Source organism: Ranitomeya variabilis, chromosome 2, assembly GCF_051348905.1.
Source record: "Ranitomeya variabilis isolate aRanVar5 chromosome 2, aRanVar5.hap1, whole genome shotgun sequence".
NCBI lineage: Eukaryota > Metazoa > Chordata > Amphibia > Anura > Dendrobatidae > Ranitomeya > Ranitomeya variabilis.
In genome coordinates this window covers 543,829,930-544,983,362 of record NC_135233.1, presented here as the reverse complement: position 1 = coordinate 544,983,362, position 1,153,433 = coordinate 543,829,930, and the positions used below count along the sequence as shown (strand labels likewise).

General features: G+C 46.1%; 2 protein-coding genes and 1 long non-coding RNA gene across 8 annotated transcripts; 2 read left to right on the top strand and 1 right to left on the bottom strand.

The window, feature by feature from the left end:
• The first annotated feature begins 219,950 nt into the window (after positions 1-219,950).
• SMPD3 (sphingomyelin phosphodiesterase 3) lies at positions 219,951-787,324 on the top strand. Of its 6 annotated transcripts, none has more exons than XM_077288167.1 (10): positions 219,978-220,112; positions 549,588-549,685; positions 551,766-552,320; positions 580,308-581,863; positions 720,123-720,198; positions 722,630-722,785; positions 727,009-727,098; positions 778,766-778,829; positions 785,435-785,597; positions 786,504-787,199. In XM_077288167.1, the coding sequence occupies exons 4-10, from the start codon at positions 580,547-580,549 to the stop codon at positions 786,603-786,605; spliced, it is 1,968 nt and encodes a 655-aa protein (XP_077144282.1). In that variant the 5' UTR covers positions 219,978-220,112; positions 549,588-549,685; positions 551,766-552,320; positions 580,308-580,546; the 3' UTR covers positions 786,606-787,199. The 6 variants fall into 6 exon arrangements, with proteins under 6 accessions (XP_077144283.1, XP_077144282.1, XP_077144285.1 ...); XM_077288172.1 differs by lacking the exon at positions 551,766-552,320 and adding an exon at positions 479,291-479,436 and having other exon boundaries at positions 220,003-220,112; XM_077288166.1 differs by lacking the exon at positions 551,766-552,320 and adding an exon at positions 354,427-354,495 and having other exon boundaries at positions 220,034-220,112.
• On the top strand, positions 281,320-292,317 carry LOC143809698 (uncharacterized). The gene is made up of 2 exons (XM_077292742.1): positions 281,320-286,205; positions 291,898-292,317. The coding sequence occupies exon 1, from the start codon at positions 281,464-281,466 to the stop codon at positions 284,308-284,310; it is 2,847 nt and encodes a 948-aa protein (XP_077148857.1). The 5' UTR covers positions 281,320-281,463; the 3' UTR covers positions 284,311-286,205; positions 291,898-292,317.
• LOC143809697 (uncharacterized) lies at positions 396,498-402,278 on the bottom strand. Its single transcript, XR_013222404.1, has 3 exons — positions 400,509-402,278; positions 399,135-399,350; positions 396,498-397,567 (listed from the first exon to the last, which is right to left on the bottom strand). It is a non-coding gene; the product is annotated as an uncharacterized LOC143809697 (long non-coding RNA).
• Positions 787,325-1,153,433: the final 366,109 nt, after the last annotated feature.

The following is a 1,153,433-nucleotide window of genomic DNA, read 5'->3' as shown; positions in this document are numbered from 1 at the left end:
AGGAGCTCAAGGTGTATGGAGCACTGACTCACGAATCCGCGACATTGCTTACTGTCACCAGCAAACTTGTCAGGAAGCGGGAGATGGGATAAAGTCGGGGCAGGGGTGGCAGCGGACAAACTGGCTGCGGCTACACTTGCAGCCTGAACAGCGACAGCAGTGACATCCACAGCCGAAGTTGAACACTCTAGAGCGGCCAACCTTCCCTCCAGCTGCTGGATGTACCGCTGCAAACGCTGATCGTCCGCCATTTACTAGCCAGACCCTGGCGTGTTATGACCCCAATGGCGAGGGTCTCAGAGGAACGTGGAAGTAACTGTTATGACCCCAATGGCGAGGGTCTCAGAGGAACGTGGAAGTCTGCAGAATACAAAAATCCAGCTCATAGGGCAGTGGTAACTGGGTTGACCATATATCTACTCCTAACGCCAACACTAGAAGTAGCCGGGGATCATTCCTACGTTGATTCTAGATGACACGCGCCAGCCGGAGAATCTAGCTACCCCTAGTAGAGGAAAACAAAGACCTTTCTTGCCTCCAGAGAAGGGGACCCCAAAGCTGGATAGAAGCCCCCCACAAATAATGACGGTGAGGTAAGAGGAAATGACAAACACAGAAATGAATCAGGTTTAGCACAGAGAGGCCCGCTTACTGATAGCAGAATAAAGAAAGGTAACTTATATGGTCAACAAAAACCCTATCAAAATCCACACTGGAAATTCAAGAACCCCCGAACCGTCTAACGGTCCGGGGGGACAACACCAGCTCCCTAGAGCTTCCAGCAAAGGTCAGGATATAGATTTGGAACAAGCTGGACAAAAATACAAAACCAAAACAAATAGCAAAAAGCAAAAGGCAGACTTAGCTGATATAACTGGAACCAGGATCAGTAGACAAGAGCACAGCAGACTAGCTCTGATAACTACGTTGCCAGGCATTGAACTGAAGGTCCAGGGAGCTTATATAGCAACACCCCTAACTAACGACCCAGGTGCGGATAAAAGGAATGACAGAAAAACCAGAGTCAAAAAACTAGTAACCACTAGAGGGAGCAAAAAGCAAATTCACAACAGTACCCCCCCTTAGTGAGGGGTCACCGAACCCTCACCACGACCACCAGGGCGATCAGGATGAGCGGCATGAAAGGCACGAACTAAATCGGCCGCATGAACATCAGAGGCGACCACCCAGGAATTATCCTCCTGACCATAGCCCTTCCACTTGACCAGGTACTGAAGCCTCCGCCTGGAGAGGCGAGAATCCAAGATCTTCTCCACCACGTACTCCAACTCGCCCTCAACCAACACCGGAGCAGGAGGCTCAGCAGAAGGAACTACAGGCACAATGTACCGCCGCAACAAGGACCTATGAAATACATTGTGAATAGCAAACGACACAGGAAGATCCAGACGAAAAGATACAGGATTAAGGATTTCCAATATCTTGTAAGGCCCAATAAAACGAGGTTTAAATTTGGGAGAGGAGACCTTCATAGGAACAAAGCGGGAAGAAAGCCATACCAAATCCCCAACGCGTAGTCGGGGACCCACACCGCGGCGGCGGTTGGCAAAGCGCTGAGCCTTCTCCTGTGACAACTTCAAGTTGTCCACCACATGATTCCAGATCTGCTGCAACCTATCCACCACAGAATCCACCCCAGGACAGTCAGAAGGCTCCACATGACCCGAAGAAAAGCGAGGATGGAAACCAGAGTTGCAGAAAAAAGGCGAAACCAAGGTGGCGGAACTAGCCCGATTATTAAGGGCAAACTCAGCCAACGGCAAGAATGTCACCCAATCGTCCTGATCAGCAGAGACAAAACACCTCAAATAAGCCTCCAAAGTCTGATTGGTTCGCTCCGTCTGTCCATTAGTCTGAGGATGGAAAGCAGACGAAAACGACAAATCAATGTCCATCCTACTACAAAAGGATCGCCAGAACCTGGAAACGAACTGGGATCCTCTGTCTGACACAATATTCTCAGGGATGCCGTGCAAACGAACCACGTTCTGGAAAAACACAGGAACCAGATCGGAAGAGGAAGGCAGCTTAGGCAAAGGAACCAAATGGACCATCTTGGAGAAGCGATCACATATCACCCAGATAACGGACATGCCCTGAGATAGCGGAAGATCAGAAATGAAATCCATGGAGATATGTGTCCAAGGTCTCTTCGGGACAGGCAAGGGCAAGAGCAAACCGCTGGCACGAGAACAGCAAGGCTTAGCTCGAGCACAAGTCCCACAGGACTGCACAAATGACCGCACATCTCTTGACAAGGAAGGCCACCAAAAGGACCTGGCCACCAGATCTCTGGTGCCAAAAATTCCCGGGTGACCTGCCAACACCGAGGAATGAACCTCGGAAATGACTCTGCTGGTCCACTTATCCGGGACAAACAGTCTGTCAGGTGGACAAGACTCAGGCCTATCAGCCTGAAATCTCTGCAACACACGTCGCAGATCCGGAGAAATAGCTGACAAGATAACTCCATCTTTAAGAATACCAACAGGATCAGCGACTCCAGGAGCATCAGGCACAAAGCTCCTAGAAAGAGCATCGGCCTTCACATTCTTTGAACCTGGTAAATACGAGACAACAAAATCAAAGCGGGAGAAAAACAATGACCAGCGGGCCTGTCTCGGATTAAGGCGTTTAGCAGACTCGAGATACATCAGATTTTTGTGATCAGTCAAGACCACCACACGATGCTTAGCACCCTCGAGCCAATGACGCCACTCCTCAAATGCCCATTTCATGGCCAACAACTCCCGATTGCCCACATCATAATTTCGCTCGGCAGGCGAAAACTTCCTAGAGAAAAAGGCACAAGGTTTCATAACAGAGCAACCAGGGCCTCTCTGCGACAAAACGGCCCCTGCCCCAATCTCCGAAGCATCCACCTCAACCTGAAAGGGAAGTGAGACGTCAGGCTGGCACAAAACAGGCGCCGAAGTAAACCGGCGTTTCAACTCCTGGAAAGCCTCCACGGCAGCAGGAGCCCAGTTAGCTACATCGGAGCCCTTCTTGGTCATATCCGTCAAAGGTTTCACAATGCTAGAAAAATTAGCAATAAAACGACGGTAGAAGTTAGCGAAGCCCAAGAACTTCTGAAGACTCTTAACTGACGAGGGCTGAGTCCAATCAAGAATAGCTCGGACCTTGACTGGGTCCATCTCCACAGCAGAAGGAGAAAAAATGAACCCCAAAAAGGGAACCTTCTGTACACCAAAGAGACACTTTGAGCCCTTGACAAACAAAGAATTTTCACGCAAAATTTTAAAGACCAACCTGACCTGCTCCACATGCGAATCCCAATTATCAGAAAAAACCAAAATATCATCCAGATAAACAATCAAAAATTTATCCAGATACTTCCGGAAAATGTCATGCATAAAGGACTGAAAAACTGAAGGCGCATTGGAGAGCCCAAAAGGCATCACCAAGTACTCAAAATGACCTTCGGGCGTATTGAATGCGGTTTTCCATTCATCACCTTGCTTAATGCGCACAAGGTTGTACGCACCACGAAGGTCTATCTTGGTGAACCACTTGGCACCCTTAATCCGGGCAAACAAGTCAGACAACAGCGGTAAAGGATACTGAAATTTGACAGTGATCTTATTTAAAAGCCGATAATCAATACAAGGTCTCAAAGATCCGTCCTTTTTTGCCACAAAAAAGAATCCCGCACCAAGAGGGGAAGAAGACGGACGAATATGTCCTTTCTCCAGAGACTCCTTGATATATGAACGCATAGCGGTATGTTCAGGTACCGACAGATTAAACAGTCTTCCCTTAGGAAACTTACTGCCTGGGATCAAATCTATAGCACAGTCACAGTCCCTATGAGGAGGCAGTGCACTGGACTCAGACTCACTGAAGATATCCTGATAATCAGACAAATACTCCGGAACTTCCGAAGGCGTAGAAGAAGCAATAGACACAGGCAGGGAATCCCCATGAATACCACGACAGCCCCAACTTGAGACTGACATAGCCTTCCAGTCCAGGACTGGATTATGGGTCTGTAACCATGGCAGCCCTAAAACAACCAAATCATGCATTTTATGTAAAACCAGGAAACGTATCACCTCGCGGTGTTCAGGAGTCATGCACATGGTAACCTGTGTCCAATACTGCGGTTTATTTGCTGCCAATGGTGTAGCATCAATACCCCTAAGAGGAATAGGATTTTCTAATGGTTCAAGAGTAAAACCACAGCGCTTAGCAAATGAGAGATCCATGAGACTCAGGGCAGCACCTGAATCTACAAACGCCATGACAGGATAAGATGACAGTGAGCAAATCAAAGTTACAGACAGAATAAATTTAGGTTGCAAATTACCAACGGTGACAGGACTAACAACCTTAGCTATACGTTTAGAGCATGCTGAGATAACATGTGTAGAATCACCACAGTAGTAGCACAAGCCATTCCGGCGTCTATGAATTTTCCGCTCATTTCTAGTCAGGATTCTATCACATTGCATTAAATCAGGTGTCTGTTCAGACAACACCATGAGGGAATTTGCGGTTTTTCTATCACATTGCACCGAATTAGGTGTCTGTTCAGACAACACCATGAGGGAATTTGCGGTTTTGCGCTCCCGCAACCGCCGGTCAATTTGAATAGCCAGTGCCATAGTATCATTCAGACCTGTGGGAATGGGAAAACCCACCATAACATTCTTAATGGCTTCAGAAAAGCCATTTCTAAAATTAGCGGCCAGTGCACACTCGTTCCAATGTGTCAGCATGGACCATTTCCGAAATTTTTGGCAATACACTTCAGCCTCGTCCTGCCCCTGAGACATAGCCAGCAAGGCCTTTTCTGCCTGAATCTCAAGATTGGGTTCCTCATAAAGTAAACCGAGCGCCAGAAAAAACGCATCAAGATCAGCCAATGCCGGATCTCCTGGCGCCAGCGAAAAAGCCCAATCCTGAGGGTCGCCCCATAAGAACGAAATAACAATTTTTACTTGCTGAGCAGAATCTCCAGATGAACAGGGTCTCAGGGACAAAAACAATTTACAATTATTCACGAAATTCCTAAACTTAAACCTGTCTCCGGAAAATAGTTCAGGAATCGGTATTTTAGGTTCTGACCTAGGATTTCTGATAACATAGTCTTGTATGCCCTGCACACGAGTAGCCAGCTGGTCCACACTTGTAATCAAGGTCTGGACATTCATGTCTGCAGCAAGCATAGCCACTCTGAGGTAAAGGGGAAGAAGAAAAAAAAAAAAAAAAAAAAACTCAGAATCTTCTTTCTTATAATCCCTCTTCTGCAATGCATTAAACATTTAATACTGGCCTGGCAAACTGTTATGACCCCAATGGCGAGGGTCTCAGAGGAACGTGGAAGTAACTGTTATGACCCCAATGGCGAGGGTCTCAGAGGAACGTGGAAGTCTGCAGAATACAAAAATCCAGCTCATAGGGCAGTGGTAACTGGGTTGACCATATATCTACTCCTAACGCCAACACTAGAAGTAGCCGGGGATCATTCCTACGTTGATTCTAGATGACACGCGCCAGCCGGAGAATCTAGCTACCCCTAGTAGAGGAAAACAAAGACCTTTCTTGCCTCCAGAGAAGGGGACCCCAAAGCTGGATAGAAGCCCCCCACAAATAATGACGGTGAGGTAAGAGGAAATGACAAACACAGAAATGAATCAGGTTTAGCACAGAGAGGCCCGCTTACTGATAGCAGAATAAAGAAAGGTAACTTATATGGTCAACAAAAACCCTATCAAAATCCACACTGGAAATTCAAGAACCCCCGAACCGTCTAACGGTCCGGGGGGAGAACACCAGCTCCCTAGAGCTTCCAGCAAAGGTCAGGATATAGATTTGGAACAAGCTGGACAAAAATACAAAACCAAAACAAATAGCAAAAAGCAAAAGGCAGACTTAGCTGATATAACTGGAACCAGGATCAGTAGACAAGAGCACAGCAGACTAGCTCTGATAACTACGTTGCCAGGCATTGAACTGAAGGTCCAGGGAGCTTATATAGCAACACCCCTAACTAACGACCCAGGTGCGGATAAAAGGAATGACAGAAAAACCAGAGTCAAAAAACTAGTAACCACTAGAGGGAGCAAAAAGCAAATTCACAACACTGGCGCTAGTGTTCTGTTAGGACTGGCAGAACGCACCAAGTAAAAGATGTAATAATATTGGTGTGTTCGCAGTCCGGGGTCCACCGTGCAGGTGAAAACCTGCTGCTAGTAAATGGCAGCGCTATATGGCAGTGGAAGCGAACCCTGTTAAGCCACAGGTCCGCAATACCACACAATATGAGTGCAAGCAAGGAGTCGGCGAACTCAATCCCAAGACTCAGGGTAGAAGTCCGTGCAGACTACTTGCGCTCTACACCACAACTGGGTGTGTTAGGTATAGTAAGAGCACCGAAGTGCGAACTGTGCCGTGCTGGCAGACACCACTGGTACCCGGACGTGGGTTAAGAAGCGCACAACTGGCGCGTGGCACCGCACTGGCGGTCACAGCGATAGACGCTGACTCGTGTGTAACACGTTGAGTGATTAGTCGGGCGCTAGGTAGCAGCCATACACCTTACACGAACAATCATGCAATAGGGTAGGGGTATTCAATGAACGACTTGCACTCACAACAAACACACGTATACAAATGTACACTAGCACATGGCCGTGCGGCCATGCGAGCCTTATATAGCTGCAGCAAGTAAAAGACCTTCCTAGAAGGACCAATGAGAGACAGCCATGCCTGAGCATGTGACCCTAAAACTCCACTGAGAGATCTTGCCCTGGGCATGCTCAGTGTGTGCAAAGCAAGACTTAGCCTTAGCACTTAAAGGACCTTCCTGAAAGGACCAATGGGCTTAGCTGCAGTGTCTGACCATGTGACCCTCGATCTCCAGTGAGAGATCTCACTCAGGGCATGCTCAGAACGAGAAAAGCAGGACTTAGTCCCAGAAGCGTCTGCTCGCCGCTGCCCAGCACTGACTTCAATGGCAGAAGCCGGAAAAGCAGCAGTAACTCTTTGTACAGAGTGGGACTGAGCAAGACGCTGGGACCGACGTCTCCACTGAGCAGGCTCCACTGCGGCAGGAGAAGAATGGGAGACTGCAGCAGAAACGGCCCGAGATTCCCCCTGTGCAGAAGCGGGAACTCGACCCCTAACACCGCCGTTCACACTTACGCTCAGGTCACACTCACCAGCAATCCACCTTGCTGTTCAATACACTTCCAAAAAAAAAGTTTGGGAAGGTTGGTGGGATGGGATGGGGTCAAGTGCACAAGTGGTGAGGTGTGATTTGGAGAGAAGATGAGCAAGCTCCCCTTCAGAGATTTTGGAGAGTGAAGTTATGGGGTTTTGGCTTTGGTCTCTCATACAAAGGGGTTGTGGTGGTTGGACAACAAAGACTTGCCTTGTTTGGTCTATCTTATTTTTGAAGTGCTTGGCAACGATTAGGGAACTCAGAGGGGGCAGTGGTGGGCGGAGGAGGGAGTTAAGTGTTGAACAACTGTTTGGGGTTGTGGGATAAGGAAGATATGAGGGCTGTGAAGTAGGCCTGTTTAGCAGGGGTGAGAGCTGATTTGAATGCCAGTGTTGCTTGTTTGAGTGCAGTGAAATCATCTTGTGAATGCGTTTTCTTCCAACGCCGTTCTGCAATTCTGGATACTTGCCGAAACTTTTTAGTGATGTTATTGTGCCAGGGTTGTCGATTGGTTCGTCGCACTCTGCTATGCATGACAGAGGCAACCGTGTCATTAGCTGATGCAAGAGTGGCATTGTAGAAAGCAGTGGCAGTGTCTGTGTCATGGAGTGAGGATATAGAGGACAGTGGTAGGATAGAGTCAGAGAGTGTGTTGGTGTCTAGGTGTGCGAGGTTCCTGCGTGGGTGCGCATGGTGCTGGACATGGGTGACAGGTGAGGAGGACAGGGATGAGAAAGTGAGTAGATGGTGGTCAGATAGAGGGAGAGGGGAGGTTGTGAAGTTAGATAGGGAGCATAAACGGGTGAAGACCAGGTCTAATGTGTGTCCGTCTGTGTGGGTGGCTGAGGAGGACCACTGAGTAAGTCCAAAGGATGAAGTAAGGGACAGGAGTTTGGAGGCTGCTGACTGGTGGGTGTCAATGGGGATGTTGAAGTCACCCATGATGATGGTGGGAATGTCAGCAGACAGAAAGTGAAGGAGCCAGGAGGATAATTGGTCAATAAAGGCAGTGGTCAGGCCCGGAGGTCGGTATATGAGGGCCATTTGGAGGTTGTAGGGGGAGTAGATGCGGACAGAGTGGACTTCAAAAGAGGGGAGGATAAGGGAGGGTAGAGGTGGGATTGGGTTAAAGGTACAGTTGGAAGAAAGGAGAAGGCCCACTCCTCCACCATGTTTATTGCCAGGGCGAGGAGTGTGGGTGAAGTAGAGGCCACCGTAACATAGTGCAGCAGGGGAGGCTGTGTCAGAGGGTGTCAGTCATGTTTCGGTGATGCCCAGAAAGAAAAGATTATGAGAGGTAAAGAGGTTGTGAATCACGTGGAGTTTATTGCAGATGGAGCGCGCATTCCATAGTGATCCAGAGAGGGTGCAGGGGGGTGGGCGTCATGGGCATGGATTTGAGGTGGGCAAGATTTCGGGTGTTTATATTGGGTTGGGAGCGATAGGAGGGGGTAGTAATAGGAGGTATGAGCTGTGCGGGCCCAGCGTTGGGAGATATGTCGCCAGCAGTGAGGAGAAGCAGAGAAAGACAAAGCAGGTGGGAAAAGGAGAGTGGGCGGCTTGTTTTGTGTTTTATTAGGAGAGATCTGAGGTTGAGGAGCAGGTCAGCAGAGGAGGTCAGGTGGAGAGGTGAGAGGCAAGAGGGAAGGAGAGATTATTACTTGGTTAGGGGGAGCTGGGGTTTGAGGATAGTGAAGGAGAGTGAGGAGTAATGGAGCCAAAACTGTTAGAGCGTATGTCAGCATGATGAGAATAAGTGTGGTGGAAAGGGAAAGAAATGTAGTACATTTATTAACAGTGGTTAGTCTTACCTTCTGTTCACTTCTGGCTCATTGCTGGCATATTTCTCCTATAATATTTGCTGTTATCCTTTTAGAGACATCCTTCTAGAGACAGACCAAGGTCCAGACAGACCTGTGTCTCTGAATTTATAATAGGCTAAGAGCTCAGGAAATAGGCCAGGTGTGATCAGGAGGGAGGGGCAGCAGGGAGACTGGTCACAGACACAGGAGGGGATTAATTAGAAGTCAGAAGGGAAAATGCAAGGGGAAATAGATCCATATGGAAAGATGTGTATTGGCATCAAGGAATTAAAATGAGAAAACATGCAGGGGAAGGGGAGAAAAAAAAACAGTCATAGCAGCCAGCGGACATACCAGGAAGGAATAGCATGGTGAGGAAGAACAGGAAAGTTGGGTGATGGTGATGGGATTGGGGTAGCAGCCAGCGGACATACCAGGAAGGAATAGCATGGTGAGGAAGATCAGGAAAGTTGGGTGATGGTGATGGGATTGGGGTAGCAGTCAGCGGACATACCAGGAAGGAATAGCACGGTGAGGAAGATCAGGAAAGTTGGGTGATGGTGATGGGATTGGGGTAGCAGCCAGCGGACATATCAGGAAGGAATAGCACGGTGAGGAAGATCAGGAAAGTGGGGTGATGGTGATGGGATTGGGGTAGCAGCCAGCGGACATACCAGGAAGGAATAGCACGGTGAGGAAGATCAGGAAAGTGGGGTGATGGTGATGGGATTGGGGTAGCAGCCAGCGGACATACCAGGAAGGAATAGCACGGTGAGGAAGATCAGGAAAGTGGGGTGATGGTGATGGGATTGGGGTAGCAGCCAGCGGACATACCAGGAAGGAATAGCATGGTGAGGAATATCAGGAAAGTTGGGTGATGGTGATGGGATTGGGGTAGCAGCCAGTGGACATACCAGGAAGGAATAGCACGGTGAGGAAAATCAGGAAAGTTGGGTGATGGTGATGGGATTGGGGTAGCAGCCAGCGGACATACCTGAGGATGAAGCAGATAAGTTGTCAGATTGATAGCAATAACAAAGCATAGCAAAAATAAAAATGAAGCATCTATAGCAGGGGGTTATTTTTCCGGCATATTTCTGCTATCATATTTGCTGTTATCCTTTTAGAGACATCCTTCTAGAGAAAGACCAATGTCCAGACAGTATACTACTCTTTCTGTAAATGCACTTTTTGCTTTTTGCTTAGTTACAGCAGGGTTTGCAGAGGATGGAGGCCTTTCATATGAAAGGTTGGAAAAGTTAGGCTTGTTTAGCTTAGAAAAAAGACGCCTCAGAGGGGATCTCATTTACATGTATAAATATATGTGTGGCCAGTACAAATCACTGGCACATGACTTATTCCTTCCAAAGATCGTACTGAGGACTAGGGGGCACCCATTACAGGTGGAAGAAAGGCGATTCTGACTGCTAAACAACAAAGGGTTCTTTACAGTTAAAGCAGTCAGACTGTGGAATGCCCTACCACAAGAAATAGTAATGGCAGACACTATAACAGCTTTTAAAAAAGGGCTGGACGATTTCCTCTATACACATAACATTGCTGGTTATAGATTAATTAGTGACAAAATGTACAGTTGGTGTTAAAAGGTTGAACTTGATGGACCTAGGTCTTTATTCAACCTGCGTAACAATGTAACTATGTGGGAACCTGATGTATAATTTTCCTACAGTACCATCACTGGTGAAATGAAGGAGTACAACATTTCTATTAAAATTGATTTATTGCCTTCATAGTGCATAGACATGTCAGGTCCTCCAGAACTAAAGAAGCTCTGTGTAGCTATTCTCACCTGTTGAAATGTAAGAAAATATAGAAGAATTGGTAAGGTATACTGCAAATGTATATATCTCAATTATAAGACTAAATGCTTAGATTTTAGGATCCAAAGTAGGTTAAATTGTGTGTTTCTAAACTTTTTTTGCAAAAAAAAAAATTAACAAGTGAATGAGACATGAAAGGAAATCTTAAAAATTAGTAACTGTAAGGAAGTATCTATAATCTCTTACAAAATAGGGTTAACTTGTGTAGCAGTGATGTTTTTGCCCATTTAAACATAAGAAGCTATGGTATAATATATTAAAGACGGCATTTATGTGAGTGGAAATATTCTAGTAGTCACAGCCTCTAGACTGTAATAAACAGAGGACCTCAGTGCTCCATGTTCAGAAGAGGTTTTGTAAAGCCGACCTACACTCACAATGTCTAAATTTAACTAGAGAAAATAGGAACATTCAGCAAATGTGTACTTAGCAACTCCACAGCTCAACTAAAACTTGGTCCACAATTAGGGGCGGGCAAAATACACGTGCTTACAAATTAAAATAACTTATTACCCACAAGTTGGAATGAAGGTTTTTATTCCAAACTATAAGGTAGAGGTTGCCTTTTGAAATGATAAACCCCTATTTACCAACCACAAAACTTCGAATTTCAACATACTAATGGTGCTATGTAAGGATCAGGTGGGCAAGTATAATTAGTTTCTTTTCTGACTTTTCTGTCAGCATTTAGTTATAATATTATAGATAAAATTTAAATATTACAGATAATCTTTGTAAGGATGTAACTATGAAACTAAACATTTGATATCTTCACACATGTTGCCTCCATGACTAACAAAGGAACTTTTTTTCAGAAGGCTATGAAATTCTAATTCTGATTCAACAACTGTATTAAGATCTACTTCACATGACTGAAGACTAGAAAGATGTCGTTTTTGAAGGATATTACTATTTGTATTATTATTATTTATTATTATAGCGCCATTTATTCCATGGCGCTTTACATGTGAGGAGGGGTATACATAATAAAAACAGGTACAATAATCTTGAACAATACAAGTCACAACTGGTACAGGAGGAGAGAGGACCCTGCCCGCGAGGGCTCACAATCTACAAGGGATGGGCGAGGATACAGTAGGTGAGGATAGAGCTGGTCGTGTAGTGGTTTGGTTGATCGGTGGTTACTGCAGGTTGTAGGCTTGCCGGAAGAGGTAGGTCTTCAGGTTCTTTTTGAAGGTTTCGATGGTAGGTGAGAGTCAGATATGTTGTGGTAGAGAGTTCCAGAGTAGGGGTGATGCACGAGAGAAATCTTGTATGCGATTGTGGGAAGAGGAGATAAGAGGGGACTAGAGAAGGAGATCTTGTGAGGATCGAAGGTTGCATGCAGGAAAGTACCAGGAGACGAGGTCACAGATGTATGGAGGGGACAGGTTGTGGATGTGACGCTTAAGCGTGGAAAAAGTGGACCCTCTGGACCGCGGCCACGAACCCCTCACGGACGAGCTGACCAGATGGACCACCCCCTATACAGGGAGTGTTAGGGGCAGGCCCGTGAGGGACTATCGTCACGGGACCAGGACGGAAAAGAAGGAACACTAGGCTGACGGGAGTGACAGTGGCTAGGGAAGTGGCAAGGACCCAATAGGAAACACAGGAGATGCAAGGACACAGAGACTGGCAGGAGTACCGCAGAGACACAGGAGCTGACAGGTACACCACAGGGATTCAGGACTCAGCAGGATACTGCAGACGTAGGGGCTGGCAGGAACGAGGCAGGAACACAGGAACGGTGGGGTACAGGAGAGACGGAGAAACTGGCAGGAACAAGGCAGGAATACAGGAACGGACGGGGTACAGGAGAGACGGAGAGACTGGCAGGAACGAGGCAGGAACACAGGAACGGACAGGGCGCTGGAGAGATGGAGAAAGAAACCAAAAGTCAGGGAGCACGAAAAATGCACAGCGACCATGGGAAGCCTAGGGCAATAGAATACACAAACGACCATAGGCACAGGAGAGAGGAAGAGGCGGGTATATATAGCAGCGCTGTGCATTACCTCAAGGTGAGCATCCTCCAGGATGATAGAGAGGACTGAGCAGGAAGCGCAGGAGGGAAGCTAGAAGTGTGCACGCACAGAACTGAACCTGGCGTGCGCGCGCACTCGACGAGCAGCAGGGGGCGGGAGCGGATGCCGAAAGGAAGATGCTGCAGCGGAGGAGCTGCGCCAGGACGCCGAGGACAGGTAAGTATGAGAGGATGCGGCGAGCGGCGGCGGCACCAGCAGCGTGACAGTGGATGGCTTTGTATGTCATGGTTAGGCTTTTGTACTGGAGTCTCTGGGTAATGGGGAGCCAGTGAAGGGGAGAGGGGAGAGGCCAGGTAATAGCGGGGGGACAGGTGGATTAGTCGGGCAGCAGAGTTTAGAATAGATTGGATGGGTGTGAGAGTGTTAGAGGGGAGGCCACAGAGCAGGAGGTTACAGTAGTCGAGGCGGGAGATGATGAGGGCATGGACTAGGGTTTTTGCAGATTCTTGGTTTAGGAATGTACGGATCCGTGAAATATTTTTGAGTTGAAGGCAGCAGGAAGTGGAAAGGGCTTGGATATGCGGTTTGAAGGAGAGATCAGTGTCGAGGATTACCCCGAGACAGCGAGCTTTTGGGACTGGGGAGAGTGGCCAGCCGTTTACTGTAATAGATAGGTTCTTTCGGGGGGTCGCGTGAGATGGGGGAAAGACAATGAATTCTGTTTTGTCCATGTTAAGTTTTAGAAATCTAGTGGAGAAGAAGGATGAAATAGCGGATAGACATTGAGGGATTCTGGTTAGTAGGGTGGTGATATCTGGTCCAGAGATGTAGATCTGTGTGTCATCAGCATAGAGATGATACTGAAAACCGTGAGATTCTATGAGCTGTTCCAGGCCAAAAGTGTAAAAAGAGCAGGGGCCCTAGAACTGAACCTTGCGGGACTCCGACAGATAGGAGGCGAGGTGAGGAAGTGGTGTGTGAATGGGAGATGCTGAATGTTCGGTCAGTTAGGTATGACGAGATCCAGGATAGGGCCAAGTCTGTGATGCCAAGGAATGAGAGGGTCTGTAGTAATAGAGAATGGTCCACTGTGTCAAAGGCAGAGGACAGGTCCAGGAGGAGGAGGATAGAGAAATGTCGCTTGTTCTTGGCGGTTAATAGGTCATTGGTGACCTTAGTTAGGGCAGTTTCAGTGGAGTGGTGTGACCGGAAGCCTGATTGTAAGCGGTCGAAAAGGGAGCAGGAAGATAGATGGGAGGACAGTTCAAGATGGACGTATTGTTCCAGTAGTTTTGAGGCATAGGGGAGAAGTGATATAGGGCGATAGCTAGATACAGAGGATGGGTCAAGGGAGGGCTTTTTGAGGCTGGGTGTGATTGAGGCATGTTTAAAGCTTGAGGGGAAAACACCAGTTGTTAGTGATAGGTTGAAGAGATGGCTTAGAGTTTGGATGAAGACTGTGGTGAGGTTTGGGATGAAGTGGGAAGGAATCGGGTCAAGTGCACAGGTGGTGAGATGCGATCTTGAGAGTAGAGTGGAGAGTCGATCTTCTCTAATGGTGGAGAAGATGGTTTTTGAGTTGGAGGGCTGGGTAGTTGGGAGGAAGGGCTCTAGGGATTGTCGATTAAAACTGTCTCTGCCTCATTTTTCAAGCAGAAGATTGAGAACATCAAAGTCTTCAGCTGAGATGAGTGGGGAGGGAGGAGGTGCTGGGGGACGGAGGAGAGAGTTGAAGGTGTTGAATAACTGTTTAGGGTTGTGAGACAGGGAGGATATGAGAGACGAGAAGTAGGTTTGTTTAGCTGTGGCGAGTGTGGTCTTGAAAGTAGTGAGGGACTGTTTGAATGCGATAAAGTGCTCGTTGGAGTGGGATCTTTTCCATCTCCGCTCTGCAGCCCTGGAAGCTCGCCTCAGTTCTTTGGTCATGCTGGTGTGCCAGGGCTGTCTGTTGATTTTGTGAGCTTTGGTATGTGTGAGAGGGGCAAGAGATTCCAAAGCTGCAGCTATTGTGGTGTTATATAGAGCGGCAGCGTCATCCGCATTGTGTAGGGAACTTATGTCTGTGAGAGGGAGCAGGGTTGCGGAGAATGAATGTAGATCAAGGTGTTTAAGATTTCTGCGAGGGTGTGCAAGTTTGTGGGGTGGGGATTGTAGACAAGGAGTGGAGAGGGAAGAGAATGTGAGTAGATTGTAATCAGAAGGAGGAAGATGTGAGTTAGAGAGGTTAGATAGGGAGCAGAGGCAGGTAAAGATGAGGTCCAATGTGTGACCATCTTTGTGAGTTGCGGCAGAAGACCATTGAGTGAGGCCGAAAGAGGAAGTGAGAGATAGAAGTTTGGCAGCTGAGAGGGAAGTGTCAATGGGTATGTTGAAGTCGCCCATGATGATAGTGGGGATGTCCGCAGAAAGAAAATGAAATAGCCAGGTGGTGAAGTGGTCAAAGAAGGTGGTGGCTGGCCCCGGGGGGCGGTAAATGACAGCCAGTTGGAGGTTGGTGGGGGGCATAGATGTGCACCTCAAAGGAAGGGAGGGTAACAGAGGGTGGCAGTGGGATTGGAGTGAAGGAGCAGTTATCTGACAGGAGAAAACCAACTCTTCCGCCATGCTTGCTGCTGGGGCGGAGTGTGTGAGAAAGGTGGAAGCCACCATAGGAAAGTGCAGCAGGAGAGGCTGTGTCAGAAGGAGTGAGCCAGGTTTCAGTGATGACGAGGAAGGAAAGTTTGTAATAACTAGTGTTGAGCATTCCGATACCGCAAGTATCGGGTATCGGCCGATATTTGCTGTATCGGAATTCCGATACCGAGATCCGATACTTTTGTGGTATCGGGAATCGGTATCGGGATCGATATTAATGTGTAAAATAAAGAATAAAAATAAAAAATATTGATATACTCACCCTCTGACGCGCCCTGGTTGTAACCGCCAGCCTCCGTTCATAAGAATGAGCGCTTGAAAAACCTTAGATGATGTCGCGGCTTGTGATTGGTCGCGTGGCGGTCACGTGACCGTTCCGCGACCAATCACAGGCCGCGATGTGATTAGTGATAAGTAGAGCCCCGTATACTGTATATAAGATTTTACACTTGCAGCATAAAGAACTTGTGCAGATTTGATATTTTCCATACAGTAATAACTTTCTCGCTTTTTGATGCAGTTGTGCTTTACAACCCATGAGCTTGGATTTGTTACTTCTGTTCCTATAAGTAGGTTATTGTCCATAGTCCGTCAGCAGGACGGCGGCAGTAATAACATATTGGAGCCAAGTGATAATATTTCGGTGTGGATACATTGCATTTTGCGCACATCTCGCTCTGTTTTCTCTAACATTCAACATGTTTTGTTCCGATGCGGTCAGATTGTAGCAAGCAGCCTGTGTCCTTCCCCCGGGATTCATGCTGATGTATAACACGGTTTCTCTTGGCTCTCACTCTTCACTATTAGCTCACCACAACCTTCATAGATAAACTGGTGCTGAAATGTAAGATGAAAGGGTGCAAGAGAGGACGATGGCACAGACCTCCATATGTTTCCTTTCTATGTCAGCTGCGGACACTTTGAAGCTACGCACCGAGTGAGGTCAATCATCATCATAAATGGGACAACAAGATGGAAAATTTGGAATAACATATTAACACAGACTGAGGCTTTGATGGCTGTTTATTCATGGCGTCTGGATGTAATATACACATAATGGACAATGACAGGTTAATAAATATGGCCATTTACAACTTTGGAAATGTGGCTTTGAAGGGTTTCACTGGGAGAACGTCAATAAAGCTCAATTACAGGGATTATCCGGGCGAAAATAAGTTTTCACATATACACAAAATGGGATTGTAATTTGTTGATCATGGGGGTCCACAATGGAGCCGCAGTGCACATGTTCTATTCATTCCCTTTCAAGCGCTTGAAAGACCTTAGATGACGTCACGGCTTGTGATTGGTCGCGTTGCGGTCACGTGACCGCTCCGCGACCAATCACAGGCCGCGACGCCATCTAAGGACTTTCAAGCGCTCATTCTTATGAACGGAGGCTGGCGGTTACAACCAGGGCGCGTCAGAGGGTGAGTATATCAATATTTTTTATTTTTTTTCTTTATTTTACACATTAATATGGATCCCAGGGCCTGAAGGGGAGTTTCCTCTCCTTCAGACCCTGGGAACCATCAGGATACCTTCCGATACTTGGTGTCCCATTGACTTGTATTGGTATCGGGTATCGGTATCGGCGATATCCGATACTTTTCAGGTATCGGCCGATACTATCCGATACCGATACTTTCAAGTATCGGACGGTATCGCTCAACACTAGTAGTAACAAAAAGATCGTGGATGTAGGAAAGCTTGTTGCAGACAGAGCGAGCGTATCACACCTATGCATAAAATAAGAAATTTCCAAATTAATTTGTATGCTGTTATGTAACTGTTCATTGCATTTGCCCTAAAGCGATCATGTGGGCCCAACAGCTTTTAAAAGAAAACTGTGATCTAAGACTTTTAACACTTGATACCACTAGCACAATAGCACAAGAAAGGACCCCAGAGCTCTCCTATAAAATCCCTTATCAGTACATACCTAATTTCATGGCAAGAATACTATGAAATACATTCAAATATTAAACCATTCACTCTCCAGCCAGTTTTCACCTTCCAGACCAGGCCAATTTTTAAAATTCTGACGAGTGTCACTTTATGAGGTAACAACTTTGGAACGCTTCAATGTGTCCAAGCGATTCTGAGACTGTTATTTCAAAACATGTTGGACTTCGTGTTAGTGGTAAATCTTGGTTAATATAATATGCGTTTAATTATGAAAATATCGAAAATGTGGAAAAAATAGAAAATTTTTCAATTTTCAAACTTTGAATTGTTATGCCCCTAAACCAGATAGTTACTGTTATGTTAGGGCTAGCGGAACGCACCTAATGAATGTATATATTTTATTAGGATAGATGCGTTCGCAGCCCGGGGTCCACCGTGCAGGAGAACCTGCTGCTAGCAAATAGCGGAACTAAATGGCAGTGTAAGCTAACTCTGTTACTTCACAGAGCAGCTGTGAACTCAAAGCACTGCGCCCTGTTAGACACCACAGAGGCACAGGCTAACTGTCTAAACAAGAACAGTCAGTGGTCTTGCATGCACACGAAACTCCTCGCCGGAGGTGCCAGCATTTTAGGGGCTTATTTTGGCCAGGTCCCTGAACACACAAGCATACAAACTCCTCTCCGGAGGTGCCAGCATTCTAGGGGCTTATTTCAGCCGGGTCCCTGAACACACTCATAAAAGACCACACTGGCGCAAAGTACAAAAATGAAAGCAATACTAGCGCATGGCCGTGCGGCCATGCGAGCCTTAAATAGTTGCAGCATGTACAGGACCTACCAAGAAGGACCAATGAGAGGTTGCCACAGAGCGTGAGCACCTACAGGACCTTAGCTGCAGTGTCTGATCAATGTGACCCTCGATCTCCGCTGAGAGATCTTACTCTGGGCATGATCAGAACGAGAAAAGCAGGACTTAGTCCCAGAAGCGTCTGCTCGCTGCTGCCCAGCACTGACTTCAATGGCAGAAGCAGGAAAAGCAGCAACTCTCTATACAGAGTCAGACTGAGCAAGACGCTGGGACCGACGTCTCCGCTGAGCAGACCACTGCAGCAGGAGAAGAATGGGAGACCGCAGCGGAGATGGCCCGAGATTCCCCCTGTGCAGAGATGGGAACTCGACCCCTAACAGTTACACCACATAAAATAGTTAATAAATAAGATTTACCACATGTCTACTTTACATCAGCATCATTTCAAAAGTTCATCAGCAATTTCTCATTTTTCTGTCATTTACAAAACCAATTGTTTTAGGGACCACATCTCATTTGAAGTCACTTTGAGGTGCCTACGTGACAGAAAATGCCCAAAAGTGACACCATTTTAAAAACTGCACCCCTCGAAGGGCTCAAAACCACATTCAAGAAGTTTGTTGACCCTTTAGAAGATCCACCGGAATTGAAGCAATGTTGATGGCAAAAATGAAAGTCTTACTTTTTTTACACAAAAATATTGTTTTAGTCCCACATTTTGCATTTTCTGAAGGGTAACAGGAGAAAATGGATATAAAATAATTTGTTGTGCATTTTATACTGAGTTCACTGATACCCTACATGTTGTGGAAAATTACTGACTGGGTGCACGGCAGTGCTTAGAAGAAGCAGGAGCAACATTCAATTTTTGGAGTACAAAATTGACCATGTCACGTTTGCAAAGCCCCTGATGAGCAGTGGAAACCCCACAAGTGACCCCATTTTAGAAACTACACCACTCAAGGAATTTATCTAGAGGTGTAGTGAGCACCTTAAACTTTTAGCCCTGAATTTTTCCTTTTCACAATGGTAAAAGAGAAAATAGACCTAAAAATCTGTTGTGCGATGGAAAGCTACTGTTTGACCACACGGCAGGGCAAGGAAAGGAATGTCAATTGGATTCTGGAGCTCAATTTTGGCTAAAATAGATTGTGGATGCCATGTCACAATTGAAAAGCCCCTAAAATGCCAAAACAGCAGAAATGTCCATAAGTGACTTCATTTTGGAAGCTACACCACTTGAGGAATTCATCGAGCGGTGTAGTGAGCATTTTGTATCCTCAGGCGATTCACAGAATTGTATAAAATTGGGCAAAGCCAATGGAAAATCACCAATTTTTCTACCAAAATGCTGGCTTGACGCCAACTTTTTGGTTTCAAAAAGTGGTAATAGGAGAAATTGCATAACAAATTGGTCCTTTTTCTCCTGAGTGCGCCAATACCCCATATACGGGCAAAAACTACTTCTGAGGCACAGTGCAAAGCTCAGAAGGAAAGAAGCACCATATCATACTGCATATTTTTCTGTTACGGTTTCCAGGTGGAACGACTCACTGGAGGAGCCCCTGAAGTGCCAGAACAGCAGAACCCCCAATAAGTGGCTGCATTTTATTAACTATACTTCTCAATGAATTCATCTAGGGGTGCAGTGAGCATATTGACACCACATCTGCCTCACAGAATTTTATACCATAGGGCGGTGAAGAACAGACAATTACATTTTTACCAGAAAAATATATTTTTCCTCCCCAGATTTTACATTTTGACATGGGGAAATGGATAAAAATGGCACACAAATTTGTCACACAATTTCTGCTGAATGTGGCAATACCCCATATGTGGCTGTACAGTACTATTTAGCCACACGGCAAGACTCGTAAGGGAATAAGCGCTATCTGACTCTCGGTAAACAAATTATTGTAGAGTAGTTTGCGGACTCCAAATAGAGCCACTAAGTGCCAGAAGACAAAAATTTCCCCCTCAAGTGATCCCATTTTGCAAATAACACTTCTCTGGGAATTTATCCAAAGGTCTACAAAGGATTTTCTGGTTGTTTTCCAGAAACAAGCAGCAACCGATGTTGTTAAGTGAAAATGGCAAATTTGCCATTGTAGAACCCGTTCATTGTAGTACCCAGTAGTACATTGTAGTTCCCCGTACATTGTACCCAGCCCATGCTTCTGGAGACATGGACACAGTAAATAAAGTGGGCTCCCATCGCTTAAAAAAATGCCAAAATATGAATGCTAAATGTGGTTTAGTCACACTCTGGGGCTCAGAAGCAATGGCATATGGATTTGGGAACTTAAAATTCACTGGATTTTTTTTTGGGTGGGCGAGGTGTCATCGTGCCTTTTCAGAAACTTTGTGCTATCAGTAATGTGGAAACCCTCTATATTTCCATTGACAGATGACAGACCTGAGTGAGGAATTGCTTTTTTGTGGATTGAGTTGAAGCTTTTATTGGGAACATTTTACATGACATTTAGGATCACATGTATCTGGCACTCTACGTTGAGCACTTACATAGGGGTTTCCATCTAAATCTCCGAGTGTTGTGACAGATGAAACCCCCGATGGATCCCTTCACAATAATGAGGCTGCAGAATTACTCTGGACTCCATCTGGTCTTTCTTCAGCGGTGTCCTTCTCTTCAGAGGTGCACAAAACTGTGGTAGACCGTGATTTTATTCACGATTAAAAAGACCAACAGCATCGGATCACAGGCCAGACGACGTCCGCAATGTCTTACCTTATATAATGGTTTTTGATCATCGGTTGTTGTTTGTGTCAACTTCCAGGCATGGATTGGGACACGCGTGAGGCATCTTGGCGGGCGCAATCATCTAGTATTTTTCTACCATCAGAAAATAATACTCCAAATTCTGATTTTTCACGTGTTACCTCTGAGTTAACCACAGCACATAAACAAGGCATCAAACTATGGTGGAATATCAGGACGCTGGAAGTGTACTTTAAATCTAATATTATACCATGTGGTCTTAAGGTCTCTATTTCCCTATTATTTATGTTTGTGTGTGTAGCCCATTCACTACTTCCATCTATCCCCCACCCCCTGAAGATAGATGGGCCATCATTGTAAATACATCATTGTAAATACACACCTGTACTTTGTATCTCCCCCACCTCAATGTAGATTGTAAGCTCTCAACAGCAGGGTCGTCTTATTTTGCTTTAATTATTGTATTGTTAACATTGTTAATTATGACTGTTGTTTGAAACTGTTAAACTGTAAAGCGCTGTGGAATATGTTGGCGCTATATAAATAAAGATTATTATTATTATTACCCAGCATGGGAACCGACGCCTAGTTTTCGGTCAACATTGAAGAAAGGCCTTTTTAAATGCTCTACTATTCTCATTACCATGCTTCTTGAGCATGACAGAGAATTACTTGCTGATATTAAATCTAACAACAAATCTTTGGAATCCAAGATTTCCAAATTTGATGAGACCAAATTGTTACAACCATTTAAGACTAAACTGAAGGATACACTTGATAAATATGAGAATGATGTCATTTCGTGCAAGAAATCAAAATTTCAAAGAGACAAAAAGGACTTTGATAGTAAGCAGGCATTTGCTTGGAAACATCATGGCAACCAACGTGGTGCATCACGGATACAGTCAACGCATATGGATGTGCAGGCCCAGACACGGGAGGATAACCAGACCTCGAGTGATTTTTTTTTATCCTCAGCAGAGAGCGACCCCGATACAGAACTAGAAGAGGGGGCAAGCAATCGGGATTTTTTCACAAGATACACAAGAAACAGAGGACGGAGACCAACACATCATCGGTACCAGAAACAACATCACAAATAAGTCTGGGTTACATTTGTACATCTTCTACCATGGACCCACAGGTACCAACTGATGATTTACAAATTATAAATCTATCTGACCACCATCTTTCACCTGATGAGGCTCAGGTACACAATAAAGCGTTGACTTTTTCTCCAATGCAGCCCTTGGACAAATTTACAATTGTTAAAGATCCGTTTCTTTTTTGTAGGAAACTGGTTCTCCAGGTCCTGCACAGAAAACCAAATATCATCGACAACATGGATGAGACAGATAGATAGGTGTTCCGGGCTGGCCATCGGGCAGTTCTGGCAAATGCCAGAAGGGCTGGTGCAAGTAGTGAGCCGCAGCGCGCCAACTCACCCTTCCCCCCCAGCGCCGCCGCATTCAACTATACCGGCATCTATGACGATGGTACAGTTGAATACAGCGATGGAGGAGAGAGCATCACCTGACGCTCCCTCTCCCATCATTCCCCGCTGTGCCTCTGACACTGCGGGTGCGCGTGCACTCACTGTGTCCCAGGCAGTGCAGCCGCAGCTGCTAAGACAGGAGCAGGGAGCAACGCGGGCACGAGGTGATGAGTGTGGGGTTTTTTTCACTGGACTGTGGGGCCATTCTAGGGGGGAGGAGAGATGTGGGCTCTGCTGTATACTATGTGGGCTGTGCTATATACTACTGTGTGGGCTCTGCTGTATACTACTGTGTGGGCTGTGCTATATACTACAATGTGGGTTTTGCTTTATACTACTGTGTGGGCTGTGCTATATACTACTATGTGGGCTCTGCTGTATACTACTGTGTGGGCTGTGCTATATACTACTATGTGGGCTCTGCTGTATACTACTGTGTGGGCAGTGCTGTATACTACTGTGTGGGCAGTGCTGTATACTACTGTGTGGGCTGTGCTATATACTACTATGTGGGCTGTGCTGAATACTACGTGGGCTGTGCTGTATATTATGTGGGCTGTGCTGTATACTGCTACGTGGGCTGTGCTGTATACTGCTACGTGGGCTGTGTTATCTGCTATGCGGGTTGTGCTATATACTATGGGAGGTATATTGGAGCGGCCCCCAGATGCAGGGCAGCGGGGTACTCGGTACCGGGTCTCTCGGTTCTGAGGATGTCACGGTGGCCCGACCCGGTCCGTGGCCCTGCTAAGGGGCGCCCAATTAAAGATGTAGGTGGTGGTGTAGGTTGCAGTAAATGACAAGGCTTCGGCATCCACAATCCAGAGCACTGCTAACGGGGCTCGCTGAGACCGGCCGGTCCGAAGGCACATCCAGAGTTCCCTTTGCAGGTGGAAATCAGTAGCCTACCTACTAGCGCCTGGGTGTTGTAGTACTTCCCTGCTGAGCACCACGGGATAGTCCTCACAACTGTTGTGTATGTTTCTGTTCTCTCTCTCCGTCCCCCAGATGATATGGATAGGACGCACCCGTATGACGGGGTAGGCCTGGAGTTATTTTATAGGGACCCTAGAGACGCCCCTCTCCCACAATTGCCTCCGTTGTCTTCATTAGGTGAAAAAGGTGAGACAGCCAACCTAAAGTTAACTGCCCTGCCGTAGTTTAAAGTAATGCGTGGAGTCTATTACTTCCTCGGCGTTCCGGCCGCCGGCTACGCGCCTCAGAAGGATGTTGCCGATCTCGGGGCACGACTCCTTCTGGTTCTATCGCCTTTGTGCTGTGATCTCGTTTCTCACTTCTCCACAATATCCTTCGCTTCATGTCCTTTCTTAGGATGCTGCCGCAATGAGGTGCAGGCATGGCTCCGTAACGATCTGTCTTTTTGCTAGGCCACTGTCAGGATCCCACCCCTGACAGGGACCCCCCTGAATCTTCCCAAGTAACGCTCTCCTCTCACTAGATGTTACCTGGGCAAAACTCAGTCAGCTTCTCTCTAACTCCCTATCCAACCCCCAGTTTTACCAGAGTGTGAGGAGTGGCCTAATACGTAGAACCTTTTGCTCCCTCTGGTGGCCAGAGTGTGAAGTGTAATGTGTGACTGTGATACCTGGTCAGGTGAACTCTTTTAGTGCAATCAGACGTACCATCACTCCCCTTAGCGGCAGAGCGACGTTACTGCAACGACCAGGTCTCTGGGGCGCTGCATATATTATATTCTATGGGGGAGGCCGTGTTGCATACTATGTGGCTGTGTTATATACTATTGTGGGTGTAATATATTCTATGGGGGACGCTGTGTTATATACTATGGGGGCTGTATTATATCCTATGGGGTGGCTGCATTATACTCTGGGGTGGTTGCACTATACTCTGGGGTGGCTGCATTATATTCTGTAGGGTGGTGGCTGCATTATACTATATGTGGGCTGCATTATACTGTATTGAGGACTATGGGGAATACGTTATACTATATGAAGAACTATGGGGTGCATTATACTTTGGGAAGTGAATTGTACCACCTGGATGACTATGGCGGTGCATTATACTATATGGAGCACTATGAGGAGTGTATTATGCTATATGGAGGACTGAGCAGTGTATTTTAATATATGGAGGACTATAGGGAGTGTATTATACTATATGGAGGACTGTGGTGCACATTATAATATATGGAGGACTATGGGGTGTATTTTACTAAACAAGTAAAATGCTGCATATTCAGATTGCTTTTGCTGGAACAAAAATAATTGTTCTCAGCAGCAAATCGCCGTTGTAAACTGTAGATGTGCTGCTGATAACATGATACTGTATTGTGATCTATTAGTGATCGTTCTGTTCCATCATTATTCCTCAGCTGGTGGAAAGAGGCCGGGAAACAAGTGTTGAGCAACTTCAGTATTGTCTATCAAACTCATTTAGCAGCCTGAACTCAGCGCATGTAAATACAACCGAAATGCTTCTGTGTGATGTGCAATATGTTAGCATTTGGGGCCCCATTTTAAACTTTGCCAAGGCGTAGGGCCCCACTTTGCCTAAAACCGGCCCTGCCTACAAGTGTACAAAGATATTATACAGTCACCATGTGACAAGTGGGCCTGTGTGACTTCAAATGCCAGGGCTGAATTTTAGTCCCGGCCCTGGTTCCAGGACTTGGTTGAGCTATTACAAGAGAACAAAGTTGATTCAGGTAAGTAATGATTCCCACATTCCAAAAAATCAACTGCAGTCCCCCCTTTATCCTTAGTTCCAGCCATAAATTTTTTTTTAGCTGGTTAAGCAAGACATATAAAGACTAGTGTTGAGCGATACTGTCCGATACTTGAAAGTATCGGTATCGGATAGTATCGGCCGATACCCGAAAAGTATCGGATATCGCCGATACCGATACCCGATACCAATACAAGTCAATGTGACACCAAGTATCGGAAGGTATCCTGATGGTTCCCAGGGTCTGAAGGAGAGGAAACTCCCCTTCAGGCCCTGGGATCCATATTAATGTGTAAAATAAAGAATAAAAATAAAAAATATTGATATACTCACCCTCTGACGCGCCCTGGTTGTAACCGCCAGCCTCCGTTCATAAGAATGAGCGCTTGAAAGTCCTTAGATGACGTCGCGGCCTGTGATTGGTCGCGGAGCGGTCACGTGACCGCCACGCGACCAATCACAAGCCGCGACGTCATCTAAGGTCTTTCAAGCGCTTGAAAGACCTTAGATGACGTCACGGCTTGTGATTGGTCGCGTTGCGGTCACGTGACAGTTTCGACCCATTCCACACTTGTAAGGGTGTTACAACAAGTCAATTTCTCAGGATCAGGAGAAATTGTATGCTTAATGGGGATTTTCAAGATAGAGCACACAAACTCACTACCAGGTTCCAGAAACATGGATATCCAAAGAAAATTACTTTAGTAGCTTTTCAGAGAGTTAACAAGAAGACCAAGGTCTCCCTTCTGATGACTCGTCCAAAAACCAAAGATAGTCAGGTGCGGTTCATCACTGACTACAATGGGCAGTGGGCACAGGTCTATGGGATTTTGCAAAAACATTGGGATGTTCTTACCTTGGACTCACAGACTAATGACATCATGAGTGGTAGACCGTTCCTCATGGTAAGGAGGGCCCCTAACCTTAGGGATACCCTTATGAAAAGTCATTACCAGAGACCCACTATTAAACTGAAGCGAGGCATTATTTTGTGGTCTTTTCCATGTGGGGAATGCAGTATATGCCCACATATGCATCCTACAAGTGATGTTTTCATTAATCCCATGGATGCCAAGACCTTTCGGCTTATCTACATGGGTATCCTTACACATCTGACCACTCTTCTTTGCTGGGGTGTCTTTGTATATGGAATGGATTCTAAATAAATGTATATTGTAGCTAATTGTGTGGTTCCCTTTTTTTCTTTGATCTCATTGTAATATTTTTTTTTCTCATTTTGTATCCTTTTTTATATTTATTATTTATTTTTATTTTTTTCAAAAAACTTTTTTTTTTCCATTTTTTTCATTTCATTTCCCTTTTCAGTCCTTCATATTATATTATTTTTGTGTTGGTCTGAATTCCATTCATCCTGTCTTCATTTCTTTTGTACTATCTATCATTTTTTCATACTCACGTTTTCTGCTGTCTGCCCGGGTGGGCGGGCACTGGCACACAGCTAGTTAAACGCTTTACTTTGAGCTCACGGGAGCCACGCCTATGCTATTAACATACATTCTTCAATAGCCCCATGTATGGTTTCATACATGCGCACTGGTTATCCATCGGCCGGTGACATCTGCCCCGCCCCTCTTGCTTCATGTCATCTCATTCCCTTTACATGATTTTTATTTCCTTCCTATTTGCATACCGCATCAGTGAGTAATTAAATGCATTACATAAGACAGACGCCGCCACACAAGCAACACTTCTCTGACGAAGCTGCGCCAGACTCAGCGAGTGGTTCACTCACCACTCTGTGTATGTTGAACACTGGCTGTAACCTCGCCCCTGGCAGTGACTGACAACAGATCAGCCTCAGAGCCTGTACTATCATGTCCTCTCTCTGTCTAAAACTGAATAGGTCAAAAACTGGACTCCTTGTGTTTCCGCCTTTTACTAACCCTCCCAGACCCAATATTGCCATTTTCGTGTGTGGTGCTACCATAACTCCCCAGTAGCAAGTCCGCTGTCTTAGAGTTATATTTGACCCAGAATTTTCCTTCACTCCCTACATCCTCACATATGTCACCTACACATCAAAACATCTCTTGAACTTCAATTTTTCCTACATTTGACTCTGTAAAAACTCTTACTGTTCCTCTTATTCATTCTCATCTGGATTATTGCAGTTTTCTACTAATAGGTCTCCCTCTTACTAAACCCTCCCTTCTTCAATCCATCCTACCTGTGCCCTCTGTTCCCCTAACACCTAAGACTAATTGACTCAATAATCCAAACCTGTCACCGGTACATGTAGCATTATGTGAATACCCTATTTATTATATTGATTGCTGGACCAAACAATACAACAACTTTTAATGATTTACCTTTCGTGTATCCCCTATTTATTCAAAGATTGTAAGCTTGCGAGCAGGGCCCTCACTCGTCTTGGTATCTATTGATATTATGTGTTACTCTGTAATGTCTTTATAGCCCGTTCATACACACTCTGAAATGTAAAGCTCTGCGTAATATGTTGGCGCTATAGAAATAAAAATTATTATTATTTTGCCCCAGCATAGTAAATTCAGTAATATTACAGTACAACAATAATACACGATTACGCAATTTTTTTTAAAATTTGCTTAGAATTCCTCATTATGACTACTGAGGAGCCAGTATGTTCGAAAAAGGATTGCCAAACATAAATTCAGTACGAATATGGCATATTTGGATTCATGATCGGAAACACAAGCAAAATTTTATAAAATTGGAAAAATAAGTGCAGGAAAATATTTGCGTTGCCACTAAAGTATTCTCAGCGCTTTGGCAACGAAAATGGTGGTGTATCATGAGCGTGGAGCACATGTTTAATTAGGGTAGGGGGTTTGCAGAGCTCAGGGTCATGGCGTGCTTATAAACTGTAATTTTTTTTTCTAACTTTATGTGTGCTCATTGCGGCTAGCCAATCAGGGTGCAGGAGGAAACATTCACAATGTCCTGACACAACGGCTTGTGCCATTGGCTGCTGAAATAACATGTCCCTCTCTATATAAAGAGCGGACATCTTGTTTTAGTGCTGTTTTAGTGCAATTTTGACACTGCAGCAGTGCAGAGAGGCTGCTCCTGATGCTGGCAGTGTTAGCAGCTAGATTTTAGGTAGTTAGCTAGTCGCTTGCTTCTTAGTCAGATAGTTTAGCTAGGCAGTGCCCTGTGTGGCTGTGAAATCGACCTTCCAGTATTTTTTTTTGCCATTTCTGAGTTCAATAGACAATGACGGCAGGGCACATGTTATACAAGTGTGTTGTGCACTGCTTCTATTGTGCTCCATGCACTAGTATACTAATCTAAGTCTTATTTTTTCACTTGCTAAATGTGAGACAGCATGTCATATCCCACCTTGTCATTTAGTGGTGTGGTGACATTGTTCTGTGATTTGAGCTGTGGTGCATGAAAAAATATTTTTTGGGCAGTTGCTACCGTGACTCACAATGCTATATCTCACCTTATTACTTCGTGGCAGTGAAATTCCACAGTCTGCATAGATCATGCACATGAAAAAAAATATTTATTTCTGTTGGTAAACATGACAAAGCCAGCCGTACCCCACGTTGTATTTTTGTGGCGGTGATATGAAGCTGACTGCAGACCTCACGCACTTTTAAAAAAAATAAATAAAAAATGTCTGCAGCTAAATGTGATATAGCCCACCATATCCTACATTGTAATTTTGAAGCGGTGAAAATGTGTGTACAGAGCTGTTGCACATAAAAGAAAAACAATTTTGGATTTTGCAAACGTGATACATAGTAACATAGTTATTAAGGTTGAAGGAAGACTTTAAGTCCATCTAGTTCAGCCCATAGCCTAACCTAACATGCCCTAACATGTTGATCCAGAGGAAGGCAAAAAAAAACCATGTGGCAAAGAGTAACTCCACCATGGGGAAAAAAAATCCTTCCCGACTCCACATACGGCAATCAGACTAGTTCCCTGGATCAACGCCCTATCAAGGAATCTAGTATATATACCCTGTAACATTATACTTTTCAAGAAAGGCATCCAGTCCCCTCTTAAATTTAAGTAATGAATCACTCATTACAACATCATACGGCAGGCCAAATCCGATTTTGAAACTGTTTGGAGCATATATTCTAGCTTATACAGGCGTCACCCACACTAAAATAAAATGTGTTGAGTTACCAACATTGTACAGTAGGGGACATCTCACTGTTCATAATCCAAACCGAACGTTGAAATAGTTGCTCATCTCTAGCTATGACCTTTCAGTAAATATTTGTCAATGTGGTCATTACCATGACTGTTGTGTCTGAGTATACATAATGACTGTGCTTGAAATGTGTTGGGGGTGGTCACCAACACAGTCTAATATTTATTAGGGTGTCCACATGCCAGCCAACATTTATTTAATGCTCATAGGTAGCTATCTGATAGGAAGATTAGCTGATTAGTAAGTAGAATGTTGTCACTAACAGATAAAGAGATTATTTGTAAGATAAATTGACTCTAGATAGCAGAGGTAATCAGGTCTCTTGCAAATCGACCATTATATTAACATAAACCAGCACTTGCTTTTTCTTGGCACCCGATCCATATATTCTTTGGCAGAAAGTCTCACATGGCCTCTTTCGCGAACAGTTTCAGAAAAATTCTTCCCGCTATCCCAGAGCTATATATTTTAGAGAAAGCACTGCTGGCAGGCACAGCAGAAACATCATTATTAAACTTGGAACCTGTCCTATAGAGCAGCTCCTGTCTAACAGGGCATTCAGTGTCTAGTTCAGCAATCACTTCCCAACCCACAGGCACACATTCCAGCCAAGGAAACAGAAACTTGAGAGACTACTACAAACCTCACACAAGCAGTGTTCTGTGAACCTTGTGCCCCAGCCTTATTAACTAAATATGCTTGTAGAACTCTGACCATTCCAGTATGTTATTCTCCTATACATTAGCCCAATATACAGTATATGTGTGTGGGCTAGTCCACAAAAATTGTGCATCAATGTATGTATTACTCTGGATATATGAGACCTATAGAGCTGGTTTCACTTCACCTCTTATCCTCTTCATTAATGCTTTTATGTCCTGTTTTTCTTTACGTGTGACACCCAAGAAAACATCTGCACTAGCATTAATGAAACTCATTTTGTATAATCAAGAGGTAAACTCTAAATCATAAATGAAGCCTTAACATGCACATTTTTATCTATATCATCTTTAGTTTATCACTGATTTATAAACCCATCTACGCGGTAATTTTCTGTAATTACAGGTACTAGCATAGCTGTTATTTTATCATTTATAATGTACAACCCCCTTACAGGTCAATAAATTAAAAACCCAGAAATGTTAAGTGACAAAACTGACCCGAGAAAATAGCACAAAATTGACATGACCCAATCATCTGTGATATATTATTGTAGATAAACACCATGCACACTTCATATGAACAAAGCCTTATAGGTATTTAATAGTCACTTCGAGACTTCTAAACTGATTGGAGAATCTGCAATTTATTCTGGATGGACAGTGTGTACAATTCTTGGTCTTTGTCATTGTATCTACATTCTTATGCTGCCCGGTGCAAACTAAAGCACTTTTCGCATAGCCACAAGGGAATAAAGATGTTAGTCCCAAGGTTGATGACATGGTTATCTCACAGAATGATAAACTGAGTTAGGAATGCTTCTTCCAATTATCGAAAACCAGCAAATGCGCTCTTCTTCTTATCTCAAGGAACAAGTGGAAGGGACATGCATGGCCTTGTAACCGTGCACAAAAGCTGTGCAAATAATTTATACCACATTCAGCAAATATTACAGATAAACTCCAGAAAGAAAAAAACCCTCTTTTTATTCACATAACAGTGGCTGCAATGAGTTAAATTCCTTTACTACTTGGTGCTTAGCAATATAGATTTGAAATAATTGGACTGGCTCTACTGTGGAGTAGAACCACTAATAGTGCTTGTTTTCCACTGTATATCTTCTTTTGAAGTTGGATAATCTGTCAATAAATCAATGTTCATATCACATAGGTTCTTGGCATGTGTATTATTCCCCATTGCTGTACTTCTATCTTGTACTCCTGTCTACAGAACATAGCGTATGAAAAATTTGAGCAGACATGCAGAATACATGTCTTCTTGACCGTCTTGCAAAACTGGGGCAGTAAGTTTCATACATATTCTGGTATTGTAAAATTTGGCCATACATTGTCGAGGAGGGGAGTCTGTAAAACAGGGAAATAAAATAATCTCAATTGAAATAAAAGAAGGAACTCATTTCTGCAGACTCGATGATCATTGGCTGAATATGTTATCCTCCCTGTTGAATTTACCAATTTTTCAAAGTGGTAGGATAAGGAAAATACTTGGCTGGGTTTGGAAAATACCAGGAGTCAACCAATCATCTAGTAATAGTGCATCAGGAAGTACTGTACGAAGAAAAAAAATAGAGGCATACAGATTGAGACTCTATGTCTAAGTGGCAAATAATACATAATCCAATAACTGAATGGAACGAAAAGTCATTAGTTCATTATGATTGGTGTTCTCTGGAGAGTCAAGAATGACTTTTACTAGACATATGTGAAAGTCCTCTTGTGACATTTTATGACCACCTGGGTCTTGCGGTTTGGGGAGAAGGATTGCAAATTTCCTCTCATTTCCCAGTATTGTGTGTTAGGTTTCGAGTTCCCGCCTCTGCACAGGGGGAATCTCAAGCCATCTCCACTGCAGTCTCCCATCCTTCTCCAGCCGCAGTGGAGCCTGCTCAGCGGAGACGTCGGTCCCAGCATCTGACTCAGGCAGATACTCTGCGCCTGGTTACTGCTGTTCTTCCAGGTTCTGCCATTAAGACCAGTGCTGGGCAGCGGCGAGCAGACGCTTTTGGGACTAAGTCCTGCTTTTCACCTTCTGAGCATGCCCAGGGTGAGATCTCTTATTGGAGGTCGAGGGTCACATGCTTTGATACTGCAGCAAAACCCATTGGTCCTCCAGGAAGGTCCTGAAGGTGCTCAGGCTCTGTGGTAGCCTCTCATTGGTCCTTCTTGGAAGGGCATGTACCTGCTGCAGCTATAAAGGGTTCGCATGGCCGCACGGCCATGCGCTAGTATCAAATCTGTTATGTGCATGCGCCAGTGTGGTCACATTTATGTGTGTTCAGGGACTCGGCTAAAATAAGCCCCTAGAATGCCGGCACCTCCGGCGAGGAGATTGTGTGCGTGGATTTAGGGCCCTGGCTGAAATAAGCCCCTAGAATACCGGCTCCTCCGGTGAGGAGATTGTATGTTTGCGTGACCACAGACTGCCTTCAGCTCGGCAGTTAGCTGTGAACTCCTGTGGGGTTAACAGGGCACAGCGTCTTGTTTCCGTGCGACTCTGTGAAGTAACAGAGTTCGCTTAAACCGCCATATAGTGCCGTCATTTGCTAGCAGCAGGTTCCTCCTGCACGGTGGACCCCGGGCTGCAAACGCACCAATAATGACATCTATATTTACTCGGTGCGTTCCGCTAGCCCTAACATAATACTAGCGCCAGGGTCTGGCTAGCAATGTCGGACAAACAGCAATCTTTGCGGTACATCCAGCAGCTGGAGGGTAGGTTGGCGGCTCTCGAGTGCACAACCTCAGCTGTGGATATTACCGCAGTAGCTGTTCAGGCTGCTAGCGTGGCTGCAGCAGCTTTGTCCACTGCCACTCCTGTTCTGACCCTATCTCGCCTCCCGCTGCCAGAAAAATTCTTTGGAGATGGCAAATCATGTAGGGGTTTCGTGAGCCAGTGCTCTATACACCTCGAGCTCCTGGCTGCATGTTTCCCTACAGAGAGGGTAAAGGTGGGATTCATTATGTCTCTTCTGTCGGACAGGGCGTTGGAGTGGGCTACGCCGCTGTGGGAGCGTGGCGATCATGTGGTGCAGAGTGCTCCGCTGTTTCTGAGCACTCTGAAACAGGTCTTTTTAGGACCTCGAGTCACCCATGATACGGCGCTCCAACTGTTGGCATTGACTCAGGGCTCGTCCTTGGTCAGCCATTTTGCCGTCCACTTCCACACCTTAGCATCTGAGCTGGAGTGGTCGGATAAAGCCCTCATCCCTATATTTTGGAGGGGGCTGGCTGACCATGTTAAGGACGCTCTGGCCACTAGGGAGATTCCCGCCACACTGGAGGAGTTAATAGCTGTATCTACTCATATTGACCTCCGTTTTAACGCGCGGAGGTTAGAGCGAGGCCAGTGTAGGCAGAGGTTTTGGCTGGCTCCCACCTTCGCCAAACCTTTGGAATCTCTGGTCCAGGCACCCGAGTCACATGAGGCCATGGAGGTGCTACGAGCAGGACCTAAGTCCCGGACCACTCGTGCACTTAGGGTGTCATGTCGGACGCTATTCACACTAGGGCGTCCGACAGACAGCGGTAATTCCACATTTGGCCACTATACGCTCAGTGGCGCCGGCTAGACTTTATCCAGGTTGTCCGGGGTTAATCTAGCTGGTAATCGGGTTGGAGGCTGGGCCACGCCCATGGCCTTTAAATAGTAATTCTGGACTTTGGGCGTCACCGATTATAGCTTGTGTCTTGTGCCTGGTGATCTCGGTCTGGAGTGGTGGTCTAGGAGAAGAAATATCGTATCTGGTGGTGTATTATCCTGTGTCATATTTGTCCTTCCTATATTTGGATTTGTTTTGCCCTGTGCACATTATAGTATTTTCCTGTGTGTCTGCGGCGTGGTGCGTTTTTAGTTTTCCCTGTCTGTGCTTTCTGTAGGGGTTGGTTTGTGGTCTAATCACTGGGTGGCGGGTGGAGGTTTCAGCATAGGACTGAAACAGGAGTCAGGGTCAGGCCGGGTGGCCCAGACAAGCACACCATCAGTGTAAATTCTGGGAGAGGGACAGATAGGGTTTTCCCTAGTCTGAGGGATATCGCAGGGGCCCGGGTAATCAGCTGTAGTCTACCCAGTACCCGCATGACATAGGGTCTGTCATGTTTGCCGGCAGTCAGGACATTTTGCCACCAGATGTCCTCACTCAGCGGTCAGGGAAACGTCAGCGTCTAGTGGTAGTAGGTGGAGGTTCACTAGACACGGCGACGTTTGCCTCCAAATTGTCCTTTAAGGGGACAATTACCATTGGCCCATCCACTCATTCGGTAGAGCTTTGCGTGGACTCTGGGGCGGAGGGCAATTTTATGTCTTCTGCCTTCGCCAAACGACACGCAATACCTCTGGTGATGCTCGCCCAACCAGTGACCGTACGAGTGGTGAATGGGTTGACACTGCCCTAAGGCTAGGGTCACATTGCGTTAGGGCAATCCGTTAAGCGCATAGCGCTAGAGGATTGCGCTAATGCAGCGCCCCAGAGTCCTGGTCGTTGCAGTAACGTCGCTCTGCCGCTAAGGGGAGTGATGTTACGTCTGATTGCACTAAAGGAGTTCACCTGATCAGGTAACACTCACATTACACTTCACACTCCGGCCACCAGGGGGAGTGGTTCTATCTAGTAGGCCACTCCTCACACTCTGGTAAAACTGTGGGTTGGACAGGAAGACAGGGAGAAGTAACTGGGAAGAGCTAGTGAGAGGACCTGTCAGGGATGGGATCCTGGCAGACTCCTAAGAATAGCACAAACCAGTGAGCAACGGAGACACAGCAAAGAAGTGATAGAACCAGAAGGAGTCGTGCTGTAAGATCGAGGCAACATCCTTCTGAGGGGCAACAGTCGGTGGCCGGAACGCCGAGCAAGTAAGAGACTACAAGTATTACTTCAAACCACGGCCGGACAGCCAATTATAGGTTGGCTGTCTCACTAAAACACCTAAGCAGACAACGGAGGCAGCTGTGGGAGAGGGGCAACTCTAGAGTCCCGGAAGAACTCCAGGCCTACCCCGTCATACGGGTGCGTCCTAGCCATATCATCTGGGGGACGGAGAGAACGAGCATCAGAGACAGACAGAAGCAGTTGTGAGGACTATCCCAGGGTGCTCAGCAGGGAAGGACTACAACACACAGGCGCTAGAAGGTAGACGCTGATTCCCACCTGTGAAGGGGACTCCTGATGTGCCTTCGGACCGGCCGGTCTCAGACAGCCCGGTTAACAGTGCCCTGGATTGGACACCTGAAGCCTTCAGTAAAGAGGTAAAGACACTGCAACCTGGTGTCCTCGTTATTAACTGCGACCGGCACTACACCGCACCATAACATCATCTTATACCATCCACATCTATTACTGTACGCCCCTCAGCAGGGTCACGGACCGGGTCTAGCCACCGTGACAACCCCAGAGCAGAGACTCAGAGGCCCGGTACCGGGTACCCCTCGGCCCTGCGGCAGTGGGGGCGCTACACTAACGCAATGCTTCTCTAGGGTCCGCGTTCGGCGTCCCCGCTAGCGCAGATCCCCGATCTGCACTAGCGAGGAACGGACCTCGGGCGCGCCGCGGACGCTGCAAGCAGCGTCCGAGGTCCGTCAATCAAATGACGGCACATCGCTAGAGCACGCCCAATGTGGGCGGGCGCTATCGACGCGTTCACCATTACAGGCTATGGCGGCGTTAACGGACTACGTTAACACCGCGTTATGCCGCGGTGTAACGTAGTCCGTTAAACGCGGTCACATAACGCAATGTGACCCTAGCCTAACAGATTACACACCAGACCATCCCATTTACTCTATCCATGTCGCCATCTCATCAGGAGATAATATCTCTGCTTGTCATTCCTGAGGGAATTGATGAGGTCCTCTTAGGGATACCTTGGCTACAGTACCACTCTCCTTATATTGAGTGGTCCACAGGCAGGATTTTGGGATGGAGTGAAACTTGTGGAGGGAGATGTCAGAGGGAATGCGTTCAGGTTGCTACTACAGAGGTACCCGCAGATCTCTCCTCTCTCCCCAAGCAATATTGGCCCTATGCGAACGTGTTCTCCAAAAGGGCTGCGGAGACTCTTCCGCCTCACCGCCCCTATAACTGTCCTATTGACCTCTTGACTGGTGCTGAGCCTCCCCGGGGACGAGTCTACCCATTGTCTCTCCCAGAGACGGAGGCAATGTCTCAGTACATTCAGGAGAATCTGGCAAGGGGATTCATTAGGAAGTTTATGTCACCTGCAGGGGCTGGTTTCTTCTTCGTGCAGAAGAACGGAGAATTACGTCCATGCATAGATTACAGGGGTCTTAACGCCATCACAGTTAAGAACAAGTACCGTATTTTCCGGCGTATAAGACGACTGGGCGTATAAGACGACCCCCCAACTTTACCAGTTAAAATATAAAATCTTCTTAAAAGTCGGGGGTCTTCTTATACACCCTATGTCGTCTTATAGGGCCGGTGAATATGTGCCTTTTGGGGGGGGGGGGAGTGATCCTGATGACGAGGGGGCGTCTCACAGGAAAGTGAGTATCCCCCATTACCTTATCGTAGCGGTGCAGCGTGGGGGTCTCAGTGCTGGGAGTGGCGGCGGCGGCTGCTGTGCTCTGGTGCGGCGGCTGCTGTGCTCTGGTGCGGCGGCTCCTCTTCTGTGTGGGGCCTCTGTGCTGTGCGGTGGCGGTGGCGGTGGCGGCGGCATATCTTTATCCAGTTGGGGCTCCTCCGGCATCTCCTTAGCCCTGGAGGCCCCGCCGCAACTCCATGAGTGCAATGCAGCGGCCATTTTCCCGGAGGCAGCTCAATAGGTGCGATGCGGTGGCCTCCGGGAAAATGGCCGCTGCTCAGATTCAGATCTCGTCCCGAAATCTCGGGACACGAGATCTGAATCTGAGCAGCGGCCATTTTCCCGGAGGCCACCACATTGCACCGATGGAGTTGCGGCGGGGCCTCCAGGGCTAAGGAGATGCCGGAGGAGCCCCAACTGGATAAAGATACGCCGCTGCCGCCGCCACCTCACAGCACAGAGGCCCCACACAGAAGAGGAGCCGCCGCACCAGAACACAGCAGCTGCCGCCGCTCCCAGCACTGACACCCCCACGCTGCACCGCTAGGATAAGGTAATGGGGATTACTCACTTTCCTGTGAGACGCCCCCTCGTCATCAGGATCACTCCCCCTCCCCACCCACCATATACACCGGCGTACAAGTCGATTCCCGGCGTATAAGACGACCCCCGACTTTTAAGAAGATTTTCGGGGGTTAAAAAGTCGTCTTATACGCCGGAAAATACGGTACCCTCTGTCCCTGATATCTGAGCTTTTTGACAGGCTTCGGGGAGCAAGACTGTTTACTAAACTAGATCTGCGGGGTGTTTACAACCTGATTCGCATCCGTGAGGGGGACAAATGGAAGACGGCTTTTAGCCCCAGGGATGGGCACTATGAATATCTGGTGATGCCCTTTGGGCTTTGTAATGCCCCCGCCGTTTTCCAAGACTTTGTAAACGATATCTTCCGGGATATGCTCTCCACCTCGGTTGTAGTCTACCTGGATGATATTCTCATCTACTCTCCAGATATAGACTCCCACTGGAGAGATGTGTGCAAAATCTTCAACCGCCTACGGGCAAATTCTCTCTATGCCAAGTTGGAGAAGTGTGTGTTTGAGCAGGAGTCTTTGCCTTTCCTGGGCTATATCATCTTGGCCCAAGTATTGGCTATGGATCCTGCCAAGCTACAGGCTGTGATAGACTGGCAAGAACCCCAGTCTCTCAAAGCGGTGCAGCGCTTTATGGGGTTCATTAATTACTATTGCCAGTTCATTCCCCACTTCTCAACTTTGGTAGCTCCTTTGGTTGCCTTCACCAAAAAGGGAGCAAATCCCAAGTTGAGGTCGGAAGAGGTCTCCAAGGCCTTCCTCTCTATTAAGTCCCACTTTGCTAGGGCTCCCATTCTACATCGCCCCGATGTAGATAAACCTTTCATAATGGAGGTGCATGCCTCATCTGTCGGTGCTGGAGCAGTCCTATTCCAAAAGGATGCTCAAGGTCGGAAACATCCCTGCTTCTTTTTCTCTTAGACCTTCACACCGGCAGAGAGGAATTATTCCATCGGGGACAGGGAGTTGCTAGCTATGAAGTTGGCCTTCTTGGAGTGGAGACATCTCTTGGAGGGGGCTCCTTTTCCCTTCCAAGTTTTCACCGACCACAAGAACTTGGTCTATATTCAGACTGCCCAGCGGCTAAATTCTCGCCAGGCCAGATGGTCCCGGTTCTTCTCCCGGTTCCATTTCACCCTCCATTTTCTCTCCGGGGAGAAGAAAATTTGTGCCGATGCTCTCTCCCGCTCCGTAGTGTCATCAGCGGAGGAGGAGGAACTTCGGCTTATTGTCCCTTCTGAGTCTGAGGACCGTGGCTCCGGTTTCGCTAGAGTCTGTGCCCCCAGTTAAGACTTTCGTGCCAGCAAATTTGCAACCGGAGGTTCTCTCTTGGGCTCACTCGTCCAGGGTGGGTGGACACTTTGGGACCAAAAGGACATCTGAGCTTCTGGCGAGGACGTACTGGTGGCCGCATATGGCCCGTGACGTCAGAGACTATATTCGGGCGTGTGTCTCCTGCGCCAAAAATAAGTCTCCTCGACAATGGCCAGCTGGCTTACTTTATCCCATGCCGGTGGCAGACAGGCCCTGGGAGATGGTCGGGATGGACTTTGTGGTGGGCTTACCCAAGTCCCGTGGCTGCACCATTATTTGGGTGATCACCGACCATTTTTCCAAAATGGTGAATTTTTTGGTGCCTCTTCCACGGTTACCTTCTGCACAGGCTCTGGCAGCGTTGTTTATTAAACATGTCTTTCGCCTACACGGTATGCCGGACAAAATTGTCAGTGAGTTGAATCTCTCTTCAGCATATCATCCCGAGACGAATGGGTTGGTAGAGAGGGCCAACCAGACTGGTCACATATCTGTGACATTTTGTTTCTGCTAGGCAGGATGACTGGGCATACTTGCTACCATGGGCGGAGTTTGCGCTTAACAACGCCGTAGCCGACTCCACTAGTCAGACTCCATTCCTCCTTAATTACGGTCAGCATCCGCGAGTTCCTGTGCCTATGCCCGTGTCTTCTGCCGACTCAAGGGTGGCAGACTGGGCTGTGGAGGCACGGGACATTTGGGACCGCACTCAGGATGCCATCCGGGCCTCCAAGGAGAGAATGAGGTCCTCCGCCGATGCACATCGGTGCCCCGCTCCGATCTTTGCTCCTGGCGACTTAGTGTGGCTCTCCGCCCGTAACATCAGGTTGCGAGTTGAGTCCACTAACTTTGCACCTCGCTACTTGGGTCCCTTCAAGGTCCTCGAACAGGTTAACCCTGTGGTCTACCATCTGGCCCTTCCTCCACGCCTGGGTATCATGACACCTTTCATGTGTACCTCTTAAAGCCCGTATACATGTCCCAGTTTTCTGAGTCATCTGCCGGGACATCAGGTTCATCTTCGGATGATTACGAGGTGAACGCTATCTTGGGGTGCAAGGTGGTACGTGGGGTTATGGCCCAGAGGACAGGTCCTGGGAGCCTGCTGAGCATATTCGAGCTCGTAGCTCATTGCTGCATTCGAACGTAGCGAGGTCCAAGGAGGGGGCCCTAGAAGGGGGGGTAATGTTAGGTGTCAAGTTCCCGCCTCTGCACAGGGGGAATCTTGATCCATCTCCACTGTGGTCTCCCGTCCTTCTCCAGCCGCAGTGGAGCCTGCTCAGTGGAGACGTCGGTCTCAGCATCTGACTCAGGCAGATACTCTGCGCCTGGTTACTGCTGTTCTTCCAGCCCTAACATTGTGTAGGAACGTTTTTAAATCCAGCAGTGGCCCTTAAATAGTGTATGGAACCATGGTGTTCAACTCTGTTCACTGGTTTTATCTGACCAGTCATGAGACTCATGACATAAGATTTGTGTGGTGGCTGGATGCTGGGTTTCAGACTCCTACTGATCTTTATCTGATATTGATGACTTACCCTATCATCTTTTTGCTCATAATGCCAAGTGAAGCCAAAGGACTACTATTTGTTTGCATGGAACAGAGAAGATAGTCAGCTTATTAAACAGTTTTCCTAAACTGAAATAGCTTGAGTTCTGGAACATGGGCATTCTATTGTTGATGAAGAGGAGAAATTATCTAGCAAACCTGTGCCTCCAATATCCATTAAAGGAGAAGGATTCAGAGAGTTCACTTTTCTTGAGGCTTGGTGTTTCTAGTTGGTAATTAAGGCTCTGAAATAACCATCCCTACAATGAAGGAGCAGGGTTCTACTAGTTGTCCTGAGGGTCTTATTATGGCACCAGATGAAGCATGTGGCAATGAGGTTGGCACCTACCCCCTCTCTGGATTTTAGGTATACAGTACCATTTATACTGTTCCATTGGCTTAAGTATTTCTGGTGCCTGAACATGCTGGCTGAATGAGAGAAGTGAAGAGAAGACCTATGTCAGAGGTGGGTTCCTTGGTTCTGCAAATTAGGCTACATTAAATCATCAATGTCTTTATATTTTGTCTAGGTTCATGTCCATAATGCTCGTGAAAGGTTGAACTGGATTTAGGATATTTACCTATCCAAGTAAAAAAAATGCAAAAATATGTTTGTTCATTATAAAACAATAGCTAATGTAGTGTTCATATGCGCTCCTTGCCTTCATGTTATAGTTTGTATGGACACCGTGAGTAGAGAGCCAGTGTCAAATCAAGTCTGTCCATTTGACAGAGAGACAGGCATGAAAAATTATATTCCCTGAATCCTCAGGAAATGATGCTGTTGTCAGCAAAAATAAACTGGTATAATTATAATAGAGATAGATGACCCTTCCATATTCTTAGTAGGCATATTAGACACCTGTCTGGTAGCTTCACTGCCCCACACTGTTGACAACAGTAAGGCTACGTTCACACGATCAGGATTTCCATCCTTTTTTTTTCCTGCCCGTTTTTGGAAAACGGCAGCTAAATTCCGCAGTGAATTTGAGCTGCGTTTTCTGATCCTTTTTCTTCGGCGTTTTCCACTGCGGGTTTCCAATAGCAGTTTCCTATTGGAGCTGCTGGAAAACCGGTGCGGAATACGCTGAAAGAATTGACATGCTACTTCTTTTTTCCGCTGGAAAATCCGCGCGGATTTTCCAGCGGAAAAACGGATCGTTAGCACAGCGGTTTTGGTTTTCCATTGGGTTACATTGTACTGTAACCAACATGGAAAACTGATCCGGATCCGCAGCTGAAAATCCGCTACGGATCCGGATCAAAATCCGGATCGTGTGAACGTAGCCTTAAACATTTCTTGCAATCTTCTGTTTCCGATAGCATAGCAGGTAAATAATGAAATGCAATTCCTCGTCTCCTAAGATCAGTGTCATTATGATTGTGTGCACTGTCTTTAAATGATCTACTTTCCTCCACGAGCTAATGAGGAAATTGGAGTTTTCTGTCTGTTGTAAATCATGCATAATGAATTTTCAGTAGCTGAATAAGAGATTAATTTAAGCCTGCAAATGTTGATCGTGACTATTTTCTCCTGGCGTTACCAGACTCGTTTAACAATTTGGAGGCAGGTGGCCAGTGTGGTCACAGTCCATTAACTTATCATCCTCTAAAATGTCACATAATCAATTACTGGAGAACATACAGGATGTCTTAAAGACAAGTGGAGCCTAGTGATAAATACAAATTCTTTATCTTTTACAACTACATGAATATGATAATTTCTAAACACTTACTGTAAATATCATCACAAAGTAATACCAAATCATATCTGGTATTATTATACCAGTGAAAGATATTAAAGGGAATCTGTCAGAAGTATCAACCCTCTTAAACCATCTATATGGGCATGCACATCATAGCAACCTGAAAAAATGTTAACTTGATAACTGCGATCTGAAGTTTTATTTCCGAGAAATCCATCTTTTATTTCATATGTAAATGAGCTGTTAAGATTTATGGGCAGGACACATCTCTCTGAGAATCTGCCTCCAGCTCTTCTAATAAATGAAATATGGTGTTACCAGTGTGAGACATGTAATGACTGTCAGTCTGCTCTCCTGATCTACATGTCTCACACTGGTAATGCCCACTTTTTATTTAAAATAAGCTACAGTAGGAGGCATATTTTCTAAGAGATCTATGTTCTGCCCATATATCTGAATAACTCATTTACATATTAAAGGGAACCTGTCACCTGAATTTGGCGGGAACAGTTTTGGGTCATATGGGTGGGGTTTTTGGGTGTTTGATTCACCCTTTCCTTACCCGCTGGCTGCATGCTGGCCGCAATATTGGATTGAAGTTCATTCTCTGTCCTCCGGAGTACACGCCTGCGCAAGGCAATATTGGAAAGGGTGAATCAAACACCCAAAAACCCCGCCCATATGACCCCAAACTGGTCCCGCCAAATTCAGGTGACAGGTTCCCTTTAAGAAAAATGTGTGTATTTCTCTGGAATAAGACATCGGATGGAAGATATCAAGGTATAATTTTACTTAGCTTTCGGCTTCGGCAGATTGATCCTACTGACAGATTTCCGTTAATACTCATAATGTGTCTAGGACAGCTGTTAATCCATGTAAAATGTAGGAGTTACATCATAGGCACTATCATTATCTAATAGGCCATAGGTAGTTCATAGTGTATCACAATGTTCTTAACAGGCTAAGAGGGATTCAGTTGTTGAATTATTCCTTTGACAACAACAGCTCGTTCCCGTATGCAAATAGACTCATGACTGCTTGCGACTTGGGTAAAATGGCCACAGCAGCCTTTTCTTAAATTATAATATAACAAAACCCAAAGGGGCCACAACATTGGCGACTCCACAACAATAAACATTTTTAAATACCTAAAGGCTAATAAGCCTAGGCCAGAGGCAAACACCACATCCTAGATAACATTCCCTGGATGCACAACACCAGCCCAGGGAGTAAGGTATTAACACCACATGGTTAATACCTCTAACTATTCAGGCCCTATGCCACCAGTTATATTGAGATATAACCAAAGTCATTATCCCCTCAATAGTCCCTTCATGCAAAAAGACACGACACTTAACGAATCTCTGACCCAGACCTTTTCTCCACCACTGACCCGACCGTGTGACATCCTACACAGGCTGGTCCCACCACACGTCAGAAGCTTGTTTACTGCTGTCCCAGAATCCCTATATCCATATGTCCATGCCAAGTGCATCAAGATGGATATCATCAAGCCTCAAATACTCTCTTGACAAAGTCTGCAAGTCTCCATTTTTGGTCACCAAATGAGCCAAAACCTTGTTCAATTTAAGTACTGACTTTTTTAGACTATACACTGGTCTCGTATACCTCCAAGAAGTCAGTGCTACAATATCAGTTGACACTACTATTATTCCCGGATAAGATGACTACAATTGCCACAAATTTTTATGTTGCATATTCATTTTTTGAAGGATCTGACACCAATTTTTTTTTACCATAATGACAAAGCCATTTTTTTTTTATTTGGACCAGCATCATTTTATGTGGTTATAAGCCTGGAACACTTCAATGGATCCCACTGATTCTGAGATTGTTTTCTCATGACTTATTGTACTTCATGAGAGTGGTAACATTTCTTCGATATGACTTGGTGCTAGGGCTAGCGGAACGCACCGAGTAAATAGAGATGTTTTTATTGATATTGGTGTGTTAGCAGCCCGGGGTCCACCATGCAGGAGTACCTGCTGCTAGCAAACGGCGGCACTATATGGTGGTATGGACTAACTCAGTTAATTCACCGAGTAGCTGTGAAAGCAAAGCACTGTGCCCTGTTAGCCTGTGCCTCTGTGATGTCTAACTGCCCAAACAGAGAGCAGTCAGTGGTCACGCATGCACACAAAACTCCTCGCCGGGGGTGCCAGCATTCTAGGGGCTTATTTCAGCCAGGTCCCTGAATACATACAAACACAAACTCCTCGCCGGAGGTGCCAGCGTTCTAGGGGCTTATTTCAGCCGGGTCCCTGAACACACTGTCACGTGACGACACTGGCGCAAAGCACATAACAAAGAACAATACTAGCGAGCCTTAAATAGTTGCAGCACGTACAGGACCTTCCTAGAAGGACCAATGAGAGGCTGCCACAGAGCATGAGCACCTACAGGACCTTCCTGAAGGACCAATGGCCTAGCTGCAGTATCTGATCATGTGACCCTCGATCTCCACTGAGAGATCTTACTCTGGGCATGCTCAGAACGAGAAAAGCAGGACTTAGTCCCAGAAGCATCTGCTCCCCACTGCCCAGCACTGACTTCAATGGCAGAAGCAGGAAAAGCAGCAGTAACTCTTTGTACAGAGTCAGACTGAGAGAGACACTGGGACTGATGTCTCCGCTGAGCAGGCTCCACAGCGGCAGGAGAAGAATGGGAGACCGCAGCAGAGGTGGCCTGAGATTCCCCCTGTGCAGAGGCGGGAACTTGACCCCTAACACTTGGTTTGTTTATGAAAATATTGAAAATTTGGCGAAAAATTGAAAATGTTGCCAATTTCAAACTTTAATTCTTATGTCCTTAAATCAGAGAGGTATGTCACACAAAATAGTCAATAAATAACATTTCCCACATGTCAACTTAACAGCACAAATTTTTTTTTAGTTAGGAAGTTATGAGGGTTAAAATTCAACCAGCGACTTCTCATTTTTACAACAAAATTTACAAAACCATTTTTTTAGGGACCACATCACATTTAAAGTGACCTTGGGGGGCCTATATGGCAGAAAATACCCATAAGTGACACCATTCTAAAATCTGCACCCCGAAGATACTCTAAACCACATTCAAGAAGTTTATTAACCCTTATGATGCTTCACAGGAGCTAAACCAATGTGGAAAGAAAAAATTAACATTTAACTTTTTTTCACAAAAATTTTACTTTAGCTCCAAGTTTGTTATTTTCCCAAATGTAACAGGAGAAAATGGACACTAAAATTTGTTGTGCAATATCCCCTTAGTATGCTGATACCCCATATGTGGGGAAAATACACTGTTTGGGCGCACGGCAGGGCTCGGAAGGGAAGGAGCGCCGTTTGACTTTTTGAACGCAAAAGAGAGTGGATGCCATGTCACATTTGGAGAGCAGCTGATGTGCCTAAACAGTGGAAAACCCTCACAAGTGACCCCATTTTGGAAACTAGACCCCTTAGGGAACTTATCTAGATGTGACATGAGCATAGGTGCTTCACAGAAGTTTATATCGTAGAGCTGTGAAAATAAAAGAATCACATTCTGCCAACAAATATGTACTTTTAGCCCATTTGTTTTATTTTCACAAAGGTAACAGGACAAAATGAACTCCAAAATTTGTTGTAAATTTTCTACTGCGTATGCCACTACCCAAAATGTGGAGGAATACTACTATTTGAGCGTACGGCAAGGCTCGGAAGGAAGGAGTGATGTTTTGGAACGCAGACTTTGATGGAATGGTCTGCGGTGTCATTTCATGTTTGGAGAGCCCCTGATGTGCCTAAACAGTGAAAAAATCCCACAAGTGACCCCATTTTGGAATCCTCAAGGATTTTATCCAGAGGTACAGTAAGCATTTTGAATCCACAGGCGCTACACAGAAGTCTATAACATTATGTTTAGTGATAAGCGAATTTGTTCAGAAAACGATAGCAAAACATAAATTCAGCACATTCGGACACATGATCAGAAACACGAGCAAAATGTAATAAAATCGGAAAAAAATTGGTAACATTTGGTAAAAAGTGCGGGAAAATATTTCCGTTGCTACAAAAGTAGTTTTTGCACTTTAGCAAAGATAATGGTGGTGTATCATGAGCGCTTGGGAAGTGTTTGATGAAGGGAGGGGGTTTGCAGAGCTCAGAGTATTTTTTTTACCTAACTTTATGTGTGCACATTGAGGCTAGCCAATCAGGGCACAGAAAACCACAATGTCCTGACACAACAGCTTGTGTCGTTGGCTGCTGAAATCACATGTCCCTCTCCATATAAATAGTGAACATCTTGTTTTAGCACCATTTTGACACTGTAACAGCACAGAGACTGCACCTGATGCTGGCATTTTTAGCAGCAAGATTTTAGCTAGTTAGCTAGGCGGTTGCATATTAGTCAGATAGTGTAGCTAGTTAGTGTCCAGTGTGGCTGTTAAATTTACATTCCAGCACTTTTTTTGCCTTTACTGAGGTCCACAGACAAAAGCCAGCAGGGCACATGTCCTACAAGTGTGTTGTGCACTGCTTCTTTTGTGCTCCATGCACGAGTATAGCATTCTAAATAATATTTTTTCACTAGCTAAATGTGAAACAGCCTTCTGTATCCCACCTGGCTAGTTTGTGCTGTGGTGATATGAAACTGTCTGCAGACCTAAGGCACAATAAAAAAATTATAATTTTTCAATTGCAAAAAGTTAGATAACCCACCGTATCACACATTGTCATTTTGTTGGGTTGACATTAAGCTGAAGAGGCCTGATCCAGAAGCCACAAGAAATTCTTCTGTTCCTAGTGACATACAGTAGGAGACCTGACTTTCAACCAGTTTGTAGCATGTAGTGTGTTATAGAGGCCTTGTCCAGAGGCCACCAAAAATTCTTGTGTTCCTAGTGTCATACAGTAGGGGACCTGACTTTCCAATAGTTTGTAGCATCCAGTGTGTTATAGAGGCCTGATACAGAGGCCACCAAAAATTGTTTTGTTCCTAGTGTCATACAGTAAGGGACTTCTCACATTAAAATAGTTTGCAGCATCTAGTGGTTTATAGAGGCCTGATCCAGAGGCCACAAAAAATTCTTTAGTTCCTAACATCATATCGTAGGAGACATCTGACTTTCAAATTGCTTGTAGCATATCTTCTTTGTTACACAGGCCTCATCCACACTCAAACAATTCTTTTTTCTGTGAATAACACAATACAGCAAGCTATATTTCACCTTGGAATTTACTGTTGCTGAAATTCAGCTGTTTGCAGAGGTGGTGCAGAATATAAAATCTAATTTTTTGAACTAAAACTGTACTCCTACCACACTATCTGAGCAACATGCCTGGGAAAAAGCAAGGCCATGGTGGAAGGGGAATTAGGCTTGGTGTTCAAGGGGTACATGGGGTAGGTGGTAATGTTTGTGAAAGCACTAGTGAACCAACATCACATCCTATGCAAAGACAATTGACAACTTCTGTTACTGGACGGGCTACTCCACTACCTTTCTTTGGCAGACGCACAGTGGTATGCCTTGTTGATGAGGCCCAGAAAGAGCATGTGCCTGAGTTGTTGGCAAGCGCAGCTTCAAGTGGCCTCTGGGGGGAGGTGATCCTGATGAGACTCAGATATCTGAGGCTCACGCGGACTGTACTGTGCTGTCAGGGCAGGAAGAGAAGTGTAGTGACTCCAAGGGCGAGGAATGTGATAACACAGAGGATGATCATAATGAGGTGTTAGATCCCAGTTGGCATGAACATAGGAGGTACACAGTTGAGTAGGTTATCTGAGGAAGACGAGGAGATTATGTTGTGCCGTACGTTGCAGACATGTAGTGATGCAGCCAACAAGGAGCAATGCATCCTCAGTCACAACTGTGGCTGTGACCAGCAGAGTCTGCGGGTCTGCGGCTCACAGGGGTGGCAAGGGTTGCCTAACCTGGGCCTTTTTTCACACTGCAAAGGATGAGCCAACTCAATTAATCTGCCAACTTTGTAAAAAAACAAGGTTAAAAGGTGCAATAATTTGACTACTACATGTGTGAACCTTCACATACGCAATCAACATGTTTTCCTGTGGGCAAAAGTGAGAACCAGGGGACCTCAACAACCATCAGCCGCCCCATCAATCGCATCTGCTGCTTCTTCCTCCGCTATTACCGTGCCAACTATTGAGACGCAGGTCTTCAACCGCAGAACCTCGAGTTCTTTACCCGCTCCAGTCATGCTGACTGAGAGCCCACCGTCAGCTGTAAAGGAAGTGGACATGTCTACTGTTTTTTTCCAATCATCGAGAACCAGCACACCCCAACTTTCTCAATCCACCATAACGTCTCCACCTGCACCACTCTCATTGTCCAGCAAATTGTCCAGTTCACCATACCACACCCTCTCTCTCAGCGCTGTAGCCAGCCCACGGTTCTGCAGTTGTGGTCATGTAAAAGATTGTTTCCTCCTACGCATGACAAAGTTAGATGGTTGAACTCTACCATCTCCAATCTGTTGGCCACAGAAATGCAGCCTTTCCGTTTGGTAAATACAGACGGTTTCCGAAAGCTGATGGCCATCGAAGTCCCCCAGTACCAATTGCCCAGTCGCCATTACTTTTCCTAAAAAAGCTGTGCCTGCACTACACCAGCATATCGCACACAACATCACGTGTCCTGCATGGCTCACGTCCTCAACCTGGTGTTACAGCATTTTCTCTGCCACTATCCTGGCCTGGGCGGCTGCTCCATAAAGCACATAAGCTGTGTGCTCATTTCTACAGTTCACACCCCTCATATCATCGACTTGCATTGATACAAAAGTCTTTGTCCATGCCAATTAACAGGTTGATATGCGATGTGCCGACGCTGTGGAATTCCACTCTGCACATGTTGCAGTGACTGTGGCAGCAGCAGCAAGCCCTGATGCAGTATGTCATGTTGTATAGCCTGGGTCAACGCAGTATGGATGTGGCACATATCACGTTTACAGAGTGGACACAGATTAAGGACCTCTGCACCCTTCTGCACAGTTTTTAAATGGCTACTAAGATGGTTAGCACTGATGATGTCATCATCAGCCAAACTATTCAAGTCATCTATATGCTGGAGCAGACTTTGAATAGCCTTCGTGAGGAGATGGTGGTCCCAGAAGAAGAGGAGGAAGCAGAGGAGGATGCCGAAAGGATAACATTGTCTCTAAGTTCAAGACTGTCGTCACACAGGCGTGACAAGGGAGGGTAGATTACTGTGATCGAAGCTGGCTGGTGATAACAGACACTGTTATTGAAGGTGCAAGATCTGAGGAACAAATTGAGGAAGAAGAGGTGATGGGCGAGCAACTGTCAGATGAAGAGAATAATCCTTCCCTCTCTGTTGTTCATGGTTGGCGGGAGGTGACAGAGGAAACAAGCCTCATTATTACCCAGCCACCCTGGTTATAAAACCAAATTTTGCCAGATGCTTCCCACCCTGGGAAGGGACCCACGAATGCTGGAGTATCGAAACACGCTTTTACACAACCTTAAGAGAGCTTTTCCCCAAGACAGCAGTGAAGCACACAGTTTGCATCGCAGCTCTAGACTTCCAACCTCCGGCAAGTCAATTCGTCAAGCTAAAACATTAGCAGCAGCAGCAGTGTAAGTGGAAGAAGCTATTTCTGTGAGTCCTTTGACACTTTTTTTTAGACTAGCTCATGCACCAGCACAACAGAGTCCAAGTCTGACATGTGGTGAACGAATGACAAGAATGGTGAAGAAGTATCTAGAACTGAATATCAATACACTCAGGGAGGGTTTGGACCCTTTCACATTTTGGTCTTCAAAAATAGATGAGTGGCTTGAGCTCGCATCACACACCTTGGAGGTTTTATTGAGCCCGGTAGCCAGCGTTCTCTCAGAACCTGTCTTTAGGGCTGCTGGTGGTGTCCTGACGGATAATCGCACCTGGGTGTCCCCTGAAAGTGTAGACCTCCTAACTTTCCTCAAGATGAACAAGTCATGGATCTCCAAGGACTTTTGCACCCCCATCGCAGACTGTACAGACTAGGTGATATTGCATTTTATAGGGTGATGCATTAATATCACGTAACTGCACTCTGTGATATCTTTAGTGTCGCTTCTGTGCCTGCTGTGGCTGCTGCTGTTGTTAACACAAATTTGTGGAAATGTGAACAGTCATGGTTGGTCTACATCTGCTGGGTTAAAGGGAACCTGTCACCTGAATTTGGCGGGACCAGTTTTGGGTTATATGGGCGGGGTTTTTGGGTGTTTGATTCACCCTTTCCTTACCCGCTGGCTGCATGCTGGCCGCAATATTGGATTGAAGTTCATGCTGTGTCCTCCGTAGTACACGCCTGCGCAAGGCAATATTGCCTTGCGCAGGCGTGTACTCCGGAGGACAGAGAATGAACTTCAATCCAATATTGCGTCCAGCATGCAGCCAGAGGGTAAGGAAAGGGTAAATCAAACACCCGAAAACCCCGCCCATATGACCCAAAACTGGTCCCGCCAGTATATAGCAGCCAGGCAGTATATAACACAGCCCACATAGTATATAACACAGGCCATGCAGTGTATAACACAGCCCACGTAGTATATAGCAGTGTGGGCACCATATCCCTGTTAAAAAAAAATTACAGTCAAAAATAGTTATATACTCCCCCACCGGCGTCCAACCAACCTGTCACGATGTGCGCGATGCTGCCGCCAGCTTCCATTCCCAGTGATGCATTGCGAAATTACCCAGATGACTTAGCGGTCTCGCGAGACCGCTAAGTCATCTGGGTAATTTTGCAATGCATCACTGGGAACGGAAGCTGGCGGCAGCATCGCACGCATCGGTGGACATCGGAAGGTGAGAATAGCACAATTTTTTTTTTTTATTATTTTTAACATTATATATTTTTACTATTCATGCTGCATAGGCAGCATCAATAGTAACAAGTTGGTCCGGGATGGGGCGACACACTGGCACTGACTGGAAGGGAGTAGGGAGGGGGGCACTGACTGCAGGTGAGTAGGGAGGGGCCAATTCGCAGCCTGACAAAGCCTGTAGCTGATTGGTCGTAGCCATTGGCTTATATGGGTGCGAGTGAGCAGAGACTCGGCCGAGTGTCGGTGACAATCGCAGCATGCTGCGATTTCATTTGCACACTGAAAACGGCCGAGAAAAAAATACAGTGATGTGAGCTGCCCCATAGATGAATACTGGTCCGAGTGCTATGTGATGTTTTATCACATAGCACTCGTCCGTATTCTACGGTAGTGTGACTCCGGCCTTAAACAGAGACTCACACATAGATAACAAAATCTATGTAGTGACTTGCAGAAGCGGGCTGCAATACGTGGGATGAACTTCCAAGGAATTGAGCACCCGGATGAACAATCACCGCTATAATGCAAAGAACGGGCAGATTAAGCACAGTCTGTGCCGTCATCTTCTGCTGAAGCACAAAAAATGCTTCTGCATCACAGTCACACCGCTGGAACATATACCAAAAGGGGCTAACAATAGGAACAAATTATTAAATCGTAAGGAGTCCTATTGGATATACAGGTTACAAAGCCTCTGTCCAAATGGACTTAATGACGTCGTAGAGAATGTGTAAGGGTTTGTCACGGACAAGACAGTCGTTTGCGCATGTTATAATATATATAACTAGATGGTGGCCCGATTCTAACGCATCGGGTATTCTAGAATATGTATGTAGTTTATTTATGAAGATTTCAGAATAATGCAATGAATACACAGGATTTTCTGGGTAAAATATATTTATTATCATTAATTTTTATTGCTCATAGAACTTCGATGTACTTCTTTTGTTTGATGATTTATTTAAATTCAGTTAGATATTGATGTAATGGCTTATGTATTTTGATGATCTGTTTCATAATTTCATTCATTTGTATTTATTGCTCATAGAACTTAATACAATTGAATGAAATTATGAAACAGATCATCAAAATACATAAGCCATTACATGAATATCTAACTGAATTTAAATAAATCATCGAACAAAAGAAGTACATCGACACCAATATATATGTTAACAATATCAACCCAAAATATTTTTGAACACCACATTTTTAGTGAATACCTTTTGACTACCTATAAGCAACTTTCCTTGTAACGGGGTAGGAAGAACTTGAACCTTGACATTGGATCTCATTTTAACTCTTGAAAATGCAACGTAGAGTTGTCCATGACCAAAAACAGGCTCCGGTAGATATATGCCAACACGGTGTAGAGTTTGACCTTGTGACTTATTTATTGTCATGGCAAAAGCTAGCTTAACAGGAAACTGTCGACGCCGAAGCCTAAATGGAAGACCCGTGTCTGAAGGACATAAATCAATGCGTGGAATGAACACTTCATCTCCTTTTCCTGATCCAGTGATCACTCTTGCTTGAATGACGTTAGAATGGAGTCCAGTAACAATAAGGTGAGTTCCATTACATAGACCATTTTTTCTATTTAGATTCCGCAGCAACATTATGATTGTTCCAACTTTGAGTTGTAGTCTGTGGGATGGCATTCCTGATGGAGTAAGACTATTTAAACATTCAACTGGATAATGCTCTCGTTCATCTTCATCATCTACATCTACTGAATCATCACTTTTGTACAACTTATACTCTCCAGGCATTCTATCCATCACACGGGAATTTAGCAGAGCCACGTCATCGTTCTTGGGACAGAGAATTGCATGAGAAGAGGCCCTCTCAACACTACTTTGGTCGTTCACATCAATTTCTATGCATTGTCCAAAAACATCACTTACGATGCAGTCAGTGCACAACATGTCTTCTGGTATTTCAATAATGTCTTCTCCAAGGTTGTATTCGTTGCTAAGTTCACCATTACCAAGTTTAAGAAGCCAGTTGCTATACTCTGGGTCAGAAGATCGCATGTTGGTAATTAGTTGGAGTTTATTAAACTGTTTCCAAAGGTCAGCCATTTTTAAGCTGGACTCGATAACATCTGTTATTGTTCCATTTGGTATGACTGGAAGGCATTGCCTAAAATCTCCGCCAATGACAAAAACTTTACCCCCGAATGGAATTCATTTTTTTCAGCAACATTTGTAGTCATTAGTGTTGAGCATTCCGATACCGCAAGTATCGGGCATCGGCCGATACTTGCCGGTATCGGAATTCCGATACCGAGATCCGATACTTTTGTTGTATCGGGAATCGGTATCGGGATTAATATCAATGTGTAAAAGAAAGAATTAAAATAAAAAATAGGGATATACTCACCTCTCCGGCGGCGCCTGGACTTTAACGCCGTAACCGGGAGCCTTGTACCTAAGAATGCGCGCTTGAAGGGCCTTAGATGAGGTCACTGCGCTCTGATTGGTCCGTAGCGGTCACATGGGCCGTCGCGACCAATCACAAAGCCGTGACGTCATCTTAAGGTCCTTCACGCGCTGATTCTTAGGAAGGAAGGCTGCCGGAAAGAAGCCGAGGGTGAGTATATACCTAATAGGAACATACTCACCCTCGGACGCGCCCTGCTTGTTTCCGGCAGCCTTCCTTCCTAAGAATCAGCGTGTGAAGGACCTTAAGATGACGTCATGGCTTTGTGATTGGTCGCGACGGCCCATGTGACCGCCACGCGACCAATCACAAAGCCGTGACGTCACCTAAGGTCTTTCAAGCGCTTGAAATTTCTTAGGTGACGTCACGGCTTTGTGATTGGTCGCGTAGCGGTCACGCGACCGCTAGGTCGACCAATCAGAAGCTGCGGACGTCTTCTAAGGTATTTCAAGCGCTTGAAAGACCTTAGGTGACGTCACGGCTTTGTGATTGGTCGCGTAGCGGTCACGCGACCGCTACGGACCAATCAGCGCAGTGACCTCATCTAAGGCCCTTCAAGCGCGCATTTTTAGGTACAACGGCTCCCGGTTACGGCGGTATAGTCCAGGGCGCGTCAGAGAGGTGAGTATATCCCTATTTTTAATTTTAATTCTTTCTTTTACACATTGATATGGATCCCAGGGCCTGAAGGAGAGCTTCCTCTCCTTCAGACCCTGGGAACCATCAGGGATACCGTCCGATACTTGAGTCCCATTGACTTGTATTGGTATCGGGTATCGGTATCGGATTGGATCCGATACTTTGCCGGTATCGGCCGATACTTTCCGGTATCGCTCAACACTAGTAGTCATTACTTCACGCAGAAGTCTGTCATTTAAGCTCAAAGCGTATTTTGGTGCCATGGTGCACTCGTCAAGTATGAAAAGATTTGCATTCTTTAACAGTCTTCCTGCAAATGTGTCTTGTTTTATTCTGGAAACAGAGATTTTGTTGACTGGAACTGGTATCCCAAAGAGTGAGTGGATAGTGTGACCTCCTCGTAAAAGGTTTGCTGCAATACCTGTTGTAGCCGATGACAATACGACTTTTCCCATCCCTCTAACGTGATGCATTAAAACTTCATAGAGGTATGTTTTACAGCTCCCTCCTGGACCGTCAATAAAGAGACATTTTGGCCTTGCATCTGCTTGGTTTTCTATAGAGTTCACAATAGTGTCATATGCATTCCGTTGTTGTTCATTTAAGGAGTTTCTTTTCTCTGTTGCCAACAATAATTCATAAGCTTCATCATACTCTGGAACATGTGGAACTTGAATTGCAGGCTGTGAGAAATTAAAGTCTGAAAATGTTTTTCCATGCAGTAGTAACACATTTTGGACATCTTGCATGGCATAAGATTCGCAATTTTGACAATTTCCACTTCTGTTGTGAAAATGTAAGCAGTAATCCTCAATTATATGTTCTTTAAAATTTGCCCAAAGTTGAGCCGGATTTGTAGGTGGTCCAAATACACAGATGTAGGCAAACAATTCACGAAGTTGCTTAGGCATATGTAGGGTAACTGCTTCTTCTAAAGTAAGTCTCCACATAGTATCATCCAATAGAAGTCCTAAAGCCAAAGCTGCAGCTTTAAATGTATCCTGCAATACTCCGTTAACTGTTTTCAAATCCTCATAACTTGTAGCTCCTTTGACATGCAGTAGTAACAGCCGAAGGCAATATCTTTCTCGATCCTTGACACAAACAGTATACATGCGTCCAATTATTCTGCTAACTCCTCGTTGTCTAGGATTCCAAGTTTTATTCCAAACGTAATGCTCTGGAATCTCTCGATACAAATACTGCCTTGCGTTTTCATCAGGTTGGTTCAGCAAAAACCATTCCATTAATGTTGACGTTGTGCTTAAAGTTTTTGAGACATCTTTGACTTCAGCATCTTCAAAGAAATAAAGCTGCTGTTGATTTGGTAAATGAATAGCTAAAGGTATAATGGCATGGGACTGTGAATGCATTGAAAACGCAAATATCCTCCAAGCAGGTTCTGGAGCACTGACGTATCTTGAGTCAACAAGTTGATGATTCATCGTGATTGACAGTTTTCTGTTGTATTTTGATGTTAGCTTTGTCATGCCCCTTGTAGATGTACTTGAAAAGATATTTTACACTTTTTATTGAAGCACAGATTTCTACGTTGATGTGACAGTTGTAGCGTTTTGATAAGTACGGGTTGTATGGGACTATCCATGAGTTATTTATAATTTTTTTATTGCAAACAATCTTATCAATGTGTTGTCGCCGGTAGGATGGATAGCCATCCAAGTCTTTAATAGTGTGCTGTTTCAACTCCTTTGGAAACCCTTTTGTTCACTTTCCGGTTTCCATGCATGGACTTTTTGGATTTGCTACACCACATGGGCCATGAACCATGTGAGAGACTACAATATTATACAGTTCAGGATACTTTTCTTGGTTAGGAATTTCAGCCCACACTATGTTGTTAATTTCTTCCTCCGTACGAAACTTGAAATCTGCGTCTAAGATAATTAGTATATGCGCATGTGGGAGACCTCTTTCTGAAACTCTATAATGTGTACCATTGCTACGACTGTTCCAAAAAGCCCATTTTTGATGTCTTTCAAAAGGCTGCTGAGTTTCAGTTGAAATACGCGTGCGACTAAGTCCGGTCTGTGTTCAACTTTTTGACAGGGTTCTAGATTTTCGGTAATTTCCGGCCATTTAGGATTACAGGTCATTGTCACAAAAATGTCAGGTCTTCCATACTTTGTTACTATTGCTATTGCATCTTGATAACGCTGTTGCATGTTGTGGGGGCTACCTTCAAACGATGACGGGAGAATTACTGTTTTTCCAATTCGAATTCCTTTTTCAATTGATTATTTTTGCAAATGTTCTTGCAGAACACAGTAGTCTTCAACTTTAAGTTGTTTTTGGTTCATTCTTATGAAATTTAGACGATTAGCTTCAATTTTAACATATGCGTCAACTAAGTACTGTTGTGTCAGTTTCCCACCGTTTAAAATAGGATTGAAGTAATTTCGGACAGACAGAAGAAAACTGTAGTATTGCAGCTGTGTAATTCTTCTTGAAGTTTCTTGCTGGTTTAGGTTTTCATGCCACCCTTGATCATCACCTCTTGGAAAGAATAGCAGATACAGAAGAGCATCAAGGTTGCTGTGCAAAATGCTAATTCGTTGTGTCTTAGGAACCAAAGGATTGTTTTGGTCTGGCTTAAGATGGACTAATATATCCCTTTGAAAAGGAGGCTCTCCATCATCGTTTTGAAAAACAACTACGACCTCACTTACATGTGGTTTGTTGTAAAGTCGGGGATCCTGTTTACGTTCTTGTTTAATGGCCATGACAATAGAAGGCATTTCAGTACCATTTTGTATAGCCCTCTGTTCCTCCTCAGCTTCGACGTCTTTTATCATGCGATATGCGGCAGCAAATGGGCTTATTTTTTGTAAATATACAGCAATTTGGTTCATCAGTTCAGCATCACACTTTTCGTTTTCTTTCAGGTTCATCCTTTGTTCTGTAGCCTCATTTGTATCAATGATGTATAATTGTGCAAATTTTGGAAGTTGTCCTATTTCTGGGTGAAGTGTTCCAGTGCGGTGGTAGATCTGGCCATGAATTTTAAAACAATATGGTCCGAATCCAGGGGAACTATTGATGCTTCTGATATTTTCCATAAAATTTCTACTGTGTTGATGCGTTCCTTTCATCGACTGCTTAAACAGATCTGAGTAGTAAGGTTTTGGTAGCATAACTTTTCCTTTTTGGCAGCATTGAGTAAACTGATTTCCAGATGGTTTTTCATTAATGAAATTCTGAGAGTTGCATTTAGAGCAAACTGCATTCATATTCCCACAGTAGTGTTCAATAATTGTACTTTCATTGTCTGTTACGTAATGTGCAAGATGTTGAATATTGTCCTGAGCTTGCCTTAGTTGGTAGAGCATTCGTTTTTTATGAATTTGGCGATCATGTTGTTCCTGTCGTACGACAGTTTGTTGTGGTGTCTCCTGTCGCTGATTGGTTGCGGCCAGCCGGGCACAACCAATCAGTGAAGCGGTGTTTAAATCCCACACCAATCAGTGACAGGCGCAGTCCGGACGCGAATTGGTGCGGAATTTAAACACCGCTTCATTGATTGGTTGCGCTCTGTCGTTAAATACTGCACCAATGTCGTTGATCTATGTGGCATTGTTACTGACAGAAAATGTTCATTAAACGTGACAGAACTATGACTCACTGTGACTGACAGAAAGTGTTCATTAAACGTGACTGAGCTACGTTGCGCTATGACTGACAGAAAATGTTCATTAAACGTGAATGAACTATATGGCACTATGACTGACAGAAAATGTTAATTAAACGGGACTGAACTACGTGGCACTATCACTGACAGAAAATGTTAATTAAACGTGACTGAACTACATGGCACTATGACTGACAGAAAATGTTAATTAAACATGACTAAAATACGTGGCACTGTGACTGACAGAAAGTGTTAATTAAACGTGACTGAAATATGTGGCACTATGACTGACAGAAAATGTTAATTAAACATGACTGAACTACATGGCACTATGACTGACAGAAAGTGTTCATTAAGGCTGTGTGCACACGATACGGATTTAGTGCGGATCTGCAGCATTTTTTTCCGCGCAGAAATGCTGCAGATCCGCACTGTGATGTACAGTATAATGTTAGTCTATGGGAAAAAAAAAAAAGCTGTGCACATGGTGCAGAAAAATCAGTGCGGAACTGCTGCGGATTTCAAAGAAGTGCATATCACTTCTTTTGTGCGGATCTGCAGCGTTTCTGCACCCCTCCATAATAGAAATATTCATTGGGAAAAACTGCAGAAAATCCGCACAAAATCCGCATCAGTTCCGCACAAAAAATGCATAAAAACCGCGGCAAATCTGCAGCTGCGGATTCTGCCAGGAGATGCGGATTTTGTGCAGAAAAATCTGCACCTCTTTTCTTACGTGTGCACATAGCCTAAATGTGACTGAAATATGTGGCACTATGACTGACAGAAAATGTTAATTAAACGTGACTGAACTTCGTGGCACTATGACTGACAAAAAGTGTACACTTTCTGTCAGTCATAGTGCCACATAGTTTAGTCATGTTTAATTAACATTTTCTGTCAGTGACAGAAAATGTTCATTAAATTTGACTGAACTATGTGGCACCGTGACTGACCTGACAGAACTTATTCAGTAAACTACGTCACACTGTGAGTGGGGGTTAAATTGCGTGCCAATAACGCTGATTGGTTGCAGCCAGCGGGCGCGACCAATCAACAAAGCTTGTTTCAAATCCCGCGCCAATTCGCGGCCGGACTGGGCCTGTCCCACCCCCGGCCGCGAATTGGTGCGTGATTTGAATCATGCTTCGCTGATTGGTCGCCGCCGGCGTGCAGCAACATTGGCGCGGGATTTAAATCCCGCTTCCCTGATTGGTCGCGCCCAGCCAGCGCGACCAATCAGCGACATTGCCGAGGGATTTAAATCCTGCTTCGCTAATTGCTCGTGCCGAGCTGGCGCGCGCGACCAATCAGTGACATTGGCGCGGGATTTAAATCGCGCATTCCTGATTGCTCGCGCCCAGCCGGCACGACCAATCAGCGACATTGGCACGGGATTTAAATCCCGCTTCCCAGATTGCTCGCGTCCAGCCGGCGCGACCAATCAGCGACATTGCCACGGGATTTAAATCGCGCTTTCCTGATTGCTCGCACCCAGCCGGCGCGACCAATCAGCGACATTGGCGTGGGATTAAAATCCCGCTTCCCTGATTGGTCACGCCCAGCCGGCGCGACCAATCAGCGACATTGCCGCGGGATTTATGTCCCGCTTCCCTGATTACTCGTGTCCAGCCGGCGCGACCAATCAGCGACATTGCCGCGGGATTTAAATTGCGCTTTCCTGACTGGTCGCGCCCAGCCGGCGCGACCAATCAGCGACATTGGCGCGGAATCCAAATCCCGCTTCCCTGATTGCTCGCGCCCAGCCGGCGCGAGCAATCAGCGACATTGGCGCGGGATTTAAATCCCAACATTGCCGCGGGATTTAAATCCTGCTTTGCTGATTGCTCGCGATCAATCAGCGACATTGGCGCGGGATTTAAATTCCGCTTCCCTAATTGGTCGTGCCCAGCTGGCGCAACCAATCAGCGACATTGCCGCGGGATTTAATTCGCGCTTTCCTGATTGCTCATGCCCAGCCGGCGCAACCAATCAGCGAAGCGGGATTTAAATCCCGCGCCGATGTCGCTGATTGGTCGCGCGGTGCATGCGGTTTAGCGAGATGATGACGTAGTGGTCTCGCGAGACCGCAATGCATGGACCCGAGCATCGTGAGGAGCGGGAAAGGCCAGGGCTGGATCCGGGGGCCGACAGAAGATGAGTATATAATGATTTTTTTTTTATTATTTTTAACATTAGATCTTTTTACTATTGATGCAGCACAGGCCACATCAACAGTAAAAAGTTGGTCACTCAGGGTTAATAGTAGCGTGATTTAAATCCCGCTTCGCTGATTGGTCGCACCCAGCTGGGCGCGAGCGATCAGTGAAGCGGGATTTAAATCCGGCGGCAATGTCGCTGATTGGTCGCGCCGGCTGGGTGCGACCAATCAGGGAAGAGGGATTTAAATCCCGCGCCAATGTCGCTGATTGGTCACGCCGGCTGGGCGCGACCAATCAGGAAAGCGCAATTTAAATCCCGCGGCAATGTCGCTGATTGGTCGCGCCGGCTGGACACGAGCAATCAGGGAAGCGGGATATAAATCCCGCAGCAATGTCGCTGATTGGTCGCGCCGGCTGGGCGCGAGCAATCAGCGAAGCGGGATTTAAATCTCGCAGCAATGTCGCTGATTGGTCGCGCCGGCTAGGTGCGGCTAATCAGGGAAGGGGGATTTAAATCCCGCGCCAATGTCGCGGATTGGTCGCGCCGGCTGGGCGCGAGCAATCAGCAAAGCAGGATTTAAATCCCGCGGCAATGTCGCTGATTGGTCGTGCCGGCTGGGTGCGAGCAATCAGCGAAGCGGGATTTAAATCCCGCAGCAATGTCGCTAATTGGTCGCGCCGGCTAGGTGCGGAAGCGGGATTTAAATCCCGCGCCAATGTCGCTGATTGGTCGCGCCGGCTGGGCGCGAGCAATCAGCAAAGCGGGATTTAAATCCCGCGGCAATGTCGCTGATTGGTCGTGCTGACTGGGTGTGACCAATCAGGGAAGCGGGATTTAAATCCCGCGCCAATGTCGCTGATTGGTCTCGCGCGCCGGCTGGGCGCGAGCCATCAGCGAAGCAGGATTTAAATCCCACAGCAATGTCACTGATTGGTCGCGCGGTGCATTGCGGTCTCAGTGATGATGACGTAGTGGTCTCGTGAGATCGCCCCGTCATCTTCTCGCGAGACGGCAATGCATGGACCCGAGCGTTGTGAGGAGCGGGAAAGGCATGGGCTGCATCCGGGGGGCCGACAGAAGGTGAGTATATAATGATTTTTTATTTTTTTTATTATTTTTAACATTAGATCTTTTTACTATTGATGCAGCATAGGCCGCATCAATAGTAAAAAGTTGGTCACACAGGGTTAATTAATAGCGGCGTTAACAGAGTGTGTTACACCGCAGCATAACGCGGTCTGTTAACGCTGCCATTAACGCTGTGTGAGCGCTGACTGGAGGGGATTATGGAGCGGGCACTGACTGCGGGGAGGAAGGAGCGGCCATTTTGCCGCCGGACTGTGCCCGTCGCTGATTGGTCGTGGCTGTTTTACCACGACCAATCAGCGTCTTGGGATTTATGTGACAGACAGACAGACAGAAAGACAGACAGACAGACAGAAAGACAGAAAGACGGAAGTGACCCTTAGACAATTATATAGTAGATAACAAAAGTTTAATTTCACTTTTTTAGTGACAATTTTTTTGGGGGGATTTTTGGGGAATTCTTTAGAAAATTGTTTTTTTTCTTTTGTTTTTTAATGGGATGAATTGATTCATGTAGAGATGATAGTAGTATTTTTGATAAAGTGTTAGAGTGAATTATATTTATACTTATACCTATACTTATACTTTCAAATATTTTTATGTTTGTTCGCAACAATGTAATACCATGTATTTATAAGCTCATTTTGGCTAGAATACAGTACTATACAAGTAACAAGTATACAAGTAACAAACTGGAGCAAGTTCAGAGAAGAGCGACCAGAATGGTGACCGGTCTGCAAACCATGTCCTATGAGGAATATTTACAGGATTTGGGAATGTTTAGTTTGCAAAAAAGAAGACTGAGAGAAGACTTACATTTACAGTACATGGCAAGTAGGACACCATAACATTCTGTTGCTTCTGGGGATGGGGAACCAATGCTAGTGAAAATGATAGTGCCTATGATAGTCAGTAATTACCAGGGTTAGAAGACTATGATCTGATCCTGTTAACTGCATTGCGCTGCATCAGTTTTGACATGGTGCGGATCAGATAGACAGATTGCTGGGTGGGGCTGGGGAAAACCCAACAGTCATTGCACACATCAGTACCAATGACAAAGTTAGAGGGAGGTGGAAGGTCCTTAAGAATGATTTTAGGGAACTATGAGAGAAGCTGAAGGCCAGGACCTCCAAGGTGTTTTTTTCAGAAATACTGCCAGTGCCACGAGCATCACTAGATAGGCAGCGGGAGCTAAGGGAGATAAATAAGTGGCTCAGAAATTGGTGCAGGAAAGAAGGGTTTGAGTCCTGGAGAACTGGGCTGACTTCTCAGTCAGCTACAGGCTCTACGGTAGGGACAGGCTGCACCTCAATGGGGAGGGAGCAGCTGTGCTTGGGAAAAAATGGTAAGACGGATGGAGGAGCTTTTAAACTAGGATCTGGGGAGGGAGAGTAGTTGTTCTAATAAGGGGATAAAGTAGACAGAGAGAGGGAGGCAGTATGGGTAAATTAGGGTTTAGGGAGGGCTGGGATATGTAAGGAAAGCAGGGAGCTGAATAGGAGTAACAAATGTGCTAAGAGTATTAAATGCCTGCTGGCAAATGCAAGAAGTCTAGCAAACAAAATGGATGAATTGGAGACTCTTATTACATTAACAGAATATGATGTGGTGGGCATTACGGAAACCTGGCTTGACGAGAGCCATGACTGGGTAACAAGCAGAGGGTTACACTACATTTAGAAAGGACAAGAAACATAATGGTGTAGGGGTGTGCATCTTCGTAAATCCACATTAAAACCTGTGCTCAATGAAGACATTGGGGGGAGTTACAGCAATGTAGAGTCACTATGGGTAAATATACATGGTGGATCATGTCAAGGGTTAACTTTGCTCTGCCTCATTCTGGGTTCATTTTTGCTATTTAACTCCAATGCATCCTGTTGGCGGTGTCAGCTATAGTTCTGCCTTCAGCGTGTGAACCTGACTCGGGTAGCTCTTGGTTTGTCCTACTGTGATCCCTGACTTGCCCCATGTCTGTTTACTCCCTCTGTCTGTCCTTTTCCCAGTGTTTCCCTGTTTTTCGGTTTTGATTCTCTGGTTTCTGATTTGGCTAGTATTTGGACTCACTTCTGCCTTCTCACTTTGTCTTATCAGCTTCTGACCGTTGCTGAACCTCCTGGCTTGTTCCTGACCACGTGTACTGCTGATCCTTTTAGTACTTCTGCCTATTGTTGCTTTTTGACTCTGCTTGTTTGACCACTCTCTCGCCACTTGGTGGCACCTATGCTGCTGCTCTGTGATGCTTCCCTGTGTACGCAGTCTCACTTCCCTATCAAGCTCCCTCTGGTGGAGGTTGCGTTATACTGCACTGCACCAGCATGATATTCAGCTTGGATTGTTTACAAAGGAAGCCAACATGTTACAGTAAGCTCATAGATCATTTCTATTTTGCTCTGTTCTTATCCATTTACAGTAGACTTGGTCATGGTTAGCATATGTTTATGGTAGACATGAGCAAAATTGCTACTAGACAAATCGAATTCACCATTTTATCATCACCAAAAAAATTGGATTTGCCAAAACCCATTTTTTTGTGTTTTTATTAAAAATTAATTCTCATCTCCCTCCTGCACTCGCCTTGTCTGTGCAGTCCTCTACTTGGTTTTTTGAGTCCAAACTTTATTCACAGGCCACCTACCTTTTTCATGCCATGGTCCTTTGAACTATGCTTGTGACATGATGTAGGTTACCAACACATATCATGACTAGGGTTGAGCGACTTTGACTTTTTTAGGGTCGAGTCGGGTTTCGCGGAACTCGACTATCTCAAAAGTCGGGTCGAGTGAAATTGGCCGATTTTCTCGTAAAGTCGAGATCGGCCGAAACACGAAACCCAATGCAAGTCAATGGGGCAGCATAGTCGGCAGTGAGTGGGGGCCAGGAAAACACCTAGAGTGGCCATTTTAATGCCAAAAACATCCATTCTTGTTAATGAAGCTTGTCAATCTTAATTTGCCTTATAATAATAGTTAGGCATTGGAAATTGGGGGCCATTTGGCTAAAGTTTTTGGGGGTAGGGCTGGTTCAAGTATTTTGTGGGCCCAGGAAATCTGGACCACGTCACGGCAGTGGCGCAGGGAGAGGTAAGTATTTCAACTTTGCAAGTGCTGTGATCCTGAGCAAGCAGGGGGGGCCCACTCTTTGGCATTGGCACTGGCACAGGGCCCCTCAAAGTACGGCGGTGTGTTTGCACGGCGGGGGCGCCTCCCACCGGCAGCGACACTTTTGCGTACTATGAGGGGCCCTATGCCAGTGATGTCGCCAACGAGTATTCCCCCCCCCACCTGATGAAGGAACCAGCACTTTCATCTGCACCTTCCTCTTTGTCCCCGTGTAAGGTGGTATAGTATGCGGGAAGGGGAACCTGACTTTCAGTAGGGACACATTCTGGCTGTGTAGCATGCAAGGGGAATGTAGTGGTCTGGGTCAATGTACCAGCAGACTCATCTAGCAGTGGCTGGGCAATGGGCAGGATGAGGAGGAAACACAGATATAGGGCCAAAGAATAAAGTAGGCTACATGCAGTTCAAAATTGGTAACAGGACTAAACAGGCGGCATTGCTTTGTTCAGTGGAGGAGCAAACCCAGGAGCAGCAGACACCGTTTTAAGGGCCCAACCACACTAGTAGGCCAAATGCAGTTTAATATCTGCTACTATAGGCCGAAAGCCTAAAGACTGAAGCTCAGCTTTATACAGTGGAGGACAACACCAGGGAGCGGCACACACCGTTAGTAGGGCCCAACCAAAGTTGAAGGCCAAATGCAGTTTAATATCTGATACTATAGGCCGAAAGCCTAAAGACTGAAGCTCAGCTTTATATAGTGGAGGACAACACCAGGGAGCGGCACACACCGTTACTAGGCCCCAACCAAAGTAGTAGGGCAACTGCAGTGTTACATTTAAAAATACTTAATGAGAGCCTGAAGGTTGAAGCTCAGACAAGGAAACCTGGAGGAGAACACCAAGGAGGAGGAGAACACCAAGGAGCGGCAGACCGTTACTAGGCCCCAACCCAGGTAGCAGGGCAACTGCAGTGTTACATTTAAAAATACTTAATGAGAGCCTGAAGGTTGAAGCTCAGACAAGGAAACCTGGAGGAGAACACCAAGGAGGAGGAGAACACCCAGGAGGACAAGAACACCCAGGAGCGGCAGACATCACTAGTAGGCCCCAACCAAACTAGTAGCCCAAATGCAGTTTCCTATTTTTTTAAAAAAGCACGAAAACCTGAATTGAGGACAATTTGAATTAGGGACTGCAGACAGACTTAGTAGGCTGTCCCCTGTGGACCATGCATCCACCACATTAACCCATTGCACCGTAATGGACACGTAACCTTCCGTGGCCATGCCTACAGGTCCATGCGTCTGTTGTCAGGTGCACCTTTGTTCTCACAGATTGCCAGAGTGCATGGACAATGCGGTCTTTTACATGCTGGTGGAGGGTTGGGATGGCTGGGTAGCTCGTAGCGTGGTACAGCGTAGTCCATCATGGCTTTATTAAAATTAAATAAAATAAAAAAATAGGCTCTATGCTCTTTAAAATAGGTTCCAGGGGTACACGGGCAGCATTGGTGTGGTCAGCGTAGGACGATTGCAAGGAGGGACCGCAGACAGACTTACTAGGCCTAAAATATATAAAAATAGGCTCAAGGCATTTAGAGTTATCTCGCAGGGGTACACAGGCATCATTGGTGTGGTCAGCAGAGGACGATTGCAAGGAGGGACCGCAGACAGACTTACTAGGCCTAAAATATATAAAATAGGCTCAAGGCACTTAGAGTTATTTCGCAGGGGTACACAGGCAGCATTGGTGTGGTCAGCGGAGGACGATTGCAAGGAGGGACCGCAGACAGACTTACTAGGCCTAAAATAAATAAAAATAGGCTCAAGGCACTTAGAGTTATCTCGCAGAGGTACACAGGCAGCATTGGTGTAGTCAGCGGAGGACGATTGCAAGGAGGGACCACAGACAGACTTACTAGGCCTAAAATAAATAAAAATAGGCTCAAGGCACTTAGAGTTATCTCGCAGGGGTACACAGGTAGCATTGGTGTGGTCAGCGGAGGACGATTGCAAGGAGGGACCGCAGACAGACTTACTATGCCTAAAATATATAAAAATAGGCTCAAGGCACTTAGTGTTATCTCGCAGAGGTACACAGGCAGCATTGGTGTAGTCAGCGGAGGACGATTGCAAGGAGGGACCGCAGACAGACTTACTAGGCCTAAAATAAATAAAAATAAGCTCAAGGCACTTAGAGTTATCTCGCAGGGGTACACAGGCAGCATTGGTGTGGTCAGAGGAGGACGATTGCAAGGAGGGACCGCAGACAGACTTACTAGGCCTAAAATATATAAAAATAGGCTCAAGGCACTTAGTGTTATCTTACAGGGGTACACAGGCAGCATTGGTGTGGTCAGCGGAGGACGATTGCAAGGAGGGACCGCAGACAGACTTACTAGGCCTAAAATAAATAAAAATAGGCTCAAGGCACTTAGAGTTATCTCGCAGGGGTACACAGGCAGCATTGGTGTGGTCAGCGGAGGACGATTGCAAGGAGGGACCGCAGACAGACTTACTAGGCCTAAAATAAATAAAAATAGGCTCAAGGCACTTAGAGTTATCTTGCAGGGGTACACAGGCAGCATTGGTGTGGTCAGCGGAGGACGATTGCAAGGAGGGACCGCAGACAGACTTACTAGGCCTAAAATAAAAAAGCAGGCTCTATGCAGTTTTAAATAGGTTACATGGGTACACAGGCAGCATTGGTGTGGTCAGCGGAGGACGATTGGAAGGAGTGTCTGACACAGTACTCCCAAAAAATAAATAGATGTTAATGTCTCGCAAAACAACAAAACAAAAAACAAAAGTGTGGCATACTTAGGTACAGGGGTGGGCTCCTCTGCTGAGTTTCAGACATAGTAATTTGGCACTAAGTATTTACTGGTGTCATATAGGACACTGACTATTTTAACTAGCATCATACATGTCAACAAATTGGTATTGTCAGTGCCAGGCAGTGAAGGATGTCAGCGCATAGACTAAACATTGTTGGAGCTGTGAGATAATTTTGCACGTGGTAGAGCACAGTTTGAGCTGGGGGGGGGGACTCTCTTGTGGCCGGCGGTACAGGCCCAGGGCCCCTCATGTTACAACGGTGTGTCTGACGTTGGTTGCACGCCACCACCGCCAGAGACACTTTATTGTACTATGAGGGACCCAATGGCAGTGCCGTCGACCAAAAGCGGGCACACCCACCTCTTCAGACAAATGGCACTCTAATGGGTGCTTGCGCCAAGTGGCGAGACCACGGCCCCGTGGGGGGAGTTTTCCCATTTAGGGAGGTGTAAACATGTCGTATGCAGGACAAACAGTTGCTGCAAATTAAGAGATTGGAACACTCAGTAAGACCAGTCCACAAGCAAGACCTTTTTATAGGAAAGCTAGGTGTCAGCCGGGAAAGGTGGGGCAAAATAATTCGAAATCCAGGAGTGGTTCATTTTAATGAAGGTTAGATCATCAACATTTTGGGTAGCCAGAAGAGTCCTTTTTTCGGTTAATATTGAACCAGCAGCACTGAATACTCTTTCAGATAGCACACTAACTGCTGGGCAAGCAAGCTCCTGCAATGCATATTCTGCCAATTCAGGCCAGGTGTCTAATTTGGATGCCCAGTAATCAAATGGGAATGACGGTTGAGGGAGAACATCGATACGGGATGAAAAATAGTTAGTAACCATACTGGACAAATGTTGTCTCCTGTCACTTTGAATAGATGCTGCAGTACCTGTCCTGTTTGCGGTCATTGCGAAATCACTCCACAACCTGGTCAGAAAACCCCTCTGTCCAACGCCACTTCTGATTTGTGCACCTCTAACACCTCTGCCCTGCTGCCCCCTGCAGCTCATGTGAGAACCATCACCGGCGGTGTGTGCTGGGAATGCCTGAATCAAACGTTCTACAAGAGTTGCTTGTTTGGTTGCTAATATTTGTTCAAGGTTCTCATGTGGCATGATATTTTGCAATTTGCCTTTATAGCGAGGGTCAAGGATGCAGGCCAACCAGTAATCGTCATTGGTCATCATTTTATAATGCGTGGGACCCTTTTGAGGATACGTAAGGCATAATCCGCCATGTGGGCCAAAGTTCCAGTTGTCAAATCTGCGGTTGTGCTGGGTTGAGGGGCAGTTACAGGCAAATCTACGTCACTTGTCTCCCTCAAAAAAACAGAACCCGGCCTTGCAACGCCACTAATTTCTATTGGCCCAGGAGAAGCTTCCTCATTAAAAAAATACTCATCCCCATCATCCTCCTCGTCCTTCTCCTCCTCTTCGCCCGCTACCGCGTCCTCTACACGGCCCTGACCAGACAATGGCTGACTATCATCAAGGCTTTCCTCTTCCTCGGCTGCAGATGCCTGCTCCTTTATGTGCGTCAAACTTTGCATCAGCAGACGCATTAGGGGGATGCTCATGCTTATTATGGCGTTGTCTGCACTAACCAGCCGTGTGCATTCCTCAAAACACTGAAGGACTTGACACACGTCTTGTACCTTCGACCACTGCACACCTGACAACTCCATGTCTGCCATCCAACTGCCTGCCCGTGTATGTGTATCCTCCCACAAATACATAACAGCACGCCTCTGTTCGCACAGTCTCTGAAGCATGTGCAGTGTGGAGTTCCACCTTGTTGCAACATTGATGATTAAGCGATGCTGGGGAAGGTTCAAAGACCGCTGATAGTTCTGCATACGGCTGGAGTGTACGGGCAAACGGCGGATATGCGAGCAAAGTCTGCGCACTTTGAGGAGCAGGTCGAGTAACCCCGGATAACTTTTCAGGAAGCACTGCACCACCAGGTTTAAGGTGTGAGCCAGGCAAGGAATGTGTTTCAGTTGTGAAAGGGCTATGGCAGCCATGAAATTCCTTCCGTTATCACTCACTACCTTGCCTGCCTCAAGATGTACAGTGCCCAGCCATGACTGAGTTTCTTTCTGCAAGAACTCGGACAGAACTTCCGCGGTTGGTCTGTTGTCGCCCAAACACTTCATTGCCAATACAGCCTGCTGACGCTTGCCACTAGCTGTCCCATAATGGGACACCTGGTGTGCAACAGTGGCAGCTGCGGATGGAGTGGTTGTGCGACTGCGGTCTGTGGACGAGCTCTCGCTTCTGCAGGAGGAGGAGGAGGGGGGGCGAACGCCTACAGCCAACTGTTTCCTAGACCGTGGGCTAGGCAGAACTGTCCCAATATTACTGTCCCCTGTGGACCTTGCATCCACCACATTCACCCAGTGTACCATGATGGACACGTAACGTCCCTGGCCATGCCTACTGGTCCATGCATCTGTTGTCAGGTGCACCTTTGTAGTCACAGATTGCCTGAGTGCATGGACGATGCGCTCTTTAACATGGTGGTGGAGGGCTGGGATGGCTTTTCTCGAAAAGAAGTGTTGACTGGGTAGCTCGTAGCGTGGTACAGCGTAGTCCATCAGCGCTTTGAAAGCTTCGCTTTCAACTAACCGGTAGGGCATCATCTCTAATGAGATTAGTCTAGCAATGTGGGCGTTCAAACCCTGTGTACGCGGATGCGAGGATGAGTACTTCCTTTTCCTAACAAGAGTCTCATGTAGGGTGAGCTGGACTGGAGAGCTGGAGATCGTGGAACTAGCGGTGGTGCCGGTGGACATGGGTGAGTGAGAGAGGGTTGGAGATGGTATTCTTGCCGGTGCCCTACATGCAGTGTTTCCTACTACGAACCTGGTGATTCCCTGACTGCTTTGGCCTGGCGACGAAAGCTGCACAGATACTGCAGGTGGTGCGGGAAATGGTGGGCTTACAGTGAGGGAAGGGATGTAGCGTTGCTGACTAGCTTCATTGGCCGAGGGTGCTGCAACCTTTAGGGACGTTTGGTAGTTAGTCCAGGCTTGCAAATGCATGGTGGTTAAATGTCTATGCATGCAACTTGTATTTAGACTTTTAAGATTCTGACCTCTGCTTAAGGTAGTTGAACATTTTTGACAGATGACGTTGCGCTGATCATTTAGATGTTGTTTAAAAAAAATGCCAGACTGTACTCTTTCTACTATCGGATATCTTTTCAGGCATTGCAGACTGAGCTGCTTTAACCGGATGGCCACGCTGTCCTCCAACTGGTTTTGGTTTTGCCACGCGTTTTTGGCCAGATACGGGCCCGGCAGATGGAACCTGTTGTGATGTTGATGCCTGCTGCGGCTCCTCCTCCTCCGCTTCAGAACTACTGCCGCCTACACCCTGTTCCCCCAATGGCTGCCAATCGGTGTCAACAACTGGGTCATCTATGACCTCCTCTTCCATCTCGTGTGCAACTTCGTCTGCTTCACCGTGTAAGCCGGTGGTATAGCGGTCGTGACGGGGCACCATAGTCTCAGCTGGGTTTGATTCTGGCTCAGTACACTGCGAGGGCAATGTTCTGGTCGGAGTCAAAGGAACAGCATAGTAATCTGGCTGTGGCTGTGCATCTGTGCACTCCATGTCCGATTCAACTTCTAATGGGCATGGCCTGTTAACTGTTTCACTGTCTAACCCAGGAATGGTATGTGTAAAGAGCTCCATGGAGTAACCCGTTGTGTTGCCTGACGCATCCTTCTCTCTTGTTCTGGGTGAAGAAGACAAGGAAGCGACTTGTCCCTGACCGTGAACATCCACTAACGACGCGCTGCTTTTACATTTAGCACTTTCAGAAGAGGAGGCAAAAGAGCTAGAGGCTGAGTCAGCAAGGAAAGCCAAAACTTGTTCTTGCTGCTCCGGCTTTAAAAGCGGTTTTCCTACTTCCAGAAAAGGGAGCGTTCGAGGCCTTGTGTAGCCAGACGACGAACCTGGCTCAACAACTCGAGACTTAGGTGCTGTATTGCTTTTACCAAGACCACCTGATACTCCACCACCACTACCATCATTACCAGCTGACAATGACCGCCCACGGCCACGACCTCTTCCACCAGACTTCCTCATTGTTTGCAAAACGTAACCAAAGTAACGGTATTTGTTACTGTAAAACAACTTATAAGGTGAACTCAAACTTCTGTAGGATTTATATATACCTTTATAGGTGGCTGACACTGAAAGGAAAATCAGGCCCAATGTTACACACTAGGTTTTCTGTGCCCCAATAATTTGAGACAGATGGCACACACAGGACCGGCACTCAAGCAGAAATGTCAATCTTAATCTCCCACAATTTTTTTTGTTTTCAGGGAGAATTTAAAAAAAAAAAAAAAATTCCCAGTATGACACACTAGGTTTTCTGTGCCCCAATAATCTGAGACAGATGGCACACACAGGACCGGCACTCAAGCAGAAATGCCAATCTTAATCTCTCACAATTTTTTTTTTTTCAGGGAGAATTAAAAAAAAAAAAAAAAATCCCAGTATGACACACTAGGTTTTCTGTGCCCCAATAATTTGAGACAGATGGCACACACAGGACCGGCACTCAAGCAGAAATACCAATCTTAATCTCCCACAATTTTTTTTTTTTCAGGGAGAATTTAAAAAAAAAAAAAAAAAAATCCCAGTATGACACACTAGGTTTTCTGTGCCCCAATAATTTGAGACAGATGGCACACACAGGACCGGCACTCAAGCAGAAATGCCAATCTTAATCTCCCACAATTTTTTTTTTTTTCAGGGAGAATTTAAAAAAAAAAAAAAAATCCCAGTATGACACACTAGGTTTTCTGTGCCCCAATAATTTGAGACAGATGGCACACACAGGATCGACACTCAAGCAGAAATGCCAATCTTAATCTCCCACTATTTTTTTTGTTTTCAGGGAGAATTTAAAAAAAAAAAAAAAAAAAAAAAAATCCCAGTATGACACACTAGGTTTTCTGTGCCCCAATAATTTGAGACAGATGGCACACACAGCACACTCAAGCAGAAATGCCAATCTTAATCTCCCACTATTTTTTTTGTTTTCAGGGAGAATTTGAAAAAAAAAAAAAAATCCCAGTATGACACATTAGGTTTTCTGTGCCCCAATAATTTGAGACAGATGGCACACACAGGACCGGCACTCAAGCAGAAATGCCAATCTTAATCTCCCACTATTTTTTTTTTTTTCAGGGAGAATTAAAAAAAAAAAAAAAAAGGGACTGTCCTACAATTACTATCTCCCTGCAGTAATCTCAGCAAGGTATGGCAGGCAGCAATAACAAGCAGTGGACAGCTGCACAAAAAAAAACAAAAGTGTGGACAAACAAACAAGATAGCTGTGCAGAAAGGAAGGAACAACAGGATTTGTGCTTTGAAAAAAGCATTTGGTTTGCACAGCGGCATACACACACAGAAACGCAGCTATCAGGGAGCCTTCTAGGGCAGCCCAATGAGCTACAGCGCTGAGGAAAAAAAATGTAGCTTCCACTGTCCCTGCAAACAAAAGGTGGTGTTGGACAGTGAAAATCGCTACAGCACAAGCGGTTTGGGGGTGAATGTACCCTGCCTAACATAGCTCCCAACTGTCTCTCATTGTGCGGGATTGTCCCGGATTTCATGCTGTGCCCCGCTGTCCAGCGCAGGACGCTGTGGTCCCGGACACAGAGCAGGAGAAACTCTGCCACGCCCCCTTTTGTTAGGCCATGCCCCTTCCCCTGTATGTTCCTGAGTCTCCCAGCGTCACCGTTCAGAGAGGGGGAGAGAGAGGGGACACTTGTAGTTTGAGGTATGTAACAGCAGAGCCTGGGTGCAATGTAAGCAGCTGCCAGCAGACCAGTGTGGACTGCTGACAATGCCTGCTAGTATAAATCGTGCGTGGAATGAGTCTGGGGCTGAGCAGGGAGGGATGGACACTCACAGCCTCCCTGTTTGCCTCGGCTGCTCAGTGCTCACAGATCGATGACTCACTGACACTCCAGTCAGTGCATTTCAGAGGAGGAGAAGGTGACGACGCTATTGTGGCTGCTTTTTTCCCCACGCAAAAAAGGGCAAAGCCAAAGCCCCTGTGACAGTCTGACACTATCATCATGTGCTATAATGAGACAGCAAATCATGGCACAATTAAGGTGTGTGTGCGAGGTGTATTTAGCGGAGCCGTGTGTGTGAGGTGTACAGAATGGAGCCGTGTGTGTACGAGGTGTACGGAGCGGAGCCGTGTGTGTACGAGGTGTATGGAGCGGAGCCGTGTGTGTGCGAGGTGTACGGAGCGGAGCCGTGTGTGTACGAGGTGTACGGAGCTGAGCCGTGTGTGTGCGAGGTGTACGGAGCGGAGCCGTGTGTGTACGAGGTGTACGGAGAGGAGCCGTGTGTGTATGAGGTGTATGGAGCGGAGCCGTGTGTCTACGATGTGTACGGAGTGGAGCCGTGTGTGTATGAGGTGTATGGAGTGGAGCCCTGTGTGTACGAGGTGTACGGTGTGGAGCCGTGTGTGTACGAGGTGTACGATGTGGAGCCGTGTGTGTACGAGATGTATGGAGCGGAGCCGTGTGTGTACGAGGTGTACGGAGCGGAGCCGCGTGTGTACGAGGTGTACGGAGCGGAGCCGTGTGTTTACTAGGTGTATGGAGCGGAGCCGTGTGTGCGAGGTGTATGGAGCGGAGCCGTGTGTGTGCGAGGTGTATTTAGCGGAGCCATGTGTGTGCGAGGTGTATGGAGAGGAGCCGTGTGTGTGCGAGGTGTATGGAGAGGAGCCGTGTGTGCAATGTGTAAGGAGCGCAGCCGCGTGTGTAGGAGTAGCTATGTGTGGCCATTATATGGTACGAAGTATCATGTGCAGCCAATATACAGTATGGAGCATCATGTGCAGCCAATATACAGTATGGAGCATCATGTGCGGTCATTTTACAGTATGGAGCATCATGTGCAGTCATTATACAGTATGGAGCATCAAGTGCGGTCATTATACAGTATGGAGCATCATGTGCGGTCATTATACAGTATGGAGCATCATGTGCGGTCATTATACAGTATGGAGCATCATGTGCGGTCATTATACAGTATGGAGCATCATGTGCGGTCATTATACAGTATGGAGCATCATGTGCAGCCAATATACAGTATGGAGCATCATGTGCGGTCATTTTACAGTATGGAGCATCATGTGCAGTCATTATACAGTATGGAGCATCATGTGCAGCCAATATACAGTATGGAGCATCATGTGCGGTCATTTTACAGTATGGAGCATCATGTGCAGTCATTATACAGTATGGAGCATCATGTGCGGTCATTATACAGTATGGAGCATCATGTGCGGTCATTATACAGTATGGAGCATCATGTGCGGTCATTATACAGTATGGAGCATTATGTGCGGTCATTTTACAGTATGGAGCATCATTTGGGGTCATTATACAGTATGGAGCATCATGTGCGGTCATTATACAGTATGGAGCATCATGTGTGGCCATTATACAGTATGGAGCACTGTGTGGCCATATTTTTTTGTTTATAATTATTGTATATGAAACAGTGTGATCAGCAGTGCTAAATGGGTGTGGTTGGGATGTGGATATGGGTGTGACTAGTTATGAATGGGTGTGGTCAGAGGCGTGGCCTAAAATTTGCCGCGACGCGCGTTGCGCGCCGCTAACTTTGTCCCTCTTTCCCATCTTAAAAAGTTGGGAGGTATGCCTAACACTATCCCTGCTTCTGACGAAGCAGCACCTCTCCCTACGCTCAGATCAGCAGCAGTAAGATGGCGGTCGGCGGGAACGCCCCTTTATAGCCCCTGTGACGCCGCAGAAAGCAAGCCAATCACTGCAATGCCCTTCTCTAAGATGGTGGGGATTGAGATCTATGTCATCACGCTGCCCACACTCTGCGTCCACCTTCATTGGCTGAGAAATGGCGCTTTTAGCGTCATTGAAACGCGACTTTGGCGCGAAAGTCGCGTACCGCGTGGCCGACCCCACACAGGGATCGGGTCGGGTTTCATGAAACCCGACTTTTCAAAAAGTCGGCGACTTATGAAAATGACCGATCCGTTTCGCTCAACCCTAATCATGACATCACGTGAGCTCTAGACTGAGGTCATGATTTTATGGTAGAGAGTGAAGACACCTGTGATATGAAAAAGATTGGACGCCTGTGAATCAAAACCAGACCTGAAAGACCAAGTGGTTAGATGAACGCACACACAAAGTGTTAGTTTTTTAATTTTAAACTCTACATTTATTATTCTCCGGGTCTTGAGAAATCCAGGGCACATTAAGGCTATGTGCACACGATGCAGATTTGGTGCAGAATTTTCTGCACAAAATCTGCACAAAATCTGCATCTTCTGGCAGAAAACGCAGCTGACAATTCCTGCATTTTTTTATGCGTTTTTAATGTGTTTTTTATGCATTGTTCATGCGTTTTTAGTGTGTTTTTTGCAGTGCAGTTTTGGTGCAGTTTTGTAGTGCGTTTTTAGTGCATTTTTTGTGCGTTTTTACTACCAGCCCGCAGCCGCTCCAGAAATGGCGCATCTCCAAGATGTGCCAAATCTGGCGCTTAGCCTCTCTCTTCCCACTCCCGTGTAGCGGTGGGATATGGGGTAATAAGGGGTTAATGTCACCTTGACATTGTAAGGTGACGTTAACCCCAGTTAATAATGGAGAGGCGTCTATAAGACGCCTATCCATTATTAACCCCAAATTACTGAACACAAAAAAAAAGACACAGGAAAAAGTATTTTAATATTCTAAATTTTACCAGACTTACAAATCCCTTGATGATCTGTAGTCTTTTCCGACGTAGTCCATTAATATCGAGTGTCCCACGACGATCTGCCATGGAAAACAGCCACACCAGGAGATGTGACTGCTCTCCATGGCTGCCAAAACACACTGACAGGAGCTAAAGCTCATGCAGTGTGCCTGCGCATGCGCGCGAGTTTACCGGAGTTCAATGAACTCCGGGAGTCTCGCTTTACGACACTGCTGCGTGAGAAATTTCACGGCAGTTCAATTGCCGTAAAGTGAGCTCCCGGAGTTCATTTAACTCCAGGAAACGAACGGGCAGCTCCGATACACTGCAGGAGCGATTAACTCCTGCAGTGTATCACCGGAGGACGTCGTGGGGCAACCTATACTATGGATTACGACGGAAAATATATACAGTATATATATATTTTTTTATTTTGGGACAAGGATGATCGTGGATGGTGGCCTTCGGGGACGTATGTGGTGAGTATGTACTACATGTTATATGTGTGTTTGTGTTTTTAACCCATTGCAGTCAGTTGCCTGACGATGGGACAACTCTCCCATCATCACATTTCGATGGGAGAAGTAGTCCCACCCGACGAATGACTACAATGAGTCACTACTGACAGACAGACACACACACACACAGACACTATACATACCATTTCTACCATACGACTCCATTTTTGCTACACTCCGCCCACACACTTCCTCCACATCACTGACGTCACTTCCTTCTGCTGCGGTTTTGACACCCAAATCCACATAAAATCTGCAGATGGTATTTACATCTATAGTTTTTATGCGGATTTGACCCACAAAATGGGAGTCAATGGGTGCAGAAATGCTGCAGAACTGCACAAAAGAAGTGACATGCACTTCTTTGAAATCTGCAGCGTTACTACACAGATTTTTCTGCACCATGTGCACAGCTTTGACTTGTTTGGCTATGTAGAGATTATGTAGGAGAACTGTGCACTCCTGTATTAGTTTGTCAAAGACCCAGATTTATATTACTGAAACATTGCTGTTGATTCTGTATTCATTGTGACATAATAAAGTCACCTTCTGTTATTTGAGATTGATTGGGAAAAGGGATCATTTCATTTTTGCCATTATGCAACCACATGGTATTGAAGTGTGATACTGTCTCAACATTACTACTATTCCCACAAGACACCATAGACTTTTCTCTGACACTGAAGCCCATTCTTACTACAATTCAGTTAAATCTCCCCCATTATCTGTTTCGTCTACAGCAGACATGTCACTATTATAGCTCAAATCCTTGTAAAGTAACAATGTTTTGCTGCCCTCAAATTAAAATGGATCGAAATGCACAACTGACATTTATTGCTAGCATGGATAACATTGATGATATCAATTTAATAAAAGAGTGCTTGTCATGTCCCACGACTTGGGAATCATTCAGTATTGTGTTATCATTGTATTGTTCCTGTTATACTGCTATGCAATCAGGTTTTCCCCTTTTTGTGCATTTCTATGCACCTGTATCCTACAGTAGAGGGAATATAAAAGTCAGATTTTTTTTCCTTTAAAATTAGTACAAAACAATGAAAATCAATTGCAAAAATTACATTTTCTCTTCTTGAGATTTGGTCTCCCCAGGAATGGAACCCAAAATCTCTCTCATTGCAGTCAGAATCTAAAATAGGCTGGTGAGATAGTGAGAATTTTGTATGCTTGAAGTAGTATTGCAAACTCTAATTTAACAAGCAGATTATACTGGTACATAGCAATAAATCTGTATATAGAAGTGCATTTCTACGTACTTGTATTCAGTAGGGTAAATAAAAGATTTTTTTTTCATTTTCATCCTATAAAAATTACTTAAACATAATGAAAAGCAATTACCATAATGATCTCTTTACTCATTTAAAAAAAAAATAATATCGCATATCAAATACCAGACAAATTTGATGTTCCTGTAATCGTATAGAGCTACACGACACAGCAAACAGGTTTATGGTGATCGGTAAATGGTGTAAAATAATGTCTCGATTGTTGGTTTTTCTCCTTTAAAGCCATAAAAAATGTAATAAAAATGTAATGCTGAGGCCGTGTTCACATTTAGATTAAATGGTGATTTTTTTCTACACATCTTCTGCAGGTGTCCGCACCACATGACACAATAATAATCCTCTCAGTTTCTTGCATGTTTGCTGCTCGTCTTTAATGTATTTTCCCCCTATTTGATGTGTTTTTGTTGCAGATGTGAAGCAGCATTTTTAATAGTACAGAAAAGCTTTGATTCTACACTCAAAAGTTCAACAATGTTTTTCTTTTTATGCATTTTTTCGGCCTCCCATGAAAGCCTATAGAGAAAAAAAACACCAAAAATGCACAGTTCAAAAGCATCTTTAGATGCACCGAAGGCATGAGTTTTCATTTCATTTCATTGCTTGGACATGTCAACATGTAGCTTAAATGTTGTGTTTTTGGCACAGAAATTCTGCTGCTTTTACGGTAACTTTCCAAGAACAGTGGATGTGCTTTCAGGAAAACTTCACCAACTGTGTATCTAAAAATGGTGCTAAACTGTACAGTATTAGTGATTTTTTTCTCAGGAGCAGGGGTGAACAACATTTTTTTGTTCCAAAATCCATATTGTCATACTGAGCCAATCCCAATGTACACAAAAAATTGAAATGAGTACTTACATGAATAGATTACCATAACCACCACTGATACATGACTATATCACCAGAATCAAGTTTGGAGTATTTGCCGAGGATTTGGAGAGCGTCTGCTCCACAAAATAAGTGTGAACATATGCTAATTTACACTGAGTTTTGGAAGTAGAATTCTGCCAAATCTTGCCAGATTTAACATAGGCATAAAGTATGTTTTGGGTTGCTACATGTGTACAAAATCAGAACCACCATCAGCGTATGAATGAAGTACGATAACCCCATCAGTACATGAATGCAGCCCCAGAACCACCATCAAGACATGAATAAATCACCAAGCTTGTAAGTTTAGTACAGCGATCAACTGCAATGTCAGGTCAGCCCCAAGTACAATTGTATCGCATCAACCTTCAACTCCCAGTATGTCTTTAACAATGGTAAGGAGATAGTGGGGATTGTTGTTAACCGTTATCATCAGACTGCAGACCATAGAGTTCTGATGAGACACAGGCAGTATCACAAATAAATATTTACATCCAGGTACCTTATAGGTGACATCTTCTCTGACTTGAGTAATTCCCATCCTTTTTTGTCTCCATGTAGGAAAGACACCATGAGGAGAAATCATGCCTAGAGCTCGTCTCATCAGATTTCCCTCTTCTCTGTCTTCAGCAGCACATCCCAACATGGCATCCTTAAAAATAAAAGTTCTGTACCCCTGAATAAATAATTGCTGTACTTCCTGCACAAAATATTATTATTATTATTTATTATTTATTATTATTATAGCGCCATTTATTCTATGGCACTTTACATGTGAGGAGGGGTATACATAATAAAAACAAGTGCAATAATCTTAAACAATACAGGTCACAAATGGTACAGGAGAAATATCCCCCAACCCTGCCCCTCTCCAAAATGTCACCCCACACACACACACACACAGTGCCCCTCTGAATAAGGTTCTGCCCCTTACAAAACTGTGCAACTTTTTACTATTCCTCCCCCGGCTGTACTTGGCGTGAAGAATCTCTAAGAACTTCCACAGCTTTCTAGGCCCGACAAACACCGCTGTTCCTGCTCACTAGCTGCACATTTTCCTATCAAAGTCTATCAGTTCCCTCTGGGCTGCTCTAGCGTCAGCCAGACCCCGTCTGGTCTGCAGCCCTCCCTCTGCCCATGCCCGCGGCACCGTGATTCACTGCTGAAAGTGATGGCCTGTTGCACACATCTTTGATCACCGACCCAGGCACTGGTCTCTGGCCGGATATGCTCAAGGCTTCTTCAGTACTTGACTGTCGATGGGTGTCTCCTTGATCCGTATCAATGGGTGCTGGTCCTCGGCTGTTGACCAGCGTTGTTCAGGTCAGGAGCCTTGACCAGCATCATTCAGGTCTTCGGTGCTTGACTGTTGACTGGTGAAGTCTGAGCCATGACTAGCTCTGGTCTTCTGTTCATGACCATCATCATCTGAGTCTGGGCCTTGCTGGTACACGCAGCTCTAGTAAACTGTCTCAGATGCTGGAGCTGCAGCAGGACCAACTGTCACTTCCCTTGGCACCCAATCCTCTCCTGTTTTGGCGCTCTGGCCTTTTGCATCCAAAGCTGGCTTCGTCGCCATCACCTGATTTGGAGCACTGGCTAATTCCATCCCTCCTGCAACTTCTCTCCTCCAGATCAGTCCCGCAGGGTATTGTTCAGGCCTGGAAGCCACACAGCATGCAGCGTTTTATCCCCTGTGCTCCGTTCTCCTACAGCTACATGGATTAAAACCAGCATACAGTACATGAAAAAGAATGGCAGACTGCTCCTTTACATGCTGCAGTAGTCTCCCTACCATGCACACAGCCGGCTTATCTCCACATTGGGGCCCATTTGTCATGAAAAGCTGCATGATTACACCCAGACACTATGGAGCTATACTGTTTGGAATGCCTTGATGGTGGCCCAGTCCCCCACAAACATACACAGTCCACCGCTGGCAACAACTTAAAGGAGAAACAAATTCTGCTCTGAACACTGCAACGTGTCCTTAGTGATTGAGTGGAGATGGCGCTAAAAGCCTTTGGTGAGTGACTGAATGAGACAATGGTAGCTTCAGCCCACTCAGAATGTTGTGATGCTTAGAGCATGAAGAAACCTGTTTGATTAGCACCTCCTGAGAGGCATCTTGAAATACCTGAAGCGTGATGCTTATATCTCATTATGGCAGATGCAGCACTGATGGGTAAAGCACAATTCAAATGAATGTTCATAATCCTCCACTTTTGGCTGTGGCGATTGTGCCAGAATTAAGGAGGTGCTGCTGAAGAGATGGCCAGCAGATTTTGTCAAGATTTTGGAAATGCAGTATGTTGCCTGTTTTATATGTACACCTGCATTCTTACTGCCATTCCTATGTGGGGAACCATTTTACAACCAAGAGCAGCAACATACTTTATTTTATCTATATACAGTGACTTGCGAAAGTATTCGGCTCCTTGGAACTTTTCAACCTTTTCCCACATATCATGCTTCAAACATAAAGACACCAAATGTAAAATTTGGTGAACAATCAACAATGGTTATTTTGAATTTTTGGGGAAATTCAAAAACTGAAAAGTGGGGTGGGCAATATTATTCGGCCCCCTTACTTTCAGTGCAGCAAACTCACTCCAGAAGTTCATTGTGGATCTCTGAATGATCCAATATTGTCCTAAATGCCTAATGATGATAATTATAATCCACCTGTGTGTAATCAAGTCTCCGTAAAAATGCACCTGCTCTGTGATAGTCTCAGGGTTCTGTTTGAAGCACAGAGAGCATTATGAAGACCAAGGAACACAACAGGCAGGTCCGTGATACTGTTGTGGAGAAGTTTAAAGCCAGATTTGGATACAAAATGAATTCCAAAACTTTAAACATCCCAAGGAGCACTGTGCAAGCGATCATATTGAAGTGGAAGGAGTATCATACCACTGCAAATCTACCAAGACCCAGCCGTCCCTCTACACTTTCATCTCAAACAAGGAGAAGACTGATCAGAGATGCAGTCAAGAGGCCCATGATCACTCTGGATGAACTGCAGAGATCTACAGTCTGTCCATAGGACAACAATCAGTCGCACACTGCACAAATCTGGCCTTTATGGAAGAGTGGCAAGAAGAAAGCCATTTCTCCAAGATATCCATAAAAAGTGTTGTTTAAAGTTTGCAACAAGCCACCTGGGAGACATACCAAACATGTGGAAGAAGGTGCTCTGGTCAGATGAAACCAAAATCGAACTTTTTGGCAACAATGCCAAACGATATGTTTGGCGTAAAGGCAACACAGCTCATCTCCTTGAGCACACCATCCCCACTGTCAAACATGGTGGTGGCAGCATCATGGTTTGCGCCTGCTTTTTCTTCAGCAGGGACAGGGAAGATGGTTAAAATGATTGGAAGATGGATGGAGCCAAATACAGGACCATTCTTGAAGAAAACCTGTTTGAGTCTGCAAAAAACCTGAGACTGGGACGGAGATTTGTCTTCCAACAAGACAATGATCCCAAACATAAAGCAAAATCTACAATGCAATGGTTCACAAATAAATGTATCCTGGTGTTAGAATGGCCAAGTCAAAGTCAAGACCTCAATCCAATCGAGAATCTGTGGAAAAAGCTGAAAACTGCTGTTCAGAAACGATCTCCATCAAACCTCACTGAGCTCGAGCTGTTTGCCAAGGAAGAATGGGCAAGAAATTCAGTCTCTCGATGTACAAAACTGATAGAGACATACCCCAAGCGACTTGCAACTGTAATCACAGCAAAAGGTGGCACAACAAAGAATTAAGCTTAAGGGGCCAAATAATATTGCACGCCCCACTTTTCAGTTTTTGAATTTCCAAAAAATGTAAAATAACCAATACATTTTGTTCAACTTCACAATTGTGTTCCACTGGTAAAAAAAATTTACAATTGGGATCTTTATGTTTGAAGCATGATATGTGGGAAAAAGTTGAAAAGTTCCAGGGAGCCGAATACTTTCGCAAGGCACTGTACACCCAATGAAAGTTATCATTAGAGGCAAGTGAACCTCTCTAGGCTTGGTTCAGTTCATGTTTGCCGAACTAACTGCCGACAACATGAAAAATTACATTTATTGACCCAGAGTGGAAATTTGAAAGTGGCACAGCTGAAGTCAGCCATGGGCCATGCATGAGGTATCACGGTCTGGCCCAGCATATACAGCTTGGAATTGAAGTTTCAATGAGGACCTGGTGGTTAAGGGAGCGGTGTAAGCCTTCTTAGCTGGGAGACCTTATACGTCATGCAATACCTCCATTTTTTTTTCATTCCAGCCACACTCAGATGGCACAAATATCAATTTCATAGACTACTATTGATAGAAAAATATAACAATAGTAACACAGGTAGGTGACTGATAAATGGACCCACCTGTTATAATGGCACAGCAGCAGTCAGCCATGGGCCATGCATGAGGTATCATGGTCTGACCCAGCATTTACAGCTTGGAATTGAAGTTTTAATGAGGACCTGGTGGTTGAGGGGGCGATGTAAGCCTTCATAGCTGGGAGACCTCAAACCTCATGCAACACTTGCAAATTTTTTTTTTTACTCCAGACACACTCAGTTGGCATAAACATCAGTTTCATAGACTACTACTGATGGTAGTTGACTAAAAAGTAAGTGTAGGACTGCCTATCTGGGAGACCTCCTTACACAGACAACTCACCAGATGGAGACCCAACTTGGAGTTTCCACATTTCAAAAAATATTTGTCCCACAGCAATAAAGTGTCATTAATTTCGACAGAGAAGAAACAGTATAATTGGCCTCTGACACACCTACCACCACAGGCAACACACCAGATGGAGACCCAACATTGAGTCTCCACATTTCGAAAAATAATTATCACACAGAACTAAAGTGGCATTAGTTTCTACAGAGTAGAAATAGTATAATAGGCCTTTGACACACCCTCTACTACTAGCCACCCATCAGATGGAGACTCAACATGAAGTCTCCACATTTCAAAAAATTGTTGGTAACATTAGCTGCAGTAGCAACAGCAGGAACAGGAGACACCACAAAGATGGCACAGACTGCAATAATGCAAGATCAATACATGACACTAAAAAAAACACCATCGACTAGTCTGCATAATCTGCGACTGGGGTGCAAAAGTTATTGAAGAGCCATGACTTGTTCATTTTGATGAAAGTTAGGTGATCTACACTTTGAGGGGACAGCCGGATGTGCTTATCCATCAGGACACCATCAGCAGTGCTGAAGACTTGTTCTGAGAGGTTTGCACCGTTATCACACATGACCTTCCCTGGCTCCAGGTTTAGTGGAGACAGCCATTTTTCTCTAACACGGCCTGGATACCTGTCCTCAACTCTTGAGCTTTGTGACTGCAATCTCCAAATCATATTAACTTAAACACTGCCTGATTGCAGTGAGACATGGCTGCGCAGTACGGAGGTGAGGGAGATTCAGTCTGCACTGTTGGAACGCGCATCTTTTTAAGGGAGAGATTGAAGGCACAGGTGGAGGTCCTAGAGGAGGTAGAGGAGGAGGAAGCAGTGGAGGACCTTTTAAATACAGAGGTTTGGCCCACAAGCCTTGGGGATTCAAAAACTTGTGGAGCAGTCCCTTGACAGCCTGCACTCACAGCCACCAGTGTCACCCAGTGCCCAGTCAGCAAGATGTAACGCCCCTGCCCATGTTTGCTCGCCCAGTTAACCTCATCTTCCTCCTCCTCCACCTCCTCTGCTGAGCTACTCAGCTGTATACTTCTGGGTTCACATCAAGTAAGAACTACAACCTCATTTTTATTCTCTCTGTTCTTATGCTCCTCACTCTGAGAGTCACCCTCCTCCTCTTCCTGCCCTGACAGTGGCCTCTGGTATCTGAGTTTCATCAGGATCACCTCCACCCTTGATTGGTAACGTCTGGTGATGAGGGTCTGGATTCTGCTTCAACTGTACTTCTTCCGGCCCTGGATTCAACATGAAAAGATTTTGGACATCCGTGCAGATGCTTTCCTCTTCTGAACTCTGTGATTCTTCGGAGCAGACCTCTGATGCCCATGGAATAGAATGTGTGAACAGCTCTTCAGAATGGCCCATCTGAGGTTCCCCACAGTCAGTTGGACATTTAGACATTTTTGACATGGGGAGAAACAAGACTAATTGGGGCGCCACCTCTGAGGATTGTACTGTGTGTGATATTATGGTGGAGGAAGAGGAGGAGAGGCTACTTGATGCAGTGCTTGCCATCCACTTGAACACATATTCTTTCTGAGCTTCATCTACAAGGCACATCGCTGTGCGACTGCCAAAGAAAGAAAATCGACTAGGCTGGCCAGTAACAGATGTTGTACAAAAGAAAAAAAAGAGATTCCATCTACACAATCCAATCCGGTAACAAAAATATTCTTTATTGGAGCAGTTTAAAAAAGTTTAAAAAGGCCTTGAAAATAAAGAATAGTTTTATTACTGGATTTAATTGTGCCGATGGAATTTCTTTTTTTCTTTTGAATATGGTTGCTATTACCAGCGGATACAGCACCCTCCGGCTGAAATCTTGCTTAGAACTGAGGTCTTCAACGTGGTGGGCTCCACCCACCCCCTCCCCTTCTTCAATCCTTGCACACTAAAAGATGTTGTCAGTGGTCTTTGGATAGGACAAGACGGTGTTTGTTCAGTTGAGCTTTCATTCACATTAACACCTAACCCACGTACACCTTGAACACCAAGCCTATTCACCCTTCCACAACGATCTCACTTTTTCCCCACTCATGTTGTAAGTAGCCTTCCCCTCTTGTACCCTGCTGTTTCACAACCATAGGCCCGCAGCTGTCAGTCACCTGTCACTAAATGAACAATCACAATGTATTTTCTTAGATAATGTGCCTGAACAACACTGTTATGCCTAACAACTTTTTAAGTGGGAATCTAGCCTTCAGATTTGCCATTTAAACACAGTTTTAGCACAAACTATTTGGCGTAGCTAATGGGGCTTCTAAAGACTGCCACACAGTTTTTGCGCAATCTACTTTGATGCTGGAAGATTGATTTCACATAGCACAAGTTCACTTTCAACAGCACCAGCTCTAGCGCATGTGCAAACTGTCTGCACTGTGACACTGAGCAAATGGCGCTAGCAAAACAAGATGTCTGCTTTTTATATGGCCAGGGATATTTGACTTTGGCAACTAATCACAGAAGACCTTTTGTCATGATGTTGTGGATGGTTTCGGCGCCATGATTGGTTGCCAGAATCAACGCACTTAAAGTTAAGGGGGAACAAAAAGCATGTGTCACTCCTGTAATCTCTTCAAATGCTCCTTTAACCTGTCCACACCCCCTCCCCTCATCAGACACGTCCCCCTGTCACCCCCTCAACATACAGCACTAATATTTTAGGCAAAGTCATACAAAAGCATCAGTGGAAACACAATGATATACTGAACTGTTACCAACTTTTGCCGACATTTTAGATTGGCAAATGTTTTTCGAACATGTTCGCTCATCTCCAGTTATCATCTAACAACTACAAACAAATTTTGAAAAAAAAATTAATGTATAAATAAAGTATATTAAAATATTTTGCATCATTTATCTAAGCTTTCTATTTTGAAGCTAGGATAGCATTTCAGGTATTTTTCCTCCATGAACTGTATTTTCCTGGATACCATCGCATTGAAGCCTCCGGTTGTAGCTACATATAAATCATTCTGTGTTTAGGTTTGTGGATTGTTAATGTACAGAGGTTGGATTTATGGCTGCTGTGTTTTACAGACTGGTGGAAAGTAATAAAGATCATACATTACACTGCTTGAGCCTTCTGTACACAATTCACAGGCTGAGTGCAGTCTGTATTTTACTGCCTAATTCACATTGAAAAGCTGATCCATCTACTTGAATGAAACATCAACTAGTAAATCAAGACAAAAAATCACTATACTTCAGGCGGCATTTATGTCACTGAAATATTTCTGTGAAAGTAAAACGCAGATAATATAGATATAGGTAGCATTTTATGGACAATAGAAAATACATCAACTTATGAGTAGTGTTGAGCATTCCGATACCGCAAGTATCGGGTATCGGCCGATACTTGCGGGTATCGGAATTCCGATACCGAGATCCGATACTTTTGTGATATCGGGAATCAATATCGGGATTAATAGCAATGTGTAAAATAAATAATTAAAATAAAAAATATTGCTATACTCACCTCTCCGACGCAGCCTGCACCTCACCGAGTGAACCGGCAGCCTTCTTTGCTTAAAATGCGCGCGTTTACTGCCTTCCGTGACGTCACAGCTTCTGATTGGTCGCGTGCCGCCCATGGGACGGCGACGCGACCAATCACAACAAGCCGTGACGTAATTTCAGGTCCTGAATGCCTAATTCTAGGCATTCAGGATTTGAAAATTACGTCATGGCTTGTGATTGGTCGCGTGCCGCCCATGTGACCGCGACGCGACCAATCACAAGCCGTGACGTAATTTTCAAATCCTGAATGCCTAGAATTAGGCATTCAGGACCTGAAAATTACGTCACGGCTTGTTGTGATTGGTCGCGTCGCCGTCACATGGGCGGCACGCAACCAATCAGAAGCCGAGACGTAATTTTCAAATCCTGAATGCCTAGAATTAGGCATTCAGGACCTGAAATTACGTCACGGCTTGTTGTGATTGGTCGCGTCGTGGTCACATGGGCGGCACGCGATTAATCAGAAGCCGTGACGTCACGGAAGGCAGTAAACGCGCGCATTTTAAGCAAAGAAGGCTGCCGGTTCCCTCGGTAAGGTCCAGGCTGCGTCGGAGAGGTGAGTATAGCAATATTTTTTATTTTAATTCTTTATTTTACACAGTAATATGGATCCCAGGGCCTGAAGGAGAGTTTCCTCTCCTTCAGACCCTGGGAACCATCAGGGATACGGTCCGATACTTGAGTCCCATTGACTTGTATTGGTATCGGGTATCGGTATCGGATTAGATCCGATACTTTGCCAGTATCGGCCGATACTTTCCGATACCGATACTTTCAAGTATCGGACGGTATCGCTCAACACTACTTATGAGTGTTAAAAGGCAATAAATGGATGTTAGCAATATACAGTACATTGGCATACAGCTGATGTATGTAAATGATCAGATCTGCAGAATGCTTTGTAAGAATTTTAGGCTTATGTTAAAGGGGACCTGTTATTTGATTTTAAAAAAATTGAGTTAAATACCTTGTAAATTTCCCTGAGCTTTCCTGTTTCTGCTACTCTTTTCAGTTTTGTGCTACATTGTTTCAATCCAGAGATAATCACATTTGTTTCTTCTGGAGCATAGTATGTGAAATCTCTTCTAGTAGTTCAACTGGGTGTTTTTTTAGAATCCTCTCTGGAGACACACACTTTCATCCCTACCAGATGCTGCCCCTCACAGCTCTGCAGCTGAACTAGCAGTCTATCATTTTCAGACACTGCTGAGATGTAACTGGCAGCATCAGGTAGGCAGGCATGAAAGCACATACCCCCAGAGAAGACTTCGAATAAACACTTAGTAAGACTGCAAGCAGAGATTTCACATACTGCACTACTAAAAACAACCATGAATATTTCTGCAATGCAATGACACAGCGCAAAACAGAAAAGAGTGTCAGAATCAGGGGTGAATTAGCTGTGCTGTGGGATTTTTATGAGGTATTTAACTCAAGTTTTTCAGTAAGTAACATTGGCTCTTTAAACTTTGGTGTTGGGGATGGATGAGTATGTAATATCACTGGAAATTTTCCATGAAAACATGCATATTAGATCTTTCTTGGAACATAAAAAACTACAGAGGTAGTTCAACTGCCAGGGTATATATCTATAGATTTTGTTACACAAATTTCTTCAATTGCATATAATTTCCATTTATTTGAATGGGGTTGTTTCAGATGAATGGAACAGTTGCAGAACTTCCTGCAACAATATCTGCAGAAAAATGCAACAAGTGATTTCACCTTTAAAGGGGTTGCATGGTCACAACAAATAGTTGACCTATTCATAGCACAGTGCACGAAAATTAGATCAGTAGCAGTCTAATACCCACCACCCCCACTAATCAGTAATTATAAGCTATTGATGGGCATGAAAACTCCACAGCTAACAATTGCTGTGCAGGAAATCTGTACAGGTTATAAATTGTAGGTAATCTGAGCAGCCAATGATTGCTAAGAAGAAATAAACAATTAGATATTGCTAAGCAGTAGTGATTAGTGAGTATGCTCGTTACTCGAGTTTCTCCGAGCATGCTTGGGTGGTCTCCGTGTTCTGCCCATTTATGAGCAGCAGAGATATATATTCATAGTGTAGTACCAGTTACGACCCTTAGAGGTCATTAGTTACCCATTTATTCTGTTTTCTGCATACATGAGTATTTCTCCTTTAAAGAAGCAGTGTATTCTGGTTAGAAACGCCCCTTTAGCTTCCCGGGGAAAACAAGATATGCATGCAGACATTTTTCTCGGGCCTTTAGAGTGATGCACACATGTTCCAGGCTCTCACTCCCTACAATCACTCCTCCTGTCCAGCAGATCCCGTTGAGAGTTGTAATGCAGTCATGTGTGTGTATGAGCATTATGGAGCCTCCGTATAGCTTATTGTGAAGTGAGGTATATTGTGCTCTGTATCCTGCAGTTTAACCCCTTTCTACCATTGGACGTACTATTCCGTCCATGTGGGGTGGGCCCTACTTCCCAAGGATAGAATAGTACGTACAGAGCGATCAGTCATGCTCGCGGGGCTATCGCAGCTGACATCCGGCACTATGTGCCAGGAGCTGTCACGGACCTCCCCCGGCACATTAACCCCCGGCACACTGCGATCAAACATGATTGCAGTGTTCCGGTGGTATAGGGAAGCATCGCGCAGGGAGGGGGCTCCCTGCGTGCTTCCCCGAGACCCTCGGAGCAACGCGATGTGATCGCGTTGCTGCGAGGGTCTCTTACCTCTTCCTCCCTGCAGGCCCGGATCCAAAATGGTCACGGGGCTGCATCCGGGCCCTGCAGGGAGGTGGCTTACCAGTGCCTGCTCAGAGCAGGCGCCGGGAAGCCTCCTTGCTGTGCATGTCAGATCGCTGCTCTGACACAGTGCACAGCAAAGTGTCAGATCAGCGATCTGTCACTTTACTGTAATAATGTCCCTCCCTGGGGCAAAGTAAAAAAGTAGAAAAAAAACCATTACATGTGTGAAAAAAAAAGATTTCCTAAATAAATAATAATAAAAAAAAATATTGTTCCAATAAATACATTCCTTTATCTAAATAAAAAAAAACAATAAAAGTACACATATTTAGTATTGCCACGTCCGTAACGACACGACCTATAAAACTGTCCCACTAGTTAACACCTTCAGTGAACACCGTAAAAAAAAAAACAAGGCAAAAAACAACGCTTTATTATCATACCGCCGAACAAAAAGTGGAATAACACGCGATCAAAAAGACGGATATAAATAACCATGGTACCGCGGAAACGTCATCTTGTCCCGCAAAAAACGAGCCACCACACAGCATCATCAGCGAAAAAATAAAAAAGTTATAGTCCTTAGAATAAAGCAATGCAAAAATAATTATTTTTTCTATAAAATAGTTTTTATCGTATAAAAGCGTCAAAACGCAACATGGCGTCCCATTTCAATTCCTGTCAATTTTGCATTGAAAAGTCAAACGGCGATCCTTCCCTTCCGAGCTCTCCCTTGCACCCAAACAGTGGTTTACCCCCACATATGGGGTATGAGCTTACTCAGGACAAAGTGTGCAATGACTTTTGGGGTCCAATTTCTTCTCTTACCCTTGGGAAAATAAAAATTGGGGTGAGAAAAGATAATTTTTGTGAAAAAATATGATTTTTTATTTTTGCGTCTCTGCATTATAAACTTCTGTGAAGCACTTGGTGGGTCAAAGTGCTCACCACACATCTAGATAAGTTCCTTAGGGGTCTACTTTCCAAAATGGTGTCACTTGTGGGGGGTTTTAATGTTTAGGCACATCAGTGGCTCTCCAAACGCAACATGGCGTCCCATTTCAATTCCTGTCAATTTTGCATTGAAAAGTCAAACGGCGCTCCTTCCCTTCTGAGCTCTCCCTTGCACCCAAACAGTGGTTTACCCCCACATATGGGGTATCAGCGTACTCAGGACAAATTGTACAACAACGTTTGGGGTCCAATTTCTTCTCTTACCCTTGGGAAAATAAAAAAATTGGGGGCTAATAGATCATTTTTGTGAAAAAATATGATTTTTTATTTTTACGGCTCTGCATTCTAAACTTCTGTGAATCACTTAATGGGTCAAAGTGCTCGCCACACATATACATAAGTTTCTTAGGGGGTCTACTTTCCAAAATGGTGTCACTTGTGGGGGGTTTCAATGTTTAGGCACATCAGGGGCTCTCCAAACGCAACATGGCATCCCATCTCAATTCCAGTCAATTTTGCATTGAAAAGTCAAATGGCGCTCCTTCGCTTCCGAGCTCTGCCATGCACCCCCACGTATGGGGTATCGGCGTACTCACGACAAATTGTACAACAACTTTTGGGGTCCATTTTCTCCTATTACCCTTGGTAAAATAAAACAAATTGGAGCTGAAGTAAATATTTTGTGAAAAAAAGTTAAATGTTCATTTTTATTTAAACATTCCAAAAATTCCTGTGAAACACCTGAAGGGTTAATAAACTTCTTGAATGTGGTTTTATGGGTAAATATATTTTTATTAAAGAGAAGAGAATTTTACAAGAAAAACAGTAGTTGAAAACTACGACAATGATCAAAGTACTTTTTCTTATAATATACAATTCGAGAAGAGTAACACAAAAAACACTCGTTCACAAACCTTGCATATATCTTACATAAAAGAAAGAAAAAAAAAAAATGGTAACTTTAACATATAAGCAATAACTCCTTGCCCCCGCAACAGGCGAGGACTTTCATTACCGTGAATAAAAGAAAGCATACCTAAAATCAGTTCACCCATGTCCCCTAGAGCGAGACATGCATGCAAATAGTAACATTATAAAAGTAACTGGTAAATCATGGTACAGACCTATCATACCGAGCTGGTGGAAGGTGAACAGCTCACCCAGGGGGGAGATAGAAAGAGGAGGAAATAGAGGGGGGAGACCACGTAGGTGGGGCTCAAGAAAAGAAATATAAAATGAGAACACGAAAAGAAAAGTAGAGTAGCTTAGTAATCGACTGTAGAATAGACAGGTGTATTCAGGTAAACAGGTCAGGGAAACGAGCAGAATCTTTAAATAGAATCCATTCAGTCCAGATACCTAAAAAGGAGACCCTTGTCTGTGAAAGGTCTGCATCAATTTCCTCCATCCTAAAGATGGTTTCAAATTCTGAAAACCACTCCACAACATCGGGGGGAACCGGGTCTCGCCATCGGCGGGGGATCACCGTCCTAGCAGCTGCTAATTTAAGGATGTCCTTTTTTGGGGATCCCACCGAACCGGGAATCATGGAGAGCAATGCCATCTCCGGAGTACCGGTGATGTGCTTGCCTGTGATCAAACCATAATTTCGGAACACTTGGTCCCAGAATGTTCTAATCAAGGGGCAGCCCCACCAGATATGCAAAAGGGAGCCAATGCCATTTCCACACCTCCATCAGCAGTTTGAAATTGAGGGAGAAAATTTGTGTAACCTGTCAGGTGTGAGGTATATTGCAGTTTATACCCCTTCTCCGAGGCCTCACTGGAACTCGGGAGTTTATGGTTCATCAGGAAGCAATGCTCCCATTCCTCATCCGACAAAGTCCGCCCTAAATGCTTCTCGCAAGCAGACTGGAAATAGAGCCTTGCGTCAGAGTCAGGTGTTGAAAAAATTGAGTAGAGGGAAGAGATTCCCCTGCTTGGGGCGTCTCCACCATCAAACAACAGTTCCAAGGTAGAGAGTCTACAGTTCGAACCCCTTGGCAAATTCAAAGAGGCCAGGAAGGACCGGACCTGCAAGTACTCCCACCAAAGAAGTTTAGTGGAGGGAGATTGGGTTTGGAGGGAACAGAGGGTGGGAATCTCGCCACGCTGTAAGATATCACCAACCCGTATGTCATCCTCGTATTTCCATCCCATGAAGGCTTTCCTGTGAATGCCCGGAGGAAATGCCGGGTTGCAAAAAATACGTGTAAGAAGGCTGGCCCCAAGAGGAGCGGACCCCTTCACACCACTGCAGTGCCATGCCCTCATAGCCTCTGAGGTTAGGAAGGAAAATCTCCCCCGTTGAAGAGCATATTGCTTTGGGATCCACTGAAGATAATGAAGAGGCAAATCGGACCATTCTTGTTCCAACTCTACCCATTTTTTAAATTTAATTTTATATTTCCAGTCCAAGAGGCGAACTAATATGGCCGCCCTGCAATAGTTTCGGAGGTTGGGTAGACCCACCCCACCAAACTGGCGTGGCCTAGATAAAACCTTGTAACTCACCCTCGGTGTTTTCCCCTTCCAGATAAAACGGGAAATCAAGGACTGTATTTTAATAAAAAACGATTTATGTGGCCAAATGGGAATCGCCTGAAAGATATAAAGAAATCTCAACAGGATATCCATCTTAACCACCTGAATCCTACCGAGCCACGACAGCCTCAATGGGCCATAAGACTCCAGAAGGGATCCCACCCTGTTCAAAATGACCTGATGGTTCAAAGAAAATAATTGAAGAGGATCCGAGGTGAGGTTCACCCCGAGATATGAAATCTGATCCTGTTGCCATCTAAAGGGGAAGGCCCGCTTCAAGGAAGCCACCACGGAAGAACATAGAGAAATGTTTAGGACCTCAGTTTTGTAGTAATTAATCTTGAAGTTACTTAAATCCCCGAAGGATTCGAACTCCTTCATAAGCACTGGAAAAGAGATGACTGGGTTAGAGACGAAGAGGAGGATGTCATCGGCAAATAGGGCCGTTTTATGGTTAGAGTTTCCAACCTGAATCCCTGAGATTCTGTCATTAACTCGGATAGCCTTAGCCAAATGCTCAATAACTAAAACATATAATAGGGGCGACAACGGGCAACCTTGTCTAGTACCGTTCTGAATATAAAAACGATCGGACAAAGATCCATTGACTCTAACACGAGCTGAGGGTTTTGAATATAATGACATAATTTTCCCCAGGAAATTGGATTGTAAGCCAATATGGGTCAGGGTCTCCCGTAGAAAGTCCCAATGGACTCTATCAAAGGCCTTTTCCGCGTCAATCGACAGAAGACAAAGAGGGGACTTTTGCATCTTGGTCCTCTCAATAAGGAGAAGAGACCTGATAATGCTGTCCCGCGCCTCCCGGCCCTTGACAAAGCCCACCTGATCAAGGTCGATAATAGATGGGAGAAGTCCCGACAATCTGTCAGCCAATACCTTGGCAAATAATTTTACATCGACGTTGATCAGGGAGATTGGCCTATAACTCCCGGCCAGCAGGGGATCTTTATTAGGCTTTGGCAGAACAGAAATATGAGCCTCTAGGGACTGGGGGGTAAAGCTATTCTCCTCAGAAATCGCATTAAAGGTGAGGACCATTTGGGGAAGCAAGTCAGATAGAAGGGATTTATAGAATAAGGGAGTGAACCCATCCGGCCCAGGACATTTAGAGGTGGACGTGGATTTAACAGCTTCTGACAGCTCCTCAGGGGTTACGTCCTTTTCCAGGACCGCCAAATCCGCCTCAGGGAGGGACGGGACCTTGATCCTATTCATATAAGATTTAATTTTATTTTTCAACGTGGTGGGATCCAAGTCAGCATACCTGCCCCTAATGTTGTACAGGGATTTATAGAACTTTTGAAAGACCTCTAGGATCTCCTCATTACTATGGACCAGCTGGCCCTTATCATTTTTGAGTGATGAGATAAGGGTGGGACCCGATCTGGGATGTAGCAGTCGTGCTAGAGGGCGCCCACAAACATTAGCTCTTTTGTAGAAAAACCCTTTAGTTATTTCCTTGTCACCCATAAACCGTCTATCCAGCAGGCCTTTAAGTTCAAGCCTTTTTGTAGTGAGTAGGGTTGAGCGAAACGGGTCGATCATTTTCAAAAGTCGCCGACTTTTGGCTAAGTCGGCGTCTCATGAAACCCGATCCGACCCCTGTGCTTGTCGGCCATGCGGTACGCGACTTTCGCACCAAAGTCGCGTTTCAATGACGCGAAAAGCGCCATTTCTCAGCCAATGAAGGTGAACGCAGAGTGTGGGCAGCGTGATGACATAGATCCTGGTCCCCACCATCTTAGAGAAGGGCATTGCAGTGATTGGCTTGCTGTCTGCGGCGTCACAGGGGCTATAAAGGGGCGTTCCCGCCGACCGCCATCTTACTGCTGCTGATCTGAGCTTAGGGACAGGTTGCTGCCGCTTCGTCAGAAGCAGGGAGAGCGTTAGGCAGGGTCCACTAACCACCAAACCGCTTGTGCTGCAGCGATTTCCACTGTCCAACACCACCTTCGGTGTGCAGGGACTGTGGAAGCTATTTTTTTTTTTTTTTCCCCTCAGCGCTGTAGCTCATTGGGCTGCCCTAGAAGGCTCCGTGATAGCTGTATTGCTGTGTGTACGCCACTGTGGAAACCAACTGCTTTTTTCAAAGCACATATCCTCTTGTTCCTTCCTTTCTGCACAGCTATCTTTTTTGTTTGTCCACACTTTTTATTTAATTTGTGCATCAGTCCACTCCTATTGCTGCCTGCCATACCTGGCTTACATTACATTTGTTTTTGTTTTTTTTTGTGGGAGATTAAGATTGGCATTTCTGCTACAGTGCCATCCCTGTGTGTGCCATCTCTCACTGAGTGGGCCATAGAAAGCCTATTTATTTTTTCCGTGATTTGTGTTCTAAAATCTACCTCAACACAAAAACACTACATCAATCAGTGGGAGAAAAATATTGGCCTCAGTCAGGGCTTGTGTGCCACTGCTGTGTGTGCTATCTCTCATTCAGTGGGCTATAGCAAGCCTATTTTTTTTTTTTTTTTTTAATATTATTTGGTTTCTAAAGTCTCCCTGAAAAAAAAAAAAAACCTAAAAAAAACAGTGGGAGAGTAATATTGCCCTTTCAGCTTGTGTGCCAGTCTTGACTCCTGGGTGTGCCACCTCTCTCCCTCTCATTCAGTGGGCCATAGAAAGCCTATTTATTTTTTTTTTTAAATATTATTGGGTTTCTAAAGTCTCCCTTAAAAAACAAAAAATACATAAAAAAACAGTGGGAGAGTAATATTGCCCTTTCAGCTTGTGTGCCAGTCCAGTCTTGACTCCTGGGTGTGCCACCTCTCTCTCTCATTCAGTGGGCCATAGAAAGGCTATTTTTTTTTTGTTTTTTTTAATATTATTTGGTTTCTAAAGTCTCCCTGAAAAAAAAAAAAAAACATACAAAAAACAGTGGGAGAGTAATATTGCCCTTTCAGCTTGTGTGCCAGTCTTGACTCCTGGGTGTGCCACCTCTCTCCCTTTCATTCAGTGGGCCATAGAAAGCCTATTTATTTTTTTTTTTAAATATTATTGGGTTTCTAAAGTCTCCCTTAAAAAACAAAAAATACATAAAAAAACAGTGGGAGAGTAATATTGCCCTTTCAGCTTGTGTGCCAGTCTTGACTCCTGGGTGTGCCACCTCTCTCTCTCATTCAGTGGGCCATAGAAAGGCTATTTTTTTTTTTGGTTTTTTTAATATTATTTGGTTTCTAAAGTCTCCCTGAAAAAAAAAAAAAAACATACAAAAAACAGTGGGAGAGTAATATTGCCCTTTCAGCTTGTGTGCCAGTCTTGACTCCTGGGTGTGCCACCTCTCTCCCTTTCATTCAGTGGGCCATAGAAAGCCTATTTATTTTTTTTTTTAAATATTATTGGGTTTCTAAAGTCTCCCTTAAAAAACAAAAAATACATAAAAAAACAGTGGGAGAGTAATATTGCCCTTTCAGGTTGTGTGCCAGTCTTGACTCCTGGGTGTGCCACCTCTCTCTCTCATTCAGTGGGCCATAGAAAGGCTATTTTTTTTTTTGGTTTTTTTAATATTATTTGGTTTCTAAAGTCTCCCTGAAAAAAAAAAAACATACAAAAAACAGTGGGAGAGTAATATTGCCCTTTCAGCTTGTGTGCCAGTCTTGACTCCTGGGTGTGCCACCTCTCTCCCTTTCATTCAGTGGGCCATAGAAAGCCTATTTATTTTTTTTTTTAAATATTATTGGGTTTCTAAAGTCTCCCTTAAAAAACAAAAAATACATAAAAAAACAGTGGGAGAGTAATATTGCCCTTTCAGCTTGTGTGCCAGTCTTGACTCCTGGGTGTGCCACCTCTCTCTCTCATTCAGTGGGCCATAGAAAGGCTATTTTTTTTTTGGTTTTTTTAATATTATTTGGTTTCTAAAGTCTCCCTGAAAAAAAAAAAAAACATACAAAAAACAGTGGGAGAGTAATATTGCCCTTTCAGCTTGTGTGCCAGTCTTGACTCCTGGGTGTGCCACCTCTCTCCCTTTCATTCAGTGGGCCATAGAAAGCCTATTTATTTTTTTTTTTAAATATTATTGGGTTTCTAAAGTCTCCCTTAAAAAACAAAAAATACATAAAAAAACAGTGGGAGAGTAATATTGCCCTTTCAGCTTGTGTGCCAGTCTTGACTCCTGGGTGTGCCACCTCTCTCTCTCATTCAGTGGGCCATAGAAAGGCTATTTTTTTTTTGGTTTTTTTAATATTATTTGGTTTCTAAAGTCTCCCTGAAAAAAAAAAAAAACATACAAAAAACAGTGGGAGAGTAATATTGCCCTTTCAGCTTGTGTGCCAGTCTTGACTCCTGGGTGTGCCACCTCTCTCCCTTTCATTCAGTGGGCCATAGAAAGCCTATTTATTTTTTTTTTTAAATATTATTGGGTTTCTAAAGTCTCCCTTAAAAAACAAAAAATACATAAAAAAACAGTGGGAGAGTAATATTGCCCTTTCAGCTTGTGTGCCAGTCTTGACTCCTGGGTGTGCCACCTCTCTCTCTCATTCAGTGGGCCATAGAAAGGCTATTTTTTTTTTGTTTTTTTAATATTATTTGGTTTCTAAAGTCTCCCTGAAAAAAAAAAAAAACATACAAAAAACAGTGGGAGAGTAATATTGCCCTTTCAGCTTGTGTGCCAGTCTTGACTCCTGGGTGTGCCACCTCTCTCCCTTTCATTCAGTGGGCCATAGAAAGCCTATTTATTTTTTCCGTGATTTGTGTTCTAAATTCTACCTCAACACAAAAACACTACATCAATCAGTGGGAGAAAAATATTGGCCTCAGTCAGGGCTTGTGTGCCACTGCTGTGTGTGCTATCTCTCATTCAGTGGGCTATAGCAAGCCTATTTTTTTTTTTTTTTTTTTTTTTTAATATTATTTGGTTTCTAAAGTCTCCCGGAAAAAACAAAAAAAACCTAAAAAAACAGTGGGAGAGTAATATTGCCCTTTCAGCTTGTGTGCCAGTCTTGACTCCTGGGTGTGCCACCTCTCTCCCTCTCATTCAGTGGGCCATAGAAAGCCTATTTATTTTTTTTTTAAAATATTATTGGGTTTCTAAAGTCTCCCTTAAAAAACAAAAAATACATAAAAAAACAGTGGGAGAGTAATATTGCCCTTTCAACTTGTGTGCCAGTCTTGACTCCTGGGTGTGCCACCTCTCTCTCTCATTCAGTGGGCCATAGAAAGGCTATTTTTTTTTTTGGTTTTTTTAATATTATTTGGTTTCTAAAGTCTCCCTGAAAAAAAAAAAAAAACATAAAAAAACAGTGGGAGAGTAATATTGCCCTTTCAGCTTGTGTGCCAGTCTTGACTCCTGGGTGTGCCACCTCTCTCCCTTTCATTCAGTGGGCCATAGAAAGCCTATTTATTTTTTCCGTGATTTGTGTTCTAAATTCTACCTCAACACAAAAACACTACATCAATCAGTGGGAGAAAAATATTGGCCTCAGTCAGGGCTTGTGTGCCACTGCTGTGTGTGCTATCTCTCATTCAGTGGGCTATAGCAAGCCTATTTTTTTTTTTTTTTTTTTTTAATATTATTTGGTTTCTAAAGTCTCCCTGAAAAAAAAAAAAAAACCTAAAAAAACAGTGGGAGAGTAATATTGCCCTTTCAGCTTGTGTGCCAGTCTTGACTCCTGGGTGTGCCACCTCTCTCCCTCTCATTCAGTGGGCCATAGAAAGCCTATTTATTTATTTTTTTAAATATTATTGGGTTTCTAAAGTCTCCCTTAAAAAACAAAAAATACATAAAAAAAACAGTGGGAGAGTAATATTGCCCTTTCAGCTTGTGTGCCAGTCTTGACTCCTGGGTGTGCCACCTCTCTCTCTCATTCAGTGGGCCATAGAAAGGCTATTTTTTTTTTGGTTTTTTTAATATTATTTGGTTTCTAAAGTCTCCCTGAAAAAAAAAAAAAAACATACAAAAAACAGTGGGAGAGTAATATTGCCCTTTCAGCTTGTGTGCCAGTCTTGACTCCTGGGTGTGCCACCTCTCTCCCTTTCATTCAGTGGGCCATAGAAAGCCTATTTATTTATTTTTTTAAATATTATTGGGTTTCTAAAGTCTCCCTTAAAAAACAAAAAATACATAAAAAAACAGTGGGAGAGTAATATTGCCCTTTCAGCTTGTGTGCCAGTCCAGTCTTGACTCCTGGGTGTGCCACCTCTCTCTCTCATTCAGTGGGCCATAGAAAGGCTATTTTTTTTTTGGTTTTTTTAATATTATTTGGTTTCTAAAGTCTCCCTGAAAAAAAAAAAAAAACATACAAAAAACAGTGGGAGAGTAATATTGCCCTTTCAGCTTGTGTGCCAGTCTTGACTCCTGGGTGTGCCACCTCTCTCCCTTTCATTCAGTGGGCCATAGAAAGCCTATTTTTTTTTTTTTTTAAATATTATTGGGTTTCTAAAGTCTCCCTTAAAAAACAAAAAATACATAAAAAAACAGTGGGAGAGTAATATTGCCCTTTCAGCTTGTGTGCCAGTCTTGACTCCTGGGTGTGCCACCTCTCTCTCTCATTCAGTGGGCCATAGAAAGGCTATTTTTTTTTTGGTTTTTTTAATATTATTTGGTTTCTAAAGTCTCCCTGAAAAAAAAAAAAAACATACAAAAAACAGTGGGAGAGTAATATTGCCCTTTCAGCTTGTGTGCCAGTCTTGACTCCTGGGTGTGCCACCTCTCTCCCTTTCATTCAGTGGGCCATAGAAAGCCTATTTATTTTTTTTTTTAAATATTATTGGGTTTCTAAAGTCTCCCTTAAAAAACAAAAAATACATAAAAAAACAGTGGGAGAGTAATATTGCCCTTTCAGGTTGTGTGCCAGTCTTGACTCCTGGGTGTGCCACCTCTCTCTCTCATTCAGTGGGCCATAGAAAGGCTATTTTTTTTTTTGGTTTTTTTAATATTATTTGGTTTCTAAAGTCTCCCTGAAAAAAAAAAAACATACAAAAAACAGTGGGAGAGTAATATTGCCCTTTCAGCTTGTGTGCCAGTCTTGACTCCTGGGTGTGCCACCTCTCTCCCTTTCATTCAGTGGGCCATAGAAAGCCTATTTATTTTTTTTTTTAAATATTATTGGGTTTCTAAAGTCTCCCTTAAAAAACAAAAAATACATAAAAAAACAGTGGGAGAGTAATATTGCCCTTTCAGCTTGTGTGCCAGTCTTGACTCCTGGGTGTGCCACCTCTCTCTCTCATTCAGTGGGCCATAGAAAGGCTATTTTTTTTTTGGTTTTTTTAATATTATTTGGTTTCTAAAGTCTCCCTGAAAAAAAAAAAAAACATACAAAAAACAGTGGGAGAGTAATATTGCCCTTTCAGCTTGTGTGCCAGTCTTGACTCCTGGGTGTGCCACCTCTCTCCCTTTCATTCAGTGGGCCATAGAAAGCCTATTTATTTTTTTTTTTAAATATTATTGGGTTTCTAAAGTCTCCCTTAAAAAACAAAAAATACATAAAAAAACAGTGGGAGAGTAATATTGCCCTTTCAGCTTGTGTGCCAGTCTTGACTCCTGGGTGTGCCACCTCTCTCTCTCATTCAGTGGGCCATAGAAAGGCTATTTTTTTTTTGGTTTTTTTAATATTATTTGGTTTCTAAAGTCTCCCTGAAAAAAAAAAAAAACATACAAAAAACAGTGGGAGAGTAATATTGCCCTTTCAGCTTGTGTGCCAGTCTTGACTCCTGGGTGTGCCACCTCTCTCCCTTTCATTCAGTGGGCCATAGAAAGCCTATTTATTTTTTTTTTTAAATATTATTGGGTTTCTAAAGTCTCCCTTAAAAAACAAAAAATACATAAAAAAACAGTGGGAGAGTAATATTGCCCTTTCAGCTTGTGTGCCAGTCTTGACTCCTGGGTGTGCCACCTCTCTCTCTCATTCAGTGGGCCATAGAAAGGCTATTTTTTTTTTTGTTTTTTTAATATTATTTGGTTTCTAAAGTCTCCCTGAAAAAAAAAAAAAACATACAAAAAACAGTGGGAGAGTAATATTGCCCTTTCAGCTTGTGTGCCAGTCTTGACTCCTGGGTGTGCCACCTCTCTCATTCAGTGGGCCATAGAAAGCTTTTTTTTTTTTTTTCCTTGATTTGTGTTCTAAAATCTACCTCAACACAAAAACACTACATCAATCAGTGGGAGAAAAATATTGGCCTCAGTCAGGGCTTGTGTGCCACTGCTGTGTGTGCTATCTCTCATTCAGTGGGCTATAGAAAGCCTATTTATTTATTTATTTTTTTTCTTATTATTTGGTTTCTAAAGTCTCCCTGAAAAAAAAAATACATAAATTAGGTGGGAGATTAATATTGACATTAGTGCTTGAGTGACAGTCCTGCGTGTGTGTCATCTCTGTGATTTTGTGCCACAGAAAACAGAGTGTGTAACATTGTGCCTGATTTTCCTTGTGGTCTCACCAACCTGTTAAGGGATATTGAAATCATACTGAAGTTATAGCTCACCGTGTAAGTTGTTTGACAGCAACAAATAAAGTTACTTTGGTTAAGATTTTAAAACAATGAGGAAGTCTGGTGCAAGAGGTCGTCGTGGGCGTTCATTGTCAGCTGGTAATGATGGTAGTGGTAGTGGAGCATCAGGTGGTCGTGGGGATAAAAATATTCCACCTAAGTCTGGAGCTGTGGAGCCAGTTTCGTCGTCAGGCTACACAAGGCCTCGAACGCTCTCTTTTCTGGGAGTAGGAAAACCGCTTTTAAAGGCGGAGCAGCAACAGCAAGTTTTGGCTTACATTGCAGACTCAGCCTCTAGCTCTTTTGCCTCCTCTTCCGAAACTGGTAAATGTAAAAGCAGCGCGTCGCTTGTGGATGTTCACGGTCAGGGACAAGTCGCTTCCTTGTCCTCCTCAGCAAAAACTACAACAAGAGAGAAGGATGCAGCAGGCGACACAACGGGTCACTCCATGGAGCTCTTTACACATACCGTCCCTGGCTTAGAAAGTGAAACATTTAACAGGCCATGCCCATTACAAGTATATTCTGACATGGAGTGCACTGATGCACAGCCACAGCCAGAGTACTATGCTGCTCCTTTGACTCAGACCACCACATTGCCCTCTCAGGGTACAGATCCACAATCAGACCCTGATGAGACTATGTTGCCCCGCCACGAACGCTATACCACCGACCGACACAGTGACACAGACGAAGTTGCACACGAGCTCGAAGAGGAGGTAATAGGTGACCCAGTTATTGACCCCGATTGGCAGCCATTGGGGGAACAGGGTGCAGGCGGCAGTAGTTCAGAAGCGGAGGTGGAGGAGGGGCCGCAGCAGGCATCAACATCACAACAGGTTCCATCTGCCGGGCCCGTATCTGGCCCAAAACGCGTGTCAAAGCCAAAACCTGTTGGAGCACAGCGTTGCCATCCGGTTAAAGCTCAGTCTGCAATCCCTGAAAAGGGATCCGAGTCTAGGAAGAGTGCAGTCTGGCATTTTTTTAAACAACATCCAACTGATCAGCGCAAAGTCATCTGTCAAAAATGTTCAACTAGCTTAAGCAGAGGTCAGAATCTGAAAAGTCTAAATACTAGTTGCATGCATAGACACTTAACCACCATGCATTTTCAAGCCTGGACTAACTACCAAACGTCCCTCAAGGTTGTAGCACCCTCGGCCAATGAAGCTAGTCAGCAACGCAACATCCCTTCCGTCACTGTAAGGCCACCATTTTCCGCACCACCGGCAGTATCTGTGCAGGTTTCTTTGCCAGCCAAAAGCAGTCAGGGTCAGGGAATCACCAGTTTTGTAGGAGGAAATATTGCATCTAGGGCACCGGCGGAAACAATACCGTCTCCAACCGTCTCTCAGTCTGCCATGTACACCGGCACACCCGAAAGTTCCACGATCTCCAGCTCTCCAGTCCAGCTCACCCTACATGAGACTCTGGTTAGAAAAAGGAAGTACTTATCCTCGCATCCGCGTACACAGGGTTTTAACGCCCACATAGCTAGACTAATCTCGTTAGAGATGATGCCCTACCGGTTAGTTGAAAGTGAAGCTTTCAAAGCCCTGATGGAGTACGCTGAACCACGATACGAGCTACCCAGTCGACACTTTTTTTCCAGAAAAGCCATCCCAGCCCTGCACCAGCATGTTAAACAGCGCATCGTCCATGCACTCAGGCAATCTGTGAGTACAAAGGTGCACCTGACTACAGATGCATGGACCAGTAGGCATGGCCAGGGACGTTATGTGTCCATCACGGCACACTGGGTGAATGTGGTGGATGCAGGGTCCACAGGCGACATCAATTTAGGGACAGTTGTGCCTAGCCCACGGTCTAGGAAACAGTTGGCTGTAGGCGTTCGCACCCCCTCCTCCTCCTCCTCCTCGTCCTCCTGCAGAAGCTACAGCTCTTCCACAGAACGCAGTCTGCCAACCACTCCATCGGCAGATGACACTGTTGCACACCAGTTGTCCCATTATGGGCCAGCTACTGCCAAGCGTCAGCAGGCTGTATTGGCTATGAAGTGCTTGGGCGACAACAGACACACCGCGGAAGTTCTGTCCGAGTTCTTGCAACAAGAAACGCAGTCGTGGCTGGGCACAGTAGATCTTGAGGCAGGCAAGGTAGTGAGTGATAACGGAAGGAATTTCATGGCTGCCATCTCCCTTTCCCAACTGAAACACATTCCTTGCCTGGCTCACACCTTAAACCTGGTGGTGCAGTGCTTATTGAAAACTTATCCTGGGTTCTCCGACCTGCTCCTCAAAGTGCGTGCACTTTGCGCACATATCCGACGTTCGCCTGTACACGCCAGCCGTATGCAGACCTATCAGCGGTCTTTGAACCTTCCCCAGCATCGCCTAATCATAGACGTTGCAACAAGGTGGAACTCAACACTGCACATGCTTCAGAGACTGTGCGAACAGAGGCGTGCTGTTATTTATTTGTGGGAGGATACACGGGCAGGCAGTAGGATGGCAGACATGGAGTTGTCAGGTGTGCAGTGGTCTAAGATACAAGACATGTGTCAAGTCCTTCAGTGTTTTGAGGAATGCACACGGCTGGTTAGTGCAGACAACGCCGTAATAAGCATGAGCATCCCCCTAATGCGTCTGCTGATGCAAAGTTTGACGCACATAAAGGAGCAGGCGTCTGCACCAGAGGAAGAGGAAAGCCTTGATGACAGTCAGCCATTGTCTGGTCAGGGCAGTGTACAGGACGAGGTAGCGGGCGAAGAGGAGGTGGAGGACGAGGAGGATGATGGGGATGAGTATATTTTTAATGCCGAACCTTTCCCAGGGGCACAGGAAATTGGTTGCATGTCACGGCCGGGTTCTGGTTTTTTGAGGGACACAAGTGACGTAGATTTGCCTGCAACTGCCCCTCAACCAATCACAACCGGAGATTTGACAACTGGAACTTTGGCCCACATGGCGGATTATGCCTTACGTATCCTAAAAAGGGACACACGCATTACGAAAATGATGAACGATGACGATTACTGGTTGGCCTGCCTCCTTGATCCACGCTATAAAGGCAAATTGCAAAATATTATGCCACATGAGAACTTGGAACTAATATTAGCAACCAAACAATCAACTCTTGTTGACCGTTTGCTTCAGGCATTCCCAGCACACAGCGCACGTGATCGTTCTCACACGAGCTCCAGGGGGCAGCAGACTAGGAGTGTTAGGGGTGCACACATCAGAAGTGGCGTTGGACAGAGGGGTTTTCTGACCAGGTTGTGGAGTGATTTTGCTATGACCGCAGACAGGACAGGTACTGCTGCATCAATTGAAAGTGACAGGAGACAACATTTGTCCAGTATGGTTACTAACTATTTTTCATCCCTTATCGATGTTCTCCCTCAACCGTCATTCCAATTTGATTACTGGGCCTCCAAATTAGACACCTGGCCAGAATTGGCAGAATATGCATTGCAGGAGCTTGCTTGCCCGGCAGCAAGTGTCCTATCAGAAAGAGTATTCAGTGCTGCAGGTTCAATATTAACCGAAAAAAGGACTCGTCTGGCTACCCAAAATGTTGACGATCTAACATTCATTAAAATGAACCACAACTGGATTTCGAAATCTTTTGCCCCACCTTGCCCGGCCGACACCTAGCTTTCCTATGAAAAGCTCTTGCCTGTGAATTACTTTTCTAATGTCTAATTTGCTGCAGCTGATTGTACAGCATACGACATGTTTACACCTCCCTAAATGGCAAAACTCCCCACACGGGGCCGTGGTATCGCGACTTGGCGCAAGCACCCGTGAGACTGCTGTTTGTCTGAAGAGGTGGGTGTGCTCGCTTTTGGTTGACGGCATTGCTACTGGGTCCCTCATAGTACAATGTAGTGTCTCTGGCGGTGGTGGTGCGCACCCAACGTCAGACACACCGTTGTAACATGAGGGGCCCTGGGGCGGTCCCGCCGGCCTCAAGAGAGTTCCCCCCTACCCCAGCTCAAAATGTGCTCTACCACGTCCAAAATTATGTCGCACAGCTCCACCAATCTTTAGTCTATTCGCTGACATCATTCAATGTCTGGCACTGACAATACAAATTTGTAGACATCTATGATGCAACTTAAAGTAGTCTGTGTCTGTGTCCTATATTGGCACCATTAAATAGTTACTGCCAAATTACTATGTCAGAAACTCAGTAGATGAGCCCACCCCTGTACCTAAGTATGCCACCTTTTTTTTTGTTGTGGTTGTTTTGCGAGACATTAACATCTATTTATATTTTGGGAGTACTGGGACAGACACTCCTTGCACTACTCCTCCACTCACCACCAAGCTGCCTGTGTATCCATGTAACCGCTGTAAAGCTGCCATGAGCCTATTGTTTGTTATTTTAGGCCTTTGATAGCCTGTCTGCGGTCCCTACTTTAAATACTCCTCCACTCACCACCACCAAGCTGCCTGCCCGTGTATCCATGTAACCGCTGTAAAACTGCCATGAGCCTATTGTTTGTTATTTTAGGCCTTTGATAGCCTGTCTGCGGTCCCTACTTTAAATACTCCTCCACTCACCACCACCAAGTTGCCTGCCCGTGTATCCATGTAACCGCTGTAAAACTGCCATGAGCCTATTGTTTGTTATTTTAGGCCTTTGAAGCCTGTCTGCGGTCCCTCCTTCCACTAGTCCTCCACTGACCAGACCACTGCTGCCCGTGTACCCCTGAAACCAATTATAAAGTGCCTACAGCCAGCCCATTTTCTTATGTTAGGCCTTTGAAGCCTGTCTGCGGTCCCTACTTTAAATACTCCTCCACTGACCACCAAGCTGCCTGCCCGTGTATCCATGTAACCGCTGTAAAACTGCCATGAGCCTATTGTTTGTTATGTTAGGCCTTTGATAGCCTGTCTGCGGTCCCTACTTTAAATACTCCTCCACTCACCACCAAGCTGCCTGCCCGTCTATCCATGTAACCGCTGTAAAACTGCAATGAGCCTATTGTTTGTTATTTTAGGCCTTTGATAGCCTGTCTGCGGCCCCTACTTGCAATACTCCTCCACTGACCACAATGCTGCCTGGAGTGCCTGCCTGTGTATCCATGTAACCGCTGTAAAACTGCCATGAGCCTATTGTTTGTTATTTTAGGCCTTTGAAGCCTGTCTGCGGTCCCTCCTTCCACTAGTCCTCCACTGACCAGACCACTGCTGCCCGTGTACCCCTGGAACCAATTATAAAGTGCCTACAGCCAGCCCATTTTCTTATGTTAGGCCTTTGAAGCCTGTCTGCGGTCCCTACTTTAAATACTCCTCCACTGACCACCAAGCTGCCCGCCCGTGTATCCATGTAACCGCTGTAAAACTGCCATGAGCCTATTGTTTGTTATTTTAGGCCTTTGATAGCCTGTCTGCGGTCCCTACTTTAAATACTCCTCCACTCACCACCAAGCTGCCTGCCCGTGTATCCATGTAACCGCTGTAAAACTGCCATGAGCCTATTGTTTGTTATGTTAGGCCTTTGATAGCCTGTCTGCGGTCCCTACTTTAAATACTCCTCCACTGACCACCAAGCTGCCTGCCCGTGTATCCATGTAACCGCTGTAAAACTGCCATGAGCCTATTGTTTGTTATTTTAGGCCTTTGATAGCCTGTCTGCGGTCCCTACTTTAAATACTCCTCCACTCACCACCAAGCTGCCTGCCCGTGTATCCATGTAACCGCTGTAAAACTGCCACGAGCCTATTGTTTGTTATGTTAGGCCTTTGATAGCCTGTCTGCGGTCCCTACTTTAAATACTCCTCCACTCACCACCACCAAGTTGCCTGCCCGTGTATCCATGTAACCGCTGTAAAACTGCCATGAGCCTATTGTTTGTTATTTTAGGCCTTTGAAGCCTGTCTGCGGTCCCTCCTTCCACTAGTCCTCCACTGACCAGACCACTGCTGCCCGTGTACCCCTGGAACCAATTATAAAGTGCCTACAGCCAGCCCATTTTCTTATGTTAGGCCTTTGAAGCCTGTCTGCGGTCCCTACTTTAAATACTCCTCCACTGACCACCAAGCTGCCTGCCCGTGTATCCATGTAACCGCTGTAAAACTGCCATGAGCCTATTGTTTGTTATGTTAGGCCTTTGATAGCCTGTCTGCGGTCCCTACTTTAAATACTCCTCCACTCACCACCACCAAGTTGCCTGCTCGTGTATCCATGTAACCGCTGTAAAACTGCCATGAGCCTATTGTTTGTTATTTTAGGCCTTTGAAGCCTGTCTGCGGTCCCTCCTTCCACTAGTCCTCCACTGACCAGACCACTGCTGCCCGTGTACCCCTGGAACCAATTATAAAGTGCCTACAGCCAGCCCATTTTCTTATGTTAGGCCTTTGAAGCCTGTCTGCGGTCCCTACTTTAAATACTCCTCCACTGACCACCAAGCTGCCTGCCCGTGTATCCATGTAACCGCTGTAAAACTGCCATGAGCCTATTGTTTGTTATGTTAGGCCTTTGATAGCCTGTCTGCGGTCCCTACTTTAAATACTCCTCCACTCACCACCAAGCTGCCTGCCCGTCTATCCATGTAACCGCTGTAAAACTGCAATGAGCCTATTGTTTGTTATTTTAGGCCTTTGATAGCCTGTCTGCGGCCCCTACTTGCAATACTCCTCCACTGACCACAATGCTGCCTGGAGTGCCTGCCTGTGTATCCATGTAACCGCTGTAAAACTGCCATGAGCCTATTGTTTGTTATTTTAGGCCTTTGAAGCCTGTCTGCGGTCCCTCCTTCCACTAGTCCTCCACTGACCAGACCACTGCTGCCCGTGTACCCCTGGAACCAATTATAAAGTGCCTACAGCCAGCCCATTTTCTTATGTTAGGCCTTTGAAGCCTGTCTGCGGTCCCTACTTTAAATACTCCTCCACTGACCACCAAGCTGCCCGCCCGTGTATCCATGTAACCGCTGTAAAACTGCCATGAGCCTATTGTTTGTTATTTTAGGCCTTTGATAGCCTGTCTGCGGTCCCTACTTTAAATACTCCTCCACTCACCACCAAGCTGCCTGCCCGTGTATCCATGTAACCGCTGTAAAACTGCCATGAGCCTATTGTTTGTTATGTTAGGCCTTTGATAGCCTGTCTGCGGTCCCTACTTTAAATACTCCTCCACTGACCACCAAGCTGCCTGCCCGTGTATCCATGTAACCGCTGTAAAACTGCCATGAGCCTATTGTTTGTTATGTTAGGCCTTTGATAGCCTGTCTGCGGTCCCTACTTTAAATACTCCTCCACTCACCACCAAGCTGCCTGCCCGTCTATCCATGTAACCGCTGTAAAACTGCAATGAGCCTATTGTTTGTTATTTTAGGCCTTTGATAGCCTGTCTGCGGCCCCTACTTGCAATACTCCTCCACTGACCACAATGCTGCCTGGAGTGCCTGCCTGTGTATCCATGTAACCGATGTAAAACTGCCATGACTGCCTACTGTTTGTTATTTTAGGCCTTTGATAGCCTGTCTGCAGCCCCTACTTGCAATACTCCTCCACTGACCACAATGCTGCCTGGAGTGCCTGCCTGTGTATCCATGTAACCGATGTAAAACTGCCATGACTGCCTACTGTTTGTTATTTTAGGCCTTTGATAGCCTGTCTGCAGCCCCTACTTGCAATACTCCTCCACTGACCACACCAATGCTGCCCGTGTACCCCTGGAACCTATTTAAAAGTTCATAGAGCCTAGTTATATATTTTATTTACTATTAATAAGGCCATGATGGACTACGCTGTACCACGCTACAAGCTAACCAGTCGACACTTCTTTTGCGAGAAAAGCCATCCCAACCCTCCACCAGCATGTAGAAAACCGCATTGTCCATGCACTCTGGCAATCTGTGAGTACAAAGGTGCACCTGACAACAGACGCATGGACCTGTAGGCATGGCCACGGAAGATTACGTGTCCATTACGGCGCAATGGGTTAATGTGGTGGATGCATGGTCCACAGGGGACAGCCTACTAAGTCTGTCTGCAGTCCCTAATTCAAATTGTCCTCCACTGTCTAAATCGGAGATTCCACCTTCTGGCTTTCGGCCTATAGTATCAGAAATTAAACTGCATTTGGCCTTCAACTTTGGTTAGGGCCTACTAACGGCTTCTGCCCCTCCCTGGTGTTGCCCTCAACTAAATAAAGCTGAGCTTCAACCTTCTGCTCCAAATTACCATTTTGAAAAATGCAATAGGCTTTTCCGGCCTACTAAAGGTGTCTGTCTGTGTGCCCCTGCCTGGTGTTGTCCTCAACTAAATAAAGCTGAGCTTCAACCTTCCGGCTCTCATTAAGTGGTTTTAAAAAAAAAAATGGTGGTTAGGGCCTACTAACGGCTTCTGCCCCTCCCTGGTGTTGCCCTCAACTAAATAAAGCTGAGCTTCAACCTTCTGCTCCAAATTACCATTTTGAAAAATGCAATAGGCTTTTCCGGCCTACTAAAGGTGTCTGTCTGTGTGCCCCTGCCTGGTGTTGTCCTCAACTAAATAAAGCTGAGCTTCAACCTTCCGGCTCTCATTAAGTGGTTTTAAAAAAAAAAATGGTGGTTAGGGCCTACTAACGGCTTCTGCCCCTCCCTGGTGTTGTCCTCAACTAAATAAAGCTGAGCTTCAACCTTCCGGCTCTCATTAAGTGGTTTTAAAAAAAAAAATGGTGGTTAGGGCCTACTAACGGCTTCTGCCCCTCCCTGGTGTTGCCCTCAACTAAATAAAGCTGAGCTTCAACCTTCTGCTCCAAATTACCATTTTGAAAAATGCAATAGGCTTTTCCGGCCTACTAAAGGTGTCTGTCTGTGTGCCCCTGCCTGGTGTTGTCCTCAACTAAATAAAGCTGAGCTTCAACCTTCCGGCTCTCATTAAGTGGTTTTAAAAAAAAAAATGGTGGTTAGGGCCTACTAACGGCTTCTGCCCCTCCCTGGTGTTGCCCTCAACTAAATAAAGCTGAGCTTCAACCTTCTGCTCCAAATTACCATTTTGAAAAATGCAATAGGCTTTTCCGGCCTACTAAAGGTGTCTGTCTGTGTGCCCCTGCCTGGTGTTGTCCTCAACTAAATAAAGCTGAGCTTCAACCTTCCGGCTCTCATTAAGTGGTTTTAAAAAAAAAAATGGTGGTTAGGGCCTACTAACGGCTTCTGCCCCTCCCTGGTGTTGCCCTCAACTAAATAAAGCTGAGCTTCAACCTTCTGCTCCAAATTACCATTTTGAAAAATGCAATAGGCTTTTCCGGCCTACTAAAGGTGTCTGTCTGTGTGCCCCTGCCTGGTGTTGTCCTCAACTAAATAAAGCTGAGCTTCAACCTTCTGCTCCAAATTACCATTTTAAAAAATGCAATAGGCTTTTCCGGCCTACTAAAGGTGTCTGTCTGTGTGCCCCTGCCTGGTGTTGCCCTCAACTAAATAAAGCTGAGCTTCAACCTTCTGCTCCAAATTACCATTTTGAAAAATGCAATAGGCTTTTCCGGCCTACTAAAGGTGTCTGTCTGTGTGCCCCTGCCTGGTGTTGTCCTCAACTAAATAAAGCTGAGCTTCAACCTTCCGGCTCTCATTAAGTGGTTTTAAAAAAAAAAATGGTGGTTAGGGCCTACTAACGGCTTCTGCCCCTCCCTGGTGTTGCCCTCAACTAAATAAAGCTGAGCTTCAACCTTCTGCTCCAAATTACCATTTTAAAAAATGCAATAGGCTTTTCCGGCCTACTAAAGGTGTCTGCCCCTCCCTGGTGTTGTCCTCAACTGAACAAAGCTGAGCTTCCACATTCTGGCTTTCGCCCTATACTATCAGATATTAAACTGCATTTGGCCTACTAGTGTGGTTAGGCCCTTGAAACAGTGTCTGCTGCTCTTGGGTTTGCTACTCCACTGAACAAAGCAATGCCGCCTGTTTAGTCCTGTTACCAATTTTGAACTGCATGTAGCCTACTTTATTCTTTGGCCCTATATCTGTTTCCTCCTCATCCTGCCCATTGCCCAGCCACTGCTAAATGAGTCTGCTGGTACATTGACCTAGACCACTACATTCCCCTTGTACTCTACACAGCCAGAATCTGTCCCTGCTGAAAGTAAGGTTCCCCTTCCCGCATGTTATACCACCTTACACAGGGACAAAGAGGAAGGTGCAGATGAAAGTGCAGGTTCCTTCATCAGGTGGGGGGGCATACTCGTTGGCGACGTCACTGGCACAGGGCCCCTCAGAGTACGCAAAAGTGTCGCTGCTGGTGGGAGGCGCCCCCGCCATGCAAACACACCGCCGTACTTTGAGGGGCCCTGTGCCAGTGGCAATGCGAACGAGTGGGCCCCCCCTGCTTGCTCAGGATCACAGCACTTGCAACTTTTAAATACTTACCTTTCCCTGCAACACCGCCGTGACGTAGTCCGCATTTCCTGGGCCCACGAAAAACTTGAGCCAGCCCTACTCCCCCCACAACGTTCCCCCAATTCCCTATGCCTAACTATTATTATACAGTTAATTAAGATTGGCAAGCTTCAGAAACAAGAATGGATGTTTTTGGCATTAAAATGGGCACTGTAGGTGTTTTCCTGGCCTCCACTCACTGCCGACTATGCTTCCCCATTGACTTGCATTGGGTTTCGTGTTTCGGTCGATCCCCGACTTTAAGCGATAATCGGCCGACTGCACTCGACTCGACTCTGGACAAAATCGGGTTTCCCAAAACCCTACTCGATCTTAAAAAAATGAAAGTCGCTCAACCCTAGTAGTGAGCTCAACGAAAGTCTCAGAGGACCTCGAATTCTTATGCCTGCTTTCCAGGGTCTGAATTTGTGACAGCAAAGCATCTATTTCCTCAGTCTGAAGTTTTTTGATTCTAGCCCCATGTTTGATTAAGGTGCCTCTCATGATGCACTTCAGTGCTTCCCAATTAATTGCCTGAGGTGTGGGATCTGACGCATGAGTATGGGCGAATGCTGCAATGTCAGATTTCAAATCACTCAAACAGGTGGTGTCTCGTAAAAGGTTGCCATTCAATTTCCATGAGAATTTTTTCATAGCCAGCCCGGGTATCTCCAAGGATAGAAAAATAGGGCAATGATCCGATTGAACCATATTACCAATCTTGGCATCAGGCCTCCAAGATAAGACCCCCCTGCTGACCAGAAAAAGGTCAATTCTGCTGTAGGAGTTATGTGGAGTAGAATAGAAAGTATAATCCTTACCTCTAGGATTGAGGATTCTCCAAACATCTATCAGATGTAGTTTAAGTAAGAATTTTTGTAGGGCTCTCACCTTTCTCGATGGGACCGCCCCCCGACCAGAGGAGGTATCTAGTTTGGGATCAAAGACAAAGTTAAAATCACCACCTATCACAACCTGGCCCTCCGCAAATGAAGAAAGTTTCAACAATAGAGACTTGCAGACCTTAGGCTGTTCCCGGTTCGGGAGATACCAGTTAACAAGGGTCAGGATCCGTTCAGCAACTTTAACTTTCATAAAAATATAGCGTCCCCCTTCATCTATGACCTTGTCTATCAATATGATATTTAAATTCTTACAAAAGGCTATTGAGACACCTTTTGTCCTCGATTCGGGGTTGGAACTATGGGACCATCTATCATAAAGTTTACCCCCGACAACTGGTATCCGGTCAGCTCTAAAATGAGTTTCTTGAAGAAAAAGTATCTGAACCCCTAGCTTGTGCATATCTGAAAGTACGTGGCTTCGTTTTTGGGGAGTATTGAATCCCCGTACATTTAGGGAACCAAATTTTAAGGAACCCATTTTTCAATAGAACGTCGAGTACCCAACCGTTAGGCCCCAAAAAAGGGTTATCCTGCCACCTGAGATATGAGAGCTGAAAACAAGACGCAGCAAATTTGAAGAAAAAGAAGAGAAAAAGAGTAGGCAAATATAGAAGAAAAAAGGAATGTAGCAGTAAGTAGCAGGGAAGGGGTAATCAAAGGAGAGGAGAGGGAGGGTGAAGAATAAGAAGGGGGAAGGAAGAGAATGGAATAGTGGAGAGGGAAGGGAAAATGACCAAGGGAAAAGAGCAAAGCATATATCATCAACACGGCCATTACTGCCTAAAGCTAGACCAAAGACCTAAGGGTCTGCAACCGACTGAACCAAAAATACTGGACGCTTGCATATCAGCCGTCTTCAGATACATCATTACAGTTCTGTCCTCTACCACGAGATCTAGTGTGGCCTCTTCCACGGTTGCGACGCGCCCTCTTTCGGCGCTGTGGCATAGGGCCCATATCCTGACCAACGGGATAAGGCCAGTCAAGGAATTGTAGGCCCGGATCCTCGAGGTTCAGAAGGGAGAGAAATGAACGATGCTCCCTGGGGTGAGATAAGGACACCATCTGGGTTCCCCGCCGAACCTGAAGGCGGAACGGATATCCCCAAGAATAGGGGATCTGGCTCTGGCGAAGGAGGTTAAGTAGAGGTCGCAGAGCTCTCCTCTTTTGGAGGGTTCTCCGTGACAGATCCGAGAGGAACTGTAATTGGCAATCTTGGAAATGGATCTCCTGGGTCTTTCTGGAACAGTTGAGGATTTCTTCCTTCACTTGGTACCTATGAAAACGACAAATCACGTCTCTAGGCAGACCTCCATCCTCAGGGGGAGGACCCAGCGACCTATGAGCTCTGTCAAATTCAATACCCAACTCTGGGGCAGTGTTCCTAACGGAGTTGAACAACGCTTGAAGAGTCACAGTTAGGTCACTGGCTTGGACTGATTCCGGTAGACCCCTCACTCTCAGATTTTGCCTTCTCTCCCGATTCTCCAAGTCCTCCATATGGTCTAGAAAGCTCTCAAAGGTGGACGTCTGGGCTGACAGTTTATCCTCAAGGGCTAGGATCTTGCTGGAGAGATTTTCCACAGTAGTGTCAGTAAGTGTGACTCTGCCCGCTAGAGCTGAGACGTCCCCTCTCAGGGCCATTGTTTCAGCTTTAAAGGAATTCTCCACCCTGGAGATAAAGCCCTCAAGTTCCTCTTTAGTTGGAACGTTGCTAATACGGGCCTTAAAAGCTTCCCACATGTCTGGGTCAGGGCTATCTTGTGGCCGCATATTTGGTAAAATAGGGGAACCACTGGGGCCTCCACTGATGGTCGGCTCCACTCGTCGCTCACCCCCTGTGGCTTCTGTGGGGTGATTTATTAGAGGGGGGAGATAACCTGCTCCACAGCCCGGTTTCTGAATAGAGAGTTGTTGAAGCACCCCCTCTGCAGGTGTAAGTGGCCGAGGTGACAGGCTAGGAGGCAGCCGAGTCTCCTGCAGCACAGGCCACTCAGTTTGGGAGGGGTAGAGATCAGCTCTCTGTGTCCAGGACCACACCTCTTCTCCCTCTGTTTGTACAGTCTCATGATCCGAGCCCCCACCATCCTCCCTCTCCCCTGCGGTACCTTCATCTGAGACCCCCTGCAAGGGGGCCTCCAGGGGCCTCTCCTGAGTAAACAGTCTGGTGACAGACACTCTGGAAACCTCAGTGCAGGCCTGCAGTGTCTCCTTCTCTCTCTGTTTGTTTTTTGCCTCATGTGTAGTGCTGCAGGGCTTGGGGGAGGGATCAGCCATCTTAGGATCAGTGCAGCTCCAAGGCCCCTTCCCAGAGCTTCTTAAAAAGCGAGATATACTTGCAGACAACTCCACAGGGGGTCCAGAAGGGGTGTTCGGGCGTGCAGGCTTCCGTTTAGCAGGCATAGACTCCGGTAAAGTCAGTTTCTGGGCTGTTGCAGGGCTTTATTCGGCTGGGGAAGCAGGAGCTCAGGGATTAGCAGCCTTCCTCCATTATGGCCAGGACACGCCCCCCCTTGAAAGTGGTTTTGAGCACCTTGAGGGGTGCAGTTTTTAGAATGGTGTCACACTTGGTTATTTTCTATTATATAGACCCCTAAAAATAACTTCAAATGAGATGTGGTCCCTAAAAAAAAATGGTGTTGTAAAAATGAGAAATTGCTGGCAACTTTTAACCCTTATAACTCCCTAACGAAAAAAAATTTTGATTCCAAAATTGTGCTGATGTAAAGTAGACATGTGGAAAATGTTACTTATTAAGTATTTTGTGTGACATATCTCTGTGGAACGCTGTGGTCGCTGTGGAACACCTCCCACCAGGACAGTCATCTGTAAGTTCACTATTGTTTCTCTACAATGGCGTGCCATATGCTAACACACTGCATTGTCTATCAGACATATATCTATCAGATTTAGCATTAGAGCACTTTATATTTGGCAAGTTATGGGTGACTATTGAGGCTAATTATACTTGGTACTATAGGAATTGTTGTTTCCTGCCCATTTGATTGTATGTAATATACCTCTTTTAGTATTTGCTTGCTCTTGTAGTGCATTGATTATTTTTTTATTTCCTGGTGTGGTTATTGCTCCCACCCATTTTTTATGAGCTTTACCCTGCTTTTTTCTACATATTCTGTATTTTATTATGTTCATTAAAATTGGTTTTTAAATTTATAGCCTATGCCTCTTTTTCCCTTCATATGTTTTGGGGAAATTCTTTTCTTATGTCTATATTGGTGATAGTAACATTAGAGCTTTGACAAAGATCACCACAGTGATCGAAACGTGTCGCTCCTTTGGACTGTCTGATATTCTGTGTCCCGGAATCTATGGAATTTTAACGTTTTTCAAATAAAGGAATTTTCAAATTTTATCAAGGAGATGGAAGAAAATTTTTACTTGTTTTACAAGTTTATTATGCTTTAGGTTCTGGAGACACCTCACATCATAATTAGGCACATTAGTTTCTTGGGGAAAAAATGCGAACAGGGGAATTTTAATTTTAGCTGATCCTCTCATCTGTAATAAGAATTCCTTCACAGAAAGTGGTAAAAATTATCACATGGACAAGGTTGAACCTGCTCCATCAGTCTGCTGTATTGTGCTCCAACAATACTGTATTACTGAACAAGTCAAGGACAAGCAGTCCAGGAGCATGTGACGCACCGCCTTGTGAGATGCAGGGCCTAGTATCTCGGAGGATGGTTCAGTAGCGGTGACTCCAATGGCTCTAGCAATCCCAAGGTTCGGTGGCAATTATAAAGGGGGAGACGATGGATATATGAGACTGTGAGTTATGTTGATGCACGCAAGGTATGAGGCCACAGATGAAAGAAGCATACATCGGGGTCCTGTGCAAACTTGAAAGATGAACTTTACTGAAGACTTGTAACAATTCTTATATTTTCTCAATATAACAGTCATAGGTAGCCAATAACATTTTTCTTACACATTGCAACGGTCAAATCCTTTTCTTGGACCCGGCCTTGGGAGGATGGTGGTAACTTTCCATTTGACTAACTGTGCTGCATGAAGGGGGAGGATCAGCCGACCTTAATCAGATCGGAGTTTCCGGAGAATCTGCTGCGCAGTTCTGCAGTTCCTTCTCTTGTCTCAGCACTCTGTTGCTGTAAACGCAGGGCACTCTGAATAGGGTGCTATTTGTACTCCAAAACCATCCGTAGAGTGACCTTTTTCGTCCCCCACGCACCACCTCCAACTGCCACTTATTTTCCAATCCGAAAAACAAGTTGCAATGCCAAACTAAGGCAGAAGAGGGCAGCATAGTACTACTAGCTGTAATACCAAAACAAGGCAGGAGAGGGCACCATAGTATTAAATAATTTACCTCCTCCCAAGGCAAGATGAGGAGCCAGTGTCACAAGTGTAATCATGTAAGGAATAGAGAACACACTTACCATATGACATATAAAATGCATTATTAACCCCTTTCTGACCTCGGACGGGATAGTACGTCCGAGGTCAGAAGCCCCGCTTTGATGCGGGCTCCGGCGGTGAGCCCGCATCAAAGCCGGGACATGTCAGTTGTTTTGAACAGCTGACATGTGCCCGTAATAGGCACGGGCAGAATCGCGATCTGTCCGCGCCTATTAACTAGTTAAATGGCGCTGTCAAACGCAGACAGCGGCATTTAACTACCGCATCTGGCCAGGCGGCTGGAAATGATGGCATCGCTGACCCCCGTCACATGATCAGAGATCGGCGATGCTTCAGAATAGTAACCATAGAGGTCCTTGAGACCTCTATGGTTACTGATCACCGGCAGCTGTGAGCGCCGCCCTGTGGTCGGCGCTCACAGCACACCTGATTTTCTGCTACATAGCAGCGAACATCAGATCGCTGCTATGTAGCAGAGGCGATCGCGCTGTGCCTGCTTCTAGCCTCCCATGGAGGCTATTGAAGCATGGCAAAAGTTTAAAAAAAGTTTAAAAAAATTTGAAAAAAATAAAAAAAATATAAAAGTTTAAATCACCCCCTTTCGCCCCAATCAAAATAAATCAATAAAAAAAAAATCAAACCTACACATATTTGGTATCGCCGCGTTCAGAATCGCCCAATCTATCAATAAAAAAAATGCATTAACCTGATCGCTAAACGGCGTAACGAGAAAAAATTTCGAAACACCAGAATTACGTTTTTTTGGTCACCACGACATTGCATTAAAATGCAATAACGGGCGATCAAAAGAACGTATCTGCACCAAAATGCTATCATTAAAAACATCAGCTCGGCACACAAAAAATAAGCCCTCAACCGACCCCAGATCATGAAAAATGGAGACACTACGAGTATCGGAAAATGGCGTGATTTTTTTTTTTTTTGTTTAGCAAAGTTTGGAATTTTTTTTCACCACTTAGGTAAAAAATAACCTAGTCATGTTAGGTGTCTATGAACTCGTACTGACCTGGAGAATCATAATGGCAGGTCAGTTTTAGCATTTAGTGAACCTAGCAAAAAAGCCAACCAAAAAACAAGTGTGGGACTGCACTTTTTTTGCAATTTCACTGCACTTGGAATTTTTTTCCCGTTTTCTAGTACACGACATGCTAAACCCAATGATGTCGTTCAAAAGTACAACTCGTCCCGCAAAAAATAAGCTCTCATATGGCCAAATTGACAGAAAAATAAAAAAGTTATGGCTTTGGGAAGGAGGGGAGTGATAAATGAACACGGAAAACGGAAAATCCCAAGTTCATGAAGGGGTTAATGCATTAGTTTTTCTGATCACTACATATACCCCCCTAGTTTAAACAGAGCCATCCCCAGCATTTGCGACCATATATATTTTATAAAATAATACAGGTCAACTTCTAGTTTGAACCAAAGTGCTTTTATAGTGACAATTCCCAAACAGCGGGGTGTAACACTAGCGTCTTCACCTCCCTGCTCCGGGGTGTAGACTGGTAACTGAGCAACATGTGAGTTGCAGTGGGATGCTAAGTGACGGCAGAACCCAATGTCTATAGCAAATCTGTGGGGTCCATACAATACTTCTCCCCATAGGTCACATCGGAACTCTGAGATAGAGTTCCGTCAAAGGTAAGTTAGCAGACCTGTAGATATATAGGTGGAAACCCGAATGACTGCAAATTACAGTGGGGCAAAAAAGTATTTAGTCAGTCAGCAATAGTGCAAGTTCCACCACTTAAAAAGATGAGAGGCGTCTGTAATTTACATCATAGGTAGACCTCAACTATGGGAGACAAACTGAGACAAAAAAATCCAGAAAATCACATTGTCTGTTTTTTTATCATTTTATTTGCATATTATGGTGGAAAATAAGTATTTGGTCAGAAACAAACAATCAAGATTTCTGGCTCTCACAGACCTGTAACTTCTTCTTTAAGAGTCTCCTCTTTCCTCCACTCATTACCTGTAGTAATGGCACCTGTTTAAACTTGTTATCAGTATAAAAAGACACCTGTGCACACCCTCAAACAGTCTGACTCCAAACTCCACTATGGTGAAGACCAAAGAGCTGTCAAAGGACACCAGAAACAAAATTGTAGCCCTGCACCAGGCTGGGAAGACTGAATCTGCAATAGCCAACCAGCTTGGAGTGAAGAAATCAACAGTGGGAGCAATAATTAGAAAATGGAAGACATTCAAGACCTCTGATAATCTCCCTCGATCTGGGGCTCCACGCAAAATCCCACCCCGTGGGGTCAGAATGATCACAAGAACGGTGAGCAAAAATCCCAGAACCACGCGGGGGGACCTAGTGAATGAACTGCAGAGAGCTGGGACCAATGTAACAAGGCCTACCATAAGTAACACACTACGCCACCATGGACTCAGATCCTGCAGTGCCAGACGTGTCCCACTGCTTAAGCCAGTACATGTCCGGGCCTGTCTGAAGCTTGCTAGAGAGCATTTGGATGATCCAGAGGAGTTTTGGGAGAATGTCCTATGGTCTGATGAAACCAAACTGGAACTGTTTGGTAGAAACACAACTTGTCGTGTTTGGAGGAAAAAGAATACAGAGTTGCATCCATCAAACACCATACCTACTGTAAAGCATGGGGGTGGAAACATCATGCTTTGGGGCTGTTTCTCTGCAAAGGGGCCAGGACGACTGATCCGGGTACATGAAAGAATGAATGGGGCCATGTATCGTGAGATTTTGAGTGCAAACCTCCTTCCATCAGCAAGGGCATTGAAGATGAAACGTGGCTGGGTCTTTCAACATGACAATGATCCAAAGCACACCGCCAGGGCAACGAAGGAGTGGCTTCGTAAGAAGCATTTCAAGGTCCTGGAGTGGCCTAGCCAGTCTCCAGATCTCAACCCTATAGAAAACCTTTGGAGGGAGTTGAAAGTCCATGTTGCCAAGCGAAAAGCCAAAAACATCACTGCTCTAGAGGAGATCTGCATGGAGGAATGGGCCAACATACCAACAACAGTGTGTGGCAATCTTGTGAAGACTTACAGAAAACGTTTGAACTCTGTCATTGCCAACAAAGGATATATTACAAAGTATTGAGATGAAATTTTGTTTCTGACCAAATACTTATTTTCCACCATAATATGCAAATAAAATGATAAAAAAACAGACAATGTGATTTTCTGGATTTTTTTGTCTCAGTTTGTCTCCCATAGTTGAGGTCTACCTATGATGTAAATTACAGACACCTCTCATCTTTTTATGTGGTGGAACTTGCACTATTGCTGACTGACTAAATACTTTTTTGCCCCACTGTATGTACTGAGGTAGATGTTGAGGTACCAGAAATGGAGTAATATTCTCTCTACTTCCTGTACAAACTTGGGGGGCACTAAATAATCATGAAAGTAGCGTAACATCCAATAAACATGTATTTTAATGCAACAATAAACTTTATAACTCAAACTTTAGTTTCACGATAATAGGAAGACTTAACATTACTTCATAACTCAAAGAAAAAAAGAAAAAAAATATCACAAATACTGGAGTCTCTCCAGAGGTAGAGTATCTTGTAGCAAATCTTCCTGCTCGTAGACGTAAGTAACAGTCTTAAAGTAATGCATAAAATGTGTAAGTGTTTTGGTCCCCGGGTGCAGGGTTGGGGCACACAGTCCATCAACCTGGCTGCACCGTTTTTGTTTGTTTTTTAAGCAAAAAGTTAGTGTTCCAAAAAGAAGGGACATGACATGTGTTAGAACCAACAAAAATTAACCAAAAATTCTCTAACAAACTGAGGGAAAGTCACAGGTAATGTCTCTGTGCTTAACAAGGGATAAAAGCAGGGGCGTAACTACCGCGGTCGCAGGGGGTCGCAATTGCGACGGGGCCCGCAGTGCTTAGGGGCCCACCCAGTCCAGCAGACTGGGCGGGCCCCTAAGAACTCTGAGCTACAAAATGGGCCCCCGGCCCTTTAAATACATCTTCTACATCTTCTTTACAGGCCCTGGTGCGCGTGCACTCTCTCAGTGCATGCGCGATCACGGGTGGGACTGCACTTGTCCCGCAGCAGAGCCCCTCCACCGCAGAGAGCCGCACACCGTCCACAACTATGGCTGCAGCTGCTCTGTGCGCACAGGACCTGTGATGAGGTCACAGGAGGGGAGGAGTTGGAGTCACATGACCAAGGGCTTCCGTGTAGGACTGTAGTGCAGTGCTGGTCGTCATCGTGCTGGAGGAGGGTAAGCTTTTGTGTGAGGTCATTATGGGTTTGTGTGGATGTAGCAGAGCAGTGTGTGTATGAGGTGTACAGAGCGGAGCCGCGTGTGTATGAGGTGTACAGAGCGGAGCCATGTGTGCAAGGTGTACGGAGCGTAGCCGCGTGTGTACGAGGTGTACGGAGCGTAGCCGCGTGTGTACGAGGTGTACGGAGCGTAGCCGCGTGTGTACGAGGTGTACGGAGCGTAGCCGCGTGTGTACGAGGTGTACGGAGCGTAGCCGCGTGTGTAAGAGGTGTACGGAGCGTAGCCGCGTGTGTACGAGGTGTACGGAGCGTAGCCATGTGTGTACGAGGTATACGGAGCGGAGCCATGTGTGCAAGGTGTACGGAGCGGAGCCGGGTGTGTACGACGTGTACGGAGCGGAGCCGCATGTGCAATGTGTACGGAGCTCAGCCGCGTGTGTAGGAGTAACTATGTGTGGCCATTATACTGTATAGGCAATATCATGTGTGGCCATTGTACAGTATGGAGCATCATGTGTGGCCATTGTACAGTATAGAGCACTATGTGTGGCCATTGTACAGTATGGAGCACTATGTGTGGCCATTGTACAGTATGGACAGGGGCGTAACTACCGCGGTTGCAGCGGTCGCCGTTGCGACCGGGCCCGGCAGGTCAGGGCGCCGGCAGGTCAGAGCAGGGCCGGACTGGCCATCGGGCACTTCTGGCAAATGCCAGAAGAGCCGGTGCCAGTCATGGGCCGCTCGATCCGCCTCCCACCGCCGCCGCCGACTCACCCCCCCTGCCGTCGCATTCAACTATACCGGCATCTGTGACGCTGGTACAGTTGAATGCAATGACGGAGGAGAGAGCTTTTTTTTAAGGTAAGGAGAGTGTTTTTATTTTTTTTACTGGACTGTGGGGGCATTCTCGGGGGGGGGGGGGCGAGAGATGCGGGCTGTGCTGGATAGACCACTGTGCGCGGGCTGTGCTGGATAGACCACTGTGCGCGGGCTGTGCTGCATAGACCACTGTGCGCGGGCTGTGCTGCATAGACCACTGTGCGCGGGCTGTGCTGGATAGACCACTGTGCGCGGGCTGTGCTGGATAGACCACTGTGCGCGGGCTGTGCTGGATAGACCACTGTGCGAGGGCTGTGCTGGATAGACCACTGTGCGCGGGCTGTGCTGGATAGACCACTGTGCGCGGGCTGTGCTGGATAGACCACTGTGCGCGGGCTGTGCTGCATAGACCACTGTGCGCGGGCTGTGCTGGATAGACCACTGTGCGCGGGCTGTGCTGGATAGACCACTGTGCGCGGGCTGTGCTGGATAGACCACTGTGCGCGGGCTGTGCTGGATAGACCACTGTGCGCGGGCTGTGCTGGATAGACCACTGTGCGCGAGCTGTGCTGGATAGACCACTGTGCGCGGGCTGTGCTGGATAGACCACTGTGCGGGCTGTGCTGGATAGACCACTATGCGCGGGCTGTGCTGGATAGACCACTGTGCGCGGGCTGTGCTGGATAGACCACTGTGCGCGGGCTGTGCTGGATAGACCACTGTGCGCGGGCTGTGCTGGATAGACCACTGTGCGCGGGCTGTGCTGGATAGACCACTGTGTGCGGGCTGTGCTGGATAGACCACTGTGCGCGGGCTGTGCTGGATAGACCACTGTGTGCGGGCTGTGCTGGATAGACCACTGTGCGGGCTGTGCTGGATAGACCACTGTGCGCGGGCTGTGCTGGATAGACCACTGTGCGCGGGCTGTGCTGGATAGACCACTGTGCGCGGGCTGTGCTGGATAGACCACTGTGCGCGGGCTGTGCTGCATAGACCACTGTGCGCGGGCTGTGCTGGATAGACCACTGTGCGCGGGCTGTGCTGGATAGACCACTGTGCGCGGGCTGTGCTGGATAGACCACTGTGCGCGGGCTGTGCTGGATAGACCACTGTGCGCGGGCTGTGCTGGATAGACCACTGTGCGCGGGCTGTGCTGGATAGACCACTGTGTGCGGGCTGTGCTGGATAGACCACTGTGCGGGCTGTGCTGGATAGACCACTGTGCGCGGGCTGTGCTGGATAGACCACTGTGCGCGGGCTGTGCTGGATAGACCACTGTGCGCGGGCTGTGCTGGATAGACCACTGTGCGCGGGCTGTGCTGCATAGACCACTGTGCGCGGGCTGTGCTGGATAGACCACTGTGCGCGGGCTGTGCTGGATAGACCACTGTGCGCGGGCTGTGCTGGATAGACCACTGTGCGCGGGCTGTGCTGGATAGACCACTGTGCGCGGGCTGTGCTGGATAGACCCCTGTGCGGGCTGTGCTGGATAGACCACTGTGCGGGCTGTGCTGGATAGACCACTGTGCGGGCTGTGCTGGCACCCAACACCATGTTGCAGTGCAGGAGATTCCTCCTGCACGGCAACAGTCCGAGGCGTATCTAGGGGAAAGGGGCAGCCGGGGCACGTGAGAGACAGGAAGCAGCTCCAGTCATCACGATGAGACAGCTTCTCAGTCTGTATTTTGCCCCCTCATACATCTCATGTACATCTGAATGAGATCGTATTTAAGAGAAAGCCAAAATAACCCCGGGACAGAAGGCGAGAGCAGGGGGGAGGTGCGGGACAGAGCCGCTTTAGTCAGGAGAAGCTGAGGAGCTGCAGCCGGTTTACATCAGCCACCCCTGTACCAGAGAGGAGATTGTGAGTTGTGTATATGAGCTGGTATCTCTGGTGTGTGTCTGTGTGTGTGTGTGATATCTGTAGTATGTGTGTGTGTGTGTGTGTGTGTGTGTGATATCTGTAGTGTGTGTGTGTGTGATATCTGTAGTAGGATGTGTGTGTGTGTGATATCTGTAGTATGTGTGTGTGTGAGGCAGTGGCGTAACTACCACAGTCGCAGCTGCAAGCGGCTCTGGCAGGTCAGGGGGTCGTGTGTCCCCTTGAGCCTGTCTCCCTTATGCTTGTGTCCCCATGTGCCAGTCTCCCTTGCCCATTAGTCCCTGCGTGTCCCCATGTGCCTGTCTCCTATGTCCCCTTGTGCTTGTGTCAGTCTCCTTTGTCCCCTTGTGCTTTGTCAGTCTCCTTTGCCCACTAGTTCCTGTGTGTCAGTCTCCCTTTCCCACTTGTCCCTGTGTGTCCCCTTGTGCTTGTATCCCTTATCCCCTTGTGTCAGTCTCTTGCCCACTAGTCCCTGTGTGTCCCCTTGTGCCTGTCTCCCTTGTCCCCTTGTGCTTGTCCCTTGTCCCCGTGTATCAGTCTCCCTTGCCCACTATTCCCCGTGTGTCAGTCTCCCTTGCCCACTAGTCCCTGTGTCCCCGTGTGCCAGTCTCCTTGTCCACTAGTCCCCGTGTGCCCTTTGTGTCAGCCTCCCTTGCCCATTTGTCCCCGTGTGCCCCTTGTGTCAGTCTCCATTGTCCCCTTGTGTCAGTCTCCCTTGCCCACTAGTCCCCTTGTAACCTTCTCCCCTGCCTCCTAGCCCCCATGTGTCCCCTTGTGCCTGTCTTCCTTGCCCCCTTGTGCCCTCTCCCCTGCCCCTTCGTCACCATTTGCTCGTGTCTTTCTCACTGCCCCTGTATGGAGGGGCTGCATTATACTATGAGGGGGGCTGCATTGTATTCTATGGGGGTTACATTGAATTTTATGGCGGGGGGGGGGGGGGGGGGCCATTTGGAAGTTTGCACCGGGGCCCATAACTTTGTAGTTACACCACTGGATAAAAGCAGTCTTTTCCAGAAGAAAAACCGTGGGAAAAAACGTACAGCTCATTCTATAAGTTTTAGTCCAGATATCTAGCTGGTAACTGAACCTTTGTTGCTCCTTTGAGAGCATCAAACCAGATTGAATTCCTCCATAGGGCCAGGATATATCTCTGCAGGGTCGGTCCTGAAATTAGTTGTTTTTTCAAGGGGCAACTCTTGATTAGGAGTCCAATCAAGGACCAAAACACCAAGATAACGGGTCATTGATGTTGAGTTCTGTACATAGACTTTGTAATCTTTGTTATACCTTGATTAAAATATACAAAAGTAGTACCGAAAATCATGTGTCTTTATCATAAAACATTAGGAGTAATTTTCATCAAAAATTGAAAATATCTCGAAATCCTGATGTGATAGCCAAAAGCGGAGTTCATATTCGTAATCAGCAGCCAAAATTGACTTAAAATATGTTTTAAAACCTTTTGCCAGAAAAATTGCGTTGACAAGTGTAATGTGTGTAAAGCGCTGCGGAATATGTTAGTGCTATATAAAAAGTAAAGATTATTATTAGTGATGTAAATCATTCAGCTGAGGCGATGAAAACTAAATCTCCGAACACTAAAAAATACTCGGAGGACACCCGAGCGTGCTTGAGAAATCTCGAGTAACGAGTATACTCGCTCATCACTAATCATTATTATTATTAACGTATATTTTACTCTGAAATACTGCAGCATTTCAGAGAAAAACATGCTTTAAAAACCTCCTCGCCCACTGCCCTGGATTGACAAGTCTCTGCCTATACACATGTAAGAAGTAGGACCGTGCAGCGGATACCTGTTCTGTATCAGTTCCAGAACTTTTAAAATGCGCGCGTGTCCAGCCTCCCGTGACGTCACGGCTTGTGATTGGGTGCGTCGCCCATGTGACCGCGACGCGTCCAATCATAAGCCAGAACGTAATTATAAAATGCTGAAGGACCTAAAATTACGTCACGGCTTGCTGTGATTGGTCGCGTCGCCGCCACATGGGCGGCACGCGACCAATCACAAGCCGTGACGTCACGGAATGAAGAAAACGCGCGCATTTGAAGCAAAGAAGGCTCCCGGTTACGGCGGTAAAGTCCAGGGCGCGTCAGAGGGTGAGTATATCCCTATTTTTTTATTTTAATTCTTTATTTTACACATTTATATGGATCCCAGGGCCTGAAGGAGAGTTTCCTCTCCTTCAGACCCTGGGAACCATCAGGGATACCGTCCGATACATGAGTCCCATTGACTTGTATTGGTATCGGGTATCGGTATCGGATTGGATCCGATATTTTGCCGGTATCGGCCGATACTTTCCGATACCGATACTTTCAAGTATCGGACGGTATCGCTCAACACTAGAAGTGAGCACTCCGGCCTGCGTGTATCGGTACAGCACAGGCCCACGCCCGAGCATCTCCGTCACCGCTGACCGTAATTGTGAGGTGAGGCATGCAGTGTGCCCATTGCCCACCACAAAGCTAGGTGCCAAATGCTTCAGGCCTGTGAATACTATGCGCACGCAGCCTAAGAGAGCCTGGGTGCAGGACCACCATCTTGCGCCCCAATTCCTCAGTGTATATTTGCTGGACCACAGTAAGCTCAGACAGTGCAGTGGCCCACACTTCCCCGGCCACAGCAGTTTAACCCCTTCATGACCTTGCGATTTTTCCGTGTTCGTTTTTCGCTCCCCTCCTTCCCAGAGCCATAACTTTTTTATTTTTCTGCCAATATGGCCATGTGAGGGCTTATTTTTTGCGGGATGAGTTGTAATTGTGAACGACATCATTGGTTTTACCATGTCATGTACTAGATAACAAGAAAAAAATTCCAAGTGCGGTGAAATTGCAAAAAAAATGCAATCCCACACTTGTTTTTTGTTTGGCTTTTTTGCTAGGTTCACTAAATGCTAAAACTGACCTGCCATTATGATTTTCCAGGTCAGTACGAGTTCATACAACCTAACATGACTAGGTTATTTTTTATCTAAGTGGTGAAAAAAAATCCAAACTTTGCTAAAAAAAAAAAAAAAAAAAAAAAAAAATTGCGCCATTTTCCGATACTCGTAGCGGCATTTAACTAGTTAATAGCGGCGGGTGAATCGCAATTTCACCTGCCGCTATTGCGGGCACATGTCAGCTGTTCAAAACAGCTGACATGTCCCGGCTTTGATGCGGGCTCACCGCGGAGCCCTGCATCAAAGCAGGGGATCTGACCTCGGACGTACTATCCCGTCCGAGGTCAGAAAGGGGATATGGACTAGGGGCAGGGGCTCAGCAGAAGGTACCAGAGGCCAACCGCTGCCGCCAGAAGATGGATCATCGTTGCCTTCAGGACTTCATCGGACAAGGGCCGTAGTGTGTGCCAACACCTGCTCTGTGGTCCACCACATTTTAGGAAACGACTGACAAGATAAGTTGACCCAACAAGAACTGTTAATACCTTTTCCACTGTTATTAAACCCTGCATACTATTCACGATTTGAACTGTCTACTCCCCATTAACCGTTTATCTCCCTGCGAGGAGTAATCCAGTGTTAATTAAAATTGTTAACCCTTGCTCTGCCTCCTGTCCGTCACTGCATCTTGCAACCTGCTCACACTTGCATGCGCCGGGCCAGTATACATCAACATTTGTTGGAATGTTCATAAGAAAACCATTTGGTTGGGTCAAAACATCTGAGGTATTTTAGGTCTAGCATGGTTTTTCAGTTCTTCCTAGTATTGAGAAGCTCATTCCTTGTAACTTGGGAATGATTACATTTGTGATGAATTTCTAAAGTATAAAATATGGATCTTATTTAACAAAGGAAACCAGAAGTATTTTTTCTCTCTTTAGACATGATTCATGTTTAATAAACCCCTGTTGGAGGAAGTGCTTTAAAAGGAATATGTCAACAGGTTTTTGCCACCTTATCAGAGAGTAGCATAATGTAGGAGCAGAGACCCTGATTTCAACAGTGTGCCACTTTCAGGGCTTCTTGCTGTAGTTTTGATAAAATCAGTGTTTCAATAACAGAAGACTATCACTGGAGGACTAGTAAACCTGCTGATAGGTAGACCTCTATATTCATTAGCTCTATATAACCCCGCCCCCATTACTGATTGTCGGTTTTAGGACTATGCACAGTGTATTCTGTCAATCACTGTTGTGGGCTGGGTTCTACAGAACTCAGCATTCAAAGAACTGCGAGATGATCTGCAGCAGAAAAAAATGTGATTTTATCAAAACTACAGGAAGGAGTCCAAGGAATGACAATTGCTACAATAAGAGATTTTGCCTCTACGTCATGCTGCTTTCAGATGGAAAAGCAAAGACCTGGTGGCAGATTCCTTTTACAATTCGATTGGGAGGGGACTAGTGTCAGAGGCATCGGTATTATGAAAGTCCCTAATTGAAGACTCAATGTCTGTGGAGCACTCAAGTCTTTGACAAAATAGTGGTCAGGCATAATCTGCCCAAAAAGGAGAAATTATAGTGGCTGATGACTTCCATCCATACTAGGAACATATAAATGCATGGTAGGTCCTCTATAAAGAATAACTAAACTGTTGTTTTTATTAATTATTATCAGTCTTTCTTTGTAAAGTTGGGAATCTTTGAAATCTACTTTATGACCTTATTTTGCCCACTTATATCTATAACACCATGCTGAAAGTGCTGGCTTGTCTATCTAATATCCTTACTCGGGGAATATCTTTCTCAGCTCTTCGACCCCTTCCTCAGACACTATTCTCTATGTAAGAGTGGGGGATGTTAGAACAAAAAGTCACTTTCCGAGTGAGGATATTATCTAGGCCTGCAGTTCAAATCAGCCACCAAGACAGAATGAATTAGACAAACAAGCCAGACATTCTAGCATGGTGTTAAAGATAGAAGGAAGCAAAATTAGGTAATTACATCAAGGTTATGGAACAACATATGCTCTCATCCAGACATTGCCATTTCAGGGAAGACCTTGTATATTTCAGCCGGACAATGCTAAACCCCATTATTGCCCCCGGCCACAGCAGCATGGCTCCACAGGAGAGTTTTGGTGATGGAGAGGCTGCCCGCAGTCCAGATCTTTCACCAATAGAAAACATTTGGTGCATTACGAAACAAAAATCCAGCAGAAACCCCGAACTGTGAGCAACGCGAATCCTACAAGAACAGGACAGCATTCCTCTCCAAAAACACCAGCAATTGTCTCATTAGACGTTTACAGACTGTAGATAAAAAAAAGGGGGATTTTGCACAATGGTAGATTTCACAACTTTTTGGAGATTTATAGTTGCCATCATTTTCAAAATGAAGTAATTTTTTTCAGATGAAATAGAAAAAGACCTAAAGTTCAACTTTATAACTGTGTTATGTTTTGTTGTCAAAGAAAACATTTCTATGAGAGATTTTCAAATAATTGCATTCTTGTTTTCTTTACATTTTACACAGCGTCCTAACCTGTGGAATCGGGGTTATATATTACAAAGATTCATACATTTACATATGCAAATAACCAATAATTAGCTAAAATTATTTTCAGCATTATTTTAGTGTTTCATTGCTAAAATAAAGGTGGAGAAAAACAAGAGCAAGATGGTTAAGCATAAATTGGATGGAGGTGTTTGTTCTGCAGGACATATGTGATCAGGGTCGGACTAGCCTAGCGGGGTATCATGGAAATCCCCGGTGGGCCCTTGTCTCTGGGGGCAGGAGAGGAGGAGAAGAAGGAAAGAAAAAAAAAGTGTCTGCGGTTTTTAGGGGCGCGGGCTCTTTAAAAGCGCAAGCAGAGTATTGCAGGGACGTGCACACCCAGCGTTCATTACCTGAACGGCCGCGGCGTGAGTCCCGATCAATATAGCAGAGTGTACGCCCGTCATCACCGGCGTATGACATCAGTGTCATGCGCCGCATGTGACGTGTGCACACATTCACCGCCAACCTCTGCTATGTCTGAGGCCAGTTTTCTATGTGCGCGCTGACCTGCAGAGGAGGAGGACGCCGCACGGCGCTGGGAGCGCATGAAGGTAAGAGCAATCTTTTTTTTTTTCCTCTTGTTCTCTCTATTTCTCTCTATCTCCAAGGGGCCAGGATGGAGACACATGGGGGACCAGGATGGAGACACACAGGGGGCCAGGGTGGATATATGGAGGGCAGGACATGTGGCCAGGATGGATACATATGGTAGATACATATATATGGGGGCCCACTAATCATGGGCGGACATACTGCCGGTTTAACCGGAGAGGCTGCATCGGGGCCCGAAAGGCTCTGGGGGGCCCCTGCAGAGTGGCTAATAATGAGGGCAATCTGGCCAGGGGCCCCTCTGGGCCGGATAAACTCATGTGCGGCGGGCCGGGAGCAATTCTTGCAGCTCCGCTGCCTGACATCATTATGTGCTGTGCAAGACAGGAAGCTGCCGGCTATGATGTGGCTTCAGGATACCGTGTGCAGAGGTGAGGTGTGTGTGTGTGTGTGTGTGTGCAGTGAGGTGAATGGTGCTGTGTGTGTCTGTGTGTGTGCAGAGAGGTACATGGTGCTGTCTGTGTGTGCAGAATGGTGAATGGTGCTGTGTGTCTGTGTGTGTGTGCAGAGAGGTAAATGGTGCTGTGTGTTTCTGTGTGTGTGTGTGCAGAGAGGTGAATGGTGTTGTTTGTGTCTATGTGTGTATGTATGCAGAGAGGTGAATGGTGCTGTTTGTGTGTGTGTGTGTGTATGCAGAGCGGTGAATGGTGCGGTGTGTGTCTGTATGTATGTAGAGAGGTGAAAGGTGCTGTGTGTGTCTGTGTGTGTAGATGGAGGAGAGGGCAATGATGGGGCAATGGGGCAGAAGGCAATGATTGTGTTGATAGAGAGGGCAATGATGGGGTTATGGGGCAGAAGGCAATGATTGGGTTGACGGAGAGGGCAATAATTGGGGTGATGGGGCAGAAAGCAATGATTGGGTTGACGGAGAGGGCAATGATAGGGGTGGTGGGGGAGAAAGCAATGATGGTGATGGTGGAAAGGGCAATAATGGGGGTGGTAGGGGAGGAGGAAATGATGGAGGTAGTGAATGGGCAATAATGTGGGTGGTGGGGAGGAGGAAATGATGGAGGTGGTGTAATGGGCAATGATGGGAAAAGACAGAGGAAATGATGGAGGTCGTGGAATGGGTAATGATAGGGGAGAAGATGATGGCAGTGGAAAGGACAATGATGGGGTGGTGGGGAGGAGGCAATGATGGAGGTGGTGAAAAGGTTAATGATGGGGGTGGTGGGGAGGAGGAAATGATGGAGGTCATGAAATGGGTAATGATGGGGGTGGGGGAGAAGACAATGATGATGGCGGTGGAAAGGACAATGATGGGATGGTGGGGGAGGAGAAAATGATGGAGGTCATGGAATGGGTAATGATGGGGTTGTGGGGGAGAAGGCAATGATGGTGGCAGTAGAAAGGACAATGATGAGGGTGGTGGGGAGGATGCAATGATGGAGATGGTGAAGAAGGCAATCATGGGGGTGGGGGAGAGGACAATAATGGGATGCGGGGGAGGAGGACAATGAGGGGTGTGGGGGATTGGGATGGGTGGAAGGGGGATTTATAATGGATTAAGGAACAGGGGGAGGTGGAGGAAGACTTTGTTATCGATTATTATGTCTACCACAGTCCCTTAGTATTAAGTGTATGTACTCACTTATTATGTATAGCACAGTCCCTTAGTGTAAAAACCAATCACCAGAACTATGGAGTAGAGCCCAAGAAAGCACTAGCAAGGATATAGAATTGAACACATTTTATTTGCAACAGTTAAAATACAACACACATAGTGTGCACATATATTAGGACAAAAAATAAAAAGCAAGTATGCATAAAATCATTGATATACTGTATTAAAATATTTAGTTATTCACAGCGCCATCTTTTATTACATAGCCCCTTCTCTTGTTAGATATAAAATGACTGCTGGTGGAGGAGCCGGTGATGAGACTACCAGTCCATCAGCTCCTCCTTTAGAAAAGAAGCTTTCCCATGCTCCATCAGCCTTCATGGCATTATACAGCTAACAAGACAGGACGGTATGTAATAAAGGCTATATAATATTCAATATACAGTATAAGAACGGCAATATACATAATAAAGGAGACTATGTAATATATACATGTATGTGTGTGGCTCTATATATATATATATATATATACTAACACAAGTGGACTTACTAAACCAGTAGTCCAAAGAAGAGAACCGTGATATAAAAAAACAAGTTTTTATTAGAAATTCTAAAATATACATGCCAAAAAATAAAGAAACAGGAATGTCCAATAGGGGGGCTTTAAAATGACATCAATGGCTATACATATCCAAGATAGTAAATATACAGCTCCAATGTATCACTGGAGAGGATTTCTTACTTTGTATTCTTACTTTACATACAGTATATATATACACACATGTGTGTGAGGAGTCAAGTTCCCACCGCTGCACAGGGGGAATCTTGAACCATGTCCGCTGCGGTCTCCTATTCTCCTCCTTCCGCAGTGGAGCCTGTTCAGCGGAGACGTCGGTCCCATCGTCTGACTCAAGCTGATACTGTGCACTTGGTTAATTCTGCCTTTCCAAGCTCTGCCTTTGTAGCCAGTGCTGACCAGCTGCGAGCAGGCGTTTCAGGGACTAAGTCCTGCTTTTCCCATACTGAGCATGCCCAAGGGACGACCTCCCATTGGGGGTCGGGGGTCACATGCTCAGGTCCTGTAGAGGCTACTATTGGACCATTAGGAAGGTCCTTGAGAGCTACAGCTATAAAAGGTTTGCATGTCCGCACGGCCATGCGCTAGTATAAACTTGATTACGTGTGTGTGTAGATGAATGTCTATTGATGGATGAAAGCTCCTTAATCATTCCCATTCCTAGTGATGATGACTGCTCGCGAATGGTGGAAGCTACCTAGCGCCCGACAGTGCTACCTGCACACTTAGCACACGTTACAGCATCTATTCGCAGTGCCCGCTTGTACTGCACTGTGCGCAATCAGTGCGCTTTCCTGACAGCCGGTCAGTGTAGGGTGGGAACTCCCGCTTGGACTCTGCATCTGGCTCAGGGCGTCCTCAGGTGCGGGCTCAAAAGCCACCGAGGGTCAGAGCGAGTCCAATCACCAGTTTAGTGGGGATGATTCATAGGGATCCCACTAGTGTCTTTCAGCTGCACCCTGTGACTGCTAACAGGGTGCAGTGTATTAACGGCGACTCTGTGAAGCAACAGAGTTCGCTTCCATTCACACTGGGTGAGGTCACACCCATGTGTGAGCAAGCGTCCATCCGCCATTACTCAGCTGCAGGTGTCATCTCTGCACGGTGGACCCCGGACTGCGAACGCACCTCATATTCTCTATTATTATTATTTGGTGCGTTCCGCCAGTCCTAACATATATGTATATATATATATATATATATATATATATATATATATATATATATATATATATATATATATATATATACTATTTTTTTGCATCCCTCATTATTTATATGCACAGGGTAAACTTACAGTGTATATACTGGGAGTGTATTACATTTGTGTACAGCGGTCAGTACTAGTGTTTTATCAGTTCCAGGTTATTTTTCAGAAGTTATTTGGTATATGTTTTTCAGTATACTGCCTGTTTTAGAATGGATTAACATCCACTGGAAATTGGGAATTATTTATCTGATACATTGAAGCTGTATATTTACTATCTTGGAAATGTGTAGCCATTGATGCCGTTTTAGAGCCCCCATCCTCCCATTGGACATTCCTGTTTCTTTACTTTTTGTTGTGTGTATTTTATGATTTCTAATCAAAACTTGTTTTGTTTATATTATGGTTCACTTCTTTGGACTACTGGTTTAGTAAGTCCACTTGTGTTAGTATATATATATATATGGGGACCAGCATGGATATATGGGGAGCCAGGATGGATACATGGGGGGAGGGGGTTCAGGATGGATTTATATGGGGAGGAGCCAGGATGGATATACTGTATATGTGGGGGCAGGTTGCATATATGGGGGAGCCAGGACAAGGAACCAGGAAGGATATATGGGGGACAGGAAAAGGGACATATGAGGGCCAGTATGTATAGCTGTGGGGGCAGGATGGATATCTGAGGGCCAGGCTGGATAAGGGACATAGGGGACCAGGCTGGAACATATTATAAAATAAAGGGGGCAGGCTGGGCAAGATTATTAAATAAAGGAGGCCAGGATGACTGACTAAATTACTGTTTGAGGGCCAGAATGGGAAACATGTTTATGGTGTCAAGTGGGGAACATAATTTCTTTAGGATCCAATTAGGGACATTATTACTACTGTAATATAATTTACTTTTTAGGAAACTGTTTTCCATGGAGGAAGAAAAATGGGTGTCCTGTTACTGTGCAAGGCAGCACTACATCGTTTTTTTTCTTCATCTGACGTACTGTAGAAGTCAGAAAAAAAGTGGGGAATGTGCTCTGGAAGCGATCAGCTTTTGCAGAGACGAGTCCTGGCTGGAAGAAGTGATGGCAGTCTGTGCTGGTTGAAGAAGAAAAGCGAAGATGAAAGACTTCAACTACAGACGTCACTGGTGAGTCAGTGTGTTACATGTACATACATACACTATACACTGTGTACAGAGCTCCTGTGTACACAATACACTATATACAAAGCTCCTGTGTATAATGTCACTGGTGATCATTGTATTACCTGTACACTGACAATATAAACAGAGCTCCTGTGTATAATGTCACTGGTGATCACTGTATTATTACCTGTACACTGACACTATATACAGAGCTCCTGCGTATAATGTCACTGGTAATCACTGTATTACCTGTACACTGACACTATATACAGAGCTCCTTTGTATAATGTCACCGGTGATCACTGTATCACTATGTGGTCTAGTCATGTTGTGGTGGTATTTCTTCCCTGTATGTGGTAGTATTGGTCTTGTTATAGGGTATTGTGTTGAGTATGGCGGTCATTTCTTCTCTCTGATAATAATTAGGAGAAGATTCTTTATTTCCATTAGAGATTAAGTAGTTTGTACACAGCGGCGGAGATGCACTTACAGGGGGTTTCCTGTGAAAATGTAATCACCTCACAGGATAAGTAATCACAGGATAAGTGATAACGTACTGATTGGTGGGGTCTAACTACTTGGACCCAATCAGCAGAATGCGGAACAATGTACAACTTAATCACTGATCCATTCATTCCCTCAGTGTCTCTACTTGTTTTTTTCTGGAAGCAACAAAGAAAATGAATTGAGCTGCAGTTAGACATCTCACCTGCAGCTCCATTTTAAAATGGGGATAAGTGTCGTATCAACGATAAAACCTCCCCATTCTTCTGATTGGTGCAGTTTCTAATGGTCGGACCAAAGTGATCAACTATCCTGTGGAGCCCATGGATCGGTGATAACTTGTTTTAACTAAAGAACCCTATTAATGCAAACTACCGTAATTATACATCCCAGTTATGGGGGTGCACAGTAGATGTGCAGGAGCCACCTGTGTTTTACAGTCGATGCTCCACTATAATGGGAATAACGACTGACAGATATTTGCATATAGCTATAGGGTGGGCCCCTAGAGTCCATTAAAATGGAAAAATCTAAAAATAATTGTTAGGCCAAAAATAGGCAGGGCCTTAAGTGTTAAAGGTGATTATACCTAGAAACAACATTGAAATTGTAAACTAGTTCCTGATTTGTTATTTAGTGTAGTAAACGCCACATACGCACATCTAAAGGAACTCCAAAAGTGACAACCTTCATCACATACAGCCTTTCATTATGGCATCGCCAAGTCTCTGAGCCAGGAGTTATTTCTGCTCTGTACTTCTCAGATGGAGGAGCGAATACACCCAACTTGTCTGTGAAGAATTTTTAGCAGTGTAATTACACAGTACACGGCCTGGAGCTGCCTGATTACAGAGCAGCTTGTGTGGGACCACTGATTTGGGTCAGCGACCTGTGGAAAAAGCGTTCTCATTATATCCATAATAACAGGGGTGTGTTTTAATACCAGATGTAAAATGATAGAACGTCGTATAGGCCAGATACGGAATAACAGTGCTACCGACCACTCGCCACACAGAATGACAGGCTACGTAGAAGCCCTTGAGACAGGGTCAGACAGTGAAACGTGATCACTGTGGTAACTTGGACGTCCCTGGTACATGCATATACATATTATCAGCTTTCTTCATACAATGCAAGAAGGGGAAACAATCTCTGCTGCCGAGACCGTTGAAGTACGTGCTTGATATAAGTAGATTAGAATTTTGCCTGGAATAAGGTAAATGACAGAAAATTCAATTTCCTTGTATAATATGTAATGCAACAGTAAAAGTTCTCATGGGAAAAAGTAGATATTTAAAAGGCAATATAGGCCATGTTCTGATGAAATAGAGCAGATCGCATTGGTAAAATATGAGCCGCCACATTGCAAGGCTTTGCAGAATGCTCACGTACTTATGGCTCTGCCCAGATACGTTTGTGGAGCATATGAATATGACCGCAACCCTTATGCTTGAGGTATCTACATGATTAAGGCCGGGGTCACACCACCATATTCCTCTCATCAAAGAGAATCGGGCTGATTATGCTAATCATAGTTTGATCATAGTATTATCCAATTTCTCAGATGTGGAGAAGATAGGAAGAAAATGTCTCTATCTTCTCCATTCTATTGCATCCCATATATTACCAAGGAAGTCAAATGCCAAAGTATAAAAAATTATGCAAACTTTTATTTCAATACTAATAATAAACATAACATTTAAAATACATATAGAGGGGGACACAAACACAGAGTAAACTGCAACACATTCGTATGTACCACAAAGTATCTCAGCACCTATTTTTTACTAAGTAAACAAATTTGTACCAATGTGGAATATTATATAATAGCCCACTCTATGATACCTGAATCCCCACCATCAGTAAAATATAAAAATAATGCTGTCAGCTCCAATTAGTGTTATTGATGAACTGCTCAATATATATATATATATATAAAAGAAGCAAGTGCTACATCACTATGAGCTAGTTCAAATGTAATCCTTCATATAGGGGGTGGGTAGATTCAGTCCCATAGTGTGCTTAATCTAGGCCAAATACTCATTCAAGCATATATATCCACGTTCCACTGCTTTTCAATAAGCACTCTACAGTCAGTAGAGTGGAAGTAGAGTGGAAGAAGCTGTCGCGAAACGCGCGTCGGGGCTTAACTGCTCACACAGGTTATGTATCACTTGGCATTTATAGCCCTGTCCGTATCTGCACCTTATGCATAAACTATGTTTGTTTCTGCTAATATTGAGCACGTAACACCATAATATTGGAGGTCATTCATGCATTAAGCACTTTGCACTTTATGCACTATTGATGCAATTAGCACTTTATATATGGCATATTTAATGTGGCATGACTGACTGTAGAGTGCTTATTGAAAAGCAGTGGAACGTGGATATATATGCTTGAATGAGTATTTGGCCTAGATTAAGCACACTATGGGACTGAATCTACCCACCCCCTATATGAAGGATTAAATTTGAACTAGCTCATAGTGATGTAGCACTTGCTTCTTTTATATATATATTGAACAGTTCATCAATAACACTAATTTGAGCTGACAGCTTTATTTTTATATTTTACTGATGGTGGGGATTCAGGTATCATAGAGTGGGCTATTATATAATATTCCACATTGGTACAAATTTGTTTACTTAGTAAAAAATAGGTGCTGAGATACTTTGTGGTACATACGAATGTGTTGCAGTTTACTCTGTGTTTGTGTTCCCCTCTATATGTATTTTAAATGTTATGTTTATTAGTAGTATTGAAATAAAAGTTTGCATAATTTTTTATACTTTGGCATTTGACTTCCTTGGTAATATATGGGATGCAATTAGAGTGGAAGTGCCACTTGTCTAGGACTGGAGTCTTTCTGATTTCTCCATTCTATTGGTCCATGACATTCGCATCACACTTGGATGACATCCAAGTGCGGTCTGATGTTTTTCACAAACTCGTTGACTTTCATAACCGAGTGCAATCCGAATATCGGATGTAAATCATGCATGCTGTGATTTTTTTTCTTGGACAGTGCAATCCGATGTTTTGTTGGATCGTGCTCGGGCTGAAAATATTTAGAATGATTGCACTAAACACTGGCATCTTTGACTGGCACCCCTATTTGGCAATTGTTCCAGATTTCCTGGGACTTCTTTGGCTCAAAGGGAGAGAGACTTAGGTAAACCCCCAAAAGTGTCCATTCTGTGTGAACCCAGAACATTTTTGTAGGAAGTCAGGTTGTCCTGGTATGAACTGGTATAGAATTTGGGGCTTAAAGGGAATCTGTCATCAGATTTCTTCTACTCCATCGGTAAGCAGGATAATGTAGGGACAGAGACCCTGATTCCAGCGACATATCATTTACTGAGTTGCTTGCTGTCATTTTGATGAAATCACTGCTTTATCTGATGCAGATCTAGCCATTCTCTGAATATTGAGCTCTGCATAACCCCGCCCACATCACCGAATGGCAGCTTTCTGCCTATGTACAATGTGCACAGGTTTACTAGTTCTGCTGATAAAACAGTGTTTTTTTTTTTATCAAAACTATACTAAGTAGCCCAGGAAGTGACATATCACTGGAATCAGAGTCTCTGTCTCTACATTATATTCTTCTCAGATTAGGCCTCAAACACCTGGTGACAGACTCCCTTTAAGTGTCCACAGAAATGTCTGCTGTTTGATATACAACCCATATTAAATACCTGGTACATATGATTCAGATATGATCCACATAGCAGTGTTTTATTTTAATATCTTACAAACAGACGACCAGCATAGGATGCACATTGCTGCTTTTAGTGTGTTCTTGAAAGAAGAATTCCTCAACAAATCTTTGCATGCCAATTCTAAAATTTCTTTTAGTTAAAGTCACAGGCATTCCTCAGGTGTGATTTTGTCCCATTCTTCCACAGAAATGCTCTTCAAATCCTGAAGGTTCCGAGGGATTCTTTTATGAACTCTGAGCTTTAGCTCCTTTCATACATTTTCTATTGGATTCAGATCAGGTGATTGGCTGGACCATTCTAGCAGCTTTACTTTATTTCTCTGAAACCAATTGAGAGTTTCCTTGGCTGAGTGTTTGGGATCATTGTCTACCCTTCGTTTCATCTTCATCATCCTGGTAGATGGCCGCCGATTTTTATCAAGCACGTCTTGGTACATTTGTTCATTCTTCCCTACTTCACTGCCAGTGCCATATGCTGAAAAACAGCCCCACACCATGATCTTACTTCCAAACTTCACTGTAGTTATGGTATTTTTAGGGTGATATGCCTTTTGGACTCGAAACAGGGTTTGTATTATGACATCCAAAGAATTCAATTTTGGTCTCATCTGACCCGACTAGTGATGAGCGAGCATGCTCGCCACTACTCGGTGCTCGCGATGCTCAGAGCTCGCCGAGTATTTCTGGGTTTGCTCGATGGAACTTGGATCACCGCCCTGCATGTTTGGCGCACTTTAGAGAGCCAGTGAACATGCAGGAATTGTGTGCCCCACACTGTAATGCTGCAGCCATGTTGGTTGCAGCATTACAGTGATTGCCTGGCCGCACAGCGTCATCAGGTCTATATCAGACCTGGCGCTGCCCTGCTTTTCACAGTCTGCTTCTGAATTTGGTAGTGTAGGGAGAGTTGCTGCTGAGCTAGGGAGAGATTTGCTTGCTTCATACTTAGTGTTGGTGTACCAAATCTAATACATATATCCATCTCAACTAACTGTCCTTCTGAGGACTAATAAAGCAGCATAGATATCAGTGCTAAGCAGGCAGGCAGTGTATGTGGCAGACTGCAGTGCATATGGAACGCCCGCCAGGGCCTATGGGTTACTCGGTATTGGGTCCGGTCATCATTAAAGGGGTGGTCACGGTGGCAGCAACCTGGTTCGTGGCCCTAGGTGTCTAAATCAAAGGAAATGTCTTTAAAGGGGTTAGTAGAAATAAGAATGTTCGTGACTCCACCTGTGGTATTTCGTCAGGGGTGACCAACACTGCTTAAAGGTGTCCACTGGGTTGATGTTATGGCAGCAGGGATGGTATGGCTTCCCACAGGTGAAGCTAGGTCCCCAGGGCTCCCGGTGTATTTGGCAGGGATGGTGTAGTGCCAGAAATAATCAGAGGACACAAGGTTGCAGTCTCTTTACCTGTTTACTGGTGATTCACGGCCACAGTCGAGGGCATCGGTAACTGGTGTTGGTAAGGTCCGGTCGGCATGGAAGCGACTATGGATCCCTTTCTCAGGTGAGGTTAGAAAGCCTTCCTTCTCGTGCTTTGAGGTGAGAACCTTGCTGCCTATGGTTCCACACAAGGTCCTCTCTTTCCCTGTCCTAAGACATTACCTGCATGGTAGGCAACGCAAGCCTTTTTACAGGGGTCTCTCAGATGACTCCGGGCTCTGTATGTTGCTGTACCTTCGGGTATGGGTGTGGACAGTCGACCTAAAATCTTCTGCCCTCCGGTTCTGCTGTGTGACATACAGTTCCACACAGCCCCGGGCTCTTGGTGCCTGATTCCTGCGCTCCAGCGAGGATGGAGCTCAGTCGCAGCTCTCTTCCAGCTCCTTAATACTCCTGTACTTCTTTCCTCTGGCACATTCTACAAATGCAATGCTGTCTGCTTCTCTTCTCTGGCCTGGAGCTGCAGCACTCGTAGCTGCACGGCCCCAGCTTTTCTGCTCACTCTCCTGACTAGTGTTGAGCGATACCTTCCGATATCCAAAAGTATCGGTATCGGATTGGATCGGCTGATATTCAAAAAATATCCGATATCGCCGATACCGATACTTAATACCAATGCAAGTCAATGGGACCAAAATATCGGAATTAAAATAAACCCTTTCTTTCCTTGTAGGTTCATTCTACATGGAGGAAAACAACTAAGAATAATGTAGCATGTATTGGGGGAAGTGGCGGAGACATTAAAGGCATAGAGATTTAGCCCAATCAAATGGAATAGCAGGAATTTCAATTTTTTTTTAAGACGTTCGGAGTTACAAAGATATTGACTATGTTAAGATTTTTTATATTTTGTCAGATATTGATGTTTCACTACTTCCATGCTCTTCACCTTCTTTTTTACTTTTTTCTTTTTTACTCCGACACTTTCTTCTTCATCATCCTCAGCAGCAGCATCTTTTACATCAACTTCTTCTTCACCTTATTCATCTTCTTCTTCATCTTCTACCTATTATTCTTTTTTGTTACATTCTTCATATTCTTTCTATTCACCTATTATTCTTCATATTCTACTTCTTCATCATATTCTTATTTGTGACAGGCATTCCTGTAGTTGTTATCTATAAAAGTTTGAAGATTACACCTTCCGTTCTGCAAGTCACAAAAGAGTAACAACAGGATTTGTCCGCGTTCACCACGAGGAGGAACGGACTCACCCCCATACACTGCTTAGTCTTCTTCTGCTTATAATTTCGATAATATCTTTTGCTCTGATGTTTAGTCTTATGCTTTATGTTCTTCTGCTGTTTGTTCTGCAGCTTCTTGTTCTTCTGCTTCTCGGTCTCCAGGGTCGTCGTCTCCAGAGTCGTCATCTCCGGGGTCATCGTCGTCTTCGGGGTGGTCTTCAGGGTCGTCGTCTCCAGGGTCGTCGTCTCAGGGGTCGTCGTCTCTGGGGTCGTCGTCATCTTAGGGGTGGTCTTCAAGGTCATTGTCTTTAGGGTCTTGAACTTGGAAATGTAGCAGAAGGCACAAGAAGGCTGAGGAAATGCCGAGAACCAGCTGACGGTACTGGAACCCGGATGGCTACCCAAAGGTCCAAGAGCCAATGGAACTACCGAGGACCAGCTGATGGTACCCAGTTACAAAGCAGGAGGTACCCATGCCAGAAAGCACTACCAAGGACCACCTGACGTTGGTGGAACTCGAAAACCCAGAAGGAGGCACCTAAGCCAAAGGCTCTGCCTGGAACCAGCTGATGGTACTGGAACCAGGATGGGGAGCAGAAGGTACAAGAGCAAAAGACACTGCCAAGAACCAGCTGATGGAACTGGAACCCGGATGGGTAGCCGAAGGTTCAAGAGCCAATGGAACTACCGAGGACCAGCTGATGTTGCTGGAACCCTGTTACTAAGCAGGAGGTACCCGTGCCAGAAAGCACTACCAAGGACCACCTGATGTTGGTGGAACTCGGATACCCAGAAGGAGGCACCTAAGCCAAAGGCTCTGCCCGGAACCAGCTGACGGTACTGGAACCAGGATGGGGAGCAGAAGGTACAAGAGCAAAAGACACTGCCGAGAAACAGCTGACGGTACTGGAACCTGGATGGGTAGCAGAAGGTAAAAGAGCCAATGGAACAACCGAGGACCAGCTGACGGTACTGGAACCCGGTTACTAAGCAGGAGGTACCCGTGCCAGAAAGCACTACCAAGGACCACCTGACGTTAGTGGAACTCGGATACCCAGAAGGAGGCACCTAAGCCAAAGGCTCTGCCCAGAACCAGCTGACGGTACTGGAACCAGAGGGACCTATTCAAGATTGTCTTCCTAAGAACCAGCTAATGGTGCTGGAATTCTGATAGGCAGGAGAAGGTCCACAGGAAAAACAAAAGTAGCTGGACCGCGAGTTGGCCATGGTTACCGAAAATCCACAGTCCTACAGGGGGAGCTTGTCCTATTGGCACTACCGAACCAGCCTTGATTGCCAGTTCCTGCAGCCCACATAGGAAGCACCTAAACTGCAGGCTCCATGGAGTCGGCTAACCCGACCTCAACCCGACAGGACAACGTATTGGAGGCCAAGTGACCTTGACACTACCTGGAAACAGCTGGCGTGCTGTAACCGGGCTGGGCAGGAGGGAGTACCTGTGCCAAAGACACTTCTGAGCAGCAACTAGCAGTGTTGGAGCCCAAGGACAGCAGGAGGAGCAGGGTAGAGTTATTGCCGCAACACAGCAGGGGCGCAGCTGGCATTACTGAACCCCACTAACACAGGAGCGAGTGTTTTTTTCTGTGCAGACAGCACTTCCCAGCACCAACTGGTGGTGTTAGAGCCCAGGGTCAGCAGGAGGAGCAGAGTGTAGGCCGAAGCCTGCACTCGAGGCAGTTTAACATCTGATGGAGTGTCAGCGTGGCGGTCGCAGGACTCATTGCCGGATAGACAGCAGGGGAACAGCTGACGTTACTGAACCCCACTAGCACATGAGGGAGTGTTTTTCTCTGTGCAAACAGCACTTCCGAGCACCAACTGGCGGTGTTAGAGCCCAGGGTCAGCAGGAGGAGCAGAGTGTAGGCCGAAGCCTGCACTCGAAGCAGTTTAACATCTGATGGAGTGTCAGAGTGGCGGTCACAGGACACATTGCCGGATACACAGCAGGGGAACAGCTGACGTTACTGAACCCCACTAACACAGGAGCGAGTGTTATTTTTTCTGTGCAGACAGCACTTCCGAGCACCAACTGGCAGTGTTGGAGCCCAGAGTCAGCAGGAGGAGCAGAGTGTAGGCTGAGGCCTAATTGGAGCAAATTGAAAGTGAACCTTTAACCCCCCCCAGGCGTTAGTAACTAGAAGAGCCACCTTGTGCAGCAGTAATGCTACACAAGGAAAAGGTGGCTCTTTTAATTATGCTCCTTGCACACGCTGAACAAAACACTTATAAAATTGTGCCACTCATACTGTGAAACCGTCACGGAGGCGGGACTTTTCTTCTTAATGAGACGCAGCACAGCTGTCAAAAATACCCCCTTGGCGCTGGGCGCAGCCTCCTGAGCGTTGCTTTTTTGTGTACCGAAGTCTGCGCTGTTATGTTATCCCTTGGCCATGCGCTGTTAGCGCTGCCCGTCTTCTGACATCATTTGATGTCAGCCTGTGCGGTGGCGCTGCCCATGAATCCCAGCCCCACAGTGTCTTCTGATTTATTCACACTGTGGGGCTGGGATTCATGGCCTTGTGCAGTAAATATCTTCGCCTCTCACTCATGTCCTTACACCTGCTTCAGACTACGGCGTCTGCTGATCCCTACTCACATGCCACGGCCGTGAAGCCGCACAGTCTAAAGAAGGCGGAAAGAGATGAGTGAGAGGCGAAGATATGCACCGTGCATGCCCATGAATCCCAGCCCCGAAGTGTCTTCTGATTTATTCACACTGCGAGGCTGGGATTCATGGCCTTGCGCAGTAAATATCTTCGCCTCTCACTCATGTCCTTACGCCTGCTTCAGACTGTGCGGCGTCAGCTGATCCCTACTCACATGCCACGGCCATGAAGCCACACAGTCTGAAGAAGGCGGAAGGAGAAGAGTGAGAGGCGAAGATATGCACTGCGCATGCCCATGAATCCCAGCCCCGCAGTTAGAATAAATAAGACACTGCGGGGCGTTATCTCGGGCAGGGCGGCCGCGCAGGTGCAGCCAGCCTGACAACAAATGATGTCAGAAGACGGGCAGCGCTAACTGCGCATGGCCAAGGGATAACATAACACCGCAGGCTCTGGGACAGATTCAAACAACGCTAAGGAGGCGGCGCATAGCGCCAAGGGGGTTGCTGCATGTCATTACGAAGGAAAGTCACACCTCAGGGACGGTTTAACGGTATCAGGGGACACATTTTATACGTGATTAGTTCTGCGTGTGCAAGAATAACTAAATGAGCCACCTTGTAAAAATGCAGCATTAGTGCTGCACAAGGTGGCTCTTCTAGTTAAAAAACGCCTGGGGGGGACAGTTTCCCTTTAATTTGTGTTGTAGTGTCAGCGTAGCGTTCGCAGGACACATTGCCGGATACACAGCTGGAGATCAGCTGATGTTACCGAAACCCAATAACAGAGGAGCAACTGTTGACTGTGCAAACAGCACTTCCGCGCAGCAACTAGCGGTGTTGGAGCCCACGGTCAGCAAGAGGAGCAGAGTGTAGGCTGAAGCATGCACTTGAGGCAGTTTAATATCTGCTGGAGTGTCAGCGTGACGGTCGCAGGACACATTGCCGGATACACAGCAGGGGAACAGCTCACGTTCCTGAACCCCACTAACACAGGAGCGAGTGTTTTTCTCTGTGCAAACAGCACTTCCGAGCAGCAACTAGCGGTGTTGGAGCACAGGGTCAGCAGGAGGAGCAGAGTGTAGGCCGAAGCCTGCAATCGAGGCAGTTTAATATCTGATGGAGTGTCAGCGTGACGGTCGCAGGACACATTGCCGGATACACAGCTTGGGATCAGCTGACGTTACTGAAACCTAATAACAGAGGAGAAACTGTTGACTGTGCAAACAGCACTTCCGGGCAGCAACTAGCGGTGTTGGAGCCCAGGGTAAGCAGGAGGAGCAGAGTGTAGGCCGAAACCTGCACTCGAGGGAGTTTAATATCTGATGGAGTGTCAGCGTGACATTAGCAGGACACATTGCCGGATACACAGCTGGGGATCAGCTGACGTTACTGAAACCCAATAACACTGGGTCATGTGTTTTGACTGCATACGGCACTTCTGAGCATCAACTGGTGGTGTTGAAGCCCAGGGAAAGTAGGAGGAGCAGACTTTACTTATTGCCGCAACAAAGCAGGGGAGCAGCTGGCGTTACTGAACCCCAATAACAGAGGAGCAACTGTTAACTGTGCAGACAGCACTTCCGAGTACCAACTGGTGGTATTAGAGCCCAAGGATAGCAGGAGGAGCAGGCTAGAGTTATTGCCGCAACACAGCTGGGGAGCAGCTGGCGTTACTGAACCCCAATAACACAGGAGCGAGTGTTTTTCTCTGTGCAAACAGCACTTCCGGGCAGCGACTAGCGGTGTTGGAGCCCAGGGTCAGCAGGAGGAGCAGAGTGTAGGCCGAAGCCTGCACTGGAGGCAGTTTAATAGCTGATGGAGTGTCAGCGTGACCGTCGCAAGACACATTGCCGGATACACAGCTAGGGATCAGCTGACGTTACTGAAACCCAATAACAGAGGAGCAACTGTTGACTGTGCAAACAGCACTTCTGGGCATCAACTAGCGGTGTTGGAGCCGAGGGTCAGCAGGAGGAGCAGAGTGTAGGTCTAAACCTGCACTCGAGGCAGTTTAATATCTGATGGAGTGTCAGCGTGACATTCGCAGGACACATTGCCGGATACACAGCTGGGGATCAGCTGACATTACTGAAACCCAATAACATTGGGTCATGTGTTTTGACTGTGCAGACAGCACTTCTGAGCATCAACTGGGGGTGTTGAAGCCCTGGGAAAGCAGGAGGAGCAGACCTTAGTTATTGCCACAACACAGCAGGGGAGCAGCTGGCATTACTGAACCCCAATAACAGAGGAGCAATTGTTAACTGTGCAGACAGCACTTCCGATCACCAACTGGCGGTGTTAGAGCCCAGGGATAGCAGGAGGAGCAGGCTAGAGTTATTGCCGCAACACAGCTGGGGACCAGCTGGCGTTACTGAACCCCAATAACACAGGAGCAGTGTTTTTCTCTGTGCAAACAGCACTTCCGAGCAGCAACTAGCGGTGTTGGAGCCCAGGGTCAGCAGGAGGAGCAGAGTGTAGGCCAAAGCCTGCACTCGAGGCAGTTTAATATCTGATGGAGTGTCAGCGTGACGGTCGCCGGACACATTGCCGCAACACAGCTGGGGAACAGCTGACGTTACTGAACCCCACTAACACAGGAGCAAGTGTTGACTGTGCAGACAGCACTTCCGGGCAGCAACTGGCAGTGTTGAAGCCCAGGGCTAGCAGGAGGAGCAGGCTATAGTTATTGCCGCAACACAGCTGGGGAGCAGCTGGCGTTATTGAACCCCAATAACACGGCAGCAAGTGTTGACTGTGGAGACAGCACTTCCGGGCAGCAACTGGCGGTGTTGAAGCCCAGGGAAAGCAGGAGGAGCAGAGTGTAGGCTGAGGCCTAATTGGAGCAAGTTGAAAGGTAACCTTTAACCCCCCCAGGCGTTTGTAGCTGAAAGAGCCAACTTGTGCAGCACTAATGCTGCAAAAGGAAAAGGTGGCTCTTTTAGTTATGCTCCTTGCAAACGCAGAACTAAACACTAATAAAATGTTTCCCCTGATACAGTGAAACCGTCCCGGAGGTGGGACTTTCCTTCGTAATGGGACGCAGCACAGCCATTATTCCTACCCCCTTGGCGCCGTGCGCTACCTCCTCAGCGTTGTTTGAATCTGTCCCGGAGCCTGCGCTGTTATGTTCAACCTTGGCCATGCGCAGTTAGCGCTGCCCGTCTTCTGAAATCATTTGTTGTCAGGCTGGCTGCGCCTGTGTGGCCGCGCTGCCCGAGATCCCACCTCGCAGTGTCGTCTAATGTAATCACACTGCGGGCCTGGGATCCATGGGCATGCGCAGTGCATATCTTCGACTCTCACTCACCTCCTTTCAGCTTCTTCAAACTGTGCGGTGTCACGGCCGTGGCATGCTAGTAGGGATCAGCTGACGGTGCACAGTCTGAAGAAGGTGGAGGGAGATGAGTGAGAGCCTGAGGTGAAGATATGCACTGCACATGCCCATGGATCCCAGGCCCGCAGTATGATTAAATCAAAAGACACTGCGAGGCGGGATCTCGGGCAGCGCGGCCGCACAGGCCCAGTCCGCCTGACACCAAATGATGTCAGAAGACGGGCAGCGCTAACTGCGCATGGCCAAGGTTGAACATTACAGTGCAGGCTACGGAACAGATTCAAACAACGCTAAGGAGGCAGCGCACGTCGCCAAGGGGGTAGGGATGACGGCTGTGCTGCGTCCCATTACGAAGGAAAGTCCCACCTCCAGGACGGTTTTACAGTACCAGGGAACAAATTTTATAAGTGTTAAGTTCAGCATGTGCAAGGAGCAAAATTAAAACAGCTACCTTTTTCTTACATTACTGCTGCACAAGGTGGCTCTTTCAGTAACAAATGCCTAGGGGAGGGGGACAGGTTCCCTTAAATTTCAGTTGTTGTATCAGCGTGGCGGTCGCAGGACACATTGCCACATACACAGCTGGGGATCAGCTGACGTTACTGAAACCCAATAACAACGGTTCATGTGTTTTGACTGTGCAGACGGCACTTCTGAGCATCAACTGGCGGTGTTGAAGCCCAGGGAAAGCAGGAGGAGCAGACTTTACTTATTGCCGCAACACAGCAGGGGAGCATCTGGCGTTACTGAACCCCAATAACAGAGAATCAACTGTTAATTGTGCAGACAGCACTTCCGAGCACCAACTGGCGGTATTAGAGCCCAGGGATAGCAGGAGGAGCAGGCTAGAGTTATTGCCGCAACACAGCTGGGGACCAGCTGGCATTACTGAACCCCAATAACACAGGAGCAGTGTTTTTCTCTGTGCAAACAGCACTTCCGAGCAGCAACTAGCGGTGTTGGAGCCCAGGGTCAGCAGGAGGAGCAGAGTGTAGGCCGAAGCCTGCACTTGAGGCAGTTTAATATCTGATGGAGTGTCAGCGTGACGGTCGCCGGACACATTGCCGGATACACAGCTGGGGATCAGCTGACGTTACTGATACCCAATAACAGAGGAGCAAGTGTTGACTGTGCAGACAGCACTTCCGAGCACTAACTGGCAGTGTTAGAGCCCAGGGATAGCAGGAGGAGCAGGCTAGAGTTATTGCCGCAACACAGCTGGGGAGCAGCTGGGGTTACTGAACCCCAATAACAGAGGAGCAACTGTTAACTGTGCAGACAGCACTTCTGAGCACCAACTGGCGGTGTTGGAGCCCAGGGATAGCAGGAGGAGCAGGCTAGATTTATTGCCGCAACACAGTTGGGGAACAGCTGACGTTACTGAACCCCACTAACACAGGAGCAAGTGTTTTTCTCTGTGCAGACAGCACTTCCGAGCACCAACTGGCGGTGTTAGAGCCCAGGGATAGCAGGAGGAGCAGGCTAGAGTTATTGCCGCAACACAGAAGGGGAGCATCTGGCATTACTGAACCCCAATAACACGGCAGCAAGTGTTGACTGTGGAGACAGCACTTCCTGGCAGCAACTGGCGGTGTTGAAGCCCAGGGAAAGCAGGAGGAGCAGAGTGTAGGCTGAGGCCTAATTGGAGCAAGTTGAAAGGTAACCTTTAACCCCCCCAGGCGTTTGTAGCTGAAAGAGCCAACTTGTGCAGCACTAATGCTGCAAAAGGAAAAGGTGGCTCTTTTAATTATGCTCCTTGCAAATGCAGAACTAAACACTTATAAAATGTGTCCCCTGATACAGTGAAACCGTCCCGGAGGTGGGACTTTCCTTCGTAATGGGACGCAGCACAGCCGTTATTCCTACCCCCTTGGCACCTTGCGCCGCCTCCTAAGCGTTGTTTGAATCTGTCCCGGAGCCTGCGCTGTTATGTTCAACCTTGGCCATGCGCAGTTAGCGCTGCCCATCTTCTGACATCATTTGTTGTCAGGCTGGCTGCGCCTGTGCGGCCGTGCTGCCCGAGATCCCGCCTCGCAGTGTCGTCTAATGTAATCACACTGCGGGCCTGGGATCCATGGGCATGCGCAGTGCATATCTTCGCCTCTCACTCATGTCCTTTCAGCTTCTTCAGACTGTGCGGCGTCACGGCCGTGGCATGCTAGTAGGGATCAGCTGACGGTGCACATTCTGAAGAAGGTGGAGGGAGATGAGTGAGAGCCTGAGGTGAAGATATGCACTGCACATGCCCATGGATCCCAGGACCGCAGTATGATTAAATCAGAAGAGACTGCGAGGCGGGATCTCGAACAGCGCGGCCGCACAGGCCCAGTCTGCCTGACACCAAATAATGTCAGAAGACGGGCAGCGCTAGCTGTGCATGGCCAAGGTTGAACATTACAGCGCAGGCTACGGGACAGATTCAAACAACGCTAAGGAGGCAGCGCACAGCGCCAAGGGGGTAGGGATGACGGCTGTGCTGTGTCCCATTACGAAGGAAAGTCCCACCTCCGGGACGATTTTACGGTACCTGGGGACACATTTTATAAGTGTTAAGTTCAGCGTGTGCAAGGAGCAAAACTAAAAGAGCTACATTTTCCTTGTGCAGCATTACTGCTGCACAAGATGGCTCTTTCAGTAACAAACGCCTGGGGGGGCAGGTTCCCTTAAATTTCAGTTGTTGTGTCAGCATGGCGGTCACAGGACACATTGCCAGATACACAGCTGGGGATCAGCTGACGTTACTGAAACCCTATAACACTGGGTCATGTGTTTTGACTGTGCAGACGGCACTTCTGAGCATCAACTGGCGGTGTTGGAGCCCAGGAATTACAGTTCAGGTGGTAGAAACATGAACGCAACAGGAGACCTGGATACTGTAGCCAACCAATTATTTAATCTGGAAGAGGAGTGGCAAATTCCTGCAAGATCCAGGCCTTGTTCATTTTCAGAAAAGTAAGCCGGTCAACGTTATCGGAGGATAGTCGCATGCGACGGTCTGTTAGTAAACCACCTGCAGAACTAAAGACGCGTTCCGATAATACACTAGCAGCAGGGCAAGCCAGCACCTCCAATGCATACTGGCTTAGCTCTGGCCATGTATCCAGCTTAGAGACTCAAAACTTGAAGGGGGAAGAGCCGTCTGGGAGTACAGTAAGAGGGCAAGACATGTAGTCTGTCACCATCTGATGGAAACATTGCCACCTGCTGACTGGAGCTGCCTGTGATGGTGTAGACATTTGTGGTGGGCACACAAAATTGTGCCACAGTTGGGCCATACTGGTCTTGCCTTTTGCTGAGGCACTGCTTCTGCTCCCTCTTTGTGCAGAGCTTCCTCCACTGCCTCGACGCACTGAGCTGCTTTGTAATGCACTAGCAGCACTGCTCTCAGTTGGACTGGAGAAGATGATGGAATTCACCAGTGTGTCTTGGTACTCCCGCATTTTACGCTCCTGGTTCAATGGTGTTATGAGGCTTTGTAAGTTGTCCCGGTAGCGAGGATCTAGGAGGGTGTACACCCAATAATCAGCCGTGTTGAGAATGTGGTCGATGCGGCGTTCGTTTCTCAGGCACTACAGCATGTAATCAACCATGTACTGCAGACTGCCAACTGGCCAAGAAACGCTGTCCCCTGCTGGAGGCGTGATCTCTGCCCGCTCGTCATCACCCCACCCTCGCTGTACACACTGAATACTGGACAATTGTGTAACTCCCTCCTCTGGACGGATGTCTTCCTCCTCCATTGACTCCTCCTCATCCTCCTCACAAAGTGTCCCCTGCCTACGCGTTTGTGAGGAACCATGTGGCGCTAACTGTCCAGAAGATGATGGAAATGGTGAATCCTCATCCTCCACCTCTTCCACAACATCATCCCTTAGCGCTTGCAGTGATTTTTCAAGCAGGCAGATAAGGGGGACAGTAATGCTGACTAGTGCATCATCTGCACTCGCCATCCGCGTGGAATCATCGAAGGAACGCAAAACCTGGCAGACGTCCTTCATAGTGGCCCACTCTGTGGTTGTGAAGTCTGAACAGCGTGCAGTGCGACTTCTTTGCGCATGATGCAGCTGGTACTCCATTACTGCTTGCTGCTGCTCACACAACCGCTCCAACATATGTAACGTGGAATTCCACCTGGTGAGTAGGTCACATATGATGCCATGTTCCGGAAGGCCGAATCGGAGCTGCAGAGCTGCAATGCGTGATCTTACCATGCTGGAACGCCGCAAGTGAGCACCCTCTAGGCGGACCTTGTGCAGCAGTGCATCAAGATCCGGATAGTCCCTCACAAAACTCTGCACGACCAAGTTGAGCACATGTGCCAGACATGGGATGTGAGTGAGGTTGCCTAGGCCCAGAGCTGCCACCAGATTTCTGCCATTGTCACACACTACCATGTCTGGCTGGAGATCCGCTGGCACAAACCACACGTCGCTCTCCTGCTTCATGGCATTCCAGAGCTCCTGCGCTGTGTGGCTTCAATTCCCCAAAGAAATTAATTTCAAGACGGCCTGTTGACGTTTGGCCAAAGCTGTGCTCATATCGGTCGTAACAGGTAAACGTTCACGGGTCCATGTGGCGGTGGACTGTGACGGCTCCTGCAGCGATGATTCTGAGGAACTCGTGTATGTGGAGGAGTCAATGTGTACAGACTGGATTCCTGCAATCCTTGGAGTTGGCAGAACACGTCCTGCGCCACTCGCACGATCTGTACCCAGCTCAACAACACTAACCCAATGGGCAGTGAGGGAAAGGTATCGCCCCTGTCCATGGTGACTGGTCCACGCATCGGTGGTGAGGTGGACCTTGCTACTGACGGCATTCAGTAGCGCGTGTTTTATGTGTCCCTCCACATGCTTGTGCAGGGCAGGGACGGCTTGCCTGCTGAAATAAAAGCGGCTGGGCACATTGTATTGTGGGACTGCCAATGCCATCAAATTACAGAAGCTGTCAGTCTCCACCAGCCTGAATGACAGCATTTCAAGGGACAGTAGTTTTGCAATGCCAGCATTCAGAGCCTGTGCTCGGGGGTGGTTTGCCGAGAATGGCCGCCTTTTCTCCCATGCCTGTCCTACCGATGGCTGTAGACTGGGCTGGGAGTTTGAGGATGACTGGGAACGTGGTGCTGTGGGTGGAATTACACTGGGTCTGTGGACAACAGTGCCAGAGGTTCTTCCATGGCGATCCTGTGAGGAAGCCGAACCAGCTGTGTGCGAGCTGGAGGAAGAGGCAACAACACGAGCTGAAGAGGTGGTAGGTGCCGCTGTAGGTTGGCCTAGGTCTTCAGTGTGTTTTTGTAACTCCACCACGTGCTTGATCCGCACATGTTTCCACATATTTGTGGTATTGAGGTTGCTGACATTTTTCCCTCTTTTGACTTTTTGATGACACACCTTGCATTTGACAAAGCAAATGTCATCTGCAACTGTGTCAAAAAAGGACCAGGCACGGCAAGTCTTGGGAGCACCCATTTTGGCTTTTGGAAGAGGCATGTTCCTAACGGGTGCCGAAGTGGGGGCTACAGGCTCCGCAGTCTTCCCCCTCCCTCTCCCTCTTTGGGCCATTCGGGAAATCTCTTCCTCAGAGCTGCTCCCACCACCTTCCTGTACCTCACGCCATGATGGGTCAAGGACCTCATCATCTACACTACACTCTTCCACCAACTGCTTCTCCTGGGTAGTCTCGGCAGCACAGTTCGCACCTGAAAGTGGCACCTGAGTCTCATCATCAGATGCGTACTGAGGTGTGCTGACCGGAGGCACTGGCCCACCCATCTCTTCAGAATCAGAGAGACAAAGCTGTTGGGCATCACTGCATACTGCCTCTTCTTCCATTTCTCCAATGCTGCTTGGCTGGCCCCCTGTTTCCAAGCCAAGAGATTCAGAGAACAGAAGTAGAGATGGCTCCTGTCCTGGGCTCTCTGACTGCCTGGGCAATTTGGCAGGTGGTGAAGAGACAGATGGGTGCTCTCCGGTGCTCTGTGCCTGAGAGGATGTGGCACTAATTGAAGTCGATGCGTTAGCTGCCATCCATCCGACAACGGCTTCAATTTGTTCGTCCCGCAGCAGCGGGGCATGGCGAGCTCCTACAAAGCTGCGCATGAAGGACTGTTCCCTGCTAAAACTGGGGGATGATGATTCACCGGTGCCCGCAGCAGGCACAGAATCCCCACGTCCTCTCCCTGCTCCACGCCCACGTGCCTTACTCCCTGCCTTCTTCATCTTGGTAGACTGATAAAGATAGGCAGAAAAGTACTAAGGGCTTAGTGTGCTTATTCCTGAAAAGCTGCTAACAGTTATAAGGAACACTAATTTTATCAAGTGTGGACTAGACTTTAATATGAGCTAATGTGGCCTACACAACTCTAAAGTGGAGTGTTTGGTGAACTTTATAAACTTTTTGTTTTTTCCACAGAACAGACTACAGAGCGAGCTGCACTCACACACAGACCGTGCAGACTGCCGTAAATGACACTACAAGGCCACAAAAAGCTCCTCTACGTAATCCTACGGATGGAAAGCCACTAATAGGATAAATTTGAAAAAATGTGCAGCAGGCTGCACTAATTGCAAAAAAGGTCAATGGAACGGTATGAGGCAGTGACGCACTCTGAGCTGACTACAACTGGCTGTGGCGGCAGAACAGACTACAGAGCGATCTGCACTCACACACAGACCGTGCAGACAGCTGTAAACGGCGCTGCAAGGCCAAAAAAAGCTCCTCTATGTAATTCTATATAGTGTTTTTCTACAATCTAGCAGGATATGGATGGAAAGCCACTAAAAGGATAAATTTGAAAAAATGTGCAGCAGGCTGCACTAATTGCAAAAAAGGACAATGGAACGGTATGAGGCAGTGACGCACACTGAGCTGACTACAATTGGCTGTGGCTGCAGAACAGACTACAGATCGAGCTGCACTCACACACAGACCGTGCAGACAGCCGTAAACGGCGCTGCAAGGCCAAGAAAAGCTCCTCTACGTAATCCTATATAGTGTTTTTCCACAATCTAGCAGGATACGGATGGAAAGCCACTAATAGGAAATATTTGGAAAAATGTGCAGCAGGCTGCACTAATTGCAAAAAAGGACAATGGAACGGCATGAGGCAGTGACACACCCTGAGCTGACAACAACCGTCTGTGGCTGCGGACAGACTACAGAGCGATGCGCACTCACACAGAGACCGTGCAGACAGCCGTAAATAGCACTGCAAGGCCAAAAACAGCTCCTCTATGTAATCCTATATAGTGTTTTTCCACAATCTAGCTGGATACGGATGAAAAGCCACTAATAGGAAATATTTGAAAAAATGTGCAGCAAGCTGCACTAATTGCAAAAAAGGACAATGGATTGAACAGTATGAGGCAGTGACGCACCCTGAGCTGACTACAACCGGCTGTGGCTGCGGACAGACTACAGAGTGAGCTGCACTCACACACACAGAGACCTTGCAGACGGCTGTGAACAGCGCTGCAAGGCAAAAGCAAGGTTCTCACACAGCGGTTGCTAAATTAGCCTGGGTAAAGCAAAATGAAGCAAATCGCTATCTCTAAACTGGCCCTCAGTCAGAACACAGCGTCCTGTCCCTAACTGAATTCACAGCAGAGTGAGCCCAAAATGGCGGTGGCGACTTTTATAGTGCATCATGACATCATTTCAGCAGCCAATCACAACCATGCCAGTAATTACATGCCTACCATGCAGAACAGGATGTGCTCACACTTCTAAACATTCCTCATTGACTGAATTCTGGCTCTGAATTATGGGAGATTCCGATTCCGGTATCCGATATACTGAAAATATCGGAACTCGGTATCGGAATTCCGATACCGCAAATATCGGCTGATACCCAATACTTGCAGTATCGAAATGCTCAACACTACTCCTGACTCCTCTCCCAGGTTGTCCTCTCTGTCTGTCTGCCTGACACCAACTCCTCCTCCAAGCCAGAATACATATATCTCTCTAGGGAATCTCCCCTGAAACCGGGTATAGAGCTCCCACTTCTGGCCTGGAATCAGAACATGATGTGTTAAACTCTATTGCCGTGCCAGGCAGTATCATGGGGCAGGATGGAGACAGATGGGGCAGGATCATGGGGCAGGATGGAGACAGATGGGACAGGATTATTGGGCAGGATGGAGACACATGGGGCAGGATGGAGACATGGAGCAGGATGGAGAAACATGCTGCAGGATGGATACAATGGAGACAGATGGGGCAGGATCATAAGACTTTGCAACACCGCCAAATGATAGCAGCGTAACAAACTGAATTCCAGTGTCTTTTTTTTGCACCTCTTCACACCCACACATGGGTATACTCTTCCTGATTTGGGCTATTTGCTGTTGTCCTCATCCTCATCATCCACCACCACTATATCACCAGGGTGACCGTAGTCCGTGATGCAACACTCACATAATTTTTTTAAAGGGTGTTTATGATGCCAGTAACAACATTTTTTATACAGTATGTTCATGTATACCCCCAGGGGTAAATGTTTTCGGCTCATAAACTTAGTGCATGAGCATTACAAGTATAGGAGACCCCCTCCTTTCTAATGGGAACATTTTGTTATGAGGCCCTCCTCCACGTCTCTACCAGGGGCATTGTAGTGCCTCCAAATTTTTGACAGCTCTTGCATTCACTGCATAGGCAGACAGTATGGGAGTACCAACTTCCGAATAATGGGAACATTGCTTTTAGTTGGCCCTCCTGTACATCTCTTCAAAAGGAGTATTGGGGTGCATCTAAATTTGGGACAGGCCTTGCATTCAATGCATAGGCAAACAGTATGAGAGTACCAAATTCCTAATAATGGGAACATTGCTTTCAGGAGGCCCTCCTGTACATCTGTTCAAAGGGTTATTGGGGTGCGTCAAAAATTGGGGCAGGTTTTGCATTCACTGCATAGGCAAAAAGTATGGGAGTACCAACTTCCGAATAATGGGAACATTGTGTTCTGGTGGTCCTCCTGTATGTCTCTACAAAGGGGTATTGGGATGTATCTAAATTTTGTCCAGGCCTTGCATTAACTGCATAGGCAAACAGCATGGGAGGACCAATTTCATAATAATGGTAACAATGCTTTCAAGTGGCCCTCCTGTACTGTATGTCTCTTCAAAGGGGTATTTGGGTGTGTCTAAATTTTGGCCAGGCCTTGCATTCACTGCATACGCAAACAGTATGGGTGTACCAAATTCCTAATAAAGGGAAGATTGCTTTCAGAGGGGCCTCCTATATGTCTGTTCAAAGGGGTATTGGGGTGCATAAAAAATTGGGGCAGGTCTTGCATTCACTGCATAGGCAAACAGTATGGGAGTACCAAATTCCTAATAATGGGAACATTGCTTTCAGGAGGCCCTCCTGTACGTCTCTTCAAAGGGGTATTGGGGTGCATCCAAATTTGGGGCTGTTTAATAATGGAAACAACAAAGCATAGCTGGCTGATGGATCTCTAAGAATAGTGAGGGCTGACTGCTGGCCCTTTAAGAATAGTAAAGGCCACCTTATGGCGCTATAAAGAATAGGCTTTGTGACTTTCAGAGTCCCTCCTTCATAAATTAAACAGGATGTGTCTGATGATGTGTCACACACCACATGGCCAGCTAAGGTTGTAAAATGTTAAAACTACATTTCCCAGTGAATGCATTTGACTTGGATGAAAGCAATGCTAAAGTTCAAAAACGCATCAAAAACACTACGTGTGTACATAGCCCAAGGTGTGGAGGAGCATTTTTGTTTTTGGTTATTTATTTTGCCCTATATACAAGTCTTTACCCTGAAAAGGATGTTCCTTAAAGGGACTCTGTCACCTGAATTTGGAGGGAACAATTTTCAGTCATATGGGCGGGGTTTTTGGGTGTTTGATTCACCCTTTCCTTACCCGCTGGCTGCATGCTGGCTGCAATATTGGATTGAAGTTCATTCTCTGTGTTAGGGCTAGCGGAACGCACCTAATGAATGTATATATTTTATTAGGATAGATGCGTTCGCAGCCCGGGGTCCACAGTGCAGGAGAACCTGCTGCTAGCAAATAGCGGAACTAAATGGCGGTGTAAGCTAACTCTGTTACTTCACAGAGCAGCCGTGAACTCAAAGCTCTGCGCCCTGTTAGACACCACAGAGGCACAGGCTAACTGTCTAAACAAGAACAGTCAGTGGTCTTGCATGCACACGAAACTCCTCGCCGGAGGTGCCAGCATTCTAGGGGCTTATTTCGGCCAGGTCCCTGGACACACAAGCATACAAACTCCTCGCCGGAGGTGCCAGCATTCTAGGGGCTTATTTCAGCCGGGTCCCTGAACACACTCATAAAAGACCACACTGGCGCAAAGTACATAAATGAAAGCAATACTAGCGCATGGCCGTGCGGCCATGCAAGCCTTAAATAGTTGCAGCATGTACAGGACCTACCAAGAAGGACCAATGAGAGGCTGCCACAGAGCGTGAGCACCTACAGGACCTTAGCTGCAGTGTCTGATCATGTGACCCTCGATCTCCACTGAGAGATCTTACTCTGGGCATGCTCAGAACGAGAAAAGCAGGACTTAGTCCCAGAAGCGTCTGCTCGCTGCTGCCCAGCACTGAATTCAATGGCAGAAGCAGGAAAAGCAGCAGCAACTCTCTGTACAGAGTCAGACTGAGCAAGATGCTGGGACCGACGTCTCCACTGAGCCGACTCCACTGCGGCAGGAGAAGAATGGGAGACCGCAGCGGAGATGGCCCGAGATTCCCCCTGTGCAGAGACGGGAACTCGACCCCTAACATTACCCCCCCTCCTAGGGCCCCCCCTCCTTGGGCCTCGCTACGCTCAAAGGCAGCAATGAGCTGCGGAGCCTGAATGCGCTCAGAAGGCTCTCAGGACCGTAACCCTTCCAGTCCACCAAATAACATTTTTTGCCACAAACCACCTTGTACCCCAAAATAGCGTTCACCTCGTAATCGTCCGTAGACGAACCCGATGTCCCGGCAGATGACTCAGAAAACCGGGACATGTATACAGGTTTCAAGAGGGACACATGAAAGGTGTCGGTGATACCCATGCGTGGCGGAAGGGCTAAACGATAGACCACAGGGTTAACCTGTTCGAGGACCTTGAAAGGACCCAAGTAGTGCAAACTTAGTGGACTCAACTCGCAGCCTGATGTTATGGGCGGAGAGCCACACTAAGTCACCAGGAGCAAAGGTTAGAGCGGGGCGCCGATGTGCATTGGCGGAGGACCTCATTCTCTCCTTGGAGGCCTGAATGGCATCCTGAGTGCGGTCCCAAATATCCTGTGCTTCCACAGCCCAGTCTGACACCCTGGAGTCGGCAGAAGACCCGACCCCCCGCTGATGCTGACTGTTATGATCCGGTGACTTTGGAGCCGCATGAAACTTTGAAACCTGAACTAACACCGCAACTAGAAGTAGCCGTGGGGTGTGCCTAACAAACCCTAGACACCTCGACACAGCCGGAGGACTAAATACCCCTATAGATGGAAATAGGAATACTACCTTGCCTCAGAGCAGAACCCCAAAGGATAGGCAGCCCCCCACGAATAATGACTGTAAGTAGGATAAGAAAGACACACGCAGGCAGAAAACAGAATTCAGCAAAAGAGGCCACTCTAGCTAAATAGGGAAAGATAGGACAGAATACTAAGCGGTCAGTATTAAAACCCTTCAAAAATATCCACAGCAGATAATACAAAAAGTTCCACAATCTAACTAAAGACATGGAATGTAAAACAAAAACAAAACCAGACACTTATCTTTGCTGATTTTGCAGCAAGGCAGAAGGAACCAAACAAGGACCAACACCTCCAAAACCATGGACAACTGGCAAGGACTAATGAATCCTGCAAGCCTAAATACCCCAGTCAGAACTGCAATCAGCAGATACACCTGACCAGGACTGCAACTCAGGGACAACTGCATTACCACCTACAACCACCGGAGGGAGCCCAAAAGCAGAATTCACAACAGTACCCCCCCTTGAGGAGGGGTCACCGAACCCTCACCAGAGCCCCCAGGCCGATCAGGACGAGCCAGATGAAAAGCATGAACCAAATCAGCAGCATGGACATCAGAGGCAAAAACCCAAGAATTATCCTCCTGGCCATAACCCTTCCATTTGACAAGATACTGAAGCCTCCGCCTCGAAAAACGAGAATCCAAAATCTTCTCAACCACATACTCCAACTCCCCATCAACCAACACAGGGGCCGGAGGATCAACAGAGGGAACAACGGGTACCACATATTTCCGCAATAAAGATCTATGGAAGACATTATGGATAGCAAAAGAGGCCGGAAGCACCAATCGAAAAGACACCGGATTAATAATCCCAGAAATCCTATAAGGACCAATAAACCGAGGCTTAAACTTAGGAGAAGAAACCTTCATAGGAACATGACGGGAAGACAACCAGACCAGGTCCCCAACCCGAAGCCGGGAACCAACACACCGACGACGGTTAGCAAAACGTTGAGCCTCCTCCTGAGACAACACCAAATTGTCCACCACCTGAGCCCAAGTCTGCTGCAACCTGTCAACCACAGAATCCACACCAGGACAGTCAGAAGGCTCAACCTGCCCAGAAGAAAAACGAGGATGAAAACCAAGATTACAAAAAAAAGGCGAAACCAAAGTAGCCGAACTAGCCTGATTATTAAGGGCAAACTCGGCCAACGGCAAAAAGGCCACCAAATCATCCTGATCAGCAGACACAAAGCATCTCAAATAAGTCTCCAAGGTCTGATTAGTTCGCTCGGTTTGGCCATTTGTCTGAGAATGAAATGCAGAGGAAAAAGATAAATCAATGCCCAGCCTAGCACAAAAGGCCCGCCAAAACCTAGAAACAAACTGGGAACCTCTGTCAGACACAATATTCCCCGGAATACCATGCAAACGAACCACATGCTGAAAAAACAACGAAACCAAATCTGAAGAGGAAGGCAATTTAGGCAAAGGCACCAAATGAACCATCTTAGAGAACCGGTCACAGACAACCCAGATAACCGTCATCCTCTGGGAAACCGGAAGATCAGAAATAAAATCCATAGAAATATGCGTCCAGGGCCTCTCAGGGACCGGCAATGGCAAAAGCAACCCACTAGCATGGGAACAACAAGGCTTGGCCCACGCACAAGTCCCACAGGACTGCACAAAGGAACGCACATCACGTGATAAAGAATGCCACCAAAAGGACCTACCAACCAAGTCTCTGGTACCAAAAATACCAGGATGACCAGCCAGCACAGAACAGTGAACCTCGGAAATCACTCTACTAGTCCATCTGTCAGGAACAAACAGTTTCCCCACTGGACAGCGGTCAGGTCTGTCAGCCTGAAATTCCTGAAGAACCCGTCGTAAATCAGGGGAAATGGCAGAAAGGACCACCCCTTCTTTCAGAATGCCGACCGGTTCAAGAACCTCAGGAGAATCAGTCGAAAAACTCCTAGAAAGGGCATCAGCCTTAATATTCTTAGAACCCGGAAGATACGAGACCACAAAATCAAAATGGGAAAAAAACAAGGACCATCGAGCCTGTCTAGGATTCAACCGTTTGGCAGACTCGAGGTAAATCAGATTCTTATGATCAGTCAAGACCACAATACGGTGCTTAGCTCCCTCAAGCCAATGTCGCCACTCCTCAAACGCCCACTTCATAGCCAACAACTCCCGATTGCCGACATCATAATTGCGTTCAGCCGGTGAAAATTTACGGGAAAAGAAGGCACACGGCTTCATCAAGGAACCAACAGGATCCCTCTGAGACAAAACAGCCCCTGCCCCAATCTCAGAAGCGTCAATCTCAACCTGAAACGGAAGAGAAACATCCGGTTGGCGCAACACCGGAGCGGAAGTAAATCGACGTTTAAGCTCCTGAAAAGCAGAAACAGCCACAGAGGACCAATTCGCCACATCAGCTCCTTTCTTTGTCAAATCGGTCAAGGGTTTAACCACGCTGGAAAAGTTAGCAATGAAACGGCGATAAAAATTTGCAAAACCCAAAAATTTCTGAAGGCTCTTTACGGACGTGGGTTGAATCCAATCATGAATGGCCTGAACCTTAACCGGATCCATCTCAATAGATGAAGGAGAAAAAATAAAACCCAAAAAAGAAACCTTCTGCACCCCAAAGAGACACTTAGACCCCTTCACAAACAAAGCATTGTCACGAAGAATCTTAAATACCCTCCTGACCTGTTCCACATGAGACTCCCAATCATCAGAAAAAATAAAAATATCGTCCAGATATACAATCAAGAATTTATCAATATAAGTCCGGAAGATATCATGCATGAAAGATTGAAAAACAGATGGAGCATTAGTGAGCCCGAACGGCATCACAAGGTATTCAAAATGGCCTTCGGGCGTATTGAACGCAGTTTTCCATTCATCACCCTGCTTAATACGAACATGATTATACGCCCCCCGAAGGTCAATCTTCGTAAACCAACTAGCCCCCTTAATCCTAGCAAACAAATCGGAAAGCAAAGGTAAAGGGTATTGAAACGTGACCGTGATCTTATTCAAGAGGCGATAATCAATACCGGGTCTCAAGGAGCCATCCTTCTTAGCAACAAAAAAAAATCCCGCTCCCATCGGTGAAGAAGATGGCCAAATATGCCCTTTCTCCAAAGACTCCTTAACATAACTCCGCATAGCGGTATGTTCAGGCACAGACAGGTTGAAGAGTCGGCCCTTAGGAAACTTACAGCCTGGAATAAAATCAATCGCACAATCACAGTCCCTGTGCGGTGGAAGAGAACTGGACTTGGGCTCATCGAATACATCCTGAAAATCAGACAAAAACTCTGGAATTTCGGAAGAGGAAGAAGAGGAGATGGACATTAAAGGAACATCATTATGAACCCCCTGACAACCCCAACTAGTCACAGACATAGACTTCCAGTCCAACACAGGATTATGTACCTGCAACCACGGAAAACCTAGCACGATAGCATCATGTAAATTATGCAACACCAGAAATCGACAATCTTCCTGATGGGCTGGCGCCATACGCATGGTCACCTGTGTCCAAAACTGGGGTTCATTTTTAGCCAAAGGTGTAGCATCAATGCCCCTTAGAGGAATAAGGTTCTGCAAAGGCTGCAAGGGAAAACCACAATGCCTGGCAAACTCAAAGTCCATTAAGTTCAAAGCGGCGCCTGAATCCACAAACGCCATGACAGAAAATGATGACAATGAACAGATCAAGGACACAGATAACAGAAATTTAGGTTGTACAGTACTGATGGTAAATGAACTAGCGATCCTCTTTGTCCGCTTAGGGCAGGCTGAAATGACATGAGAGCATCGCCACAATAATAACACAACCTATTCTGACATCTGAATCCTTGTCGTTCTGTTCTAGACAGAATCCTATCACACTGCATTGGCTTAGGACTCTGCTCTGAGGACAACGCCACAGCGCAAACAGTTCTGCGCTCCCGCAAGCGCCGATCAATCTGAATGGCCAGAGACATATAATCACTCAGACCGACAGGCGTGGGAAACCCCACCATAACATCTTTAATGGATTCAGAAAGACCCTTTCTGAAAATTGCCGCCAAAGCATCATCATTCCATTTAGTCAACACAGACCATTTTCTAAATTTCTGACAATATAATTCTGCCGCCTCTTGACCCTGAGACAGGGCCAACAAGGTCTTCTCCGATTGATCCACAGAATTAGGTTCATCATATAATAGTCCTAAAGCCTGAAAAAAGGAATCTACATTAAGCAAAGCCGGATTCCCAGATTCCAGGGAAAATGCCCAATCCTGTGGATCGCCACGCAGCAGGGAAATAACGATTTTAACCTGCTGAATGGAATCACCAGAGGATCGAGGTCTCAAAGCAAAAAACAGTTTACAGTTGTTTTTGAAACTCAAAATTTGGACCTGTCACCAAAAAACAAATCAGGAGTAGGAATCTTTGGCTCTAAAACAGGAGTCTGAACAATATAATCAGAAATTCCCTGTACCCTAGCAGCAAGCTGGTCTACACGAGAAGCTAATTCCTGAACATTCATGCTAACACAAGACTCCTCAGCCACCCAGAGAAAAAGAGGGAAGAAAAGGCCAAGCAAACTGCAGAAAAAAAAATGACTCGACACCTTTCTTCCCTTCTTCTGAGATGCATTTAACTCTTTATTGGCCAGTTGTACTGTTATGATCCGGTGACTTTGGAGCCACATTAAACTTTCTCTGGAGTAGGTGGAAACTGTACTGACCGCAAAACCTGAACTAACACCGCAACTAGAAGTAGCCGTGGGGTGTGCCTAACAAACCCTAGACACCTCGACACAGCCGGAGGACTAAATACCCCTATAGATGGAAATAGGAATACTACCTTGCCTCAGAGCAGAACCCCAAAGGATAGGCAGCCCCCCACGAATAATGACTGTGAGTAGGAGAAGAAAGACACACGCAGGCAGAAAACAGAATTCAGCAAAAGAGGCCACTCTAGCTAAATAGGGAAAGATAGGACAGAATACTAAGCGGTCAGTATTAAAACCCTTCAAAAATATCCACAGCAGATAATACAAAAAGTTCCACAATCTAACTAAAGACATGGAATGTAAATCTGCAGCTCCTGAGAATCCAACAAGACTGAGAAAATACTGACACAATCAAGCTGGACAAAAAAACAATGAATAGCACGGAATTATTAAGCACACAGCATGTGTGCCACAAAAACAAAACCAGACACTTATCTTTGTTGATTTGGCAGCAAGGCAGAAGGAACCAAACAAGGACCAACACCTCCAAAACCATGGACAACTGGCAAGGACTAATGAATCCTGCAAGCCTAAATACCCCAGTCAGAACTGCAATCAGCAGATACACCTGACCAGGACCGCAACTCAGGGACAACTGCATTACCACCTACAACCACCGGAGGGAGCGCAAAAGCAGAATTCACAACAGCTGACCATAGTTGAGGAGGAATGGGGTTTGTCCAGTGGAGTCGGCAACCGCATTGTTCAGCGCAAACTCTGCCCACGGTAGCAAGGATGCCCAGTCATCCTGCCTGGCTGAGACAAAATGTCGCAGATATGTGACCAAGGTCTGATTGGCCCTCTCTACCAATCCATTCGTCTCGGGATGATATGCGGAAGAGAGATTTAACTCAATGCTGAGAAGACGAGAAAGCTCTCTCCAGAACCGAGATGCAAACTGGGGACCCCGGTCACTGACAATCTTGTCTGGCATACCGTGTAAGGCTACGTTCACATTAGCGTTAAGCTAATGTGCGTCGGGTTTGCGTCGGCGACGCAGCGGCGACGCATGCGTCATGCGCCCCCTATACTTAACATGGGGGACGCATGCGTTTTTTTTTGTTGCGTTGTGCCACACATGCGTCTTTTTTGCCGCAAGCGTCGGACCAAAAAAACGCAGCAAGTTGCATTTTTCTTGCGTCCGATTTTCGGCAAAAACCGACGCATGCGTCGCAAAACGCAGCGTTTTTGCGTGCGTTTTGCCGCGTTTTTGCGTGCGTTGTGCGTTGCGTCGCCGACGCAGCGGCGCACAACGCTAGTGTGAACTTAGCCTAAGCGAAAGATGTGCTTTATGAACAACGCTGCCAAGGCCCGTGCCAAAGGTAACCGCGGAAGAAGCACCAAATGCACCATTTTGGAGAAGTGATCGGTGATAACCCAAATGATGGTACAGCCCCGAGACTTGGGCAAACCCACCACAAAATCCATCCCGACCATCTCCCAGGGCCTGTCTGCCACCGGCAATGGATAGAGTAACCCAGCTGGCCGTTGTCGAGGAGACTTATTTTTGGCGCAGGAGACACACGCCTGAATATAATCCCTGACATCACGGACCATATGGGGCCACCAATACGTCCTCACCAACAGCTCAGATGTCCTTTTTGTCCCAAAATGTCCACCCACCCTAGACGAATGAGCCCACGAGAGAACCTCCGGTCACAAATTGGATGGTACAAAAGTCTTGCCCGGAGGCACAGACTCTAGCAAAACCAGAGCTACGGTTCTCAGGCTCTCAGTGGGGACAATAAGCCGAGGCTCCTCTTCCTGCTCCACAGATGACACAACGGAGCGAGAGAGGGCGTCGGCACGAATGTTCTTCTCCCCAGAAAGAAAATGGAGGGTGAAATGGAACCGGGAGAAGAACAAGGACCATCTAGCCTGGCGAGAATTTAACCGCTGGGCTGTCTGTAGGTACACCAAATTTTTATGATCTGTGAAGACTTGGAAAGGAAAACGAGCTCCCTCCAAGAGATGTCTCCACTCCGAGAAGGCCAACTTCATGGCCAGCAACTCCCTGTCCCCGATGGAATGATTCCTCTCTGCTGGCGAGAAGGTCTTTGAAAAGAAGAAGCAAGGATGCTTCCGACCTTGAGCATCCTTTTGGAAGAGGACTGCTCCAGAACCAACAGATGAGGCATCCACCTCCATGATAAATGGTTTGTCTACATCGGGGCGATGTAGGATGGGAGCACTGGCGAAGTGTGACTTTATGGAATTAAAGGCCTTGGAGACCTCCTCAGACCACAATTTGGGATTTGCTCCCTTCTTGGTAAGGGCAACCAAGGGAGCTACCAACGTTGAGAAGTGTGGAATGAACTGTCGATAGTAGGGTTGAGCGACTTTTATTTTTATAGGATCGGGTCGGGTTTCACGAAACCCGACTTTCTCAAAAGTCGGGTCGAGTGAAATCGGCTGATCCTATAAAAAAGTCGGGGTCGGGGTCGGCCGAAACGCGAAACCCAATGCAGTGCAATGGGATACTATGGTTCCCAGGGTCTGAAGGAGAGGAAACTCTCCTTCAGGCCCTGGGATCCATATTTAAGTGTAAAATAAAGAATTAAAATAAAAAATATTGATATACTCACCCTCTGACGAGCCCTGGTAGTAATCGGCGTCTTCCGTTCCTAAGAATGAGCGCGTTCAGGGCCTTAGATTACGTCACGGCTTTGTGATTGGTCGCGGCGGCCCACGTGACCGCTCAGCGACCAATCACAAGCCGTGATGTAATTCTCTCAGGTCCTAAATTCCTCATTCTAGGAATTTAGGCCATGAGAATTACGTCACGGCTTGTGATTGGTCGCTGAGCGGTCACGTGGGCCGCCGCGACCAATCACAAAGCAGTGACGTCATCTAAGGCCCTGGACACGCTCATTCTTAAGAAGGAAGGCTGCCGGAAAGAAACAGGGCACGTACGAGGGTGAGTATATACCTAATAGGAATATACTCACCCTCGGCTTCTTTCCGGCAGCCTTTCTTCTTAAGAATGAGCGCGTTCAGGGCCTTAGATGACGTCACGGCTTTGTGATTGGTCGCGGCTCGTCGGAGAGGTGAGTATATCAATATTTTTTATTTTAATTCTTTATTTTACACTTAAATGTGGATTCCGATACCGAGTTCCGATATCGCAAACATATCTGACTTCCTGATGAACCCTCTTGCCAGATTTTCTTGGATGTATTGAGACATAGCCTCCGTCTCCGGGAGAGATAACGGATAAACTCGACCCCGGGGAGGCTCAGCACCAGGCAAGAGATCAATAGGACAGTCATAAGGGCGGTGAGGCGGAAGGGTCTCCGCCGCCTTTTTGGAGAACACGTCCGCATGAGACCAGTATTGCTTGGGGAGAGAGGATAGATCTGCGGGTACCTCTGTAGTAGCAACCTGAACGCACTCCCTTTGACATCTACCCTCACAAGACTCACCCCATCCCAAAATTCTGCCTGAAGACCACTCGATATATGGAGTGTGGTACCGTAACCAAGGTATCCCCAACAGGACCTCATCAATACCCTCAGGTATGACGAGCAGAGATATTGTCTCCTGATGGGATGGCGACATGGACAGAGAAAAAGGAATGGTCTGGTGAGTTATCTGTGAAGGCAGTGTCGACCCATTCACCACTCGTACCGTAACTGGTTTCGCTAGCATAACCAGGGGTATTGCGTGACGTTGGGCAAAGGCGGAAGACATGAAATTGCCCTCTGCCCCAGAATCCACGCAGAGCTCTACTGTGTGGGAAGATGAGCCAATAATAATTGTCCCCTTAATGGACAATTTTGAGGCAAACGTCGCCGTATCTAGAGTACCTCCACCGACTACCACTAGAGGCTGACGTCTCCTCGACCGCTGGGAACATCTGGTGGCAAGATGTCCAGACTGCTGGAAAACATGACAGACCTTGGATGCCCAAGCGGTCCGGGACTTAGAATCCGCTCGTGACACCTCCCTGGCCTCAAGTGACTCAGGAACCAGGACCGGAGATTCCAGAGGTCTGACGAAGGTAGGAGCCAGCCGAAACCTCTGCCTACACTGGGCTCGCTCTAACCTCCGCTCGTAAAAACAGAGGTCAATACGGGTAGAGACAGTTATTAACTCCTCCAGTGTGGCTGGAATCTCCCTAGTGGCCAGAGCGTCCTTAACGTGATCAGCCAGCCCCCTCCAAAATATGGGGATAAGGGCTTTATCCGACCACTCCAGCTCTGAAGCTAAAGTTCGGAAATGGATGGCAAATTGGCTGACCAAGGACTCACCCTGAGTTAATGCCAGCAGTTGGAGCGCCGTATCATGGGTGACTTGAGGTCATAGGAAGACCTGTTTCAGAGTGCTCAGAAACAACGGAGCACTCTGCACCACATGATCGCCACGCTCCCACAGCGGCGTAGCCCATTCCAACGCCCTGTCCGACAAGAGGGACCCAATAAATCCCACCTTAGCCCGCTCTGTGGGAAAACGTGCAGCCAGAAGCTCAAGGTGAATAGAGCACTGACTCATGAATCCCCTACAAGATCTGCTTTCTCCAGAAAATTTTTCTGGGAGCGGGAGGCGCGAAAATGTCGGAACAGGGGTGGTAGTGGACAAGGTTGCTGCAGCCACGCTAGCAGCCTGTACAGCAACTGCGGAAATATCCACAGCTGAGGTTGAGCTCTCGAGAGCCGCCAACCTACCTTCCAGCTGCTGGATATACCGCAAAGATTGCTGTATGTCCGCCATTTACTAGCCAGACCCTGGCGCTAGTATTATGTTAGGGCTAGCGGAACGCACCTAATGAATGTTTATATTTTATTAGGATAGATGCGTTCGCAGCCCGGGGTCCACCGTGCAGGAGAACCTGCTGCTAGCAAATAGCAGAACTAAATGGCGGTGTAAGCTAACTCTGTTACTTCACAGAGCAGCCGTGAACTCAAAGCTCTGCGCCCTGTTAGACACCACAGAGGCACAGGCTAACTGTCTAAACAAGAACAGTCAGTGGTCTTGCATGCACACGAAACTCCTCGCTGGAGGTGCCAGCATTCTAGGGGCTTATTTCAGCCGGGTCCCTGAACACACTCATAAAAGACCACACTGGCGCAAAGTACATAAATGAAAGCAATACTAGCGCATGGCCGTGCGGCCATGCGAACCTTAAATAGTTGCAGCACGTACAGGACCTACCAAGAAGGACCAATGAAAGGCTGCCACAGAGCGTGAGCACCTACAGGACCTTAGCTGCAGTGTCTGATCATGTGACCCTCGATCTCCACTGAGAGATCTTACTCTGGGCATGCTCAGAACGAGAAAAGCAGGACTTAGTCCCAGAAGCGTCTGCTCGCTGCTGCCCAGTACTGACTTCAATGGCAGAAGCAGGAAAAGCAGCAGCAACTCTCTGTACAGAGTCAGACTGAGCAAGACGCTGGGACCGACGTCTCCGCTGAGCAGACTCCACTGCGGCAGGAGAAGAATGGGAGACTGTAGCGGAGATGGCCTGAGATTCCCTCTGTGCAAAGATGGGAACTCGACCCCTAACACTCTGTCCTCCATAGTACATGCCTGCACAAGGCAATCTTGCCTTATGCAGACGTGTACTATAGAGGACAGAGAATGAACTTCAATCCAATATTGCAGCCAGCGGGTAAGGAAAGGGTGAATCAAAAACCCCGCCCTTATGACTGAAAATTGTTCCCTTCAAATTCAGGTGACAGAGTCCCTTTAACATATTTCCCAGGAATATCCATTTTGGTTTAGTTTTTGTATGTTTTATTGTGAGTCTGTAAAAGGGGCGTAAGACTCTGACAACATTGTTCACAGCAGTGACCTGGGAGTCAGAAATGCTTCCAGGGGTCATCCCAATGCTGTTTCCCATGTAATTAGAGCACTGTTCCCCAAAATTTCCCCAATTTGTAGTCCCTCTGCAGCAGGGGGGCGCGGTAAAAATGCTCGAGTTTCCCATAGACTTACATTGGGCTCGTTGCTCGGGTCGATTCCAATTTGCTCAATCCGAGCAAGGAGCACGTGAGCATTTTAGTGCTCGCCCATCACTAAACCAGACTATATTCTCCCAGTATTTCACAATCTTGTCTAAATGTTGTTGAGCAAATTTTAACCCCTTTCCGACGTTGGGCGTAATAATACTCCCACGTTGGACTCCCTCCCTTTGATATGGGCTCCGGCGCTGTGCCCACATCTGTTTTGAACAGCTGACATGTGCCTCTGACAGCCGCGGGTGGAATCGCGATCCAACTAAAGCTTATAGTCTTCCATGGAGACTATTGAAGCATGCAGAAGTAAAAAAAAAAAATTGTTTTTAAAAATATTTAAAAAATTTAAAAAATATAAAAGTTCAAATCACCCCCCTTTCACCCCATTTAAAATAGTCAAAATGCCAGATTTCCATTTTTTTGGTCGCTGCTACATTGCAATAAAATGCAATAACAGGCAATCAAAAGATCGCATCTACACCAAAATGGTATCAATAAAACCGACATTTTGGCATGCAATAAACAAGCCCTCACCCAGCCCCAAATCATAAAAAATGGATCTACAGGTCTCGGAAAATGGCTCCATTTTTTTTTTACCAAAGTTTGGATTTTTTTTCATCACTTAAATAAAAAGGAACATATAATAGTTGGTGTCTATGAACTCGTAATGACCTGGAGAATGACCTGGAGCATTTAGTGAACATGGTAAAAAAAAGACCAAAAAAAACAGTGGCATTGCACTTTTTTTGCAATTTCACCACAGTTGGAATTTTCTCCCATTTTCCTGTACATGATATGTTAAAAACAATAGTGTTGTTCAAACGTACTTGTCCCACAAAAAAACAAGCCCTCACATGGCCATATTACCATAAAAATAAAAAACTATGGGTCTGGGAAGAAGGGGAGCAAAAAACGAAAACACAAAAATGGAAAATGGCCTGGGGGTTAAGGGGATAAATGAGTTTGAATATGCTATTTGTTCAGCAATGGAGTCTTGCTTGCTGAGCGTGCATACAGGCCATGGAGGTTGAGTGCATTACTTACAGTTTTCTTTGAAACAATTGTACTTGCTGATTCTAGGTCTTTCTGTAGCTTGACACAGTGTCATGCCGTTCTGTCTGTTTCTAGTTTTCGGCATGACAATGCATATGTTTGCTTTAACCCTTTACTCTTTTCCCCCTAAATTGAGCTGGGATACTGTTGGCTGTTACCTGGAGGGAGCCTTCTCAGTTCCCTGCTCTGCTGCGCAGCCGTACATGGTGGTTAGGTCATTTCTGCTGTAGGACCATCTGCATGTGCTGTCCCTGGTTGCTGCTGTGAAAGCTGTCCGCGGGTTGTGAGGTCATTTGCAGCTGGTGCATGACTTTCCACATAGGTCAGTGCATGCAGTTTCAGCCAGGTGCCCTGAGCCTTAGATCCTGCACTGATGGTGCTGTAATGGTTTCTGTTTGTGCTTAGGGCGTGTGCGGCCACACCTCCCCTGCTTTTATCAGGGTGAGGGTGTGTACTTCAAATGCTGTCTCCAGCCAATTGCTGAGGGGCAGCTCTTATATAAAGTTCCCCTGCCCTATGGGCAGGGCCTGAGCTACTCACAATGCTCTTGAACATGTCTATGTGTGTTTGTGTTCCTGCACTACTCCTGTCTATGTTTTGGTACCAAAGTCCTTGCCTTGATTCCTGCTTTGTCCTGTTCTGGCGCCTGTCCTGGAGGCGGTATATCCAGGCCTGAATCCTTGATCCTGTACCTGTCCTGAACCTGTCTGAACTGTGTCTGCTGTGATTATGTTCCTGGAATCCATCTGCATCTGGAGCCTCGCTCCCAGTGACTTTGAGTCTCTTGAAACCGGTGTTTCTGCTGAGCATCTACTACTTTGTGCTCTGACTACCATGCGGTGTTAACCCTGTCTGGCTCACGTCCAGTACGGTGGTGCTTGCACATCACACTTGAGTTCCTTCCTAGGTCTGATGCCCGGAGCCTGACGACCGCAGTCTGGAACCTGATGACAGCTGCCTGGAGCTTGGAGCCTGATGACTGGTGGTGCCTGTAGGTCGTGTCGGATGTCTGGAACTGAACGACTCCTGTCTGATGTCTGCCGGTGACCCTGGGTCCAGATGCCCTGATGTCCTGTCTGTGCCCTGATGTCCTGTCTGTGCCCTGATGTCCTGTCTGTGCCCTGATGTCCTGACGTTCTCATGTGTCCTGATGTCTTACCTGCATCCTGATGACCTTGTGTTCCCTGATGTCCTGATGTCCTTCCTGTGTTTGATGTCCTGATGTAATTGATGACCTGGGCTGCCACGCCAGTGTCCCAGATGTCTATCCAGTATTCCTGTGTCCTGATGCCCTGCCTGTGTCCTGAGGTCTTTCCTGAGTCCAGATGTCCTGATGTCCTGTCTGTATCCTGATGTCTTGCCTGTGTCCTGATGTCCCGCCTATGTGTGCCTCGGTGATCCGTTGGTGCCTTGGGGTCCACTGGGTGGTACCCTTCTGGAGGTGTGGAATTGGGAACCTGACTTCGTCATGTTTTGTTTATGTACTGTGTGACTTTACTTTAGTTAACTTTACTTTCTCTATACCTGAAGTTGTGTGGTGTAATCAAGTCCTATGTGTCTCTTTCCTTGTCCACATGCTCAGCTGCCACAGAACCCCGGTCTCTGCCCTCCCCTAGTGCGGGTAGGCCAGGGTCCCGCTCTGCGGTTTAAAGGGTCCGTATTTTGTCCATGGGGGACGCGCGCCCCATGCCTTCTGAGGTTGGTCAGCTTGGGGGCGTCTATGGGCTAGGCCGCATCTGCGGCTGCAGCTGACCATGACACACAGGTGGTCATTGGCTCTTGGACTCTTCTGATAATTCTTTTCACTCCTTTGTCTGAAATCTTGGGGGAGGGACCCCAGTCATAGCTAGCTTATGGTGAAATGATGTTCTTTCCACTTCCAGATTATGGCCCCGACAATGCTTACTGGAACCTCAGTAGTTTGGAAATTCTTCTATACTAATGCCATCATTATGTTTTGCAACAATAAGGTTGCAAAGGTCTGAGACAGCTCACTGGTTTTACCTATCATGAGTTTTTCTTGTGTGACACCATGGTAATGAGACATTTTTTTTTTTTATATAAGCCATCAATTGAACCAGCTGATATTATTTTTCACTAAGTGGCAGGATTGCTTTCTAATTATTGGTAGATTTTAGGTGGTGTTATGACTTTCTATACATTTTTTGCACCGCTCTTTCTTAATGTGTTCAATACTTTTTCCCTGTGTCATTTCTCATTGACACACAACTTCTTTTATGCACATCTATTGTTTGATTTATTTGCCTGTGTGGATTGGGTGGGTCGTTACCGACGTGGTGAGAATTTCACATCAATTGCACCTTTAGAAATATATTTACTTAGAAAATTGGTAACATGTTCAATACTTATTTCACCCTCTGTATATATAAATTCTGTTTTTAGATGCATTAGAATTTTGTTAATAATTATTTTAGACAAATTTCATAATGCACTGCACCAAAAAAACCTGATGTTTCTACCGCTTGACACTCTACAAAAGTGTATAAAAAAGGAGTGTGGTTTAATTGAATAACAAAATGAGGCAAACTTTTTACTAATGTACAACTTTTCATGTACAAAATACTGAAATAAAGCCTGCCCAAAGCGGAGGTGTAAAAGGAGTCTAACATGCGCCAAAGATGCATGCTATATATTAAGCAGGGAAAGAACACTGATTTGGCACATCCTCTGACTTCCTTGTTCACATTAATAATTAAATACCTGAAAACAATGTATGTAGATGCGTGTAAGGTAACAATAGACATGCAGACACAACTCTGCTCACTAATGGTGGCCAATGCCACGTAATTTTGTTTCATAATCACGAAGCCATAAGCCACTGAGAGTGACCATGTCTGGTCTTACAGTAATTCCCAGTAAATTACGTAGTGAGAATGTGCTGACTTCTTTCAAAGAGGGTTAAAACTGGGAAGTGGTGAAGAACATGATGGATAGATCTTTACTTTACTTAGTGTTTTTGACTTATATTTGAGAGCAGTTAAAAAATATTGTGCGAAATCCCCATCAATAAAGTTCCATTAAATGGTGTACTCCAGTTTTCTAAAATGATCACTTATCCAGTAAATTGTTAAATTGCAGTTGATTTCACTGCCAGGAGAAGTCAAAAATAGAACATGCTACCAGCCTCTGCATTCAAAGTCTATAGCATTGACGAAGATGGATAAGTGGTGAGTGGTTATCATTATCATTCCCATATAAAATTAATTGAGCAGCATGTTGCGGTACTGGCCATTCCAATCAGTTCCTCCTAGCTAGAGTCTTGCTTTAGCAAAATTTAATTTTTTTTTTTTACATTTGTGAATATATTTCTAGTTTCCAACAGTGTTAACACATTTTGATGGACACGCCCCCGGAAGAAGCTGAATTGCGAAACGTGCGTCGGGCTGAGGGTGGAAAGTCTGGTCGGTCCTGCATGTGATACCTCCTTGCTTTATATTAAGGTAACAGATTTTCTGGCTCCTTGCTATCAGTTACTTATCCATAATTGTGTAAAAAATACTATTCTGCCTATAGCCCTTTGCAGTGCACAGCTCAATACACATGTGTTTTCATCCTGACAGCTTTTGAATGGCAGTAATACACTATACTCTTATTGATACTTTGAATTTAGTCTGTTCAAAGCCGCTCAGGAGGAAATCTCTGTACCTTGGTCACATCTTTTCCATGTGTGGTTATCACTGATGTATACAGCACAATTTATTTACTTGACATTCTTGGTCATTATATATTAACCCCTTTACCCCCAAGGGTGGTTTGCACGTTAATGACCGGGCCAATTTTTACAATTCTGACCACTGTCCCATTATGAGGTTATAACTCTAGAACGCTTCAACGGATCCTGATGATTCTGACATTCTTTTCTTGAGACATATTGTACTTCATGATAGTGGTAAAATTTCTTTGATATTACCTGCGTTTATTTGTGAAAAAAAATGGAAATTTGGTGAAAATTTTGAAAATTTCGCAATTTTCCAACTTTTAATTTTTATGCCCTTAAATCACAGAGATATGTCACACAAAATACTTCATAAGTAACATTTCCCACATGTCTACTTTACATCAGTACAACTTTGGAACCAATTTTTTTTTTGTTACGGAGTTATAAGGGTTAAAAGTTGACCAGCAATTTCTCATTTTTAGAACACTATTTGTTTTTAGAGACTACATCACATTTGAAGTCACTTTGAGGGGTCTATATGATAGAAAATAACCAAGTGTGACAGCATTCTAAAAACTGCAACCCTCATGGTGCTCAAAACCACATTCAAAAAGTTTATTAACCCTTCAGGTGTTTCGCAGGAATTTTTGGAATGTTTTTTTAAAAAAAGAACATTTAACTTTTTTTCACAGAAAATGTACTTTAGCTCCAATTTGTTTTATTTTACCAAGAGTAACAGGAGAAATTGGACCCCAAACGTTATTGTACAATTTGTCCTGAGCACGCTGATACCCCATATGTGGGGGTAAACCACTGTTTGGGTGCATGGCAGAGCTCAGAAGGGAAGGAGCGCCATTTGACTTTTTGATGCAAAATTGACTGGAATTGAGATAGGACACCATGTCGCGTTTGGAGAGCCCCTGATGTGCCTAAACATGGAAACCCCCCACAAGTGACACCATTTTGGAAAGTAAACCCCGCTAAGGAATGTATCTAGATATGTGGTGAGCACTTTGACCCACCAAGTGCTTCACAGAAGTTGATAATGTAGAGCTGTAAAAATAAAAAATCATATTTTTTCACAAAAATGATCTTTTCACCCCAATGTTTTTTTCCCAAGGATAACAGAAGAAAGTGGACCCCAAAAGTTGTTGTGCAATTTGCCCTGAGTACGCTGATACCCCATATGTGGGGGTAAACTACTGTTTGGGTGCATAGCAGAGCTCGGAAGGGAAGGAGCGCCGTTTGACTTTCCAATGCAAAATTGACTGGAATTGAGATGGGAAGCCATGTCGCGTTTGGACAGTTTGGAGAACATGACATTTTTGATCGCTTTTTATTCTGATTTTTGTGAGGCAGAATGAACAAAACCCAGCTATTCATGAATTTCTTTTGGGGGGGCGCTAATACCATTCCGCATTTGGTAAAATTGATAAAGCAGTTTTATTCTTCGAGTCAGTACGATTACAGCGATACCTCATTTATATCATTTTTTATGTTTTGGCGCTTTTAGGCTATGTGCACACGTAGGAAATGTGGTGCAGAATTTTCTGCACTAAATCTGCATCTCCTGGCAGAATCCGCAGGTGCATTTTTTGTGCGGATTTTATTTCTATAATGGAGGGGTGCAGAAATGCTGCATAACTGCACAAAAGAAGTGACATGCACTTCTTTGAAATCTGCAGCGTTTCTGCGCAGATTTTTCTGCACCATGTTCACAGCTTTTTTTTCACATTGATTTACATTGTACTGTAAATCACAGTGCAGTTCTGCAGTGTTTCTGCTGCAGAAAATTCTGCTGCAGATCTGCACCAATTCTGCACTAAATCTGCATCGTGTGCACATACCCATATACGATAAAATCTATTTTATATAAAAAATAATTTTTGCATCGCTTTATTCTGAGGACTATAACTTTTTATATTTTTTCGTTGATGACTATGTGTGGCAGCTTGTTTTTTGCAGGACAAGATGACATTTTTAGCGGTACCATGGTTATTTATATCGGTCTTTTTGATCTCGTGTTATTCCACTTTTTGTTTGGTGGTATGATAATAAAGCGTTTTTTGCCTCGGTTTTTTTTTACGTTGATCACTGAAGGGGTTAACTAGTGGGATAGTTTTATAGGTTGGGTCGTTACGGACGCGTCTATACTAAATATGTGCACTTTTATTGCTTTTTTTTTATTTAGACAAAAATGTATTTATTGGAACAACGTATTTTTTTTTTTTTTCTTTATTTAGGATTTTTTTTCCAAGCCACCTCCCTGCAGGACCCGGAAGGCCCCCTGCAGCCATTGTGGATCTGGGGCCTGCTGGGAGGAGGAGGTAGGAGACCCTCGGAGCAGAGCGATCACATCGCGTTGCTCCGAGGGTCTCAGGGAAGCATGCAGGGAGCCCCCTCCCTGCACGATGCTTCCCTGTGCCGCCGGAACGCAGCCATCATCTTTGATCGCAGTGTGCCGGGGGTTAATGTTCCGGGAGCGGTCCGTGACCACTCCTGGCACATAGTGCCGGATGTTAGCTGTAATAATCAGCTGATACCCGGCCCCAATCGGCCGCGCTCCCCCCGTGAGCGCGGCCGATCACCTATGACATTCTATTACGTCCATGGGAAGTAGGGCCCACCCTACATGGACGGAATAGTACGTCTAATGGCAGAAAGGGGTTAAATACATATACTACATCATTTCCTCAGGAAGTGCTAGTTACACCTCCTACTGGGCACTCTGCTACTATATTCACTCTGTATTTATCTTTGATTTTAATATTGCTTTTATCTCATACTTAATAAAGATTTGTGTTATTAATGGTCCTCTTCGTTCGGCTGTGATTTCCTGCTAGTCCGAAATTGGGTTGACTCATTTGTTTGAAGCACCATTTTTTATTTTTTTTATATTCTAGACATTATTGTATTAATTACATTCTGATGTACACAGACTTTTTGGATTTTTTTGTTGCACAACTCAAAATTAAAGAGTGTTTCAGTTTAAGCATATCAAGTTTATTTATTTCTGTAATTTCTCCATGGTTTTAAAGATTTCCACTTGCTCTTTTTGAATGGCCAGCCTAATTCTTTACCGCTGAAAATTGAACTAGTCATGGCTAAAGAAGATCAAGCACTAACATGCTTGAGCACCCCAGCTCATTACTCGAACTAAGCAGTTCTTAATATTTGCATGCTCGTTTCAAATAACGAGTATGGGAGTCAATGGTAAAACCGAGCTTTTTCTGACAAACCCTACAAAGATCTGAGGGGCAATGAGATTGTTCAAATGGATGAAAAAAGTACTCAATGGGGAAGACCCTCGAAGCATCTGACTCCCAGACCGCTGATGAGAACAATGGCGTCACACTTTTTCTGCACTTTAATCTCTTAACGACCACCGATACGCCTTTTAACGGCGGAAGACAAGGATATTTATGCCTCAGTGCTGCTTTTTAACGGTGCTGAAAAATAAGTGTATAGCCCCCCCAGAGTCGGAATTTCTCTGGGGTCTTGGCTACCGGGGGTAGCTGAGACCTCAGAGAACATGATTCGGGTCTGTTTTTACTTGAAAAAGTCAACTTCCCATTTAATTTCTCTCTCCTCTACACACACACTCGCACATCAGAGGAGAGAGAAATGGGTTCCCCCAATTTCCCCCAGGTACCTCCAGTGTCCCTGCAACCCCTCGTGAAGTCCCCAGGGCCGTCAGCATCTTCGTCCAGTAAGAAAATGGTGGATGCATGCTCAGAGCGCCCGCCGAGATCTGCAGGCCGGCACCCAGCAACAATAAGAAATTTTTCCTATTGGTTCATTTTGATCACTGTGATAGACCCTATCACAGTGATCAAAATATAAAAAATAGTAAATCAAACCCCCTTTATCACCTCCTTAGTTAGGCAAAAATAAAATATAAAAAGTATTTCCATTTGGGTTGGGGTTAGAGTTATGATTAGGGTTGGGGTTAGGGGTGTGGGGTTAGGGTTGGCATTAGAATTGGGGGGTTCTACTCTTTAGGTACATCAGGGGGTCTCCAAACGCAACATAGCACCACCATTGATTCCAGCTAATTTTGAGTTAAAAAAGTCAAACGGTGCTCCCTCCCTTCTGAGCCCTGCCATGCGCCAAAACAGTGGCTTTCCTCCACATACGGGGCATACTCAAGAGAAATTGCACAACATATTTTGTGGTCCATTTTCTCCTGATACTCTTGAGAAAATAAAAAAAAATTGGTTCCAAATTAATTTTTTTGTGAAAAAGTAAAATGTTCATTTGTTCCTTCCACATTGCTTTACTTCTTGTGAAGCACCTGAAGGGTTAATAAACTTCTTAATTATCCTTTTGCTCACTTTGAGGGGTGCAGTTTTTGGAATGGTATCACTTTTGGGTATTTTCTGTTATATTGACCCCCCAAAGTCACTTCAAATGTGAGGTGGTCCCTAAAAAAAATTATTTTGTAAATTTTGCTGGAAAAATGAGAAATCGCTGGTCAACTTTTAACAGTTGTTACGTCCTAACAAAATAAAATTGTTTACAAAATTGTGCTGATATGTGGGAAAATGTAAAAGTTGCAAAATTGTTTGTCAAATTTCATTTTTTGTCATAAATAAATGCAAGTTATATCGAAGAAATTTTACCACTGTCATGAAGTAACAAAAAGCATTCTTAGAATCAGTGGGATACGTTGAAGCGTTCCAGAGCTATAACTTCATAAAGTGACAGTGGTCAGAATTGTAAAAATTGGCTTCGTCATTAAGTACCAAATTGGCACTTGTACTAAGGGGTTAATGAGTCACAATAAAACATTCCAAACCTATGAGAAATTGCATTTTACAGGAAAAAATTTAAGAATCATTTTTTCCTGTATAATGATTTGTAAGGCAACTTTTAAAAAGTATTTAAAAGAAACAGAGTTTAAATAAACCAAATTTGATTGTTTTTATTAAAAAATAGGAAATGTCGGTGTAATTTATGACGGAAGTAAAACTGCCAACAATTAGGGACTCAGATACACCATGTATTAGATAAAAAGGAGAGCCTCATATACATTCTGTTCAAATTGTCATATATATTGGTACTACTGGACTCATAAAGGCTATGCACTTTTGAGGGTTATATAGCAAAGAAATAGTCTATGTTGAGCTCTTCCTTCAGGTTAACGGATCCAACTTCTTCCGGATCAGGGTAAGTCTCATTCCCATTTTCAATGCTGAGAGATTACTGGTACCACAGCATTGTTTTCTCTCTCAGGTTACACGGTTGCTCGGGGAGAACCACCTTGCGCAATGTGCCTCTTTTCTCTTCTGATGCGGACCTAGTGATCAATCCTGCGGTAACCGGGAATTATCTTCCTCCTTGAACTCGCTAGTTCATTTGCCAGTCTCTCAATGTCAGGACACACTTATTGTACCGTCTCTCAACCAGGTATGAGTCTCTCTCCACACTAAGGCCTCTTTCACATTTCCGTCTTTTCAGATCCGTTGCAATGCGTCGTTTTGGGAAAAAAATATCCGTTTTTTTTTTGCCATATTAGCGACGGATGGCCACACGTCGCATCCGTCGTGTTTTGGCGGACCGTCGTCTGGAAAAAACGTTCAATGTAACGTTTTTTGTCTGCGTCGGAAAAAGTGTCGCGACGGATCCTGCGGCATACGTCGTTGACTAGAATGGAAGCCTATGGTCGCTGACCGTCACACACTGGAATCCAGCGACGGATCCAGTTTTTCCCCTCTGAGCATGCACGGAAGGATTTTCAAGTGCGGGAAAAAGTCTCTCTCGTCATTGCACTTTATGCTTCGCACACGTTTTTCACTATTTTCATGACGTCCGTCGATCCGTCATTTTGCTGCAATACGACTGACACAAAAAAAGGAAGTGTGAAAGAGGCCTTATGCATCCAAGAAAATTGAAGTAGCACACACCAGATATGCAATTCAAGAGTCCTTTGCTTCAAGTACACTGGACCAGAATCTGACTTAACGGAGGGCAGGGAGTGTACAGGGGAAAGAAGGAGAACGGTCGTTTTGCACAGCTGCAATTCAACAGGTTCAACAGGTTGAAGAGCAGCTGCACGAAATGGCCATTGTTCTCCTTCTTTCCCCTGCACACTCACTGTCCTCTGCTCAGTCAGATCCTGGAAATTATAGGCCTGTAAGTCTAACCTCTATTGTTGGTAAAATATTTGAAGGGTTTCTAAAGGGATGTTATTCTGGATTATCTCAATGAGAATAACTGTTTAACTCCATATTAGCATGGGTTTATGAGGAATCACTCCTGTCAAACCAATCTAATCAGTTTTTATGAAGAGGTAAGCTATAGACTGGACCAAGGTCAGTCATTGGGCATGGAATATCTTGATTTTTCCAAAGTGCTTGATACCGTGCCATACAAGAGGTTGGTACACAAAATGTGAATGGTGGGTCTGGGGGAAAATGTGTGTAAATGGGTAAGTAACTGGCTTAGTGATACCAGTGGGGTGCCGCAGGGGTCAGTGTTGGGGCCTATTCTCTTCAAAATATTTATTAACAATCTGTTAGAAGGTTTACACAGTAAAATATCAATATTTGCAGATGATACAAAACTATGTAAAGCAGATGGATCTGGATAAGTTGGAATCTTGGGCCGAAAGGTGGCAGATGCGGTTTAACAATGATAAATGTAAGGTTATACACATGGGAAGAAGAAATCAATATCACCATTCCACACTGAACAGGAAAGCACTGGGTAAATCTGACATGGAGAAGGACTTGGGGATCCTAGTTAATTATAAACTTACCTGGAGCAGCCAGTGCCAGGCAGCGGCTGCCAAGGCAAACAGGATCATGGGGTGCATTAAAAGAGGTCTGAATACACATCATGAGAGCATTATACTGCCTCTGGCCAAATCTCTGGTTAGACCGCACATGGAGTACTGTGTACAGTTTTGGGCACTGGTGCTCAGGAAGGATATAATGGAACTAGAGTGAGTACAAAGGAGGGCAACAAAATTAATAATGGGGATGGGGGAACTACAATACCCAGAGAGATTATCAAAATTAGTATTATTTAGTCTAGAAAAAAGACTGCTGAGGGGCGATCTAATAACCATGTATAAGTATGTAAGGGGACAATACAAATATCTCTCTGAGAGTCAGTTTATACCAAGGAATGTGACGGTCACAAGGGGGCATTCTGTGTGTCTAGAGAAGAGAAGGTTTTTCCACCAACATAGAAGAGGAATCTTTACTGTTAGGGCAGTGATAATCTGAAATTCCTGGCCTGAGGAGGTGTTGATGGCGAACTCAGTCGAGGGGTTCAAGAGAGGCCTGAATGCCTTCCTGGAGTGTAACAATATTGTATCTTACAGTTATTAGGTTCTTTAGAAGGACGTAGATCTGTGGATTTATGCTGACAGAATATAGGCTGAACTGGATGGACAAGTGTCTTTTTTCGGCCTTGCTAACTATGTTACTATGTAAAGTTGGGACTGGTGTCTAATAAGCTTCCTTAGCCGTTTCTCTCTCTACACTTCCTGAACAGACTTTTCATGTTTCTTGCTCAAACCTACACACAGCAAGCTTTAGGGGAATAAAGTACTAGTCCAAGTTCACAAAAACCAGACGGGAGCATCGTCTCTCAAAGTCACAATGTAATTCAGTTCTTTACAGGGGCTGACCCCCTACATTAACATGTTTATCTATCCAATGATTTCCATAATTCTATACCTTTTCCTCCCTGGTGTTGCAATATCAATGTTGAGAAGTTTACCACATTTTAACTGCAGACATTCTTCTAATTTGCCAACAGACAACTGGACATTCTGCCTGAAATAAAATTCAGTGGTGGTCCATGTGGCCATATAATCAAGTCTCAAAGAAATAGACTATAGCTCAGAAAGAAAATCTGTTCCACCAAGCAGTAAGATGTTTAACTTTACTGTACAATTGCGCTTCAACAGTTAATAGAAAGGAACTTACCGTATATTGGAAACACATTTTCATTATTATCTCATTTCTTTCTGAAATATGTCTAGGCAGACAGCATGAAGTAGACTCGACTTGATGCTATCAAGGCTTCTTACTCTCCATTGTTGGGTGCTGTAAAACATCAAACATCACTGCTATTATAACAGAATGTAATGTCACTAACAAAAGAAAAATGATGGCAAAGTGTTCCACTACACACAATGTGAAGAATAAATGAGGTGAAGTGATATAATGCACAGAAAATGTAAATAAAGAAAACATTCAGGACATTTTTTTTGCACTGCACCAATCCTTTTGCTGGGTACATGAGAGTATATTAATAGTATATTAAACCAAAAGCTAAACCTAGAGCTTTAGCCCCTAAACTTAGGAAACTATGGGTAAAAATACAAGCCAAATTATATTATTGATCAAATATAAGGACTCTCAAAAAAAGTTTAAACTAAACTTCCAGATGTAAAACAACTGCCCAAGCGCACTGCTAGCTAAACAACTACATAAACAATCTGTCATACATAAAATTGCAAAATGGAAATAAAATATCTACAAAAAAAGTGTTGCTTTAATAATAGCTCTTAATCATTCCTTTTGAAACTGGAATAAGGTAATAATGTGCCAATGTGCTAGCAGATGGCCAGTTGACAAGGCATCATGTTTATCTCTTAGTTTGCCTGATATATTCTTGGCACATTCTTGTCATTCATTTTAGAAATATTTTCCCACAAAGAGAACAGTTGCTTGTTTTATAGATGCTCCTATCTAGAAACATGCTGTATAAAGACTTGATATTGTTTGATTACCTTACAGTAACATTTTGGATCCAAGAAAAATGTTATAAAATTGGCTTAAAGTTGAGCACAAAATCTGGGTTTTTTGTCATGTTCACGCCAATCCCGACCAGTTCCCTCAAGTTTTCTAAAAGTTAGCAGAGTATAGCTGGAGAGGGTATGGTCTTTGGGCCAACAAATGTACCATAATAACTTTTTTAATAAAATGATGATGCTTCTTATAATCCATGCGTCTTATTGCTTACTGGGGGGTGGTGGCTGCAGTGAAGCGGGGGTTCCAGGGTTGCCGCTGGAGGAGGCAAGAGTGGAGCATTGCTGCAAGCCACAGGCTAGGATGAGGGGGTGTTCGGATGTGCGGTGCGGCACGCCGCTGTGGGTGTTTAGTGCTGCTGGTGTTCGGAGCTGCAGGGGCTCTACCAACATCCTTATCCATAAACATGATATAGGTGCTTTCAGTGACAATCACCAAACACATGCAAGAAAGATGGACGTCTGAATGAGGACTGAGGTTATGCGCACACGTTGCAGAAAGGTGTGAGATATTTCTGCACTGATTTTGGTAAATCCGCACTGCGGATTTACTGCGGAATTACCGCGGATTTACCTATTTTTTTTGCGTTTTTTGTGCGGATTCCACCTGCGGTTTTACACCTGTGGATTCCTATTATGGAGCAGGTGTAAACCGCTGCGGAATCCGCACAAAGAATTGACATACTGCTGAATAAACAACGCAGCGTTTCCGGGCGTTTTTTTCCGTAGCATGTGCACTGCGGATTTTGTTTTCCATAGGTTTACATGGTACTGTAAACTCAGGGAAAACTGCTGCGAATCTGCAGCGGCCAATCTGCTGCAGATTCTAAGCAAAATCCGCAACGTGTGCACATACCATTAATGTTGGCATTTTTTGCCTCCAGGAGAAAATGTATTTTACATTCTGTGGAAAAACAGACAAGAGTTTCAGCCACCAAAGGAGAAGTATTAGAAAAGTAAATTTGTTCCATTTTTTTTACAAAGCAGCTGAAGAGAGAGGGAAGGGGTAACAAGGCCTTTATCTTAAAACTAGCTCCTTCAATGAGCGCCAATAGATGTCCATAGTGTTCACCCTTCATCTCTCTACAATCTGGACTTGCTGTGGAGGCTCTCAGGTTGCATACACTAAGTAGTCACTGACTGCCAGAGTGAGCTGAGGGAGCATATACATATATACAGTGCAATGCATATGAAGTTTTAATATTTCAATAAAAACTTGTATATTTTGCTCTCGTTGAGCAGGAATTTATTGGATAATATTACATTTTAGGTAAGACAAACTGTTTGGGTAGGAATAAAAGGAGAGAAGAACGGAAAGGACACAATTGTTGGGGTTTACTATAGGTTACATGGACAGACTGAAGATACGGATGAACTCTTTGTAGATCAGATGTCTTTGTTCTCAGAAAAGTATGACAATGATCATGGGAGATTTTAACTATCCAGATAATTATTGAGAATCTCTCCCAGGCAAAGGTAACGGCTCCAGAAAATTCTTATCTTCTATTGCTGACAACTTTATCTTTCAAATAGTAGAATTGAGAACAAGAGGATCTGCAATATTAGCATTATATGGTTGAGGAAGTAAAGGTGGCTGGGAATTTAGGAGGCTGCGATCATGTTATACTTGAATTTTGGATTACAAAAGGAGGAAGACGTGTGAGGACTCAGACTTAAGATTGGACTTCAGAAGACAGATTTTAATGGACTCAGAAAGAGGATAGGAAAGGTCCAATGGCCGGATGTACTAAAGGACAGAAATGTCCAAGAAGGATGATAGATTTTGTGAAATGAAATTCTCCACAATCCTGAAAAGAAGGAAGAATTGTAAGCATTTAAAGTGACCAGGATGGATGAACACAGAACTTAAACAATTGGTGAAAAAGAAAAAAGAAATGTATGCTAAATGGAAAAAGGGGGGCATATCTAAAGAATATAATGTTGTCAGCAGGGCAAGCGTTAAAAGAGCTAAAGCCAGTAAGTAAAGCTTGAAGGGAGACCAAAAGCAGCTAAAAAGGATTTGGGGGGTATGTCAAAAGCAAAAGAATAGTTAAAGATGCTATAGGATTTTTACATGATGAAAAGGGTGAAATGGCCAAACTTTTAAATTCCTATTTTGCATCTGTGTTCTCTAAGGGTATGTGTCCACGGTCCGCAATCACGGCGCTTTGGACGGAGTGGAAAACTCGCTCCACCCAAAGCGCCGCTCCCTTCTGTACGCACGGAGATTCCGGATGTGTTCATTGAATACATCCGGAATCAACGCACCCATACATAGGGCCCTGTGATTTACCTTGCGGCGACGGAACGTTGCCGCAAGGTAAACAGACATGCTGCGTTCTAAAAAGACGCGCTGCATGTCCGTTAATGAAGGGCCGCCAGATGCGTGTTCTCACGCATAGTGGAGACGGGATTTCATAAACTCCCCTCCACTATGCTGTAACACTGGATGCTGCGGATTGAATGCTGTGGCTGTACGCAGCGTTCAATCCGTAGCTAATCCGGATGTAATACTGAACGTGGACACATACCCTAAGGGTGTGTGTCCACGATCAGGAATGGCTTAGTATTTGCTAAGGCTTTGACGCAGGTAAAATCTGCACCAAATCTGCATCTGAGGTCACTGTCAGGTCACCTGTGGTTTTGGATGCGTTTTATTATGCGTTTTTCATGCGTTTTTTTCGTGTGAATTTGTGTGTGTTTTTGTAAGCTAAATAAAGATATGCAAAAAAAAAGAATTGTGATGTCATTTCTTGTCCAACCTCTTCTTTTACATACTCCATTGAAGAATAATGTTTACATACACACAGATAGATAGATAGATAGATAGATAGATCAATAGATAGATCGATAATAGATAGACGATAGAAAGATAGATAATAATAGATAGATAATAGATAGATATAGCTATAAATAGATAGATAGATCGATAGATAGATAATAGATAGATAGATCTATCGTATCTATCTATCGTTTCTATCTATCTATCAATATATCTGTCTATTATCTATCTATTGATATATCTATCTATCTATCGATAGATATATCGATAGATAGCTAGATAGATATATCAATAGATAGATAATAGATAGATTGATAGATAATAGATAGATCAATAGATAGATAATAGATAGATAGATAAATAGATAGATAGATATATCGATAGATATATGGATAGACAGAAAGATAGATCTATAGATAGATAGATAGATAGATAGATCTATGAATAGAGAACAAGACCAGCACATCCAAGTGTGAACAGGCGCCAACCAAAAAGACATATAAGTTGAAAAACGATAAAGGTTGCACCACTATTTACCAAGAATGATTACTCTAGAACATTGAAAATGCATTCTATTAGAAAATAGGAAAAAAACGCTATATAATATACACATGAAATATTTATCTGCAAAAATTGCTATGAAAAAAGGAAAGTACTTCGCGCATAAATTGGCCAATGTATATGAGCCCAATTGCCATGTCAAGGCATACTTCATAATTGGGTCCCTGTCCTGTTTTGTCACCGCTCCTGTTTTGTCCCCTATGTAGCAGAATTACTGCATTGTTATGAGCGCCGACCACAGGGTGGCGCTCATAGCAATCCGGCATCAACAACCATAGATGTCTCATGCTGCTGCACCACTGACCCCCGATTACGTGATTGCAATTCCACCCGTGCAATTGCGGGCACATGTCAGCTGTTGAAAACAGTTTACATGTCGTGGCTTTGAGGTGGGCTCACCGCTGGAGCTCACCTCAAAGCGGGGCTTCTGACGTTGGACGTACTATCCCGTCCAACATCAGAAAGGTGTTAAATCTCCTGATAAAGATGAATTACATCCTAGGGTACTAAAAGAAATAGCAGAGGAAATTGCAGAACCACTAGCCAGAATCTTTGAAAATTCATGGAGGACAAGAGAAGTCTCAGAAAATTGGAGAAGGGCAAATGTTGTCACTACCTTCAAAAAAGGAATGAATATGGAGCCAGGAAATTACAGGTCAGTGAGCCTTACTTATATACTAGGAAAGATCTTTGAACAAATTATTAAACATATATGCAAGTAATTGGAAAATAATTCAGTAATTAACCAGAGCCAGCATAGGTTTGTAGTAAACAAGTCATGTCAGACTAATCTAATATCCTTCTTTGCTGTAATCACTGACTGGGTGGATTAGGGAAATGCAGTAGCAATATTATAACTCGACTTTATCAAAGCATTTGATAAAGTGTCTCTTACTATCATGATTGAAAAAATGACCAAGTATGGAATTGACAAGGCTTTGGTTAGGTGGATTCATAAATGGCAAAGTGATCGCACTCAAAGAGTGGTAATAAATGGTTGCACATCCAATGCATACAGTTTTTCAAGAGGGGTACCACAATGCTCTGTCCTAGCCCCAATGTTGTTCAACATTTTTATAAATCTAGATAAGGGAACTGTAGGTAAACTAGTCAAATTTGCAGACGGTAGTAGGAGGGACAGCTAACATTTGAGAAGACAGAGATAGGATTCAGAGATAGTTGACCAATGGGCAGCAACTCATAGAAGGGTATTTACCAGGAAGAAATGAAAGATTCTACATCTGGGCAAGAAAAACAAAATGACATCTACACAATGGGAGGAATAGAACTAAGCAACAACACGTGTGAAAAAGACTTGCATAAGCTAATAGTTTACAGACTGCACATGAGTCAATACTGTGATGCAGAAGTAAAAAAGCGACACCATTATAGGATGCATTAACAGAAGCAAAGAGTCTAGATCACATGAAGTAATTACCCCCTTTACTCCTCCTTTTGCAGACTTCATCTGCAATACTGTGTCCAGCTCTTCCCCATATTTTAAAAAAAGTAATTAAAAAACTGGAGCAAGTTCAGAGAAGAGCTACTAGGATGGTAAGTGTACTGCAAAGTATGTCCTATGAGGAACGGTTAAAGGATCTGGGAATATTTAGCTTGAAAAAAAAAAGACTGAGATGAGACTTAATAGCTGTCTACAAATATCTGAAGGTATGTCACATTGTAGAAGGATCATCTATATTCTCATTTACATATAGAAACACGAGAAGCAATGGAATAAAACTGAAAGAGAGAAGATACAGATTAGATGACAGCAAATACATTTTGACAGTGAGTGTGATCAATGAGTGGAACAGGCTGCCACAAGAGGTGGTGAGTTCTCCTTCAATGGAAGTCTTCAAATAGAGGCTGGACAGACATTTGTCTGAGATGGTTTATTGAATCCTGCATTGAGCAAGGGGTTGGACACGATGACCCTGGAGGTCCCTTCCAACTCTATCATTCTATGATTCTATGAACGAAGAATGATTGAAACTTTATAGCATTTGTGAATACAAAATAAAAAAATAAAAATAAAAAGGTCTTTAACCGCTTTCTGACATTGGACGTAATAATCCATCCATGTAACCTGGGTGTATCTGACCAGGGATGGATTATTACGTCTGCGCGATCGCACACACACACAGGTGGTGTGCAGGCAATGGTCGCCGGGTGTCAGCTGATTCTGACAGCTGACATCCGGGACTAAGTGCCAGGAGCAGTCAAGTCCCGGCACCTTAACTCCTGAAATGCTGCGATCGAACGAGATTGCAGTATTCCGGGAGCCAGCAGAGGGCTGACAGCCCATCTGCCTTTAGATCGTAGACCCCACGGCGTACTGCGGGGTCCCGATCGTTGCCATAGTGATCTGATGTTGTCATAATGACATCTGAGTCACCAGAGCTAGAAAACTTGCTGATCATGTGCAGTGCATGATCAGCAAGTTTCTCTGTCAGTGCAGAGCTGAAAGGTTCTAGTGCTGCATCCGCATGCTGTAGAAGCGATCAGCCGGCAAAAAATGATGGTCCCATAGTGGGACTAAGTAAGAAAGTTTAAAAACATTATTTTTTTAATAATTGAAAAAATATTTAAAAAAATCAAGATACTGTTTCTATAAATAAATATTGGAATGAAAAAAAATATAAACAATAAAAGTACACACATTTGGTATCGCCACATCCGCAATGACCCGACCTATAAAACTGTCCCACTAGTTAACCCCTTTAGTGAACATCATAAAAAAAATACATAAAAAACAAGGCAAAAAACAGAAAGTGGAATAAAACGTGATAAAAAAAGACGGATATAAATAAACATGATACCAGTGAAAACGTCATCTTGTCCCACAAAAAACAAGTCATGAAACAGTTCCATCATCGAAAAAATAAAAAAGTTATAGCTCTCAGAATAAAGCAATGCAAAAACAATTATTTTGTCTATAAAATAGTTTTCATTGTGTAAAAACATAAAAACGATATACGGTAAGTGGGGTATCACTGTAATCGTACTAACCCAAATAAAACTGCCTTATCAATTTTACCACACGCGGAACAGCATAAAACCCGCTCACCAAAAAATTAAAAAAATCCTGAATTGCTGGTTTTTGTTCATTCTGCTTCCCAAAAATCAAAATAGAAAGTGATCAAAAAATGTCATGTGCCCGAAAATGGTACCAATAAAAACGTCAACTCGTTTCGCAAAAAACAAGATTTCAAATGAGTTTATGGGCCAAACTATGGAAAAATTATAGCTCTCAAAATATTGTGATGCAAAAACTCTTTTAGCGTGTGACAGCAGCCAAACATAAAAGCCAGATGTGTGTGTAATCACACTGACCCGAAGAATAAAGTTGCCTAATCACTTTATACCGTATGAGGAACGGCATAAACAATAAATAAAACCAATTCTTCACATTTGGTTGATTTTTTCATTCTGCCTCCCAAAGATCGCAGTAAGGCTCGACACAAATGTATCCAGTGCACTGCGCTGAGCACTTGCATTGGGGTTTCCGTGTAAATCTCTGAAATACGTGATTCAGATGGAAGTTTCCCTATAATGAGGCAGATGGAGGTACTGTGGACGCCGTCTTACCTGTGATCCGTCTTTTTAGGATTGCATAAAAGTGCCATTGGTCACAGTTTTGTGCAGTTCTGAAAAGAAGGACACTGCTGAACAGAGGCCAGAAGGAGTCCAGAGTAACTTTCCTGCCTCATTAAAGTGAATGGGTCCCTCAGGGGTTTCATCTGAATCACATCACTCAGAGATTTAGATGGAAGCCCTAAAGTAAGTAGTCAGTGTAGAGCGCCAGATAACAGTGATCCAAAACGTTATGTAAAATGTTCCCAATAAAAGCTTCAACTCAATCCACAAAAAAGCAAGTCCCTACTCAGATCTGTCATCTGTTAACGGAAATATAGGGGGCTTCCACGTTATTGGTAATACAAAGACTCTGGAAAAGCGAAATGGCTCCTCACTGCCAAAAGAAATTCAGCAAATTCTGCGCTCTCAAATCCAAATGCCCCCTCACTGCTGAGCCCCACAGTGTACCTAAACCATATATTGCATCCACGTTTGGCATTTCAGAAGTTATGACAGCCCGCCTAACTTACGGGTGCATGCTTCCAGAAGCAAGGGCTGGGCATAACATGAGGTGACTGCAACGTACTGGTCACTATTGCGTACTGGTCACTACACCGGCAGTTTGCAATTTTCACTCATCCACATTCATTGCTGCTTGTGTCTGGAAAATACCCACGGAGTCCAAATAGTCACTACACCTGTAGATAAATTCCCCAAGGGGTATAGTTTCCAAAATGGGGTCATATGAGAGGGGATTCTGCTCTTCTAGCAATCAGGGGCTCTGTAAATGGAATCCACAAACTGTTCAAGGAAAATCTGAGCTCCAGTAGGCAACTAGCGCTCCATTCCTCCGAGTCTCTCTGTACGGCTAAGTAGTACTGTACAGCCTTATATGGGGTATTGCCACATTCAGTAGAAATTGTGGGACAAATTTTGGTCCCATTTTTACACACTTCTTGCGTGAAAATGTAAAATCTGGGGCTAAAACTATATTTGGGTGGTAAAAATGTAGTTATTTTGTCTTCACTGCCCAATGGTATAAAATTTTGTGGCACACCTATGGTATCAATATGATCACTGCATCCCTAGATGAATTCATTGAGAGGTGAAGTTTGAAAAATGGGGTCACTTATGGGGAGGTTCTGCTGTTCTAGCACCTCATGGGCTCTCCCAGTGGGTCATGGCACCTGCAAACCATAACAGTAAAATCTGGTGCTCCTTGCCTTCTAAACTTTCCACTGGGCCTGAAAAATATTTCCAGATTACATGTAGGGTATTGTCGCACTCAGGAAAGAAAAAAATCCCTATTAGCCCTTAAAAAAAATAAACTTGGGGCTAAAACAACATTTTAGTGGTAAAAATGTAATTTATTTCTTCACCGCTCTGTGGTATAAAAGTCTGTGAGGCACAAGTGGTGTCAATATGATCACTGCACAACTAGATGAATTCATTGGGGAGTGTAGTTTGTAAAATGAGTTCACATATAGGGGTTTTCGTTGTTCTGGCACCTCAGGGGCTCTACCAACCATTCCAGCAAAGTCTTATCTCCAATATGGAGCTTTGCACTGTGCCTCAAAAGTAGTATTCCCCCACATACTCAGGAGAAATTGCATAACAAATTATATGATACAATCTCTCCTGTTACCCTTATGAAAATGCAATATTTTATGCCAAAAACATAACACATTTTTTTTTTCGTGGCTCAATGTTATAAACTTTTGTGAAGCACCTGGGGGTTCAAGGTGCTCATCACACATCAAAATACTTTCCTTGAGGGATCTAGTTTCCAAAATGGTGTCACTTGTGGGGGGGTTTCCATTGTTTAGGCATATCAGGGTCTCTCCAAATGTGAAATGGCATCTGCCAATTGTTCCAGCAAATTTTGCATTCAAAAAGTCAAATGGCGCTCCTTCCCTTCCGAGCTCTGCCAGGCGCCCAAACAGTGGTTTTCGCCCCCATATGCAAACAGTGGATTTCTCACTCATATGATATGATAATTCAGGAGAAATGGCACAAAACATTTTGGGGTTCATTTTTCCTGTTACTCTTGTCAGAATAAAAAAAAATTGGATGTGAAATCCTGAGAAGCACCTAGAAGGTTAATAAACTTTTTGAATGTGGTTTTGAGCACCTTGAGGGGTGCAGTTTTTATAATGGTGTCACTTTGGGGTAACTTCTATCATATAGACCCCTCAAAGTAACTTCAAATGTGAGATGGTCCCTAAAAAACTGGTTTTGTAAATTTTGCTGGAAAAATGAAAAATCGCTGGTCAACTTTTAACCCTTGTAACTTCCTAACAAAAAAAATTGTGCTGATGTAAAGTAGACATGTGAGAAATGTTACTTACTAAGTATTTTGTGTGACATATCTCTGTGATTTAAGGGCATGAAAATTCAAAGCTGGAAAATTGCAAAATGTTAGCAAATTTTCTCCAAATGTCCATTTTTTTCCCAAATAGACGCAAGTCATACCGAAGAAATTTTACCACTTTCATGAAGTACAATATACCATGAAAAAACTAACTCAGAATCAACTGGATCTGTTGAAGCATTCCAGAGATATTACCTTATAAAATGACAGTGGTCAGAATTGTAAAAATCGGTCCGGTCATTAACGTGCAAACCATCATTGGGGTAAAGGGGTTACATTGTTTACCTCTATGGGATCTATTTGTCCTATTAAATTTCATGGTAGTAATGTCCTGCTGGAGATATGGTGGAACTGCTGCTGGGTCTTCACTGGCTTCAACAAGAAGCTTCGGCATGTTGGCTTTCCAGTGATGGACACTGTTGCTTTTCACATTGTGCAAGCTCTTACTCAAAAGTTTTATCACATTGCCCTTCACTGCTCTAACAGCTGTAAAGTGGTTGCCTTTAAATTTGATGCCAATGAGTATCCAAATGCTGTGACGTTGGTTAGGTGAGTACTATAGCAGGCCAAAAGCATACATGCTACTTAAAGAAGAACTCCCATCAAAGTTTTTATTATCTTAATATATTGCAGTCATATTATACATCACTGTGTACTTACAATTGCTCATTTTTAGTGCTGGGTGAATATATTCGGCACTATTCGTTACTCGCACAAATTTTATTCTATTCGGGCTATTCGTTAATCGGCGAGTAATTAGCTATCTGCCTCGATATATCCAAGTGACCCGCCCAGCATGTTTGGTGCTTTATTTTCAGCCAATGAACATGCTGGGTTGGCTTACCAATCACAGTAATGCCGGCACCATCTTTGTTGTGGCATTACTGTGATTGGCTGGCCTTTCAGCGTCATAGGGGATATTTAAAGGCTGGCGGTGCCATCATGACACATTGCAGCTGGAAACAGCATAGTGAGAATGTATTGTGATTAGGGTTGAGCGAAACGGGTCGATCATTTTCAAAAGTCGCCGACTTTTGGCTAAGTCGGCGTCTCATGAAACCCGATCCGACCCCTGTGCTTGTCGGCCATGCGGTACGCGACTTTCGCGCCAAAGTCGCGTTTCAATGACGCGAAAAGCGCCATTTCTCAGCCAATGAAGGTGAACGCAGAGTGTGGGCAGCGTGATGACATAGATCCTGGTCCCCACCATCTTAGAGAAGGGCATTGCAGTGATTGGCTTGCTGTCTGCGGCGTCACAGGGGCTATAAAGGGGCGTTCCCGCCGACCGCCATCTTACTGCTGCTGATCTGAGCTTAGGGACAGGTTGCTGCCGCTTCGTCAGAAGCAGGGAGAGCGTTAGGCAGGGTCCACTAACCACCAAACCGCTTGTGCTGCAGCGATTTCCACTGTCCAACACCACCTTCGGTGTGCAGGGACTGTGGAAGCTATTTTTTTTTTTTTTCCCCTCAGCGCTGTAGCTCATTGGGCTGCCCTAGAAGGCTCCGTGATAGCTGTATTGCTGTGTGTACGCCACTGTGGAAACCAACTGCTTTTTTCAAAGCACATATCCTCTTGTTCCTTCCTTTCTGCACAGCTATCTTTTTTGTTTGTCCACACTTTTTATTTAATTTGTGCATCAGTCCACTCCTATTGCTGCCTGCCATACCTGGCTTACATTACTGCAGGGAGATAGTAATTGTAGGACAGTTTTTTGTTTTTTTTTGTTTTTTTTGTGGGAGATTAAGATTGGCATTTCTGCTACAGTGCCATCCCTGTGTGTGCCATCTCTCACTGAGTGGGCCATAGAAAGCCTATTTATTTTTTCCGTGATTTGTGTTCTAAATTCTACCTCAACACAAAAACACTACATCAATCAGTGGGAGAAAAATATTGGCCTCAGTCAGGGCTTGTGTGCCACTGCTGTGTGTGCTATCTCTCATTCAGTGGGCTATAGCAAGCCTATTTTTTTTTTTTTTTTTTTAATATTATTTGGTTTCTAAAGTCTCCCGGAAAAAACAAAAAAAACCTAAAAAAACAGTGGGAGAGTAATATTGCCCTTTCAGCTTGTGTGCCAGTCTTGACTCCTGGGTGTGCCACCTCTCTCCCTCTCATTCAGTGGGCCATAGAAAGCCTATTTATTTTTTTTTTAAATATTATTGGGTTTCTAAAGTCTCCCTTAAAAAACAAAAAATACATAAAAAAACAGTGGGAGAGTAATATTGCCCTTTCAGCTTGTGTGCCAGTCTTGACTCCTGGGTGTGCCACCTCTCTCTCTCATTCAGTGGGCCATAGAAAGGCTATTTTTTTTTTGTTTTTTTTTAATATTATTTGGTTTCTAAAGTCTCCCTGAAAAAAAAAAAAAACATACAAAAAACAGTGGGAGAGTAATATTGCCCTTTCAGCTTGTGTGCCAGTCTTGACTCCTGGGTGTGCCACCTCTCTCCCTTTCATTCAGTGGGCCATAGAAAGCCTATTTATTTTTTCCGTGATTTGTGTTCTAAATTCTACCTCAACACAAAAACACTACATCAATCAGTGGGAGAAAAATATTGGCCTCAGTCAGGGCTTGTGTGCCACTGCTGTGTGTGCTATCTCTCATTCAGTGGGCTATAGCAAGCCTATTTTTTTTTTTTTTTTTTAATATTATTTGGTTTCTAAAGTCTCCCTGAAAAAAAAAACAAAACCTAAAAAAACAGTGGGAGAGTAATATTGCCCTTTCAGCTTGTGTGCCAGTCTTGACTCCTGGGTGTGCCACCTCTCTCTCTCATTCAGTGGGCCATAGAAAGGCTATTTTTTTTTTGGTTTTTTTAATATTATTTGGTTTCTAAAGTCTCCCTGAAAAAAAAAAAAAAAACATACAAAAAACAGTGGGAGAGTAATATTGCCCTTTCAGCTTGTGTGCCAGTCTTGACTCCTGGGTGTGCCACCTCTCTCCCTTTCATTCAGTGGGCCATAGAAAGCCTATTTATTTTTTCCGTGATTTGTGTTCTAAATTCTACCTCAACACAAAAACACTACATCAATCAGTGGGAGAAAAATATTGGCCTCAGTCAGGGCTTGTGTGCCACTGCTGTGTGTGCTATCTCTCATTCAGTGGGCTATAGCAAGCCTATTTTTTTTTTTTTTTTTAATATTATTTGGTTTCTAAAGTCTCCCTGAAAAAAAAAACAAAACCTAAAAAAACAGTGGGAGAGTAATATTGCCCTTTCAGCTTTTGTGCCAGTCTTGACTCCTGGGTGTGCCACCTCTCTCCCTCTCATTCAGTGGGCCATAGAAAGCCTATTTATTTATTTTTTTAAATATTATTGGGTTTCTAAAGTCTCCCTTAAAAAACAAAAAATACATAAAAAAACAGTGGGAGAGTAATATTGCCCTTTCAGCTTGTGTGCCAGTCTTGACTCCTGGGTGTGCCACCTCTCTCTCTCATTCAGTGGGCCATAGAAAGGCTATTTTTTTTTTGGTTTTTTTAATATTATTTGGTTTCTAAAGTCTCCCTGAAAAAAAAAAAAACATACAAAAAACAGTGGGAGAGTAATATTGCCCTTTCAGCTTGTGTGCCAGTCTTGACTCCTGGGTGTGCCACCTCTCTCATTCAGTGGGCCATAGAAAGCTTTTTTTTTTTTTTCCTTGATTTGTGTTCTAAAATCTACCTCAACACAAAAACACTACATCAATCAGTGGGAGAAAAATATTGGCCTCAGTCAGGGCTTGTGTGCCACTGCTGTGTGTGCTATCTCTCATTCAGTGGGCTATAGAAAGCCTATTTATTTATTTATTTTTTTTCTTATTATTTGGTTTCTAAAGTCTCCCTGAAAAAAAAAAATACATAAATTAGGTGGGAGATTAATATTGACATTAGTGCTTGAGTGACAGTCCTGCGTGTGTGTCATCTCTGTGATTTTGTGCCACAGAAAACAGAGTGTGTAACATTGTGCCTGATTTTCCTTGTGGTCTCACCAACCTGTTAAGGGATATTGAAATCATACTGAAGTTATAGCTCACCGTGTAAGTTGTTTGACAGCAACAAATAAAGTTACTTTGGTTAAGATTTTAAAACAATGAGGAAGTCTGGTGCAAGAGGTCGTCGTGGGCGTTCATTGTCAGCTGGTAATGATGGTAGTGGTAGTGGAGCATCAGGTGGTCGTGGGGATAAAAATATTCCACCTAAGTCTGGAGCTGTGGAGCCAGTTTCGTCGTCAGGCTACACAAGGCCTCGAACGCTCTCTTTTCTGGGAGTAGGAAAACCGCTTTTAAAGGCGGAGCAGCAACAGCAAGTTTTGGCTTACATTGCAGACTCAGCCTCTAGCTCTTTTGCCTCCTCTTCCGAAACTGGTAAATGTAAAAGCAGCGCGTCGCTTGTGGATGTTCACGGTCAGGGACAAGTCGCTTCCTTGTCCTCCTCAGCAAAAACTACAACAAGAGAGAAGGATGCAGCAGGCGACACAACGGGTCACTCCATGGAGCTCTTTACACATACCGTCCCTGGCTTAGAAAGTGAAACATTTAACAGGCCATGCCCATTACAAGTATATTCTGACATGGAGTGCACTGATGCACAGCCACAGCCAGAGTACTATGCTGCTCCTTTGACTCAGACCACCACATTGCCCTCTCAGGGTACAGATCCACAATCAGACCCTGATGAGACTATGTTGCCCCGCCACGAACGCTATACCACCGACCGACACAGTGACACAGACGAAGTTGCACACGAGCTCGAAGAGGAGGTAATAGATGACCCAGTTATTGACCCCGATTGGCAGCCATTGGGGGAACAGGGTGCAGGCGGCAGTAGTTCAGAAGCGGAGGTGGAGGAGGGGCCGCAGCAGGCATCAACATCGCAACAGGTTCCATCTGCCGGGCCCGTATCTGGCCCAAAACGCGTGTCAAAGCCAAAACCTGTTGGAGCACAGCGTTGCCATCCGGTTAAAGCTCAGTCTGCAATCCCTGAAAAGGGATCCGAGTCTAGGAAGAGTGCAGTCTGGCATTTTTTTAAACAACATCCAACTGATCAGCGCAAAGTCATCTGTCAAAAATGTTCAACTAGCTTAAGCAGAGGTCAGAATCTGAAAAGTCTAAATACTAGTTGCATGCATAGACACTTAACCACCATGCATTTTCAAGCCTGGACTAACTACCAAACGTCCCTCAAGGTTGTAGCACCCTCGGCCAATGAAGCTAGTCAGCAACGCAACAATCCCTTCCGTCACTGTAAGGCCACCATTTTCCGCACCACCGGCAGTATCTGTGCAGGTTTCTTTGCCAGCCAAAAGCAGTCAGGGTCAGGGAATCACCAGTTTTGTAGGAGGAAATATTGCATCTAGGGCACCGGCGGAAACAATACTGTCTCCAACCGTCTCTCAGTCTGCCATGTACACCGGCACACCCGAAAGTTCCACGATCTCCAGCTCTCCAGTCCAGCTCACCCTACATGAGACTCTGGTTAGAAAAAGGAAGTACTTATCCTCGCATCCGCGTACACAGGGTTTTAACGCCCACATAGCTAGACTAATCTCGTTAGAGATGATGCCCTACCGGTTAGTTGAAAGCGAAGCTTTCAAAGCCCTGATGGAGTACGCTGAACCACGATACGAGCTACCCAGTCGACACTTTTTTTCCAGAAAAGCCATCCCAGCCCTGCACCAGCATGTTAAACAGCGCATCGTCCATGCACTCAGGCAATCTGTGAGTACAAAGGTGCACCTGACTACAGATGCATGGACCAGTAGGCATGGCCAGGGACGTTATGTGTCCATCACGGCACACTGGGTGAATGTGGTGGATGCAGGGTCCACAGGCGACATCAATTTAGGGACAGTTGTGCCTAGCCCACGGTCTAGGAAACAGTTGGCTGTAGGCGTTCGCACCCCCTCCTCCTCCTCCTCCTCGTCCTCCTGCAGAAGCTACAGCTCTTCCACAGAACGCAGTCTGCCAACCACTCCATCGGCAGATGACACTGTTGCACACCAGTTGTCCCATTATGGGCCAGCTACTGCCAAGCGTCAGCAGGCTGTATTGGCTATGAAGTGCTTGGGCGACAACAGACACACCGCGGAAGTTCTGTCCGAGTTCTTGCAACAAGAAACACAGTCGTGGCTGGGCACAGTAGATCTTGAGGCAGGCAAGGTAGTGAGTGATAACGGAAGGAATTTCATGGCTGCCATCTCCCTTTCCCAACTGAAACACATTCCTTGCCTGGCTCACACCTTAAACCTGGTGGTGCAGTGCTTATTGAAAACTTATCCTGGGTTCTCCGACCTGCTCCTCAAAGTGCGTGCACTTTGCTCACATATCCGACGTTCGCCTGTACACGCCAGCCGTATGCAGACCTATCAGTGGTCTTTGAACCTTCCCCAGCATCGCCTAATCATAGACGTTGCAACAAGGTGGAACTCAACACTGCACATGCTTCAGAGACTGTGTGAACAGAGGCGTGCTGTTATTTATTTGTGGGAGGATACACGGGCAGGCAGTAGGATGGCAGACATGGAGTTGTCAGGTGTGCAGTGGTCTAAGATACAAGACATGTGTCAAGTCCTTCAGTGTTTTGAGGAATGCACACGGCTGGTTAGTGCAGACAACGCCGTAATAAGCATGAGCATCCCCCTAATGCGTCTGCTGATGCAAAGTTTGACGCACATAAAGGAGCAGGCGTCTGCACCAGAGGAAGAGGAAAGCCTTGATGACAGTCAGCCATTGTCTGGTCAGGGCAGTGTACAGGACGAGGTAGCGGGCGAAGAGGAGGTGGAGGACGAGGAGGATGATGGGGATGAGTATATTTTTAATGCCGAACCTTTCCCGGGGGCACAGGAAATTGGTTGCGTGTCACGGCCGGGTTCTGGTTTTTTGAGGGACACAAGTGACGTAGATTTGCCTGCAACTGCCCCTCAACCAATCACAACTGGAGATTTGACAACTGGAACTTTGGCCCACATGGCGGATTATGCCTTACGTATCCTAAAAAGGGACACACGCATTACGAAAATGATGAACGATGACGATTACTGGTTGGCCTGCCTCCTTGATCCACGCTATAAAGGCAAATTGCAAAATATTATGCCACATGAGAACTTGGAACTAATATTAGCAACCAAACAATCAACTCTTGTTGACCGTTTGCTTCAGGCATTCCCAGCACACAGCACACGTGATCGTTCTCACACGAGCTCCAGGGGGCAGCAGACTAGGAGTGTTAGGGGTGCACACATCAGAAGTGGCGTTGGACAGAGGGGTTTTCTGACCAGGTTGTGGAGTGATTTTGCTATGACCGCAGACAGGACAGGTACTGCTGCATCAATTGAAAGTGACAGGAGACAACATTTGTCCAGTATGGTTACTAACTATTTTTCATCCCTTATCGATGTTCTCCCTCAACCGTCATTCCCATTTGATTACTGGGCCTCCAAATTAGACACCTGGCCAGAATTGGCAGAATATGCATTGCAGGAGCTTGCTTGCCCGGCAGCAAGTGTCCTATCAGAAAGAGTATTCAGTGCTGCAGGTTCAATATTAACCGAAAAAAGGACTCGTCTGGCTACCCAAAATGTTGACGATCTAACATTCATTAAAATGAACCACAACTGGATTTCGAAATCTTTTGCCCCACCTTGCCCGGCCAACACCTAGCTTTCCTATGAAAAGCTCTTGCCTGTGAATTACTTTTCTAATGTCTAATTTGCTGCAGCTGATTGTACAGCATACGACATGTTTACACCTCCCTAAATGGCAAAACTCCCCACACGGGGCCGTGGTATCGCGACTTGGCGCAAGCACCCGTGAGACTGCTGTTTGTCTGAAGAGGTGGGTGTGCTCGCTTTTGGTTGACGGCATTGCTACTGGGTCCCTCATAGTACAATGTAGTGTCTCTGGCGGTGGTGGTGCGCACCCAACGTCAGACACACCGTTGTAACATGAGGGGCCCTGGGGCGGTCCCGCCGGCCTCAAGAGAGTTCCCCCCTACCCCAGCTCAAAATGTGCTCTACCACGTCCAAAAGTATGTCGCACAGCTCCACCAATCTTTAGTCTATTCGCTGACATCATTCAATGTCTGGCACTGACAATACAAATTTGTAGACATCTATGATGCAACTTAAAGTAGTCTGTGTCTGTGTCCTATATTGGCACCATTAAATAGTTACTGCCAAATTACTATGTCAGAAACTCAGTAGATGAGCCCACCCCTGTACCTAAGTATGCCACCTTTTTTTTTGTTGTGGTTGTTTTGCGAGACATTAACATCTATTTATATTTTGGGAGTACTGGGACAGACACTCCTTGCACTACTCCTCCACTCACCACCAAGCTGCCTGTGTATCCATGTAACCGCTGTAAAGCTGCCATGAGCCTATTGTTTGTTATTTTAGGCCTTTGATAGCCTGTCTGCGGTCCCTACTTTAAATACTCCTCCACTCACCACCACCAAGTTGCCTGCCCGTGTATCCATGTAACCGCTGTAAAACTGCCATGAGCCTATTGTTTGTTATTTTAGGCCTTTGAAGCCTGTCTGCGGTCCCTCCTTCCACTAGTCCTCCACTGACCAGACCACTGCTGCCCGTGTACCCCTGGAACCAATTATAAAGTGCCTACAGCCAGCCCATTTTCTTATGTTAGGCCTTTGAAGCCTGTCTGCGGTCCCTACTTTAAATACTCCTCCACTGACCACCAAGCTGCCTGCCCGTGTATCCATGTAACCGCTGTAAAACTGCCATGAGCCTATTGTTTGTTATGTTAGGCCTTTGATAGCCTGTCTGCGGTCCCTACTTTAAATACTCCTCCACTCACCACCAAGCTGCCTGCCCGTCTATCCATGTAACCGCTGTAAAACTGCAATGAGCCTATTGTTTGTTATTTTAGGCCTTTGATAGCCTGTCTGCGGCCCCTACTTGCAATACTCCTCCACTGACCACAATGCTGCCTGGAGTGCCTGCCTGTGTATCCATGTAACCGCTGTAAAACTGCCATGAGCCTATTGTTTGTTATTTTAGGCCTTTGATAGCCTGTCTGCGGTCCCTACTTTAAATACTCCTCCACTCACCACCACCAAGTTGCCTGCCCGTGTATCCATGTAACCGCTGTAAAACTGCCATGAGCCTATTGTTTGTTATTTTAGGCCTTTGAAGCCTGTCTGCGGTCCCTCCTTCCACTAGTGCTCCACTGACCAGACCACTGCTGCCCGTGTACCCCTGGAACCAATTATAAAGTGCCTACAGCCAGCCCATTTTCTTATGTTAGGCCTTTGAAGCCTGTCTGCGGTCCCTACTTTAAATACTCCTCCACTGACCACCAAGCTGCCTGCCCGTGTATCCATGTAACCGCTGTAAAACTGCCATGAGCCTATTGTTTGTTATGTTAGGCCTTTGATAGCCTGTCTGCGGTCCCTACTTTAAATACTCCTCCACTCACCACCAAGCTGCCTGCCCGTCTATCCATGTAACCGCTGTAAAACTGCAATGAGCCTATTGTTTGTTATTTTAGGCCTTTGATAGCCTGTCTGCGGCCCCTACTTGCAATACTCCTCCACTGACCACAATGCTGCCTGGAGTGCCTGCCTGTGTATCCATGTAACCGATGTAAAACTGCCATGACTGCCTACTGTTTGTTATTTTAGGCCTTTGATAGCCTGTCTGCAGCCCCTACTTGCAATACTCCTCCACTGACCACACCAATGCTGCCCGTGTACCCCTGGAACCTATTTAAAAGTTCATAGAGCCTAGTTTTATATTTTATTTACTATTAATAAGGCCATGATGGACTACGCTGTACCACGCTACAAGCTAACCAGTCGACACTTCTTTTGCGAGAAAAGCCATCCCAACCCTCCACCAGCATGTAGAAGACCGCATTGTCCATGCACTCTGGCAATCTGTGAGTACAAAGGTGCACCTGACAACAGACGCATGGACCTGTAGGCATGGCCACGGAAGATTACGTGTCCATTACGGCGCAATGGGTTAATGTGATGGATGCATGGTCCACAGGGGACAGCCTACTAAGTCTGTCTGCAGTCCCTAATTCAAATTGTCCTCCACTGTCTAAATCGGAGCTTCCACCTTCTGGCTTTCGGCCTATAGTATCAGAAATTAAACTGCATTTGGCCTTCAACTTTGGTTAGGGCCTACTAACGGCTTCTGCCCCTCCCTGGTGTTGCCCTCAACTAAATAAAGCTGAGCTTCAACCTTCTGCTCCAAATTACCATTTTGAAAAATGCAATAGGCTTTTCCGGCCTACTAAAGGTGTCTGTCTGTGTGCCCCTGCCTGGTGTTGTCCTCAACTAAATAAAGCTGAGCTTCAACCTTCCGGCTCTCATTAAGTGGTTTTAAAAAAAAAAATGGTGGTTAGGGCCTACTAACGGCTTCTGCCCCTCCCTGGTGTTGTCCTCAACTAAATAAAGCTGAGCTTCAACCTTCCGGCTCTCATTAAGTGGTTTTAAAAAAAAAAATGGTGGTTAGGGCCTACTAACGGCTTCTGCCCCTCCCTGGTGTTGTCCTCAACTAAATAAAGCTGAGCTTCAACCTTCCGGCTCTCATTAAGTGGTTTTAAAAAAAAAAATGGTGGTTAGGGCCTACTAACGGCTTCTGCCCCTCCCTGGTGTTGTCCTCAACTAAATAAAGCTGAGCTTCAACCTTCCGGCTCTCATTAAGTGGTTTTAAAAAAAAAAAATGGTGGTTAGGGCCTACTAACGGCTTCTGCCCCTCCCTGGTGTTGCCCTCAACTAAATAAAGCTGAGCTTCAACCTTCTGCTCCAAATTACCATTTTGAAAAATGCAATAGGCTTTTCCGGCCTACTAAAGGTGTCTGTCTGTGTGCCCCTGCCTGGTGTTGTCCTCAACTAAATAAAGCTGAGCTTCAACCTTCCGGCTCTCATTAAGTGGTTTTAAAAAAAAAAATGGTGGTTAGGGCCTACTAACGGCTTCTGCCCCTCCCTGGTGTTGTCCTCAACTAAATAAAGCTGAGCTTCAACCTTCCGGCTCTCATTAAGTGGTTTTAAAAAAAAAAATGGTGGTTAGGGCCTACTAACGGCTTCTGCCCCTCCCTGGTGTTGTCCTCAACTAAATAAAGCTGAGCTTCAACCTTCCGGCTCTCATTAAGTGGTTTTAAAAAAAAAAATGGTGGTTAGGGCCTACTAACGGCTTCTGCCCCTCCCTGGTGTTGTCCTCAACTAAATAAAGCTGAGCTTCAACCTTCCGGCTCTCATTAAGTGGTTTTAAAAAAAAAAATGGTGGTTAGGGCCTACTAACGGCTTCTGCCCCTCCCTGGTGTTGCCCTCAACTAAATAAAGCTGAGCTTCAACCTTCTGCTCCAAATTACCATTTTGAAAAATGCAATAGGCTTTTCCGGCCTACTAAAGGTGTCTGTCTGTGTGCCCCTGCCTGGTGTTGTCCTCAACTAAATAAAGCTGAGCTTCAACCTTCCGGCTCTCATTAAGTGGTTTTAAAAAAAAAAATGGTGGTTAGGGCCTACTAACGGCTTCTGCCCCTCCCTGGTGTTGTCCTCAACTAAATAAAGCTGAGCTTCAACCTTCCGGCTCTCATTCAGTGGTTTTAAAAAAAAAAAATGGTGGTTAGGGCCTACTAACGGCTTCTGCCCCTCCCTGGTGTTGCCCTCAACTAAATAAAGCTGAGCTTCAACCTTCCGGCTCTCATTAAGTGGTTTTAAAAAAAAAAAATGGTGGTTAGGGCCTACTAACGGCTTCTGCCCCTCCCTGGTGTTGCCCTCAACTAAATAAAGCTGAGCTTCAACCTTCTGCTCCAAATTACCATTTTGAAAAATGCAATAGGCTTTTCCGGCCTACTAAAGGTGTCTGTCTGTGTGCCCCTGCCTGGTGTTGTCCTCAACTAAATAAAGCTGAGCTTCAACCTTCCGGCTCTCATTAAGTGGTTTTAAAAAAAAAAATGGTGGTTAGGGCCTACTAACGGCTTCTGCCCCTCCCTGGTGTTGTCCTCAACTAAATAAAGCTGAGCTTCAACCTTCCGGCTCTCATTAAGTGGTTTTAAAAAAAAAAATGGTGGTTAGGGCCTACTAACGGCTTCTGCCCCTCCCTGGTGTTGTCCTCAACTAAATAAAGCTGAGCTTCAACCTTCCGGCTCTCATTAAGTGGTTTTAAAAAAAAAAAATGGTGGTTAGGGCCTACTAACGGCTTCTGCCCCTCCCTGGTGTTGCCCTCAACTAAATAAAGCTGAGCTTCAACCTTCTGCTCCAAATTACCATTTTGAAAAATGCAATAGGCTTTTCCGGCCTACTAAAGGTGTCTGTCTGTGTGCCCCTGCCTGGTGTTGTCCTCAACTAAATAAAGCTGAGCTTCAACCTTCTGCTCCAAATTACCATTTTAAAAAATGCAATAGGCTTTTCCGGCCTACTAAAGGTGTCTGTCTGTGTGCCCCTGCCTGGTGTTGCCCTCAACTAAATAAAGCTGAGCTTCAACCTTCTGCTCCAAATTACCATTTTGAAAAATGCAATAGGCTTTTCCGGCCTACTAAAGGTGTCTGTCTGTGTGCCCCTGCCTGGTGTTGTCCTCAACTAAATAAAGCTGAGCTTCAACCTTCCGGCTCTCATTAAGTGGTTTTAAAAAAAAAAATGGTGGTTAGGGCCTACTAACGGCTTCTGCCCCTCCCTGGTGTTGCCCTCAACTAAATAAAGCTGAGCTTCAACCTTCTGCTCCAAATTACCATTTTAAAAAATGCAATAGGCTTTTCCGGCCTACTAAAGGTGTCTGCCCCTCCCTGGTGTTGTCCTCAACTGAACAAAGCTGAGCTTCCACATTCTGGCTTTCGCCCTATACTATCAGATATTAAACTGCATTTGGCCTACTAGTGTGGTTAGGCCCTTGAAACAGTGTCTGCTGCTCTTGGGTTTGCTACTCCACTGAACAAAGCAATGCCGCCTGTTTAGTCCTGTTACCAATTTTGAACTGCATGTAGCCTACTTTATTCTTTGGCCCTATATCTGTTTCCTCCTCATCCTGCCCATTGCCCAGCCACTGCTAAATGAGTCTGCTGGTACATTGACCTAGACCACTACATTCCCCTTGTACTCTACACAGCCAGAATCTGTCCCTGCTGAAAGTAAGGTTCCCCTTCCCGCATGTTATACCACCTTACACAGGGACAAAGAGGAAGGTGCAGATGAAAGTGCAGGTTCCTTCATCAGGTGGGGGGGCATACTCGTTGGCGACGTCACTGGCACAGGGCCCCTCAGAGTACGCAAAAGTGTCGCTGCTGGTGGGAGGCGCCCCCGCCATGCAAACACACCGCCGTACTTTGAGGGGCCCTGTGCCAGTGGCAATGCGAACGAGTGGGCCCCCCCCTGCTTGCTCAGGATCACAGCACTTGCAACTTTTAAATACTTACCTTTCCCTGCAACACCGCCGTGACGTAGTCCGCATTTCCTGGGCCCACGAAAAACTTGAGCCAGCCCTACTCCCCCCACAACTTTCCCCCAATTCCCTATGCCCAACTATTATTATACAGTTAATTAAGATTGGCAAGCTTCAGAAACAAGAATGGATGTTTTTGGCATTAAAATGGGCACTGTAGGTGTTTTCCTGGCCTCCACTCACTGCCGACTATGCTTCCCCATTGACTTGCATTGGGTTTCGTGTTTCGGTCGATCCCCGACTTTTAGCGATAATCGGCCGACTGCACTCGACTCGACTCTGGACAAAATCGGGTTTCCCAAAACCCTACTCGATCTTAAAAAAATGAAAGTCGCTCAACCCTAATTGTGATCGTAGGGAGAGAGAAAGCAGCGTATATAGGGAGTTTTTGAGTCCAAAAAGCTCTTTTAAGCGCTATTTAGAGTGAAGATTAGTTTTCTGTTAGGATGAGAGAGGTACAGTCATGGCCAAAAGTATTCACACCTCTGCAATTCTGTCAGATAATACTCAGTTTCTTCCTGAAAATGATTGCAAACACAAATTATTTGTTATTATTATCTTCATTTAATTTGTCTTAAATGAAAAACCACAAAAGAGAATGAAGCAAAAACCAAAACATTGATCATTTCACACAAAACTCCAAAAATGGGCCAGACAAAGTATTGGCACCCTCAGCCTAATACTTGGTTGCACAACCTTTAGCCAAAATAACTGCGAACAACCACTTCCGGTAACCATCAATGAGTTTCTTACAATGCTCTGCTGGAATTTTAGACCATTCTTCTTTAGCAAACAGCTCCAGGTCCCTGATATTTGAAGGGTGCCTTCTCCAAACTGCCATTTTTAGATCTCTCCACAGGTGTTCTATGGGATTCAGGTCTGGATTCATTGCTGGGCACATTAGAAGTCTCCAGTGCTTTCTCTCAAACCATTTTCTAGTGCTTTTTGAAGTGTGTTTTGGGTCATTGTCCTGCTGGAAGACCCATGACCTCTGAGGGAGACCCAGCTTTCTCACACTGGGCCCTACATTATGCTGCAAAATTTGTTGGTAGTCTTCAGACTTCATAATGCCATGCACACGGTCAAGCAGTCCAATGCCAGAGGCAGCAAAGCAACCCCAAAACATTAGGGAACCTCTGCCATGTTTGACTGTAGAGACCGTGTTCTTTTCTTTGAATGCCTCTTTTTTTCTCCTGTAAACTCTATGTTGATGCCTTTGCCCAAAAAGCTCTACTTTTGTCTCATCTGACCAGAGAACATTCTTCCAAAACGTTTTAGGCTTTTTCAGGTGAGTTTTGGCAAACTCCAGCCTGGCTTTTTTATGTCTCGGGGTAAGAAGTGGGGTCTTCCTGGGTCTCCTACCATACAGTCCCTTTTCATTCAGACGCCGATGGATAGTACGGGTTGACACTGTTGTACCCTCGGACTGCAGGGCAGCTTGAACTTGTTTGTATGTTAAGGCCCCGTCTCACATAGCGAGATCGCTAGCGAGATCGCTGCTGAGTCACAAGTTTTGTGACGCAACAGCGACCTCAGTAGCGATCTCGCTATGTGTGACACGTACCAGCGATCAGGCCCCTGCTGTGAGATCGCTGGTCGTGTCGGAATGGCCTGGACCTTTTTTTGGTCGTTGAGGTCCCGCTGACAGCGCTGAATCGGTGTGTGTGACACCGATCCAGCGATGTCTTCACTGGTAACCAGGGTAAACATCGGGTTACTAAGCGCAGGGCCGCGCTTAGTAACCCGATGTTTACCCTGGTTACCAGCGTAAATGTAAAAAATAACAAACAGTACATACTCGCCTTCTGATGTCCGTCAGGTCCCTTGCCGTCTGCTTCCTGCTCTGAGTGCCGTACAGTGAGAGCACAGCACAGCAGTGACGTCACCGCTGCGCTCTGCTCTCACTGTACGGCACTCAGAGCAAGAAGCAGACGGCAAGGGACCTGACGGACATCAGAAGGCGAGTATGTACTGTTTGTTATTTTTTACATTTACGCTGGTAACCAGGGTAAACATCGGGTTACTTAGCACGGCCCTGCGCTTAGTAACCCGATGTTTACCCTGGTTACCCAGGTGCTGCAGGGGGACTTCGGCATCGTTGAAGACAGTTTAAACGATGCCGAAGTCGTTCCCCTGATCGTTGGTCGCTGGAGAGAGCTGTCTGTGTGACAGCTCCCCAGCGACCACACAACGACTTACCAACGATCACGGCCAGGTCATATCGCTGGTCGTGATCGTTGGTAAATCGCTATGTGAGACGGGGCCTTTAGTCGAGGTTCTTTATCCAACATCCGCACAATCTTGAGTTGAAATCTCTTGTCAATTTTTCTTTTCCGTCCACATCTAGGGAGGTTAGCCACAGTGCCATGGGCTTTAAACTTCTTGATGACACTGCGCACGGTAGACACAGGAACATTCAGGTCTTTGGAGATGGACTTGTATGCTTGGGATTGCTCATGCTTCCTCACAATTTGGTTTCTCAAGTCCTCAGACAGTTCTTTGGTCTTCTTTCTTTTCTCCATGCTCAATGTGGTACACACAAGGACACAGGACAGAGGTTGAGTCAACTTTAATCCATGTCAACTGGCTGCAAGTGTGATTTAGTTATTGCCAACACCTGTTAGGTGCCACAGGTAAGTTACAGGTGCTGTTAATTACACAAATTAGAGAAGCATCACATGATTTTTCGAACGGTGCCAATACTTTTGTCCACCCCCTTTTTTATGGTTGGTGTGGAATTATATCCAATTTGGCTTTAGAACAATTCTTTTTGTGTTTTTTTCATTTAAGACAAATTAAATGAAGATAATAATACCAAAGAATTTGTGTTTGCAATCATTTTCAGGAAGAAACTGAGTATTATCTGACAGAATTGCAGGGGTGTGAATACTTTTGGCCATGACTGTATTATAACACATCCACTAATGTATTAATGTTAGGGAAAAAAGAGGATCCATTACAAAAAAAATCTTTAAAAATACAATTTTTAATGAATTAGATATCAAAAAAAGTATAATGTAAAAATTCAAGCAGTTAGAACAATATTATATCAAAATATGGTGCGCTGACATCAATAGTCCAGTAGATAAATCTTGTACAAAGTATACATCAAAGGCAAAAAATTTTATATGTTGAATATTCAAATGATCTGGAAATGTTAAATTTAGACTACATTGTCCAGACTCAGTTGAGCAAATGCAGAGTTCATCATAGCTAATTGTAAAGTGCAAGTGCTTTTGTTACTAAGCTAGAGACCTGATTAATGTAGATAAGTGTAGTATTCATGGTAGAGGAGTCTGACAGTATTCAGTAGTAATTATCATTAAGCAACATTTCCATTTAAATGCTTCGCCAGAGCAAGAGAGGGGTCAAAAGGCAAATCAAGCCAAAGGTAAACATATAGGCCGGCGTCACACTAAGCGTATGGAAAATCGGTCCCAGTCTCCCATGTATCTGTATGACATCCGTATGACATCCATATGGCTTTACATTTCTCACTGGCTTTTCTCATTGAATGAAATTGCTCAATGGGCTGAAATGAGGAAAATGGGTGCTTATTTCTCGCAAGCTAGATGGATGGTCCATGTGATGTCTGAGTTTTTCTCGCACCCATAGGCTTGCATTGGCGAGTCTTGGGCGATATATGGGTACAATCGCAGCATGCTGTGATTTTACACGCTCTTGGAATATGCCTGAGAAAAAATATGGTGATATGAGCTGCCCCATAAATTAACACTGGTCCGAGTGCTATGCGATGTTTTCTCGCATAGCACTCATCCGTATTCTACAGTAGTGTGACACCGGCCATATACTTACAAAGTGCCTAGTGCCTTTAAGGTGAAAGCACAGCGCGCCACCACCCGGACGATGCCGTTTTGCCAAATGCTTTTTTAAAAGTGCCAAAACCTTATTTGGGGAAATGGCTTAGTCGGGGTTGTGACGTGTTGCACTTTTATCATTAGGCACGAATTTTAGAAATTATTTGTGCCATTTTTCCTGAATCCGAATATTTCACTATTCGATTATCACTACTCATTTTGCCTTTCTACCCAGCTAATTCTTCTCTGTTGTCTGAAGAAACAGGAGTCTCTTGTCCCTGCATTTATCATCCCCTCTTCATCTCCTGACCCACTGCTCTCTCCTCCCCCTGCAAGGAACTTTTGCAGTGACTCATGAGTCATACAGTGAAAATTTCAGGATTCAGCCAGTCAGTTTTTAATCATGTGATATCATAGACCTAATGGCAAATCGGTCAAGAGTGGTGCACTGAATTACAAGATATGGTGCCCAAAGGAATAAAGTCAAAACTAAAACTGGTAAAAGTTCAATATTCAAATAATTTTCTGATTTTATTGGAACAGCCGGATATGTAGCTTAACAGACATCATTTCATCCAACGTTTTGGCATTTATGCCTTTATCAAGGAAGTCTATAAACATTAAATGAATAACTTATGATTAACCCCTTCCCGACCCATGACGCCTACGTGGCGTCATGGAATGATCGCGTCCCTGCAGATCGGGTGAAAGGGTTAACTCCAATTTCATCCGATCTGCAGGGACAGGGGGAGTGGTACTTCAGCCCCCCCCCCCCCCGTGGCTACAATCGCTCTGATTGGCTGTTGAAAGTGAAACTGCCAATCAGAGCGATTTGTAATATTTCACCTAAAAAACTGGTGAAATATTACAATCCAGCCATGGCTGATGCTGCAATATCATCGGCCATGGCTGGAAACATTTATGTAACCACCACCACCGATCTCCTCCCCGGTCCTCCGTCCGGTGCTCCGCTCCCCTCCGTCGTCCTGTCCGCTCCCCCGTCCTCCTGCCCGCTCCCCCGTGCTCCGATGCCACCCCCCCATCCTCCGATCCACCCCCCATGCTCAGATCCCCCCCCTCATACTTACCGGGCCTCCTGGTGTCCGTCCGTCTTCTCCATGGGCGCTGCCATCTTCCAAAATGGCGGGCGCATGCACAGTGCGCCCGCCGAATCTGCCGGACGGCAGATTCGTTCCAGGTATATTTTGATCACTGAGATATAACCTATCACAGTGATCAAAATAAAAAAAAATAGTAAATGACCCCCCCTTTATCACCCCCATAAGTAGGGACAATAATTAAAAAAAGAAAATTTTTTTTTTCTTTTTCCACTAGGGTTAGGGTTAGAACTAGGGGTAGGGTTAGGGTTAGGGGTAGAGTTAGGGGTAGGGTTAGGGGTAGGGTTAGGGTTAGGGCATGTGCATACAGTGCGGATTTGGCTGCGGATCCGCAGCGGATTGGCCGCGGATCCACAGCGGATTGGCCGCTGCAAATTCGTAGCAGTATTCCATCAGGTTTACAGTACCATGTACACCTATGGAAAACCAAATCCACTTTGCCCATGGTGCGGAAAATACCGTGCGGAAACGCTGCGTTGTATTTTCCGCAGCATGTCAATCTTGTGCGGATTCCGCAGCGTTTTACACCTGTTCCTCAATAGGAATCCGCAGGTGAAATCCGCACAAAAAAACACTGGAAATCCGCTGTAAATCCGCAGGTAAAACGCAGTGCCTTTTATCTGCGGATTTTTCAAAAATTGTGCGGAAAAATCTCACACGAATCCGCAACGTGGGCACATAGCCTTAGGGTTAGGGTTGGAATTAGAGTTAGGATTGGAATTAGGGCTAGGGTTGGAAATAGGGTTAAGATTAGGCTTGTGGTTAGGGTTACGGATAGGGTTAGGGGTGTGTTGGGGTTACAGTTGTGGTTAGGGTTGGGATTAGGGTTAGGGTTGGGATTAGGGTTAGGATTAGGGTTAGGGTTGGGATTAGGGTTAGGGTTGGGACTAGGGTTACGGGTGTGTTGGGGTTAGGGTTGTGGTTAGAGTTGTGTTGGGGTTAGGGTTGTGATTAGGGTTATGGCTACAGTTGGGATTAGGGTTAGGGGTGTGTTGGGGTTAGTGTTGAAGTTAGAATTGAGGGGTTTCCACTGTTTAGGCACATCAGGGGTCTCCAAACGCAACATGGCGCCACCATTGATTCCAGCCAATCTTGCGTTCAAAAAGTCAAATGGTGCTCCCTCCCTTCCGAGCCCCGACGTGCACCCAAACAGTGGTTTACCCCCACATATGGGGTACCAGCATACTAGGACAAACTGGGCAACAAATATTGGGGTCCAATTTCTCCTGTTACCCTTGCAAAAATAAAAAATTTCTTGCTAAAACATAATTTATGAGGAAAGATCAATTATTTTTTATTTTCACGGCTCTGCGTTATGAACTTCTGTGAAGCACTAGGGGGTTGAAAGTGCTCACCACACATCTAGATAAGTTCCTTGGAGGGTCTAGTTTCCAAAATGGGGTCACTTGTGGGGGGTTTCTACTGTTTAGGCACATCAGGGGCTCTGCAAACGTAACATGATGCCCGCAGACCATTCCATCAAAGTCTGCATTCCAAAACGTCACTACTTCCCTTCCGAGCCCCGCATGTGCCCAAGCAGTGGTTTACCCCCACATATGGGGTATCATCGTACTCAGGAGAAACTGGACAACAACTATTGGGGTCAAATTTCTCCTGTTACCCTTGGGAAAATTAAAAAATTCTGGGCTAAAAAAATATTTTTGAGGAAAGAAAACACATTTATTATTTTCACGGCTCGGCGTTATAAACTTCTATGAAGCACTTGGGGGTTCAAAGTGCTCACCACACATCTAGATAAGTTCCCTTGGGGGTCTAGTTTCCAAAATGGGGTCACTTGTGGGGGAGCACCAATGTTTAGGCACACAGGGGCTCTCCAAACGCGACATGGTGTCCGCTAATGTTTGGAGCTAATTATCCATTCAAAAAGCCAAATGGCGTGCCTTCCCTTCCGAGCCCTGCCGTGCGCCCAAACAGTGGTTTACCCCACACATATGGGGTATCATCGTACTCAGGACAAACTGGACAACAACATTTGGGGTCCAATTTCTCCTATTACCCTTGGGAAAATAAAAAATTCCAGGCTAAAAATCATTTTTAAGGAAAGAAAAATTATTTTTTATTTTCACGGCTCTGCGTTATAAACTTCTGTGAAGCACCTGGGGGTTTTAAGTGCTCACTATGCATCTAGATAAGTTCCTTGGGGGGTCTAGTTTCCAAAATGGGGTCACTTGTAGGGGAGTTCCAATGTTTAGGCACACAGGGGCTCTCCAAACGCGACATGGTTTCCGCTAACGATTGGAGCTAATTTTCCATTCAAAAAGTCAAATGGCGCGCCTTCCCTTCCGAGCCTTGCCGTGCACCCAAACAGTGGTTTACCCCCACATATGAGGTATCGGCGTACTCAGGAGAAAATGCCCAACAAATTTTAAGATCCATTTTATCCTGTTGCCCATGTGAAAATGAAAAAATTGAAGCTAAAAGAAATTTTGTGTGAAAAAAAGTACTTTTTCATTTTTACGGATCAATTTGTGAAGCACCTGAGGGTTTAAAGTGCTCACTGTGCTTCTAGATAAGTTCCTTGGGGGGTCTAGTTTCTAAAATGGGGTCACTTGTGGGGGAGCTCCAATGTTTAGGCACACAGGGGCTCTCCAAACTTGACATGGTGTCCGCTAGCGATGGAGATATTTTTCATTCAAAAAGTCAAATGGCGCTCCTTCCCTTCCGAGCCTTACCATGTGCCCAAACAGTGGTTTACCCCCACATGTGAAGTATCAGTGTACTCAGGAGAAACTGTCCAACAAATTTTAGGATCCATTTTATCCTGTTGCCCATGTGAAAATGAAAAAATTGCGCTCTGCGCAGCGTCAAACAAGCAGCGTTTACTGACCGTGGACACGTACCCTAATAAGTACCTGTTTGTGAACTATAAGGGAGTAATCTATGCAGTGTGGTGCATAGCCTGCCATTCATGCCGTTAGGCTTAGAACTGGAAACAGCCCATGTGCTAGAAAAGAATGTGGTATAATAATTATGGACCATCCTAAATAACGGAAAGTGAAATCCAGAAAAAGAAACCATGTGCAGGCATAGCTACCTGTGGAGAGGGAATACCGGCGTGCCTCGATCCATCAATGCGGTGAAGAGTGGGACGCTACAGGAAATGGTGCATAAATGCGATCGCAGCATGATGTAACATCTGGTGGTGCACTCGGAGAGTATACGAATGGACCCAAAGGAAGTTCGGGTGCGCGCGTGCGCAGTAAGTAATCCGGCGCCCGTTTGGATGAAATGATGTCTGTTGAGCTACATATCCGGCTGTTCCAATAAAATCTGAAAATTATTTGAATATGGAACTTTTCTAATTGATTGTGTGCCAGATAGACCTAATGGCAAATAAAACCATTAGCTGGGTAGGAGAGCAAAATGAGCAATTGTCAGTACACACAATATGATGACTGCAAAATATTAAGATACAAATTTTGATGGGAAGGAGGGGTGCTTCTTTAAAAGATTTGTACCAAGTTTGGAATGCTATGCTCTATCTATTGCAGAGAGGATAACTCCCCAATCACTGAGTGTCTGTCTGTTGGGACCCCACCTATCCCAAGAACTGGATGTAAATGGAGTGGTGGTCAATCATGCGTAATGATGGTGGAAGCTCATGGATTGTTTCCAGATCCCCAAGGGTTAAATGCGTTTATATACTTGTATGTGGTACAGGTAGAATATCCGTATGGGCTGCAGTTGGCCAGGAAAGAGTTAACAGTAGTGATCAACCCTGGTGGGTTACAGGCAGAGGCAGGAATTTACAGTCAGTCTATGCAAAGCCAGGAGAGCATATGCAGCAGGGATAACAGACTGCTAAGGGAAAAGTGAGCTCAATCTTTGGGACAGCAGATTGCCGTAAATACCTTTCATATGATTCCGTCTAATGGCCAAGGGCAACCTTGAAATGGACGTCGGGGCCAGGGACACACACAGCTTGTGAAGATAGATAGAAAGATGGACTCTGACCACATGTGGCAGAAGGTATCGTAGTCCAGAAATGCTGATAGAGGTGAGGAAGATCCCCAAGGGCTAGGAAAGCCAGAAAGGGGGATATGCCACCTATCTCGAGCCAGGGCTAAAGTTGTATCGGTACCTGTGGGAAAGTTGACAACCCGTTAGGCCTTATCCTTTAAACCTGTTTCTAAATATTGTACAAACTGCCATTCACAAAGTTAAAGTTTGGTTTTCATGAGCCATGTGTCTCCAGGACTGTTTAATGTTCTGGTTCCAAAAGAGCGATTTCTGCTTGAAAAAGACCTTTGATGGTTGAAACGTCGCATTTGGCACAATAAAGAAACTTTTTTTCACCTGGATTGGATGCTGTCCTTCACTTTGCTATGGTATATACCCCGTTGGCATGTATCTGGGCTAGGAAAGCCATGGTAACCTGTACTCTCGAGGAATCCGAAGATCCTACCGGTTTATCTGCTGCTAAACAACACCACTCATCCCACGCCTTACCATTGGCTCTCCAAGTGGACGGAGCTATTGACGAACGTATCAGGGGAATTAATTCTCCAGGACATCCCAAATCGAAGGCGGACATTCCTGGATTTCCAGTTGCCCCTGTAGCTCCAGACCAGGCTGCTCCTGTGAATCAGACCAATGTATTACATCTATTAATTTGTCGTTGTTCCTCATAACAACACTTGCTTTAACCCACACATTAAGCTCCAGACTTTTTAAAACAATGAATCTGATCAGTTTTATAACCAACAGAGAGGAAGATGATAGGTAATTTACGGCGTGTGCAGCGCTGTCAGCTTTCAGATGCAACCGGATCCGTTTGTTGCTAAACATTTGACCCCAAATTTCCATGGCCACCGCTATGGGAAACAACTCAAGGAGAGTTAAATCCCCGACCCATGCCCTGCTGAACCAAGATTCAGGCCATTTTTTGGCACATCTTTGATTACCAAAACGAACGCTAAAACCAGCAGAGCCCGCCGCTTCAAACATCAGATTCATATTACCACTTTCACACTCCTCTTCTTGAAAACAGGTTCTCCCATTGTGATTTCTTAAGAAGCGCTTCCATATTGTCAAATCCTTCGCATCTGTGCAGTGATCCTGATCCTGTGGTGAGGTTGCTTTACGCCTCTCATAGCGAGTGTTAACCTTCGAGAAAAAATCCTACCCATTGGTATAATCCTACATGCAAAATTTAAGGAGCCAAGTAATGATTGCATTTGGACTAAGGACACCTTCCCGACCGACAGGCAGCCATTGATTTGCTCTATCAACTTAGCAATCGTCTCTCGCGGCAACCTGAATTCCATGGCTACTGAATCAATTTCAATACGGAGGAAAGTAATTACCGGGATAGGACCAACCGTCTTCTCAGGAGACAACGGAACTCCGAAATGCGCCATGATCGCTTTGAACTGTTCAAGAGCCCGGAAACATAATTCCGAATTTGCTGGTCCTACCAACAAGAAGTCATCGAGGTAATGTGTGATGGATGATAACTGCGAGATCTTACGCACGACCCATTTTCAAAATGTGCTAAACATTTCGAAATAGAAACATGAAATTGAGCATCTCATCGGGAGGCATGTGTCATAGTAATACCATCAAACATGGCACCTAGTAAATGGTAACAATCCGGGTGCACCGGTAATAGACGAAAGGCGGACTCTATGTCCGACTTGGCCACAAGGGCCCCGGGTCCGGCTTTTCTGACCATCTCGATGGCCTTGTCGAAGGATATATATGTTACCGTGGTATCGTCACTCGGAATGCCATCATACACTGATTGACCTCTCGGGTAGGATAAATGGTGGATCAATCGGTATTTCCCTTGCTCTTTTTTGGGAACTATACCCAAAGGAGAAACCCGTAGGTTAAAAAACGGGCGGACGTTGAAGGTACCTTTGAAACGCCCCAATTTAATTTCCTTGTTTATCTTTTCATATAGAATGTCAGGAAAATCTTTTGATGATTTTAAATTGGGGGCTGACTGCGGTTCGTGTGAGAAAACGAAAGGGATGAAAAGCCCAAAAGAAAAACCGAAATGAAGTTGAGCCGCAGCATGTTTATTGGGGTATTTGTCCATCCACGGCCCGATTTTTTCCACATTCACCAGCGTCAGGTGGCTCACTCGTGACGGTTGTCTTAGTGCTATGTTTTCTGGGAGGTTCGTGTGCATCTCGCTCGGGGTGAGACCCTACGCAAATAGAGCACTCGTGTTTGTACTTACACAGGCCGTAAAATTTGCAATGACCTTCATTGAAAAGCCAACATGAGCCTGGTCTCCGAACGACCGCCGAACCTGCATTGTTAACAGATCCAGCGGCTGTGCCGAGAAAGGACTGTGTATTTTTCTGTGCCTTCATCAGACGTAACCATGAGTCAGTTGCCTTCACCCCCCATCCCAACTGTGGGTTAACGGCCAGGCAACGACGAAAATCTTTGTCGTATTTTCACCATGCCGATCCACTGTGGGCCTTGTATGAGCTGTAGATACTATCTAGGTAAATGAATAACTCAGAACATCTTTCTGGGTGTTTTTTGCCCATGACACAACCTAGAACCGCGAAAGCTTGTAGCCAATTGTTGATAGTCTTGACGACTTTGGGCTTTCTCTCATAAGCTTTGTCACCAACTCGCCGTTCTCTGTCCACTGAATGCTGCTCGGTAGACACCAGGGACCATATATTGATAAACTCATTGGACCAAATTTGCGCCTTGATATAGGTATCTAAATGTGACCCTAAAGGGGGGACCCCGCAAAAAAGGCATCTTTGTATATGTCCGGGCGAGGGGGGGCCTGGATGGACCTGAAGGTTGTAGCAATTTCGGATTCACAAAAATTGTATTACTGCCCATACTCAAACTGTTCACTGTATCAGACAAGTTTGCAGTAATCCTGTCGCCGCCCCAAGCCCCAACATAGGGGTACTCACTGGTTTGCGTATTCGGCTCCGTAGGACTCTGCTCTTGTTGCTCGTGGTTCGTAGCACTTTGTTGTTCCTCGCGGGGCGCAGACCTGTGACGCGAAGATTCCTGCCTACGTGACTTGCCGGATGAACTATCCGATGAAGATGGAGAGTGCCATTGTGATGCCCTAGACTGCCGACTATGACGGCTGGATCTGGATCTGTGAGAACGTCACTTACTATTGTAACGCTCTCGTCGCCTAATCCGATGTCTACGGTAACCTTCTGAAGATGATGATGAAAAACTGCGCGCAGAGCAGTTACCCGCACTCTGTCTGCTGGCAAGAGTTGGGGTCCCAGCACCCTGTGTATGGGGACTAACACCGGTTGCCAACAACGATAATACCGCTGGGGAGTTCTGATGCTCTCCTGTTATTATTTGCGATGAAGCTGCCTGAACCCCAGGTATTTGTGTATGAGGTGTACTAAATATAACCGGATATAAGGGAAAAGGTGATTCCCCTCTAACTCCTAACTGGTTAGTGACATTCTGTTGCCCAGGTCCTGTAGACTCTTTAGCTGATAGTAAATGCTGTTGACCTGTTGCTAACACCTCCCACCCTCTTTCTGTATTATTGTTGACATCTCCAACTTGTTGTGGGATCGAGGGGTTAACACCTTGTGAAGCCACTGATACCATATCTGATGCCCCTGCCTCCTGAAAAGAGGAAGATGAGCCTTGAGCCCCCCCATATTAGCAGCCAATAACTGCTCTGACCTTGTTATATGTGGGGTTATGTGCTGCTGTCTACTCCCTCTGCTGGCGTCCACCGTCGTGGGGTGTATGATATTGCGGCTCACCGAGCCAGGCGTACCGCAACTTCCCCCATGCACCTGCCCGTCCCCCGTGGCCAAACTAATATGGTTGGCGCCTGCATGTGAGGAAGCACGCGCACTTGAACTGCACACGGTCCTTTTTGAAAGTATTGGCGGGCTCAGCCGCGCCGGCGGCCGGGTTGCTCTGCGAGGTCGCCGGCCGTCCGGCGGCATCGCCTGTGCCATGGCAGGGAAGAAGTCGCTCCCAGCTAACAAAGCCAATAGCCAAGCACTGCCTTCCATGCTAATCCTATCCCTCACCGCATCCTGAAGCGGGTCCATGTTGCCGGCTGCCCAACAGGTCCGGGTACTGAGCAGACCGGATGTTACAGCGGTCACCTGATGATCCACCTTCTGGGAAAGAAACGCCCCCTCGGGGGGCGTGGCCAACCAATTCCTGGCAGCGTCACTGCAATGGGAGACCGATGCCAGGCCAGGGAGAGGGCCCAGCAGTCAGGGGACAGCTGCATGGCCGCCGTGTCCCTCAAAGTTAAAGGGGCAGAATAATATTGCACGCCACACTTTTCAGTTTATGAATTTCCACAAAAATTTAAAATAACCAATAAATTTCATTCAAGTTCACAATTGTGTTCCACTTGTTGTTTATTCTTCACCAAAAATTTACATTTGGTATCTTTATGTTAGAAGCATGATATGTGGGAAAAGGTTGAAAAGTTCCAGGGGGCCAAATACTTTCGCAGGGCACTGTAGTTAGAAAAAGTATTTCTAAAGCCTGTTTATGATATGTAAATGAAGGTTATCACGCCCATATGAGCGCGACAACTTACAAGTGCTGGAGTCATTACTAGTGCTATACTCACCTCGCGCATGCACCAGCTTCTTCCCCTCGTATCATTGTCATCAATTTCAGATGCCAGCTGTATTATAGAGTAGTATCTTTATCTCGGATCTGAAGTAACTATGATTCCAACTGTTTAGCCCCTTTTAGATTCAGCAGTCGATACTGACCTGGACATTTAAAGCAACACCCCAGCATTTATTTTTTATGTTTTTAATGCTGGAATGGTGCTTTATCCCCTTAGTGACCAAGTCAGTTTTGACCTTAATGACCAAGCCAAATTTTATAATTCTGACCAGTGTCAATTTATGAGGTTATAACTCTAGAATGCTTCAACTTGTCCCACTGATTTTGAGATTGTTTTCTCGTGACATATTGTACTTCATGTTAGTGGTAAAATTTCTTCCATATGACTTGCGTTTATTTGTGAAAAAAATGGAAATTTAGCACCTGCTGCAATGTCCTCTTCCATATTTATAAGTTCTGTGTAACTTCACAATACCCTTTATTGGCAGCTTTCTGTGCACACTGTGCATGGGCAGAAAGCTGCCAATCAGTGGTGGTGGGTAGGGTATACAGAGCTCAGCATTTTGACAACTGGTATATCTGCTGCAAATAAAGGTGTGATTTTATCAAAATGATATCAAGCAGCCGAGTAAGTGACACCACTGGAATCAGTGTCTCTGCCCCTACTTTATGCAGCTCTCAGACTACATAGCAAAAACCTGGTGGGAGATTCTATTTAAATGCTGCACAGTGTAAAATATACACAACTGCAATCCAGCGGCCAGATTGTAACTGATGCTGCGGAATGAATGTAACGACAGGTTTCCTTTTAAATGCTCTCTTTTACAGGGAACACTGATCACCCATAAACACTTTTACAGTTATTTTTGTAACGTTTGCTCGCTACTACCCATGCTGTGTGCATTGCTGCCAGTGACAGACTTTTTGCCTACTTTGTCCTCAGATATATCAGTCACATTTGTGGAGAGGCCGTGTCCCACCGCTGATATATTAGGACTACCACGGATTGCTCACTGTTACGGATGCTGCTTTCTAGGTGATGGCTTGGGCTGGTAGTAATGCCAGGTGGCCCCTTCATCCATGAGGCTGTGGCCCTCCCTCGCCCATAGTTATGTGCACGGCCAGCCCTGGCGATTTGTGCGCCTCGTTACGTTATTTAAATTGCTGATATGTTGTGTACTGTCCTACAGTATTGGTTTTTTCCTCCTGTCAGTCTTTGTAGACTCCCTCTGGTTGTTACAAGAGGAGCTGTTCTCAGCAGCAGGTGCTGAGGGGAAGAGAGGGAGGAAGGGAGGGAGGAAGGGAGAGACTGGAGGAGAAGGGAGGGAGTAAAGAGAAGGGAGGGAGGGAGTGACAGAAAAGAGACACACAGGAGAGAAACAGGGGGAAAGGAGCGAGAGACAGAGGGGAAGCAGCCAACGAGAGGCGACAGAGAGCCGTCTCCCCATTATACTGGACGTTACACAGGTAAGACCAGTTCTACTGGGAATATGTGTGATTGGACTGGGGCATTCTGGTTCGGCAGCATCAAGTAGTGCCATTCAGTGTTTGCTCCAACTCTACCCTCTTTTCTTTCCTAACCCATGCTTCTTATGTATGGTAGATGCCTTCTATAGCAGACACTCTTCTTAAGGCTAAAGCCGCCCACCCTTCACTGCATACAGCTACATTACCGCCATAAGATTAGCATACGGTTCCTATAAGATTAGTAGATGATTTCCCCAGCAAAGCCTCATGGATAACTCTCTGTATATGATTATAAGGTACTGTCTATAATTATATGATATGCCAACCCATGCATTACGAGGGTCTGCGTCTTGTGTTAGGAGATTCAGTGCTTTGATCTACTCAGAGATGTGATTTGGAGAGGAGAGACAGATGGTGAACAAGGATCTGCCTAGGAACATGAAGCTAGAAATGAAAAAATACCCCAGAGGCCATAAACATTCATTGTGTGAGGAAGCATTGTAGTTTTATGATCTTCGGGCTCCATGGCTTCCTACCTATTGGATGGTAAATGATCCACATGTAATTCCGAGAAACCATCCCCAATGATGAACCCAACAGCTCACACTCTAGTTACCCGGTGCTCTCTACGTAACAGTGTTGTGTTTTATACCTTGGCTGTTCTGGTAATTTACAATACTGACTGCATCTCCACCAGTCTGTGTATGTTGATTCCATCATTCCATCATCCCCACTTTCATCTTCATTCATGTTTCCTAAAATTGGGAGCTCTGAGGTCAGTTTCTTCGGGTTTTGGTCTTTCGGTAGGGAGGAGGATGGGAGTGGCGGAGTGGCTCTTGCTCTCGAATGCTTGAGGTCTGATGCAGATGGCTACTGATCTCTAAATAATATGGATATGTCCATGAAAAAGGACCTCCTTACCCCATAGAATGTTCTACATCGATATTTCATACAAGAGAAAATATAAAACAAGAATCAGGATTTTCAGGAGGAGGCATGGTTCTGTAAGAACAGGTGTTTGGTGAAGCAATGCTGGATCTTCTAGTGACGTTGTGCCTGAAATGATGCCTTCAGAATAATCATACAGGTGTCAGTGTTTGCCGAGCATCACATTAGCAACTTTACTGGAAGGTATTAAACTTGACTTATTTCTAAAAGTAAAAATCTGAGGTGAAAAAGTGAGGCAGTGTGCCAAGAAACTTCAGTCTACTGTCTTGTTACTGGCTGTGTGAAGTTTTATGTCGGTGTCTTCTCCTGACGTCATTCACTTGTGTCCTGAATATATTTTCTCTGCTTTCTTATGACCAGTAATGCACACCCTAATGTCTCATAGTCTTTTTTTAAGCGTTTATAAAAGAAGAAATTTGGGCTTCTGTAGAGATGCGCTCATAACTACGTTTTTTATATGAAGCCAACCATGCTTTCATGTGTGCTCCTAGAAGTAATCCGAGCACATTCCCAGCCAGCAAGATGCCAGAGACTGACTAAATAAAGTGCTTTCAGGTGATAACTTCCATTGAGGGTGGGTGAGGTGGATACTGTAACTCTGGAGGACATCGACATAACCCTGCAGAAAGCTGCGAACTGATGATGGACAGCAAATTGCAGTACCGGACTTTTATTTTCATATATTTCAAAGGTAAAGAATAAGGCCTGGTTTCCATTTATCCCACAAGTTGTTCTTTCCCTAAACAATGCTTGTAAAAGTATGGAGGACAACTGACGGCAGAAGAAATCTCATTGTTTTCTATGAGAGCGTTTCTGGCACTCGGCCTATTGGTTATTGGGCCAAATTGGTGGTGGACCTGGATCAAAACACTTTGCACACTGAAATCTTGACTCATTAAGAGTCTTGATGAAGGGGTGTGTTGGGTTCAGAGGTCCTGCATTCAGTCTTAATGAATTAGACGCATCTTAGAAGTGGCATTCACCTTTGTGCGCCTCACCGCAGATCTCTAATGTTTCTAAGATAAGGTATGCCATAGTGCACCATGAATCAGATGAGAGGACATTGCCACGCCCTGCTCAGTCTTAGCTTTGCTCATTTTGGCGGAGCTGCTTGAAGCCAGAGTAAAAAAAAAGTCACAAAAAATGTGAACTTTTCAAAATGTTTTAAGCCAGATCATAAACACTTTGTTGATTCAACCACAGAGATTTTTTTTAATCCAGTTAAACATGAAAGGTTTCAAAGTGGAAGGTAACCCCTTTAGGGACTAACATTGATGACTACTGTAAGAAAGTAAATTTTACAAATGGGAATATCCCTTTAAAGAAGGCCTGTCAAGTGTGCAAAAAATGTAATTAATATTAATTAAATACCTTGTAAAATCCACTAACTCCCCAGATTCTGCTGCTTTTTTCCCATTTTGTACTCCAATGCAGAGATATTCATATTTGTTGCTATTGGAGGGCATCATGCGAAATCTCTGCTTGCTGCCAAACTGATTGTTTCTTTAAAGCCTTCTCTGGGGGTGTGCGCTTTCATTTTACCTTCCCTGACATTGCACATCACAGCTCAGTGGGGTCTGAGACTGTTGGCCTGCTATATCAACTGATGACGTACGATTAATAGCATGTTAGAGGGAGGGGTGAAAATGCACACCCCCAGAGAGAACTCTAAAAAACCTCACAGTTGGTCTGCAAGCAGAGATTTCACATAGTGCCTCCAAAAGCAATAAATGTGAATATCTCTGCAATAGAGTGATATAAAGCAAAACTGAAAAAAGCAGCGGAATCAGGAGAGCAGAAGGATTTTTACATGTAATTGAAATCAGTTTTTGCATGCAAGTGAGAGGTCAATGTATATTATATTATAAAAATGGACACAAGTAGGAGTAGTGAACCCTGCTATGAATGAGTTTTTCATCTAAGAGGAAAGGAATACAAAATTCAATTTGTACTGGAGGCAGTTTTAACTTAATACACGAAGAAGCTATGATATGGATGAGTGAAGATGGATGATGCTTTGATTTATTGTTTAAGCAGTTTAGTATAAGTCTAGACAGAGAAATAACAAATTCAGAAGACATTAGGCAGAAGTGCTGGAGCAATAGTAGGACAGAGGAGCAGAGAAATCAGTTAGGGGAGTATTTGTGAATGGAATCTGACATGTGTGCGAGATGAAAGGATTGGATGACAAAATTATAAGGCTTTAATTCTCGCGCTAATTGGAGCAGACCGGCAGGGAGTAAGAAGGGTGGTTGGTGCTTACAGTAGATTTCAAGGTGATTTAGATGACTGTGAGTCTAGATAAACTAAGCTGTTAAGAGGATATTGCAGCAGTCAAGATGAGGTGAGAAAGAAATGAAAAACTAGAATTTTGCTGAGTCTTGACCAAGAAGAGTTTATATCTTTAGTATTCTGAATATGTGATTCAAGAAAAGCACATCCAGCCCATGAATGGCAGCGCTTCCCAGGACTCGCATCCAAAGATGATATTTTATATTTTTTATTTCATAACTTAAAATAGAAGAGATACAACGCATTTCGGATACAGTGTATATCCTTCTTCAGGTATCATAAAAACACAATACAAATCCTACTAGTATAAAATTCAATTACACTTATATATAGTATCAAACCTTTTATCCCAGCCTCAGAAACTTGATTTGGGGTGTGGACCAAGTTCAGAAACACACCCACTGATTGATACAGCCTTGTTAGCATTGATGCAAGACGTGTCTCCACTTCCATAGGCATGGAGCACATATTCATTACCTTAATGAGTGGTACCATGTGACCACTTAGCACAGGAGAGGAGAGCCGCCGGACAACAGAGATGCAGGGATGAAGATGTCAGCTTGAGGAGGGTGAGTATGGTGGGGAGGGGGGTGCAATGTGAGCTATGCATACAACCAGGGGAAGGAGAGAGCCGATCCATTGGGGACGGGGAGCTGAGCAATGCAGGACCGGGGGAGCTGAGCAATTCAGGAATGGGGGAGCTGAGCAACGTGAGACCGGGGGAGCTGAGCAATGCGGTAATGGGGGAGCTAAGCAACGTGAGACCGGGGGAGCTGAGCAATGCAGGAATGGGGGAACTGAGCATTGCAGGACCGGGGGAGCCATGCATACAACAGGGGGAGCCACACATACCAGGACAGGACAGGGAAAGCCACATACCAGGACAGGACGGGGGAGCCACATACCAGGACAGGGGGAGCCACATACCAGGACAGGGGGAGCCACATACCAGGACAGGACAGGGGGAGCCATATATAGCAGGACAGGGATGAGGGGGACAATGCATACCCGGCTTATACTCGAGTCAATAAGTTTACCCAGTTTTCCATGGCAAAAGTAAGTGTCTCGGCTTATACTCTGATCGGCTTATACTCAAATATATATGGTATGTGGGTAATTTAACCAAACAAAAGAAAACATTACACAGACATTTAGCCAGAAGGCTGAAAACCTTGTGCTGTACAGCGTGGCAACCAAACAATCTGTACCTACTATACTTTCTATAAATCTACTTACTGTCATGCCTATATAAACAGGCTGCCCCTTACCTTTTTACACCATGGAGACTGGATTAATTATATGAGTGTAATGTACGGGCTCACCTGCAGTTCAGCACAGCAGTTTACAATCTTACAAACAATTACTCCTATCCCCCAACCAAATATACCTCTCCCGTCCCGATGTGACCTCAATGAACTCATAGGAATAGTCTGTCCATAATTATATTGAAAATACCCCAAAAGTTAAGCATCTGTATCAGCGAAATAGTCATGAACAAAGTCTATTGGAGTTGAACAACTGTCCCGTACTATAATGTTCCACAGAAACTCTCCTGAAACAGTTTGGTCTGGAGTCCATTGCATGCCATCTTAGTCCTAGGTGTGGATTAGGTTTCTCAGTTATGAAAGAAACAGGAAATGTGACAACAAATCTGAAAGTTCTGGATGCTGATTTTGACAATAATTGTGGCCTAAACAGTCAATATGCCTAACTAATTAACGACACGCTTTATCTTAGCCTTACGTCTCTTTGCAGCGTTCCTGGCTGAAATCTGGACAGGTTCTGGTCATGGATAAGATCAGCTCTAATCTGCAGCTGCTCTGGTCTCGGTGAGGTGCTTCCACAAGAGGATGTTGTTGCATTCCTCTCCAATGCATCCTCTCCCTGTTCACATTAGCTGCAGACTGCCATCAAGATGGCCGCACTTCCTCTTCCTACATTTCACATCAGTCACATTGTAGTCCCACCTCTGACATTTCACAAGCTTCTCACAGTCTTTCAGCAATGCTTAGGCAACAGCAACATCTTGTGGCCAGATAATAACATTACTGTAGAGAAGCAAATCTATTTACAACAGGTGCAGTGTTGTTATATTGGGGTGGATACAGGTATACACAATTATACCACTCTGGTGAGCCGACACACATGTCACATGTCTGTACCTCATGCTGAATTCAGATTACTGAGCAAAAACCTACACACAGATTCCATTTCTCAGACCTTGTTATTATTGCATTATTATTACAATTTCTGACAGCGGCATTTAACTAGCACTTACCGGAAGCACATCGTAAATCCCGCCCATCGGTGACCCTGTCACATGATCGTGGGTCACCAATAGGTCTGCATGAGTACCAGAGATCTCCAAACTAGGGAAATTAGTGGCTAACATCCGCGCTGCTGAACAAATGAAAATCCGGACATATTGATGCAAAGGAATTGTGGCTTTATTCTACATATTTCGAAGTCTCTGCATAACTTCTTTCTCAGGAATGCCACATGTACAGCACAGACCAAAAGTTTGGACACACCTTCTCATTTAAAGATTTTTCTGTATTTTTATGACTATGAAAATTGTACATTCACACTGAAGGCATCAAAACTATGAATTATATTCTAGGTTCTTTAAAGTAGCCACCTTTTGCTTTGATGGCTGCTTTGCACACTCTTGGCATTCTCTTGATGAGTTTCAAGAGGTAGTCACCGGGAATGGTCTTCCAACAATCTTGAAGGAGTTCCCAGAGATGCTTAGCACTTGTTGACCCTTTTGCCTTCACTCTGCGGTCCAGCTCACCCCAAACCATCTCGATTGGATTCAGGTCTGGTGACTGTGGAGTCCAGGTCATCTGGGGTAGCACCCCATCACTCTTCTTCTTGATCAAAAAGCCCTTACACAGCCTGGAGGTGTGTTTGAGCTCATTGTCCTGTTGAAAAATAAATGATGGTCCAACTAAATGCAAACCGGATGGAATAGCATGCCGCTGCAAGATGCTGTGGTAGCCATGCTGGTTCAGTATGCCTTCGATTTTGAATAAATCCCCAACAGTGTCACCAGCAAAGCACCCCCACACCATCACATCTCCTCCTCCATGCTTCACAGTGGGAACTAGGCATGTAGAGTCCATCGGTTCACCTTTTCTACATCGCACAAAGACACGGTGGTTGGAGCCAAAGATCTCAAATTTGGACTCATCAGACCAAAGCACAGATTTCCACTGGTCTAATGTCCATTCCTTGTGTTCTTTAGCCCAAACAAGTCTCTTCTGCTTGCTGCCTGTCCTTAGCAGTGGTTTCCTAGTAGCTATTTTACCATGAAGGCCTGCTGCACAAAGTCTCCTTTTAACTGTTGTTGTAGAGATGTGTCTGCTGCTAGAACTCTGTGTGACATTGACCTGGTCTCCAATCTGAGCTGCTGTTAACCTGCGATTTCTGAGGCTGGTGACTTGATTAAACCTATCCTCAGAAGGAGGGGTGACTCTTGGTCTTCCTTTCCTGGGGTGGTCCTCATGTGAGCCAGTTTCTTTGTAGCACTTGATGGTTTTTAACATTGACATTGAGGACACTTGCAAAGTTTTCCCATTTTTTCAGACTGACTGACCTTCATTTCTTAAAGTAATGATGGTCACTCATTTTTCTTTACTTAGCTGCTTTTTTCTTGCCATAATACAAATTCTAACAGTCTATTCAGTAGGACTATCAGCTGTGTATCCACCAGACTTCTGCACAACACAACTGATGGTCCCAACACCATTTATAAGGCAAGAAATCCCACTTATTAAACCTGACAGGGCACACCTGTGAAGTGAAAACCATTCCCGGTGTCTACCTCTTGAAGCTCATGAAGAGAATGCCAAGAGTGTGCAAACCAGTCATAAAAGCAAAAGGTGGCTACTTTGAAGAATCTAGAATATAAGACATAATTTCAGTTGTTTCACACTTTTTTGTTAAGTACATAATTGTTATGGTTCTGGTGGTAAGAACACATGAACTGACCTGATAGGTAAACCAAAACATATGACAAGCTCTGGGGATGTGGGAACTTTACTGACCGCAATCCTGATCCTATCAACACACACTATAGGCAGCCGTGGAGCGTTCCTAACTCGGCCTAGACGCCTCTGCACAGCCTGAGAAACTAGCTTCCCCTAGAGAGAAACAAAGCCTCACTTGCCTCAGAGAAATTTTCCCCAAAGTGAGAGCAGCCCCCACAAATAATGACGGTGAGTTAAGAGGAAAACACAAACATAGAAATGAAAATAGGTTTTAGCAAATGAGGCCCGCTAATAACTAAATAGTCAGAGGATAGCAAGGAATCTGTGTGGTCAGTATAAAATACTACAAAAATTATCCACGCAGAGAATACAAAAAGACCCCCACACCGACTCACGATGTGAGGGGCGCAACTCCGCACCCCAGAGCTTCCAGCTAGTAATCAAATAGCATATAAGCAAGCTGGACTGAACTCATCATATACTGAGAAACATTTTCAAATAGCAATGAGCAAAAATAGACTAGCATGAACTTAGCTTCTCCACGAGGAGACAGGTCACAAGGGAAGTCCCAGAGAGATCTGAACCAGTACTGAATACAACGACAGCAGGCAACAAGTAAAGGTCCAGGTGGAGTTAAATAGGCAGCAAGCCTAGCAGGAAATGAGGCAGCTGGAGTCCAGCTACAGACCAGCCGTAACACTAAAAGCCACCAGAGGGAGCCCAAGAACAGAACTCACAAAGTACCACTCATGACCACAGGAGGGAGCCCGAGAACGGAATTCACAACACATAATTCCACATGTGTTAATTCATAGTTTTGATGCCTTCACTGTGAATGTACAATTTTCATAGTCATGAAAATACAGAAAAATCTTTAAATGAGAAGGTGTGTCCAAACTTTTGGTCTGTACTGTATGCAACACATAAATACATGTGGTATTCCTGAGGAAAAAGTCATACAGAGACTTAGAAATGCGTAAATGTATACATGTGGTATTCCTGAGGAAGAAGTCATACAGAGACTTCGAAACGCGTAGAATAAAGCCACAATTCCTTTGCATCAATACGTCCGGATTTTTGTTTGTTCAGCAGCTACGATGTTAAGTAATTTCTCTCGTTTGGTTCCAGATATGGTCAATGCCTGAATCGTGGATCTGCGGCAGCTGACGATTATATGCCCTTTCAAAGGGGCACTAGGTGAGCTGTTTTCTGATTAACAGATTCTGAAATTGTTGGCTAAGAACCTATGTGCGCTTCTTCTCTCCTAAAGTTTCTTTGTTTTATACCAGAGATCTCCAGCAGACCTCTATGGTTATCATAGCCAGATTGCTATGAGCACCGCCCGGTGGTCGGTGCTCATAGCAAGTGAACATTTCAGCTACACACAGGCGATCTGATCATTGCCTGTGTGTGTGGCACCCCAGGAGTCCAGTTGCCACAATGGCATTGCCTCCCTCACATGGGGTGATGCCATGCCTGGAAGCAAGAATCCCTTTAGCCGGTAATACTGGCATACAACACTTTTCCTGACTCCAGACCAGAGGGGGAGCTCTAAACCCCATTTCAGGGGAATTTCCCTGAAAAATTCTGGTCTGGAGGCAGGGTTAGTCAGTAAGTCAGTGCTAGTCTTAGGAGGAGGAAGCAAGTGAGGAGAACCTGGGGATAGGAGCTGTGACTGAGCTCACCCCAGGTCTGAGCACCAAGGACCGGACACTGGAGTCCGTGGTTGTTTGGGAACTGCAGGCCCAGCAACTAAAACCAGAGGACCGGAGATTGCAGGCCTCCTGGTCCCATCTGACACCTGAAGGCACAGGGGGATACCAGAGGCCGGAGTCACCACGAGGGAGTGACACCTGGAAAAGGCTCAAACTGCCAGCCATGCGGGTAGTGTTCCATTTTATGGACAGACAGTAAGAGGGACTTGAATAGAGCATAAAGCATCAGGAACCCAGAGAACAGTGCAGCAGGGAGGCTTCCAACCCCACCTGGCTAGAGTAATTCTGAATTGCTTCCAGGCTGCCTGGATCTCCAATACCACCTGATACCTGTGCTCTGGACTGCACCTTTGCCCAGGAATTAAAGGTAAAGAAAACTGCAGCCCTTGTGTCATCTACTCCTTTTTCTGCACCCCCAGTCCTGTACCCCAACATCTACCAAGCCCCTTTACAAAATTGTACCGGTAACCCTGGGGTCCTGCTCCACCTGTGGGGAGCAGATCCATCCCAGCTGCATTACCATCTGCCCCAGCGGTCCCTTGAGGCAGCGTTGGCTATCTATAGCCGAACACCACAGGTTGCATCACGAACAATCCCCCCCAAACATTCCCTCATCCCTTTTAATTGATAGCTCAGGTCCACGGACCGGGTCACTACTGCCGTGACCACCACTTTAGAAACTGTGTCGGGCCCGGTACCGAGTATCTCACGGCCCTAGCGGGTTTTGCATGTGTAGCAGAGGAGATCAAAGTACTGCAGCTTTTAGGCTCCCATGGAGACTATTAAAGCGTGCAAAAAGTAAAGATAAATTTAAAAAAATAAAGAAAATAAAAGTTCATATCATCCCCCTTTCGTCCCATAAAAAAAAAAAAAATTACAAAAAAATCAAATATGCACATTTTTGGTGTTGCCGCATTCAGAATCACCCAATCTATCAATATAAAATAGAATTAACCCGATCGGTTAGTGGTGTAACGAGAAAAAAAATAAAAATGCCAGAATTAAGTTTTTTGGTCGCCGCTACATTGCAATAAAATGCAATAACGGGCGATCAAATGAATGTATCAGCAGTGAAATGGTATCAATGAAAACATCTCAGCACGCAAAAAATAAGCCCTCACCCAGCCCAAGATCACGAAAAATGGAGTCACTACAGGTCTCGGAAAATGGGGCCATTTTTTTTTCCACCACTTAAGTAAAAAAAAAACTAGACATATTTGGTGTCTATGAACTTGAAATGACCTGGAGAAACATAATAGCAGGTCAGTTTTAGTATTTAGTGAACATGGTAATAAGAAAAAAAAAAAAAAAAACAACCATGAAATTGCACTTTTTGGCAATTTCACTGCACTTGAATTTTTTTCCCGTTTTCCAGTACATGATATGTTAAAACGAATTGCACAACTTGTCCCGCAAGAAGCAAGCCCTCACATGGCGATATTGATCAAAAAATAAACCGCAAAAACGAAAATATCTCTGGTCGTGAAGGGATTAAAGACTTGAGCAACAAAATAAAAATGAAATGTTTTTTAGCTTTTATTTCTACGTTATTTACCATGCAGAACAAATGGCAATTTTGTTTGACACTAAGGTTGCTTATGATTGCAGGTTACCAATTATTTTTTCTTAGGTTTTTAATTAATTCTTATTACAATAATTTTAATTTTATTTTACTTTCATTTTTCGACAACTTTATTTTTTTCAGGTTTTTTTTATACAATAAGTATTTTTTGAATGGGAAATCTCCAGGGCATAATAGAAGTGCCAAGATGGTCGCTCTGAGGACTTTCGCTAGGACCCTGACTGTCCTGGAAACCCATGGACATCTTGGCTTAGGCATATGTCCAATAGGGGTGTTGGTTTAGACCTGTGCCACTACTGACAGTGACATCTGGGGGAGGTAAATGGTGCCGTAATTATATGGCAGATGTCATCAACGGGTTACGGAGACAATAAAAGCTTGTCTCCATTTGCTGAATGTCATCAATTGCAAAGTAAAGGCTAACCACAGTTTTTTAATGAAATGACTTAAGGAGAGATCATAAAATCCTGCCCCTATGATCATAAAAAGAGCTTCCAGTTTTCTCCAGGAACATTTCCATTCATATGTGTGAATAACATAAACAACTCTTTAAATCACGAAGAATATATTTGTCATTTGTCATCCAGCTTATTAAGTACAATTAATCATCATTATCTTTGTCACATATTCGCTCCATGTTCAGTTGAATAAAGTAATATTTATGCTACACTGGTATTAATGAGAATTAGAGTAATGTCAGATTCACTTCCTTCTCTGAGAGAAGCTCAGTAGGAAAAGAGCCCCTGATTCCAGTGATGAATCACTTACCGTACTTTACTGAGTGCAGCAGTTGTGATACTATCAGACTTCCTAGATATGTAAACTATGTCATAAGAAAGGTCACAAAAACAAGCAAAGTGCTTGCAGAATCCATAGAAAAAGGGTCTACATGTTTACTAGATAATTAATAAGTACAAAAATTTCAGTAATGAAATATTTAGTCATTTGTCCTGTGAAAGTATTTGGTGGGGAAAAGTAGTGAAAACAAAGTTTTACATAGTCAAGTGTAGAAACAGCACCACCTTGTGAGCAAGTGTACGGGCGAGGAAATATCCTGCTTCATCATGACAAACTTATGTCAAGTAATTACCATAATCTATTCTTAATATTTATTACATGACTGTCACTATGGCCACTTTCACACTGTCACATATTGGTCATTATAGTACATCAGAACGTGAAAACCAGGAGGCAGTGTAAAATATGAAACAGGTAGAAATCCTTCAATGAAACTTTGTCTCATTTATCATCTTGTACCAGAACTAAAATTCTGGGACCAGTTATATTTTAAAGTGATGTATTTCGAGGTATATATAACTTATTAATTGCATTTAATCCCATTTTCTTCTGTAAAGGGAGTAGTAGGGTCATTTTTTGCATTTTAGATTTCATTTTCCAATATAAATAACTTAATAACATTAGTTTCTCGATCAGTAGAACCAGTGCGATACCAAATTTTTATTGCTTTTTATCTTGTATCATCAAATCATTTTTATTTTGCCATCGATAAACCTTTACGAGAGCCTGTTTTTGTGGGACCACAATACTTTTGCACATGTTTGACCTTTTTATTGCTTGTTATTCTGTTTTCTGAGCAGCAGGATAAACAAAATCTGCAATTTAGGCTTTTTACTATTTTCATAATAGCCTATGAGTGTCCATTTGTCACAGATCTCCAGTAAATGTATACCACAGGAATCTCCACTAATAAAACTGTTTATCTGTGGACACTGGACAGTTATCATTCCAGCTCCCTTGGACACACAACCACTCAGCTTGGAAAAAAAAAAGGCCCTTGGCTGCTCAGGTTGGACTTGAACTCTTTGTGAGGTCATGTATGACAAGCCCAGGGTGATACGGCTTACAGAAGTATAGAGACCCTGGGATCTAAGAGACATACACAATATGGTCAAAAGTAATGCTTTTCATTATACCGACATGACTGTTTATGACATTCCATTCTAAATCCATAGATGTTAATAAGGAGTTGATCCCTTCTTTGGAGCTATATCAGCTTCTGCTCCTCTGGAACTTCTTTCTACAAAATTTTGGAGCATGTCTGTTGGAATTGTTGCCAATTCATCCAAAAGAACACTTGTTAAGTCAGAAACTGATATTAGATGAGAGAGCTTGGCTCACAATCTCTGTTCTATTTCATCCCAAAGTTGTTGGACAGGGTTGAGGTCAGGTCTCTATGCAGACCAGACAAGTTCTTCCTCACCAAACTCACCCAACTATGCGTTTCTGGACCTTGCTTTTTGCAGTGGAGCACAGTCATATTGGAAATAAAAGGACCTGTTCCCACAAAGTTAGAGGCACAAGCATTAAGATTTCTCTACATTGAAACCAAGGGCTGGAGCCAAACATTGAAAAACAGCCTCATATCTCTAGCTCTCTTGCAGTCATGTAATACTGCCCTGGAATTCACCAAACCCAGACTTGTCCATCAGACCGCAGATAGAGACGTACGATTCATGATGCCACAGAACACGTTTATACTGCCTCAGAGTTCAGTTGTGGTGGCTTTGTACCACTCTATTCGACATGTGCCATTGTGCTTGGTAATGAAAGGCCTGCATGCAGCTACTCCGCCATGGAAACCCATTCCATAAACCTCTATGTCCACTGTTTTTGTGCTTATGTTAATGCCAGAGGCATACTGACTCTGCAGTTTTTGGGTCAGCAGAGTGTTCATTCATTTTTTGGACTACCGTATTTTTCGGACTAAAAGATGCACTTTTTTCCTCCCAAAATGTGGAGGAAACTGGGGGGTGCGTCTTATAGTCCGGATGTATGGGCTCTGGCTGTTGTGGGGGAGCAGTTTAGGCAGAGCATCGGGTCACAGGAGGCTGGACCCGGCGGCTCTGGCTAACTCCTGTGCCCCCTGCTAATGAGAAATTAATATGCACTGCATTCCATGCCCATGGGCGTGGAGGGCAAAGAATATGCATTTCTTTCTGGCATCCTGGTATGATTGGCCCCATCCTGTTGCTGGCATGATTGGTCCCATCAGAAAAGATAAAAAAAACCCAAAAAAAATTACACTTACCTTCCTCCGCTCCCTCGCAGCATCCTGCTTCGGTGCCAGCAGCTGCCTAATGCTTGAAGAAGCACATGGCAGGGACGGTCATGCGCTGCTCACAAGCAGAGCACAGCTGCTGGAATACTCACCGGGACCGTTCATTGCAGAGATCAGTGAGTATCCATTACTCTTCAGTACCACGCGGTGTCAGCCAGAGCCTTCCTGCTGCTGCCGGTGGTCACGTGTGAAGATACTTAAGAGAAAATAATATTCTGAATATTTATTTTTCTTAAGTATCTGCACACGTGACCACCACAGCGGCAGGAAGCCGCTGGCTGACACTGCACGCTACTGAAGAGGAATGGATGCTCACTGATCTCTGCAATGAACAGTCCCGGTGAATATTCCAGCAGCTGTGCTCTGCTTGTGAGCAGCGCATGACCATCCCTGCCATGTGCTGCTTCAAGCATTAAGCAGCTGCTGGCACCAGAGCAGGACGCTGCGAGGAAGCGGAGGGATGTAATATTTCCTGATCGGGCCATGCATACCAGGAACGGGATGGGGCCAATTATAAAAGAAAAAGGATGGGACCAATCATACTAGGAACAGGATGGGGACATTTATACCAGAAAAAGGATGGGACCAATCATACCAGGATCAGGATGGGGCCATTTATACCAGAAAAAGGATGGGTCCAAACATACCAGGATCGGTATGGGGCCATTTGTACCAGAAAAAGGATGGGCCCAATCATACCAGGACCTTGATGGGGACAATCATACCAGAATAAGGATGGGACCAATCATACCAGGACCAGGATGGGGAAAATTATACCAGAATATGGATGGGACCAATCAAACCAGGACCATGGTGGGGCCAATCATACCAGGAAAAGGATGGGGCCAATCAAACCAGGACTGGGATGTGGTCGTGCGTACGAGGACCGGGATGGTGCCAATCATACCAGGATAAAGATGGGGCCATGCATACCAGGATAGGGATGAGGGGACAATGCATACCAGGATAGGGATGAGGGGCATGTGTATCAGAATGGGGATGAGGGGACCATATATACCAGGATAGAGGATATTACAGTACAGAATTGACCTTTTTTTGCTTTTTGCTTTCCTAATTTCCTCCTTCCTCTAAAACCTAGGTACGTCTTATGGTCCGGTACGTCTTATAGTCCAAAAAATACGGTATGCACCTCAGCACTTGATGACCCCACTCTGAAACTATATTTTGTGGTTCCAAAATGCTTCCTCTACTACTCACAGCTGATTGTGGGATACTTAGGAAGGAAGAAATTTCACATACTGAACTGTTGTAACAGTAGTGTCCTAATTCAGCACCACGCTAACATTCAATGAGCTCTATTTCACAAATATTAGTAATAAAATAAATTAAAAGGAGTTCTGTGGATATAATCCGTGCTGCAGAAAAAATGCAGGTCCAGACGTGTTAAAAAATGGAAAACAGTGGTTTAATCTACGCGTTTCAAAGTCTGTTTCATCAGGAAATTACCACATACATACAGAGACAGAGAAAGGTTTCTGTTTACATCGATGAAAAAAAAAAATCTGGCAAGGTCGGGATCCCCCAGAGGATATCCCCAAATACGGCTTACTCTGGTCAAAGCCAAAATCTGCGCCCTGCACCGGTCAAACCTCCAAGCTCCCACTACGTCTACTACTAATACACCTACTACATATTGGGATGGGATCTTGGAGATGGGAATATCCCTTTAAAAACAGCCCAGTTGCCCTTAGCAATCAGAGTCAAGAACTTTAGCTCGTAAATTCCTCAGGAAAGTTGAAAACTGCACTGTGATTGGTTGTCAATGACAACAACCTTAGACAGTTGTAATAAATAAGGCCCATAACTCATGTCTAGCTAGATTTGGTCATGAACTGAGAAGTTTGAAAATAAATAAGATGATCATTCTTGACATGGGAAAGAAGTAGATTTATTAAATGCAACTTAAAACGACGGTTACTTTTTAAGTGGATTTTCAAGGACCTTTCAAATTTTGGAAGAGCGTGAGGATTAATATAATCATTATTTACCACTCACCCTGAAACTATGGTGGTCTTACTGGGACCAGAAGTAATGAAGTCCATTACTGCAGCCAATTATTAGTCTCAGTGGTCACTTGTCATACATGGCCAATGATTGGCTGACAGGTGACTGATGGCCAGGAAGTCGTCACCTCTTGTCACAGTAGTGATGGCAGTAGTGACTGTCAGCGGTAAGTAATGATTATTTCATTATTTTTTTTCTACTTATTTGACAAATTTTAAAACATTTTGGAAAACCCAAAATAAAGCAGCTAGCGAGATGACTATATCAGATTTGTTAGGTTTTTACTCCCCTGGCACACCTGTTTGCATAGTATAGATATAGAGCATGTGCACAGCTGCAGATTTTGCTGTAGTGACAGCGTCAGCAAAGGGGTTTTCTGGGCAATGGGTCATGCACAAAGCAGATTAGCTCAGAAAATGCTACAATTTTCTGTATATTACACAGGCAAAATATCCAAAGACTTTGTCACCTACTGTATAATCCTCATGGCTCAACGTAATGCCGAATACACCAGTCTGCGAATGGCTAAAGATAAGAATCCATGTCATGAAACATAAGAACATTCCCCTAGGTATTTAGAAGTATTGATCAGGAGATAATGCACAAGGGGAGCAGTGTTTGCTGAATGATTGGTGATCGAGACACCTGTATTTATATGTGAGCATTGTCTGTGGATCAAGTCCTTTCAGGCAATAAATTCTTCTTCTCCAAGAACTTCCAAGCCTGAGTACAGAGGGCTGAAAGATGCTAGCCCTACGTTATTTGAAGGAAAACCAGGTGACAGGTTCCCTTTAACTGTGTACGAAAATGCAGCAGACTTTCCTTTATAAAGAGCCAGCATAAAAATACTGTCATACACCTTTTTTTTACAATGGGTTTTCATTGTCTACAAATGCCTAGGTAAACATTCGCTATCCTCTGTCCATCCATCCTGTGGCCACTGTCAGGCGTGTACCCCATGAGCATATACATCTGACAGTTGTCATGAAAGTAAGGTGTGCATAGCCTCAGTCACAAGTCATCATGTAAGTCCTATTACCATAACAGTAAAGGATAGGAGCTTTTTTTCTCTTATTAGGAAAATGCATAAATTTCTGTAAAAATACTAGATGATGACCATAATCCTACTTACCAACAGTTTCTCTGCAAAATACAGATATTTAAAACAGTCTCCTTGGAGATCACCATTTTCTTGCAGATATAGGGTTAATCTGCAGAAAAAAAGAGTTACAATGCTGCCAAGCCGCTTTACTGAAAGAGCGACTACCAGGAGAAAAGGAACTTATCTCCTCCAGGGAGCCACCGGCTTTCAGTCATAGGGGAGGTACATGGAGCAGCTACAGTCACTGCTCACAGCACGGCTCACTATAGTATGAGCAGCAGGTATAAGCACGCCCCTGTACTTTGAGGGCATGGTTACAGCTGCTGCTCATAGTATAGTGAGTGGTGCTGTGAGCAGTGACTGTAGCTGCTCCATGTGCCTCCCTTATGACTCAAAGCCGGTGGCTTCCTGGAGGAGATAAGTTCCTTTTCTCCCGGTAGTCGCTCTTTCAGTAAAACGGCTTGGCAGCCTTGAAACTCTTGTGCGGCAGTGAGGGGGATCATATATGAGGGCAGATATGTGTCCCCCAGGATGCAAGTAGAGACATATTAAGCCCACTGGAGTGCATTGTGTTTACAGCAAAACATCTGTGATTACAAGGCAAAGTAAAAGTAAGTGTGGATTTGGTCAAAGTAGTTGACCAAGTAAGATTTCAGGAAAACCTGACATGGGCTTTTATTTTTGGAGGCATTTGCAGGTTTGGTAGTGGAGTTAATCCCTCCCTCCACTATGGGTTTTGGGAGTGGCTCTATATCCACGATTCCCACTTAAACTCTTAGTTTTGTCTTAGTTTTGTCAGTTTTGCTTTTGCAAGCTGAAGCGCAGGAGACTCTGTGCAACCTGGGCCTGTTTGAAGCTAACACAGAGCCAGGGACTTCAAAGCAGCTGACGCACCCAAGAGATGCGGCCGTGCCATTGGCCACGGCAACGGGTTGGATCTTGGACTGTTTTTTGAGGACCCGGCTGCAAACCAGAGGATATTTTCCTATTTATGTGAGTTCTTGGAATAAAGGCATTTTATGTTGAACTTTGTGTGGTCCCTGCCTTTCTGTCACACTGTGTAAACCCCTCTGCACTACACACTATTAACCTGAAGCAATGACCTTATATCTGCAGGTAAATAGCATTTTCCAAGGTGGCAGATTCCCTTTAAGCCCCAACCCAACTACCACCATGAAATAGCCTGCACCCCAAATGCATAAGAATAACCTCCCCCAAATAAGATGCCTGTTGGGAATTTTGGCAAGTATGCATTATTTATAGGGTATAAGGAAATTGTGAATTTATGAAAGCCCCATTCAGATGAAACATTGCAGAAATGTGTGCAACAAATGTGCTGCATGTGAATATACTGGAAAGGAACAAGACACCGCGGCAAACAGAAAGACATCGCTCTATAACCCAATGTGTGCCGATCTCCAGACGCTCTAGTTGTGTTCTGACAACTGATGATCACACGGCATTTCAGCCGCTCAGAGCATTTCTTATGCTCCGATGGTTCATTTGAGTTCTACTGAAATACAGAGGGTGATAAATAACGCTGTGTGATAGGGGCTGAGATAACGTTACATACATCAACACTTGTTTCATCCGTTTGGGCACTGCAAACAACATTTACCAGGGTAGTCATTTTTTACCAATATCTTCTTATTTTCACCCCTTCCAAAGAGCATTGTGTGCACAAATAAGTACATAATAATAATCCTGATACTGATCATGACAATGCATGTTATACACCAAGCGAGACAGTAAGCCTTTCTCTGAGTATTTCATTGTTTTATAGGCAGTCCAGAACAGGACACGTGATATTAAAAAAGCTCGCCTACTGGCACTCCAATTCATTGCTAAACCTGTGTAAATCTATATGTAATGTAGTGTAATAATTGTATTTATATAGCGCTAATATATTCCACAGCACTTTACGTGTAGGTGCACCAATATGCTCACTGATCACCATTTTCCCCGATGGCCAGCAATGTCCTCCTCCTCTTCTGGGTCATGTGACCCCAATTCCAGCTCACTGTCTCAATCTTGGGTCGATGTGTGAGCTGGAAGTAACTTTTATGATGCAAATCTATCTAACTGCATTCTCACACCCCACATACTTACGTTGTAAAAGTAACTTATGGCTCACATATACGCCTCCGTGTGAGCCAACGAGTCAGAATAGCCATCCCGTGATTGAGGAGAGGGCGGGAGAAGCTCTGGAAACCGGGCAAGATGGATGTTTTGTGGGTATATCAATGTACCTACATGACATGGGGCAGCAAAGTGGCTCAGTGGTTAGCACTGTTATTTTGCAGTGCTGCGAAAATGGGTTCACATCCAGGGCCGTATTTAGAGTTTCTGCTGCTCTAGGCACTTTTAGTGCTGCCTCCCCCTTTGGTGAGTATGACACTATCGGCAGTGACTTTGGCAAGGATCGCTGATGTGAAAGTCGCCTTTTGCAGCAGATCCGGCAGTTTTTCTGCATCTGCCGCATAACTGATCACTTACAGCAACACTGCGAATCGGCCTCATTCATTCCCTATAAGATTTGCGGCACTTTGCCGTGATCTGGCAAATGCGGTACCATACCTCCCAACTTTTGAAGAAGGGAAGGAGGTATAAAGTTTGCGGCGCGCGTAGTGCACCGCGGCAAATTTTAGGCCACACCTCTGACCACACCCATTTCACAACTAGTCACACCCATATCCACGTCCCAACCACACCCATTTAGCACTGCTGATCACAGTTTTATATGCAATAATTAAACAAAAAAAAATATGGCCACACAGTGCTCCATACTGTATAATGGCCACACATGATGCTCAATACTGTATAATGGCCACCACACATGATGCTCCATACTGTATAATGGCCACACACAGTTCTCCATACTGTATAATGGCCACATATGATGCTCAATACTGTATAATGGCCACACATGATGCTTCATAGTGTATAATGGCCACACATGATGCTCCATAATGTATAATGGCCACAAAGTGCTCCATACTGTATAATGGCCACACAGTGCTCCATACTGTATAATGGCCACACAGTGCTCCATACTGTATAATGGCCACACATAGTGCTCCATACTGTATAATGGCCACACAGTTCTCCATACTGTATAATGATCCCACATGATGCTCAATACTGTATAATGGCCACACATGATGCTCCTTACTGTATAACAGCCACACATGATGCTCCATACTGTATAATGGCCATTGGCCACACATGATGCTCCATACTGTATAACGGCCACACATGATGCTCCATACTGTATAACGGCCACACATGATGCTCCATACTGTATAACAGCCACACATGATGCTCCATACTGTATAATGGCCATTGGCCACACATGATGCTCCATACTGTATAACGGCCACACATGATGCTCCATACTGTATAACGGCCACACATGATGCTCAATACTGTATAATGGCCACACACAGTTCCCCATACTGTATAATGATCCCACATGATGCTCAATACTGTATAATGACCCCCCCTCCTGTATGCATGGCTCATCTCCCTCCCATCCCATATGCATGGCTCATATTCCCCCCACTGTATGCATGGCTCATATTCCCCCACTGTATGCATGGCTCATATTCACCCCCTGAATGCATGGCTCATATTCCCCTCCTGTATCCATGGATCATATTCCCCCCCTACTGTATGCATGGCTCATATCCCCCCTGAATGCATGGCTCATATCCCCCTCCTGTATGCATGGCTCACGTCCCCCTCTGTATGCATGGCTCATATTCCCCCCCATGCATGGCTCACATCCCCCTATATGCATGGCTCATATCCCCCCCCCTATTGATGGCGGAATGTGGGGCGGTCGGGAGGGGACCCACGACTTACAAAAAAAAAACCTTGCTCAGGTGCCGCCCCCTGCATTCTCCCCGCCCTAGGCACGTGCCCTCAAGTGCCTAGTGGCAAATACAGCCCTGTTCACATCCCACCAAGGACAACATCTGCAAAGCGTTTTTTTAGGAGGGTTTCAAGCACGTCTTGGGCACATGTCCTCTGGGTGAATTGACATACAGAACATTTATTATAGAAAAATTCTGTTACTTCTTTATTCATATAAAGAGGTCTTAGAGAAATCCATGGGCCTGCCGCCAAAACACCTTCATTCAGGTGAAGGATCATTTTTGCTATGTGTGACTGGTCGAGGTATTTTTAGACACCTCATGTTGTGACAACCTTACACTCCGTCTCAGGGCTGAGAACATATTTTTGTGTGCTACTTCTAGGCTGAATTTGCAGGATTATGAAGAACATCAATATTCCATGTTTGCATGGAAAAACCAACAACATTTCATGAATCTACTTTGAGTAGAAGTTGTGAAAGCCGATGTCATTGTTATAAAATAATTCAGAATAAGTGACATGTTATGATAAATGCCGTGTTATACTGAAGCCACATCCATTCTTTATTTTGTTCATTCTCTGAGAGTGTAGAAATTCTTCTCAGGCATAAAGATGCAGGATTTTTAACCAGGTACCACTTGGTAACACCACTGACCGGACGATTTTCCATTTTTCCATTTTGTTTTCCCCACATTCCAAGAGTGATGACTTTTTCATTTTTAGTTGATATAGTCATATGGGGGATTGTTTTTTGCTCTACAACTTGCAGTTTTGAATGACACTATTTATTTTACCATTTAAGGGACTGGATAAAAAAAGGTAAAAAAAATTTGAAAAGTCGTAAAAAAAAAATGCCTCTGGCGCTGGTGTCATTTTCTGAGAGCTGTAATGTTTTAATTTTACATTCAATGGAGCTATGTCAAGGCTTGATTTTTGCAGAGTGAGCTGAAATGTTTATTGGTACCATGTTGGGGTCATATTGTTTTTTTTTAATTGCATTTCTTCTCAGAGTTTTGGTAACAAAACAACTGCAATTCTGCCATTTCGATTTATTTCCTCATTACATTGTTTACCATTTGTAAAAGTCTGATCTATCAAAATATATGGATACTTTTACATGTTTTCTATGTCTTTATTATTAGCAAGGGAAAGAAAGGTGATTCAAAGTTTTACATCATCTTTTATATTTTTAATACTTTTTTTTACTTAATTTGTTAGTCCCCTTAGGGCACTAGATCCTGCGTCCGTCCGACTACTTGTACTATAAATAGGTTGAACTCGATGGTCTTATGTCTACCTTCATCCTTAAAAACAATGACACTATTGCAGTACCATTGTATTGCAGTATATAGAGAAAATCCCCGTCTCCTTTGAATGCGAGTCACAGGCTTGTTTTTATAGGAGCTGGTGGACCCGTAGAAGTGCATTCTAGCACAAAACGGCCATCGTCCGTTGCGTCTCCTCTCCAAGCTTCCTTGCTCTTTTCATGTGATATCCAAATAAAGGACACTAATTGGGACGGTGAGTGCCTGTGCCACTTCTTTTTTGTGCTTTGGACTTGGATTGTTGCCTGTTTGGCTGTGTGGCATGGCACTCGATGTCCCAAAGCCGTCACCCATCAACTGTCCTGGAGCAGCGCAGCTGTGCCTGGCCTTCCTATAAACTCCTGTGTTGATTCTCTGTATTTCAAGTGTTAATTTCTGTTAATGTTGATGATTTTGGCTTAAAGCCAATGAAAACCCAAAAGTCATTATCTCAGTAAATTAGAATACTTTATAATGCCAGATTGAAAAAATAATTGTAAAATCCGAAATGTTCTCCTACTGAAATGTGTGTTCAGTAAATGTACTCAATACTTGATCAGGGCTCCTTCTGCATCAATTACTGCATCAAAGTGGCGTGGCATAGAGGTGATTAGTCTGTGGCACTGCTGAGGTGTTATGGAAGACCAGGTTGCTCAAGGTCCCTCAAGGTCCCAGAGTCTGGAGGAAGAGTGGAGAGGCACACAATCCAAGCTGCTTGAGGTCTAGTGTGAAGTTTCCACAATCAGTGATGGTTTGGGGAGCCATGTCATCTGCTGGTGTAGGTCCACTGTGTTTTATCAAGACCAAAGTCAGTGCAGCTGTCTGCCAGGAAATTTTAGAGCACTTCATGCTTCCCTCTGCTGACAAGCTTTTTGGAGATGGAAATTTCATTCTCCAGCAGAACTTGGCACCTGTCCACACAGCCAAAAGTATGAATACCTAGTTTACAAACAACAGTATCACTGTGCTTGATTGGCCAGCAAACTCACCTGACCTTAACCCCATAAAGAATCTATGGGGTATTGTCAACTGGAAGATGAGAGACACCAGACCCAACAATGCAGACAAGCTGGAGGCTGCTATCAAAGCAACCTGGGTTTCCATAACACCACAGCAGTGCCACAGACTGATCTCCACCATGCCACGCCGCATTGATGCAGTTATTGATGCAAAAGGAGCCTTGACCAAGTATTGAGTGCATTTACTGAATATACATTTCAGTAGACCAACATTTTGGATATTAAAATCATATTTTCAAGCTGGTGTTATAAAGTATTCTAATTTACTGAGATAATGACTTTTGGGTTTTCATTGGCTGTAAGCCATAATCATCAACATTAACAGAAATAAACACTTGAAATATTTCACTCTGTTTGTAATGACTCTATATAATATATGAGTTTCCCTTTTTGTGTTGAAGAACTGAAATAAATGAACTTTTTGATGATATTCTAATTTTGTGAGATGCACCTGTATATGCAGTATTTATACACACATATATTCTGTTTGTGAACAGAATGCATCTTATACCTGTCACACTGACAGTTGGCAATTTGTCTCTCTGCCAAAAGCTATTAGATAATGATCTTAATTAGTCCCATGAGCTCTTTTCAAAAACATATGTGATTTGTTCAGCTCAATTAAAGCCATGAAGTAGGACAGTGGCCTCAGGTCTCACCTAGACATCCGGATCTTTTGCTTTGTGCAAGTGCATGGTCATTTGATGTTATGTGTAGAGTTTAGATGCTTTTAAGAGATTCCAGTGACCCCTGAGCACTTATAACTATGGGCAGAATGAGATCATCCAGACTCAGTGGGGATTAACAAACATGGGTTGTCAAGGTTTGATAGATTTACGACTATGGGTCTCTAGTGTATATATCTATATATCTATAGATATATATCTATATCACAAATAGAAAATGGAACAGCACATGAAACACATGCAAGGTGGATGCAAATACTTCCCAAAAAGGAACCAGATTTTGTTGGAGTATATAAAATTGAAAAATGTAGGCAGCACTCATAGTAAAAAAGGGTTGTTTTTTTTATTTATTATTTATTTTTTATTTCTACGCGTTTCGAAGTGTAGCCCACTTTTTCTTCATATGATATGGTTTTTGTTTCCTAAAGAAAAAGGGGTCTACACCTTTGAAACACATAGAAAAAAAAACAAAACTTTTTTTTTACAATATCTCCGGCATTTGATGTTTCTTCATCACTTGGCAGCGCAGATACAGACCACACATTTTCCATTTGTTATATATAATAAGCATAACACATTCTATTTTCAGCATTGGTGTTGGTTTTAGTCCTATTATTATTATTATTATTTATTGTTATAGCACCATTTATTCCATGGCGCTTTACATGTGAGGAGGGGTATACATAATAAAAACAAGTACAATAATCTTAAACAATACAAGTCATAACTGGTACAGGAGGAGTGAGGACTCTGCCCGTGAAGGCTCACAATCTACAAGGGATGGGTGAGGATACAGTAGGTGAGGACAGAGCTGGTCGTGCAGCGGTTGGTTGATCGGTGGTTACTGCAGGTTGTAGGCTTGTCGGAAGAGGTGGGTCTTCAGATTCTTTTTGAAGATTCTGATGGTAGGCGAGAGTCTGATGTGTTGTGGTAGAAGGTTCCAGAGTAGGGGTGATACGTGAGAGAAATCTTGTATACGATTGTGGGAAGAGGAGATAAGAGGGGAGAAGGAGATCTTGTGAGGATCGGAGGTTGCGTGTAGGTAAGTACCGGGAGACGAGGTCACAGATGTATGGAGGAGACAGGTTGTGGATGGCTTTGTATGTCATCGTTAGGGTTTTGTAGTGGAGTCTCTGGGCAATGGGGAGCCAGTGAAGGGATTGACAGAGGGGAGAGGCCGGAGAATAGCGGGGGGACAGGTGGATTAGTCGGGCAGCAGAGTTTAGAATAGATTGGAGGGGTGCGAGAGTGTTCGAGGGGAGGCCACAGAGCAGGAGGTTGCAGTAGTCGAGGCGAGAGATGATGAGGGCATGGACTAGGGTTTTTGCAGATTCTTGGTTGAGGAATGAACGGATTCGTGAAATATTTTTGAGTTGAAGTCGGCAGGAAGTGGAAAGGGCTTGGATATGTGGTTTGAAGGAGAGATCAGCGTCAAGGATTACCCCGAGGCAGCGAGCTTGTGGGACTGGGGAGAGTGGGCAGCCATGTACTGTAATGGATAGGTTCGTTGGGGGGGTCGCGTGAGATGGGGGAAAGATGATGAATTCTGTTTTGTCCATGTTAAGTTTGAGAAATCTAGCGGAGAAGAAGGATGAAATAGTGGACAGACATTGAGGGATTCTGGTTAGTAGGGAGGTGATATCTGGTCCAGAGATGTAGATCTGTGTGTCATCAGCATAGAGATGATACTGAAAGCCATGAGATTCTATGAGCTGTCCCAGGCCAAAGGTGTAAATGGAGAAGAGCAGGGGCCCAAGGACTGAACCTTGTGGGACTCCGACAGATAGGGGGCGAGGTGAGGAGGTGGTGTGTGAGTGGGAGACGCTGAATGTCCGGTCTGTTAGGTATGAGGAGATCCAGGATAGGGCCAAGTCTGTGATGCCAAGGGATGAGAGTGTCTGTAATAATAGGGAATGGTCCACTGTGTCAAAGGCAGCTGACAGGTCGAGGAGGAGGAGAACGGAGTAGTGTCGCTTGCTCTTGGCGGTTAAGAGGTCATTGGTGACCTTAGTTAGGGCAGTTTCAGTGGAATGGTGTGACCGGAAGCCAGATTGTAAGCGGTCAAAGAGGGAGCAAGAAGAGAGATGGGAGGACAGTTCAAGGTAGACGTGTTGTTTCAGTAGTTTTGAGGCATAGGGGAGAAGTGATATAGGGCGATAGCTAGATACAGAGGATGGGTCAAGAGAGGGCTTTTTGAGGATAGGTGTGATGGAGGCATGTTTAAAGCTTGAGGGGAAAACACCAGTTGTTAGTGATAGGTTGAATAGATGGGTTAGGGTTGGGATGAAGATTGTGGTGAGGTTTGGGATGAGGTGGGATGGGAGCGGGTCAAGTGCACAGGTGGTGAGATGCGATCTTGAGAGTAGAGTGGCGAGTTGATCTTCTGTAATAGTGGAGAAGTTGGTTTTGGAGGTGGAGGGTAGGGAAGTTGGGAGGAAGGGCTCTGGGGCTTGTTGACCAAAACTGTCTCTGATGTTATCAATCTTCTGCTTGAAGAATGAGGCAAAGTCTTCAGCGGAGATAAGTGGGGAGGGAGGAGGTGCTGGGGGACGGAGGAGAGAATTGAAGGTGTTGAATAACTGTTTAGGGTTGTGAGACAGGGAGGATATGAGAGATGAGAAGTAGGTTTGTTTAGTTGTGGCGAGTGTGGTCTTGAAAGTAGTGAGGGACTGTTTGAATGCGATGAAGTGGTCGTTGGAGTGGGATCTTTTCCATCTGCGCTCAGCAGCCCTGGAAGCTCGCCTCAGTTCTTTGGTCAGGCTGGTGTGCCAGGGCTGTCTGTTGATTTTGCGAGCTTTGGTATGTGTAAGTGGGGCAGCAGATTCCAAAGCTACAGCTACTGTGGTGTTATATGGAGTGGCAGCGTCATCCACATTGTGTATGGAACTTATGTCTGTGAGAGGGAGGAGGGATTCAGAGAATGAATGTAGGTCAAGATGTTTAAGATTTCTGCGAGGGTGTGAGAGTTTGTGGGGTGGGGATTGTAGACATGGAGTGGAGAGAGATGAGAATGTGAGAAGGTTGTGGTCAGAGAGAGGAAGAGGTGAGTTAGAGAGGTTAGATAGGGAGCAGAGGCGGGTGAAGATGAGGTCCAGTGTGTGACCATCTTTGTGAGTGGCTGCAGAAGACCATTGAGTGAGGCCGAAGGAGGAAGTGAGAGATAGAAGTTTAGTGGCAGCTGAGAGGGAAGTGTCAATAGGGATGTTGAAATCACCCATGATGATAGTGGGGATGTCTGCAGAAAGGAAATTAAGTAGCCAGGTGGTGAAGTGGTCAAAGAAGATGGTGGCTGGCCCTGGGGGGCAGTAAATGACAGCCAGTTGGAGGGGGAGTAGATGCGCACAGAGTGCACCTCAAAGGAAGGGAGGGTAACAGAGGGTGGCAGTGGGATTGGGGTGAAGGAGCAGTTATCTGACAGGAGAAAACCAACTCCTCCGCCATGCTTGCTGCTGGGGCGGGGTGTGTGAGAAAGGTGGAAGCCACCGTAAGAGAGTGCAGCAGGGGAGGCTGTGTCAGAAGGGGTGAGCCAGGTTTCGGTGATGGCGAGGAAGGAAAGTTTGGTAGTAACAAAAAGATCATGGATGTAGGGAAGCTTGTTACAGACAGAGCGAGCGTTCCACAGAGCTCCTGTTAGTGGGTCTGGGGAAGCGGGGGCTGGGTGAATGGGTATAAGGTTAGAGAGGTTACGGAAGTTTGTGATGGAGCGTGGGTGGGAGGTAGAAATGACTGTGGGAATATGGTGAGGAGGACCAGGATTTGGAGAGATATCACCAGCAGTGAGAAGTAGCAGAGAAAGTGTTAGCAGGTGGGAGCAGGAGAGGGCGTGAGGGGGCTGCCTGTGCTTTGAGACAGAGGATTGTATGTTAAGGAACAGTTCTGAGGAGGAGGTGAGATGGATGGGGAGGATTGAAGAGGAGATGAACAGTTCCTTACTTGGTGTGGGGATTGGGGGAGGTAGCACAAAGTGAAGGAATATAGGGGTCAAAGTGACAACAAACAGAAACATTGTTTACAGTGACTGGCCAGTTACCTTCAGTTCACTTCAGTTCCAATTCAGGTTTTAATTCTGATGTAATCCACACTTTTAGCTTAATGGATGACAAAATTAATAAGAATAAAAACATTTTAAAAGAATAAACAAATTCAGTTTACTACAAGAAGTTAGTGATGATTTTGCATACTTCAAATTTTCCAATGTAAAACTGGCCATGGAGCAGCTAAAGTTGCAGCAGCCTGTTTATGTAAGATGTCTCAAAAGACTGTTTGAGACTTCTGGAAGAAGGATTGTCCAAAGAAGAATAGGTGATCCCTAACCATGTGTCCTGTGTCATGCCAACAGTAAAGCATCCCGAGACCATTCATGTGTTCCAGCAAGATGGAGACCATATCAAAAGACAAAAGTGATAACTAACTTGCTGAGTGAACAAAAGAAAAAAAAATAATTTTGGATTCATGCAAAGGAAGCTCCACCGATCTCAGTCCTATTGAGAACCTGAGGTCAGTTCTCAAAAAGCGGGCGGACAAACAGATCACAGAAATTCAGATCAACTGCAAGCACTGATTGGACAAGAGTGGGTTGTCATCATTCAGGGTGGAGGTCTTGAAAAATAAGGGACAACACCATAAATATTGAGTCTTTACTTAAACTTAATGTATTTATCTACAAAAGTGTCAAATCTTATGAGATTCTGATAATTGCACTTCAGTAACCAGAGAAACATCCGATAAAAAGATCTAAAAACACACTAGCTGCAAACTGTGAAAACCAAAATTTGGGTCAGCCTCAAATCTTTTGACCACGACTGTATCAGTAGGTATCTGGAATGCCAAATCCAGAACCATCAGAATCCAGACAAGGTGTTTACCTGTTCCAGAGCCCAGTAGAAGAGACCTTGGACTGTAGCAGTCAATGATTGGCATGGCACATGGTGATTTTAGTCTTGTGTGCGGCTCCTTACCTATTCTAGGAGAGAACAGATGGCCTGATATTTTTTATTTAGATTTTTGGCTGTATCTCTAACAATCTGGGTTATCACCAAGTCCCGGGGCCTCGACATAAACTGGCCAGTTCTTAGCCTCTAATGAACAGGTTACATGTCAATATTCGAAAACACCCTTCCCTTGTAAACATTGCGCTGTGTTATCTCGCAAGCCGGCTTGTGCCATTGGCGTGCAATGCTACATGTATTCAATAGTTTCCTGCAGTAAAAACTGTCATCACATTCTGCTCTGTGCCATCTGTTTTCCTGGGCATTGCTACCTAAATGTGTTGGCAGATGCTTGTGTCTTTCAGGTACATGCACAGTTGTCATTCTCACTCTCGACAATATAATGGATTTTATTAAATTCTGTTTCTGCAGAATTTGTAAAAACTAATGGTTTTTCTACTCTCTAGAAGGATAGACGGTAAGAAACTGTTCACACGGAACACAGCTATAAATTCCTCAGATACAAATCTTGTACAAATGGACTGACACTTTTTTTTTCAAAAGTGTCAGTCTTTTCAGGTGGACACAGAAATGTAATTTGCTGTTTCTGGGGTCATCTGAAAAGACAGATGTGACAGCAAAAAAGCACAAATGGAATCCATGTGAACTCCGCTTGTGTCTTTCCAGTCTGTGGCTCTATTTGGGGATCCGTTTCAATCAGGTTTTTCGGAGATGCAAACAGAACCCCCCCACATGCAATGCATAAATGCAGTGTGAATAGGGTCTTAGAAAGGAGAGTGTGGAATTTCTTGTGGAAGGAAAGGTAATCTGAAGGCTGCGGCATGAAAAGATATTACCATATATGTCTTCACAATATACTTTGGACGTCATATTATGCAAAGTGATTTGGATATTGAAAAATATTGTGGTCAAAAATACATTAAAGGGTTTTTCGCTACTTTAAAAGTTAGTATGTATTGGCCAAGGTTGTACTCCCATCCCAGACAAGCGCCGCTCTTCCACACTGGGTACTATGACCCCCGCCAGTCTCCTGGAATAAACAATGGAGAGTGACAGCTGCAGCCTGTACAACCCACCTGGACAGGAGCTCCAATACAGACAGAATGAGAAGGCTGCAGGCAATCTTCGGACATTACATGCCATTGTTTATGCCAGGAGACCGAGAGCAGATAAACACTGCTCCTCAGGGAGAGGAAAAAGAGAACGTAAGGTGGAGAAAAGGGTGCAGCAGGGAGAGGCAAAAGAGAGCATAAGGTGGAGAAAAGGGTGCAGAGGTATTATTAGGGCTTTCCTGTTCTTAATTAAAGTGCAACTGTCTAAAGACACTAGCACCTTAACAGGTGAAGTGGATTGTGCCATCTGGGAAATTCAAGGCAAAGTCATTGGTGTGAACCACATGCATTTTTGACTAGTACTCACTCACTTGTATGGGAGTGGGACCCACGTCTCTTGGATATTCAATTCATATCTTGTAGACATATCGGGTGCTCAGTTAGTGGTATATTCTGCCTCCAATTTCTAGAATACGGCACAAGAAGGTAGTGACAATCCTACAGATCAGGAACATTCAGCCTCTGTGGTCAGTAATGCCTTAAGTATGTGGTACCTTATCGTCACTGTGTCACATCATGCAAATTCACCATCATTTTAGCAATTTTCCACTTTGCACCATTTCACTTTGCTAGATGGGGTCCACAGGCAATATGCCTTCAGAGGGGGTCTTATTGCTGGGACTCACAAAGATCAGATTCCCTACTTTCCTACCGATTATTTTAATGGACTCCTGAGGGTGTAAAATGGAGAAGCTTTAACACCATGTTACAGAACCATGGTTGTGTACATGTCTTAATAAAATAGAATAAAACAGCTGGGAGAAAAGTGGTTTTAGGCAGGTGGTCAACTTTATTAGTCAGTTTCTGGCCTTTATCCAAGGCATTTTTTCTTGGATTATTCTAATTATCCTGGGCATGTTTGCCAGATATATGCTTATGTGTTACATGGAGCAGAAATCTAATCCACTTTGCTGGAAGATTGAATATCGCAATACAGATTGTTCAGGTAACTAATCTAGAAGATCAAAGAAGGTCCATTTAAAACAAAGTGACATTTTAATAAATTCTTAAAATGTTGGCTGGTTAGCCCATTCTACTTCAAAGCATTCCTTGTATTGTGTATGGGCTCTGAGATTTCAATGGGCACAATATTATGTATCTGTACAATAGTGATTCATTATACTGTTGTGTGCACTGGGCCAGATTCACACATCCATGTTTCCCAGTCAAAGTATGAACCAGCCTGTGGCTGTGGCTCTTGATCCCAACTTGATGATCTTTTATATACCTATGAGGCTGTTGAGCTCAGCTCAGGAGACCCATAGCTGGTTCATGTCTTTTGTGAATCCTTTAAAGAATAACTAGAACCAAGATGGTAACTTTAGCTTACCACCGAGAGTTGGGGACTTACGACTCAGTTGTCGGGTGACCCGAGACAAGGGGCTCCTTCCTTGTACCTAATGCTAGGGGGCACCCTAGCTCGCCCTATTCCCCAGGTTACTTCAGAAGGTGAAGATGCCAGGGCCACGTAGCTTGCCTTATCTCTTGTATCCGCCCTATATCTCTACCCTTCCCCCACACAGGGAAGAGGGGAGCAGCTCTGCACTGCAGTACACCAACCAGACGAACAATGCAACACGAACAGGGGCAATTGAAAATACCAGGCATGTAAATCTTCACTCACATGTAACAGAGTAATATACCAGGGAGTGGAGGATGAGGAAATACCAAAGTAAGAGGGGGAAAGGGAATTATCACACTTACAAACCAAGCAACACTCACAGGTAAATCCATCAAACTCTTGACCATTGAACAATTTGTACCTGAGCTTGCCAGCCATCACTTTCCATACACAATTTTATGTTAACTTATTATTTTCTCATTAAGACTGTTTTTCCCCCTTAATAGTTGTTTGTCACCATATTAGCTTCTGGCTCGACCAGCTTAGAGTGCATTACAACCACTTATTATATGCACTGATAACAAAAGCCAATGGGATCAGTGTCTGGTAAATACTATTGTACCTAATGTCTAGTGAATTAAGGCAGCCTGTAAAAAAAGCATAATTATCTAGAATAATAACAAATAAATGTAAAAGCAGCACCCAGGAGCGTCCATACATCAGCTAAAACAATGGTTTTCTATATTTTCTGAAGGAACAGCTATGTATCGTCAGCTTACTGAAGGTAACGTTTACCAGGTCCATTGGTATTAATAAAAAAAAATTGTTTAGTTTTTATTGCTTAAAAAGGTTTTCTGGTGTTTTAAATTATCTACAAATTTGGATGACCTATATCCTGATTATGAATATCCTGTCTCTGAGGGTCTGACACCCGATACCTCTGATGATCCGCTATTATCTTCTCCAGCGGCAGTCAGATGTGAATACTGAACGGAGCAGTACACCACAGCACAGTAGACCACAAAGGCTTGAGTTTCACATACTGGGAACCAGATAGGGCAGTATCCATGAAATAGTGTGTGAATCTGCTATCTGTGAGACCAGCGTGTATTTACAGCACTACTTTACTCCTTGTCATGGAGGTGCCTGTAGGCAGATGTAGACAGTAGACAGGGGCAATGCCAGGGAGAGAGGCAGGGAGGTAGGAAAGAATAGTCCTTCACATTGGTAATCACACCCACGACAAGCCCTGGCAGCATTAAAACAAAAAGTGCAGCACAGAGCTGTGCAAGATACATAAAGTTTAAAAATACTCACTACGGAGCTATGGTGGTATAACCAGACACAGGTAGTCCTAAGGTTGCATTCACACTGCAGCTTTATATCAGGTGAAATGATCTTTTGGTTTGCCCTTAGATCATCATTCTCAGTGGTGCATCGTCTGGTGTAAACAGGACATGCACTGTTGAGAACAATGGCAGCCTATGTACACTGGACAGTCTATTACAGATCATTCAGTGTGCATCTGAAGTGCAGTCAGCCTAGGTAAACAGGATTTTAAATGACTGCCAATCAGCAAACTAGTAGTTCATCAGCGGTCGCTTACTGCCAATAGTTGACTAGTGTAGAAGGACCTTTATTCTGTAGTTTAGCTAACCCAAAATCTAACAAAACTTTTAAAATGAATACATCGCCAGGTTTTTTCTACCTCATCTGAAAACTGAATGATGTAGACAAAAAGGGCCTGATTCCAATGATGTATCACTTAGTTTACTGGATGCAGCAGTTGTGACACAATCAGAGTTCTTAGATTTAGTAAGGCAGCAGAGCTGATAAAGCTAGCCCAGCCCACACTAGGCTCTGCATGTACATTGTTTATTGACAGTGATCTGCTTATCACAATAGGGGGTGGAGTCAGACTACTAGTCTCCTGCACTGAATTCAGTGTTTTAACCTCTACCACATGCTGTCCTCAAATTACATAGCAAAAACCTGCTGACAGATTTTCTTTAAACACACTTGGCTATCCTGAAGTTACTACTATTAAAGCAGGCTACTAGGCTTTTCCTCGGTGATGGTACCATTTTTCCATAAGTACTCTGGAGCCAGGGATTCCAGCTTAATTTTTTTGGAATAACTTATTATAAAATTACTACAATTTTTTTTCATGCAAATTGCCTTTTCTGAGAAAAAGAGGACTTAAAGTTTATAGCGCCACCTGTTGGAAGTAGCGATCCTACAAGTCACAATCAACCCTTTAACGAGTTGTGCAATATGACTATGATATGATATGAATATGAATAAAAGCCAAATCAGTATCTCAATTCGCAGACACGGTGTTTCGGGCTGTTGGCCCTCGTCAGTGCGAAGTATGAGAACTGATTTGGCTAGGTGAGAGGCTCTGGACTGGAAAACTAAAACGAATCATGAACATCCTAAGTAGTTTATGTGGGTTATTATGAAATGTAAAATTAACACATTAGCATCATTTACTTTGAACTGTGAAAGGATGATAATTGCAATCACAATAATGACAACTGGCTCCTCCAGCTTCAAAAACATCAGTCACATGATTTTATTTTTTTTTTTTTTCACGGTACTCCTATTTTTTGCAATCTGGATCAATAGTTTATGAAGGTCTTTCTGCAAAACTTGTTACAGACAATCCCCAAAAACACAAACATACAAACCCCTAAAATATAACTTTTATCTAGAAAGTTAAAACAGAAGACCTCGCAAGTCTACGTTAGTAAGATATACATGCAATACAAAAAAATGGAGAAAAAAGGAAAGATAAGGGTCTCAAAATATGAGCAAAAAATCACAATGTGTATGAACGGATAAGTCCTAGAATTACCTAATGGATACCCTGCCTTCCAGCGGAGGTTGGCACCCTAAGTTTCTGTGGTATGGCGCCCCCACCCGTCAGCGGCTTTACCTTGGGACCCTAGTACACCCCTAACATAAAGTGCAGCACAGGTCACATCAAATATAACAACCCCCTGGTTATGTGTGGAAAATACTTAATACATAGTGTTGAACGATACCTTCCGATATCAAGAAGTATCGGTATCGGATTGGATCGGCCGATATCCAAAAAATATCAGATATCGCCTATACCGTTACCCGATACCAATGCAAGTCAATGGGACACAAATATTGGAATGTAAATAAGCCCTTTCTGTTCTTCTACATCCTGTTCCGGAGGGGGGAAGAGTTTGGGCGGTGCGTGGGCGGACACTGTGCGTGTCTGTGTGTGCAGGGTCTGTGCGGGCCTGCCGGGGATCTGTACGGGCGTCTCAGGGGTCTGTACATGCCTGCCGGGGCTCTGTGCGGCCTGCCGGGGCTCTGTGCGTGCCTGCCGGGGCTCTGTGCGTGCCTGCTGGGGCTCTGTGCATGCCTGCCGGGGCTCTGTGCGGGCTGCCGGGGCTCTGTGCGTGCCTGCTGGGGCTCTGTGCGGGCTGCCGGGGCTCTGTGCAGCGTGCCGGGGCTCTGTGCGGCGTGCCGGGGCTCTGTGCGGCGTGCCGGGGCTCTGTGCGGGGCTCTGTGCGGTGTGCCGGGGCTCTGTGCGGCGTGCTGGGGCTCTGTGCAGGGCTCTGTGCGGCGTGCCGGGGCTCTGTGCGGGCTGCCGGGGCTCTGCCATCGGACGATGCATGCAACAGTGACAGTGATTGACACATTAGCCAATGATGGGACAGTAGTAGTCCCATCATCTGGCTAATGTGTTGAATGTAAAAAAAACAACAAAAAAAACATACATACTACATACAATACATTCATACATTACATACAATACATACATACAGACATACAGTACATTAAACATAGATTTCATACTCACCATTAGTTGTCACTTTGTTCCCCAAAGCCAGTGTCATCTGTAAAAAAAGATTAAAATAACAAACAACCAATATACTCCCTGTCCGCAGAAATCCACGAGTGTCCCAGGATGATCTCCCGTGGAGAACGGCAGCATCAGCTGATGTGACTGCTCTCCAGGGGCTCCAGGAACACAATGACGGGAGGAAGGTATCCTTCCGCACTGTATTCCTCCGCTGCTGAAAAAAAATAGTCCCTAGTCTCACTTTTGTCATTGCTGTGTGAGAAATTTTCCCAAGCAGCAATTGCCATAAAGTGGGACTTTGTCCTAAGGTAACCTCTCAGTGATGCACTGCAGGAGCCATTGTCTCCTGTCAGTGTGTCACTGAGGGTCCTATAGAGCAGTGACATGACCCAATGTCACTGTTCTATAGGGGAGATCGTCGTGGGACACTCGTTATTAATTGGACTACGGCGGACAGGTAGTATACGGTTTATTATTTTACTTTTTTGCAGGCGCTGTAGTATGGTAAGTATGGTTAAATGAAGAATATTAAAATACTTTTTTTCTAATGTGTGTGTGTGTGTTTTATTAACCCTTTATTACTATTGGATTAATAATGGATAGGTGTCTTATTGACGCCTCTCCGTTATTAACCCAGCTTAATATCACCTTACAATAGCAAGGTGACATTAACAGATGCGCCATTTCTGGGGCGGCTGCGGACTGGTATTTGCAGCCGGGGGGGGGGCAATATCCATATAGTTGAAAAACTGCATCCGCTGCCCACGTCGTGCACAAATTTCACAACGTGCGTCGGTACGTCGGCCCGGCGCATAGTGATGGACCCGTACCGACGCAAGTATGAAAGAGGACGTAATGAGCGTTGAATTTAAAGAAAAAAAAAATGAAAAAATGGCGTGGGCTCCCGTGCAATTTTCTGCGCCAGAGGGGGAAAGCTGATGGCCAGGGGCCAATATTTGTAGCCTGCTATAATTATCAGCCAGCAGCTGTCTGCGTAGCCTTTACTGGCTATTAAAATAAGGGGACCCCCCCAAAAATGACGTGGTGTCCCCCTATATTTTATAGCCAGAAAGGCTACGCAGACACCTGCGGGCTGATATTCATAGCCTAGAGAGGGTCCATGGATATTGGCCCCCCGGCTACAAATACCAGTCCACAGCCACCCCAGAAATGGCTGTAAGATATGCCAATTCCGGCACTTATCCCCTCTTTTCCGACTCCCATGTAGCAGTGGGATATGGGGTAATAAGGGGTTAATGTCACCTTGCTATTGTAAGGTGACATTAAGCTGGGTTAATAACGGAGAGGCGTCAATAAGACGCCTATCCATTATTAATCCAATAGTAGGCAAGGGTTAATAAAACACACACACATTAGAAAAAAGTATTTTAATATTCTTTATTTAACCATACTTACCATACTTCAGCGCCTGCAAAAAACGTAAAATAATAAACCGTATACTACCTGTCCGCCGTAGTCCAATTAATAACGAGTGTCCCACGACGATCTCTCCTATAGAACAGTGGCATCGGGGGATGTCACTGCTCTATAGAATCCTCAGTGACACACTGACAGGAGACAATGGCTCCTGCAGTGCATCACTGAGAGGTTACCTTAGGACAAAGTCTCACTTTATGGCAATTGCTGCCTGGGAAAATTTCTCACACAGCAATGCCAAAAGTGAGACTAGGGACTATTTGTTTTACAGCGGCAGAGGAATACAGTGCAGAAGGATACCTTCCTCCCACCATTGTGTTCCTGGAGCCCCTAGAGAACGGTCGCATCAGCTGATGCTGCCGTTCTCCACAGGAGATCGTCGTGGGACACTCGTGGATTTCTGCGGACAGGGAGTATATTAGTTGTTTGTTATTTTAATCTTTTTTACAGATGACACTGGCTTCGGGGAACAAAGTGACAAGTGATGGTGAGTATGAAATCTATGTTTAATGTACTGTATGTCTGTATGTATGTATTGCATGTAATGTATGAATGTATTGTATGTAGTATGTATGTAGTATGTATGTAGTACGTATGTAGTACGTATGTAGTATGTATGTATGTAGTATGTATGTAGTATGTATGTATGTATGTAGTATGTATGTAGTATGTATGTAGTATGTAGTATGTAGTATGTATGTAGTATGCATGTAGTATGTAGTATGTATGTAGTATGTATGCAGTATGTATGTAGTATGTAGTATGTATGTAGTATGTATGTAGTATGTAGTGTGTATGTAGTATTTTTTTTACATTTAACACATTAGCCGGATGATGGGACTACTACTGTCCCATAATTGGCTAATGTGTCAATCACTGTCGCTGTTGCAGGCATCGTCCGATGGGACTTGTAGTCCCATCGGACGATGCCTGCACACACGCACAGACCCCCGGCTGCCCGCACAGAGCCCTGGCACGCCGCACAGAGCCCCGGCACGCCGCACTGAGCCCCACACAGAGCCCCAGCACGCCACACAGAGCCCCTCACAGAGCCCCGGCACACCGCACAGAGCCCCGGCACGTAGCACAGAGCCCCGGCAGCCACGCACAGAGCCCCGGCACGCCGCACAGAGCACCGGTATGCCACACAGAGCCCCAGCAGGCCGCACAGAGCCCCGACACACCGCACAGAGCCCCGGCACACAACACAGAGCCCCGGCATGCCGCACAGAGCCCCGGCAGGCACACACAGAGCCCCAGCAGGCACGCACAGACCCCGCCCGCACACACACACACGCAGTCTACGCCCACGCACCGCCCACACTCCATTATAGTGCATAATTGCACTATGGGAACTTCCGATTCCGGTATCTGATATCGCAAAAATATCGGAACTCAGTATCGGAATTCCGATACAGTGAATATCGGCGATACCCGATATTTGCAGTATCGGAATGCTCAACACTATTAATACAATTCACTTATAGTTATCAAAAATAATTCCGCTAAGAAAGGCAATTAATACATTGTCGCTATTATCATCCCATTCTGACGAGATTTATTATACATGATGGAGTCTCCAATGATCTTTTTTTGTGGCTTTTGTAAAAAAGAAATCAAGCCCACCAGAGGTATATCGAATAAAACAATCAGGACCACCAGCACTCCAAAATGATCCTGTATATATGATCTCAAATCACGGACTCATACACTTCCATCTGTAGTAGCTGATATGAGATCATGGGAGGAGAAGGGGAAGAAGGCAAAAAAGAAACCAAACACAGAACACTTTATATATGCAAAACAGCAGAAAGTAATCTCTAAATAGTGACATCAGGATAAGTGATAATATACTCGTCTCTAATATTCAGCCAGACCCATAATGCAGGTCACACATATCAAAGTCCCGATGTGTTTCCCCCCCAGGAACACTGAGGTTCATCAGGGGATCGTTGGCTCGATCCTGTGGCCACATGCACAGATACTTATCTTTCCTTTTTTCCCTTTTTTAGTTTTGTATATGTACTGTATCTTACTGACATAGACTTGCAAGGTCTTCTCCTGGTACTTGCTAATTAAAAGTTATATTTTAGGGTTCCATATGTTTGCTTTTTTTGCTCTTGATTGGGACCTCAATCCTGTGTTTTCTGGTTATTCTCTACAGCCAATCCTATAGTTACTATAGCTGCTAACTTGTACAACTAGATAAACTCAGCTACATTGCCCCATGAAGATCTAACCATATTTATTCCTGCTGCTCTCATGAGTATTCTGTTATTTTTTCTTTTTTTTTAATTCCACCATACAGTTTCAAAGATGTTGGCCTATTTATTCAGTGCTAATTTTTATAGTCTTTACCAGGGATGTGATACTAACTCAATAAGGGTGTGCTCACAAGGAGTGTTTTTGCAACTTTTTTTTCTGCACCAAAAACCAGTTGTTACACTCAGTAAGTCTGGCAGATGACACAGCATACAAATACGATGGGATGGAAAAGGGGAGAGGGAATCCTTAAAGGTAAGGAGCGAGGGATGGGACACCTCCTGATACCAACCTGTGCTTGTCCCTAAACTCCCCTAACGCCCTCTGTGGGTCATTCCCACTGCCACCGTCACATGCCTAGTCCCTGATTGTCTCATCAATGTACCCTGGCTACTGCACTGTCCGTCAAGGATGCTAGCTTTACCACTGCAGATGGAAAGCCACATAGGAAGTGCTAAACATGAGACAGACAAATAAAACAAGGCTAAATACTCACATTCAGGGTCTGCTGCCAAGCTTCACAGCAGCATAGAAACAGCACCACAAATGTGGTCTGGTCTGCATAGAATAACTCTATTATCGATGATAAGCTGATGGGTCATGTGATTATTTAAAAGATGGTGGGAGTGGTTACCAACCAACATCAGCTTTCCAGCCCAAATGAAGCTGTCAGCAATAGACAGACAATAACTCTTGCTGGACCAAAATGAAAAAACATTTAAATTACAGCGGAACCAAAGCTGCCACGAATCCCATAATAAATTGTGACATCAGACTGGTGGCAGGAGAAACGTAGTGTACAGTACGCTTGCTTTTAACATGTTTAAAGCTTACTTAACACATCCTGATAGTCCCAGTACTGGAAAAACCTATACCAATATATCTGTGTTCGTGTGTTTCATATGTGTGGCATACATGTGGCAACCATATGCTGCTCATGTGCCGCATCAGTATCACACGTACTGGCACCTGAGAAAAGCCTGCACAGTTCACACATCACACTGTCTATATTGAGTGTAAAATGAAGAACAAAATAAACACATCATACTCACCTTAACAGCTAATCCCCTGAAGCCATGTCCTCTGTAAAAAAAAAAAACTACAACGATATCCCTCACCTATCCAAAGTTGAAAGAATTCATAGTGTCCCACTTCATAATCCATCTGTACTACATATGCTCATCAGCATAAGCAGTGGCCTGAGGTGACCACTCATGCTGAAGAGCATGGGAGAATGCCTCACTGCACCAAGAGTGGGCCCATGAATTGCGCTGACCTAAGTGATTGCAGTTCACTCAGATCACTGAGGTCAGCGCAGTTCATGGTCCCACTCTTGCTGCACAAGTCACTATCCCCCGCTCTTCAGCACGAGAAGTCGCCTCAGGACACCGCTCATCCTGATGAGCAAATGTCGCACAGATGGATTACGGCGTGGGACACTATGGATTCTTTCAACTTCAGATAGGTGAGGGATATTGTTGTTTTTTATTTTTGTTTTTTACATGGGACAATGGCTTCAGAGGATTAGGTGTTAAAGTTAGTGTAATGTATATTTTTATGTTATTTTTCATTTTACATTCAATGTAGACAGCAGGGGCAGAATAAAACTCTCAACATTGTTCCCTGCTCACGATCATCTCAGCGCAAGCAGGGGATGATGATGAGAGCTGCCTCCAGCAACCGGCACCAGGAATCAGCACGAACAGTACGCATCGGCAAGTGTCACCGTGTGTCATCAGTGTGCACGTGTGCAGAACGTTTTGCAGCTCATGCTGTTGATAAAACAATAGCATGTCAGCATGTTTTGCCTGCGGACACATGGTCTGTGGAACACCCTGACATATATGCATTTCACGTGAATTGGTCTACCTGTGCAAGTGTCTCCGTTACGTGTGATAACTGTCCCCGCATGTACCGGAGACACTGACGTGTGAAGGGGGCCTAACTTGCATTTGAACAGCATTTTTATTTGCATTTTTCACCCATTTATTTCAATAGGTAAAAAGCGGTATGGTGAATCTTGACAAAAACACAGCAGGGCTCAAAAATCGTGCAAAAAAAACCTGCAGTGTGTGCATAAGATTTAAAAAATCGCATTGTTTACTCTGGTACTGTAAAACACTGCGTATTTTACACAACAAATGCACTGTGTAAAATATGCAGCAAAAACACCATATGTGAACATTCCCTAATAAAGAAGAGAAGACTAAAGACACAAACCCAGATGATCCTCCAAGCATGATACTCCTTGTAAAGACCATAAAAAATAATGATAAATAAAATGGGCTATATCTCTGTAACCGCATGGCAGACTAAAAAAAAGAAAGACAAAATACTCAGGGGAGCAAAGGGAATAAAATAATGAAAAAAAAGGCCCACTTATGACTCAGTGATAAGTCTTCTTTTGGAAAGTTATAGAAAACTCTAAGTTTTCTCTGTAATTTTCAGACACTGATTTGAGCAATACATGCTATATGCGGTAACAATATTAATTTTTGCCATTTTTAGATTTTAGACAGTTATCTGCAATAATATATTGGCTGCACGGTGTTCTCTGTAAAAACAGGGATCAGTCATTCCACATTCAAATGGTAAAAGATGGTACATTGGTAAACTGCATGAAAATAGGGTGGGTGTAGTAGTTTTTCAACCAAATGCTCTAAATGGGTTAATATGAAATAAGCTCTTTGGTATCACTTTGTGTCCCTCAGCAACCACTTATGTGGTATTGTGTGTGTATAATGCAGGTACAAAGGAGCCTACATGTGTAACACAAAGGGGATACTTGGGTTTTCTTTCTTCCTAAGAAGGCTTGCATATAGAAGTACGGTAAATCTCCAGAAAACTATTGACAATGCCAGTGCCTGTGTCCACCAGAGGCTGCCTGTTAGTGTAACACAATATATTATAGACGTGATCAAAAGATCTCATTTGAAGTTCTGTATTGTCTGTGACTTAAAGAAATAAAAAGTTCAATAAACTTAATAGAAATATGTATGTTATGTGTAAATATGTATATTAAATGGAAAGAGGGGGCATATCAAAAGAAGAATATAATGTTGTCAGCAGGGAATGCAGGGCAAGCATTAGAAGAGCTAAAGCCAGTAATGAAGTCAGGCTTGCAAGGAGAACTAGAGCAGTAGAAAAGGATTTGGGGGTATGTTAAAAGTGAAAGAAAAGCCAAAGATGCTATAGGATTTTTACACAATGAAAAGAGTGAAGTGGTTAAAAATTATGTTGAAAAGGCCGAACTTTTAAATCCTATTTTGCATCTGTGTTCTCTAAGAAAGCAAATGTAACATCAACTGATCTTCACTGTGCTATTGAAGGAATAAAATAATCCACACTATCTATAAATGGAGAGATAGTGAAGGAACACAGCTAATTTAAATGAATTTAAATCTCATGGTCCAGATGAATTACATCATAGTGCACTGAAAGAGTTAGCAGAGGAAACTGCAGAACCACTAGCCAGAATCAAAATCCTTGAGTACCGGAGAAGTCCTAGAGGATTGAAGAAGGGCAAATGTTGTACCTAAAGTATCTTTACAAAAAGAAAATATGGAGCCATGAAATTACAGTCTTACTCCTATGTAATGACCAGAGGTCCGAATAAGATCCAGTGAGTCACAAACCAAGACTAAGGCAGAAATCTCCAAACGGTATTTACTCAAAGGCAAAATAATAAAGGTAATATGGAGAATATTAAAGTAGATGCACCCCAAAGATACACCAGCTCAGCATCAGCTGAAATCACTGTGCCACTCCAAGGTCTCCTGAGAACTGTATGCTACAAAAGACTAGTAAGAAATTTACCTAACAAGGAAACTAAAACAGGAACAAGTGTAAATTGATTGTAATGTTATAAAGGGAGTCCCTGGAACGGCACACTGAGTATAACTTACACAACTCTAATATTAGATACACCTCTAAAGTAACAATTAAACACTCTGCGCAGGGATACCCGGGTATCTATAGCTATGGTACCGTATCCTGAGATAGATCTCCTCTCAGGTAAGAATCCGCACAGGCTGCAGCCCAGTCTATATCTTCAGCGCCAATAAGTTACAGCAAGCTCCTCTTGTCTGATCGGCGGATGCCGAGCCCAAACGCCGGGGACTTAGTTAGTGGCCTCACGATATTGTCTCTTCTTCTGTAGCTCCTAGGAATGCTTCCACGACAACCTGTCAGTCTCTGTATCAGCAATCGGTCAGACTTGTTTCTCCAATCAATGCACAGGGAATCACAGACTCTCAAACACGTAGTGGGTCTTTAGTCAAGTCTCAGTCTTTTTAGATGATGGATTAGCTCTTCTTCAGAATACGCTGGCAACGAAGTCTCTCAAAGGTTAACAAAAGATTGGCTCTTCTCCAGGGGAACGTTAGCAAGACTAAGTCTCTCCACAGCTTCTTTTCTCTACACACTCGCAGTAAAGTCCACACACTGACTCCTTGCAATATCACCGCAGCTTCTGTCTTCTCTTCCCGCACTTTCTCTCTCACTTCCTTGTTTCATTTTTACACAGAAGACACCAGACCCCACCCACCAGCCCAGATTGTCTCCGGGATTCTGGCAGTATCAGAATTTGTCCCTTGCTGCAGCAGGCAGAAACCACAGGGTCCTAGTGCTCTCTCAGTGTGACTACAGTTCACCCTCTTACATGCCACCCCACTAGAGGTTGGCGTCCTCGACACACCTTCCCACTCAAATTCATCCTGAGCATATCGCTGAGGCGGTATTCCTGCCGTAGATCGTGTAGTTCTCCTGAGTCCTACATCAACAGGTGCAACCCTAGAGGGAGCTAAAGTCTCTTCTGTCATCGTGTTAGTGGGCGCAAGTGGAGTTGCCTCCTTCCGCGGCTCGATGTTCCGCAATACAGCGTCAGGACCAAGCAGTTGACCTGATGCGCTCTCCTCAACAGCATCCGCCACATTCTCAACATTCTCATCACACGAGGCAAGATTGGTCACAGGGGGCAAATAAGCAGGCGCAGGAACAAGCACACCATCAAACTCAAGATCATTCAGAGTTCCCGCCCCTTGGGACATGGCCTCTGGCTCTGGGGGAATAGGCGCCGAATCTTCAAACCAGCACCGTTGTAGCATGTTACGGTGCAAATTATGGGTTGGCCCCCCTGTCCCCACCGGTTCAACTTCGTACACTGGAATCTCAGGATTCACTTGTTTTTTTATCAGATACGGTATCGCCTCCCATCGGTCACTCAGCTTTCCTGACCGTCGCTTTGTCCTCACCAACACTCTGTCTCCCGGAGAGAACAATTCTGTTTGCACGGGTCGCGTGTCCTTATGAACCACCTGGCGAAGATGGTCGCCCACCACCTGATGCACCACCCTTAACCGTCGCCGATGTTCTTGTACCCACTCGGATGCAGTCCGGGGGGGGACGGAGGAGGGATCTGGCATGTTCAAATCCTCAATGTCTCGGCCAGGTCTACCAAACATTAACATGTGTGGCGAGTAACCAGTAGTACTGTGCACCCTGTTATTGTAAGCCCACATGAATTCGGGGAGATACTCAGGCCAGCATGTCTGTTGCTGACTCTCTAAGGACCGCAACATTTGCAACAAGGTCCGATTAAAACGCTCACATGCCCCGTTACCCTGAGGGTGGTAAGGCGTTGTTCTCGACTGCTCGATACCATAGAGCTGGTGCAACTCTTTTATCAGCGTCCCCTGAAAGCAGGCCCCTTGATCTGAATGTATTCTCTGCGGACACCCGAACACTTGGAAGAAATGTCGGCACACTGCCTCAGCCGCCGACTTGGCCGTCTGATCTCTTGTCGGCACCGCTACAGCATACTTGGTAAAGTGATCTGTCATCACCAGGCAATAGGAGTACCCTGACGTAGAGTACCCTATCAACACGTAGTCAATCATGAGTAGCTCCAGCGGAGCTGAAGTTTTAATAGATTGTGTGGGAGCCCGCTGCTCAGGGCTTTTGTTGAGCCCACAAATTCGGCACTGCCGACACGCGTCGGCCACCATCCCTCCCAACTCAGGGCAGTAGAGGACTCGCTGCAACCACTGGAGTGTCTTTTCACTTCCAAAATGGGCCCCCTTCTCAGGCGCCTCACGAGCGACCACTGGACCCATCCCCACAGGGATTATCAGTTGGTACCGATGCTGCAGCTCCGATGGCAGGTACACCTTACGATACAAAAGACCTTGTTCCACACACAATTTATCCCATTGTCGAAGGAGTTTCATTCCTTCCATGGACAACTGAGCCTTGTCCTCTGCACTGGGCCAGGCCTTGTTTTGTACCCAACGGCGCACAAGTGCAACGTCCGGGCACTCATCCTGGACTCTTATCCAATCTGAGGATGTTTTACCCAGGACACAGGGCATCCCGGTGGCCACCCCACTTGAGTGTACCACACTTTGGAAGATAGGTATCTGCCCCAAAACTGGAGTTTCAGTGTCCTCCAGTTGTTCGTCAACATCTTCCCCTGATGACCCAAGGGGCACTCTTGACAATGCATCTGCATTGCCGTTTTCTCGACCAGAACGAAATTTAATGTGGTAATTGAACTTGGCTAGTCTGGCGACCCACCGCTGCTCCAACGCCCCAAGTTTTGCATTCTCTAAGTGAGCTAGCGGGTTGTTATCTGTCATGACTAGGCACCTCCGCTCCTGTTAGATACTCGGCGAAGCGTTCTGTCATTGCCCACACCAGGGCCAGCAATTCCAGCCGGAATGAGCTGTAGTTAGCCGGATTTCGCTCGGAGTCTCTTAAAGATCTGCTACCATAAGAAATCACTCGCTCTCGGCCGTCCTGCACCTGTGCTAGCACTGCCCCCAACCCATGAAGACTACCATCGGTATACAACAAAAAAGGGGTGTCAAACCGGGCGTAGGCCAGCAATGGGGCACTCGTTAGGGCAGTTTTCACTTCATCAAATGCCTTTTTCTGTAGGGGCCCCCATGGGATGGGGCGATTTCGAGGACCCAGCGCTGTCCCTCTCAAAAGTTCATTCAAGGGACTCACCACTTGTGAGAATTTAGGCACAAACCGCCGATAGTATCCTGCTAGACCCAGGAAGGCCCGCACTTCTCGCAAGTCACAAGGAGGTGGCCACTCTTGTACCGCCTTGATCTTACTGTCTAAAGGTAGTACCCCGTCCGGGGTCACCAGATGCCCCAAATATTCAATCTGGTTTCGTAACAGTTGACATTTTTTTGGCTTTATTTTCAGGCCGTAGCTCTTGAGCCGCCGGAGAACTTGACGCAGCTTCTCCAGATGATCTTCAAATGAGGTTCCGAACACCACTATGTCGTCTAAATATATCAAGACTGATTCAAAATTTAGATCGCCCAAGCAATGTTCCATCAGGCGTTGGAAGGTTCCCGGGGCGGTAGCGAGGCCAAAGGGCATCCGGTTGAACTCGAAGAGCCCCATTGGCAAGACAAACGCCGTCTTGGCCCGATCTTTTTCAGCCATTGGGACCTGCCAGTACCCGCTTGCCAAATCCAACGTTGAGAAATACTTGGCCCGACCCAGGGCCGACAGGGATTCTTCAATACGGGGTAAAGGATATGCGTCCCGTACGGTGTGGGCGTTCAATTTTCGATAGTCCACATAAAATCGGAGTGTCCCATCCTTCTTGCGGACCAAGACTACAGGAGCCGCCCAGGGACTCCGGCTCTCTCGGATCACTTGGTTGTCCAGCATACTGGCCACCATGCTCTTCACCTCTTGATAAAGCGCTGGAGGAATTTGCCGATATCTTTCTCTAATGGGTGGAGTATCCCCCGTTGGAATCTCATGCTCAATCATCTGGGTACACCCGAAATCCTCTCCATGTCGGGAAAAGGTCTCTTGATGTTCCCACAAAACTCTCTCCAACTGCTCCAACTGCGCGGGAGTCAGCTTCTCCCGATCCACTCCCATCTGTTCCATGATCACATGACCATTCCATTCCTCCGTAGGAGGCTCAGCCCGGCCTACCTCGACCGCAAAGGTCCAGGATGACTGTTGGTCTGGTCGCAGTTCGAATCCGGCATTTTCCGGCACCTTTTCTGCCGGCACGAGCAGTTCAGCCAGTATGGTTCCAGCAGGAATTGCAACAGCTTCATCTAAAACATTGATGCATCGGACCGGCACTCGTCCATTCTTCACAATCGCCAGAGACCGGGCCACATGTACCTTGGCGAATGAGGAACCCTCTCGGACGGGCTCAAGTAGCACTTCAAGCCCATTCAATCTCTGTGCAGCTCCCACAGGCAGCATTAAGAGTTCCTCTTGTCTTGGTCCCAGCAGGATCGGGGCCCTCGATGGCACTCGGACCCGGCCCACCCGGCCGCCTGGGACCGCACTTTTCAGCAAGTCGCAACTCAGCACTAGACGGTGTAGAATTCTCTGTGTGGGTCGGTGTCTTGTCGCACGGGCCCAGTACCGGGGTCCTTCACTGGCATACATCTGGTGATTCAAGTCTCGCAGCACGTTCATTCCGAGCGTCACTTCCATCCCTCTTCTAGGGGGGTGATCCACCAGTACTACCCCTTTCTGCCCCAGCTCTTGACCAAACATTTTTAGTTGCATCCACACGATTCCCTTGACTGACAGTTGACCATTATTTGCGGCGGTCAGTCGTATCACTCGGCCATCCTCTGGAATCACTAGTCGACTGAAGTATCTCTCATATATTTCTAGTGGCATTATAGTACATTCGGATCCCGTGTCAACCAAGCACCTCATCTTCCGCCCTTCAAATTCTGCTTCTATCACTGGACTACATGCAAACAAATCTTGCTCATTCCGTCGAGGGCTTTGTGTGAGTGGGGCCGCTGCTGCTTGCCCTCTCATGGCAGCGGCCGGAAGTTTAAAGCCGGCGACGGAGTTTCTGGGGCTGCAAGCGTCCGGCAGTAACGAGAGATGTGTCCCTGGCGTCCACACTTCCAGCAGGTGATTGCTCCTTGTGGACGAGGGCTTGACTCATTCTGATAGGACGACCTGGCCGTCCGTGGGGTCACCGTTCCAGGGGGTGGGGCAGGAGGCCCCCGTGAGGGGGTAGAGGCGGGATCAACTGTCAGTTGAGACAATTTCAGCCTCAACTCCTTCACCTCAGCACGCAAAGCTTGTACCACGCTCACCAGCCCCTCTCCCCCTGACCCTGAAGACCCACCTTCTTCCAGCTGGGCACTGTTCACTGACCCCTCGGGCACATGGGCAGATTTCTCTTCCCTTTCCACTGCAGCTCGGTAAATCTGCCAGAAGGATAATTCTGGTGCAGCCCGGGCCATTTCCAACAGTTTGTCCCGGAGAAGTCTATTAGCTAAACCGGTGATGAATTGATCCCGGAGCAAGCGGTCTACCTCCCGGAATGCTCCCATGGCCCCCTGGTCTAGTCGCTGCATCTCATTCAGCGTCTCTTGCAAGATATTAGAGTACTGCATCAGGGACTCACACTCTCTCTGGGGGCGATTAAAGAATAGGGACCGAAGCTGGGCCACACGCGCTCGGCCCCCCAAACTCCCCTCTAACAGTTCCAAAATCTTTTCTAACGTATCCCTCTCTGATTCTGGGCGCACCATCACCATACGTCTAATATCGCCCTCCAGTGCATTTAATGCCAGCTCAGCGCGTAACGCGGGGGTCAAATTACACATGCGCAGAATACTCCGGATTCTCTCAGCCCAATCTTGCAACGCCATAGTGCGCCCGTCGTATTTCGGCATGTGCTGAAGTAAAGCTCCTACAGGCACATACCCTCCCGAAATCGCCGCGGCTACCAGGGGAACCCCAACCCCCGAGGAGGATGCGGGTACAGCGGGGTCATTTCTACCCTAGCCCTCGTCCATGACAAACACTGGATCCTGCCGACTACGCCAAAAATGTAATGACCAGAGGTCCGAATAAGATCCAGTGAGTCACAAACCAAGACTAAGGCAGAAATCTCCAAACGGTATTTACTCAAAGGCAAAATAATAAAGGTAATATGGAGAATATTAAAGTAGATGCACCCCAAAGATACACCAGCTCAGCATCAGCTGAAATCACTGTGCCACTCCAAGGTCTCCTGAGAACTGTATGCTACAAAAGACTAGTAAGAAATTTACCTAACAAGGAAACTAAAACAGGAACAAGTGTAAATTGATTGTAATGTTATAAAGGGAGTCCCTGGAACGGCACACTGAGTATAACTTACACAACTCTAATATTAGATACACCTCTAAAGTAACAATTAAACACTCTGCGCAGGGATACCCGGGTATCTATAGCTATGGTACCGTATCCTGAGATAGATCTCCTCTCAGGTAAGAATCCGCACAGGCTGCAGCCCAGTCTATATCTTCAGCGCCAATAAGTTACAGCAAGCTCCTCTTGTCTGATCGGCGGATGCCGAGCCCAAACGCCGGGGACTTAGTTAGTGGCCTCACGATATTGTCTCTTCTTCTGTAGCTCCTAGGAATGCTTCCACGACAACCCGTCAGTCTCTGTATCAGCAATCGGTCAGACTTGTTTCTCCAATCAATGCACAGGGAATCACAGACTCTCAAACACGTAGTGGGTCTTTAGTCAAGTCTCAGTCTTTTTAGATAATGGATTAGCTCTTCTTCAGAATACGCTGGCAACGAAGTCTCTCAAAGGTTAACAAAAGATTGGCTCTTCTCCAGGGGAACGTTAGCAAGACTAAGTCTCTCCACAGCTTCTTTTCTCTACACACTCGCAGTAAAGTCCACACACTGACTCCTTGCAATATCACCGCAGCTTCTGTCTTCTCTTCCCGCACTTTCTCTCTCACTTCCTTGTTTCATTTTTACACAGAAGACACCAGACCCTACCCACCAGCCCAGATTGTCTCCGGGATTCTGGCAGTATCAGAATTTGTCCCTTGCTGCAGCAGGCAGAAACCACAGGGTCCTAGTGCTCTCTCAGTGTGACTACAGTTCACCCTCTTACACCTATACCAAGAAAGATCTTTGAACAAATGATTAAACAGCATGTATGCAAGTACTTGGATAAGTATTTATCCCTTGTAATAATCTAGTTGCCCGCCTTTGAACTGACTCTTACTTTTGTATATTCTTTTAAAAATGTGGAGCCAAAACTGGATCCCATATTCTAGATGTGGCCTCACTAGTCTATATATATAATTGCCTAAGGGGTACTTCCGTCTTTCTGTCAGCAACTTCCGTAACAGAAATGCCGCATCACTGATTGGTCTCGCCAGCTGCCTGTCATGGCTGTCGCGACCAATCAGCGACGGGCACAGTCTGATTAGTCCCACCCTACTTCCCTGCTGTCAGTGCCCGGCGCCCGCTCCATACTCCCTTCTGGTCACTGCTCAAACAGTGTTAATGCCAGCGGTAACGGACCGCGTTATGCTGCGGGTAACACACTCCGTTATCGCTGCTATTAACCCTGTGTGTCCCCAACTTTTTATGATTGATGCTGCCTATGCAGCATCAATAGTAAAAAGATCTAATGTTAAAAAAAATTAAAAAACAAAAAACCTGCTTTTCTCACCTTCTGTCGTCCGACGATGCGCTCGCGCCTGCCGCCATCTTTCATTCCCAGAGATGCATTGCGAAATTACCCAGAAGACTTAGCGGTCTCGCGAGACCGATAAGTCATCTGGGTGTCACGGGGAGACTAGGTGGGCAAGAGCTAATAACCCGGGCCCCTGCAATTTCCCTCAGACTAGGGAAATCCTGACTGACCCTCTACCTAGAGTTTACACTGATGGTGTGCATGTCTAGGCCTCGACCCTCGCCCTGTCTCCTGTTTCAACCCTAGGCTGAAACCACCGCACACCACCCGGTGAAAAGATCATACACCAATACCCTCAGTTAGAACAGACAAGGATAACGGAAAATATACACCACGCCGCAGTCACTCAGGAATACACTGTAAATGCGCAGGGCAAAATAAATACAAATATAGGAAGGAGTAAATAAGATAAAGGGAAATACACCACCAGCAACGATACTCCCAACTACTTGCTCACCACTCCAGACCGAGATAACAACGCACAAGACAGAAGCTATAATCGGGACGCCCAATGTTCAGGAGAACTATTTAAAGGCAATGGGCATGGCCCAGCTTCCATTCCGAGCATCAGGAAAATTAACCCCGGACCAGCTAGATAAAATCTAGCCGACGCCAATGAGCACATAGTGGTCAAAAGCAGAATTACCGCTGTCTGTCAAACGACCTGGTCTGAACAGCGTCCGACATGACACTGGGTAATTTTGCAATGCATCCTGGGAACGGAAGATGGCGGCAGCCGCGCGCGCATCGCCAGAGCTTCGGTGGATCCAGCCGGGTGAGTATATAACTATTTTTTATTTTAATTATTTTTTGTAACAGGGATATGGTGCCCACACTGCTGTATACTACGTGGGCTGTGTTAGATATTGCGTGGGCTGCGTTATATACTACATGGCTGCTATATACTACGTGGGCAGTGTTATATACTACATGGCTGCTATATACTATGTGGGCAGTGTTATATACTACATGGCTGCTATATACTACGTGGGCAGTGTTATATACTACTGTCAGGACTCTGAACTTTTTTTCCTTTTGTGCATTACTGCCCTTTTCCAAGATGGTGTCTTTGGTCTCATGTGCACTGTGTCTTCCTGCTATAAAACTCCACCCCAGCCTTCTGCTGCATACACCAGTTTCCAGTAATCCTCCTTCATCTGCTGCTCGTGTTTACTTCCATCTGCATTTGCTGGACATGTAAGCTGTTTCTGCTCTGCAAAAACCTGAGACTATTAACCAGGCCTCCCTGGTTGAGCTAAGACATGATTTGAACTGCCTTATAAGCTTATCTATCTGTGTTTGGACTAAGATGAGGATTTATTTGTGTCAAGTATCCTCAAGAATAACTGTGCTTCATAGACTTTCTGCTTGATTGCATTTTCCTCTGAAGTTTCCTATAGACTGCTAAGCTGCGTTTAATATTTACACCAAGTGTTGTGGACTTGAGTTTCTCTCTGCACCTGTTTGAATCACCGTGTGATAATATAGACTTTACCACTTATAAAACTGTGTCCTGTAGTTGTCTTGTTCCACGCAAAGAGTCTCCTGAGTTATCCCCTATAATTATTACAACTACATGACTGCTATATACTACGTGGGCTGTGTTGTATATGGCGTGGGCTGTGCTATATATTACATGCCCTGTGTTATATACTGTGTGGCCTGTGTTATATACTATGTGGGCTGTTATATACTGCGTGGCTGCTATATACTACATGGGCAGTGTTATATACTGTGTGGGCTGTTATATACTGCATGGGCTGTGCTATATACTACGTGCCCTGTGTTATATACTGTGTGGCCTGTGTTATATACCATGTGGGCTGTGTTATATACCGCGTGGCTGCTATATACTACATGGGCAGTGTTATATACTGTGTGGGCTGTGCTATATACTATGTGCCCTGTGTTATATACTGTGTGGCCTATGTTATATACTACATCGCCTGTGTTATATACTGCGTGGCTGCTATATACTGCGTGGGCTGTGTTATATAGTACGTGGGCTGTGTAATATACTGTTTGGGCTGTGTTATATACTGCGTGGCCACTGTTATATACTGCGTGGCCTGTATTAACGCATCGGGTATTCTGCAATATATATGTATGTATGTAGCAGCCACATAGTATATAGCACAGGCCACGTAGTATTTGTCTGCTATATACTACATGGCTCCTATATACTAAGTGGCCTGTGCTATATACTATGTGGCTGCTATATACATACATACATACATATTCTAGAATACCCGATGTGTTAGAATCGGGCCACCATCTAGTGGTTTATAAAGGGGTAACAATATGTTGGGATCGCAGGATTTTATCTCTCTTTTTAAACATCCTAAAATCTTGCTTGCTTTTGCAGCTGCTGCTTGACATTGAGTACTGCTGCTCAACTTACTTGTAACCAGAATCCCCAAGTCATTCTCCTGTTCTGTATTCCCGTGTATACTCTTATTTAATGTGTATGCAGCAATAGGATTCCTCCATCCTTGGTGAATTACTCTACATTTATCTACCGTACATTAAATCTTAGTTTCCAAGTGTTTGCAAATTCAGTCATCTTATCCAGATCATTTTGCAATATTTTAATGTCAAGGTCAGATTTTAATATCCTACACAGTTTGGTGTCATCAGCAAAGACTGACACTTTACTCTAATCCCAACCACAAGGTCATTAAAAAGAATCGGTCCTAGCACAGATTCCTGCTGTCCCCAATGCTATATCCCAGTTAGGCCGGTTTCACACTTGCATTTGGAGCAGCTGCGGAGGGCTGCGGACTTCCTTCGTGAAGCCCCGCCCTCCGCCGCTAGCTCCGCCTACTTCTGCATGCGGCCGGCATGCGGCCTGTGTACCTATATTTAACATTAGGTATGCAGGTCGTGCGGCTGTATGCGGAGGCTGCTGCATGGGTCGTTTTGACGCTGCGGATAAAAAAAAAAATGCTACAGGATGCGTCCTACGCTGGTCGCCGCAGCGTCAAAACGATGCATGCGGCAGCCTCCGCATACAGCCGCACGACCTGCGTACCTAATGTTAAATATAGGTACACAGGCTGAATGCCGGCCGCATGCAGAAGTAGGCGGAGCTAGCGGCGGAGGGCGGGGCTTCACGGAGGAAGTCCGCAGCCCTCCGCAGCTGCTCCAAACGCAAGTATGAAACCGGCCTAAGAAAACATACTATTTAAAATGACTGTTTCCTGTCTTTTAGCCAATTCCTTACCAATTTGCATATAGTTTACCCTAGTCCCTGCTTATGTAGCTTCAGTATAAGGCTATGATGTGGTACAGTATCAAATGCCTTTGCAAAGTCCAGATAAATAACATAGCTGCATTACCAACATCCAGATTTGCTCTCACCTCCTCATAGAAACCTAACATATTGGTTAAACACGGCTTATCTTTCATGGATCCGTGCTGGTTGTCATATATTATAATATTCTCAGCAATATATCTCGACAGGTCATCTCTTATGATGACCTCAAAAACTCTGCACACCACTGATGTCACTTTCCAGTCAATAGTTACCTGAAGCATCCTCCAATCCTGTGGCACCATACGTTACAATAGAGTGTAAGAATATTAGATACAGTGGTCTGTCAATCACTGAGCTCAATCCCATCAATATCCATGGATTAATGTCATCTCATTTGTCCACAAGACACATTCCCAGAAGGATTTTGGCTTACGCACATACATCATGGCAAACAGCAGTCTAGCTTTCTTATGTCACTGTCAGAAGTGGAGTTCTCCTGGGTCTCCTGCCATAGCTTTTTATTTCATTCAGATGTCGATGGATAGTTTGCAATGACTCTGTGTCATGGGGTTACCGCAGCAGTGTGGAGGCAGAAGACTACAGCATCTGATTGCTCCTACTCCGGCACTGAGAAGAAGCACTTCGACTTCATTTTTATTGTGTTTATTCGTTCTGGCAGAACAGGGGTTAAGCGGCCGTGTTGAAAATCTCTGTGCTCACAGCTGAACTTGGTGCCTGGTTAGACACTCCTTTCCCCTTTATAATCTGGGTTCTGTTACAAATCCTTGTCAGAGCTAGCATTTGCTGCATGGCTAATGGAGGGAGAGGAATTCATATGAGGAGAGTTGGAGGAGTTGTCAGTTACTGTTGCTTGGTTTGTATGTGTGGTAATTACCTATTCTTCTCTATTTTGCTTTATTTCCCTACCTCCATGCCCCGGGGCTATCCTCTGTTATATGTGAGTGAATATTTTGTATGCCTGGAGTTTTGTTAACCCTTGTTTGTGTTGCCTTGTTTGTCAGGTTGGTGTACTACCATGCACAGTAGTGCCCCTCTTCCCTGGATGGGGGAAGAGAACAGACGAAGGGCTATCTCAGGAGATAAGGCAAGGGTGGAGGCCCTGGCATCTTCACCTTCAGAAGTATCCCAGGGGAGTAGGGCATGCTAGGGTGCCCCCTAGTGTTAAGGACAGGGAAGGAGACCTTGGTCCCCGGTCACCCAACAGCTGTGTTGTGACACCCTGAGCCTGCAGGGCAGTTTGAGTTTCTTTGGAACTTGATTGGGGCTGCTTATCCACCATCCGAACTATCCTTCATTTCAACTTTTCTCTTCTGCCACGTCCAGGGAGATTAGCTACAGTGCCATGGGTTGTGAACGTCTTAATTTTTTTGAGCATTGTGGATAAAGGAACATCAAGACCTTTGGAGATCGACTTATACCTTTGAGATTGTTGATATTGTTCAACAACTTTGGTTGTCAAGTCCCCAGACAGTTCTCTTCTCTTTCTGTTTTCCATACTTAGTGTGGCACACACAATGTAAAGATTGAGTCAAATTCTCCCCTTTTTAGCTTGTTTCAGGTGTGATTTTCATATTGCCCATATCTGTTACTTGCCGCAGAGGAGTTTGAATGAGCATCACATGCTTGAACCAAAGTTCTTTATCCACAATTTTGGAAATGTGCCAACAACTTTATTTGGCAGAATTTCTGACTTTTGTGTGAAATTATGTCCAATTTCCTCTTTTTCTCTGATTCTTTTGTGTTGTTCTGGGAAAAAATATTTCATTTTTCAGGAACAATTTCAAGGGTGGCAACACTTTCGGCCATGACTGTATATATACAGGTCCTTCTCAAAAAATTAGCATATAGTGTTAAATTTCATTATTTACCATAATGTAATGATTACAATTAAACTTTCATATATTATAGATTCATTATCCACCAACTGAAATTTGTCAGGTCTTTTATTGTTTTAATACTGATGATTTTGGCCTACAACTCCTGATAACCCAAAAAACCTGTCTCAATAAATTAGCATATTTCAACCGTCCAATCAAATAAAAGTGTTTTTTAATAACAAACAAAAAAACCATCAAATAATAATGTTCAGTTATGCACTCAATACTTGGTCGGGAATCCTTTGGCAGAAATGACTGCTTCAATGCGGCGTGGCATGGAGGCAATCAGCCTGTGACACTGCTGAGATGTTATGCAGGCCCAGGATGCTTCAATAGCGGCCTTAAGCTCATCCAGAGTGTTGGGTCTTGCGTCTCTCAACTTTCTCTTCACAATATCCCACAGATTCTCTATGGGGTTCAGGTCAGGAGAGTTGGCAGGCCAATTGAGCACAGTAATACCATGGTCAGTAAACCATTTACCAGTGGTTTTGGCACTGTGAGCAGGTGCCAGGAAGCATGAAGTGCTCCAAAATCTCCTGATAGCTAGCTGCATTGACCCTGCCCTTGATGAAACACAGTGGACCAACACCAGCAGCTGACATGGCACCCCACACCATCACTGACTGGGTACTTGACACTGGACTTCAGGCATTTTGGCATTTCCTTCTCCCCAGTCTTCCTCCAGACTCTGGCACCTTGATTTCCGAATGACATGCAAAATTTGCTTTCATCAGAAAAAAGTACTTGGGACCACTTAGCAACAGTCCAGTGCTGCTTCTCTGTAGCCCAGGTCAGGCGCTTCTGCCGCTGTTTATGGTTCAAAAGTGGCTTTACCTGGGGAATGCGGCACCTGTAGCCCATTTCCTGCACACGCCTGTGCACGGTGGCTCTGGATGTTTCCACACCAGACTCAGTCCACTGCTTCCTCAGGTTCCCCAAGGTCTGGAATCGGTCCTTCTCCACAATCTTCCTCAGGGTCCGGTCACCTCTTCTCGTTGTACAGCGTTTTCTGCCACATTGTTTCCTTCCAACAGACTTACCATTGAGGTGCCTTGATACAGCACTCTGGGAACAGCCTATTTGTTGAGAAATTTCTTTCTGGGTCTTACCCTCTTGCTTGAGGGTGTCAATGATGGCCTTCTTGACATCTGTCAGGTCGCTAGTCTTACCCATGATGGGGGTTTTGAGTAATGAACCAGGCAGGGAGTTTTTAAAAGCCTCAGGTATCTTTTGCATGTGTTTAGAGTTAATTAGTTGATTCAGAAGATTAGGGTAATAGGTCGTTTAGAGAACCTTTTCTTGATATGCTAATTTATTGAGACAGGTTTTTTGGGTTAACAGGAGTTGTAGGCCAAAATCATCAGTATTAAAACAATAAAAGACCTGACAAATTTCAGTTGGTGGATAATGAATCTATAATATATGAAAGTTTAATTGTAATCATTACATTATGGTAAATAATGAAATTTAACACTATATGCTAATTTTTTTAGAAGGACCTGTATATATATATATATATATATATATATATATATATATATATATATATATATATATATATTTATATATATATATATATATAGTGAGGAGGGAGAAATAAAGATGGACAGGAATATGATTGTGAACACTTGGACTCTCTTCAATTGGCCAGAAGTATGTCAATGTATGATATGTTTTATATATTTAAGACTAAAACAAAGTAGAAGTATTGTTTGCTCGAGATATCAGCTTGTTTAACCAAAGCATTGTTATAGTTTGCTTTTTAATATAGTCTAGCAGCAGTTGCATACATTTTTATCATATACCAAAGAATTGCTTTTCTTTTTTTCTTTTTCATGAGAGAGAATTCAATTCAGTCCATGCGGAAAATGAGTGTAACTTTCTCAAGGAATAATCTACTGGTGGGTGCGGAAGTCATTATACGGCATTGTAGTATTGATTTTTGTGTTAGCTGCAGAAGGATAAAATAATAGTTTATTTTCCTGTTTGATTTTATGTATCATATCTTGTGGGAGAATTTCAAATAAGGCCCAGTGTATAGTAGTCAGGCAATGGTATAATATCCCAATATATGGTAGGTATTTAGCTGCTATTGGCAGAGACTGAAAGCCATCACCCATCTGAAGACTTGGTACTGCGTGTGTCCAATTAGCTATTCCTAACTTGGATTTTGGAAAAGTCTATTTTTTGCATTAATAGTTGGCTAGTTGATAATGCGATGTTATCTGTATAGCCAAAGGTTGATTTCTTGGTGTTAATGATAAGAAGAGATCATTCCAGTCATAAACTGTTAAGGGGTTCAGGACATTTTATTATATCTTTTGGTTTGCAAATAATAAAAAAAATGATAAAGCGAGACCTCACCCATTTTATCTAATTTGGTTAAAATTTAAAATTAAGAGCCAGCACTACAGAAAATTGGCGAATAAATGGAAGAGTTCCCCAAAAAGTGGCAATTGATGTGGAAAAGATGGTGTGGTCAAGTAATCATTGCAAACAAAACACGTGCTGAAAAAAAAGACAGATGGACAAAAGCAAAAACATCAGATATAAGTAAAAAAATATATATACAGGGTGGGCCATTTATATGGATCCACCTAAATAAAATGGGAATGGTTGGTAATATCAACTTCATGTTTGTGGCATATTAGGATGGGTGGTGAACATGGCGACCATTTTGAAGTCTGCCATTTTGGATCCAACTTTATTTTTTCAATGGGAAGAGGGTCATGTGACATCAAACTTATTGAGAATTTCACAAGAAAAACAATAGTGTGCTTGGTTTTAACATAACGTTATTCTTTCATGAGTTATTTCCAAGTTTACGACCACTTATAAAATGTGTTCTAAGTGCTGCCCATTGTGTTGGATTGTCAATGCAACCCTCTTCTCCCACTCTTGACGCACTGATAGCAACACCGCAGAAGAAATTCTGGCACAAGCTTCCAGTATCCCTTGTTTCAGATGTTTTGAGGTCATCTGAAGGCAATTGTCTATGCTGTGAAGACACGAGATGTGCAGCATCTGAAACAACTGATACTGGAAGTCTGTGTATATGAGGGTAGACATTAATCTAAAAGGTTTAACTTGAGCATCAATACATTTGCTAATGTTGTTCTTAAGCTGCCCCTACGTGATATGAAAGGTCTCTGGAGGAGCACAGGAATTCTTAGGAATTTTAAGAAGCAAGTATATTGTTGAAACAGCCGACTCATTAACAATCTGTAGGTAAAGGATGATAAAGGATTATGCACTCAATTATTTTTTACTATGTGTATTATAACTTTCATGTATCATGACCCCAATTGATTGTGCCTCCATGTAGATTTTTGACTCAATTGTGTTTTATCCTCTTCAATATAGTATATACCTTAATAAAAAAAAGATGATATGGGCTTTAACCCCTTTCTGACATTGGACGTACTATCCCGTCGAGGTGGGGTGGGCCCGTATGACCACCGATGGGATAGTACATCCAGCGCGATCGGCTGCGCTCACGGGGGGAGCGCGGCCGATCGCGGCCGGGTGTCAGCTGACTATCGCAGCTGACATCCGGCACTATGTGCCAGGAGCAGTCACGGACCACCCCCCGGCACATTAACCCCCGGCACACCACGATCAAACATGATCGCGGTGTGCCGGCGGTACAGGGAAGCAGCGCGCAGGGAGGGGGCTCCCTGCGTGCTTCCCTGAGACCCCCGGAGCAACGCGATGTGATCGCATTGCTGCGAGGGTCTCTTACCTCCTCCTCGCTGCAGGTGCCCGGATCCAAGATGGCCGCGGCATCCGAGTCCTGCAGGGAGGGAGGTGGCTTACCAAGTGCCTGCTCAGAGCAGGCGCTTGGTAAGCCTGCAGTGCTGTAAGTCAGATCGGTGATCCGACAGAGTGCTGTGCAAACTGTCAGATCAGCGATCTGTGATGTTCCCCCATGGGACAAAGTAAAAAAGTAAAAAAAAAAAATTCCACATGTGCAAAAAAAAAATAAACAAAAAAATTCCTAAATAAAGAAAAAAAATATATATTATTTCCATAAATACATTTCTTTATCTAAATAAATAAAAAAAAACAATAAAAGTACACATATTTAGTATCGCCGCTTCCGTAGCGGCCCCACCTATAAAACTATATCACTAGTTAACCCCTTCAGTGAACACCGTAGGAAAAAAAACGAGGCAAAAAACAACGCTTTATTATCATACCGCCGAACAAAAAGTGGAATAACACGCGATCAAAAAGAGGGATATAAATAACCATGGTACCGCTGAAAACGTCATCTTGTCCCGCAAAAAACGAGCTGCCATACAGCGTCATCAAAGAAAAAATAAAAATGTTATAGTCCTCAGAATAAAGCGATGCCAAAATAATTATTTATTCTATAACAGAGGTGTCAAACTGCATTCCTCGAGGGCCGCCAACAGGTCATGTTTTCAGGATTTCCTTAGCATTCCAAAAGGTGCTGGAATCATTCTGTGCAGGTGATTAAATTATCACCTGTGCAATACAAGGAAATCCTGAAAACATGACCTGTTGGCGGCCCTCGAGGAATGCAGTTTGACACCTCTGTTCTATAAAATAGTTTTTATCGTATAAAAGCGCCAAAACATAAAAAAATTATATAAATGAGGTATCGCTGTAATCACACTGACTCGAAGAATAAAACTGCTTTATCAATTTTACCAAACGTGGAACGGTATAAACGCCTCCCCCAAAAGAAATTCATGAATAGCTGTTTTTTTGTCATTCTGCCTCACAAAAATCGGAATAAAAAGCGATCAAAAACTGTCACGTGTCCGAAAATGTTACGAATAAAAAAAATGTAAACTCGACCCGCAAAAAACAAGACCTCACATGACTTCTGTGGACCAAAATATGGAAAAATTATAGGTCTCAAAATGTGGAGACGCAAAAACTTTTTTGCTATAAAAAGCATCTTTTAGTGTATGACGGCTGCCAATCATAAAAATCCGCTATAAAAAATGCTATGAAAGTAAATCAAACCCCCCTTCATCACCCCTTTAGTTAGGGAAAAATAATAAAATTAAAAAAAATGTATTTATTTCCATTTTCCCATTAGGGCTAGGGTTAGGGTTAGGGCTAGGGTTAGGGTTAGGGCTAGGATTAGGGCTAGGGTTAGGGCTAGGGTTAGGGCTAGGGTTAGGGCTAGGGTTAGGGCTAGGGTTAGGGCTAGGGTTAGGGCTAGGGTTAGGGCTAGGGTTGGGGCTAAAGTTAGGGTTAGGGTTGGGGCTAAAGTTAGGGTTTGGATTACATTTACGGTTGGGATTAGAGTTAGGGGTGTGTCAGGCTTAGGGGTGTGGTTAGGGTTACAGTTGGGATTAGGGTTATGGGTGTGTTTGGATTAGGGTTTCAGTTAGAATTGGGGAGTTTCCACTGTTTAGGCACATCAGGGGCTCTCCAAACGCGACATGGCGTCCGATCTCAATTCCAGCCAATTCTGCATTGAAAAAGTAAAACTGTGCTCCTTCCCTTCCGAGCTTTGCCGTGCGCCCAAACAGGGGTTTACCCCAACATATCGGGCATCAGCGTACTCGGGACAAATTGGACAACAACTTTTGGGGTCCAAGTTCTCTTGTTACCCTTGGGAAAATATAAATTTGGGGGGTGTAAGAATCATGTCGGTCTGGTAGTCGGGGACAGGTATATCTCGCCCAAGTATTTGTCCTATGTGAATTAGGCCACTCAGTATCTTCAGGATAATGATGGGTTAATGAGTGCGGGAATAAAGGATGACCAGCTGAGAGTTTCCGGTGTCAGCCTGGGGCACACAGATTGCCTGTCTGTGTGAGACAAATGTGAGTGAGAGCTGTGCTCAAGCACTGTGTGTTGTTAGCTGGGTGGGAGAAGCCCCCCAGTTGTTAGATAGCAGCGTATTTGTTTAGTTAGTGCCGGACAGGCTAGGATTTATTTTTATGCTTTGTTTTATCTATGTTGCTTTCACGTTAATAAATCTGACCTGAAGTCAGTCTGCTAAGAAACCTGCTGTACGCCTCAGATTCAATGCACAAACCACGTGACCTTTGACCCCAGCAAAGGCGATCCCGAAGTGTTTTGTCACATTGTGGTGGAGAATGCGGGCAAACACGTGGCACAGGCGACAGTATGGAAGACGTGGTGAAAGCCCTAGTACAGTCCACTGCCGTACAGCAGCAGGCCACTGCTGCACAGCATGAAGCTAATCGCTTGATGTCCGCACAGCTGAAGGAGTTAATGGACATGACGGTTGCAGACCGCCAGCTCCTCCAACAGGTGGCGCAGCGCCTGGTGAGCATGCCTGAGGCAGACCCGGAAGCAGAGTCCAGAAGGATCCATGTGAGTCGATACTGGCAAAAGTTGACTGCAGAAGATGACGTCGAGGCATACCTGACAACGTTTGAGCGGACGGCGTTGAGGGAGAAGTGGCCGAAGGCACGCTGGGCCGATTTGATTGCTCCATTTCTCTCCGGCGAGGCCCAAAAAGCTTACCATGACTTGGACCCGGAAGTCGCTCAGGACTTCGAGAAGCTGAAAGTTGAGATCCTGGCCCGGCTGGGTGTAACGACGGCTGTCCGTGCACAGAGGGTACACCAGTGGACATATCAGCAAGATAAACCGGCGCGGTCTCAGATGTTCGACCTGATCTGCTTGACAAAGAAATGGCTGCAACCCGAGGTACTGACAACACCCGAAATAATCCAGCGGATTGTCTTGGACAAGTACCTGAGAGTACTACCACCAGGGCTGAAAAAGTGGGTAAGCCAAGGAAATCCCACGACAGCGGATCAACTTGTGGAGTTGGTCGAGCGTTATTCCGTGACAGAAGGACTTCCCGACAAAACCGCTAGCACCCGGTCTGTGCCTTCTCCTCGTGGAACCGGTAAGACTGTTCCAGCGACTACGGGTGAAGGAAAATTGTCAAAAACTGTGGGGAAGGAACACGGGACTGCTCGTACTCCGAGACCGAGAGGGTTGGACGGTGGTCTCAGTAGGGGGCCTGTTAGGTGTTTCCGCTGCCGTGAGAAGGGCCATATCTCTGCGAACTGTCCGGTTACCACTGAACCCATGCAGTGCGATGTTACAGACTCTAAGAAATGCATGTCTTTGGTTACACGGCTAGTGAATGTGAATGCGGGTCAAAATGATATAGCGAAACACCTGTGTGAATTATCTGTTGATGGGAAAAGTATTGTGGCATTACTAGACTCTGGAAGTGTGGTGACTCTGGTGAAAGCTAGTCTGGTGGCACTTCCATCTGGTTCGTCTGACAAATTTTCTGTAACGTGTGTGCATGGTGACACCTGCTCGTACCTAACAGCGGTCATATCGATTTCCACTCCCTATGGGTCTGTGCAACACAAGGTGGGACTCGTTCCCGCATTGTTACAGGATGTAATCCTGGGCAGGGATTTTCCCCATTTCTGGCAGTTGTGGGAGAATCAGTTGCTCCTTCACGGTAGCTGTGAGTCTTTTCCCATGCCATCTGGAGGTCCCGAACTCCTAGAGGAGGACCCACAGGAAGACGTTGCTGGGGAGGTTATTGAAACTAACCTTCAGTTCCCCTGCTCAGTTCTGGCGGGGGAAACTGAGGAAACTGAGGAAACTGAGGAAACTCAGCGAGAGGCAGACAGTCATCCAGCACCTGGCCTGCCAGATTTGGGAGTCCAGTTGGATGACTTCCACAGCGAACAAATGAAAGATTCTACCCTGATTCCGGCTAGGAAAAATGTAAAAATGATAGATGGGGTACCCGTAGAACCTGACACTAGGCTAGCGTACCCGTACATGGTTCTTGAAAATGATTTGCTCTACCAGGTAGAGAAAAAAGGAGAAGACACTGTGCAACAGTTAGTGGTACCCAAACCTTATCGGCGGAAGGTACTGGACCTGGCCCACGGACATATAATGGGGGGACATCTGGGGGTACAGAAAACCACAGAAAGGATATCGCATTGTTTTGTGTGGCCCGGAATACATAGTGATGTACGTAACTATTGTGAGTCCTGTCCAGAGTGCCAAATCTCTGCGCCTAAAACTCGGTTCTGTAGCCCTTTGGTACCCCTCCCTATCATTGGAGTCCCTTTTGAGAGAATTGGGATGGATCTGGTTGGGCCCCTCCCCCGGTCCGCACGTGGGCACCAACATATCCTCGTCATCATGGACTATGCCACTCGTTACCCAGAAGCCGTCCCTTTACGTAACACTGCTACCAAAACGATCGCCAAAGAGTTGGTACAAGTGTTTAGTCGGGTGGGAATTCCAAAACAGATACTCACCGACCAGGGGACTCCCTTTATGTCAAGGGTGATGAAGGAGCTCTGCAGACTCTTACAAATAGACCAGTTGCGTACGTCTGTCTATCACCCTCAAACAGATGGCCTGGTTGAGCGGTTCAACAAAACCTTAAAACAGATGCTCCGGAAGGCGATAGACAAAGATGGGAAGAACTGGGATTACTTGCTACCCTATTTGCTGTTTGCCATTAGGGAAGTTCCCCAGTCTTCCACAGGGTTTTCGCCTTTCGAACTGTTGTACGCCCGTCGTCCCCGGGGACTGTTGGACGTCACAAAAGAAACCTGGGAAGGTCAAGTCACTCCCTTTAAAACGGTGATCGACCATGTAACACAAATGCAGGACCGTATTGCTGCTGTCATGCCCATTGTTAGGGACCATATGTTACAGGCCCAGGGAGCCCAGAGGCAAAGTTATGATAGAGGTGCTAAGGTCCGTACGTTTGCATCCGGGGATAGGGTGTTGGTCCTAATCCCTACAGTGGATAGTAAATTTCTGGCGAAATGGCAGGGTCCCTTTGAGGTCATGGAAAGAGTTGGTGAGGTGAACTATAAAGTGTACCAGCCCGGTAAGAGAAAACCAGAACAGATTTATCATGTGAATCTGATAAAACCCTGGAAAGACCGCTCTGCCCTAACGGCGGATCTGCCCCGTCCGGTTTGCGCACCTACCGTACCGTAGGTGCAGATTGCCGAAACTCTCTCGGAACAACAAAAATCTGAGGTTAAGCAGTTTTTGTTACAGAACCGACAGTTTTTCTCGGAAAAACCTGGCCGGACTAAGCTGGTGAAACATGAGATTGTTACAGAACCCGGTGTCACAGTTCATGTGAAGCCATACCGGACTCCGGAAGCACGCCGTGAAGCCGTCTCCCGGGAGGTGGTGGCAATGTTGGACTTAGGAGTCATTGAAGAGTCACACAGCGCCTGGTCCAGTCCAATCGTGTTGATACCTAAGCCGGATGGCTCTATACGGTTTTGTAATGACTTTAGGAAACTGAATGCGGTTTCTAAATTTGATGCGTACCCTATGCCTCGGGTCGATGAGTTAATCGACCGGCTGGGTAAAGCCCGATACATTACGACCCTGGATCTAACAAAGGGGTACTGGCAGATCCCTCTGGCTGAGGCGGCCAGAGAGAAGACGGCATTTGCTACACCGGAAGGTCTGTTCCAGTATGTCTACATGCCGTTTGGACTTCACGGAGCTCCAGCAACGTTCCAGAGGTTGATGGATCGGGTCTTGAGGCCCCACAGGCAGTACGCTTCGGCCTACCTGGATGACATCGTAATTTACAGTTTGGACTGGGAAACTCACCTCCGGAAGGTACAGGCGGTGATTGATGACCTACGAGACGCAGGCTTAACGGCAAACCCCAAGAAATGTCACATCGGACTTGAAGAAGCCCGCTACTTGGGCTACATGATTGGCAGAGGAGTGGTTAAACCACAGATCGACAAAATACAGGCAATTCAGGGCTGGCCGCAACCAGTGAACAAGAAACAAGTACAAGCTTTCCTGGGGATCGCCGGCTATTATCGCCGGTTCATATCCAATTTTGCAGCCATGGCTACCCCCTTGACGGATCTTACCAAAGGGAAGGGTTCCGTCATGGTAAAATGGACCTCAGCGGCTGGAGAGGCCTTCCACAGCCTGAAACGAGCTTTGTGCTCTCAGCCCGTATTAGTGACTCCTGATTTCAGCAGCGAGTTTGTGGTCCAAACTGATGCCTCTGATACTGGTGTCAGAGCTGTACTTTCCCAGGTGAGGGACGGAGTGGAACACCCGGTCCTCTACCTCAGCCGGAAACTGAATGTACATGAGCAGAGGTATGCCGTGGTTGAAAAAGAGTGCCTAGCCATTAAATGGGCTCTCGACTCCCTCAAGTATTACCTGGCAGGTAGGAAGTTTAAGCTGGTCACGGACCATGCCCCTCTCAAGTGGATGCACCTCCACAAAGACCGTAATAGTCGGGTAACCCGGTGGTTCCTTGCCCTGCAGGCTTACTCTTTCACAGTGGAGCACCGCCCCGGGGAGCAGATGGGGAACGCTGATGCCCTGTCCCGAGTGCACTGTTTCGAGAGTGTTCTTGCTCGACCTGAGTGGTCTGAGCAGGGGGGGAGGATATGTAAGAATCATGTCGGTCTGGTAGTCGGGGACAGGTATATCTCGCCCACGTATTTGTCCTATGTGAATTAGGCCGCTCAGTATCTTCAGGATAATGATGGGTTAATGAGTGCGGGAATAAAGGATGACCAGCTGAGAGTTTCCGGTGTCAGCCTGGGGCACACAGATTGCCTGTCTGTGTGAGAAAAATGTGAGTGAGAGCTGTGCTCAAGCACTGTGTGTTGTTAGCTGGGTGGGAGAAGCCCCCCCAGTTGTTAGATAGCAGCGTATTTGTTTAGTTAGTGCCGGACAGGCTAGGATTTTTTTTTATGCTTTGTTTTATCTATGTTGCTTTCACGTTAATAAATCTGACCTGAAGTCAGTTTGCTAAGAAACCTGCTGTACGCCTCAGATTCAATGCACAAACCACGTGACCTTTGACCCCAGCAAAGGCGATCCCGAAGTGTTTTGTGTTGTAATCCGCTTTTTGGGCTCCCCTGGTGGTTGCTGGTGGTACTGGTGACTTGTGTGTGCTTTGCTGTCTCAGTTCACCTGCTCCCATCAGTGTTTGGGAGTTTCCTATTTAGCCTTGCTCTCCAGTCATTTCCTTGCCGGTCATCATTGTAACCAGAGCCTTCGGTTGCATGTTCCTGCTACTAGTCTGCTGATCAGCTCAGTGGACTTTGTCCTTTTGTTTTGTATCTTTTGTCCAGTTTGCAGTTTTTGTTATTCTCTGTAGCTGGAAGCTCTTGCGGGCTGAAATTGCCACTCCTGGGTCATGAGTTGACACAGGAGTCTTAAAGTAATTTCAGGATGGTTGTTTGAAAGGGTTTTCAGTTGACCATGAAGTCCTCTTTTGTATCCTTCTGCTATCTAGTAAGTGGACCTCTCTTTGCTAAATCTACTTTCATACTGTGTATGTCTTTTCCTCTTAACTCACCGTTATTACATGTGGGGGGCTGCTATCATCTTTTGGGGTATTTCCCTAGAGGTAAGCCAGGTCAGTTCCTTCCTCTACCAGGCGTAGTTAGTCCTCCGGCTGGCGCGTGGCATCTAGGAAGTCGTAGGTATGCTCCCTGGCTACTATTAGTTGTGTGGTAGATTTAGCTCACGGTCAGCTCGAGATTCCATCACCCAGAGCTCGTCCGTTATTTTTGTGTTTTGATGTTTCCCTGCCATTGGGAATCATGACAGTATGACCGGCCCATGTTAAAGTTATTGGCAGAAGAAAGGAGAGAAAAAAGAAGTCTGTAGATTTTTTTTTTTTTCCCCCCCTATGCTTGCTCCATAGTTGGATCAGTTGTATTTCAGCTCTAATTACAGCCTTTGCCTTTCTCTCCTTCTAATCCTTGAATGGCTCTGATCTCACCTGTTTAAAGATGGACCCTCAGAGTTTGGCTGTAGGTTTAAATAATCTTGCTACCAAGGTTCAAAAATTACAAGATTTTGTTATATATACTCCGATGTCTGAACCTAAAATTCCTACACCAGAGGTGTTTTCCGGAGATAGATCTCGGTTCCTGAATTTCAAATATAATTGTAAATTGTTCCTTTCTCTCAGACCTCACTCCTCTGGAGATCCTGTCCAGCAGGTTAAGATTGTAATCTCTTTGCTGCGAGGTGACCCTCAAAATTGGGCATTTTCATTGACACCAGGGGATCCTGCGTTGCTCAATGTGGATGCGTTTTTTCTGGCTTTAGGGTTGCTTTATGAGGAACCTAATTTGGAGATTCAAGCTGAAAAAGCTTTGATAGCCCTATCTCAAGGGCAAGATGAAGCTGAGATATACTGCCAAAAATTTCGTAGATGGTCTGTGCTTACTCAGTGGAATGAGTGCGCCCTAGCGGCAAATTTCAGAGAGGGCCTTTCTGATGCCGTTAAACATGTTATGGTCGGGTTCCCTGCGCCCACAGGTCTGAATGAGTCCATGACAATGGCTATTCAGATTGATCGGCGTTTGCGGGAGCGCAAACCCGTGCACCATTTGGCGGTATCTTCTGAAGAGACGCCAGAGAAAATGCAATGTGACAGAATTCTGTCCAGAAGCGAGCGGCAGAATTATAGGTGTAAAAATGGGTTATGCTTCTATTGTGGTGATTCTGCTCATGTTATATCAGCATGCTCTAAACGTACAAGGAAGGTTGACAAGTCTATTTCAATTGGCACTTTACAGTCTAAATTTATTCTGTCTGTAACCTTGATTTGTTCATTATCAGTTATTACCGTGGATGCCTATGTGGACTCTGGCGCCGCTCTGAGTCTTATGGATTGGTCCTTTGCCAGGCGCTGTGGGTTTGATTTAGAGCCTCTGGAAGTCCCTATACCTCTGAAGGGTATTGATTCTACGCCTTTGGCTTGTAATAAACCACAATTTTGGACGCAAGTGACTATGCGTATGACTCCAGACCATCAGGAGGTGATTCGCTTCCTTGTGTTGTACAATTTGCATGATGTTTTGGTGCTTGGATTGCCATGGTTACAATCTCATAACCCAGTCCTTGACTGGAAAACAATGTCTGTGTTAAGCTGGGGATGTCGGGGGGCTCATGGGGACATACCTTTGGTTTCCATTTCGTCATCTATTCCCTCTGAGATTCCGGCATTTTTGTCTGATTATCGTGACATTTTTGAGGAGCCAAAAATTGGTTCACTCCCTCCCCACAGAGATTGTGATTGCGCCATAGATCTGATTCCTGGCAGTAAATTTCCAAAGGGTCGTTTGTTTAACTTATCTGTACCTGAACATGCTGCTATGCGAGAGTATATTAAGGAGTCCCTGGAAAAGGGACATATTCGTCCTTCTTCATCTCCTTTAGGAGCTGGTTTTTTCTTTGTATCTAAAAAGGATGGCTCTCTGAGGCCTTGTATTGATTATCGACTCCTGAATAAAATTACAGTCAAATATCAGTATCCGTTGCCTTTGCTGACTGGTTTGTTTGCTCGCATAAGGGGGGCTAAGTGGTTCTCTAAGATTGATCTTCGTGGGGCGTATAATTTGGTGCGAATTAAGCAGGGGGATGAGTGGAAAACCGCATTTAATACGCCTGAGGGCCATTTTGAGTATTTAGTAATGCCTTTCTGCCTTTCTAATGCACCTTCAGTCTTTCAGTCCTTAATGCATGATATTTTCCGTGAATATTTGGATAAATTTATGATTGTGTATTTGGATGATATTTTGATTTTTTCTGATGACTGGGAGTCTCATGTTCAACAGGTCAGGAGGGTTTTTCAGGTTTTGCGGGAGAATTCTTTGCGTGTAAAGGGTTCAAAGTGTGTTTTTGGGGTTCAAAAGATTTCCTTTTTGGGGTACATTTTTTCCCCTTCTTCTATTGAGATGGACCCTGTCAAGGTTCGGGCTATTTGTGACTGGACGCAGCCTACTTCTCTTAAGAGTCTTCAGAAATTCTTGGGCTTTGCTAATTTTTATCGTCGATTTATAACTGGTTTTTCTGGCGTTGCTAAACCTCTGACGGATTTGACCAAAAAGGGTGCTGATGTTGCCAATTGGTCCCCTGCTGCTGTGGAGGCCTTTCGGGAGCTTAAGCGCCGCTTTTTGTCTGCCCCTGTGTTGCGCCAGCCTGATGTTTCTCTTCCCTTTCAGGTTGAGGTCGATGCTTCCGAGATCGGAGCGGGGGCGGTTTTGTCGCAGAAAAGTTCTGACTGCTCAGTGATGAGACCTTGTGCGTTCTTTTCTCGAAAATTTTCGGCCGCCGAGCGAAACTATGATGTTGGTAATCGGGAGCTTTTGGCCATGAAGTGGGCATTTGAGGAGTGGCGTCATTGGCTTGAGGGTGCCAGACATCAGGTGGTAGTTTTGACTGATCACAAGAATCTGATTTATCTAGAGTCTGCCAGGCGCCTGAATCCTAGACAGGCACGATGGTCGTTGTTTTTTCTCGGTTTAATTTTGTGGTTTCATACTTACCGGGTTCTAAAAATGTTAAGGCAGATGCTCTTTCTAGGAGTTTTGAGCCTGACTCTCCTGGGGATTCTGAACCTGCTGGTGTCCTGAAGGATGGGGTTGTTTTGTCTGCTGTCTCCCCAGATCTGCGACGTGCTTTGCAAGAATTTCAGGCGGATAGACCTGATCGTTGTCCGCCTGGTAGACTGTTTGTTCCTGATGATTGGACCAGTAGAGTCATCTCGGAAGTTCATTCTTCTTCGCTGGCAGGTCATCCTGGAATTTTTGGTACCAGAGATTTGGTGGCTAGATCCTTCTGGTGGCCTTCCCTGTCTCGGGATGTGCGTGTTTTTGTGCAGTCTTGTGATGTGTGTGCTCGGGCCAAGCCTTGTTGTTCTAGGGCTAGTGGGTTATTGATGCCCTTGCCTGTTCCGAAGAGGCCTTGGACGCACATCTCTATGGACTTTATTTCTGATCTCCCTGTTTCTCAGAAGATGTCTGTCATCTGGGTGGTGTGTGACCGTTTTTCTAAAATGGTTCATTTGGTACCATTGCCTAAGTTGCCTTCCTCATCTGAGTTGGTTCCTCTATTTTTTCAAAATGTGGTTCGCTTGCATGGTATTCCGGAAAACATCGTTTCTGACAGGGGAACCCAGTTCGTGTCTAGATTTTGGCGGGCATTCTGTGCCAGGTTGGGCATTGATTTGTCTTTTTCGTCTGCATTCCATCCTCAGACTAATGGCCAGATGGAGCGAACTAATCAAACTTTTGAGACTTATTTGAGGTGTTTTGTGTCTGCGGATCAGGATGACTGGGTTGCCTTTTTGCCGTTGGCAGAATTTGCTCTTAATAATCGGGCTAGTTCTGCCACTTTGGTTTCTCCTTTCTTTTGCAATTCAGGGTTTCATCCTCGTTTTTCATCTGGTCAGGTAGAATCTTTGGATTGTCCTGGAGTGGATGCGGTGGTGGATCGGTTGCATCAGATTTGGGGACAAGTGGTGGACAATTTGAAGTTGTCCCAGGAGAGGACTCAGCAGTTTGCTAACCGCCGTCGTCGTGTTGGTCCTCGCCTTCGTGTTGGGGACTTGGTGTGGTTGTCTTCCCGTTTTGTCCCTATGAGGGTTTCTTCTCCTAAGTTTAAGCCTCGGTTCATCGGTCCTTATAGGATTTTGGAGATACTTAACCCTGTGTCCTTTCGTTTGGACCTCCCGGCATCTTTCGCTATCCATAATGTATTCCATCGGTCGTTGTTGCGGAGATATGAGGTACCGGTGGTTCCTTCTACTGAACCTCCTGCTCCTGTGCTGGTGGAGGGTGAATTGGAGTACGTTGTAGAGAAGATCTTGGATTCCCGTATTTCCAGACGGAGACTTCAATATCTGGTTAAATGGAGGGGCTATGGTCAGGAAGATAATTCTTGGGTAACTGCCTCTGATGTTCATGCCTCGGATTTGGTTTGTGCCTTTCATAGGGCTCATCCAGATCGCCCTGGCGGTTCTCGTGAGGGTTCGGTGCCCCCTCCTTAAGGGGGGGGTACTGTTGTAATCCGCTTTTTGGGCTCCCCTGGTGGTTGCTGGTGGTACTGGTGACTTGTGTGTGCTTTGCTGTCTCAGTTCACCTGCTCCCATCAGTGTTTGGGAGTTTCCTATTTAGCCTTGCTCTCCAGTCATTTCCTTGCCGGTCATCATTGTAACCAGAGCCTTCGGTTGCATGTTCCTGCTACTAGTCTGCTGATCAGCTCAGTGGACTTTGTCCTTTTGTTTTGTATCTTTTGTCCAGTTTGCAGTTTTTGTTATTCTCTGTAGCTGGAAGCTCTTGCGGGCTGAAATTGCCACTCCTGTGTCATGAGTTGACACAGGAGTCTTAAAGTAATTTCAGGATGGTTGTTTGAAAGGGTTTTCAGTTGACCGTGAAGTCCTCTTTTGTATCCTTCTGCTATCTAGTAAGTGGACCTCTCTTTGCTAAATCTACTTTCATACTGTGTATGTCTTTTCCTCTTAACTCACCGTTATTACATGTGGGGGGCTGCTATCATCTTTTGGGGTATTTCCCTAGAGGTAAGCCAGGTCTGTTCCTTCCTCTACCAGGCGTGGTTAGTCCTCCGGCTGGCACGTGGCATCTAGGAAGTCGTAGGTATGCTCCCTGGCTACTATTAGTTGTGTGGTAGATTTAGCTCACGGTCAGCTCGAGATTCCATCACCCAGAGCTCGTCCGTTATTTTTGTGTTTTGATGTTTCCCTGCCATTGGGAATCATGACAGTTTTGTCACAGGGGGCTAAAAATCATTTTTGTGGGAAAAAAAAGGATTTTTTATTTTCACGGCTCTGCGTTGTAAACTGTAGTGAAACACTTGGGGGTTCAAAGTTCTCACAACACATCTAGATAAGTTCCTTGGGAGGTCTTGTTTCCAATATGGGGTCACTTTTGGGGGTTTCTACTGTTTGGGTACATCAGGGGCTCTGCAAATGCACCGTGACGCCTGCAGACCAATCCATCTAAGTCTGCATTCCAAATGGCGCTCCTTCACTTCTGAGCTCTGCCATGCGCCCAAACAGTAGTTCCCCCCACATATGGGGTATCAGCATACTCAGGACAAATTGGACAACAACTTTTGGGGTCCAATTTCTCCTGTTACCCTTGGGAAAATACAAAACTGGGGACTAAAAAATAATTTTTGTGGAAAAAAAAAATAATTTTTATTTTCACGACTCTGCGTTATAAACTGTAGTGAAACACTTGGGGGATCAAAGCTCTCAAAACACATCTAGATAAGTTCCTTAGGGGGTCTACTTTCCAAAATGGTGTCACTTGTGGGGGGGTTAATGTTTAGGCACATCAGGGGCTCTCCAAACGCGACATGGCGTCCCATCTTAATTCCAGTCAATTTTGCATTGATAAGTCAAATGGCGCTCCTTCCCTTCCGAGCTCTGCCATGCGCCCAAACAGTGGTTTACCCCCACATATGGGGTATCGGCATACTCAGGACAAATTGCACAACAACTTTTGTGGTCTAATTTCTTTTTTTACCCTTGGGAAAATAAATAATTGGGGGCGAAAAGATAATTTTTATGAAAAAATATGATTTTTTATTTTTACTGCTCTGCATTATAAACTTCTGTGAAGCACTTGGTGGGTCAAAGTGCTCACCACACATCTAGATAAGTTCCTTAGGGGGTCTACTTTCCAAAATGGTGTCACTTGTGGGGGGTTTCAATGTTTAGGCACATCAGGGGCTCTCCAAACGCAACATGGCATTCCATCTCAATTCCAGTCAATTTTGCATTGAAAAGTCAAATGGCGCTCCTTCCCTTTCGAGCTCTGCCATGCGCCCAAACAGTGGTTTACCCCCACATATGGGGTATCAGCATACTCAGCACAAATTGTACAACAACTTTTGTGGTCCATTTTCTCATGTTACCCTTGGTAAAATAAAATAAATTGGAGCTGAAATAAATTTTGTGTAAAAAAAATTTAAATGTTCATTTTTATTTAAATATTCCAAAAATTCCTGTGAAACATCTGAAGGGTTAATAAATTTCTTGAATGTGGTTTTGAGCACCTTGAGGGGTGCAGTTTTTAAAATGGTGTCACAGTTGGGTATTTTCTATCATATAGACCCCTCAAAATTACTTCAAATGAGATGTGGTCCCTAAAAAAAAATGGTGTTGTAAAAATGAGAAATTGCTGGTCAACTTTTAACCCTTATAACTCCCTAACAAAAAAAATTTTGGTTCCTAAATTGTGCTGATGTAAATTAGACATGTGGTAAATGTTACTTATTAAGTACTTTGTGTGACATATCTCTGTGATTTAAGGGCATAAAAATTCAAAGTTGAAAAATTGCGAAATTTTCAAAATTTTCGCCAAATTTCTGCCTTTTTCACAAATAAACGCAAGTTATATCGAAGAAATTGTACCACTATCATGAAGTACAATATGTCTCGAGAAAACTGTGTCAGAATCGCCAAGATCCATTGAAGCGTTCCAGAGTTATAACCTCATAAAGGGACAGTGGTCAGAATTGTAAAAATTGGCCCGGTCATTAACGTGCAAACCACCCTTGGGGGTAAAGGGGTTAAATGAAGCAGCAATCAGTATTATTACAGGCTTAATATTTTAGCTCTGAAAATATTGTTCCTTGTTCAGGAAAACAAATTTGTAAATAAAATGCAAATTCCAAATAAGTATGGTGCAGAAGAGCTGCGATCCCAGAGAGGCTGCTTCCCTCCTTCTCCACATGCATTATTAAGTTAATTACCTCCGCAACTTATTCATTTGCTTTTCTTCCTAATGAAAAACAGAGCATTGCTTGGTCATAGGGGGACAGAACCCATTAGGTAATGGCACACTGAGGACTCGTCAATGCTGTGTAGAGCCAAAGCCACATATTGTGAGGAGTTCTGCAGACAAAATGCTGAACTGGTGAACTTTCTCCTGCTTCATAATTTAGTGTTTTGCTCTGATACAGAAATATATAGCTTTGATATGACAAGTCCTGGATTGTGATACCAAGCACTGATGCATAGCCGAGGAACCGAGGTGTGTTCTATCACGGACATACAGCATCTGCTTGAAAATAGCTCTGCAGCTAAGCAATAGTTTCTTATCAATAACCATGGGAAGATTAGGGCATCCATATGATTTCTTGCTGGACAGCTGAAAGACATCAAAATGTCTCTTACCAGTTGCTGAAATTCTATTGTGGTGTGTTAGACCCAGAGTCACGTCTAGGCCTTCTTTGATCAAGGCATATAATTATTTTGCTGGCAAATCCCAGTATCTAAAAACTCAGTGAAAGGCAAAGTGACTTGTTGGCAGCCCCTTTCCAACACCAATGGCCCTATATCTGTTGACCTTTCACTCCATAATGGATTATAAGAGATGAAATATCATCAACAAACTATCATAGCCCACTCTGTGAGGCTGAAGGGAAGGTTTAAGGCATATCTGATCTTCCACACAAGACCTGTAGTAAAGAGTGTTTTGTAGATGTCATCCACAACAAGTTAAAAACGCTTTTGGTGCACACACCAGTCTAATATGCGCAGGAGCTGTTGCATAGTTACAAAAGTTGAAAAAAAGACCTCGGTCCTTCAAGTTCAACCTTCCTCCACCAATTGTACATTTTGTCACTACTTTAACTATAACCCGCAATGTTATGTGTCTTGAGGATATCGTCCAGCCCTTTTTTTCTAGTGTCTGCCATTACTACCTCTGGTGGGAGAGCATTCCACAGCCTAACTGCTCTAACTGTAAAAAACCCTTTCCTGTTTAGCTGCTGGTAACGCCTTTCTTCCACCCGTAATGAGTGCTCCCTAGACCTTAGTATGGTCTTTGGAAGGAATAAGTCATGTGTCAGTCTTCTGTACTGACCACACATATAGTTATACATGTATATGAGATCCCATCTGAAGCGTCGTTTTTCTAAGCTAAACAAGACCAACTTTCCAACCACAAATGATATGAGGTGTCACGGGGGGACTAGGTGAGCGAGAGCTAATAACCCGGGCCCCTGCAATTTCCCTAAGACTAGGGAAATCCTGACTGACCCTCTACCTGGAGTTTACACTGATGGTGTGCATGTCCAGGCCTCGACCCTCGCCCTGTCTCCTGTTTCAACCCTAGGCTGAAACCTCCGCCCACCACCCAGTGAAAATGTAATTCACCAATACCCACAGTTAGCACAGACAAGGATAAAGGAAAATATACACCACGCCGCAGACACTCAGGAATACACTATAAATGTGCAGGGCAAAATAAATACAAATATAGGAAGGAGTAAATAAGACAAAGGAAAATACACCACCAGCGACGACTCTCCAGCAACCAGCTCTCCACTCCAGACCGATATAACAATGCACAAGACAGAAGCTATAATCGGCGATGCCCAATGATCAGGAGAGCTATTTAAAGGCAATGGGCATGGCCCAGCTTCCAATCCGAGGATCAGGTAAATTAACCCCGGAACAGCTAGATAAAATCTAGCCGACGCCAATGAGCAAATAGTGGTCAAAAGCGGAATTACCGCTGTCTGTCGAACGACCTGGTCTGAATAGCGTCCGACATGACAGTACCCCGCCTTCTACGAGGGACCCCAGGGCCCTCACGGCTTATAGGACCCGGCTTGTCTGGATGGCGATGATGAAAAAACCTGACCAGCCGATCCGCATGAATATCCGAGGCTGGTACCCCGGACCTCTCCTCAGGCCCATAACCACGCCAGTGTACCAAGTACTGTAAAGTGCGGCGAACTACACGAGAGTCAACCACCTTGGAGACTTCAAACTCCAAATTACCATCCACCAAGACTGGAGGTGGCATAGGCGCCGCGTCCACAGAACCCACCACCTTCTTTAGAAGAGACCTGTGGAACACGTTGTGTATCTTATACACCGTAGGGAGCTCCAATCGGTACACTACTGGGTTAATGACGGCGGTGACCCTAAATGGACCAATAAACCGTGGACCCAATTTAAGGGATGGTATTTTGAGTCTTATGTTTTTTGTGGATAACCACACCCAGTCATCCACACTCAGGTCCGGACCTGGCACACGCCTACTGTCAGCCACACATTTGTACCTAGCACCCACACTCAACAGGCGCTGTTTAACTCTCCTCCAGACTGATGACAATTGTGCTCCTAACTGGTCCTCCTCCGGAACGCCGGAAGAGCCCCTCTGACTCAAAGTACAAAATTGAGGATGTAGCCCGTAAACACAAAAAAACGGAGACTCCCCAGATGACTCCTGGCGGTGATTATTGATGGCAAACTCAGCCAAAGGAAGAAAGGTAGACCACTCCTCCTGGTTATCAGAGACAAAGCAGCGTAAGTACTGTTCCAAATTTTGGTTCATACGCTCCGTCTGACCATTTGAGGATGAAACGCCGAAGAATGAGACAACTTGATCCCCAGCTGTGAGCAAAATGCTTTCCAAAATTTTGCCACAAACTGAGACCCCCTATCAGACACGATGTCAGACAGAACCCCATGAAGTCTGACCACCTCCTGCACAAATACCTGAGCCAGAGTCTTAGCGTTAGGCAACAAAGGCAAAGACACAAAGTGCGACATTTTAGAAAACCAATCAACAATCACCAAGATGACCGTGTTCCCAGCTGATGGGTGCAAATCAGTTATGAAATCCATGGAGATTTCCGTCCACGGCTTACTAGGTACCTCAAGAGGAAGTAGTGTGCCAACAGGACCGGAGCGGGGCGTCTTAGCCCTAGCACACGTGGTACAAGCTGACACGTATGAGACCACGTCCTGTCGGATCTTGGGCCACCAAAACCGACGTGACACCAACTCCAAGGTACCTCTAACCCCTGGGTGGCCAGCCAGGACAGCATCATGATGCTCCGCCAAAACTAGGGTTGAGCGACTTTCATTTTTTTAAGATCGAGTAGGGTTTTGGGAAACCCGATTTTGTCCAGAGTCGAGTCGAGTGCAGTCGGCCGATTATCGCTAAAAGTCGGGGATCGACCGAAACACGAAACCCAATGCAAGTCAATGGGGAAGCATAGTCGGCAGTGAGTGGAGGCCAGGAAAACACCTACAGTGCCCATTTTAATGCCAAAAACATCCATTCTTGTTTCTGAAGCTTGTCAATCTTAATTAACTTTATAATAATAGTTGGGCATAGGGAATTGGGGGTCATTTGGCAAAAGTTGTGGGGGGAGTAGGGCCGGCTCAAGTTTTTCGTGGGCCCAGGAAATGCGGACTACGTCACGGCGGTGTTGCAGGGAAAGGTAATTATTTAAAAGTTGCAAGTGCTGTGATCCTGAGCAAGCAGGGGGGGGGCCCACTCGTTCGCATTGCCACTGGCACAGGGCCCCTCAAAGTACGGCGGTGTGTTTGCATGGCGGGGGCGCCTCCCACCAGCAGCGACACTTTTGCGTACTCTGAGGGGCCCTGTGCCAGTGACGTCGCCAACGAGTATGCCCCCCCACCTGATGAAGGAACCTGCACTTTCATCTGCACCTTCCTCTTTGTCCCTGTGTAAGGTGGTATAACATGCGGGAAGGGGAACCTTACTTTCAGCAGGGACAGATTCTGGCTGTGTAGAGTACAAGGGGAATGTAGTGGTCTCGGTCAATGTACCAGCAGACTCATTTAGCAGTGGCTGGGCAATGGGCAGGATGAGGAGGAAACAGATATAGGGCCAAAGAATAAAGTAGGCTACATGCAGTTCAAAATTGGTAACAGGACTAAACAGGCGGCATTGCTTTGTTCAGTGGAGTAGCAAACCCAAGAGCAGCAGACACTGTTTCAAGGGCCTAACCACACTAGTAGGCCAAATGCAGTTTAATATCTGATAGTATAGGGCGAAAGCCAGAATGTGGAAGCTCAGCTTTGTTCAGTTGAGGACAACACCAGGGAGGGGCAGACACCTTTAGTAGGCCGGAAAAGCCTATTGCATTTTTTAAAATGGTAATTTGGAGCAGAAGGTTGAAGCTCAGCTTTATTTAGTTGAGGGCAACACCAGGGAGGGGCAGAAGCCGTTAGTAGGCCCTAACCACCATTTTTTTTTTAAAACCACTTAATGAGAGCTGGAAGGTTGAAGCTCAGCTTTATTTAGTTGAGGACAACACCAGGGAGGGGCAGAAGCCGTTAGTAGGCCCTAACCACCATTTTTTTTTTTTAAAACCACATAATGAGAGCCGGAAGGTTGAAGCTCAGCTTTATTTAGTTGAGGACAACACCAGGGAGGGGCAGAAGCCGTTAGTAGGCCCTAACCACCTTTTTTTTTTTAAAACCACATAATGAGAGCCGGAAGGTTGAAGCTCAGCTTTATTTAGTTGAGGACAACACCAGGGAGGGGCAGAAGCCGTTAGTAGGCCCTAACCACCTTTTTTTTTTTAAAACCACATAATGAGAGCCGGAAGGTTGAAGCTCAGCTTTATTTAGTTGAGGACAACACCAGGGAGGGGCAGAAGCCGTTAGTAGGCCCTAACCACCATTTTTTTTTTTAAAACCACATAATGAGAGCCGGAAGGTTGAAGCTCAGCTTTATTTAGTTGAGGACAACACCAGGGAGGGGCAGAAGCCGTTAGTAGGCCCTAACCACCTTTTTTTTTTTTAAAACCACATAATGAGAGCCGGAAGGTTGAAGCTCAGCTTTATTTAGTTGAGGACAACACCAGGGAGGGGCAGAAGCCGTTAGTAGGCCCTAACCACCTTTTTTTTTTTTAAAACCACATAATGAGAGCCGGAAGGTTGAAGCTCAGCTTTATTTAGTTGAGGACAACACCAGGGAGGGGCAGAAGCCGTTAGTAGGCCCTAACCACCATTTTTTTTTTTAAAACCACATAATGAGAGCCGGAAGGTTGAAGCTCAGCTTTATTTAGTTGAGGACAACACCAGGGAGGGGCAGAAGCCGTTAGTAGGCCCTAACCACCATTTTTTTTTTTAAAACCACATAATGAGAGCCGGAAGGTTGAAGCTCAGCTTTATTTAGTTGAGGACAACACCAGGGAGGGGCAGAAGCCGTTAGTAGGCCCTAACCACCTTTTTTTTTTTTAAAACCACATAATGAGAGCCGGAAGGTTGAAGCTCAGCTTTATTTAGTTGAGGACAACACCAGGGAGGGGCAGAAGCCGTTAGTAGGCCCTAACCACCATTTTTTTTTTTAAAACCACATAATGAGAGCCGGAAGGTTGAAGCTCAGCTTTATTTAGTTGAGGACAACACCAGGGAGGGGCAGAAGCCGTTAGTAGGCCCTAACCACCTTTTTTTTTTTAAAACCACATAATGAGAGCCGGAAGGTTGAAGCTCAGCTTTATTTAGTTGAGGACAACACCAGGGAGGGGCAGAAGCCGTTAGTAGGCCCTAACCACCTTTTTTTTTTTTAAAACCACATAATGAGAGCCGGAAGGTTGAAGCTCAGCTTTATTTAGTTGAGGACAACACCAGGGAGGGGCAGAAGCCGTTAGTAGGCCCTAACCACCTTTTTTTTTTTTAAAACCACATAATGAGAGCCGGAAGGTTGAAGCTCAGCTTTATTTAGTTGAGGACAACACCAGGGAGGGGCAGAAGCCGTTAGTAGGCCCTAACCACCTTTTTTTTTTTTAAAACCACATAATGAGAGCCGGAAGGTTGAAGCTCAGCTTTATTTAGTTGAGGACAACACCAGGGAGGGGCAGAAGCCGTTAGTAGGCCCTAACCACCTTTTTTTTTTTTAAAACCACATAATGAGAGCCGGAAGGTTGAAGCTCAGCTTTATTTAGTTGAGGACAACACCAGGGAGGGGCAGAAGCCGTTAGTAGGCCCTAACCACCTTTTTTTTTTTTAAAACCACATAATGAGAGCCGGAAGGTTGAAGCTCAGCTTTATTTAGTTGAGGACAACACCAGGGAGGGGCAGAAGCCGTTAGTAGGCCCTAACCACCTTTTTTTTTTTTAAAACCACATAATGAGAGCCGGAAGGTTGAAGCTCAGCTTTATTTAGTTGAGGACAACACCAGGGAGGGGCACACAGACAGACTCCTTTAGTAGGCCTGAAAAGCCTATTGCATTTTTCAAAATGGTAATTTGGAGCAGAAGGTTGAAGCTCAGCTTTATTTAGTTGAGGGCAACACCAGGGAGGGGCAGAAGCCGTTAGTAGGCCCTAACCAAAGTTGAAGGCCAAATGCAGTTTAATTTCTGATACTATAGGCCGAAAGCCAGAAGGTGGAAGTTCCGATTTAGACAGTGGAGCACAATTTGAATTAGGGACTGCAGACAGACTTAGTAGGCTGTCCCCTGTGGACCATGCATCCACCACATTAACCCATTGCGCCGTAATGGACACGTAATCTTCCGTGGCCATGCCTACAGGTCCATGCGTCTGTTGTCAGGTGCACCTTTGTACTCACAGATTGCCAGAGTGCATGGACAATGCGGTCTTCTACATGCTGGTGGAGGGTTGGGATGGCTTTTCTCGCAAAAGAAGTGTCGACTGGTTAGCTTGTAGCGTGGTACAGCGTAGTCCATCATGGCCTTATTAATAGTAAATAAAATATATAACTAGGCTCTATGAACTTTTAAATAGGTTCCAGGGGTACACGGGCAGCATTGGTGTGGTCAGTGGAGGAGTATTGCAAGTAGGGGCTGCAGACAGGCTATCAAAGGCCTAAAATAACAAACAGTAGGCAGTCATGGCAGTTTTACATCGGTTACATGGATACACAGGCAGGCACTCCAGGCAGCATTGTGGTCAGTGGAGGAGTATTGCAAGTAGGGGCCGCAGACAGGCTATCAAAGGCCTAAAATAACAAACAATAGGCTCATTGCAGTTTTACAGCGGTTACATGGATAGACGGGCAGGCAGCTTGGTGGTGGTGAGTGGAGGAGTATTTAAAGTAGGGACCGCAGACAGGCTTCAAAGGCCTAACATAAGAAAATGGGCTGGCTGTAGGCACTTTATAATTGGTTCCAGGGGTACACGGGCAGCAGTGGTCTGGTCAGTGGAGGAGTATTTAAAGTAGGGACCGCAGACAGGCTTCAAAGGCCTAACATAAGAAAATGGGCTGGCTGTAGGCACTTTATAATTGGTTCCAGGGGTACACGGGCAGCAGTGGTCTGGTCAGTGGAGGAGTATTTAAAGTAGGGACCGCAGACAGGCTATCAAAGGCCTAACATAACAAACAATAGGCTCATGATGGCAGTTTCACAGCGGTTACATGGATACACGGGCAGGCAGCTTGGTGGTGAGTGGAGGAGTATTTAAAGTAGGGACCGCAGACAGGCTATCAAAGGCCTAAAATAACAAACAATAGGCTCATGGCAGTTTCACAGCGGTTACATGGATACACGGGCAGGCAGCTTGGTGGTGGTGAGTGGAGGAGTATTTAAAGTAGGGACCGCAGACAGGCTTCAAAGGCCTAACATAAGAAAATGGGCTGGCTGTAGGCACTTTATAATTGGTTCCAGGGGTACACGGGCAGCAGTGGTCTGGTCAGTGGAGGAGTATTTAAAGTAGGGACCGCAGACAGGCTTCAAAGGCCTAACATAAGAAAATGGGCTGGCTGTAGGCACTTTATAATTGGTTCCAGGGGTACACGGGCAGCAGTGGTCTGGTCAGTGGAGGAGTATTTAAAGTAGGGACCGCAGACAGGCTATCAAAGGCCTAACATAACAAACAATAGGCTCATGGCAGTTTCACAGCGGTTACATGGATACACGGGCAGGCAGCTTGGTGGTGAGTGGAGGAGTATTTAAAGTAGGGACCGCACACAGGCTATCAAAGGCCTAAAATAACAAACAATAGGCTCATGGCAGTTTCACAGCGGTTACATGGATACACGGGCAGGCAGCTTGGTGGTGAGTGGAGGAGTATTTAAAGTAGGGACCGCACACAGGCTATCAAAGGCCTAAAATAACAAACAATAGGCTCATGGCAGTTTCACAGCGGTTACATGGATACACGGGCAGGCAGCTTGGTGGTGAGTGGAGGAGTATTTAAAGTAGGGACCGCACACAGGCTATCAAAGGCCTAAAATAACAAACAATAGGCTCATGGCAGTTTCACAGCGGTTACATGGATACACGGGCAGGCAGCTTGGTGGTGGTGAGTGGAGGAGTATTTAAAGTAGTGACCGCAGACAGGCTTCAAAGGCCTAACATAAGAAAATGGGCTGGCTGTAGGCACTTTATAATTGGTTCCAGGGGTACACGGGCAGCAGTGGTCTGGTCAGTGGAGGAGTATTTAAAGTAGGGACCGCAGACAGGCTATCAAAGGCCTAACATAACAAACAATAGGCTCATGATGGCAGTTTCACAGCGGTTACATGGATACACGGGCAGGCAGCTTGGTGGTGAGTGGAGGAGTATTTAAAGTAGGGACCGCAGACAGGCTATCAAAGGCCTAACATAAGAAAATGGGCTGGCTGTAGGCACTTTATAATTGGTTCCAGGGGTACACGGGCAGCAGTGGTCTGGTCAGTGGAGGAGTATTTAAAGTAGGGACCGCAGACAGGCTATCAAAGGCCTAACATAACAAACAATAGGCTCATGATGGCAGTTTCACAGCGGTTACATGGATACACGGGCAGGCAGCTTGGTGGTGAGTGGAGGAGTATTTAAAGTAGGGACCGCAGACAGGCTATCAAAGGCCTAAAATAACAAACAATAGGCTCATGGCAGTTTCACAGCGGTTACATGGATACACGGGCAGGCAGCTTGGTGGTGGTGAGTGGAGGAGTATTTAAAGTAGGGACCGCAGACAGGCTTCAAAGGCCTAACATAAGAAAATGGGCTGGCTGTAGGCACTTTATAATTGGTTCCAGGGGTACACGGGCAGCAGTGGTCTGGTCAGTGGAGGAGTATTTAAAGTAGGGACCGCAGACAGGCTTCAAAGGCCTAACATAAGAAAATGGGCTGGCTGTAGGCACTTTATAATTGGTTCCAGGGGTACACGGGCAGCAGTGGTCTGGTCAGTGGAGGAGTATTTAAAGTAGGGACCGCAGACAGGCTATCAAAGGCCTAACATAACAAACAATAGGCTCATGGCAGTTTCACAGCGGTTACATGGATACACGGGCAGGCAGCTTGGTGGTGAGTGGAGGAGTATTTAAAGTAGGGACCGCACACAGGCTATCAAAGGCCTAAAATAACAAACAATAGGCTCATGGCAGTTTCACAGCGGTTACATGGATACACGGGCAGGCAGCTTGGTGGTGAGTGGAGGAGTATTTAAAGTAGGGACCGCACACAGGCTATCAAAGGCCTAAAATAACAAACAATAGGCTCATGGCAGTTTCACAGCGGTTACATGGATACACGGGCAGGCAGCTTGGTGGTGGTGAGTGGAGGAGTATTTAAAGTAGGGACCGCAGACAGGCTTCAAAGGCCTAACATAAGAAAATGGGCTGGCTGTAGGCACTTTATAATTGGTTCCAGGGGTACACGGGCAGCAGTGGTCTGGTCAGTGGAGGAGTATTTAAAGTAGGGACCGCAGACAGGCTATCAAAGGCCTAACATAACAAACAATAGGCTCATGATGGCAGTTTCACAGCGGTTACATGGATACACGGGCAGGCAGCTTGGTGGTGAGTGGAGGAGTATTTAAAGTAGGGACCGCAGACAGGCTATCAAAGGCCTAACATAAGAAAATGGGCTGGCTGTAGGCACTTTATAATTGGTTCCAGGGGTACACGGGCAGCAGTGGTCTGGTCAGTGGAGGAGTATTTAAAGTAGGGACCGCAGACAGGCTATCAAAGGCCTAACATAACAAACAATAGGCTCATGATGGCAGTTTCACAGCGGTTACATGGATACACGGGCAGGCAGCTTGGTGGTGAGTGGAGGAGTATTTAAAGTAGGGACCGCAGACAGGCTATCAAAGGCCTAAAATAACAAACAATAGGCTCATGGCAGTTTCACAGCGGTTACATGGATACACGGGCAGGCAGCTTGGTGGTGAGTGGAGGAGTATTTAAAGTAGGGACCGCACACAGGCTATCAAAGGCCTAAAATAACAAACAATAGGCTCATGGCAGTTTCACAGCGGTTACATGGATACACGGGCAGGCAGCTTGGTGGTGGTGAGTGGAGGAGTATTTAAAGTAGGGACCGCAGACAGGCTTCAAAGGCCTAACATAAGAAAATGGGCTGGCTGTAGGCACTTTATAATTGGTTCCAGGGGTACACGGGCAGCAGTGGTCTGGTCAGTGGAGGAGTATTTAAAGTAGGGACCGCAGACAGGCTATCAAAGGCCTAACATAACAAACAATAGGCTCATGATGGCAGTTTCACAGCGGTTACATGGATACACGGGCAGGCAGCTTGGTGGTGAGTGGAGGAGTATTTAAAGTAGGGACCGCAGACAGGCTATCAAAGGCCTAACATAAGAAAATGGGCTGGCTGTAGGCACTTTATAATTGGTTCCAGGGGTACACGGGCAGCAGTGGTCTGGTCAGTGGAGGAGTATTTAAAGTAGGGACCGCAGACAGGCTTCAAAGGCCTAACATAAGAAAATGGGCTGGCTGTAGGCACTTTATAATTGGTTCCAGGGGTACACGGGCAGCAGTGGTCTGGTCAGTGGAGGAGTATTTAAAGTAGGGACCGCAGACAGGCTATCAAAGGCCTAACATAACAAACAATAGGCTCATGATGGCAGTTTCACAGCGGTTACATGGATACACGGGCAGGCAGCTTGGTGGTGAGTGGAGGAGTATTTAAAGTAGGGACCGCAGACAGGCTATCAAAGGCCTAAAATAACAAACAATAGGCTCATGGCAGTTTCACAGCGGTTACATGGATACACGGGCAGGCAGCTTGGTGGTGGTGAGTGGAGGAGTATTTAAAGTAGGGACCGCAGACAGGCTTCAAAGGCCTAACATAAGAAAATGGGCTGGCTGTAGGCACTTTATAATTGGTTCCAGGGGTACACGGGCAGCAGTGGTCTGGTCAGTGGAGGAGTATTTAAAGTAGGGACCGCAGACAGGCTTCAAAGGCCTAACATAAGAAAATGGGCTGGCTGTAGGCACTTTATAATTGGTTCCAGGGGTACACGGGCAGCAGTGGTCTGGTCAGTGGAGGAGTATTTAAAGTAGGGACCGCAGACAGGCTATCAAAGGCCTAACATAACAAACAATAGGCTCATGGCAGTTTCACAGCGGTTACATGGATACACGGGCAGGCAGCTTGGTGGTGAGTGGAGGAGTATTTAAAGTAGGGACCGCACACAGGCTATCAAAGGCCTAAAATAACAAACAATAGGCTCATGGCAGTTTCACAGCGGTTACATGGATACACGGGCAGGCAGCTTGGTGGTGAGTGGAGGAGTATTTAAAGTAGGGACCGCACACAGGCTATCAAAGGCCTAAAATAACAAACAATAGGCTCATGGCAGTTTCACAGCGGTTACATGGATACACGGGCAGGCAGCTTGGTGGTGAGTGGAGGAGTATTTAAAGTAGGGACCGCACACAGGCTATCAAAGGCCTAAAATAACAAACAATAGGCTCATGGCAGTTTCACAGCGGTTACATGGATACACGGGCAGGCAGCTTGGTGGTGGTGAGTGGAGGAGTATTTAAAGTAGGGACCGCAGACAGGCTTCAAAGGCCTAACATAAGAAAATGGGCTGGCTGTAGGCACTTTATAATTGGTTCCAGGGGTACACGGGCAGCAGTGGTCTGGTCAGTGGAGGAGTATTTAAAGTAGGGACCGCAGACAGGCTATCAAAGGCCTAACATAACAAACAATAGGCTCATGATGGCAGTTTCACAGCGGTTACATGGATACACGGGCAGGCAGCTTGGTGGTGAGTGGAGGAGTATTTAAAGTAGGGACCGCAGACAGGCTATCAAAGGCCTAACATAAGAAAATGGGCTGGCTGTAGGCACTTTATAATTGGTTCCAGGGGTACACGGGCAGCAGTGGTCTGGTCAGTGGAGGAGTATTTAAAGTAGGGACCGCAGACAGGCTATCAAAGGCCTAACATAACAAACAATAGGCTCATGATGGCAGTTTCACAGCGGTTACATGGATACACGGGCAGGCAGCTTGGTGGTGAGTGGAGGAGTATTTAAAGTAGGGACCGCAGACAGGCTATCAAAGGCCTAAAATAACAAACAATAGGCTCATGGCAGTTTCACAGCGGTTACATGGATACACGGGCAGGCAGCTTGGTGGTGGTGAGTGGAGGAGTATTTAAAGTAGGGACCGCAGACAGGCTTCAAAGGCCTAACATAAGAAAATGGGCTGGCTGTAGGCACTTTATAATTGGTTCCAGGGGTACACGGGCAGCAGTGGTCTGGTCAGTGGAGGAGTATTTAAAGTAGGGACCGCAGACAGGCTTCAAAGGCCTAACATAAGAAAATGGGCTGGCTGTAGGCACTTTATAATTGGTTCCAGGGGTACACGGGCAGCAGTGGTCTGGTCAGTGGAGGAGTATTTAAAGTAGGGACCGCAGACAGGCTATCAAAGGCCTAACATAACAAACAATAGGCTCATGGCAGTTTCACAGCGGTTACATGGATACACGGGCAGGCAGCTTGGTGGTGAGTGGAGGAGTATTTAAAGTAGGGACCGCACACAGGCTATCAAAGGCCTAAAATAACAAACAATAGGCTCATGGCAGTTTCACAGCGGTTACATGGATACACGGGCAGGCAGCTTGGTGGTGAGTGGAGGAGTATTTAAAGTAGGGACCGCACACAGGCTATCAAAGGCCTAAAATAACAAACAATAGGCTCATGGCAGTTTCACAGCGGTTACATGGATACACGGGCAGGCAGCTTGGTGGTGGTGAGTGGAGGAGTATTTAAAGTAGGGACCGCAGACAGGCTTCAAAGGCCTAACATAAGAAAATGGGCTGGCTGTAGGCACTTTATAATTGGTTCCAGGGGTACACGGGCAGCAGTGGTCTGGTCAGTGGAGGAGTATTTAAAGTAGGGACCGCAGACAGGCTATCAAAGGCCTAACATAACAAACAATAGGCTCATGATGGCAGTTTCACAGCGGTTACATGGATACACGGGCAGGCAGCTTGGTGGTGAGTGGAGGAGTATTTAAAGTAGGGACCGCAGACAGGCTATCAAAGGCCTAACATAAGAAAATGGGCTGGCTGTAGGCACTTTATAATTGGTTCCAGGGGTACACGGGCAGCAGTGGTCTGGTCAGTGGAGGAGTATTTAAAGTAGGGACCGCAGACAGGCTATCAAAGGCCTAACATAACAAACAATAGGCTCATGATGGCAGTTTCACAGCGGTTACATGGATACACGGGCAGGCAGCTTGGTGGTGAGTGGAGGAGTATTTAAAGTAGGGACCGCAGACAGGCTATCAAAGGCCTAAAATAACAAACAATAGGCTCATGGCAGTTTCACAGCGGTTACATGGATACACGGGCAGGCAGCTTGGTGGTGAGTGGAGGAGTATTTAAAGTAGGGACCGCACACAGGCTATCAAAGGCCTAAAATAACAAACAATAGGCTCATGGCAGTTTCACAGCGGTTACATGGATACACGGGCAGGCAGCTTGGTGGTGGTGAGTGGAGGAGTATTTAAAGTAGGGACCGCAGACAGGCTTCAAAGGCCTAACATAAGAAAATGGGCTGGCTGTAGGCACTTTATAATTGGTTCCAGGGGTACACGGGCAGCAGTGGTCTGGTCAGTGGAGGAGTATTTAAAGTAGGGACCGCAGACAGGCTATCAAAGGCCTAACATAACAAACAATAGGCTCATGATGGCAGTTTCACAGCGGTTACATGGATACACGGGCAGGCAGCTTGGTGGTGAGTGGAGGAGTATTTAAAGTAGGGACCGCAGACAGGCTATCAAAGGCCTAACATAAGAAAATGGGCTGGCTGTAGGCACTTTATAATTGGTTCCAGGGGTACACGGGCAGCAGTGGTCTGGTCAGTGGAGGAGTATTTAAAGTAGGGACCGCAGACAGGCTATCAAAGGCCTAACATAACAAACAATAGGCTCATGATGGCAGTTTCACAGCGGTTACATGGATACACGGGCAGGCAGCTTGGTGGTGAGTGGAGGAGTATTTAAAGTAGGGACCGCAGACAGGCTATCAAAGGCCTAAAATAACAAACAATAGGCTCATGGCAGTTTCACAGCGGTTACATGGATACACGGGCAGGCAGCTTGGTGGTGGTGAGTGGAGGAGTATTTAAAGTAGGGACCGCAGACAGGCTTCAAAGGCCTAACATAAGAAAATGGGCTGGCTGTAGGCACTTTATAATTGGTTCCAGGGGTACACGGGCAGCAGTGGTCTGGTCAGTGGAGGAGTATTTAAAGTAGGGACCGCAGACAGGCTATCAAAGGCCTAAAATAACAAACAATAGGCTCATGGCAGTTTTACAGCGGTTACATGGATACACAGGCAGCTTGGTGGTGAGTGGAGGAGTATTTAAAGTAGGGACCGCAGACAGGCTATCAAAGGCCTAAAATAACAAACAATAGGCTCATGGCAGTTTCACAGCGGTTACATGGATACACGGGCAGGCAGCTTGGTGGTGGTGAGTGGAGGAGTATTTAAAGTAGGGACCGCAGAAAGGCTTCAAAGGCCTAACATAAGAAAATGGGCTGGCTGTAGGCACTTTATAATTGGTTCCAGGGGTACACGGGCAGCAGTGGTCTGGTCAGTGGAGGAGTATTTAAAGTAGGGACCGCAGACAGGCTTCAAAGGCCTAACATAAGAAAATGGGCTGGCTGTAGGCACTTTATAATTGGTTCCAGGGGTACACGGGCAGCAGTGGTCTGGTCAGTGGAGGAGTATTTAAAGTAGGGACCGCAGACAGGCTATCAAAGGCCTAACATAACAAACAATAGGCTCATGGCAGTTTCACAGCGGTTACATGGATACACGGGCAGGCAGCTTGGTGGTCAGTGGAGGAGTATTTAAAGTAGGGACCGCAGACAGGCTATCAAAGGCCTAAAATAACAAACAATAGGCTCATGGCAGTTTTACAGCGGTTACATGGATACACAGGCAGCTTGGTGGTGAGTGGAGGAGTAGTGCAAGGAGTGTCTGTCCCAGTACTCCCAAAATATAAATAGATGTTAATGTCTCGCAAAACAACCAAAACAAAAAAAAAAGGTGGCATACTTAGGTACAGGGGTGGGCTCATCTACTGAGTTTCTGACATTGTAATTTGGCAGTAACTATTTAATGGTGCCAATATAGGACACAGACACAGACTACTTTAAGTTGCATCATAGATGTCTACAAATTTGTATTGTCAGTGCCAGACATTGAATGATGTCAGCGAATAGACTAAAGATTGGTGGAGCTGTGCGACATAATTTTGCACGTGGTAGAGCACATTTTGAGCTGGGGTAGGGGGGAACTCTCTTGAGGCCGGCGGGACCGCCCCAGGGCCCCTCATGTTACAACGGTGTGTCTGACGTTGGGTGCGCACCACCACCGCCAGAGACACTACATTGTACTATGAGGGACCCAGTAGCAATGCCGTCAACCAAAAGCGAGCACACCCACCTCTTCAGACAAACAGCAGTCTCACGGGTGCTTGCGCCAAGTCGCGATACCACGGCCCCGTGTGGGGAGTTTTGCCATTTAGGGAGGTGTAAACATGTCGTATGCTGTACAATCAGCTGCAGCAAATTAGACATTAGAAAAGTAATTCACAGGCAAGAGCTTTTCATAGGAAAGCTAGGTGTCGGCCGGGCAAGGTGGGGCAAAAGATTTCGAAATCCAGTTGTGGTTCATTTTAATGAATGTTAGATCGTCAACATTTTGGGTAGCCAGACGAGTCCTTTTTTCGGTTAATATTGAACCTGCAGCACTGAATACTCTTTCTGATAGGACACTTGCTGCCGGGCAAGCAAGCTCCTGCAATGCATATTCTGCCAATTCTGGCCAGGTGTCTAATTTGGAGGCCCAGTAATCAAATGGGAATGACGGTTGAGGGAGAACATCGATAAGGGATGAAAAATAGTTAGTAACCATACTGGACAAATGTTGTCTCCTGTCACTTTCAATTGATGCAGCAGTACCTGTCCTGTCTGCGGTCATAGCAAAATCACTCCACAACCTGGTCAGAAAACCCCTCTGTCCAACGCCACTTCTGATGTGTGCACCCCTAACACTCCTAGTCTGCTGCCCCCTGGAGCTTGTGTGAGAACGATCACGTGCGCTGTGTGCTGGGAATGCCTGAAGCAAACGGTCAACAAGAGTTGATTGTTTGGTTGCTAATATTAGTTCCAAGTTCTCATGTGGCATAATATTTTGCAATTTGCCTTTATAGCGTGGATCAAGGAGGCAGGCCAACCAGTAATCGTCATCGTTCATCATTTTCGTAATGCGTGTGTCCCTTTTTAGGATACGTAAGGCATAATCCGCCATGTGGGCCAAAGTTCCAGTTGTCAAATCTCCGGTTGTGATTGGTTGAGGGGCAGTTGCAGGCAAATCTACGTCACTTGTGTCCCTCAAAAAACCAGAACCCGGCCGTGACACGCAACCAATTTCCTGTGCCCCCGTGAAAGTTTCCGCATTAAAAATATACTCATCCCCATCATCCTCCTCGTCCTCCACCTCCTCTTCGCCCGCTACCTCGTCCTGTACACTGCCCTGACCAGACAATGGCTGACTGTCATCAAGGCTTCCCTCTTCCTCTGGTGCAGACGCCTGCTCCTTTATGTGCGTCAAACTTTGCATCAGCAGACGCATTAGGGGGATGCTCATGCTTATTACGGCGTTGTCTGCACTAACCAGCCGTGTGCATTCCTCAAAACACTGAAGGACTTGACACATGTCTTGTATCTTCGACCACTGCACACCTGACAACTCCATGTCTGCCATCCTACTGCCTGCCCGTGTATCCTCCCACAAATAAATAACAGCACGCCTCTGTTCGCACAGTCTCTGAAGCATGTGCAGTGTTGAGTTCCACCTTGTTGCAACGTCTATGATTAGGCGATGCTGGGGAAGGTTCAAAGACCGCTGATAGGTCTGCATACGGCTGGCGTGTACAGGCGAACGTCGGATATGTGAGCAAAGTGCACGCACTTTGAGGAGCAGGTCGGAGAACCCAGGATAAGTTTTCAATAAGCACTGCACCACCAGGTTTAAGGTGTGAGCCAGGCAAGGAATGTGTTTCAGTTGGGAAAGGGAGATGGCAGCCATGAAATTCCTTCCGTTATCACTCACTACCTTGCCTGCCTCAAGATCTACTGTGCCCAGCCACGACTGCGTTTCTTGTTGCAAGAACTCGGACAGAACTTCCGCGGTGTGTCTGTTGTCGCCCAAACACTTCATAGCCAATACAGCCTGCTGACGCTTGGCAGTAGCTGGCCCATAATGGGACAACTGGTGTGCAACAGTGTCATCTGCCGATGGAGTGGTTGGCCGACTGCGTTCTGTGGAAGAGCTGTAGCTTCTGCAGGAGGACGAGGAGGAGGAGGAGGGGGTGCGAACGCCTACAGCCAACTGTTTCCTAGACCGTGGGCTAGGCACAACTGTCCCTAAATTGATGTCGCCTGTGGACCCTGCATCCACCACATTCACCCAGTGTGCCGTGATGGACACATAACGTCCCTGGCCATGCCTACTGGTCCATGCATCTGTAGTCAGGTGCACCTTTGTACTCACAGATTGCCTAAGTGCATGGACGATGCGCTGTTTAACATGCTGGTGCAGGGCTGGGATGGCTTTTCTGGAAAAAAAGTGTCGACTAGGTAGCTCGTATCGTGGTTCAGCGTACTCCATCAGGGCTTTAAAAGCTTCGCTTTCAACTAAACGGTAGGGCATCATCTCTAACGAGATTAGTCTAGCTATGTGGGCGTTAAAACCCTGTGTACGCGGATGCGAGGATAAGTACTTCCTTTTTCTAACCAGAGTCTCATGTAGGGTGAGCTGGACTGGAGAGCAGGAGATCGTGGAACTTTCGGGTGTGCCGGTGTACATGGCAGACTGAGAGACGGTTGGAGACGGTATTGTTTCCGCCGGTGCCCTAGATGCAATATTTCCTCCTACTAAACTGGTGATTCCCTGACCCTGACTGCTTTTGGCTGGCAAAGAAACCTGCACAGATACTGCCGGTGGTGCGGAAAATGGTGGCCTTACAGTGACGGAAGGGATGTTGCGTTGCTGACTAGCTTCATTGGCCGAGGGTGCTACAACCTTAAGGGACGTTTGGTAGTTAGTCCAGGCTTGAAAATGCATGGTGGTTAAGTGTCTATGCATGCAACTAGTATTTAGACTTTTCAGATTCTGACCTCTGCTTAAGCTAGTTGAACATTTTTGACAGATGACTTTGCGCTGATCAGTTGGATGTTGTTTAAAAAAATGCCAGACTGCACTCTTCCTAGACTCGGATCCCTTTTCAGGGATTGCAGACTGAGCTTTAACCGGATGGCCACGCTGTCCTCCAACAGGTTTTGGCTTTGACACGCGTTTTGGGCCAGATACGGGCCCGGCAGATGGAACCTGTTGCGATGTTGATGCCTGCTGCGGCCCCTCCTCCACCTCCGCTTCTGAACTACTGCCGCCTGCACCCTGTTCCCCCAATGGCTGCCAATCGGGGTCAATAACTGGGTCATCTATTACCTCCTCTTCGAGCTCGTGTGCAACTTCGTCTGTGTCACTGTGTCGGTCGGTGGTATAGCGTTCGTGGCGGGGCAACATAGTCTCATCAGGGTCTGATTGTGGATCTGTACCCTGAGAGGGCAATGTGGTGGTCTGAGTCAAAGGAGCAGCATAGTACTCTGGCTGTGGCTGTGCATCAGTGCACTCCATGTCAGAATCTACTTGTAATGGGCATGGCCTGTTAAATGTTTCACTTTCTAAGCCAGGGACGGTATGTGTAAAGAGCTCCATGGAGTGACCCGTTGTGTCGCCTGCTGCATCCTTCTCTCTTGTTGTAGTTTTTGCTGAGGAGGACAAGGAAGCGACTTGTCCCTGACCGTGAACATCCACAAGCGACGCGCTGCTTTTACATTTACCAGTTTCGGAAGAGGAGGCAAAAGAGCTAGAGGCTGAGTCTGCAATGTAAGCCAAAACTTGCTGTTGCTGCTCAGCCTTTAAAAGCGGTTTTCCTACTCCCAGAAAAGAGAGCGTTCGAGGCCTTGTGTAGCCTGACGACGAAACTGGCTCCACAGCTCCAGACTTAGGTGGAATATTTTTATCCCCACGACCACCTGATGCTCCACTACCACTACCATCATTACCAGCTGACAATGAACGCCCACGACGACCTCTTGCACCAGACTTCCTCATTGTTTAAAAATCGTAACCAAACTAACTTTATTTGTTGCTGTCAAACAACTTACACGGTGAGCTATAACTTCAGTATGATTTCAATATCCCTTAACAGGTTGGTGAGACCACAAGGAAAATCAGGCACAATGTTACACACTCTGTTTTCTGTGACACCAAATCACAGAGATGACACACACGCAGGACTGTCACTCAAGCACTAATGTCAATATTAATCTCCCACCTAATTTATTTTTTTTTTTTTCTCTGTGAGACTTTAGAAACCAAATAATATTTAAAAAAAAAACAAAAAAACAAGGCTTTCTATGGCCCACTGAATGAGAGATGGCACGCACAGGAGTGGCACACAAGCCCTGACTGAGGCCAATATTTTTCTCCCACTGATTGATGTAGTGTTTTTGTGTTGAGGTTGATTTTAAAACACAAATGAAGGAAAAAAATAAAAAGGCTTTCTATGGCCCACAATTAGAGAGAGAGGTGGCACACCCAGGAGTCAAGACTGGCACACAAGCTGAAATGGCAATATTACTCTCCCACTGTTTTTTTATGTATTTTTTTTTTATTTTCAGGGAGACTTTAGAAACCAAATAATATTTAAAAAAAAAAAAAAAAACAAGGCTTTCTATGGCCCACTGAATGAGAGGGACAGAGGTGGCACACCCAGGAGTCAAGACTGGCACACAAGCTGAAATGGCAATATTACTCTCCCACTGTTTTTTTATGTATTTTTTTTTTTATTTTCAGGGAGACTTTAGAAACCAAATAATATTAAAAAAACCAAAAAATAAATAGGCTTTCTATGGCCCACTGAATGAAAGGGAGAGAGGTGGCACACCCAGGAGTCAAGACTGGCACACAAGCTGAAAGGGCAATATTACTCTCCCACTGTTTTTTTATGTATTTTTTTTTTTTATTTTCAGGGAGACTTTAGAAACCAAATAATATTAAAAAAACCAAAAAATAAATAGGCTTTCTATGGCCCACAATTAGAGAGAGAGGTGGCACACCCAGGAGTCAAGACTGGCACACAAGCTGAAATGGCAATATTACTCTCCCACTGTTTTTTTATGTTTTTTTTTTTTATTTTCAGGGAGACTTTAGAAACCAAATAATATTAAAAAAAAAACAAAAAAACAAGGCTTTCTATGGCCCACTGAATGAGAGGGAGAGAGGTGGCACACCCAGGAGTCAAGACTGGCACACAAGCTGAAATGGCAATATTACTCTCCCACTGTTTTTTTATGTATTTTTTTTTTTTATTTTCAGGGAGACTTTAGAAACCAAATAATATTAAAAAAACCAAAAAATAAATAGGCTTTCTATGGCCCACTGAATGAAAGGGAGAGAGGTGGCACACCCAGGAGTCAAGACTGGCACACAAGCTGAAAGGGCAATATTACTCTCCCACTGTTTTTTTATGTATTTTTTTTTTTTATTTTCAGGGAGACTTTAGAAACCAAATAATATTAAAAAAACCAAAAAATAAATAGGCTTTCTATGGCCCACAATTAGAGAGAGAGGTGGCACACCCAGGAGTCAAGACTGGCACACAAGCTGAAATGGCAATATTACTCTCCCACTGTTTTTTTATGTTTTTTTTTTTTATTTTCAGGGAGACTTTAGAAACCAAATAATATTAAAAAAAAAACAAAAAAACAAGGCTTTCTATGGCCCACTGAATGAGAGGGAGAGAGGTGGCACACCCAGGAGTCAAGACTGGCACACAAGCTGAAATGGCAATATTACTCTCCCACTGTTTTTTTATGTATTTTTTTTTTTTATTTTCAGGGAGACTTTAGAAACCAAATAATATTAAAAAAACCAAAAAATAAATAGGCTTTCTATGGCCCACTGAATGAAAGGGAGAGAGGTGGCACACCCAGGAGTCAAGACTGGCACACAAGCTGAAAGGGCAATATTACTCTCCCACTGTTTTTTTATGTTTTTTTTTTTTTTTCAGGGAGACTTTAGAAACCAAATAATATTAAAAAAAAAAAAAAAAAAAAAAATAGGCTTGCTATAGCCCACTGAATGAGAGATAGCACACACAGCAGTGGCACACAAGCCCTGACTGAGGCCAATATTTTTCTCCCACTGATTGATGTAGTGTTTTTGTGTTGAGGTAGATTTTAGAACACAAATCACGGAAAAAATAAATAGGCTTTCTATGGCCCACTGAATGAAAGGGAGAGAGGTGGCACACCCAGGAGTCAAGACTGGCACACAAGCTGAAAGGGCAATATTACTCTCCCACTGTTTTTTTATGTATTTTTTGTTTTTTCAGGGAGACTTTAGAAACCCAATAATATTTAAAAAAAAAAATAAATAGGCTTTCTATGGCCCACTGAATGAGAGGGAGAGAGGTGGCACACCCAGGAGTCAAGACTGGCACACAAGCTGAAAGGGCAATATTATTCTCCCACTGTTTTTTTAGGTTTTTTTTTTTTTTTTCAGGGAGAATTAGAAACCAAATAATATTAAAAAAAAAAAAAAAAAATAGGCTTGCTATAGCCCACTGAATGAGAGATAGCACACACAGCAGTGGCACACAAGCCCTGACTGAGGCCAATATTTTTCTCCCACTGATTGATGTACTGTTTTTGTGTTGAGGTAGATTTTAGAACACAAATCACGGAAAAAATAAATAGGCTTTCTATGGCCCACTCAGTGAGAGATGGCACACACAGGGATGGCACTGTAGCAGAAATGCCAATCTTAATCTCCCACAAAAAAAAAAAAAAAAAAAAAAAAAAAAACTGTCCTACAATTACTATCTCCCTGCAGTAATGTAAGCCAGGTATGGCAGGCAGCAATAGGAGTGGACTGATGCACAAATTAAATAAAAAGTGTGGAAAAACAGAAAAGATAGCTGTGCAGAAAGGAAGGAACAAGAGGATATGTGCTTTGAAAAAAGCAGTTGGTTTCCACAGTGGCGTACACACAGCAATACAGCTATCACGGAGCCTTCTAGGGCAGCCCAATGAGCTACAGCGCTGAGGGGAAAAAAAAAAAAAAATAGCTTCCACAGTCCCTGCACACCGAAGGTGGTGTTGGACAGTGGAAATCGCTGCAGCACAAGCGGTTTGGTGGTTAGTGGACCCTGCCTAACGCTCTCCCTGCTTCTGATGAAGCGGCAGCAACCTGTCCCTAAGCTCAGATCAGCAGCAGTAAGATGGCGGTCGGCGGGAACGCCCCTTTATAGCCCCTGTGACGCCGCAGACAGCAAGCCAATCACTGCAATGCCCTTCTCTAAGATGGTGGGGACCAGGATCTATGTCATCACGCTGCCCACACTCTGCGTTCACCTTCATTGGCTGAGAAATGGCGCTTTTCGCGTCATTGAAACGCGACTTTGGCGCGAAAGTCGCGTACCGCATGGCCGACAAGCACAGGGGTCGGATCGGGTTTCATGAGACGCCGACTTAGCCAAAAGTCGGCGACTTTTGAAAATGATCGACCCGTTTCGCTCAACCCTAGACAAAACCTTTAAGCGGAGATGAAGCGGTACAAAAGATTTGTTGATGGGAAGCTCAGATGGTACCTCCTCCTGAGCCTCGGCAATCTCAGCCTCAACCTCGGTAGTGAGAGCCGAAACCACAACACCCTTTTGGAGGATGGGTACTGGATCCTCTCGAGGTTCTCCCCCCGGAAAACACCTGGACAGAGCATCCACCTTAGTGTTTTTAGACCCCGGTCTATAAGTGACAACAAAATTGTACCGCGTAAAAAACAATGCCCAGCGAGCCTGCCTGGGGGACAGACGCTTGGCTGACTCCAAATACAGCAGATTCTTATGATCGGTAATAACAGTTACCTGATGTACCGACCCCTCCAAGAAGTTTTGCCATTCCTCAAAGGCCAACTTAATTGCCAACAATTCTCAACAACACTCGGACTGGGTCACGGTTAGCAGTGGGGTACCACAGGGGTCAGTATTGGGCCCTCTTCTTCTTAACATATTTATTAATGACCTTGTAGGGGGCATTCAGAGTAGAATTTCAATATTTGCAGATGACACTAAACTCTGCAGGGTAATCAATACAGGGGAGGACAATTTTATATTACAGGATGATTTATGCAAACTAGAAGCTTGGGCTGATAAATGGCAAATGAGCTTTAATGGGGATAAATGTAAGGTCATGCACTTGGGTAGAAGTAATAAGATGTATAACTATGTGCTTAATTCTAAAACTCTGGGCAAAACCGTCAATGAAAAAGACCTGGGTGTATGGGTGGATGACAAACTCATATTCAGTGGCCAGTGTCAGGCAGCTGCTACAAAGGCAAATAAAATAATGGGATGTATTAAAAGAGGCATAGATGCTCATGAGGAGAACATAATTTTACCTCTATACAAGTCACTAGTTCGACCACACTTAGAATACTGTGCACAGTTCTGGTCTCCAGTGTATAAGAAAGACATAGCTGAACTGGAGCGGGTGCAGAGAAGAGCGACCAAGGTTATTAGAGGACTGGGGGGTCTGCAATACCAAGATAGGTTATTACACTTGGGGCTATTTAGTTTGGAAAAATGAAGACTAAGGGGTGATCTTATTTTAATGTATAAATATATGAGGGGACAGTACAAAGACCTTTCTGGTGATCTTTTTAATCATAGACCTGAGACAGGGACAAGGGGGCATCCTCTACGTCTGGAGGAAAGAAGGTTTAAGCATAATAACAGACGCAGATTCTTTACTGTAAGAGCAGTGAGACTATGGAACTCTCTGCCGTATGATGCTGTAATGAGTGATTCATTAATTAAATTTAAGAGGGGATTGGATACCTTTCTGGAAAAGTATAATGTTACAGGGTATATACACTAGATTCCTTGATAAGGCGTTGATCCAGGGAACTAGTCTGATTGCCGTATGTGGAGTCGGGAAGGAATTTTTTTCCCCATGGTGGAGTTACTCTTTGCCACATGGGTTTTTTTTGCCTTCCCCTGGATCAACATGTTAGGGCATGTTAGGTTAGGCTATGGGTTGAACTAGATGGACTTACAGTCTTCCTTCAACCTTAATAACTATGTAACTAACAACTCCCTGTTGCCGATATCGTAGTTACGTTCGGCAGACGTCACGGCTTGCTGTGATTGGTCGCGTCGCGGTCACATGGGCGATGCGACCAATCACAAGCCGTGACGTCACGGGAGGCAGGAGACGCGCGCATTTTTAAAATTACGTCACGGCTTGTGATTGGTTGCGTGCTGCCCATGTGACCGCGACGCGACCAATCACAGCAAGCCGTGACGTAATTTCAGGTCCTGATGCCTATTTCTGCATTGAGGACCTGAAATTACGACCAATCACAAGCCGGAACGTAATTTTAAATTCCTGAATGCCTAGAATTAGGCATTGAGGACCTGAAAATTACGTCACGGCTTGCTGTGATTGGTCGCGTCGCGGCCACATGGGCGGCACGCGACAAATTACAAGCCGTGACGTCACGGAAGGAAGTAAAAGCGTGCATTTTAAGCAAAGAACGCTGCCGGTTCCCTCGGTGAGGTCCAGGCTGCGTCAGAGAGGTGAGTATATCCCTATTTTTTATTTTAATTCTTTATTTTACACATTAATATGGATCCCAGGGCCTGAAGGAGAGTTTCCTCTCCTTCAGACCCTGGGAACCATCAGGAATACCGACCGATACTTGAGTCCCATTGACTTGTATTGGTATCGGGTATCGGTATCGGATTAGATCCGATACTTTGCCGGTATCGGCCGATACTTTCCGATACCGATACTTTCAAGTATCGGACGGTATCGCTCAACACTAAATATAACCCAAGAAAGGCAACTCTGGAACAGAAAATACACATTTCTCAAGTTTAGCATACAGCTTATTCTCTCTGAGAAGCTGTAACACCTGCCTGACATGATCTAAATGAGCATCACGGTCGCAAGAATATATGAGAATGTCATCTAGGTACACGATAACGAATTTCCCCAAAACATGCGAGAACACATCATTGATGAAATGTTGGAACACTGCAGGTGCGTTAGTCAACCCAAATGGCATCACCAAATTTTCAAATTGACCCTCATGGGTATTAAAAGCCGTCTTCCACTCATCACCTTGATGGACTCTTATGAGGTTGTACGCCCCCCTGAGGTCAAGCTTGGTAAAGCACTTAGCACCTGCCACCTTGTTGAACAAATCTAGTATCAGTGGCATAGGGTATGGATCACGAACCGTAATCTGATTCAACTCCCTGAAATCCAAACACGGGCGTAATCCGCCATCTTTCTTCTTCACGAAGAAGAACCCTGCTGCCACCGGCGAGGATGACGGCCTGATGTGCCCTTTGCTCAAGCTTTCAGCAATGTAATCTTTTAACGCTTGTCTCTCCGGACCGGAGATGTTAAACATCCTTGCTTTAGGCAATTTGGCCCCTGGTTTAAACCTGATAGAACAGTCATAGGGACGATGTGGTGGCAACTCTGAACAACCCTTCTCGGAGAACACATCCACAAAATCCAGAAGTGACTCAGGAACGCTTGAAGTCACCGCAGCCACACATGTGGCCAGGCAATTCTCCTGGCAGAACTCGCTCCACTGAATTATGTCCTGAGTTTTCCAGTCAATTACCGGGTTGTGCATAGACAACCAAGGAAAACCCCAAACCACCTGAGCAGGAAGATTCCTGAGCACGTTACATGTAACCCGCTCGGAATGTAGAACTCCAATGTGGAGTTTCACCTCAGCCACAAATTCAGTAATCTCCCCCTGAGAGAGAGGAGCAGCATTGATGTTGACCACGCGGATAGGATGAGACTGTTTTTCAATCCTTAAACCTGCTGTGCGCGCAAACTCCTCATCAATGAGATTTGTGGCTGAACCACTATCCACAAAAACAGTAATTGGCAGCTCACTGCCAGCGATAAAAACCTTAGCAGGGAGCATGCATTGAGAAACCACCATGGAGGATATACATAAGCTCAGATTGGTCTCCTCCACACCCTCTGAGTTTTCCGCCGTTGCGTTTTTCTTAGACAGCAGAGGACAGATGTTAATAAAATGACCAGTTTTACCACAGTAAAAACAGGCTCCCTGCTTCCTGAGCACAGGGACTCGATGCTTAACATGTGACACCCCTGCGATTTGCATAGGCTCCGTGGGCTCACCTGCAGCAACCACACGTGAACCTAAACCCTCTCCCATAGGCGGTGTCTCATGCTCCCCCTGACGCAAACGACGATCAATGCGGACAACCAGACTCATAGCGGAATCTACAGAAGTAGGAGTCTCGTACATCAGAAGGGCTTTTTTAACCCTTCCAGAAATCCCATGTATAAACTGATTCCGCAATGCTGGATCATTCCATTGTGTATCGATTGCCCAGCGATGAAATTCAGAACAGTAATCCTCTGCTACTCGCTCCCCCTGGTGAATAGTGCGTATCTTAGATTCTGCTAGAGCCATTCTGTCAGGTTCATCGTAGATTTTCCCAAGAGAGGAAAAAAAACTCTCCACAGAGTCAAATGCAGCAGAATCAGATGGCAAAGAAATTGCCCATGCTTGGGGATCCCCACTTAACAATGACAACACCAGGCCCACACGCTGAGCCTCATTACCCGAGGAGATCGGGCGCATACGGAAATATAGTTTGCAAGCTTCACGAAAAGAAACAAATTTACTACGTTCCCCAGCAAATTTTTCAGGCAAAGGAAATTTAGGCTCAGCAACTCTTCCTGTCGCTGCAGCTTGCACATTAGATACTGCTAGTCCCTGTTGCTGTACTGCCCCCCTCAACTCAGTGACCTGTAGGGACAGCGCCTCCAACTGGCGGGTTATGGAAGTCATGGGATCCATGACAAACACAAAAAAAGAAACCCCTTTTTTTTGTTGTTGTTGGGCCGATTATAATGTCACGGGGGGACTAGGTGAACGAGAGCTAATAACCCGGGCCCCTGCAATTTCCCTAAGACTAGGGAAATCCTGACTGACCCTCTACCTGGAGTTTACACTGATGCTGTGCATGTCCAGGCCTCGACCCTCGCCCTGTCTCCTGTTTCAACCCTAGGCTGAAACCTCTGCCCACCACCCAGTGAAGATGTAATTCACCAATACCCACAGTTAGCACAGACAAGGATAAAGGAAAATATACACCACGCCGCAGACACTCAGGAATACACTATAAATGTGCAGGGCAAAATGAATACAAATATAGGAAGGAGTAAATAAGACAAAGGAAAATACACCACCAGCAACGACTCTCCAGCAACCAGCTCTCCACTCCAGACCGAGATAACAACGCACAAGACAGAAGCTATAATCGGCGACGCCCAATGATCAGGAGAGCTATTTAAAGGCAATGGGCATGGCCCAGCTTCCAATCCGAGGATCAGGTAAATTAACCCCGGAACAGCTAGATAAAATCTATCCGACGCCAATGAGCAAATAGTGGTCAAAAGCGGAATTACCGCTGTCTGTCGAACGACCTGGTCTGAACAGCGTCCGACATGACAAGAGGCCTTTCATCCCTTGTAATAATCTAGTTTCCCGCCTTTGAACTGATTCTAACTTCTGAATATCCTTTTTAAAACGTGAAGCCAAAACTGGATCCCATATTCTAGATGTGGCCTCACCAATAGTTTATAAAGGGGTAACAATATGTTGGGATCGCAGGATTTTATCTCTTTTTAAACATCCTAAAATCTTGCTTGCTTTTGCAGCTGCTGCTTGACATTGAGTACTGCTGCTCACCTTACTTGTAACCAGAATCCTCAAGTCCTTCTCCTGTTCTGTATTCCCGAGTATACTCTAATTTAATGTGTATGCAGCAATAGGATTCCTCCATCCTAGGTGAATTACTCTACATTCATCTACATTAAATCTTATTTTCCAAGTGTTTGCAAATTCAATCATCATATCCAGATCATTTTGCAATATTTTAGTGTCAAGGTCAGATTTTAATATCCTACACAGTTTGGTGTCATCAGCAAAGACTAACACTTTACTCTAATCCCATCTACAAGGTCATTAAAAAGAATCGGTCCTAGCACAGATTCCTGCTGTTCCCACTGCTGACCATATCCCAGTTAGAGAACGTACCATTTACAACGACAGTTTCCTGTCTTTTAGCCAATTCCTTACCCATCTGCATATAGTTTTCCTTAGTCCCTGCTTATGTAGCTTTAGTATAAGGCTATTATGTGGTACAGTATCAAATGCCTTTGCAAAGTCCAGATAAATAACATAGCTGCATTACCAACATCCAGATTTGCACTCACCTCCTCATAGAAACCTGACATATTGGCTAAACACGACTTAATTTTCATGGATCCGTGCTGGTTGTTATATATTATAATATTCTCAGCAATATATCTCGACAGGTCATCTCTTATGATGCCCTCAAAAACTCTGCACACCACTGATGTCACTTTTCAGTCAATAGTTACCTGGATCCACCTTCTTACTTTTCTTCAATAACGACACCACATCAACCATCCTCCAATCCTGTGGCACCATACGTTACAATAGAGTGTAAGAATATTAGATACACTGGTCTGTCAATCACTGAGCTCAATTCCATCAATATCCGTGGATGAATGTCATCTCAGCCAGGGAATTACCCAATGTTTAATTTGTTCAGATGTAGGCATACTGCTTTTTGTGTTGAACTAGTTATGTTTGATTTTTGGCTTGCTGAAAGATCCCTGTAACAGACAGGTTCTTTGGTAAACATAGATGAAAAGTGCATATTTAATATTTCAGCCTTTTCTTTGTCCTCTATAATTATCTTGTTATTATCATCTTCTAAGGGGCCTGTTTCAATTCTCATGCTCTGTATCTTGCCTTCTACTCTTTTTGAGAGGGCGTTCATCTTCATCAGCATTTTCATGGTACAATTGGTGCTGGATTTTCCTTTCACTTAATTCCCAGCACAAGTCCACCACTGTGTAATGGCTTCCCTGCCTCTTCACCACCTGAAATCTCATCTCCACATCATGTCTGTGTGCAATTTTACAGACCAGAGAACAGTTGTCTCCTCTAAGTTTTTGTAATCCATCTTGACATCTCTGCAGATAGGGCTGGATTATACTTGACAACAGGCAGTAGACAACAAGCTAGATAGAAGAAAGACACCTAGTGACTGTCACTTTTAAGTGATTTATTGGGGTGCTAAGACATCATTTTAAAATATAGTGCAGATTTCCTATATAGCACATAATCTATTTATTGAGATTAAATGATCTGAAAGTACATTTACCAGTTAACAATTTCCATAATCAGCAGTTTTATTTTAAAAAAATCGTGTGCTTTAGAAGTGAGCACATGATGTCAATAAAAGTATTTCATTATCTACCTGCTTTCAAGTTCAATATACTGAACTAAGCAGTATGTGTCCCACTGTGTAACATCTATAACATTCAGCATGATGCTTACTCATTGCAGATCTCCATACAGAAGTCATCAATGTCAGGAAGTTCTTCAGAAAGCTAATACATGTATACATTATCATCATTTTAACTTGCAATTGACATTAATTATCATCCATGGTACTAGTCTAGTACGTATTTTAGCAAACTGTCACATACTGAAAACGGCTCCTATATTAAAAGGGTTGTCCGGCCGGAGGGTACAAGTCTATAGTCACTCTATGTGACTGCAGACTTGTAAATCTTCACACTGCGCACAATGCACTCTGTGGGGATTCTCCAGTGCCAACTCTGAGAGCAGCGGACATATGAGCGCAAGTAGAAATGCTGGGCCTCACTCAATGCAAGTGTATTTTGTGAGGCCGGATACATCTAGTCGGAATGTGTATGCAAATCACATAATTGCAGTCACATGACCGCAGCACCGCCACCAGGATGCTATGAGGATATGTGACTACAGACTTATACCGTGAGCCCGGGCACCCCGTTTAACAGCTGGATATCAAAGACAGACTAGTGTCTTGTTTCAGTATTTGCCTGCTACTGCACAACTTTAGATGGTGAGTGCATTATTTACATTCATCCTATTTTTACACTTTAAGACTATGGCACGCTTCTCTTCCTTTTAAATTAACAACTGGATCCCACCAGCAGCCACCAGTGGTACAGATAAGATATCTAGCCTGAATGGTGACAGATAGTAAATTTAGTCTATATTAGCTCAAAGCAAATGTTCCCTTTTGATCATCATGTGACGTGCCATTGACATCCCAGAAATTGTTAATATGAAGTGACACTGCACCAGTACAAGTGCAGTGTACAGTTCCACTGATTACAGCAGAGCACACACAAGGAGCAGGGCACTCAGATGACCATTCAGATTAGCACTCACTGAGTCCCTGTACACCATCACCGCCAATGACATGCCAGAATCTAATCAGAGGTGAATTTTGAGCTTAAAGCTTATTTCCTACTGTTCAGTATTTTATTGGGAAATTTGATTGGTAGTAAAATAAAGTAGGAATAAACAGGAGATTTATTATTTAAGGGTTATTCCCATCTTCATAGATGGATAGTGCGATACAATCAATTTTGCAGTTTACTGCTTATTAGAATTTTCAGCTGTTCTTGAGATACTAACAACCCTTTTTTTCTTTACAGTTCGTTGCCTTGGAGACCGACCACTTCTGCTAGACATCAGAACATGCACAATGCTTATAAGCTCTTTTCTATTAAACTTCTGAGCACTGTTTGAAGCTGGCGAGGATCACTGAAGCACGCCGTTAGCTCCTAATCCAGATTTAGCACAGCACTTACAATCAAGTCAGCAGCGGTGGTCGGTCTCTTAGGCAATGAGCTGTAAACAAAAGAAAAGTATTAATATCTCAAGAATGGCTGCAAATTTTAATACACTAAAATTTCCAAAAGTGCTTGTAGTTACTAGCTCTATCCAGCAATATCAATCTATGAAGATGAATAACCCTTTAGCACAGCACTTTTTGTTACTATACTGGTGATTTACCTTTTGTGCCTGCTTAGATAATGCAGCTTTGGGTATCTTCACCGGCCATTTTAGTGACTTATAATATATGATTTTCAATAGGTTGTGAATTATTAAAAATACCTATGGGAAAGTGGCAGATTAATGTGGGTGGTAATAATAATAATCTTTATTTTTATATAGCGCTAACATCTTACGCAGCGCTTTACAGTTTGCACACATTATCATCGCTGTCCCCGGATGGGGCTCACAATCTAAATTCCCTATCAGTATGTCTTTGGAATGTGGGAGGAAACCGGAGTACCCCCACACAAATACGGGGAGAACATACAAACTCTTTGCAGATGTTGTCCAAGGTGGGATTAGAACCCAGGACTCCAGTGCTGCAAAGCTGCTGTGCTAACCACTGCGCCACCGTGCAGCCCATAGAGAGGGAATGGAGTAGACGGAGAAATGGAGATTTTTTAGAACAACAACTAGGTGTTCAGTCAATGTAATTATGACAAAGACCTTTCTGGTCATATAACTAGACAGGCAACAATGCATTTACTCTGCTTATTGCCGTTCATGGACCATCATTAAAGCACAGATGACAATTTCCAGGAAGCTTTCCATCTGAAGAGGCAATTAAAGCCACTTTTGTTTGCTGCACATTTAAAAGCTTTTATGTTACTTAAATAACATAAGTGAAGCCTTCATACATTAAAAAAAAATTTAAGTATAATGGAAATTTACTTTAGGCTGCATGATAATGTGTGTAACAGCTCCGGATAATGCAGCTGCACAAGATGCAACTAGGCCTTTTTTCTAAATAATCCCTCTTATTTATATAAGTGGCATATTCTATATCACCGTATCGAGAGCCTCACCATTCACACCATTCACACCAGTCTCTTCTCTCCATGAGGTTAATTTCTCTTCACTATTCCCTATACCCAAGGGACAATTCCAATTGCTGCCAATTAACCTATGAGAATGTTTCTGGAGTGTGGGAGAAAACCCATACAAACAAGGCATGAATACACAAATTCTCTTGTCCCAGGAATCTCTTTATTGTGTTTACCAAACTGGTTAATTAATTTTACATTTTGATAGATTGGACTTTTACTGACTCAGGGATGCCAAGTATTTTTATTTATATTTTATTTATTTTTAATAGAGAAAAGGAGGGGATATTAGAACTTTTTTACTTTACTTTTTAGTCTTTTTATGGTATTTGAACTTTTGTTTGCTTATACTATGTGTCATAGAATCATGGAAGGGACCTCCAGGGTCATTGTGTCCAACCCCCTGCTCAATGCAGGATTCACTAAACCATCTCAGACAGATGTCTGTCCAGCCTCTGAAGACTTCCATTGAAACTCACCACCTCTCTTGGTAGCCTGTTTCACTCATTGATCACCTTCACTGTCAAAAAGTTTTTTCTATCATTTAATCTGTATCTTCTCGCTTTATCTTCAGTTTCATTTAATTGCTTCTCGTGTTTCCATGTGCAAATGAGAATAATGATGGTCCCTCTACACTGTGACAGCCCTTCAGACATTTGTAGACATCTATTAGGCCTCCTCTTAGCCTTCTTTATTGCAAGCTAAACATTCCCAGATCTTTTCACTGTTCCTCATAGTACATACTTTGCACTCTGCTTGCCTTCCTATTTCCTCTTCTCTGAATTTGCTCCAGTTTTTTAATGTCTTTTTTTAAAATGTGGTGCCCAGAACTGAACACAGTATACCAGATGAGACCTGACCGAGAACAAGTAGTGGGGAATAATTACTTCACATGATTTAGACTCTATGTTTCTCTTAATACATCCTAGAGCTGTGTTTGACTTTTTTTTGCTGCTGTATCACACTGCTGACTCATGTGCAGTATGTGGTCTATTAGTATACCCAAGTCTTTTTCACACATGCCGTTGCTTAGTTCTATTCCTCCCATTCTGTAGATGTAATTTTCATTTTTCTTGCCCAGATGTAGGATCTTGCATTTCTCTCTGTTAAATACCATTCTGTTAGTTGTTGCTCATTGTTCAAGCTCTCTAGATCCTTATGAATCCTTTCTCTGTCTTCTCTAGTTTTAGCCATCCCTTCTACCTTTGCATCATCTGCAAATTTGATTAGTTTACCTTCAGTTTCCTTAATTAGATCATTTATAAAAATGTTAAACAACACTGTGGCCAGGACAGAGCCTTGTGGTACCCCATTTGGAACACTCTTCCAATTGGATGTGCAACCATTTATTGTGTAGAGAAGATATATTAACCAGCTCACCCGTGATGCATTAGCTGAGCTTCGGGAGCACGGACCCGCTGTATCCAAGCATATATAATCCAAAATAAGAAAGATGTCCAGCTCCACCGAATCTGTGAAGAAAAAGTTTCTTTATTCACAAACTTTAACATGGAGGGTACAAACTTCAGCACAAACCATATGGGTGTGAATCACACCCATATGGTTTGTGCTGAAGTTTGTACCCTCCATGTTAAAGTTTGTGAATAAGGAAATTTTTTCTTCACAGATTCGGTGGAGCTGGACATCTTTCTTCTTTTGCAACCATTTATTACCACTCTTTGAGTACGATTACTGAGTCAGTTATGAATCCACCTAACAGTAGCCTTATCAATCCCATACTCGGTCATTTTTTAAAAAAGGTTGCTATGATATAGTTTATTAAATGCTTTGCCGAAGTCGAGATACACTATATCTACCGCATTTTCCTGAGCCACCCAGTTAGTGATTTCATCATAGAAGGAAATTTGATTAGTATTGGTATAGAACTAAGATTCACTGGCCTGTAATTTTCTGGCTTCATCTTCTTTCCTTTTTTGAAGATTGGGACAACATTTGTCCTTCTCAAATCTTGTGACTTCTTCTGTTCTCTAAGATTTTTCAAAGTTTCTGGCTAGTGGTTCTGCAATTTCCTCTGCTAACTCTTTTAGTACCTTAAGATGGAATTCATCTGGACCAGGAGATTTAAATTCTTTAAATTAGCTAAGTGCTACCCCACTGTCTTTCTGTTTATAGTTTGTGTGCATTCTTTTATTTCTTTGATAGCAGCATGAAGAGCAGTTGATGTTACAATTGTTTTCTTAGGGTACTTTCACACTAGCGTTTTTTTGCATACGTCGCAATGCGTCGTTTTGGCGAAAAAACGCATCCTGCAAAGTCGTCTGCAGGATGCGTTTTTCCCCATAGACTAACATTAGCGATGCATTGCGACGTATTGACACACGTCACAACCGTCGTGCGATGGTTGCGTCATGTTGTGGTGGACCGCCGGCAGCAAAAAACGCTACATGTAACGTTTTTTTCTGCCGACGGTCCGCCATTTCCGACCGCGCATGCGCGGCCGGAACTCCGCCCCCACCTCCCCGCACCTCACAATGGGGCAGCGGATGCGTGGAAAAACAGCATCCGCTGCCCCCGTTGTGTGGCGCTTGCACAGTATGCGTCGGTATGTCGGGCCGACGCTAGTGTGAAAGTAGCCTAAGAGAACAGAGATGCAAAATAGGAATTTAAAAGTTTGGCCTTCTCAACATCATTTTTGAAGACTTAGGTCTTTTTTCAGTCTATATAACTATGTCCCCCATCGTTGTATAATGTCCCACATGCTGGAATAATATCCCCCATCCCGATATAAAGTCTCCCATGCTGGGCTCCATCCATTCATCTGCAGCACATTTTAAAATGAAGCAAATGATTCTACCTTTCTCTGCTCCCATGCCATTCTGCATCCTCTTCTGTAGCTGGCAGCTGACTTTGGAGTGATGGGGGGCAGCACACGAAGTCACTGCCATGCATCGAGTCTACTGCCAGCCCCTGATTGGCCGGCGGTGTGTATTGCAGTGCAGGGATCCGGCGGGTCTCAATGCCACAATACATTTCACCTGAATGTGCTTCCGAGGATGCACATCTAGGTGAAATTGGTGTAGGCGGGGTCCTCTCCAGCATGGGCCCAGCCGCATCTGCTGCGTCCATGATTATTATGCCCCTGGTAATATCTGGATTCAATGAAGACAGACTTTCACATTAATGAGATAGAAGATGACAGTTGGTTCTCATAAATCTCTATGGATAAGGAGAAAGGAGGAAGAGGCAGACCAACATCCTGCTGTAAGTTCTCCCGAAACGAGTTACATTTTTCCATAGAACTTTATATGCATCAAATAGGAAAGTCTGTACGCATTACATACAGATTTTATCTGTGAATTAAGAATTTTGAGAATGAATGATTAGTCCAGGAGAATGAAAAAGTCAATTTTTCTGATAAGAAACATTACAAAGTTCTTGTTTTGAAGTGTACTATTAATTTATATAAACAAAGGATATACAACAACAGATATGCTTTAATTTCAAAGAGAGTAATAAAAAGAGTCATCTAATGTAAATTCTTTTCTGGACAAAAAGCTCCTTGTAGACCTCTCTTTCAATGCTGATGTTTTTCTGGTGACCCCTCTGTAATAAGGCTATGAGATTGATGAGTAACCTGGAATGATTTGTTACAGACATACATATGCTGTTTGCTTAGATTTAAATTATTCATTTTTGCATCATCTCCTGCACTATCTAGGAAGCTGCTCTCATTAATTCAGCCTTTTTAAACCTCCAAACAAATGAATACATTATATATAATTCATTTTACCTGTAAGCTATGCATTCCCTATCTGAAGTTACCTAGTGTGGACAACTGCTAGAGTGCTGAGCACAGATCAAGTGGGTGTGTATCAGATAGTGTGGAGCACATACAGTACGTGCTTGTACTAGATGGGGTAATGATCCGTTTCTGTAAGATTCAACACATCAAAACGTTCTCTATAATACTGGCTCACCTGCAAAAACATGCAGAGGTTCTGTATAATACTATTATATCGAGGGCTTGACAGCACCCAGTGCCAGTCATTAGGAAACCAAATTGTAAACTTCTATAAATTAACTGCCATATGTTAATGTGTGTTCTATACTTTTAATATTTAAGGGAACCTTACAGGTGGATCACAGGCTCCCTAATTGTGGCATTTCAGAGAAAACCTAGGCACCGATTCATCATAGCTTTCATGCCAAAATTCTGGCATAAAAGTTTTAAAAAGTCACAAAATTTAATTGCAACTTGGAGTTGTGCAAATATTTAGCGACTTTTGGTATTCTCCTGCCATTTTCTCTCAGATCCCCCAAAATGGGAAGAGCTGGGGCTGTATGAGGCATGGCAGGTCATGTTGACACAGTTCATCTAATTCATGACAAGCTGTGGCCTTCACTACCCAGGATATCTCACTCCAGAAAATTAATGATTTCTGGCGTGGTGCACAGTGCATACACCGCTCGTCAGATGATCCAGATTCATGAAGAGGAGTGCACTTTTTCATGAGTCAGGAGCACTTGACTGCAGCATACCCCCTCATCAAGGCCAGCAAAAACACCAGTATTGATTAAATGGGCCTATAGACTAGAACACTAAAAAAAATAATTACAGGTCCTTCTCAAAAAATTAGCATATAGTGTTAAATTTCATTATTTACCATAATGTAATGATTACAATTAAACTTTCATATATTATAGATTCATTATCCACCAACTGAAATTTGTCAGGTCTTTTATTGTTTTAATACTGATGATTTTGGCATACAACTCCTGATAACCCAAAAAACCTGTCTCAATAAATTAGCATATCAAGAAAAGGTTCTCTAAACGACCTATTACCCTAATCTTCTGAATCAACTAATTAACTCTAAACACATGCAAAAGATACCTGAGGCTTTTAAAAACTCCCTGCCTGGTTCATTACTCAAAACCCCCATCATGGGTAAGACTAGCGACCTGACAGATGTCAAGAAGGCCATCATTGATACCCTCAAGCAAGAGGGTAAGACCCAGAAAGAATTTTCTCAACAAATAGGCTGTTCCCAGAGTGCTGTATCAAGGCACCTCAATGGTAAGTCTGTTGGAAGGCAAAAATGTGGCAGAAAACTCTGTACAACGAGAAGAGGTGACCGGACCCTGAGGAAGATTGTGGAGAAGGACCGATTCCAGACCTTGGGGAACTTGAGGAAGCAGTGGACTGAGTCTGGTGTGTGCAGGAAATGGGCTACAGGTGCCGCATTCCCCAGGTAAAGCCACTTTTGAACCATAAACAGCGGCAGAAGCGCCTGACCTGGGCTACAGAGAAGCAGCACTGGACTGTTGCTAAGTGGTCCCAAGTACTTTTTTCTGATGAAAGCAAATTTTGCATGTCATTCGGAAATCAAGGTGCCAGAGTCTGGAGGAAGACTGGGGAGAAGGAAATGCCAAAATGCCTGAAGTCCAGTGTCAAGTACCCACAGTCAGTGATGGTGTGGGGTGCCATGTCAGCTGCTGGTGTTGGTCCACTGTGTTTCATCAAGGGCAGGGTCAATGCAGCTAGCTATCAGGAGATTTTGGAGCACTTCATGCTTCCATCGGCTGAAATGCTTTATGGAGATGAAGATTTCATTTTTCAGCACGACCTGGCACCTGCTCACAGTGCCAAAACCACTGGTAAATGGTTTACTGACCATGGTATTACTGTGCTCAATTGGCCTGCCAACTCTCCTGACCTGAACCCCATAGAGAATCTGTGGGATATTGTGAAGAGAAAGTTGAGAGACGCAAGACCCAACACTCTGGATGAGCTTAAGGCCGCTATTGAAGCATCCTGGGCCTCCATAACATCTCAGCAGTGTCACAGGCTGATTGCCTCCATGCCACGCCGCATTGAAGCAGTCATTTCTGCCAAAGGATTCCCGACCAAGTATTGAGTGCATAACTGAACATTATTATTTGATGGGTTTTTTGTTTGTTATTAAAAAACACTTTTATTTGATTGGACGGGTGAAATATGCTAATTTATTGAGACAGGTTTTTTGGGTTATCAGGAGTTGTATGCCAAAATCATCAGTATTAAAACAATAAAAGACCTGACAAATTTCAGTTGGTGGATAATGAATCTATAATATATGAAAGTTTAATTGTAATCATTACATTATGGTAAATAATGAAATTTAACACTATATGCTAATTTTTTGAGAAGGACCTGTATTAAGGTGGTCCTTGTCTTTTTCTCCTGCCCAGCTCTGTTTGATTGATAGCGTGTCATGTGTCTGGTTTTGAACCCTTGAGCCTGTGTTTTGTGGTTGACTTCTCTGTCTGCCAAGCCACAGCAGAAACACCTTTTCTCCTGGTGTTTAGTTTCTGTTATCCTTGCTTCAGTCTTTTTTAGGGTAACAGGTGTTTTCATTTACTCATTCATCTGCCCTATCACCTTTCTGGTGCAGCTTTATATACTTTCCCCCGCTGATATTTCTTGCTGGTGATAGTCTCATTTGATTGTCCAGCCATACTTCTGTAGTTTAAGTCAGTCCGTGAAAGACCAGGTAGGGTTTATCTCTCTGTTTTTGTTCTTTACCTTGCACCTATCTCCTGTTTCTTTTTAGGAAGTAGGCAGCATATTCTCTAACATTACATACTTTACTTAATACTTTATTTTGTGTTTCGTTGTTTGTTTTACTCACCCTGGAATCTGTTTCTATTTCAGCACTCTTTCCTTTCTGTAGGTAATTTGCATTCTGCTCTAACCTAATTTTTTTTGTAGGAGCAATGTGCTTAACGGCTTTTTAAGCAGCATAGGTCTGAGTTACCATTGTCTAGTTTGTGGTTAGGGCTATCTCAGCTCACGCAGGAGCCGCTAGGTACTGTGGGGTCAAGATCTCTACTCTGTACAGCAACCAGAAGGGTCATTTGCAGGTTTTATTGAGTTAACTATTTTTCCGAGTGAGTTGCTACAATACTATAACATAGCGATGCCCTTTTTGTTCTGTCAGCACCAATGAACTGTCAGGTTCTCTTTAGTGTATTTTTGTTTGGCTGACAATCAATCATCTCCTACCGCTTCTTCTAAAACTTTACTTGGGATCCAAAAATGTAAATATTTATGGGTTCTACCTACAAAAAACAAAGATTGACACTTTGAAGGCTAAAATCATTTAGGCAAGATATAGATAAGGCATTATAAGCTCAAATTGATGGATCTTTGGGTAATCAACCCAGGGTGGAAAAATTCACTGATGGAGATAATTGTGGTCTTCTAATACCAAAACTGGAATTTTGACCTCATGTGGCCGTCTTATTGGAATAAACTAATGTAACGTATCTATTGAAACAAAACTTCTGTCTAAGGCAATGCTATTTACTAGGAAAATGTCTCAAGTTTATTATAAGGAGTTTCATGGACAAGCACACTACATATTCAAACATGAACTGGACTTTTCCTTGGTGCCTGCATGGATTGGTGTCAAGATCCTTTTCTTCAACTAAATAAGCTTTATAAACGAGAGTTGTTCAATAATTTATCTACCTGAATTTGAAAACAAACTTTTTTGATAAAATTGAACATATTACTTTTTAATGTAATCCCTCTTGACTTAAGGTACCTTCACACTAGGCGACTTTACAACGATAACGATAGCGATCCGTGACGTTGCAGCGTCCTGGATAGCGATATCGTTGTGTTTGACACGCAGCAGCGATCTGGATCCTGCTGTGATATCGCTGGTCGTTGCTGAAAGTTCAGAACTTTATTTGGTCGTCAGATCGGCGTGTATCGTCGTGTTTGACACCAAAAGCAACGATGCCAGCGATGTTTTACAAAGGTAACCAGGGTAAATATCGGGTTACTAAGCGCAGGGCCGCGCTTAGTAACCCGATATTTACCCTGGTTACCATTGTAAAAGTAAAAAAAACAAACAGTACATACTCACCTTCTGCTGTCTGTCACACGTCCCCCGCCGTCCGCTTCCCGCACTGACTGTGATTGCGGGCCGTAAAGTAAAAGCAGAGCACAGCGGTGACGTCACCGCTGTGCCTTACGGCCGGCACTCACAGTCAGTGCAGGAAGCAGACTCCGGGGGATGTTACGGACACCGGAATGTAAGTATGTACTGTTTGTTTTTTTTTACATTTACACTGGTAACCAGGGTAAACATCGGGTTACTAAGCGCGGCCCTGCGCTTAGTAACCCGATGTTTACCCTGGTTACCAGGGGACTTCGGCATAGTTGGTCGCTGGAGAGCTGTCTGTGTGACAGCTCTCCAGTGACCACACAGCGAGTCTGCAGCGATCGGCATCGTTGTCGATATCGCTGCGTCGCTTAGTGTGAAGGTACCTTTAGTCCATTTCAACTCTAGTGATCATACACACCTCAGAATAAAATGAAACTTCTTGCTGCTGCAAGAACTCTGTTATTTCCTCTGACTGCATTATCATCAAGAAATTGTTGTCCATGCAGCAGTTTCTTCAGATTCTAAACTAGAAAGTAATCACTAGGAGCAAAGCCTGGACTGCAGGGTGGTTGGTTAAGCTACATGAAGCCGCATTCCCATATAGCAGTTTGTCATTTGCAAAACTTGTGAGCTGACGCATTGTTGTGAAGCATTAACACACCTGCCGACAACTTCCCAAGGCATTTCTCTTTGATTGCCTCACATTGTTTCATTGTTGAACCTTAGGTGTCTCTACTAATTGTTGTCTTGTGTGTAGCAATACAATGCTTTCTGTATCCCAAAAACTGTTGCCATGATGTTTCCAGCTGACTGCTGGACACAACATTTCTTTGGAGTTGTGACTCCTTGTGCTTCCATTGCATGGACTTTTGTTTGGTCTTAGGGTACCGTCACACATTGAAATTTTCATCGCTGCGACGGCACGATCCGTGACGTCGCAGCGATCGTATGAATATCGCTCCAGCGTCGTAGACTGCGGTCACACGTTGCAATCACGGCGCTGGAGCGATGCCGAAGTCCCCGGGTAACCAGGGTAAACATCGGGTAACTAAGCGCAGGGCCGCGCTTAGTAACCCGATGTTTACCCTGGTTACCAGCGTAAACGTAAAAAAACAAACCGTACATGCTCACCCGTCGGTGTCCTTCAGGTCCCTTGCCGTCTGCTTCCTGCTCTGAGTGCAGCCGTACAGTGAGAGGCGCAGAGCGCAGCACCGCTGTGATCTGCTCTCACTTTCCGGCCGGCACTAGTCAGAGCAGGAAGCAGACGGCAAGGGACCTGAAGGACACCGACGGGTGAGTATGTACGGTTTGTTTTTTTACGTTTACGCTTGTAACCAGGGTAAACATCGGGTTACTAAGCGCGGCCCTGCGCTTAGTTACCCGATGTTTACCCTGGTTACAAGCGAAGACATCGCTGGATCGCTGTCACACACAACGATCCAGCGATGTCAGCGGGTGATCAAGCGACGAAAGAAAGTTCCATACGATCTGCTACGACGTACGATTCTCAGCAGGATCCCTGATCGCTGCTGCGTGTCAGACACTGCGATATCGTAACGATATCGCTAGAACGTCACGAATCGTAACGTCGTAGCGATGGAAATTTCAATGTGTGACGGTACCCTTAGGATCATGGTGGTAGACCCATGCTATCACCAATTATAATTTGATAATAGAAGTCTCCTGGATTTTCTATAAGCATGCATAAATCCTCCTTTCTAAATTACTGCCACCATGTTTTTTGCCAAGGAATGATACCAGAAAACTGAAATGCCTAATTCATGTGCTATAACATCAACTTTAACCCAATGATCTTCCAAAATCATGGCATCCACTTAATGGCACATTTCCTCTGAAGATGCTTCAACAAGTCGCCCTGAATGGGGTCAACTTCACTTCTCTAACCCATTTAAACTGCTTTACCTAAAACTTTACTAGATAGTAGGAATGCACATCCTCACCATATACAAAAACCATCCTTTCATTGATTTTTTAAAGATTTTTTGGCAGGTATTTAATCTCCGAATGAGGCTACAAATTATTATTATTATTATTATTATTTATTGTTATAGCGCCATTTATTCCACGGCGCTTTACAAGTGAGGAGGGGTATACATAATAAAAACAAGTACAATAATCTTGAACAATACAAGTCATAACTGGTACAGGAGGAGTGAGGACCCTGCCCGCGAGGGCTCACAATCTACAAGGGATGGGTGAGAATACAGTAGGTGAGGATAGAGCTGATCGTGCAGCGGTTGGTTGATCGGTGGTTACTGCAGGTTGTAGGCTTGTCGGAAGAGGCTTTGTAGAGCCACACTGTACTCACTTGCCATCCTGTCACTTCCAGTACTTTCACCAGACTGAACTTCTAGCGTGTCTATAGCATGTCCAGACATGTTTTACAGGCACAGAAAAAGCCAGCTCTCTAAACACTGACAGAACTGATGGGGTAGATAACTTATTGAATACTCCTCATATAGCAGTGGGAAAATCTGTTTATATAGAGGTAAAGCTGAGTATGTCTCTGTGGAGGAAACTCCACTTCTTAAGTGCCCCATCAAATATGGCTATGGGGCATGTAAGAATGATCTTCACCCATTTTGTCATGAAATTACACTTTAGGTAGTGCGAATCCTCGCCATGCAAGATCTAAAGCTGGAAAAGCTGCTCATGTGTACAGACAATTAGAATACCACTGTACTCACAATGCTTCTGCATCTGGGGATGAATCTAGTTCAATTACTTAGATTCAGTTAGATCTCAAGAGAATTCTTGTAAACTGTTATATCCTACCCAAAGGCGCTATATTTTCTTCCGGGCTTTTGATTGCTGGATTTACCCTCATTTTATCTTTCCTTTTTAAGTGCCAGCATTGAGCAGTTTCTTGCACTTTTTCGTGTCAAACGGTAAAACTCCAGAACACGATGAGTCAAGCATTGATTGTAAGGAAAATCAATGATGTTTGAGTCAAAAAATTAGAACACAGCTTATTATCCTTTTGCCAGCTGACGAAAGCATCATGTATAATCATTGCAGTACTTCATTATTAGCCACCGTATATGTCACAGAATATATGTCCGGTCACCTTGTCAGAAGTCCCATGGAGTTCTGTCCACTTCTCAAAGCATTGTCACCAGTATTAAACTTTTGTCTTCTGCTAGTAATGAAACCATTTTTTATCCATGTTACATCAATTTCTATTGAATAAAAAACCTTCAAGAAATGCTATTTACCTGCTAATAGGGGTAATCTGCAGGTAAATAGTGGTGACTTTCTGTGTAGCCGGGATAGTGAAAGGGTGGCTACAGGTAAAAAATTATGGTATTTTCCGGCGTATAAGACGACTTTTTAACCCCTAAAAATTGTCCCAAAAGTCGGGGGTCGTCTTATACGCCGGGTACGGGTGCACAGAGCGATCCTGGCTGGTTCCCAGGGTCTGAAGGAGAGGAGACTCTCCTTCAGGCCCTGGGATTCATCTTCATGTAAAAAATAAAGAATAAAAATAAAAAATATGGATATACTCACCCCTCCGACGGATCCTGGCTCTCAGCGGTGCAAGCGTCTGCCTCCGTTCCTAAGAATGCAGTGAGTGAAGGACCTTCGATGACGTCGCGGTCACATGAGCGGTCACGTGAGCGGTCGCGTGACCGCGACGTCATCGCAGGTCCTTCACTCACTGCATTCTTAGGAACGGAGGCAGACGCTTGCACCGCTGAGAGCCAGGGTCCGTCGGAGGGGTGAGTATATCCATATTTTTATTTTTTATTCTTTACTTTTTACATGAATATGGATACCAGGGCCTGAAGGAGAGTCTCCTCTCCTCCAGACCCTGGGAACCACACGCTGTATAAGATGACTGGGCGTATAAGATGACCCCCGTCTTATACGGCGGGTATATCCCAAATTCCATATTTTATATGGAAAAGTTGGGGGTCGTCTTATACGCCCAGTCGTCTTATACACCAGAAAAATATGGTAAGTTACAGCTAAAGTATTTGGCTCCCTGGAACTTTTCAACATTTTCCCACATATCATGCTTCAAATATAAAGATACCAAATGTACATTTTTGGTGAAGAATCAACAACAAGTGGAACACAATTGTGAAGTTGAACGAAATTTATTGGTTATTTTTAATTTTTGTGGAAATTCAAAAACTGAAAAGTGGGGCGTGCAATATTATTCGGCCCCTTTACTTTCAGTGCAGCAAACTCTGTCCAGAAGTTCATTGTGGATCTCTGAATGATCCAATGTTGTCCTAAATGCCTAATGATGATAAATATAATCCACCTGTGTGTAATCAAGTCTCCGTACAAATGCACCTGCTGTGTGATAGTCTCAGGGTTCTGTTTGAAGCACAGAGAGCATCATGAAGACCAAGGAACACAACAGGCAGGTCCGTGATACTGTTGTGGAGAAGTTTAAAGCCGGATTTGGATACAAAATGAATTCCAAAACTTTAAACATCCCAAGGAGCACTGTACAAGCGATCATATTGAAATGGAAGGAGTATCATACCACTGCAAATTTACCAAGACCCGGACGTCCCTCTAAACTTTCATCTCAAGCAAGGAGAAGACTGATCAGAAATGCAGCCAAGAGGCCCATGATCACTCTGGATGAACTGCAGATGCAGCGCCCCAGAGTCCTGGTCGTTGCAGTGCTATGGCTTCGCCGCTAAGGGGAGCCATGGTACGTTCGATGGCACCGAAGGAGTTCCTCCAATCAGGTATCACAGACACCAATATGTTTCACAGATGGGCCTCCGGGGGGAGCTAAGGGTGCTATTCATTAGGCCACTCCCCACCATAGTGGGTAAACTGGGGGTCAGGCAGGAAGTTAGAGAGAACGCTGACGGGATTGAACGGAGCAACACCCTGTGGCAGGGGGTGTTGTGAAGGGAGAGACTGTAGGGTCTCTGCCAGGGGTGGGATCCTGGCAGAGGCTTGGCATTGAAAGAACGTAACGGGTCCGCGCAGGCTCCTGGAAGCGGCGGGACTCAAGAAAGGACTAGAAGCGAGACAGATTGTGCTGAGTGAGAAACGAGATCAAGCAGAAGGAGAATACCAGCAGGGGTTGTGCTGAAAGAGGCAGCACCTTGCTGAGGCGCAATACCGGTGGCCGGAACGCCGAGGGAGTGGATTAGAATACAGCTTCAAGCCATACTCCAAACAGCGGCAGGACAGTCGGTCTCAGGCGGGCTGTCTACCACATATCACCTATGAAGTCTTGGGGGGCAATTGCGGGAGAGGGGCGTCTCTAGGGTCCCGGAAGAACTCCAGGCCTACCTGACAAACGGGTGCCATTCCAACCTGAATACAGGGAAGGGGTGGATTACAGAGGAACATCAAATCGAGTTGTGAGGGAACTTAAGAAACAGACACAACCGTTGTGGGGTCACTTTCCGAGAGCACAGCAGGGAAGGACTACAACACATAGCGCTAAGTAGGAAGGCACAGATTTCCACCTGAGAGGAGAACTCTGGAGGTGCCATTGGACCGGCCGGACTTGCGTAGCCTGGTGAACCGTATTCTGGACTGAGGACTCAGAGATCTCCAGTAAAGAGGTAAAGAGACTGCAACCTGGTGTCCTCGTTATTTACCGCGACCTACACCCCACAACTGCACCGCTACATCGCTACCATTACTACCACCTATTGCACCGGACGTCCCCCACTGACGGACAGGGCCACGGACCGGGTCTAGCCACCGTGACAACCCCGAGACTGAGAACTAGAGGCCCGGCTCCGGGTACCCCTCGGCCCTGCGGCGGTGTGGGGGCGCTCCAACTTGGTGTCACGAACAGGATCTACTTAAGCCTGAAGAATCAGGTCATATGTGCCTTGGAACTGTGATTTAGTGTGATTTACTGTGCTTGGACTGTACTTTATTGCAAAGACTGTGGATTGTCACTTGCCGCCAAAAGTTCGCGCCAAAACCGCCGCCATTACGGCGCTAAGGAGAGTGCAGGAGAAGAAGAAGGGCGTGGAAGCGGGCGTGAACAAGCTGAAGAGCGCGAAAGACAATGGCCGCCCAGTCTAAGTATTTCTGCCCCTTGAGGACGTGTCCGTCAGCAGCCGAGGTCCGCCTCCTGATCCTTAATGGTGGGCAGAGACAGAGAAAGCGAAACCGCCCACGAAGAAGAGAGCGGGAAAAGGACCAGGAAGAAGGAGCGAGCGACATGGAGGACGCCATGGCGAGCCGCCCGGAGCCGGAGCGTGGGGTCGGAGCAGAGGACTCCCCCAGCCACCCGGAGGGGCACCGCAACCAGGCCTCCACCGCTGATGCTGAATTCCTGCAGGCCGGAGTGGACGAGCTCAGCGACCGACCCCGGCGGACGCAGCTGAGCACCGAGGCCGGGTGGAAGAAGGCCATCATCAGGAGCCTCACCGGACATCTGTCGGCAGCCTCATCTGGTCCGGAGCAGGGAAGAAGTCCCAGCGCTCCGAAGCTGGAAAGCAAGGCCCTGCCAGAAAGCGAGATGCTGCAAGCAGAGATGACAGCGTCGCAGAACAAGGCCCCGCAGCCAGCGTTACAGATCCCAGCGGAGACGGAGCAGACCGGCACCGGAGGAACCGCATCTGAAGCAGGTATGAAGGACGACCCTGCCCTGACGGCCGACACCACTCCAGTGACTGCTAGTGCCACAGCTGCTGACTCCGTTCCAGTGACTGATCTTGCAGCAGCCGCTACTTCTGCTGCAGCAGATGCCCATACTCAAGCTGCGCAGACCTCCATCGCTGCGCCTGATTTAATCGTACATGAACGACGGATTAACGGCGTTTGTCCAGCACTGGGTGTAACCCTGGACCTCACTCTTCACAGGCCAAGAAGGGTTAAGTGCCAGGTGCAGCCCTGGAAGCCGTCCAACTAAACCTCGGAAACCTGAAACTGTAAATAGTTAACTGTTTATTTCCTTGCTGTTTTGCTGCTAAAACTCGTCCTGGGTTAACTCTTAAAGGGATCCCTTTGTTTACCCGGGATCCCTATTGCTTTTTATTTTTGCTTTCACTTTCATTTTTGCTTTTGGTTCCACAATGTTATAAAAACTGCTGAATCATGGACTGTGCATGATTCGAACTTCCTTTGTAAATAGTTTGCACCTTCTTAAAGGTGCTCCCTACTGGTTTTAGCCAAAGACACTTTGCGAAGATATTTGCCCTATTGGTTTGAGCCAAAGACACTTTGTGAAGATACCTTTCCTACCGGTTCTAGTTAAAGACACTTTGCGAAGATACCATACCGGAACCTTTGCGTGGGCTGGTAGGCTGAGGAGACGAGCTACCTCGGAAAGACTTGGTCCCCTCTTAAAGGGGATGTGAAGAATTGAACTTGAGAAAGATACTGTTGCAGAACAGTAATGCCATGATGATGCTTTGAAAAGAAATGTAACTGTTTTACATGAAAAGTTATATGTGTTGAATTTGTTGAAATGTGAAATCCAAATAATGTTTTGCAGAAAGAAAAGATGCAGAGAGCCCGTAGGGGTAGAGCTAGAGATCTGCATAGCTGAAAGTAAGGAAGTAATGATGAAGGTGAGGATAGAAGGTCAACCCTGCGTCCCCATAGAAAGTTACTTTGTTACTAAGGACAGAAGGCGAACCCATAGGGGTTAGAGAGTGAGTCCTTAAAGGAGCCGAGTAGAGCTGGCTCAGAGTTCTTTAAACGAAAGGAATGTTATGTCTATACTATGTATAGTAGCGAAAGGCAGTAGGCCCTGGCTGAACGGGGCGGTCCTGTAAAAGAAAGGAGAGGCAGTAGGTCTGGTGCCATAGGGACAGGCGGTCCTGCAGGTTCAAAGTAGGAGAATGTGAAGTTACCTTACCCTGTAATGTGATTATAGGAAGGCCTTTGGTAAACTAAGAGTGTATGTTTCTTAAAGGCAATGTTAATTTATTGTTCCAGAATTTGCACTAAGTAGAATACCCGGTTGGGTAACAGGAGTTATGTATAGCCTGTAATTTATAATGTTGACCATGTTTGTAACGTTAAAAGTGTCCTCACCTCCCATAAAGGGAAGCCTGTTCAAGTATGCTTATTGTTTTACACTCAACAAAATTGTATGTCTTTTTGCTAATCTGTATTGTTGTTTTTCTTCCCAGTCCCGGAGTACTGTGTTTAACCAGGGGGGAGTGCAGCGCCCCAGAGTCCTGGTCGTTGCAGTGCTATGGCTTCACCGCTAAGGGGAGCCATGGTACGTTCGATGGCACCGAAGGAGTTCCTCCAATCAGGTATCACAGACACCAATATGTTTCACAGCTGGGCCTCCGGGGGGAGCTAAGGGTGCTATTCATTAGGCCACTCCCCACCATAGTGGGTAAACTGGGGGTCAGGCAGGAAGTTAGAGAGAACGCTGACGGGATTGAACGGAGCAACACCCTGTGGCAGGGGGTGTTGTGAAGGGAGAGACTGTAGGGTCTCTGCCAGGGGTGGGATCCTGGCAGAGGCTTGGCATTGAAAGAACGTAACGGGTCCGCGCAGGCTCCTGGAAGCGGCGGGACTCAAGAAAGGACTAGAAGCGAGACAGATTGTGCTGAGTGAGAAACGAGATCAAGCAGAAGGAGAATACCAGCAGGGGTTGTGCTGAAAGAGGCAGCACCTTGCTGAGGCGCAATACCGGTGGCCGGAACGCCGAGGGAGTGGATTAGAATACAGCTTCAAGCCATACTCCAAACAGCGGCAGGACAGTCGGTCTCAGGCGGGCTGTCTACCACATATCACCTATGAAGTCTTGGGGGGCAATTGCGGGAGAGGGGCGTCTCTAGGGTCCCGGAAGAACTCCAGGCCTACCTGACAAACGGGTGCCATTCCAACCTGAATACAGGGAAGGGGTGGATTACAGAGGAACATCAAATCGAGTTGTGAGGGAACTTAAGAAACAGACACAACCGTTGTGGGGTCACTTTCCGAGAGCACAGCAGGGAAGGACTACAACACATAGCGCTAAGTAGGAAGGCACAGATTTCCACCTGAGAGGAGAACTCTGGAGGTGCCATTGGACCGGCCGGACTTGCGTAGCCTGGTGAACCGTATTCTGGACTGAGGACTCAGAGATCTCCAGTAAAGAGGTAAAGAGACTGCAACCTGGTGTCCTCGTTATTTACCGCGACCTACACCCCACAACTGCACCGCTACATCGCTACCATTACTACCACCTATTGCACCGGACGTCCCCCACTGACGGACAGGGCCACGGACCGGGTCTAGCCACCGTGACAACCCCGAGACTGAGAACTAGAGGCCCGGCTCCGGGTACCCCTCGGCCCTGCGGCGGTGTGGGGGCGCTCCACAGAGATCTACAGCTGAGGTGGGACAGTCTATCCATAGCACAACAATCAGTCGTACACTGCACAAATCTGACCTTTATGGAAGAGTGGCAAGAAGAAAGCCATTTCTCAAAGATATCCATAAAAAGTGTCATTTAAAGTTTGCAACAAGCCACCTGGTAGACACACCAAACATGTGGAAGAAGGTGCTCTGGTCAGATGAAACCAAAATCAAACTTTTTGGCAACAATGCCAAATGGTATGTTTGGAGTAAAGGCAACACAGCTCATCACCCTGAACACACCATCCCCACTGTCAAACATGGTGGTGGCAGCATTAAGGTTTGGGCCTGCTTTTCTTCAGCAGGGACAGGGAAGATGGTTAAAATTGATGGGAAGATGGATGGGGCCAAATACAGGACCATTCTTGAAGAAAACCTGTTTGAGTCTGCAAAAGACCTGAGACTGGGATGGAGATTTGTCTTCCAACAACACAATGATCCCAAACATAAAGCCAAATCTACAAAGGAATGGTTCACAAATAAATGTATCCAGGTGTTAGAATGGCCAAGTCAAAGACCACACCTCAATCCAATCAAGAATCTGTGGAAAGAGCTGAAAACTGCTGTTCACAAATGATCTCCATCAAACCTCATTGAGCTCGAGCTGTTTACCAAGGAAGATTGGGCAAGAATTTCAGTCTCTCGATGTACAAAACTGGTAGAGACATACCCCAAGTGACTTTCAGCTGTAATCGCAGCAAAAGGTGACACAACAAAGTATTAAGTTAAAGGGACCGAATAATATTGCACGCCCCACTTTTGAGTTTTTGAATTTCCACAAAAATTTAAAATAACCAATACATTTCAAGAGGCTCTCTGGCTTCAATCAGAACCCTGAGACTATCACAGAGCAGGTGCATTTATACGGAGACTTGAGTATACACAGGTGGATTATATTTATCATCATTAGGCATTTAGGACAACATTGGATCATTCAGAGATCCACAATGAACTTCTGGAGTGAGTTTGCTGCACTGAAAGTAAAGGGGCCGAATAATATTGCACTCCCCACTTTTCAGTTTTTGAATTTCCACAAAAATTTAAAATAACCAATACATTCCGTTCAACTTCACAATTGTGTTCCACTTGTTGTTGATTCTTCATCAAAATATTTACATTTGGTATCTTTATGTTTGAAGCATGATATGTCGGAAAAGGTTGAAAAGTTCCAGGGAGCCGAATACTTTCACTAGGCACTGTATATTCTCCCTGCATCCTGTCAGGACTCTAAACATTTTTTATTACCTTTTTGTGCATTACTGCCCTTTTCCAAGATGGCGTCTTTGGTCTCATGTGCACTGTGTCTTCTTGCTATAAAACTCCACCCCAGCCTTCAGTCTGTGCTAGAGTACTCTGCCTTGCATCCAGCTCCTGACCTCTGGTGACTCCCTGGCTATATACCTGCTCCTGTGAACCTGTGGGGTTATCCTGCTACTCTGCTCTGAGCTCCTGCTGCATACATCAGTTCCAGTAATCTGTTGTGAATTCTGCTCTTGGGCTCCCTCTGGTGGTTATAAGTGGTAGCGCTGCTGTCTTTGGATCGCTGCATTCATCAGGTGTGTTCACTTATTGCAAGTCTGACTGAGCTATTTAGTCTTGCTTGACCCTTTAGTCAGTGCCAGTTGTCCATTGTTCCTGGAGGATTCACATCCCTGCCTGGTCTCTCCTGCTTTGCTGTTCATTTCAACAAAGATAAGTTCTGGCTTTGTTTTTTGCAGTCCACATGCTGTGGGCTTTATTGTTCAGTTCTTTTCCATGTTTTTGTCTTGTCCAGCTTGGTCTGCATAAGGCTTTGTTCAGCCAAGCTGGTATCTCTGGAGATGCAGATTTAGTTAGATGTGGAGATTTTGTATTTTCTGTGGTGGATATTTTCTAGTGTTTTAATACTGACCGCATAGTACTCTGTCCTATCCTTTCTATTTAGCTAGAGTGGCCTCCTTTGCTAAATCCTGATTTCAGTCTGCGTATGTTATTTCCCTCTCCTCTCACAATCAATATTTGTGGGGGGCTGTCTATCCTTTGGGGATTTTCTCTGAGGCAAGATAGTTTTCCCTTTTCTATCTCTAGGGGTATTTAGTCCTCCAGCTGTGTCGAGATGTCTAGGGAGTGGTAGGTACATTCCACGGCTACTTCTAGTTGCGGTGTTAAGTTCAGGGTCTGCGGTCAGTACAGGTACCACCTTCTCCAGAGTACGTCTTATGCTGCTCCTAGGCCACCAGATCATAACAGTAATCCTCCTTCATCTGCTGCTCGTGTTTGCTTCCATCTGCATTTGCTGGACATATAAGCTGTTTCTGCTCTGCAAGAACCTCAGACTATTACCCAGACCTCCCTGGTTGAGCTTAGATATTATTTGAACTGCCTTATAAGCATATCTATCTGTGTTGTGGACTAAGCAAGGACTTATTCGTGTCAAGTATCCTCAAGAATAATTGTGCTTCATAGACTTTCTGCGTGATTGCATTTTCCTCTGAAGTTTCCTATAAACTGCTGAGCTGCATTTGATATTTGCATCAAGTGTTGTGGACTTGAGTTTCTCTCTGCACCTGTTTGAATCACCGTGTGATAATATAGACTTTACCACTTATAAAACTGTGTCCTGTAGTTGTCTTGTTCCACGCAAAGAGTCTCCTGAGTTATCCCCTATAATTATTACACATCCACTCACTTGCAGTGATATGGGAGGAGCAGTCACAATACAGTGAGGGCGATTTAATCATTTTCTGGCAGATTGATTGGCAGCCTGCTTTGCTCCTTATCTCCAGAATGTAAATTCTACTCCCCCGTCTTGGCTTGTGAGGTAGCCAACAGCCTCCATATCCAGGAGAAGAATGATTGAACAGCTGGTTACTTACTCAAATGTTTATGTAACTTCTTTGGAAGCAAACGGGCATCCTCTTCTATAATTGTTTTCCATCTGTACTGTGTGTTTCGCTGTAAAGAAACCTTTAGCATCTTCAGGAGTATAACACAATAAGTTTGGTGTCTTTACCAGGAAAAGTGTAATCCCATCTTTGTGACTGTATCCCTGATGATGCAATTTCTCCTGTAACCCCCTTCACTGGGATTGCTTTAAAAAGTGATGAGGTGTAGTGCATGGCATTGTTTAGATCATATATTCTAATGTAAAGTACTAAGATATATCGATATACAGGTGCGTCTCACAAAATTAGAATATCATCAAAAAGTTAATTTATTTAAGCTCTTCAATACAAAAAGTGAAACTCATATAGTAGAGTCATTAGACACAGAGTGATCTATTTCAAGTGTTTATTTCTGTTAATGTTGATGATTATGACTTACAGCCAATGAAAACCCAAAAGTCATTATCTCAGTAAATTAGAATAATTAACAAAAAACACCTGCAAAGGCTTCCTTAGTGTTTAAAAAGGTCCGTTAGTCTGTTTCAGTAGGCTCCACAATCATGGGGAAGACTGCTGACTTGACAGATGTCCAGAAGGCAGTCATTGACACACTCCACAAGGACTGTAAGCCACAAAAGGTCATTGTTATAGAAGCTGGCTGTTCACAGAGTGCTGTATCCAAGCATATTAATGGAAAGTTGAGTGGAAGGAAAAAGTGTGGAGGAAAAAGGTGCACAAGCAAGCGGGATAACCGCAGCCTTGCAGGGCCGGATTCAAGAGGTGGGTGGCCCGGGGCCCATTTTGCAGGGAGGCCCATTTTTCAAGGTGTTGCAATATGTAATGCAAAAACACAAAATAAAACGAACGCAAGTTTATTTACAAATATCATTTACGCAGAGTAACTCAGGTAAAATCATTCATTTTTTACAATCTAGGCACTTTCCTTGATTTTCGTGCTGCAAAATCACTAATGATGTCACTAAAGTCCAATTCACGCAGTATATTTGACTCGAATTTACAAGTCGTTTCTGCTTCATGGGTGTCCTAAATCGGTTTTCAACTAACTTGAGTTTTGAGAAGGAACGCTCACCACTGCAGTTTGTATGTATGTTTGGCTGTCATTGTTTAACCGTTTGTATTTCTATGGATATTTAATAAATTTTATATTTTATCATTCTGGACTAGTACACTTTGTTTCCTTCTGTGGTGCTGCAGTTTGTATGTATGTATATTGTAGAAATTTGGGCTTTCTATATCAAAGACTGCTGCTGGGCTGTATATGTATGAGAGGCTTCTGCTGGGCTGTATATATATGAGGGGCTGCTGCTGGGCTGTATATGTATGAGAGGCTTCTTCTGGGCTTTATTAATATGAGGGGCTGCTGCTGGGCTGTATATATTATAAGCTCCTGCTGGGCTGTATATTTATGAAGGGCTGCTGCTGGGCTGTATATGTCAGAGGCTGTTTACCTGTATATATCAGAGGCTGTTGCTGTGCTGGCTGTATATAGAATAAAGGCGGAGGGTCTGTATAAAGTGTATACACAGCACTATACTGTAAACAGGTCCACACTATATACTTACAGTATACACAGACACACTGTAATGCAGGATATAGTGTGGACCTGTATATACAGTATGGTACTGTGTAGGAAGAAAGATACACAGACAGACACACATAGACACACACAGACACACACACAGACACACATACACACACACAGACAGACAGAGATCATACCCACTGCGACACTGTGAAGACTGAACCACTTCACCTCTGGATCTTCAGTGACTGAAGATCCAGAGTGAAGTCCTGCCGTGCTCTGCGGTGGAGAATCCTCTTCTCGTGCCAACATTGTGGCTCTGCCTCCTTCCTTGAAGGTAGCTGAACAAACTCTCATCTGATCTAATCCGAGGGAGCGATCATATAGCTGAATAGGTAGCACCTAGAAGCTTCTGTTGTGATCAGAGAAGGCTGCCGCATGCCATAAGCTAAGCATTAGGTACAGGGAGGGTACTAAGGAAGTCTGGCTAGGCTAGCTAGGTCAGTGGATGCTGACGCAGGTCAGGTGCCATGACTCTGCCGCTCTGCGCCAGCCACTGAGATGTAGGACCGTAGCCAGGTCTCTACGCTTTCAATAGTTTCTCTTTTGTTAAATGTTCCTTATCATTAGAAACGGTTCACAGCAAAGTATTTTACATGTTTTGAGATATTTATCCCTATATTACATAGTTACATAGTTACATAGTTATTGAGGTTGAAGGAAGACTTTAAGTCCATCTAGTTCAACCCATAGCCTAACCTAACATGCCCTAACATGTTGATCCAGAGGAAGGCAAAAAAAACCCATGTGGCAAAGAGTAACTCCACCATGGGGAAAAAAATTCCTTCCCGACTCCACATACGGCAATCAGACTAGTTCCCTGGATCAACGCCTTATCAAGGAATCTAGTGTATATACCCTGTAATATTATACTTTTCCAGAAAGGTATCCAGTCCCCTCTTAAATTTAATTAATGAATCACTCATTACAACATCATACGGCAGAGAGTTCCATAGTCTCACTGCTCTTACAGTAAAGAATCCGCGTCTGTTATTATGCTTAAACCTTCTTTCCTCCAGACGTAGAGGATGCCCCCTTGTCCCTGTCACCGGTCTATGATTAAAAAGATCATCAGAAAGGTCTTTGTACTGTCCCCTCATATATTTATACATTAAAATAAGATCACCCCTTAGTCTTCGTTTTTCCAAACTAAATAGCCCCAAGTGTAATAACCTATCTTGGTATTGCAGACCCCCCAGTCCTCTAATAACCTTGGTCGCTCTTCTCTGCACCCGCTCTAGTTCAGCTATGTCTTTCTTATACACCGGAGACCAGAACTGTGCACAGTATTCTAAGTGTGGTCGAACTAGTGACTTGTATAGAGGTAAAATTATGTTCTCCTCATGAGCATCTATGCCTCTTTTAATACATCCCATTATTTTATTTGCCTTTGTAGCAGCTGCCTGACACTGGCCACTGAATATGAGTCTGTCATCCACCCATACACCCAGGTCTTTTTCATTGATGGTTTTGCCCAGAGTTTTAGAATTAAGCACATAGTTATACATCTTATTACTTCTACCCAAGTGCATGACCTTACATTTGTCCCCATTAAAGCTCATTTGCCATTTATCAGCCCAAGCTTCTAGTTTACATAAATCATCCTGTAATATAAAATTGTCCTCCCCTGTATTGATTACCCTACAGAGTTTAGTGTCATCTGCAAATATTGAAATTCTACTCTGAATGCCCCCTACAAGGTCATTAATAAATATGTTAAAAAGAAGAGGGCCCAATACTGACCCCTGTGGTACCCCACTGCTAACCGCGACCCAGTCCGAGTGTGCTCCATTAATAACCACCCTTTGTTTCCTATCCCTGAGCCAGCTCTCAACCCACTTACACATATTTTCCCCTATCCCCATTACTCTCATTTTATGTATCAACCTTTTGTGTGGCACCGTATCAAAAGCTTTGGAAAAGTCCATATACACTACGTCCACTGGGTTCCCTTGGTCCAGTCCGGAACTTACCTCTTCATAGAAGCTGATCAAATTAGTCTGACATGAGCGGTCCCTAGTAAACCCATGCTGATACTGGGTCATGAGGTTATTCCTCTTCAGATACTCCAGTATAGCATCCCTTAGAATGCCCTCCAGGATTTTACCCACAGTAGAGGTTAAACTTACTGGCCTATAATTACCGAGTTCAGTTTTTGCCCCTTTTTTGAATATTGGCACCACATTTGCTATATGCCAGTCCTGTGGTACAGACCCTGTTATTATGGACTCTTTAAAGATTAAAAATAATGGTCTATCAATGACTGTACTTAGTTCCTGCAGTACTCGGGGGTGTATCCCATCCGGGCCCGGAGATTTGTCAATTTTAGTGATTTTTAGACGCCGCTGTACTTCCTGCTGGGTTAAGCAGGTGACATTTAATGGGGAATTTTTATCACTAGTCATATTGGCTGCCATGGGATTTTCTTTTGTAAATACTGATGAAAAAAAGTCATTTAGCAGATTGGCTTTTTCCTCATCCTCATCCACCATTTCACCCAGACTATTTTTAAGGGGGCCAACACTGTCATTTTTTAGTTTCTTACTATTTATATAGTTAAAGAATATTTTGGGATTATTTTTACTCTCTCTGGCAATGAGTCTCTCTGTCTCAATCTTTGCTGCCTTGATTTGCTTTTTACAGAATTTATTTAATTTTCTGTATTTATTTAATGCCTCATCACTACCTTTTTCCTTTAATTCTCTAAATGCTTTCTTTTTGTTCCTTATTGCGCCCCTAACAGCTCTATTTAGCCATATTGGTTTCCTCCTATTTCTAGTATGTTTATTCCCATACGGTATATACTGTGCACAGGTCCTATCCAGGATGCTAATAAACGTCTCCCATTTACTTTGTGTATTTTTGTGTCTCAGGATATCGTCCCAGTTAATTGCACCAAGATCCTCTCTCATCCGTTGGAAATTTGCCCTCCTGAAGTTTAGTGTCCTTGTCACCCCCCTACTACCCATCTTATTAAAGGTTACATGAAAACTTATTATTTTATGATCACTATTCCCCAAGTGACCCCCAACCCTTATATTTGATATGCGGTCTGGCCTGTTGGTTAATATTAGGTCTAGCAGTGCCCCCCCTCCTTGTTGGGTCCTGAACCAGCTGTGAAAGGTAATTGTCTCTCATAGTTGTCAAAAACCGATTACCTTTGCTGGAACTGCAGGTTTCTGTTCCCCAATCTATTTCAGGGTAGTTGAAGTCCCCCATAATAATGACTTCTCCTTGAGTCGCAGCTTCATCTATTTGCTTTACGAGGATATTCTCCATTGCTTCCATTATTTTTGGAGATTTATAACAAACCCCTATCAGTAATTTATTATTTTTTCCCCCTCCCCTTATCTCCACCCACAGGGACTCCACATTTTCATTAAATTCACCTATATTATCACGCAAAATGGGTTTTAAGGAAGATTTTACATATAGACACACCCCTCCCCCTCGCTTATCTTTACGGTCATTTCTGAACAGGCTATAGCCCTGCAAGTTAACAGCCCAGTCATGGCTCTCATCCAGCCACGTCTCAGATATCCCCACCATGTCATAATTATGCTCCAACAACATTAGTTCTAATTCGTCCATTTTGTTGGCGAGGCTTCTGGCATTAGTATACATGCACTTGATGTTACTCTCTGTACCTCTATTTTTTCTTAAATTATTAACTGTTCTAACCCCACCCCCCATGCCACCGCCACCCCCAACTTCCTTATTTGTGCCCAGCTCTCTATCTGCACTATCTTCCCCTCCTATAAAATGAATACCCTCCCCCCCAATCCCTAGTTTAAACACTCCTCCAACCTTCTAACCATTTTCTCCCCCAGCACAGCTGCCCCTTCCCCGTTGAGGTGCAGCCCGTCCCTAGCGTAGAGCCTGTAGCCCACTGAGAAGTCGGCCCAGTTCTGCAGGAACCCAAACCCCTCCTTCCTACACCAATTCTTGAGCCACTTATTAACCTCCCTAATCTCCCGTTGCCTCTCTGGCGTGGCGTGGCGGGAGGCCCCTGCTTGGTGGGTGGCCCAGGGCCCGAGCCCCTTGGGCCCCCCTAAATCCGGGCTTGCAGCCTTGATAGGATTGTTAAGAAAAGGCCATTCAAGTATTTGGGGGAGATTCACAAGGAGTGGACTGCTCCTGGAGTCATTCCTTCAAGAGCCACCACACACACAGATGTATCCAGGACATGGGCTACAAGTGTTGCATTCCTTATGTCAAACCACTCATGACCAATAGGCAACGCCAGAAGCGTCTTACCTGGGCCAAGGAGAAAAAGAACTGGTCAGTTGCTCAGTGGTCCAAGGTGTTATCTGATGAAAGTAAATTTTACATTTCATTTGAAAATCAAGGTCCCAGAGTCTGGAGGAAGAGTCGAGAGTAGTGATGAGCAAATAGCATTGTTGTTTGGGTCTCCCCGAGCATGCTCGGGGCATCTCCGAGTATTTGTTAGTGCTCAGAGATTTAGTTTTCCTCGCCTCATCTGCAGGATTTACGGCTGCTAGATAGGCTGGATACATGCCATGTCGGACGCTGTTCATACTAGGGCGTTCAACAGACAGCGGTAATTCCGCTTTTGTCCACTATGCGCTCAGTGGCGTCGGCTAGATTTTGTCTAGCTGGTCCGGGGTTAATTTAGCTGGTGCTCGGATTGGAAGCTGGGTCACGCCCACTGCCTTTAAATTGTTCTTCTGAACATTGGGCGTCGCCGATTATAGCTTCTGTCTTGTGCTTGGTTATCTCGGTCTGGAGTGGTGGTCTAGGAATAGGAGAATCGTATCTGGTGGTGTATATTTCCCTTTGTCATATTTTCCTCCTTCCTATATTTGTATTTGTTTTGCCCTGTGCACTTATTGTGTATTCCTGAGTGACTGCGGCGTGGTGTATATTTTCCGTTATCCTTGTCTGTGCTAACTGTGGGTATTGGTTAGTGGTCTCTTCACTGGGTGGTGGGTGGAGGTTTCAGCCTAGGGTTGAAACAGGAGACAGGGTGAGGGTGGAGGCCCAGACATGCACACCATCAGTGTAAACTCTGGGAGCGGGTCAGTCAGGGTTTCCCAGAGTTGAGGGAAATCGCAGGGGCCTGGGTTATTAGCTTTTGCCTACCTAGGCTTCCCGTGACAATACATGTGAGGAATGCCTGTTTGTTAGGGATTTTCCACATGTATTCAGGCTGTCCAGCAGCCGTAAATCATGCAGCTGAGGCGACGAAAACTAAATTTCCCAGCACTAACAAATACTCGGAGATCACAAGAGCAACATTGCTATTCGCTCATCACTAGTGGTGAGTCCACAATCCAAGCTGCTTGAGGTCTATTGTGAAGCTTCCACAATCAGTGATGGTTTGGGAAGCCATGTCATCTGCTGGTAAAGGGACACTGTGTTTTATCAAGACCAAAGTCAGCGCAGGTGTCTGCCAGGAAATTTTAGAGCATGTCATGCTTCCCTCTGCCGACAAACTTTTTGGAGATGGAAATTTAATTCTCCAGCAGGACTTGGCAGCTGTCCACACTGCCAAAAGTATCAATACCTGGTTTATAAACAACAGTATCACTGTGCTTGATTGGCCAGCAAACTCGTGTGACCTTAACCCCATAGAGAATCTTTGGGTTATTGTCAAGAGGACGATGAGAGACACCAGACCAAACAATGCAGATGAGCTGAAGGCTGCTATCAAAGCAACCTGGGATTCCATAACACCTCAGCAGTGCCACAGGCTGATCGCCTCCATGCCACACTGCATTGATGCAGTAATTGATGCAAAAGGAGCCTCGACCAAGTATTGAGTGCATGTACAGAACATACATTTCATACATTTCAGTAGGCCAACATTTCAGATTTTAAAATCATTTTTCAATCTGGTGTTATAAAGTATTCTAATTTAGTGAGATTATGACTTTTGGGTTTTCATTGGCTGTAAGCCATAATCATCAACATTAACAGAAATAAACACTTGAAATAGATCACTCTGTTTGCAATGACTCTATATAATATGAGTTTCACTTTTTGTATTGAAGAACTGAAATAAATTCACTTTTTGATGATATTCTAATTTTGTGAGAAGCACCTTTATGTAGATAAACTACTATATTATATCAGTACCACCAATGATAAAATACCACCAAACTGTGGTCTTGTCAATTAGCCCTTTGACGTTTGCACAGATCTCTACGTGAATCTGATCTCTGGGTATTAGATGCTGATGCTTGTCTATAAGAGACCTGTTTGTAGTTTGCAAACCTTGGCAGGGACAGCCTTGTTAGCAAAAGGGTGATGACAAAGCCTTCATGACACTTTTTTTCCCTCCCTACATAGAGCAATCACAGGTCAACAAAGACAGAACAAGAATTTGTTGATCCAGTTTGTTTTCTTGCAATTCCTGTGAAATTGCCTGGAAAGCACAGTGCACCGTAGTAGTGGCGTAGTGTGTGTGCTTGTCAGCTGGTTATGATCTTGTACATATCTATTACTAGTAAAGCAGGTTTATTTCGTTGCATTTCTGCTACTATCTGGCCTCTACATTCACATTTTTTTTGTATTGACATGATACCATTTGACACCTATTTTACTGTATAGACATTGTTGTATTTATTCTTTTTATGTTTGTGCAGCTTTGAAGTCCTAGTGTTATTCCATTTTCTCTCGTTGATAGATCTCAATTAGTGATGAACGAACATGCTTGGATAAGCTATAATTTGCACGTTCCCATGATGAGTTTTTGGTGAGTTTTTAATGCCACGTATTTTTGCTTTACATAAAGTACAGCATCTTACAGTTCTAGAAAAGTGGATGGGAGTCATAGAAATCTCATGGCCTCTGTGCCTTTGCTTTTTTTAACATTGCAGAAACTGACCAGCGGTGCAGTTTTTTTAAAATCTGCGATCAATTTCTCTTGTGGTAAATGTGTTTTATTTGCAAATTTTTCTCATAAATTTGAATGAGATGAGGTAAATTTATAGATGCAGAGCACATATGTGTTTTATTGGGTTTCCAAACGCAATAAAAACATATGCAAAACATTCATAACTTTATCAATAAAGTTCTATAAACACTAAGTAACAGGAAGTTCCTAAAATAAAGTAGTTTTTTTTTTTTTTAAATCATTCAATATTAAAAAAAAAAGCAGGTAAAAATTGCCATTAAAAAAAGTAAAATATGCAGGAAACACACAATGAAAAATGCTAATAACCTAATTTATCTAATTGGTGCAGAAATGATGAAGAAAATCTGCAATGTCAAAAACTTACCAAATATCTCATTGTTTGACCTTAAAGGGGGTTTTTGGGACTAATTTAATTTTTGCTAAGAACTAACCAGCAGGTAATTGCTAACTATGTGCCTGTTCGGCCCAGTGTTGATTTCTGCTCTGCCAGCTATTCAGTGACTTCCGAGATGTCATGTCGACAGGGCAGCAGCTTCTCTTCTGCTCTGCTTTGTTGGAGAGGTGAGACTGTTGCTATCATACAGTGTGACAGCTGGCTCCCCATTGCCTAACTATGCAAAGTCGGCCATCAATCAGCATGACGCCAGCAGGCTGGAAGAGAAAGAGCTTCTCTGTTGATGTGAGCAGCAGAATCTCAGCAGGAGCAGTCTATGACCACTCTGAGTCGGCACCAGGTAGACCAGGCAGGTAACCAGCAACTACCTGCCTGTTAGTTCTTAGGCCAATAGTTCAATAATAAAACAGTCTTGAAAACCTCTTTAACCTAGATGTTTGTGAAACTTGGTCCAAGCACAGTCTTCGATGTACGGACTGTCCACATGTCCCCTGACCATACACGACAGCCTGCTGGCATTCCATCCATTGCTGCCTGTGCTGGGACCGGGAATCATGGACGTCCTCATGACCCCTAAATATTTGACTCCGTGCTTCTCTAGATAACTAGATTTAGGAGGAAAGACCAGCACCAGTGCTCCTGAAGTCAAGGAAAGGACTGCTGTCCTGAGTATTAATTAAGGCTAAAATCATCAGAACCGAGATGATGGTGGAAAACGTTCTCTAGAAAACTAGTTGCGATTTGTGTCCACCCTTGACCCTGGTTATAATGAAGTGTCCCAGATTATATCACAATGGTTCAAAGATCTGATTATCATAATAGGCCATGCATCCGATCATGTAAGAACCTTCCTTCTAAGTAACACGGTGTCCAGATACTCTGGAAAGAGCTCTCCATCTGGAGCTCCAGCAGCCGGTGACAGATAGTACACAGGGAGGGCATGTTAGCTGAGTGATGCCCATGTACCAAGTCAGGAGGATGAAGGCAAAGAGTGACAGACATCCGAGAGGGGACACTGACGAAAGAAGCGCAGGAGACAGGAGTCAGCAGACAGAAGTGACGCACTGTCACGCGCAGGTACGATAAACAAACAAAAACCGCAGTGAAAATACTGATGAAAAAACCTGTCATTATTGATGTACAGAATACACTGAGAATAGAAGAGGCGGTGGAGTAAGGGGCCCGCTGACGTGTGGCTCCATAGCTCAAGTGCCCACAGCTTTGACTCTGGATGGTAAACTGATGTTAATATTGTATAGATGAACTAATATTTCCTAGAAGGTCACTTGCAATAAGAGGTGTAGAACAGCAGAAATACCACACATCCGTCCATCAGAGGACCGCTGCAAGTCAGCCACACACAATCACCCTTGAAAAAGAGTTACTGCAGCTTCATTAACCCAGTGTAACCCAGTATAATATGTTACAAAGTGATTTTGGAATTTTATTGACTTACCGTCATTTTATTTATTTTCATAACTTAATGGTTCTCATGAAATTAAACAACTTTGTAATATATTATATCTCCTCCTAGACTGATTTTTCAAACTCTTCAAATTCAATGTGTGAAGTCTGTCATCACTGAAAATAAATGTTCGCATTACTGACAGTTAGTGCTCAGAAGGTTCTATGGAGAACAGCAACTGTCATTTCAGCAGAATGTCTCTAGCTCCTCTCTCCTCTATGGAATTTTTAAAGCACTAAATGTCATTTCCTATCTAAGTAATGTAAAAATCTGTCTTCACTGAAAAGATTTTACAGATTTTACCCATAAATTGAGATGACAGATTTCCGATAAGATACTGTATATTACAAAGTTTCTTATTTCCATGTGAACTATTGAGTTATGAAATAATAATTAAAGGGAATCTGTCACTCCAAAAATCGTATATGAGCTAAGGCCACCGGCATCAGGGGCTTATCTGCAGCATTCTGTAATGCTGTAGATAAACCCCCGATGTATCCTGAAAGATGAGAAAAAGAGGTTAGATTATACTCACCCAGGGGCGGTCCCGCTGCGGTCCGGGTCCGATGGGCGTCGCTGTGCAGTCCGGGGCCTCCCAAGTTCTTACGATGACGTCCTCTTCTTGTCTTCCTGCCGCGGCTCTGGTGCAGGCGTACTTTGTCTGCCCTGTTCAGGGCAGAACAAAGTACTGCAGTGCGCAGGTGCCGGGCCTCTCTGACCTTTCCCGGCGCCTGCGCACTGCAGAACTTTGCTCTGCCCTCAACAAGGCAGACAAAGTGCGCCTGCGCCGGAGCCGTGGCAGGAGACAAGAAGAGGACGTCATCGTATGAAGATGGGAGGCGCCGGACCCGGACCGCAATGCCCATCAGACAGGACCGCACCGGGACCACCCCTGGGTGAGTATAATATAACCTGTTTTTCTTACCTTTCAGGTTACATCGGGGGCTTATTTACAGCATTACAGGATGCTGTAGATAAGCCCCTGATGCCGGTGGCCTTAGCTCATATACGATTTTTGGGGTGACAGATTCCCTTTAAAACGATGTCTACTCTTTAAGGCTGGTTTCACACGTCAGTGTCTCTGGTACATGTAGTGACAGTTTTACGTACCGGAGACACTGACACACGTAGACCCATTCAAGTGAATGGGTCTATGCACATGTCAGTGTGTTTTGACGGACCGTGTGTCTGTGTGCAAAACACGCAGACATGTCTGTTTTTATCCAGACACACGGGCCGCCAAACGTGCCACACACGTCCACACGGAGAACACTGTACACTGTCCTCCGGGCGCACGGACGGCGGCGGGGGAAGCAGAGCTACTGTAAGCCGCTGTTCCCCTGCGTGTGGTGCTGAATGTGGCTTTCATCCATTGTCCCCTGCTCTGACGGCAGCAGCGTGAGCAGGGGACAATGAATGAATAAAAACCCGACGTGGGGACCCTCCCTATAGTTTACAACCAACCCCGCAAAACTCACAGCTGGGGGCTGCTATTCTCAGGCTGGTATCATGGTACCCCCAGCCTAAAAAAAAGCAGCCCACAGCTGCCCAGAAAAGGTGCATCTATTAAACGAACCAATTCTGGAGCTTTGCCCGCTTCTTCCCACTTGCCCTGAAGCAATGGCAAGTGGGGTAATGAGGGGTTAATATCACCTTCCTATTGTAAGGTGACATTAAGCTGACTTAGTAATGGAGAGGTGTCAATAAGACACCTATCCATTACTAATCCTATAGTTGTTAAAGGGTTAGTAAAACACCACACAGTGAGAAAAAATTATTTTAATGAAATCAAACAATAAACACAGTTTTACCATCTTTATTAGTCTGCCATTACAGTGAAGCCCTCGATCTCCTGTAAAAAATGTTAAAATAAAAAAACAACAGTATACCATACCTGTCCGGGAATGTATAGTTTACAACCGGGAGCGCTGCTAATGCAACCGCTCCTGGCTCTAAACTACTGGGGAATGAATGACATGCAGCAGGCGCAGACTCAGTAACTAGCGGTGACGTCACTGAGTCTGTGCTCACTCGCCGGCATGAACTCCTGTGACCTCAGGACCATGGGAGAATGCAAGTGATGAGGTCACGGCAGTTCAAGCTCTGTCACAGTGACCACATCACTTGCATTCTCCCACGGTCCTGAGGTCACAAGAGTTGATGCCGGTAGCGAGCACAGACTCAGTGATGTCAGCGCTAGATATTGAGCCTGTGCCCGCTGCTTCTCATTCATTCATTCTCCCCTGCTCACAAGCCGAGCAGGGGAGAAGGGATGATAGCCGGCTTCAGCACCACATGCAGGGGAACAGCGCTTACTGTAGCGCTGCTTCCCCGGCAGTCGTCCGTGTGGTACTGATGCGGCACACGGTTGCCACACGTGTGCCGCACAAAGTACACACACGGACACTGATATCTCTGGTACCGTTTTTTCCGGTACCTGAAATATCAGGACGTGTGAAACTCCCCTAAGTGTCAGTTGCACTTTCAGCAGAATGTTTGTATCAGCCGGTAGATCCTCCCCTTATTAGCACCAACTGTCCACTCCCATCTAAGTACAGCCTCATTCACACTTCAGTATATTTCACATGTGCAAAAAATGTACCGTGTCTTCAGTGTTTGGTCCGTGAGACATCAGTGTTTGGACCAGTGCATCATCAGTGTTTAGATCAGTGTGTCATCAGTGTTTTGGATCAGTGTGTCATCAGTGTTTTGGATCAGTGTCTCATCAGTGTTTGGTCAGTGTGTCATCAGTGTTTGGTCCACAAGACATCAGTGTTTGGACCAGTGCATCATCAGTGTTTGGACCAGTGCATCATCAGTGCTTGGATCAGTGTGTCACCAGTGTTTTGGATCAGTGTGTCATCAGTGTTTGGATCAGTGTGTCATCAGTGTTTGGATCAGTGTGTTATCAGTGTTTTGGATCAGTGTGTTATCAGTGTTTTGGATCAGTGTGTCATCAGTGTTTTGGATCAGTGTGTCATCAGTTTTTGGATCATTTTGTCATCAGTGTTTTGGATCAGTGTGTCATCAGTGTTTGGATCCGTATGTCATCAGTGTTTGGATCAGTGTGTCATCAGTGTTTGGATCAGTGTATCATCAGTGTTTTGGATCAGTGTGTCATCAGTGTTTTGGATCAGTGTCTCATCAGTGTTTTGGATCAGTGTGTCATCAGTGTTTTGTATTAGTGTGTAATCAGTGTTTGGATAAGTGTGTCATTCAGTGTTTGGATCAGTGTGTCATCAGTGCTTGAATCAGTATGCCATCAGTGTTTTGGATCAGTGTGTCATCAATGTTTTGGATCAGTGTGTCACCAGTGTTTGGATCAGCGTGTCATAAGTGTTTTAGATCAGTGTGTCATCAGTGTTTTGGATCAGTGTGCCATCAGTGTTTTGGATCAATGTGTTATCATTGTTTTGGATTAGTGTGTCAGTGTTTGGTCAGTGTGTCATCACTGTTTTTCATGGATTGATAAATATATCACGATACCCGTGTCAGTGTGCCATCCATGTAACATCCGTATGTCCATTTTCTCCATCAGTATGTCGGTGTTTCTCTTGTATGAATAAAGAAATGACAAAGCTTCTCCTATACTTTGCAATGTTAGGATGAAGTCTCACAAGTGTATAACATGGGATGCGATATACTAATGACACTCAGCTCCTGCTGTGCTACGAGCATGAGCCGAGAGTCAGTGCTCTGTGTGAGAGAATGGCAGCACAGCTGCGGAGGAGATGGAGAAAGTAATTTCTCCTCCGTAGCCTGTCTCGGCGTATATCGGGCCGTAATGGGATGACATCCGAGTGCAGTCCGATGTTTCATACATCAATAGACTTGTATGGGTGATTGTGAGATGAGTCTCAGTGCCAATGACAGCATGCTGTGGAATCGGCATGACACAGTAATAGCTGATGTGCACTGCCCCATAGTATAACATTGGACTGAGTGCTATCCGATAAAACATGGGATGGCACTCAGCCGTGTCATACGCCAGTGTGAGTGAGGCCTTAAACACGGATAGCACACGGACTGTGCACTGATGCCATCCATGTGCTGTACATGTTTTTCACAGACCTATAGACTTGTATTGGCCTTTGTCATCTCTGCTGCCGGAAAATATGGACCCCTCTGTGTGTTGCTTTTCATGGACACATGGTCTGTGTAAAAACACGTACATGTGAGCTGCCCCATAGGTTATAATGGGTACATGTTGTATCTGTGAGAAAGGACGGTACCACACGTACTGGAAACATGGACGTGTCAAGGAGGCCTAATGGCTACCTGTGAGAAACGCACAAGTCGTATGGGCAACATGGACATCTGAGTGAGGCCTAAGGGCTGTCCCACACGTCCAGATAATTCCGGTACCGGAATAAATCGGTACCGGAGTTATCCGTGTCCGTGTGCCTGGGAACTCACGTAGGCCATACGTGCGGCACACGTGTGCCGCCCGTATGGCGAGTGGGTACCACACGGAGCGTGTGGTACCCACGCGTGTGGTACCCTGCATCGTGCTGAAGCCGCGATTCATATGTTCCCTGCAGCAGCGTTTGCTGCAGAGAAAATATGAATAATAGTGTTTAAAATAAAGATCTATTCATCTATTCATGATTGTAAATGAGCGGCCCCACGTGACCGCATACAGTAGGAGGCGCGGGGCAGAGAGGAAGGAGTGACAGCCAACGTGGGAGTGGGTGAGTATTTTCTGAACAGCGGGGGGGGCGCACAGGGGGTGGGGGGGCGGCAGACACATAGATCTTTATTTTAAACACTATTATTCATATTTTCTCTGCAGCAAACGCTGCTGCAGGGAACATATGAATCGCGGCTTCAGCACCATGTGGGGGGGACAGCGTTTACTGTAGCGCTGTCTCCTGCACGCACACGGACCCCAGACGGAGAACGTCCGTGTGAGGTCCGTGTTTTACACGGACCCATTGACTTTAATGGGTCCGTGTAATACGTGCGCTCCCACGAACACTGACATGTCTCCGTGTTTGGCACACGGAGACACGGTCCGCAAAAAATCAATGACATCTGAACAGATGCATTGATTTTTATGGGTCTACGTGTGTCAGTGTCTCCGGTACGTGAGGAAACTGTCACCTCACGTACCGGAGCCACTGACGTGTGAAACCGGCCTAATGAGAAGGCTCGTCACTGAAAGCAGATTTGACTCATAAAGTGAGAAAGATCAGTCCAGGAGGAGAAAGAAGACGATTTCTGTGGTAAAATATATTGTAGAGCTTGTGCACTACTGATTTCTGGTAGAAAAATAATAATCAACATTTCTGTTTAAAGATTTAGCAAGTCTTAAGCCCGGCGTCACACTCAGCGTATGAAAATACGGTCCGTTTTTTACGGCCGTAATACACAGAAATGTTCCCAAAATAGTGATCAGTATGTCATCCATAGGCAGGGTGTGGCAGCGTATATTGCGCATGGCATCTTCCGTATGTAATCCGTATGGCATCCGTACTGCGATATCTTCTCGCAGGCTTGCAAAACCAACATAATGGATTTATGGGCTCAAATGTTCGTTAAAACATTTATACAGTCTATATATATATATATATATATATATATATATATATATATATATACGGTATATGTCATTGAGAACATATATATATATATGCGCCCTCTGCTGGATGAACTCATATGAACTTGAGCGTGGAAACTTTTCCCAGGCTCGAGTTCATATGAGGACATCCAGCAGGGGGCGCATCACCGTGACTCAAGGTAACTACAGGACATTCCCCTGCACTCCATTCATTCACAAAATTTTACAGACAGGAGCACAGCTGCATTAGCAGGCTCCTGGGTGTAAAATGATTTAACCCCTTCAGATGGATTTACATTGTGGGACGTGACTGAACGACGGAAGGTATGGGATATTGTTGATTTTTTATTTTTCCTTTTTTATAGAACGAGGGTCTTCAGGTGGATTAAGAGTATGATAAAATATTAAAACACCCTGTGTCTTTATTTAAAATACTTGTTAATAATGTATGTGTGTTTTATTAACCATTTCGTACTATTGGATTAATAATGGATAGGTGTCATAATTGACGCCTCTCCATTATTATCCTAGCTTAATGTCACCTTACAATAGCAAGGTGACATTAACCCTTCATTACCCCATATCCCACCACTACACAGGAGTGGGAAGAGAGTGGCCAAGTGCCAGAATAGGCGCATCTTCCAGATGTGCCTTTTCTGGGGTGGCTGTGGGCAGATGTTTTTAGCCAGGGGGGCCAATAACCATGGACCCTCTCTAGGCTATTAATATCTGCCCTCAGTCACTGGCCCACGCCAATTTTTTCCGCGATTTAACCCTTTATTTTACAAGCTAGAGCGCCCAAATTTTAAACATACACACTACTAACATTAGTAGTGTGGAATATGCAAAAAAAAAAGGGATATGAGATGGTTTACTGTATGTAAACCATGCCTCATATCATGTCGGGTTTGTGAAGGAGAGAGGAAAAGCCGGCAATCGAATTACCGGCTTTTCTATAGAACACCGCTGCGTATTTCTCGCAAGTCACACTGCTGGTCCGTGTGTAATCCATATTTTTCTCGCCCCCATAGACTTTCATTGGCGATTTTTTTTGCGCAATACGGTGACAAACGCAGCATGCTGCGATTTTCTACGGCCATACAAGACCGTATAATACGGATCCGTAAAATACGGCTGATAGGAGCTGGGCCATAGAGAATCATTGTACCGTATGCAATCCGTATTTTCTGCACCTCTCATACGTCCGTAAAACTCGCTAGTGTGACGCCGGCCTTACATAGCAGCGCCTGATGGGCAGGAAGAGGTTAAACTGATGTCTGTAATCACATTAAAAGTGGCGTGGGCAGTGGGTAATTCCACCGAATTAATGGAAATACCATTACGAGACAAATCTTCCTCTCCCTAACGAATTTGTGGCGTTCTCAGGCACAGAAGGTCTCTGCGTTCCTGGCACTGAGGCTGCTCTCCAAGCCCCTCTCATCTCCTCACATCCTTAATATTTAATGCTCCTGCTCGCTGTGGCCCACATTCTGACATTTTATGGATACAAATCTGCTGATGAATTTTTTTAATCCATTTTGTTTGCCTGCAGAGTTGCACAGTCCTGCGGCAAATCAGGCCTATCTAACACAAAACAGTGGGTCTTGTCTCACATAAAAGGCAGCAGATTGCTGACAGTTTACTGGTGGCAAAAAATTCTTGGAATTTTCTTTTAAAGAAAAGTAAAACAAATGTACAAATTCTTAGGGTCCCTTTCCACTTGCGAGGAAAACGGATGCGTGCAATCCGATAAAAAATCGGATTGCACTCGGACCAATGTTAGTTAATAGGTGTCTTTTCATTTGCGATTTTTTTCTCACCCGAAATCGGACTGAGAAAAATCTGGATCGGCTGAGAAAAAAATCGCAGCATGCTGCGTATTGCTGCGATTCTCGGACGAGACTCGCCAATGCAAGTCAATGGGTGCGAGAAAAAAATCGCACAGCACTCGCACCATGCGAGTTCTGTCCGATTTTTACGCACCAGTGTCCTTTGAAAAGCCGGTAATTCAGCGCGGTGTACAGTAAAATCACACTGACAGGTTAGAATAGAGAAGATATATGCACATAGAATAGGTATATATACATATATATATGTCAGTGAGACACCTATATATGTATATTTATATTTAATGCAGCGCTAGATAGCTTAAAAGCCTCTAATTTAATTGCCGGCTTTTTCCTTCTCCTTCACAAACCTGACATGATATGAGACATGGTTTACATACAGTAAACCATCTCATATCCCTTTTTTTATTACATATTCCTCTTCACTAATGTAACAAGTGTCTGTGTGCACAATTTGGGGGCTCTAGCTATTAAATTAAAGGGTTAAATGGCGGAAAAATTGGCGTGGGCTCCCGCGCAATTTTCTCCGCCAAAGTGGTAAAGCCAGTGACTGAGGGCAGATAGTAATAGCCAGGAGAGGGTCCATGCTTATTGGCCCCCCCCGTGGCTAAAAACATCTGCCCCCAGCCACCCCAGAAAAGGCACATCTGGAAGATGCGCCTATTCTGGCACTTGGCCACTCTCTTCCCACTCCCGTGTAGCGGTGGGATATGGGGTAATGAAGGGTTAATGCCACCTTGCTATTGTAAGGTGACATTAAGCCAGATTAATAATGGAGAGGCGTCAATTATGACACCTATCCATTATTAATCCAATTGTATGAAAGGGTTAAAAAACACACACACACATGATTTAAAAGTATTTTAATGAAATAAACACAGCGGTTGTTTTAATATTTTATTGCTCTCTCAATCCATTTGCAAACCCTCGCTTGGCAAAATAATAAACGCACAATCCGGCGAATTTTTTCCAAAATCGGATCCGCTTTCTTTTTCCGCCGGATCAGTTTTTTTTCTCATAGAGTTGTATTAGCGCCGGATTGCACCTGATGGCCTAACGTTTCATCCGTTTTTTGCCGGATCCATCAAAAATTAGTTTTCAGTGACTGATCCGGCGAAAATCGTATGAAACGTGAGGTGAAATTACCGATTCCGGCAACCGTATCCAGTTTTTTAAACAAATCATGCATTTTCCATTCTGGAAAATTTCTCTCTCTCTCTCAGCCCCTAATGGTGGTGGCTACAGCTTATATTCGAAAAATGAGGTGACAGATTCTCTTTAAGAGGATAAAAACTTTAATAAAAGGAGGAGGGCTTCTTTAATGATACCTAGATACCTGCTGAAAAAAATTACACCAAAAACAGCCAGTAAGCCTGCTGTAATTAACCCCTTCATGACCAGAGGTATTTTCATTTTTGATTTTTGCTCCCCTTCTTCCCAGAGCAATAACTTTTTAATTTTTTTGCCAATATGGTCTTGTGAGGGCATGTTTTTTTTGTGGGACAAGTTGTACTTTTGAACAACACCATTGGTTTTAACATATTGTGCACAGGAAAACAGGAAAAAAATTCAAAATTCGGTGATATTGCAAAAAACGTGCAATCCCACAGTTGTTTTTTGTTTTGCTTTTTGCTATGTTCACTAAATGCTAAAACTGACCTGCCATTATGATTCTCCAGGTCATTATGAGTTCATAGACACCAAACATGTCTTGGTTCTTTTTTATCTAAGTGGTGGAAAAAAAAATCCAACCTTTGTTAAAAAAAAAAAAAAAATTGTGCCTTTTTCCGATACCTGTAGCGTCTCCATTTTTAATGATCTTGGGTTTTGTGAGGGCTTATTTTTTGCATGCTGAACTAACGTTTTAATGATGCCATATTGGTGCAGATATGATCTTTTGATCGCCCATTATTGCATTTTAATGAAATGTCTTGGCGACAAAAAACGTAATTCTGTCATTTTTACTTTATTATTATTATTTATTTATATAGCACCATTGATTCCATGGTGCTGTACATGAGAAGGGGTTACATCAAAATACAAATATAACTTACAGTAAACAAAACTAACAGTAACAGACTGATACAGAGGGAAGAGGACCCTGCCCTCGCAGGCTTACATTCTACAGGATTATGGGGAAGGAGACAGTAGGTTGAGGGCTGCAGTAGCTCCAATGGTATTGAGGTGGCCGTGTGGTCATTAAAGGTTGTAAGCTTCTTTGAAGAGGTGGGTTTTCAGGTTTCTTTTGAAGGATCCAAATGTGGTGGATAACCGGACGTGTTGGGGCACTGAATTCCAGAGGATGGGGGATATTCGGGAGAAGTCTTGGAGGCGATTGGGTGAGGAGCGAATAAGCATGGAGGAGAGAAGAAGGTCTTAGGAGGACCGGAGATTACGTGAGGGAAGATATTGAGAGATTAGTTTGGAAATATACGAGGAGAAAGGTTATAGATAGCTTTGTAGGTCAGTGTTAGTAGTTCAAACTGGATACGCTGGGAAATTGGGAGCCGGTGAAGGGATTTGCAAAGAGGGGAAGCAGGAGTGTAGTGAGGAGCGAGATTAATTAGTCGGGCAGCAGAGTTAAGGACGGACTGTAGGGGTGCGAGAGTGTTAGAAGGTAGGCCACAGAGGAGGATGTTGCAGTAGTCGAGGCGGGAGATGATTAGGGCATGCACAAGCATTTTGGGGACAGGGGAAAGTGTGATTTCATTTATTTTGATAGATAGATCAGGTAGGGAAGATATGCGAGATGGAGGAAAGATAATTAGTTCAGATTTGTCCACATTGAGCTTGAGGAAGCGAGAGGAGAAGAAGGAGTATATGGCTGATAGACACTCTGGGATTCTGGAGAGCAGAGAGGTGACATCTGGGCCAGACAGGTAGATCTGAGTGTCATCAGCATATAGATGGTACTGGAAGCCATAGGACCTTATGAGTTGTCACAGGCCGAGTGTATAGATTGAGAAGAGTAAGGGCCCAAGGACAGAGCCTTGAGGGACACCAAACAGAGAAGGGGTGAGATGAAGTAGTATGGGAGGAGGAAATGCTAAATGTGGGGTTGGTAAGGTATGAGGAAATCCAAGATAGGGTGAGGTCTTTGACCCCAAAGGAAGAGAGGATCTGTAGTAGGAGGCAGTGGTCAACTGTGTCTAAGGCAGACAGGACAGGACAGGCTAGTAGGAGTATAGAGAATTGTCTGTTAGCTTTGGCTGTAAGTCGTTAGAAATTTTGGTCAGGGCAGTCTCAGTGGAATGGTGGGGACGGAAGCCAGATTGTAGATTGTTGAAGAGAGAGTTAGATGCAAAGTGAGAGGAAAGTTCAGCATGGACGTGCTGCTCAAGGAGTTTGGATGCAAATGGGAGCAAAGATATGGGGCGATAGCTTGACATAGTGCTTGGGTCAAGGGATGGCTTTTTGAGGATAGGTGTGATTGTGGCATGTTTGAAAGCAGTGGGGAAGGTACCAGAAATTAGTGATAGGTTGAAGAGCTGGGTTAGGGATGGGATTAGTGTGCTGGTGAGGTTGGGGAGCAGGTGGGATGGGATGGGGTCAAGTGCACAAGTGGTGAGGTGTGATTTGGAGAGACGATGAGCAGGCTCCCCTTCAGTGATTTTGGAGAGGGAAGTTATGGGGTTTGGGCATTGGTCTGGTATACAAAGGGGTTGTGGTGGTTTGCCGATAAATATTTGCCTTGTTTGGTCAATCTTATTTTTGAAGTGCGTGGCAAAGTCCTTGGCAAGGATTAGGGAAGTCGGAGGGGGCCGTGGTGGGCGGAGGAGGGAGTTAAAAGTGTTGAACAACTGTTTGGGGTTATGGGATAATGAGAATATGAGGGTTGTGAAGTAGGCCTGTTTAGCAGAGGTGAGACCTGATTTGAATGCGAGTGTTGCTTGTTTGAGTTCAGTGGAATCATCTTGCGAATGTGTTTTCTTCCAACGCCGTTCTGCAATTCTGGATACTTGCTGAAGCTTTTTAGTGATGTCATTGTGCCTAATGCCTATTGGTGTCTATGGGTCTATTGGTTATCTATTGGTTTACTTTTTTTTATTGCTACGCCGGTTAGCAATCAGGTTAATCCTTTTTTTTATTGGTAGATTGGGCGATTATGAATACAGCGATACCAAATACGTTTATGTTTGTATGTTTGATTTTTTTTAATTGTTTTATTTTGAAGGGTTCGATAGGGGGTGATTTGAACTTTTATATATTTTTTTAGATTTTTTTTTTTTTTTTTTCACTTTTGGTATGCTTCAGTCCATGGGAGACTAGAAACTACCATAATCCGATCACCTCTGCTACATAGAGGTGATGATCAGATCGCCTGTATGCAGCAGAATTACTCATTTGCTATGAGCGCTGACCACCAGGTGGCGTTCATAGCAATCTGGTAGTGACAACCATAGAGGTCTGCAGGAGACCTCTGGTTGTCATGCCAAACCTTCGGTGACCCGCGATCACATGACGGGTTTCACCAATGGGCGGATGTCCGCATACTTGCCGGGAGCGCGTGTTAAATGTTGCTGTTAGAGTTTGACAGAGGCATTTAATGGGTTAACAGCCGCAGGAGGATCGCGATTCCTCCCGCAGCTGTTAAAGGCACATGTCAGCTGTTCAAAACAGCTGACATGTGCCGGAAAAGATGAGGGCTAAGCTACGGAGCCAACATCAAAGGGAGGGTATCCGACATTGGCGCATTATTATGCCTGATGTCGGAAAGGGGTTAAAGGAAATCTCCTCCTAAGCGATTTATATGGGCATGTATTTCATAGGAAGCTGAATAAAATGATACCTTGATATCTGCCATCTGTTGTCAGATTCCGGAGAAATCAATGTCTTTCTTAATATGTAAATGATCTGTTAAGATCTTTTGGCTATGCATAGATCTCCCTGAGAATCTGCCTCCTGAGCTTGTTATAAATGAAAGGGGGAGTTACCAATGTGAAACATGTAGATCAGGAGAGAAGACTGTCAGTCATTGCATGTTTCACATTGTAAATGCCCACTCTTCATTTATAAATAGAGCTGGAGGCAGATTCTCAGGGAGATCTATATCCCACCCATAGATCTTAATAGCTTATTTACATATTAAGGAAAATGTGGATTTCTTTGGAATAAGACATCAGATCACAGACATCACACTATCATTTTATTGACCTTTCTATGACCTATATGCCCATATAAAAAGAAATCACTGGCGTATTCAAGAATTGAACTAAAGATGAGGACGTCTTTAAAGAATCCCTAATTTTGAAACAAGGATTTAGAGGGAAAGGTTATCCAAAGGGAATCCTTAAGCATGCCTATAAGAAAACAAGGAATATCCAACAGATTGATTATTTGAACAAAAAAAGGATAGGGTATGCAAATAAAAACATCCAATGGATCTGCTGGGGACAATATGTTTACAGTATGTTTAGATACAGCTTTGTGACAACATTTAGTAGGTCTCATAGAATTGTCAACAACCTTTTAAAAAGTATTGGTATATTTTTGGGAATGATCCGGTCCTGTCGGTGGATATACCTAAAAAACCCTAGTATTGTGTTCAGAAGGAACAAGAGTTTGAAAATGTTGTCGCCCCTACTAGAGTTAATGGCAGGGATAAACCCTGTAATAATCTCTCAACAAATGCTGACCGCAAGGCCGTGTGATGAATAAATCAACTTTTCTTATCTGACCTGGGTGGTTCCTGACTCAGAGCGTGGCACCCTGTGGCCACCTTTCATCGTTTTTCACTACATACCTATATAGACGGTTTGGGAGGCATGATCTTACTGTTCCCTTTAATTAGCAAAGAACAAAAGTCTCAATACTTTGAGTCAATAATTGCCATTATTGACCAGTAGTGGTTGGGGAGTTGGTCGGACACAGGATTCTGTCCAAACATTTCATAGAGAGGTGACCAGCTAGCGGCCAATATTGTGTGAAGGGGCAAGGCTTGGTGGTTACACTCAAAGAGGCACAGATTGGACACTGACAGAATGCTATTTAATAACTTAAAAACTTTTTTTGGTGTCTGTGGGGGTCCATGCCCAGTTTCTTGATACCCAATAACAATAGTGTTGAATAGTTCCCAGTCATGTGCTCAATCTTTCGAAGTTTTCCATTCCTTCTGGTGACACATTAGTGTGATACAAAAAATTAAATGATTTGCAAAGTAAGTGGCAGCAATTCCTGCGACTATGGTCTCATTTACAAAGGTTTCTTCCTCCACCTACCCTGTCTCAGCGAGGCTCTCAATGGGACAGCAGTCTCATACACTGGTCTACACAGTCTATCTACAACCCTACAGTGTCCGCTATACACAGCCGACAACCCTAAATCAATATACTGCACAAAAATGGCAGGAGCAAATAGAATCAAATAAAAATATCATCAGTTTATTAGCAAATACATCACAAAACTATTCGCAAACATATGAATGAAACCATTCTATAAAACATATCATTAGTGGAAAGGCATGCAAATAGAATCAAGCCTGTGGGTAAGGGGTCAACGGTAATAACAGCATGTAATTCTGAAATAAAAGGGCTGAAAATACGTGGGCAATGTGCTGGGCTAGACGTGGCTTATTAGCACAGCCATTTTTATCTTCCTTATTTCAGTATTGCATAATATGGTTAGTATTATTGACCCTCCGGCATCCCTTTTTCAGTGTGGTTGCCTTCCCCTGTGTTTGTGTTATGATTTTATATTTTATATTTTGAAGTTCTGCAAAGTCTCTCTATCTCGTGATCACGGCATCAATTTTTCTCAAATGGCTCTATACAGCCTGGCATTAATTTCCTTGGCTGTCTCATCTGTATTCAGCGACCTACCTCAGCCCTGTACTCTGTCTCAGGCTTCTCTGCATCAATATTGTTTTCACTGCTTCACACCAGATTACCCCAAAATTCCATTAGGGAAGACACACTGGAAAGGCAGATACTAGGGTTGAGCGACTTTTACTTTTTTAGGATCGAGTCGGGTTTCGCGAAACCCGACCAAAAGTCGGGTCGGGTGAAATCGGCCGATTATTGCGAAAAGTCGGGGATCTGACCGAAATACGAAACCCAATGCAAGTCAATGGAGAATCAAAGTCGGCAGTGAGTGGAGGACAGGAAAACACCAACAGAGCCCATTTTAATGCCAAAAACATCAATTATTGTTACTTAATTTCCCGACATGTGACGGAATAGTACGTCACATGTCGGGACCCCCGCTTTGATGTGCGCTCCGGCGGTGAGCGCACATCAGAGTCGCGACATGTCAGCTGTTTTTTACAGCTGACATGTGCGCGCAATAGCGGCGGGTGAAATCGCGATCACCCGCCGCTATTAACTAGTTAAATGCCGCTGTCAAACGCAGACAGCAGCATTTAACTACCGCATCCGGCCGTGCGGCCGGATATGAGCGCATCGCCGACCCCCGTCACATGATCGGGGGTCGGCGATGCTCCTCCATTGTAACCATAGAGGTCCTTGAGACCTCTATGGTTACTGATTGCCGGTGGCTGTGAGCGCCCCCCTGTGGTCGGCGCTCACAGCACACCTGCATTTTAGCTACATAACAGCGATCTGATGATCGCTGTTATGTAGCAGAGCCGATCAGGCTGTGCCTGCTTCTAGCCTCCCATGGAGGCTATAGAAGCATGGCAAAAGTAAAAAAAAAAAGTTTTTAAAAATGTGAAAAAAATAAAAAAAATATAAAAGTTTAAATCACCCCCCTTTCGCCCCAATCAAAATAAATCAATAAAAAAAACCCCCAACCTACACATATTTGGTATCGCCGCGTTCAGAATCGCCCGATCTATCAATAAAAAAAAAGCATTAACCTGATCGCTAAATGGCGTAATGAGAAAAAAATTCGAAACGCCAGATTTACGTTTTTTTGGTCGCCACGACATTGCATTAAAATGCAATAACGGGCGATCAAAAGAACGTATCTACACCAAAATGCTATCATTAAAAACGCCAGCTCGGCACGCAAAAAATAAGCCCTCACCTGACCCCAGATCACGAAAAATGGAGACGCTACGAGTATCGGAAAATGGCACAATTTTGTTTTGTTTTGTTTTTTGCAAAGTTTGGAATTTTTTTTCACCACTTAGGTGAAAAATAACCTAGTCATGTTAGGTGTCTATGAACTCGTAGTGACCTGGAGAATCATAATGGCAGGTCAGTTTTAGCATTTAGTGAACCTAGCAAAATAGGCAAGCAAAAAACAAGTGTGGGATTGCACTTTTTTTGCAATTTCACTGCACTTGGAATTTTTTTCCCGTTTTCTAGTACACGACATGCTAAAACCAATGATGTCGTTCAAAAGTACAACTCGTCCCGCAAAAAATAAGCCCTCACATGGCCAAATTGACGGAAAAATAAAAAAGTTATGGCTCTGGGAAGGAGGGGAGCGAAAAACGAAAACGGAAAAACGGAAAAAGCTCCGGGGGTGAAGGGGTTAAGCTTGTCAATCTTAATTTACCTTATAATAATAGTTAGCCATTGAAAATTTGGGGGTCATTTGGCAACAGTTGTGGGGGGAGTAGGGCTGGCTCAAGTTTTTCATGGGCCCAGGAAACGCGGACTACATCACGGCGGTGGAGCAGGGAGAGGTAAGTATTTCAACTTTGCAAGTGCTGTGATCCTGAGCAAGCAGGGGGGGCACACTCGTTCGCATTGCCACTGGCACAGGGCCCCTCAAAGTACGGCGTTGTGATTGACGGCGGGGGTGCCACCCACCGGCAGAGACACTTTTGCATACTATGAGGGGCCCTGTGCCAGTGACGTCGCCAATGAGTATGCCCCCCCACCTGTTGAAGGAACCTGCATTTTCATCTGCACCTTCCTCTTTGTCCCCATGTAAGGTGGTATAGTATGCGGGAAGGGGAACCTGAGTTTCAGCAGGGTCAGATTCAGGCTGTGTAGAGTGCAAGGGGAATGTAGTGGTCTGTGTCAATGTACCAGCAGACTCATCTAGCAGTGGCTGGGCAATGGGCAGGAATGAGGAGGAAACACAGATATAGGCCCAAAATAAAAAAAAGTAGGCTGTTAAAAATTGGTAACAGGAGTAAACAGGCGGCATTGGTTTGTTCAGTGGAGGAGAACAACAATCAGCGGCAGACACCGTTAGTAGGCCCAACCAAACAAGTAGGCCAAATGCAGTTTCATATTCTAAATATAAGCCTGAAGATTGAAGCTCAGCTTTGTGTAGTAGAGAAAAACAAGAGGCAGCAGCAGACAACGTTACTAGGCCCAAACCAAGAACTAGTCCAAATGTAGTTTCATATTGTTGTTACAGGCCGAAAGCCTGAAGCTTCAAGCTCAGCTTTGTTTAGTGGAGGAAAACAAGAGGCGGCAGCAGACAATGTTACTAGGCCCAACCTGTTGTGAATTCCGTCTGGGCTCCCTCTGGTGGCCTTTAGCGATACTGCGGGTCTGGAGCTGGGCTCAGCTGCCTCATTTCCTGCTATGCTGGTTCCTATTTAACTCCACCTGGACCTTTACTTGTTGCCTGCTGTCGTTGTATTCAGTACTGGTTCTGACCTCTCCTGGATCTCCCTGGTGACCTGTCTCTTTCTGAGAAGCTAAGTCTTGCTAGTTCTTTTTGCTCATTGTTTCCTGGAATATGTTTCTCAGTATATGATGTGTTCAGTCCAGCTTGCTTATATGTGATTTTTTGCTTGCTGGTAGCTCTGGGGTGCAGAGTGCGCCCCTCACATCGTGAGTCGGTGTGGGGGTTCTTGTACTTTCTGCGTGGATAGTTTTTGATAGTTTTTGTACCGACCGCATAGATCCCTTGCTTTCTTCTGACTATTTAGTGTTAGCGGGCCTCATTTGCTTAAACCTGTTTTCATTGCTACGTTTGTATTTTCCCCTTAACTCACCGTTATTATTTGTGGAGGGCTGTCTAAACTTTGGGGTTATTTCTCTGAGGCAAGTGAGGCTTTGCTTTCTCTCTAGGGGTAGCCAGTTTCTTAGGCTGTGAAGAGGCGTCTAGGTTTTTAGGTAATGCTCCACGGCTGCCTTTAGTGTGTGTGGATAGGATCAGGATTGCGGTCGGTATAGGTTCCACATTCCCGGAGCTTGTCCTACTATTCAGGTTTACCTATCAGGTCAGTTTTGTGATCCTACCACCGGATCAGAACAGTACAGCAGGCCCGTAAAGAGTTAATGCATCGCAAAAGATGGATAAGAGAAATCCTGAGTTCATTTTTTTTTTCCTCTGCAGTGTGTCTAGCCTCTCTCCTCCCCTTAATCTCTGGGTGGTTCAGAATTCAGCTGCAGCTATGGACCTTCAGAGTCTGTCTTCTAGTGTGGATCATCTCACTGCTAGGGTACAAGGCATTCAGGATTATGTAGTTCACAGTCCTATGTCAGAGCCTAAGATACCTATTCCTGAGCTGTTCTCCGGAGACAGATCTAGGTTTTTGAACTTTAAAAATAATTGCAAATTGTTCCTTTCTCTGAGACCTCGTTCCTCTGGTGATCCGGTTCAGCAAGTTAAAATTATTATTTCTTTGTTGCGTGGTGACCCTCAAGATTGGGCATTCTCTCTGGCGCCAGGAGATCCTGCATTGCAATATGTGGATGTGTTTTTTCTGGCGCTTGGAGTGCTTTATGAGGAACCTAATCTGGTAGACCAAGCAGAAAAGGTTTTGCTGGCTCTCTCCCAGGGTCTGGATGAAGCAGAGGTTTACTGTCAGAAGTTTAGGAAATGGTCTGTTCTCACTCAATGGAATGAGTGTGCCCTGGCAGCGATTTTCAGAAAGGGTCTTTCTGAAGCCATTAAAGGGAACCTGTCACCTGAATTTGGCGGGACCAGTTTTGGGTCATATGGGCGGTGTTTTCGGGTGTTTGATTCACCCTTTCCTTACCCGCTGGCTGCATGCTGGCTGCAATATTGGATTGAAGTTCATTCTCTGTCCTCCGGAGTACACGCCAGCGCAAGGCAATATTGCCTTGCGCAGGTGTGTACTCCGGAGGACACAGCATGAACTTCAATGCAATATTGCGGCCAGCATGCAGCCAGTGGGTAAGGAAAGGGTGAATCAAACACCCGAAAACCCCGCCCATATGACCCAAAACTGGTCCCTCCAAATTCAGGTGACAGGTTCCCTTTAAGGATGTTATGGTGGGGTTTCCCATGCCTGCGGGTCTGAATGAGTCAATGTCTTTGGCCATTCAGATTGATCGGCGTTTGCGGGAGCGCAAACCAGTGCACCATCTGGCGGTATTTTCTGAGCAGAAGCCTGAGTCTATGCAATGTGACAGGATTCTGACCAGAATTGAACGGCAAAATCATAGACATCAGAATGGGTTGTGCTTTTACTGTGGTGATTCTGCTCATGTTATCTCAGATTGTTCTAAGAGCACAAAAAACTTTGCTAAGTCTGTCACCATTGGTACTGTACAGCCTAAATTCATTTTGTCTGTTACTTTGATTTGCTCTCTGTCATCCTACTCAGTTATGGCTTTTGTGGATTCAGGTGCTGCCCTGAATTTGATGGATTTGTCTTTTGCCAGGTGCTGTGGTTTTATCTTGGAGCCTTTGCAATTCCCTATTCCACTAAAGGGAATTGATGCCACGCCATTGGCCAAGAATAAACCTCAGTACTGGGCTCAAGTGACCATGTGCATGACTCCTGCACATCAGGAGGTGATTCGCTTTCTTGTGTTACATAATTTGCATGATGTTGTCGTGTTAGGTCTGCCATGGCTGCAGGCTCATAATCCAGTCCTGGATTGGAAAGCAATGTCTGTGTCAAGTTGGGGTTGCCAGGGAATTCATGGCGATGCTCCTTTGGTGTCAATTGCTTCTTCTACTCCTTCTGAAGTCCCTGAATTTTTGTCAGACTACCAGGATGTATTTGATGAGCCCAAGTCCAGTGCCCTACCCCCTCATAGGGATTGTGATTGCGCCATAAATTTGATTCCTGGTAGTAAGTTCCCTAAGGGACGACTTTTTAATTTGTCTGTACCAGAACATGCCGCTATGCGGAGTTATATCAAGGAGTCGTTGGAGAAGGGGCATATTCGCCCGTCCTCGTCCCCTTTGGGTGCGGGGTTCTTTTTTGTGGCCAAGAAGGATGGTTCTCTGAGACCCTGTATAGATTATCGCCTTCTAAATAACATCACGGTCAAATTTCAGTATCCTTTGCCACTGTTGTCCGATCTGTTTGCTCGGATTAGGGGGGCCAGTTGGTTCACCAACATAGATCTTCGTGGAGCGTATAATCTTGTGCGTATAAAGCAGGGCGATGAATGGAAAACAGCATTTAATACACCCGAAGGCCATTTTGAGTACTTGGTGATGCCTTTTGGGCTTTCTAATTCCCCTTCTGTGTTCCAGTCCTTCATGCACGACATCTTCCGAGAGTATCTGGTTAGATTCATGATTGTGTACCTGGATGATATTTTGGTCTTTTCTGATGATTGGGAATCTCATGTGAAGCAGGTCAGGATGGTATTTCAGGTCCTGCGAGCCAATGCCTTGTTTGTGAAGGGCTCTGAATGTCTCTTCAGAGTCCAGAAGGTTTCCTTTTTGGGCTTTATTTTTTCTCCTTCTACCATTGAGATAGATCATTGCCGCATTAGATGGCTTTTTGTGGTCTTCACATTATACATGGGTCACCTGTGATGTGGTTGGTTTATATCCTTCCATACCACATAATATAATTCTAACCAGCTTGTCATATTTTCTTAATAAGTACAGCACGTACAAACAGGAGATTCAATCTTTCATTGTAGACTCAGTTTCTTTTTTGTTGACCCATAATTATTTTTCATTTGACAGGTTGTTTTTTATCCAAAAAAAGGGCGTTAGTATGGGGGGGAAATGTTCCCCTTCATTAGCCAATATTACAGTAGCGGTTTGGGAAGAAAAATATATTTTCAATGAGAATAATCCTTTTTCTAACAACATTGTATTTTTTGGTTGCTATATCGATGATTTGATTATAATTTGGAAGGGGGATGATATGCTGATTACGGACTTCATAAAATACGTGAATAATAATGACTTTAATCTCTCCTTTACTTTTAATACCTCCAAGACTTCTATCAACTATTTGGATATTTCCTTATCAGTAAATGAAAATACTAACTTAGTTGCTGTTTCCCCTTATAGAAAATCTACTGACAGCAACTCCATTTTGGAGGCACACTCTTGTCACCCAAAACATGTCATTAAGAATATACCAGTGGGTGAATTGATCAGGCTCAAAAGAAATTGTAGTTCATCTGCACAATTCACACAGGAAACTGAGTCTGCAGTTTTCAGACTTAAAGATCGCGGTTATCCTAATTGGATGCTACACAGAGCAAAATCAGTGACAAAAGACATTGATAGGAAGTCTTTATTATGGAGTGATAATGAGGATCCAGGGTCTCTTTCTATGAACCCCAACGAGAATAATAATAAAATTAAAAAAATTAAAAGAAAAAGGTTTAATGAGACTAAACACACAGAGTCTGCCTCTCACTCTCTGAGTACGATAAATTTTTCCACAGTTTATAGTCCGCAGTATGCAGAAATAATTCAAATTGTGAAAAAGTATGTTCCTATTTTATACAATGATGTGAAGCTAGCACATATTTTAGATCGTACTCACATACGATATCTTGCCAAAAAAGCACCTTCCTTACGTGACATCCTATCTCCTAGTCTCTACCTCAATAGTAAATTGACTGCAGGAAATAGTGCCTGGTTAACATATAAGGGTTTTTTTAAATGTGGTCACCACCCGTGTAAAACGTGTAATTTCGTAAGAAAAACTACTAGTTTCACCTCTAGTGTGACAGGCATTACTTATCCAATTAGAACGCACATGAATTGCAACTCAGAAGGTGTCATTTATTTGATAGAATGCGATTTATGTAAACTGCAATATGTGGGCTGCACAGTGGGCCCTTTAAAAAGAAGGTTTTGTAAGCATATCTCAGAATCTGCACTTAATAATACATCACATAACATTTCTGCAGTCTCTCATCACTGCAAAACAATCCATGCAGGTAACACCAGCATGATTAAAGTGACTGCTATTGAAAAAGTGCATAAACCCCCTAGAGGTGGTGATCATAGACGTAAGATATTAAATCGTGAATCCTTTTGGATATTTTCTCTACAGTCAAGGGTGCCCTTAGGGCTGAACAAACGTCTTGACCTCATTTTGCAGTTAGATTAATGTAATAATCTCATGTCTTTAATATAAATATATAATTTTTTTTTTTTTTTTTTCCCTGTGGTTTTTTTTTTTTTTTTTTTTTTTTTTTTTATATAAGAAGGTGATATTTAATATTGTACACACTGTGAAATGATTCTATTATTCCAGCTAATGTAATTTTTTGATACACCGATGTGGTTCTTTTTTCATGGATATGTCTTTCTCTTTTGCGGTTCACAGGGGGTTAATATAATGAATGTTCTGATTGCCCACCTGAGTTTTAATCTAAGCACTTGCTGTTTTAGTGTTCTGTGTTGTATAAAATGTTAATATGTGGTTCCATTTTCATGCCATGACTAAGACCTGATGGTCGAAACGCGTCGGCGTTGACCACCTGGGACCCCCATCTCTCTTTTTTGCAAATGTTTGCATTTTAAAGTGTTTCTAATAAATTGACTTTTAGAAGATCCATGCTGGAGATTTTTTCTTTTTCATTGAGATAGATCCAGTCAAGGTCCAGGCTATTTATGACTGGACTCAACCTACTGTTGTGATTTTGCTTTTTGCTCCCTCTAGTGGTCATTAGTGAATTGACTCTGGAGCATCTGTCTTTTTCTTTATCCTCACCTGGGCCGTTAGTTCTGGGGCGTTGCTATATAAGCGCCTTGGACCTTCAGTTCAATGCCTGGCATCGTTGAAATCAGAGCTAATCTGTTGTGCTCTTGTCCTTTGATCCTGGTTCCTGTATTTCAAGCTAAGTCTTCTTGCTTGCTTTTTGCTTTTGTTTTGTTTTGTATTTTTGTCCAGCTTGTTCCAATCTGTATCCTGACCTTTGCTGGAAGCTCTAGGGGGCTGGTGTTCTCCCCCCGGACCGTTAGACGGTTCGGGGGTTCTTGAATCTCCAGCGTGGATTTTTATAGGGTTTTTGTTGACCAGATAAGTTATCTTGCTTTATTCTGCTATTAGTAAGCTGGCCTCTCTTTGCTGAACCTGGTTCATTTCTGTGTTTGTCATTTCCTCTTACCTCACCGTTATTATTTGTGGGGGGCTTGTATCTTGCTTTGGGGTCCCTTTCTCTGGAGGCAAGAGAGGTCTTTGTTTTCTTCTCCTAGGGGTAGTTAGATTCTCCGGCTGGCGCGAGTCATCTAGCGATCTCCGTAGGCATGATCCCCGGCTACTTCTAGTGTTGGCGTTAGGAGTAGCTATTTGGTCAACCCAGTTACCACAGCCCTATGAGCAGGATTTTTGTATTTCGCAGACTTACACGTTCCTCTGAGACCCTGTCCACTGGGGTCATAACAGTATGCCAGGACAGTATTAAATGTTTAATGCATTGCAGAAGTGGGATTAAGGGTGCCAAGTGGTTTACCAAGATAGACCTTCGTGGTGCGTACAACCTTGTGCGCATTAAGCAAGGGGATGAATGGAAAACCGCATTCAATACGCCCGAAGGTCATTTTGAGTACTTGGTGATGCCTTTTGGGCTCTCTAATGCCCCTTCAGTTTTTCAGTCCTTTATGCATGACATTTTCCGGAACTATCTGGATAAATTTTTGATCATTTATCTGGATGATATTCTGGTTTTTTCTGATAATTGGGACTCGCATGTGGAGCAGGTCAGGATGGTCTTTAAAATTTTGCGTGAAAATTCTTTGTTTGTCAAGGGCTCAAAGTGTCTTTTTGGTGTACAGAAGGTTCCCTTTTTGGGGTTCATTTTTTCCCCTTCTGCTGTGGAGATGGACCCAGTCAAGGTCCGAGCTATTCTTGATTGGACTCAGCCCTCGTCAGTTAAGAGTCTTCAGAAGTTCTTGGGTTTCGCTAACTTCTACCGTCGTTTTATCGCTAACTTTTCTAGCATTGTGAAACCTCTGACGGATATGACCAAGAAGGGCTCCGATGTGGTTAATTGGGCTCCTGCCGCCGTGGAGGCCTTCCAGGAGTTGAAACGTCGGTTTACTTCGGCGCCTGTTTTGTGCCAGCCTGATGTCTCGCTTCCCTTTCAAGTTGAGGTGGATGCTTCAGAGATTGGAGCAGGGGCCGTTTTGTCGCAGAGAGGCCCTGGTTGCTCTGTTATGAGACCTTGCGCCTTTTTCTCTAGGAAGTTTTCACCTGCGGAGCGAAATTATGATGTGGGCAATCGGGAGTTGTTGGCCATGAAATGGGCATTTGAGGAGTGGCGTCATTGGCTCGAGGGTGCTAAGCATCGTGTGGTGGTCTTGACTGATCACAAAAATCTGATGTATCTCGAGTCTGCTAAACGCCTGAATCCTAGACAGGCCCGCTGGTCATTGTTTTTCTCCCGTTTTGACTTTGTTGTCTCGTATTTACCAGGTTCAAAGAATGTGAAGGCCGATGCTCTTTCCAGGAGCTTTGTGCCTGATGCTCCTGGAGTCGCTGAACCTGTTGGTATTCTTAAGGATGGTATTATCTTGTCAGCTATTTTTCCAGATCTGCGACGTGTGTTGCAGAGATTTCAGGCTGATAGGCCTGATTCTTGTCCACCTGACAGACTGTTTGTGCCTGATAAGTGGACCAGCAGAGTCATTTCCGAGGTTCATTCCTCGGTGTTGGCAGGTCACCCAGGAATTTTTGGCACCAGAGATCTGGTGGCCAGATCCTTTTGGTGGCCTTCCTTGTCTAGGGATGTGCGGTCATTTGTACAGTCCTGTGGGACTTGTGCTCGAGCTAAGCCTTGCTGTTCTCGTGCCAGCGGGTTGCTCTTGCCCTTGCCTGTCCCTAAGAGACCTTGGACACATATCTCCATGGATTTCATTTCTGATCTTCCGGTGTCTCAAGGCATGTCTGTTATCTGGGTTATATGTGATCGCTTCTCCAAGATGGTCCATTTGGTTCCTTTGCCTAAGCTGCCTTCCTCCTCCGATCTGGTTCCTGTGTTTTTCCAGAACGTGGTTCGTTTGCACGGCATCCCTGAGAATATTGTGTCAGACAGAGGATCCCAGTTCGTTTCCAGATTCTGGCGATCCTTTTGTAGTAGGATGGGCATTGACTTGTCGTTTTCGTCTGCTTTCCATCCTCAGACTAATGGACAGACGGAGCGAACTAATCAGACTTTGGAGGCTTATCTGAGGTGTTTTGTCTCTGCTGATCAGGACGATTGGGTGACCTTCTTGCCGTTAGCTGAGTTTGCCCTTAATAATCGGGCTAGTTCCGCCACCTTGGTTTCGCCGTTTTTCTGCAACTCTGGTTTCCACCCTCGTTTTTCTTCGGGTCATGTGGAACCTTCTGACTGCCCTGGGGTGGATTCTGTGGTGGATAGGTTGCAGCGGATCTGGAATCTTGTGGTGGACAACTTGAAGTTGTCACAGGAGAGGGCTCAGCGCTTTGCCAACCGCCGCCGCGGTGTGGGTCCCCGACTACGTGTTGGGGATTTGGTGTGGCTTTCTTCCCGCTTTGTTCCTATGAAGGTTTCCTCTCCCAAATTTAAACCTCGTTTTATTGGTCCTTACAAGATATTGGAAATTCTTAATCCTGTGTCCTTTCGCCTGGATCTTCCTGTGTCGTTTGCTATCCACAACGTATTTCATAGGTCCTTGTTGCGGCGGTACGTTGTGCCTGTGGTTCCCTCTGCTGAGCCTCCTGCTCCGGTGTTGGTTGAGGGCGAGTTGGAGTACGTGGTGGAGAAGATCTTGGATTCTCGTCTCTCCAGGCGGAGGCTTCAGTACCTGGTCAAGTGGAAGGGCTATGGTCAGGAAGATAATTCCTGGGTGGTCGCCTCTGATGTTCATGCGGCCGATTTAGTTCGTGCCTTTCACGCCGCTCATCCTGATCGCCCTGGTGGTCGTGGTGAGGGTTCGGTGACCCCTCACTAAGGGGGGGGTACTGTTGTGATTTTGCTTTTTGCTCCCTCTAGTGGTCATTAGTGAATTGACTCTGGAGCGTCTGTCTTTTTCTTTATCCTCACCTGGGCCGTTAGTTCTGGGGCGTTGCTATATAAGCGCCTTGGACCTTCAGTTCAATGCCTGGCATCGTTGAAATCAGAGCTAATCTGTTGTGCTCTTGTCCTTTGATCCTGGTTCCTGTATTTCAAGCTAAGTCTTCTTGCTTGCTTTTTGCTTTTGTTTTGTTTTGTATTTTTGTCCAGCTTGTTCCAATCTGTATCCTGACCTTTGCTGGAAGCTCTAGGGGGCTGGTGTTCTCCCCCCGGACCGTTAGACGGTTCGGGGGTTCTTGAATCTCCAGCGTGGATTTTTATAGGGTTTTTGTTGACCAGATAAGTTATCTTGCTTTATTCTGCTATTAGTAAGCTGGCCTCTCTTTGCTGAACCTGGTTCATTTCTGTGTTTGTCATTTCCTCTTACCTCACCGTTATTATTTGTGGGGGGCTTGTATCTTGCTTTGGGGTCCCTTTCTCTGGAGGCAAGAGAGGTCTTTGTTTTCTTCTCCTAGGGGTAGTTAGATTCTCCGGCTGGCGCGAGTCATCTAGCGATCTCCGTAGGCATGATCCCCGGCTACTTCTAGTGTTGGCGTTAGGAGTAGCTATTTGGTCAACCCAGTTACCACAGCCCTATGAGCAGGATTTTTGTATTTCGCAGACTTACACGTTCCTCTGAGACCCTGTCCACTGGGGTCATAACAACCTACATCGGTAAAGAGTCTTCAGAAGTTCTTGGGTTTTGCTAATTTTTACCGTCGCTTCATCACTAATTTTTCCAGTGTGGTTAAGCCTTTGACGGATTTGACCAAGAAGGGTTCTGATGTGACAAATTGGTCTCCTGCGGCCGTGGAGGCCTTTCAGGAGCTCAAACGTCGGTTCTCTTCGGCTCCTGTCTTGCGTCAGCCGGATGTCTCTCTGCCCTTCCAGGTCGAGGTTGATGCTTCTGAGATTGGAGCAGGGGCCGTCTTGTCACAGAGAAGCTCTGATGGCTCTGTGATGAGGCCATGTGCTTTCTTTTCAAGAAAGTTTTCGCCTGCCGAGCGGAATTATGATGTTGGTAATCGGGAGTTATTGGCAATGAAGTGGGCATTTGAGGAGTGGCGACATTGGCTTGAGGGAGCCAAACATCGTGTGGTGGTCTTGACGGATCACAAGAATTTGACTTATCTCGAGTCTGCTAAGCGGCTAAATCCTAGAGAGGCTCGATGGTCGCTGTTTTTTTCCCGTTTCGATTTCGTGGTTTCATACCTTCCGGGTTCGAAGAATGTGAAGGCTGATGCTCTTTCTAGGAGCTTTGTGCCTGACTCTCCGGGAGTTTCTGAACCGGCTGGTGTCCTCAAAGAAGGGGTGATTTTGCCTGCCATCTCCCCTGATTTACGACGGGTACTGCAAGAATTTCAGGCCAATAGACCTGATCGTTGTCCACCGGAGAGACTGTTTGTCCCGGATAGATGGACCAGTAGAGTCATTTCCGAGGTTCATTCTTCGGTGTTGGCGGGTCACCCTGGGATTTTTGGTACCAGGGATTTGGTGGCTAGGTCCTTTTCGTGGCCTTCCTTGTCGCGGGATGTGCGTTCCTTTGTGCAGTCCTGTGGGATTTGTGCTCGGGCCAAGCCTTGCTGTTCTCGTGCCAGTGGATTGCTTTTGCCTTTGCCTGTCCCAAAGAGGCCTTGGACGCATATTTCCATGGATTTTATTTCGGATCTTCCAGTCTCTCATAAGATGTCTGTTATCTGGGTGGTTTGTGATCGTTTTTCTAAAATGGTCCATTTGGTGCCCTTGCCTAAGCTACCTTCCTCCTCTGATTTGGTTCCACTGTTTTTTCAGAATGTGGTTCGTTTGCATGGTATTCCTGAGAATATTGTGTCTGACAGAGGATCCCAGTTTGTGTCCAGATTTTGGCGGTCCTTTTGTGCTAAGATGGGCATTGAATTATCTTTTTCATCGGCCTTCCATCCTCAGACGAATGGCCAAACCAAACGAACTAATCAGACCTTGGAGACTTATCTGAGATGTTTTGTTTCTGCTGATCAGGATGATTGGGTGACCTTTTTGCCATTGGCTGAGTTCGCCCTCAATAATCGGGCTAGTTCTGCTACTTTGGTTTCGCCTTTTTTTTGCAATTCTGGTTTTCATCCTCATTTTTCCTCAGGTCAGGTTGAGCCTTCTGACTGTCCTGGGGTGGATTCTGTGGTGGATAGGTTGCAGCAGATTTGGAACCACGTGGTGGACAATTTGACGTTGTCACAGGAGAAGGCTCAGCGCTTTGCTAACCGCCGGCACTGTGTGGGTCCCCGACTTCGTGTGGGGGATTTGGAATGGTTGTCTTCTCGTTATGTTCCGATGAAGGTTTCCTCTCCTAAGTTCAAGCCTCGTTTCATCGGTCCTTATAAGATTTTGGAAATCCTCAAACCTGTGTCATTTCGTTTGGACCTCCCAGCATCATTTGCCATTCACAATGTGTTCCATAGGTCATTGTTGCGGAGATATGTGGTGCCTGTGGTTCCTTCTGTTGATCCTCCTGCTCCGGTCTTGGTCGAGGGAGAATTGGAGTATGTGGTGGAGAAGATCTTGGATTCTCGTGTTTCGAGACGAAAGCTTCAGTACTTGGTTAAGTGGAAGGGCTATGGTCAGGAGGATAACTCCTGGGTTGTCGCCTCTGATGTCCATGCGGCCGATTTGGTTCGTGCCTTTCATTCGGCTCGTCCTGATCGGCCTGGGGGCTCTGGTGAGGGTTCGGTGACCCCTCCTCAAGGGGGGGGGGTACTGTTGTGAATTCCGTCTGGGCTCCCTCTGGTGGCCTTTAGCGATACTGCGGGTCTGGAGCTGGGCTCAGCTGCCTCATTTCCTGCTATGCTGGTTCCTATTTAACTCCACCTGGACCTTTACTTGTTGCCTGCTGTCGTTGTATTCAGTACTGGTTCTGACCTCTCCTGGATCTCCCTGGTGACCTGTCTCTTTTTGAGAAGCTAAGTCTTGCTAGTTCTTTTTGCTCATTGTTTCCTGGAATATGTTTCTCAGTATATGATGTGTTCAGTCCAGCTTGCTTATATGTGATTTTTCGCTTGCTGGTAGCTCTGGGGTGCAGAGTGCGCCCCTCACATCGTGAGTCGGTGTGGGGGTTCTTGTACTTTCTGCGTGGATAGTTTTTGATAGTTTTTGTACCGACCGCACAGATCCCTTGCTTTCTTCTGACTATTTAGTGTTAGCGGGCCTCATTTGCTTAAACCTGTTTTCATTGCTACGTTTGTATTTTCCCCTTAACTCACCGTTATTATTTGTGGGGGGCTGTCTAAACTTTGGGGTTATTTCTCTGAGGCAAGTGAGGCTTTGCTTTCTCTCTAGGGGTAGCCAGTTTCTTAGGCTGTGAAGAGGCGTCTAGGTTTTTAGGTAACGCTCCACAGCTGCCTTTAGTGTGTGTGGATAGGATCAGGATTGCGGTCGGTATAGGTTCCACATTCCCGGAGCTTGTCCTACTATTCAGGTTTACCTATCAGGTCAGTTTTGTGATCCTACCACCGGATCAGAACACCAACCCAGTAGTAGGCTGTTAAAAATTGGTAACAGGAGTAAACAGGCGGCATTGGTTTGTTCAGTGGAGGAGAACAACAATCAGCGGCAGACACCGTTAGTAGGCCCAACCCAAGAAGTAGGCCAAATGCAGTTTAATATTTGAAACGGGACAACAGTTGAAGTTCAGCTTTGTTCAGTGAAGGAAAAAAAAGAAGCAGCGGCAGACACCGTTATTACGCCCAAATAATAAAGACAGTGGTAGTAGGTGCAAAGTATTAAATGGAGGCCAGGGCCCCTGTATATTTTAACTATCATCTATCATTTCAAATAATTCGTATTGGCAGTGCCATTTCAGGTTTTACCCGCACAGACTACACAGTGGTGGAGCTGGGAGAGGTAGTATTGCAAGTGGTAGAACACTGTTCAAGCTGGGGGGGAACACTCTCTCGTGGGCGGCGGTACTGGCACAGGGCCCCTCATATTACGACGGTGTAATATGAGTTGTGGTTCAGTGTCTCCCCCCAGAAAATGAGGAAGTCTGGTGGAAAAGGCCGTGGGCGGGGGTTGCCAGCTGGTACTGATGGTGCTGGTGGTGCTGCATCTCGTGGTAGTGGCAAAAGCACAGTAGCACCTAAGGCTGGAGGTGTTCAGCCTGCGTCATTGTCTGGCTACACAAGGCCTCGAAGGCTCCCTTACCTGGGAGTAGGAAAACAGCTTTTAAAGCCGGAGAAGCAGGAAAAAGTGTAGCCTTTCCTTGCTGACTCAACCTCTAGCTCTTTCGCCTCCTCTTCCCAAAGTTCTAAATGTAAGAGCAGCCAGTCGTCAGTGGATGCTCCCGGTCAGGAAAAAGACGTTTCCTTGTGTCCTTCTCCCAAACCAAAAGTGAAGGATGCAGCAAGCGACACTACAGGTTACTCCATGGAGCTCTTTACACATACCGTGCCTGGGTTAGAAAGGGAAATTGTACACTGCCAATTACAAGAAGAATCGGACATGGAGTGCACTGATGCACAGCCACAGCTAGATTGTGATGCTGTTCCATTGACTCTGATCACTACATTGCCCTCGCAGTTTACTGAGTCAGAATGTGACCCTGATGAGACTATGGTGCCCTGTCCCGAACGCTATAGCACCTTACATGGTGACACTGAGGAAGGTGCACATGACATTGAGGAGGAGGTGGTAGATGACCCAGTTGTTGACCCAGATTGGCAGCCATTGGGGGAAGAGGGTGCCGCTGCCACTAGCTCAGAAGCGGAGGAGGATGATCCGCAGCAGCCATCTACATTGCAACAGCTGTCGTCTGGCAGGCCCGTATCAGGCCAAAAATGTTTGCGAAAAACAAAAACAGTTTTAGGAGAGCGTGGCCATTCGGTGAAAGTAGCACAGAGCACAATGCCTGAAAAGGTTTTCGATAGTAGGAAGAGTGTAGTGTAGCAATTTTTTAACCAAGATCAGAATGATCAGTCAAAAGTTACCTGTAAGAAATGCTCAAAGACCTTTAGCAGAGAGAAGAAACTTCAAAATTTAAATACAACGTGCATGCTTAGACATGTAACCAGCATGCACTTGCAAGCCTGGACTAACTACCAAACGTCCTGTACCGTTGGTGCACCTGCTCGGAATGAAGGTAGTCAGCAATGCTACATTGCTTCCCTCACTGTAAGCCCACCGGTTAGGACACCACCAGCAGCAAATGTGGAGGTATCGTCGTAAGGCCAAAGCAGTCAGGGAATCACAAGGTTTTTGGTAGGAAAGACTGTATGTAGGCCAACAACAAGAATACCATAACAAACTCTCTCTCAATCCGCCATGTCCACCACCACCGCTAGTTCCACCATAAGCAGCTCTCCAGTCCAGCTCACCCTACAAGAGACTCTCGTTAGGAAAAGAAAGTACTCATCCTCTCATCCGCGTACACAGGATTTGAACGCCCACATTGCTATACTAATCTCATTACAGATGATGCCCTACCGTTTGGTTGAAAGCGAAGCTTTCAAAAGACCTGATGGCCCACGCAGTACCATGCTATGACCTACCCAGTCGACACTTCTTTGCGAGAAAAGCCATCCCAGCCCTCCACCAGCATGTCAAAGACCGCATTGTCCATGCCTTGAAGCAATCAGTCAGTGGAAAGGTGCACCTCACAACAGATGCATGGACCAGTAGGCATGGCCGGGGATGTTACGTGTCCATCACGGCGCACTGGGTTAATGTGTAGGATGCAGGGTCCACAGGGGGCAGCCATATTGGGACAGTTCAGCCTATCCCACAGTCTAAGGAAACAGTTGGCATAAGGCGTTAGCCACTCCTCCTCCTCCTCCTTCAGAAGCGAAAGCTCGTGCACAGAGCGCAGTCGCCCTACCACTCCATCCGCAGCTGCCAGTGTTGCACACGGGGTGTCCCATTATCAAACAGCTAGTGGTAAGCGTCAGCAGGCTGTGTTTCAAATGAAGTGTTTGGGCGACAACAGACACACCGGGGAAGTACTGGTGGAGTACTTGCAGCAACAACCTCAGTCATGGCTGGGCAGTGTGCATCTTGAGGCAGGCAAGGTAATCAGTGATAACGGAAGGAATTTTATGGCTGCCATAGCCCTTTCAGAACTGAAACACATACCTTGCCTGGCTCACACCTTTAACCTGGTGGTGCAGGGCTTCCTCAAAAATTATCCAAAGTTACCAGCCCTGCTCCTGAAGGTGCGAAGACTTTGCTCGCACATCCGCCGGATGCCCATACACTCCAGCCATATGCTGAACCATCAGCGATCGCTGAATCTTCACCAGCACCGCCTAATAATCGACGTTGCAACAAGGTGGAACTCCACACTGCACATTATTCAGAGGCTGTGCGAACAGAGGCGTGCTGTAATTAACTTGTGGGAGGATACACGGGCAGGCACTTGGATGGCAGACATGGAATTGTCTGGTGTGCAGTGGTCGACGCCATCATAAGCATTAACATCCCACTTATGCGTCTGCTGATGCAAAGTTTGACGCACATTAAGGAGCAGGCGTCTGCAGCCGAGGAGGAGGGAAGCCTTGATGACAGTCAGCCATTGTCTGCTCAGGGAACTGTCCAGGACGAATTGGTGGATGAAGAGGATGAGGAGGAGGATGATGGGGATGAATATGTATGGGAGGAGGATGATTCTCAGGTGGCAATAGAAACTGGTGGCATTGCAAGGTCTGGTACAGGTTTATTGCGGGACACTTGTGATGTTGATTTGCAAAAAAAGTGGTCCTCAACCCAGCAGAAACAGTTAATTGACACCTGGAACATTGGCCCACATGGCTGAGTATGCCTTGCGTATCCTAAAAAGGGACCCCCACATTGTTAAAATGATGACCAATGACGACAACCGGTTGGCCTGCCTCCTGGATACAAGATATAAAGGAAAACTGCAAAATATCATGCCACATGAGAAGCTAGGTCAAATATTGGCCACCAAACAACCAACTCTTGTAGACCGTTTGGTTCAGGCATTCCCAGCACACAGCGGCGGTGATGGTTCTCACACGAGCTGCAGGGGGCAACATGGCAGAGGTGCTAGAGGTGCAGAAATCCGAAGTGGCGTTGGACAGAGGGGTTTTATGACAAGGTTGTGGAATGATTTCGCAATGACCGCTGACACGACAGGGACAGCTGCATCGATTCAAAGTGACAGGAGACAGCATTTGTCCAGTATGGTTACAAACTACTTTTCTGCCCTTATCGATGTTCTCCCTCACAGGTCATTCCCCTTTGATTACTGGGCATCTAAACTAGACACCTGGCCTCAATTGCCAGAATATGGATTACAGGACCTCGATTACCCTGCTGTCAGTGTGCTTTCAGAAAGCGTGTTCAGTGCTGCTGGTTCAATACTGACCGAAAAAAGGACACGTCTGGCTACCAAAAATGTTGATTAGCTAACCTTCATTTAAATTAACCAATCATGGATTTCACATTCTTTTGCCCCACCTTCCCCTGCTGACACGTAGCTTGCCTGAAAGATGACTTGCTTTTGGGGGAGACACAGAACCCCAACTCTGGCCCTGTGGTATAACACAACACTATGAACGTGGCAGAAAGTGGCTGCCTGATATACGACGCACTAGCAGTACAGCTGAATATACACTGTGTGAGAATTTGAATCTCCATTTTTTGGGGGGAGACACTGAACCCTAACTCTGGCCCTGTGGTATAGCACAACACTATGAACGTGGCAGAAAGTGGCTGCCTGATATACGATGCACTAGCAGTACAGCTGAATATAAACTGTGTGAGAATTTGAATCTCCATTTTTTGGGGGGAGACACTGAACCCTAACTCTGGCCCTGTGGTATAACACAACACTATGAATGTGGCAGAAAGTGGCTGCCTGATATACGACGCACTAGCAGTACAGCTGAATATACACTGTGTGAGAATTTGAATCTCCATTTTTTGGGGGGAGACACTGAACCCTAACTCTGGCCCTGTAGTATAACACAACACTATGAATGTGGCAGAAAGTGGCTGCCTGATATACGACGCACTAGCAGTACAGCTGAATATACACTGTGTGAGAATTTGAATCTCCATTTTTTGGGGGGAGACACTGAACCCTAACTCTGGCCCTGTAGTATAACACAACACTATGAATGTGGCAGAAAGTGGCTGCCTGATATACGACGCACTAGCAGTACAGCTGAATATACACTGTGTGAGAATTTGAATCTCTATTTTTTGGGGGGAGACACTGAACCCTAACTCTGGCCCTGTGGTATAACACAACACTATGAACGTGGCAGAAAGTGGCTGCCTGATATACGACACACTTGCAGTACAGCAGAATATAAACTGTGAGAATTACTATCTCACTTTTGGGGGGAGAAGCTGAACCACAACTCTGGCACAGTGGTATAACACAACACTATGAACGTGGCAGAAAGTGGCTGGAATTATTATAAAGAAAAAAAAAAGGTACTGCAATAACACGCTCCCTAGTCCCTACAATGATCTCAGGACAAGTATGGCAGCAATAAAAAGGACTTCAGAACAAAAAAGTGTGGACAAATAAACAAGACAGGTAACTGTGCAGAAAGGAGCAACAGGATTTTTGCTTTCAAAAAAGCAGTTGGTTTGCACAGCACCATGCACACAGCTATGCAGCTGATGCACTAAAATATGACCTCCACTGTCCCTGCAAAAAAAGGTGGTGTTGGACAGTGAAAATCGCTACAGCACAAGCGGTTTGGGGGTTAATATTCCCTCCCTAACTCTGCCCCAGCTTCTGACGAAGCTGCAGCAACCTCTCCCTATGCTCAGATCGGCAGAAGTAAGATGGCGGTCGGCGTGCAAGCCCCATTATAGCCCCTGTGACGCCGCAGACAGCAAGCCAATCACTGCCATGCCTTTGTCTAAGATGGTGGGGACAGAGACCTATGTCATCACGCTGCCCACACTCTGCGTCCTCCTTCATTAGATGAAAAACGGCGGTAACAGCGTCATACGAAACGCGACTTTGGCGCTCTGATCGCCGACCACATGGCCGATCCCACACTAGGATCGGTTCGGGTTTCATGAAACCCGACTTTGCCTAAAAGTCGGCGATTTATGAAAATGACCGATCCGTTTCGCTCAAAGCTAGCAGATACCCAACAAAGGTTTTGGACCATCTACCTGATATATAAGGTCCAATGGTACAGAATAGAGTCTTTGCATTCACTGACATCATTGACATTGTTTTAACCATGAGAAACCACTTTGGTTGTTACAGCCAGGAGAGTAATAATCTACTTCATTCCATTAAACCAAAATCATATTCGAGATCTAACTCATCCTCAAAAGACAACCACTACCAAGTCCAAAAATCAAATACAGTAAATAAACATTAACAAACAATCTCAAAAATACAAACCCAATTCCAAAAAAGTTGTGACACTGTGTTAATTGTAAAGAAAATGCCATACTTTGTTCCTAATAGAGCACAGTTCAGAAGGGTAAAGTTAGACATTAGTGATGAGCGAACGTGCTAGGATAAGGTGTTGCGGCTTGTTAGAGAAGGGATTTCCAACCTACTCAGGTGTTCTGTCTTTTAGGTACCTACGCAATGAAGCAATAATCAGAGAGACACACGCTCGTTGTCTGTCCAAAATAGTCTCTGGTCTTTATTTTTAGGGCTGGACTTTTAAAGGCCCAAGATCAAAAGGAAATGTAGAGTTACATAATGAATTGGCAAGGAGATATATTATACAATGAGTTGTCATACACATCCTGGTATCCAAGATAGACAAAAACAGACATAGAATCGGCGATTCTGAGAAATTCTGACCACTACTATGTGGAATGTCCGGGAAATTGTCCACAAGGAGAGACAGATGATAACATCTTGCACAATACTTGTTTTTCTGTAATTTCTCTGATATTTAACAGGATGAAGATTAACCATTTCTTTAACAGGCTGTCGAACAGCCACAAGACATGCAGAAATTATGCCGTGTCCTCAATGTTCATGAAAAATGGACAAAGGTAAAAAGAAAAATTGTTCTGTAGTTGAATGAATCAAAGTTTGAAATTCTTTGTGGAATCCACAGATGTTGTGTCCTGTGGACATGAGAGGTTAGGCACCATCCAGTTCAAAAGCCTGCATCTTTGATAGTGTGGGGCTGCATTAGTGCCTATGGGCAGCTAGCACATCATGCAAGACACTATTAATGCAGAGTATTTTAGAGAGGTTTTAGAGCAATATATGCTCCCATACAGATGTTTATTTCAGGAAGTCCTAGTATATTCAGCAAGACCATGCTAAACTGCTTGCTGCACATACATATCATAATGGCATGACCACAGAAGAGTTTGGATAACAAACTGGTTGCCTGCAGTATAGACTTTTCACCAATAAAAAACATTTGGACCATTATGAAATGAAAAACGCGGCAAAGACTCAAGACTGAATAACAGCGAGAATCCTATATCAGCCCAAAACGGGATAACTCCCAAAACTCCAGCAATTGTCTCCTCACCTCCCAGACGTTTACAGACTGATGTAATAAAAAGATGGGAAACTACTAGTGATGAGTGAACGAGCTCGGATAAGATGTCATCCAAGCATGCGTGTCTGCTAGTCGAGTGTCTTCGGCGTACTTGAAAAATATGTTCGAGTCCCGGGGCTGCATGTCTCGTCCCTGTTCGACAGCCACAACAGTGTTTGTTTGACAATCCCTACATGTGTTGCAGCTGCCTACCTGAAGCACAAACAGTTTGTCACAATCCATTTTTGGATGTGTGGCAGCTCTGGTTCCACTATAATTTAAATGTCCCTTTTTTCCTTTCAGGCTAGCATGGGTTAATGTCAGGTTCCCTTGCTAGGTCAGCTGAAAGGGTGGTGACCACTCCACCATCCTTTAAATGGTCACCTGATGCATCAGCTGACTGTTGGTGACAGAGTTATTCTATGGAGACCAGCCTTGCAGTTGCATCTCTCTGGTGTTAGCGCTGTATCAGCTACTTCTGGAGTTTGGAGTCCTGTTTCTGTGTCCTCTGCGGTGTGGAGCTTGGCAGTGAAGTCTGGAAGCTAAGTGTTGTGTTTTTACCTTGTCTGTCTTGTGCTTGTCACCACCCCCTGTGTTGTACTATCTGCAGTGGTGAGGCTAGCGCCTTTGCCGGAGGATAGTGCACTAACCAGGGCAGTGCGAGGTGACAACGAGGGACAAAGATCGTGATGGCGGCATGGGGATAAGGACCCACTTAGGGGAGTGCAGGGACAAGCTCAGGTTGGAGCTCAGGAGGTGTCCATCCCTCATTCCCTATCAGTAGGGCCTTCCTCTCCCCATTTGCATCCCATTGAGTGCGTGATGTGCCGTCCACTGACCGACCCCCTGCTGGGTCGTCACATTTCAAGACACAGTCTGTCTCTATGATATGGAACATGTTTGTGGTTTGGTGAGGCCTGTGGGCAGGTATTTCCTTGGTTTCTCTGCATTGAAAATGTTATCTGTATTCAGTTAGTCAATTAGTCATTACGTGCCTTTTTGTAAAATTTTGGTGGTATATAACCTCTAAAAAAGAGCTGAACATTTCTTCTAAATTCAATTAGTCAAATTTAACAGAAATTTGTAAAACTTCTCTGGTGTGTAACAATAAAAAAAAGCATTAAAAAATGCTACTGGATTCAATTAGTCATCCATAGGTTGAATTTGTCATTCATACACTTTCTCGTGCATTGTGTTACATTACGGTGATATTAAACTCTAAAAAACGCTTTGATTACTGCAGGTGACAATTTTTTTTCTATTAAGCATAATCCTGGTTTCAAGACACCTAGCAATTAAAAATGCGTTAGGCAAGCGGTAAAATACCGGGAAGTGGAAGTGTTGATGATGGTGCACACAGATGCCAAGGACTCGAGCAGGTGCGACTACGCCTGTTGCTGGAGCACAAGAAATATTCCCATCCATGACACATAGGTTCTGTCCCACTTGGCAGGGAGGCACGGTGCACCACTTTTGAAGCCACAGTGATAAGATCCAGATACAATTGCATTCTAAGGTAAAAGCGCTCATCTTACTGGGCAATGGGGTAATCTCAGATGTAATAACTGTTGTCCGTTACCGGTCACATTGTATTGTAAGATCGATCTTCATCATGTGATTAACAACACAAATACCTTCCCACTACATGTTAGTCAGCTTTAAGTTATTAAAAAATGGCATTTAAAATCAATCTCATTTACAGGGGTTCGTAAACTAGAGGGGTATATTGTAGCCTGGAGGAGTATAGTTTGACCTAGGCTATTTTACACCCCTGGTAATAGTTTGGCCTAGGCTATTTTACACCCCTGGTAATAGTTTGGCCTAGGCTATTTTACACCCCTGGTAATAGTTTGGCCCAGGGTATTTTACACCCCAGTAATAGTTTGGCCTAGGCTATTTTACACCCCATTAATAGTTTTTACACCCCAGTAATAGTTTGACCTTGGCTATTTTACACCCCATTAATAGTTTGGCCTATGCTATTTTACACCCCTGGTAATAATTTGGCCTAGGCTATTTTACGCCCCTGGTAATAGTTTGGCCTAGGCTATTTTACAACCCTGGTAATAGTTTGGCCCAGGCTATATTACACCACTGGTAATAGTTTGGCCTAGGCTATTTTAAACCCCTGGCAATAGTTTGGTCCAGGCTATTTTACACCCCTGGTAATAGTTTGGCCCAGGCTATTTTACACCCCTGGTAATAGTTTGGCCCAGGCTATTTTACACCCCTGGTAATAGTTTGGTCTACACCATTTTACACCCCTGGTAATAGTTTGGCCCAGGCTATTATACACCCCTGGCACAGTTTGGCCTAGGCTATTTTATACCCCTGGTAAAAGTTTGGCCCAGGCTATGTTACACCCCTGGTAATAGTTTGACCTAGGCTATTTTACACCCCTAGTAACAGTTTGGCCCAGGCTATGTTACACTTCTGGTAATAGTTTGGCACAGGTTATGTTACACTCCTAGTAATAGTTTGGCCCAGGCTATGTTACACCCCTGGTAATAGTTTGGCTCAGGCTATGTTACACCCCTAGTAATAGTTTGGCCCAGGCTATGTTACACCCCTAGTAATAGTTTGGCCTAGGCTATTTTACACCCCTAGTAATAGTTTGGCCCAGGCTATGTTACACCCCTGGTAATAGTTTGGCCCAGGCTATTTTACACCCCTAGTAATAGTTTGGCCCAGGCTATGTTACACCCCTGGTAATAGTTTGGCCTAGGCTATTTTACACCCCTGGTAATAGTTTGGCCTAGGCTATGTTACACCCCTGGTAATAGTTTGGCCTAGGCTATGTTACACCCCTGGTAATAGTTTGGCCCAGGCTATTTTACACCCCTAGTAATAGTTTGGCCCAGGCTATGTTACACCCCTGGTAATAGTTTGGCCCAGGCTATGTTACACCCCTGGTAATAGTTTGGCCTAGGCTATTTTACACCCCTAGTAATAGTTTGGCCCAGGCTATGTTACACCCCTGGTAATAGTTTGGCCTAGGCTATGTTACACCCCTGGTAATAGTTTGGCCTAGGCTATTTTACACCCCTGGTAATAGTTTGGCCTAGGCTATTTTACACCCCTGGTAATAGTTGTAGTATGAATGAAGCGCATCTCACAACTGGCAGATATATCGCTGTACACCTACACCAGAAATGTTAATCCTGTGTGGGACTGAAGAAACATTCCTGGCATAATGTACGTAACAATTTTTCATGAATTTGTCAGATGGGCTTTATCACACCCTGTTCAGTTCTAGCTCTGACCTCTTTGGCAGAGCTGGCTGAAACTGGCATGAAACCGCCAAAATCTGCAAAACGTTTGTGTTGCACAAAAAAAATGCAACATTTCAAGGTGTTTTGCCAGAAAACACCTACATAAACGGGCACTTTGTCTCATTTGTTGGTCAAACAGCTAGGTCTGAGGTAGGATGAACTTAAAGGACAATAAGTTGATAAATTGGAAATCTTGGCAATATATGTGCTCTTGAACATGATAGTTTCCAGCCACTTGAGCAGTGTTCATAGATAAGCTGAAAGGTTTAAGGCCCCGTCTCACATAGCGATTTACCAACGATCACGACCAGCGATACGACCTGGCCGTGATCGTTGGTAAGTCGTTGTGTGGTCGCTGGGGAGCTGTCACACAGACAGCTCTCTCCAGCGACCAACGATCAGGGGAACGACTTCGGCATCGTTGAAACTGTCTTCAACTATGCCGAAGTCCCCCTGCAGCACCCGGGTAACCAGGGTAAACATCGGGTTACTAAGCGCAGGGCCGCGCTTAGTAACCCGATGTTTACCCTGGTTACCAAAAAAAACAAACAGTACATACTCGCCTTTCGGTGTCCGTCAGGTCCCTTGCCGTCCGCTTCCTGCTCTGACTGAGCCGCCGTACAGTGAGAGCAGAGCGCAGCGGTGACGTCACTGCTGTGCTGTGCTCTCACTGTACGGCGGCACTCAGAGCAGGAAGCGGACGGCAAGGGACCTGACGGACATCAGATGGTGAGTATGTAGTGTTTGTTTTTTTTTACATTTACGCTGGTAACCAGGGTGTAAACATCGGGTTACTAAGCGCGGCCCTGCGCTTAGTAACCCGATGTTTACCCTGGTTACCAGTGAAGACATCGCTGGATCGGTGTCACACACACCGATTCAGCGATGTCAGCGGGACCTCAACGACCAAAAAACGGTCCAGGCCATTTCGACACGACCAGCGATTTCACAGCAGGGGCCGGGTCGCTGGTACGTGTCACACATAGCGAGATTGCTACTGAGGTCGCTGTTGCGTCACAAAACTAGTGACTCAGCAGCGATCTCGCTATGTGAGACGGGGCCTTTACTAATTCTATATCAGAGGTTCCAACATTTCTATGTGGCACATACCACAGCGACAGGCAAATTGTACAAAGAGTAGCTCTCATGCTGAAAGACAAAGAGCCATCATGATTTCTAGATTTCAATGGGTGACATATACAGTAGTGCTGCTGCCAGAATCCCATCAATTCTCCGACCAGGGAGCAGCCACTAATTCTTCTCTTACCTATTGCATGTCTGTGGTCAGTAAACTAGTAGTGACCAAACTCGAATAGATTCATGTCTTTTGTATCAGTGTTTATCTAACAAGACAAGATCACATGTGCTTGACATACGCTTATTTGCACGTAGTTTCTTAATGCTCTGCTGCTGTAATGACAACATTTGACATACACTTCAAAATACAATGCAAATGTAATTATCACTGTAAGATAAGGTTTATTTACAGTACATTCTCTATATCCTTCACTAGCATCATCACTATGTATAGCACAATGACTCACTGATCATCTCTGACAAATGAGCTTCTTCAAAGGGAATCTGTAAGATGTCCTAATAAGGCTAAATTATGGAGGTTGTCTGAGAAAACCAAAGACTTTCTATAAGCCTTATGATCCAATGTGGTAGAATGGCACAACATAGGGATTAATGCATTTATACAGCTAAAGCATTGCTCACCTTGTACTGATCCTGAGAAACATTGCATCACAGACCATAGCTGTCACAAGTCTGCTGCTTGTAAATGGAAACAATAAACAAGCACTCTCACAAGGCAATTACAGGTCCTTCTCAAAAAATTAGCATATAGTGTTAAATTTCATTATTTACCATAATGTAATGATTACAATTAAACTTTCATATACTATAGATTCATTATCCACCAACTGAAATTTGTCAGGTCTTTTATTGTTTTAATACTGATGATTTTGGCATACAACTCCTGATAACCCAAAAAACCTGTCTCAATAAATTAGCATATTTCACCCGTCCAATCAAATAAAAGTGTTTTTTAATAACAAACAAAAAAACCATCAAATAATAATGTTCAGTTATGCACTCAATACTTGGTCGGGAATCCTTTGGCAGAAATGACTGCTTCAATGCGGCGTGGCATGGAGGCAATCAGCCTGTGACACTGCTGAGATGTTATGGAGGCCCAGGATGCTTCAATAGCGGCCTTAAGCTCATCCAGAGTGTTGGGTCTTGCGTCTCTCAACTTTCTCTTCACAATATCCCACAGATTCTCTATGGGGTTCAGGTCAGGAGAGTTGGCAGGCCAATTGAGCACAGTAATACCATGGTCAGTAAACCATTTACCAGTGGTTTTGGCACTGTGAGCAGGTGCCAGGTCGTGCTGAAAAATGAAATCTTCATCTCCATAAAGCATTTCAGCCGATGGAAGCATGAAGTGCTCCAAAATCTCCTGATAGCTAGCTGCATTGACCCTGCCCTTGATGAAACACAGTGGACCAACACCAGCAGCTGACATGGCACCCCACACCATCACTGACTGTGGGTACTTGACACTGGACTTCAGGCATTTTGGCATTTCCTTCTCCCCAGTCTTCCTCCAGACTCTGGCACCTTGATTTCCGAATGACATGCAAAATTTGCTTTCATCAGAAAAAAGTACTTGGGACCACTTAGCAACAGTCCAGTGCTGCTTCTCTGTAGCCCAGGTCAGGCGCTTCTGCCGCTGTTTATGGTTCAAAAGTGGCTTTACCTGGGGAATGCGGCACCTGTAGCCCATTTCCTGCACACGCCTGTGCACGGTGGCTCTGGATGTTTCCACACCAGACTCAGTCCACAATCTTCCTCAGGGTCCGGTCACCTCTTCTCGTTGTACAGCGTTTTCTGCCACATTGTTTCCTTCCAACAGACTTACCATTGAGGTGCCTTGATACAGCACTCTGGGAACAGCCTATTTGTTGAGAAATTTCTTTCTGGGTCTTACCCTCTTGCTTGAGGGTGTCAATGATGGCCTTCTTGACATCTGTCAGGTCGCTAGTCTTACCCATGATGGGGGTTTTGAGTAATGAACCAGGCAGGGAGTTTTTAAAAGCCTCAGGTATCTTTTGCATGTGTTTAGAGTTAATTAGTTGATTCAGAAGATTAGGGTAATAGGTCGTTTAGAGAACCTTTTCTTGATATGCTAATTTATTGAGACAGGTTTTTTGGGTTTTCAGGAGTTGTATGCCAAAATCATCAGTATTAAAACAATAAAAGACCTGACAAATTTCAGTTGGTGGATAATGAATCTATAATATATGACAGTTTAATTGTAATCATTACATTATGGTAAATAATGAAATTTAACACTATATGCTAATTTTTTGAGAAGGACCTGTATACTGAAAGTCCATGCAAAAAAAAGGGAATTTGTCACTAGATTTTTGTTATTTCATCTAAAGGCAGCATAATGAAGGGACAAAGACCCTGATTCCAGTGATGTATCACTTACTGGGCTGACATCACTGATTGGAAGCTTTCTGCCCATGTGCAGTGTACACTAAAAGCTGCCAATCAGTGGGGAGGGCGGGGTTATACAGAGCTAATGAATATGGAGGACTATGGAGCGCCCCCACACCGCCGCAGGGCCGAGGGGTACCTGGAGCCGGGCCTCTGGGTCTCAGTCCTGGGGTTGTCACGGTGGCTAGACCCGGTCCGTGGCCCTGTCTGTCAGTTGGGGACGTCCGGTGCAATAAGTGGTGTTGTAACGGTGCAGTTGTGGGGTGCAGGTCGCGGTAAATAACGAAGACACCAGGTTGCAGTCTCTTTACCTCTTTACTGGAGATCTCTGAGTCCTCAGTCCAGAATACGGTTCACCAGGCTGCGCAAGTCCGGCCGGTCCAATGGCACCTCCAGAGTTCACTTCTCAGGTGGAAATCGGTGCCTTCCTTCTTAGCGCTATGTGTTGTAGTCCTTCCCTGCTGTGCTTACGGAAAGTACCCCACAACTGTTGTGTCTGTTTCTTAAGTTCCCTCACAACTCGATTAAATGATGTTCTTCTAATCGTCCGTCCCTTCCTGATGTTACAGTTAGAACGGCACCCGTTTGTCGGGTAGGCCTGGAGTTCTTCCGGGACCCTAGAGACGCCCCTCTCCCGCAATTGCCTCCCAAGACTTCATAGGTGATATGTGTTAGACAGCCCGCCTTAAACTGACTGTCCTGCCGCTGTTTAGAGTATTGCTTGAAGCTGAATGTTATAATACTCCCTCGGCGTTCCGGCCACCGGTAGTGCACCTCAGTAGGGTGTTGCTCCGGTCTTACAGCACGACCCCTACTGGAATTCTCCTATCGCTTGATCTCGTTTCCCACTCAGCACAATCTATCTCGCTTCTAGTCCTTTCTTGGGCCCCGCCGCTTCCCGGAGCTGGCGCGGACCCGTTACGTTCTTTCTATTGCCAAGCCTCTGTCAGGATCCCACCCCTGACAGAGACCCTACTGTCTCTTCCTCCACAACACCCTCTGCCACTAGGTGTTGCTTCGTCCAATCCAGTCAGCTTTCTGATCTAACTTCCTGCCTGACCCCCAGTTTACCCACTATGGTGGGGAGTGGCCTAATGAATAGCACCCTTAGCTCCCCCCGGAGGCCCAGCTGTGAAATGTATTGGTGTCTGTGATACCTGATCAGATGAACTCCTTCAGTGCCATCAGACGTACCATAGCTCCCCATAGTGGCGGAGCCACAGTACTGCAACGACCAGGACTCTGGGGCGCTGCAACTACATGGCAGCATGTTTACTAGCCCTCCAATGATAATCTACTGATAAAACAGTGATTTTATCAAGAATGCAGCAGCTCTGCTTTGTCAGCACACACCATGTAATCATGTGATCTCCGGGACCTACAAAAGCATTGTCTGTTCCAATGTTTTTGTACACTACAACACTCACTGAGTGCAAAATTTTCTGAAGGGTCTAAAATATTTGATTTCATACTATTACCATTTGTTTGTCTAGGTCTATGGCTGAGGGCTTTTTATGCATTTGTTCTTAATTGGTTTGGCTCAAATATCTGAAATCAATTAGAGGAGGGTATCTATAATTTTGCTGTATAGTATATGAAAAGCACTTGTGCTGGAAGCTGTGTGTACCTGAAAGTTAAGCCCACCTGTGGGGAGAATGGACGCACAAATGTGGGGGCCATGGAGATATTAACTGCAAACTCATGTACTCTTTCTCACCCCCTCTCCACACATACACCTTAACCCCTATGGCTTCGGGGGCATGTGGAAGCCAAACTGTGGGACCCTACCCTCATTTTGTGAATAACTTAGCGTTTATATAAACTCAATTAATTTAGTTTTTGTTATTTTTGTACATATTACTCATATGACTGTATTTGTATTCTCTCTTTTTATTTTGCTTGCTTTTATTTCGATCCCAAGCCTGCTAATTGATTTATTGTTAATTGGCGATCTTGGTGTTCGGGACACTGAGCCGCCATAACTCTTCCACAGGACCTTATTGAATTAACCAGCTCATTACCTCTTGATGCAAATGCTAACCAGGTTAGGGTATTCCTGTGATGTCATCAATGCTACAAGCTGGGCACTAGCAAAGGAAATCAGCTCTAAGCTACGGAAAACAAATAACCACATTCCAAAGCAATAAAATGTGCCAAGAAGGCTTATCATTTACTGTATGTCAGGCATTGATGGAAAAATCCTTCACATTCATATACAGGCGTCTGTAAAATGAGGTGATATCAGCCCTATATGAAAAATCCATCGGTAATTCACCAGGAATTAGTACAGAATCCACAAGCTGATTTACAGACTCCTTCCTTGTATAACAGCCGTCCAACTCTCTTATTACCACTCCACCGGGTTATCATAATCCAACACGTAGAATTACAATTCGGCAGCTACTTATGAAATACGGTGATTTCTGTATTCACAATCCTCTTGCTTGGGTCCGCATACACAGACCCTGATTCATCATTGTTGTTCCTCCAGTTTTCTGGAGTAACCTGCTCCTTTTTTTGGTGGTTTCAGTATATGCACCTTCTTCTCTTTAAGATTTGTGCCTTTTTTAAAGTTGTTTTTTTTCTCGCCATCTTTTGTTATCCAGATGTTTTTTCGGGCATCGCACTCAATTTCCTGCCTATCGTGAGGTGTTCGGCACAGTTTTTCGTTAGTCAATTTTTTAGACAAATGTGCAACTTTTAAAAGGATTTACGACTTTTTAATGTTAAAAAGTCACAAAAAAAAGGTTGACAAGATTATTAAAGAACATTTTTGATTATGGGCCAAAATCATGAATGGTATTTTGAAGAATTTGGCACAAAAAAGTCAGCGAATATCAAAACAAATGAAAAAAGAAAAGTGACTTTAATAAATAGCAAATAGTAGTCTGATAATCATATAGAGAGATATTTGGGTAGGAGGTATATCCCCAATACCCTAAGGTATTTTTACCATAAGTCAGTTGTCTACAGGGCTTGTAAAATGTCAGAAAACAACGTTACAGCAAAAAAAGGGAACATTACAGCAAAAAAAGAGAACAAAAGAAGTCTGAAACATACTTAGAACAAGATCAGTAGAGGCCGCTCCATGCACGGTGGATGCCGGTTGTGATACAGCGGTCACGTCAGTGACCAGTGCTAACTCCTATCACTGCTGTTAGCCTCTTTAATGCAGCTGTCAATCTCTGACATTGGCATTTAAAGGGACTCTGTCACCTGAATTTGGAGGGAACAATTTTCAGCCATAGGGGCGGCGTTTTTGGGTGTTTGATTCACCCTTCCCTTTCCCGCTGGCTGCATGCTGGCTGCAATATTGGATTGAAGTTCATTCTCTGTCCTCCATAGTACACGCCCGCATAAGGCAAGATTGCCTTGTGCAGGCATGTACTACGGAGGACAGAGAATGAACTTCAATCCAATATTGCAGCCAGCATGCAGCCAGCGGGTAAGGAAAGGGTGAACCAAACACCCGAAAACCCCGCCCCTATGGCTGAAAATTGTTCCCTCCAAATTCAGGTGACATAGTCCCTTTAATCTGCCCTGTCTGGGTAGCGAGCTGGTGACGCTATCGTTGGTTGCTATTTACCGTACTTTTCCAACCATAAGACGCACTTTTTTTCCTCCAAATTTGGGAGGAAAGTGTGGGTGCATCTTATGGTAGGGATGTAGCATGTGGGGAGGGGGGCAGCAGCGAGTGGGATCGCACTGTTATCCCACTTCAGGAGGCAGAAAAATGTCCCTGCTGCCCGGAATCAGCGCTGGGGAAACCACTGGTCCCGATGATTAAGTGCAGTGAATATTCATTAGCTGCTTCCCCAGCCACCTATCAGCTGAGCTGTGAGCCTGGCGCTGCAAATGAATACTGCACTTAAGCAGCTGGGGAGATCTGTGTGTCCGGGGGAGGAGGAGGCAGCAGCAGCAGCAGGGGCCAGGGGAGAGGAGATCGTTGCATACCTGCCTGGGCTGGACGCTGAGTGCTGCGCACAAGGAGGACCTGTGTGATGTCAGGAGTGGGCGGGCTGGAGCATCACATGGCAGCTCAGAGCCCTCCCTCTTCTTGACATCATCACAGGTCCTGCAGGCTCCCCACTAGAATCTGCTGGCTTCCTCTTATAACCTGTGCTGTGGAAAGGCAACAAGAGGGAGGGCTCTGTGTGTGCAGTCATGGGATGCTTTTACCTCACCACAGTGTGGCTGGCTGCCACAATTAAGAGGTTAGTCTTTACAAAACACAATAAAGCACTCTGCCACTCCTTTGGTGAACTATAACTCCCAGCATGTCATAGGATCTGCAGGACATGCTGGGAGTTATAGTTCTCCCATGGGATTTTAAAGCAGCACTCCAGTGTTATTTTGCAGTGCTGGAGTGGTGCTTTCAATATAAGCTCTGTGACCCCATTCTTATACTCACCCTCCAGCATCTTCATATAGTACTTCACAGACACCACACTGGTCCCGCAGCTTCCAACATAATAACATACTATTATATATAATAACACCACATATAAGAGTATGTTATTTATGTTATTCAATATTTTACCACATTTTTTTGCTTCAAATATTTTTTTTACCTATTTTCCACCTCTAAAACCTGGGTGCGCCTTATAGTCCGGTGTGTCTTATAGTCCGAAAAATACGGTAATTGATATAGAAGCCAAGGACCAGCTGAAGTCACCCAGGGCTGCCATTATAGCATACCTCCCAACTTTCGAGGAAGGGAAAGAGGGACAAAGTCAGCGGTGCGCGCAGAGCGCCGTGGCAAATTTTAGGCCACACCTCTGACCACACCCATTTCACAACTAGTAATGCCCCAACCACACCCATTTAGCACTTCTGATCACAATGTTTTGTAAACAATAATTATAAACAAAAAAAAATATGGCCACACATGACGCTCCATACTGTATAATGGCCACACATGACGCTCCATACTGTATAATGGCCACACATGACGCTCCTTACTGTATAATGGCCACACATGACGCTCCATACTGTATAATGGCCCCAAATGATGCTGCGTATAGTGTACTGGCCCCACGTGATGCTCCATACAGTATAATGGGCCCACATGATGCTGCATACTGTATAATGGCCACACATGATGCTCCATACTGTATAATGGCTCCACATGATGCTCCATACTGTATATTGGCCACACAGTGCTCCATACTGTATAACGGCCACACAGTGCTCCATACTGTATAATAGCCACACATGATGCTCCATACTGTATAATGGCCACATGATGCTCCATACTGTATAATGGCCACACATGATGCTCCATACTGTATAATGGCCACACATGACGCTCCTTGCTGTATAATGGCTCCACATGATGCTCCATACTGTATAATGGCCACACACAGTTCTCCATACTGTATAATGGCCACACATGATGCTCCATAGTGTATAATGTCCACACATGATGCTCCATAATGTATAATGGCCACACAGTTCTCCATACTGTATAATGATCCCACATGATGCTCAATACTGTATAATAGCCACACATGATGCTCCATACTGTATAACAGCCACACATTATGCTCCATACTGTATAATGGCCATTGGCCACATGATGCTCCATACTGTATAATGGCCACACAGTTCTCCATATTGTATAATGATCCCACATGATGCTTAATACTGTATAATGACCCCACCTCCTGTATGCATGGCTCATATTCCCCCCTGTATGCATGGCTTATATTCCCCCTCCCCCTGTATGCATGGCTCATATTTCCCCCTCCGGTATGCATGGCTCATATTCCCCCCCGTATGCATGGCTCATATTTCCCCCTCCTGTATGCATGGCTCATATTCCCCTCTGTATGCATGGCTCATATTCCCCCCCATATGCATGGCTCATATCCCCCCTGTATGCATGGCTCATATTCCCCCCCGTACGCATGGCTCATATTCCCCCCCTGTATACATTGCTCATATTCCCCCCCATATGCATGACTCATATTTCCCCCCTTGTATGCATGGCTCATCTCTCCACCCCACCCCCCACTCCCATCTTGAATGGCGCAGCATACCGTCCTCCTTCATCCCCCCTCCCCTGTCCCCCCATCCCTCATACTTACCTGTTCCTCACCGTGCGGCCGCGCCGACATCTGTTGTGAATTCCGCTCTTGGGCTCCCTCCGGTGGTTATAAGTAGCATTTTTGTGAATTCTGCTCTTGGGCTCCCTCCTGTGGTTTTGAGTGGTATGGCTGCTTCTTGGATTTAGCATCAGCAGCTGTTCTCACTGATCGTCTTTCTGGCTCGGCTATATTAGTCTGGCCTTATCCCTAATTCAATGCCAGTTGTCAATTGTTGAGCTTGGAGTCATGGCTCTCTGAGGATTTCCCTGCCACTCTGACCATTTCAGCAAAGCTAAGTCCTTGCTTGTCTTTTTGCAGTTCACTTGTTGTGGACTTTGTTGCTTGGCATTTTCTATGTTTTGCTCATTTGTCCAGCTTATCAGTATGGATCTATTTAGCTAAGCTGGAAGCTCTGGGCAGCAGAGTTTGCCCTCCACACCTTTAGTCAGGTGTGGAGATTTTTGCATTTCTCTGCGGTGGACTTTTTCTAGTTTTTATTACTGACCGCACAGTTTTCTGTTCTGTACTAATTCTGTCTAGCTAGTAGTGGCCTCCTTTGCTACATCTTGTTTCATACTACGTATGTCGTTTTCCTTCTCCTCTCACAGTCATTATTTGTGGGGGGCTGTCCTATCCTTTCGGGATTTTCTCTGAGGCAAGATAGCTTTCCTGTTTCTACCTTTAGGGGTAGCTAGTTCTCCGGCTGTGACGAGGTGTCCAGGGAGTGACAGGAACATCTCACGGCTACTGTTAGTGTCTGTGTTAAGATTGGAACTGCGGTCGGTATAGTTACCACCTGCTCAGAGCTAGTCGCATGTCGCTCCTTAATCACCAGACCATAACAGTACAACTGGCCAAAAATGAGCTGAATGCATCTCAAAAGAAGGAAAAGAAAAAGAGTTCTGAGCCATTTTTTTTTCTCTAGTCTGTTTTGTCTTTTTCCTTCCTCTTAATCTCTGGGTGATTCAGGATTTGGATGCGGGCATGGATGTTCAGGGGTTGTTTTCTCGTGTGGATCAGCTTGCTGCAAGAGTACAGAGTATTCAAGATTATGTTGTTCAGACTCCGGCCTTAGAGCCTAGAATTCCTACTCCGGATTTGTTTTACGGGGATAGAACTAAGTTTTTGAACTTTAAAAATAACTGCAAATTGTTTTTTGCTCTGAAACCCCGTTCCTCTGGTGACCCCATTCAGCAAGTAAAAATAGTTATTTCTCTGCTGCATGGTGACCCTCAGGACTGGGCATTCTCCCTTGAGTCAGGGGATCCAGCATTGCTTAATGTAGATGCATTTTTTCAATCGCTCGGATTATTGTATGACGAACCTAACTCTGTAGAGCATGCTGAGAAAACACTGTTGGCCCTGTGTCAGGGTCAGGAAGCGGCAGAATTATACTGCCAGAAATTTAGAAAATGGTCTGTGCTTACTAAATGGAATGAGGATGCTCTGGCAGCAATTTTCGGAAAGGGTCTTTCTGAAGCCCTTAAGGATGTTATGGTGGGGTTCCCCACGCCTGTTGGTTTGAGTGAGTCTATGTCTCTGGCCATTCAGATTGATCGGCGCCTGCGCGAACGCAAAGTGGTTCACCATATGGCAGCGTCCTCTGAGCAGAGTCCTGAGCCTATGCAATGTAATAGGATTTTGACTAGAGCGGAACAGAGGGGATACAGAAGTCAGAATGGGCTGTGTTTTTACTGTGGGGATTCTGCTCATGCTATTTCTGATTGCCCTAAGCGTATTAAGAGGGTCGCTAGATCTGTTACCATTAGTACTGTGCAGACTAAGTTTCTCCTGTCTGTGACCCTGATTTGCTCATTGTCATCTTTTTCTGTCATGGCATTTGTGGATTCGGGCGCTGCTCTGAACTTAATGGACTTAGAATTCGCTAGGCGCTGTGGTTTTTCTTTGCAGCCTTTGCAGAGTCCCATACACTTAAGGGGTATTGATGCTACACCGTTGGCCAAGAATAAACCTCAGTATTGGACTCAGCTGACTATGTGCATGGCTCCAGCACATCAGGAAGATTGTCGTTTTCTGGTGTTGCATAATTTACATGATGTTGTTGTACTGGGTTTTCCATGGTTACAAGTACACAATCCAGTGCTGGATTGGAAATCAATGTCTGTGACTAGTTGGCGTTGCAAAGGGGTACATAGTGACGTTCCTTTAATGTCAATTTCCTCTTCCCCCTCTTCTGATGTTCCTGAATTTTTGTCAGATTTCCAGGATGTATTTGATGAGCCCAAGTCCAGTTCCCTTCCTCCACATAGGGACTGTGATTATGCTAATGACTTGATTCCTGGCTGTAAGTTCCCTAAGGGCCGACTTTTCAATCTTTCTGTGCCAGAGCATGCAGCCATGCGGAGCTATGTAAAGGAGTCTTTAGAGAAGGGGCATATTCGGCCGTCTTCGTCACCATTGGGAGCGGGATTCTTTTTTGTTGCCAAGAAGGATTGCTCCTTGAGACCCTGTATTGATTATCGTCTTCTTAATAAGATCACGGTCAAATTCCAATACCCTTTACCTTTGCTCTCTGATTTGTTTGCTCGGATTAAGGGGGCTAGTTGGTTTACCAAGATTGACCTTCGAGGGGCATATAATCTTGTTCGTATTAAACAGGGTGACGAATGGAAAACTGCATTTAATACGCCCGAAGGCCATTTTGAATACCTGGTGATGCCTTTCGGGCTTTCTAATGCTCCTTCTGTATTTCAGTCCTTTATGCATGATATTTTCCGCAATTATCTTGACAAATTCTTGATTGTGTATTTGGATGATATTTTGATTTTTTCCAATGATTGGGAGTCTCATGTGAAGCAGGTCAGGATGGTATTCCAGATCCTTCGTGATAATGCTCTTTATGTGAATGGGTCTAAGTGCCTATTTGGAGTTCAGAAGGTCTCTTTTTTAAGGTTTATTTTTTCTCCTTCGTCTATAGAAATGGATCCTGTTAAGGTCCAAGCCATTCATGACTGGATTCAACCCACATCTGTGAAGAGCCTTCAGAAATTTTTGGGCTTTGCTAATTTTTATCGCCGTTTCATTGCCAACTTCTCTAGTGTGGTTAAACCCCTGACCGATTTGACGAAGAAAGGCGCTGATGTGACTAATTGGTCCTCTGAGGCTGTTGAGGCCTTTCAGGAGCTTAAACGCCGATTTACTTCTGCCCCTGTCTTGCATCAGCCGGATGTTTCTCTTCCTTTTCAGGTTGAGGTTGACGCTTCTGAGATTGGGGCAGGGGCCGTTTTGTCACAGAGGAATTCTGAAGGTTCCTTGATGAAGCCATGTGCCTTCTTTTCCCAAAAGTTTTTGCCTGCGGAACGCAATTATGATGTCGGCAATCGGGAGTTGTTGGCTATGAAGTGGGCATTTGAGGAATGGCGACATTGGCTTGAGGGAGCCAAGCACCGCATTGTGGTCTTGACCGATCATAAGAATCTGATTTACCTCGAGTCGGCCAAGCGGCTGAACCCTAGACAGGCTCGGTGGTCCCTGTTTTTCTCCCGTTTTGATTTTGTGGTCTCATATCTTCCAGGATCTAAGAATGTTAAGGCGGATGCCCTCTCTAGGAGTTTTTTGCCTGATTCTCCTGGAGCCCTTGAGCCGGTTGGCATTCTTAAGGAAGGGGTGATTCTTTCTGCCATCTCCCCTGATTTACGGCGGGTGCTTCAGGAATTTCAGGCTGATAAACTTGACCGCTGTCCAGTGGGGAAGCTGTTTGTTCCTGATAGATGGACAAGTAAGGTAATTTCTGAGGTTCATTGTTCGGTGTTGGCTGGTCATCCTGGGATTTTTGGTACCAGAGATTTGGTTGCTAGGTCCTTTTGGTGGCCTTCCTTGTCGCGGGATGTGCGTTCTTTTGTGCAGTCCTGTGGGACTTGTGCCCGGGCCAAGCCTTTCTGTTCCCGTGCTAGTGGGTTGCTTTTGCCTTTGCCTGTCCCGGAGAGGCCTTGGACGCATATTTCCATGGATTTTATTTCGGATCTTCCTGTGTCCCAGAGGATGTCTGTTATCTGGGTGGTTTGTGACCGGTTCTCTAAAATGGTCCATTTGGTACCTTTGCCTAAATTGCCTTCCTCCTCTGATTTGGTTCCATTATTTTTTCAGCATGTGGTTCGTTTGCATGGCATTCCAGAGAATATTGTGTCTGACAGAGGTTCCCAGTTTGTTTCCAGGTTTTGGCGGGCCTTTTGTGCTAAGATGGGCATTAATTTGTCTTTTTCTTCGGCGTTCCATCCTCAGACAAATGGCCAAACTGAGCGAACTAATCAAACCTTGGAAACCTATTTGAGATGCTTTGCGTCTGCTGATCAGGATGATTGGGTGGTTTTCTTGCCGTTGGCCGAGTTTGCCCTTAATAATCGGGCCAGTTCGGCTACTTTGGTTTCGCCTTTCTTTTGTAATTTTGGTTTCCATCCTCGTTTTTCTTCAGGGCAGGTTGAGCCTTCTGATTGTCCTGGTGTGGATTCTGTGATGGACAGGTTGCAGCAGATTTGGGCTCATGTGGTAGACAATTTGACATTGTCCCAGGAAAAGGCTCAGCGTTTTGCTAACCGCCGTCGGTGTGTTGGTCCTCGGCTTCGTGTGGGGGATTTGGTCTGGTTATCCTCTCGTCATGTTCCTATGAAGGTTTCTTCCCCCAAGTTCAAGCCTCGGTTTATTGGTCTGTCATGATCTCAATGGCAAGAGAACATAGCATAAGCATATATAGGAACTAGCTCTTGGAAGATGGGAACTGAGCTGACCATGAACTAAACCTAACGCACAACTAGCAGTGGCCGGGTAGCATGCCTACGTTGATTCTAGATGCCCAGCCCAGCCGGAGGACTAAATAAAGCTAGCAGAGGAAAATATTAGTCCTAGCTCACCTCTAGAGAAATACCCCGAAAGGAGACAGAGGCCCCCCACATGTATTGGCGGTGAGTTGAGATGAAATAACAAACGTAGTATGAAACTAGGTTTAGCAAATTTGAGGTCCACTTACTACATAGCAGAAGACAGAAAGGACACTTTCATGGTCAGCTGAAAACCCTATCAAAAACACCATCCAGAAATTACTTTAAAACTCTGGCATTAACTCATAACACCAGAGTGGCAATTCCCGTTCACAAGAGCTTTCCAGACACAGTAACAAAACTACAGCTGTGAACTGGAACAAAATGCAAAAACAAACATGGACAAGAGTCCAACTTATCTAGTAGTTGTCTAGGAGCAGGAACAAGCACAGAGAGGCTTCTGATAACATTGTTGACCGGCAAGCAACTAACAGAGCAGCAAGGTTATATAGCGACTCCCACATCTTGATGGGAACAGGTGAACAGAGAAGATGAAGACACCAGTTCAATTCCACCAGTAGCCACCGGGGGAGCCCAGAATCCAAATTCACAACAGTACCCCCCCCTCAAGGAGGGGGCACCGAACCCTCACCAGAACCACCAGGGCGATCAGGATGGGCCCTATGAAAGGCACGAACCAGATCGGAGGCATGAACATCAGATGCATTCACCCAAGAATTATCCTCCTGGCCGTATCCCTTCCACTTGACCAGATACTGGAGTCTCCGTCTGGAAACACGAGAGTCCAAGATTTTCTCCACAACGTACTCCAACTCACCCTCAACCAACACCGGAGCAGGAGGCTCAACGGAAGGCACAACCGGTACCTCATACCTGCGCAATAATGACCGATGAAAAACGTTATGAATAGAAAAGGATGCAGGAAGGTCCAAACGGAAGGAAACAGGGTTAAGAATCTCCAATATCTTATACGGGCCGATAAACCGAGGCTTAAACTTAGGAGAAGAGACCCTCATAGGGACAAAACGAGAAGACAACCACACCAAATCCCCAACAGAAAGCCGAGGACCAACACGACGGTGGCGGTTGGCAAAAAGCTGAGTCTTCTCCTGGGACAACCTCAAATTGTCCACCACCTGTCCCCAGATCTGATGCAATCTCTCCACCACAGCATCCACTCCAGGACAATCCGAAGATTCCACCTGACCAGAGGAAAATCGAGGATGAAACCCCGAATTACAGAAAAACGGGGACACCAAAGTGGCAGAGCTGGCCCGATTATTGAGAGCGAACTCCGCCAATGGCAAAAAAGCAACCCAATCATCCTGGTCAGCAGACACAAAACACCTCAGATATGTCTCCAGGGTCTGATTAATCCGCTCGGTCTGGCCATTCGTCTGAGGATGGAAAGCGGACGAAAAAGATAAATCTATGCCCATCCTAGCACAGAATGCCCGCCAAAATCTAGACACGAATTGGGTCCCTCTGTCAGAAACGATATTCTCAGGAATACCATGCAAACGAACAACATTTTGAAAAAACAGAGGAACCAACTCGGAAGAAGAAGGCAACTTGGGCAGAGGAACCAAATGGACCATCTTAGAAAAACGGTCACACACCACCCAGATGACAGACAACTTCTGAGAAACAGGCAGATCTGAAATAAAATCCATCGAGATGTGCGTCCAAGGCCTCTTAGGAATAGGCAAGGGCAACAATAATCCACTAGCCCGAGAACAACAAGGCTTGGCCCGAGCACAAACGTCACAAGACTGCACAAAGCCTCGCACATCTCGTGACAGGGAAGGCCACCAGAAGGACCTTGCCACCAAATCCCTGGTACCAAAAATGCCAGGATGACCTGCCAACGCAGAAGAATGAACCTCAGAGATGACTCTACTGGTCCAATCATCAGGAACAAACAGTTTATCAGGTGGGCAACGATCAGGTCTCTCCGCCTGAAACTCCTGCAAGGCCCGCCGCAGGTCTGGAGAAACGGCTGACAATACCACTCCATCCTTAAGGATACCTGTGGGCTCAGAGTTACCAGGCGAGTCAGGCTCAAAACTCCTAGAAAGGGCATCCGCCTTAACATTCTTAGAACCCGGTAGGTATGACACCACAAAATTAAACCGAGAGAAAAATAATGACCAGCGCGCCTGTCTAGGATTCAGGCGCCTGGCGGTCTCAAGATAAATCAAATTTTTGTGGTCAGTCAATACCACCACCTGATGTCTGGCCCCCTCAAGCCAATGGCGCCACTCCTCAAAAGCCCACTTCATGGCCAAAAGCTCCCGATTCCCAACATCATAATTCCGCTCAGCGGGCGAAAATTTACGGGAAAAGAAGGCACAAGGCCTCATCACGGAGCAGTCAGAACTTTTCTGCGACAACACTGCCCCAGCTCCGATCTCAGAAGCGTCGACCTCAACCTGAAAAGGTAGAGCAACATCAGGCTGACGCAACACAGGGGCAGAGGAAAAACGGCCCTTAAGCTCCCGAAAGGCCTCCACAGCATCAGGGGACCAATCAGCAACATCAGCACCCTTCTTAGTCAAATCGGTCAATGGCTTAGCAATATCCGAAAAACCAGCAATAAATCGACGATAAAAGTTAGCAAAGCCCAAAAATTTCTGAAGACTCTTAAGAGAAGAGGGCTGCGTCCAATCACAAATAGCTTGAACCTTGACAGGATCCATTTCAATGGAAGAGGGGGAAAAAATATATCCCAAAAAGGAAATCCTCTGTACCCCAAAAACACACTTAGAACCCTTCACACACAAAGAATTAGACCGCAAAACCTGAAAAACCCTCCTGACTTGCTGGACATGAGAGTCCCAGTCATCCGAAAAAATCAGAATATCATCCAGATACACAATCATAAATTTATCCAAATAATCGCGAAAAATATCATGCATAAAGGACTGGAAAACTGACGGAGCATTAGAAAGACCAAAAGGCATCACTAAATACTCAAAGTGGCCCTCGGGCGTATTAAATGCGGTTTTCCACTCATCCCCCTGCCTAATTCGCACCAAATTATACGCCCCACGAAGGTCAATCTTAGAGAACCACTTGGCCCCCTTTATGCGAGCAAACAAATCAGTCAGCAACGGCAATGGGTATTGATATTTAACAGTGATTTTATTCAAAAGCCGATAATCAATACATGGTCTCAAAGAGCCGTCTTTTTTTGACACAAAGAAAAAACCGGCTCCTAAGGGAGATGACGATGGACGAATATGTCCCTTTTCCAAGGACTCCTTTATATATTCTCGCATAGCAGCATGTTCAGGCACAGACAGATTAAATAAACGACCCTTTGGGTATTTACTACCCGGGATTAAATCTATGGCACAATCGCACTCTCGGTGCGGAGGTAACGAACCAAGCTTGGATTCTTCAAAGACGTCTCGATAGTCAGACAGGAACTCAGGAATTTCAGAGGGAATGGATGATGAAATGGAAACCACAGGTACATCCCCATGAGCCCCCTTACATCCCCAGCTCAACACAGACATAGCTCTCCAGTCGAGGACTGGGTTGTGAGATTGCAGCCAAGGCAATCCTAGCACCAAATCATCATGTAGATTATACAGCACCAGAAAGCGAATAATCTCCTGGTGATCCGGATTAATACGCATAGTTACTTGTGTCCAGTATTGTGGTTTATTATTAGCCAATGGGGTGGAGTCAATCCCCTTCAGAGGAATAGGAGTCTCCAAAGGCTCTAAATCATACCCACAGCGTTTGGCAAAGGACCAATCCATAAGACTCAAAGCGGCGCCAGAGTCGACATAGGCGTCCGTGGTAATAGATGACAAAGAGCAAATCAGGGTCACAGATAGAATAAATTTAGACGGTAAGGTGCAAATGGAAACAGATTTACCAAGCTTTTTAGTGCGCTTAGAGCATGCTGATATAACATGAGTAGAATCACCACAATAGAAACACAACCCATTTTTCCGTCTAAAATTCTGCCGCTCGCTTCGGGACAGAATTCTATCACACTGCATACTCTCTGGCGACTTCTCAGTGGACACCGCCAGATCGTGCACTGGTTTGCGCTCCCGCAAACGCCTATCGATCTGAATAGCCATTGTCATGGACTCATTCAGACCCGCAGGCACAGGGAACCCCACCATAACATCCTTAATGGCATCAGAGAGACCCTCTCTGAAAGTCGCCGCCAGGGCGCACTCATTCCACTGAGTAAGCACAGACCATTTACGGAATCTTTGGCAGTAAATTTCCGCTTCATCTTGCCCCTGAGATAGGGACATCAAAGTTTTTTCTGCCTGAAGCTCCAAATGAGGTTCGTCATAAAGCAACCCCAAGGCCAGAAAAAACGCATCCACATTGAGCAACGCAGGATCCCCTGGTGTCAATGAAAAAGCCCAGTCTTGAGGGTCGCCCCGGAGCAAGGAAATCACAATCCTGACCTGCTGTGCAGGGTCTCCGGCAGAGCAAGATTTCAGAGACAAAAATAATTTGCAATTATTTCGAAAATTCTGAAACCCGGATCTATTCCCCGAGAAAAATTCCGGCAAAGGAATCCTCGGCTCAGATACAGGTGCATGACAAACAAAATCTTGCAAATTTTGTACCTTCGTGGCGAGATTATTCAAACCTGCAGTTACACTGTGAAGATCCATTACAAACAGGTGGACACAGAGCCATTCAAGGGTTAAGAGGAGGTAAGAAGCAGCTAGACAGCAATTAAGGGCTAGGCAGCAAAACTCTGAGGGGGGAAAAAAAAAAAAAATTTCCCTTCAACACTTCTTTTTCTCCTGCTTCAGCCCAAACAATTAACACTTTGCTGGCCGGTCAAACTGTCATGATCTCAATGGCAAGAGAACATAGCATAAGCATATATAGGAACTAGCTCTTGGAAGATGGGAACTGAGCTGACCATGAACTAAACCTAACGCACAACTAGCAGTGGCCGGGTAGCATGCCTACGTTGATTCTAGATGCCCAGCCCAGCCGGAGGACTAAATAAAGCTAGCAGAGGAAAATATTAGTCCTAGCTCACCTCTAGAGAAATACCCCGAAAGGAGACAGAGGCCCCCCACATGTATTGGCGGTGAGTTGAGATGAAATAACAAACGTAGTATGAAACTAGGTTTAGCAAATTTGAGGTCCACTTACTACATAGCAGAAGACAGAAAGGACACTTTCATGGTCAGCTGAAAACCCTATCAAAAACACCATCCAGAAATTACTTTAAAACTCTGGCATTAACTCATAACACCAGAGTGGCAATTCCCGTTCACAAGAGCTTTCCAGACACAGTAACAAAACTACAGCTGTGAACTGGAACAAAATGCAAAAACAAACATGGACAAGAGTCCAACTTATCTAGTAGTTGTCTAGGAGCAGGAACAAGCACAGAGAGGCTTCTGATAACATTGTTGACCGGCAAGCAACTAACAGAGCAGCAAGGTTATATAGCGACTCCCACATCTTGATGGGAACAGGTGAACAGAGAAGATGAAGACACCAGTTCAATTCCACCAGTAGCCACCGGGGGAGCCCAGAATCCAAATTCACAACATTGGTCCTTATAAGATTTCTGAGATTATCAATCCAGTGTCTTTTCGTTTGGCCCTTCCAGTGTTGTGTATCCGCTTTTTGGGCTCCCCTGGTGGTTGCTGGTGGTACTGGTGACTTGTTTGCACTTTGCTGCTTCTGTTCACCTGCTTCCATCAGCGTTTGGGAGTTTCCTATTTAGCCTTGCTCTCCAGTCATTTCCTTGCCGGTCATCATTGTAACCAGAGCCTTCGGTTGCATGTTCCTGCTACTAGTCTGCTGATCAACTAAGTGGACTTTGTCCTTTTGTTTTGTATCTTTAGTCCAGTTTGCAGTTTTTGTAATTCTCTGTAGCTGGAAGCTCTTGCGGGCTGAAATTGCCACTCCTGTGTCATGAGTTGACACAGGAGTCTTAAAGTAATTTCAGGATGGTTTTTTGAAAGGGTTTTCAGTTGACCGTGAAGTCCTCTTTTGTATCCTTCTGCTATCTAGTAAGTGGACCTCTCTTTGCTAAATCTACTTTCATACTGTGTATGTCTTTTCCTCTTATTTCACCGTTATTACATGTGGGGGGCTGCTATCATCTTTTGGGGTATTTCCCTAGAGGTAAGCCAGGTCTGTTTCTTCCTCTACCAGGCTTAGTTAGTCCTCCGGCTGGCACGTGGCATTTAGGAAGCCGTAGGTATGCTCCCTGGCTACTATTAGTTGTGTGGTAGATTTAGCTCACGGTCAACTCGAGTTTCCATCACCCGAGAGTTCGTTCGTTATTTATATGTTTCTTACGTTCCCTTGCCATTGGGAACCATGACATTCCAGCCTCTTTTGCCATCCACAATGTTTTCCATAGATCTTTGTTGCAGAGATATGTGGTACCCGTTGTTCCATCTGTTGATCCTCCTGCCCCGGTGTTGGTTGAGGGGGAGTTGGAATATGTGGTTGAGAAAATTTTGGATTCTCATTTTTCGAGGCGGAGGCTTCAGTATCTTGTCAAGTGGAAGGGTTATGGCCAGGAGGATAATTCTTGGGTGGTTGCCTCCGATGTCCATGCCGCCGATTTGGTTCGTGCTTTCCATTTGGCTCGTCCTGATCGGCCTGGGGGCTCTGGTGAGGGTTCGGTGACCCCTCCTCAAGGGGGGGGTACTGTTGTGAATTCCGCTCTTGGGCTCCCTCCAGTGGTTATAAGTAGCATTTTTGTGAATTCTGCTCTTGGGCTCCCTCCTGTGGTTTTGAGTGGTATGGCTGCTTCTTGGATTTAGCATCAGCAGCTGTTCTCACTGATCGTCTTTCTGGCTCGGCTATATTAGTCTGGCCTTATCCCTAATTCAATGCCAGTTGTCAATTGTTGAGCTTGGAGTCATGGCTCTCTGAGGATTTCCCTGCCACTCTGACCATTTCAGCAAAGCTAAGTCCTTGCTTGTCTTTTTGCAGTTCACTTGTTGTGGACTTTGTTGCTTGGCATTTTCTATGTTTTGCTCATTTGTCCAGCTTATCAGTATGGATCTATTTAGCTAAGCTGGAAGCTCTGGGCAGCAGAGTTTGCCCTCCACACCTTTAGTCAGGTGTGGAGATTTTTGCATTTCTCTGCGGTGGACTTTTTCTAGTTTTTATTACTGACCGCACAGTTTTCTGTTCTGTACTAATTCTGTCTAGCTAGTAGTGGCCTCCTTTGCTAAATCTTGTTTCATACTACGTATGTCATTTCCTTCTCCTCTCACAGTCATTATTTGTGGGGGGCTGTCCTATCCTTTGGGGATTTTCTCTGAGGCAAGATAGCTTTCCTGTTTCTACCTTTAGGGGTAGCTAGTTCTCTGGCTGTGAAGAGGTGTCCAGGGAGTGACAGGAACATCCCACGGCTACTGCTAGTGTCTGTGTTAAGATTGGAACTGCGGTCGGTATAGTTACCACCTGCTCAGAGCTAGTCGCATGTCGCTCCTTAATCACCAGACGATAACAGACATCCCTCTCTGTCCCGACTCCCGGCGCAGCACCTTCTTCCTGCATGAGCGGTCATGTGATACCACTCATTAAGGTCATGAATATGCGCATATTCATGATCATGACCTTAATGAGCGGTACAACGTGACCGCTCATTCAGGAGAGCTGCAGAAGCTGAGACCAGGCATTGCTGGAGCAGGGTGAGTATTGTCTTCAAGGAGGGTGGGTGGGAGGCAGGCGGGTGGGCGGGCGGTCGGCCGGGGGGGCGGGGTCGGTAAGGAGGTGACCCAGCTTTTATAAAAAAAAAAAAAACAACAAACCTTGCTCAGGTGCCGCCCCCTGCATTGTCCCCGCCCTAGGCACGTGATACGGCCCTGCCGAGTGATGTTAACACACCTCCGAACCAGTGCGGGACAAGTAATGTCCCGCCCGGGATCGCGGGGCTGACTGTCAAAATCGGGACAGTCCCGCTGAATCCGGGATGGTTGGGAGGTATGATTATAGTCCTACTGTGAAGCCTTTCTTGGTTTCATAAGAAGTCATAATTTTACCTGTGAACTTAAAAACTGTTGTATCAAAGTATATAAAGAGACAATAAAAATTTACTAAAAAGAAAGTCTTAAAAAATATCAAATAATTTTTTTTTTAAGAATTTAAAATCACCCCGCCCTCTATCTATCATCTTTAAAATAAACAAACATATATGGCACTTACTCATTTGTAAAAGCAGGATTTATTTTAAAAAAATTAAAATATTTAACCCATAAAGTGTACCCCAAAAATGCAATAAAAAGCGACAAAAACATTGTATATATCAAAATATGATATCAATAAAAACTTGATTGAAAAGCTCACCATGGAAAACACAAGCCTTTACACAGCTACATCGAGGAGAAATTTAAAAAAGTTACTGGTGTTAGGAAATGACAACACTAACCAATGTTTCGCATAGTCATAATTGTACTGATTAGGAGCATTATGATGTCAGGTCAACAATTGTGGAGTTGTATTTTTTTTCCCCATTTCAACACCTTTGGGTTTTTTTCACAACTTTCCACTGCATTGTAAGGTAAAGTGAATGGTGTCATCCAAAACTATAACTTGTCCTGCAAAAATACAACTCCTCATAGGGCTATGTTGATAGTAAAAAGTTATGGAGATAAAAAAACAAAAGAGCAAAAAAAAAATGTGGGTGCTGCAGGAAGAGGATATAAAAGGCATATACATTTCTTAAATTTTTTTTTTTTTAAATACACAGTTAAAGAAATGCCTTAAGAGCACACAAACAACATACAAAAGCAAATTACTAGGAGAGGAGCTTACAATAGCTTAACTTCTGCTTACACATACATGGAATTTAGAGTTGTTCAATATGTGTGATTCCTTGTACGCAAAATTTCCCGGAGGTGTACCAGGAAACTTTTTACAACATAACTAAGCTTGTGTTACAGTGAGCAGCTAGTGTGGCCTAAAGATGCTGCCATGCCACATCTGTAATATCATTGGTCGGGATTTGCAAAGGAAGCTGGCAGCAGCGGATCTTGATGATTTGCCCTAGTGCATTTAGTGTGGCAGGACATTCCTCAGACAACCATTAATAACCTCATGGATAGCAGCAGAAGTTTCCAAGTGCAGAGATTTCACAGCCAGTAACTGCACACAGCTGCTTGGCCAATGTAAAAGACACAAACTGCTGGAACAGGGGAGGTTGAGTTTACTATTTTAACTATTTTGACGACCGAGCAGGAAAGGTCAGAAATATTATCCAAAAAGATTGGAGCTTTCTTAAAAACAGACCCTGACATTGGTGACCTGGTCCCCAACTTCCTTTTTGTTACATACAGAAAAGGGAAGATCCATTCTTGACCAATTGTGCACAGTACCCATTCCCACATAATTAAAACACCCACTTAGTTGGAGAATAGGGAAACAGGCACATTTAAGTGTGGAAAGTGTGCAAATTTTTCAGACATATTCTCAAAACAAAACATTTCAAAGTGCCTCTACTGGTAAAGCCAATGTACCTGCCCAAAAAACTATTTCCTTTCCGCGGACATCCCCACTATCATCATGGGCGACTTCAACATCCCCATTGACACTTCCCTCTCAGCTGCCACTAAACTTCTATCTCTCACTTCCTCCTTCAGCCTCACTCAATGGTCTTCTGCAGCCACTCACAAAGATGGTCACACACTGGACCTCATCTTCACCCGCCTCTGCTCCCTATCTAACCTCTCTAACTCACCTCTTCCTCTCTCTGACCACAACCTTCTCACATTCTCTTCCCTCTCCACTCCTTGTCTACAATCCCCACCCCACAAACTTTCACACCCTCGCAGAAATCTTAAACATCTTGACCTACATTCATTCTCTGAATCCCTCCTCCCTCTCACAGATAAGTTCTTTACACAATGCGGATGACGCTGCCGCTCTATGTAACACCACAATAGCTGTAGCTCTGGAATCTGCTGCCCCACTTACACATACCAAAGCTCGCAAAATCAACAGACAGCCCTGGCACACCAGCCTGATCAAAGAACTGAGGCGAGCTTCCAGGGCTGCTGAGCACAGATGGAAAAGATCCCACTCCAACGAGCACTTCATCGCATTCAAACAGTCCCTCACTACTTTCAAGACCACACTCGCCACAGCTAAACAAACCTACTTCTCATCTCTCATATCCTCCCTGTGTCACAACCCTAAACAGTTATTCAACACTTTCAATTCTCTCCTCCGTCCCCCAGCACCTCCTCCCTCCCCACTTATCTCAGCTGAAGACTTTGCCTCATTTTTCAAGCAGAAGATTGATAACATCAGAGACAGTTTTGGTCAACAACCCCCAGAGCCCTTCCTCCCGACTTCCCAGCCCTCCACCTCCAAAACCAACTTATCCACCATTACAGAAGATCAACTCTCCACTCTACTCTCAAGATCGCATCTCACCACCTGTGCACTTGACCCGCTCCCATCCCACTTCATCCCAAACCTCACCAAAGTCTTCATCCCAACCCTAACCCATCTCTTCAACCTATCACTAACAACTGGTGTTTTCCCCTCAAGCTTTAAACATGCCTCAATCACACCTATCCTCAAAAAGCCTTCTCCTGACCCATCCTCTGTATCTAGCTATCGCCCTATATCACTTCTCCCTTATGCCTACAAACTACTGGAACAACACGTCTACCTTGAACTGTCCTCCCATCTCTCCTCTTGCTACCTCTTTGACCGCTTACAATCTGGCTTCTGGTCACACCACTCCACTGAAACTGCCCTAACTAAGGTCACCAATGACGTCTTAACCGCCAAGAGCAAGCGACACTACTCTGTCCTCCTCCTCCTCCTCGACCTGTCGGCTGTCTTTGACACAGTGGACTATTCCCTATTATTACAGACCCTCTCATCCCTTGGCATCACAGACTTGGCCCTATCCTGGATCTCATCATACCTAACAGACCGGACATTCAGCGTCTCCCACTCACACACCACCTCCTCACCTCGCCCCTTATCTGTCGGAGTCCCACAAGGTTCAGTCCTTGGGCCCCTGCTCTTCTCCATTTACACCTTTGGCCTGGGACCGCTCATACAATCTCATTGCTTCCAGTATCCCCTCAATGCTGATGAAACACAGATCTACATCTCTGGACCAGATATCACCAGAATCCTTCAATGTCTGTCCACTATTTCATCCTTCTTCTCCGCTAGATTTCTGAAACTTAACATGGACAAAACAGAATTCATCATCTTTCCCCCATCTCACGCGACCCCCCCAACGAACCTATCCATTACAGTGCATTGCTGCCCATTCTCCCTAGTCCCACAAGCTCGCTGCCTCGGGGTAATCCTTGATGCTGATCTCTCCTTCAAACCACATATCCAAGCCCTTTCCACTTCCTGCCAACTGCAACTCAAAAATATTTCACGAATCCATACATTCCTCAACCAAGAATCTGCAAAAACCCTAGTCCATGCCCTCATCATCTCTCGCCTTGACTACTGCAACCTCCTGCTCTGTGGCCTCCCCTCTAACACTCTCGCACCCCTCCAATCTATTCTAAACTCTGCTGCCCGAATAATCCACCTGTCCCCCCGCTATTCCCCGGCCTCTCCCCTCTGTCAATCCCTTCACTGGCTCCCCATTGCCCAGAGACTCCAGTACAAAACCCTAAACATGACATACAAAGCCATCCACAACCTGTCTCCTCCATACATCTGTGACCTCGTCTCCCGGTACTTACCTACACGCAACCTCCGATCCTCACAAGATCTCCTTCTCTACTCCCCTCTTATCTCCTCTTCCCACAATCGTATACAAGATTTCTCTCACGTATCACCCCTAATCTGGAACCCTCTACCGCAACACATCAGACTCTCTCCTACCATCGAAAACTTCTAAAAGAGCCTGAAGACCCACCTCTTCCGACAAGCCTACAACCTGCAGTAACCACCGATCAACCAAACCGCTGCATGACCAGCTCTATCCTCACCTATTGTATTCTCACCCATCCCTTGTAGATTGTGAGCCTTCGTGGGCAGGGTCCTCTCTCCTCCTGTACCAGTTATGACTTGTATTGTTTAAGATTATTGTACTTGTTTTTATTATGCATACCCCTCCTCACATGTAAAGCTCCATGGAATAAATGGCGCTATAACAATAAATAATAATAATAATAATAATAATAATCTAATGTTAAAAATAATAAAAAAATAAAAAATCGTTATATACTCACCGTCCGTCGGCCCCTCGGATGCAGAACCTGCCTTTCCCGCTCCTCGCGACGCCCCGGTGACCGCTCCATGCATTGCGATCTCGCGAGATGATGACGTGGCGGTCTCGCGAGACCGCTACATCATCATCTCGCGAGACCGCAATTCACTCTTGAGACCGGAGCGCACGAGGAGTGTTGGTAACCGCTTCGCCTGGATCCAGGAGCCACCGGAAGGTGAGTATATAACTATTTTTTATTTTAATTCTTTTTTTTAACAGCGATATGATGCCCACATTGCTATATACTACGTGGGCTATGCAATATACTACGTGGGCTGTGCAATATACTAAGTGGGCTGTGCAATATACTACGTTGGATGGGCAATATACTACGTGGGCTGTGCAATATACTATGTGGGCTGGGCAATATACTGCGTGGGCTGTGCAATATACTGCGTGGGCTGTGCAATATACTGCGTGGGCTGTGCAATATACTACGTGGGCTGTGCAATATACTGCGTGGGCTGTGCTATATACTACGTGAGCTGTGCAATATACGTGGGCTGGGCAATATACTACGTGGGCTGTGCAATATACTACGTGGGCTGTGCAATATACTGCGTGGCCTGTGCAATATACGTGGGCTGGGCAATATACTACGTGGGCTGTGCAATATACTTTGTGGGCTGTGCAATATACTTCGTGGACTGTGCAATATACTACGTGGGCTGTGCTATACACTACGTGGGCTGTGCTATACACTACGTGGCTTGTGTTATACACTACGTGGCCTGTATTATATACTGCGTGCGTGGGCTGTTATATAATATGTGGCTGTGTTATATGCTATGTGGGCTGTTATACACTCCGTGGGCTGTGCTATATACTACGTGGCTGTGCTATATACCCCGTGGGCTGTGTTATATACTACGTGGCTGTGCTATATACTACGTGGCTGTGCTATATACTCCGTGGGCTGTGCTATATAATACGTGGCTGTGCTATTTACTACGTGGGCTGTTATATACTACATGGCTGTGCTATATACTACGTGGCCGGCCGCGAACAATCGGCGACAGGTGCAGTCCGGCGAATTGGCGCAGGATTTGAACCACGCTTCGGTAATTGGTCACGGCCGGCCAAATCCTGTGTATTCAATGTATTATTCTAAAATCTTTATAAATAAACTACATACATCTATATATATATAAGAGGTATCATGATTACTCGCTAATCCCGCCCCCTGCACAGTAGCTCCGCCCCACCACATCACCACACACAATCCCGCCCCCACCACATTACCACACACAATCCCGCCCCCACCAAATTACCACACACAATCCCGCCCCCCACCACATCACCACACACAATCCCTCCCCCCACCACATTACCACACACGATCCCGCCACCACCACATTACCACACACAATCCCACCCCCTACCACATTACCACACATAATCCCACCCCCCCACATCACCACACACAATCACACCCCCACCACATTACCACACACAATCCCGCCCCCCACCACATTACCACACACAATCCCGCCCCCCACCACATTACCACACACAATCCCGCCCCCCACCACATCACCACACATAATCCCGCCCTTCCACCACATCACCACACAATCCCGCCCCCCACCACATCAGCACACAATCCCGCCCCCCCACATCACCTGTTATGGACCTGGTGGTTAGGTGCACCAGGAATGACCTGATAGTTAAACACGGAATCAGGACGAGCTCTGGGGAAATGGGAACTCTGCTGACTGCAAACCCTACTCCTATCAACACAACTAGAAACAGCCGTGGAGCGTGCCTGACTCTGCCTAGACGCCTCTTCACAGCCTAAGAGCTAACTACCCCTACAGAAAGGAAACAAAGCCTTACTTGCCTCAGAGAAATTTCCCCAAAGGTAAAAGCAGCCCCCCCCACAAGTATTGACTGTGAGATAAGAGGAAATCACAAACACAGGATGAAATAGGTCTTAGCAAAGAGAGGCCAGTCTAACTAAACAGATTGAGGATAGAAAAGGGATCTTTGCGGTCAACACAAAAAGCTACAAAAACCACGCAGAGTGTGCAAAAAATACCCCCGCACCGACTCACGATGCGGTGGTGCCACTCTGCACCCCCAGAGCTTCCAGCTAGCCAGGTAGTTTCATGATGGCAAGCTGGACTAGAACTTAGCAAGAAAAACCATATGTAACAAATGAACAAGCAGGAACTTAGCTTGTGCTGGAGTAGACAGGTCCTCAGAAAGATCCAGGAGAGATCTGAACCAGTACTAGAACATTGACAGCTGGCATGGAGGAACGATCTGAGTGGAGTTAAATAGAGAATCAGCCTAGCCCCAAACGAGGGCAGCTGGAGAAGGAATCTCAGAACCAGCAGCTCCACTCACAGCCACCAGAGGGAGTCCACGGACAGAACTCACCGAAGTACCATTCATGACCACAGGAGGGAGTTCGAGAACGGAATTCACAACAGTACCCCCCCCTTGAGGAGGGGTCACCGAACCCTCACCAGAGCCCCCAGGCCGATCAGGATGAGCCAAATGAAAGGCACAAACTAAATCGGCAGCATGGACATCAGAGGCAACAACCCAGGAATTATCCTCCTGACCATAGCCCTTCCATTTGACCAAGTACTGAAGTTTTCGTCTCGAAATACGAGAATCCAAAATCTTCTCCACCACATACTTCAACTCCCCCTCGACCAACACCGGAGCAGGAGGATCAATGGAGGGAACCATAGGCGCCACATATCTCTGCAGCAACGACCTATGGAACACATTATGGATGGCAAAAGAAGCAGGAAGGGCAAAACGAAATGATACAGGATTAAGAATTTCAGAAATCTTATAAGGACCAATGAAGCGAGGCTTAAACTTAGGAGAAGAAACCTTCATAGGAACATAACGAGATGATAACCAAACTAAATCCCCAACACGAAGTCGGGGACCAACACGGCGACGGCGGTTAGCGAAACGTTGAGCCTTCTCTTGGGACAAGGTCAAATTGTCCACCACATGAGTCCAAATTTGTTGCAACCTGTCCACCACAGAATCCACACCAGGACAGTCCAAAGGCTCAACCTGCCCTGAAGAAAAACGAGGATGAAAACCAAAATTACAAAAAAAAGGCGAAACCAAAGTAGCCGAACTGGCCCGATTATTAAGGGCGAACTCAGCTAATGGCAAGAAGGTCACCCAATCATCCTGATCCGCAGACGCAAAGCATCTCAAATAGGTTTCCAAGGTTTGATTAGTTCGCTCAGTTTGGCCATTTGTCTGAGGATGGAACGCCGAAGAAAAAGACAAATTAATGCCCATCTTAGCACAAAAGGCCCGCCAAAACCTGGAAACAAACTGGGAACCTCTGTCAGACACAATATTCTCTGGAATGCCATGCAAACGAACCACATGCTGAAAAAATAATGGAACCAAATCAGAGGAGGAAGGCAATTTAGGCAAAGGTACCAAATGGACCATTTTAGAGAACCGGTCACAAACCACCCAGATAACAGACATCCTCTGGGACACAGGAAGATCCGAAATAAAATCCATGGAAATATGCGTCCAAGGCCTCTCCGGGACAGGCAAAGGCAAAAGTAACCCACTGGCACGAGAACAGCAGGGCTTAGCCCGAGCACAAGTCCCACAAGACTGCACAAAAGAACGCACATCCCGCGACAAGGAAGGCCACCAAAAGGACCTAGCCACCAAATCTCTGGTACCAAAAATCCCAGGATGACCAGCCAACACCGAACAATGAACCTCAGAGATAACTCTATTTGTCCATCTATCAGGGACAAACAGTTTCTCCGCTGGACAACGGTCAGGTCTATCAGCCTGGAACTCCTGCAGCACCCGCCGCAAATCAGGGGAGATGGCAGACAGAACTACCCCCTCTCTGAGAATACCAGCCGGCTCAGGAACCCCAGGAGAATCAGGCACAAAACTCCTTGAAAGGGCATCAGCCTTCACATTCTTAGAACCCGGAAGGTACGAAACCACAAAATTGAAACGGGAGAAAAACAGCGACCAACGAGCCTGTCTAGGATTCAACCGCTTGGTAGACTCGAGATAAGTCAGATTCTTGTGATCTGTCAAGACCACTGTTGTGAACTCTGTGTTCAGGCTCCCTCTTGTGGTCACTGGTGGTATGGTGTGACTTTTGCTTTGGGCTCCCCCTGGTGGCTTTGTCTGTTATCCTGCTGGTCTCTGGCTATCAGCTGGTTCGTTATCCTCTGGGAGGTTCCTATATAGCTCTGTTTTACTTCCACTTGTCGCCGGCTGTCGATGTAATCAGTGCTACTCAGATTCCTTCTGACTACCTTGCTCCCAGTCCATCCAGCTCAAGCTAAGTTTTGTTTACTCATTTTTTGATCAGCAGTGTTTTTCATGTTTTCTGTTCCAGCTTGCTAAAATGTAATTCCCTCGCTTGCTGGTTGCTGTAGTGGGCTGCGTTTCTCCCCACACACCGTTAGTTGGTGTGTGGGTTCTTGAAATCTCAGGCTGGATATTTTGTAAGGGTTTTTATTGATCGCATAGACCCCTGCTCTATTTTTTGCTTTCTAGTACTAGTGGGCCTCTTTTGCTGAATCTGATTTCATCCCTATGTATGTGCCTTCTTCTTACTTCACCGTTAATATTTGTTGGGGGCTTCTATATCTTTGGGGATTATTTCTCTGGAGGCAAGCGAGATCTTTCTTTCTCTTTAGGGGTAGCTAGTTCCTCAGGCTGGCTCGAGACGTCTAGGAATTTTTTAGGCACGTTCACCGGCTACCTCTAGTTGTTTTGGATAGGTTCAGATTTGCGATCAGTCCAGTTACCATCTCCCTAGAGCTCGTCCTTAGTTTATTCACTTGCTGGTCTATTTGTGATCCTCAGCCATTAAGGATCATAACAGACCACCACGCGATGCTTGGCTCCTTCAAGCCAATGTCGCCACTCCTCGAATGCCCACTTCATAGCCAACAACTCTCGATTGCCAACATCATAATTACGCTCAGCAGGCGAAAACTTTCTCGAAAAGAAAGCGCATGGCTTCATTACAGAGCAATCAGAACTTTTCTGAGACAAAACAGCCCCTGCTCCAATTTCAGAAGCATCAACCTCGACCTGAAAAGGGAGCGAAACATCTGGCTGACACAACACAGGAGCCGAAGAGAAACGACGTTTCAACTCCTGAAAAGCCTCAACAGCCGCAGAGGACCAATTCACCACATCAGCATCCTTCTTGGTCAAATCAGTCAATGGTTTAACAACACTAGAAAAATTAGCGATGAAGCGACGGTAAAAATTGGCAAAGCCCAGAAATTTCTGAAGGCTCTTCACAGATGTAGGCCGAGTCCAATCATAAATAGCTTGGACTTTAACAGGATCCATCTCGATAGTAGAAGGGGAAAAAATGAAGCCCAAAAAGGAAACCTTCTGAACTCCAAAGAGACACTTAGATCCCTTTACAAACAAAGAATTAGCACGAAGGACCTGGAATGTCATTCTGACCTGCTTCACATGGGACTCCCAATCATCCGAAAAGACCAAAATATCATCCAAATATACGATCATGAATCTATCCAGATACTTTCGGACGGAAGATGTCATGCATAAAGGACTGAAACACAGAGGGAGCATTAGAAAGGCCGAATGGCATCACCAGGTACTCAAAATGGCCCTCGGGCGTATTAAATGCTGTTTTCCATTCATCGCCCCCTGTTTAATATGCATGAGATTATACGCCCCTCGAAGGTCTATCTTGGTGAACCAACTAGCCCCCTTAATCCGAGCAAATAAATCAGACAGTAGAGGCAAAGGGTACTGAAATTTGACCGTGATTTTATTAAGAAGGCGGTAATCTATACAAGGTCTCAGAGAACCATCCTTCTTGGCCACAAAAAAGAACCCTGCTCCCAATGGTGACGACGACGGGCGAATATGCCCTTTCTCCAAGGACTCCTTTATATAACTCCGCATAGCGGCGTGTTCTGGCACAGACAAATTGAAAAGTCGTCCCTTAGGGAACTTGCTACCAGGAATCAAATTAATAGCACAATCACAATCCCTATGAGGAGGTAGGGTACTAGACTTGGGCTCATCAAATACATCCCGGTAATCTGACAAAAACTCAGGGACTTCAGAAGGAGTGGAGGAAGAAATTGACGATAATGAAACATCCCCATGTACCCCTTGACACCCCCAACTGGACACCAACATTGATTTCCAATCCAATACTGGATTATGGAACTGCAGCCATGGCAAACCCAACACGACCACATCATGCAGATTATGCAACACCAAAAAGCGAATATCCTCCTGATGCGCAGGAGCCATGCACATAGTCAACTGGGTCCAGTACTGAGGCTTATTCTTGGCCAAAGCTAAAGGTAATTAGCGTGTGCACTACTGGAATTGGTGCAAAAGGTAGGTTCCCACACCTTATCAAAATAAAGAAAGAACCTTGCACTCAACTTTATGCTTGTGTGATTTATTATTAGTAGTACCCAGAAAAACGTTTCGGTCCACCATCAGGACCTTCATCAGTTACGTACTGTTTTGTTAATCAGGCTTGGGAGACAACACTGTCTCAGGGCACACATTAATTGAACCACTTAAATATGCACTGTACCAATAGAATAATACTGTTTGAGACCTGAAGCCGTGTGCCTGTGTCAGACGCGGTGTCCACCGCGTCTGACACAGGCACACGGCTTCAGGTCTCAAACAGTATTATTCTATTGGTACAGTGCATATTTAAGTGGTTCAATTAATGTGTGCCCTGAGACAGTGTTGTCTCCCAAGCCTGATTAACAAAACAGTACGTAACTGATGAAGGTCCTGATGGTGGACCGAAACGTTTTTCTGGGTACTACTAATAATAAATCACACAAGCATAAAGTTGAGTGCAAGGTTCTTTCTTTATTCTTGGCCAAAGGCATAGCATCAATTCCCCTCAAAGGAATGGGATGCTGCAAGGGCTCCAAGAAAAAACCACAGCGCCTGGCAAACTCCAAGTCCATCAAATTCAGGGCAACGCCAGAATCCACAAATGCCATAACAGAATAGGATGACAAAGAGCAAATCAGAGTAACGGACAGAAGAAATTTAGGCTGTACAGTACCAATGGTGACGGACCTAGCGAACCGCTTAGTGCGCTTAGGACAATCAGAGATAGCATGAGTGGAGTCACCACAGTAAAAACACAGCCCCTTCTGACGTCTATGTTCTTACCGTTCAGCTCTGGTCAAAGTCCTATCACATTGCATAGGCTCAGGCCTCTGCTCAGAGGATACTGCCAAATGGTGCACAGTTTTGCGCTGACGTAAGCGCCGATCGATCTGTATGGCCAAGGACATTGATTCATTCAGACCAGCAGGCGTGGGGAACCTCACCATAACATCCTTAAGGGCTTCAGAAAGACCCTTTCTGAAAATTGCTGCCAGGGCACACTCATTCCACTGAGTAAGCACAGACCACTTTCTGAACTTCTGGCAATATACCTCCACTTCATCCTGACACAAAGCCAGCAAAATTTTCTCTGCCTGATCCACAGAATTCGGTTCATCATAAAGCAAACCCAGCGCCAGAAAAAACGCATCTACATTACGCAATGCAGGATCTCCTGGCGCCAGGGCGAATGCCCGGTCTTGAGGGTCGCCACGCAACAAAGAAATAATGATTCTTACTTGCTGAATAGGGTCACCAGAAGAGCGGGGTTTCAGAGCAAGAAACAGTTTACAATTGTTTTTGAAATTCTGAAATTTAGATCTATCCCCAGAAAACAAATCAGGAATTGGAATTCTAGGCTCCAACATAGGATTCTGAACTACATAATCTTTAATGTTTTGTACCCTTGCAGCGAGTTGATCTACACTAGAGGACAAACCTTGAATGTCCATATCCACACCTAAGTTCTGAACCACCCAGAGTTTAAGGGGAAAAGAAAGGCAAAACACACTGCAGAGAAAAAAAAAATGGTCTCAGAACTTCTCTTTTCCCTCTATTGAGATGCATTAACACTTTGTGGGCCAGCTGTACTGTTATGGACCTGGTGGTTAGGTGCACCAGGAATGACCTGATAGTTAAACACGGAATCAGGACGAGCTCTGGGGAAATGGGAACTCTGCTGACCGCAAACCCTACTCCTATCAACACAACTAGAAACAGCCGTGGAGCGTGCCTGACTCTGCCTAGACGCCTCTTCACAGCCTAAGAGCTAACTACTAGTGTTGAGCATTCCGATACCGCAAGTATCGGGTATCGGCCGATACTTGCGGTATCGGAATTCCGATACCGGTATTCCGATACTTGCCGCGTATCGGATACCGGAATCGGAAGTTCCAAGATTCAAAATTCAGAAATTCAGCCAATGAGAATGATTCCAAGTGTGGGCACATCCTGTTTAGCATGGAGGGCATGAAAGTACTGGCAAGGCTGTGATTGGCTGCTGAAATGATGTCATGATGCAGTTTAAAAGTCGCTGGCGCCATTTTGCGATCACTCTGCTGTGAATTCAGTTAGTGACAGGACGCTGTTTGCTGACTGAGGGACAGTTTAGAGATAGCGATTTGCTTCTTTGTGCTTTCCAAAGGCTAATTTAGCAACCGCTGTGTTCACCTACTATTCACCTTGCTTTTGCCTTGTAGCGCTGTTTTCACAGTGATCTGCAAGGTCTGTGTGTGTGTGTGAGTGCAGCCCACTCTCTAGTCTGAGTGCAGCCACATAGGCCATCCATAGCTGGTTGTATTCAGTTCAGGGAGGGTGGTTCATTGCCTCATACTGTTCTTTTTTTTTTTTTTTTTCAAGTAGTGTAGTCTGCTGCTAATTTATTAAAAAAAATCCTATTAGTGTCTTTCCACCCATCTCCAGCTAATTTGTGGAAAAACACTACATAGGATAAAGTAGAGGAGGGTTTTTGGGCCTTGCAGCGCCGTTTACGGCTGTCTGCACGGTCTCCGTGTGACTGCAGCTCGCCCTGTAGTCTGTGAGCAGCCGTAGCCTGGTTGTCTGCAGCTCAGGGTTGTTCACTGCGTCATACCGCCAAATCAATTTTAATTTTTTTTCAAGTAGTGTAGTCTGCTGCTAATTAATTTAAAAAAATCCTATTAGTGTCTTTCCACCCGTCTCCAGCTAATTTGTGGAAAAACACTACATAGGATAAAGTAGAGGAGGGTTTTTGGGCCTTGCAGCGCCGTTTACGGCTGTCTGCACGGTCTCCGTGTGACTGCAGCTCGCCCTGTAGTCTGTGAGCAGCCGTAGCCTGGTTGTCTCCAGCTCAGGGTTGTTCACTGCGTCATACCGCCAAATCAATTTTAATTTTTTTTCAAGTAGTGTAGTCTGCTGCTAATTAATTTAAAAAAATCCTATTAGTGTCTTTCCACCCGTCTCCAGCTAATTTGTGGAAAAACACTACATAGGATAAAGTAGAGGAGGGTTTTTGGGCCTTGCAGCGCCGTTTACGGCTGTCTGCACGGTCTCCGTGTGACTGCAGCTCGCCCTGTAGTCTGTGAGCAGCCGTAGCCTGGTTGTCTCCAGCTCAGGGTTGTTCACTGCGTCATACCGCCAAATCAATTTTAATTTTTTTTCAAGTAGTGTAGTCTGCTGCTAATTAATTTAAAAAAATCCTATTAGTGTCTTTCCACCCGTCTCCAGCTAATTTGTGGAAAAACACTACATAGGATAAAGTAGAGGAGGGTTTTTGGGCCTTGCAGCGCCGTTTACGGCTGTCTGCACGGTCTCCGTGTGACTGCAGCTCGCCCTGTAGTCTGTGAGCAGCCGTAGCCTGGTTGTCTGCAGCTCAGGGTTGTTCACTGCGTCATACCGCCAAATCAATTTTAATTTTTTTTCAAGTAGTGTAGTCTGCTGCTAATTAATTTAAAAAAATCCTATTAGTGTCTTTCCACCCGTCTCCAGCTAATTTGTGGAAAAACACTACATAGGATAAGGTAGAGGAGGGTTTTTGGGCCTTGCAGCGCCGTTTACGTCTGTCTGCACGGTCTCTGTGTGACTGCAGCTCTATCTGTTGTCAGTTCAGCCCCCAAAAAAGAAATAAATAATAAAGTTCACCAAACACACCAGTTACACCACTTTACATTTGTGTAGGCCACATTAGCTCATATTAAAGTCTAGTCCACACTTTAGAAAATTAGTGTTTCTTATACCTGTTAGGAGGAGTTGCTCAGGAATAAGCACACAAATCCGTTAGTACTTTTCTGCTTATCTTTATCAGTCAACCAAGATGAAGAAGGCAGTGAGTAAGGCACGTGGGCGTGGGCGCGGAGCAGGGAGGGGACGTGGGGATTCTGTGCCTGCTGCGGGCACCGGTGACTCATCAGCACCCACTTTCACCAGGCAACAGTCGTTCATGCGCAGCTTTGTGTCAGAGCGCCGTACACCGCTGCTGCGTCAAGACCAAATTGAAGCTGTTGTCGGATGGATGGCAGCTAATGCATCAACTTCCATTAGTGCCACATCCTCTCAGACACAGAGCACTGGAGAGCAGCCATCTGTCTCTTCACCACCTGCCAAATTGCCCAGGCAGACAGAGAGCCCAGGACAGGAGCCGTCTCTACTTCTGTTCTCTGAATCTCTTGGCTTGGAAACAGGGGGCCAGCCAAGCAGCATTGGAGAAATGGAAGAAGAGGCAGGGTGCAGTGATGCCCAACAGCTTTTTCTGTCTTCCTCTGAAGAGGCGGGTGGGCCAGTGGCTCCGGTCACCACATCGCAGGCCGCATCAGCTGATGATGACACTCAGGTGCCACTTACTGGTGCGTGCTCTGCTGCTGAGACTACCCAGGAGGAGCAGTTGGGGGCAGAGGGTAGTGTAGATGATGAGGTCCTCGACCCATCTTGGCGTGAGGGACAGGAAGGTGGTGGGAGCAGCTCTGAGGAAGAGATTCCCCGTACGGCCCAAAGAGGGAGAGGGAGGGGGAAGACTGCGGATCCTGCAGCCTCCGCTTTGGCACCCGTTAGGAGCATGTCTCTTCCAAAAGCCAAAAAGGGCGCTCCCAAGACTTGCAGTGCCTGGTCCTTTTTTGACACAGTTGCAGATGACATTTGCTATGTCAGATGCAACGTGTGTCATCACAAAGTCAAAAGAGGTCGAAATGTCAGCAGCCTCAATACCTCCAACATGTGGAAACATGTGCGCACCAGGCACCCGGCGTTGTTAGAAAAACACACTGAAGAGGTAGGCCAACCAACAGCGGCAGCTACCACCTCTTCAGCTCGTGTTGCCTCTTCCTCTAGCTCACACGCAGCTGGTTCGGCTTCCTCCCAGGATCGCCGTGGAAGAACCTCTGGCCCTGTTGTCCAGAGACCCGCTGTAATTCCACCCGCAGCACCACTTTCCCAGTCATCCACACACTCCCAGCCCAGTCTACAGCCATCGGTAGTACAGGCATGGGAGAAAAGGCGGCCTTTCTCGTCAAACCACCCACGAGCACAGGCTCTGACTGCAGGCATTGCCAAACTTCTTTCACTGGAAATGCTGTCATTCAGGCTGGTGGAGACTGACAGCTTCCGTGACTTGATGTCATTGGCAGTCCCACAGTACAATGTGCCCAGCCGCTTTTACTTCAGCAGGCAAGCCGTCCCTGCCCTGCACAAGCATGTGGAGGGACACATAAAACACGCGCTACTGAACGCCGTCAGTAGCAAGGTCCACCTCACCACCGATGCGTGGACCAGTCAACATGGACAGGGGCGATACCTTTCCCTCACTGCCCATTGGGTTAATGTCGTTGAGCCGGGTACAGACCGTGCGAGTGGCGCAGGACGTGTCCTGCCCACTCCAAGGATTGCAGGAATCCATTCTGTACGCATTGACTCCTCCTCTTACACCAGTTCCTCAGAATCATCGCTGCAGGAGCCGTCACAGTCCACCTCCACATGGACCCGTGATGAACGTGTACCTGTTACGACCGACATGAGCACAGCCGTGGCCAAACGTCAACAGGCCGTCTTGAAATTAATTTTTTTGGGGAATCGTAGCCACACAGCGCAGGAGCTCTGGAATGCCATCAAGCAGGAGAGCGATGTGTGGTTTGTGCCAGCGAATCTCCAGCCAGGCATGGTAGTGTGTGATAATGGCCGAAATCTGGTGGCAGCTCTGGGCCTCGGCAACCTCACTCACATCCCATGTCTGGCACATGTGCTCAATTTGGTCGTGCAGAGCTTTTTGAGGGACTATCCGGATCTTGATGCACTGCTGCACAAGGTCCGCCTAGAGTGTGCTCACTTGCGGCGTTCCAGCACGGCAAAAGCGCGCATTGCGGCTCTGCAGCGCCGACACCGCCTGCCGGAACATCGCATCATATGTGACCTACCTACCAGGTGGAATTCCACGTTACATATGTTGGAGCGGTTGTGTGAGCAGCAGCAAGCTGTAATGGAGTACCAGCTGCTTCAGGCGCAAAAAAGTCGCAGTCAGCGCCGTACAGACTTCACAACCACAGAGTGGGCCACTATGAATGACGTCTGCCAGGTTTTGCGTCCCTTTGATTATTCCACGCGGATGGCGAGTGCAGATGATGCACTAGTCAGCATGACTGTCCCCCTTATCTGCCTGCTTGAAAAATCACTGCAAGCGCTAAGGGATGATGTTGTGGAAGAGGTGGAGGATGAGGATTCACCATTTCCATCATCTTCTGGACAGTCAGCGCCACGTGGTTCCTCACAAACGCTTAGGCAGGGGACAGTTTGTGAGGAGGATGAGGAGGAGTCAATGGAGGAGGAAGACATCCGTCCAGAGGAGGGAGTTACCGAATTGTCCAGTACTCAGTGTGTACAGCGAGGGTGGGGTGATGACGAGCGGGCAGAGATCACGCCTCCAGCAGGGGACAGCGTTTCTTGGGCAGTTGGCAGTCTGCAGCACATGGTGGATTACATGCTGCAGTGCCTGAGAAACGACCGCCGCATCGCCCACATTCTCAACATGTCTGATTATTGGGTGTTCACCCTCCTCGATCCTCGCTACCGGGACAACGTAGAAAGCCTCATCACACCGTTGAACCGGGAGCGAAAAATGCGGGAGTACCAAGACACACTGGTCAATTCCATCATCTTCTCCATTCCAACTGAGAGAAGTGCTGCTAGTGCATTCCAAAGCAGCTCAGTGCGTCCAGGCAGTGGTGGAGGCTCTGCACAAAGAGGGAGCAGAAGCAGTGCCTCTGCCCAAGGCAAGACCAGTATGGCCCAACTGTGGCACAGTTTTCTGTGCCCCCCACAAAAGTCTACACCATCACATACGGCTCCAGTCAGCAGGAGGCAACGGTTCCGTCAGATGGTGACAGACTACATGTCTTGCCCTCTTGCTGTACTCCCAGACGGCTCTTCCCCTTTCAAGTTTTGGGTCTCAAAGCTGGATACATGGCCAGAGCTAAGCCAGTATGCATTGGAGGTGCTGTCTTGCCCTGCGGCCAGTGTATTATCGGAACGTGTCTTTAGTGCTGCAGGTGGTGTACTAACTGACCGTCGCATGCGACTATCCTCCGATAACGTTGACCGGCTTACTTTCCTGAAAATGAACAAGGCCTGGATCTCGCAGGAATTTGCCACTCCTCCTCCTGATTAAATAATTAGGTCACTGTATACGTTATCCAGGTCTCCTGTTGTGTTCATCTTTCTACCACCTGAACTTAAATTCCTGTGCTCCAACACCGCCAGTTGAGGCTCAGAAGTGCCGTCTGCACAGTCAAAACATACGACCCAGTGTTATTGGGTTTCAGTAACGTCAGCTGATCCCCAGCTGTGTAGCCGGCAATGTGTCATGCGACCGCCACGCTGACACAACAACTGAAATGTAAGGGAATCTGTCCCCCCCCCAAGGCGTTTGTTACTGAAAGAGCCACCTTGTGCAGCAGTAATGCTGCACAAGGAAAAGGTAGCTATTTTTGTTTAGCTCCTTGCACACGCAGAACTTAACACTTATAAAATGTGTCCCCTGCAACCGTAAAACCGTCCCGGAGGTGGGACTTTCCTTCGTAATGTGACGCAGCACAGCCGTCATTCCTACCCCCCCGGCGCCGCGCACCGGCTCCTCAGCGTTGTTTTATTCCGTCCCGGAGCCTGCGCTGTTATGTTATCCCGTGGCCAGGCACACTTAGCGCTGCCCGTCTTCTGGCATCATTTGGTGTCAGGATGGCTGCGCCTGTGCGGCCGCGCTGGCAGAGAGCCCGCCTCGCAGTGTCTTCTGATTTAATCCCACTGGGGGCCTGGGATCCATGGACATGCGCAGTGCATATCTGAACCTCCACCTCTCACTCATTTCCCTATGGCTTCTTCAGACTGTTCGGTGTCAGCTGGTCCCTAATAGCATGCCACGGCCGTGACACCGCACAGTCTTAAGAAGCCGTAGGGAGGGGAGTGAGAGGCGAGGATATGCACTGCGCATGTCCATGGATCCCAGGCCCCCAGTGGGATTAAATCAGAAGACACTGCGAGGCGGGCTCTCTGCCAGCGCGGCCGCACAGGCGCAGCCATCCTGACACCAAATGATGCCAGAAGACGGGCAGCGCTAAGTGTGCCTGGCCACGGGATAACATAACAGCGCAGGCTCCGGGACGGAATAAAACAACGCTGAGGAGCCGGTGCGCGGCGCCGGGGGAGTAGGAATGACGGCTGTGCTGCGTCACATTACGAAGGAAAGTCCCACCTCCGGGACGGTTTTACGGTTGCAGGGGACACATTTTATAAGTGTTTAGTTCTGTGTTTGCAAGGAGCATGATGAAAAGAGCCACCTTTTCCTTTTGCATCTTTTGTGCTGCACAAGCTGGCTCTTTCAGCTACAAACGCCTTGGGGGGGGTTAAAGGTTCCCTTTCGACTTTCTCAGGCTTCGGCCTACATTGTGTTCCTCTGCTTTTCCACCTGTCCCTGGGCTCCAACACCGCCAGTTGCCGTCCAGAAGTGCTGTACGCACAGTCAACAGTCGCTCCTCTGTTATTGGGGTTCAGTAACGTCAGCTGTTCCCCTGCTGTGTGTGTGGCAATCCCTCCTACCTCCTCCAACCTCCTCCTCCTCCACCTGTCCCTGGGCTCCAACACCGCCAGTTGCCGTCCAGAAGTGCTGTACGCACAGTCAACAGTCCCTCCTCTGTTATTGGGGTTCAGTAACGTCAGCTGTTCCCCTGCTGTGTGTGTGGCAATCCCTCCTACCTCCTCCAACCTCCTCCTCCTCCACCTGTCCCTGGGCTCCAACACCGCCAGTTGCCGTCCAGAAGTGCTGTACGCACAGTCAACAGTCCCTCCTCTGTTATTGGGGTTCAGTAACGTCAGCTGTTCCCCTGCTGTGTGTGTGGCAATCCCTCCTACCTCCTCCAACCTCCTCCTCCTCCACCTGTCCCTGGGCTCCAACACCGCCAGTTGCCGTCCAGAAGTGCTGTACGCACAGTCAACAGTCGCTCCTCTGTTATTGGGGTTCAGTAACGTCAGCTGTTCTCCTGCTGTGTGTGTGGCAATCCCTCCTACCTCCTCCAACCTCCTCCTCCTCCACCTGTCCCTGGGCTCCAACACCGCCAGTTGCCGTCCAGAAGTGCTGTACGCACAGTCAACAGTCCCTCCTCTGTTATTGGGGTTCAGTAACGTCAGCTGTTCCCCTGCTGTGTGTGTGGCAATCCCTCCTACCTCCTCCAACCTCCTCCTCCTCCACCTGTCCCTGGGCTCCAACACCGCCAGTTGCCGTCCAGAAGTGCTGTACGCACAGTCAACAGTCCCTCCTCTGTTATTGGGGTTCAGTAACGTCAGCTGTTCCCCTGCTGTGTGTGTGGCAATCCCTCCTACGTCCTCCAACCTCCTCCTCCTCCACCTGTCCCTGGGCTCCAACACCGCCAGTTGCCGTCCAGAAGTGCTGTACGCACAGTCAACAGTCCCTCCTCTGTTATTGGGGTTCAGTAACGTCAGCTGTTCCCCTGCTGTGTGTGTGGCAATCCCTCCTACCTCCTCCAACCTCCTCCTCCTCCACCTGTCCCTGGGCTCCAACACCGCCAGTTGCCGTCCAGAAGTGCTGTACGCACAGTCAACAGTCGCTCCTCTGTTATTGGGGTTCAGTAACGTCAGCTGTTCCCCTGCTGTGTGTGTGGCAATCCCTCCTACCTCCTCCAACCTCCTCCTCCTCCACCTGTCCCTGGGCTCCAACACCGCCAGTTGCCGTCCAGAAGTGCTGTACGCACAGTCAACAGTCGCTCCTCTGTTATTGGGGTTCAGTAACGTCAGCTGTTCCCCTGCTGTGTGTGTGGCAATCCCTCCTACCTCCTCCAACCTCCTCCTCCTCCACCTGTCCCTGGGCTCCAACACCGCCAGTTGCCGTCCAGAAGTGCTGTACGCACAGTCAACAGTCCCTCCTCTGTTATTGGGGTTCAGTAACGTCAGCTGTTCCCCTGCTGTGTGTGTGGCAATCCCTCCTACCTCCTCCAACCTCCTCCTCCTCCACCTGTCCCTGGGCTCCAACACCGCCAGTTGCCGTCCAGAAGTGCTGTACACACAGTCAACAGTCGCTCCTCTGTTATTGGGGTTCAGTAACGTCAGCTGTTCCCCTGCTGTGTGTGTGGCAATCCCTCCTACCTCCTCCAACCTCCTCCTCCTCCACCTGTCCCTGGGCTCCAACACCGCCAGTTGCCGTCCAGAAGTGCTGTACGCACAGTCAACAGTCGCTCCTCTGTTATTGGGGTTCAGTAACGTCAGCTGTTCCCCTGCTGTGTGTGTGGCAATCCCTCCTACCTCCTCCAACCTCCTCCTCCTCCACCTGTCCCTGGGCTCCAACACCACCAGTTGCCGTCCAGAAGTGCTGTACGCACAGTCAACAGTCCCTCCTCTGTTATTGGGGTTCAGTAACGTCAGCTGTTCCCCTGCTGTGTGTGTGGCAATCCCTCCTACCTCCTCCAACCTCCTCCTCCTCCACCTGTCCCTGGGCTCCAACACCGCCAGTTGCCGTCCAGAAGTGCTGTACGCACAGAGCCAAACACCTCGCCAATGTGTTAGTGGGGTTCAGCACCGCCAGCTGTTCCCCTGCTGTGTATACGGCAACGTGTACTGCGACCGCCACGCAGGCACAACAAGTTAAATTTAAGGGAACCTGTCCCCCCCCCCCCCCAGGCGTTTGTTACTGAAGGAGCCACCTTGTGCAGCAGTAATGATGCAAAGGGAAAAAGTTCCTCTTTTCGTGGTGCTCCTTGCAGATGCTGAACCTAACACTTATGAAATGTGTATCCTCACAGCGTTCAACCGTCCGGTAGGTGGAACTTTCCTTTGTCATGTGACGCAGCGCAGCCGTCATTTTTACCCCCTTGGCGCCGTGCGCCGCCTCCTCAGCGTTGTTTGAATCTGTCCCGGAGCCTGCGCTGTTAGGTTACCCCTTGGCCATGCACACATTTTGCGCTGCCCGTCTTCTGACATCATTTGCTGTCAGGCTGGCTGCGCCTGTGTGGGTGCGCTGTCCGAGATTCAGCCTCACGGTGTCGTCTAATGTAATCCCACCGGGGGCCTGGGATCCGTGTCCATGCGTAGTGCATATCCTCGCCTCTCACTCCCCTCCCTACGGCTTCTAAAGACTGTTCGGTGTCAGCTGATCCCTAATAGCATGCCACGGCCGTGACACCGCACAGTCTTAAGAAGCCGTAGGGAGGGGAGTGAGAGGCGAGGATATGCACTGCGCATGGACACGGATCCCAGGCCCGCGGTGGGATTACATTAGACGACACCGCGAGGCTGAATCTCGGACAGCGCACCCGCACAGGCGCAGCCAGCCTGACAGCAAATGATGTCAGAAGACGGGCAGCGCAAAATGTGTGCATGGCCAAGGGGTAACCTAACAGCGCAGGCTCTGGGACAGATTCAAACAACGCTGAGGAGGCGGCGCACGGCGCCAAGGGGGTAAAAATGACGGCTGTGCTGCGTCACATGACAAAGGAAAGTTCCACCTACCGGACGGTTGAACGCTGTGAGGGGACACATTTCATAAGTGTTAGGTTCAGCATCTGCAAGGACCATAATTAAAAGAGCTAAGTTTACCTTTTCCAGCATTAGTGCTGTACACGATGGCTCTTCCAGCTACAAACGCCTGGGGGGGGGTTAAAGGTTTCCTTTCAACTTGCTCCAGTGCAGGCTTCGGCCTACACTCCGCTCCCCCTGCTCCTCCTGCTGACCCTGGGCTCTAACAAACCGCCAGTTGGGGCCCAGATGTGCTAGCTGCACAGAGAAAAACACCAGCCAATGTGTCAGTGGGGTCCAGCACCGCCAGCTGTTCCCCTGCTGTGCAGCCGGCAACGTGTCCTGCAAAAGCCACGCAGACACAAGAACTGAAATTGAAGGGAACCTGTCCCCCCTCCCCCAGGCGTTTTTACGTTATCCAGCCACCTTGTACAGCGGTAATGCTGCATGTGTGCAAGGTGGCTCAGAAACGTATTCTCCTCGCACATGTGGAACTGAAAACACGTCTGCAATGTGTCCTCTGTGTGACCATTTAACCGTCCCGGTGGTGTGACTTTCCTTTGTAATGACACGCTGCAACCCCCTTGGTAGCGCTGCCCGTCTTCTGGCATCATTGTTTGGCTGGCTGCGCCTCTGCGGCCGCCCTGACCCACACAACGCCCCTCGGTGTCTTATTTATTGGGACTGCGAGGGTGTGATTGATGGGCAGGATCAGTGCATCAGTTCGCCTGTCCCTCCTCTCCTTCCGCCTTCTTCGGACTGTGCGGCTTCATGGCCGTGGCATGCGATAAGGGATCAGATGACGCCGCACAGTCTGAAGCGGGTGTAAGGACCCGAGTGTGAGAGGCCAACATATGTGCTGCGCCAGGCCCTGAATCCCAGCCCCGCAGTGTTTTTACAATGTTAAGACACTGCGGGGCTGGGATTCATGGTCATCGCGAACCGCACCGGCCGACATTAAATGATGTCAGAAGATGGGCAGCGCTAACAGCGCTAGGCCAGGGGATAACACGACAGCGCAGACTCCTGTACAGCAAATAACAATGCTCAGGAGGCTGCACCCAGCACCAAGGTGGGATTCTTGACATCTGTGCTGCGTCTCATTACAAAGGGAACTCGCGCCTCCAACACAGTTTGACTGTATAAAGGGCTAAATGTTATACGTGTTTCATTCAGCGTGTGCAAGGAGCGAAATTAAAAGAGCAACCTTTGACTTGTGCAGCACTACTGCTGCATAAGCTGTGGCTCTTCTACTTTCTAACCCCTGAGGGGGGGTTAAAGGTTACCTTTGAAATTGGTTCAAGTAGGCTTCGGCCTACACTCTGCTCCCCCTGCAGAGCCCGGGCTCCAACACCGCTAGTTGCTGTCCGGAAGTGCTGGCTGCACAGAGCCAAACACCTCGCCAATGTGTCAGTGGGGTCCAGCACCGCCAGCTGTTCCCCTGCTGTGTAGCCGGCAACGTGTCCTGCGACCGCCACGCAGACACAACAGACCCAAAGCTGCCGCCAGTGCAGGCTTCGGCCTACACTCCCCTCCCCCTGCTCCTGCTCCTCCTCCTCCTGCTGACCCTGGGCTCTAACAAACCGCCAGTTGGGGCCCAGATGTGCTAGCTGCACAGAGAAAAACACCAGCCAATGTGTCAGTGGGGTCCAGCACCGCCAGCTGTTCCCCTGCTGTGCAGCCGGCAACGTGTCCTGCAAAAGCCACGCAGACACAAGAACTGAAATTGAAGGGAACCTGTCCCCCCTCCCCCAGGCGTTTTTACGTTATCCAGCCACCTTGTACAGCGGTAATGCTGCATGTGTGCAAGGTGGCTCAGAAACGTATTCTCCTCGCACATGTGGAACTGAAAACACGTCTGCAATGTGTCCTCTGTGTGACCATTTAACCGTCCCGGTGGTGTGACTTTCCTTTGTAATGACACGCTGCAACCCCCTTGGTAGCGCTGCCCGTCTTCTGGCATCATTATTTGGCTGGCTGCGCCTCTGCGGCCGCCCTGACCCACACAACGCCCCTCGGTGTCTTATTTATTGGGACTGCGAGGGTGTGATTGATGGGCAGGATCAGTGCATCAGTTCGCCTGTCCCTCCTCTCCTTCCGCCTTCTTCGGACTGTGCGGCTTCATGGCCGTGGCATGCGATAAGGGATCAGATGACGCCGCACAGTCTGAAGCGGGTGTAAGGACCCGAGTGTGAGAGGCCAACATATGTGCTGCGCCAGGCCCTGAATCCCAGCCCCGCAGTGTTTTTACAATGTTAAGACACTGCGGGGCTGGGATTCATGGTCATCGCGAACCGCACCGGCCGACATTAAATGATGTCAGAAGATGGGCAGCGCTAACAGCGCTAGGCCAGGGGATAACACGACAGCGCAGACTCCTGTACAGCAAATAACAACGCTCAGGAGGCTGCACCCAGCACCAAGGTGGGATTCTTGACATCTGTGCTGCGTCTCATTACAAAGGGAACTCGCGCCTCCAACACAGTTTGACTGTATAAAGGGCTAAATGTTATACGTGTTTCATTCAGCGTGTGCAAGGAGCGAAATTAAAAGAGCAACCTTTGACTTGTGCAGCACTACTGCTGCATAAGCTGTGGCTCTTCTACTTTCTAACCCCTGAGGGGGGGTTAAAGGTTACCTTTGAAATTGGTTCAAGTAGGCTTCGGCCTACACTCTGCTCCCCCTGCAGAGCCCGGGCTCCAACACCGCTAGTTGCTGTCCGGAAGTGCTGGCTGCACAGAGCCAAACACCTCGCCAATGTGTCAGTGGGGTCCAGCACCGCCAGCTGTTCCCCTGCTGTGTAGCCGGCAACGTGTCCTGCGACCGCCACGCAGACACAACAGACCCAAAGCTGCCGCCAGTGCAGGCTTCGGCCTACACTCCCCTCCCCCTGCTCCTGCTCCTCCTCCTCCTGCTGACCCTGGGCTCTAACAAACCGCCAGTTGGGGCCCAGATGTGCTAGCTGCACAGAGAAAAACACCAGCCAATGTGTCAGTGGGGTCCAGCACCGCCAGCTGTTCCCCTGCTGTGCAGCCGGCAACGTGTCCTGCAAAAGCCACGCAGACACAAGAACTGAAATTGAAGGGAACCTGTCCCCCCTCCCCCAGGCGTTTTTACGTTATCCAGCCACCTTGTACAGCGGTAATGCTGCATGTGTGCAAGGTGGCTCAGAAACGTATTCTCCTCGCACATGTGGAACTGAAAACACGTCTGCAATGTGTCCTCTGTGTGACCATTTAACCGTCCCGGTGGTGTGACTTTCCTTTGTAATGACACGCTGCAACCCCCTTGGTAGCGCTGCCCGTCTTCTGGCATCATTGTTTTGCTGGCTGCGCCTCTGCGGCCGCCCTGACCCACACAACGCCCCTCGGTGTCTTATTTATTGGGACTGCGAGGGTGTGATTGATGGGCAGGATCAGTGCATCAGTTCGCCTGTCCCTCCTCTCCTTCCGCCTTCTTCGGACTGTGCGGCTTCATGGCCGTGGCATGCGATAAGGGATCAGATGACGCCGCACAGTCTGAAGCGGGTGTAAGGACCCGAGTGTGAGAGGCCAACATATGTGCTGCGCCAGGCCCTGAATCCCAGCCCCGCAGTGTTTTTACAATGTTAAGACACTGCGGGGCTGGGATTCATGGTCATCGCGAACCGCACCGGCCGACATTAAATGATGTCAGAAGATGGGCAGCGCTAACAGCGCTAGGCCAGGGGATAACACGACAGCGCAGACTCCTGTACAGCAAATAACAACGCTCAGGAGGCTGCACCCAGCACCAAGGTGGGATTCTTGACATCTGTGCTGCGTCTCATTACAAAGGGAACTCGCGCCTCCAACACAGTTTGACTGTATAAAGGGCTAAATGTTATACGTGTTTCATTCAGCGTGTGCAAGGAGCGAAATTAAAAGAGCAACCTTTGACTTGTGCAGCACTACTGCTGCATAAGCTGTGGCTCTTCTACTTTCTAACCCCTGAGGGGGGGTTAAAGGTTACCTTTGAAATTGGTTCAAGTAGGCTTCGGCCTACACTCTGCTCCCCCTGCAGAGCCCGGGCTCCAACACCGCTAGTTGCTGTCCGGAAGTGCTGGCTGCACAGAGCCAAACACCTCGCCAATGTGTCAGTGGGGTCCAGCACCGCCAGCTGTTCCCCTGCTGTGTAGCCGGCAACGTGTCCTGCGACCGCCACGCAGACACAACAGACCCAAAGCTGCCGCCAGTGCAGGCTTCGGCCTACACTCCCCTCCCCCTGCTCCTGCTCCTCCTCCTCCTGCTGACCCTGGGCTCTAACAAACCGCCAGTTGGGGCCCAGATGTGCTAGCTGCACAGAGAAAAACACCAGCCAATGTGTCAGTGGGGTCCAGCACCGCCAGCTGTTCCCCTGCTGTGCAGCCGGCAACGTGTCCTGCAAAAGCCACGCAGACACAAGAACTGAAATTGAAGGGAACCTGTCCCCCCTCCCCCAGGCGTTTTTACGTTATCCAGCCACCTTGTACAGCGGTAATGCTGCATGTGTGCAAGGTGGCTCAGAAACGTATTCTCCTCGCACATGTGGAACTGAAAACACGTCTGCAATGTGTCCTCTGTGTGACCATTTAACCGTCCCGGTGGTGTGACTTTCCTTTGTAATGACACGCTGCAACCCCCTTGGTAGCGCTGCCCGTCTTCTGGCATCATTGTTTGGCTGGCTGCGCCTCTGCGGCCGCCCTGACCCACACAACGCCCCTCGGTGTCTTATTTATTGGGACTGCGAGGGTGTGATTGATGGGCAGGATCAGTGCATCAGTTCGCCTGTCCCTCCTCTCCTTCCGCCTTCTTCGGACTGTGCGGCTTCATGGCCGTGGCATGCGATAAGGGATCAGATGACGCCGCACAGTCTGAAGCGGGTGTAAGGACCCGAGTGTGAGAGGCCAACATATGTGCTGCGCCAGGCCCTGAATCCCAGCCCCGCAGTGTTTTTACAATGTTAAGACACTGCGGGGCTGGGATTCATGGTCATCGCGAACCGCACCGGCCGACATTAAATGATGTCAGAAGATGGGCAGCGCTAACAGCGCTAGGCCAGGGGATAACACGACAGCGCAGACTCCTGTACAGCAAATAACAACGCTCAGGAGGCTGCACCCAGCACCAAGGTGGGATTCTTGACATCTGTGCTGCGTCTCATTACAAAGGGAACTCGCGCCTCCAACACAGTTTGACTGTATAAAGGGCTAAATGTTATACGTGTTTCATTCAGCGTGTGCAAGGAGCGAAATTAAAAGAGCAACCTTTGACTTGTGCAGCACTACTGCTGCATAAGCTGTGGCTCTTCTACTTTCTAACCCCTGAGGGGGGGTTAAAGGTTACCTTTGAAATTGGTTCAAGTAGGCTTCGGCCTACACTCTGCTCCCCCTGCAGAGCCCGGGCTCCAACACCGCTAGTTGCTGTCCGGAAGTGCTGGCTGCACAGAGCCAAACACCTCGCCAATGTGTCAGTGGGGTCCAGCACCGCCAGCTGTTCCCCTGCTGTGTAGCCGGCAACGTGTCCTGCGACCGCCACGCAGACACAACAGACCCAAAGCTGCCGCCAGTGCAGGCTTCGGCCTACACTCCCCTCCCCCTGCTCCTGCTCCTCCTCCTCCTGCTGACCCTGGGCTCTAACAAACCGCCAGTTGGGGCCCAGATGTGCTAGCTGCACAGAGAAAAACACCAGCCAATGTGTCAGTGGGGTCCAGCACCGCCAGCTGTTCCCCTGCTGTGCAGCCGGCAACGTGTCCTGCAAAAGCCACGCAGACACTTGCTCTTGGACCTTCTGCTCCCCATCCTGGTTCCAGTACCGTCAGCTGGTTCCGGGCAGAGCCTTTGGCTTAGGTGCCTCCCTTTGGTATCCGAGTTCCACCAACGTCAGGTGGTCCTTGGTAGTGCTTTCAGGCACGGGTACCTCCTGCTTAGTAACCGGGTTCCAGTAACGTCAGCTGGTCCTCGGTAGTTCCATTGGCTCTTGGACCTTCGGCTACCCATCCGGGTTCCAGCACCGTCAGCTGGTTCTCGGCAGTGTCTTTTGCTCTTGTACCTTCTGCTCCCCATCCTGGTTCCAGTACCGTCAGCTGGTTCCGGGCAGAGCCTTTGGCTTAGGTGCCTCCCTCTGGGTATCTGAGTTCCACCAACGTCAGGTGGTCCTTGGTAGTGCTTTCAGCACAGGTACCTCCTGCTTAGTAACCGGGTTCCAGTAACGTCAGCTGGTCCTCGGTCGTTCCATTGGCTCTTGGACCTTCGGGTAGCCATCCGAGTTCCAGTTCCATCAGCTGGTTCTCGGCATTTTCTCAGCCTTCTTGTACCTTCTGCTACATTTCCAAGTTCAAGAGACTAAACACGATGACCCGGAAGACCACCCCTAAGATGACGACGACACCAGAGACGACAACCACCGTGATGACGACGACCCTGGAGACGATGACCCTGAAGACCACCCCGATGACGACGACCCCGGAGACCACCCCGATGACGACGACCCCGGAGACGACGACCCTGGAGACGACGACGACCTGGAAGACCGAGAAGCAGAAGAACAAGAGGCTGCAGAACAAAGAGCAGAAGGACATTAAGCATAACACAAAATATCAGAGCAAAAAATATTATGTAAATTATAAGCAGAAGAAGACTAAGCAGTGTATGGGGGTGAGTCCGTTCCTCCTCGTGGTGCCCCTGGATAAAGCCTGATGCTGCAGGCCAAACTGAACGCGGACAAATGTAACTGTTTTGTGACAGGCAGAACGGAAGGTGTAATCTTCAAACTTTTATAGATAACAACTACGGGAATGCCTGTCACAAATAAGAATATGATGAAGAAGTAGAATATGATGAAGATAATAGTAAACTAAAAACAATATGAACAATGTAACCCAAAAAATAATAGGTAGAAGATGAAGAAGAAGATGAATAAGGTGAAGAAGTTGATGTCAAAGAAGCTGATGATGAGGATAATTAAGAAGAAAGCGTGGGAGAAGTAAAAAAAAAGGTGAAGGGCGTGGAAGCAGTGAAACATCAATATCTGACATTAAAAAAAAAATTAACATAGTCAAATTCTTTCTAACGCCGAACGTCATAAAAAAAAACACAAAATCCTGCTATTCTATTACATTGGGCTAAACCTCTGTGCCTTTAATATCTCCGCCACGTCCCCCAATACATCCTACATTATTCTTAGTTGTTTTCCTTCATGTAGAATGAACCTACAAGTGTATAAAGGGTTTCTTTTAATTCCGATATTTTCGTCCCATTGACTTGCATTGGGATCGGGTATCGGTATCGGATTGGATCCGATATTTTGACGGTATCGGCCGATACTTTCCGATACCGATACTTTCCGATATCGGAAAGTATCGCTCAACACTACTAACTACCCCTAAAGAAAGGAAACAAAGCCTTACTTGCCTCAGAGAAATTTGCCCAAAGGTAAAAGCAGCCCCACCACAAGTATTGACTGTGAAATTAGAGGAAATCACAAACACAGGATGAAATAGGTCATAGCAAAGAGAGGCCAGTCTAACTAAACAGATTGAGGATAGAAAAGGGATCTTTGCGGTCAACACAAAAAGCTACAAAAACCACGCAGAGTGTGCGAAAAATACCCCCGCACCGACTCACGATGCGGTGGTGCCACTCTGCACCCCCAGAGCTTCCAGCTAGCCAGGTAGATTCATGATAGCAAGCTGGACTAGAACTTAGCAAGAAAAACCATATGTAACAAATGAACAAGCAGGAACTTAGCTTGTGCTGGAGTAGACAGGTCCTCAGAAAGATCCAGGAGAGATCTGAACCAGTAATAGAACATTGACAGCTGGCATGGAGGAACGATCTGAGTGGAGTTAAATAGAGAATCAGCCTAGCCCCAAAGGAGGGCAGCTGGAGAAGGAATCTCAGAACCAGCAGCTCCACTCACAGCCACCAGAGGGAGTCCACGGACAGAACTCACCGAAGTACCATTCATGACCACAGGAGGTAGTTCGAGAACGGAATTCACAACAATCACCACACATAATCCCGCTCCTCCACCACATCACCACACATAATTCCGCCCCCCAACCACATCACACATAATCACGCCACCCCACCACATCACCACACATAATCACGCCCCCCAACCACATCACCACACATAATCATGCCCTCCCACCAGATCACCACACATAATCACGCCACCCCACCACATCACCACACATAATCCCGCCCCCAACACATCACCACACAGAATCCTGCCCCCCACCACATCACCAAACATAATCCCACCCCCCCACCACATCACCACACATAATCCCGCACCTCCACCACATCACCACACATAATCCCGCCCCCCAACACATCACCACACATAATCTCACCCCCACACCATTACCATGCATAATCCCGCCCCCCCACCACATCACAACACATATTCCCGCCCCAACCACATCACCACACATAATCCCGCCCCCCAACACATCACCACACATAATCCCGCCCCTCCACCACATCACCACACATAATCCCGCCCCCTACCACATCATCACACATAATCCCACCCCCACCACATCACCACACATAATCCCGCCCCCACCACATCACCACTCATAATCCCACCCCCAACACATCACCACACATAATCCCACCCCCCACCCCATTGTCACGCATAATCCCACCCCCCACCACATCACACATAATCCCACCCCTCCACCACATCACCACACATAATCCCGCCCCCCACCACATCACCACACATAATCCTGCCCCTCCACCACATTATACATAATCCTACCCCCCACCACATTACCACACATAATCCCGCCCCCCACATCACCACACATAATCCCGCCCCTCACCACATCACCACACATAATCCCGCCCCCCACCAAATTACCACAGGTAATTTCACCCCACCACATTAACACACATAATCCCGCCCCCCACCACATCACCACACATAATCCTGCCCCTCCACCACATTATACATAATCCTACCCCCCACCATATTACCACACATAATCCCGCCCCCCCACCACATCACCACACCTAATCCCGCCCCCCACCACATCACCACACATAATCCCGCCCCCCACCAAATTACCACAGATAATTTCACCCCCACCACATTAACACACATAATCCCGCCCCCCCACATTACCACACGAGGGTCCGTCCCCACACATTACCACACGAGGCTCCGTCCCCACACATTACTACATGAGGCTCCGTCCCCACACATTACCCAGCAGCGTTAATTAGATAGCAATGAGCGTGCCGAGCGTTAGCTGGCTGGAAACAGCTAGTATTCTAGATTACCCGATGCGCTAGAATCGGGCTACCATCTAGTATAGTATAAGATGCTGGATATGAGATGGTGGCAGTAGCAATATTTTTAGCTGTGGTACTGTGTTTTCTTTTGGTTGTCGTCGTTTGCACTAAGCACTTTCTTTGCGCTATGGTTGGCACTTTTGAGGATTTTAGTATTAATCTTGCAAAAGGAAGCAAATTAGATCTACCAATTGGATAGTACATAACCAAGGGGTTTAAATGATCAGCTCCAATTTGGATGCTTCATTTGAACCCTGTTCCCTTCCCCTTGTTGTTTTATGACAGAACCACCCTGGGCTCACTGACCTTACTGGGTTTTAGGCCAATTATAAACAAATATTTTCTTTACTTGCTGAATATTAACACATATGGAAAATATCACTTAGACTTTGGTCTAATTTCATGTGACATTCCTGCATTCCAGTCTAATCTAAGTGAATGACCCTCCTAAATCTCCTTTCAGATTGATGACCATTAGCTACAAGAAAGCCCAGGTGCTTTATCCCTTCTAAAAATTGTGACTGCATTATGGGACTTGTAGTTCTATTCCTTGCACAGTGATAGTAAGCATTATTTATGGTGGAGCGCAAACCATTCCACCGCAAATACGCACAGGCGGCAGGTAACTGAGGTGGATCGCACTTGTGAGTCGCCCTGCGGGCTAGGGGTACTTGGTACCGGATCCTGTGGTTCACAGGGGGATGTCACTGTGGCTGCGACCCGGTCCATGGCCCAGGGCATCCATGTAAAAGGCGAAAAGTCTTTAAAGGGATAGGGTTTGTGTTCGAGATGCCACCAGTGGTATTCGGTTAGGGTGTGACCGACGCTACTTTAAAGGGTCTGCTGGGGTGATGTTATGGCAGCTAGATGGTATACCTTCCCACAGGTGAAGTATGTCCCTGGGACACAAGGTTGCAGTCTCTTTTCCTTTACTGAAGACTTCAGCATCCACAGTCCCACAGTCCAGGGCACCAGATCACAGGACAGGCAGAGTCCGGCCGGTTTGGAGGCAAGTCTACAGTCCCCTTGTCCAGGTGGAAATCAGTAGCCTTCCCTTGCACTGCAGTGGTGTAGTCCCTTACTGCCTATGGCTTCACATAAGGGTCTCACAGGTGCGATATTTCGCTCTCTCTGTCCCCCGTATAGGATAGGACAAAACCCGTATGACTGGTGACTTGAGCCTGTTTATAGGGTCTCTTAGATAACCCGGCTCTGTAGGTGTCACCGTTCCTACAGGGTGTAGGTGCAGACATGTAACCTGCAATTAGCTGTCCTGCCGGTCTCTGAAATAATGCGTAGAGATCCTTACTGCCTCGGTGTTCCGGCTACCGGGATTTTGCGCCTCAGAAGGAGGCAGCCTGAGCGGGGCTGGTCCCCTTCTGGTATCCTCTCCTTTGCTTCAACTTCCTTCACGCTCACTGCAATACAATTCTGCCTTTCAATGTCTCTTTCGGGGAGCTGCAGCTCTGAGGGCATGTACAGCTCCGTTAACCCTCTGTCCTCCTCAGAGTCTGGTCTGGAACTGACTGAGCTCAGCCAGCAACTAACTAACCTTCCCTACAGACTACCAGTTATATATATGCGGGGAGTGACCTAATAAATAGGAGCAGAAGCTCCCCCTGGTGGCCTGAAGTGTGAATGTGTTGCATGTTTGTGATACCTGGCAGTTATCCTTCCTTGCCTCCAAACAAAGTATCACTCTCCCCGAGAGGAAAGCAATACCACTGTGACGACCAGCACCGTGGGGCGCCACACTCCCCGACCCCCCCCCCCCCCCCTTCCCCGCTAAATCCAGTACTCCCGGACTGGGAAAAGAAAAACAACAGTTACAGGTTAGCAAAAGAAATACAATTTTTAAAATGCAATAAACTTATAAAACAAATTAATATTATAGCTAAAGCTTCTCTTTATGGGAGGTGAGGTCACTTGAACGTTGCATAAACTATTTACATTGTACGTGCACTTTCACAGATAGAAAACTTTAATAAAACAATATGATTATTAACTAACTATTAAGTGCCACGACCCTCATGGGTATACTATCTGTTAAGTGCAAAATCTTTATCCAACCCCCGCGGGTTACTTTATTTTCTTCATTTTCTTCAAAAGTGCATCAGGATATCAGCTACTCACTATCGGCTATAGATAAAACACCATTCTAACTAAATTTAAATCTCAGCTTTCTTTACTATTAACTACACTCACTGGCCACTTTATTAGGTACACCTGTCCAACTTCTTGTTAACACTTAATTTCTAATCAGCCAATCACATGGCGGCAACTCAGTGCATTTAGGCATGTAGACATGGTCAAGACAATCTCCTGCAGTTCAAACCGAGCATCAGTATGGGGAAGAAAGGTGATTTGAGTGCCTTTGAACGTGGCATGGTTGTTGGTGCCAGAAGGGCTGGTCTGAGTATTTCAGAAACTGCTGATCTACTGGGATTTTCATGCACAACCATCTCTAGGGTTTACAGAGAATGGCCCGAAAAAGAAAAAAAATCCAGTGAGCGGCAGTTCTGTGGGCGGAAATGCCTTGTTGATGCCAGAGGTCAGAGGAGAATGGGCAGACTGGTTCGAGCTGATAGAAAGGCAACAGTGACTCAAATCGCCACCCGTTACAACCAAGGTAGGCCTAAGAGCATCTCTGAACGCACAGTGCGTCGAACTTTGAGGCAGATGGGCTACAGCAGCAGAAGACCACACCGGGTACCACTCCTTTCAGCTAAGAACAGGAAACTGAGGCTACAATTTGCACAAGCTCATCGAAATTGGACAGTAGAAGATTGGAAAAACGTTGCTTGGTCTGATGAGTCTCGATTTCTGCTGCGACATTCGGATAGTAGGGTCAGAATTTGGCGTAAACAACATGAAAGCATGGATCCATCCTGCCTTGTATGGAGCATCTTTGGGATGTGCAGCCGACAAATCTGCGGCAACTGTGTGATGCCATCATGTCAATATGGACCAAAATCTCTGAGGAATGCTTCCAGCACCTTGTTGAATCTATGCCACGAAGAATTGAGGCAGTTCTGAAGGCAAAAGGGGTCCAACCCGTTACTAGCATGGTGTACCTAATAAAGTGGCCGGTGAGTGTATATTAACTCTTTAATATATTAACCATCTATCTTGCAACAGATAAGTCTATCTGTCAAAGTCATCCCCTTTAAGGGTTCAAATAATATTCAAGTCTCTTTAAAAGTTTATTTTGTAAAACCAGTAGGAAGCATCTTTAAGAAGGTGCAAACTATATACAGTGGAAAGTTTTTGATCTAATCTAATGGTCATTACTCCATGCTAATTCTCTTGGATCTCTCCGCAGCATTCGATACTGTGGATCATCAGCTCCTCCTCACTATGCTCCGCTCCATCGGCCTCAAGGACACCGTTCTCTCTTGGTTCTCCTCCTATCTCTCTGACCGATCCTTCACTGTATGTTTTTCTGGTTCCTCCTCCTCTCACCTTCCCCTTACTGTTGGGGTTCCTCAAGGATCAGTCCTAGGCCCCCTCCTCTTCTCTTTGTATCAGTATACAGCCCCTATTGGACAAACAATCAGTAGATTTGGTTTCCAGTACCATCTCTATGCTGACGACACACAATTATACACCTCTTCTCCTGTTATCACGCCGACCTTTTTAGAAAACACCAGTGATTTTCTTACCGCTGTCTCTAACATCATGTCCTCCCTCTATCTGAAACTGAACCTGTCAAAAACTGAACTCCTCGTGTTCTCTCCCTCTACTAACCTACCTTTGCCTGACATTGCCATCTCCGTGTGCGGTTCCACCATTACTCCAAAGCAACATGCCTGCTGCCTTAGGGGTCATCCTTGATTCCGAGCTTTCATTCACCCCCCACATCCGATCACTGGCTTGCTCTTGTTATCTGCATCTCAAAAACATTTCTAGAATTCGCCCTTTTCTTACTTTCGACTCTGCAAAAACTCTTACTGTTTCACTTATTCATTCTCGTCTGGACTATTGTAACTCTCTACTAATCGGCCTCCCTCTTACCAAACTCTCCCCACTCCAATCTGTCCTGAATGCTGCAGCCAGGGTCATATTCCTCACCAACCGTTACACCGATGCCTCTACCTTGTGCCAGTCATTACACTGGCTACCCATCCACTCCAGAATCCAGTACAAAAAAACTACCCTCATCCACAAAGCACTCCATGGCTCAGCACCAACCTACATCTCCTCTCTGGTCTCAGTCTACCACCCTAACCGTGCCCTCTGCTCCGCTAATGACCTCAGGTTAGCATCCCCAATAATCAGAACCTCCCACTCCCGTCTCCAAGACTTTACACGTGCTGCGCCGATTCTTTGGAATGCACTACCCAGGTTAATACGCTTAATCCCCAATCCCCACAGTTTTAAGCATGCCCTAAAAACTCATTTGTTCAGATTGGCCTACCGCCTCAACGCATTAACCTAACTATCCCTGTGTGGCCTATTAAAAAAAAACATAATCAGGTTCCTCGCTTCATGTTCTCATACACTTTATGCAGTTAATAGCACTCTGTGTCTGTACTGCTACACACTTAGGCAGTTAACTGGTTCATGCAGCTTTGCATGAAGACCCGAGCCTTACACCATGGCTGGTCCAAATAATTATAGCAATTGTTACCATCCATCTCTCGTGTCTCCCCTTTTCCTCATAGTTTGTAAGCTTGCGAGCAGGGCCCTCATTCCTCCTGGTATCTATTTTGAACTGTGATTTCTGTTATGCTGTAATGTCTATTGTCTGTACAAGTCCCCTCTATAATTTGTAAAGCGCTGCAGAATATGTTGGCGCTATATGAATAAAAATTATTATTATATTATTTTGATCATGCACAGTTTATGATTCACAGTTCTTTAAGGCAACTTGCGCAAAACATAGGATCCCTTTAAGTGGTAACCCTGGTCGGGTTTGTGAACTTTTAAACAGCAGCAGTTATTTTAAACTTGCAGAACATGAACTATTTACTGTCACATTTCAAATTTGTCGTATTTTATTATACCAGTTCCAAAGCACTAGTCGGTATCAAACACTTCCTGGCATGGGAAGGTGGGTATCCGGATCTTCTTCTGGTTCCAAATAAACATCATGGGTTTGCCTCTCATGTATAGTCAAGTCATTAGCTGCTATCAAAGTTTGGGTAGCTTGAATACGGATGTCAGTGATTGCAGTCGCCACAGCAGTTGTCTCAGTGGTGGTGATTATGCACACAGTGGCAGTAGTGATGGTTTGAGGAGTTGCAGGCTCTGTAACTGGAGGAATAGTGGTGGTATCAACTTTGACACTAGGGGGCGCTGTGGTGGGTGCACGTTTCCTAACATTTCCAGCGCACCAGCCCATCTCATCCCGCTGTCGGGTGTAGGTCACATGATCCCCTCGGCATAGATCCCGTGCAGGATGTCCCTCCTGGAGATGAGATTCCACATCACAGCGGGTGACATAGACCTTTGTCGTCAGCCCGGATTCCTGAATGAAACCCCAACCCCTTTTAGGGTAGAAGGCCACTACTACACCCCATCTGGCTGGGCCGTTGTCACTTTGCTGGGTGTTATGGATCTGCGATTTGCGTTGAGCCTCACTCCCTTTATCCTCCTTTCATTTTAGTACCAGATGTCGGTCATATTCCTCCCAGGTGAGGGCTTCAATATGGGACCCCTCCCAGGGGACCCGATTGGTTCTGCTCTCGGATTGTCCCATTGGAAAACTACCCCCTCGGGGCTCACCTCCAGCGGTGTGCCTATGGGTGCTGGGAGCGGGCCTGTCAGCGTTTTGTTCTCGGTGGTAATAGTTGCTGGAGCAGGGTTAGTAGCTGGGGGGAGAGCGGTGGCAGAAGCCGGATCGGTCATCGGGGCAAGGTCGCTTTCGGTACCTGCGTCTGATGTGGTTCCATCGATGTCGGTCCACTCTGCTGATGAGGATGCTGAGTCGGCTGCAGCACGGACTGCGACTTTTCCAGCGCGATCTTCCTGCACAGGTCCGACTTCCATTTCTTCACTGCGGCCAGATCTGTGTCTAGGAGCCGGCGGCTCAGTGTCTCCACCTGAGGCTCCAGGACGTCCGGATGCTCCAGCAGCGGTGGGTTCGGGTCCTCCTCCAGCGGCTTGGGATGGTCCCGGGTCACTTCGTCGTCGTTCAGGTACCCGCTGGTCGCCATCTCTTATTCCGGATCTGCGGCCACACACACAGGCTGCTCCTTCATTTCTTGGGGACGGGACTCCTTGTTTCCGCCACTGCATATCAGGAGGCGGACCTCTTTGGCAGATGGGCAGGTCCTCATTGAGTAATAGCATTCATAGGGGGCATTCATCACTGTTCGCGCCACTTCGGTAGTCTCCTCCCATGCTGGCATGCCCTTCTTCTCCGCGCTCCTCATGGCGCTGTAATGGCGGAGGTTTTGGTGGAAATTTTGGCGGTCTTTTACAGTGAACACTCCCACAATAAAGTACTTTTCAGGCACAGTTCTGGCACAGTCTTTAGGCGCACATGACCCGATTCACGGGGTTTAGTAGATCCTATTCGTGACGCCAAAGATGAGTCGCCCCACGGGCTAGGGGTACTCGGTACTGGGTCCTGTGGTTCACGGTGGCTGCAACCCAGTAAGTGGCCCAGGGCGCCCATGTAAAAGGGGAAAAGTCTTTAAAGGGATAGAGTTTGTGTTTGTAACGCCACCTGTGGTATTCGGTCAGGGTGACCGACGCTGCTTTAAGGGGTCCGCTGGGGTGATGTTATGGCATCTAGATGGTATACCTTCCCACAGGTGAAGTATGTCCCCAGGGCTTCCTGGTGTGTAGATGGTGGTATGGTGAGAGGCGCAGAAAAGAACGAGGACATAAGGTTGCAGTCTCTTTACCTTTACTGAAGACTTCAGCATCCACAGTCCAGGGCACCAGATCACAGGGCAAGCAGAGTCCAGCCGGTTTGGAAGCAAGTCCAGAGTCCCCTTGTCCAGGTGGAAATCAGTAGCCTTCCCTTGCGCTGCGGTGGTGTAGTCCCTTACTGCCTATGGCTTCACATAAGGGTCTCACAGGTGCAATGTTTCGCTCTCTCTGTCCCCCGTATAGGATAGGACAAAACCTGTATGGCTGGTGACTTGAGTCTGTTTGCAGGGTCTCTTAAATATCCCGGCTCTGTAGGTGTCACCCTGCCTCCTGAGTGTAGGTGCAGACAGGTAACCTGCAATTAGCTGTCCTGCTGGTCTCTGAAATAGGGCGTAGAGGTCCTTACTGCCTCGGTGTTCCGGCTACCTGGGTTTTGCGCCTCAGAAGAAGGCAGCCTGAGACTGGTCCCCTTCTGGTATCCTCTCCTTTGCTTCAACTTCCTTCACGCTCACTGCAATACAATTCTGCCTTTCAATGTCTCTTTCTGGGAGCTGCAGCTCTGAGGGCATGCACAGCTCCGTTAACCCTCTGTCCTCCTCAGACTCTGGTCTGGAACTGACTGAGCTGAGCTCAGCCAGCAACTAACTAACTTTCCCTACAGACTACCAGTTATATATATATGAGGAGTGACCTAATAAATAGGAGCAGAAGCTCCCCCTGGTGGCATGGAGTGTGAATGTGTTGCATGTTTGTGATACCTGGATGCAGTTATCCTTCCTTGTCTCCAAATGAAGCATCACTCTCCCCGAGAGGAAAGCAATACCACTGTGATGACCAGGACCCTGGGGCGCCACACTTGTGTTCTACATCTATTAGGCTATGTGCTTGCGCCGTCGACTTGGGCATGGTGGGGCACATCTGTGTTTCATGACTCTGTTTTTGTGCGCACGCGTGATTTGTAACAATATGTGTGGCGCCCTTGCGTCCCACAAATGCCTGATAAGTGAGTGTGTAACCTTCAGACAAATCTGCTACAATTTCTTCTGGTCTACCCCAGAAGATAAGAGGAAAGGTACATACATATATGGTGAGTATTTAAAAAAAATTGTCTCTATCAACAGGACAGTAGTCCTATCAGGGTCTTATTAGGATGGACACTGCTCCCCCAGACCTTTAAGATGCATACTTTTTTCTAATTGACTGGTAGACAATGCTGAGCTCCAAAGCTACAGTAAGTATAAGCTTCACTATACACATTATTGTTGGATTAAATGGGTGTGACAAAGTCACTGGCAAGGTGCTGTAGGGGAGATACATTTAACTGAGTTTTCCTCCAGCACAGTAAGTGTTGCAAGGGGTAACAGCCAATTTGTAAAAGGGTTGGGTTTTTTGTGGACAACCATATAGCGGGCGGGAGGTTGTCCACCTTAAGGTGTGGTCTGGTGCTTAAATAGTTGGCTTCCAGAGGCAGCCAATGTTCAGCATGTGTGGAGAGAGTAACTCCAGGAAAGCTCTTATGTTGGTGTTAAACTGAATCAGGAAGTTTTGCTAACTCTGAGCGGGGCAGATCCCCGCAGCTGAAGAGACTGTGAGATACCATTTTGTTTTGTTTTTCCTGTTTTGCCCGAAGGGCTGTGTTTATTTTCACGTAATGTTGGTTTATGCTGCATACATAATAAACCAACTGAGGATTTAAAGAGACAGTGTGCCTTTGTCTACATCAGTGTGCAGCCAAGTGAGCCGGTCCACCACAGAGGATATCCAGGACTTTGAAACAAAAGGTATGTAGTTGCTAACGAAGGCAACTACCTGTCTGTTGTACCTGGGGCCAGTCATTGACCGCTCCCGCCAGAGATTTAGCTGCTCACTGTCAACAGAGCAGACATTTCTCTTCCTGTTGATAGGGCGGGACTACTGGCATCATGCTGATTGACAGCTGGCTTCCCCATTTAGGCAGTGAAGAGTCGGCTGTCAATCTGCATGACAAAAGTAGTCCCGCCCTGAGAGCAGGAAAAGAAACTGCTGCTCTGCTGACAGGTGAGGTCAGCGTAAGTCTGTGATCGCTCTGCGGAAAATGGCGCTGGGAACAACAGGCAGGTAGTTAGCAACTACCTGCCTGATAGTGCTTAGGCACTTTTTTTAGTCCCCGATATCCCCTTAAATGATAAAAGTAATCTTTCTTCTTTTTTATTTTTATATAGCGCTAACATATTCTGCAGTGCTTTATTATCATCGCTGTCCCCAATGGGGCTCACAATCTAAATTCCTAAATTCCCTATCAGTATGTCTTTGGATAGTTTTCCAACCATATTGCTCGGCGTTCCCTATTGGTATACGGTATATTGCCATGTCACTTACCACTGAGCATATTTATAAATAGATTTTTTTTCAATCTAATATCGTGACACAGTATTTACATGCTTTATTGGTATTTGCTTATGCTTATTTGGTTTAATTTTGATATTTTGCACACACTATAGGAACTGAGCTCTATAAGTACTTATGGTTATCTCTGTTGCTTTATTTATTCCTTTACTGAATATAGGGCCTCATAGGGTCAGTAAGGGATAGCCGACATTGAGCAAGGGTGCCAATTGTGTTTAACTTAGGGTACCAACCTCTGGGACAAGGAAGGGACACACTAGTAAGTGAATAGGGTATATATAGTCCCCTTCACTGAGGCTTCTATATTTTAACTTTTCTTATATACCGTATACTGTTTTTAATGAGCATAATAAAGGTTATACTGTATTATATGTAGCTTTCGTATACAAGTGTTTAGTTGGTGAATCCAATATATTTTTTCTTGCACCTATTAATATTCTTTTCTGGTGATACTATTTTAATTAACAGAAGTTAACGGGGAAAGAAAAGTTATTCCTGAAAAATCCCTTTATCCCAAAGTCTTCTTCTGATATGGACGATTTTCCATGACAAATTCACTATGCATTTAAATATGTTGAGTTAAAAAATATTGAAATCATATTTTAATACAGAAGCTTCAATGTCCATCATGCTCCATCACTGAGGCCATGGTTTGAATATAACACTTGCATGCAAGATACATCTTCAAGCTCTGTTCATATTTCCTCATATGGACTCATTTGAAAGTGCCATAAAGCAACAAAACATTAATAAGGAATTGACAAAAACAGCCAGAATAAGGCTACTTTCACACTAGCGTCGTGCACTGCACGTCGCTATGCGTCGTTTTGTAGAAAAAACGCATCCTGCAAAAGTGCTTGCAGGATGCGTTTTTTCTCCATTGACTTGCATTAGCGACGCAGTGCGACGCATTGCCACACGTCGCAACCGTCGCACGGTTGCGTCGGACCGTTGCCACCAAAAAACTTTGCATGTAACATTTTTTTGTGCGTCGTCTGCAGCATTTCCGACCGCGCATGCGCGGCCGGAACTCTGCCCCCTCCTCCCTGCACCTCACAATGGGGCAGCGGATGCGTTGAAAAACAGCATCCGCTGCCCCCGTTGTGCTGCGCTTTCACTCCTAGCGTTGGTGCGCCGCAACGTCGCATAGCGACGTGCAGTGCACGACGCTAGTGTGAAAGTAGCCTAAGAGACTAACTGAATTTTTGCAGCCATGTATGTTTCACTGGGAGACGGCTGCATTTCAGTAAAAACTCGGACGCCATTAATATGACTGAGCTGACTAGTTCAAGAGGCCAATCCACTGAGCCCTTTGTTGCAGTGGTAGCTTGGGTGGACAGCAAGGGACGTAAACAGAGACCTGTAGGGAGCACCAGGTAGCAGGGCTAGATTGACAGGCAATTCATCAGGTAAGTAATGGTTTCCTTGTTATTTTATCGGTTTAGCCAAATTTTTGTTGATGCCCAAGAACGCATTTCCAGCATGGACCATTTACTGTATAAAGCTGACCACCGGTGTCCCCTCCTCCAGCACCTAAATACCAGTCGGTCTTTTTCTGGGTATATTTTCCAGCGCGGTAACACTGTGTTACTAAAGGTCCCTATTATTACTGCAGATTGATGAGATGTACCGATCTGTCATTTTAAACCATTTAAATGGAACTAAATTATTTTCCATCCATTTTGCACACAATATGTTCCGCTGGGATCCTGAGTGATTGTTTATGAGAAGCCCAGTAATGCAGTGTGTGAGGATTAGCTTACTGAATTGTATAAAACATTGCTGTCTTAAATAAAGACAATTAGCTTTCCTTGAATATCTAAGTGTTCGCAGGGAAGCTGTGTGGGATGGAGACGCATTCACATCAGAGCTCATTCCACCTACTTAGTTCTCGTCATGGGCTAACACCTCTAATGTTGTAACCACAGTGGAAACGGCAGGGGTTAAAGCCAGCATGTGCTATGATGTCACAAACTGCACGCACAGTGTCCTAAACAGCACAAGCTTGCCTAAAAATAATCTGCTCTAGTAATAAAAGTAACGGAAATTAGCATTTCTGATCTTGATTCCTATATATATTGTGCAATACTGCAGTATATTTACAGTTGTGGCTAAAAATATTGACACCCCTGCAATTCTGTCAGATAATACTCAGTTTCTTCCTGAAAATGATTGCAAACACAAATTCTTTGGTATTATTATCTTCATTTAATTTGTCTTAAATGAAAAAACACAAAAAGAATTGTCCTAAAGCCAAATTGGATATAATTCCACACCAAACATAAAAAGGGGGTGGCCAAAAGTATTGGCACTGTTCGAAAAATCACCTGATGCTTCTCTAATTTGTGTAATTACCAGCACCTGTAACTTACCTGTGGCACCTAACAGGTGTTGGCAATAACTAAATCACACTTGCAGCCAGTTCACATGGATTAAAGTTGCCTCAACCTCTGTCCTGTGTCCTTGTGTGCACCACATTGAGCATGGAGAAAAGAAAGAAGACCAAAGAACTGTCTGAGGACTTGAGAAACCAAATTGTGAGGAAGCATGAGCAATCTCAAGGCTACAAGTCCATCTCCAAAGACCTGAATGTTCCTGTGTCTACCGTGCGCAGTGTCATCAAGAAGTTTAAAGCCCATGGCACTGTGGCTAACCTCCCTAGATGTGGACGGAAAAGAAAAATTGACAAGAGATTTCAGCGCAAGATTGTGCGGATGTTGGATCAAGAATCTCGACTAACATTCAAACAAGTTCAAGCTGCCCTGCAGTCCAAGGGTACAACAGTGTCAACCCGTACTATCCGTCGGCATCTGAATGAAAAGGGACTGTATGGTAGGAGACCCAGGAAGACCCCACTTCTTACCCCGAGACATAAAAAAGCCAGGCTGGAGTTTGCCAAAACTTACTTGAAAAAGCCTAAAACGTTTTGGAAGAATGTTCTCTGGTCAGATGAGACAAAAGTAGAGCTTTTTGGGCAAAGACATCAACATACCGAGATGTTCTCTCTTGGTTCTCCTCCTATCTCTCTGACCGATCCTTCACTGTATGTTTTGCTGGTTCCTCCTCCTCTCCCCTTCCCCTTACTGTTGGGGTTCCTCAAAGATCAGTCCTAGGCCCCCTCCTCTTCTCTTTGTATACTGCCCCTATTGGACAAACAATCAGTAGATTTGGTTTCCAGTACCATCTCTATGCTGACAACACCCAATTATACACCTCTTCTCCTGCTTTCACTCCGACCTTCTTAGAAAACACCAGTGATTGTCTTACTGCTGTCTCTAACATCATGTCCTCCCTCTATCTGAAACTGAACCTGTCAAAAACTGAACTCCTCGTGTTCTCTCCCTCTACTAACCTACCTTTGCCTGACATTGCCATCTCTGTGTGCGGTTCCACCATTACTCCCAAGCAACATGCCCGCTGCCTTGGGGTCATCCTTGATTCCGAGCTTTCATTCACCCCCCACATCCGATCACTGGCTCGCTCTTCTTCTCTGCATCTCAAAAATATTTCTAGAATTCGCCCTTTTCTTACTTTCGACTCTGCAAAAACTCTTACTGTTTCACTTATTCATTCTCGTCTGGACTATTGTAACTCTCTACTAATCGGCCTCCCTCTTACCAAACTCTCCCCGCTCCAATCTGTCCTGAATGCTGCTGCCAGGATTAGTGTTGAGCGATACCGTCCGATACTTGAAAGTATCGGTATCGGAAAGTATCGGCCGATACCGGCAAAGTATCGGATCCAATCCGATACCGATACCCGATACCAATACAAGTCAATGGGACTCATGTATCGGACGGTATTCCTGATGGTTCCCAGGGTCTGAAGGAGAGGAAACTCTCCTTCAGGCCCTGGGAACCATATTAATGTGTAAAAGAAAGAATTAAAATAAAAAATATTGCTATACTCACCTCTCCGAGGGAACCGGCAGCGTTGTTTGCTTAAAATTCGCGCGTTTCCTTCCTTACGTGAAGTCCCGGCTTGTGATTGGTCGCGTCGCCCATGTGGCCGCGATGCGACCAATCACAGCAAGCCGTGACGTAATTTTAGGTCCTTCAGGATTTTAAAATTACTTTCCGGCATTGTGATTGGTCGCGTCGCGGTCACATGGGCGACGCGACCAATCACAAGCCGTGACGTCACGGGAGGCTGGACACGCGCGCATTTTAAAATGTGCGGATGTTGGATAAAGAACCTCGACTAACATCCAAACAAGTTCAAGCTGCCCTGCAGTCCGAGGGTACAACAGTGTCAACCCGTACTATCTGACGGCGTCTGAATGAAAAGGGACTGTATGGTAGGAGACCCAGGAAGACCCCACTTCTTACCCCGAGACATAAAAAAGCCAGGCTGGAGTTTGCCAAAACTTACCTGAAAAAGCCTAAAACGTTTTGGAAGAATGTTCTCTGGTCAGATGAGACAAAAGTAGAGCTTTTTGGGCAAAGGCATCAACATAGAGTTTACAGGAGAAAAAAAGAGGCATTCAAAGAAAAGAACACGGTCCCTACAGTCAAACATGGCGGAGGTTCCCTGATGTTTTGGGTTTGCTTTGCTGCCCCTGGCACTGGACTGCTTGACTGTGTGCGTGGCATTATGAAGTCTGAAGTCTACCAACAAATTTTGCAGTATAATGTAGGGCCCAGTGTGATAAAGCTGGGTCTCCCTCAGAAGTCATGGGTCTTCCAGCAGGACAATGACCCAAAACACACTTCAAAAAACACTAGAAAATGGTTTGAGGGAAAGCACTGGAGACTTCTAAGGTGGCCAGCAATGAGTCCAGACCTGAATCCCATAGAACACCTGTGGAGAGATCTAAAAATGGCAGTTTGGAGAAGGCACCCTTCCAATATCAGGGACCTGGAGCAGTTTGCCAAAGAAGAATGGTCTAAAATTCCAGCAGAGCATTGTAAGAAACTCATTGATGGTTACTGGAAGTGGTTGGTCGCAGTTATTTTGGCTAAAGGTTGTGCAACCAAGTATTAGACTGAGGGTGCCAATACTTTTGTCTGGCCCATTTTTGGAGTTTTGTGTGAAATGATCAATGTTTTGCTTTTTGCTTCATTCACTTTTGTGTTTTTTCATTTAAGACAAATTAAATGAAGATAATAATACCAAAGAATTTGTGTTTGCAATCATTTTCAGGAAGAAACTGAGTATTATCTGACAGAATTGCAGGGGTGTCAATACTTTTGGCCACAACTGTATGTGAAAAAGTCAGTTGCCCAACAGTTAATACACTTAATGGAAAATCACTTATACATCGATATGGGCATATTCACACTTGACAGAACTGTTACACAATTGCTGCAGAAGCCAAACAGATTCAACACTTTAGATTTATGTGACATAACTAGGGTTGAGCGACTTTTATTTTTATAGGATCGGGTCGGGTTTCACGAAACCCGACTTTCTCAAAAGTCGGGTCGAGTGAAATCGGCCGATCCTATAAAAAAGTCGGGGTCGGGGTCGGCCGAAACACGAAACCCAATGCAGTGCAATGAGATACTATGGTTCCCAGGGTCTGAAGGAGAGGAAACTCTCCTTCAGTCCCTGGGATCCATATTTAAGTGTAAAATAAAGAATTAAAATAAAAAATATTGATATACTCACCCTCTGACGCGCCCTGGTAGTAATTGGCATCTTCCGTTCCTAAGAATGGCGCTTGAAAGACCTTTCGATGACGTCACGGCTTGTGATTGGTCGCGGCGGCCCACGTGTCCGCTCAGCGACCAATCACAAGCCGTGACGTAATTCTCTCAGGTCCTAAATTCCTCATTCTAGGAATTTAGGCCATGAGAATTACATCACGGCTTGTGATTGGTCGCTGAGCGGACACGTGGGCCGCCGCGACCAATCAAAAGCCGTGACGTCATCGAAGGGTCCTTCACGCGCTCATTCTTAAGAAGGAAGGCTGCCGGAAAGAAGCCGAGGGTGAGTATATTCCTATTAGGTATATACTCACCCTCGGACGCGCCCTGCTTCTTTCCGGTAGCCTTGAATGCCTAGAATGAGGAATTTAGGACCTGAGAGAATTACGTCACGGCTTGTGATTGGTCGCTGAGCGGTCACGTGGGCCGCCGCGACCAATCACAAGCCGTGACGTCATCGAAAGGTCTTTCAAGCGCCATTCTTAGGAACGGAAGATGCCGGTTACCAGCTGCGATGTCCAGGCTGCGTCGGAGAGGTGAGTATATCAATATTTTTTATTTTAATTCTTTATTTTACACTTAAATGTGGATTCCGATACCGATTTCCGATATCGCAAACATATCGGAACTCGGTATCGGAATTCCGATCCCAGATTCAGAAGATCGCCGACCTCATGGCCGACCCCACACAGGGGTCGGGTCGGGTTTCATGAAACCCGACTTTGCCAAAAGTCGGCGACTTCTGAAAATGGCCGACGCGTTTCGCTCAACCCTAGACATAACTGCACATACAGGGGCACACAGTACATTTACTGTCCCAAAATACGTAACTGTTCCAGCAGATTAATGAGGAATTCTCTTCAATCTTGTAAAAACAAAGGTTTCCAAGGAGGCCGCTCTACCTGTCACCTCCCTGGTGTCACACCTTACTATCTCCTCTATTGTGTATTCCTCGGTCACTGCCCCTGCATTCCATAGGCTTGGGGTACATACATACAAACCGACTGGTGGTACTAAACGATTGCCGATTGATAATCAGTAATAGATCAATCACTTTTGCATAGGCATCAAATGCACCTTAGTTTGTAGAGCCATATGAGCTGATAATCGGGGTATGCATGCTTGTTCTCTGATTATCTGCCCATCTAAAAAGGCCGGCAACCACTCAAATGGCAAGTAAAATGCTCACAGAATGACTGTCACGCTAAGGATGGGTAAGTCCGGCGGACAGCACAACATAGCGGGATGGAAAAAGGGAGAGGAAGGCCCTAATAGTAGGGATGGGGACCTCCTAACAACAACCTGTGCCCATCCCTAAACTCCCCTAACACCCTATGTGGATCCTTCCCCCCGCCGCCATCACATGCCTTGTCCCTAGCTGTCACCTCAGTATACCCTGGCTAGTGTACTGGCCGGCAAGGACTCTACCCTCGTGACTGCAGATGGTATCAACACAGGGGAAGTAACAAGCACGAGACAGACAAGGAAAGAGAAAATGATACTTTGCTCCAGCCTCTGCTGCCAAGTTCCAGACAGCAGAGGATACGGAACAGGACCCCGGGCCCCCCAGAAGCCGCAAAAACACCACTGGCACCAGAGCGCACCAAACTCCAGGCTGGTCTTCATAGAATAACTCTATTACCAATAGTCAGCTGATGCATCATGTGACTATTTAAAGGATGGTGGGAGTGGTCAACACCCATACCAGCTAACCAGCAACAAAGCAGCTGCCAGCAAGGAAACTGATATTAACCCTTGCTGGCCCAAAAGGAATAAAGCAAAATTTAAATTATAGCAGTACCAGAGCTGTCACGAATCCAAAAATGAATTGTGACAATGACTGTACTAAAGAAGTTGTCTGGTTTTAAACTACTATTCTGTGTGACTACAGACTTGTAAATCTTCACATCGCGCATTGTGAGGATTCTCTAATGTTGGTGCTGGGAAATGCGGACATGTGCCCACAAATATGTGATATGCACATGTAGGGTATGGAGGAGGCTGAGACCAGGGCAGTAGTCATGGCCGACAGTAATCCCTGTATCACTCAGCTGGCCCCGTCCCTTTAAAGAACCTCGGTGCTGCTCCTCTGTGCCATCAGGGTTTTCCCAGTATGGGACTTGTAACAACTCTGCTGGCATCACGGCATGGCTTCTCATCACTCACACTATCTTACTCACTGCTCCAGGTCATGTTTTGGTTTCTGTTTCTTGCCAGCTCCATATTCTGTGCCTCTGCTCTCTGCATGCTTCCTGGCTGTGTGCATAGGGGGGCGGCGCCTGAACTCTCTGGTTCTTATAGGAATCAAGTGCACCTGTCTAATCTGTTCCTGACCAATTACCAAGAGGCCTGCAGTATTTAGTGCAGCTCCACCGAGTGGTCTGGGCCTGTGCAATGTGTTAACTCAGTTAGTGTTTTGCTTCTCAGCTGCCAGGCCTTGCTCTGTGTTCCTCTTTCTCTGGAGGATCTGCTATTAGCTTTGCCTTGTTCTTGTTGGTCTGCCCTCCAGGAGGCTGTATATCCTAGTCTCAGTGCCTGTGTCCTTGCTTTGCCTTGTTTTGGTCTGTCCGCCCTCCAGGAGGCAGAATATCCTGGTCCCTGTGTCTTTGTTCTTGTACCTTGTCTTGTTCCATTACCTTGTCTGAACTTTGTCCTACCTCTGTCTCCTTGTCTGTGGCTTCTTTCCCTGGTGTGTCTTTCCTTGCGTCCTCTCTGTTGGCTTATGCTCCGCACTCTGTACCTTTGTGACTTTGCCTGTGCTCCGCTCTCTTGCAGCTTTACCTCTGATCCGCACTCCTGTGGTTCTGCTCCGATCTACTCTGCTCCGCTCCTGTTGCTGCAGGAATCTCTTGCTGCAGATCCTCTCTGCATTCCTTGCAGGTCCGCTCTGCTTAGCTTTTGCTGCTGCAGAAATCTCTTGCTGCAGCTCCTCTCCGCATTCCTTGTGGTTCCACTCTGCTTAGCTTCTGCTGCTGCAGTAGTCTTTTTCTGCAGCTCCTCTCCGCATACCTTGCGGTTCCGCTCTGCTTAGCTTCTGCTGCTGCAGAAATACCTTGCTGCAGCTCCTCTCCACATTCCTTGCTGTTCCGCTCTGCTTAGCTTCTGCTGCTGCTCAATCTCTTGCTGCTCTACCACTCCTATCCGCAGCCTTGCGGTTCTCTTCCTGTGTGAACAGACCCCCAACCTGTTTCTTCATACTTCATATCCGTATCTGCACTTCCTGTGTGATCAGGTCCCTACCTGCTCATTCTTACACCACACCTGCCAACCCTGTGTCTCTGCCGTACCTGCCAGCCCTGTGTCTCTGCTGTACCTGCCAGCCCGGTGTCTGTGATGTGCCTGCCAGCCCTGTTTCTCTGCTGTGCCTGCCAGCCCTGTGTCTCTGCTGTGCCTGCCAGCCCTGTGTCTCTGCTGTGTCTGCCAGCCCTGTGTCTCTGCCGTGCCTGCCAGCCCTGTGTCTCTGCCGTGCCTGCTAGCCCTGTGTCTCTGCCTTGCCTGCCAGCCCTGTCTCTGCCGTGCCTGCCAGCAATGTGTCTCTGCCGTGCCTGCCAGCCCTGTGTCTCTGCCGTTCCTGCCAGCCCTGTGTCTCTGCCGTTCCTGCCAGTCCTGTGTCTCTGCCAGCCTTGTGTCTCAGCCGTTCCAGTCTACTTGTCTGAGTTTCATCCGTGTGGAGCGCCCCCACTGCCGCAGGGCCGAGGGGTACCCGGTACAGGGCCTCTGAGTCTCTGCTCTGGGGTTGTCACGGTGGCTAGACCCGGTCTGTGACCCTGCTGAGGGGCGTCCAATGAAAGGTGTGGATGGTGGTGGTGTTGTGGTGCAGGTCGCAGTAAATAACAAGGACACCAGGTTGCAGTCTCTTTACCTCTTTACTGAAGGCTTCAGGATCCTCAGTCCGGAATACCGTTAACCGGGCTGCGTAAGTCCGGCCGGTCCGATGGCACCTCCAGAGTTCCCTTTGCAGGTGGAAATCTGTGCCTACCTTCTAGCGCTTGTGTGTTGTGGTCCTCCCCTGCTGTGCTTACGGGATAGTCCCCACAACTGTTGTGTCTGTTTCTGAAGTTCCCTCACAACTCGATTATGATGTACTTCTTCGTCCCCCAGATGATATGGCTAGGACGCACCCGTATGACGGGTAGGCTCGGAGCTCTTCCGGGACCCTAGTGTCGCCCCTCTCCTATTGTTGCCCCCTATGTCTTCTTAGGTGATTTGGGTGAGACAGCCCGCCTATAACTGACTGTCCTGCCGTAGGTTTGAAGTAATGCTTGGAGCCTAATACTTCCTCGGCGTTCCGGCCACCGGCTACGCGCCTCAGTAGGATGTTGCCTCGTCTTACAGCACGACTGCTACTGGTGTTTCTCCTTGTTGCGTTGATCTCGTTTCTCACTCAGCACAATAAACCTCGCTTCTTGTCCTTTCTTGGGGTACCGCCGCGATCAGGTGCAGGCGCGGTCCCGTAACGTTCTCTCTGTTCGCTAGGCCTCTGTCAGGATCCCCCCCTGACAGGGACCCCCCTGAATCTTCCCCTGCAACACCCTCTGCCACAGGATGTTGCCTGGTTCCAACCCAGTCCGCTTTCTGACTAACTTCCTATCCAACCCCCAGTTTTACCAGACTGTGAGGAGTGGCCTAATACATAGTGCCCTTAGCTCCCCCTGGAGGCCAGACTGTGAAGTGTATTAGTGTCTGTGATACCTGGTCAGGTGAACTCCTTCAGTGCCATCAGACGTACCACAGCCCCCCTTAGAGGCAGAGCATCAGTACTGCAACGACCAGGACTCTGGGGTGCTGCACGTGCTCATCTGCTAGTCCTGCCTGATGCCCACACCTGTCCTAGTGTACCTGTTCTCCAAGTGGGATCAGCAGCCACAACCAGACACCGCCCTGGAGTAGTATAATTATAAAGAACCTGGCACTCAACTTGGATAAAGGTTTTTTTATTCTGTAGTACGATCAAAACGTTTCGGCCTGGTATGGCCTTCGTCAGTAACTACAAAATTATAAGCAAAATATAAATAAAGATTACATCCATCTGTAACACATATGTAAACATTTACAAAATTAAAAAATAAGGTAAAAAACCAAAAAAAATGAACAAAAAACAATGTATATACAGTAAATCTTGCGGTCATAATAAGTAGCTGGCTGTAAACAATTGATGCAACTTAGAGGAGTCGACCAGAGCACCCTGAGACCCCTAACGTGGGTGAATAAAGTAGAGAGAGCATGAAAATGTGCGTACCGTACAGTAGATAAACTGAGCGTCCGCTCAGTGGATGTGGTGGTTCTTATAATTATCTAAGATGTCCGCTGTGGAAATAAGAGACATCAGTATAGAGGTGCACATGTGCACATAACGTGAAGTCCCCCAGTGGGGTAAGTGGTACCTGGATAATACCTTTTGTGGCAAGTAGAAAGCACGTCAGAGTGCTGAAATGAAAGTAAATCATCCAGGTCAGACTGATAGCTACAAGTGAGTGCCATGGTGGCAGGCAGTGGTGAAGACATTACCTGGTGAAGTGCGGGTCTATGCGCGGTGTCCACCGCTGTCAAAATGCTGCCCGTATGTGCAAGTGCCTGTTCGGCGTTCTTTTAATGTGAGACGGCCGGACCGGAAATGATATACCGGAAGTGGCTGTGTAACGCTGTCGTGACTGACAGAATATTGTCAGCCAATCAGAGGGCGCTGACTATGGAGAGGCGGGACTACTAGATTTGTGTACCGTTGCGTGGATACCGTACAAAAGAACGTGAGCTGGTAATCATGCTGGTGAATAAGGAGGGTGACACGATGAGGAGGGTGGTACGTGCTAATTCCAACTGTGCCCCGCAGAGAGGAAGATGAGTCCTGGAGGTTTCAATATAGTCGACTCTAGGAAGACAGATAGACAATGTTAGAAGTATTGAAATTACAGTCCTAGAACTTAATAGTATAATATAAACTGCTTTGGATTTATAGTGGGATGTACATGGAAAATAAAGCCTCTAAGGAGATGGTGGTTTATAACTGAAGGGGAGAAAAACAGGGGGGTATCCAACCTTATGTGAAAGTGAAGTCATACTCTATGTTAAGACCCCTAGGATGCAGGGTATCGAGAGTATGGATCCAAAAGGATTCCCTTTGTTTGAGGGAAGCCAGTCTGTCGCCTCCACGTCTGGGGAGGGAGACCTGTTCGATCACTTGAAACATTAATTGTGAAATGTTATGGCCTTTGGATATGAAATGCTGTGGGATAGGTAGTAGTTTGTTCCCACATATAATCGTAGATTTATGTTTAGAGATACGTTCCCGGATAGGCCGGGTCGTCTCTCCCACATACAGCATCCCACATGGACATTTAATAACGTAAATTACGTATGATGTTTCACAAGTGAAGTAGCCTTTAATTGGAAAAGACTTCCCAGAGTGTGGATGGTGGAATGAATTGCCCCTCAGGACATTGCTGCACTGGGCGCAGTGAAGGCACAGAAAAGTCCCTACTCTGGGATTCTGAAGAAACCTTTGTGTGATTTGGGAATCGCCTTCTTGATGGCCTGGGGGTGCCAACTCTGGTAGTGTAGTAGGCTGTTCCTGTCTGTGTTTTTAATGTGGATGTCAGTGCTTAGATTGCCTAATTGGTCTTTGATGACCACTGTGTCTAAGAAGTTCATTCTATGGGAATCATGGGCCATGGTGAAAGAAATACCTGGCCAAGCACTATTCAGGAAATCCACAAAAAGCAGGAGGGACTCCAACGTGCCGCCCCAAACGCAAAAAATGTCATCAATATAGCGTTTCCAGAGTAAAATATTAGTCTGGAAACGCGGATCTGGATAGATAAGACTTTCCTCGAAGTCTGCCATGTAGCAGTTTGCGTAAGGGGGCGCCACGTTGGAGCCCATCGCGGTCCCCCGTACCTGTAGGTAAAATTGATCTTGGAAGAGAAAATAGTTGCAGTTCAGAACAACAGTAAGTAATTCGACTATCAAGTCGGTTTGGTGTTGGTGGGTCCCTTTGGTCAGGAGAAGTTTTCTCACTGACTTGATGCCCTCATCATGTGGTATCGAGGTATATAAATCTTTCACATCCAGCGAGGCCAGTATTGCATCTGCTGGTATGGTGCTCATGTCACGTATGATCGTCAGGAAAGCCCCTGTGTCCAGTAGGTATGATTTTGTAGACTGGATATGGGGGGTTAGGATTTTCTCAAGGAAAATCGCTATTGGGGACAGTATTGAATCCGTAGCTGCCACTATAGGTCTGCCGGGGGGATGTTCAAGATTTTTGTGAATTTTGAGTAAAGTATAGAATACGGGAACTATTGGGTGATCATTAGTGAGATAGTTACAAGTTTTTAGGTCCAAAACCCCAAGTGACGTATATTTACGTAAAATTGTTGTGATCTTATTTTTGATGGAGAAAGTGGGATTGGAATCTAGTTTGTGGTAAATCGTTGTATTCTCTAGTTGTCTCTCGATTTCTTTGAGGTAGTCCCTTTTATCCAATACGACTATCGCACCCCCCTTGTCGGCAGGTTTAATTACCAGACTGGAGTCAGATTGAAGTGACTGTAGTGATTGGCGTTCACTCAGGGTGAGGTTGGGAGGATAGTGGAGGTGTCCCAGCTCCATTTTATTACGGAGTCTGCCAAAGGAATCCTGAATGAATTGTATGAAAGTTTCTAAAGTGTGAGAGCCTCGTGGGGGTCTGAACCGACTCTTAACCCGTAATCCCAGACTATCTGCTGAAAGTAATTGGGGGGCTGATGGGACTCCCAGAGTATCTAAAGGGGTATTCTGTGGGTCTGAGAAATATACTTTTAAATGTAGTGACCTGAAGAACCTCTGTAGGTCCATATCTAGGTCAAAGGTTCGGTAACGATAGGTGGGACAGAAGGATAACCCTTTCTGATGAACATTACAGTCTGATGCTCCCAGGGTTCTAGACGAAATGTTCACAACGAGCGACTCAGTACCTGTGAGCGTGTGATCCGTGTCAGGTCTGCATCCCTGTTGAAGTCTCTGGCTCCTCCGCGTCCTCTTCTTCTGCCGCGTTGGGTGCGTGGTCCTAAAAAACGGGATGTGGAGGGGATGGAAGAACTCCTGTCCTGTTCTGAACCCGAGGAAGTGTAGTCTGTAGAGGAACGGTGTCCTGTTCTGGCAGTGGAACGCGAGGTGGAGTAGTTGTCCTGCCATCTATATACCCTTTTGGCCTCGTAGTCGTCCGTGTCCCGGGCGAATTTTAGGCGTTTTCTGTTCTCGATGTCCTTACGGTGTTGTTCTGTTTTGATCTTGATGTCGGCTTTCAGTTGGTTTAGTTCTTCCGGAGCACCTGTGGATGAGAGCTGGATCTCAATAGCCTTGACCCGTTCTGAACTGGTCTCAATCTCTTTTTGTAAGTGATCGATAGTGAGGGTGATGAGATTGAAGGAGCACTTATTTAAAATTTGTTCAAATTTTGTGCAGTACTCGGGGGAGTCTCGAAAAAGGGTAGGGCGTAACGGGACTCTAAGGCCCCTTGGAATTCGTTGTACCCGAAGATACTCGGACAACGTTGCACAATGTAATTCAATATTTATATGGTGTCGCACCTCCCGTTCCAGGTCCCGCCCCCTGGTCTCGCGGGGTGCGGTTTTGAGAAAGTCGCACGGATATTTAGAGAGGGATAGGATGCTGGTGGTCTCCTCTGTGTTGTAAGAGAAGGTGTTGGTGGACATGACCGAAAAAGCGTGCTATCACGTATGGGGATAAGTACAGTGAGACAAAACACGTGAGCACTGCTATAGTGGTGCACAGGTAGGTTCCCAAACTATATGCATATAATTATAAAGAACCTGGCACTCAACTTGGATAAAGGTTTTTTTATTCTGTAGTACGATCAAAACGTTTCGGCCTGGTATGGCCTTCGTCAGTAACTACAAAATTATAAGCAAAATATAAATAAAGATTACATCCATCTGTAACACATATGTAAACATTTACAAAATTAAAAAATAAGGTAAAAAACCCCCAAAAATTAACAAAAAACAACGCCCTGGAGTAGCACCTGGCAGCTGCCTGCCGCACAAGCCTGACCTCACCATCAGAGGCTCCAGTGAAAACCAAGGCAGCTTTCATAGTCACGCCCCTTCCAGGGTAGTCTGGTTTGTGGCACAGTGGGGCCACAAACCCCCTTGGCTCACGCCCATCAGTCAGGGCGTGAGCGAGACAGGACTATTACCTCTGGAGAGAGTTGCAGTCCGGTTTCACTTCAACTTCAACATGTTTACTCAGCAACTTGTCATCCAGGGCACACACTTTTGCAGCATCAGGCATTGGTATCTCTGACCCTTGCCTCTTGCTAAGTCTGCCTTTGGAACGGTCCATACGATGCGGAGGTCAGTGTCCTCAATGTCCAGTATTTCTGCCTTTTGTGGGGGTATTCCCTGCCATCTGACCCCAGTCCTCAGAATAGTGGCCCACGGAAAAACCTGCCACATCTTGTGCACTTTCTAACACTCCGCTTAGCCTTCTTCTCTCCAGCAGCTGCAGTCCCACTTAAACTGCACTGCTGTTCCTGTAGCTGCTGCACTCTGTTCCTTAATCTGGCCCCCTGGATATTGCTGCTGTGCCCACTCTTCTTAGAAGAACGTTGTGAGGCACGATGTGCCCTGGGCCAGCCAGCCCTCTGTGAGCTGCACGGGCGTCCAGGCCCCAACTGAACTGAAACAGGAAGACCTAACTGTCTTATCCCCATGGTGCCCCTCCTATGTTAACTATTCCCTATCCTATCCTATACCTATAATGCCCCCATCTAGTGGCCAACTTGGGATACTACTCCCCTAACTCTATATTGGACCGGGGCACTTGCTTTCCCTAACAAACAGTGTGCAAATACCTGTGAACAATAAAATATATATAGTCAGAGAAATACACATAAGGTGTAGCAATACTCTTATACACAGTGGTAATACACTTTATGTGTAGCAGTACCACCGTGTATGAACACATCAATTAAATACAATATATACAAGCAGGGGTTGGGGAGAAAAAGGAACAATATAAATACCACATCCCCTGCACACACTCCCAGCGGCACTCTGACTACATAGGCACTGCCTCGCTCAGTGCAAGTGTATTGAGAGAGGCTGGAAGCAGTCTAGTTTCCAGGGAAGTCCAAATTAGAAAGCTGTCGATCAAACACCATGCTTCATTCAGTTAGGCCTCACTCACACGTCCATTGTACATGCCCGTTTGACAGCACTTGGACTCATAGAGTTTCAATAATAACCTAAACTTCCAAACTGATCAGTGTATTCAGTCCTTGAGAGAGCACACCAACAGATTATCATCCATTTGCTAATCAAACTCAAGCATTCAAGTTTATGGAGGTCCGTTTAAACATAGAGGAAAAATGTTGACATACTTTGTACTTCATTGTTCCATCAGTTTTCACTGTTGAGAGTCGGCAAATAAATGAAAATGTAGACAATTTACACATTTCAGTATTTATGAATGTATGAGAAGAAAACGGATGCAACACTATGGATGACTAATGATGAGAGGAAACGCACAGGTGTAAAATTGACACAGATGTGTGAATGCAGCCTTAGGAGCTCCGAGACAGCTTATCTTTTGTGACATCAAAGAGTTAGATGTTGAAATTCGTCTGCCCCCTTCTTCAGTCAGGAAGCCCCCATACATATTAACTTGTCAATGGACCATGCTGAAATCCATCCGTCTTGAGTTTAGTCAGCCGTCAAGCTGGGTGTCCTCTTCTGATAGATGCGATAAAGTGCTGAATTGGAGACTATGCGGGAGAACTATGCTATGGCACAAGCTTTCTGAGCTATGAATAGAAGGGTTACTGCTGGCCTGTGGGATTAAAGCTGTATTTGTGTCCTGCGTAACAGGCAGGTGATACGACGGCCTGTGTGCTGGAGTGAACAGCGCGGCCACCTGTTGCACACACGGCTGCCTAATCACAAAGCGGGATCTTAATCTACCTGATTGGAGCTGGAAAGCAACGTCCAGAGCCAACAACACCCGTTGCATGCTGCAAACCGAGCAAGCAATAGATCACACACAGTCCTTGTATCACTTCATCCTGGCTGCAGCTTCTGTATCCTACAATTTATATTACGGAGAATTTCCACCCAAATGACATTATGCATGGATGCAATCTGCATTAATGTATAATAAAGCATATGCTCCAGCTGCTTCATGTTATTCATATTTTATGTTCCTGCTTATTGCACTGTACTTCCCAGAATGTGGTATAATGTCCTTGTTTTTTTTAGACTCATCTGAAAAAAAGCAGAAGGTGCATTCCATCTGAGAAGTTTTCATATGGACATTAATCTCCATTTTGCGAAATCATCAAAAAAAGACCTACGAAATGCAGAAGTTTTTATACCTAATAAAGAGTAAGAAAAAGCTGGGGCAATGGAGTGATGCTGACTAGCGAATAACACAAATAATAAATGCATCGTAAATATCAATAGGCTGAGAAGCCATGGTCCTTATCTCCTACCACCTGCCATGTTCCTGGAAGATAAGGAGTTAATATAATGGTGAGTTGGAGAAGGTGTAATATAATTGAGAGCTAGCAATAAGGCCATGTTCACACTTTGCGGGTTTTACCGTGGATTCCCGGCGATTTTGATGCTGCGGGTCCGCAGCAGTTTCCATTGCGTTTACATTTACATGTAAACCCTATGGAAACAGCAATCTGCTGTGCACATGCTGCGGGAAAAACCGCGCAGAAACGCAGCGGTTTACAACCCGCAGCATGTCACTTCTTTGTGCAGAATCGCTGCGATTCTGCACACATAGGAATGCATTGAACCGCTTACTTCCCGCATGGGGCTGTGCCCACGTTGCGGGAAGTAAGCAAATAATGTGCAGATGGTACCCGTGGTGGAGGAGAGGAGACTCTCCTCCAGGCCCTGGGAACCATATTTGTGTGTAAAAAAAAGAATTAAAATAAAAAATAATGATATACTCACCTCTCAGCGCTGCACGCGGCCGTCCGGTCTGGGTTGCTGTGCGAGCAGGGCCTGGGATGACGTCGCGGTCACATGACCGTGACGTCACGAAGGTCCTTCTCGGCACAGCATCTTTGGAACCGGACCGCCGGGTGCAGCGCCGAGGAGATCGGGACGTCAGAGGGTGAGTATATAACCAATTTTTATTATTTTTACCATTACTATTGATGCTGCATATTGCTGCATATGCAGCATCAATAGTATAGGAGTAAACCCGCAGCGGAAACCGCAAAACAAACCGCGATAAATCTGCAGGGATAACTGCAGCGGTTTTGCCCTGCAGATTTATCAAATCCGCTGCGGGAGAACCCGCAGAGGACGCCGCAAAGTGTGCACATAGCCTAATAGTTGTACACTCTGTCCAGTCATTGCCCCATTTCTGGGCTGTCAGCCAGAAGATAGGGATGTTGTCAGAATAAAGGTACCGTCACACTAAACGATATCGCTAGCAATCCGTGATGTTGCAGCGTCCTGGTTAGCGATATCGTTGTGTTTGACACGCAGCAGCGATCAGGATCCTGCTGTGATATCGCTGGTCGTTGATTAAAGTTCAGAACTTTATTTGGTCGTCAGATCGCCGTGTATCGTTGTGTTTGACAGCAAAAGCAACGATACCAGCGATGTTTTACACTGGTAACCAGGGTAAATATCGGGTTACTAAGCGCAGGGCCGCGCTTAGTAACCCGATGTTTACCCTGGTTACCAGTGTAAAATGTAAAAAAACAAACAGTACATACTCACCCTCTGATGTCTGTCACACGTCCCTCGCCGTCCGCTTCCTGCACTGACTGTGAGCTCCGGCCGGCCGCAAAATGAAAGTACAGCACAGCGGTGACGTCACCGCTCTGCTGTTAGGGCCGGCGCTCAGTCAATGCAGGAAGCGGACGCCGGGGGACGCGAAGGTGAGTATGTACTGTTTGTTATTTTACATTTTACACTGGTAACCAGGGTAAACATCGGGTTACTAAGCGCGGCCCTGCGCTTAGCAACCCGATGTTTACCCTGGTTACCCAGGGACCTCGGCATCGTTGGTCGCTGGAGAGCGGTCTGTGTGACAGCTCTCCAGCGACCAAACAGCGACGCTGCAGCGATCGGCATCATTGTCTGTATCGCTGCAGCGTCGCTTAGTGTGACGGTACCTTAAGCCGATATGTCCCAAGAAACAGATTTAAAGATTTAGCATAGTGGCCACCTGTACACAAACCCAATGCCGACCCTGTGCCAGCGCCCTGCAATCTCATGGCTAACAGTAGCACCAATGAAGCTAGACAAGAGCATCTATCTTTGTAGCCGAGCAAGTAGGTCCAAAAATGACCCTGTTACCTTCCAATGTTGACCATGCTGGTAGAGGCTGCTGGACATGAAGGAGGGCTAGCGTGTAGTCCGAGCTCTGTGTGTGTGTTACTCTAAGGCCACAGGCTCACAGTATTTGGTAAGTTTTTTTACCTCAGTATGTGGAAGCCAAATCAGAGGAATTGACAATCAGAGGAAAAGTATAATGGAAGTATGTCACCACTTCTGAAATTTCCACCCTCTCCTGGTTTTGACTTACAAATGCTGAGGTCAAAAATTCACCAAATACTCAACGTGTGTATGTGGCCTTCCTTACACACATCCAATGAGGGGCTCCAAGAGAGCTGTCACCCAAGAGAAGCTGAGGTCTGGCTAAGCACAGAAGAAGCCCGATGCTAGCTGGAAGACAAAGCTTAGTGAGACAGACTCTCTCAAATGGTCAAATAACAGGATCAAGTGTGTTAATAAAGCGTGCCTGATCCTTCCCCTCACTGACATCATCAATTGTGCATATTATATGTACATGTACTGTCCGTGTTACTGTCTGGTCACACACTGACCAATATTGCGGAATAGTCCTGTTCACACTCAGTCACAGCAGGCAATATTCTTTTCCATATTGCGGATGAGACTCGCCTATTCAGGTGTATAGACTCACAACATAACCAGTTTCCCTACGGATCATCTTTATTGCATTTTTTTTTTTTTTTACAGATACAGTTTTCTATGTCAATAATAGCAATGTATTTGGTCTTGTGCATTTCTTTTAACTTCTGATGTATAAAAACGGATCTGATGCAGTTGTAAAAATCGCACACACAAATGGAATACCGAAGGCAATACAGATGAAAATCAGTTTTTTTCTGGAGGAAAACTGTATGATTTTGCCTACTTTTGTCTGAACTCAGCATTACTCTAGGTGTAATAGCCATGACTATGATTGTTATTGCTGCTGTGCCTGATTCTAGAGAATTTGTGTAACAAATAGAAGCGGAGGCACAGATGTTGCAGTGTACATTCGTTTATTGCTATTTTAGTGGAACCACAGGACCACGGCCCAGGGGGCTCAAAAGGGGGCATGAATGTGCGAGCCACAGACACCCCTACCAAGACCCCTTGAGCAGGGTCAGATTGGAATGTCCGAGGGACACAGGTGCCTACTCCAGTTACAGGTGACACGTGGCAGCTGGCCCAGCAGAACAGGTGGACTGTCCGAGGTAGCAGGTAGTGGTGAGTTGACCGATAGCAAGCGGCTGAGTAAGATGGAACTGGCACTGGCAGTACTGATGTCATCCTGGATGACGGAATGACAAGCAGTCGAGCGAGACGGGACTGGCACAGGCACAGGCAGCACTGGTATCCTCCTGGGTAGTGAGTAACGAGCGGTAGACAGTCTGAAAAGACAAACAGTGTTAGAAGGATACTGGACGGACACTGATGGTACACAAACAGAACGCAGGCACGACAGTACAGGGAACCGGAAGCTAGCAACAGGAAGCACTTGTTGCTCCTCCTCCATGGCAGAGGCGCCAGAAATAGTACTCACTATTCAATCATTGGTTCGGAGCATTTTTGAAAAATGCACACTGTCTTTCAGAGACCAGGAGCGCGTGCACCCTCAGAGTCATATCCGGAGACCTGCTGGCTGCGCACCAGGAAGCAGCAGCAGGAGGAGAGCCAGGGACCAAGGACGGGCAGCAGGGAGCAGACCGAGAGCAGGGATTACGACCGGACCCCACAGAGGTACGGGCGCCATGGTGGCAAAGCCCACAGAGAGAGGTGGCGCTGTTTGTAGGCGTTTCTCAGAAAAAAAGTAAATCTATGAGAATATTTAAGGGAACTGCATAGGCAGCAATTTCATAATCAGTTTCACGGTCCACAGGTTGCCAATAACAACTTACAGCATATGTCTGGGCCTTAGAAGTGATACTCATTCTGTGCCTGTTATGTGGGGTAATCTTTGGCCTGTTTAAAATGTACATAAGAAGAAAACTAATTACTGGGAGAATTGAAGTTCAAAAAGAACAGAATGGCAATGTCTCTTATGTTGTCAAAAGCATTGCTGGCAGGATACAACAGGAACAAGGGTAGCAACTCAACGTAGCATTCTGTTACAGCTGGATCTCACCGGGCGTGGGAGTTTTCCATCATTTTTTTTCTAGCATAAAATAATTTTCTTTGCATTATGAAATTATAAGGCTATAAAAAGCAACCGATAAATATGAATAATTGGTATACTCTTTTCTGAGTATAAACTTGACACAAAGTATGTGCAAAAGACACAAAGGAGAATCAACTAATACATCACTGCCTGCACTCGGACCGTGTTTAATGGATGTCCGAAGTCAGCTTAGGGTGGATTCACATGCAACAGATTTATTTTTTGCTAAATATCTACAGAATTTGCATATGTTTTCTTGCCACAAAAAACAGCCCTATCCAGATGATTACAACTGATTTACAGGAACAAAGTGCTTCAGCAACAAAATATGCCCCATGTGAATCCTGCTTTAAGCCTCTTTCACCTGTCCTGATACTTCCGGGAATGGAAAAAAACAGTACCAGTGCGATCAGTGTCCGTGTGTACATGTGTGCCATCTGTGTGCACCATCAGTGTGATACGTACTGGAATAGAATGCAGAATAGACAGATGTTTAGGTGTTAGATAGAAATATGTTTTGTGAGATATATAATTACTGCCATGTGTGCCTAGTTTACTGTACATGTATTTAGCAAAAACAAATAAATGAAAAAAATGGCTCCCTTATTTTTAATAAGCAGCTAAGGGAAAGCAGACAGCTACAGGCTGATATTAATAGGCTGGGAAAGTCCATGTATATTGGCTCCTTCCCAGCCTAATAAGACCAGCTGCTGATATGAACCCCACAATCCCATTACCCCAATTGCCGCTGCACCAGGGCACTCGGGAAAAGCCAAGGCTAAGTGCCGGAATTAGCACACCTAATGGATGGGCCATTTCAGGGCTGAGGGCTGGTATTATTAGACTGGGAAAGGGACAATATCCATGGACCTTCCCAGTCTATTAATATTAGTTCATAGCTGTCTAATTTGCCTTTGTTGGTTATTAAAAATGGAGGATCCCCATTTTTAATAACCACCATAGGCAAAGCAGACCGTTGTGGGCTGATATTAATTGGTTGGGAATCTCCATGGCTATTTGGCCCTACTCAGCATAATAAATAGAGTTGAGCGAGTTTGCTCTGGTCCCTGCTTATTCAGCAAGTTATAGCGCTTACCGAATAAGCTGCAGAGGGAACCCAGCTTCCTGGATGCTCCGGCTGATCTGCTGTTCGGCTCCGCAGCTGCATGTGTCGCGGCTGTGTGCAGTCACGATACATGCATGGAAATCCCAACAAACAGGCTCTCCATGCATGTGCTGTGACAGTGACACATCCGCGACACATGCAGCTTCGGCGCTGATCAGCTGATCAGCCGAAGCAATCCAGGAAGCCGGGTTCCCTGCAGCTTATTCGGTAAGCGCTATAGCTTGCCGAATAAGCAGGGACCCTACAAATTCACCAATCTCTAACAATAAAACCAGCTCACAGCTGTCTGCTTTACCTTAATTGGTTATTAAAAATAGGGGGGACACCACTCCTTTATTTATTTTTGCACGGCACTAATTATATATTTTATGTACATTTATATATTCTCTATCTTTGCATACCTTTAACACCTAGACAGCTGTCATTTCTATTCTGCATTCTATTCCAGTATGTGTCAAATGAACGGCACACGGATGACACACTTTATGTCATCCATGTGCATATATGCAGGACGTATTGACATCCGTGCTACTGAAAAAAATTGACCTGTCCATGTGTAGGTCACATAGACATGTGTGCAGTCCTATAGATTATAATGGGTGTGCGTGTGTAAGTGTCTCCCACACATGTGAAAACTGTCACCACACATATTGGAGACAGTAACATGTGAAGGGGGCCTTAGCCACTTCTCCAGTTACTGGACTAATCCTCCAAGTTCACCAATGTGGGCAGTATTGAACATTTTCTTCAACTAATTCTGAAACTGCCTTTTACAAACAAACAATTTGATCTAAGAAAGCCCACATGTCAGGGAGAAGATTTATAATTATTTTCATTATTATTACTGAGAGCAGTAAAACAGAAACCACTCACACTTGGCATAAGACTAAAAGCAGGCAGTGTGGTACAAAGTCATGCAGAGATTTTCTCTGCCAAATTCCATGGCCTCCTCTGTGTAGGACTCCATTTATATCACCCCTGTCTCCTTATGGGTATGGTCTGCCATCCTTGTAACTACACCACCATCACTAGTTCATGCAAACTTGGTAGTACGAATTCGTAGATACCAAATGTGTCTAGGTTCTGTTTTATTTAAGTGGTGAAAAAACCCTCAAAGTTTATAAAAAAAAAAAAAAGTCGCAATTTTTCGATAGCCGTAGCGTCTCCACTTTTGGGAATCTAGGTCTGGGTGAGGGCTTACTTTTTGCATGCTGAGCTGACGTTTTTATTGATATCATTTTTGAGTACATACGATGCTTTGTCTGTTAATGCATTTTATTGCAATCTTGAAGAGACCAAAAAAACATAATTCTGGGGTTTTGATTTTTTCCTCATTATGCCGTTTACCGATCTTATTAATTATTTTTCCATCTTGATAGATCGGCTGATCACATCATCATGCACCGAAGAGAGGGAGGGGACCTATGACGGATATACACGTCATAGCTCGTTAAGGGATTAATTCTCAAAAACACTCTAAAAATAATTTAAAAAATAGTTGTGGCACTCTGCTAACATGGTGCAGCTTCAGTCCTGCTATATTTTTTACTCTCGGAACGGGTTACATTCCTATTATTATTTAAGTTCATGTTTTGTCCACCATCTATGTTTTAAAAGGACCTGATGATGGGTTCATGGTGCCAAAACCAGCACAGGAGGGTATTAGGGGAGATTTATGCTGCTTGAGAGCAGGATGGGAAGAAGACCAATTATCGAAGATTCATATCCTCCAGCCGATTGTTCAAAGTATATTTGTTTCTGAAATGTCACAGTGTCTCAGAATAAGACCTCATTCAGACATCCGTTTTTTGCATATGAGTGCTATCCATGGTTTCCACGGATGACACTCGTATCTATGAAAGTCTATGGGGCCATTAACATGAGCAGTGAGAGTAAAATAGCGGAGTCATGTTAGATTTTGATCAGAGGGTTGGATCAAAATCAGCAATGCAAGTCTGTGGGTCCATGGAAAAAAAATCGGACTGAACTCAAATGACATCTGAGAGTAGTCCTATTTTCATGGACTGTCAAAACGGAGAAAGTGGAGAAACTTTTTTTTTCTCCACGTGCGAGAAAAATTGATGACACTCGGACCACACTCTGATGAAATTTTGATCAAAATAATCAGTCCCCGAAAAATGAACGTCTGAATGAGGATTAAAACATATAGGCTTGCAGTAATTCAGCCAATGTCTGCTTTATGCTTGCTGTGGTTTGGGCATAATTGACCTACAGCCATGTTCCCTTTAAAAAACATCTGACTATTTGCAAGCTCACAAATGATTTGTACGTCGGTTTCCATAGATTATGTTTGGTTACTATTTTTATTTCCTCCCTCAATTGATATGCAATTTTTGATGCCACAATTACACCTATCCTGAAGAAGCCATCACTTGACCTGACTTCCAGCTATCGGCCTATTTCACTATTCCCGTTCGCCTCCAAACTCCTGGAAAGGCACATACACACTATACTTTCCTCCCACCTCTCATCTAACTTACTCTTCGACAACCTTCAATCCAACTTCCGCCCCCACCATCCCCACGAAACTGCCCTAACCAAAATCACCAATAACTTACTGCTAAAGCTAATAGACAGCATCTCTCCCAATGGAATACTGAGGCAAAGTGTCTGTCTTCCTTAGAATTACTGAGTATTGAAATATTATTGAAGTATTAATATTTGACCTGCACTACCTAACTCGCCATATTAGGATTAGGGTTGAGCGACTTTTACTTTTTTGGGGTCGAGTCGGGTTTTGCGAAACCCGACTATCTCAAAAGTCGAGTCGAGTGCAGTCGGCCGATTATCGCGAAAAGTCGGGGATCGACCGAAACACGAAATCCAATGCAAGTCAATGGGGAAGCATAGTCGGCAGTGAGTGGGGGCCAGGAAAACACCTACAGTGCCCATTTTAATGGCAAAAACATCCATTCTTGTTTCTGAAGCTTGTCAATCTTAATTTACTTTATAATAATAGATAGGCATTGGAAATTGGGGGTCATTTGGCTAACATTGTGGGGGGGGTAGGGCTGGTTCAAGTTTTTAGTGGGCCCAGGAAACGTGGACTACGTCACGGCGGTGGAGCAGTGAGAGGTAAGTATTTCAACTTTGCAAGTGCTGTGATCCTGAGCAAGCAGGGGGGGCCCACTCGTTCGCATTGGCACTGGCACAGGGCCCCTCAAAGTACGGCGGTGTGTTTGCACGGCGGGGGCGCCTCCCACCGGCAGCGACACTTCTGCGTACTCTGAGGGGCCCTGTGCCTGTGATGTCGCCAACGAGTATGCCCCCCCACCTGATGAAGGAACCTGCACTTTCATCTGCACCTTCCTCTTTGTCCCTGTGTAAGGTGGTATAGTATGCGGGAAGGGGAACCTGACTTTCAGCAGGGTCAGATTGTGGCCGTGTAGCGTGCAAGGGGAATGTAGTGGTCTGGGTCAATGTACCACAAGACTCATCTAGCGCTGGCTGGGCAATGGGCAGGATGAGGAGGAAACACAGATATAGGCCCAAATAATAAAGTGGGCTAAATGCAGTTCAAAATTGGTAACAGGACTAACCAGGCGGCATTGGTTTGTTCAGTGGAGTAGAAAACCCAGGAGCGGCCGACACCGTTTTAAGGGCCCAACCACAGTAGTAGGCCCAATGCAGTTTAATATTACAAATAAAGGCCGAAAGCCTGAAGATTGAAGCTCGGGAAAACAAAACAGGAGAAAACCCAGGAGCGGCAGACACCGTTTTAAGGGCCCAACCACACTAGTAGGCCCAATGCAGTTTAATACTACAAATCTAGCCCGAAAGCCTGAAGATTGAGGCTCTGGAAAATAACACAGGACAACACCAAGGTGCGGCAGACACCGTTACTAGGCCCAACCAAAATAGTAGGCCAACTGCAGTGTTATATAAACAACAACTTAATGAGAGCCTGAAGATTGAAGCACAGCTCTGTTCAGTGGAGAACAGAAAGCAGTGGCAGACACCGTTAGCAGGCCCCAACCACACTAGTAGGCCAACTGCAGTGTTATATTAACAAGAACTACTTAATGAGAGCCTGAAGATTGAAGCTCAGGCAAGTAAACCTGGAGAACACCTTGGAGTGGCAGACACCATTAGTAGGCCCCAAACAAAATAGTAGGCCAACTGCACTGTTATCTTAACAACAACTACTTAATGAGAGCCTGAAGATTGAAGCTCAGCTTTGTACAGTGAAGGACAACACAAGAGAGCGGCAGACACCGTTAGTAGGCTCCAACCACACATATTAACAACAACTACTTAATGAGAGCCTGAAGATTGAAGCTCAGCTTTGTACAGTGCAGGACAACTGTAATGGGAGACAGACACAATAAGTAGGCCTAAATAAGTAATTAGGGAAAATTCAGTTCAAAATTGGTAAGTGGAGTACACTTGCAGCATAGCGTGGTTCAGCGGAGGAGGGCATGTGTAATTAGTGGCTCTGACACAGGAAGTAGGCCTAAAATAAAAATGAAGGCTATATTAAGTTCAAAATTGGTAAAAGGAGTACACAAGTGGCATAGCTGGGTTCTGTGCTGGAGGACAACTGTTATGACAGGCTTACACAGTTACTAGGCACAAATAAGTAAGTAGGATAAATGCAGTTCACAATTGGTCACAGGAGTACACAGGCGGCATAGCTTTGTTCAGTGGAGGACAACTGCAAGTGGTGGACTGGCCGAGACAGACACAGGTAGTAGGCCTACAATAGAAAGTAGGCTCTATGCAGTTTAAAGTAGGCTACAGGGGTACACAGGCAGCATTGTTGTGGTCAGCGGAGGACGATTTCAAGGAGGGACCGCAGACAGACTTCCTAGGCATAAAATAATGAAGCAGGCTCGATGCGGTTTAAATTAGGCTACAGGGGTACACAGGCAGCATTGGTGTGCTCAGTGGAGGACAATTGGAAGGAGGGACCGCAGACAGACTTAGTAGGCCTAAAATAACAAAATAGGCTCTATGCAGCTTCCATTATGTGGCAGGGGTACACAGGCAGCATTGGTGTGCTTGGCGGAGGACAATTGGAAGGAGGGACCTCAGACAGTAAGTACTCCAAAAAACTAAATAGATTTTAACGTCTCGCAAAAAAAAAAAAAAAAGGTGCCATACTTAGGTACAGGGGTGGGCTCCTATGCTGACTTTCAGACATTAGTATAGAAAAGTAGGAGACAAAAAAAGCGCAAATAGGGTCTTATCCTCAGGATTGCTTCTAATCAATTATGAGAGAACTGCTCACCTGGTGGTACAAAGTAAAGGCGTGTAGTTTGTCAGCTGCTGCAGATCCACAGGTCGGCGCTGCGACCTCTTAGAGACGTTATAATAGATGAATGTGGATAAAATACGCGCTGCTGTGACAAATAATGGATCCAGATATAGTTATAAGGTGTTCGGGTGGTTTATTCAACGCGTTTCGAAGCTCGTGGCTTCTTCTTCAGGAAGTTTCCACACAGAGATATATCTCTGTGTGGAAACTTCCTGAAGAAGAAGCCACGAGCTTCAAAACGCGTTGAATAAACCACCCGAACACCTTATAACTATATCTGGATCCATTATTTGTCACAACAGCGCGGATTTTATCCACATTCATCTATTATAACGACTTTCAGACATTGTAATTTGGCGCAAAGTATTTACTGGTGTAAATGTAGGACAGGGCCCCTGCCTATTTTAAATAGCATCATACATGTCAACAAATTGTTATTGTCAGTGCCAGGCATTGAAGGATTTCAGCGCATAGACTAAACAGTGGTGGAGCAGCGAAAGATAATTTTGCAAGTGGTAGAGCACTATTTGAGCTGGGGGGGGACACTCTCTCGTGGCCGGTGGTACAGGCCCAAGGCCCCTCATGTTACAATGGTGTGTCTGACGTTGGGTGCGCACCACCACCGCCAGAGACACTTCATTGTACTATGAGTGACCCAGTGGCAGTGCCGTCGACCAAAAGTGGGCACACCCACCTCTTCAGACAAACAGCACTCTGACGGGTGCTTGTGCCAAGTGGCGAGACCACGGCCCCGTGGGGGGAGTTAGGCCATTTAGGGAGGTGTAAACATGTCGTATGCTCTACAAACAGCAGCTGCAAATTAAGAGATTGGAACAGTCAGTAACACCAGTCCCAAAGCAAGACCTTTTTTCAGGAAAGCTAGGTGTCAGCCGGGAAAGGTGGGGCAAAATAATTAGAAATCCATGAGTGGTTCATTTTAATGAAGGTTAGATCATCAACATTTTGGGTCGCCAGACGAGTCCTTTTTTCGGTCAGTATTGAACCAGCAGCACTGAAGACTCTTTCTGATAGCACACTAGCAGCTGGGCAAGCGAGCTCCTGTAATGCATATTCTGCCAATTCAGGCCAGGTGTCTATTTTAGATGCCCAGTAATCAAAGGGGAATGACCTGTGAGGGAGAACATCGATAAGGGAGGAAAAATAGTTCGTAACCATACTGGACAAATGCTGTCTCCTGTCACTTTGAATTGATGCTGCAGTACCTGTCGTGTCTGCGGTCATTGCGAAATCACTCCACAACCTGGTCAGAAAACCCCTCTGTCCAACGCCACTTCTGATTTGTGCACCTCTAACACCTCTGCCCTGTTGCCCCCTGCAGCTCGTGTGAGAACCATCATCTGCGCTGTGTGCTGGGAATGCCTGAATCAAACGGTCTACAAGAGTAGCTTGTTTGGCTGCCAATATTTGTTCGAGGTTCTCATGTGGCATGATATTTTGCAATTTGCCTTTATAGCGAGGATCAAGGAGGCAGGCCAACCAGTAATCGTCATCGGTCATCATTTTTATAATGCGTGGGTCCCTTTTGAGGATACGCAAGGCATAATACGCCATGTGGGCCAATGTTCCAGTTGTCAAATCAGTGCATGTGCTGGGTTGAGGAGCACTTTCGGGCAAATCAACGTCACTTGTCTCCCTCAAAAAACCTGAACCCGGCCTTGCAACGCCAGCAGCCCTGAGAAGCTTCCTCATCCAAAAAATACTCATCCCCATCATCCTCCTCGTCCTCCTCCTCTTCGCCCCCCACCTCGTCCTGTAGACTTCCCTGAGCAGACAATGGCTGACTGTCATCTAGGCTTCCCTCGTCCTCGGCTGCAGACGCCTGCTCCTTTATGTGCATCAAACTTTGCATCAGCAGACGCATTAGGGGGATGCTCATGCTTATTATGGCGTTGTCTGCACTAACCAGCCGTGTGCATTCCTCAAAACACTGAAGGACTTGACACAGGTCTTGTAGCTTCGACCACTGCACACCTGACAACTCCATGTCTGCCATCCAACTGCTTACCCGTGTATGTGTATCCTCCCACAAATACATAACAGCACGCCTCTGTTCGCACAGTCTCTGAAGCATGTGCAGTGTGGAGTTCCACCTTGTTGCAATGTCAATGATTAGGCGATGCTGGGGAAGTTTCAAAGACCGCTGATGGTTCTGCATACGGCTGGAGTGTACGGGCGAACGGCGGATGTGCGAGCAAAGTCTGCGCACTTTCAGGAGCAGGTCGTGTAACCCCGGATAACTTTTCAGAAAGCACTGCACCACCAGGTTTAAGGTGTGAGCCAGGCTGTTGTCGCCCAAACACTTCATTGCCAATACAGCCTGCTGACGCTTGCCACTAGATGTTCCATAATGGGACACCTCGTGTGCAACAGTGCCAGCTGCGGATGGAGTGGTACTGCGTCTGCGGTCTGTGGACGAGCTCTTGCTTCTGCTGGAGGACGAGGAGGAGGAGGGGGGACGAACGCCTACAGCCAACTGTTTCCTAGACCGTGGGCTAGGAAGAACTGTCCCAATATTGCTGTCCCCTGTGGACCCTGCATCCACCACATTAACCCAGTGTGCCGTGATGGAGACGTAACGCCCCTGGCCATGCCTACTGGTCCATGCATCTGTTGTCAGGTGCACCTTTCTACTCACAGATTGCCTGAGTGCATGGACAATGCGGGCTTTTACATGCTGGTGGAGGGCTGGGATGGCTTTTCTCGAAAAGTATCGACTGGGTAGCTCGTAGCGTGGTACTGCGTAGGCCATCAGGGCTTTGAAAGCTTTGGTTTCAACTAACCGGTAGGGCATCATCTCTAACAAGATTAGTCTAGCAATGTGGGCGTTCAAACCCTGTGTGTTATGATCCTAGTGGCAAGGATCGCAAGTTTGACTAGCTAAGTAACTAAACCGAGGACCAGCTCTTGGGAAGTGGTATCTGGATTGACCGCAACCTGATCCTATCCGCAAACAACTATAGGCAGCCGTGGAACGTTACCTGGAAATCCTAGACGTCTCTTCACGGCCTGAGAAACTACCTATTCCTAGAGGGAAAGTAAAGTCCTTACTTGCCTCAGAGAAATGACCCCAAAGATATAGAAAAGCCCCCCACAAATTAACGGTGAGTTAAGGGGAAAGCACAAACGCAGAGATGAAATAGATTTAGCAAATGAGGCCCGCTAACACTAGATAGCAGAAAATAGGAAGGGAGCTGTGCGGTCAATAGAAAACCCTAAGCAAAATATCCACGCAGAGATTGCTCGAGCCCCCGCACCAACTAACGGTGCGGGGGAAGCAACTCCGTACCCCAGAGCTTACCAGCAGCAGGAACTCACATATTAGCAAGCTGGACTAAACTCATAATACACAGAAATCATATTGAAGACTGATGAGCAAAAAAATAATCAAACAGAAACTTAGCTTCTCCAGAAGAGACTGAAAACGAAGAAAATCAGGGGAGATCAGAATAGCACTGAATACATCGACAGCCGGCAACAAGTGGAAGTGAAGCAGAGCTAAATAGGAACTCCCTAGTGCATAACGAGGCAGCTGATCCAGCCACAGACCCGCAGGATAACAAACAAAACCACCAGGGGGAGCCCAAAAACAAAACTCACACAATACCACCTGTGACCACAAGAGGGAGCCTGAAAACAGAGTTCACAACAGTACCCCCCCCTTGAGGAGGGGTCACCGAACCCTCATCAAAAAACCCCAGGGCGATCAGGGTGAGCCACATGGAAGGCACAAACCAAATCAGCCGCATGAACATCAGAGGCAACAACCCAGGAATTATCCTCCTGACCATAGCCCTTCCACTTAACCAAATACTGAAGCCTCCGTCTAGAAATACGGGAATCCAAGATCTTCTCCACCACGTATTCCAATTCTCCCTCAACCAGCACAGGGGCAGGAGGCTCAACCGAAGGAACCACAGGCACCACATACCTCCGCAACAACGACCGATGGAACACATTATGAATAGCAAACGATGCTGGGAGGTCCAAACGAAATGACACAGGGTTAAGGACTTCCAAAATCTTACAAGGACCGATAAACCGAGGCTTGAACTTGGGAGAGGAGACCTTCATAGGAACAAAGCGAGAAGACAACCACACCAAGTCCCCAACGCGAAGTCGGGGACCCACACATCGACGGCGGTTGGCAAAGCGCTGAGCCTTGTCTTGAGACAGCTTCAAATTGTCCACCACATGATCCCAAATCTGATGCAACCTATCCACCACAAGATCCACTCCAGGACAGTCAGAAGACTCCACCTGACCCGAGGAAAAACGAGGATGAAACCCCGAATTACAAAAAAAAGGCGAAACCAAAGTACCAGAACTAGCCCGATTATTAAGGGCAAATTCGGCCAATGGCAAAAAAGCCACCCAGTCGTCCTGATCAGCAGAAACAAAACATCTCAAATAGGTTTCCAAGGTCTGATTTAGTTCGCTCGGTTTGGCCATTCGTCTGAGGATGGAAGGCCGACGAAAAAGACAAATCAATGCCCATCTTAGCACAAAAGGTCCGCCAAAATCTAGACACAAACTGGGATCCTCTGTCGGAAACAATATTCTCAGGGATCTCGTGCAAACGAAACACATTTTGAAAAAACAGCGGAACCAACTCGGAGGAGGAAGGCAACTTAGGCAAGGGCACCAAATGGACCATCTTAGAAAAACGATCACACACCACCCAGATGACAGACATTCTCTGAGAGATAGGGAGATCTGAAATAAAATCCATGGAAATGTGCGTCCAAGGCCTCTTCGGGACAGGCAAAGGTAACAGCAAACCACTGGCACGAGAACAGCAAGGCTTAGCCCGAGCACAAATTCCACAAGACTGCACAAAGGAACGCACATCCCGCAACAAGGAAGGCCACCAAAAGGACCTGGCCACCAAATCTCTGGTACCAAATATTCCAGGATGGCCTGCCAACACCGAAGAATGAACCTCGGAAATAACTCTGTTGGTCCATCTATCTGGGACAAACAGTCTCTCCGGTGGACAACGGTCAGGTCTATCCGCCTGAAACTCCTGCAGCACTCGTCGCAAATCTGGGGAGATGGCAGACAAAATCACCCCTTCTCTGAGGATACCAGCCGGCTCAGAATCTCCAGGAGAGTCAGGCACAAAACTCCTAGAAAGAGCATCAGCCTTCACATTCTTCGAACCAGGCAGGTACGAGACCACGAAATCAAAACGAGAGAAAAACAACGACCAACAAGCCTGTCTAGGATTCAGCCGCTTGGCCAACTCGAGATAAATCAGATTTTTGTGATCAGTCAAGACCACCACACGATGCTTAGCTCCCTCGAGCCAATGTCGCCACTCCTTAAATGCCCACTTCATAGCCAACAACTCCCGATTACCGACATCATAATTCCGCTCGGCAGGCGAAAACTTTCTTGAAAAGAAAGCACATGGCTTCATCACAGAGCCATCAGAGCTTCTCTGCGACAAAACAGCCCCCGCTCCAATCTCAGAAGCATCAACCTCGACCTGGAAAGGAAGACAGACATCTGGCTGACATAAGACCGGAGCCGAAGAAAACCGGCGCTTCAGCTCCCGAAAGGCCTCCACAGCCGCAGGAGACCAATTAGTAACATCAGAACCCTTCTTGGTCAAATCCGTCAAAGGCTTAACAACACCAGAAAAATTAGCGATGAAGCGACGGTAAAAATTAGCAAAACCCAAGAACTTCTGAAGACTCTTAACAGATGTAGGCTGAGTCCAGTCATGAATAGCCTGAACCTTGACTGGGTCCATCTCAATAGTAGAAGGGGAAAAAATGAAACCCAAAAAATAAACCTTCTGGACTCCAAAAAGACATTTTGAGCCCTTCACAAATAAAGCATTGGCACGCAGGACCTGAAACACCATCCTGACCTGCTTAACATGGGACTCCCAATCATCAGAAAAAAACAGAATATCATCCAGATACACAATCATAAATTTATCCAGATACTCGCGGAAGATGTCGTGCATGAAGGACTGAAAGACAGAAGGAGCGTTAGAAAGTCCAAAAGGCATCACCAAGTACTCGAAATGGCCTTCGGGCGTATTAAATGCAGTTTTCCATTCATCGCCCTGCTTAATACGCACAAGGTTATACGCACCACGAAGATCTATCTTGGTGAACCAACTAGACCCCCTAATGCGAGCAAACAGATCAGATAACAATGGCAAAGGATACTGAAATTTGACCGTGATTTTATTTAGAAGGCGATAATCAATACAAGGTCTCAGGGAACCGTCCTTCTTAGCCACAAAAAAGAATCCCGCACCAAGAGGGGAGGAGGAGGGGCGAATAAGTCCTTTCTCCAAAGACTCCTTTATATAACTCCGCATAGCAGCATGCTCCGGCACTGACAAATTGAAAAGTCGTCCCTTAGGAAACTTACTACCAGGAATCAAATTTATAGCACAATCACAATCCCTATGAGGAGGTAGAGAACTGAGTTTGGGCTCATCAAATACATCCTGGTAGTCCGACAAAAACGCAGGGACTTCAGAAGGAGTGGATGAAGCAATTGACACCACAGGAGCATCGCCATGAATTCCCTGACAACCCCAACTTGACACAGACATTGCTTTCCAATCCAGGACTGGATTATGAGTCTGCAACCATGGCAGACCCAACACGACAACATCATGCAAATTATGCAGAACAAGAAAGCGAATCACCTCCTGATGAACAGGAGTCATGCACATGGTCACTTGCGTCCAGTACTGAGGTTTATTCATAGCCAATGGTGTAGCATCAATACCCCTTAGTGGAATAGGGAATTTTAAAGGCTCCAACACAAAACCACAGCGCCGGGCAAATGACAAATCCATCAGGCTCAGGGCAGCACCTGAATCCACAAAAGCCATAACCGGGTAAGATGACAGGGAACAAATCAGGGTAACAGACAAAATGAACTTAGGCTGTAAAGTACCGATGGTGACAGATTTATCAATCTTTTTTGTGCGCTTAGAGCACGCTGAGATAATATGAGCTGAGTCACCACAGTAAAAGCACAACCCATTTTGCCGTCTATAATTTTGCCGTTCACTTCTGGTCAGAATTCTATCACATTGCATAGACTCAGGTGTCTGTTCAGAAGACACCGCCAAATAGTGTGCAGGTTTGCGCTCCCGCAAACGCCGATCAATCTGAATGGCCAGAGTCATTGACTCATTCAGACCTGCAGGCGTAGGGAACCCCACCATGACATTCTTAATGGCTTCAGAAAGACCCTTTCTGAAATTTGCAGCCAGGGCACACTCATTCCATTGAGTAAGCACCGACCATTTCCGAAATTTCTGGCAATACACCTCTGCTTCATCTTGCCCCTGAGAGAGGGCCAACAAAGCTTTTTCAGCCTGGTTCTCAAGATTAGGTACCTCATAGAGCAATCCAAGGGCCAGAAAAAACGCATCCACACTGAGCAATGCAGGATACCCTGGCGCCAATGCGAAGGCCCAATCTTGAGGGTCGCCGCGCAAGAAAGAAATAATAATCTTAACTTGCTGAACGGAATCACCAGAGGAACGAGGTTTCAAAGAAAGAAACAATTTGCAATTGTTCTTAAAATTCAGGAACCTAGATCTATCTCCAGAAAACAACTCCGGAATAGGTATTCTAGGCTCTGACATAGGACTGTGAACAACAAAATCCTGAATACTTTGTACCCTTGCAGCAAGATGATCTACACTGGAGGCCAAACTCTGGATATCCATGTCAGCAGCTGAACTCAGAGCCACACCAAGATTAAGAGGAGGAGAGAAGCTAGACACACAGCAGCTAGACACACGGCAGCAAAAAAAAAAAAAAAATTCCTCAAGGCTTCTCTTCTCCTGCTTCTGCCATGCAATTAACACTTTATGGGCCGGCTGTACTGTTATGATCCTAGTGGCAAGGATCGCAAGTTTGACTAGCTAAGTAACTAAACCGAGGACCAGCTCTGGGGAAGTGGTATCTGGATTGACCGCAACCTGATCCTATCCGCAAACAACTATAGGCAGCCGTGGAACGTTACCTGGAAATCCTAGACGTCTCTTCACGGCCTGAGAAACTACCTATTCCTAGAGGGAAAGTAAAGTCCTTACTTGCCTCAGAGAAATGACCCCAAAGATATAGAAAAGCCCCCCACAAATATTAACGGTGAGTTAAGGGGAAAGCACAAACGCAGAGATGAAATAGATTTAGCAAATGAGGCCCGCTAACACTAGATAGCAGAAAATAGGAAGGGAGCTGTGCGGTCAATAGAAAACCCTAAGCAAAATATCCACGCAGAGATTGCTCGAGCCCCCGCACCAACTAACGGTGCGGGGGAAGCAACTCCGTACCCCAGAGCTTACCAGCAGCAGGAACTCACATATTAGCAAGCTGGACTAAACTCATAATACACAGAAATCATATTGCAGACTGATGAGCAAAAAATAATCAAACAGAAACTTAGCTTCTCCAGAAGAGACTGAAAACGAAGATAATCAGGGGAGATCAGAATAGCACTGAATACATCGACAGCCGGCAACAAGTGGAAGTGAAGCAGAGCTAAATAGGAACTCCCTAGTGCATAACGAGGCAGCTGATCCAGCCACAGACCCGCAGGATAACAAACAAAGCCACCAGGGGGAGCCCAAAAACAAAACTCACACAATACCACCTGTGACCACAAGAGGGAGCCTGAAAACAGAGTTCACAACACCTGTGTACGCGGATGCGAGGATGAGTACTTCCTTTTCCTATCGAAAGTCTCATGTAGGGTGAGCTGGACTGGAGAGCTGCATAGGGTGGAACTAGCAGGGTTGCCGGTGGACATGGCAAACTGAGAGAGGGTTGGTGATGGTATTCTTGCTGTTGCCCTACATACAGTGTTTCCTACCGTGAACCTGGTGATTCCCTGACTGTTTTGGCCTTTCGACGAAACCACATTTACTGCAGGTGGTGTGGTAAATGGTGGGCTTACAGTGAGGGAAGGGATGTAGCGTTGCTGACTAGCTTCATTGTGAGAGTCTGCTACAACGTTAAGGGATGTTTGGTAGTTAGTCCAGGCTTGCAAGTGCATGGTGGTTAAATGTCTACGCATGCAACTTGTATTTAGATTTTTAACATTCTGACCTCTGCTGAAGGTCCTTGAGCATTTCTTACAGATGACTTTGCACTGATCATTTGGATCTTGGTTAAAAAAATGCCAGACTACACTCTTCCTACTATCGGATACCTTTTCAGGCATTGCACACTGAGCTACTTTAACCGGATGGCCACGCTGTCCTACAACTGGTTTTGGTTTTGCCACATGTTTTTGACCAGATACGGGCCTGCCAGATGGAACCTGTTGCGATGTTGATGCCTGCTGCGGCTCCTCCTCCTCCGCTTCAGAGCTACTGCCGCCTGCACCCTGTTCCCCCAATGGCTGCCAATCGGGGTCAACAACTGTGTCATCTATGACCTCCTCTTCTATGTCCTGGGCACCTTCCTCTGGGTCACCGTGTAAGCCGGTCCTATAGCGTTCGTGATGGGGCTTAATAGTCTCATCAGGGTGAGATTCTGGATCAGTACACTGCGAGGGCAATGTTCTGATCTGAGTCAAAGGAACAGCATAATAATCTGGCTGTGGCTGTGCATCTGTGCACTCCATGTCCGATTCATCTTGTAATGGGCATGGCCTGTTAACAACTTCCCTTTATAACCCAGGAAAGGTATGTGTAAAGAGCTCCATGGAGTAACCTGTTGTGTCACCTGACGCATCCTTCTCTGTTGTTCTGGGTGAAGAACACAAGGAAGCGACTTGTCCCTGACCGGGAACATCCACTGACGACGTGCTGTTTTTACCTTTTCACTTTCCGAGGAGGAGGCGAAAGAGCTAGAGGCAGAGTCAGAAAGGAAAGACAAAACTTGTTCCTGCTGCTCTGGCTTTAAAAGCGGTTTTCCTACTCCCAGAAAAGGGAGCGTTCGAGGCCTTGTGTAGCCAGACGATGACGCTAGCTCAACAACTTGAGACTTAGGGTCTATATTGCTTTTCCCACGACCACCTGATGCTCCATGACCACCACCACTACCATCATTACCAGCTGGCAATGACCGCCCACGGCCACGACCTCTTCCACCAGACTTCCTCATTCTTAGAAACATGAAACCAAACTAACAACCGTTATGTGGTCCTGTACAACCAGGTAGAAGGTGTACGTAAACTTGTTGTGAATTTAAATCTCCCTTTTTTATGTGTGGGAGAATGCAGGAAAAAAATCAGGCCCGCTGTATTACACTTCACAGTTTGATTGGCAGAAAGAGGCTGGCAGATATGCCACTAACAGGAGTGACGCAGATGCACACACTGGCAATAGAAATCTCCCTCTTTATGTGTGGGAGAATGCTGGGAAAAATCAGGCCCACTATATTACACTACACAGTTTGATATGCAGAAAGAGGCTGGCAGATATGCCACTAACAGGACTGACGCACGCAGATGCACACACTGGCAATATAAATCTCCCTCTTTATGTGTGGGAGAATGCAGGGAAAAATCAGGCTCACTGTATTACACTACACAGTTTGATTGGCAGAAAGAGGCTGGCAGATATGCCACTAACAGGAGTGACGCAGATGCACACACTGGCAACAGAAATCTCCCTCTTTATGTGTGGGAGAATGCAGGGAAAAATCAGGCCTACTATATTACACTACACAGTTTGATTGGCAGAAAGAGGCTGGCAGATATGCCACTAACAGGAGTGACGCAGATGCACACACTGGCAATATAAATCTCCCTCTTTATGTGTGGGAGAATGCAGGGAAAAATCAGGCCCACTATATTACACTACACAGTTTGATTGGCAGAAAGAGGCTGGCAGATATGCCACTAACAGGAGTGACGCAGATGCACACACTGGCAATAGAAATCTCCCTCATTATGTGTGGGAGAATGCAGGGACAAATCAGGCCCACTGTATTACACTACACAGTTTGATTGGCAGAAAGAGGCTGGCAGATATGCCACTAACAGGACTGACGCACGCAGATGCACACACTGGCAATAGAAATCTCCCTCTTTATGTGTGGGAGAATGCAGGGAAAAATCAGGCCCACTGGATTACACTTCACAGTTTGATTGGCAGAAAGAGGCTGGCAGATATGCCACTAACAGGACTGACGCACGCAGATGCACACATTAGCAATAGAAATCTCCCCTTTATGTGTGGGAGAATGCAGGTAAAATCAGGCCCACTATATCACAGTATAGTTTCTGTGGCACAATATGAATGACAGATACCACAGACAGCACTGGCACAGATGCACAGATTTGTAAATATTATTCTCCCTTTATTTTAATTTTTTTTTTGTGATATGGGAGACAAGTGATTTAATCAGGCCCACTATATCACAGTATAGTTTCTGTGGCACAAAATGAATGACAGATACCACAGACAGCACTGGCACAGATGCACAGATTTGGAAATATTATTCCCCCTTTATTTTATTTTTTTTTATTTATATGGGAGACAAGTGATTTAATCAGGCCCACTATATCACAGTATAGTTTCTGTGGCACAAAATGAATGACAGATACCACAGACAGCACTGGCACAGATGCACAGATTTGGCAATATTTTTCTCCCTTTATTTTAATTTTTTTTTTATATGGGAGACAAGTGATTTAATCAGGCCCACTATATCACAGTATATTTTCTGTGGCACAAAATGAATGACAGATACCACAGACAGCACTGGCACAGATGCCCAGATTTGGAAATATTATTCTCCCTTTATTTTAATTTTTTTTTTTGTGATATGGAAGACAAGTGATTTAATCAGGCCCACTATATCACAGTATAGTTTCTGTGGCACAAAATGAATGACAGATACCACAGACAGCACTGGCACAGATGCACAGATTTGGCAATATTATTCTCCCTTTATTTTTATTTTTTTTTATTTATATGGGAGACAAGTGATTTAATCAGGCCCACTACATCACAGTATATTTTCTGTGGCACAAAATGAATGACAGATACCACAGACAGCACTGGCACAGATGCACTGATTGGCAATATAAATCTCCCTTCTTAGGTGTGGGACAGTGCAGAAAAATACAGGCCCACTGTTTTACACTACACAGTTTCAGGGGCTGAAAGTGGCTGGAAGATATAAAAAAAAAAAAAAGAAAAGGGACTGTACTACAATTACTATCTCTCTACAATAATCTCTGAAAAGTATGGCAGGCAGCAATAAAAAGGACTGCTGCACACAAAAAAAGGGGACAAACAAACAAGATAGCTGTGCAGAAAGGAAGGAGCAACAGGATTTTTGCTTTAAAAAAGCAGTTGGTTTGCACAGCGGCGTACACACAGCAACGCAGCGATCAGGGAGCCTTATAAGCTACAGAGCTGTTGCACAGAAATCTTGCCTCCACTGTCCCTGCAAAGAAAAGGTGGTGTTGGACAGTGGAAATCGCTACAGCACAGCAGTTTGGGGGTTAATTTACCCTGCCTAACGCTATCCCTGCTTCTGACGAAGCGGCAGCAAGGACCAGCTCTGGGGAAGTGGTATCTGGATTGACCGCAACCTGATCCTATCCGCAAACAACTATAGGCAGCCGTGGAACGTTACCTGGAAATCCTAGACGTCTCTTCACGGCCTGAGAAACTACCTATTCCTAGAGGGAAAGTAAAGTCCTTACTTGCCTCAGAGAAATGACCCCAAAGATATAGAAAAGCCCCCCACAAATATTAACGGTGAGTTAAGGGGAAAGCACAAACGCAGAGATTAAATAGATTTAGCAAATGAGGCCCGCTAACACTAGATAGCAGAAAATAGGAAGGGAGCTGTGCGGTCAATAGAAAACCCTAAGCAAAATATCCATGCAGAGATTGCACGAGCCCCCGCACCAACTAACGGTGCGGGGGAAGCAACTCCGTACCCCAGAGCTTACCAGCAGCAGGAACTCACATATTAGCAAGCTGGACTAAACTCATAATACACAGAAATCATATTGCAGACTGATGAGCAAAAAATAATCAAACAGAAACTTAGCTTCTCCAGAAGAGACTGAAAACGAAGAAAATCAGGGGAGATCAGAATAGCACTGAATACATCGACAGCCGGCAACAAGTGGAAGTGAAGCAGAGCTAAATAGGAACTCCCTAGTGCATAACGAGGCAGCTGATCCAGCCACAGACCCGCAGGATAACAAACAAAGCCACCAGGGGGAGCCCAAAAACAAAACTCACACAATACCACCTGTGACCACAAGAGGGAGCCTGAAAACAGAGTTCACAACACCTGTGTACGCGGATGCGAGGATGAGTACTTCCTTTTCCTATCGAAAGTCTCATGTAGGGTGAGCTGGACTGGAGAGCTGCATAGGGTGGAACTAGCAGGGTTGCCGGTGGACATGGCAAACTGAGAGAGGGTTGGTGATGGTATTCTTGCTGTTGCCCTACATACAGTGTTTCCTACCGTGAACCTGGTGATTCCCTGACTGTTTTGGCCTTTCGACGAAACCACATTTACTGCAGGTGGTGTGGTAAATGGTGGGCTTACAGTGAGGGAAGGGATGTAGCGTTGCTGACTAGCTTCATTGTGAGAGTCTGCTACAACGTTAAGGGATGTTTGGTAGTTAGTCCAGGCTTGCAAGTGCATGGTGGTTAAATGTCTACGCATGCAACTTGTATTTAGATTTTTAACATTCTGACCTCTGCTGAAGGTCCTTGAGCATTTCTTACAGATGACTTTGCACTGATCATTTGGATCTTGGTTAAAAAAATGCCAGACTACACTCTTCCTACTATCGGATACCTTTTCAGGCATTGCACACTGAGCTACTTTAACCGGATGGCCACGCTGTCCTACAACTGGTTTTGGTTTTGCCACATGTTTTTGACCAGATACGGGCCTGCCAGATGGAACCTGTTGCGATGTTGATGCCTGCTGCGGCTCCTCCTCCTCCGCTTCAGAGCTACTGCCGCCTGCACCCTGTTCCCCCAATGGCTGCCAATCGGGGTCAACAACTGTGTCATCTATGACCTCCTCTTCTATGTCCTGGGCACCTTCCTCTGGGTCACCGTGTAAGCCGGTCCTATAGCGTTCGTGATGGGGCTTAATAGTCTCATCAGGGTGAGATTCTGGATCAGTACACTGCGAGGGCAATGTTCTGATCTGAGTCAAAGGAACAGCATAATAATCTGGCTGTGGCTGTGCATCTGTGCACTCCATGTCCGATTCATCTTGTAATGGGCATGGCCTGTTAACAACTTCCCTTTATAACCCAGGAACGGTATGTGTAAAGAGCTCCATGGAGTAACCTGTTGTGTCACCTGACGCATCCTTCTCTGTTGTTCTGGGTGAAGAACACAAGGAAGCGACTTGTCCCTGACCTGGAACATCCACTGACGACGTGCTGTTTTTACCTTTTGCACTTTCCGAGGAGGAGGCGAAAGAGCTAGAGGCAGAGTCAGAAAGGAAAGACAAAACTTGTTCCTGCTGCTCTGGCTTTAAAAGCGGTTTTCCTACTCCCAGAAAAGGGAGCGTTCGAGGCCTTGTGTAGCCAGACGATGACGCTGGCTCAACAACTTGAGACTTAGGGTCTATATTGCTTTTCCCACGACCACCTGATGCTCCATGACCACCACCACTACCATCATTACCAGCTGGCAATGACCGCCCACGGCCACGACCTCTTCCACCAGACTTCCTCATTCTTAGAAACATGAAACCAAACTAACAACCGTTATGTGGTCCTGTACAACCAGGTAGAAGGTGTACGTAAACTTGTTGTGAATTTAAATCTCCCTTTTTTATGTGTGGGAGAATGCAGGAAAAAAATCAGGCCCGCTGTATTACACTTCACAGTTTGATTGGCAGAAAGAGGCTGGCAGATATGCCACTAACAGGAGTGACGCAGATGCACACACTGGCAATAGAAATCTCCCTCTTTATGTGTGGGAGAATGCTGGGAAAAATCAGGCCCACTATATTACACTACACAGTTTGATATGCAGAAAGAGGCTGGCAGATATGCCACTAACAGGACTGACGCACGCAGATGCACACACTGGCAATATAAATCTCCCTCTTTATGTGTGGGAGAATGCAGGGAAAAATCAGGCTCACTGTATTACACTACACAGTTTGATTGGCAGAAAGAGGCTGGCAGATATGCCACTAACAGGAGTGACGCAGATGCACACACTGGCAACAGAAATCTCCCTCTTTATGTGTGGGAGAATGCAGGGAAAAATCAGGCCTACTATATTACACTACACAGTTTGATTGGCAGAAAGAGGCTGGCAGATATGCCACTAACAGGAGTGACGCAGATGCACACACTGGCAATATAAATCTCCCTCTTTATGTGTGGGAGAATGCAGGGAAAAATCAGGCCCACTATATTACACTACACAGTTTGATTGGCAGAAAGAGGCTGGCAGATATGCCACTAACAGGAGTGACGCAGATGCACACACTGGCAATAGAAATCTCCCTCATTATGTGTGGGAGAATGCAGGGACAAATCAGGCCCACTGTATTACACTACACAGTTTGATTGGCAGAAAGAGGCTGGCAGATATGCCACTAACAGGACTGACGCACGCAGATGCACACACTGGCAATAGAAATCTCCCTCTTTATGTGTGGGAGAATGCAGGGAAAAATCAGGCCCACTGGATTACACTTCACAGTTTGATTGGCAGAAAGAGGCTGGCAGATATGCCACTAACAGGACTGACGCACGCAGATGCACACATTAGCAATAGAAATCTCCCCTTTATGTGTGGGAGAATGCAGGTAAAATCAGGCCCACTATATCACAGTATAGTTTCTGTGGCACAATATGAATGACAGATACCACAGACAGCACTGGCACAGATTTGTAAATATTATTCTCCCTTTATTTTAATTTTTTTTTTTTTGTGATATGGGAGACAAGTGATTTAATCAGGCCCACTATATCACAGTATAGTTTCTGTGGCACAAAATGAATGACAGATACCACAGACAGCACTGGCACAGATGCACAGATTTGGAAATATTATTCCCCCTTTATTTTATTTTTTTTTATTTATATGGGAGACAAGTGATTTAATCAGGCCCACTATATCACAGTATAGTTTCTGTGGCACAAAATGAATGACAGATACCACAGACAGCACTGGCACAGATGCACAGATTTGGCAATATTTTTCTCCCTTTATTTTAATTTTTTTTTTTATATGGGAGACAAGTGATTTAATCAGGCCCACTATATCACAGTATATTTTCTGTGGCACAAAATGAATGACAGATACCACAGACAGCACTGGCACAGATGCCCAGATTTGGAAATATTATTCTCCCTTTATTTTAATTTTTTTTTTGTGATATGGGAGACAAGTGATTTAATCAGGCCCACTATATCACAGTATAGTTTCTGTGGCACAAAATGAATGACAGATACCACAGACAGCACTGGCACAGATGCACAGATTTGGCAATATTATTCTCCCTTTATTTTATTTTTTTTTTATTTATATGGGAGACAAGTGATTTAATCAGGCCCACTATATCACAGTATATTTTCTGTGGCACAAAATGAATGACAGATACCACAGACAGCACTGGCACAGATGCACTGATTGGCAATATAAATCTCCCTTCTTAGGTGTGGGACAGTGCAGAAAAATACAGGCCCACTGTTTTACACTACACAGTTTCAGGGGCTGAAAGTGGCTGGAAGATATAAAAAAAAAAAAAAGAAAAGGGACTGTACTACAATTACTATCTCTCTACAATAATCTCTGAAAAGTATGGCAGGCAGCAATAAAAAGGACTGCTGCACACAAAAAAAGGGGACAAACAAACAAGATAGCTGTGCAGAAAGGAAGGAGCAACAGGATTTTTGCTTTAAAAAAGCAGTTGGTTTGCACAGCGGCGTACACACAGCAACGCAGCGATCAGGGAGCCTTATAAGCTACAGAGCTGTTGCACAGAAATCTTGCCTCCACTGTCCCTGCAAAGAAAAGGTGGTGTTGGACAGTGGAAATCGCTACAGCACAGCGGTTTGGGGGTTAATTTACCCTGCCTAACGCTATCCCTGCTTCTGACGAAGCGGCAGCAACCTCTCCCTATGCTCAGATCAGCAGCAGTAAGATGGCGGTCGGCGGGAACGCCCCTTTATAGCCCCTGTGACGCCGCAGAAAGCAAGCCAATCACTGCCATGCCCTTCTCTAAGATGGTGGGGACCAGGACCTATGTCATCACGCTGCCTACACTCTGCGTGCACCTTCATTGGCTGAGAAATGGCGCTTTAAGCGTCATATGAAACGTGACTTTGGCGCGAAGATCGTGTACCGCATGGCCGATCCCATGCTGGGATCGGGTCGGGTTTCATGAAACCCGACTTTGCCAAAAGTCGGCGACTTATGAAAATGACCGATCCGTTTCGCTCAACCCTAATTAGGATATTAGAAAACAGAAAATTGTATGTTTTTTAATGATCACAATTAAAAGTTACATTTTATGGGTTCTTGTTCTTGTTCTTTGGTATACCCACTTTCCTCCACCCTCAACCTACTGAAATAATAGTGTATGCCCTCATAATTTCTGCCTCGACTATTGCAATATCACCCTCTGTGGCCTTCCTGCTAACACTCTCGCACCTCTCCAGTCCATCCTTAACTCAGCTACATGACTAAACCACCTTTCTCCTTGCTATTCCACTGCTTCTCCCCTCTGCAAATCCTTTTAGATCTCCCAATACCACAATGTATCCACTTCAAACTGCTAACGCTGACCTACAAAGCCATCCATAACCTGTGTCCCCCATAAATCTCTGGACTAATCTCGCGATATTTTCCCACATGTGTAATCTCCGATATTTTCCCACATGTGTAATCTCCGGTCCTCACAAGACCTCCTTCTCTCCTCCACACTTGTACGTTACTCATCTAATCGCCTGCAAGACTTCTCCTGAGTATTCCTGTAAGGAGGAAGACCGGGCCGCGAGTACCTGTACCAATCCGGGTCCGGAACTGTTGAGGCTGCCTCCCTTGTTGTCTTGGGGAAGGAATGAGGAGTCAAACCGACCTCATGACCCAGGCAGGAGAGGTAGCTTAACCCCTTTCTGACCTCAGACGGGATAGTACGTCCGAGGTCAGAACCCCCGCTTTGATGCGGGCTCCGGCGGTGCGCCCGCATCAAAGGTCCTTGAGACCTCTATGGTTACTGATTCCGGCCTGCTGTGAGCGCCACCCTGTGGTCGGCGCTCATAGCAAGCCTGCAATTCAGCTACATAGCAGCAATCTGATGATGGCTGCTATGTACCTGAGCCAGCTATGGAGGCTGGCTATGGAGGCTATTGAAGCATGGCAAAAGTAAAAAAAAATGTGAAAAAAAAGAAAAATATATAAAAGTTTAAATCACCCCCCTTTCGCCCCTTTCAAAATAAAATAATAATAATAAAAAAAACCTACACATATTTAATATCCCCGCGTTCAAAATCACCCGATCTATCAATAAAAAAGAGGATTAACTTGATCACTAAATGGCATAGCGAGAAAAAAATTTGAAACGCCAGAATTACTTTTTTTGGTCACCGCGTCATTGCATTAAAATGCAATAACGGGCGATCAAAAGAACGTATCTGCACAAAAGCGGTATCATTAAAAATGTCAGATTGGCACGCAAAAAATAAGCTGTCACCCGACCACAGATCACGAAAAATGGAGACGCTACGGGTATCGGAAATGGCGCAATTTTTTTTAAAGCAAAGTTTGGAAAGTTTTTTTCACCATTTAGATAAAAAAGAACCTAGACATGTTAGGTGTCCATGAACTCGTAATTACCTGGAGAATCATAATATCAGGTCAGTTTTAGCATTTAGTGAAACTAGCAAAAAAGCCAAACAAAAAACAAGAGTGGGATTGCACTTTTTTGCAATTTCACCGCACTTGGAATTATTTTCCTGTTTTCCAGTACACGACATGGTAAAAACAATGATGTCGTTCAAAAGTAAAACTCATCCTGCAAAAAATAAGCCCTCACATGGCCATATTGATGGAAAAAATAAAAAAGTTATGGCTCTGGGAAGGAGGGGAGCGAAAGACAAACACGGAAAAACGAAAAATCCCAAGGTCATGAAGGGGTTAAAAAGCAAAGTGCACGCAGCCGCAGGCGGTTTGGCGTGAATCAGAAGCAGCACGCAGCCAGGTGAGCAGCGTGCTCCATCCTCTGAGCACGCCACGACGGGCAGTGTTGTTTGGTCCCTGCCGCCTCCAGCGGGACCGCTGCTGAGAGAAATGCCTTGCGCTCAGTAGCTGCCAGAGACAGAAGTGCCGTGCGCTCAGTGACTGTGAGTACCGTGCACGTGCAGAGGAGAGAAGGCCAAGTACCAGACAGACTTTTGCGGCCTAACCTGCCACTTGCTTTCCTCCCATTTACATTTGATTCTGTGAGTGCCGCGGCCTTGTTTGTTTCGGCCGCACGTGCTTATGGACTAGGGTCTCAGCGGAAGGTACCGAAGACCGACCGCTGCCACCAGAAGATGGATCATCGCTTAAAGGACCATAACTGAGGACATCGCCCGGCTGCTACCGGTTCTACAACCCCTCTTTGGGATCATCTGCTGCAGAGGACCATACAGGACACAATAAGTTCCTTCATTGGATTGCTATTGTTTTACAGTTGCTACCCCTATTATCCTTCCTTTAACTATTAACCTCCCTGCGGGGAGTGAATATCTTGTTTTATTAAATTGTTACATCTTGTTAACCCTTGCTCTGCCTCCTGTTTGTCACTTGCAGCCCGCAACCTGCTTACATCCCTAAACCTCAGGAATTCTGTGCCCCAACGTCAATTATCCCCTACATTCAGAACTTTCAAGAGGAACTTGAAAACCCATCAGAACAGCTGACAGTATACAATGACCCCTCTGCCACCTTGCCGCCACTACCTGGCCGCTGCTTCACCAACATTGGAGCTGTCGAAATTCCCTATCCAACTGTCTCCATCCTCATTATCCTGTAGAATGTAAGCCCGCAAAGGCAGGGCCCTATCCCCTCTGTACCTGTCTGTCACTATTAGATTGTTCATTATAATTTCAACTTGTGTTTTGTATGTAACCCCTTCTCATGTACAACACCATGGAATCAATGGTGCTATAAAAATACACAATAATAATAGTAAAATAGCAATACCTCAATGAATATGCAATTTGTTATGCATTTTTTTCAAGGACAAAAATTCATCCAAACAAAGGAAAAGATTGATACTTCTCTCTTCTATACCCACACCTGTAATTGCCTCCAAATGTTGGATTCTAAACTTCTGGTGTTTTTTTAGTCTTCGGCACTTTGGCTTAGCTACATTGCCAGCATGGAGTCCGTGGTAGTCTGAAACACACTCTCTGTTCTGTTCTCTGTTCTGGCTGGAGCTCTCTACACCATCTCCCCACACCCCGCAGCTCTGCCTGCTCTGATTGGTTGCTGTGTATAAACACAAGTCTATCATAGACTCAAGTTATCAGACCAGTCACCTGGGATAAGGGACCCTCAAGATTTTATCAGGATCTCAGTTTAATTATTATTTGGCCATGTCCTTCATTACAAATGGAAAAAGTGCAGGATTATAATCCTACTCTTTCATCCTACTGTTTCTATAAAAGAACGACATGGTCTGCAATGTTGAGATGCTTATGTACTATGTTGTAGAACCTGTAATTCTGAGCATTTAAGATAGGGATAACAGAGAATAGCTTCTTTCAGTGGTATATTCCTATAAGGCCAGGTTCAGACGGCGTGTTTCACGGGCCATATATGGACCATAATGCCCGTACTGACCATGGGTCTCACAACCAAACTTACAGCTTCATATTTGACTACGATCCTGTATATTTAGGTCAGTTGAGGAATTGTGATTTGTAAACAGACTGTGAAATACACCTGTCTGAACACTTACTAAGGGTGGATTCACACACAGCATTTTATTTTCTAATGTCACTACAATTTTCAATGCAGTTACTTAACCTGAGCCATAAGTTTGGCTCAAAAATTCCTTCAAAACCCTTTTTGGAACAAAAAACTCAGCGAGGACACATTGTGTGAACATACACAAATAATTTTGTATTGTCTGTCACAACATCGGTGCTCTAGATTGCACCACTTAATCTACAAATACTAAATAGCATTACAGACTTGGGAATGATGTCATCTCTGCATTAAGTTGAATTAATGGTAATATTAGTGGCACCATGCCAGGACTTAAGTAACCATGTGGAATGAAGCATTATTCGCTGAAAAAGCCCATTCACAGATGGGTTCACTGCTGTCACAAAGTAATGAACCCGATAAGATATTCCAATGTCTTGTTCAATGCAAACACTAATTCTGCTCATATCAAGGGACTAAAATAACGCTCCCAGCACTCAAGCAGTCAATAACCACTCTATCTAATGAATTGCCTTGAAATACTCATCAGGATTTCTTTCCAATATAGGTAATACGTCTTTGAACCATTTAGGATACAAAAGAATTGCATAAGTGGAACTTTACTTTACCAAAAAATTAAAAAGCAAATACATATATCCTTAAAATTAGTATTAAAATAAATAAATAATAAAATTATGTGTCCATAAAAAAAGGGTATAGTTGCTAAATGGAAGAATGGCAGACCATTCTGAATATACGAAACACCAAAAAACCACAGCACGAACTTAGGGTCCTAAAAAGAGAATGCAAGTACAACTTTTATTAATTCAATAAGGTGGTGACTGGTGAGTTCTCCTTCAGTAGATGTCTTCAAACAGAGGCTGGACAGACATCTGTCTGGGATGATTTAATTTTATTGAATTAATACAAGTTGTACTTGCATTCTCTTTTTAAGACCCTAAATTCGGTCTTACCAAACAATTGCAGATAAATTCTTTGGAAACCAGAAACAATATGGCAGAGGTGCATCCCAATAGTAACTAACATTCTGTATTCTGCATCCTGTATACAGCATATACACCATTGCTTGAAGTTTGTTCCCTGACACTGCCTGAGACTGCCAAGTTCACCAGGACCAGTTGGCTTTCCTTATTTGCCTACTATCTAGTAGAGTTGAGCGACTTACTTTTTTAAGATCGAGACGGGTTTCGCGAAACCCGACTTTCTCAAAAGTCGGGTCGGGTGAAATTGGCCGATTGTTGCGTAAAGTCGGGGGCCGACTGAAACACGAAACCCAATGCAATTCAATGGGGAAGCAAAGTCGGCAGTGAGTGGAGGACAGGAAAACACCTACAGTGGCCATTTTATTGCCAAAAACATCAATTCGTATTACTGAAGCTTGTCAATCCTAATTTACTTTATAATAATAATTAGGCATTGAAAACTGGGGGTCATTTGGCTAAAGTTGTGGGGGGGTAGGGCTGGCTCAAGATTTTCGTGGGCCCAGGAAACGCAGAATACGTCACGGCGGTGGAGCAGGGAGAGGTAAGTATTTCAACTTTGCAAGTGCTGTGATCCTGAGCAAGCAGGGGGGGCCCACTAGTTGGCACTGGCACAGGGCCCCTCATAGTATGGCGGTGTGTTTGACGGCGGGCGGCGCCTCCCACTGCCCGAGACACTTTTGCGTACTATGAGGGGCCCTGTGCCAGTGCCAACGAGTATGCCCCCCACCTGATGAAGGAACCTGCACTGTCATCTGCACCTTCCTCTTTGTCCCCGTGTAAGGTGGTATAGTATGCGGGAAGGGGAACCTGACTTTCAGCAGGGTCAGATTCTGGCTGTTTAGAGTGCAAGGGGAATGTAGTGGTCTGGGTCAATGTTCCAGCAGACTCATCTAGCAGTGGCTGAGCAATGGGCAGGATGTACACAGGCGGCATAGCTTTGTTGAGTGTGAGGACAACTGTAATGAGTGGCACAGACAGACTTAGTAGGCCTAAAATAAAAAAGTAGGCTAAATGCACAAAATTGGTAACAGGAGTACACAGGCGGCATAGCTTTGTTCAGTGGAGGACAACTGTAAGGAGTGGCTGAAACAGTTACTAGGCCCAAATAAGTAAGTAGGCTAAATGCAGTTCAAATTTGGAAACAGGAGTACACAGGCGGCATAGCTTTGTTGAGTGGAGGACAACTGTAATGAGTGGCGCAGACAGACTTAGTAGGCCTAAAATAAAAAAGTAGGCTAAATGCAGTTCAAAATTGGTAATAGGAGTACACAGGCGGCATAGTGTTAGGAGTCGAGTTTCCTCTGCTGCACAGGGGGAATCTCGATCCGTGTCTGCTGTGGTCTCCCATTCTCCCACAGTGGAGCCTGCTCAGCGGAGACGTCGGTCCCAGCGTCTCACTGAGCCTGATTCTGTGCAAACGGTTACTGCTGCCTCTCCAGGCTCTGCTATTGTACCCTGCACTGATCTGCGGCGAGCAGGCTTTTCTCGGACTAAGTCCTGCTTTGCTCACACTGAGCATGCCCAGTGTAAGATCTCTCAGTGGAGATCAAGGGTCACATGCTCAGGTACTGCAGCCAAATCTATTGGTCCTTCTAGGAAGGTCCTGTAGCAGGCTCTGTAGCAGTCTCTCATTGGTCCTTTTTAGGAAGGTCCTGTACGTGCTGCAGCTATTTAAGGCTCGCATGGCCGCACGGCCATGCGCTAGTATCTTCCAAAGTTACGTGCTTTGCGCCACTGTGGTCATGTGCTTGAATGTGTTCAGGGACCCGGTTGAAATAAGCCCCTAGAATGCTGGCACCTCCGGCGAGGAGTGTTGTGTGCATGCATGACCACTGACTGCTCTCATCTGGGTAGTTAGCCTGTGCCTCTGTGAGAGTCTAACAGGGTACAGAGCTTTGCTTTCTCGGCCGCTCTGTGAAGTTAACAGAGCTAGTTCATACCACCATATTGTGCCGCCATTCACTTAGCAGCAGGATCTTTCCTGCACGGTGGATCCCGGGTTGCGAACGCACCAATCCCATCAATAAATATATTCGGTGCGTTCCGCAAACCCTAACAGTATACTAGCGCCAGGATCTGGCTAAGTAATGGTGGATGAACAGCGGTTGCAGGGGTACATCCATCTGCTGGAGGGTCGGTTGAAGTCTCTTGAGCGTGCAACCTCGGCGGTGGATGTTACTGCAATAGCTGTTCAGGCTGCTAGCGTGGCTGCAGCAGCTTTACCCACTGCCACCTCTGTTCCGACCATATCTCACCTCCCATTGCCTGAGAGATACTCTGGGGACAGTAAGTCCTGTAGGGGTTTCGTGAGCCAGTGTGGTATACACCTCGAGCTCCTGGCTGCACGTTTTCCCACAGAGCGGGCAAAGGTGGGATTCATAATCTCTCTCTTGTCAGACAGGGCGTTGGAGTGGGCTACGCCGCTGTGGGAGCGCAACAATCATGTGGTGCGGAGTGTTCCTCGGTTTCTGGACACTCTGAAACAGGTCTTTGTAGGACCTCAAGTCACCCATGATACAGCGCTCCAGCTGCTGGCTTTGACTCAGGGTTCAGACATGGTCAGCCATTTTGCAGTTACCTTCCGGACGTTAGCGTCTGAGTTGGAATGGCCGGATAAAACCCTCATTCCCGTATTTTGGAGGGGGCTGGCTGACCATGTGAAGGACACTTTGGCTACTAGGGAGATTCCCGCCACACTGGAGGAGCTCATAGCTGTATCAACTCGCATAGACCTTCGTTTTCACGAGCGAGGGTTGGAGCGAACCCAGTGTAGGCAGAGGTTTCGGCTGGCTCCCACCTTCGCCAGACCTCTGGAATCTCCAGTCCAGGTATCTTCCAAAGTTACGTGCTTTGCGCCACTGTGGTCATGTGCTTGAATGTGTTCAGGGACCCGGCTGAAATAAGCCCCTAGAATGCTGGCACCTCCGGCGAGGAGTGTTGTGTGCATGCATGACCACTGACTGCTCTCATCTGGGTAGTTATCCTGTGCCTCTGTGAGAGTCTAACAGGGCACAGAGCTTTGGTTTCTCGGCCGCTCTGTGAAGTTAACAGAGCTGGTTCATACCGCCATATTGTGCCGCCATTCACTTACCAGCAGGATCTTTCCTGCACGGTGGATCCCAGGTTGCGAACGCACCAATCCCATCAATAAATATATTCGGTGCGTTCCGCAAACCCTAACACATAGCTTTGAGGAGTGGAGGACAACTGTAATGAGTGGCACAGACAGACTTAGTAGGCCCAAATGATAAAGTAGACTAAATGCAGTTCAAAATTGGTAACAGGAGTACACTGGCGACATAGCTTTGTTCAGTGGAGGACAACTGTAAGGAGTGGCTGACACAGTTACTAGGCCCAAATAAGTAAGTTGGCTAAATGCAGTTCAAAATTGGAAACAGGAGTACACAGGCGGCATAGCTTCGTTCAGTGGAGGATAACTGTAAGGAGTGGCGCAGACAGACTTAGTAGGCCCAAATAAGTAAGTAGGCTAAATGCAGTTCAAAATTGGAAACAGGAGTACACAGGCGGCATAGCTTTGTTCAGTGGAGGACAACTGTAATGAGTGGCACAGACAGACTTAGTAGGCCTAAAATAAAAAAGTAGGCTAAATGCAGTTCAAAATTGGTAACAGGAATACACAGGCGGCATAGCTTTGTTCAGTGGAGGACAACTGTAAGGAGTGGCTGACACAGTTACTAGGCCCAAATAAGTAAGTAAGCTAAATGCAGTTCAAAATTGGAAACAGGAGTACACAGGCGGCATAGCTTTGTTCAGTGGAGGACAACTGTAAGGAGTGGTGCAGAAAGACACAGGTAGTAGGACTAAAACAAAAAAGTAGGCTAAATGTCTGCCAAAAAAATGTTCATAAATAAACAGGTGGCATAGCTAGGTACAGGGGTGGGCTCCTCTACTGAGTAGCAGACAGTTGTAGTTGGCGCAAAGTATTAACTGGTCAAAATGGAGGCCAGGGCCCCTGTATATTTTAACTATCATCTATCATTTCAACAAATTTCTATTGGCAGTGCCATTGAAGGATTTAACAGCACAGACTATACAGTGGTGGAGCAGGTAGAGGTAAGTATTGCAAGTGGTAGAGCACTGTTCGAGCTGGGGGGGGAACACTCTCTTGTGGGGGGCGGTACTGGCACAGGGCCCCTCATATTGCGACGGTGTGTCTGACGTTGGTTGTGCACCACCACCGTCAGAGACACTTCATTGTACTATGAGGGACCCTGTCCAGTGCCGTCGCCCAAGAGTGGGCACACCCACTTGTCCAGGCAAACGGCACTCGCACGGGTGCTTGCGCCAAGTGGTGACCACGGCCCTGTGGGGGGAGTCAGCCCATGTAGGGAGGTATAAAAAGGGCCTATGGTGGACATTCAGCAGCTGCAAAAGGAGGAATTGGAGCAGCCAGTAAGAGGAGGCCAAAAGCAAGACATTTTTCAGGCAAGCTACATGTCAGCAGGGGAAGGTGGGGCAAAATAATTTGAAATCAATGATTGGTACATTTTAATGAAGGTTAGATCATTAACATTTCGGGTAGCCAGACGTGTCCTTTTTTCGGTCAGTATTGAACCAGCAGCACTGAAGACTCTTTCTGATAGCACACTAGCAGCTGGGCAAGCGAGCTCCTGTAATGCATATTCTGCCAATTCAGGCCAGGTGTCTATTTTAGATGCCCAGTAATCAAAGGGGAATGACCTGTGAGGGAGAACATCGATAAGGGAGGAAAAATAGTTCGTAACCATACTGGACAAATGCTGTCTCCTGTCACTTTGACTCGATGCAGCAGTACCCGTCGTGTCAGCAGTCATTGCAAAATCACTCCACAACCTGGTCATAAAACCCCTCTGTCCAACGCCACTTCGGATTTGTGCATCTCTAACACCTCTGCCATGTTGCCCCCTACGGCTCGTGTGAGAACCATCACCGCCGCTGTGTGCTGGGAATGCCTGAACCAAATGGTCTACAGGAGTTGCTTGTTTGGTAGCCAATATTTGCTCAAGGTTCTCATGTGGCATGATATTTTGTAATTTTCCTTTATATCGTGGATCCAGGAGGCAGGCCAACCAGTAATCGTCATCGGTCATCATTTTTATAATGCGTGGGTCCCTTTTGAGGATACGCAAGGCATAATACGCCATGTGGGCCAATGTTCCAGTTGTCAATTCACTGCTTGTGCTAGGTTTGAGGAGCACTTTCTTGCAAATCAACATCACCTGTGTCCTGCAAAAACCCTGTACCTGCCCTTGCAACACCACCAGTTCTTATTGCCCCCTGAGAAGCATCCTCCTCCCATAAATATTCATCCCCATCATCCTCCTCCTCCTCCTCCTCTTCATCCGCCACCTCATCCAGGAGAGTTCCCTGAGCAGAAAATGGCTGACTGTCATCTAGGCTTCCCTCCTCCTCGACTGCAGACGCCTGCTCCTTAATGTGCATCAAACTTTGCATCAGCAGACGCATTAGTGGGATGCTCATGCTTATGATGTCGTCGTCTGCACTTACCAGCAGTGTGCATTCCTCAAAACACTGAAGGACTTGACAGAGGTCTTGTAGCTTCGACCACTGCACACCAGACAACTCCATGTCTGCCATCCAACTGCCTGCCCATGTATGTGTTTCCTCCCACAAATACATTAGAGCACGCCTCTGTTCGCACAGCCTCTGAAGCATGTGCAATGTGGAGTTCCACCTTGTTGCAATGTCGATTATTAGGCGGTGCTGGGGAAGACTCAGCGATCGCTGATGGTTCAGCATATGGCTGGAGTGTACGGGCGACCGGCGGATGTGCGAGCAAAGTCTTCGCTGTTGTGAATTCTGTTCTCGAGCTCCCTCCTGTGGTTATGAATGGTACTTCGGCGAGTTCTGTTCATGGACTCCCTCTGGTGGCTGTGAGTGGAGCTGCTGGTTCTGAGATTCCTTCTCCAGCTGATCTCGTTCAGGCCTTGGCTGGCTGCTCTATTTAACTCCACTCAGATCGTTACTTGATGCCAGCTGTCAATGTCCTAGTACTGGTTCAGTTCTCTTGGATCTTTCAGATGACCTGTCTACTTCAGCAAAAGCTAAGTCCCTGCTAGCTTATTTGTTACCACTGTGTTTTTGTCCAGCTTGCTATTATGATTTAATCTTGTTAGCTGGAAGCTCTGGGATGCAGAGTGGCACCACCGCGCCGTGAGTCGGTGCGGTGGTTTCTTTTGCACACTCTGCGTGGTTTTTTGTTAGTTATTTATGCTGACCGCAAAGATACCTTTTCTATCTTCAGTCTGTCTAGTTAAGTCTGGCCTCCTATGCTGAAACCTATTTCATTCCTGTGTTTGTGACTTCCATCTTAACTCACAGTCAATATATGTGGGGGCTGCCTATTTCTTTGGGGAATTTCTCTGAGGCAAGGTAGGCTGTATTTTCTATCTTTAGGGGTAGTTAGCTCTTAGGCTGTGAAGAGGCGTCTAGGCAGAGTCAGGAACGCTCCACGGCTATTTCTAGTTGTTGTGATAGGATTAGGGGTTGCGGTCAGCAGAGCTCCCACTTCCCAGAGCTCGTCCTGTATTGCTAGTTTGCTCATCTGGTCATTTCTAGTGCTCCTAACCACCAGCCCAACATAACAGTACAGCTGGCCAACAAAGTGTTAATGCATCTCAATAGAGGGATAAGGGAAGTTCTGAGACCATTTTTTTTTCTCTGCAGTGTGTTTTGTATTTCTTTTCCCCTTAACCTCTGGGTGGTTCAGGACACAGGTGTAGATATGGACATTCAAGGTCTGTCCTCTTGTGTGGATCACCTCACTGCAAGGGTACAAAGCATTCAAGATTATGTAGTTCAGAATCCGATGTTAGAACCCAGAATTCCAATTCCTGATTTGTTTTCTGGGGATAGATCTAAGTTCCTGAATTTCAAAAATAATTGTAGACTGTTTTTTGCTTTGAAACCCCACTCCTCTGGTGACCCCATTCAGCAAGTAAAAATCATTATTTCTTTGCTGCGTGGCGACCCTCAAGACTGGGCATTTTCCCTTGCGCCAGGAGATCCTGCATTGCGTAATGTTGATGCGTTTTTTCTGGCGCTTGGATTGCTTTATGATGAACCAGATTCAGTGGATCAGGCAGAGAAAATTTTGCTGGCTTTGTGTCAGGGTCAGGATGAAGCGGAGGTATATTGTCAGAAGTTCAGAAAGTGGTCTGTGCTTACTCAGTGGAATGAGTGTGCCCTGGCGGCAATTTTCAGAAAGGGTCTTTCTGAAGCCCTTAAGGATGTTATGGTGGGATTTCCCACGCCTGCTGGTCTGAATGAGTCTATGTCCTTGGCCATTCAGATCGATCGACGCTTACGTGAGCGCAAAAATGTGCACCATTTGGCTGTGTTTTCTGAGCAGAAGCCTGAGCCTATGCAATGTGATAGGACCTTGACCAGAGCTGAACGGCAAGAATACAGATGTCAGAATGGGCTGTGTTTTTACTGTGGTGACTCCACTCATGCTATCTCTGATTGTCCTAAGCGCACTAAACGGTTCGCTAGGTCTGCCACCATTGGTACGGTACAGCCAAAATTTCTTTTGTCCGTTACTCTGATTTGCTCTTTGTCGTCCTATTCTGTTATGGCATTTGTGGATTCAGGCGCTGCCCTGAATTTGATGGACTTGGAGTTTGCCAGGTGCTGTGGTTTTTTCTTGGAGCCCTTGCAGTATCCTATTCCATTGAGAGGAATTGATGCTACACCTTTGGCCAAGAATAAACCACAGTACTGGACTCAATTGACCATGTGCATGGCTCCTGCACATCAGGAGGATATTCGCTTTTTGGTGTTGCATAATCTGCATGATGTGGTCGTTTTGGGTTTGCCATGGCTACAGGTCCATAATCCTGTATTGGATTGGAAATCAATGTCTGTATCCAGTTGGGGTTGTCAAGGGGTACATGGGGATGTCCCATTGTTGTCTATTTCGTCTTCCCATCCTTCAGAAGTCCCTGAGTTCTTGTCAGATTACCGGGATGTATTTGATGAGCCCAAATCCAGTGCCCTACCTCCTCATAGGGATTGCGATTGTGCTATTAATTTGATTCCTGGTAGTAAGTTTCCGAAGGGCCGACTGTTCAATTTATCTGAACCAGAACACGCTGCAATGCGGAGTTATATAAAGGAGTCCTTGGAAAAAGGGCATATTCGCCCGTCGTCGTCACCGTTGGGAGCAGGGTTCTTTTTTGTGGCCAAGAAGGATGGTTCTCTGAGACCTTGTATAGATTACCGCCTTCTTAATAAAATCACCGTCAAATTTCAGTACCCTTTGCCGCTACTGTCTGATTTGTTTGCTCGGATTAAGGGAGCTAGCTGGTTCACCAAGATAGATCTTCGAGGGGCCTATAATCTTGTGCGTATTAAACGGGGCGACGAATGGAAAAAAGCATTTAATACGCCCGAGGGCCATTTTGAGTACTCCATCTATGTTTCAGTCCTTTATGCATGACATCTTCCGAAAGTACCTGGATAGATTCATGATTGTATATTTGGATGATATTTTGGTCTTTTCGGACGATTGGGAGTCTCATGTGAAGCAGGTCAGAATGGTGTTCCAGGTCCTTCGTGCTCATTCCTTGTTTGTGAAGGGGTCTAAATGTCTCTTTGGAGTTCAGAAAGTTTCATTTTTGGGCTTCATTTTTTCCCCTTATACTATCGAGATGGACCCTGTTAAAGTTCAGGCCATTTATGATTAAACTCAGCCTACTTCTGTGAAGAGCCTTCAGAATTTTCTGGGCTTTGCTAATTTTTACCGTCGCTTCATCGCTAATTTTTCTAGTGTTGTTAAACCATTGACTGATTTGACCAAGAAAGGTGCTGATGTGGTCAATTGGTCCTCTGCGGCCGTTAAGGCTTTTCAGGAGCTGAAGCATCGTTTTTCTTCTGCCCCTGTGTTGTGTCAGCCAGATGTTTCGCTCCCGTTTCAGGTCGAAGTGGATGCTTCTGAGATTGGAGCAGGGGCTGTTTTGTCTCAAAGAGGTTCTGATGGCTCTGTGATGAAACCATGTGCTTTCTTTTCTAGAAAGTTTTCACCTGCTGAGCGCAATTATGATGTGGGTAATCGAGAGTTGTTAGCTATGAAGTGGGCGTTTGAGGAGTGGCGACATTGGCTTGAAGGAGCCAAACATCGGGACGGGAGTTTGGAGGCTGCGGGCTGGCGGGTGTCAGTAGGGATGTTAATGTTGCCCATGATGATGGTGGGGTTGTCAGCAGAGAGAAAGTGAAGAAGCCAGGTGGAGAATTGGTCCATGAAGGCAGTGGCTGAGCCTGGTGGTTGGTATATGACAGCCATTTGGAGATTAGAGGGACAGTAGATACGGACAGAGTGAACCTCGAAAGAAGGGAGGGTGGAGGTTGGATAGGGTTGAAGGAGCAGTTTTTAGAAAGAAGCAAACCCACTCCTTCGCCATGTCTGTTGCCAGAGCAAGGAGGGTGGGTAAAGTGGAGGCCACCATAACTCAGTGCAGAGCAGGGGAGGCCATGTTGGGGGGTGTCAGCCAAGTCTCAGTGAGGGCCAGGAAGGAAAGGTTAGAGGAAGTAAAGAGATCATGGATCATGTGGAGCCTGTTGCAGACGGAGCGGGCATTCAAAGTGCTCCAGAGAGAGGAAGCACTGGGGTGGGGGTCAGTGGCACAGATTTTAAGTGTGAGGGATTGCAGTAGTTTCTGTTAGTGTGAGAAGTATTGGTATGAGGATTAGTGGGGTGTATGAGGCGGGGGGCCAGGATTGGGGGATATGTCGCCAGCAGTGAGCAGAAGCAGAGAAAGGGAAAGCAGGTGGGTGAAGGAGAGTGATCGGCCTATATTATATTTTAGTAGGAGAGGTCTGAGGTTAAGGAGCAGGTCTGCAGATAAAGCAAGGTAGAGGGTAGGAGAGAGGGGGAGATAGTTATTTGGTTTGAGGGTGCAGGGGTTTGGGGATAGCGAAGGAGAGTGAGGATTAGTGGAGCAAAAATGGTGAGGGCAAATGTGAGCATGGTTAAAGAGCAGGGTAAGAGAAGAAAAGGTAAGTTAAATTAGAAGACAGTGATTAGTCTTACTGTCTGACTGATTTCTGGACTATTGCTGGTATATTTCTGATGTTACACTTGAAAGATGTCACACTTCAAATGATGTCACATCTGACCAAGGTCATATCTGACCTGCTCCAAATCAACTTATACCAATCAAGTGTCCATGAAATGAAGCCAGGTGAGAGAGGGAGAGGAGAGGAGCAATGAACAGATTGTATTTAATAGAACATTTGACTAGCATCAAAGCTGAGGAAAGAGACAGAATAAGATGGAAGGATAGGGCTAGCTCTGAGGAGCATGTACATCAATATGCATTCAGTAAATTTGAAGTATGATACGTGGAATTAAAGTCAGGGAAAAAAGCAGCAGTGTACCAGTTAGAACAGAGGAAGAGGAGAACATGGAATTCTGGGGTGCAGTGGATATTCTGGATTACAAGATTGTTTGCATACGTCTGAACTATCATCTACTATATAATTGTCTAAGGGTCACTTCCGTCTGTCCTTCTGCCTGTAATGGTTATGCTATTAACTCTGTGTGACCAAGTTTTTTACTATTGACGCAGCCTATGCAGCGCCAATAGTAAAAGCATCTAATGTTAAAAATAATTTAAAAAATAAAAAACTATTATATACTCACCTACGCCGCCTTTCCCGCTCCTCGCGATGCAACCGGCACGTTCCGGTGGCACAGATGGTCTGGCAGAAGGACCTGCCATGACGTCACGGTCATGTGACCGCGACGTCATCACGTCCTGCACGACAAGGACCTGCCGTGATGTCACGGTCATGTGACCACGATGTCATCACACCCTGGGACCGGAAGATGCCGCCTGCACCCCACACAGGCGACAGAGCTACAACGCGCCTGCGGAAGGTGAGTATATGTTTATTTTTTATTTTTTTAACCTGTGTCATACGTGGCTGGGCAATATACTATATAGCTGGGCAATATACTACATGGGCTGTGCAATATACTACGTGGCTCTGTGCTGTATACTACGTCACTGGGCAATATACTACGTCACTGTGCAATATACTATGTGGCTCTGCTGTATAATACATCACTGGGCAATATACAATGTAACTGGGCAATATACATCACTGGGCAATATACAATGTAACTAGGCAATATGCTACGTGGCTGGGCAATATACTACGTGGCTGGGCAATATACTACGTTGCTGGGCAATATACTACGTGGCTGGGCAATATACTACGTGGCTGGGCAATATACTACGTCAATGGGCAATATACTACGTGGCTGGGCAATATACTACGTGGCTGGGCAATATACTACGTGGACATACATATTCTAGAATACCCGATGCGTTAGAATCGGGCAACCATCTAGTAGATTATAAACCTCTAAGGTTGTGCAGATCCTTGATACGGCTGTCCACTTCTTGATCCTTGATCTCTGCGACTTTCTGGGAAATATATTCAGTAAACACAGCTAGTAAAAGTGTGAGACATGTTAGGTAGATCAGGAGAGAAAGACTGTCAGTCATCACATATTGACCTATACAAATTTCTCTACTCTAGAGTAATAGGGAATGGAGCCCAGAACAATATATAGAGCCAAACAGAGTCTCTTCAAGGCCTCCCCAGGGAATATATAGCAAGAATTAATCCAGATATCTCATCCGGGGTGTAAGTGAAAGAAACCAGACCAGACCAGACATTGTGGGGCAATTAAATAAAATAATAAAGTTTGTTACATCAAAATAATAATAACAGCCTGAGTGTGATTGACAGCAGCTTTTAAAGGATCCACCTGGAGTTGTTAGAGGCATTTCATGGCTAAATAAATCAGCTATCAAGTGCAGGGAAAGATGTGGGCTCAGCACCGGATCCTGCATCAAGGCAGGGACATGACTGATGACGTATATATAAGTCATCGGTCGTGAAGGGGCTAATAGGGTTCCTGAATTGATTAGGCTGGGGATGTCCAACAGTAAACAACCCCTTTACTGGTTCCTACCTCCAACACTTCCAGTTTTTCCCAGGAGATATACTGCACACAAACATATGTATAAAGAAAAATATAAATCTGACTACCTTCATGACAGATGAGTGTGATTTATGAAGGAAATAATCTGGTACAGAAATCGTTGTTTTTCCGGGTTATTGTTTCCTTTTCTTTATATCGATATCAAGGAATTCCTGTCAACTGTTGAACGTGATGGATTTATCCTTTCATTTAACGTCCTAAGTGATGTTCTGACAGTGTTACTGGAGCACTAATGGTGCATAGTAAAAATCTATTGATCCATCCAAGTCAGTCATGTATTAATAATTTATATGCGTGTATGGACAATGGCTAATTCATTGCTAATTGACGGATAGTACGTAGTTTTAACACAGTTACTTGAGTTTGGGCTCAGTCGTTCAGTGCCAAACCGACAGCACACGCACCAATGTAAGTGAACAGAGTAGTCCAGTGGAGCATTTCTACACATGGATTAATGGTTACAGCATGCACAACTCTGATCCCCTGTTCAGATCAGACTCATCCATTAAACTAAATAGTTATGTTAAAAAAAAAGATTTCATACAGGCAAAATTTACATGGCATCAGTTGTTAATGGATCTATTGTGATTATTAACATAGGGCACGGTGTATGGACTTGTTGCTGTATAAGAACAGATGCCATACATGTGACATACAGATGACATACGGATGAAAAATTGCGACGGATGCGTCGTGCAGTGGCGGACCGTCGGGAGCAAAAAACGCTACATGTAACGTTTTTTGCTCACGACGGTCCGCTTTTTCCGACCGCGCATGCGCGGCCGGAACTCCGCCCCCACCTCCCCGCACTTCCCCGCACCTCACAATGGGGCAGCGGATGCGCTGGAAAAATGCATCCGCTGCCCCCGTTGTGCGGCGGAGACAACGCTAGCGTCGGGAACGAGCCCGATGCTACTGTGAAAGTAGCCTTAATCACATAGAAACTAAAACAAACCTTTGACCTGTAGTTTTTTCAATATTTTTCATCTCTTTTAATTATAATTATTTAGATACTCCTGAAATGGACCAAACATATCACAAATCTTCACGCATACAATATTCCTTCCTATTTTTCATGAAAGATGTAACATTGAGGCCTACTCCTCTCTCCTCTGTACCAGTCTGTCATCGTAAATTTGTGTACTGTAAATGATATCTATAACCCTGTATGTAACCCCTTTCTCATGTACAGCACCATGGAATGAATGGTGCCATATAAATAAATAATAATAATAATACTTCGAAAGGGTAATTTTTGTAGCTTGAAAAAGAAAAACACCCATATTGTCTTCAATACATCATGCCTTTTTGTAACCACCATTTTATGATGTTGCTAAAAAGTCTAATGAATGCTAATAATGTGCTAATTCCTTACCCGTTATGAAGTATAGGTAATAAAAATTGCTGTAATCTAGTACTAAGGGATCAGTTTGAGACACAGAGCCTCAGTAATCACACCCTTAATCAATTGATTGTCAATTGTTCATGTAACAAAGCGCAAAAAAATAAAATTAGCCCTAAATTAGGCAAGTGATTAGTATAATATGACTCTCTTCAATGAATACTGTGTGTTTATAGATTTAGAATTGTGCACAATATTCTCTTCAGCACTTGGGTTTCCACTTAAATAACCAGAAAAAAAGTAATTACATGAATTAATCAAATACAAATGTTATTTTGGGATATTACAGTACATTTAGCATAACATCCAGTGGCATGTAAAAGTTTGGACACCCCTAGCCAAAATTACTGTTGTTATGAACAGCTAAAGCAAGTTGAAGATTAAATTATCTCTAAAAGGTCTAAAGTTAAAGATGACACATTTCCTTTGCATTGTAGGCTATGTATATATATATATATATATATATATATATATATATATATATATATATATATATATATATATTGTAGGGGTTCACTCGCTCAGCTGCAACCGCTGACACGCAGGAGACACGTTCCTTTAAAAGTTCACCGGGTTTATTGCTCCATAAACCACATAGCAACATGAACAACGGGTAAACAGTCTTACATCAGACGGATGAGACCTCAATGTCCATAACAGAGCTCCGCTCTCTCAGGTCTGTAGGCACACAGACTGTGCTATGTCCAGCACGCAGTCCCAGTCCTGGAGCCTTAACACACTGTGGAGGCTTTCTCCTCCACACACACAGACTCCTGTCTGTAGTGTCCCGCCTGGACACAGGGATCTCCGTCCACACTGACGGACTCCCAAACACTCCCCGCCATGTGCCAAACACACCTCCATTATGTAGCCTGAAACCACACCCAGGAACCCATCACATGATTAGACATGTGGTTCTGACATCACCACAGGTCCTGAAACAAACATAGATAGGCATGGTTATGCCCCTTACCCAGGGGTGAGGTACATGGGTAGCCAGACCCTCCCATCTCTCATAGCTACCCGTAACCCGGACCCAAATATACCAAGCAACTCCTTATTGCTTTATGTGCCTTACAGAAAACACTCTGGGTTACATCACAGCGACAAGCCTTCTCTGTGATACATACCTCCCATCGACTATCCAACCTTTAGCCACGCTACATACCTCCCCCTCTGCCTAAAGCCGTGGGGCTTGGCACTTGTCCTAAACCGACTAGAGACCCCTCTCAGTCGTCCCTGACAGTCAAACCGTCTGTCAAAGTCAGGGCCGGTTTTGAACCCTTTCGTCGGCATTCGTCATCCCTTTCCGTCACATCCTTTGATAACGATGACCCCTTGTCATCTCGTCTGCTACAGGATCTCCCACTTAAGTCACTGAGCCCTGAGCTAACTGAGGAGCCACTATTTCTAGCTCTTCCATCTGACCACCTTCGGTTCTCTCTCGGTCGTTGATCTCTCCTATTGTCTTTCTTCGGAGAGCAGCTCAGTTCTCTTTACGTCTATATCCTCTGTTAACTTCAGCTTGAGGACTTCCAGGCTTTAGAGCACCTCTTCGCCTCTCTGGCAGCTGTTTATTAACTTGCAGTCTCTCAAGTCTCAGCTGTTCTACCTCCCTTAGATATGCCATGCGATATTCCAGGAGCATGCGGATATTCCTAAGACTCTCTCTGGATCCGACAATCAGGAACGGAACCATCCCATCTTCACCCATGACCTGGACCTCTTCATCAGCCGGTATCCTCAGTCTCTTCAGACTGGATTTATCCACCATCTCCTGCATCACTCTCCCAAGTTTCCCAATGACTTTCGCCACCAGACCTTTGGGTACTTGGACTGTGTCTTCCACTAAGCCCAGCCGACTAAGAGCTTTCCTTTCACGCTCCAAACGTCGAACGGCTTCATCATTCTTCAAAATGATCTTCTGCTTTGTACGGAGGCAGTGTAGGTGCATATCCCTCAGGACAGCCACCCGCTTCACTGTGACTTCCCTAGTCGACAGTATGACCAATTGCTGAGTTTCAGGTGCCCAGTGCACACTACACGCCTCTACTGCCTTTCTAAATGCCTCATGCACACCCTTCCTGGCACACGCTTCTCGCATGTCTTCGGGTACTTCTATTATGCTCTTGAAAAGCAGGGTCTCATCTTCACGGACATCTGCCACGACCTGGTGACTGTCTTGTTCCACTTTTAGCATGAACTCTTCCTCAGTCTTGTCTTCTGCTTTAGCCTTCGCCAAGATGGGCATTGGCAACTCCTCTGCCAGGCAGCGATGCTCCTCTCTCTGGAGAAGCTCCTGCTGATGCTTTTCTTGAGCCACTCTGAGCACGTCCATATCTTTCAATATGGCCCTATTCATGGTTTGACACGCTGATAGGTGACCTCTGAGCTCAGAGACTTCCTTCTCCAGCTCATCCACTCTGTGCTCAATCGCCAGTCTCATGATCCTTTCTTGCTCGACTGTCTCTTTAAGCAGCTCTATCTCATGGTCCTGCTCTCTTTTGGCTAGCACATGTCGCACCACCAGTTCTTTAATTAAACTTTCAGAAGGGGTCTCTTGCCCACCCACACTCTGCCTCTTCAGAGTTCCACTTGTTTCTGCATCCACCTCTATGGTCTCTCCTGGGCTCTTGGTAACTTCAGAGTTCTCCACCTCTTCAACATCAGGTACTCTGGAACCTTCATACTGAGCCACTTCACTCTTTCCGGGCATTGCAGATGTGGGTCTACTACAGGTCTGTTCTAACCCCAGCCCGTCACTAACTACCTCAGTGCTAGGGTTTGTCAGACATAAAGTGACCTCATCAAGGACAATAACGTTATCTGCACCTGACCCTGTTTCTTCCTCATCATTTTTCTTCTCAGAGGGTGTAACCTGTCCTGCCTTTTTCCGTCCCCCGCGACGAGATGAAGATCTGTGATTTTTACTCGGCTCCTCCCTACTGCACTCTTTTCCCTTTGCGCTCAAGTCACAGTCTGGATAGGAGTCACCCCCTCTCACTCTGTCATCCTGGAACAGCAATTCCCCATTTACACAAGTGTCAAATCCACACTTTCTTCCAGTCATCCGGAACTCTGGATTATCAATGTTAGGTGTCGCTATCTCCTTTTCACACATCACACCACTCGGAATCACTACAGCCGCCTGTTGTGGTGGGGCTCCCTTAGGGTCATTCTGAGTCCGTTCTGAGCAATCAGACACTCCCCTTTCCTCCCACAAGTCCCAAAACCTTTCAAAGTCCTGGCCTATTACAACAGGGAATGGCAAATCTGAGACTACAGGTATATCATGGCTGGTAATAATAGTGGGCGTCTCAATGATTACCCTGGACATCGGATAATCCCTAGCGACCCCATGAACGCAGTGGGCTTCCATCTTCCTTCCGGGAATCAGATAGACAGGGAGTGTGGTGCTCCCTGAGTCCAGAAGTCCAGTCACGCACACTCCATTGACTTCTACAGAACAGCTCTGTGTCATCTTGCCAGATGAAAAGTCAGTACAATATTCTGAACATGCGCTGTTCGAACACTGAACCCGGCAACAGTCCATCAGCGCATTCACTGCCACCCTTTTTTGGGCCACCAGCCCTATTTGGGTTGCCGCCTCCTTTTTGGACTCCACCCCTTTTGGGTTATCGCCCCCTTGTGGACCATTTTCTCTTTTAGGGCCACCACCCCTTTTAGGGACTCCACCCCCTTTTTGGCCAACCATAATTATTTGGGCACTGCTCCGTTTTTGGGACTCCACCCTCTTTTAGGGACACCACCCCACTCTGGGGTACACCCCGTGGACTTCCCACAGCACTCTCAGGCCCCAGTTCGCAAAACACACCAATGTGACTCTGGCCCTTTAAGAGTCCACACACTCTAAACCAGCAATGTCTTCTTTTTTTTTTTTTCTTTTCTCTCTTTGCTGCAACCGCGCTGCACAGCTCAACCGCAGACTTCGTGGACCCGCCGATCCACAGCAAGCCGCTTGTCACCTTCACGGACCCGCCGATCCACAGAAAGCCGCTTGTCACCTTCGTGACCCCACCGAGCCACAGCAAACTTCGTGACCTCACCGAGCCACAGCAAGCTGACTCTCAGGAAAAAAAAAAACTTAGTCTCTCACTGACCCCGGTCAGAACACCACAGACTCCGGTCTGTTACGCACCCGGCTTTACACATAGCCCAAACATAGTTTCTCACTGATCCCGATCAGCATAATACACGGTTTTCAGACCGTCACCCGTTGGCAACTTCACGGGTTCCTGGACACCCCTCGGCCTCAGAGGTGCCCAGACACAACAGTTTTCTCACTGACCCCGGTCAGTATTTACTCACGGTTTTCAAGACCGTTACCTGTCATTACCACACAGGTTCCCGGATCCCTCTTCTCCTCAGAGGTATCCCATAAACAGCAGTTCCTCACTGACCTCGGTCAGTATTTACACACGGTTTTCAAGACCGTTACCTGTCATTACCACACAGGTTCCCAGATCCCTCTTCTCCTCAGAGGTATCCCATAAACAGCAGTTCCTCACTGACCCCGGTCAGTATTTACACACGGTTTTCAAGACCGTTACCCGTCATTGACGCACAGGTTCCTGGGACCCTCTTCTCCTCGAAGGTATCGCACCAATAACAATTCTCACTGACCCCGGTCAGTATTTACTCACGGTTTTCAAGACCGTCCACTCTTCTGGCTCAGACCAGCCAGCGCTGCAACATGTGCTCTTCGGATCTTTGCCCGCATCCGAAACACCAATTGTAGGGGTTCACTCGCTCAGCTGCAACTGCTGACATGCAGGAGACACGTTCCTTTAAAAGTTCACCGGGTTTATTGCTCCATAAACCACATAGCAATATGAACAACGGGTAAACAGTCTTACATCAGACGGATGAGACCTCAATGTCCATAACAGAGCTCCGCTCTCTGAGGTCTGTAGGCACACAGACTGTGCTATGTCCAGCACGCAGGCCCAGTCCTGGAGCCTTAACACACTGTGGAGGCTTTCTCCTCCACACACACACACACACACACAGACTCTTGTCTGTAGTGTCCCGCCTGGACACAGGGATCTCCGTCCACACTGACGGACTCCCAAACACTCCCCGCCATGTGCCAAACACACAAAGTCAGATTTACCAACTGCGCTTTGTTAAAGTCAGATGTTCCATCTTCACACCAGATATTTCTGACTTTTACCAACGCTGTTGAGAAATGTTGACATTTACCAAGACTTCACCGGTAAAAGTCCAATTTTACTTTTCATTTTGAGCTTTTACCGACGGCCTCGGTGAATGTCCAGATTAACCGGTAAATCCTAGGTTTTACCGTCCTTCTGACTTTTACAGTGACACACATATATATATATATGTATATATATATACAGAGTTAGGGTTTGCGGAACGCACCGAATATATTTATTGATGGAATTGGTGCGTTCGCAACCCGGGATCCACCATGCAGGAAAGAACCTGCTGCTAAGTAAATGGCGGCACAATATGGCGGTATGAACCAGCTCTGTTAGCTTCACAGAGCGGCCGAGAAAGCAAAGCTCTGTGCCCTGTTAGACTCTCACAGAGGCACAGGCTAACTACCCAGATGAGAGCAGTCAGTGGTCATGCATGCACACAACACTCCTCGCCGGAGGTGCCAGCATTCTAGGGGCTTATTTCAGCCAGGTCCCTGAATACACTCAAACACAATCTCCTCGCCGGAGGTGCCAGCATTCTAGGGGCTTATTTCAGATGGTTCACTGATTCATGAACATTATTGTCAAGAATCTGCTGATACTGAGAGGAATCCATGCATTCCTCAACTTTAACAAGATTCCCGGTGCCGGCATTGGCTACACAGCCCCAAAGCATGATGGAACCTCCACCAAATTTTACTGTGGGTAGCAAGTGGTTTTCTTGGAATGCTGTGTTTTTTTGCCGCCATGCATAACGCCTTTTTGTATGACCAAACAACTCAATCTTGGTTTCATCAGTCCACAGGACCTTCTTCCAAAAAGAAATTGGCTTCTCCAAATGTGCTTTTGCATACCTCAGCCGACTCTGTTTGTGGCGTGCTTGCAGAAACGGCTTCTTTCGCATCACTCTCCCATACAGCTTCTCCTTGTGCAAAGTGCGTTGTATAGTTGACCGATGCCCAGTGACACCATCTGCAGCAAGTTGATGCTGCAGCTCTCTGGAGGTGGTCTGAGGATTGTCCTTGACTGATCTCACCATTCTTCTTCTCTGACTTTCTGATGTTTTTCTTGGCCTGCCACTTCTGGCCTTAACAAGAACTGTACCTGTGTTCTTCTATTTCCTTACTATGTTCCTCACAGTGGAAATTGACAGGTAAAATCTCTGAGACAGCTTTTTGTATCCTTCCCCTGAACAACTATGTTGAATAATCTTTGTTTTCAGATCATTTGACAGTTGTTTTGAGGAGCCCATGATGCCACTCTTCAGAAGAGATTCAAACAGGAGAACAACTTGCAAGTGGCCACTTTAAGTAGCTTTTCTCATGATTGCATACACCTGGCTATGAAGTTCAAAGCTCAATGAGGTTACAAAACCAAAAAAAGTACTTTAGTAAGTCAGTAAAAAGTAGGTAGTAGTGTTTAAAACATACAGTACTTATGCCCATAATTATGCACCTGTCAAATTTTGTTTGAATGCAGATTGCACATTTTCTGTTAGTACAATAAACCTCATTTGAAGGCAGAAACATTACTGTGTCCAACAGTTATTAGATATATGAAACTGAAATAGCTGTTGCAAAAAAAACTATTTTTATAAAACATTAAGCTTAACATTAATAGGGGTGCCCAAACTTTTTCATATAACTGTATATATATATATATATATATATATATATATATATATATATATATATATATATATATATATATACAGTGCACTGCTCAAAAAAATAAAGGGAACACTAAAATCCCACATCCTAGATATCACTGAATGAGATATTCCAGTTGTAAATCTTTATTCATTACATAGTGGAATGTGTTGAGAACAATAAAACCTAAAAATGATCAACGTAAATCACAACTAATATTCCATGGAGTTCTGGAGTTGGAATGATGCTCAATATCAAAGTGGAAAATGAAGCTACAGGCTGATCCAACTTCATTGGGAATTCCTCAAGACAAGGAAATGATGCTCAGTAGTTTGTGTGGCCTCCACGTGCCTGTATGATCTCCCTACAATGCCGGGGCATCCTCCTGATGAGGCAGAACATGGTCTCCTGAGTGATCTCCTCCCAGACCTGGATTAAAGCATCTGCCAACTCCTGGACAGTCTGTGGTGCAACTTGACGGTGGATGGTGTGAGACATGATGTCCCATATGTGTTCAATCGGATTCAGGTCTGGGGAATGGGCGGGCCAGTCCATAGCTTCAATGCCTTCATCTTGCAGGAACTGCTGACACATGAAGTCTGGCATTGTCCTGCATTAGGAGGAACCCAGGGCCAACCGCACCAGCATATGGTCTCACAAGGGGTCTGAGGATCTTATCTTGGTAAGTAATGGCAGTCAGGCTACCTCTGGCGTGCACATGGAGTGCTGTGTGGCACTCCAAAGAAATGCCACCCCACATCATTACTGACCCACTGCCAAACCGGTCATGCTGAAGGACATTGCAGGCAACAGATCGGTCTCCACGGCGTTTCCAGACTCTGTCATGTCTGTCATATGTTCTCAGTGTGAACCTGCTTTCATCTGTGAAGAGCACAGGGCACCAGTGGCAAATTTGCCAATCCTGGTGTTCTGTGGCAAATGCCAAGCATCCTGCACGGTGTTGGGCTGTGAGCACAACCCCCATCTGTGTACGTTGGGCACTCAGACCATCCTCATGGAGTCAGTTTCTAACCATTTGTGCAGACACATGCGCATTTGTGGCCTGATGGAGGTCATTTTGCAGGGCTTTGGCAGTGGTTCTTCAGTTCCTCCTTGCACATAGGCTGAGGTAGCGGTCCTGCTGCTAGGTTGTTACCTTCTTACGGCCCCCTCCATGTCTCCTGGTGTACTGGCCTGTCTCCTGGCAGCACCTCCAGCCTCTGGACCCTACGCTGACAGACACAGCAAACCTTCTTACCACAGCTCACATTGATGTGCCATCCTGGATGCATTACCTGAGCCACTTGTGTGGGTTGTAGAGTCCATCTCATGCTACCACGAGTGTGAAAACACAACCAACATTCAAAAGTGACCAAAACATCAGCCAGAAAAGCATTGGTACTGAGATGTGGCAGAACCACTCCTTTATTGAGTGTGTCTTGATAATTGCCAATAATTTCCATCTGTTGTCTATTCCATTTGCACAACAGCATGTGAAATTGATTGTCAAACAGTGTTGCTTCCTAAGTGGACAGTTAGATTTCACAGAAGTTTGATTTACTTGGGGTTATATTCTGTTGTTTAAGTGTTCCCTTTATTTTTTTGAGCAGTATATATATATATATATATATATATATATATATATATATATATATATCACTTTTTACATTTTAAACTGAAGAATGGGCTGATGCAAAACTTTGGGCACCTTTGGAGACTTGTGTGCTTAGATAACTTTGAAGGTTTCAGACCTTAATTAGACTGTTGTGGTAATAGTTTGTTCGCCATCATCGTTAGAAAAGGCCAGGTGATGCAAATTTCCCAGCTTTATAAAAACCCAGCCTTCTCTAATCTTGTGCCAAAAAACAGCAGTCATGAGTTCTTCTAAGCAGCTGCCTAGCACTCTAAAAATGGTGGAGACCCACAAAGCAGGAGAAGGCTATAAGAAGATAGCAAATCATTTTTAAACTGCCTTTTCCTCAGTTCCTCAGTAATTAAAAAAATGCAATTTTTCAGAAACAGTGGAGTGCAAGATATGGTCTGGAAGACTAAGCAAAATATCAGTGAGAGCAGCACGTAGGATTGCTAGAAAGGCAAATCAGAACTCCTGCTTGACTTCCAAAGACCTTCAGAAAGATTCAGCAGACTCTGGAGTTGTGCTACATTGTTCAACTTTTCAGAGACACCTGCACAAATATCTACTTCATGGAAGAATCATCAGAAGGAAACCTCTCCTGCGTTCTCACCATAAAATTCAGTGTCAGAAGTATGCAAAAGAACATCTAAACTAGCCTGATGCATTTTGGAAACAAGTTCTGTGGACGGATGATGTTAAAATAGAACTTTTTGGCCATAATGATGAAAGGTATGTGTGGAGAAAAAAGGGCACAGAATTTAAAAAAAATAACTTCTCACCAACCATTAAACATTCGGATGGATCAATCATGCTTTGAGGTTGTGCTGCAGCCAATGGCACGGGGGAACATTTCACAACTAGAGGGAAGAATGGTTTCAATGAAATTCTAACAAATACGTAATGCAAATATAACACAATCTGTAAAAGTTTTTCAAGTTTTTTCTTCTGGAACCCACACGGATTCCAAGAATGGACAAGCTTGTTGCTTGTTTCTGGCAAAGACCATGCAAACTGGGTGACTCTATTTCAATGTCTATCGAAATATAAAAACAGCCAAGTGACTTTAATGGAGAGTAAAGGTCAATTTACACTGCACCATTATCATGAAGAAGTATTCTTAGGAGCACTCGTGAGTCGTGACACAATAATCATGTAGTCTAAACAAGTTGCAGATCACCCAACTAAGCAAAACGCTTGTTCGCTGGGTGAAACAATCTATTATGCTGCACAAAATAATCACTGTTCTTGGTAAACAGGACCTGTGCTGCCGAGAACAATGGATGACAGAAGATCTATTACAGAAGCTGGGTCAGCCTATGTAAATAAGTTATGAAAAGTCTGCTGACTGGCAAGCATGTTGGCACTCGTTTATCCTTGCATGCTCATGGATGAGGCTCCCATCAGACTTTTATGGTACATAGATTGACAAGAAAGAGTAAGGCTATGTTTGCCAATTCTGCTAAAATGTCTGATCCTCTCTAAGATTAAAGGGTATGACGGGGGGACAGGACAGACTGGTGACAGGGCATGGAGAGGCGGTGAATGGGCATGGTGAGGTGGTGAAAGGGCATGGAGAGGTGGTGAATGGGCATGGAGAGGTGGTGAATGCGCATGGAGAGGTGGTGAATTGGCACTGTGGGCACGGATTTAGAAATGGATAGGAGCTATAGCTGAAGAAGTGTTTCCTCTTAGCTATATCTCTTCAGATGTTGGCCAGCTTGGGTATGGATAAGTTGTCAATGTATACATATATTTCCAGGAGTACTGACAGATGAACAGCACAAATATACATTTTCTAGCTGTAGCTACAAATTTTTACAAACTGGATTGTCCACATTATTGCTAGTGTCTGCTGTCTGTAAGTATGAAAAGGAATAAGGTTACATTCTACACGTGGTTTACAATAGAAACCAACCACCAGAACTGAGGACCTAACTCCAAGAAACTTAAATGGCAAGAGTATACGTATTTTCACAATAATACTTTATTTGTAATGGTAATAACATATTTATTTGTGCACATGTTGGAAAAATATAAAAACATATAATAGCAAAGGTAAAAAATCACCAATAAAATATAACAACCTGAATAGGTATAAGGTGCACCAGAAAAGGAAGGGTTAATCGCAGGACTCCTTTTATAAATCAATCAGGAATAATAAAAACGTAGTGTGTATCACAAGTGCTAAAAAATGATACACCCCTGATGAAGGATTCTATATCCGAAACGCGCGTCGGGGTGCGCATTGCTTGGATTCGGTGTCGCCATCAAGGTACAGGAACTCCTTTATAAATCATTTCTCTATTGCCTTTTGCACATTTTGCAGTTAGTCTACTTTGTCACTTTATTGCACATTGCACTTTTTGCATGGCGTATTGGGCCATATGATTTGGTTACACTATGGGTCATTCAATTTAACCCCTAAATTGGTGTTATTGCACACTTTATGTAATTTTTATCATTTTTTAGCACATAAATATGTTATTACCATTACAAATAAAGTATTATTGTGAAAATACGTATACTCTTGCCATTTAAGTTTCTTGGAGCTAGGTCCTCAGTTCTGGTGGTTGGTTTCTACTGTCTATATGAGTGGTCTCCACTCACTCTACTTGTTTTCACTGGGGTCCATCTAATAAAATTCTCAAACACTAATATTTAGATTTGGTATAGGTATTTATTGCCCCTCCTTGTGTTAACATTTTCTGCCTACGTGGTTTACAATATAGAGAAATGAAGTATAAAAACTACATATACATGGTTAGGGTTTTTCTCATTTTCAATAATAACTCACAAGATGAAGAGAAAAATAGCATTTATTTTCAGACATACTATAAAAAGCAAATCTACAGACAAGATCAACACAGGAACAGTCAGTGTTACATGCTCATATAGCAAAAAAAAACTATGCACCAAAAAAAGCACTAAGAACCATATGAATAATCAGTGCGCTCTTGTAGGTAGCATGAAAAATACAATTGTATTAAGGCTCAAACACAAAACACAGAAACATCAAATATAGAGCAAAATGAAGAGTTGTGTTTTTTAAAAAGTGTTATGTTAATGGGAAAAAAACCTGCATTAAAGCATAAGACCATCAGCCCATCTGTGAAATATGGCAGTGTGGGATCATGGTTTGGACTGTTTTGGGTAAGGAGTGGGATGAGTAGACCTGTGGAAATTCGGGTTCATCGGGCTCGACTGAACTTTAGCCCAAAGTGTGGTTCGGGTACCAGAACCTAGAAAACAATGGGGACCCGAACTTTAGAGCTGGAAAATCTCTCTCACATACTGTATATATAATATCTCGAAAATCCTGAAAGAAAATGTCAGGACTTCTGTCCATGAGCTGAATCTCAAGTAATCGTAGGTCATGTGACAGTCATTCTATAAAACCCTGCTTAAAGATGAATAAAGTTTTGGAATGGCTAAGTCAAAGTCCTGACCTTAAAAATGGAATCTATCACCAGGTTTTTGCTATTTAATTTGTGGTTACACTGCTCTTTGTAACCCTACCCCCACCACTGGAGAAATGACTGATCAATTCTGGCAGAGAAAGAAGCAGATTTCTCTGATGAGATTTATTAGTGTCTTATTTTCACATGTACTATAGATTTATTAAATAAAAATTAACACAAATGTTTTGCTTTAAAAATTTATTGAGGGGATTTAGCCCCTATAAAAATCATACCCATAAGATATTTTTGACCTATAAGAATGACTAACACGGACATATTCCAAAAATAAACAAATCTTTACTGATAAATTCATTACATGATAAAAATGATTAAAAGAAGGGAGGAAGGTTGTACTATGGCGAGGACAGAACGGCGAGTACATAATAGAATTCATCTTTCACAGGCAGTAGGTAAATACTACATAGATCTGCCTGAAATATAGGGATAGCGGGGTTCCTCCATGTGAGAAGTCAAAGCCTAAATACAGAAATGCCAATTATTACACTATTACAATTACAAAGAGAAAGATGGATAAACTTGATGAAGGGGCGAGTGTAGCTCTGAAGCATGGAGTATTTTCAGGTTTATTGCTCCCTATGTGAATAAACCTATTGTAACTAGTCATGGCAAGGGGAACCATTCACTACAACTTTCCTGGTTCTCCTCACCTAAGTAGGCACCGTGCTTTTTCTCCATTGATGTATCTTCTACCCAAGAAGGATCTGCTGGCAGCAGCCATCTTGATTGGCCAGCAATCTCACCTGACCTTAACGCCATAGACAATCTATAGGGTATTGTCAAGAGGAAGATGTGAAACACCAGACCCAACAATGCAGACTAGCTGAAGGCTGCTATAAAAGCGACCTGGGCTTCCATAACACCTCAGAAGTGCCACAGGCTGATCGCTTCCATGCCACGCTGCATTGATGCATTAATTGATGCAAAAGGAGCCCCGACTAAGTAGTGACTGCATTTGCTGAATATACATTTCAGTAGGCCAACATTTTGGATTTTAAAATCATTTTGCAAGCTGGTGTTATAAGTATTCTAATTTACTGAGATAATGACTTTTGGGTTTTTGATGATATTCTAATTTTGTGAGAAGCACCTTTATGCTCAGTGAGCATTTTATTTCATAAGCACGTGCATTATTTTGGAGTGGGTGGCCTTTTTTGCCTTTTCTAAGCCATAGTGTATATGTAAGCTTCTTATCAGATTTTGGTGCATGACAGTCATGATCTGTGCTTAATTTGTGAAAAGAGCATTAGTGGCATTGGGCACTGATGTTGGTAAAGCTTGCAGATGGCATGCCATTTCATCCCAAAGGTGATCACTACATCTATATGTGTATATATGAGCACAATGGGGCCAATCAAGCCTATATAAGTCAGCCTCAGGTCACTTTTACACAGCTGCATTTTATTATATTGCATAATTAATTTTAATCCAGGAGTGAAACCTACAAAGAAAAAAGGTATCATGGAAAGATAAGTACAAGAGATAAGCGGATCAATCCACAGAGGGTCAATTTCAAATCGAATTTGCTATGAATCAGTGTCACTCGAATTCGAACATTTTGAGATTCAGTTTATGGTTCACAAAAAAAAAATCCTGCCCAGCACTAGTTTCCACACTGGTGAAGCATCAGAGAGTGGGATGGTGTCACTTTGCGTTGCTGCAAGGGCCTTTCCATAATGTCCTGCAGCTATTACATTATACCTTGTACAGTGGTGGAGAGTGTCCTCTCTCTCTCCTGTAGAGTATAAGCTCTTATGGTCTGGAGTGTCCTCTCTCTCTCCTGTATAGTATAAGCTCTTATTGTCCAGATTGTCCGCTCTCTCTCCTGTAGAATGTAAGCTCTTATGGTTCGGAGTGTCCTCTCTCTCTCCTGTAGAGTATAAGCTCTTATGGTCCAGAGTGTCCTCTCTCTATTCTGTAGGGTGTAAGCTCTTATGGTCAATGATGTCTTTTCTTTCCTGTAGAGTATAAGCTCTTATGGTCTGGAGTGTCCTCTCTCACTCCTGTATAGTATAAGCTCTTATGGTCCAGAGTGTCCTCTCTCTGTCCTGTAGAGTATAAGCTCTTATGGTCCAGAGTGTCTTCTCTCTCTCTCCTGTAGAGTGTAAGCTCTTATGGTACGGAATGTCCTCTCTCTCTACTGTAGAGTGTAAGCTCTTATGGTCCGGAGTGTTCTCTCTCTCCTGTAGAGTATAAGCTCTTATGATCCAGAGTATCCGCTCTCTCTCCTGTACAGTGTAAGCTCTTATGGACAGCGGTGTCCTCTGTCTCTCCTGTAGAGTATAAGCTCTTATGATCAGCGGTGCCTTCTCTCTCCTGTAGAGTGTAAGCTCTTATGGTCAGTGGTGTCCTCTGTCTCTCCTGTAGAGTATAAGCTCTTATGGTTAGGAGTGTCCTCTTTCTCCTGTGGAGTGTAAGCTCTTATGGTAAACGGCGTCCTCCCTCATGTATACTGTAAGCTCATAGGGTCAGTGGTATCTCTCTTACCTGTACAGTGTAAGACTATATGGTGAGAAGCATCCTCTCTCTCCTCTAGAGTGTAAGCTCTTATGATCAGCGGTGCCTTCTCTCTCCTGTAGAGTGTAAGCTCTTAGGGTCCGTGGTCTCCTCTCTCTTACCTGTAGAGTGTAAGCTTTTATGGTGAGAAATATCCTCCTTCTTGTAGAGTGTAAGCTCTTAAGGTGAGCTCTCTCCTCTCCGTTACCTGTAGAGTGTACGCTCTTATGGTGAGCTGTGTCCTGACTCACCCTGTAAAGTCTAGGCTTTTACACTCAGTGGAGTTCTCTCTCCCTTTCCCCATGTGATTTTTACAAGCAATTACAAGTAGGGTTGAGCGACTTTGACTTTTTTAGGGTCGAGTCGGGTTTCGCGGAACTCGACTATCTCAAAAGTCGGGTCGAGTGAAATCGGCCGATTATCTCGTAAAGTCGGGATCGGCCGAAACACGAAACCCAATGCAAGTCAATGGGGCAGCATAGTCGGCAGTGAGTGGGGGCCAGGAAAACACCTAGAGTGGCCATTTTAATGCCAAAAACATCCATTCTTGTTAATGAAGCTTGTCAATCTTAATTTCCCTTATAATAATAGTTAGGCATTGGAAATTGGGGGTCATTTGGCTAAAGTTTTTGGGGGTAGGGCTGGTTCAAGTATTTTGTGGGCCCAGGAAATCTGGACCACGTCACGGCAGTGGCGCAGGGAGAGGTAAGTATTTCAACTTTGCAAGTGCTGTGATCCTGAGCAAGCAGGGGGGGCCCACTCTTTGGCATTGGCACTGGCACAGGGCCCCTCAAAGTACGGCGGTGTGTTTGCACGGCGGGGGCGCCTCCCACCGGCAGCGACACTTTTGCGTACTATGAGGGGCCCTGTGCCAGTGACGTCGCCAACGAGTATTCCCCCCCACCTGATGAAGGAACCAGCACTTTCATCTGCACCTTCCTCTTTGTCCCCGTGTAAGGTGGTATAGTATGCGGGAAGGGGAACCTGACTTTCAGCAGGGACACATTCTGGCTGTGTAGCATGCAAGGGGAATGTAGTGGTCTGGGTCAATGTACCAGCAGACTCATCTAGCAGTGGCTGGGCAATGGGCAGGATGAGGAGGAAACACAGATATAGGGCCAAAGAATAAAGTAGGCTAAATGCAGTTCAAAATTGGTAACAGGACTAAACAGGCGGCATTGCTTTGTTCAGTGGAGGAGCAAACCCAGGAGCAGCAGACACCGTTGTAAGGGCCCAACGACACTAGTAGGCCAAATGCAGTTTAATAACTGCTACTATAGGCCAAAAGCCTAAAGACTGAAGCTCAGCTTTATACAGTGGAGGACAACACCAGGGAGCGGCACACACCGTTAGTAGGGCCCAACCAAAGTTGAAGGCCAAATGCAGTTTAATATCTGCTACTATAGGCCGAAAGCCTAAAGACTGAAGCTCAGCTTTATACAGTGGAGGACAACACCAGGGAGCGGCACACACCGTTAGTAGGGCCCAACCAAAGTTGAAGGCCAAATGTAGTTTAATATCTGATACTATAGGCCGAAAGCCTAAAGACTGAAGCTCAGCTTTATATAGTGGAGGACAACATCAGTGAGCGGCACACACCGTTAGTAGGGCCCAACCAAAGTTGAAGGCCAAATGCAGTTTAATATCTGATACTATAGGCCGAAAGCCTAAAGACTGAAGCTCAGCTTTATATAGTGGAGGACAACACCAGGGAGCGGCACACACCGTTACTAGGCCCCAACCAAAGTAGTAGGGCAACTGCAGTGTTACATTTAAAAATACTTTATGAGAGCCTGAAGGTTGAAGCTCAGACAAGGAAACCTGGAGGAGAACACCAAGGAGGAGGAGAACACCAAGGAGCGGCAGACACCGTTACTAGGCCCCAACCCAGGTAGCAGGGCAACTGCAGTGTTACATTTAAAAATACTTAATGAGAGCCTGAAGGTTGAAGCTCAGACAAGGAAACCAGGAGGAGAACACCAAGGAGGAGGAGAACACCAAGGAGCGGCAGACACCGTTACTAGGCCCCAACCCAGGTAGCAGGGCAACTGCAGTGTTACATTTAAAAATACTTTATGAGAGCCTGAAGGTTGAAGCTCAGACAAGGAAACCAGGAGGAGAACACCAAGGAGCGGCAGACACCGTTACTAGGCCCCAGCCAAAGTAGTAGGGCAACTGCAGTGTGACATTAAAAAATACTCAATGAGAGCCTGAAGGTTGAAGCTCAGCTTTTTCAGTGGAGGACAACACCAGGGAGCGGCAGACACCGTTACTAAGCCCCAACCCAGGTAGCAGGGCAACTGCAGTGTTACATTTAAAAATACTTTATGAGAGCCTGAAGGTTGAAGCTCAGACAAGGAAACCAGGAGGAGAACACCAAGGAGCAGCAGACACCGTTACTAGGCCCCAACCAAAGTAGTAGGGCAACTGCAGTGTGACATTAAAAAATACTCAATGAGAGCCTGAAGGTTGAAGCTCAGCTTTTTCAATGGAGGACAACACCAGGGAGCGGCAGACACCGTTACTAGGCCCCAACCCAGGTAGCAGGGCAACTGCAGTGTTACATTTAAAAATACTTTATGAGAGCCTGAAGGTTGAAGCTCAGACAAGGAAACCTGGAGGAGAACACCAAGGAGGAGGAGAACACCAAGGAGCGGCAGACACCGTTACTAGGCCCCAACCCAGGTAGCAGGGCAACTGCAGTGTTACATTTAAAAATACTTAATGAGAGCCTGAAGGTTGAAGCTCAGATAAGGAAACCAGGAGGAGAACACCAAGGAGGAGGAGAACACCAAGGAGCGGCAGACACCGTTACTAGGCCCCAACCCAGGTAGCAGGGCAACTGCAGTGTTACATTTAAAAATACTTTATGAGAGCCTGAAGGTTGAAGCTCAGACAAGGAAACCAGGAGGAGAACACCAAGGAGCGGCAGACACCGTTACTAGGCCCCAACCAAAGTAGTAGGGCAACTGCAGTGTGACATTAAAAAATACTCAATGAGAGCCTGAAGGTTGAAGCTCAGCTTTTTCAGTGGAGGACAACACCAGGGAGCGGCAGACACCGTTACTAAGCCCCAACCCAGGTAGCAGGGCAACTGCAGTGTTACATTTAAAAATATTTTATGAGAGCCTGAAGGTTGAAGCTCAGACAAGGAAACCAGGAGGAGAACACCAAGGAGCGGCAGACACCGTTACTAGGCCCCAACCAAAGTAGTAGGGCAACTGCAGTGTGACATTAAAAAATACTCAATGAGAGCCTGAAGGTTGAAGCTCAGCTTTTTCAGTGGAGGACAACACCAGGGAGCGGCAGACACCGTTACTAGGCCCCAACCCAGGTAGCAGGGCAACTGCAGTGTTACATTTAAAAATACTTTATGAGAGCCTGAAGGTTGAAGCTCAGACAAGGAAACCAGGAGGAGAACACCAAGGAGCGGCAGACACCGTTACTAGGCCCCAACCAAAGTAGTAGGGCAACTGCAGTGTGACATTAAAAAATACTCAATGAGAGCCTGAAGGTTGAAGCTCAGCTTTTTCAGTGGAGGACAACACCAGGGAGCGGCAGACACCGTTACTAGGCCCCAACCCAGGTAGCAGGGCAACTGCAGTGTTACATTTAAAAATACTTTATGAGAGCCTGAAGGTTGAAGCTCAGACAAGGAAACCAGGAGGAGAACACCAAGGAGCGGCAGACACCGTTACTAGGCCCCAACCAAAGTAGTAGGGCAACTGCAGTGTGACATTAAAAAATACTCAATGAGAGCCTGAAGGTTGAAGCTCAGCTTTTTCAGTGGAGGACAACACCAGGGAGCGGCAGACACCGTTACTAGGCCCCAACCCAGGTAGCAGGGCAACTGCAGTGTTACATTTAAAAATACTTAATGAGAGCCTGAAGGTTGAAGCTCAGACAAGGAAACCAGGAGGAGAACACCAAGGAGGAGGAGAACACCAAGGAGCGGCAGACACCGTTACTAGGCCCCAACCCAGGTAGCAGGGCAACTGCAGTGTTACATTTAAAAATACTTTATGAGAGCCTGAAGGTTGAAGCTCAGACAAGGAAACCAGGAGGAGAACACCAAGGAGTGGCAGACACCGTTACTAGGCCCCAACCAAAGTAGTAGGGCAACTGCAGTGTGACATTAAAAAATACTCAATGAGAGCCTGAAGGTTGAAGCTCAGCTTTTTCAGTGGAGGACAACACCAGGGAGCGGCAGACACCGTTACTAGGCCCCAACCAAAGTAGTAGGGCAACTGCAGTGTGACATTAAAAAATACTCAATGAGAGCCTGAAGGTTGAAGCTCAGACAAGGAAACCAGGAGGAGAACACCAAGGAGGAGGAGAACACCAAGGAGCGGCAGACACCGTTACTAGGCCCCAACCCAGGTAGCAGGGCAACTGCAGTGTTACATTTAAAAATACTTAATGAGAGCCTGAAGGTTGAAGCTCAGACAAGGAAACCAGGAGGAGAACACCAAGGAGCGACAGACACCGTTACTAGGCCCCAACCAAAGTAGTAGGGCAACTGCAGTGTGACATTAAAAAATACTCAATGAGAGCCTGAAGGTTGAAGCTCAGCTTTTTCAGTGGAGGACAACACCAGGGAGCGGCAGACACCGTTACTAGGCCCCAACCCAGGTAGCAGGGCAACTGCAGTGTTACATTTAAAAATACTTTATGAGAGCCTGAAGGTTGAAGCTCAGACAAGGAAACCAGGAGGAGAACACCAAGGAGCGGCAGACACCGTTACTAGGCCCCAACCAAAGTAGTAGGGCAACTGCAGTGTGACATTAAAAAATACTCAATGAGAGCCTGAAGGTTGAAGCTCAGCTTTTTCAGTGGAGGACAACACCAGGGAGCGTCAGACACCGTTACTAGGCCCCAACCAAAGTAGTAGGGCAACTGCAGTGTGACATTAAAAAATACTCAATGAGAGCCTGAAGGTTGAAGCTCAGCTTTTTCAGTGGAGGACAACACCAGGGAGTGGCAGACACCGTTACTAGGCCCCAACCCAGGTAGCAGGGCAACTGCAGTGTTACATTTAAAAATACTTAATGAGAGCCTGTAGGTTGAAGCTCAGACAAGGAAACCAGGAGGAGAACAACAAGGAGGAGGAGAACACCAAGGAGCGGCAGACACCGTTACTAGGCCCCAACCCAGGTAGCAGGGCAACTGCAGTGTTACATTTAAAAATACTTAATGAGAGCCTGAAGGTTGAAGCTCAGACAAGGAAACCAGGAGGAGAACACCAAGGAGCGACAGACACCGTTACTAGGCCCCAACCAAAGTAGTAGGGCAACTGCAGTGTGACATTAAAAAATACTCAATGAGAGCCTGAAGGTTGAAGCTCAGCTTTTTCAGTGGAGGACAACACCAGGGAGCGGCAGACACCGTTACTAGGCCCCAACCCAGGTAGCAGGGCAACTGCAGTGTTACATTTAAAAATACTTTATGAGAGCCTGAAGGTTGAAGCTCAGACAAGGAAACCAGGAGGAGAACACCAAGGAGCGGCAGACACCGTTACTAGGCCCCAACCAAAGTAGTAGGGCAACTGCAGTGTGACATTAAAAAATACTCAATGAGAGCCTGAAGGTTGAAGCTCAGCTTTTTCAGTGGAGGACAACACCAGGGAGCGGCAGACACCGTTACTAGGCCCCAACCCTGGTAGCAGGGCAACTGCAGTGTTACATTTAAAAATACTTTATGAGAGCCTGAAGGTTGAAGCTCAGACAAGGAAACCAGGAGGAGAACACCAAGGAGCGGAAGACACCGTTACTAGGCCCCAACCAAAGTAGTAGGGCAACTGCAGTGTGACATTAAAAAATACTCAATGAGAGCCTGAAGGTTGAAGCTCAGCTTTTTCAGTGGAGGACAACACCAGGGAGCGTCAGACACCGTTACTAGGCCCCAACCAAAGTAGTAGGGCAACTGCAGTGTGACATTAAAAAATACTCAATGAGAGCCTGAAGGTTGAAGCTCAGCTTTTTCAGTGGAGGACAACACCAGGGAGTGGCAGACACCGTTACTAGTCCCCAACCCAGGTAGCAGGGCAACTGCAGTGTTACATTTAAAAATACTTAATGAAAGCCTGAAGGTTGAAGCTCAGACAAGGAAACCAGGAGGAGAACACCAAGGAGGAGGAGAACACCAAGGAGCGGCAGACACCGTTACTAGGCCCCAACCCAGGTAGCAGGGCAACTGCAGTGTTACATTTAAAAATACTTAATGAGAGCCTGAAGGTTGAAGCTCAGACAAGGAAACCAGGTGGAGAACACCAAGGAGCGACAGACACCGTTACTAGGCCCCAACCAAAGTAGTAGGGCAACTGCAGCGTGACATTAAAAAATACTCAATGAGAGCCTGAAGGTTGAAGCTCAGCTTTTTCAGTGGAGGACAACACCAGGGAGCGGCAGACACCGTTACTAGGCCCCAACCCAGGTAGCAGGGCAACTGCAGTGTTACATTTAAAAATACTTTATGAGAGCCTGAAGGTTGAAGCTCAGACAAGGAAACCAGGAGGAGAAACCCAAGGAGCGGCAGACACCGTTACTAGGCCCCAACCAAAGTAGTAGGGCAACTGCAGTGTGACATTAAAAAATACTCAATGAGAGCCTGAAGGTTGAAGCTCAGCTTTTTCAGTGGAGGACAACACCAGGGAGCGGCAGACACCGTTACTAGGCCCCAACCCAGGTAGCAGGGCAACTGCAGTGTTACATTTAAAAATACTACTTTGGTTGGGGCCTAGTAACGGTGTCTGCCGCTCCTTGGTGTTCTCCTCCTGGTTTCCTTGTCTGAGCTTCAACCTTCAGGCTCTCATAAAGTATTTGATTAGTAAATCCAGTAATAAAGTAAAAAAAAAAAAAAAAAAAATATTACAATTGACAAATTAAAAAAAACACAAAAGTTTAACTCACCTCCACTTTTCCCCATTAAAATTTTAAAAAATATATATATATATAGAAAATACACAAATTTGCCTGTTCTGTCAAAATATAAAATAAATTAATCCGATCAGTAAACCACCACCAAAATAAGATTGAAATGCCAGATTTTCTTTTTTTTTACCCCAAAGTGTTATAATTAAAAATGTCTGCTCAGGTTGCAAAAAATAAGCCATCACATAGCTCCATATCTCAAATATTGAGAATGTTACAGGTCTCTTAAAATGGCGACAAACATTTTTTTTTTCTTACAAATTTGCGATTTTTCTTTCACTACTTACAGTAAATTAAAAAACAATATGTTAGGGGTCGAGTTCCCGCCTCTGCACAGGGGGAATCTCAGGCCATCTCTGCTGCGGTCTCCCACTGTTCTCCTGCCGCAGTGGAGCCTGCTCAGCAGAGACATGAGTCCCAGCGTCTCGCTCAGTCTGACTCTGTACAAAGGGTTACTGCTGCTTTTCCAGCTTCTGCCATTGAAGCCAGTGCTGGGCAGCGGCGAGCAGACGCTTCTCGGACTAAGTCCTGCTTTTCTCATTCTGAGCATGCCCAGAGTAAGATCTCTCAGTGGAGATCGAGGGTCACATGTTCAGATACTGCAGCTAAATCCATTGGTCCTCCAGGAAGGTCCTAAAGGTGCTCAGGCTCTGTAGCAGCCTCTCATTGGTCCTTCTAGGAAGGTCCTGTACTTGCTGCAGCTATTTAAGGCTCTCATGACCGCACAGCCATGCGCTAGTATTGAATCAGTTATGTTCATGCGCCAGTGTGGTCACATTTATGTGTGTTCAGGGACTCGGCTGAAATAAGCCCCTAGAATGCCGGCACCTCCGGCGAGGAGATTGTGTGCGTGGATTTAGGGCCCCGGCTGAAATAAGCCCCTAGAATACCGGCTCCTCTGGTGAGGAGATTGTATGTTTGTGTTGCCACACACTGCCATCAGCTCGGCAGTCGCTGGATACTCCTGTGAGGTCAACAGGGTTCCGTGTTTCTTATTTGCCAAAGTCTCAGCTGCTGACTCGGGGCGTCCTCAGGCGCAGGCTCAAAAGCCACCGAAGGTCAGAGTGAGACCTGGCACAGCGTCTCTGTGAAGTAACAGAGTTTGCTTCTACCGCCATAAAGGGCCACCATTTGCCAGCAACAGGTTCTCTCCTGCACTGTGGACCCCGGGCTGCGAACGCACCAAATAACATCTCTCAATTAACTCGGTGCGTTCCTCCAGCCCTAACAGAATACTAGCACCAGGGTCTGGCTAGTAAATGGCGGACATACAGCAGTCCTTGGGGTACATCCAGCAGCTGGAGGGTAGGTTGGCGGCTCTCGAGAGCACAACCTCAGCTGTGGATGTTACCGCAGTTCCTGTACAGGCTGCTAGCGTGGCTGCAGCAACCCTGTCCACTGCCACCCTTGTTCCGACATTATCTCGCCTCCCGCTGCCAGAAAAATTTTCTGGAGATAGTAAATCTTGTAGGGGTTTCATGAGTCAGTGCTCTATATACCTCGAGCTCCTGGCTGCACGCTTTCCCACAGAGCGGGCAAAGGTGGGATTTATTGTGTCTCTCTTGTCGGACAGGGCGCTGGAATGGGCTACGCTGCTGTGGGAGCGTGGCGATCATGTGGTGCAGAGTGCTCCGTTGTTCCTGAGCACTTTGAAACAGACAAGACACGGCGCTCCAACTGCTGGCATTGACTCAGGGTTCGTCCTTGGTCAGCCATTTTGCCATCCACTTCCGTACCCTAGCATCTGAGCTGGAGTGGTCGGATAAAGCCCTTATCCCCATATTTTGGAGGGGGCTGGCTGACCACGTGAAGGACGCTCTGGCCACTAGGGAGATTCCTGCCACACTGGAGGAGTTAATAGCTGTCTCCACTCGTATTGACCTCCGTTTTAACGAGCGGAGGTTAGAGCGAACCCAGTGTAGGCAGAGGTTTCGGCTGGCTCTCACCTTCGCCAAACCTCTGGAATCTCCGGTCCTGGTCCCTGAGTCACATGAGGCCATGGAAGTGTCACGAGCGGGATCTAAGTCCTGGACCGCTTGTGCCCTCAAGGTCTGTTATGTTTGCCAGCAGTCAGGACATCTTGCCACCAGATGTTCCGAGCGGTCGAGGAAACGTCAGCGTCTAGTGGTAGTAGGTGGAAGTACACTAGACACGGCGACGTTTGCCTCCAAATTGTCCTTTAAGGGGACAATTACTATAGGCTCATCCACCCACTCGGTGGAGCTCTGCGTGGATTCTGGGGTGGAGGGCAATTTTATGTCTCCTGCCTTCGCCCAACATCACGCAATACCCCTGGTGATGCTAGCTCAGCCAGTGACGGTACGAGTGGTGAATGGGTCGACACTGCCCTCACAGATAACACACCAGACCATCCCTTTTACTCTGTCCATGTCGCCATCCCATCAGGAGATTATATCTCTGCTCGTCATTCATGAAGGAATTGATGAGGTCCTGTTGGGGATTCCTTGGCTACGGTACCACTCTCCTCATATCGAGTTGTCCTCAGGCAGAATTCTGGGATGGGGTGAATCTGGTGTCAGAGGGAATGCGTTCACGTTGCTACTACTGAGGTACCCGCAGATCTATCCTCTCTCCGCAAGCAATATTGGCCCTATGCGGACGTGTTCTCCAAAAAGGCGGCGGAGACCCTTCCGCCCCTATGACTGTCCTATTGATCTCTTGCCTGGTGCTGAGCCTCCCCGGGGTCGAGTCTATCCGTTAACTCTCCCGGAGACGGAGGCAATGTCTCAGTACATTGAAGAGAATCTGGCAAGAGGGTTCATCAGGAAGTCAGTGTCACCTGCAGGGGCTGGGTTCTTCTTCGTACAGAAGAAGAACGGGGAACTACATCCATGCATAGATTACAGGGGTCTTAACACCATCACTGTTAAGAATAAGTATCCTCTGCCCCTGATATCGGAGCTCTTTGATAGGCTTTGGGGAGCAAAGGTATTCACAAAATTAGATCTGCAGGGTGCTTACTGGAAGACGGCTTTTAACACCAGGGATGGGCACTATGAATATCTGGTGATGCCCTTCGGGCTCTGTAATGCCCCAGCCGTTTTCCAAGACTTTGTTAACGATATCTTCCGGGATATGCTCTCCACCTCGGTCGTAGTCTATCTGGATGATATTCTCATCTACTCTCCAGATATTGACTCCCACCGGAGAGATGTTGGCAGAGTCTTCGACCTCTTACGGGCAAATTCCCTCTATGCAAAGTTGGAGAAGTGTATGTTTGAGCAGGAGTCTTTACCTTTCCTGGGTTTATCATCTCCGCCCAGGGATTGGCTATGGATCCTGCCAAACTACAGGCTGTGATGGACTGGCAAGAACCCCATTCTCTTAAAGTGGTGCAGCGCTTTATGGGGTTCATTAATTACTATCGCCAGTTCATTCCCCACTTCTCCACTTTGGTAGCTCCCTTGGTAGCCCTCACCAAGAAGGGAGCAAATCCCAAATTGTGGTCTGAAGAGGTCTCCAATGCCTTCTCTTCTACTAAGTCACATTTTGCTAGCGCTCCCATCCTACATCGCCCCGATGTAGATAAGCCATTTATCATGGAGGTGGATGCCTCATCCGTTGGTGCTGGAGCAGTCCTTTTCCAAAAGGATGCTCAAGGTCGGAAGCATCCTTGCTTCTTCTTCTCCAAGACCTTCACACCAGCAGAGAGGAATTATTCCATCGGGGACAGGGAGTTGCTAACCATGAAGTTGGCTTTCTATGAGTGGAGACATCTCTTGGAGGGGGCTCGCTTTCCCTTTCAAGTAATCACAGACCACAAGAATTTGGTTTATTTACAGACCGCCCAGCGGCTAAATTCTCGCCAGGCCAGATGGTCCTTGTTCTTCTCTTGGTTTCATTTCACCCTCCATTTGCTTTCCGGGCAGAAGAACATTCGTGCCGACGCTCTCTCTCGCTCCGTGGTATCATCTGAGGAGGAAGAGGAGCCTCGGCTTATTGTCCCTTCCGAGAGCCTGAGAACTGTGGCCCCAGTTTTGCTAGAGTCTGTGCCTCCGGGCAAGACTTTTGTACCATCCAGTTTGCATCCGGAGGTTCTCTCTTGGGCTCACTCATCTAGGGTGGGTGGACATTTCGGGACCAAAAGGACATCTGAGTTACTGGCGAGGACATATTGGTGGCCTCATATGGTCCGTGACATCGCAGATTATGTTCTGGCATGTGTCTCCTGCGCCAAGAACAAGTCTCCTTGTCAATGGCCAGCTGGGTTGCTTCACCCTCTGCCGGTGGCAGATAGGTCCTGGGAGATGGTCGGGATGGTTTTTGTGGTGGGCTTACCCAAGTCTCGTAGCTGCACCATTATTTGGTTGATCACCGACCATTTTTCCAAAATGGTGCACTTGGTGCCTCTTCCACGGCTACCTTCTGCATGGGCTCTGGCGGCGTTGTTTATCAAACACATATTTCGCCTACACGGTATGCCGGGCAAAATTGTCAGTGACCGGGGTCCCCAGTTTGCGTCTCGATTCTGGAGAGAGCTTTGTCATCTACTCAGCATTGAGTTGAATCTGTCCTCAGCATATCATCCCGAGACGAATGGGTTGGTAGAGAGGGCCAACCAGACCCTGGTCACATATCTGCGACATTTTGTCTCTGCCAGGCAGGATGACTGGGCACCCTTGCTACCATGGGCGGAGTTTGCACTTAACAACGCTGTAGCCGACTCCACCGGTCAAACTCCTTTCCTCCTTAATTACGGCCAGCATCCGCGGGTTCCTGTGCCTATGCCCGTGTCTTCTGCTGACTCCAGGGTGGCAGACTGGGCAGTGGAGGCACGGGACATTTGGGACCGTACTCAGGATGCCATCCGGGCCTCCAAGGAGAGAATGAGGTCCTCCGCCGATGCACATCGGCGCCCTGCTCCGACCTTTGCTCCTGGCAACTTAGTGTGGCTCTCCGCCAGTAACATCAGGCAGCGTGTTGAGTCCACTAAGTTTGCACCTCGCTACTTGGGTCCCTTCAAGGTCCTCGAACAGGTTAACCCTGTGGTCTACCGTCTGGCCCTTCCTCCACGCCTAGGTATCACCGACACCTTTCATGTGTCCCTCCTTAAGGTTTTCTGAGTCATCTGCTGGGACATCGGGGTTGTCTACGGATGATTACGAGGTGAACGCTATTTTGGGGTGCAAGGTGGTACGTGGCAAAAAATTTTATTTGGTGGACTGGAAGGGTTATGGTCCTGAGAGCCTGATGAGCACATTCAGGCTCCGCAGCTCATTGCTGCCTTCAAGCATAGCGAGGCCCAAGGAGGGGGGGCATGTTAGGGGTTGAGTTCCCGCCTCTGCACAGGGGGAATCTCGGGCCATCTCTGCTGCAGTCTCCCATTCTTCTCCTGCCGCAGTGGAGCCTGCTCAGCAGAGACGTCAGTCCCAGCATCTCGCTCAGTCTGACTTTGTACAAATGGTTACTGCTGCTTTTCCAGCTTCTGCCATTGAAGCCAGTGCTGGGCAGCGGCGAGCTGGCGCTTCTGGGACTAAGTCCTGCTTTTCTCATTCTGAGCATGCCCAGAGTAAGATCTCTCAGTGGAGATTGAGGGTCACATGTTCAGATACTGCAGCTAAATCCATTGGTCCTCCAGGAAGGTCCTGAAGGTGCTCAGGCTCTGTAGCAGCCTCTCATTAGTCCTCCTAGGAAGGTCCTGTACTTGCTGCAGCTATTTAAGGCTCTCATGACCGCACGGCCATGCGCTAGTATTGAATCAGTTATGTGCATGCGCCAGTGTGGTCACATTTATGTGTGTTCAGGGACTCGGCTGAAATAAGCCCCTAGAATGCCGGCACCTCCGGCGAGGAGATTGTGTGCGTGGATTTAGGGCCCCGGCTGAAATAAGCCCCTAGAATACCGGCTCCTCCGGTGAGGAGATTGTATATTTGTGTTGCCACACACTGCCATCAGCTCGGCAGTCGCTGGATACTCCTGTGAAGTCAACAGGGTTCTGCGTTTCTTATTTGCCAAAGTCTCAGCTGCTGACTCAGGGCGTCCTCAGGCACGGGCTCAAAAGCCACCGAGGGTCAGAGTGAGACCTGGCACAGCGTCTCTGTGAAGTAACAGAGTTCGCTTCTACTGCCATAAAGGGCCGCCATTTGCTAGCAGCAGGTCCTCTCCTGTACGGTGGACCCCGGGCTGCGAACGCACCAAATAACATCTCTCAATTAACTCGGTGCGTTCCGCCAGCCCTAACACTATATATGTTTGGTATCTACATACTCGTACTGACCTGGATAATCATATTGCCGGATCAGTTTTTCCAAATATTGAACATTGTAAATAAAAAAAAGACAAAGAAAAAATTGTGGATTTTCACTTTTTTTTGCAATTTCAACACACTTGGAATTTCTTGCTTTCCAGTGCATCACATGATAAAATGAATAATGTAAAACAATAGTACATCTCGTCCTGCGACTATGTTTATGAAAAAATAAAAAAGTTATGGCTCTTGGAAGAAGGGGAGGGAAAACAGAAAATTGCAAGATCATGAAGGGGTTAAAGCACAATTCCAATGTTTATTTGTTTTTATATCAGAACTAGAGTGATGCCACAAATGTAAATTCCCTGACTGTAGTCTTATACTCACCAGTTTCCGTCTTAATCTCTTCCTAGTGCCACTCCGGTCCTGATCCTTCATCTTGTGTCAACAATTTTTAACTGACCGGAAATCAGAGTGGTGGTTTAAACTCCATCCTATCTACCAAACAAAGGTACAGTACTGCTCACCATTATTGGCACTCTCAATTTTTTTTCTAAACTGTACAATATCTTCAGAAATAAATGGAAATGTACCATAGTTCTATCCTTAGGATTTTTTTAAATTAGTGGTTGAAAGTAATACAACAATAAAACATTGTTTTTCCACTTACGTGTTGCAAACCCCTTAATGACAGCCAATACGTGTTTCAACTGACCTGAGATATAAGAGAATAGCTTCCCCATACAGGTGACAATCCAGTATCTGTTGTCTGTCCACTATAGCTGACAACTTGCTGCATCAGCCACAATCAGTGTTTGCACTGTCCAACTCTGTTTAACCCCTTAGATGCTGCTGTCAATAGTGACTACATCATTATAAATGGTTAACAGAGTGTGGGGGCTTCCTCTTTATCCCAGTTGGTGCCCTCAGATCTTGATTTTGTGGTCCCAATGTTTGCCATGGCAATTCAAGACCAAATAGCGGCCTTAGAGTCTGACGGCTGTTGTAACCTGTTCAGAAGTTAGAGACATTTAGGTGGTAAAAATGCACATTTTCATTCCTATCATGCCACTTTGCATTAATTCCTGTAAAGCATCTGAAGAGTTAATAAACTACCTGACTGCAGTTTTCAATATGTCTGGGGGTGCTGTTTTTAAAATGGTATCACGTTTGGGGGTTTCCCAATATATGGGACCCCTAAAGTCACTTCAAACATGGATAAGTCCCTAAAAAAATAAATTTTGTAAATTTCCTTGAAAAAATGAAAAATTGCTGCTACATTTTTAATCCTCCTAAAATGCTAACAAAATAAAAGAACATTTTACAAATGATGCTGATGTAAAGCAGACATGTGGAAAATGTTATTTATTAATGGTTTGCTGTGGTATGGCCATCTGGATTAAAGGGATAATCATTCAAAGCTTGAAAATTGCTAATTTTTTAACATTTTTCTCACATTTTTGATATTTTTTATAAATAAACATAAAACATATTGACCTAAATTTACCATTATCATAAAGGATAATGTGTCACGAAAAAACAATATCAAAATTACTGGGATTTGTTGAAGCGTTGCAGAGTTATTACCACGTAAAGTGACACTGGTCAGATTTTAAAAATTTGGCTCCGTCACTAACTTAAAGAAGAAGCAGAATAAACAGCATGTGCAGCAATAAAGGCACCCCTCAATAATACTTGGCTGCACACCCTTTAGCATTTGATGAGAGCCTCCAAACATTTCTAGTAGCCATCTATAAGCTTCTTGCACTTATCAACTTGCATTTTCTCCCACTCTTCCTTTGCAGTTTGTTCAAGCTCTTTAATGTTTGCAGGGTTCTTTTTCCAATGATCAAAGACCAGAACAATGTTATAGGGTCTTAGTCGGAGAAAAAAATAGAGCTAAAAAGAATACCCTTAAAAATAACTTTTGTTAGTATGTATATATAACACACAACCTATCTTCCCTAGACCCTTCTTATTTGTTATTGATTAGTGCAAAACCCTATTTTTTGTCTCCTGTATCCCAGTGTGTATTCCCTCTGGGATAACTTGTATCAGACCCTCAAAAACTCCTTTTTACTATTAAAGAGATTTTTTTTGAATTTTTTATATATACATAGTAATAAAAGTTATTTTTTAAGGGGTTTCTTTTTCACTCTGGTTTTTCCGCTTTCTTTTTTCCAATGGCAGATTTCAGCTTACCCCAAAGATTTTCAATGGAATAGAGTTCAGGACTCATTGCTGGCGATTTTAAAGCAGTCATTTTTTTTCAACTATTCCTGTGTACTTTTGAATGTGTGCTTTGGGCTATGGTCTTGCTGGAGGACCTATGATTTTTGACTCAAACCAAGTTTTCTTACACTGGGTAGGACATTTTGAAATAAAATCTCTTGATAATTCTCTGATTTCATGATTCCTGTGATACGGTCAAGGCCTCCAGTACCAGAAGCAGGAAAGCAACCCTACAAAATTATGGGTCCTCCACCATGCTTAAATGTTGGTAGGGTGTTCTTTTCCTTATAAGTTGAATTGTAAACAAACTGTTGCTTTGCATTGCCAAAAAACTCTATTTCTGTTTTATCTATCCACAGATGTGGTTTGTCAAGGTACTCTTTGACAAAGATCAGTCATTCCTTTTTATGTCTTTTCTTCAGCAATGGTTTCTTTCTTGGCCTTCGCCCATAAAGCTCTGCTTGGTTTAGTGTCCGGCATATGGTACTTATTGAAACCATAACCCAAGACTGTTCTATGTTGGCCTTCAGGTCCATAGATGGCGCGAATGGTGCAAAAAAACTCCACGTCAAACAACCATTGAAGACATCTCTTGTCAATTCTCCTCTTTCCCCCCACGTCCAGGGAGGTTCTTAGCAGTTTCTTGCTTCGCAAACTTCTTTATAACATTGTGCACTGTTGAAACTGGGATACCAAAGTCTTTGGAGATGGCCTTATACCCTTTGAAAGCCTTGTGTTTGCTAATAATGGCAGTTCTAATGTCCTCAGACAGCTCCTTTGTCTTCACCATTGTGCCAAAGAAACAGGGCCTACCATGTGGCTTTTTAAAACACTGAAGTCATTCATTGGATAATTCATGTCACATGAGCACCGACAATTAATCACAGGTGATTCTCATTTGTGATTTACCACAGGTGAGTTAAATTATGTTTCCATACTAATTTAATGTAAAGTGTGCCAATTCCAGTGTCAGACCAAGTTTTGGGGTTTTCTGTTTTTCCCTCCCATTGTTTCTTGTTTTAAATTAATTAATACAATTTGCTCTTTTGTATTTAACATGAAAGCTCTATAGAAAAAAAATTTCACTTGATTCATTTTTTTCAGAAGAAATTTCACATTATGTACTTAAACTTCAAGGGTACCAATAATGATGAGCAGGACTGTACTTGTCTTGGTCTGTGAGATTATACTTCATTCTGCCTCATGATTTTAGCAGTGCACCAGAAAATCCCATCACATGTCTACAATGCAAAGATCACAACTCTGATTCTTCTGCTATTATTCAGAACCACTTTGAAGAGGAGTGACAATAAAAAAGGAAATTGGAAGACAACGAGAATCATTATATTGATAAAAGGTCGTTTCTCTTAACATCTTGGTTATCGTCTGTAACACAGAATGAACAGAAGAACAGAATAGGCACACTCCCCCAATTATGTGCAGTCTTGAAAGATTCAGGACAGTCATTCACATATGATCATCCACATGAGTATTTCAGAATGTGCTTTCTATTGACAGTACAACACGGTATGAGGAACAAGAGATGCATCCTTTACATCCCAACCTGCAGTTTCTTTAAGACAACATATATAGAGAATTATGGCAGACAGGGGCGCAGAGGTGTATCTAGGGTTTCTGGCACCCAGGGCAAGAATTCATTTTGGCGCCCCCCCCCCCCCCCCCAACCAAGGACATATGCGATTTTCACACTTAGTCATGTACCGACAAGCTCCTCTCCCTAATGCTCTCAATGATCAGTGAAAAACAGAGAAGCAGGAAGAGAAGCTCGTTGTCACAGGACCATAAGTATGAAAATCGCATATGAGTGAAGTGTCCATGTGACGACTACTGGAACCTGCAGAGCTGAATCCTGACATCGCAAACTTCTGAATTCTCACAATAAATGCACTGCACACTTTTAGGATTCTCCCTTGCCGGTGGACAGTCATGTCAGCACAAGCATGTGATTTCTATACTTCTGACCACATTCCGACTAGACGTGCCCGGCCTCGCTCAGTTCATTATCATTGAGTGAGGCCACACATACTGTATCTAGTCAGCATGTGACCGCATGTATGTAAATCACCAGCACGAGAGAATCCTGACAGTGTGCAGTGCGCACTGTGAGAACTCAGAAGTCTGCAGTCACAAAGAATTACTGCAGACTCAATACAAACCTGGACATCCCCTTTAATGCTCCTAACATGAATAAATCATTGCCCTCTCCCGTCAGCCCCATCATTGCCCTCTCCTCCCCCTACACACACACCATTTACTTTTCTGAACATTCCCCTGCAGCGCACCACACACACACACACACACACACACTCCTCTCTCCTCTCCTCGTGCTTTGCCGCAGCATCTCCATCGCCTTCCTCTGACACAGCTGGCCGCTGAATGATAATGTCATCCAGCGGTGCATCTGTATGAGAGGAAATGCGGGCAGGAAGACAGATCGCTGCAGCTCCGCTTCTATTTTGTCTTGTAGGCAGCGGAGCTGCAGGGATTTCTCCCTGCCCGCAGCAGCCACCATGTACGGGCCCTTCTCCATCTCAGCACATGTTGGGAGCCAGCGCTCTGCAGCTTCTCTGTGCCGGCTGTCAGCTTGACAGTCGGCATAGAGAACAGCTGACTCCCAGACCAGGGGCGGCAGAATGCAGCCGCCGGTGGAGACACTGTGGACCGCCACATTAGGTGGCCCGAATGCGCCCCCCTGCCGGCTGCGCCCGGGGCACATGCCCCAGCTGCCCCCCGTAGATACGCCGCTGCAGGGGCAGACACAGACAGCTTGGGGCCCCTGTGCAGGAAATGTGTCTGGGCCTCCCTCCTTTTAAGGCGACAAAGCTATATATATATATATATATATATATATATATATACACACACGTACATACATACTAAGGGACTGTGCTATACCTAAGTGAGTACACTACTGTATATACTAAAGGACTGTGTTAGACATAATAATCAATAATAACGTCTTCCTCCACCTCCCAGTTCCTAAATCCATTATAAATCCCCTTTCCTTCCATCCCAATCCCCCACCCCCCTCATTGTCCTCCTCCCCCCGCATCCCATTATTGCCCTCTCCCCCACCCCCATTATTGCCAATTCACCACCTCTATCATTTCCTCCTCCCCCACCACCCTTATCATTGCCCTCTCAGTAAACCCAATCATTGCCTTCCGCCCCATCACCCCCATCATTGCCCTCTCCTCCACCTACACACAGCACCATTCATCTCTCTGCACACACAAACTCTCCTCACCTCACCTCTGCTCACGGTATCGTGAAGCTCCACCATCGCCGGCAGCTTCCTGTCTCGCACAGCCGCTGCGCTGAATGATGATGTCATTCAGCCGCTGCTGTGTGAGACAGGAAGCGCGGGCAGTAAGCAGGATGGATCCATTCCCTGCAGCTCTGCTTCGCTGCCATTTTCTCCTGCAGGCCGCGGAGCTGCAAGGCTTGCTCCCTGCCCACCGCACATGAGGGCAATCTGGCCAGGGGCCCCCCGGAGCCTCGGGGCCAGATAAACTGGCCAGATTGGCCTCAATATTAGCCGCCCTGCAGGCAGGGCCGGTTTTAGGCAAAGTTTAAAATGGGGCCCCAAATGCTAACATGCACATCACACAGAAGCATTTCGGTTGTATTTACATGCGCTGCATTCAGGCCACTAAATGAGTGTGATCAACAATATTGAAGTAGTTCACCGCTTGTTTCCCGGCCTCTTTTCACCATCTGAGAAAGAATGATGGGGACAGAATGATCACTAATAGATCAGTAACAGATCACCATACAGGATCATGTTATTGTAATAGTATGTGGATCGCCCCCAGGCGCAGGGCAGTGGGGTACTTGGTACCGGGTCCCTCTGTCTCGGTTCTGGGGATGTCATGGTGGCCCGACCCGGTCCGTGGCCCTGCTAAGGAGCGGCCAATTAAAGGATGTAGTTTGTCAAGTGTTTGTGACACCACCTGTGGTGTTCGGTCAGGATGACCGACGCTGCTTAGGGGTCCGCTGGGGTGATGTTATGGCAGCTAGATGGAATACCCTCCCACAGGTGAAGTATGTCCCCAGGGCTTCCCAGTAAGGTAGATGACAATGGTGTAGGTCGCAGTAAATAACGAGGACACAGGGTTGCAGTCTCTTTACCTTTTACTGTAGACTTCAGCATCCACAATCCAGAGCACTGCTAACAGGGCTGGCTGAATCCGGCCGGTCCGAAGGCACATCCAGAGTTCCCTTTGCAGGTGGAAATCAGTAGCCTTCCTACTAGCGCCTGTGTGTTGTAGTACTTCCCTGGTGAGCACCACGGGATAGTCCTCACAACTGTCATGTATGTTTCTGATATTCTCTCTCCGTCCCCCAGATGGTATGGATAGGATGACCCGTATGACGGGGTAGGCCTGGAGCTATTTTATAGGGACCCTAGAGACACCCCTCTCCCACAATTTGCCTCCGTTGTCTTCATTAGGTTAAAGGTTGGGCAGCCAACTTGGAATTAACTGTCCTGCCGTTGTTTGAAGTAATGCGTAGAGCCTATTACTCCCTCGGTGTTCCGGCCACCAGCTACGCGCCTCAGAAGGATGTTGCCGATCTTAAGGCAGGACTCCTCCTGGTGTTATCTCCTTGTGCTGTGATCTCGTTTCTCACTTCTCCACAATATACTTCGCTTCTTGTCCTTTCTTAGGATGCTGCCGCAATGAGGTGCAGGCGCAGCTCCGTAACGTTCTATCTCTTGCTAAGTCTCTAGCAGGATCCCACCCCTGACAGGGACTTCTGTCTGCAGCTCCGATGTTCCTCCTTCTCCCTCTGTCTGCCTGACAGGTCTTCTCTGGGTCAAACCCAGGTAGCTTTCTCCCTAACTTCCTATCCAACCCCCAGTTTTACCCGAATGCGAGGAGTGGCCTAATAGATAGAACCTTTTGCTCCCCCTGGTGGCCGGAGTGTGAAGTGTAGTGTGTGACTGTGATACCTGGTCAGGTGAACTCCTTTAGTACCATCAGACGTACCATCACTCCCCCTGGTGGGAGAGCGACATTACTGCAACGACCAGGACTCTGGGGTGCTGCATATGCAGGTACTGAGTATGTCACCACGGAACAGACAGACCAACAGTTGAGGAGTTTAATAACAGGAATCAGGTTCTCCTCGCAGGGAGGAAGCAATGGAAAATAACTAGCAATAAAACAGTGCAAAAATATGGGAGTGAAACAATGTAACCGAAGTAAGCAAGATTTCTTGAGAAAAGAACACTTATCAGTCTGATGAGGACTTGCTTGAAGGGTCGTCTTCCCCAACGTAGGCGCCGAGAAACAGCGGCACTTGTCATCCCTCTGTTGTCCGTGGGCTGAGTAGTCTCTAGGAGCCTGCTGCCTGGGGTTTAGGGAGTTAATGTGGTATGCACAGGCTCTGAGTCTTTAGCTTTTACAGCACAGCCAGGAATCAGGGGCTCTGCACTGTTAAGTCTCTGTACCAGGAATCAGGGGCTCTGCACTGTTAAGTCTCTGTACCAGGAATCAGGGGCTCTGCACTGTTAAGTCACTGTACCAGGAATCACGGTCTCTGTACTGATACCACGGGGAACAGGGGGTCGAAGTCTCTGCAGGGCCAATGTCTCTACACGGGTCTCAAAGCGCCCCTCTCCAGTCACAGCAGAGTCCGCTTTCATGTACTCACAAGATGCAGTCTTTCTGGGCAGTCTCCCTGTATTTGTCCTCAGACCGGGAGCTCTCTCTCTACCGGAGCACAGCTGTACCCTGCTCTGACCGCTGCTCACACTGCTCTGTCCCCTGCGCGCGTGCCTTTCCCGCTCTCTGCCCGCTTCCTTCCTGTCCCAGTCTCTAAGTCTGCCCCTTAGGGAACCTGCAGCACAGCTCAATGGTTCCAGGCACAGAGCCGAGAAGGTAACCGCCCCACAGACTCTTCTTGTGTTTTACCTCCTTACATTATCAGCAGCACATCTACAGTTTACACCGGTGATGTGCTGCTAAGAACAATGATTTCTGTTTTGGCATAAACAATCCAATCACTCAATGAATATGCAGCATTTTGTTGTTTAGTATAATACACCCCATAGTCCTCCATATATTATAATGTGCACCACAGTCCTCAATATTGTAAAATTCACACCCCATAGTCCTCCATATAATATAATATACCCCATAGTCCTCCATATAGTATAATACACTCCTCAGTCCTCCATATAGTATTATACACTTCCCATAGTCCTCCACATAGTACTCATATATTAAAATACACTGCTCGGTCCTCCACATAGTATAATACACTCCTCATAGTGCTCCATATAGTATAATGCACTGCCATAGTCATCCATGTAGTACAATTCACTTCCCATAGTATAATGCACGGTCCATAGTCCTCTATATTGTAAAATGCACACCCCATAGTCCTCCATATAATATAATATGCCCCATAGTCCTCCATATAATATAATATGCCCCACAGTCCTTCATATATTAAAATACACTGCTCAGTCCTCCACATAGTATAATACACTCCTCATAGTGCTCCATATAGTATAATGGACTGCCATCATCATCCGTGTCATACAATTCACTTCCCATAATATAATGCACCCCATAGTTCTTCATATAGTATAGTCCTCGATACAGTATAATGCAGCCCACATATGGTATAATGCAGCCACCCCATAGAGCATAATGTAACCACCCCACAGAGTATAATGTAACCCCCCATAGAATATAATGCAGCCCCCCTCATATAGTATAATGTAGCCCCCTCATAGAGTATGATGCAATCACCCCTCATAGAATATAAATATAATGTAGCCCCGAATAGAATAGAATACAGCCCACCTCCCATAGAATATAATGTAGCCCCATCAAAGAGTATGATGCAATCCTCCCTCATAAAATCTAATACAGCCCCCATAGAATATAAAACATCCCACCTCACCATAGTAAATAATGTAGCCCTCCATAGAATATAATGCAGCCGCCATAGTATATAACAGCCTCCCCCATAGAATATAATGTACCCCCATAGTATAACACAGCCTCCCCCATAGAATATAATGTACCCCCATAGTATATAACACAGCCTCCCTCATAGAATATAATGTACTCCCATAGTATATAACACAGCAACATAGTATATAACACAGCCTCCCCCATAGAATATAATATACCCCCAATAGTATATCACAGCCTCCCCCATAGAATATAATATACCCCCCAATAGTATATAACACAGCCACATAGTATATAACACAGCCCCCCAAAGAATATAATACACCCCCATAGCATAAAGCACAGCTGGCATAGTATATAGCACAGCCCGCCATAGAATATAATATACCCCCATAGAATAGAATATACCCCCTAGTATATAGCACAGCCTGCGTAGTATACAGCACAGCCCACTTAGTATATAACACAGCCCACGTAGCATATAGCACAGCCATGTAGTATATAGAACAGCCATGTAGTATACAGCACAGCCCACATAGTATATAACACAGCCCACGTAGCATATAGCACAGCCATGTAGTATACAACACAGCCCACGTAGTATATAGCACAGTCCACGTAGTATATAGAACAGCCATGTAGTATATAACACAGCCCACATAGTAAATAGCACAGCCCACGTAGTATATAGAACAGCCATGTAGTATACAGCACAGCCCACATAGTATATAGAACAGCCATGTAGTATATAGCACAGCCCATGTAGTATATAACACAGCCCATATAGTATATAGAACAGACCACTGTTGTGATCCGCTTTTTGGCTCCCCTGGTGGTGGCTGGTGGTACTGGAGACTTGTGTGTGCTTTTCTGCCTCAGCTCACCTGCTTCCATCAGTTTTGGGAGTTCCCTATTTAGCCTTGCTCTCCAGTCACTTCCTTGCCGGTCATCATTGTAACCTGAGTCATTCAGTTGCATGTTCCTGCTACTAGTCTGCTGATCAGCTAAGTGGACTCTTGTCCTTATTGTTTTGTTTTTCTTGTCCAGTTTACAGTTTTGTCATTTCCTGTTACTGGAAGCTCTTGTGGACTGAAATTGCCACTCCTGTGTCATGAGTTGACACAGGAGTCTTAAAGTAATTTCAGGATGGGTTTTTTGAAAGGGTTTTTCAGCTGACCGTGAAGTCCTCTTTTGTATCCTTCCTCTATCTAGTAAGTGGACCTCGCTTTGCTAAATCTACCTTCATACTGTGTATGTCTTTTCCTCTGAACTCACCGTTAATATACGTGGGGGCTACTATCATCTTTGGGGAATTTCTCTAGAGGTAAGCCAGGTCTGTTCCTTCCTCTTCCAGGCGTAGCTAGTTCTCCGGCTGGCGCATGGCATCTAGGCAGCCGTAGGAATGCTTCCTGGCTACTGTTAGTTGTGTGGTAGATTTAGGTCACGGTCAGCTTGAGTTTCCATCACCCGAGAGCTAGTCTGTTATTTTTGTGTTTCTGATGTTCCCATGCCATTGGGGAATCATGACAGTATGACCGGCCGCTGTTAAAGTAATTGGCAGAAGAAAGGAGAGTAAAAGAAGTCTGTAGATTTTTTTTTTTTCCTCTCATGTTTGCTACTTAGTTGGCTCAGTTGTATTTCTGCTCTATTTACAGCCTTGCCTTTCTCTCCTTCTAATCCTTGAATGGCTCTGATCTCTCCGGTTTAAGGATGGACCCTCAGAGTTTGGCTGCAGGTTTAAATAATCTTGCTACGAAGGTTCAGAATTTACAAGATTATGTTATACGTACTCCTATTTCTGAACCTAAGATTCCTACACCAGAGGTATTTTCCGGAGATAGATCTCGGTTTCTGAATTTCAAATGTAATTGTAAATTATTCCTTTCTCTCAGACCTCACTCCTCTGGAGATCCTGTTCAGCAGGTTAAGATTGTGATTTCTTTGCTGCGAGGTGACCCTCAAAATTGGGCATTTTCATTGACACCAGGGGATCCTGCGTTGCTCAATGTGGATGCGTTTTTTCTGGCTTTAGGGTTGCTGTATGAGGAACCTAATTTGGAGATTCAAGCTGAAGAAGCTGTAATAGCCCTGTCTCAAGGGCAAGATGAAGCTGAGATATACTGCCAAAAATTTCATAAATGGTCTGTGCTTACTCAGTGGAATGAGTGTGCCCTAGCGGCAAATTTCAGAGAGGGCCTTTCTGATGCCGTTAAGGATGTCATGGTGGGGTTTCCTACGCCCACAGGTCTGAATGAGTCCATGACAATGGCGATTCAGATTGATCGGCGTTTGCGGGAGCGCAAACCCGTGCACCATTTGGCGGTATCTTCTGAAGGGATGCCAGAGAAAATGCAATGTGACAGAATTCTGTCAAGAAGCGAGCGGCAGAATTATAGGCGCAAAAATGGCTTGTGCTTCTACTGTGGTGATTCCGCGCATGTTATATCAGCATGCTCTAAACGTACTAGGAAGGTTGACAAGTCTGTTTCTATTGGCACTTTACAGTCTAAATTTCTTCTGTCTGTAACTCTGATTTGTTCATTATCAGTTATTACCGTGGATGCCTATGTGGACTCTGGCGCCGCTCTGAGTCTCATGGATTGGTCCTTCGCCAAGCGCTGTGAGTTTGATTTGGAGCCTCTGGAAGTTCCTATACCTCTGAAGGGTATTGATTCTACACCTCTGGCTTGTAATAGACCACAGTTCTGGACGCAAGTGACTATGCGTATGACTCCAGACCATCAGGAGATGATTCGCTTCCTCGTGTTGTATAATTTACATGATGTTTTAGTGCTTGGATTACCATGGTTACAATCTCATAACCCAGTACTGGACTGGAAAACTATGTCTGTGTTAAGCTGGGGATGTCGGGGGGCTCATGGGGACATACCTTTGGTTCCTATCTCGTCATCTATTCCCTCTGAGATTCCTGCATTTTTGTCGGATTTTGGGGATATTTTTGAAGAGCCTAAAATTGGTTCTCTCCCTCCCCACAGAGAGTGTGATTGCGCCATAGATCTGATTCCAGGCAGTAAATTTCCAAAGGGTCGTTTGTTTAACCTATCTGTACCTGAGCATGCTGCCATGCGAGAATATGTTAAGGAGTCCCTGGAAAAGGGACATATTCGTCCTTCTTCATCACCTTTAGGAGCTGGGTTTTTCTTTGTCTCTAAAAAGGATGGCTCGCTGAGGCCTTGTATTGATTATCGACTCCTGAATAAAACTACTGTCAAATATCAGTATCCGTTGCCGCTGCTTACTGATTTATTTGCTCGCATAAGGGGGGCTAAGTGGTTCTCCAAGATTGATCTCCGTGGGGCGTATAATTTGGTGCGAATTAAGCAAGGGGATGAGTGGAAAACCGCATTTAATACGCCTGAGGGCCACTTTGAGTATTTAGTAATGCCTTTCGGCCTTTCTAATGCGCCTTCAGTTTTTCAGTCCTTTATGCATGATATTTTCCGTGAATATCTGGATAAATTTATGATTGTGTATTTGGACGATATTTTGATTTTTTCTGAGGACTGGGAGTCTCATGTTCAGCAGGTCAGGAGGGTTTTTCAGGTCTTGCGGGAGAATTCTCTGTGTGTAAAGGGTTCTAAGTGTGTTTTTGGGGTTCAAAAGATTTCCTTTTTGGGGTACATTTTTTCCCCTTCTTCTGTTGAGATGGACCCTGTCAAGGTTCGGGCTATTTGTGACTGGACGCAGCCTACTTCTCTAAAGGGTCTTCAGAAGTTCTTGGGCTTTGCTAATTTTTATCGTCGATTTATAACTGGTTTTTCTGGTGTTGCTAAGCCTCTTACGGATTTGACTAAGAAGGGTGCTGATGTTGCCAATTGGTCCTCTGCTGCTGTGGAGGCCTTTCGGGAACTTAAGCGCCGCTTTTCGTCTGCCCCTGTGTTGCGCCAGCCCGATGTCTCTCTCCCCTTTCAGGTTGAGGTCGATGCTTCCGAGATCGGAGCGGGGGCGGTTTTGTCGCAGAAAAGTTCCGATTGCTCAGTGATGAGACCTTGTGCGTTCTTTTCTCGAAAATTTTCTGCCGCCGAAAGAAATTATGATGTCGGTAATCGGGAGCTTTTGGCCATGAAGTGGGCATTTGAGGAGTGGCGTCATTGGCTTGAGGGTGCTAGACATCAGGTGGTGGTTTTGACTGATCACAAGAATCTGATTTATCTTGAGTCTGCCAGGCGCCTGAATCCTAGACAGGTGCGCTGGTCGTTGTTTTTCTCTCGGTTTAATTTTGTGGTCTCATATCTACCAGGTTCTAAGAATGTGAAGGCGGATGCCCTTTCTAGGAGTTTTGAGCCTGATTCCCCTGGTGATTCGGAACCTACAGGTATCCTTAAGGATGGGGTGATATTATCCGCTATTTCCCCAGATCTGCGACGTGCTTTGCAAGAGTTTCAGGCGGATAGACCTGATCGCTGTCCACCTGGTAGACTGTTTGTTCCTGATGATTGGACCAGTAGAGTCATCTCGGAGGTTCATTCTTCTACGCTGGCGGGTCATCCTGGAATTTTTGGTACCAGGGATTTGGTGGCTAGATCCTTCTGGTGGCCATCTCTGTCTCGTGATGTGCGTGTTTTTGTGCAGTCTTGTGATGTGTGTGCTCGGGCCAAGCCTTGTTGTTCTAGGGCTAGCGGGTTGTTGTTGCCCTTGCCTATTCCGAAGAGGCCTTGGACGCACATCTCGATGGACTTTATTTCTGATCTTCCTGTCTCTCAGAGGATGTCTGTTATCTGGGTGGTGTGTGACCGTTTTTCTAAGATGGTTCATTTGGTGCCATTGCCGAAGTTGCCTTCCTCGTCTGAGTTGGTTCCTTTGTTTTTTCAAAATGTGGTTCACTTGCATGGTATTCCTGAAAATATCGTTTCTGATAGGGGTACCCAGTTCGTTTCTAGATTTTGGCGGGCATTCTGTGCCAGGTTGGGCATTGATTTGTCTTTTTCGTCTGCCTTCCATCCTCAGACTAATGGCCAGACGGAGCGAACTAATCAAACTTTGGAGACGTATTTGAGGTGTTTTGTGTCTGCGGATCAGGATGATTGGGTTGCCTTTTTGCCGTTGGCGGAGTTTGCTCTTAATAATCGGGCCAGTTCTGCCACTTTGGTTTCCCCTTTCTTTTGCAATTCGGGGTTTCATCCCCGTTTTTCTTCTGGTCAGGTGGAGTCTTCGGATTGTCCTGGAGTAGATGCTGTGGTGGATCGGTTGTATCGGATTTGGGAACAAGTGGTGGACAATTTGAATTTGTCCCAGGAGAGGACTCAGCGGTTTGCTAACCGCCAGCGTCGGGTTGGTCCTCGCCTTCGTGTTGGGGACTTGGTGTGGTTGTCTTCCCGTTTTGTCCCAATGAGGGTTTCTTTTCCTAAATTTAAGCCTCGGTTCATCGGTCCCTATAGGATTTTGGAGATTATTAACCCTGTTTCCTTTCGTTTGGACCTTCCGGCATCTTTCGCTATCCATAATGTGTTCCATCGGTCGTTGTTGCGGAGATACGAGGTGCCGGTGGTTCCTTCTGCTGGGCCTCCTGCTCCTGTGCTGGTTGAGGGTGAATTGGAGTACGTTATAGAGAAGATCTTGGACTCCTGTATTTCCAGGCGGAGACTCCAGTACCTGGTTAAATGGAAGGGCTATGGTCAGGAAGATAATTCTTGGGTAACTGCCTCTGATGTTCATGCCTCGGATTTGGTTCGTGCCTTTCATAGGGCTCATCCAGGTCGCCCTGGCGGTTCTTGTGAGGGTTCGGTGCCCCCTCCTTAAGGGGGGGGTACTGTTGTGATCCGCTTTTTGGCTCCCCTGGTGGTGGCTGGTGGTACTGGAGACTTGTGTGTGCTTTTCTGCCTCAGCTCACCTGCTTCCATCAGTTTTGGGAGTTCCCTATTTAGCCTTGCTCTCCAGTCACTTCCTTGCCGGTCATCATTGTAACCTGAGTCATTCAGTTGCATGTTCCTGCTACTAGTCTGCTGATCAGCTAAGTGGACTCTTGTCCTTATTGTTTTGTTTTTCTTGTCTAGTTTACAGTTTTGTCATTTCCTGTTACTGGAAGCTCTTGTGGACTGAAATTGCCACTCCTGTGTCATGAGTTGACACAGGAGTCTTAAAGTAATTTCAGGATGGGTTTTTTGAAAGGGTTTTTCAGCTGACCGTGAAGTCCTCTTTTGTATCCTTCCTCTATCTAGTAAGTGGACCTCGCTTTGCTAAATCTACCTTCATACTGTGTATGTCTTTTCCTCTGAACTCACCGTTAATATACGTGGGGGCTACTATCATCTTTGGGGAATTTCTCTAGAGGTAAGCCAGGTCTGTTCCTTCCTCTTCCAGGCGTAGCTAGTTCTCCGGCTGGCGCATGGCATCTAGGCAGCCGTAGGAATGCTTCCTGGCTACTGTTAGTTGTGTGGTAGATTTAGGTCACGGTCAGCTTGAGTTTCCATCACCCGAGAGCTAGTCTGTTATTTTTGTGTTTCTGATGTTCCCATGCCATTGGGGAATCATGACAGACCACGTAGTATACAGCACAGCCCACGTAGTATATAGAACAGCCATGTAGTATATAGCACAGCCCACGTAGTATATAGCACAGCCACATAGTATATAACACAGCCCACATAGTATATAGCACAGCCCATGTAGTGTATAGCACAGCCCACGTAGTTTATAGAACAGCCCACATAGTATATAGAACAGCCATGTAGTATACAGCACAGCCCATGTAGCATATAGCACAGCCTTCATCTCTCCCCCCCAGAATGGCCCCACAGTCCAGTACTCACTGTTATAGTATAAAAAAACTCACCTCTCCTCGTGCCTGCGCTGCTCCCAGCTCCTGTCTCAACGGCTGCTGCTGCACTGCCTGGTACACAGTGAGTGCGCGATGACATCATCGCGCACCCGGCATTGTCAGAGGCAGAGCGGGGAATGATGGGACAGGGAGCATCATCTGATGCTCTCTCCTCCATTATTGCTTTGAACTGTACCGGCAGATGTAGTTCAATGCAGTGGGGAAGTCGGCTCTGGAGGCAGGCGGGTCCCCCTGCCTCTCAGGGGCCCCATAGCGGCTGCATGATTTGCCGCTAGCTGTGGGCCCCTGGGGAGCAGGGGCCCTAGGCAGCTGCCTGCCCCTAACGCCAACCCTGCCTGCAGGGACCCCCCAGAGCCTCCGGGCCCCGATGCAGCTGCACCGGTTGAACCGGCGTAATGTCCGCCCATGATGGCAGAATGTAACTCCCTGTGACAACTCATAATGTCCTGTAGCTTCCATTACCACTGATACGCTGATGACACTCAGATCTACCTTTCTCGCCCAGATGTCACCTCTTTGCTGTTCAGAATCCCGGAGTGTCTGTCAGCCATATCCTTCTTATTCTCCTCTTTCTTCCTAAAGTTCAATCTTTCCTCCATCTCACTTAACTTCCCTACCCGATTTATCTATCACAATTAATGACACCATGCACTCTGCAATACCGGAAGTCCACTGCCTCGTAGTAACCCAAGCTCGCGCCACCTGCTGCTGCCTCCAACTGAAAAATATTTCCAGAATCTGCCCTTTCCTCAACCCAGAATCTACTAAAATATTAGTGCATGCCTCATCATCTCCCACCTCGACTACTGCAATATAATCCTCTGTGGCCTGCCTGCTAACACTCTCGCACCTCTCCAGTCCATCCTTAACTCTGCTGCCCGACTAATCCACCTCTCCCCACACTAGTCCTCCACTTCTCCTCTCTGCAAATCCCTTAAATGACTCCCAATTCCCGAATGTATTCAGTTCTAACTGCTAACACTGACCTACAAAGCCGTCCATAATCTGTCTCCTCTGTATATCTCCGAACTAACCTCTTGATATCTTCAAACATGTAATCTCTGGTCCTCCCAAGACCTCCTTCTCTCTACCACACTCATTCATTCCTCAACCATTCACCTCCAAGACTTCTCCTGAGAAGTCCTTCTCCCACCTCTTCAAGAAAGCTTACAGCCTGCAATGACCACGCTGCCACCCCACCACCACTACAGCTGCCCCAATCTCCCAAACCTATTGTCTCCTTCCCCTTCATCCTGTAGAATGTAAGCCCGCAAGGGCAGGGTCCTCTCCTTTCTGTATTAGCTTGTCATTGGTAGTAACCCCTTATCATGTACAGCACCATTAAATCAATAGTGCCATAAATAAAAAATAATTCAGAAATAAATTATCCAGTTAGAGTTTATTATTAGTGCTGTCATCCTGGTGGCTATAGGCTAATGTATCACTGTAGTTTCTGGTACCAATAAGCCAACAGAATAATAATAACTGAAGCATACTTATCTTTTCACAAAAAACCTGCAGAAAAGCATGGTCTTGCTGTCTCATCCCCCACAAATCAGTGTAATATCTCCAGGAACTATCCAGATTCTCATGCTCTGTAGCTTTCTTTACACTCTTTTTGAGCAGGTGGTTCCTCTTCATCAGCATTCTCAAAGTACGCTAGGTGCTATAACTTACTTTTATCTCTCTGAGAACTTCCCAACATGCACTACCCGTCCCATTGTCCAGTGGCTTCCACACTTAAAACATGAAATACTCAATATCCCACCTCTCTGTTATGACTGAATGCAGTTTGAGCAAAATCCATTCCTCCTTCCTGTAATCTGTCTTTTAAGGGAATCGGTCAACAGGTTTTCGCTATTTAATCTGAAAGCAGTATTACATAGAGCAGGAGACCCTAATTCCAGGAATTTGTCACTTTGTCCAGGTTGTGTGTTGTAGTTTCAATGCAAGTAGTGTTTTATCAGCAGGAAATAATCACTGCAGGACTAAAGCTCACATGACCATCAGTCAGGCTAATCTATGTAACCCTGCCCCCATCACTGAGCAGCAGTTTGTTCACAATGCACATGTTTGTGAGCAGTTACCGGGATGCAGTAACGGTCAGAAGGCAGAGCAAGAGTTAGCACGTTTATTAACAGGGGTATACGCCACACAGAGAGGTAATGGGTTAAGCAGGGGGTATGGAGGGTTGATATTAGCACGATATGAGTGCGGGGCGAGGTAACAGATTAAGCAACTGTTCATGAAAAGAGTTAGCTTATCAGTCCGTTGGCTTCCTGGCTGCAGAGCCTTAAGTTCCAACGGTGCCACCTATGCAACTGGTACGTGATGACTCCGGTTTTGCCCTGTAGACGCTGGAGGTCTGGTTCCCGGCGATGGCGGTGAGTCCTTGTACCAAGCGGGGTCCTGGATCCACGGTTCATCGTACGGGGTGCAGTACAGTCTGTAACACTGCCGGAGCGTGACTTAGCTTGGCAGTAGTATGCGGGTGAGGAATGACACAGTTCTGGTTGAGTCAACTGGTCTGTCTTAGGTGGCACACACACAGTAACCACTGGCCCGCAGCGACTGTAACTTGCGGTCACGGGGGACAATGGGCACCTGGCAGAAGTCTGTCCACAGTCAGTGTACCTGGACACAGGGAATCTACAGCGCGGGCCTGCGCTAACACGATGCTCAGACAACGGAGCACCAACCTTCCCCTGCTGCACGCTCTGTCTTCCTGCCAAGTCTGCCCCCTCTTTCCCGCACGCAGGGCCTTTTATCATCATCATGCCACCTGCTGTCAAGTGCGAAGGTCGGTCGGGGTTGGAAAGCTTTCCCCCCGGCAACAATGGTGACAGCCCCGACAGTTCCGGAACCGGCAGAAGAGAGGTACCCCCAGTCCGGTGTATCTTCTTACATGTACACAGGATGCTACCAGTCAGGAATGTGGGGGGGGTTACACAGAGCAGAAGACTTAGCTCAGCTTCATCTATATTAGTCAAAACATGCACTACAGAAATACAGCAAGCAGCCCAGTAAGTGATACGTCCCTGGAATCAGGCTTTCTTGACCTATGTTTTGCTGCTTTCAGATTACATAATATAAACCTGCTGACAGATGCCCTTTAAGTATTTGCTACTAGAGATGGATTACACATTAGAAAGAAGGGAAACACTTTGTGCCTGGCATTGTGGAGTGATTTTGCATGGCCAAGACATTATATTTTAGTAAAGTGATTCGAATATAATTTATTCAATGAAATCAAGCAGTCTGAAAGTACAGGGACGACCCCCTATACTGGGAAAGGCTATGCTACGCTATTTTTTAGTTCACATCCCCATGCATTGTTGGAATGAACATAATTGTGTTATTTGGGCTGATTCTCTCATTGACTAATTTCTCTTTCTTTACTAAAGTTTCTGTATATAAGCAGAAGAGGTCTGACCCTATACCGCTAGGAAAATAGTAAGCCCTATGTCAGAAAATTCATACTTACTAAGATGCTTCCTCTCTGGACACTGCTACTGGTATATGGGTAAGAATGGTGCTGACAAAGATTGGCACTGACACCGCAGCACAAACCTGTAATGAGATACCAGACCCGCATTGATCAAGTCCAGAAAGAGAACCTCGACCAGAAATGCATGATCAATTAGAGAGTAAATATGCTGAGGGTGTGGTCTTGAATGAGTTAACCTTACCATGTACATTGTTATTTAGCCAAGTCATTCCATCTGATCTATATGAACTCGGAAGTTATCTGCAGGGAACAGATGTCCTCAATTCATCCACACAAATGTTGGAATCAATAGCCCAATGATGGCAGCCTTCTGTGGAGCCAAGCTTAGCTGTTTCAGTTATAGCACTTACCCTGTGTATATGAAAGCCTTACTAGACAGAGCCGGGGTCATCACCTCTATATAAAGGTTTGAATTAGATATGTAGTAATGGGATTAACCCCTTCATGACATGTGTCATACATGTACAGCGCCTGTCGTGTCCCTCTCTTTGATGTGACTATAAACATAAGGATGAATGACCTCGGGGAGATCAAAACATCTAACACCGCGGAGACACCATCACGTGTTTCTCAACGCAGTGATCCAGAACACTGCCCCCATCCCTTAGGGAAAATATGCAAATGCATGTAGAAAAGCTGCGGAGACACCTTCACGTGTTTCTCAACGCAAGCAATGAATAGCCAGGTCTTTTTTTTCCCGTGGTTGTTCCTTCCCTGTGAAAGACCTGGCTATTCATTGCTTGCGTTGAGAAACACGTGATGGTGTCTCCACAACTTTTCTACATGCATTTGCATATTTCCCCTAAGGGATGGGGGCAGTGTTCTGGATCACTGCGTTGAGAAATACATGATGGTGTCTCCGCGGTGTTGGATGTTTTGATCTCCCCGAGGTCATTCATCCTTATGTTTATAGTCCTTTCACTAGGCACTGCTCCTAATAGCCAGTTTCCTACTCCACACTGATGAGGGGCAAATACCCCGAAACAGCTGTCTGTGGATGGATACCATGTTTTGGTATAGGTGGTTTTCCTTTATTGGATGCTGCCCTTCCCGTGGTTGTTCCTTCCTGGTGAAAGACCTGGCTATTCATTGCTTGTGTTGAGAAACACGTGATGGTGTCTCCGCAGCTTTTCTACATGCCTCTCTTTGATGTGGGCCCCGGCGGTGAGTCCACATCTTTCCCGGTACAGGTCAGCTGTTTTGAACTGACATGTGCCACATAGTCATGGGTGGAATCGCGCTCCACCCACGGCTGTTTACCCATTAAATGCTGCTGTCAAACTCTGACAATGTGATGGCACCGGAAGAACATCACTAATCCCATCCATCGCCACCCGTGTCACATGTCAAAACGCCAGAATTACGTTTTTCTGGTTGCCGCAACATTGCATTAAAATGCAATGACGGGCAATCAAAAGATCGAATCTGCACCAATATATATATATATATATATATATATATATATATAAATATATATTTTTAAAAACATCATCTCGGCATGCAAAAAAAAAGCCCTCAACCAACCCCAGATCACGAAAAATGGAGACGCTACGGGTATCGGAAAATGACGCCACTTTTTTTTTTTTGTAACTGACATTGGATTTTTTTTTCACCATTTAAATTAAATAACCTAAACATTTTTGGTATCTACAAACTCGTAATGACCTGGAGTATAATAATGGCAGGTCAGTTTTAGCATTTGGTGAACTTGTTGAAAAAAATCCAAAAAAGAGTTGTGGAATTGTACTTTTTTTGCAATTTCACTGCAGCTGGATTTTTTTTCCCATTTTCGAGTACAATGATATGGTAAAACCAAGCAAAAAACAAGCCCTCACATGGCCATATCGACGGAAAAATTAAAAAAGTTATGGCTCTGGGAAGAAGGGAAGCGAAAAACAGAAACGCAAAAGCGAAAAAGGGCTGCGGCGTGAAGGAGGTTAAATGAAATCTGTCACCAGGTTTTTGCTACCTCATCTGATGTAGGAGCTCAGACCCTGATTCCAGTACTGCATCAATTAATTTACTGGGTGCAAAAGTTGAGCTAAAATCAAAGTTTTCTTTGTTGTACATGTAGCAGAGCTCAAAAGATGACCCTGCCCACACCCCTGATTAGCAGCTTTCTGTGAACTTTGTATATTGACTTTAAGATGCTGATCAGTGGTTGGGGTATAGTTATAATATAGGTAACACACTGTATGTAGACCCATTTAAGGTAATAAAATAAAATGTAAGTTTTAAATACCCATTAGATGAATGCTGGGTCACTTGTGGGGCCCTCGGGCATCATATATGGAATTAAACCACTTCACCCTGTAGGGAGCGCGAGCATCTCACTATCGCTTTCTGCTTGTGAGTACGTTAGCACAACCTTACTGTCCAGGGAACCAGTCTCTACCTTTCTTTAATAGTAATACTACAAATGGTGGGAGAATTCCTTTTCTCTCTATTTCAGGCAGTCACTAACTCACTCCAGACACCATACAGTTCCTCCCCATAACTTGCCTTCCATCAGTCCCAAAGTTGTTCCCTTATTACAGCAATAACAGGGATGATCTGGCACTAATTTACATATGTGACACACAACATGCTCAACTTTCGGCTCGTCAGCATGATAGATCACGTTATACGTCTGATCCAGTTATACAACATAACATCATTTTATCATACTGATTTACATGCATTCATTTGCAAATTGCCCAAAAAATGTCTGTCACTATTTTACACATTGCAGAATATTATAACAGAAACAGAAGACTGTCATAACCTCAGATTCGGCAGCACATGCTTCCCCATCATGCCTTGCGGCTATCAAATCACATGGTTTAGCACAGTCAATCAGTAGGGAATATCATAGACTGTATAAAAGTCTAGGCTGGGAATGCAGCAGAAATTTAAGGGTGCTTCAAGAAAGTTAGAAAACATCAACGTTCATATCTCAACAACACAGACAGGAATAGAAATCCCTAAATAATTGGAAAAATACTCCAGAAAGTAATGTGTTGAATATCAGCTGCAGTGAAGATGATGTGAGTAGTAGTCTGCGAATAATACGGGGATTCAGTTAATAGGCGGAGAGAGGGAGATAATAGAGGTGCCAGCAGAACTGCTAGTGTGATTGGACAGTGATAGGGTGTTGCTGGCATTTGTACTGTTGCATTGGAAATAAATTTACAAACTTTTTTCTTCATTCTTAATGCACTAGAAAGCAGCAGGAAGCCACAGAAAAAAAACCTGAAATCAATGTCAGACAGTGTGCACAATTGTACTGAGTTTTGGCATTTCTTGCACAATTGTTTTTGTGAGGGGAGAATAATTATATTATACAAAATACAAAAGAAAATTCCCCAAAATCCAGACATTTAAATGTGACTGTCTACCTCACAAAGTGTGTGTGTCACAAACTGTTTATTTTTTTCTGTTTTATTATTCAAATCTTACATCTGTACATACTATACTGGTATAGTGCACTGTTACAGGTGATTACTTTTTGGTACTATACCTACCTATCATTTCTTATTTTGCCATTTTTGTGAAGAGGGTTGAATTTTGTTGAAAAATTAATTTTAGGCAATGTAGACATTCAACTGTGCAGATCTGTTTTTGCAGACCTATTTTACTAGTGTAATTTGATAACTATACCTGCCAAACTTATACTTATGCCAGCTACCATATTCTGCTGTTTGCACATTGTGGTGATACGCTACCTGAGTGTGTTGGGGAACACTCGCTTGGCAGCAGGATAAACACTTCAGGCACGATATCTCACACATATCAGTCTTATTTGGTTTATTACACATCATAAACCACATGACGTACAGTCCATTGCGTTACATTTCATAAACTTATCACGACCCCCAGATTGTTCATGCAGCAGAGAGGCTTCTCTGCTGTATATTATAATCCCCTTGTCCAGGGTTACCTCTCAGGAGTTCCACTCCTCATGCTGATTTCATGTCAGTCCCAGGTCCTCAACACAGACTGTCCAGGTCTACGGTCTCCATGTGCTTCCAGGACGACTCCACTCCCAGGAGTCTCCAACACTGACCGTCCAGGTCTATGGTCTCCAGGTGCTTCCAGGACGACTCCACTCCCAGGAGTCTCCAACACTGACTGTCCAGGACCTTGCACAGGAACAAACGGCTCCCTACACAGGAACCTCACAGGAACATGTGACCCACACCCTGCTCACACTACATACCTGTAACCACTCCCATGGGTGTGTGGCTAGTTTGACCCTCCCATCTCTCACAACTAGCCCCGCCAGTCTCCCATCAGAACTATACAATTACTTGTGGGACTACAGGTCCCAGAACACAACATATCTTTAGACTGACAGCGCAGAGTGTCCTCCTCTGCGACACACATACCGGCCATTTAGAATCCTGCCGGACTTTCTCTCACCAACACAGTTATACATCCAAGCGCATCCTGCAGCGCACACACAGCGCCCCCTGGCTGTAAGATTGGTCACTGTACCACAACATATATCCTCCTAGCATTTCTTATTGCATCCTATTTGGTAAAGTGTAAAGAATTGGGTTCAAAAGATTGTCAAAAGTTAATTAGAGTGTTGTACAATTAACAGTAGAAATATGGTATAACACTATAGTTTGGTTATTACACTTTACTTATCGTGACTCTGCGGTTCCGTAGTCACATGCAGTCTAATGAGAGATGTAAAACCGGCAGCAGTCGGCACTGTGTCTTCAGGTGTGCTCCATCAACATGCGATCCAACTTCTGGGGGCAACGGGCAGTCACCAGTTTTGCCCGTTGAGCCTATAGTCCGTTAATTTGTAAAGCTGAAGTGAGGAGTGCTGTAAAAGTCTCTGTCTGATGCGTACTCCAATGCACATCTGGCAATGAGGGGGAACACACTTCACGATCCCGCGTCTGGCATTCACTTCTCAATGCAACCACCGCTGATTCCCAGGGACCCTTACTGAATCTCTCCTGGATCTCGGCTCTGCACCTTCTCTCACTCTGCAGAGCGCGATGCACCCCTGCTTCCTCCCTCTCTCAGCAGGAACCCTCTGCCTTCTCCCGCGCTTCCTGCTCCCTCGCCTCTCTGCTCACCACGCCCCCTCACCAGGTCATGGGTCCTGTCTGGTTCCCTATTCTTTCCCCCGGCAACACTGGATGCAGCCTCGACAGTTCCAGGCCCGGCATTGCACAGATACCCGCAGCCCAGTCTTCCTCCTTACACATGGCTAATGATGTAGTAGCAGAAGCACCACCAACAGTGGCACCAGCCATCCAGGCAATTGCACTACCAAACGGAGGTCAGAATTAGTCTCCTTTGCCTCTGGCAAATATATTGGGGATGGAGTGGAGTGCATTAAGGAATATATGGCACATTATTCGTCTCAGTCACAGTAGGTTGGTGTTACCTCTAACAGCAACACCGTCAGTATAAGTCAGTGGTTTTCACAGAACAGTCTATCTGATCATAAACACTAAAAGGGATCATTTTTTGAATTTTTTTTATTTAAAAAATCTGAAAAGTCTGCCAGTGTACTGCATTATTAAATTACCATCATTTCTATGCTTAAGTCACTTTAACCATACTAAGACTGTGTTTGTGTTAAAAAAATTAAAATGAGTCAGATACAGTCACAGAAGACATCAGTGATGCACACATCTTTTCAGGCAAATTGGGGTACCTGCAATTTGTGATAACATTTTTTGAAAAATGTGCCAAATCTGGTGAATTTGAATTTTAAAAAGATTCAATCATCTCTAATGCTGAACTATTCTGGCCCATAAGAGCATCAGCTTAACATATAGAAAGGGATAAAACATTCTCCCCATACTCTTAAATTTAAATTATTTAAGTATTATTTCACACTGGCATAGGCGCCAGGCCGCAGCCTAAAAGCAATTAAATTCATGTATTTTTTTTTATTATTATACAGGTGACTATCAGTCACCATTAGCTACAAATACTGCCAGTTACGGGATGTGAAAAAATAAATCGTACAAAAATATATTTCTCTATGATGACAAAACAGAGATTAAGGGTTTGTCTGTTGGGACTTTTTGTACTTTTCTAAAAGTTAGTGAGTGACCTAAAGGGACCGTATGATCCATCTGGCATAAATGAGCAGCAAGAATCACTTTTCATACTCTGTGCAGCAGAGGCTAATGAGAGAACAGGATATATTAAAGCATGAATTTATCAAAGTCGCTAACTTTAACGGCTTTTTTCTTTCTACATACCGTGGTAAGGAAGTGCCAGACCTTATAATCTTTTGATGATTTTCAAGAGAAGTATATTAAAAAAAATTACAATAAAAGTGAAGAGACATAGGAACTTATGTATAAGGAAAATTTTAGATGAGACAGTTGGTGATTGGCAATTTTACCACATAGATTTAATTCCAATTTATCCATTTCTGTGCTACAATGAATTTTGAAAAAAAATTATAATTTATTTCTTTGATTCTTAGCCAAAACAGTTCAGTGATAAATTATTGCCACAAATGTATAAATAATATTTGCATCTAGCATGGAAGCATAAAAAACTGTGCAACTTTGTGCCTCGTGCGAATACAATATTTACTTTGGTTTGTGCATATACTTTGCCATTACCCAACCGGTGAAATCTCCTGTTTTTCCTACTTTTGATCTTAAAGTCTTAATCACATTATTTTATATTCCAATCATCTTGATTAATCAGTCCAGTGTCTTTTTCAAGTGGAATCTGCTCAAAAGTGCTAACTAAACTCTCAAAAGACTGAAAATATGCATTTCTATGTTGTTGCACTTCTTGTTGTTCATATGTGCAGTCTTTTGAGCATCTTTTAACCACTTCAGGTTTCCAAAGACCCTAGGCGGTTCAATGTGACTTGACCATTTTTCACTTAGATGAGCTCTATAATTTAAAATAGTAGTCAATGAGAAGGTGCATCTTTGTTCATGTTTTGACAGCATTTTTGTTTTAAATATTGCTAGCTGTTCCTTCATTGTTGAAGCAAGTTAAAATAAAGTCCAGAAAATGGCATTCAAAAAAATGAAAGCAAAAACGATGGAAGAATGCTCAAAAGAAATGTAAAAAAGTGGTTGGGAATAAAAATGTCCACATTTCCTGAAGTGATATCCTCTAGAAAAACTAGAAAAGTCATTGTGTGTATACCTTAAGGCGACACTTCTGATTTTTTTTTACCAAGACAATTTGAAACTTTTTTATATTAATGATCTCAGTGGTTATCAGTACTCACGGCTTAATCTCAAGCACAATTTATTACATACAATGCAAAATAGATTGGAAGTAAAACTGACAAAATCTGAGAATTTGCAGATGCTTTCCATTGTCTCCATAGATTGATAGATGTTTGCAGCGATCATCTACACATCTACGGTATGTTCTCTGAACAGAACAGAGCTCTTGCCTCAAGGAGTAGACACCCCAAACACAAGCAGAATGAAGGTGCTCACTTCATCTGTTCTTCTCAGTGGAGTTGTCACAGGAAATAATGGTTATTGTTCTGTAATGGCAAAGATAAATGGCTCCTGGCTAAAACCAGAGTTAATGGAGTCCCAGGGAGAGAACGCTTTTTGTTTATGTGAGAGGTGTCATTTCTTCTTTCAAACTGAGATACTGGCATAGATAACTCATGCCAGTACATCCATCCCTTGAGAGAAAGTATATTTCACTCTATGTCACTAATGGGTATTACAGTCACCAAAAATGTTCATACTGGAGGTGTGATGCACAGGGCTAAATTTACATTTAGTGCTGCACCTTGGGTGCAAATGCACAATTAAGTCATACTCGATATACACATGCAAGTTTAGGTCACATAAAATTGTAATCATACAAGGGAAAACTGTTTAAAAAGTATCTGTCACTTGCTCCAAAAACTGATTTAAATATCTGGCAAAAATCTCTGCGCTCTCCATATTCTGCCTTTCTTTTCTATTTTGCGCTCCATCACTCCATTGCTGAGATATTCACATTTGTTGCTTTTGGAGGCCAGTATGTGAAATCTCTGCTTGCTAACTGGGTGTTTCTTCTGAGTCTTTCGCCCAATCCCTCCCAGATGCTTGGCAGAATCTGAGTCTGCTAGACTGTTTGATCAGAGTCTGAGCTGTTATTGGCAGCAGTTGGGAGGGATGAAAGTGCACACCACCAGGAAAAACTCTGAAGACACACCAAGTTGGTCTGCAAACAGGAATTTCACATATTATGCTCCAAAGACAAATGTAAATATCTCTGCAATGGAGTGACTCAACTCAAAAGGAAAAAAACAGGAGAATCAGGAGAGCTCGGGGATTTTTACAAAGTATTTAACTACATTTTTTTTTAGCAAGGGACTGATCCTCTAATTAAATCACCAAAAAAGGCATGTACATTTGTCCGATTTGCACCAATTGTCATCCAACTGAAATTTATAGTCATTTTTTTTCAGAATTGTAAGCTTGTGTGTGAATAATATACTATTTTGCTTTGTATTTATCATATACAATGGAAAATAATGTGCATAGGGAGTATGCAGACAAACAGCTTTACCCTAAACAGGAGGTCCTGTCTGGGTAATAATACATAATATTAATGTTCAATCATGGGCAACAGTTTGTTTGCAGCTCTTTGTGGAGGGCCCTAGATGCTTGTGTGCCGCCCCATCCGGGCGGCTGCTGTAACGGTACTGGGTCACTGCAGTCTGAGTGCTGATCGAGTTCAGCCCGGGGGTGAGCGCTAGTTTGTCAATTGTGGGGCTAATAAAAAGGTTTGTGACACCAGATGGGATGTTTGGCCTTGTATGGCCAGGCACTGATGAAGGTCACTGAGAGGTGGTGATGGACAGTGCCAGATGATTAACCCCTTCCATACTAGTGCTGGCTCCCAGGTGAGTTGGAGCAGGAATGGTGCAGCAGAGAATAATTAATGCTAGACTGGGTAATGATCAGTTTTAGTGATGAGCAAATATACTCGTTTCTCGAGATTTCCCAAGCACACTCGGGGGTCCTCCAAGTATTTTTTAGTGCTCGGAGATATAGTTTTTCTTGCCGCAGCTGAATGATTTACATCTGTTAGCCAGCCTTAGTACATGTGGGGGTTGCCTGGTTGCTAGGGAATCCCCACATGTACTTATGCTGGCTAACAGGTCTTCAGCTGCGGCAAGAAAAACTAAATCTCCGAGCACTAAAATATACTCGGAGGACCCCCGAGCATGCTCGAGAAATGTCAAGTAATGAGTTTTTTCTCTCATCACTAATCAGTTTGTAACTTTTACTGAAGTTCTGTAATCACTTCTAGAAGCTTCCATACAATTGACATACAGTGTTTTGGTCAGTTTCAGTTTTTCGGCTGTGGCATAGTGTAGGCTTCCTGCTGCTAATAATAACTAAATTATTTTTTAGACCCTGAGGGGTCCAAGATAAGCAGTTACTGGATCCGTGAGGTCTTCCAGCGAGCAGGCAGCTCGAATCATATGGAAAACCCTTTCTCTTGTAGCAGTGTCCCTGATTTTTTGTGCTACTGAGCTCCTGGGCAAAAGCACACTACTGCTTGTTATATGAAAACCAAGCAGTCTTTAAGTTTAGCATGGACCCTGGAAGTCTCTGTGCTCTAGGGACTGATACCCTGCCTCTTGCAGCTTATCCTGGCAGAGAGAGCACGCTCCTTCCTCTGCCTGTGGACCTCCATGTTCCTACCTCTTTCTACATCTTCGCTACTCTGCACATGGCAACCACTCAGAAGCACCTCCTCACCTCTGAGGGACTGTGCACGCTTCCTAGTTCAGGCAAAAGTGCACAATCTCCCAGTAAGGGATTGGGTAAAATGTGTGGATGCATTTATAATAGCAGAGAACTAAGCTCTTACCATAGTTGGCAATACAGATAAAAGTATATCACACATGCAGGCATTTTGTGGCGCTACAGACATGGGCACCACACTTGGCTGAGAGAACAGTATGCATTTTTTGTTCTTATGATATACAAAATAAATTCATGATTGTGGAAAAGATGCTGCCATGTCCCCTTTAAATACCCTGGGTTCTGCAGAGATGTAGATCTCTTAGGATGGATGCATACATTGCAGATTTGGAACATATTTTCTGTGTGGAGCTGCAGTATAATATGGTAACAGCTAAGATAATGCATTTTACAAGTCTCATCTACACACTGCAGAATTTTTCCACACATACTGTAAATTGACTTGTTAAGCAGATGTCATGCAAATCATGCATAGAGTGAAATTCTCAACACAGTTCATAACAAAATTTGCTTGTCACGAGTTCAGATTTTGATGCGGAAACGTTGCAGATGGATAAGTGTGGATAAGAAACTGTCACTCACAGTGGAGGAAAGACTATGTGCAACACAAAAGGATGAGGGGAAAGGAGCCCAAAACTAAGGAAGGGGGGAATCGAGAACCCTAGTCACCCTGTCTTCCCTAAACGTCCCTATATAGGTTCTGCAACTATCGCCAAGCAGGAACCTAATTTCTGCCTGACCCTGGCGATAAGCCCTGCTTAGGGAATGATGGGGAAGCACTAATCAATCCCCACTACAACTAAAAACAGCTTGGATAGGCGAACAAGGGGAACACTTATCTTGAGGAGACTCAGATGAAACACAGCCATCCTCCAGCAAAATCAAAGAGGAAAATAGCCGACTTCTATAGCTCAAAGCCTCAACAGGGGGAAATGGAAATATCACCAGCAACTCCCAGCAGCAGTCTGGAAGTCTATAAACACCCAGGTCTAGGTGTGTCAATTAAAGCCAGAGAAAGGTTGCCACTTGGTCAAAGAGCCAGAAGGGTTAAGAAGATATCTGCAAAGCCAAACGCAGAGACCTTCTGCAGCTAGATGCAGTACGACTGTCTGCAGCTTCTGACATACCCGTGACAGCAACGGAAAATCTGAAACAATTTCATGTGTGCATATATCTTGATTTGTCTGAATTATATACTTTCACATACAAAACTTGATTGGCGTGATATCCAGGAGATTATACTATATAAGACTATGTATTTTTTACTTACTTTACATAAGGTTTTGTCTTTCCATTTCCCATTCTGAAGGCCAAGCAAATGCTCAAAAAGAAGGGCTAGAAAATGTCCTCAAAATTGTACCCTAAGAATGTTTTAGGATGTGAGTAATATATGACTGACAATTGCTACTATTCCACAGACTAAACGTGCACAGAAAGACTTAAGTGCATAATCATTCACAATTATTTCCCAAGGAAACACGTCCAACAACAAACCATATTTTGGACATTTGTCATTGATCGCATCTTTTGTGCAGACATATAAATCATTGTCTGCCATTGGTACATCCCCGCGTGTAAACAGGAACCTGCATATTGCTTAATGGAAAATGCATAGGGAGGAGAGGACGATCTCACAATCATATTTACGCAAAAACTTACAATGCTTTTAGCATATAAATGCAAGGAAATAAAGGTCGATCAACCTGCTATATCATCAGTTGTTAGAGGCAATGTCCCTCTTCGTATATAAGGACCTTTAGTCAGTCAGTCTCCAGTTGCCATATTTTCTTACTCAACAATTTCAGACCAATAGGAACAAGCCAATTCTTTGTGATTTTTCACGTTATATTGATTTGAATGAGTTGCGATGCGTTTTTAAATATTATATATAAATCACTTTTTTCCTCTTTCTCTCTCTCCAGAATACCAGACATGAAGGCTTCAATCAAGCAATGACACGCTTCTTGTTTCAAAAACATTCCTATCCTATATATCTTTGATTCAGGTGACATGTCAAGGTGATATTTGACAGAAGTACAAATTACTAAATTTTGGAGGGGGGTTTGGAGGTGGTTTTTGCCTTCTGCCCCCTTTATTTGTATAATTCATCAAGAGTGGCATTATACAGAAGCTCCCATGAAGAGGACACTACTGAGCTGAGATGGTTTTGCACACTTCCCCCTTTCCCAGTAGCTTCCTGTCATTCCTCCACTCCCTATCGTGGGCATTCATTTTTCCTTGCTTTTGGCTTGGAGATCGTCTCCTAGCCTCTTTTCTGCCAACCACCTATGAGAAACGTCAGCGGTCCGATGATCCCTGTTACTTCCAGGCACTTTGTATTATCATTACTACCCCAATATACTTGGCCTTGCTTGTCTCCTCTCTCCCTTTTGCTTTCATTGGATTTCTTCTATGGTCACCTCTCCAAGCTATTCGTAGACCGTATATCTACTCTCGACTACAAGACAAGGCCAGGGCCAGTGGAGCAAAGCTGCTAACAGAATGGAGGGCCACAAGCAGCGCTAAAAGTTTTTGCTTTGGCTCAGCCAATGTCTGCCTTTTGCCAGACTCATTGGCCAGGTTTACAAACCTCTTCAATACTCAGGCACGGGCCAAAGAAATTGGAAGGAGAATTCGTAATGGTGCCAGTAGACCTCAAATCAAGATTTACATAGACTCTCCAACCAACACATCTATCAGTGCTGCAAGCTTTAGTAGCCTAATTTCTCCACAGGGCGCAGATGTCACTCACCGAGCTGTCAATATGGGCATGAAGAGAACTACATCCATGGAATACAAAGTAGAAAATTTGGGGGAAAATAATGAAGAGGGAAGGGATGGGAAGAATGGTGGAGATATGGGTGAAGGGGAAGATGCATGCATTATTCGAATCAGTGGTGAGGACCACATATCTGACATGGAGCCTGATGCTATGAGTGGACATGTCAATGCGGCCTGCTTGGCCGAAACTGAAACAGACTTTCAAAAAAGCCCAACCTCTAACCATAAGCACAGGGAAGGGGATGGTGGAAGTCTGGACAGCTGCACCACTTCCCATGAATCGTTAGTCAAGGGCCGGATGGCAGATGGAGCTACTGACCAAAGCAGCATTAATAACAAACTTCTGTACAAAGCATCCATCATTAAAAAAGCTGCAGCTCGGAAAAAAAAGCATACAGACGATATTCTTGACCATGAAATATCTGCCTTCTTTCCAGCCAACTTGGACTTCCTTTGCCTTCAGGAAGTATTTGACAAACGGGCTGCAGAAAAGTTGAAAGAACAATTACACTATTATTTTGAGCATATTCTGTACGATGTGGGGGTCTACAGCTGTCACGGCTGCTGCGGCTTTAAGTGTCTGAACAGTGGGCTCATGTTTGCAAGCCGCTACCCCATACTGGATGCTACCTATCACTGTTATCCCAATGGGAGAGGAATAGATGCGCTGGCCGCCAAGGGAGCTCTGTTTATTAAGGTGAGTCAGTGGTGCGTATTTTACATAGACTGCACGGTAATGCTTAGATGCTGTCACTGTTCTGAATATCGCTTGCAGATAGCAGACTTTCAGACGCCATTTGATATGGTGTCGGTTGTATAGACAGATACAAACTAATACTCAGATTGATGTATGTAACAACTTAATGAAATCTGAATACATTCATGATTCAATTTATGGAGGTGGAGGTTAAAATGTCCATGTATCAAATGTTTTCATAAATCCTTTTATAAGCTGATAAACATCATTGATCATCTTAATTATTTTCAGCCTCCGCTGCTCTGACTAGAACTGCATTTTGTTTCCAGGCTGCTTGAATTACTGGTACGATACTGAGCATTCTATGTATGTTACAATAAGAAGACATATTGTAGTGCACCGAATTCACAGAGCAATGAAAGCTTTTTAGTTTGTTGCCGAGATTGCTATTGATTATATAAAACGTAATCAGTCATGCATTGGACGCTAATAGCAATGTTCCTGTGGAAAATTCAATTTTTACTTAATTTTTCTCATAAGGAATAGGCACTGCTGCTTAACACGTTTATGTGATTAACTTTAAAGCCTACATGTCCTTTTACACAAAACCTACCGAAAATGCATGGTCTTCCTTCCTTCATCCCCCACAACAAGTTTTTTTGTGCATGTATCAGTCTAATGTGCCCAGGGACTGGCTAATGCCAATGCTCTGAGTGGATAGTTTCTATTCATCAGTATTCTGCCAGCACTATAGATGTTGGAACTTCCGATCCCTTGGTTGACATCTTGCATTGCTTCTGCCATTACCCAAAGCCCTTTACTGGAATCCTATATCTCTGTAATATACCTGTATGCAATTGGACAGACAGGAAAGGGCAAGCAGAGAGACCACCCCACCCACCCACACACACACACACACACACACACACACACATTTCCAGTGGTTTGTCTCCGTGTCTTTGATGCTATAGATGGATCACACAACAGTAAACAGTGAACAGCAACTTATACGGAAGGAAGACACATAGTTGTTTAGAGTACAATTTGTCTCTAAATTATGGAAAGCTTTTTGTAGTAAACTTGGGATTGACTTCTGCTTACCACCCTGAAACCTATGTTCAGACTGAGAGGACAAATCAGTCTTTGGAACAAATTCTAAGGTGCTTTGTGACGGCTCGGCAGGAGCACTGGTCTTTGTTCCCTTCAGCTAATGCGTATAGTATATGCTTATGGACCCACATACAATATACAATGCCCCATGTTTATCATAATTTATGCATGCATGGATGACTGCAACGCACACGGCATGGCATTACACCGCAAGGGGATTGTCCCTACCACTTTATGGCATTCATTCATCTCTGGCTGGTATACGCAGCAACGAGATAAGTACCCTGGTTTTCATTTTCTCCTGATGAACCTCGGCAGAGGGGAAACGCGTCGAGAAAGAGACATTGATCTCAACCTGGTACAGACACTGATGATACATGTGTCTTGGTAGAGAAAGAGATATTTATCTCAACCTGATATAGGCACTAATGAGATGTGTGGCTTGGTAGCCACATTTGAGTTGATTGAATACATGGCCAATTGGCTCGGGTTATTGTGAATTGCTATTCATCTATGATACATGTGATTGTTTTTTAGGGTGGTGGTTTTTTGTTATATATTTTTCTGGCCTAGGTGTGTGCAATTGTTTTTCTGCCGCCTTAATTGTGTGCGTTGCAGTCATCCATGCATGCATAAATTATGATAAACATGGGGCATTGTATATTGTATGTGGGTCCATAAGCATATACTATACGCATTAGCTGAAGGGATACATCTATAGCTTTTCTAGATAGTAAAATCATTATATATGCAGTGCATCCTTTTTGTTGCACCATTTGAACCCAGGAATTCTCTTTTGCACTATTTAAATTCATGATTTGTGAGGGCATAGAAAGTATCCTCCATTTGTTCCATAGAAAGTATCCTACAAAAAGAGCATCAGGTTACTCAGCTAAGATATATTTCTTCTGTTAGGTCATATTAGTGACATCTACACAACCTAGGGTAGTTTGAATTATCATCTAGTAGCAGAACATAATAATTGCAGAATACAGTATTTGCCTAGTTTATGCAGCTAAGAAGAAATCCTCTCAGTACGCATGACATTGCGCACACACACATCTTTCTTTCTCACCTGCCTATTCACCATCTTCCTCACCCCCTGCCACTATAGGGCCCAGCAGGGGTAGCAGGGTGAGCCATCGAGGAGCGGGGGCGCCACTGCGCAGGGTTAGGGTGCCAACCTCCGCAAGTAGGCAGGTTGAGATAGGCCAGTATAGGGATAGGCACCCCCCCTGGTTGTATTTCTGTCTTTTTGTGGTGCTGGTGTTATATTATTAAGGTATTTATGTACTAAGGTTTTATTGATAAGTAATAAAGATAGAAGGTTTTAATAATAAGGGGAAACCTCTGTGAGACAAATAGTAATAATTCCTTGGCTTCAATTACGTATATACTGTACCCCATATGTGGGGGTGAACCACTGTTTGGGCACACATTGGGGCTCGGAAGGGAAGTAGTGATGTTTTTGAATGCAGACTTTGATGGAATGGTCTGCAGGCATCACGTTGCGTTTGCAGAGCCCCTGATATGCCTAAACAGTAGAAACCCCCAACAAGTGACCCCATTTTGGAAACTAGTCCCCCCCAAGGAACTTATCTAGACATGTGGTGAGCACTTTGAACCACCAAATGCTTCACAGAAGCTTACAACGCAGAGCCGTGAAAATAAAAAATCATTTTTCTTTCCTCAAAAATTATGTTTTAGTAAGCAATTTTTTATTTTCACAAGGGTAACTGGAGAAGTGGACCCCAATATTTGTTGCCCAGTTTGTCCTGAGTACGCTGATACCCCACATGTGGGGGTAATTCCAACCCTAACTCTAATTCCAACCCTAACTCTAAGGCTATGTGCCCACGTTGCGGATTCATGTGAGATTTTTCTGCACCATTTTTGAAAAGTCCGCAGGTAAAATGCAATGCCACACACGCTGATCTCTCACATGCTCTATATAGAGAGATTTTAACAGGCCATACCTTCACTCTACTTGCAGTGGATACCGCGTAGTGACCGGGTCTCTCTCTTCCACTTACAGGGTAAGTCCTCTAGCGGCATGCGTTTACCCCTCTGCCTTTTGCAGCCACCCCTTTTTTTCTGCGTGTTGTAGTTACCTACATAATAATGTACTGCTGTACATTGTTTTTCCTCCCCAGACTGACCTGCCACCTAATACTGGCTGCTATAAGCATATGTTCCTATACATTAACATACCGTATGTTACATAGTTACATAGTTATTAAGGTTGAAGGAAGACTTTAAGTCCATCTAGTTCAACCCATAGCCTAACCTAACATGCCCTAACATGTTGATCCAGAGGAAGGCAAAAAAAAACCACACACTATGTGTGATAGTCTTTCACCACAATTTTTTGGTAGGTAATTTATTCCCTTCCTCTATAGACACATGGGTTATACATCTCGTTATATTACATTATACTATTTTTGTTCTACTCCAGATGCAAATTAAACCGACATAACTGTACTGGGGTTACACCATGCTCGCTACAAATCTAGGTATGTAACTTTCTCCTCCCGTACACGATCTCTATACGCACACCTTGCCTTCCTTTTTCGTGCTCCTCATAACCCCCATAACCTTCCAAATATTATTCTGAATCTGCACCCTACTATTCATCTGTCTCCACACCCTCCATGCTCATGATAACTGCACTTGATACTTGACTATTGCACTTAAACACACAGGCTGATGACCTGATCATGCAGCTTTATATGAAAATCCCTATTTATTATAATTGCCAGACCTGAAATAACAAGCACTTTTCACCTATTGTGTCCCCCCCATTTCCTTGTAGATTGTAAGCTTGCGAGCAGGGACCTCACTCCTAATGTCTCTGTTTAAATTGTCTTAACTTGTATTGAATTTGTCTGTATATGTCCCCACTTAATTGTAAAGTGCTGCGGAATATGTTGGCGCTATATAAATAAAGATTATTATTATTATTATTAACCATGAGGAGCTCCAATCTTGTCCCCTTCATATGTTTGCAGGATCGGGTTATACCCACTGAGCGCTTATTCATATTACCTAAGATGGTGGATAGCACAATCCTTATAGGTTCCTTGCCATGCCCACTACTTTTCAATATCGCTGCATCCTTATTTTCCTATATAAGTTTCTCTGCATTTGAGCATCTATTGTGTTGGATGTACCAGAATGTTGTATCTCCAGTGCTGCTCATGACCTTGTTTTGATGTATATACTTTTGTTATTTATCTTTTGTTTCTTATTAATTTTGTTTATGCACAATTTTTATTATTTTTTTCTGTAGCACACTGATGAAGGTCCATTACAGACCGAAACATTTGTGATTATTGTGTGTATATTAAACAAACCCCTTTTGCATCACAATTCTTTGGAGTGTGCTAGTCGTTAACATTATTGTGGAACTGTGGCTGGTAGTGGTTGTATTAGATTCATGCCCATGGGTGCGTTACATCACTGATATCGATTTAGGAGTTGCATGTACCTGTAGGGGGGATGTACGTAGTAGTGGCAGATCCAGGTGCTAATCTAGCTCTGTGTGTCCAGAGGTAGTTGGTTGTATGGGTGAATGGTTTCCACCTTCCCACAATGGTCCGTCATACAGGAACAGTGCGATCCACAGAGTATAAACCATCCATAAATCCGCGGTTACAAATTAGGAGTCCAAAAAGGTACCAAAGCCAGCAGAAAGTCCAAAAGAAAGTCCAAAAGAACAAACAACATACAGAGACAAAAGAGACAAAAGAGTAGCTGCTGCTGCAATGGGCTGCCAGTAGCACGGCGCCGTGTTATGTCCTCTGACTTGCAGAGAGCAGATAGGCACGTCTGCTCCCGCCGGAGTCTAGAGTCTTTTTCTCCCAGACCTCTGACAGATATACATTCAGCTATGGTTGACTCCTTTATTTTGCCTGGATGTCCAGCTCTTGGCTTTTGAATGTATGGACGGACTTCATTTCGTATATTCCAACTGTCATGGCACTCGCATGATGAAGTTTGGCAATTTTCTTAGCCAAGAGACACCTATCAGAGCTGAATGATGCTGCTTCTCATTTCTTGGGAAATCTTCTTAGCACTGGCGTAGCTGGAGCTTTTGCCGCCCGGGGCTGATTCCGAGTTTGGCGCCCCCCCCCATTGCCGTCACTCAACGCCGGGCACCGCCCCCTCAGCACTGTTTACCCATGAAATCCGGTGCCTGCGCTGTGTATCGCTGTTTGGTGCAGGCGCAGAGAGCTCTGGCCGTCTGACGTCACAGCCAGGCTTGCAGACTGCGCCTGTGCGGCCACCCACCTTGGTAATCCCAGCCCCACAGTGTGTTATGCATTATGCAGAGTGCGGGGCTGGGATTCACAAGCAGGGCGGCCGCACAGGCGCAGTGTCCAGCATTGCCCCAGTGTGTCCAGCATTGCCTTAGTGTGTCAAGCAATCTGCCCCAGTGTCCAGCATTGCCCCCAGTGTCCAGAATTGCCCCCAGTGTCCAGCATTGCCCCCAGTGTGTCCAGCAATCTGCCCCAGTGTCCAGCATTGCCCCCAGTGTGTCCAGCAATCTGCCCCAGTGTCCAGCATTGCCCCCAGTGTGTCCAGCAATCTGCCCCAGTGTCCAGCATTGCACCCAGTGTGTCCAGCAATCTGCCCCAGTGTCCAGCATTGCCCCCAGTGTGTCCACCAATCTGCCCCAGTGTCCAGCATTGCCCCCAGTGTGTCCAGCATTGCCCCCAGTGCGTCCAGCAATCTGCCCCCAGTGCGTCCAGCAATCTGCCCCCAGTGCGTCCAGCAATCTGCCCCCAGTGCGTCCAGCAATCTGCCCCAGTGCGTCCAGCAATCTGCCCCCAGTGCATCCAGCAATCTGCCCCCAGTGCGTCCAGCAATCTGCCCCCAGTGCGTCCAGCAATCTGCCCCCAGTGCGTCCAGCAATCTGCCCCCAGTCTGTCTCCAGCAATCTGCCCCCAGTCTGTCTCCAGCATATTGCCCCCAGTCTGTCTCCAGCATATTGCCCCCAGTCTGTCTCCAGCATATTGCCCCCAGTCTGTCTCCAGCATATTGCCCCCAGTTTGTCTCCAGCATATTGCCCCCAGTGTGTCTCCAGCATATTGCCCCCAGTGTGTCTCCAGCATATTGCCCCCAGTGTCTCCAGCATATTGCCCCCATTCTGTCTCCAGCATATTGCCCCCAGTGTGTCTCAAGCATATTGCCCCCAGTGTGTCTCCAGCATATTGCCCCCAGTCTGTCTCCAGCATATTGCCCCCAGTCTGTCTCCAGCATATTACCCCCAGTGTGTCTCCAGCATATTACCCCATCTGTCTCCAGCATATTACCCCCAGTGTGTCTCCAGCATATTACCCCCAGTGTGTCTCCAGCATATTGCCCCCAGTCTGTCTCCAGCATATTACCCCCAGTCTGTCTCCAGCATATTGCCCCCATTCTGTCTCCAGCATATTGCCCCCAGTGTGTCTCCAGCATATTACCCCCAGTGTGTCTCCAGCATATTGCCCCCAGTCTGTCTCCAGCATATTACCCCCAGTGTGTCTCCAGCATATTGCCCCCAGTGTGTCTCCAGCATATTGCCCCCAGTGTATCTCCAGCATATTGCCCCCAGTCTGTCTCCAGCATATTGCCCCCAGTCTGTCTCCAGCATATTACCCCCAGTGTGTCTCCAGCATATTACCCCGTCTGTCTCCAGCATATTACCCCCAGTGTGTCTCCAGCATATTACCCCCAGTGTGTCTCCAGCATATTGCCCCCAGTCTGTCTCCAGCATATTACCCCCAGTCTGTCTCCAGCATATTGCCCCCAGTCTGTCTCCAGCATATTACCCCCAGTCTGTCTCCAGCATATTGCCCCCATTCTGTCTCCAGCATATTGCCCCCAGTGTGTCTCCAGCATATTGCCCCCAGTCTGTCTCCAGCATATTGCCCCCAGTCTGTCTCCAGCATATTGCCCCCATTCTGTCTCCAGCATATTGCCCCCAGTGTGTCTCCAGCATATTGCCCCCAGTCTGTCTCCAGTATATTGCCCCCAGTCTGTCTCCAGCATATTACCCCCAGTCTGTCTCCAGCATATTGCCCCCAGTCTGTCTGAGTCAGACATAAAGAAAAAAAAAAAAAAAAGTAAAATCCTCACCTCTCCCGTTCCCAGCGCAGGTCCCGTGCACTCAGCGTCTCTCCGGCTCTGCAACGCTCAGGACAGAGAGGCTGAGCGCGCAGTGATGACGTCATCGCACCCTCTTCCCTGAGACGTCGCAGAGTCAGAGGGCGCTGAAGACGCTGCAGCTGCCGCAGGAACCAGGAGAGGTGAGTATTAAAGGGGGGCCCAATGCCAGCGCTGGCACCGGGAGGGGGGGCCTGGTCGTGGCGCCGGCGCCGCCCGAAAATTTAAAGGGCCCGCCTCTCTCTTTTTCTTCCTCCTCCTCTCTGGGTCGGAGCCGCCCCCGGCATTGTGCCGCCCGGGGCGGCCCGCCCCACCCGCACCCCCCTTCCTACGCCACTGCTTCTTAGTAGCTACACCTTGATTTGACCCATTAACCTTTCGCTTGGAAATCAACCTAATCAAACATTGAGCTATAGGGAATGTGAGAACAGGTTGTAATATACAGGAAGAAAAAGATTTTTCATCTCCAGGAGCTACATAGTAACAATATAGCGACATGACAAGAATCTGCATACCTAATCATATGCTAAAGTTGCCAACCAAATTCATGTATGAGATAACCAAGATGATTGTCTATAAAATAATAGTAGTCTTACATTTGAAGCTGTAGTGGATGGTGAGATATGAAGCCTGAAAGTCAAAAGCGTACTGTGCTGTATACTGTACACTGTATATTACATAGGAGACACTAGGACGCTGGGACTGGTGTATATATGTCATATAGGAGACACTGGAAAACTGGTGTACATACATCACATAGGAGACACTGGGACTAGTGTTTTTACATCAATTAGGAGACACGGGGGCTGGTGTATATTATATATATATATATATATATATATATATATATATATATACACACATACAACGGCATGCAAAACTTTAGACACCCCTGGTCAAAATGACTGTTATTGTAAACAGTTAAGCAAGTTGAAGATGAAATGATCTCTAAAAGGGCTAAAGTTAAAGATTACACATTTCCTTTCTATTTTGGGCAAATATGTATATACAGATAGACAATACAGTTGTGCCCAAAAGTTTACATACCCCAGCAGAATTGTTGCTTTCTTGGCCTTTTTTTCAGAGGATATGAATTATAACACCAAAACTTTTTCTCCACTAATGGTTAGTGGTTGGGTGAAGCCATTTATTGTCAAACTACTGTGTTTACTCTTTTTAAATCTGGCACGATTCATTTTTGGATTTGTGGCAGCTCTGGTTCCACTCTGTTTTAAAAGTAGCTTTTTTTTTGTTTTAGGACTATCGGGGGTTAATGTCAGTTCCCCCCCTGCTGGCAATCTGGTATAGCTGCAGTGCTGCTGGGTCAGCTGATGTGGGTGGTGACCACTCCCACCATCCTTTAAATGGTCACCTTATGCATCAGCTGACTGTTGGTGATAGAGTTTCTCTGGAGACCAGGCAGTGTGTGAGGAGCTCTCTGATGCCAGTGTGTAAAAGCTGTTTGAGGTCCTAGGGTCGTATCCTATGCTGAGTGGAGTTTTAGAGTCTTGTTGCTGTGCTATCTGCGGTGTGGAGCTTGGCAGCGGTGTCTGGAAGCTAAGTGTTGTGTTTATTCCTTGTCCCTTTTGTGTTTGTCACTATCCCCTGTGTGGTACCTTCTGCAGTGGTGAGGCTAGTGCTCCTTGCTGGCCAGTGCACTAGCCAGGGCAGTGTGAGGTGACAGCGAGGGACGATGTTCCTGATGGTGGTGGTGGGGAAGGACTGTTATGATCTGGTGGCCCAGGAGTAACATTGGACATACTCTGGAGAAGGTGGTATCTATACTGACCGCGGACCCTGAACTCAACACCGCAACTAGAAGTAGCCGCGGGATGTACCTACTGATCCTAGACACCTCGACACAGCCGGAGGACTAATTAACCCTATAGATAGAAAAGGGAAAACTATCTCGCCTCAGAGAAAATTCCCGAAGGATAGGCAGCCCCCCACAAATATTGACTGTGAGAGGAGAGGAAAAAACATACACAGGCTGAAAACAGGATTTAGCAAAGGAGGCCAATCTAGCTAAATAGGAAAGATAGGACAGAGAACTATGCAAAAAACTCCACATCTAACTAAAGATATGGAGGGTATATCTGCCTCTCCAGAGATTCCAGCTTGACTGCATAAATCATTACACAGATTAAGCTGGACAAGAAAAAACATGAAATGCACTGAACAATAAGGCCCAAAAAATGTGGGCTGCAAAACAAGCAGAACTTATCTTGGTGAAAAGACCAGGAAGCAGGAGAAACCATGAAGGGATGTGAATCCTCCAGAATACAATGGACAACTGGCACTGACTAAAGGGTGAGGCCAGACTAAATAGCCCAGTCCAGAGTGGAAACACCTGATAACTGCTGTGAAGGACAGACAGCAGCGCTACCACTTATAACCACCGGAGGGAGCCCAAGAACAGAATTCACATCAAAGGACGCACTTAGGGCATTAGGGGAGTGCAGGGACAGGCTTAGGTTTCAGCAGGAGGTGACCATTCCTTCATTTCCCTATTGATAGGGCCTTCCCCCCCTTTTCCATCCCATTATGAGTTTGTTATGCCATCTGCTGACCGACCACCCATTGGGTCGTGTCACATAATGACAACCTAAAACATCCAAATGACCCTGATCAAAAGTTTACATACCCTGGTGGTTTTGGCCTGATAACATGCACAGAAGTTGACACAAATGGGTTTGAATAGCTACTAAAGTTAACATCCTCACCTGTAACCTGTTTGCTTGTAATCAGTGTGTGCATAAAAGCTGAGTGTCATCCAGACAGACTCTTGCATCTTTCATCCAGCCACTGACATTTCTGGATTGCGAGTCATGGGGAAAGCAAACAAATTGTCAACGGATCTATGGGAAAAGGTAGTTGAACTGTATAAAGCAGGAAAGGGATACAAAAAGATATCCAAGGAATAGAAACCACCGGAGACTAGACGGAGGTGGACATGACTTGGGGATGGGTGGACCGAGAACTCCTGCAGCTTTTGTTTGTATTGCGGTGTAGATTTTAAATAAGAGTGTTGTTGCTTTAAGAGGAAGGAGTTTAGATGTTTGTGCCTGGTGTATTACTGTGAGGAGGGTGGGGCTTATATAGGGGAGGCAACTCTGGCTCTCCCTCTTTCTCTCATAGGATGGACAGGAAGAAACATTAAGGAAACATCAAACAACCTCAGAAATTCATGTAGCCGCCATGTTCCCTCATGTGTACCTCCCTGCAGACATGGCTGATATACTACTCCACATTCATCATGTATTAGTGTAGTATCAGCTTACTTCTTATTTGGGAGCAATATTACCTCAGAGATTCATGTAGCTGCCATGTTCCTTCATGGGTCTGTTACAAGCTGCCTCACACACTGCAGAGACAGCTCCTGTGTGACCTCCTTACAGACATGGCTGTTGTATCACATTTCTGCTGTATTATACAGAGTCTTCATGAGTTTTGGGTGTATGTATGATAGGTCAGAGCATTGACACATACAGTGTCTGCTATTGCTAGCGTGAAGCTGGGCAGTTACAGGTACTAGTCACTGGTGAAGGGGAGCAGTAACAGGGGATGGTGTATATATACACCGTATATATATATGAGGGTAAGAGGCTGCACTTCATGTCTGTGCATTGCATGCTGCTGTGTGCTGATTCCCCCTTCCCATTTATGGAGTCTGGTGACCTGTATGTGACCTCATCTCTGCTACAGTATAGTCTGATGATGCTGGGTGTACAGATCCAGCATAACAGGTTACTCTCACTATATATATGTGATATATGAGTAAAGGCTCCATCTCTGCTACAGTACAGTCTGATGATGCTGGGTGTACAGATCCAGCATAACAGGTTACTCTCACTATATATATGTGATATATGAGTAAAGGCTCCATCTCTGCTACAGTACAGTCTGATGATGCTGGGTGTACAGATCCAGCATAACAGGTTACTCTCACTACTGTATATATGTGATATATGAGTAAAGGCTCCATCTCTGCTACAGTACAGTCTGATGATGCTGGGTGTACAGATCCAGCATAACAGGTTACTCTCACTATCTATATGTGATATATGAGTAAAGGCTCCATCTCTGCTACAGTATAGTCTGATGATGCTGGGTGTACAGATCCAGCATAACAGGTTACTCTCACTATATATATGTGATATATGAGTAAAGGCTCCATCTCTGCTACAGTACAGTCTGATGATGCTGGGTGTACAGATCCAGCATAACAGGTTACTCTCACTATCTATATGTGATATATGAGTAAAGGTTCCATCTCTGTGCAGCATGCTTATCATGTATACAGACTTTGAGTACATGTTAGATCCTGGGTCTCCAGGTTACATTCCTTGCTGCACATATCCTTTGTGCATGACTTCCAAATCTGTGCTTTATTTCTGGCGATATGGCAGCCTTTAGTCCTATTATGTTGCATGCTGTCCTACCTGATATATCCACCCCTTTTTCTGTATATTGTCCCCTTCATATGTTTGCAGGATCGGGTTATACCCACTGAGCGCTTATTTATATTACCTAAGATGGTAGATAGCACAAGCCTGAATGGATTACCTGGAGCCTTACTATATATATTTTATCAGGTGTCAATAATTTGGGGAGTAATTCAGCACATGGCGTGGTGATGAGTGGGGCACTAATAACGCAGCATATGGCAGGCAGTGAGTGGGCACCTCTAACACAGTCATGGCGGGCATTGAGTGGGCACTAATAACTCAGCACATGGCGGGCAGTGAGTGGGCACTAATAACTCAGTACATGGCGGACAGTGAGTTGGCACGCCAAGTGTGATGCTGAACCTTGCTCTGGAGGACACATCATGGGCCCAGTTTTCAGCCCTGTCTCTCGTCTGTTGTATGTAGGTAGTGTGACTGACTGGGGACACAGACCTTGCAGTTTTCTGCACATACATTTATGGCTGTAAGCAGCTTATACTAGACCTACATATTATATTTTATTACGATATATATGCAGCTGGTGATTAGAGAGCCTGTCTGTAACTGCTGTAGAGGAGCAGGCGGCTTCTTTATTGTTGCAGCATATAACACAGCATTGCCCTTCATCGAATTTATCTGACCTTATGATGGGACATTTTCCAGTATCAACCTGTAATATACCTTGGTTGTAAACTTACATGGTGTTTTCATCTTCACTTATCCCACATCTTGTGCAGTTGGGGGGGTCCTTGAAATTGGTTATAAATTGGTCTGGGGGATCTATTGGGATTTGGATTCCTCTTTTTGGAATTTAATTTGGTTCTTGATCTGGTGAATGGTAGAGGGGATATTCATCAAGGGTTTGTTGAATCCTCATGAAGTTCAAGTGAACATTGGAACCCTGTGGTTGTGGTGCTCCCGAGCTAGTGGGGTAACGGCTGGGAGTAATTGTTGGTACATTTTATGTTCACTTTTTGTTTGGTAATCACCAGATCTTATGAGCTTCAACCACTCCTCCCAGCATGTTAATGTTCTTTATGCTTTGATGTTTTATTGTATGTTCTTTTAATTCTTATATTGTCCCCTTCATATATTTGCAGGAATGGTGTATACCCACCGAGTGCTTAAAGGGAACCTGTCACCCCGTTTTTTCGGTATGAGATAAAAATACTGTTAAATAGGACCTGAGCTGTGCATTACAATAGTGTAGTTTGTGGACCCCGATTCCCCACCTATGCTGCCGAAATACGTTACCAAAGTAGTCGTTTTCGCCTGTCAATCAGGCTGGTCTGGTCAAAAGGGCGTGTTGTCTTCCCCCAGATTTTGCGTAGTTTTCCGTTGGTGGCGTAGTGGTGTGCGCATGTCCAAGGTCCAGAATCCTCTGCCAGGGGATTTAAAAGAGCGCGCTGTTCGTTATTCATTGGTGATCGGTGGGCGCGGCCATCTTCCTTTGGCCGCGCATGCGAAGAAGCGGCGCTCTGCTGGCCGCGGCGCTCTGCTGGCCGCGGCGCTCTGCTGGCCGCGGCGCTCTGCTGGCCGCGGCTTCAGGAAAATGGCCGCCGCGATATCCATCTGCGCACGCGCGGCATCCCGCGGCCATTTTCCTGAAGCCGCGGCCAGCAGAGCGTCGCGGCCAGCAGAGCGCCGCTTCTGCGCACGCGCGGCCAAAGGAAGATGGCCGCGCCCACCGATCACCAATGAATAACGAACAGCGCGCTCTTTTAAATCCCCTGGCAGAGGATTCTGGACCTTGGGCATGCGCACACCACTACGCCACCAACGGAAAACTACGCAAAATCTGGGGGAAGACAACACGCCCTTTTGACCAGACCAGCCTGATTGACAGGCGAAAACGGCTACTTTGGTAACGTATTTCGGCAGCATAGGTGGGGAATCGGGGTCCACAAACTACACTATTGTAATGCACAGCTCAGGCCCTATTTAACAGTATTTTTATCTCATACCGAAAAAACGGGGTGACAGGTTCCCTTTAATTTTATATTACCTAAGATGGTGGATAGCACAGACTGAGTGGATTATCTGGAGCTGGGCAGTTGGGGGTGTCCTTGAAGTTGGTTACAAATTGGTCTGGGGGATCCATTGGGATATGGATTCCTCCTTTTGGTATTAAGTATGGTTCTGGATCTGGTGCAATGTGGAGGGGAGTTTCGGCAAGGGTTTGTCGGATCCTCAGGAAGTTCAAGTGAACATTGGAACCCTGTGGTTATGGTGCTCCCGAGCCAATGGGGTAACGGCTGGGAGTAATTGGTACATTTTATGTTCACTTTATGTTTAGTAATCGCCAGATCTTATGAGCTTCAAGGACTCCTTCCAGCGAGCTAAGGTTATTTATGCTTTGTTGGGTTATTGTATGTTTGTTTTAATAAAGGTGTGTACTAAAAAAAAAAAACACTTATTTGTTTCTTTTTTAGTGGGTCCTTGAAGCTAATTATAATTTGGTCAGTAGGGGTAACCATCTCAGGTATGGACCATCTGTTTTGGGGGGTATTCATCATAGTATGACCCCTTGTGCGGAGGAGTAAACATCTCAGGTATGGCCCCTGGATGGAGGGGTGTACATCACAGTATGACCCCCTGGTATGGAGGGGTAACCATCTTTGGTATGGCCCCCTGGTGTGGAGGAGTGACCACTGCGGTATGGCCCCCTGGTCTCCAGAAGCATTTATATCTTACAAGACTCTGTTAGGGTAAAGTCCATGTGGTCATGGCAATCATATTTTCCATGCCTACAAATTAAATTGGGTCCTATGAGCTAGGAACAATAGATGGAACAAAAAAAAATAAAATAGGCATGCATTTCAATACAATCGGTAGCTTCAAGGACGCTCTCTTTTTTCATGTGACTTGAGAATGCTGAGGCACAGATTTTGACTGTTTATATTGACCAACTCCTGTTTCTTTCAAGGTTGTCATCTGGACAATGCAGTAATATGGGGCATTAAACTGAAGAGCAATGTACCTAATATGGGTGCCCTGGAGTCAGTGGGAGTGACTAAGCGAAAAGTAACAAAGTGCATCCCGATGCCCTTGAGCCAGTGGGAGCGGCTAGGGGTGAAGTAATCAAGCGCATTAACACGAAGGGCAATGTGCCTATTCCCAATGCCTTTGTCCCAGTTGGAGAGGGTTAATGGTATATGTTATCAAGTGCCTGTAAAGCAATTAACAATGGCGTGGCAAGGTTATTAATAATGCCTTTGTAGACTTTTCTGCTATAGGCTTATTTCATTTACTATGTCCAAATATTACATAAATTATTTAAATTATTTAATGATCGGTTATACTGTCGATATTATATTGTATATGGCTTTTAATTACTCCTTGTTTATAGTATCTTTCTCTTTATATACACTCATCACCTTTTGGGTAGTAATAGTAAGTGGGTTTAAGAATTGGTTACTGCATCCCAGCTACTGTATGTAATGGTTTCTAGAACTAAAATCTGTGAATTGGTATAATAGTTTTTGGGGCATGACAGATGTCATTATACAGGTGGTCAGACTGTGGCTACCCCTTTATTATGGTATAGTTTCCGCATTCACCATTATAGGATCCTCATTGCAGGATGTTTAGTGGCTGTTATTTTGCTGTAGTTACCATATTATCGATCATAATTTGGTAGTGTTGCATTGTTAAAATTAATCTTTTGTAGCCCTGGAATTTTGTTACTCATATGCACAGTCTTTCCATAGCAAGCAGAACTGGTTGATGACTTTATTAGGCATGGGTGATGGGGGTCGAGTCCATTCAAGGTGTCAAATGGCCTCGCTGGTGGCGGTTTAGGAGTCAGGTGGAAGGTGCAGACAAGTTAAGGTGGACTCATATTAACTAATAGAGGATGTAAAACCTCATGGTGGTGAGCAGGCTCGGCTTTGGTGGCCAGCCTCAAGGACGTTGTAATGGTAACATCAATCAGGGGCGGGCACAGTGGTTAAGCACAGGAGTGAGGATAATAGGGTCATTGGTGCCCTGAAAGTTTACTGGCTCTGCTTGAATGGCAAGCCAGTGCATGCCACCCCTTTATGGCTGTCTGACCTGGTGCTGTATGTCAGACAGCTGGGGATATCGTAGTACTTGTGAATCCCAATGTACTAGCACTCCACCTGACTCCTACTGTGATTATTTAATCCTGTGATTTGAATAAAAGCTGTGGCCATTTTGACAACCAAAATAATGTGTTTTGTGTATTTATTTTAGCACCTAGGTTTACAGTAGTTATGGTGGTTTTAAGATGGAGTGGGGTCCATCCCATATCCAAAAGTCATGATAATGCAGCAGCGTTCAAACTGTGATTATCAAATGGAAAATCAGGGGCTCTGTAAAAACAAAACCACAGTTAGGTAGACCAACAAAAATTTTATCCACTACTGCCAGGAAAATTGTTGGGATGCAAAGAAAAAAAAATCACAAATAACATCAGCTGAAATGCAGGACTCTGAAAACTAGCGGTGTGGCTGTTTCAAGATGTACAATAATGAAGCACTTGAAGAAAAATGGGCTGAATGGTGGAGTTGCCAGAAGAAAGCCATTACTGCCCAATTGCCACAAAGTATCTCACCTACAATATGCAAAAACAGCACAGAGACAAGCCTCAAAACTTCTGAAACAAGGTAATTTGGAGTGATGAGACTAAAATTGAACTTTTTGGCCACAATCATAAACGTTACATTTGGAGAGTGGTTAACAATGCCTATGATGAAAGGAATACCATTCTTACTGTAAAGCACGGGGTTGGATCGTTGATGTTTTGGGGATGTGTGAGCTACAAAGGCACAGGAAACTTGGTAAAAGTTGAAGGAAAGATGAATGCAGCATTTTAGCGGCAAATACTGCTGCGCATGGGACGTACTTGGACGTTCCAAAATGACGATACAAAGCACAAGGCCAAGTCAACCTGTCATTTGCTACAGCAGAACAAAGTGAAGGTTCTGGAGTGGCCATCTCAGTCTCCTGACCTCAATATCACTGAGCCACTCTGGGGAGATCTGAAGCATGCAGTTCATGCTAGACAGCCCAGGAATTTACAGGAAGTGGATGCTTTTTGCCTAGAAGAGTGGGCAGCTTTACCATCTGAGAAAATAAAGAACCTCATCCACAACTACCACAAAAGACTTCAAGCTGTCATTGATGTTAGAGGGGGCAATACACGGTATTAATAAATGGGGTATGTGAACTTTTGTTCAGGGTCATTTGGATGTTTTGGGTTGTCGTTATGATTTAAAAAGAGAAAACACAGTAGTTTGACAATAAATGGCTTTGTCCAACCACTAACCATGAGTGGAGAAAAAGCGTTGGTGCTATCATACACATTCTCTGAAAAAGGCCAGGAAACCAAAAATTCTACCAGGGTATGCAAACCTTTGAGCACAACTGTGTATAAATATGTATATATATGTATATATATATATATATATATATATATATATATATATATATATATATATATATACACATATATACAGTGGGGCAAAAAAGTATTTAGTCAGTCAGCAATAGTGCAAGTTCCACCACTTAAAAAGATGAGAGACGTCTGTAATTTACATCATAGGTAGACCTCAACTATGGGAGACAAACTGAGACAAAAAAATCCAGAAAATCACATTGTCTGTTTTTTTTATCATTTTATTTGCATATTATGGTGGAAAATAAGTATTTGGTCAGAAACAAACAATCAAGATTTCTGGCTCTCACAGACCTGTAACTTCTTCTTTAAGAGTCTCCTCTTTCCTCCACTCATTACCTGTAGTAATGGCACCTGTTTAAACTTGTTATCAGTATAAAAAGACACCTGTGCACACCCTCAAACAGTCTGACTCCAAACTCCACTATGGTGAAGACCAAAGAGCTGTCAAAGGACACCAGAAACAAAATTGTAGCCCTGCACCAGGCTGGGAAGACTGAATCTGCAATAGCCAACCAGCTTGGAGTGAAGAAATCAACAGTGGGAGCAATAATTAGAAAATGGAAGACATTCAAGACCACTGATAATCTCCCTCGATCTGGGGCTCCACGCAAAATCCCACCCCGTGGGGTCAGAATGATCACAAGAACGGTGAGCAAAAATCCCAGAACCACGCGGGGGGACCTAGTGAATGAACTGCAGAGAGCTGGGACCAATGTAACAAGGCCTACCATAAGTAACACACTACGCCACCATGGACTCAGATCCTGCAGTGCCAGACGTGTCCCACTGCTTAAGCCAGTACATGTCCGGGCCCGTCTGAAGTTTGCTAGAGAGCATTTGGATGATCCAGAGGAGTTTTGGGAGAATGTCCTATGGTCTGATGAAACCAAACTGGAACTGTTTGGTAGAAACACAACTTGTCGTGTTTGGAGGAAAAAGAATACTGAGTTGCATCCATCAAACACCATACCTACTGTAAAGCATGGTGGTGGAAACATCATGCTTTGGGGCTGTTTCTCTGCAAAGGGGCCAGGACCACTGATCCGGGTACATGAAAGAATGAATGGGGCCATGTATCGTGAGATTTTGAGTGCAAACCTCCTTCCATCAGCAAGGGCATTGAAGATGAAACGTGGCTGGGTCTTTCAACATGACAATGATCCAAAGCACACCGCCAGGGCAACGAAGGAGTGGCTTCGTAAGAAGCATTTCAAGGTCCTGGAGTGGCCTAGCCAGTCTCCAGATCTCAACCCTATAGAAAACCTTTGGAGGGAGTTGAAAGTCCGTGTTGCCAAGCGAAAAGCCAAAAACATCACTGCTCTAGAGGAGATCTGCATGGAGGAATGGGCCAACATAACAACAACAGTGTGTGGCAACCTTGTGAAGACTTACAGAAAACGTTTGACCTCTGTCATTGCCAACAAAGGATATATTACAAAGTATTGAGATGAAATTTTGTTTCTGACCAAATACTTATTTTCCACCATAATATGCAAATAAAATGATAAAAAAACAGACAATGTGATTTTCTGGATTTTTTTGTCTCAGTTTGTCTCCCATAGTTGAGGTCTACCTATGATGTAAATTACAGACGCCTCTCATCTTTTTAAGTGGTGGAACTTGCACTATTGCTGACTGACTAAATACTTTTTTGCCCCACTGTATATATATATATATATATATATATATATATATATATATATATATATATGCACACACACACACTATATATATATATATATATATATATATATATATATATATATATATGTATATATACTAGGTGGTGGTGGCCCGATTCTAACGCATCGGGTATTCTAGAATATGCATGTCCACGTAGTATATTGCCCAGTGACGTAGTATATTGCCCAGTGACGTAGTATATTGCCCAGTGACGTAGTATATTGCCCAGTGACGTAGTATATTGCCCAGTGACGTAGTATATTGCACAGCCACGTAGTATATTGCCCAGTTACGTAGTATATTGCACAGCCACGCAGTATATTGCCCAGTTACAATACTTAGGCACATACAGATACTTACAGATACAGATACAATACAGATACTTAGGCAGTTAACTGGTTCAATGCAGCTTTACATGAACACCCGAGCCTTACACTATGGCTGGTCCAAATAACTAAAGCAATTGTTACCATCCACCTCTCGTGTCTCCCCTTTTCCTCATAGTTTGTAAGCTTGCGAGCAGGGCCCTCATTCCTACTGGTATCTGTTTTGAACTGTGATTTCTGTTATGATGTAATGTCTATTGTCTGTACAAGTCCCCTCTATAAGTTGTAAAGCGCTGCGGAATATGTTGGCGCTATATAGATAAAAATTATTATTATAATTATTATTAGTTACGTAGTATATTGCCCAGTGACGTAGTATATTGCCCAGTGACGTAGTATATTGCCCAGTGACGTAGTATATTGCACAGCCACGTAGTATATTGCCCAGTTTATATATATATATATATATATATATATATATATATATATATATATATATACAGTGCAGACCAAAAGTTTGGACACACCTCATTTAAAGATTTTTCTATATTTTCACGACTATGAAAATGGTAAATTCACACTGAAGGCATCAAAACTATGAATCACATGTGGAATTATATACTTAACAAAAAAGTGTGAAACAACTGAAAATATGTCTTATATTCTAGGTTCTTCAAAGTAGCCACCTTTTGCTTTGATGACTGCTTTGCATTTACATATATATATATATACTAGCTGAAGAGCCCAGCGTTGCCTGGGCATAGTGTGATGCACTGACCCCTGTTATAGCTGGGGGGCGCTGTATGTGCTCCCCAGGAGATGCATGGAGGCGTATTGGGGATAGTGAGACAGTGTCCGGCATTGTGGTGAAAGGCCAGTATGTGTCACAGAGGAGCAGGTCTTCTGCGCTGTAAGTCTCCCTTGATATGGGGAGATGCTCCCTACAATGCAACCCGGAGTATTTGATCTTTGGTGCACATGAGTACTAAGATGTTGTTTAGTGAATCTGGGTCCGGGTTGCAGGTAGCTGTGAGAGATGGGGGGGTCTGGCTTCCCACATACCTCACCACTGGGTGAGGGTGCTCACTGCACCCTTTTTTCCTATTCGGCAGTGCGGGTGTTTGAGGACCTGCAATGATGTCAGAATCACGTGACCAGCCCATGTGATCCATACCTCACCTGTGGGAGTGGTTACAGGTACATAATGTGACCAGGGTGTGGGTCACATGTCCCTGTAGGTTCCTGTATGCTCTCTGAGTGTGGACCTGAGTGTTTCTGTGCTGGAAGGTCCTGGAAGCCTAAGTGTTGGGAGTGTGGACTCCCTGAAGAGCACGTGGTGGGACTCTGGTACTGGTGGCTTGGGGTGTTGGACGGTCCCAGTCGGGCGACGGACATCCTGAATATCACCTCGACAGATCACCTGTGGTGAGGACCATGGACTGACAAGGAGTCAGCCTGTGGAGCAGGAGCTCCTACGAGGTAACCCCGGGTATGGGGAAAGGATTATGTGCCTTAATGAAAGTCAGTTACTGAACTGTGTGGCATGCAGTCACCCAGGACAACTGGACAAAGTAAGGTCCTGCATGTTTACTGACTGTGCTTCAAAGCAATATACTGTGAAGTGCTAAGTATTATGTGAGGTCTGTGATGTGGAACATGGCCTTCCGTGGTTTTTGCTGAGTGGATAATAAACCACATGGACTATTTATTTGAAAAAACCGTGCCTGTCTATGTTTATCCTGCTGCCAAGCGAGTATTCCCCAATACGCTAGTGAGCGCTATCTCACATATGGTGCTAGACCACGGGCAACGGTCCAGGAGGCACGTTCAGAGTTGTTTGCTGTGGCTCGGCGGGGCCACGAAGATTGTGTCTGGCTGTAACTCGGCGGGGTTACGAAGCTGACAAGCATCTTGCTGTGGATTGGCGGGTCCACGAAGGTGAGAATCGGCTTGCTGTGGATCGGCGGTCCACGAAGTCTGTGGTAGAGCCTTGTGGAGTGTAACCGCGGTTGTAGCAAGCGGTTCCACAGCAGCAGGAGCTGCAGAGTTGGCAGCAGCTGTTTGTGATCAGCACCTGGAGGTGCCAGTGATTTGTGACGGCAGCAGGAGCTGTAGCAGTGCCAGCAGGAACTGGTGAAGTGTTGAGAAAAAAAAAATTGTGCTCCAGGTTGTGCAGACTCTTAAAGGGCTAGTGCAAGCCCAGGGACATTCTGATGTACTGTGCGAACTGGGGCCTGGGAGTGTCATGGGGAGTCCACGGGGTGTACCCCGGGGAAGGGTGGTGTTCCTTTAAATGGGTGGTGTCCATAAAAGTGGGTGGTGACCCAAATAGGGATAATTGCCCAAAAGGGGGTGGAGTCCCAAAAGGGGGCGGTAACCAAAATAGGGTTAGTGACCCAAAATGGGGTGGAGTCCCGGGGAATGGTGGTTTCCCAAAAGGGGGCTGCAGACGAATTGTTGCCCAGGGCATGAAAGTTATGTGTGTCCGGTATGCTGTGTAAACTATCCACCTGGCGAGCGTTTATGGGAGTGTGCCCTGTGGATGCATGATATGGAAGTAGTGTAGCAGAGAGATGACTCGTCAAACTCAATTTGACAGGTGGACCCGCCCCTATCAAAGTGTGTAACCCCTCCCCTCCCTGGGTGTCTGCGCTCCCTGGCTGGCAGCTTTTGATACAGTTTGATATTGTTATCACAGTATTTGATACAGTGATTATTATCACAGTATTTGATTGTTTTTATATTAGATTTTCATTTTATATGTAGCTGATGTGCGATTATTCTGTAATCAGGGCAGTGTGTTTTATTACCAATGAGCACATATAGTGCAAAATTGTGTTTTATAACACACCATGCCAATTATATAATTTTATATCCTAGGATTCTCATTTTTACACGTGGTTTATAACACCAGTTTCATTGGATTTTATTCCCAATGAGCACATATAGTGCAAAATTGTGTTTTATAACACACCAACACCAATCTCATTGTATTTTATTCCCAATGAGCACATATAGTGCAAAATTGTGTTTTATAACACACAATGCTGTTTATATAATTTTATATCCTAGGATTCTCATTTTTACATGTGGTTTATAACACCAGGCTCATTGTATTTTATTCCCAATGACCGCATATAGTGAATAGTGACCATGTTACAACACCCGCAAGTATGAAGCGGTGTGTTTTATACATTTATAAAAACCAAAGACATGATATTGTAAAAGTTTAAAAGATTTTATTGTTGTAAAATAAATACATCTCAAAGACATTTAAATAATATAAAATTCTTACAGAATATAAAAAAGCAAACATTAAATAGTACAATGATCATACATCAACACACTTCTTACAAAATAAATAAATAGTATCACAAATACAATGAACATACATCATTACACTTCTTACAAAATAAATAATATAGTGTTACAAGCCATGTACAGCATTTATCCAGTACATTCTTTACATCGTGAGCCACATGGTTTGTAGCATCGGTAGAGACCTTTTTTTAGGTAGCAGAGTACCACGTGTGGTACCTAATGACGGGGAATGTAAAGATTGAATTGTATGTGGCGGCGGGGCTAGCTTCTGTGGTGTAGATACAGCGTGTGTCTCACTGCTGGAAAATTTTAATTCATCTAAAAGCTTCCTAGTAGTGGGATTACCCACAACTGTAGACAGTATATTTAGCTCGGCCATAGCATGCATAAATGAATCCCAACCCAGTGGTAAATTTCTGCCGGTCAGAGCATGACTCTGTGTTGTACTACGTACCAACAGTGGCGTATCTAGGGGGGGCAGCCGGGGCATGTGCCCCGGGTGCAGCCGACAGGGGGGCGCAGTCGGGCCGCCTAATTCGGCGGTCCGCAGTGTCTCCCCCGGCAGCTGCATTCTGCCGCCCCCGGTCTGGGAGTCAGCTGTTCTCTGTGCCGACTGTCAAGCTGACAGCCGGCACAGAGAAGCTGCAGAGTGCCGGCTCCCAATGTGTGCAGAGGGGGAGGGGAGCCCCTGCAGAGTGGCTGCAGTGGGCAGGGAGAAATCCCTGCAGCTCCGCTGCCCAGCGATCTGTCTTCCTGCTTCCTCTTGCTTCCTCTCACACAGATGCGCCGCTGGATGACGTCATCATTCAGTGGCCGGCTGTGTCAGAGGAAGGCAATGGAGCTGCTGCTGCAGAGCCCGAGGAGAGGTGAGAGGTGTGTGTGAATGTGTGTGTATGTGAGTGTGTGTGTGTGTATGTTTGTGTGTGTGAATGTGTGTGTGAGTATGTGTGTGTGTGTGTGAATGTGTGTGAATGTGTGTGTGTGTGTGTATGTGTGTATGTGTGTGAATATGTGTGTGTGTGTGTGTATGTGAGTGTGTATGTGTGTGTGTGTGAATGTGTGTATGTGAGTGTGTGAATGTGTGTGTGTGAATATGTGTGTGTGAATATGTGAGTGTGTGTGTATGTGTGTGTGTGTGTGAATGTGTGTGTGGCTCAGTATTGTGTATCGCGCTGCAGGGGAATGTGCAGAGAAGTGAATGGTGTGTGTGTGGGGGGAGGAGAGGGCAATGATGGGGATGGTGGAGGAGGAGAGGACAATGATGGGGCTGATGGGGGGCATATGTCCTTGGGGGGTGGGGGGGGCAAAATGAATTCTTGCCCCGGGTGCCAGAAACGCTAGATCCACCTCTGCGTACCAAATCCAGTAAGTTAGACCCTGGTATTACGGATCCTTTGAAAATAAATTCAGCTTTATTATTCCAGGCTGTAACATTTTTATTCTGCAGTAACCTGTTTAGTAAAAATTCAGCATTCTTTTTATATCTTTGGTTTATATGGCTGACAATTTCAGCGACCTCTTGATTTTTATCAGAGTCGGTATTTGACAATTGTTGCTGATCAGGATCAGGAGTGCTAACGAGATTTAAAGCCGTTACTTCTTTTGAGCTGTGTCGCGTATGTACCAAGTAGCGCTGTAGCACTGTGCTATACATTTTAATTTTCACATCATCAGGAATGTCACGACGTTGTAAAATGGCACTAATTTCACTATCAAGCCGCCGAATAACACTGTTGCGTATGTTATCTGTAGTACAGGGCCTTAGTTTGTCTAGCTCCTGTTTGGGCACTAGATACATTTTCTCTGTATGCTCCATTATTTTCCTGCGAGCAGGCTTGTTATTATTGGAATTGCAAAAGCTAAAAGAGGGCCGATAAACCCGCCGGCCTGCTTTAGTAGACACTTCTTTTTCTTTATGGGCTGAGATCTGTCGCTCAGGGTTCTTATAGCTTTACGCCACTTCTTTAATATGCCTTTTTGACACTCTTTCAGCGGAATCCTGCCTTTTAAGATGTTTAAAGCAATCTCGCCTATGGCTGTAGTTAAATCATTGCTTGCATTGCGCAAAATAGACTTTTGGACAGCGGGGGTTGCTTTCACCAGAGTTTTTCAAAGAGCCCAGTTACGCCGGAGTCTCTCAGACATCTTTACAGCACAACGCACACAGCGTAGAATGTCTGATACCGGGTAAAATTCACTTTTTAGAAGTGTTTTTCTTTTGAACATAGACAGCAGGCAACGCTGGTGGAAACAATCCGGTCCTTAAGCGCAGATCCTCAGGGGTGTTAGATCTCAAATCTACAAGCAAATACCCATAAGGCTCCCCCGTGGCATCCTCAAAAGCTTCTAGGAAAAAACGTGTTTTTCCGGGATACATCTGGCGAGCTAGAGTTAAAATTTGTAATTTATCTCGGGGGTTATTAAAAAACACCATGTATTTTGTGTTTAAAATTATCGTGCGGCTTTTCTTACCCTGACAAAATATGTTTTGTACCAGGTAGAAAATGCTGAGATTTCTGTGGTGCACATACTTGGTAAAGGCTTTTTCTATCTCACAATTTTCACGAGCACTCTCCATGAGAGCATCAACAATAGCCAAATTCACCTTCTCCGGCGGGAATAATTTGTCATCTACGAATGTATTCGGCAGACCCTCCACAAATCTGGCGTTGGGAAAAGAGAGAGAGATTTCATCATATAGTTTTTGCCAACACGAATAAAACCAAACAATATTATTAGGTTTCTGAGAAAAATTAGTTTCAATATTATATAGCAGTTGTTTTACAAAATAGCTCTTTCCAGAATTAGACGGGCCGGCTAGAATGCATGAGAATGGGTGTTGCAGGCGGGTATCCATCACCACAATACTCGACTAATACCCAAAAGGTAATGTGGCGAAATCGTCTAATAGTCGCCGCTTTGTGTAAACGCACTTTTGTGTTTTGCGTAATGGCCTCGTCTCAATATCCCAGTACTTTTTATTTCTCACAATGGACGGCTGTTGTACGACAATACGTTTCTGAGTTTCTGTGACAGAATTGCGCTGGTAGTCCAGAACTAGATCTTTTAGACTGTTGAAATTAATAGATTGAGAGTTACCGACATTTAGTGTTATCCCCTTAACTTTTAAGACAGTTTTACCGGTGTTGAGTTTGTATCCGTAAGTAGTATTGAGCGAAACGGGTCGACAATTTTCAGAAGTCGCCGACTTTTGGCAAAGTCGGGTTTCATGAAACCCGACCCGACCCCTGTGTGGGGTCGGCCATGAGGTCGGCGATCTTCTGAATCTGGTATCGGAATTCCGATACCGAGTTCCGATATGTTTGCGATATCGGAAATCGGTATCGGAATCCACATTTAAGTGTAAAATAAAGAATTAAAATAAAAAATATTGATATACTCACCTCTCCGACGAGCCCTGGTAGTAATCGGCATCTTCCGTTCCTAAGAATGAGCACGTTCAGGGCCTTAGAAGACATCACAGCTTTGTGATTGGTCGCGGCGGCCCACGTGACCGCTCAGCGACCAATCACAAGCCGTGACGTAATTCTCTCAGGTCCTAAATTCCTCATTCTAGGAATTTAGGCCATGAGAATTACGTCACGGCTTGTTATTGGTCGCTGAGCGGTCACGTGGGCCGACGCGACCAATCACAAAGCCGTGACGTCATCTAAGGCCCTGAACACGCTCATTCTTAAGAAGAAAGGCTGCCGGAAAGAAGCCGAGGGTGAGTATATTCCTATTAGGTATATACTCACCCTCGTACGTGCCCTGCTTCTTTCCGGCAGCCTTCCTTCTTAAGAATGAGCGTGTTCAGGGCCTTAGATGACGTCACTGCTTTGTGATTGGTCGCGGCGGCCCACGTGACCGCTCAGTGACCAATCACAAGCCGTGACGTAATTCTCATGGCCTAAATTCCTAGAATGAGGAATTTAGGACCTGAGAGAATTACGTCACGGCTTGTGATTGGCCGCTGAGCGGTCACGTGGGCCGCCGCGACCAATCACAAAGCCGTGACGTCATCTAAGGCGCTGAACGCGCTCATTCATAGGAACGAAAGATGCCGATTACTACCAGGGCTCGTCAGAGGGTGAGTATATCAATATTTTTTATTTTAATTCTTTATTTTACACTTAAATATGGATCCCAGGGCCTGAAGGAGAGTTTCCTCTCCTTCAGACCCTGGGGACCATAGTATCCCATTGCACTGCATTGGGCTTCGCGTTTCGGACGACCCCGACCCCGACTTTTTTATAGGATCGGCCGATTTCACTCGACCCGACTTTTGAGAAAGTCAGGTTTCGTGAAACCCGACCCGATCCTATAAAAATCAAAGTCGCTCAACCCTATCCGTAAGTTTTGGGGCCCGCGGATACTAATTCTGTGATGTGTGTACCATCGGGTATCTCACTGGTCAGCTCCCCCAGGTAATCGCCTAAAGGTGGCTGCCACTCACCATCTCTCTGTACAAAAATAACTGAATCTGTGTCGTGATAAAGGCACCTCTCCTGCAGCCGGTCCAGCAGCGAATAGAGCTCTAACCGAGCATACGCTGTTGTAAAACACGCTATAAAAATGTTTGCGTTTTTGTTGAGTGTGTGGTGGCCTTTTGCGTATTTCCAGTTAATGGTTGAGGTGTCATCATCAAGGAAATGTAACATCGAAATGTCATAGTATGGCAGGAACAAATACTTAAAAAGCTCATCTGGATCCCTAACAATGCTGGTACATGATAGATTAGATCTCTGAGCAAACTTTCCCCATAAAGAATTTAAGAAAAGCTTGGAGATCTGTCTCTTCGCAGGATTGACAGCTATATTTTCAGCCCGTAATTGGACACCTTCTTTTTCAAGAAAAGAGTCAATGTACTGCCTTTTCTTGTCGTCATCAGTACACCAGCTAGGATAACCAGAGGCTTCCTGCTTATCCCTAAGATGTAATTTAATGTAGGGAGCAAACAGTTCATCAGTGGTTTTAGGAAAATGCCATATTTCATAGATGTGCGCGATCCGATACCCTTTTTCTATCGCCATCTCGAGCTCTATAGTGCACCAGGTGCCTGTCAGGGCACGTTCTTCATCACTATGAGCACAAACATCTGCCTGGGAATTTACAGCGCATGTGTAGCAAAGGGGAAACATTAAGTTTTTGTTGAGTTTTACCGGCAGAACCGGAAAAAATAAATCTCTCGGTGGGTAGACCTTGACTTTAGCAATGCCAAAGTATTTTTTAATGAATCCAAAATTGTCATAGATGATGTCTGGGTGGCCTACAGGGTATGTTTTAGTTTTGTTTACAAAGGGGTACAAACTGGTGAAATCGTAGTAATGTAAAGTCTCCCCTTCTTCCAGATGGTGATAGAGCTTAATGGCGTTAGTTCGGCCGCCATAAAGCGCATCACGGGGGTCTAAAGGGACGGGAAATTCCATCTGGTGGAGAAATGTTTGAAGGTTAGAATCATTTTCAACCATTTCATTCCACTCATGCTCCCACATCACCCTTATTGTGTACCCACAGCCCTGTAAGTAGCGCTTTTTAGCTAAAAAGGTGTAATATAATTGGCCGTAGGAAGTGTTTGTGACCTTATTCGTGTCATTTTCATTATAGCACACAGGACATCCATGGTAAAAACACCCCTGAAATTCAAAGGCTATGTGCTGGCCGCTAACATAGGCATAGCCATCTAGAAAATATTTCCTGACTTGTTTTTCACCGCCTCTCAAGGCGTGTCGGATGTCGATGTTCTCGGAGTGTGCTACATACATGAGCCATTGTATAGCTGGTGACGAGTAGCGCTTTTTTACCTTGTGATAATTATCACCAGGCAAAATGGCGATGGTCTTTTTTGGAAGAAATTTAAACCTGTACATAGCCATACACACCGAGGCCAGGGTGATGAGCTGAAAAGGATCAACACATCTGCTCACTACAATCGTTTGCTTTTGACGCTTACAGTATTTTTTAACATTTTTCTGTGTCATCTGCATAATACGCTCTCTATAGATCTCGCAGGCGTGTCTCAAAATTTCAACATCCTGTTTGCAATAAGATTTTAGCTCGGCCTTGAAGTCAAAAGTTGTATTTACCTGTGTCGCATACCACTCCAGGAACTCTACCTTCTCACCAGGTGACATGTACTCCACCCCATAATATTTTACATCAGGTATGGGGCCTACATAGTTTTGGTTTTCTCTGGTATTAAAAAAGTGTGGAAAATGGCCTTTGCCGCCTGTGGTAATTTACTGAGTTTCATGGGGATAAAATTTAGAGAGTCTATGAACCTTATAGACAAATTGGGTAGCGTCACACACAAGAGACGGGTTATCAACTGTACCTGTAGTTTTTCAGAAATCAGTTCCTTAACAATGAAGTATGAGTCGCATCTTCCGCCATTGTGGGCAATAAATGTATGATCTGAAAATTTGCCGCTTGTAAAGAACTGTACAAAGTCATGTGTACAGGTATCACCCTCAAACTCCCAGGAGGGGTGGCCATACAGCATTGTAGCATAAATGTAATTCGGGATGTGCGTGCCTGTCTCCTGCATACATTCAAAATCATAAAAGATATAGCAGTCTGACTCATCCTTTGCTACATACCGCCGCATGTAACAAAGATGGGTGTCATGATTCTCAATGGCGAGAGAACATAGCCCAGCATATATGAGAACTAGCTCTTGGAAGATGGAAACTATACTGACCATGAACTAAACCTGCCGCACAACTAGAAGTGGCCGGGTAGCATGCCTACGTTTTTTAATCCCTAGATGCCCAGCGCCAGCCGGAGAACTACCTAATCCTAGCAGAGGAAAAGACAGTCCTGGCTCACCTCTAGAGAAATTTCCCCAAAAGGCAGACAGAGGCCCCCACATATATTGGCGGTGATATTAGATGAAATGACAAACGTAGTATGAAATAGGTTTAGCAAAATCGAGGTCCGCTTACTAGACAGCAGGAAGACAGAAAGGGCACTTTCATGGTCAGCAGAAAACACTATCAAAACACCATCCAGAAATTACTTTAAGACTCTAGCATTAACTCATAACACCAGAGTGGCAATTTCCGATCACAAGAGCTTTCCAGACACAGTAACGAAACAGCAGCTGTGAACAGGAACAAAATGCAAAAACACACAAGGACAAAAGTCCAACTTAGCTGGGAGTTGTCTGGTAGCAGGAACATGCACAGAAAGGCTTCTGATTACATTGTTGACCGGCATGAAACTGACAGAGGAGCAAGGTTATATAGCGACTCCCACATCCTGATAGGAGCAGGTGAACAGAGGGGATGATGCACACAAGTTCAATTCCACAAGTGGCCACCGGGGGAGCCCAGAATCCAATTTCACAACAGTACCCCCCCCTCAAGGAGGGGGCACCGAACCCTCACCAGAACCACCAGGGCGATCAGGATGAGCCCTATGAAAGGCACGGACAAGATCGGAGGCATGAACATCAGAGGCAGTGACCCAAGAATTATCCTCCTGACCGTATCCCTTCCATTTGACCAGATACTGGAGTTTCCATCTGGAAACACGAGAGTCTAAGATCTTTTCCACAACGTACTCCAACTCACCCTCAACCAACACCGGAGCAGGAGGCTCAACGGAAGGCACAACCGGTACCTCATACCTGCGCAACAATGACCGATGAAAAACATTATGAATCGAAAAGGATGCAGGGAGGTCCAAACGGAAGGACACAGGGTTAAGAATCTCCAATATCTTGTACGGGCCGATGAACCGAGGCTTAAACTTAGGAGAAGAAACCCTCATAGGGACAAAACGAGAAGACAACCACACCAAGTCCCCAACACAAAGCCGAGGACCAACACGACGACGGCGGTTGGCAAAAAGCTGAGTCTTCTCCTGGGACAACTTCAAATTGTCCACCACCTGCCCCCAAATCTGATGCAACCTTTCCACCACAGCATCCACTCCAGGACAATCCGAAGATTCCACTTGACCGGAGGAAAATCGAGGATGAAACCCCGAATTACAGAAAAACGGGGACACCAAGGTGGCAGAGCTGGCCCGATTATTGAGGGCGAACTCCGCCAAAGGCAAAAAAGCAACCCAATCATCCTGATCCGCAGACACAAAACACCTCAAATATGTCTCCAAGGTCTGATTAGTCCGCTCGGTCTGGCCATTAGTCTGAGGATGGAAAGCAGATGAAAAAGACAAATCTATGCCCATCCTAGCACAGAATGCCCGCCAAAATCTAGACACGAATTGGGTCCCTCTGTCAGAAACGATATTCTCCGGAATACCATGCAAACGAACAACATTTTGAAAAAACAGAGGAACCAACTCGGAAGAAGAAGGCAACTTAGGCAAGGGAACCAGATGGACCATCTTAGAGAAACGGTCACACACCACCCAGATGACAGACATCTTCTGAGAAACAGGCAGATCCGAAATAAAATCCATCGAGATGTGCGTCCAAGGCCTCTTCGGGATAGGCAAGGGTAACAACAATCCACTAGCCCGAGAACAACAAGGCTTGGCCCGAGCACAAACGTCACAAGACTGCACAAAGCCTCGCACATCTAGTGACAGGGAAGGCCACCAGAAGGACCTAGCCACCAAATCCCTGGTACCAAAGATTCCAGGATGACCTGCCAACGCAGAAGAATGAACCTCAGAGATGACTCTACTGGTCCAATCATCAGGAACAAACAGTCTACCAGGTGGGCAACGATCAGGTCTTTCCGCCTGAAACTCCTGCAAGGCCCGCCGCAGGTCTGGAGAAACGGCAGACAATATCACTCCATCTTTAAGGATACCTGTGGGCTCAGAATTACCAGGGGAGTCAGGCTCAAAACTCCTAGAAAGGGCATCCGCCTTAACATTCTTAGAACCCGGTAGGTACGACACCACAAAATTAAACCGAGAGAAAAACAACGACCAGCGTGCCTGTCTAGGATTCAGGCGCCTGGCAGACTCAAGGTAAATTAAATTTTTGTGGTCAGTCAATACCACCACCTGATGTCTGGCCCCCTCAAGCCAGTGACGCCACTCCTCAAAAGCCCACTTCATGGCCAAAAGCTCCCGATTCCCAATATCATAATTCCGCTCGGCGGGCGAAAATTTACGGGAAAAAAAGGCACAAGGTCTCATCACGGAGCAGTCGGAACTTCTCTGCGACAACACCGCCCCAGCTCCGATTTCAGAAGCGTCGACCTCAACCTGAAAAGGAAGAGCAACATCAGGCTGACGCAACACTGGGGCGGAAGAAAAGCGGCGCTTGAGCTCCCGAAAGGCCTCCACAGCATCAGGGGACCAATCAGCAACATCAGCACCCTTCTTAGTCAAATCAGTCAATGGTTTAACAACATCAGAAAAACCAGCAATAAATCGACGATAAAAGTTAGCAAAGCCCAAAAATTTCTGAAGACTCTTAAGAGAAGAGGGTTGCGTCCAATCACAAATAGCCTGAACCTTGACAGGATCCATCTCGATGGAAGAGGGGGAAAAAATGTATCCCAAGAAGGAAATCTTTTGAACCCCAAAAACACACTTAGAACCCTTCACACACAAGGAATTAGACCGCAAAACCTGAAAAACCCCCCTGACCTGCTGGACATGAGAGTCCCAGTCATCCGAAAAAATCAGAATATCATCCAGATACACAATCATAAATTTATCCAAATAATCGCGGAAAATGTCATGCATAAAGGACTGGAAGACTGAAGGGGCATTTGAAAGACCAAAAGGCATCACCAAATACTCAAAATGGCCCTCGGGCGTATTAAATGCGGTTTTCCACTCATCCCCCTGCTTGATTCGCACCAAATTATACGCCCCACGGAGATCAATCTTAGAGAACCACTTGGCCCCCTTTATACGAGCAAACAAATCAGTAAGCAGTGGTAACGGATATTGATATTTAACCGTGATTTTATTCAAAAGTCGATAATCAATACACGGCCTCAAAGAGCCGTCTTTCTTAGACACAAAGAAAAAACCGGCTCCTAAGGGAGATGACGAAGGACGAATATGTCCCTTTTCCAAGGACTCCTTTATATATTCTCGCATAGCAGCGTGTTCAGGCACAGACAGATTAAATAAACGACCCTTAGGGTATTTACTACCCGGGATCAAGTCTATGGCACAATCGCACTCCCGGTGAGGAGGTAGTGAACCAACCTTGGATTCTTCAAAAACGTCACGAAAGTCAGACAAGAATTCAGGAATCTCAGAGGGAATAGATGATGAAATGGAAACCAAAGGTACGTCCCCATGAGTTCCTTTACATCCCCAGCTTAACACAGACATAGCTCTCCAGTCGAGGACTGGGTTATGAGATTGCAGCCATGGCAATCCCAGCACCAAAACATCATGTAGATTATACAGCACCAGAAAGCGAATAACCTCCTGGTGATCCGGATTAACACGCATAGTCACTTGTGTCCAGTATTGTGGTTTATTACTAGTTAATGGGGTGGAGTCAATCCCTTTCAGAGGTATCGGAGCCTCCAATGGCTCCAAATCATACCCACAGCGTTTGGCAAAGGACCAATCCATAAGACTCAAAGCAGCGCCAGAGTCGACATAGGCGTCCGCGGTAATAGATGACAAAGAACAAATCAGGGTCACAGATAGAATAAACTTAGACTGTAAAGTGCTAATTGAAACAGACTTGTCAGGCTTCTTAGTACGCTTAAAGCATGCTGATATAACATGAGTTGAATCACCACAATAGAAGCACAACCCATTTTTTCGTCTAAAATTCTGCCGCTCGCTTCTGGACAGAATTCTATCACATTGCATATTTTCTGGCGTTTTCTCAGTAGACACCGCCAAATGGTGCACAGGTTTGCGCTCCCGCAGACGCCTATCGATCTGAATAGCCATCGTCATGGACTCATTCAGACCCGCAGGCACAGGGAACCCCACCATAACATCCTTAATGGCATCAGAGAGACCTTCTCTGAAAATCGCCGCCAGGGCGCACTCATTCCACTGAGTAAGCACAGACCATTTGCGGAATTTTTGGCAGTATATTTCAGCTTCATCTTGCCCCTGAGACAAGGACATCAAGGCCTTTTCCGCCTGAAGCTCTAAATGAGGTTCCTCATAAAGCAACCCCAAGGCCAGAAAAAACGCATCCACATTGAGCAACGCAGGATCCCCTGGTGCCAATGCAAAAGCCCAGTCTTGAGGGTCGCCCCGGAGCAAGGAAATTACAATCCTGACCTGCTGTGCAGGGTCTCCGGCAGAGCGAGACTTCAGGGACAAAAACAATTTGCAATTATTTTTAAAATTTTGAAAGTGAGATCTATTCCCCGAGAAGAATTCAGGCAAAGGAATTCTAGGCTCAGACATAGGTGCATGAACAACAAAATCTTGCAAATTTTGTACCTTTGTGGCGAGATTATTCAAACCTGTAGCTACACTCCGAAGATCCATTTGAAACAGGTGAACACAGAGCCATTCAAGGATTAGAAGGAGAGAAAGAGAGGAAGGCTGCAGTATAGGCAGACTAGCAAGTGATACAATTAAGAGCACACTCAGAACTAGAGGAAAAAAAAAAAAAAAATTGTAGCAGACTTCTTTTTTCTCTCCTTTCTCAGCCAGTAATTTAACCCTTTTTTGGGCCGGTCAAACTGTCATGATTCTCAATGGCGAGAGAACATAGCCCAGCATATATGAGAACTAGCTCTTGGAAGATGGAAACTATACTGACCATGAACTAAACCTGCCGCACAACTAGAAGTGGCCGGGTAGCATGCCTACGTTTTTTAATCCCTAGATGCCCAGCGCCAGCCGGAGAACTACCTAATCCTAGCAGAGGAAAATACAGTCCTGGCTCACCTCTAGAGAAATTTCCCCGAAAGGCAGACAGAGGCCCCCACATATATTGGCGGTGATTTTAGATGAAATGACAAACGTAGTATGAAAATAGGTTTAGCAAAATTGAGGTCCGCTTACTAGATAGCAGGAAGACAGAAAGGGCACTTTCATGGTCAGCTGAAAACCCTATCAAACACCATCCTGAAATTACTTTAAGACTCTAGCATTAACTCATAACACCAGAGTGGCAATTTCCGATCACAAGAGCTTTCCAGACACAGTAACGAAACAGCAGCTGTGAACAGGAACAAAATGCAAAAACACACAAGGACAAAAGTCCAACTTAGCTGGGAGTTGTCTGGTAGCAGGAACATGCACAGAAAGGCTTCTGATTACATTGTTGACCGGCATGAAACTGACAGAGGAGCAAGGTTATATAGCGACTCCCACATCCTGATAGGAGCAGGTGAACAGAGGGGATGATGCACACAAGTTCAATTCCACAAGTGGCCACCGGGGGAGCCCAGAATCCAATTTCACAACAGATGGGCATCAAATTTATTTATACGGATGTGACATACAGGACAGTGCAAACCATTACATTTATGCTCAGTCTCGCTATTTCTGAAAACAAAACAGTTGCATTTATCACAAAATGTTTTAAGCCTGCAGAATGCTAAGTCGGCTACACCCAATTGTGTGTGGTAATCTAAGCACTCGCTCGATCGGCAATAAACCCTGCAAACAGGACACCTGGGCTGTTGGACGGCACTGCTTTCCACACAACCCTCTCTCTGGCAGGCTTTACAAAAATACTGACAGGAATAATTTTTCTTGTGATGAAACACTGAATTGCAGAGCTCACAAAAGTAATCAGGGCCGATAAAATGGTTCATATTTTTGATACCGTAGTAGTGATTATCATGGAACAATATGAATACGGTTTTACCATTAGCTGTATTGTCGCTCTGAAAGTAACGCCAATCACCCTGGCTATAGTACAGTACTTTAATGGTGACCCCTGTTATGGACCTGGTGGTTAGGTGCACCAGGAATGACCTGATAGTTAAACACGGAATCGGGACGAGCTCTGGGGAAATGGGAACTCTGCTGACCGCAAACCCTACTCCTATCAACACAACTAGAAATAGCCGTGGAGCGTGCCTGACTCTGCCTAGACGCCTCTTCACAGCCTAAGAGCTAACTACCCCTAAAGAAAGGAAACAAAGCCTCACTTGCCTCAGAGAAATTTCCCCAAAGGTAAAAGCAGCCCCCAAGTATTGACTGTGAGTTAAGAGGAAATCACAAACACAGGATGAAATAGGCTTTAGCAAAGAGAGGCCAGTCTAACTAAACAGATTGAGGATAGAAAAGGGATTTTTGCGGTCAACACAACAAACTACAAAAACCACGCAGAGTGTGCAAAAAATACCCCCGCACCGACTCACGGTGCGGTGGTGCCACTCTGCACCCCCAGAGCTTCCAGCTAGCCAGGCAGTTTCATGAAAGCCAGCTGGACTAGAACTTAGCAAGAAAAACCATAAGAACAAATGAACAAGCCGGAACTTAGCTTTTGCTGGAGTAGTCAGGTCCTCAGAAAGATCCAGGAGAGATCTGAACCAGTACTAGAACATTGACAGCTGGCATGGAGTAATGATCTGAGTGGAGTTAAATAGCGAATCCAGCCTAGCCCTAAACGAGGGCAGGTGGGGAAGGAATCTCAGAACCAGCAGCTCCACTCACAGCCACCAGAGGGAGTCCATGGACAGAACTCACCGAAGTACCATTCATGACCACAGGAGGGAGTTCGAGAACGGAATTCACAACAGACCCCCAAATATTTTTCAAATGCAGGAATGTCGCTAAAACTCACTAATTGATCATCAGGGATGCCCAGTGCTGTGTGTATGTTTTTAGAACGGCTCAGTAAATCGGCATCAGCGACATCCGTGTCGTCCATCAGGACGCACACACTAGCAGCCAAACACAGATTTGTTGTGTAATTGTTAAAATCATACAGCCACCGCCTCTTTTGTTTAATGATCCGACTGCTCGCTATAGATTTCAAGCGCCTTTTTACACCACCGCGTCGGTTTTTAATGATGGTGACTAGGGTTGAGCGACCTTAGCTTTTTTAGGATCGAGGTGGGTTTTGTGAAACCCGACCTTCTCGGATGTCGGATCGTATGGAATCGACCGATTCTACTGTAAAGTCGGGTTCCGGACCCGGAACACGAAACCCAATGTATGTCAATGAAATTATTTTTTTTATTCTCTCTCTCTCTCTCTCTCTCTCTCTCTCTCTCTCTCTCTCTCTCTCTCTCTCTCTCTCTCTCTCTCTCTCCTCCGTGCAAGGCATATGTTATTTTTTGACTCCGGAAATTACTACGTCCGAAAACGTAACATAGCACTATGATGCCGCAGGAGCCGGAACCTATGTCATCACGCTGCCCACAATTAATTGGCTAAAAAAAATGGCGGGGAAGGCGTCATTCGAAACGCGACTTTGGCGCCAAGTTCGCGTTCCACGTGGCCGACCCACACTGGGATCGGATCGGGTTTCATGAGACGCCGACTTTGCCAAAAGTCGGCGACTTATGAAAATGAACGACCAGTTTCGCTCAACCCTAATGGTGACGACAAGCTTTAGCGAATTGGTTGCTATGCATTCAGCGTTACTTTGAAGTGTGCATGCAACGGCATTTAAAAAAGATTCAGAATTAAAATCTTCCCTGGTCTGTTTTGTAGCGAAAATAGGGTCTAAAGTATCTCCACCTTCAAGTCTTAACTGTACAAAGTCACCAGGTTCAATGTCCCTGATGATTCTATCCAGTAATGACTGAATGCCGTCGTGAACAATATTCACACCCTCTACAAATGATTGTACACGCTCCAAATTTACAAATCTAAAATGATTTGTATGTATATGACCGTTGAAATTGCGGAGAGCCCTTTGATGCTGATAGATGCTTTGTAAAAATACTGTATGATCGGGGCACAACACATCACCACCAGCGACAAAGTCAGCGTCTGAGGCTTGTGAACTTTGCGTAGATGCATGCGGGACATTTGCAGAGTTATCTTGGCTATGTGAATGGTGGTCTGACTCTTGTGGTGACAACTGTGGCGTCTGTAGAGCTGTTGCAGGACACATGCCACCACGACGCCTCCTAGCGCATAGCGCGCGTTTAGCGCTGACCAACAATTTTAGAGCCCTCTTTATAACTCTAGCCCTATTATACCTGGGTAGTGTTGGTTTAGGTGGTTTATGCATGCCGTAGCCGACCATATTCAGTCATAATGGGCTAGCTGCAGATGTTGTCTCGCCATCCAGCTGCAGATTCCGGAGTGCATATAGTTCGGCCTTATTAGCATGTGTTGGGGTTTGTGTTGATAATAATTTTTCAAAAGTATCACAAAAAAATTATTTTGGGGACGCAGAGTTTGTAGCGTAAGTAGCGGCTGAACTGTTCCTGAAACACAGGCATTTCAGCGGGGCCCCAGCCGACGGATTCATGCAGCAGATTTGTAGATGCCGCTTGAATCCTTGGCTTTTTACACACCTTAACAGCCACTGGTAGCGACCTCTTTAACCGTTTCTTAACATTAACAGAGTTAGATACACAGACATGAGATATGCCGCCCAAATTAGTGGCTCCTGAGGGGCCAGCACCAGAGGAATTAGCAGGTACAGTTAGATATGCCACTGGCGGCTGCATAGTGTGTGCCATACGTATAATGACCAGTTCTATGGCTGATTGCTTACCATCAGCGAGCTGATCAATTGCGCGATCAAGCGCTTCACCAGTCAGCAGGGCTGTGTGTTATGGACCTGGTGGTTAGGTGCACCTGGAATGACCTGATGGTTAAACTAAAGACAGGACAAGCTCTGGGAAGTGGGAACTCTGCTGACTGCAAATCCTAATCCTAACACACACACTAGAAATAGCTGTGGAGCGTACCTAACTCTCCCTAGACGCCTCTTCACAGCCTAAGAGCTAACTACCCCTAAAGATAGGAAAATAAGCCTTAACTTGCCTCAGAGAAATTCCTCCAAAGGTAAAGGCAGCCCCCCACATATATTAACTGTGAGTTAAGAGGAAAGTCACAAACACAGGGATGAAACAGGTTTCAGCATAGGAGGCCAACTTACTAGATAGACTGAGGATAGGAAAGGAATCTATGCGGTCAGCACAAAAAACTACAAAAAGCCACGCAGAGTGTGCAAAAAGACCCCCGCACCGACTCACGGTGCGGAGGTGCCACTCTGCAACCCAGAGCTTCCAGCTAGCAAGGCAATATCATGTAGGCAAGCTGGACAAGAACTTAGCAAGCACTAAGAAACATATTCAGTACACAAATGAACAACAAATGAACCAGCAGGGACTTAGCTTATGCTGGAGTAGACAGGTCATCAGAAAGATCCGAGAGAGATCTGAACCAGTACCGATACATTGACAGCTGGCATGGAGTAACGATCTGAGTGGAGTTAAATAGAGAAGCCAGCCTAGCCGCAAACGAGAGCAGCTGAGGACACAACCTCAGAACCAGCAGTTCCACTCACAGCCACCAGAGGGAGTCCACGAACAGAACTCGCCGAAGTACCATTCATGACCACAGGAGGGAGTTCGAGAACGGAATTCACAACAGTACCCCCCCTTGAGGAGGGGTCACCGAACCCTCACCAGAGCCCCCAGACCGATCAGGACGAGCCAAATGAAAGGCACGAACCAACTCGGCCGCATGGACATCGGAGGCAAAAACCCAGGAATTATCCTCCTGACCATAGCCCTTCCATTTGACCAGGTACTGAAGTTTCCGTCTCGAAACACGAGAATCCAAAATCTTCTCCACCACATACTCCAACTCCCCCTCGACCAACACCGGAGCAGGAGGGTCAGCGGAGGGAACCATAGGCGCCACATATCTCCGCAACAACGACCTATGGAACACATTATGGATGGAAAAAGAAGCTGGAAGGGCCAAACGAAACGACACAGGATTGAGAATTTCAGAAATCTTATAAGGACCAATGAAACGAGGCTTAAACTTAGGAGAAGAAACCTTCATAGGGACATGACGAGAAGACAACAAAACCAAATCCCCAACACGAAGTCGGGGACCAACACAGCGACGGCGGTTGGCGAAACGTTGAGCCTTCTCCTGGGACAATGTCAAATTGTCCACTACATGAGTCCAAATTTGCTGCAACCTGTCCACCACAGAATCCACACCAGGACAGTCCGAAGGCTCAACCTGCCCTGAAGAAAAACGAGGATGAAAACCAGAATTACAAAAAAAAAGCGAAACCAAAGTAGCCGAACTGGCCCGATTATTAAGGGCGAACTCAGCCAATGGCAAGAAGGTCACCCAATCATCCTGATCAGCAGAAACAAAGCATCTCAGATAGGTCTCCAAAGTCTGATTGGTTCGTTCGGTTTGGCTATTTGTCTGAGGATGGAAAGCCGAGGAGAAAGACAAATCAATGCCCATATTAGCACAAAAGGACCGCCAATCCCTTGAAACAAACTGGGAACCTCTGTCCGACACGATGTTCTCTGGAAGGCCATGCAAACGAACCACATGCTGAAAAAATAGTGGAACCAAATCAGAGGAGAAAGGCAACTTAGGCAAGGGCCAAATGGACCATCTTAGAGAAGCAATCACAAACCACCCAGATGACCGACATCCTTTGAGAGACAGGGAGATCTGAAATAAAATCCATGGAAACATGCGTCCAAGGCCTTTTCGGGACTGGCAAGGGCAAAAGTAACCCACTGGCACGAGAACAGCAGGGCTTGGCCCGAGCACAAGTCCCACAGGACTGCACAAAAGAACGCACATCCCGTGACAAGGAAGGCCACCAAAAGGACCTAGCCACCAAATCTCTGGTACCAAAAATCCCAGGATGACCAGCCAACACCGAACAATGAACCTCAGAGATAACTCTACTAGTCCATCTATCAGGGACAAACAGTTTCTCTACTGGACAACGGTCAGGTCTATCAGCCTGAAACTCCTGCAGCGCCCGCCGCAAATCAGTTGAGATGGCAGACAGAATTACCCCCTCTTTGAGAATACCACCCGGCTCAGGAACTCCCGGGGAATCAGGCACAAAACTCCTTGAAAGGGCATCGGCCTTCACATTCTTAGAACCCGGAAGGTAAGAAACCACGAAATCGAAACGGGAGAAAAACAGCGACCATCGAGCCTGTCTAGGATTCATCCGCTTAGCAGACTCGAGATAAGTCAGATTCTTGTGATCCGTCAAGACCACCACGCGATGCTTGGCTCCCTCAAGCCAATGTCGCCACTCCTCGAACGCCTTCATAGCCAACAACTCCCGATTGCCAACATCATAATTATGCTCAGCAGGCGAAAACTTTCTAGAAAAGAAAGCACATGGCTTCATCACAGAGCCATCAAAAGATCTTTGAGACAAAACAGCCCCTGCTCCAATCTCAGAAGCATCAACCTCGACCTGAAAAGGGAGCAAAACATCTGGCTGACACAACACAGGGGCCGAAGAGAAATGACGTTTCAACTCCCGAAAAGCCTCAATGGCCGCAGAGGACCAATTCACCACATCAGCACCTTTCTTGGTCAAATCAGTCAATGGTTTAACAACACTAGAAAAATTAGCGATGAAGCGACGGTAAAAATTAGCAAAGCCCAGGAATTTCTGAAGGCTCTTGACAGATGTAGGCTGAGTCCAATCATAAATGGCCTGAACTTTAACAGGATCCATCTCGATAGTAGAAGGGGAAAAAATGAAGCCCAAAAAGGAAACCTTCTGAACTCCGAAGAGACATTTAGACCCCTTCACAAACAAAGAATTAGCACGAAGAACTTGGAACACCATTCTGACCTGCTTCACATGAGACTCCCAATCATCTGAAAAGACCAAAATATCATCCAAATGTACAATCATGAATCTATCCAAATACTTTCGGAAGATGTCATGCATAAAGGACTGAAACACAGATGGAGCATTAGAAAGCCCGAATGGCATCACCAGGTACTCAAAATGGCCCTCGGGCGTATTAAATGCTGTTTTCCATTCATCACCTTGTTTAATACGCACGAGATTGTACGCCCCTCGAAGATCTATCTTGGTGAACCAACTAGCCCCCTTAATCCGAGCAAACAAATCAGACAGTAGAGGCAAAGGGTACTGAAATTTGACCGTGATTTTATTGAGAAGGCGGTAATCTATACAGGGTCTCAGAGAACCATCCTTCTTGGCCACAAAAAAGAACCCTGCTCCCAACAGTGACAACGACGGGCAAATATGCCCTTTCTCCAAGGACTCCTTTATATAACTCCGCATAGCGGCGTGTTCCGGCACAGATAAATTGAAAAGCCGTCCCTTAGGAAATTTACTACCAGGAATCAAATTAATAGCACAATCACAATCCCTACGAGGAGGTAGGGCACTGGATTTGGGCTCATCAAATACATCTCGGTAATCCGACAAAAACTCAGGGATTTCAGAAGGAGTAGAAGGAGAAATTGACAACAACGGAACGTCACCATGTACCCCTTGACAACCCCAACTGGACACAGACATTGATTTCCAATCCAATACTGGATTATGGACCTGTAGCCATGGCAAACCCAACACGACCACATCATGCAAATTATGCAACACCAAAAAGCAAACATCTTCCTGATGTGCAGGAGCCATGCACATGGTCAACTGAGTCCAGTACTGAGGTTTATTCTTGGCCAAAGGCGTAGCATCAATTCCCCTTAATGGAATAGGATACTGCAAGGGCTCCAAGACAAAACCACAGCGCCTGGCAAACTCCAAGTCCATCAAATTCAGAGCAGCGCCTGAGTCCACAAATGCCATAACAGAGTAGGACGACAAAGAGCAAATCAGAGTAACGGACAAAAGAAATTTAGGCTGTACAGTACCAATGGTGACAGACCTAGCGAACCGCTTAGTGTGCTTAGGACAATCAGAGATAGCATGAGTGGAGTCACCACAGTAAAAACACAGCCCATTCTGACGTCTGTGTTCTTGCCGATCAGCACTGGTCAAAGTCCTATCACATTGCATAGGCTCAGGCCTCTGCTCAGAAGACACCGCCAGATGGCGCACGACCTTGCGTTCACGCAAGCGCCGATCGATCTGAATGGCCAAGGACATTGATTCATTCAGACCAGCAGGCGTGGGGAACCCCACCATAACATCCTTAAGGGCTTCAGAAAGACCTTTTCTGAAAATTGATGCAAGGGCACACTCATTCCACTGAGTAAGCACAGACCACTTTCTAAACTTCTGGCAATATACCTCCGCTTCATCCTGACCTTGACACAAAGCCAGCAGGATTTTCTCTGCCTGATCCACAGAGTTAGGTTCGTCATAAAGCAATCCAAGCGCCAGAAAAAACGCATCTATATTAAGCAGGGCAGGATCTCCTGGCGCAAGGGAGAATGCCCAGTCTTGTGGGTCGCCACGTAACAAAGAAATAATGATTTTTACTTGCTGAATGGGGTCACCAGAGGAGCGGGGTTTCAAAGCAAGAAACAGTTTACAATTATTTTTGAAATTCTGAAATTTAGATCTATCTCCAAAAAACAAATCAGGAATTGGAATTCTAGGCTCTAACATAGGATTCTGAACTACATAATCTTGAATGCTTTGTACCCTTGTAGTGAGGTGATCAACACAAGAGGACAGACCTTGAATGTCCATATCTACACCTGAGTCCTGAACCACCCAGAGGTTAAGGGGAAAAGAAAGACAAAAAACACTGCAGAGAAAATAAAATGGTCTCAGAACTTCTCTCATCCCTCTTTTGAGATGCATTAACACTTTGTGGGCCAGCTGTACTGTAATGGACCTGGTGGTTAGGTGCACCTGGAATGACCTGATGGTTAAACTAAAGACAGGACAAGCTCTGGGAAGTGGGAACTCTGCTGACCGCAAATCCTAATCCTAACACACACACTAGAAATAGCTGTGGAGCGTACCTAACTCTCCCTAGACGCCTCTTCACAGCCTAAGAGCTAACTACCCCTAAAGATAGGAAAATAAGCCTTAACTTGCCTCAGAGAAATTCCTCCAAAGGTAAAGGCAGCCCCCCACATATTTTAACTGTGAGTTAAGAGGAAAGTCACAAACACAGGGATGAAACAGGTTTCAGCATAGGAGGCCAGACTTACTAGATAGACTGAGGATAGGAAAGGGATCTATGCGGTCAGCACAAAAAACTACAAAAAGCCACGCAGAGTGTGCAAAAAGACCCCCGCACCGACTCACGGTGCGGAGGTGCCACTCTGCAACCCAGAGCTTCCAGCTAGCAAGGCAATATCATGTTAGCAAGCTGGACAAGATCTTAGCAAGCACTAAGAAACATATTCAGTACACAAATGAACAACAAATGAACCAGCAGGGACTTAGCTTATGCTGGAGTAGACAGGTCATCAGAAAGATCCGAGAGAGATCTGAACCAGTACCGATACATTGACAGCTGGCATGGAGTAACGATCTGAGTGGAGTTAAATAGAGAAGCCAGCCTAGCCGCAAACGAGAGCAGCTGAGGACACAACCTCAGAACCAGCAGTTCCACTCACAGCCACCAGAGGGAGTCCACGAACAGAACTCGCCGAAGTACCATTCATGACCACAGGAGGGAGTTCGAGAACAGAATTCACAACAGCTGTGGCACCCACGGCGCTGGATGTGCCTGCTGGCTCTGTAATATGCTTTGTTTTTCGCTTATGTTTTCGGGGTGCCTCTACCACTTCTGGATATAGTAGCGCTGGGTCAGTCACACGGCTGGTCGATGGCTGGTCACTACTTGAATGGGGTATTTCACGCTAGTCCGCCGGCACAGGGTTTCCCAGGCCATGCACAGATCGGTGATACCGGGGCTGTTCTAACAGGACCATTAGATGACTGTATTGCAGACCACACTGGTGACGCACCATACTCGGAGAGTTGTAGCGGCTGTAAAGGTGCTGGAGGTGTTTTTCTCATGACTTTGCTTTTAGCTGCAGGAAAGATTATACATGTGTCAGATATGTGCGAGACCGCCGCGTGTCTCTGCGCTTAGCTGCAGGAAAGATTATACACATGTCAGATATGTGCGAGACCGCCACATGTCTCTGCGCTTAGCTGCTGGAAAGATTATACATGTGCCAGATATGTGTGAGACCAGGAACTCATTGGAGAAGCACGTGTATCATTGATTGTACAGAGGCTATGCATGTATATCAAAATATACACTTACGGGCTTGCGATGTGGGGTGGACGATTGCCGTGGCGGCTTCGGGAGCTTCTGTGAGGTTCTCCATTAGCAGTGGTATATTCTCTTTTGTGAATACAATTCTCCTAGGCTTCACTTTACAAGCTATAAATAAAGATATAGGGCTTAGTAGAGGTGAGTGGGATTTTCTCAGAGCGTTTGTGCAAAAACACATTTTCATACGATTGCTACCTTTTCCTTTCTTGCTCGCAGGCCCTCGTGGGTTTTTGGGGACTCTAGAAACAGGGCTTTTTCTCGGTGTGGGGGTCTGGTACAACAGATCTTCAGCGGATATCTGATTGTGTTCCGAAGTAATTGGCTCTGGAATCAGGTCGACATCTGTAAATTATTAATATATATTTACACGTCTAAATACTTAATAGATATATACACACACACACACAGACACACAACGCACCTATGGTGTCTTGCGCCAAATCCCATACAGCGGCGCCCGCTTCATTAGTGTTACTATACTCCACTCCAAGTGTATCACACTCCAGAGCAGGCAAACCGAAGTCTGTTAAAACTTCATTGGGGAGGGCCCTGATAAGTTCATCTTAAGCAAGAAAGAATAAAACAATATAAAAATAATATACAAAACAGCCCTTACTTAGAATGGCACACTAACAGATGCATTTATATAAAGCTTGAAACATACCTAATAGCAAATCCTCAACTTGGTCGGAAAAATCCAAAAAATTTTGGGATTCCATCTAAAATAAATTAACTGTGTAAATTTTTTGTGCTATCTATATTAAATTTACACCACAGACAAACACATTTTATATACCGTAACAAATAAATTTGCGCCTACTGCATAAATATGGCTATGTTAAGCAAAACATAGGTAATACGGAATAAGTCTTGCTATATTAATTTTACACCACAAATATGGTTTATACAGTAAAACTATATTATACAGCACAACTAAATTTGCGCCTACTGCATAAATATGTTTATACTAAGCAAAACATAGGTAATATGGATAAGTCTTTCTATATTAATTTTACACCATAAATACGGGTTATACCGTAAAACTATATTATACAGCACAACTAAATTTGCGCCTACTGTATAAATATGTCTATGTTATGCAAAACATACGTAATAAGTCTTTATACACGGTTAAATACCTCAAGCAGTGAATACGTTAGTTAGGGTGTATTAACAGCTATTAACTATTGTATTACACAAATTATGCCATAATAAATATACAGTTAAATTATTAAAACAAATAATGCAGCTAACCATCAATATAATACTAAATTATTAAACCAAATAACAACCTTAATTATGGTTTTAGAGATGCATAGTTAAATAGAATTAAGCATTTGCGAATAATAAAGCAAAATAGAATAATGCAGCGCTCTTTATATACTTACATTTAGAATAGCCCTGAGATTAGTCTGGTCTGCGTTTGGGGGCTGTGTGTGTTGTACTGCAGTGGTACAGACAGCTGAATTTATTCTGACTGTCAGAAAACAAGCCTTCTGTTAACACCCAGAAACACGCCCAGTTACGCCCCTCCATACGCCTTCTGTTAACACCCCACCCAGAACACACCCATACAGACAATTATTGCTTGTATTAACTCAATCATGATATAGCCGGATTAAAACTTGAAATTTTATACAGTTGAATTTCTGAAAGAAACAGGCGGTTGTTGATTATCGAGACACAATCATTTTATTCAATCATGGCTTCTAATACCTATGAGCACATATTAGAGAAACAATATTTTACACCTAAGGCCCCCGGATCATTCTGCGGAATTGACAAATTATTTAGAGAGACAAGAGACCGCGGAATAAAGAAATCTGATGTGACTGACTGGTTGAATAAACAAGATGCCTACACTCTACACAGACCTGTTAGAAAACGCTCTTTGACAAATAAAATTTATGTCTCGGCCATTGATGCGCAGTGGCAAGCGGATCTCGTAAGTTTAATTGACTATTCAAGGGAGAATGATAATGTCAAATACATCCTGACGGTGATTGATACTCTATCGAGATACGCATGGTGCGTTGCCTTATCAAACAAGACCGGTGCGAGTGTAGCCAGATCATTCGAATTAATATTTCAAAATGATAAGCGCATACCGAGGAAATTGCAGATGGACCGCGGCAAAGAATTTATAAATTCATCACTCAAGCAACTATGTAATATGCATAATATTCACCACTTTTTTACCAACAATGACGTAAAGGCCGCTATGGTAGAGCGCTTTAATCGCACATTAAAAACTCGTATGTGGCGCTATCTTACGAAGCATAACACCTTTAGGTACATTGATATTTTACCGGATTTGGTGCATAGCTACAATCATACTTATCATTCTACCATATGTTGTAGTCCCGCTGCTGTGACAGAAAAAAACGCAATGCAAATCTGGCGCAATATTTACAGTTCTACTATTACTAATAAACCGATTAAACCGTCTTTAATGGTTGGAGATCATGTCAGAATATCCCGCTATAAGGGAACATTCTGTAAGGGCTATGAGAAAACGTACAGTGAAGAGATTTTTTTAATTACCGCCGTCTCCAATAAATTTCATAAACCTCTTTATAAAATTAGTGATTTAGCCGGCGACGCTGTAGAGGGGTCATTTTATAAGGAAGAGCTGCAAAAAATACCTATGGACGAGAACCGTGTCTACAGAGTAGAAAAGATTTTGAGAAAAAAACGTGTCGGGAGTGTGAGTCAGAGCTTTGTCAAATGGCTGGGGTACCCCGAAAAATTCAATAGTTGGATCCCGGCTTCGGAGTTGACAGATATATAACCATGGAAGCTGGTTCGTTTTTTATCACACTCGCTTCAAACGCGTCTACCGATATTTTTCCGGATAATAGAATTGCAGAGTATACCAATAAATTATCTAAGCCGGTTCATCTTGGATGCCCGTATGAAGTTGCGCTAACGGAAATTCAATACCCGCATACATGGTACACATTTGAACAGAATGACGGGAATTTCTATATAGGAAAACGCGGCGATGTGCTATAGGAATATTACGTAAAGTTGAGGTTTTCAACAATCGCAGACCTCATACGCGCGATTAATGAGAGAATTGATATTTTGAAGATAACCAGCGAGGGTTTTAAATTGCGTTATGATGATGTGAAGAGGAGCGTCACCCTATCGGATTCGCCGTCAATACATTTTGCCCCCGGTCACAAATTTGCGCACATTTTAGGCCTCCAACCATACAGCGAGGCTTCTGTAGATCATAACCCGGTTGAATGGAAGAAGATTTCTGCAGATATAAAAGATGGATTTTATACATTGTTTGTGTACTCAGATATAATACATCCTCAGCTTGTGGGGACAGCTATGTCCAACTTCTGAGAACCGCTCAGGTGACCGGCAAGAGCGGTGAGATTATCACCCTTCAGTACACAAAGACCCGATTACGTGCCCTTATGCAAGCAGCATTTTGATTCTGTGACAATCTCTATCTTATCAGACCAGGGCACACCGGTTAAATTCAAGTACGGAAAAAGTATTGTGCGATTACATTTTAGACCGCGACAGTATTGACACGATAAAATGGTGTCTCAAAGGGTGTATGGAGATCCCGCTGTTTATGCCTGCTACTATACTGCCCAGTCGGGGCACGGGCTAGAGGGGTTCAGAGGGAGTGAGTACATGTATGGTTCTGGCCTGGCCGGGATATTTAAAGGCTTATTTTGCCGCGCCGTACCGCTTTTCAGAAAAGGCTTAGAATTAGTAAAACCACACATAAAGACGGCTGTCAGAAACATTGCATCTGACGCTGTCACTACCGCCTCAACGGCCCTTATGAATAGGATAAATACACAACCTCAGCAAGATGGTTCTGGGATAATTTATGTCGCTAAAAAAGCACAAAAAAGAAAGAGACGCGCTTGTCCGCCTTTACCACCGATGCTCATGAATAAAACTACAACCAAGAGACGCACCCGTCAGAAACGAGTAAGACGCTCTGTGGATCTTCTAATCAGTTATCATGGCTTTCCTGCATGATGCTTCTGTAGAGTGCGCAATATCTGAACTGGATATTTTTGACATACCGCCGACACAAACAAGTATAGAGAAATCTCTATTTGTAGAAGTACAACCTGTTGCGGCGCTGTCAGACAATGGGCCGTTGGAATTTTTCATATCTGGGAGCGGCGATTATTATTATGATCTGAACAACACACTGCTGTACATAAATTGTCGCATCGTCAAGCAAGATAATACGGCTATCGCCGATGGCGCACGTGTGGCGCTCATAAACTACCCTCTAGCCACTCTTTTTAACCAGGTCGATATTACTCTGGGAGACCAACTTATCTCACAATCGGACTATCTCTACAGCTATAGAGCCTACATAGAGACCCTTTTAAATTACAGCTCGCAGACGCTGTCATCACAATTTACAGCCGGTTTGTTCTATAAAGACACTGCGGGCCATCATAATGACCGGAGCTTGGATGGCGCAAATGCAGGGTTTATCAAAAGAGCCAATGCATCTTCCCACTCAAAGCCCATCGACCTCTTGGGGCCCATTTTTGGGGATATATTTAATCAACCAAAGTTAATATTGAATGGACTTGACCTTAAGGTTAAGTTAACAAGAAATAAGGATGCTTTCTGCCTCATGTCCGCAGAAGCCGAGCCGCTGAAGGTGCAAATCTCGTAAGCAGCTCTCTATGTGAAAAGAGTGCAGGTATCTCCGGCTGTCCGAATCAGTCACAGCCAGGCCCTCCTATCCGCAACCGCCAAGTACGCTATTGACCGAACATGCATGAAAGTGTACAGCATCGCCGCAGAGACACGTATCACGAACCACGAGAACCTCTTCCTAGGCCAGATACCAAAAACTGTTATATTGGGGTTTGTAGATAATGGGGCGTTCTTACTCGAAAAACCCCTTGCATTTCCACCACTACCACGTTAGCCACGCGGCTTTATATCTGGACGGCCAACAGATACCCGCGAGACCTTATAATCCTAATTTTAATGTTGATTTAGCCATCAGAGAGTATATGGCGCTTGCCCATATATATGGCAAGCAGAAGGCTGATTGTGCCATGGCGATAGATCGTGAAGAATTTATGGCTGGGTTCACTCTATTTGCTTTTGATTTATCGCCTGATCAAGAGCCTGGAGGCCATTTCTCGCTCATTAAAACAGGTAACCTATGTGCTGAAGTCCGCTTTGCGCTAGCGACACCCCACACGATAAATATGATTGTTTTTGCAGTCAACCACACCATTCTGGAAATTAATAATAGGCGAGAGATCTTGTACGATTTTAATTAAGTAACGATGGACAGTCTGCAGCTTACAGCGGTATTGAGGGCCGATAATTATACAGAGCGCATATTCGCCGGTGTGTTTCCATGTGATTTGCTTCCGGAAGAAAGAGTGTCTCAGAGACCAGCGGCATATATCGTGAATACAGACCCGGCGAATCAAGCTGGACGCCACTGGGTATTGATCGTACTCTGTGATGATAAGACGGGCATATTTTTTGACAGTTACGGGTTTTGTCCAGCCAATATGATCTTCCCACGCGAATTTGCGACATTCCTGAACAAGAATTGTGAATCTTATTGTTACCAAAATGCGCAAATCCGGGATTTGTATAGTAGTGTATGCGGCCATTATTGCATATACAGGTCCTTCTCAAAAAATTAGCATATAGTGTTAAATTTCATTATTTACCATAATGTAATGATTACAATTAAACTTTCATATTTTATAGATTCATTATCCACCAACTGAAATTTGTCAGGTCTTTTATTGTTTTAATACTGATGATTTTGGCATACAACTCCTGATAACCCAAAAAACCTGTCTCAATAAATTAGCATATTTCACCCGTCCAATCAAATAAAAGTGTTTTTTAATAACAAACAAAAAAACCATCAAATAATAATGTTCAGTTATGCACTCAATACTTGGTCGGGAATCCTTTGGCAGAAATGACTGCTTCAATGCGGCGTGGCATGGAGGCAATCAGCCTGTGACACTGCTGAGATGTTATGGAGGCCCAGGATGCTTCAATAGCGGCCTTAAGCTCATCCAGAGTGTTGGGTCTTGCATCTCTCAACTTTCTCTTTACAATATCCCACAGATTCTCTATGGGGTTCAGGTCAGGAGAGTTGGCAGGCCAATTGAGCACAGTAATACCATGGTCAGTAAACCATTTACCAGTGGTTTTGGCACTGTGAGCAGGTGCCAGGTCGTGCTGAAAAATGAAATCTTCATCTCCATAAAGCATTTCAGCCGATGGAAGCATGAAGTGCTCCAAAATCTCCTGATAGCTAGCTGCATTGACCCTGCCCTTGATGAAACACAGTGGACCAACACCAGCAGCTGACATGGCACCCCACACCATCACTGACTGTGGGTACTTGACACTGGACTTCAGGCATTTTGGCATTTCCTTCTCCCCAGTCTTCCTCCAGACTCTGGCACCTTGATTTCCGAATGACATGCAAAATTTGCTTTCATCAGAAAAAAGTACTTGGGACCACTTAGCAACAGTCCAGTGCTGCTTCTCTGTAGCCCAGGTCAGGCGCTTCTGCCGCTGTTTATGGTTCAAAAGTGGCTTTACCTGGGGAATGCGGCACCTGTAGCCCATTTCCTGCACACGCCTGTGCACGGTGGCTCTGGATGTTTCCACACCAGACTCAGTCCACTGCTTCCTCAGGTTCCCCAAGGTCTGGAATTGGTCCTTCTCCACAATCTTCCTCAGGGTCCGGTCACCTCTTCTCGTTGTACAGCGTTTTCTGCCACATTGTTTCCTTCCAACAGACTTACCATTGAGGTGCCTTGATACAGCACTCTGGGAACAGCCTATTTGTTGAGAAATTTCTTTCTGGGTCTTACCCTCTTGCTTGAGGGTGTCAATGATGGCCTTCGTGACATCTGTCAGGTCGCTAGTCTTACCCATGATGGGGGTTTTGAGTAATGAACCAGGCAGGGAGTTTTTAAAAGCCTCAGGTATCTTTTGCATGTGTTTAGAGTTAATTAGTTGATTCAGAAGATTAGGGTAATAGGTCATTTAGAGAACCTTTTCTTGATATGCTAATTTATTGAGACAGGTTTTTTGGGTTATCAGGAGTTGTATGCCAAAATCATCAGTATTAAAACAATAAAAGACCTGACAAATTTTAGTTGGTGGATAATGAATCTATAATATATGAAAGTTTAATTGTAATCATTACATTATGGTAAATAATGAAATTTAACACTATATGCAAATTTTTTGAGAAGGACCTGTATGTATTACACCATTTAGCGCGCGGGTTACCATTCAAGAAGCTTTTACTGTGTTTCACTTCTGACTTGCAGAGTAATGATAGAATCGTATCAGATTTTGTGTCATCAAAATTTTCAAGTTTAACCCGTTGTTCTGTCAGAAATTACCAATTTAATAAAAAATGTACTTGCCTTTGCCAGCTTTGTTGATCTAAATGTCTGACCAGGACATAACCCCCATTGTTAGCTAGCATCTGCTAGCAATTAGTTAAAGCTATTTTATAATGTGTTTTTCCTGTAGTTGTGGTCTGCTAGCAGTTAGTTAAAACTGTCTTATAATGTGTTTTTCCTGTAGTTGTGGCATGTGACAATAAATATTTTAAGCCGCTCTGTGTCTACATACTGCATCTGTTTTTGCTGCTCTGGTCACGGTTGGGAATTGACCTTTTTGTTTGTATGGATCTGTTTGGCGACAGCAGAAACTCTGATTGTCTAGTGCAGGGGTCCCCAACCTGTAGCTCGGGAGCCACATGTGGCTCACGGTCCCAAGAATTGTGGCTCGCGGCTGTCTGTCAGCTTGGTGCATTAGCTCAAGTTCTAGCAAACAGGTATGAAGAGCACATGTGAAAATGGTGAATTTCGTGAGCAGCCCTGCACAGAAGAGCAGATCTGGATGCACATATACTGGTTTTAGGGGTTTTGAGATGATTTAAATATGGTGCTTTGGAGACCGGATGATAAACCTGCCAGAGGAGGTGTTTGAAGCTGGATGTGACAGTGTCTTGGGAGTGCTTTATAGGAGAATACTGAATAGGGAGTATTGTAGGAACCCCTGGATCTTTGTATACTGCTTTGGGGTGATTGATTTTTGTGGAAAAGATTTGGTTATCATTATTGTGAGGTGGGCGGGAGCTGAATGTGGCTCGCGACCCTCTCGCAGAGCTGAATGTCGCTCTCAAGGTCAGAAACGTTGGGGACCTCTGGTCTAGTGACCATTTGTCGGTTGTCATGTATGGTGCTGAATAACATGTGAAACTCTGGCTGTAGATTATGACCCGTCTCTTTAACCATTTGGCGCTTCTCTTGCAGAGACATGGGAACAGACAACTACTCTGTGTAAATGAGATGACCATATGCTGAGCGGGGGGGTTAGTAGAAACCTTTTTCACATAACAGACTGCAGAAACACAAGCCCTATTCACTATATGTGATCATTGGGAATAAAATACAATGAGACTGGTGTTATAAACCACGTGCAAAAATGAGAATCCTAGGATATAAATTATATAATTGGCCCGGTGTGTTATAAAACACAGTTTTGCACTATATGTGCTCATTGGTAATAAAACACACTGGCCTGATTACAGAATAATCTCACAGCAGCTACATATAAAATGAAAATCTAATAAAAAAAACAATCAAATACTGTGATAATAATCACTGTATCAAATAATGTGATAACAATATCAAACTGTATCAAAAGCTGTCAGCCAGGGAGAGCAGACACCCAGGGAGGTGAATGGTTACACACTTTGATACACTTTGATAGGGGCGGGTCCACCTGTTAAATTGAGTTTGACGAGTCATCTCTCTGCTACACTACTTATGGAAATTTTTGGACTGGTCGATTCTGGGGGCCCAGTGACTCTAGTGAGGGTTGCACCTGAAGGTTTCGAAATACCCGGTAGGAAGGTCAGGGTCACCTGCATCCATGGGCACACTAAGGGCTATCCAGTGGCCAGGGTGGTCCTCGAGACGGCCAAGGACAGTGCAATCCATGATGTGGCCATAGTCTCAACCTTACCCTGCCCAGTGATAATTGGCCGGGGCTCTGGGTTGTTCGCAGACTTGTGGGAGAAGGGAGCTTCTTTACAACAGAATGGAGGGCTCTCGGCTGGTGGGGTTGCGTACACTAAGTCGGTAATACCTCCCAAAATTGGCGGGTCAGACGTAAGGGTGACCGGAGAAAGGGTTACGCCTACCCAACTTACTGACCTGACATCATCTGAGGGGTACCCCAATGAGACCAAGAGGGATGTGGTTGTTGAACAGAGTGGAGCCGACACCCATATAGAGTGTGACTTGGGGGTTCACCATGCTGTGGGGTGTGACACAGACTCCGGGGGTGACTGTGACTTTGAAAAAGTAAGGGGGTACAGCAAAGAAGAGCCCCATAAGAAGGGCAAGTCCTCCAGTCGCCGGAGGAACAAAAACCACAAAGTAGTTGTTCAAGTGACTCTGGCTGAAGAGATCAGGAAGGAAGGGGTCATGTCGTTTCCCCCAACAAACGCTAGGTTAAAGTTGGATGACCGGCCAGTTGATAGCGCTGGTGGAGTGAAAATCCACAGAGTTCATGAGGAACTGACCTGTGGTACACCCACGTCTGCAGTGACAGAGAGGGATGAAATAGCGGAGTATGGTGAAGGCTCCATAGTACCTGAGGCAGAAGAGCTGGGGTACTCAGACACCCAAGAGAGGGCCGACGCTGACAGTGCCGAGTCCAAGGGTGCAGAAGTGGAGGAGGCCACCAAAGAAGTGGGGCCTGAAGAGGATACCCGGTTGAAACAAGAGGAGCTTCGGAGACAGGCTACTGAGTGCCGTGTGGGTGCCTTGGAGAAAGAGGTGGCAGAGCTCAGAGGTCACCTGTCAAAGTGGCAAATTGTGACCAAGGCCCTAAAGGAAGACATGGAAGTGCTCAGAGAAGCACTAAAAGGCCCTCTACAAGAGAAAGAGGTTGTGGTCGCAGACTTACCGTGCCGGTACCAGAGTGGAAACGAGGTGAAGCTGCTAATGCCCATCTTGACCAGGGGTCTGGAAGAGGGTAAGGCTGAAGAAGAGTGTGCGCTAAGAGCGGAACAAGACGGATACCCGGTGGGGGCAGAGGTCTTAATGAAAAGGGCCATGGCAAAGCAGGAGCCATCTGTCCTTGAAGAGAGTGAGACCCCGCTTTTCAAGAGCATATTAGAAGTACCCGAAGACATGCGAGAAGTGTGTGCCAGTAAGGGTGTGCATGAGGCCTTTAGAAAGGCAATAGAGGCGTGTAGGGTACACTGCGCACCTGAGACTCAGCAATTGGTCATACTGTCAACTAAGGAAGTCACAGTGAAGCGGGTGGCTTGTTGTGAACTCTATTTCTGGGCTCCCTCTAGTGGTCACAAGCGGTACTGTGTAGTGTTGTCTTTCTGCAGGTTGGCTTCATCAGCTGGTTCGTTATCCTTGGTTGGTTTTCTATTTAGCCCACCTGGATACTCAGTTCCTTGCCTGCTATCAATGTATTCAGTGCTCTTCAGATTCCGTGTGTCTACCTTGCTCCCAGTCTCTCCAAGACAAGCTAAGTTTTTGTTTGATCATTTTTTGATTATCAGTGTTCATTATGTTTTTAGTCCAGCTCGCTAAAATGTGATTTCTTCGCTTGCTGGTTGCTCTAGGGGACTGAGTTTCTCCCCCCACACCGTTAGTTGGTGTGGGGGTTCTTGAAATCTCAGAGTGGATATTTTGTAAGGGTTTTTTACTGACCGCATAGATTCCCTTTTCTATTTTCTGCTATCTAGTATTAGTGGGCCTCATTTGCTGAATCTGCTTTCACCCCTGTGTATGTGCCTTCCTCTTACCTCACCGTTATTATTTGTTGGGGGCTTCTATATCTTTGGGGATTATTTCTCTGGAGGCAAGAGAGGTCTTTCTTTCTCTCTAGGGGTAGTTAGTTCCTTAGGCTGGCTCAAGACGTCTAGGAATTCAGGCACGTTCACCGGCTACTTCTAGTGTGTTTGGTTAGGTTCAGATTTGCGGTCAGTCCAGCTTGCCACCTCCCTAGAGCTTGTCCTATGTTTGTTACTTAGCTGGAGTTATTTGTGATCCTCAACCACTAAGGATCATAACAGTATAGCAGGCTAAAAAGTGTTTAATGCATCGCAGAAGTGGGATAAAAAGAAGACCTGAATACATTTTTTTTTTCTCCTCCCGCTTTTCCTTTGCTGCAGTCTGTTTAGCTTCTTTCATCCCCTTGAACTCTGGGTGGTTTTGAGCTCAGCTGCAGACATGGATGTTCAGACTCTGACTTCTAGTGTGGATCATCTTGCTGCACGGGTGCAAAGTATTCAGGATTTTGTTATTCATAGCTCTATGTCAGAACCAAAGATACCCATTCCTGAGTTGTTTTCTGGAGATAGATCTAGGTTTCAGAATTTTAAGAATAATTGTAAGTTATTTCTATCTCTGAGACCTCGTTCCTCTGGTGATTCCGCTCGGCAAGTAAAGATTGTTATCTCCTTGTTACGTGGCGACCCTCAGGATTGGGCCTTCTCTCTGGTGCCAGGAGATCCTGCATTGCTTAATGTGGAAGCGTTTTTTCTGGCTCTTGGACTGCTTTATGAGGAGCCTAATCTTGAGAATCAGGCAGAAAAAGCGTTGCTTGCCCTTGTATTGTCAAAAATTTCGGAAATGGTCAGTGCTTACTCAATGGAATGAGTGTGCCCTGGCTGCAAATTTCAGAGAAGGTCTTTCTGAAGCCATTAAGGATGTTATGGTGGGGTTCCCCACCCCTACAAGTCTGAGTGATTCTATGGCTTTAGCCATTCAGGTTGATCGGCGTTTGCGGGAGCGCAGATCTGCTCATCCTTTGGCGGTATTTTCTGAACAGAGACCTGAGTCTATGCAATGTGATCGAACTCTGACCAGAATTGAGCGACAAAGTCATAGACGTCAAAATGGGTTGTGCTTTTACTGTGGTGATTCTGCTCATGTTATCTCAGCATGCTCTAAACGCTTAAAAAAGGTCGCTAAACCTGTCACCATTGGTACTATACAGCCTAAGTTTATTTTGTCTGTTACTTTGATTTGTTCTTTGTCGTCCTACTCGGTTATGGCCTTTGTGGATTCGGGTGCTGCCCTGAATCTGATGGATTTGTCATTTGCGAGGCGCTGTGGTTTTGTCCTGGAGCCTTTGGAATTTCCTATTCCTCTGAGGGGAATTGATGCTACGCCATTGGCTGAGAATAAACCTCAGTATTGGACGCAAATGACCATGTGCATGACTCCCGTTCATCAGGAGGTGATTCGCTTTCTTGTTCTGCATAATTTACATGATGTTGTCGTTTTGGGTCTGCCATGGTTGCAGGCTCATAATCCAGTTTTAGATTGGAAAGCTATGTCTGTGTCTAGTTGGGGTTGTCAGGGAATTCGTGGCGATACTCCATTGGTGTCTATTGCTTCTTCCACTCCTTCTGAGGTCCCTGAGTTTTTGTCTGACTACCAGGATGTATTTGATGAGCCCAGGTCCGGTGCCCTGCCCCCTCATAGGGATTGTGACTGTGCTATAAATTTAATTCCTGGTAGTAAATTCCCTAAGGGACGACTTTTTAATTTGTCTATACCAGAGCATGCCGCGATGCGGAGTTATATAAAGGAGTCTTTGGAGAAGGGACATATTCGCCCATCCTCTTCCCCTCTTGGTGCAGGATTCTTTTTTGTGGCCAAGAAGGACGGTTCTTTGAGACCGTGTATAGATTATCGCCTTCTGAATAAAATTACAGTCAAATTTCAGTATCCTTTGCCACTATTATCTGATTTGTTTGCTCGGATTAAGGGTGCCAGTTGGTTCACCAAGATAGATCTCCGTGGTGCGTATAATCTTGTGCGCATTAAGCAGGGAGATGAATGGAAAACAGCATTTAATACGCCCGAAGGCCATTTTGAGTACTTGGTGATGCCTTTTGGACTCTCTAATGCTCCTTCTGTGTTTCAGTTCTTCATGCATGACATTTTCCGTGAATATCTGGATAAATTTATGATTGTTTATCTGGATGACATTTTGGTCTTTTCTGATGATTGGGAGTCCCATGTGAAGCAGGTCAGGATGGTGTTTCAGGTCCTGCGTGCCAATGCTTTATTTGTGAAGGGCTCAAAATGCCTCTTTGGAGTACAGAAGGTCTCCTTTTTGGGTTTTATTTTTTCTCCTTCTGCTGTGGAGATGGACCCAGTCAAGGTCCAGGCTATTCATGACTGGACTCAGCCCACGTCTGTTAAGAGTCTTCAGAAGTTCTTGGGTTTTGCTAATTTTTACCGTCGTTTCATCGCTAATTTTTCTAGCGTGGTTAAACCTTTGACGGATTTGACCAGGAAGGGCTCTGATGTGACTAATTGGTCTCATGCGGTCGTGGAGGCCTTTCGGGAGCTTAAGCACCGGTTTTCTTCAGCTCCAGTCTTATGTCAGCCAGATGTCTCTCTCCCCTTTCAGGTCGAGGTTGATGCTTCCGAGATTGGAGCAGGGGCTGTTTTGTCACAGAGAAGTTCTGAGGGCTCTGTGATGAAGCCGTGTGCTTTCTTTTCAAGAAAGTTTTCGCCTGCCGAGCGAAATTATGATGTTGGTAATCGGGAGTTGTTGGCTATGAAGTGGGCATTTGAGGAGTGGCGTCATTGGCTCGAGGGAGCTAGACATCGTGTGGTGGTCCTGACTGATCACAAAAATCTGATTTACCTCGAGTCGGCCAAGCGCCTTAATCCTAGACAGGCTCGTTGGTCGTTGTTTTTCTCCCGTTTCAACTTCGTGGTCTCATACCTGCCTGGTTCGAAGAACGTGGAAGCTGATGCACTTTCTAGGAGCTTTGTGCCTGACTCTCCGGGAGTTTCTGAGCCAGCTGGTATTCTTAGAGAGGGAGTGATTTTGTCTTCCATTTCTCCAGATTTGCGACGAGTGCTGCAGAAATTTCAGGCGGATAGACCTGACCGTTGTCCACCAGAGAGACTGTTTGTCCCGGATAGATGGACCAACAGAGTTATTTCCGAGGTTCATTCTTCGGTGTTGGCGGGTCATCCTGGGATTTTTGGTACCAGAGATTTGGTGGCTAGGTCCTTCTGGTGGCCTTCCTTGTCGCGGGATGTGCGTTCCTTTGTGCAGTCTTGTGGGATTTGTGCTCGGGCTAAGCCTTGCTGTTCTCATGCCAGCGGGTTGCTTTTGCCTTTGCCTGTCCCGAAAAGGCCTTGGATGCACATCTCCATGGATTTTATTTCGGATCTGCCAGTATCTCAGAGAATGTCTGTCATCTGGGTGGTGTGTGATCGTTTTTCCAAGATGGTCCATTTGGTGCCCTTGCCTAAGCTGCCTTGCTCCTCCGATTTGGTTCCTCTATTTTTTCAGAATGTGGTTCGCTTGCACTGCATTCCTGAAAATATTGTGTCTGATAGAGGATCCCAGTTTGTGTCCAGGTTTTGGCGAACTTTTTGTGCTAAGATGGGCATTGATTTGTCTTTTTCGTCGGCCTTCCATCCTCAGACTAATGGCCAAACCGAGCGAACTAATCAGACGTTGGAGACTTATTTGAGATGTTTTGTTTCTGCTGATCAGGATGATTGGGTGACTTTTTTGCCATTGGCCGAGTTTGCCCTTAATAATCGGGCTAGTTCTGCTACCTTGGTTTCGCCTTTTTTCTGCAATTCTGGTTTCCATCCTCGTTTTTCCTCGGGTCAGGTTGAGTCTTCTGACTGTCCTGGGGTGGATTCTGTGGTGGATAGGTTGCAGCAGATTTGGAGCCATGTGGTGGACAATCTGAAATTGTCACAGGAGAGGGCTCAGCGCTTTGCCAACCGCCGCCGCGGTGTGGGTCCCCGACTTCGTGTTGGGGATTTGGTGTGGCTGTCTTCTCGGTATGTTCCTATGAAGGTCTCGTCTCCTAAGTTTAAGCCTCGCTTCATCGGTCCTTATAAGATCTTGGTAATCCTTAACCCGGTGTCTTTTCATTTGGATCTCCCGGCATCGTTTGCCATCCATAATGTGTTCCATAGGTCTTTGTTGCGGAGGTATGTGGTACCTGTGGTTCCTTCTGTTGAGCCTCCTGCTCCGGTGCTGGTTGAGGGCGAATTGGAGTACGTGGTGGAGAAGATTTTGGATTCTCGTATCTCTAGACGGAGACTTCAGTATCTGGTTAAGTGGAAGGGCTATGGTCAGGAGGATAATTCCTGGGTTGTCTGTCATGATCTCTGCAGGCAGAGATCATAGCAAGCCTATAGAGGGACAAGCTCTCGGAAGATGGAACTATACTGACCATGAACTAAGCCTGCCGCGCAACTAGAAATAGCCAGGTAGCATTTCCTATTTATCGCTAGATGCCCAGCTCTGGCCTAAGACCTAAATAGCTAGCAGAGGGAAATATAAGACCTGGCTCACCTCTAGAGAAATATTCCAAAGAAGACAGTAGCCCCCCACATATAATGACGGTGAGTTCAGATGAAACAACAAACGCAGCAGGAAAATAGTCTTAGCAAATTTGAGGTCCGCTTACTAGATAGCAGAAGACAGATAGTATACTTTCATGGTCAGCAGAAAAACACTAACAAAACACCATCCAGAGATTACCTTAAACTCTGGCATTAACTCATAACGCCAGAGTAGCAATCCCTGATCCACGAGAGCTTTCCAGACACAGTAACAAAACTTCAGCTGTGAACTGGAACAAATAGGCAAAACAAAACATGGACAAAAGTCCAACTTATCTAGTAGTTGTCAGAAGCAGGAACAAGCACTGAGAGGCATCAGATAACATTGTTGACCGGCAAGAAACCACCAGAGAAATGAGCTTAAATAGCGACACCCACTACTGATGGAATCAGGTGAAACAGGAAAGAGGATGACAAGTCCAATTCCACAAGCGGCCACCGGGGGAGCCCAGAATCCAAATTCACAACAGTACCCCCCCCTCAAGGAGGGGGCACCGAACCCTCACCAGATCCACCAGGGCGACCAGGATGAGCCCTATGGAAGGCACGAACAAGATCAGAAGCATGAACATCAGATGCATTGACCCAAGAATTATCCTCCTGGCCGTAACCCTTCCAGTTGACCAGATACTGGAGTTTCCGTCTGGAAACACGAGAGTCCAAAATTTTCTCCACAACGTACTCCAACTCACCCTCAACCAACACCGGAGCAGGAGGCTCAACTGAAGGTACAACAGGTACCTCATACCTGCGCAATAACGACCGATGAAAAACGTTATGAATGGAAAAGGACGCAGGGAGGTCCAAACGGAAAGAAACAGGATTAAGAATCTCCAATATTCTATAAGGGCCGATGAACCGAGGTTTAAACTTAGGAGAAGAGACCCTCATAGGGACAAAACGAGAAGACAACCACACTAAATCTCCAACACAAAGCCGAGAACCAACACGACGATGACGGTTGGCAAAACGCTGAGTCTTCTCCTGGGACAACTTCAAATTGTCCATAACCTGCCCCCAGATGTGATGCAATCTCTCCACCACCGCATCCACTCCAGGACAATCCGAGGATTCCACCTGACCGGAGGAAAATCGAGGGTGAAACCCCGAATTACAGAAAAACGGGGACACCAAGGTGGAAGAACTGGCCCGATTATTGAGGGCGAACTCTGCCAATGGCAAAAAAGCAACCCAATCATCCTGGTCAGCAGAGACAAAACACCTCAGATATGTCTCAAGGGTCTGATTAGTCCGCTCGGTCTGGCCATTAGTCTGAGGGTGAAAAGCAGATGAAAAAGACAAATCTATGCCCATCCTAGCACAGAATGCCCGCCAAAATCTAGACACAAATTGGGTACCTCTGTCAGAAACAATATTCTCAGGAATACCGTGCAATCGGACAACATTCTGAAAAAACAGAGGAACCAACTCAGAAGAAGAAGGCAACTTGGGCAGAGGAACCAAATGGACCATTTTAGAGAAACGGTCACAGACCACCCAGATGACAGACATCTTCTGGGAAACAGGCAGATCTGAAATAAAATCCATCGAGATGTGTGTCCAAGGCCTCTTAGGAATAGGCAAGGGCAACAGCAGTCCGCTAGCCCGAGAACTACAAGACTTGGCCCGAGCACAAACGTCACATGACTGCACAAAGACTCGCACATCTCGTGACAGAGAAGGCCACCAGAAGGATCTTGCCACCAAATCCCTGGTACCAAAAATTCCGGGATGACCTGCCAATGCAGAAGAATGTACCTCAGAGATGACTCTGCTGGTCCAATCATCCGGAACAAACAGTCTATCAGGCGGACAACGATCCGGTCTATCCGCCTGAAACTCTTGCAAGGACCGCCGCAGATCAGGAGAAACGGCCGACAAAATTACTCCCTCCCTAAGGATACCTGTGGGTTCAGAATTACCAGGAGAGTCCGGGTCAAAACTCCTAGAAAGGGCATCTGCCTTAACATTCTTAGAACCCGGTAGGTATGACACCACAAAATTAAAGCGAGAAAAAAAATAAAGACCAGCGCGCCTGTCTAGGATTCAGGCGTCTGGCAGTCTCAAGATAAATCAAATTTTTGTGGTCAGTCAATACCACCACCTGATGCCTAGCCCCCTCGAGCCAATGGCGCCACTCCTCAAACGCCCACTTCATGGCCAAAAGCTCCCGATTCCCAACATCATAATTCCGCTCTGCGGGCGAAAATTTGCGAGAAAAGAAGGCACAAGGCCTAATGACGGAGCAGTCGGAACCTTTCTGCGACAACACTGCCCCAGCTCCGATCTCCGAAGCGTCAACCTCAACCTGAAAAGGCAGATTCACATCAGGCTGACGCAACACAGGGGCAGAGGCAAAACGGCGCTTAAGCTCCTGAAAGGCCTCTACAGCATGAGGGGACCAATTAGCAACATCAGCGCCTTGTCTGGTCAAATCAGTCAGTGGTTTAACGACATCCGAAAAACCAGCAATAAATCGGCGGTAAAAGTTGGCAAAGCCCAAAAATCTCTGAAGACCCTTAAGAGAGGAGGGCAGAGTCCAGTCACAAATAGCTTGCACCTTGACGGGATCCATCTCAATGGAAGAGGGAGAAAAAATATACCCCAAAAAGGAAATTTTCTGGACCCCAAAAACGCACTTAGATCCCTTCACACATAAAGAATTAGACCGCAGAACCTGAAAAACTCTCCTGACCTGCTGGACATGAGAGTCCCAGTCATCAGAAAAAATCAGAATATCATCCAGATATATTATCATAAATTTATCCAGAAAATCGCGGAAAATATCATGCATAAAAGACTGGAAAACTGAAGGGGCATTAGAAAGACCAAAAGGCATGACCAAATACTCAAAGTGGCCCTCGGGCGTATTAAATGCGGTCTTCCACTCATCCCCCTGCCTGATCCGCACCAAATTATACGCCCCACGAAGATCAATTTTAGAGAACCACTTAGCACCCTCTATACGAGCAAACAAATCAGTAAGCAATGGCAATGGGTATTGATACTTAACAGTGATCTTATTCAGAAGCCGATAATCAATACATGGTCTCAAAGAGCCGTCTTTTTTTGAGACAAAGAAAAACCCAGCTCCCAAGGGAGAAGAAGATGGACGAATATGTCCCTTTTCCAAAGACTCCTTTATATATTCCCGCATAGCAGCATGTTCCGGCACAGACAAATTAAACAAACGACCCTTTGGATATTTACAACCCGGTATCAAATCTATGGCACAATCGCACTCACGGTGCGGAGGTAACGACCCAAGCTTGGGTTCGTCAAAGACGTCTTGATAATCAGAGAGGAACTCAGGGACTTCAGAGGGAATGGACGACGAAATAGAAACCAAAGGTACGTCCCCATGAATACCCTTACATCCCCAGCTCAACACAGACATTGCTCTCCAGTCCAAGACTGGGTTGTGAGACTGCAACCATGGCAATCCCAGTACCACATCGTCATGTAAATTATACAGCACCAGGAAACGAATAATCTCCTGGTGATCCGGATTGATACGCATGGTTACTTGTGTCCAGTATTGTGGTTTATTATTAGCCAATGGGGTGGAGTCAATCCCCTTCAGAGGAATAAGAGTCTCCAAAGGCTCTAAATCAAAACCACAACGATTGGCAAAGGACCAATCCATAAGACTCAGAGCGGCGCCAGAGTCAACATAGGCGTCCGTGGCAATGGATGACAAAGAGCAAATCAGGGTTACAGACAAAATAAACTTAGACTGAATGGTGCCAATGGAAACAGACTTATCAAGCTTCTTTGTACGCCTAGAGCATGCCGATATAACATGAGTAGAATCCCCACAATAGAAACACAATCCATTCTTCCGTCTAAAATTCTGTCGCTCGCTCCTGGACAGAATTCTATCACACTGCATACTTTCTGGCGTCTTTTCCATAGACACCGCCAGATGGTGCACCGGTTTGCGCTCCCGCAGACGCCTATCAATCTGAATAGCCATTGTCATGGACTCATTCAGACCTGCAGGCAAAGGGAACCCCACCATAACATCCTTAACGGCATCAGAGAGACCTTCTCTGAAAGTTGCCGCCAAGGCGCACTCATTCCACTGAGTAAGCACAGACCATTTACGGAATTTTTGGCAGAAAACTTCAGCTTCATCTTGCCCCTGAGATAGTGCCATCAAAGTTTTTTCTGCCTGAAGTTCCAAATGAGGTTCCTCATAAAGCAAGCCCAAGGCCAGAAAAAACGCATCCACATCGCGTAACGCAGGATCCCCTGCTGGCAATGAGAAGGCCCAATCTTGAGGGTCACCCCTGAGCAAGGAAATCACAATCCTAACCTGCTGAGCAGGGTCTCCAGCTAAACGAGACTTCAGGGACAAATAAAGCTTACAATTATTTCGGAAATTCTGGAAGCTAGCTCTATTCCCTGTGAAGAACTCCGGCAAAGGAATTCTCGGCTCAGATACCGGAGCATGTACCACAAAATCTTGTAAATTTTGTACTTTCGTGATGAGATTATTCAAACCCGCAGTTACACTCTGGAGATCCATTATTGTCAGGTGCACACAGAGCATACAGAGATTAGGAGGAGAGAGAGAAAAAAGACTGCAGCAAGGCAGACTGGAGGAAAAAAAAAAAAAAAAAAAAAATTCCAGCAGACTTCTTATCACTCTCCTTTCTCAACCTGGGTCTTTAACACTTTATTGGCCGGTCAAACTGTCATGATCTCTGCAGGCAGAGATCATAGCAAGCCTATAGAGGGACAAGCTCTCGGAAGATGGAACTATACTGACCATGAACTAAGCCTGCCGCGCAACTAGAAATAGCCAGGTAGCATTTCCTATTTATCGCTAGATGCCCAGCTCTGGCCTAAGACCTAAATAGCTAGCAGAGGGAAATATAAGACCTGGCTCACCTCTAGAGAAATATTCCAAAGAAGACAGTAGCCCCCCACATATAATGACGGTGAGTTCAGATGAAACAACAAACGCAGCAGGAAAATAGTCTTAGCAAATTTGAGGTCCGCTGACTAGATAGCAGAAGACAGATAGTATACTTTCATGGTCAGCAGAAAAACACTAACAAAACACCATCCAGAGATTACCTTAAACTCTGGCATTAACTCATAACGCCAGAGTAGCAATCCCTGATCCACGAGAGCTTTCCAGACACAGTAACAAAACTTCAGCTGTGAACTGGAACAAATAGGCAAAACAAAACATGGACAAAAGTCCAACTTATCTAGTAGTTGTCAGAAGCAGGAACAAGCACTGAGAGGCATCAGATAACATTGTTGACCGGCAAGAAACCACCAGAGAAATGAGCTTAAATAGCGACACCCACTACTGATGGAATCAGGTGAAACAGGAAAGAGGATGACAAGTCCAATTCCACAAGCGGCCACCGGGGGAGCCCAGAATCCAAATTCACAACAGTTGTCGCCTCTGATGTTCATACGGCCGATTTGGTTCGCGCCTTCCACGCAGCTCGTCCTGATCGCCCTGGGGGTCTTGATGAGGGTTCGGTGACCCCTCCTCAAGGGGGGGGTACTGTTGTGAACTCTATTTCTGGGCTCCCTCTAGTGGTCACAAGCGGTACTGTGTAGTGTTGTCTTTCTGCAGGTTGGCTTCATCAGCTGGTTCATTATCCTTGGTTGGTTTTCTATTTAGCCCACCTGGATACTCAGTTCCTTGCCTGCTATCAATGTATTCAGTGCTCTTCAGATTCCGTGTGTCTACCTTGCTCCCAGTCTCTCCAAGACAAGCTAAGTTTTTGTTTGATCATTTTTTGATTATCAGTGTTCATTATGTTTTTAGTCCAGCTCGCTAAAATGTGATTTCTTCGCTTGCTGGTTGCTCTAGGGGACTGAGTTTCTCCCCCCACACCGTTAGTTGGTGTGGGGGTTCTTGAAATCTCAGAGTGAATATTTTGTAAGGGTTTTTTACTGACCGCATAGATTCCTTTTTCTATTTTCTGCTATCTAGTATTAGTGGGCCTCATTTGCTGAATCTGCTTTCACCCCTGTGTATGTGCCTTCCTCTTACCTCACCGTTATTATTTGTTGGGGGCTTCTATATCTTTGGGGATTATTTCTCTGGAGGCAAGAGAGGTCTTTCTTTCTCTCTAGGGGTAGTTAGTTCCTTAGGCTGGCTCGAGACGTCTAGGAATTCAGGCACGTTCACCGGCTATTTCTAGTGTGTTTGGTTAGGTTCAGATTTGCGGTCAGTCCAGCTTGCCACCTCCCTAGAGCTTGTCCTATGTTTGTTACTTAGCTGGAGTAATTTGTGATCCTCAACCACTAAGGCCATGTGCACACGTTCAGGATTGTTAGCGTTTTTTTCGCGTTTTTTTCGCTATAAAAACGTGATAAAAACGCGAAAAAAACGCTAACATATGCCTCCTATTATTTACAAGGTATTCCGCATTTTTTGTGCAAATGTTGCGATTTTTTCCGCGAAAAAATCGCATAGCGGAAAAAAAAGCAACATGTTCATTAAAAATGCGGAATTGCGGGGATTCCGCACACCTAGGGGTCCATTGATCTGCTTACTTCCCGCACGGGGCTGTGCCCACGATGCGGGAAGTAAGCAGATTATGTGCGGTTGGTACCCAGGGTGGAGGAGAGGAAACTCTCCTCCACGCACTGGGCACCATATAATTGGTAAAAAAATAAGAAATAAAATAAAAAACAGTCCTATACTCACCCTCGATGTCCGGCGCTGTGTTCCCGCCTCTGTGCTGCACGCTGGCTGGTTCCTGTAGCTGGTGTGCGCTGAAGGACCTCGCCGAATGACGTCACTGTCCTGTGATTGGTCGTGAGCGGTCATGTGACCGCTCACGTGACTGGACCGTGACGTCACGGAAGGTCCTGTGCGCACACGCCAGCTAGAGAAAGAGGAACGGACGCCGCTGAGGAGATGTCTGGGTGAGTATAAGCATTTTTTTATTTTTTTTATTATTTTTAACATTCTATCTTTTACTATAGATGCTGCATAAGCTGCATCTATAGTAAAAAGTTGGTCACACTTGTCAAACGCTATGTTTGACAAGTGTGACCAACCTGTCAGTCAGTTTTCCAAGCGATGCTACAGATCGCTTGGAAAACTTTAGCATTCTGCAAGCTAATTACGCTTGCAGAATGCTAAAAAAACGCGAAAAAAACGGAAAAAAAACGCAAAAAAAAAAATGCGGATTTCTTGCAGAAAATTTCAGGTTTTCTTCAGGAATTTTCTGCAAGAAATCCGCAACGTGTGCACATACCCTAAGGATCATAACAGTGGCTGTCCTGAGGGATATGCAACTACACTGCCTCCATACAAAACAGAGGATCATATTGAGGAATAATGAAGCCCCTCGACGTTTGAAGCGTGAAAGGACAACTCAAAGTCGTCTGGTCTTGGTGGAAGACACAGTCCAAGTACCCAAGTTCTTGTGGCGAAAGTCATTGGGAGACTTGGGAGAGTGATGCAGGAGATGGTGGATAAATCCGGTGTGAAGAGACTGATGATACCGGCTGATGACGAGGTCCAGGTCATGGGTGAAGATGGGATGGTTCCATTCCTTGTTGTCGGATCCAGAGAGAGTCTTGATACTATCCGCATGCTCCTGGAATATCACATTGCATACCTAAGAGAAGTAGAGCAGCTGAGACATGAGAGACTGCAAGTTAGTAAACAGATGCAGAACATGAGATGGCGGCCGCCTTCAACCCGAGGTATAAGGACCAGAAGGGACCCTCCAAATAATGAAATGGCAGGTAGCCGAAGACTTTCAGCAAGGCAAGAACGTCGAGAATCTGCAAGTAGCAGTTCTACTCTCAGTATGAGACTGAGAGACCTGGACAGTAGTTCCTGTGGTGTACTAAATGGGTGAGACTCAGACCAGACAATCGGTTCGACCGTCAGTGGGACTTATGACCGTACTAACCGGGGAAGCCGGCCATGGAGAGAAAAGTCGGGTGACGGGCGTACGGGAAAAATGTGGTGACCAAAGGTCTGTTGACACAAATAGATGGTGGCTTGAGGGCCAAAACTCAAGACATACATGTCAACCGCAAGGGGCAGGAAAACCCTAACAAGGGTAAGATGATAAGGGATGCTCAAACCCGACTGAGAGGGTCCTCTCGACTGGTAGGGCAAGGTGACTTGGGTACCTGGTCTCGAGTCCCCTGGGATAAGACAAATGTTCAACCCCACAAGTTTGAACAGAGGGGGGGATATGTGATGCAGTGACCCCTGTTATAGCTAGGGGGCGCTGTATGTGCTCCCCAGGACATGCATGGAGGCGTATTGGGGATAGTGAGACAGTGTCTGGCATTGTGGTGAAAGGCCGGTATGTGTCGCAGAGGAGGAGGTCTTCTGCGCTGTAAGTCTCCCTTGATATGGGGCGATGCTCCCTACAATGCAACCTGGAGTATTTGGTCTTTGGTGCACATGAGCACTAAGATGTTATTTAGTGAATCTGGGTCCAGGTTGCGGGTAGCTATGAGAGATGGGAGGGTCTGGCTACCCACATACCTCACCACTGGGTGAGGGTGCTCACTGTACCCCTTTTTCCTATTCGGCAGTGCAGATGTTTGAGGACCTGCAATGATGTCAGAATCACGTGACCAGCCCATGTGATCCATACCTCACCTGTGGGAGTGGTTACAGGTACATAATATGACCAGGGTGTGGCTATCATGTCCCTGTAGGTTCCTATATGCTCTCTGAGTGTGGACCTGAGTGTGCTGGAAGGTCCTGGAAGCCTAAGTGTTGGGAGAGTGGACTCCCTGAAGAGCACGTGGTGGGACTCTGGTACTGGTGGCCTGGGGTGTTGGACGGTCCCAGTCGGGCGACGGACGTCCTGAATATCACCTGGACAGGTCACCTGTGGTGAGGACCATGGACTGACGAGGAGTCAGCCTGTGGAGCAGGAGCTCCTACGAGGTAACCCCGGGTATGGGGAAAGGACTATGTGCCTTAATGAAGGTCAGTTACTGAACTGTGCGGCATGCAGTCACCCAGGACAACTGGACAAAGTAAAGTCCTACATGTTTACTGACTGTGCTTCAAAGTATACGGATACTGTGAAGTGCTAAGTATTATGTGAGGTCTGTGATGTGGAACATGGCCTTCCGTGGTTTATGCTGAGTGGATAATAATCCACAAGGACTATTTATTTGAAAAAAACGTGCCTGTCTATGTTTATCCTGCTGCCAAGCGAGTATTCCCCAATACGCTAGTGAGCGCTATCTCACAATAGTAAATATCTGTGATTAGTTATAGCACCTCACTTCTCTTATTTTCCCATCACGCCTCTCATTTTCCCCCTCACATCTTTCATTTTCCCCCTCACATCTCTCATTTTCTCCCTCACTCCTCTTATTTTCCCCCTCACTCGTCTCATTCCCCCCTCACTCCTCTCATTCCCGCCTAACACTTGTCATTTCGACCTCACATCTGTCATTTTCTGATCACTCCACTATTTTCCCTCACTCCTCTCATTTTGCACTCACACCTTTTCATTTTCACCTCACACCTCTCATTTTCCCCTGACATGACATGTTTGTCATTTCCCTTATATATAGTATACACCTGTATGTCATCTCCTGTATATAGTATATACCTGTATGTCATCTCCCCTGTAAATAGTATATACCTGCTGTATGTCATCTCCTCCTGTATATTGTATATACCTATGTGTCATTTCCTCCTGTATATAATATATACCTGTATGTCATCTCCTCCTGTATATAGTATATACCTACACGCGCGAAACACGCGTTGGGGCTGCATTGTCTGACCAGTGCAAGCACTTACTTAGGTGAGATATGACGCTCTGTATTTAATTTACATTATCTGGGTATCGCTACATAGGGCCATGGTCATGGTGATGATGTGGTTTTGATTAAATATATATGATACTCTGTACTCTGTGACAGTGTTGCAGTATACATATTATGGCTGTTGTAACTCCCGGTCCTTTTTACATACATATGACTGTGTCGGTCTTGTTTGTGTCCTTCACGACACTACTGTTTGTCCATTTATAACTTTTTAGCATTGTGTATTTAATGTTATCGTTTATACTGATGATTACTAATAAATATTTGATATATATTATATGGGTAGTCTGGTACTCCTTTTTTGTTTGTTTATATAGTATATACCTGTATGTCATCTCCTGTATATAGTATATACCTGTATGTCATCTCCCCTGTATATAGTATATACCTGCTGTATGTCATCTCCTCCTCTATATACCTATGTTATCTCCTCTTTTATATAGTATATACCTGTATGTCATCTCCTCCTGTATATAGTATATACCTGTGTGTCATCTGCTCCTGTACATAGTATACACTCACCGGCCACTTTATTAGGTACACCATGCTAGTAACGGGTTGGACCCCCTTTTGCCTTCAGAACTGCCTCAATTCTTCGTGGCATAGATTCAACAAGGTGCTGGAAGCATTCCTCAGAGATTTTGGTCCATATTGACATGATGGCATCACACAGTTGCTGCAGATTTGTCGGCTGCACATCCCAAAGATGCTCCATACAAGGCAGGATGGATCCATGCTTTCATGTTGTTTACACCAAATTCTGACCCTACCATCCGAATGTCGCAGCAGAAATCGAGACTCATCAGACCAAGCAACGTTTTTCCAATCTTCTACTGTCCAATTTCGATGAGCTTGTACAAATTGTAGCCTCAGTTTCCTGTTCTTAGCTGAAAGGAGTGGTACCCGGTGTGGTCTTCTGCTGCTGTAGCCCATCTGCCTCAAAGTTCGACGCACTGTGCGTTCAGAGATGCTCTTAGGCTTACCTTGGTTGTAACGGGTGGCGATTTGAGTCACTGTTGCCTTTCTATCAGCTCGAACCAGTCTGCCCATTCTCCTCTGACCTCTGGCATCAACAAGGCATTTCCGCCCACAGAACTGCCGCTCACTGGATTTTTTTTCTTTTTCGGACCATTCTCTGTAAACCCTAGAGATGGTTGTGCGTGAAAATCCCAGTAGATCAGCAGTTTCTGAAATACTCAGACCAGCCCTTCTGGCACCAACAACCATGCCACGTTCAAAGGCACTCAAATCACCTTTCTTCCCCATACTGATGCATTGAACTGCAGGAGATTGTCTTGACCATGTCTACATGCCTAAATGCACTGAGTTGCCGCCATGTGATTGGCTGATTAGAAATTCAGTGTTAACAAGAAGTTGGACAGGTGTACCTAATAAAGTGGCCAGTGAGTGTATACTTGTGTGTCATCTCCCCTGTATATAGTATGTACCTGTATGTCATCTCCTCCTGTATTAGACCTCATTCACACATTATTTGGTCAGTATTTTTACCTCAGTATTTGTAAGCTAAATTGGCAGCCTGATAAATACCCAGCCAACAGAAAGCCCTCCCCCCAGGCAGTACATATTAGCTCACACATAAACATAATAGACAGGTCAGACTGACAGCTGCCGTATTTCCTATATGGTACATTTGTTGCTTTGAAGTTTGTCTGCTTATTAATCAGATTTTTATTTTTGAAGGATAATACCAGACTTGTATGTGTTTTAGGGCGAGTTTCATGTGTCAAGTTGTGTGTGTTGAGTTGCGTGTGGCGACATGCATGTAGCGACTTTTGTGAGATGAGTTTTGGGTGGCGACATGCGTGTAGCAACTTTTTGTGTGTCGAGTTGCATGTGACAGGTAAATGTAGCAAGTTGTGTGCAGCACGTTTTGCGCATGGCGAGTTTTGCGCGTGGCGAGTTTTATGTGCAGTGCGTTTTGAGTATGTGCAAGTTTTGTGTAAGGCAACTTTTGCATGTGTTGCAACTTTTGTGCATGTGGCAATTTTTCCGTGTGTGCAAGTTTTGTGTGTGGCGAGTTTTCTATGAGGTGAGTTTTGCACATGTGGCTAGTTTTGCGTGAGCCTAGTTTTGCATGTGGCGAGTTTTGCATGTGGCGAATTTTGCGCGTGGCAAGTTTTGAGTGGCGACTTTTGTGTTTCGACTTTTATGTGGCGAGGTTGGTGTATGTGTGGTGAAATGTGTGCTGAGGGTGGTATATGTGTTCAAGCACGTGGTAGTGTGTGGCGCATTTTGTGTGTGTGTTCATATCCCCGTGTGTGGTGAGTATCCCATGTCGGGGCCCCACCTTAGCAACTGTATGGTATATACTCTTTGGCGCCATCGCTCTCATTCTTTAAGTCCTCCTTCTTCACATCTGGCAGCTGTCAATTCGCCTCCAACACTTTTCCTTTCACTTTTTCCCCATTATGTAGATAGGGGCAAAATTGTTTGGTGAATTGGAAAGCGCGGGGTTAAAATTTTGCCTCACAACATAGCCTATGATGCTCTCGGGGTCCAGACGTGTGACTGCAAAATTTTGTGGCTGTAGCTGTGACAGTGCAGATGCCAATCCCGGACACACACACACACACACACACACACACACACACACACACACACACACACACACACACACACACACACACACACACACACACACACACCTTTATATATTAGATATATATAGCTCTGGCAAAAATTAAGTGACCACCGCAAATTTTCAGTTTCTCTGATTTTTCTCTTTATATATTTTTGAGTAAAATGTAAATTGTTCTTTTATTCTATAAACTCCTGACAACATGTCTCCGAATTTCCAAGCAATAAATTTTGTATTTTTTTTTCCGAAAAGGAGAAATGGTCAACATTTTTTTAAAAAAAGCACATTGCTTTTAGACCTCAAATACTGTAAAGAAAACAAGTTCATAATCATTTAGAAACAGCAATACTAATGTTTTAACTCAGGAAGAGTTCAGAAATCAATATTTTGTGGAATAACCATGATTTTTAATCAGAGCTTTTATGCATCTTGGCATGCTTTCCACCAGTCTTTCACACTGCTTCTGGTGCAAAAATTTAAGCAGTTCTTCTTTGTTTGATGGCTTGTGACTATCCATCATCCTCTTGATTGCATTCCAGTGGTTTTCAATGGGGTTCAGGTCAGGAGATTGGGCAGGGTTTTTGTGCGGTGGTCTCTTAATTTTTGCAAGAGCTGTGTATGTATAAATATATATAATGTGTGTGTGCATGTATGCATGTACAGTGGGGGAAATAAGTATTTGATCCCTTGCTGATTTTGTAAGTTTGCCCACTGACAAAGGCATGAACAGTCTATAATTTTAAGGGTAGGTTAATTTTAACATTGAGAGATAGAATTTCAACAATAAAATCCAGAAAATCACATTTTTCAAATTATATAAATGTATTTGCATTTTGCAGTGAGAAAGAAGTATTTGATCCCTCTGGCAAACAAGACTTAATACTTGGTGGCAAAACCCTTGTTGGCAAGCAAAGTAGTCACACATTTTTTGTAGTTGATGATGAGGTTTGCGCACATGTCAAGAAGAATTTTGGTCCACTCCTCTTTGCAGATCATCTCTAAATCATTAAGATTTTGAGGCTGTCTCTTCGCAACTCGGAGCTTCAACTCCCTCCATAAGTTTTCTATGGGATTAAGCTCTGGAGACTGGCTAGGCCACTCCATGACCTTAATGTGCTTCTTTTTGAGCCACTCCTTTGTTGCTTTGGCTGTATGTTTTGGGTCATTGTCTTGCTGGAAGACCCATCCACGACCCATTTTTAATGTCCTGGCAGAGGGAAAGAAGTTGTCACTCAGGATTTTATAGTACATGGCTCCATTTATTCTCTCATTGATGCGGTGAAGTAGTCCTGTGCCCTTAGCAGAGAAACACCCCTAAAACATAATGCTTCCAAAACCATGTTTGACAGTGGGTGTGGTGTTCTATGGGTCATAGGCAGTATTTCTCTTCCTCCAAACCTAGTGAGTTGAGTTAATGCCAAAAACCTCAATTTTTGTTTCATGTGACCACAGCACGGTCTCCCAATCACTCACAGAATAATCCAGGTGTTCATTGGCAAACTTCAGACGGGCCTGCACATGTACCTTCTTGAGAAGGGGGACCTTGTGGGCACTGCAGGATTTAAAACCTTTACGGCATAATGTGTTACCTTTGGTTTTCTTGGTGACTGTGGTCCCAGCTGCCTTGAGATCATTAACATATTCCCCCCGTGTAGTTTTAGGCTGATCCCTCGCCTTCCTCATCATCAAGGATACCCTACGAGGTGATATTTTGCATGGTGCCCCAGATCGATGTCGATTGACAGTCATTTTCTATTTCTTCCACTTCTTACTATTGCACCAACAGTTGTCTCCTTCTCACCCAGGGTCTTACTTATGGTTTTGTAGCCCATTCCATCTTTGCGCAGGTCTATGATTTGTCCCTGACATCAATAGAAAGCTCTTTGGTCTTGCCCATGTTGTAGAGGTTAGAATCTGACTGATTAATTGAGTCTGAGGACAGGAGTCTTTTATAAAGGTGACTATGTAAGACAGCTTAGAGCATAAATCAAAAGACAGTGCCTTTCAAAGTGGTGACAAATAAATTTTACATTTTATTCTACTCCTGTAGCGACGTTTCGATCAGAGGACTTTTTTCAAGCTTGAAAAAGGTCTTCTGACCGAAATGTGGCTACAAGAGGCAGAATAAAATGTAAAATTTATTTGTCACCACTTTGAAAGGCGCTGTCTTTTGATCTATGCTCTATGGAATACATTCTGGGATGAACTCCCTGGTTATGACGTGCGCCTTTTTGACTGTATGGACATAGATACATTGTGGGGTGCGGTTTGACTATTTTTTGTTTGGACATGTAAGACAGCTGTCTTTAATGCAGGTAAGAAGTTGAATAGGAGCATCTAACTGGTCTGTAGAAGCCAGAACACTTAATGGTTGGTAGGGGATCAAACACTTATTTCTCACTGCAAAATGCAAATACATTTATATAATTTATACAATCTGATTTTCTGGATTTTATTTTTGATATTCTGTCTCTCAATGTTAAAATTAACCTATCCTTAAAATTATAGACTGTTTTTGTTTTTTTTTGTCAGTGGGGAAACTTACAAAATCAGCAAAGGATCAAATACTTATTTCCTCCACTGTATATATTTATATTATATGTACCGTATTTTCCGGCATATAAGACGACTGGGCATATAAGACGACCCCCCAACTTTTCCAGTTAAAATATAAAATCTTCTTAAAAGTCGGGGGTCTTCTTATACGCCGTATGTCATCTTATAGGGCCGGTGAATATGTGCCTTTTGGCGTGGGGAGTGGTCCCGATGACTAAGACAGGGGGCGTCTCACAGTAAAGTGAGTGGAGTATATCCCCCTATTACCTCAATGCGGCAGCGTGGGGGTCTCTGTGCTGGGAGCGGCAGCTCCTCTTCATGCCGTGGGTGCTCTGTGCCGTGGGTGCTCTGTGCCGTGGGTGCTCTGTGCCGTGGGTGCTGTGGGGCGGCGGCGGCGCATCTTCTTGCAGCGTCAGGGCTTCTCCGGCATCTCCTCCAGGCCCGGAGGAAGTCCGGCAGCCCCATTGCTGTGATGCGGTGGCCTCCGGGAAAATGGCCGCTGCTCAGATTCAGATCTCGTCTCCCGAGATCTCGGGAGACGAGATCTCGGGAGACGAGATCTGAATCTGAGCAGCGGCCATTTTCCCAGAGGCTGCGATGCGGTGGCCTCCGGGAAAATGGCCGCTGGGGGCGGCGCATGCTCAGATTCAGATCTCGTCTCCCGAGATCTCGGGAGACAAGATCTGAATCTGAGCAGCGGCCATTTTCCCGGAGGCCACCGCATCACAGCGATGGGGCTGGCGGTGCCTCCGGGCCTAGAGGAGATGCCGGAGAAGCCCCGACGCTGCAAGAAGATGCGTCGCCGCCGCCGCCCCACAGCACCCACGGCACGAAGATGCACCGCCGCGCCACAGCACAGAGCACCCACGGCACGAAGAGGAGCTGCCGCTCCCAGCACAGAGACCCCCACGCTGCCGCAATTAGGTAATAGGGGGATATACTCCACTCACTTTACTGTGAGACACCCCCTGTCTTAGTCATCGGGACCACTCCCCCCCCACCCACCATATGCACATTTTATCTGTACCCGGCGTATAAGACGACCCCCGACTTTTAAGAAGATTTTGAGGGGTTAACCCCTTCACCCCCAAGGGTGGTTTGCACGTTAATGACCGGGCCAATTTTTACATTTCTGACCACTGTCTCTTTATGAGGTTATAACTCTGAAACGCTTCAACGGATCTTAGCGATTCTGAGAATGTTTTCTTGTAACATATTGTACTTCATGATAGTGGTAAAATTTCTTCGATATCACTTGTGTTTATTTGTGAAAAAAAAGGAAAATTGGCGAAAATTTTTAAAATTTCGCAATTTTCCAACTTTGAATTTTTATTCTGTTAAACCAGAGAGTTATGTGACACAAAATAGTTAATAAATAACATTTCCCACATGTCTACTTTACATCAGCGCAATTTTGGAAACAAAATTTTTTTTTTTTAGGAAGTTATAAGGGTTAAAATTTGACCAGCAATTTCTCATTTTTACAACATAATTTACAAAACCATTTTTTTTAGGGACCACCTCACATTTGAAGTCATTTTGAAGAGTCTATATGGCAGAAAATACCAAAAAGTGACACCATTCTGAAAACTGCACCCCTCAAGCTGCTCAAAACCACATTCAAGAAGTTTATTAACCCTTCAGGTGTTTCACAGCAGCAGAAGCAACATGGAAGGAAAAAATTAACATTTTACTTTTTAGTCACAAAAATGATCTTTCAGCAATAATTTTTTTAATTTCCCAAGGGTAAAAACAGAAAATGGACCTTAAAAGTTGTTGCCCAATTTATCCTGAGTACGCTGATACCCCACATGTGAGGGAGAACCAATTTTTGGGCGCACGGCAGAGCTCAGAGGGAAAGGAGCGTTGTTTGACATTTTCAAGCTAAAATTGGCTGCAATTGAAATTGGACGCCATGTCTTGTTTCGCCAGCCCCTGATGTGCCTAAACAGTGGAAACCCCCCATAAGTGACCCCATTTTGGAAACTAGACCCCCTAAGGAACTTATCTAGATGCGTCGTGAGCACTTTTATCCCCCAAGTGCTTCACGAAAGTTTATAACGCCCGGGTGTGAAAATAAAAAATCCTATTTTTTCTACAAACATGATCGTTTAGTCCCCAATTTTTTATTTTCTCAAGGGTAGCAGGAGAAATTGGACCCCAAATGTTGTTGTCCAATTTGTCCTGAGTACGCTGATACCCCATATGTGGGGGGGAACCACTGTTTGGACGCATGGCAGGGCTCAGAAGGAAAGGAGCGCCCTTTGACATTTTCAAGCTAAAATTGGCTGGAATTGAGATCGGATGCCATGTCGTGTTTGGCGAGCCCCTGATGTGCCTAAACAGTGGAAACCCCCCATAAGTGACCCCATTTTGGAAACTAGACCCCCTAAGGAACTTATCTAGATGTGTCGTGAGCACTTTTATCCCCAAAGTGCTTCACGAAAGTTTATAACGCCCGGGTGTGAAAATAAAAAATCCTATTTTTTCTACAAACATGATCGTTTAGTCCCCAATTTTTTAATTTCTCAAGGGTAGCAGGAGAAATTGGACCCCAAAAGTTGTTGTCCAATTTGTCCTGAGTACGCTGATACCCCATATGTGGGGGGGAACCACTGTTTGGGAGCATGGCAGGGCTCAGAAGGATAGGAGCGCCCTTTGACATTTTCAAGCTAAAATTGGCTGGAATTGAGATCGGATGCCATGTCGTGTTTGGCGAGCCCCTGATGTGCCTAAACAGTGGAAACCCCCCATAAGTGACCCCATTTTGGAAACTAGACCCCCTAAGGAACTTATCTAGATGTGTCGTGAGCACTTTTATCCCCCAAGTGCTTCAAGAACGTTTATAACGCCCGGGTGTGAAAATAAAGAATCCTATTTTTTCTACAAACATGATCGTTTAGTCCCCAATTTTTTATTTTCTCAAGGGTAGCAGGAGAAATTGGACCCCAAAAGTTGTTGTACAATTTGTCCTGAGTACGCTGATACCCCATATGTGGGGGGGAACCACTGTTTGGGCGCATGGCAGGGCTCAAAAGGATAGGAGCGCCCTTTGACATTTTCAAGCTAAAATTGGCTGGAATTGAGATCGGATGCCATGTCGTGTTTGGCGAGCCCCTGATGTGCCTAAACAGTGGAAACCCCCCATAAGTGACCCCATTTTGGAAACTAGACCCCCTAAGGAACTTATCTAGATGTGTCGTGAGCACTTTTATCCCCCAAGTGCTTCACGAAAGTTTATAACGCCCGGGTGTGAAAATAAAAAATCCTATTTTTTCTACAAACATGATCGTTTAGTCCCCAATTTTTTATTTTCTCGAGGGTAGCAGGAGAAATTGGACCCCAAAAGTTGTTGTCCAATTTGTCCTGAGTACGCTGATACCCCATATGTGGGGGGGAACCACTGTTTGGGCGCATGGCAGGGCTCAGAAGGAAAGGAGCGCCCTTTGACATTTTCAAGCTAAAATTGGCTGGAATTGAGATCGGATGCCATGTCGTGTTTGGCGAGCCCCTGATGTGCCTAAACAGTGGAAACCCCCCATAAGTGACCCCATTTTGGAAACTAGACCCCCTAAGGAACTTATCTAGATATGTCGTGAGCACTTTTATCCCCCAAGTGCTTCACGAAAGTTTATAACGCCCGGGCATGAAAATAAAAAATCCTATTTTTTCCCCACAAAAATGATCTTTCAGTCCCCAATTTTTTATTTTCCCAAGGGTAACAGGAAAAATTGGACCCCAAAAGTTGTTGTCCAATTTGTCCTGGGTACGCTGGTACCACATATGTGGGAGAAAACTACTGTTTGGGCACACTTCGGGGCTCGGAAGGGAAGTAGTGACGTTTTGGAATGCAGACTTTGATGGAATTGTCTGTGGGCATCATGTTCCATTTGGTGAGCCCCTGATGTGCCTAAACAGTAGAAACTCCCCACAAGTGACCCCATTTTGGAAACTTGACCCCCTAAGGAACTTACCTAGATGTGTCGTGAGCACTTTTATCCCCCAAGTGCTTCACGAAAGTTTATAACGCCTGGGCGTGAAAATAAAAAATCCTATTTTTTCCCCACAAAAATGATCTTTCAGTCCCCAATTTTTTATTTTCCCAAGGGTAACAGGAGAAATTGGACCCCAAAAGTTGTTGTCCAATTTGTCCTGGGTACGCTGGTACCACATATGTGGGAGAAAACTACTGTTTGGGCACACTTCGGGGCTCGGAAGGGAAGTAGTGACGTTTTGAAATGCAGACTTTGATGGAATTGTCTGCGGGCATCATGTTCCATTTGGTGAGCCCCTGATGTGCCTGAACAGTGGAAACCCCCCATAAGTGACCCCATTTTGGAAACTTGACCCCCTAAGGAACTTATCTAGATGTGTCGTGAGCACTTTTATCCCCCAAGTGCTTCACGAAAGTTTATAACGCCCGGGCGTGAAAATAAAAAATCCTATTTTTTTCCCACAAAAATGATCTTTCAGTCCCCAATTTTTTATTTTCCCAAGGGTAACAAGAGAAATTGGACCCCAAAAGTTGCTGTCCATTTTGTTCTGAGTACGCTGGTACCCCATATGTGGGAAAAAACTGTTTGGGCACTTCGGGACTCAGAAGGGAAGCAGTGACGATTTGGAATGCAGACTTTGATGGACTGGTTCTGAGGGCGTCATGTTCCGTTTGCAGAGCCCCTGATGTGCCTAAATAGTAAAAAAACCCACAAGTGACATCATTTTGGAACCTAGACCCCCATGGAACTTACTTAGATGTGCCCCCTCTTTGGAACTAATCTACTGGTTCCTAATTAGTAGTGCATGGAGGTGTGGTACAATTTGAAGCAGTCCTTCATACACAGGCCAGGTTTGTCGGGGCAGGTGTCGCATTGGTAGGTGGTGTCCTTGCGTACTCCTCGTTTGTAGCACACTCGGCACCTTTTTTGCGGCTTACCTTTTCTACCAGTTGGCGGGACCACCCCCGGAAAATGCTGACCTGGTACAATACGAGCACCCTCAGTTCCGGAAGTACTGGTGCCCGCTCCTTCCCTCGTGCCAAATATCAGGGCCTTAACCACTACCTCCTGGAACTGAAGGTACGTCGTATCGGTGTGGCGTGCACATCGTGACAGCAGGAAAGCGTTAAGCATTGCCATTTGTACGATGTACACCGACAGCTTTTTGTACCACACCTTGGCCTTCCTCAAAGCACTGTACGGTTGGAGGAGTTGATCGGAGAGATCAACGCCCCCCATGTTTTTGTTGTACCCCAGTACACAGTCCGGTTTGCAGACCTGTGTAGAGGTACCCCGTACAGTGCTGAGGGTGCTGCCATCACCGTGTATGGTGGTCATCAGAAGGACATCCCTCTTGTCCTTGTACTTGACCACCAGCAGGTGGTCGCTACATTGGGCTTTGCTCTCACCTTTTCTGAGCATCTGCCCAAGTAGCGTCTTCGGGAGGCCTCTCTGATTTTTGCGGACAGTTGATTCCGTACCTGGCCCTTTTGTTGGGCAGGTATTGACGGAATCTGAGCCGCCCCTTAAAATGAACCAAGGACTCATCCACACAGATGTCCCTTTTGGGCACGTACACTTCAGCAAACTTTTTGCTGAAGTGTTCGATGACCGGCCGAACTTTGAACAGACGGTCAAAATTGGGGTCATCTCGTGCGGGACACTGTGCATTATCGGAATAATGCAGGAATTTGTGGATGGCCTCAAAACGCGTCCGAGCCATGACCATTCGGCACACTGGAGTGTTATATAAAATATCCACACTCCAATATTGCCGAAGTTCTGGCTTCTTCACGATCCCCATGTGGAGGACCAGGCCCCAAAACTGCATCATTTCAACTGCGTCTACAGGAGACCAGTTAGAAAATGATGAACCGGGGTTTTGCTCCAAAAATTGCCAAGCATATAAATTAGTTTGCTCCACCATGAGGTTAACAAAATCCTCAGAGAAAAAGACTTTGAAAAAGTCTATTTCTGTGAGGCCGGTGGTGTCAAACCTGATTCCTGATTCTGCCACAAAATCAGGAATCAGTGGCTCGTAATTTTCGGGGGGCGAGGTCCATATGGGGTCCGAAGAAGGGCGCGCTGGTTCATCTTCAGGAGTGGGTGCTGCGTCATCTTCTCTCCTGGGGCGTCTGCGAGGCGGTTCCGCAGGACCCGAGGAGGAAGATGAGGAGGAGGAGAAGGAGGAGGAGGAAGAGGATGAAGAATCTGAAGAGTAATGGAATGTGGGATCCTCTCCCTCGCTATCAGTGTCGGAGGCAAGAAAAGAATATGCCTCCTCTGCTGAATAGCGCTGCTGGGACGAACGGGACATTTTTTGTGTGAGTATGGTGCTTGGGTGCAATTTATTGGAACTATGTGTACGTGTGGGGGGGGGGCATAGTGTTTGGTGCAAACTTCTGAAAAGTAAAAGCTAAAAGAAAAAAAGCAAATAGGGAAAAAAAATACCTGTGAAAGGAAAAGTCTAAAACAGCAGGCCCTAGCTCTGATAAGTGAACTGCGTCACTTATCAAAGTTCGGCGCCTGCTGGGTGTGTGAATGGGGATGTGGAAAAAAACGCCAGGCACGAGAGCTCTGATAAGTGAACCGAGTCACTTATCAAAGTTCGGCGGCGGCTGGGTGCGCGGACGGGGATGTGTAAAAAAAAAAAAAAAACTAAAGGCACGGGCTCAGACGCAGCGGCGGGGTGCGCGCAAGGGGATGTGGAAAAAAAAAAGAAACGAAAGGCACGGGCTCAGGCGCAGCGGCGGGGTGCGCGCAAGGGGATGTGGAAAAAAAAAAAGAAACGAAAGGCACGGGCTCAGACGCAGCGGCGGGGTGCGCGCAAGGGGATGTGGAAAAAAAAAAAGAAACGAAAGGCACGGGCTCAGACGCAGCGGCGGGGTGCGCGCAAGGGGATGTGGAAAAAAAAAAAAGAAACGAAAGGCACGGGCTCAGACGCAGCGGCGGGGTGCGCGCAAGGGGATGTGGAAAAAAAAAAAAGAAACGAAAGGCACGGGCTCAGACGCAGCGGCGGGGTGCGCGCAAGGGGATGTGGAAAAAAAAAAAGAAACAAAAGGCACGGGTTCAGACGCAGCGGCGGGGTGCGCGCAAGGGGATGTGGAAAAAAAAAAAAGAAACAAAAGGCACGGGTTCAGACGCAGCGGCGGGGTGCGCGCAAGGGGATGTGGAAAAAAAAAAAAAGAAACAAAAGGCACGGGTTCAGACGCAGCGGCGGGGTGCGCGCAAGGGGATGTGGAAAAAAAAAAAAAGAAACAAAAGGCACGGGTTCAGACGCAGCGGCGGGGTGCGCGCAAGGGGATGTGGAAAAAAAAAAAAGAAACGAAAGGCACGGGTTCAGACGCAGCGGCGGGGTGCGCGCAAGGGGATGTGGAAAAAAAAAAAGAAACGAAAGGCACGGGTTCAGACGCAGCGGCGGGGTGCGCGCAAGGGGATGTGGAAAAAAAAAAAGAAACGAAAGGCACGGGTTCAGACGCAGCGGCGGGGTGTGTGGACGGGGATGTGGAGGAGAAAAGTGAGCACGAGTGTTGATCGGTGAACTGCGTCACCAATCAACGCTCGGCGGCTGGTAAATTTGGGCACGGATGGACGCGGCGCAAAGTGAGGGTGGAGGGGGAAGGGGGGATGGGGGGTAAGGGGGGATGGGGGGGGGGGTAAGAAAGATCGGGCCGGGATCGGGGTATCAACATTTACGGTTGTAGTCTCTCTTCTTTCTTCTGTCTTCTTTCTTCTGTCTTCTTTCTTCTGTCTTCTTTCTTTTGTTTTTTTAGCGAGAATTATGGTGTCACAGGCTACTGTGGCACCACAAGTCTCAGCACAGGAGGGGGATCTGACAGCGTGACCGCTCTGCAGGAACCCTCACCAAGTGTGAGGATTCCTGCAGAGCAGTCAGACAGGTCAGGGACAGGTGAGACAGGTCACAGAGCGGTCACACCGCTGCTGTGACCTGTGATTGGTGGGATCGATGATCACATCGATCCCACCAATCAGGGGAGGCCCTGGTGACGCCGGTGTTGCTAGGCACCAACCTATGATCGGAGCTCACAGCTCCGGTCATAGGCAGGTTACCGGCAGGTCACCAGCAAGTGACCGGCAGGTCACCATCAGGGCACAGCGCGGTCATACCGCTGCTGTGCCCTGTGATTGGCGCGATCGACGATCACATCGATCGCGCCAATCAGCAGGAGCAGGCAGAGGAGGCGAGGCAGGGCACCGGAGCGCAGTTAGAAGCAGGGCACAGCGCGGTAATATCGCCGCTGTGCCCTGCGATTGGCACGATCGATGTGATCGTCGATCGCGCCAATCCGGGGGGTTTTGGCCGGTGCCTGGCGTTGCCATTCACCGGCCCCAGGATCGAGTACATCGGTACTCGATCTTAGCCTGGGACCTCACTGTTTCAGCCAATCTGATTGGCTGAAACAGTGAGAAAGGCTGTGATTGGCTGTTCAGAATTGAACAGCCAATCACAGCGATCGGGAGGCCAGGGGGGCGGCGCCATACCCTGAAATGCCGAGGCCATCTTCCGTAAGGTAAGGTGGCGTCGGAATTTTAATGCGATCACCGCGACTTAAGTCGCGGTGTCGCATTAAAGGGCATGACGTACTATCCCGTCAGCGGTCATACGGGCCCACCCCACCTCGACGGGATAGTACGTCCGATGTCAGGAAGGGGTTAAAAAGTCGTCTTATACGCCGGAAAATACGGTAGTCATTTTTTACATTTGAAAAATTACAAAAAGGAAAATGGGCAGATTCAAAAGTTTGGGCACCCTGCATGGTTAGTATCTAGTAGCTCCCTCTTTTGCAAGTATCACAGCTTGTAAATGCTTTTTGTATCCAGTCAAGAGTCTTTCAATTCTTGTTTGAGGGATTTACATCTATTCTGCCCTGGAAAAGTCTTCCAGGTCTGTGAGATTCATGGGTCGTCTTGCATACAGTGGTATTTTGAGGTATAGCCACGGATTTTCAATGATTTTCAGATCAGGGGACTATGAGGGCCATTGTAAAACCTTCAGCTTGCGCCTTTTGAGGTAGTCTGTTGCAGATTGTGACCTGTGTTTGGGATCATTATCAATCAATTTCTAGAAGTCATCCTCTTTTCTACTTCAGCTGTTTTACAGATGGTGTTATGTTTGCATCAATAATTTGTTGAAATTTCATTGAATACGTTCTTCCCACTACACGTGAAATGTTCCCCAAAGCATGATTGGTCCACCCCTATGCTTAATGGTCGGCGAGATGTTCTAATCCTGAAATTGTATGCCCTTTTTTCTTCACACATGCCTTTGATCATTGTGGCCAAACAGTTCTATTTTAACCTAATCAGTCCACAAGACTTGTTTCCAATATGCATCAGGTTTGTTTAGATGTTCTTTTGCATATATCTGATGTTGAATTTTATGGTGAGGACACGTTAGAGGTTTCCTTCTGATGACTGTTCCATGAAGGCCATATTTGTGCAGGTGTCTCTGAACAGCAGAAAAATGTACCACATCTCCAGATTCTGCTAAATCTTTTTGAAGGTCTTTGCAGTCAAGCTGGGGTTCTGATTTGCCTCTCCAACAATCCCACGAGCAGCTCTCACTGATATTTTGCTTGGTCTTCCAGACCTTCTCTTGTCCTACACTATTCACACTAACTGCCATTTCTTAATTAGATTTCAAACTGAGGAAAGGGCACCTTGAAAACACTTTGCTATCTTATAGCCTTCCCCTGCTTTGCGGGCCTCCACCATTTTTATTTTCAGAGTGTAGGCAGCTGCTTAGAGGAACCCATGGCTGCTGTTTTTTGGCACAAGGTTAGAGGAGTCTGGTTCTTTATAAAGCTGGGATATTTGCATCACCTGGCCTTTTCTAACTATGCATTAGCAAAATTAGCCCTTAAGTACTATGCTCAATAATGCTTCCCAACAGGACCGGACTGGCCATCTGGCAATTCTGGCAAATGCCAGAAGGGCCTGTCTGGTCGTGGGCCGCTTTGACTGCTACATTGTTAACACAATCGGTGATCTCAAGACACCCATACTGTTAAGAGTTGAGAAATATTGATCTTGTAGTAAATCTTAATTTCCTCCATCCAGGGTAATATTAGTAATATATCCCATCTGGTCCATGGGGATGGGGACAACATGGGCCTGTGTGATTTCAAATGCCAGGGCTGAATTTCAGCCCCAGTCCGTACCTGCTTCCCAACACAATGACAAATCAACTATTTGGCCAAGGATGTGTATCATCCAGATGACCAAAAAAAGAAGTATGTTAAATATTTTTCCATAAAAAATGATTTTTATTTCACAACAAAATATATATACTACAAAATAAATACAGAAAGGTGCTGGTAATGAAAGGGAATAAATGCCAATATTGTGCTGGATATCACAGAGCAGCTCAAGAAGATGAATAGAATATATTTAATTCTAGATAATTAGGGAGATGTTCAACATTTCTAGCTGCTATTCATTGCATGCTTTTTATTTGTCACCCCTCCCCACTACTAAGCAGACAATGTTAGATGTAGCTGACAGGCAAATAAATTAGGGACTCAATTTTCATTATATTAAGGTGCTTAATTTTAAAGTGCATGAAGTGCCTTTATGAATCAGAAACAGGTGGGTCATCCCAGAGTTTCTAAAACAAACGTCAGAGATGAGCCGCAGTTTTACAAGATGGAGTCACTCTGCCCTGAAGCACGTTTCGCTCGGCTTCTTCAGGAGCGTTTTATAACTATGAGGCCGGCGTCACACTCAGCGTATGAAAATACGGTCTGTTTTTCACGGCCGTAATACGCAGAAATATTCCCAAAATAGTGATCCGTATGTCATCCATAGGCAGGGTGTGGCAGCGTATTTTGCACATGGCATCCTCCGTATGTAATCTGTATGGCATCCATACTGCGATATTTTCTCGCAGGCTTCCAAAACCGATATCTAATGGATTTATGGGCTCAAATGTTCGTTAAAACATATATACAGGCTATATATATATATATATATATATATATATATATATATATATATATATATATATATACAGTTATATGAAAAAGTTTGGGCACCCCTATTAATCTTAAGCTTAATATTTTATAAAAATTGTTTTTTTTGCAACAGCTATTTCAGTTTCATATATCTAATAACTGTTGGACGCAGTAATGTTTCTGCCTTGAAATGAGGTGTATTGCACAGAAAATGTGCAATCTGCATTCAAACAAAATTTGATAGGTGCATAAGTATGGGCACCTCACCAGAAAAGTGAAAAAAAAATAACAGCCTCTAGTCGCTTCCTGTAGCTTTTAATGAGTTCCTGGATGAAGGTATTTTTGACCATTCCTCTTTACAAAACAATTCCAGTTCAGTTAAGTTTGATGGTCGCTGAGCATGGACAGCCCTCTTCAAATGATCCCACAGATGTTCAATGATATTCAGGTCTGGATACTGGGATGGCCATACCAGAACAGTGTAATTGTTCCTCTGCATGATTTCTTGGAACGGCTTCTTTCGCATCACTCTCCCATACAGCTTCTCCTTGTGCAAAGTGCGTTGTATAGTTGACCGATGCACAGTGACACCATCTGCAGCAAGTTGATGCTGCAGCTCTCTGGAGGTGGTCTGAGGATTGTCCTTGACTGATCTCACCATTCTTCTTCTCTGCCTTTCTGATGTTTTTCTTGGCCTGCCACTTCTGGCCTTAACAAGAACTGTACCTGTGTTCTTCCATTTCCTTTCTATGTTCCTCACGGTGGAAATTGACAGGTTAAATCTCTTAGACAGCTTTTGTATCCTTCCCCTGAACAACTATGTTGAATAATCTTTGTTTTCAGATCATTTGACAGTTGTTTGGAGGAGTCCATGATGCCACTCTTCAGAGGAGATTCAAACAGGAGAACAACTTGCAAGTGGCCACTTTAAGTAGCTTTTCTCATGATTGCATACACCTGGCTATGAAGTTCAAAGCTCAATGAGGTTATAAAACCAAAAAAAGTGCTTTAGTAAGTCAGTAAAAAGTAGGTAGGAGTATTTAAAACAAGAAAATGATAAGGGTGCCCATACTTATGCACCTGTCAAATTTTGTTTGAATGCAGATTGCACATTTTCTGTTAGTACAATAAACCTAATTTCAAGGCAGAAACATTACTTTATCCAACAGTTATTAGATATATGAAACTGAAATAGCTGTTGCAAAAAAAACAATTTTTTTATAAAACATTAAGCATAAGATTAATAGGGGTGCCCAAACTTTCTCATATAACTGTGTATGTATATGTATATATATATATACAGTGGGGCAAAAAAGTATTTAGTCAGTCAGCAATAGTGCAAGTTCCACCACTTAAAAAGATGAGAGGCGTCTGTAATTTACATCATAGGTAGACCTCAACTATGGGAGACAAACTGAGAAAAAAAAATCCAGAAAATCACATTGTCTGTTTTTTTATCATTTTATTTGCATTTTATGGTGGAAAATAAGTATTTGGTCAGAAACAAACAATCAAGATTTCTGGCTCTCACAGACCTGTAACTTCTTCTTTAAGAGTCTCCTCTTTCCTCCACTCATTACCTGTAGTAATGGCACCTGTTTAAACTTGTTATCAGTATAAAAAGACACCTGTGCACACCCTCAAACAGTCTGACTCCAAACTCCACTATGGTGAAGACCAAAGAGCTGTCAAAGGACACCAGAAACAAAATTGTAGCCCTGCACCAGGCTGGGAAGACTGAATCTGCAATAGCCAACCAGCTTGGAGTGAAGAAATCAACAGTGGGAGCAATAATTAGAAAATGGAAGACATACAAGACCACTGATAATCTCCCTCGATCTGGGGCTCCACGCAAAATCCCACCCCGTGGGGTCAGAATGATCACAAGAACGCTGAGCAAAAATCCCAGAACCACACGGGGGGGACCTAGTGAATGAACTGCAGAGAGCTGGGATCAATGTAACAAGGCCTACCATAAGTAACACACTACACCACCATGGACTCAGATCCTGCAGTGCCAGACGTGTCCCACTGCTTAAACCAGTACATGTCCGGGCCCGTCTGAAGTTTGCTAGAGAGCATTTGGATGATCCAGAGGAGTTTTGGGAGAATGTCCTATGGTCTGATGAAACCAAACTGGAACTGTTTGGTAGAAACACAACTTGTCGTGTTTGGAGGAAAAAGAATACTGAGTTGCATCCATCAAACACCATACCTACTGTAAAGCATGGTGGTGGAAACATCATGCTTTGGGGCTGTTTCTCTGCAAAGGGGCCAGGACGACTGATCCGGGTACATGAAAGAATGAATGGGGCCATGTTTCGTGAGATTTTGAGTGCAAACCTCCTTCCATCAGCAAGGGCATTGAAGATGAATCGTGGCTGGGTCTTTCAACATGACAATGATCCAAAGCACACCGCCAGGGCAACGAAGGAGTGGCTTCGTAACAAGCATTTCAAGGTCCTGGAGTGGCCTAGCCAGTCTCCAGATCTCAACCCTATAGAAAACCTTTGGAGGGAGTTGAAAGTCCGTGTTGCCAAGCGAAAAGCCAAAAACATCACTGATCTAGAGGAGATCTGCATGGAAGAATGGGCCAACATACCAACAACAGTGTGTGGCAACCTTGTGAAGACTTACAGAAAACGTTTGACCTCTGTCATTGCCAACAAAGGATAGATTACAAAGTATTGAGATGAAATTTTGTTTCTGACCAAATACTTATTTTCCACCATAAAATGCAAATAAAATGATAAAAAAAACAGACAATGTGATTTTCTGGGGTTTTTTTTCTCAGTTTGTCTCCCATAGTTTAGGTCTACCTATGATGTAAATTACAGACGCCTCTCATCTTTTTAAGTGGTGGAACTTGCACTATTGCTGACTGACTAAATACTTTTTTGCCCCACTGTATATATATATATATATATATATATATATATACTGTATTTATATTTAATTCAGCGCGAAATAGCACAAAAGCCGGTAATTCAATTGCCGGCTTTTGCTATCTCCTTCACAAACCCGACAGGATATGAGACATGGTTTACATACAGTAAACCATCTCATATCCCTTTTTTTTTGCATATTCCACACTACTAATGTTAGTAGTGTGTATGTGCAAAATTTGGGCGTTCTAGCTTGGGGCAGCACGGTGGCGCAGTGGTTAGCACAGCAGCCTTGCAGCGCTGGAGTCCTGGGTTCTAATCCCACCCAAGACAACATCTGCAAAGAGTTTGTATGTTCTCTCCGTGTTTGCGTGGGTTTCCTCTGGGTACTCCGGTTTCCTCCCACATTCCAAAGACATACTGATTGGGAAATTAGATTGTGAGCCCCATCGGGGACAGCAATGATAATGTGTGCAAACTGTAAAGCGCTGCAGAATATGTTAGCGCTATATAAAAATAAAGATTATTATTAAAATAAAGGGTTAAATCGCAGAAAAAATTGCCGTGGGCTCCCACGCAATTTTCTCCGCCAGAGTGGTAAAGTCAGTTACTGAGGGCAGATATTAATAGCCTAGAGAGGGTCCATGGTTATTGGCCCCCCCTGGCTAAAAACATCTGCCCCCAGCCACCCCAGAAAAGGCACATCTGAAAAGGCACATCTGGAAGATGCGCCTATTCTGGCACTTGGCCACTCTCTTCCCACTCCCGTGTAGCGGTGGGATATGGGGTAATGAAGGGTTAATGTCACCTTGCTATTGTAAGGTGACATTAAGCCAGGTTAATAATGGAGAGGCGTCAATTATGACACCTATCCATTATTAATCCAATAGTACGAAATGGTTAATAAAACACACACACATTATTAAAAAGTATTTTAATGAAATAAAGACACAGGGTGTTTTAATATTTTATTATACTCTTAATCCACCTGAAGTTCTCACGCTCGAGTTCATATGAGTTCATCCAGCAGAGGGCGCATCACCATGACTCAAGGTAACTACAGGACATTCCCCTGCACTCCATTCATTCACAAAATTTTACAGACAGGAGCACAGCTGCATTAGCAGAGCTCCTGGGTGTAAAATGATTTAACCCCTTTAGATGGATTTACATCGTGGGACGTGACTGAACGACGGAAGGTATGGGATATTGTTGATTTTTTTTATATTTCCTTTTTTACAGAACAAGAGTCTTCAGATGGATTCAGGGGGTGCCAATAACCATGGACCCTCTCTTGGCTATTAATATCTGCCCTCAGTCACTGGCTTTACCACTCTGGTGGAGAAAATTGCGCTGGAGCCCACGCCAATTTTTTCCGCAATTTAACCCTTTATTTTACAAGCTAGAGCACCCAAATTTTGCACATACACACTTCTAACATTAGTAGTGTGGAATATGCAAAAAAAAAAGGGATATGAGATGGTTTTGCAGCGCCCCAGAGTCCTGGTCGTTGCAGTACTGTGGTTCCGCCACTAAGGGGAGCTATAGTACGTCTGATGGCACTGAAGGAGTTCATCTGGACAGGTATCACAGACACCAATACATTTCACAGTCGGGCCACCAGGGGGAGCTAAGGGTTCTATTCACTAGGCCACTCCCCACCATTGTGGGTAAACTGGGGGTCAGGCAGGAAGTTAGATCAGAAAGCTGACTGGGTTGGAACCAGGCAACACCTTGTGGCAGAGGGTGTTGTGGGAGAAGATTCGGTAGGGTCCCTGTCAGGGGTGGGATCCTGACAGAGGCTTGGCAACTTGAGCGAACGTAACGGGACCGTGCCTGCTCAGTATAGCGGCGGTACCCAAGGAGGGACTGGAAGCGAGATAGATTGTGCTGAGTGAGAAACGAGATCAAAGCAACAAGGAGAATACCAGTAGGAGTCGTGCTGTAAGACCGAGGCAACATCCTACTGAGGCGCACAACCGGCGGCCGGAACGCCGAGGGAGTATTACAATATTCAGCTTCAAGCAATACTCTAAACCAATGGCAGGACAGTCAGTCTAAGGCGGGCTGTCTCAACTAAATCACCTATGCAGTCTTGGGGGCCAACTTGTGGAGAGGGGCGACTCTAGGGTCCCGGAAGAGCTCCGAGCCTACCCGTCATACGGGTGCCGTTCCAACCGTAACATCAGGGAGGGACGGAGGATTAGCAGAACATCATTTAATCGAGTTGTGAGGGAACTTAAGAAACGGACACAACAGTTGTGGGGACTTTCCGTAAGCACAGCAGGGAAGGACCACAACACATAGCGCTAGGAGGTAGGCGCAGATTTCCACCTGTTAAGAGAACTCTGGAGGTGCCATTGGACCGGCCGGACTTGCGCAGCCTGGTTATCCGGATTCCGGACTGAGGACCCAGAGATCTTCAGTAAAGAGGTAAAGAGACTGCAACCTGGTGTCCTCGTTATTTACTGCACCGCACCACTACCGCATCACCACCTCCATCATCTATCCACATCTATTACTGTACGCCCCTCAGCAGGGTCACGGACCGGGCCTAGCCACCGTGACAACCCCAGAGCAGAGACCCAGAGGCCCGGTACCGGTTACCCCTCGGCCCTGCGGCAGTGGGGGTGCTACAACTTGGCGTCACGAACAGGATGTACTTAAGCCTGAAGAATCAGGTCATGTGTGCCTTGGAACTGTGATTTATTGTGCTTGGACTGTGATTTATTGCAAAGACTGTGCTGTGCCACTTGCCGCCAAAATCCGCCGCCATTACAGCGCTGAGGAGAGCACAGGAGAAGAAGAGGGGCGTGGAGTAGGCGTGGACAAGCTGAAGAGCGCGAAGGACAATGGCTGCCCAGTCTAAATATTTCTGTGTCCTGAGGACGTGTCCGTCAACAGCCGAGGTCCGCCTCCTGATCCTGTTTGGAGGGTGGAGACCATGGAGACGGGGCCGCCCACGAAAGAGACCGCGGGAAGAGGACACCAGAGAAGAAGCGAAAATGGCGACGTCGGGAGCACCGCGTGGGAACGACCCGACCCAGCGAGAGGCTGCACAACCCGATACAGCCCCGGACACGCCATCGTTGCGGGAATTGACCCTTGCGGAGCTACCGATAGGCCGACCCCATGGCCGATGTCCGAGGAGTGTGCGGCAGCAGCCGAGGCCCGGCAGGTAGCCTACCGCCTGGAAGCCGATGCCCGTTTGATCGCTCGGCTGGGCCAACCTACGGAGGTCCGCCTGTCTCCGGTGTCCCCCGCTCCTTTTATCCCGACCGCGGCGGAGTGTGAGCTGCAGGCACAGGGCCTGAGGATCCTGCCGGAGGCGGAGCACCTGCAGCGCCTGATGACAGCGTGGCGGAACAGACCCCAACCGGCAGCCAAGGTTGATCTGAGGAGCGTTGAGGAGGTTCCACCGTCACACTGGGGTGTAGTGGCATCCTTCAACTCCCGGAAAGGAAGGGGAGTTATCCAGGAGATCGGGGAGCCACTGCAGGTTCGTGTGGATCGGGAAGAAGTGGAGCTCTGCGGGGGAAGGTACGATTCCGACCTGGAGCCTGGCGATGCAGTGACCTACACCCGGTGGAGGAGGGAGGCTGGCAAAACTGGCTGGATTGCTCGAGGCGTCCAGCGGTGCATCGCCCTCCAGGCTGCTGCCGGGACGCCGGAGGACGAGCCTTCTGCAGGGAAGGTGCCGGAGCCCGTCCCCGCGGAACCTCAGGAGGTCCGGGTCCACCGCGTGCCTCTGGGTCGCGCTTGCCCACAAGCAAGGAGGGCATCCCGCAGAGGGGTCCTGTCGCTGTTGGGGCCAGGACCGGCCCTTGATACACCGAGGCGACCCGTTGGCCGGGTGAGGCCTGGAAGGAGACCACCCCCTGCACAGCCACAAAATGAGTAAGATACTGCATTATATGTAAATAGTTCCTTAACTGTTTGTTCGTTTCCTGATTTTTGCTGCTAAACCCGTCCAGGGTTAACTCTTAAAGGGATCCCCTTGTTGACCCGGGATCCCTATTGTTTTGTTTACTTTTCCTAAGTTTTGCGCAAGTTTCCAGAACTGCCGCAATCATGAACAGTGCATGATACAAACTTTTTGTAAATAGTTTGCACCTTCTTAAAGGTGCTCCCTACTGGTTTTACTTAACAAGAGACTCTTTGCGAAGATACCGCACCGGAGCCTTTGCTGAGTACGGACTGGTAGCTTGAGAAGATATGCTACCTCATAGAGACTTGGTCACCCCTTAAAGGGGACGTTCACCTGTTGCACTTAAAGGGTGATATTGCTTTAAGACAGAAAGTAATAATGTCTTGACAAAAGAAAATGATGAAGATGCTTATGTGAAGAAGTTATGTGTATTTAACAAGTTAATTGTGAGAAATGTTTAATAATGATGATAGAAACCTGGGGACAGACAGTGAACCCGTACGGGGTTAGTTAGTGAGTCCTCTTAGGAGCCATATAGAGATGGCTCATGGATCTAAAACTGAAAGTAATGTTATGTTCTATACTGTGTATAGTAGTTGAAAAGGCAGTAGGCCCGGGCTGAACGGGGCGGTCCTGTAACAGAAAGGAGAGGCAGAAGGTCTGGTGCCGTTAGGACAGGCGGTCCTGCAGATTTAAAGTAGGAGAACGAAAAAGTTAAAATTGCCTTATAATGTGATTATAAGAAGGTCTTTAGTGGATTCAGAGTGTACGTCCTTAAAGCCAATGTTAAATTATTGTTCGAGCATTTGTACTAAGTAGAATACCCGGTTGGGTAAGAAGAGTTACTTATAGCATGTTGCTATGATATCTAACCATGTTTGTAACGTTCAAGTGTCCTCACCTCCCATAAAGGGAAGCTCTGTTCAAGTATGCTTATTGTTATTGCACTCAACAAAATTGTATGTCTTTTTGCTAACCTGTATTGTTGTTTTCTTCCCAGTCCCGGAGTACTGGATTTAACCGGGGGGGAGTGCAGCGCCCCAGAGTCCTGGTCGTTGCAGTACTGTGGTTCCGCCACTAAGGGGAGCTATAGTACGTCTGATGGCACTGAAGGAGTTCATCTGGACAGGTATCACAGACACCAATACATTTCACAGTCGGGCCACCAGGGGGAGCTAAGGGTTCTATTCACTAGGCCACTCCCCACCATTGTGGGTAAACTGGGGGTCAGGCAGGAAGTTAGATCAGAAAGCTGACTGGGTTGGAACCAGGCAACACCTTGTGGCAGAGGGTGTTGTGGGAGAAGATTCGGTAGGGTCCCTGTCAGGGGTGGGATCCTGACAGAGGCTTGGCAACTTGAGCGAACGTAACGGGACCGTGCCTGCTCAGTATAGCGGCGGTACCCAAGGAGGGACTGGAAGCGAGATAGATTGTGCTGAGTGAGAAACGAGATCAAAGCAACAAGGAGAATACCAGTAGGAGTCGTGCTGTAAGACCGAGGCAACATCCTACTGAGGCGCACAACCGGCGGCCGGAACGCCGAGGGAGTATTACAATATTCAGCTTCAAGCAATACTCTAAACCAACGGCAGGACAGTCAGTCTAAGGCGGGCTGTCTCAACTAAATCACCTATGCAGTCTTGGGGGGCAACTTGTGGAGAGGGGCGACTCTAGGGTCCCGGAAGAGCTCCGAGCCTACCCGTCATACGGGTGCCGTTCCAACCGTAACATCAGGGAGGGACGGAGGATTAGCAGAACATCATCTAATCGAGTTGTGAGGGAACTTTAGAAACGGACACAACAGTTGTGGGGACTTTCCGTAAGCACAGCAGGGAAGGACCACAACACATAGCGCTAGGAGGTAGGCGCAGATTTCCACCTGTTAAGAGAACTCTGGAGGTGCCATTGGACCGGCCGGACTTGCGCAGCCTGGTTATCCAGATTCCGGACTGAGGACCCAGAGATCTTCAGTAAAGAGGTAAAGAGACTGCAACCTGGTGTCCTCGTTATTTACTGCACCGCACCACTACCGCATCACCACCTCCATCATCTATCCACATCTATTACTGTACGCCCCTCAGCAGGGTCACGGACCGGGCCTAGCCACCGTGACAACCCCAGAGCAGAGACTTGGAGGCCCGGTACCAGGTACCCCTCGGCCCTGCGGCAGTGGGGGCGCTACAACTTACTGTATGTAAACCATGTCTCATATCATGTCGGGTATGTGAAGGAGAGAGGAAAACCCAGCAATTGAATTACCGGCTTTTCTATAGAACACCGCTGCATATTTCTCGCAAGTCACACTGCTGGTCCATGTGTAATCCATATTTTTCTCGCCCCCATAGACTTTCATTGGCGATTTTTTTGCGCAATACGGTGACAAACGCAGCATGCTGTGATTTTCTACTGCCATACAAGACTGTATAATACGGATCCGTAAAATATGGCTGATAGGAGCTGGGCCATAGAGAATCATTGTACCGTATGCAATCCGTATTTTCTGTACCTCTCATACGTCCGTAAAACTCGCTAGTGTGACGCCGGCCTGACAGTGAACAAGCCATAACCCTAACATGCTAATTAAGGTCTGAAACCTTGGTCAAAGGTATCTAGGCACACAAATCTCCAAGGGTGCCCAAACTTTTGCATCAGCCCATTTTCCTTTTGTAAGTTTTAAAATGTAAAAAATTACAATTTTGTTTTTTTTCCTGAAATGCAAAGTAAAGTGTCATCTTTAACTTTAGCCCTTTTAGAGATCATTTCACCTTCAACTTGTTTAACCCCTTAGTGACAGAGCCAATTTGGTATTTAATGACCGAGCCAATTTTTACAATTCTGACCACTGTCATTTTATGAGGTTTTAACTCTGGAACGCTTTAATGGATCCCGCTGATTCTGAGATTGTTTTTTCTTGATATATTGTACTTCATGTCAGTGGTAACATTTCTTCGATATTACTTATGAATAAACGGAAATGTGGCGAAATTTTTAAAATTTTTGCAATTTTTAAACTTTGAATTTTTATGCCTTTAAATCAGAGAGATATGTCACACAAAATAGTTAATAAATAACATTTCTCACATGTATACTTTACATAAGCACAATTTTGGAAACATATTTTTTGTTAGGAAGTTATAAGGGTTAAAAGTTGACCAGAAATTTCTCATTTTTACAACAAAATTTACAAAACCATTTTTTTAGGGACCATCTCTCATTTAAAGTCACTTTGAGGGGTGTACATGACAGAAAATACCCAAACTTGACACCGCTCTAAAAACTACACCCCTCAAGGTGCTGAAAATCACATTCAAGAGTTTTATTAACCCTTGACGTGCTTGACAGCAACTGAAACAATGTGGAAGGAAAAAATGAACTGTTAACTTTTTTTGCAAACATTTTATTTCAGAACCAATTTTTTTTATTTTCACAAGTGTAAAAAGAGAAAATGAACCACAAAATTTGTTGTGCAATTTCTCCTGAATACGCCGATACCCCATATGTGGGGGTAAACCACTGTTTGGGCGCACGGCAAGGCTTGGAAGAGAAGGAGCGGCGTTTGACTTTTATAATGCAGAATTGGCTGGAATTGAGATCGGACGCCATGTCGCGTTTCGAGAGCCCCTGATATGCCTAAACAGTGGAAACCCCCCACAAGTGACACCATTTTGGAAACTAGACCCCTTAAAGAACTTATTGAGATGTGTGGTGAGCACTCTGAACCCCCAAGTGCTTCACAGAAGCTTATAACGTAGAGCCGTGAAAATTAAAAAAAAAAAAATCGCATTTTTTACACAAAAATGATTTTTTCGCCCACAAATTCTTATTTTAACAAGGGTAACAGGAGAAATTAGACCATGGAAGTTGTTGTGCAATTTGTCCTGAGTACGTCAATATCCCATATGTGGGGGTAAATCGCTGTTTCGGGGCACGGCAGAGCTTGGAAGAGAAGGAGCACCTTTTGACTTTTTCAATGCAGAATTGGCTGGAATTGAGATCGTACGCCATGTCGTGTATGGAGAGCCCCTGATGTGCCTAAACAATAGAAACCCCCCACAAATGACACCATTTTGGAAACTAGACCCTTTAAGGAACATGTCTAGATGTGTGGTGAGCACTTTAAACGCCCAGGTGCTTCACAGAAGTTTATAACGTAGAGCCGTGAAAATAAAAAATCGCATTTCTTCTACAAAAATGATATTTCGCCCCAAAATTTTTATTTTCAAAGGGTAACAGGTAGTGTTGAGCGATACCGTCCGATACTTGAAAGTATCGGTATCGGAAAGTATCGGCCGATACCGGCAAAGTATCGGATCCAATCCGATACCGATACCCGATACCAATACAAGTCAATGGGACTCAAGTATCGGACGGTATTCCTGATGGTTCCCAGGGTCTGAAGGAGAGGAAACTCTCCTTCAGGCCCTGGGAACCATATAAATGTGTAAAAGAAAGAATTAAAATAAAAAATATCGCTATACTCACCTGTCCGACGCAGCCGGGACCTCAGCGAGGGAACCGGCAGCGTTGTTTGTTTAAAATTCGCGCTTTTACTTGGTTACGTGAATTCCCGGCTTGTGATTGGTCAGGGCGGCCATGTTGCCGGGACGCGGACCAATCACAGCAAGCCGTGACGAAATTACGTCACGGCTTGCTGTGATTGGTCCGCGTCCCGGCAACATGGCCGCCATTAACCAATCACAAGCCGTGACGTCACGGGAGGCTGGACTTGCGCACTTTTTAAAAAACGCGCGTGTCCAGCCTCCCGTGACGTCACGGCTTGTGATTGGTTAATGGCGTCCATGTTGCCGGGACGCGGACCAATCACAGCAAGCCGTGACGTAATTTCGTCACGGCTTGCTGTGATTGGTCCGCGTCCCGGCAACATGGCGCCGTGACCAATCATAAGCCGGGACGTCACTGGAGGCTGGACACGCGCGCTTTTTAAAAAAACGCGCAAGTCCAGCCTCCCGTGACGTCACGGCTTGTGATTGGTTAATGGCGTCCATGTTGCCGGGACGCGGACCAATCACAGCAAGCCGTGACGTAATTTCGTCACGGCTTGCTGTGATTGGTCCGCGTCCCGGCAACATGGCCGCCCTGACCAATCACAAGCCGGGAATTCACGTAACCAAGTAAAAGCGCGAATTTTAAACAAACAACGCTGCCGGTTCCTTCGCTGAGGTCCAGGCTGCGTCGGACAGGTGAGTATAGCGATATTTTTTATTTTAATTCTTTCTTTTACACATTTTTACATTAATGTTGTTTCGATACCGATACCCGATATCACAAAAATATCGGATCTCGGTATCGGAAATTCCGATACAGCAAGTATCGGCCGATACCCGATACTTGCAGCATCGGAATGCTCAACACTAGTAACAGGAGAAATTAGACCCGTAAAGTTGTTGTGCAATTTGTCCTGAGTACGCCGATACCCCATATGTGGGGGTAAACCACAGTTTGGGCGCATGGCAGAGCTTGGAATAGAAGGAGTTCCGTTTGACTTTTTCAATGCAGAATTGGCTGGAATTGAGATCGGACGCCATGTCGCATTTGGAGAGCCCCTGATGTGCCTAAACAGTGGAAACCCCCCACAAGTGACCCCATTTTGCAAACTAAACCTGCTTCACAGAAATTTATAACGTAGAGCCGTGAAAATAAAAAATCCTTTTTTTTTTCAAAAATGATTTTTTAGCTCTCAATTTTTTATTTTCTCAAGGGAAACAGGAGAAATTGGACCACAAAATTTGTTGTCCAGTTTGTCCTGAGTAGGCTGATACCCCATATGTGGGGGGGACCACTGTTTGGGCACACATCGGGGCTCGGAAGGGAAGTAGTGATGTTTTAAAATGCAGATTTTGATGGAACGGTCTGTGGGCGTCATGTTGCATTTGCAGAGGTCCTGATGTACCTAAACAGTAGAAACCCCCCACAAGTGACCCCATTTTGGAAACTAGACCCCCAAAGAGCTTATCTAGATTTGTAGTGAGCACTATGAACTCACAAAAATGATTTTTTTATCCCTATCACATATGAGACACTGGGCTTGGTGGATACACATCACAAAGAATACACAGGTTGCTGTCTTCATTGCATACGAGATCTGGCAATTGCATCCTTCCTTGTCAGGATGGGAGCACAGTGCACAAACTCTGCACACAAAGAATGTCCTGACGACCATTGACAGGATGTAACCAGTGAACCCTGCGTGTACATATGTGAGGGAGGGCCAGGGCCATAGTCATGGCTGGGGCGATTTGTTTACACGTGCCCTGGCCTCCTGCCACATGCAGACTGTGTCCCCTTTTTAGTGTACCTTCAGCTACATCATCTGCACCCTCAGGGTCCCATCTGAGCGTCCGAAGTTCTGCTTCTGGTGTTGTTGCACAAATAGAGACAGAGTCCACATTCAATTTAAAACAGATAACTTTACTGGTTTCTTCTCTCAGCTCATCCATGTCTTTTGCAGCATCAACACAGTGTACCACACAGTTTATATCCTTCGCTTTCCCTGTGCTCTTCCCTATGCCCTCCAGTTCGTACCTGGGATCTTCCGTCCAGCATGGTATCGCAGCGTCCTCCCTGTCCAGCTTGACTACCCTTAGGAATTCCCCTGTCCATTTTGCACCAGACATGAGGGCATCTGCCAAAGTAGCAAGCTGACACATTTTTGGGAGTGACCTGCATTACTGTCCTGCTGTGACTCTTGCTGTAGCTCCTGCTGTTGTCTCTGCTGCTCTTCTGACCCACTTACCCCTGACAGCTGGGCTTCTCACTTGGAAAGTTGCGGGGCCCACTATGTTGCCCTGGGCTCTTGGGCCATACGGGACTGCCTGGGCTCTCTGGCCCTACTGGCCTGTCTCAGGTCCCAGGCTCCACTGACTACGAAACAGGAAATTCCCTTTCTTACCTACAGCAGGCCCCTCCTAGATTAACTATATACACTGAAGTACCCCATCTAGTGTACTAATTAAGGTACTGCACTTTCCCCAAATAATCATATACATTAAACAGCATATACATCAAGACAGTATATAAATATATGTACATAGCAGCACTAGATACGGCATCTTAAATACAACAATATACAAACAGTTAACCGGGACATGTTTGAGGCACAAGACCATTCTTATGACCCCTTTACACATACTTACATTCTAGCGATGAGTTAAACGGTGAGTAGCCGATAAAAAAAAATCTGCCTGGGGCTGGAAGAAATGCCCACGTCTGGAGGGTCCCCACCGCTACTCTAAACCAAGATGAAAAATAACTATTTCTCTTTCATAAAACAAGGCATTATACAGCAATGTCAGTGAAGAGATACATTTATGGCTGCTGACGCACAGGGAAGCAAAAACAAGAAAATATGGCTTTTGAGGCCAGGTCTTTAATATGTTAAAGGCCCTGTTCCACCAGTGGCATTTATCAACTATCCACAGTATAGGAAAATATGAGGGTCTGACCAATAGTTTTATGGGAATGGTAGTGCGAAGGTGTGATTGCTTCGCATATAGATGTATTTACAAGTGAATGGACAAGTGGTCACACGAGTGCACTGCCACTTCATTCACACAGGGTTACGGGACATCTATTCTAGGAAGCTGAGGGCATTCCATCAGTAAAACCTCAACTAGTCAAACATCTATCACCTGCGAGCAAGTGATAAATGCTATTTGTGGGGCATAGGAAAGATATATATCTTGGTACCGTGTTAGCCAGTTACCATCTTTTCAGTTAGCCATTAAAAGGTATCAACCACTGAGGACCCTCAATTCCAAATATTTGTGGGACAACAACTTTGCAACATCTGCCTTAATAACATATGGCCGATGGACTGGGTCATGCAAACCGATTCGCGCCAACTTTAGTGACATCTTTACTTACAAGTTATTATTAGAAAATGCTGATTGTTTCCTTTCTACTGCTCCAATGCAGATGACCTTTATATCTTGCTTATAACATACTAGAAATATCGGTGTACATTGAGGCTATGTGCACACGTCAATTTCTGGCAGAAATTTTCCTGACAAAAATTGGACATTTCTGCCAGAAATCCGCATGCGATTTTACTGCGATTTTGCTGCGTTTTTACCGCGTTTTGATGCGTTTTTTATGCGTTTTTTTTTTCCAATGCATAGAATAGCAGGAAAAATGCGAAAAAAACACAAAATTAATGAACATGCTTCTTTTTTTTACCGCGATGCATTTTTTTCGTGGAAAAAAACGCATCATGTGCTCAAAAATTGCAGAATGCATTCTAAATGATAGGATGCATAATGCATGCATTTTTAATGAGTTTTTATAGCATTTTTATCGCGAAAAAACGCGGAAAAAAAAAGCAAAAAACCTGAACGTGTGCACATACCCTGATTCTGTAGGCCTAATCTCCTCCATCTGTCCCCTGCAGTTACCTGTGTGTATAGTCTACATACAGGAATGAATGAATGAATGTGTTGCATGGATTTATGTCTTTTTACATCAACTAAGGAATTTGCTCCTCAGACCATGTGGGGTCATCATAACAGAACCAGACCCCAATCAAAGAATATATATGGACATAACTGTTTATCACTCACATAATGGTAATTCTGCTTAACGCCACCTGTCTTATCTATGGCATTTTTCTGTGCTGTGTTGTGCATAAATATGTGATTCTTCAGAATTTCTATTAGGCTATGCCTGATGAAGAGAACTGAGTAGTCTCGAAAGCTTGCAATTTGTTACCATCTTTTCAGTTAGCCATTTAAGGTATCAACCACTGAGGACTCTCAATTCTAAATATTTTTCTAGTCTACATACAGACAGCCAAAGAAAATATACCATTGTATTTATGGGAAAATGGAAGAAGGTATCACTGCATCACCATTTCAGATCACTGTAGTGCACATACCTCTTATGCTCTTTCCTAAATCAGAATTACAAATTATAAATATATTAGAAATAAAGTGTTCCAGGAGGCAATATACAAGACTTGGATTGTGTGGGGTGAGCTATGTTCTGGACCCAGAACCCACAACTAATAATATCATCACAGACAGACCCAGTGGGGGTCTCAGATGCCTTTCATGTTAAGGCCCTTTAATTCCCTAGGCCGATGACCTGCTGTGGCCTGCGTGTGATGGCCACCTGCTCCGATATTGATTTTGACTTCCTGAATGCGAGGAGACGTTATTGAACAGGGAGTTTAGAGGAAGTATGAACTCTAGGTGTTCAGCCAGTGACATATGGCAATAAGGACAGCTTAGATGGTCACAAATATGGGAAAAAACTGTTAACCCTCAGCTCTCCATGATGCTAGAGGAAAATAGAAATACATATGCATATATATATATATATAATGTATATGTCATACATATGTCATTCCATGCGGGACACAAGTAAAGGAATAATTTACAAATGTTAAAGTAATGTAAGTAAAGGAATAATTTACAAATGTTAAAGTAATGTAGCCTATGTACACCGTTAATATTTAGACAGTCTCATAGGCAATGAATGGAGTGGAGGTGAAGCATGCTCCAGTCACAACAGGGCTCTGCAGAACATGGTTCCTGGGATCCAGGACTCTGTTCTCGGAATCGCTGGTGGTCACAGAGGTCAGACTCTTAGCAATCAGTAAGTTTCTTCCTATCCATCAATGTCAATGGCTGCTCACTTTCCCCAGTCACGCATGCTCGGTGCCTCGTGGTGATGCTTGACTCTGCCCTCTCTTTCAAAGCCACATAATCAAGCCCTTGCCTCCTCCTGTCGTCTCAAACTCAAAAATATTTCCCAGATCCGCGCATTCCTTGACCACGAAACCACAAAAACACTAGTGCATGCCCTTATCATCTCTTGCCTTGACTACTGCAACCTCCTACTCTCTGGCCTCCCCTCTAGCACTCTGGCACCACTCCAATCCATCCTACACATTGCTGCCTGACTAATCTACCTGTCTCCCCGCTATTCCCCAGCCTCTCCCCATACCAAGCCCTTCACTAGCTTCCTATCGTCCAGAGACTCCAGTTCAAAACCCTTACTATGACATACAAAGCCATCCATAACCTGTCTCTTCCATACATCTGTGACATGGTCTCCCGGTACTTACCTACAAGCAACCTTCGATCCTCTCAAGATCTCCTTTTCTACTCCCCTCTCATCTTTTCTTCCCACAACCGCATCCAAGACTTCTCCCATGCTTCCCCCATACTCTGGAACTCTCTACCCCAACACATCAGACTCTCGCCTACCATAGAAACCTTCAAAAAGAACCTGAAGACTCACCTCTTCCAACAAGCCTACAACCGGCAGTGATCCTCAACCTAATGAACGGCCGCACAACCAGCTCTACCCTCTCCTAGTGTATCCTCACCCAACCCCTGCAGACTGTGAGCCCTAGCGGGCAGGGTCCTCTCTCCTTGTGTACCTGTTAGTGCATTGTTTTTTTGCTCATGCTTATTGAATTTGTCTATATTTGCCCCCTTTTTACATGTAAAGCGCCATGGAATAAATGGCGCTATTAAAAATGTATAATAATAAAAAATAATAATCCATCGATTAATTTTGGGAATAACCCTTTAGAGGCCAGATTCTCATCACTTCTCAGTGACACATTCTCAGTGTCCGTCATTAAGGGCATTCAAAGCAGGTAGGAATTACACTACAGTGTGACTCATGTAATGACTGACAGTCTGCTCTCCTGATCTACATGTCTCACATTGGTAACGCCTTTTTTCATTTAAAATAATCTGTGCTGGCAGATTCTGAGGGAGAACTGTGTCTGGCCTATTTTATTTATTTTACTCACTTATATAGAGCCACTAATTCCACAGTAGTTTACTGACATTATCACATAGATGTTAACAGCTCATTTACATATTAAGAAAAGTGTGAATTTCTCTGGGATAATACATCAGATCACAGATATCAAGGTATCAATTTATTCAGTTTCCTATGACCTGCATGCCAATATAGACCGCTTAGAAAAGCCTATTGACAGATTAGCTTTAATACAAACCAAATGAGAGCAGAAATATAGTGTATGTGCTAAGTTATATGCAAACATCGAAGGTGAAATTTAAACTGCATTACTGCTATGTAGAATATACTTTAAAAAATAAAGGTATTTAGCACACAAATTGTCCAATTCATGTGCCCACCGTCCAAGACAACGCATACATTTCTTTTGGTGGGACCCTATACTTCTCTATCAGCTGACTTCTGGCATATTCCTTAGAGGGAACCTGACAGGCCCTCCATGCCCTCCAACCCAACAGCAGACGTGCATGAAAGAATCTGGAATGTCTGATGAGTGGCATGCGCTTCTCAGTCTAGTAAAGTAAGATTTTTGGCATAGCGGACGCCACAGCTTGTCATGAATTAGATAAGCTGTGACATCAAGCCCCCATCACTCCCATTTCCCTGCCCAGCTCTGCCCATTTTTACAGGGCTGGGAGAAACTTGAGTAAAAACACCAAAAGTTGCAAACATTTTGTGCAACTCTGAGTTGTACCAAAGTTTTGCAATTTTTTTAAGCAATTTACACCAGAATTCTGGCCAAAAATAGCTGGATGATTTAGGAGACAGCGCGAACACAACCTTAAGGTATGTGCACACGTCATCTTTTATCCACAGGTTTTTAGGCAAAGCCACCTCACGAAAACACCAGTGGTCTGTATCCTGAAAAAGGCTTCACTGTCATTTTTTGAGGTGGGGCCTTAAGCAGCTCTAAAGGCTCATACTCATGTGTGAGAAAAACAGACGAGTGCAATACGATAAAAAAAAAAATGGATTGCACTCTGACTAACGTTACTCTGTTCATTTGTGATTTTTTTTCTCAGCTCAGATCAGCCTGAGAAAACAAATTGCAGCACGCTGCGAGTGGCCACGTACGTCAGATGAGCCTCACCAATGCAAGTCAATGGGAGCTAGAAAAAATAAATAAATCGCATAGCACACGAACCATGCATGTGCCGTCCGATTTTATGCATCCATCTCCTAGAAAACCCAACATTTCATCAGTCGAGTACAGTAAATTCACTGTGTAACCCGTCAAAATAGAATAGATATATATGCCTTGAATAGATAGGTAGAGAGATGTCAGTCACATACATAATTAGTACAGTGCATGTGCAGTTTAATGTTCATGGATTTAGCTAATTAAATAACTCAAAGAAAAAAATGGCATAGGGTCCCCTGAAACTTAATAACCAGCAGAGGGAAATTGGACACCAGGGGACACATGTCTCTAGCCTGGGAAGGGGGTAATATCCATGAAGCTTCCCAGGCTATCAGCTCACAGCTGTATACTTAGCCTTTACTGGTTATTAAAAAAAAAATGACGTTGGTCCCGCCTATAATTAATAATTACCAAAGGCTGGGCAGAAAGTTGTTGATTGATATTAATAGCCGAGGAAGTGTTCATGGATATCCCAGACTAAAAACATCAGCTCTCGGCTACCCCACAAAAGGCGCATCCATAAGACGTGGCAATTAGAGCTTAGTCTAAGTTCACATTTGCGGTCTGCGCCGCAGCGTCGCCGCATGCGTCATGCGCCCCTATATTTAACATGGGGGCGCATGGACATGCGTCGCACTTGCGTTTTGCGCCGCATGCGTCCCTGCGGCGCCTGCATCCGGACGCAGAGGACGCAGCAAGTTGCATTTTTACTGCGTCCAAAATCAATGAAAAAAAGGACGCATGTGGCGCAAAACGCAGCGTTGTGCATGCGTTTTGCTGCGTTTTTGTTTGCGTTGTGCGTTGCGGCGCCGACGCTGCGGCGCACAGCGCAAATGTTAACGTAGCCTTAGCCTTTCCTCTTCCCACTTGCCCTGTTGTGGTGGCAAGTGAGGTAATAGTAATGGGGTTGCTGTCTACTTCATATTGCCAGCTGACATGCAGACTGTGCCATTTGTTTTTGTTTTATTTTCCTGTTAGGCCAGAAAGGCTGTGTTTATGTTGCTAACCCTGACCTGGTTGATGCCATACCTAAATAAAAAATTGGAAAAAAAAGTGCAAAATATAAAGAGACAGCATTCTTGTGTCTACCTCTAAGTACCCGAAGTGCATGCACTTCGCCATCTACAGGGGTGGTTCATCTATTCAAATGCACTTGTCCCTTTGATTATGTAAGGAAAGCTAAGTGTGAGCTTAGAAGGAGGATAGAAAACCACTAGTAATGAGAGAAGGTGCTCGGTTAAGGTGTTATCCGAGCATGCTCAGGTGCTAATCGAGTGTCTTTGGTGTACTCGAATAATATGTTAAAGTCCCAGTGGCCGCATGTCTCACGGCTGATCGACAGCCCCAACACATGTAGGGATTGCCTGTTTGTTAGGCAATCCCTACATGTGTTGTAGCTATAGATCAGCCGTGAGACATGCAAGAGGAAGGACTCAAACATATTATTTGAGCACACCGAAGACACTCTGTTAGTACCCGAGCATGCTCGATAACACCTTATCCGACCACGTGTGTGACTACATCAGTGATATTATTAATGCACTAGATACTCCAGTCTCCAAACATGTTAGGAAAGTCCCTAGAGATATTTTGAATTGTTTTGGGTTTAGCGTCCTTGAAGTCTTCACCTTTACCTGGGGGGTGACTGGTACCAAAAAATACTTAAAAGGGAAGCAAGATGGATATACTGAATGGAAATGGATCGTACTCGGTACCGGGTCCCTCTCGGTTCTGGGGATGTCACGGTGGCCCGACCCGGTCCGTGGCCCTTTGATGGGCATCCAATTAAAGGTGTAGTTTGTATAAGGTTTGTAACGCCACCTGTGGTACTCGGTCAGGGTGACCGACGCTGCTTAGGGGTCCGCTGGGGTGATGTTATGGCAGCAAGATGGTATACCTTCCCACAGGTGAAGTGTATCCCCAGGGCTTCCCAGAAGTGTAGATGGTAATGGTGGGCGATGTGAGGCGCAGGGAATAACGAGGACACAAGGTTGCAGTCTCTTTACCTTTTACTGGAAGCTTCAGCATCCACAGTCCAGAGTACAGACCACAGGGTAGGCAGAGTCTGGCCGGTCCGAAGGCAAATCCAGAGTTCCCTTATCCAGGTGGAAATCAGTAGCCTTCCTACTAGCGCCTGTGTGTTGTAGTACTTCCCTGCTGAGCACCACGGGATAGTCCTCACAACCTTTGTAAATGTTCTTGATGTTATTTCTTCCTCTCTGTCCCCCAGATGGTATGGATAGGACAACCCGTATGACTGGGATAGCCTGGGGCTTGTTTGTAGGGACCCTAGAGAAGCCCTGACCCCCAAAATTTGCCACGTGTCTTCTTAGGTATTAAGGTCAGGCAGCCAACTTGGAATTGACTGTCCTGCCGGTCTCTGAAGTAAAGCGTAGAGTCTATTACTTCCTCGGTGTTCCGGCCACCGGCTACGCGCCTCAGAAGGAGGCTGCCGATCTCGGGGCAGAACTCCTCCCGGTATTATCTCTTTGTGCTGTGACTTCATTTCTCACTCTCCACCATACAATTCCTTTCTTGTCCTTTCTTAGGATGCTGCCGCACATGGGGCAGGCGCAGCTCCGTAGCTTTCTATCTCGTGCTAGACCTCTGTCAGGATCCCACCCCTGACAGGGATCCTCTGTCTGCAGCTCAGATGTTCCTCCTTTTCCCCCTGTCTGCCTGACAGGAACTCTCTGGGTCAAAACCCAGGTAGCGTCTGACTAACTTTCTATCCAACCCACCAGTTTTACCCTAATGTGAGGAGTGCCCTAATAGATAGAAGCAAGGCTCCCCCTGGTGGACTGGAGTGTGAAGTGTAGTGTGTGACTTGTGATACCTGGCAAGGTGTACTCCTTTAGTACCATCAGACGTAATATCACTCCCCTTGGTGGAAGAGCGACATTACTGCAGTGACCAGGACTCTGGGGCGCTGCAAAAACAACTAAATCAATGGGCGTCAATTGCCAACTACGCTTTGGTTGTTTCCTGTGAGCTTCTCTCATGTCCCAAAAATTCCCCCCCACACCTCTCCCCTTCCGTTTTCTCCCCTGTGCCCTCCCTACTCTTTACCCTTATCCCCCCCCGGTTCAGTTTTTCCATGGTCCCCAAAAGCTCAATCCACTGTTTAAATACTGGTCTTATTAGAGATAATTACCACAAAAGACCCAGGAGGGTATTGACTATTTAGTATCTTTTACCGCTTGTTCATCTAATAGGGGGTGTTACAGATCCAATATTTATGTATTCCGTGTACTCAAACTGATAACACTGAGAGGCATAGAATTCCCAGTGTCTTATTTTTGGCATAAGGTGAGGCTCGAGACTGAAGTGTCTGGCCCTAGCATTATTATCGAACATTGGATCTAATCTTTTCTACCATTCAGAGGAATCACAATCTTTATATCTACCATATTTTATATGCTGCTTAGTTTTAATGCCAGTAAATACCCCTGTACTTTTTGTTAGAGGGATGCTGCATCCCTTACTACAGTGTAAAACTTGCGCTCATCTGTGCATGCCCGGTGCTGCTCCAATGCAAATGTGTTCCACGGCCACTTCCAGGTGTGGCCTGCCACTCTGACATGTCACCGCTGGCACATGGGAATGAGGTTGACATGCAAATGCATTTCATAGTGACTTTCAGACCAAATCAAAGCACATGCTCTGCCAGCGCTGGACGCTTTAACATAAGATTATTTCCATTTTCCATACTATTTATGATGCCACCCTTTAGTTCCTCTTAGTATGGACCCCAACTCTATGTGCTTGGGTTTTAGTAAGTCTGCGGATATCTTGTCTGATGATGCACTGGCATACCTTATTACTCCATAAGAACACTCCAGGTCACATCTTTAAGCAAAGTATCCACTACTATTTGTAGTATGTACTCCTGATGAACCTATTTAGGGGAAACGCGTTGAGTGTAGCATACTATGTGTAACTGGTTAATGATTTTTGTAAGTTTAATGTGACTTAACAAATTTATACCTATCTTTATACCTGATGATATTATCTCCTCGCACTACAAAGGTGTAGATCACCTAGGTCTACCTTTATGATGCGGCTTCTGCCTATGTTAATTTGATTGCTCTTTTTGGTAGTGTGGTGCCTTCTTTGTCAATTGATGAAGTTTGTATCTTTCTCTCTTGTTCTCTTCAGGGAATAATAGGGCCTAATTGGGCTAGCCTTTGTTAAACGGGGGCGCTATTTGAGCTTTATAAGGGTGCCAACCTCTGCGGTGGGGTAGGGAAACCTCTACAGTCAATAGGGAGATTTATTTCATTTTTTCACCAGTCTTCTTCCACTTCTGCTAGAATAACTTATATAATACTAGTATACCACTTTAGTAGCATTGAGTGGTCTTTTCCGTTTGAGGACATCTAGCAATTTTTTTTTTATTTAAAAAAAGTACTGTTTTATATTTAGTGTATTTCTGTGAATCTGTTTTGAAAATAAATAAAAATTAATTTTGAAAAAACAAACAAACAAGAAATTGGCTCTGCCAAGTATTGAGACAGTGCACTGAGGGTAAGACAAAGAATATGCCAAAATACAGGAGGAGCTGTTGAAGTGATTGCAAGCAGGCTGTGTAAAGCCACTTTTGCACGATGAGTATTTGGAACAAAAAGAGTGGCAGAAAAACTGAAATAACAAGATTTGTGATAACTTAGAATGATTCCATTAACTTTTAAACCAACAAAAAATTATTAGAAATTGTACGTTTTTTCAATGCAATTCATTTTAGAACATTTGCTGCTGAGTGACATATTATAATGTTTGACTTTGTCACAACTTCTTGAAAGTAAATAGCAATAAACAATAATACAGTGCTCTTTGCCCAAATGTTTCCCTCAGTGCCCTAGACTTTGACTGGCGCACAGTGTTTCATGTTTGACCACAGCATTATTTAAGCTCCTCCTTGCAGCGCTCATGTGCTGAGCGGACGAGGATCCCTCTTTCTCGCGATCAGTAGGGATCTCATCATTTATAGTGCCACAGATACAGTGGATAAGTGATATACAGTAGATTTTAGACCAGATTACCTTTTTAAATGGATTCTCCACTTACAGGTCTGGTAACAATACATGCTGGGACCCCTAACTTTCAGCTGTAATCTACAGCACCACCATGGGAAGCATTAATTATCCCACAATGCCTATTAATGTAAATGAGCTGTCAATGCACACAAGGACAAGGCAGCTTCTTCATAACAAGAAAGCCCTAAAAGGGTATATAAAATGAGTCTCAACCCTAAACTTTATATAAGCACAATATCATGAAGATTTGAATTTTTTGCACACTAACCTTTTGCTACAAGATGATGGAATTCAGCAGAAACTAAAGGGAGAATCATTGACAACCATTCAGGACTAGGCACCACATGGGATCTTCTTGGAGTGTTTCTTTATACGACCTTAAAGTACAAATTATATGGTGTGTAACCACCACAGATTTTGTTCTGGTTCTATTTGTGCTAAGATTTTATATACCTAAAGCTACTAGCGCTTTTGCAGCTACTTCAAGGAAGACTTAAGGCAAAACACGTGATTCCCGAGCTACTTTTATAGAAGAGAGAATACTACTCATAGTATTCAGTTCTGATGTTCATGGCCTACCATAAGTTGTTCATATCGTCCAAGACTCTTAGGTTTTAGATATTCTGCAGAAATTCAGTATGATTAATGCTAAAATATATAAGGTCTCCAAACTTCAACCTTAGCGGTTCTTGGAACCTGTCAAGGGTTTCTGAAAAGACACCAGGAGCCAGAGCGGTGACATTTATAGCAGAGACTGGTAATTGAGTTTAGCCTATTCATAGATATTTGATGTCAGGGTGAGGCACATCAGTGTCCTGTGCACAGACCCAATATGTGTTGAAGGTCTTACAGTACTTTGTGGGCTCAGTTGGAGACGCCATTAGGCGCTGCAGTTTCTGTAATGCTGATCTGTAGCAGCATACTCCACTAGCCTTTACTTTGCTGCTTCTTTAATACTGGTTTCAGTTACGATGAGTTACCCTCAACCATAAGGCTATGTTCACTCGTTCCATTTTTGCTGCAGCCAAAACCTGATTTCTTAGCAATAAAAACTTTCCAAGACTAATGAAAGGTCACTGCAGACTTGCAATCATAGTTTTTCCCGAAAACTAACATCTGAGTAATATAAAAATGAATAACACAAAAAAATCATTTCTGGTATGTCTTCTTCTGCTAAGTCATGTATCAAAGACTCTTACATAGTCCCTTTTAACCCCTTTGCCCATAAGCCTGTTTTCACCTTCCTGACCGGGACAATTTTTACAATTCTGACCGCTGTTACTTCATGAGGTCATGACTATGGAATGCTTCAACGAATCTTGGAGATTGTTTTTTCATGACATATTGTACTTCATGATAGTGGTAAAAATTTCTTTGATATGACTTGAAAAAAATAGGAAATTTTGTTACGATTTTGAAGATTTTGACATTTTCAAACTTTTCATTTTATGCCCTTAAATCAGAGTTATATTGCACAAAATAGTTAATAAATAACATTTCACACATGTCTACTTTACATCAGCACCATTTTTGAAACTTTTTTTTTTGCTAGGAAGTTATAAAGGTTAAAAGTTGACCAGCGATTTCTAATTTTTCCAACAAAATTTGAAAAACCATTTTTTAGGAACCACCTCACATTTGAAGTGACTTTGAGGGGTCTATATTGACAGAAAATACCCCCAAAATGACACCATTCTAAAAACTGAACCCCGCAAGGTACTAAAAACCACATTTAAGAAGTTTATTAACCCTTGAGGTGCTTCACAGGAATTAATAAAATGTGTAAGAAAAAATAAACATTTAACTTTCTTTCACAAAAAATTTTCTTTAGACCAAATTTTTTTTTTTTTTTACTTTTGAATGGGTAAGAGGAGAAAATGGACCATACAATTTATTGTGCAATTTCTCCTGAGCATGCTGATACCCCATATGTGGGGAAATCTATGTAACGGCTGGTATGCTGTTCATTGTTTGGGGTTGGAATACGGCGTTGCTATGAACGACTCAGAACACAATGTAAAATTAAACTAACTTTTCTTTATAACCAATGCAAAGAATAACAGGATCCTATCTTTCTACAAAATATGGGCCGCAACAGCCATGGACCACACAAAACAAATTATGCAGCCTGAGAGATCCCAAGTGCCAGCTTCTCGGACAGGAGACAGAGTACCACAGGACTATGCTACCCCCTCCCTTAACCGTGACGGGCCTATACGGGGTTCTACCGTGACTGTGACACGTGGTTCTCTCAGGTATACAATCTTACACCCGCCTCCCGCCTAAATTACAATAGGTCACGGGTACCCTGTTTCCCCTTTAATATATATACAGTATATATATATATATATATCTACCCGATGAATCACTTAAACCAGCACAGTATAAACACAGTGCACTGTCTTATGGGCGAGCACTCAGAGCGTACACCTTCACAGAATATGCGTAACAGTAAACGCCTGAACTTGTTATAAGACTTCCTGCCACCGGATTAAAACAACTTTCCAGGTCATCAAATTTTCTGATACAGATGCAGAGGAAGTTCCCAATCAGTTCCAGTAATATTTCACATATTTCTTGATTCACAGAAATCCACACAGTCTTTCTCAATTCTTATGCAATCCTTAATAACAAGAGTGTCCTTGAATAGGCAGTGCCTTCTATCTAACTTTCCCTAGCTAAGACCGGGTTCACAATTGCATTCAGGAGGGCTGCAGATGGCTGTATACTTCCTCCCTTCTTCCTTCCTGAAGCTCTGCCTACTCTCCGCCTACTTCTGAATGTGTCCTGCATTTCCCTACATACCTATCTTTAACATTGGGTACGCAGGGGCACGCTTTGTATGCGGATGCATCCGCATGCGGCGATTTGACGTGTTCGGCGACCGCACGAAAAAGCAAAATTTTAAGTCGGGTTTTTATGTTTGGCTGCTGTCACACACTAAAAGACGCTTTTTATTGCAAAATCATCACAATATTTAGAGAGCTATAATTTTTCTATAGTTTGGCCCACAGAGTCATGTGAGGTCTTGTTTTTTGTGGGATGAGTTGACGTTTTCATTGGTACCATTTTCGGGCACATGACATTTTTTTATCGCTTTCTTCTCTGATTTTTGGGAGACAGAATAAACAAAAACCAGCATTTCAGGAATTGTTTTTTGTTTTTTTATACCGTTCTGAGTGTGAGAAAATTGATAAGGCAGCTTTATTCTTTGGGTAAGTATGATTGCAGCAATACCCAAATTATATTTTTTTATGTTTTGGCGCTTTTACACAATAAAAGCTATCTTCTAGAATATTTTTTTTGCATTGCTTTATCCTGAGAGTTATAATTCTTATTTTTCTGCTGATGCAGCTGTATGCGAGCTTGACTTTTGCAGGCAAGATTATGTTTTCAGCGGTACCATTTTTATTTACATTCATCTTTTTAATCTCGTTTTATTGCACGTTTCATTCGGCGGTATGATGATAAAGCATTGTTTTTAGCCTCATATACAGTTCCTTGCGAAAGTATTCACCCACCTGGAACTTTTCAACCTTTTCCCACATATCATGCTTCAAACATAAAATACCAAATGTAATTTTTTTGTGAAGAATCAGTAACAAGTGGAACACAATTGTGAAGTTGAACTAAATGTTTTGGTTATTTTAAATTTTTGTGGAAATTCAAAAACTGAAAAGTGGGGCGTGCAATATTATTCGGCCCCTTTAACTTAATACTTTGCTGTGCCACCTTTTGCTGCGATTACAGCTGCAAGTCGCTTGGAGTATGTCTCTATCAGTTTTGTACATCGAGAGACTGAAATTCTTGCCCATTCTTCCTTGGCAAACAGCTCGAGCTCAGTGAGGTTTGATGGAGATTGTTTGTGAACAGCAGTTTTCAGCTCTTTCCACAGATTCTCGATTTGATTGAGGTCTGGAATTTGACTTGGCCATTCTAACACCTGGATACATTTATTTGTGAACCATTCCATTGTAGATTTTGCTTTGTTTGGGATCATTGTCTTGTTGGAAGACAAATCTCCGTCCTAGTCTCAGTTCTTTTGCAGACTCCAACAGGTTTTCTTCAAGAATGGTCCTGTATTTGGCTCCATCCATCTTCCCATCAATTTTAACCATCTTCCTTGTCCCTGCTGAAGAAAAGCAGGCCCAAACCATGATGCTGCCACCACCATGTTTGACAGTGGGGATGGTGTGTTCAGGGTGATGAGCTGTGTTGCCTTTATGCCAAACATATCGTCTGGCATTGTTGCCAAAAAGTTTGATTTTGGTTTCATCTGACCAGAGCACCTTCTTTCACATGTTTGGTGTGTCTCCCAGGTGGCTTGTTGCAAACTTTAAACAACACTTTTTATGGAGATCTTTGAGAAATGGCTTTCTTCTTGCCATTCTTTCATAAAGGCAAGATTTGTGCAGTGTATGACTGATTGTTGTGTTAGTTTGAACACTTAATAAAATGTTCAATTCGAGTTGCCTACTCCTGGCCTAATGGATATTTATCAGGTGCGCACTAAAGAAATAAACATATGACACACACAGTCAGATGTAAACTCTCCTTGATAAATCTATGGCTCAGCTCCAAGGGGCTTTATTCAGTCAGAACACAAGCTTATATATCTCCTGTAAGGGGGCTCGGTTAGCTCTAAAATGGGAGTGATCGGATGTACTCCATTGGTTAGTGGGTTGGGCAATGAGCAAGTCCGTGGGCGGATCCATGAGGTCATCAGGGTGGGTTGGTCCATGAGGTCATCAAGGTGGGCGTCACTGTGAGTGGATCCATGAGGTCATCAGGGTGGGCGTCATCTTGGACATCAGCACATGGCATGCTGATACAGGAAATGGCAGCCATCTTTAGTGTCTCACTTTGATCTGAGAAAGCTTATGTAAGGTTAAACAATACACATTATGGGTTGCTTCTCTCAATCTCTTATGTCTTGAGGTTAATTAAGTATTTGATCTTATGGCTCTCCTCAACAGTTGTCCTATGGACAGACTGTCCCACCTCAGCTGTAGATCTCTGCAATTCATCCAGAGTGATCATGGGCCTCTTGGCTGCATCTATGATCAGTCTTCTCCTTGTTTGAGATGAAAGTTTAGAGGGACGGCCGGGTCTTGGAAGATTTGCAGTAGTATGATACTCCGTCCATTTCAATATGATCACTTGCACAGTGCTCCTTGGGATGTTTAAAGTTTTGGACATCATTTTGTATCCAAATCCGGCTTTAAACTTCTCCACAACAGTATCACGGACCTGCCTGTTGTGTTCCTTGGTCTTCATGATGCTCTCTGTGCTTCAAACAGAACGCTGAAATTATCACAGAGCAGGAGCATTTCTACGGAGACTTGATTACACACAGGTGGATTATATTTATCATCATTAGGCATTTAGGACAACATTGGATCATTCAGAGATTCACAATAAACTTCTGGAGTGAGTTTGCTGCACTGAAAGTAAAGGGGCCGAATAATATTACACGCCCCACTTCGCCCCAATTTCCACAAAAATTTAAAATAACCAATAAATTTAATTCAACTTCACAATTGTGTTCCACTTGTTGTTGATTCTTCACCAAAAAATTACATTTGGTATCTTTATATTTGAAGCATGATATGTGGGAAACGGTTGAAAAGTTCCAGGTGGCCGAATACTTTCGCAAGGCACTGTATATATTTTTTCAGTGTTCACTGAAGGGGATAACTTTTATAGGGACATCACGTTGTCCTGATGGAAGCACGCAGGGAGCTCCCTCCCTGTGCAATGCTGCTCTGTCACTAGCACCAATCGTGGGCGTTGTTTCGGGATGTCAGCTCTCATATAGACCTGCGGTGCTCAGCATGAGGCTCCAAGATCGCTGCGCCGTACCTATACTGCTGTTTGCAGAAACGCAGCTCCAGCAGAACAGAATATGTACAGCGCATGTCGGGAAATGGTTAAATATTTACTTTTACTGTCCTGCCCTCTTGCTCTCTGAAGAGGATATTTGCATGTATGAAATGTGAAAATGAAAAAAAAAGTAATGAAATAATGATAACTCCATAGATATGTATTGCACCATAGCTTCCAGTGCAGAATACGCACCAAAAAACTGCAACACATCTGTCACCTGTACATGTGGCCTGTTTCCACAATTACAGCATGTGACAACCTGTACAATCTATTGGTCAACATACTATATATATATATATATGAGATTTTCATCACAAAGCTATTGAAGATGCTAATATTAGCTCTGCCCTTGGGGCACAGTTCTACAGCCAAGTTATGAAGAGGTTTATTGGCGATAAATAATGCTTGCGGCTGACTGCATGTAGTGTAGCAGGGTCACTTACCACATTGATCACATGGCCTATTCAATTAGGGTCACACAGTCTAAGAACACACAGTCATGGCATTTTTGATTATGTATCATGTAGTCAAGTGCATACGGTTTTAGAGCCTTCTGGACGCAGAAAAGTATGCTTACAAAATCCAGGACTGTGCACAGGTTAAGTATTTGGTGCAGAAATTTCTTCACCATTTCTGCACCTCTTGGCAGTAAAAGAAATGAGAAAACGAAGACGCTACAAAAAGCACAATGGTGTTTTATTGCTACATTTTCAATATGATTTTGAAGTGTTTTGGTGAATAAAACTAACTGTATTAGGGTATGTTCACACTGGGCGTTTTTGCTGCGTTTTTTCTCTGCAGCAAAACCTGCGGCAAAAACGCATGTTTTGGAGCATTTTTTTTTCGTGCGTTTTGGGGGCTAACTTGTGTCTCTTTGTGCATGCCATTAAAGTTAAGTGCCCGCAGAGACAAAAAAAAACTACTTCCTGTAGTACCATACCTCTAGATCCTTGGAAAAGCCAGGAATTCATATACCACGTACAGTAACTACCAAAAGTTATAATTAACGATAACGAATAAATACATGAGGAGCAACCACAGAATAGTAAAGTCCATATAAGGAGTTATACAGAATATATATCAAATAATAAAGTGCTTAGTGCAAAACAACTCCAGTGAGTGTCAACATACAGTTGTGCTCCAAAGTATACATACCCTGGAAGAATTTTTGCTTTCTTAGCCTTTTTTCAGAGAATATGAATGATAACACCAAAACTTTTTCTTCACTCATGGTTAGTGGTTGGGTAAAGCCATTTATTGTCAAACTACTGTGTTTTCTCTTTTTAGATCATAATGACAACCCAAAACATTCAAATGACCCTGATCAAAAGTTCACATACCTCATTTCTGAATATCGTGTATTGCCCCTCTAACATCAATGACAGCTTGAAGTCTTTTGTGGTAGTTGTGGATGAGGTTCTTTATTTTATCAGATGGTAAAGCTGTCCACCCTTCTTGGCAAAAAGCCTCCAGTCCTTGTAAATTCCTGGGCTGTCTAGCATGAGCTGCATGCTTGAGATCTCCCCAGAGTGGATCAATGATATTGAGGTCAGGAGACTGAGATGGCCATTCCAGAACCTTCACTGTGTTCTGCTGTAGCCAATAATTTTCTTTACCAGCAGAGGGAAAGCCAGTGGCTGGTGGCCAATGTTTATAGCCTGGGAAGGGGGTAATACCCATGGAGCGTCTCAGGCTATTCATATCAGCTCACAGCTGTATACTTAGCCTTTACTGGCTATTAAAAGGGGACACTAAAAAAAAGACATAGAGTCCACCTATAACTAATAACCAGCAAAGGCTATGCAGACAGCTGTGGGCTGATATTAATAGCCTAGGAAGGGGCCATGGGTACTGCCCCCACCTAAAAACATCAGCTCTCAGCCACCCCAGAATCGGCACATCTCTAAGATGTGCCAATTCTGGCACTTAGCCTCGCTCTTCCCACTTGCCCTGTAGTGGTGGCAAGTGGGGTGATAGTTGGGGGGGTTGATGTCACCTTTGCATTGTGAGGTGACGTCAAGCCCAGAGGTTAGTCATGGAGAGGCACCTATAAGACACCCCCATTACTAACCTCATAGTCATATTGTATAAAAGCACACACCAAGAATAATGTCCTTTAATTGAAAGAATGACACAGACTCCTTTAATAAATCTTAATTAAACCATACTTATGACCTCGCCCATTCAAAAGACGCCATTGTTTCCTGCAAGAGAATTAAAATAAAAAAACAATGATACCACTCACCTCTCCATCGTTCTGGGCCACACCGTAATCCATGTCTAGGAGATAAACAGTTTTCAACCTGGATGGTGCCAAGATGCAACCATCCAGGCTGAGAACCACTGGTGAACGAGCTGCTGCAAGCGCAGCCTCAGTGATGAGTGGTGACATCACTGAGGCTGCGTTCCCAGCCTGGTTGAACTGCGGTGACCTCGGTAAGATCCCCGCCAGCACAGAGAGAAAGTCTCATGGTGCAGAGGCAAGTTCACCGCTGTTCAAATTCACGGCAGTGAAATTCTCCCTGTAAACTCGCCTCTGCACCATGCGACTTTTTCACGGTGCTAGTGGGGATCTCACCGCAGTCACTGCAGTTCAGCCCTGCTGTGAACGCAGCCTCATTGATGTCACCATTAGTCACTGAGATTGTGCTCAGGGCAGCTCATTCATCAGTGGTTTTCATCCTGGATGGTCGCAACTTGGCACCATCCAGCTTGAAAACTAATTATCCCCCAGACATGGATTATGGCATGGGACAGAACTACCAACAGGTGAGGGATATTATTGTTTTTTATTTTTGTTTTATTACAGAGGGCGAGGGATTCAGTGGAATTAGGCATTAGGTGAGTATAACTGTGTTTGTTATTTTTAAATAAAAAAGTAAAGTGTGTTTTTTTTATTTGAAATAATGGACTTTATTCTGGCTGTGTGTTCATTTACCATGTAACTCTTGGATTAGTAATGGAGAGGTGTCTTATAGACACCTCTCCATTACTAAGCCGTGGGTTTGATGTCACCTGACAATACAAAGATGACATCAACCCCACAAATATGAACCCCACTTGCCACCGCTATATGGCAAGTGGGAAGAGCCGGGCAAAGCACCAGGGCTGCGGGCTGCTATTTTTAGGCTAACGGGGCCAATATCCATGGCCCCTTACCAGCTTGAGAATACCAGCCGCCAGCTGTTTACTTTAGCAAGGCCGATTGTCAAAATTGGGGGGGCACCATGCCATTTTTTAAAATTATTTATTTAAATAATTAAAAAAACAGTGGGGCGCCCCACCAGGGCAGCAGGGTACTCGGTACCGGGTCCGGTCTTAAAGGGGATGTCACGGTGGCTGCGACCTGGTCCGTGTCCCTGAGCATCCAATTAAAGGGAAAGGTCTTTAAAGGGATTTGTAATGTCTATTGTTTATGACGCCACCTGTGGTATTCTGTCAGTAGGGACTGACGCTGCTTAAAGGGGTCCTCTGGGGTGATGTTGCAGCAAAATGGTAACGCTTCCCACAGGTGAAGCGGGGGCCCCAGGGCTCCTTAGGTGTGTGGCAAAGATGTATGCCGACGAATAAGTGGAGGACACAGAGTTTGCAGTCTTTTACCTGGTTTACTGATGGTAGCAGTCCTCAGTCCAGGGTACCAGGTGTAGGGTAGCTGTAGTCCGGCCGGCTTGGAGGCAATAAGGGATCCCACTTCAGGTGAGGTCCGTAAGCCTTTCCTACTTGCGCCAGATGGCGAGGTCCCTGCGGCTTAAAGCTTGCTGACAGGGTCTCCTCTCTCCTTTCCTAAGACAGATGTCTGTACGATAGGCAGTTTGAGCCTGTTAATAGGATCTCTTAGATGACCCGGCTCTTAGGGTTACTGCTTCACCTCAGACTTGTTACAGGCAATTGACATATAGTTCTATGCCCTCCGTTTATGTCACGAGTCCTGGAGAACAACATGATCTCGGGATCCCGGTACCCGGCTTCTGCGCTCTGGCTCCGAGGGTATCCTTCCGCTGTTCCCCTCCTGAGCCCTTTCCTCCACTGTGCTTCTTCCCTCTAACTCCTTCACGATTCAACTCTCCTTCTGCTTCTCACTCTTTCCAGGGGTAGCAGCTCCCTCGTGGCTGCTCGGCCCCTACGTCTGCTCCAGACGTCTTTCTCCTCTCCTCACTCCTCTACCACTCTCTAAGACTGACTGGCTCCTCCTCCAGACCAGGATACATAAAGTGTAAGGAAGCTCCCCTAAATCCGGGTCCTGAGCTCCTCATCCTGGCCTAGATTCTGATGTGTTGAATGTAAGTGCCTTACCTGATAGAAAGAATCCCCCTTGCCTCCAAGCATGACATCACCCTCCCCGAAGGGAAGGCAACATCACTGCAGCAACCGGTTACCTGGGGTGCTGCACTAGCATGAGGACCCCACTATTCTTGATAACCAGCTTTGCTAACACTGACGGCTGAAGGTTGCAGCCCCCAGCTGTGAGTTTTGCCTTGCTGGCTATCAAAAATACAGGGGAACCCACGGCGTTTGTTTTTTTATTATTATTTATTTACTGCTCAGGAGCGGCTGATGAATACTCCCATCAGCTGCTCCTGCTCTCACTGTTATTAGGGGCAGCAGGTGTCGGATGATGGAAGCGGTAGTAACATCAGCTGACACCAGTGACTGGAGGTAAACGTTATACCTCCGATCACAGCTAAGCGCTCACGCTGTCTTTTGACAGCATGGGAACTGCAGCTCTCTGACCAGCGGGGATGCTTTCACCGCCGATCAGAAGCAGTGTTTGCCATGCTGTCACGCACTTGACAGCGTGGCAAACACTGTATTGTCGGGCCCCCTGCTGCTCAGTGACTCTGCTAGATGATAGGCTGTATGGTCGCATCATGTAGCCATGCAGCCTGCCATCTAGAGGTAGCAGAGCTGAGTGTGAGGTTACATCCTGCTGTCCTTGACTTTTCTACAGCAAATACGCTGCAAAAAAAATTAACCTGCGTATTTACATCGCTTTTTCACCATCCATTCAAGTCAATGGGTGAAAAATGCTGAAAAAACACTGGAAAAACTCTGAAAAAAGTGACATGCTTTATGTCAAAAAATGCTGCAAAGCACAAAATCCTAATGACAAAAAAAACTGTGTGTGCATGAGATTTCTGAAATCACATAGATTTTGCTGGGACTGTAAAAAGCAGCTGAAAATTAGCATAAAAAAGAAGCAAAAATGCCCAGTGTGAACATACCCTTAAACATTTACTAATGACAAAGCACACATGTAATCTGCACCCAAAAAAAGCTGCAAAACATGTTTTGAAATAAAAAAAACGACATTTTGAGCTCTCCGACATATAGAGTTCTCCATAGGTCAGGGTCACACTTGCGAGTTCAATGTAAGAAACTCGCGCAAGTCTCTCGCATCAATTCCCAGCACTGCCACCGGCTGTAGAGACCGGAGCGTTCAGCTGCATAGAAATACATGCAACCGTGCGCTCCGGTCCCGAGTGCCGGCGGCAGTGCCAGGAATTGATGCGAGAGACTTGCGCGAGTTTCTTGCATTGCACTCGCAAGTGTGACCCCGTCCTTAACATCAGTCTCTGACACAGTTTATAACTTTGTGTCTTGCCTTTACTAACTAAAGGAGCATCTAGTGGAGCGGCCCCTAGACGCAGGACAGCGGGGTACTCGGTACCAGGTCTATCGGTTCTGAGGATGTCATGATGGCCTGACCCGGTCCGTGGTCCTGCTAAGGGGCGCCCAATGAAAGGTATAGGTGGTGGTGTAGGTCGCAGTAAATAACGAGGACACAGGGTTGCAGTCTCTTTACCTCTTTACTGAAGGCTTCGGCATCCGCAATCCAGAGCACTGTTAACTGGGCTGGCTGAGACCGGCCGGTCCGAAGGCACATCCAGAGTTCCCTTTGCAGGTGGAAATCAGTGCCTACCTACTAGCGCCTGGGTGTTGTAGTACTTCCCTGCTGAGAACCACGGGATAGTCCTCACAACTATCGTGTATGTTTCTGTTCTTTCTCTCTGTCCCCCAGATGATATAATTAGGACACACCCGTATGACGGGGTAGGCCTGGAGTTATTTTATAGGGACCCTAGAGACGCCCCTCTCCCACAATTGCCTCCGTTGTCTTCATTAGGTGATTTAGGTGAGGCAGCCAACCTATAATTAACTGCCCTGCCGTTGGTTTGAAGTAATGCGTGGAGCCCAATACTTCCTTGGCGTTCCGGCCACCGGCTAAGCGCCTCAGTAGGATGTTGCCGATCTCGGGGCACAACTCCTACTGGTTCTATCGCCTTTGTGCTGTGATCTCGTTTCTCACTTCTCCACAATAAACCTCGCTTCTTATCCTTTAAGATACCGCCGCAATGAAGTGCAGGCGCGGTTCCATAACGATCTGTCCTTTTCGCTAGGCCTCTGTCAGGATCCCACCCCTGACAGGGACCCCCCTGAATCTTCCCAAGCAACCTCTTCTCTCATTAGGTGTTGCCTGGGCAAAACCCAGTCAGCTTCTCTTCTAACTTCCTATCCAGCCCCCAGTTTTACCAGAGTGTGAAGAGTGGCCTAATACATAGAACCCTTTGCTCCCCCTGGTGGCCAGAGTGTGAAGTGTAATGTGTAACTGTGATACCTGGTCTGGTGAACTCCTTTAGTGCCATCAGACGTACCATCACTCCCCTTAGTGGTGTTACAACAGTACTGCAACGACCAGGACTCTGTGGCGCTGCACTCCCCCCGGTTAAATCCAGTACTCCCAGACTGGGAAAGAAGAACAACAATACATGTTTGTTGTGAATTCCGCTCTTGGGCTCCCTCCGGTGGTTGTAAGTGGCACTTTTGTGAGTTCTGCTCTTGGGCTCCCTCCGGTGGATTTAAGTGGAACTGCTGCTCCTTGGATTTAGCAGTCAGCAGCTGCTTCCACTGATCGTCTATTCTGGCTCGGCTATTTATCCTGGCTCTATCCTTCAGCTAGTGCCAGTTGTCAATGGTTCCTGCTTGGATTCACATCTCTCTTGGATTTCCCTGATGTTCTGACCAGTTCAGCAAAGTTAAGTCCTTGCTTTGTTCTTTGCAGTCCACATTTTGTGGACTTAATCGTTCAGCACTTTCTATGTTTTTTCTTGTCCGGCTTGTCAGTATGGATTTATTCAGTTAAGCTGGAAGCTCTGGGAAGCAGATTTACCCTCCACACCTTTAGTCAGGTGTGGAGATTTTTGTAAACTCTGTGGTGGATTTTTCTAGTTTTTAATACTGACCGCACAGTATTCTGTCCTATTCTATCTATCTAGCTAGAGTGGCCTCCTTTGCTTCATCCTGGTTTCATTCTGCGTATGTCATTTCCCTCTCCACTCACAGTCAATATTTGTGGGGGGCTGTCTTCCTTTGGGGATTTTCTCTGAGGCAAGATAGCTTTCCTGTTTCTATCTTTAGGGGTAGTTAGTCCTCCGGCTGTGATGAGGTGTCTAGGGAGTGACAGGAACATCCCACGGCTACTTCTAGTGTTGTGTTAAGATCAGGAACTGCGGTCAGTACAGGTACCACCTCCTCTAGAGCTCGTCCCATGTTGCTCCTAAACCACCAGTTCATAACAGTACAACTGGCCAAAAATGAATTAAATGCATCTCAAATAAAGGAAGGGAAGGTTCTGAGTAATTTTTTTTTTCTGCAGTCTGTTTTGTCTTTTTTTTCCTCTTAATCTCTGGGTGGTTCAGGATTTTGGCGCTGGCATGGATGTTCAGGGTTTGTTTTCTCGTGTGGATCAACTTGCTACAACAGTACAGAGTATCCAAGATTATGTTGTCCAGACTCCGGCTTTAGAGCCTAAAATTCCTACTCCTGATTTGTATTTTGGGGATAGTGTTGTGAACTATACTTTTTGGCTCCCTCTTGTGGTCACTAGTGATTTGGCACTTGGATTGTCTTTTACCAGGTTGGTGCTCACCTGCTTCGTTAGGCCGGGGGTGTTGCTATTTAAACTTCCTGGATTCTCAGTCCAGTGCCTGGCATCGTTGTAATCAGTTCACTTCTGTTTGCTCCTGTCTTCAGGTCCTGGTTCTTTGCAAGATAAGCTAAGTCCTGCTTTCGTACACTTGATCATTTGCATTGTTCATATTTTTTGTCCAGCTTGTACAATATGTGATTCCTGTTATTGCTGGAAGCTCTAGGGGGGCTGATATTCTCCCCTCACACCGTCAGTCGGTTTGGGGGTTCTTGGATATTCAGCGTGGATATTTTGCAGGGTTTTTTGCTGACCATATAAGTCTTCTTACTATATTCTGCTATTAGTCAGTGGGCCTCTCTTTGCTAAATCTAGTTCATTCTTACGTTTGTCTTTTCTTCTTACCTCATTTGTTGGGGGCTTGTATTACTTTGGGGTCTTTTCTCTGGAGGCAAAGAGAGGTCTTATTTTCCCTGATAGGGGTAGTTAGTTCTCCGGCTGGCGCGAGACGTCTAGGATCAACGTAGGCACGTTCCCCGGCTGCTGTTAGTGTTTGCGCTAGGATCAGGTATATGGTCAGCCTAGTTACCACTTCCCTATGAGCTGGTATTTATGTTTTGCAGACTTTGCTGTAATCTTTGAGGTCCCCTGCCATTGGGATCATAACAGTATGCCAGGCCAATAAATAGTTAATGCATTGCTGAAGTGGGATTAAAAGAAAAGAAGTTCTGAGTTTTTTTGTTTTTTTTTCTTCCTCCCCTTTATCTCTGAGTGGCTTGAAGCTTTGCTGCAGACATGAATGTTCAGACCTTGATTACTAGTGTGGATCAGCTTGCTGCACGTGTGCAGGGCATTCAGGATTTTGTTGTTAGCAGTCCTATGTCAGAGCCTAAGATACCTATTCCTGAGCTGTTCTCTGGAGATTGATTTAAATTTAGGAATTTTAGGAATAATTGTAAATTGTTTCTATCTTTGAAACCTCGTTCGTCTGGAGATTCAGCTCAGCAAGTTAAAATTATTATCTCCTTCTTGCGTGGCGACCCTCAGGATTGGGCTTTCTCGTTAGCGCCAGGAGATCCTGCATTGGCGGATGTTGATGCGTTTTTTCTGGCGCTCGGATTGCTTTATGAGGAGCCTAATCTTGAAATTCAGGCAGAAAAAGCTCTACTGGCCATCTCTCAGGGCCAGGATGAAGCTGAGGTGTACTGCCAAAAATTTCGGAAATGGTCCGTGCTTACTCGATGGAATGAATGTGCTCTGGCCGCAAATTTCAGAAATGGCCTTTCTGAAGCCATTAAGAATGTGATGGTGGGTTTTACAATTCCTACAAGTCTGAATGATTCTATGGCGCTGGCTATTCAGATTGATCGGCGTTTGCGGGAGCGCAAATCCGCTAAACCTCTGGCGGTGTTGTCTGAACAGACACCTGTCTCAATGCAATGCGATAGAATCCTGACTAGAACCGAACGACAAAATCATAGACGTCAGAATGGGCTGTGTTTTTACTGTGGTGATTCTACACATGTTATATCAGCATGCTCTAAACGCCTAACCAAGGTTGTCAAGTCCTGTCACCATTGGTAATTTGCAGCCTAAATTTATTTTGTCTGTGACTTTAATTTGTTCATTGTCTTCCTACCATGTTATGGCATTTGTGGATTCAGGTGCTGCCCTGAGTCTTATGGACTTGTCGTTTGCCAAGCGCTGCGGTTTTGTCCTGGAGCCTTTAAAGGTTCCGATTCCTCTCAGAGGAATTGATGCTACGCCACTGGCGGAAAATAAACTGTAGTATTGGACACAAGTGACCATGTGCATGACTCCTGAACATCGGGAGGTGATTCGTTTTCTTGTTCTGCATAAAATGAAAGATTTGGTCGTTTTAGGTCTGCCATGGTTACAGACCCATAATCCTGTTTTGGATTGGAAGGCTATGTCTGTCTCAAGTTGGGGTTGTCAGGGAATTCATTGCAATTCTCCGCCGGTGTCTATTGCTACTTCTACTCCTTCAGAAGTTCCTGAGTATTTGTGTGACTATCAGGATGTATTCAGTGAGTCCAGGTCCAGTGCTCTTCCTCCTCATAGGGACTGTGACTGCGCTATAGATTTGATTCCTGGCAGTAAATTTCCTAAGGGACGATTATTTAATTTGTCTGTACCCGAGCATGCCGCGATGCGTTCTTATGTCAAGGAGTCTTTGGAGAAGGGGCATATTCGTCCATCCTCTTCCCCTCTCGGTGCGGGATTCTTTTTTGTGGCCAAGAAAGACGGGTCTTTGAGACCTTGTATAGACTATCGGCTTCTGAATAAAATCACTGTTAAGTTTCAGTATCCGTTGCCACTATTGTCAGACTTGTTTGCTCGGATTAAGGGCGCCAAGTGGTTCACCAAGATAGATCTTCGTGGTGCGTACAACCTTGGGCGCATTAGGCAGGGAGATGAATGGAAAACTGCATTCAATACGCCCGAAGGTCATTTTGAATACTTGGTGATGCCCTTTGGGCTCTCTAATGCCCCTTCAGTGTTTCAGTCCTTTATGCATGATATCTTCCGGAAGTATCTGGATAAATTTTTGATTGTGTATCTTGATGATATTCTAGTTTTCTCAGATGATTGGGATTCTCATGTGAAGCAGGTCAGGATGGTGTTTCAGGTTTTGCGTGATAACGCTTTGTTTGTGAAGGGCTCAAAGTGTCTCTTTGGAGTGCAGAAGGTTTCCTTTTTGGGTTTTATTTTCTCCCCTTCTGCCGTGGAGATGGACCCAGTCAAGGTCCGAGCTATTCATGATTGGACTCAGCCCACGTCTGTTAAGAGTCTTCAGAAGTTCTTGGGGTTCGCTAATTTCTACCGTCGCTTTATCGCTAATTTTTCTAGCGTTGTTAAACCTTTGACAGATATGACCAAGAACGGTTCTGATGTGGCTAATTGGGCTCCTGCAGCCGTGGAGGCCTTCCAGGAGCTTAAGCGCCGGTTTACTTCGGCGCCTGTTTTGTGCCAGCCTGATGTCTCACTTCCCTTTCAGGTTGAAGTGGATGCTTCTGAGATCGGTGCTGGGGCTGTTTTGTCGCAGAGAGGCTCTGGTTGTTCTGTGATGAGACCATGTGCCTTTTTCTCTAGGAAGTTTTCGCCTGCTGAGCGGAACTATGATGTTGGTAATCGGGAGTTGTTGGCCATGAAGTGGGCATTTGAGGAGTGGCGTCATTGGCTCGAGGGTGCTAAGCATCGTGTGGTGGTCTTGACTGATCACAAAAATCTGATGTATCTCGAGTCTGCTAAGCGCCTGAATCCTAGACAGGCTCGTTGGTCATTGTTTTTCTCTCGTTTTGACTTTGTGGTCTCATACCTGCCTGGTTCGAAGAATGTTAAGGCTGATGCTCTCTCTAGGAGCTTTGTGCCTGACTCTCCTGGAGTCTCGGAGCCAGCTGGTATTCTTAAAGAGGAAGTGATCGTGTCGGCCATATCTCCGGATTTGCGACGTGTGTTGCAGAGATTTCAGGCTGGTAGACCTGACTCGTGTCCACCCGACAGACTGTTTGTTCCTGATAAATGGACCAGCAGAGTCATTTCCGAGGTTCATTCCTCGGTGTTGGCAGGGCATCCGGGAATTTTTGGTACCCGAGATTTGGTGGCTAGGTCCTTTTGGTGGCCTTCCTTGTCACGGGATGTGCGGTCATTTGTGCAGTCCTGTGGGACTTGTGCTCGGGCTAAGCCTTGTTGTTCTCGTGCTAGCGGGTTGCTTTTGCCCTTGCCCGTCCCGAAGAGGCCTTGGACGCACATTTCCATGGATTTCATTTCTGATCTTCCGGTGTCTCGGGGAATGTCTGTCATCTGGGTGGTGTGTGATCGTTTTTCCAAGATGGTCCATTTGGTACCCTTGCCTAAGTTGCCTTCCTCTTCCGATCTGGTTCCTTTGTTTTTTCAGAATGTGGTTCGTTTACACGGCATTCCGGAGAATATCGTGTCCGACAGAGGATCCCAGTTTGTGTCCAGATTCTGGCGATCTTTTTGTGCTAAGATGGGCATTGATTTGTCGTTTTCATCTGCCTTCCATCCTCAGACTAATGGTCAAACGGAGCGAACTAATCAGACACTGGAGGCTTATTTGAGATGTTTTGTTTCTGCGGACCAGGATGATTGGGTGACCTTCTTGCCATTGGCGGAGTTTGCCCTTAATAATCGGGCTAGTTCCGCTACTTTGGTTTCGCCATTCTTCTGCAACTCTGGTTTTCATCCTCGTTTCTCCTTGGGTCATGTTGAGTCTTCTGACTGTCCTGGGGTGGATTCCGTGGTGGATAGGTTGCAGCGGATTTGGAATCATGTGGTGGACAACTTGAAGTTGTCACAGGAGAAGGCTCAGCGTTTTGCCAACCGCCGCCGCGGTGTGGGCCCCCGACTTCGTGTTGGGGATTTGGTTTGGTTGTCTTCTCGGTATGTCCCTCTGAAGGTTTCCTCTCCTAAGTTTAAGCCTCGCTTTATTGGTCCTTATAAAATTTTGGAAGTTCTTAACCCGGTTTCTTTTCGTTTGGATCTTCCGGTGTCGTTTGCCATTCACAACGTGTTCCATAGGTCTTTGTTACGGCGGTACGTTGTGCCTGTGGTTCCTGCTGTTGAGCCTCCTTCTCCGGTGTTGGTTGAGGGCGAGTTGGAGTACGTGGTGGAGAAGATCTTGGATTCTCGTCTCTCTAGACGGAGGCTCCAGTATTTGGTCAAATGGAAGGGCTATGGTCAGGAGGATAATTCCTGGGTGGCCGCCTCTGATGTTCATGCGGCCGATTTGGTTCGTGCCTTCCACGCTGCTCATCCTGGTCGCCCTGGTGGTCTTGGTGAGGGTTCGGTGACCCCTCCTTAAAGGGGGGGTACTGTTGTGAACTATACTTTTTGGCTCCCTCTTGTGGTCACTAGTGATTTGGCACTTGGATTGTCTTTTACCAGGTTGGTGCTCACCTGCTTCGTTAGGCCGGGGGTGTTGCTATTTAAACTTCCTGGATTCTCAGTCCAGTGCCTGGCATCGTTGTAATCAGTTCACTTCTGTTTGCTCCTGTCTTCAGGTCCTGGTTCTTTGCAAGATAAGCTAAGTCCTGCTTTCGTACACTTGATCATTTGCATTGTTCATATTTTTTGTCCAGCTTGTACAATATGTGATTTCTGTTATTGCTGGAAGCTCTAGGGGGGCTGATATTCTCCCCTCACACCGTCAGTCAGTTTGGGGGTTCTTGGATATTCAGCGTGGATATTTTGCAGGGTTTTTTGCTGACCATATAAGTCTTCTTACTATATTCTGCTATTAGTCAGTGGGCCTCTCTTTGCTAAATCTAGTTCATTCTTACGTTTGTCTTTTCTTCTTACCTCACCGTTATTATTTGTTGGGGGCTTGTATTACTTTGGGGTCTTTTCTCTGGAGGCAAGGAGAGGTCTTATTTTCCCTGATAGGGGTAGTTAGTTCTCCGGCTGGCGCGAGACGTCTAGGATCAACGTAGGCACGTTCCCCGGCTGCTGTTAGTGTTTGCGCTAGGATCAGGTATATGGTCAGCCTAGTTACCACTTCCCTATGAGCTGGTATTTATGTTTTGCAGACTTTGCTGTAATCTTTGAGGTCCCCTGCCATTGGGATCATAACAGGATAGATCCAAGTTTTTGAACTTCAAAAATAACTGCAAATAGTTTTTTGCTTTGAAACCCCGTTCCTCTGGTGATCCCATTCAGCAGGTTAAAATTGTCATCTCTCTGCTGCGTGGTGACCCTCAGGACTGGGCATTCTCCCTTGAATCAGGGGATCCGGCATTGCTGAATGTAGACGCATTTTTTCAAGCGCTCGGATTATTGTATGACGAACCTAATTCTGTGGATCATGCAGAAAAAACCCTGTTGGCCCTGTGTCAGGGTCAGGAAGCGGCAGAATTATACTGCCAGAAATTTAGAAAATGGTCTGTGCTCACTAACTGGAATGAGGATGCTCTGGCAGCAATTTTCAGAAAGGGTCTTTCTGAAGCCCTTAAAGATGTTATGGTGGGGTTCCCCACGCCGGCTGGTTTGAGCGAAATTATGTCTCTAGCCATTCAGATTGATCGGCGTCTGCGCGAGCGCAAAGTTGTGCACCATATGGCGGTATCCTCTGAGCAGAGTCCTGAGCCTATGCAATGGGATAGAATTTTGACTAGAGCAGAACAGCAGGGATTCAGACGTCAGAATAGGCTGTGTTTTTACTGTGGTGATTCTGCTCATGTCATTTCTGATAGCCCTAAGCGTACTAAGAGGGTCGCTAGGTCTGTTACCATCAGTACTGTACAGCCTAAATTTCTCTTATCTGTGACCCTGATTTGCTCATTATCGTCCTTTTCTGTCATGGCATTTGTGGATTCAGGTGCTGCCCTGAACTTAATGGACTTGGAATTCGCCAGGCGTTGTGGTTTTTCCTTGCAGCCTTTGCAGAGCCCTATTCCTTTGAGGGGGATTGATGCTACACCATTGGCCAAGAATAAACCTCAGTATTGGACTCAGCTGACCATGTGCATGGCTCCAGCACATCAGGAAGATTGCCGTTTTCTGGTGTTGCATAACTTGCATGATGTTGTTGTACTGGGTTTTCCATGGTTACAGGAACATAATCCGGTGCTGGATTGGAAATCTATGTCTGTGACTAGTTGGGGTTGTCAAGGGGTACATTGTGACGTTCCTTTGATGTCGATTTCCTCTTCCCCCTCTTCTGAAGTCCCTGAGTTTTTGTCGGATTTCCAGGATGTATTTGATGAGCCCAAGTCCAGTTCCTTTCCTCCACATAGGGACCGTGATTGTGCTATTAACTTGATTCCTGGCTGTAAGTTCACTAAGGGCCGACTTTTCAATCTGTCTGTGCCAGAGCATGCCGCCATGCGGAGTTATGTCAAGGAGTCTTTGGAGAAGGGGCATATTCGGCCGTCCTCGTCACCATTGGGAGGGGGATTCTTTTTTGTTGCCAAGAAGGATGGCTCCTTGAGACCCTGTATTGATTATCACCTTCTTAATAAGATCACGGTCAAATTCCAATACCCTTTACCTTTGCTTTCTGATTTGTTTGCTTGGAGTAAGGGGGCTAGTTGGTTTACTAAGATTGACCTTCGAGGGGCATATAATCTTGTTCGTATTAAACAGGGTGACGAATAGAAAACTGCATTTAATACGCCCGAAGGCCATTTTGAATACCTTGTGATGCCTTTCGGGCTTTCTAATGCTCCTTCTGTATTTTAGTCCTTCATGCATGATATTTTCCGCAATTATCTTGATAAATTCATGATTGTGTATTTGGATGATATTTTGATTTTTTCCGATGATTGGGAGTCTCATGTGAAGCAGGTCAGGATGGTATTCCAGATCCTTCGTGATAATGCTTTATTTGTGAAGGGGTCTAAGTGCCTATTTGGAGTTCAGAAGGTCTCTTTTTTGGGTTTTATTTTTTTCTCCCTCGTCTATAGAAATGGATCCTGTTAAGGTCCAAGCCATTCATGACTGGATTCAACCCACATCTGTGAAGAGCCTTCAGAAATTTTTGGGCTTTGCTCATTTTTATCGCCGTTTCATTGCCAACTTTTCCAGTGTGGTTAAGCCCCTGACCGATTTGACGAAGAAAGGTGCTGATGTGACAAATTGGTCCTCTGCGGCTGTTGAGGCCTTTCAGGAGCTTAAACGCCGATTCACTTCTGCCCCTGTGTTGCGTCAGCCGGATGTTTCTGTTCCTTTTCAGGTTGAGGTTGACGCTTCTGAGATTGGGGCAGGGGCCGTTTTGTCTCAGAGGAATTCTGATGGTTCTTTGATGAAACCGTGTGCTTTTTTTTCCAGAAAGTTTTCGCCTGCGGAGCGCAATTATGACGTCGGCAATCGGGAGTTGTTGGCTATGAAGTGGGCATTTGAGGAGTGGCGACATTGGCTTGAGGGAGCCAAGCACCGCGTTGTGGTCTTGACCGATCATAAGAATCTGATTTACCTCGAGTCGGCCAAGCGGCTGAACCCTAGACAGGCTCGATGGTCCCTGTTTTTCTCCCGTTTTGATTTTGTGGTCTCGTATCTTCTGGGATCTAAGAATGTTAAGGCTGGTGCCCTCTCTAGGAGTTTTTTGCCTGATTCTCCTGGAGTCCTTGAGCCGGTTGGCATTCTTAAGGAAGGGGTGATTCTTTCTGCCATCTCCCCTGATTTACGGCGGATGCTTCAGGAATTTCAGGCTGATAAACCTGACCGCTGTCCAGTGGGGAAGCTGTTTGTTCCTGATAGATGGACAAGTAAGGTAATTTCTGAGGTTCATTGTTCGGTGTTGGCTGGTCATCCTGGAATTTTTGGTACCAGAGATTTGGTTGCTAGGTCCTTTTGGTGGCCTTCCTTGTCGCGGGATGTGCGTTCTTTTGTGCAGTCCTGTGGGACTTGTGCCCGGGCCAAGCCTTGCTGTTCCTGCGCTAGTGGGTTGCTTTTGCCTTTGCCGGTCCCTGAGAGGCCCTGGACGCATATTTCCATGGATTTTATTTCGGATCTTCCTGTTTCCCAGAAGATGTCTGTTATCTGGGTGGTTTGTGACCGGTTCTCTAAAATGGTCCATTTGGTACCTTTGCCTAAATTGCCTTCCTCCTCTGATTTGGTTCCATTGTTTTTTCAGCAAGTGGTTCGTTTGCGTGGCATTCCGGAGAATATTGTGTCTGACAGAGGTTCCCAGTTTGTTTCTAGGTTTTGGCGGGCCTTTTGTGCTAGGAAGGGCATTGATTTGTCTTTTTCTTCGGCGTTCCATCCTCAGACAAATGGCCAAACTGAGCGAACTAATCAGACCTTGGAAACCTATTTGAGATGCTTTGTGTCTGCTGATCAGGATGATTGGGTGGCTTTCTTGCCGTTGGCCGAGTTTGCCCTTAACAATCGGGCTAGTTCGGCTACTTTGGTATCGCCTTTCTTTTGTAATTTTGGTTTTCATCCTCGTTTTTCTTCGGGGCAGGTTGAGCCTTCTGATTGTCCTGGTGTGGATTCTGTGGTGGACAGGTTGCAGCAGATTTGGACTCATGTGGTAGACAATTTGACGTTGTCTCAGGAAAGGCTCAACGTTTTGCTAACCGCCGTCGGTGTGTTGGTCCCCGGCTTCAGGTGGGGGATTTAGTCTGGTTATCTTCTCGTCATGTTCCTATGAAGGTTTCTTCCCCTAAGTTCAAACCTCGGTTTATTGGTCCTTATAAGATTTCTGAGATTATCAATCCGGTATCTTTTCGTTTGGCCCTTCCAGCCTCTTTTGCCATCCATAATGTTTTCCATAGATCTTTGTTGCGGAGATATGTGGTGCCCGTTGTTCCCTCTGTGGATCCTCCTGCCCCGGTGTTGGTTGATGGGGAGTTGGAATATGTGGTGGAGAAAATTTTGGATTCTCGTTTTTCGAGGCGTAGGCTTCAGTATCTTGTCAAGTGGAAGGGTTATGGCCAGGAGGATAATTCTTGGGTTGTTGCCTCCGATGTCCATGCCGCCTATTTGGTTTGTGCCTTTCACTTGGCTCGTCCTGATCGGCCTGGGGGCTCTGGTGTGGGTTCGGTGACCCCTCCTCAAGGGGGGGTACTGTTGTGAATTCCGCTCTTGGGCTCCCTCCGGTGGTTGTAAGTGGAACTTTTGTGAGTTCTGCTCTTGGGCTCCCTCCGGTGGATTTAAGTGGAACTGCTGCTCCTTGGATTTAGCAGTCAGCAGCTGCTTCCACTGATCGTCTATTCTGGCTCGGCTATTTATCCTGGCTCTATCCTTCAGCCAGTGCCAGTTGTCAATGGTTCCTGCTTGGATTCACATCTCTCTTGGATTTCCCTGATGTTCTGACCAGTTCAGCAAAGTTAAGTCCTTGCTTTGTTCTTTGCAGTCCACATTTTGTGGACTTAATCGTTCAGCACTTTCTATGTTTTTTCTTGTCCAGCTTGTCAGTATGGATTTATTCAGTTAAGCTGGAAGCTCTGGGAAGCAGATTTACCCTCCACACCTTTAGTCAGGTGTGGAGATTTTTGTAAACTCTGTGGTGGATTTTTCTAGTTTTTAATACTGACCGCACAGTATTCTGTCCTATTCTATCTATCTAGCTAGAGTGGCCTCCTTTGCTTCATCCTGGTTTCATTCTGCGTATGTCATTTCCCTCTCCACTCACAGTCAATATTTGTGGGGGGCTGTCTTCCTTTGGGGATTTTCTCTGAGGCAAGATAGCTTTCCTGTTTCTATCTTTAGGGGTAGTTAGTCCTCCGGCTGTGATGAGGTGTCTAGGGAGTGACAGGAACATCCCACGGCTACTTCTAGTGTTGTGTTAAGATCAGGAACTGCGGTCAGTACAGGTACCACCTCCTCCAGAGCTCGTCCCATGTTGCTCCTAAACCACCAGTTCATAACAATGTTAGCAAAAGACATACAAATTTTTGAAATGCAATAAACAAGTAAATTTAACAATGCTTCCCTTTATGGGAGGTGAGGACACTTGAACATTACAAACGGTATTATATTTACATTTTTACTCAAGGTTATAAATAACACTTATGACTAACTCGACTATAAATAACCATCATTACCCAGCTGGGTATTCTATCTACTAAGTGCAAATTTTGAACAATAATTTAACTTTTCCTTTAAGGGTGTGTAAGCTTAACCCACTAAAGGCTTACTATGAAACTTTAAAATATAAATTAACTTTGTCTTTATTTCTCTTTTCTAAATACAACATTTTCCTTTACTCTCTGATTGCGAACATGCAGGACCACCTGGCTACTCGTCCGGGCCTACTGCCTCTTTTCTTCTATTAGCTCAATTTTTATTCACAGTATAAGATCAATCAACCATCTCTCTATGGTTTCCAGGAGGACTCACTAACCCCTACGGGTCCACTTCTTTTCAACTCTTTCCTATCCTCAACCTCTAGTAACATCATCGAACATTTCCTATTATTTCTTAAATAATTACACACTATTAATTACTATTCAACATTCTTAAAGTAACATTATACTTAAGTGCAACACATGAACATTCCCTTTAAGAGGGAACCAAGTCTCTTTGAGGTAGTGCAGACTCTCTATCTGCAAGTCCGTTTAAGGCAAGAACTTCTGCGCTGTATTCAAGAACAGTCTCTTCAAAAAGTTCTCCTTTTTGTAAAAACCAGTAGGGGGCACCTTTAAGAAGGTGCGAACTATTTACAACACAGTTTGTGAACCATTTACCGTCCATGATTCGGCAGTCCTTGTAAACAATGATGAACAAAGGCAAAAACAAAAAGCAAAAACAATAGGGATCCCGGGTCAACTAAGGGATCCCTTTAAGGACAACCCTGGTCGGGTATTAGCAGCAATACAGCAGGAAGACAAACAGTTAGATGAACTATATACATTGGTTCCGGTTCTGAGGTTTACTCCTCATAGTAGGTTGAAAGACACCAGCCGGTAGCGAACACTTCCTGACCGGGGAAGCTCCAGTTCTCCGTTCTCGGCTGCTGCAGCGTCAGTATCAGTGGTTCGTCTCTCAGGTGCGGCCAGATCACCCGGTGTCTGGATTCGAATGTCAGCTTTGGTTGCAAGTTCAGTAGCTGCAATTACGCACACAGTGGTGATAGTGGTAGAATTTGTCAGGTCAGAGTTAGTCGTAGTCAGGGCAGCAGGTGGCACCACTGCAGGCTCGCATCGTTGGACGTTCCGAGCGCACCACCCTTGCGCACTCTGATGGCGAGTGTATGTCACCTGGTCCCCTTTACATATTGGTGGATTGTCACATCTGTTGCGGAATGGGGTTTTCACATTGTAGCTGGTAAAGAAGATTTCAGTCGGCAGCCCCGCTTCTTGTATAGAGCCCCAACCCCGTTTCGGGTGAAAGGCTAGTACAGTCCCCCATTTTACCAAGTCCTTCTTACTGTGTGCAGTCTTTGGGTTTTGTACTTTCAGTGGGTCACTGTGTTCTGTCTCTTTTCGTTTTTTCCAGTGTAGAATTAGGCATTGTTTATATTGTTCCCAAGTAAGCACAGCAATGCTGAGGCCCTCCTGTCTGGCCCCGTCCGGTCCAATCCTCGGGGTATCCAATTGGAAGGTCACCCCCTCCGCGCTCACATCTAGCGGTTCTCCCATAGTTGTCGGTAACGGAGGCACCAGCTTCTCCATAGTATCGGGGGTTACCACTACCAGCTCGGCGGAGAGGAATCGGTCATTGTCGGGACGGGGAGCGGTCACGGGAGCAGGATCGGTCATGCGGCAGGGGCGCTTTCCATACCTGCGTCTGATGTGGTTCCACCGATGCCGATCTGTTCCACCGACGAGGACACTGGAGTCAGCAGCGGCTCGGACCGCGGTTCTTCCAAGGCGTCCCTCCGGCACGGCGCCGACGTCCATTGCTTCACATCGGCTGGCTCCGTGTCCGGGATAGGTTGACTCGGCTCCTCCGCCTGCGACTGACTCCAAGAGATCCGGATCCTCCAGCTGCGGTGGGTTCGGATCCGCCTCCGGTCGTTGGGGATAGTCCGTGATCATTTCGTCATCGTTCAGGTACTCGCTGGTCACCCTCGCTGTTTCGCAGTCGGCAGCTGCACACACACATGGTTCCGCCATCTTCCCAGGGTGGGGCTCCCTCTTGTCTTGGTTCCCGCCATTGCAATCCAGGGGGCGATTCTCCACTGCTTCGGGGCAGGTCGTCATCTTGCAGCAATAGTCAGAGGGGGCGGTCGCCACTTTTGGCGCCGCTTTGATAGTCTCCTCCCATGGCACGCCCTTCTTCTTTCTCTGCACTCCTCGTGGTGCTGTAATGGCGGCGGTTTTGGCGGGAACTTTTGGCGGCAAATAGCAATACACAGTCTTTGCAATAAGTCCCAGTTCAAGCACAATTCAGACACAGTTCCAAGGCACACATGACCTGATTCTTCAGGCTTCAGTAGATCCTGTTCGTGACGCCAAGTTGGAGCGGCCCCCAGACGCAGGACGGCGGGGTACTCGGTACCGGGTCTATCGGTTCTGAGGATGTCACGGTGGCCTGACCCGGTCCATGGTCCTGTTAAAAGGTGCCCAATGAAAGGTATAGGTGGTGGTGTAGGTCGCAGTAAATAACGAGGACACAGGGTTGCAGTCTCTTTACCTCTTTACTGAAGGCTTCGGCATCCACAATCCACTGTTAACTGGGCTGGCTGAGACCGGCCGGTCCGAAGGCACATCCAGAGTTCCCTTTGCAGGTGGAAATCAGTGCCTACCTACTAGCGCCTGGGTGTTGTAGTACTTCCCTGCTGAGCACCATGGGATAGTCCTCACAACTGTCGTGTATGTTTCTGTTATTTCTCTCCGTCCCCCAGATGATATGGATAGGACGCACCCGTATGACTGGGTAGGCCTGGAGTTATTTTATAGGGACCCTAGAGACGCCCCTCTCCCACAATTGCCTCCCTTGTCTTCATTAGGTGATTTAGGTGAGGCAGCCAACCTATAATTAACTACCTTGCCATTGGTTTGAAGTAATGCGTTGAGCCAAATACTTCCTCGGCGTTCCGGCCACCGGCTACGCGCCTCAGTAGGATGTTGCCGATCTCGGGGCACGACTCCTACTGGTTCTATCGCCTTTGTGCTGTGATCTCATTTCTCACTTTTCCACAATAAACCTCGCTTCTTATCCTTTCTTAAGTTACCGCCGCAATGAAGTGCAGGCGCGGTTCCGTAACGATCTGTCCTTTTTGCTAGGCCTCTGTCAGGATCCCACCCCTGACAGGGACCCCCCTGAATCTTCCCAAGCAACCTCTTCTCTCATTAGGTGTTGCCTGGGCAAAACCCAGTCAGCTTCTCTTCTAACTTCCTATCCAGCCCCCAGTTTTACCAGAGTGTGAGGAGTGGCCTAATACATAGAACCCTTTGCTCCCCCTGGTGGCCAGAGTGTGAAGTGTAATGTGTGACTGTGATACCTGGTCAGGTGAACTCCTTTAGTGCCATCAGACGTACCATCACTCCCCTTAGTGGCGGAGCAACAGTACTGCAATGACCAGGACTCTGGGGCGCTGCACTAACTTTAAATCATTTGAGCTTGTAGAATTTTTTCCTGCCGCTTTACTGTTAATCTTTCATAGAACAATATGAAACCCACAAGTACAGATGACTTTTCAATTACTTTTATGTTGTCATTTGTAAGACAAACAAATTAAAAAGTAAAGAATCTCAATGTCCATCTGTGAATCCAGCTCTAGAAGATCCAGTGATGGGAGTTGTACTTAGTTGTTAGGGAGTAAGGAGCAAGGTGCAATTGCAAAAAGTGTTGGCTCTAAATAAAAAATCTCCTGATGCGTTTTGTTTTAGTATGTTCTGTAACCCTAATCACAGAAAATGGGTTAGTTCATACATCTGATTTCTTGTACGAGTGTTATCCATCGATTTCACTGATAGCACTCGTACCCGATAGTCTATGGGGCTGTGCATATGTCCGATTTTTTTCATGTAGCTTGCAGAAAATATCGGAGACATGTCACATTTTGATTCAAGGGTCGGATCAAAATCGTCAGTGCAAGTCTATGTATCCGGGAAACAGTCGGAGCCACTCACATGACATTAGATGATTTTTATAGACCGTCAGGAAGGAGAAGGTGGAGATACTTTTTTTTATCTCCACGTACGAAAACAACTGATTACACTTGTACCACCCTGACCAAAGTCTGTTCGTTTTTCTCATACGTGGGAAATACTGACGTCTTAATGAGCCCTTACCCTTGAAGACAATTATGTCAAGGAAGGGTCTAAAATTAAATTGGAATGAGATAATGTAGGAGTACGTCAACTCTAACAGCTGTGCCTTGTGTTCTGTTCTTTAGGTGCAGGTGGGGACCACTCCTCAGGACCAAAGAATTGTAGGATACGTCTCCTGCACTCACCTGCATGCTCTGGCAGGTAAGTCATCATCTGTGCATTCTAAACCACACCTTTACATCAGGAGGTACAATTTCTTATTACTTTGTGCGTTTGGAAGCCTGGATATATAGATATATAGACTTCAGTACTTTCCAATAAGAATAAATAATGGTCAAGCTAAATGTCCTTACATAGTTTTCGTTTTTTGTGTTTGTCACAATGTGGCTTTTTTTCAGAGGGAAGAACTGAAGCTATGAGCTAGTGATTTTATCACATTTGGACTATTGTTGTGAAGACTTGCCTTCATTTTCTTACTTGTGCCTTGCTCTTGACCAGATGTAAGGCCTTCAGCATTGAATTATGACCATGATGGTGTGAGTCTGGTAGTAGAGCCGCGGTCACTAATCAGGATAGGAATAACATTTGGAATAACAGTATTTAGAAATGTATACACAGAATGATTCTCCGCTGACCATAGAGAAGAGAAGGCACAGTCTGCTTCACATCTTTGTACTGTGTGTTTTGGCAGGCTGTTATTCGGTGGTGGTAGTGTTCCCTAAGGCTGTCACTCACACCGCTAGTAGCCGTGCCGGAGAGGAGTCACACAGAGCAGGGTGCAGTGTTTGGATTGTATTGGGATATTACAGACATGTATTTACATTTCTTGCCCGACTCTGTGACATTGTTTGAGTTCACATCTTGAAATATGACCAGTGAATGAGAAGATCGATGCTCATGAAGCAAAAGCACTGACGTTAACCAAGGCTGGAGTTTTAGAGCTGTGTGTGGTCCCGATGAGGTGTAGTCTGAGCAAGTTTCATGGGCTCTTATGTTAGACAATAACATTAGCAGTAATATAGTGGCACGGCCTTTGTATGGCAGTAATGGTTAGACTACATAGATTTGCCATCATTAGTGCACTCACAAATAATCCTCTATAAGTACAGTGGAGAGAGCTGCTATAGTTGTAAATCGGTCATATTCTTTAATTTTGTTAGTGGAGTCAGAAAATAAGTTATTAGAAATGAGAAATGTTTTGGTATAGCAGTCAGTGTCCCCCAGCAACCTCATCTATTACTTAAGCTGGGGTTCAGATACAGACTAGATCACTGGAGAACTGACCTGAACACATGCTGCTGAGCTCCTCCACATATTACAGCTAATCATCGGGGGTCTCAGCAATGGGACCACCTGTCATCAGCTTATAATTGATGAATCCTTTGGTGCCTTTCTTCACTCAAGTTTTCGTTTCAAATTCAGTGAAATCATGTGATCATTATATGATTCCTTTAAGGGGTTATCAACTGTTTATTTTTTAAGTCTCCTTTCCTATAGGGGACAGTATATAAAGAATATATAACCAGGCAATTGTAGTCTTCAGCGATACTGAAAACACTGTTGCCAACACTCATAATAGTTGCAATATCCTTTCTTCACTTTTGGAAACCTTTGGGAATTGGAAGGAGTAAGAGAAATGTCAGAACAGCAGAATAAAAGAGTAACTTATCATTCGTTTAATAATGCCTGGAAGAAAAAAAGGCTACAGACGCAGATGACAGCAAAGATGATTGTCAATGCAGTAGGTGGCGCAGCTTCTAACATCAGCACAGCTAAGCACTCTATTGTTGTATAGCGGTAGACTGCTCTCCACTGTGTCTCATCTTCATGTTTTGAAGGATGAACAATGCATCACAATATTTTGTGCACAAGCGAAGATTAGAGATGAGCGAATCGCTTTGTGCTACCCTGGTCCACAGTCCGGGTCAGTGCTGTCTTACCGTGGACAGGACCTGTACGACATTCCTTTCCCTCTAGGATCACATGCTCAGCTTATGATTAGTCTTGTTTGATTGGCTGAAGAACTCAGTTTCACTAACGTCACTACATCAGTTCAAATGAGGTGGCAATGGCTCTTTAAATGGTCAATATTGACTTCTAAGGTTGTTGCCTCCTATATGTCGTACCAGAGACCTTGTTCTCTTCCTCTTGTGAAGACGCTATTTAGACATTAGGTCAAGTGATGTTACCAATTCTAGTCCTTTACTCTAGGGAAGTAACCGGCTCTCTGGGTGTTACACTCTTATATGATTTATTAAAAGTTTCACCAATATACAGTAGCTGAACAAATGAAGCCTACACAAATATAACAAATTATATCCAAAACTAAAACTAAAATATGAATAATACAAAGCGCCTTGACAAATATCTGACAAAAGTTATCAGAAGATAAAGATAAGTAGATTATAATACCGGACTAACACTACACTTTTGTCACAGTGATAGCCGATGAAGTTCTGAAAGATCTCAATATGATTGGTCTCAAATGAGACCATGTTCTTTCATCGTGTCCAGTTAGACAGTCTAAAAGAAACACATTGTCACTTGAGACCAATATTTTTGATATTCATGGATACTTTTTGACTTCGGCATCACTTTGGTATGAGAATTAAGACTTGTTCTTTCTTCGTAGGGGATGCAATGATCCGATGTGAGCAGCTCGACTCGCTCCTGGAGTGGATGTCAGAATTCCGCAAATCTACCTCCTCCTCCAGTGCTGCAAATCCTGATGAGCTGGTGGCCTTTGATGTAATCTGCGGAGACCTCAACTTTGACAACTGCTCATCAGGTAGGAGTTCAGAAGGGAAGTTGTATTCTACACAGAAGAACGCTCGCCCTTATGAAGGTGTTTAAAGCTTAAAAACTAGAACCAGAGCGTCCCGGAGCCCGTCGCACATGGAATATTCATATTTGCCATAAAACTGATTTTTTTATGAAATAGCTATAGTGAAACAGTAATTACAGCCTAAAACGTTAATAAAATGTTTACAAAGAAAAGTCACAGGTGAGATAATCACTATTTACATTAGTGTAATCAGTTTTATCATCTGTTACCTTCAATTGCTTGGACTAAATCTTTATATGTAGCATTTTCTTGGCTGTTACCATGACTACAGAGTGTTTTTTTTTTAGGAAAATTGAATTCATCAAAGTGAACGAGATATATTTTGCCATCTCTTGGTACAAAAAAAGGAAAAAAAATCAAATGAATTTGACAGGTATTTCTGGCAATTGTGCCTGATTTGTAACAGCCAAGGGATTATTGCTGGAGTATGATGTCTTTCCTCTGGTTCCACAATCATAGAAAGAGCAATGAACATATGCAACAAGATTTGATAATATATTCCTCAGCACTGAAATTACAGCACCAAGAGAGAAAAATCATGGAATTCATAGGATTGATAGACATGTTAATAATAGACAAATGAAGAAAAATGGAAACAACATTTTCAAAGCAACTCAATGTCCAACTATTGACCTCATACCACCACTCTCAAAGACTATCAAGGTGCAGGGCAAGACGGCAATGGAGCCTGGAATGGAGGTCTATACACTTTTGTCTTAGGTCCCTTTCACACATCAGTTTTTTGCAGTCAGTCACAATCCGTTGGATCGACGGATCCGTTGCAGATTGTGAAAAACTGATGCAACGGATTTGTTTTTTCGACGGATCCTACTAGCGAATCTGACTAATTGGATCGGAGCATGCTCAGTTAAAAATAAACGGAATCCATCGCTGGATTCTGTCATTTGACTGATCCGGTGCCATAGGCTTCCATTCTAGCAAACGACAGATGGCGACGGATCCGTCGCTGTCCGTTTTTTCAACGGATACAAAAACTTTACTATGTCCGCTGTCTCCGGCCGTTGGGCAAACAATTTTCGATGGATCCAGCAAATGATGGATGAAATGTGAGGCCATCCATCACAATCCGTCGCTAATACAAGTCTATGAGAACGGTATCAGTCGCCTGATTCGTTTTTTTTTTTATTCGATGGATTGCAACTGATGGCAAAAAACTGATGTGTAAAAGGGACCTTAGTTGCAATGATAGCATGAAATTAGTCTGGAAATCACATGGCAGCGCCATCATAAGGGAGCGTCCCACTAGTCCAGCTCTCAGGATTATGATATGGGGTGGAATAATATACTCTATCCGCACCCCTCTAGTCTCCATTCCAGGTACACTAACAGCTCAGCAATACTGTATATTGATTTGGTCAAGAAACCTTTGACATGTCAATTTCTTCAAGGTGTCCAAGGAACCATTTTTAACACCACAACACCAGGCCACATGTTGCTTGCGCTACTATGAGCACCCTGCATGGCCTAAACATGCTACCATGGCCTGCAGCATCTCCAGACTTGCCTCCCATTGAGCACATCTGGGACGTCATTGGTCAGTGTCACAATTCCACCATTCATGGTGTCCTAAGAATGCGGTGAGTGACAGCTGAGACACCCTATAGCATTAAGGGCGTGCTGGGCTGTATTGAGAGTGAAAACACAGTCATCCAATTGCAAGCAGGGGCATGCTGGGCTGCTAGTATTGTGTATGACAACCCAGCTGTCCAATTTGGCCAGGCTTGTGGGGTTTACTCAAGGTGTCACCCATTTGGGGTAATTACCTGGATATTTAGCTGGCTAGCAATGATCAGAACATTGCCAGTTGTAGCCTTGCTCTGTGATGTGTTTGCCGATTTTCTGATTTTTGTTGCCGGACCTTGAATTTTCCTTTGGACTAGGTGATGGACTATCCCTTTTGTCTTTCCATGCACTCTGACCTTTGTTACCTGATCCAGACTTTGCCTCTGACTATCCAGTTATCTTATCCCTTTGTCTTTGACGTACCCTCCTGTCTTTTGACCTTGGGCACCTTGATTTCCTCGCCTTACAGCTTGTCCGTGAGAAGTGACTTGGCCTCACAGTCGGCAATTACAAAGGGAGCTGCAAGCAGAGGATCTTGATGATTTTCATTGCCACTTACATTTAGCAAAGCAGAACATTCCTCAGACAACCATCAATAACCTTAATGATAGCAGACAACGTGTGTAAATGCGGGGATTTCTGTGTGTGGCCCTCTTATTAAATATTGAATAAATCGAGATATTTTGTAAATTTTATTTCCCTTTTTGATCATTTGCATATCATTAACATGTCTATCCATCCTGTGACTTCCTTAATTCCACAACTTTTGATATTTTGTGTTTCAATTTCAGTGTTGAGGAATGTAGGGTACTCGACTCCCTCTGACAAACCACACAGCTCTTTTTCTGACATTTATTAGTTGTGATGTTACATTGCCTCAGTCACTGTGTCCCCATAATACCACAGTACGATCACAATCAGAATAGTGCATTTCTCTGTCTTTATCATTAAGGACAACATCTGCAAGGAGTTTGTATGTTCTCCCCGTGTTTGCTTGGGTTTCCTCCGGGTTGTCCAGTTTCCTCCCACACTCCAAAGACATACTGATAGGGAATCTACATTGTAAGCCCCATTGAGGACAGCGATGATAATGTCTGTAAAGTGCTGCGGAAGAAGATGGCGCTAAGCAAAGCATAATAAATTAATATTCACTGTTAGTGTGCTAATAATAATTTTAATAAGCCGTCAACTCTGATTGGGCTTCCATGGCCCACTTAGCAGGTGTTAAAGGGATTGCCCCACAAATAAAGCACATTTTAATCAGTAGATCCCTGAAGAAAAATAACTTCCACAATTGGATGTGAGTAAATAAAATGTCCCTTTGCTGTTATAATCTTATAAATGTGCCCCGTACTGTGTAATGGCTGTGTCTGACCAAGCAGGAACATGGTCTGATCAAATCACAGCTCTTGAACAGACATTACAGCATGGGATCATCGCTGCTGATTTCTTTGAGGTAAAACATGTTAAATGATAAACAAGCAGAGAAATGTTTTACCTCACAGAAAGAATCAGCTGCGATCCCCCGCTGTCCTGTCTGTATGTTCTTTTGCTTCCTCCTGTGGTATGATCAGACTATGTTCCTGTATGGTCAGACACAGCCATAACACAGTACACAGCAGGGGCACATTTACAAGATTATCTCAGCACAGGAACATTTTATTTAAACACATCCAATTGTAGAAATTATTATTAATCAAAAATCTATTGATTAAATTGAACTTTGTTCTTGGGAAAACCCCTTCAAGGATTCTCTGGCTTTAACTAGGGTTGAGCGACTTTTGCTTTTTTAGGATCGTGTCGGGTTTCGTGAAACCCGACTGTCTCAAAAGTCGGATCGTGTGAAATCGGCCGATTATTGTGAAAAGTCGGGGGGCCGACCGAAACACGAAACCCAATGCAAGTCAATGGGGATTTTTTTTTTCTCTCTCTCTCTCTCTCCTCAGACAGAGTGTAAATCAGTACATTCCTCGGACTGTGTAAATCGCTACATCCAAAATGGTAAGATGGCGTTTATACCCCCACCCCCTGTGACGCCGCAGACAGCAAGACAAGACCTATGTCATCACTCTGCCCACACTCCTTCATTGGCTAAAAAAATGGCGGTAACAGCGTCATACGAAACGCGACTTTGGCGCGAAGATCGCCGACCGCATGGCCGATACCACGCTGGGATCGGCTCGGGTTTCACGAAACCCGACTTTGCCGAAAGTCGGCGACTTATGAAATTGACCGATCCATTTCGCTCAACCCTAGCTTTAACCACTTGGTTATGTCCACCCAAAATCACCGCACTGTCAGCGCCTCCTGCAGGATCAGAGAGGTGACATCTGACAGTGGATGACGGTGACACTGGAGCACCTACAGGTGAGTGTGGTTCAATAACACATCACATTCATAAGACTGACAGCTGTGCAATTCCGATATTTAGGGGATGGTTTTACATCCCACTAATGTACATTGAATAGTAAAGTGGCTAGGCGCTCTGTCAAGAGCAATTTAAAAAGAAAAGAGGAATAGAAGAGTAATGTAAATTGGAAGGACTCTGCAGTCTTAATAACGCGTTATTTGTTCTCATGCAGAAGATAAGCTGGAGCAGCAGCATACACTGTTTACACATTATAAGGATCCATGCAGGCTGGGCCCTGGAGAGGAGAAGCCCTGGGCAATAGGTGAGAGCTGTTTGCCAAAAATATGAGAACTATTTCACACCTGTGCCATCTGCAGGCAGCACTGAGTACTGCAAGTAACAATATAAAGCAAAAAAGATATGTGATGAGATGGTGCTTGAAAAAGTTAGTAGGAGCTTTGCTATATCATAGCAGATTTAGTGATAGTAACTGTGTGAGGAAGACACTGGAAACGAGATACATCTAGAGAATTTGACATTGTGAGCTTTCCGTATAACCACAGATGCCACATTCTGAAAGGTTCGCACTTTATGAAAAGACAAATTGTACCTACAGTAATTAAACTATACATAGTTTTTAACCCTGCATGTTAATGACCGGGCCAATTTTTACAATTCTGACCACTGTCCCTTTATGACGTTATAACTCTGGAACGCTTCAACGGATCCCGGTGATTATGACATTGCTTTCTCGTGACATATTGTACTCCATGTTGTATTTATTTGTGGAAAAAAAACGGAAATTTGGCGAAAATTTTGCAATTTTTTGAGAGCTATAATTTTTCGGTATTTTGGCCCACAGGGTTATGTGAGGTCTTGTTTTTTGCGGGACGAGTTGACGTTTTTGTTGGTAACATTTTTGGGCACATGACATTTTTTGATCGCTTTTTATTCAGATTTTTGTTAGGCAGAATGAACATAAACCAGCAATTCAGGAATTTCTTTTGGGTGGGGCGTTTATACCGTTTTGCATGTGGTAAAATTGATAAAGCAGTTTTATTCTGTGGGTCAGTATGATTACAGCAATACCTCATTTATTGTTTTTTTATGTTTTGGCGCTTTTATACAATAAAAACTATTTTATATAAAAAATAATAATTTTGCATCGCTTTATTCTGACAGCTATAACTTTTATTTTTCCACTGATGGAGCTGTTTGGGGGCTTGTTTTTTGCAAGATAAGATGATGTTTTCAGCGGTACCATGATTTTTTATATCGGTCTTTTTGATCGCGTGTTATTCTACTTTTTGTTCGGTGGTATGATAAGCCATTGTTTTTTGCCTTGGTTTTTTTTTATGGTGGTCACTAAAGGGGTTAACTAGTGGGACAGTATATAGGTTGGGACATTACAGATGCAGTGATACCAAATATGTGTACTTTTATTGTTTTTTTCATTTAAATATTTATTTAGTGATATGATAGTGATAATTTAGTGATAGAATAAATATTGATTTTTTTATTATTATTTTTTAATTATTTTTACAATTATTTAAAAAATTTCTTATTTCATTCTTGCTTTTACACTTTGTCCCAGTATGGGACAATCATTCTGTGCAGGCTGATCGCTTCTATAGCATGCAGATCTGCATGCTATAGAAGCTGTCAGCGCTGCAGCTTCTGTGCACTAACCTTAGAGACTTCCTGACATGCACTGAGTATGACGGGAAGTCTCTGAGGTCTGGAGACCCGGATGTCGTCATGACGATATCGGGTCTCCATGGTAATTTTCAGGCACGCCGCGGGGTCTCCGATCCAAAGGCAGAGGGTCTGTCAGCCCCTGTGCCGGCTCCGTAACGCTGTGATCATGTTCATCTGTGAGAATCAGCTGACACCCGGCCGCGATCGGCCGCACACAATCGAGATGGTTTGGGGTGAGCTGGACCTGCAGAGTGAAGGCAAAAGGGCCAACAAGTGCTAAGCATCTCTGGGAATTCTTTCAAGATTGTTGGAAGACCATTCCCGATGACTACCTCTTGAAGCTCATCAAGAAAATGCCAAAAGTGTGAAAAGCAGTCATCAAAGCAAAAGGTGGATACTTTGAAGAACCTAGAATGTAAGACATAATTTCAGTTGTTTCACACTTTTTTGTTAAGTATATAATTCCACATGTGTTAATTCATAGTTTTGATGCCTTCAGTGTGAATGTACAATTTTCATAGTCATGAAAATACAAAAAAATCTTTAAATGAGGTGTGTCCAAACTTTTGGTCTGTACAGTATATTTTTCTTGGTCTCCCATGACAGCACTACGGAGAGAGGGGATCCGCCCCTCAGGGACAGGAAACCTACAGATAAAAGGGTGGTACCTCTCCCTCGCATCAGTTGGTTTCCTGTCCCTGACGGGGAACCTCTTTTCGGCAGTACCTGCAGAAGTCGCCGTATCCAAAGGACCGGGACCGGACAATCGGGTTCCGGCAGCAAGGAGGCTTCTGCCGCGGCTCGTCCGGTGCCCGAAGCTGCCATCGCTGGAACCGAGGGGTTCTTCAGGGTGTGAGGGGGGAGAATCGCCGCCACTCTGAAAGATGCAGGGGCGCTGAGACACCGGAGCTCCTGTGCTGACAAGCGCACGCTCCGGGTATACAAAGATGGCCGCCGCTCCAGAAATGCTGCAGGGCACCAGCACCCTAAGGGTATGTGTCCACGGTCAGTAGACGCTGCGTGTTTGACGCTGCAGCGTCAAACACGCAGCGTCCAGATGTTCCAGCATAGTGGAGGGGATTTTTGGAAATCCCGTGTCCACTATGCGTGGAAACCCGCACGCGGCGGGCCTGCGACTCCGGACATGCTGCGCGTCTTTTCAGATCGCAGCATGTCCGTGCTACCTGCGTCGCCGCAAGTAATATCTCAGGGCGCTATGGTGAGGGGTGCGATGATCCCGGATGTGTACAGTACACATCCGGCATCAACGCGTCCCAGAAAGGGGGCGGGGCTTAGCGCCGAGCGGCTTTGCCGCTGCGGCGATACCGCCGGCCATCCTGACCGTGGACACGCAGCCTAAGGGAACCAGGAGAAGTGGATCCAGCAGTCATTCAACACAGCGCAGCTGATCTGCTGCAGTGACCAATTCTCCGTCTCAAGAGTTTCCTCTACCAGACTCGGGCCCCCCTCCAGAACCGGTACCTACGTCCACGTCTGAATGGTGAGTGATCTCAGAGAAAGTTCATATTTTGTAATGGGGTTCCTTCTTCTCCCTTATTAGGGAAAGAAGAGATTGGAGAAAAAGAAAAATAGATCCTGCCCCACCTGTAACAAAGCTTTGCCGGTAGCCTGGAACAAAAAGCTTTGTAAATCATGTATACAACGTTTATTATGTGAAGAGACCCCCGATTTCGCATCTGAGCTGAAAACAATAATCAGATCTGAGGTTCAGAATGCCCTCACATCTTTCAAAAAAGTGAAAGATAAGAAAAAAGAGGTGGTATATTCACACTCTGATCAGTCTTCATCTGAGGACACGGATTCCAACACATCTGATTCCCCCTTATCCTCCTCCGACGAAGATTCAGGCCGTCACTGCTTCTCACTAGAGGAGGTAGATGCTCTAGTAAAGGCGGTTAGAGCCACTATGGGGGTAGAGGATCCCCGTCCTGATAGAACAGCTCAAGACATAATGTTCGGTGGCCTGGGGCAAAAAAAGCAGAGAACATTTCCCCTAAATTCCAATGTCCAAACATTGATTAAAAAAGAGTGGGAGAAACCTGATAGGAGAAATTCCTCAGTACCCTCTCTTAAAAGGAAGTATCCTTTCGAAGACGAGGCGTCTACTTCTTGGGACAAGGCACCTAAGTTGGACGTCGCGGTAGCCAGGGCCTCGAAAAAATACGCGCTCCTGTTTGAGGATATGGGTACCCTTAAAGGGAACCTGTCACCCCGTTTTTTGAAGATGAGCTAAAAATAGCGTTAAATAGGGGCAGAGCTGGGCGTTACATTAGTGTCTTTTGTGTGCCTTTATTACCCACCTATGCTGCCGAAATACCTTTGTAAAGTCGCCGTTTCCTGCTGTCACGCTGGTCTGGTCCTATGGGCGTGGTGACAGCGCTGTTTCTCCCCCAGAATCCTGCTCATCATTACGTTGGTGGCGTAGTGGTGTGCGCATGTTCAAAAGGCGAATCCACTGCCCAGGTGATGAAAAACAGCGCGATCTGCGCTATTCAGCCGTTTACCGGTGGGCGTGGCCATCTTTCCTGCGGCTGCGCGTGCGCAGATGGAGCGCTCTGCTGCCCGGGGCTTCAGGAAAATGGCCGTGGGATTCCGCGCGTGCGCAGATGGAGATCGCGGCGGCCATTTTCCTGAAGCCCCAGGCAGCAGAGCGCTCCATCTGCGCACGTGCGGCCACAGGAAAGATGGCCGCGCCCACCGGTAAACGGCTGAACATCGCAGATCGCGCTGTTTTTCATCACCTGGGCAGTGGATTCGCCTTTTGGACATGCGCACACCACTACGTCACCAACGTGATGATGAGCAGGATTCTGGGGGAGAAACAGCGCTGTCACCACGCCCATAAGACCAGACCAGCGTGAGTGACAGCAGAAAACGGCGACTTTACAAAGGTATTTCAGCAGCATAGGTGGGTAATAAAGGCACACAAAGACACTAATGTAACACCCAGCTCTGCCCCTATTTAACGCTATTTTTAGCTCATCTTCAAAAAACGGGGTGACAGGTTCCCTTTAAAGAGCCTTTAGACAAAAAAGCGGATACTTTTCTTAAGGGGGCGTGGGAATCGGCTGGGGGTAGCTTGAGACCTGCGGTTGCTGTGACATGCACCTCCAGATCTTTAATGGTGTGGATTGACCAATTAGAAAAACAGATTAAAGACGGGTCACCCAGGAGTAAGATGCTAGATTCAATCCCTGTGATTAGAGCAGCAGCAGCGTTCCTAGCAGATTCCTCAGCGGACTCCGTGCGCTTAACATCCAAGGCCACCGCCCTCTCCAACGCAGCCAGAAGAACATTATGGCTTAAAAAGTTGTCCGGGGGATCTCCAGACGAAACTGAAATTATGTTCTATTCCATGTGAGGGGAATTTCTTGTTTGGGGAGACCTTGGATGACATCCTCCAGAAAGCTGGCGATAAAAAGAAAGGTTTTCCAAACCTGGGACCAGCTCCATTCAGACAGTCCTTTCGGAGCCGGAGATTTTTTCGCCGAAGGCCCCCCAGAGAGCAGAATAAATGGGACGAAGGAAGAAGGGATAGGGGTTACCTTTTTGACAACACCTCCCGTGACAAAAAGCCCTCTAAATGACATTTTTCCTACGGTGGGGGGAAGACTCACTTCATTCCTTCCCGCCTGGAAGAAAATATCCAACAATACCTGGATTTTTAATCTGATTCACTCCGGTCTAAAAGTAGAGTTTCTCTCTTTACCCCCTCAAAATTATGTAGTAACAAGAACAAGGTCCTCAGCAGCAGAGCAAGCCGCATTAGAAAAGGAAATAATTTCCCTGTTACAAAAATCTGTAATTCAGGAGATCTCCCCTCAAGAAATAGGGAAGGGTTTTTACTCCCCACTATTTCTAGTGCCAAAACCCGATGGCTCTTTTCAAACGATAATAAATCTAAAAACCTGAACAAATACGTAAAAATTCAAAAATTCAAAATGGAAACAATAAAATCTACCATAAAAATCCTCTTGCCGAACTGCTACATGGTTGTGATAGACTTAACCGACGCATATTACCATGTGCCCATCCACAAACAATCCCAAAAATTTCTCAGGATGGCAGTCTCCATAGAGGGACATGTAAGAAATTTCCAATACAGAGCCCTCCTGTTTGGAATCTCAATTGCTCCACGAGTATTTACAAAAATAGTAGAGGAAATGATGGCCCACATGAGGGAACAAAATATATTAATAGTCCCTTACTTGGACGATTTCTTTATTGCAAGCGACTCGGCTCAAAGTTGCAGAGAACAGAGGGACAGAGTGATATCTGGAGTGGCCCCCAGATGCAGGACGGCGGGTACTCGGTACCGGGTCTCTCGGTTCTGAGGATGTCACGGTGGCCGACCTGGTCCGTGGTCCTGCTAAGGGGCGCCCAATAAAAGGTGTAGGTGGTGGTGTAGGTCGCAGTAAATATGAGGACACAGGGTGGCAGTCTCTTTACCTCTTTACTGAAGGCTTCGGCATCCGCAATCCAGAGCACTGTTAACTGGGCTGGCTGAGACCGGCCGGTCCGAAGGCACATCCAGAGTTCCCTTTGCAGGTGGAAATCAGTGCCTACCTACTAGCGCCCGAGTGTTGTAGTACTTCCCTGCTGAGCACCACGGGATAGTCCTCACAACTGTCGTGTATGTTTCTGTTCTTTCTCTCCGTCCCCCAGATGATATGGATAGGACGCACCCGTATGACGGGGTAGGCCTGGAGTTATTTTATAGGGACCCTAGAGACGCCCCTCTCCCACAATTGCCTCCGTTGTCTTCATTAGGTGATTTAGGTGAGGCATTCAACCTAAAATTAACTGCCCTGTCGTTGGTTTGAAGTAATGCGTGGAGCCCAATACTTCCTCGGCGTTCCGGCCACTGGCTACGCGCCTCAGTAGGATGTTGCCGATCTCGGGGCATGACTCCTAATGGTTCTATCGCCTTTGTGCTGTGATCTCGTTTCTCACTTCTCCACAATATACTTCGCTTCGTGTCCTTTCTTAAGATGCCGCCGCAATGAAGTGCAGGCGCGGCTTCGTAATGATCTGTCCTTTTCGCTAGGCCTCTGCCAGGATCCCACCCCTGACAGGGACCCCCCTGAATCTTCCCAAGCAACCTCTTCTCTCACAAGGTGTTACCTGGGCAAAACCCAGTCAGCTTCTCTCTAACTTCCTATCCAGCCCCCAGTTTTACCAGAGTGTGAGGAGTGGCCTCATACATAGAACCCTTTGCTCCCCCTGGTGGCCAGAGTGTGAAGTGTAATGTGTGACTGTGATACCTGGTCAGGTGAACTCCTTTAGTGCCATCAGACGTACCATCACTCCCCTTAGTGGCGGAGCGTCAGTACTGCAACGACCAGGACTCTGGGCACTGCACTCCCCCCCAGTTAAATCCAGTACTCCTGAACTGAGAAAGAAGAACAACAATACATGTTAGCAAAAGACATACAAAATTTTGAAACGCAATTAAACAAGAAAATTTAACAATGCTTCCCTTTATGGGAGGTGAGGACACTTGAACGTTACAAACAAAACATATTTACACAGTGCTTTAAGATTTTAAATAACATTTATTTAAATAACTGACTATAAATAACCTTTATTACCCAGCCGGGCATTCTATCTACTAAGTGCAAATTTTTCTAGAACAATAATTTAACTTCTCCTTTAAGGGCGTATAAGCTGAACCAACTAAAGGCTTACTATAAAACTCTAAAATATAAATTACCTTTGTCCTTATTTCTCTTTTCTAAATGCAACACTTTTCTTTACTCTCTGATTTCGAACATGCAGGACCACCTGGCTACTCGTCCGGGCCTACTGCCTCTTTTCTTCTATAAGCTCAATTTTTATTCACAGTATAAGATCAATCAACCATTTCTCTATGGTTTCCAGGAGGACTCACTAACCCCTACGAGTCCACTTCACTGAAACTCGGCTTTCAACTCTTTCCTGTCCTCAACCTCTAGTAACATTATCAAACATTTCCTATTATTTCTTAAATAACTACACACTATTCATTACTAGTGTTGAGCGATACCGTCCGATACTTGAAAGTATCGGTATCGGAAAGTATCGGCCGATACCGGCAAAGTATCGGATCTAATCCGATACCGATACCCGATACCAATACAAGTCAATGGGACTCATGTATTGGACGGTATTCCTGATGGTTCCCAGGGTCTGAAGGAGAGGAAACTCTCCTTCAGGCCCTGGGAACCATATTAATGTGTAAAATAAAGAATTAAAATAAAAAATATTGCTATACTCACCTCTCCGACGCAGCCTGGACTTCAGCGAGGGAACCGGCAGCGTTGTTTGCTTAAAATTCGCGCTTTAACTTCCTTACTTGAAGTCCCGGCTTGTGATTGGTCGCGCGCCGCCCATGTGACCGCGACGCGACCAATCACAGCAAGCCGTGACGTAATTTCAGGTCCTTCAGGATTTTAAAATTACGTTCCGGCGTTGTGATTGGTTGCGTCGCGGTCACATGGGCGACGCGACCAATCACAAGCCGTGACGTCACGGGAGGCAGGAGACGCGCGCATTTTAAAATGCGCGCGTCTCCAGCCTCCCGTGACGTCACGGCTTGTGATTGGTCGCGTCGCCCATGTGACCGCGACGCAACCAATCACAACGCCGGAACGTAATTTTTGAAATCCTGAAGGACCTAAAATTACGTCATGGCTTGCTGTGATTGGTCGCGTCGCGGTCACATGGGCGGCGCGCGACCAATCACAAGCCGGGACTTCAAGTAAGGAAGTTAAAGCGCGAATTTTAAGCAAACAACGCTGCCGGTTCCCTCGGTAAGGTGCAGGCTGCGTCGGAGAGGTGAGTATAGCAATATTTTTTATTTTAATTCTTTATTTTACACATTAATGTTGTTTCGATACCGATACCCGATACCACAAAAGTATCGGATCTCGGTATCGGAATTCCGATACAGCAAATATCGGCCGATACCCGATACTTGCGGTATCGGAATGCTCAACACTATTCATTACTATTCAACGTTCTTAAAGTAACATTATAGTTAAGTGCAACACATGAACATTCCCTTTAAGAGGGACCAAGTCTCTTTGAGGTAGTGCAGACTCTCTATCTGCAAGTCCGTTTAAGACAAGAACTTCTGCGCTGTATTCAAGAACAGTCTCTTCAAAAGGTTCTCCTTTTTGTAAAACCAGTAGGGGGCACCTTTAAGAAGGTGCAAACTATTTACAACACAGTTTGTGAACCATTCACTGTCCATGATTCGGCAGTCTTTGTAAACAATGATGAACAAAAGCAAAAACAAAAAAAGCAAAAACAATAGGGATCCCGGGTAAACGAATGGATCCCTTTAAGGACAACCCTGGTCGGGTATTAGCAGGAAGACAAACAGTTAACTATTTACATTAGTTCCAGTTCTAAGGTTTACTCCTCATAGTAGGTTGCAAGACACCAGCCGGTAGCGAACACTTCCTGACCGGGGAAGCTCCGGTTCCCTGTTCTCCGCTGATGCGGTGTCAGAATCAGTGATTCTTCTCTCAGGTGCGGCCAGGTCACCCGGTGTCTGGATTCGAATGTCAGCTTTGGTTGCAAGTTCAGTAGCAGCAATTACGCACACAGTGGTGATAGTGGTAGAATTCGTCAGGTCAGAGTTAGTCGTAGTCAGGGCAGCAGGTGGCGCCACTGCAGGCTCGCATCGTTGGACGTTCCGAGCGCACCATCCCTGCGCACTCCGATGGCGAGTGTAGATCACCTGGTCCCGTTTACATAGTAGGGGATCGTCACATCTGTTGCGGAACGGGGTCTTCACATTGTAGCTGGTAAAGAAGATTTCAGTCGGCAGTCCCGGTTCTTGTATAGAGCCCCAACCCCGTTTCGGGTGAAAGGCTAGTACAGTCCCCCGTTTTACCAAGTCCTTCTTACCGCGTGCAGTCTTTGGGTTTTGTACTTTCGGTGGGTCACTTTGTTCTGTCTCTTTTCGGTTTTTCCAGTGTAAAATTAGGCATTGTTTATATTGTTCCCAAGTGAGCACAGCAATGCTGAGGCCCTCCTGTCTGGCCCCATCTGGTCCAATCCTCGGGGTATCCCATTGGAAGATCACCCCCTCCGAGCTCACATCTAGCGGTTCTCCCATAGTTGTCGGTAACGGAGGCACCAGCTTCTCCATAATGTTGGGGGTCACCACTACCAGCTCAGCAGAGAGGAATCGGTCACTGTCGGGACGGGGAGCGGTCGCTGGAGCAGGATCGGTCGGTGGGGCAAGGGCTCTTTCCATACCTGCGTCTGATGTGGTTCCACCGATGCCGATCTGTTCCACCGACGAGGACACTGGAGTCGGCAGCGGTTCGGACCGCGGTTCTTCCAAGGCGTCCTTCTGGCGCGGCTCCGACTTCCATTGCTTCACATCGGCTGGCTCCTTGTTCGGGATAGGTGGACTCAGCTCCTCCACCTGCGGCTCCAAGGGGTCCGGATCCTCCGGCTGCGGCGGGTTCAGATCCGCCTCCGGTCGGTGGTGATAGTCCAGGTCACTTCGTCGTCGTTCAGGTACTCGCTGATCACCCTCGCTGTTTCGCAATCGGCAACTGCACACGCACATGGTTCCGCCATCTTCCCAGGGAGGGGCTCCTTCTTGTCTTGGTTCCCGCTGTTGCAAATCGGGCGGTTCTCCTCTGCTTCGGGGCAGGTCGTCATCTTGCAGCAGTAGTCGGAGGGGGCGGTCGCCACTTTTGGCACCACTTTGATAGTCTCCTCCCATTGCACGCCTTTCTTCTTCCTCTGTGCTCCCCGTGGAGCTGTAATAGCGGCGGTTTTGGTGGGAATTTTTGGCGGCAAATAGCAATACACAGTCTTTGCAATAAATCACGGTTCAAGCACAATTCAGTCACAGTTCCAAGGCACACATGACCTGATTCTTCAGGCTTAAGTAGATCCTGTACGTGACGCCAATTTGGAGCGGCCCCCAGACGCAGGACGGCGGGGTACTCGGTACCGGGTCTCTCGGTTCTGAGGATGTCACGGTGGCCTGACCCGGTGCGTGGTCCTGCTAAGGGGCGCCCAATAAAAGGTGTAGGTGGTGGTGTAGGTCGCAGTAAATAACGAGGACACAGGGTTGCAGGCTCTTTACCTCTTTACTGAAGGCTTCGGCATCTGCAATCCAGAGCACTGTTAACTGGGCTGGCTGAGACCGGCCGGTCCGAAGGCACATCCAGAGTTCCGTTTGCAGGTGGAAATGAGTGCCTACCTACTAGCACCTAGGTGTTGTAGTATTTCCCTGCTGAGCACCACGGGATAGTCCTCACAACTGTCATGTATGTTTCTGTTCTTTCTCTCCATCCCCCAGATGATATGGATAGGACGCACCCGTATGACGGGGTAGGCCTGTGTTATGATCCCAGTGGCTGGGGATCACAGGAAATACTAGCTAAGTAACTAAACATAGACACGAGCTCTAGGGAGATGGTAACTGGACTGACCGCAAAACCTGATCCTATCCAAACACACTAAAGGTAGCCGGTGAACGTGCCTAAAATCCTGGACGTCTCGACACAGCCTGAGAAACTGACTACCCCTAAAGAGAAAGCAAGACCTCACTTGCCTCAAGAGAAATAACCCCAAAGATATAGGAAGCCCCCAACAAATAATAACGGTGAGGTAAGGAGAAAAGACACACGTAGGAATGAAAACAGATTCAGCAAATGAGGCCCGCTAATACTAGATAGCAGAAGACAGATAGCGAACTGTGCCGTCAGCAAAAAACCCTACCAAAATATCCACACTGAGAATTCAAGAACCCCCACACCAACTAACGGTGTGGGGGGAGAAACTCAGCCCCCTAGAGCTACCAGCAAGCTGGGAAATCACATATTAGCAAGCTGGACAAGAAACAAATAGAACACTGATGATCAAAAAATGAACAAAACGGAAACTTAGCTTCTCTTGAAGAGACTGGGAGCAAGGTAGTCAGAAGGAATCAGAATAGCACTGAATACATTGACAGCAGGCATAGACTGAGAGTCCAAGTGAGCTTAAATAGAAAACCAGCCCACAGATAACGAGACAGCTGATGCCAGTCACAACCTGCAGAAAGACAGCACTCACACAGTACCACTTGTGACCACAAGAGGGAGCCCAGAAATAGAGTTCACAACAGTACCCCCCCCTTGAGGAGGGGTCACCGAACCCTCATCAAGACCCCCAGGGTGATCAGGATGAGCCGCATGGAAGGCACGAACCAAATCGGCCGCATGGACATCAGAGGCGACAACCCATGAATTATCCTCCTGACCATAGCCCTTCCACTTAACTAAATACTGAAGCCTTCGTCTGGAAATACGAGAATCCAAGATCTTCTCCACCAGCAGCACTCACACAGTACCACTTGTGACCACAAGAGGGAGCCCAGAAATAGAGTTCACAACAGGCCTGGAGTTATTTTATAGGGACCCTAGAGACGCCCCTCTCCCACAATTGCCTCCGTTGTCTTCATTAGGTGATTTAAGTGAGGCAGCCAACCTAAAATTAACTGCCCTGCCGTTCGTTTGAAGTAATGCGTGGAGCCCAATACTTCCTCGGCGTTCCGGCCACCGGCTACGCGCCTCAGTAGGATGTTGCCGATCTCAGGGCACGACTCCTACTGGTTCTATCGCCTTTGTGCTGTGATCTCGTTTCCCACTTCTCCACAATATACTTCGCTTCGTGTCCTTTCTTAAGATGCCGCCGCAATGAAGTGCAGGCGCGGCTCCGTAACGATCTGTCCTTTTCGCTAGGCCTCTGCCAGGATCCCACCCCTGAATCTTCCCAAGCAACCTCTTCTCTCACAAGGTGTTACCTGGGCAAAACCCAGTCAGCTTCTCTCTAACTTCCTATCCAGCCCCCAGTTTTACCAGAGTGTGAGGAGTGGCCTAATACATAGAACCCTTTGCTCCTCCTGTTGGCCAGAGTGTGAAGTTTAATGTGTGACTGTGATACCTGGTCAGGTGAACTCCTTTAGTGCCATCAGACGTACCATCCCTTAGTGGCGGAGCATCAGTACTGCAACGACCAGGACTCTGGGGCGCTGCATATCTATCCTGACGGACTTGGGTTGGCTCATAAATACAAAAAATCAAGGTTGGAACCCTGTCAAATTCAGGAGTTTCTGGGACTAACATTAGATCCCAGGTTCAAGAATGCCGGCTCCCAGTTTCCAAAAAGGACAATATAATGGCTATGATAGCACAAACGCTACACAACCCCTCCATGACTCTAAGGAGGGCGATGTCGCTACTGGGCTCTCTCTCTTCATGTCTGCCAGCAGTACCTTTCGCACAATTCCACACAAGAGAACTTCAATGGATTATACTAGAATTGCAGTCAACACTAAAAAACAATTTAGAAGGTCGCATCATTCTAAATTCCTCAGTTATTCATTCCCTTCTCTGGTGGGGGAAAAACCAAAACCTTTCAAAGGGAATCCCTTGGATAGCAAAAATATCTCAGGTAATAACAACCGATGCGAGTCCCAGGGGGTGGGGGGCTCACATGGAAAACAGTGACTCAGGGAAACTGGTCAGTTCAGGAACTATCAGCATCCTCAAACCAAAAAGAACTTTGGGTGGTGCATCGAGCTCTTCTATTTTTTCTAACTTACATTCGAGGACATCATGTCCGAATTTTTTGGACAACAAAGTGACAGTAGCATATATAAATCACCAGGGAGGAACAAGGTCTCGATCACTGATGAGTTCCTCCGCCGAAATTATCAGTCTTGCAGAGGAAAACCTACTATCCCTTTCTGCACTACATATTCAGGGGTCAAACAACGAAAAGGCAGGTTACTTGAGTCGGACTCAGTTAAAACAAGGCGAGTGGTCCCTAAACCATTCCATCTACAACCAGATTACAGAAATGTGGGGGACCCCAACAATAGATTTATTCGCCAATTCCAAAAACAAAAAAGTAAACATGTTTTGTTCACTAAACCTGGAAGGGAACCCCCAGGCTCTGGATGCCTTTCTGATTCCATGGACCCACAAACTAACATATGCTTTTCCTCCAATTGTTCTGATCCCGGCAGTCATTCGGAAAGTCAGAGAGGACAAAACAAAAATGATCCTTATAGCCCCATTCTGGCCAAAAAGGACATGGTTTTCCTGGCTAAGGATGCTATCGGTCTCAGACCCATGGATCCTACCGAATATACCAGACCTACTACAGTAAGGGCCGATCTTCCACCCACAGGAGTCGAACTTACATTGAACAGCCTGGATTTTGAACGGAGACTATTAAAAAAAAGGGGGTTTTCGGACAACTTAGGTTTTCTACTTTTTAACAACGTAGCTACTATTACTACTAAAGCATATGGGAAAACATGGAGAAAATTCTTATCCGTCTCCAAGGTGAAAGTCCAGGATGGGCCTTCCATTGATAAAATACTTGAATTCCTACAAAAAGGTCTGGAGCAGGGGTTGGCGGTCAGTACTCTAAAGGTACAGATAGCAGCTCTGGGAGCACTCTATAATCAAAATATTGCGGCCAATCCATGTGTAGTAAGATTTATTAAAGCAGTAACAAGGTCAAAACCTCTAGTTACTCAAAAAATACCCTCGTGGGACCTAAACTTAGTTCTCTCTGCACTAACGAGTCCTCCATTCGAACCCACAGACACAATTCCCATAAAAACACTATCACTTAAGACCATTCTTCTGGTAGCTTTAACATCTGCGTGCAGAATAAGTGACATTCAAGCCCTGTCCTCTAACCCACCCTTTACAAAAATATTAGATGACAGAGTCACTCTTAGACCAGACCCGGTCTATTGGCCAAAAGTGGCATCCAAATTTAATAGGTCACAAGAAGTATCCCTGCCGTCCTTTTGCCCAAACCCAAAAAATGAGAAGGAGCAAAAATTCCATAATTTTTAGATGTCAGGAGATGCCTAGTCCAATACTTAGACTCCACCCGGGAGTATAGGAAGGAAGGCTCTTTGTTTATCTGTTTTAAGGGTCCCAGAAACGGATTCCGGGCATCCAAAGGCACCTTGGCAAGGTGGATAAAGGAGGCAATAGCCTTGGCGTATTCATCCACGGGGAATACGATCCCGGATGGTATAAGAGCACATTCCACAAGAGCGGTAGCTACCTCATGGGCTGAGAGGTCAGAGGTATCAATTGAGCAAATCTGCAAAGCGGCCACCTGGTCATCACCATCAACCTTTTTTAGACACTATAGATTAGATCTAGCCTCTGTGTCTGACTTGACCTTTGGGCGAAGGGTTCTCGAGGCTGTGGTCCCTCCCTAAGCTTAATCTCTGCAATTCTCTCCGTAGTGCTGTCATGGGAGACCGAGAAAGTCATAGTTACTCACCGATAACGGTGTTTCTCGGAGCCCATGACAGCACCCGCTTATTCCCTCCCATCACAAGTGCGGTGAGCACTTCCTTACGTATAACTTATCTAACATAATATAGGCACGGTGTTCCTCTAATAAGCAATGTTATAATATGCTTTCTCTGTTGTAACTAACCTGGAGGTCCTTCGATGCTCTGTAAACCAACTGATGCGAGGGAGAGGTACTGCCCTTTTATCTGTAGGTTTCCTGTCCCTGAGGGGCGGATCCCCTCTCTCCGTAGTGCTGTCATGGGCTCCAAGAAACACCGTTATCGGTGAGTAACTATGACTTTTACACACACAGTATATCACGAAAGTGAGTAAATATTTTTTAATATATCTGTTCATGGGACAAAACTGAAGATATGGCACTTTGATACAATGTACAGTAGTCAGTGTACAGCTTGTATAACAGTGTACGTTTGGTGTGCCGTCTAAATAACTCAACAAACAGCCATTAATGTTTAAACAGCTGGCAACTAAAGTGAGTACATCACTAAGTGAAAATGGTCAAATTGTGCCCAAAGTGTCAATATTTTGTGTGGCCACCATTATTTTCAACAATGCCTTAACTCTCTTTGGCATGTCATTCACTAGAGCTTCACAGGTTGCCACTGGACTCCTCTTCCTCTCCTCCATGATGACATCACAGATCTGGTGGATGTTGGAGACCTTGAGCCCCACCGCCTTCCATTTGGTGATGCCCCACAGATGCTCAATAGGGTTTAGGTCTGAAGACACTCCCTCCTGTTACAGATTCTCTCATCTCTTGGCATCACAGACTTGACCCTATCCTGGATCTCATCATATCTAACAGACCGGACATTCAGTGTCTCCCTCTCCCACACCACCTCCTCATCTCGCCCCCTGTCTGTCGGTGTTCCCCAAGGCTCAGTTCTAGGACCCCTACTCTTCTCCATCTACACCTTCGACCTGGGACAGCTCATAGAATCCCAGTTTACAATATCATCTCTACGCTGATGACACGCAGATGTACCTATCTGGACCCGACCTCACTTCCTTACTGACCAAAATCCCACAATGTCTGTCTGCTATTTCACCCTTCTTTTCTGCTCGTTTTCTAAAACTGAACATGGACAAAACAGAATTCATCATCTTTCCCCCACCTCACTCTACCCCTCCACCCGACCTATCCATCAATGTCAATGGCTGCTCACTTTCCCCGATCCCACACGCTCGGTGCCTCGGGGTGATCCTTGACTCTACCCTCTCTTTCAAGCCACATTTTAAAGCCCTTGCCTCCTCTTGCTGATTCCAACTCAAAAACATTTCCCGGATCCGTGCATTCCTTGACCATGAAACCACAAAAACCCTAGTACATGCCTTATCATCTCCTGCCTCGACTACTGCAACCTCCTACTCTCTGGCCTCCCCTCTAGCACTCTGGCACCACTCCAATCCATCCTAAACTCTGCTGCACGACTAATCCACCTGTCTCCCCGTTACTCCCCAGCCTCTCCTCTCTGCCAGGCCCTTCACTGGCTTCCTATTGCCCAGAGGCTACAGTTCAAAACACTAATAATGACATACAAAGCCATTCACAACCTGACTCCTCCAATGATCTGTGACATGGTCTCCCGTTACCTACCTGCACGCAACCTTCGGTCATCTCATGATCTCGTTCTCTACTCCTCTCTCATCTCTTCCTCCCACAACCGCATCCAAGACTTCTCCCGTGCTTCCCCTATACTCTGGAACTCTCTACCCCAACACATCAGGCTCTCACCTACCACAGAAACCTTCAAAAGGAACCTGAAGACCCACCTCTTCTGACAAGCCTACAACCTGCAGTGATCCCCAGTCTACTGAACCGCCACATGACCAGCTCTACCCTCACCTAGTGTATTCTCACCCATCCCCTGTAGACTGTGAGCCCTCGCGGGCAGAGTCCTCTCTCCTCCTGTACTTGTGTGTGCCTTGTTTTACTCGTGTTTATTGTACTTGTCTGTAGACATTAATGGCTCTGTGTTCAGTTATTTAGAGGGCACAGCAAAGTTACACTGTTATATAAGCTGTACACTGACTACTTTACATTGCATCAAAGGGTCAGATCCTCAGTGTTGTCTGTTGTCTCACAGAAACACATACACTCACCGGCCACTTTATTAGGTACACCATGCTAGTAACGGGTTGGACCCCCTTTTGCCTTCAGAACTGCCTCAATTCTTCGTGGCATAGATTCAACAAGGTGCTGGAAGCATTCCTCAGAGATTTTGGTCCATATTGACATGATGGCATCACACAGTTGCCGCAGATTTGTCGGCTGCACATCCCAAAGATGCTCCATACAAGGCAGGATGGATCCATGCTTTCATGTTGTTTACGCCAAATTCTGACCCTACCATCCGAATGTCGCAGCAGAAATCGAGACTCATCAGACCAAAATGCACTGAGTTGCCGCCATGTGATTGGCTGATTAGAAATTAAGTGTTAACAAGAAGTTGGACAGGTGTACCTAATAAAGTGGCCGGTGAGTGTATATGTTACACACAAAAATTAGAAACAGGTAGTATGTACTATGTACTAATTGTACTATGTATAATTATAGAAGTTTAAATTACCCCTTTTTAAAAATAAAGAAATATAACAATAAACATCTCTTATCGCCATGTGAAAGTCCCTTCTATCAGAATATTACATTATTTAAAACATGCATTAAACATAAAAGAAGAAACATGAATGGAAACTGAAGAATTGCAGGTTTGTGCACCAACAAATGTATCAAATCATGATGTGTAATGGCTTCAATAAAGTCTCGTGTTCTGAAAAACATGAGCCCTCATATTGCTCCATTGATGTAAAAATAAATAAATGATGGGTCTCAGAAAATGGTGAGACAGATCAATTTTATTTTTTTCAAAGCTGTGATTTTTTTTTTGTGCACTAAAATATAGAAAAAAACCTACCATATATAAGTTTGGTGTCACCATAATTGTACTGACACGGAGAATCATGTTGTCAGATCATTTTAACCCCTTAGTGACAGAGCCAATTTGGAACTTAATGACCGAGCCAATTTTTACAATTCTGACCACTGTCACTTTATGAGGTTATAACTCTGGAACGCTTTAACAGATCCTGCTGATTCTGAGATTGTGTTTTCGTGACATATTGTACTTCATGATAGTCATAACATTTCTTCGATATTACTTGCGATTATTTATGAAAAAAACGGAAATATGGCAAAAAAATTTAAAATGTAGCAATTTTCAAACTTTGTATTTTTATGCCCTTAAATCAGAGAGATATGTCGCAAAAAATAGTTAATAAATAACATTTCCCACATGTCTACTTTACATCAGCACAATTTTGGAAACAAAATTTTTTTTTTTTAGGGAGTTATAAGGGTTAAAAGTTGACCAGCAATTTATCATTTTTACAGCACCATTTTTTTTTTAGGGACCACATCACATTTGCAGTCATTTTGAGGGGTCTATATGATAGAAAATAACAAAGTGTGACACCATTCTAAAAACTGCGCCCCTCAAGGTGCTCAAAACCACATTCAAGAAGTTTATTAACCCTTTGCGTGCTTCATAGGAACTGAAACAATGTGGAAGGAAAAAATGAACATTTCAACTTTTTTTGGGAAACATTTTATTTCAGAACCATTTTTTTTATTTTCACAAGTGTAAAAATGGAAATTTAATGATAAATTTTGTTGTGCAATTTCTCCTGAATACGCCGATACCCCATATGTGGGGGTAAACCACTGTTTGGGTGCACCACAGAGCTTGGAAGAGAAGGAGCGCCGTTTGACTTTCTCAATGCAGAATTGGCTGGAATTGAGATCGGATGCCATGTCACGTTTAGAGAGCCCCTGATGTGCCTAAACAGTGGAAAGGCTCCACAAGTAACACCATTTTGTAAACTAGACCAATTAGGGAACTTATATAGATGTGTGGTGAGCACTTTGAGCCCCCAAGTGCTTCACAGAAGTTTATAATGTAGAGCCGTGAAAATAAAAAAATCGCATTTGTTTACACAAAAATGACCTTTTCGCCCACAAATTCTTATTTTCACAAGGGTAACAGGAGAAATTAGACCACAAAAGTTGTTGTTAGGGTTGAGCGACTTTCATTTTTTTAAGATCGAGTCGGGTTTTGCGAAACCCGACTTTGTCCAGAGTCGAGTCGAGTCGAGTGCAGTCGGCCGATTATCGCTAAAAGTCGGGGATCGACCGAAACACGAAACCCAATGCAAGTCAATGGGGAAGCATAGTCGACAGTGAGTGGAGGCCAGGAAAACACCTACAGTGCCCATTTTAATGCCAAAAACATCCATTCTTGTTTCTGAAGCTTGTCAATCTTAATTAACTTTATAATAATAGTTGGGCATTGGAAATTGGGGGTCATTTGGCAAAAGTTGTGGGGGGTAGGGCTGGTTCAAGGTTTTAGTGGGCCCAGGAAACGTGGACTACGTCACGGCGGTGGAGCAGTGAGAGGTAAGTATGTCAAGTTTGCAAGTGCTGTGATCCTAAGCAAGCAGGGGGGGCCCACTCGTTGGCATTGGCACTGGCACAGGGCCCCTCAAAGTACAGCGGTGTGTTTGCACGGCGGGGGCGCCTCCCACCAGCAGCGACACTTTTGCGTACTCTGAGGGGCCCTGTGCCAGTGACGTCGCCAACGAGTATGCCCCCCCCCCCACCTGATGAACCTGCACTTTCATCTGCACCTTCCTCTTTGTCCCTGTGTAAGGTGGTATAACATGCGGGAAGGGGAACCTTACTTTCAGCAGGGTCAGATTCTGGCTGTGTAGAGTGCAAGGGGAATGTAGTGGTCTAGGTCAATGTACCAGCAGACTCATCTAGCAGTGGCTGGGCAATGGGCAGGATGAGGAGGAAACACAGATATAGGGCCAAAGAATAAAGTAGGCTAAATGCAGTTCAAAATTGGTAACAGGACTAAACAGACGGCATTGCTTTGTTCAGTGGAGTAGCAAACCCAGGAGCAGCAGACACTGTTTTAAGGGCCCAACCACACTAGTAGGCCAAATGCAGTTTAATATCTGCTACTATAGGCCAAAAGCCTAAAGACTGAAGCTCTGCTTTATACAGTTGAGGACAACACCAGGGAGCGGCAGACACCGTTAGTAGGCCGTAACCACCAAGTTTTTTAAAAAACAGCACTTAATGAGAGCCAGAAGGTTAAAGCTCAGATTTATTCAGTTAAGGACAACACCAGGAAGCGGCAGACACCGTTAGTAGGCCGTAACCACCAAGTTTTTTAAAAAAAACAGCACTTAATGAGAGCCAGAAGGTTGAAGCTCAGATTTATTCAGTTGAGGACAACACCAGGGAGCGGCAGACACCGTTAGTAGGCCGTAACCACCAAGTTTTTTAAAAAACAGCACTTAATGAGAGCCAGAAGGTTGAAGCTCAGATTTATTCAGTTGAGGACAACACCAGGGAGCGGCAGACACCGTTAGTAGGCCGTAACCACCAAGTTTTTTAAAAAACAGCACTTAATGAGAGCCAGAAGTTTGAAGCTCAGATTTATTCAGTTAAGGACAACACCAGGGAGCGGCAGACACCGTTAGTAGGCCGTAACCACCAATTTTTTTAAAAAACAGCACTTAATGAGAGCCAGAAGGTTGAAGCTCAGATTTATTCAGTTAAGGACAACACCAGGGAGCGGCAGACACCGTTAGTAGGCCGTAACCACCAAGTTTTTTAAAAAACAGCACTTAATGAGAGCCAGAAGGTTGAAGCTCAGATTTATTCAGTTAAGGACAACACCAGGGAGCGGCAGACACCGTTAGTAGGCCGTAACCACCAAGTTTTTTTAAAAAAACAGCACTTAATGAGAGCCAGAAGGTTGAAGCTCAGATTTAGACAGTGGAGGACAATTTGAATTAGGGACTGCAGACAGACTTAGTAGTCCCCTGTGGACCATGCATCCACCACATTAACCCATTGCGCTGTAATGGACACGTAACCTTCCGTGGCCATGCCTACAGGTCCATGCGTCTGTTGTCAGGTGCACCTTTGTACTCACAGATTGCCAGAGTGCATGGACAATGCGGTCTTTTACATGCTTGTTATGGTTCTCAATGGCAAGAGAACATAGCCCAGCAAACATAAGAACTAGCTCTTGGAAGGATGGAAACTAAACTGACCATGAACTACACCTGCCGCACAACTAACAGTAGCCGGGTAGCGTTGCCTGCGTTTTATCCCTAGACGCCCAGCGCCGGCCGGAGGACTAACTAATCCTGGCAGAGGAAAATACAGTCCTGGCTCACCTCTAGAGAAATTTCCCCGAAAGGCAGACAGAGGCCCCCACATATATTGGCGGTGATTTTAGATGAAATGACAAACGTAGTATGAAAATAGGTTTAGCAAAATTGAGGTCCGCTTACTAGATAGCAGGAAGACAGATAGGGCACTTTCATGGTCAGCTGAAAACCCTATCAAACACCATCCTGAAATTACTTTAAGACTCTAGTATTAACTCATAACATCAGAGTGGCAATTTCAGATCACAAGAGCTTTCCAGACACAGAAACGAAACTACAGCTGTGAACTGGAACAAAATGCAAAAACAAACGAGGACTAAAGTCCAACTTAGCTGGAAGTTGTCTAGCAGCAGGAACATGCACAGAAAGGCTTCTGATTACAATGTTGACCGGCATGGAAGTGACAGAGGAGCAAGGCTAAATAGCGACTCCCACATCCTGATGGGAACAGGTGAACAGAGGGGATGATGCACACCAGTTCAATTCCACCAGTGGCCACCGGGGGAGCCCAAAATCCAATTTCACAACAGTACCCCCCCCTCAAGGAGGGGGCACCGAACCCTCACCAGAACCACCAGGGCGATCAGGATGAGCCCTATGAAAGGCACGGACCAGATCGGAGGCATGAACATCAGAGGCAGTCACCCAAGAATTATCCTCCTGACCGTATCCCTTCCATTTGACCAGATACTGGAGTTTCCGTCTGGAAACACGGGAGTCCAAGATTTTTTCCACAACGTACTCCAACTCGCCCTCAACCAACACCGGAGCAGGAGGCTCAACGGAAGGCACAACCGGTACCTCATACCTGCGCAATAATGACCGATGAAAAACATTATGAATAGAAAAAGATGCAGGGAGGTCCAAACGGAAGGACACAGGGTTAAGAATCTCCAATATCTTGTACGGGCCGATGAACCGAGGCTTAAACTTGGGAGAAGAAACCCTCATAGGGACAAAATGAGAAGACAACCACACCAAGTCCCCAACACAAAGCCGAGGACCAACCCGACGCCGGCGGTTGGCAAAAAGCTGAGTCTTCTCCTGGGACAACTTCAAATTGTCCACTACCTGCCCCCAAATCTGATGCAACCTCTCCACCACAGCATCCACTCCAGGACAATCCGAAGATTCCACCTGACCAGAAGAAAATCGAGGATGAAACCCCGAATTACAGAAAAAGGGAGACACCAAGGTGGCAGAGCTGGCCCGATTATTGAGGGCAAACTCCGCTAAAGGCAAAAAAGCAACCCAATCATCCTGATCTGCAGACACAAAACACCTCAAATATGTCTCCAAGGTCTGATTCATCCGCTCGGTCTGGCCATTAGTCTGAGGATGGAAAGCAGACGAGAAAGACAAATCTATGCCCATCCTAGCACAGAATGCTCGCCAAAATCTAGACACGAATTGGGTACCTCTGTCAGAAACGATATTCTCCGGAATACCATGCAAACGGACCACATTTTGAAAAAACAGAGGAACCAACTCGGAAGAAGAAGGCAACTTAGGCAGGGGAACCAAATGGACCATCTTAGAGAAACGATCACACACCACCCAAATGACAGACATCTTCTGAGAAACAGGAAGATCCGAAATAAAATCCATCGAGATGTGCGTCCAGGGCCTCTTCGGGATAGGCAAGGGCAACAACAATCCACTAGCCCGAGAACAACAAGGCTTGGCCCGAGCACAAACGTCACAAGACTGCACGAAGCCTCGCACATCTCGAGACAGGGAAGGCCACCAGAAGGACCTTGCCACCAAATCCCTGGTACCAAAGATTCCAGGATGACCTGCCAACGCAGAAGAATGAACCTCAGAAATGACTTTACTGGTCCAATCATCAGGAACAAACAGTCTACCAGGTGGGCAACGATCAGGTCTATCCGCCTGAAACTCCTGCAAGGCCCGCCGCAGGTCTGGAGAAACGGCAGACAATATCACTCCATCCTTAAGGATACCTGTAGGTTCAGAATTACCAGGGGAGTCAGGCTCAAAACTCCTAGAAAGGGCATCCGCCTTAACATTCTTAGAACCCGGCAGGTAGGACACCACAAAATTAAACCGAGAGAAAAACAACGACCAGCGCGCCTGTCTAGGATTCAGGCGTCTGGCGGACTCAAGATAAATTAAATTTTTGTGGTCAGTCAATACCACCACCTGATGTCTAGCCCCCTCAAGCCAATGACGCCACTCCTCAAAAGCCCACTTCATGGCCAAAAGCTCCCGATTCCCAACATCATAATTCTGCTCGGCGGGCGAAAATTTACGCGAGAAAAAAGCACAAGGTCTCATCACGGAGCAATCGGAACTTCTCTGCGACAAAACCGCCCCAGCTCCGATTTCAGAAGCGTCGACCTCAACCTGAAAAGGAAGAGCAACATCAGGCTGATGCAACACAGGGGCGGAAGAAAAGCGGCGCTTAAGCTCCCGAAAGGCCTCCACAGCAGCAGGGGACCAATCAGCAACATCAGCACCCTTCTTAGTCAAATCAGTCAATGGTTTAACAACATCAGAAAAACCAGCAATAAATCGACGATAAAAGTTAGCAAAGCCCAAAAATTTCTGAAGACTCTTAAGAGAAGAGGGTTGCGTCCAATCACAAATAGCCTGAACCTTGACAGGATCCATCTCGATGGAAGAGGGGGAAAAAATATATCCCAAAAAGGAAATCTTTTGAACCCCAAAAACGCACTTAGAACCCTTCACACACAAGGAATTGGACCGCAAAACCTGAAAAACCCTCCTGACCTGCTGGACATGAGAGTCCCAGTCATCCGAAAAAATCAAAATATCATCCAGATACACAATCATAAATTTATCCAAATAATCACGGAAAATGTCATGCATAAAGGACTGAAAGACTGAAGGGGCATTTGAAAGACCAAAAGGCATCACCAAATACTCAAAGTGGCCCTCGGGCGTATTAAATGCGGTTTTCCACTCATCCCCCTGCTTAATTCGCACCAAATTATACGCCCCACGGAGATCTATCTTAGAGAACCACTTGGCCCCCTTTATGCGAGCAAACAAATCAGTCAGCAGTGGCAACGGATATTGATATTTAACCGTGATTTTATTCAAAAGCCGATAATCAATACACGGCCTCAAAGAGCCATCTTTCTTAGCCACAAAGAAAAAACCGGCTCCTAAGGGAGATGATGAAGGACGAATATGTCCCTTTTCCAAGGACTCCTTTATATATTCTCGCATAGCAGCATGTTCAGGCACAGACAGATTAAATAAACGACCCTTAGGGTATTTACTACCCGGAATCAAATCTATGGCACAATCGCACTCCCGGTGCGGAGGTAATGAACCAAGCTTAGGTTCTTCAAAAACGTCACGATATTCAGTCAAGAATTCAGGAATCTCAGAGGGAATAGATGATGAAATGGAAACCACAGGTACGTCCCCATGCGTCCCCTTACATCCCCAGCTTAACACAGACATAGCTTTCCAGTCAAGGACTGGGTTATGAGATTGCAGCCATGGCAATCCAAGCACCAACACATCATGTAGGTTATACAGCACAAGAAAGCGAATAATCTCCTGGTGATCCGGATTAATCCGCATAGTTACTTGTGTCCAGTATTGTGGTTTATTGCTAGCCAATGGGGGGGAGTCAATCCCCTTCAGGGGTATAGGAGTTTCAAGAGGCTCCAAATCATACCCACAGCGTTTGGCAAAGGACCAATCCATAAGACTCAAAGCGGCGCCAGAGTCGACATAGGCATCCGCGGTAATAGATGATAAAGAACAAATCAGGGTCACAGATAGAATAAACTTAGACTGTAAAGTGCCAATTGAAACAGACTTATCAAGCTTCTTAGTACGCTTAGAGCATGCTGATATAACGTGAGTTGAATCACCGCAGTAGAAGCACAACCCATTTTTTCGTCTAAAATTCTGCCGTTCACTTCTGGACAGAATTCTATCACATTGCATATTCTCTGGCGTCTTCTCAGTAGACACCGCCAAATGGTGCACAGGTTTGCGCTCCCGCAGACGCCTATCGATCTGGATAGCCATTGTCATGGACTCATTCAGACCCGCAGGCACAGGGAACCCCACCATAACATCCTTAATGGCATCAGAGAGACCCTCTCTGAAATTCGCCGCCAGGGCGCACTCATTCCACTGAGTAAGCACAGCCCATTTACGAAATTTCTGGCAGTATATTTCAGCTTCGTCTTGCCCCTGAGATAGGGACATCAAGGCCTTTTCCGCCTGAAGTTCTGACTGGGGATCCTCATAAAGCAACCCCAAGGCCAGAAAAAACGCATCCACATTGAGCAACGCAGGATCCCCTGGAGCCAATGCAAAAGCCCAATCCTGAGGGTCGCCCCGGAGCAAGGAAATCACAATCCTGACCTGCTGAGCAGGATCTCCAGCAGAGCGAGATTTCAGGGACAAAAACAACTTGCAATTATTTTTGAAATTTTGAAAGCAAGATCTATTCCCTGAGAAAAATTCAGGCAAAGGAATTCTAGGTTCAGATATAGGAACATGAATAACAAAATCTTGTAAATTTTGAACTTTCGTGGTGAGATTATTCAAACCTGCAGCTAAACTCTGAATATCCATTTTAAACAGGTGAACACAGAGCCATTCCAGGATTAGAAGGAGAGAGAGAGAGAAAGGCTGCAATATAGGCAGACTTGCAAGAGATTCAATTACAAGCACACTCAGAACTGAAGGGAAAAAAAAAAAAAAATCTTCAGCAGACTTCTCTTTTCTCTCCTTTCTCTGTCAATTAATTTAACCCTTTTATGGCCGGTCAAACTGTTATGGTTCTCAATGGCAAGAGAACATAGCCCAGCAAACATAAGAACTAGCTCTTGGAAGGATGGAAACTAAACTGACCATGAACTACACCTGCCGCACAACTAACAGTAGCCGGGTAGCGTTGCCTGCGTTTTATCCCTAGACGCCCAGCGCCGGCCGGAGGACTAACTAATCCTGGCAGAGGAAAATACAGTCCTGGCTCACCTCTAGAGAAATTTCCCCGAAAGGCAGACAGAGGCCCCCACATATATTGGCGGTGATTTTAGATGAAATGACAAACGTAGTATGAAAATAGGTTTAGCAAAATTGAGGTCCGCTTACTAGATAGCAGGAAGACAGAAAGGGCACTTTCATGGTCAGCTGAAAACCCTATCAAACACCATCCTGAAATTACTTTAAGACTCTAGTATTAACTCATAACATCAGAGTGGCAATTTCAGATCACAAGAGCTTTCCAGACACAGAAACAAAACTACAGCTGTGAACTGGAACAAAATGCAAAAACAAACAAGGACTAAAGTCCAACTTAGCTGGAAGTTGTCTAGCAGCAGGAACATGCACAGAAAGGCTTCTGATTACAATGTTGACCGGCATGGAAGTGACAGAGGAGCAAGGCTAAATAGCGACTCCCACATCCTGATGGGAACAGGTGAACAGAGGGGATGATGCACACCAGTTCAATTCCACCAGTGGCCACCGGGGGAGCCCAAAATCCAATTTCACAACACATGCTGGTGGAGGGTTGGGATGGCTTTTCTCGCAAAAGAAGTGTCGACTGGTTAGCTTGTAGCGTGGTACAGCGTAGTCCATCATGGCTTTATTAATATTAAATAAAATATATAAATAGGCTCAATGCAGTTTTAAATAGGTTACATGGATACACAGGCAGCATTGTGGTCAGTGGATGAGGATTGCAAGGAGGGACCGCAGACAGGCTAACGAAGGCCTAAAATAACAAAAAATAGGCTCAAGGCAGTTTTAAATCGGTTACATGGATACACAGGCAGCATTGTGGTCAGTGGATGAGGATTGCAAGGAGGGACCGCAGACAGGCTAACGAAGGCCTAAAATAACAAAAAATAGGCTCAAGGCAGTTTTAAATCGGTTATATGGATACACAGGCAGCATTGTGGTCAGCGGAGGAGGAGGATTGCAAGGAGGGACCGCAGACAGGCGTACCAGGCCTAAAATAACTTAAAATAGGCTCAAGGCAGTTTTAAATCGGTTACATGGATACACAGGCAGCATTGTGGTCAGTGGATGAGGATTGCAAGGAGGGACCACAGACAGGCTAACGAAGGCCTAAAATAACAAAAAATAGGCTCAAGGCAGTTTTAAATCGGTTACATGGATACACAGGCAGCATTGTGGTCAGTGGATGAGGATTGCAAGGAGGGACCGCAGACAGGCTAACGAAGGCCTAAAATAACTTAAAATAGGCTCAAGGCAGTTTTAAATCGGTTACATGGATACACAGGCAGCATTGTGGTCAGTGGATGAGGATTGCAAGGAGGGACCACAGACAGGCTAACGAAGGCCTAAAATAACAAAAAATAGGCTCAAGGCAGTTTTAAATCGGTTACATGGATACACAGGCAGCATTGTGGTCAGTGGATGAGGATTGCAAGGAGGGACCGCAGACAGGCTAACGAAGGCCTAAAATAACAAAAAATAGGCTCAAGGCAGTTTTAAATCGGTTATTTGGATACACAGGCAGCATTGTGGTCAGCGGAGGAGGAGGATTGCAAGGAGGGACCGCAGACAGGCTAACGAAGGCCTAAAATAACAAAAAATAGGCTCAAGGCAGTTTTAAATCGGTTATATGGATACACAGGCAGCATTGTGGTCAGTGGATGAGGATTGCAAGGAGGGACCGCAGACAGGCTAACGAAGGCCTAAAATAACAAAAAATAGGCTCAAGGCAGTTTTAAATCGGTTATATGGATACACAGGCAGCATTGTGGTCAGTGGATGAGGATTGCAAGGAGGGACCGCAGACAGGCTAACGAAGGCCTAAAATAAAAAAAAATAGGCTCAAGGCAGTTATAAATCGGTTACATGGATACACAGGCAGCATTGTGGTCAGTGGATGAGGATTGCAAGGAGGGACCGCAGACAGGCTAACGAAGGCCTAAAATAACAAAAAATAGGCTCAAGGCAGTTTTAAATCGGTTATATGGATACACAGGCAGCATTGTGGTCAGTGGATGAGGATTGCAAGGACGGACCGCAGACAGGCTAACGAAGGCCTAAAATAACAAAAAATAGGCTCAAGGCAGTTTTAAATCGGTTATATGGATACACAGGCAGCATTGTGGTCAGTGGATGAGGATTGCAAGGAGGGACCGCAGACAGGCTAACGAAGGCCTAAAATAACAAAAAATAGGCTCAAAGCAGTTTTAAATCGGTTATATGGATACACAGGCAGCATTGTGGTCAGCGGAGGAGGAGGATTGCAAGGAGGGACCGCAGACAGGCTAACGAAGGCCTAAAATAACAAAAAATAGGCTCAAGGCAGTTTTAAATCGGTTATATGGATACACAGGCAGCATTGTGGTCAGCGGAGGAGGAGGATTGCAAGGAGTGTCTGACACAGTTAGTACTGTCACAAAAAATAAATAGATGCTAATGTCTCGCAAAACAACAAAAAAAAAAGTGTGGCATACTTAGGTACAGGGGTAGGCTCATCTGCTGAGTTTCTGACAAAGTAATTTGGCAGTAAGTATTTACTGGTGTCAATATAGGACACTGACCCAGACTACTTTAACTAGCATCATAGATGTCAACAAATTAGTATTGTCAGTGCCAGGCATTGAATGGTGTCAGCGCATAGACTAAACATTGGTGGAGCTGTGCGCGATAATTTTGCACGGGGTAGAGCACAGTTTGAGCTGGGGGGGTGAACTCTCTTGTGGCCGGCGGTACCGTCCCAGGGCCCCTCATGTTACAACGGTGTGTCTGACGTTGGGTGCGCGCCACCACCGCCAGAGACACTTTATTGTACTATGAGGGACCCAGTGGCAGTGCCGTCGACCAAAAGCGGGCACACCCACCTTTTCAGACAAACGGCACTCTAACGGGTGCTTGCGCCAAGTGGCGAGACCACGGCCCCGTGGGGGGAGTTTTCCCATTGAGGGAGGTGTAAACATGTCGTATGCTGGACAAACAGCTGCTGCAAATTAAGAGATTGGAACACTCAGTAAGACCAGTCCACAAGCAAGACCTTTTTATGGGAAAGCTAGGTGTCAGCCGGGAAAGGTGGGGCAAAATAATTTGAAATCCAGGAGTGGTTCATTTTAATGAAGGTGAGATCATCCACATTTCGGGTAGCCAGACGAGTCCTTTTTTCGGTTAATATTGAACCAGCAGCACTGAATACTCTTTCTGATAGCACACTAGCTGACTAGCTGCTGGGCAAGCAAGCTCCTGCAATGCATATTCTGCCAATTCAGGCCAGGTGTCTAATTTGGATGCCCAGTAATCAAATGGGAATGACGGTTGAGGGAGAACATCGATAAGGGATGAAAAATAGTTAGTAACCATACTGGACAAATGTTGTCTCCTGTCACTTTGAATAGATGCTGCAGTACCTGTCCTGTCTGCGGTCATTGCGAAATCACTCCACAACCTGGTCAGAAAACCCCTCTGTCCAATGCCACTTCTGATCTGTGCACCTCTAACACCTCTGCCCTGTAGCCCCCTGCAGCTTGTGTGAGAACCATCACCGGCGCTGTGTGCTGGGAATGCCTGAATCAAACGGTCTACAAGAGTTGCTTGTTTGGTTGCTAATATTTGTTCGAGGTTCTCATGTGGCATAATATTTTGCAATTTGCCTTTATAGCGAGGGTCAAGGATGCAGGCCAACCAGTAATCGTCATCGCTCATCATTTTAATAATGCGTGGGTCCCTTTTGAGGATACGTAAGGCATAATCCGCCATGTGGGCCAAAGTTCCAGTTGTCAAATCTGCGGTTGTGCTGGTTTGAGGGGCAGTTACAGGCAAATCTACGTCACTTGTCTCCCTTAAAAAAACAGAACCCGGCCTTGCAACGCCACTAATTTCTGTTGGCCCAGGAGAAGCTTCCTCATTAAAAAAGTACTCATCCCCATCATCCTCCTCATCCTCCTCCTCCTCTTCGCCCGCTACCGCATCCTCTACACGGCCCTGACCAGACAATGGCTGACTGTCATCAAGGCTTTCCTCTTCCTCGGCTGCAGACGCCTGCTCCTTTATGTGCGTCAAACTTTCAGCAGACGCATTAGGGGGATGCTCATGCTTCTTATGGCGTTGTCTGCACTAACCAGCCGTGTGCATTCCTCAAAACACTGAAGGACTTGACACAGGTCTTGTAGCTTCGACCACTGCACACCTGACAACTCCATGTCTGCCATCCAACTGCCTGCCCGTGTATCCTCCCACAAATACATAACAGCACGCCTCTGTTCGCACAGTCTCTGAAGCATGTGCAGTGTGGAGTTCCACCTTGTTGCAACGTCGATGATTAGGCGATGCTGAGGAAGGTTCAAAGACCGCTGATAGTTCTGCATACGGCTGGAGTGTACGGGCGAACGGTGGATATGCGAGCAAAGTCTGCGCACTTTGAGGAGCAGGTCGGGTAACCCCGGATAACTTTTCAGGAAGCACTGCACCACCAGATTTAAGGTGTGAGCCAGGCAAGGAATGTGTTTCAGTTGGGAAAGGTCTATGGCAGCCATGAAATTCCTTCCGTTATCACTCACTACCTTGCCTGCCTCAAGATGTACAGTGCCCAGCCATGACTGAGTTTCTTTCTGCAAGAACTCGGACAGAACTTCCGCGGTGTGTCTGTTGTTGCCCAAACACTTCATTGCCAATACAGCCTGCTGATGCTTACCACTAGCTGTCCCATAATGGCACACCTGGTGTGCAACAGTAGCAGCTGCGGATGGAGTGGATGTGCGACTGCGGTCTGTGGACGAGCTCTCACTTCTGCAGGAGGACGAGGAAGAGGAGGAGGGGGGGCGAACGCCTACAGCCAACTCTTTCCTTGACCGTGGGCTAGGCAGAACTGTCCCAATATTGCTGTCCCCTGTGGACCCTGCATCCACCACATTCACCCAGTGTGCCGTGATGGACACGTAACGTCCCTGGCCATGCCTACTGGTCCATGCATCTGTTGTCAGGTGCACCTTTGTAGTCACAGACTGCCTGAGTGCATGGACGATGCGGTCTTTAACATGCAGTTGGAGGGCTGGGATGGCTTTTCTAGAAAAGAAGTGTCGACTGGGTAGCTCGTAGCGTGGTACAGCGTAGTCCATCAGCGCTTTGAAAGCTTCGCTTTCAACTAACCGGTAGGGTATCATCTCTAATGAGATTAGTCTCGCAATGTGGGCGTTCAAACCCTGTGTACGCGGATGCGAGGATGAGTACTTCCTTTTCCTAACAAGAGTCTCATGTAGGGTGAGCTGGACAGGAGAGCTGGAGATCGTGGAACTAGCGGTGGTGCCGGTGGACATGGGTGAGTGAGAGAGGGTAGGAGAAGGTATTCTTGCCGGTGCCCTACATGCAGTGTTTCCTACTGCAAACCTGGTGATTCCCTGACTGCTTTGGCCTGGCGACGAAAGCTGCACTGATACTGCAGGTGGTGCGGGAAATGGTGGGTTTACAGTGAGGGAAGGGATGTAGCGTTGCTGACTAGCTTCATTGGCCGAGGGTGCTGCAACCTTTAGGGACGTTTGGTAGTTAGTCCAGGCTTGCAAATGCATGGTGGATAAATGTCTATGCATGCAACTTGTATTTAGACTTTTAAGATTCTGACCTCTGCTTAAGGTAGTTGAACATTTTTGACAGATGACTTTGCGCTGATCATTTGGATGTTGTTTAAAAAAATGCCAGACTGCACTCTTTCTACTATCGGATACCTATTCAGGCATTGCAGACTGAGCTTCTTTAACCGGATGGCCACGCTGTCCTCCAACAGATTTTGGTTTTGCCACGCGTTTTTGGCCAGATACGGGCCCGGCAGATGGAACCTGTTGTGATGTTGATGCCTGCTGTGGCTCCTCCTCCTCCGCTTCAGAACTACTGCCGCCTGCACCCTGTTCCCCCAATGGCTGCCAATCGGGGTCAACAACTGGGTCATCTATGACCTCCTCTTCTATGTCGTGTGCAACTTCGTCTGTGTCACCGTGTACGCCGGTGGTATAGCGTTCGTGACGGGGCACCATAGTCTCCGCTGGGTTTGATTCTGCCTCAGTACACTGCGAGGGCAATGTTCTGGTCTGAGTCAAAGAAACAGCATAGTAATCTGGCTGTGGCTGTGCATCTGTGCACTCCATGTCCGATTCAACTTCTAATGGGCATGGCCTGTTAACTGTTTCACTGTGTAACCCAGGAACGGTATGTGTAAAGAGCTCCATGGAGTAACCTGTTGTGTCGAATGACGCATCCTTCTCTGTTGTTCTGGGTGAAGGACACAAAGAAGCGACTTGTTCCTGACCGGGAGCATCCACTGACGATGCACTGCTCTGACATTTGGCACTTTCCGAGGAGGAGGCGAAAGAGCTAGAGGCAGAGTCAGCAATGGAAGCCAATACCTGTTCCTCCTGCTCCGGCTTCAAAAGTGGTTTTCCTACTCCCAGAAAAGAGAGCGTTCGAGGCCTTGTGTAGCCAGACAACGAACCTGGCTCAACAACTCGAGACTTAGGTGCTGTACTGCTTTTACCACGACCACCTGATGCTCCACCACCACTACCATCATTACCAGCTGACAATGACCGCCCACGGCCACGACCTCTTCCACTAGACTTCCTCATTGTTTGCAAAACGTAACCAAAGTAACGGTATTTGTTACTGTAAAACAACTTATAAGGTGAACTCAAACTTCTGTTGGATTTATATATACCTTTATAGGTGCCTGACACTGAAAGGAAAATCAGGCCCAATGTTACACACTAGGTTTTCTGTGCCCCAAAAATTTGAGACAGATGGCACACACAGGACCAGCACTCAAGCAGAAATGCCAATCTTAATCTCCCACTATTTTTTTTTTTTTCTGGGAGAATTTAAAAAAGAAAAAAAACAAACAAACCAATATTACACACTAGGTTTTCGGTGGCACACAATGAGACAGATGCCACACACAGCAATGGCACAGAGGCAGACTTGCCAATCTTTATCTGCCAGACTCCCACTAATTATTTTTTTTTTTACAGGGAGAATTTACCCCCCCCCAAAAAATGGCCCAGTATTACACAGTGGTTTTCGGTGGCACACAATGAGACAGATGCCACACACAGCAATGGCACAGAGGCAGACTTGCCAATCTTTATCTCCCACTAATTATTTTTTTTTTTACAGGGAGAATTTACCCCCCCCCAAAAAAATGGCCCAGTATTACACAGTGGTTTTCGGTGGCACACAATGAGACAGATGCCACACACAGCAATGGCACAGAGGCAGACTTGCCAATCTTTATCTCCCACTAATTATTTTTTTTTACAGGGAGAATTAACCCCCCCAAAAAAAATGGCTCAGTATTACACAGTGGTTTTTGGTGGCACACAATGAGACAGATGCCACACACAGCAATGGCACAGAGGCAGACTTGCCAATCTTTATCTCCCACTAATTATTTTTTTTTTTACAGGGAGAATTTAGAAAAAAAAAAAATGGCCCAGTATTACACAGTGGTTTTCGGTGGCACACAATGAGACAGATGCCACACACAGCAATGGCACAGAGGCAGACTTGCCAATCTTTATCTCCCACTAATTATTATTTTTTTTACATTGAGAATTTAGAAAAAAAAAATGGCCCAGTATTACACAGTGGTTTTCGGTGGCACACAATGAGACAGATGCCACACACAGCAATGGCACAGAGGCAGACTTGCCAATCTTTATCTCCCATTAATAATTTTTTTTTTACAGGGAGAATTTAGAAAAAAAAAAAATGGCCCAGTATTACACAGTGGTTTTCGGTGGCACACAATGAGACAGATGCCACACACAGCAATGGCACAGAGGCAGACTTGCCAATCTTTATCTCCCACTAATTATTTTTTTTTTTACAGGGAGAATTTAGAAAAAAAAAAAATGGCCCAGTATTACACAGTGGTTTTCGGTGGCACACAATGAGACAGATGCCACACACAGCAATGGCACAGAGGCAGACTTGCCAATCTTTATCTCCCAGACTCCCACTATTAATTTTTTTTTTTACAGGGAGAGTTTACCCCCCCAAAAAAATGGCCCAGTATTACACACTGGTTTTCGGTGGCACACAATGAGACAGATGCCACACACAGCAATGGCACAGAGGCAGACTTGCCAATCTTTATCTCCCACTAATTATTTTTTTTTTACAGGGAGAATTTACCCCCCCCAAAAAAATGGCCCAGTATTACACAGTGGTTTTCGGTGGCACACAATGAGACAGATGCCACACACAGCAATGGCACAGAGGCAGACTTGCCAATCTTTATCTCCCAGACTCCCACTATTATTTTTTTTTTTTACAGGGAGAATTTACCCCCCAAAAAAAGAATGGCCCAGTATTACACAGTGGTTTTCGGTGGCACACAATGAGAGACAGATGCCACACACAGCAATGGCACAGAGGCAGACTTGCCAATCTTTATCTCCCACTAATTATTATTTTTTTTACAGGGAGAATTTAGAAAAAAAAAAATGGCCCAGTATTACACAGTAGTTTTCGGTGGCACACAATGAGACAGATGCCACACACAGCAATGGCACAGAGTCAGACTTGCCGATCTTTATCTCCCACTAATTATTTTTTTTTTTACAGGGAGAATTTAGAAAAAAAAAAAATGGCCCAGTATTACACAGTGGTTTTCGGTGGCACACAATGAGACAGATGCCACACACAGCAATGGCACAGAGGCAGACTTGCCAATCTTTATCTCCCAGACTCCCACTATTAATTTTTTTTTTTACAGGGAGAGTTTACCCCCCCAAAAAAATGGCCCAGTATTACACACTGGTTTTCGGTGGCACACAATGAGACAGATGCCACACACAGCAATGGCACAGAGGCAGACTTGCCAATCTTTATCTCCCACTAATTATTTTTTTTTTACAGGGAGAATTTACCCCCCCAAAAAAAATGGCCCAGTATTACACAGTGGTTTTCGGTGGCACACAATGAGACAGATGCCACACACAGCAATGGCACAGAGGCAGACTTGCCAATCTTTATCTCCCAGACTCCCACTATTATTTTTTTTTTTTACAGAGAGAATTTACCCCCCAAAAAAAGAATGGCCCAGTATTACACAGTGGTTTTCGGTGGCACACAATGAGAGACAGATGCCACACACAGCAATGGCACAGAGGCAGACTTGCCAATCTTTATCTCCCACTAATTATTATTTTTTTTACAGGGAGAATTTAGAAAAAAAAATGGCCCAGTATTACACAGTGGTTTTCGGTGGCACACAATGAGACAGATGCCACACACAGCAATGGCACAGAGTCAGACTTGCCGATCTTTATCTCCCACTAATTATTTTTTTTTTTACAGGGAGAATTTAGAAAAAAAAAAAAATGGCCCAGTATTACACAGTGGTTTTCGGTGGCACACAATGAGACAGATGCCACACACAGCAATGGCACAGAGGCAGACTTGCCAATCTTTATCTCCCACTAATTATTTTTTTTTTACAGGGAGAATTTAGATTAAAAAAAAAAATGGCCCAGTATAACACAGTGGTTTTCGGTGGCACACAATGAGACAGATGCCACACACAGCAATGGCACAGAGGCAAACTTGCCAATCTTTATCTCCCACTAATTATTTTTTTTTTACAGGGAGAATTTACCCCCCCCCAAAAAAATGGCCCAGTATTACACAGTGGTTTTCGGTGGCACACAATGAGACAGATGCCACACACAGCAATGGCACAGAGGCAGACTTGCCAATCTTTATCTCCCAGACTCCCACTATTAATTTTTTTTTTTACAGGGAGAGTTTACCCCCCCAAAAAATGGCCCAGTATTACACACTGGTTTTCGGTGGCACACAATGAGACAGATGCCACACACAGCAATGGCACAGAGGCAAACTTGCCAATCTTTATCTCCCACTAATTATTTTTTTTTTACAGGGAGAATTTACCCCCCCCCAAAAAAATGGCCCAGTATTACACAGTGGTTTTCGGTGGCACACAATGAGACAGATGCCACACACAGCAATGGCACAGAGGCAGACTTGCCAATCTTTATCTCCCAGACTCCCACTATTATTTTTTTTTTTTACAGGGAGAATTTACCCCCCAAAAAAAGAATGGCCCAGTATTACACAGTGGTTTTCGATGGCACACAATGAGAAACAGATGCCACACACAGCAATGGCACAGAGGCAGACTTGCCAATCTTTATCTCCCACTAATTATTATTTTTTTTACAGGGAGAATTTAGAAAAAAAAAATGGCCCAGTATTACACAGTGGTTTTCGGTGGCACACAATGAGACAGATGCCACACACAGCAATGGCACAGAGTCAGACTTGCCGATCTTTATCTCCCACTAATTATTTTTTTTTTTACAGGGAGAATTTAGAAAAAAAAAAAATGGCCCAGTATTACACAGTGGTTTTCGGTGGCACACAATGAGACAGATGCCACACACAGCAATGGCACAGAGGCAGACTTGCCAATCTTTATCTCCCACTAATAATTTTTTTTTTACAGGGAGAATTTAGATTAAAAAAAAAAATGGCCCAGTATAACACAGTGGTTTTCGGTGGCACACAATGAGACAGATGCCACACACAGCAATGGCACAGAGTCAGACTTGCCGATCTTTATCTCCCACTAATTATTTTTTTTTTTACAGGGAGAATTTAGAAAAAAAAAAAATGGCCCAGTATTACACAGTGGTTTTTGGTGGCACACAATGAGACAGATGCCACACACAGCAATGGCACAGAGGCAGACTTGCCAATCTTTATCTCCCAGACTCCCACTATTATTTTTTTTTTTTTTACAGGGAGAGTTTACCCAAAAAAAAAAATGGCCCAGTATTACACACTGGTTTTCGGTGGCACACAATGAGACAGATGCCACACACAGCAATGGCACAGAGGCAGACTTGCCAATCTTTATCTCCCACTAATTATTTTTTTTTTACAGGGAGAATTTACCCCCCCCAAAAAAATGGCCCAGTATTACACAGTGGTTTTCGGTGGCACACAATGAGACAGATGCCACACACAGCAATGGCACAGAGGCAGACTTGCCAATCTTTATCTCCCAGACTCCCACTATTATTTTTTTTTTTTACAGGGAGAATTTACCCCCAAAAAAAAGAATGGCCCAGTATTACACAGTGGTTTTCGGTGGCACACAATGAGAGACAGATGCCAAACACAGCAATGGCACAGAGGCAGACTTGCCAATCTTTATCTCCCACTAATTATTATTTTTTTTACAGGGAGAATTTAGAAAAAAAAAATGGCCCAGTATTACACAGTGGTTTTCGGTGGCACACAATGAGACAGATGCCACACACAGCAATGGCACAGAGTCAGACTTGCCGATCTTTATCTCCCACTAATTATTTTTTTTTTTACAGGGAGAATTTAGAAAAAAAAAAAATGGCCCAGTATTACACAGTGGTTTTCGGTGGCACACAATGAGACAGATGCCACACACAGCAATGGCACAGAGGCAGACTTGCCAATCTTTATCTCCCACTAATTATTTTTTTTTTACAGGGAGAATTTAGATTAAAAAAAAAAATGGCCCAGTATAACACAGTGGTTTTCGGTGGCACACAATGAGACAGATGCCACACACAGCAATGGCACAGAGGCAGACTTGCCAATCTTTATCTCCCACTAATTTTTTTTTTTTTACAGGGAAAATTTTGAAAAAAAAAAATGGCCCAGTATTACACAGTGGTTTTCGGTGGCACACAATGAGAGACAGATGCCACACACAGCACTGGCACAGAGGCAGACTTGCCAATCTTTATCTCCCACTATTTATTTTTATTTTTTTCAGGGAGAATTAAAAAAAAACAAAAAAAAAAAAACAATATTACACACTAGGTTTTCTGTGGCACACAATGAGAGACAGATGCCACACACAACACTGGCACAGAGGCAGACTTGCCAATCTTTATCTCCCTGCAGTAATCTCAGAAAAGTATGGCAGGCAGCTATAAAAAGGACTGCTGCACACAAAAGTGTGGACAAACAAACAAGATAGCTGTGCAGAAAGGAAGGAACAACAGGATTTGTGCTTTGAAAAAAGCAGTTGGTTTGCACAGCGCACGGCGTACACACACAGCAACGCAGCTATCAGGGAGCCTCCTAGGGCAGCCCAGTGAGCTACAGCGCTGAGGAAAAAAAAATGTAGCTTCCACTGTCCTGCAAACAAAAGGTGGTGTTGGACAGTGGAAATCGCTACAGCACAAGCGGTTTGGGGGTGAATGTACCCTGCCTAACACTGTCTATCCCTGCTTCTGACGAAGCGGCACCTCTCCCTACGCTCAGATCAGCAGCAGTAAGATGGCGGTCGGCGGGAACCCATATGTGGGGGTAAACCACTGTTTGGGTGCACCGCAGAGCTTGGAAGAGAAGGAATGCCATTTTACTTTTTCAATGTAGAATTGGCTGGAATTGAGATCGGACGCCATGTCGCGTTTAGAGAGACCCTGATGTGCCTAAACAGTGGAAACCCCCCACAAGTGACACCATTTTAAAAACGAGACCCCTTAAGGAACTTATCTAGGTGTGTGGTGAGCACTTTAAACCCCCAGGTGCTTCACAGAAATTTATAAAGTAGAGCCGTGAAAATAAAAAATCCTTTTTTTTCCTCAAAAATTATTTTTTAGCCTGCAATTTTTTATTTTCTCAAGGGTAACAGGAGACATTGGACCCCAAAATCTGTTGACCAGTTTGTCCTGAGTACGCTGATACTCCATATGTGGGGGGGAAAACTGTTTGGGCACCCATCGGGGCTTCAGAAGGGAAGGAGCGCCGCTTGGAATGCAGACTTTGATGGGATGGTCTGCGGGCGTCATGTTGCATTTGCAGAGCTCCTGATGTACCTAAACAGTAGAAACCCCCAGGAGTGACCCCATTTTGGAAACTAGACCCCCCCACAGAGCTTATCTAGATGTGTGGTGAGCACTATGAACCCCCAACTGCTTTACAAAAGTTTATAATGTAGAGCCATGAAAATGAAAAAATCATATTTTTCCACAAAAATGAACTTTTCACCCCAACATTTTTACTTTCACAAGGGTAACAGGAGAAATTGGACCACAAAATTTATTGTGCAATTTATGCTGAGTAGGCTGATACCCCAAATGTGGGGGTAAACCACTGTTTGGGCGCATGGCAGAGCTCGGAAGGGAAGGAGCGCCGTTTTGGAATGCAGACTTTGATAGAATGGTCTGCGGGCGTTATGTTGCATTTGCAGAGCCCCTGATGTACCTAAACAGTAGAAACCCCGCACAATTGACCCCATTTTGGAAACTAGACTCCCCAAGGAACTTATCTAGATGTGTGGTGAGAACTTTGAATGCCCAAGTGCTTTACAGAAGTTTATAATGCAGAGTCGTGAAAATAAAAATAAAAATTTTTTCCACAAAAAAGATTTTTTAGCCCCCAAGTTTTTATTTTCACAAAGGTAACAGGAGAAATTGGACCCCAAAAGTTGTTCTCCAATTTATTCCGAGTATGCTGATGCCCCATATGTGGGGTAAACCACTGTTTGGGCGCACGGCAGAGCTCAGAAGGGAGGGAGCATCATTTGACTTTTTGAGCTCCAAATTGGCTGTCGTGTTTGGAGGCCCCCTGATGTACCTAAACAGTGGAAACCCCCCAATTCTAACTCCAACCCTAACCCCAACACACCCCTAACCCTAATCCCAACCTGATCCATAATCCTAATCACAACTCTAACGATAATCACAACCCTAACCCTAAAACAACCCTAATCTCAACACTAACCATAACCCTAATCAAAACCCTAAATCCAACACACCCCTAATCCTTATCTAGACCCTAACCTCAAACCTAACCTTAATCCCAATACACCCCTAACCCTAATCCCAACCCTAACCTTAACCCTAATCCCAAACCTAACCCTAATCCCAAACGTACCCTAATGCCAACCCTAATCCAAACCCTAACCCTAATCCCAACTCTAACCCTAAATTTAGCTGCAACCCTAGCCCTAACTTTAGCCACAACCCTAACCCTAGCCCTAAATTTTGCCCCAACCCTAACCCTAAATTTAGCCCCAACCCTAAATTTAGCCCTAACCCTAACCCTAAATTTAGCCCCAACCCTAACCCTAACCCTAAATTTAGCCCCAACCCTAACCCTAACGCTAAATTTAGCCCAAACCCTAACCCTAAATTTAGCCCTAACCCTAAATTTAGCTCTAACCCTAACCCTAAATTTAGCCTCAACCCTAACCCTAACGCTAAATTTAGCCCCAACCCTAACCCTAACGCTAAATTTAGCCCCAACCCTAACCCTAAATTTAGCCCCAACCCTAACCCTAAATTTAGCCCCAACCCTAACCCTAAATTTAGCCCTAACCCTAAATTTAGCCTCAATTCCTCTAGCTGCCGGCCGGCAGATCATGGCGGGCACACTGCGCATGCGCCCGCCATTTTCTTACCGGATGAAGAAGCCGGCGGGCAGGAGGGGACTCAGGAGGACCCAGGGACACCGGTAAGTATAACAGGGTCCCAAAATCCCCCTATTTCTCTGTCCTCTGATGTGCGATCACATTAGAGGACAGAGAATGACACACCGCTTTTTTTTTTTGCGGTCGCCGGTAAACAGTTAATTACCGGCGATCACAAAACAGGGGTCGGTAAAAACTGACCCCGATCATGTTCTTTGGGGTCTCGGCTACCCCCGGCAGCCAAGACCCCAAAGATCTTCCAGATCTGCCGGATCTGCCGGAACAAGATGGCGGCGCCCATCAGGAGCCACGAGGAGCACTGGCGGAGACATGTGAGTATCAGGGGGCGATCGGGGACCCCATTTCTCTGTCCTCTGATGTGCGATCACATCGGAGGACAGAGAAATTAAATGGGAAATCGCCTTTTTGGGGTTTTTTTTGCAACCGCCGGTAAACGGTTAATTACCGGCAATCGCAACCCGGGGGTTGGAAAAAAAACCCCGAATCCGACTCTGGGGGGTGCTATTCACTTTTTCCACAGCGCCGTTAATTAACAGCGCTGTGGTTTAAGTACCCTTAACTGCCGCCGTTAAAAGGCGTATCAGCGGTCGTTAAGGGGTTAAGTGCACTATGAAAGCAACCCCATTCCAAAAACAAAACAAGAAAAATCACCCAGCCAAAAAGGGATTAAGTGAACAGACATGAAAGTCTTGGTTTTTGGACCAAACTAGACTGCAGTAACAGGTTTGCTTTATCAATTATTTAACTAATTTGACATCATTGTGAGGGTATGTGTCCACGATCCGGAGTTGCTGCGGGTTTGACGGTACGTACTTGTGCAGCATCAAAATGTTGCAGCATAGTAACATAGTAACATAGTTACTAAGGTTGAAGGAAGACATTAAGTCCATCTAGTTCCACCCCTAGCCTAACCTAACATGCCCTAACATGTTGATCCAGAGAAAGGCAAAAAAAAACCATGTGGCAAAGAGTAAGCTCCACATTGGGGAAAAAAATTCCTTCCCGACTCCACATACGGCAATCAGACTAAATCCCTGGATCAATGCCCTATCAAGGAATCTAGTATATATAACCTGTAACAGTATAATTTTCAAGAAAGGCATCCAGTGCCCTCTTAAATTTAAGTAATGAATCACTTATTACAACATCATACGGCAGAGAGTTCCATAGCCTCACTGCTCTTACAGTAAAGAATCCACATCTGTTATTATGCTTAAACCTTCTTTCCTCCAGATGTAGAGGATGCCCCCTTGTCCCTGTCTCAGGTCTATGATTAAAAAGATCATCAGAATGGTCTTTGTACTGTCCCCTCATATATTTATACATTAAAATAAGATCACCCCTTAGCCTTCATTTTCCAAACTAAACAGCCCCAAGTGTAATAACCTATCTTGGTATTGCAGACCCCCCAGTCCTCTAATAACCTTCGTCGCTCTTCTCTGCACTCGCTCTAATTCAGTTATGTCTTTCTTATACACCGGAGACCAGAACTGTACACAGTATTCTAAGTGTGGACAAACTAGTGACTTGTATAGAGGTAAAATGATGTTCTCCTCATGAGCATCTATGCCTCTTTTAATGCATCCCATTACTTTATTTGCCTTTGTAGCAGCTGCCTGACACTGGCCACTAAATGTGAGTTTGTCATCCACCCATACACCCAGGTCTTTTTCATTGATGGTTTTGCCCAGAGTTTTAGAATTAGGCATATAGTTATACATCTTATTACTTCTAACTTTTACAGTTTGAATCAAAAATATTTTAAGTAGAATTTTCAACTATTAATCATATAGTACTTAAATAAAACAATTTATTAATACATTTTCTTAAAAAACCACCAACATGTGGTTACACTGAAGAAAAACACAACAAAACACACCGTGAAAAAACTAGTGTGGGGAACTATGTGTACCCTATTCTGCGTCTATGCTAAGAATTGCCTGGCTGCGGGGGTTGGCGCCCTATGGGATACGTATTCCCAAACCGGTAACAGTTGGCATCATAAAGCATCGAGACACATGGCATTGAATCGAGCCTCCTGTGTCATGGTTCCCAATGGCAAGGGAACGTCAGAGAACTTAAACAACAGACTAGCTCTTGGGTGATGGAATCTCGAGCTGACCGTGAGCTAAACCTACCACACAACTAGCAGTGGCCGGGTGGCGTACCTACGTTTTATCCCTAGACGCCTAGCGCCAGCCGGAGGACTAACTAACTCTAATAGAGGAAAAGACAGACCTGGCTTACCTCTAGGGAAATTCCCCCAAAAAGGAGACAGAAGCCCCCCACATATATTGACGGTGAGTTCAGAGGAAAAGACATACGCAGTATGAAGGTAGGTTCAGCAAAGCGAGGTCCGCTTACTAGATAGCAAGAAGATACAATAGGGAACTTCACGGTCAGCTGAAAACCCTATTAAAATACCATCCCGAAATTACTTTAAGACTCATGTGTCAACTCATGACACCGGAGTGGCAATTTCGGCCCACAAGAGCTTCCAGCTACAGAAAAATAACATAACTGTGAACTGGAACAAAAATGCAAAACAAACTTAGGACTAAGAGTCCAACTTAGCTGATAGTAGTCTAGAAGCAGGAACATGCAACAGAAAGGCTCTGGTTACATTGATGGCCGGCACTAGAATAACTGAGCAGCAAGGCTAAATAGGATACACCCATATCCTGATGGAAACAGGTGAACAGAGAAAGTGAAGCACACAAGTCCAGTACCACCAGTGACCACCGGGGGAGCCCAAAAACCAAATTCACAACAGTACCCCCCCCTCAAGGAGGGGGCACCGAACCCTCACAAGAACCACCAGGGCAATCAGGATGAGCCCTATGAAAGGCACGGACCAAATCAGAGGCATGAACATCAGAGGCTGTCACCCAAGAATTATCCTCTTGACCGTAGCCCTTCCACTTGACCAGATACTGAAGTTTCCGTCTGGAAACACGGGAGTCCAAGATCTTCTCCACAACGTACTCCAATTCACCCTCAACCAACACCGGAGCGGGAGGCTCAACGGAAGGCACAACCGGTACCTCATACCTGCGCAATAATGACCGATGGAAGACATTATGGATAGAAAAAGATGCTGGGAGGTCCAATCGAAAGGACACGGGGTTAAGAATCTCCAAAATCTTATACGGGCCGATGAACCGAGGCTTAAACTTAGGAGAAGAAACCCTCATAGGGACAAAACGAGAAGACAACCACACCAAGTCCCCAACACGAAGACGAGGACCAACACGACGACGGCGGTTAGCAAAATGCTGAGTCTTCTCCTGGGACAACTCCAAATTGTCCACCACCTGTCCCCAAATCCGATGCAACCTATCCACCACAGTATCCACTCCAGGACAATCCGAAGACTCCACCTGACCGGAAGAAAAACGAGGATGAAACCCCGAATTGCAAAAGAAAGGAGAAACCAAAGTGGCAGAACTAGCCCGATTATTGAGGGCAAACTCCGCCAACGGCAAAAAGGCAACCCAGTCATCCTGATCCGCAGACACAAAACACCTCAAATAAGTCTCCAAGGTCTGATTAGCTCGCTCAGTCTGGCCATTAGTCTGAGGATGGAACGCAGACGAAAAAGACAAATCAATGCCCATCCTAGCACAGAACGCCCGCCAAAATCTAGACACGAACTGGGTCCCCCTGTCAGAAACGATATTCTCCGGAATACCATGCAAGCGAACCACATTTTGAAAAAACAGAGGAACCAACTCGGATGAGAAAGGCAACTTAGGCAAGGGCACCAAATGGACCATCTTTGAAAAACGGTCACACACCACCCAGATGACAGACATTTTCTGAGAAACAGGGAGATCTGAAATAAAATCCATAGAGATGTGAGTCCAAGGCCTCTTCGGAATAGGCAAAGATAACAATAATCCGCTGGCCCGAGAACAACAAGGTTTGGCCCGAGCACAAACATCACAAGACTGCACAAAAACTCGTACATCTCGAGACAGGGAAGGCCACCAGAAGGACCTAGCCACCAAATCCCTGGTACCAAAGATCCCGGGATGACCTGCCAACACAGAAGAGTGAACCTCCAAGATGACTCTACTGGTCCAATCATCAGGAACAAACAGTCTACCAGGCGGGCAACGATCAGGTCTATCCGCCTGAAACTCCTGCAAAGCCCGTCGCAGGTCTGGGGAAACAGCAGATAATATCACCCCATCCTTAAGGATACCTGTAGGTTCAGAATCACCAGGGGAATCAGGCTCAAAACTCCTAGAAAGGGCATCCGCCTTCACATTTTTAGAACCTGGTAAGTATGAGACCACAAAATTAAACCGAGAGAAAAACAACGACCAGCGCGCCTGTCTAGGATTCAGGCGCCTGGCAGACTCAAGATAAATCAAATTCTTGTGATCGGTCAATACCACCACCTGATGTCTAGCCCCCTCAAGCCAATGACGCCACTCCTCAAAAGCCCACTTCATAGCCAAAAGCTCCCGATTACCAATATCATAATCTCGCTCGGCGGGCGAAAATTTTCGTGAAAAGAACGCACAAGGTCTCATCACGGAGCAGTCGGAACTTTTCTGCGACAAGACCGCCCCAGCTCCGATCTCGGAAGCATCGACCTCAAGCTGAAAAGGAAGAGTAACATCAGGCTGACGCAACACAGGGGCGGAAGAAAAGCGGCGCTTAAGCTCCCGAAAGGCCTCCACAGCAGCAGGGGACCAATCAGCAACATCAGCACCCTTTTTGGTCAAATCAGTCAAAGGTTTAGCAACATCAGAAAAACCAGTTATAAATCGACGATAAAAATTAGCAAAGCCCAAAAATTTCTAAAGGCTCTTAAGAGAAGAAGGTTGCGTCCAATCACAAATAGCCCGAACCTTGACAGGATCCATCTCAATGGAAGAGGGGGAAAAAATGTACCCCAAAAAAGAAATCTTTTGAACCCCAAAAATACACTTAGAACCCTTCACACACAAGGAATTAGCCCGCAAAACCTGAAAAACCCTCCTGACCTGTTGGACATGAGAATCCCAGTCATCCGAAAAAATCAAAATATCATCCAGATACACGATCATAAATTTATCCAAATATTCACGGAAAATGTCATGCATAAAGGACTGAAGGACTGAAGGGGCATTTGAAAGACCAAAAGGCATTACTAAATACTCAAAATGGCCCTCGGGCGTATTAAATGCGGTTTTCCACTCATCCCCCTGCTTAATTCGCACCAAATTATACGCCCCACGGAGATCAATCTTAGAGAACCACTTAGCCCCCTTTATTCGAGCAAACAAATCAGTCAGCAGTGGCAGAGGATACTGATATTTGACTGTAATTTTATTCAAGAGTCGATAATCAATACACGGCCTCAAAGAGCCATCTTTTTTAGATACAAAGAAAAAACCGGCTCCTAAGGGAGATGAAGAAGGACGAATATGTCCCTTTTCCAGGGACTCCTTAATATATTCTCGCATAGCAGCATGTTCAGGTACAGATAGATTAAATAAACGACCCTTTGGAAATTTACTGCCCGGAATCAGATCTATGGTACAATCGCAATCTCTGTGAGGAGGTAGTGAACCAAGCTTAGGCTCCTCAAAAACATCACGATAATCAGACAAAAATTCCGGAATCTCAGAGGGAATAGATGACGAAATGGAAACCAAAGGTACGTCCCCATGAGCCCCCTGACATCCCCAGCTTAACACAGACATAGCTTTCCAGTCAAGGACTGGGTTATGAGATTGTAACCATGGTAATCCGAGCACCAAAACGTCATGTAGATTGTACAACACAAGGAAGCGAATCATCTCCTGATGGTCTGGATTCATACGCATAGTCACTTGTGTCCAGTATTGTGGTTTATTACTAGCCAATGGTGTAGAGTCAATACCCTTCAGAGGTATAGGAACTTCCAGAGGCTCTAGATCAAACCCACAGCGCCTGGCAAAGGACCAATCCATTAGACTCAAAGCGGCGCCAGAGTCGACATAGGCATCCGCGGTAATTGACGATAATGAACAAATCAAGGTCACAGACAGAATAAACTTAGACTGTAAAGTGCCAATTGAAATAGACTTATCAACCTTTTTTGTACATTTAGAGCATGCTGATATAACATGAGTTGAATCACCACAATAGAAGCACAACCCATTTTTTCGCCTAAAATTCTGCCGTTCGCTTCTGGACAGAATTCTATCACATTGCATATTTTCTGGAGCCTTCTCAGAAGACACCGCCAAATGGTGCACAGGTTTGCGCTCCCGCAAACGCCGATAAATCTGAATAGCCATTGTCATGGACTCATTCAGACCTGTAGGTGCAGGGAACCCCACCATAACATCTTTAATGGCATCAGAGAGACCCTCTCTGAAATTCGCCGCCAGGGCGCACTCATTCCACTGAGTAAGCACAGACCATTTACGAAATTTTTGGCAGTATATTTCAGCTTCATCTTGCCCTTGAGATAGGGCCATCAAGGCTTTTTCAGCCTGAAACTCTAAATTAGGTTCCTCATAAAGCAACCCCAAAGCCAGAAAAAACGCATCCACATTGAGCAACGCAGGATCCCCGGGTGCCAATGCAAATGCCCAGTTTTGAGGGTCACCCCGCAGCAAGGAAATTACTATCTTAACCTGCTGTGCGGGATCTCCAGCGGAGCGAGATCTCAGGGAAAGAAATAATTTACAATTATTTTTGAAATTCAGGAAACGAGATCTATCCCCGGAGAAAAATTCTGGTATAGGAATTCTAGGTTCAGATATAGGAGCATGAATAACAAAATCCTGTAAATTTTGAACCTTCGTAGCAAGATTATTCAAACCTGTAACCAAACTCTGAGGATCCATTTTAATCAGGTGAGATCAGAGCCATTCAAGGATTAGAAGGAGAGAGAAAGACAAAGGCTGCAATAAGAGCAGAAATGCAACTGAGTCAACTAAAAAGCAAACTCAGAAGGAAAAAAAAAAAAATCTGCAGACTTCTTTTTCTCTCCTTTCTTCTGCCAACGGTTTTAACCCTTGGCCGGCCATACTGTCATGGTTCCCAATGGCAAGGGAACGTCAGAGAACTTAAACAACAGACTAGCTCTTGGGTGATGGAATCTCAAGCTGACCGTGAGCTAAACCTACCACACAACTAGCAGTGGCCGGGTGGCGTACCTACGTTTTATCCCTAGACGCCTAGCGCCAGCCGGAGGACTAACTAACTCTAATAGAGGAAAAGACAGACCTGGCTTACCTCTAGGGAAATTCCCCCAAAAAGGAGACAGAAGCCCCCCACATATATTGACGGTGAGTTCAGAGGAAAAGACATACGCAGTATGAAGGTAGGTTCAGCAAAGCGAGGTCCGCTTACTAGATAGCAAGAAGATACAATAGGGAACTTCACGGTCAGCTGAAAACCCTATTAAAATACCATCCCGAAATTACTTTAAGACTCATGTGTCAACTCATGACACCGGAGTGGCAATTTCGGCCCACAAGAGCTTCCAGCTACAGAAAAATAACATAACTGTGAACTGGAACAAAAATGCAAAACAAACTTAGGACTAAGAGTCCAACTTAGCTGATAGTAGTCTAGAAGCAGGAACATGCAACAGAAAGGCTCTGGTTACATTGATGGCCGGCACTAGAATAACTGAGCAGCAAGGCTAAATAGGATACACCCATATCTTGATGGAAACAGGTGAACAGAGAAAGTGAAGCACACAAGTCCAGTACCACCAGTGACCACCGGGGGAGCCCAAAAACCAAATTCACAACACTCCTGATGAGCCAGAGAGGCGAAATGCGTTGAGGCTACACAGGCATAGGGCGGACGGCACTTTACATTGTGATAAGTATAAATCTTGTCTTTATCAATGCATGACATTCCTGATGGGATGTGAGAGTAAGACTTTGGCTGTAGGCTGTTTTCCCACGGCTACTGAATGATATAAAAGTATTGTTACCGGTTTGGGAATTATTTATTAGTAAGCCGCTTGAATATCACTCCAATGTGGAGAAAGTAGGTTAAGCCATTTTGCAATTGCTGTCGACAGCCCTTTTTTTCATGTTCTCTGTTTTGTTTTTAATTCACGGTGTGGGGAATAGGACTCCCTAGCGATAGGATTGATCTATATCTAAATTACTGTGTGGGTAGAGGGGCCCAACGGATAGATCAGGGTATCCCAGGGACCGCCTACGCGGAGCGGGGGCACCAATACGTATCCCATAGGGCACCAACCCCCGCAGCCAGGCAGTTCTTAGCATAGATGTAGAATAGGGTACACATAGTTCCCCACACTAGTTTTTTCACGGTGTGTTTTGTTGTGTTTTTCTTCGGTGTAACCACAGGTTGGTGTTTTTTTAAGAAAATTTATTAATAAATTGTTTTATTTAAGTACTATATGATTAATAATCTTATTACTTCTACCCAAGTGCATGACCTTACATTTATCCCCATTAAAGCTCATTTGCCATTTATCATCCCAAGCTTCTAGTTTACATAAATCATCCTGTAATATAAAATTGTCCTCCTCTGTATTGATTACCCTGCAGAGTTTAGTGTCATCTGCAAATATTGAAATTATACTCTGCATGCCCCCTACAAGGTCATTAATAAATATGTTAAAAAGAAGAGGGCCCAATACTGACCCCTGTGGTACCCCACTGCTAACCGCGACCCAGTCCGAGTGTGCTCCATTAATAACCACCCTTTTTTTCCTATCCCTGAGCCAGCTCTTAACCCACTTACACATATTTTCCCCTATCCCCATTATTCTCATTTTATGTATCAACCTTTTGTGTGGCACCGTATCAAAAGCTTTTGAAAAGTCCTTATACACTACGTCCACTGGGTTCCTTTGGTCCAGTCCGGAACGTACCTCTTCATAGAAATTGATCAGATTAGGCTGGTTTCACACTTGCGTTTTTATCTGCATGCGTTTTTAAAAAAAACGCATGTGTGAAAAACGCATGTAAACGCGGTAAAACGCATGCGTTTTTTAGACGCATGCGTTTTTATAGAAAAACACAAGAATACACAAGAAAACACAAGAAAACACAAGAAAACCCTAACCCTACCCCTACCCCTAACCCTAAACGTGACTGAAATACGTGGCACTGAAATACGTGGCACTGAAATACGTGGCACTGAAATACGTGGTACTTAAATACGTGGCACTAAAATACGTGGCACTGAAATATGTGGCACTGAAATACGTGATACGTGGCACTTAAATACGTGGCACTGACACACGTGGCACTTAAATACGTGATACGTGGCACTTAAATACGTGGCACTTAAATACGTGGCACTGAAATACGTGATACGTGGCACTGAAATACGTGATACGTGGCACTGAAATACGTGGCACTTAAATACGTGGCACTTAAATACGTGGCACTATGACTGTCAGAAAATGTTCATTAAACCGTTCAGGGGTGAGGTTAGGGGTAGAGTTAGGGTTAGGGTTTGGATCCCTTTATCACCTTGATGGTGGTGGGTGGTTTTTCAGTGTGTTTTCTGTTTTTTTGCGTTAAAAACGCATGCGTTTTTAACGCAAACAAACGCATGTGCTTAAAAACGCATGCGTTTACATAGACAGCAATGCAAAAAAATGCAAAAAAATGCAAAAAAATACTACAGGTAGCATTTTTGAAAATGAACGCATGCAGAAAAAAATGCATGCGTTTGAAAACGCGACCAAACGCGTACAAAAAAAACGCATGCGTTTTCAATGTTAAATATAGGGAAAAAAACGCATGCGTTTTTTGTGCAAAAAACGCTGCAGACAAAAACGCAAGTGTGAAACCAGCCTGAGTCTGACCAGAACGGTCCCTAGTAAACCCATGTTCATATTGGGTCATGAGGTTATTCCTCTTCAGAAACTCCAGCATAGCATCCCTTAGAATACCCTCCAGGATTTTACCCACAGTAGAGGTTAAGCTTACTGGCCTATAATATCCGAGTTCAGTTTTTGTCCCTTTTTTGAATATTGGCACCACATTTGCTATACGCCAGTCCTCTGATACAGACCCTGTTATTATGGAGTCTTTAAAGATTAAAAATAATGGTCTATCAATGACTGTACTTAATTCCTGCAGTACTCGGGGGTGTATCCCATCCGGGTCCAGAGATTTGTCAATTTTAGTGATTTTTAGATGCCGCCGTACTTCCTGCTGGGTTAAGCAGGTGACACTTAATGGGGAATTTTTGTTATCAGTCTGCCATGGAATTTTCTTGTGTAAATACTGATGAAAAAAGTAATTTAGCATGTTGGCTTTTTCCTCATCCTCATTCACCATTCACCCAGACTATTTTTAAGGGGGCCAACACTATCATTTTTTAGTTTCTTACTATTTACATAGTTAAATAATATTTTGAGATTATTTTTACTCTCTCTGGCAATGATTCTCTCTGTCTCAATCTTTGCTGCCTTGATTTGCTTTTTACAGAATTTATTTAATTTTCTGTATTTATTTAATGCCTCATCACTACCTACTTCGTTTAATTCTCTAAATGCTTTCTTTTTGTCACTTATTGCGCCCCTTACAGCTCTATTTAGCCATATTGGTTTCCTCCTATTTCTAGTATGTTTATTCCCATACGGTATATACTGTGCACAGGTCCTATCCAGGATGCTAATAAACGTCTCCCATTTTCTTTGTGTACTTTTATGCCTCAGGATATCATCCCAGTTAATTGCACCAAGATCATCTCTCATCCGTTGGAAATTTGCCCTCCTGAAGTTTAGTGTCCTTGTAACCCCTCTACTACACATCTTATTAAAGGATACATGAAAACTTATTATTTTGTGATCACTTTTTCCCAAGTGACCCCCAACTCTTCATATTTGTTAAGCATAGTGGATGTAATTTCTAGAAATCTCATGTCCACTTTTCGTCCACAGACGCCTGTGGAGACGGACATGCAGACCACAGCATGTCAATTTCTCTTGCGGAGACTCTACCCTAGTAAAGTCTCCGCCATAGAAATTTCACCCATAGAATGTATTGAATGCGATGAATCCGCACGGTTCATTGAACACATGAGGATTCTCACCTGCGTTCATTAGCCGGCAGCGCTCTGGATGCAGTGAACATGTGCTATGTCCAAAGTTCTGCTAGTTCCAGATCGTGGGCATGCAGCCTAAGTGTTTCCAAGCATAAGGAAGCCATGCTAGATTCAGCCTCATATTGCAGCCATCTTATATTGTACATGAATTTCTGCTGTCACAGGAACGCTGCTGGATCCTGAAGGTCTCTATGATGAAGAGGTGTGCACCCCTGACAATCTACAAAAGTAAGCATTGCTTATGCATCATTCATCTGTCTGTGAGGTAATATACCTCCGTTGCCCATAGCAACCAATTACCACATAACGTTTGTTTTTTTAACAGCTCTGGTAAATTGAAAGCAGCTTTGAGAGTCATTGCTTCTGACAACAAAGACAATTTTGATAAATCTGCCCCAAAATGTCTGGCACACGAGGGGTCACAGGCTTAGCTCCAACAACTTCTAATAACTGAGAACTATGCTCAACAAATATGGCACCAGAACCAACTTCATACAGGACTATGGTGTCAGAGCAAAGATCAGCAAATATCTGTGTGACAGACTAGGTGCAGAATATTAAAATGGCATAATGTCAGCTTGGCACAAAAGACAAGCCCTCACACAGGTCCATCCGTGGAAGGCAAAATATGTGGGTCTCTGAAAACACAAAAACTATTATTTCATTTTTCAGAAGTTCTGAATTGTTTTAACCACTAAAATATGAAAAACAATATAAATGTGTTATTGTAATAATCATAACAGCCTGAAGAATTATATTACCAGGTCATTTTTATCACTCAATAAATTACAAAAAAACAAAGATCTACTGAGGACTCTCAATCTTGTATAGAAATTACAGAAAATTACATTTGTGATTTTATGTCATTTTATTAGGTATGTATGTATGTGTAATGTGTATATGAATGCATATATGTCATAACTGTAGTAAAAACGACATGGAGCGCACATTCAAAATCATACATTGGTATCATACTGAGTCGCCCCATGGGCCAAGGGTTACTCGGTACAGGGTCCGGTACTTCACAGGGGGATGTCACGGTGGCTGCGACCCAGTCCGTGGCCCGGGGCGCCCATGTAAAAGGGGAAAGGTCTTTAAAGGGGTAAAGTTTATGTTCGTGATGCCGCCTATGGTTTTTGGTCAGGGTGAGCAACACTGCTCTAAGGGGTCCGCTGGGGTGATGTTATGGCAGCTAGATAGTATACCTTCCCACAGGTGAAGTATGTCCCCAGGGCTTCCCGGTGTGTAGATGGTGGTATAGTGAGAGATGCAGAGAAGAATGAGGACACAAGGTTGCAGTCTCTTTACCTTTACTGAAGACCTCAGCATCCACAGTCTAGGGCACCAGACCACAGGGCAGGCAGAGAAGTCCGAGCAGTCCAGAGACGAGCAAGTTCCCCTGGGTAAGTCAGGTGGGAGCCTACCACTCTGCGCTTTCTGTCTCTAAGTCCCTGCTGCCACTAAGTGTCTCAGCAAGGTCTTTAATCATTCTGCTGTCCTAGGACAGGTACCTGTATGGCAGGCAGCTCGGGCCGTGTGAACTGGGGTCTGTTCTCGGTGACTCCAGGGTCCTAGGTGCTGCTGTGCCACAGGTAATTATGGGCAAAGACCTTGTAGAACAATGCCCTCTGGTTCTGCTCTGTGTTTTATAATCCACAAAAGCCTTGGGCTCCTGGCACCTGGATTCTTGCGCTGATATTCTTCAGAGGCTTGCTTGCGGCCTCTTGGAGCTCTCACTTTCCTCTGTGCTCTACTCCTGTCTGTCCTTGCACACAGTCTCCTACTACTAACTGAGCTGTCTCCGCCTCCAAACCAAGATCTTTATTCAGGGAAGCTGCCCTAAAACAGGGCTTGGAGCTCCCCCTCCTGGCCTGGAAGTGGAAGGTGTTGTGTGTGTGTAAACCTACCAAGGAAATCTCACTTGTCTCCAGACATAGCACTATCCTCCCCGTGAGGAAGACAGCACTACTGTGGTACCCGAACTCCTAGGGTGCCATATTCCCCCCTGTAAAATCCAGTACTCCTGGACTGGGAAAAGAGAATAACAAAAATACAAGTTAAATAATACAAACAATTTGACAAACATTTGAACAATAATAAACTTTGGCTTCCCTTTATGGGAGGTGAGGACACTTGAACATTGCAAAAACAAGTCTATAAAAGTTCATCCGGCATTGTCTTTGGCCAGATGAACCAAACAAAGGCTCTACCCATGCTGCAAATGGGTAGAACCAGTGTGCACCATGAGGGTGCCAAACTATTTACAATGAAAGCTTTTGGGTAAGCGTTGTCCATTACCTCAATGTCCATTTTAAACCTGTAACAAAGATAAACAAGAAATTCAAACAAATAACAGCAATTATTGACATTTTTAGTCCCTGTAACGAGCTGGGATTTGACCTTTGGTACTACGAGTAGACCTGCGTAGTTCCTGATCTAACATGTCTGCTGCTACTGTAGTGGACCCACTAGTGTGTGTACTATCTGTAGGCCTGCATTGTGTAGGTAAATTGGGCAAGAGTCTGCGTCTTCTTAGATTCACTGTAGGTCTAACAGATTCACCAATAGCAGAGGGTGGATTTTCTGGTTCCACTGCTGGGGTGACATTTGCTGCTTGAACCTGTTGGTGCAGAGTCTCTTCTGGTTCAAGATGGTCTGGAATCACATTTTGTTCTGGTATTTCCAGCTGGGGAAAAGTCAAGACAGGTATCACGATGGCCTGATGTACTTGAGTCCAAGACTGGGGAAAATCTCCAAAAACAGTGCGAATCTTTTCCTCTGGTTCCATGGGTGGAGATGTTCCTGGGTCTGTTTCTCAATTTATCAGGGCATATTTTGAGATGGTCTCTGGACACTGCCATCGATATTTCTCTGCCATCTTTGCTGATAAGGCAGACTTTCGTGTTGTCGATGTTTGAAGGCAGGATAGTATACGGTTCTGCTTCCCACTGGTCATCAAGTTTGTGTAATCTTCTTTTACATTTGAGCACTTGTTCACCTGGTGACAAGGGACTTGCAGGAGCATGTTGATTAAAGTATCTTTCTTGCTTTTGTCTGGCTTGTGCTTAACTTCTCTCTACGCATTCTTGCACTTGGCGGTACTTTTCTTTTCTCTCAGTTTCCCAATCTGTATCTGGTGAGATATCTTCTGGGGTTAAGACTCCCATGTCTAGATCGGCAGGTAGTTGACTGGACCTTCCCCTCATTAAGTATGCTGGTGTATAGTTTGTGGAATTTACTGGGACATGGTTGTATAAGTCTACCAAATCTGATAACTTTTCTGGCCATAGGTTCCTTTCATGTGAAGGCAATGTCTTCAGGAGATCAATCACTATCTGATTCATTTTCTCACACATTCCATTTGTTTGTGGGTGATACGGAGTTGTTCTGATCTTTTTACATCCGTACAGGTGGCAGAATTCCTGGAATACCTCAGCTTCAAAGGCTGGACCTTGGTCAGTGATCACCTTCTCAGGGTATCCATGTAGTCTACAGGAGTATTGTTGGAAGGCTTGGGCTGTTGTCTTGGCTGTCTGATCCTTGACAGGTACAACCTCCAGGAATCTGGAGTAGTGATCCACAATAGTCAAAGCGTAGACATAGCCTGACCGGCTTGGGGTTAGCTTCACGTGGTCTAAGGCCACCAATTCAAGTGGCTTTTTGGTGACTGTGGGCTGTAGGGGAGCTCTTTGGCTGTCACGGTCCTTTCTGCGCAGACTACATGGGCCACACTCATGGCACCACTTTTCGATGGTTTTTCTCATGCCAGGCCAGTAGAATCCTCCTCGTAACAGGATCTCCAACTTCTTCCATCCAAAGTGTCCTGCTCCGTCGTGGTAAGCTTCTAGAACCATGGGCGCATCTCGTCTTAGGACCACTATCTGCCAGACTAGCTGAATAGTTTGCCTTTTTCCTTCCAGAGTTGCTGTGTCTCTTGTGGATCATCTGGACCAGGGTGCGAGTCTGCCTGTGTCAGCAGTATTTTCACCAGACGGATTGCGGGGTCGCTATCCTGCATTTCTGCCCATCCATGGTGGGGCAACGGATTCTGTGTGGCTTCGCGTTTGTTTTCCAGTCTGTTTCTCACATAATGAGAGTATTGAGTCGCTCCAGGGCGATGGAACGCTGGCAGCGCTACTTCTTCAAGTTCTTCTGGATCCTCTCCCACGTCTGGTAGGTTGGGCATTCTGGACAGATGCGTTGGCATTCTTGTGCCCTGCACGGTATTTGATGGTGAAGTCGTAATTGGACAACCGAGCCATCCATCACTGCTTCAGAGCACTGAGTTTTGCAGTCTCTAAGTGGGTCAGCGGGTTGTTATCCGTGTAGACTGTACTGTATTTTGCAGAGGCTAGATAATGTTTAAATCTCTCTGTCACTGCCCAGACGATGGCGAGGAATTCCAGCTTAAAGGAGCTGTAATTTTCAGGGTTCCTTTCTGTGGGGAACAGCTTCCTGCTGGCGTACGCGATTACTCTCTCTTTGCCTTTTTGTACTTGGGACAGTACTGCTCCCAATCCCACATTGCTGGCATCCGTGTACAGCACAAATGGTTGGTGGAATTCTTGATAGGCCAGTACTTCTTCTCCCGTGAGACCCAACTTCACTTGATTGAAGATCTCTCCAGCCTGTCGTCCCAGTCAAACAGGGTATTCTTACCCTTGGTTTTCTTGGATTGGCCCACTAACAGGTCTTGCAGTGGTGTGGCTATCTTAGTGAAGTCTTTCACAAATCTTCAGTAATAGCCTACCAACCCGAGGAACTGTCGGACTTCATGGAGGTTACTGGGTTTTGGCCAGTTCTTGATGATGGTGACCTTGTCTGGATCTGGGGCCACTCCTTCTGAGCTCACCACATGGCCCAGGTATTGCATTTTGGATTTCAACAGATGACATTTTGAGGATTTTACCTTCAAGCCAAAGTTGGACAGGGCTTCAAACACCTCGGCCAGGTGCTTCAGATGATCCTCATACGTCTTGGAGAAGACAATGACATCATCCAGGTATAACAAGACAGTTTCGAAGTTCTTGTGTCCGAGACAGCATTCCATCATCCTCTGAAACATTCCTGGGGTGTTGCACAGTCCAAACGGCATGTAATTGAACTCGGAGAGACCCTTCGGTGTTGTGAAGGCTGTCTTCTCCTTGTCCACCTCTGCTACGGGAACCTGCCAGTACCCACTGGTGAGATCCAAGGTAGAGAAGTAGTTAGCAGATTTTAACGCTGCTAAGGACTCTTCTATTCTGGGCAATGGGTATGCATCCTTGTGTGTAATGCCTATAATCTACACACATCCTCATGGTGCCATCTTTCTTTCTGACGAGGACTAATTCTTCAGAGGCCTGCTTGCAGCCTCTTGAAGCTCTCACTTTCCTCTGTGCTCCACTCCTGTCTGTCCTCGCACACAGACTCCTACTACTAACTGAGCTGTCTCCGCCTCCAAACAAAGATCTTTATTCAGGGAAGCTGCCCTAAAACAGGGCTTGGAGCTCCCTCTTCTGGCTTGGAAGTGGAAGGTGTTGTGTGTGTGTAAACCTACCAAAGGAAATCTCACTTGTCTCCAGACATAGCACTATCCTCCCCGTGAGGAAGACAGCACTACTGTGGTACCCGAACTCCTGGGGTGCCACAATACCGCTAGGCAAAAATTTACACCACTAAACGTGAGGTAGTAAGGGATGAACGAGTATACTCGTTGCTCGGGTTTTCCCAAGCACACTCGGGTGGTCTCCGAGTATTTGTTAGTGCTCAGAGATTTCATTTTCGTCACCATAGCTGCATGATTTACTGCTGATAGTCAGGCTGAATACATTTCAGAAATGCCTGTTTGTTAGGGAATTCCCACAGGTATTCAGGCTGTCCAGCAGCCATAAATAATGCAGCTGAGGCGAGGAAAACTAAATCTCCAAGCACTAACAAATACTCGGAGATCACCTGATCGTGCTCGGGGAGACCCGAGCAACAATGCTATTCGCTCATCACTAGAGGTAGTATAACATTCTAGACAGTATGACGCCCACTGCCACATCACAGCAAACCTCTCAGTGGTTCCCTAAATTAACAGGTACTGCGCGTGCACCGACCACCTCCGACGTATTAATGCGCCAGCTAGGGAAGCGAGCAGGCTCCTATGGCTCTAGGTCACGTCACACCACCCCATGACACAGCAGCAACACCAAGTGAATAGATGTAGAAAAAACTCACCTTCCACATGTTCTCAGACTGAGCGGAGAGCAGACAGGGGCAGAACTTCCCTTGCAGTCATCTGCTAATTAAAAAACACCTTGGTGACATGGGAGCAGTGCTAGTCCAAGAAAAACAACAAACAAGAGACAGTGTACAATGTGCCATAACGATAGAAAAAGGACATGGAGCACACATCCAAAAATCACACATGGATCTAATGCCACCAGGCGGAAATGTAGTAACCTGCATGCATAATATGCATGTGTAATGTGTAAATGTGAATATTCATGTGTGTGTAATGTGTATGTTTGTAGGTTTCATATGCTTGTGTAAAGGTGTGTACTGTGTATTAGCATGCATAATGTGCATATGCGAAACTTGCAAATGCCTGCAGTAATGTCAACCCCTGACAAAGGTGGGCATAAAGATGTCATCAAGCCAGCCTTATATTGGCAAATCTTAGCGAAATTACAGAGCTAATTGCATTTTTTGCCTCTTACAGTCAGAAGAGAGGGTCTCACCTCACATACAGTAAATGCTCAGTGGCCCTGGCCGCAATCTTCTCCCCTAATGTTGTTATGCTGAATGATGATGTTCAGGGAAAACATTGCACCACTATAAGTAACATGAGACTTTGTTTCTGCTAGAGTCCTAGAAAACGAGGAGGGTAGGAAGGAATATCTGGTATATTCTACCAGTAAGAACCATTGTCCTAACCAGAAAGGGAGAAAAGTTCCATTGAAGGGGAGTGGGCGCAGAATTGATTACATGCTGTATTCTGAGGAGGGACTCAATATGGAATGGAAAATGGTAAGTGCCTGAATGTGTGTGATTTGCATTTTTTCTCTGTTAAAGGAGTGATCTGGAACTAAAATGTATTTTCCTCCTAAATGTCTTTCTATTTAATGTCATAAATTATGTAATGTTTTTTCTAATATACTGTAGTTAAAAAGTCCCCATCATTTCCTCAGTACACTAACTGCATTCCCCTTTGATGACACTTAATTTGAGAATCTCAGTTCATGCTGGAATAGTCAAATGAGTTGTCACCAGGAGGCAGCAGAGGCTGCGGTCACTGCCACAGCCACTGCCTCCACCCTGAAACAAAGTGTCGTTAGTGACATCCATTTCAAGGGCCGGGCTAGTCCCTGCTCAATGGAGCATGCGTTAGTTGTCAGTCCTGACGTCTGCTCAGTCACTATGCAATATTTTTTTCAGTGCACAGTGACAGTGCACTCCTTCACTGCCTCTCAACAGAAGGAACAAGGTGACAAGAGAGCGCATGGTCAGTGCATGTTGTAAGAAGAATACCCTGCTTACAGAGACCATCACTGAACCCCACTATAATCCTCTACATGACTATGTATAAAATGTGCTGAACACAGTTGTGCTGTACGAATAACACTAATGTGTTCAACTGATTTTATACGTAGGCATGTCTATGTTTATTGTGATATATTCTCATGCTTGCTGTATTATGGCAGTATAGCTACCTAGTAGCATTGTTTCTATGAGAAATAATGATACCTAATGGACTATAGAGTGGCTATGGGCATATAAGATAGGTCTATGAGACTGGACTGTAAGGCCTTTGTGGGGCAGAGGGGTCATACAGAGTCCAGATGAATGAAGGTGGTGAAATTTAATATGTAATTTGTTTTCTTAAAGATTTATATAAAAGTTCTACAGAAAAGTTACGCTCTTTTCTTATTTTAGGAAATTGAAGAATACAGTTTTATTACACAACTAGCTGGACTTACAGACCACGTGCCAGTAGCAATGCGACTCACCATTTCTGCCGGGGAAGAAGAGTCTTAAGCAGGACTGTAGACTCTGCCAGTATTAATTGGGAAACTACATGCAGTATGGCCTAGGCGGTTCCTTCAAGCCCCAGAATCTGAAGCAGGGAGATTTCTCCAGAGTCCTAATGGAGCCACTGGAGTCCTCCACAATTTGGACAGCGTGAAGGAGGTGGACATGAAGAGAGTTCAGGGGCTTCTTCACTTGTGCCACTGGGTACCAGTACAGCTCCCGCAGCCGACCAGCCACCCTCTCTGTGGTTATCAGAATAAGAGGAACTAAAACAGATTCAGTGCCATTCTGACCAAGATGTTTTTATACCACTATATAGCACAATTTAGTTTGTAACCGTGATATGCTGTTTAATGTTTTTTTTTCTTGTTTTTTTCTCTTTTTGGCATAATCTTTGTATATCTAAAGAAAAACACGGACCAGTTATCTTTTTATTTTTAGGCTCTTGTTGTAGTTCTGAAAAGCTCCACTAGCATGCGCTATAATTGCATGAGGCTCCGCATAAAAAAATGTAAAAAACAGAAAAATTTAAAAAACAAACAAAAGACAAACATCCAATTTCACCTTGACGATTTTTAAGGGATACATCCAAGAAAAATGAACTGCAAATTAGAAACCTGTTTCCATGATTGGCTTATACTTTTTTAATGGCTTTCCAGGAATTTCTTTACTCTCTTTTTTCAATGGTTATAGAAACAAAACAATAAAATATCACCCTGCTTTTATCAATGTGTATTCTCTTGACCAATTTCTCAGTAGTTGGAGAACCATTAGGTATGTGCACACCATGTTTCTTTCAGGCTGGTATTCCCTGTAACCCGACTGAAAAAAGCGCTAATCAACACCAAAGAGAATTAACATACGCGCTGCAGTGTAAAAACAGTATGCTGTTCATATATTCAGTCTTTAAAGTTTATTTTAACCACTTCAGGTCTCCAAAGGCACCAAGCGCCTAAAAGAAGTGACCTGACCAACAGGCGGATTCCTCTTTGAAGGAGCTCACTAGTTTATTCAATACAAGCATAAAAAAAAAGGCAACAGCAAAAGATGCCAAAAGACATGCTTCAGGGTGAAAAGACACCGGCGTGTACTGAAGCGTCTTCCTTCAAAAAATTGGCCGGATTTGCACAGGTCTAAAAGATATTTTGTGCACATACCCTATGGGTGAAGGCCACTGGTAACTTAATTTAAAAGTACCAGCTGAAGGTAGCTTCATTTTTGGCTAGTCTTTACCAAATCAGTAGCGGAAAAGATAAAAAATATTTAGTTGCTCTTTTCGTTCCTTTATCTTGATATTCAAAAAAGTCTAAATGTAAAATAGTGTTTAACAGGTTGCACAGATGGGGTTCTATACTTTTCAGTCCAGACAAAGTTAAAGGTTTACTGCTATTATTTATTGATTGTGGGCCAACACTGCACATAGACATGAATGTAAGGGCTCACACTTAACAGCGTAAATAAAATCAGATGTTGTTCCTGAAAAGTAGGACGCGTGTCATGCGAGTACAATGTGATTTTTCTCACCTACCATCCTTATGACATCCGTTTGGCAGGCGTATGCAATGCGTTTTTAACATCAGCTTTTACACACAGTAATTCTCTGTTGTTTCAAGCTAGTTTACTAACTAATAAAACAATCTGAGATATACTGTACTTTTTTCCTCCAAAAAAGTGGTGGAAATGGGAGGATGCTTCTTATAGTCCAGATGTACCTGTTCTGGCTGTGGTGGGGAGGTGGGGGAGCGGTAGCGGTGGAGCAATGGGTCACAGAAGGCAGGAGCCGGCAGCTGCAGTTAACTCCTGTGCCTGCTGCTAAAGAGAAATGAATATTCACTGCATTCCATGCCCATGGGTGTGGAGGGCAGTGAATATTCATTGCTCTTTAGTAGCAGGCACAGTGTTAGCCACAGAAGCCGGCTTCCTGTAGCTGCCGGGCATTCACATGTGCCTGCTACTTAAGGCAATGAATATTCACTGCTCTCCTCTCCCATAGGCGTAGAATGCAATTAATATTTATTCCCTTTAGTAACGGACACACATGAAAGCTCAGCAGCTGCATGAAGCTGGCTGCTAGATCTGTGCCCTCTACAAAAGAGCAATGAATATTCACTGCTCTCCACACACATAGTCCCAGCGTGGAGAACAATGTGTATTCCAGCAGCTATCATCAGCTTGTAAGCAGAGCATGACATCACTGCCATGTCCTGCTTACAAGCATAAAGCAGCTTCTGGCACCGGAACAGGATGCTGCAAGGCAGTGCAGGAAGGTAAGTATAATGGTTTATGGGTTTTTTTTATGTTTTTCTGATGGGGCCAATCATACCAGGATAAGGATGGTGGCCCTGCATACCAGGATAGGGATGAGGAGGCCATGCCTACCAAGATAGGGATGAGGAGGCCATGTCTACCAGGATAGGGACAAGGGGGACATGCCTACCAGGCTCAGGATCGGGAACGCCCATATATAACATAAGGCATATTATTGCAGAATTGACCCCATTTTTGGCTTCATTTTTTTTCTAATTTCCTCCTCAAAAATACGGTAGATAGATAGTTATAGATACATGTAATTGAGATATATAATCAGTCCACTGCGGGTGTAGCTTACTGTATATGAATTTAGCCAATAATTAAATAAATGAAAAAAATGGTGTTGAGTCCCCCTAATTTTTCTTAACTAGCTGAGGCAAAGCTGACAGCTGGGGTCTGATGTTTATAGTCTGGGAAGGGGGTAATAATAATCTTTATTTTTATATAGCACTTACATATTCCACAGCGCTTTACAGTTTGACACATTATAATCGCTGTCCCCGATGGGCCTCACAATCTAAATTCCCTATCAGTATGTCAGAATGTGGGAGGAAACCGGAGTACCCAGACGAAACCCACACAAACACAGGGTGAACATACAAACTCCTTGCAGAGGGTAATTAACATGGATTTTCCTACGCTATTAATATCAGCTCACAGCTATCTACTTAGCCTTTCCTGGTTATTAACAAGGGGCAAGCCCCCTCCCCCCAAAAAAATTAATGGCGCTCTTCCCACTTTCCCTGGTGCAATGGCAACTGAGGTAATAGTATTGGAGTTGATGTCAGCTTTCTAATGTCAGCTGACATCAAGTCCAGGGGTTAGTAATGGTGAGATGTCTATTAGACACCCCCATTACTAACCCAGTAGTCAAATGTAATAATGACACAGGCACACAGTAAAGTCCTCTGATATTTCAAATAACACACAAAGTCCTTTATTTGAAATAAAAACTCCCCAACCATCTTTTACCTAATTATTACTGTAAAAGTAAACAATAACGAAATATCATATTCCTCACCTGTCCACAGATAATCCCTATGAGATGCTGTCACACGAAGAATTACAGCTCTGCTACATCCAGATGTTTTGTTGAGTGGTGGCATGATGCAACCGATCAACAAGCCAGCCAGAACACACTGAGACAGGAGTGGGATTAATTATGCTCTTGCAGTGCCTAGCGCTGATACGAGGAAGGTCACTGGAGTTCATAGCCGATTAACCCTGGTCACCTTGCTGACGTCATGGCTCCTATCCTGAGAATTTTCTCAGTTGTTGCAGTGTGAGGGAGAGCCAGGGCCATAGTAATGGCCGTCAGCATATGCGTTAGTGTGCCCTGGTCTCCCTTCTCATACGAATATAGTGTCCCCACTGCAGCATACCTTCCACTTCACCTTCTGTACCGTCGAGATCCCATCGGGCTGGCTGAAGTTCCACTGCTGCCGTTGTTCCATTTAAATGCATGTAGAAAAGCCGCGGAGACACCATCACGTGTTTCTCAACGCAAGCAGTGAATAGCCAGGCCTTTCCCTGGGAAGGAACAACCACAGGAAGGGCAGCATCCAATAAAGGAAAACATCTGTGGCGCCCCTAGGGGTATTTGCCACAAAAATAGTTGTTGACACCAAATACAAATATTAAAATAGCAAGACTGCACTACCATCTCCGACCAGAAGGGGGAGCTCCAGAGACTCCCCTTGATCTATTCTGGTCTGAGAAAAGGACTGGCAGTTGGGCTGAGGAGCTGAAAGTGAGAGGTCGTATAACTGAACTCCTAACAGCCCTATGACGGATTATAGGCCCGTAATACCCATAGTAGGAAAAGAGGAGTAGAGAAAAAGGACATTGTGAGAACCGGGTAGCAATAATCACTACCCATAATAGGCGCAGAGACGGATACCGGATCCGTGGCTATATTCATTATATATAATACAGCAACCGGAAGGACGTGAGGTGATATCAGCTTCACCAGGGTAAGACGTAGCAACAGACACAGAGTTCAGCGGTACTCCCAGAGGGGGTAAGCCAACAAAAAGGACTCGGGTTGTCCGTCGAACCAGAGCATAGAAGAGACAGATTGGGCCGGCAGTCAGTTCACATACAGCAGCAGGGCCATACAGAAACTGCGCATAATAAGAGGTGGAAATCCTGACAGGGTCAAAGTAATTTCAGAATTCTTATACAGACTCCGGTGACAGTGTTCGTCATAAATCCCTTTTTGTTGAAGTAAACTGGTTAAACGTTTCAGCGCCTCAGTCTTTCATTTGGACAATAGCCATCAATCCAGGATCGGGGTCATCACATCTGAGAGGACCTGCTGTAAGTGTCTGTTCCTTCATGATGTCCCTTACATTGTGCATCGCCTGAGACCACAGCACCGGGTCAAGCCACTAGTGACATCCCCCTCAAGAGACGGACCTCATTGATCTGGTGCTGGGTACCTCGGTCTCCCGGGCGTCACAACTGGCGTCACGAACAGGATTGGGCCAGCCCGTACACCGGGTATTGTGTGCCGTAATTGAAGTCTGAAACTGAAAATTTGGATGAAAAATCTTGGAAATTGACTTTGTTAAAGAAAATCCCGTTCCCCATTGAAAACTATTGAAAGTGACTTTTCTCCATTGGTTATAATGGGGTAAAAATGGCCGCCATCCCCTGATGTAATCATCTCATAACTGTTAGGCACAAAACTGTTAATCGAGCTACGTCATTACCCAAGCCCCAGTCTAAGTGAAAAACTTCAAAATCCACCATCACAGAGCGTGCGGCAGTTAGAGGCAGCAGGGGGCGTGTCATTGTCATCCTGCTGCACAGAGGAACGAATCTACATTATCTAGACGGAAGCTGGGACCGGAGGGGTCTGGATTAACTAAGGGGGTACAGTATGTCGCAGCACGGAGACGCCGCAGCACCCGGCTATGCTAATGCAGCTGAAAGACAGAGTGTCCATAGAGAGCCTGGCAGCGCAGCAGTGCAAGGAGTGGCGCCCATCATGCCGGTGTTGATGCCATATACCCCGGGTGGCCCGTGGCTTCCAATGTATGAAGGTGAACCTAATACCCTTGACGGTTTCAGGGAAAAGATGCTGGCTCATTTTGATATGTTCCCCGTGGGTGAAGCTCAGCATGTTAGTCTCCTGATGATGCAGTTAAGTGGCCATGCTAAGCGAGAAGTCACGGCATGGGCAACTGATCTAAAAGGTACTGTTGAACACATATTTGCTGGATTAAAAGCTACATTTGAAACCACTACCAGCAGCAAAGCTAAAGTACGATTCTTTAATTGCAAACAAAAAGCTAATGAGGGCGTGAGAGATTTTGCCTTAAACCTGCAGGAAGCCCTTAAATCACTTATACTGGCTGAACCCATTTTTAACACAGGAGCCGATAAACTGCTAAGAGATCAATTTATTGAGGGACTCTACACCCCTTCTCACCGGGGGCATGTGAGCATGCTTGTTTTTAAGAACCCTGAATTGACATTTGCCCAATTAAAGGAGAGCGCTATACGTCTCCAGCTGGCAGAGGCACCTCGGGATCAGGATCTCACACAACCCATGGCAGATGCACTTCAGCAACGGGGAATGCCAGTGACATCAGCTACGTCCGGTGCCAGTGCTAAGTCCCCGGGGCCCATTACTAATGAGGCTCTTCAGCAAAAGCTTGACGCTTTAACTGATGTTGTTGCTTCATTGGCTAAAACCATGCAGGAGATGAGAGAACCCAAGATGGAGTTGGCAAACCGTAGAGAGGATGTTCCATGGATGAGGTCCTGGAGATACCCGACATGGAGAGGACGACCCCGTGACTGCTACCAACCGGATGGACAGCCCATTTGCCGCCGTTACCAGCAGCCAGGCCACTTTGCATGAAATTGTGATTTAAACGAGAATCCCCTGGGAATGCGGGCCGCTTCGCAGGAATTAATTTTCAAGGCCCAACACCCTGGCACGACAGGTACATCGGAGGACGACCCATCATCCCTATCGTGCTGGACGGAATTCCCCTCAACGCCTTGCTGGATACAGGTTCCCAGATTTCATCTATACCATATATCCTTTATAAGAGGTACTGGGCTGAGGTAGATATTGATAAAGGACCCTCTGATGTTGAACTAGATATGTGGGCCAGTAATGGTAAGTTGGTACCGAAACTAGGATTCTGGGAGATGACCATAAAGATTGGTAAAGCAGAATTGAAGAAACAGGGTATAATTGTCGTTGATGTTGACCAACAGAACTGTGAACCAACTGCATTGATAGGAATGAATGTGTTAGAGAACTGCTTTTCCGAAGTTATTTCTGTCTTACAACAAACTGCTGAAACTGCCCGATCCTGCCAGCAGAGAGTTCTCCGGAGGGAAATAAAAGTATTAATGTTAAGGCAACAGATAGAAGTTACAGGTGGAGAAATCGGCAGTGCGAGGGTGAGTGATCCAACGTCTATTGTAATCCCACCAAAAACAGAAATGCTGGTATGGTGTAGAGCGGCCATTGGTACTAAAGGACGAGACTATCAAGCCTTAATAGAACCAGCGTACACCGACAGCAGGCCCACTATACTCACGGCACGAGGGATGGTCGAGGTACACCGGGGACGGGTGCCAGTACGACTTTTGAACTGTGGAGAGGAAGAGGTCACTTTGTCAAGGTACGCTACAGTGGCAAAGTTATATACTGTTGACAACAATGCCATCACAACCATTGAGCCCTTAGAATCGATTTGTCAGGTGGAAAATAACGGCTCAGATGGAGAATCGTAGGATTGGTGCCAACAGCTAGATGTGGGTGTAGATTCAACACCTACCCATCAAAGACAAGGGGTGTATAGATTAGTGACGGAATATGAACAGGTCTTCAGTAAACACCCATTAGACTTTGGACGGATAGAAGGGGTGGAACATACAATCCCCACCGGTGACCATCCCCCGATAAAAGAAAGATATAGACCCTTACCGCCCGCTCACTATCAATGCGCGAAGGACATGCTGAGAGAGATGAAACAGGCCGGGGTAATAAGAGATAGTTGTAGCCCTTGGGCGGCCCCTCTGGTGATTGTCAAAAAAAAGGACGGAACCATGAGAATGTGCGTAGACTACCGGCGGATTAATAACATCACCCATAAAGACGCCTATCCCTTGCCTAGGATAGAAGAGTCCTTGACTGCTTTGAAATCTGCTAATTATTTTTCCACCTTAGACTTAACAAGCGGGTATTGGCAAGTCCCTGTGGCTGAGAGAGATAAAGAAAAAACGGCATTCACCACACCAATGGGTCTAAGCGAATTTAATCGCATGCCGTTCGGACTCTGCAACGCATCCGGTACTTTCCAGCGACTGATGGAATGTTGCCTCGGACACAAGAACTTCGAGACCGTCCTCCTGTACCTAGATGATGTGATCGTCTACTCAAAGACTTACGAACAGCACTTAACAGACCTGGCAGAGGTGTTCGAAGCCTTATCCAAGTATGGTATGAAAATCAAACCATCCAAATGTCACCTTCTCAAGCCAAAGGTACAATACTTAGGGCACATCGTGAGTTCGGAGGGAGTAGCACCGGATCCTGAGAAAATAACTGCCATAAGGGATTGGCCAAGACCTACCAACGTAAAAGAAGTGAGGCAATTCTTGGGATTAGTGGGTTACTATCGTAGATTTATAAAAGGATTTACCAAATTGGCAGCGCCCTTGCAAGATACTTTGATAGGGCAGACGAAGAAACCTTCAAACCGAAACCCTCCTTTTCAGTGGAACGACGAAAGAGAAGACTCCTTTGAACAACTAAAGAAGGCACTAACTGGAGAAGAAGTTCTGGCATACCCGGATTACCATCAACCTTTCATCCTCTACACCGATGCCAGTAATGTGGGATTGGGAGCGGTGCTGTCACAAAAGCAAGAAGGTCGGGAGAAAGTCATTGCCTTTGCAAGTAGAAAACTCCGGCCTACTGAAAGAAATTCTGAAAATTATAGCTCCTTCAAATTGGAGCTACTGGCAGTAGTTTGGGCTGTGACTGAACGTTTCAAACACTATTTGACCGGTGCAGAATTTATTGTCTATACTGACAACAATCCATTGACCCACCTAGACACGGCTAAATTAGGTGCGTTAGAACAGCGATGGATAGCCCGGTTATCTAATTACAACTTCGTGATCAAGTATCGAGCAGGTCGCAAAAATGGAAATGCCGATGCCCTATCCCGGATGCCACACTTGAGAGATGTAGAAGAAGAAATGGGGGAGCTTGAAAAAATTGAACTACTAGCCTTTCATCAGCCCAAGGTAAAACATCGTCAGTCAAATACCTATCAGAAACAACAAGAAGTGAATTTTAATCCGTTAGCACACCATAGATGGGCTGACACCCAAGATAGCAATCCGGCTGTGAAGCTAATGAAGGAACTATTGATGTAGCAAAGTGCATATCCTGATGAGGATGCCCCAGAAGAGACGCATCAACTCTGGAAAGAGAGAGGCAAAATGTTCCTGTATCAAGGGAAACTCTGTAGAAGATACACCAATCCGAAAACACATGAATTGGTTTGGCAGATTATCGTGCCTAAACAAGATGTGAGGATGGTCCTCGAGGCTTACCACAATGGTGCTGGTCACTTGGTTGGAAAAAGCTAGAAGTACTTCTGAGAGAAAGATTTTATTGGGTCGGGATGAGAAAATCAATCGAACAGTGGTGTAGAAACTGTGGCCCGTGCAACCTCAGAAGGAACGATCAAAAGAGCCAAAGAGCACCACTGCAGCCCATAATCACCAAACAACCACTTGAACTGGTAGCCATGGACCACGTGAAGTTGACACTGAGCCGGTCCGGTTATGTCTATGCCTTGACCATCGTGGATCATTATTCGCGCTTCTTGGTAGTAGTACCTGTAAAAGATCTGACTGCAAAAACAGCGGCCAAAACGTTCCAAACGTACTTTTGTAGACCCCATGGATATCCGGAACAGGTTCTCACTGACCAGGGTACAGCCTTTGAATCAGAGATCTTCAGAGAATTCTGTAATATGTATGGTTGCAAAAAGATCCGGACGACGGCCTATCATCCGCAAACAAACGGCTTATGTGAGAAGATGAACCATATTGTGATAGACCTACTAAAGACCTTACCTGAAACGGAAAGGAATCAATGGCCAGAGAAATTGCCTGACTTGGTGGATCTGTATAATCATGTCCCGGTGAGCTCTACCAACTGCACCCCAGCTTATCTTATGCGTGCAAGACCCGGCCAATTGCCAATCGATCTAGAAATGGGAATTCTGAAACCAGACGCAGAAGTTCAAGACTCCAATTGGGATGTCGTACGGCAAAAGCAGTATCGCCAAGTACAAGAGAGTGTGGAAAGAAGCCTCCAGCAAACCAGAGAAAGACAAGAGCGAACTTTCAACCAGAATGCTCTAGCAACTCCATTAAGACCGGGTGACCAAGTACTCAAGAGGAATCGTCGAACCAATAAACTGGATAATCAGTGGGAAGCCGTACCCTACACAGTTTTACCAACAAGAATGGATAATCCTAAAATGTGTCTCATTAGCAAAAATGGAGGTTTAACATCTGTATTAGGCCGGGGTCACACATGCATGTTTTACGGACGTAAGAGCGCAGAAACTACGTCCGTAAAACTCGCATTAAATACGGCACAATTATTCTCAATGGGGCTGCTCCTATTAGCCGTATATTACGGTTCAGTATTATACGGCTTTCTACGGCCGTACAAAATCGCAGCATGCTGCGTTTGTCAGCGTATTGCGCAAAAAAAATCGCCAATGAAAGTCTATGGGGGCGAGAAAAATACGGATTCCACACGGACCAGCAGTGTGACTTGCGAGAAATACGCAGTGGTGTTAGTGAAAAGTCGGTAATTCAATTGCCGGCTTTTCATTTCTCCTGCACAAACCCGACAGGATATGAGACATGGTTTTCATACAGTAAACCATCTCATATCCCCTTTTTTTTTTGCATATTCCACACTACTAATGTTAGTAGTGTGTATGTGCAAAATTTCAGCGCTGTAGCTGCTAAAATAAAGGGTTAAATGGCGGAAAAAATTGGCGTGGGCTCCCACGCAATTTTCTCCGCCAGAATGGTAAAGCCAGTGACTGAGGGCAGATATTAATAGCCAGGAGAGGGTCCATGGTTATTGGCCCCCCCCGTGGCTAAAAACATCTGCCCCCAGCCACCCCAGAAAAGGCACATCTGGAAGATGCACCTATTCTGGCACTTGGCCACTCTCTTCCCACTCTCTGTAGCGGTGGGATATGGGGTAATGAAGGGTTAATGCCACCTTGCTATTGTAAGGTGACATTAAGCCAGATTAATAATGGAGAGGCGTCAATTATGACACCTATCCATTATTAATCCAATTGTTTGAAAGGGTTAAAAAAAACACACACACACATGATTTAAAAGTATTTTAATGAAATAAACACAGCAGTTGTTGTAATAATTTATTGCTCTCTCAATCCATTTCCAGGCCCTCGCTTGGCAAAATAATAAATGCACAAGATACATACCTTCTGGTGAACCATCTCGTCCTACGAGGTAATCCATCTGAAGGGGTTAACTAATATTACAGGCAGGAGCCCTGCTAATGCAGCGGTGTGCTCCTGCTTGTAATTCCCCGGCGAATGAATGAAATGTAGGTCATTGACCTACATTTCCTTCAGTCGCGGTGATGCGCCCCCTGGTGGATGTCCTCATATGACCTGGAGCGTGGGAAAAAGTTCCCAGGCTGCAGTTCATGAGAACATCCACCAGAGGGCGCCTCACCGCGACTCAATGTAAGTACAGATCCAGCTTTCCTTTCAGCACCCGGGGATTACAGGCACGAGCGAGTGGTTTATCGCAGCTCGTGCCTGTAATATTAGTTAACCCCTTCAGATGGATTACTTCGTGGGACGTGACGTTTCAGCTGAGGGTATGTATCTTGTGCGTTTATTATTTTGCCAAGCGAGGGCCTGGAAAGGGATTGAGAGAACAATAAATTATTAAAACAACCGCTGTGTTTATTTCATTAAAATACTTTTAAATCATGTGTGTGTGTTTTTTTAACCCTTTCAAACAACTGGATTAATAATGGATAGGTGTCATAACTGACGCCTCTCCATTATTAATCTGGCTTAATGTCACCTTACAATAGCAAGGTGGCATTAACCCTTCATTACCCCATATCCCACCGCTGCAGGGAGTGGGAAGAGAGTGGCCAAGTGCCAGAATAGGCGCATCTTCCAGATGTGCCTTTTCTGGGGTGGCTGGGGGCAGATGTTTTTAGCCACGGGGGGGCCAATAACCATGGACCCTCTCCTGGCTATTAATATCTGCCCTCAGTCACTGGCTTTACCATTCTGGCGGAGAAAATTGCGCGGGAGCCCACGCCAATTTTTTCCGCCATTTAACCCTTTATTTTAGCAGCTACAGCGCTGAAATTTTGCACATACACACTACTAACATTAGCAGTGTGGAATATGCAAAAAAAAGGGGATATGAGATGGTTTACTGTATGTAAACCATGTCTCATATCCTGTCGGGTTTGTGCAGGAGAAATGAAAAGCCGGCAATTGAATTACCGACTTTTCACAGATATCGCGCTGAATGAAATATAAATACAGACTATATATATATATATATGTGTCTCAATGACATATATATATATATACTGTATATATGTTTTCCCTAACATTTGAGCACATAAATCCATTAGATGTCGGTTTTGCAAGCCTGCGCGGAAATCTCGCAGTACGGATGCCATACGGATTACATACGGAGGATGCCATGCGCAAAATACGCTGACACACCCTGACTACGGATCAATATTTTGGGAATATTTCTCCGTATTACGGCCGTAGTACGGACGTATAATACGTGGCGTATTGTCTTATGCCAAGTGTGACCCCAGCCTTAGTGTCAAGAGACAATCTTAAATTATGTCCGGAAACGTTGAAAGAGCCAGAAGTTGTCCAGCCAGAATCAGAACAGGTTCAACAGGTTCAACCAGTAAAGGAAAAAGAGGAGGAAATGTATCACACCTGTATAGGAGACATTCCCAAAACCCTACTAACATACCATGGTGCAGTAGTGGTTCCCATGGTGGCCTTTTATCCAACACTGAACCCAATATTAGAAGTCCCAAGACAGGAAGAGGCTGACCCTGTACTACAAGAGGTTCCAGGTCAGGAAGAACAGATTCTTGATCAGAGTGATCCCATTCACGGTGGACTTGCCAACCCCATAGTGGTGGAATTATCTTTAGCAGAGAGGGCAGATACTATATCCGCAGTAGACAGTAGTACTCCACATAAAGAGACACCGCTATTACGTAGATCCCAGCGTAGTACCCAGGGTCAATTACCGACCAGGTATGCGGATTACCAACTATAAGACTATAGTCATTGTTATCGTTCTGTAACGTTTAAGCCCAGTACCTACAGAGACTTACCTGTATGAACTTCTTGCATATTCTTGAACTTTTCATCAGCCCGGAAACACTAAATCAAAGCTCCGGAAAGACTGCTTTGTGAACTTTGCTTCCTAGTACCTTCAAGGATAGAACTGTATTAATGGACGCTATTTAAAGTGACTTTTTACAGAATTCCATTTTTTTTTTGTTTCTTTGAGTGGTTTTTGTAACTTTTCATTTTTAAGATTCTGTACATATCAATTGTTATTTCAAAATGTTATCGTCCCACAGTCCCGGAGTACTGTTCTTAACTAAGGGGGAATGTGGCGCCCCTAGGGGTATTTGCCACAAAAATAGTTGTTGACACCAAATACAAATATTAAAATAGCAAGACTGCACTACCATCTCCGACCAGAAGGGGGAGCTCCAGAGACTCCCCTTGATCTATTCTGGTCTGAGAAAAGGACTGGCAGTTGGGCTGAGGAGCTGAAAGTGAGAGGTTGTATAACTGAACTCCTAACAGCCCTATGACGGATTATAGGCCCGTAATACCAATAGTAGGAAAAGAGGAGTAGAGAAAAAGGACATTGTGAGAACCGGGTAGCAATAATCACTACCCATAATAGGCGCAGAGACGGATACCAGATCCGTGGCTATATTCATTATATATAATACAGCAACCGGAAGGACGTGAGGTGATATCAGCTTCACCAGGGTAAGACGTAGCAACAGACACAGAGTTCAGCGGTACTCCCAGAGGGGGTAAGCCGACAAAAAGGACTCGGGTTGTCCGTCGAACCAGAGCATAGAAGAGACAGATTGGGCCGGCAGTCAGTTTACATACAGCAGCAGGGCCATATAGAAACTGCGCATAATAAGAGGTGGAAATCCTGACAGGGTCAAAGTAATTTCAGAATTCTTATACAGACTCCGGTGACAGTGTTCGTCATAAATCCCTTTTTGTTGAAGTAAACTGGTTAAACGTTTCAGCGCCTCAGTCTTTCATTTGGACAATAGCTATCAATCCAGGATCGGGGTCATCACAGCTGAGAGGACCTGCTGCTGATCAAGTAAGTGTCTGTTCCTTCATGATATCCCTTACATTGTGCATCGCCTGAGACCACAGCACCAGGTCAAGCCACTAGTGACATCCCCCTCAAGAGGCGGACCTCATTGATCTGGTGCTGGGTACCTCGGTCTCTCGGGCGTCACACATCCAATACAGGAAAACCACCTATGCCAAGCATGGTATCCATCCACAGACAGCTGTTTCTTTTTTTTTTTTTTTCTTTTTTTTCCCTCAGATGGGAAAATCCACGGTCCAGAAATCCAAGACCAACAAAAGAATCCCAAACAGCTGCGTCAAATCCAAAACACAAAACTTAGCATTTTTATATTCAAAATTTGCTAAGATACACCTCCCCACCTCCACAACCAAATAATTATTCAAAACAACCTCCTGCCCCTTAACTAAAATACCCACACCATCATTTCTATTATTTGCACTACCAGACCACACAGACGCCCCATAAGACCACTCATCCCCTTTCACACCATCCACAATCCCACATTCTTGCAAACAAAAAATAGATGCACTCTGCATAGCTAAAAAATCCAAAATTGCTGCTCTCCTTCTCGCTTTCTTAAAAACTCTCACATTTTGAGAAACTATAGAAAAACCCATACTATAAAAACAAAAAACACAATGGAAAAATTTCCACAAAAACTACACACATTACACAAAAAGCCCTTGACAAAGGTCAAGACTCACAGAAAGGGGAAAAAAAACAACAGATCCACTGAGCTTTCATTCTACCCAGTATCACCATTGTCCTCCTCTGTCATTTGGACTGAACAGCTATTCCCTGAATCACTAACACGTTCGTGCTCACTCCACTTTTTTTTTTTAGCTGGCCCAATTTTCCTCTGAGGCATACTACTGCATGCCTCATCACTTTCCCCATCCTCCTCCCTCTGACACTTCTTCCCACCCCTGTCCTCATCTGAAGAAAACCCTCCAATATTCTGAGGATCTGAGGGGTGCACCAGGCTCTCAGCTTCAGAAATGCGCACGTCTTCCTCCGTTGCATCCATTGCTTCCTCAAGAGAAAACATTTCAGGCACAGTAGAGTCATCATCTTGCTCCTCATCTTCTTCCTGATCTTCTTCCTTATTAAACCCCTTCTCTACTTTTTTTGCTGCCAACCAAAACTCCTTATCTTCCTTCTGCTGTTTTTGGGCATCACCCATAGAACCACGGGGTGCTAGCACAATGTCCTCTGGAGTCACAGAGCGTCTCTCCCTCTCCCTCTCTCTCTCCCTCCTTTCCTCTCTCTCCATTCTTTCAGATTCCTTTCTGATAATCGCCAACCTCCTCCTTCTCTCCTCCTCCTCTCTCCATTCACTCTCTGAGCGTCTAGGCGCCCTCATCGGACAATCCTTATACATGTGGTCACCACTACCACAGACATCACAGGTCTTAGCCATCGGGCAATCACCAGCCATATGCCCCTCCTTCTTGCAGTTTCGGCAACACTGCCCCTTCTGGCAGTCTGCCTGAACATGTCCAAAAGAGAAACATCTCCTGCAAAACAGAGGCTGCCCAGGGTACGTGAGGAAACCCCTATGCCCTGCCACCGAAAAATTCGCCGGAGGGTGTCTGAAACCACCCACACTGCCAGGATCTCTTCTGAATCTTACACGATACTTGTATCGACAATTGAAGATTCCTAAACAGTTGACTTGCTTCTCTCCCTTTGAAACAAAGTCACAGTACTGTGAGAGGAAGCTCTCCAACAATGCAGGTTCAGTAAAGGGGTTATAGACAGTGATAGTCACCTGCCTTTCCTGAAGACCAAACAGTGGTTCACATTTGACTCCCTTCAAACAGGGATCTCCGGCATGATTCCGGAACCACTCATAGATATTCAGGCAATAATGCTCCGACATAAAAGTAACGTCGTAGTTACCTTGATTAGGGAACTCATTGATACTATAGATGTTCTCCCGTTTTCCTCCAGCCTTTTCCTCAATAAGGTCACGAACGATAAAGACCACACTGTTCCTTGCCCGGATAGATGGCTCCAACGTCACACGGATGGTGTTCTTCACATAATTCATCTTCAAAGCTGTCGGTACAAGCTACCACAGAAAAAGACAGAAATCTCTGCAAAAGAGTCTGGATTCCTCCAGAAAAACCTCACTCCTGACAGCTGTTTCGGGGTATTTGCCCCTCATCATTGTGGAGTATGAAACTGGCTATTAGGAGCAGTGCCTAGTGAAAAGGCTATAAACGTAAGGATGAATGACCTCGTGGAGATGAAAACATCCAACACCGCGGAGACACCATACGTGTTTCTCAACTCAGTGATCCAGAACACTGCCCCCATCCCTTATGGGAAATATGCAAATGCATGTAGAAAAGCCGCGGAGACACCATCACGTGTTTCTCAACGCAAGCAGTGAATAGCAGGGGCAAATACCCCGAAACAGCTGTCTGTGGATGGATACCATGCTTGGCATAGGTGGTTTTCCTGTATTGGATGTTTTCCTTTATTGGATGCTGCCCTTCCCATGGTTGTTCCTTCCCGGGGAAAGGCCTGGCTATTCACTGCTTGCATTGATAAACACGTGATGGTGTCTCCGCGGCTTTTCTACATGCATTTGCATATTTCCCATAAGGGATGGGGGCAGTGTTCTGGATCACTGCGTTGAGAAACACGTGATGGTGTCTCTGCGGTGTTGGATGTTTTGATCTCCACGAGGTCATTCATCCTTACGTTTATAGTTGTTCCATTTAAAGACACAGAGTCAATTTCAAACTTCAAAGGCAAAACTTTACTTTTCTGTTTTTGCAGCACATCCATTTTCATAACAACAACAACAGATTCCACATTACAAATTTCTTTCTATTTCTCTGTACTCTTCTTGTCACACAGCATATGCCTGGGTTGGACCATATCATATGGTTCCTCAGCGTCCTCCCTGTTTAGACTCTGTGCGCTTGGGGGTCCCTCAGTCATTTTGCACTGGATCTGAGGGCATCAGCCCATGCAATGATCTGCCACATGGTGAGTGACCTGCCCTTCGGTACTGCTGTGACTTCTCCTGCAGCTACGATTTCTACTTCAGCTGCCACTGCTGCTGTTCTGGCCTACGGGCATTGGATGACTGGGCTTCTCCTTTAGCAACATAACAGGGTCCCTGTGCTGTCCCGGGGATTAAGTCCGTCAGAACTGTCTGGGCACTCACACCCTCCAGAGCTATTCAGCTCCCAGGCTCCACTCCCTAAAATCAGGAAATGCTTTCCTTCTTATCCCACAGTGGCCCCTCCTAGATTAACTATTCCTTAGACTAGTTTCCTATTACTTCTATACTATGTACACTAATGTACCCCCATCTAGTGGCACAACTGAAGTACTACACTTCCCCTGCTAATACTGTACAAATAACAGAGCAAACATACAAAAACAATTATACATTCAAGGCATCATATATAAATATATGAGAAAAAGGGGCGATACATCACACGGTCCTGGTACACCCCTTACAGCAGTATAACCATGGGTTTATTGGGTCCTTCTCCTTATTAAGACTGTTTAAAACAGGCTAACCGAAAACCAATAAATAGTCCTACAATTTCTCTATTAAAACCTACGAGAGAAAAAGTGATCAGAAACCCTGCTGTAACTAAGTAAATAAAAAGCGCATTTAAATAATACAGAGTTTTTAGTAATTTTTTTAAATCAAAAAATAGCACAAAAGCCAACCCACCACATCAAAGGTAACTCTGTTCAGGACAGTCCTACACTGTCTGATATTAAAAACTTACCATGTGTCAACTCAAGTCAAGCTCAATTTTTGTGTTAATTTCTCTATTAAGAAGGCGGAGAGGAGAAAAAATAAACCACCAAAAAGTCCCATGGAAGGTGAAAATTGTAACAACTTTATTAAATAGTATTTAAGACATGCATAGGGAAATGTGGACAATTCGCAAATGGCTAGAAATGCACTAAATAACGCATGGGACACACAGAGCCAAGAGAGCTAACAGATCCCACACAACAGTTATGTCAGGAAGTAAACCATGCACTGAAAGTGAAGATTAGTGGGGAAGTCCTGCAGTGTATCACCAGGTAGAAAGTATATAAACTGCACTGGCCACATGGTAATGGTTAAGGCTAATATATAAATAATGTAAAAAAAGTAAAGGTATCTGGGACATGCAAGACTCTGTGAGCCCCGGCTTGCATCCCCCCAGATACCTTTACTCTTAACTCTGTGTACTTTCTACCTGGTGATACACTGCAGGACTTCCCCACTAATCTTCACTTTCAGTGCATGGTCTACTTCCTGACATAACTGTTGTGTGGGATCTGTTAGCTCTCTTGGCTCTGTGTGTCCCATGCGTTATTTAGTGCATTTTTAGCCAATTGCTAATTGTCCACATTTCCCTATGTCTGTCAAATACTATTTAATAAAGTTGTTACAATTTTCACCTTCCATGGGACTTTTTTGTCATTTATTTTTTCTCCTCTCCCCTTCTTCGTGTTTCATGATGATCAGTCCCCATTTAGTCCATTATTTTTTAAGCAGTTTTGAGATATACGTTAAATTATTTAGACTTTATCCTAACATGCTGAAGCTTTTCATGAGGTTTCTTTATTACAATTTCTCTATTAAGCATAGTCTTCTAATTTATTTCTAGATTACTGAATTAAAGGTGTTTTTTTTTATTAAAACATATTGTGGACTATCTTTGCTAGCCGTGGTCACTATCCACTCATTTTAATGACTTTATGATCTCCATGTGACGTAATGTATATCTGGTCCAAAGAGATTGGCTGTCATGGTGCCGCAGCTTCACCTTTTGTCTTTTTATTTGCCAAAAATACAGGTCTCAATAGGCCTCATATATATTCAGAAAACAAATTACTTCAAAACAGAGATGAGCAAATTAATAATCTTTCAGTGCTTAAGATTGAGATATTGAAAATTATTTGTAAGGTTCATGAAAAACAATGAAAAATGGCATGTCTAGACCTAGAGGAACCAGAAGATGGAACATTTAAAGAAAAAAAAAAAAAAGCCAGGATTTATGTTGTCAAAGCATAGACGACTAACAAAACGGCGGCACTCTTAGGCCGGCGTCACACTGGCGAGTTTTACGGACGTATGAGCGCAGAAAATACACCCATAAAATACGCATAACACACGGCCCAATGATTCCCTATGTCCCAGCTCCTATCAGCCGTATTTTACTGATCCGTATTATACGGTCTTGTACGGCCGTACAAAATCGCAGCATGAAAAAAAATCGCCAATGAAAGTCTATGGGGGCGAGAAAAATACGGATTACACATGGACCAGCAGTGTGACTTGCGAGAAATACGCAGCAATGTTCTATAAAAAAGCCGGTAATTCAATTGCCGGCTTTTCATTTCTCCTTCACAAACCCGACATGATATGAGACATGGTTTACATACAGTAAACCATCTCATATCCCTTTTTTTTGCACATTCCACACTACTAATGTTAGTAGTGTGTATGTGCAAAATTTGGGCACTGTAGCTTGTAAAATAAAGGGTTAAATGGCGGAAAAAATTGGCGTGGGCTCCCGCGCAATTTTCTCCGCCAGAGTGGTAAAGCCAGTGACTGAGGGCAGATATTAATAGCCTAGAGAGGGTCCATGGTTATTGGCCCCCCTGGCTAAAAACATCTGCCCCCAGCCACCCCAGAAAAGGCAAATCTGGAAGATGCGCCTATTCTGGCACTTGGCCTCTCTCGTCCCATTCCCGTGTAGCGGTGGGATATGGGGTAATGAAGGGTTAATGTCACCTTGCTATTGTAAGGTGACATTAGGCCAGATTAATAATGGAGAGGCGTCAATTATGACACCTATCCATTATTAATCCAATAGTACTAAATGGTTAATAAAACACACACACATTATTACAAAGAATTTTAATGAAATAAATACACATGGTGTTGTAATATTTTATTAGACTCTTAATCCACCTGAAGACCATCGTCCTGAAACAAAGTTAAAAAAACAAACAACAATATTCCATACCTTCCGTCGTTATGTCCCACGATGTAAATCCATCTGAAGGGGTTAAATCATTTTACAGCCAGGAGCTGTGCTAATGCAGCTGTGCTCCTGTCTGTAAAACCCCGGGTACTGAATGGAAAGCAGGGTGACCTGTAGTTACCTTGAGTTGCGGTGATGCGCCCTCTGCTGGATGTCCTCATGAACTGGAGCCTTGGAAAAGTTCCCACGCTCGAGTTCATATGAGGACATCCAGCAGAGGGCGCATCACCACGTCTCAAGGTAACTACAGGTCACCCTGCTTTCCATTCAGTACCCGGGGTTTTACAGGCAGGAGCGAGTGCATTAGCACAGCTCCTGGCTGTAAAATGATTTAACCCCTTCAGATGGATTTACATCGTGGGACATAACGACGGAAGGTATGGAATATTGTTGTTTGTTTTTTTAACTTTGTTTCAGGACAATGGTCTTCAGGTGGATTAAGAGTCTAATAAAATATTACAACACCATGTGTATTTATTTCATTAAAATACTTTGTAATAATGTGTGTGTTTTATTAACCATTTAGTACTATTGGATTAATAATGGATAGGTGTCATAATTGACGCCTCTCCATTATTAATCTGGCTTAATGTCACTGCACAATAGCAAGGTGACATTAACCCTTCATTACCCCATATCCCACCGCTACACGGGAATGGGAAGAGAGAGGCCAAGTGCTAGAATAGGCGCATCTTCCAGATGTGCCTTTTCTGGGGTGGCTGGGGGCAGATGTTTTTAGCAAGGGGGGGCCAATAACCATGGACCCTCTCTAGGCTATTATTATCTGCCCTCAGTCACTGGCTTTACCACTCTGGCGGAGAAAATTGCGCGGGAGCCCACGCCAATTTTTTCCGCCATTTAACCCTTTATTTTAGCAGCTACAGCGGCCAAATTTTGCACATACACACTACTAACATTAGTAGTGTGGAATGTGCAAAAAAAAAGGGATATGAGATGGTTTACTGTATGTAAACCATGTCTCATATCCTGTCGGGTTTGTGAAGGAGAAATGAAAAGCCGGCAATAGAATTACCGGCTTTTCACATATATCGCGCTGAATTAAATATAAATACAGAATATATATATATGTGTCTCAATGACATATATACCGGTATATATATATATATATATATATATATATATATATATATATATATATACTTTATATATGTTTTAACGAACATTTGAGCACATAAATCCATTAGATGTCGGTTTTGCAAGCCTGCGAGAAAATATAGCAGTACGAATGCCATACGGATTACATACGGAGGATGCCATGCGCAAAATACGCTGCCACACCCTGCCTACGGATGACATACGGATCACTATTTTGGGGACTTTTCTGCGTATTACGGCCATAAAAAACGGACCGTATTTACATACGCTGAGTGTGACGCCGGCCTTATTGGGAAGAATATGGATAAGAGAAAAACAAACAGGCTTGTACTTGAAGACATGCTAATGCGTCATCAAATTGAAACATTCACTATTAGGATATTTCTTGCATTTTCTTAATTTTTCAGCCTGATGTATATGGTTATAAATCTGGCCTCTGGGGAAGATCTTCAGTTAAATTAATCCAAACAGATGGTATCGGTGGGTGCGATGCTACATGAGGAAAACAGCATGAATATGTTGATATTATACAGTAGAAATCTTATCAACCACTTGTGATAAATAGGATTAATACTGACTGCCTGTGGCATTTAAGCACATAAATCCCCTTGAGTGTCTAAAGATATGAAGGAAGGGAAAAAGATAGATAGATAGATAGATAGATAGATAGATAGATAGATAGATAGATAGATAGATAGATAGAGTGGGTATGGAAAGTATTCATGCCCCTTTACATTTTTCACTCTTTGTTTCATTGCAGCTATTTGGTCAATTCAAAAAAGTTCATTTTTTTCTCATTAAAGGGCCACTGTTACCCCCCTCCAGACATTATAAACTATAAGAGCCACCTTGTGCAGCAGTAATGCTGCATTCTAACAAGGTGGCTCTTTTAGTTTTAGGTTCAAGTATACCCCCCAAAAAAGCGATTTGATACTTAGCCATAATTGGTGTCTCTAGCCACGTAGGCTGGTCCTCCCTCCCCAGCTTGGCCAGATCCTCTGCCATCACTCACATCTTCTTGGTCTTTCTGCGCCGCCCCCTCAGCGCTGTTTACGTTTTCAAACCGGCGCCTGCGCTGTGTAGTACTGTCCTGCGCAGACGCAGTAAGCTCTGTCCGTCTGCCGTCCAAGCCAGGCTTTCACACTTCGCCTGCATGGGCAGTGCGGCCCCCACCTTTGGAATCCCAGCCCCGCACTGTGCATAATGCATAACACAGTGCGGGGCTGGGACGGCAGACGGCTAGAGCTTACTGCGCCTGCGCAGAACAGTACTACACAGCGCAGGCGCCGGTTTGAAAACGTAAACAGCGCTGAGGGGGCGGCGCAGAAAGACCAAGAAGATGTGAGTGACGGCAGAGGATCTGGCCAAGCTGGGGAGGGAGGACCAGCCTACGTGGCTAGAGACACCAATTATGGCTAAGTATCAAATCGCTTTTTGGGGGGTATACTTGAACCTAAAACTAAAAGAGCCACCTTGTTAGAATGCACAAGGCACAAGGTGGCTCTTATAGTTTATAACGGCTGGAGGGGGGTGACAGTGGCCCTTTAATGTACGCTCTGCACCGCATCTTGACTGAAAAAAAAACAGAAATGTAGTAATTTTTGGAAATATATTAAAAAACAAAAACTGACATATCACATGGTCATAAGCAGGGTCGGACTGGGGTGTCTTGGACCCACCAGGGGAATTGACCTTAGGGTCTGTCAGTAGTTATCCTGATTATAGTGGACCGTCGACTGTAAAACACAAGCGATGCAACATGAGGAAGACAGCATGAATATGTTAATATTACACAGTAGAAATCTTATCAACCACTTGTGAGAAATAGGATTAATACTGACTGCCTGTGGCATTTAAGCACATAAATGCCCTTGAGTGTCTAAAGATATGAAGGAAGGGAAAAAGATAGATAGATAGATAGATAGATAGATAGATAGATAGATAGATAGATAGATAGATAGATAGATAGATACTGTAGATAGATAGCTAGAGAAAACAAAAGGCTCAGCCATTTATGAGCCGAATGTTACCAGCATGCTCATGTGCAAATATATTTCTACCTTTTTCTTGTACTTGAACTGGAGTGCTGCCTGCATTTTTGTTTTAGATACAGGGGCGGATATATTGCCGCTGCATCGGGGCCCTCCTTGCAGGTCTATAATAATGATGGCAAGATGGCCTGTTGCTCACTACTCTAGATGGCCTGTTGCTCACTGCTATCCTACTCTCGTGTGTGCTCGAGCTAAGCCTTGCTGTTCACGGGCTAGTGGGTTGTTGTTATCATTGCCCATCCCGAAGAGGCCTTGGACGCACATTTCCATGGATTTTATTTCTGATCTCCCGGTTTCACAGAAAATGTCCGTTATCTGGGTTGTGTGTGACCGCTTTTCTAAGATGGTTCATTTGGTGCCCTTGCCTAAGTTGCCCTCCTCCTCTGAGTTGGTTCCTTTGTTTTTTCAGAACGTGGTTCGTTTGCATGGGATTCCGGAGAATATCGTTTCTGACAGGGGATCCCAGTTTGTGTCTAGATTTTGGCGGACGTTTTGTGCCAAGATGGGCATTGATTTGTCTTTCTCGTCTGCATTCCATCCTCAGACGAATGGCCAGACGGAGCGAACTAATCAGACCTTGGAAACTTATTTGAGGTGTTTTGTTTCTGCTGATCAGGATGACTGGGTTGCTTTTTTGCCACTGGCCGAATTTGCTCTTAATAATCGGGCTAGTTCTGCCACGTTGGTCTCTCCTTTTTTTTGTAATTCGGGGTTTCATCCTCGTTTTTCCTCTGGTCAGGGGGAATCTTCGGATTGTCCTGGAGTGGACGTGGTGGTGGACAGGCTACATCAGATTTGGAATCAGGTGGTGGACAATTTGAAGTTATCTCAGGAGAAGACTCAGCAGTTTGCTAATCGCCGTCGCCGCGTGGGTCCCCGACTTCTGGTTGGGGACTTGGTGTGGTTGTCTTCTCGTTTTGTCCCTATGAAGGTCTCTTCTCCTAAGTTCAAGCCTCGGTTCATCGGTCCTTATAGGATCTCGGAGATTCTTAACCCTGTATCTTTTCGTTTGGATCTCCCAGCATCGTTTGCGATTCATAATGTGTTCCATCGGTCGTTGTTGCGGAGGTATGAGGTGCCCGTTGTTCCTTCGGTCGAGCCTTCTGCTCCGGTGCTGGTGGAGGGAGAATTGGAGTATGTTGTTGAAAAGATCTTGGATTCTCGTGTTTCCAGACGCAAACTCCAGTATTTGGTTAAGTGGAAGGGTTATAGTCAGGAGGATAATTCCTGGGTGGTCGCCTCCGATGTTCATGCGACTGATTTGGTCCGCGCCTTCCATAGAGCTCACCCTGATCGCCCTGGGGGTTCTCGTGAGGGTTCGGTGACCCCTCCTCAAGGGGGGGGTACTGTTGTGGATTCTGTTTGTGGGCTCCCTCTGGTGGTTACTGCTGGTACTGGGTGACTTTGGTGGGTTGCGGCCTTTAGTTTCCACCTGTCCATCAGAGGCTGGGTGTTTCCTATTTTACCTGGCCTTTCTGTCATTTCCCTTGCCGGCTATCAATGTGTTCAGATGTGCTCTGTTTGGTTCCTGCCTACCTGCTCCCAGATCTTTCAGGATAAGCTAAGTGCTGATTTTCAGTTGTTTGGTTTTTAGGTCCAGCTTGCTTAGAATGTCTCTATGCTAGCTGGTTGCTCTAGTGGACTGAGGTTCTCCCCATGTGCCATGAGTTGGCACATGGGTTCTTGTAATCTCAGGATGGTTTTTTTGATTAGGGTTTTTTGCTGACCGCTCAGTCCCCTTTTGTATCATTCTGCTTTCTAGTTTTCAGCGGGCCTCTATTTGCTAAAGCTATATACATCATCTCTATGTGTGTGCCTTCCTCTCATTTCACCGTCAATACTTGTGGGGGGCAACTATACCTTTTGGGGTTAATTCCTCTGGAGGCAAGTGAGGTCTTTGTTTCCTCTGCAGTACTAGTTAGCTCTTAGGCTGGTGCGTGGCGTCTAGAACCAACGTAGGCACGCTCCCTGGCTATCTCTAGTTGCGTTTGTCAGGCGTAGGGCAGCGGTCAGCCCAGGTTCCATCACCCTAGAGCTCGTCCGATATTTATTATACCTTGCTTGTCCTGTGCTATCCCTAGCCATTGGGGAGTCATGACAAAATTGTCCTCTGCTGTTATGTACAGTGCTGACTAGTGTTGAGCGATACCGTCCGATACTTGAAAGTATCGGTATCGGATAGTATCGGCCGATACCCGAAAAGTATCGGATATCGCCGATACCGATACCCGATACCAATACAAGTCAATGGGACACCAAGTATCGGAAGGTATCCTGTATGGTTCCCAGGGTCTGAAGGAGAGGAAACTCTCCTTCAGGCCCTGGGATCCATATTAATGTGTAAAATAAAAAATAAAAATAAAAAATATTGATATACTCACCTCTCTGACGCAGCCTGGACCTTACCGATGTAACCGGCAGCTTCCGTTCCTAAGAATGAGCGCTTGAAAGACCTTAGATGACGTCGCGGCCTGTGATTGGTCGCGTGAGCGGTCACGAATCTATGGAGTATTGTCAAGAGGAAGATGAGAGACACCAGACCCAACAATGCAGACGAGCTGAAGGCTGCTATCATAGAAACCTGGGCTTCCATAACACATCAGCAGTGCCACAGGCTGATAGCCTCCATGCCACACCGCATTGATGCAGTAACTGATGCAAAAGGAGCCCCGATCAAGTATTGAGTGCATTTACTGAACATACATTTCAGTAGCCCAACATTTCGGATTTTAAAATCATTGTTCAAGCTGGTGTTATAAAGTATTCTAATTTACTGAGAAAGTGACTTTTGGGTTTTCATTGGCTGTAAGCCATAATCATCAACATTAACAGAAATAAACACCTGAAATAGATCGCTCTGTTTGTAATGACTATATAAGTTTTAAATTTTGTATTGAAAAACTGAAATAAATTAACTTTTTGATGATATTCTAATTTTGGGAGAAGCACCTGTATATATAGTGATATATATGGTAACCCCTTTCTCATGTACAGCACCATGGAATTAATGGTGCTATATAAATAAATAATAATAATAATAATAATAATATATAATGGCTTTCAAGTTTTCATCCCCTTTGTCATTTTGCTACCTCAGAACCTGTAATTTCAATGTTTTTTTTCGGGTTTGCCTCAGTTTATGTAAAGAACATGCCTACAACTGTGAACATTAGGTTTTCTTTTTATAGTGAGGCAAACAACAAATAAGATATCACAGCAGAAAAAAAGGGGAAGGCGCTCCAGCTCCATAAAAAATGTGAATCTTTATTAGTTCATTTAAAATGCATAAAGCAGTGAAAATCCTTGCCTGTATACAAAAGCCCAAGTGCGGAGCACATGCGACGCGTTTCGATCGCTCTTGATCTTAATCAGTGCATGAACTATCCAATGATGCGGTAATTCCTATATAGAACTATTTGACCAATCCTATGAATGACTAGCATCACATGACTATTACCACAGGTCCTACAAAAGGAAAAAATCCGTCCAAACTATACATATAAAATCGGTATAAATTCCACAAAATAAAATAAAACACAAATCATATGCATCCTAGAAAAATAAACAAATGGTGCAAAGAAAGAGCTATGAGTAATGGTACATAATTTCATTTTTACGATTTAAACCACCCGGATATCTTGTTTGCAAATTATATACCCAAAAGGCTTCCCTTGTGAGAAGTCGTCTTCTGACATCTCCTCCCCGCTTTGGTGGAATAACCCTTTCTATGCCCTGAATAGTCATCATAGATACATTTCCAGCATGACATGTAAGAAAATGTTTGGCAACAGCAGACATATTCCTATTAGTGACATTTCTATTATTTAGATCTCTCAGATGTTCTGCTACTCTTGTTTTTAACTTCCTCGTAGTGCACCCTATATATGACATATTGCACATGGTACAATCAATTTTATAAACCACATTATTTGTGTGGCAATTAATAAAATCTTTGATGTAGTATGTTTTGGTTTTTTCTTTATTCTGGAAATTGTTTTTAATTAGTGCACTACAGCAAGTACTACAAGCAGTAACACCACACCTGAAAAAATCTTTACATTCTAGCCATGTTTTGGAAACTGACTTCTCATGGTTATGTTGTGATGTGGTGTCACTTTACACCTGCATACCTCACACCTTGGCCATGGAAGCACTAAAATTCCATCTTGAAAATCATAGTTCGTGTACTCGGGATCTTATAAATTTTGTCTTACAAGTCACGTTTTTTCTCCTTAAGCACAACTTTTTTTCTTTTGAGAATGTTACATATGAACAAAAAACCGAAGTTCCGATGGGGGCAAAATATTCCCCTTCTTTGGCGAATTTAACGATGGCCTTTTGGGAGCAAAAGTACATTTACCGCACTGACAATCCATTTTGTGATTCCTTGGTCTGGTACGGCAGATACATAGACGACAACCCTAATTATATGGGGGGGTGAGGTATCTGCCGTACCAGATTTTGTGGAATATATTAACAGCAATGAGTATGGGATTAAAGTTACCCACAAATGGGATCGCAGTGAGATATCTTTTTTGGATCTGGTTTTAATGGGGTCTGAAAATAAAGTAATTAAAAGTAAAACACACATTAAGCCCCTAAGTGGGAACACCGTTCTGCACGCAAAGAGCAGTCATCCGAGACATACTACCAAGTCCATCCCAGTGGGGGAATTTATTAGACTTAAAAGAAACTGTAGTGAGGAACAAACTAGAGCTAATGAATTTAACTGTTTAAAAACTAAATTAAAAGAAAGAGAATACCCCAATTGGACACTAGAGACAGCACAAAAAATTGTTGAGAATAAACCAAGGGATAGTCTTTTGGTAGCAGATCCAGTAAATAAAAGAAAAAAAGAGGCTAAAAGAAATAAGCCATACATCTGCTTTCAATTTAGTACCCAGTTTAATGAAATTAAAAAAATCATACAAAGTAGGTTACCTATCCTATTGGAGGATGACATGCTCTCAGAAATTCTTAAAGATGGGCTTAATGTGGTGGCGAGAAGAGCACCAACCATTGGTAGCTCGCTATCTCCTAGTCTATTTCCATCTCAGTCAGTTTCCAAAACATGGCTAGAATGTAAAGGTTTTTTCAGGTGTGGTGTTACTGCTTGTAGTACTTGCCGTAGTGCACTAATTAAAAACAATTTCCAGAATAAAGAAAAAACCGAAACATACTACATCAAAGATTTTATTAATTGCCACACAAATAATGTGGTTTATAAAATTGATTGTACCATGTGCAATATGTCATATATAGGGTGCACTACGAGGAAGTTAAAAACAAGAGTAGCAGAACATCTGAGAGATCTAAATAATAGAAATGTCACTAATAGGAATATGTCTGCTGTTGCCAAACATTTTCTTACATGTCATGCTGGAAATGTATCTATGATGACTATTCAGGGCATAGAAAGGGTTATTCCACCAAAGCAGGGAGGAGATGTCAGAAGACGACTTCTCACAAGGGAAGCCTTTTGGGTATATAATTTGCAAACAAGATATCCGGGTGGTTTAAATCGTAAAAATGAAATTATGTACCATTACTGATAGCTCTTTCTTTGCACCATTTGTTTATTTTTCTAGGATGCATATGATTTGTGTTTTATTTTATTTTGTGGAATTTATACCGATTTTATATGTATAGTTTGGACGGATTTTTTCCTTTTGTAGGACCTGTGGTAATAGTCATGTGATGCTAGTCATTCATAGGATTGGTCAAATAGTTCTATATAGGAATTACCGCATCATTGGATAGTTCATGCACTGATTAAGATCAAGAGCGATCGAAACGCATCGCATGTGCTCCTCACTTGGGCTTTTGTATACAGGCAAGGATTTTCACTGCTTTATGCATTTTAAATGAACTAATAAAGATTCACATTTTTTATGGAGCTGGAGCGCCTTCCCCTTTTTTTCTGCTGTGATGTTTCTCCGTCTGGATCCAAGATGAGCTCCGTGCACCTGCAATGATCGGTGAGCTGGCTACGGCTTTCATTAGCCTCATTTTTTGTGTTTAAACTAATAAGATAAAATAACTGAAAACTTAATTGTGAGTAATTATTCACCCCCTAAAGTCAGTACCTTGTGGATCCTCTTTTTGTGACAATTACAGCTCCAAGTTGCTTTGGATAAGTGTCTATGAGCTTTCCACATCTTGACACGGGGATTTTTGCTAATTCCTCAAGGCAAAACTGCACCAGCTCCTTCAAGTTAGATGGTTTCCTCTGGTGAACAGCAATCTTCAAGTCTTACCACAGAATCTCCATTGGATTAAGGTGTGGGCTTTGACTCGGCCACTCAAAAATATTTACATATTTCCCCTTAAACCACTCGAGTGTTCCTTTAGCAGAATGCTTTGGGTCATTGTCTTGTTGGAAGGTGAACCTCCATTCCAGTCTCAAATCACTGACAGACTGAAACAGGCTTTGCTCAAGAATAACAAAAGACTGGCACTTCCAAACTAGTGTGAACAGGTGCAAACTAGGAGCAGCCACCTCCATATACAATAACCAAAAGAAGTTGCACTCTATAGTGCTAAAGCTTGTAAATATTGAATATATGAAATATGAATAGCAATACTGCTCTAGATAATAAGAAAAAGTTGAGTCGCTTAGCATATAAATATTTAATAATTTACAGTGGGGGAAAAAGTATTTAGTCAGCCATCAATTGTTCAAGTTCTGCCACTTAAAAAGATGAGAGAGGCCTGTAATTGACATCATAGGTAGACAACAACTATGAGAGTCAAAATGAGAAAACAAATCCAGAAAATCGCCTTGTCTGATTTGGTAAGATTTATTTTGCAATTTATGGTGGAAGATAAGTATTTGGTCATTAACAAAAGTTCATCTCAATATTGTGTTATATATCCTTTGTTGGCAATGACAGAGGTCGAACATTTTCTGTAAGTCTTCACAAAGTTGGCACACACTGTTGGTGGTATGTTGGCCCATTCTTCCATGCAGATCTCCTCTAGAGCAGTGATGCTTTGGGCCTGTCGCTGGGCAACACGGACTTTCAACTCCCTCCAATGGTTTTCTATGGGGCTGAGATCTGGAGACTGGTTAGGCCAGTTCGGGACCTTCATATGCTTCTTGCAAAGCCACTCCTTCGTTGCCCTGGCGGTGTGCTTGGGATCATTATCATGTTGAAAGACCCATCCATGCTTCATCTTCAAAGCCCTTGCTGATGGAAGGAGGTTTGCACTTAAAATCTCACGATACTTGGCCCCATTCATTTTTTCATGTACACGGATCAGTCATCCTTTTCCCATTGCAGAGAAACAGCCCAAAGCATGATGTTGCCACCCCCATGCTTCACAGTAGGCATGGTGTTCTTTGGATGCAACTCAGCATTCTGTCGCCTCCAAACTCACCGAGTTTTGTTTCTACCATTTACAGTTCTACTTTGGTTTCATCATACCATATAACATTCTCCAAATATACTCTTCTGGATAATCCAAATGCTCTCTAGCAAACTTCAGACGGGCCCAGACATGTACTGGCTTAAGCAGGGGGACACGTCTGGCACTACAGGATCTGAGTCCCTGGCGGCATAATGTTTTACTGATGGTAACCTTTGTTATGGTGGTCCCAGCACTATGCAGGTCATTCACTAGGTGAGCAAGGTAATGAAAGAACTCTGTAGGGTTCTCTAGATTGCCAAGCTGCGAACCTCAGTGTACCATCCACAGACAGATAGCCTAATAGAGCGCTTCAATAAGACCATGAAAGCCATGCTCAAAAAGGTCATTGAGAAGGACGGTCGAGACTGGAACTACCTGCTTCCATTTCTGCTCTTTTGCATCAAGGAAGTTCCCCAGGCCTCTACAGGCTTCTCGCCGTTCGAGCTCCTGTATGATCGATATCCGCGAGGGCTCCTGGACATCGCCAAGGAAACATGGGAAGCTGCCACACCGTCATCATAGAGCATGTAGCCCAGCTGCAGGAGAGAATGGCGAAAGTGATACCTATTGTTAAGGAGCATCTTCTCCAGGCACAGGAGGCACAGACAAGGGAGTGTAACTGATCAGCGAAGCCAGGGGACCGCATGCTAGTGCTTATCCCCACAGTGGAGAGCAAGTTTCTAGCCAAGTAGCAAGTCTCATACGAGGTGGTGGGAAAACTGGGCAAAGTTAATTACAAGCAGGGCCGGCGTTAGGGTCAGGCGACCAGGCAGCCGCCTAGGGCCCCTGCTCCTCCAGGGGCCCCATCCAGTGGCCATGAGTAAGAGGGGCCGAGCACCGCCCCCTCCCCATATCGCGCATTCAACTTATCGGCATCATAGATGCCGATAAAGTTGAAAGCAGTGATGGAGGAGAGAGCGTCATGTGACTCTCCCTCTCCCATCACTCCCCCTCTGTCTTTGCCTGTGACTCAGCATGTTTCAACAGTGGAGCTGATGAGACGCTGAGATGCTCTGCAGAAGTCAGAGCAGCTGTGGAACGAGGAGGAGAGGTACACACATGGTCAAAATTGTTGATACCCCTCGTTTAATGACAGGAAAACCCACAATGGTCACAGAAATAACTTGAATCTGACAAAAATAAAAAATAAATAAAAAATCTATGAAAATGAACAAATGAAAGTCAGACATTGCTTTTCATCCATGCTTCCACAGAATTTAAAAAAAATTAATAAAACTCATGAAATAGACCTGGACAGTAATGATGGTACCCCTGAAAGTAATGTGACAAAAAGGAAATGTTAAATCAAGGTGTGTCCACTAACTAGCATCACAGGTGTCTACAATCTAGGAATCAGTGAGTGGGACTGTATATAGGGCTAGAGATACTCACTCTGCTGTTTGGTGATATGGTGTATATCACACTCATCATGGACCAGAGGAAGCGAAGGAAAGAGTTGTCTCAGGAGATTAGAAAGAAAATTATAGACAAACATGTTAAGGGTATGTGCACACGTCAGGATTTCTTGCAGAAATTTCCTGAAGAAAACCGGAAATTTTCTGCAAGAAATCTGCAATTTTTTTTGCGGTTTTTTTCCCGTTTTTTTCGCATTTTTTTAGCATTTTGCAAGCGAAATTAGCTTGCAGAATGCTAAAGTTTTCCAAGCGATCTGTAGCATCGCTTGGAAAACTGACTGACAGGTTGGTCACACTTGTCAAACATAGTGTTTGACAAGTGTGACCAACTTTTTACTATAGATGCTGCCTATGCAGCATCTATAGTAAAAGATAGAATGTTTAAAAATAATTAAAAAAAATGGTTATACTCACCTGCAGACAGCCGATGTCCTCAGCGGCGTCCGTTCCTATAGATGGTGCGTGCAGGACCTTCGGTGACGTCACGGTCACGTGAGCGGTCACATGAGCGGTCTCGTGACCAATCACAAGACCGCGACGTCATCGCAGGTCCTTCACACAGAGCATCTATAGGAACGGAAGAGAGCATGCAGCGCTGAGAGGCGGGAACACTTCGGGGACCATCAGAGGGTGAGTATATCACTATTTTTTATTTTAATTCTTTTTTTTTTACCAATTATATGGTGCCCAGACCGTGGAGGAGAGTCTCCTCTCCTCCACCCTGGGTACCAACCGCACATAATCTGCTTACTTCCCGCATGGTTTGCACAGCCCCGTGCGGGAAGTAAGCAGATCAATGCACTCCTAGGTGTGCGGAATCCCCGCAATTCCGCATTTTTAATGAACATGTTGCTTTTTTTTCCGCGATGCGATTTTTTCGCGGAAAAAAATGCAACATTTGCACAAGAAATGCGGAATACACTGTAAATAATGGGAGGCATATGTTAGCGTTTTTTTCCGCGTTTTTTTCGCGTTTTTATAGCAAAAAAACGCGAAAAATACTGAACGTGTGCACATGGCCTAAAGGTAAAAGTTATTAAGACCATCTCCAAGCAGCTTGATGTTCCTGTGACTACAATTGCACATATTATTCAGAAATTTAAGATCCATGGGACTGTAGCCAACCTCCCTGGACGTAGCCGCAGGAGGAAAATTGATGACAAATCAAAGAGATGTATATAATACGAATGGTAAGAAAGGAGGCCAGAAAAACTTCTAAACAGATTAAAGGTGAACGTTAAGCTCAAGGAACATCAGTGTCAGATCGCACCACCCATCGTTGTATGAGTCAAAGTGGACTTCCTGGGAGACGACCAAGGAAGATACCATTGTTGAAAAAAATCATAAAAAAGCCAGACTGTAAATTGCCAAACCACATGTTGACAAGCCACAAAGCTTCTAGGAGAATGTCCTATGGACAGATGAGACAAAAATGGAACTTTTTGGCAAGGCATATCAGCTCTATGTTCACAGACGGAAAAATTAAGCATGTCAAGAAAAGAACACTGTCCCTACTGTGAAACATGGAGGAGGCTCTGTTATGTTCTGGGGTTGCTTTACTGAATCTGGCACAGGGTGTGTAGAATCTGTGCAGGATACAATGAAATCTCAAGACTATCAAGGGATTCTAGAGAGAAATGTGCTGCCCAGTGTAAGAAAGCTTGGTCTCAGTCGCAGATCATGGGTCTTGCAACAGGATAATGACCCAAAACACACAGCTAAAAACACCCAAGAATGGCTAAGAGGAAAACATTGGACTATTCTGAAGTGACCTTCTATGAGCTCTGACCTAAATCCTATCGAGCATCTTTGGAAAGAGCTGAAACATGCAGTGTCGAAAAGGCAACCTTCAAACATGAGACAACTGGAGCAGTTTGCTCTTGAGGAGTGGGCCAAAATATCTGTCGAGAGGTGCAGAAGTCTCATTGACAGTTACAAGAGTCGTTTGATTGCAGTGATTGCTGTTGTGAATTCCGTTCTCGAACTCCCTCCTGTGGTCATGAATGGTACTTCGGTGAGTTCTGTCCGTGGACTCCCTCTGGTGGCTGTGAGTGGAGCTGCTGGTTCTGAGATTCCTTCTCCAGCTGCCCTCGTTTGGGGCTAGGCTGATTCTCTATTTAACTCCACTCAGATCGTTACTCCATGCCAGCTGTCAATGTTCTAGTACTGGTTCAGATCTCTCCTGGATCTTTCTGAGGACCTGTCTACTCCAGCACAAGCTAAGTTCCTGCTTGTTCATTTGTTACATATGGTTTTTCTTGCTAAGTTCTAGTCCAGCTTGCTATCATGAAACTACCTGGCTAGCTGGAAGCTCTGGGGGTGCAGAGTGGCACCACCGCATCGTGAGTCGGTGCGGGGGTATTTTTTGCACACTCTGCGTGGTTTTTGTAGCTTTTTGTGTTGACCGCAAAGATCCCTTTTCTATCCTCAATCTGTTTAGTTAGACTGGCCTCTCTTTGCTAAAACCTATTTCATCCTGTGTTTGTGATTTCCTCTTATCTCACAGTCAATACTTGTGGGGGGGGCTGCTTTTACCTTGGGGGAAATTTCTCTGAGGCAAGTAAGGCTTTGTTTCCTTTCTTTAGGGGTAGTTAGCTCTTAGGCTCTGAAGAGGCGTCTAGGCAGAGTCAAGCACGCTCCACGGCTGTTTCTAGTTGTGTTGATAGGAGTAGGGTTTGCGGTCAGCAGAGTTCCCATTTCCCCAGAGCTCGTCCTGATTCCGTGTTTAACTATCAGGTCATTCCTGGTGCACCTAACCACCAGGTCCATAACAGTACAGCTGGCCCGCAAAGTGTTAATGCATCTCAATAGAGGGAAAAGAGAAGTTCTGAGACCTTTTTTTTTTTTTTCTCTGCAGTGTGTTTTGCCTTTCTTCTCCCCTTAAACTCTGGGTGGTTCAGAACTTAGGTGTGGATATGGACATTCAAGGTTTGTCCTCTAGTGTAGATCAACTCGCTGCAAGGGTACAAAACATTCAAGATTATGTAGTTCAGAATCCTATGTTGGAGCCTAGAATTCCAATTCCTGATTTGTTTTCTGGGGATAGATCTAAATTTCAGAATTTCAAAAACAATTGTAAACTGTTTCTTGCTCTGAAACCCCGCTCTTCTGGTGACCCTATTCAGCAAGTAAGAATCATTATTTCTTTGTTGCGTGGCGACCCTCAAGACTGGGCATTCGCCCTGGCTCCAGGAGATCCTGCATTGCGTAATGTAGATGCGTTTTTTCTGGCGCTGGGTTTGCTTTATGATGAACCGAATTCTGTGGATCAGGCAGAGAAAATTTTGCTGGCTTTGTGTCAGGGTCAGGATGAAGCGGAGGTATATTGCCAGAAGTTCAGAAAGTGGTCTGTGCTTACTCAGTGGAATGAGTGTGCCCTGGCAGCAATTTTCAGAAAGGGTCTTTCTGAAGCCCTTAAGGATGTTATGGTGGGGTTTCCCACGCCTGCTGGTCTGAATGAATCAATGTCCTTGGCCATACAGATCAATCGGCACTTACGTGAGCGCAAAACTGTGCACAATTTGGCGGTATCCTCTGAGCAGAGGCCTGAGCCTATGCAATGTGATAGGACTTTGACCAGAGCTGAACGGCAAGAACATAGACGTCAGAAGGGGCTGTGTTTTTACTGTGGTGACTCCACTCATGCTATCTCTGATTGTCCTAAGCGCACTAAGCGGTTCGCTAGGTCCGTCACCATTGGTACTGTACAGCCTAAATTTCTTCTGTCCGTTACTCTGATTTGCTCTTTGTCATCCTATTCTGTTATGGCATTTGTGGATTCAGGCGCTGCCCTGAATTTGATGGACTTGGAGTTTGCCAGGCGCTGTGGTTTTTTCTTGGAGCCCTTGCAGCATCCCATTCCTTTGAGGGGAATTGATGCTACGCCTTTTGCCAAGAATAAGCCTCAGTACTGGACCCAGTTGACTATGTGCATGGCTCCTGCGCATCAGGAGGATATTCGCTTTTTGGTGTTGCATAATCTGCATGATGTGGTCGTGTTGGGTTTGCCATGGCTGCAGGTTTATAATCCAGTATTGGATTGGAAATCAATGTCGGTGTCCAGTTGGGGGTGTCAAGGGGTACATGGGGATGTTTCATTATTGTCAATTTCTTCCTCCACTCCTTCTGAAGTCCCTGAGTTTTTGTCGGATTACCGGGATGTATTTGATGAGCCCAAGTATAGTACCCTACCTCCTCATAGGGATTGTGATTGTGCTATTAATTTGATTCCTGGTAGTAAGTTCCCTAAGGGATGACTTTTCAATTTGTCTGTGCCAGAACACGCCGCTATGCGGAGTTATATAAAGGAGTCCTTGGAGAAAGGGCATATTCGCCCGTCGTCGTCACCATTGGGAGCAGGGTTCTTTTTTGTGGCCAAGAAGGATGGTTCTCTGAGACCTTGTATAGATTACCGCCTTCTTAATAAAATCACGGTCAAATTTCAGTACCCTTTGCCTCTACTGTCTGATTTATTTGCTCGGATTAAGGGGGCTAGTTGGTTCACCAAGATAGACCTTCGAGGGGCGTATAATCTCGTGCGTATTAAACAGGGCGATGAATGGAAAACAGCATTTAATACGCCCGAGGGCCATTTTGAGTACCTGGTGATGCCATTCGGCCTTTCTAATGCTCCCTCTGTGTTTCAGTCCTTTATGCATGACATCTTCCGAAAGTATCTGGATAGATTCATGATCGTATATTTGGATGATATTTTAGTCTTTTCGGATGATTGGGAGTCCCATGTGAAGCAGGTCAGAATGGTTTTCCAGGTCCTTCGTGCTAATTCCTTGTTTGTAAAGGGATCTAAGTGTCTCTTTGGAGCTCAGAAGGTTTCCTTTTTGGGCTTCATTTTTTCCCCTTCTACTATCGAGATGGATCCTGTTAAAGTCCAAGCTATTTATGATTGGACTCGGCCTACATCTGTGAAGAGCCTTCAGAAATTTCTAGGCTTTGCCAATTTTTACCGTCGCTTCATCGCTAATTTTTCTAGTGTTGTTAAACCATTGACTGATTTGACCAAGAAGGATGCTGATGTGGTGAATTGGTCCTCTGCGGCCGTTGAGGCTTTTCTGGAGTTGAAACGTCGTTTCTCTTCGGCTCCTGTGTTGTGTCAGCCAGATGTTTCGCTCCCTTTTCAGGTCGAGGTTGATGCTTCTGAAATTGGAGCAGGGGCTGTTTTGTCTCAGAGAAGTTCTGATTGCTCTGTAATGAAGCCATGCGCTTTCTTTTCGAGAAAGTTTTCGCCTGCTGAGCGTAATTATGATTTTGGCAATCGGGAGTTGTTGGCTATGAAGTGGGCATTCGAGGAGTGGCGACATTGGCTTGAAGGAGCCAAGCATCACGTGGTGGTCTTGACAGATCACAAGAATCTGACTTATCTCGAGTCTGCCAAGTGGTTGAATCCTAGACAGGCTCGTTGGTCGCTGTTTTTCTCCCGTTTCAATTTTGTGTTTTCGTACCTTCCGGGTTCTAAGAATGTGAAGGCTGATGCCCTTTCAAGGAGTTTTGTGCCTGATTCTCCTGGGGTTCCTGAGCCGGCTGGTATTCTCAGAGAGGGGGTAGTTCTGTCTGCCATCTCCCCTGATTTGCGGCGGGTGCTGCAGGAGTTCCAGGCTGATAGACCTGACCGTTGTTCAGCGGAGAAACTGTTTGTCCCTGATAGATGGACTAATAGAGTTATCTCTGAGGTTCATTGTTCGGTGTTGGCTGGTCATCCTTGGATTTTTGGTACCAGAGATTTGTTGGCTAGGTCCTTTTGGTGGCCTTCCTTGTCGCGGGATGTGCGTTCTTTTGTGCAGTCTTGTGGGACTTGTGCTCGGGCTAAGCCCTGCTGTTCTCGTGCCAGTGGGTTACTTTTGCCCTTGCCGGTCCCGAAAAGGCCTTGGACGCATGTTTCCATGGATTTTATTTCAGATCTTCCTGTTTCTCAAACGATGTCGGTCATCTGGGTGGTTTGCGATCGCTTCTCTAAAATGGTCCATTTGGTACCCTTGCCTAAATTGCCTTCTCCCTCTGATTTGGTTCCATTATTTTTCCAACATGTGGTTCGTTTGCATGGCATTCCGGAGAACATTGTGTCTGACAGAGGTTCCCAGTTTGTTTCAAGGTTTTGGCGGTCCTTTTGTGCTAAGATGGGCATTGATTTGTCTTTTCTTCGGCTTTCCATCCTCAGACAAATGGCCAAACCGAACGAACCAATCAGACTTTGGAAACTTATCTGAGATGCTTTGTTTCTGCGGATCAGGATGATTGGGTGACCTTCTTGCCATTAGCTGAGTTCGCCCTTAATAATCGGGCCAGTTCGGCTACTTTGGTTTCGCCTTTTTTTTGTAATTTTGGTTTTCATCCTCGTTTTTCTTCAGGGCAGGTTGAGCCTTCGGACTGTCCTGGTGTGGATTCTGTGGTGGACAGGTTGCAACAAATTTGGACTCATGTGGTGGACAATTTAACCTTGTCCCAAGAGAAGGCTCAACATTTCGCTAACCGCCGTCGCCGTGTTGGTCCCCGACTTCGTGTTGGGGATTTTGTTTGGTTATCATCTCGTTATGTTCCTATGAAGGTTTCTTCTCCTAAGTTTAAGCCTCGTTTCATTGGTCCTTATAAGATTTCTGAAATTCTTAATCCTGTATCATTTCGTTTGGCCCTTCCTGCTTCTTTTGCCATCCATAATGTGTTCCATAGGTCGTTGCTGCAGAGATATGTGGCGCCTATGGTTCCCTCCGTTGATCCTCCTGCTCCGGTGTTGGTCGAGGGGGAGTTGGAGTATGTGGCGGAGAAGATTTTGGATTCTCGTATTTTGAGACGAAAACTTCAGTACTTGGTCAAATGGAAGGGCTATGTTCAGGAGGATAATTCCTGGGTTGTTGCCTCTGATGTCCATGCTGCTGATTTAGTTCGTGCCTTTCATTTGGCTCGTCCTGATCAGCCTGGGGGCTCTGGTGAGGGTTCGGTGACCCCTCCTCAAGGGGGGGGGTACTGTTGTGAATTCCATTCTCGAACTCCCTCCTGTGGTCATGAATGGTACTTCGGTGAGTTCTGTCCGTGGACTCCCTCTGGTGGCTGTGAGTGGAGCTGCTGGTTCTGAGATTCCTTCTCCAGCTGCCCTCGTTTGGGGCTAGGCTGATTCTCTATTTAACTCCACTTAGATCGTTACTCCATGCCAGCTGTCAATGTTCTAGTACTGGTTCAGATCTCTCCTGGATCTTTCTGAGGACCTGTCTACTCCAGCACAAGCTAAGTTCCTGCTTGTTCATTTGTTACATATGGTTTTTCTTGCTAAGTTCTAGTCCAGCTTGCTATCATGAAACTACCTGGCTAGCTGGAAGCTCTGGGGGTGCAGAGTGGCACCACCGCATCGTGAGTCGGTGCGGGGGTATTTTTTGCATACTCTGCGTGGTTTTTGTAGCTTTTTGTGTTGACCGCAAAGATCCCTTTTCTATCCTCAATCTGTTTAGTTAGACTGGCCTCTCTTTGCTAAAACCTATTTCATCCTGTGTTTGTGATTTCCTCTTATCTCACAGTCAATACTTGTGGGGGGGCTGCTTTTACCTTGGGGGAAATTTCTCTGAGGCAAGTAAGGCTTTGTTTCCTTTCTTTAGGGGTAGTTAGCTCTTAGCCTGTGAAGAGGCATCTAGGCAGAGTCAGGCACGCTCCACGGCTGTTTCTAGTTGTGTTGATAGAAGTAGGGTTTGCGGTCAGCAGAGTTTCCATTTCCCCAGAGCTCGTCCTGATTCCGTGTTTAACTATCAGGTCATTCCTGGTGCACCTAACCACCAGGTCCATAACAGATTGCCTCAAAAAGTTGTACAAAATATTAGGTACCATAATTTCCAGGCCTATTTCTTGAGTTTTATTTTTTTTTTTATTCTGTGGAAGCATGGTTGGAAAACAATGTCTGACTTTCATTTGTTCATTTTCATAAATTTTTTGTTTATTATTACTTTTGTCAGATTCAGGTTATTTCTGTGACCATTGTGGATTTTTCTGTCATTAAACGAGGGGTACCAACAATTTTGACCACGTGTATAAGTATTGTGTGTGTGTGTGTGTGTCTGCTGCACGATATGTGGGGGTACTGCACTATACTATGTGTGTGGGGGGACTGTAATATACTGTGTGTGTAGGGGGCTGCATTATATTGTGTGTGAGGGCTACATTATACTGTGTGTGTTTGTGGGGGGCTGCATTATACTGTGTGTAGGGCTGCATTATACTCTGAGGGGACGGCTTTATATTGTGTGTGTGGGGTTGCATTATACTCTTAGGGAGCTGCATTATACTGTGTACGAGGGCTGCATTATACTGTGTGTGGGAGCTGCATTATACAGTGTGTGGGGGAGCTGCACTATAATGTGTGGGGGCTGCAATATACTGTGTGTATTTGTGGGGGTGGCTGCATTATACTGTGTGTAGGGCTGCATTATACTCTGAGGGGGCTGCTTTATACTCTGGGGGGCTGTATTATACTGTGTGTGAAGGGGGCTGCATTATACTGTGTGTGGGGGCTGCACTATACTGTGTGTGTTTGAGGGGGGGCTGAAATTTACTCTGTGGGGTGTGGCCTGCATTATACTGTTTATGAAGGGGGCTGCACTATACTGTGTGTGTTTGTAGGGGTGGAGCCTGCATTATACTGTGTGTGGGGCTGCATTATACTCTGAGAAGGCTGCATTATACTCTGAGGGGGCTGCAGTATACTCTATGAGTGGGCTGCAGTACACTCTGAAGGGGGCTGCTGTATACTCTGAGGGGGCTGCATTATACTCTACGTAGGACCATGGGAAGTGCATTTTACTATATGTACTATATGGGACCTGCATTATACTGTATGGAGGACTACTTGTACCAATCATTCTTCCTCAGCTGGAGTAAGGGTAGATGCACATGATCAGTAAACGATGTGGGGTTGGACATTGCATGCTTGTGCAGTGTCCAGATGTTACAGCATAGTGGATGGGATTTCAAGAAATCACATGCCTTCTATGCGTGCACAGACGCTCGCAGCTCACCTGCGGAGACAGACATGCGGCACGTATTTCCAGACTGCAGCATGTCAATTTATCTTTGTCTCCGCAAGATAAGAGAACCCAAGGTCAGATACGGCAGGGAAAGCTCAGGCAGACGGGACCTGAGCAGCGTGCTGAGGATGGCAGAAAACAGAAGGACTTGCGATCATGTGAGCACAGGGGGTGGGGCTTAGCGTCCTGCTGCTGGAGATGAGTGCAGGATTCTACAGAGACCCTGAAGTAGAGAAGAGGGGAACTCAGGTCGGACAAACGGGGGTCATACACGGAGAGGGCGGCGTGGTACTGGAGGGGCGATCAGAGAATAGTCAGAACGCAAACAAGGAGTCATACAAAGAGATAGCAGCGCAGTACAGGAGGGACAGGCAGAATTCTTAACGGGGACAGAACAAGATCAGAACCAGACAAGCATAAAGTAGCACAGGCACAAAGTACAGGCACAGGCACAAAGCACAAGCACAGGCACAACAGGGTCACACACAGTCGGCCAAGGGTCAGAGTATAAGCTGCAAGGAATGACCCCACAATGAGGCTATAACAAGCCTCCCAGAATCCCAGAGCAAGGCCATCCAGATTAACCTTTGAACTACCTAATCCCACAAACTAAGCAGATCATGACAGTACCCCCCTCTCAACTGGGGACTTCCAGACCCCCAGGTTTCCCAGGATGCCGAGCATGGAATGCACAAACTAGGCGGTCAGTGTGTACCGATCTGGCTGATACCCATGGTCGATCCACCGGACCATACCCCCTCCAATGTACCAAATACTGCAAAGACCCCCGAACCCGCCTGGAATCCACAATATGTTGTATGTTGTGAAATTGGATTTTGGGCTCCCCCGGTGGCCACTGGTGGAATTGAACTGGTGTGCATCATCCCCTCTGTTCACCTGTTTCCATCAGGATGTGGGAGTCGCTATTTAGCCTTGCTCCTCTGTCACTTCCATGCCGGTCAACATTGTAATCAGAAGCCTTTCTGTGCATGTTCCTGCTGCTAGACAACTCCCAGCTAAGTTGGACTTTAGTCCTCGTTTGTTTTTGCATTTTGTTCCAGTTCACAGCTGTAGTTTCGTTTCTGTGTCTGGAAAGCTCTTGTGATCTGAAATTGCCACTCTGATGTTATGAGTTAATACTAGAGTCTTAAAGTAATTTCAGGATGGTGTTTTGATAGGGTTTTCAGCTGACCATGAAAGTGCCCTTTCTGTCTTCCTGCTATCTAGTAAGCGGACCTCAATTTTGCTAAACCTATTTTCATACTACGTTTGTCATTTTCATCTAAAATCACCGCCAATATATGTGGGGGCCTCTGTCTGCCTTTCGGGGAAATTTCTCTAGAGGTGAGCCAGGACTATATTTTCCTCTGCCAGGATTAGTTAGTCCTCCGGCCGGCGCTGGGCGTCTAGGGATAAAACGCAGGCAACGCTACCCGGCTACTGTTAGTTGTGCGGCAGGTTTAGTTCATGGTCAGTTTAGTTTCCATCCTTCCAAGAGCTAGTTCTTATGTTTGCTGGGCTATGTTCTCTTGCCATTGAGAACCATAACAGTTTGACCGGCCAGAAAAGGGTTAAATTAATTGACAGAGAAAGGAGAGAAAAGAGAAGTCTGCTGAAGATTTTTTTTTTTTTTTCCCTTCAGTTCTGAGTGTGCTTGTAATTGAATCTCTTGCAAGTCTGCCTATATTGCAGCCTTTCTCTCTCTCTCTCCTTCTAATCCTGGAATGGCTCTGTGTTCACCTGTTTAAAATGGATATTCAGAGTTTAGCTGCAGGTTTGAATAATCTCACCACGAAAGTTCAAAATTTACAAGATTTTGTTGTTCATGCTCCTATATCTGAACCTAGAATTCCTTTGCCTGAATTTTTCTCGGGGAATAGATCTTGCTTTCAAAATTTCAAAAATAATTGCAAGTTGTTTTTGTCCCTGAAATCTCGCTCTGCTGGAGATCCTGCTCAGCAGGTCAGGATTGTGATTTCCTTGCTCCGGGGCGACCCTCAGGATTGGGCTTTTGCATTGGCTCCAGGGGATCCTGCGTTGCTCAATGTGGATGCGTTTTTTCTGGCCTTGGGGTTGCTTTATGAGGAACCTCAGTTAGAGCTTCAGGCGGAAAAGGCCTTGATGTCCCTATCTCAGGGGCAAGACAAAGCTGAAATATACTGCCAGAAATTCCGTAAATGGGCTGTGCTTACTCAGTGGAATGAGTGCGCCCTGGTGGCGAATTTCAGAGAGGGTCTCTCTGATGCCATTAAGGATGTTATGGTGGGGTTCCCTGTGCCTGCGGGTCTGAATGAGTCCATGACAATGGCTATCCAGATCGATAGGCGTCTGCGGGAGCGCAAACCTGTGCACCATTTGGCGGTGTCTACTGAGAAGACGCCAGAGAATATGCAATGTGATAGAATTCTGTCCAGAAGTGAACGGCAGAATTTTAGACGAAAAAATGGGTTGTGCTTCTATTGCGGTGATTCAGCTCATGTTATATCGGCATGCTCTAAGCGTACTAGGAAGCTTGATAAGTCTGTTTCAATTGGCACTTTACAGTCTAAGTTTATTCTATCTGTGACCCTGATTTGTTCTTTATCATCTATTACCGCGGATGCCTATGTCGACTCTGGCGCCGCTTTGAGTCTTATGGATTGGTCCTTTGCCAAACGCTGTGGGTATGATTTGGAGCCTCTTGAAACTCCTATACCCCTGAAGGGGATTGACTCCACCCCATTGGCTAGCAATAAACCACAATACTGGACACAAGTAACTATGCGGATTAATCCGGATCACCAGGAGATTATTCGCTTTCTTGTGCTGTATAACCTACATGATGTGTTGGTGCTTGGATTGCCATAGATTTGATTCCGGGTAGTAAATACCCTAAGGGTCGTTTATTTAATCTGTCTGTGCCTGAACATGCTGCTATGCGAGAATATATAAAGGAGTCCTTGGAAAAGGGACATATTCGTCCTTCGTCATCTCCCTTAGGAGCCGATTTTTTCTTTGTGGCTAAGAAAGATGGCTCTTTGAGGCCGTGTATTGATTATCGGCTTTTGAATAAAATCACGGTTAAATATCAATATCCGTTGCCACTGCTGACTGATTTGTTTGCTCGCATAAAGGGGGCCAAGTGGTTATCTAAGATAGATCTCCGTGGGGTGTATAATTTGGTGCGAATTAAGCAGGGGGATGAGTGGAAAACCGCATTTAATACGCCCGAGGGCCACTTTGAGTATTTGGTGATGCCTTTTGGTCTTTCAAATGCCCCTTCAGTCTTTCAGTCCTTTATGCATGACATTTTCCGTGATTATTTGGATAAATTTATGATTGTGTATCTGGATGATATTTTGATTTTTTCGGATGACTGGGACTCTCATGTCCAGCAGGTCAGGAGGGTTTTTCAGGTTTTGCGGTCTAATTCCTTGTGTGTGAAGGGTTCTAAGTGCGTTTTTGGGGTTCAAAAGATTTCCTTTTTGGGATATATTTTTTCCCCCTCTTCCATCGAGATGGATCCTGTCAAGGTTCAGGCTATTTGTGATTGGACGCAACCCTCTTCTCTTAAGAGTCTTCAGAAATTTTTGGGCTTTGCTAACTTTTATCGTCGATTTATTGCTGGTTTTTCTGATGTTGTTAAACCATTGACTGATTTGACTAAGAAGGGTGCTGATGTTGCTGATTGGTCCCCTGCTGCTGTGGAGGCCTTTCGGGAGCTTAAGCGCCGCTTTTCTTCCGCCCCTGTGTTGCGTCAGCCTGATGTTGCTCTTCCTTTTCAGGTTGAGGTCGACGCTTCTGAAATCGGAGCTGGGGCGGTTTTGTCGCAGAGAAGTTCCGATTGCTCCGTGATGAGACCTTGTGCTTTTTTCTCGCGTAAATTTTCGCCCGCCGAGCGGAATTATGATGTTGGGAATCGGGAGCTTTTGGCCATGAAGTGGGCTTTTGAGGAGTGGCGTCATTGGCTTGAGGGGGCTAGACATCAGGTGGTGGTATTGACTGACCACAAAAATCTAATTTATCTTGAGTCCGCCAGACGCCTGAATCCTAGACAGGCGCGCTGGTCGTTGTTTTTCTCTCGGTTTAATTTTGTGGTGTCCTACCTGCCGGGTTCTAAGAATGTTAAGGCGGATGCCCTTTCTAGGAGTTTTGAGCCTGACTCCCCTGGGAATTCTGAACCTACAGGTATCCTTAAGGATGGAGTGATATTGTCTGCCGTTTCTCCAGACCTGCGGCGGGCCTTGCAGGAGTTTCAGGCGGATAGACCTGATCGTTGCCCACCTGGTAGACTGTTTGTTCCTGATGATTGGACCAGTAAAGTCATTTCTGAGGTTCATTCTTCTGCGTTGGCAGGTCATCCTGGAATCTTTGGTACCAGGGATTTGGTGGCAAGGTCCTTCTGGTGGCCTTCCCTGTCTCGAGATGTGCGAGGCTTCGTGCAGTCTTGTGACGTTTGTGCTCGGGCCAAGCCTTGTTGTTCTCGGGCTAGTGGATTGTTGTTGCCCTTGCCTATCCCGAAGAGGCCCTGGACGCACATCTCGATGGATTTTATTTCGGATCTTCCTGTTTCTCAGAAGATGTCTGTCATCTGGGTGGTGTGTGACCGTTTCTCTAAGATGGTCCATTTGGTTCCCCTGCCTAAGTTGCCTTCTTCTTCCGAGTTGGTTCCTCTGTTTTTTCAAAATGTGGTCCGTTTGCATGGTATTCCGGAGAATATCGTTTCTGACAGAGGAACCCAATTCGTGTCTAGATTTTGGCGAGCATTCTGTGCTAGGATGGGCATAGATTTGTCTTTCTCGTCTGCTTTCCATCCTCAGACTAATGGCCAGACCGAGCGGACGAATCAGACCTTGGAGACATATTTGAGGTGTTTTGTGTCTGCAGATCAGGATGATTGGGTTGCTTTTTTGCCTTTAGCGGAGTTTGCCCTCAATAATCGGGCCAGCTCTGCCACCTTGGTGTCTCCTTTTTTCTGTAATTCGGGGTTTCATCCTCGATTTTCTTCTGGTCAGGTGGAATCTTCGGATTGTCCTGGAGTGGATGCTGTGGTGGAGAGGTTGCATCAGATTTGGGGGCAGGTAGTGGACAATTTGAAGTTGTCCCAGGAGAAGACTCAGCTTTTTGCCAACCGCCGGCGTCGGGTTGGTCCTCGGCTTTGTGTTGGGGACTTGGTGTGGTTGTCTTCTCGTTTTGTCCCTATGAGGGTTTCTTCTCCTAAGTTTAAGCCTCGGTTCATCGGCCCGTACAAGATATTGGAGATTCTTAACCCTGTGTCCTTCCGTTTGGACCTCCCTGCATCTTTTTCTATTCATAATGTTTTTCATCGGTCATTATTGCGCAGGTATGAGGTACCGGTTGTGCCTTCCGTTGAGCCTCCTGCTCCGGTGTTGGTTGAGGGCGAGTTGGAGTACGTTGTGGAAAAAATCTTGGACTCCCGTGTTTCCAGACGGAGACTCCAGTATCTGGTCAAATGGAAGGGATACGGTCAGGAGGATAATTCTTGGGTGACTGTCTCTGATGTTCATGCCTCCGATCTGGTCCGTGCCTTTCATAGGGCTCATCCTGATTGCCCTGGTGGTTCTGGTGAGGGTTCGGTGCCCCCTCCTTGAGGGGGGGGTACTGTTGTGAAATTGGATTTTGGGCTCCCCCGGTGGCCACTGGTGGAATTGAACTGGTGTGCATCATCCCCTCTGTTCACCTGTTTCCATCAGGATGTGGGAGTCGCTATTTAGCCTTGCTCCTCTGTCACTTCCATGCCGGTCAACATTGTAATCAGAAGCCTTTCTGTGCATGTTCCTGCTGCTAGACAACTCACAGCTAAGTTGGACTTTAGTCCTCGTTTGTTTTTGCATTTTGTTCCAGTTCACAGCTGTAGTTTCGTTTCTGTGTCTGGAAAGCTCTTGTGATCTGAAATTGCCACTCTGATGTTATGAGTTAATACTAGAGTCTTAAAGTAATTTCAGGATGGTGTTTTGATAGGGTTTTCAGCTGACCATGAAAGTGCCCTTTCTGTCTTCCTGCTATCTAGTAAGCGGACCTCAATTTTGCTAAACCTATTTTCATACTACGTTTGTCATTTTCATCTAAAATCACCGCCAATATATGTGGGGGCCTCTGTCTGCCTTTCGGGGAAATTTCTCTAGAGGTGAGCCAGGACTATATTTTCCTCTGCCAGGATTAGTTAGTCCTCCGGCCGGCGCTGGGCGTCTAGGGATAAAACGCAGGCAACGCTACCCGGCTACTGTTAGTTGTGCGGCAGGTTTAGTTCATGGTCAGTTTAGTTTCCATCCTTCCAAGAGCTAGTTCTTATGTTTGCTGGGCTATGTTCTCTTGCCATTGAGAACCATAACAGTTGTACCTCAAACTCCATATGTCCCTCAACCAAGACTGGAGGAGGAGCAGCTTCAGTATCCTCCCTCACCGCCCCCAAGGGTTAAAGTAAAGACCTATGAAAGACATTATGGAGTTTTAAGGAGGGAGGAAGATGGAGATGATAGGTTACCAGGTTCACTACTTCGATGACCTCATAGGGGCCAATAAATTTAGGCCCCAGTTTGGCAGAGGGCAGTCGAAGATTTATATTTCGTGTGGACAGCCAGACTTTATCCCCACAAAGCAGCATCTGAGCAGAGTCCCTTTTCCTATGCGCAAAAGTTTATATTTCTCCTGAGCCTTAGAAATATTTAAACGAACCTTAGTCCAAAGATCCTTGAGACGATTGACCATGTCCTCTGCTCCCGGACAACCAGAATCTATTGGGGAAAATTTGCCAAAATGAGGGTTTATCCCATAATTAATAAACAAATGGTGACCTACCGGTAGATTGGTTTACCCGGTTGTTAAAGGCGAATTCTGCTAATGGTAAGGCATCAGACCAGTCGCTTTGCAGGGTAGAAGTCAGGCAACGAAGAATCAAGTGACTGGTTGGTGCGCTCAGTTTGTCCGTTGGTTTCTGGGTGATACGCTGAGGAAAAAGTCAGAGATATCCCCAATTATTTGCAGAAATCCCACCAGAATTTAGACACAAACTGAGTCCCTCAGTCTGACACAATATTAGTGGGGACCCCGTGTAAGCATACCACTTGCGACAGGAAATATCTAGAGTGCGTCTCTGCTGAAGGTAAACTTGTCATGGGTACAAAATGTGCCAACTTAGAAAACCTATCCACCACTACCCAAATAACCGTATTACCACGGGATGATGGAAGATTGGTGATGAAGTCCATGGACAAGTGAGTCCATGGCCTTCTGGAACTGGCAAAGGCACCAATTCCCTGGCCGGCCGGTAACTCGAGCTCTTAGAAAGGGCACATATCACACATGCTGCAACATGTTTCTTGATATCTGAAGCCATTAAAGGCCACCAAAAGACCCTTGCCACTGCATCCCGTGTGGCGGCCATGCCAGGGTGTACACTCAACTTAGAATCATGGAACTCCCACAGGAGTTTGTTGCGCAAATGCTGCGGGACAAACAATTTGTCTACGGGTTTGGAGCTTGAAACCAAAGATTGAGCCCCCACAATCTCTCGCTCCAATTCCGATGACACCTCGGCAACCACAAGACTGGGTTGAAGAATAGGGGACGGCGGATCGGGGGCGGATAACGGCTCAATACTACACGATAAGGCATCAGCCTTTACGTTCTTAGACCCTGGTCGAAAGGTAATGGAGAACTGAAATCTGGAAAAAAAAAGTGACCAGCAAGCTTGCCTGGGAGTCAGTCTTTTATCAGATTTGATGTACTCTAAATTTTTATGGTCAGTGCTAACCGTAATAGGATGAGCCGTCCTCTCCAAAAAGTGCCTCCATTCTTCGAACGCCAATTTAATTGCCAGAAGTTCTCTGTTGCCTATGTCATAATTTTTCTCTGCCGGAGAAAATTTCTTAGAAAAATAGGCACAGGGCCTGAGATTAGTCAGAGAAGCTGGTCCTTGCAACAAAACTGCCCCCACCCCCACCTCGGAAGCATCCACCTCAACCACGAATGGTTTGGAAGGGTCCGGCTGGACCAGGATAGGAGCAGATGAAAAACAGTTTTTTAGCATTAGAAAGGATTGTTTAGCTAATGAGGACCAGTTTCTGACATCTGCCCCTTTACAAATGAGGTCCGTGAGAGGCTTAGTCACCTGTGAAAAACCTTTAATAAATTTGCGATAATAATTTGCGAATCCCAAGAAGAACTGGAGTCCCCTAAGGTCCCGGGGCTGGATGCACTCCACAATAGCTTGCACTTTCTTGGGATCCATGCGAAACCCCTGAGGTGAAATTATCAGACTTAGAAATAACAATTCCTCAACAAAAAATGAACATTTCTCGAGTTTGACGAACAATCTGAGCCTCTGAAGCACTGTTTTAACATGCAACAAATGGGAAACTCTGTCAACAAAATATATCAGGATATCATCTAGGTATACCACTACAAAACGGCAAATGAGATCCAAAAATACCACATTGATAACATTTTGAAACACTGCGGGTGCGTTGGTGAGCCCAAATGGCATTACTAGATTTTCAAACAACCCCTCAGACGTAAGGAAAGCCGTTTTCCTCTCGTCCCCTTCTCGTATTCTTATTAAGTTGTAAGCCCCCCACAGATCCAGTTTAGAAAACCATTTGGAGCCAGAGAGCTGGTTACAGAGATCCGGAATCAACAGTAGGGGATATGTGTTCCTGACATTAATTTTACTTAGTTCTCGAAAGTTGAGGCAGGGACGTAGGCCACCATCTTTTTTCTTAACAAGGAAAAACCCCACTGCTACCGAGGAAACTGAGGGTCTTATGTGACCCTTACGGAGACTTACAGAATTATACTGTTTCATAGCTAGGCGCTCGGGGCAGGACAGATTGAACCGGAGAGCTTTGGGCAATTTGGCTCCAGGAATCAGATCGATGGCACAATCAAATGGCCTATGAGAGGGTAACGCCTCAGCCTCACTCTCAGAAAACACGTCCTCAAAGTCTCTCACGTACTCCGGAATACCCTCCAGACTATTAGAAGACACAGAGACAGGTTTTGCGATTTTCACACAACAAATAGATTTATGGTAACAGTCAGCACTAGTGTTGAGCGATACTGTCATGTCGGACGCTGTTCATACTAGGGCGTTCGACAGACAGCGGTAATTCCGCTTTTGTCCACTATGCGCTCAGTGGTGTCGGCTAGATTTTGTCTAGCTGGTCCGGGGTTAATTTAGCTGGTGCTCGGATTGGAAGCTGGGCCAAGCCCACTGCCTTTAAATAGTTCTTCTGAACATTGGGCGTTGCCGATTATAGCTTCTGTCTAGTGCTTGGTTATCTCGGTCTGGAGTGGTGATCTAGGAGTTGGAGTATTGTATCTGGTGGTGTATTTCCCTTTGTCTTATTTACTCCTTCCTATATTTGTATTTGTTTTGCCCTGTGCATTTATAGTGTATTCCTGAGTGACTGCGGCTTGGTTCATATTTTCAGTTATCCTTGTCTGTGCCAACTGTGGGTATTGGTGTATGATCTCTTCACTGGGTGGTGGGTGGTGGTTTCAGCCCAGGGTTGAAACAGGAGATAGGGTGAGGGTGGAGGCCTAGACATGCACACCATCAGTGTAAACTCTAGGAGAGGTTCAGTCAGGATTTCCATAGTCTGAGGGAAATTGCAGGGGCCCGGGTTATTAGCTCTTGCCCACCTAGGCTTCCCGTGACATTATAATTGGCCTTGAAAGAAAAAAAAAAGGGTTTTTTTTTTTTTTTTGTCATGGATCCCATGACTTCCATAACCCACCAGTTGGAGGTGCTGTCCCTACAGGTCACTGAGTTGAGGGGGGCAGTGCAGCAACAGGGACTAGCAGTATCTAATGTGCAAGCTGGAGCGACAGGTAGAGTTGCTGAGCCTAAGTTTCCTTTGCCTGAAAAGTTTGCTGGGGAACGCAGTAAATTTGTTTCTTTTCGTGAAGCTTGCAAACTATATTTCCGTATGCGCCCGATCTCCTCGGGTAATGAGGCTCAGCGTGTTGGCCTGGTGTTGTCATTATTAAATGGGGATCCCCAAGCATGGGCGTTTTCTTTGCCATCTGATTCTGCTGCATTTGACTCTGTGGAGAGTTTTTTTTCTTCTCTTGGAAACATTTACGATGAGCCTGACAGAATGGCTCTAGCAGAATCTAAGATACGCACTATTCACCAGGGGGAGCGAGTTGCAGAGGATTACTGTTCTGAATTTCGCCGCTGGGCGGTTGACACACAGTGGAATGATCCAGCGCTGCGGAGTCAGTTTATTCATGGGGTTTCTGGAATGGTTAAAAAAGCCCTTCTGATGTACGAGACTCCTGCTTCTCTAGATTCCGCTAAGAGTCTGGTTGTCCGCATTGATCGCCGTTTGCGTCAGGGGGAGCATGAGACGCCGCCTGTGGTAGAAGGTTTAGGTTCACGTGAGGTTGCTGCAGGTGAGCCCACGGAACCTATGCAAATCGCAGGGGTGTCACATGTTAAGCATCGAGCCCCTGTGCTCAGGAAGCAGGGAGCCTGTTTTTACTGCGGTAAAACTGGTCATTTTGTTAACATTTGTCCTCTGCTGTCTAAGAAAAATGCAACGGCGGAAAACTTCTAAGCTCAGAGGGTGTGGAGGAGGCCAATCTGAGCTTATGTACTGTATATCCTCCATGGTGGTTTCTCAATGCATGCTCCCTGCTAAGGTTATTATCGCTGGCAAGTGAGCTGCCAATTACTGTTTTTGTGGATAGTGGTTCTGCCACAAATCTCATTGATGAGGAGTTTGCGCGAACTGCTGGTTTTAAGATCGAAAAACTGCCTCATCCTATCCGTGTGGTCACCATCAATGCTGCTCCTCTCTCACAGGGGGAGATTACTGAGTTTGTGGCTGAGGTGAAACTCCACATTGGGGTTCTACATTTCGAGCAGGTTACATGTAAGGTACTCAAGAATCTTCCTGCTCAGGTGGTTTTGGGTTTTCCATGGTTGTCTATGCACAACCCGGTTATTGACTGGAAAACTCAGGACATAATTCAGTGGAGCGAGTTCTGCCAGGAGAATTGCCTGGCCACATGTGTGTCTGCTGTGACTTCAAGCATTCCGGAGTCACTTCTGGATTTTGTGGATGTGTTCTCTGAGAAGGGTTGTTCAGAGTTGCCACCACATCGCCCCTATGACTGTACTATCAGGTTTAAACCAGGGGCCAAATTGCCTAAAGCAAGGATGTTTAACATCTCCGGTCCGGAGAGACAAGCGTTAAAGGATTACATTGCTGAAAGTTTGAGCAAAGGGCACATCAGGCCTTCATCCTCGCCTGTGGCAGCAGGGTTCTTCTTCGTTAAGAAGAAGGATGGCGGACTACGCCCGTGTCTGGATTTCAGGGAGTTGAACCAGATTACGGTTCGTGATCCATACCCTATGCCATTGATACCGGATTTGTTTCCTAGAATATTATGAGTTTTGTCCAGCTTGCTAATATGTGATTTCTCTGCTTGCTGGTAGCTCTGGGGTGCTGAGTTGCTCCCCCCACATAGTTAGTTGGTGTGGGGGTTCTCGCATTCTCTGCGTGGATATTTTTGTATAGGGTTTTTTACTGACCGCACAGATCCCTTGCTATTTTCTGCTATCTAGTGTTAGCGGGCCTCATTTGCTTAACCTGTTTCATCTCTGCGTTTGTCTTTTCCTCTTAACTCACCGTTATTATTTGTGGGGGGCTGTTCTATATCTTTGGGGTTTTTCTCTGAGGCAAGTGAGGTCTTACTTTATCTCTAGGGGTAGTCAGTTTCTCAGGCCGTGAAGAGACGTCTAGGATTTCAGGAAACGTTCCACGGCTACCTTTAGTGTGTTTGGTTAGGATCAGGTTTTGCGGTCAGTGCAGTTAGCACATCTCCAGAGCTTGTCCTATTTTCTCTGACTTAGCTGGTTAGATTTGTGATCCTAAGCCACTGGGATCATAGCAGTACAGCAGGCCAGAAAAGTGTTTAATGCATCGCAGAAGTGGGATAAGAGAAGTCCTGAGTACAATTTTTTTTTTTTTTTTTTCTCCCTTTGCGGCAGTCTGTCCAGCTTCTCTCATCCCCTTAATCTCTGGGTGGCTTTGAGTTCAGCTGCAGACATGGATATTCAGAGTCTGACTTCTAGTGTGGATCATCTTGCTGCAAGGGTGCAAAGCATTCAGGATTTTGTTGTTCACAGTCCTATGTCTGAGCCAAAAGTACCTATTCCTGAGTTGTTTTCTGGAGATAGATCTCGGTTTCTGAATTTTAAGAATAATTGTAAATTATTTCTTTCTTTGAGACCTCGTTCCTCTGGTGATTCCGCTCAGCAAGTTTGAATTGTTATCTCCCTGTTACGTGGCGACCCTCAAGATTGGGCCTTCTCCCTGGCGCCGGGAGATCCTGCATTGCTGAATGTGGATGCGTTTTTTCTGGCGCTTGGATTGCTTTATGAGGAACCTAATCTTGAGAACCAGGCAGAAAAGGCCTTGCTGGCTCATCCTGATCACCCTGGGGGTCTTGATGAGGGTTCGGTGACCCCTCCTCAAGGGGGGGGTACTGTTGTGACCTCTATTTCTGGGCTCCCTCTTGTGGTCACAAGTGGTACTGTGTGAGTGCTGTCTTTCTGCAGGTTTGTGACTGGCATCAGCTGTCTCGTTATCTGTGGGCTGGTTTTCTATTTAAGCTCACTTGGACTCTCAGTCTATGCCTGCTGTCGTTGTATTCAGTGCTATTCTGATTGCTCCTGTCTACATCCGTAATCAGTCTCTCCATGAGAAGCTAAGTTCTGTTTGCTTATTCTTGCTCATCTATGTTCAATATGTTTCCTAGAATATTATGAGTTTTGTCCAGCTTGCTAATATGTGATTTCTCTGCTTGCTGGTAGCTCTGGGGTGCTGAGTTGCTCCCCCCACATCGTTAGTTGGTGTGGGGGATCTCGCATTCACTGCGTGGATATTTTTGTATAGGGTTTTTTACTGACCGCACAGATCCCTTGCTATTTTCTGCTATCTAGTGTTAGCGGGCCTCATTTGCTTAACCTGTTTCATCTCTGCGTTTGTCTTTTCCTCTTAACTCACCGTTATTATTTGTGGGGGGCTGTTCTATATCTTTGGGATTTTTCTCTGAGGCAAGTGAGGTCTTACTTTATCTCTAGGGGTAGTCAGTTTCTCAGGCCGTGAAGAGACGTCTAGGATTTCAGGAAACGTTCCAGGGCTACCTTTAGTGTGTTTGGTTAGGATCAGGTTTTGCGGTCAGTCCAGTTACCACATCTCCAGAGCTTGTCCTATTTTCTCTGACTTAGCTGGTTAGATTTGTGATCCTAAGCCACTGGGATCATAACAGAGCGCCCCCACTGCCGCAGGGCCGAGGGGCACCCGGTACCGGGCCTCTGTGTCTCAGTTCTGGGGTTGTCACGGTGGCTAGGCCCGGCCCGTGACCCTGCTGAGGGGCGTCCAATGAAAGTTGAGACTGTGGTGATGTTATGGTGCGGTGCAGGTCGCGGTGAATAACGAGGACACCAGGTTGCAGTCTCTTTACCTCTTTACTGAAGGCTTCAGGATCCTCAGTCCGGAATACGGTTAACCGGGCTACCTGAGTCCGGCCGGTCCGATGGCACCTCCAGAGTTCCCTTTGCAGGTGGAAATCTGTGCCTACCTTCTAGCGCTTGTGTGTTGTGGTCCTCCCCTGCTGTGCTTACGGGATAGTCCCCACAACTGTTGTGTCTGTTTCTGAAGTTCCCTCACAAATCGATTATGATGTTCTTCTTCGTCCCCCCAGATGATATGGCTAGGACACACCCGTATGACGGGTAGGCTCGGAGGTCTTCCGGGACCCTAGAGTCGCCCCTCTCCAAATGTTGCCCCCTGTGTCTGCTTAGGTGATTTTGGGTGAGACAGCCTGCCTAGAACTGACTGTCCTGCTGTAGGTTTGAAGTAAGGCCTGGAGCTCAATACTTCCTTGGCGGTTCCGGCCTCCGGCTGCGCGCCTCAGTAGGATGTTGCCTCGTCTTACAGCACGACTCCTACTGGTGTTTCTCCTTGTTGCGTTGATCTTGTTTCTCACTCAGCACAATAAACCTCGCTTCTTTTCCTTTCTTGGGGTACCGCCGCAATGAAGTGCAGGCGCGGTCCCGTAACGTTCTTTCTGTTCGCTAGGCCTCTGTCAGGATCTCACCCCTGACAGGGACCCCCCTGAATCTTCCCCTGCAACACCCTCTGCCACAGGATGTTGCCTGGTTCCAACCCAGTCAGCTCCTCTCTAACTTCCTATCTAACCCCCAGTTTTACCAGATTGTGAGGAGTGGCCTAATACATAGCACCCTTAGCTCCCCCTGGAGGCCAGACTGTGAAGTGTATTGGTGTTTGTGATACCTGGTCAGGTGAACTCCTTCAGTGCCATCAGACGTACCATAGCCCCCTTTAGCGGCGGAGCATCAGTACTGCAGCGACCAGGACTCTGGGACGCTGCACTAACGCACCTGCAGTGTTCCAACATTTCATTAATGATGTGTTCTCGCATGTTTTGGGGAAATTCGTTATCTTGTACCTAGATGACATTCTCATATATTCTTGCGACCGTGATACTCATTTAGATCATGTCAGGCAGGTGTTACAGCTTCTCAGAGAGAATAAGCTGTATGCAAAACTTGAGAAATGTGTATTTTCTGCTCAAGAGTTGCCTTTCTTGGGTTATATTGTGTCTGCTTCTGGTTTTAAAATGGACGCCGCTAAGGTGCAAGCGGTGCTGCATTGGGAACGGCCTGATAACCTGAAAGCACTTCAGCGGTTCCTTGGGTTTTCTAACTACTATAGGAAGTTTATCAAAGATTTTTCCATCATTGCTAAACCGACATGACTAAAAAGGGTACCAATTTCTCCGTTTGGCCTGAGGCTGCTGTGCGCGCATTTGAATTTCTTAAGAACAGTTTTGTTTCAGCCCCCATTCTTGTGCAGCCAGACGTATCAAAACCTTTTGTTGTGGAAGTCGATGCGTCTGAGGTTGGTGTGGGGGCGGTATTCTCACAAGGCTCATCTTTGCGTGATTTGCGTCAATGCGCCTATTTTTCCAAGAAACTGTCGCCCACCGAACATAACTACGATATCGGCAACAGGGAGTTGTTGGCAATCAAGTTGGCCTTTGAGGAATGGCGACACTTCTTGGAGGGGTCGGTTCATCAGGTTACTGTTATTACCGACCATAAGAATTTGCTTTATTTGGAGTCTGCCAAGCGTCTGTGTCCCAGGCAGGCTCGCTGGGCATTGTTTTTCACGCGGTTCAACTTTGTTGTCACTTACAGTCCGGGGTCTAAAAACACTAAGGTGGATGCTCTGTCCAGGTGTTTTCCGGGGGAGAACCTCGGGAGGATCCAGTACCCATCCTCCAAAAGGGTGTTGTGGTTTCGGCTCTCACTACCGAGGTTAAGGCTGAGATTGCCGAGGCTCAGGAGGAGGTACCATCTGAGCCTCCCATCAACAAATCTTTTGTACCGCTTCATCTCCGCTTAAAGGTTTTGGCGGAGCATTATGATGCTGTCCTGGCTGGCCACCCAGGGGTTAGAGGTACCTTGGAGTTGGTGTCACGTCGGTTTTGGTGGCCCAAGATCCGACAGGACGTGGTCTCATACGTGACAGCTTGCACCACGTGCGCTAGGGCTAAGACGCCCCGCTCCCATCCTGTTGGCACACTACTTCCTCTTGAGGTACCTAGTGAGCCATGGACGGAAATCTCCATGGATTTCATTACTGATTTGCCCTCCTCAGCTGGGAACACGGTCATCTTGGTGATTGTTGATCGGTTTTCAAAAATGTCGCACTTTGTTTTTTTGCCTTCGTTGCCTAACGCTAAGACTCTGGCTCAGGTATTTGGGCAGGAGGTGGTCAGACTTCATGGGGTTCCGTCTGACATCGTGTCTGATAGGGGTACTCAGTTTGTGCCAAAATTTTGGAAAGCATTTTGCTCACGGCTGGGGATCAAGTTGTCTCATTCTTCTGCGTTTCATCCTCAGTCAAATGGTCAGACCGAGCGTATGAGCCAAAATTTGGAACAGTACTTACGCTGCTTTGTCTCTGATAACCAGGAGGAGTGGTCGACGTTCCTTCCTTTGGCTGAGTTTGCCATCAATAATCACCGCCAGGAGTCATCTGGGGAGTCTCCGTTTTTTTGTGTTTACGGGCTACATCCTCAATTTTGTACTTTGAGTCAGAGGGGCTCTTCCGGCGTTCCGGAGGAAGACCAGTTAGGAGCACAATTGTCATCAGTCTGGAGGAGAGTTAAACAGCGCCTGTTGAGTGTGGGCGCTAGGTACAAACGTGTGGCTGACAGTAGGCGTGTGCCAGGTCCGGACCTGAGTGTGGATGATGGGTGTGGTTATCCACAAAAAACATAAGACTCAAGATACCATCCCTTAAATTGGGTCCAAGGTTTATTGGTCCATTTAGGGTCGCTGCCGTCATTATCCCTGTAGCGTACCGATTGGAGCTTCCTATGGTGTATAAGATACACAACGTGTTCCACAGATCGTTGCTAAAAAAGACGGTGGGTCTTGTGGACGCGACACCAATGCCTTCTCCAGTCTTGGTGGATGGTAATTTGGAATTTGAAGTCTCCAAGGTGGTTGACTCTCATGTAGTGCGTCGCACTTTACAGTGCTTGGTACACTGGCGTGGTTATGGGCCTGAGGAGAGGTCCTGGGTACCAGCCTCGGACGTTCATGCGGATCGGCTGGTCAGTATGTTTCACCGCCGCCATGCGGACAAGCCGGGTCCTATAAGTCATGAGGGCCCTGGGGACTCTCGTAGAAGGCGGGGTAATGTCATGTCGGACGCTGTTCATACTAGGGCGTTCGACAGACAGCGGTAATTCCGCTTTTGTCCACTATGCGCTCAGTGGCGTCGGCTAGATTTTGTCTAGCTGGTCCGGGGTTAATTTAGCTGGTGCTCGGATTGGAAGCTGGGCCAAGCCCACTGCCTTTAAATAGTTCTTCTGAACATTGGGCGTCGCCGATTATACCTTCTGTCTAGTGCTTGGTTATCTCGGTCTGGAGTGGTGAGCTAGGAGTTGGAGTATTGTATCTGGTGGTGTATGTCCCTTTGTCTTATTTACTCCTTCCTATATTTGTATTTGTTTTGCCCTGTGCATTTATAGTGTATTACTGAGTGACTGCGGCTTGGTTCATATTTTCAGTTGTCCTTGTCTGTGCCAACTGTGGGTATTGGTGTATGATCTCTTCACTGGGTGGTGGTTTCAGCCTAGGGTTGAAACAGGAGATAGGGTGAGGGTGGAGGCCTAGACATGCACACCATCAGTGTAAACTCTAGGAGAGGGTCAGTCAGGATTTCCCTAGTCTGAGGGAAATTGCAGGGGCCCGGGTTATTAGCTCTTGCCCACCTAGGCTTCCCGTGACAGATACCTTCCGATATCCAAAAGTATCGGTATCAGATTGGATCAGCCGATATTCAAAAAATATCGGATATCGCCGATACCGATACCCGATATCAATGCAAGTCAATGGGACCAAAATATCGGAATTAACATAAACCCTTTCTTTCCTTGTAGGTTCATTCTACATGAAGGAAAACAACTAAGAATAATATAGGATGTGTTGGGGGAGGTGGAGGAGACATTAAAGGCATAGAGGTTTAGCCCAATCAAATGGAATAGCAGGAATTAAGTTTTTTTTTTTAAGACGTTCGAAGTTACAAAGATATTGACTATGTTAAGATTTTTTATATTTCGTCAGATATTGATGTTTCACTAATTCCATGCTCTTCACCTTCTTTTTTACTTCTCCGATACTTTCTTCTTCATCATCCTCAGCAGCAGCATCTTTTACATCAACTTCTTCTTCACCTTATTCATCTTCTTCTTCATCTTCTACCTATTATTCTTTTTTGTTACATTCTTCATATTCTTTTTATTCAACTATTATTCTTCTTCATATTCTTCTTATTCATCATATTCTTATTTGTGACAGGCATTCCTGTAGTTGTTACCTATAAAAGTTTGAAGATTACACCTTCCGTTCTGCCTGTCACAAAAGAGTTACAACAACAGGATTTGTCCGCGTTCAGTTAGGCCTGCAGCAGCAGGCTTTTTCCAGGGGCACCACGAGGAGGAACGGACTCACCCCCATACACTGCTTAGTCTTCTTCTGCTTATAATTTAGAAATTTAGATAATATCTTTTGCTCTGATGTTTTGTCTTATGCTTAATGTTCTTCTGCCCTTTGTTCTGCAGCTTCTTGTTCTTCTGCTTCTCGGTCTTCAGGGTCGTCGAGGCCTACACTCGAGGCAGTTTAACATCTGTTGGAGTGTCAGCGTGGCGGTCGCAGGACACATTGCCGGATACACAGCAGGGAAGCAGCTGACATTACTGAACCCCACTAACACAGGAGCAAGTGTTTTTTATCTGTGCAAACAGCACTTCTGGGAAGCAACTGGCAGTGTTGGAACCCAGGGAATGCAGGAGGAGCATAGTGTAGGCAGAGGCCTGAACTCGAGGCAGTTTAACATCTGTTGGTGTGTCAGCATAGCGGTCGCAGGACACATTGCTGGATACACAGCAGGGGAGCAGCTGACGTTACTGAACCCCACTAACACAGGGACAAGTGTTTTTCTCTGTGCAGACAGCACTTCCGAGCACCAACTGGCAGTATTAGAGCCCAGGGAATGCAGGAGGAGCATAGTGTAGGCCGAGGCCTGCACTCAAGGTAGTTTAACATCTGTTGGAGTGTCAGCGTGGCAGTCGCAAGACACATTGCCGGATACACAGCTGGGGATCAGCTGACGTTACTGAAACCCAATAACACAGCATCAAGTGTTGACTGTGCAAACAGCACTTCCGGGCAGCAACTGGTGGTGTTAGAGCCCAGGGAATGCAGGAGAAGCAGAGTGTAGGCCGAAGCCTAATTGAAGCAAGCTGAAAGGGAACCTTTAACACCCCCCCAGGCGTTTGAAGCTGAAAGAGCCACCTTGTGCAGCACTAATGCTGCAAAGGGAAAAGGTGGCTCTTTTAATTATGCTCCTTGCAAACGCAGAACTAAACACTTATAAAATGTGTCCCCTGATACCGTGAAACCGTCCCGGAGGTTGGACTTTCCTTCGTAATGGGACACAGCACAGCCGTCATTCCTACCCCCTTGGCGCTGTGCGCCGCCTCCTCAGCATTGTTTGAATCTGTCCCGGAGCCTGCGCTGTTATGTTATCCCTTGGCCATGCGCAGTTAACGCTGCCCATCTTCTGACATCATTTGTTTTCAGGCTGGCTGCGCCTGTGTGACCGCGCTGCCTGAGATCCCGCCTCGCAGTGTCGTCTAATGTAATCACACTGCGGGCCTGGGATCCATGGACATGCGCAGTGCATATCTTCGCCTCTCACTCACCTCCTTCCGGCTTCTTCAGACTGTGCGCCGTCAGCTGATCCCTGTTCATTAGCGTGTGTTTTATGTGTCCCTCCACATGCTTGTGCAGGGCAGGGACAGCTTGCCTGCTGAAATAAAAGCGGCTGGGCACATTGTATTGTGGGACTGCCAATGCCATCAAGTTACAGAAGCTGTCACTCTCCACCAGCCTCAATGACTAGAGTTGAGCGACTTTTACTTTTTAGGATCGAGTCGGGTTTCGCGAAACCCGACTTTGTAAAAAGTCGGGTCGGGTGAAATCGACTGATTATTGTGAAAAGTCGGGGGCCGACTGAAACATGAAACCCAATGCAAGTCAATGGGGAATCAAAGTCGGCAGAGAGTGGAGGACAGGAAAACACCTACAGTGCCTATTTTAATGCCAATGCCAATAATTCTTATTACTGAAGCTTGTCAATCTTAATTTACTTTATAATATTAGTTAGGCATTGAAAATTGGGGATCATTTGGCTAAAGTTGTGGGGGGGTAGGGCTGGTTCAAGTTTTTCGTGGGCCCAGGAAACGCGGACTACGTCACGGCAGTGGAGCAGGGAGAGGTAAGTATTTCAACTTTGCAAGTGCTGTGATCCTGAGCAAGCAGGGGGGGCCCACTCGTTCGCATTGGCACTGGCACAGGGCCCCTCAAAGTACGGCGATGTGTTTGACGTACTATGAGGGGCCCTGTGCCACTGACATTGCCGACGAGTATGCCCCCCCACCTGATGAAGGAACCTGCACTTTCATCTGTTTGTCCCCGTGTAAGGTGGTATAGTATGCGGGAAGGGGAGCCTGACTTTCAGCAGGGTCACATTCTGCCTGTGTAGAGTGCAAGGGGAATGTAGTGGTCTGGGTCAATGTACCAGCAGACTCATCTAGCAGTGGCTGGGCAATGGGCAGGATGAGGAGGAAACACAGATATAGGCCCAAATAATACAGTGGGCTAAATGCAGATCAAAATTGGTAACATGAGTAAACTGGCGGCATAGCTTTGTTCAGCGGAGGACAATTGTAAGGAGTGGCAGACACAGTTAGTAGGCCCAAAAAAGTAAGTAGGCTCAATGCAGTTCAAAATTGGTAGCAGGACTAACCAGGCGGCATTGCTTTGTTCAGCGGAGGACAACTGTAAGGAGTGGCAGACACAGTTAGTAGGGCCAAGTAATAAAGTGGGCCAAATGCAGTTCAAAATTAGTAACAGGAGTAAACAGCCGGCTCAGCTTTGTTCAGTGGAGGAGAACAACAAGGAGCGGCAGACACCGTTAGTAGGCCCAACCAAACAAGTAGGCCAAATGCAGTTTAATATTTGATATAGGCTGAAAATTGAAGCTCAGCTTTGTTCAGTGGAGGAGAACAACAAGCAGCGGCAGACACCGTTAGTAGGCCCAACCAAACAAGTAGGCCAAATGCAGTTTAATATTTGATATAGGCTGAAAATTGAAGCTCAGCTTTGTTCAGTGGAGGATAACAACAAGCAGCAGCAGACACCGTTAGTAGGCCCAACCAAACAAGTAGACCCAATGCAGTTTAATATTTGATATAGGCTGAAAATTGAAGCTCAGCTTTGTTCAGTGGAGGAGAACAACAAGCAGCGGCAGACATCGTTAGTAGGCCCAACCAAACAAGTAGGCCAAATGCAGTTTAATATTTGATATAGGCTGAAAATTGAAGCTCAGCTTTGTTCAGTGGAGGAGAAAAGCAAGGAGCGGCAGACACCGTTTGTTGGCCCAACCAAACAAGTAGGCCAAATGCAGTTTAATATTTGATATAGGCTGAAAATTGGAGCTCAGCTTTGTTCAGTGGAGGAGAACAACAAGCAGCGGCAGACACTGTTAGTAGGCCTAACCAAACAAGTAGGCCAAATGCAGTTTAATATTTGATATAGGCTGAAAATTGAAGCTCAGCTTTGTTCAGTGGAGGAGAAAAGCAAGGAGCAGCAGACACCGTTAGTAGGCCCAACCAAACAAATAGGCCAAATGCAGTTTAATATTTGATATAGGCTGAAAATTGAAGCTCAGCTTTGTTCAGTGGAGGAGAAAAGCAAGGAGCAGTAGACACCGTTAGTAGGCCCAACCAAACAAGTAGGCCAAATGCAGTTTAATATTTGATATAGGCTGAAAATTGAAGCTCCGCTATGTTCAGTGGAGGAGAAAAGCAAGGAGTTGCAGACACCGTTAGTAGGCCCAACCAAACAAGTAGGCCAAATGCAGTTTAATATTTGATATAGGCTGAAAATTGGAGCTCAGCTTTGTTCAGTGGAGGAGAACAACAAGCAGCAGCAGACACCGTTAGTAGGCCCAACCAAACAAGTAGGCCAAATGTGGTTTAATATTCGAAACAGGAGTAAACAGGCTCTATTGTTCAATAGAGGACAGCTGTAATGAGTGGCGCAGACACAGGTTGTAGGCCCACATTTAAAAAGTAGGCTCCAAGCAGTTCAAAAATGGTAACAGGAGTAAACAGGCGGCATAGCTTTGTTCAATGGAGGACAGCTGTATTGAGTGGCGCAGACAGAAACAGGTAGTAGGCAAGTAGTAGGCCTAAAAAAAAAAGTAGGCTCAATTCAGTTCCAAACGGGTTACAGGACTGAACTGGCGGAATAGCGTTGTTCAGTGGAGGACAATTGTAAGGGGTGGCGCAGACAGACACAGGTAGTAGGCCTAATATAAAAAAGTAGGCTCAATGCAGTTCCAAACGGGTTACAGGAGTGAACTGGCGGCATAGCGTTATTCAGCGGAGGACAATTGTAAGGAGTGACGCAGAAAGACACAGGTAGTAGGCCTAAAATAAAAAAGTAGGCTCAATGGAGTTCCAAACGGGTTACAGGAGTGAACTGGCGGCATAGCGTTGTTCAGCGGAGGACAATTGTAAAAAGTGGCAGACACAGTTAGTAGGCCCAAAAAAGTAAGTAGGCTAAATGCAGTTCAAAATTGGTAACAGGAGTACACTGGCGGCATAGCGTTGTTCAGCGGAGGACAATTGTAAGGAGTGGCACAGACAGACAGACATATGTAGTAGGCCTAAAATAAAAAAGTAAGGCTCAATGCAGTTCCAAACGGGTTACAGGAGTGAACTGGTGGCATAGCTGTTGTGAATTCCGTTCTTGGGCTCCATCCTGTGGTTGCGAATGGTATTTTTGGGAGTTCTGCTCTTGGGCTCCCTCTGGTGGTTTCAAATGGAACTTAGCAGCTGCGTTCACTAATCGGTTCCCTGGCCTTTGTTATTTAACTGGGCCTTTGGCTGTAGTGGATTTCAGCTGTCAATATATTTCCTGTGGATTCAATTCTTTCCTGGAAGTTCTCTGTTGGCCAGTCCATTTTCAGCTTAAGATAAGTCTGCTAGTTTTTGGGTGTTTCCCTGCTTATGACCTTCTGTTCAGTTTAATTTTGTCTCTTTTGTCCAGCTTCTCATTATGAAATATTCCAGCTAGTTGGAAGCTCTGGGGTCACAGATTTGCCCCTCCACACCGTGAGTCGGTGTGGTGGTTATTTTTTGTAAACTCTGCGTGGACTTTTTAGTTTTTATACTGACCGCACAGTAGCCTTTTCTATCTCTGTCTATTTAGATAGTATTGGCCTCCTTTGCTAAAAAATCTAGTTTCATTTCTGAGTTTGTCATTTCCCTCTCCACTCACCGTCAATATCTGTGGGGGGCTGTCTTCCTTTGGGGGTTTCTCTGAGGCGAGATAGTTTTCTGTTTCCATCTTCAGGGGTAGCTAGTTCTTAGGCTGTGAAGAGGCGTCTAGGCAGAGTTAGGTACGCTCCACGGCTATTTCTAGTGTTGGTGTTAGGAGTAGGAATTGCGGTCAGTAGAGTTACCACCTCCTCAGAGCTAGTACATTATTTGTTTTACCCACCAGGTCATTTCAGTGCTGCTCCGAATTCACTAGGTCATATCAGTGATTACTGTCTGTGGAGCTGCTACCTCCTCTAAGTTTGTCCATGATTGGTTTTACCCACCAGGTCATCTCAGTACCGCTCCGTAACCACCAGGTCATAACAGTACAGCTGGCCCACAATGTGTTAAATGCATCTCAAAAGAGGGAAGAGAAAGTTCTGAGTCATTGTTTGTTTTTTTTTTTCTTGTTGCTTGTTTCGTCCTTTCTTTTCCCCTTGATTTTTGGATGGTGCAGGAGCTTGGTACTGATATGGAGGTTCAGGGTTTGTCTGCGCGTGTTGATCATCTTGCTGCTAGGGTACAGAGTATCCAAGACTATGTTGTCCAAACTCCTGTTTCTGAGCCTAGAATTCCTATTCCTGATTTGTATTCTGGGGATAGATCTAGGTTTTTGAACTTCAAAAATGATTGCAGATTATTTTTTGCTCTGAGACCCCGTTCCTCTGGTGACCCCATTCAGCAGGTGAAGATTGTTATTTCTCTGCTGCGTGGCGACCCACAGGACTGGGCATTCTCCCTTGAGCCAGGGAATCCTGCATTGCTCAATGTAGATTCATTTTTTCAAGCACTTGGACTGCTTTATGACGAACCCAATTCTGGGGATCAGGCAGAAAACATTTTGCTGGCTCTGTGTCAGGGTCAGGAAGCAGCAGAGATATATTGTCAGAAATTTAGAAAGTGGTCTGTGCTTACAAAATGGAATGAGGATGCCCTGGCGGCTATTTTCAGAAAGGGTCTTTCTGAAGCTCTTAAAGATGTTATGGTGGGGTTTCCCACGCCTGCTGGTTTGAACGAATCAATGTCTCTGGCCATTCAGATTGATCGGCGCCTACGTGAACGTAAGGTGATGCACCATATGGCGGTATCCTCTGGGCAGAGTTCTGAGCCTATGCAATGTGATAGAGTTTTGACGAGAGCAGAATGGCAGGAGTTCAGATGTCAGAATGGGCTGTGTTTTTACTGTGGTGACGTTACTCATGCTATCTCTGACTGCCCGAAGCGAACTAAGAGGGTTGTTAGGTCGGTTACCATCAGTACTGTACAGCCTAAATTTCTCTTGTCTATTACCCTGATTTGCTCATTGTCGTCCTTTTCTGTAATGGCATTTGTGGATTCTGGCGCTGCCCTGAACTTAATGGACCTAGAATTTGCCAAGCGCTGTGGTTTTTCCTTGGAGCCTTTGCAGAGTCCTATTCCCTTGAGGGGGATTGATGCTACGCCATTGGCCAAGAATAAACCTCAGTACTGGACACAGTTAGCCATGAACATGGCTCCAGCACATCAGGAAAATATTCGCTTTTTGGTGTTGCATAATTTGCATGATGTGGTTGTGCTGGGGTTTCCATGGTTACAGGTACATAATCCAGTGCTGGATTGGAAATCTATGTCCGTGACTAGTTGGGGTTGTCAGGGGATACATAGTGACATTCCTCTGATGTCAATTTCCTCGTCCCCTTCTTCTGAAGTTCCTGAGTTTTTGTCGGATTTCCAGGATATATTTGAGGAGCCTAAATCCAGTCCTCTGCCTCCTCATAGGGACTGTGATTGCGCTATTAATTTGATTCCTGGCTGTAAGTTCCCGAAGGGTCGACTTTTCAATTTGTCTGTGCCAGAGCATGCCGCTATGCGGACTTATGTAAAGGAGTCCTTGGAGAAGGGGCATATTCACCCGTCTTCGTCACCGTTGGGAGCGGGGTTCTTTTTTGTTGCCAAGAAGCATGGCTCCTTGAGGCCCTGTATAGATTATCGCCTTCTCAATAAGATCATGGTCAAATTCCAGTACCCTTTGCCTTTGCTCTCTGATTTATTTGCTCGGATTAAAGGGGCTAGCTGGTTTACCAAGATTGACCTTCGAGGGGCGTATAATCTGGTCCGCATCAAACAGGGTGATGAATGGAAAACAGCATTTAATACGCCCCGAAGGCCATTTTGAATATCTTGTGATGCCTTTCGGGCTCTCTAATGCTCCATCTGTGTTTCAGTCCTTTATGCATGATATTTTCCGGGAGTATTTGGATAAATTTACGATTGTATATTTGGATGATATTTTGTTTTTTTCCGATGATTGGGAGTCTCATGTGAAGCAGGTCAGGATGGTATTTCAGATTCTTCGTGCTAATACACTGTTTGTGAAGGGTCTAAGTGCCTTTTTGGAGTTCAGAAGGTTTCTTTTCTAGGGTTCATTTTCTCTCCCTCGGCTATTGAAATGGACCCTGTTAAGGTCCAGGCTATTTATGATTGGACTCAGCCCACATCTGTGAAGAGCCTTCAGAAATTTTTGGGCTTTGCTAATTTTTATCGCTGCTTCATTGCTAATTTTTCTACTGTGGTTAAACCTTTGACCGATTTGACCAAGAAAGGTGCAGATGTGGTGAATTGGTCCTCTGTGGCTGTGGAGGCCTTTCAGGAGCTTAAGCGTCGTTTTACTTCTGCCCCTGTGTTGCGTCAGCCAGATGTTTCTCTCCCTTTTCAGGTTGAGGTTGACGCTTCTGAGATTGGGGCAGGAGCTGTTCTGTCTCAGAGAGGTTCTGATGGCTCTGTGTTGAAGCCGTGTGCATTCTTCTCCAGAAAGTTTTCGCCTGCTGAGCTTAATTATGATGTCGGCAATCGGGAGTTGTTGGCTATGAAGTGGGCATGCGAGGAGTGGCGACATTGGCTTGAGGGAGCCAAGCATCGTGTTGTGGTCTTGACCGACCATAAGAATCTGATTTACCTTGAGTCGGCCAAGCGGTTGAATCCTAGACAGGCTCGGTGGTCTTTGTTTTTCTCCCGTTTTGATTTTATGGTCTCGTATCTTCCGGGATCTAAGAATGTGAAGGCTGATGCCCTGTCTAGGAGTTTTTTGCCTGATTCTCCTGGAGTCCGTGAGCCGGCTGGTATTCTCAAGGAGGGGGTGATTCTTTCTGCTATCTCCCCTGATTTACGGCGGGTGCTTCGGGAGTTTCAGGCTGATAGATCCGACCGCTGTCCTGTGGGGAAATTGTTTGTTCCTGATAGATGGACTAGTAAGGTGATTTCTGAGATTCATTGTTCAGTGTTGGCTGGTCATCCTGGGATCTTTGGTACCAGAGATTTGGTTGCCAGGTCCTTTTGGTGGCCTTCTTTGTCACGGGATGTGCGTTCCTTCGTGCAGCCCTGTGGGATTTGTGCCCGGGCTAAGCCCTGCTGTTCTCGTGCTAGTGGGTTGCTTTTGCCTTTGCCTATCCCTGAGAGGCCCTGGACGCATATTCCATGGATTTTATTTCTGATCTTCCTGTTTCTCAGAAGATGTCTGTCATCTGGGTGGTTTGTGACCGGTTTTCTAAAATGGTCCACTTGATACCTTTGCCTAAGTTGCCTTCCTCCTCTGATTTGGTTCCTTTGTTTTTCCAGCATGTGGTTCGTTTGCATGGTATTCCGGAGAATATTGTGTCTGACAGAGGTACCCAGTTTGTTTCTAGGTTTTGACGGTCCTTTTGTGGTAGAATGGGCATTAATTTGTCTTTTTCTTCGGCGTTTCACCCTCAGACAAATGGAAAGATGGAGCAAACCAATCAGACCTTGGAAACCTATTTGAGATGCTTTGTGTCTGCTGATCAGGATGATTGGGTTACCTTCTTGCCGTTGGCCGAGTTTGCCCTTAATAATCGGGCTAGTTCGGCTACTTTGGTTTCGCCTTTTTTTTGTAATTTCGGTTTTCATCCTCGTTTTTCTTCAGGGCAGGTTGAGCCTTCGGACTGTCCTGGGGTAGATTCTGTGGTGGACAGGTTGCAGCAGATTAGGACTCATGTGGTGGACAATTTAACATTGTCTCAGGAAAGGCTCAACGTTTTGCTAACCGCCGTTGGTGCGTTGGTCCCCGGCTTCGGGTTGGGGATTTGGTCTGGTTGTCTTCTCGTCATGTTCCTATGAAGGTCTCTTCCCTTAAGTTCAAACCTCGTTTTATTGGTCCTTATAGGATTTCGGAAATTATCAATCCGCTGTCTTTTCGTTTGGCCCTTCCAGCTTCGTTTTCCATTCATAATGTGTTCCATAGATCTTTGTTGCGGAGATATGTGGTGCCCATGGTTCCCTCCGTTGACCCTCCTGCTCCGGTGTTGGTTGAGGGGGAGCTGGAATATGTGGTGGAGAAGATTTTGGATTCTCATCTTTCAAGGCGGAAACTTCAGTATCTGGTCAAGTGGAAGGGTTATGGCCAGGAGGATAACTCTTGGGTTTTTGCCTCCGATGTCCATGCTGCCGATTTGGTACGTGCTTTTCATTTGGCTCGTCCCGATCGGCCTGGGGGCTCTGGTGAGGGTTCGGTGACCCCTCCTCAAGGGGGGGGGGGGGGTAATGTTGTGAATTCCGTTCTTGGGCTCCATCCTGTGGTTGCGAATGGTATTTTTGGGAGTTCTGCTCTTGGGCTCCCTCTGGTGGTTTCAAGTGGAACTTAGCAGCTGCGTTCACTAATCGGTTCCCTGGCCTTTGTTATTTAACTGGGCCTTTGGCTGTAGTGGATGCCAGCTGTCAATGTATTTCCTGTGGATTCAGTTCTTTCCTGGAAGTTCTCTGTTGGCCAGTCAATTTTCAGCTTAAGATAAGTCTGCTAGTTTTTAGGTGTTTCCCTGCTTATGACCTTCTGTTCAGCTTAATTTTGTCTCTTTTGTCCAGCTTGTCATTATGAAATATTCCGGCTAGTTGGAAGCTCTGGGGTCGCAGATTTGCCCCTCCACACCGTGTGTCGGTGTGGTGGTTATTTTTTGTAAACTCTGCGTGGACTTTTTAGTTTTTATACTGACCACACAGTAGCCTTTTCTATCTCTGTCTATTTAGATAGTATTGGCCTCCTTTGCTAAAAAATCTAGTTTCATTTCTGAGTTTGTCATTTCCCTCTCCACTCACCGTCAATATTTGTGGGGGGCTGTCTTCCTTTGGGGGTTTCTCTGAGGCGAGATAGTTTTCCGTTTCCATCTTCAGGGGTAGCTAGTTCTTAGGCTGTGAAGAGGTGTCTAGGCAGAGTTAGGTACGCTCCACGGCTATTTCTAGTGTTGGTGTTAGGAGTAGGGATTGCGGTCAGTAGAGTTACCACCTCCTCAGAGCTAGTACATTATTTGTTTTACCCACCAGGTCATTTCAGTGCTGCTCCGTATTCACTAGGTCATATAAGTGATTACTGTCTGTGGAGCTGCTACCTCCTCTAAGTTTGTCCATGATTGGTTTTACCCACCAGGTCATCTCAGTACCGCTCCGTAACCACCAGGTCATAACACATAGCGTTGTTCAGCGAAGGACAATTGTAAGAAGTGGCAGACACAGTTAGTAGGCCCAAAAAAGTAAGTAGGCTAAATGCAGTTCAAAATTGGTAATAGGAGTGAACTGGAGGCATAGCGTTGTTCAGCGGAGGACAATTGTAAGGAGTGGCACAGACAGACACATGTAGTAGGCCTAAAATAAAAAAGTAGGCTCAATGCAGTTCAAAACGGGTTACAGGAGTGAACTGGCGGTATAGCGTTGTTCAGCGGAGGACAATTGTAAGGAGTGGTGCAGACAGACACAGGTAGTAGGCCTAAAAAAAAAGTAGGCTCAATGCAGTTCAAAACGGGTTAAAGGAGTGAACTGGCGGAATAGCGTTGTTCAGCGGAGGACAATTGTAAGGAGTGGCAGACACAGTTAGTAGGCCCCAAAAAGTAAGTAGGCTAAATGCAGTTCAAAATTAGTAACAGGAGTGAACTGGAGGCATAGCGTTGTTCAGCGGAGGACAATTGTAAGGAGTGGCGCAGACAGACACACGTAGTAGGCCTAAAATAAAAAAGTAGGCTCAATGCAGTTCAAAACGGGTTACAGGAGTGAACTGGCGGTATAGCGTTGTTCAGCGGAGGACAATTGTAAGGAGTGGTGCAGACAGACACAGGTAGTAGGCCTAAAAAAAAGTAGGCTCAATGCAGTTCAAAACGGGTTACAGGAGTGAACTGGTGGAATAGCGTTGTTCAGCGGAGGACAATTGTAAGGAGTGGCAGACACAGTTAGTAGGCCCAAAAAAGTAAGTAGGCTAAATGCAGTTCAAAATTGGTAACAGTAGTAAACTGGCGGCATAGCTTTGTTCACTGGAGGACAACTGTAAGGAGTTGCTGACACAGTTAGTAGGCCAAAATAATAAAGTGAGGTGGCTGTTATGGTTTCCAATGGCAAGGAAACATCAGAAGCATAGAATAAACGGACAAGCTCTCGGGTGATGGAAACTAGAGCTGACCGCGATGCTAAACCTACACACCACACTAGAAGTAGCCAGGGGGCATTCCTGCGTTGTCTCTAGATGCCGCGCGCCAGCCGGAGAACTAACTACCCCTGGTAGAAGAAAACACAGTCCTGGCTTGCCTCCAGAGAATGTCCCCACAGGAGATAGCAGCCCCCCACATATAATAACGGTGAGAGCAGATGAAAAGACACACGTAGTATGAAAGCAGATTTAGCACAGAGAGGCCTGCTAACTAAATAGCAGAAAGATACAACAGAGGACTTCGCGGTCAGCTGCAAAACCCTTCAAAACACCATCCTGAAATTACCTTAACTCATGTGACAACTCATGCCACTGGAGTAGTAATTTCAGCCCAACAAGAGCTTCCAGCTGCAGAGATTCACATAAGTGCAAACTGGACAAAACATACAAAAATAGACTTAAGGACTAAAGTGTCCAACTTAGCTGAGCAGAAAACTGGGAGCAGGAACATGCAACAGAATCACTCTGGATACATTGATGGCCAGCATTAGAATGACTGAGGAGCAAGGTTAAATAGGATACTCCCACATCCTGATAGGAACAGGTGAACTGAGAAGGCAAAGCTTGCAGGACACCAGTACCACAAGAGACCACCGGGGGAGCCCACGAACCGAATCACAACAGTACTTCAAAACACCATCCTGAAATTACCTTAACTCATGTGACAACTCATGCCACTGGAGTAGTAATTTCAGCCCAACAAGAGCTTCCAGCTGCAGAGATTCACATAAGTGCAAACTGGACAAAACATACAAAAATAGACTTAAGGACTAAAGTGTCCAACTTAGCTGAGCAGAAAACTGGGAGCAGGAACATGCAACAGAATCACTCTGGATACATTGATGGCCAGCATTAGAATGACTGAGGAGCAAGGTTAAATAGGATACTCCCACATCCTGATAGGAACAGGTGAACTGAGAAGGCAAAGCTTGCAGGACACCAGTACCACAAGAGACCACCGGGGGAGCCCACGAACCGAATCACAACAGGTGGCATAGCTATGTACAGGGCTGGGCTCCTCTGCTGAGTAGCAGACAGTGGTAGTTGGCGCAAAGTATTAAATGGTCTAAATGGAGGCCAGGGCCCCTGTATATTTTAACTATCATCTATCATTTCAACAAATTTGTATTGGCAGTGCCATTGAAGGATTTATCAGCACAGACTACACTGTGGTGGAGCAGGGAGAGGAAAGTATTGCAAGTGGTAGAGCACTGTTCGACCAGGGGGGAACACTCTCGTGGGCGGTGGTACTGGCACAGGGCCCCTCATATTACGACAGTGTGTCTGACGTTGATTGTGCACCACCACTGTCAGAGACACTTCATTGTACTATGAGGGAGCCTGTGCCAGTGCCGTCACCCAAGAGTGGGCACACCCACCTGTCCAGGCAAATGGCACTCGCACGGGTGCTTGCACTAGGTGGTGACCACGGCCCTGTGGGGGAGTCAGCCCATTTAAGGAGGTAAAAAAAGGCCTATGGTGGACATTCAGCAGCTGCAAATGGAGGAATTAGAATTGTCAGTAAGAGGAGGCCAAAAGCAAGACATTTTTCAGGCAAGCTACGTGTCAGCATGGATTAGAAATCCATGATTGGTTCATTTTAATGAAGGTTAGATCATCAACATTTTGGGTAGCCAGACGAGTCCTTTTTTTGGTCAGTATTGAACCAGCAGCACTGAAGACTCTTTCTGATAGCACACTAGCAGCAGGGCAAGCGAGCTCCTGTAATGCATATTCTGCCAATTCAGGCCAGGTGTCTATTTTAGATGCCCAGTAATCAAAGGGGAATGATGTGTGAGGGAGAACATCGATAAGGGAGGAAATATAGTTCGTAACCATACTGGACAAATGTTGTCTCCTGTCACTTTGAATTGATGCAGCAGTACCTGTCGTGTCTGCGGTCATTGTGAAATCACTCCACAACCTGGTCATAAAACCCCTCTGTCCAACGCTACTTCTGATTTGTGCACCTCTAACACCTGTGCCATGTTGCCCCCTGCAGCTCGTGTGAGAACCATCACTGCCGCTGTGTGCTGGGAATGCCTGAACCAAACGGTCTACAAGAGTTGCTTGTTTGGTAGCCAATATTTGCTCAAGGTTCTCATGTGGCATGATATTTTGTAATTTCCCTTTATAGCGTGGATCCAGGAGGCAGGCCAACCAGTAATCGTCATCGGTCATCATTTTGATAATGCGGGGGTCCCTTTTTAGGATACGCAAGGCATACTCAACCATGTGGGCCAATGTTCCAGGTGTCAATTCACTGCTTGTGCTGGGTTGAGGAGCACTTTCTTGCAAATCAACATCACTTGTCTCCCGCAAAAACCCTGTACCTGACCTTGCAACGCCACCCTTTTCTATTGCCCCCTGAGAAGCATCCCATAAATATTCATCCCCATCATCCTCCTCCTCCTCCTCTTCGTTCGCCACCTCGTCCAGGAGAGTTCCCTGAGCAGACAATGGCTGACTGTCATCAAGGCATCCCTCTTCCTCAGCTGCAAACGCCTGCTCCTTAATGTGCGTCAAACTTTGCATCAGCAGACGCATTAGTGGGATGCTCATGCTTATGATGTCATCGTCTGCACTTACCAGCCGTGTGCATTCCTCAAAACACTGAAGGACTTGACAGAGGTCTTGTACCTTCGACCACTGCACACCTGACAACTCCATGTCTGCCATCCAACTTCCTGCCCCTGTATGTGTATCCTCTCACAAATACATTACAGCACGCCTCTGTTCGCACAGCCTCTGAAGCATGTGCAGTGTGGAGTTCCACCTTGTTGCAACGTCGATTATTAGGCGGTGCTGGGGAAGCTTCAGCGATCGCTGATGGTTCTGCATACGGCTGGAGTGTACGGGCGACCGGCGGATGTGTGAGCAAAGTCTTCGCACCTTCAGGAGCAGGGCTGGTAACCCCGGATAACTTTTCAGGAAGCACTGCACCACCAGGTTCAAGGTGTGAGCCAGGCAAGGTATGTGTTTCAGTTCTGAAAGGGCTATGGCAGCCATAAAATTCCTTCCGTTATCACTGACTACCTTGCCTGCCTCAAGATGTACACTGCCCAGCCATGGCTTGCTGCAAGTACTCGGCCAGTACTTCCGCGGTGTGTCTGTTGTCGCCCAAACACTTAATTTCCAACACAGCCTGCTGACTCTTACCACTAGCTGTTCCATAATGTGACACCTCGTGTGCAACACTGGCAGCTGCAGATGGAGTGGTAGGGCGACTGCACTCTGTGGATAAGCTTTCGCTTCTGGAGGAGGAGGAGGAAGAGGAGGGGTGTTGAATGCCTACTGCCAACTGTTTCCTAGACCGTGGGCTAGGCAGAACTGTCCCACTATGGCTGTCCCCTGTGGACACTGCATCCACCACATTAACCCAGTGCGCTGTGATGGACACATAACGTCCCTGGCCATGCCTACTGGTCCATGTATCTGTTGTGAGATGCACCTTTCTACTGACTGATTGCCTGAGAGCATGGATAATGTGGTCTTTCACATGCTGGTGGAGGGCTGGGATGGCTTTTCTCGCAAAGAAGTGTCGACTGGGTAGGTCATAGCGTGGTACTGTGTAGGCCATCAGGGCTTTGAAAGCTTCGCTTTCAACCAACCGGTAGGGCATCATCTCTAACGAGATTAGTCTAGCAATGTGGGCGTTCAAACCCTGTGTATGCGGATGAGAGGATGAGTACTTCCTTTTCCTAACGAGAGTCTCTTGTAGGGTGAGCTGGACTGGAGAGCTGCATATGGTGGAACTAGCGGTGGTGGCGGTGGTGGACATGGCGGATTGAGAGAGGGTTGGTGATGGTATTCTCAATGTTGGCGTACATACAGTGTTTCCTACCAATAACCTTGTGATTCCCTGACTGCTTTGGCCTTGCGACGATACCTCCACATTTGCTGCTGGTGGTGTCCTAACTGGTGGGCTTACAGTGAGGGAAGCAATGTAGCGTTGCTGACTACCTTCATTCTGAGCAGGTGCACCAATGGTACGGGACATTTGGTAGTAAGTCCAGGCTTGCAAGTGCATGCTGGTTAAATGTCTACGCATGCACGTTGTATTTAAATTTTGGACATTCTTCCCTCTGCTAAAGGTCTTTGAGCATTTCTTACAGATAACTTTGCACTGATCATTCGGATCTTGGTTAAAAAACAACCACACTGCACTCTTCCTACTATTGAATACCTTTTCAGGCATTGCACGCTGTGCTACTTTAACCGGATGGCCACGCTGTCCTAAAAGTGTTTTTTGTTTTGTCAAACGTTTTTGGCCAGATACGGGCCTGCCAGATGAAAGCTGTTGCGATGTAGATGCCTGCTGCGGATCATCCTCCTCCGCTTCAGAGATACTGCCAGTGGCACCCTCTTCCCCCAATGGCTGCCAATCTGGGTCAACAACTGGGTCATCTTTCACCTCCTCTTCAATGTCATGTGCACCTTCCTCTGTGTCACCATGTAAGGTGCTATAGCGTTCGGGACGGGGCACCATAGTCACATCAGGGTCACATTCTGGCTCAGTACACTGTGAGGGCAATGTAGTGATCTGAGTCAATGGAACAGCATAATAATCTAGCTGTGGCTGTGCATCAGTGCACTCCATGTCCGATTCATCTTGTAATGGGCTGTTAACTATTTCCCTTTCTAACCCTGGCACGATATGTGTAAAGAGCTCCATGGAGTAAACTGTAGTGTCGCCTGCCGGATCCTTCACTTTTGCTTTGGTGAAGGACACAAGGAAGCGACTTGTTCCTGACCGGGAGCATCCACTGATGACTCGCTGCTTTTACATTTCGAACTTTCTGAAGAGGAGGCGAAAGAGCTAGAGGCTGAGTCAGCAATGAAAGCCAAAACTTGTTCCTGCTGCTCCGGCTTTAAAGGCGGTTTTCCTACTCCCAGATAAGGGAGCCTTCGAGGCCTTGTGTAGCCAGACAATGACGCTGTCTGAACAACTCAAGCCTTAGGTGCTATTTTGCTTTTCCCACTACCACCAGATGCTCCACCACCACCACCACCATCATTACCAGCGGGCAATGACCGCCCACGGCCTCTTCCACCAGACTTCCTCAGTTTTGGGAAAATTTAACCAAACTAACAACCGTTATATGGTACTGTAAAACAAGGTAGAAGGTGTATATAAACTTGTTGAGAATTTAAATCTCCCTTTTTTTGGGGGGAGACTGCACCCAAACTCAGGCCCTGTGTATTACACTACACAATATAAGTGGCAGAACGTGGCTGGCAGATAGATATATGACCAACAGAACTGACGTAGATCCACTTAGCGGCAATTTAAATCTCCCTTTTTTGGGTGGGAGACTGCTGCAACAATCAGGCCCAGTGTATTACACTACACAATGTAAGTGGCAGAACGTGGCTGGCAGATATACGAAAAACAGAACTGACGCAGATCCACTTAGTGGCAATTTAAATCTCTATTTTTTGTGTGGGAGACTGCTGCAAAAATCAGGCCCACTGTATTACACTACACAATGTAAGTGGCAGAACGTGGCTGGCAGATATACGACAAACAGAACTGTCGCAGATCCGCTTCGTGGCAATTTAAATCTCCCTTTTTTGGGGGTGACACTGCACCAAAACTCAGGCCCACTGTATTACACTACACAATGTAAGTGGCAGAAAGTGGCTGGCAGATATACAACAAACAGAACTGATGCAGATCCATTTAGTGGCAATTTAAATCTCTTTTTTTGTGTGGGAGACTGCTGCAAAAATCAGGCCCACTGTATTACACTACACAATGTAAGTGGCAGAAAGTGGCTGGCAGATATACGACAAACAGAACTGACGCAGATCCACTTAGTGGCAATTTAAATCTCCCTTTTTTGGAGATGACACTGCACGCAAACTCAGGCCCACTGTATTACACTACACAATGTAAGTGGCAGAACGTGGCTGGCAGATATACGACAAACAGAACTGACGCAGATCCACTTAGTGGCAATTTAAATCTCCCTTTTTGTGTGGGAGACTGCTGCAAAAATCAGGCCCACTGTATTACACTACACAATGTAAGTGGCAGAAAGTGGCTGGCAGATATACGACAAACTGAACTGATGCAGATCCACTTAGTGGCAATTTAAATCTCTTTTTTTGTGTGGGAGACTGCTGCAAAAATCAGGCCCACTGTATTACACTACACAATGTAAGTGGCAGAACGTGGCTGGCTGATATATGACAAACTAACAGAACTGACGTATATCCACTTTGTGACAATTTGAATCTACTTTTTTCGGGGGGAGAGACTGCACCAAAATTCAGGCCCAGTGTATAACACAACACAATGTAAGTGGCAGAACGTGGCTGGCTGATATACGACAAACTAACAGAACTGATGTATATCCACTTTGTGACAATTTGAATCTCACTTTTTTGTGTGGGAGACTGCTGCAAAAATCAGGCCCACTGTATTACACTACACAATGTATGTGGCAGAAAGTGGCTGGCAGATGTACGACAAACTGAACTGACGCAGATCCACTTAGTGGCAATTTAAATCTCCTTTTTTGTGTGGGAGACTGCTGCAAAAATCAGGCCCACTGTATTACACTACACAATGTAAGTGGCAGAACGTGGCTGGCAGATATACGACAAACTGAACTGACGCAGATCTACTTAGTGGCAATTTAAATCTCACTTTTTTCTGTGGGAGACTGCTGCAAGAATCAGGCCCACTGTATTACACTACACAATGTAAGTGGCAGAAAGTGGCTGGCAGATATATGACAAACAGAAATGACGCAGATCCACTTAGTGGCAATTTAAATCTCCCTTTTTTGGGGGTGACACTGCACCCAAACTCAGGCCCACTGTATTACACTAAACAATGTAATTGGCAGAACGTGGCTGGCAGATAAACGACAAACAGAACTGGCGCAGATCCACTTAGTGGCAATTTAAATCTCCCTTTTTTGTGTGGGAGACTGCTGCAAAAATCAGGCCCACTGTATTACACTACACAATGTAAGTGGCAGAACGTGGCTGGCAGATATACGACAAACAGAACTGAAGTAGATCCACTTAGTGGCAATATAAATCTCCCTTTTTTGTGTGGGAGACTGCTGCAAAACTCAGGCCCATGGTATTACACTACACAATTTAAGTGGCAGAACGTGGCTGGCAGATATACGACAAACAGAACTGAAGTAGGTCCACTTAGTGGCAATATAAATCTCCCTTTTTTGGGTGGGAGACTGCTGCAACAATCATGCCCAGTGTATTACACTACACAATGTAAGTGGCAGAACGTGGCTGGAAGATATATTAAAAAAAAATGACTGTACTACAATAACAATCTCCCTACAATGATTTCAGGACAAGTATGGCAGCCAGCAATAAAAAGGACTGCTGCACACAAAAGTGTGGACAAATAAACAATAGAACTGTGCAGAAAGGAGCAACAGGATTTTTGCTTTTAAAAAAGCAGTTGGTTTGCACAGCGGCATACAAACAGCAAGGCAGCTATCAGGGAGCCTTATGAGGCAGCCTAATAAGCTACAGAGCTGATGCACAAAAATATAGCCTCCACTGTCCCTGCAAAGAAAAGGTGGTGTTGGACAGTGGAAATCGCTACAGCACAAGCGGTTTGGGGGTTAATCTTCCCTCCCTAAGTATATCCCTGCTTCTGACGAAGCTGCAGCAACCTATCCCTATGCTCAGATCGGCAGAAGTAAGATGGCGGTCGGCGTGCATGCCCCTTTATAGCCCCTGTGACGCCGCAGAAAGCAAGCCAATCACTGTCATGCCCTTCTCTAAGATGGTGGGGACCGAGACCTATGTCATCACGCTGCCCACACTCTGCGTCCTCCTTCATTGGCTGAGAAATGGCGCTGAAAGCATCATACGAAACGCGACTTTTGCGTGAAGATCGTCGACAGCATGGCCCGATCCCACACTGGGATCGGGTCGGGTTTCATGAAACCCGACTTTGCCGAAAGTCGGCGATTTTTCAATTTGTCCGATCTGTTTCGCTCAACCCTATGAATGACAGCATTTCAAGGGACAGTAGTTTTGCAATGCCAGCATTCAGAGCCTGTGCTCGGGGGTGGTTTGCCAAGAATGGCCGCCTTTTCTCCCATGCCTGTGCTACCGATGGCTGTAGACTGGGCTGGGAGTGTGAGGATGACTGGGAACGTGGTGCTGTGGGTGGAATTACACTGGGTCTGTGGACAACAGTGCCAGAGGTTCTTCCATGGCGATCCTGTGAGGAAGCCAAACCAGCTGTGTGTGAGCTGGAGGAAGAAGCAACAACATGAGCTGAAGAGATGGTAGGTGCCGCTGTTGGTTGGCCTAGGTCTTCAGTGTGTTTTTGTAACTCCACCGCGTGCTTGGTCCGCATATGTTTCCACATATTTGTGGTATTGAGGTTGCTGACACTTTTCCCTCTTGACTTTCTGATGACACACCTTGCATTTGACAAAGCAAATGTCATCTGCAACTGTGTCAAAAAAGGACCAGGCACTGCAAGTCTTTGGAGCACCTGGCACCTGAGTCTCATCATCAGATGCGAACTGAGGTGTGCTGACCGGAGGCACTGGCCCACCCGTCTCTTCAGAGTCAGAGAGACAAAGCTGTTGGGCATCACTGCATACTGCCTCCAATGCTGCTTGGCTGGCCCCCTGGCCCCCTCTTTCCAAGCCAAGAGATTCAGAGAACAGAAGTAGAGATGGCTCCTGTCCTGGGCTCTCTGACTGCCTGGGCAATTTGGCAGTTGGTGAAGAGACAGATGGGTGCTCTTCAGTGCTCTGTGCCTGAGAGGATGTGGCACTAATTGAAGTCGATGCGTTAGCTGCCATCCATCTGACAACGGCTTCAATTTGTTCGTCCCGCAGTAGCGGGGCATGGCGAGCTCCTACAAAGCTGTCATGAATCCCCAATGGCTAGGGATAGCACAGGACAAGCAAAGTATAACAAATATCGGACGAGCTCTAGGGTGATGGAACCGGGGCTGACCGCTGCCCTACGCCTGACAAACGCAACTAGAGATAGCCAGGGAGCGTGCCTACGTTGGTTCTAGACGCCGCGCACCAGCCTAAGAGCTAACTAGTACTGCAGAGAAAACAAAGACCTCACTTGCCTCCAGAGGAATTAACCCCAAAAGGTATAGTTGCCCCCCACATGTATTGACGGTGAAATGAGAGGAAGGCACACACATAGAGATGATGTATATAGCTTTAGCAAATAGAGGCCCGCTGAAAACTAGAAAGCAGAATGATACAAAAGGGGACTTAGCGGTCAGCAAAAAACCCTAATCAAAAAAACCATCCTGAGATTACAAGAACCCATGTGCCAACTCATGGCACATGGGGAGAACCTCAGTCCACTAGAGCAACCAGCTAGCATAGAGACATTCTAAGCAAGCTGGACCAAAAAACCAAACAACTGAAAATCAGCACTTAGCTTATCCTGAAAGATCTGGGAGCAGGTAGGCAGGAACCAAACAGAGCACATCTGAACACATTGATAGCCGGCAAGGGAAATGACAGAAAGGCCAGGTAAAATAGGAAACACCCAGCCTCTGATGGACAGGTGGAAACCAAAGGCCGCAACCCACCAAAGTCACCCAGTACCAGCAGTAACCACCAGAGGGAGCCCACAAACAGAATCCACAACAGTACCCCCCCCTTGAGGAGGGGTCACCGAACCCTCACGAGAACCCCCAGGGCGATCAGGGTGAGCTCTATGGAAGGCGCGGACCAAATCAGTCGCATGAACATCGGAGGCGACCACCCAGGAATTATCCTCCTGACCATAACCCTTCCACTTAACCAAATACTGGAGTTTGCGTCTGGAAACACGAGACTCCAAGATCTTTTCAACAACATACTCCAATTCTCCCTCCACCAGCACCGGAGCAGGAGGCTCGACCGAAGGAACAACGGGCACCTCATACCTCCGCAACAACGACCGATGGAACACATTATGAATCGCAAACGATGCTGGGAGATCCAAACGAAAAGATACAGGGTTAAGAATCTCCGTGATCCTATAAGGACCGATGAACCGAGGCTTGAACTTAGGAGAAGAGACCTTCATAGGGACAAAACGAGAAGACAACCACACCAAGTCCCCAACCAGAAGTCGGGGACCCACGCGGCGACGGCGATTAGCAAACTGCTGAGTCTTCTCCTGAGATAACTTCAAATTGTCCACCACCTGATTCCAAATCTGATGTAGCCTGTCCACCACCACGTCCACTCCAGGACAATCCGAAGATTCCCCCTGACCAGAGGAAAAACGAGGATGAAACCCCGAATTACAAAAAAAAGGAGAGACCAACGTGGCAGAACTAGCCCGATTATTAAGAGCAAATTCGGCCAGTGGCAAAAAAGCAACCCAGTCATCCTGATCAGCAGAAACAAAACACCTCAAATAAGTTTCCAAGGTCTGATTAGTTCGCTCCGTCTGGCCATTCGTCTGAGGATGGAATGCAGACGAGAAAGACAAATCAATGCCCATCTTGGCACAAAACGTCCACCAAAATCTAGACACAAACTGGGATCCCCTGTCAGAAACGATATTCTCCGGAATCCCATGCAAACGAACCACGTTCTGAAAAAACAAAGGAACCAACTCAGAGGAGGAGGGCAACTTAGGCAAGGGCACCAAATGAACCATCTTAGAAAAGCGGTCACACACAACCCAGATAACGGACATTTTCTGTGAAACCGGGAGATCAGAAATAAAATCCATGGAAATGTGCGTCCAAGGCCTCTTCGGGATGGGCAATGATAACAACAACCCACTAGCCCGTGAACAGCAAGGCTTAGCTCGAGCACACACTTCACAAGACTGCACAAAGGTACGCACATCCCTAGACAAGGAAGGCCACCAAAAAGACATGGCCACCAAGTCTCTTGTACCAAATATTCCAGGATGACCAGCCAACACAGAAGAATGGACCTCGGAGATGACTCTACTGGTCCAATCATCCGGAACAAACAGTCTTTCTGGTGGACATCGATCCGGTTTATCCACCTGAAACTCCTGCAATGCGCGTCGCAAGTCTGGGGATACGGCGGACAATATTACCCCATCCCTAAGGATACCAGCAGGCCCAGTGTCTCCAGGAGAGTCAGGCACAAAACTCCTGGAAAGAGCATCTGCCTTCACATTCTTTGAACCTGGTAGGTATGAAACCACGAAATTGAAACGAGAAAAAAAATAACGACCAACGAGCCTGTCTAGGATTCAAACGCCTGGCAGACTCAAGGTAAATGAGATTCTTGTGATCAGTCAAGACCACCACGCGATGTTTAGCACCCTCAAGCCAATGACGCCACTCCTCAAATGCCCACTTCATGGCCAAAAGCTCCCGATTACCCACATCATAATTTCGCTCGGCGGGCGAGAATTTTCTAGAGAAGAAAGCACATGGCTTCATCACCGAGCCATTAGAACTTCTCTGTGACAAAACCGCCCCCGCTCCAATCTCGGAAGCATCAACCTCCACCTGAAAAGGAAGTGAAACATCTGGTTGACACAACACAGGAGCAGAAGAAAACCGGCGCTTAAGTTCCCGAAAGGCTTCCACGGCCGCAGGAGACCAATCAGCAACATCAGCACCCATTTTAGTCAAATCAGTCAAAGGCTTAACAATACTGGAAAAATTAGCAATGAACCGACGATAAAAATTAGCAAACCCCAAGAACTTCTGAAGGCTCTTAACAGATGTAGGTTGTGTCCAGTCACAAATAGCCTGAACCTTAACGGGATCCATCTCAATAGTAGAAGGAGAAAAAATGTACCCCAAAAAAGAAATCTTCTGGACTCCGAAGAGACACTTTGAGCCCTTCACAAACAGAGAATTGGCCCGCAAAACCTGAAACACCTTCCTGACCTGTAGAACATGAGACTCCCAGTCATCAGAAAACACCAAAATATCATCCAAATACACAATCATAAACTTATCCAGATATTCACGGAAAATATTGTGCATAAAGGACTGAAAGACTGACGGAGCATTGGAGAGTCCAAAAGGCATTACCAAATACTCAAAATGGCCCTCAGGCGTATTAAATGCGGTTTTCCACTCATCACCCTGTTTTATCCGCACCAGATTATCCGCACCACGAAGATCTATCTTAGTGAACCACCTAGCCCCCTTAATGCGAGCAAACAAATCAGTAAATAATGGCAATGGATACTGGTATTTGACTGTAATCTTATTCAGAAGGCGATAATCTATACAAGGCCTCAGGGAACCATCTTTTTTTGCCATGAAAAAAAAAACCTGCTCCCAGAGGGGACGAAGATGGACGAATATGTCCCTTTTCCAAGGACTCCTTAATATAATTCCGCATAGCAGTATGCTCTGGCAGTGACAGATTAAATAAACGACCCTTAGGGAACTTACTGCCAGGAATCAATTCTATAGCACAGTCACACTCTCTATGAGGAGGGAGCGAATAGAGCTTAGGCTCCTCAAAAACATCCCTATAATCCGACAAAAACGCAGGGATTTCCGAAGGGGTAGATGAAGCGATAGAAATCGGAGGTGCATCATCATGAACCCCCTGACATCCCCAGCTTAGCACAGACATTGTTTTCCAGTCCAGGACAGGATTATGAGTTTGTAACCATGGCAGACCAAGCACTAGTACATCATGTAAATTATACAGTACAAGGAAGCGAATCACCTCCTGATGAACGGGAGTCATGCGCATGGTCACTTGTGTCCAATACTGCGGTTTATTCATAGCCAATGGTGTAGAATCAATTCCCTTCAGAGGAATAGGAACTTCCAGAGGCTCTAGACTAAAACCTCAGCGTTTAGCAAATGACCAATCCATAAGACTCAGGGCAGCGCCTGAATCCACATAGGCATCGACGGAAATGGAAGACAGTGAAAAAATCAGAGTCACAGACAAAATGAACTTAGACTGCAGAGTATCAATGGCAAAAGATTTATCAACCCTTTTTGTGCGTTTAGAGCATGCTGATATAACATGAGCTGAATCACCACAATAAAAACACAAACCATTTTTCCGCCTATAATTTTGCCGTTCACTTCTGGTCTGAATTCTATCACATTGCATAGTCTCAGGTGCCTGTTCAGAAGACACCGCCAACTGGTGCACGGGTTTGCGCTCCCGTAAACGCCGATCAATCTGAATGGCCATAGCCATAGACTCATTCAGACCTGTAGGCGCAGGGAACCCCACCATAATATCCTTAATGGCCTCAGAAAGACCATTTCTGAAGTTTGCAGCCAGGGCGCACTCATTCCACTGAGTAAGCACCGACCATTTCCGAAATTTCTGACAATATATTTCCGCTTCATCATGCCCCTGAGAGAGGGCTAATAAAGCCTTTTCAGCCTGAATCTCTAGGTTAGGTTCCTCATAGAGCAATCCCAATGCCAGAAAAAACGCATCCACACTGAGCAATGCAGGATCCCCTGGTGCCAATGCAAATGCCCAATTCTGAGGGTCGCCCCGTAGGAACGATATAACAATCTTGACCTGTTGAGCAGGGTCTCCAGAGGAGCGAGATTTCAAAGAGAGAAACAATTTACAATTGTTCCTGAAATTCAGGAAGGTAGATCTATCTCCAGAAAAAAACTCTGGAATAGGAATTCTAGGTTCAGACATGGGAGTGTGAACAACGAAATCCTGTATGTTTTGAACCTTTGCCGCGAGATTACTCAGGCTGGAAGCCAAACTCTGGACATCCATGATAAACAGCTAAGATCAGAGCCATTCAAGGGTTAAGAGGAGGTAAGAAGCAGCTAGACAGCAATTAAGGGCTAGGCAGCAAAACTCTGAAGGAAAAAAAAAAAAATTTCCCTTGAACACTTCTTTTTCTCCTGCTTCAGCCCAAACAATTAACACTTTGTGGGCCGGCTATACTGTCATGAATCCCCAATGGCTAGGGATAGCACAGGACAAGCAAAGTATAACAAATATCGGACGAGCTCTAGGGTGATGGAACCTGGGCTGACCGCTGCCCTACGCCTGACAAACGCAACTAGAGATAGCCAGGGAGCGTGCCTACGTTGGTTCTAGACGCCACGCACCAGCCTAAGAGCTAACTAGTACTGCAGAGAAAACAAAGACCTCACTTGCCTCCAGAGGAATTAACCCCAAAAGGTATAGTTGCCCCCCACATGTATTGACGGTGAAATGAGAGGAAGGCACACACATAGAGATGATGTATATAGCTTTAGCAAATAGAGGCCCGCTGAAAACTAGAAAGCAGAATGATACAAAAGGGGACTTAGCGGTCAGCAAAAAACCCTAATCAAAAAAACCATCCTGAGATTACAAGAACCCATGTGCCAACTCATGGCACATGGGGAGAACCTCAGTCCACTAGAGCAACCAGCTAGCATAGAGACATTCTAAGCAAGCTGGACCAAAAAACCAAACAACTGAAAATCAGCACTTAGCTTATCCTGAAAGATCTGGGAGCAGGTAGGCAGGAACCAAACAGAGCACATCTGAACACATTGATAGCCGGCAAGGGAAATGACAGAAAGGCCAGGTAAAATAGGAAACACCCAGCCTCTGATGGACAGGTGGAAACCAAAGGCCGCAACCCACCAAAGTCACCCAGTACCAGCAGTAACCACCAGAGGGAGCCCACAAACAGAATCCACAACACAAAGCTGCGCATGAAGGACTGTTCCCTGCTAAAACTGGGGGATGATGATTCACCGGTGCCCGCAGCAGGCACAGAATCCTCATGTCCTCTCCCTGCTCCACGCCCACGTGCCTTACTCCCTGCCTTCTCCATCTTGGTAGACTGATAAAGATAGGCAGAAAAGTACTAAGGGCTTAGTGTGCTTATTCCTGAACAGCTGCTAACAGGTATAAGGAACACTAATTTTATCAAGTGTGGACTAGACTTTAATATGAGCTAATGTGGCCTACATAACTCTAAAGTGGAGTGTTTGGTGAACTTTATAAACTTTTTTTTTTCTGCAGAACAGACTACAAAGCGAGCTGCACTCACACAGAGACCGTGCAGACAGCCATAAACGGAGCTGCAAGGCCAAAAAAAGCTCCTCTATGTAATCCTATATAGTGTTTTTCCACAATCTAGCAGGATACGGATGGAAAGCCACTAATAGGATAAATTTGAAAAAATGTGCAGCAGGCTGCACTAATTGCAAAAAAGGACAATGGAACGGTATGAGGCAGTGACGCACCCTGAGCTGACTACAACCGGCTGTGGCTGCGGACAGACTACAGAGTGAGGTGCACTCACACACACAGAGACCTTTCAGACAGCTGTGAACAGTGCTACAAGGCAAAAGCAAGGTTCTCACACAGCGGTTGCTAAATTAGCCTAGGTAAAGCACAATGAAGCAAATCGCTATCTCTAAACTGGCCCTCAGTCAGAACACAGCGTCCTGTCCCTAACTGAATTCACAGCAGAGTGAGCCCAAAACGGTGGCGGCGACTTTTATAGTGCATCATGACATCATTTCAGCAGCCTATCACAGCCATTCCAGTGGTTACATGCCTACCATGCAGAACAGGATGTGCCCACACTTCTAAATGCAGCGCCCCAGAGTCCTGGTCGTTGCAGTAATGTTGTTCTTCCACCAGGGGGAGCGATATTCCATCTGATGGCAATAAAGGAGATCTTCCTACCAGGTATCACAAACCATACACCACACTTCACACTCCAGACCACCAGGGGGAGCCTTGCTCCTATCTACTAGGGCACTCCTCACAATTAGGTAAAACTGGTGGGCTGGATAGAAAGTTAGACAGAAGCTGACTGGGCTTCGCCCAGGTAACATTGAGTCAGAAGCTGACTGGGCTTCACCCAAGCAGCACCCTGTCAGGCAGACAGCAGGGAAGGAGGAACATCACAGAGCTGCAGACAGAGAGGTCCCTGACAGGGGTGGGATCTTGTCAGAGGCCTAGACAGAAAGCTACAGAGCTGTGCCTGCCCCATGTGCAGCAGCATCCAAAGAAAGGACACGAAGAGAATTGTATTGTAGCGGGTAAGAAACGAAGTCTTAGCACAAGGAGATAAAACCAGAATGAGTTCTGCCCTGTAAAAGGCTGCCTCCTTCTGAGGCGCAGAAGCCAGTAGCCAGAACACCGAGGGAGTAATAGTCTCTACGCTTTACTTCAGAGACTGGCAGGACAGTCAATGCCCGACCATATACCCAGGAGGCACGGTGGCAACTTGTGGGGGGTGGGGCGTCTCATAGGGGCCCTGTAAAAAGCCTCAGGCCACCAGTCATACGGGTTTGTCCTATCCATACCATCTGGGGGACAGAGAGGAAGACATAACATCTAGAACATCTACAACAGTTGTGAGAACCTTACCGAGAAGCTCAGCAGGGAGGTACTACAACACCCAGGCGCTAGAGGAAGGGTACTGATTTCCACACCTGGATAAGGGGACTCTGGATTTGCCTTCAGACCGGCCAAACTCTGCCTGCCCTGTGATCTGGTGCCCTGGACTGTGGACACTGAAGCCTTCAGTAAAGGTAAAGAGACTGCAACCTTGTGTCCACGTTATTCACTGCGCCTTACATCAACCACCATCTACACTCTGGGAAGCCCTGGGGACACACTTCACTTGTGGGAAGGTATACCATCTTGCTGTCATAACATCACCCCAGCGGACCCCTAAGTGGCGTCGGTCACCCTGACCGAATACCACGGATGGCGTCACGAACATTTCCCCTTTAAAGACCTTTCCCAAAACCATAAAAACTCTTTTCTTTATTGGACGTCCCTCAAAGGGCCACGGACCGGGTCGGGCCACCGTGACATCCCCTGAACCGAAGGACCCGGTACCGAGTACCCCATTGCCCTTATGTGGGGGCGCTCCATAAACATTCCTCATTGGCTGAATGCTGGCTCTGAATTATAGGAACTTCCGATTCCGGTATCAGATATACTGAAAATATCGGAACTCGGTATCGAAATTCCGATACCGCAAATATCGGCCGATACCCGATACTTGCGGTATCGGAATGCTCAACACTAGTCAGCACACTTGGACCCCCACTTAACAATCTCCCCAGATTCCCAGTCAATCACTGGGTTATGGCACCGAAGTAACGGCATGCCCTGCTTGCAATTTGTCCATGAAAAAACATTCAATCTCTTCCGCATGGGAAGAATCAATTTTCAACACAAACTTTTCAGAAACAGAAATGATCCCAGTTCGGGTAATAGGAGATGAGTCGATAGCCATGACTAGGGTTGAGCGAAACGGATCGGACAAATTCAAAACTCGCCAACTTTCGGCAAATTCGGGTTTCATGAAACCCGACCCAATCCTAGTGTGGGATCGACCATGAGGTCGGCGATCTCTGCGCCAAAGTCGCGTTTCATATGACGCTTTCACCGCCATTTTTCAGCCAATGAAGGAGGACGCAGAGTGTGGGCAGCGTGATGACATAGGTCTCGGTCCCCACCATCTTAGAGAAGGGCATGACAGTGATTGGCTTGCTTTCTGCGGCGTCACAGGGGGTATAAAGGGTCATGCACGCCGACCGCCATCTTACTTCTGCCGATCTGAGCATAGGGAGAGGTTGCTGCAGCTTCATCAGAAGAAGGGATATAGATATAGTTAGGGAGGGAAGATTAACCCCCAAACTGCTTGTGCTGTAGCGATTTCCACTGTCTAACACCACCTTTTTTTTGCAGGGACAGTGGAGGCTATATTTTTGTGCATCAGCTCTGTAGCTTATTAGGCTGCCTTATAAGGCTCCCTGATAGCTGCATTGCTGTTTGCACGCTGCTGTGCAAACCAACTGCTTTTTTAAAAGCAAAAATCCTGTTGCTCCTTTCTGCACAGTTATCTTGTTTATTTGTCCACAGTGCACTTTTGTGTGCAGCAGTCCTTTTTATTGCTGCCATACTTGTCCTGAGATCATTGTAGGTAGATTGAAATTGTACTACCATCCTTGTATTTTTTCATATATCTTCCAGCCACTTTCTGCCACTTACATTGTGTTGTTTTATACACTGGGCCTGAGTTTTGGTTCAAAAACATGAGGATGAATGACCTCGGGGAGATCAAAAACATCCAACACCGCGGAGACACCATCACGTGTTTCTCAACGCAGTGATCCAGAACACTGCCCCCATCCCTAAAGGGAAATATGCAAATGCATGTAGAAAAGCCATGGAGACACCATCACGTGTTTCTCAACGCAAGCAATGAATAGCCAGGTCTTTCACCGGGAAGGAACAACCACAGGAAGGGCAGCATCCAAGAAAGGAAAACCACCTATGCCAAAACATGGTATCCATCCACAGACAGCTGTTTTGGGGTATTTGCCCCTCATCAGTGTGGAGTAGGAAACTGGCTATTAGGAGCAGTGCCTAGTGAAAGGACTATAAACATGAGGATGAATGACCTCGGGGAGATCAAAAACATCCAACACCGCGGAGACACCATCACGTGTTTCTCAACGCAGTGATCCAGAAAACTGCCCCCATCCCTAAAGGGAAATGTGCAAATGCATGTAGAAAAGCCGCAGAGACACCATCACGTGTTTCTCAACGCAAGCAATGAATAGCCAGGTCTTTCACCGGGATGGAACAACCACGGGAAGGGCAACTGCGGAAGAAGCTGGCGGCGAAACGCGCGTCGGGGTGAAGGGATATTGCTAAAACAAGATCCGGGACAGTAAGGATATACAGAGCCCACAGGTATTGGCATCTATGTATAGCACTTTCATTGTTGCATGGCACTTTAGATTACAACTAAAGATACTGTGATCTGGTTATTTCTTTTGGAGGAATTAATATGGCAATATGCCGATACGGGACAGATGAACACATAGAGCAGTAGCTCTTTCCTGTTTTCCTTCTTTGTTCTCCAGCCTTATGCATAGCCCGATTAAGTGGTAGATTTGGTTATAAGGTTGGAACATAGATCACTGCAGTGTTTTAACTACTGAAATAGCCTTTTTTGCATCGCCATATTTTGTTATGGTTTAATTATGCCGTGGACATTAAGTGCAATAGAAATTATATAAATAATACAATATCTATTTATACTGGCAGATAAATCTGTATAGATAACCATTTTATCGTTTAACACTTGTTAGACCAGTTATTGAATACGTAGAGCATGATGAGATAACACTTGTTACAATGAATTGATAATTATTGGAATTTTTCTCTAATGTAGCAATACCTGTTGTGTATCTAGACATATTTAGTGGGTATCTACATCTTTTTTCGGTTATATCCTTTGTAATTATTCTGATTCCTGGAGATATCCCTTACTGTGACATACTCTGCAATTTTTCTATTATTTTAAACTTTATTTAAATAAAATCTAACTTTTTAATAGGATCTCTTCTGTATTTTGAACCTTATTGGATTGAAAAAGTGAAAATTATTACTTATGAAGTGCCTTTACCTTAGATATTTGTTGGACCTTTTTGGTAAAATTAGTCCTGTTAGTTTGTCGTATATCAGCCAGCCACTTTCCGCCACTTACATTGTGTTGTTTTATACACTGGGCCTGAGTTATGGTTCAGTCTCCCCAACAAAAAAGGGAGATTCAAATTCTCAACAAGTTTATATACACCTTCTACCTTGTTTTACAGTACCATATAACGGTTGTCATTTTGGTTAGATTTTCCAAAAAATGAGGAAGTCTGGTGGAAGAGCCCGTGGGCGGTCGTTGCCAGCTGGTACTGATGGAGGTGGTGGTGGTGCATCTGGTGGTAGTGGCAAAAGCACAATAGCACCTAAGGCTGGAGGTGTTGATCCAGCGTCATCGTCAGGCTACACAAGGCCTCGGAGGCTCCCTTATCTGGGAGTAGGATAACATCTTTTAAAGCCGGAGCAGCAGGAAAAAGTTTTGGCTTTCCTTGCTGACTCAGCCTCTAGCTCTTTCGCCTCCTCTTCAGAAAGTTCCAAATATAAAAGCAGCGAGTCGTCAGTGGATGCTCCCGGTCAGGAATAAGATGTTTCCTTGTGTCCTTCACCCAAACCAAAAGTGAAGGATGCGTCAGGCGACACTACAGGTTACTCCATGGAGCTCTTTACACATACTGTGCCTGGGTTAGAAAGGGAAATTGTTAACTGCCCATTACAAGATGAATCGGACATGGAGTGCACTGATGCACAGCCACAGCTAGATTATTATGCTGTTCCATTGACTCAGATCACTACATTGGCCTCGCAGTGTACTGAGCCAGAATCTGACCCTGATGAGACTATGGTGCCACGTCCCGAACGCTATAGCACCTTACACGGTGACACAGAGGAAGGTGCATATGACATTGAAGAGGAGGTGATAGGTGACCCAGTTGTTGACCCAGATTGGCAGCGATTGGGGGAAGAGGGTGCCGCTGCCAGTAGCTCAGAAGCGGAGGATGATCCGTAGCAGCCATCTACATCGCAACAGCTGTCATCTGGCAGGCCCGTATCAGGCCAAAAATGTGTGTCAAAAACAAAAAAAGTTTTAGGACAGCGTGGCCATCCGGTGAAAGTAGCACAGCGTGCAATGCCTGAAAAGTAGTGTTGAGCATTCCGATACCGCAAGTATCGGGTATCGGCCGATACTTGCGGGTATCGGAATTCCGATACCGAGATCCGATACTTTTGTGGTATCGGGTATCGGTATCGAAACAACATTAATGTGTAAAATTAAGAATTAAAATAAAAAATATTGCTATACTCACCTCTCCGACGCAGCCTGGACCTCCGCGAGGGAACCGGCAGCGTTGTTTGCTTAAAATTCGCGCGTTTACTTCCTTACTTGAAGTCCTGGCTTGTTATTTTAATTGTTTTATTTTAAAATGCGCACGTGTCCAGCCTCCCGTGACGTCACGGCTTGTGATTGGTCGCATCGCGTCGCGACCAATCACAAGCCAGAACGTAATTTTAAAATACTGAAGGACCTAAAATTACGTCACGGCTTGCTGTGATTGGTCGCGTCGCGGCCACATGGGCGACGCGACCAATCACAAGCCGGGACGTCACGGGAGGCAGGACAAGCGCGCATTTTAAAATGCGCACGTGTCCAGCCTCCCGTGACGTCACGGCTTGTGATTGGTCGCATCGCCCATGTGACCGCGACGCGACCAATCACAAGCCAGAACGTAATTTTAAAATCCTGAAGGACCTAAAATTACGTCACGGCTTGCTGTGATTGGTCGCGTCGCGGCCACATGGGCGGCACGCGACCAATCACAAGCCGGGACTTCAAGTAAGGAAGTAAACGCGCGAATTTTAAGCAAACAACGCTGCCGGTTCCCTCGCGGAGGTCCAGGCTGCGTCGGAGAGGTGAGTATAGCAATATTTTTTATTTTAATTCTTTATTTTACACATTAATATGGTTCCCAGGGCCTGAAGGAGAGTTTCCTCTCCTTCAGACCCTGGGAACCATCAGGAATACCGTCCGATACATGAGTCCCATTGACTTGTATTGGTATTGGGTATCGGTATCGGATTAGATCCGATACTTTGCCGGTATCGGCCGATACTTTCCGATACCGATACTTTCAAGTATCGGACGGTATCGCTCAACACTACTGAAAAGGTATTCGATAGTAGGAAGAGTGCAGTGTGGCAATTTTTTAACCAAGATTCGAATGATCAGTCAAAACTTATCTGTAAGAAATGCTCAAAGACCGTTAGCAGAGGGAAGAATCTTCAAAATTTAAATACAACGCGTATGCGTAGACATTTAACCAGCATGCACTTGCAAGCCTGGACTAACTACCATAGTCACGTACCATTGGTGCACCTGCTCAGAATGAAGGTAGTCAGCAACGCTACATTGCTTCCCTCACTGTAAGCCCACCGGTTAGGACACCACCAGCAGCAAATGTGGAGGTATCGTCGCAAGGCCAAAGCAGTCAGGGAATCACAAGGTTATTGGTAGGAAACACTGTATGTAGGCCAACATCAAGAATACCATCATACCATCACCAACCCTCTCTCATGTCCACCACCACCATCGCTAGTTCCACCATATGCAGCTCTCCAGTCCAGCTCACCCTAAAAGAGACTCTCGTTAGGAAAAAAAAGTACTCATCCTCTCATCCGCGTACACAGGGTTTGAACGCCCACATTGCTATACTAATCTCGTTAGAGATGATGCCCTACCGGTTGGTTGAAAGCGAAGCTTTCAAAGACCTGATGGCCTACGCAGTACCACGCTATGACCTACCCAGTCGGCACGTCTTTGCGAGAAAAGCCATCCCAGCCCTCCACCAGCATGTCAAAGACCGCATTGTCCATGCACTGAGGCCATCAGTCAGTGGAAAGGTGCACCTCACAACAGATGCATGGACCAGTAGGCATGGCCAGGGACGTTACGTGTCCATCACAGCGCACTAGGTTAATGTGGTGGATGCAGGGGACAGCCATAGTGGGACAGTTCTGCCTAGCCCACGGTCTAGGAAACAGTTGGCTGTAGGCGTTCGCCACCACTTTTGATTACTGGGCATCTAAAATAGACACCTGGCCTGAATTGGCAGAATATGCATTACAGGAGCTCGCTTGCACTGCTGCTAGTGTGCTATCAGAAAGAGTCTTCAGTGCTGCTGGTTCAATACTAACCGAAAAAAGGACACATCTGGCTACCCGAAATGTTGATGATCTAACCTTCATTAAAATAAACCAATCATGGATTTCAAATTATTTGGCCCCACCTTCCCCTGCTGACACGTAGCTTGCCTGAAAGCATTAAGCTACTTACTGGTAGCGTCATTTTTCGGAGGCCCATGACAGCACCACGAGAGAGGGGATCCGCCCCTTAGGAACAGGAAACCCACAGATACAAAAGTGTACACATATCAGTTGGATTACAGAGCCTGAGAGGACTACCGCAGTTAATGACAAGCAAACACAACATTATATACAGTTAAATACAATATCTTTAATAAAGTAACAATTCCGATATCACATGTGAGAAAATCACTTTTTTTTTTTTTACATTCTAAGGATGTGCAACCCCCACGTGAATAGGGAGGGAACTAAGGGTGCTGTCATGGGCCATCGAAAAACGCCGCTACCAGTAAGTAGCTTAATGCTTTATTCGGACTCCCATGACAGCACCAAGAGATTTACAGAGATGTAAACCATTTTAGGGAGGGACCACAGCCTGCAGCACCCTTAACCCGAAGGTGAGATCTGAGGAGAACCCCAAGTCCAACCGATTGTGTTTGAAAAAGGTGGAAGGGGATGACCATGTGGCCGCCTTACATATCTGGTCGATTGACACTCCAGACCTTTCCGCCCAGGATGATGCCATGGCTCGGGTGGAATGCGCCCTCAGATTCTGCGGAGCCGGACCCCACCTGCCGTGTAAGCCAGAGAGATAGCCTCCCTAATCCATTTAGCTAATGTGTATTTTGACGCTCTAAGGGTACTGTCACACATTAGCACTTTTGTCGCTACGACGGTACGATCTGTGATGTTCCAGCGATATCCATACGATATCGCTGTGTCTGACACGCAGCAGCGATCAGGGATCCTGCTGAGAATCGTACGTCGTAGCAGATCGTTTGGAACTTTCTTTCGTCGCTGGTTCTCCCGCTGTCATCGCTGAATCGTTGTGTGTGACAGCGATCCAGCGATGTGTTCGCTTGTAACCAGGGTAAACATCGGGTTACTAAGCGCAGACCCGCGCTTAGTAACCCGATGTTTACCGTGGTTACCAGCGTAAAAGTAAAAAAAAACAAACATTACATACTCACATTCCGGTGTCTGTCCCCCGGTGTTCTGCTTCTCTGCACTGTGAGCGCCGGCCGGCCGGAAAGCGAGCACAGCGGTGACGTCACCGCTGTGCTTTCCAGCTGGCACAGACACAGTGGAGAGAAGCAGAACGCCGGGGGACAGACACCGGAATGTGAGTATGTACTGTTTTTTTTTTTTTACTTTTACGCTGGTAACCAGGGTAAACATCGGGTTACTAAGCGCGGCCCTGCGCTTAGTAACCCGATGTTTACCCTGGTTATCCGGGGATTTCGGCATCGTTGGTCGCTGGAGAGCTGACTGTGTGACAGCTCCCCAGCGACCACACAATCACTTACCAACGATCACGGCCAGGTCGTATCGCTGGTCGTGATCGTTGGTAAATCGTTTTGTGTGACAGTACCCTAACCCTTTTCCTAGGACCTTGGAAGGATAGGAATAGTGCATTATCTTTCTTCCAGTCAATAGTAACTGAAATATATTGTAAAAGGCATCTCCTGACATCTAATGTATGGGAGTTCATTCTCTTTAGGGTTAGAAGGATTAGGGATAAATGAAGGTAAAACTATCTCCTGCGATCTGTGAAACTGTGATGCCACCTTTGGTAAGTAGGCTGGGTCTGGCCTGAGGATAACTCTATCCTGTAAAAATTTCGTATACGGGGGAAGCGCCTGGATAGGAGACCTATTCTGCGAGCTGATGTTATAGCTATCAGAAAAGCTGTTTTGAGAGATAACATTTTGATTGAGGCTTCATTTAAGGGCTCAAAGGGGTCTTTTGTTAGAGAAGAAAGGACTAGATTTAAGTCCCACGGTACCATTTTATTTTTATGTAATGGTCTAGCTCTACCGACTGCCTTAATGAATCTCGACACCCAATAATTGTTAGCAATATTATACGAGAACAGGGCACCAAGTGCTGATACCTGTACTCTCAGTGTGCTTGTGAAGAGATTTAACTCTAACCCCCTCTGCAGAAATTCTAATATTTGGCGTATCGGTACCCCTTCACTGATGTTAAAATCTGAGGAAGCCAGGAACTTTCTCCAGGTTCTAGAGTAGATTCTCGTTATCTGCTTTCTACTTTTTAAAAGGGTATCAACCAAATTAGAGAAGCCTTTATTTTTTAATAATGACTGCTCAAACTCCAAGCCGTTAAATGGAGTCCATTCACTTGTGGATGGAAAACCGGCCCCTGGAAGAGTAAATTCGTAATGTCTGGTAGTACCCAGGGATCGCCTACCGACATTGTCCTGAGCCATGCGAACCAGGTTCTCCTGGGCCAGAAAGGAGCAATCAGAATGACCTTCGCACAATCTTCTCTGATTTTCCTCACCACTAGAGGTAACAGGTTCAATAGTGGGAAGGCGTAAGCCAGAGTAAAATCCCATTTTATGAGGAATGCATCCACTGCCAGCGGATTTTCCCTGGGAATCAGAGAACAAAAGTCTTTTACTTTTTTGTTGTCTTTTGTAGCAAATAGGTCCACCACTGGCTGACCCCATCGGTGAACAATCTGCTTGAAGACGCCTCCATTTAGAGACCATTCCCCTTGTCTTAGTATATTGCGGCTGAGAAAGTCCGCTTTTATATTCTCCTTTCCTCTGATGTGGAGAGCAGTCTAAGATTGAAAATTCGCTTCTGCCATCTGGAACAGGTGATCTGTGACCTGCATCAGAGTCTCGGAACGTGTTCCACCTTGATGATTTATATAGGCGACTGCCACCTGGTTGTCCGAGAGGATCCTGATGTGGTGGCCCTGCAGATACATGAGGAGTTTTTTAACAGACAACTCAATTGGCAATAATTCCCTCTGATTGGATGAAGACGTTGTGTATGGTTCCCATTGACCCTGAACCAAAATGTCATCCATGTGAGCCCCCCACCCTGAGGAGCTAGCATCCGTAGTTATCACCCGGGATATATCTATTATCCAGGGAACTCCTGCCGACAAATTATCCCTATCCAGCCACCAATTTAGGGATTCAAGAGTTGCCGCTTTCAAAGTTATTTTTTCCCCCAATACACCCCTCAAGATCTTGTCATTAATCAAAACATCTTTCTGAAGGGGTCTAGAATGAAATTGTACCCATCTTACCGCTGGGATGCAAGATGTGAGGGACCCCAGCAGGGACATAGCTTGTCGAAGGGTCATTGTCATGTCGGACGCTGTTCAGACCAGGTCGTTCGACAGACAGCGGTAATTCCGCTTTTGACCACTATTTGCTCATTGGCGTCGGCTAGATTTTATCTAGCTGTTCCGGGGTTAATTTACCTGATCCTCAGATTGGAAGCTGGGCCATGCCCATTGCCTTTAAATAGCTCTCCTGATCATTGGGCGTTGCCGATTATAGCTTCTGTCTTGTGCGTTGTTATCTCGGTCTGGAGTGGAGAGCTGGTTGCTGGAGAGTCTTTGCTGGTGGTGTATTTTCCTTTGTCTTATTTACTCCTTCCTATATTTGTATTTATTTTGCCCTGCACATTTATAGTGAATTTCTGAGTGTCTGCGACGTGGTGCATATTTTCCTTTATCTGTGCTGTCTGTGCTAACTGTGGGTATTGGTGAATTACATCTTCACTGGGTGGTGAGCGGAGGTTTCAGCCTAGGGTTGAAACAGGAGACAGGGCGAGGGTCGAGGCCTGGACATGCACACCATCAGTGTAAACTCCAGGTAGAGGGTCAGTCAGGATTTCCCTAGTCTGAGGGAAATTGCAGGGGCCCGGCTTATTAGCTCTCGCTCACCTAGTCCCCCCATGACATTATAATCGGCCCAAAAAAAAAAGTGTTTTTTTTCTTTTTGTGTTTGTCCTGGATCCCATCACTTCCATAACCCACCAGTTGGAGGCGCTGTCCCTACAGGTCACTGAGTTGAGGGGGGCAGTACAGCAACAGGGACTAGCAGTATCTAATGTGCAAGCTGGAGCGACAGGAAGAGTTGCTGAGCCTAAATTTCCTTTGCCTGAAAAATTTGCTGGGGAACTGTTGTGAACTCTGTTTTCAGGCTCCCTCTTGTGGTCACAGGTGGTATTGTGTGACTTTTGTTTTGGGCTCCCCCTGGTGGCTTTGTTTGTTATCCTGCGGGTCTTTGGCTGATCAGCTGCCTCGTTATTCACTTGGGAGTTTCCTATTTAGCTCTGTTTCACTTCCACTTGTTGCCGGCTGTCAATGTACTCAGTGCTATTCTGATTACTCCTGATTATCTTCGGTTTCAGTCTCTTCAGGAGAAGCTAAGTTCTGTTTAATTATTTTTTGCTCATCAGTCTGCAATATGATTTCTGTGTATGATGAGTTTAGTCCAGCTTGCTAATATGTGATTTCTTCTGCTGGTTTGCTCTGGGGTACAGAGTTGCTTCCCCCGCACCGTTAGTTGGTGCGGGGGCTCGAGCGATCTCTGCGTGGATATTTTGAATAGGGTTTTTAATTGACCGCACAGTTCCCTTTCTATTTTCTGCTTTCTAGTGTTAGCGGGCCTCATTTACTAAATCTAATTTCATCTCTGCGTTTGTGCTTTCCACTTAACTCACCGTTAATATTTGTGGGGGGCTATTCTATATCTTTGGGGTCATTTCACTGAGGCAAGTGAGGACTTTCGTTCCCTCTAGGAATAGTCAGTTTCTCAGGCCGTGAAGAGACGTCTAGGATTTTCAGGTAACGTTCCACGGCTGCCTGTAGTTGTTTGCGGATAGGATCAGGTTGCGGTCAATTCAGTTACCACTTCCCCAGAGTTTGTAGTCGGTTTAGTTACTTAGCTAGTCCTACTTGCGATCCTTGCCACTAGGATCATAACAGTACAGCCGGCCGGTAAAGTGTTAATTGTATGGCAGAAGCAGGAGAAAAGAAGCCTTGAGAATTTTTTTTTTATTTTTTTTTTGCCGTGTGTCTAGCTGCTGTGTGTCTAGCTTCTCTCCTCCTCTTAATCTTGGTGTGGCTCTGAACTCAGCTGCTGATATGGATATTCAGAGTTTGGCCTCCAGTGTAGATCATCTTGCTGCAAGGGTACAAAGTATTCAGGATTTTGTTGTTCACAGTCCTATGTCAGAGCCTAGAATACCTATTCCGGAGTTGTTTTCTGGAGATAGATCTAGGTTCCTGAATTTTAAGAACAATTGTAAATTGTTTCTTTCTTTGAAACCTCGTTCCTCTGGTGATTCCGTTCAGCAAGTTAAAATTATAATTTCTTTCTTGCGTGGTGACCCTCAAGATTGGGCCTTCGCATTGGCGCCAGGGGATCCGGCATTGCTCAGTGTTGATGCGTTTTTTCTGGCCCTTGGATTGCTTTATGAGGAACCTAATCTTGAGAACCAGGCTGAAAAAGCGTTGTTGGCCCTCTCTCAGGGGCAAGATGAAGCAGAGGTGTACTGCCAGAAATTTCGGAAATGGTCGGTGCTTACTCAGTGGAATGAGTGTGCCCTGGCTGCAAATTTCAGAAAAGGTCTTTCTGAGGCCATTAAGAATGTCATGGTGGGGTTCCCTACGCCTGCAGGTCTGAATGAGTCAATGACTCTGGCCATTCAGATTGATCGGCGTTTGCGGGAGCGCAAACCTGCGCACTATTTGGCGGTGTCTTCTGAACAGACACCTGAGTCTATGCAATGTGATAGAATTCTGACCAGAAGTGAACGGCAAAATTATAGACGGCAAAATGGGTTGTGCTTTTACTGTGGTGACTCAGCTCATGTCATCTCAGCATGCTCTAAGCGCAAAAAAAAGGTTGATAAATCTGTCACCATTGGTACTTTACAGCCTAAGTTCATTTTGTCTGTTACCCTGATTTGTTCCTTGTCATCTTACCCGGTTATGGCTTTTGTAGATTCAGGGGCTGCCCTGAGTCTGATGGACTTGTCATTTGCCAGGCGCTGTGGTTTTGTTTTGGAGCCTTTAAAATTCCCTATTCCACTAAGGGGAATTGATGCTACGCCATTGGCTACGAATAAACCTCAGTACTGGACACAAGTGACCATGTGCATGACTCCTGTTCATCAGGAGGTGATTCGCTTTCTTGTTGCATGATGTTGTCATGTTGGGTCTGCCATGGTTGCAGACTCATAATCCAGTCCTGGATTGGAAAGCAATGTCTGTGTCAAGTTGGGGTTGTCAGTAGTGTTGAGCGATACTTTCCGATATCGGAAAGTATCGGTATCGGAAAGTATCGGCCGATACCGTCAAAATATCGGATCCAATCCGATACCGATCCCCGATCCCAATGCAAGTCAATGGAACGAAAATATCGGAATTAAAATAAACCCTTTATAAACTTGTAGGTTCATTCTACATGAAGGAAAACAACTAAGAATAATGTAGGATGTATTGGGGGACGTGGCGGAGACATTAAAGGCACAGAGGTTTAGCCCAATGTAATAGAATAGCAGGATTTTGGGGTTTTTTTATGACGTTCGGCGGTAGAAAGATTTTGACTATGTTAATTTTTTTTTTATTTTGTCAGATATTGATGTTTCACTACTTCCACGCCCTTCACCTTCTTTTTTACTTCTCCCACACTTTCTTCTTCATTATCCTCATCATCAACTTCTTCACCTTATTCATCTTCTTCTTCATCTTCTACCTATTATTTTTTTGGTTACATTGTTCATATTCTTTTTATTTTACTATTATCTTCATCATATTCTACTTCTTCATCATATTCTTATTTGTGACAGGCATTCCCGTAGTTGTTATCTATAAAAGTTTGAAGATTACACCTTCCGTTCTGCCTGTCACAAAAGAGTTACATTTGTCCGCGTTCAGTTTGGCCTGCAGCATCAGGCTTTATCCAGGGGCACCACGAGGAGGAACGGACTCACCCCCATACACTGCTTAGTCTTCTTCTGCTTATAATTTAGATAATATTTTTTGCTCTGATATTTAGTGTTATGCTTAATGTTCTTCTGCTCTTTGTTCTGCAGCCTCTTGTTCTTCTGCTTCTCGGTCTTCCAGGTCGTCGTCGTCTCCAGGGTCGTTGCCTCCGGGGTCGTCGTCATCGGGGTGGTCTTCAGGGTCGTCGTCTCCGGGGTCGTCGTCATCGGGGTGGTCTTCGGGGTCATCGTCTCCAGGGTCGTCGTCATCACGGTGGTTGTCGTCTCTGGTGTCGTCGTCATCTTAGGGGTGGTCTTCCGGGTCATCGTGTTTAGTCTCTTGAACTTGGAAATGTAGCAGAAGGTACAAGAAGGCTGAGAAAATGCCGAGAACCAGCTGATGGAACTGGAACTCGGATGGCTACCCGAAGGTCCAAGAGCCAATGGAACTACCGAGGACCAGCTGACGTTACTGGAACCCAGTTACTAAGCAGGAGGTACCCGTGCCTGAAAGCACTACCAAGGACCACCTGACGTTGGTGGAACTCGGATACCCAGAGGGAGGCACCTAAGCCAAAGGCTCTGCCCGGAACCAGCTGACGGTACTGGAACCAGGATGGGGAGCAGAAGGTACAAGAGCAAAAGACACTGCCGAGAACCAGCTGACGGTGCTGGAACCCGGATGGGTAGCCGAAGGTCCAAGAGCCAATGGAACTACCGAGGACCAGCTGACGTTACTGGAACCCGGTTACTAAGCAGGAGGTACCCGTGCCTGAAAGCACTACCAAGGACCACCTGACGTTGGTGGAACTCGGATACCCAGAGGGAGGCACCTAAGCCAAAGGCTCTGCCCGGAACCAGCTGACGGTACTGGAACCAGGATGGGGAGCAGAAGGTACAAGAGCAAGTGTCTGCGTGGCTTTTGCAGGACACGATGCCGGCTGCACAGCAGGGGAACAGCTGGCGGTGCTGAACCCCACTGACACATTGGCTGGTGTTTTTCTCTGTGCAGCTAGCAGTACCGGGCCCCAACTGGCGGTGTTGGAGCCCGGGGTCAGCAGGAGGAGGAGATGGAGCAGAGTGTAGGCCGAAGCCTGCACTGGCGGCAGCTTTGGGTCTGTTGTGCCTGCGTGGCAGTTGCAGGACACGTTGCCGGCTGCACAGCAGGGGAACAGCTGGCGGTGCTGAACCCCACTGACACATTGGCGAGGTGTTTTTCTCTGTGCAGCTAGCAGTACCGGGCCCCAACTGGCGGTGTTGGAGCCCGGGCTCTGCAGGGGGAGCAGAGTGTAGGCCGAAGCCTAATCGAACCAATTTCAAAGGTAACCTTTAACCCCCCCTCAGGGGTTACAAAGTAGAAGAGCCACAGCTTATGCAGCAGTAGTGCTGCACAAGTCAAAGGTTGCTCTTTTAATTTCGCTCCTTGCACACGCTGAATGAAACACGTATAACATTTAGCCCTTTAAACAGTCAAACTGTGTTGGAGGCGCGAGTTCCCTTTGTAATGAGACGCAGCACAGATGTCAAGAATCCCACCTTGGTGCTGGGTGCAGCCTCCTGAGCGTTGTTATTTGCTGTACAGGAGTCTGCGCTGTCGTGTTATCCCCTGGCCTAGCGCTGTTAGCGCTGCCCATCTTCTGACCTCATTTAATGTTGGCTGGTGCGGTTCGCGATGCCCATGAATCACAGCCCCGCAGTGTATTGACATAGTTAAAACACTGCGGGGCTGGGATTCATGGCCTGGCGCAGTACATATGTTCGCCTCTCGCTTGGGTTCTTACACCTGCTTCAGACTATGTGGCGTCAGCTGATCCCTTATCGCATGCCACGGCCATGAAGCCGCACAGTCTGAAGAAGGCGGAAGGAGATGAGGGACAGGCGAACTGATGCACTGCTCATGCCCATCAAACACACCCTCGCAGTCCCAAGAAATAAGACACCGAGGGGCGTTGTGTGGGTCAGGGCGGCCGCAGAGGCGCAGGCAGCCAAACAATGATGCCAGAAGACGGGCAGCGCTACCAAGGGGGTTGCAGCGTGTCATTACAAAGGAAAGTCACACCACCGGGACGGTTAAATGGTCACACAGAGGACACATTTTAGACGTGTTTTCCGTTCCACATGTGCGAGGAGAATACGTTTATGAGCCACCTTGCACACATGCAGCATTACCGCTGTACAAGGTGGCCTTTAAAACGTACAAACGCCTGGGGGAGGGGGGACAGGTTCCTTCAATTTCAGTTCTTGTGTCTGCGTGGCTTTTGCAGGACACGATGCCGGCTGCACAGCAGGGGAACAGCTGGCGGTGCTGAACCCCACTGACACATTGGCTGGTGTTTTTCTCTGTGCAGCTAGCAGTACCGGGCCCCAACTGGCGGTGTTGGAGCCCGGGGTCAGCAGGAGGAGGAGATGGAGCAGAGTGTAGGCCGAAGCCTGCACTGGCGGCAGCTTTTGGGTCTGTTGTGCCTGCGTGGCAGTTGCAGGACACGTTGCCGGCTGCACAGCAGGGGAACAGCTGGCGGTGCTGAACCCCACTGACACATTGGCGAGGTGTTTTTCTCTGTGCAGCTAGCAGTACCGGGCCCCAACTGGCGGTGTTGGAGCCCGGGCTCTGCAGGGGGAGCAGAGTGTAGGCCGAAGCCTAATCGAACCAATTTCAAAGGTAACCTTTAACCCCCCTTCAGGGGTTACAAAGTAGAAGAGCCACAGCTTATGCAGCAGTAGTGCTGCACAAGTCAAAGGTTGCTCTTTTAATTTCGCTCCTTGCACACGCTGAATGAAACACGTATAACATTTAGCCCTTTAAACAGTCAAACTGTGTTGGAGGCGCGAGTTCCCTTTGTAATGAGACGCAGCACAGATGTCAAGAATCCCACCTTGGTGCTGGGTGCAGCCTCCTGAGCGTTGTTATTTGCTGTACAGGAGTCTGCGCTGTCGTGTTATCCCCTGGCCTAGCGCTGTTAGCGCTGCCCATCTTCTGACCTCATTTAATGTTGGCTGGTGCGGTTCGCGATGCCCATGAATCACAGCCCCGCAGTGTATTGACAGAGTTAAAACACTGCGGGGCTGGGATTCATGGCCTGGCGCAGTACATATGTTCGCCTCTCGCTTGGGTTCTTACACCTGCTTCAGACTATGTGGCGTCAGCTGATCCCTTATCGCATGCCACGGCCATGAAGCCGCACAGTCTGAAGAAGGCGGAAGGAGATGAGGGACAGGCGAACTGATGCACTGCTCATGCCCATCAAACACACCCTCGCAGTCCCAAGAAATAAGACACCGAGGGGCGTTGTGTGGGTCAGGGCGGCCACAGAGGCGCAGGCAGCCAAACAATGATGCCAGAAGACGGGCAGCGCTACCAAGGGGGTTGCAGCGTGTCATTACAAAGGAAAGTCACACCACCGGGACGGTTAAATGGTCACACAGAGGACACATTTTAGACGTGTTTTCCATTCCACATGTGCGAGGAGAATACGTTTATGAGCCACCTTGCACACATGCAGCATTACCGCTGTACAAGGTGGCCTTAAAAACGTACAAACGCCTGGGGGAGGGGGGACAGGTTCCCTTCAATTTCAGTTCTTGTGTCTGCGTGGCTTTTGCAGGACACGATGCCGGCTGCACAGCAGGGGAACAGCTGGCGGTGCTGAACCCCACTGACACATTGGCTGGTGTTTTTCTCTGTGCAGCTAGCAGTACCGGGCCCCAACTGGCGGTGTTGGAGCCCGGGGTCAGCAGGAGGAGGAGATGGAGCAGAGTGTAGGCCGAAGCCTGCACTGGCGGCAGCTTTGGGTCTGTTGTGCCTGCGTGGCTGTTGCAGGACACGTTGCCGGCTGCACAGCAGGGGAACAGCTGGCGGTGCTGAACCCCACTGACACATTGGCTGGTGTTTTTCTCTGTGCAGCTAGCAGTACCGGGCCCCAACTGGCGGTGTTGGAGCCCGGGCTCTGCAGGGGGAGCAGAGTGTAGGCCGAAGCCTAATCGAACCAATTTCAAAGGTAACCTTTAACCCCCCCTCAGGGGTTACAAAGTAGAAGAGCCACAGCTTATGCAGCAGTAGTGGTGCACAAGTCAAAGGTTGCTCTTTTAATTTGGCTCCTTGCACACGCTGAATGGAACACATATAACATTTAGCCCTTTATACAGTCAAACTGTGTTGGAGGCGCGAGTTCCCTTTGTAATGAGACGCAGCACAGATGTCAAGAATCCCACCTTGGTGCTGGGTGCAGCCTCCTGAGCGTTGTTATTTGCTGTACAGGAGTCTGCGCTGTCGTGTTATCCCCTGGCCTAGCGCTGTTAGCGCTGCCCATCTTCTGACCTCATTTAATGTTGGCTGGTGCGGTTCGCGATGCCCATGAATCACAGCCCCGCAGTGTATTGACATAGTTAAAACACTGCGGGGCTGGGATTCATGGCCTGGCGCAGTACATATGTTCGCCTCTCACTTGGGTTCTTACACCTGCTTCAGACTATGTGGCGTCAGCTGATCCCTTATCGCATGCCACGGCCATGAAGCCGCACAGTCTGAAGAAGGCGGAAGGAGATGAGGGACAGGCGAACTGATGCACTGCTCATGCCCATCAAACACACCCTCGCAGTCCCAAGAAATAAGACACCGAGGGGCGTTGTGTGGGTCAGGGCGGCCGCAGAGGCGCAGGCAGCCAAACAATGATGCCAGAAGACGGGCAGCGCTACCAAGGGGGTTGCAGCGTGTCATTACAAAGGAAAGTCACACCACCGGGACGGTTAAATGGTCACACAGAGGACACATTTTAGACGTGTTTTCCGTTCCACATGTGCGAGGAGAATACGTTTATGAGCCACCTTGCACACATGCAGCATTACCGCTGTACAAGGTGGCCTTAAAAACGTACAAACGCCTGGGGGAGGGGGGACAGGTTCCCTTCAATTTCAGTTCTGGTGTCTGCGTGGCTTTTGCAGGACACGATGCCGGCTGCACAGCAGGGGAACAGCTGGCGGTGCTGAACCCCACTGACACATTGGCGAGGTGTTTTTCTCTGTGCAGCTAGCAGTACCGGGCCCCAACTGGCGGTGTTGGAGCCCGGGGTCAGCAGGAGGAGGAGAGGGAGCAGAGTGTAGGCCGAAGCCTGCACTGGCGGCAGCTTTGGGTCTGTTGTGCCTGCGTGGCTGTTGCAGGACACGTTGCCGGCTGCACAGCAGGGGAACAGCTGGCGGTGCTGAACCCCACTGACACATTGGCGAGGTGTTTTTCTCTGTGCAGCTAGCAGTACCGGGCCCCAACTGGCGGTGTTGGAGCCCGGGCTCTGCAGGGGGAGCAGAGTGTAGGCCGAAGCCTGCACTGGAGCAAGTTGAAAGGAAACCTTTAACCCCCCCCCCAGGCGTTTGTAGCTGGAAGAGCCATCGTGTACAGCACTAATGCTGGAAAAGGTAAACTTAGCTCTTTTAATTATGGTCCTTGCAGATGCTGAACCTAACACTTATGAAATGTGTCCCCTCACAGCGTTCAACCGTCCGGTAGGTGGAACTTTCCTTTGTCATGTGACGCAGCACAGCCGTCATTTTTACCCCCTTGTCGCCGTGCGCCGCCTCCTCAGCGTTGTTTGAATCTGTCCCGGAGCCTGCGCTGTTAGGTTACCCCTTGGCCATGCACACATTTTGCGCTGCCCGTCTTCTGACATCATTTGCTGTCAGGCTGGCTGCGCCTGTGCGGGTGCGCTGTCCGAGATTCAGCCTCGCGGTGTCGTCTAATGTAATCCCACCGCAGGCCTGGGATCCGTGTCCATGCGCAGTGCATATCCTCGCCTCTCACACCCCTCCCAACGGCTTCTTAAGACTGTGCGGTGTCACGGCCGTGGCATGCTATTACGGATCAGCTGACACCGAACAGTCTTTAGAAGCCGTAGGGAGGGGAGTGAGAGGCGAGGATATGCACTGCGCATGGACACGGATCCCAGGCCCGGTGGGATTACATTAGACGACACCGCGAGGCTGAATCTCAGACAGCGCACCCACACAGGCGCAGCCAGCCTGACAGCAAATGATGTCAGAAGACGGGCAGCGCAAAATGTGTGCATGGCCAAGGGGTAACCTAACAGCGCAGGCTCCGGGACAGATTCAAACAACGCTGAGGAGGCGGCGCACGGCGACAAGGGGGTAAAAATGACTGCTGTGCTGCGTCACATGACAAAGGAAAGTTCCACCTACCGGACGGTTGAACGCTGTGAGGGGACACATTTCATAAGTGTTAGGTTCAGCATCTGCAAGGAGCACCACGAAAAGAGGCACTTTTTCCCTTTGCATCATTACTGCTGCACAAGGTGGCTCCTTCAGTAACAAACGCCTGGGGGGGGGGGGGACAGGTTCCCTTAAATTTAACTTGTTGTGCCTGCGTGGCGGTCGCAGTACACGTTGCCGTATACACAGCAGGGGAACAGCTGGCGGTGCTGAACCCCACTAACACATTGGCGAGGTGTTTGGCTCTGTGCGTACAGCACTTCTGGACGGCAACTGGCGGTGTTGGAGCCCAGGGGCAGGTGGAGGAGGAGGAGGTTGGAGGAGGTAGGAGGGATTGCCACACACACAGCAGGGGAACAGCTGACGTTACTGAACCCCAATAACAGAGGAGGGACTGTTGACTGTGCGTACAGCACTTCTGGACGGCAACTGGCGGTGTTGGAGCCCAGGGGCAGGTGGAGGAGGAGGAGGTTGGAGGAGGTAGGAGGGATTGCCACACACACAGCAGGGGAACAGCTGACGTTACTGAACCCCAATAACAGAGGAGCGACTGTTGACTGTGCGTACAGCACTTCTGGACGGCAACTGGCGGTGTTGGAGCCCAGGGGCAGGTGGAGGAGGAGGAGGTTGGAGGAGGTAGGAGGGATTGCCACACACACAGCAGGGGAACAGCTGACGTTACTGAACCCCAATAACAGAGGAGGGACTGTTGACTGTGCGTACAGCACTTCTGGACGGCAACTGGCGGTGTTGGAGCCCAGGGGCAGGTGGAGGAGGAGGAGGTTGGAGGAGGTAGGAGGGATTGCCACACACACAGCAGGGGAACAGCTGACGTTACTGAACCCCAATAACAGAGGAGGGACTGTTGACTGTGCGTACAGCACTTCTGGACGGCAACTGGCGGTGTTGGAGCCCAGGGGCAGGTGGAGGAGGAGGAGGTTGGAGGAGGTAGGAGGGATTGCCACACACACAGCAGGGGAACAGCTGACGTTACTGAACCCCAATAACAGAGGAGGGACTGTTGACTGTGCGTACAGCACTTCTGGACGGCAACTGGCGGTGTTGGAGCCCAGGGGCAGGTGGAGGAGGAGGAGGTTGGAGGAGGTAGGAGGGATTGCCACACACACAGCAGGGGAACAGCTGACGTTACTGAACCCCAATAACAGAGGAGGGACTGTTGACTGTGCGTACAGCACTTCTGGACGGCAACTGGCAGTGTTGGAGCCCAGGGGCAGGTGGAGGAGGAGGAGGTTGGAGGAGGTAGGAGGGATTGCCACACACACAGCAGGGGAACAGCTGACATTACTGAACCCCAATAACAGAGGAGGGACTGTTGACTGTGCGTACAGCACTTCTGGACGGCAACTGGCGGTGTTGGAGCCCAGGGGCAGGTGGAGGAGGAGGAGGTTGGAGGAGGTAGGAGGGATTGCCACACACACAGCAGGGGAACAGCTGACGTTACTGAACCCCAATAACAGAGGAGGGACTGTTGACTGTGCGTACAGCACTTCTGGACGGCAACTGGCGGTGTTGGAGCCCAGGGGCAGGTGGAGGAGGAGGAGGTTGGAGGAGGTAGGAGGGATTGCCACACACACAGCAGGGGAACAGCTGACGTTACTGAACCCCAATAACAGAGGAGGGACTGTTGACTGTGCGTACAGCACTTCTGGACGGCAACTGGCGGTGTTGGAGCCCAGGGGCAGGTGGAGGAGGAGGAGGTTGGAGGAGGTAGGAGGGATTGCCACACACACAGCAGGGGAACAGCTGACGTTACTGAACCCCAATAACAGAGGAGGGACTGTTGACTGTGCGTACAGCACTTCTGGACGGCAACTGGCGGTGTTGGAGCCCAGGGGCAGGTGGAGGAGGAGGAGGTTGGAGGAGGTAGGAGGGATTGCCACACACACAGCAGGGGAACAGCTGACGTTACTGAACCCCAATAACAGAGGAGGGACTGTTGACTGTGCGTACAGCACTTCTGGACGGCAACTGGCGGTGTTGGAGCCCAGGGGCAGGTGGAGGAGGAGGAGGTTGGAGGAGGTAGGAGGGATTGCCACACACACAGCAGGGGAACAGCTGACGTTACTGAACCCCAATAACAGAGGAGGGACTGTTGACTGTGCGTACAGCACTTCTGGACGGCAACTGGCGGTGTTGGAGCCCAGGGGCAGGTGGAGGAGGAGGAGGTTGGAGGAGGTAGGAGGGATTGCCACACACACAGCAGGGGAACAGCTGACGTTACTGAACCCCAATAACAGAGGAGGGACTGTTGACTGTGCGTACAGCACTTCTGGACGGCAACTGGCGGTGTTGGAGCCCAGGGGCAGGTGGAGGAGGAGGAGGTTGGAGGAGGTAGGAGGGATTGCCACACACACAGCAGGGGAACAGCTGACGTTACTGAACCCCAATAACAGAGGAGGGACTGTTGACTGTGCGTACAGCACTTCTGGACGGCAACTGGCGGTGTTGGAGCCCAGGGGCAGGTGGAGGAGGAGGAGGTTGGAGGAGGTAGGAGGGATTGCCACACACACAGCAGGGGAACAGCTGACGTTACTGAACCCCAATAACAGAGGAGCGACTGTTGACTGTGCGTACAGCACTTCTGGACGGCAACTGGCGGTGTTGGAGCCCAGGGGCAGGTGGAGGAGGAGGAGGTTGGAGGAGGTAGGAGGGATTGCCACACACACAGCAGGGGAACAGCTGACGTTACTGAACCCCAATAACAGAGGAGGGACTGTTGACTGTGCGTACAGCACTTCTGGACGGCAACTGGCGGTGTTGGAGCCCAGGGGCAGGTGGAGGAGGAGGAGGTTGGAGGAGGTAGGAGGGATTGCCACACACACAGCAGGGGAACAGCTGACGTTACTGAACCCCAATAACAGAGGAGCGACTGTTGACTGTGCGTACAGCACTTCTGGACGGCAACTGGCGGTGTTGGAGCCCAGGGACAGGTGGAAAAGCAGAGGAACACAATGTAGGCCGAAGCCTGAGAAAGTCGAAAGGGAACCTTTAACCCCCCCCCAAGGCGTTTGTAGCTGAAAGAGCCAGCTTGTGCAGCACAAAAGATGCAAAAGGAAAAGGTGGCTCTTTTCATCATGCTCCTTGCAAACACAGAACTAAACACTTATAAAATGTGTCCCCTGCAACCGTAAAACCGTCCCGGAGGTGGGACTTTCCTTCGTAATGTGACGCAGCACAGCCGTCATTCCTACCCCCCCGGCGCCGCGCACCGGCTCCTCAGCGTTGGTTTATTCCGTCCCGGAGCCTGCGCTGTTATGTTATCCCGTGGCCAGGCACACTTAGCGCTGCCCGTCTTCTGGCATCATTTGGTGTCAGGATGGCTGCGCCTGTGCGGCCGCGCTGGCAGAGAGCCCGCCTCGCAGTGTCTTCTGATTTAATCCCACTGGGGGCCTGGGATCCATGGACATGCGCAGTGCATATTCTCGCCTCTCACTCCCCTCCCTACGGCTTCTTAAGACTGTGCGGTGTCACGGCCGTGGCATGCTATTAGGGACCAGCTGACACCGAACAGTCTGAAGAAGCCATAGGGAAATGAGTGAGAGGTGGAGGTTCAGATATGCACTGCGCATGTCCATGGATCCCAGGCCCCCAGTGGGATTAAATCAGAAGACACTGCGAGGCGGGCTCTCTGCCAGCGCGGCCGCACAGGCGCAGCCATCCTGACACCAAATGATGCCAGAAGACGGGCAGCGCTAAGTGTGCCTGGCCACGGGATAACATAACAGCGCAGGCTCCGGGACGGAATAAAACAACGCTGAGGAGCCGGTGCGCGGCGCCGTGGGGGTAGGAATGACGGCTGTGCTGCGTCACATTACGAAGGAAAGTCCCACCTCCGGGACGGTTTTACGGTATCAGTGGACACATTTTATAAGTGTTAAGTTCTGCGTGTGCAAGGAGCTAAACAAAAATAGCTACCTTTTCCTTTTGCAGCATTACTGCTGCACAAGGTGGCTCTTTCAGTAACAAACGCCTTGGGGGGGGGGGGACAGATTCCCTTACATTTCAGTTGTTGTGTCAGCGTGGCGGTCGCATGACACATTGCCGGCTACACAGCTGGGGATCAGCTGACGTTACTGAAACCCAATAACACTGGGTCGTATGTTTTGACTGTGCAGACGGCACTTCTGAGCCTCAACTGGCGGTGTTGGAGCACAGGAATTTAAGTTCAGGTGGTAGAAAGATGAACACAACAGGAGACCTGGATAACGTATACAGTGACCTAATTATTTAATCAGGAGGAGGAGTGGCAAATTCCTGCGAGATCCAGGCCTTGTTCATTTTCAGGAAAGTAAGCCGGTCAACGTTATCGGAGGATAGTCGCATGCGACGGTCAGTTAGTACACCACCTGCAGCACTAAAGACACGTTCCGATAATACACTGGCCGCAGGGCAAGACAGCACCTCCAATGCATACTGGCTTAGCTCTGGCCATGTATCCAGCTTTGAGACCCAAAACTTGAAAGGGGAAGAGCCGTCTGGGAGTACAGCAAGAGGGCAAGACATGTAGTCTGTCACCATCTGACGGAACCGTTGCCTCCTGCTGACTGGAGCCGTCTGTGATGGTGTAGACTTTTGTGGGGGGCACAGAAAACTGTGCCACAGTTGGGCCATACTGGTCTTGCCTTGGGCAGAGGCACTGCTTCTGCTCCCTCTTTGTGCAGAGCCTCCTCCACTGCCTGGACGCACTGAGCTGCTTTGTAATGCACTAGCAGCACTTCTCTCAGTTGGAATGGAGAAGATGATGGAATTGACCAGTGTGTCTTGGTACTCCCGCATTTTTCGCTCCCGGTTCAACGGTGTGATGAGGCTTTCTACGTTGTCCCGGTAGCGAGGATCGAGGAGGGTGAACACCCAATAATCAGACATGTTGAGAATGTGGGCGATGCGGCGGTCGTTTCTCAGGCACTGCAGCATGTAATCCACCATGTGCTGCAGACTGCCAACTGCCCAAGAAACGCTGTCCCCTGCTGGAGGCGTGATCTCTGCCCGCTCGTCATCACCCCACCCTCGCTGTACACACTGAGTACTGGACAATTCGGTAACTCCCTCCTCTGGACGGACGTCTTCCTCCTCCATTGACTCCTCCTCATCCTCCTCACAAACTGTCCCCTGCCTACGCGTTTGTGAGGAACCACGTGGCGCTGACTGTCCAGAAGATGATGGAAATGGTGAATCCTCATCCTCCACCTCTTCCACAACATCATCCCTTAGCGCTTGCAGTGATTTTTCAAGCAGGCAGATAAGGGGGACAGTCATGCTGACTAGTGCATCATCTGCACTCGCCATCCGCGTGGAATAATCAAAGGGACGCAAAACCTGGCAGACGTCATTCATAGTGGCCCACTCTGTTGTTGTGAAGTCTGTACGGCGCTGACTGCGACTTTTTTGCGCCTGAAGCAGCTGGTACTCCATTACAGCTTGCTGCTGCTCACACAACCGCTCCAACATATGTAACGTGGAATTCCACCTGGTAGGTAGGTCACATATGATGCGATGTTCCGGCAGGCGGTGTCGGCGCTGCAGAGCCGCAATGCACGCTTTTGCCGTGCTGGAACGCCGCAAGTGAGCACACTCTAGGCGGACCTTGTGCAGCAGTGCATCAAGATCCGGATAGTCCCTCAAAAAGCTCTGCACGACCAAATTGAGCACATGTGCCAGACATGGGATGTGAGTGAGGTTGCCGAGGCCCAGAGCTGCCACCAGATTTCGGCCATTATCACACACTACCATGCCTGGCTGGAGATTCGCTGGCACAAACCACACATCGCTCTCCTGCTTGATGGCATTCCAGAGCTCCTGCGCTGTGTGGCTACGATTCCCCCAAAAAATTAATTTCAACACGGCCTGTTGACGTTTGGCCACGGCTGTGCTCATGTCGGTCGTAACAGGTACACGTTCATCACGGGTCCATGTGGAGGTGGACTGTGACGGCTCCTGCAGCGATGATTCTGAGGAACTGGTGTAAGAGGAGGAGTCAATGCGTACAGAATGGATTCCTGCAATCCTTGGAGTGGGCAGGACACGTCCTGCGCCACTCGCACGGTCTGTACCTGGCTCAACGACATTAACCCAATGGGCAGTGAGGGAAAGGTATCGCCCCTGTCCATGTTGACTGGTCCACGCATCGGTGGTGAGGTGGACCTTGCTACTGACGGCGTTCAGAAGCGCGTGTTTTATGTGTCCCTCCACATGCTTGTGCAGGGCAGGGACGGCTTGCCTGCTGAAGTAAAAGCGGCTGGGCACATTGTACTGTGGGACTGCCAATGACATCAAGTCACGGAAGCTGTCAGTCTCCACCAGCCTGAATGACAGCATTTCCAGTGACAGCAGTTTGGCAATGCCTGCAGTCAGAGCCTGTGCTCGTGGGTGGTTTGACGAGAAAGGCCGCCTTTTCTCCCATGCCTGTACTACCGATGGCTGTAGACTGGGCTGGGAGTGTGTGGATGACTGGGAAAGTGGTGCTGCGGGTGGAATTACAGCGGGTCTCTGGACAACAGGGCCAGAGGTTCTTCCACGGCGATCCTGGGAGGAAGCCGAACCAGCTGCGTGTGAGCTAGAGGAAGAGGCAACACGAGCTGAAGAGGTGGTAGCTGCCGCTGTTGGTTGGCCTACCTCTTCAGTGTGTTTTTCTAACTCCGCCGGGTGCCTGTTGCGCACATGTTTCCACATGTTGGAGGTATTGAGGTTGCTGACATTTCGACCTCTTTTGACTTTTTGATGACACACGTTGCATCTGACATAGCAAATGTCATCTGCAACTGTGTCAAAAAAGGACCAGGCACTGCAAGTCTTGGGAGCGCCCTTTTTGGCTTTTGGAAGAGACATGCTCCTAACGGGTGCCAAAGCGGAGGCTGCAGGATCCGCGGTCTTCCCCCTCCCTCTCCCTCTTTGGGCCGTACGGGGAATCTCTTCCTCAGAGCTGCTCCCACCACCTTCCTGTCCCTCACGCCAAGATGGGTCGAGGACCTCATCATCTACACTACCCTCTGCCCCCAACTGCTCCTCCTGGGTAGTCTCAGCAGCAGAGCACGCACCAGTAAGTGGCACCTGAGTGTCATCATCAGCTGATGCGGCCTGCGATGTGGTGACCGGAGCCACTGGCCCACCCGCCTCTTCAGAGGAAGACAGAAAAAGCTGTTGGGCATCACTGCACCCTGCCTCTTCTTCCATTTCTCCAATGCTGCTTGGCTGGCCCCCTGTTTCCAAGCCAAGAGATTCAGAGAACAGAAGTAGAGACGGCTCCTGTCCTGGGCTCTCTGTCTGCCTGGGCAATTTGGCAGGTGGTGAAGAGACAGATGGCTGCTCTCCAGTGCTCTGTGTCTGAGAGGATGTGGCACTAATGGAAGTTGATGCATTAGCTGCCATCCATCCGACAACAGCTTCAATTTGGTCTTGACGCAGCAGCGGTGTACGACGCTCTGACACAAAGCTGCGCATGAACGACTGTTGCCTGGTGAAAGTGGGTGCTGATGAGTCACCGGTGCCCGCAGCAGGCACAGAATCCCCACGTCCCCTCCCTGCTCCGCGCCCACGCCCACGCCCACGTGCCTTACTCACTGCCTTCTTCATCTTGGTTGACTGATAAAGATAAGCAGAAAAGTACTAACGGATTTGTGTGCTTATTCCTGAGCAACTCCTCCTAACAGGTATAAGAAACACTAATTTTCTAAAGTGTGGACTAGACTTTAATATGAGCTAATGTGGCCTACACAAATGTAAAGTGGTGTAACTGGTGTGTTTGGTGAACTTTATTATTTATTTCTTTTTTGGGGGCTGAACTGACAACAGATAGAGCTGCAGTCACACAGAGACCGTGCAGACAGACGTAAACGGCGCTGCAAGGCCCAAAAACCCTCCTCTACTTTATCCTATGTAGTGTTTTTCCACAAATTAGCTGGAGACGGGTGGAAAGACACTAATAGGATTTTTTTAAATTAATTAGCAGCAGACTACACTACTTGAAAAAAAATTTAAAATTGATTTGGCGGTATGACGCAGTGAACAACCCTGAGCTGGAGACAACCAGGCTACGGCTGCTCACAGACTACAGGGCGAGCTGCAGTCACACGGAGACCGTGCAGACAGCCGTAAACGGCGCTGCAAGGCCCAAAAACCCTCCTCTACTTTATCCTATGTAGTGTTTTTCCACAAATTAGCTGGAGACGGGTGGAAAGACACTAATAGGATTTTTTTAAATTAATTAGCAGCAGACTACACTACTTGAAAAAAAATTAAAATTGATTTGGCGGTATGACGCAGTGAACAACCCTGAGCTGGAGACAACCAGGCTATGGCTGCTCACAGACTACAGGGCGAGCTGCAGTCACACGGAGACCGTGCAGACAGCCGTAAACGGCGCTGCAAGGCCCAAAAACCCTCCTCTACTTTATCCTATGTAGTGTTTTTCCACAAATTAGCTGGAGACGGGTGGAAAGACACTAATAGGATTTTTTTGAATAAATTAGCAGCAGACTACACTACTTGAAAAAAAAAAAAAAAAAAGAACAGTATGAGGCAATGAACCACCCTCCCTGAACTGAATACAACCAGCTATGGATGGCCTATGTGGCTGCACTCAGACTAGAGAGTGGGCTGCACTCACACACACACACACACACACACAGACCTTGCAGATCGCTGTGAAAACAGCGCTACAAGGCAAAAGCAAGGTGAATAGTAGGTGAACACAGCGGTTGCTAAATTAGCCTTTGGAAAGCACAAAGAAGCAAATCGCTATCTCTAAACTGTCCCTCAGTCAGCAAACAGCGTCCTGTCACTAACTGAATTCACAGCAGAGTGATCGCAAAATGGCGCCAGCGACTTTTAAACTGCATCATGACATCATTTCAGCAGCCAATCACAGCCTTGCCAGTAGTTTCATGCCCTCCATGCTAAACAGGATGTGCCCACACTTGGAATCATTCTCATTGGCTGAATTTCGGAATTTTGAATCTGGGAACTTCCGATTCCGGTATCCGATATGCGGCAAGTATCGGAATCCCGGTATCGGAATTCCGATACCGCAAGTATCGGCCGATACCCGATACTTGCGGTATCGGAATGCTCAACACTAGTTGTCAGGGAATTCATGGCGACGCTCCTGTGGTGTCAATTGCTTCATCCACTCCTTCTGAAGTCCCTGCGTTTTTGTCAGACTACCAGGATGTATTTGATGAGCCCAAACTCAGTTCTCTACCTCCTCATAGGGATTGTGATTGTGCTATAAATTTGATTCCTGGTAGTAAGTTTCCTAAGGGACGACTTTTCAATTTGTCAGTGCCGGAGCATGCTGCCATGCGGAGTTATATAAAGGAGTCTTTGGAGAAAGGACTTATTCGCCCCTCCTCCTTCCCTCTTGGTGCGGGGTTCTTTTTTGTGGCTAAGAAGGATAGTAGTAGTAGAGCATAGGGCCCTTTTGTCAAACTCAATTTGACAGGTGGACACGCCCCTATCAAAGTGTATCAAAGTGTGTAACCCCTCCCTGTCAGCCAGCTGTCCTCCTTGTCTGGCCCTCCCTTTTGATATAGTTTAATTTGTTAATACAGTGAATATTATCCCAGTAATTGTTTTATATTAGAGGTTTATATCTCATTTATATGTGTTTTATAATGGGCACATTATGTATGTGGCCATATTACAACACCCGCAAGTATGGAGCGCGGTGTTTTATACGTATATAAAAAGCAAAGACCCAGTATTGTTATTCTCATTTATATGTGTTTTATAATGGGGCGCATTATGTATGCGGCCATATTACAACACCCGCAAGTATGAAGCGTGGTGTTTTATACGTTTATAAAAAAAGCAAAAGACGCGGTATTGTAAAATGTAAAAGATTTTTATTGTAAAATAAACACATCTCAAAGACATTTCAATGCTGCATCGTACAAAATAAATAGCACGATGATTATACATCATTACACTTCTTACAAAATAAATAGCAACGTTTGAATATACATCATTACACTTCTTACAAAATAATATGGTGTTACAAGTCATGTACGTCATATTTATCCAGTACATTCTTTACATCGTGAGCCACATGGTTTGTTGCATCGGTAGAGACCTTTTTTTAGGTAGCAGAGTTCCACGTGTGGTACCTAATGACGGGGAATGTAAAGACTGGATTGTACGCGGCGTCGGGGTTAGCTTCTGCGGCGTAGATACTGCGTGTGTCTTGCTGCTGGAAATTTTTAATTCATCTAAAAGCTTCCTAGTAGTGGGATTACCAACAACTGTAGACGGTATATTTAGCTCGGCCATAGCCTGCATAAATGATTCCCACCCCGGCGGTAAATTTCTGCCGGTCAGAGCATGACTCTGCGTAGTACTACGTACCAAATCCAGTAAGTTAGACCCCGGTATTACGGATCCTTTGAAAATAAATTCAGCTTTATTATTCCATGCTGTAACATTTTTATTCTGTAGTAACCTGTTTAGTAAAAATTCAGCATTCTTTTTATATCTTTGGTTTATATGGCTGACAATTTCAGCGATCTCTTGCTTTTTATCAGAGTCGGTATTTGACAATTGTTGCTGACCAGGATCAGGAGTGCTAACGAGATTTAAAGCCGTTACTTCTTTTGAGCTGTGCCGCGTATGCACCAAGTATCGCTGTAGCATGGTGCTATACATTTTAATTTTCACATCATCGGGGATGTCACGACGTTGTAAAATGTCGCTAATTTCGCCATCAAGGCGTTGAATAACACTGTCGCGTATGTTAGCTGTAGCGCCGGGTCTTAGTCTGTCTAGCTCCTGTTTGGGGACTAGATACATTTTCTCTGTATGCTCCATTATCTTCCTGCGAGCAGGCTTGTTATTATAGGGATTGCAAAAGCTAAAAGAGGGCCGATAAACCCGCCAGTCTGCTTTAGTAGCCGCTTCTTTTTCTTTATGGGCTGAGATCTGTCGCTCAGGGTTCTTATAGCTTTACGCCACTTCTTTAATATGCCTTTTTGACGCTCTTTCAGCAGAATCCTGCCTTTTAAGATGTTTAAAGCAATCTCGCCTATGGCTGTAATTAAATCATTGCTTGCATTGCGCAAAATAGACTTTCGGACAGCCGGGGTTGCCTTCACCAGTTTTTAAGAGAGCCCAGTTACGCCGGAGTCTCTCAGACATCTTTACAGCACAACGCACACAGCGTAGAATGTCTGATACCTGGGTAAAATTCACTTTTTAGAAGTGTTTTTCTTTTGAACATAAACAGCAGGCAACGCTGGTGGAAACAAGCCGGTCCTTAAGCGAAGTTCCTCAGGGGTATTAGCTCTCAAATCTACAAGCAAATACCCATAAGGTTCCCGCGTGGCATCCTCAAAAGCTTCTAGGAAAAAATGTGTTTTTCCGGGATACATCTGGCGAGCTAGAGTTAAAATTTGTAATTTATCTCGGGGGTTATTAAAAAGCACCATGTATTTTGTGTTTAAATTTATCGTACGGCTTTTCTTACCCTGACAAAATATGTTTTGAACCAGGTAGAAAATGCTGAGATTTCTGTGGTGCACATACTTGGTAAAGGCTTTTTCTATCTCACAATTTTCACTAGCACTCTCCATGAGGTCATCAACAATAGCCAAATTCACCTTCTCCGGTGGGAATAATTCATCATCTACGAATGTATTCGGCAGACCCTCCACAAATCTGGCGTGGGGAAAAGAGAGAGAGATTTCATCATATAGTTTTTGCCAACACGAATAAAACCAAACAATATTATCAGGTTTCTGAGAAAAATTAGTTTCAATATTATACAGCATCTGTTTTACAAAATAGCTCTTTCCAGAATTAGACGGCCCTGCTAGAATGCATGAGAATGGGTGTTGCAAGCGTGTATCCATCAGCACAATACTCTGCTAATACCCAAAAGGCAGGGTTGTGAAACCGTCAATTAGTCGCCGCTTTGTATAAACGCACTTTTGTGTTTTGCGTAACGGCCTCGTTTCAATCTCCCAGTACTTTTTATTTCTTACAATGGACGGCTGTTGTACGATAATACGTTTCTGCGTATCTGTGTCAGAATTGCTCGGGTAGTCCAGAACTAGATCTTTTAGACTGTTGAAATTAATAGATTGAGAGTTACCAACATTTAGTGTTATACCCTTAACTTTTAAGACAGTTTTACCCGTGTTGAGTTTGTACCCGTAAGTTTTGGGGCCCGCGGATACAAATTCTGTGATGTGTGTACCATCGGGTATTTCACTGGTCAGCTCCCCCAGGTAATCGCCTAAAGGCGGCTGCCACTCACCATCTCTCTGTACAAAAATAACAGAATCTGTGTCGTGATAAAGGCACCTCTCCTGCAGCCTGTCCATCAGCGAATAGAGCTCTAGCCGGGCATACGCTGTTGTAAAACACGCTATAAAAATGTTTGTGTTTTTGTTGACGGTGTGGTGACCTTTTGCGTATTTCCAGTTAATGGTTGCGGTGTCATCATCAAGGAAATGTAACATCGAGATGTCATAGTAAGGCAGGAACAAATACTTAAAAAGCTCATCTGGATCCCTAACAATGCTGGTACATGATAGATTAGATCTCTGAGCAAACTTCCCCCATAAAGAATTTAAGAAAAGCTTGGAGATCTGTCTCTTAGCAAGGTTGACGGCTATATTTTCAGGCCGTAATTGCACACCTTCTTTTTCAAGAAAGGAGTCAATGTACTGCCTTTTCTTGTCTTCATCAGTGCACCAGCTAGGGTAACCAGAGGCTTCCTGCTTCTCCCTCAGATGTAATTTAATGTAGGGTGCAAACAGATCATCAGTGGTTTTAGGAAAATGCCATATTTCATAGATGTGGGCGATCCGATACCCTTTTTCTATCGCCATCTCGAGCTCTGTAGTGCACCAGGTGCCTGACAATGCACGCTCTTCATCACTATGCGCACAAATATCTGCCTGGGAATTTACAGCGCATGTGTAGCATAGGGGAAACATTAATTTTTTGTTGAGTTTTACCGGTAGAACTGGAAAAAATAAATCTCTCGGTGGGTAGACCTTGACTTTAGCAATGCCAAAGTATTTTTTAATGAATCCAAAATTGTCATAGATGATGTCTGGATGCCCTACAGGGTATGTTTTAGTTTTGTTTACAAAGGGGTACAGACTGGAGAAATCGTAGTAATGTAAAGTCTCCCCTTCTGACAGCTGGTGATAGAGCTTAATGGCGTTAGTTCGTCCGCCATAAAGCGCATCACGGGGGTCTAAAGGAACGGGGAACTCCATCTGGTGGAGAAATGATTGAAGGTTAGAATCATTTTCAACCATTTAATTCCATTCATGCTCCCACATCACTCTTATTGTGTAGCCGCAGGCCTGTAAGTAGCGCTTTTTAGCTAAAAAGGTGTAATATAACTGGCCGTAGGACGTGTTTGTGACCTTATTCCTGTCATTTTCATTATAGCACACGGGACACCCGTGATAAAAACACCCCTGAAATTCAAATGCTATGTGCTGGCCGCTAACATAGGCATAACCATCTAGAAAATATTTCCCGACTCGTTTTTCACCACCTCTCAATGCGTGGCGGATGTCGATGTTCTCGGAGTGGGCTACATACATGAGCCATTGTATAGCCGGTGACGAGTAGCGCTTTTTTGCCTTGTGATAATTATCACCCGGCAAAATGCCGATGGTCTTTTTTGGAAGAAATTTAAACCTGTACATTGCCATACACACTGAGGCCAGGGTGATGAGCTGAAAAGGATCAACACATCTGCTCACTACAATCATTTGCCTTTGACGCATACAGTATTTTTTTACATTTTTCTGTGTCATCTGCATAATACGCTCTCTATAGATCTCGCAGGCGTGTCTCAGAAATTCAACTTCTTGTTTGCAATAAGATTTTAGCTCAGCCTTGAAGTCAAAAGTTGTATTTACCTGTGTCGCATACCACTCCAGGAACTCTACCTTCTCACCAGGTGACATGTACTCCGTCCCATAATATTTTACATCAGGTATGGGGCCTACATAGTTTTGGTTTTCTCTGGTATTAAAAAAGTGTGGAAAATGCCCTTTGCCTCCTGAAAAACCCATGGCCTGTGGTAATTTACTGAGTTTCATGGGGATAAAATTTAGAGAGTCTATGAACCTTATAGACAGATCGGGTAGCGTCACACATAAGAGGCGGCCGCCTCGGGTTATCAACTTTACCTGTAGTTTTTCAGAAATCAGTTCCTTAACAATAAAGTATGAGTCGTATCTACCACCATTGTGGGCAATAAATGTGTGATCTGAAAATTTACCGCTTGTAAAGAACTGTACAAAGTCATGTGTACAGGTATCACCCTCAAACTCCCAGGAGGGGTGACCATACAGCGTAGTAGCATAAATGTAATTCGGAATGTGCGTACCTGTCTCCTGCATACATTCCAAATCATAAAAGATATAACAATCCGTCTCATCCTGTGCTACATACCGCCGCATGTAACAAAGATGAGCATCGAATTTATTTATACGGCCGCGACATACAGGGCAGCGCAAACCTTTACATTTATGCTCAGTCTCGCTATTTCTGAAAACAAAATGGTTGCATTTATCACAAAATGTTTTAAGCCTGCAGAATGTTAAGTCGGCTACACCCAAATGTGTGTGATAATCTAAGCACTCGCTCGATCGGCAATAAGTCCTGCAAATAGGGCACCTGGGCTGTTGCTCGCCAGTGGCTTCTACACAATCATCTCTCTGACAGGATTTACAAAAATACTGACAGGAATGATTGCTCTTGTGATGAAACACAGAATTGCAGCGTTCGCAAAAGTAATCAGCACCGATAAAGCCCTTCATATTTTTGATACCGTAGTAATGTTGATCATGGAACAATATGAATACGATTTTACCATTAGCTGTATTGCCGCTCTGAAAGTAGCGCCAGTCACCCTGACTATAGTACAGTACTTTAATGGTGACCCCCAAATATTTTTCAAATGCAGGAATGTCGCTAAAGCTCACTAACTGGCCATCAGGGATGCCCATTGCTGTGTGTATGTTTTTAAAGCGGCTCAGTAAATCGCCATCAGCGAGATCCGTGTCGGCCATCAGGGCGCACACACTAGCAGCCAAACACAGGTTTGTCGTGTAATTGTTAAAATCATACAGCCACTGCCTCTTTTGTTTAATGATCTGACTACTCGCTATAGATTTCAAGCGCCTTTTTACACCACCACGGTGGTTTTTAATGATGGTGACGACTAGCTTTAGCGAATTGGTTGCTATGCATTCAGCGTTACTTTGAAGTGTACGGGCAACGGCATTTTAAAAAGATTCGGAATTAAAATCTTCCCTGGTCTGTTTTGTAGCGAAAATAGGATCTAGAGTATCGCCACCTTCAAGTCTTAACTGTACAAAGTCACCAGGTTCAATGTCCCTGATGATTCTATCCAGTAATGACTGAATGCCGTCATGAACAATATTCACACCCTCTACAAATGATCGTACATGCTCCAAATTTACAAATCTAAAATGATTTATATGTATATGACCGTTGAAGTTGCGGAGAGGCCTATGATGATGATAGATGCGTTGTAAAAATACTGTATGATCGTTGTACAACACATCACCACCAGCGGCTGTGTCAACGTCTGAGGCTTGTGAATTTTGTGTAGATGCATGCATGGCATCTGCAGAGTGGTCACGGCTATGTGAATGCGGGTCTGACGCATGTGGTTGCAGCTGTGACGTCTGTAGAGGTATTGCAGGGCACATGCCGCCACGACGCCTCCTAGTGCATAGCGAGCGTCTGGCGCTGACCAACAATTTTAGAGCCCTCTTTATAACTCTAGCCCTATTATAGCTGGGTGGTGTTGGTTTAGGTGGTTTATGCATACCGTGGCCGACCATATTCAGTCATAATGGGGTAGCGGCAGCTGCTGTCTCGCCATCCAGCTGCAGATTCCGGAGTGCATATAGTTCGGCCTTATTAGCATGTGTTGGGGTTTGTGTTGATAATAATTTTTCAAAAGTATCACAAAAAAACATTATGTTGGGACCCCAGAATTTGTAGCGTAAGTAGCGCGTGAACAGCTCCTGAAACACAGTCATTTCAGCGACCCCCCAACTGATGGATTCATGCGTCAGATTTGTAGCTGGCGCTTGATTCCTTTGCTTTTTACACAACTTAACACTCGCTGGTAAAGCCCTCTTTAACCGTTTCTTAGCATTAACAGAGTTAGATACACAAGCATGAGATGTGCTACCCAAATTAGAGGCGCCTGTGGGGGCAGCGCCAGAGGTGTTAGCAGGTACAGTTAGATATGCCGCTGGCGGCTGCATAGTGTGTGACATACGTATAATGATCGGTTCCACGGCTGATTGCTTACCATCAGCGAGCTGATCAATCTCACGATCAAGTTCTTCATGAGGCATCGTTGCTGTGGCACCCTCGGCGCTTGTTGTGTTTGCTGGGTCTGTAATATGTTTTGTTTTTCGCTTATGTTTTCGGGGTACCTCTACCACTTCTGGATATAGTAGCGTGGGGTCATTCACGCTGCTGGTCGATGGCTGCCCGGCACTTGAATGGGGTATTTCACGATGGACCGCAGACACAGGGCTTCCCAGGCCGTGCACCACACAGGTCGACGATACCGGGGCTGTTCTAACAGGGCCATTAGACGACTGTATTGCCGGCCACACTGGTACTGCGCCATTCTCGGAGAGCTGTAGCGGCTGTAGAGGTGTTGGAGGTATTTTTCTCATGACTTTGCTTTTAGCTGCAGGAAAGATTATACATGTGTCAGATATGCGTCAGATATGTGCCAGATATGTGTCAGATATGTGTCAGATATGTGCCAGATATGTGTCAGATATGTGTCAGATATGTGTCAGATATGTGTATGATCAGGATCTCATTGGAGAAGCACGTGCATCATTAACTGTACAGAGAGTGTGCACGTATATCAAAACATACACTTACGGTCTAGCGATATGGGGCGGATGACTGCCGTGGCGGCTTCTGGAGCTTCTGTGGGGTTCTCCACTAGCAGGTGTATATTCTCTTTTGTGAAAATCCTTCTAGGCTTCAGTTTACAAGCTATAAATAAAGATATAGGCCTTAGTAGTGACGAGGGGGATTTTCTCAGAGCGGTTGTGCAAAAAACACGTTTTCATACGATTGCTACCTTTTCCTTTCTTGCTCGCAGGTCCTCGCGGTTTTTTAGGGGCTCTAGAAACAGGACTGTTTCTCGGTGTAGGGGTCTGGTATTACAGGTCTTCAACGATCATCTGATTGTGTTCCGAGGTATCTGGTTCTGGAATCAGGTCGACATCTGTAGAGAATGAATATATATTTACACGTCTAAATACTTAAAAGAGATTCATGTCGCCACCCGTAAAGAATGAATATATATTTACACGTCTAAATACTTAAAAGAGATTCATGTCGCCACCTGTAAAGAATTAATATATGATTACACGTCTAAATACTTAAAAGATATATACACACAACCCACCTATGATGTCCTGGGCAAAATCCCATGCATCAGCCTCATCAGCGATATTATACTCAGCTCCGGCTGTATCGCACTCCAGAGCAGGAACGCTGTCCAGAGCAGGAACGCTGCAGGTGTTAAAAATATCATCCGGGAGGTTCCTGACAAATTCATCTTAAACAAGAAAAAAAAAATAAAAAAATAAATAAATAAATTAATAAATAAATAAATACATAAATATAATATACATAACAGCGCTTACTTAGAATGGTACACTAACAGATGCATTTATATAAAGCTTGAAACATACCTATCGCATCCTCAAGTAGCCCGGAAAAAGTCGAAAAATTTTGGGGTTCCATCTAAACATAAATTACCCGTGTAAATTTTTGTACTGTCTATATTAATTTCACACCACAAATATTGTTTATACTAAACAAAATAGGTAATAAGTACGCGCTGAATACGCTAGTTAGGCTGTATTAACAGCTATTAACTACTGTATTACACAAATTATTAAACAAATAACAACCTTAATTATGCTTTAGAGATGCATAGTTAAATATAATTAAGCATTTGCGAATAATAAGACAACTGTCTTATATACTTACATTTCCGAAGAGGTCATAGATTAGACTGCGGCTGACTTCTGGTGGATGTACAGGTACAGACAGCTGTATTTATTCTGTGGGTCAGAAAGCAAGCCGAGTGTTAACACCCAGAAACACACCCCAGTTACGCCCCCGTCACAAGCCTTTATACCGACGATAAATACAGATTTTAACTATATAACAAATATATATACTATATATGAGTTAGTGCTGACAAAAATTACCTAACAAGGTATGAAGTGACACATTAGTAAATAAAAGTAAAAATATCTTTATTGACACATTATTTTAAAAATTACATATCTTTAAAAGACAGGGTGTTGGAAGAAATAGGACCTCCAACGCCTCTTTAGAAGAACCGCATGGCAGTCTTATATCTGATTGAAGGGTATAACTAAAAATAGGCAATCAGAAGTATAAATAATACTATATATCAATTAGAAAGATTCAGTTTTTAACTATTATTTTTATTATTATTTATTTATATAGCACCATTAATTCCATGGTGCTGTACATGAGAAAGGGGTTGCATACAGCCTCTTTAGAAGAACCGCATGGCAGTCTTATATCTGATTGAAGGGTATAACTAAAAATAGGTAATCAGAAGTATAAATAATACTATATATCAATTAGAAAGATTCAGTTTTTAACTATTATTATTATTATTATTTACTTATATAGCACCATTAATTCCAAGGTGCTGTACATGAGAAAGGGGTTGCATACAGGGGTTATAAATATCGTTTACAGTAATCAAGTTTACAGTGACAGGCTGGTACAGAGGGGAGAGGACCCTGTCCTTGCGGACTTACATTCTATGGGCCTATATATCAAATATATACTGTACATGAATTATTATATCGGGGCGCAAATAAATCAGTTAGCACTTACCTTTTAAAATATCAGCTATTCAGACTCGCAGAAAAGCTGTCTTCAGTGCCAAAGCTATAGCAGACTGACCAGTATTTAAAGAAAAAACAAAAAACGTCTGTGGCCGGCTCTTCCGCGTTTTCAACCAGGCAGTATCGGATTACACTAATGACTTGCAGCTGTTGTGTAAAAAAGAAAAAAAACAAAAAACTAAGCAAGTTATCTTGGACTGGGATATTTGGGATAAATACAGCGTTTAATATAAAATTTTATACAGCTGAATTTCTGTCAGAAGCAGACGGCTATTGTTCGTTGAGGCACAGTCATTTATTCAATCACGGTGTCTAATTCCTATGAAATATATTATCTAGGGCTGGAGTGTTTGGTATAAATACAGCGTTTGATATGAAATTTTATACAGCTGAAGAGGCAAGCGACTGTTGATTATCGAGACACAGTCATTTATTCAGCCATGGATTCTAATACCCGGGATCGCATATTAGAAAAACAGTATTTTACAGCCAGCAATTCTGGGTCATTCTATGGAATAGACAAATTATTTAGAGCGACGAGAGACCGCGGGATAAAGAAATCTGACGTGTCTGAGTGGCTGGATAGACAAGACGCTTATACGTTGCACAAACCCATCAGAAAACATTTTTTGACAAATAAAATTTACGTCTCGAACGTTGACGCGCAATGGCAGGCGGATCTCATAAGTTTAATCGACTATTCAAGGGAAAATGATAATGTCAAATACATCCTGGCGGTGATTGATACTCTATCGAGATACGCGTGGTGTGTTGCTTTGTCATGCAAAACGGGCTCCAGTGTGGCTAGAGCGTTCGAATTAATATTTCAAAATGATAAGCGCATACCGAAGAAATTGCAGACGGATCGCGGCAAAGAATTTATAAATTCGTCAGTCAAGCAGCTGTGTAATTTACATAATATTCACCACTTTTTTACCAACAACGCTGTGAAAGCAGCTATGGTAGAGCGCTTTAATCGCACATTAAAAACTCGTATGTGGCGCTATCTCACGAAGCATAACACCTTTAGGTATATTGATATTTTACCGGATTTGGTGCATAGCTACAATCATACTTATCATTCTACCATACGATGTACTCCCGCTGAAGTGACAGAGAAAAACGCTATGCAAATCTGGCGCAATATTTACAGTTCTACTATTGCTAATAAACCGATTAAACCGACTTTAAAGGTCGGAGATCATGTCAGAATATCGCGCTATAAAGGTACCTTCTGTAAGTCGTATGAGAAATCGTACAGCGAAGAGATTTTTTTAATTACCGGTGTCTCCAATAAATTTCATAAACCTCTTTATAAAATTAGTGATTTAGCCGGCGACCCTGTAGAGGGGTCATTTTATAAGGAAGAACTGCAAAAAATACCTGCGGATGAGAATCGCATCTACAGAGTGGAAAAGATTTTGAGAAAAAAACGTGTCGGGGGTGTGAGTCACTGCCTCGTCAAATGGCTGGGGTACCCCGAAAAATTCAATAGTTGGATCCCGGCCTCGGAGTTGACAGATATATAGCCATGGAAGCGCGCTCGTTTTTCGTGACACTGCCCAGTAATTCCTCAATTAAAATCTACCCTGAAAACACCATATCGAATTACAATACCAAGTTAGCGAGGGCCGTTCATCTTTCAGACGCTTATGAAGTGGCGTTAATGGAAATACAGTACCCCCATACGTGGAACACGTTTGAGGCTTTTGAAGGAAACTTCTATGCTGCCAAACACGGCGAACCATTACAACATTATCACATAAAATCAGGATTTTACTCGAACATTCATAAGTTGGTTGCCACGGTCAATGCCCGAATAGAGGCGCTGAATTTATCCGCGCCTGCCTACAGAATACGGTATGATGAGCTATGCCGAGAGGTGATCCTGCCCGACCCGGCCCCTATACAGTTTGCTCTGGGTACTAAGCTAAAATTTATTTTCGGGCTACAGACCGTCGATGACTCCCCTGTTGCTTTAATGCCGTGGAATCGCCGCTTTTACCCCGATTCAAAGGCTGGTTTTTATTCGCTTTTTGTATACACCGATATAATTCAGCACCAGCTTGTAGGCGACAGTTACGTTCAACTGTTGCGGATCGTAGAAGTTAGCGGCGATGATAATGATATTGTCACGGTGCGCTACATGCGTCCAGATTACATACCGCTGTGCAAACAACACTTTGACTCCATAAACATTACAGTCATGTCGGACCAGGCTACGCTGGTTAAATTCAGATACGGAAAGTGTATAGTGCGATTACATTTCAGACCGCGACAGTATTGACACGATAAAATGGTGTCTCAAAGGGTGTATGGAGATCCCGCTGTTTATGCCCGCTACTATACTGCCCAGTCGGGACACGGGCTAGAGGGATTCCGCGGGAGCGAGTACATGTATGGCTCCGGCCTGGCCGGGATATTTAAAGGATTATTTCGACGCGCCGTACCGCTTTTCAGAAAAGGCTTAGAATTAGTAAAACCACACATAAAGACGGCGGTCCGGAAAACATCGCGACGGACGCCGTCATGACCGCCTCAACGGCCCTTATGAAACGGATAAATACACAACCGCAGCAAGACGGGTCTGGGTTAATTTATGTCGCTAAAAAAGCGCAAAAAAGAAAGAGGCGCGCTTGCCCGCCTTTACCGCCGACGCTCATGAGTAAAACTACCGCCAAGAGACGTCACCGTCAGAAACGCGTAAGACGCTCTGCGGACGACATCTTCTAATCAGTTATCATGGCTTTCCTGCATGACGCTCTTGTAGAGTGCGCTAAATCTGAACTGGATATTTTTGACGTACCCCCGACACAAACAAGTATAGAGAAATCTCTATTTGTAGAAGTACAGCCGGTTGCGGCTCTGTCAGACAACGGGCCGTTGGAATTTTTCATATCTGGGAGCGGCGATTATTATTATGATCTGAACAATACTCTGTCGCATCGTGAAGCAAGATAACACGGCTATTGGCGATGGTGCCCGGGTGGCTCTCATAAATTATCCTCTAGCCACCCTTTTTAACCAGGTCGATATTACTCTGGGAGATCGACATCTCACAATCGGACAATCTCTACAGCTATAGAGCGTACATAGAGACCCTTTTAAATTACAGCTCGCAGACGCTGGCATCACAATTTACAGCCGGTTTGTTCTATAAAGACACTGCGGGCCATCATAATGACCAGAGCTTGGATGGCGCAAATGCGGGGTTTATCAAAAGAGCCATTGCGGCTTCTTGCTCAAAGCCCATCGACCTCTTGGGGCCCATCTTTGGGGATATATTTAATCAGCCAAAGTTAATATTGAACGGGCTTGACCTTAAGGTTAAGCAAACAAGAAATAAGGATGCTTTCTGCCTCATGTCCGCAGAAGCCGAGCCGCTGAAGGTGCAAATCTCGCAAGCGGCTCTCTACGTGAAAAGAGTGCAGGTGTCTCCGGCTGTCCGAATCGGCCACAGCCAGGCCCTCCTATCCGCAACCGCCAAGTACGCTATTGACCGAACATGTCTGAAAGTGTACAGCATCGCCGCAGGGACACGGATCACGAACCACGAGAACCTCTTCCTAGGCCAGATCCCAAAGACTGTTATATTGGGCTTTGTGGATAATGAATCGTTCAGTGGAGCTTATGCAAAAAATCCCCTTCAATTCCACCACTACCACATCAACCACGCCGCCTTATATCTGGACGGTCAGCAGATACCCGCGAGGCCTTATAATCCTAATTTTAATGATGGATTAGCCATCAGAGAGTATATGGCGCTTGCCCATATATCTGGTAAGCAAAAGGCTGATTGTGCCATGGCGATAGATCGTGAAGAATTTATGGATGGATTCACTCTGTTTGCTTTTGATTTATCGCCTGATCAAGAGCCTGGAGGACATTTCTCGCTCATTAAAACAGGTAACCTACGTGCTGAAGTCCGCTTTGCGCTAGCGACACCCCACACGATAAATATGATTGTTTTTGCAGTCAATCACACCATTCTGGAAATTAATAATAGGAGAGAGATCTTGTACGATTTTAATTAAGTAACGATGGACAGTCTGCAGCTTACAACGATACTGAAGTCCGATAATTATACAGATCGCATATTCGCCGGTGTGTTTCCGTGTGATTTGCTTCCGGAAGAAAGGGTGACTCAGAGACCCGAGGCATATATCGTGAATACAGACCCGGCGAATCAAGCCGGCCGTCACTGGGTATTAATCGTACTCTGCGATTATAAGACGGGCATATTTTTTGATAGTTACGGCCTTAGCCCTGAAAATATTATCTTCCCACGCGATTTTGTGACATTCCTGAACAAGAATTGTGACGCTTATTGTTATCAGAACGCCCAAATTCAAGATCTGCATAGTCACACTTGCGGACATTACTGCGTATATGTTTTACATCATTTAGCGCGCGGATTACCATTCAAGACGCTTTTACAGCGCTTCAGTTCTGATGTACAAAGAAATGAAAGAACCGTAACAGCTTTTATCTCATCAACATTTTCAAATTTAACTACGATTAGAACGAATTATCAATTTAATCAAAACTGCACTTGCTTTCAATGATCTAAATAATTGTCCACGTCCTAGTTAGAAGACGTTCAAGGGTGACAGCGCTGACAGCTGCTAGCAATTAGTTCTGTTTTGCTTTACTTCACACAATAAAAGATTTTAAACCATTCTGTGTTTGCTCAGTTATCTGGGATACCAGAGAAACAGCTGATGGGAAAAAAAAAAAAAGTTGTACTAATTGATGAACCATGTGTATGCTGATGTATGTCAATGCATTTTGTGTGTGTGTGAACAGGCTATGCGGACATATCCCAAGCACTACGAGCACATCTGCTTATGTGCTTATGTAGGAGCCAGTCTTTTGTGTTTATTTAAGGAATAGAGGAGGCTCACACATTTTTTCTGACTGCATCCCTGCATCCTGTACACAGACTCATTCAGAATAGCCAGCGAGCTGAGATAATCTATCAAATATAGTATCAGACTCAATAATCCCAAACCAGTAAACGAAAGATCTAATATAAAAAAAAAACAAAACACTTACTGTGATAATAATCACAGACATACTTGCGGGTGTGGTAATATGGCCGCATACATAATGCGCCCCATTATAAATCACATATAAATGAGAATACCACTAGCCGACCCAAGCACTGCGATCACATCTGCTTATGTGCTTATGTAGGAGCCAGTCTTTTGTGTTTATTTAAGGAATAGAGGAGGCTCACACATTTTTTCTGACTGCATCCCTGCATCCTGTACACAGACTCATTCAGAATAGGTATAAAACACCACGCTTCATACTTGCGGGTGTTGTAATATGGCCGCATACATAATGCGCCCCATTATAACCCCTTAACGACCGCCGATACGCCTTTTAGCGGCGGCCGCTAAGGGTACTTAAACCACAGCGCCGTTAATTAACGGCGCTGTGGAAAAAGTGAATAGCGCCCCCCAGAGTCGGATTTTCTCTGGGGTCTCGGTTGCCGAGGGTAGCCGAGACCCCAGAGAACATGATTCGGGGGTTTTTTACCGACCCCCGAGTTGCGATCGCCGGTAATTAACCGTTTACCGGCGGTCGCAACAAAAAAAAAAAAAACGCGATTTGCCGTTTAATTTCTCTGTCCTCCGATGTGATCGCACATCGGAGGACAGAGAAATGTGGTCCCCGATGGCCCCCAATAGCCCCCCAATACTTACCTACCTCCCCCGGTGCTCCTCGTGTCTCCCCATGGGCGCCGCCATCTTTTTTCCGGGAAAAAATGGCGGGCGCACGCGCAGTGCGCCCGCCGCCCGGCACCCGGATGTTCTTTGGGGTCTCGGCTGCCGGGGGTAGCCGAGACCCCAAAGAACATGATCGGGGTCGATTTGCACCGACCCCTGCTTTGCGATCGCCGGTAATTAACAGTTTACCGGCGACCGCAAAAAAAAAAAAAAAAAAAAGCGATCAGTTATTTCTCTGTCCTCTGATGTGATCGCACATCAGAGGACAGAGAAATAGGGGGATTCGGGGACCCTAACATACTCACCCGGGGTCCCTGGGTCCTCTTCTGTCTTCTCCTGCCAGCCGGCTTTTTCATCATGGCGGGCGCATGCGCAGTGCGCCCGCCATCTGCTGCCATCTGCCGGCCGGCAGGAGAAGACAAGTTGGGGCTAAAATTAGGGTTAGGGTTAGGGTTAGAGTTAGGGTTAGGGTTAGGGTTGGGGCTAAATTTAGGGTTAGGGTTAGGGTTAGGCTACTTTCACACTAGCGTTTTTTGGCTTCCGTCGCAATGCGTCGTTGGAGAAAAAACGCATCCTGCAAAAGTGCTTGCAGGATGCGTTTTTTCTCCATTGGCTTGCATTAGCGACGCATTGCGACGGATTGCCACATGTCGCATCCGTCGTGCGACAGATGCGTCGTGCTTCGGCGGACCGTCGACACAAAAAAACTACATGTAACTTTTTTGTGCGACGTGTCCCACATATTTCAGTGCCACGTGCCACGTATTTAAGTGACACGTGCCACGTATCAAAGTGCCACGTGCCACATATTTCAGTGCCACGTATCAAAGTGCCACGTGCCACGTATCAAAGTGTCACGTGCCACGTATCAAAGTGCCACGTGCCACGTATCAAAGTGCCACGTGCCACATATTTCAGTGCCACGTATCAAAGTGCCACGTGCCACGTATCAAAGTGCCACGTGCCACATCTTTCAATGCCACGTGCCACGTATTTAAGAGACACGTGCCACGTATCAAAGTGCCACGTGCCACATATTTCAGTGCCACGTGCCACGTATTTAAGTGACACGTGCCACGTATCAAAGTGCCACGTGCCACGTATCAAAGTGCCACGTGCCACATATTTCAGTGCCACGTATCAAAGTGCCACGTGCCACGTGCCACGTATCAAAGTGCCACGTGCCACGTATCAAAGTGCCACGTGCCACGTATTTCAGTGCCACGTATTTAAGTGACACGTATCACGTATAAGTGCCACGTGTCACGTATTTAATTGCCACATATTTAAGTGCCACGTATCAAGATTTTCCATGGAGAACAGACACATCCAGAGATATGTCTGCTCTCCACGGCTGCAGCAACACACTGACAGGAGCCATAGTTCCTGTCGGTGTGTCACTGCGCATGCGCGAGCGAGTTTACCGGCGGTCATTGACCCCGGCACTCTCGCTTAACGGCAGTGCTGCGTGGGAAAGTTCAACGCAGCTGTACTGCTGTTAACCGAGACGCCGGAGTCATTGAACTCCGGAACAGTACGCGATACACTGCTAGGAGCTTCGCTCCTGGCAGTGTATCGCCGGAGAGCAGCCGATCGGCGTGGGACACTCGTTTTATGGATTCTGCGGACAGGGAGTATGAATTTGGTTTATTATTTTTGGATTTTTTCCTGGAGGATCGAGGGCTTCGCCTACAAGTGTGCTGTTGGTGAGTATATACTCTGTGTTATATGTTGTATGTACTGTGTGTCATGTATGTGTATTGTGTGTAGGTGTTTTGTGTAACTTTACAATTGTGCTAAGTCGCCGGACACAGGGACAACTCTCCCATCCTAATACCGGATGGGAGTAGTAGTCCCATACGGCGACTTAGCACAATGGTGGCACTAGCGTCGCATGGGGACACACACACGCACACACACGCACACACACGCACACACACACACACAGAAGGACTCCATGCTGCTTCACTGGGGGGCGGGGGCTTCCCTCTTCCTGTCCGACGTCACGTCCGGTCCTGGGTGTCAACCCCTCCGTACAAAGACGCCGACACCCAGGACAAAGGCGCTGTGTGTGGAAGGTAATATGGGGCCCTAGGGGGATACGCAGACACGCCGCTGCGTAAAGAATTGACATGTCAATTCTTTTTACGCCGGCGTGTTTGCAGACAAAAGCGCCGCGTTTTTTTGCGGTGTGTCTGAACGGCAAAGTGAATTTCTCATTCACTTTGCCGGCAGACGAAAATGACATTGCGCATTTTTGAAAAGCGCCCGCAAAATAGTGCTCAAAAATGCGCTATGTCTGAAAGTAGCCTAAGGCTTCTTTCACACTTGCGTCGGTACGGGGCGGTCGCAATGCGTCGGCCCGATGTACCGACGCACGTTGTGAAAATTGTGCACAACGTGGGCAGCGGATGTTTTCAACGCATCCGCTGCCCAGTCTATGTCCTGGGGAGGAGGGGGCAGAGTTACGGCCACGCATCCGCGGAAATGGCGGACGCGACGTACAAAAAAAAGGTTACATTGAACTTTTTTTGTGACGACGGGGGCTAAAGTTATGGTTAGGGTTAGGGCTAAAGTTAGGGTTGGGGCTAAAGTTAGGGTTAGAGTTGGGATTAGGGTTAGGGTTTGGATTAGGGTTGAGATTAGTGTTACGTTTGGGATTAGGGTTGGGATTAGGGTTAGGATTAGGGTTAGGGGTGTGTTGGATTTAGGGTTTTGATTAGGGTTATGGTTAGGGTTGAGATTAGGGCTGTTTTGGGGTTAGGGTTGTGATTATCGTTAGGGTTGTGATTAGGATTATGGATCGGGTTGAGATTAGGGTTAGGGCTGTGTTGGGGTTAGGGTTGGAGTTAGAATTGGGGGTTTTCCACTGTTTAGGTACATCAGGGGGTCTCCAAACACGACAGCCAATTTTGCGCTAAAAAAGTCAAATGGTACTCCCTCCCTTCTGAGCTCTGCCGTGCGCCCAAACAGTGGTTTACCCCCACATATGGGGCATCAGCGTACTCGGGATAAATTGGACAACAACTTTTGGGGTCCAATTTCTCCTGTTACCCTTGTGAAAATAAAAACTTGGGGGCTAAAAATCTTTTTTGTTGGAAAAAAATATATTTTTTTATTTTCACTACTCTGCATTATAAATTTCTGTGAAGCACTTGAGCTTTCAAAGTTCTCACCACATATCTAGATAAGTTCCTTAGGGGGTCTAGTTTCCAAAATTTGGTCACTTGTGGGGGTTTCTACTGTTTAGGTACATTAGGGGTCTGCAAACGCAACATAACGCCCGCAGACAATTCTATCAAAGTCTGCATTGCAAAATGGCGCTCCTTCCCTTCCGAGCTCTGCCGTGCGCCCAAACAGTGGTTTACCCCCACATATGGGGTACCAGCATACTCAGGACAAATTGGACAACAACTTTTGGGGTCCAATTTCTCTTGTTACCCTTGTGAAAATAAAAATTTGGGGGCTAAAAAAATCTTTTTTGTGGGAAAAAAAATATTTTTTATTTTCACTACTCTGCATTATAAACTTCTGTGAAGCACTTGGGCATTCAAAGTTCTCACCACATATCTAGATAAGTTCCTTGGGGGGTCTATTTTCCAAAATGGGGTCACTTGTTGGGGGTTTCTACTGTTTAGGTACATTAGGGGTCTGCAAAGGCAACATAACGCCCGCAGACAATTCTATCAAAGTCTGCATTCCAAAATGGCACTCCTTCCCTTCCGAGCTCTGCCATGCGCCCAAACAGTGGTTTACCCCCACATATGGGGTACCAGCATACTCAGGACAAATTGGACAACAGCTTTTGGGGTCCAATTTCTCTTGTTACCCTTGTGAAAATAAAAACTTGGGGGCTAAAAAATCTTTATTGTTAAAAAATATATATTTTTTATTTTCACGACTCTGCATTATAAACTTCTGTGATGCACTTGGGCATTCAAAGTTCTCACTACACATCTAGATAAGTTCCATGGGGGGTCTAGTTTCCAAAATGGGGTCACTTTTGGGGGGTTTCTGCTGTTTAGGCACATCAGGGGCTCTCCAAACGCGACATGGCGTCCGATCTCAATTCCAGTCAATTTTGCATTGAAAAGTCAAATGGCGCTCCTTTGCTTCCGAGCTCAGCCATGCGCCCAAACAGTGGTTTACCCCCACATATGGGGTGTCGGCGTACTCAAGACAAATTGTACAACAGCTTCTGGGGTCCATTTTCTCCTGTTACCCTTGGTAAAATAAAAATTTGGAGGCAAAAAGATCATTTTTGTAGAAAAAATGCGATTTTTTTATTTTCACGGCTCTACGTTATAAACTTCTGTGAAGCACCTGGGGGTTTAAAGTGCTCACCACACATCTAGATAAGTTCCTTAAGGGGTCTAGTTTCCAAAATGGTGTCATATGTGGGGGGTCTCTACTGTTTAGGCACATCAGCGGCTCTCCAAACGTGACATGGCGTCCTATCTCAATTCCAGCCAATTCTACATTGAAAAAGTAAAACGACACTCCTTCTCTTCCAAGCTCTGCGGTGCGCCCAAACAGTGGTTTACCCCCATATATGGGGTATCGACGTACTCAGGAGAAATTGCACAACAACTTTTGTGGTCTAATTTCTCCTGTTACCCTTGTGAAAATAAAAATTTTGGGGCAAAAAGATCATTTTTGTAGAAAAAATGAGATTTTTTATTTTCACGGCTCTACGTTATAAACTTCTGTGAAGCACTTGGGGGTTCAAAGTGCTCACCACACATCTAGATAAGTTCCTTGGGGGGTCTAGTTTCCAAAATGGTATCACTTGTGGGGGGTTTCCACTGTTTAGGCACATCAGGGACTCTCCAAACGCGACATGGCATCCGATCTCAATTCCAGCCAATTCTGCATTGAAAAAGTCAAACGGTGCTCCTTCACTTCCAAGCTCTGCGGTGCGCCCAAACAGTGGTTTACCTCCACATATGGGGTATCGACGTACTCAGGAGAAATTGCACAACAACTTTTGTGGTCTAATTTCTCCTGTTACCCTTGTGAAAATAAAAATTTTGGGGCAAAAAGATCATTTTTGTAGAAAAAATGAGATTTTTTATTTTCACGGCTCTACGTTATAAACTTCTGTGAAGCACTTGGGGGTTCAAAGTGCTCACCACACATCTAGATAAGTTCCTTGGGGGGTCTAGTTTCCAAAATGGTATCACTTGTGGGGGGTTTCCACTGTTTAGGCACATCAGGGACTCTCCAAACGCGACATGGCATCCGATCTCAATTCCAGCCAATTCTGCATTGAAAAAGTCAAACGGTGCTCCTTCACTTCCAAGCTCTGCGGTGCGCCCAAACAGTGGTTTACCTCCACAGATGGGGTATCGACGTACTCAGGAGAAATGAAGAAAAAATAGAGAAAAAGCATCACTGCATGATATGCACACCATCCAGATAATAATAATACAAGAAAAAGATATATATAAATACTTTATTCGTACACTTAAAACACACCAAACAATAAATAAAACATACTTAAAATTCAACACAAACCACAGCAGGTTGAATCATGTATAAGAATAAGGTAACCCCTACCTTCTAACCTAACTGGCTCATATAGTAATAGTACCCCATGCGGTCATAGCAAGGTAAGGACCGCTAATAGGATCAAACAGGAAAATAAACAATTCCCACAAATACGTAGCTATAAGCCAGATGGGAGACCAAAGTCCTGGAATAAACAGGACAAGGAAGGGGCAGTAAACCCTATAAATAGCACCAATGATAGCTCATAATGAGATAGCCACGTGCATACAACCTGATGTGAGGAGATATCCCACGCGTATCGCCCGGCGAACCGAGCTTCCTCAGGGAATGTGTAAGAAGCACAATTACACGACTTATATAGCATGGAAATAAAACGACATACCGGTGTGTGCGGCACGGCCAACCGGAAGGAGTAAGGAAGTAGCACAAGCATGTGACGTAGCAGGGGCCAATAAGACAAAAGGCAGCACCTCTCCCAAAGCACCGCCTCCCATCAGAAAAGAAAAAGCATAGGCGCTTGCGTAAACATTTAATAGACAGCTGCACAGCCAGTAAGACTGGTGCTGTAGAGATCGGCGGTACCGCAAGCTCCACCTACCATACGGGGCATAGGAAAACAAGTGCCTGCACAGTCATAGTGTGACCAGCCGTACAGCTGCTAAAATCGGCACCATGGCAACCAGCGGCGTCCCCAGCTACACCTCCCAAAGGGAGAGTATGGGAGGGCGCCTGCGCGGAGAAGGATAGCCAGCCACCCAGACGCTAGTACCGGCAAATGGAAACCGCAAGGCTGTAAAAAGAGAGAGCCAGTTGTAATTATAGACGGGGCTTATATGTAAGAATGTAATAGTCCTCAATCGAGATCTGAGGACAAAAGGACCCATATATAAAAGGAACACGCAAACACCCAAATAAACCCCAAAATAAGGGGAAGTAGGGATGTTTATACTGTATTATTGTTTTTTATATATATATAAGTGTGTCACATGTGTTCAAACATACAACAAACACTCTCCGGAGAGTTCAACACAAGCAGCCACATATGTACAACAACCGCAGTGAATACATTGAGCATAAGTCCAGAGTGATTAAAGCCAACTTTATTATCTGGTAGTATAAAAATATACATATAGGTATACAAAAAAACAATGTTATTATAATATCTATAAATAAGTATAGTTATGTGCGATAGGGCATAATAACCCATAGGCAGGGAGAAGAAGGAAGTTAGAGCTGGCTAGGGGCCTATACACCTATATATATACATAGTCCAACATGGAATGAAAATCCATCGACCTGCCTGATGAGCCAGTACTAAAGGCTAACAGTGTTCCAGAACCCAATCCAACTACCTAATGAGCCAGTCCTCGAATCTATATAATAATAAGACCTAAGTATCAAAAGATCTATAGTAACCTATATAAAAAGCCATAATAGGCTTACATATAATCACATGGAAAATTACAACTGAGCCAAAAAACAACTCAACAAAAAGAAATTCCACTGAAACAGTATGACAAAGGAACACAAGTCGTTCAAGGGACCATCTCCTAAGACCATATAACATGTATACACTAGCCCCCAAAGGAACCTTCCAGCCGGGCAGTTCAAAATCCTTGGGAGCTTGAAATATGAATCCAGACGTTAAGTTCACATAGAACAGTCCATACACATTCTCCAGGTACAACTCCAAGTATTAAGACGATACATGGCAGACATCCTCCATATCTAATCATATCCGATGGTATATTAGCCCAGGAATCCGGTAAAGAGCAGATCTTCGTTCAATCCTGCGGGAGCAATAGAACCCAAATTAAAAATCCAGCGAGCCTCCTTTTGTAAGAGGAGCCGTTTATAGGCTCCCCCCCTATTTGATAATGTAAGCCTTTCCAGACCTATAACCTTGGTATTCAACACCCGGCCATCATGATGAGCTAGATAGTGTGCAGCAACCGGGGTTAACACTTTCCCTTTGGCGGAATCCATAGCCGCCAGATTTATAGTGGAAAAGTGTTTTTGAGTCCTACGGCGTAACTCTTGAGAGGTCTGGCCCACATAGATATGTTGACAAGGACAAATCAAAGCATAGATGACATAAGATGTTTTGCAGTTAATATAGGAACGTAATTTATGCTTACTACCATCCTTGGGGCTAATGAAAAAATCCTTAGTTGGAGTCATATGAGGGCAGATGCTACAATCACCGCAGGCAAAGGAACCATGCAGTACTACACCCCGGTGTAATCTAGTCGTCTGTCTTTGATAGTGACTATTGGTCAACAGGTCTCGAAAATTTGGGGCCCTCCTAGCTGTAAGCAGGGGTCGATCTCCCACCACTGGAGACGTATGTAGATCAGTAGCCAAAATATCCCAATGTTTTTGAAGAATACCTCGAATCTGTGACCAGTTGTCATTATAGTTGGTAATGAACCTAGACTTACCATCACGTGCCTTGTTCCGACGCTCTAGTAAAGATTCTTGTGTATTCAGAGCCGCACGTTGAAAGGCCTTAGAGATACTCTTCTTCGGATAGTGTCGTTGCCTGAATCGGTCTGTCAATCCTCGGGCCTCCGATCGGAAGTCCTCATCAGAGGTGCAGTTCCTTCGAATTCTTAAGAACTGTCCTATGGGAACGCCATCTTTAGTGTGCTTAGGATGTTTGTCTTGTTTGACCGTACCTACTATCTTCAAACCTCGGGGGTGGCCATGGGCGCTAGATGTGCCCCGGCCATTGCTAACCTCTTTTTAGGCTGGTGGGAGGCTACCATGGTCTACCCCCTTGAGGATTTTAAGGAACACGTTTGTTGTTGGAGTCGTTATATCGACGACGTGTTCTTTATTTGGAAAGGGGATGAACAGGGGTGCAGCAAATTTATTGAGGCCCTAAATAATAATGTGCACAACATTATTTTGACGTATTCTTTCTCCCCTACGACAGTTTCCTTTTTGGATCTACAGATTTTGGTCAGTGGCAATGAATTATCGACCAAGTTGTTTCGCAAGTCAACTGCGACCAATAGCCTGTTGGACTATAGAAGTTTTCATCCTAAGCACACTAAAGATGGCGTTCCCATAGGACAGTTCTTAAGAATTCGAAGGAACTGCACCTCTGATGAGGACTTCCGATCGGAGGCCCGAGGATTGACAGACCGATTCAGGCAACGACACTATCCGAAGAAGAGTATCTCTAAGGCCTTTCAACGTGCGGCTCTGAATACACAAGAATCTTTACTAGAGCGTCGGAACAAGGCACGTGATGGTAAGTCTAGGTTCATTACCAACTATAATGACAACTGGTCACAGATTCGAGGTATTCTTCAAAAACATTGGGATATTTTGGCTACTGATCTACATACGTCTCCAGTGGTGGGAGATCGACCCCTGCTTACAGCTAGGAGGGCCCCAAATTTTCGAGACCTGTTGACCAATAGTCACTATCAAAGACAGACGACTAGATTACACCGGGGTGTAGTACTGCATGGTTCCTTTGCCTGCGGTGATTGTAGCATCTGCCCTCATATGACTCCAACTAAGGATTTTTTCATTAGCCCCAAGGATGGTAGTAAGCATAAATTACGTTCCTATATTAACTGCAAAACATCTTATGTCATCTATGCTTTGATTTGTCCTTGTCAACATATCTATGTGGGCCAGACCTCTCAAGAGTTACGCCGTAGGACTCAAAAACACTTTTCCACTATAAATCTGGCGGCTATGGATTCCGCCAAAGGGAAAGTGTTAACCCCGGTTGCTGCACACTATCTAGCTCATCATGATGGCCGGGTGTTGAATACCAAGGTTATAGGTCTGGAAAGGCTTACATTATCAAATAGGGGGGGAGCCTATAAACGGCTCCTCTTACAAAAGGAGGCTCGCTGGATTTTTAATTTGGGTTCTATTGCTCCCGCAGGATTGAACGAAGATCTGCTCTTTACCGGATTCCTGGGCTAATATACCATCGGATATGATTAGATATGGAGGATGTCTGCCATGTATCGTCTTAATACTTGGAGTTGTACCTGGAGAATGTGTATGGACTGTTCTATGTGAACTTAACGTCTGGATTCATATTTCAAGCTCCCAAGGATTTTGAACTGCCCGGCTGGAAGGTTCCTTTGGGGGCTAGTGTATACATGTTATATGGTCTTAGGAGATGGTCCCTTGAACGACTTGTGTTCCTTTGTCATACTGTTTCAGTGGAATTTCTTTTTGTTGAGTTGTTTTTTGGCTCAGTTGTAATTTTCCATGTGATTATATGTAAGCCTATTATGGCTTTTTATATAGGTTACTATAGATCTTTTGATACTTAGGTCTTATTATTATATAGATTCGAGGACTGGCTCATTAGGTAGTTGGATTGGGTTCTGGAACACTGTTAGCCTTTAGTACTGGCTCATCAGGCAGGTCGATGGATTTTCATTCCATGTTGGACTATGTATATATATAGGTGTATAGGCCCCTAGCCAGCTCTAACTTCCTTCTTCTCCCTTCCTATGGGTTATTATGCCCTATCGCACATAACTATACTTATTTATAGATATTATAATAACATTGTTTTTTTGTATACCTATATGTATATTTTTATACTACCAGATAATAAAGTTGGCTTTAATCACTCTGGACTTATGCTCAATGTATTCACTGCGGTTGTTGTACATATGTGGCTGCTTGTGTTGAACTCTCCGGAGAGTGTTTGTTGTATGTTTGAACACATGTGACACACTTATATATATATAAAAAACAATAATACAGTATAAACATCCCTACTTCCCCTTATTTTGGGGTTTATTTGGGTGTTTGCGTGTTCCTTTTATATATGGGTCCTTTTGTCCTCAGATCTCGATTGAGGACTATTACATTCTTACATATAAGCCCCGTCTATAATTACAACTGGCTCTCTCTTTTTACAGCCTTGCGGTTTCCATTTGCCGGTACTAGCGTCTGGGTGGCTGGCTATCCTTCTCCGCGCAGGCGCCCTCCCATACTCTCCCTTTGGGAGGTGTAGCTGGGGACGCCGCTGGTTGCCATGGTGCCGATTTTAGCAGCTGTACGGCTGGTCACACTATGACTGTGCAGGCACTTGTTTTCCTATGCCCCGTATGGTAGGTGGAGCTTGCGGTACCGCCGATCTCTACAGCACCAGTCTTACTGGCTGTGCAGCTGTCTATTAAATGTTTACGCAAGCGCCTATGCTTTTTCTTTTCTGATGGGAGGCGGTGCTTTGGGAGAGGTGCTGCCTTTTGTCTTATTGGCCCCTGCTACGTCACATGCTTGTGCTACTTCCTTACTCCTTCCGGTTGGCCGTGCCGCACACACCGGTATGTCGTTTTATTTCCATGCTATATAAGTCGTGTAATTGTGCTTCTTACACATTCCCTGAGGAAGCTCGGTTCGCCGGGCGATACGCGTGGGATATCTCCTCACATCAGGTTGTATGCACGTGGCTATCTCATTATGAGCTATCATTGGTGCTATTTATAGGGTTTACTGCCCCTTCCTTGTCCTGTTTATTCCAGGACTTTGGTCTCCCATCTGGCTTATAGCTACGTATTTGTGGGAATTGTTTATTTTCCTGTTTGATCCTATTAGCGGTCCTTACCTTGCTATGACCGCATGGGGTACTATTACTATATGAGCCAGTTAGGTTAGAAGGTAGGGGTTACCTTATTCTTATACATGATTCAACCTGCTGTGGTTTGTGTTGAATTTTAAGTATGTTTTATTTATTGTTTGGTGTGTTTTAAGTGTACGAATAAAGTATTTATATATATCTTTTTCTTGTATTATTATTATCTGGATGGTGTGCATATCATGCAGTGATGCTTTTTCTCTATTTTTTCTTCTTGACTCCGTTTATCACTGCCGTTTGCACCCTCCTTATTTATGTTATATATATATATAGCTGTGCGCCTTGTTTCTAGTCTAGCAGTTGTCATATATACCCCCCTGTTGTGGGTGGGTTTCTTGAGGCAGCACGCGTTCTATTGTTGAATTATTGTTATTTTTGTGGGTAGTGAGTATTTGCTTTTGCCCACTGTCTTGACTGGTTTTGTTGTTTTTATAGTGGTGTGTGGCACAGCTAATATGGATTGGGATGCTCGTGAGGCGGCCTGGCGGGCACAGTCACAGAATGTATTTACCTCAGGAGAACATATCACTCCTGACTCTGACTTCAACCAACTTTCATCTGAGATTATGACAGCTCATCGAGCGGGTATCAGGCTCTGGTGGAACATACGGAGTCTGGAAGAGTATGTTAAGACTAATATTGTACCCCGTGGTTTAAGAGTGTCCATTTTTCCAGCTTGGGAACCTTCCCGTGACTTTCAAACAATCTGGGAACAGGGACTGTTGAAATGCTCGGGCATTATTATTAATATGCTTTTGGAACATGATAGAAAACTCCTTGCGGATACTAAAGTTAGAATTAAGGAGTTGGAATCAAGACTGACTAAATTTGATGACACTACCCAGGTCCAGCCATTTAAGACTAAACTAAAGGGTACCTTAGATAAGTACGACAATGAAATTATGTTAAAAAAGAAATCCAAATTTTTAAGGGACCGCAATGACTTTGAGGCCCAGAGGGCTTTTAAATGGAGACACCATGGTAATTCAAGACAGGGCCCCAAGATTCGAAACATCGGAAATACCATGCAAATGACTACAAGGGGTATGGATGGCACTTCGGAAAGCGATTTTTTATCTTCGGCAGACAGCGAGGCCGACGCCGGGTCCGAAGGGGGCGGAAGTGCCGTGGCCATGTCAGCACGGACAACTCGGTTCGGGAATCGCCGGCCGGCATCATACAAACCACACAAAGGCTATCGCAAATAGGGGCTCCTCGAGAAGCCATACTTTCATCTGTGGACAACCAGGTAGTCTCTGATGTTTTACAAGTAGTCAATCTATCTGATTATGTGCTTTCTCCTACTGAGCTCTCTATATTACAGCGGGGTCTTACGTTTTCACCAGTACACCCGCTGGACAAATTCACACTTGTTAAAGACCTTTACTTATTCTGTCGGTGCCTTGTATTACAGGTCCTTCATAATAGACCACACATGATGGAGGGCTATGATCAAACAGAACAGATGGTTTTTCGTGATTTGTTGCAGCTGTTACAGGAAAACGAGTCAGATAGTGGTAAGAACTTTTTTCCTTTCAAAAATAAATCTAATGTGACACCCCCGTTTTCTCTTGTTCCTGCCATCAGGGTCTTTTTTGAACTCACGAAGCGGGACATCATGGCCCTGCGTCCACGTCCTTCCATTATGGGCAATCTTAATAGTGAGGAGAAACGAGCCCTGTATGGACTTAGATCCAATACTGCCTTCCTTGTCAAGGAGGCGGACAAAGGGGGTAATGTTGTGTTGTGGCCCCATACACTCTATCTCGAGGAGGCCCAACGTCAACTTGGTAATAGCTGCTTTTATAGGAGGCTTCCTTCGGATCCTACAGGGGTTTTTTCTGCTAAATTTAGGCGTTTACTTGAGAGAGCGAGGGACCTTAACATCATCAGTCATCAGGAGTTTAAGTTTCTTTGGGTGGAAGTTCCGATCACGGCAACATTCTATATGTTGCCGAAAGTCCACAAGTGCCTACATAAACCACCTGGGCGTCCTATTGTGGCAAGTATAGGTAGTCTGTGCGAAAAAGCTGGTGTCTATGTCGACCATTTTCTCCAACCAATGGTCAAGAACCTACCGTCATTTGTTCAAGACTCGTCGCACTTTATTCGCATTTGCCGTGAGATTTCATTACCCTCTCAGTATTTGTTGGTGACATGCGACGTCGAATCTTTGTATTCGAACATTGGGCATGCAGACGGTGTCACTGCTGCCTTATACTTTTTTGATCAACTTCAACACTCTGACCGCATGCACGATTCCTGGATAATAGATCTTATGGAATTTATTATGAAGCATAACTATTTCTTGTTTGACCGTACCTACTATCTTCAAACCTCGGGGGTGGCCATGGGCGCTAGATGTGCCCCGGCCATTGCTAACCTCTTTTTAGGCTGGTGGGAGGCTACCATGGTCTACCCCCTTGAGGATTTTAAGGAACACGTTTGTTGTTGGAGTCGTTATATCGACGACGTGTTCTTTATTTGGAAAGGGGATGAACAGGGGTGCAGCAAATTTATTGAGGCCCTAAATAATAATGTGCACAACATTATTTTGACGTATTCTTTCTCCCCTACGACAGTTTCCTTTTTGGATCTACAGATTTTGGTCAGTGGCAATGAATTATCGACCAAGTTGTTTCGCAAGTCAACTGCGACCAATAGCCTGTTGGACTATAGAAGTTTTCATCCTAAGCACACTAAAGATGGCGTTCCCATAGGACAGTTCTTAAGAATTCGAAGGAACTGCACCTCTGATGAGGACTTCCGATCGGAGGCCCGAGGATTGACAGACCGATTCAGGCAACGACACTATCCGAAGAAGAGTATCTCTAAGGCCTTTCAACGTGCGGCTCTGAATACACAAGAATCTTTACTAGAGCGTCGGAACAAGGCACGTGATGGTAAGTCTAGGTTCATTACCAACTATAATGACAACTGGTCACAGATTCGAGGTATTCTTCAAAAACATTGGGATATTTTGGCTACTGATCTACATACGTCTCCAGTGGTGGGAGATCGACCCCTGCTTACAGCTAGGAGGGCCCCAAATTTTCGAGACCTGTTGACCAATAGTCACTATCAAAGACAGACGACTAGATTACACCGGGGTGTAGTACTGCATGGTTCCTTTGCCTGCGGTGATTGTAGCATCTGCCCTCATATGACTCCAACTAAGGATTTTTTCATTAGCCCCAAGGATGGTAGTAAGCATAAATTACGTTCCTATATTAACTGCAAAACATCTTATGTCATCTATGCTTTGATTTGTCCTTGTCAACATATCTATGTGGGCCAGACCTCTCAAGAGTTACGCCGTAGGACTCAAAAACACTTTTCCACTATAAATCTGGCGGCTATGGATTCCGCCAAAGGGAAAGTGTTAACCCCGGTTGCTGCACACTATCTAGCTCATCATGATGGCCGGGTGTTGAATACCAAGGTTATAGGTCTGGAAAGGCTTACATTATCAAATAGGGGGGGAGCCTATAAACGGCTCCTCTTACAAAAGGAGGCTCGCTGGATTTTTAATTTGGGTTCTATTGCTCCCGCAGGATTGAACGAAGATCTGCTCTTTACCGGATTCCTGGGCTAATATACCATCGGATATGATTAGATATGGAGGATGTCTGCCATGTATCGTCTTAATACTTGGAGTTGTACCTGGAGAATGTGTATGGACTGTTCTATGTGAACTTAACGTCTGGATTCATATTTCAAGCTCCCAAGGATTTTGAACTGCCCGGCTGGAAGGTTCCTTTGGGGGCTAGTGTATACATGTTATATGGTCTTAGGAGATGGTCCCTTGAACGACTTGTGTTCCTTTGTCATACTGTTTCAGTGGAATTTCTTTTTGTTGAGTTGTTTTTTGGCTCAGTTGTAATTTTCCATGTGATTATATGTAAGCCTATTATGGCTTTTTATATAGGTTACTATAGATCTTTTGATACTTAGGTCTTATTATTATATAGATTCGAGGACTGGCTCATTAGGTAGTTGGATTGGGTTCTGGAACACTGTTAGCCTTTAGTACTGGCTCATCAGGCAGGTCGATGGATTTTCATTCCATGTTGGACTATGTATATATATAGGTGTATAGGCCCCTAGCCAGCTCTAACTTCCTTCTTCTCCCTTCCTATGGGTTATTATGCCCTATCGCACATAACTATACTTATTTATAGATATTATAATAACATTGTTTTTTTGTATACCTATATGTATATTTTTATACTACCAGATAATAAAGTTGGCTTTAATCACTCTGGACTTATGCTCAATGTATTCACTGCGGTTGTTGTACATATGTGGCTGCTTGTGTTGAACTCTCCGGAGAGTGTTTGTTGTATGTTTGAACACATGTGACACACTTATATATATATAAAAAACAATAATACAGTATAAACATCCCTACTTCCCCTTATTTTGGGGTTTATTTGGGTGTTTGCGTGTTCCTTTTATATATGGGTCCTTTTGTCCTCAGATCTCGATTGAGGACTATTACATTCTTACATATAAGCCCCGTCTATAATTACAACTGGCTCTCTCTTTTTACAGCCTTGCGGTTTCCATTTGCCGGTACTAGCGTCTGGGTGGCTGGCTATCCTTCTCCGCGCAGGCGCCCTCCCATACTCTCCCTTTGGGAGGTGTAGCTGGGGACGCCGCTGGTTGCCATGGTGCCGATTTTAGCAGCTGTACGGCTGGTCACACTATGACTGTGCAGGCACTTGTTTTCCTATGCCCCGTATGGTAGGTGGAGCTTGCGGTACCGCCGATCTCTACAGCACCAGTCTTACTGGCTGTGCAGCTGTCTATTAAATGTTTACGCAAGCGCCTATGCTTTTTCTTTTCTGATGGGAGGTGGTGCTTTGGGAGAGGTGCTGCCTTTTGTCTTATTGGCCCCTGCTACGTCACATGCTTGTGCTACTTCCTTACTCCTTCCGGTTGGCCGTGCCGCACACACCGGTATGTCGTTTTATTTCCATGCTATATAAGTCGTGTAATTGTGCTTCTTACACATTCCCTGAGGAAGCTCGGTTCGCCGGGCGATACGCGTGGGATATCTCCTCACATCAGGTTGTATGCACGTGGCTATCTCATTATGAGCTATCATTGGTGCTATTTATAGGGTTTACTGCCCCTTCCTTGTCCTGTTTATTCCAGGACTTTGGTCTCCCATCTGGCTTATAGCTACGTATTTGTGGGAATTGTTTATTTTCCTGTTTGATCCTATTAGCGGTCCTTACCTTGCTATGACCGCATGGGGTACTATTACTATATGAGCCAGTTAGGTTAGAAGGTAGGGGTTACCTTATTCTTATACATGATTCAACCTGCTGTGGTTTGTGTTGAATTTTAAGTATGTTTTATTTATTGTTTGGTGTGTTTTAAGTGTACGAATAAAGTATTTATATATATCTTTTTCTTGTATTATTATTATCTGGATGGTGTGCATATCATGCAGTGATGCTTTTTCTCTATTTTTTCTTCTTGACTCCGTTTATCACTGCCGTTTGCACCCTCCTTATTTATGTTATATATATATATAGCTGTGCGCCTTGTTTCTAGTCTAGCAGTACTCAGGAGAAATTGCACAACAACTTTTGTGGTCTAATTTCTCCTGTTACCCTTGTGAAAATAAAAATTTTGGGGCAAAAAGATCATTTTTGTAGAAAAAATGAGATTTTTTATTTTCACGGCTCTACGTTATAAACTTCTGTGAAGCACTTGGGGGTTCAAAGTGCTCACCACACATCTAGATAAGTTCCTTGGGGGGTCTAGTTTCCAAAATGGTATCACTTGTGGGGGGTTTCCACTGTTTAGGCACATCAGGGACTCTCCAAACGCGACATGGCATCCGATCTCAATTCCAGCCAATTCTGCATTGAAAAAGTCAAACGGTGCTCCTTCACTTCCAAGCTCTGCGGTGCGCCCAAACAGTGGTTTACCTCCACATATGGGGTATCGACGTACTCAGGAGAAATTGCACAACAACTTTTGTGGTCTAATTTCTCCTGTTACCCTTGTGAAAATAAAAATTTTGGGGCAAAAAGATCATTTTTGTAGAAAAAATGAGATTTTTTATTTTCACGGCTCTACGTTATAAACTTCTGTGAAGCACTTGGGGGTTCAAAGTGCTCACCACACATCTAGATAAGTTCCTTGGGGGGTCTAGTTTCCAAAATGGTGTCACTTGTGGGGGGTTTCCACTGTTTAGGCACATTAGGGGCTCTCCAAACGCGACATGGCGTCCGATCTCAATTCCAGCCAATTCTGCATTGAAACAGTCAAACGGTGCTCCTTCACTTCCAAGCTCTGCGGTGCGCCCAAACAGTGGTTTACCTCCACATATGGGGTATCGGCGTACTCAGGAAAAATTGCACAACAAAATTTGTGGTTAAATTTCTGTTTTTACACTTGTGAAAATTAAAAAAAATGGTTCTGAAGTAAAATGTTTGCAAAAAAAAGTTAAATGTTCATTTTTTTCTTCCACATTGTTTTAGTTCCTGTGAAGTACATAAAGGGTTAATAAACTTCTTGAATGTGGTTTTGAGCAGCTTGAGGGGTGCAGTTTTTAGAATGGTGTCACACTTGGTTATTTTCTATCATATAGACCCCTCAAAATCACTTCAAAGGTGATGTGGTCCCTAAAAAAAACATGGTGTTGTAAAAATGAGAAATTGCTGGTCAACTTTTAACCCTTATAACTCCCTAACAAAAAAAAAAATTGTTTCCAAAATTGTGCTGATGTAAAGTAGACATGTGAGAAATGTTATTTATTAACTATTTTTTGTGACATATCTCTCTGATTTAAGGGCATAAAAATACAAAGTTTGAAAATTGCAAAATTTTAAAAATTTTCGCCATATTTCCATTTTTTTCATAAATAATCGCAAGTAATATCGAAGAAATGTTACCACTAACTTGAAGTACAACATGTCACGAAAAAACAATCTCAGAATCAGCGGGATCCGATAAAGCGTTCCAGAGTTATAACCTCATAAAGTGACACTGGTCAGAATTGTAAAAATTGGCTCGGTCATTAAGTACCAAATTGGCTCTGTCACTAAGGGGATAAAACACATATAAATGAGAATAACAATACTGGGTCTTTGCTTTTTATATACGTATAAAACACCGCGCTCCATACTTGCGGGTGTTGTAATATGGCCACATACATAATGTGCCCATTATAAAACACATATAAATGAGATATAAACCTCTAATATAAAACAATTACTGGGATAATATTCACTGTATTAACAAATTAAACTATATCAAAAGGGAGGGCCAGACAAGGAGGACAGCTGGCTGACAGGGAAGGGTTACACACTTTGATACACTTTGATAGGGGCGTGTCCACCTGTCAAATTGAGTTTGACGAAAGGGCCCTATGCTCTACTACTAAGGATGGTTCTCTGAGACCTTGTATTGATTATCGCCTTCTAAATAAAATCACGGTCAAATTTCAGTATCCTTTGCCATTGTTATCTGATCTGTTTGCTCGCATTAAGGGGTCTGGTTGGTTCACCAAGATAGATCTTCGTGGTGCGTATAACCTTGTGCGTATTAAGCAGGGTGATGAATGGAAAACTGCATTTAATACGCCCGAAGGCCATTTTGAGTACTTGGTGATGCCTTTTGGACTTTCTAACGCTCCTTCTGTCTTTCAGTCTTTTATGCACGACATCTTCCGCGAATATCTGGATAAATTTATGATTGTGTATCTGGATGATATTCTGTTTTTTTCTGATGATTGGGAGTCCCATGTTAAGCAGGTCAGGATGGTGTTTCAGGTCCTGCGTGCCAATGCTTTATTTGTGAAGGGCTCAAAATGTCTTTTTGGAGTCCAGAAGGTTTCTTTTTTGGGTTTAATTTTTTCTCCTTCTACTATTGAGATGGACCCAGTCAAGGTTCAGGCTATTCATGACTGGACGCAGCCTACATCTGTTAAGAGTCTTCAGAAGTTCTTGGGTTTTGCTAATTTTTACCGTCGCTTCATCGCTAATTTTTCTGGTGTTGTTAAGCCTTTGACGGATTTGACCAAGAAAGGTTCTGATGTTACTAACTGGTCTCATGCGGCTGTGGAGGCCTTTCGGGAGCTGAAGCGCCGGTTTTCTTCGGCTCCGGTCTTATGTCAGCCCGATGTCTCTCTTCCTTTCCAGGTCGAGGTTGATGCTTCCGAGATTGGAGCGGGGGCTGTTTTGTCGCAGAGAAGCGCCGATGGCTCTGTGATGAAGCCATGTGCTTTCTTTTCAAGAAAGTTTTCGCCTGCCGAGCGGAATTATGATGTCGGTAATCGGGAGTTGTTGGCTATGAAGTGGGCATTTGAGGAGTGGCGACATTGGCTCGAGGGAGCTAAGCATCGTGTGGTGGTCTTGACTGATCACAAGAATCTGATTTATCTCGAGTCGGCCAAGCGGCTGAATCCTAGACAGGCTCGTTGGTCGTTGTTTTTCTCTCGTTTTGATTTCGTGGTCTCGTACCTGCCTGGTTCGAAGAATGTAAAGGCTGATGCTCTTTCTAGGAGTTTTGTGCCTGACTCTCCTGGAGATTCAGAGCCGGCTGGTATTCTCAGAGAAGGGGTGATTTTGTCTGCCATCTCCCCAGATTTGCGACGAGTGCTGCAGGAGTTTCAGGCGGATAGACCTGACCGTTGTCCACCTGAGAGACTGTTTTTCCCGGATAGATGGACCAGCAGAGTTATTTCCGAGGTTCATTCTTCGGTGTTGGCGGGCCATCCTGGAATATTTGGTACCAGAGATTTGGTGGCCAGGTCCTTTTGGTGGCCTTCCTTGTCGCGGGATGTGCGTTCCTTTGTGCAGTCTTGTGGAATTTGTGCTCGGGCTAAGCCTTGCTGTTCTCATGCCAGTGGTTTGCTGTTACCTTTGCCTGTCCCGAAGAGGCCTTGGACGCACATTTCCATGGATTTTATTTCGGATCTCCCTGTCTCTCAGAGAATGTCTGTCATCTGGGTGGTGTGTGATCGTTTTTCTAAGATGGTCCATTTGGTGCCCTTGCCTAAGTTGCCTTCCTCCTCCGAGTTGGTTCCGCTGTTTTTTCAAAATGTGGTTCGTTTGCATGGGATCCCTGAAAATATTGTTTCCGACAGAGGATCCCAGTTTGTGTCTAGATTTTGGCGGACCTTTTGCGCTAAGATGGGCATTGATTTGTCTTTTTCGTCGGCCTTCCATCCTCAGACGAATGGCCAAACCGAACGGACTAATCAGACCTTGGAAACCTATTTGAGATGTTTTGTTTCTGCTGATCAGGACGACTGGGTGACTTTTTTGCCATTGGCCGAGTTTGCCCTTAATAATCGGGCTAGTTCTGCTACTTTGGTTTCTCCTTTTTTTTGTAATTCGGGGTTTCATCCTCGTTTTTCCTCGGGTCAGGTGGAGCCTTCTGACTGTCCTGGAGTGGATGTTGTGGTGGATAGGTTGCATCAGATTTGGAATCATGTTGTGGACAATTTGAAGCTGTCACAAGAGAAGGCTCAGCGCTTTGCCAACCGCCGTCGCTGTGTGGGTCCCCGACTTCGCGTTGAGGACTTGGTGTGGTTGTCTTCTCGCTTTGTTCCTATGAAGGTCTCCTCTCCTAAGTTCAAGCCTTGGTTTATCGGTCCTTATAAGATTTTGGAAGTCCTTAACCCTGTGTCATTTCGTTTGGACCTCCCAGCATCGTTTGCTATTCATAATGTGTTTCATCGGTCATTGTTGCGGAGGTATGTGGTGCCTGTGGGTCCTCCGGTTGAGCCTCCTGCCCCTGTGCTGGTTGAGGGAGAATTGGAATACGTGGTGGAGAAGATCTTGGATTCTCGTATTTCTAGATGGAGGCTTCAGTATTTGGTTAAATGGAAGGGCTATGGTCAGGAGGATAATTCCTGGGTTGTCGCCTCTGATGTTCATGCGGCCGATTTGGTTCGTGCCTTCCATGTGGCTCACCCCGATCGCCCTGGGGGTTTTGATGAGGGTTCGGTGACCCCTCCTCAAGGGGGGGGTACTGTTGTGAACTCTGTTTTCAGGCTCCCTCTTGTGGTCACAGGTGGTATTGTGTGACTTTTGTTTTGGGCTCCCCCTGGTGGCTTTGTTTGTTATCCTGCGGGTCTGTGGCTGATCAGCTGCCTCGTTATTCACTTGGGAGTTTCCTATTTAGCTCTGGTTCACTTCCACTTGTTGCCGGCTGTCAATGTACTCAGTGCTATTCTGATTACTCCTGATTATCTTCGGTTTCAGTCTCTTCAGGAGAAGCTAAGTTCTGTTTAATTATTTTTTGCTCATCAGTCTGCAATATGATTTCTGTGTATGATGAGTTTAGTCCAGCTTGCTAATATGTGATTTCTTCTGCTGGTTTGCTCTGGGGTACAGAGTTGCTTCCCCCGCACCGTTAGTTGGTGCGGGGGCTCGAGCGATCTCTGCGTGGATATTTTGAATAGGGTTTTTAATTGACCGCACAGTTCCCTTTCTATTTTCTGCTTTCTAGTGTTAGCGAGCCTCATTTGCTAAATCTAATTTCATCTCTGCGTTTGTGCTTTCCCCTTAACTCACCGTTAATATTTGTGGGGGGCTATTCTATATCTTTGGGGTCATTTCACTGAGGCAAGTGAGGACTTTCGTTCCCTCTAGGAATAGTCAGTTTCTCAGGCCGTGAAGAGACGTCTAGGATTTTCAGGTAACGTTCCACGGCTGCCTATAGTTGTTTGCGGATAGGATCAGGTTGCGGTCAATTCAGTTACCACTTCCCCAGAGTTTGTAGTTGGTTTAGTTACTTAGCTAGTCCTACTTGCGATCCTTGCCACCAGGATCATAACAGGGAACGCAGTAAATTTGTTTCTTTTCGTGAAGCTTGCAAACTATATTTCCGTATGCGCCCGATCTCCTTGGGTAATGAGGCTCAGCGTGTGGGCCTGGTGTTGTCATTGTTAAGCGGGGATCCCCAAGCATGGGCGTTTTCTTTGCCATCTGATTCTGCTGCATTTGACTCTGTGGAGAGTTTTTTTTCCTCTCTTGGGAAAATCTACGATGAACCTGACAGAATGGCTCTAGCAGAATCTAAGATATGCACTATTCGCTAGGGGGAGCGAGTTGCAGAGGATTACTGTTCTGAATTTCGTCGCTGGGCAATCGATACACAATGGAATGATCCAGCATTGCGGAGTCAGTTTATACATGGGATTTCTGGAAGGGTTAAAAAAGCCCTTCTGATGTACGAGACTCCTACTTTTCTAGATTCCGCTATGAGTCTGTTTGTCCGCATTGATCGCCGTTTGCATCAGGGGGAGCATGAGACACCGCCTATGGGAGAGGGTTTAGGTTTACGTGTGGTTGCTGCAGGTGAGCCCACGGAGCCTATGCAAATCGCAGGGGTGTCACATGTTAAGCATCGAGTCCCTGAGCTCAGGAAGCAGGGAGCCTGTTTTTACTGTGGTAAAACTGGTCATTTTGTTAACATCTGTCCTCTGCTGACTAAGAAAAACGCAACGGCGGAAAACTTCTAAGCTCAGAGGGTGTGGAGGAGACCAATCTGAGCTTATGTATATCCTCCATGGTGGTTTCTCAATGCATGCTCCCTGCTAAGGTTTTTATCGCTGGCAGTGAGCTGCCAATTACTGTTTTTGTGGATAGTGGTTCAGCCACAAATCTCATTGATGAGGAGTTTGCGCGCACAGCAGGTTTTAGGATTGAAAAACTGTCTCATCCTATCCGCGTGGTCACCATCAATGCTGCTTCTCTCTCTCAGGGGGAGATTACTGAATTTGTGGCTGAGGTGAAACTCCACATTGGAGTTCTACATTCCGAGCGGGTTACATGTAAGGTGCTCAGAAATCTTCCTGCTCAGGTGGTTTTGGGTTTTCCTTGGTTGTCTATGCACAACCCGATAATTGACTGGAAAACTCAGGACATAATTCAGTGGAGCGAGTTCTGCCAGGAGAATTGCCTGGCCACATGTGTGACTGCGGTGACTTCAAGCGTTCCGGAGTCACTTCTGGATTTTGTGGATGTGTTCTCTGAGAAGGGTTGTTCAGAGTTGCCGCCACATCGTCCCTATGACTGTTCTATCAGGTTTAAACCAGGGGCCAAATTGCCTAAAGCAAGGATGTTTAACATCTTCGGTCCGGAGAGACAAGCGTTACAAGATTACATTGCTGAAAGCTTGAGCAAAGGGCACATCAGGCCATCATCCTCGCTGGTGGCAGCAGGGTTCTTCTTCGTGAAGAAGAAAGATGGCGGATTACGCCCATGTTTGGATTTCAGGGAGTTGAATCAGATTACGGTTCGTGATCCATACCCTATGCCACTGATACCAGATTTGTTCAACCAGGTGGCAGGTGCTAAGTGGTTTACCAAGCTTGACCTCAGGGGGGCGTACAACCTCATAAGAGTCCGTCAAGGTGATGAGTGGAAGACGGCTTTTAATACCCCTGAGGGTCATTTTGAAAATTTGGTGATGCCATTTGGGTTGACTAACGCACCTGCAGTGTTCCAACATTTCATCAATGATGTGTTCTCGCATGTTTTGGGGAAATTCGTTATCGTGTACCTAGATGACATTCTCATATATTCTTGCGACCGTAATGCTCATTTAGATCATGTCAGGCAGGTGTTACAGCTTCTCAGAGAGAATAAGCTGTATGCTAAACTTGAGAAATGTGTATTTTCTGTTCAAGCGTTGCCTTTCTTGGGTTATATTGTGTCCGCTTCTGGTTTTAAAATGGACGCCGCTAAGGTGCAAGCGGTGCTGCATTGGGAACGTCCTGATAACCTGAAAGCACTTCAGTGGTTCCTTGGGTTTTCTAACTACTATAGGAAATTTATCAAGGATTTTTCCATCATTGCTAAACCGCTAACTGACATGACTAAAAAGGGTACCAATTTCTCCGTTTGGCCTGAGGCTGCTGTGCGCGCATTTGAATTCCTTAAGAACAGTTTTGTTTCAGCCCCCATTCTTGTGCAGCCAGACGTATCAAAACCCTTTGTTGTGGAGGTCGATGCGTCTGAGGTTGGTGTGGGGGCGGTACTATCTCAAGGCTCATCTTTGAGTGGTTTGCGTCCGTGCGCCTACTTCTCCAAGAAACTGTCATCCGCCGAACATAACTACGATATCGGCAACAGGGAGTTGTTGGCAATTAAGTTGGCTTTTGAGGAATGGCGACACTTCTTGGAGGGGTCGGTACATCAGGTAACTGTTATTACCGATCATAAGAATCTGCTGTATTTGGAGTCAGCCAAGCGTCTTTCCCCCAGGCAGGCTCGCTGGGCATTGTTTTTCACGCGGTTCAATTTTGTTGTCACTTATAGACTGGGGTCTAAAAACACTAAGGCGGATGCTCTGTCCAGGTGTTTTCCGGGGGGAGAACCTCGGGAGGATCCAGTACCCATCCTGCAAAAGGGTGTTGTGGTTTCGGCTCTCACTACCGAGGTTGAGGCTGAGATTGCCGAGGCTCAGGAGGAGGTACCATCTGAGCTTCCCATCAACAAATCTTTTGTACCGCTTCATCTCTGCTTAAAGGTTTTGGCGGAGCATCATGATGCTGTCCTGGCTGGCCACCCAGGGGTTAGAGGTACCTTGGAGTTGGTGTCACGTCGGTTTTGGTGGCCCAAGATCCGACAGGACGTGGTCTCATACGTGTCAGCTTGTACCACGTGCGCTAGGGCTAAGACGCCCCGCTCCCGTCCTGTTGGCACACTATTTCCTCTTGAGGTACCTAGTAAGCCGTGGACGGAAATCTCCATGGATTTCATCACTGATTTGCCCTCATCAGCTGGGAACACGGTCATCTTGGTGATTGTTGATCGGTTTTCTAAAATGTCGCACTTTGTGTCTTTGCCTTCATTGCCTAACGCTAAGACTCTGGCTCAGGTATTTGTGCAGGAGGTGATCAGACTTCATGGGGTTCCGTCTGACATCATGTCTGATAGGGGGTCTCAGTTTGTGGCAAAATTTTGGAAAGCATTTTGCTCACGGCTGGGGATCAAGTTGTCTCATTCTTCGGCGTTTCATCCTCAGTCAAATGGTCAGACGGAGCGTATGAACCAAAATTTGGAACAGTACTTATGCTGCTTTGTCTCTGATAACCAGGAGGAGTGGTCTACCTTTCTTCCTTTGGCTGAATTTGCCATCAATAATCACCACCAGGAGTCATCTGGGGAGTCTCCGTTTTTTTTGTGTTTACGGGCTACATCCTCAATTTTGTACTTTGAGTCAGAGGGGCTCTTCCGGCGTTCCGGCGGAGGACCAGTTAGGAGCACAATTGTCATCAGTCTGGAGAAGAGTTAAACAGCTGCCTGTTGAGTGTGGGTGCTAGGTACAAACGTGTGGCTGACAGCAGGCGTGTGCCAGGTCCGGACCTGAGTGTGGATGACCGGGTGTGGTTATCCACAAAAAACATAAGACTCAAAATACCATCCCTTAAATTGGGTCCACGGTTTATTGGTCCATTTAGGGTCACCGCCGTCATTAACCCAGTAGCGTACCGATTGGAGCTCCCTATGGTGTATAAGATACACAACGTGTTCCACAGGTCTCTTCTAAAGAAGGTGGTGGGTTCTGTGGACGCGGCGCCTATGCCACCTCCAGTCTTGGTGGATGGTAATTTGGAGTTTGAAGTCTCCAAGGTGGTTGACTCTCGTGTAGTGCGCCGCACTTTACAGCACTTGGTACACTGGCGTGGTTATGGGCCTGAGGAGAGGTCCTGGGTACCAGCCTCGAATATTCATGCGGATAGGCTGGTCAGGTTTTTTCATCGTCGCCATCCAGACAAGCCGGGTCCTATAAGCCGTGAGGGCCCTGGGGTCCCTCGTAGAAGGCGGGGTACTGTCATGTCGGACGCTGTTCAGACCAGGTCATTCGACAGACAGCGGTAATTCCGCTTTTGACCACTATTTGCTCATTGGCGTCGGCTAGATTTTATCTAGCTGTTCCGGGGTTAATTTACCTGATCCTCGGATTGGAAGCTGGGCCATGCCCATTGCCTTTAAATAGCTCTCCTGATCATTGGGCGTCGCCGATTATAGCTTCTGTCTTGTGCGTTGTTATCTCGGTCTGGAGTGGAGAGCTGGTTGCTGGAGAGTCTTTGCTGGTGGTGTATTTTCCTTTGTCTTAATTACTCCTTCCTATATTTGTATTTATTTTGCCCTGCACATTTATATTGAATTCCTGAGTGTCTGTGGCGTGGTGTATATTTTCCTTTATCCTTGTCTGTGCTAACTGTGGGTATTGGTGAATTACATCTTCACTGGGTGGTGGGTGGGGGTTTCAGCCTAGGGTTGAAACAGGAGACAGGGCGAGGGTCGAGGCCTGGACATGCACACCATCAGTGTAAACTCCAGGTAGAGGGTCAGTCAGGATTTCCCTAGTCTGAGGGAAATTGCAGGGGCCTAGGTTATTAGCTCTCGCTCACCTAGTCCCCCCGTGACAGTCATAGAGGGTGTATTAATCGCCTTTAATACCTGATGTTGAATCTGATTTAATTTATTTTCTGGAAGGAAACACTGTTGTGTAGTTGAATCTAATAACAACCCTAAAAACTTTTGAATTTTTAGGGGCTGCAACCGGGATTTTTCATAATTAATTATCCAGCCCAGGCATTCCAATTTAACTCTAGTTACCTCTAATTGAGACAAACAGTGTTCCACTGAGTTCCCTGCTGTTACAGAACCCCCCAGCACCCAGAATATGTTATGCAGTTATTTGTATATATAATAGTTTCCATGTGAGCTATATGTCCCTAATGCATCAGCCCACAGGCTGCGCCCCTGGGCAGAGGAGACAAGATATCCCCCTTCTGACCTCCCCCACCTTTGTAATTCCCACAGTAAATATCAGCAGGCTCCGGCCCCCTGCGGCTATTGTATTGTTTGTCTGGCCTGCCGTTTTTTAATGGACCTGCCCTCTGTATCTGTTGTTACATATATTCTGTGTTCTGTGAATAAAGTGTTGTGAGACTGGAAATACGTGGAGAAGCAGTCAGCTTTTATATGGTCTCATGTAATCAAGGAATTCCAGCCAGCGTCCTTCATTCAGACTCCAGCCAATGCAAAGTGGACCTCCTGAAACACGGGGTGGTACTGAAAGAGGTACCCCAGCTTGGTAGACTCCGTTACACTGGTGGCAGACAGCGGGATCTGATACCCCTTCTACAGGAGGAAAGGAATGAATGGAAAACAACTACCAGAAGTTAAAGAGGACTACATTAAAAGATCTGGTGGAAGCCCGAGGGTTAATCGCCAGCAACAAAACAAAAGCGGATTTGATAGCAGCCATCATGGAACTCGACGGTGCAGGGCCCCCCAATGTGAACGTGGAGGAGACTGAATTCCAGAGGGAAGTAAAGAACAGGCTGGCGTTCTATGGCCCAAACCCTGCAGTAGAGATCATACGAGAGGTGATGGCTGATGTGCGTACTGATCTGAAGGAAAAGATGGCCGAGCGGACCAGGATAGAGCTAACCAAGGTGGAGATGGCAGAGCGGACCAAAGTGGAGCTGGCCAAGATGGAGATGGCAGAGAGGAGAGTCAGCGAGCAGGGGGAGCTCTGGCCTCCTGCCAGGTACCTTCAACAGTAAGCCACAAAAAGATCCAGTATAATGCCTTCCGAAAGGTGGGGGAGGTCAGAAGGGGGATATCTTGTCTCCTCTGCCCAGGGGCGCAGCCTGTGGGCTGATGCATTAGGGACATATATCTCACATGGAACCTATTATATATACAAATAACTGCATAAGATATTCTGGGTGCTGGGGGGTTCTGTTACACGGCTCCCCCTTTCAGCGACGCGATCGGCATACACAGTCTGATCCTTAACGGATCGGTTTGGGGATGACCGAAGTTTATGGGGTTGGTACAAGTTCCGTTTATCGACTTAGTCCATCGGCGTTACCGTTTTGTTTGCCTATCGGGAGGTGCCCCAAGAATCAACAGGGTTCTCCCCGTGCGAACTGGTATATGGGAGATGGGTAAGGGGACCCCTAGACTTAGTGCTAGAACACTGGGAAGGGGAGGGCACCATAGAAGGGGTACCTATTGTACCCTATGTGCTGGAATTCCAGGACCGCCTACAGGAGCTGACCCAGGCTGTACATGGGAACCTGCAGGTGGCCCAATGGCGCCAGCGCATATGGTACGATCGGAGGGCCAGAGAACGCACCTTTGAGATAGGACAGTAGGTCCTGGTGTTAGAACCCACTAGGCAGAACAAGTTCCAAGTTGCATGGCAGGGGTCCTACCAGGTAGTGGGGAAAATAGCCGACACCACCTATAATGTTGCTGATTGTGACAGCCCTAGGGTTATCTGCATGTTCCACATGAACATGCTGAAGCCCTACCGGGAGCGCCCTGAAGAGGTAGTGGCCATCTGTGCACCTGAAGCAGAGGATGTAGCCGAACTCCCCTTGCCTGATGTCTTAGGGGAGAGGACTCAGTCTAAAACATGGAACCAGGTACACTGGGGTGAAGACCTAGGTCCCCGGGAGAGACAGCAGGCAGAGGCGTTGTTGAGGCAGCGACAGAGGATGTTTTCAGGGAGACCGGGGTACACCCACCTGGCACAACACAAGGTTGAGACCCAGGATCAGACCCCCCTGAGACAACCCCCCTTCGGTGTTCCTGAGTCTGTACGAGAAGGGATGCGACAAGAGATACGAGAGATGTTGCGTTTAGGCGTCATTGAAGAATTAGATAGTCCCTGGGCATCCCCCGTAGTGTTAGTGCCCAAGAAGGATGGGACTACACGGTTTTGTGTAGACTATTGCAGGCTCAATGAGAAAACGTTGACGGATGCGTATCCCATGCCGCGCGTGGATGAGCTGTTAGACCGGCTGGCGGGGGCAAAGTATTTGACCACCATCGATCTATGCAAAGGCTACTGGCAGATTCCCCTTAGTCCTGATGCTATTCCCAAGTCTGCATTTGTCACCCCATTCGGCTTATTCCAGGTTCGAGACCTTCCAGAGGCTGGCTGACCGGCTTCTGGATGGTCTCCAGGACTATGCGTGTGCCTACCTGGATGACATCGCCATCTACAGCGCGACATGGGAAGAGCATCTAAATCACCTAGAGACAGTATTAGACAGGATCCACAAGGCCGGAATCACCCTGAACCCAAACAAGTGTCACGTGGGCAAAGCGGAGGTTCAGTATTTAGGACATTGGGTGGGAAGTGGGAAACAGATACCAGAACCAGCCAAGATTGAGGCCATAGCCAAATGGCCCACCCCACGCACTAAAACCCAGGTCATGGCGTTTCTAGGGACAGCGGGGTACTACAGGAAATTCGTCCCCAATTACAGCAGCATAGCCAAGCCCCTCACTGATCTGACCCGTAAGAACCAACCCCGCCAGGTAACCTGGACCCCAGAGTGTGAGGAAGCCTTCCGCCAGCTAAAGGACGCCCTCACCTTTACCCCTGTATTGGCCGCACCCGATCCAACTAAACGTTTCCTGGTTCACACAGACGCTTCTATGTTTGGATTGGGGGCAGTACTGAGCCAAGTCGGGCTGGACGGCCAAGAACACCCGGTAGCTTACCTGAGTCGAAAACTACTGCCCCGTGAAGTAAGCTATGCGGCCATCGAGAAGGAGTGCCTGGCAGTAGTATGGGCACTCAAAAAGTTACAACCATATTTGCACGGACGACAATTTTCCCTCCTAATGGACCATAATCCCCTAGTCTGGCTTAATCGGGTCTCCGGAGACAACGCCAGATTACTGCGGTGGAGTTCAGCCCTACAACCTCTGGACTACAACATCCACTACAGACCCGGCAAACAAAACGGTAACGCCGATGGACTAAGTCGACAAACGGAACTTGTACCAACCCCATAAACTTCGGTCATCCCCAAACTGATCCGTTAAGGATCAGACTGTGTATGCCGATCGCGTCGCTGAAAGGGGGAGCCGTGTTACAGAACCCCCCAACTCCCAGAATATGTTATGCAGTTATTTGTATATATAATAGGTTCCATGTGAGATATATGTCCCTAATGCATCAGCCCACAGGCTGCATCCCTGGGCAGAGGAGACAAGATATCCCCCTTCTGACCTCCCCCACCTTTGTAATTCCCACAGTAAATATCAGCAGGCTCCGGCCCCCTGCGGCTATTGTAATGTATGTCTGGCCTGCCGCTTTTGAATGGACCTGCCCTCTGTATCTGTTGCTACATATATTCTGTGTTCTGTGAATAAAGTGTTGTGAGACTGGAAATACGTGGAGAAGCAGTCAGCTTTTATATGCTCTCATGTAATCAAGGAATTCCAGCCAACGTCCTTCATTCAGACTCCAGCCAATGCAAAGTGGACCTCCTGAAACACGGGGTGGTACTGAAAGAGGTACCCCAGCTTGGTAGACCCCGTTACACCTGCTATGAGGAAATCATCAAGGTAGGGAACAATAAGAATATTACATTCCCGCAAATGAGCCATAACCTCCGCAACTATTTTTGTGAATACTCTAGGGGCAGAAGTTATACCGAAGGGAAGTGCTCTGTACTAAAAATGGTGAACTACTCCCACCCATTAATACTGCTACCCTCAGGAACTGCTGGAAATCTTCATGAATGGGCACATGATAATAGGCATCTTTTAAATCGACTACTACCATAAAACAATTTTTGAACAGCATTTTTATTGTTGAGTTGATTGACTCCATCTTAAAGGTATGTTTAACCAGATAACTATTAAGACGTCTGAGATTTATAATGGTCCTATAAGTCTTATCAGGTTTCTGAATAAGAAACAGGGGAGAATAAAATCCATTCCCTCTATCAGACTTTGGAACCTCTATAAGTACATTTTTAGAGCAAAGAGACCACACCTCTTCCTCTAGAGCAGATTGTTCCAGGGGAGAAGAACGTAAAGGAGTTAACTTAAAATTATCCCGTGGGGTACGGAAAAACTGAAGTGTGAGACCCCGAGAAATAGTGTTTTGTACCCAAACACTATTTGTGATCTCTGACCATTCTGAATAGAAATGCAACAGTCTACCCCCCACTGGGATTCCTAGTCATTTGTCCTCCTTTTTCCTCTCCTTTGAGGAATGACGGAACATATATCCTGTACCTTTTCTACGACTATCATCCCATCTAGACCGATCTATTATAGGTGAAAAGGCACGCTTTCTTCCGCGACCAAATCTCTTCTTATTAAAGGGACGACAATAGGACCCAAATAGATTAGGGAACTTCTTTTTGTCGTCTCCTGCTTTCTCTAGAAGTTCATCCAAGGTGGGCCCAAATAAATATTCTCCTTTGCACGGAATGGCACAAAGCTTTGATCTTGTTTGTATATCCCCTGGCCAGCATTTTAACCATAGGGCTCTCCTGGCCGCATTCGAGAGTCCTGCTGCCCTAGCAGCCATTTTAACAGAGTCAATGGAAGCATCCGACAAGAAGCCAGCTGCCTCCTGAATCACCGGTAAAGCAGTAAGAATAGAGTCCCGTGAAGCTCCCTCTTTCAACTGGGTTTCTAACTGATCCAGCCAAACCATCATTGATCTGGCTGTACAGGTTGAAGCTACCGCAGATCTTAAGGAACCGGCCGCCATTTCCCAGGTACCCTTTAGAAAAGTGTCCGCCTTCCTATCAAGGGGGTCCTTTAGGGTTCCCATATCCTCGAAGGGAAGAGAGGATCGTTTCGCCACCTTGGCTATTGCGGCATCCAATTTAGGGGCTTTTTCTCAATTGATGACTGCTGGGTCATCAAAGGGATATCTGCATTTCTGTGCTGGTGGTAAGGAACCTTTTTTGTCAGGCTTCTTCCACTCCTTATTAATAAGTTCTTGAATTTTTTCATTGAGCGGAAAAACTGTGTTTCTTTTGCTCCAATCCACTAAACATAATTTCCTCTTTGGAAAGATGGGGTTTGGGTTCTATTATGCCCATTGTTCCTCTGACCGCTTTAACTAACTTATCTATCCTCTCAAGGGGTAGACAGAAGCGAGCAGCGTCTTCGTCCGAGGAACAGGACGATGCAGCTGAAGCGGAGAAAACTTCCTCCCTATCCTCATCCACTGAACAATTGGAGAACAACCGAGCTTTATATTTAGAACTTCCCGCTTGAGATAGGCACTGTATGGATTGTTTGACTTCCATCCTGACCATCTCCTTTAGGCTTGCGGCCATAGTAAGGGATTCCTCCGCTACCTGAGGGGGCAAGTAAGGCAATCTAATCTATGTAGATATAATGCTCTCACCCCTTCCCCCTTCCTGAGACCTCACCGTCTGCTGGATACAGGGGGCACATAGTTTTTTAGGGCACGAATCAGGTAAGGGAACCCCGCAGATGCTGCATTCTCTGTGTTTCGCCTTACTGATACATTTCTTCCCCTATAATAAAACATATGAGGGGAATCACGTCACTGGGTGAACTTTCACGAAGATCACTTACCAGCGGCTGCCCAAAGAAAAGGTACCGGAATATGAGGGGGATTCTTCCTGGCTGATGCTCCAGACCCCTGTCTGGAGGAGCTTTTGCGGCCAGATTCACTACTCCTTCTGTCGCGTTCCTTTCCTTTGGGCTTCTGAGACACCTCTTCCAGCAGCTGAGGCTGCTGTACATGCTCGTCCTCCATACTCACAATATGAGGGCAAAAGCAAGGAACCATTCGGAGTTCTTCTTATAACCCCTCCTCCGGTCAGCAGATATGCCCAGCGCTCCCCTCATTTGCTGCCTGCTTCCCCCCAGGTGCAGGAGGTCATCTCCGGGGTCCGAATGCAAGCGGCGTGCAATTACCGGTGGGCGCCGCCATCTTGGATACACCGCGCATGCGCGGGACCCCGAAAACTCGGAAGTGACTGCTGGCTCCGCCCCTGATGTCACCTCGGCTCCCAGCACTTTCTGTCGGTGCATAGAGCAGTGTGGGATGCCGGGCAAACCAGCAGCACACCGGGTGGTGCCACCAAATGCGCCGCCGTACACAGAGACCCCAGCCATACCATCCCACGGTGAAGAGGAGACCCAGGGAACATACTCACCCAGCGCTGGTCTCTGAGACAGGACACCACCGGCGACCGGTCCCTGCCAAAATGTCACTGCCGTGCAGCCCTGCCAGGACCACCGTGACATATCCAGGATCTCCGCACCGGCCGAGGTAGGAGACCCCCCCGCTACCTGAGTCGGCCGGCCGGGCTGGGATCCTTTTGTAAATTCTGCAGGATCCCGTCCCTTTAGGAACAGAAAACCAACTGATACGTGGGAGAGGTGCCGCCCTTTTGTATCTGTGGGTTTCCTGTTCCTAAGAGGCGGATCCCCTCTCTCGTGGTGCTGTCATGGGAGTCCGAATAAAAATGTCTTGCTTTTGGCCTCCTCTTACTGACTGCTCCAATTCCTCCATTTGCAGCTGCTGAATGTCCACCATAGGCCATTTTTATACCTCCCTAAATGGGCTGACTCCCCCCACAGGGCCGTGGTCACCACCTGGCGCAAGCACCCGTGCGAGTGCCGTTTGCCTGGACAGGTGGGTGTGCCCACTCTTGGGCAACGGCACTGGCACAGGGTCCCTCATAGTACAATGAAGTGTCTCTGATGGTGGTTGTGCACAACCAACGTCAGACACACCGTCGTAATATGAGGGGCCCTGTGCCAGTACCGCCACCCATGAGAGAGTGTCCCCCCAGCTCGAACAGTGCTCTACCACTTGCAATACTTACCTCTCTGTTATGATCCGGTGACTTTGGAGCCGCATGAACTTTCTCTGGAGTAGGTGGAAACTGTACTGACTGCAAAACCTGAACTAACACTGCAACTAGAAGTAGCCGTGGGGTGTGCCTAAAAAACCCTAGACACCTCGACACAGCCGGAGGACTAAATACCCCTACAGATGGAAATAGGAATACTACCTTGCCTCAGAGCAGAACCCCAAAGGATAGGCAGCCCCCCACGAATATTGACTGTGAGTAGGAGAGGAAAGACACACGCAGGCAGAAAACAGGATTCAGCAAAAGAGGCCACTCTAGCTAAATAGGGAAAGATAGGACAGAATACTAAGCGGTCAGTATTAAAACCCTTCCAAAAATATCCACAGCAGATAATACAAAAAGTTCCACAATCTAACTAAAGACATGGAATGTATATCTGCCACTCCAGAGAATCCAACAAGACTGAGAAAATACTGACACAATCTAAGCTGGACAAAAAAAAAACTGAATAGCACAGAATTATTAAGCACACAGAATGTGTGCCACAGAAACAAAACCAGACACTTATCTTTGCTGATTTGGCAGAAGGCAGAAGGAACCAAACCAGGACCAAAACCTCCCAACAACCATGGACAACTGGCAAGGACTAATGAATCCTGCACGCCTAAATACCCCAGTCAGAACTGCAATCAGCAGATACACCTGACCAGGACTGCAACTCAGGGACAACTGCATTACCACCTACAACCACCGGAGGGAGCCCAAAAGCAGAATTCACAACAGTACCCCCCCTTGAGGAGGGGTCACCGAACCCTCACCAGAGCCCCCAGGCCGATCAGGACGAGCCAGATGAAAAGCATGAACCAAATCAGCAGCATGGACATCAGAGGCAAAAACCCAAGAATTATCCTCCTGGCCATAACCCTTCCATTTGACAAGATACTGAAGCCTCCGCCTCGAAAAACGAGAATCCAAAATCTTCTCAACCACATACTCCAACTCCCCATCAACCAACACAGGGGCCGGAGGATCAACAGAGGGAACAACAGGTACCACATATTTCTGCAATAAAGATCTATGGAAGACATTATGGATAGCAAAAGAGGCCGGAAGCGCCAATCGAAAAGACACCGGATTAATAATCCCAGAAATCCTATAAGGACCAATAAACCGAGGCTTAAACTTAGGAGAAGAAACCTTCATAGGAACATGACGGGAAGACAACCAGACCAGATCCCCAACCTGAAGCCGGGAACCAACACATCGACGACGGTTAGCAAAACGTTGAGCCTCCTCCTGAGACAACACCAAATTGTCTACCACATGAGCCCAAATCTGCTGCAACCTGTCAACCACCGAATCCACACCAGGACAGTCAGAAGGCTCAACCTGCCCAGAAGAAAAACGAGGATGAAAACCAAAATTACAAAAAAAAGGCGAAACCAAAGTAGCCGAACTAGCCCGATTATTAAGGGCAAACTCGGCCAATGGCAAAAAGGCCACCCAATCATCCTGATCAGCAGACACAAAGCATCTCAAATAAGTCTCCAAGGTCTGATTAGTTCGCTCGGTTTGGCCATTTGTCTGAGGATGAAGTGCAGAGGAAAAAGATAAATCAATGCCCAGCCTAACACAAAAGGCCCGCCAAAACCTAGAAACAAACTGGGAACCTCTGTCAGACACAATATTCTCCGGAATACCATGCAAACGAACCACATGCTGAAAAAACAACAAAACTAAATCTGAAGAGGAAGGCAATTTAGGCAAAGGCACCAAATGTACCATCTTAGAAAACCGGTCACAAACAACCCAGATAACCGACATCCTCTGGGAAACCGGAAGATCAGAAATAAAATCCATAGAAATATGCGTCCAGGGCCTCTCAGGGACCGGCAATGGCAAAAGCAACCCACTAGCACGGGAACAACAAGGCTTGGCCCGCGCACAAGTCCCACAGGACTGCACAAAAGAACGCACATCACGTGATAAAGAAGGCCACCAAAAGGGCCTACCAACCAAGTCTCTGGTACCAAAAACACCAGGATGACCAGCCAACACAGAACAGTGAACCTCAGAAATCACTCTACTAGTCCATCTGTCAGGAACAAACAGTTTCCCCACTGGACAACGATCAGGTCTGTCAGTCTGAAATTCCAGAAGAACTCGTCGTAAATCAGGGGAAATAGCAGAAAGAACCACCCCTTCTTTCAGAATGCCGACCGGTTCAAGGACCTTAGGAGAATCAGGCAAAAAACTCCAAGAAAGGGCATCAGCCTTAATATTCTTGGAACCCGGAAGATACGAGACCACAAAATCAAAACGGGAAAAAAACAAGGACCATTGAGCCTGTCTAGGATTCAGCCGCTTGGCAGACTCGAGGTAAATCAAATTCTTATGATCGGTCAAGACCACAATACGGTGCTTAGCTCCCTCAAGCCAATGTCGCCACTCCTCAAATGCCTACTTCATAGCCAACAACTCCCGATTGCCGACATCATAATTGCGTTCAGCAGGCGAAAATTTACGGGAAAAGAATGCACACGGTTTCGTCAAGGAACCAACATGATCCCTCTGGGACAAAACGGCCCCTGCGCCAATCTCAGAAGCGTCAATCTCAACCTGAAACGGAAGGGAAACATCCGGTTGGCGCAACACCGGAGCAGAAGTAAATCGACGTTTAAGCTCCTGAAAGGCAGAAACAGCCGCAGAGGACCAATTCGCCACATCAGCGCCTTTTTTCGTCAAATCGGTCAAGGGTTTACCCACTGGAAAAGTTAGCAATGAAACGGCGATAAAAATTTGCAAAACCCAAAAATTTCTGAAGGCTCTTTACGGACGTGGGTTGAATCCAATCATGAATGGCCTGAACCTTAACCGGATCCGTCTCAATAGATGAAGGAGAAAAAATAAAACCCAAAAAAGAAACCTTCTGCACCCCAAAGAGACACTTAGACCCCTTCACAAACAAAGCATTGTCACGAAAGATCTGAAATACCATCCTGACCTGTTCCACATGAGACTCCCAATCATCAGAAAAAATCAAAATATCGTCCAAATATACAATCAAGAATTTATCAATATAAGTCCGGAAGATATCATGCATGAAAGATTGAAAAACAGATGGAGCATTAGTGAGCCCGAACGGCATCACAAGGTATTCAAAATGGCCCTCGGGTGTATTGAACGCAGTTTTCCATTCATCACCCTGCTTAATACGAACAAGATTATACGCCCCCCGAAGGTCAATCTTCGTAAACCAACTAGCCCCCTTAATCCTAGCAAACAAATTGGAAAGCAAAGGTAAAGGGTATTGAAACTTGACCGTGATCTTACTCAAGAGGCGATAACCAATACAGGGTCTCAAGGAGCCATCCTTCTTAGCAACAAAAAAAAATCCCGCTCCCATTGGTGAAGAAGATGGCCGAATATGCCCTTTCTCCAAAGACTCCTTAACATAACTCCGCATAGCGGTATGTTCAGGCACAGACAGGTTGAAGAGTCGGCCCTTAGGAAACTTACAGCCTGGAATCAAATCAATAGCACAATCACAGTCCCTGTGCGGTGGAAGAGAACTGGACTTGGGCTCATCGAATACATCCTGAAAATCAGACAAAAACTCTGGAATTTTGGAAGAGGAAGAAGAGGAGATGGACATTAAAGTAACATCATTATGAACCCCCTGACAACCCCAACTAGTCACAGACATAGACTTCCAATCCAACACAGGATTATGTACCTGCAACCACGGAAAACCCAACACGATAGCATCATGTAAATTATGCAATACCAGAAATCGACAATCTTCCTGATGGGCTGGCGCCATGTGCATGGTCACCTGTGTCCAAAACTGGGGCTTATTTTTAGCCAAAGGTGTAGCATCAATGCCCCTTAAAGGAATAAGGTTCTGCAAGGGCTGCAAGGGGAAACCACAATGCCTGGCAAACTCAAGGTCCATTAAGTTCAAAGCGGCGCCTGAATCCACAAATGACAAGACAGAAAATGATGACAATGAGCAGATCAAGGACACCGATAACAGAAATTTAGGTTGTACAGTACTGATGGTAAATGAACTAGCGATCCTCTTTGTCCGTTTAGGGCAGACTGAAATGACATGAGAAGCGTCGCCACAATAATAACACAACCTATTCTGACGTCTGAGTCCTTGTCGTTCTGTCCTAGACAGAATCCTATCACACTGCATTGGCTCAGGAATCTGCTCTGAGGACAACGCCACAGCGCGCACAGTTCTGCGCTCCTGCAAGCGCCGATCAATCTGAATGGCCAAAGACATAGAATCACTCAGACCGACAGGCGTGGGAAACCCCACCATAACATCTTTAACGGATTCAGAAAGACCCTTTCTGAAAATTGCAGCCAAAGCATCATCATTCCATTTAGTCAACACAGACCATTTTCTAAATTTCGGACAAAACAATTCTGCCGCCTCTTGACCCTGAGATAGGGCCAACATGGTCTTCTCCACTTGATCCACGGAATTAGGTTCATCATATAATAGTCCTAAAGCCTGAAAAAAGGAATCTACATTAAGCAAAGCCGGATTCCCAGATTCCAGGGAAAATGCCCAATCCTGTGGATCACCATGCAGCAGGGAAATGACGATTTTAACCTGCTGAATAGAATCCCCAGAGGATCGAGGTCTCAAAGCAAAAAAACAGTTTACAGTTGTTTTTAAAACTCAAAAAATTGGACCTGTCACCAAAAAACAAATCAGGAGTAGGAATCTTCGGCTCTAAAACAGGAGTCTGAACAATATAATCAGAAATTCCCTGTACCCTAGCAGCAAGCTGGTCTACACTAGAAGCTAATTCCTGAACATCCATGCTAACACAAGACTCCTTAGCCACCCAGAGAAAAAGAGGGAAGAAAAGGCAAAGCAAACTGCAGAAAAAAAAATGACTCAACACCTTTCTTCCCTTCTTCTGAGATGCATTTAACTCATAGTGGGCCACTTGTACTGTTATGATCCGGTGACTTTGGAGCCGCATGAACTTTCTCTGGAGTAGGTGGAAACTGTACTGACCGCAAAACCTGAACTAACACCGCAACTAGAAGTAGCCGTGGGGTGTGCCTAAAAAACCCCTATAGATGGAAATAGGAATACTACCTTGCCTCAGAGCAGAACCCCAAAGGATAGGCAGCCCCCACGAATATTGACTGTGAGTAGGAGAGGAAAGACACACGCAGGCAGAAAACAGGATTCAGCAAAAGAGGCCACTCTAGCTAAATAGGGAAAGATAGGACAGAATACTAAGCGGTCAGTATTAAAACCCTTCCAAAAATATCCACAGCAGATAATACAAAAAGTTCCACAATCTAACTAAAGACATGGAATGTATATCTGCCACTCCAGAGAATCCAACAAGACTGTGAAAATACTGACACAATCTAAGCTGGACAAAAAAAAAACTGAATAGCACAGAATTATTAAGCACACAGAATGTGTGCCACAGAAACAAAACCAGACACTTATCTTTGCTGATTTGGCAGAAGGCAGAAGGAACCAAACCAGGACCAAAACCTCCCAACAACCATGGACAACTGGCAAGGACTAATGAATCCTGCACGCCTAAATACCCCAGTCAGAACTGCAATCAGCAGATACACCTGACCAGGACTGCAACTCAGGGACAACTGCATTACCACCTACAACCACCGGAGGGAGCCCAAAAGCAGAATTCACAACAGTACCCCCCCTTGAGGAGGGGTCACCGAACCCTCACCAGAGCCCCCAGGCCGATCAGGACGAGCCAGATGAAAAGCATGAACCAAATCAGCAGCATGGACATCAGAGGCAAAAACCCAAGAATTATCCTCCTGGCCATAACCCTTCCATTTGACAAGATACTGAAGCCTCCGCCTCGAAAAACGAGAATCCAAAATCTTCTCAACCACATACTCCAACTCCCCATCAACCAACACAGGGGCCGGAGGATCAACAGAGGGAACAACGGGTACCACATATTTCCGCAATAAAGATCTATGGAAGACATTATGGATAGCAAAAGAGGCCGGAAGCGCCAATCGAAAAGACACCGGATTAATAATCCCAGAAATCCTATAAGGACCAATAAACCGAGGCTTAAACTTAGGAGAAGAAACCTTCGTAGGAACATGACGGGAAGACAACCAGACCAGATCCCCAACCTGAAGCCGGGAACCAACACATCGACGACGGTTAGCAAAACGTTGAGCCTCCTCCTGAGACAACACCAAATTGTCTACCACATGAGCCCAAATCTGCTGCAACCTGTCAACCACCGAATCCACACCAGGACAGTCAGAAGTCTCAACCTGCCCAGAAGAAAAATGAGGATGAAAACCAAAATTACAAAAAAAAGGCGAAACCAAAGTAGCCGAACTAGCCCGATTATTAAGGGCAAACTCGGCCAATGGCAAAAAGGCCACCCAATCATCCTGATCAGCAGACACAAAGCATCTCAAATAAGTCTCCAAGGTCTGATTAGTACGCTCGGTTTGGCCATTTGTCTTGAGGATGAAGTGCAGAGGAAAAAGATAAATCAATGCCCAGCCTAACACAAAAGGCCCGCCAAAACCTAGAAACAAACTGGGAACCTCTGTCAGACACAATATTCTCCGGAATACCATGCAAACGAACCACATGCTGAAAAAACAACAAAACTAAATCTGAAGAGGAAGGCAATATAGGCAAAGGCACCAAATGTACCATCTTAGAAAATCGGTCACAAACAACCCAGATAACCGACATCCTCTGGGAAACCGGAAGATCAGAAATAAAATCCATAGAAATATGCGTCCAGGGCCTCTCAGGGACCGGCAATGGCAAAAGCAACCCACTAGCACGGGAACAACAAGGCTTGGCCCGCGCACAAGTCCCACAGGACTGCACAAAAGAACGCACATCACGTGATAAAGAAGGCCACCAAAAGGACCTACCAACCAAGTCTCTGGTACCAAAAACACCAGGATGACCAGCCAACACAGAACAGTGAACCTCAGAAATCACTCTACTAGTCCATCTGTCAGGAACAAACAGTTTCCCCACTGGACAACGATCAGGTCTGTCAGTCTGAAATTCCTGAAGAACCCGTCGTAAATCAGGGGAAATAGCAGAAAGAACCACCCCTTCTTTCAGAATGCCGACCGGTTCAAGGACCTCAGGAGAATCAGGCAAAAAACTCCAAGAAAGGGCATCAGCCTTAATATTCTTGGAACCCGGAAGATACGAGACCACAAAATCAAAACGGGAAAAAAACAAGGACCATCGAGCCTGTCTAGGATTCAGCCGCTTGGCAGACTCGAGGTAAATCAAATTCTTATGATCGGTCAAGACCACAATACGGTGCTTAGCTCCCTCAAGCCAATGTCGGCACTCCTCAAATGCCTACTTCATAGCCAACAACTCCCGATTGCCGACATCATAATTGCGTTCAGCAGGCGAAAATTTACGGGAAAAGAATGCACACGGTTTCGTCAAGGAACCAACATGATCCCTCTGGGACAAAACGGCCCCTGCGCCAATCTCAGAAGCGTCAATCTCAACCTGAAACGGAAGGGAAACATCCGGTTGGCGCAACACCGGAGCAGAAGTAAATCGACGTTTAAGCTCCTGAAAGGCAGAAACAGCCGCAGAGGACCAATTCGCCACATCAGCGCCTTTTTTCGTCAAATCGGTCAAGGGTTTACCCACTGGAAAAGTTAGCAATGAAACGGCGATAAAAATTTGCAAAACCCAAAAATTTCTGAAGGCTCTTTACGGACGTGGGTTGAATCCAATCATGAATGGCCTGAACCTTAACCGGATCCGTCTCAATAGATGAAGGAGAAAAAATAAAACCCAAAAAAGAAACCTTCTGCACCCCAAAGAGACACTTAGACCCCTTCACAAACAAAGCATTGTCACGAAAGATCTGAAATACCATCCTGACCTGTTCCACATGAGACTCCCAATCATCAGAAAAAATCAAAATATCGTCCAAATATACAATCAAGAATTTATCAATATAAGTCCGGAAGATATCATGCATGAAAGATTGAAAAACAGATGGAGCATTAGTGAGCCCGAACGGCATCACAAGGTATTCAAAATGGCCCTCGGGCGTATTGAACGCAGTTTTCCATTCATCACCCTGCTTAATATGAACAAGATTATACGCCCCCCGAAGGTCAATCTTCGTAAACCAACTAGCCCCCTTAATCCTAGCAAACAAATCGGAAAGCAAAGGTAAAGGGTATTGAAACTTGACCGTGATCTTACTCAAGAGGCGATAACCAATACAGGGTCTCAAGGAGCCATCCTTCTTAGCAACAAAAAAAAATCCCGCTCCCATTGGTGAAGAAGATGGCCGAATATGCCCTTTCTCCAAAGACTCCTTAACATAACTCCGCATAGCGGTATGTTCAGGCACAGACAGGTTGAAGAGTCGGCCCTTAGGAAACTTACAGCCTGGAATCAAATCAATAGCACAATCACAGTCCCTGTGCGGTGGAAGAGAACTGGACTTGGGCTCATCGAATACATCCTGAAAATCAGACAAAAACTCTGGAATTTTGGAAGAGGAAGAAGAGGAGATGGACATTAAAGTAACATCATTATGAACCCCCTGACAACCCCAACTAGTCACAGACATAGACTTCCAATCCAACACAGGATTATGTACCTGCAACCACGGAAAACCCAACACGATAGCATCATGTAAATTATGCAATACCAGAAATCGACAATCTTCCTGATGGGCTGGCGCCATGTGCATGGTCACCTGTGTCCAAAACTGGGGCTTATTTTTAGCCAAAGGTGTAGCATCAATGCCCCTTAAAGGAATAAGGTTCTGCAAGGGCTGCAAGGGGAAACCACAATGCCTGGCAAACTCAAGGTCCATTAAGTTCAAAGCGGCGCCTGAATCCACAAATGCCAAGACAGAAAATGATGACAATGAGCAGATCAAGGACACCGATAACAGAAATTTAGGTTGTACAGTACTGATGGTAAATGAACTAGCGATCCTCTTTGTCCGTTTAGGGCAGACTGAAATGACATGAGAAGCGTCGCCACAATAATAACACAACCTATTCTGACGTCTGAGTCCTTGTCGTTCTGTCCTAGACAGAATCCTATCACACTGCATTGGCTCAGGAATCTGCTCTGAGGACAACGCCACAGCGCGCACAGTTCTGCGCTCCTGCAAGCGCCGATCAATCTGAATGGCCAAAGACATAGAATCACTCAGACCGACAGGCGTGGGAAACCCCACCATAACATCTTTAACGGATTCAGAAAGACCCTTTCTGAAAATTGCAGCCAAAGCATCATCATTCCATTTAGTCAACACAGACCATTTTCTAAATTTCGGACAAAACAATTCTGCCGCCTCTTGACCCTGAGATAGGGCCAACATGGTCTTCTCCACTTGATCCACGGATTTAGGTTCATCATATAATAGTCCTAAAGCCTGAAAAAAGGAATCTACATTAAGCAAAGCCGGATTCCCAGATTCCAGGGAAAATGCCCAATCCTGTGGATCACCATGTAGCAGGGAAATGACGATTTTAACCTGCTGAATAGAATCCCCAGAGGATCGAGGTCTCAAAGCAAAAAAACAGTTTACAGTTGTTTTTAAAACTCAAAAAATTGGACCTGTCACCAAAAAACAAATCAGGAGTAGGAATCTTCGGCTCTAAAACAGGAGTCTGAACAATATAATCAGAAATTCCCTGTACCCTAGCAGCAAGCTGGTCTACACTAGAAGCTAATTCCTGAACATCCATGCTAACACAAGACTCCTTAGCCACCCAGAGAAAAAGAGGGAAGAAAAGGCAAAGCAAACTGCAGAAAAAAAAATGACTCAACACCTTTCTTCCCTTCTTCTGAGATGCATTTAACTCATAGTGGGCCACTTGTACTGTTATGATCCGGTGACTTTGGAGCCGCATGAACTTTCTCTGGAGTAGGTGGAAACTGTACTGACCGCAAAACCTGAACTAACACCGCAACTAGAAGTAGCCGTGGGGTGTGCCTAAAAAACCCCTATAGATGGAAATAGGAATACTACCTTGCCTCAGAGCAGAACCCCAAAGGATAGGCAGCCCCCACGAATATTGACTGTGAGTAGGAGAGGAAAGACACACGCAGGCAGAAAACAGGATTCAGCAAAAGAGGCCACTCTAGCTAAATAGGGAAAGATAGGACAGAATACTAAGCGGTCAGTATTAAAACCCTTCCAAAAATATCCACAGCAGATAATACAAAAAGTTCCACAATCTAACTAAAGACATGGAATGTATATCTGCCACTCCAGAGAATCCAACAAGACTGTGAAAATACTGACACAATCTAAGCTGGACAAAAAAAAAACTGAATAGCACAGAATTATTAAGCACACAGAATGTGTGCCACAGAAACAAAACCAGACACTTATCTTTGCTGATTTGGCAGAAGGCAGAAGGAACCAAACCAGGACCAAAACCTCCCAACAACCATGGACAACTGGCAAGGACTAATGAATCCTGCACGCCTAAATACCCCAGTCAGAACTGCAATCAGCAGATACACCTGACCAGGACTGCAACTCAGGGACAACTGCATTACCACCTACAACCACCGGAGGGAGCCCAAAAGCAGAATTCACAACAGTACCCCCCCTTGAGGAGGGGTCACCGAACCCTCACCAGAGCCCCCAGGCCGATCAGGACGAGCCAGATGAAAAGCATGAACCAAATCAGCAGCATGGACATCAGAGGCAAAAACCCAAGAATTATCCTCCTGGCCATAACCCTTCCATTTGACAAGATACTGAAGCCTCCGCCTCGAAAAACGAGAATCCAAAATCTTCTCAACCACATACTCCAACTCCCCATCAACCAACACAGGGGCCGGAGGATCAACAGAGGGAACAACGGGTACCACATATTTCCGCAATAAAGATCTATGGAAGACATTATGGATAGCAAAAGAGGCCGGAAGCGCCAATCGAAAAGACACCGGATTAATAATCCCAGAAATCCTATAAGGACCAATAAACCGAGGCTTAAACTTAGGAGAAGAAACCTTCGTAGGAACATGACGGGAAGACAACCAGACCAGATCCCCAACCTGAAGCCGGGAACCAACACATCGACGACGGTTAGCAAAACGTTGAGCCTCCTCCTGAGACAACACCAAATTGTCTACCACATGAGCCCAAATCTGCTGCAACCTGTCAACCACCGAATCCACACCAGGACAGTCAGAAGGCTCAACCTGCCCAGAAGAAAAATGAGGATGAAAACCAAAATTACAAAAAAAAGGCGAAACCAAAGTAGCCGAACTAGCCCGATTATTAAGGGCAAACTCGGCCAATGGCAAAAAGGCCACCCAATCATCCTGATCAGCAGACACAAAGCATCTCAAATAAGTCTCCAAGGTCTGATTAGTACGCTCGGTTTGGCCATTTGTCTTGAGGATGAAGTGCAGAGGAAAAAGATAAATCAATGCCCAGCCTAACACAAAAGGCCCGCCAAAACCTAGAAACAAACTGGGAACCTCTGTCAGACACAATATTCTCCGGAATACCATGCAAACGAACCACATGCTGAAAAAACAACAAAACTAAATCTGAAGAGGAAGGCAATATAGGCAAAGGCACCAAATGTACCATCTTAGAAAACCGGTCACAAACAACCCAGATAACCGACATCCTCTGGGAAACCGGAAGATCAGAAATAAAATCCATAGAAATATGCGTCCAGGGCCTCTCAGGGACCGGCAATGGCAAAAGCAACCCACTAGCACGGGAACAACAAGGCTTGGCCCGCGCACAAGTCCCACAGGACTGCACAAAAGAACGCACATCACGTGATAAAGAAGGCCACCAAAAGGACCTACCAACCAAGTCTCTGGTACCAAAAACACCAGGATGACCAGCCAACACAGAACAGTGAACCTCAGAAATCACTCTACTAGTCCATCTGTAAGGAACAAACAGTTTCCCCACTGGACAACGATCAGGTCTGTCAGTCTGAAATTCCTGAAGAACCCGTCGTAAATCAGGGGAAATAGCAGAAAGAACCACCCCTTCTTTCAGAATGCCGACCGGTTCAAGGACCTCAGGAGAATCAGGCAAAAAACTCCAAGAAAGGGCATCAGCCTTAATATTCTTGGAACCCGGAAGATACGAGACCACAAAATCAAAACGGGAAAAAAACAAGGACCATCGAGCCTGTCTAGGATTCAGCCGCTTGGCAGACTCGAGGTAAATCAAATTCTTATGATCGGTCAAGACCACAATACGGTGCTTAGCTCCCTCAAGCCAATGTCGCCACTCCTCAAATGCCTACTTCATAGCCAACAACTCCCGATTGCCGACATCATAATTGCGTTCAGCAGGCGAAAATTTACGGGAAAAGAATGCACACGGTTTCGTCAAGGAACCAACATGATCCCTCTGGGACAAAACGGCCCCTGCGCCAATCTCAGAAGCGTCAATCTCAACCTGAAACGGAAGGGAAACATCCGGTTGGCGCAACACCGGAGCAGAAGTAAATCGACGTTTAAGCTCCTGAAAGGCAGAAACAGCCGCAGAGGACCAATTCGCCACATCAGCGCCTTTTTTCGTCAAATCGGTCAAGGGTTTACCCACTGGAAAAGTTAGCAATGAAACGGCGATAAAAATTTGCAAAACCCAAAAATTTCTGAAGGCTCTTTACGGACGTGGGTTGAATCCAATCATGAATGGCCTGAACCTTAACCGGATCCGTCTCAATAGATGAAGGAGAAAAAATAAAACCCAAAAAAGAAACCTTCTGCACCCCAAAGAGACACTTAGACCCCTTCACAAACAAAGCATTGTCACGAAAGATCTGAAATACCATCCTGACCTGTTCCACATGAGACTCCCAATCATCAGAAAAAATCAAAATATCGTCCAAATATACAATCAAGAATTTATCAATATAAGTCCGGAAGATATCATGCATGAAAGATTGAAAAACAGATGGAGCATTAGTGAGCCCGAACGGCATCACAAGGTATTCAAAATGGCCCTCGGGCGTATTGAACGCAGTTTTCCATTCATCACCCTGCTTAATATGAACAAGATTATACGCCCCCCGAAGGTCAATCTTCGTAAACCAACTAGCCCCCTTAATCCTAGCAAACAAATCGGAAAGCAAAGGTAAAGGGTATTGAAACTTGACCGTGATCTTACTCAAGAGGCGATAACCAATACAGGGTCTCAAGGAGCCATCCTTCTTAGCAACAAAAAAAAATCCCGCTCCCATTGGTGAAGAAGATGGCCGAATATGCCCTTTCTCCAAAGACTCCTTAACATAACTCCGCATAGCGGTATGTTCAGGCACAGACAGGTTGAAGAGTCGGCCCTTAGGAAACTTACAGCCTGGAATCAAATCAATAGCACAATCACAGTCCCTGTGCGGTGGAAGAGAACTGGACTTGGGCTCATCGAATACATCCTGAAAATCAGACAAAAACTCTGGAATTTTGGAAGAGGAAGAAGAGGAGATGGACATTAAAGTAACATCATTATGAACCCCCTGACAACCCCAACTAGTCACAGACATAGACTTCCAATCCAACACAGGATTATGTACCTGCAACCACGGAAAACCCAACACGATAGCATCATGTAAATTATGCAATACCAGAAATCGACAATCTTCCTGATGGGCTGGCGCCATGTGCATGGTCACCTGTGTCCAAAACTGGGGCTTATTTTTAGCCAAAGGTGTAGCATCAATGCCCCTTAAAGGAATAAGGTTCTGCAAGGGCTGCAAGGGGAAACCACAATGCCTGGCAAACTCAAGGTCCATTAAGTTCAAAGCGGCGCCTGAATCCACAAATGACAAGACAGAAAATGATGACAATGAGCAGATCAAGGACACCGATAACAGAAATTTAGGTTGTACAGTACTGATGGTAAATGAACTAGCGATCCTCTTTGTCCGTTTAGGGCAGACTGAAATGACATGAGAAGCGTCGCCACAATAATAACACAACCTATTCTGACGTCTGAGTCCTTGTCGTTCTGTCCTAGACAGAATCCTATCACACTGCATTGGCTCAGGAATCTGCTCTGAGGACAACGCCACAGCGCGCACAGTTCTGCGCTCCTGCAAGCGCCGATCAATCTGAATGGCCAAAGACATAGAATCACTCAGACCGACAGGCGTGGGAAACCCCACCATAACATCTTTAACGGATTCAGAAAGACCCTTTCTGAAAATTGCAGCCAAAGCATCATCATTCCATTTAGTCAACACAGACCATTTTCTAAATTTCGGACAAAACAATTCTGCCGCCTCTTGACCCTGAGATAGGGCCAACATGGTCTTCTCCACTTGATCCACGGAATTAGGTTCATCATATAATAGTCCTAAAGCCTGAAAAAAGGAATCTACATTAAGCAAAGCCGGATTCCCAGATTCCAGGGAAAATGCCCAATCCTGTGGATCACCATGCAGCAGGGAAATGACGATTTTAACCTGCTGAATAGAATCCCCAGAGGATCGAGGTCTCAAAGCAAAAAAACAGTTTACAGTTGTTTTTAAAACTCAAAAAATTGGACCTGTCACCAAAAAACAAATCAGGAGTAGGAATCTTCGGCTCTAAAACAGGAGTCTGAACAATATAATCAGAAATTCCCTGTACCCTAGCAGCAAGCTGGTCTACACTAGAAGCTAATTCCTGAACATCCATGCTAACACAAGACTCCTTAGCCACCCAGAGAAAAAGAGGGAAGAAAAGGCAAAGCAAACTGCAGAAAAAAAAATGACTCAACACCTTTCTTCCCTTCTTCTGAGATGCATTTAACTCATAGTGGGCCACTTGTACTGTTATGATCCGGTGACTTTGGAGCCGCATGAACTTTCTCTGGAGTAGGTGGAAACTGTACTGACCGCAAAACCTGAACTAACACCGCAACTAGAAGTAGCCGTGGGGTGTGCCTAAAAAACCCCTATAGATGGAAATAGGAATACTACCTTGCCTCAGAGCAGAACCCCAAAGGATAGGCAGCCCCCACGAATATTGACTGTGAGTAGGAGAGGAAAGACACACGCAGGCAGAAAACAGGATTCAGCAAAAGAGGCCACTCTAGCTAAATAGGGAAAGATAGGACAGAATACTAAGCGGTCAGTATTAAAACCCTTCCAAAAATATCCACAGCAGATAATACAAAAAGTTCCACAATCTAACTAAAGACATGGAATGTATATCTGCCACTCCAGAGAATCCAACAAGACTGTGAAAATACTGACACAATCTAAGCTGGACAAAAAAAAAACTGAATAGCACAGAATTATTAAGCACACAGAATGTGTGCCACAGAAACAAAACCAGACACTTATCTTTGCTGATTTGGCAGAAGGCAGAAGGAACCAAACCAGGACCAAAACCTCCCAACAACCATGGACAACTGGCAAGGACTAATGAATCCTGCACGCCTAAATACCCCAGTCAGAACTGCAATCAGCAGATACACCTGACCAGGACTGCAACTCAGGGACAACTGCATTACCACCTACAACCACCGGAGGGAGCCCAAAAGCAGAATTCACAACAGTACCCCCCCTTGAGGAGGGGTCACCGAACCCTCACCAGAGCCCCCAGGCCGATCAGGACGAGCCAGATGAAAAGCATGAACCAAATCAGCAGCATGGACATCAGAGGCAAAAACCCAAGAATTATCCTCCTGGCCATAACCCTTCCATTTGACAAGATACTGAAGCCTCCGCCTCGAAAAACGAGAATCCAAAATCTTCTCAACCACATACTCCAACTCCCCATCAACCAACACAGGGGCCGGAGGATCAACAGAGGGAACAACGGGTACCACATATTTCCGCAATAAAGATCTATGGAAGACATTATGGATAGCAAAAGAGGCCGGAAGCGCCAATCGAAAAGACACCGGATTAATAATCCCAGAAATCCTATAAGGACCAATAAACCGAGGCTTAAACTTAGGAGAAGAAACCTTCGTAGGAACATGACGGGAAGACAACCAGACCAGATCCCCAACCTGAAGCCGGGAACCAACACATCGACGACGGTTAGCAAAACGTTGAGCCTCCTCCTGAGACAACACCAAATTGTCTACCACATGAGCCCAAATCTGCTGCAACCTGTCAACCACCGAATCCACACCAGGACAGTCAGAAGTCTCAACCTGCCCAGAAGAAAAATGAGGATGAAAACCAAAATTACAAAAAAAAGGCGAAACCAAAGTAGCCGAACTAGCCCGATTATTAAGGGCAAACTCGGCCAATGGCAAAAAGGCCACCCAATCATCCTGATCAGCAGACACAAAGCATCTCAAATAAGTCTCCAAGGTCTGATTAGTACGCTCGGTTTGGCCATTTGTCTTGAGGATGAAGTGCAGAGGAAAAAGATAAATCAATGCCCAGCCTAACACAAAAGGCCCGCCAAAACCTAGAAACAAACTGGGAACCTCTGTCAGACACAATATTCTCCGGAATACCATGCAAACGAACCACATGCTGAAAAAACAACAAAACTAAATCTGAAGAGGAAGGCAATATAGGCAAAGGCACCAAATGTACCATCTTAGAAAATCGGTCACAAACAACCCAGATAACCGACATCCTCTGGGAAACCGGAAGATCAGAAATAAAATCCATAGAAATATGCGTCCAGGGCCTCTCAGGGACCGGCAATGGCAAAAGCAACCCACTAGCATGGGAACAACAAGGCTTGGCCCGCGCACAAGTCCCACAGGACTGCACAAAAGAACGCACATCACGTGATAAAGAAGGCCACCAAAAGGACCTACCAACCAAGTCTCTGGTACCAAAAACACCAGGATGACCAGCCAACACAGAACAGTGAACCTCAGAAATCACTCTACTAGTCCATCTGTCAGGAACAAACAGTTTCCCCACTGGACAACGATCAGGTCTGTCAGTCTGAAATTCCTGAAGAACCCGTCGTAAATCAGGGGAAATAGCAGAAAGAACCACCCCTTCTTTCAGAATGCCGACCGGTTCAAGGACCTCAGGAGAATCAGGCAAAAAACTCCAAGAAAGGGCATCAGCCTTAATATTCTTGGAACCCGGAAGATACGAGACCACAAAATCAAAACGGGAAAAAAACAAGGACCATCGAGCCTGTCTAGGATTCAGCCGCTTGGCAGACTCGAGGTAAATCAAATTCTTATGATCGGTCAAGACCACAATACGGTGCTTAGCTCCCTCAAGCCAATGTCGGCACTCCTCAAATGCCTACTTCATAGCCAACAACTCCCGATTGCCGACATCATAATTGCGTTCAGCAGGCGAAAATTTACGGGAAAAGAATGCACACGGTTTCGTCAAGGAACCAACATGATCCCTCTGGGACAAAACGGCCCCTGCGCCAATCTCAGAAGCGTCAATCTCAACCTGAAACGGAAGGGAAACATCCGGTTGGCGCAACACCGGAGCAGAAGTAAATCGACGTTTAAGCTCCTGAAAGGCAGAAACAGCCGCAGAGGACCAATTCGCCACATCAGCGCCTTTTTTCGTCAAATCGGTCAAGGGTTTACCCACTGGAAAAGTTAGCAATGAAACGGCGATAAAAATTTGCAAAACCCAAAAATTTCTGAAGGCTCTTTACGGACGTGGGTTGAATCCAATCATGAATGGCCTGAACCTTAACCGGATCCGTCTCAATAGATGAAGGAGAAAAAATAAAACCCAAAAAAGAAACCTTCTGCACCCCAAAGAGACACTTAGACCCCTTCACAAACAAAGCATTGTCACGAAAGATCTGAAATACCATCCTGACCTGTTCCACATGAGACTCCCAATCATCAGAAAAAATCAAAATATCGTCCAAATATACAATCAAGAATTTATCAATATAAGTCCGGAAGATATCATGCATGAAAGATTGAAAAACAGATGGAGCATTAGTGAGCCCGAACGGCATCACAAGGTATTCAAAATGGCCCTCGGGCGTATTGAACGCAGTTTTCCATTCATCACCCTGCTTAATATGAACAAGATTATACGCCCCCCGAAGGTCAATCTTCGTAAACCAACTAGCCCCCTTAATCCTAGCAAACAAATCGGAAAGCAAAGGTAAAGGGTATTGAAACTTGACCGTGATCTTACTCAAGAGGCGATAACCAATACAGGGTCTCAAGGAGCCATCCTTCTTAGCAACAAAAAAAAATCCCGCTCCCATTGGTGAAGAAGATGGCCGAATATGCCCTTTCTCCAAAGACTCCTTAACATAACTCCGCATAGCGGTATGTTCAGGCACAGACAGGTTGAAGAGTCGGCCCTTAGGAAACTTACAGCCTGGAATCAAATCAATAGCACAATCACAGTCCCTGTGCGGTGGAAGAGAACTGGACTTGGGCTCATCGAATACATCCTGAAAATCAGACAAAAACTCTGGAATTTTGGAAGAGGAAGAAGAGGAGATGGACATTAAAGTAACATCATTATGAACCCCCTGACAACCCCAACTAGTCACAGACATAGACTTCCAATCCAACACAGGATTATGTACCTGCAACCACGGAAAACCCAACACGATAGCATCATGTAAATTATGCAATACCAGAAATCGACAATCTTCCTGATGGGCTGGCGCCATGTGCATGGTCACCTGTGTCCAAAACTGGGGCTTATTTTTAGCCAAAGGTGTAGCATCAATGCCCCTTAAAGGAATAAGGTTCTGCAAGGGCTGCAAGGGGAAACCACAATGCCTGGCAAACTCAAGGTCCATTAAGTTCAAAGCGGCGCCTGAATCCACAAATGCCAAGACAGAAAATGATGACAATGAGCAGATCAAGGACACCGATAACAGAAATTTAGGTTGTACAGTACTGATGGTAAATGAACTAGCGATCCTCTTTGTCCGTTTAGGGCAGACTGAAATGACATGAGAAGCGTCGCCACAATAATAACACAACCTATTCTGACGTCTGAGTCCTTGTCGTTCTGTCCTAGACAGAATCCTATCACACTGCATTGGCTCAGGAATCTGCTCTGAGGACAACGCCACAGCGCGCACAGTTCTGCGCTCCTGCAAGCGCCGATCAATCTGAATGGCCAAAGACATAGAATCACTCAGACCGACAGGCGTGGGAAACCCCACCATAACATCTTTAACGGATTCAGAAAGACCCTTTCTGAAAATTGCAGCCAAAGCATCATCATTCCATTTAGTCAACACAGACCATTTTCTAAATTTCGGACAAAACAATTCTGCCGCCTCTTGACCCTGAGATAGGGCCAACATGGTCTTCTCCACTTGATCCACGGATTTAGGTTCATCATATAATAGTCCTAAAGCCTGAAAAAAGGAATCTACATTAAGCAAAGCCGGATTCCCAGATTCCAGGGAAAATGCCCAATCCTGTGGATCACCATGTAGCAGGGAAATGACGATTTTAACCTGCTGAATAGAATCCCCAGAGGATCGAGGTCTCAAAGCAAAAAAACAGTTTACAGTTGTTTTTAAAACTCAAAAAATTGGACCTGTCACCAAAAAACAAATCAGGAGTAGGAATCTTCGGCTCTAAAACAGGAGTCTGAACAATATAATCAGAAATTCCCTGTACCCTAGCAGCAAGCTGGTCTACACTAGAAGCTAATTCCTGAACATCCATGCTAACACAAGACTCCTTAGCCACCCAGAGAAAAAGAGGGAAGAAAAGGCAAAGCAAACTGCAGAAAAAAAAATGACTCAACACCTTTCTTCCCTTCTTCTGAGATGCATTTAACTCATAGTGGGCCACTTGTACTGTTATGATCCGGTGACTTTGGAGCCGCATGAACTTTCTCTGGAGTAGGTGGAAACTGTACTGACCGCAAAACCTGAACTAACACCGCAACTAGAAGTAGCCGTGGGGTGTGCCTAAAAAACCCCTATAGATGGAAATAGGAATACTACCTTGCCTCAGAGCAGAACCCCAAAGGATAGGCAGCCCCCACGAATATTGACTGTGAGTAGGAGAGGAAAGACACACGCAGGCAGAAAACAGGATTCAGCAAAAGAGGCCACTCTAGCTAAATAGGGAAAGATAGGACAGAATACTAAGCGGTCAGTATTAAAACCCTTCCAAAAATATCCACAGCAGATAATACAAAAAGTTCCACAATCTAACTAAAGACATGGAATGTATATCTGCCACTCCAGAGAATCCAACAAGACTGTGAAAATACTGACACAATCTAAGCTGGACAAAAAAAAAACTGAATAGCACAGAATTATTAAGCACACAGAATGTGTGCCACAGAAACAAAACCAGACACTTATCTTTGCTGATTTGGCAGAAGGCAGAAGGAACCAAACCAGGACCAAAACCTCCCAACAACCATGGACAACTGGCAAGGACTAATGAATCCTGCACGCCTAAATACCCCAGTCAGAACTGCAATCAGCAGATACACCTGACCAGGACTGCAACTCAGGGACAACTGCATTACCACCTACAACCACCGGAGGGAGCCCAAAAGCAGAATTCACAACAGTACCCCCCCTTGAGGAGGGGTCACCGAACCCTCACCAGAGCCCCCAGGCCGATCAGGACGAGCCAGATGAAAAGCATGAACCAAATCAGCAGCATGGACATCAGAGGCAAAAACCCAAGAATTATCCTCCTGGCCATAACCCTTCCATTTGACAAGATACTGAAGCCTCCGCCTCGAAAAACGAGAATCCAAAATCTTCTCAACCACATACTCCAACTCCCCATCAACCAACACAGGGGCCGGAGGATCAACAGAGGGAACAACGGGTACCACATATTTCCGCAATAAAGATCTATGGAAGACATTATGGATAGCAAAAGAGGCCGGAAGCGCCAATCGAAAAGACACCGGATTAATAATCCCAGAAATCCTATAAGGACCAATAAACCGAGGCTTAAACTTAGGAGAAGAAACCTTCGTAGGAACATGACGGGAAGACAACCAGACCAGATCCCCAACCTGAAGCCGGGAACCAACACATCGACGACGGTTAGCAAAACGTTGAGCCTCCTCCTGAGACAACACCAAATTGTCTACCACATGAGCCCAAATCTGCTGCAACCTGTCAACCACCGAATCCACACCAGGACAGTCAGAAGGCTCAACCTGCCCAGAAGAAAAATGAGGATGAAAACCAAAATTACAAAAAAAAGGCGAAACCAAAGTAGCCGAACTAGCCCGATTATTAAGGGCAAACTCGGCCAATGGCAAAAAGGCCACCCAATCATCCTGATCAGCAGACACAAAGCATCTCAAATAAGTCTCCAAGGTCTGATTAGTACGCTCGGTTTGGCCATTTGTCTTGAGGATGAAGTGCAGAGGAAAAAGATAAATCAATGCCCAGCCTAACACAAAAGGCCCGCCAAAACCTAGAAACAAACTGGGAACCTCTGTCAGACACAATATTCTCCGGAATACCATGCAAACGAACCACATGCTGAAAAAACAACAAAACTAAATCTGAAGAGGAAGGCAATATAGGCAAAGGCACCAAATGTACCATCTTAGAAAACCGGTCACAAACAACCCAGATAACCGACATCCTCTGGGAAACCGGAAGATCAGAAATAAAATCCATAGAAATATGCGTCCAGGGCCTCTCAGGGACCGGCAATGGCAAAAGCAACCCACTAGCACGGGAACAACAAGGCTTGGCCCGCGCACAAGTCCCACAGGACTGCACAAAAGAACGCACATCACGTGATAAAGAAGGCCACCAAAAGGACCTACCAACCAAGTCTCTGGTACCAAAAACACCAGGATGACCAGCCAACACAGAACAGTGAACCTCAGAAATCACTCTACTAGTCCATCTGTAAGGAACAAACAGTTTCCCCACTGGACAACGATCAGGTCTGTCAGTCTGAAATTCCTGAAGAACCCGTCGTAAATCAGGGGAAATAGCAGAAAGAACCACCCCTTCTTTCAGAATGCCGACCGGTTCAAGGACCTCAGGAGAATCAGGCAAAAAACTCCAAGAAAGGGCATCAGCCTTAATATTCTTGGAACCCGGAAGATACGAGACCACAAAATCAAAACGGGAAAAAAACAAGGACCATCGAGCCTGTCTAGGATTCAGCCGCTTGGCAGACTCGAGGTAAATCAAATTCTTATGATCGGTCAAGACCACAATACGGTGCTTAGCTCCCTCAAGCCAATGTCGCCACTCCTCAAATGCCTACTTCATAGCCAACAACTCCCGATTGCCGACATCATAATTGCGTTCAGCAGGCGAAAATTTACGGGAAAAGAATGCACACGGTTTCGTCAAGGAACCAACATGATCCCTCTGGGACAAAACGGCCCCTGCGCCAATCTCAGAAGCGTCAATCTCAACCTGAAACGGAAGGGAAACATCCGGTTGGCGCAACACCGGAGCAGAAGTAAATCGACGTTTAAGCTCCTGAAAGGCAGAAACAGCCGCAGAGGACCAATTCGCCACATCAGCGCCTTTTTTCGTCAAATCGGTCAAGGGTTTACCCACTGGAAAAGTTAGCAATGAAACGGCGATAAAAATTTGCAAAACCCAAAAATTTCTGAAGGCTCTTTACGGACGTGGGTTGAATCCAATCATGAATGGCCTGAACCTTAACCGGATCCGTCTCAATAGATGAAGGAGAAAAAATAAAACCCAAAAAAGAAACCTTCTGCACCCCAAAGAGACACTTAGACCCCTTCACAAACAAAGCATTGTCACGAAAGATCTGAAATACCATCCTGACCTGTTCCACATGAGACTCCCAATCATCAGAAAAAATCAAAATATCGTCCAAATATACAATCAAGAATTTATCAATATAAGTCCGGAAGATATCATGCATGAAAGATTGAAAAACAGATGGAGCATTAGTGAGCCCGAACGGCATCACAAGGTATTCAAAATGGCCCTCGGGCGTATTGAACGCAGTTTTCCATTCATCACCCTGCTTAATATGAACAAGATTATACGCCCCCCGAAGGTCAATCTTCGTAAACCAACTAGCCCCCTTAATCCTAGCAAACAAATCGGAAAGCAAAGGTAAAGGGTATTGAAACTTGACCGTGATCTTACTCAAGAGGCGATAACCAATACAGGGTCTCAAGGAGCCATCCTTCTTAGCAACAAAAAAAAATCCCGCTCCCATTGGTGAAGAAGATGGCCGAATATGCCCTTTCTCCAAAGACTCCTTAACATAACTCCGCATAGCGGTATGTTCAGGCACAGACAGGTTGAAGAGTCGGCCCTTAGGAAACTTACAGCCTGGAATCAAATCAATAGCACAATCACAGTCCCTGTGCGGTGGAAGAGAACTGGACTTGGGCTCATCGAATACATCCTGAAAATCAGACAAAAACTCTGGAATTTTGGAAGAGGAAGAAGAGGAGATGGACATTAAAGTAACATCATTATGAACCCCCTGACAACCCCAACTAGTCACAGACATAGACTTCCAATCCAACACAGGATTATGTACCTGCAACCACGGAAAACCCAACACGATAGCATCATGTAAATTATGCAATACCAGAAATCGACAATCTTCCTGATGGGCTGGCGCCATGTGCATGGTCACCTGTGTCCAAAACTGGGGCTTATTTTTAGCCAAAGGTGTAGCATCAATGCCCCTTAAAGGAATAAGGTTCTGCAAGGGCTGCAAGGGGAAACCACAATGCCTGGCAAACTCAAGGTCCATTAAGTTCAAAGCGGCGCCTGAATCCACAAATGCCAAGACAGAAAATGATGACAATGAGCAGATCAAGGACACCGATAACAGAAATTTAGGTTGTACAGTACTGATGGTAAATGAACTAGCGATCCTCTTTGTCCGTTTAGGGCAGACTGAAATGACATGAGAAGCGTCGCCACAATAATAACACAACCTATTCTGACGTCTGAGTCCTTGTCGTTCTGTCCTAGACAGAATCCTATCACACTGCATTGGCTCAGGAATCTGCTCTGAGGACAACGCCACAGCGCGCACAGTTCTGCGCTCCTGCAAGCGCCGATCAATCTGAATGGCCAAAGACATAGAATCACTCAGACCGACAGGCGTGGGAAACCCCACCATAACATCTTTAACGGATTCAGAAAGACCCTTTCTGAAAATTGCAGCCAAAGCATCATCATTCCATTTAGTCAACACAGACCATTTTCTAAATTTCGGACAAAACAATTCTGCCGCCTCTTGACCCTGAGATAGGGCCAACATGGTCTTCTCCACTTGATCCACGGATTTAGGTTCATCATATAATAGTCCTAAAGCCTGAAAAAAGGAATCTACATTAAGCAAAGCCGGATTCCCAGATTCCAGGGAAAATGCCCAATCCTGTGGATCACCATGTAGCAGGGAAATGACGATTTTAACCTGCTGAATAGAATCCCCAGAGGATCGAGGTCTCAAAGCAAAAAAACAGTTTACAGTTGTTTTTAAAACTCAAAAAATTGGACCTGTCACCAAAAAACAAATCAGGAGTAGGAATCTTCGGCTCTAAAACAGGAGTCTGAACAATATAATCAGAAATTCCCTGTACCCTAGCAGCCCCCACGAATATTGACTGTGAGTAGGAGAGGAAAGACACACGCAGGCAGAAAACAGGATTCAGCAAAAGAGGCCACTCTAGCTAAATAGGGAAAGATAGGACAGAATACTAAGCGGTCAGTATTAAAACCCTTCCAAAAATATCCACAGCAGATAATACAAAAAGTTCCACAATCTAACTAAAGACATGGAATGTATATCTGCCACTCCAGAGAATCCAACAAGACTGTGAAAATACTGACACAATCTAAGCTGGACAAAAAAAAAACTGAATAGCACAGAATTATTAAGCACACAGAATGTGTGCCACAGAAACAAAACCAGACACTTATCTTTGCTGATTTGGCAGAAGGCAGAAGGAACCAAACCAGGACCAAAACCTCCCAACAACCATGGACAACTGGCAAGGACTAATGAATCCTGCACGCCTAAATACCCCAGTCAGAACTGCAATCAGCAGATACACCTGACCAGGACTGCAACTCAGGGACAACTGCATTACCACCTACAACCACCGGAGGGAGCCCAAAAGCAGAATTCACAACAGTACCCCCCCTTGAGGAGGGGTCACCGAACCCTCACCAGAGCCCCCAGGCCGATCAGGACGAGCCAGATGAAAAGCATGAACCAAATCAGCAGCATGGACATCAGAGGCAAAAACCCAAGAATTATCCTCCTGGCCATAACCCTTCCATTTGACAAGATACTGAAGCCTCCGCCTCGAAAAACGAGAATCCAAAATCTTCTCAACCACATACTCCAACTCCCCATCAACCAACACAGGGGCCGGAGGATCAACAGAGGGAACAACGGGTACCACATATTTCCGCAATAAAGATCTATGGAAGACATTATGGATAGCAAAAGAGGCCGGAAGCGCCAATCGAAAAGACACCGGATTAATAATCCCAGAAATCCTATAAGGACCAATAAACCGAGGCTTAAACTTAGGAGAAGAAACCTTCGTAGGAACATGACGGGAAGACAACCAGACCAGATCCCCAACCTGAAGCCGGGAACCAACACATCGACGACGGTTACCAAAACGTTGAGCCTCCTCCTGAGACAACACCAAATTGTCTACCACATGAGCCCAAATCTGCTGCAACCTGTCAACCACCGAATCCACACCAGGACAGTCAGAAGGCTCAACCTGCCCAGAAGAAAAATGAGGATGAAAACCAAAATTACAAAAAAAAGGCGAAACCAAAGTAGCCGAACTAGCCCGATTATTAAGGGCAAACTCGGCCAATGGCAAAAAGGCCACCCAATCATCCTGATCAGCAGACACAAAGCATCTCAAATAAGTCTCCAAGGTGTCATGATCTCCATGGCCAGAGAACTAGCATAAGCCTCTATAGGAACAAGCTCTTGGAAGATGTAACTATACTGACCATGAACTAAACCTACCGCATCATCTAGAAGTAGCCAGGTAGCATGTCCTACTTTTTATCCCTATATGCCCAGCGCCGGCCGGAGAACTAAATAATGCTAGCAGAGGGAAATATAAGACCTGACTCACCTCTAGAGAAATGCCCAAAAAGGAGACAGAGGCCCCCCACATATATTGGCGGTGATATGAGATGAAACAACAAACGCAGCAGGAAAATAGTTTTAGCAAATTTGAGGTCCGCTTTCTAGATAGCAGAAGACAGAAAGCACACTTTCATGGTCAGTAGAAAACCCTAACAAAACACATCCAGAAATTACTTTAGGACTCTGGCATTAACTCATAATACCAGAGTGGCAATTCCTGATCAACAAGAGCTTTCCAGACACAGTAACGAAACTGCAGCTGTGAACTGGAACCAAAATACAAAAACAAAACATGGACGAATGTCCAACTTATCTAGTAGATGTCTGGGAGCAGGAACAAGCACAGAGAGGCTTCTGATAACATTGATGACCGGCAAGCATCTAACAGAGAAGCCAGGTTATATAGCGACACCCAGATCTAATCAGAACAGGTGAACAGGGAAGATGATGTCACAAGTTCAATTCCACCAGTAGCCACCGGGGGAGCCCAGAATCCAAATTCACAACAGTACCCCCCCCTCAAGGAGGGGGCACCGAACCCTCACCAGAACCACCAGGGCGATCAGGATGGGCCCTATGAAAGGCACGAACCAGATCAGAGGCATGAACATCAGATGCAGTGACCCAAGAATTATCCTCCTGGCCATATCCCTTCCACTTGACCAGATACTGGAGTCTCCGTCTGGAAACACGGGAGTCTAGGATTTTTTCCACAACGTACTCCAACTCACCCTCAACCAACACCGGAGCAGGAGGCTCAACGGAAGGCACAACCGGTGCCTCATACCTGCGCAATAACGACCGATGAAAAACGTTATGAATAGAAAAGGATGCAGGGAGGTCCAAACGGAAGGAAACAGGGTTAAGAATCTCCAATATTTTATACGGACCGATGAACCGAGGCTTAAACTTAGGAGATGAGACCCTCATAGGGACAAAACGAGAAGACAACCACACCAAATCTCCAACACAAAGCCGAGGACCAACACGACGGTGACGGTTGGCAAAAAGCTGAGTCTTCTCCTGGGACAACTTTAAATTGTCCATCACCTGCCCCCAGATATGATGCAATCTCTCCACCACCGCATCCACTCCAGGACAATCCGAGGATTCCATCTGACCGGAGGAAAATCGAGGATGGAACCCCGAATTACAGAAAAACGGGGAAACCAAGGTGGCAGAGCTGGCCCGATTATTGAGGGCGAACTCCGCCAATGGCAAAAAAGCAACCCAATCATCCTGGTCAGCAGACACAAAACACCTCAGATATGTCTCCAGGGTCTGATTAGTCCGCTCGGTCTGGCCATTAGTCTGAGGGTGAAAAGCAGACGAAAAAGACAAATCTATGCCCATCCTAGCACAAAATGCCCGCCAAAATCTAGACACAAATTGGGTTCCTCTGTCAGAAACGATATTCTCAGGAATACCATGCAAACGAACAACATTTTGAAAAAACAGGGGCACCAACTCGGAAGAAGAAGGCAATTTGGGCAGGGGAACCAAATGAACCATCTTAGAAAAACGGTCACACACCACCCAGATGACAGACATCTTCTGAGAAACAGGCAGATCTGAAATAAAATCCATCGAGATGTGTGTCCAAGGCCTCTTAGGAATAGGCAAGGGCAACAATAATCCACTAGCCCGAGAACAACAAGGCTTGGCCCGAGCACAAACGTCACAAGACTGCACAAAGCCTCGCACATCTCGTGACAGGGAAGGCCACCAGAAGGATCTTGCCACCAAATCCCTGGTACCAAAAATTCCAGGATGACCTGCCAACGCAGAAGAATGCACCTCAGAGATGACTTTACTGGTCCAATCATCAGGAACAAACAGCCTATCAGGCGGACAACGATCCGGTCTATCCGCCTGAAACTCCTGCAAGGCCCGCCGCAGGTCTGGAGAAACGGCTGACAAGATAACTCCCTCCTTAAGAATACCTGTGGGGTCAGAGTTGCCAGGTGAATCAGGCTCAAAACTCCTAGAAAGGGCATCCGCCTTAACATTCTTAGAACCTGGTAGGTACGATACCACAAAATTAAACCGAGAAAAAAATAATGACCAGCGCGCCTGTCTAGGATTCAGGCGCCTGGCGGTCTCAAGATAAATCAAATTTTTGTGGTCAGTCAATACCACCACCTGATGTCTGGCCCCCTCGAGCCAATGGCGCCACTCCTCAAACGCCCACTTCATGGCCAAAAGCTCCCGATTCCCAACATCATAATTCCGCTCAGCGGGCGAAAATTTACGGGAAAAGAAGGCACAAGGCCTCATCACGGCGCAGTCAGAACTTTTCTGCGACAACACTGCCCCAGCTCCGATCTCAGAAGCGTCGACCTCAACCTGAAAAGGAAGAGTCACATCAGGCTGACGCAACACAGGGGCAGAAGAAAAACAGCGCTTAAGCTCCTGAAAGGCCTCCACAGCATCAGGGGACCAATTAGCAACATCAGCACCCTGTCTAGTCAAATCGGTCAATGGCTTAACGACATCCGAAAAACCAGAAATAAATCGACGATAAAAGTTGGCAAAGCCCAAAAATTTCTGAAGACTTTTAAGAGAAGAGGGCTGCGTCCAATCACAAATAGCTTGAACCTTGACAGGATCCATCTCAATGGAAGAGGGAGAAAAAATATATCCCAAAAAGGAAATTCTCTGAACCCCAAAAACGCACTTAGAACCCTTGACACACAGAGAATTAGACCGCAAAACCTGAAAAACCCTCTTAACTTGCCGGACATGAGAGTCCCAGTCATCCGAAAAAATCAGAATATCATCCAGATACACTATCATAAATTTATCCAAAAAATCGCGGAAAATATCATGCATAAAGGACTGGAAGACTGAAGGGGCATTAGAAAGACCAAAAGGCATCACCAAATACTCAAAGTGGCCCTCGGGCGTATTAAATGCGGTTTTCCACTCATCCCCCTGCCTGATCCGCACCAAATTATACGCCCCACGGAGATCAATCTTAGAGAACCACTTGGCCCCCTTTATGCGAGCAAACAAATCAGTCAGCAACGGCAATGGGTATTGATATTTAACCGTGATTTTATTCAAAAGCCGATAATCAATACACGGTCTCAAAGAGCCGTCTTTTTTTGACACAAAGAAAAAACCGGCTCCTAAGGGAGATGACGATGGACGAATATGTCCCTTTTCCAAGGACTCCTTTATATATTCTCGCATAGCAGTATGTTCAGGCACAGACAGATTAAATAAACGACCCTTTGGGTATTTACTACCCGGAATTAAATCTATAGCACAATCGCACTCACGGTGCGGAGGTAGTGAACCAAGCTTGGGTTCTTCAAAGACGTCACGATAGTCAGACAGGAACTCAGGGATTTCAGAGGGGATAGATGATGAAATGGACACCAAAGGTACATCCCCATGAGCCCCCTTACATCCCCAGCTCAACACAGACATAGCTCTCCAGTCAAGGACTGGGTTGTGAGACTGCAGCCATGGCAATCCCAGCACCAAATCCTCATGTAGATTATACAGCACTAGAAAACGAATAGTCTCCTGGTGATCCGGATTAATACACATAGTCACTTGTGTCCAGTATTGTGGTTTATTATTAGCCAATGGGGTGGAGTCAATCCCCTTCAGAGGAACAAGAGTCTCCAAAGGCTCTAAATCATACCCACAACGATTGGCAAAGGACCAATCCATAAGACTCAAAGCGGCGCCAGAGTCGATATAGGCGTCAGTAGTAATAGATGACAAAGAGCAAATCAGGGTCACAGACAAAATAAATTTAGACTGTAAAGTGCCAATGGAAACGGATTTATCAAGCTTTTTAGTACGCTTAGAGCATGCTGATATAACATGAGTAGAATCCCCACAATAGAAACACAACCCATTTTTCCGTCTAAAATTCTGCCGCTCGCTTCTGGACAGAATTCTATCACACTGCATGCTTTCTGGCGTCTTCTCAGTGGACACCGCCAGATGGTGCACTGGTTTGCGCTCCCGCAGACGCCTATCGATCTGAATGGCCATTGTCATGGACTCATTCAGACCCGCAGGCACAGGGAACCCCACCATAACATCCTTAATGGCATCAGAGAGACCCTCTCTGAAAGTAGCCGCCAAGGCACACTCATTCCACTGAGTAAGCACAGACCATTTACGGAATCTTTGGCAGTAAATTTCAGCTTCATCTTGCCCCTGCGATAGGGACATCAAAGTTTTTTCTGCCTGAAGTTCCAAATGAGGTTCCTCATACAGCAAGCCCAAGGCCAAAAAAAAACGCATCCACATTGCGCAACGCAGGATCCCCTGGTGCCAATGCAAAAGCCCAGTCTTGAGGGTCGCCGCGGAGCAAGGAAATCACAATCCCAACCTGCTGTGCAGGGTCTCCAGCAGAACGAGATTTCAGGGACAAAAATAGCTTACAATTATTTCTAAAATTCTGAAAGCTAGATCTATTCCCTGAGAAGAATTCCGGCAAAGGAATTCTCGGCTCAGATACCGGAGCATGAATAATAAAATCTTGCAAATTTTGTACTTTCGTGGTGAGATTATTCAAACCTGCAGTTACACTCTGAAGATCCATTATTAACAGGTGAACACAAAGCCATTCAAAGATTATAAGGAGAGAGAAAAAAAAGAAAGACTGCAGCATAGACAGACTGGCAAGTGATCCAATTAAGAGCACAGAGAAAAAAAAAAAAAAAAAAAAAAAAAAAAAAAACTCTCAGCAGACTTCTTATTTCTCTCCTTTCTCAGCCAAGGATTTTAACCCTTTAGTGGGCCGGTCAAACTGTCATGATCTCCATGGCCAGAGAACTAGCATAAGCCTCTATAGGAACAAGCTCTTGGAAGATGTAACTATACTGACCATGAACTAAACCTACCGCATCATCTAGAAGTAGCCAGGTAGCATGTCCTACTTTTTATCCCTATATGCCCAGCGCCGGCCGGAGAACTAAATAATGCTAGCAGAGGGAAATATAAGACCTGACTCACCTCTAGAGAAATGCCCAAAAAGGAGACAGAGGCCCCCCACATATATTGGCGGTGATATGAGATGAAACAACAAACGCAGCAGGAAAATAGTTTTAGCAAATTTGAGGTCCGCTTTCTAGATAGCAGAAGACAGAAAGCACACTTTCATGGTCAGTAGAAAACCCTAACAAAACACATCCAGAAATTACTTTAGGACTCTGGCATTAACTCATAATACCAGAGTGGCAATTCCTGATCAACAAGAGCTTTCCAGACACAGTAACGAAACTGCAGCTGTGAACTGGAACCAAAATACAAAAACAAAACATGGACGAATGTCCAACTTATCTAGTAGATGTCTGGGAGCAGGAACAAGCACAGAGAGGCTTCTGATAACATTGATGACCGGCAAGCATCTAACAGAGAAGCCAGGTTATATAGCGACACCCAGATCTAATCAGAACAGGTGAACAGGGAAGATGATGTCACAAGTTCAATTCCACCAGTAGCCACCGGGGGAGCCCAGAATCCAAATTCACAACACCAAGGTCTGATTAGTACGCTCGGTTTGGCCATTTGTCTTGAGGATGAAGTGCAGAGGAAAAAGATAAATCAATGCCCAGCCTAACACAAAAGGCCCGCCAAAACCTAGAAACAAACTGGGAACCTCTGTCAGACACAATATTCTCCGGAATACCATGCAAACGAACCACATGCTGAAAAAACAACAAAACTAAATCTGAAGAGGAAGGCAATATAGGCAAAGGCACCAAATGTACCATCTTAGAAAACCGGTCACAAACAACCCAGATAACCGACATCCTCTGGGAAACCGGAAGATCAGAAATAAAATCCATAGAAATATGCGTCCAGGGCCTCTCAGGGACCGGCAATGGCAAAAGCAACCCACTAGCACGGGAACAACAAGGCTTGGCCCGCGCACAAGTCCCACAGGACTGCACAAAAGAACGCACATCACGTGATAAAGAAGGCCACCAAAAGGACCTACCAACCAAGTCTCTGGTACCAAAAACACCAGGATGACCAGCCAACACAGAACAGTGAACCTCAGAAATCACTCTACTAGTCCATCTGTAAGGAACAAACAGTTTCCCCACTGGACAACGATCAGGTCTGTCAGTCTGAAATTCCTGAAGAACCCGTCGTAAATCAGGGGAAATAGCAGAAAGAACCACCCCTTCTTTCAGAATGCCGACCGGTTCAAGGACCTCAGGAGAATCAGGCAAAAAACTCCAAGAAAGGGCATCAGCCTTAATATTCTTGGAACCCGGAAGATACGAGACCACAAAATCAAAACGGGAAAAAAACAAGGACCATCGAGCCTGTCTAGGATTCAGCCGCTTGGCAGACTCGAGGTAAATCAAATTCTTATGATCGGTCAAGACCACAATACGGTGCTTAGCTCCCTCAAGCCAATGTCGCCACTCCTCAAATGCCTACTTCATAGCCAACAACTCCCGATTGCCGACATCATAATTGCGTTCAGCAGGCGAAAATTTACGGGAAAAGAATGCACACGGTTTCGTCAAGGAACCAACATGATCCCTCTGGGACAAAACGGCCCCTGCGCCAATCTCAGAAGCGTCAATCTCAACCTGAAACGGAAGGGAAACATCCGGTTGGCGCAACACCGGAGCAGAAGTAAATCGACGTTTAAGCTCCTGAAAGGCAGAAACAGCCGCAGAGGACCAATTCGCCACATCAGCGCCTTTTTTCGTCAAATCGGTCAAGGGTTTACCCACTGGAAAAGTTAGCAATGAAACGGCGATAAAAATTTGCAAAACCCAAAAATTTCTGAAGGCTCTTTACGGACGTGGGTTGAATCCAATCATGAATGGCCTGAACCTTAACCGGATCCGTCTCAATAGATGAAGGAGAAAAAATAAAACCCAAAAAAGAAACCTTCTGCACCCCAAAGAGACACTTAGACCCCTTCACAAACAAAGCATTGTCACGAAAGATCTGAAATACCATCCTGACCTGTTCCACATGAGACTCCCAATCATCAGAAAAAATCAAAATATCGTCCAAATATACAATCAAGAATTTATCAATATAAGTCCGGAAGATATCATGCATGAAAGATTGAAAAACAGATGGAGCATTAGTGAGCCCGAACGGCATCACAAGGTATTCAAAATGGCCCTCGGGCGTATTGAACGCAGTTTTCCATTCATCACCCTGCTTAATATGAACAAGATTATACGCCCCCCGAAGGTCAATCTTCGTAAACCAACTAGCCCCCTTAATCCTAGCAAACAAATCGGAAAGCAAAGGTAAAGGGTATTGAAACTTGACCGTGATCTTACTCAAGAGGCGATAACCAATACAGGGTCTCAAGGAGCCATCCTTCTTAGCAACAAAAAAAAATCCCGCTCCCATTGGTGAAGAAGATGGCCGAATATGCCCTTTCTCCAAAGACTCCTTAACATAACTCCGCATAGCGGTATGTTCAGGCACAGACAGGTTGAAGAGTCGGCCCTTAGGAAACTTACAGCCTGGAATCAAATCAATAGCACAATCACAGTCCCTGTGCGGTGGAAGAGAACTGGACTTGGGCTCATCGAATACATCCTGAAAATCAGACAAAAACTCTGGAATTTTGGAAGAGGAAGAAGAGGAGATGGACATTAAAGTAACATCATTATGAACCCCCTGACAACCCCAACTAGTCACAGACATAGACTTCCAATCCAACACAGGTAATAAATATCACAGTACACTAATTGGTGGCAATGTATTCTAATATCAATCTATATATATATGTGCAAAGAAAAATTATTATATATTAATATCCAAACACCATAGGCCCACCAGGGTGCACTGTGTAGCAACTTCTGTGGTAACCACAGTATAGAACCGAACTAGAACCAAAACAATACAGGAAGAATCTAACTCCAGATGAAGAAACCAAGGCAAAAATTATTATTAAAATATGCCTTTATTTATGGGTGCGGCAATGGTTACAAAATTTATTAGAATTTATATATCATATGTTTACAATTAATACAATTATTTATAAAAATTATATAAAATGGCGCGGCACCAGGATTATAAGGTATGTCTAATATTCCTTTTCCCCCTCCTATATCAGAATAATCTCCATTATGCTACATATAAAACACTCCATTTCACGTGGTAAAATCTATTAGTAAATAATCAATCTGTGAAAACAAAGAAATAAATAACAAATATATAATAAGGTGCAAAACTATTTGCATAAATAAAGTGGCCAAGTGCATTAAATCCAAATATAATCGTTTTTAAAGTGCCAAAGTGAAAAGGAGTTTGCAAACCACTCAATAGGTGCAAACAGTGACAGCCTATGCTAAATCCACGTGTTTAAATAGCCTATATAGCAGCAGTATATTCACCTGAGGGGGATACAGCCTGTGCCTGCGTCTCGCCCGACGCGCGTTTCGGAAAACCGTTATCCTTCGTCAGGGGGGAGTAACAGTATCAATTGTGGGGGGCTTTTTATAGTATCCTGTCTCCTAGCGCCGCGGTCCAGGTGTAATCGGCGCACGCGTGGTTGAGAGAACCAGCACTTCCGGTCTCCGCGTCACATGACCGGCTGCATGGGAGCGGAGTACCCAGCGTAACCAAGGTAACATGGACGCCGAGATACCAGAACTGCCGAACGCATAAACCGCGCGTGCGCACAGCCAGGAGCGCAGCGTAGGAGAAATTATAGCCAGAGGTGGCTGAAATTACAAGGATATATGGCAAGAACAAAAAGATTTTTATTATAGAAAATTGTATATGTGTGTGTGATTATAACTACATAACTGTGCTGTGCAGACCACGCTTGCGCGCAAATAAAAATTATATGGGAAAATAATTAATATATCACATTCAAGGGGGCTTATAAATAAATAACAAATAACTCATTTCAAAAAAAGGGGGGGGGGGGAAATAGAAAGATTAAATAGTGATTAAGGAATACCAGTGGAATCATATATGATCCCATATATGGAATAATTTCCCAACATCCAACAAAATATTTCATCATATATAAATATATATGGGGCAAAATAACACAATTAAAGCTACAAATTAACCCTAATATCCAAGGTGCACCATAAAAAACATAATAATAAATAAAATAATTTTACATTATTGAAATTACTCCTATCTATATAACCACCGAAAATTAATTGGATAATGTCACATATATGCTTTGAATTGTGAAGCAAAACAAAAGAATTTTTTATATATATATATGTCTATGTATATAATCTATGTTACGTATAGATAATTCCCACAAGAATAATTCTTCCTTTTTCCTCCGCAGATTCAGACCTCCATGTTCAGGGTCCTGACGTCACACGTCCGCACAAGGTAAGTTGAACAATTATATGGGTCACTAATCCAATCAAAATATAAAAAGAGAAAATATTAGTGCCAATAAAACTTGCCATATTGAAAATAGGACAAAAATATTGTTTAAAAATAATTTTTATATATATATATTTTCTTACATATAAAAAAACAGTACATAAAACCCTAAAATGAATACAATTATAAAATAGATATATAAAGTTCATATAAAAAATATAAAAAATGATGATGGTTGTTATAAAAATGGTACAAAACTCAGATTTTCATTTAGGCCCTTTGGTGATACGGTATCAAGTGTCCAGATCCATTTGGTTTCTTTTTTGGCCAAGGATGTACTAATCTTGCCTCCTCTCTCACTCACCTTTATCATATCTATACCTGTTATCTTCAATAAAGATGCATCACACTCATGATATAATTTGAAGTGTTTTGGGATTGTTTTTAACAGCGATAAGTCATCTATCTCTTTTGCGGCCAAAATGCCCCGAATGTGTTCCCTGGCACGAACCCTCAGTTGTCTTGTTGTCATGCCCACATACACAAGGGAGCAGGGGCAAGTGGCATGATAAATCACAGCTTTTGAAGTGCAAGTTATCGCATGCTTGATTTTATATGAAATTGTGCCATCAAAATTACAGAACGATTCTGTTCTTAAAATGTTAGGACACGTAATGCATTGACCACAGGGTTTGCATCCCATTACCATCCTTGTGTTCATTAGAAAGGAGGGAACTACTGGATTATACGTGTAGTGACTCTTAACTAGTTCATCCTTCAGGTTTCTAGATCTCCGATAGGTGATATTAGGTCTCTCACTGATATATTGTGATAAAACCGGGTCTGCCTTCAGAATGGCCCAAGACTTAGTTAAGTATGATCTCATTAATTCCGTCTGCCCGTGATATTGTGTTATATATCTGATCACTCTATCGGGTTTTGGTGATTTTTTCTCGTACAGGGCTTGATGCCGTGTTATATGTTTGGCCCGGTTATATCCTTTCTTGATCGAGCGTTTGCTGTACCCCCGTTCTAGAAACCTCTCTTTCATATCAAGGGCTTGATTTTCAAAATCTATATCATTTGTGCAAATTCTACGTAAACGTAGAAATTGACCTATTGGTATAGATCTAATCATTGACTGGGGGTGTGACGAGGAGGCATGGAGAAGAGAATTTACTGCCGTTGATTTCCGAAAGATATCAGTGTATAGGCAACCACTGTCATCTTTATAAATGCCCACGTCCAAAAATTCCATAAATCTCTTATCACATTTGTACGTTAATTGAATATTAAGTGAATTTGAGTTCAATTGTTCCATAAATTCATGGAGAGATTCAATTGATCCTTGCCAAATAAAAAATATGTCATCAATGAACCGCACCCAAAAGAGAATGCGGTCCATTGATGACCCTGAAAAAAGGTCCCTCTCCCACAGCCCCAGGAACAAATTGGCATAAGATGGTGCAAAAGATGCACCCATCGCTGTGCCCTGGAGCTGCAGGTAGAAGGACCCCTTAAACAGAAAAAAATTTTTGGTCAAAGAAAATTCAAGGAGTTGAACCACAAACTTTTTCATGGATGCGGGCATAGGTGATGTCTCCAAAAAATACCCTGTTGCTTGTAGACCATTTTGGTGACGGATGTTGGTGTAAAGGCTTTCAACGTCACACGATACCAAAATCACATCTTCGCCCACATGAAGGCCATCGATCTTTTTCAAGAGGTCATTAGTATCTTTTAAAAAGGATGGCAGGTTTTCAACTAACGGTTGTAATCTTGAATCCAGAAACTTATTAATATTTTCAAGGTAGTTGCCACAACCAGATACGATGGGTCTACCCGGTGGGATTTTTTGGTTCTTATGGACCTTAGGTATTAAATAAAATGTTGACACCATTGGTTCACATACTTGAAGGGCCAGGAATAACTCTTTATTTATAATCTCACTATCAAGGGCTTCCCTTAAAATATTTAAAAGTTCAGTCCTAAACTTATCCAGGGGATTAAAAGTTAGTTTTTTGTAAAATATATTATTTTTAAGCTGCCGAAATGCCTCGTGTTCGTACATCTGCTTGGGCCAGATCACTACATTGCCCCCCTTGTCAGCTTGTTTAATGACCACATCAGGTATTTTACTTAATTTAACCAAAGCCATTTTCTCATCTTTATTCAAATTGTTACTGATTGGAAATCGCGGAATCTTATCAAATTCCTTGCTTACAGTTTTTACAAAAGTCTCAATGATGGGACATGCTGACAAGGGGGGAAACTTACGAGATTTGGGTCGGATGGAGCTTGGGATCTTACCTCCTATGGGTTCGTTGTGCTCTTGTGCTAATTCATCCAGAATCTCTAGTGCCTCCTGCTCCGCCTCTGTAGGAAACAATTGTGATATCTCTTCATTGTGAAAATGTTTTTTAAAAAGTAGCTTCCTAGCAAACAAATGTAAATCTTTTATAGCTACAAACTTGTCAAACTGTGCCGTAGGGCAAAATGTTAGACCTTTCTGTAAAACTTTCATCTCAATTTCAGATAAAACATTAGTACTTAAATTGATCACCTTTAAATTATTTCTGTAATTTTCTGGTGAGTATCTGAAATTTCGTTTCACCGGTGCATACCGTGGTTCACGTTTCCTTTTTGGAGTGGAATTAATGGAGGCTAAAGTAGATGCAGAGGCGGAGGAGGAGGCACCAGAAACGTTCACCGGTGCCTGACCAGAAGCAGCCGAATCAATCCGATCACGTGTGGTTTCCTTGGGGTCATACTTTCGCCACTTATATATTCTGCCCTTGGCAAGATCATCTTGATCTCTTGCCAACTTATTTTTCTGAGTATTTTGAATACTTTTTATCCACTGATCCATCAATTTCTCCAGTAGATTGTCCATGGATGTAAGCTGTTCAGCGGACAAACAATTCTTCGCCTTGATATATGCCTCATCTAATGATTTATCAATAATATCTATATTATTAGAATTGTATTGTATTAGCAATTCCATTAATTGTTTAGAGGCAATATTACATGTTTCTTCCCACTTCTTTATAAATTCCTCATTATTAACAGGGAAAGCAGGAGTCACATGTATCCGTAAACCCCTCGGAATTAATTGGAGTTGTACATAATTTTCAAGAAAAGCCTTACTCCACCACGCCCTGGTTCTCTTGTACATCAAATTCTTAATTGTTTTTAAAAATTCATCATATTGGCAACCATCAACAACCATTGCGTTTGCATTCCCATGTGAAAATACTGCCTTAATTTGCCCCTGCCAAGATGCTTCCCTGGCCTTAAAATCCATTCCTGATTGCGAGAATTTGACCTGTGCAGAACACAGTAATATAACAGTTAATAAATATCACAGTACACTAATTGGTGGCAATGTATTCTAATATCAATCTATATATATATGTGCAAAGAAAAATTATTATATATTAATATCCAAACACCATAGGCCCACCAGGGTGCACTGTGTAGCAACTTCTGTGGTAACCACAGTATAGAACCGAACTAGAACCAAAACAATACAGGAAGAATCCAACACAGGATTATGTACCTGCAACCACGGAAAACCCAACACGATAGCATCATGTAAATTATGCAATACCAGAAATCGACAATCTTCCTGATGGGCTGGCGCCATGTGCATGGTCACCTGTGTCCAAAACTGGGGCTTATTTTTAGCCAAAGGTGTAGCATCAATGCCCCTTAAAGGAATAAGGTTCTGCAAGGGCTGCAAGGGGAAACCACAATGCCTGGCAAACTCAAGGTCCATTAAGTTCAAAGCGGCGCCTGAATCCACAAATGCCAAGACAGAAAATGATGACAATGAGCAGATCAAGGACACCGATAACAGAAATTTAGGTTGTACAGTACTGATGGTAAATGAACTAGCGATCCTCTTTGTCCGTTTAGGGCAGACTGAAATGACATGAGAAGCGTCGCCACAATAATAACACAACCTATTCTGACGTCTGAGTCCTTGTCGTTCTGTCCTAGACAGAATCCTATCACACTGCATTGGCTCAGGAATCTGCTCTGAGGACAACGCCACAGCGCGCACAGTTCTGCGCTCCTGCAAGCGCCGATCAATCTGAATGGCCAAAGACATAGAATCACTCAGACCGACAGGCGTGGGAAACCCCACCATAACATCTTTAACGGATTCAGAAAGACCCTTTCTGAAAATTGCAGCCAAAGCATCATCATTCCATTTAGTCAACACAGACCATTTTCTAAATTTCGGACAAAACAATTCTGCCGCCTCTTGACCCTGAGATAGGGCCAACATGGTCTTCTCCACTTGATCCACGGATTTAGGTTCATCATATAATAGTCCTAAAGCCTGAAAAAAGGAATCTACATTAAGCAAAGCCGGATTCCCAGATTCCAGGGAAAATGCCCAATCCTGTGGATCACCATGTAGCAGGGAAATGACGATTTTAACCTGCTGAATAGAATCCCCAGAGGATCGAGGTCTCAAAGCAAAAAAACAGTTTACAGTTGTTTTTAAAACTCAAAAAATTGGACCTGTCACCAAAAAACAAATCAGGAGTAGGAATCTTCGGCTCTAAAACAGGAGTCTGAACAATATAATCAGAAATTCCCTGTACCCTAGCAGCAAGCTGGTCTACACTAGAAGCTAATTCCTGAACATCCATGCTAACACAAGACTCCTTAGCCACCCAGAGAAAAAGAGGGAAGAAAAGGCAAAGCAAACTGCAGAAAAAAAAATGACTCAACACCTTTCTTCCCTTCTTCTGAGATGCATTTAACTCATAGTGGGCCACTTGTACTGTTATGATCCGGTGACTTTGGAGCCGCATGAACTTTCTCTGGAGTAGGTGGAAACTGTACTGACCGCAAAACCTGAACTAACACCGCAACTAGAAGTAGCCGTGGGGTGTGCCTAAAAAACCCCTATAGATGGAAATAGGAATACTACCTTGCCTCAGAGCAGAACCCCAAAGGATAGGCAGCCCCCACGAATATTGACTGTGAGTAGGAGAGGAAAGACACACGCAGGCAGAAAACAGGATTCAGCAAAAGAGGCCACTCTAGCTAAATAGGGAAAGATAGGACAGAATACTAAGCGGTCAGTATTAAAACCCTTCCAAAAATATCCACAGCAGATAATACAAAAAGTTCCACAATCTAACTAAAGACATGGAATGTATATCTGCCACTCCAGAGAATCCAACAAGACTGTGAAAATACTGACACAATCTAAGCTGGACAAAAAAAAAACTGAATAGCACAGAATTATTAAGCACACAGAATGTGTGCCACAAAAACAAAACCAGACACTTATCTTTGCTGATTTGGCAGAAGGCAGAAGGAACCAAACCAGGACCAAAACCTCCCAACAACCATGGACAACTGGCAAGGACTAATGAATCCTGCACGCCTAAATACCCCAGTCAGAACTGCAATCAGCAGATACACCTGACCAGGACTGCAACTCAGGGACAACTGCATTACCACCTACAACCACCGGAGGGAGCCCAAAAGCAGAATTCACAACAGTACCCCCCCTTGAGGAGGGGTCACCGAACCCTCACCAGAGCCCCCAGGCCGATCAGGACGAGCCAGATGAAAAGCATGAACCAAATCAGCAGCATGGACATCAGAGGCAAAAACCCAAGAATTATCCTCCTGGCCATAACCCTTCCATTTGACAAGATACTGAAGCCTCCGCCTCGAAAAACGAGAATCCAAAATCTTCTCAACCACATACTCCAACTCCCCATCAACCAACACAGGGGCCGGAGGATCAACAGAGGGAACAACGGGTACCACATATTTCCGCAATAAAGATCTATGGAAGACATTATGGATAGCAAAAGAGGCCGGAAGCGCCAATCGAAAAGACACCGGATTAATAATCCCAGAAATCCTATAAGGACCAATAAACCGAGGCTTAAACTTAGGAGAAGAAACCTTCGTAGGAACATGACGGGAAGACAACCAGACCAGATCCCCAACCTGAAGCCGGGAACCAACACATCGACGACGGTTACCAAAACGTTGAGCCTCCTCCTGAGACAACACCAAATTGTCTACCACATGAGCCCAAATCTGCTGCAACCTGTCAACCACCGAATCCACACCAGGACAGTCAGAAGGCTCAACCTGCCCAGAAGAAAAATGAGGATGAAAACCAAAATTACAAAAAAAAGGCGAAACCAAAGTAGCCGAACTAGCCCGATTATTAAGGGCAAACTCGGCCAATGGCAAAAAGGCCACCCAATCATCCTGATCAGCAGACACAAAGCATCTCAAATAAGTCTCCAAGGTCTGATTAGTACGCTCGGTTTGGCCATTTGTCTTGAGGATGAAGTGCAGAGGAAAAAGATAAATCAATGCCCAGCCTAACACAAAAGGCCCGCCAAAACCTAGAAACAAACTGGGAACCTCTGTCAGACACAATATTCTCCGGAATACCATGCAAACGAACCACATGCTGAAAAAACAACAAAACTAAATCTGAAGAGGAAGGCAATATAGGCAAAGGCACCAAATGTACCATCTTAGAAAACCGGTCACAAACAACCCAGATAACCGACATCCTCTGGGAAACCGGAAGATCAGAAATAAAATCCATAGAAATATGCGTCCAGGGCCTCTCAGGGACCGGCAATGGCAAAAGCAACCCACTAGCACGGGAACAACAAGGCTTGGCCCGCGCACAAGTCCCACAGGACTGCACAAAAGAACGCACATCACGTGATAAAGAAGGCCACCAAAAGGACCTACCAACCAAGTCTCTGGTACCAAAAACACCAGGATGACCAGCCAACACAGAACAGTGAACCTCAGAAATCACTCTACTAGTCCATCTGTCAGGAACAAACAGTTTCCCCACTGGACAACGATCAGGTCTGTCAGTCTGAAATTCCTGAAGAACCCGTCGTAAATCAGGGGAAATAGCAGAAAGAACCACCCCTTCTTTCAGAATGCCGACCGGTTCAAGGACCTCAGGAGAATCAGGCAAAAAACTCCAAGAAAGGGCATCAGCCTTAATATTCTTGGAACCCGGAAGATACGAGACCACAAAATCAAAACGGGAAAAAAACAAGGACCATCGAGCCTGTCTAGGATTCAGCCGCTTGGCAGACTCGAGGTAAATCAAATTCTTATGATCGGTCAAGACCACAATACGGTGCTTAGCTCCCTCAAGCCAATGTCGCCACTCCTCAAATGCCTACTTCATAGCCAACAACTCCCGATTGCCGACATCATAATTGCGTTCAGCAGGCGAAAATTTACGGGAAAAGAATGCACACGGTTTCGTCAAGGAACCAACATGATCCCTCTGGGACAAAACGGCCCCTGCGCCAATCTCAGAAGCGTCAATCTCAACCTGAAACGGAAGGGAAACATCCGGTTGGCGCAACACCGGAGCAGAAGTAAATCGACGTTTAAGCTCCTGAAAGGCAGAAACAGCCGCAGAGGACCAATTCGCCACATCAGCGCCTTTTTTCGTCAAATCGGTCAAGGGTTTACCCACTGGAAAAGTTAGCAATGAAACGGCGATAAAAATTTGCAAAACCCAAAAATTTCTGAAGGCTCTTTACGGACGTGGGTTGAATCCAATCATGAATGGCCTGAACCTTAACCGGATCCGTCTCAATAGATGAAGGAGAAAAAATAAAACCCAAAAAAGAAACCTTCTGCACCCCAAAGAGACACTTAGACCCCTTCACAAACAAAGCATTGTCACGAAAGATCTGAAATACCATCCTGACCTGTTCCACATGAGACTCCCAATCATCAGAAAAAATCAAAATATCGTCCAAATATACAATCAAGAATTTATCAATATAAGTCCGGAAGATATCATGCATGAAAGATTGAAAAACAGATGGAGCATTAGTGAGCCCGAACGGCATCACAAGGTATTCAAAATGGCCCTCGGGCGTATTGAACGCAGTTTTCCATTCATCACCCTGCTTAATACGAACAAGATTATACGCCCCCCGAAGGTCAATCTTCGTAAACCAACTAGCCCCCTTAATCCTAGCAAACAAATCGGAAAGCAAAGGTAAAGGGTATTGAAACTTGACCGTGATCTTACTCAAGAGGCGATAACCAATACAGGGTCTCAAGGAGCCATCCTTCTTAGCAACAAAAAAAAATCCCGCTCCCATTGGTGAAGAAGATGGCCGAATATGCCCTTTCTCCAAAGACTCCTTAACATAACTCCGCATAGCGGTATGTTCAGGCACAGACAGGTTGAAGAGTCGGCCCTTAGGAAACTTACAGCCTGGAATCAAATCAATAGCACAATCACAGTCCCTGTGCGGTGGAAGAGAACTGGACTTGGGCTCATCGAATACATCCTGAAAATCAGACAAAAACTCTGGAATTTTGGAAGAGGAAGAAGAGGAGATGGACATTAAAGTAACATCATTATGAACCCCCTGACAACCCCAACTAGTCACAGACATAGACTTCCAATCCAACACAGGATTATGTACCTGCAACCACGGAAAACCCAACACGATAGCATCATGTAAATTATGCAATACCAGAAATCGACAATCTTCCTGATGGGCTGGCGCCATGCGCATGGTCACCTGTGTCCAAAACTGGGGCTTATTTTTAGCCAAAGGTGTAGCATCAATGCCCCTTAAAGGAATAAGGTTCTGCAAGGGCTGCAAGGGGAAACCACAATGCCTGGCAAACTCAAGGTCCATTAAGTTCAAAGCGGCGCCTGAATCCACAAATGCCAAGACAGAAAATGATGACAATGAGCAGATCAAGGACACCGATAACAGAAATTTAGGTTGTACAGTACTGATGGTAAATGAACTAGCGATCCTCTTTGTCCGTTTAGGGCAGACTGAAATGACATGAGAAGCGTCGCCACAATAATAACACAACCTATTCTGACGTCTGAGTCCTTGTCGTTCTGTCCTAGACAGAATCCTATCACACTGCATTGGCTCAGGAATCTGCTCTGAGGACAACGCCACAGCGCGCACAGTTCTGCGCTCCTGCAAGCGCCGATCAATCTGAATGGCCAAAGACATAGAATCACTCAGACCGACAGGCGTGGGAAACCCCACCATAACATCTTTAACGGATTCAGAAAGACCCTTTCTGAAAATTGCAGCCAAAGCATCATCATTCCATTTAGTCAACACAGACCATTTTCTAAATTTCGGACAAAACAATTCTGCCGCCTCTTGACCCTGAGATAGGGCCAACATGGTCTTCTCCACTTGATCCACGGAATTAGGTTCATCATATAATAGTCTTAAAGCCTGAAAAAAGGAATCTACATTAAGCAAAGCCGGATTCCCAGATTCCAGGGAAAATGCCCAATCCTGTGGATCACCATGCAGCAGGGAAATGACGATTTTAACCTGCTGAATAGAATCCCCAGAGGATCGAGGTCTCAAAGCAAAAAAACAGTTTACAGTTGTTTTTAAAACTCAAAAAATTGGACCTGTCACCAAAAAACAAATCAGGAGTAGGAATCTTCGGCTCTAAAACAGGAGTCTGAACAATATAATCAGAAATTCCCTGTACCCTAGCAGCAAGCTGGTCTACACTAGAAGCTAATTCCTGAACATCCATGCTAACACAAGACTCCTTAGCCACCCAGAGAAAAAGAGGGAAGAAAAGGCAAAGCAAACTGCAGAAAAAAAAATGACTCAACACCTTTCTTCCCTTCTTCTGAGATGCATTTAACTCATAGTGGGCCACTTGTACTGTTATGATCCGGTGACTTTGGAGCCGCATGAACTTTCTCTGGAGTAGGTGGAAACTGTACTGACCGCAAAACCTGAACTAACACCGCAACTAGAAGTAGCCGTGGGGTGTGCCTAAAAAACCCCTATAGATGGAAATAGGAATACTACCTTGCCTCAGAGCAGATCCCCAAAGGATAGGCAGCCCCCACGAATATTGACTGTGAGTAGGAGAGGAAAGACACACGCAGGCAGAAAACAGGATTCAGCAAAAGAGGCCACTCTAGCTAAATAGGGAAAGATAGGACAGAATACTAAGCGGTCAGTATTAAAACCCTTCCAAAAATATCCACAGCAGATAATACAAAAAGTTCCACAATCTAACTAAAGACATGGAATGTATATCTGCCACTCCAGAGAATCCAACAAGACTGAGAAAATACTGACACAATCTAAGCTGGACAAAAAAAAAACTGAATAGCACAGAATTATTAAGCACACAGAATGTGTGCCACAGAAACAAAACCAGACACTTATCTTTGCTGATTTGGCAGAAGGCAGAAGGAACCAAACCAGGACCAAAACCTCCCAACAACCATGGACAACTGGCAAGGACTAATGAATCCTGCACGCCTAAATACCCCAGTCAGAACTGCAATCAGCAGATACACCTGATCAGGACTGCAACTCAGGGACAACTGCATTACCACCTACAACCACCGGAGGGAGCCCAAAAGCAGAATTCACAACACCTCTCCCTGCTCCACCACTGTGTAGTCTGGGTTGTTAAATCCTTCAATAGCACTGCCAATACAAAAGTGTTGAAATGATAGATGATAGTTAAAATATACAGGGGCCTGTCATGATTCTCAATGGCGAGAGAACATAGCCCAGCATATATGAGAACTAGCTCTTGGAAGATGGAAACTATACTGACCATGAACTAAACCTGCCGCACAACTAGAAGTGGCCGGGTAGCATGCCTACGTTTTTTATCCCTAGATGCCCAGCGCCAGCCGGAGGACTACCTAATCCTAGCAGAGGAAAATACAGTCCTGGCTCACCTCTAGAGAAATTTTCCCAAAAGGCAGACAGAGGCCCCCACATATATTGGCGGTGATTTTAGATGAAATGACAAACGTAGTATGAAAATAGGTTTAGCAAAATCGAGGTCCGCTTACTAGATAGCAGGAAGACAGAAAGGGCACTTTCATGGTCGGCAGAAAACCCTATCAAAACACCATCCAGAAATTACTTTAAGACTCTAGCATTAACTCATAACACCAGAGTGGCAATTTCCGATCACAAGAGCTTTCCAGACACAGTAACGAAACAGCAGCTGTGAACAGGAACAAAATGCAAAAACACACAAGGACAAAAGTCCAACTTAGCTGGGAGTTGTCTGGTAGCAGGAACATGCACAGAAAGGCTTCTGATTACATTGTTGACCGGCATGAAACTGACAGAGGAGCAAGGTTATATAGCGACTCCCACATCCTGATAGGAACAGGTGAACAGAGGGGATGATGCACACAAGTTCAATTCCACAAGTGGCCACCGGGGGAGCCCAGAATCCAATTTCACAACAGTACCCCCCCCTCAAGGAGGGGGCACCGAACCCTCACCAGAACCACCAGGGCGATCAGGATGAGCCCTATGAAAGGCACGGACAAGATAGGAGGCATGAACATCAGAGGCAGTGACCCAAGAATTATCCTCCTGACCGTATCCCTTCCATTTGACCAGATACTGGAGTTTCCGTCTGGAAACACGAGAGTCTAAGATCTTTTCCACAACGTACTCCAACTCACCCTCAACCAACACCGGAGCAGGAGGCTCAACGGAAGGCACAACCGGTACCTCATACCTGCGCAACAATGACCGATGAAAAACATCATGAATCGAAAAGGATGCAGGAAGGTCCAAACGGAAGGACACAGGGTTAAGAATCTCCAATATCTTGTACGGGCCGATGAACCGAGGCTTAAACTTAGGAGAAGAAACCCTCATAGGGACAAAACGAGAAGACAACCACACCAAGTCCCCAACACAATTCCGAGGACCAACACGACGACGGCGGTTGGCAAAAAGCTGAGTCTTCTCCTGGGACAACTTCAAATTGTCCACCACCTGCCCCCAAATCTGATGCAACCTCTCCACCACAGCATCCACTCCAGGACAATCCGAAGATTCCACTTGACCGGAGGAAAATCGAGGATGAAACCCCGAATTACAGAAAAACGGGGACACCAAGGTGGCAGAGCTGGCCCGATTATTGAGGGCGAACTCCGCCAAAGGCAAAAAAGCAACCCAATCATCCTGATCCGCAGACACAAAACACCTCAAATATGTCTCCAAGGTCTGATTAGTCCGCTCGGTCTGGCCATTAGTCTGAGGATGGAAAGCAGACGAAAAAGACAAATCTATGCCCATCCTAGCACAGAATGCCCGCCAAAATCTAGACACGAATTGGGTCCCTCTGTCAGAAACGATATTCTCCGGGATACCATGCAAACGAACAACATTTTGAAAAAACAGAGGAACCAACTCGGAAGAAGAAGGCAACTTAGGCAAGGGAACCAGATGGACCATCTTAGAGAAACGGTCACACACCACCCAGATGACAGACATCTTCTGAGAAACAGGCAGATCCGAAATAAAATCCATCGAGATGTGCGTCCAAGGCCTCTTCGGGATAGGCAAGGGTAACAACAATCCACTAGCCCGAGAACAACAAGGCTTGGCCCGAGCACAAACGTCACAAGACTGCACAAAGCCTCGCACATCTCTTGACAGGGAAGGCCACCAGAAGGACCTTGCCACCAAATCCCTGGTACCAAAGATTCCAGGATGACCTGCCAACGCAGAAGAATGAACCTCAGAGATGACTCTACTGGTCCAATCATCAGGAACAAACAGTCTACCAGGTGGGCAACGATCAGGTCTATCCGCCTGAAACTCCTGCAAGGCCCGCCGCAGGTCTGGAGAAACGGCAGACAATATCACTCCATCTTTAAGGATACCTGTGGGCTCAGAATTACCAGGGGAGTCAGGCTCAAAACTCCTAGAAAGGGCATCCGCCTTAACATTCTTAGAACCTGGTAGGTACGACACCACAAAATTAAACCGAGAGAAAAACAACGACCAGCGCGCCTGTCTAGGATTCAGGCGCCTGGCAGACTCAAGGTAAATTAAATTTTTGTGGTCAGTCAATACCACCACCTGATGTCTGGCCCCCTCAAGCCAGTGACGCCACTCCTCAAAAGCCCACTTCATGGCCAAAAGCTCCCGATTCCCAATATCATAATTCCGCTCGGCGGGCGAAAATTTACGGGAAAAAAAAGCACAAGGTCTCATCACGGAGCAGTCGGAACTTCTCTGCGACAACACCGCCCCAGCTCCGATTTCAGAAGCGTCGACCTCAACCTGAAAAGGAAGAGCAACATCAGGCTGACGCAACACTGGGGCGGAAGAAAAGCGGCGCTTGAGCTCCCGAAAGGCCTCCACAGCATCAGGGGACCAATCAGCAACATCAGCACCCTTCTTAGTCAAATCAGTCAATGGTTTAACAACATCAGAAAAACCAGCAATAAATCGACGATAAAAGTTAGCAAAGCCCAAAAATTTCTGAAGACTCTTAAGAGAAGAGGGTTGCGTCCAATCACGAATAGCCTGAACCTTGACAGGATCCATCTCGATGGAAGAGGGGGAAAAAATGTATCCCAAGAAGGAAATCTTTTGAACCCCAAAAACACACTTAGAACCCTTCACAAACAAGGAATTAGACCGCAAAACCTGAAAAACCCTCCTGACCTGCTGGACATGAGAGTCCCAGTCATCCGAAAAAATCAGAATATCATCCAGATACACAATCATAAATTTATCCAAATAATCGCGGAAAATGTCATGCATAAAGGACTGGAAGACTGAAGGGGCATTTGAAAGACCAAAAGGCATCACCAAATACTCAAAATGGCCCTCGGGCGTATTAAATGCGGTTTTCCACTCATCCCCCTGCTTGATTCGCACCAAATTATACGCCCCACGGAGATCAATCTTAGAGAACCACTTGGCCCCCTTTATACGAGCAAACAAATCAGTAAGCAGTGGTAACGGATATTGATATTTAACCGTGATTTTATTCAAAAGTCGATAATCAATACACGGCCTCAAAGAGCCATCTTTCTTAGACACAAAGAAAAACCCGGCTCCTAAGGGAGATGACGAAGGACGAATATGTCCCTTTTCCAAGGACTCCTTTATATATTCTCGCATAGCAGCGTGTTCAGGCACAGACAGATTAAATAAACGACCCTTAGGGTATTTACTACCCGGGATCAAGTCTATGGCACAATCGCACTCCCGGTGCGGAGGTAGTGAACCAAGCTTGGGTTCTTCAAAAACGTCACGAAAGTCAGACAAGAAATCAGGAATCTCAGAGGGAATAGATGATGAAATGGAAACCAAAGGTACGTCCCCATGAGTTCCTTTACATCCCCAGCTTAACACAGACATCGCTTTCCAGTCGAGGACTGGGTTATGAGATTGCAGCCATGGCAATCCCAGCACCAAAACATCATGTAGATTATACAGCACCAGAAAGCGAATAACCTCCTGGTGATCCGGATTAACACGCATAGTCACTTGTGTCCAGTATTGTGGTTTATTACTAGCCAATGGGGTGGAGTCAATCCCTTTCAGAGGTATCGGAGCCTCCAATGGCTCCAAATCATACCCGCAGCGTTTGGCAAAGGACCAATCCATAAGACTCAAAGCAGCGCCAGAGTCGACATAGGCGTCCGCGGTAATAGATGACAAAGAACAAATCAGGGTCACAGATAGAATAAACTTAGACTGCAAAGTGCTAATTGAAACAGACTTGTCAGGCTTCTTAGTACGCTTAAAGCATGCTGATATAACATGAGTAGAATCACCACAATAGAAGCACAACCCATTTTTTCGTCTAAAATTCTGCCGCTCGCTTCTGGACAGAATTCTATCACATTGCATATTTTCTGGCGTTTTCTCAGTAGACACCGCCAAATGGTGCACAGGTTTGCGCTCCCGCAGACGCCTATCGATCTGAATAGCCATCGTCATGGACTCATTCAGACCCGCAGGCACAGGGAACCCCACCATAACATCCTTAATGGCATCAGAGAGACCTTCTCTGAAAATCGCCGCCAGGGCGCACTCATTCCACTGAGTAAGCACAGACCATTTGCGGAATTTTTGGCAGTATATTTCAGCTTCATCTTGCCCCTGAGACAAGGACATCAAGGCCTTTTCCGCCTGAAGCTCTAAATGAGGTTCCTCATAAAGCAACCCCAAGGCCAGAAAAAACGCATCCACATTGAGCAACGCAGGATCCCCTGGTGCCAATGCAAAAGCCCAGTCTTGAGGGTCGCCCCGGAGCAAGGAAATTACAATCCTGACCTGCTGTGCACGGTCTCCGGCAGAGCGAGACTTCAAGGACAAAAACAATTTGCAATTATTTTTAAAATTTTGAAAGTGAGATCTATTCCCCGAGAAGAATTCAGGCAAAGGAATTCTAGGCTCAGACATAGGTGCATGAACAACAAAATCTTGCAAATTTTGTACCTTTGTGGCGAGATTATTCAAACCTGTAGCTACACTCTGAAGATCCATTTCAAACAGGTGAACACAGAGCCATTCAAGGATTAGAAGGAGAGAAAGAGAGGAAGGCTGCAGTATAGGCAGACTAGCAAGTGATTCAATTAAGAGCACACTCAGAACTAGAGGGAAAAAAAAAAAAAAAAAATTGTAGCAGACTTCTTTTTTCTCTCCTTTCTCAGCCAGTAATTTAACCCTTTTTTTTGGGCCGGTCAAACTGTCATGATTCTCAATGGCGAGAGAACATAGCCCAGCATATATGAGAACTAGCTCTTGGAAGATGGAAACTATACTGACCATGAACTAAACCTGCCGCACAACTAGAAGTGGCCGGGTAGCATGCCTACGTTTTTTATCCCTAGATGCCCAGCGCCAGCCGGAGGACTACCTAATCCTAGCAGAGGAAAATACAGTCCTGGCTCACCTCTAGAGAAATTTTCCCAAAAGGCAGACAGAGGCCCCCACATATATTGGCGGTGATTTTAGATGAAATGACAAACGTAGTATGAAAATAGGTTTAGCAAAATCGAGGTCCGCTTACTAGATAGCAGGAAGACAGAAAGGGCACTTTCATGGTCGGCAGAAAACCCTATCAAAACACCATCCAGAAATTACTTTAAGACTCTAGCATTAACTCATAACACCAGAGTGGCAATTTCCGATCACAAGAGCTTTCCAGACACAGTAACGAAACAGCAGCTGTGAACAGGAACAAAATGCAAAAACACACAAGGACAAAAGTCCAACTTAGCTGGGAGTTGTCTGGTAGCAGGAACATGCACAGAAAGGCTTCTGATTACATTGTTGACCGGCATGAAACTGACAGAGGAGCAAGGTTATATAGCGACTCCCACATCCTGATAGGAACAGGTGAACAGAGGGGATGATGCACACAAGTTCAATTCCACAAGTGGCCACCGGGGGAGCCCAGAATCCAATTTCACAACAGGGGCCCTGGCCACCATTTAGACCAGTTAATACTTTGCACCTACTACTATCACTGTCTGCTACTCAGCAGAGGAGCCCACCCCTGTACCTAGCTATGCCACACGTCTATTTATGAACAATTTTTTGGCAGACATTTAGCCCACTTTATTATTTGAGTCTACTAACTGTGTCTGCCGCTCATTAAAGTTGTCCTCCACTGAACAAAGAAATGCCGCCTGTTTAGTCCTGTTACCACATTTGAACTGCATTTAGGCTACTTTATTATTTGGGCCTACTAACTGTGTCTGCCGCTCTACAAAAAGCCAAAATGGCTGGCGCACTACACTATACATACATAAATTCAAAGAATAGCGGGGGTGCAAAAATAAGCGGCTGAAAATGATATAACTAAAGCAAAGAAAAAAGAAGCCACTCAGGAACTTGATGCACACCACCCATAGTGATTATCAAAAAGGAACAACTTTAATGGTAAGACAAGATTAAAAACAATTAAGAACAATCACAGAACAACTCCCCCATCAGGCCTGTTCAAAGGTAATTGCTGCATGAAAGACATAAGGAAATGCTAGGCAAACTAGATAAGGAAATATGCCAACATAATACACTGTAACAAACCCACAGAATGTAAGTACAGATGCTGATATATAACCACTTAGACAATTGCAGAATAACACATGCTGGCCATGGATAAAGATAATAAAAACAGGAAAATCCTGTGTAGATCAGCACCTACAGAAGAACAGTGTATACCTGGCTTCAGCACATAGTGATGCGGTATAAGTCAAGCTACCCATAGATAAAGATAATAAGAACAGGAGTATCCTGTACGAGTCAGCAGCTAAAGGAGACAAGTGTATACCCGGCTACCCTATAGTCACCTATAATGAAGAAGGTAAATGAGCAGCCAAATGAGGAACAGGACCGTCAGGCAGGAGACCCCAACGCGTATCGCGGCTACAAGGGCCGCTTCGTCAGGGGAAGTGTCTGCCGCTCATTACAGTTGTCTTCCACTGAACAAAGCAATGCTGCCTGTTTAGTCCTGTTACCAATTTTGAACTGCATTTAGCCCACTTTATTATTTGGGCCTATTTGTGTGTTTCCTCCTCATCCTGCCCATTGCCCAGCCACTAGATGAGTCTGCTGGTACCTTGACCCAGACCACTACATTCCCCTTGCACTCTACACAGCCAGAATCTGACCCTGCTGAAAGTCAGGTTCCCCTTCCCGCATACTATACCACCTTACACGGGGACAAAGAGGAAGGTGCAGATGAAAGTGCAGGTTCCTTCATCAGGTGGGGGGGCATACTCGTTGGCGACGTCACTGGCACAGGGCCCCTCATAGTACGCAAAAGTGTCTCTGCTGGTGGGAGGCGCCACCCGCCATCAAACACACCGCCGTACTATGAGGGGCCCTGTGCCAGTGCCAATGCCAATGAGTGGGCCCCCACTGCTTGCTCAGGATCACAGCACTTGCAAAGTTGAAATACTTACCTCTCCCTGCTCCACCGCCTTGACGTATTCCGCATTTCCTGGGCCCATGAAAATCTTGAGCCAGCCCTACCCCCCCACAACTTTAGCCAAATGACCCCCAGTTTTCAATGCCTAACTATTATTCTAAAGTAAATTAAGATTGACAAGCTTCAGTAATAAGAATTGATGGTTTTGGCATTAAAATGGGCACTGTAGGTGTTTTCCTGTCCTCCACTCACTGCCGACTTTGATTCCCCATTAACTTGCATTGGGTTTCGTGTTTCAGTCGGCCCCCGACTTTTCGCAATAATCGGCCGATTTCACCCGACCCAACTTTTGACAAAGTCGGGTTTCGTGAAACCCGACTCGATCCGAAAAAAGTAAAAGTCGCTCATCTCTAGTCAAGACGTCTGGGTGTTGGTAGAGTGAGTTTAGATTTTTACTCCAGCCTTTCTTGATTTTAGAAGGGCATGACATGCATATATCTGTGTCTCCTCCTCCTTTTACTCCTCCACCTCTTTTCTTTTCGCATGACTATATGTAGTTGTGACTTTTCCATGTGTTTGTTGTGTCTTCTGAGCAGTTTGTCAGCTTTAGGACACCTTAAGGTGTTTTCTATGTGTTTTTCATGTGTTTGTATGTGTTTGTGTTTGCCTGCCATTGGTTTCAATGGGGTTCGACGGTGTTCGTCGAACGTTCGACGAACAGTTCGTCGAACATGTCGCTGTTCGACGAACCGAACCGAACCCAGGGAGGTGGCTACCCAGGGAGGTCTACTATTAACTAGTTAAATGCCGCTGTCAAACGCTGACAGCGGCATTTAACTGGCGCTTCCGGCCAGGCGGCCAGAAATGATCGGGGGTCAGCGATGCTTCTGTATAGTAACCATAGAGGTCCTTGAGACCTCTATGGCTACTGATCCCCGGTAGCTGTGAGCGCCACCCTGTGGTCGGCCCTCATAGTACACCTGCATTTCTGCTGCATAGCAACGATCTAATGATCGCTGCTATGTGGCAGAGCCGATCGAGTTGTGCCAGCTTCTAGCCTCCTATGGAGGCTATTGAAGCATGGCAACAGTAAAAAAAAAAAAAGTTAAAAAAAATGTGAAAAAATATAAAAGTTTAAATAACCCCCCTTTCGCCCCATTCAAAATAAATCAATAAAAAAATCAAACCTACACATATTTGGTATCGCCGCGTTCAGAATTGCCTGATCTATCAATAAAAAAAAGCATTAACCTGATCGCTAAACAGCGTAGCGATAAAAAAATTCGAAACGCCAGAATTATGTTTTTTTGGTCGCAGCCAAATTGCATTAAAATGCAATAACGGGCGATCAAAAGAACGTATCTGCACCGAAATGATATCATTAAAAACGCCAGCTTGGCATTCAAAAAATAAACCCTCAACCGACCCCAGATCTTGAAAAATGGAGACGCTACGGGTATCGGAAAATGGTGCATTTTTTTTTTTTTTTATAGCAACGTTTGGAATTTTTATTCACCACTTAGATAAAAAATAACCTAGTCATGTTAGGTGTCTATGAACTCGTAATGACCTGGAGAATCATAATGGCAGGTCAGTTTTAACATTTAGCGAACCTAGCAAAAAGGCAAACAAAAAACCAGTGTGGGACTGCACTTTTTTTGCAATTTCACCGCACTTGGAATTTTTTTCCCATTTTCTAGTACACGACATGCTAAAACCAATGATGTTGTTCAAAAGTACAACTTGTTTCGCAAAATATAAGCCCTCACATGGCCATATTGACGGAAAAATAAAAAAGTTATGGCTCTGGGAATGAGGGGAGCGAAAAACGAACACGGAAAAACGAAAAATCCCAAGGTCATGAAGGGGTTAAGTTTTCCCAGTTTTATGTGGCAAAATTAGGGGGGTCGGCTTATACTCGGGTCGGCTTATACTTGAGTATATACGGTAGCTATCGTCACATACAAGATGCAATCAATATACACATTGTTAGAAAGCTAGAAAAAATACAAATATAAAAACTCATAATGATTAAAATGCTCTGTTCCACCAGTTCCAGTGTGAACACAGTCTATACTGTTTGCATTACTTATCATTCTACGCAGAGAATTAACAACTTATACACAAACAATGGAAATCAAAGCAAGATGGTGATCAGAATAACTAGCTATATTTGGTGAAAAAGGAAAAGCATGGAGTATAATAATTCCAATGTAACCACCATATGTGCTGCAACGCATCTCTGCAGAAGCAAACCACAAGCGTTAGAAGAGCGTTAATGAGCCTCGCGGAGTAATTAATATCAGATGTACGACCAACTGATAAGTAAATTAAAGGGACTCTGTCACCTGAATTTGGAGGTAACAATTTTCAGTCATATGGGCGGGGTTTTCGGGTGTTTGATTCACCCTTTCCTTACCCGCTGGCTGCATGCTGGCTGCAATATTGGATTGAAGTTCATTCTCTGTCCTCCGTAGTACATGCCTGCACAAGGCAATCTTGCCTTACGCAGGCGTGTACTATGGAGGACAGAGAATGAACTTCAATCCAATATTGCAGCCAGCATGCAGCTAGCGGGTAAAGAAAGGGTGAATCAAACACCCGAAAACCCCGCCCATATGACTGAAAATTGTTCCCTCCAAATTCAGGTGACAGAGTCCCTTTAAGACTTTATTTAGTATAACATTAGGATAATTTGCAAGGACTATAAATTAGTTGATAGTATATTGAGAGCTGATTTTAGCTTTCCTGCTGTGGAGACAAAACTTGGCATGGCAACCCCTCCCACAGTGCCACATAAACCTGCAGTGAAAAATCACAATTCTGCCACTGGTTTTTGGGTCTTGTTGTAATGGTATTGGTGGTAGCATGGTAAAAATGGCCTGACAACATGATTCACCTGGTCACTAGAATTATGGCAATACCAAAATTGCCTCATTTTTTTTTTCTAGTGAAAAAAAAATTCTGAAGTTTTAAAAAAAATGTTTCGTTAGTAACATTTTTATCTATTTATTCCATGTGAGGGCTTTTTAGTGTCATGAGCTAACAATTTTTTTTAATACCAATTTGGGGTACGTACTAACATTTGATCGCTTTTTGTTACATTTTGTAGAGAGATTTGGTGACTGAACAAAACACAGTTCTGGCTTTTCGATTTTTTTCTTTTTATGGCCGTTATTCTACGGCCTAATTAATCTTACACATTGATCATTTTGATACAGCGGACTTTTATACACCAATATGAAATATGTTCTGTTTGTTTAGTTTCTTTATTTTTAACCGAGAAAAGAGTGGTGATTCAAATGTAATATTTTTAAAACATTTTTTACAAACTTTGTTTTTTTATTCCATTTAGGGGACTTGAACCTGGAATTGTCATATCTAGTGATGGGCGTTGCTCGGGTCGAGCAAATTGGAATACTCGGGTACTCGGACTGAACAACGAACCCAATGTAAGTCTATGGGAGACCCGAGTATTTTTACTGCGATCCCCCTGGGGGTCCTTTTAAGGTCTAAAACCATCTGAAAATGATGGAAACACTGCTCAAATGACACATGGACATCATTGGGATTGCCCCTGGAAGCATTCCTGACTCCTAGTTCACAGCTTTAATTATTTTTTTCCGAGATTCATGCCATTTTTCCCGGTGCCACAAAAAACACATGAAAACAAAACCAAAACGGGTTTTGCTGGGAAATATGTCAAGGTACATCCTTTGCAGGTTAATGACTTGCCTCTAAGGCCAAATATTTAACCCCAGACCGAAAATTTCCTCTCCCGCTTAAGCTTAGTTCAGACTCAGCATTTTTGAAGCGTTTTTCAACTTTAACATTGCTTTCAACCACTACAAATGCATTCACTGGGAAATGTCTTTGTAACATTTAACAACCCTAGCTGGCCATGTGGTGTGTGACACATAAGCAGACCCATCTTGTTTCAATTACGAAGGAGGGACTCTTAAAGTCACAGGGCCTATTTTTACTGGTGCATCAGGCGGCATTAATCTTCTTAAAGGGCCATTATGAAACAGTGGGTCTCCTAAACTGTTGTAGCCTAGGCTGTGAGTGGATGGGCTGCCAAGAATTACGATGCACCACAATACCCCTGTCATAAGATGTCCAGGGGGGACTCCTGAAAAAGTGTTGCATTGAATTCAAGGCTTGCCCTGCTACCAATTCATATGCACCCCAATAAGCCTTTGAACCCACATAGTGGATGGACCCAGGAAAATCCACTTCACAATATGCCTTTTGTGCTCTGTACTCCTTGGTTTTACACATTGGCGGCAAGGCCAGCCCTGCTTCCTAGTCAGTCATATGCACCCCATTAGGCCTTGGAACCCACATAGTGGATGTGCCCATGAAAATCCACTTCACAGTATGCATTTTGTACTCCTGTACTCCTTGGTTTTATACATTGCCAGCAAGGCGATCCCTGCTGCATAGTCAGTCATATGCACCCCATTACACCTTGGAACCCACATACTGGATGGGCCCATGAAAATCCACTCGTATTTTTTAATGGTATGATGGTTCCCTCTTTGCTGAATTATTTACAGGAGAATTTGCCAATTGTGTTTGCCATGTTTTAAACACTAAGGTTCAGATACGGCTTTAAAAAAGGCTAATCCTTGCAATGCAAAGCAATTTCATTGCAAACTACAAAATTCATGGAATATTAAGATTGAATAGTGTTAGTGCGTACATTTTTTGTATATGTTAACAATAAAATACAAAGGTTATTAAGTACATACTGTAAAAGGAGTTCATAAATATACTGATTACGTATATATGAAGATTGACTTCATACAGTCTACTTAGATCATCACCAAGAGGCTTTTAAATATCATTCGTCTGGAATATCCGAGAAGCAACACCAAGACAGAGAACCCCTGGTAGATTACCTACACTGCATGGGCGTCCCCAATTATGCCGGTATCAGCACACTGTACATGTACAGGTACCCCAGTTTTGTCATCTGTTTTAGTCATGTTTCTCTGGTCTTATATAGTGATTTACACTATGTAGTAACTTTAGTTTCACTCAGACCTTCAAGTGGCCACTTTTAAAGGTTGGATAAAACTGAGATATCATGGAGTCAGACAAGGGGCCATAAACCCCTTGAAAATAAAAGCCACAATGATTTAGATCAAACAACCACAGGCAGAGTTTCAGTAAACCTTAATGTTTTACAATGACAAACAGCAAACATATAGAGGCTTCGAACTGTTTGTGAAGTGAGTAAACAAACATTTATCAAGATTGTGTCACTATGAGCATTGTCTGTCACATCTGTAAATGTTTTACAAGAAATGCAGCTATGTGATTGCCTGAATGCATTCAGTGTACAGTATTTCAATCTTGTTTACAAATCTCCATTTGTATATTCGCCATTTGTACATTTGAGGCAGCCAAAACTATGGCTCTCAAGGAGAGAAACTAATATAGTGGACAAAGCTATATTTTTAATGAACTACTGAGCCAAACTAACAGCATTGCTTTATCAAATTTATATGAAGTGTATTGTGTCCAATTTGAGCAACCAGGCAACACAAAAAGGAACTTTTCAAGTGAGCTCTTTAAGGTACACAAATGTGAAGTGATTTCCATCAAAGATGTGGTTTCACCAATGGGGGGGTACCTTTTTTAAAAATATATGCAAAAATTGAAAGGAACGGATGGCACTCACCGGTTAAAAAACTTCTTTATTCCAATACTTTAAAACATCGGCTTCGGGAGGATGGGAGCTGGAGTGGAATGGATGACAGCCGTTTCGCGCTGCAGTGGCGCTTCTACTGGTCACACAGGTAAGTGAGACTGACATCACCTCTTAATAGAAGGAGGCAGCTAAACCCCACCCCCGGTGCTTGAACACATGTGCAGCAGCTATACCTAACAATTAAAATGCACTTGGAAAACAAATGAAAACAATACAAAAACACAAGAAAACCGGCTTATTACAGGAAAATGGACATATCCAATCTTTCATTCAAACCAGCGGATTCTTGCGCTCGAGTGCGCATAATCCATATGGCCTCTCTTTTTAGTAGAAGCTTGTGCAGATCTCCTCCTTGCAGTGGAAGAGACACCCTTTCTAGGCCAGCAAAAGAAAGCACCTCTGGGTTTCCTCCATGGAATTCCCTAACATGTTTAATCAAACGTGGAACCCCCTTGCCTGAACCGATCGAGTTGTAATGCTCTCTGAACCTCACATAGAGGGGGCGAATGGTCTTACCAATATAGAAGGTCTTACTTAATGACATAAAACCACATAAACCACATGGGTCGTTTTTCACGTGATGAAATCTTTGACAGTATGAGTGACACCTCTAATGCAAAGTGTTTGACTTACATCATGGTAATTACAAAAAGGACAATGTCCACACTTAAAATTACCATGAGGAACACTTTTACTTAACCAATTACCTTGTTGCTTCACCTGTTGTGAATTCTGTTTGTGGGCTCCCCCGGTGGTGTTTTATGGTATTGCCACTTATTTGCCTTCTTCTATCCTTGATCACCTGTTGACACCCATTAGGGGAGTTTCCTATTTAAGGCTGCTTGGCTGCTGGTCCGATGCCGGCCAACAATGTATCAGTAGCATTCTGTTGCATTCTCCTGCCTCAAGTTCCAGTTCAGCTAAGTTGAATTTTGTTCCTAGTTAATGCTATTTTTTGTCCAGCTATCTGCAATGTGACTCTCTGTAGCTGGAAGCTCTCGTGGACTGAAATTGCCACTCCAGTGGCATGAGTTGTCACTGGAGTTTTAAAGTAATTTCAGGATGGTGTTTTTGAGTAGTGTTTTGAAGTTGACCGTGAAGTAACTCTTTCCTGTACTTCTGCTATCTAGTAAGCGGACCTCACTGTGCTAAATCTGCTGTTCATCCTACGTATGTCTTTTCCTCTTGACTCACCGTCAATATTTGTGGGGGCCTGCTATCTCCTTTTGGGGTTCATCTCTGGAGGTAAGGCAGGCCTGTATATTCCTCTGATAGGGGTAGTTAGATCTCCGGCTGGCGCGTGGTGTCTAGGGCATCGTAGGAAACACTCCCCGGCTACTTCCAGTGTTGTGTCAGGTTCAGGTCACGGTCACTTTAGTTTCCATCACCCGAGAGCTAGTCCGTTTGTTATTTTTGATTTCCCTGCCATTGGGAAAATCGTAACATTCACCATCCGTTTTTTCACTATTATGTCACTCAGAGTGGTACTGAGTCTATTAGAAATAATGGGACCCCTTTCTGCCATCTCCGCAATATCTTTATCACGTTCTAGAATGTGCCAATTCCTGCGAATAGCAGACCGTATAATACTGTCCATAGGGCCGAATTTAAAACAAAAAACAAATCTCTTATCGCGTTTGTGGGCAGAACCACGATTATTGTCTCTTGCCTGATTAACCCTATTGTTAGCCTCATTCAAAAGTTAATTGGGATAACCCCTACAGCGGAACCTGTCACACAACTTTTCTGCCTGCTGAGTGCAGCTCTCCTGATTATTATTAATCCTCTTCAATCTTAATAATTGGCTATAAGGGAGGGAGCGTTTTACATGAGCCAGATGGAAACTATAAAAACGTAGGACAGAGTTCGTAGCAGACGGTTTTCGAAACACTCTGGTACAGATCGCACCATCCACAACGTTAATTTGTACGTCTAAAAAATCCAGATCAAGGCCTCCATATCTCGATGTGAACAACATATTCACTCGATTAGACTCATTAAGATACTGGACAAAATCATCAAATGATTCACGAGGTCCGTCCCATATCATGAAAATGTCATCCACATAGCGAACATAAAGTCTGATGTGCCTCAAAAAATTATTTCCAATATTGTACACAAAGCCTCCTCCAACAAAGCCAGAAAAAGGTTAGTAAAAGTGCACGCTACCGGAGTTCCATTGATGTGGAAAGCCTGTACACAAGGATCCCACAGGATTTGAGTGTAGCAGCTTTGAGGAAAATCTTGCGGTCATTAAAAAGAAGTAATGGCTTTGTCAACTTTGTGTGTGAGGGCATGGATTTCATATTAAAACACAATTCGTTCAAATTTATGGATTCCTGGTTCTTGCAATGCACTGGGACCGCAATGGGAACTCCGGTAGCGTGCACTTTTACGAACCTTTTTCTGGCTTTGTTGGAGGAGGATTATGTGTACAATATTTGACATAATTTTTTGAGGCACATCAGACTTTATGTTCGCTATGTGTACGACATTTTAATGATATGGGACAGACCTCGTGAATCATTTGATGATTTTGTCCAGTATCTCAATGAGTCTAATCGAATGAATATGTCGTTCACATCGTGATATGGAGGCCTTGATCTGGATTTTTTTAGACGTACAAATTAACGTTGTGGATGGTGAGATCTGTACCAGAGTGTTTCGAAAACCGTCTGCTACGAACTCTGTCCTATGAGGCTAACAATAGGGTTAATCAGGCAAGAGACAATAATCGTGGTTCTGCCCACAAACGCAATAAGAGATTTGTTTTTTGTTTTAAATGGACGGTATTATACGGTCTGCTATTCGCAGGAATTGTCACATTCCAGAACATGATAAAGATATTGTGGAGGTGGCAGCAAGGGGTCCCATTATTTCTAATAGGCTCAGTACCACTCTGGGTGACATAATATTGAAAAAACAGATGGTGAAGCAACAAGGTAATTGGTTAAGTAAAAGTGTTCCTCATGGTAATTTTAAGTGTGGACATTGTCCTTTTTGTAATTACCATGATGTAAAACAAACACTTTGCATTGGAGGTGTGTCTCATACTGTCAAAGATTTCATCACGTGCAAAACGACCCATGTGGTTTATGTGGTTTTATGTCATTGTAAGACCTTCTATATTGGTAAGACCATTCGCCCCCTCTATGTGAGGTTCAGAGAGCATTACAACTCGATCGGTTCAGGCAAGGGGGTTCCACGTTTGATTAAACATATTAGGGAATTCCATGGAGGAAACCCAGAGGTGCTTTCTTTTGCTGGCCTAGAAAGGGTGTCTCTTCCACTGCAAGGAGATCTGCACAAGCTTCTACTAAAAAGAGAGGCCATATGGATTATGCGCACTCGAGCGCAAGAATCCGCTGGTTTGAATGAAAGATTGGATATGTCCATTTGTCTGTAATAAGCCGATTTTCTTGTGTTTTTGTATTGTTTTCATTTGTTTTCCAAATGCATTTTAATTGTTATGTATAGCTGCTGCACATGTGTTCAAGCACCGGGGGTGGGGTTTAGCTGCCTCCCTCTGTTAAGAGGTGATGTCAGTCTCACTTACCTGTGTGACCAGTAGAAGCGCCACTGCAGCGCGAAATGGCTGTCGTCCATTCCACGCCAGCTCCCATCCTCCCGACGCCGATTTTTTAAAGTATTGGAATAAAAAGGTTTTTAACCGGTGAGTGCTATCCGTTCCTTTCAATTTTTGTATCCATTGTGGCTATTTTCTTTGGAGTGGCACCCCGCCTCACGGAGCACTTACTGCTGTATACATGCTTGCAGCATAAGTTCATGCAATTACCTGTGCACTGAGTGGGCTTCCCCGCTGTGCGGATTAACACTTTGTTGGAGCTTTTTTAAAAATATACTATTGCCATCACAGCCCCCCTTGCCCAAACTTCATGAGCCTATAACAGTACAAAGCATGTTCACCCAGGTCATGTCGTCGGAGATAAGTAAGAGACATTGCAGGAGACAGAGTTAAGAATTAGGGCCAATGTAGTGGTGTGGGTCTCTGAGACTTGTAATGCAGTGCATGATCTGCCATACAATTCCCCAATGGGGGTACCTTTTTTAAAAATACACTAGTGCCATCGCATGCCCCTAGCCCAAACTTCAACGGCCTAACAGTACTGAGCACGTTCACCCTGGAGATCTAGTGGCAGGTACATTTTAGATTGCAGGAGACCGAGTTAAGAAGTCGGCCCAATGGAGTGTCATGCCCAATTCCCCAATGTGGGGTCCATTTTTTTAAAAAATAATAGAGTGCCATCACAGCCCCCTTGCCCAAAATGCACCGTACAGAGCACGTTAACCCTGGTAATCTAGTGGCAGTTAAAGGACACATTGCAGGAGACAGAATGAAGAAGTAGGCCCAATGTAATGTCATGCTCAATTCCCCAATGTGGGGTCCATTTTTTAAAAAGTAAAAGCGCGTCATCACAGCTCCCTTGCCCAAAATTCACTGGCCTATAACAGTACAGAGCACGTTCACCCTGGTGATCTACTGGCAGGTACAGGACAGATTGCAGGCGACCAAGTTAAGAAGTAAGCCGAATGTAATGTCATGCCAGATTCCCCAATGTGGGGTCCATTTTTTAAAAAATAAGAGTGCCATCACAGCCCCCTTGCCCAAAATTCACTGCCCTATAACAGTACAGAGCACGTTCACCCTGATGATCTACTGGCAGGTACAGGACAGATTGCAGGAGACAGAGTTAAGAAGTAGGCCCAATGTAATATCATGCCCAATTCCCCAATGTGTTGTCCTTTTTATTAAAAATAAAAGAGTGACATCACAGCACCCTTGGCCAAAATGCACCATACAGACCATGTTCACCCTGGTGATATAGTGGTTCTGGATGAGGAGGATGAGGATAAGGAGGACAATAAGAACAAACAGACCAAATCTGGAAGCGTATACCCATGTGTGGTTGTGAAGAGGTGCATGAGAATACACCTCCCCAAAAGAGAGAATGTATTTGAGGTTATGCTTCGCTATTTTCACTTGGTGGTGTACAGAAGTCTTTCCCAATCCAGGCCTTGTTCATTTTTATAAGAGTCAGCCTGTCAGCATTTTCAGTTGACAGGCGGATGCGCTTATCTGTTATAATTCCACCAGCGGCACTAAAAACCCTCTCTGACATAACGCTAGCAGAAGGGCAGGCCAGGACCTCCAAGGCGTAGAGAGCCAGTTAATGCCATGTGTCCAGCTTGGATACCCAATAAATAAAAGGCACAGAGGAATCACGGAGGACGTTTGTACAATCTGCAGGGTACTCCCTCACCATCTTCCCAAACATTGCACTTCTTGTGACAGCCCCTCTTGCCTCTATGCTGCCACGATGGGAGGGTCTGAAAAACTGTCCCAGAACTTGGCCATTGTTCCCCTGCCTGAGCTGGATTGTACTTCTGTCTCTCTCACTTGGAGTCCTTGGTTGTACAGCAAACTCTGACGTCTGCTGCCAGCGTTCTCACATGGGAATTTTCTAAGTAATTCCGCTACAAGGGCCCTGTGGTACTGCAACATTTTAGTACACCTCTCTGCCTCAGGCAGAAGAGATTGAAAGTTCTCTTTGTAGCGTGGGTCTAGAAGTGTCACCAACCAGTAATGAGTGTCACCCAAAATTTTGATAATCCGAGGGTCACGTGAAATGCAGCGCAACAGAAAGTCAGCCTGTCAGCCAGATGTTTCGCTCCCGTTTCAGGTCGAGGTGGATGCTTCTGAGATTGGAGCAGGGGCTGTTTTGTCTCAAAGAGGTTCTGATGGCTCTGTGATGAAACCATGTGCTTTCTTTTCTAGAAAGTTTTCGCCTGCTGAGCGCAATTATGATGTGGGTAATCGAGAGTTGTTGGCTATGAAGTGGGCGTTTGAGGAGTGGCGACATTGGCTTGAAGGAACCAAACATCGCGTGGTGGTCTTGACGGATCACAAGAATCTGACTTATCTCGAGTCTGCCAAGCGGTTGAATCCTAGACAGGCTCGATGGTCGCTGTTTTTCTCCCGCTTCAATTTTGTGGTTTCGTACCTTCCGGGTTCTAAGAATGTGAAGGCTGATGCCCTTTCAAGGAGTTTTGTGCCTGATTCTCCGGGAGTTCCTGAGCCGGCTGGTATTCTCAAAGAGGGGGTAATGTTATGATCCTAGTGGTAGAGGATCTCAGGAGTTCCAGCTAAGTCCGCAAACACAAAAACCAGCTCATAGGGAAGTGGTAACTTGGCTGACCGCATAGCTGATCCTGGCACAACAACTAGAAGTAGCCGGGGAACGTACCTACGTTGATTCTAGACGTCTCGCACCAGCCGGAGAACTAACTAACCCTTTCAGAGAAAATAAGACCTCACTTGCCTCCAGAGAAAAGACCCCAAAGTTATTATACAAGCCTCCAACAAATAATAACGGTGAGGTAAGAAGAAAAGACAAACGTAAGAATGAACTAGATTTAGCAAAGAGAGGCCCACTAATTAATAGCAGAAAATAGGAAGAGGACTTATGCGGTCAGCAAAAAACCCTATAAAAATATCCACGCTGAAGATCCAAGAACCCCCGCACCGACTAACGGTGTGGGGGGAGAATATCAGCCCCCTAGAGCTTCCAGCAAAAACAGAAATCACATTTTGAACAAGCTGGAACAAAATAAGAGCAAATGCAAAAGGACAAAAATAAGAAAGCAGAACTTAGCTTATCTTGCAAAACTCAGGGACCAGGAGTAAGGAGGAAAACAGACATAGACTGATTACATCGATTCCAGGCACTAGACTGAGTTTCCAGGAAGTCTAAATAGGAACACCCAAGGCATAACGAACCAGGTGGGTACCAACCTGGGGAAGGATAATCCAAGTGCCATACCGCTAGAGACCACAAGAGGGAGCCAACAAATATAGTTCACATCTGTACCCCCCCTTTAAGGAGGGGTCACCGAACCCTCACCAAGACCACCAGGGCGATCAGGATGAGCAGCGTGAAAGGCACGAACCAAATCGGCCGCATGAACATTAAAGGCGGCCACCCAGGAATTATCCTCCTGACCATAGCACTTCCATTTGACCAGATACTGAAGCCTCCGTCTAGAGAGACGAGAATCTAAGATCTTCTCCATCACGTACTCCAACTCGCCCTCAACCAACACCGGAGCAGGAGGCTCAACAGCAGGAACCATAGGCACAACGTACCGCCGCAACGAAGACCTATGGAACACATTGTGAATGGCAAGCGACACAGGAAGATCCAAACGAAAAGACACCGGATTAAGGACTTCCAAAATTTTATAAGGACCAATAAAGCGAGGCTTAAACTTAGGAGAGGAAACCTTCAGAGGGACAAACCGAGAAGACAACCAAACCAAATCCCCAACACGAAGTCGGGGACCCACACCGCGGCGGCGGTTGGCAAAACGCTGAGCCTTCTCCTGTGACAACTTTAAGTTGTCCACCACATGATTCCAAATCCGCTGCAACCTATCCACCACGGAATCCACCCCAGGACAGTCAGAAGGTTCAACATGACCCGAGGAAAAACGCGGATGAAAACCAGAGTTGCAGAAAAATGGCAAAACCAAAGTAGCGGAACTAGCCCAATTATTGAGGGCAAACTCAGCCAATGGCAAGAAGGTCACCCAATCATCCTGATCCGCAGAAACAAAACATCTCAAATAAGCCTCCAGCGTCTGATTAGTTCGCTCCGTTTGGCCATTAGTCTGAGGATGAAAGATGAAAATGACAAATCAATGCCCATCTTAGCACAAAAAGATCGCCAGAATCTGGACACAAACTGGGATCCTCTGTCAGACACGATATTCTCAGGAATGCCGTGCAAACGAGCCACATTCTGAAAGAACAAAGGAACCAGATCGGAAGAGGAAGGCAACTTAGGCAAGGGCACCAAATGGACCATCTTGGAAAAACGATCACACACCACCCAGATGACAGACATTCCTTGAGACACCGGAAGATCTGAAATGAAATCCATGGAAATGTGCGTCCAAGGCCTCTTCGGGACGGGCAAGGGCAAAAGCAACCCGCTGGCACGAGAACAGCAAGGCTTAGCCCGAGCACAAATCCCACAGGATTGCACAAAAGAACGCACATCCTGCAACAGGGAAGGCCACCAAAAGGACCTAGCCACCAAATCTCTGGTACCAAAAATCCCAGGATGCCCTGCCAGCACCGAGGAATGAACCTCAGAGATAACTCTGCTGGTCCATTTATCAGGAACAAACAATCTATCAGGTGGGCAAGGGTCAGGTCTACCAGCCTGAAATCTCTGCAACACACGTCGCAAATCAGGAGAAATGGCCGACAAGATTACTCCCTCTTTAAGAATACCAGCTGGCTCTGAGACGCCGGGAGAGTCAGGCACAAAGCTCCTAGAAAGAGCATCAGCCTTCACATTCTTTGAACCAGGCAGGTACGAGACCACAAAGTCAAAACGGGAGAAAAACAACGACCAACGAGCCTGTCTAGGATTCAGGCGCTTAGCAGACTCGAGATACATCAGATTTTTGTGATCAGTCAAGACCACCACACGATGCTTAGCTCCCTCGAGCCAATGACGCCACTCCTCAAATGCCCACTTCATGGCCAATAACTCCCGATTACCAACATCATAGTTCCGCTCAGCAGGCGAAAATTTCCTAGAGAAAAAAGCACATGGTCTCATCACAGAGCAACCAGGGCCTTTCTGCGACAAAACAGCTCCGGCACCGATCTCAGAAGCATCCACTTCAACCTGAAAGGGAAGTGAGACATCAGGCTGGCACAAAACAGGCGCCGAAGTAAACCGGCGCTTCAGCTCCCGAAAAGCCTCCACGGCTGCAGGAGCCCAATTAGCAACATCAGAACCTTTCTTGGTCATATCCGTCAAAGGTTTAACAACGCTAGAAAAATTAGCAATAAAACGACGGTAGAAATTAGCAAAACCCAAGAACTTCTGATCTTAACAGACGTGGGTTGAGTCCAATCATGAATAGCTCGGACCTTGACTGGGTCCATCTCCACAGTAGAAGGGGAGAAAATAAAACCCAAGAAGGAAACCTTCTGCACTCCAAAGAGACACTTTGAGCCCTTCACAAACAAAGCATTATCACGCAAAACCTGAAACACCATCCTGACCTGCTTTACATGAGAATCCCAATCATCAGAAAAAACCAGAATATCATCCAGATAAACAATCATAAATTTATCTAGATACTTCCGGAAGATGTCATGCATAAAGGACTGAAACACTGAAGGAGCATTAGAGAGCCCAAAAGGCATCACCAAGTATTCAAAATGACCTTCGGGCGTATTGAACGCAGTTTTCCATTCATCTCCCTGCTTAATGCGCACAAGGTTGTACGCACCACGAAGATCTATCTTGGTGAACCAACTGGCACCCTTAATCCGAGCAAACAAGTGCGACAATAGTGGCAAAGGATACTGAAATTTGACAGTGATATTATCCAGAAGCCGATAGTCAATACAAGGTCTCAAAGACCCGTCTTTCTTGGCCACAAAAAAGAATCCCACACCAAGAGGGGAAGAAGATGGACGAATATGTCCCTTCTCCAAAGACTCCTTTCTATAAGAACGCATTGTGGCATGCTCAGGTACAGATAGATTAAATAATCGTCCCTTAGGAAATTTACTACCAGGAATCAAATCTATAGCGCAGTCACAGTCCCTATGTGGAGGAAGGGCACTGGACCTGGACTCACTGAATACATCCTGATAGTCCAATAAATACTCCGGAACTTCAGAAGGAGTAGAAGAGGCAATAGAGACCGGCGGGGAATCGCAATGAATTCCCTGACAACCCCAACTTGACACAGACATAGCCTTCCAATCCAAAACTGGATTATGGGTCTGTAACCATGGCAGACCCAAAACGACCAAATCATGTATTTTATGCAGAACAAGAAAACGAATCACCTCCCGATGTTCAGGAGTCATGCACATGGTCACTTGTGTCCAATACTGCGGTTTATTCTCCGCCAATGGCGTAGCATCAATTCCTCTAAGAGGAATAGGATTTTCCAAAGGCTCCAGGACAAAACCACAGCGCTTGGCAAACGACAAGTCCATAAGACTCAGGGCAGCACCAGAATCCACAAATGCCATAACAGGGTAGGAAGACAATGAGCAAATTAAAGTCACAGACAAAATAAACTTAGGCTGCAAATTACCAATGGCGACAGGACTAACAACCTTTGTTAGGCGTTTAGATCATGCTGAGATAACATGTGTAGAGTCACCGCAGTAAAAACACAACCCATTCTGACGTCTATGATTTTGTCGTTCAGTTTTAGTCTGAATTCTATCACAATGCATTGAGTCAGGTGTCCGTTCAGACAATACTGCCAGAGAATTAGCAGATTTGCGCTCCCGCAAACGCCGATCAATCTGAATGGCAAGAGTCATAGAATCATTCAGACTTGTAGGGATGGGAAACCCCACCATCACATTCTTAATGGCCTCAGAAAGGCCATCTCTGAAATTTGCGGCCAGAGCACACTCATTCCATTGAGTAAGCACGGACCATTTCCGAAATTTTTGGCAATACACTTCAGCTTCATCCTGGCCCTGAGAGATAGCCAGCAACGCTTTTTCTGCCTGAATTTCAAGATTAGGCTCCTCATAAAGCAATCCGAGCGCCAGAAAAAACGCATCAATATTTGCCAATGCAGGATCTCCTGGCGCCAATGAGAAGGCCCAATCCTGAGGGTCGCCACGCAAGAAGGAGATAACAATTTTAACTTGCTGAGCTGAGTCTCCAGACGAACGAGGTCTCAAAGATAGAAACAATTTACAATTATTCCTAAAATTCCTAAATTTAAATCGATCTCCAGAGAACAGCTCAGGAATAGGTATCTTAGGCTCTGACATAGGACTACAAGTAACAAAATCCTGAATGCCCTGCACTCGTGCAGCAAGCTGATCCACACTAGTAATCAGAGTCTGAACATTCATGTCTGCAGCAGGGCTTCAAGCCACTCAGAGAAAAAGGGGAAGGAGAAAAAAAAAAAAACTCAGAACTTTTTTTTTTTTTTTCTTTTAATCCCGCTTCAGCAATGCATTAAATATTCTCTTTTTTTTGGCCTGGAATACTGTTATGATCCTAGTGGTAGAGGATCTCAGGAGTTCCAGCTAAGTCCGCAAACACAAAAACCAGCTCATAGGGAAGTGGTAACTTGGCTGACCGCATAGCTGATCCTGGCACAACAACTAGAAGTAGCCGGGGAACGTACCTACGTTGATTCTAGACGTCTCGCACCAGCCGGAGAACTAACTAACCCTTTCAGAGAAAATAAGACCTCACTTGCCTCCAGAGAAAAGACCCCAAAGTTATTATACAAGCCCCAACAAATAATAACGGTGAGGTAAGAAGAAAAGACAAACGTAAGAATGAACTAGATTTAGCAAAGAGAGGCCCACTAATTAATAGCAGAAAATAGGAAGAGGACTTATGCGGTCAGCAAAAAACCCTATAAAAATATCCACGCTGAAGATCCAAGAACCCCCGCACCGACTAATGGTGTGGGGGGAGAATATCAGCCCCCTAGAGCTTCCAGCAAAAACAGAAATCACATTTTGAACAAGCTGGAACAAAATAAGAGCAAATGCAAAAGGACAAAAATAAGAAAGCAGAACTTAGCTTATCTTGCAAAACTCAGGGACCAGGAGTAAGGAGGAAAACAGACATAGACTGATTACATCGATTCCAGGCACTAGACTGAGTTTCCAGGAAGTCTAAATAGGAACACCCAAGGCCTAACGAACCAGGTGGGTACCAACCTGGGGAAGGATAATCCAAGTGCCATACCGCTAGAGACCACAAGAGGGAGCCAACAAATATAGTTCACAACAGGGTAATTTTGTCTGCCATCTCCCCTGATTTGCGGCGGGTGCTGCAGGAGTTTCAGGCTGATAGACCTGACCGTTGCCCAGCGGAGAAGCTGTTTGTCCCTGATAGATGGACTAGTAGAGTTATCTCTGAGGTTAATTGTTCGGTGTTGGCTGGTCATCCTGGAATCTTTGGTACCAGAGATTTGGTGGCTAGATCCTTTTGGTGGCCTTCCTTGTCACGAGATGTGCGTTCTTTTGTGCAGTCCTGTGGGACTTGTGCTCGGGCTAAGCCCTGCTGTTCTCGTGCCAGTGGGTTGCTTTTGCCCTTGCCGGTCCCGAAAAGGCCCTGGACGCATATTTCCATGGATTTTATTTCGGATCTCCCTGTCTCTCAGAGGATGTCAGTTTTATGGGTGGTCTGTGATCGCTTCTCTAAGATGGTCCATTTGGTACCTTTGCCTAAATTGCCTTCCTCCTCTGATTTGGTTCCATTGTTTTTCCAGCATGTGGTTCGTTTGCATGGCATTCTGGAGAACATCGTGTCGGACAAAGGTTCCCAGTTTGTTTCAAGATTTTGGCGGTCCTTTTGTGCTAAGATGGGCATTGATTTGTCTTTTTCTTCAGCTTTCCATCCTCAGACAAATGGCCAAACCGAACGAACCAATCAGACTTTGGAAACATATCTGAGATGCTTTGTTTCTGCTGATCAGGACGATTGGGTGTCCTTTTTGCCATTGGCCGAGTTTGCCCTTAATAATCGGGCCAGCTCGGCCACTTTGGTTTCGCCTTTTTTCTGTAATTCTGGTTTCCACCCTCGTTTTTCTTCAGGGCAGGTTGAGCCTTCGGACTGTCCTGGTGTGGATTCCGTGGTGGACAGGTTGCAGCAAATTTGGACTAGTAGTGGACAATTTGACATTGTCCCAGGAGAAGGCTCAATGTTTCGCTAACCGCCGTCGCTGTGTTGGTCCCCGACTTCGTGTTGGGGATTTGGTTTGGTTGTCATCTCGTTTTGTTCCTATGAAGGTTTTGTCTCCTAAGTTTAAGCCTCGTTTCATTGGTCCTTATAATATTTCTGAAATTATTAATCCTGTGTCATTTTGTTTGGACCTTCCAGCTTCTTTTGCCATCCATAATGTGTTCCATAGGTCGTTGTTGCGGAGATATGTGGCTCCTATGGTTCCCTCCGTTGATCCTCCTGCCCCGGTGTTGGTTGAGGGGGAGTTGGAGTATGTGGTGGAGAAGATTTTGGATTCTCGTATTTCGAGACGGAAAATTCAGTACCTAGTCAAGTGGAAAGGTTATGGTCAGGAGGATAATTCCTGGGTAGTTGCCTCTGATGTTCATGCTGCCGATCTTGTTCGTGCCTTTCATTTGGCTCGTCCGGAGCAGCCTGGAGGCTCTGGGGAGGGTTCGGTGACCCCTCCTCAAGGGGGGGGTACTGTTGTGAATTCTGTTCTTGAGCTCCCTCCTGTGGTTATGAATGGTACTTTGGTGAGTTCTGTTCATGGACTCCCTCTGGTGGCTGTGAGTGGAGCTGCTGGTTCTGAGATTCCTTCTCCAGCTGATCTCGTTCAGGCCTTGGCTGTCTGCTCTATTTAACTCCACTCAGATCTTTACTTGATGCCAGCTGTCAATGTCCTAGTACTGGTTCAGTTCTCTTGGATCTTTCAGATGACCTGTCTATTTCAGCAAAACCTAAGTCCCTGATAGCTTATTTGTTACTACTGTGTTTTTGTCCAGCTTGCTATTATGATTTAATCTTGTTAGCTGGAAGCTCTGGGATGCAGAGTGGCACCACCGCGCCGTGAGTCGGTGCGGTGATTTCTTTTGCACACTCTGCGTGGTTTTTTGTTAGTTTTTTATGCTGACCGCAAAGATACCTTTTCTATCCTCTGTCTGTTTAGTTAGTCTGGCCTCCTATGCTGAAATCTATTTCATTCCTGTGTTTGTGACTTCCATCTTAACTCACAGTCAATATATGTGGGGGCTGCCTATTTCTTTGGGGAATTTCTCTGAGGCAAGGTAGGCTGTATTTTCTATCTTTAGGGGTAGTTAGCTCTTAGGCTGTGAAGAGGCGTCTAGGCAGAGTCAGGAACGCTCCACGACTATTTCTAGTTGTTGTGATAGGATTAGGGGTTGCGGTCAGCAGAGCTCCCACTTCCCAGAGCTCGTCCTGTATTGCTAGTTTGCTCATCTGGTCATTTCTAGTGCTCCTAACCACCAGCCAAACATAACACGTCGGTGGCTATGTGACAACCAGTTTGACCTCCCACCACCACAACAACTCCCAGGCTCCAATGCGGAAGCAGTGCCTTTTGTTCTTGTTGGAGATGAGGCGTTCCAACTGACGAGGCACGTCATGAGGCCTTATCCTCGGCGCAACCGGGACCACCAGCGGAGGGTCTTTAATTTGCGGCTTTCCAGGGCGCGGAGACTGGTGAAGTGCACCTTTGGTATTCTGGTGGCCAAGTGGCGTGTCCTCCAGTCTGCCATTCAGCTCAATGAGGCTACAGTGAATTAAGTCATAAAAGCCTGTGTTATTTTGAACAATTTTACCCGCATACATGATTGCTCCTCAGCTGATCTTGCTGAACACATGTTGAGCAATGTGATTAGGCCTGCACCACATGTCCCTGCTCCGCGCCGTCCCCTTTCTGGCCTAAAAGTTAGGGATGTTTTCACCAATTATTTTGTTTCTCCTCAGGGTGCGACTCCCTGACAAGATGATGCAGTTTCTCATTTGTGATTTTTGCCTTTTTACCTATCTTCTAAGTTTACCAAAACATAAAAATTTCTATTATGAACTCTGTGTGTTGTATTAACTTAATTGACATATGGTTATGAACAGAGCATATGTGTGTGATGTAAGAATGATTAGTCCACAAACGTTATTTGGCTTTTTACTATATTTTTTAATTACCAAAAAAGCCTTTTTTGTGTAACTGAAAGCCATATTTTGGATACATGCTTTTTTCAGCCAATTCAAGTTGGCATAATTTTTTAACAAAAATAAACAGCATAACAAAGTGCTATGACAGCACAGACATATATAACACATTGTTATGTGCCACAAACCCACAACAACAAAAAAAATTACAGGTTGCGGTAAGTAGGTGGAGGTGATGGGGGAACCTCAGGGTCCTGCTCAGGTGGCATTTGGTGGCCCAATTGTCCTTGACCCTGTGTGGATGCTGTGTGGGCAGGAGGAATATTGATCCTTTGATCATGTTGGCCAGTTGTGTGTTGGCCATAAGGAATCTGACTGTAGTCCTCATGTTGTTGCAAATATGGCCTTGCCTCATATCCACCACCAATATGGCCATGTCGTGCAAACCCAGGTTGGGACCAGCCTCCAGCACTGGGTCTGGACAAGTGGCCATATTGGGAAGGTTGATGGTAGTCTGGCATATGGTACTGAGGTTGCCATGGTGGGTTTTGTGTGGGTAGGGGTTGAGGTGTAGGCTCACGTGGAGGAGGTGATTCAAATCCCTGTTGAGCATGCACCTGTTAAGGTCTTGGCAGCCGCAGAACGTTATGTGATGACAGCTGCCATCTCTCAATATACTCCATCAGCTCATATGGGTAATTTGGGGGGGTGCATGCATCAATAAGGATTTGAATACAACCTCTCACACGGAGCCTCACCTCACGGCCTAGGGGACATATGTACCGAGCCAGGCTCCTCGTATAGGCCTCCTCCCCCTCATCCGCAGTAACCCTTGAAAGATAGTTCAGGACCCCAGCATCCACATTCCTCCTACTTTGGATTAGCTCTCTCCTTTGGCGAACACGCCGTGACATCACAGCAGCCTGTGGTGAGTTCTCCAGGGGAACAGTTGGGCTGCTGCTGTTGCCAGGATCATCCTGGCTTGCTTGTGCTGCTGCTGCTGTTGGTTGTGGGGCCTCATCTTGGCCAGTTGCTGCTGGAGCTGGATGCCCAGTTGCTGAGGATCCTGGAGGGATGGAGCATGACAGATCAGATGATGGGCCAGACACCTCTTCTCCTTCCCCAACTGGGTCTATGACCACCTCAGAATCAGATCCTGTCTCCCTCTCTGTGAGGTTGGACTGTCTTCTGTTATGAAAGTATGTAGGAAAAATTAACAAAAATTGTATGACCATTATAAACATACTAGATGGTGGCCCGATTCTAACGCATCGGGTATTCTAGAATATGTATGCGTAGTGTATAGCACAGTCCACGTAGTATATTGCGCAGCCCACGCAGTACATTGCACAGCCCACGCAGTACATTGTGCAGCCCACGCAGTACATTGCACAGCCCACGCAGTACATTGCACAGCGCACGCAGTACATTGCACAGCGCACGTTGTATATTGCGCAGCCCACGTTGGATGTTGCGCAGCATACGTTGTATATTGCCCAGCCCATGTAGTATATTGCGCAGCCCACGTAGTATATTGCCCAGCCCACGTTGTATATTGCGCAGCCCACGTTGTATATTGCGCAGCCCATATAGTATATTTATTGCGCAGCCCACGTATTATACTGCACAGCCCACGTAGTATATTGCCCAGCCCATGTAGTATATTGCGCAGTCCACGTAGTATATTGCCCAGCCTACGTTGTATATTGCGCAGCGCATGTTGTATATTGCGCAGCCCATATAGTATTTTGCGCAGCCCATATAGTATATTGCGCAGCCCACGTATTATACTGCGCAGCCCACGTAGTATATTGCCCAGCCCATGTAGTATATTGCGCAGCCCACATAGCATATTGCCCAACCTACGTTGTATATTGCGCAGCCCATATAGTATATTGCGCAGCCCACGTATTATATTGCCCAGCCCATGTAGTATATTGCGCAGGCCTCGTTGTATATTGCGCAGCCCACATTGTATATTGCGCAGTCCACATAATATATTGCGCAGCCCACGTAGTATATTGCCCAGCCCATGTAGTATATTGCGCAGGCCACGTTGTTTATTGCGCAGCCCACGTATATAGCGATGTGGGCATGATATCCCTGTTAAAAAAAAAAAAAAGAATTAAAATAAAAAATAGTTATATATAGGGTTGAGCGACTTTTATTTTTATAGGATCGGGTCGAGTTTCACGAAACCCGACTTTCTCAAAAGTCGGGTCGAGTGAAATCGGCCGATCCTATAAAAAAGTCGGGGTCGGGGTCGGCCGAAACACGAAACCCAATGCAGTGCAATGGGATACTATGGTTCCCAGGGTCTGAAGGAGAGGAAACTCTCCTTCAGGCCCTGGGATCCATATTAATGTGTAAAATAAAGAATTCAAATTTAAAAATATTGATATACTCACCTCTCCGACGCAGCCTGGACCTTACCGCTGGTAACCGGCAGCCTTCTTTGCTTAAAATGAGCGCGTTCAGGGCCTTCCATGACGTCACGGCTTCTGATTGGTCGCGGCCGCCCATGTGACCGCCACGCAACCAATCACAAACCGTGACGTAATTCTCAGGTCCTAAATTCCTAATTCTAGGAATTTAGGACCTGAGAATTACGTCACGGCTTGTGATTGGTCGCGTGGCGGTCACATGGGCGGCCTCGAACAATCACAAGCCGTGACATCATCTAAGGCCCTGAACGCGCTCATTCTTAGGAAGGAAGGCTGCCGGAAAGAAGCCGAGGGTGAGTATATTCCTATTAGGTATATACTCACCCTCGGACGCGCCCTGCTTCTTTCCGGCAGCCTTACTTCTTAAGAATGAGAGCGTTCAGGGCCTTAGATGACATCACGGCTTGTGATTGGTCGAGGCCGCCCATGTGACCGCCACGCGATGTGATGGAAGGCCCTGAACGCCCTCATTTTAAGCAAAGAAGGCTGCCGGTTACCAGCGGCGATGTCCAGGGGCCTCCGGAGAGGTGAGTATATCAATATTTTTTATTTTAATTCTTTATTTTACACTTAAATGTGGATTCCAATACCGATTTCCGATATCGCAAACATATCGGAACTCGGTATCGGAATTCCGATACCAGATTCAGAAGATCGCCGACCTCATGGCCGACCCCACACAGGGGTCGGGTCGGGTTTCATGAAACCCGACTTTGCCAAAAGTCGGCGACTTCTGAAAATGGCCGACCCGTTTTGCTCAACCCTAGTTATATACTCACCTTCCGTTGGCGCCTGGATCCAGGAAGCGGTTACCGACGCTTGGGATCCACCGAAGCTCCGCCAAGCCGCTGGCCGCCAACTTTCGTTCCCAGGATGCATTGCGAAATTACCCAGAAGACTTAGCGGTCTCGCGAGACCGCTAAGTCTTCTGGGTAATTTCGCAATACATCGCCAGGAACGGAAGATGGCGGCCAGCGGCTTGGCAAACTACGGAGTGTGAGTATAGCAGGTTTTTTGTTTTTTTTATTATTTTTAACATTACATTTTTTTTACTATTGATGCCGCATAGGCAGCATTAATAGTAAAAAATTGGGGACACATAGGGTTAATAGCAGCGGTTATGGAGTGCGTTACCCGCGGCATAATGCGGTCCGTTACCGCCGGCATTAACCCTGTGTGAGCGGTGACCGGACAGCATATGCGGGCGCCAGGCAGTGAGTGCGGGGAGTAAGGAGCGGCCATTTTCTTCCAGACTGTGCGCGTCGCTGATTGGTCGTGGGCGTTTTACCACGACCAATCAGCGACTTGGATTCCATGACAGACAGAGGCCGCGACCAATGAATATCCGTGACAGAAAGAAAGATAGACAGACAGACGGAAGTACCCCTTAGACAATTATATAGTAGATGTGTATAATGTGTTGTGAGGTTTGTACTTACGATCTCAGATCCATACTGGGATTCAAAAAGGTCAATCTATCAAAATAGATATATTTCTTCTTTTTAGGTGGTGCACCTGACCCACTCCTGTCCCGCTGCTGCCTCTCCCTCCTGCACTGATCGCGTATGCTGCACCATCTTCTCATAACATCATCCACTGCAGCAAAATATTGATAAATAATGTATTACGCCATTATGCACAGTGGTCACTAGGGTTGAGCGAAACGGATCGGTCATCTTTATAAGTCGCCGACTTTTGGCAAAGTCGGGTTTCATGAAACCCGACCAGATGCCTGTGTGGGGTCGGCCATGCGGTACGCGACTTTCGCGCCAAAATATGCGTTTCAATGACGCTAAAAGCGCCATTTCTCAGCCAATGAAGGTGGACGCAGAGTGTGGGCAGCGTGATGACATAGATCTCAGTCCCCACCATCTTAGAGAAGGGCATTGCAGTGATTGGCTTGCTTTCTGCGGCGTCACAGGGGCTATAAAGGGGTGTTCCCGCCGACCGCCATCTTACTGCTGCTGATCTGAGCGTAGGGAGAGGTTGCTGCCGCTTCGTCAGAAGCAGGGATAGTGTTAGGCAGGGTACATTCACCCCCAAACCGCTTGTGCTGTAGCGATTTCCACTGTCCAACACCACCTTTTGTTTGCAGGGACAGTGGAAGCTACATTTTTTTTTCCTCAGCACTGTAGCTCATTGGGCTGCCCTAGAAAGCTCCCTGATAGCTGCGTTGCTGTGTGTGTACGCCGCTGTGCAAACCAACTGCTTTTTTGAAAAGCACAAATCCTGTTGTTCCTTCCTTTCTGCACAGCTATCTTGTTTGTCCACACTTTTGTGTGCAGCTGTCCTTTTTATAGCTGCCTGCCATACTTTTCTGAGATTACTGCAGGGAGATAAAGATTGGCAAGTCTGCCTCTGTGCCAGTGCTGTGTGTGGCATCTGTCTCTCATTGTGTGCCACAGAAATCCTAGTGTGTAATTGTTCTGCTTTCCTCCACGTAGGATGCTGTGTGGATTCCAACATACGGCTAAACCTTCATCCACATCCCAGTAAACAGACTGTGTTGATGCTTAAGTCTTATTTATTAGGGTGATGATAACAAACTATAACGTTGAACAACAACGGTGGATAGTATTCATAGTAGATGATCGAATAGTGAATGATGTTGATGTACAAAGTGGATGTTCAGTGAATAATCATAGTGGATGACTGGTGAAAAACTGTAAAGAATAACAGCATATCAGTATATGCACATACAGGGTGCAATCACATAAATAACTGGGACAATACAGCAAGAATTATACAGAGTGCATTACACAGTAATTCTAACAGCACTGCCCTATTCTATACAAAGATGCCTCTATCAACATGCAGAGTAAACATTACCTAACTGCAAGCTGCAGAGCACAATCTGCCTAACTATATCAGACTATAGGAGCTACATAAGGCTCAAATACTAACACAAACATAAGATGCATTTAACCCTTTATAAACGTACCGAGATCCGTTAGGACAGGGGTGGGAAAGTAAGTGAGACAGGAGCACGTGTACCTCTTCTTCAGACCTGAGGAAAAATGGCTACTGAAGCTTGTCTTCCACAAGAAGAATGAGGGCGGAACCTACCCAGAAGACATTGCTCTTTTGAGGGAAAAGTTGGTAAACAACATGAAAAGTAGGCAACTGATGACCTCCAGTGGCCACAACTTGAATAACATGATAATTAACTTTCTGCACATTAAGATGGGCAGAACACTCCCCGCTTGGCGTCAACAGATACCACAATTAGTTTCTTTTGGGGAAAATAATAATACAAGCTCGGTAACGGGCCTGAGGAACAGTTTGTTCTCCCCAAGCTTGCACACTCTGACCTCTACTTTCCGCACCTTCCCATCTTTGCTGGGAAGGGTCTTGATGACTAGGCCGAGTGGCCACTCGTTCCGATGTGACTGACTGTCTTTGATGAGTACAACATCGCCAGATTGAATATTTGGGCGGTCTTTCTGCCACTTTGTCCTGGTTTGCAGAGTGGAGAGATACTGTTTCCTCCATCTATCCCAGAAGACGTTGGACACGCTTTGTACTTGCCTCCATTGTTGTCTGTAGAGGTCTTTGTCATTGAATTCTCCGAGTGGAGCTTTCGGGACACAGGTTTTCTGTGTGAGTAACATTGCAGGAGTAAGGATGGATGGATCTCCAGAATCACTAGAAAGTGCTGTCAGTGGCCTGGCATTCATGATGGCCGAGACCTCTGCCAAGAACGTGGATAAACTCTCTTGTGTAAGTCTGGTGTTAGCTTGCAAGAAGATAGAGTCTAGTATCTTGCGTGCTATCTCTATCATCCTTTCCCACGCACCTCCCATGTGCGAAGAGTGTGGTAGATTGAAAGTCCAGGTACATCCTTGCTCGCCTAGATACCTTTCCACATTAGCGATGTCCAGATTGGAAGGGATTTGGAGCTCTCTTGCTGCTCCGATGAAATTCGTACCTCGGTCAGAACGAATATGCTTCACAGGGCCTCTGATTGCAATGAAGCGTCGAAGTGCGTTTATAAAACTTCGATATGAACGGCTCTGATGGACAGACACGTGAATAGAACTGCCCAACACTTTGCTTCTGTAAGTATTTTTCTAGTCCATCGTGTAGCCACAGACCAAGGACCGAATACATCTAGTCCAACGTTGGTGAAGGGGGGTTCAGTACTAAGTCTGTCGGGTGGAAGATTGGCCATCTTCGGGTTTTGGAATGTGCCCCGGAGTTTGTGACACGTAACACAGTCGAAGATGAGTTTGCTCACTCTTCTCTTTGCTCCAACTATCCATAGTCCAGCCGCCCGTAGGTTTCCTTCAGTGAACAAACGGCCTTGGTGTCTCACTAAGACATGGTGATGTTGAATCAGCAGGGTTGTTACGTGATGACGTCCAGGAATTATCACCGGGTGCTTCTCTAAAACTTCTACATCAGCTTCTTGAAGATGGCCACCGACTCTCAGCAGCCCATCTTGATCGACAATCGGATCGAGCTTCTTCAGTCCACTGACTTCAGGAATGAGTCGTCCCTTGTTGAGGTTGTCTATTTCTCTGCCATATGTTTCTCTTTGTACGACACGAAGTATTATAACCTTGGCTCTATCCAGGTCGGGAGCAGTAACCGCAAGCCTGCAGTGATGCCAACCTTTACAAGGTCTGTGGCTTTCAGGTAGTGTTGACTTGTAGGACTGGGTTACATGAAATAGACAGGCTATAGCTCGAACAAGTGACTTCCAGGTGGAGAACCTGCTGAACCGGTGAGATTCGAGGTGACAGCTTGAAGTCTCTGTATGTAGAGCAGACACTTGAGGTCGGATCTCTTCATCTGTGTCTGGACCCACTAGTTCGAAAGTATCAGGCCTGCTGATGTGGGGCATCGAACGGTACAAAGAGGTAGGACCTGTGAACCATGTAGTGTCCTTCAGATAACTGGGTGCAACGGATCTAGTCGCGTGGTCCGCAGGATTGTGGTGAGTAGGTACGTAGTGCCACTGATTAGGGCCGGTGGATCTTCTTATCCGAAGTATCCGGTTGCTGACGTAGACGTAGAAGCGTCGGGTCTCGTTACAGATGTATCCCAGTACCACCTTGCTATCGGTGTAGAACTCTGCATCCTTGATCTTCAGACTCATCGCATCCGAGATCAGTTCGGCCAACTCAACTGCTAGGACAGCAGCACAGAGTTCCAGTCTAGGTATCGTGTGTTCACGAAGTGGCGCCAATTTTGTCCGGCTCATAACGAACCCGATATGGCATTGTCCGCTCTCGTCTATGGTTTTGAGGTACTCTACTGCTGCATTCGCTTTGACTGATGCATCACAGAAAATACAAAGTCTTTGCGTTTTGACCTCTGTGGATGGCACAGGAGCATACGGTCATTTCACACGAAGGTTGGTCAGGGCTTCAAGAGACTTCCTCCACTCTGCCCACAGGTCAGCCTTTTCTGCTGGAAGTGGATCATCCCAATCAGTAGTGTCTTGGGTGAAGTCCCTGAGCATCAGCTTTCCTTGGATGGTTACTGGAGCTACGAACCCCAAGGGGTCGTATAAACTATTCATGAAGGAAAGAACTCCTCTGCACGTGAAGGGTTTCTCATCCTTGCTGATCTGAAAGGTGAAGGTATCTGTCTTCAGATCCCACAGCAATCCAAGGCTCCGCTGCATGGGAAGGGGGTCGATGCTGAGGTCTAAATCCTTTAGCTCGCTGGAATAGTCTTCAGACGGGAAAGGCTTCCATAAACTCTCGGCTGTTGGAGGAAATCTTGTGTAACCTTAGGTTAGACTGAGCGAGCATGTCACGAGTCCTCTTTAGTAGATTGCGGCCTCACTTGTCGGTGTGGACTTCAAACAGTCATCCACGTAGAAATCCTTTTCCACAAAGGACCTGATGTCCGAGCCATACTCTTCTTCACCCTTTTTGGCAGAATGTCGGAGGCTGTAGATTGCGACTGCTGGGGAAGGGCTGTTCCCAAAGATGTGTACTCGCATCCGGTACTCTGCGATGTCTCCATCCGGGTCGTTGTCACGGTACCAGAAGAACCTCAAGTAATTTCTGTGTTCCTCTTTGACGAGAAAACAGTGGAACATCTGTTGTATGTCAGCCATAAATGCCACTGAATCTCTACGGAAACAGAGTAATACTTCCAGAAGTCTGTTGTTGAGATCTGGGCCCGACGGTAAGACATCATTCAAAGACACATCTTCGCATTTGGCGCTTGAGTCGAATACCACTCTAATTTGACCTGGCTTCTTAGGATGGTACACTCCGAAGATGGGCAGGTACCAACACTCCTCTGAGTGTCGAAGCGCAGGTGCAATCTCTGCGTGGTTGTTCTGGAATATCTTTCCCATGAAGGTAAAGAAATGTTCCCTTGTCTCAGGTGACTTCTGAAGCTTGTGTCTTAGGGAGATGAATCTGCTGAAGACCAATTCCCTGTTGTTGGGTAGGCGTCTCCTGTGAGGTCGAAATGGTAGAGGTGCGACCCAACTATTCGACGTATCCTTGACTATTTGTTCATCCATAATGTCCAAGAACATCCTGTCTTCTATAGACATCGCTACCTTGTTGTCTTCCTTCGTCCTGTGGAAGACTGTACATCCTATGTGGTCTTGTTCACCTTCACAGGCGTGGTCTTCGTTGATAGGAACTGAGAAAGGGCAAGGTAGGGGAGTGCTGCTCGGTAGTTCCTTTACCAGCAGACTATTGTGACACGGCTGGAAGAGAGATGGACGTCCATTTTCTAGTGTGCTGGTAAGCATACTGTTGACTGAGACCAGCTTGTGTGCTCCTCCTAGACAGACATCTCCTACAATGACCCATCCAAGGTCTTGCCTCTGAGCGTATGGAGCATTTCGGGAGCCGTTGATATATTCTCTAGTCTTGTGGACTCATAGTATATCTCTTCCCAGAAGTAAAGCTATTGGGGCTTCTGGTTCCAACTCAGGTATCAGGTGGGCTATACGCTTCAGGTGGGGGTGATACGTTGCCACCTCTGGTGAAGGTATCTCAGACCTGTTGTCAGGAATCTGGTTGCACTCCAGGATGGTCGGTAGTGACAGGCAGATCTGGCCATCTATGGACTCCACTTTGTATCCGGTTGCTTTCTTCCCCGCCGTCTCGACGGTACCTGAACATGTCCTAAGGGAGTAGGGAGAACCGGGGCCTACAATGTTGAAGTTGTCAAAGAAGATGGACCTGGCTAAAGACCTATTACTTTGGTCATCCAGGATTGCATATATCTTGAGCGCTTTGTCTCTGTGGTCTGCTGGATAGACTCGGACAAGGCAGATTTTTGAACAAGATCTTCCTCCTGTGAGTCCCTTACAGATCTCCGTACATTGAGAGATGACCGCAGGGGTGTCTTCGTTGGTGTTCTTCTGCTTCTCATCGTGCTCCTCTGCCTGTGACAACACTCCTGGAGATGGTCCAGGGTGCAAGGCTGTATTGTGATCCGTGCTGCTGCATTCTGCACATTTCACGCTAGCTCCACAGTTCCTGGCAAAGTGAGAGGTTGTAGCACAGCATTTGAAGCAGATGTTGTTTTCCTTGAGGAAACCTTTGCGATCCTCTAAAGTCTTCTCCCTGAAGGCTCTGCACTTTAGTAGAGGATGTGGTTTCCTGTGTAGAGGACACTGCTTACTGACATCCTGAGGTTTGCTCTCTTCTGTAGGGGGCTTAGTTGTCTTGTGAGGAGGACCTGTGGAATCAATATTAGTTTTATGAACTGCCACGGGTGTCTTACTGGGTTTGACACCAGGGGTAGTGGAACATGACAGAGTGAAATCAAAACTAGGGTCATTTCTGATCTTGGCTTGCTGGGTGACAAACTCAACAAATACAGTAAAAGGAGGGAATGGTACATTATGAATTTGTTTATACCGTGAACCATGTATAATCCACCTTTCTTGAAGATTGTAAGGAAGTTTTTGTACTATTGGATTGACACCCCTAGCAGTGTCTAAGAATGCCAATCCAGGCAAGTGACCTTCCTTCTGGGCGACCTGTAATTCTATCAATAAATCACTCAATTCTCTAAGCCTTTGATAACCTTTGGGCCCTATCTTAGGGAAATCATCGATTCTTTTGAATAAAGCATTCTCTATTACTTCTATGGACCCATAGCATTCGTCAAGTCTTTCCCACACTTTACGTAGACCTATGTGTGGGTATTCTATGTTAATGTCTCTTAGTCTTTTAGCATGCTCGACCGATTCAGTTCCAAGCCACTTTACCAGGAGATCTAACTCCTCACTACTAGAAAGGTCCAGTCCCTGAATGGTGTTCTGGAACAAAGCTCGCCATGACCTATAGTTTTCGGCTTTGTCAGTGAACTTTACCAGTCCTTTTGTTACCAGTTCTCGGCAGGCAAAGAACTTTGCCAAGTCTACGGTGGCTTGATCAGTGTTGGTACGAGCCGGTATGTTATAGTCATGTCTAGTGTGTGGTGCATCACCATACCTGTGAGACGCTCTTGGCTTTGGACAGTCTGCATAGTACCTTTCTGGTGAAGATGTCTCTTTAAGGTGAGGTGGGAGCTGTACCTTCTTCTCAGTGGAACGGTAGCTGTAGTCGACTCCTCTGTGCTGGACGCCTTCTTGTTTGTAGTAGCGAAGTTTGGGGTTGGATCGATAATAATCGGCGTAGGCTGATCGATGTAGTCTGTCGAGGGTGTTGTCCATGCTGGAGTGTCGATGGACGTACTCTGCGACGCGCTGAGCTGGGTCTTGCTGCTCTAGATCTGTTCCAAGAACGTTGCTGCGTCCCTCATAATCAGGATCCTTCATGGCTTCCAAGTACTCTGCCTTAGCTATTGCAGCTGCTGCCTCTTTGTCTGCCATAAGTCTTTCTAGAGACACTTGCAGGCGCGCACTTTCTTCCTCTTGCTCTGCCCGCAAACGTGCGGTTTTGGCTTGCAGGCGTGCACTTTCCACCTCTTGCTCTGCCCGCAAACGTGCATTTTCTGCTTCATGCTCTGCTTGTCTCAGCTTTAGATGCATTTCTTTCTCGGCGAAGGAGGACCTCGCTTTGGCTGCTTCAGCTTCAGCACGAGCGACAGCAGCCAGCTCTGCTAATGATGACCTGCTAGAGCTTGCTCGTGATCTCGTCTTGAGTGAGGATGTGCTGTTTCGAGACATTGTGCGCTTAGCTGCGTACTGCTGAGTGTTTTGGCGGGAAACTGAGTCTATGTGCGCTGAGCTTCCGCGTGGCGGGAATGATGTAGATATTCTTGGCGGGCTGCAGTATAGTTCTGCGGCTGTATGGCGGCTGCTGTGGTACCCGAATGCGGAGCAGTGTGGGTGTTAGCGGTTCCGTACAGTCTGATCAACTACAGCCTGCGACCGGCTATCAGTTTCACTGAAGGCAGCTAATCTGTTCTTGCTTTACAATCACCGCCTGCGACTGGCGGTCTCGTTTTTCACTGTTCTGCCTTCCTCCACGTAGGATGCTGTGTGGATTCCAACATACGGCTAAACCTTCATCCACATCCCAGTAAACAGGCTGTGTTGATGCTTCAGTCTTATTTATTAGGGTGATGATAACATAAACTATAACGTTGAAGAACAACGGTGGATAGTATTCATAGTAGATGATCGAATAGTGAATGATGTTGATGTACAAAGTGGATGTTCAGTGAATAATCATAGTGGATGACTGGTGAAAAACTGTAAAGAATAACAGCATATCAGTATATGCACATACAGAGTGCAATCACATAAATAACTGGGACATTACAGCAAGAATTATACAGAGTGCATTACACAGTAATTCTAACAGCACTGCCCTATTCTATACAAAGATGCCTCTATCAACATGCAGAGTAAACATTACCTAACTGCAAGCTGCAGAGCACAATCTGCCTAACTATATCAGACTATAGGAGCTACATAAGGCTCAAATACTAACACAAACATAAGATGCATTTAACCCTTTATAAACGTACCGAGATCCGTTAGGACAGGGGTAGGAAAGTAAGTGAGACAGGAGCACGTGTGCCTCTTCTTCAGACCTGAGGAAAAATGGCTACTGAAGCTTGTCTTCCACAAGAAGAATGAGGGCGGAACCTACCCAGAAGACATTGCTCTTTTGAGGGAAAAGTTGGTAAACAACATGAAAAGTAGGCAACTGATGACCTCCAGTGGCCACAACTTGAATAACATGATAATTAACTTTCTGCACATTAAGATGGGCAGAACAGTAATACTGGGCCATTTTTTTTTTTATTCTCCCTGAAAAAAAATAAATAAATAGTGGGATATAAAGATTGGCAAGTCTGCCTCTGTGCCAGTGCTGTGTGTGGCATCTGTCTCTCATTGTGTGCCACAGAAAACCTAGTGTGTAATACTGGGCCATTTTTTTTTTTTAATTCTCCCTGAAAAAAAGAAAAATAGTGGGATATAAAGATTGGCAAGTCTGCCTCTGTGCCAGTGCTGTGTGTGGCATCTGTCTCTCATTGTGTGCCACAGAAAACCTAGTGTGTAATACTGGGCCATTTTTTTTTTTTAATTCTCCCTGAAAAAAAATAAAAAATAGTGGGATATAAAGATTGGCAAGTCTGCCTCTGTGCCAGTGCTGTGTGTGGCATCTGTCTCTCATTGTGTGCCACAGAAAACCTAGTGTGTAATACTGGGCCATTTTTTTTTAACCCCTTCATGACCCAGCCTATTTTGGCCTTAATGACCTTGCCGTTTTTTGCAATTCTGACCAGTGTCCCTTTATGATGTAATAACTCGGGAACGCTTCAACGGATCCTAGCAATTCTGAGATTGTTTTTTCGTGACATATTGGGCTTCATGTTAGTGGTAAATTTAGGTCGATAATTTCTGCGTTTATTTGTGAAAAAAATGGAAATTTGGCGAAAATTTTGCAATTTTCACATTTTGAATTTTTATTCTGTTAAACCAGAGAGTTATGTGACACAAAATAGTTAATAAATAACATTTCCCACATGTCTACTTTACATCAGCACAATTTTGGAAACAACATTTTTTTTGCTAGGAAGTTACAAGGGTTAAAATTTGACCAGTGATTTCTCATTTTTACAACAAAATTTACAAAACCATTTTTTTTAGGGACCACCTCACATTTGAAGTCAATTTGAGGGTTCTATATGGCTGAAAATACCCAAAAGTGACACCATTCTAAAAACTGCACCCCTCAAGGTGCTCAAAACCACATTCAAGAAGTTTATTAACCCTTCAGGTGTTTCACAGCAGCAGAAGCAACATGGAAGGAAAAAATGAACATTTAACTTTTTAGTCACAAAAATGATCTTTTTTTTATTTTCCCAAGGGTAACAGGAGAAATTGGACCCCAAATGTTGTTGTCCAGTTTGTCCTGAGTACGATGATACCCAATATGTGGGGGTAAACCACTGTTTGGGTGCACGGCAGGGCTTGGAAGGGAAGGCACGCCATTTGGCTTTTTGAATGGAAAATTAGCTCCAATCATTAGCGGACACCATGTCGCGTTTGGAGAGCCCCTGTGTGCCTAAACATTGGAGCTTCCCCATAAGTGACCCCATTTTGGAAACTAGACCTCCCAAGGAACTAATCTAGATGTGTGGTGAGCACTTTGAACCCCCAAGTGCTTCACAGAAGTTTATAACGCAGAGCCATGAAAATAAAAATAAAAATTTCTTTTCTCAAAAAAAATTTTTTAGCCCTGAATTTTTTATTTTCCAAAGGGTAACAGGGGAAATTTGACCCCAGTAGTTGTTGTCCAGTTTCTCCTGAGTACGCTGATACCCCATATGTGGGGGTAAACCACTGTTTGGGCACACGTCGGGGTTCGGAAGGGAAGTAGTGACGTTTTGAAATGCAGACTTTGATGGAATGCTCTGCGGGCGTCACGTTGCGTTTGCAGAGCCCCTGATGTGCCTAAACAGTAGAAACCCCTCACAAGTGACCCCATTTTGGAAACTAGACCCCCAAAGGAACTTATCTAGATGTGTGGTGAGCACTTTGAACCCCTAAGTGCTTCACAGAAGTTTATAACGCAGAGCCGTGAAAATAATAAATACGTTTTCTTTCCTCAAAAAAAAATTTTTTTGTCCTGATTTTTTTATTTTCCCAAGAGTAACAGGAGAAATTTGACCCCAAGAGTTGTTGTCCAGTTTCTCCTGAGTACGATACCCCATATTTGGGGGTAAACCACTGTTTGGGCACACGGCGGGGTTCGGAAGGGAAGTAGTGACGTTTTGAAATGCAGACTTTGATGGAATGCTCTGCGGGCGTCACGTTGCATTTGCAGAGCCCCTGATGTGCCTAAACAGTAGAAACCCCCCACAAGTGACCCCATTTTGGAAACTAGACCCCCAAAGGAACTTATCTAGATTTGTGGTGAGCACTTTGAACCCCTAAGTGCTTCACAGAAGTTTATAACGCAGAGCCGTGAAAATAAAAAATCATTTTTCTTTCCTCAAAAATAATTTTTTAGCCCGCAATTTTTTATTTTCCCAAGGGTTACAGGAGAAATTGGACCCCAAAAGTTGTTGATCAGTTTCTCCTGAGTACGCTGGTACCCCATATGTGGGGGTAAACCACTGTTTGGGCACACGTCGGGGCTCGGAAGGGAGAGAGCACCATTTTACTTTTTCAACGCAAGATTGGCTGGAATCAATGGTGGCGCCGTGTTGCGTTTGGAGACCCCCTGATGTGCCTAAAAAGTGGAAACCCCTCAATTCTAACTCCAACACTAACCCCAACACACCCCTAACTCTAATCCCAACCCTAACCACAACCCTAACCCCAACACACCCCTAACCCTAGTCTTACCCCTAATTCCAACCCTAACCCTAAGGCTATGTGCTCACGTTGCGGATTTGTGTGGATTTTTCCGCAGTTTTTGAAAAATCTGCAGGTAAAACGCACTGCGCTTTACCTGCTGATTTACCGCGGATTTCCAGTGTTTTTTGTGTGGATTTCACTTGCGGATTCCTATTATGGAGCAGGTGTAAAACGCTGCGGAATTGCACAAAGAATTGACATGCTGCGGAAAATACAACGCAGCGTTTCCGCGCTGTATTTTCCGCACCATGGGCACAGCGGATTTGGTTTTCCATAGGTTTACGTGGTACTGTAAACGTGATGGAAAACTGATACGAATCCGCAGCGACCAATCCGCTGCGGATCCGCAGCCAAATCCGCACCGTGTGCACATAGCCTAATTCTAACCCTAATTCCAACCCTAACCCTAATTCTAACCCTAATTCTAACCCTAATTCTAACCCTAGCCCTAAGTGCAACCCTAGCCCTAAGTGCAACCCTAGCCCTAAGTGCAACCCTAGCCCTAAGTGCATCCCTAGCCCTAAGTGCAACCCTAGCCCTAAGTGCATCCCTAGCCCTAAGTGCATCCCTAGCCCTAAGTGCAACCCTAGCCCTAAGTGCAACCCTAAGTGCAACCCTAAGTGCAACCCTAGCCCTAAGTGCAACCCTAAGTGCAACCCTAAGTGCAACCCTAGCCCTAAGTGCAACCCTAAGTGCAACCCTAAGTGCAACCCTAGCCCTAAGTGCAACCCTAAGTGCAACCCTAAGTGCAACCCTAGCCCTAAGTGCAACCATAAGTGCAACCCTAAGTGCAACCCTAAGTGCAACCCTAGCCCTAAGTGCAACCCTAAGTGCAACCCTAAGTGCAACCCTAGCCCTAAGTGCAACCCTAAGTGCAACCCTAAGTGCAACCCTAGCCCTAAGTGCAACCCTAAGTGCAACCCTAAATGCAACCCTAAGTGCAACCCTAAGTGCAACCCTAGCCCTAAGTGCAACCCTAAGTGCAACCCTAAGTGCAACCTTAAGTGCAACCCTACCCCTAACCCTACCCCTAACCCTACCCCTAACCCTAATGGAAAAACAATAAAAATAATTATATTTTCTATATTTTATTATGGGGGTGATAAAGGGGGGGGGATTTATTTACTATTTTTTTTATTTTGATCGCTGTGATAGAACTTATCGCAGCGACCAAAATGTGCAGGAACGAATCTGCCGGCTGGCAGATTCGGCGGGCGCACTGCGCATGCGCCCGCCATTTTCCAAGATGGCGGCGCCCATGAAGAAGACGGCCGGACACCGGGAGGGACATCGGAGCTAGGTAAGTATGGGGGGGTGGGATTGGAACACGGGGGGGGATCGGAGGACCTGGGGAGCGGACAGGAGGACCGGGGGAGCCGACAGGAGGGAGGAGGGGAGCGGAACGGAGATCGGGGCAAAAATGATGACTGGGGAGGTGATCGGTGGGGTGGGGTGGGGGCAGATCGGGGTCTCCAGCCATGGCAGATGCTATTGCAGCATCGGCCATGGCTGGATTGTAATATTTCACCATTTTCATAGGTGAAATATTACAAATCGCTCTGATTGGCTGTTGAAAGTGAAACTGCCAATCAGAGCGATCGTAGCCATGGGGGGGTGAAGCCACCCCCCCTGGGCTGAAGTACCACTCCCCCTGTCTCTGCAGATCGGGTATAATGGGAGTTAACCCCTTCACCCGATCTGCAGAGACGCGATCATTCTGTGACACAGCATATGCGTCACAGGTCGGATTGGCACCGACTTTCATGACGCATACGCTGTGTCACAGGTCGGGAAGGGGTTAATTGTCCCTGAAAAAAAAAAAATAAATAGTGGGAGATAAAGATTGGCAAGTCTGCCTCTGTGCCAGTGCTGTGTGTGGCATCTGTCTCTCATTGTGTGCCACAGAAAACCTAGTGTGTAATACTGGGCCATTTTTTTTTTTTTTTTAATTCTCCCTGAAAAAAAAAAATAAAATAGTGGGAGATTAAGATTGGCATTTCTGCTTGAGTGCCGGTCCTGTGTGTGCCATCTGTCTCAAATTACTGGTGCACAGAAAACCTAGTGTGTCATACTGTTCATTTTTTTTATTTTTTTTAAATTCTCCCTGAAAAAAAAAAAATAGTGGGAGATTAAGATTGACATTTCTGCTTGAGTGCCGGTCCTGTGTGTGCCATCGGTCTCAAATTATTGAGGCACAGAAAACCTAGTGTGTCATACTGTTAATTTTTTTTTTTTTTTAATTTTCCCTGAAAAAAAAAAAATAGTGGGAGATTAAGATTGGCATTTCTGCTTGAGTGCCGGTCATGTATGTGCCATCTGTCTCAAATTATTGGTGCACAGAAAACCTACTGTGTCATACTGTTAACCCCCACCTCACTTGGCACCCCGGACGCGCGTTTCGCGTGGCTTTTTCAACAGGGTACCCTGTTGCCAAGTGAGGTGGGGGTACGAACCCTGACTACCAATGGGTAAGCAGCTATTGTATCTAACTGTGTGACTCTTTTTATGTGGTGGCCGCTATATGGATGGTATTGGACCTAGTGTTATGTATAGATATGGCCATGTACTAAATAAGGATTAATACTGCAACCGGAGGGGTACATCTCTGTATTCCCCCTCTAAAACTTGGCTACTGTCATGTCCTCCTTGTAGTGCCTCCTGCTTTATGTCTGTGCTGACAGCACGTACATTTTTGTATTTTGTATTTCTGTATTCTTGTGATTTGTTTAATAAGGTGACTTTAATAAACGTATTTGGATATTTTTATAAATATGTTGATGTGGACATTCTTGCTCCGTTTTTTAGTGCTAATTGTATTCTGGAGTAGTCCAAGGTGGGCATCCTTAGGGTGCTTTGGGAGAGTCAGGATTACCTGCTCACCATTATTGGAATTATTGGTGCTTTATGACTATAGTAATAAAATAATGCCTGAAAAGGTATCCGATAGTAGAAAGAGTGCAGTCTGGCATTTTTTTAAACAACATCCAAATGATCAGCGCAAAGTCATCTGTCAAAAATGTTCAACTACCTTAAGCAGAGGTCAGAATCTTAAAAGTCTAAATACAAGTTGCATGCATAGACATTTATCCACCATGCATTTGCAAGCCTGGACTAACTACCAAACGTCCCTAAAGGTTGCAGCACACTCGGCCAATGAAGCTAGTCAGCAACGCTACATCCCTTCCCTCCCTGTAAGCCCACCATTTCCCGCACCACCTGCAGTATCTGTGCAGCTTTCGTCGCCAGGCCAAAGCAGTCAGGGAATCACCAGGTTAGTAGTAGGAAACACTGCATGTAGGGCACCGGCAAGAATGCCATCTCCAACCCTCTCTCAGTCACCCATGTCCACCGGCACCCCCGTTAGTTCCACCGTATGCAGCTCTCCAGTCCAGCTCACCCTTCATGAGACTCTCGTTAGGAAAAGGAAGTACTCATCCTCGCATCCACGTACACAGGGTTTGAACGCCCACATTGCTAGACTAATCTCATTAGAGATGATGCCCTACCGGTTAGTTGAAAGCGAAGCTTTCAAAGCGCTGATGGACTACGCTGTACCACGCTACGAGCTACCCAGTCGACACTTCTTTTCAAGAAAAGCCATCCCAGCCCTCTACCACCATGTTAAAGAGCGCATCGTCCATGCACTCAGGCAATCTGTGACTACAAAGGTGCACCTGACAACAGATGCATGGACCAGTAGGCATGGCCAGGGACGTTACGTGTCCATCACGGCACACTGGGTGAATGTGGTGGATGCAGGGTCCACAGGGGACAGCAATATTGGGACAGTTCTGCCTAGCCCACGGTCTAGGAAACAGTTGGCTGTAGGTGTTCGCCCCCCTCCTCCTCCTCCTCGTCCTCCTGCGGAAGCGAGAGCTCGTCCACAGACCGCAGTCGCACATCCACTCCATCCGCAGCTGCCACTGTTGCACACCAGGTGTGCCATTATGGGACAGCTAGTGGCAAGCGTCAGCAGGCTGTATTGGCAATGAAGTGTTTGGGCGACAACAGACACACCGCAGAAGTTCTGTCCGAGTTCTTGCAGAAAGAAACCCAGTCATGGCTGGGCACTGTACATCTTGAGGCAGGCAAGGTAGTGAGTGATAACGGAAGGAATTTCATGGCTGCCATAGCCCTTTCCCAACTGAAACACATTCCTTGCCTGGCTCACACCTTAAACCTGGTGGTGCAGTGCTTCCTGAAAAGTTATCCGGGGTTACCCGACCTGCTCCTCAAAGTGCGCAGACTTTGCTCTCATATCCGCCGTTCGCCCGTACACTCCAGCCGTATGCAGAACTATCAGTGGTCTTTGAACCTTCCCCAGCATCGCTTAATCATCGATGTTGCAACAAGGTGGAACTCAACACTGCACATGCTTCAGAGACTGTGCGAACAGAGGCGTGCTGTTATGTATTTGTGGGAGGATACACATACACGGGCAGGCAGTTGGATGGCAGACATGGAGTTGTCAGGTGTGCAGTGGTCGAAGGTACAAGACCTGTGTCAAGTCCTTCAGTGTTTTGAGGAATGTACACGGCTGGTTAGTGCAGACAACGCCATAATAAGCATGAGCATCCCCCTAATGCATCTGCTGATGCAAAGTTTGACGCACATAAAGGAGCAGGCGTCTGCAGCCGAGGAAGAGGAAAGACTTGATGACAGTCAGCCATTGTCTGGTCAGGGCAGTCTACAGGATGAGGTAGCGGGCGAAGAGGAGGAGGACGAGGAGGATGATGGGGATGAGTATTTTTTAAATGAGGAAGCTTCTCCGGGGACAATGGAAATTGCTGGTGTGGCAAGGCTGGGTTCAGGTTTTTTGAGGGAGACAAGTGACGTAGATTTGCCTGTGACTGCCCCTCAAACCAGCACAACCACAGATTTGACTACTGGAACTTTGGCCCACATGGCGGATTATGCCTTACGTATCCTCAAAAGGGACCCACGCATTATTAAAATGATGACCGATGACGATTACTGGTTGGCCTGCCTCCTTGATCCTCGCTATAAAGGCAAATTGCAAAATATTATGCCACATGAGAACCTCGAACAAATATTAGCAACCAAACAAGCAACTCTTGTAGACCGTTTGATTCAGGCATTCCCAGCAAACAGCGCCGGTGATGGTTCTCACACGAGCTGCAGGGGGCTACAGGGCAGAGGTGTTAGAGGTGCACAAATCAGAAGTGGCGTTGGACAGAGGGGTTTTCTGACCAGGTTGTGGAGTGATTTCGCAATGACCGCAGACAGGACAGGTACTTCAGCATCTATTCAAAGTGACAGGAGACAACATTTGTCCAGTATGGTTACTAACTATTTTTCAGCCCTTATCGATGTTCTCCCTCAACCGTCATTCCCATTTGATTACTGGGCATCCAAATTAGACACCTGGCCTGAATTGGCAGAATATGCATTGCAGGAGCTTGCTTGCCCAGCAGCTAGTGAGCTATCAGAAAGAGTATTCAGTGCTGCTGGTTCAATATTAACCGAAAAAAGGACTCGTCTGGCTACCCAAAATGTTGATGATCTAACCTTCATTAAAATGAACCACTCCTGGATTTCAAATTATTTTGCCCCACCTTTCCCGGCTGACACCTAGCTTTCCTATAAAAAGGTCTTGCTTGTGGACTGGTCTTACTGAGTGTTCCAATCTCTTAATTTGCAGCAGCTGTTTGTCCAGCATACGACATGTTTACACCTCCCTAAATGGGAAAACTCCCCCCACGGGGCCGTGGTCTCGCCACTTGGCGCAAGCACCCGTTAGAGTGCCGTTTGTCTGAAGAGGTGGGTGTGCCCGCTTTTGGTCGACGGCACTGCCACTGGGTCCCTCATAGTACAATAAAGTGTCTCTGGCGGTGGTGGCGCGCAACCAACGTCAGACACACCGTTGTAACATGAGGGGCCCCTGGGCCTGTACCGCCGGCCACAAGAGAGTTCCCCCCCCCCCAGCTCAAACTGTGCTCTACCACGTGCAAAATTATCTCTCACAGCTCCAACAATGTTTAGTCTATGTGCTGACATCCTTCACTGCCTGGCACTGACAATACCAATTTGTTGACATGTATGATGCTAGTTAAAATAGTCAGGGTCAGTGTCCTATATTGACACCAGTAAATACGTAGTGCCAAATTACTATGTCTGAAACTCAGTAGAGGCGCCCACCCCTGTACCTAAGTATGCCACACTTTTTTGTTTTGTTTTGTTCTTTTGCGAGACATTAACATCTATTTATTTTTTGGGAGTACTAACTGTGTCAGACACTCCTTGCAATCATCCTCCGCTGACCACACCAACGCTGCCTGTGTACCCCAGCGAGATAACTCTAAGTGCCTTGAGCCTATTTTTATTTATTTTAGGCCTAGTAAGCCTGTCTGCGGTCCCTCCTTGCAATCCTCCTCCGCTGACCACACCAATGCTGCCTGTGTACCCATGTAACCTATTTAAAACTGCATAGAGCCTATTTTTATTTATTTTAGGTCTAGTAAGCCTGTCTGCGGTCCCTCCTTGCAATCCTCCTCCGCTGACCACACCAATGCTGCCTGTGTACCCATGTAACCTATTTAAAACTGCATAGAGCCTATTTTTATTTATTTTAGGCCTAGTAAGTCTGTCTGCGGTCCCTCCTTGCAATCGTCCTCCGCTGACCACACCAATGCTGCCTGTGTACCCCTGCGAGATAACTCTAAGTGCCTTGAGCCTATTTTTATTTATTTTAGGCCTAGTAAGCCTGTCTGCGGTCCCTCCTTGCAATCCTCCTCCACTGACCACACCAATGCTGCCTGTGTACCCATGTAACCTATTTAAAACTGCATAGAGCCTATTTTTATTTATTTTAGGCCTAGTAAGTCTGTCTGCGGTCCCTCCTTGCAATCGTCCTCCGCTGACCAGACCAATGCTGCCTGTGTACCCCTGCGAGATAACTCTAACTGCCTTGAGCCTATTTTTATTTATTTTAGGCCTAGTAAGCCTGTCTGCGGTCCCTCCTTGCAATCGTCCTCCGCTGACCACACCAATGCTGCCTGTGTACCCCTGCGAGATAACTCTAACTGCCTTGAGCCTATTTTTATTTATTTTAGGCCTAGTAAGCCTGTCTGCGGTCCCTCCTTGCAATCCTCCTCCGCTGACCACACCAATGCTGCCTGTGTACCCATGTAACCTATTTAAAACTGCATAGAGCCTATTTCTATTTATTTTAGACCTAGTAAGCCTGTCTGCGGTCCCTCCTTTCAATCCTCCTCCGCTGACCACACCAATGCTGCCTGTGTACCCCTGCGAGATAACTCTAACTGCCTTGAGCCTATTTTTATTTATTTTAGGTCTAGTAAGCCTGTCTGCGGTCTCTCCTTGCAATCCTGGTCCGCTGACCACACCAATGCTGCCTGTGTACCCATGTAACCTATTTAAAACTGCATAGAGCCTATTTTTATTTATTTTAGGCCTAGTAAGCCTGTCTGCGGTCCCTCCTTGCAATCCTCCTCCGCTGACCACACCAATGCTGCCTGTGTACCCATGTAACATATTTAAAACTGCATAGAGCCTATTTTTATTTATTTTAGGCCTTGTAAGCCTGTCTGCGGTCCCTCCTTGCAATCGTCCTCCACTGACCACACCAATGCTGCCTGTGTACCCCTGCGAGATAACTCTAACTGCCTTGAGCCTATTTTTATTTATTTTAGGCCTAGTAAGCCTGTCTGCGGTCCCTCCTTGCAATCCTCCTGTTATGACCTATTGGTTACGGAGCGGTACTGAGATGACCTGGTGGGTAAAACCAATCATGGACAAACTTAGAGGAGGTAGCAGCTCCACAGACAGTAATCACTGATATGACCTAGTGAATACGGAGCAGCACTGAAATGACCTAGTGGGTAAAACAAATAATGTACTAGCTCTGAGGAGGTGGTAACTCTACTGACCGCAATCCCTACTCCTAACACCAACACTAGAAATAGCCGTGGAGCGTACCTAACTCTGCCTAGACGCCTCTTCACAGCCTAAGAACTAGCTACCCCTGAAGATGGAAACGGAAAACTATCTTGCCTCAGAGAAACCCCCAAAGGAAGACAGCCCCCCACAAATATTGACGGTGAGTGGAGAGGGAAATGACAAACTCAGAAATGAAACTAGATTTTTTAGCAAAGGAGGCCAATACTATCTAAATAGACAGAGATAGGAAAGGCTACTGTGCGGTCAGTATAAAAAGTAAAAAGTCCACGCAGAGTTTACAAAAAATAACCACCACACCGACTCACGGTGTGGAGGGGCAAATCTGCGACCCCAGAGCTTCCAACTAGCTGGAATATTTCATAATGACAAGCTGGACAAAAGAGACAAAATTAAACTGAACAGAAGGTCATAAGCAGGGAAACACCCAAAAACTAGCAGACTTATCTTAAGCTGAAAATGGACAGGCCAACAGAGAACTTCCAGGAAAGAACTGACTCCACAGGAAATACATTGACAGCTGGCATCCACTACAGCCAAAAGCCCAGTTAAATAACAAAGGCCAGGGAACCGATTAGTGAACGCAGCTGCTAAGTTCCACTTCAAGCCACCAGAGGGAGCCCAAGAGCAGAACTCCCAAAAATACCATTCGCAACCACAGGATGGAGCCCAAGAACGGAATTCACAACACCTCCTCCGCTGACCACACCAATGCTGCCTGTGTACCCATGTAACCTATTTAAAACTGCATAGAGCCTATTTTTATTTATTTTAGGCCTAGTAAGTCTGTCTGCGGTCCCTCCTTGCAATTGTCCTCCGCTGACCACACCAATGTTGCCTGTGTACCCCTGCGAGATAACTCTAACTGCCTTGAGCCTATTTTTATTTATTTTAGCCCTATAAGACTGTCTGCGGTCCCTCCTTGCAATCCTCCTCCGCTGACCACACCAATGCTGCCTGTATACCCATGTAACCTATTTAAAACTGCATAGAGCCTATTTTTATTTATTTTAGGCCTAGTAAGCCTGTCTGCGGTCCTTCCTTGCAATCCTCCTCCGCTGACCACACCAATGCTGCCTGTGTACCCATGTAACCTATTTAAAACTGCATAGAGCCTATTTTTTTATTTTATTTAATATTAATAAAGCCATGATGGACTACGCTGTACCACGCTACGAGCTACCCAGTTGACACTTCTTTTGCGAGGAAAGCCATCCCAACCCTCCACCAGCATGTAAAAGACCGCATTGTCCATGCACTCTGGCAATCTGTGAGTACAAAGTTGCACCTGACAACAGACGCATGGACCTGTAGGCATGGCCACGGAAGGTTACGTGTCCATTACGGCGCAATGGGTTAATGTGGTGGATGCATGGTCCACAGGGGACAGCCTACTAAGTCTGTCTGCAGTCCCTAATTCAAATTGTCCTCAATTCAGGTTTTCGGGCTTTTTTAAAAAATGGGAAACTGCATTTGGGCTACTAGTTTGGTTGGGGCCTACTGTTGATGTCTGACGCTCCTGGGTGTTCTCCTCCTCCTGGGTGTTCTCCTCCTCCTGGGTGTTCTCCTCCTCCTTGGTGTTCTCCTCCTGGTTTCCTTGTCTGAGCTTCAACCTTCAGGCTCTCATAAAGTATTTTTAAATGTAACACTGCAGTTGCCCTGCTACCTGGGTTGGGGCCTACTATGCTGTATGCTGCGCGGCTCTGCGCTGTATAAAGCGCGGCTCCGCGCTGTATGCTGCGCGGCTCCGTGCTGTATAATGCGCGGCTCTGCACTGTATACTGCGCGGCTCTGCGCTGTATACTGCGGGGCTCTGCGCTGTATACTGCGGGGCTCTGCGCTGTATACTGTGGGGCTCTGCGCTGTATGCTGCGGGGCTCTGCGCTGTATACTGTAATAATAATAAGACTACAGATAGTGCTTTGAAATTGTGCTGTGCTGTCACTTTAAGAGCTGATATTATCTGACAAAACTGTGACCTGGTGGAGTTGATAGGCGTTGGCATAGTAACTGTGTCTGACTGTGCATATCAATGAGCTAATCAGCCAGGTGGCATTTGGCAGTTAAGTTATTTTTAGAAATTGCCTCAGAAACCAGCCCATTTTAAACGTATAGGAAAATTTCCCTATTGAAATGCATTGAAACAATGCTTTCCAATGAGGGGGAAACAATTTTCAAATGCAAATTGCGCCAAAACTACAAATCCGATCCACATGAAAAATACTTAGCACACCTCTCGTGGACGCTGGCTTCGAAATGACACCTCACTGGAGTCTGTGCGTTCAGCGGTTCGGGCCGCATTAACTGCGAAAAAAAGCCTAATAATAATAATAATAACTAGATGGATATTTCCTGAAGGAACTACAGATAGTGCTTTGGAATGGTGCCCGGGCTGCCCCTGCAAGACTTTCACACTTGGGTGCCCCTCAGGCGCTGGTTTGGTAGTTGTAGCCCCTCAGGGTCGAGGCCACTCTGGGTCCGATTTGGTGGGCCGGGTCACTCTGGGTCCAATTTGGTGGCCCGGGTCACTCTGGGTCCGATTTGGTGGCCCGGGTCACTCTGGGTCCGATTTGGTGGCCCGGGTCACTCTGGGTCCGATTTGGTGGCCCGGGTCACTCTGGGTCCGATTTGGCGGGCGGCACCACTCTGGGTCCGATTTGGCGGGCGGCGCCACTCTGGGTCCGATTTGGCGGGCGGCGCCACTCTGGGTCCGATTTGGCGGGCGGCGCCACTCTGGGTCCGATTTGGCAGGCGGCGCCACTCTGGGTCCGATTTGGCGGGCGGCGCCACTCTGGGTCCGATTTGGCGGGCGGCGCCACTCTGGGTCCGATTTGGCGGGCGGGGCAATAATTATAATATAACTACAGATAGTGCTTTGGAATTGTGCTGTGCTGTCACTTTAAGAGCTGATATTATCTGGCAACACTTGTGTGCTGGACTCATGTAGAGTTCATAGGCGTTGGCATAGTAACTGGGTCTGACTGCGCGGCTCTGCGCTGTATAATGCGCGGCTCCGCGCTGTATGCTGCGCGGCTCCGCGCTGTATGCTGCGCGGCTCCGCGCTGTATGCTGCGCGGCACTGCGCTGTATAATGCGCGGCTCTGCGCTGTATACTGCGCGGCTCTGCGCTGTATACTGCGCGGCTCTGTATGCGTGCCTAAACAGTAGAAACCCCCCACAAGTGACCCCATTTTGGAAACTAGACCCCCAAAGGAACTTATCTAGATGTGTGGTGAGCACTTTGAACCCCTAAGTGCTTCACAGAAGTTTATAACGCAGAGCCGTGAAAATAATAAATACGTATTCTTTCCTCAAAAAAAATTTTTTTAGTCCTGATTTTTTTATTTTCCCAAGGGTAACAGGAGAAATTTGACCCCAAGAGTTGTTGTCCAGTTTCTCCTGAGTACGCTGATACCCCATATGTGGGGGTAAACCACTGTTTGGGCACACGTCGGGGTTCGGAAGTGAAGTAGTGATGTTTTGAAATGCAGACTTTGATGGAATGCTCTGCGGGCGTCACGTTGCGTTTGCAGAGCCCCTGATGTGCCTAAACAGTAGAAACCCCCCACAAGTGACCCCATTTTGGAAACTAAACCCCCAAGGGAACTTATCTAGATGTGCGGTGAGCACTTTGAACCCCCAAGTGCTTCACAGAAGTTTATAACGCAGAGCCGTGAAAATAAAAAATCATTTTTCTTTCCTCAAAAATAACTTTTTAGCCCGCAATTTTTTATTTTCCCAAGGGTTACAAGAGAAATTGGACCCCAAAAGTTGTTGATCAGTTTCTCCTGAGTACGCTGGTACCCCATATGTGGGGGTAAACCACTGTTTGGGCACACGTCGGGGCTCGGAAGGGAGAGAGCACCATTTTACTTTTTCAACGCAAGATTGGCTGGAATCAATGGTGGCGCCGTGTTGCGTTTGGAGACCCCCTGATGTGCCTAAAAAGTGGAAACCCCTCAATTCTAACTCCAACACTAACCCCAACACACCCCTAACTCTAATCCCAACCCTAACCACAACCCTAACCCCAACACACCCCTAACCCTAGTCTTACCCCTAATTCCAACCCTAACCCTAAGGCTATGTGCTCACGTTGCGGATTTGTGTGGATTTTTCCGCAGTTTTTGAAAAATCTGCAGGTAAAACGCACTGCGCTTTACCTGCTGATTTACCGCGGATTTCCAGTGTTTTTTGTGTGGATTTCACTTGCGGATTCCTATTATGGAGCAGGTGTAAAACGCTGCGGAATTGCACAAAGAATTGACATGCTGCGGAAAATACAACGCAGCGTTTCCGCGCTGTATTTTCCGCACCATGGGCACAGCGGATTTGGTTTTCCATAGGTTTACGTGGTACTGTAAACGTGATGGAAAACTGATACGAATCCGCAGCGACCAATCCGCTGCGGATCCGCAGCCAAATCCGCACCGTGTGCACATAGCCTAATTCTAACCCTAATTCCAACCCTAACCCTAATTCTAACCCTAATTCTAACCCTAATTCTAACCCTAGCCCTAAGTGCAACCCTAGCCCTAAGTGCAACCCTAGCCCTAAGTGCAACCCTAGCCCTAAGTGCATCCCTAGCCCTAAGTGCAACCCTAGCCCTAAGTGCATCCCTAGCCCTAAGTGCATCCCTAGCCCTAAGTGCAACCCTAGCCCTAAGTGCAACCCTAAGTGCAACCCTAGCCCTAAGTGCAACCCTAAGTGCAACCCTAAGTGCAACCCTAGCCCTAAGTGCAACCCTAAGTGCAACCCTAAGTGCAACCCTAGCCCTAAGTGCAACCCTAAGTGCAACCCTAAGTGCAACCCTAGCCCTAAGTGCAACCATAAGTGCAACCCTAAGTGCAACCCTAAGTGCAACCCTAGCCCTAAGTGCAACCCTAAGTGCAACCCTAAGTGCAACCCTAGCCCTAAGTGCAACCCTAAGTGCAACCCTAAGTGCAACCCTAAGTGCAACCCTAGCCCTAAGTGCAACCCTAAGTGCAACCCTAAATGCAACCCTAAGTGCAACCCTAAGTGCAACCCTAGCCCTAAGTGCAACCCTAAGTGCAACCCTAAGTGCAACCTTAAGTGCAACCCTACCCCTAACCCTACCCCTAACCCTACCCCTAACCCTAATGGAAAAACAATAAAAATAATTATATTTTCTATATTTTATTATGGGGGTGATAAAGGGGGGGGGATTTATTTACTATTTTTTTTATTTTGATCGCTGTGATAGAACTTATCGCAGCGACCAAAATGTGCAGGAACGAATCTGCCGGCTGGCAGATTCGGCGGGCGCACTGCGCATGCGCCCGCCATTTTCCAAGATGGCGGCGCCCATGAAGAAGACGGCCGGACACCGGGAGGGACATCGGAGCTAGGTAAGTATGGGGGGGTGGGATTGGAACACGGGGGGGGATCGGAGGACCTGGGGAGCGGACAGGAGGACCGGGGGAGCCGACAGGAGGGAGGAGGGGAGCGGAACGGAGATCGGGGCAAAAATGATGACTGGGGAGGTGATCGGTGGGGTGGGGTGGGGGCAGATCGGGGTCTCCAGCCATGGCAGATGCTATTGCAGCATCGGCCATGGCTGGATTGTAATATTTCACCATTTTCATAGGTGAAATATTACAAATCGCTCTGATTGGCTGTTGAAAGTGAAACTGCCAATCAGAGCGATCGTAGCCACGGGGGGGTGAAGCCACCCCCCCTGGGCTGAAGTACCACTCCCCCTGTCTCTGCAGATCGGGTATAATGGGAGTTAACCCCTTCACCCGATCTGCAGAGACGCGATCATTCTGTGACACAGCATATGCGTCACAGGTCGGATTGGCACCGACTTTCATGACGCATACGCTGTGTCACAGGTCGGGAAGGGGTTAATTGTCCCTGAAAAAAAATAAATAAATAGTGGGAGATAAAGATTGGCAAGTCTGCCTCTGTGCCAGTGCTGTGTGTGGCATCTGTCTCTCATTGTGTGCCACAGAAAACCTAGTGTGTAATACTGGGCCATTTTTTTTTTTTTTTTAATTCTCCCTGAAAAAAAAAAATAAAATAGTGGGAGATTAAGATTGGCATTTCTGCTTGAGTGCCGGTCCTGTGTGTGCCATCTGTCTCAAATTACTGGTGCACAGAAAACCTAGTGTGTCATACTGTTCATTTTTTTTATTTTTTTAAAATTCTCCCTGAAAAAAAAAAAATAGTGGGAGATTAAGATTGACATTTCTGCTTGAGTGCCGGTCCTGTGTGTGCCATCGGTCTCAAATTATTGAGGCACAGAAAACCTAGTGTGTCATACTGTTAATTTTTTTTTTTTTTTAATTTTCCCTGAAAAAAAAAAAATAGTGGGAGATTAAGATTGGCATTTCTGCTTGAGTGCCGGTCATGTATGTGCCATCTGTAACAAATTATTGGTGCACAGAAAACCTACTGTGTCATACTGTTAACCCCCACCTCACTTGGCACCCCGGACGCGCGTTTCGCGTGGCTTTTTCAACAGGGTACCCTGTTGCCAAGTGAGGTGGGGGTACAAACCCTGACTACCAATGGGTAAGCAGCTATTGTATCTAACTGTGTGACTCTTTTTATGTGGTGGCCGCTATATGGATGGTATTGGACCTAGTGTTATGTATAGATATGGCCATGTACTAAATAAGGATTAATACTGCAACCGGAGGGGTACATCTCTGTATTCCCCCTCTAAAACTTGGCTACTGTCATGTCCTCCTTGTAGTGCCTCCTGCTTTATGTCTGTGCTGACAGCACGTACATTTTTGTATTTTGTATTTCTGTATTCTTGTGATTTGTTTAATAAGGTGACTTTAATAAACGTATTTGGATATTTTTATAAATATGTTGATGTGGACATTCTTGCTCCGTTTTTTAGTGCTAATTGTATTCTGGAGTAGTCCAAGGTGGGCATCCTTAGGGTGCTTTGGGAGAGTCAGGATTACCTGCTCACCATTATTGGAATTATTGGTGCTTTATGACTATAGTAATAAAATAATGCCTGAAAAGGTATCCGATAGTAGAAAGAGTGCAGTCTGGCATTTTTTTAAACAACATCCAAATGATCAGCGCAAAGTCATCTGTCAAAAATGTTCAACTACCTTAAGCAGAGGTCAGAATCTTAAAAGTCTAAATACAAGTTGCATGCATAGACATTTATCCACCATGCATTTGCAAGCCTGGACTAACTACCAAACGTCCCTAAAGGTTGCAGCACACTCGGCCAATGAAGCTAGTCAGCAACGCTACATCCCTTCCCTCCCTGTAAGCCCACCATTTCCCGCACCACCTGCAGTATCTGTGCAGCTTTCGTCGCCAGGCCAAAGCAGTCAGGGAATCACCAGGTTAGTAGTAGGAAACACTGCATGTAGGGCACCGGCAAGAATACCATCTCCAACCCTCTCTCAGTCACCCATGTCCACCGGCACCCCCGTTAGTTCCACCGTATGCAGCTCTCCAGTCCAGCTCACCCTTCATGAGACTCTCGTTAGGAAAAGGAAGTACTCATCCTCGCATCCACGTACACAGGGTTTGAACGCCCACATTGCTAGACTAATCTCATTAGAGATGATGCCCTACCGGTTAGTTGAAAGCGAAGCTTTCAAAGCGCTGATGGACTACGCTGTACCACGCTACGAGCTACCCAGTCGACACTTCTTTTCAAGAAAAGCCATCCCAGCCCTCTACCACCATGTTAAAGAGCGCATCGTCCATGCACTCAGGCAATCTGTGACTACAAAGGTGCACCTGACAACAGATGCATGGACCAGTAGGCATGGCCAGGGACGTTACGTGTCCATCACGGCACACTGGGTGAATGTGGTGGATGCAGGGTCCACAGGGGACAGCAATATTGGGACAGTTCTGCCTAGCCCACGGTCTAGGAAACAGTTGGCTGTAGGTGTTCGCCCCCCTCCTCCTCCTCCTCGTCCTCCTGCGGAAGCGAGAGCTCGTCCACAGACCGCAGTCGCACATCCACTCCATCCGCAGCTGCCACTGTTGCACACCAGGTGTGCCATTATGGGACAGCTAGTGGCAAGCGTCAGCAGGCTGTATTGGCAATGAAGTGTTTGGGCGACAACAGACACACCGCAGAAGTTCTGTCCGAGTTCTTGCAGAAAGAAACCCAGTCATGGCTGGGCACTGTACATCTTGAGGCAGGCAAGGTAGTGAGTGATAACGGAAGGAATTTCATGGCTGCCATAGCCCTTTCCCAACTGAAACACATTCCTTGCCTGGCTCACACCTTAAACCTGGTGGTGCAGTGCTTCCTGAAAAGTTATCCGGGGTTACCCGACCTGCTCCTCAAAGTGCGCAGACTTTGCTCTCATATCCGCCGTTCGCCCGTACACTCCAGCCGTATGCAGAACTATCAGTGGTCTTTGAACCTTCCCCAGCATCGCTTAATCATCGATGTTGCAACAAGGTGGAACTCAACACTGCACATGCTTCAGAGACTGTGCGAACAGAGGCGTGCTGTTATGTATTTGTGGGAGGATACACATACACGGGCAGGCAGTTGGATGGCAGACATGGAGTTGTCAGGTGTGCAGTGGTCGAAGGTACAAGACCTGTGTCAAGTCCTTCAGTGTTTTGAGGAATGTACACGGCTGGTTAGTGCAGACAACGCCATAATAAGCATGAGCATCCCCCTAATGCATCTGCTGATGCAAAGTTTGACGCACATAAAGGAGCAGGCGTCTGCAGCCGAGGAAGAGGAAAGACTTGATGACAGTCAGCCATTGTCTGGTCAGGGCAGTCTACAGGATGAGGTAGCGGGCGAAGAGGAGGAGGACGAGGAGGATGATGGGGATGAGTATTTTTTAAATGAGGAAGCTTCTCCGGGGACAATGGAAATTGCTGGTGTGGCAAGGCTGGGTTCAGGTTTTTTGAGGGAGACAAGTGACGTAGATTTGCCTGTGACTGCCCCTCAAACCAGCACAACCACAGATTTGACTACTGGAACTTTGGCCCACATGGCGGATTATGCCTTACGTATCCTCAAAAGGGACCCACGCATTATTAAAATGATGACCGATGACGATTACTGGTTGGCCTGCCTCCTTGATCCTCGCTATAAAGGCAAATTGCAAAATATTATGCCACATGAGAACCTCGAACAAATATTAGCAACCAAACAAGCAACTCTTGTAGACCGTTTGATTCAGGCATTCCCAGCAAACAGCGCCGGTGATGGTTCTCACACGAGCTGCAGGGGGCTACAGGGCAGAGGTGTTAGAGGTGCACAAATCAGAAGTGGCGTTGGACAGAGGGGTTTTCTGACCAGGTTGTGGAGTGATTTCGCAATGACCGCAGACAGGACAGGTACTTCAGCATCTATTCAAAGTGACAGGAGACAACATTTGTCCAGTATGGTTACTAACTATTTTTCAGCCCTTATCGATGTTCTCCCTCAACCGTCATTCCCATTTGATTACTGGGCATCCAAATTAGACACCTGGCCTGAATTGGCAGAATATGCATTGCAGGAGCTTGCTTGCCCAGCAGCTAGTGAGCTATCAGAAAGAGTATTCAGTGCTGCTGGTTCAATATTAACCGAAAAAAGGACTCGTCTGGCTACCCAAAATGTTGATGATCTAACCTTCATTAAAATGAACCACTCCTGGATTTCAAATTATTTTGCCCCACCTTTCCCGGCTGACACCTAGCTTTCCTATAAAAAGGTCTTGCTTGTGGACTGGTCTTACTGAGTGTTCCAATCTCTTAATTTGCAGCAGCTGTTTGTCCAGCATACGACATGTTTACACCTCCCTAAATGGGAAAACTCCCCCCACGGGGCCGTGGTCTCGCCACTTGGCGCAAGCACCCGTTAGAGTGCCGTTTGTCTGAAGAGGTGGGTGTGCCCGCTTTTGGTCGACGGCACTGCCACTGGGTCCCTCATAGTACAATAAAGTGTCTCTGGCGGTGGTGGCGCGCAACCAACGTCAGACACACCGTTGTAACATGAGGGGCCCCTGGGCCTGTACCGCCGGCCACAAGAGAGTTCCCCCCCCCAGCTCAAACTGTGCTCTACCACGTGCAAAATTATCTCTCACAGCTCCAACAATGTTTAGTCTATGTGCTGACATCCTTCACTGCCTGGCACTGACAATACCAATTTGTTGACATGTATGATGCTAGTTAAAATAGTCAGGGTCAGTGTCCTATATTGACACCAGTAAATACGTAGTGCCAAATTACTATGTCTGAAACTCAGTAGAGGCGCCCACCCCTGTACCTAAGTATGCCACACTTTTTTGTTTTGTTTTGTTCTTTTGCGAGACATTAACATCTATTTATTTTTTGGGAGTACTAACTGTGTCAGACACTCCTTGCAATCATCCTCCGCTGACCACACCAACGCTGCCTGTGTACCCCAGCGAGATAACTCTAAGTGCCTTGAGCCTATTTTTATTTATTTTAGGCCTAGTAAGCCTGTCTGCGGTCCCTCCTTGCAATCCTCCTCCGCTGACCACACCAATGCTGCCTGTGTACCCATGTAACCTATTTAAAACTGCATAGAGCCTATTTTTATTTATTTTAGGTCTAGTAAGCCTGTCTGCGGTCCCTCCTTGCAATCCTCCTCCGCTGACCACACCAATGCTGCCTGTGTACCCATGTAACCTATTTAAAACTGCATAGAGCCTATTTTTATTTATTTTAGGCCTAGTAAGCCTGTCTGCGGTCCCTCCTTGCAATCCTCCTCCACTGACCACACCAATGCTGCCTGTGTACCCATGTAACCTATTTAAAACTGCATAGAGCCTATTTTTATTTATTTTAGGCCTAGTAAGTCTGTCTGCGGTCCCTCCTTGCAATCGTCCTCCGCTGACCAGACCAATGCTGCCTGTGTACCCCTGCGAGATAACTCTAACTGCCTTGAGCCTATTTTTATTTATTTTAGGCCTAGTAAGCCTGTCTGCGGTCCCTCCTTGCAATCGTCCTCCGCTGACCACACCAATGCTGCCTGTGTACCCCTGCGAGATAACTCTAACTGCCTTGAGCCTATTTTTATTTATTTTAGGCCTAGTAAGCCTTTCTGCGGTCCCTCCTTGCAATCCTCCTCCGCTGACCACACCAATGCTGCCTGTGTACCCATGTAACCTATTTAAAACTGCATAGAGCCTATTTCTATTTATTTTAGACCTAGTAAGCCTGTCTGCGGTCCCTCCTTTCAATCCTCCTCCGCTGACCACACCAATGCTGCCTGTGTACCCCTGCGAGATAACTCTAACTGCCTTGAGCCTATTTTTATTTATTTTAGGTCTAGTAAGCCTGTCTGCGGTCTCTCCTTGCAATCCTGGTCCGCTGACCACACCAATGCTGCCTGTGTACCCATGTAACCTATTTAAAACTGCATAGAGCCTATTTTTATTTATTTTAGGCCTAGTAAGCCTGTCTGCGGTCCCTCCTTGCAATCCTCCTCCGCTGACCACACCAATGCTGCCTGTGTACCCATGTAACATATTTAAAACTGCATAGAGCCTATTTTTATTTATTTTAGGCCTTGTAAGCCTGTCTGCGGTCCCTCCTTGCAATCGTCCTCCACTGACCACACCAATGCTGCCTGTGTACCCCTGCGAGATAACTCTAACTGCCTTGAGCCTATTTTTATTTATTTTAGGCCTAGTAAGCCTGTCTGCGGTCCCTCCTTGCAATCCTCCTGTTATGACCTATTGGTTACGGAGCGGTACTGAGATGACCTGGTGGGTAAAACCAATCATGGACAAACTTAGAGGAGGTAGCAGCTCCACAGACAGTAATCACTGATATGACCTAGTGAATACGGAGCAGCACTGAAATGACCTAGTGGGTAAAACAAATAATGTACTAGCTCTGAGGAGGTGGTAACTCTACTGACCGCAATCCCTACTCCTAACACCAACACTAGAAATAGCCGTGGAGCGTACCTAACTCTGCCTACACGCCTCTTCACAGCCTAAGAACTAGCTACCCCTGAAGATGGAAACGGAAAACTATCTTGCCTCAGAGAAACCCCCAAAGGAAGACAGCCCCCCACAAATATTGACGGTGAGTGGAGAGGGAAATGACAAACTCAGAAATGAAACTAGATTTTTTAGCAAAGGAGGCCAATACTATCTAAATAGACAGAGATAGGAAAGGCTACTGTGCGGTCAGTATAAAAAGTAAAAAGTCCACGCAGAGTTTACAAAAAATAACCACCACACCGACTCACGGTGTGGAGGGGCAAATCTGCGACCCCAGAGCTTCCAACTAGCTGGAATATTTCATAATGACAAGCTGGACAAAAGAGACAAAATTAAACTGAACAGAAGGTCATAAGCAGGGAAACACCCAAAAACTAGCAGACTTATCTTAAGCTGAAAATGGACAGGCCAACAGAGAACTTCCAGGAAAGAACTGACTCCACAGGAAATACATTGACAGCTGGCATCCACTACAGCCAAAAGCCCAGTTAAATAACAAAGGCCAGGGAACCGATTAGTGAACGCAGCTGCTAAGTTCCACTTCAAGCCACCAGAGGGAGCCCAAGAGCAGAACTCCCAAAAATACCATTCGCAACCACAGGATGGAGCCCAAGAACGGAATTCACAACACCTCCTCCGCTGACCACACCAATGCTGCCTGTGTACCCATGTAACCTATTTAAAACTGCATAGAGCCTATTTTTATTTATTTTAGGCCTAGTAAGTCTGTCTGCGGTCCCTCCTTGCAATTGTCCTCCGCTGACCACACCAATGTTGCCTGTGTACCCCTGCGAGATAACTCTAACTGCCTTGAGCCTATTTTTATTTATTTTAGCCCTATAAGACTGTCTGCGGTCCCTCCTTGCAATCCTCCTCCGCTGACCACACCAATGCTGCCTGTATACCCATGTAACCTATTTAAAACTGCATAGAGCCTATTTTTATTTATTTTAGGCCTAGTAAGCCTGTCTGCGGTCCTTCCTTGCAATCCTCCTCCGCTGACCACACCAATGCTGCCTGTGTACCCATGTAACCTATTTAAAACTGCATAGAGCCTATTTTTTTATTTTATTTAATATTAATAAAGCCATGATGGACTACGCTGTACCACGCTACGAGCTACCCAGTTGACACTTCTTTTGCGAGGAAAGCCATCCCAACCCTCCACCAGCATGTAAAAGACCGCATTGTCCATGCACTCTGGCAATCTGTGAGTACAAAGTTGCACCTGACAACAGACGCATGGACCTGTAGGCATGGCCACGGAAGGTTACGTGTCCATTACGGCGCAATGGGTTAATGTGGTGGATGCATGGTCCACAGGGGACAGCCTACTAAGTCTGTCTGCAGTCCCTAATTCAAATTGTCCTCAATTCAGGTTTTCGGGCTTTTTTAAAAAATGGGAAACTGCATTTGGGCTACTAGTTTGGTTGGGGCCTACTGTTGATGTCTGACGCTCCTGGGTGTTCGACTCCTCCTGGGTGTTCTCCTCCTCCTGGGTGTTCTCCTCCTCCTTGGTGTTCTCCTCCTGGTTTCCTTGTCTGAGCTTCAACCTTCAGGCTCTCATAAAGTATTTTTAAATGTAACACTGCAGTTGCCCTGCTACCTGGGTTGGGGCCTACTATGCTGTATGCTGCGCGGCTCTGCGCTGTATAAAGCGCGGCTCCGCGCTGTATGCTGCGCGGCTCCGTGCTGTATAATGCGCGGCTCTGCACTGTATACTGCGCGGCTCTGCGCTGTATACTGCGGGGCTCTGCGCTGTATACTGCGGGGCTCTGCGCTGTATACTGTGGGGCTCTGCGCTGTATGCTGCGGGGCTCTGCGCTGTATACTGTAATAATAATAAGACTACAGATAGTGCTTTGAAATTGTGCTGTGCTGTCACTTTAAGAGCTGATATTATCTGACAAAACTGTGACCTGGTGGAGTTGATAGGCGTTGGCATAGTAACTGTGTCTGACTGTGCATATCAATGAGCTAATCAGCCAGGTGGCATTTGGCAGTTAAGTTATTTTTAGAAATTGCCTCAGAAACCAGCCCATTTTAAACGTATAGGAAAATTTCCCTATTGAAATGCATTGAAACAATGCTTTCCAATGAGGGGGAAACAATTTTCAAATGCAAATTGCGCCAAAACTACAAATCCGATCCACATGAAAAATACTTAGCACACCTCTCGTGGACGCTGGCTTCGAAATGACACCTCACTGGAGTCTGTGCGTTCAGCGGTTCGGGCCGCATTAACTGCGAAAAAAAGCCTAATAATAATAATAATAACTAGATGGATATTTCCTGAAGGAACTACAGATAGTGCTTTGGAATGGTGCCCGGGCTGCCCCTGCAAGACTTTCACACTTGGGTGCCCCTCAGGCGCTGGTTTGGTAGTTGTAGCCCCTCAGGGTCGAGGCCACTCTGGGTCCGATTTGGTGGGCCGGGTCACTCTGGGTCCAATTTGGTGGCCCGGGTCACTCTGGGTCCGATTTGGTGGCCCGGGTCACTCTGGGTCCGATTTGGTGGCCCGGGTCACTCTGGGTCCGATTTGGTGGCCCGGGTCACTCTGGGTCCGATTTGGCGGGCGGCACCACTCTGGGTCCGATTTGGCGGGCGGCGCCACTCTGGGTCCGATTTGGCGGGCGGCGCCACTCTGGGTCCGATTTGGCGGGCGGCGCCACTCTGGGTCCGATTTGGCAGGCGGCGCCACTCTGGGTCCGATTTGGCGGGCGGCGCCACTCTGGGTCCGATTTGGCGGGCGGCGCCACTCTGGGTCCGATTTGGCGGGCGGGGCAATAATTATAATATAACTACAGATAGTGCTTTGGAATTGTGCTGTGCTGTCACTTTAAGAGCTGATATTATCTGGCAACACTTGTGTGCTGGACTCATGTAGAGTTCATAGGCGTTGGCATAGTAACTGGGTCTGACTGCGCGGCTCTGCGCTGTATAATGCGCGGCTCCGCGCTGTATGCTGCGCGGCTCCGCGCTGTATGCTGCGCGGCTCCGCGCTGTATGCTGCGCGGCACTGCGCTGTATAATGCGCGGCTCTGCGCTGTATACTGCGCGGCTCTGCGCTGTATACTGCGCGGCTCTGTATGCGTGCCTAAACAGTAGAAACCCCCCACAAGTGACCCCATTTTGGAAACTAGACCCCCAAAGGAACTTATCTAGATGTGTGGTGAGCACTTTGAACCCCTAAGTGCTTCACAGAAGTTTATAACGCAGAGCCGTGAAAATAATAAATACGTATTCTTTCCTCAAAAAAAATTTTTTTAGTCCTGATTTTTTTATTTTCCCAAGGGTAACAGGAGAAATTTGACCCCAAGAGTTGTTGTCCAGTTTCTCCTGAGTACGCTGATACCCCATATGTGGGGGTAAACCACTGTTTGGGCACACGTCGGGGTTCGGAAGTGAAGTAGTGATGTTTTGAAATGCAGACTTTGATGGAATGCTCTGCGGGCGTCACGTTGCGTTTGCAGAGCCCCTGATGTGCCTAAACAGTAGAAACCCCCCACAAGTGACCCCATTTTGGAAACTAAACCCCCAAGGGAACTTATCTAGATGTGCGGTGAGCACTTTGAACCCCCAAGTGCTTCACAGAAGTTTATAACGCAGAGCCGTGAAAATAAAAAATCATTTTTCTTTCCTCAAAAATAATTTTTTAGCCCGCAATTTTTTATTTTCCCAAGGGTTACAAGAGAAATTGGACCCCAAAAGTTGTTGATCAGTTTCTCCTGAGTACGCTGGTACCCCATATGTGGGGGTAAACCACTGTTTGGGCACACGTCGGGGCTCGGAAGGGAGAGAGCACCATTTTACTTTTTCAACGCAAGATTGGCTGGAATCAATGGTGGCGCCGTGTTGCGTTTGGAGACCCCCTGATGTGCCTAAAAAGTGGAAACCCCTCAATTCTAACTCCAACACTAACCCCAACACACCCCTAACTCTAATCCCAACCCTAACCACAACCCTAACCCCAACACACCCCTAACCCTAGTCTTACCCCTAATTCCAACCCTAACCCTAAGGCTATGTGCTCACGTTGCGGATTTGTGTGGATTTTTCCGCAGTTTTTGAAAAATCTGCAGGTAAAACGCACTGCGCTTTACCTGCTGATTTACCGCGGATTTCCAGTGTTTTTTGTGTGGATTTCACTTGCGGATTCCTATTATGGAGCAGGTGTAAAACGCTGCGGAATTGCACAAAGAATTGACATGCTGCGGAAAATACAACGCAGCGTTTCCGCGCTGTATTTTCCGCACCATGGGCACAGCGGATTTGGTTTTCCATAGGTTTACGTGGTACTGTAAATGTGATGGAAAACTGATACGAATCCGCAGCGACCAATCCGCTGCGGATCCGCAGCCAAATCCGCACCGTGTGCACATAGCCTAATTCTAACCCTAATTCCAACCCTAACCCTAATTCTAACCCTAATTCTAACCCTAATTCTAACCCTAGCCCTAAGTGCAACCCTAGCCCTAAGTGCAACCCTAGCCCTAAGTGCATCCCTAGCCCTAAGTGCATCCCTAGCCCTAAGTGCAACCCTAGCCCTAAGTGCAACCCTAAGTGCAACCCTAGCCCTAAGTGCAACCCTAAGTGCAACCCTAAGTGCAACCCTAGCCCTAAGTGCAACCCTAAGTGCAACCCTAAGTGCAACCCTAGCCCTAAGTGCAACCATAAGTGCAACCCTAAGTGCAACCCTAAGTGCAACCCTAGCCCTAAGTGCAACCCTAAGTGCAACCCTAAGTGCAACCCTAGCCCTAAGTGCAACCCTAAGTGCAACCCTAAGTGCAACCCTAGCCCTAAGTGCAACCCTAAGTGCAACCCTAAATGCAACCCTAAGTGCAACCCTAAGTGCAACCCTAGCCCTAAGTGCAACCCTAAGTGCAACCCTAAGTGCAACCTTAAGTGCAACCCTACCCCTAACCCTACCCCTAACCCTACCCCTAACCCTAATGGATAAACAATAAAAATAATTATATTTTCTATATTTTATTATGGGGGTGATAAAGGGGGGGGGGATTTATTTACTATTTTTTTTATTTTGATCGCTGTGATAGAACTTATCGCAGCGACCAAAATGTGCAGGAACGAATCTGCCGGCTGGCAGATTCGGCGGGCGCACTGCGCATGCGCCCGCCATTTTCTAAGATGGCGGCGCCCATGAAGAAGACGGCCGGACACCGGGAGGGACATCGGAGCTAGGTAAGTATGGGGGGGTGGGATTGGAACACGGGGGGGGGATCGGAGGACCTGGGGAGCGGACAGGAGGACCGGGGGAGCCGACAGGAGGGAGGAGGGGAGCGGAACGGAGATCGGGGCAAAAATGACGACTGGGGAGGTGATCGGTGGGGTGGGGTGGGGGCAGATCGGGGTCTCCAGCCATGGCAGATGCTATTGCAGCATCGGCCATGGCTGGATTGTAATATTTCACCATTTTCATAGGTGAAATATTACAAATCGCTCTGATTGGCTGTTGAAAGTGAAACTGCCAATCAGAGCGATCGTAGCCACGGGGGGTGAAGCCACCCCCCCTGGGCTGAAGTACCACTCCCCCTGTCTCTGCAGATCGGGTATAATGGGAGTTAACCCCTTCACCCGATCTGCAGAGACGCGATCATTCTGTGACACAGCATATGCGTCACAGGTCGGATTGGCACCGACTTTCATGACGCATACGCTGTGTCACAGGTCGGGAAGGGGTTAATTGTCCCTGAAAAAAAATAAATAAATAGTGGGAGATAAAGATTGGCAAGTCTGCCTCTGTGCCAGTGCTGTGTGTGGCATCTGTCTCTCATTGTGTGCCACAGGAAACCTAGTGTGTAATACTGGGCCATTTTTTTTTTTTTTTTAATTCTCCCTGAAAAAAAAAAAAAAATAGTGGGAGATAAAGATTGGCAAGTCTGCCTCTGTGCCAGTGCTGTGTGTGGCATCTGTCTCTCATTGTGTGCCACAGAAAACCTAGTGTGTAATACTGGGCCATTTTTTCTTTTTTTAATTCTCCCTGAAAAAAAAAAAATAAATAGTGGGAGATAAAGATTGGCAAGTCTGCCTCTGTGCCAGTGCTGTGTGTGGCATCTGTCTCTCATTGTGTGCCACAGAAAACCTAGTGTGTAATACTGGGCCATTTTTTTTTTTTTTTAATTCTCCCTGAAAAAAAAAAATAAAATAGTGGGAGATTAAGATTGGCATTTCTGCTTGAGTGCCGGTCCTGTGTGTGCCATCTGTCTCAAATTACTGGTGCACAGAAAACCTAGTGTGTCATACTGTTCATTTTTTTTATTTTTTTTAAATTCTCCCTGAAAAAAAAAAAATAGTGGGAGATTAAGATTGACATTTCTGCTTGAGTGCCGGTCCTGTGTGTGCCATCGGTCTCAAATTATTGGGGCACAGAAAACCTAGTGTGTCATACTGTTAATTTTTTTTTTTTTTTTTTAATTCTCCCTGAAAAAAAAAAAATAGTGGGAGATTAAGATTGGCATTTCTGCTTGAGTGCCGGTCATGTATGTGCCATCTGTCTCAAATTATTGGTGCACAGAAAACCTACTGTGTCATACTGTTAACCCCCACCTCACTTGGCACCCCGGACGCGCGTTTCGCGTGGCTTTTTCAACAGGGTACCCTGTTGCCAAGTGAGGTGGGGGTACGAACCCTGACTACCAATGGGTAAGCAGCTATTGTATCTAACTGTGTGACTCTTTTTATGTGGTGGCCGCTATATGGATGGTATTGGACCTAGTGTTATGTATAGATATGGCCATGTACTAAATAAGGATTAATACTGCAACCGGAGGGGTACATCTCTGTATTCCCCCTCTAAAACTTGGCTACTGTCATGTCCTCCTTGTAGTGCCTCCTGCTTTATGTCTGTGCTGACAGCACGTACATTTTTGTATTTTGTATTTCTGTATTCTTGTGATTTGTTTAATAAGGTGACTTTAATAAACGTATTTGGATATTTTTATAAATATGTTGATGTGGACATTCTTGCTCCGTTTTTTAGTGCTAATTGTATTCTGGAGTAGTCCAAGGTGGGCATCCTTAGGGTGCTTTGGGAGAGTCAGGATTACCTGCTCACCATTATTGGAATTATTGGTGCTTTATGACTATAGTAATAAAATAATGCCTGAAAAGGTATCCGATAGTAGAAAGAGTGCAGTCTGGCATTTTTTTAAACAACATCCAAATGATCAGCGCAAAGTCATCTGTCAAAAATGTTCAACTACCTTAAGCAGAGGTCAGAATCTTAAAAGTCTAAATACAAGTTGCATGCATAGACATTTATCCACCATGCATTTGCAAGCCTGGACTAACTACCAAACGTCCCTAAAGGTTGCAGCACACTCGGCCAATGAAGCTAGTCAGCAACGCTACATCCCTTCCCTCCCTGTAAGCCCACCATTTCCCGCACCACCTGCAGTATCTGTGCAGCTTTCGTCGCCAGGCCAAAGCAGTCAGGGAATCACCAGGTTAGTAGTAGGAAACACTGCATGTAGGGCACCGGCAAGAATACCATCTCCAACCCTCTCTCAGTCACCCATGTCCACCGGCACCCCCGCTAGTTCCACCGTATGGAGCTCTCCAGTCCAGCTCACCCTTCATGAGATTCTCGTTAGGAAAAGGAAGTACTCATCCTCGCATCCACGTACACAGGGTTTGAACGCCCACATTGCTAGACTAATCTCATTAGAGATGATGCCCTACCGGTTAGTTGAAAGCGAAGCTTTCAAAGCGCTGATGGACTACGCTGTACCACGCTACGAGCTACCCAGTCGACACTTCTTTTCAAGAAAAGCCATCCCAGCCCTCTACCACCATGTTAAAGAGCGCATCGTCCATGCACTCAGGCAATCTGTGACTACAAAGGTGCACCTGACAACAGATGCATGGACCAGTAGGCATGGCCAGGGACGTTACGTGTCCATCACGGCACACTGGGTGAATGTGGTGGATGCAGGGTCCACAGGGGACAGCAATATTGGGACAGTTCTGCCTAGCCCACGGTCTAGGAAACAGTTGGCTGTAGGTGTTCGCCCCCCCTCCTCCTCCTCCTCGTCCTCCTGCGGAAGCGAGAGCTCGTCCACAGACCGCAGTCGCACATCCACTCCATCCGCAGCTGCCACTGTTGCACACCAGGTGTGCCATTATGGGACAGCTAGTGGCAAGCGTCAGCAGGCTGTATTGGCAATGAAGTGTTTGGGCGACAACAGACACACCGCAGAAGTTCTTTCCGAGTTCTTGCAGAAAGAAACCCAGTCATGGCTGGGCACTGTACATCTTGAGGCAGGCAAGGTAGTGAGTGATAACGGAAGGAATTTCATGGCTGCCATAGCCCTTTCCCAACTGAAACACATTCCTTGCCTGGCTCACACCTTAAACCTGGTGGTGCAGTGCTTCCTGAAAAGTTATCCGGGGTTACCCGACCTGCTCCTCAAAGTGCGCAGACTTTGCTCTCATATCCGCCGTTCGCCCGTACACTCCAGCCGTATGCAGAACTATCAGTGGTCTTTGAACCTTCCCCAGCATCGCTTAATCATCGATGTTGCAACAAGGTGGAACTCAACACTGCACATGCTTCAGAGACTGTGCGAACAGAGGCGTGCTGTTATGTATTTGTGGGAGGATACACATACACGGGCAGGCAGTTGGATAGCAGACATGGAGTTGTCAGGTGTGCAGTGGTCGAAGGTACAAGACCTGTGTCAAGTCCTTCAGTGTTTTGAGGAATGTACACGGCTGGTTAGTGCAGACAACGCCATAATAAGCATGAGCATCCCCCTAATGCATCTGCTGATGCAAAGTTTGACGCACATAAAGGAGCAGGCGTCTGCAGCCGAGGAAGAGGAAAGACTTGATGACAGTCAGCCATTGTCTGGTCAGGGCAGTCTACAGGATGAGGTAGCGGGCGAAGAGGAGGAGGACGAGGAGGATGATGGGGATGAGTATTTTTTAAATGAGGAAGCTTCTCCGGGGACAATGGAAATTGCAGGTGTGGCAAGGCTGGGTTCAGGTTTTTTGAGGGAGACAAGTGACGTAGATTTGCCTGTGACTGCCCCTCAAACCAGCACAACCACAGATTTGACTACTGGAACTTTGGCCCACATGGCGGATTATGCCTTACGTATCCTCAAAAGGGACCCACGCATTATTAAAATGATGACCGATGACGATTACTGGTTGGCCTGCCTCCTTGATCCTCGCTATAAAGGCAAATTGCAAAATATTATGCCACATGAGAACCTCGAACAAATATTAGCAACCAAACAAGCAACTCTTGTAGACCGTTTGATTCAGGCATTCCCAGCAAACAGCGCCGGTGATGGTTCTCACACGAGCTGCAGGGGGCTACAGGGCAGAGGTGTTAGAGGTGCACAAATCAGAAGTGGCGTTGGACAGAGGGGTTTTCTGACCAGGTTGTGGAGTGATTTCGCAATGACCGCAGACAGGACAGGTACTTCAGCATCTATTCAAAGTGACAGGAGACAACATTTGTCCAGTATGGTTACTAACTATTTTTCAGCCCTTATCGATGTTCTCCCTCAACCGTCATTCCCATTTGATTACTGGGCATCCAAATTAGACACCTGGCCTGAATTGGCAGAATATGCATTGCAGGAGCTTGCTTGCCCAGCAGCTAGTGAGCTATCAGAAAGAGTATTCAGTGCTGCTGGTTCAATATTAACCGAAAAAAGGACTCGTCTGGCTACCCAAAATGTTGATGATCTAACCTTCATTAAAATGAACCACTCCTGGATTTCAAATTATTTTGCCCCACCTTTCCCGGCTGACACCTAGCTTTCCTATAAAAAGGTCTTGCTTGTGGACTGGTCTTACTGAGTGTTCCAATCTCTTAATTTGCAGCAGCTGTTTGTCCAGCATACGACATGTTTACACCTCCCTAAATGGGAAAACTCCCCCCACGGGGCCGTGGTCTCGCCACTTGGCGCAAGCACCCGTTAGAGTGCCGTTTGTCTGAAGAGGTGGGTGTGCCCGCTTTTGGTCGACGGCACTGCCACTGGGTCCCTCATAGTACAATAAAGTGTCTCTGGCGGTGGTGGCGCGCAACCAACGTCAGACACACCGTTGTAACATGAGGGGCCCCTGGGCCTGTACCGCCGGCCACAAGAGAGTTCCCCCCCCCCAGCTCAAACTGTGCTCTACCACGTGCAAAATTATCTCTCACAGCTCCAACAATGTTTAGTCTATGTGCTGACATCCTTCACTGCCTGGCACTGACAATACCAATTTGTTGACATGTATGATGCTAGTTAAAATAGTCAGGGTCAGTGTCCTATATTGACACCAGTAAATACGCAGTGCCAAATTACTATGTCTGAAACTCAGTAGAGGCACCCACCCCTGTACCTAAGTATGCCACACTTTTTTTGTTTTGTTTTGTTGTTTTGCGAGACATTAACATCTATTTATTTTTTGGGAGTACTAACTGTGTCAGACACTCCTTGCAATCATCCTCCGCTGACCACACCAACGCTGCCTGTGTACCCCAGCGAGATAACTCTAAGTGCCTTGAGCCTATTTTTATTTATTTTAGGCCTAGTAAGCCTGTCTGCGGTCCCTCCTTGCAATCGTCCTCCGCTGACCACACCAATGCTGCCTGTGTACCCCTGCGAGATAACTCTAACTGCCTTGAGCCTATTTTTATTTATTTTAGGCCTAGTAAGCCTGTCTGCGGTCCCTCCTTGCAATCGTCCTCCGCTGACCACACCAATGCTGCCTGTGTACCCCTGCGAGATAACTCTAACTGCCTTGAGCCTATTTTTATTTATTTTAGGCCTACTAAGCCTGTCTGCGGTCCCTCCTTGCAATCGTCCTCCGCTGACCACACCAATGCTGCCTGTGTACCCCTGCGAGATAACTCTAACTGCCTTGAGCCTATTTTTATTTATTTTAGGCCTAGTAAGCCTGTCTGCGGTCCCTCCTTGCAATCCTCCTCCGCTGACCACACCAATGCTGCCTGTGTACCCATGTAACCTATTTAAAACTGCATAGAGCCTATTTTTATTTATTTTAGGTCTAGTAAGCCTGTCTACGGTCCCTCCTTGCAATCCTCCTCCGCTGACCACACCAATGCTGCCTGTGTACCCATGTAACCTATTTAAAACTGCATAGAGCCTATTTTTATTTATTTTAGGCCTAGTAAGTCTGTCTGCGGTCCCTCCTTGCAATCGTCCTCCGCTGACCACACCAATGCTGCCTGTGTACCCCTGCGAGATAACTCTAAGTGCCTTGAGCCTATTTTTATTTATTTTAGGCCTAGTAAGCCTGTCTGCGGTCCCTCCTTGCAATCCTCCTCCACTGACCACACCAATGCTGCCTGTGTACCCATGTAACCTATTTAAAACTGCATAGAGCCTATTTTTATTTATTTTAGGCCTAGTAAGTCTGTCTGCGGTCCCTCCTTGCAATCGTCCTCCGCTGACCAGACCAATGCTGCCTGTGTACCCCTGTGAGATAACTCTAACTGCCTTGAGCCTATTTTTATTTATTTTAGGCCTAGTAAGCCTGTCTGCGGTCCCTCCTTGCAATCGTCCTCCGCTGACCACACCAATGCTGCCTGTGTACCCCTGCGAGATAACTCTAACTGCCTTGAGCCTATTTTTATTTATTTTAGGCCTAGTAAGCCTGTCTGCGGTCCCTCCTTGCAATCCTCCTCCGCTGACCACACCAATGCTGCCTGTGTACCCATGTAACCTATTTAAAACTGCATAGAGCCTATTTCTATTTATTTTAGACCTAGTAAGCCTGTCTGCGGTCCCTCCTTGCAATCCTCCTCCGCTGACCACACCAATGCTGCCTGTGTACCCCTGCGAGATAACTCTAACTGCCTTGAGCCTATTTTTATTTATTTTAGGCCTAGTAAGCCTGTCTGCGGTCTCTCCTTGCAATCCTCCTCCGCTGACCACACCAATGCTGCCTGTGTACCCATGTAACCTATTTAAAACTGCAAAGAGCCTATTTTTATTTATTTTAGGCCTAGTAAGCCTGTCTGCGGTCCCTCCTTGCAATCCTCCTCCACTGACCACACCAATGCTGCCTGTGTACCCATGTAACCTATTTAAAACTGCATAGAGCCTATTTTTATTTATTTTAGGCCTAGTAAGTCTGTCTGCGGTCCCTCCTTGCAATCGTCCTCCGCTGACCACACCAATGCTGCCTGTGTACCCCTGCGAGATAACTCTAACTGCCTTGAGCCTATTTTTATTTATTTTAGGCCTAGTAAGCCTGTCTGTGGTCCCTCCTTGCAATCCTCCTCCGCTGACCACACCAATGCTGCCTGTGTACCCATGTAACCTATTTAAAACTGCATAGAGCCTATTTTTATTTATTTTAGGCCTAGTAAGCCTGTCTGCGGTCCCTCCTTGCAATCCTCCTCCACTGACCACACCAATGCTGCCTGTGTACCCATGTAACCTATTTAAAACTGCATAGAGCCTATTTTTATTTATTTTAGGCCTTGTAAGCCTGTCTGCGGTCCCTCCTTGCAATCGTCCTCCACTGACCACACCAATGCTGCCTGTGTACCCATGTAACCTATTTAAAACTGCATAGAGCCTATTTTTATTTATTTTAGGCCTAGTAAGCCTGTCTGCGGTCCCTCCTTGCAATCCTCCTCCACTGACCACACCAATGCTGCCTGTGTACCCATGTAACCTATTTAAAACTGCATAGAGCCTATTTTTATTTATTTTAGGCCTAGTAAGTCTGTCTGCGGTCCCTCCTTGCAATCGTCCTCCGCTGACCACACCAATGCTGCCTGTGTACCCCTGCAAGATAACTCTAACTGCCTTGAGCCTATTTTTATTTATTTTAGGCCTAGTAAGCCTGTCTGTGGTCCCTCCTTGCAATCCTCCTCCGCTGACCACACCAATGCTGCCTGTGTACCCATGTAACCTATTTAAAACTGCATAGAGCCTATTTTTATTTATTTTAGGCCTAGTAAGCCTGTCTGCGGTCCCTCCTTGCAATCCTCCTCCGCTGACCACACCAATGCTGCCTGTGTACCCATGTAACCTATTTAAAACTGCATAGAGCCTATTTTTATTTATTTTAGGCCTTGTAAGCCTGTCTGCGGTCCCTCCTTGCAATCGTCCTCCACTGACCACACCAATGCTGCCTGTGTACCCCTGCGAGATAACTCTAACTGCCTTGAGCCTATTTTTATTTATTTTAGGCCTAGTAAGCCTGTCTGTGGTCCCTCCTTGCAATCCTCCTGTTATGACCTATTGGTTACGGAGCGGTACTGAGATGACCTGGTGGGTAAAACCAATCATGGACAAACTTAGAGGAGGTAGCAGCTCCACAGACAGTAATCACTGATATGACCTAGTGAATACGGAGCAGCACTGAAATGACCTAGTGGGTAAAACAAATAATGTACTAGCTCTGAGGAGGTGGTAACTCTACTGACCGCAATCCCTACTCCTAACACCAACACTAGAAATAGCCGTGGAGCGTACCTAACTCTGCCTAGACGCCTCTTCACAGCCTAAGAACTAGCTACCCCTGAAGATGGAAACGGAAAACTATCTTGCCTCAGAGAAACCCCCAAAGGAAGACAGCCCCCCACAAATATTGACGGTGAGTGGAGAGGGAAATGACAAACTCAGAAATGAAACTAGATTTTTTAGCAAAGGAGGCCAATACTATCTAAATAGACAGAGATAGGAAAGGCTACTGTGCGGTCAGTATAAAAACTAAAAAGTCCACGCAGAGTTTACAAAAAATAACCACCACACCGACTCACGGTGTGGAGGGGCAAATCTGCGACCCCAGAGCTTCCAACTAGCCGGAATATTTCATAATGACAAGCTGGACAAAAGAGACAAAATTAAACTGAACAGAAGGTCATAAGCAGGGAAACACCCAAAAACTAGCAGACTTATCTTAAGCTGAAAATGGACAGGCCAACAGAGAACTTCCAGGAAAGAACTGAATCCACAGGAAATACATTGACAGCTGGCATCCACTACAGACAAAAGCCCAGTTAAATAACAAAGGCCAGGGAACCGATTAGTGAACGCAGCTGCTAAGTTCCACTTCAAACCACCAGAGGGAGCCCAAGAGCAGAACTCCCAAAAATACCATTCGCAACCACAGGATGGAGCCCAAGAACGGAATTCACAACACCTCCTCCGCTGACCACACCAATGCTGCCTGTGTACCCATGTAACCTATTTAAAACTGCATAGAGCCTATTTTTATTTATTTTAGGCCTAGTAAGTCTGTCTGCGGTCCCTCCTTGCAATTGTCCTCCGCTGACCACACCAATGTTGCCTGTGTACCCCTGCGAGATAACTCTAACTGCCTTGAGCCTATTTTTATTTATTTTAGCCCTATAAGACTGTCTGCGGTCCCTCCTTGCAATCCTCCTCCGCTGACCACACCAATGCTGCCTGTGTACCCATGTAACCTATTTAAAACTGCATAGAGCCTATTTTTATTTATTTTAGGCCTAGTAAGCCTGTCTGCGGTCCCTCCTTGCAATCCTCCTCCGCTGACCACACCAATGCTGCCTGTGTACCCATGTAACCTATTTAAAACTGCATAGAGCCTATTTTTTTATTTTATTTAATATTAATAAAGCCATGATGGACTACGCTGTACCACGCTACGAGCTACCCAGTTGACACTTCTTTTGCGAGGAAAGCCATCCCAACCCTCCACCAGCATGTAAAAGACCGCATTGTCCATGCACTCTGGCAATCTGTGAGTACAAAGGTGCACCTGACAACAGACGCATGGACCTGTAGGCATGGCCACGGATGGTTACGTGTCCATTACGGTGCAATGGGTTAATGTGGTGGATGCATGGTCCACAGGGGACAGCCTACTAAGTCTGTCTGCAGTCCCTAATTCAAATTGTCCTCAATTCAGGTTTTCGGGCTTTTTTAAAAAATGGGAAACTGCATTTGGGCTACTAGTTTGGTTGGGGCCTACTGTTGATGTCTGACGCTCCTGGGTGTTCGACTCCTCCTGGGTGTTCTCCTCCTCCTGGGTGTTCTCCTCCTCCTTGGTGTTCTCCTCCTGGTTTCCTTGTCTGAGCTTCAACCTTCAGGCTCTCATAAAGTATTTTTAAATGTAACACTGCAGTTGCCCTGCTACCTGGGTTGGGGCCTACTATGCTGTATGCTGCGCGGCTCCACGCTGTATAAAGCGCGGCTCCGCGCTGTATGCTGCGCGGCTCCGTGCTGTATAATGCGCGGCTCTGCACTGTATACTGCGCGGCTCTGCGCTGTATACTGCGGGGCTCTGCGCTGTATACTGCGGGGCTCTGCGCTGTATACTGCGGGGCTCTGCGCTGTATGCTGCGGGGCTCTGCGCTGTATACTGTAATAATAATAAGACTACAGATAGTGCTTTGAAATTGTGCTGTGCTGTCACTTTAAGAGCTGATATTATCTGACAAAACTGTGACCTGGTGGAGTTGATAGGTGTTGGCATAGTAACTGTGTCTGACTGTGCATATCAATGAGCTAATCAGCCAGGTGGCATTTGGCAGTTAAGTTATTTTTAGAAATTGCCTCAGAAACCAGCCCATTTTAAACGTATAGGAAAATTTCCCTATTGAAATGCATTGAAACAATGCTTTCCAATGAGGGGGAAACAATTTTCAAATGCAAATTGCGCCAAAACTACAAATCCGATCCACATGAAAAATACTTAGCACACCTCTCGTGGACGCTGGCTTCGAAATGACACCTCACTGGAGTCTGTGCGTTCAGCGGTTCGGGCCGCATTAACTGCGAAAAAAAGCCTAATAATAATAACTAGATGGGTATTTCCTGAAGGAACTACAGATAGTGCTTTGGAATGGTGCCCGGGCTGCCCCTGCAAGACTTTCACACTTGGGTGCCCCTCAGGCGCTGGTTTGGTAGTTGTAGCCCCTCAGGGTTGAGGCCACTCTGGGTCCGATATGGTGGGCGGGGTCACTCTGGGTCCGATTTGGGGGGCGGGGTCACTCTGGGTCCGATTTGGTGGGCGGGGTCACTCTGGGTCCGATTTGGCGGGCGGCGCCACTCTGGGTCCGATTTGGTGGGCGGCGCCACTCTGGGTCCGATTTGGTGGGCGGCGCCACTCTGGGTCCGATTTGGCGGGCGGCGCCACTCTGGGTCCAATTTGGCGGGCGGCGCCACTCTGGGTCCGACTTGGCGGGCGGCGCCACTCTGGGTCCGATTTGGTGAGCGGGGCAATAATTATAATAAGACTACAGATAGTGCTTTGAAATTGTGCTGTGCTATCACTTTAAGAGCTGATATTATCTGGCAAAACTGTGCTGGGGTCATGTACAGTTCGCAGGCGTTGGCATAGTAACTGGGCCTGACTGCACATATCAATGAGCTAATCAGCCAGGTGGCAGGTACATTTCAAATTGCCTCAGAAACCCGGCCATTATAACCTATGGGAAAATTTCCCTTTTGAAATGCATTACAATGAGGGGAAAAAACATTTTCAAACGCAAATTGCGCCAAAACTACAAATCCGATCGACACGAAAAATACTTAGCACACCTCTTGGGGACGCTGGCTTCGAAATGACACCTCACTGGAGTCTGTGAGTGAAGCGGTTCGGGCCGCATTACGTGCGGACTGAATAATAATAAGAACTAGACGGGTATTTCCTGAAGGAACTACAGATAGTGCTTTGGAATGGTGCCCGGGCTGCCCCTGCAAGACTTTCACACTTGGGTGCCCCTCAGGCGCTGGTTTGGTAGTTGTAGCCCCTCAGGGTTGAGGCTTGGTGGGCCGGGTCACTCTGGGTCCGATTTGGTGGGCCTTGTCACTCTGGGTCCGATTTGGTGGGCCGGGTCACTCTGGGTCCCATTTGGTGGGCCGGGTCACTCTGGGTCCCATTTGGTGGGCCGGGTCACTCTGGGTCCCATTTGGTGGGCCGGGTCACTCTGGGTCCCATTTGGTGGGCCGGGTCACTCTGGGTCCCATTTGGTGGGCCGGGTCACTCTGGGTCCCATTTGGTGGGCCGGGTCACTCTGGGTCCCATTTGGTGGGCCGGGTCACTCTGGGTCCCATTTGGTGGGCCGGGTCACTCTGGGTCCCATTTGGTGGGCCGGGTCACTCTGGGTCCCATTTGGTGGGCCGGGTCACTCTGGGTCCCATTTGGTGGGCCGGGTCACTCTGGGTCCCATTTGGTAGGCCGGGTCACTCTGGGCCCGATTTGGTGGCCCGGGTCACTCTGGGCCCGATTTGGTGGCCCGGGTCACTCTGGGCCCGATTTGGTGGCCCGGGTCACTCTGGGGCCAATTTGGTGGCCCGGGTCACTCTGGGGCCAATTTGGTGGCCCGGGTCACTCTGGGTCCGATTTGGTGGCCCGGGTCACTCTGGGTCCGATTTGGTGGCCCGGGTCACTCTGGGTCCGATTTGGTGGCCCGGGTCACTCTGGGTCCGATTTGGTGGCCCGGGTCACTCTGGGTCCGATTTGGTGGCCCGGGTCACTCTGGGTCCGAATTGACGGGCGGCGCCACTCTGGGTCCGATTTGACGAGCGGCGCCACTCTGGGTCCGACTTGGCGGGCGGCACCACTCTGGGTCCGACTTGGCAGGCGGCGCCACTCTGGGTCCGACTTGGCGGGCGGCGCCACTCTGGGTCCGACTTGGCGGGCGGCGCCACTCTGGGTCCGACTTGACGGGCGGCGCCACTCTGGGTCCGATTTGGCGGGCGGGGGCACTCTGGGTCCGATTTGGCAAGCGGGGGCACTCTGGTCCGATTTGGTGGGCTGGGTCCGATTTGGTGAGCGGGGCAATAATGATAAGACTACAGATAGTGCTTTGTAATTGTGCTGTACTGTCACTTTAAGAGCTGATATTATCTGACAAAACTTGTGACCTGGTGGGCTGGTAGAGTTTATAGGCGTTGGCATAGTAACTGGGTCTCACTGCGCATATCAATGATGTAATCAGCCAGGTGGCAGTTATTTTTAGAAATTGCCTCAGAAATCAGGCCCATTATAAACGTATTGGAAAATTTCCCTATTGAAATGCATTGAGACACTTTTTTCAAACGCAAATTGCGCCAAAACTACAAATCCGATCGACACGAAAAATACTTAGCACACCTCTCAGGAACGCTGGCTTCGAAATGACACCTCACTGGAGTCTGTGAGTTTAGCGGTTCGGGCCGCATTACGTGCGGACTGAATAATAATAATAAGAACTAGATGGGTATTTCCTGAAGGAACTACAGATAGTGCTTTGGAATGGTGCCCGGGCTGCCCCTGCAAGACTTTCACACTTGGGTGCCCCTCAGGCGGTCCGATTTGGTGGGTTGGGTCAATCTGGGTCTGATTTTGTGGGCGGGGTAAATCTAGGTCCGATTCGGTGGGCGGGGTCACTTTTGGTCCGATTCTGTGGGCGCGGCCACTCTGGGTCCGATTCGGTGGGCGGAGCCACTCTGGGTCCGATTTGGTGGGCGGGGCACCTTAGGGACCAATTTGGTGGGTGGGGTCACTCGGTCCGATTTGGTGGGCTGGGCACCTCAGGGTCTGATTTGGTGGGCTGGGCACCTCAGGGTCCGATTTGGTGGGTGGGGTCACTCTGGGTCCGATTTGGTGGGCGGGGTCACTCTGGGTCTGATTTGGTGGACGGGGTCACTCTGGGTCTGATTTGGTGGAAGGGGTCACTGGGTCTGATTTGGTGGAAGGGGTCACTCTGGGTCCGATTTGGTGGGCGGAGCCACTCTGGGTCCGATTTGGTGGGCGGGGTCACTCTGGGTCCGATTTGGTGGGCGGGGTCACTCTGGGTCCGATTTGGTGGGCCGGGCCCCTCGGGGTCCGATTTGGTGGGCCGGGCCCCTCGGGTTCCGAATTGGTGAGCGGGGTAATCTACTATATAATTGTCTAAGGGCACTTCCGTCTTTCTGTCTCACAACACCGCTACGTCATCATCTCGTGAGACCGCAATGCACTCTTGGGACCGGAGCGCGCAACAAGCATCGGGTACCGGCCACTCCAGGTGCAACAAGCATCGTGTACCGGCCGCTCTAGGAGGTGCAACAACCATCAGATACCGGCCGCTCCAGGAGGTGAGTATGTAACTTTTTTATTTTAATTCTTTTTTTTTTTTTAACAGGGATATGCAGTATACTATGTGACTGGACAATTTACTACGTGACTGGGCAGTATAACTACGTGGCTCTGCGCTGTATACTGCGTGGCTCTGCACTGTATACTGCGTGGCTCTGCGCTGTATACTACGCGGCTCTGCGCTGTATACTACGCGGCTCTGCGCTGTATACTGCGCGTTCTGCGCTGTATACTGCGTGGCTCTGCGCTGTATACTGCGCGGCTCTGCGCTTTGTACTGTGCGGCTCTGCGCTATATACTGCGTGGCTCTTCGCTGTATACTACGCGGCTCTGCGCTGTGTACTGCGCGGCTCTGCGCTGTGTAATGCGCGTGTCCGTGCTGTGTACTGCGCGTGTCTGCGCTGTATACTGCGCGGCTCTGTGCTGTGTACTGCACGGCTCTGCACTGTGTACTGCGCGGCTCTGTGCGGTATACTGCGCGGCTCTGCTCTTTATACTGTGCGGCTCTGCGCTCTGTACTGCGCGGCTCTGCGCTGTGTACTGCCCGGCTCTGCGCTGTGTACTGCGCGGCTCTGCGCTGTGTACTGCGCGGCTCTGCGCGGTATACTGCGCGGCTCTGCGCTGTGTACTGCACGGCTCTGCGCTTTATACTGCGCGGCTCTGCGCTGTGTACTGCGCGGCTCTGCGCTGTGTACTGCGCGGCTCTGCGCTGTGTACTGCACGGCTCTGCGCTGTGTACTGCGTGGCTCTGCGCTTTGCCCTGTGCCGCTCTGCGCTGTGTACTGCGCGGCTCTGCGCTGTGTACTGCGCGGCTCTGCACTGTGTACTGCGCGGCTCTGCGCGGTATACTGCGCGGCTCTGCTCTTTATACTGTGCGGCTCTGCGCTGTGTACTGCGCGGCTCTGCGCTGTGTACTGTGCGGCTCTGCGCTGTGTACTGCGCGGCTCTGCGCTGTGTACTGCGCGGCTCTGCGCTTTGCACTGCGCCGCTCTGCGCTGTGTACTGCGCGGCTCTGCGCTGTATACTGCGCGGCTCTGCGCTTTGCACTGCGCCGCTCTGCGCTGTGTACTGCGCGGCTCTGCGCTGTGTACTGCACGGCTCTGCGCTGTGTACTGCGCGGCTCTGCACTGTGTACTGCGCGGCTCTGCGCGGTATACTGCGCGGCTCTGCTCTTTATACTGTGCGGCTCTGCGCTCTGTACTGCGCGGCTCTGCGCTGTGTACTGCCCGGCTCTGCGCTGTGTACTGCGCGGCTCTGCGCTGTGTACTGCGCGGCTCTGCGCGGTATACTGCGCGGCTCTGCGCTGTGTACTGCACGGCTCTGTGCTTTATACTGCGCGGCTCTGCGCTATATACTGCGTGGCTCTTCGCTGTATACTACGCGGCTCTGCGCTGTGTACTGCGCGGCTCTGCGCTGTGTACTGCGCGTGTCCGTGCTGTGTACTGCGCGTGTCTGCGCTGTATACTGCGCGGCTCTGCGCTGTGTACTGCGCGGCTCTGCACTGTGTACTGCACGGCTCTGCGCTGTATACTGCGGGGCTCTGCACTGTATACTGCGGGGCTCTGCGCTGTATACTACGCGGTTCAGCGCTGTATACTGCGCGGCTCTGCGCTGCATACTGCTTGGCTCTACGCTGCGTACTGCGCGGCTCTGCGCTATATACTGGGTGGCTCTGCGCTGTGTACTGCGCGGCTCTGCGCTGTGTACTGTGCGGCTCTGCACTGTGTACTGCGCGGCTCTGCGCTGTGTACTGCGCGGCTCTGCGCTGTGTACTGCGCGGCTCTGCGCTTTCTACTGTGCGGCTCTGCGCTCTGTACTGCGCGGCTCTGCGCTGTGTACTGCGCGGCTCTTCGCTGTATACTGCGCGGCTCTGCGCTGTGTACTGCGCGGCTCTGCGCTGTGTACTGCGCGGCTCTGCGCTGTGTACTGCACGGCTCTGCGCTGTGTACTGCTCGGCTCTGCGCTGTGTACTGCGCGGCTCTGCGCTGTGTACTGCGCGGCTCTGCGCTGTGTACTGCGCGGCTCTGCGCTGTGTACTGCGCGGCTCTGCGCTGTGTACTGCGCGGCTCTGCGCTTTATACTGCGCGGCTTTGCGCTGTGTACTGCGCGGCTCTGCGCTGTGTACTGCGCGGCTCTGCGCTGTGTACTGCACGGCTCTGCGCTTTATACTGCGCGGCTCTGCGCTGTGTACTGCACGGCTCTGCGCTGTGTACTGCGCGGCTCTGCGCGGTATACTGCGCGGCTCTGCGCTTTATACTGTGCGGCTCTGCGCTCTGTACTGCACGGCTCTGTGCTGTCTACTGCGCGGCTCTGCGCTGTGTACTGCTCGGCTCTGCGCTGTGTACTGCGCGGCTCTCCGCTTTATACTGCGCGGCTCTGCGCTGTGTACTGCGCGGCTCTGCGCTGTGTACTGCGCGGCTCTGCGCTTTATACTGCGCGGCTTTGCGCTGTGTACTGCATGGCTCTGCGCTGTGTACTGCGCGGCTCTGCGCTGTGTACTGCGCGGCTCTGCGCTGTGTACTGCGCGGCTCTGCTCTTTATACTGTGCGGCTCTGCGCTGTGTACTGCGCGGCTCTGCGCTGTGTACTGCACGGCTCTGCGCTGTATACTGCACGGCTCTGCGCTATGTACTGCACGGCTCTGCGCTGTGTACTGCGCGGCTCTGCTCTGTGTACTGTGCGGCTCTGCGCTGTGTACTGCGCGGCTCTGCGCTGTGTACTGCGCGGCTCTGCGCTGTGTACTGCGCGGCTCTGCGCTTTATACTGTGCGGCTCTGCGCTCTGTACTGCGCGGCTCTGCGCTGTGTACTGCGCGGCTCTGCGCTGTGTACTGCGCGGCTCTGCGCTGTATACTGCGCGGCTCTGCGCTGTGTACTGCGCGGCTCTGCGCTGTGTACTGCGCGGCTCTGCGCTGTGTACTGCGCGGCTCTGCGCTGTGTACTGCTCGGCTCTGCGCTGTGTACTGCTCGGCTCTCCGCTGTGTACTGCGCGGCTCTGCGCTGTGTACTGCGCGGCTCTGCGCTGTGTACTGCGCGGCTCTGCGCTGTGTACTGCGCGGCTCTGCGCTTTATACTGCGCGGCTTTGCGCTGTGTACTGCGCGGCTCTGCGCTGTGTACTGCGCGGCTCTGCGCTGTGTACTGCACGGCTCTGCGCTTTATACTGCGCGGCTCTGCGCTGTGTACTGCACGGCTCTGCGCTGTGTACTGCGCGGCTCTGCGCGGTATACTGCGCGGCTCTGCGCTTTATACTGTGCGGCTCTGCGCTCTGTACTGCACGGCTCTGCGCTGTCTACTGCGCGGCTCTGCGCTGTGTACTGCTCGGCTCTGCGCTGTGTACTGCGCGGCTCTCCGCTTTATACTGCGCGGCTCTGGGCTGTGTACTGCACGGCTCTGCGCTGTGTACTGCGCGGCTCTGCGCTTTATACTGCGCGGCTTTGCGCTGTGTACTGCATGGCTCTGCGCTGTGTACTGCGCGGCTCTGCGCTGTGTACTGCGCGGCTCTGCGCTGTGTACTGCGCGGCTCTGCTCTTTATACTGCGCGGCTTTGCGCTGTGTACTGCATGGCTCTGCACTGTGTACTGCGCGGCTCTGCGCTGTGTACTGCGCGGCTCTGCGCTGTGTACTGCGCGGCTCTGCGCTGTGTACTGCGCGGCTCTGCACTGTATACTGCGTGGCTGTGCAATATACTACGTGGACATGCATATTCTAGAATACCCGATGAGTTAGAATCGGGCCACCATCTAATAATTATAAGACTACAGATAGTGGTTTGGAATTGTGCTGTACTGTCACTTTAAGAGCTGATATTATCTGACAAAACTTGTGACCTGGTGAGCTGATGTAGATTTCATAGGCGTTGGCATAGTAACTGTGTCTGACTGCGCATATCAATGAGCTAATCAGCCAGGTGGCAGTTATTTTTAGAAATTGCCTCAGAAACCAGCCCATTATAAACGTATAGGAAAATTTCTCCATTGAAACGCATTGAAAGACTTTTTTCAAACACAAATTGCGCAAAAACTACAAATCCGATCGGCACGAAAAATACTTAGCACACCTCTTGGGGACGCTGGCTTCGAAATGACACCTCACTGGAGTCTGTGAGTTTAGCGGTTCGGGCCGCATTACGTGCGGACTGAATAATAAGAATAAGAAGAAGTTTACCACGGTGGAATAACAGTATAGTGCTTTGTTCCAAAGCACTATAATAAGAAGTTTACCACGGTGGAATAACAGTATAGTGCTTTGTTCCAAAGCACTATAATAAGAAGTTTACCACGGTGGAATAACAGTATAGTGCTTTGTTCCAAAGCACTATAACTAGATGGGTATTTCCTGAAGGAACTACAGATAGTGCTTTGGAATGGTGCCCGGGCTGCCCTTGCAAGACTTTCACACTTGGGTGCCCCTCAGGTGCTGGTTTGGTAGTTGTAGCCCCTCAGGGTTGAGCTTAACCCCTGGGGACCTGCTGAGGCCACTTGCGCCTCCTAGGGCCCATTTTATTTTGATCTTCAGAAAATGTAAGAGCAAATTAAAAATTGAAATTGCAGATCTGACACCGGCCAACATCCCCAGAACATACAAGGTGAAGTTAAAATTTGTCAAGATTAGGGTTGAGCTGAACCTTTCACTGTTGTTCGTTATTAGTAACGAATCTTGTGTGATTGTATTCACTTTAGGTGCGTACGAACACACGCTGAAAGTTCGTTCCCAAAAAAATTTTTTATTTTTTGCTGTCATCTTACCTGTCGGCGGCGTGCGGTCTGCGGAGCAGGTTTCCAGCATCATCACCATCGGCAGGTCCCGGCATCAGCACCATCGGCAGGTCCCGGCATCAGCACCATCGGCAGGTCCCGGCATCAGCACCATCGGCAGGTCCCACAGCATCGGAGAAGCAGGTCCCGGCATCAGCAGCATGTGAGATTACAGCGAAAGAGCAGGTCCCGGCATCAGTGGAGTCAATGGGTTAAAAGCAGGGACTCCTCCGGAGCTCTGGAGGCCCTGCTCGTAACCCATTGACCCCACCGCCTATGCCGCTATACATATGCATATGCGTACACATAAGAGAATATGCGTACGTATATGAGAGAATATGTGTACGCAAATTAGCGAATATATGTACGCATATTAGCGAATATGCGTACGTACAGAATATACGCACTTTTTCCCCTATTTCATATGTTCGTATTCGTGTGTATTAGTATTCAGATTCGTATAAAAAAAAGTTAGTATTCGGAAATGGTTCAAACTAACAGCAAAAGACGGGTTCGGCTCATCCCTAGTCAAGATCACTAGCAATATCGTCTGCCAAAAGCGGCTACCAAAGATCTAGCAATCAGATTTCTCTAAGCTTAAACTTGGTCGAAAACCAGGCACCGAGCAATCATTTGCTCATCTCTATCTGCTAGCAGATGATATTGCAACCAATATTGTATTGTGTAAAGCCCACCATGCAAAATTCTCACATTCATTTGTTTGTCTACTTTTTTGTACCACAATGATTGTATATGAGGTCTTGGTTAGTATTCTGCCCAAATTTCAGTTTTTAAAAACGTAATTTATGCAAAATGCAACTCTTTAAAAAAAAAGTAGCTGAAAATTTGTGCAGCAATACGTAAGCTCGCAAGCCACGTCAAGGCTCCTCATCTTCTTGCGAGTCCTAACTAACTAAAAAAAATAAAAGGGGAGACTATCTAAGCTAGGGTGGTCAAAATTTAGAGTAGTCAATGTACATTTGGCTTTGCGAATAAAAAAAAAGTTTGATTGCAAAAAACTTTTTTTTTTACATTTTACTCCTTTTATTTGCATTTAGCAGAGGAGCCATTAATAATGGCGTGTATTATAGGACAGGAGCTGCGTCTCTAGTATCACGACCATGGTGGAGCCTGAGCTCCGGGAGACAAATCGTCCTCCTATTGTAAGACATAAAAGACACAACTCGATGATACAGAGAAAGGCGAAGAAAACACCCGGAGATCCGCGTCTCAGGGGGGAAAGAAAATTGCTTCCTGACCCCAAATATGGCGGTCGGTTCAGGGTCTGTCATGTTTCGTTTCTCTACCCTGTGGGTGTCCAGCTACAGGAAACTACAAAGAGGCGAACATTGAGACGAAGCTAAAAGAAAAACGAAACATAAGGGAGCCTTCATCACCCTGCATCATATCTATCCTCCTACCTAGCGCTAACCCCGCTCCTAAAAGCTTACAATCTAAAGTGATGATCAGTTCAGGTTCTTACACGTTTTGTCTTCCGCCATGTGTAGGCGCCATCTCGGTTGTCCTCTTGGGTGTCAGTCTTCTATACAGAAAACTGCAAAGAGACGGACCCGAAATGGAGCTGACAGAATTGAAAACTTTATGAAAGAAGTGTCAGTAGTAGCCCATGCTAGCCAGAGAACACGACTAGTGCTGATGCATGCCCACATATGCCACACATGATCCTGCAAAGCAAATCCGTTATAACCCCTTCCCCAAGTGTGGTGATGATAGGTGCAGGTTCTTTGAAAGAAGAGTCAGTTCCCCATGCTAGCCAGAGAACCCAACTAGTGGGGATGCAAGCCGTCCGCTTGCAATAAAACTATCTCATGCAAGTGGCATGCATGCCTTCATTAAATGCCTACACTACATCATAGAAGTAGTGTGATATAAGTACGATATAGGTGCCGCTATTACATGCATTAGATACATGCTTGTGCTTGCATGCAAGTGCATGTTTGTGCTTCATACATAAGGTGTATGGGGTGCAAGCAACTCGCACTTTCCTGCCTTCTGTCCAAACACTTGCACCCCATGCATTCAGTACATGTTTGCTCTGCATATATCCTGAGCATGCTTGCACTGCATATGTCGTGTGCATGCTTGTGATGCACACCTGCGATGCGTGCTTGCGATATGTGTCTGATAGAAGTGTGAAGCATTTCTTCAGGCATGCAGACAATTGACTCGAGAAGACTTGAGAGATATGTGTGACAGGTGGGCAATGACATGTATAATAAATGTGGGTGATAGACGTGTGATAGAGATGGGTGAAAGATTGTTAACATGTTCCCCACTTGACTGACCAAAATATGTCTGCTCTGTTTCCTCTCTAGCCCCCCCCATCTCTAGTGTGTGTAAACCCATTGAAATCAATGGGGTGCATTTTTTTAGTGCAAATTCACACTAATAAAACACGTGTGTAGGAGCCGTAACTCAGCTTCATACATATGTATATTATATGTTCCATACCAGGGATACCGCGTCTCCCTAGATGTCACATACCGGGGATAAATCTTCTCCAAATCTTGGCTAGGTCCCCACAGATCGCCTCCCTGCATTCGATTTTTACCTACAAATTTGCACACTCTTATTTTGACCCCTTATGCTGAAGAACGCCCTGTGTCCATCCAGTTCAGCCTATTTTAGTGTACCTATCCTGCAGTGTTGATCCAAAGGAAGGCAAAAAACCCCATGAGGTAGCAGCCAATTTTCCACATAGGGAAAAAATTCCTTCCCGACTCCAAATATGGCAGTCAGATTAAATCCCTGGATCAACAACTTTTCTGTAAAATCTAGTTATTTATAACATAATATTGTTACCCACAGAAAGGCAGCCATACCTTACTTGTAAAACTAAAAAAAATAATAATAAAACCCGTAATCCACTGGGTCCTGAGTCAAATACACGAAAAAAGGACTGCTGTATACCTGATATAGTCTCAGGTAAATAGAGAACTAGTAAAGACAAAATAAACTACAGCAGTATAAGTAAACTTAAAAGGACTGCTGTATACCTGATATAGTCTCAGGTAAATAGAGAACTAGTAAAGACAAAATAAACTACAGCAGTATAAGTAAACTTAAAAGGACTGCTGAGGCAAGATACCCCACTCAGCAGTACAGGGTTAGGCTTCATTTCCACTTGCGCCCCTCTCCATCAGAAGGTGATCCGTGATGGATCTGACATGACATGGATCACAACACATCAGGTGTTTGTCTACATCCTGGCCCTGAGTTCAGTAAAGATAAGATTGCTAGAGGGCATGTGGATTAGAGAGGAGGTTAAGCCAAAACCCAGCCAACTAGTTAGTAAACTGTAATCATACTTTTACTCCCAGTCTCTGCTCTTCCCTCATAAAAGAGAAAAGATCCACAACACATCAGGTGCTTGCCTGCATCCTGCCCTGAGTTTAGCTCCTGCCATTTAACCCTCCACAGGGAAAGGAGTGGGAGGAGAACCACATGTCTAGCAATACTGCAGGAGATCAATTGATTACAGGAGTGCAAATTAGGTTAAAATACAATAAACAGGATTATGATAACTGTAATATGTCTGGAGTACACCAGATTCGGCACAATACTCCTGGCTGAAAATATACAAATGATCTAGAAGTGTATTCTTCTCTGTAGTAGCTGCTGTAATTAGCTGTTTGTAGCCTCTGGACTGCAGCATTTCAAATATGGGCTTCTTTCTATCTGACAATAGATCCTCATTGAAGTCACCACAAATAATTAGTGGACCATGTTCAATAATTTTTAACGAATTCAACAAGTTAGAGAGTTGTGGCAAAAACAGATTAGTGCTGTAATCTGGAGGCCTGTAAATTACTGAAATTAGAGCTTGAATTGGTGCCTCAACTCTCAAAACCAGGAACTCAAGGTCAGTCACGCTCTGCATATATTGCATTGGACTTGCTTGAATGTCATGTTTCACATAGATGGCTACTCCACCGCCATTCTTATTAGACAGATTAGAATAGGTTGAATATGAAACCTGCCTGTTTCTTTTAAACATTTGATAGTTTTGTAATTGTATGTCATTACTGACAAATTGGCCTGAAAGATGAGTTTCGGTGAAACATAAAATGTCTGCACGACACATTTCATGATGACTCCTCACATCATCAATGTGGACTGACAGTCCTTCTATGTTGTGGTGAATAAATGTTAGAAAAGGAGAACTTGGCCATGGAAGACTATTGAGTAAAGGCATAGCATTATTGACTGTTGCTATTTTCATGTTTTCCAAGGATCTTGTGATTTGTGGATCAGCATAGATTTTATTTTCATTGAAGTCAAAAATGTGTAGTCCAGAAAGGGAAGTTGTTCTACTGAGAGCAACATATGCCATGCCTGGTTCAAAAATATGCTTTAATGAAACTACTGCAGAAGTTGTAGTCATGCCTTGCACCTTATGTACTGTGCAGGCAAAAGCAAGTTTAATAGGAAACTGGTGACGAACAACTCCTTTTTTGCTCAGGGGCTCTTCTATTCTCTCTATATACACCAAGTTACCTGTTGGTGTACATGTCCTGTTGTGATTCTTCTGTCCGGCATTTGGATTATCTAATTCAACACCAAGCTTCATTACAACTATTTTATCATCTTCAAATTGGGAAACAATAGCAGCAATTTTTCCAAATGAACCATTTACTAGTCCATCCTCCACATCTATGTTTCTAATCAGCATCACACGTGCACCCTCAGCAACTTGCAGCCTGTCTGGCAGATCCCCTTTTTGACTTGCAAAAGGTATTTTCTGCTTTTCCATCCGCCCTGTTTTAAGATCTTTTTTATAGTCATGTGCATCGATGTTTATCACTACAGAATGCAAAGCAGATATAATGGCTGCGTTATGCTCATCTACATCTTTATTTCTGGCAAACACATGAAGGACGTCCTTTGGACAATCTTCAATTTGAGTCACAAACTGCTGAGAAAGTAAGGCTCTATCTACTTCAGATATTGCCTCTTCCTTGCCTTTTAATCTAATTCTGTTTAATAGTTCGGCAAATGCTACATCCTCCTTTTGGCGCATTATTTCCGTGAGGGTAACTACCTGAAAGAGCTCCTGCCAGAAATCAAGCACGTGGTCTTCAAAAACACAGAGAGGTTTCGCTTTACCTGGAGGTGGCAACTGGTAGAAGTCTCCCACTGCTAGAACAGACATGCCTCCAAAAGGTTTTTTGATACCTTTAATGTCTTGTAGCCTCCAATTGATGTAAGCAAACAGTGGTTTGGAGACCATGGACACCTCATCAATAATAATAATTTCAGCATTTGACAGCGCTACTCTCAGTTCATCAAGACAATTTCCCAGCCCCTGGTATGGTGGTTTAAGACTTCTTGGTAATTTCAAAATGGAATGTAAAGTTTTCCCTGAAATGTTAAAGGCTGCTGTGCCAGTGAAGGCTGAGAGTAGGACAGTAGGCATGGAAATATCAGTTTCCTCAGAAATCCTGGGAAGCCTCTGAAGTATCTTTGATGCCTCTAAATAGACACATTTAATGAGGTGTGATTTACCAGTACCAGCTCCACCAGTCACAAATAGAAAAAACTGTTCTGGATTTTCTCCGCACACACGTCTTACGCACCATTTACGTATTGTATAGAAAATGGATGCCTGACTTTGATTCAGATTCTGATACATCTGTTTCATCACAGCAGGGTTTGCAACAGGTCCTTCAAATGTTGCTGCTGTGGTACATTTCTTTTTGGGACTTTTACTGTATTCAGGAACATCATCTAATTCGTTCAGTTCCTCTGGGTTTATCTCCTCACGCTCTGAAATACACTCAAGTCTAATAAGTTCAGACTCTGGAGCAAGTGTCGCCCATGCATCCTCCATCGGTCCATTTTTTTCAAGCTCTTCAATGGCCTTTTCGACTGTTTTACTGTATTTTTCGTACGGTGCCCTATTTTTTTTGACAATCGAAGACACACTCTGAACACAGTTACTTCCAGGAAGCTGTACAGTTCCACAAGCTAAGAAAGATCCGTATGATGGGAAATCTTTTGGTTTGAGCTGTGTAGGTGAGCGGTAGGGTAGGTACAGTTTTAGTACTGTGGCATACAATTTCTCAGGAGAATTTTTCTGGGAAAATCGAGCATATCTAATGACAGCAGGTTTTCCTTGTGTTCGTTTTTGAATGGATCCAATACCATTTAGAAGGGACAGGACATTTCTGCTTTTTCTCTGCCTACCATAGACTACTCTATAAGTGGAAGCGAATTCTGCCATGCACATGTTTTCAAACTCTGGTGTGTCTGGCCTGTTTTGATATTTTTCTGTTATTCCTGACATCCAAACATTTTCTGATTCTGGACTTTTATCATTTAAGGACCTCAAAGGCAAACTCATTTTTAAGGCATTGTCATCAGTGGGTATGAATACAACAAGACGAGAACAGGATTTAAGTTTCAGACTGCATACACGGGCAACGGCTTCTTGAATACTGACCTCTCGATTTTTAGAATAGGCCTGCATAATCTGTTTCATTTCATCACGATCAGATATGTTAGCGTGTCTTGTGTCGGCAACAATTCTTTTAAGGTAATCACTCATCTCATGTTCACCTTTTGAAATGTACGATAAAATATACATTATACAAGAGTGTGGATTTAATATATACTGAATATCGATATTTGCATTCCATGCTCTTAACAAATGCTTGTTATAATTATTTACCCAGGCATCCTTTGGCTGTCGTTTCATCATTAGCGCACTAGAACTGTTTAGGAAACTTATACAACACTTGTATTCCTCATGACTTAATTTGCATTGTGCAAGTAATTGGGACATACTTGCAGATGAAGCCTCAGGTTTATGCAGTAAATCCCAAAGGGGTTTAAGTCTCCTTTTTGCTTTTTCAAGGGACATGACAGATGGATCACTGTCTGAATCAGCTGCTTGTTCTTCACTGGTCTGTGCTGGAACAGGTCTCGTTATATAAGTATGTTCTACTGGTGGCTTTGGAAATCCAAATCTACAATGTTTTTTCCCTTTCTTACATGACTTTGAATGTGTTTTGCTATGAGTTTGTACTTCAGTTACAATTTTGTAAAGATCTGGGTCTGCATTAGGATCCAGTAGCTGACATGTTATGTATCTATCCACAAATTCACACACTTTTTTATCGGGATCTTTCTCAAATTCAGGTGCATCTTTACACCAAGCCAAAAGATGTATATGTGGAGATCCTCTAGCTTGGTATTCCACTCGATAAAAGTAGTCAATGACCTCTCCAATAGGCTGTGCGGGTGACAAGAGTAGATGTCTTAGTAGTGCTTCTACTCTTTTTTCAAAAATACGCATAGTTGTTACAGGGTTACTACGTAAAACTTCACATTTTGAGGCCCAGTCCATCTCAGAAAAATTAACTTGCTCATTTTGCTGCGCCTTTATTATTTGAATGACTTCTGGCCATCTCATTTCTGCAGCACTAAATGTGCAGAAGAAAGTTGGAGTTCCCAACTGACGAAGCATAGCAAAAAGATCTCTCAAGGTTTTCTCCCAATAAGCTGGAGTGCCTCTCAATGGCTGCATAAATCTAGTTGCATCTTTATTCCTTACTAGTCTTTCAACTTCGTTCTTATCTTTCAGCATTTGAACTGTGATTTTACGTCCATCTCTGGTCACAGGTTTTCCTTTCCAGAGCTGAATGGACATACTGGATGTTGCAAAATGCATTTCAGTGACAAACTGTGCAAAGAAAATATAATTTGAATCAATAGCAAAACGATTGTCGACAGAAAGGAGACGTGCATTAAAGTACCTGCTCGGAGTCAAATTCCTAATTCTGTTCATTTGATCTAAGGTGTTCATACCAGTCGGGAACTGAACTGGAAAAGCCATAGCCTCTAGTTTTGGTACTCTAAAAAAACTCACTGGCTTTTTTCCTTCTGATGGTGCAACACAAAAGATACCCTCACCAAATGCTATAAGCTCTTGGGCAATATCAGATGGCTGTAAACAACTATCAAAGTAGCAAGCGCCATTCTGTTCATTAGTTTCTTGATCCGAAGCATGCAAGTCCTCCTGATCAATGTTTTCTTCTGAGGGTTCTGGGAGTTGGCTATTGGGTCTTGCGTCTTCATTTACTGTAATGTCATCCCAATTGTCTGTTTCCATTAAATCAATTGCTTGTTGAATATCATCTCTAATTTCAGATATGTTTTCTATTATATCATCTTCATTTGTTAAGTCATGACATAGCTGATCAAAGTGACAGCTATCATGAATGATATCTATATTTTTGTATTCAGAATGTTCTTCTTTCAGTTTAAGCAGAGCAGTTAGTATTTTGCACATATTTAACGTTTGGAATTGGTAGTGTCCTTTGTAATTAAGTCGTCTTTTTAGCTTTACTTTTAACAACTGAGACTGACTAATGGGTCTCGGTAATGCATTGACTGTTGTCTCCACTTCTGATGGAACATATACAACAGAACCATGGATCGCTCTCTGTTGCCCTTTAGGGAGAGTGATTATTTTTGCAAATGGTATATATAGTGCTATTATGTGTCTTTCGAGTATGTTTAAGTCAGCAAGTTCAGCTGGAATTGGCGCCAGTTCTAACTTATTAAAAACCGCAATTGGAGGAACATTTCCTGTCATTAGGTTTTCGTGGCAGCTGTGGCAAATCCACTCTGTCATCCTTTCAGGTACTGCACATAGTTCTACATGTTGACAGCCATCACTACAAACATGAACATATTTCCCTGTAAGACAATGTGATACCATGGCTGTGTTTTTTTATATTTCTCACGTTTACACACTTTCACCTGTTTGGGGAACAGGGCTCTGTGACAGCTTGTGCAGATGTGAGTTGGTCCACTCTGTATTTCCATATGAACGGCGTCAATGGCTTGTTGCATTATAGCACTAACTCTGTCATCAGAATTTGATTTAACTGCTTTGATTTGTTGTCGAATTAGTTGAAGTTTAGACTGCTTATATTTTTGTTGTATCCTGAAAGCACATAACATTTTATGAAACATTCTGAAATAAGTTTCATTTTTGTATTTTTCTATAAAACGTTGCTTCCTATTCTGTTTGTTTTGAAGGTCTGATGCATGCTGTTGCATGTAGTTTTTCCGTTTTGTTTGAAATTCAGGGTAATTGAGATAACGTTTCTTCATGTATGCTATCCGTTTAAATCTGTAGTCTGCATCACAGGCATAACGTACATTTACATATGATTTTTTCCTCAGTCTGTAATCTGGATCATGGGCATAACGTACATTTACATATGATTTTTGGCTCAGTCTGTACTCTGGATCATGGGCATAATGTACATTTACATATGATTTTTTCCTCAGTCTGTAATCTGGATCATGAGCATAACGTACATTTACATATGATTTTTTCCTCAGTCTGTAATCTGGATCATGAGCATAACGTACATTTGCATATGATTTTTGCCTCAATCTGTACTCTGCATCCCTAGAATAATGCAACTTGACATATAATTGTTGCCTCATCCTGTAGTGCGCATCACGAGAATATCGATCTGTAATAAATGCTTTTTGTTTCATTCTAAAATGAGAATAATTTAAATACTTGTCTTTTTGGTTCTTTAACATGTTTGTCTTATTTTTTTCATAATAAATATGATTTCTCAATTTGATGACCTCTTTATGGTACATTTTCTTTTGTTTATTTGCTATTACTATTCTGCGTCTTCTATTTTTGTTACACTTTAGCATGTTTAATGTGTTTAAATTTGAAGTACCACATTCGTCGACTGGTGCATTCTTTTTGCTCACTGCAGATTGTATATTAGAAGAACTGTTTGCCTGCTGACTGTCCATTGTACAAATAAACATAACTGGCATAAACTCATAAATGCAGTCATCAGGTGTTTGTAGCAATGCATGAAATAAAAGCAGTCTTTCAATCATGTCATTCAGATATTCAAAAGTCACCATTACAGCAGTACCTGTGTCAGAGAACAAACCTTCAGGAGATCTACAGTGAGGATCGAAAAAACCAAAGTGGCCTAAACTATTGCAGAACACAGCAATAGTCAGACTGCTCATTGTGAGAAGTGCATATTTTATATCTGAACACAGACACTGTAATCTTTCAGAAAGTTCCAAAAAGTCTGGCGCACCATCAGGTCCCCGCTTCCTTAAATATCCATACTGTGAGGGAAATTTAATAACACTGTATGTATGCATATTGTAAACAACAGTGTCTGGAAGCTCATCATGAGCTAAAAAGTCATGCACAAACTTGCCATCAGTAATTAGCTTTTGCTTTGTGCTTGTATACAACAAGTCACCCTCTTTCAAAATATAATCAAGATCATTACTTGATAACTTTGAGTTCTCATTAAGGGCAATGAGAAAAATTAGGGAATTACATGTGCACTGTTTTTTTCTGGAAAATTCTGTATACCTGTAATCGGCCTGACTATGAGAAGCTTGTACAGAAGTAACGCTTTTGACCTGTTCTTTTTGTAATTCAGCAGCATCACACACAATTTCTAACTGCTTCTTCTCTTCTATGCTATGACCAAGTGGCAGCTTACCAGACTTTTCACAAGCAGAAATATTCATTCTTTGCAAGCGTTTTTTTTTAGCTTCAGATCGCTTCCCTTTGCGTGGCATTCTGTACAGTAATGATGATAATGCATCCCTTTAGCAACAGGTTTTCAGAAACAAAATGCTGTCAAATAACAGACATTAGGTTTACACTCTTCAATGATTGTGCAATCATTGTTCATTAGATCGGGGACATATTGTTCCATTTGTACATGGCCACAAACCTGGCACTGAACGATTTATCTCCAAAAGTTGTTAGTCATGCATAGACTGCAGGACAACACACGATTTTCAGTGAAAAATTATTCAGTGCCAGGTTTGTGGCCATGTACAAATGGAACAATATGTACAAGATTTCACTGCAATCATAGCTCTGAATTAATAATTATTTAATCATTATAATGATGATAGCACAATTATTTAGGCATGCAAGCCCAGCCTACAGGTGGGTTTAGACACTATGATATTAGGCAATGTTCACACTTGTCGGATTACTGACTGATTCTTCCGTCGGATTGGGCGCTGAAATTCTGCCGATAAATCTGATGCACTGCTTTTGGCATCGGATTTACCGGCGGAATTTAGGAGCGGGTTTTTTTACAATGCATTGCCCACATCGGAGCTCCGACACGGATCCGACGAGAACAACAACAACATGCAGCAGAATGAAAAATCCGTCCAAACGGACGAATCCGGTCAGAAAATTCCACTAGCAAGTGTGCACAGGGATTTGACTGTTTTACATTGCTGCCTATGGTTTAATTCGGATTAAGCCTACGGAACTGAAAAATCCTACTGAAAATTCCGACAGAAGAATCAGTCTGTAATCCGACAAGTGTGAACATGGCCTTAGACAAATCCATCACTAGCTATAGTGACTGTTGTGACCACACAACCAATAGTTCAGTTTTAGTGCTGCGACAATCACTAGCAGCCAAATAAGACCTAGCACACACTGTCTGACATGAGATCCAAAATCCAAAGTCAGATCCAATGTCAGATGCTACTGATGGCATCTAATTGTGCCCTATCCAATTTTGATGTTGGAGCCATTGATTCCTATGGATCAACATTCAATCTGACATTAAAGTCCGACAGGTCTGACCTTTAAAAATCAGATCAGACTGTCAGATGGTTGAATTGGATGCTAATTTAGTAAGCAATGGACCCATAGAGCTCAATAGGATCTGACATTGGATGTCCGATCTCAAATAGGACAGTGTATCCTACTTCTAATAGTCGTCCACTAAAACATTTGCGTCAGTGAAAATTTTGTTTGCCTCATTGGCTACACTACAATTTCATTGCAACAGTTGTGCAAATATCACTGAAAAGCAGACTGCAAATGACCTACAACTTTTGAGCAATTAATTGCTCACTGCCAGATATGTGGCTGTGTACAAAAGGAAAGATATTGTATCTGCACAAATTTGCTGCCGTTAACAACCAGAGACATACAATGATTGTATCGTGTAAACACACCCAAAGGAGAGCTTTACACAATGTATTGCTCATGATATTGTGCAGGTGATCGCTAGTGCCAGCTGTATGTGGCCGATATTTTTCCATTTGAATGCAGCCACAAACCTGACAGAGCAATCCATCACTAATTGATTGCAGATGCTCAGCAGATTTTAGATCGCAGTAACTTTCATTATCTCAAATGGAGTGAATTGTATTGGAATGTAATAGAATTGATTTTGCATTGCAGCAGTTGAAACAACCAACCAGACAAGCTGTTTTTAACGCTAGTGATCATCTCTAAGATTGAATGCAACAAACGTTGGGTCATGTAATCACACTAGCGACCATTACTAGCAATCACTACCAAATATACTATAGTGTGTAAAGCTCCCCTAAGAGTAAACCCCCATGGGCTTGTGTGATAGTCATGTGGCACTGTTGTAACATCACACGACCTTGTCACTTGACTATTAGATTACATTGTTCTACTGTGCTGCGATACTCACAGCAGAATAACACATTAGCACTTTTTTGACTTGCCGCCATTGTGGCAAGAAAAACATCCATCTCTTTAAGCCCATTAAAAACTATGAGCTGCAACTGCTAGGAAGATTTTATCACACAACAGTTATGCGAAAGTCTTACCCGTTTGTTTTAGTCCTATGGCTACATTTACATCTACATTATTGCATAGTTCAGTAAAACGCATTGTAACATCGTGCACTAAGTGGAGGTTTACACATGAGAATATCACTGTGAATGATCCCTGGCAGCCACAAACAGTCAAGGCTGCTAATCAGAGAGAGAAGTCATGGTTTGTGATTCCACTACACCCACGGCAATAAAAACACATTGCTCAGGTCTAGTGATATTACTAGAGTTGCTTTCAAATGGCACTATCAATTAGCTATAGTGAACATCAGAATGGACCACAATCTGCTACACATCAAGCAATTAATTCATAACTGGGTGCCAGAATTGCAGCCCACTTCTAACATAGTGATATTGTTCGTTAGCTCGTTGATGCCAGCCTCTAACAAACAATATTTCTAGAGATATCTGTGCATGTAACCCCCCATAACACTAACAAGAGGAACCATAGACTAAAATAATGTTAATCTGCTAGCACTTTTTATAAACAAGGATAAAAATACTGCATACATGAGTTGTCTTTCCACTTATAAAAAGCACAAGCAAATTAACGTAATTTTAGTACATGGTATCCTCTTGTCAGTGTTAGGGGAGGTTTACACACATGAACATCAGTATCAATGATATTGGCTGGCATCAGCCATCTAACAAGCAATATTACTACCTTTGAATGCAGCCACAAACTGGGTACTGAGCAATAAATCATACTTAACTGCTTATGCCTGGGAGATGGCAAGTCATTCACCTGTCACTAGCAACAGGCAAATACTGCATTTAAATACAATTCTAGCAATACTGCTAAAACCACAGCAATGTATTTATATTGCCACATTTTAGAAGAATTGCAACCATGGCTAATTGTTCAATAAGTTGCTATGATTACTAGTGAGTATCGCTGGGTCTAACCAAAGCGACCAACATACCAGCATATAGCCATGAGCGATGCTTGTCAACAATCGCTTATAGCAACATCACAGTATTTGACCCCCTTTAGTAATAGTTTCTATGTGTGTTACCAATTCATCCTGCTGCTAAAAAGCAGAGTAGGGTGGATCTGTCAAAATGTAGATGTGAATGAACCCTGAGGACCCATTTATTCACTTCAATGATTGTTTATTGATGGTTCATCACATCAGTGCTTGCTATTAAATTGGGGACATATTCCATTTGCACATGGCCACAAATCTGACATTGATTGTCCACAATTTCACTACAACCACAGATCTGCCGAACAATTGATGAACAATGATTGAAGAGTGTAAAGGGGTTCTCTGTTATGTTAGCTCTAGGGAGATGGTAACTGGACTGATTGCAAATCTGAACCTATCCAACACAACTAGAGGTAGCCGGTGAACGTGCCTAAAAAATTCCTAGACGTCTCGAGCCAGCCTGAGGAACTAGCTACCCCTAAAGAGAAAGAAAGACCTCGCTTGCCTCCAGAGAAATAATCCCCAAAGATATAGAAGCCCCCAACAAATATTAACGGTGAAATAAGAAGAAGGCACATACATAGGGATGAAATCAGATTCAGCAAAAGAGGCCCACTAGTACTAGAAAGCAGAAAATAGAGCAGGGGTCTATGCGATCAATAAAAAACCCTTACAAATATCCATCCTGAGATTTCAAGAACCCACGCACCAACTAACGGTGTGTGGGGAGAAACTCAGTCCACTAGAGCAACCAGCAAGTGAGGGAATCACATTTTAGCAAGCTGGACAAGAAAACATGATAAACACTGCTGATCAAAAAATGAGCAAACAAAACTTAGCTTGTCCTGGATGGACTGGGAGCAAGGTAGTCAGAAGGAATCTGAGTAGCACTGATTACATCAACAGCCGGCAACAAGTGAAAGAGAAACAGAGCTATATAGGAACCTCCCAGAGGATAACGAACCAGCTGATAGCCAGAGACCAGCAGGATAACAAACAAAGCCACCAGGGGGAGCCCAAAGCAAAAGTCACACCATACCACCAGTGACCACAAGAGGGAGCCTGAAAACAGAGTTCACAACAGTTCTCATACTGATCTGTTTTTTGGAGCAACTAAACTAAAAGACAGATGTATAGCGGCTAAAAAACATGGGCAAGTGTTTGCCAGAAATCTTGCACCAGAGAATCATGGCAAAAATCTGAACGCATTGTTTTCAACGGTAAGAATCACCTCAGAATAGCAAATATAAATAGCATTTTTGTGCGACAGGGATGTGTGATGCCACACTATATAGTCACGCAATAATTGTGCTCGTACATATATTTTAGCATTTAACAAAACCATTTTTCTGCTATTGATTTCAATGAAGCTTGAAAAAACGGAATGGCTTGAGTTTGCTTTAGATCCATTTTGTTTTAGCTTTATACACTTAAACATCTCTGCTGCAGCCTGTGCTGTTGTGTTACTCAAAAACTGAAATAAAAATGGATCTGAAGCAAACAGATGTTTTTTTGGTGCAGCCAAATGAAAAAAAACTGATCAGCATAACTGAAAAAAATTAATGTGTGAACACAACCTAATAGATAAATTCTGTCTGAAAAATCCTGTCAAAGTCAGGGCAAAGACACACGGGTGAATATTCCTGTCCAAATCTCGTACTGTGTGATGGGGCCTTAAGAGCCTATTCACACAAGTGCTTTTTCTGGCTGCGATTATCACCACCGAAAATTCATAGTAGGACTGCGCCCTAATTATTTCAATGGGGCCAGCAAAAAGACTGGTGGTAATCGCTGATTATAATGGTGGTAATGGTGGAGAAAATCAAAATGATAATTACCAGCAGCACTGGGCAAAAGTGGCCATGTGCATGAAGCCTAAGACCTTATTCACCCAGGCGATTTTCCCTAGCAATTATTGCTAGCGATTTTTCTAGTGAAAATCACTTTGAACAGAGACGATTTTTTCACTATGGTGTCCTATGACAGGAAAGCACTGCACTAAATTTTTAAATTTTAAATTGCTAGCAATTATTCTACCATAGGAGCCCATAGAAAAAAAAAATCACCTCTGTTCAAAGCAATTTTGCTAGCAATAATTGCCTGTGTGAATAAGGCCTAATCTAAAAATTCTATAAAACAGATGGTGGGTCAGAAATGGGTCTGTCACCATAGGTTAACAGAAAAAAAACAAAAAAATGCACCAGACAATAACAAAAGCCAATAAGTAAATGTATCATCTCTAATATATTAATTACATATAATTTTTCTAACCTGTTCACTGTAATATGCTAATTGAATTGATGATGATGTGTTCGGTTACACAGGCTGCAGCAAAGTTGAAGGTAAAAATGCTCCCGTTCAGCTTTTTCTGTGATAGGAAACCTATAACAGTAGTGGGAATATAGCAAAATAGAAAAATCCTCTCAGAACAATCCTACCAAATAACAGAGTAATGGAAAAATCCTGTCATAAAACAACTGGCGACTCCAAAATGTGTCTGTCACCATAAGTTACCAACAAATGTGAAAAAAAATGCACCAGACAATAACAAGAGCCAATAAGTAAATGTATGATCACTAATATATTAATTACATATAATTTTTCTAACCTGTTCAGTGTAGTATCACAATTGAATAGATGTTGAAGTGCTCCCTCACACAGGCTGAGGTAAAGTGAAAGTAAAAATCCTAGGTTGCATCACCGCAATCAACTTCAGCTGACCACACAGCTGATTGAAAAGAAAGCCAAAACATACACAATAGGCTTTCCCCCTCAATTAGATACAGTAGAACTGAGAGCAAGGAATTATCAAAATAGTGTTTTTTTCCAAAGCACTATAATAAATTAGCAGCGTTCAGATTACAAGATAGTGCTTTTCAAAGCACTATAATAACTAGACAATTACCTCACGGTACTAGCAGCTCTGAGGCGTTTTCCTCTCCCAGAGCGTTACCTCACAATATGGCCCACTCTGAGGCATTTGCCTCATCCAAAGATCTACTGTACATAACATAACATAACCAGTTATGAGGTGCTCACCTCTCCCAGAGGTTTACTTCACGATTCTCAAAAATCCTACAGAGAAGTAGACTACTCAGGGCGTGAGATATTCTGAGGTGTTCGCATCACTCAGTATTTTACCCCAGGATATGAGATATTCTGAGGTGTTTGCATCACTCAGGTGCCGATTTGGTGGGCGGGGTCACTCTGGGTCCAATTTTGTGGGCGGGGCAACTCTGGTGCTGGTTTGCAGGGTGGGGCACCTCCGGAGCTGATTTGGTGGGCGAGGCACCTTGGGGGTCCCTGAGGGTCAATTTGACTCTTGGAGGTCACTTTGACCTTTGGGGGTCCCCGGGGGTAAATTTTAACCTCGGGGGTCACTTTGACCCTTGGAGGTCCCCGGGGGTCAATTTGATCCTTAGGGGTCACTTTGTCCCTCGGGGTCCATGGTGGTCAATTTGATCATTGGGGGTCACTTTGGCACTCAAGAGTCCCTGGGGGTCACTTTGACCCTCGGGGGTCACTTTGACCCTCAGCTCCACGGGGATCAATTTGACCCTTGAGGGTCCCTTGGGGCCACTTTAACCCTTGGGGGTCAATATGACCCTGGGGGGTCACTTTCACCCTTGAGGGTCGCTGGGGGTCAATTTAAGCCTCGGGGGTGTCTGAGGGCCACTTTGACCCTCGGGGGTTTCTAGGGGTTACTTTGACCCTCGGGGGTCCATGGTGGTTATTTTGACCTTCGGGGGTCACTGACACTTGGTCAGGGGTTCCTGAGGGGCAATTGACTTCCAAAGGTCACTTTGACAATTGGGTTCCCCGAGGGTCACTGATCCTCAGGGGTCACTGACCCTTGGGGGTCGCTAAGGGTCACTTTGAGCCTCGGGGGTCCCTGGGGTTCAATTTGACCCTCAGGGGTCACTTTGAGTCTCGGGGGTCCCTGGGGGTCAATTTGATGCTCAGGGCCACTTTGACCCTTGGGGGGCCCAGGGGTCTATTTGACCTTCAGGGGTCACTTTGACCCTCAGGGGTCCAGGGGGTCACTTTGACCCTAGGGGGTCAATTTGACCCTTGTGGGTTACTTTGACCATCGGGGGTCCCTGGGGGTTAATTTGACCTTCAAGGGTTACTTTGACCCTCAGGGCCCGATTTGTTGGGTGGTGCCACTCTGGGTCCGATTTGGCGGGCGGCGCCACTCTGGGTCCGATTTGGCGGGTGGCGCCACTCTGGGTCCGATTTGGTGAGCGGGGCAATAATTATGATAAGACTACAGATAGTGCTTTGAAATTGTGCTGTGCTATCACTTTAAGAGCTGATATTATCTGGCAAAACTGTGCTGGTGTGGTCATGTACAGTTCGCAGGCGTTGGCATAGTAACTGGGCCTGACTGCGCATATCAATGAGCTAATCAGCCAGGTGGCAAGTGGCAGGTACATTTCAAATTGCCTCAGAAACCCGGCCATTATAACCTATGGGAAAATTTCCCTATTGAAATGCATTACAATGAGGGGAAAAAACATTTTCAAACGCAAATTGCGCCAAAACTACAAATCCGATCGACACGAAAAATACTTAGCACACCTCTTTGGGATGCTGGCTTCGAAATGACACCTCACTGGAGTCTGTGAGTGAAGCGGTTCGGGCCGTATTACGTGCGGACTGAATAATAATAAGAAGAACTAGATGGGTATTTCCTGAAGGAACTACAGATAGTGCTTTGGAATGGTGCCCGGGCTGCCCCTGCAAGACTTTCACACTTGGGTGCCCCTCAGGCGCTGGTTTGGTAGTTGTAGCCCCTCAGGGTTGAGGCCACTCTGGGTCCGATTTGGTGGGCCGGGTCACTCTGGGTCCGATTTGGTGGGCCGGGTCACTCTGGGTCCGATTTGGTGGCCCGGGTCACTCTGGGTCCGATTTGGTGGCCCGGGTCACTCTGGGTCCGACTTGGTGGCCCGGGTCACTCTGGGTCCGATTTGGTGGCCCGGGTCACTCTGGGTCCGATTTGGTGGCCCGGGTCACTCTGGGTCTGATTTGGTGGGCCGGGTCACTCTGGGTCCGATTTGGTGGCCCGGGTCACTCTGGGTCCGATTTGGTGGCCCGGGTCACTCTGGGTCCGATATGGTGGGCCGGGTCACTCTGGGTCCGATATGGTGGGCCGGGTCACTCTGGGTCCGATTTGGTGGCCCGGGTCACTCTGGGTCCGATTTTGTGGCCCGGGTCACTCTGGGTCCGATTTGGTGGCCCGGGTCACTCTGGGTCCGATTTGGTGGCCCGGGTCACTCTGGGTCCGATTTGGTGGCCCGGGTCACTCTGGGTCCGATTTGGTGGCCCGGGTCACTCTGGGTCCGATTTGGTGGCCCGGGTCACTCTGGGTCCGATTTGGTGGCCCGGGTCACTCTGGGTCCGATTTGGCGGGCGGCGCCACTCTGGGTCCGATTTGGCGGGCGGCGCCACTCTGGGTCCGATTTGGCGGGCGGCGCCACTCTGGGTCCGATTTGGCGGGCGGCGCCACTCTGGGTCCGATTTGGCGGGCGGCGCCACTCTGGGTCCGATTTGGCGGGCGGCGCCACTCTGGGTCCGATTTGGCGGGCGGCGCCACTCTGGGTCCGATTTTGCGGGCGGCGCCACACTGGGTCCGATTTGGCGGGCGGCGCCACTCTGGGTCCGATTTGGCAGGCGGCGCCACTCTGGGTCCGATTTTGCGGGCGGCGCCACTCTGGGTCCGATTTGGCAGGCGGCGCCACTCTGGGTCCGATTTGGTGAGCGGGGCAATAATTATGATAAGACTACAGATAGTGCTTTGAAATTGTGCTGTGCTATCACTTTAAGAGCTGATATTATCTGGCAAAACTGTGCTGGTGAGGTCATGTACAGTTCGCAGGCGTTGGCATAGTAACTGGGCCTGACTGCACATATCAATGAGCTAATCAGCCAGGTGGCAAGTGGCAGGTACATTTCAAATTGCCTCAGAAACCCGGCCATTATAACCTATGGGAAAATTTCCCTATTGAAATGCATTACAATGAGGGGAAAAAACATTTTCAAACGCAAATTGCGCCAAAACTACACATCCGATCGACACGAAAAATACTTAGCACACCTCTTGGGGACGCTGGCTTCGAAATGACACCTCACTGGAGTCTGTGAGTGAAGCGGTTCGGGCCGCATTACGTGCGGACTGAATAATAATAATAACTAGATGGGTATTTCCTGAAGGAACTACAGATAGTGCTTTGGAATGTTGCCCGGGCTGCCCCTGCAAGACTTTCACACTTGGGTGCCCCTCAGGCGCTGGTTTGGTAGTTGTAGCCCCTCAGGGTTGAGGCCACTCTGGGTCCGATTTGGTGGGCCGGGTCACTCTGGGTCCGATTTGGTGGGCCGGGTCACTCTGGGTCCGATTTGGTGGGCCGGTTCACTCTGGGTCCGATTTGGTGGGCCGGGTCACTCTGGGTCCGATTTGGTGGCCCGGGTCACTCTGGGTCCGATTTGGTGGCCCGGGTCACTCTGGGTCCGATTTGGTGGCCCGGGTCACTCTGGGTCCGATTTGGTGGCCCGGGTCACTCTGGGTCCGATTTGGTGGGCTGGGTCACTCTGGGTCCGATTTGGTGGGCCGTGTCACCCTGGGTCCGATTTGGTGGGCCGGGTCACTCTGGGTCCGATTTGGTGGGCCGGGTCACTCTGGGTCCGATTTGGTGGCCCGGGTCACTCTGGGTCCGATTTGGTGGCCCGGGTCACTCTGGGTCCGATTTGGTGGCCCGGGTCACTCTGGGTCCGATTTGGTGGCCCGGGTCACTCTGGGTCCGATTTGGTGGCCCGGGTCACTCTGGGTCCGATTTGGTGGCCCGGGTCACTCTGGGTCCGATTTGGTGGCCCGGGTCACTCTGGGTCCGATTTGGTGGCCCGGGTCACTCTGGGTCCGATTTGGTGGCCCGGGTCACTCTGGGTCCGATTTGGTGGGCCGGGTCACTCTGGGTCCGATTTGGTGGGCCGGGTCACTCTGGGTCCGATTTGGTGGGCCGGGTCACTCTGGGTCCGATTTGGTGGGCCGGGTCACTCTGGGTCCGATTTGGTGGGCCGGGTCACTCTGGGTCCGATTTGGTGGGCCGGGTTACTCTGGGTCCGATTTGGTGGGCCGGGTTACTCTGGGTCCGATTTGGTGGGCCGGGTCACTCTGGGTCCGATTTGGTGGCCCGGGTCACTCTGGGTTTGATTTGGTGGGCCGGGTCACTCTGGGTCCGATTTGGTGGGCCGGGTCATTCTGGGTCCGATTTGGTGGCCCGGGTCACTCTGGGTCCGATTTGGTGGCCCGGGTCACTCTGGGTCCGATTTGGTGGCCCGGGTCACTCTGGGTCCGATTTGGTGGCCCGGGTCACTCTGGGTCCGATTTGGCGGGCGGCGCCACTCTGGGTCCGATTTGGCGGGCGGCACCACTCTGGGTCCGATTTGGCGGGCGGCGCCACTCTGGGTCCGATTTGGCGGGCGGCGCCACTCTGGGTCCGATTTGGCGGGCGGCGCCACTCTGGGTCCGATTTGGCGGGCGGCGCCACTCTGGGTCCGATTGGGTGGGCGGCGCCACTCTGGGTCCGATTTGGCGGGCGGCGCCACTCTGGGTCCGATTTGGCGGGCGGCGCCACTCTGGGTCCGATTTGGCGGGCGGCGCCACTCTGGGTCCGATTTGGCGGGCGGCGCCACTCTGGGTCCGATTTGGTGGGCGGGGGCACTCTGGGTCCGATTTGGCAAGCGGGGGCACTCTGGTCCGATTTGGTGGGCTGGGTCCGATTTGGTGAGCGGGGCAATAATGATAAGACTACAGATAGTGCTTTGTAATTGTGCTGTACTGTCACTTTAAGAGCTGATATTATCTGACAAAACTTGTGACCTGGTGGGCTGATGTAGAGTTTATAGGCGTTGGCATAGTAACTGGGTCTCACTGCGCATATCAATGAGGTAATCAGCCAAGTGGCAGTTATTTTTAGAAATTGCCTCAGAAATCAGGCCCATTATAAACGTATTGGAAAATTTCCCTATTGAAATGCATTGAGACACTTTTTTCAAACGCAAATTGCGCCAAAACTACAAATCCGATCGACACGAAAAATACTTAGCACACCTCTCAGGAACGCTGGCTTCGAAATGACACCTCACTGGAGTCTGTGAGTTTAGCGGTTCGGGCCGCATTACGTGCGGACTGAATAATAATAATAAGAACTAGATGGGTATTTCCTGAAGGAACTACAGATAGTGCTTTGGAATGGTGCCCGGGCTGCCCCTGCAAGACTTTCACACTTGGGTGCCCCTCAGGCGGTCCGATTTGGTGGGTTGGGTCAATCTGGGTCTGATTTTGTGGGCGGGGTAAATCTAGGTCCGATTCGGTGGGCGGGGTCACTTTTGGTCCGATTCTGTGGGCGCGGCCACTCTGGGTCCGATTCGGTGGGCGGAGCCACTCTGGGTCCGATTTGGTGGGCGGGGCACCTTAGGGACCAATTTGGTGGGTGGGGTCACTCGGTCCGATTTGGTGGGCTGGGCACCTCAGGGTCTGATTTGGTGGGCTGGGCACCTCAGGGTCCGATTTGGTGGGTGGGGTCACTCTGGGTCCGATTTGGTGGGCGGGGTCACTCTGGGTCCGATTTGGTGGAAGGGGTCACTCTGGGTCTGATTTGGTGGAAGGGGTCACTCTGGGTCTGATTTGGTGGAAGGGGTCACTCTGGGTCCGATTTGGTGGGCGGTGTCACTTTGGGTCCGATTTGGTGGGCGGGGTCACTCTGGGTCCGATTTGGTGGCCCGGGCCCCTCGGGGTCCGATTTGGTGGGCCGGGCCCCTCGGGTTCCGAATTGGTGAGCGGGGTAATCTACTATATAATTGTCTAAGGGCACTTCCGTCTTTCTGTCTCACAACACCGCTACGTCATCATCTCGTGAGACCGCAATGCACTCTTGGGACCGGAGCGCGCAACAAGCATCGGGTACCGGCCACTCCAGGTGCAACAAGCATCGTGTACCGGCCGCTCTAGGAGGTGCAACAACCATCAGATACCGGCCGCTCCAGGAGGTGAGTATGTAACTTTTTTATTTTAATTCTTTTTTTTTTTTTTAACAGGGATATGCAGTATACTATGTGACTGGACAATATACTACGTGACTGGGCAGTATAACTACGTGGCTCTGCGCTGTATACTGCGTGGCTCTGCGCTGTATACTGCGTGGCTCTGCGCTGTATACTACGCGGCTCTACGCTGTATACTGCGCGGCTCTGCGCTGTGTACTGCGCGGCTCTGCGCTGTGTACTGCGCGGCTCTGCGCTGCGTACTGCGCGGCTCTGCGCTGCGTACTGCGCGTTCTGCGCTGTATACTGCGCGGCTCTGCGCTGTATACTGCGCGGCTCTGCGCTTTGTACTGTGCGGCTCTGCGCTATATACTGCGTGGCTCTTCGCTGTATACTACGCGGCTCTGCGCTGTGTACTGCGCGGCTCTGCGCTGTGTACTGCGCGTGTCCGTGCTGTGTACTGCGCGTGTCTGCGCTGTATACTGCGTGGCTCTGCGCTGTGTACTGCACGGCTCTGCACTGTGTACTGCACGGCTCTGCGCTGTATACTGCGGGGCTCTGCGCTGTATACTACGCGGCTCTGCGCAGTATACTGCGTGGCTCTGCGCTGTGTACTGCGCGGCTCTGCGCTGTATACTGCGCGGCTCTGCGCTGTATACTGCGCGGCTCTGCGCTTTGCACTGCGCCGCTCTGCGCTGTGTACTGCGCGGCTCTGCGCTGTGTACTGCGCGGCTCTGCGCTGTGTACTGCGCGGCTCTGCACTGTGTACTGCGCGGCTCTGCGCGGTATACTGCGCGGCTCTGCTCTTTATACTGTGCGGCTCTGCGCTCTGTACTGCGCGGCTCTGCGCTGTGTACTGCCCGGCTCTGCGCTGTATACTGCGCGGCTCTGCGCTGTGTACTGCGCGGCTCTGCGCTGTGTACTGCGCGGCTCTGCGCGGCTCTGCGCTGTGTACTGCGCGGCTCTGCGCTGTGTACTGCGCGGCTCTGCGCGGTATACTGCGCGGCTCTGCGCTGTGTACTGCACGGCTCTGCGCTTTATACTGCGCGGCTCTGCGCTGTGTACTGCGCGGCTCTGCGCTGTGTACTGCGCGGCTCTGTGCTGTGTACTGCACGGCTCTGCGCTGTGTACTGCGCGGCTCTGCGCTGTCTACTGCGCGGCTCTGCGCTGTGTACTGCGCGGCTCTGCGCTTTGCACTGCGCCGCTCTGCGCTGTGTACTGCGCGGCTCTGCGCTGTGTACTGCGCGGCTCTGCGCTGTGTACTGCGCGGCTCTGCACTGTGTACTGCGCGGCTCTGCGCGGTATACTGCGCGGCTCTGCGCGGTATACTGCGCGGCTCTGCTCTTTATACTGTGCGGCTCTGCGCTCTGTACTGCGCGGCTCTGCGCTGTGTACTGCACGGCTCTGCGCTTTATACTGCGCGGCTCTGCGCTGTGTACTGCGCGGCTCTGCGCTGTGTACTGCGCGGCTCTGCGCTGTGTACTGCATGGCTCTGCGCTGTGTACTGCACGGCTCTGCACTTTATACTGCGCGGCTCTGCGCTGTGTACTGCACGGCTCTGCGCTGTGTACTGCGCGGCTCTGCGCTGTGTACTGCACGGCTCTGCGCTGTGTACTGCGCGGCTCTGCGCTGTCTACTGCGCGGCTCTGCGCTGTGTACTGCGCGGCTCTGCGCTTTGCACTGCGCCGCTCTGCGCTGTGTACTGCGCGGCTCTGCGCTGTGTACTGCGCGGCTCTGCGCTGTGTACTGCACGGCTCTGCCCTGTGTACTGCGCGGCTCTGCGCGGTATACTGCGCGGCTCTGCGCGGTATACTGCGCGGCTCTGCTCTTTATACTGTGCGGCTCTGCGCTCTGTACTGCGCGGCTCTGCGCTGTGTACTGCACGGCTCTGCGCTTTATACTGCGCGGCTCTGCGCTGTGTACTGCGCGGCTCTGCGCTGTGTACTGCGCGGCTCTGCGCTGTGTACTGCGCAGCTCTGCGCTGTGTACTGCGCGGCTCTGCGCTGTGTACTGCACGGCTCTGCGCTTTATACTGCGCGGCTCTGCGCTGTGTACTGCGCGGCTCTGCGCTGTGTACTGCGCGGCTCTGCGCTTTATACTGCGCGGCTCTGCGCTGTGTACTGCGCGGCTCTGCGCTGTATACTGCGCGGCTCTGCACTGTATACTGCGTGGCTGTGCAATATACTACGTGGACATGCATATTCTAGAATACCCGATGAGTTAGAATCGGGCCACAGTCTAATAATCATAAGACTACGGATAGTGGTTTGGAATTGTGCTGTACTGTCACTTTAAGAGCTGATATTATCTGACAAAACTTGTGACCTGGTGAGCTGATGTAGAGTTCATAGGCGTTGGCATATTAACTGTGTCTGACTGCGCATATCAATGAGCTAATCAGCCAGGTGGCAGTTATTTTTAGAAATTGCCTCAGAAACCAGCCCATTATAAACGTATTGGAAAATTTCTCTATTGAAATGCATTGAAACACTTTTTTCAAACACAAATTGCGCAAAAACTACAAATCCGATCGGCACGAAAAATACTTAGCACACCTCTCAGGAACGCTGGCTTCGAAATGACACCTCACTGGAGTCTGTGAGTGAAGCGGTTCGGGCCGCATTACGTGCGGACTGAATAATAATAATAACTAGATGGGTATTTCCTGAAGGAACTACAGATAGTGCTTTGGAATGGTGCCCGGGCTGCCCCTGCAAGACTTTGACACTTGGGTGCCCCTCAGGCGGTCCGATTTGGTGGGTTGGGTCAATCTGGGTCTGATTTTGTGGGCGGGGTAAATCTAGGTCCGATTCGGTGGGCGGGGTCACTTTTGGTCCGATTCTGTGGGCGCGGCCACTCTGGGTCCGATTCGGTGGGCGGAGCCACTCTGGGTCCGATTTGGTGGGCGGGGCACCTTAGGGACCAATTTGGTGGGTGGGGTCACTCGGTCCGATTTGGTGGGCTGGGCACCTCAGGGTCTGATTTGGTGGGCTGGGCACCTCAGGGTCCGATTTGGTGGGTGGGGTCACTCTGGGTCCGATTTGGTGGGCGGGGTCACTCTGGGCCCGATTTGGTGGAAGGGGTCACTCTGGGTCCGATTTGGTGGAAGGGGTCACTCTGGGTCTGATTTGGTGGAAGGGGTCACTCTGGGTCCGATTTGGTGGGCGGGGTCACTCTGGGTCTGATTTAGGGGGCGGGGTCACTCTGGGTCCGATTTGGTGGGCCGGGCCCCTCGGGGTCCGATTTGGTGGGCCGGGCCTCTCGGGTTCCGAATTGGTGAGCGGGGTAATCTACTATCTAATTGTCTAAGGGCACTTCCGTCTTTCTGTCTCACAACACCGCTACGTCATCATCTCGTGAGACCGCAATGCACTCTTGGGACCGGAGCGCGCAACAAGCATCGGGTACCGGCCACTCCAGGTGCAACAAGCATCGTGTACCGGCCGCTCTAGGAGGTGCAACAACCATCAGATACCGGCCGCTCCAGGAGGTGAGTATGTAACTTTTTTATTTTAATTCTTTTTTTTTTTTTAACAGGGATATGCAGTATACTATGTGACTGGACAATATACTACGTGACTGGGCAGTATAACTACGTGGCTCTGCGCTGTATACTGCGTGGCTCTGTGCTGTATACTGCGTGGCTCTGCGCTGTATACTACGCGGCTCTGCGCTGTGTACTACGCGGCTCTGCGCTGTATACTGCGTGGCTCTGCGCTGTGTACTGCGCGGCTCTGCGCTGTGTACTGCGTGGCTCTGCGCTGTGTACTGCACGGCTCTGCGCTGTGTACTGCGCGGCTCTGCACTGTGTACTGCGCGTTCTGCGCTGTATACTGCGCGGCTCTGCGCTGTATACTGCGCGGCTCTGCGCTGTATACTGCGCAGCTCTGTGCTTTGTACTGCGCGGCTCTGCGCTATATACTGCGTGGCTCTTCGCTGTATACTACGCGGCTCTGCGCTGTGTACTGCGCGTGTCCGTGCTGTGTACTGCGCGTGTCTGCGCTGTATACTGCGCGGCTCTGCGCTGTGTACTGCGCGGCTCTGCACTGTGTACTGCACGGCTCTGCGCTGTATACTGCGGGGCTCTGCACTGTATACTGCGGGGCTCTGCGCTGTATACTACGCGGCTCAGCGCTGTATACTGCGCGGCTCTGCGCTGCATACTGCTTGGCTCTACGCTGTGTACTGCGCGGCTCTGCGCTGTGTACTGCGCGGCTCTCCGCTTTATACTGCGCGGCTCTGCGCTGTGTACTGCGCGGCTCTGCGCTGTGTACTGCGCGGCTCTACGCTTTATACTGCGCGGCTTTGCGCTGTGTACTGCATGGCTCTGCGCTGTGTACTGTGCGGCTCTGCGCTGTGTACTGCGCGGCTCTGCGCTGTGTACTGCGCGGCTCTGCTCTTTATACTGTGCGGCTCTGCGCTGTGTACTGCGCGGCTCTGCGCTGTGTACTGCACGGCTCTGCGCTGTGTACTGCACGGCTCTGCGCTGTATACTGCGCGGCTCTGCGCTGTGTACTGCACGGCTCTGCGCTGTGTACTGCGCGGCTCTGCGCTGTGTACTGCGCGGCTCTGCGCTGTGTACTGCGCGGCTCTGCGCTGTGTACTGCACGGCTCTGCGCTTTATACTGCGCGGCTCTGCGCTGTGTACTGCACGGCTCTGCGCTGTGTACTGCGCGGCTCTGCGCTGTGTACTGCACGGCTCTGCGCTTTATACTGCGCGGCTCTGCGCTGTGTACTGCACGGCTCTGCGCTGTGTACTGCGCGGCTCTGCGCTGTGTACTGCGCGGCTCTGTGCTTTATACTGCGCGGCTCTGCCCTGTGTACTGCGCGGCTCTGCGCTGTGTACTGCGCGGCTCTGCGCTGTGTACTGCGCGGCTCTGCGCTGTGTACTGCGCGGCTCTGCGCTGTGTACTGCACGGCTCTGCGCTTTCTACTGCGCGGCTCTGCGCTGTGTACTGCACGGCTCTGCGCTGTGTACTGCGCGGCTCTGCGCTGTGTACTGCACGGCTCTGCGCTTTATACTGCGCGGCTCTGCGCTGTGTACTGCGCGACTCTGCGCTTTGTACTGCGCGGCTCTCCGCTGTGTACTGCGCGGCTCTGCGCTGTGTACTGCGCGGCTCTGCGCTGTGTACTGCGCGGCTCTGCGCTGTGTAGTGCACGGCTCTGCGCTTTATACTGCGCGGCTCTGCGCTGTGTACTGCGCGGCTCTGCGCTGTGTACTGCGCGGCTCTGCGCTTTATACTGCGCGGCTCTGCGCTGTGTACTGCGCGGCTCTGCGCTGTGTACTGCGCGGCTCTGCACTGTATACTGCGTGGCTGTGCAATATACTACGTGGACATGCATATTCTAGAATACCCGATGAGTTAGAATCGGGCCACCATCTAATAATTATAAGACTACAGATAGTGGTTTGGAATTGTGCTGTACTGTCACTTTAAGAGCTGATATTATCTGACAAAACTTGTGACCTGGTGAGCTGATGTAGATTTCATAGGCGTTGGCATAGTAACTGTGTCTGACTGCGCATATCAATGAGCTAATCAGCCAGGTGGCAGTTATTTTTAGAAATTGCCTCAGAAACCAGCCCATTATAAACGTATAGGAAAATTTCTCCATTGAAACGCATTGAAAGACTTTTTTCAAACACAAATTGCGCAAAAACTACAAATCCGATCGGCACGAAAAATACTTAGCACACCTCTTGGGGACGCTGGCTTCGAAATGACACCTCACTGGAGTCTGTGAGTTTAGCGGTTCGGGCCGCATTACGTGCGGACTGAATAATAAGAATAAGAAGAAGTTTACCACGGTGGAATAACAGTATAGTGCTTTGTTCCAAAGCACTATAATAATAAGAAGAAGTTTACCACGGTGGAATAACAGTATAGTGCTTTGTTCCAAAGCACTATAATAAGAAGTTTACCACGGTGGAATAACAGTATAGTGCTTTGTTCCAAAGCACTATAATAAGAAGAAGTTATCCACGATGGAATAACAGTATAGTGCTTTGTTCCAAAGCACTATAATAAGAAGATGTTATCCACGATGGAATAACAGTATAGTGCTTTGTTCCAAAGCACTATAATAATAATAATAAGAAGAAGTTTACCACGATGGAATAACAGTATAGTGCTTTGTTCCAAAGCACTATAATAACTAGATGGGTATTTCCTGAAGGAACTACAGATAGTGCTTTGGAATGGTGCCCGGGCTGCCCCTGCAAGACTTTCACACTTGGGTGCCCCTCAGGCGCTGGTTTGGTAGTTGTAGCCCTTCAGGGTTGAGGCTTGGTGGGCCGGGTCACTCTGGGTCCGATTTGGTGGGCCGGGTCACTCTGGGTCCGATTTGGTGGGCCGGGTCACTCTGGGTCCCATTTGGTGGGCCGGGTCACTCTGGGTCCCATTTGGTGGGCCGGGTCACTCTGGGTCCCATTTGGTGGGCCGGGTCACTCTGGGTCCCATTTGGTGGGCCGGGTCACTCTGGGTCCCATTTGGTGGGCCGGGTCACTCTGGGTCCCATTTGGTGGGCCGGGTCACTCTGGGTCCCATTTGGTGGGCCGGGTCACTCTGGGTCCCATTTGGTGGGCCGGGTCACTCTGGGTCCCATTTGGTGGCCCGGGTCACTCTGGGTCCCATTTGGTGGCCCGGGTCACTCTGGGTCCCATTTGGTGGCCCGGGTCACTCTTGGTCCGATTTGGTGGCCCGGGTCACTCTGTGCCCGATTTGGTGGCCCGGGTCACTCTGGGCCCGATTTGGTCAACCCGGGTCACTCTGGGCCCGATTTGGTGGCCCGGGTCAATCTGGGTCCGATTTGGTGGCACGGGTCACTCTGGGTCCGATTTGGTGGCCCGGGTCACTCTGGGTCCGATTTGGTGGCCCGGGTCACTCTGGGTCCGATTTGGTGGCCCGGGTCACTCTGGGTCCGATTTGGTGGCCCGGGTCACTCTGGGTCCGATTTGGTGGCCCGGGTCACTCTGGGTCCGATTTGGTGGCCCGGGTCACTCTGGGTCCGATTTGGTGGCCCGGGTCACTTTGGGTCCGATTTGGTGGCCCGGGTCACTCTGGGTCCAATTTGGTGGCCCGGGTCACTCTGGGTCCGATTTGGTGGCACGGGTCACTCTGGGTCCGATTTGGTGGCCCGGGTCACTCTGGGTCCGATTTGATGGCCCGGGTCACTCTGGGTCCGATTTGGTGGCCCGGGTCACTCTGGGTCCGATTTGGTGGCCCGGGTCACTCTGGGTCCGTTTTGGTGGCCCGGGTCACTCTGGGTCCGATTTGACGGGCGGCGCCACTCTGGGTCCGATTTGACGGGCGGCGCCACTCTGGGTCCGACTTGGCGGGCGGCGCCACTCTGGGTCCGACTTGGCGCGCGGCGCCACTCTGGGTCCGACTTGGCGGGCGGCGCCACTCTGGGTCCGACTTGGCGGGCGGCGCCACTCTGGGTCCGACTTGGTGGGCGGCGCCACTCTGGGTCCGATTTGGTGGGCCGGGTCACTCTGGGTCCGATTTGGCGGGCCGGGTCACTCTGGGTCCGATTTGGCGGGCCGGGTCACTCTGGGTCTGATTTGGTGGGCCGGGTCACTCTGGGTCCGATTTGGCGGGCCGGGTCACTCTGGGTCCGATTTGGCGGGCCGGGTCACTCTGGGTCCGATTTGGCGGGCCGGGTCACTCTGGGTCCGATTTGGCGGGCCGGGTCACTCTGGGTCCGATTTGGCGGGCGGCGCCACTCTGGGTCCGATTTGGCGGGCGGCGCCACTCTGGGTCCGATTTGGCGGGCGGCGCCACTCTGGGTCCAATTTGGCGGGCGGCGCCACTCTGGGTCCGATTTGGCGGCCCGGGTCACTCTGGGTCCGATTTGGTGGGCGGCGCCACTCTGGGTCCGATTTGGCGGGCGGCGCCACTCTGGGTCCGATTTGGTGGGCGGCGCCACTCTGGGTCCGATTTGGCGGGCGGCGCCATTCTGGGTCCGATTTGGTGGGCGGCGCCACTCTGGGTCCGATTTGGCGGGCGGCGCCACTCTGGGTCCGATTTGGTGGGCGGCGCCACTCTGGGTCCGATTTGGCGGGCGGCGCCACTCTGGGTCCGATTTGGTGGGCGGCGCCACTCTGGGTCCGATTTGGCGGGCGGCGCCACTCTGGGTCCGATTTGGTGGGCGGCGCCACTCTGGGTCCGATTTGGCGGGCGGCGCCACTCTGGGTCCGATTTGGCGGCCCGGGTCACTCTGGGTCCGATTTGGCGGCCCGGGTCACTCTGGGTCCGATTTGGCGGGCGGCGCCACTCTGGGTCCGATTTTGCGGGCGGCGCCACTCTGGGTCCGATTTGGCGGGCGGCGCCTCTTTGGGTCCGATTTGGCGGGCGGCGCAACTCTGTGTCCGATTTGGCGGGCGGCGCCACTCTGGGTCCGATTTGGCGGGCGGCGCCACTCTGGGTCCGATTTGGCGGGCGGTGCCACTCTGGGTCCGATTTGGCGGGCGGCGCCACTCTGGGTCCGATTTGGCAGGCGGCGCCACTCTGGGTCCGATTTGGCGGGCGGCGCCACTCTGGGTCCGATTTGGCGGGCGGCGCCACTCTGGGTCCGATTTGGCGGGCGGCGCCACTCTGGGTCCGACTTGACGGGCGGTGCCACTCTGGGTCCGATTTGGCGGGCGGGGGCACTCTGGGTCCGATTTGGCAAGCGGGGGCACTCTCGTCCGATTTGGTGGGCTGGGTCCGATTTGGTGAGCGGGGCAATAATGATAAGACTACAGATAGTGCTTTGTAATTGTGCTGTACTGTCACTTTAAGAGCTGATATTATCTGACAAAACTTGTGACCTGGTGGGCTGGTAGAGTTTATAGGCGTTGGCATAGTAACTGGGTCTCACTGCGCATATCAATGAGGTAATCAGCCAGGTGGCAGTTATTTTTAGAAATTGCCTCAGAAATCAGGCCCATTATAAACGTATTGGAAAATTTCCCTATTGAAATGCATTGAGACACTTTTTTCAAACGCAAATTGCGCCAAATCTACAAATCCGATCGACACGAAAAATACTTAGCACACCTCTCAGGAACGCTGGCTTCGAAATGACACCTCACTGGAGTCTGAGAGTTTAGCGGTTCGGGCCACATTACGTGCGGACTGAATAATAATAAGAAGAATAAGAAGTTTACCACGGTGGAATAACAGTATAGTGCTTTGTTCCAAAGCACTATAATAATAAGAATAAGAAGAAGTTATCCACGATGGAATAACAGTATAGTGCTTTGTTCCAAAGCACTATAATAATAACTAGATGGGTATTTCCTAAAGGAACTACAGATAGTGCTTTGGAATGGTGCCCGGGCTGCCCCTGCAAGACTTTCACACTTGGGTGCCCCTCAGGCACTGGTTTGGTAGTTGTAGCCCCTCAGAGTCGAGGCCACTCTGGGTCCGATTTGGTGGGCCGGGTCACTCTGGGTCCGATTTGGTGGCCCGGGTCACTCTGGGTCCGATTTGGTGGCCCGGGTCACTCTGGTTCCGATTTGGTGGGCCGGGTCACTCTGGGTCCGATTTGGTGGCCCGGGTCACTCTGGGTCCGATTTGGTGGCCCGGGTCACTCTGGGTCCGATTTGGTGGCCCGGGTCACTCTGGGTCCGATTTGGTGGCCCGGGTCACTCTGGGTCCGATTTGGTGGCCCGGGTCACTCCGGGTCCGATTTGGTGGCCCGGGTCACTCTGGGTCCGATTTGGTGGGCCGGGTCACTCTGGGTCCGATTTGGTGGGCCGGGTCACTCTGGGTCCGATTTGGTGGCCCGGGTCACTCTGGGTCCGATTTGGTGGCCCGGGTCACTCTGGGTCTGATTTGGTGGCCCGGGTCACTCTGGGTCCGATTTGGTGGCCCGGGTCACTCTGGGTCCGATTTGGTGGCCCGGGTCACTCTGGGTCCGATTTGGTGGCCCGGGTCACTCTGGGTCCGAGTTGGTGGCCCGGGTCACTCTGGGTCCGAGTTGGTGGCCCGGGTCACTCTGGGTCCGAGTTGGTGGCCCGGGTCACTCTGGGTCCGATTTGGCGGGCGGCGCCACTCTGGGTCCGATTTGGCGGGCGGCGCCACTCTGGGTCCGATTTGGCGGGCGGCGCCACTCTGGGTCCGATTTGGCGGGCGGCGCCACTCTGGATCCGATTTGGCAGGCAGCGCCACTCTGGGTCCGATTTGGCGGGCGGCGCCACTCTGGGTCCGATTTGGCGGGCGGCGCCACTCTGGGTCCGATTTGGCGGGCGGGGCAATAATTATAATATAACTACAGATAGTGCTTTGGAATTGTGCTGTGCTGTCACTTTAAGAGCTGATATTATCTGACAACACTTGTGTGCTGGACTCATGTAGAGTTCATAGGCGTTGGCATAGTAACTGGGTCTGACTGCGCTGTATGCTGCGGGGCTCTGCGCTGTATGCTGCGGGGCTCTGCGCTGTATGCTGCGCGGCTCTGCGCTGTATGCTGCGCGGCTCTGCGCTGTATGCTGCGCGCTGTATGCTGCGGGGCACTGCGCTGTATAATGCGCGGCTCTGCGCTGTATACTGCGGGGCTCTGCGCTGTATGCTGCGGGGCTCTGCGCTGTATGCTGCGCGGCTCTGCGCTGTATACTGCGGGGCTCTTTGCTGTATACTGCGGGGCTCTGCGCTGTATGCTGCAGGGCTCCGCACTGTATGCTGCGCGGCTCCGCGCTGTATGCTGCGCGGCTCCGTGCTGTATAATGCGCGGCTCCGTGCTGTATACTGCGGGGCTCCGCGCTGTATGCTTCGGGCTCTGCGCTGTATGCTGCGCGGCTCTGCGCTGTATGCTGCGCGGCTCTGCGCTGCATGCTGCGCTGCTCCGCGCTGCATACTGCGGGGCTCCGCGCTGTATGCTGCGGGGCTCCGCGCTGTATGCTGCGCGGCTCCGCGCTGTATAATGCGCGGCTCTGCGCTGTATACTGCGCGGCTCTGCGCTGTATGCTGCGGGGCTCTGCGCTGTATGCTGCGGGGCTCTGCGCTGTATGCTGCGGGGCTCTGCGCTGTATGCTGCGCGGCTCTGCGCTGTATGCTGCGCGGCTCTGCGCTGTATGCTGCATGGCTCCGTGCTGTATAATGCGCGGCTCTGCGCTGTATACTGCGCGGCTCTGCGCTGTATACTGCGGGGCTCTGCGCTGTGTACTGCGGGGCTCTGCTCTGTATACTGCGGGGCTCTGCGCTGTATGCTGCGGGGTTCTGCGCTGTATACTGTAATAATAATAAGACTACAGATAGTGCTTTGAAATTGTGCTGTGCTGTCACTTTAAGAGCTTATATTATCTGACAAAACTGTGACCTGGTGGAGTTGGCAGGCGTTGGCATAGTAACTGTGTCTGACTGCGCATATCAATGAGCTAATCAGCCAGGTGGCATTTGGCAGTTAAGACTTAAGATATTTTTAGAAATTGCCTCAGAAACCAGCCCATTTTAAACGTATAGGAAAATGTCCCTATTGAAATGCATTGAAACAATGCTTTCCAATGAGGGGGAAACAATTTTCAAATGCAAATTGCACCAAAACTACAAATCCGATCGACATGAAAATAACTTAGCACACCTCTCGTGGACGCTGGCTTCGAAATGACACCTCACTGGAGTCTGTGCGTTCAGCGGTTCGGGCCGCATTAACTGCGAAAAAAAGCCTAATAATAATAATAATAAGAAGAAGTTTACCACGATGGAATAACAGTATAGTGCTTTGTTCCAAAGCACTATAAATAAGAAGAAGTTTACCACGGTGGAATAACAGTATAGTGCTTTGTTCCAAAGCACTATAACTAGATGGGTATTTCCTGAAGGAACTACAGATAGTGCTTTGGAATGGTGCCCGGGCTGCCCCTGCAGCACTTTCACACTGCTGCTGCTGGGTGTTGGCTGCTGTGAGGAAGGAGCTCCTGGGAAGGGAGATTTTTCACCTGGGACTCTTTGCCTGCCCCTTCCCAGGAAGCAGAGACTGTTCCTGGGACTGAGCTTCGGGGCTGAGCCCCTGGCTCCCACCCCCCGGTGCAAGCCGGCTGGGGGTGGGAGGCCTTGCATACCACCAGAGGCCCCGTGTGTCATTCAGCCAGTCCCAGGATCATGGGAAAAAATGGTAAGAACTCGGGGGGCCGCAGGTCCCAGAAGACCGGGGCCCCTAAGGCCGAGACCATGGCGGTTCCTCCTCCTGGAGGAGAGGTGGCCAGTAGAGGTGTGGCGGTGGGCCCCCTGATATGGGGCTCTAAGGTGGCAGGGGAGCCGATCACCAACTACGGCTCCCGGATACACGCGCACCTCTACGAATACGGGGAGGCCGCCAAGAAGCTGAGGCTACTCCGGGAGGAGTTGAAGGGAGCCAAGGCAACTGCAAAGTGCCGGCTCCCTGCCTCAAGAAGAGCTGAGGTCTCCGCCACGGTGGAGAGGCTGAAGGGGTCAATAAACTCCCTGGAACAGCGTAGAGCGGAGATCCTGGCGGGAAGCGGTCCCTTCGAGGAGAAGTTGCGCAACGAAGACCGGTTTAGGGCCATGACCGGTGGGTCTCCTGAGGGGTCAGGAGACCCCTACCAGGTGGAGAAAGAGGAGGAGGAAGATGGCGGTCCATCTGCGCCATATCCACCTGAAGGCCTGGGGAGTAACAGCACCCAGGTATCGTATAGCGGGATAGCCCCTGAGCAAGTGGCCCTCCCGTCGGACTCCAGTAACTCGGAGGAAAGTGGGAGCGAGGGGGAGGATGGTGGTGGTACCAGCAGTCAGGGGGGCTGCCTCATCCTGCAGCAAGTGCGGCAGATCGAGTCCCCAGCACGGTTTGGCGAGCTGTTGTTTGGGGATGAGGTCTGCGAGGATGAGGCAACCGGGAGGGGGAAAAAACGTAAGAAGGCGAAGGAGTCAGTGGTAGACAAATACGTCTACGTCCCCCTTCCCGGGGCTCCCCTGTCCCGTTGTGCGGAACCCGCTACCCACCCCGGCTCGGGCCCTGTTGTGGGTCCGCAGCGAGGGAGCGGGGAGAGGAAGGTCTGCCCGGATCGGGGCACCATGCCTGGTGGTGGTGTCTCGGATTCGGGCAGTGATATGGAGTGCAGTGCCGGCAGTGCCGGGGTTAAAGATGGTGGTGGTGCTCGGGCCAAGCCCTCTGTGGCAGGGGGGGCTGGCCCGGCACCTGGTGTGCAGGCAGCCGGGGCCGCATCTCCGGCGGCGAGAGCTGGGGTGTCCGGGTCCCCCACATGCGGATCCGCTCATAAGGCTGGATCTTTTTCGGGGACCCGGGGACCAGGAAAGGGCGCGACTAAGTCTAAGTTTAAGGCACAGTGCAAGGTACTGGTCGCTCCCCTGGCGGTGTCCGTGGCCAGGTTAGGGACCCCCGTGCGCACAGCCAGTGATGGGTCTGTGCCGGGGGCCCCGCCGCCGCTGGACGCCGAGGGGGAGTGGCCTGTGCTGAGGGGGTCAGCGGTGGTGGCGGCTGGTGCGGGAGCTATGCCCCTTGGCATCAGTACCGTGGGGGGCCCTGGGCGAACCCCGGGGTCTCCGGTGCGGGTGGCGTCGGGGGGCGTGGCTTCCCCGGCTGCGGCCCCAGTTGTCCCCTCCATGCCTGTGCCTGTGGCCCGTGAGGGGGGCGTGGCTTCCCCGAGTGTTGCCCAGCCCGCCGTGGTTGTGGCTTGCGGGGGGGGTGTGCCCTCCTCGGCTGTTGTCCCATCCGCCGCTGTGGTTGCGGCTGGCGGGGGGGGCACGGCCTCGGTGGTCGCGGGACCCCCCACTGTGATCGCGGCCGGTGGTGGGGGCGTGGCCTGTGCGGCTGCGGCCCTGTCCGCCGGTGCTGTGGCCGGCGGAGGGGGTGTGGCCTCGGCGGGTCTGCGGCGGATGGCTCCGCCCACCGTGAATACGATGGCAAAAGCCGGCAAGGGGGTGCCGGGGTCCCCTGCCCACTTACCGACATCTGGTGGTGCGTGGGCTCCGGTGCTCCAGAAGACGCAGGCGCCGAGTTCTCGTGTGGAGCAGGGTTCGGAGGCAGTGTCCAGCCCTGCTCCAGGAAATAGTAAAGACAAAGAAAAAAAAACTGCTCAGGAAGATCAGAGCTCATGAGGTGCTGCTGTTCCTGAGTCCAGGCAGGAAATGCAGTCTGGTCTGGGCTCAGAGGCTCTTAAAGGGGCAGTGGCACTCCTGGGCAAAGCAAGTGGCAGTGCGGCACAAAGCACTGTGAAGCAGTCGGGGCCCCCAGCAGGTGGAAAAGTAAATAAAAAAAACAACAATGTAAATAAAAATAACACCCGTATGAATGTGGCCGGGGCGAATGAGGATATGAATGATGGTATGGATGGTGTGCTGTGCGGTGGTGAGGGTGCGAATGGCGGTACAAATGTTGCAGGTGTGAATGGTGTGGGTGTCAGTGGCGTTGGTGGCGCGGTGATGGGTCGGGGGGAGGCTGGTCCATCTGCCCCCCCAGCCGCCCCTCCCCCCCTTTCTTTTTCGGCGGTGGTGGCTGGGGCTCCAGGGGGGTCGAGGGGTGCTCAGGGGGTTCCTCGGGGGGTCTCCTCGCCTCTGGGTTCCGGGGACGGCGTTTTGCAGCGCCGTTTCCTGGAGGCCCTAAAAAACGGAGAGAGGTCAATCATGGTAGAGGGAAGAGAGGTGGACCTGTCTTTCTGGGTGGAGAGACACGGCCTAGCCGCCTTCCAAGATAGAAGGGAGGGGGAAACCGTATGGTCCCTCCCGACAGCCGGGCAGGGGGTGGCGAGGAGGAATGTAGTCCGTCTTCGCTGGAGGGGCAGTGAAGCTTGCCCACCCAGGAGTAGGGTGGTGGAGCTCCTCCTGAAGATGGGCTTTGGGGCGGTTGACATCTTTGCCCTAATTCATCCTGCGGCCACCCTCTTCTTTGACATCAGTTTCGTGCGGCCAGAGGGGCTTGAGCTCTTCTGGTCAAATTACGAGCTGGAGAAGGGGGAGCCCGGCTGGCGAGACTTCGCTGTACAAGCGGTGTCTCGCCAAAATGGTGTGAAGAAAGTGACCTTGGTGACTTGTAACGAGTCACTTTCTGGGGTGGACATCTTGACGTGGCTTTCCCGCTATGGGGAATGTTGTGACTTAGACTTTTTTGGCTCCCTATTGTGGTCACTAGTGATATGACTCTGGGATTGTCTTTCCTCAGTTTGGCACCCACCTGGGTCGTTAGTCCAGGGGTGTTGCTATATAAACTTCCTGAATTCTCAGTCTGGTGCCTGGCATCGTTGTAATCAGTTCCTTTCTGTTTGCTCCTGTCTGCTGGTCCTGGATCTTGCAAAATTAAGCTAAGTCCTGCTTCTTGGTTTTTTGGTTATTTGCATTGTTCTTATTTTTTGTCCAGCTTGCACTAAATGTGATTCCTGATTTTGCTGGAAGCTCTAGGGGGCTGGTATTCTCCCCCCGGGCCGTTAGACGGTTCGGGGGTTCTTGAATATCCAGCGTGGAAATTTTGATAGGATTTTTGCTGACTGTATAAGTCATCTTACTATATTCTGCTATTAGTCAGTGGGCCTCTCTTTGCTAAATATCTAGTTCATTCTTACGTTTGTCTTTTCTCCTTACCTCACCGTTATTATTTGTTGGGGGCTTGTATCCAACTTTTGGGGTCTTTTCTCTGGAGGCAAGAAAGGTCTATCTTTTCCCTTCTAGGGTTAGTTAGTTCTCCGGCTGGCGCGAGACGTCTAGAACAAACTTAGGCACGTTCCCCGGCTGCTGCTATTTGTGGTGCTAGGATTAGATATACGGTCAGCCCAGTTACCACTGCCCTATGAGCTGGTTTTTTGTGTTTGCAGACTTGGTATTTACTTTTGAGACCCTCTGTCATAACAGTATGCCAGGCCAAAGTTGAATGTTTAATGCATTGCAGAAGTGGGATAATAAGAAAGGAAATTCTGAGTTTTTTTTTTTTTCCTCTCTTTCTTCCTCCCCTTTACCTCCGAGTGGCTTGAGCTTGCTGCAGACATGAATGTCCAGCCCTTGATTACAAGTGTAGATCAGCTTGCTGCTCGTGTGCAGGGCATACAAGATTTTGTTACCAGTAGTCCAATGTCTGAACCTAAAATACCTATTCCTGAACTGTTCTCTGGAGACCGATTTAAGTTTAGGAATTTCAGGAATAATTGTAAATTGTTTCTATCTCTGAGACCCCGTTCATCTGGAGACTCAGCTCAGCAAGTTAAAATTGTTATCTCTTTCTTACGGGGCGACCCTCAGGATTGGGCTTTCTCGCTAGCGCCAGGAGATCAGGCATTGGCAAATATTTTTTCTGGCGCTCGGATTGCTTTACGAGGAACCCAATCTTGAAATTCAGGCAGAAAAAGCCTTGCTGGCTATTTCTCAGGGCCAGGATGAAGCTGAAGTGTATTGCCAAAAATTTCGGAAATGGTCCGTGCTTACTCAGTGGAATGAGTGCGCTCTGGCCGCAAATTTCAGAAATGGCCTTTCTGAAGCCATTAAGAATGTGATGGTGGGTTTCCCCATTCCTACAAGTCTGAATGATTCCATGGCGCTGGCTATTCAAATTGACCGGCGTTTGCGGGAGCGCAAAGCCGCTAATCCTCTGGTGGTGTTGTCTGAACAAACACCTGATTTAATGCAATGTAGTAGAATTCAGACTAGAAATGAACGGAAAAATCATAGACGTCAGAATGGGTTGTGTTTTTACTGTGGTGATTCTACACATGTTATATCAGCATGCTCTAAACGCCTAATAAGGGTTGTTAGTCCTGTCGCCATTGGTAATTTGCAACCTAAATTTATTTTGTCTGTGACTTTAATTTGCTCATTGTCCTCCTACCCTGTTATGGCGTTTGTGGATTCAGGTGCTGCCCTGAGTCTTATGGATCTGTCATTTGCCAAGCGCTGTGGTTTTGTTCTTGAGCCGTTGGTAAATCCTATCCCTCTTAGAGGTATTGATGCTACGCCATTGGCGGAAAATAAACCGCAGTTTTGGACACAGGTAACCATGTGCATGACTCCTGAACATCGGGAGGTGATTCGTTTTCTTGTTCTGCATAAAATGCATGATTTGGTCGTTTTGGGTCTGCCATGGTTACAGACCCATAATCCAGTCTTGGATTGGAAGGCAATGTCTGTGTCAAGTTGGGGCTGTCAGGGAATTCATGGTGATTCCCCGCCGGTGTCTATTGCTTCCTCTACTCCTTCGGAAGTTCCTGAGTATTTGTCTGATTATCAGGATGTATTCAGCGAGTCCAGGTCCAGTGCTCTGCCTCCTCATAGGGACTGTGACTGCGCTATAGATTTGATTCCAGGTAGTAAATTTCCTAAGGGAAGATTATTTAATCTGTCTGTACCTGAGCATACCGCAATGCGTTCGTATATCAAGGAATCTCTGGAGAAGGGGCATATCCGTCCATCCTCTTCCCCTCTTGGTGCGGGATTCTTTTTTGTGGCCAAGAAGGATGGATCTTTGAGACCTTGTATTGACTATCGGCTTCTGAATAAAATCACTGTTAAATTTCAGTATCCTTTGCCTCTGTTGTCGGACTTGTTTGCCCGGATTAAAGGTGCCAAGTGGTTCACCAAGATAGATCTTCGTGGTGCGTACAACCTTGTGCGCATTAAGCAAGGAGATGAATGGAAAACTGCATTTAATACGCCCGAAGGTCATTTTGAGTACTTGGTGATGCCTTTTGGGCTTTCTAATGCTCCTTCAGTGTTTCAGTCCTTTATGCATGATATTTTCCGGAAGTATCTGGATAAATTTATGATTGTTTATCTGGATGATATTCTGTTTTTTTCTGATGATTGGGACTCGCATGTAGAGCAGGTCAGGATGGTGTTTCAGGTTTTGCGTGAGAATGCTTTGTTTGTTAAGGGCTCAAAGTGTCTCTTTGGAGTACAGAAGGTTCCCTTTTTGGGTTTTATTTTTTCCCCTTCTGCGGTGGAGATGGACCCAGTCAAGGTCCGAGCTATTCATGATTGGACTCAACCCACGTCAGTTAAGAGTCTTCAGAAGTTCTTGGGTTTTGCTAACTTCTACCGTCGTTTTATCGCTAACTTTTCTAGCGTTGTTAAACCTTTGACGGATATGACCAAGAAAGGTTCAGATGTTTCTAACTGGGCTCCTGCAGCCGTGGAAGCTTTCCAAGAGTTGAAGCGCCGGTTTACTTCGGCGCCTGTTTTGTGCCAGCCTGATGTCTCACTTCCCTTTCAGGTTGAAGTGGATGCTTCTGAGATTGGGGCAGGGGCCATTTTGTCGCAGAGAGGCCCTGGTTGCTCTGTAATGAGACCATGTGCTTTTTTCTCTAGGAAGTTTTCGCCTGCTGAGCGGAATTATGATGTTGGCAATCGGGAGTTGTTGGCCATGAAATGGGCATTTGAGGAGTGGCGTCATTGGCTCGAGGGTGCTAAGCATCGTGTGGTGGTCTTGACTGATCACAAAAATCTGATGTATCTCGAGTCTGCTAAACGCCTGAATCCTAGACAGGCCCGTTGGTCATTGTTTTTCTCCCGTTTTGACTTTGTGGTCTTGTATTTACCAGGTTCAAAGAATGTGAAGGCTGATGCTCTTTCAAGGAGCTTTGTGCCTGACTCTCCTGGAGTCGCAGAACCAGTTGGTATTCTTAAAGAGGGAGTTATTTTGTCAGCCATTTCTCCGGATTTGCGACGTGTGTTGCAGAGATTTCAGGCTGGTAGACCTGACTCTTGTCCACCTGACAGACTGTTTGTTCCTGATAAGTGGACCAGCAGAGTCATTTCCGAGGTTCATTCCTCGGTGTTGGCAGGGCATCCGGGAATTTTTGGCACCAGAGATTTGGTGGCTAGGTCCTTTTGGTGGCCTTCCTTGTCGCGGGATGTGCGGTCTTTTGTGCAGTCCTGTGGGACTTGTGCTCGAGCTAAGCCTTGCTGTTCTCGTGCCAGCGGGTTGCTCTTGCCCTTGCCTGTCCCGAAGAGGCCTTGGACACACATTTCCATGGATTTCATTTCAGATCTTCCGGTGTCTCAGGGCATGTCTGTCATCTGGGTGGTATGTGATCGCTTTTCCAAGATGGTCCATTTGGTATCTTTGCCTAAGCTGCCTTCCTCTTCCGATCTGGTTCCTTTGTTCTTTCAGAATGTGGTTCGTTTACACGGCATTCCTGAGAATATTGTGTCTGACAGAGGATCCCAGTTTGTTTCCAGGTTCTGGCGATCCTTTTGTGCTAAGATGGGCATTGATTTGTTGTTTTCGTCTGCCTTTCATCCTCAGACTAATGGACAAACGGAGCGAACTAATCAGACTCTGGAGGCTTATTTGAGGTGTTTTGTTTCTGCTGATCAGGATGATTGGGTGACCTTCTTGCCGTTGGCTGAGTTTGCCCTTAATAATCGGGCTAGTTTCGCTACCTTGGTTTCGCCATTTTTCTGCAACTCTGGTTTCCATCCTCGTTTTTCCTCGGGACATGTGGAGCCTTCTGACTGTCCTGGGGTAGATTCCGTGGTGGATAGGTTTCAGCAGATTTGGAATCATGTGGTGGACAACTTAAAGTTGTCACAGGAGAAGGCTCAGCGTTTTGCCAACCGCCGCCGCGGTGTGGGTCCCCGACTTCGTGTTGGGGATTTGGTATGGCTGTCTTCTCGATTTGTTCCTATGAAGGTCTCCTCTCCTAAATTTAAGCCTCGCTTCATCGGTCCTTACAAGATATTGGAAATCCTTAATCCTGTGTCCTTTCGCTTGGATCTTCCGGTGTCGTTTGCCATTCACAACGTGTTCCATAGGTCTTTGTTGCGGCGGTACGTTGTGCCTGTGGTTCCTTCTGTTGAGCCTCCTGCTCCAGTGTTGGTTGAGGGCGAGTTGGAGTATGTGGTGGAGAAGATCTTGGATTCTCCTCTCTCCAGGCGGAGGCTTCAGTATCTGGTCAAGTGGAAGGGCTATGGTCAGGAGGATAATTCCTGGGTGGTTGCCACTGATGTGCATGCGGCCGATTTAGTTCGTGCCTTTCACGCTGCTCATCCTGATCGCCCTGGTGGTCTTGGTGAGGGTTCGGTGACCCCTCCTTAAAGGGGGGGTACTGTTGTGAATTAGACTTTTTGGCTCCCTCTTGTGGTCACTAGTGATATGACTCTGGGATTGTCTTTCCTCAGTTTGGCACCCACCTGGGTCGTTAGTCCAGGGGTGTTGCTATATAAACTTCCTGAATTCTCAGTCTGGTGCCTGGCATCGTTGTAATCAGTTCCTTTCTGTTTGCTCCTGTCTGCTGGTCCTGGATCTTGCAAAATTAAGCTAAGTCCTGCTTCTTGGTTTTTTGGTTATTTGCATTGTTCTTATTTTTTGTCCAGCTTGTACTAAATGTGATTCCTGATTTTGCTGGAAGCTCTAGGGGGCTGGTATTCTCCCCCCGGGCCGTTAGACGGTTCGGGGGTTCTTGAATATCCAGCGTGGAAATTTTGATAGGGTTTTTGCTGACCGTATAAGTCATCTTACTATATTCTGCTATTAGTCAGTGGGCCTCTCTTTGCTAAATATCTAGTTCATTCTTACGTTTGTCTTTTCTCCTTACCTCAAAGTTATTATTTGTTGGGGGCTTGTATCCAACTTTTGGGGTCTTTTCTCTGGAGGCAAGAAAGGTCTATCTTTTCCCTTCTAGGGTTAGTTAGTTCTCCGGCTGGCGCGAGACGTCTAGAACCAACTTAGGCACGTTCCCCGGCTGCTGCTATTTGTGGTGCTAGGATGAGATATATGGTCAGCCCAGTTACCACTGCCCTATGAGCTGGTTTTTTGTGTTTGCAGACTTGGTATTTACTTTTGAGACCCTCTGCCATTGGGGTCATAACAGGGGAAGTCACGGACGTCCCCCCAAAAAAACGGGACGGATTTGGCATTTGGTCAGGGGGCTGGACCTTCATGATGAAGTTGAAGGTCTCAGGGGGTACTGTCACCCACATCCCTTCCTCGGCGTTCATAGGAAGGGACCGGATCCTGGTCTTCTACCAGGGGCAGCCGAAGGTCTGTCACAGGTGCGGTGATCCCCGCCACTTCAGCGCAAGCTGCAAGGTGCAGAAATGTGCCTTGTGTGGCAGGGTAGGCCATCTCGCTGCATCCTGTAAGGATATTCGGTGTAACCTGTGTGGTGATCTGGGTCACCCGTACAGCCGCTGCCCTCGCTCTTTCTCCAATGCTGCTGCTGTCCGGGTGGGGGGAGGCCGTGAGGGGGAAACCTCTGGCAGTTCAACCTCTGCCGTGGTAGGCGGTGGTAGCGGGGGAGGGGCTGAGGGGCCAGTGAGGAGAGACAAAGCCCGAGGTCAAGCTCGAGGTCCTGCCTACCAGAGGAGGCAGGTGGTGCGCCATGAGGATGGGGGGCAGGGAGAGCCTCAGGCAACTGGGGTAATGTCTGCTCCCCCCTCTGGGGCATCGGCTGTTGTCGCTGAGGCCCCGGGGGAGGCGGAGGTGTGCGAGGAGATCAGGAGGATGGAGAGGGAGGACAACAGGGCTGACTCCGACAACTCCTCCCAGTATGAAAGTGTGGATGAGGAGGTCACGGATCAGCCGACAGTAAAACAGGGTGAAAAACATCGTACCAAAAAAAGGGGGAAGAAGAAAAAGAAGGTTGCTAAGCCTTCTGGCCCTTCGCCCCCTCCCCTGACCGTAGATGTGCCAACGGAAGGGCTCACCGGCTCCCCTCTGATTGCCCTCTCCAACCGGTTCCAAGCCCTCGAGGACTCTGCTGAGTCGGAGGTCGAGGGTGAGGGGCCGGGGGCGGCACCTGGGGGGCTTTCGGGGGGCGGCGCAGTCTGTACTCCAGGGGGCGTTGTTTCCTCTGGGGGGGGACTGACCCAGAACCCAGAGGCGAGGACACCTCCAAAATGGATACCTCATCATCCTTAAAGAGAAAGAACATGTCGGAGCCAGACCCTTCTCCGGAGGGGAAAAGTGAGGATGATGGGGTGGGGAAGAAGAAGGCCGTCTAACTTGATCACCCATGATGGCGGAACTCACCCCGTTGACTCTGGCGTCGATTAATGTCGCCAGCATAAAGTCTGATGCGGCTAGATTTGCGGCCTTCGATTTTTTCACCCGATTTGAGGCTGAAATTTTGTTTTTGCAGGAGACCAGACTAACAGACATGGGGGTAATCCACAAAGCTAAAAAGGAGTGGAGGTGTGGGCCCTCATACTGGTCTCTTGCGGCCGAGCCGTATAGCGGGGTGGCGGTCCTTTTTAAGACCGCTGAGGTGGAATGCCGACGGGTTATTGAGATAGAAATGGGGAGGTGCCTGGTCTTAGACGTCTTCATGAGGGGACAGGAGCTTCGGCTCATCAACATCTACGGCCCACAGTCTAAGTGGGACCGTAAATGTCTCTTCATGAAGATCAAGCCCTTTCTTTTTACGAGCCGGCAGGTGGTCTTCAGTGGGGATTTCAACACCATTACGAGATCCCGTGATAGGGGGGGTCCCGGAGGCCGCCTGGCTTATGATAGCATAGCCCTAAATAGTCTAGCTAGTGAAGCTCGCCTGGTGGATGTCCACATACGGCACACCCCAGGTCACGGGGGTTTCACCTTTCATAGAGGTAGCAGTAGGTCTAGAATAGACAGGTTTTTTTTGAAGGAGGACGCCATCTTTTCCGCAGTGTCCGCCGTTGAGGTGGAGTTCTCCGATCACTGTTTAATTTTCTTTTCTCTGAATGTTACAGAGACTCCCCGGATGGGAAGAGGGCTGTGGAAGCTGAATTCATCCCTTCTGGAAGAGGCGGAGGTGAGACAATCCTTTGAGGCTTTTCTTCAAAGCCAGGTACCGCTTTTGGATCTCTGTAGTACTAAGTCTGAGTGGTGGGAGATCTTCAAGAAAAGGGTGGCGGGGTTCTTCCGTCAGCTCTCGAGCCTCAGAAGCCTAAACAGGCATCGCTTGTATCGGGACCTGAGGAGGAAACTCGAGCAGCTCGTCTCGACTGGAGGTGACCGAGAGGAAATCTCCAGAGTGAAATCTTTGCTCAAGGGGTGTCAGTATGATAGGCACGCATCTTTAGTTTTTGAGAGGGACTTCGGGAAGTACCGCTCGCCCGACCCTTACAGAAACTGTAAGATGTCAGTGAATTGTAAGGTGGTGACAGGACTGATCGACAGTACGGGTTCCCTGAACAGATCCAAATCAGGGATCCTGGAGGTGGTCAGGTCCTTTTACTCACGCCTCTTGAGGAAGAGGGATCTGGATCGAGATGGGATGTCGGCTTTCCTGGCTGAAACTGTTCCTGAGCCAGGAGATGACCCCTCTCTTCATGTTTTGGCCGAGGTAATCAGGGAAGAGGAAGTGAGACTGGCTATTGATGGGCTCCGGCCCAAAAAATCGCCAGGTCCGGATGGCTTAACATCCGAGTTTTACAAGACTTTTAGGGACTCCTTGGTCCCCCTCTTGACTGAGGTGTTTAATGAGTGCCTCTCCTTGGGTGCTCTTCCCGTTTCAATGAGGAAGTCAGCCCTGATTATCTTGTCAAAGGGTAAGGACCCGTCCCATATCGAGAACTGGCGTCCCATAGCGCTCCTCGATACGGACCGAAAGATTCTGGCAAAGGTGTTGTTTAATCGGCTGGTGAAGTTTGCACCCCGGCTCCTTTCGGGGGCTCAGCACTGTTCTGTTCCAGGCTGCAGTACTTTTAGTGCTGTGCTCGGTGTCCGAGAGGCAGTGGAGCAGGGCATTGCGGGTCGCTGGAAGGGGTACTTGCTGTCCTTAGACCAGGCAAAGGCTTTTGACCGGGTGGTTCATGAGTACCTCTGGTCTGTCCTTCTGAGGTATGGTCTGCCGGGGAGGTTTGTCAATTGGTTAAAGACCTTGTATGAGGGGGCTGAGACTTTCCCGCTCGTGAACGGTTGGGTTGGTCACTCTTTTGAGGTGAGCTCCGGGGTCCGTCAGGGCTGTCCTCTGAGCCCACTTTTATACGTGTTCGCGATCGATCCCTTCTTAAGGAGGGTAGATCGTGGACCGTTGGTGGGAGTCGGGATGGACCGGGCAGAGCCGGGGGCCACTCTGAGGGTGGTGGCGTACGCCGATGACGTCTCCCTTTTTGTATCCTCGAGAGAGGAGGCGGATTGGGTCATGTCTGAGGTCGTGCGCTACTCGGAGGCTTCCGGGTCCATGATCAACCGGGAAAAGTGCGAGAGTCTCTGGCTGGGAGGGGGAGATCCAAGTTTTGATCTCCCAGACACCCTTCCAGGGCCCCAGTCCTCCGCTAAGATCTTGGGCATCAATTTTGGCCCAGGGGACTATCCCCAACAAAATTGGGAAGGCAGGCTCAAGATTGCCGCCCAGAAGGTGGACCAGTGGAAGGGTTGGTCTTTAACCCTGAGAGAAAGGGTCAGCTTGGCCAAGGGTTATTTGCTTCCTTTGTTAATTTACTTGGGCAGTGTCTGCATCTTGCCGGAATCTCTCTGGACACGGGTCTATAGCCTGTTCTTCCAACTGTTATGGGGGAACAGGCTTAACCTAATCAAGAGGGAGGTCACGTACCGCACGAGGAGACTAGGTGGGTTGGGTATGGTCAACCCAGTGATGTTCTTAGTGAACACCTTTCTTAAGACCAACATTGCCAACCTCTGGACAGAGAGGGCTCCTCCGTGGGTATTCTCCTGCAGGGGATGGTTTCGGCCTTTCTTCCAGGAATGGGAGACAGGAGGGCAGGTGAAGGACCTACGAACACCACATGGACATCTCCCGGCTTATGCTACCCCGGCTCTGAAGGTGATCCGCCGGTGGGGTCTGGGAATGTGAGAAATCAGGACCATGTCGAGGAAATCCCTTGACAGTAGGGTCCTGTTGACCCATTTCCAGAAGCCCCTGGTGCTCAGAGATTGCCCAGGCCGGGATCTGGAGGGGGGGCTCGGGTTGTTAAATTCTTCACGGATCCCCTCGAAGTTTTGGGACTTGGCCTGGCGCTGCTTCCACGGGAGGCTGTATGTGAGGGACAATCTGAAGTACAGGAACTCTGATGATCGGGGTTGTCCCCGTGAAGAGTGTGGCGACATGCTGGAAAGCATGGAGCACTTCCTCCTTCAGTGTCCCTTTAATGCAGGGGTCTATAACCGGGTGGGTGCTTCCATAGGCTGGCCTAGGCTGGCATCCCTTTCCTATCCGGAGTGGGCTTATGGGGCATTCAGATCCCTTGGTGGCCGAGATCGGGGCACTTTATTCCTAGTTAGTGTAGTTGTTAGGTTCTACACCTGGAATGCACGGTGCCTAGTTTCAACGCAGCATAAAACCCTCCCCCGGGATGAGGTGGTTAGTAACATCTTGGGTGACCTGGGTAAGGTGCGCTCTTTGGAGTTTGGGAGGCTGGGTGCGAGGAGGGCCTCTTGGCTTTGGAGGGGTCTCTCCTTTTAATACGTACCCGAGGGAAAGCTTGGTTTGAGTGATTAGGGGCTTCTTAGGATTCTGGGAGGCTGGGTATGAGGAGGGCCCCTTCACTTTGGAGGGGTCTCTCTTCTTACTCTAGGGATAGACTGTTTGTGTGATTGGGATAGGGAAAGATAAGGTGGTGTGGGGTGTTGAGGGACAGTTGTTTAGGGATAGATAGGGACAGGGAGGGACAGTATTAGGGATAGGTAGATAGCATTGTTAAGTTAGGTAGAGTAGGGTTTAGGTAGGGGCAGGTAGGGATAGTTAGGGTCAGCTTTTTGAGGGACAGTCTTAGTTGAGTAGGGACAGGGTGTTTGTGTTGGTGTTAGGGACAGGGCCTCTTCAGACTCCTTTTCCCGGTGGTGGGCTGGTGTGTGGCACGATTAGCTTTTTGTTTTGTTTTGGGAAAAATTAATGGATATTGGGCTTACAGGCGCCGAGCTTGGGCCTTACAGGTGTGTTTATTGCATTGAATTTGTAATGTTGTAATGTTGTTGTAATGTTGTTGTAAAAATTCTGGTTTGTAGGTTATTATTTGTAGTAGTTATTGTTATTATATATTTTAGTTATATTTTTTTTTATTGCAGTATGTTCAGGGTTTTTGGGGAAAAATGTAGTTAGTATGATGTGGGTGGGGATAGTTTAGGTTGGGAGGGGGGTGTGATGGGAAGGGTTTAAAATTCTTTAGGGAAAAAAAGGGCATATGGACCCAAAAACTAAAAAGTGGGCATGAAGAAAGAGACTCTCTCATGGACCCGGAAAAATAGTGTGTTTTAGGGCATGAACTTGCATGGACCTGTGGTGGTGTTAAAAAAGAAGGCATGAACTGACATGGACCTAAGGGTGGGGGGAAAAACAAGGGAAAAAAAAAATTTAAAATTTAAAAAAATTTGTAAAATTAAAAAAAAAAAAAAGGTTTGTGGAGTGTTAAGTTTTGTATGGCCAGGTGGGCCTTTTCTTTTCTTTTGGGCAGCATGGGCCAAGTTTTTCTTTTTTGGTTTTCTTATGTATATATATGTAAATAGTGGGGGTGTGAGTGAATATGTGTGAATGAGGTTTTTTCTTTTGCTTTATTAATTTAGTATAATGGCTAGTTTCCTGCTGGGGGTTCCCTGAAGCTGCAAAGTTTTTAGGACTCTAAGGGAAGGACTTCCTAAAGAAATGCTGGTTTTTACTTTTGTTGCTAAGTATGTTGTGTATCCTTGGTTTTTGTTTGTAATGTTTGCGTTTTGTATTTTTATAATAAAAAGAGTTCCTGAAGGAACTACAGATAGTGCTTTGGAATGGTGCCAGGGCTGCCCCTGCAAGACTTTCACACTTGGGTGCCCCTCAGGCGGCCACTCTGGGTCCGATTTGGCGGGCGGCGCCACTTTGGGTCCGATTTGGTGGGCGGCGCCACTCTGGGTCCGATTTGGTGGGCGGCGCCAATCTGGGTCCGATTTGGCGGGCGGCGCCACTCTGGGCCTGATTTGGCGGGCGGCGCCACTCTGGGTCCGATTTGGCGGGCGGCGCCACACTGGGTCCAATTTGGCGGGCAGCGCCACTCTGGGTCCGATTTGGCGGGCGGCGCCACTCTGGGTCCGATTGGGCAGGCGGCGCCACTCTGGGTCCGATTTGGCGGGCGGCGCCACCCTGGGTCCGATTTGGCAGGCGGCGCCACCCTGGGTCCGATTTGGCGGGCGGCGTCACTCCGAGTCCGATTTGGCGGGCGGCGCCACTCCGGTACGATTTGGCGGGCGGCGCCACTCCGGATCCAATTTGGCGGTCGGAGTCACTCCGTGTTTGATTTGGCGGGCGGCGCCACTCCGGGTCCGACTTGGTGGGCGGGGCCACTCTGGATCCGATTTGGTGGGCTGCGCACCTCGGGATCCGATTTGGTGGGCGGGTCACTTTAAGAGTTGATATTATCTGGCAAAACTGTGTCTTGGTAGAGTTCTTAGGCGTTGGCATAGTAACTGAGTCTGACTGCGCATATCAATGAGCTAATCAGCCAGGTGGCAGTTGGCAGTTATTTTTAGAAATTGCCTCAGAAATCAGGCCCATTATAAACGTATGGGAAAATTTCCCTATTGAAATGCATTGAAACACTTTTTTCAAATGCAAATTGCGCCAAAACTACAAATCCGATCGACACGAAAAATACTTAGCACACCTCTTGGACGCTGGCTTCGAAATGACACCTCACTGGAGTCTGTGAGTGAAGCGGTTCGGGCCGCATTAACTGCGGACTGAATAATAAGAAGAAGAACTAGATGGGTATTTCCTGAAGGAACTACAGATAGTGCTTTGGAATGGTGCCCGGGCTGCCCCTGCAAGACTTTCACACTTGGGTGCCCCTCAGGCGCTGGTTTGGTAGTTGTAGCCCCTCAGGGTAGAGACCACTCTGGGTCCGATTTGGTGGGCGGGGTCACTCTGGGTCCGATTTGGTGGGCGGGGTCACTCTGGGTCCGATTTGGTGGGCGGGGTCACTCTGGGTCCGATTTGGTGGGCGGAGTCACTCTGGGTCCGATTTGGTGAGCGGGGTCACTCTGGGTCCGATTTGGCGGGCGGGGTCACTCTGGGTCCGATTTGGCGGGCGGCGCCACTCTGGGTCCGATTTGGCGGGCGGCGCCACCCTGGGTCCGATTTGGCGGGCGGCGCCACTCTGGGTCCGATTTGGCGGGCGGCGCCACTCTGGGTCCGATTTGGTGAGCGGGGCAATAATTATAATAAGACTACAGATAGTGCTTTGAAATTGTGCTGTGCTATCACTTTAAGAGCTGATATTATCTGGCAAAACTGTGCTGGTGTGGTCATGTACAGTTCGCAGGCGTTGGCATAGTAACTGGGCCTGACTGCACATATCAATGAGCTAATCAGCGAGGTGGAAAGTGGCAGGTACATTTCAAATTGCCTCAGAAACCCGGCCATTATAACCTATGGGAAAATTTCCCTATTGAAATGCATTACAATGAGGGAAAAAAACATTTTCAAACGCAAATTGCGCCAAAACTACAAATCCGATCGACACGAAAAATACTTAGCACACCTCTTGGGGACGCTGACTTCGAAATGACACCTCACTGGAGTCTGTGAGTGAAGCGCTTCGGGCCGCATTACGTGCGGACTGAATAATAATAATAACTAGATGGGTATTTCCTGAAGGAACTACAGATATTGCTTTGGAATGGTGCCCGGGCTGCCCCTGCAAGACTTTCACACTTGGGTGCCCCTCAGATGCTGGTTTGGTAGTTGTAGCCCCTCAGGGTTGAGGATTTGGTGGGCGGGGCCACTCTGGGTCCGATTTGGTGGGTGGAGCCACTCTGGGTCCGATATGGTGGGCTGGGTCACTCTGGGTCCGATATGGTGGGCCGGGCCACTATGGGTCCGATTTGGTGTGCTGGGCCACTCTGGGTCCGATTTGGTGGGCCGGGTCACTCTGGGTCCGATTTGGTGGGCCGCGTCACTCTGGGTCCGATTTGGTGGCCCGGGTCACTCTGGGTCCGATTTGGTGAGCGGGGTCCCCCAGGGGCCGATTTGGTGGGCCGGGCCACTCTGGGTCCGATTTGGTGGGCCGGGCCACTCTGGGTCCGATTTGGCGGGCGGCGCCACTCTGGGTCCGATTTGGTGGCCCGGGTCACTCTGGGTCCGATTTGGTGGCCCGGGTCACTCTGGGTCCGATTTGGTGGCCCGGGTCACTCTGGGTCTGATTTGGTGGCCCGGGTCACTCTGGGTCCGATTTGGTGGCCCGGGTCACTCTGGGTCCGATTTGGTGGCCCGGGTCACTCTGGGTCCGATTTGGTGGCCGGGGTCACTCTGGGTCCGATTTGATGGCCTGGGTCACTCTGGGTCCGATTTGGTGGCCCGGGTCACTCTGGGTCCGATTTGGTGGCCCGGGTCACTCTGGGTCCGATTTGGTGGGCCGGGTCACTCTGGGTCCGATTTGGTGGCCCGGGTCACTCTGGGTCCGATTTGGTGGGCGGGGTCACTCTGGGACCGATTTGGTGGGCGGGGTCACTCTGGATCCGATTTAGTGGGCGGAGCCACTCTGGATCTGATTTGGTGGGCGGGGCACCTCAGGGTCCGATTTGGTGGGCGGGGTCACTCTGGGTCCGATTTGGTGGGCGGAGCCACTCTGGGTCCGATTTGGTGGGCGGGGCACCTCAGGGTCCGATTTGGTGGGCGGGGTCACTCGGGGTCCGAATTGGTGAGCGTGGCAATAATAATAATATGACTACAGATAGTGCTTTGGATTTGTGCTGTGCTATCACTTTAAGAGCTGATATTATCTGACAAAACTTGTGTGCTGGACTGTACACTGCGGGGCTCTGCGCTGTATACTGCGGGGCTCTGCGCTGTATGCTGCGGGACTCTGCGCTGTATGCTGCGGGGCTCTGAGCTGTATGCTGCGCTGGCTCAGCTCTGTATGCTGCAGGGGTCTGAGCTGTATGCTGCGCGGCTCTGCGCTGTATGCTGCGCGGCTCCGCGCTGTATGCTGCGCGGCTCCGTGCTGTATAATGCGCGGCTCCGCGCTGTATACTGCGCGGCTCTGCGCTGTATACTGCGGGGCTCTGCGCTGTATGCTGCGGGGCTCTGCGCTGTATGCTGCGCGGCTCTGCGCTGTATGCTGCGCGGCTCTGCGCTGTATGCTGCGGGGCTCTGCGCTGTATGCTGCGGGGCTCTGCGCTGTATGCTGCGCGGCTCCGCGCTGTAGGCTGCGTGGCTCTGCGCTGTATACTGCGCGGCTCTGCGCTGTATACTGCGGGGCTCTGCGCTGTATGCTGCGGGGCTCTGCGCTGTATGCTGCGGGGCTCTGCGCTGTATGCTGCGGGGCTCAGCGCTGTATGCTGCGGGGCTCCGCGCTGTATGCTGCGCGGCTCCGCGCTGTATAATGCGTGGCTCTGCGCTGTATACTGCGGGGCTCTGCGCTGTATGCTGCGGGGCTCTGCGCTGTATGCTGCGGGGCTCTGCGCTGTATGCTGTGCGGCTCTGCGCTGTATGCTGCGCGGCTCTGCGCTGTATGCTGTGGGGCTCTGTGCTGTATGCTGCGCGGCTCCACGCTGTATGCTGCGTGGCTCTGCGCTGTATAATGCGCGGCTCTGCGCTGTATACTGCGCGGCTCTGCGCTGTATACTGCGGGGCTCTGCGCTGTATGCTGCGGGGCTCTGCGCTGTATGCTGCGGGGCTCTGCGCTGTATGCTGCGCGGCTTTGCGCTGTATGCTGCGCGGCTCTGCGCTGTATGCTGCGCGGCTCCGCGCTGTATGCTGCGCGGCTCCGTGCTGTATAATGCGCGGCTCTGCGCTGTATACTGCGCGGCTCTGCGCTGTATACTGCGGGGCTCTGCGCTGTATGCTGCAGGGCTCTGCGCTATGTACTGTAATAATAATTAGACTACAGATAGTCCTTTGGAATTGTGCTGTGCTGTCACTTTAAGAGCTGATATTATCTGACAAAACTGTGACCTGGTGGAGTTGGTAGGCGTTGGCATAGTAACTGTGTCTGACTGCGCATATCAATGAGCTAATCAGCCAGGTGGCATTTGGCAGTTAAGTTATTTTTAGAAATTGCCTCAGAAACCAGCCCATTTTAAACGTATAGGAAAATTTCCCTATTGAAATGCATTGAAACAATGCTTTCCAATGAGGGGGAAACAATTTGCTGCGGGGCTCTGCGCTGTATGCTGCGGGGCTCTGCGCTGTATGCTGCGAGGCTCTGCGCTGTATGCTGCGGGGCTCTGCGCTGTATGCTGCGTGGCTCTGCGCTGTATACTGCACGGCTCTGCGCTGTATACTGCGGGGCTCTGCGCTGTATGCTGCGGGGCTCTGCGCTGTATGCTGCGGGGCTCTGCGTTGTATGCTGCGCGGCTCTGCGCTTTATACTGCGGGGCTCTGCGCTGTATGTTGCGGGGCTCTGCGCTGTATGCTGCTGGGCTCTGCGCTGTATGCTGCGCGGCTCTGCGCTGTATGCTGCGTGGCTCTGCGCTGTATACTGTGGGTCTCTGTGCTGTATGCTGTGGGGCTCTGCGCTGTATGCTGCGCGGCTCCGCGCTGTATGCTGCGTGGCTCTGCGCTGTATAATGCGCGGCTCTGCGCTGTATACTGCGCGGCTCTGCGCTGTATACTGCGGGGCTCTGCGCTGTATGCTGCAGGGCTCTGCGCTGTATACTGTAATAATAATAAGACTACAGATAGTCCTTTGGAATTGTGCTGTGCTGTCACTTTAAGAGCTGATATTATCTGACAAAACTGTGACCTGGTGGAGTTGGTAGGCGTTGGCATAGTAACTGTGTCTGACTGCGCATATCAATGAGCTAATCAGCCAGGTGGCAGTTTGCAGTTATTTTTAGAAATTGCCTCAGAAACCAGCCCATTATAAACGTATAGGAAAATTTCCCTATTGAAATGCATTGAAACAATGCTTTCCAATGAGGGGGAAACAATTTTCAAATGCAAATTGCGCCAAAACTACAAATCCGATCGACATGAAAAATACTTAGCACACCTCTCGTGGATGCTGGCTTCGAAATGACACCTCACTGGAGTCTGTGCGTTCAGCGGTTCGGGCCGCATTAACTGCGAAAAAAAGCCTAATAATAATAATAAGAAGAAGAAGAAGTTTACCACGATGGAATAACAGTATAGTGCTTTGTTCCAAAGCACTATAACTAGATAGGTATTTCCTGAAGGAACTACAGATAGTGCTTTGGAATGGTGCCCGGGCTGCCCCTGCAAGACTTTCACACTTGGGTGCCCCTCAGGCGCTGGTTTGGTAGTTGTAGCCCTTCAGGGTTGAGGCCACTCTGGATCCGATTTGGTGGGCCGGGTCACTCTGGGTCCGATTTGGTGGCCCGGGTCACTCTGGGTCCGATTTGGTGGCCCGGGTCACTCTGGGTCCGATTTGGTGGCCCGGGTCACTCTGGGTCCGATTTGGTGGCCCGGGTCACTCTGGGTCCGATTTGGTGGCCCGGGTCACTCTGGGTCCGATTTGGTGGGCCGGGTCACTCTGGGTCCGATTTGGTGGGCCGGGTCACTCTGGGTCCGATTTGGTGGGCCGGGTCACTCTGGGTCCGATTTGGTGGGCCAGGTCACTCTGGGTCCGATTTGGTGGGCCGGGTCACTCTGGGTCCGATTTGGTGGGCCGGGTCACTCTGGGTCCGATTTGGTGGCCCGGGTCACTCTGGGCCCGATTTGGTGGCCCGGGTCACTCTGGGCCCGATTTGGTGGCCCGGGTCACTCTGGGCCCGATTTGGTGGCCCGGGTCACTCTGGGTCCGATTTGGTGGGCCGGGTCACTCTGGGTCCGATTTGGTGGGCCGGGTCACTCTGGGTCCGATTTGGTGGGCCGGGTCACTCTGGGTCCGATTTGGTGGCCCGGGTCACTCTGGGTCCGATTTGGTGGCCCGGGTCACTCTGGGTCCGATTTGGTGGGCCGGGTCACTCTGGGTCCGATTTGGTGGGCCGGGTCACTCTCCGTCCGATTTGGTGGCCCGGGTCACTCTCCGTCCGATTTGGTGGGCCGGGTCACTCTGACTGACAGCAGGATAAGGGAATGGCTGATAACAGAGAATAGACTGACAGCAGGACAAGGGAATGGCTGATAACAGAGAGAATAGACTGACAGCAGGACAGGGGAATTGCTGATAACAAAGAGAAATAGACTGACAGCAGGACGGGGAATGGCTGATAACAGAGAGAATAGACTGACAGTAGGACAGGGGAATGGCTGATAACAGAGAGAAATAGACTGACAGCAGGACGGGGAATGGCTGATAACAGAGAGAATAGACTGACAGCAGGATAGGGGAATGGCTGATAACAGAGAGAATAGACTGACAGCAGGACGGGGAATGGCTGATAACAGAGAGAATAGACTGACAGCAGGACAGGGGAATGGCTGATAACAGAGAGAAATAGACTGACAGCAGTACGGGGAATTGCTGATAACAGAGAGAAATAGACTGACAGCAGGACGGGGAATGGCTGATAACAGAGAGAATAGACTGACAGCAGGACAGGGGAATGGCTGATAACAGAGAGAAATAGACTGACAGCAGTACGGGGAATGGCTGATAACAGAGAGAAATAGACTGACAGCAGGACGGGGAATGGCTGATAACAGAGAGAATATACTGACAGCAGGACAGGGGAATGGCTGATAACAGAGAGAATAGACTGACAGCAGGACGGGGAATGGCTGATAACAGAGAGAATAGACTGACAGCAGGACCGGGAATGGCTGATAACAGAGAGAATAGACTGACAGGACAGGGGAATGGCTGATAACAGAGACAAATAGACTGACAGCAGTACGGGGAAAGGCTGATAACAGAGAGAAATAGATGGGTATTTCCTGAAGGAACTACAGATAGTGCTTTGCAATGGTGCCCGGGTTGCCCCAGCAAGACTTTCACACTTGGGTGCCCCTCAGGCGCTGGTTTGGTAGTTGTAGCCACTCTGGGTCCGATCTGGTGGGCGCTGTATACTGCGCGGCTCTGCGCTGTATGCTGCGCGTCTCTGCACTGTATACTGCGTGGCTCTGCGCTGTATACTGCGCGGCTCTGCGCTGTATACTGCGGAGCTCTGCGCTGTATACTGCGGAGCTCTGCGCTGTATACTGCGGGGCTCTGCGCTGTATGCTGCGGGGCTCTGCGCTGTATACTGTGGGTCTCTGTGCTGTATGCTGTGGGGCTCTGCGCTGTATGCTGCGCGGCTCCGCGCTGTATGCTGCGTGGCTCTGCGCTGTATAATGCGCGGCTCTGCGCTGTATACTGCGCGGCTCTGCGCTGTATACTGCGGGGCTCTGCGCTGTATGCTGCAGGGCTCTGCGCTGTATACTGTAATAATAATAAGACTACAGATAGTCCTTTGGAATTGTGCTGTGCTGTCACTTTAAGAGCTGATATTATCTGACAAAACTGTGACCTGGTGGAGTTGGTAGGCGTTGGCATAGTAACTGTGTCTGACTGCGCATATCAATGAGCTAATCAGCCAGGTGGCATTTGGCAGTTAAGTTATTTTTAGAAATTGCCTCAGAAACCAGCCCATTATAAACGTATAGGAAAATTTCCCTATTGAAATGCATTGAAACAATGCTTTCCAATGAGGGGGAAACAATTTTCAAATGCAAATTGCGCCAAAACTACAAATCCGATCGACATGAAAAATACTTAGCACACCTCTCGTGGATGCTGGCTTCGAAATGACACCTCACTGGAGTCTGTGCGTTCAGCGGTTCGGGCCGCATTAACTGGGAAAAAAAGCCTAATAATAATAATAATAAGAAGAAGAAGTTTACCACGATGGAATAACAGTATAGTGCTTTGTTCCAAAGCACTATAACTAGATAGGTATTTCCTGAAGGAACTACAGATAGTGCTTTGGAATGGTGCCCGGGCTGCCCCTGCAAGACTTTCACACTTGGGTGCCCCTCAGGCGCTGGTTTGGTAGTTGTAGCCCTTCAGGGTTGAGGCCACTCTGGATCCGATTTGGTGGGCCGGGTCACTCTGGGTCCGATTTGGTGGCCCGGGTCACTCTGGGTCCGATTTGGTGGCCCGGGTCACTCTGGGTCCGATTTGGTGGCCCGGGTCACTCTGGGTCCGATTTGGTGGCCCGGGTCACTCTGGGTCCGATTTGGTGGCCCGGGTCACTCTGGGTCCGATTTGGTGGCCCGGGTCACTCTGGGTCCGATTTGGTGGGCCGGGTCACTCTGGGTCCGATTTGGTGGGCCGGGTCACTCTGGGTCCGATTTGGTGGGCCGGGTCACTCTGGGTCCGATTTGGTGGGCCAGGTCACTCTGGGTCCGATTTGGTGGGCCGGGTCACTCTGGGTCCGATTTGGTGGGCCGGGTCACTCTGGGTCCGATTTGGTGGCCCGGGTCACTCTGGGCCCGATTTGGTGGCCCGGGTCACTCTGGGCCCGATTTGGTGGCCCGGGTCACTCTGGGCCCGATTTGGTGGCCCGGGTCACTCTGGGTCCGATTTGGTGGGCCGGGTCACTCTGGGTCCGATTTGGTGGGCCGGGTCACTCTGGGTCCGATTTGGTGGGCCGGGTCACTCTGGGTCCGATTTGGTGGGCCGGGTCACTCTGGGTCCGATTTGGAGGCCCGGGTCACTCTGGGTCCGATTTGGTGGCCCGGGTCACTCTGGGTCCGATTTGGTGGCCCGGGTCACTCTGGGTCCGATTTGGTGGGCCGGGTCACTCTGGGTCCGATTTGGTGGGCCGGGTCACTCTGGGTCCGATTTGGTGGCCCGGGTCACTCTGGGTCCGATTTGGTGGCCCGGGTCACTCTGGGTCCGATTTGGTGGGCCGGGTCACTCTGGGTCCGATTTGGTGGGCCGGGTCACTCTCCGTCCGATTTGGTGGCCCGGGTCACTCTCCGTCCGATTTGGTGGGCCGGGTCACTCTGACTGACAGCAGGATAAGGGAATGGCTGATAACAGAGAATAGACTGACAGCAGGACAAGGGAATGGCTGATAACAGAGAGAATAGACTGACAGCAGGACAGGGGAATTGCTGATAACAAAGAGAAATAGACTGACAGCAGGACGGGGAATGGCTGATAACAGAGAGAATAGACTGACAGTAGGACAGGGGAATGGCTGATAACAGAGAGAAATAGACTGACAGCAGGACGGGGAATGGCTGATAACAGAGAGAATAGACTGACAGCAGGATAGGGGAATGGCTGATAACAGAGAGAATAGACTGACAGCAGGACGGGGAATGGCTGATAACAGAGAGAATAGACTGACAGCAGGACAGGGGAATGGCTGATAACAGAGAGAAATAGACTGACAGCAGTACGGGGAATTGCTGATAACAGAGAGAAATAGACTGACAGCAGGACGGGGAATGGCTGATAACAGAGAGAATAGACTGACAGCAGGACAGGGGAATGGCTGATAACAGAGAGAAATAGACTGACAGCAGTACGGGGAATGGCTGATAACAGAGAGAAATAGACTGACAGCAGGACGGGGAATGGCTGATAACAGAGAGAATATACTGACAGCAGGACAGGGGAATGGCTGATAACAGAGAGAATAGACTGACAGCAGGACGGGGAATGGCTGATAACAGAGAGAATAGACTGACAGCAGGACCGGGAATGGCTGATAACAGAGAGAATAGACTGACAGGACAGGGGAATGGCTGATAACAGAGACAAATAGACTGACAGCAGTACGGGGAAAGGCTGATAACAGAGAGAAATAGATGGGTATTTCCTGAAGGAACTACAGATAGTGCTTTGCAATGGTGCCCGGGTTGCCCCAGCAAGACTTTCACACTTGGGTGCCCCTCAGGCGCTGGTTTGGTAGTTGTAGCCACTCTGGGTCCGATCTGGTGGGCGCTGTATACTGCGCGGCTCTGCGCTGTATGCTGCGCGTCTCTGCACTGTATACTGCGTGGCTCTGCGCTGTATACTGCGCGGCTCTGCGCTGTATACTGCGGAGCTCTGCGCTGTATACTGCGGAGCTCTGCGCTGTATACTGCGGGGCTCTGCGCTGTATGCTGCGGGGCTCTGCGCTGTATGCTGCTGGGCTCTGCGCTGTATGCTGCGGGGCTCTGCGCTGTATGCTGCGGGGCTCTGCGCTGTATGCTGCGGGGCTCTGCGCTGTATGCTGCGGGGCTATGTGCTGTATGCTGCGTGGCTCTGCGCTGTATGCTGCGCGGGTCCGCGCTGTATGCTGCGCGGCTCCGTGCTGTATAATGCGCGGCTCCGCGCTGTATACTGCGCGGCTCCGCGCTATATACTGCGGGGCTCTGCGCTGTATGCTGCGGGGCTCTGCGCTGTATGCTGCGCGGCTCTGCGCTGTATGCTGCGCGGCTCTGCGATGTATACTGCGGGGCTCTGCGCTGTATGCTGCGGGGCTCTGCGCTGTATGCTGCGGGGCTCTGCGCTGTATGCTGCGCGGCTCCGCGCTGTATGCTGCGAGGCTCTGCGCTGTATAATGCGCGGCTCTGCGCTGTATGCTGCGCGGCTCTGCGCTGTATGCTGCGGGGCTCTGCGCTGTATGCTGCGGGGCTCTGGGCTGTATGCTGCGGAGCTCTGCAGCATACAGTGCAGAGCCGCGCAGTATACAGCGCAGAGCCGCGCATTATACAGCGCGGAGCCGCGCAGCATACAGCGCGGAGCCGCGCAGCATACAGTGCAGAGCCGCGCAGCATACAGCGCAGAGCCGCGCAGCATACAGCGCAGAGCCGCGCAGCATACAGCGCAGAGCCCCGCAGCATACAGCGCAGAGCCCCGCAGCATACAGCGCAGAGCCGCGCAGTTTACAGCGCAGTCAGACCCAGTTACTATGCCAACGCCTATGAACTCTACATGAGTCCAGCACACAAGTTTTGTCAGATAATATCAGCTCTTAAAGTGATAGCACAGCACAAATCCAAAGCACTATCTGTAGTCATATTATTACAGGAAATACCCATCTAGTTAATATTATTATAGTGCTTTGGAACAAAGCACTATACTGTTATTCCATCGTGGTAAACTTCTTTTTATTATTATAGTGCTTTGGAACAAAGCACTATACTGTTATTCCATCGTGGATAACTTCTTATTCTTATTATAGTGCTTTGGAACAAAGCACTATACTGTTATTCCACCGTGGTAAACTTCTTATTATAGTGCTTTGGAACAAAGCACTATACTGTTATTCCACCGTGGTAAACTTCTTATTATAGTGCTTTGGAACAAAGCACTATACTGTTATTCCACCGTGGATAACTTCTTCTTATTATTATTCTTATTATAGTGCTTTGGAACAAAGCACTATACTGTTATTCCACCGTGGATAACTTCTTCTTCTTATTATTCTTATTATAGTGCTTTGGAACAAAGCACTATACTGTTATTCCACCGTGGTAAACTTCTTATTATAGTGCTTTGGAACAAAGCACTATACTGTTATTCCACCGTGGATAACTTCTTCTTATTCTTATTATTCAGTCCGCACGTAATGCGGCCCGAACCGCTAAACTCACAGACTCTAGTGAGGTGTCATTTCGAAGCCAGCGTCCCCAAGAGGTGTGCTAAGTATTTTTCGTGCCGATCGGATTTGTAGTTTTTGCGCAATTTGTGTTTGAAAAAAGTCTTTCAATGCGTTTCAATGGAGAAATTTTCCTATACGTTTATAATGGGCTGGTTTCTGAGGCAATTTCTAAAAATAACTGCCACCTGGCTGATTAGCTCATTGATATGCGCAGTCAGACACAGTTACTATGCCAACGCCTATGAACTCTACATCAGTTCACCAGCTCACAAGTTTTGTCAGATAATATCAGCTCTTAAAGTGACAGTACAGCACAATTCCAAACCACTATCTGTAGTCTTATGATTATTAGATGGTGGCCCGATTCTAACTCATCGGGTATTCTAGAATATGCATGTCCACGTAGTATATTGCACAGCCACGCAGTATATAGTGCCGAGACTCGCAGTACACAGCGCAGAGCCGCGAAGTACACAGCGCAGAGCCGCGAAGTACACAGCGCAGAGCCGCGCAGTACACAGCGCAGAGCCGCGCAGTACACAGCGCAGAGCCGCACAGTACACAGCGCAGAGTCGCGCAGTATAAAGCGCAGAGCCGCGCAGTACACAGCGCAGAGCCGCGCAGTACACAGCGCAGAGCCGCGCAGTACACAGCGCAGAGCTGCGCAGTACACAGCGCAGAGCCGCGCAGTACACAGCGCAGAGCCGCGCAGTACAAAGCGCAGAGCCGCGCAGTATAAAGTGCAGAGCCGCGCAGTACACAGCGCAGAGCCGCGCAGTACACAGTGCAGAGCCGCGCAGTACACAGCGCAGAGCCGCGCAGTACACAGCGCAGAGCCGCGCAGTATACAGCGCAGAGCCGCGCAGTACAGAGCGCAGAGCCGCGCAGTACAGAGCGCAGAGCCGCACAGTATAAAGCGCAGAGACGCGCAGTATACCGCGCAGAGACGCGCAGTACACAGCGCAGAGCCGCGTAGTATACAGCGAAGAGCCACGCAGTATATAGCGCAGAGCCGCGCAGTACAAAGTGCAGAGCCGCAAAGTATACAGCGCAGAGCCGCGCAGTATACAGCGCAGAGCCGCGTAGTATACAGCGCAGAGCCGCGTAGTATACAGCGCAGAGCCACGCAGTATACAGCGCAGAGCCACGCAGTATACAGCGCAGAGCCACGTAGTTATACTGCCCAGTCACATAGTATATTGTCCAGTCACATAGTATACTGCATATCCCTGTTAAAAAAAAAAAAAGAATTAAAATAAAAAAGTTATATACTCACCTCCTGGAGCGGCCGGTATCTGATGGTTGTTGCACCTCCTAGAGCGGCCGGTACACGATGCTTGTTGCACCTGGAGTGGCCGGTACCCGATGCTTGTTGCGCGCTCCGGTCCCAAGAGTGCATTGCGGTCTCACGAGATGATGACGTAGCGGTGTTGTGAGACAGAAAGACGGAAGTGCCCTTAGACAATTATATAGTAGATTACCCCGCTCACCAATTCGGAACCCGAGGGGCCCGGCCCACCAAATCGGACCCCGAGGGGCCCGGCTCACCAAATCGGACCCAGAGTGACCCCGCCCACCAAATCGGACCCAGAGTGACCCCGCCCACCAAATCGGACCCAGAGTGGCTCCGCCCACCAAATCGAACCCAGAGTGACCCCTTCCACCAAATCAGACCCAGAGTGACCCCTTCCACCAAATCGGACCCAGTGACCCCTTCCACCAAATCGGACCAAAGAGTGACCCCGCCCACCAAATCGGACCCAGAGTGACCCCACCCACCAAATCGGACCCTGAGGTGCCCAGCCCATCAAATGAGACCCTGAGGTGCCCAGCCCACCAAATCGGACTGAGTGACCCCACCCACCAAATTGGTCCCTAAGGTGCCCCGCCCACCAAATCGGACCCAGAGTGGCTCCGCCCACCGAATCGGACCCAGAGTGGCCGCGCCCACAGAATCGGACCAAAATTGACCCCGCCCACCGAATCGGACCTAGATTTACACCGCCCACAAAATCAGACCCAGATTGACCCAACCCACCAAATCGGACCGCCTGAGGGGCACCCAAGTGTGAAAGTCTTGCAGGGGCAGCCCGGGCACCATTCCAAAGCACTATCTGTAGTTCCTTCAGGAAATACCCATCTAGTTCTTATTATTATAGTGCTTTGGAACAAAGCACTATACTGTTATTCCACCGTGGATAACTTCTTCTTATTCTTATTATTCAGTCCGCACGTAATGCGGCCCGAACCGCTAAACTCACAGACTCCAGTGAGGTGTCATTTCGAAGCCAGCGTCCCCAAGAGGTGTGCTAAGTATTTTTCGTGCCGATCGGATTTGTAGTTTTTGCGCAATTTGTGTTTGAAAAAAGTCTTTCAATGCGTTTCAATGGAGAAATTTTCCTATACGTTTATAATGGGCTGGTTTCTGAGGCAATTTCTAAAAATAACTGCCACCTGGCTGATTACCTCATTGATATGCGCAGTCAGACACAGTTACTATGCCAACGCCTATGAAATCTACATCAGCTCACCAGGTCACAAGTTTTGTCAGATAATATCAGCTCTTAAAGTGACAGTACAGCACAATTCCAAACCACTATCCGTAGTCTTATAATTATTAGATGGTGGCCCGATTCTAACTCATCGGGTATTCTAGAATATGCATGTCCACGTAGTATATTGCACAGCCACGCAGTATACAGTGCAGAGCCGCGCAGTAGACAGCGCAGAGCCGCGCAGTACACAGCGCAGAGCCGCGCAGTATAAAGCGCAGAGCCGTGCAGTACACAGCGCAGAGCCGTGCAGTACACAGCGCAGAGCCGCGCAGTATAAAGCGCAGAGCCATGCAGTACACAGCGCAGAGCCGCGCAGTACACAGCGCAGAGCCGCGCAGTACACAGCGCAGAGCCGCGCAGTATAACGCGCAGAGCCGCGCAGTACACAGCGCAGAGCCGCGCAGTACACAGCGCAGAGCCGTGCAGTACACAGCGCAGAGCCGTGCAGTACACAGTGCAGAGCCGCGCAGTACACAGCGCAGAGCCGCGCAGTATACAGCGCAGACACGCGCAGTACACAGCACGGACACGCGCAGTACACAGCGCAGAGCCGCGCAGTACACAGCGCAGAGCCGCGTAGTATACAGCGAAGAGCCACGCAGTATATAGCGCAGAGCTGCGCAGTATACAGCGCAGAGCCGCGCAGTATACAGCGCAGAGCCGCGCAGTATACAGCGCAGAATGCACAGTACACAGTGCAGAGCCGCGCAGTACACAGCGCAGAGCCGTGCAGTACACAGCGCAGAGCCGCGCAGTACACAGCGCAGAGCCGCGCAGTACACAGCGCAGAGCCACGCAGTATACAGCGCAGAGCCGCGTAGTATACAGCGCAGAGCCACGCAGTATACAGCACAGAGCCACGCAGTATACAGCGCAGAGCCACGTAGTTATACTGCCCAGTCACGTAGTATATTGTCCAGTCACATAGTATACTGCATATCCCTGTTAAAAAAAAAAAAGAATTAAAATAAAAAAGTTACATACTCACCTCCTGGAGCGGCCGGTATCTGATGGTTGTTGCACCTCCTAGAGCGGCCGGTACACGATGCTTGTTGCACCTGGAGTGGCCGGTACCCGATGCTTGTTGCGCGCTCCGGTCCCAAGAGTGCATTGCGGTCTCACGAGATGATGACGTAGCGGTGTTGTGAGACAGAAAGATGGAAGTGCCCTTAGACAATTAGATAGTAGATTACCCCGCTCACCAATTCGGAACCCGAGAGGCCCGGCCCACCAAATCGGACCCCGAGGGGCCCGGCCCACCAAATCGGACCCAGAGTGACCCCGCCCCCTAAATCAGACCCAGAGTGACCCCGCCCACCAAATCGGACCCAGAGTGGCTCCGCCCACCAAATCGGACCCAGAGTGACCCCTTCCACCAAATCAGACCCAGAGTGACCCCTTCCACCAAATCGGACCCAGAGTGACCCCTTCCACCAAATCGGGCCCAGAGTGACCCCGCCCACCAAATCGGACCCAGAGTGACCCCACCCACCAAATCGGACCCTGAGGTGCCCAGCCCACCAAATCAGACCCTGAGGTGCACAGCCCACCAAATCGGACCGAGTGACCCCACCCACCAAATTGGTCCCTAAGGTGCCCCGCCCACCAAATCGGACCCAGAGTGGCTCCGCCCACCGAATCGGACCCAGAGTGGCCGCGCCCACAGAATCGGACCAAAAGTGACCCCGCCCACCGAATCGGACCTAGATTTACCCCGCCCACAAAATCAGACCCAGATTGACCCAACCCACCAAATCGGACCGCCTGAGGGGCACCCAAGTGTGAAAGTCTTGCAGGGGCAGCCCGGGCACCATTCCAAAGCACTATCTGTAGTTCCTTCAGGAACTCTTTTATTTATAAAAAATACAAAACACAAACAAAAACAGAAATACACAACATATCTTACAAAAATAAAACCAGCATTTAAGAAGTCTTTCTTTTCCCACGCCTCTTAGAGTCTCTTAACTTCGCAGCTTTAGGAAACCCCCAGCAGGAAAATCATCGCATCCATTTTTCCTAACCAATAGACAAATATAAAGTAAAGAAAAAACTCATTCGCACATACACTCACACATACACTCACACTCCCCACTATTTAATTACATATATACATATAAAACTAGAAAAGAAAATCTGGCCCATGCTGCCCAAAAAATAAAAGAAAAGGCCAACCTAGCTATACAAACTTAACACTCTATAACAGTCTATAACACTCTAAACACAGCAAATTCTTTTTTTTTTTTTTTTTTTTTTTTTTTTTTATTTATTTATTTTTTTTTATTTATTTATTTATTTATTTTTTTTTTTTTATTTTTTCCCCTCCACCCACACTGCCACCACGGGTCCATGCAAGTTCATGCCCTCTGAAAAATACACCACACTTTTTTCCCCCGGGTCCATGAAAGTTTCCATGCCCTTATATTGTTTCCAGGGTCCATATGCCCTTATGCAACCCCCCAACAAACACCCCCCACCCAACCTAAACTACACCCCCCACAACATACTAACTATACATACCACAAGATAAAATACAGACATACAAAAATTTTATTTACAGATCATAACTTTACTAACACAACATCAAAATACCACAATACCAAAACAACAGCTTTTAACCTGTAAGGCCCAAGTTCGGCACCTTCAAGCCCGATATCCATTAATTCTACCAGAACAAAACAAAAAGGCTAAGCGTGCCACACATCAGCCCACCACCAGGGAATAGGAGTCTGAAGAGGCCCTGACCCTTACACCAACACAAACACCCTGTCCCTACTTAACTAAGACTGTCCCTCAAAAAGCTGACCCTAACTATCCCTACCTGCCCCTATCTATCCCTACTCTACCTATCTTAACAATGCTAACTATCTGACTATCCCTAAACTGTCCCTCCCTATCCCTATCTATCCCTATATAACTGTCCCTCAACACACCACACCACCTTATCTTTCCCTATCCCAATCACACAACCAGTCTATCCCTAGAGTAAGAAGAGAAACCCCTCCAAAGTGAAGAGGCCCCCTTCCCACCCAGCCTCCCACACTCCTTGGAAGCCCCTAATCACTCAAGCCAAGCTTTCCCTCGGGTACGTATTAAAAGGAGAGACCCCTCCAAAGCCAAGAGGCCCTCCTCGCACCCAGCCTCCCAAACTCCAAAGAGCGCACCTTACCCAGGTCACCCAAGATGTTACTAACCACCTCATCCCGGGGGAGGGTTTTATGCTGTATTGAAACTAGGCACCGTGCATTCCAGGTGTAGAACCTAACAACTACACTAACTAGGAATAAAGTGCCCCGATCTCGGCCACCAAGGGATCTGAATGCCCCATAAGCCCACTCCGGATAGGAAAGGGATGCCAGCCTAGGCCAGCCTATGGAAGCACCCACCCGGTTATAGACCCCTGTATTAAAGGGACACTGAAGGAGGAAGTGCTCCATGCTTTCCAGCATGTCGCCACACTCTTCACGGGGACAACCCCGATCATCAGAGTTCCTGTACTTCAGATTGTCCCTCACATACAGCCTCCCATGGAAGCAGCGCCAGGCCAAGTCCCAAAACTTCGAGGGGATCCGTGAAGAATTTAACAACCCGAGCCCCCCCTCCAGATCCCGGCCTGGGCAATCTCTGAGCACCAGGGGCTTCTGGAAATGGGTCAACAGGACCCTACTGTCAAGGGATTTCCTCGACATGGTCCTGATTTCCCACATTCCCAGACCCCACCGGCGGATCACCTTCAGAGCCGGGGTAGCATAAGCCGGGAGATGTCCATGTGGTGTTCGTAGGTCCTTCACCTGCCCTCCTGTCTCCCATTCCTGGAAGAAAGGCCGAAACCATCCCCTGCAGGAGAATACCCACGGAGGAGCCCTCTCTGTCCAGAGGTTGGCAATGTTGGTCTTAAGAAAGGTGTTCACTAAGAACACCACTGGGTTGACCATACCCAACCCACCTAGTCTCCTCGTGCGGTACGTGACCTCCCTCTTGATTAGGTTAAGCCTGTTCCCCCATAACAAATGGAAGAACAGGCTATAGACCCGCGTCCAGAGAGACTCTGGCAAGATGCAGACACTGCCCAGGTAAATTAACAAAGGAAGCAAATAACCCTTGGCCAAGCTGACCCTTTCCCTCAGGGTTAAAGACCAACCCTTCCACTGGTCCACCTTCTGGGCGGCAATCTTGAGCCTGCCTTCCCAATTTTGTTGGGGATAGTCCCCTGGGCCAAAATTGATGCCTAAGATCTTAGCGGAGGACTGGGGCCCTGGAAGGGTGTCCGGGAGATCAAAACTTGGATCTCCCCCTCCCAGCCAGAGACTCTCGCACTTTTCCCGGTTGATCATGGACCCGGATGCCTCCGAGTAGCGCACGACCTCAGACATGACCCAATCCGCCTCCTCTCTCGAGGATACAAAAAGGGAGACGTCGTCGGCGTACGCTACCACCCTCAGAGTGGCCCCCGGCTCCGCCCGGTCCATCCCGACTCCCACCAACGGTCCACGATCTACCCTCCTTAAGAAGGGATCGATCGCGAACACGTATAAAAGTGGGCTCAGAGGACAGCCCTGACGGACCCCGGAGCTCACCTCAAAAGAGTGACCAACCCAACCGTTCACGAGCGTGAAAGTCTCAGCCCCCTCATACAAGGTCTTTAACCAATTTACAAACCTCCCCGGCAGACCATACCTCAGAAGGACAGACCAGAGGTACTCATGATCCACCCGGTCAAAAGCCTTTGCCTGGTCTAAGGACAGCAAGTACCCCTTCCAGCGACCCGCAATGCCCTGCTCCACTGCCTCTCGGACACCGAGCACAGCACTAAAAGTACTGCGGCCTGGAACAGAACAGTGCTGAGCCCCCGAAAGGAGCCGAGGTGCAAACTTCACCAGCCGATTAAACAACACCTTTGCCAGAATCTTTCGGTCTGTATCGAGGAGCGCTATGGGACGCCAATTCTCGATACGGGACGGGTCCTTACCCTTTGACAAGATAATCAGGGCTGACTTCCTCATTGAACTGGGAAGAGCACCCAAGGAGAGGCACTCATTAAACACCTCAGTCAAGAGGGGGACCAAGGAGTCCCTAAAAGTCTTGTAAAACTCGGATGTTAAGCCATCCGGACCTGGCGATTTCTTGGGCCGGAGCCCATCAATGGCCAGTCTCACTTCCTCTTCCCTGATTACCTCGGCCAAAACATGAAGAGAGGGGTCATCTCCTGGCTCAGGAACAGTTTCAGCCAGGAAAGCCGACATCCCATCTCGATCCAGATCCCTCTTCCTCAAGAGGCGTGAGTAAAAGGACCTGACCACCTCCAGGATCCCTGATTTGGATCTGTTCAGGGAACCCGTACTGTCGATCAGTCCTGTCACCACCTTACAATTCACTGACATCTTACAGTTTCTGTAAGGGTCGGGCGAGCGGTACTTCCCGAAATCCCTCTCAAAAACCAAAGATGCGTGCCTATCATACTGACACCCCTTGAGCAAAGATTTCACTCTGGAGATTTCCTCTCGGTCACCTCCAGTCGAGACGAGCTGCTCGAGTTTCCTCCTCAGGTCTTGATACAAGCGATGCCTGTTCAGACTTCTGAGGCTCGAGAGCTGACGGAAGAACCCCGCCACCCTTTTCTTGAAGATCTCCCACCACTCAGACTTAGTACTACAGAGATCCAAAAGCGGTACCTGGCTCTGAAGAAAAGCCTCAAAGGATTGTCTCACCTCCGCCTCTTCCAGAAGGGATGAATTCAGCTTCCACAGCCCTCTTCCCATCCGGGGGGTCTCTGTAACATTCAGAGAAAAGAAAATTAAACAGTGATCGGAGAACTCCACCTCAACGGCGGACACTGCAGAAAAGATGGCGTCCTCCTTCAAAAAAAACCTGTCTATTCTAGACCTACTGCTACCTCTATGAAAGGTGAAACCCTCGTGACCTGGGGTGTGCCGTATGTGGACATCCACCAGGCGAGCTTCACTAGCTAGACTATTTAGGGCTATGCTATCATAAGCCAGGCGGCCTCCGGGACCTCCCCTATCACGGGATCTCGTAATGGTGTTGAAATCCCCACCGAAGACCACCTGCCGGCTCGTAAAAAGAAAGGGCTTGATCTTCATGAAGAGACATTTACGGTCCCACTTAGACTGTGGGCCGTAGATGTTTATGAGCCGAAGCTCCTGTCCCCTCATGAAGACGTCTAAGACCAGGCACCTCCCCATTTCTATCTCAATAACCCGTCGGCATTCCACCTCAGCGGTCTTAAAAAGGACCGCCACCCCGCTATACGGCTCGGCCGCAAGAGACCAGTATGAGGGCCCACACCTCCACTCCTTTTTTGCCTTGTGGATGACCCCCATGTCCGTTAGTCTGGTCTCCTGCAAAAACAAAATTTCAGCCTCAATTCGGGTGAAAAAATCAAAGGCCGCAAATCTAGCCGCATCAGACTTTATGCTGGCGACATTAATCGACGCCAGAGTCAACGGGGTGAGTTCAGCCATCATGGGTGATTAAGTTAGACAGCCTTCTTCTTCCCCACCCCATCCTCTTTACTTTTCCCCCCCGAAGAAGGGACTGGATCGG

Excerpts from the sequence above, each read along its gene's own strand:
- SMPD3 (XM_077288170.1), top strand. The coding sequence starts at position 580,547 with ATGGTTTTGCACACTTCCCCCTTTCCCAGTAGCTTCCTGTCATTCCTC. Across the intron at positions 722,786-727,008 it reads CTTTGACAACTGCTCATCAG|AAGATAAGCTGGAGCAGCAG; the intron begins GTAGGAGTTCAG and ends GTTCTCATGCAG. Across the intron at positions 778,830-785,434 it reads ACCCCTGACAATCTACAAAA|AGTCCTAGAAAACGAGGAGG; the intron begins GTAAGCATTGCT and ends TGTTTCTGCTAG.
- LOC143809698 (XM_077292742.1), top strand. The coding sequence starts at position 281,464 with ATGGAAGACGTGGTGAAAGCCCTAGTACAGTCCACTGCCGTACAGCAG.